Here is a 1,153,433-nt window from a genome sequence, read left to right as displayed (position 1 = left end):
CAACTACTGAGCCTGCACTCCAGAGCCCCCAAGTCACAACTACTGAGCCCGCATGCCACAACTACTGAAGTCCGCATGCCTAGAACCCGTGCTATGCAACAAGAGAAGCCACCACAATGAGAAGCCTGTGCACTGCAATGAAAAGGAGCCCCTGCTCGCTGCAACTAGAGAAAGCCCACACACAGCAACAAAAAACCATCGTAGCCAAAAATAAATAAATTAATTAATTTTTTTAAAAAAAGCCACTCAAAGAATATAGATGATAAAAGTTGGCCATATCAAAGTTAAATACTTTTCTCAGCAAAATACATCATATAATAAATAAAGTTCATTAACAAGCTAAAGACAGAGGAAAGATTTGCAGTATGTAAAAGCTTAGTACCCATCATATAAAATGAACAACTATAACGCAGTATTTTTTTAAAAACAGAACAGAGGGCAGAGGCTACAAAGGGGCAATTCACAGAATAATCCACAATGGCAAGTAAGCATATGAAAAGATGCTTACCAGCACTACTAATCTGTGAGATTATATCCATGTAATATTCCATATTCATCAGATTGGGAAAAACAAAATTTTGACAATATATGTCTTGGCAGGGATGTGCTAACATAAGAACTTCCAGACAGAAAGTAAATTGGGACCACCACTTTGTAGATTAACCAGACAATTATTTAGCAATATCTAACAAAAGCTTAAAATACTCATGCCCTCTAACTCAGTTATTTCCCTTCGAAGGATTTTCCCTAAATACACATAATACAGGTGCATGTGGAGGAAATCAAAAATTATTCACTAATGTATTTTTTTAAGCATAAAAAATCATTATTGGGACTTCCCTGGTGGTCCACTAGCAAAGAATCTGCCTTACCACACAGGGGACGCAGGTTCGATCCCTAGTCAGGGAACTAAGATCCCACGTGCCACAGGGCAACTAAGCCTGTGCACCAAAACTACTGAGTTTGCGCGCCTCAACTAGAGAGCCCGCATGCCACAAATTACAGAGCCCACGTACCCTGGAGCCTGCGCACTACAACTAGACAAGAGAAAACCTGCACGCCACAACTAGAGAGAAGCCTGCACACTGGAACGGAAGATCCACATGCCTCAGTGAAGATCCCACATGCCTCAATGAAGATCCCACATGCCTCAATGAAGTCCTGACACAGCCAAAAAGAAATAAAAATAAATAAATAAAAATAAATGTGACAAAAAACAATTAGTCTGTGAATAGAGATTAAATCAATAAAGTAACTGTGTTTGACTCAAACAATATAATGTTACTTACCAGGAAAATGAAGAAACTAGATCTATATGTATTTTTGGTAATCTTAAATATATAAGTGATTGCCAAAGGAAAGCCGAAATGCTTACATATAATACGACAGCATTTATGTACATTTTAAGACACACAAAACAATAAGAACACAAAGTAGTAAATGTACTTAAATACAGTAGGAAGAGAGCTATGGAATTGGACTGGTATAAAAGGATGTTCACCAGTGTCTATACTTTCTAGGGGAAACAAAATGCTCTGAAGCAAGTGTTACACAATTATAAAATAAAATATGTTCATGTACCGTTTGTTACTTTCCCTGTTTTTATAAAAATTTCATTCCACTTAATAAAAAAAAAACACTCAATAAAGTATTAATTCAGATTCAATATATTAACATTCATAAATGTATAGCCTTTGATTAATGTTTCATATAGAGGAAAATTAAGGTAGTCCTTTCATTTTTTAAGTTCAATTATTCACTCCACATGCCACTTTAGCTCTCAAAAAGACATCTCATGTACTCCATTTAAATTCACTTTCTGAGAACTTACAGCTATATTTCCAATAAATATGTAGTTCTTAAGTATATGCCAGAGAGAAGTATTCAAAAGAATATGTAAGAGTAATGATGGATTTGCTATTTCAAACCAACTTTCCCACAGAGAACAACAATCTGAAGGTGTCAAAGATCTAATAAAAGAGCAAAGAGTTCTAGGCCAGAAATCAGGTGAGAATGGGGGCTCAAGAAGTTAAACACTGGCATATGCATGGAGTGTCTCTTTCCAAGTTGCATCTGTCAATTCCTGACTGAGCAACTGAAAGGCAAAGAGATTTTAAAAAGCTTGGAGAAAATTTATGCGATAAGAATAGAAAGCCAGACTTAGCAATTTGGGGGAAGCTTGAAGAAACCCTCTCACGTTAGTTTGGGTTTCCAAGATCTGCACCCCAGAGGTGAAGATAAACCATAAACAAAGGTCCTCACAGGGATTTAAGCTCAGCTTCAAATCTCAATCTTGAAATCAATTTGAAGTGATCTCTGACAGAAATTCTAAAGTAAGACCATACTGGGTCTTAAACCTTTCTTAGAAATAATTTTCAAATACAATGTCTTGCACATAATTAAAAATCAGTATAGCCAAAAAGACATGAGAAAAGAAAAACAGGCTAAACAGCATATTTTGCAGGAGATGACCCAACGAAGACTCAGTTAACCTAAAGATAGATCAGTAGAGATTATATAATCTGGAGAACAAGGAACAAAAATACATTTAAACTATAAAGAGAACCTAATGGAGAATCTGTGGGAAAATAACAAAAAGTCTAACATCCATGAAATTGGAAACAGAGAAGGAAAAGAGAGGGGAAAGGGAATGGATGTGAAAAAACACTTGAAGAAATAGTGGATGAACATTTCCCAAACTCAGTGAGACACATAAATTTACTGATTCAAGATGCACACCAAACCACATGCAGAAAAATACAAAGAAAACCATACATGGGAATACTAATTCATATGACTGCTGAATTCTCGTAAGAAATAATGGCCACAGAGGACAGTGGAACAACATGTTTAGAGTGCTTTAAAAAAAAAAGTCACTAGAAGAAGGAAAGAAATCATAAAGATCAGATCAGAAATAAATGAAAAAGAAATGAAGGAAACGATAGCAAAGATCAATAAAACTAAAAGCTGGTTCTTTGAGAAGATAAACAAAATAGACAAACCATTAGCCAGACTCATCAAGAAAAAAAGGGAGAAGACTCAAATCAAGAATTAGAAATGAAAAAGGAGAAGTAACAACTGACACTGCAGAAATACAAAAGATCATGAGAGATTACTACAAGCAACTCTATGCCAATAAAATGGACAACCTGGAAGAAATGGATAAATTCTTAGAAATGCACAACCTACCAAGACTGAATCAGGAAGAAATAGAAAATATGAATAGACCAATCACAAGCACTGAAATTGAAACTGTGATTAAAAATTTTCCAACAAACAAAAGCCCAGGACCAGATGGCTTCACAGGCGAATTCTATCAAACATTTAGAGAAGAGCTAACACCCATCCTTCTCAAACTCTTCCAAACAATTTCAGAGGAAGGAACACTCCCAAATTCATTCTATGAGGCCACCATCACCTTGATACCAAAACCAGGCAAGGATGTCACAAAGAAAGAAAACTACAGGCCAATATCACTGATGAACATAGATGCAAAAATCCTCAACAAAATACTAGCAAACAGAATCCAACAGCACATTAAAAGGATCATACACCATGATGAAGTGGGGTTTATTCCAGGAATGCAAGGATTCTTCAATATACGCAAATCAATCAATGTGATACACCATACTAACAAGTTGAAGGAGAAAAACCATATGATCATCTCAATAGATGCAGAGAAAGCTTTTGACAAAATTCAACACCCATTTATGATAAAAACCCTGCAGAAAGTAGGCATAGAGGGAACGTACCTCAACATAATAAAGGCCATATATGACAAACCCACAGCCAACATGGTCCTCAATGGTGAAAAACTGAAACCATTTCCACTAAGATCAGGAACAAGACAAGGCTGCCCACTCTCACCACTCTTATTCAACTTAGTTTTGGAAGTTTTAGCCACAGCAATCAGAGAAGAAAAGGAAATAAAAGGAATCCAAATTGGAAAAGAAGAAGTAAAGCTGTCACTGTTTGCAGATGACATGATACTATACATAGAGGATCCTAAAGATGCTACCAGAAAACTACTAGAGCTAATCAATGAATTTAGTAAAGTAGCAGGATACAAAATTAATGCACAGAAATCTCTGGCATTCCTGTACACTAATGATGAAAAATCTGAAAGTGAAATCAAGAAAACACTCCCATTTACCATTGCAACAAAAAGAATAAAATATCTAGGAATAAACCTATCTAAGGAGACAAAAGACCTGTATGCAGAAAATTATAAGACACTGATGAAAGAAATTAAAGATGATACAAATAGATGGAGAGATATACCATGCTCCTGGATTGGAAGAATCAATATTGTGAAAATGACTCTACTACCCAAAGCAATCTACAGATTCAATGCAATACCTATCAAGCTACCACTGGCATTTTTCACAGAACTAGAACAAAAAATTTCAAAATTTGTTTGGAGAAACAAAAGACCCCGAATAGCCAAAGCAATCTTGAGAACGAAAAATGGAGCTGGAGGAATCAGGCTCCCTGACTTCAGACTATACTACAAAGCTACAGTAATCAAGACAGTGTGGTACTGGCACAAAAACAGAAAGATAGATAAATGGAACAGGATAGAAAGCCCAGAGATAAACCCACGCACATATGGTCACCTTATCTTTGATAAAGGAGGCAGGAATGTACAGTGGAGAAAGGACAGCCTCTTCAATAAGTGGTGCTGGGAAAACTGGACAGGGACATGTAAAAGTATGAGATTAGATCACTCCCTAACACCATACACAAAAATAAGCTCAAAATGGATTAAAGACCTAAATGTAAGGCCAGAAACTATCAAACTCTTAGAGGAAAACATAGGCAGAACACTCTATGACATAAATCACAGCAAGATCCTTTTTGACCCACCTCCTAGAGAAATGGAAATAAAAACAAAGATAAACAAATGGGACCTAATGAAACTTCAAAGCTTTTGCACAGCAAAGGAAACCATAAAGAAGACCAAAAGACAACCCTCAGAATGGGAGAAAATATTTGCAAATGAAGCAACTGACAAAGGATTAATCTCCAAAATTTATAAACAGCTCATGCAGCTCAATAGCAAAAAAACAAACAACCCAATCCAAAAATGGGCAGAAGACTTAAATAGGCATTTCTCCAAAGAAGATATACAGACTGCCAACAAACACATGAAAGAATGCTCAACATCATTAATCATTAGAGAAATGCAAATCAAAACTACAATGAGATATCATCTCACACCAGTCAGAATGGCCATCATCAAGAAATCTAGAAACAATAAATGCTGGAGAGGGTGTGGAGAAAAGGGAACACTCTTGCACTGCTGGTGGGAATGTGAATTGGTACAGCCACTATGGAGAACAGTATGGAGGTTCCTTAAAAAACTACAAATAGAACTACCATATGACCCGCAATCCCACTACTAGGCATATACCCTGAGAAAACCATAATTCAAAAAGAGACATGTACCAAAATGTTCATTGCAGCTCTATTCACAATAGCCCGGAGCTGGAAACAACCTAAGTGTCCATCATCGGATGAATGGATAAAGAAGATGTGGCACATATATACAATGGAATATTACTCAGCCATAAAAAGAAACGAAATTGAGCTATTTGTAATGAGGTGGATAGACCTAGAGTCTGTCATACAGAGTGAAGTAAGTCAGAAAGAGAAAGACAAATACCGTATGCTAACACATATATATGGAATTTTAAAAAAATGTCATGAAGAACCTAGGGGTAAAACGGGAATAAAGACACAGACCTACTTGAGAATGGACTTGAGGATATGGGGAGGGGGAAGGGTAAGCTGGGACAAAGCGAAAGAGAGGCATGGACATATATACACTACCAAACGTAAGTTGGATAGATAGTGGGAAGCAGCCGCAGAGCACAGGGAGATCAGCTCGGTGCTTTGTGACCACCTGGAGGGGTGGGATGGGGAGGGTGGGAGGGAGGGAGATGCATGAGGGAAGGGATGTGGGAACAGATGTATATGTATGACTGATTCACTTTGTTATAAAGCAGAAACTAATAAAAAAAAAAGTCAACTCAGAGTTCCATATCTAGCACAAATATCCTATAAGAATGAAGGCAAAACAGACATTTTTAGATGAAAAAAACTGAGGAGAATTTTTGCCAGTACATCTACATTATAAGAAATTTTAAATTATATTATACAGGCTGAATGAAAATAAAACCAAATTGAAACCCAGATTTTCAGAGAAACATCAGAATATTATAAACATGTGGATAAATATAAATTTATTTCTTCTTAATTCCTTTAAATACATATGACAGTTTAAAGAAAAAATTATAACATTGTGGTGCAGATTTTATAAAATACATAGATGACATATGTATAACAACAACAATGTAAAGATCAGGCAAGGAAGTAAATGATCCTATATGTTTCCAAGGTTTCTACATTTTACCTGAAGTGGTGCAATATTACCTGTAAGTAGATTATGAAAAAAAGTTAAGTGTGTACACTGAATTCTCTAGAGTAACTGCTAAAGAAATTCAAAAAATAAATAAGGGATATATTAAAACAATTTTTTAAATTCCTATTTATATTTTTTTAAAAAGACAATAAAGAGGAAAGGAAACCACCAGAAGGGACAAACAGGACATAAATATTAAAAATTAAAAAATCTATTTAAATCACATCACATCAATAAGTACATTAAATGCTAATGGATATAAAACCATAATAAAAGGAAGAGATGATAGAATGAATTTTTTAAAACAAGGCCCAACTATAAGCTGTTTACAAAATGCTTTAAATATAAAGATACAGTGAAAACCATAATTCAAAAAGAGTCATGTACCACAATGTCATTGCAGCTCTATTTACAATAGCCAGGACATGGAAGCAACCTAAGTGTCCATCGACAGATAAATGGATAAAGAAGATGTGGCACATGTATACAATGGAATATTACTCAGCCATAATAAGAAACGAAATTGAGTTATTTGTAGACAGGTGGATGGACCTAGAGTCTGTCATACAGAGTGAAGTAAGTCAGAAAGAGGAAAACAAATACCATATGCTAACACATATATATGGAATCTGAAAAGAAAAAATAGGTTCTGAAGGACCTAGGGGCAGGACAGGAATAAAGACACAGATGTAGAGAATGGACTTGAGGACATGGGGAGGGGGAAGGGTAAGCTGGGACAAAGTGAGAGAGTGGCATGGACTCATATATACTACCAAATGTAAAGTAGATAGCTAGTGGGAAGCAGCCGCATACAGGGAGATCAGTTCAGTGCTTTGTGACCACCTAGAGGGGTGGGATAGGGAGGGTGGGAGGGAGACGCAAGAGGGAGGAGATATGGGGATATATGTATATGTATAGCTGATTCACTTTGTTATACAGCAGAAACTAACACACCATTGTAAAGCAATTATACTCCAATAAAGATGTTTAAAAAAAGAAATATAAATAGATGAAAAAGATATAAAAATTAGAATAAGAAAGTTGGAACCGAATATATTATACCAAAAAAATTAGAACTTAAGACTAAGAAAGTTACCAAAAATAAAGACAGCATTTCATAAAAATAATAGCTGATTCTTTAGAAAGCCATAACAATAAGAATAATCATCTAATAATGAAACTTTAAAATATATAAAACAACAATTAACAGAAAAAAATAGAGATATTAACATCTCTATATTGGCAAATGGTAAAAATACTAGATAAAAAAATTCACTAAAAACAAAAGATTTAAACAATCTTATCAATTACTTTGACCTAATTGATATTTATGGAGCATTATACACAGCAACTGCAAAATACACATTTTCTTCAAATACATGTGGTATGTTAACAAAGACAGACCATATGCTGCATCACATTTTTAAATTCCAATAAATTAAAGGATTGACTCACGAAGAATATATTCTCTGACCCCAATGAAATTAAATTAGAAGTCAGTAAAATAACAGTACTTACTATGTTCAAAGAGATATGATAAGTTTGAGCATTTTAGCACTAGCAACAATTTGCCTCTAATGAACCAAATGAAATTTTAGATCTGAAAAATTCAATAATGCATATTAAGAATTCAGTGGATAAAACAGAGCTGAAGAGAATGTGTGAAATTAAAGAGGTCAGATGAAAATGTCAAGCATGAATTACAAAAGATGAAAGACATAGAAAATAAAAATGACATGATAAAAGACAAAGAGCATATAATGAAGAGTGCTACATGGATGCACCAGAAAAGACAAAAGAAATAAAGGGGTAGAAACAATATTTGAAGAGATCATAGCTGAGGATTTTCCATTACTGATATTTTTTTAAAAACAAGTCACAGAGTCAAAAGCACTATAAATCACAGTAGGATAAGAAAATAAAAAAATAAACTGATGAATCAAAGACAGAGAAAAATGTTAAAAGCAACCAGAGAACAAAGAACATATTACCTTCAAAAAAGCAAACATTAATAATGGCAGACTTTTCAATAGAAAAAACTAAAAGAAGGGGACAATGAAATTATATTCTGTTTAACAATATTTAATATTAGATTTAATGTTTTTGAAAAGTGTTAATATTTCTTAATTTTTTAACTTAGAATTTTACACCCACAGATGATATTACTCAAACATAAGATAAAATACAGACATTTTTGAGAAAAACAAAAACTGATTGTTCATTAGAAGACTTGCACAAAAGGAAATAACAACTGAAGTTCTTCAGAAAATAATTCCAGATGAAACTGAGAGACGCAGGAAGAAATAAAAAGTATACACTATATATATAGTATATATATATAGTATATATATAATATATATTTTCATCTTATATATATATTCTCATATTATATGTATTCATTTTATACATATAGGTTAATATATACTGTCATAGTCTCTCTATACATATAAATATGAAGGTATAGTAACTGTATAATAACTGTAAAAATAATACATATTTGAATAGAAGTAAAATATGTGACAACATAATTGGGAATTATACAAGCAGATGTAAAGGAAGGATTTTCTAGGAAGGGGGAAAAAATGCCAAATAATATCAGACATTGGTAAGTGAATGGTGCCTGTGCAATTTCTCAGGAAAATACTAAAAGAGTAGCAAAAGAGGGTTTAATTCCCAACCAGCAGAAGGAAATAAATTAAATAATAAAAACGTTTAATCAACCAAAAAGATGTAAGAATAGAGAGAAGAATATTAAACAGCATGGTCACATAAAACAGTTAGTAGATCAATAGATTTCAATAAAATTGTCAGTAATTACATTAAATGTCAATGGGACAACAGTTCCTATTAAAAAACATAGACTAGGAAAATGCGGCGCTAGCATCTCCCCACAACTAGGGCACCTGCTGGCTGCTCATGGAAGACTCTGATGCCCAAGGTGATGGGAGGAACCCCAAAGTGAACCAGCAGCTTGCAGAATTTTGTTTCCCAAGCCCGGGGGCAGGGTGAAGCTCCTGCAGCGGGAGCTCTGAGTCCAAACCACTGGACTAACTGAGAACCTCAGACCCTGGGGAATATTCATTGGAGTAAGATCTCACAGAGGTCCTCATCTCAGCACCAAGACCAAGCTCTACCCAACAGCCTACAAACTCCAGTGTTGGAAGCCTCAGGCCAAACAACCAGCAAGACTGGAACACAATCCCACTCATAAAAAAAAAAGAAAAATGAGACAGCAAAAAAATATGTCACAGATGAGGGAGCAAGGTAAAAACCTCCAAGACCAAATACATGAAGAGGAAATACACAATCTACCTGAAAAAGAATTCAGAGTAATTATGGTAAAGATGATCCAGATTCTCAGAAATAGAATGGAGGCATGAATTAAGAAAATAAAAGAAATGTTCAAAAAAGATCTAGAAGAACTAAAGAACAAACAAACAGAGATGAACAACACAATAACTGAAGTGAAAAATACACTAGAAGGAATCAATAACAGAATAACTGAGGCAGAAGCACGAATAAGTGAGCTGGAAGGCAAAATGGTGGAAAGAACTGCCAAGGAGCAAAATAAAGAAAAAGAATGAAAAGAATAGAAGACAATCCAGAGACATCTGGGACAACACTGAACGCACCAATTCAAATTAGAGGGGTTCCAGAAGAAGAGAAAAAGAAAGGGTCTGAGAAAATACTTGAAGAGATTATAGTTGAAAACTACCCTAACATGCGAAAGGAAATAGTCACCCAAGTCCAGGAAGCACAGAGACTCCCATACAGGATAAACCCTAGGAAAATGACACTAAGACACACATTAATCAAACTAACAAAAATTAAATTCAAAGAAAATATATTAAAAGCAGCAAGGGAAAAACAAAAAAATAACATACAAAGGAATCCCCATAAGGTCATCAGCTAATTTTTGAGTGGAAACTCTACAGGCAAGAAGGGAGTAGCAGGATATACTTAAAGTGATGAAAGAGAAAAACCTACAACCAAGATTACTCTACCCAGCAAGGATCTCATCCACATCTGATGGAGAAGTCAAAACCATTTCAGACAAGCAAAAGCTAAGAGAATTCTGTACCACCAAAGCAGCTTTACAACAAATGCTAAAGAAAATCCTCTAAGCAAGAACCACAAAAGAAGAAAAAGACCCACAAAAACAAACCCAAAACAATTAAGCAAATGGTAATAGGAACATACATATCGATAATAATCTTGAATGTAAATAGGTTAAATGCCCCAACCAAAAGACACAGGCTTGCTGAATGGATACAAAAACAAGACCCATATATATGCTGTCTACAAGAGACCCACTTCAGATGTAGGGACACATACAGAGCGAAAGTGAAAGGATGGGGAAAGATATTTCGTGCAAATGGAAATCAAAAGAAAGCTGGAGTACCAATACTCGTATCAGATAAAATAGACTTTAAAATAAAGACTGTTACAAGAGATAAGGAGGGACACTACATAATGATCAACGGATCAATCCAAGAAGAAGATATAACAATTATAAATGTTTATGCACCCAACAGAGGAACACCTAAATACATAAGGCAAATGCCAAAAACCATGAAAGGAGAAATTGACAGTAACACAATAATAGTAGGATACCCCACTTAACCAATGGACAGATCATCCAAACAGAAAATAAATAAGGAAACACAAGCTTTAATGACACAATAGACCAGATAGATCTAATTGATATTTATAGAACATTCCACCCAAAAGTGGCAGAATACACTTTCTTCTCAAGTGCACATGGAACATTCTCCAGGATAGATCACACCTTGGGTCACAAATCAAGCCTCGGAAAATTTAAGAAAATTGAAATTGTATCAAGCATCTTTTCTGACCACAACGATATGAGATTGGAAATCAGTTACAGGAAAAAAACTATAAAAAACACAAATACATGGAGGCTAAGCAGTGTCCTACTAAATAACCAAGAGATCACTAAAGAAGTCAAAGAAGAAATTTAAAAATACATAGAAACAAATGACAACGAAAACACGAAGGCCCAAAATCTATGGGATGCAGCAAAAGCACATTTCTAAGCAGGAAGTTTATAGCAATTCAATCTCACCTCAAGAAACAAGAAAAATCTCAAATAAACAATCTAACCCTACACTTACAACAACTAGAGAAAGAAGAACAAAGAAAATCCGAAGTCAGTAGAAGGAAAGAAATCATAAAGATCAGAGTAAAATAAATGAAATACAAACAAAGAAAACACTTGCAAAGATCAATAAAACTAAAAGCTGGTTCTTTGAGAAGATAAACAAAATTGATAAACCATTAGCCAGACATCAAGAAACAAAGGGAGAGGATGCAAATCAATAAAATTCGAAATGAAAAAGGAGAAATCACAACTGACACGGCAGAAATACAAAGGTTTATAAGAGACTACTACAAACAACTATATGCCAATAAAATGGACAACCACAAAGAAAAGGAAATATTCTTGGAAAGGTACAAATTTCCAAGACTGAACCAGGAAGAATTAGAAAATATAAACAGACCTATCACAAGTAATGAAATTGAAACTGTAATTTAAAATCTTCCAACAAACAAAAATCCAGGACCAGATGGCTTTACAGGCAAATTCTATCAAACATTAAGAGAAGAGCTAACATCTATCCTTCTCAAACTCTTCCAAAAAACTGCAGAGGGAGAAACACTCCCAAATTCATTCTATGAAGCCACCATCACCCTGTTACCAAAACCAGAAAAAGATATCACAAAAAAAGAAAATTATACACCAATATCACTGATGAACACAGATGCAAAAATCCTGAACAAAATACTAGTAAACAGAATCAAACAGCACACTGAAAGGATCATACACCATGATCAAGTGGGATTTATCCCAGGGATGCAAGGATTCTTCAAAATATGCAAATCAATTAATGTGATACACCACATTAACAAATTAAGGAATAAAAAACCATACGATCATTGCAATAGATGCAGTAAATCTTTGACAAAATTCAACACCCATTTATGATTTAAAAAACTCTCCAGAAAATGGGAATAGAGGGAACCTACCTCAACATAATAAAGGCCATATATGACAATCCCACAGCAAGCATCATACTCAATGGTGAAAAACTGAAAGCATTTCCACTAAGATCAGGAACAAGACAAGGATGTCCACTCTTGCCACTCTTATTCTACATAGTTTTGCAAGTCCTAGCCATAGCAATCAGAGAAGAAAAAGAAAAGGAATACAAATTGGAAAACAAGAAGTAGAACTGTCACTGTTTGCTGATGACATGATACTACACATAGAAAATCCTAAAGATGTCACCAGAAAACTACTAGAGCAAATCAATAAATTTGGTAAGGTAGCAGGATACAAAATTAATGCACAGAAATCTCTGGCATTCCTATACACCAACAATGAAAAATCAGAAAGAGAAATTAAGGAAACACTCCCTTTACCCACTGCAACAAAAAGAATAAAATACCTAGGAATAAACCTGCCTAAGGAGGCAAAAGACTTGTACTCAGAAAACGATAAAACACTGATGAAAGAAATCAAAGATGACATAAACAGGTGGAGAAATATACCATGTTTTTGGATTGGAAGAATCAACATTGTGAAAATGAATATACAACCCAAAGCAATCTACAGATTCAGTGCAATCCCTATCAAACTACCTATCAATGGTATTTTTCATAGAACTAGATCAAAAAATTTCACAATTTGTATGGAAACACAAAAGACCTCGAATAGCCAAAGCAATCTTGAGAAAGAAAAACAGAGCTGGGGGAATCAGACTCCCTGATTTCAGACTATACTACAAAGCTAGAGTAATCAAGAGAGTATGCTACTGGCACAAAAATGGAAATATAGATCAATGGAACAGGATAGAAAGCCCAAGGATAAACCCATGCACACATGGTCACCTTATTTTTGATAAAGGAGGCAAGAATATACAATGGAGAAAAGACAGCCTCTTCAATAAGTGGTGCTGGGAAAACTGGACAGCTACATGTAAAAGAATGAAATTAGAGCACTCCCTAACACCATACACAAAAATAAACTCAAAATGGATTAAAGACCTAAATGTAAGACCAGACACTTTAAACTCTTAAGAGGAAAATATAGGCAGAACACTCTACGACATAAATCACAGAAAGATCCTTTTTGACCCACCTCGTAGGGAAATGGAGATAAAAACAAAAATAAACAAATGGGACCTAATGAAACTTAAAAGCTTTTACACAGCAAAGGAAACCATAAACAAGACCAAAAGACAACCCTCAGAATGGGAGAAAATATTTGCAAATGAAGCAACTGACAAAGGATTAATCTCCAAACTTTACAAGCAGCTCATGCAGCTCAATATCAAAAAATCAAACAACCCAATCCAAAAATGGGCAGAAGACCTAACTAGACATTTCTCCAAAGTAGATATACAGATTGCCAACAAACACATGAAAGGATGCTCAACATCACTAATCATTAGAGAAATGCAAGTCAAAACTACAATGAGGTGTCATGTCATACAGGTCAGAATGGCCATCATCAAAAAATCTACAAACAATAAGTGCTGGAGAGGGTGTTGGGAAAAGGGAACCCTCTTGCACTGCTGGTGGGATTGTAAGTTGATACAGCCACTATAGAGAACAGTATGGAGGTTCCTTAAAAAACTAAAAATAGAACTGCCATATGACCCAGCAATCCCACTACTGGGCATATACCCTGAGAAAACCATAATTCAAAAGGAGTCATGTACCACAATGTTCATTGCAGCTCTATTTACAATAGCCAGGACATGGAAGCCACCTAAGTGTCCATCGACAGATGAATGGATAAAGATGTGGCACATATATACAATGGAATATTACTCAGCCATAAAAAGAAACGAAATTGAGTTATTTGTAGGGAAGTGAATGGACCCAGAGTCTGTCATACAGAGTGAAGGAAGTCAAAAAGAGAAAAACAAATACTGTATGCTAACATACATATACGGAACCAAAAAAAAAAAAGAAAAAATGGTTCTGAAGAACCTAGGGGCAGGACAGGAATAAAGACGCAAACGTAGACAATGGACTTGAGGACATGGGGAGGGGGAAGGGTAAGCTGGGATGAAGTGAGAGAGTGCCATGGATTTATACACACTACCAAATGTAAAACAGATAGCTAGTGGGAAGCAACTGCATAGCACAGGGAGATCAGCTCGGTGCTTTGTGACCACCTAGAGGGGTGGGATAGGGAGGGTGGGCGGGAGACACAAGAGGGAGGAGATATGGGGATATATGTATACGTATAGCTGATTCACTTTGTTATAAAGCAGAAACTAACACACTATTGTAAAGCAATTATACTCCAATAACGATGTTAAAATTATATATGTAAAAAAAAAATAAAAGGAAGAAAATGGACTCGAAGACATGGGCTGGGAGGGCGAATTTGGGGCCAAGTGAGAGTAGCATCGACACATATACACTACTGAATGTAAAATAGTTGGCTGGAGGGAAGCAGCAGCATAGCACAGGGAGATCAGCTCGGGGCTTTGCAATGACCTAGAGGGGTGGAATAGGGAGGATGGGAGGGAGGCTCAAGTGGGAAGGGTTATGTGGACATGTGTATGCATATGGCTGATTCATTTTGTTTTGCAACAGAAACTAAGACAGTATTGTGAAGCAATTACACTCCAATAAAGTTCTATTAAAATTTTTTTAATTAAAAATATAAATAAATAATAAATAAATAAATAAAACAGACTGTCAGAGCGGATTTGATAAAAACAAAATTCAAATTTAAATATTTGTCAGCACAACACTGGTTATTTATTTAGGACTGGATTTTCTTATTTATAGTCTATCATATCTTTCGCTTTTTATATATGATGACAAACTTTTCCAAGAAGTTGTACCAATTTATATTCCCATCAGCAATATATGAGAATGCATATTTTTTATATCCTTGCAATCTTTTAATTTTGCCCATTCTGATGAGTGTATAGGTGCATATCATTGTGCTTTTAACTTGGATCTCCCTGGTGACTAATAAGTTTATGGGTCAATTCTTGTGAAGTGTTTGTTCAAATCTCTTTACCACTTTCATTTGGTTGACTGTCTTGAAAAACTGACTTTTAAGGGTTCTTTATACATATTCTGGATATGGGTCCTCTATTGGATTTACATGCTGCAAATATTTTCTGCTTATGCCTGCTTTTTTACTCTGATAATGGTAGCTTTCGATGGACAGAAGCTTTAAATTTCAATGTAGTCCAATTTATCAGCCTTTTCCTTTATTGCTAATGCTTTTTGTGTGTTTTTAAAGAAGCCCTTCCCTACTTTGAGGTCATGATGATATTCTCTTATGTTACTATCTAGGAGCTATAGTGTTGCTTTTCACATGAGTATACAATTTACTTAAATTTTCTTTTTTTATTTGTTTGCTTTATGTTTAACACAAGGGTCTAGTATCAATTTTTCCATTTGTGTATACAATTGTATAGACATCATTAATTTAAAAGATTGTTCTTTACTCACCTTCACAACAAAGATACAACCTTTGTTGTAACACAGGTATCCACATATGTGTGGGTCTATTTTTGGACTATCTATTCAATTGATCTATTTCATTTATCTATTTGTCTTTCCTTGAGGCAGTGCCACATTGTCTTAATTACTGTTGCTTAATAATGTCTTAAAGTCCAGTAAACAAATCCGCCCATCTTGTCTGATTGCTGCAGACAGGGCTTCCAATATTATGTTAAATAGAAGTAGGAAGAGTGGGTATCCTTGTCTTGTTCCTGACCTCTTAATAAATTTCCAAATTACAAATTTCCTATTTGTCTTTCTTTATGCAATCTGTTATAATACAGATGGATGAACATAAAGCTGTTATATTTTGTATCTGCTTTTCATATCCTTTGTTTTATAAGTTCTCTTGGTTTTAGATATTCTTATTTAAAATTTTTTGAAAATTTTCTGCTAACTCAAAGTTAGATGTTAATGATTATGCAAAAAAAATTGCTTAAATTTTTTACCAACTAGGTTTTCTTGACCTAAAGGAAAAGCACGATTTTACTGAATGGTGTGGGGATTTTCTAGTTGCCTAAGTATGTATGGTCTCCATTTCCTCTCTGTTTTCAACTCTTTCTTCTATTCCCTATCAGTGTCATCTTCCCTGAAGAATTTGGACTGACAGGAGCTGAAGGAGGGAACAGAATTTCTCCCTCAATTGTGTTTCACAAACCGTCTCCTGAACACAGTAAGTAACTGTGATGGTTGATGTTCAAGTGGAAGTTCAGTGCAGTTGTAGTGAACAAGGGCTCAAAGGAATAAAATCGTCATTGCCTCCATCAGTCTTTGATGTTCCTCACTATACTATGTTGATGAATGCCATGTGACTCCCAAAGTTGCCCTAACACCCTCACTGCCCTTTCTGTTTCTAATGGTATTGTGACACTCTTTAGGGGATCTAGACTTCATGCTTCTGTCAGACTGACCCTTTTCATAAATCCATGTTCATGCATATGACAGTACAATAGGCACTGTTAAATAGCTCAGATGACATATCAGAGAGATATTTTAAAAGGATTGTTAAAGGTAAGAAATATTATTATACACATAAGAGAGAATTCCACTGATCCACAGGACAAAAGTCCTAAAGGAAGCCAACCAAACCATGAATGCATTCTAACATTTAAAACTCAAAAGCTAATCCCATGGAAAATTTTAAATATGAGAAAATGTGATGGGAAGATTGAGAGGGCCTACTTTCATAGACAATAGTACATGTATGAACCAGATTACACAATATAAGGGGTGAACACACACACATGCACACACATACCTCGTGCTCCTCACTTTCTAAAAAATAGATTTTGAAAAGAAATTCACCAATATATCCCTTGTTTGTTAGGTCCAAAGTAACAACAGTGTGCAAGAGATTTTTGAAAATATTAGCAAGAAGATTTGATATTTTATTGTGCATAAGAATAGTGAAAAGACCCTAACCATGAGCTTCTATTACACCACCACACACCATAGTAATGAAGGCTAGATGACGATTTTCTACTTGTGCCCTTTAGGTGATTCCTGATCTACCACTTGTCCATCATACCATTCAAATACTGCACATTCCTTCAGGGCTAGGATGGTCCTACCCTTCTGTCAGGCCCCACTGCCAACAGACTAATACCCCTGGCACTTGACAAAGCAAAAAACAAATATTTAAAGGTATTTAGTCTCATGGGGAGTCATGAAATGCAGCCAACACACAACCATATATACAGTCCATTAAAAACAGAACAAATGGGCAACTGCTCAGAGCCTCACCTAAGCAAAGCCATGAGTGATAGGTGAAGTCAAATATAATTTTGGAGAATGGATTTCAGGAGAATATATACTTTTAAAGGAACATTCTGCAAGAATTCTGAACATGAAAGAAAATGGGAAAAGAAACAGAAGAAAAACACTGAATAATATATAGCAGATTCAAAGGGCCCTAAATATTACTGTCATTTGGGTTGTCACATATTCTACAGACTTTGCTAATTAAAAGCATTTTTTCATTAGAAGTACCCAGGAAATTACCACACACAATATTTAACTTTTCCTTGTTGCAAATTTTGAAACTCTTGGAAAAGAATGTTTCTTAACATAAAGTTGTAAAATTTTAAAAATTTACACCAAGGATATTTGCTTTTTTGTTGTTGTTGTTTCTTTTAGTTTAGTTTAAAACTAAAAATAATCTACATATTCACATGATTTTTTAAAAGCAAATTGTTAAATATTATCAGTGGTATAATTCTGATTTGTAAAAATTTTTAAATAATATACAAATAATATGTTCTGCAAGGCTACAAAAGAAACTGCCAATAGTACTGCTCTCACAGTGGCCATTAAGCAGGATTTAATTACTAAAGAAGACACACAAGACCCAGAATAACAATGCTTAAAATTTTGTGGGTTTTTTGCAAGAAAAGGGTAGAATAGAGGCTCCACATCATATGTCATCAGGGAAATGCAACTTAAAACAATGAGATACCAGTACACACCTATTAGAATGGCCAAAATCCAGAACACTGACACCACCAAAGGCTGGTGAGGATGTGGAGCAACAGAAACTCTCATTTATTGCTGGTGGGGATGCAAAATGGTACAGCCTCTTGGGAAAACAGTTTGGTAGTTTCTTACAAGACTTTCTTACAAGACTCTTACCATACTCTTGTGCTCCTCAGTATTTACCTAAAAGAGTTAAAAACTTATGTGCACACAGAAACCTGCACATGTATATTTATAGCAGCTTTGTTCATAATTGCCAAAACTTGGAAGCAACCAAGATGTCTTCCAGTAGCTGAATGGATAAACCACAGTACATTTAGACAATGGGCTATTATCCAGCATTAAAAAGAAATGAACTATCAAGCCATGAAAAGACATGGAGGAAACTTAAATACATATTACCAAGTGAAAGGAGCCAATCTGAAAAGGCTACATACTGTATGATTCCAATTATATGACGTTCTAGAAAAAGCAAAACTATGGAGACAGTAAAAAAGATCAGAGGTTGCCAGGGGTTGAGAGGGAAAGAAGGATGAATAGGCATAGCACAGAGGACTTTTAGGGTAGTGAAAATACTCTGTATGATACTATAATGGTAGATACATGTCATTATACATTTGTCAAACCCATAGAGAGTGTACAACACCAAGAATGAACCCTAAGGTAAACCACATACTTTTGGTGATCATGGTGTGTCAATGTAGGTTCATCAACTGTAACAAATGTACCACTCTGGTGGGCAATGTTGATAATGGTGAGGCTATGCATGTGTGGGGCTGGAGTATATGGGACATAACTGTTCCTCTGATTTTTCTGTGAATCTGAAACTGCTCTTTAAAATGTCTTCATTTTTAAAAAATTGGGAGTCAAAAGTTTAAAAAAATCAAGTAGAACCAGTCTACATGTCTACAAAATTCTGATATTCTTTGAACAAATGTACAATGCCAGGAATTTTTTTAAGTACAATATAGAAACAAAATTAAGTAAGGATATGCAACTCAGCAAAAGCTGCCTTGCAGCAAGGAATCCAGGGAGGCTAGATGTGGGTTCCTTTGCCGTCCCTCTCTAAGGACGCACCTTCTCTCTTGGATCAGGAACCATCAATATCTGCACAGAACACTTTGGAACCAAAAAGCCTAACATGGAGTCTTAGCTGGGTGTTTTGGGTTTGTATGGTTATTTGTTTGTTTGTTTAATTTTGCTGGTCATGTAGGCATAAACCTAGTATGTAATCAGCCTTAACAGTAGAGCCCTCCCTGGGTCTCACTGAAACCAGGTTCAAATCACCAGTCTCACTGTTATTAACAAATAATGCTCACAAGCTGATACAAACCACTCCAAAACTCACTGGTCTATGTTCACAAAGTAACACTCTTCATCAGTGTGCTTCATGCCTTGACGGGGAGTCAATGTAGCGCAGGAACATTTCTTATTTCAGTAGGATACATCATGCTAATTGCATACCTACTGATTTAGCCTTCACAGCACAAGTAGTTTCTTTGCTGAAGAACAAATCAAGTGAGTTGACCAGTGGAGTGATTTTGCTTTTCTTTTTATACTTTGTTGTTGCTTAGAGCTTGAGCACTCTAAGGAAGTATCTCCCTTTACAGAGACTGTTGGCACGTGCATTAGCAGATATCATCCACCCTAATTGAAACTGAAAATTAATTGTGGTGAATAAAATTTAGACACAACTGTTACGAAAAATCTTGCCAGTAGAAGGTCAGACTCCTCTGTAACTTGGTGACCTCGAGAATAATTAAAAACAAGAATGGAGAACCAAATTCCACTTTATCAACATTTAACTCCAGTCTTCTCTTTAAGAAAAATCATTCTCAGCACATCAGTAGAGCTTAGAAGCACCTTATAGCAGAACTTTTAACCCAGAATGCAATGAGGTTTCTCTAAAAAAGCTAATTATTTGCTCTGAATACTAACTACTGAACATAAGAAGGCCCACTCGAAACTCTGACCCTGCCATCTCTCAATTCTTCCTTCATCCATAAACTGAATCTCAAATTTAAAGTTGTAAATCCTAAACATATACACACTACTAAATATGAAATAGATAACCAACAAGGACTTACTGTACAGCACAGGGAACTATACTCAATATTTTGTAATAACCTAAATGGGAAAGGAATTCAAAAAAGAATATACATGTATATGTATACTGAATCACTTTGCTATACACCTGAAACTAACACAACATTGTAAATCAACTACACTTCAATTTTTTAAAAAAGTTGTAAATCTTATTATTAATAATAATGCTGCATTAGTGAGGAGAATTACATGTCCCAGTCTCTACCTCAGGGATAGTGGGGAGTCCAGAAGGAAGAGAGGTTAAAGATGAGAAGAAATAATAAGTAAAAGGGGTACATAAAGGCCACCCTAATGTTTACCTGCTGAATTCCACATACTATTTATAGCTGAGAGGTGGTCATGAATTCAGCCAACTATAACAGACTGGATTTTTTTGAGTCACTTAGGCAATTTTTTTTTTTGCGGTACGCTGCGGGCCTCTCATTGCTGTGGCCTCTCCCGTTGCGGAGCACAGGCTCCGGACGCGCAGGCTCAGCAGCCATGGCTCACGGGCCCAGCTGCTCCGTGGCATGTGGGATCTTCCCGGACCAGGGCACGAACCCGTGTCCCCTGCATCGGCAGGCGGACTCTCAACCACTGCGCCACCAGGGAAGCCCACTTAGGCAATTTTTGAGCATGTAATAAATGCCCAGCACTATCTTATCGTTGACCCTCAAGGAGCTTACAAACAAGCAATGTCATCCAGGATCTTCAACTTGTCCTGTGCTTGTCTTGCACTCCAAACATCATGAGTTTGTGTTACTGTTAAAACACTGGTTTCAACCTGGGTCTCGGATCCTGGTTCAGTGTATAGAATATTTTGATAGTCTACTGTAGTTGTCTTAGAAAACTGAGAGCCAATTTCTGATTTATTTTTGTCTCTTAGTTTGTTTACTTTTTAATTACTATGATTTGTAGCTGAGTAAAAAATAATGGCAGTTTAATGAGTTTAAGTTTCAGCTATTATTTTCCAGTTTTGGGTTAACAGTTTGGCTCTAAGTCTTTCTTAATCACTACATTGTTTTAAATTATCAAGGTACAATATTCACACACACACAAAAAAACTTTTTTGCAATATACACCTCATGACATCACTTGTTTAAAGCAAATTAGTCTTCTTTGAATGTCTATAAATGCCTTAAGAAGAAAATAAAATTCTGAAACTACCTGCTTGGTGAAAAGAAGGAATTTTCTACATCTAATAAGAAGTTGGGGAGAGCATTAAATGGCTTGGCAAAACGATTATGAAAACTTTTCTCCAGTTGTAACAATTATTCCCACGCAGGACATACACTCTACTCTTACTGCGACAGCTTCCAATTCACCTCTTTATTTCACACTAAAGAAAGTATACCAGAATACTAGTGACTGAGTGCCATAACTAGGGACATTAATTATATAAGTAAATCTGTTACAAATTTTAACACACCAACAACTAAGAGTAACAATTATTTGCAACACAACTTGCATCTTGTCAAAACACACTGTTGTCAAGACACCAGGGATGAGAAGTGCAGAAGACACAGTATTATCCAGGGCTGAACAAGCCACAGACTTAAGCGGAATATAAGAATGCCTCTGGGAGGCATTTGGACGGAGTGTTAGTGTTATGTTTAAGGTATAGGGTGGTGATGGGTATGAACCAGTAGAGTAAAAGGAATCGAGGACCAAAGGGAAAGGAGGGAGAACCACAGAGGCAACGTTTACACAACATGAAAAGAAATGGGACCCTCCAGGGCACAAGGGCATGGTGGGCTTGACTTTGGTAGGAGCGTGGACACTCTAGGTAACAGCAAAGCAAAAAACAAGGTGCCAATAACGCAGGGAAGTGGACAGAGTTGGTGATGAGATTACAAAAAAGTTCCAGTCTGATCACTCCGCTTCTCTTGTCGAAGTACCAGAGGCAACTGCATCAGCACAGAACAAGAAAGGAAGAGGTAGGCAGCAAATATACAAGGGGGATGTGGAAGGATTAGGCAGCACTGAGTACCCACTTGAGACTTGAGTCCCCTACTCTCTGTTCAGAGGGACTTGCCCATAGGTTGATATGTCATTGGATGGTCCCCAATTGATGGAGGCCTGGCAATGGGTCCTTTGTAATCATTTCTCTGCCCAATAGAATGGAGACCTTTGTTACCTCCTGTTCCTCCACTTCTTCCTTTCTATCCTAGTTCTCCTCTGTTTCCCCTTCTCCCACCTCGAGCCCCAGCATTTTAAACTCTTTGAAAGAAGAAAACAAAAAAGCACCCCCAGTGTACACATAATAAAAATGTTCTGATTCAGTTTTTCTTCTTCCTCCTATTCTTCCTTTCCTTTCCCTTCCACGCTACTCTCTTCCTTTCCTAAAAATTCAATAAGAAAACAATTAGGTGGCACAGAGCAAGAAGGACATCAAAGCGCTAGACATCAACAGGAGAGGCAATCATGGTGGCCTAGAGAAGATGGCAAAGCCTAAGCAGGGTGAGAAGGGCATTCACGTGTGGGTCATGGGTACACAATTTCTGGGAAATTTATATTTCGAAGAAATTTAACATTTTCAGATACAGTGGGGTGAATGTGAAAGGAAAGAGGAAGATAAAATCATGGCAGAAAACACAAATTCTAATGGAGAGCCTAAAGAACCTAATGATAGAGAGTACCTTTGGGGAAAATGATGCTAAGACTTGCTAACATGTAGCCAGAGATCCACACCTTCTCGAACACTCCAGCAGGTATTGGGAAGCCAGGCTCCTCAGGCACCTTGAAAGATCCTAAAAGAGCCAGAGGTTGTACATTAGTTTTCCACCCACTTGCAGAGATGCGAGGCAATTTCAGTGGTGCTACAGCCTGCACCTTCCTAACTAAATGTACTTGGAGCAAGAGGCAGATCATCCAGGTCAAGATACCCCACTAACACAAAAGCGATGTTCTGAGACTATATGCTGAAAAGTTAAAGCATGCTGGACTTCTTGTGCAAAGGGAAGGGGCAGTGTGGGAGGGCAAGAAAGCATCTATCCTCAGACATGTCAACAGCAAACCTTTTTTGCTAAAAGAAGTCTCCATTCAAGATGAAACATAACTAAAAAACATCAAACCACCCTCTGATTCCAGTATAATAGCTTGCCAGGAGCACAGTTTTCTCAAATTGTATCCATTTTTATGACTAAGTAGGGCACTTGGCAGCAGTTCTAAATGATTCCCAAGACTAAGCATAGTGGCTGTTCCTTCTGTGCAAAAGCATCTTCCTTTAATGAAGCCACCACCGTATTCTTATAACTTTATGGCATCCCTCCATCCAACTTTATCCCCCACCAACAGGCCCTGAAGGCCCCAGGAAAGCTGCTATCTCATTCTGGAAATGTTAGTTCTCTACCTCAATGGTCCAGCAACTGAGTCACATGAGCAGTTACACTGACTGTCTGCTCTCCTCTCAATAAACAATCAGCAACCATTAGCAAGCAGCCTGGCTTCCACTCACTCCAAATGAATTAAATGATGCTGCAGAACTTAGGAAATAAAACAAGACTCAGTGTTTCACAGTCAAAATAACTTAGAGCACCTCATTAGTTCTCATCTATATATAATGCATCCAGATCTCAGATGGTGACTCTCAGCTCCAAACCTACCCCTCTACACTCAGCTTTGTGGTGCTGGGGCTAGGGCTCTGCAAACCATCTTTCACGTCTGCCAGCTGGGTCTCTGGATGCTGCGAGTAATGGGTACTAGAGAGAGACTAGAGGCTGGAGGAGAGAGAGACTTGCTTCCCTATGTTTGCTCACTGTTCTGTTGAGGTCATCCAGCACGAATGCGTCATTTCAACAGCAGCAGTTAGCTTCAGTAAGAGCTGATTCCAGTTCCCATTTTTTCCACACTCCAGGAACCAACCACCTTGTGCCACCTCAGAGGCAACAGGACCAGATCCACAGGGTCCTTCCTCTGAGCTTCTCTGTTCCAATAGCCTCAACCTCTGCTCCTTGCTCCCTGAGCTCCAGTGGCGAGAGCTGCTTCCTTCAGTTACTATCTCTGCATTGCCTCAACGTTCCCTTTTTTCTTTTCAGTCCTCTACTACCTGCTTATATTTTATATCTTTCTATTAAATTACTTCTGTGAAAGTAACTATTTTAGAAAATAGAGTGCCTATTCTCCTCACCAAACCCTGCCTGATACAGTATGCAAGCTAATTTTTCTGCCCTGTAATTTGTCTACACACACACAAAAAAGGAAAGAAAGCAAAATTTGACACCTAGTGGAGCTTCACTAGCAGATGACTGTTTAATTTTTCAACAAACTAGCAAATACCCTCTCTCCCTTGTTGACACTGGCAGAAAACACATGGCAGATATCATGGCTAGATTTTCAATTGTTCTTTTCCTTGCTGTTGCCTGTTTTGGAGTTAAACTATAATGCTGAAAATTTTATTAGTCAAAATTATTTATTTCACATAAAGGAAAAGTAATTCCATCTTGAGCAAGAAAACAGAGCTGTGGAAACTTCAGATGTTCCTGTATTCATCTCCTGTGGCTGCTGTAACAAATTACAACAAACTTGGGGGCTTAAAACAATAAAAATGTGTTCTCTCACGGATCCAGATGCCAGAGGTCTGGAATCAAGGTGTCAGCAGGAATGTGCTACCTCTGAAGGCTCTATGGGAGAACTCGCTCTTTGCCTCTTCCAGTTTCTGCTGGCTATTGTCGTCCTTGGCATTCCTTGCCTTGTGCCTGCATCACTTCGATCTCTCTGCCTCTGGGATCACAGTGGCTCCCCCTCTTTGTGTGTCTTCTCTGTGCATCTGTCTCAGAGCTCCTCTGCCTGTCTCTTATAAGGATATGCATGATTACACTTAGAGCCCACTGAACAATATATTGTACAGATAGCCCCTTCTTTCAAGTTCCTTAATTAATCAGTTATTTTACTATATAAGGTAATATTCACAGAATCTGGGAATTAGAATATGGACATATCTTTTGGGGGGTCACCATATAGCCCACTCTAGTCAACCCTCAGTGACCCCCTTCTTCCTTTCATTGTCTTACTTTTGAAATGGGAATACCTATAGTTATTATACTATGTCTATCCCACCATTGTATTTCGGAAACAGATAACTTGTCTTCTAGTTTTCACAGGTCTACATATGGAAAGAAATGTTGCTCCAAGGTGGATCATACCCAGAGTCTCACCTCTACCTTATGTAGATTATTAGATCTGGAACTTTTTTAGCAATGATGTTTAAGTCAAATTTTTGGACTTGGAGTTGATGCTGAAATGGGTTGAGACTTCTGGGGATTTGGGGATGGGGTGAACACATTTTGCCTATGGGATGAACATGATTTGGTGGCAAACCAGAGGACAGAATACAGTCAGCTAAATTGGTCCCCAAAAAGATATGTCAACGTCCTAGTACCCAGAACCTGTGAATACTGCCTTAAATAGCAGAAGATGTGATTAATGATCTTGACAGAAGGAGTTTATTCCAGATTATCCAAGTGGATCCTAAATGCAATCACATCTATTCTTATAGGAAAAAGGCTGAGGTTTTGACTCAGACACATAGAGAAGCCACACAAAGAGGAGAAGCAACATGATCATGGAGGCTCAGACTGGACTGACACAGCTACAAGGCAAGGAGCATCAGGGAATGTCAACAGCCACCAAAAGCTGGAAGAGGCAAGGAATGGATTCTCCCCTAGAGTGTTCAGAGACAGAACAGCCCTGCCAACAACTTGATTTCAGACTTCTGGTCTCCAAAACTGTGAAAGAATACATTTTTATCATTTTTAGACAACAAGTTTGTGGTAATTAGTTAGAGCAGCTCCCAGAAATAATACAGTTCCCAAAAGATAAAAAAAGTAACAAAATGCAAAAAACTGTTCTGATAACATCCTTAAACTAAATCCAGATTTGGAGAAAAAAATTAACAGCCAAAGGACTTGTAGTTCTGCCTCCGTGGTGGGGAGGGGAGAAAGTAAGTACAGAATCATTTGTCCTAGTTCAGTTTTTTAAGTACAAAAGTTATTGCTGTTTAGTTGGATTTTTTTTAATTGTTGAAGTTAAATGAGAGTTTCAAGAATCAAAAAGTGCTTTAAAAGTTAGTACATCATTAAATTTATGGAGCTAATCAATTCCTCTTAATAATGACTCAGATTTTCCCCCAAAAGACAATGTGTAGCTATAGTGACATTCACTTGGGTGATGTGTTTCTAAATATTATAGAATGCCAGGCTCTAGCAATTCAAATCATCCCAACGGTGTTTTCTGTTCACTACTATAGATTTTCAACCTGAAATCTTTCCAATCAGACAGTGCTTTTGCAAAATAAGTGAAAGAAACTGTAATATGGCTGTCTCCTTAATAAAAGAGAGGGGGAAATTTTTCTAGCATTTATCTTAATGTGTTCAACAATTTAAAATCCTCTGAAACTGTTTTTCTTTCATTCATCAAGCTCATGAGAAAAGTAATTTTCCTAAAGGCAAGAAAAACTGTAAAAGAAATAACAATTCACTTTACAGCCTCTTTCAACTTACGAAACCTGTGTGTTTCAAAACTTTTTAAAGAATCTAGATATTATCATCCTGGGTTAGATCTAGAGATCATCTAACAACCAACCCAGTTTCCTGCCTTTCATAGGTTTCAAGGAAAGTGCTTGCTAACCACAACTTTAAAGCATTCTATCATGTCAGAAATATCTTTGTTTCCCTAACTTATTAGATCTGTCAACTGGAGAAGTAAATAGCCTAATTTTGCTTTCATTTTTTTTAATGCTGAGTGCTTCAAATATGGTATCAGGTAGGAATTAGTTAATTTAACATCAAGAAAAATATTTTCATGAAATGACAAATTATACTCTAAGAGTACCAGAGGTCATTGGCTTCCAAGGTCAATAGTAACTAGAAGCTCTGAAAGACCTTCTTGTTCTGTTACCACCTACCTCAGGCATATGGCACACTGGTCTTACAGGAAGTAGAAAAGCTTTCAAGGTCCCCTACCCCACCAACACATAAACAAACAGACAGACTACCAGACTTTAGCCTTAGACAATGGGAAGGGGACAGTTAGGAGCCTAGAGGTCTAAGCAAAACTGCCGAGGGCCATGGATGGAAATACCTGGGGGCAGCTGGCAGAGGTGCGGAGTTGGTACCTGAGCTGCTGGGTGTGTCAGTAAATAGGCACCAGCATGACCACAGCCAGATTGGACAAGCAGACTAGGAAAGGGCAAAGTCACCCAGAGTAACCACAAGCTCCATGATATAGCTGCACATTAATTCTTGAACAGAGTAAGCTGAACCTGAGACTTATTCCACTATCAAACACTTAATGAGGAGTAGGATATTTGCATGGTCTTAATGTCTCCTCAAAGACTGTTTATTGGTTGCAAGGGCTGGGTGGAGTGTAATTATACTGCAGATAAATCAAGTGATCAAAATTATCATCACGTATGAGGGATAGAAGGATATGTGCAACCTCTGTATGTGAGACCCTGAGAAGGATGTATCACCTATCCAGGATCATAGAAAAGAATTAGAAAATGTTCCTAAGGCAGTATTTAAAATAGCATCAAAAGCTATAAAATACATTACAAATGATGGGTTATAAAACTTTAGTGAAAACACTGAAGTAGACCTAAATAAATGGAAATTTATCTCATGTTTGCAGAGGTATCATATAAATGTCGCTTTCTATATCATAAAAATGTCAAGTTTTTATATCATAAAAATGTCAGTTTTCCCCAAATTGATTTATAAGTTTAATGCATCTCCAATCAAAATTCCAATGGGGCTTTTCACAGAATTAGAAATATTGGTCCTAAAATTTCTCTGGAAGATCAAAGAGCCAAGAATAATACTTCAGAAGAAAAGGAAGGAGATTTGCCCCACCATATATATAGACTCATTATAATGCTATACTAAAAAGGCAATATGGCATTAGCATAAGGAAAGAAAAACTGACCAATGGAAAAGAATAGAAACCAAAAATAAGCCCACACCGTATATTGAATTTTGATGGGCAGTAGAGGTAACATGACCAATCTGTGGAGAAAGAAAAAACTAGGCAACAAAAGAAGGTAAAACAAAATGGTTATTCATATAAAAAATTTAAAAGAGATCGTTACCTCATCCCAAACATAAAAGTCATATAACATTAATGTTGAAAGCAAAACTTTGAAACTAGAAGATAATAAAAGTTAATAACTTTCTGCCCTTGAGGTATGGAAGGACAGGTTCAACAAGACAGAAAATTCCCAAGTTGTAAAAGAAAAAAACCTGATAAACTTGATTATATTAATATTAGATATTCTATTCATAAAAGAAGCCTTAATAAAAGAAAAAGTCAAGCTAAAACCTGGAAAAAATGTTAACAACACATAAAACTGACAAAGGATTAGTATTAAAATATATAAAGGATCTCTAGAAACCAATAAGGAAAAACACAAAACATACAAATAAGCAAAAGAGGGACTTCCCTGGTGGTACAGTGGTTAAGAATCCACCTGCCAATGCAGGGGACACGGGTTCAATCCCTGGTCCAGGAAGATCCCACATGCCACAGAGCAACTAAGCCTGTGAGCCACAACTACTGAGCCCACGTGCCACAACTACTGAAGCCTGCACGTCTAGAGCCTGTGCTCCACAACAAGAGAAACCACCACAATGAGAAGCTCGTGCACCACAACGAAGAGTAGCCCCTGCTCGCCACAACTAGAGAAAGCCTGCACGCAGCAATGAAGACCCAATGCAGCCAAAAAACAATTAAATTAAATAAAATGTTTTTAAATAAGCAAAAGATATAAACAGGTGTTTATAGAAGAAACACCTATTGAGAATAAACCTATGCATAATGAAACCTCTTTTTAAACACATTTGATTGGAGAAAAAATAAAACAAGAAATCGGACAATATGAAATATTGTAAACAATGGAGATTAGTGTGATTTCTTTACATTTCCGGAGGTACAGCAACTTTGAAAAACAATTTGCATTATCTTATAAAGTCACATATAATGATATTCTGTAACCCAGTAATTTTCACAAGAGAGAGGTGGGCTAATAGGCATAGACATAGTGTTCATAATGTTAAAATACTGGAAAAACATGTAAAATACCCATCAATAAACAAATAGGTAAATCAACTGTGGTACGTATCATAATATAATGTTATACAAAAGTAAGAATGAATAAAATACAACTACAGGCAACAACATGAATGAATGACAAAGTAGAGGGTCAAAATGGCATGTCCCAGAAAGCAATGTAGAATGGTAAAGTTATTACAGCTTCTGTTATTACTCTGTTATTAAAGTAAACTGAACAATATATTGCTTAGGCGTATAAATATATGGGGTAAATAATTTCATGAAAAGCAAAAGATAACAAAATTTAGGATAGCATGCATGTCTGTGGAAACACAACTGGAGTAGCACACAGAAATAAATATAAGTTATTGATAAATTTCTAGTTCTTCATTAGCAGTGATTTTCAGGACAGTGGGCGGGAGAGTGTCATACGTAGACTAACAATGATAATGTGTCACCAACCAAGCACTGTTACAATTAATAAAATTTTGTTCACCTGAGATTTTTTTTTAAGTCCTATAAAGTTCTCACAACATTCAGGGTACTCTATTCAACTCTTCAAGATGAATTGCTTTAAAAGAGTCATTTGCTTTTTTCCTATTTCTTTTAGAATTCATATTGTTATTTATTGGTAAGAGGAAGAAGAAAGAGAATAGAGAGTGAATGGGCAAATAAAGAGATATTTCCAAGTCTTCCCTGATGCTTCTGTTGCTGAGAGAATATAGTAGTCACTGGAACCTAGGCATTTTCATATATTACACTCATAACTACATCTATTTGAGAACAAGCTAGAGAAGGTTCACATGTTGTCATAACCCATAATTTTGCTCAGATGTAAATGTGAATAATATGTATAGTACTTCTCATCAAATTGTAGTGTGCATGAGAATCACTCAAAGTGTTTGGAAAAAATGCAGAGACTCTGAATCAGTAGAACTGACGTGGGGTCAGGGAAACTACACTTTTCACCAGCCTTCAGGTGATTCTGTACATTTTGAGAAACACTATGATAAAGAGCTAGTGAGTCCAGAGGTAAATGCCTCTCAACAAAGCTATGTAGTCTTTTCTTCATCAACAAATTTCACAGCTATATTATTAGTTGGGAATTTGAACTTTTCAAATGGTCCTACAACATCCTGGTGACTGTCAAGAGATGACTGTAAATCTAAATCTAAAAGTCTGCATCTCACTCTTACCCAGTTATACCTCATCCAAACATGAGCATCTTAGGAATCATTTTAAGCTGATTACAGAGCATAAAGAAGGAATGCAGAAAAGTGGCAAATCTCACTGAATACAGAGTGAGGAACACTTTCTGTTTCTGCGATTTAATTTCCTTCCCCATTCCTCCAGTGGGGCAGCCTGGCGCCATCTTGGTAACTACTGAGATTTCCCCACCGTTCACAGCAGCGGGCTGCCTGGACCTTGTACACTCTTATCCCCACCACATGCAGACTTGAAGGTCTTGGCCAAACACAATATACACTGTCAGACTCTGGTAAATTCCATCTGGCAGTGATGCCATCCAAGCAGTCCCAGCACTACCCTAGGTCATGGCTCCCAGCTTTGCATTTCAAGGTCATGTTAGGCACCCATCTCTATACCACCAAAACTCCTAAGAAGCAAGCTTTCCTGGCCATTTCTTGCAAAAACACACCAAGGTATTGTTTTCAGGGAATAAACAAGGTCTGGTGCATTGTACTTTTGATAAATGGAAGAGTAAGTACTCCATGCTTTCTACATCTTTAACTGTGTGTTTCTAATATCTTACATTCCTCATTGACTACAATTGGTTCTTTTCTTCCTTTAATCAGGCATATTCTAAAAACTAAACTGCTTTGAAGCATTTGACTCAAAGTATCTATACACTTACTGGCACAATTTTTCATAAATAAAATGTACCAGAATACATGTGGTTGGGGCATCATCGATGACTGTCCTACATTATGGGTTCCAAATTTGTTTATTAGGCCCCCTCAATATGCGTGTAGAGGACTCTCACCCATCACCTTCCCATTGGGTATTTTTTCTTAGGTTTACATGGGCCCTAAGGCTAAGAGGAGATGTACACATGGGATAAATTATATGGAAACTGAGCAAGTCTTAGGCAATGACAGAGGTTGCTCCTGTCAAGGGGGTACCAAAGGAGGTACTGGCTTCCAACAAAGTGAAAGCTTCACCATCTGCTATCTAAAAGAACTGTTGTCATTCATATGTGTAGGCGAAGGTGGGCTGCCTCTGAGGAAATCTGGGAAGTCAGTTGACCCAATTTCCACATAGATCCTGGATGTGCAAACATGTCCCTTCTTGCATGTTATGGACTGAATTCTGTTTCCCAAAATTTGTATGTTGAAGTTCTGAGGTACCCCCAATACCTCAGAATGTGACTGTATTTAGAGATAGGGTCTTTAAAGAGGTGATTAAGGTAAAATGAGGTCATATGGGTGGGCCTTAATACAATCTGACTGGTGTCCTTACCAAAAGAAAAGCTTTGGACACTGACATGTACATGCACAAGGACCATGTGAGGACACAGTAAGAAGGCGGCCATCTGTAAGCCAAGGAAAGACCACAGAAGAAACTAAACCTGTCAACACCTTGATCTTGGACTACCAACCTCCAGAACTGTGAGAATTAACTTCTGTTATTTAAGCCACCCAGACTGTGCTATTTTGTTATGGCAGCCCCAGCAGATTAATACAATGTCCAATAAACCCTTGGGCTCTTCTGGGTAGCAGCTACTTTCTCTTTTGGGGACAACTTCTGCAACACCAGCTTCTTACTCCTACCCCCTACATGCATCTTGTAATCTCCTTTCATCAACTTCTTCACGCTTTCCTCACTACTTGTATTACTTTCTTAGGGTTGCCATTAATAAAATAATACAAACTGGGTGGCTTAAAAGAGGGAAGTTTATTCTCTCACAGTTCTGGAAGCCAGAAGTTCAAAATCAAGGTGTCATCATGGTGATGCTCCCTTTGAGACTCTGGGTAAATACTGCCTTGCCTCTTCTGAGCTTTTGGAGGCAGCTGCTGTTAACCTGACATTTCTCCAGCAAAGATGGGTCTGTTTAAGATCAGCAGAGAATGGCAACCTGCAGCCTCCAACCATGGTGAGCCCTTGGCCCTGCATGGCAAGGGAAGGGGAACGCATTTACAGAGAAGAAAAGGAACTTGGGAGGGCTGTAGTAAACAAAGAGTCCATGGCTTTTCATTGGCTGAGTCCTTCCTGGGAAGAAGAGGAGTCTTCCTGTGGGGCTCTGCTATCATCGCAGAGAGGGCTCCCCCTGCTGGTCTCCCAACTCTATTTAATTGAGGTTTTTGTGATTTTTTTACACTGGCAATCCTTGGCACTTCGTGGCTTACAGCTGCATCACTCCAATCTTTGCTGCTGTCGTCATGTGGAGTTCCCCTGTGTTTCTTTGTCTTCTTGTGGTATTTTCCTCCTCTTGTTAGAACATCAGTCATATTGGATTTAGGACCCACCCTAATAACCTCATTTTAATTTGATTACATTTGCAAAGACCCTGTTTCCAAACAAGGTCATGTTCACACATACCAGAGTTTAGGACTTCAACATACCTTTTTGGAAGACACAATTCAACCCACAACACCACTTAACTCCGGAAAAATTTAGATTTTCAGTCTCAAAAACCCCATCTCCTTTCATGTTTCTGATCAAAATGCTTTGTGCCATGAATTTCCTTCCTTCCGCCTCCTCTGCAATAGCCCCTACATTTTTCTAATGCTTTCAAGACTTCTAAAAAATAGTAACCCCCACCAACTCTACCAGAGCTGGGTTTGTTTGTTTGTTTTCAACTCTTTTGTTCAGTGCTATATCCCCAGCACCCAGATCAGTGCTTGGCACTTAAAAGGGTCCATAAACATCTCTTGAATAAACAAATGGCTACAAAGACTTGTCAAACACTTCACTTTCTGACTTGCCTCATACCTGCTCTTGGGCAAAAAGCCCAGTGCCAGCTAATTCCTTAAATATGAGGATGGGAAAGTAGAAAATATTAGAAGAAGAAAATCTTAATAACTACAAAAATTATCGAGTTACATGCTACGATAGCCAAAGGATAGATTTCCAAAATGAACCAAAATCATATATCAATAGGCAACTCAAATGATTTACTAATGTGTAAAAACAAGTTATAGTCTTTTTTCTTAGATGTGAGATAGGAGTTTTAAATAAGTGCTGTCTCATTTAATATTAAGACTTACCGGCTTTTCAGAAAGTCATTAGAGAAATCATTAACTAGATACCTCTGAATAGCTAAAGTTGGCCTCCTGAAACATGTCAGCCTACAATAAAGATATACTTGACGCTGGAATAATCTGACTCAGTGGTTGAATTCTCTACAACGTGTATTATAGCTTAGAACTGAGAAAAAGAGAATAATCTTATTTTCAAAAATCACTTTATGTGGTGGATGGACCTAGAGTCTGTCATACAGAGTGAAGTAAGTCAGAAAGAGGAAGACAAATACCGTCTGCTAACACATATATATGGAATTTAAGAAAAAAAATGTCATGAAGAAACTAGGAGTAAGACAGGAATAAAGACGCAGACCTACTAGAGAATGGACTTGAGGATATGGGGAGGGGGAAGGGTAAGCTGTGACAAAGTGAGAGAGTGGCATGGACATATATACACTACCAAACGTAAGGTAGATAGCTAGTGGGAAGCAGCCGCATAGCACAGGGAGATCAGCTCAGTGCTTTGTGACCGACGGGAGGGGTGGGATAGGGAGGGTGGGAGGGAGGGAGACGCAAGAGGGAAGAGATATGGGAACATATGTATATGTATAACTGATTCACTTTGTTATAAAGCAAAAACTAACACACCATTGTAAAGCAATTATACTCCAATAAAGATGTAAAAAAAATATATATATATCCCATCCAAAGAAAGAATGAAAATCTGAATTGTTTTCACATAGTGCGCTACAAGCTATCTGATAAATGAAGTGAGATACAGTTCAAAGAGTAATTTGAACACAGTATTATTTGAAAATTGCAATTCTTAGAATAGAAATGGTGGAATGGGGGAAGGGCACTGTGGAGCCTTTAAAGTTTCAAAGGGAGGGACTTCCCTGTTAGTACAGTGGTTAAGACTCCACGCTCCCAATGCAGGGGCCCCAGGTTTGATCCCTGGTCAGGGAACTGGATCCCACGTGCATGCCACAACTAGGAGTTCCCATGCCACAACTAAGGAGCCCACCTGTCACAACTAAGACCTTGTGCAACCAAATAAATATTTTTTTTAAAGTTTCATAGGGAAAGAATCTGGGAGTCCCTTATTTTTCAATTACTGAAAGGTCTATGCTAAAATATTTTTATGTACCCAAGTCATTACATTTATTTTTTTATATAACAACAACAACAAAGACCTGCAGGTTTTATGGAGCATAGTGAAATGCCAATATTTTTGCCATTTTACAGATGAGGAAGCCAAAAGGTTAGAAAATAAATAACTGTTTAAAGTCGCAAAACTAGTAAGTGGAAGAATTGGGCTTTGGACCCATCAGATGCAAGGTAGAAAGATTAATGAAGATCTCAAAGACATTCCATGGTCAATGCTGACTCTGGTGTTCAAGAAAGTCAATATGACTCAAGAGAAAATCATCTCCCCTCTCCCAACATCTGAATTTGGGTTTCGGCTTATTACCAATTACTACAATTCCCATATTATTGCTCATAATTTTTCTAGCTCTGTTATATAGGAGGATCTCAAAGCACTTTTAGTCATTGTAAATGATCAAATTGTTAACATTTATACTTGCTGTCAGATTATAAATCAGTTTACTACAATTACCTATATCTTCACTGAACTGTTGAAAAATTACATTATGCATTATTAAATAATATCTCTCAACTTGATACTTTCTAAATCAAGCAGTGGCCTTTCTTCATGCTGCAACATAATGCACTCTTATCTTTTGAAAGACCAGAAGAAGAAAAGGACATTTTATGCCACTCTAGAAAAATAAAAACCAAAAAATTTTAAATAAATAAATAAGAAAATCTGTGGGAGAAATGAATATATACAAAGTAAGCAGTAGTAGAAGGAGACAATAACTTTTTTTCAGGGGATATGGCAAAGAACATCCAGTAAGAATGGAATATACTTGTATTAGATACATCAAATGCATAGCCTCAGATTGTCTCCATCTCACCTGTCCTCTGGGAATTCAGCCTGTTTCACTAAGTTACCACCTCATAGGCCAACTCAAAGACCCAGAACGCTGGATGGTTCAGCCATCTGCAGCTGAAAAAGCCTGTACAGTCATCTCTCCATCAGTGTGAGAGACTGGTTCCAGAATACCACATGGATGCCAAAATCCACAGATGCTCAAGTGCCTATATAAAATGGCCTCATATTTGCATATAACCTACACACATCCTCCCTTACAGTTTAAAACATCTCTAGATTACTCATAATACCTAATACAATGTAAATGCTGTAAAAAAATAATGTAGATGCTATGTAAATAGTTGCCTGCACATAAATTCAAGTTTTCCTTTTTGAAACTTTCTGGAATTTTTTTTCCAAATATTCCATGGATGCAGAATCTATGGATATGGAGGGCTGACGGTAGTCTGATTCATGAAGTACCAGCTACAGGACAACAAGTCTGGATTCCGAAGCTTCACAACCTAACGACATAACCCAAATATGAAGGGGTGTCAACTCCCCATATAGTTTACTTTGACCAAGAAGAGACTGGAGATGGCAGGGAACCAGCAGACAAATTTGCTTTGCATTTCCCCCTACAGAGGACCATTTGGGGATACAGTGCTTCTAAACATCCTGCCAGGAGACCTCTTGTGTGGCTGGAAGGCCACCTGTGTCCCTTTGTGAAACAAAAGATAAACTCAGTAATGCACCACCTTATGTTTGCTTTCTTCCTTCTTTACCTAACTTCCCCTTTTTCTCACTCTCACTGCCCTGGCATTGGATTACCAATGAAGCTTTAGCACCTAAGCTTTGCCCCAGGCTCTGTTTTCCGAGGACTCTAAAAACAGTCCAATGTACTATTTGAAAATTGTCAATGCACAAGGTATAAAACTGGGTTTATAATGAGCCTTCTAATTAGTAGAAAAGATAAATACTTACATGATAAACAGGGATCATACTGCTTATTCATAAAGCCCAGCACACTTTTTGTGCTCAATACATAAGTCAACTACAAATACCCATCAACATTAGCATTTTAGTAGCATACCATGGGAGGGAATGTATGTTTACATGAGGCTATTTTTCCCATCTTTGAAAAAAAGAACATAATTACAAGTCCAATTTACACCAACAGCATTTTCTCTTATGAAGAAAAGTAATGCAAACAATTATCCAAGGTACCTATCTAAAATTTAATCACCATTTTCAAGTAAAATCTAGAAAAATAGTCTTACACATCCCTTAAAATCCATCGGCTCCCAGCAAACCCTGGACTTCATCCAGCTGCCTCCTGTTGTCTAGTCACCAACCTTTAAGCTGAGGATAACCAGCTGAATTTCAAAACTGAATTATGCAAGTTTGATTTCCTCCGCTTGCCTCTCAGGAAAGGACATAAGAGTGGAAACGGCCTGGTAGAGCTGGAAGGAACAGTCAGGTGAATGCAGCACACTGCCATCAATCTCATTGTTTCAGGAGGCAATGGGCGTGGTGGGCACAATCAGGCTTAACAGAGAAGAAAAATGATTTCAGCTGTGGCCACCAAGGAACGAGGCAGCAATTTTGCACAAGGAAGTGAATGTACTTTGGTAGGGGGCTGCGCTGTTCCCTGACCAGGGATCAAACTTGGGCCCCCAGGCGTTGGAAGCTCAGAGTCCTAACCACTGGACTGCCAGGGAATTCCCTGAATGTACTTTCTTGATAAAAATCTCCAAGGAAGTTGGAAATTATAAGTAAAGAGATTAAGAGAAGAGATGCTAAGAGAAACCTTTGACTTTTCTCTAACCACCATGAATTTCACCAGGACAAACTCTTCAAGCCATGAGGGTTACAATGAGGATGGCCAGGTATAGAGCCATTTCAATAAGAGGTTTACTGATGATCTGGAAGATTTTTAAAGACAAGAAAATGAAAACAATTGCTCCTGTGGTACAAACTGTTTGTTGCGCTTCGAAGTCTTCCTCTTTTTATTTATTTATTTATTTATTTATTTATTTTTGGCTGTGTTGGTCTTAGTTTCTGTGCGAGGGCTTTCTCCAGTTGCAGCGAGCGGGGGCCACTCTTCATCGCGGTGCACGGGCCTCTCACTATCGCGGCCTCTCGTTGCGGAGCACAGGCTCCAGACGCGCAGGCTCAGTAGTTGTGGCTCACGGGCCTAGCTGCTCCGCGGCATGTGGGATCTTCCCAGACCAGGGCTCGAACCTGTGTCCCCTGCATGGGCAGGCAGACTCTCAACCACTGCGCCACCAGGGAAGCCCTGAAGTCTTCCTCTTTGATGCATTTTGGCCAGTAGCAATTAAAACCAAATGTGCGTTAACGGCACAAGAGATAAATAAGTATATGTCTTGAAAAAATAGAAGACATAGTCAATACTTATCCCTGGATTTGTCTCGAAAAGCTAAAAGGCAGAATCCTTCCTATTGAGAGAGTCTTAGCATCACTAATACAAGGTAAGACTAATATAAATCAATTCCCCCCCCAAAAAAAAGGCAGCTCAGTAACTATGCAATTCCATTTACTTTTATTGGTATTTGAAAGCTACAGTCTCTTTAATTCTATGTCAGACATCCCATTCTTGATTTGTAAAAATTTTTTTATTAATTTATTTTATTTATTTTCTTTTTGGCTGTGTTGGGTCTTTGTTGCCGCACGTGGGCTTTTCTCTAGCTGCTGCGAGCAGGGGCTACTCTTTGTTGCAGTGCGAGGGCTTCTCGCTGAGGTAGCTTCTCTTGTTGTGGAGCACGGGCTCTAGACGCGTGGGCTTCTGTAGTTGTGGCACACAGGCTCAGTAGTTGTAGCTCGTGGGCTCTAGAGTGCAGGCTCAGTAGTTGTGGCGCACAGGCTTAGTTGCTCCGCGACATGTGGGATCTTCCTGGACCAGGGCTTGAATCCGTACGCCCTGCACTGGCAGGCAGATTCTTAGCCACTGCATCACCAGGGAAGCCCCAGAAGATTCTTTATCTTTAAGGCTTTTCCTTGAATGTCACGTCTACTGTGCTCTAGCCACACATCCTATCTGTGGTCATCTTCTCTCCTAGGATAAACTTATTCTTAATAAGCTGCACCTATTCCTACCTTCTTCTCATGGTAACATTAGCAATTGGATGTATGCCAAGATCTGTAAGGATTTCCAACCATCAAGGAGAGATGATCATTTAAAGACAGTGCCATTCCCAGTGGTTGAGAGTCCGCCTGCCGATGTAGGGGACAGGGGTTCATGCCCGGGTCCGGGAAGATCCCACATGCTGCGGAGCGGCTAGGCCAGTGAACCATGGCCACTGAGCCTGCGTGTCTGGGGCCTGTGCTCCGCAACTGGAGAGGCCACAACAGTGAGAGGCCCGCGTACCGCAAAAAAAAAAAAAAAAAAAAAAAAAAAATCTATTAAAGATAGTGCCATTCCCAGACCTTTCTCTTGCTTCATCAGAACTGAAATATTTTGTTTCCTTTTTCTTTGAGGTCTTGCCTCATTTCCAGTTACAGTGGGTTATGATAGATGAGATGAATTAATTTTTGTCTAATTCTAGCTAATATATTATCCTTCCTAGAGAAACTAATAGTCTAACCATTTTAAAGACAAATATTTTCATCACTATGGAATGCAGACAGGAGGAAATTTTGGGTCAAGGGCCCTTTCTGTTCATCTCCAAATTATAAAACATGGAAGATTATCCAGCTGACCTACTCACAGTGCCAGTCCTAGGTTAGAGAAACAACTTAATTAATAGCCTCATTAAATAAAACAGCAATTTAAACAGCCATGTAATGGGTTTCTAGGGTCAGACTCTGGAACTCAAGTATCCGCCCAGTTATAAAAGCAAAGGACTGTACAGTTACAGCATAGCTGCTTTTATTGCCAAGGTTGTTATACATAAATAGAATTCAATACATATTTTGTCCCCCTCGAATTGCCATCACATTGCTAAAGAGCAAGAACATTCAGACCAGAAAACTGAGTTATTTTTTACAAGTAAAGTTAAGCAGACAGCAGCTGCAGGATTAATACATTCCCTTGATTTATTTTTTATTTACAGATGCACATTTTCATTAGCTGGGATTTTAACAGAATGGATTTTTATAACAAAAGCAATAGCAGTCCAATTCTGACTTTTATACACAGATGGGTTTCTCGCTGTCTCCTTGGACAGTTTTGAGTGTATCTTCTTCCAGCACAACCCAGATGCATCTATTTGTAACGTTCGGCTTGCAGCCTAGAGGCAGAGCAGCCTAGAGGCAGAGTACCTAATTTCCCTCCCTAACTTGCAGAGCAAATCTCAGATGCAATGTGTTTTCTGTGTAGATGCAAGGAAGTCCTGGAGAGTTGGGCTGGAAATGCAAACGGAAGTTTTTTTTCCCCCTTCCTCCTATGAAAATTAAGGCATTTTATGCCTCTGTGATGTTTTCTTTAGTTATCTATCTATATTTGCTACAATGATTTCCTAAATGGCTTTAGGCTGTATTACTTCCCCTTGCCTTAGAAAACAATCAAATTTGTGTTGCAAGTATCCCAGGCTGACTGTTCTGTTTGATCACAGTTATTAGACTACCCTCTAATGCTCTGAAATGGTTACTGTTTTAGACTTTCAACTGCAATAGTTATAAATAACCACAGATTCTCAAAATTCCTTATGTGTGGTACACATGCTCACTGACCAGTCTTATTTGTGTTGGTGCCCGAGAAATGTTTGCTTACTGAATAAAGGCACTGTAGATGTGGCAGAGAACTTGACCGTCTCTCATCGCACAGCCCTGCCGTAGTTTTAGGAATGGTACTGCTAGGACACCTTCAGGGGCTCTGGTTTAGAATGTTACTCAATTTTCTAACTGTGTTAGAGTAGCAATTCAGTATCCCATACTGTTAAGAAACATCGGATGTGGTGCTACTGAACTAGCCAAGACAGTAAATAGGCATCAAAACAATGGATGGTGGATATCCGGAGTGCTGGTTGGAGACAACAGCACCCAAAGTCTTTGTGACTTCAGGACTACAGATCGCAGAGGGCACCAGAACCCTGACCCCAAGATGCGTGCTCCCCCTTTTTCCTCATGCTTATTCCCTACTAGGCTGTCAGAGAGACCAAAGGAAGTGAAAGAACTGGAATGGCAGGTTAAGACTTGCCCACTCCATACTTTTATCCATATCTCTGTGCCTAAAAAATTAGGGAACTTCATTGAAAAGAAAGACAAGAACTACAATATTAGCCAAGCGACCAGGGGATTACATTTGCAAGCCTCCTAGCCCATTCTCTCAGGCACAGCTTGTCACTTTCCCCTGCCGCATGCCTGTCCACATGTATGGATGGGTGGATTATCACTAGGCAAAGACAAATTAGTTTCAAATCTGAAACTATAAAATGTTGGTTTGCTGGATTACATTCTCCTGTTGTTTTACCAGCAGGTGACTTGGAAAAGTAAAATAGCATTGGCCCTTTCTATGCCAAATGCAGAAAAAGAGTTAAAATGATGCTCGCCAACACAGATGGTGGTCCTTACTCCAACAAACCTGAGTGAGCAATACACTTTTTATACTACAGTGGTGAGAAAGAAAACTCAGTTCCCTATCCAAAGTGTATTTCACAGCTAGAAGTCCCACCACCTCAAGTTTTACACATGCTTCCAGGTAAAGATGGTTGCACCCAATTTCTACCCAGAGTGTACTTATTAACAGTTCATCTGATTTCTTGAAAGCTTAGGTATCATAATATCAATCTCAGTTTCAAGAACCTGAGTGGCTAAGTTACAATGTAAAGGTCCTTCTTATCGAATCCTGTGGCAATCACCCTCTCTGAACTTTACCTTTATTTTAGATGCAGTATTTGTTGTGTGGAATTTATAGTCAGTGTTCGGTGCCCACGTTTTATTTGTCCAATCTTTTAACTTAGCATGAGTTCTCCTGAGATTCACCTCTGCTTGGCTAAGGCAATCATAGAATAAAAACAAATACATAAATAAAAAGGACTTTTTTTCATAGAAATACTGACACAACCTTAACTGGAACGGAGAGAGTCATGCAGCCATAAGAATAAAAGTAGCAAACGTTAGCAATCTGCTTCATAGCAGGAAATAGAATGTATTTTAGTAAAAACATGAGCACTGCTCCAACCGTAATTTTTCACACAGCTGTGATAAAAGAACAATAAAAGTGATAAGGCATAACAATTCCCGAGTAGACACACATATAAAATAAAGTGGAAGCTCAGATCTAAAGTGTTTTGTTTTATTTGGAGACGTTAAACATACCATGGCTGATGCTTTAATTTTTTTTTAACACATATCAATTTTGTTCACTTGTACAATGTAACGGATGCTAGAGGCTTCCAATAAATATGTTGCGTTAAGAAATATTCTCCCTCAGCCTGTGCATTTGACATCTTGTCAGTTTGTAACACTACATACTTTTAAATAGATATCATATCTATTGCCTCTTGATAAGAAAAAAACAGCAAAAGCAGTACCAATGAATATTTTGTATAGAAAAAAATTTTTTTAATTCCCTTAGAAATTATGTAATGCTGTCCCTGCCTCTTAAAAATCTGAGTCTTTCCCAAGGTAATAGAACACTTCTTTAATCATTAGAACAAATGGATGTTTGCCCAACAATGAGAACAGTTATTTTCTAAAATAGAAACATTCCTTCTAGGATGTTCTTGGGGCAAATAAATGATGTGTAAAGCATGTAAACAACAAAATGTACTCAGAACAAGAAAGACGACAATATCTTCCTAAGTATTCATCACGATGTCTATAAAATACTCTATGGGCTTTGGATCAAGGCATGGTTAAAGAACAGAGATAAGTCCCAAACTGATTATTTCTCCCTTTGAATAAATAGCTGCTCTCCCACTGACATTAAGTCTGTGAACTCATACACCCAGTAGCCATAGCCATAAAACACATGTAAACCTGTGGCTCTCACCTAATTTCCTTTACCCTAGACCTGGTACACAATATTTATTCATTCTTTCTTTTTTTTTTTTAACAAACATATATCAAAGCACCTCCAATGGGCAAAGGACTGTAGAGACCTATGACCACCCATATTGTTGTGGCAGAGCTACCTGTTCAACAAAGATCTGGGTTCCTATCCCATAGTGTCTAGGGAAGCATCTTCTAGCCAGACGCTATATTTCCTGGGCTTGCTTTGCATCTGGCCGTGGCCAGGTGATTAGAGAGTATAAACAGAAGAGAAGTATAAACTCTTTGGGACCAACCTGGTTAAGAAGCAAACGTTCTCTCTCTAGTCTCTCTTGGCCTTACTTGGCATCCTTGGAAGCCACATGTTGAAGAGGGCCATGCCTGAGATGGAAAGAGTCTGGTTGCTACGTCAACACACAGAAGACTGCCTGCCGGAGACCACACTGAAATTTTATAAGAGTAAGAATAAACGTCAGCTGTGTCAAACTATTCTGATTTGGGAATTATCTGTTATGATAATTAACACAATCATATATAAGAATCTTTTTCTCAGGAACTTACCTTTAATAAGAGAGATGACTACTTCTAATCTTTTTGGAGAAAAAAATCAGACACATTTATGTAAGATAATAAGGGTGATAAGGCAAGTAACCCCCAATTATACTTTAGAATATCATCTGCATAGTGAGAAAGGGATCTGGGTTTCAAAAAACAGCAGGATCAGTTAAATCTACAGTTATTGGAAAAGGCCTCATGGAGAAAGAGGCCTTTTAACTTGATTTCAAAGGATGGATAGCAGTGTGACAAGTAAGAAACGAAGTTGAAAGGCATGTCAGGCTGAGGGAACTGTGTGATCAAGCAGGGAGGAAATACAGTGCAATGATTTGGGAATAGCGAGTGTCTGCATAAAGGATTATAGCCTACCCAAAAGCAACATGAAATGGTTAAAAAGAACCTCCCAAGTTGCTATAGTTCAGAACTTACTGATAGCCTGAGATGTGAATTATAAAACCATGGCTTTGGCACTGTGGAGGGATCAACATGTACTGGAGGAGGGTCATTTCATCTTAAAAGTTTTTCTCTTCTTTCCAAAACTCCAGGTGCTAGAATGTCTCTATTACCATTGTAGACAATGAGAGAGTGATACAAGGATTTCAAAGATCTGAGAGGTCACAGAACAGAGAGGGACAAAAAGCACATACCCAGTGGGCACCAATGTAAAAATGGAAATAATTGCTCCAGAAATTGACATTTCTCAAGAAGCAAGATGAGACAGAAATCCTCCAATCACCAAAATGCATGCATCTGTAGTGCTGTCAGCAATAAGTGGGCAAATAATGCTATATTGATTAATTACAAAGCTTTCTTCAACTTTATGAATGAGATTAAAAACTCTGATTTTAAAATTCAAAGAACTGATAAATAAGCATTCTTTCCAGATTGATGTAGCTCACAAAAAGTGACTAGAAAACCTAGGTGATGAGAGAAGGGAATAATTATGGCTAAGGAGCTCCCCAACCTTATTTTGAAGGGATTGAAAATTAAGATCAGGAAAAGAATTTGGAAGATGGCAGAGGACTAAGACGTGGAGATCACCTTCCTCCCCACAAATACATCAAAAATACATCTACATGTGGAACAACTCCTACAGAACACCTACTGAATGCTGGCAGAAGACCTCAGACCTCCCAAAAGGCAAGAAACTCCCCACGTACCTGGGTAGGGCAAAAGAAAAAAGGAAAAACAGAAACAAAAGAATAGGGATGGGACCCGCACCTCTGGGACGGAGCTATGAAGGAGGAAAAGTTTCCACATACTAGGAAGCCCCTTCACTGGCAGAGATGGGGTGTGGGCAGGGGGGAAGCTTCAGAGCCACAAAGGAGAGCGCAGCAACAGGGGTGCGGAGGGCAAAGCAGAGAGATTCCCACACAGAGGATCGGTGGTGACCAGCACTCAAAAGCCCGAGAGGCTTGTCTGCTCACCCACTAGGGCGGGTAGGGGCTGGGAGCTGAGGCTCCGGCTTTGGAGGTCAGATCCCAGGGAGAGGACTGGGGTTGGCCACATGAACACAGCCTGAAGGGGGCTAGTGCGCCACAACTAGCCTGGAGGGAGTCCGGGAAAAAGTCTGGACCTTACTAAGAGGCAGGAGACCATTGTTTCAGAGTGCACGAGGAGAGGGGATTCCTTCCCCGTCTGCCAACAGAAGGCAAAGCACTGCCTAAATGAGCTCCAGAGATGGGCGTGAGGCGTGGCTATCACCTCGGACACCAGAGACGGGCATGAAACGCTAACGCTACTGTTATAGCCACCAAGAATCCTGTGTGCAAGCACAGGTCACTATCCACATACACACCCCTGGGAGCCTGTGCAGCCTGCCACTGCCAGGGTCCCGTGATCCAGGGACAACTTCCCCAGGAGAACACACAGAGCGCCTCAGGCTATTGCAACGTCACTCCAGCCTCTGCCACCACAGGATCACCCTGCATTCCAATTATAACTACCATATCCCTCCCTCCACCCAGCATGAGTGAGCCAGAGCCCCCTAATAAGCCGATGCTTCAACCTCACACTGATGGGTGGGAACAAAAGCCTGAGGACAACCTACACACAGAGGTGGGGCCAAAACCAAAGCTGAACACCAGAAGCTGTGTGAACAAAGAAGAGAAAGGGAAATTCCTCCATGCAGCCTCAGGAGCAGCGGAATAAATCTCCACAATCAACTTGAGGTATCCTGCATCTGCGGAATACCTGAATAGACAATAAATCAACACAAAATTGAGGCGGTGGACTCTGGGAGCAACTGTGATTTGGAGTTTGCTGTCTGCGACTGACTTCTTTCTGATTTTCATTTTAGTATAGTTATTAGCACTTGTTATCACTGGTGGATTTGTTTATCGGTTTGGTTATTCTCTTCTTTTTTCATTATTTTTTAATTTTAATAACTTTTTTTAAATTATTTTATTTTCTTTATTATTTTTTTCTTTCTTTTTTCCTCCCTTTTCTTCTGAGCCGTGTGGCTGACACAGTCTTGGAACTCCGGCCTGGTGTCAGGCCTGAGCCTCTGAGGTGGGAGAGCTGAGTTCAGGACATTGGACCACCAGAGACCTCCTGGCCCCATGTAATATCAGTCGGCAATAGCTCTCCCAGAGACCTCTGTCTCAACGCTAACACCCAGCTCCACTTAGTGACCAGAAAGCTCCAGTGCAGAACACCCCATGCCAAACAACTAGCAAGACAGGAACACAGCCCTACCCATTAGCAGAGAGGATGCCTAAAATCATACTAAGTTCACAGAGGTCACAAAACACACCACCGGACGTGGTCCAGCCCACCACAGAGACAAGATCCAGCCTCAGCCATCAGAACACAGGCACCAGTCCCCTGTACCAGGAAGCCTAAACAAGCCACTGTACCAACCTTACCCACTGGGGACAGACACAAAAAACAATGGGGACTACGAACCTGCAGCCAGCAAAAAGGAGACCCCAAACACAGTAAGGTAAGCAAAAGGAGAACACAGAGAAATACACAGCAGATGAAGGAGCAAGATAAAAACCCACCAGACCTAACAAATGAAGAGGAAATAGGCAATCTCCCTGAAAAAGAATTCAGAGTAATGTTAGTAAAGACATCCAAAATCTTGAAAATAGAATGGAGAAAATACAAGAAAAGTTTAACAAGAACCTAAAAGAACTAAAGAGCAAACAAGCAATGATGAACAACACAATAAATGCAATTAAAAATTCTCTAGAAGGAATCAATAGCAGAATAACTGCGGCTGAAGAACGGGTAATTAACCTGGAAGATAAAATAGTGGAAATGGGGGCTTCCCTGGTGGTGCGGTGGTTGAGAATCTGCCTGCTAATGCAGGGGACACGGGTTCGAGCCCTGGTCTGGGAGGATCCCACGTGCTGCGGAGCGGCTGGGCCCGTGAGCCACAACTACTGAGCCTGCGCGTCTGGAGCCTGTGCTCCGCAACGGGAGAGGCCGCGATAGTGAGAGGCCTGCGCACCGCGATGAGGAGTTGCCCCCGCTTGCCGCAACTGGAGAAGGCCCTCGCAGAGAAACGAAGACCCAGCACAGCCAGAAATAAATCAATAAATTAATTTTAAAAAAATAGTGGAAATGACTACCACAGAGCAGAATTAAGAAAAAAGAATGAAAAGAATTGAGGACAGTCTCAAAGACCTCTGGGAAAATATTAAATGCACCAACATTCAAATTATAGGGGTCCCAAAAAAAGAAGAGGAAAAGAAAGGGTCTGAGAAAATATTTGAAGGGATTATAGTTAAAAACTTCTCTAATATGGGAAAGGAAACAGTCAATCAGGACCAGGAAGCACAGAGAGTCACATATAGGATAAATCCAAGGAGAAACACGACAAGACATATACTAATCAAACTATCAAAAATCAAATACAAAGAAAAAATGGTAAAAGCAGCAAGGGAAAAGCAACAAATAATATACAAGGGAATCCCCATAAGGTTAACAGCTGATCTTTCAGCAGAAACTCTGCAAGCCAGAAGGGAGAGGCAGGACATATTTAGAGTGATGAAAGAGAAAAACCTACAACCAAGATTACTCTACCCAGCAAGGATCTCATTCAGATTAAATGGAGAAATAAAAACCTTTACAGACAAGCAAAAGCTAAGAGAATTCAGCACCACAAAACCAGTTTTACAACAAATGCTAAAGGAACTTCCCTAGGCAGGAAACACAAGAGAAGAAAAAGGCCTACAAAAACAAACCCAAAACATTTAAGAAAACGGTAATAGGAACATACATATTGATAATTACCTTAAATGTAAATGGGTTAAATGCTCCAACCAAAATACATACACTGGCTGAACGGATACAAAAACAAGACCCGTATATATATGCTCTCTACAAGAGATCCACTTCAGACCTAGGGACACATACAAACTCAAAGTGAGGGGACAGAAAAAGATATTCCATGCAAACGGAAATCAAAAGAAACCTGGAGTAGCAATTCTCGTATCAGACAAAATAGACTTTAAAACAAAGACTATTACAAGAGACAAGGAAGGACACTATATAATGATCAAGGGATCAATCCAAGAAGAAGATATAACATTGTAAATATTGATGCACCCAACACAGGAGCACCTCAATACATAAGGCAAATGCTAACAGCCATAGAAGGGGAAATTGACAGTAACACAATCATATTAGGGGACTTTAACACCCCACCTGCACCAATGGACAGATCATCCAAAATGAAAATTAATAAGGAAACACAAGCTTTAAATGATACATTAAATAAGATGGGTTTAATTGATATTTATAGGACACCATACAAAAACAACAGAATACACCTTCTTCTCAAGTGCTCATGAAACATTCTCCAGGCTAGATCATACCTTGGGTCACAAATTAAGCCTTGGTTATTTAAGATAATTGAAATTGTATCAAGGATCTTTTCTGGCCACAACGCTCTGAGATTAGAAATCAGTTACAGGAGAAAAAACTGTAAAATACAAACATATGGAGGCTAAACAATATGCTACTAAATAACCAAGAGATCACTGAAGAAATCAAAGAGGAAATCAAAAAATACCTAGAAACAAATGACAATGAAAACACAATGACCCAAAACCTACGGGATACAGTAAAAGCATTTCTAAGAGGAAAGTTTATAGCAAATCAATCCTACCTCAAGAAACAAGAAAAATCTCAAATAAACAACCTAACCTTTCACCTAAAGCAATTAGAGAAAGAACATAAAAACCCCAAAGTTAGTAGAAGGAAAGATGTCAAAAATATCAGATCAGAAATAAGTGAAAAAGAAATGAAGGAAATGATAGCAAATATCAATAAAACTAAAAGCTGGTTCTTTGAGAAGATAAACAAAATTGATAAACCACTAGCCAGACTCATCAAGAAAAAAGGGAGAAGACTCAACAACAGAATTAGAAATGAAAAAGAAGAAATAACAACTGATACTGCAGAAACACAAAGAATCATGAGGGATTACTACAAGCAACTCTATGCCAATAAAATGGACAACCTGAGAGAAATAGACAAATTCTTAGAAAAGCACAACGTTCTGAAACTGAACCAGGAAGAAATAGAAAATATAAACAGACCAATCACTAACAATGAAATTGAAACTGTGATTAAAAATATTGCAACAAAAAAAAGCCCAGGACCAGATGGCTTCACAGGTGAATTCTATCAAACATTTAGAGAAGAGCTATCACCTATCCTTCTCAAACTTTTCCAAGATATAGCAGAGGGAGGAACACTCCCAAACTCATATTACGAGGCCACCAGCACCCTGATACCAAAGCCAGACAAAGATGTCACAAGAAAAAGAAACCTACAGACCAATATCACTGATGAACATAGATGCAAAAATCCTGAACAAAAATACCAGCAAACAGAATCCAACAGCACATTAAAAAGATCACACACCATGATCAAGTGGGATTTATCCCAGGAATGCAAGGATTCCTCACTATATGCAAATCAATCAATGTGATACACCATATTAACGAAACAAGCTTTCAAAAAAATTCAATACCCATTTATGATAAAAACTCTCCAGAAAGTAGGCATAGAGGGAACTTACCTCAACACAATAAAGGCCATATATGAAAAACCCACAGCCTACATTGTTCTCAATGGTGAAAAACTGAAACCATTTCCTATAAAATCAGGAACAAGACAAGGATGCCCACTCTCACCACTATTATTCAACATAGTTTTGGAAGCATTAGCCACAGCAATCAGAGAAGAAAAAGAAATAAAATGAATCCAAATCAGAAAAGAAGAAGTAAAGCTGTCACTGTTTGCGGATGACATGATACTATACATAGAGAATCCTAGCAATCAGAGAAGAAAAAGAAATAAAATGAATCCAAATCAGAAAAGAAGAAGTAAAGCTGTCACTGTTTGCGGATGACATGATACTATACATAGAGAATCCTAAAGATGCCACCTGAAAACTACTAAAGCTAATCAATGAATTTGGTAAAGTGGCCGTATACAAAATTAATGCACAGAAATCTCTTGCATTCCTATATACTATACTGATAAAAAATCTGAAAGAGAAATTAAGGAAACACTCCCATTTACCATTGCGACAAAAAACAATAAAATACCTAGGAATAAACCTACCTAAGGAGACAAAAGACCTGTATGCAGGAATCTATAAGACACTGATGAAAGAAATTAAAGATGATACAAACAGATGGAGAGATATACCATGTTCTTGGATTGGAAGAATCAACATTATGAAAATGACTAAACTACCAAAAGCAATCTACAGATTCAATGAAATCCCTATCGAACTACCAATGGCATTTTTCACAGAAGTAGAAGAAAAAATTTCACAATTTGTATGGAAACACAAAAGACCCCGAATAGTCAAAGCAATATTGAGAAAGAAAAATGGAACTGGAGGAATCAGACTCCCTGACTTTGGACTACACTACAAAGCTACATCAATCTAGATAGTATGGTACTGGCACAAAACCAGAAATATAGATCAATGGAACAGGATAGGAGGCCCAGAAATAAACCCATGCACATATGGTCACCTTATCTTTGATAAAGGAGGCAAGAATATACAATGGAAAAAAGACAACCTCTTCAATAAGTGGTGCTGGGAAAACTGGACAGCTACATGTAAAAGAATGAAATTAAGAACACTCCCTAACACCATACACAAAAATAAACTCAAAATGGATTAAAGACCTAAATGTAAGGCCAGACACTATAAAACTCTTAGAGGAAGAACACTCTTTGACATAAATCACAGCAAGATCCTTTACGACCCACCTCCTAGAGAAAGGGAAATAAAAACAAAAATAAACAAATGGGACCTAATGAAACTTAAAAGCTTTTGCACAGCAAAGGAAACCATACAAGATGAAAAGACAACCCTCAGAATGGGAGAAAATATTTGCAAAAGAAACAACTGACAAAGAATTAATCTCCAAGTTATACAAGCAGCTCATGAAGCTCAATATCAAAAAACAAACAACCCAACCCAAAAATGGGCAGAAGATCTATACAAACTTTTCTCCAAAGAAGTTATACACATTGCCAACAAACACATAAAAGAATGTTCAACATCATTAATCACCAATCATTAGAGAAATGCAAATCAAAACTACAATGAGGTATCACCTCACACCAGTCAGAATGGCCATCATCAAAAAATCTACAAACAATAAATGCTGGAGAGGGTGTGGAGAAAAGGGAACCCTCTTGCACTGTTGGTGGCAATGTAAATTGATACAGCCACTATGGAGAACAGTATGGAGGTTCCTTAAAAAACTAAAAATAGAACTACCATATGACCCAGCAATCCCACTACTGGGCATATACCGTGAAAAAAAACATAATTCAGAAAGAGTCATGTACCACACAATGTTCACTGCAGCTCTATTTATAATAGCCAGGACATGGAAGCAACCTAAGTGTCCGTCGACAGATGAATGGATAAAGAAGATGTGGCACATATATACAATGGAATATTACTCAGCCATAAAAAGAAATGAAACTGAGTTATTTGTAGTGAGTGGATGGACCTAGAGTCTGTCATATAGAGTGAAGTAAGTCAGAAAGAGAAAAACAAATACCGTATACTAACACATATATATGGAATCTAAAAAAAAAAAAAAAAATGGGGTCTTCCCTGGTGGCGCAGTGGTTGAGAGTCCGCCTGCCGATGCAGGAGACACCGGTTCGTGCCCTGGTCTGGGACCATCCCACATGCTGCGGAGTGGCTGGGCCCGTGAGCCATGGCCGCTAAGCCTGCGCGTCCAGAGCCTGTGCTCCACAACGGGAGAGGCCACAACAGTGAGAGGCCCACGTACTGAAAAAATAAAATAAAATAAAATAAGTGGTTCTGAAGAACCTAGGGGCAGGACGGGAATAAAGACGCAGACGTAGAGAATGGACTTGAGGACATGGGGAGGGGGAAGAGTAGGCTGGGACAAAGTGAGAGAGTAACATTGACATATATACACTACCAAATGTAAAATAGATAGCTAGTGGGAAGCAGCCACATAGCACAGGGAGATCAGCTCGGTGTTTTGTGACCACATAGATGGGTGGAATAGCAAGGGTGTGAGGGAGACGCAAGAGGGAGGGGATATGGGGATATATGTATGCATATAGCTGATTCACTCTGTTATACAGCGAAAACTAACACAACATTGTAAAGCAATTATACTCCAATAAAGATTTAAGAAAAAAAAAAGAATGCACATAAAAAGAAAATTAAGATCAGAACCCTACTATACAATAATTATTCTTCAATGTTTCTTTATGCTTGAGTTGATAATTTAGAAAACTATGAATAATTTTCATTCCACAGTATAAACAAACTCATCCTTTACAATGGTTCTTTTAGGAATTTTTAAATTGACAAATGAAGGATTATTCAACAAATGATGTTTATCTAGAAAACACACCTGCACTACATTTTAGTTTACATGTAGAATTGCCCATTTATAGACATATGTCCATTGGCAAATAACTTTAATTCTCTGCAAAAGCCCAGATATGTTTTGCCTACAAAAAGAGAGAATATTCTTTCTTCAAGTTCCATTTTGTCAAGGGTGCAGAAGAGACCCACTTTTATGGACTGAATGTTTGTGTCCCACCAAGGTTCATATATTGAAACTCTACCTCTCATATGATAGTGTTAGGAGGTAAGGCCTCTGGAAGGTACTTAGAAACAGATGAGGTCATGAGGGGAAAGCCCCCATAAATAGGATTAGTGCCCTTATAAGAGTCAGGAGAGAACTGGCTTCCAACCTGTGCTCTCTGCAATGCGAGGACACTCTGAGAAGTCTGCAGCCTGGAAGAGGGTTCTCACTAGCACTCGACCACGCCTACACCCTGATCTCAGACTTCCAGCCTCCAGAACTGTGAGAAATAAATTTCTGCTGTTTATAAGTCACCCAGTCTTTGGTGTTTTGTTAATAGTGGCCGGAACTAAGACACCTATCCAAATTTAAACCAGTTCCTACTGCCTCCTCTTTAGAAGTTTGAACACAGAGTCTGACTCTATAAAAAGAAAAATGTTTCTTTGCTTTTGTTTGCCTGTTTAAAGACACGCATAGTTTTCAAACTTTTTTACAAACATTAGGTGCAAGCTTAACAGTTTCCTTCAACAGCTTGCCAGCAGCTCCGTGTGCCCAGGACTGACCATGCCAGTCCCGAGTGCATTCTTCCTTACTGTCCCCACTTCTTTTCCTATTATCTTGCTTCTTCCCACCCTGTACTACAATAATTTACAAGAAGAGAAGTTTGGATAAATGTATTTATGCTTTAAAAAGAAATTTTCATTTAAATTGATGCAAACGTCAAAGGAAGACAAAAATATCCCCTTTCTACACAGATGAGTCGCTATTTTTCCTCTTAAAATATTTTTTCAGAAAATCTAAAATATGTGAGGCTGGAGATTCTTTTAGATAGCACAGAAAGGAGATGTACTCTGTGCATGAATAAGGAAATTTTTCTGAAACCTCACTTCTTTCTATAATGGAAAGCAGTTGGAAAACAAATTAGCACAATGCATTTTCTTAAGAACATTTTCCTTGAAAAAAAAAAAACTTAATTCAAAAACCTAAACCTGAATCAAATTTTCTCTTTGATAATCTCTAATTTCACATGCTTCCCTGGGCCTTCTCTCCTATCTGAACCACCTTCCCAGGTTCATCCTCCATGGCGTCATGAGAGGGGGCTACATAAAAAAATAGCCTTTATAGCACCATTCCCTGGTTAAATTAACTCAACGGTACCTAACGCCAGCTTTAGGAAAGCATACAACTCACGTCATTATCTCTTTTCTTTTTGACTCACCAACCTCATTTGCTCTCTCTGACCTCCTTATACTCCAGCAGTGATGACTTACTTTGATCCATATTAACATACCATAGCGTTTCATGTGCACCATTAATTTGTTCATTCTCTTTGAGTGGAATGAGGCTCTCTTCCTCTGTTTACTTGGTGAGCTACTATTGATCTTCCAAACCCTTTGTATCAGTCAGAGTTGAATTTGGGAAACAGAATTCACTCCAGGCATGTCAGACAGGAAGGCATTTAATGCAGGGAATGAAATGCCAAGGAAACTGTTGAAAGGATTAGAGGAACACAAGTCAGGGCCACCAATAAGCTTTCAGGTCACAACACTGCAGGTATGATCCAGAAATTGGGAGCTGCTGCTGACAGTCAGAGGTCAGAAAGCTATAAGAACTACTGCCTATGTCACAGCTGCCCCCACAGTCAAGGGTGATGACTTGGCAGTGAAACAAGGAATCTGATCACTATAAAAAACAATGTTTGCTGGATCTTTGTATGTCAGCTGCCATCACTGCCAAAGGAAAAATGACTCCATTCTCTCCTGCTTTGCAAATTTTTCACTAGAGCATTTCACTATACTTTTTAGCCTTCCAGCTGCTATAGGGTATAGGGACATTGAAGAGGAGGAAATAGGTGCTGAGTATCAGTAGATAATAACAGGAATTGTGTCCTCTGTCAAGCTCTTCTTTGGACCCTCCACCCCTAAGAGTCTTGGTTAATCATTCCCTCAACCATATTACCTCTGTTTTTTACTAAGCATGTTCTTCTATTATCTTAGTAGTCCTACCATATTACAAAATTTGGGGAAACATATATAGTTCATATATTATAAATACCTGATAAGTATTTTATTCATCTTTTTTAAATCCCAAGTGCCTAGCATAGTCTCTGGCACATAATATGTATCCATATTTTATTTCAAATATTATTAAGTAGCACTTTAATTTACAAAAAATATTAACTTTGAAAAGTGAGATTTTCAGTTTCAGTCTCCTCTTCAGTAGACTCAAAAAATACAGAGTTGGAAGGTGGTGACACTGAACTCTCTTGAGATTTCAGTAAATTCTCCTTTTCATAGAAGAATAATGTCTTAGGATGTTATTCAATTAAAAGGCAAATTTGAGGATGCGCTGGTTCTATTAGATATTCTACTCATTGTACTGTCCAGTGATCAATTTGCTCTTCCCAACAGAGGATAGAAAATCAGGCATTTTATTGCACTTATTTAAATTATATTTCATTTATGTATTGGGTTAAATAACCTCTGGGCATGCTTATAAGCCTCACAAGTAAAAACACAGCAAGCAATTTGAATTTATGTTCTAATATAGATAAAGTATCAAAAGAATATTCAAATAAGATTTAGAATATATTTTTATATTCCACTCACAATAATTTCTTTATTAGAGTGTGGTGGGAAAGGAAGAATGTCTATGTCTAGCTTCTCACACCTCTGGAGTGGGGCAGATAGACTTTCACAATGCAGCCTATGTACAGTCCTGTGATTCTAAACCGTAAGTCATGGATTAAGCAAAAAACTCCCAAAGACATACAATATTCCTCTGGACTCCATACAAACACCCAGTTGTCCACTGGAGGCTTGATTTAAGGGAAAACTAAGATATAATAAAACCAGCAATGCCTTTTTAAATACTAAGCAAGTAATGTTTTACTTAAAATTATGTCACATACTAAGAGAATATTATATGGCCCAAGATGAATTTACCTTTTAGTTTCACTTAAATTCAGTAATAAGAATCAAAAGTAAAATGAGACTACTCTAGAGAAAAATTAAGCGCAGACACTGCAGTTATCAGTAAAGAAATTAACTGCAGAGGATATAACTTTCTTCATTAGTTCTTAGGTAATTTTAAGTGCTTCCCTTGACCTTTACAAATGAAGGCAATGAGGTACCTAGAGCTTGTGTTGAGAATACCAAAGAAGCAGAATTCATCAGTGTTATGGTCTAGATGCTTGTGTCCACCCAAAATTCATATATTGAAACCCTAACCCCCAGTGTGGCTGTATTTGGAGATAGGGCCTCTAAGGAAGTAATTAAGGTTAAATGAGGTCATGGGGGCAGTGGGGTGGGGTGGGGAGAGGCTGATCTGATTGGATTAGTGTCCTTATAAGAAGAGACACCAGAGAGCTCAATCTCTCTCTTCCTGCATCACAGAGGAACAGCCAGATGAGGACACAGTAAGAAGGCAGCCATCTGCAAGCCAGGAAGAGAGCCCTCTTCAAAACCAACTAAGCAGACACCATGATCTCAAACTTCCAGCTTCCAGAACTGTCATAAAATACATTTCTGTTGTTTAAAACAGCCAGTCTGTGGTATTCGGTTATGGCAGCTTAAGCAGACTAATACAATCAGCAAGCCAACTAAGATCCTTCCCCACTCCTGCTGTCACCTACACACATATCGTACCTTCACTGAACAGCTGAAGGCCTCGGTAACAGCATAGGAAAAGCAGGTGAAAAGTACTAAAGTTCTTAGACACTGCTATTAAGGAAAGTACCAAACACATACTTTCTCCCTCTGACATTTCTCACTTAAGGCTACTCCTGATACGGATATTTATATGGATAAAATTAATGTTACACTGATTTCACATGCATAAGAATGTTGCAATAAGACCACCACAGTGTGATTTAGCCACCCAGGAAAACCCTGGGCCATACACCTTTGTTTAGAGCACTGGATTACAAAAACAGAAATGGGATTCTAGGTTCACGAGAACACAAATCCCACCACATATTTGTAATTACTTTCTGTATATAATGTGTTTTAAATTGTTCTAAATCTTGGCATTGGAATTGATAATAAGAAGTAACACCTTTCAAGTCACTTAATTATAAGCTAAACCTAAGAGGTAGAAACATTCTCACCATTAAGCAAATTAAAACTTGAAGGCATTGGACCCACCATTTCCTGGAAAGAGAATAATTTTGGTGTAACTAGTAAAGGCTATATCCCAATTAAATTGGTTTCCACACCCTGTCTACCTTCTGTCAAATTTTTGGTCACTTATAAGGATGGCTCTCAGACCTAAGCTATGATCTAAAGTTTAAAACTCTAAATTCAGAAATACCTTTAAACGATCATAAATATTGTGCTGGTTATAAAGCTCTTATCTCTCAGCTCCAAATCTATAATTCTATACTCTTGTAATCCTGAGGCTAAGACTGTGAAAACTACTTTTGTCCTTTGTCAGCTTGCTCCCTGTTTGGTGCAGCCAGTAGTGGTATTCTCTGGGGGAGACTGGAAGGCAGGAGAAGGGGAAAGGGAATAATTCCTTCTTGTTCCCCTCTCTGTTATCTAGTACTGGCTCTTCATCCCAACAGCAGCCATTGGCATTCCTGGAACTAGCTTCATTGCACTCTTCTCAGATGACCTGCAGTACGTGGGTCATGACCCCTGTTCAGTAATCTGAGCCCCAATGTACAGAGTCTGTACTCTTCTAGATTCGGAAAATCCTAACCTCTTTTTTTGTATGCTCCAGCCATTTGAATGGTAGCTACTTTCTACAGTTGTTATGGCTGGACTTTCCCATTTTGCTCTTTCAGCTTTACTTAACCAATCCCCTAGATTAGACTTTCTTTGTTGAAATACCTAGTGTGGTTCCTGTTTTCCTGACTGGACTTTCACCAATACATATACAGAAATTGACATTTAAATTTTAGGAAGGTGCACTCAAGTAAAACTTATTTCAAATTCCAACTACATTATCCAATATCCAAAGCTATCTCAAGCACAAATGGATTATGTACATAAAAGACTACTTTCCTTTAGAATCATATTTTTTTTGTATTCAACTCTTTATTTTAGTAAAACCAGAAAAAACACAGAACATGCAGTGCTAGCATCTAAAACTAATACTTTAAGCAATTACTAAACTTACAGTGACTTGAGCTTTGATGTTTACATATAGCAAATTTAATTCCATTCTTATTTACTGAAAATATTGCTGGCTGACAAAACTGAATGTAAAAGTCACTGATTATGGCAATACACAAAGATAACCACATGTTTGAGAACTGCAATTTGCCAGACACTGAAAACCAAACAAAACAAAGTATGTACTAAATAAAACTCTGAGAACCTTTGAAAACGTGGACATTTCTTATCAGTGTTTAGAAGTGTTTCGTTAATATTTTAAGACAAAGGTATCAAAACCTTGTCATGTTGTAATTTCAAGTTGCCAATTTTGCCTTACATTTTGTCAGAAAGTTACAGCTACCTACATTGCCAATGCTGGGTCTGCTTAATTTGACTCAAGTTTAATAGGACTTAACATTAAAAGCTCACACTACCCTGAAATGTTTTATTTCACATACAGTGACATTCAACATTCAAGTGCCAGTGTTTTTGTACTTTTGGTCAATTTTCTTTAAACTTCCAAAGAATCACTTTTATGCTTACAAAAATAAACATTTGTCAAAATGTTCAATAAATATTACACAAACTAGCAGCAAAAAGTATCTAAAACCTGTCGTGTGCAAATAGTTTTCTTCTCAACTATCATTCCATGGTCCCAAATAAAATTTTAGAATCTAGTTCTTACCATGCTGCGTTCAACAATTTCCAAGAGACAAAATAAGATTGGAAATTTAAGGACACGCACACAGACATATATATAAAATTCTCTGAACGTGCAATAAAATAAGTATTTTGTAAAAACGTATGGGCAAAATGTACAAGAGTCTAAATCTATACTAGTTGAAATAGCACCGTAACAAATGACCTCAATACTGTCAAGTGCACCTACAATAAAGTTTTAGAACAAGGCACAATACGCTTGAGAATCTATTGCACTTTAAGAAATTTTTGCCTTCTGAAGCCATTGTAAAGATTAGCCTATAAAGATCACTATATTCCAACCACAAAATCAGCACAGAATTCCAAGCGGCAGAGGCATTTTTAGTTGGTGAACAATCATCTTTGGCCAAATTTAGCAGAAAGTGACTATAAATACAATGGAAACCTATGCAACTAAAATACATTAAAACTGCACTATATAAAAATAACACCTTGTGCAGTTTAGTACATATTTCCAACCTGTGTGATCTCAAGGATTTCAGCATTTGTTGTTACTCTGATTTACAAACTCTACAAGTGTAAGTCATTTTAACATTTCAACACAGCCTAAACAGAATAAAGAGAATCTGCATTAAAATAAAAGCCTGCTGCACAATCCCTCCTGCTCATATCCTCTTGACCAAAAAACATCAACACTAGCATGCATTAAAGACCAAACTCCAAGCAGGCCCTTAAAAGGACTGGTCACTGGCATGGTCAGCCATTTTACCATCTCAATTTTATTTATGGCAGGCATTAAAAACATCTAATTAGATAAAATTTCCCCTAAACACTTTTGTTATCCAAACTTTTAAACTTTTCCTATAATATGCCCACATTTGCCTAGCTTAGAATAACCTAAACATTAATAGAGGAACTGCTGTATTTACTTGCATTAACTTCGAAGAGTGCTTTGAAAAACGTATGGATGTACTCATAGATGCCACCTCATCATGACTGGAACAGCTTATTTAAAGATTAGAAGTGCCTATCCAGGATAGAGTGAGCAAGTCAGAACTTCAACTTAGTACAGGTTGCCACATTAGAAACTAATTCTGCTGTAAGATGTTTCCCTCCCCACTCTGCAAGTTATCAAAAAGTCCTAATGCAGGATACCATCCAAGATTTTTTCTTTATAATATCTACAGATGAATTGATGATTCCTGTTAAGTTGTATCACACCTGTGCGCCAAGGTTTGATTTTAGCTCAAGTTCAGTTGATTTACTTTGTCAAAACAATTGAAAACTCGAGCATTACTGAGCCAACAGGACATCAAAATAATAAGTTGCCTAAAGTTAAAGTCACAGTACATTAACAAACAAATGATCCTCAGTCACAAAATTATAAATGCAGTTTGGGATGGAAATAAGCAGGAGGGGAGTTAGTCCAAACTATAGCAATTAAGTTTTCAAACCAACTTCTTAATAGGGTTGTTGACTGTTCCTTTTTCTTCTTTTGGCTTTGAGCTCCCTTGAATTTTCAGGAGAATCACAGCTGGTAATGTACTGCTAGTTCTTGAAGCTACACGGTATAGTCTGGCTAAGTTACATGTGGTTTCCATATTAGCTTTTTCAAAAGGGTGACTTTGCTGTGAAGCGGATTCAGTGGCCCCACCAGTCAACCCCCTGAGAACTGCAATTTCCTCCGTATCCATCACTACTATAGAAGCCTCCATAGCCACCTCCACCAAATCCTCTGCTGCTGCCATGACCACCTCCACCACTGCAGCTGCTGCTTGCATGACTACTACTAAAGGTAGAACTGCCAGAACCACTACTTTGTTGATAGTCTCGGGCACCAAATCCTCCACTGAATCTCTTAGAATGCCCACGACTGCTACCCTTATAGTGGTGTTCATAAGCCATATTTTCTAACCAAGATGGCACTTCTTGTTTAGCTTCAACAAGAAGATCCAACAAATCCTCTGTGATATTTATATTTCTTTCATTGAAAAATAAGGTGGGGCTTCCCTGGTGGCGCAGTGGTTGAGAATCTACCTGCCAATGCAGGGGACACGGGTTCGAGCCCTGGTCTGGGAGGATCCCACATGCCGCGGAGCAACTAGGCCTGTGAGCCACAACTACTGAGCCTGCGCGTCTGGAACCTGTGCTCCGCAACAAGAGAGGCCACGACAGTGAGAGGCCCACGCACCGCGATGAAGAGTGGCCCTCGCTTGCCACAACTAGAGAAAGCCCTCGCACAGAAACGAAGACCCAACACAGCAAAAATTAATTAATTAATAAATCTTAATAATTAATTATAATTAATAATAAATCCAACATCTTCTTAACAAAAAAAAAAAAAGAAAAAGAATTACCTTTAAAAAAAAAAAAAAAAGAAAAAAAAGAAAAATAAGGTGGCCAGACCAAGGTTTCCTATACATCCTGTACGGCCAATCCGATGTACATACTCCTCAATATCACTTGGCAAATTAAAATTGATAACATGTTTCACATTTGAAATGTCTAGTCCTCTTGCTGCTACAGAAGTAGCCACTAGAATCGGGCTTTTTCCTGAGCAGAACTGGTGAAGGGCTTCCTCTCTATCTCTCTGTGATCGGTCTCCATGGATACTGGTACAAGCATATCCTTCATGGTATACGAAATCCTCCAGAGAATCAGCACCCTTTTTGGTCTCCACAAAAACTAAAGTCAGTGAATTCTTCCCTATTGCATTTAAGAGGTCAAGTAGAAATGACCGTTTATCTGACTCTTCTACCCAAACTACTTTCTGTGTGATGTTCTCAGAGGTAGTGCCAACTCTACCTATGGCCAGAAATATATATTCATCCAAGAAATCACGAGCAAGCATCTGAATTTCCTTAGGCAAAGTAGCACTAAACATCATGGTGTGGCGGACACCCTTTGGTGGCATAGTATCTTCTTCAACTATACGACGTATTTGAGGTTCAAACCCCATATCCAGCATCCTATCAGCTTCATCCAACACTAAGTATTTGCAGAAATCTAGCCCAATCTTTCCTCTTTCCATCATATCCACCAGGCGTCCTGGAGTGGCGACTAACAAGTGACATCCACGTTCTAAGTCTTGAAACTGCTGACCAATATCAGCACCACCATATACCACACAAGGACGAACTCGAGACCGGTATGAAAATTTTCTGGCTTCCTCATAGATCTGTATAGCCAATTCTCTTGTTGGGGCTAAAACCAAGGAGACTGGATATTGTTTACGGCGTCCATACCTTCCATTTTCCTTCACAGCCTTTAAAGCCTCACCTGGACCATCTGTATAAATTTGACTCACGGTGGGCAAAAGAAATGCTGCAGTTTTTCCAGACCCTGTTTGGGCACAAGCCATCAAGTCTCTTTTTCCTTTAATAATAGGAATGGCATGTTTTTGCACTGGAGTAGGACGAGTGTAACGAGTAAGCTCAATGTTACCCATGATAATTTCTCCCATCTCAACATCACTGAAACTTTCAATATGTGGAGGACAGTTATTGCCAGTTGCCTCTACTGGTATATCAGCATATTTCTCAAAGTTAATCCCAGTGTTTCCTCCAGAAAAGAGTTCCTGCTCCAAGCGTTCACTTGGTGGAAGTGGTTTTGACCAATCGTCTTCATCTGACTTGTGACACCAACGACTGTGTCCACTACGTTCAAATTTGCCAAAGCCAGTTCTGTCACCACGACTGCCGATACCATCATAGTCATTCCGTCCACGATCATCAAACCTTCCCCTTGATCCACTTCCTCGATCACTGAAGTAACTGGACTTTCCTCTTGAATCTCTAGACCCGAAACTGCTGTAGGCATCCTTGTCTTTACTACAACTCCACCCTGAACTGTCCTTATCATAAAATCCTTTAGATGCTTCCCTGTTCCTTAAGTGAGGAGGTATATAGCGCCCTTTGCTTGCTGTACTTCCTCCTCCACTCTGATTATCAAGGGAGTTCATGTCTAGACCAGAAAACTGCTGATCTAGCCCGAGCTCATTTCCCGGCACATGACTCATGCCTGAAGAGAAGCGGGAACTCCCGGTCTCCTACTGCAGGTCTAGCGTATCCGGCCAGGCCGAAAGAGACCCAACTCCTAGAATCATATTTTGCCTATACAGTTCAAACAAGCATAGGTCTGGGGATTTTCTAGACAGAGGTGGAATTAAACGATATATTTCATTCAGTACATGAAACAGTTAACTCTGCTGGCAATGCCTAAAAAAAGAGTAAAAGCAAAGGAGAGTTTTACTTTTGACATTGACTAATTTTTTTATTGATCATTTTTCTTCTGCATTTTACCTTTTTAGAACTTCATGCTCTTGAGGCAGTTTTCTGTTTTCTTACACGGTTATTGATAGGATTACCAGAACTGTCATGTTAATTGCCTAACACAGTCTCTGGCACACAGTAGGTAACCAATAGTAGGCAGACATTAACTGACCAATACTGGCCTCAAGTTTCTCCTCTCTGAGATGGTGAAAATAATGAACTAGTATGGTTCAAGCCATGCAGCAGTTTGGTCCAGGTCTTCTTTGTATTGACTGTCCATGCCTTCATGAACATAACACAAGCTTATGCTTTGACCCACATAGTGCAGGAGAACACTGCGGTCATCCTTATAGAATACGGGTCATGCCACCAAAATTGGTTTCAAACTAAAATAACAAATCTTTTATTTATATTTATCAAACACAGTGGAAAAGAAAGAGGATCCTATCAACATCTTTTTTATCACCATTTTCCTTTTCCACTTCTGCTCTCATGTAAGGATTGTGCTCCAACCCACTCCTGCCCCACAACAACAAAAAAACTTCTTCCAGAAGTGTCTGTCTAGTTTCCCTTTTCTTCCTGATTCTCCATCACAAAATCTCAAATACTGACTGTCCAACATAACCCACTTTGGAAAGCCTAGGTGGGGAAAAAATTGAGCAAGTCAAGCCAGAATATATTTGAAGCGAGTGGGGAGAAGAAATTCAAGGAACTTATACCAGATAACTTACATCCTTCTGTTCTTGTTAACCCTGCGTAGGTTGCATGGTGCTAAAGTTCTGTGCTTCTGTAGATTGAGGGTTCCAAATGCATCTGTCCCTTATAACAGTGAAATCCTCTCTCCAGAAGCAACATTTTTCTAGCATTAACAAGACAGAATGGGGATTTAGAACTTATTTTTGTGAAGAAAGTTACATCTGTTTAGAGTGGTAGCTTCCATTTGTGTGGCTCCATGGCACCTCCATGTACCACTGTAACATCTTGTGCCATCTTCCCAGGCAGTAAGTCACGAAAGATATTACTGTTTATTCACTTCACACTCAGCATTCTGTGAGTCACATTAGCTTAAATACACAGACTTAAGAATCAGGAGACAGAGTTATAATTCATTTTTTGTCAACAAATTCATGATAATTTGTAGGAAACGGTATTTGTGCTCAGTTTCACCATGAAGACTAAAAACGGAAAAAATTGCCTCTTCCACCTTTCACTAAATCACATATGTGAAATATCTAAAATATATACAACATGAAAAACAGAGTGCACGTACATTAAGTAGCCATTGGTTTCTTGCTTGAAATATAAAGCAAAAGTATATGGAACGTAAAGTATGGTAGAAAGAGTAAAATTCGTAGTTGTTGAGGCGAAATAAGCAACATCATTCCCAAGAGAAATGAACATGTCAAATAACCAAGAAAGAGGGCAGAGACATTATTACAGCAAGAAAAGGGGAGAGAGCACTGAAACTAAAATGCTGAATGCAAAGACACTTAGGAATAATGAAGAGGAAAAGGTTCTAATGTAGCATTGCCAGAGTAGGAGGTTTAACAGCTTTTTGTCATTTTACTTTTAACCTTTTATTGAATTACCTGTAGAAAGTTCTTATCCCAAAACAGATTAAAAAAATAATTTGTACACAAATCAAACCCATGGCAGTCTATGTCACCATCTCCAAATTCTGAGAGTCAATCTCTCCTTTTAAGAAAGAAAAACAAAATGCATCACAGCTCCTTCTGATAATCTCACACATTGGGTCATTTTTATTTTACTTTATTTTACTCTGTTTTGTTTTCATGTGAAAGTCTCTCACCAAAATTAATCACAGGACATTGTCCAGGTATATTTTAGTTCTCTCTGAAGGGATGAAACAGCCAACCCATAATAAGGCTTGGTCAAGGCCAAGCATAGCTACAAATGCTATGGCATACTTTGGAAAGCCACCTCAATCCTTGTCATTGCTCACAGACAGTGATAAAGTACAAAAACACTGCTATCTGAGTAATAGCTAGTTACTGCATCACTCTTTACTACAGAATGTTGTCCTTCATCAGTGTCAGTCCCAAATCAATTGGTTAGGACACAGCCCCAGATATAAGCTCCCTTTTGCTTTCTGATTCACTGTATTACAACAATTCTGTTTGTTTGTTTGCTCCTCCACCTTGATTTGCAAGATAGAACTGCAAAAATCAGTTGGAAACTTCAACTTACGCACAACTAGCTGGAAATCATTTCTTTGATGCTGATGTAGTGTCAGTGAAAATGATGGTTTAAAAAAAAAAAAAAAACTACTACTCACTTCAGAGAAAAAAGAAATACCCTCAAGAGCTATGTTCAAGTACAATAGAAAGGTTGAATTATTGAAATTCTTTTGTAGATAACCTGAGAGATAGTGGAAGAATATTTATAAATCGGGCCTTAGAAAAGTGCTAATAACCTCAGCACTGTCTCACAGTGCACGATTATGAAACTCTAACTTTTAAAAGGAAAAATAAAAGTACTGAGAGCTTATTAATGACAGTAAGAGGCAATATTGGTACTTAGAATTTAACAAACCAAAGGCAAATCCAAACCTTGAAATCCATCCCAGGCAATAACCATCAATTGGTTAAGAAAGGTATCACCAAAGTTCTAGACCCATGTCAGAGGCACACCACAAAGGGATACCCATTTTCCAACTGCCACTCTCCCTAAATCCCTTCCTCAACTCCTACTGCAGCCTATGCCACAACGTGAGGGTCCTGTTGCTTGGTATCACCATTATCTACCTAGGATTGATTCTGAGTCAACAAAATTTTATACAGGAGATTCCTGCAGACCGATTTCACTGAAGAACATTACTCCAGTTGGGTTCAAAGTAGAAAAGATGCTTTTATTCATTCTGTATGATGCCAAACAAGAAAGAGAGCGATGCTGAGTCCAGGAAACCACAGCTAGGATAGGGAAACATTGCCATTGAGCAAAATACTATGGCAGGCAAATTTTGAACATCTGAATTTTTGTTCCTCCCCCTATCTTTTCCCCTTCCCCTTCCCCAACTCAAAGAGAAAGTGGAGCCTGTACTTCTTTACCTCAGGGAAGATATGTGACATGGATTCTTTGAAAAAAGTAAGACCAACGGAGAAAAGAGAAACTTACAGGAAGTGGTAGAACTGTCTCTTAAACTAACAAAAAAGGTTCTCCAAACTGCGAAAAAGAGAAGTCAGGGGATGCCTCCAGAGATGGAAAGCTGTTCACCGCTCACTAAAAATGTGGCAAGAGCTCAGAGGGAAAGGTTAGTTGGTACAGGTTGTTGGGTTCAGTCTTGGTACAAAAGAACAGAGAAAAGAGCAGAGGCACTCATCTCCTGTGCCAACTGTGGCAACAGAGGTCATCCAACCTTTTTCAAGTTTCCCACTGGAACTCATGGATAGAAGTGAGGGCTTTATGGCGGCAGCACCTCAAGGGGAAACCATGCAGCTCCTGTCAAGATCAGGGCAAAAATGCAGATAACATGTTCTTTCATGACTCCTGTGACCAAGATCTTTCACATGGAATGTAGTGATCCGCTGCTCACTGGGATGCCAAAAGGCGTGTGGCCATGTCAAATATGTCAACCTAGGGGAAAAGAACAAAAATTTCTACAGAAGGTGGCACAGATAAAACGGCACTATACTAATCCATTAGGACATTAAAAAAAAAAAAAAAGGTTAAAGAAACAAAACATGGTGTCAAAAGTTGCCTTCAGCAAAGTTCAAACAGGCCCCGGAAGGGGTCAGACACATAATATCACTCTCTCCAGCCAATCAGCATCGTCGTCAGAAGAAAGATATTTAGACTGAATAGGCATCTTGGACGTCCACCGAGATGCCAGTGTTCCCTTGAAGTTCAACAAGAAAAGGAAAGGCCTCATAGATGGCCTGACCAAATTCTGTGCCCCTTCCCCTGATGGTCAGAAACCTGGAGAGGGAGTGGTAGACTACTCTAAGCAACAGAGAATCAGGAAAAGGGGCCACAGAAAATCAAGAACATCAGATTGGCCCACAGACAATCAGGATGACAGGGATGGCAAACAAGAAAGGGAGGAATGGCATTTGGGGAGCCAGAAAATCATGACTGAGAAAAATATGGTATTGTTTCGTGATATCCAGGAACAAGCACTGCAGGTAAAGTTGGATATTCAGATTGGACAATCAAACAAATTGCTCATGGATGAGAAACAGAGGATTAATTATATTGTGGGTAAAGCAGTAGCAGCAATTTATCTATCAGTGTAGGTTGTGCATATACAAAGTTCTGCTGGTTAAGGTGTCCCTTTCAAACCCATGATAACTGCTTTGGTTTTGCAAATAAATTCATTGCCTTGACTACCAGTATTAAATGAGCTTGGTTTCTTTATTTTCTGTCTTATAAGTTCAGTAAATGTGTTTCTCTGTTAAAAAAAAAAAAAATTATGGCAGAACCTCAGATGGGAAAGCCAACTGGTACAGGTTGTGGGGTAAGGTGCCATACCTGAGAACATCATACACCAAGGTAGGCACTGAAGCAGGAGAGAAGTGGAGGGGAAGGCAGGAAGGACTTGGTAGATGGAGATAATACTTTCTCTGTTAGCACACAGGTGAAAAACCAATATAGTCACAATTATCCTTCACAAAGCCTTTAATTGCCCAATAGGTCCAGTCTGCAAACATAATCTCTCAGTAAATCCAAATCAGACAGCTTGGGACTTCCCTGGTGGCGCAGTGGTTAAGAATCCACCTGCTAATGCAGGGGACATGGGTTCCAGCCCTGGTCCGGGAAGATCTCACATGCTGCAGAGCAACTAAGCCCATGCACCACAACTACTGAGCCTGCACTCTAGAGCCTGTGAGCCACAACTACTGAGCCTATGTGCCACAACTACTGAAGTCTGTATGCCTAGAGCCCATGCTCCACAACAAGAGAAGCCACCGCAATGAGAAGCCTGTGCACTGCAACAAAGAGTAGCCCCTGCTCACCACAACTAGAGAAAAGCCCGTGCACAACAATGAAGACCCAATGCAGTCAAAAATAAATAAACAGATAAATTAAAAACAAACAAACAAATCAGTCAGCTTTCTTCCAACACTGGAACAGATCATGATTTCTTCCACTGAGCCCCTGATTAAGGACCTGGACTGCAGCAAGGGGTGATGTTGTACAAAAAACACCCATCCAATGCACATTCAGCTCATCTAGGTGCTCACACTTGGGAAACTGAAACTGAATGATGAAGCAGCAGAGATACAACCTCCACTTCACTCTCACTCCCAGTGTCACCTTCTTGAGTTCCACAGAATTGAGGAGAATGGTTTATCTCACCTTTTCTCTGACAACAGAGAGTTGAATTTTACTGAACTACATAAAAGACTCCAACTGGATTAAAAGACAAATCCAGTAAGCAAGAACCTCAGTGGGGAGAAAACTTCCCCAATAACCTATGTTATCGTGTGGTTATTATGGGATATGCAGAATCATGGGTCATGTTTTTGTGCAGAAAGTAGAGAAGAAGGTTGAGAATTTGGAAGTGATTACATCTCAGAGACAGAATATGTTAACAAGGGAATGAGCTTTAGAGCTAAACTGACTTAAGGTCAAATGGTAGATCTCAGTTCCCCTGTGTTCCATATGTGATTTAGGTGACTTACTTAATCTCTTTGTTCCTCACTTACCTTATCTGTGACAATGAAATAATGGGGCAGAGGGGCGTGGGAAGGGGGATGCAGACCAGTAACAAATTTGAAAATACACAAACTAAACAAAATTGATAAACCATTATCCAGACTCATCAAGAAAAAAAGGGAGAAGACACAGATCAATAGAATTAGAAATGAAAAAGGAGAGGTAACAACTGACACTGCAGAAACACAAAGGATTATGAGAGTTCTACAAGCAACTATATGCCAATAAAATGGACAACCTGGAAGAAATGGACAAATTCTTAGAAAAGCACAAACTTCCAAGACTGAACCAGGAAGAAATAAAAAATATAAACAGACCAATCAATTTCACTGAAATTGAAACTGAGATCAAAAATCTTCCAACAAACAAAAGCCCAGGACCAGATGGCTTCACAGGCGAATTCTATCAAACATTTAGAGAAGAGTTAACACCTATCCTTCTCAAACTCTTCCAAAATATAGCAGAGGGAGGAACACTCCCAATCTCATTCTATGAGGCCACCATCACCCTGACACCAAAACCAGACACAGATGTCACAAAGAAAGAATACTACAGGCCACTATCACTGATGAACATAGATGCAAAAAACCTCAATAGGGACTCCCTGGTGGCGCAGTGGTTGAGAGTCCGCCTGCCGATGCAGGGGATACGGGTTCGTGCCCCGGTCTGGGAGGATCCCATATGCCGCGGAGCGGCTGGGCCCGTGAGCCATGGCTGCTGAGCCTGCGCATCCGGAGCCTGTGCTCCGCAACGGGAGAGGCCACAACAGTGAGAGGCCCGCATACCACAAAAAAAAAAAAAAAAAAAAAACCTCAATAAAATACTAGCAAACAGAATCCAACAGCACATTAAAAGGATGATACACCATGATCAAGTGGGGTTTATCCCAGGGATGCAAGGATTCTTCAACATATGCAAATCAAACAATGTGATAAACCATATTAACAAATTGAAGGAGAAAAACCATATGATCATCTCAATAGATGCAGAAAAAGATTTCGACAAAATTCAACACCCACTTATGATAAAAACCCTGCAGAAAGTAGGCATAGAGGGAACTTTCATCAACATAGTAAAGGCCATATATGACAAACCCACAGCAAACATCGTCCTCAATGGTGAAAAACTGAAACCATTTCCACTAAGATAAGGAACAAGACAAGGTTGCCCACTCTTACCACTATTGTTCAGCATTGTTTTGGAAGATTTAGCCACAGCAATCAGAGAAAAAAAAGAAATAAAAGGAATCCAAATTGGAAAAGAAGAAGTAAAGATGTCAGTGTTTGCAGATGACATGACCCTATACATAGAGAATCCTAAAGATGCTACCAGAAAACTACTAGAGCTAATCAATGAATTTGGTAAAGCAGCAGGATACAAAATTAATGCACAGAAATCTCTTGTATTCTTATGCATTAATGATGAAAAATCTGAAAGAGAATTTAAGGAAACACCCCATTTACCATTGAAACAAAAAGAATAAAATACCTAGGCATAAACCTACCTTAGGAGACAAAAGATCTGTATGCAGCAATCTATAAGGCACTGATGAAAGAAATTAAAGATGACACAAACAGATGGAGAGATATACCATGTTCTTGGATTGGAAGAATCAACATTGTGAAAATGACTATATTATCCAAAGCAATCTACAGATTCAATGCAATCCCTGTCAAACAACCAATGGCATTTTTCACAGGACTAGAACAAAAAATTTCACAATTTGTATGGAAACACAAAAGACCCCGAATAGCCAAAGCAATCTTGAGAAACAAAAATGGAGCTGGAGGAATCCGACTGCCTGACTTCAGACTATACTACAAAGCTACAGTAATCAAGACAGTATGGTACTAGCACAAAAACAGAAATATAGATAAATGGAACAGGATAGAAAGCCCAGAGATAAACCCATGCACATATGGTCACCTTATTTTTGATAAAGGAGGCAAAAATATAAGATGGAGAAAAGACAGCCTCTTCAATAAGTGGTGCTGGGAAAACTGGACAGGTACATATAAAAGAATGAAATTAGGACACTCCCTAACACCATACGCAAAAATAAACTCAAAATGGATTAAAGACCTAAATGAAGGCCAGACACTATCAAACTCTTAAGAGGAAAATATAGGCAGAACACTCTATGACATAAATCACAGCAAGATCCTTTTTGACCCACCTCCTAGAGAAATGGAAATAAAAACAAAAATAAACAAATGGGACCTAATGAAACTTAAAACTTTGCTTTTGCACATCAAAGGAAAACATAAACAACATGAAAAGACAACCCTCAGAATGGGAGAAAATATTTGAAATTGAAGAAACTGACAAAGGGTTAATCTCCAAAATTTACAAGCAGCTCATGCAGCTCAATATCAGAAAAACAAACAATCCAATACAAAAATGGGCATAAGAACTAAATAGACATTTCTCCAAAGAAGATATACAGATTGCCAACAAACATATGAAAGGATGCTCAACATCATTAATCATTAGAGAAATGCAAATCAAAACTATGAGGTAACACCTCACACTGGTCAGAATGGCCATCATGAAAAAATCTACAAACAGTAAGTGCTGGAGAGGGTGTTGGGAAAAGGGCACCCTCTTGCACTGTTGGTGGGAATGTAAATTCATATAGCCACTATGGAGAAAAGTATGGAGGTTCCTTAAAAAACTAAAAATAGAACTACCATATGACCCAGCTATCCCACTACTGGGCATATACCCTGAGAAAACCATAATTCAAAGAGAGTCATGTACCAGAGTGTTCATTGCAGCACTATTTACAATAGCCAGGACATGGAAGCCTAAGTGTCCATAGACAGATGAATGGCTAAAGAAGATGTGGCACATATATACAATGAAATATTACTCAGCCATAAAAAGAAACGAAATTGAGTTATTTGTAGTGAGGTGGATGGACCTAGAGTCTGCCATACAGAGTGAAGTAAGTCAGAAAGAGAAAACCAAATACCGTATGCTAACACATATATATGGAATCTTAAAAAAAAAAAAAAAAGGTTCCGAAGAACCCAGGGCAGGACAGGAATAAAGACGTAGAGAATGGACTTGAGGACACGGGGAGGGGGAAGGGTAAGCTGGGATGAAGTGAGAGAGTGGCATGGACATATATACACTACCAAATGAAAAAGAGATAGCTAGTGGGAAGCAGCCACATGGCACAGGGAGATCAGCTTGGTGCTTTGTGACCACCTAGAGGGGAGGGATAAGGAGGGTGTGAGGGAGATGCAAGAGGGAGGAGATATGGGGACATATGTATATGTATAGCTGATTCACTTTGTTATAAAGCAGAAACTAACACACCATTGTAAAGCAATTATACTCTAATAAAGGTGTTAACAAAAAAAAGAAAATACACAAACTATATACCATAGCTTAATCCCTGGAATGTATCAACTGTTGATGTTTTTCCACAGTACTCTCCCCTCAGCAACTATTTCACTGCTATTCTTTTTTTATTGAAATTCAGAGAATGTCATTTTAATTTTCTAATGCTTGCTATAATGCTTGCAATGGCTTAGGCTCCAGGAAAAATTTATAAAATCTTGTTATACATTCAAGTCATTTTATATCAAAAATTTTAATTCATTTTCTTCAAAAACTTCTCAGAACCTCTTAGCTGGTAGCTATAAAGCAAATAAAAGAGGCACGGAACAAAGTAATTCAATAAAAATTGGATTTACTTTTAAAAAAGAAAGGTTTTAATCTTCCTTAATTGGCCCTTAGATGTAGATAATTTCCAAGGACATTTTATAGACTAAAAGATCACAGTAAAGTCTTTCCTTAGAGTAATCAAGATTTGATGATCCTTTAGAAGAACAAGAATCATTAAAAACACCAAAGAGAAAGGAGTTATTAGATATGGAAGATTAAGGTCTCCAATATATTAAAGTAAGCAATGAAGGCCTACAGATTCCAGCAAGTGGAAGATAACATTTTCACTGAACATTTCTTTAAAAGAAGATAAAGATCATTGAATCAATATATCATTGAAGAGATTATTATTTTGTACAAGCTGAAGGTTGGTGCAGGTCATTCCCACTAAGCAAACAGAACTTGTTAATTTAATCTGACAGACTTGGCAGTGAAACCAAACAGGAATTTAATCAGCAGGAGAAGGTGGTGAGCTTCTCTGAAAATTGAATGATTGCTGTGCAAACAGTAAATATCATTATGGATGGGTGAGGAAAGAAAAAGAGCACCCCTCTCATGGTTTTCATTGAGTTCATCAAACATAATAAATGATTCCAAATAAACCATTTCTAGGACTGCAACAGACTTAATGTTACTTTTACTAGAAAGTTAAATTTTATAGTTTTTCAGTCTCTCACCTTAAATACTGTTTTTAAGCTGAAAGGTTAGAAAATGAAGGATTATTTTCAGTTTCTCCTCTCAATGTGTCAGCGCTCTGATGCCAACGTGAAGGCTTGTTAGCACAGAGACTAATACAGAGACAAGGTTAAGATGTAACATTAGGTATTTTAGTTCGACATTAATTGCTTTAATCATCCTCAAAAGAGCATTTTTAAAGGATGTATATTGTTGCCAAAGGATAAATAAAACTGACTTACTCCCTCCCCAATTCCTTGCACTTAAATGAAATTACCATCAAAGCTTATTCAGAATCTTTCCCACTTCCTGTTATCACAGTTTTCAACTTCGCCTTGTCCTTTCTTTCTTTCCTTCTCATTTCAGTCTCTACTCTACTTTATTTACAGGTTCTCCTTATTTCTAGTCTAGTCTCCTTGAAACCCTGTTTTGAAGGCATAATCTTTTGGAAGTCTCATGTTGAATAGGGCATGTAAGTATACAGTATATCGAAAACAAACAAAAAGAACTGTCTCAATGGTGTTTTTTCTCTCTAGCTATGAAAACATAGTGTTTTCATTAAACCAGTAAATTCATTATCTCATGGAACCTCAATAAACAAATGTCAATTGGTGTTTCCCAAGAGTGACTAACAAAAATAAATCATGTGATAAGTGGCCAAAAAAGACATGGAAGATAATTTTAATGCTCAATTATTAAAAGTAAGTGATAAACTTATTTAGAAACTCTAAAAGAAGTTTCTCTAGCTTCATGGAAAACTAGACCAAGAGATAATGAGATAATGAAGAACCATATTATGTTAAGCTATTGAGAAGAAAGAGAATGATTGGAAAAAATCAGGAACTACTATTTCAAAGGTGTGTAGTAAGAGGATAGATTGAAAATCTTAGCTTTAGGGGAAAAGGAGTGATACATTTTCATAATTTTCTGTCTAAAAATGGACAGTTAGATACATGCTCATTTGTTTCTAGCACAGTTTTTATACTGTCTTGAATCACTTATCTCCATATTTCATCACCCAAAGGAACAGAATATACTCTTTTTTTATGTGTCTACACTTGCACCGTCATCTCTTCACAGTTATCATTTATACAGTGTATGTCGTTTATACAGTGTTTGTCGTTTATACAGTGCTTGTCATTTATACAGTGGTAGACTGTATAAATCATAATAAATGTATAATATGATAAATCATAATAGTAATAGTAATACCATATCATTGCATGATAAAAAATACAATAACTTTAAAGTTAGAAAATGTGCCTAATGAACTTATTGGTCTGGCTGAAGAGATCACTAGTCAGCATGTTGAAAGTGAGAACATCAAGTGTTTCTAATTTCACATGACAAGTCAGTGCGGGGGGGGGGGGGGAGAAAGAATGTAAGAAGGAACTTATTGTTTGCAAGGAGAATTTAAAGAAAGTTTATAGGTTGGAAAATAAGCCTATTTCTTATCCCCAGGCTATCCAGTTGTCTGGATAGAATCATGGTGTGACTTGGCGGGGTTGGGGGTGGGGGGTAAACCCTGATAAGATTTATAGGAAATGCACAAAGTTTTAAAGACAGTTGTAGTAGCAAAAGCATCTCCTGCTTGTACTAAAAAGGACTAAGTAATTCAAATGAAAAAGGACTAATGGGCTTCCAGCTTTTTATGGGCAAGAAGCAGGCTGAGAAAACAACTCAGCTACAAACACAGACTATTTCTTGTAAAAAAAAGAAAAGATCTCACAGGATTGAACCAAGAGTTGAGAAACAATGGACTTGGGAATCAATTCACTGGGGTTAACCTAGTCTCTAATCAAGGAACATTCTTGGCTCCTGAAATAGAGAAAATGGGCAACATGTACTTAGTTAGATTTCAGAATTTCCATGGGCAGATGACTGCTGTGTGTTTCCATTCTTCACCTTTTTGAATGCAAATGTCTACTGCAGTTATCCTTGTCCAGTCTTACCACTGTACGTTGTATATAGAGTTAAAAAATACTTATCTTCTTATTTCACATATTTCTGTGTCAAGAAGAGTCATAACCAAGGAGTTGCACTGAACAAACCTCACCCACATCTGGACTTGATTTAGATGATGAAATCCTGGACTTCAAGGATGATATAAGACTTTTGTGGGAGGAGCGAGTGTATTTTCATGTGGAAGAGATGTGAATTATTGTTGCTGGAGAGCAGATTATGGTAGGTTGTAGCAAAGATGGCTACCAAAATTCCTCAAACCTCTGTATGCATGTCCCTTTGTAATGTGACTTTGTTGATCCTCCCAACTAGAGATGGAGTTTATTTTCCCAACCCATGAGTCTGGGCAGGCCTAGTGGGAGCTCCAAATCCTAAGCATCAAGAGATCTTCCAGCTTCTTTTCTTGCCCTCTTGGAATGCTGCCCTGAGATTGCCACAAAGAAACCCAGTATAGTCAATTAGAGGATAAGAGACCACACAGAGCAGAAATGAGTCATCTCAACTAAGACCCCTAGCCAACCAGCTGATAGTCAGTAGCAACGGCCAGACATGTCAGTGAAGCCATCTTATACTATGTAGTCCCACTAGAAATATAGAATGTAGCCATATGAGTGAACCCAAGAGAGATCAGCAGAAGAACCACCCAACTGAGTCCAGCCCAAAATATCTAACCACAAAGGGAAAAATGACTATTGCTTCAGGTGGTTTCTTATACAGTAATAAATGATGCAGTGAGTACCATTATTTCCTAATTTTCCAATACACTCCAGACTGTAAATATTCTGTCCTGTTATTACATGATAATATCAAATAGATGCTTTTTTGTTGTTATTGGAAATATGGTCCTATAAGAAAGCAAGTACTAAAATGTGTGTTACAGTGATGGCTGACATGAATGAACACTGCTCACCTTTTAGAAGGGCAAATGCTATTATAATCTAGTATTAAAATAAAGTCCTTTTAATCCTGAACACAGCTAGCTTTGCTTCCAGGGATGCAAATCAAAAGGAGAGGGAGAATATTCAAATTCAAATCCCTTCTATCTACAGAGGTGTTGTAGATACTACTCAGGGACATTTAAGTCCAATAAATTCCTTGAACATTGTCTCGTGGCCACTCTTCCTGCTACATGCACCCATGAAAAGGCACAGACACATAAAAGATAAAGTGAGGAGAGGAGTGAGAAAATTGTAGATTAAGTGACAAAGATGAATAACTGTTATAATGACACACTGAACAATCACATTTCTATAATATATTTTTGTTTGAATTGCTTCCCTGCTAGACTTCTCCTTTGGGAGACGCTGTGTAATTTTTCTGGTTATGTGATAGAAGCAAGATGAAAGATAAGTCACAAGCTCCTGTGGCTTAAAATAATGGTTGAAAATTGGTGGGTTATTTTTAAAGGTTTTTTTTCCTTCTGTTTGAGAAAGAAAGGCAGAACTATACTCACCAGTCCCACCCCCGTCCTTCTCCAAAATAAAAGGTCAAATTGTCTCTTTTCTGTTTTTAAAGACATTGCTTAAAAAAAAATTCTGATGCAAATGCATAATGACTGTTAATATAATGGCCTAAATAGCACCCTCCTCCACTCCTTCTCTACAATGAAAAGCAAAAGATCTAAAATTTCTTAAAATAAAGTATATTCAGATGCTGAAGAAACCAACTTTAAAAATCATCTATAACTGAGTATCTATAATTGCAAAAGCTGTCACTGTAATATCATATACTTCATGGAATAGTCATTTGGATTATGTGATCATTTATTTTAACTCCCACTCTCCTTGGAATAGATAAAATTCAAGAATTTATACATCCAGAATCTCATCTCTTAGGATCACTAATTCTACCAAAGCTAGAACTTATTTAAATATTGATTATAAATTTAAATTAAATTATTCTAAACCTTCTAGATGAATTTAGCCGTGGTAGCACCTCTGTTCAAATATATAAATTATTTGAGGGTTTTTTTTCTTAGTATACATGCTAGACATATGCAAAGATTTTTTTTTTAATGAAACACTAAAATCATAGACTCAGTTCTAAAAAGGGACCATAGTTAAACTTCTTAACTATATATGAGAAAACTAAAGGTCAGAGAGCTAAAATGATATGCCTGAAAATAGCAGGGCTTATTAGTGGTGATGCTTAAGAATCAGGTTTCCTGGACCCTCAGACAGTGATCTCCCCACTTTACCACGTGGACTCACACAGGACTTTGGGTCTGCTGTGGATGGGAGGCCCTGGCTTCTCCCAATACTGAATCCAGGAGCTGCCACACCTAAACACAGGACTTCGATAATTTTTCAGCCTCAGCCCTAACCCCCTGACTTCTTAATTCAGATTCTCTGGGGGTGAGCAGAGCACCAGAAAGCAGTGTTTAAAAGTGCCCCCAGGAGATTCTAGGATGCAGCCAGGGCTGAGAACCACTGAAGTAGTTTCTCACCCTCATTCTTTTAAATGGCTTCGGCTACCAGGCTGGCGGTCCCAGCCTCACTTCCCAGTGTTTCTGGCTCTCTTTGATACCCTAGACATCAAGAACCTAATTCTGAGAGCCCAGACTCTTGGAAAGGGATAAATAAAGAAGAGAAGCTACAGAATATGAAAGTACATGGTCTTAGCGACATGTATTGTCAGCAACACATCTTATAGACACATGAAAACTAACACTAGAAAACCATACAAAGAAAACTCAATTTAGCTATATAAAAGTAATATTTCCTACAGGCATTAGTTTAAACAGCTAACCAAGTTTGCAATAATATGTATCAGACTGTTGATTGGTTCATTTCATTATATTACTCAACCACTCTCATAAAGTCATGGTCATCTGTTGAGCAGCTCATGAAATTAGAGGCAGCATGGTTTAAATAGATTCTTAGATAGTATGGCAATGGAGAGAAACAGAGGTAGAAATTTTTGGTTAAAAAAGGTCTAAATCAGTCAGAATCCAGTTTAACCAGACCACAACAACTATTAGCAATCTAAACGTCAACTTAATCAACTGATTCTCAATTCCATCCCAGTCCTCAAGAAGCAAAGCTAAATCTGGGTTATTCTGAACCTCAGAGGTGAAAAAGATAAAATTTACTTGTTGGAATAAGATTATAAGCAAGGATGGCTTCCTTGTCTCTTGCAACTCTTGCAGCCATGTGGATTAACTGAAAATCCTGTGGACTGAGCTGGCAGGACATTGACACTTCCAGGGGAAGCGTGAACATAGCTCGGCCAGCAGCAGTGCCACATGCTTCAGTCTGCCTCCTTGCACAGGTAGAACTGACTTGGGTCAAATATTAATTAAAATCATATTTAATACTAAATATCAGATATTCTAAATCTGAATGACCTAATCAAGAAAGGCCACATCGGGCTTCCCTGGTGGCACAGTGGTTGAGAGTCCGCCTGCCGATGCAGGGGATGCGGGTTCGTGCCCCGGTCCAGGAAGATCCCACATGCCACGGAGCGGCTGGGCCCGTGAGCCATGGACGCTGAGACTGCGCATCCGGAGCCTGTGCTCCGCAATGGGAGAGGCCACAACAGTGAGAGGCCCGCGTACCGCAAAAACAAAAAAAAAAAGAAAGGCCATATCTATGAAGTTGCTTGACTCGGAAGAGTCCAATACTCCAGAAACAAGCATGTTCTTTAAGCCTTAAACAGGTCTAAAAAAGAAAAAGTTAAAGTTTGTCTGGTTTTATCTTAATGTTCTAGCTGAAGGCATATTTTATGGAACTGATTGTTTAGTTTTTCTGCCTCTGTCACCAATTCTTCTCCACTATATTAAATCCCACACATGGCAAACACGAGTTAATTAAGCATTACATTACAGTTATCAATATAAACGTTTCAGCGGCTCCTCCTAAACCTCTGTGGCATAATTACTATTGCCCTGAAGGAGAAATGAATTTACATTGTCAACAGAAATACTTAGAAACAAACATATCTAAATGGTTAACCATCAGTACTAAAAGAACAAATTAAAGCAAGCAATAGTTAAATCATAACATTAACATTTAGATGGTCCAGCTGAGGTAATGTGAAAAGAGAATACTATATATACTTCTTGCCATTTCAGTCATACTGAAAGAGCTTTTCAAATACCCTCATTTGCTTTCACTCCAAGAACCAAATATGAGTGTTGTCAACATTACCCTTTACCTTCTTCCAGGCTAATCATGAATATCATCAAGAAAGCATTTCTTCCAGCTCACCAAGCTCCCGCCCTTCAAGAGATGAAGACAACTTCACAAGCATCAACAAACAGAGCCAATATAAAATAATATCAGGTTGAAATTACAGGGCTGCAAGTGACTTTCAGCTATTATACGGGGCATTCTCCTCCTCTGATATAATCATTTAAACCAGTGGTTCTCAACTTCAGCTGCACACTGAAATCATCTGAGAAGCTTTTTAAAATTCTGCTGCCCAGCCCTAAACCCCAGAAATTCTAATTTAATTGGTCTGGAGTACAGCCCAAATGTCAAGTGGTTTAAAAGCTCTCCGGGTGATTTTAATGTGCAGCCAAGTGTCAAAGCCCATCAAACAAAGACCACCAAGAAAACACCTGTAGTCAATCAAGAAAAGTCAGGTTTACTTAGCTTGCTGCCATATGGGAGACCCTTATGAGAATCTCGGGAAGTTGGAAGAGCTTCAAACTGGGTGATTTTAAGGAAAGCTGAGGGAAGCAGGAGACCATTCTGGATTGGATGACATCAAGAAATGGGGGAAATTCACTAATTCGGTATCTCAATTATCTTCATCCAACAGGCAGAAAGATTAGAGCAGGGCCATCATTGCTAAAGAATCAAGATCACTCAGAAGGCAAGGTTGTTAGCAATGAGAGCAGGGTGTTAATCATTTTCAGGGTTAAGGTGTTGGCCTAGTCATTGCCCTGTTCTAAACATGGTGTATTTATGTTTTTTGGCAAACACTGTGGTCTGGTTTTTCAGTAAGGCCAATTTTCCCTTTCTCTGTTTATTTAATAGGACCTGTTTTCATATTCTCACAAGGTTGAAAACCACTGATTTAAACAAACTTAAAAGCCCAGCTGAATATGAGTGCTATCTGGTTGTAATATCTGTCATTCTTTTGAGTTCCATGGTTAAAATTAGCTGATCTAGTTTATTAAACATGCATTTGATTGTTCCCCAATTTTTCCAAGTAAAACCTTCCCAAAGCTGGACCTCCCCAGATAATACTCTCTGTTCCCATTCCCTTGATAAAGTATCCAGTTATGATCACAAGTTTAGTGTGCTAATGGTGACCCTCCACACGAAAGGAGGTGAGCGGTCCCCCCTGTCCTCCACCAATCGAGTCACAGAACTTGACAGTCAGTTAAAGGCAGTACAGCTAGGCTTATTAAACCTTTTAGGTCTCCGGATTATAATAATAACTCAAAACACTCATGTATATAGTAATCATTTTTCTCCATACTTATATTATTCCATTTGAAAGGTTGGTGACTGAGGAGTTGGTTTGTTTAGTTGTTTGAGGAATTGGAGTTTGAATGTTTATTCTTGTAGTTGCATGTAAAAGAACAGGTTTATTTACCAAGTCCTAAATAACATTAACATTTTTTTAGATTTTCTGTATTCTTTTCTGTCTTAATGCAAAAGTCACAGAGGAAATTTTAATCACTCAGTGACAAAGTGATATATGCTGCAAGTGGCAATTCCCAGCAGGCAGACTGCTTACCCTCATTCCCCTTTCAGGCACGTACCTCTTGACACTAACAGCATGATGCCACAGAAGGGAGGCTGCCTTGTTAGCTACTTAGGATAGAAAGCAACTAGGAACTCAGATCCAGGAGTCCCAGTAAGACCCAGAGAGCACAGGAAGCAAATGCAACCATGGAGACCCCACTTCTTCAGCAAAATGTTGAGGGTAACTCCAGCCGTGACCACAAGGTGCAAACCACAGATTTTTATGGCAGGAGCATTGATCTGTCAAAGGCATGTCAGTCTATTCTTAGCCAGCCAGCCAGTTTCTTTTATGTAGTTGGCTAGTCCTTTCTCTATGAGAATATGATAATGAAATGTTGCTAAGGAATTTTATTTTTAAAACTACGGTCACCTGTTTCATCAGGTAGATTTGATGTCACAGAGATTTACTCCTGACAAGATTATATGCCAGGCCACTCATTTCTACTCAAGCAACTGAGACAAGACAGTCTTTGAGAACTCATTCTAGACTGATGATCGAAAGACCACCCTAAGACCATTTCCTAAAACCAGCCATCTGGAATAGCTGCCTAAAATAGGTAGAGCCTAGCCAAGTTAAGGAAAACACAGATCTAAGTTGATCTGCCTGAGTTTTCCTGAACCTACACTTTGAACAGTGTTTTACGATGTGTGGTCCTATGACCACCTACTACGCAAACACTCCAAGAAGTTGCTAAGAATGTGGATGCCTAGAGACCCCACACCTAGTGAAGGAGACTATCTATGGGGTGTGACCCAAGAGGCTGCATGTTCAACAAGTTCACCACGTGATTCTAATGCACACTAGGGTTTGAGAAACCCTCTTAGAAATTTAACTCTGGAACAGGGTCAGAGACATAGTCCAGAATTCAAGCTCAAAGGAAAAATTCTACAAAATTCATTTGACCTTTTTTGGGAATAGTATTTTTCACAAGAGAAAACTCTTATTCATTCAGTAAATATCTTATGTTCCTGCCACATCCAGACCCTGTGCTAAATACAGTAGATTCAAAATAAAATGCATAGAATATTATAAGAATGGGTCTAGTAGTGCCACCCATTATAACTCCTTTCACACTGAATTCAGATCTTACAATATGCATATCACTAGGAATTAAAATGAGAATTCAGAAAAGAATTAAACTTCTGCTCAAGTGGAGCTATCCTAAGAAAAGACAAACATTAAAAAGTGTACATAGGGTATGGTTACATGAATCTAGTTCTCTTCAGGGAAAAGAGCGGTGTGGAGGGTGGAGAGACAAGCACATGACTATTTTAAAATAAAAAGATCTCTTAAAATAAGAGATCAGAGCTTAGAGATGATTCCCAACCCAACTGGAGTCAGTTCTTTATACTAGAATCAGAGTCGATGAACTTTTGATCTGTCCTTCTTTCTTTGGAAGCGTAGATCTAAAAGCTGTTATCAAACAAGACTATGAACACAGGATAAAAGGATAATATATGAATTATGATTGATTTTCCATAAAGTATCCATGAACTCAGCTGAAACATTAAAACTTCTCCACACATACCACCTGCTATGGTCTGAGTGTTTGTGTCCCACCCCCCCAGATTCATATGTTGAGATCCTAATGTCCATTGTGATGATATTAGCAGATGAGGCCTTTGGGAGGTGATTAGGTCATGAGGGCAGAGCCCTCATAAATGAAATTAATACCCATATAAAAGAGACCCCAGAGAGCTCCCTTGCCTCCTGCCACCATGTGATGACACAAGAAGGCTCTGAGCCAGGAAGAGGCTCCTCACTCAATCACACTGGCACCTTGATCTCGGACTTTCCAAACTCCAGAACTGTGAGAAATAAATTTCTGTTGTTTATAAGCCTCCCAGCCTATGGTATTTTGCTATATCAGCCCAAAAGGACTAAGACATTATCAGAACAGACTAGAAAATTCCTCCTTGCTTGCTACAATAAGCTAAACTTGCTCAAGATTCAGCACACAAAAGTTTCTATAAAGCTTTACGCAAACATGGTTGTGCTATGAGAAACAACTTAAATATAGCTCCATTTGACCCTCATAGCTTTTTACAAAAAGATTTTACAAAGTATTTGTATTTATAAACTTTGTCCTATGATCAAATAAAATCTAATTAGATGGTTTTATCAACATCTTGCCAAAGTCAAAATAAAGAAAAGCGAGACTTCCGGGGAAGATGGCGGAAGAGTAAGACGCGGAGATCACCTTCCTCCCCACAGATACACCAGAAATACAGCTACACGTGGAACAACTCCTACTGAACACTGGCAGAAGACCCCAGACCTCCCAAAAGGCAAGAAACTCCCCACGTACCTGGGTAGGGCAAAGCGAAGAGATTCCCGCACAGAGGATCGGTGCCGACCGGCACTCACCAGCCCGAGAGGCTTGTCTGCTCGCCCGCCGGGGCGGGCGGCGCTGGAAGCTGAGGCTCGGGCTTCGGTCAGAGCGCAGGGAGAGGACTGGGGCTGGCGGCGAGAACTCAGCCTGAAGGGGGCTAATGCGCCACAGCTAGCCGGGAGGGAGTCTGGGAAAACTCTGGAGCTGCCGAAGAGGCAAGAGACTTTTTCTTCCCTCTTGGTTTCCTGGTGCGCAAGGAGAGGGGATTAAGAGCGCTGCTTAAAGGAGCTCCACAGACCGGCACGAGTCGCGGCTAAAAGCGCGGAGCCCAGAGACGGGCGTGGAACGCTGGGGCTGCTGCTGGCGCCACCAAGAGGCCTGTGTGCGAGCGCAGGTCACTGTCCACGCCGCCCTTCCGGGAGCCTGTGCAGCCCGTCACTGCCGGGGTCCCGGGATCCAGGGACGGCTTCCCTGGGAGAACGCACAGCGCGCCTCGGGCTGGTGCAACGTCACGCCGGCCTCTGCCGCTGCGGGCTCGCCCCGCACCCCGTGCCCCTCCCTCCCCCGCGGCCTGAGAGAGCCAGAGTCCCCGAAGCAGCTGCTCCTTTAACCCTGTCCTGTCTGAGCGAAGAACAGACGCCCTCCGGCGACCTACACGCAGACGCGGGGCCAAATCCAAAGCTGAGCCCCGGGAGCTGTGAGAACAAAGATGAGGAAGGGAAATCTCTCCCAGCAGCCTCAGAAGCAGCGGATTAAAGCTCCACAATCAACTTGATGTACCCTGCATCTGTGGAATACATGAATAGACAACAAATCATCCCAAATTGAGGAGCCAGGAGTCAGTGCTGTGCCTCTGAGGTGGGAGAGCCAACTTCAGGACACTGGTCCACAAGAGACCTCCCAGCTCCACATAATATCAAACGGCGAAAATCTTCCAGAGATCTCCATCTCAACACCAGCACCCAGCTTCGCTCAACAACCAGCAAGCTACAGTGCTGGACACCCTATGCCAAACAACTAGCAAGACAGGAACACAATGCCACCCATTAGCAGAGAGGCTGCCTAAAATCATAAAGAGTCCGCAGACACCCCAAAACACACCACCAGACGTGGACCTGCCCACCAGAAAGACAAGATCCAGCCTCATCCACCAGAACACAGGCACTAGTCCCCTCCACCAGGAAGCCTACACAACCCACTAAACCAACCTTAGCCACTGGGGACAGACACCAAAAACAACGGGAACTACGAACCTGCAGCCTGCAAAAAGGAGACCCCAAACACAGTAACATAAGAAAAATGAGAAGACAGAAAAACACACAGCAGGAGAAGGAGCAAGATAAAAACCCACCAGACCTAACAAATGAAGAGGTAATAGGCAGTCTACCTGAAAAAGAATTCAGAATAATGATAGTAAAGATGATCCAAGATTCTATTTCCAAGATCCAAAATCTTGGAAATAGAATAGACAAAATGCAAGAAACAGTTAACAAGGACCTAGAAGAACTAAAGATGAATCAAGCATCGATTAAAAACACAATAAATGAAATGAAAAATACTCTGGATGGGATCAATAGCAGAATAACTGAGGCAGAAGAACGGATAAGTGAGGTGGAAAATAAAATAGTGGAAATAACTGCTGCAGAGCAAAATAAAGAAAAAAGAATGAAAAGAACTGAGGACAGTCTCAGAGACCTCTGGGACGACATTAAACGCACCAACATTCGAATTATAGGGGTTCCAGAAGAAGAAGAGAAAAAGAAAGGGACTGAGAAAATATTTGAAGAGATTATAGTTGAAAACTTCCCTAATATGGGAAAGGAAATAGTTAATCAAGTCCAGGAGGCACAGAGAGTCCCATACAGAATAAATCCAAGGAGAAATACGCCAAGACACATATTAATCAAACTGTCAAAAATTAAACACAAAGAACTCATATTAAAAGCAGCAAGGCAAAAACAACAAATAACACACAAGGGAATCCCCATCAGGTTAACAGCTGATCTCTCAGCAGAAACTCTACAAGCCAGAAGGGAGTGGCAGGACATAATTAAAGTGATGAAGGAGAAAAACCTGCAACCAAGATTACTCTACCCAGCAAGGATCTCATTCAGATTTGATGGAGAAATTAAAACGTTTACAGACAAGCAAAAGCTGAGAGAGCTCAGCACCACCAAACCAGCTTTACAACAAATGCTAAAGGAACTTCTCTAGGCAAGAAACACAACAGAAGGAAAAGACCTACAATAACGAACCCAAAACAATTAAGAAAATGGGAATAGGAACATACATATTGATAATTACCTTAAACGTAAATGGACTAAATGCTCCCACCAAAAGACACAGATTGGCTGAATGGATACAAAAACAAGACCCATATATATGCTGTCTACAAGACACCCACTTCAGACCTAGAGACACAAACGGACTGAAAGTAAGGGGATGGAAAAAGATATTCCATGCAAATGGAAACCAAAAGAAAGCTGGAGTAGCAAGTCTCATATCAGACAAAATAGACTTTAAAATAAAGACTACTAGAAGAGACAAAGAAGGACACTACATAATGATCAAGGGATGGATCCAAGAAGAAGATATAACAATTGTAAATATTTATGCATCCAACATAGGAGCACCTCAATACATAAGGCAAATACTAACAGCCATAAAAGGAGAAATCAACAGTAACACAATCATAGTAGGGGACTTTAACACCCCACTTTCGCCAATGGACAGATCATCCAAAATGAAAATAAATAAGAAAACACAAGCTTTAAATGATACATTAAACAAGATGGACTTAATTGATATTTATAGGACATTCCATCCAAAAACAACAAAATACACATTTTTCTCAAGTGCTCATGGAACATTCTCCAGGACAGATCATATCTTGGGTCACAAATCAAGCCTTGGTAAATTTAAGAAAATTGAAATTGTATCAAGTATCTTTTCTGACCACAATGATATGAGACTAGATATCAATTACAGGAAAAGAGCTGTAAAAAATACATATACATGGACGCTAAACAATACACTACTGAATAACGAAGTGATCACTGAAGAAATCAAAAAGGAAATTTAAAAATACCTAGAAACAAATGACAATGGAGACACGATGACCCAAAACCTATGGGATGCAGCAAAAGAAGTTCTAAGAGGGAAGTTTATAGCAATACAATCCTACCTTAAGGAAACATCTCGAATAAACAACTTAAACTTGCACCTAAAGCAATTAGAGAAAGAAGAACAAAAATATCCCAAAGATAGCAGAAGGAAGAAATCATAAAAATCAGATCAGAAATAAATGAAAAAGAAATGAAGGAAACGATAGCAAAGATCAATAAAACTAAAAGCTGGTTCTTTGAAAAGATAAACAAAATTGATAAACCATCAGCCAGACTCATCAAGAAAAAAAGGGAGAAGACTCAAATCAATAGAATTAGAAATGAAAAAGGAGAAGCAACAACTGACACTGCAGAAATACAAAGGATCATGAGAGATTACTACAAGCAACTCTATGCCAATAAAATGGACAACCTGGAAGAAATGGACAAATTCTTAGAAATGCACAACCTGCCAAGACTGAATCAGGAAGAAATAGAAAATATGAACAGACCAATCACAAGCACTGAAATTGAAACTGTGATAAAAAATCTTCCAACAAACAAAAGCCCAGGACCAGATGGCTTCACAGGCGAATTCTATCAAGCATTTAGAGAAGAGCTAACACCTATCCTTCTCAAACTCTTCCAAAATATAGCAGAGGGAGGAACACTCCCAAACTCATTCTACGAGGCCACCATCACCTTGATACCAAAACCAGACAAGGATGTCACAAAGAAAGAAAACTACAGGCCAATAACACTGATGAACATAGATGCAAAAATCCTCAACAAAATACTAGCAAACAGAATCCAACAGCACATTAAAAGTATCATACACCATGATCAAGTGGGGTTTATTCCAGGAATGCAAGGATTCTTCAATATATGCAAATCAATCAACGTGATACACCATATTAACAAATTGAAGGAGAAAAACCATATGATAATCTCAATAGATGCAGAGAAAGCTTTCAACAAAATTCAACACCCATTTATGATAAAAAACCCTGCAGAAAGTAGGCATAGAGGGAACTTTCCTCAACATAATAAAGGCCATATATGACAAACCCACAGCCAGTATCATCCTCAATGGTGAAAAGCTGAAACCATTTCCACTAAGATCAGGAACAAGACAAGGTTGCCCACTCTCACCACTCTTATTCAACATAGTTTTGGAAGTTTTAGCCACAGCAATCAGAAAAGAAAAGGAAATAAAAGGAATCCAAATTGGAAAAGAAGAAGTAAAGCTGTCACTGTTTGCAGATGACATGATACTATACATAGAGAATCCTAAAGATGCTACCAGAAAACTACTAGAGCTAATCAATGAATTTGGTAAAGTAGCAGGATACAAAATTAATGCACAGAAATCTCTGGCATTCCTATATACTAATGATGAAAAATCTGAAAGTGAAATCAAGGAAACACTCCCATTTACCATTGCAACAAAAAGAATAAAATATCTAGGAATAAACCTACCTAACGAGACAAAAGACCTGTATGCAGAAAATTATAAGACACTGATGAAAGAAATTAAAGATGATACAAATAGATGGAGAGATGTACCATGTTCTTGGCTTGGAAGAATCAACATTGTGAAAATGACTCTACTACCCAAAGCAATCTACAGATTCAATGCAATCCCTATCAAACTACCACTGGCATTTTTCACAGAACTAGAACAAAAAATTTCACAATTTGTATGGAAACACAAGAGACCCTGAATAGCCAAAGCAATCTTGAGAACGAAAAATGGAGCTGGAGGAATCAGGCTCCCTGACTTCAGACTATACTACAAAGCTACAGTAATCAAGGCAGTATGGTACTGGCACAAAAACAGAAAGATAGATCAATGGAATAGGATAGAAAGCCCAGAGGTAAACCCACGCACATATGGTCACCTTATCTTTGATAAAGGAGGCAGGAATGTACAGTGGAGAAAGGACAGTCTCTTCATTAAGTGGTGCTGGGAAAACTGGACAGGGACATGTAAAAGTATGAGATTAGATCATTCCCTAACACCATACACAAAAATAAGCTCAAAATGGATTAAAGACCTAAATGTAAGGCCAGAAACTATCAAACTCTTAGAGGAAAACATAGGCAGAACACTCTATGACATAAATCACAGCAAGATCCTTTTTGACCCACCTCCTAGAGAAATGGAAATAAAAACAAAGATAAACAAATGGGACCTAATGAAACTTCAAAGCTTTTGCACAGCAAAGGAAACCATAAAGAAGACCAAAAGACAACCCTCAGAATGGGAGAAAATATTTGCAAATGAAGCAACTGACAAAGGATTAATCTCCAAAATTTATAAACAGCTCATGCAGCTCAATAGCAAAAAAACAAACAACCCAATCCAAAAATGGGCAGAAGACTTAAACAGGCATTTCTCCAAAGAAGATATACAGACTGCCAACAAACACATGAAAGAATGCTCAACATCATTAATCATTAGAGAAATGCAAATCAAAACTACAATGAGATATCATCTCACACCAGTCAGAATGGCCATCATCAAGAAATCTAGAAACAATAAATGCTGGAGAGGGTGTGGAGAAAAGGGAACACTCTTGCACTGCTGGTGGGAATGTGAATTGGTACAGCCACTATGGAGAACAGTATGGAGGTTCCTTAAAAAACTAAAAATAGAACTACCATATGATCCAGCAATCCCACTACTAGGCATATACCCTGAGAAAACCATAATTCAAAAAGAGTCATGTACCAAAATGTTCATAGCAGCCCTATTTACAATAGCCTGGAGATGGAAACAACCTAAGTGTCCATCATCGGATGAATGGATAAAGAAGATGTGGCAGATATATACAATGGAATATTACTCAGCCATAAAAAGAAACGAAATTGAGCTATTTGTAATGAGGTGGATGGACCTAGAGTCTGTCATACAGAGTGAAGTAAGTCAGAAAGAGAAAGACAAATACTGTATGCTGACACATATATAGGGAATTTAAGAAAAAAAATGTCATGAAGCACATAGGGGTAAGACAGGAATAAAGACACAGACCTACTAGAGAATGGACTTGAGGATATGGGGAGGGGGAAGGGTAAGCTGTGACAAAGCGAAAGAGCACCATGGACATATATACACTACCAAACGTAAGGTAGATAGCTAGTGGGAAGCAGCCGCATAGCACAGGGAGATCAGCTCGGTGCTTTGTGACCACCTGGAGGGGTGGGATAGGGAGGGTGGGAGGGAGACGCAAAAGGGAGGGGATATGGGAACATATGTATATGTATAACTGATTAAATTTGTTATAAAGCAAAAAAAAAAAAAAAAAAAGCATGCAATGAAGAAAACTGGAAAGAATATATTATGTTAAAAGTAAATGGTGGAACTATGGTTGATTTTCCTGCATTTCCCAGACGTTTAAAAATGAGAATATATTACTTTATAATGAAAAATTTTTTAATTAATTTCTTAGGGAGTTTTTTATGACAATAGAATTTTTTAAGTAAAAATAAGTCTACAAGTTACTGCTGTCAAACCTGAGTTTGTGGGCCTGACACACAGTGAGGCCAAACCAACCAAAATGTCAGATTTTGGAGCAGAGAAAGGTTTATTAGTTGAGGAGGCACCAACCCAGAAGATGGGTGACCTAGACTCATCTGAGATCCATCTTGCTGGCTGGCCGGGGTGCAAGGTTTTTAAAAACAAAAAAGGTAAAGGGGAGAGCGTCTTTGTGGTCTCAGCTTCCTGATAAGACCTCATTTGCAGACAACCCGGCACCATCTTGTGCCTCGATGCATCATTGGGGATTGTGATTGATCTATGTGTTCCCGCAAAGCAAACTAGTAAATCAGGGTCTTGTGATCCCTCCCTTCTTTCTAGGAGAGAGCAAAAGCAATGGTTGAGGCATTTATTATTTACTTAGAGCCTTCGTGATGGTTCAGGAGTTTCAGTTCTTAATTGACCCCCCAGTGCCATCAATTTTAAGTCCACTTGGGGCCAGCTGGTTGAAGCCACAGGACATAATCTCAACAGTTTGGGGTCATAAACCAAGACATTAGTTTAAGCTAACAATCATGAAACAGATTGTGCTGGGTTTGCTTTTCCTTTGTTTCTGTGTTCCCTCACTTTCCTAGTTAGTTACTATTTGAATCTGCTCTTTGGAACTCGGGGAACATCTAGGAGACTAAAGCCTTTTTTACAAACAAGAGGCAGGCAGAGGACATGGTGTGTGGGGTGGGGGGGACCCCCATAGGGTCCTGATCAGTTACATTAAGAGTCTTCAGTGGTCATTGTTTCTTTTTACCTTTAATCCCTTTCTTCTTTTCTAAAAATGTGTTTTAAGCTGCAGGCCAGATCGCCTCTATTCTTTATTTTCTAACATTTATAAGCCTCAACGTTTTTGCTATAAGAAAAAGTTCTGACTTTCCTTTTTCTTTTTTATTGCAAGCCCATAAATTCTAACCACAGCTGTCCAGTCCACCTCCCATTATTCTCAATAATCTTGACTAACTGACTTTGAAAGCATATTGCTTTAGCACATTAACTTTCGCTGGGGCACCTTTTATCCACACCTGACTCTCCTACCCTGCAATTTTACATCCATTCTAACTAACAGTTTTCTAGGTAATAAATTATACATGACATCTGTCTTGTCCTAGCTTTTAAAATCCCTGTAGCCTCCTAAACGTCTTTTTTAATGTCCTTATCCTCAAGTCCAGGCCATCTCTGGTATTTCCTTTATGTGATAATTTTCTGATTATCTTTTCTTTTATCTTTGTCTTTATGCCCTACTCCACTACCTTCATCAGCATTTCTTTCCAGTAGTTTTTTTTTTTTTTTGCGGTACACGGGCCTCTCACTGCTGTGGCTTCTCCCATTACAGAGCACAGGCTCAGGCTCAGCGGCCACGGCTCACGGGTCCAGCAGCTCCGTGGCATGTGGGATCCTCCCGGACCGGGGCACGAACCCGCGTCCCCTGCATCGGCAGGCGGACTCTCAACCACTGCACCACCAGGGAAGCCCTAGCTTGCTTTTTTTTTTTTTTTTGGTCCCTTTTTTGTTTCTTAAATTCTTCTTCTTTGTGGCTCACTCCACCAGCCCTGGGCTAGTAAAATGTGAATGCTTCTAATTCACCATAATTGCAACCCTCTACTTATTTAAAATTTTTAATTTAAATTCCCTAGTGGCACAGTGGATAAGACTCCGAGCTCCCAATGCAGGGGGCCCAGGTTCGATCTCTGGTCAGGGAACTAGATCCCACATGCATGCCACAACTAAGAGTTCTCACACCACAACTAAGGAGCCCACATGCTGCAACTAAGGAGCCAGAATCTGCCATGCATCACACCCAGTTCCTGCCAGGAATAAAGGACCACTCCCACCAAGTCCCTCAGAATGTTGCCTTGATTGGAACATGCCATATTGTCATTTCTTGGTTTCTTTTCATTTATTTTTCTCTCTAAACCTTGAACAAATGGAGGAGAAAGGATTCCTATTCGTGTGTGTAACATCAGTATTTATCACAGCAACTAGCACATGGCAAATGCTGAATAATTATCTATTAGATAGATATAGGATCCACTTTTCACAACACATGAATTCAGAAGCAGGTATGGGAACCCAGATGTCTTCGGCTAAGCCAAACATAAAGAGATTTGATAAAATGTAAAACACAAAAGCATACAAAAAAACAAGCCCAATTTTTTTACTAATTCAACAGACATAAAATTACTCAATCAAAATGCTATAAAAGTTTCTAACCACTTACTTTCAATTTTTGTACTTATCATGGGCTAATGACAGTTTGCCATCCAGAGATCACACTTTGAGTAGTGCTGCACTGAGGCATAGGACAGCCAGGACCTGCTCAGCATCCATCCATGAAATTCAGTAGTTGAACACCTCATGGGGTGACCTTCAACCACTAGAATGTAAGAGCTGACAGATAAGGTCCTGAGACAGGTCGTACATCTTTTCCAATGGTCCCATGGGATGGAGCCACAGCCACCCATAGCCATGGCTCATTTTATAGTGCATCTTCCTTCCTGCTTTGCTGACCCTGTACCTGCCAATTCTGCTCCCTAGGATAATGTTCCCCAATAAAGCACTCACTTTAGCTTTTACCTGAAAATCTGCTTTCTGGGAAGCCCAGAAAACAAAAGTCAAGATACTCTTTGCAACTCACCTAAAGTCAGGGGGAAACACAGGGCACAGAACGTGCAAAACTCACTATCCTCCCTCTAATGCTGCACACAGCTGTGCTTCTATTGGTTTCCTCTTTCCCTACCTTTTGGTCGGCCTGCTGCAGCTGCTACAGATTTAATGACCCAAACTGTGAGAAATCCCTCTATTCAACCTCAAGTCCAGGCACTATGTTTTCTTCATCCTAAAATAAACCATTCAGTCACAGGCAAGGCTCATTTGACCCTTACAATTGACCCTTAAAATTGGCTAGTGTAGTGAATAGGACACGTATCATAATCCTTGTGGATGAGGAAACTGAGAAACAGAAAGGGTAAGTGATTTGTCCATGGACAGTCAATAATTTTGTGACAGAGTGATGAATAAAGCTCAATTACACTGTTTCCTTTTCATGTGTTTTTACATCACTTTATATTCTGACAACAGCAGGCAGATTTTCCTGGCCAAGGTGGCCAAGTGGCTAATATTTCAACAGATAAACAAATATGCTGGTAAAAATATCAGTTACTTTCAGAGAGAGGTCATGAATTCCCCCTTAGAGAATGCATTACTTTGAACACAGTCGATACCCCATAAATGTATGATAAATGAAAGAATAAATAAATGTATAATCAATCTAAACCTGGTATTTTTACAATCTACAAGGCTTTAAAATTATTCTGCTAGAATAAAATCACACACAGATTTCAAGCATACAGACACCTAGAATCCCCTGGATCAAAGGAGATTGTTTTAGTTTAAAGAAAGTGCAAAGTTTAAAACACACACATACATACACACACACACAAATTCCCTCAGTCAACAATCAACATGACAGGTAGATTGGACTCAGTTCAGAATAATGCTACAAACGTACAAAGTAAATTTCACACTAAATCTCCATCAGTACATGTGCATTCATTATAAGTAAATGTATCAAAAAGCCTGAAGGCTTGAGAAATGCCATCTGTAAAAATTATCTAACACTGACCTTTTAAAGTCTTCTGGAAATTCTGAGTATGCAATTGACACCAGAATACATAAGCAAACAGTGCAAGCATGTATGCACCCAAATTGGGAGCATAACTAGTCATCTAGTGAGTAGATGAAAATGTCATTTCCTAGTATAAGTACAGTTTCATGAGCAATTGATAGTGTATGCCAGCTCTATGAATGCATTTTCAGATGGTGACTTGAAGGACCCTGAAACTATAAAGGCAAAGAACATAATGCTGCTTGAACCAGAGTGTGATCATTCTGACTTGAAATTACTTGAAAGGAAAAGTGATATTACATACCAAATAAGTAAAAAGAAAAAATATATATATAGAAGTTAAAATCTTGCTAGGAAAACAAAAGGTGAAGTTGTACAGAATTATAGCAAACCCTCCAAACCTGCACTGTCCAATACTGTAGGTACCAGTCTCATGTGGGTATTGAGATATGGTTGTGCAACTGAGAACTTAATGTTTAATTTTATTTAATTTTAATTAATGTAAAGTTACATTTAATTCTAATTAATTTTAAATTACATTTAATTTAATTAAGTTAATTTGAATTTAAAAAAACAATTCTCGATACAGTTATTAGAAAATTTTTATATGTATTTGGAACAACTTCGGTGTGTGAATTTATTTTTTCAACTAGAAATTCCATGAAACCTAAATAAGTATTCAGTATTTTTCTGGTGAAAATTTAGTGTCCAAATGAAGGTTTGCTGATCCACTCAGTTGTTAGCTACTTGCAGAACACGTCAAAGGCAAGTAAATAATTAAGTTTCTCAAGCACAGCATACCCTACTAAGTACTTCCTTAGATTCAGAAATAACTAAAACCATGACAATTAAATACCAACTGCATAAAAATTTCCCCCTCAAAAATAACAAAACCGTGCAGATAAACAAGAAAATGTCTTGAAAGAAACTAGCTATATCTTTCATTGTCTTGGATTAGATATCAGAATGAGTATCAAAATATCAAGAAATTACCAGGGTTTTCAACATTATTAAGCCACACAATTAAATTGGACATGAGTTCAAAATGCAGCAAGCCAAGTCATAATGATATAGCAGTCAACCACACCATTACCCAAAACCTTAAAACACGTTACCAGGACTGGAGAAGGAGATACTGGTTGAGAATGGGTGAAAAAGTACCCACTTGGTGTTACAGATCAAAAGATATATATTCAAACAAACATTTTTTTTAAGATTCCGCTTTAAGTATTTCTCAAAACTAACTATTTGTAGGATAATACACAAAATTCTAGACTTAATTGCTAACTACATTGCAGTAGATGGCAACTACCACAAAGTTTGAAAGAAAAATTAGGATAAAAGCTTAAAAGTGTTGTCCAGAACATATAACCTAGCTTCATATACACCATCATAAATAAACATGATTTGGAATGTCCTTTGAGTGCAGGTCGTAGGGCATTAAGCATAATTAAATTCACATATTTTGAGCATCATTATGAAAGTTTAGAAGCAAAACCTTTATACAGAAGAGCCGCATACCCAAGCTGAAATAATGCATTCAATTCTGTTTGCTGTTGACACGTCAAGACAGATATAAGAAACCAAAAAGAGAGAGAAGTTCAACCAACATAGCCAAAACTAGAGGGAAAAATCAGAGATTAGGCACCTCCAGGTAAAAAGGTAAGAGATGATTAGAATGTTTCAAAGTCTATTTGTAAAATACTAATAAACAACAGAAACAGTAAACACCATTTTGTTTAAAAAATATATTTTAAGCCAATTAGATAATTCATTCATTCAATAAATATTTACCAAGGACCCACTTCATCTTAGACACTGTAAAAGGCAGGCTCCAGCACAGAGATGAGAAAGGCAAAGCAACTGCCTTCAAAATGGCCACAGTATGGGAAGAACAACATAACAATTACAACAGAATGTAGTAAATATTTTAATATAAAGCATGGCCATCTTGTCTGGAAACAGATATAATTTTATATGTATTTGAATATTTTATTGATAGATGTTTATGTATATTGCCTGTGTTTCCAGACTTTAAGGCCACCCTTGTACTAGGTGCTATGGAACCACTAGGAAGGATGTTCACAGCTCTTGAGGAGGGAAAAAGGGAAAATGTCAGGGAATCTTTTACAAAGGATATAATGCTTGAACACAAGGATGATAGAGGGATTTGGGAAATAGACAATGGAGGGAACATTTCCTGATTGAAAGGACGACATAATGACAGAGATAAAAGAATGCACCAAGCATCTGGGAACTGGCTGGAAGTTATATTCTGTATAGCCTGAGCAAAGACTGGGTACACTGACACTTCCTGCCTGCTGTCTTTAGTAGAATCACTGTTTCTTTTTCTGTGCAATTTTGTTCCAATTAACTTAAAGGTGTAAAAAATTGAGAAAATAATGAAATAAAAACATTAATTACCCATATTTCTACCACCCAGAAATAATCACTTTTGGTTACTTTTCTATGAATATAACTATTTTTATGGATGGATGGAGATATATATATATATGAAGTCCACTAAAATTCATGGCTAACATTTATGTCATCCTTACCTATGCCAGGCCCTATTCCAAGCACTTTACATGTATTTATTCAATCAACCTTAGGAAATAGGTTTCATTACCCATTTTATAAAGGAGAATAACAGTGAATTTAGGTAACTTTCCCAAGATTCCACAACCAGTATTTGGCAGAGACCCTGTTAGAAGTCTGCCAAACTCAGGAGTCTTATTTTATCTCTTGCTTCCCTCAGATCTGTGTGCTTCAGGCACATTTACCTTCTTTTCATTCCTGGATTATCCCCAGTACATTTCCACCCCCAGAATCTTAGAACATGCTGTGTCCTCAGCCTAGAACAGTTTTTTAAACCAATCATAGAAACCAATATCCTGAGCTTTAATATAATACAGACTTAGATTTACATCTCAGTCCAGCTATCCACTAGTTTATATATGATCGTGATGGTCAGTCTTATGTGTCAACTGAGCCAGATTAAATCAAACTAGGGGTTGCTGTGAAAGTATACTGTAGATGTGATTAAAGTCTATAATCAGTTTACTTTAATAAAGAAGAGTATTCTAGATAATCTCAGTAAGCCAGCTTCAATTAATTGAAAAGCCTTAAGAGCAGAACTGAGGTTTCCCCAAGGAACAAGAAATTCTGCTTATGGACTGCAGCTTCAGCCAATGCCCAAAAGTTCTGGCCTCTCCTTCCTGATGGTCTCCCTACAGAGATTTAGGACTTGCCTTGCCAATCCCTGCAATCTATCTATCTATCTAATCTGTGTATGAATACACATGTATATACACACATATAAATCCTATTGGATCTGTTTCTCTGATGAAATTCTGATCTGAGACAAATTATCTCTCTGGGTCTCAATTTCCTCATGTGGGAAATGGGGATAGAGTTAGTACATAGCTCATACAGTGCCTGTAAGAACTGAATGAAATACTATGTTTAATCACTTAGCACAGTGCCTGACATGTGATAAGTTAATTTTTCATCAATGTTGCCATCAAATTTGTACTGATATTTGTAAACAGAGTCCATATCAAATAATAAGCTTTAATTTTCTTTTCATTTGAACTGAGGCAACTCCCTTAAATATTAATAAGACATTTATCATCAAGACTTTGCCATGCAACAGAGTACGATTCAATTCTATTCTCATGGAAAAAAAGAACAAATATCCATCAGAGTGGGATGGAAAAATTATGAAACTACTCCAGTGGTACAGTTGGAAAATGGAATACAATACAGCAATGAGAACAAATGACTACCTACAACAAGTTGGATGAATTGTGCATACTGAGTGAGAGAGTCACAACAAAGTACATACTGTACAATTTTATTCATATATAAAGTATAAAAGCACACAAAGCTAGTCTACTATGAAGGAAGTCAGAATAGTGGTTAATTGGGGAGGTCAGGAGAGAAGTCACTGGGAGGGAACAGACGGGGGCTTCCAAGATGCTGGGAATGTCTTTTTATCTCTTGATCTGGGAGCTTTTCACATAGGTGTCTTGCTTTGAGAACATTAATTAATGAGTACACTTAAGATTTGTGTGCATTACTTTCAGAATGTTATTCTTCAATAAATAATTTATTAAAATTTTTTACTTTCACTTCCAAAGGAGAAACCACTTCTTCATAATTTGAAAGAGAAACTATCCTTAGAAAAAGGAGCTCAGGTAACCTTTTTTTTCTATGTAAATTAGATCATGTCACCTCGGATTAAACTACATCAATGGTTTTCCACTGCATTCAAAGTAAAATCTAATCTCCTTACATTGTCTTCAAGGCCCTGGCAACCTCTCCACTCTCACATCCTGCTCTCTCTCTCCTTGCCCACTGAGTCTGGTCATTTCCCAGGACACGCTGAGTTCTTTCCCCACCTCAGGGCCTTTGCTCTTTCTGTGTCCCCAACAGAACGTTCTTCCTTGGGTCCCCATGTTGCTGGCTCCAGCCCATCTTCTTAAATGTCACTTTCCCAGAGATGCCTTCCTGACCCTTTCATTTAAAAACACCTTGCCTTTCTCTGTTTATTTCCTTAATATTATTGACCACAATCTGTATTCATTTTGTTGTACTGTTGTTTTGTTTATATTCTGACCCACAGTGGTTGCTCAAAAAATATACAGTGAATAAAAGACTGCATCCAATCAACCCATAAACACCACTGAGGCAAAGCAGTGGGCAAGTGCTTTAATAATTTTATGACTTCTTTCGCATCTCAAAGCTTTTCTGGGTATTAATTTTTCCCAGAATTTATCTGAGGAGTGTGGTGAAGAGTACTAGACACAGACAGTATTGCTGTCGTTAATCATAGATATTCCTGGGAGTAGCCAGGATTGAAGGTCAGGTCTTCTGTCCTTACTACACTTTGATCTTTAGAAAGGATGGTGGGGTCTAAATAACACCTTGTACGGGTAACTTGGATGCCTACAAGTATCCAGTGTCTTTCCTTTACTATGCAGATACAGTCTGCATGATAAACATTAACAGGTGATAAACAGATAATTTTGTGGTGTAGTGAGGAGACTGAGAGCCACACTTCCTGGGTTTGAATCCTCCTGCTCTACTCCTTATCAGCAGTTCCCTTGAAAAACATAACAACTTTTTTTGATCCCCGGTTTTGTCAGCGATAAAGTGGAGCTAATATAGCAACATGCATTTCTCAGGACTGTTATGGAAAGCAGATGAGCAAATCTATGTGAAAAGCACTTTGCAAACTTTCTATACACTGTACACTGTAAGTTGTCATAATTATTTCAATGTAAGCTTTTCCCCTTGCCTAAGCATAATTTGTATCCTTCATTTCTGCTTGGAAAGCAATTATGGCAAGCTAGATAAATGGAAAGGTTTAATCATCACATAGTGGGGCACATTAATGTGATAAGAATGGTTATGCTGGCACAATTACTGTACCTTAGGTTGGTTTCGTCCAGGTGTCAGTCAGGCCTTTTATACTCATGATTTTGTGTGTGTATACGTATGTGTTTCATAAATTTATCTTTTATACCATTAAATACTATTTGCCAAAATGAAACAGACTCTGATAAATTTATTTATCTATGGGATATCTAATTATTCATACTTTGCCTGTAAGAGTAAACTACCTGTTTTTCAGTTTCTAAATATTTTCATATATTTAATAAATGATAAAGATCAGGTCATCACCTACACTGTCTACTCATATCTCAGCAGAAAACAGCACCTGAATTAAGTTCTGCACTCCCTCTTCCAGCTATGGCTTTGACTTTAGCAGGAATTTTGTCAGGAGGATTCTCTGCTCATCTTTTTCTTTTGATTATAATATAATAAGCACTAAGATTAGAGACTAATACTTGATTAGTCTGGAACCATGTAAGTTGTAAAGACATCCATATTTATGGAATTTATTATATAATTAAATGTTAGTTATAAGCCATAGTCAAATTCTGCAAGTCTATTATTTTACCTCTATAACATAATTTACATACCTGTAGAATTTAGTCCATTTCTAACTGAAATTTTATTTACTTGAGGGAATTTTGCATCAATATAAGTTTTTGCCTTTACAAGCAGAAAGAAGGAAAGAAGGAAGGAAGGAAGGAAGGAAGGAAAGGAGGGAGGGAGAAGGAGGGAGGGGGAGGGAGAAGGAGGGAGGGGGAGGGAGGGAGGGAGGGAGGAAGGAAGTGTAAAGTGCCAGAAAAGCTAAACATTGTACAAAAAAGCCATGGTTTATGCAGCCACTGAAATCAGTGGCTTCAAGGAAAAGAAAATAATCAATTCTAAAAAGTATAGAGAATAAGAAAGAAGCTAGAAGATGTTAGCAATATGGTAAAGAGACACATTCTTTTTCATCCAAAAGGGGAAAAAAAATGGAATCAGTTTCTCCAGGAATAATAGTAAAAATGACACAAGCAACATAGTTCAGACATGAAACTAATTCAAATGTGACATGATTTCGAGCAGCCAATAGAACATATGACAGGAGAATGTAAAGGTTATCAAGCTTGACTATGGAAAACTAAAAGTACAACTTCCAGAAACTAGGAAATGGAGGCAGAAGGAAGGCTAGACACAGAGACATCTTTACCTTACAACTTGGGAGGCAAGAGGAACTGTTTACAGTGCACGAAAGCAGAAGACTTAAGCAACTTGTTTAAACTTATAAGTGTACCAAACAGAATCGTTTTAAGATACAGCTATTGTGAGGAGGTGGAAAGAAAGATGGAAATTTTTCCACCTTACAGACTAAATGGACTAAAGGCTCGTGTAGCACAGCAATAGATAATTCAGAAGTTGACAAATCAAGAAAGAGCAATACAGCATCATATCTGAAGACACAGACAATGGCAGTTACCACGAAAGGAGTTAAACACAGTTAAAAATGTTCATCTCTAGTGACATGGACTGAGGGTGGCGTAGATGAAGAGAATATCACCTTTTCCTATAGGCCCTTCTACACTATTTAGTGTGAAATTTGTGTGTAACCTCTGTCTAGCAGCTACCCAGAAGATATGGTCACTTGGATGTCCTATAGCTTTGCTCACACTTAAAATCTGCACGTTGAATTCATCATCATCATTCCCCATCAAGCATGTGCCTCCTATTATATTTTTTTAATCATTCAATAACTCATTCATTTATTCATTCATTCAAAAATTGAGTGCCTACTTTGAAGCACTGGAGGTACAACGATGGCAAGATAGACATGGAGGGAAACAGACACACACACACACATACACACTGACTGACTGACAATTAAAATTATTTCAAGTTATCATAAGTGTTTTTAAAAAGCAAGAATCTGGAGATAGAATAACAGGGACGGTCTATCTTTAACTAGGATGTGGAAGGAGGTCTCTCAGAGGTGACATGTAAGCTGAGACCCAAAGAAGGGACAAGCCACGTGTAATGGAAATTTGTCATATTTGGTGCTACTTAATACCTTTTGAATATCCTTCCTATGTTTGAGGAATTTCCTATTTCATGAGTAAGGAAATGAACACTCAGTCCTACTGAAGAACAATAGCATTGTGCAAGAATCTATTGCAATTAAGCCAAAGGAGCCAGTAACAAAAGACCACATACTATATGATTCCATTTATACAAAATGCCCATAATAAGTAAATCTATAAAGACATAAAGTACACTAGTGGTTGCCTAGTACACAAGGAGAAGGGTGAGGCTGGGGAAAGAGAACAGGGGATGACTGCTAATGGGTACAGGAATTCTCTGTGATGATGAAAGTGTTCTAAACTTAAATGGAGGTGATGGCTGCACAACTCTTTGAAGATACTAAATCTGTGACATTGGTAGACACGTGCCCCACAAACCTTCATAGGGTTTTGTGTGTGTGCGTGTGTGTGTGTGTATGTGGTCATCACTGGCTTAACGAATATCGGATAAGATTTGTGGAGAAGTATTTCCCTGGGAAAGGAACAAAGTTAACCAGGTGATTAGACATTTAGCATTAAGGATTATGCTGTGCCTGTGCTGAGCACCAGAGGAACTAATAAAGGAAACTTTGTGCACATTAATCAATTGATTGTGATATGTACAGCCCTCCAAAGGGCAGGAGTGCAGGCAAAGAGCCTCACTTACCTAAACTAAGGTGCTGGCAGTAGACATGAAGAGAAGTGGTAAGACTCTAGAAATATTTTGAACTATTTAGACTTGACAGGACTCAATGACAGGTCAGACAGGAGAAGATGAGGCAAAAGCTATTAATGCCTATCCAGTTATGAATCTCCCCCACAACCTGGAAGAAGAAAAAGAAGAAAAGGAGGAAGATAAGAAGAAAGAGGAGAAGGAGGAAAAAGAGGAGAAGGGACATAGAAGAGAAATTAAATTAGAATTATTTTGATGACTCTTGGAGCAGCCATGAGCTTCCTGGCCCCCTCCCCAACCCCAGTGGCTGAATGATGACTTGCCTAAGTTAATCAGCTTTCAAATTCCCCTAAATGAGAACTGACTTAGATATTGGCATACAATATAAAATTTTCATTGACAAAAATATATATAAGGGACTATCTTCTGGGAGATCTTCCGCTATAATTTTCCTTATTCATAAAGAAAAGAGAAAACAGTACTTTGCTGGGAAAACTACCCTTAACTTATCTAGTTAAGATTGATTACTTCTTCTTTGTGTCCTTAGGTTCTATTTTTTATGTCTACTACAGCTCATTTAGCACTTACCTATTTACATGTTTGGCTCTTTCTTTCAAACCGTAAGCCTCTCAAATGCATAGATGATATATCATTTGTCTTCATTACCCTCAGCTTCTAGAACACATATGTGCTTCTGGCACACGGTAGCTCTTATTAAATATTTGTTAGATAGTGTTTATATAAGGTTTAAAATTAAGATTGAATATTATGTGCTGCCTTGATATCTGGTGAAAGCTGGAGGCGACTCGAAGGCCTAACCACAAATTCCCCTTCCCACTCCGCTCCTGTGCATAAGGTCCTTGAGCTAAACAACCCTCTTTATCAAATGAACCAGGCACAGTTCCTGCTTATCCCTGAGCAGCAAGTTTCAGCTCTCTGCCAGCCTGTGGAATTCTTCAAACAAGCCAAGGACACCTTCCCACTGCCATCAGGAGGCACCTCACCCTCTGGTACTACAAAGCCTGCCACCCACAGTCCCTGGTTTTTCACTCTGTTCCTGAGTACAACCCCTATAAGGCCCTGTGTGACAAGGCCCTGTCCTTTTCTATCAGACTGTGGATATGTGTATATCTTCCTATCTGGCAATTGGTGCTGGGTTTCATATGGGCCTCACCCTCCCTGTGTTCTTCCATCCGTGGGAAGGCTAGTCCAGGCTTCCTCATAACACATCACTAATTCCAAGAGTTGTCAATATCATCTGTCCAGCGTTGGGTTTTGGGTGTTCAGTCATCCCTATAAACCTAGGGCACAAATCCCTCCCTCACCAACAGGGTGAAAAGGAGGTGATTCTGTTTTCTACTTATCTCACATTTTAGTCAGATTATGTGGTGAAAGAACACTGGTAGACAACACATGCATTCTACCAACTGACAATCTTCAGTGAAGTTCACTACAGAAATAAAGCCTTTTTCAAACGGCACTTGGTTAATGAGACTACTAACCCCTGCAATCCTTTTGATCTCAATTCAACTTTGTTTTGGAAGGAATCATTACACCTATCTCTATCAAGTCAGTTTAATTCTAACTTGATTTCTCATCAGAAATGAAAACATGACACAGAAGGTCTTCATCTGTGCTGAAAACTAGGGGTATCCAATAACTCTTTTTGACTGGGAGCAGAGCTTGCCCACAACACCTTAGATATCTTGAATTTGGAGATCAGCAATGGCTCTCACAAAGACCACTTGCCAGAGAACAAGACCAAGTGGTTTGTACTTCTGATTAAAATATACATTACAGAAGGGTTTCCCTTTGTTGTAAAAAATGCAACTTCTTTAAAAATTTGAATATTTTTTCTTCTCTTCACCTCTGGGTTTAACAGTGCCTCCCACAGATTAAGGAGTCTTAAAGACTTAAAAATAAAGGCAGAAAAGTGAAGCTCACTGTATCCTGTCAGCACGGTTCTCTCATCAGAGAGAAAAGGGTTAAGCACCAAGGTTGACCTCACCAAAGTTAAAAGCAGTCATAGGTTTTAATGAAATTATCTTACTTTAGAAAATGGGAAAGTCTTTACAAAGGTACCTATTCAGCTGGAAATTATTCTAATTTTTCACCTTGTGATTCTGATCTTATTGTAACTACATTTTGTAGTTTGCAACATTATTGGCTTCTGCCTTTCTCTATGATTTGATACTCTGAACTTGCTTTCGTGTATTTAGTGTAGATGAACACACATTATTGGCCAATAAGGCAGGTGAATAAGCTACTACAGGTGTTGTGAGGTAAGCTTTTCAGGAAAGGTGATCACAGTATAGTACAAAGTTAGAGTTTAACTTCTATAGCACGTGGGCTATGTCTTCTCTCCTATCCTAATTTATTAACAAACTCAGATAATAATCACAACAACTAGCATCACTGAACATGAACTATGTGCCAGGCACTGTGGTAAGCAATTTTTTATGTCTAGGTTCATTTAATACTCTCAGCAGCTCCATGAGGGGCCCATCATCCAGCCACAGCGTTTTGGGGAAAGGGAAATTTTCCCCTGTTTAAATGCTATTTCTGAATTTTTATACCAGTGTGATTGACAATAAATGCAGTAGCCACATTTGAGTCTTCACCCTCCCACAAGACAGTAACTTAATTATGAAAATATGAGCAAAATGAAAAGCAGATAAATTACAAACTTTTCGCTTCACAAAAAATTTAAGATCAGAATTTTTTTTTTTTTTTTGTGGTACGCGGGCCTTTCACTGTTGTGGCCTCTCCCGCTGCGGATCACAGGCTCCGGACACGCAGGCTCAGCAGCCATGGCTCACGGGCCCAGCCACTCCACGGCATGTGGGATCTTCCCAGACTGGGGCATGAACCCGCGTCCCCTGCATTGGCAGGCGGACTCTCAACCACTGCGCCACCAGGGAAGCCCTAAGATCAGAATTTTTTATAAAATTAAACATATATTCACGAGATGACCCAGGAATTCTATTCCTAAGTACTTATCTCCCCAAAATTAAAACAAGCACGTGTACACAAATGTTCATGGAAGCTTTAGTTATAATAGAGGCAAAAACTGGAAACATCCCAAAATCTATCAACAGGTGAATGAATAGGCAAACTGGTATGTTCAAACAGTGGAATACTAATAGCAATTAAAAGGAACAAACTACTGGTAAATATAAAACCATGGATGAGCCTCAAAAGTATACCGAGCCAAAAAAAAACCAAAAAAATCAGACATAAAAGAGTACATATTATACACATTTTACACAAAATTCTAAGGTAAGTAAATCTAATCTATCATGACAGAAAGCAGATCAGTGGTTTCCTGGGACAGGACGTAAGGAGGAGTGATTACAATGGGACACAAGGAAACTTTTTGGACTACTGGAAATATTCTATATCTTAATTTGGATACAATTGATTACTCATGTGTAGCCAATTATTAAGAATCATACTAAACAATTAAAATAAATGCCTTTCCTATATATTAAACTAAACCTTAATAAATTGATTAAAAGATTGCCAGAAAAGTTCATTTAAATAGTAATTTCCTTTCCCTCAGTCCTTATATATTTTTAACTACTCAGTGAGGGGTAAGGCAAGAAAACGAAGTATTAACAGCCACAGACAAGTAAAATCATTCTGATCTGAAATGAAGATAATTTCTGAATTATGTACAATTCCACATAATTAAAAAATGATTTATTCAACATTATACAAATATATGTATTGTGTATCCCATTTCCATCTCAGTGGAATTAGTTTAAACCTTGTTCACTACTGTAGACTCATTGGAAAGAATGAGTCTTCCTCCTTTCCCAGGAAAATAAGGCCTCTGTTCTTGAGATCTGGACTTTCTGTCTCGGGGGAGGGGCGGGGAAGGGGGATATAGGGAAATGGGAAGAGGCAGGGAGATAGTGTTAACAGAAGTTTTTATGTTTCTCAGAGAGATGTTATCTAGATATTTAGATATTTGTTCATTTGTTCCTAAACTGGCCTTTATTTTTTTTCTAAGCTATAGGCCAAGAGTCACAAATTCAAAATTAGGCAGGAAATGTAAAGGAGTGAAACAGACTTATGCAAGATGATATGGAATGATGGAGATGGTGATGAACTGGACAGCACATGCTACATTTCATTCATTCGTTCAACAAATATTTAATGAGGACCTACTATTTGCCAGGCACTACTCTAGACACTGAAACTTAAGCAGGAACTGAACAGACAATTCTCGATAAAAAATGTAGCTTAAACTCTAATGGAGGAAAAACTGACAATAAATAAATGAAGAACTAAACAAAAACACATCATATGTTAAAGCTCAGGTGAAAGGGATAAGGAATGAAAGCAGAAGTTTAAATAGGGTCATCAGGGAAGTTCTCTCTGATAGAGTGACCTCTGAACAGAGACCTGAGGACGAAAAGAGCAAGCCATGTGGATACGGGGGTGAGAGGGAGATCATTCCAAGAGAGGAAACAAGAGACCCCAGAGCAGAAGCGCAATCAGCTCACTGAAGAAACGGCAAGGCTATCGGAGGAGCTAGAGTGGAGGGAGGAAGGGACCTGGGGCAGGGAGAGGAGGGCCTGTTATTGTAGAATGTTTCAAAGCCTCCTTAGCAACGATGCTCTGGCCTTGAAACCTTTGTTTTTACTGTGAGATGAAGAGCCCCTGGAGGATTAAAGCAGGAAAGTGGCGTGATCTGACCGCTGCAGCTGTGTGAACAATAGACTGTAGAGGAGTCTGCAGCGGGAGGGGGGGTGTTGACCACAAACCAGGAGAGATGATGATGGCCTAGAAAAGAATGGCTTCTGTAGAACTGGTGGGAAGTAGTCAGAATCTGAATGTATTTTTCAAGACTGAGCCAACCGGAACTGTTGATGGCTTGGAGATGAGGTGAGACAGAAGAAGAGGAGTTGAGGAAGCTCACTCACCCTAAAGGCCCCTGCATAAAGATTCAGCATGAGAGATGCCTCACACAAATGACAATCGGTTGAGACAAACTGATGAAAATGGTACCTCCTCATTTAGCAGCAGCTTCTGTGAGCTCAAAGACTATGAGGACACAGTTCATGGGAGATGTTAACTGTAGGCTTCCCATCAAGGAATAATTTATCTCAAGACTCAATCAGGCTGTCATCACTGGAAGTCATCCCTGCTAATGCCTGTTCTTCTCAATTTGGAGGTAAATTCACTCAAGATTGTATTAAGCATCTCATAGGGGGAAGACTTTTATCTCAAAAACAAATGGACCGAGGAAGATGGCGGAAGAGTAAGACGCGGAGATCACCTTCCTCCCCACAGATACATCAGAAATTCATCTACACGTGGAACAACTCCAACAGAACACCTACTGAACGCTGACAGAAGACCTCAGACCCCCCAAAAGGCAAGAAACTCCCCACATACCTGGGTAGGTCAAAAGAAAAAAAGAATAAACAGAGACAATAGGATATGGACGGGACCTGCACCAGTGGGAGGGAGCCGTGAAGGAGGGAAGGTTTCTACACACTACAAGCCCCTTCGCGGGCGGAGACTGCAGGTGGCGGAGGGGGAAAGCTTCGGAGTAGCGGAGGAGAGCACAGCAACAGGGGTGCGGAGGGCAAAGCAGAGAGATTTTGGCACAGAGGATCGGTGCCCTCAGGCACACACCAGCCCGAGAGACTTGTCTGCTCGGCCGCCAGGGCGGGCGGGGCTGGGAGCTGAGGCTCGGGTATCGGCTTTCAGTCGGAGCGCAGGGAGAGGTCTGGGGCTGGCGGCAGGAAGAGACCCTGAAGGGGTTAGTGCTAGCCCGGAGGGAGTCCGGGGAAAGGGTCTGGAGCTACCGGAGAGGCAAGAGACTTTTTTCCCTTTTGTTGCCTGGTGCGCGAGGAGAGGGCATTCCCCTCCCTCCCCTCTGCCTGAGTGAGCCAGAGCCCCCGAATCAGCGGCCCCTTTAAACCCGTCCTGTCTGAGCGAAGAACGGACGCCCTCCGGCGACCTACGCGCAGAGGCGGGGCCAGGTCCAAGGCTGAGACCCGGGAGCTGTGAGAGCAGAGACAGGGAAATCTCTCTGTGCAGCCTCCGAGGCAGCGGATTAAAGCTCCACGGTCCATTTGATGTGCCCTGCGTCTGTGGAGTGCATGAATGGACAGCGAATCATCCCAAATTGAGGAAGTGGACCTTGAGGACAAGATTTAAGACTTTCCCCCCCCTTTTTTTTTTTCCTCTTTTTACAACGAATTATCTCAAATTAAGGAGGTGGACTTAGCAAGATTTCAGACTTTTCGCCCTTTTCCTCTTTTTACAACGAATTATCCCAAATCGAGGAGGTGGACTTGGAGAGCAAGATTTTTGATTTTTCCCCCTGCTCTCTTTTTGTGAATGTGTATGTGTAATCTTCTGTGTAAGATTCTCTCTGTATAGCTTTGCTTCCACCATATGTCCCAGGGTTCTTTCGGTCCGTGTTTTTTTTCAATAATTACTTTTTAATTTTAATAACGCTACTATATTTCATACTTTATTCTATTTTACTTTACCTGCTCTTTCTTTTTTTCCTCCCTTCCCTTCCTCCCTCCCTCCCTCCACTCCTCCTTTCCTTCTTTCTTTTTCTTTCCTCCATCCTCCCTCCCTCCCACCCTTCTTCTTTCCACTTTCTTTTTCTTTCCTTCCTCCCTCCCTCCCTCCCTCCTGTCTTTCTTTCTTTCTTTCCTTCCTACCTCCCTCCCTCTCTTCTTCCATTCACTCTTCCTTTTGCTTTCATTCCTCCCTCCCTCCCTCCTTTCTTTCCTTCTTTCTTTCCATCCTTCCTCCCTCCCTCCTTTCTTTCTTTCTTCCTTCCTTCCTTTCTTCCCTTCTTCCTTTCTTTCAATCTCTCTTTCTTTCTTCTACTAATTATTTCTCTCTACTTTTTCTCACTGTTATTCTGAGCCGGGTGGATGAAAGGCTCTTGGTGCTGCAGCCAGGAGTTAGTGCTGTGCCTCTGAAGTGGGAGAGCCAACTTCAGGACACGGGTCCACAAGAGACCTCCCAGCTCCACATAATATCAAGCAGCGAAAATCTCCCAGGGATCTCCATCTCAACACCAGCACCCAGCTTCAGTCAACGACCAGCAAGCTACAGTGCTGGTCACCCTATGCCAAGCAACTAGCAAGGCAGGAACACAACCCCACCCATTAGCAGAGAGGCTACCTAAAAACATAATAAGGCCACAGACACCCCAAAACACACCACCAGACGTGGACCTGTCCACCAGAAAGACAAGATCGAGCTTCAACCACCGGAACACAGGCATTAGTCCCCCCCACCAGGAAGCCTACACAACTTACTGAAACAACCTTAGCCACGGGGGACAGACACCAAAAACAACGGGAACTACGAATCTGCAGCCTGCAAAAAGGAGACCCCAAACACAGTAACATAAGCAAAATGAGAAAGCAGAAAAACACACAGCAGGTGAAGGAGCAAGATAAAAACCTACCAGACCTAACAAATGAAGAGGTAATAGGCAGTCTATCTGAAAAAGAATTCAGAATAATGATAGTAAAGATGATCCAAAATCTTGGAAATAGGATAGACAAAATGCAAGAAACAGTTAACAAGGACCTAGAAGAACTAAAGATGAATCAAGCATCGATTAAAAACACAATAAATGAAATGAAAAATACTCTAGATGGGATCAATAGCAGAATAACTGAGGCAGAAGAACGGATAAGTGAGGTGGAAGATAAAATAGTGGAAATAACTGATGCAGAGAAAAATAAAGAAAAAAGAATGAAAAGAATAGAGGACAGTCTCAGAGACCTCTGGGACAACATTAAACGCACCAACATTCGAATTATAGGGGTTCCAGAAGAAGAAGAGAAAAAGAAAGGGACTGAGAAAATATTTGAAGAGATTATAGTTGAAAACTTCCCTAATATGGGAAAGGAAATAGTTAATCAAGTCCAGGAGGCACAGAGAGTCCCATACAGAATAAATCCAAGGAGAAATACGCCAAGACACATATTAATCAAACTGTCAAAAATTAAACACAAAGAAATCATATTAAAAGCAGCAAGGGAAAAACAACAAATAACACACAAGGGAATCCCCATCAGGTTAACAGCTGATCTCTCAGCAGAAACTCTACAAGCCAGAAGGGAGTGGCAGGACATAATGAAAGTGATGAAGGAGAGAAACCTGCAACCAAGATTACTCTACCCAGCAAGGATCTCATTCAGATTTGATGGAGAAATTAAAACGTTTACAGACAAGCAAAAGCTGAGAGAGTTCAGCACCACCAAACCAGCTTTACAACAAATGCTAAAGGAACTTCTCTAGGCAAGAAACACAACAGAAGGACTATACCTACAATAACGAACCCAAAGCCATTAAGGAAATGGGAATAGGAACATACATATCAATAATTACCTTAAATGTAAATGGACTAAATGCTCCCACCAAAAGACACAGAGTGGCTGAATGGATACAAAAACAAGACCCATATATATGCTGTCTACAAGAGACCCACTTCAGACCTAGAGACACATACAGATTGAAAGTAAGGGGATGGAAAAAGATATTCCATGCAAATGGAAATCAAAAGAAAGCTGGAGTAGCAATTCTTATATCAGACAAAATAGACTTTAAAATAAAGACTATTAGAAGAGACAAAGAAGGACACTACATAACGATAAAGGGATTGATCCAAGAAGAAGATATAACAATTGTAAATATTTATGCACCCAACATAGGAGCACCTCAATACATAAGGCAAATACTAACAGCCATAAAAGGGGAAATCGACAGTAACACAATCATAGTAGGGGACTTTAACACCCCACTTTCACCAATGGACAGATCATCCAAAATGAAAATAAATAAGGAAACACAAGCTTTAAATGATACATTAAACAAGATGGACTTAATTGATATTTATAGGACATTCCACCCAAAAACAACAGAATACACATTTTTCTCAAGTGCTCATGGAACATTCTCCAGGATAGATCATATCTTGGGTCACAAATCAAGCCTTGGTAAATTTAAGAAAATTGAAATTGTATCAAGTATCTTTTCCGACCACAATGCTATGAGACTAGACATCAATTACAGGAAAAGATCTGTAAAAAATACAAACACATGGAGGCTAAACAATACACTACTCAATAACGAAGTGATCACTGAAGAAATCAAAGAGGAAATTAAGAAATACCTAGAAACAAATGACAATGGAGACACGACGACCCAAAACCTATGGGACGCAGCAAAAGCAGTTCTAAGGGGGAAGTTTATAGCAATACAATCCCACCTTAAGAAACAGGAAACATTTCGAGTAAACAACCTGACCCTGCACCTAAAGCAATTAGAGAAAGAAGAACAAAAAACCCCCAAAGTTAGCAGAAGGAAAGAAATCATAAAGATCAGATCAGAAATAAATGAAAAAGAAATGAAGGAAACGATAGCAAAGATCAACCAAACTAAAAGCTGGTTCTTTGAGAAGATAAACAAAATTGACAAACCATTAGCCAGACTCATCAAGAAAAGAAGGGAGAAGACTCAAATCAGTAGAAGTAGAAATGAAAAAGGAGAAGTAACAACTGACACTGCAGAAATACAAAAGATCATGAGAGATTACTATAAGCAACTCTATGCCAATAAAATGGACAACCTGGAAGAAATGGACAAATTCTTAGAAATGCACAACCTACCAAGACTGACTCAGGAAGAAATAGAAAATATGAATAGACCAATCACAAGCACTGAAATTGAAACTGTGATTAAAAATCTTCCATCAAACAAAAGCCCAGGACCAGATGGCTTCACAGGCGAATTCTATCAAACATTTAGAGAAGAGCTAACACCCATCCTTCTCAAACTCTTCCAAACAATATCAGAGGAAGGAACACTCCCAAACTCATTCTACGAGGCCACCATCACCTTGATACCAAAACCAGGCAAGGATGTCACAAAGAAAGAAAACTACAGGCCAATATCACTGATGAACATAGATGCAAAAATCCTCAACAAAATACTAGCAAACAGAATCCAACAGCACATTAAAAGGATCATACACCATGATCAAGTGGGGTTTATTCCAGGAATGCAAGGATTCTTCAATATACGCAAATCAATCAATGTGATACACCATATTAACAAGTTGAAGGAGAAAAACCATATGATCATCTCAATAGATGCAGAGAAAGCTTTCGACAAAATTCAACACCCATTTATGATAAAAACCCTGCAGAAAGTAGGCATAGAGGGAACTTTCCTCAACATAATAAAGGCCATATATGACAAACCCACAGCCAACATTGTCCTCAATGGTGAAAAACTGAAACCATTTCCACTAAGATCAGGAACAAGACAAGGCTGCCCACTCTCACCACTCTTATTCAACCTAGTTTTGGAAGTTTTAGCCACAGCAATCAGAGAAGAAAAGGAAATAAAAGGAATCCAAATTGGAAAAGAAGAAGTAAAGCTGTCACTGTTTGCAGATGACATGATACTATACATAGAGAATCCTAAAGATGCTACCGAAAAACTACTAGAGCTAATCAATGAATTTGGTAAAGTAGCAGGATACAAAATTAATGCACAGAAATCTCTGGCATTCCTGTACACTAATGATGAAAAATCTGAAAATGAAATCAAGAAAACACTCCCATTTACCATTGCAACAAAAAGAATAAAATATCTAGGAATAAACCTACCTAAGGAGACAAAAGACCTGTATGCAGAAAATTATAAGACACTGATGAAAGAAATTAAAGATGATATAAATAGATGGAGAGATATACCATGCTCCTGGATTGGAAGAATCAATATTGTGAAAATGACTCTACTACCCAAAGCAATCTACAGATTCAATGCAATCCCTATCAAACTACCACTGGCATTTTTCACAGAAGTAGAACAAAAAATTTCAAAATTTGTTTGGAAAAACAAAAGACCCCGAATAGCCAAAGCAATCTTGAGAACGAAAAACGGAGCTGGAGGAATCAGGCTGCCTGACTTCAGACTATACTACAAAGCTACAGTAATTAAGGCAGTGTGGTACTGGCATAAAAACAGAAAGATAGATCAGTGGATCAGGATAGAAAGCCCAGAGATAAACCCACGCACATATGGCCAACTTATCTTTGATAAAGGAGGCAGGAATGTACAGTGGAGAAAGGACAGCCTCTTCAATAAGTGGTGCTGGGAAAACTGGACAGGGACATGTAAAAGTATGAGATTAGATCATTCCCTAACACCATACACAAAAATAAGCTCAAAATGGATTAAAGACCTAAATGTAAGGCCAGAAACTATCAAACTCCTAGAGGAAAACATAGGTAGAACACTCTATGACATAAATCACAGCAAGATCCTTTTGGACCCACCTCCTAGAGAAATGGAAATAAAAACAAAGATAAACAAATGGGACCTAATGAAACTTCAAAGCTTTTGCACAGCAAAGGAAACCATAAACAAGACCAAAAGACAACCCTCAGAATGGGAGAAAATATTTGCAAATGAAGCAACTGACAAAGGATTAATCTCCAAAATTTATAAACAGCTCATGCAGCTCAATAGCAAAAAAACAAACAACCCAATCCAAAAATGGGCAGAAGACTTAAATAGGCATTTCTCCAAAGAAGATATACAGACTGCCAACAAACACATGAAAGAATGCTCAACATCATTAATCATTAGAGAAATGCAAATCAAAACTACAATGAGATATCATCTCACACCAGTCAGAATGGCCATCATCAAGAAATCTAGAAACAATAAATGCTGGAGAGGGTGTGGAGAAAAGGGAACACTCTTGCACTGCTGGTGGGAATGTGAATTGGTACAGCCACTATGGAGAACAGTATGGAGGTTCCTTAAAAAACTACAAATAGAACTACCATATGACCCAGCAATCCCACTACTAGGCATATACCCTGAGAAAACCATAATTCAAAAAGAGACATGTACCAAAATGTTCATTGCAGCTCTATTCACAATAGCCCGGAGCTGGAAACAACCTAAGTGTCCATCATCGGATGAATGGATAAAGAAGATGTGGCACATATATACAATGGAATATTACTCAGCCATAAAAAGAAACGAAACTGAGCTATTTGTAATGAGGTGGATAGACCTAGAGTCTGTCATACAGAGTGAAGTAAGTCAGAAAGAGAAAGACAAATACCGTATGCTAACACATATATATGGAATTTAAAAAAAAAAAAAAAATGTCATGAAGAACCTAGGGGTAAAACGGGAATAAAGACACAGACCTACTTGAGAATGGACTTGAGGATATGGGGAAGGGGAAGGGTAAGCTGTGACAAAGGGAAAGAGAGGCATGGACATATATACACTACCAAACGTAAGGTAGATAGCTAGTGGGAAGCAGCCGCAGAGCACAGGGAGATCAGCTCGGTGCTTTGTGACCGCCTGGAGGGGTGGGATGGGGAGGGTGGGAGGGAGGGAGATGCATGAGGGAAGGGATGTGGGAACAGATGTATATGTATGACTGATTCACTTTGTTATAAAGCAGAAACTAATAAAAAAAAAAAAAAAATCAAAAAAAAAAAAAAAAAAAAAAAAAACAACAACAAATGGACCATGGTGAAGTATCCAGTGTCTCTGTTAACACTGCTCATAACATAACTGCTCAAAAACGTGCCTCTTCAGCCAACTAATAACCAGAATCAGGGCAACATCCTTTCCTACTTTCCTAAGCAAGTATAGGCAAGGATCAGAGGTGAAGTCAAGGGGGACCACCCAAGACAGCATTTACCAGGGCTTTGGGGTGCACAATCTACAAAAGTCTAGCCCCAACGAGAACCCTGACAGTATACTAGACATGGTGCCCCAAGATAGAACACCCATCTAGTACCAATTCTCTTGGATATATGGGCACCTTGTATGCTGAGAATTAGCTCTAGTTACAAAGTTCCTTCTGTGGTGCCTGGTAATGTGCTGTAAGAGCATATGGGAAAACTCAAATTTTACAATTGGGTAATGTGGCATACATTTACATGATTGAAGGCTTACCTGACTAAAAAAGTTATGATGGTAGGGTTCCCATAATTAGTGTTAGAATATAGGAGGGGCTTCCCTGGTGGTGCAGTGGTTAAGAATCCACCTGCCAATGCAGGGGACACGGGTTAGAGCCCTGGTCCAGGGAGATCCCACATGCCACAGAGCAACTAAGCCCGTGTGCCACAACTACTGAGCCTGCGCTCTAGAGCCCGTGAGCCACAGCTACTGAGCCTGCGTGCCACAACTACTGAAGCCTGCACACCTAGAGCCCATGCTCAGCAACAAGAGAAGCCACCACAATGAGAAGCCCACGCACCACAATGACAAGTAGCCCCCGCTCGCCACAACTAGAGAAAGCCCGCACACAGCAACGAAGACCCAATGCAGCCAAAAATAAATAATTAAAAAAAAAAAAGAATATAGGAGTGCCCCTGGATTCTGAGCCAAATGTGGAAGTATTTTCAGGTTGAGGAATAAAGCAAGCATTCATGATGCCCAAATACAGGAAGAGAAGCATGAGTTCTACAAGAAGGAAAATGTGACAATCCTGGCAGACTCTACCTTTCCACCTGACCTAGGAAACAAGCTTATTTTCCCATCTTTCTCTTGACCTCAAATTGTCAATAAGTGTCTTCTTCCCATTTTTCCATCCATTCTGTGCTGCCAGCAGCTCTAGCTATAATCTTTTTCTTTCTCAGGCCCCTATCAGGGAGACAATAGCATCTTGGCACCAGTAGGACCCAGGTTCCCCCTCACTCCTAACCCACAGTATAGGATTTCCCATCCCTTGCATAACCCACAGGCTGGGGAAAAGTATTGGCTGGACAAGGCAATTATCTGCTTCCAATCTAAAGGTGTTCATCCCTGGTTATGAGGTATCTTCCTCACTGTAATCAAGGCTAATAACAACTCACATAGTCATCCAAAGCCTCTCATAAACTGTCTAAGCAATTCTGGAGAAAAATAAATTTTAAACTTTGAAGGTAACTAAATTGTATCTGAATTAGCATTTGAATGAACTGGGCCCACATCTAGGGCAGCTACATCTAGCCCCTCAGGTCCCCACTGTGTCAGTCACTGTTAGGAAATCAGTCTCTTGCTGTTCTATGCTGCTATGTGCACTGTATTCCCCTGCCTATGCCCTCTCCCTAGAGGCAATCTCTGGGCTTGTTTGACTCCCATGATTGCTTCAGCTAGGAACAGAATCCTGCTTTTGTAAGGATGGCATGTGAATTCCTAGTTGATCTTTTAACGTTGCATTTACATGACACCTATTTTCAGAATGTAATAAGGTAGATGGAAAACCCAGGCAACATTATGTATTGTTTCCCAGTCCTGGATGTGTCTGGCCATGACATGAGTCCCCGCAGTCACTGATTATGATGCTGGAACACACATTTGTGATTGGTTAGAGACATAATAGTGGTGTCTGCTGCCACTCCAAATCATAAGTTGGTGTCCATTGTGATCAAGACATATTATTTACTCAGGCTTATAGATAAGGATCCAATATAGTCCACTTGTCAATTGTAGGCTGCATATCTTCCCCACATTGGTATCATAAAAGATGGTGGCCTTGTAGGCATATAGGTCTGTGGCTACCATGATTTCACTTTTTATCAATCTTATTTTAAAATTAATATTTTAACTTCACCAGCTAAATTGAGAAAGTAAAATAGTAAAATTTGTATTCTTTATTTTACAACCTAATTTAAGGATGGCAAAACAAACTTTGCCACTGGACTTTTTTTTCCAGAAAAGATTCACCTTTTCTGAATATGGCAGTAATAGTAAACTAAATGACAATAATAGTTTTACTCGGAAGTCTGATCCCTCATACATTGAATTCAGTTTTGCACTGGTGTCTTTATGTTTTGTATTTAAATGCAGCTTCAGTTTTGATGGCTTCATTGCTTCCTTAACCTCTGTATCACAGCAAAATAACACACCACAATTTCAGCACTTCTCCCCCCTTGTCAGTGGTTTCAAGCTCACATCAACATAAACTTCCAGCATCACTTCAGATTGTGACATAATACCCCCTGGATGTAACATCTATGTTAAATTTTTTTCTCTTCTTATGTTTTAATTCTGTCAGGTAACCACTATAAGCATGCCAATATAGCACTGATGGATATTGCTGAGTTCTTTCAAAAAACACAACTGTGTTTTTTTAATTCAAAATAGAGTAATTGAAAGAGCACTCTAGTATGGCAGACTTCATAAACCTGAAGTCTTTAGTATTCATAAATTCCAAAAAGACTACTCCCTGATTTCTGGGCAATGATTTTAAGGGAATCTCACTCATATTTAGATATGTAATATATGTGATGCTACCCAACCATTCAGCAGAGTCTAAAACAAACAGAAGTACAGTCCCTATTGCCTTGCATAGCGGGTACATGAGCAAGAGCCACTGCACACCTGCCCAGGGGGTCACTCCGTGGCTTTTTGGCCCCAGCTTCACTCTGACTGATTTCCAGCCCCAGAACAGCTGACATGCAGGCGTCCTGCCAGTGACAGGAATTAGAAGAAATTCCATCCTTTACTCTAGCCAGAACATCTTTCCTTTTCCCATCATCAGTTGGCTGTCAAAAGTTTTGGTTTGTAGCTGGCGTCTGACAGTATTTTCAAGTTCTGAAGATATGTAGAGCATAGCATCACCTCATGAAAAGTGATTTAAAGAACAGAAACAGGTACTGAATAATTCAATCTGTCTCTTTGTCCTTCAGAGAACTCTTCCCAACATCCTCCACCATGACCCTTCCAATCTTTTTCCCAAGAGAAAAGAATGTGTCATTGCAACACTTATTTCACCTTTCTTTAACTGCTTACATAAACTTAGCTTTCCAATGAACTGTTGACACAGTACTCAAAACGCAATCAATGTGATTTTTAGTAGACAGTACTGGTGTCTTCATGACTAAGATAAAAAAGCTAAAGAAAAGGAAGCATATTTTCAAGACTAAAATAATGTGATGCAGTGTCACAAAGAGTGGAACGGTAAGACGTTTACAAAACTTTTAATAAATTTATTCTTTATACAAAAAAGGCAGTTTAAGTAGGTCATGTGGAATTAACAACTCCTCAAAGCTTCCAGAGTTCACATCTTGGAAATATTTACAGGTAACTTCTGAAACTAACCATTGGTTAAACGGAATCAAAATAAGTAAAAAATAGTACAATGCAATTGTTTTGTAATTGAAAATTGTCTCTGCAAATGTTCACTGAGGACCCCAGAAGATATCCATCCAGCTTATACAGTTTACAATTTAGACTGTGATTATCCAAGAATGCCACAAATAAGTAGCTTTGCTGAGGCATTTCTGCATACTACTGCATTAGGAAATGCTATTTATTTTGACAATCATTTCCTCAGAGTTCTGTCTGAAATCTTTATTTGAACTCCCTTTTTTTTATATGTACCTTACTGCCACCTCGTGGTTAAAATGTTTTTCTTTCTTTTTTCTTTACACGTGTGTGTCTACGTGTGTATGTATGTGGATGTCATTTCAAAGAAAATGTAAATTTCTGCTCCAGAGTAACTTTTAGTGATACTACCCATATGGCTACCAATGGTAGCCACTTTAGACCAAACAACTCTCTTCCTTTTTTATCTCTAAATTAAACTACAAGTCTTTAAGTGAACCATATTTCCAAACACACTTGCTTACCTATGTTTTTAAAATGTTTTCCTCTAAATTCTGATTATCATTCCACAACATAATCATAGAATGAGACAGAACATGACTCTGAATCTATATATACAAAGACCAAAAAAAGACTGAGGCCATCATTCACATAGCTTAGAGGAGAAAATGGTAACTTTAAGACCAGTAAGAGTCTTCAGCCTTATTTAAATGCTGCAGGGTATGGGGTCCCACTATTAGCATATAAGATCTTTGACAAAATACCAAGAAGGCCAGAGGCAAATCAGAGAATCAAACAAAAGAGTCAGATAGTCAAATTCTCTAGGAGTTAGCTTCTTTCTACTCAATGTGAACCCCAAACCTGGAGCTTCAGCAGCATCTGAGAGCTTGTTAGAAACTCAGAGTTTCAGGGCCAGCTGCAGACCTATGAATCATAACATCTGCATTTTAACAGGATTCCCAGTACAGTACAGTTTAGAAGTACTGCTCTATCCCTTGTGCTCAAGACAAGATGTTGCTTAGACTGACTGAATCTGTTACCCCTAAAGGTCTAGCAGATATGGTCGATAAACTCCATGTGCCTAAAGGCTTCAGAATGTGGTCAGTTTTTTCAAATTTCCTACCCACTTGTGCCGAGAACTGCCCATATATAAGTACAAAGAGTTCCTATAAAAGATTCATCAGAGGCTACAATCTCTGTTTTGATGAGTAAATTAACACCGAACACAAGAGAAAGGCATATGATGATGCTGGCTTTCAGTTTTTCTTTAGTTTTTCTTTTTTTAATGGGAGGAGAGAGCTTTTTAATTTACAAAGAGCAATGGAACAATGAAGGTTTGCAACTACTATTAGGCCCTGTCTATTCGGTGCAAGTAAAGTCAGAACGTTTTCTTAAACTATTAGGTATTCATTCATCATTTCAAAAACATTTATTGCCCACCTCCTTTCCATTAGTTGCCATGCCAGGCATTTTCAAAGGCGTGATGTGATGAATAGCAGTAGACTCACAATTAGTCGTATCTCTGCCCTGACTAGCTGTATTAGTCAGTGTTCTACAGAGAAACAGAACCAATAGGATATACATAAATATATAAAGATATCTGTTATAAGGAATCAGCTTACACAATTATAGAGGCTTCGAAGTCCCATGATCTGCCAGTTGCAAGATGGAGACCCAGGAAAGCCTTTGGTATACTCCCAGTCCAAGTTCAAAGGCCTGAGAACCAGGAACGCTGATGATGTAAGCCCCAGTCCAAGGGCAGAAGACCAATGTCTGAGCTCAAGAGTCAGGAAGAAAGAGCAAATTCTTCCCCTCCTCTGCCTTTTTGTTCCATTCAGCCATCGACAGATTGGATAATGCCCACTTACATTGGGGAAGGCCATCTCCTTTACTCCTCATCTGGGAACACCCTCACAGACACACCCAAAATGATGTTTAGCCAAATATCTGTGCACCCCACGATCTAGTCAAGTGGACACATAAAATCAACAATCACACTAGCTTGTTCTGAACAACTTACTTTATGTCTCTCTGGAACTACTAATCTTTGTACAATTAGAGTGTGGGGCATAAATGCTATTGGATAGACATAATAAACAATTTAAAGCTCTGTGTTTCTCTGGCCATTAGCTCTGTTCCTGCCCAACATTAAACCAAGCCAACAGGGGTTCCCTGGTGGCGCAGTGGTTGGGAGTCTGCCTGCCGATGCAGGGGACGTGGGTTCGTGCCCCGGTCCGGGGGGGTCCCACATGCCGCAGAGCGGCTGGGCCTGTGAGCCATGGCCGCTGGGCCTGCGCGTCCGGAGCCTGTGCTCCACAACGGGAGAGGCCACAACAGTGAGAGGTCCGCGTACCGCAAAAAAAAAAAAAACCAAGCCAAGAGAGCATATACCTATCCTTGAGAATCAAACTCAGAAAATAAGCAATATAGGCAACATAAAAAGCAAATATAGAGAACAGAAATATCATGAAGAATCAGCCACCAGAACATGTGTCTGCTTAGCAGTCTCCACACTTTAAACAGAGAGCAGGACCTAAACATGGAGAAAGTGAAGAAAGTTCTCCATCTACTTACTGGCACTTCATAAGTATAGATCAAAGACAACTCACTTGCATTATATAATATCACACATTACAAATTTTGATCCACAACGGTTCTGTACATCCAAAGTGCAACTAAAAAGGAAGACTTTTTTTCTGTCAATGTCAATATAAAAGCTTTTCCATTTCAAGAGCAGCACTTTAGACTCCCATAGTCCCCAAACCCAGACAATGTCCTATCCTTCTCTAAAAGTCAGGAGTTCTGAGGACTAAATGGCATTGCACTGGATTTAAAATTATCTAATTCCTGGTCAAGCTACTTACTCTGAGGAAGGAAGAATTGCATTATTGGTCTAGCTAGCAGAGGAAGCATGAAACTATTCTAACTAGAAAGTTGTATCAGAATACCTCAACTAAACCAATAAAAGTGGGATATTTTTATATTAAAAATGGAATCATTCTGCTACTATTTTGATCCATTTAGGCTATACTTATACGTACAAGCAAGTTTACTTGAATTCATATTCTTTAAGCTGAGCTCAGCAAAAGCAAGAATTCTTCATGTCTCCATAATATCAATAATTTGTTCAAGTGAATTTTCACCCTTTTTAACCAGTCATTTTGTCTCTATATAGACACAGCCAAGCAGAACTTCAATTTTCACTTGACGTTTTGCTTGTTGTATTTGATTACAGCGTCACATAAATGTTGGACTTGCCATCAAATGACATTCCTGCTCCCTTGTTGTTAGGTCATTTTTGGTCTATCATAAGACACCAGAAGTGGCCTCTATCAAAGGTCTTCAAAGACACTTTACAAAGAAAATTTCCTTTCCAATTCCATGGTTTAATATTTTATAAACTGAAGTATGATCGTATGACCTAAAGCATAAAGCTCTTAAATCACTTGCTTTAGTATATAAATGTATTGGTTACAGAAATTCTCCCAACCTCATTTTGAATCCAGCTGTTATAACTGACTTGATGACCTCCTGTGGTAGTAAACTCCACAGACTGAATAAAGGCAATCTGAGAAGCACTTTTGTCTACTGTATTACTTTTACTTACTGAGGCTGGTGTGAACAAGGGAGAGAAGAACAAGGGTTCAAGATTTTTAGAAGAGAAAATTGAACTAATTACTTTCCAGTGACTATAGCTAATAACTGTAGAACACCATACTAAGTATCATTCTTCTGTGTTTTTATTAATTGAGAAAATTCATTATATAAGAAAGGACAGTTATCAGCTCCTACTGTATGTTAATTACTTCCTTTCAAAAACACACACTAAAATATATCAAGTGCATTTTTAGTATGCATTTTTAATTTGGACTATAATTTAGGTTGGGCGTTGATTTAAGATATACACATCTTTCAACTTGTCCATCTACTTTGGCTTTTACCTTGGCAATACAAGCATCAGATGTGTAGCTCACAAAATTTTCTATTTTGTTCTTTATTATTAAAAGTACTTTTTCCCATATTGTTTGTCCAAAATATAATTTTTAAGATATTCAATCTTATACCTAAAAAGGGATCAAGGATTTGCTCTTGATTCTTCCACAAAAAAAAGTAAAACTGGGGGGAAAGAAAGCAAGTATAAGAATAATTTAGATCCAAAATCCTTTTACTGAAAAAATGAAATAATACAACAGAACAGCCTGAGTTAATTTAATTTCTTGTCTACATTGATCAAATTCATAGCAAAAAGTGTTGATTTCTGTTCTATTGGCCCATGTAGACACAATTAAAAGTAGCCTTCTTGTAAATCTCCATCTCCTTACTCTACTCTTTGATCTCCAGTGGGAAAAATTAAAATACCCTATAATTCTGCTGAATTTCTCTTCCATGTAACTTCAGACATCCCACAATATCACCTCATTAATCTTGACCATATTACTTCAGGAAAATAATGGGAAAATATCACTATGTGCATTCATAAACATGTGTTAAAATACAGAAAAAGGTAATTAACTTGCCAGAGTCATACAACCAGTCAGCCTGAACCACATCCATTGCCTCCTGTCTCCTAAGGTCTCATGTTCCACATTCTCTGCTTGGCCTCACTGCTCCCTGACTCCACATGGGGCAAGTGAGCCTCTCCTACACTTAGGAAACCTAAGCAATTTTATGATTCAGCTTTGGTTTTCATTTTATCATTGTGCTTTTTCTTTTAAGATTTGTATAGCTAAGTGTTTGGGTTGGAGGGTTGTTGTTTTTTTTAACTTTGAGGTGTGAGTTTTTTCACCTCTAAAAAAGGTTTTGCAACAGTGCTCTCTCAATTCATCAATGAGTCAAAAAAAGTGTTTTGTTTTCTTCTAATTTTATTTTATATCAGTGCAAAGCATTGAAATCCAGCCATCAGTTTGGAATGCTACTCATAAGTCTGAGATTCTGTGGCTATTTCTTAAATAGATTCTACTTGCCTAGAATTATAGTAGGCACTGAATTGTGGAATATAATGAAGGAAGAAAATATTTGTGACTCTTACTATATTAGGTGAGGGAGTCAGAAAAGGCTATCTGGGGAGTACCAGCAAAGAGGTTTGAATAAATGGGGGGATCAGGATAGAGTATGAATGATCTTAGTAATGAGTCTGAGGGGTTCCAACTTGATTGGTAACTTTGGACAAAAAGTTAACAAAATCCTTTCCCTTCTGCATGAGATGCTAACCCTCAGTTAACATGCTATCACTATTCCTCTGATAACCTAATAAAGGTAGAATGTTCACTATATTATTGCATAACAGTGCTACAGCAAAAATGAGCCTGGACTAGGAGGAAATATAAATGAACTAAAAAGAACTGGTGTAGATGCCACATTTTGGATTTCCCTGAATGTGGTGACTATTTTAACTGATATGTCCTTGCAAGGACCCTGGAAGCTATGATTGTGGGGTTATTGCAAGAGCAATTTGCACCTGTAGGGCATATGACTTCTCAACCAGACAGCTCCTTTGCCCCTGAGCTTTTGGATTGCTACAACTGCCTTTGAAGAGGAAAACCACCTGCTGCCCTATGGCAATCTGTGTCTTGCTGCTTTTGAGTAGGCTGGTGTTAACGTAGCCTCTGATGGTCAAAGTGAATCTGAATGTTTAGCTGCACCTAAGAAGACCATGTAGGGTATGTTGTAATAACCAATGCAGATTGACCATAGTTTCTTGTGTGGGAGGATGACATAAAATCACTGGATGAGTTGGGTGTTAGAGGCAAAAGTGGTGGTAAGATCCATTGTAAATTAGGGAGAAGACGGTTGGGGTGCATGATTGATTAAAGCAAAGAAATACTAGAGGCATGGAATAGAATTAGGTGGCCCTTAAGGTGTTGAGGGCCTAGATCAGGGTGGTGGTCAGAGAGAAAAAAATACAACAAAAAGGACAAATCTAAGAGATACCTTGAAGAAAAAATAACTTGATAACAGATAAAATAAAAATATAAAAACAAAAATTATGAAAAAGGATTCCAACATTTCTAACCTGAAAAATGAGCATAATGGAGAGGTCACTGACACAGAAAGACAAGTAAAGAGGGAGCATTACTGTACTTATAAAGAATTGACTGACGTCAGTTCCTGTCTTTATGATAATGGCAGAGGCTCAACTGTAGCTACTGTATGGACAGGACTATGGTAGATCTTGGCTACAGACATACCCATCTTTGTAAATAGTGTTGAAACCATGAAAGTGGATGAGGATAGACAGAAGAACCAGGGCTTAAGCTTTTAATGTTGGAGGAATTCCCAGAATTAAGGTGTAGAAAAAAGAACTAGCAAAAAAATAAAACACAGAAGTAGGAAATGAGCAGTAATGCACATGGAAAATAAAGGAGGGGAAGATTTGTCATAGTTATCAGAGAGGTCAAAAAAGATACATAGAAAGAGATCAATAGGGACCTTTGAAAAAGAAAAGCCAATACTATAGAATAGAAGTAACATGTGAAGGAGTTAAGAGGTCATGAGATGAAGAAAATTAAAACCACCTATGGAGATCACTCACTCCCCAAGTTATTTGGCAGGAAAAGAGAGAGAGAAATAGGATGGTAGCTAAGAGAAACAACAGGATAGTGCAAAGTTCAGCTGAGTATATGATAGAATCATATTTGAAAGCTAATTCACAGAAATAAGTAAACTATTAGTGAGAGATTGGGCAATCATCAATCATTTGAGCAATCAGAAAAAAACACTTATTGAGGACTACTGCAAATCAAGCAATGTACTAGATGCTGGAGGTTCACAAATATGACATCACTACATCCCCAAGTAGCTCACAGCTGGATAGGAAGATAGGCAATATAATATATATATAAATAATGTGGCAAGTACTGCCTATGAAAAGAGGCAACCTAGCCTGGAGGGCTGGGGCAAGGCTTTGCATGGGAGATGACATTAAAAGTGAGTTCAGAGAGATAGGTAGGAGTTGAACAGAGGAGTGAAAGTGGACCATGTTGGCAGGGAACACAGTGTGTGCAAAAGAACAAGGGCATGGAAAAGCTGGCAACTTTGGAAAACAGCAATACTTTTGTATGCGTGGCACATACGATGGAAATTAGGGAATCAAAATAGATGAGACCCTTAATTAATGGTTAAAGACAAATGACAAAAGGCCTCATAGTCAGACTAGAGAGCCTGATGTTCTTCTGAAAGCAGTGGAGGTTAATTGAAGGATGTAGAGCAGAGGATTAATAGGGCCTTTAAAAGAGGCTTTCAATGAACGCTGTAGTAGCTTCCTATTGCTGCTATAACAAATGACCTCAAACTTAGTAGTTTAAAACAACACTAATCCATTATCTTACAGTTATGGAGGTCAGAAATACAGAACACCAGACACGGGGGCTATAGGTGCCGCTGCAGCGGGCTGGCTGGGGCTCGCCTTACCTCCGCTGCCTCCGCCGAGGCCGGGATGCTGCTGGTGGCGGCGGCGCTGGTGGGTGGCTGCACTGCCGCCCAGGCTGGGGCTGAAAGTGACGGCCTCGGGTCGAAGGCGCAAGCCCACGGTACCCAGGGTCCGGGCGCAAGGCCCGAGGCCTTTTCTCTTCCCCCGCCTGCACCGGAGGCGGGTGGCCGGTTCCCGCGTGCGGCCTGCCGCTGGGCGCCGGGTCCGTGGTGTAAATTAAGCAGAGCCGGTCGCAGGCGGACTGTGGCCGGTCCCACCCGGAAGGCAGGCGCCGCTAGCGGGCTCGGAGGGCCGGGGCGCTGCCAAACCCTACTCTGCACCTGGGAGGAAAATCAAATGTCCGCCTGGAAAGGCATTGTTTGCCTTCGTTGTCCGCCTTCGCTGTCGACCTTCGTTGTCTTTAAGGCCGCAGCCCTCCAGAGACTCTGGTATTGGAAAGAATCTAAATCAAGTTGGGATGTAGATCAGTGGTCTCAAACTTTAAAGTGCATACCATCATCTGCGGTTCCGGTTAAAATGCACATTCTGATGCCCCCGGGGGGGGGGGGAGGGGCACTTAAGATTCTGCATTTCTAACCAGTTCCCAAGGGCTAGCGATGCTGCTCGCCTACAGACCATACTTCAAAGTAGCGTACTCAAGTAGCAAGGCTTTAGACAACTAGTTACTGACTACGAGAATTCTAATTTGTACCCTAGACCCCGATTCATCACACTAACCCCCCTTAAACCACCACCCACACACGCAGCCCGGACACACACACACCCTGGGTGCACGGTCCATTCTTAAGTTATTTGGGAAGTGTAGCAGATATTATGAACAACTGTCTGACCACATGCTTCAAGCAGCCTTCTAAAATTGCATATTAGGGGTGGGGGTACTGCATGCATGGAATAAAATCATATAAATTCTCAAATGTTTAATAACAATTCCAATTATGACTAGTAAAACTTTCATGTTATGAATACTGTTTTAAATAGAATACTGTGGTTTAGTATTGTGTGTTTTAGGTTTAATAGTAAAATGAAATAATACTTACCCTGCTTTGTTGCATTTAAACTTCCAAAGTGAGATTGTACGGTGGAATCCTTAGAACAAGGGCTGCGTTCTGCACTTCCTAGTCATTGTAACCCTGGGCAAATTACTCTCTGTACCTCCATTTCTTCATCTTTAAAAAGGGGTGGGTTTCCCTTGTGGCGCAGTGGTTAAGAATCTGCCTGCCAATGCAGGGGACACGGGTTCGAGCCCTGGTCCGGGAAGATCCCACATGCCGCAGAGCAACTAAGCCCGTGCGCCACAACTGCTGAGTCTGTGCTCTAGAGCCCATGTGCCACAACTACTGAGCCCGCGTGCCACAGCTACTGAAGCCCACGTGCCTAGAGCCCATGCTCCGCAACGAGAGAAGACACCGCAATGAGAAGCCTGCACACCATAACAAACAGTAGCCCCCGCTGGCCACAACTAGAGAAAGCCCGCGTGCAGCAAAGAAGACCCAACACAGACAAAAATAAACAAATAAAATAAAATTTAAAAATAAATAAATAAAATAAAATAGGGGTAATAATCGTAAAGATCTCCTGAGATTATAGAGAGGATTACTTTAATTCATCTACAGAGAACCTTGCTACTCAACCTGAGATTCCAGGACCAGCAGCACTTGCATCACCTGGGAGCTTGTCAGAAATGTAGAATCTCAGGCCTCATTCCTGACCCACAGAATCCAAATCTGCCTCCTCGTAAGATGCCCAGGTGCCTCCTCTGCACATACTTGGCACAGTGCTTAGCATGTCATGAGCAGTACAGGCCACTGCTTGTTTCAATAGTGCTTTGGTTGTTTGGAAAATGTCTCGTTGAGTCCTTCTCACATTTCATCACTCTGACACTTAACACTTCTACCTGCCACTTCCATATTTAAGGACCCTGTGACTACATTGGGTCCACCCCAGATAACCCAAAATAATCTCCCCATCTCAGAATCCTCAATTTAATCACATCTGCAAAGTCCCTTTTGCCTCATAAAGTAACATATTCACAGGTCCCAAGGATTAGGATATGGACATCTTTGAGTCACCATTTTTCTGGTCCATCACAAGTGGCATTATTTTATATTTTTTTTATTCCCTTTAATATCTGACTTAACCAAAGGCAACTAGATTGTCTGCATTCAATCTACTGAAACATCATACATCAAGTAGCCTCTGGAAAACTCTATGTACACTTGTGAGAGAATGGAAGTGAAGAAGGGAAATAATATTTAAGTATTATAATAAAAATAATTTTGATCTCATTAACTGCCTGAAAGGGTCTCAGAAACTCAGGGATCCCAAGCCACACTTTGAAATCAAGCTGAATTAGCACTTTACAGGCCACAAGAATCTGAGCATTACATAACTTAGCTGAGTAATTTACAGAATTGTTGCAGCAGTATGGAAGACATTATTATTATCTCTTCTGAGAATGAGTTTTTTTCACCTTGAATATAAAGCTAAAATTATAAATATTTAACTGCCCACCATTGCTGGCTATTTATACTGAAAAATATATACTGTATACATATTCTCACCAAATCTATTACATTTGTACCAATCAGGAAATATCTCCCTCCTAAATCCTATATGTATTTTCTCAATTCTTTTCAAAGCACTCTGTGTAGAAAGGCTTTTGAGAAATCTACAGTTTGAAAACTAGGTAAAATGAGTGCACCACTGTATAAGAAAACAACTGAAATCACAGGTATTTTTAATGGTTTCCTTGAAATACTCAACCCTAAAATTATGAGTGAAACTCAGAAGGCAAAGCTCTGGATGAGAGAGAGAATGTACAAGAAGGCAGGGCATCTTGGTGGAATATGCATTTGCCAGTGATAATGGGAAAAACAAAGGCCATTATCATTTTTCCCAAATCTAATTCAAAGGACTAGCAAAAGAGAAAACATCCATTCAGAATCTCTCACAATCCCAAAGACCTCTCTGCCTTAATGTATGAAATGATATAAGCGTAAGATTCCCAGAATATTATATATTAGTCAAAAGATCACATTTAGAAAATAAAGCATTATTTGCAAAAATAACTACTGGAGATACTAATTAAAAATGTCACTTGGGGCTTCCCTGGTGGCGCAGTGGTTGAGAGTCCGCCTGCCGATGCAGGGGACACGGGTTTGTGCCCCGGTCCGGGAAGATCCCACATGCCGCAGAGCGGCTGGGCCCGTGAGCCATGGCCGCTGAGCCTGTGGGTCCGGAGCCTGTGCTCCGCAAGGGGAGAGGCCACAACAGTGAGAGGCCTGCGTAACGCAAAAAAAAAAAAAAAAAAAAAGTCACTTGACTTTCATTCCCTGATGTAATCTGTTACCCTTTCTATCTATTAGAAAAACCAAAAAAAAAAAAAGATGAAAAACAACAGAATTAAGACTGATAGTCAACCTATTGCCAGAAACCAGAACTTTTCCATAACTATACCTTACCAATATCACTGATCAAACTTATTGAGAAACACAATTTATGACACATGAATTGTGGACATTGTATTTTGAAGCAGCCAGAGTTGTGGATCTTAACTCTGCCTTCAGTTTATCTTGCTGCAGACACAGACCAGATCTCAATTCCAACGGCAATAAACAGCAGCTCAAAAACAGAGAAGGAAGCCCTATGTTGTCATATGCCTCTGCGGTAATGTAAACCCACTAGTAAAGGTAGAAATAAATAAAAAGCCCAGGCAGCTATACAGGTCCTGCATTGCTTCCTAGTGTTAATTTTTTTAAGCAGAAATGGTAACAGAATAACCCAAACTTCATTCAACCAGCAAAGATAGATGACTGCTGAACACTGGGAAGTAGAACTACACAGCCACCCTGTTTCTGGGGGGATTTTATGTGGACTTCAACTAACATCACATTAGCAGACTGTAATCCAAACACTCTGACTGTTTATAAACATCCTATATAGAAAGAACTCTCTTCATTTCAGAGATGGTAGAGAAAGCACAGTCTCTCAATCCACATGGAATGCGTTTTAATCCTAGCTTCTGCACTCTAAACCTCAGCTTCCTCATCCATTAAATGGAAATAATGATCAATGACATATAAAAATATCCAGCACAGTGTCTAAGCTGGAGTGGGCACTCAATAAAAGACAGCTATTATGATAAGAAACAATAAAGGGAGGACAATTAGAAAATAGCTTAAGCAAAAATAATGACGATCAAGCAAAGTATCAACATAACATACAAAAAGGTAAAGCATACCTCTAAATATTATTAACTACAGGAATTGGAGGAAAATGTTTAAATACGATTCCACTTTCTCAAACAAATTAAAAGGCACAATAGCTAAGAAAAAGAAACAGAAATCCAAGGGGACAACAAAATGGAGTTAAAAATAAAGATAGCCAAAAGGGATCTGAAGGATAAAATTTAAATGTTAGTATTAAAGGATTATTAAGACAAAAGTAGAAATAAAACAGTATTTTAGTTATGATAAAAATTGAAGAATTGAAACTGAGGAAAATAGAATAAGTGATAAGTACAAATTTGAAATGATCTCACAAAAAGCAGAGGGAGAAAGTTAAGAAATAAAAGGATGAGAGTGAAAGGAAGGAAAATGGAGATTAAAACTAAAATTGATTTTTCTGAAAAAGAAATAAGAATTATTAGATCAGATGCAATTTATCAAAGGTGAGATTGAAGAAAACTTCCCTAAGCTAAGCCAAACCAACATATAAAGAACACATAGCACCTGGATACCCTTTTTGAGGAAATTACTCAAGAAAGTATTCCAACCATATGGAAATAAGATCAGAATGAGGATTTCAAGAGAGAAAAGATGAAAATTAGTGTTGAATGAAGACCTTACTGGAGGCTTAAGCTACTATAAATTATACATAATACAAAAAAATGTACCTGCGGACCAGAGAGTAAACAAAAGTAGACAGATCCTGGTAGGGAGCACGTTAAAGGAGAGAGAAAAGGGGAGCTGTAGGAAGTAAATTCCCTGATTTTGTGACGTTTACACTCAAACTAAGTGCAGTTGACATACACATTGGAATCAGCAGGTAAGGGCACAAGAGGAAAAATGCAGTCCTTCTTATATAAACATACACGTTTAGAAAGTGAAAACATTTTCTGGCTAGGTCTCACTGACCAGGATGAAGTTATCTCTTATCCAGAACACATTCCAAACTAAAATATATTAGTGTAACATTCAATACATAGGCAATATGATTTTAACTCTCTCTAAGGGAATGTAATTACAATAATAATTTGTGGGATATTCCTACCCAAAAAAGACACTGCTTTTTCTTTCTTTATCTTGAGATAAAATAAGCAGAAATTTAAGAAATCACCTATACAGTTATAATTTTACATTTTTAGTTATTATTTTTAACCAGAAAGAGCATAATTATTCTTCAATTTAGCTTATAGTCAACAATATTACAACTAAAAGTTCAGTGACCATCCATGCTCAGGGATTCAGAGATTATGGTTACAAAAAAATCACCAAGAAAATGTCAAGCAACCTCCCTGTCTCCAGAGAAGTTTCTTCCGAGATTATATTTACCATAATGTTCCAGCATTACAGGCATTTTTTAAGTTACATTTCCTTACAGCTCAAGCAAATAAAGGAAATGTTTAACATATGAGGCTAGATTTCCTAAGATGTTCTTAGCAGAGGTAAGGTAAGTAGGTAAAAATCAAATTGCTTTTTTTAAAGCATTATAGTAAAATCACAATATATATGTTTTATAAGCAACATTTAAAGAAGTAAACCACTTTATAATATGACAGATGTAATAAAAAAATCCTTAAGACTATATAAAACCATTTATTTTCCACTTACAAGGTCCCATTTCCTTGCATCATCAGATATAAGCATTTATCACTAAAAACAGTTTTAAGTCATTTTATGAACAATTTATCTGAAGTATAAAGTGATATAATTATCTTTTCGGTACATTTTGCAATAAAGTGAACCGTTTTTATGGTTTCCTGGAGATAAAAATAAAACATTCACGTTAGAACATTTTACCTGATTTATTATAATGGAAGATTATATAAACCAAAAAGCTAATCTAATAAATCAAGTCCAATTATGAAATTCTATAGAAATATGATGTTAAAGAGGAAAATCATTCATGCTATTTCATGTGTTTTGAAGAACTACATTTCATTACTTTGGGGAAAAACTACTTTTGAGTTGTTAAATATTTTCCCCCAAATTGCAGTTGTTTGTTTGTCTGTTCTTACCTATAACCTGGGTTTCTCTCTTTCGCAGCTGAAATGATGTCACAGCAAAGAGGACAGCTGTAGCCGAAAATTATAAGGAAAATTTCAGTAGCACTGTGGTCCACCAGTGGCACAGACCTTCCAACACACTTATACACAAAGATTTATATGCAGATCTAAAGAATCATTCCGTGCCAAGAATGCATCCTCATAGTATTCTCCACTGTTAATACTGATACAGTAGTGGAGAATTGCTCTAAAGGAGCAATTAAAAGGGAGAAAAGCATTCTAAAGTCTGTTAATAATATACAACATTGCTTAATATACATTATAGCACGGTAGAACTATCTGAGATGCTCTTTAAAAAATACAGATTCCTAAACCCCACCCCAGACTTACCAAATGAAAATTTCTGATGTGGTTCCCATATATTTGCTTTTTTTTTTTTTTTTCAGTTTTTTCACTTGTTCTGATTTGCATCCACTGGGAACCCTCCAATATACAAGATTACCCCAATACAAATCCAACTCTCAAGAAACCCATCAAAGTGTCAAGTGACATTTACTTACAGTTTTTATTTTTTGTCATTTCATGGTTACTATATATTTTAACTTGTGTAAGAACATTTATCTCCTTGACAGAGGCTGAAAAGTTAAAACCAAAATGTTTAGCTTCATTCTAATTCCTTGAGTAAGCATTACTTCACAGACAAAAATCCAAAACAACAAAACTGAATTCAAAATGGAATATTTTATATCTTCTTTGTATATTTTTAATCTGAAATACGGCTTTTTTTTTTTTTTTTTTAGCTGCATTGGGTCTCATCATCCACTTTGAATATGGTGGCATAGTGTCAAATTTTTCCTTTCCCCCTCTTGGAAATCCCAAAAAGTAACAAGGAAAACAAGAGTAGAAATGGAAATTCTTTGTTTAGCTACATCAAAAAGACAGCTAAAAAGAACCCAAATAAATGTAAATAAATTCCCTTTAAAGCAGACCAAACAAATGAAACATTGTTATTGTTAAAAGATACAATGCAAGAAAAAAATACAACAGTTCTGAATCCATACATCAAAGGGCAGACCACTCTCCAGGAAAAAAAAAAACAGACCCAAACAATCAACATCAGTTCGTAGATCTGTAAAGCTGTAAAAATTCAAATATAAAGAAGGAATATATTGGAAATACAAGGGGAAAAAAGATCAAGTCATCCACTGGGAAAAAACAAAATCACTCTCAATTTTTTTTGAGATGGGCTCAAACATCTCCGTAGTAACATTCAACATTTAACAAGGCTAGAGACTTCCCTGGTGGTGCAATGATTAAGAATCCACCTGCCAATGCAGGGGACACAGGTTTGATCCCTGGTCCGGGAAGATCCCACAGGCCACGGAGCAACTAAGCCCATGCGCCACAACTGAGCCTGCGCTCTAGGGCCCGCGAGCCACAACTACTGAGCCTGAGTGCTGTAACTACTGAAGCCCGCAGGCCTAGAGCCCGTGCTCCACAAGAAGAGATGCCACCGCAAAGAGAACCCCATGCACTGCAACAAAGAGCAGCCCCTGCTCGCCGCAACTAGAGAAAGCCCGCATGCAGCAATGAAGGCCCAACGCAGCCAAAAATAAAAAGAAAAATAAAAAGTATTTAACAAGGCTAGTGGAGCAATTATAAAAATTGTAACCCAAGGTATAAACATGGCCAAATGTTTGTTTGAAAATAAAGGCAACATTCAACTGATTTTAACATGGAGAAAAATCTCATTTCCCATTCCCAAATTCTTTCTATGTGGAGGGAGCACTACTAGTATAACATTCTTCCTCAATGTCCCAACCTCCTTGTTCTCTCCTGAGAACTGCCTTAGCTTCTTATTAATGCAGTGGAATTAAGATCTTGACAACCTGTCCCAGCCCCTTCCTCTCTACCATTGCTCTGGATAGTTGCCTGAGTACAGAGAATATAAGATCTCAGCCACGCTCAACCATGTATCATACTATAACACAGCATGAGATAGTTCCTGCCTACTTGCCACACTCATTTTACTCCACACTTTACCCTTTTCCTCTGATCCTTCTCCTCTCTAAAAATTTTTTTAAAAATAAATTTAAAAAAACATACATTAGGTCTAGTACAGCATTCCTTAAGGTGAGCATTTTTGAGATTTTGGGAAGGATAATTTTTCATGCATTACAGGACTTTATATCCTGTTCCCCACCCACCAAACACCAGAAGTACTTCCTAGAAATACAAAGAACTCTTGTGTATAAGAAAAGGTGCTGACATACCCTAAGCCTCAGATGGCCCTGCTATGTTATTCTTTATCCCATAAATACCGCAGCCTCTTGTCTTCTGGGAGCCAGATTTGAGATTTCTTCTCCTGTCTTCTCCTTGGCTGCCTTGTGAATAAGCCCTGTCTTTGATGCAAACCTCAGATGTCTCAGCGTTTTGGCTTCCTGTGTTTCTGACAAAGGGAACCTGGCTTGGATAGATCACCCAGCAAAGAAAATCCAAAATACCAGTCAGATTTTTACCACAGTTGTCTACGCTGTGTGGCTGACAGGGTCTTGGTGCTCTGGCGGATTCTCAGGCCAGAGCCTCTGAGGTAGGAGAGTGAATTCAGGACGCTGGACCACCAGAGACCTCCTGGCCCCAAGTAATATCAATCAGCAAGAGCTCTCCCAGAGATCTCTGTCTCAACACTAAGACCAGTTCCACTCAATGACCAGCAAGCTCCAGTGCTAGACACCCCATGCCAAACAACTAGCAAGACAGGAATACAACCCTACCCATTAGCAGAGAGGCTGCCTAAAATCATAGTAAGTTCACAGACACCACAAAACACACCACCGGATGTGATCCTGCCCACAAGAAACACAAGATCCTGCTTCATCCACCAGAACACAGGCACCAGTCCCCTCCACCAGGAAGCCAACACAACCCACTGAACCAACCATACCCACTGGGGGCAGACACCAAAAGCAACGGGAACTACAGACCTGCAGCCAGCGAAAAGGAGACCCCAAACACAGTAAGTTAAACAAGAGGAGAACACAGAGAAATACGCAGCACATGAAGGAGCTAGGTAAAAACCCACCAGACGAAACAAATGAAGAGGAAATATGCAGTCTACCTGAAAAAGAATTCAGAGTAATGATAGTAAAGATGATCCAAAATCTTGGAAATAGAATGGAGAAAATTCAAGAAATGCTTAACAAGCACCTAGAAGAACTAAAGAGCAAATAAACAATGATGAACAACACAATAAATGTAATTAAAAATTCTCTAGAAGGAATCAATAGCAGAATAACTGAGGCAGAAGAACGGATAAGTGACCTGGAATATAAAATAGTGGAAATAACCACCACACAGCAGAATAAAGAAAAAAGAATGAAAAGAATTGAGGACAGTCTCAGACCTCTGGGACAACATTAAACGCACCAACATTCGAATTATAGGGGTTCCAGAAGAAGAAGAGAAAAAGAAAGGGACTGAGAAAATATTTGAAGAGATTATAGCTGAAAACTTCCCTAATATGGGAAAGGAAATAGTTAATCAAGTCCAGGGAGCACAGAGAGTCCCATACAGGATAAATCAAAGGAGAAACACACCAAGACGTATTAATCAAACTATCAAAAATTAAAAACAAAAAAAAATATTAAAAGGAGCAAGGGAAAAGCAACAAATAACGTACCAGGGAATCTCCATAAGGCTAACAGCTGATCTTTCGGCAGAAACTCTGCAAGCCAGAAGGGAGTGGCAGGACATATTTAAAGTGCTGAAAGGGAAAAACCTACAACCAAGATTACTCTACCCAGCAAGGATCTCATTCAGATTTGATGGAAAAAGTAAAACCTATGCAGACAAGCAAAAGTTAAGAGAATTCAACACCACCAAACCAGCTTTACAACAAATGCTAAAGGAACTTCTCTAGGCAGGAAACACAAGAGAAGGAAAAGATGTACAATAACAAACCCAAAACAATTAAGAAAATGGTAGTAGGAACATACATATTGATAACTACCTTAAATGTAAATCGATTAATGTTCCAACCAAAAGATATAGACTGGCTGAATGGATACAAAAACAAGACCCATATATACGCTCTCTACAAGAGACCCACTTCAGACCTAGGGACACATACAGACTGAAAGTGAGGGGATGGAAAAAGATATTCCATGCAAATGGAAATCAAAAGAAAGCTGGAGTTGCAATTCTCATATCAAACAAAATAGACTTTAAAATAAAGATTATTACAAGAGACAAAGAAGGACACTATATAATGATCATAGGATCAATCCAAGAAGAAGATATAACAATTGTAAATATTTATGCACCCAACATAGTAGCACCTCAATCAATACATAAGGCAAATGCTAACAGCCATAAAAGAGGAAATCAACATTAACACAACAATAGTAGGGGACTTTAACACCCCACTTTCACCAATGGACAGATCATCCAAAATGAAAATAAATAAGGAAACACAAGCTTTAAATGATACATTAAACAAGATGGGCTTAACTGATATTTATAGGACACCCCATCCAAAAACAACAGACTACACTTTCTTCTCAAGTGCTCATGGAACATTCTCCAGGATAGATCATATCTTGGGTCACAAATCAAGCCTTGGTAAATTTAAGAAAAGTGAAATCATATCAAGTATCTTTTCTGACCACAACACTATGAGACTAGATATCAATTACAGGAAAAAAACTATAAAAAATACAAACATACGGAGGCTAAACAATATGCTGCTAAATAACCAAGAGATCACTGAAGAAATCAAAGAGGAAATCAAAAAATACCTAGAAACAAACAACAAAGAAAACACAACGGCCCAAAATCTATGTGATGCAGCAAAAGCAGTTCTAAGAGGGAAGTTATTGTTTGTTTGTTTCTTTGTTTTTTTAACTAATTAATTTATTTATTTATATTTGGCTGTGTTGGGTCTTCATTTCTGTGCAAGGGCTTTCTCTATTTGCAGTGAGCGGGGGCCACTCTTCATCACGGTGCGCGGGCCTCTCACTGTCACGGCCTCTCTTGTTGCAGAGCACAGGCTCCAGATGCGCAGGCTCAGTAGTTGTGGCTCACGGGCCTAGTTGCTCCGCGGCATGTGGGATTTTCCCAGACCAGGGCTCAAACCCATGTCCCCTGCATTGGCAGGCAGTTTCTCAACCACTGTGCCACCAGGGAAGCCTTAAGAGGGAAGTTTTTAGCAGTACAATCCTACATCAAATAACAAGAAAGATCCCAAATAAACAAACTAAACTTACACCTAAAGCAATTAGAGAAAAAACAAAAAAAACCCCAAAGTTAGCAGAAGGAAAGAAATCATAAAGATCAGATCAGAAATAAATGAAAAAGAAATAAAAGAAACGATAGCAAAGAACAATAAAATGAAAGCTGGTTCTTTGTAAACAAACTGATAAACCATTAGCCAAACTTATCAAGCAAAAAAGGGAGAAGACTCAAATCAATAGATTAGAAGTGAAAAAGGAGAAGTAACAACTGACACTGCAGAAATACAAAGGATCATGAGAGATTACTACAAGCAACCATATGCCAATAAAATGGAAACCCTGGAAGAAATGGACAAATTCTTAGAAAAGCACAACCTTCCGAGACTAAACCAGGAAGAAATAGGAAATATAAACAGACCAATCACAAGTACTGAAATTGAAACTGTCATTAAAAATCTTCCAACAAACAAAAGCCCAGGACCAGATGGCTTCACAGGTGAGTTCTATCAAACACTTAAAAAGCTAACACCTATCCTTCTCAAACTCTTCCAAAATATAGCAGAGGAAGGAAGACTCCCAAGCTCATTCTATGAGGCCACCATCACTCTGATAACAAAACCAGACAAAGATATTCCAAAAAAAGAAAACTACAGGCCAATATCACTGATGAACATAGATGCAAAAATCTTCAACAAAATACTAGCAAACAGAATCCAGCAGCACATTACAAGGATCATACATCATGATCAAGTGGAGTTTACCCCAGGAATGCAAGGATTCTTCAATATACACAAATCAATCAATGTGATATACCATAGTAACAAATTGAAGGAGAAAAACCATATGATCATCTCAGTAGATGCAGAAAAAGCTTTCGACGTAATTCCACACCCACTTATAATAAAAACTCTCCAGAAGGCTGGCAGAGAGGGGAACCTACCTCAACATAATAAAGGCCATATATGACAAACCCACAGCCAACATCATTCTCAATGGTGAAAAACTGAAACGTCCACTAAGATCAGGAACAAGACAAGGTTGCCCACTCTCACCACTATTCTTTTGGAAGATTTGGAAGCTTTAGCCTCAGCAATCAGAGAAGAAAAAGAAATAAAAGGAATCCAAATCCGAAGAGAAGAAGTAAAACTGTCACTGTTTGCAGATGACATGACACTATACATAGAAAATCCTAAAGATGCTACCAGAAAACTACTAGAGCTAATCAATAAATTTGGTAAAGTGGCAGGATACAAAATTAATGCACAGAAATCTCTTGCATTCCTATACACTAATGATGAAAAATCTGAAAGAGAAATTAAGGAAACGCTCTCATTTACCATTGCAACAAAAAGAATAAAATACCTAGGAATAAACCTACCTAAGGAGACAAAAGACCTGTATGCAGAAAACTATAAGACACTGATGAAAGAAATTAAAAATGATACAAACAGATGGAGAGATATACCATGTTCTTGGATTGGAAGAATCAACGTTGTGAAAATAACCCAAAGCAATCTACACACTCAATGCAATCCCTATCAAACTACCACTGGCATTTTTCACAGAACTAGAACAAAAAATTTCACAATTTGTATGGAAACAAAAAAGACCCTGAATAGCCAAAGCAATCTTGAGAAAGAAAAATGGAGCTGGAGGAGTCAGGCGGACGTCAGACTATACTACACTAACCAAAGCAGTATGGTACTGGCACAGAAACAGAAATGTAGATCAATGGAATAGGATAGAAAGCCCAGAGATAAACCCACACACATATGGTCACCTTATCTTTGATAAAGGAGGCAAGAATATACAATGGAGAAAAGACATCCTCTTCAACAAGTGGTACTGGGAACTGGACAGCTACATGTAAAAGAATGAAATTAGAACACTCCCTAACACCATACACAAAAATTAACTCAAAATGGATTAAAGACCTAAACGTAAGACCAGACACTCTAAAACTCTTAGAGGAAAACATAGGCAGAACACTCTATGACAAAAATCACAGCAAGATCCTTTTTGACCCATCTCCTAGAGAAAGGGAAATAAAAATAAACAAATGGGACCTGATGAAACTTAAAAGCTTTTGTACAGCAAAGGAAACCATAAACAAGACAAAAAGACAGCCCTCAGAATGGGAGAAAATATTTGCAAATGAAGCAACTGACAAAGGATTAATCTCCAAAATATACAAACAGCTCATGCAGCTCAATATCAAAAAAACAAACAACCCAATCCAAAAATGGGCAGAAGACCTAAATAGACATTTCTCCAAAGAAGATATACAGATTGCCAACAAACACATGAAAGGATGCTCAACATCACTGATCATTAGAGAAATGCAAATCAAAACTACAATGAGGTATCACCTCACACTGGTCAGAATGGTCATCATCAAAAAATCTACAAACAATAAATGCTGGAGAGGGTATGGAGAAAAGGGGCCCCTCTTACACTGTTGGTGGGAAAGTAAATTGATACAGCCACTATGGAGAAAAGTATGGAGGTTCCTTAAAAAACTAAAAATAGAACTACCATACATCCCAGCAATACCACTACTGAGCATATACCCTGAGAAAACCATAATTCAAAAAGTCATGTGGAAAAAAAAAAAAAAAAAAAAAAAAAAAAAAAAGTCATGTGGGGCTTCCCTGGTGGCGCAGTGGTTGAGAGTCCGCCTGCCGATGCAGGGGACATGGGTTCGTGCCCCGCTCGGTGAAGATCCCACATGCCGTGGAGAGGCTGGGCCCGTGAGCCATGGCCGCTGGGCCTGTGCATCCGGAGCCTGTGCTCTGCAACGGGAGAGGCCACAGCAGTGAGAGGGCCATGTACCACAAAAAAAAAAAAAAAAGAGTCATGTACCACACTGTTCATTGCAGCTCTATTTACAATAGCCAGGACATGGAAGCAACCTAAGTGTCCATTGACAGATGAATGGATAAAGAAGATGTAGCACATATATACAATGGAATATTACTGAGCCATAAAAAGAAATGAGATTGAGTTATTTGCAGTGAGGTGGATGGACCTAGAGTCTGTCATACAGAGTGAAGTAAGTCAGAAAGAGAAAAACAAATACCGTATGCTAACACATATATATGGAATCTAAAAAAAAAAAAAATGGTTCTGAAGAACTTAGGTGCAGGATAGGAATAAAGACACAGATGTAGAGAATGGACTTGAGGACACAGGGAGAGGGAACGGTAAGCTGAGACGAAGTTAGAGAGTGGCATTGACCTATATACACTACCAAATGTAAAAGAGATAGCTAGTGGGAAGCAGCCACATAGCACAGGGAGATCAGCTTGGTGTTTTGTGATCACCTAGACAGGTGGGATCAGGAAGGTGGGAGGGAGACACAAGAGGGAGGAGATTTGCAGATATATGTATACATATAGCTGATTCACTTTGTTTTACAGCAGCAACTAACACAACAATGTAAAGCAATTATACCTCAATAAAGATGTTAAAAAAAAAAAAAAAGTGCTGACTTTCTCACCAAGGAGAAATGCTACTTAAAACTACAATGAGATGCCATTTTTACCTTATCAGGGTGGCAAGAATTATAAAGTGTGATCATATATTGTTGATGGAAAAAAGCTCTTTCATATATTATTGATGGAATAATTAATTTTTATAATCTTTATGATGAGAAATTTGTCAATATCTATCAAAATTACAAAAGCACATAGCCTTGACCCAGTAAATTTGCTTCTAGAAATTATTCTATAGCTATAGCTGCATAGGAACAAAATGGTGTATGTACATGGTTATTCATTGTAGCATTGTTTATAAAGACAAAAGAATGGAAGGGACCTGCATTTACATCAAAAGCGGCCTATTTAAATAATTTATGGTGTATCTATACAGTGAACTATTATGTAGCAGTGTAAAAGAATTAAGTTTAATTTTATGTACAAATACGGAAGCTTTTCTGTTTATATTATACTGGTGGGAAAAAAAGGAAATTGCAGAAGAAAATCTACAGTATGATACCACTTATGCAAAAAATGTATGTGTGTATTTATGCAAATAGAGAGGAAAAGTTCTGGTTAAAAAAAAAGAAGAAGAAGTACTTCCTAGTTATTGGGACAACCAAAACTGCCTATTCAACCTAGAGGGAAGAGCTCCCCCCACCCCACTCTGTGGCTGGCTTGAAGAAAAGGCTCTTTCACAGAAGAGTCACCCTCTGGCCTGCTCATGACCTGGACTGATATATCTGTCTAAATCTTGTGTTTGGTATTAGTAAGCCCATCTTAGCCCTTTTTGCCTATAGATAATAATAAATAATGGCTAACATTTACTGAGTGCATACTATCCCAAGCACAATTCGAAGCATTTAAAATGTACAGAATGTAAATTAAATACTACCATTTTCCCCATTGCTTAGTAGATGCACAAAGAGATCATGATCCTATCACTGAGTAAATGGGCAAGGAACACTGAAAAAAAGAGTCAGATATAGGAGAGTTAAATATTACATGCAGATTACATTTTATGATGCAGCCAGGAAATGGCTTTAAACTCAGGTAATATTTTACTAAGTACAGACGAAGAAAGCCCTTGACCTCTATAAAACGAGTACTATGGACTAAATGTTTGTTTCCTGCAAAATTCATCTGTTAAAGTCCTAATCCCCAGTGTGACAGTATTAGGAGGTGGGGCCTTTGGAAGGTAATTAGGTTCAGGTGAAGTCATGAGGGTGGAGCCCCTATGATGGGATTAGTGCCCCTATAAGAAGAGGAAGAGACCAGAGAGCACTTCTCACTTCTCTCTCCCTTCCTCTCTCTCCCTTCTTTTCTCTCTCCCTTCTCCAACCATGCCCTCCCAACCCCGCCCACCCTGCCATGTAAAGATACATAGCAAGAAAGCAGCTGTCTACAAACCAGGAAGAGGGCTTTTACCAGACACTGAATCCATAGGCACCTTGATCTTGGACTGCCCAGCCTCCAGGACTGTGAGAAATAAATGTGTGTTGTTTAAGTCATTCAGTCTATGGTGTTTTGCTATAGCAGCAAGAACTGACTATGACAGCTAGTGAAGGAGCATGAGAAAGAGAAAACGTAAAAGTCTCAGAGTGTATGGTGTCCAGGAAACCACGCAAAGAAAGTTTTTCAAGGATTAAAGATAAACCATGTTAAAACCTGCCAATAAGTCAAGTAACACGAGGACTGAGAATTAATGACTGGTGATGTGGAGGTTACAATGACCTTGAGAAGACAGTTTCAATAGAATGCTCTGTGTGTGTGAAGGGGGCAAAAGTATGATTAGTGGGCCCATAAGACAACTGGGCAGAATATAAACAACTCTTTTGGGGGAATTTTGCTATAACAGAGAGCAGAAAAATGGGGCAGTAGTTGACAGCAGAAGTGGGGGTCAAGAGAGGTATTTTTTTTTAAGATAGAAGAAATAATAGCATGTTTTTTTAATAGCTTTTTCCCATTGCAGAGCACAGGCTCAGTGGCCATGGCTCATGGGCCCAGCCGCTCCACGGCATGTGGGATCATCCCAGACCGGGGCACGAACCCGTGTCCCCTGCATCAGCAGGTGGACTCTCAACCACTGCGCCACCTGGGAAGCCCTAATAGCATATTTTTATGCTGATAGGGATGATCTGGTTGAGGTGGAAAAAATGATGATGGAGGAGAGAAAGGGAGAAGAGGTATGCTGATAGGGATGATCTGGTTGAGGTGGAAAAAATGATGATGGAGGAGAGAAAGGGAGAACAGGCGGAGTGAAGTCCTTAAACAGGCAAGAGGTAGGTACATAAAGGAAGAAGTTGGGGACTTCCCTGGTGGTCCGGTGGTTAAGACGTTGCCTTCCAATGCAGGGGGTGTGGGTTCGATCCCTGGTTGGGGAGCTTAGATCCCACATGCCTCGCAGCCAAAAAGCCAAAACATAAAGAAACAGAAATTCAGTAAATACTTAAAAACTGTCCACATCGGGCTTCCCTGGTGGCGCAGTGGTTAAGAATCCACCTGCCAATGCAGGGGACACAGGTTCGAGCGCTGGTCCGGGAAGATCCCACATGCCATGGAGCAACTAAGCCCATGTGCCACAAGTACTGAGCCTGCGCTCTAGAGCCCGTGAGCCACAACTACTGAGCCGAGCCCACGTGCCACAACTGCTGAAGCCCAGGTGCCTAAAGCCCGTGCTCCACAACAAGAGAAGCCACCACAGTGAGAAGCCCATGCACCGCAACAAAGAGTAGCCCCCGCTCGCTGCAACTAGAAGAAAGCCCACGCGCAGCAACAAAGACCCAACGCAGCCAAAAATAAATAAATAAAACATTTTTTAAAAATCTTTTTTTTTTAAAAAGGAAGAGGTTGGACTTAGATTGGAACACAGATAGTTCACTAACGGTACCTTAACAGGAGACAAAGTATATAAAACTGATGCTTGTAGGTAGGTAAATCAGATGGGGGGGCTTGTGAAAATTCTCCTCCACTTGTTTTCTTTTCTCAGTGAAATATGAAGTAATTTATAACTAGAAGTGAGTCTAGGGTAAGAGGTAATACAAGTTCAAAGTGTCCAAAATTGAACTCCTCACTTCCCACCACTGTATTAGAGTTTGTTATGTAACAAACTACCGCAAAACATGCTGGCTTAAGAAATGTGTCCCCCAAAAAGAGACTGTTGATGTCCTAACCTCCAGGACCTATGAATATGACCTTATTTGGAAACACATTTTTGCAAATGTTTTAGTTAAAACATTTACTCCAGTAACTACTGCTATTGAGTATAAGAAGTTCATATGAAGACACAGAGAAACTTACAAGAAGGCCATGTGGTGATGGAGGCACAGTTGAGGGTGATTTCTTGCTATATGCCAAGGAATGCCAAGAATTGCCAGCAGCCACCAGAAACTCTTACTAGAGTCAAAAAAGGATTCTTCCCTAAAGCACTAAGAGGGAGCATAGGCCTGTATATACCCCGATTTTAGACCTCTAGCCTCCTGTGTAGGAATAAATTTCTGTTTTAAGTCACCCAGTGACTTAAATTCATGATTTTGTGTGTCAGCTGTGTAGTTCTTCTAGTCTAGGCCAGCTTGCCTGGTATCTGATGAGCTTTCTTATGACCTGTCTGGACATCTGGCAGCTGGATGATCTCATGCATCTGTGGTCCGTTGGCCTCTCCCACACATCTGGAGGATGGCAGGCTGTCGGCCAGGATGCCTCAAATTTCAAGGGGTGAAGAAAGAGTGTTGGTGCAATGTCACATTGTAAAGGAGTTCATGCAAGGGGGAAAAGAATTTGTGGCCATTTTTATAATCTATCACAACACCTAAATCTGATCTACCTGAAGCCTTCTCCATCTCAATGGACAGCATCTCCATCCTTCCATGTATTCAGCCCAAAACCTTGTAGCCATCTTTGACTACTTTGTATCTCTCACATGCAAATGCAAACTACCAGCTAAGCCTATAGGCTCTAACTTTAAAATATATCCAGAATCTACCATTTCTCATTACCTTTACTACTAGCACCCTACGCTAAACCAGTATCATCTTTCACCCGGATTACTAGAATAACTTCCCAACAGGACTCTCTGCTTCTACTTTCACCTTCCTACCATCTATTATTCTCAACACAACTGCCATAGTGATACTTTTAAAAAGTAGGTCAGATCACATCAGTCTTCTGCTTAAAACCCTGAAAGATCCCCATTTTACTCAGAATAAAAGCTTACATTCTTGAAATATTTCATGAGGCCTGACACAATCTGGCTTCCCTTTTCCTCTCTAAACTTATCAGCTCCTGTTTTAGTCACTTAGGCTACCATAACAAAAATACCATAGGCTGAATGGCTTATAAACAACAGAAATGTATTTCTCACAGTTCTGGAGGCTGGAAAGTCCAAGGTCAAGTTTCCAGCAGATTAAGTATCTAGGCAGGGCTCAATTCCTGGTTCATAGATGGCCATCTTCTTGCACTAACCTCACATGGTGAAAGGGGAGGTATCTCTCTGAGGTCTCTAATCACCTCCCAAAGACCTCACCTCATAATACCATCACATTGGTTGTTAAGATTTAATATATGAATTGTGGGGGCAAAATAAATATTCAGTCTACAGCATTCTACCCCCGGCCCCCCAAAATTCAGTCCCTTCTCACATGCAAAATATATTCATTTCATCCCAACAGCCCCCAAAAGTCTTAACTCATTCCAGGATCAACCCAAAAGTCTAATCTACGTATCATCTAAATCAGATATTATAAGCAGATAGGGTAGGGAGTCCCCGGAGAAAAAGAACCAGGCATGGCTTTCTTGACATAAGAGAAGCCATTTTTGGCCCAAGCCATTTTTTGTGATCTAAGCCTGGTTACAGTGCTTGCCCTTGAACAGGTCTCAGTGATTAATCATCTTAAGGGAATGCAAGAACAAAGGAAAAGTGGTCAAGAAACAATAGTTAGGTAATAAAACAGAGTCCTAATTCCTCCTCAAGGGATATACATAACAATCTGATACATATCTTTGAGTTCTGCAGGAACTAAGGCCTTCATCCAGGTGGAGGATGGTAACTACATGCTGAGATCTCAGACTGCTTGGAAACTAAGAGTGAAGATGCTGACATTTTCTGACCCTCATGACTTCAATCAACTAAAGCCTGGATTCTGGCCACCTTTGCCCCAATTCTATGCTGGATTTTCTTCTGCTCAAGCCCCTTCATGAATATGCATATACCACCCAAACCTCTTCATGAATATGCATGCACCCCTAGCTTAAAACTTCCCAATTTTGCTGTTTGGGAAGACACTGCTTTGGGAAAGATCCTCAGTGTTCTCCTCACTTGCAGCAAGTAATAAATCCTTCTTTCTCCCACTCTTTGGCTTGGTTGTGACTTTTGGCTTCACACCCACCAAGAGGCGAACCGAGTTTTCCAGTAACAATATGGGTGAGACTAAAATTATGACTCATCCTGAGGCAAATTGCTCTCCAGTAATCACACAAGTTATGTACTTCTAAAATACAGTGGTTGGACAGGCATAGGATAGACATTCCCATTCCAAAAGGGAGGAATCAGAAAGAAGAAAGGAGTGACAGGTCCCAAGCAAGTCCAAAATGCAACAGGGCAAATTCCATTAGAACTTAAGGCTCAAGAATAATCCTCTTTGGCTCAATGATCTGCCTCCCAGGTAAACTGGGGTGGAGGTCTTGCCTTCTGAACACATTGGAGCAGAGAATCCCACATTCTAGATTGACTGGGGCCTGATCCTACACCTTTGGGTGACCCTGCCCCCTACGGTGTTTCTCTCCCTGGGCCCTTCCCTCCAGATTTCTGAGGCTAGGGTCCCAAACTGGTAACTCTGCTGGTAACTCCTGTCCTTTGAAATCTAGGTAGAGGCAGCCATGCCCCCCATGGCTTTGCTGGGCACAGCCCAGGCCACTCCAGGGTCCACCAGAGTGGCACCTGAGGCAACTGAGGAACCACAGCACCGAAGTGTAGAAATGAAGTCCCAAGATGTGAGGTGGTGCCAGGCCACATGAACCAAAATCCCAAAGGTGCCAACAGCCACTCCTTTGAAACCACTCTGCCTCCCAGGCCTTTGAAGGTCCTTCCCCCACAGACACCCCCTCAACTGTGATGAGCACAAGAGCTCTGATGATCTCTGAATTGCCTTCAGAATCATTCTTCCATTTTCTTGGACAGCAGCTCCTAGCTTCTGTTGAGATGGTTGATCCATACCAATCTTATCAAATGGTCATTTGGCCACACCCTTAGTATTCTCTTCCAACCATGCTTTCTCATTTTTTGCAATATGAATAGGCCGAGAATTTCCAAATCTTTAAGTCCTGCTTGTCTTTTGATTAACAACTCTGTCTTTAAATCATTTCTCTCTTCTCACATTTTATTGTAAGCTGTCAAGAGGAGCCATGCTGCTCCTTCAACACTATCAATACCGAAACTGTTAGAAATAACTCCAGCTAAATATCCAGTTTTGTCATTTCCAAGTTCTACCCTCCAGAAAGCACTAGAACATGAACACAATTCAGCCAAGTTCTTTGTCACTTTAGAACAGGGATGGCCTCTTCTCTCTTGTCCAATAACATGTTCCTCATTTCCATCAGAGACCACATCACAATGGCCTTTACATGCATATTTCTATCAACATTTTGTTCAGGATGACTTAGGTATTCTCTAAGAAGATTTAGGCTTTCACTACATCTCTTTTTTCTTTCTGAGTTCTCATCAGAATCGGCCTTCACGATCCATTCACAGTAATGTAGGCTTTTTCTAGCATGCACTTTAAAACTTCTCCAGCCTCTACCCAAAACCATTTTCACATTTTTAGGTATCTAGTACAGCAGCACCTACCACTCACTATGAATTTTCTGTCCTTGTCTGTTCAGGCTGCCATAACAAAAATACTATAGACTGGGTGGCTTATAAACAACAGAAGTGTACTTCTTACATTTCTGGAGACTGGAAGTCCAAGATCAAGGTGCTTGCAGATACAGTGTCTGATGAGGGCCATTTTCCTGGTTCTTAGATGGCTGTCTTCTCACTGTGTCCTCACATGACAGAAGCGGTCTCTCCTTTCCCCAACACCCCACCTCATAGTAACATCACATTGGGCATTAGGATTTAACATATGAATTTGGGGAAGACACAACGTTAATTCTATAGCACCTCTTCTCCCCCTTATGCACTCCATTCCAACCACACTAGCCTCCTCATTGTCCTTTGTACAAGCCACATATTAGGGACACTGTTTTAATTACTCTCTCCACCTAGAACACTCTTGCCCCATATCTGTTTACTAACTCCCTCATCTCCCTCAAGTCTTTGTTCAAACCAAGGACCTTACCTGGACCACTCTATTTAATACTCTAACCTGTTCTCCCCTACCCAGAATTCCAATCCTGCTTACCCTGCTCTCCTTTTTCTCTTTCCATAGCACTTAAAGCCTCCTAAACATTTATTAATTTGTTAGTTTCATTGGGTATTGTCTATTTCACCAACTAAAGTACAAGTTCCATGAAGGCATAAATCTCTGTCAGTTTTGATCACTAATGTTTCCCAATGTCAGGATAAATTGTCAAAGTATTGGAAAAGAGAAAAGATTTAACTTTCACTGGAATGCTGGACATGGTCTAGTAAATACTCTGGGGATTTTCAGATTCCATAGAGATGTGAACCTTTGGTTGTCTTTGATTGATTCTGTAGGGATAGAAGTTAACTTATTAAAAAACTAATAGTGGGGGCTTCCCTGGTGGCGCAGTGGTTGAGAGTCCGCCTGCCGATGCAGGGGAAACGGGTTCGTGCCCCGGTCTGGGAAGATCCCACATGCCGCGGAGCGGTTGGGCCCGTGAGCCATGGCCACTGAGTCTGCGCGTCCGGAGCCTGTGCTCCGCAACGGGAGAGGCCACAACAGTGAGAGGCCCACATACCGCAAAAAAAAAAAAAAAAAAAAACTAATAGTGGGACTTCCCTGGTGGTCCAGTGGTAAAGAATCCACCTTACAATGCAGGAGACACAGGTTAGATCCCTGGTCAGGGAACTAAGATCCCACATGCCGTGGGGCAACTAAGCCCACACACCACAACTACTGAGCTCACACACCTCAACTAGAGAGCCTGCATGCCACAAACTACAGAGCCCACACGCTCTGGAACCCACGAACCACAACTACAGACCCCACACGTCCTGGAGCCTGCGTGCCACAATTAGAGAAAACTTGCACACCACAACTAGGGAGAGAAGACCTTCACACCACAACTAGAGAGAGAAAACCTGCACACCACAACTAGAGAGAAGACTGCGTGCCACAACAAAGAGCCATGCCCCGCAACGAAAGATTGCACATGCCTCAACGAAGATCCCGCATATCGAAACTAAGACCTGACACAGCCAAAAATAAATAAATTAAATAAATAAATAAATAAAATAAATCTTAAAAAAAAAAAAACTAATAGTAACTCAAGTGTCTTCTTCTACAAAAATGCAAATGATTGCTTTTCACAGCAATGCAAATGTATTTTGTACTTCTTATTGGTTTCAACGTTAATGAGTTAAATAAAATATTTGAACATGTTTATATTTTATTTCTATTAAATATCATATTTTCACCTTTTTGGAAATTATCCTTTAGTACTTTTGCACATCACCCACTGAGATGCCCAGCTGGACTAACCTGATGGAGCCAGGGAAACTGTGCTGCCAGAGAAGTGAACTTCATGGCCTGTTTAAACCCAGGCACATCTTTTCTTGGCTTCTATAATGAACCCTCAGGGACAATAGAAACTTAACTTCGCTGATGGTTTCTCTAAGATTTTTGTTTCCTCTCTACTGAATTGTCTTTTGTTTTTGTTTCTGGTTTGTACACAGTCAAGTTATTTCTCATTGACAGCAGTCATGACTGGGAATTTGGTTTATAGTCTAACTACTTGGTGAATTCTCTCCGTGGATGATGGTGGTATGTTTTCTGTTAAGTGAGAGGTAAGAGAAAATCTGATTTGGTAGTCTTTTTTGTTTACTTGTCTCTGTCTATTTGTGAATACAAACCAATTCAGAATTCATACCCACTGAGAAGAAGAAAGCTCTTTGAGATCTGGACCAGAGAGTTTTTGTTTTTCTCTGTTTATTTGTGAACATTGGCTGAAGTTGTACAAGTTAGGTTATGAGCTACCCATATCTGGGTATATCTATATGTCTATAATTGAGAAAAGTCTTGACCTCTTATTATTTGGGTACAAGATGTTTTCCTACCTCCATATATATTAATAATTTAGATCCTAGGATTTCCCTCCTGGTGCAATGATTAATAATCCGCCTGTCATTGCAGGGGACATGGGTTCGAGCCCTGGTCCAGGAAGATCCCACATGCCGCGGAGCAACTAAGCCCGTGAGCCGCTACTACCGAGCCCGCGTGCCACAACTACTGAAGCCCATGCGCCTAGAGCCCATGCTCTGCAACAAGAGAAGCCACTGCAATGAGGAGCCCTGAGAAGCCCATGCACCGCAACGAAGAGTAGCCCCCACTCACCGCAACTAGAGAAAGCCTGCGCGTAGCAATGAAGACCCAAACCAGACAAATAAATAAATAAATAAACTTATGAAAAAGATAATAATTTAGATCCTAATGTCTCTTAATTTAAAGGATTTTCATTCTAATTAGTTTATACAGATAGCTGTCAAGATCATCTAAACAACCATCATTTCTAATAGTCCCATTATTCACAAAAGGATATTGAACGTCTAGCAATTTTAATGTGCTGGACATTTAAGGACAAAAATTCCTGTTATGGACACTGCTAGCTCAGAAATAGTTTAAAAATCCAAGATCACATAACTAAGGTTTAATTATATGGGTTTAATAATATGTTTGCTTGTTTGTTTTTTTAACGACGCTATGTCTGCTCTCTAATTTATTGGAGTTAAGTATAAAACAAGTGCACATTTTATATTTCTTCTATGTTTATTTTACATCAACTGCCTATTTTTTCTTTTTACCTTTTGACCCCCTTCACGCATTTCCCTCACCCCTGACTCCCCAACCTCTGGCAACCACCAATCTGTTCTCCATATTTAGGAGCTTCTTTTGTTTGTCTGTTTTTAAGGTTCCACATGTAAGAGAAATCATACAGTACTTGTCTTTGACTTATTTCACTTAGCATAACACCTTGAGGTCCGTTAATTTGTCACAAATGGCAAATTTCATTCTTTTTTATGGCTGAATAATATTTCATTGTGTACATATACCACAATTTCTTTATCCATTCATCCATTCAGCAACACGTTATTATTTATAAGACTTAGATTTTTCCTCATGAAAAAACTATTGAATATGAACTTCCTAACATCACTCCTACATTATGTTTAAAATTATGAAAAATATATTAAACTAATTTGAAACATTCTGACAAACTTTTTATATCAAGAGGAATTATGATTTGTAATGGGTCCACTTAAAGATAATTTCTAAGATCTTTAGTTAACTTAAAACCTTGAGACAATACTTTTTTTTTTTTTTTTTTTTTTTTTTGCTGTATGCAGGCCTCTCACTGCTGTGGCCCCTCCCGCTGCGGAGCACAGGCTCCGGACGCGAACGCTCCAGACGCGCAGGCTCAGTGGCCACGGCTCACGGGCCCAGCCGCTCCACGGCATGTGGGATCTTCCCGGACCGGGGCACGAACCCGTGTCCCCTGCATCGGCAGGCGGACTCTCAACCACTGCGCCACCAGGGGAGCCCCCTTGAGACAATATTAAATTAATTTAATTAAGAGATAATTCTCAGATACCTACCTAATTTCTAAGTAAGATAGTATACTGAAACCTTGGTTACTAACCATAATTTGAAGTTTCTATACTATTAATTTTTATTTTATAAACTATAGAGTGATTGTATCTTTATGTCATACTAATGGACATGTTCATTCTGGGTACTTTAACGTGTAAAGGTATTGTGTGTGGCTAAGAAAGTTGTGTGATGTATATTGCTAGTCATAGTCTGCTGAAATGCTTGTATTAACAGTTTTCGGTTACCTACCTCTCAGCTTTCTCTGCAATGGGAATTACTTATTTTGATTAAAGCTTATAATGTCACAGGTGGTTGAGACTATACTATACAAGAGTGATAGAGAACTACAGCTGAGCAAGTGTTTCTATTGTTCAAGAGAAGAAAAAGAGCTGTTTTGTCCTAAAATAGAATGTCAGTTTGTCCCAGACTATGAAAAAACATAGTAAAAGACAAAAGTTGAAGCAAGTGAATTTTATTTGCTTGGTTTATATCACCTGAGTTTGGATGGAAAAAAATATAAAATGTACTAAACTTTTAGCAAATTTTGCTCCGTTTTGATGGGCTTGTTTCCTGGCACTTTCATCTACAATATGAAAGATGATTCTTTAGCTTTCATAAATCTGTCTAAATGGCAGAAATTCTGTTTCTTACCAGAATAATTTTCTGTTTTTTATGTTGGCATGTACACTTGGTTAATTTTTTTTTTTTTTTTTTGCGGTACGCGGGCTTCTCACTGCTGTGGCCTCTCCCGTTGCGGAGCACAGGCTCCGGATGCGCAGGCTCAGCGGCCATGGCACACGGACCCAGCCGCTCCGCGGCATGTGGGATCTTCCCAGACCGGAGAACGAACCCGTGTCCCCTGCATCAGCAGGCGGACTCTCAACCACTGCGCCACCAGGGAAGCCCCCTACACTTGGTTAATTTTAAAAACAAAAACAAAACACTGGGAACAAAAGTTTTCTCACTTGTGAAAGAGCTAAGTTTCCTTAAACTCCAGTTATTTTCTTTTATGTTTATTTTAATATACTTTATTTTCACTTTGATTAAATGGAAAATCAAGTGTTGTTTCTCAGGAACCCGTAATCCTATGTTTAAATATTGACAAAATCTCCTCTGACAACTCTTCATTGTGTCTTCCCATGATCATATGATCACAAATACCATATGATTATTTTACATTTAGAAAAAATAAATTAAATAAAACTTTCAGGATATCTTTTTTTTTTTATCCCAGACTTTATTACAAGGTTATGGACTCGGGCTTACATATTAAAATCTGACTGAGCTGTGAGGCCCTCTTGTTAGTATTATAAGGCAGGTACTATGTGTTTGTTTATTTCTGGTCAGGAAGGGAATTAACTGGGCTCTCATCCCGGCTCTGTCTCCAACCAGTACTTTTCTTGCTTATTAACTGAGAAGGGGAGGGTGCTGAACAAGATGTTTGCTGTGGTTCTTTTCAGCACTAACCATCTATAATGCAGTGATTTTTTTTACGTATTCAACAAGTTTTTGTTACTCAACTTTCATCAGCATTTCACCCAACAACTGATTTGTCTGCTTACCATCTAATCCAACAAGTCGCTGTGTCTACAACAGACCCCCTTCCTCACAGCCACTACAGGGCAAAGGAAAAGCTCCCATCTGGACGGCCTTAACTTGGGGTCAGTTAAGTCCTATTTCAGTCACCTGGGGCCACAGCGGCAGGAGGAAACATGTGGCTGAAGCTGAGGAAGGGGCTCTCTCTGTACAGCTCTGGAGAATTGCTCTCGCTCCCCAGAGACAGCTTGCCAGTCGATGCCAAATGGCCCTAGTGCTTTTGGGAAGCTTTAGAGGTAAATACAGTTCAAGTAGGGAAATAATTTACCATAACTAATAACAATAAGCTGACAATAGTACTTGAGCATTAACCTGAGCCTATTATCTATTAGGCATTACGCAAAGTGCTTTACATGTACTATCATATGTAATTCTCCCAATAACCCTTGGAAATAGAAAAGACTACCACTCCTGCTTTACTGAGTAAGGAACTGAGACTTAGAGGGAGGTAAAGTCCATAACGGCAGTGTGATGCCCAACAAGTCACTTCAGAACTTCTGGCTGAAGTGTCTTCTTCATGCCTAAAAGCAGGAAGTTGGCCTGGGGCAGTATTTTACAAGGTGTGGTGTACAGATTACTCTCTCCAATTACCTGGGTGCTTATTAAAAGGCAGACTCCTGGCTCCACCCCAGATCTACAAAATCAGGATCCATAGGGGTAAGGCCCAGGAATCTATGTGCTTAACAAAACCCCAGGTGCTTCTTAAACACCAAGTATATGACTGCTAAATCTCATAGAGCTCTAATATGATGACCTGTGGTTTCCTTTTGGGAGATATGCTTTAAGAAAGCAGGCTTTTCTCTTTAATTGTACCCCAAGATAACCCCAAATGTTTGACTTCATATATGATCTAACGTCTATAAAGTCCTCCCAGGAAAACTGGCCTCAGAGGGGGAAAGGAAGGTCACTTCCTGGCAAGCTAGGAACCTTAGCAAATTTTGGAGACCTAAAGAAGAAATTCACTCAAATTTATAGGTACTGAAAGGGAGCAGAATCTGTCACCCCAAAATATGCCTCTTTGGCATAAGGATTATTGATTATTTTAGGTTATTTTTAAGAAACAGCAGACACAGGAGAAGCTCTGAAAACCAAGTAGAAGTTAACCTTTTGTGAGAGAAATTTACATTTATAATGGAAATCTCCATTTGTAAGGGTGTCTCCTATCAATGGAAAAGGCAGCAATTTAAATCTGCATAACAACCCCATACGCTTGTTTACTTTGCCTGACAACCTCCTATACCTGGCTCCCCTTTCCTTCTGCCCTCAACATCTTCTTTTGTCTTTAGCTGAAATGGTATTTAAGGTGATAGCTTGGGCCATTTTGGGGAGTTATTCAGTTTTCCTGGGACTGTCCCACCTACACAGGATGTACATGTTATTAAACTTCTGTTTTTCTCCAATTAATCTGCCTTTTATTGCAGGAAGTTCTCACCAAGAACCTCAGAAGGGTTTTTGTTTGTTTCCCTCCCTTACAGTCCTGTAGGTGAAATCTGATAGAGAGTTTCTTGGACTTTGTTTCCTCACTCTGGGTTAGAATAAAAAATAACAGATCCTTTCAAAAGTCCAATCTAAGATCCATTACAAAAAACTTCAAAATCAAAGTGACTTCTGTGGCCTCTGTAGTTCCATAATATTTTCAGGATCTAAATGTACAAAGCAAACTCAACAAGGCCCATATGGATAAGTAATAGTCTTCTAGCACCCTATGTCAATAATCAGGCAAAACCTAATGAGAACACATTTTATGTGGTCAAAATAATTTATGATCACAAGTGGGGAAGGGTGAGACTATCAGACAAATTGCCCAGACTTGGAAAAACAGTAAAAGAGATTACTGGGTGTCCTTCCAGTGGAATGTTGGTCATTTGTCTAGTAGATTCTCCAGGGGGAGAATCTGTCTGATCCCATGGGGATGTGAACCTTTGATTGTCTTTGATTGACTAGACTATTTTTAAAACTTTTCAGAGATAGAAGTTAGCTTGTAGAAAACTGAAAAGTAATATAAATGTTTCCAGCCTGTAGTAATTCAAATTATTCTTTTTCCTAGACATGCAAATAAATTTTGACTAATAGAATATAAATTTCTGCAAATCAAATTCTCTTTGAATCAGTTTTAACATGTCACTGATTCCCTCTGTGAAAGGAAAACCAAAATGGAGTCAGTATTGCTAGGAGAGCCCTCTAAAACAGAGCAGGAGGCCATTGAGGAAATGGGACTATGTACATCTCAGCAGAATTTGAACTTTTGACCACTTATTGTCTTAACAGAGGCATCCAGAACCTCTGCACAATGTTCCAGAAACTCAAGATACTCATCAGACCCTTGCCCTAAATCACTCATGACAGCCTATCTCTCAAGGACAAATATTTCTTTTTTGCAGCAGAGCCAGTCAAAATTCTTACTAGACAACATTAACAACCTTGTAGCTTTTGCCTTTATAAGCCCCTGACTCTTTCTCTTCCCCAGAACACTCTTTTAATTTTACCTGAATCTGTCTCCCAAACTGCAATTCCTAAGACCCCAAATAAAACTCTTTGTTCTTTGCAGCCTCTATACTGATTATTATTTGTTGCCTCATTAAAGAGTTAATTTAAATCTTTGGCAGGTGTTCATTTTATATTTCTATGAGCATCATAATTTTAGGTTTTTGAAAATTATACTTTATCACCATGAATCTAGAAGTTATGTAAATTAAAGGACAGTAAGAGAGAAATACATCTTCACAGAATTGAATCATGGCTAGCAATCATAATAATAGCTACTATTTATTAAAAGCCTAATGCGTACCAAACACTATATTGATGCCAATGCTTTAATTATCATTCCAACGACCCTGCATTATTACTCTCCCCACATTTTAGATGAGGAAACATGTTCAAAACCATCAAGTGAGTTGCCTGAGATCACAGAACTGGTCATTAAAATCCAGGTTTCAAACCCAGGTCTGGATGATTTCTGTTTCCAATAGCAGTGCTACCAGCCAATCTGTTAATCTCTCTGGATGTGAGCCTTTCACCTTTTATCAAATGGCAGCCCTTTAAGGTCCTGCATGTTTTTAATCAGTAAATTTCCCAGCTACAAGCCTTAATTCCTCTCAAGTGATTTCCTTCTCTGCATACATATTCAATATATCAAAAGGTGAACTTTTAATTTGAGGAGTCCAGATAAAAATAATACAGCACAGCACTAATTAAAGTAATTGAAGAAAATCAGCAAAAGTAATTAATAAAGCATCCAGTTAAAACACTTAGGCACCCCAGTGTGAATGGGGCACATTTCAAACAGGAAATAAATGAGAGGGGAGCCACAATAAAAGAAATTGATGAGCCTTTTGAACATTCTAAGTGATAAGCTGAAGCTCAAGTAAAATGCGAATGCAAATTAAATGTAAAGAGTGTTATGAGCTAGAAATTATGTGGTCCAAAAACAAGGTAGGCAAGAATGAAAGGTTGGACGAGTCTAAATCCAGAGAAGACTAGCCTCAGTGGCGACGAGAGATGGCTTCCAGACAAGGGTCCCTAGACTGAGTCTCCACAAAGTGATGCAGAGGACAGAGGCAATCTACCCAAAAAAACTTGGATCCTCAAACCTACTATAGTATAACTGAAACCATGCACCTAAGATTGGGACTTGAACCCACGTGGCTGGGACTCGAACCCAGCCAAAACCCACAGTCTTCCAACTGAGGTCACACACCTGGTTTCAGGACTTAATGAAGCTCAGGTTCTTGATCTCTCATCGCAGAGAGAAGTCAGTGAGAGACAAAGTGATAGGTAAGAAGTGGATTTTTAAAAAATAAATTTATTTATTTATTTTTGGCTGTGTTGGATCTTCGTTGCTGCATGCAGGCTTTCTCTAGTTGTGGCGAGTGGGGGCTACTCTTCGTTGCAGTGTGCTGGCATTTCATTGCAGTGGCTTCTCTTGTTGCGGAGCACAGGCTCTACGCACATGGGCTTCAGTAGTTGTGGCTCGCGGGCTCATTAGCTGTGGCATATGGGCTTAGTTGCTCAGCGGCATGTGGGATCTTCCCGGCCCAGGGCTCGAACCCGTGTCCCCTGAATTGGCAGGCAGATTCTTAACCACTGTGCCACCAGGGAAGCCCAAAAAGTGGATTTATTTAGAGTGAAACACGCTCCACAGAGTGTGGGCCATCTCAGAAGGTGAGAAAGGCACCACGGTATGGGGTTGTCAGTTTTTATAGGGTTGGGTAATTTCATAGGCTAATGAGTGGGAGGAGTATTCCATCTATTTCAGGAAGGAGCAGGGATTTCCAGGAATCGGGCCACCACCCTCTTTTTTTGTTGTTGTTGTTTTTGGTACGCGGGCCTCTCACTGTTGTGGCCTCTCCCGTTGCGGAGCACAGGCTCCGGACGCGCAGGCTCAGCGGCCATGGCTCATGGGCCCAGCCGCTCCGCTGCATGTGGGATCCTCCCGGACCAGGGCACGAATCCGTGTCCCCTGCATCGGCAGGCGGACTCTCGACCACTGCGCCACCAGGGAAGCCCCACCACCCTCTTTTTGATCCTTATGGTCGGTCTTGGAACTGTCATGGTGCCTGTGGATGTGTCATTTAGCTTGCTGATGTGTTACAGTGAGCATATACTGAGGCTCAAGGTCTAGTGGAAGTCGACCTGTCCGCCATCTTGAACCCATTTGGTTCTAATCATTTTATGTCATGTCCTCGGGCTATGTCATTCTTTCAAAGGTTGTGCCCTGCCTCCTTCCCTCCTGTTTCATAACTGCCCAACTCATCACTTCACTGTGCCTGCATAAGACAGCCAGAAGGTATGACACTACAGGCGTCAGCGGCAGCTGAACATCAGAAAGGAAACACATACACAACACACACAAAGAGTCCTGGTAATCACATGTTTAAAACTTCTACCTAGATAATCCCCTGCAAACCTAAAGTATCTAAATTGGGGAAGCCAATAAAGCAATACTTTCCTTTGTTGTCTTTTCATTGGGAACTTAGATATAACCTCAATCTGGCTTAACTTTTTCTGAAGCTGATCCAATTTCAGATGATGTAAAGAAAGGGCTTCTCCATTTGCCTCATCCCTGAGACCATGTGATATAGCTTGGAACTTCAAGTGAGAGATACTGGCTTTCCCTCTGGTTTCACTTAACCAGCTCTGTGACCTTGGGCAAACTACTTATGTATTCTAAGTCTTGGTTAGGTGAAGTAAAAGAGTGAAATAATACCTATCCCATTAGGTTGTGGTGAGAACTAAATGTAATAACATGTTAAGTACCTGGCACGTGCCTGCCACAAAGTACTTGGTCAACAAATATTCTGATTTCTTTCTCTCCTTCCTTGTAAAGTGTTTGGGAAATGATTCCAGGATTCCTTACCTCATTTTAAATATTCTATTCTAAAGACAAGTTATGCCTACTGAGGTTTTTTCCCAACAGAATTAAGTTACTGGAAACAAAGTTCTGTAGAATTGAGTACACCCCCAACTTTTTCATGTCATGGCACATTTAGAAAGTAATAATATTTCTACTGCACAGTGGGATACACAGACAAAACTGATCTCAGCCAAAGGCAACACGCCTATAGCTCTGTCCCTTCTACAAGCCACTTGCTACCACGAAGATGAGGTAGTCTGTATTTCAGCTCACTTGAAACCCACTTAAAGCACTTAAGTGAGTCACAGTGTAGGCAGACAGGGTAGGGAGTCCCTGGAGGAAGAGAACCAGACATGGCTTTCTTGACTTAAGAGAAGCCATTATAGGCCTAAGCCTGGCCACAATGCTTGCCCTGAAGAAGAACAGGCCCCTTCATGAATACGCATACACACTTGCCCCTTTAACCTAAGGGTGGATGTGAGTATTCATCCACCCTCAGGTTAAAACTTCCCCGATTTTGTTATTCAAAGAGACACTGCTTTAGGAAATATCCCTGGGCTTCTCCTTACTTGCTGCAAGTAATAAATCCTTCCTTCTCCTGCTCTTTGGCTTGGTTGTGTCTTGTGGCTCAACACCCACCAAGAGGCAAACCCAGTTTTTGGGTAACGACAGCTCACTTATTAGGACTCTCGAAGTGTGGTACCCAGACCAGCAGCAGGAACCACCTGGGAATCCGTTAGAAATGCAGTCTCTTCCCCAGCCCACCCTCAACGAATCAGAAATTCTGGGATTGGAGTTCAGAGACCTGTTTTAACAAACCCTACCTGTGATTCTGATGCACACTTTGAAAGTTTGAGAACTACTGCTTTATATGGATCTCTGAAGTTCTTAAATAACAAAGAACCTTTTCCATTTTATTGCACATACTTGTTTTTTTAATGTTACCATTTTAGTGATACATGTGACCCTGAGGAAGGATCTACTCTCTGATGACCTTGAAGGAGAGCAGAATTTGTCACCACAAAATGTGCATAAGGGGCTTCCCTGATGGCACAGTGGTTGAACGTCCGCCTGCCGATGCAGGGGACACAGGTTCGTGCCCGGTCCGGGAAGATCCCACATGCCGCGGAGCGGCTGGGCCTGTGAGTCATGGCCGCTGAGCCTGCGCGTCCGGAGCCTGTGCTCCTCGATGGGAGAGGCCCCAACAGTGAGAGGCCCGCATACCGCAAAAAAAAAAAAAAGAAAAAATGTGCATAAGGATTATTTTAGGCTGATTATTTAAAAAAAAAAAAAAACAGCAGTAAAGAGATAAGCTCTGAAAACCAAGTAAAAGTTACCCTTTGGTAAGAGAAATTTACATTTATAAGGGGAATCTCCGTTTGTAAGGGTGTTTCCTTCTCAGTACCAGGAAGAGGAGGATAACTAAATCTACAGATACTCTTATCACTGAAGAAGGCAACTTAAATCTGCATAGTAAGCATACCCTTGTTTACTGTGCTTTTTCTGAAAACCTGGCTCTCCCTCACCCAACATCTTTTGCTTTCAGCTGCAAATGGCATTTAAGGTGATGGCTTGGGCCATTTTGGGGGGGTTCCTCAGTTTTCCTGGGTATCTCCTTTGTATACAAGAGGAATACATGTTATTAAATTTATGTGCTTTTCTCCTTTTATTACACAGGGCAGAGGAAGGTCTCAGCCAAGGATCTAGAAGGGTAGCGGGAAAATTCTTTTTTCTCCCCCACCACGTCTCCCCACATATGCATGGTACATTTCAAGACTACATGGTAGGATTCTGTCACCCCTACAGCCAAGCAGCAAAGTGTCACCTCAGGGTCTGGAGGGCCAGTATTTTCCAGGGAGAGGGATAAACGAAATAAAAGAGAGTCAGAGTGGAAAATATTTAATTCTTGGAAAACCTTTCCAGAGGGCCTTAGGTCCTATGCTGCCCCCTAGAACCTATTTCCTTGAGCAACTATGTAACCTGATGTTTTGTTAAAGACATTCTTGCCTAAAAGATGAATGAAATTTTTTACTTGGGTTTTAGGAGGGGAGGCCTTGACCTTTCCTACTCCATTTCATTATGAAAATTAAAGTTAAATAGCCTAATAGAGAAGAGGGAGATTTATTTCATATTTAATAATTAAAGTCATCAAGGTGATCAGTTGAAATTGTGTAGTGCATTAGGTAGCAAATGTGAAAAAGAATTGTTCTTCAGATGAAAGTGTCATTTTTATTATAAAGTAAACATTTTGAAAAAGGACTTTTACAATTCAAATAGCTTCTCTCTTATCCCCTTATGGCCACAAAAATGAGAGACTTGTCCTTTTGTTGTGAATAATTTCCAAATGAAAGAGTCACAGTAGGGGTGAGAATAGCAGAGCTCCAAAAGAGAAGATTGCTTCATCTTTTGACATTTTGGTTTCTTGTGTATTTGTTAAAAATTATACCGTTGTAGTGGAATAGGTTTTAACAAATGTCAACCTCAAGCATTTCCACATTTTTAAAAAACCAATTTCACACGTCAGCTGATTCTCTACACCTCCGGTCCTGGTACAGCCTGGGTGCACTCAGGAACCTCCACTGAACTTTCATCAAAGAGGATTTTATGCCTCCCATTGCTCCAGTTAAAGATTTTTCTTCTATGTTACACTACTTTATATCTCGTGCATTCTTTTCCTCTCACAAATGAATGTTACTCGTTTCTAATTTTGCTATTTTATACTTAATTAGAACTTTACAGTATTCATTTCTGGAAAAAATCTTCTAAATTTCATAATGTTCTCTACCAATAGTCTTTAAATTAGCCACAGCCAATAAATAATTTACTCCCCTAAATTTTTTGCAGGGTGTAGTAATCTGAGAAGGGTTTTTATTTGTTTGTTTTTAATTTAAATGTGAAATTGAAAGTGTTGGGGAGGAAGAAATTTTCCTCTACCCTTTCTAGGTTCTTCTGGCTGGTCTAAATTAAATTGACATGAGACAGATTAACAGGAGAAAATCAAACGAGAGTTTAATAACATGTATACATGGGAGAGACCTAGGAAAAACTCAGCTCACCAAAACAGCTGAAACCTCCTTAAATACCATCTTTAGCCAAAGACAAAAGAGGATGTTGGAGGTAGTGGTTTGGGACTTGGAAGGGGAGGAAGGCCACTGACATGGAGAGGGAGAAGCAGATGTTCAGTAAACGGATGTTTGCTGGGCCATACAGACACAATGGGACACAGAGAGGAGGTGTTTTTGTTTTTAATTTATTTTATTAATTTATTTATTTTTGGCTGCATTGGGTCTTTGTTGCCGCGCGCATGGGTTTTCTCTAGTTGCAGCAAGCGGGGGCTACTCTTTTTTTTTTTCCTTTGGTTGCATTGGGTCTTCGTTGCTGTGTGCGGGCTTTCTCTAGTTGCAGCGAGCGGGGGCTACTCTTCATTGCAGTGTGCAGGCTTCTCTTGTTGCAGAGCACAGGCTCTAGGTGCGCAGGCTTCAGTGGTTGTGGCATGTGGGCTTCAGTAGTTGTGGCTCACAGGTTCTAGAGCACAGGCTCAGTAGTTGTGACACGGGCTTAGTTGCTCCGCAGCATGTGGGATCTTCCCGGACCAGGGGATCGAGCACGTATCCCCTGCATTGGCAGGTAGATTCTTAACCACTGTGCCACCAGGGAAACCCCAGAGAGGAGTTTTAATAAACAGATTTAGCTAATTTCCTCCCTGTCTACACACCTAGTTCATACTACAGTTATCTGTGGTGATGGCTCCCTTCCCGGGACAGGGCCTCTATCTTCATTCTTTACGCAGTTAGGGGGAAGGCTGAAGTTTCTTCCTGAGTCTTTTGGGCCTTGATAGTTTTCAGCTTGAAACAATTCACATGCCAAAGAGACATTCTGAGGTGGCAAATTCTGGCCCCCACAAAAGTTTATGGTGTTATATCTCTGTCCTTCATACACAAAATGATGTCATTATTGCTGGATCTCAAAATATATGATTTATTTATTTATAATATTTTTCATTACTTTGTTTTGTTTCTATGCTTTCTGTTTGCTTGTGTGTTTGTTGTCTGTATGTTAATTGCCATCACTACCAAAGAAATGACTTTAAAATGCTGGATGGGAGTCTGTCACATAGTTCTTGGACTGTGCAGTTTATCAGAATACACATAAAGGATAGTAGCCTTCCTTTGGTGATTTTACTGAGAAGTCCTAATTTGCATAGCAGCAGGCAACAAAACGTAGTGGTTTTGAAATCTAAAATTCCTGGGTTCTAATTCTAGCTCTACCTCTTATGTGAGTTGAGTGACAATGAAGAAAAATACTTAATTTCCAGTGCATGGCATATAGCAAGGCTGATAGCAGCTAAAAAAATTATTTTTAGTGTGTTTGGCTGAGACATATCACCCATTGACCTGCAGAGTGATGCAGCTGATCTGCCTGGCACACAATTATCCCATTTTTTCCCTCATCACTCAGAAACTGCATTCTAGGTTAAAACTGAAAAAAAAAAATTATAAAGCTATCCTTCCCCAATTAGAAAGAATTATTGTTAAATCAAGAATATAAGGGAAGCCATGTTCCACTGCCAGAAGGATGGTAGAGTTAAAACAGGGGAGAATACTTACTTTCATCTGTATTTTTAGAATCAATTTCTTAAAGAGGTGCACAAAAGATTTTGTTTTTAAATTAACACAGCACTGTGGTCACAGATGTTTTTCAAATTATAATTTAATACAGATTTCTTGAAAGAGAAAAAATTAAAAAGAAGAAAAATTAAATAAAGAGAAAGGGAATAGGAAGGGGGAAGAGAAAGAGAAAAAAGAAAGAAGAAAGGAAGAAACAAAGCGTTTGATGTCACTGGTTAAAAGGAACTTAGATTATAGTCAGAATTTAAAGCGAACTAAATCCATGTTTCCAAAACACCTAAAATGCCAAGCCAAGAACTCACATTGGTAGTTTAACTCTGTATACTAGCATAGTAAAGGCTCTGAAAAGTTCTGCAATCAAGAATATTGTCCAGATTGTTTTGGCCTAGGATTTCCAAAACTTCTTTAATCATGGAACCCTTTTTTCCTTGGAATATCTCTAAACACTTTGCTGAACTAGCTTTATAAATAAGATAATTTGGAGACTGCTGATCTAAGCTAATCTTTGGGTATATCTGAAAACCTAGGGCCAAGCCTTTAAATATGTGAGTTCCCAGAGATCCATCATACTTGGAGCCGCATTATCCATCTTCATATGTTGTAGCCCAAACAGACTCTATGCCATTGACTAATTATGTTACATACTTGCACAGTTTTGTTTACATGGTCCTTGTTCTATTAATCAAAACCCTGGCTATCCTTAAGACTCAACTAAAATATCTTTCCTAATCCTCCTGAATAAAATTAATTTCATTCTCTAGGATCAATCCCACAATACTGTGGAGTTTGATTCTATTACAGACTTTGACTCCTGAAATTTCCTTTACAGAATTAGATCATAAACATACATACTAAATAAAATAATATAGTTCTTATACTGCCTTGTATAATTACGTACAATTTGCCTCCAAAACTAGGCTTAAAATCCTCTTGAATCCTTAAATCTTCCATTAAATTCTACAAAATGCTTTACATAGAATAGACACTCAAATGTATTTCCCATTTGAATTAAATGATGACCCAGAATCACCACAGATTATTTGAAGCTAGTTTAGGAAAGAGGAAATTGAATTTGTTTCCAATATTCCTGTCATCCTCCATCTAGACCCATACTTACTAAGATTAAACTTCTTAAGACAAGAAGACAAAACAACATAGTTTACCTTCTGACATTAAATTTTCATGGAGAAAAATCCATCTGTAGTTTAAGGATTCCTGTGAACTAGGTCATATGCACTGTATTAGCACATAATTTAGGCATTTCAATACAGCCAGCAAAGATTGTAGTGCAGCTAACAAATGCATTCAAATAAATGTAAAAAGTCAGTGTGCATAATTCAAATCCAAAATACATTAAGAGTGGGTTTTATTGGCCTGTATCATCAGGAGAATTTCCTTTCCACTTAGTCTACTTGCACTGACACATCTTTAGGGAAATAAATCTATAGATAATGCTTTACTTTACATGGAGCCATGGAGGGAATTCTAAATTTCTCATAAATTTCCTTCACTGTTTTAAATTCTATTTCATAAAAAATATTTCCCTATAAACTAGAGTTAGAAGTTTGGTGACATGGGATCTAACCAAAGAGTTCTTAAACTCTATAGCCTTCCAACAGACATAAATCACGGGAACTGGAGAGCTCTCCTAACTTCTTGAAGAACTTTTTTTTTTTAATGACATTTATCATTTTCTTTCTAATTTTACAAGCATTCTTGTACAAGAATGAAAAGTGTACAGGCACACCTCACTTTATTGCATTTCACTTTATTGATCTTTGCAAATATTAATTTTACAAATTAAAGGTTTGTGGCAACCCTGAATCGAACAAGTCCATCAGTGCCATTTTTTCCAAAAGCATTTGCTTACTTCATGTCTCTGTGTCACATTTCGGTAATTCTCACAATATTTCAAACTTTTTCATTTCTATCATTACTGATCTGTGATGAATGATCTTTGATGTTACTATTACAAAAAGATAATGACTTGTTGAAGGCTCAGATGGTAGTTAGCATTTTTCAACAATAAAGTTTTGGTTTTTCTTTTTTTGGTATGCGGGCCTCTCACTGTTGTGGCCTCCCCCGCTGCGGAGCACAGGCTCCGGGTGCGCAGGCTCAACAGCCATGGCTTACAGGCCTAGCCGCTCCGTGGCACGTGGGATCTTCCCAGACCGGGGCACGAACCCGTGTCCCCTGCATTGGCAGGCGGACTCTCAACAACTGCGCCACCAGGGAAGCCCAAGCATCATACTCAATGGTGAAAAACTGAAAGCATTTCCACTAAGGTCAGGAACAAGACAAGGATATCCACTCTCGCCACTCCTATTCAACATAGTTTTGGAAGTCCTAGCCATGACAATCAGAGAAGAAAAAGAAGAAAAAAAAAGGAATATAAATTGGAAAAGAAGAAGTAAAACTGTTGTTGTTTGCAGATGACAAGATACTATACTTGAAAATTCTAAAGATGTCACCAGAAAATTACTGGAACTAATCAATGAATTTGGTAAGGTTGCAGGATAAAAAATTAATGCACAGAAATCCCTGGCATTCCTATACACCAACAACAAAAGATCAGAAAGAGAAATTAAGGAAACGCTCCCACTTCCATCACAACAAAGATAATAAAATACCTAGGAATAAACCTGCCTAAAGAGGCAAAAGACTTGTACTCAGAAAACTATAAAACAGTGATGAAAGAAATCAAAGATGACATAAACAGATGGAGAAATCTACCATGTTCTTGGATTGGTAAAATCAATATTGTGAAAATGACTATACTACCCAAAGCAATCTACAGATTCAATGCAGTCCCTATCAAACTACCAATGGCATTCTTCACAGAATTAGAACAAAAAAATTTACAATTTGTATGGAAACACAAAAGACCCCAAATAGCCAAAGCAATCTTGAGAAAGAAAAACGGAGTTGCAGGAATCGGGCTCCCTGACTTCAAACTATACCACAAAGCTACAGTAATCAAGACAGTATGGCACTGGCACAATAACAGAAATAAAGATCAATGGTACAGGATAGAATGCCCAGAGATAAACCCACACACATATGGTCACCTAAACCCACACACATATAGTCACCTAATTTACAACAAAGGAGGCAAAGATATACAGTGGAGAAAAGTCAACCTCTTCAATAAGTGGTGCTGGGAAAACTGGACGGCTACATGTAAAAGAATGAAATTAGAACACTACCTAACACCATACACAAAAATAAACTCCAAATGGAATAAAGACCTAAATGTAAGACCAGACGCTGTAAAATTCTTAGAGGAAAACATAGGAAAAACACTTTTTGACATAAACCATAGCAAGATCTTTTTTGACCCACCTCCTACAGTAATGGAAATAAAAACAAAAATAAACAAATGGGACTTAATTAAACTTCAAAGCTTTTGCACAGCGAAGGAGACCATAAACAAGACAAAAAGACAACCCTCAGAATGGGAGAAAATATTTGCAAATGAAATAACAGACAAGTGATTAATCTCCAAAATATACAAATAGCTCATGGAGCTCAATATCAAAAAAACAAACAATCCAGTTAAAAAATGGGTGGAAGACCTAAATAGACATTTCACCAAGGAAGACATACAGATGGCCAAGAGACGCATGAAAAGATGCTCAACATCACTAATTATTAGAGAAATGCAAATCAAAACCACAATAAGGTATCACCTCACACCAGTCAGAATGGCCATTATCAAAAAATCTGGAAACAATAAATGCTGGAAAGGGTGTGGTGAAAAGAGAACCCTTCTGCACTGTTGGTGGGAATGTAAGTTGATACAGCCACTATGGAGAACAGTATGGAGGTTCCTTAAAAAACTAAAAATAGAACTCCCATATGACCCAGCAATCCCCCTACTGGGCATATACCCTGAGAAAACCATAATTCAAAAAGAGCCATGTACCACAGTGTTCATTGCAGCACTATTTACAATAGGCAGGACATGGAAGCAACCTAAGTGTCCAACAACAGATGAATGGATAAAGAAGATGTGGCACATATATACAATGGAATATTACTCAGCCATAAAGAAAACGAAATTGAGTTATTTGTAGTGAGGTGGATGGACCTAGAGTCTGTCATACAGAGTGAAGTAAGTCAGAAAGAGAAAAACAAATACCGTATGGTAACACACATATATGGAATCTAGTTCCAGGGCAGGAATAAAGATGTAGACATACGGAATGGACTTGAACACATGGGGAGGGGGAAGGGTAAGCTGGGACGAAGTGAGAGAGTAGCATTGACGTATATACACTACCAAATGTAAAACAGTTAGCTAGTGAGAAACAGCTGCATAGCAGAGAGAGATCAGCTCAGTGCTTCAGGATGACCTAGAGGGGTTGGATAGGGAGGGTGGTAGGGAGGCTCAAGAGGGAGGTGATATGAGGACATATGTATGCATATGGCTGGTTCACTTTGATGTACAACAGAAACTAACACAATATTGTGAAGCAATTATACTCCAATAAAGATCTATTAGAAAAAATAGAAAGCAAGCCAAAAACAAACTAATTATCACTGTAATATCCCCAAAAGAATCAAAATTGGTGATAACACATACCTCTGGAAGAGGAGTTGAATGGGAGCCTAGAGTAAAGAGTATTGATTGAAAATCTTTTTTTTTTTTTTTTTTTTGTGGTACGCAGGCCTCTCACTGCTGTGGCCTCTCCCGTTGCAGAGCACAGGCTCCGGACGCACAGGCTCAGCGGCCATGGCTCATGGGCCTAGCCACTCCGTGGCATGTGGGATCTTCCCAGACCGGGGCATGAACCCGTGTCCCCTGCATCAGCAGGCAGACTCTCAACCACTGCGCCACCAGGGAAGCCCGAAAATCTATTTAAGAAACAGGGGAGGTGACATCAAGATGGCAACATAGGTCATTTCCAACTTCAGTCCCCCTCACAAGAAGACTAACTACTGACTATGCATGGACTAGACACCCTCAGGAGAATCCCAGAACCTGGGGGTGAGGCTGAAGAACCTCCCTGAGTGACAGAGGTCAACAAGGACCACATCAGCAGGGTAAAAGGTGCAGTTTAACCTCGACCGCATTGCCCCTCCCCCAGGCCGGCACAGCATCACACCAAGAGGCCCCCCTGGGCCTATGGTTTCTCCAGTGGCAAAAGAGAGTGCAAGGTGGATATCTTACTGCCCCAGCATTTTGGAACACTTCTCAGGAGGCCCACTTGGGTCTCGCCTCACAAGGATCACTGCAACCATCTGCGGGGTTAGACCAGTGGGGATCCGATGGAGACGGAGAAGGGCAGTGGGGCTCACAGCAACCAGCACTCAGACCCTGGAGGATCACATTCCTCTGGCAGCTGCCCCTGAGCAGAGACCCTAGCCAGCAACTCCATCCATCAGCAGAGCCAAACTAGGGGCCCTGTCTGGCCAGGGAAGTTGATTGGCAATTCTGTTTGACCTGGATCCCCAGCCAGTGGGCTGCACCTGTCCTGAAGCCTATTCTTTTTTTTTTTTTTTTTTTTTGCGGTACTCAGGCCTCTCACTGCTGTGGCCTCTCCCGTTGCGGAGCACAGGCTCCACACGCACAGGCTCAGCGGCCATGGCTCACGGGCCCAGCCACTCCGTGGCATGTGGGACCTTCCCAGGCAGGGGCACGAACCCGTATCCCCTGCATTGGCAGGCGGACTCTCAACCACTGCGCCACCAGGGGAGCCCCCCTGAAGACTATTCTATGGCCCTGCTCAGGTAGGGAAGCAAATTCCCAGCCCCTCCCCAATTGCTGAGTATAGCCCCCAGTCCCACCTGAGCATGAAGCCTAGCCAGAGACACTGGGCAGCCGTGAAGCCCATCCCTCAGCCCCATTCAGGCAGGGGACCAAGCCAGCAGCCTTGTCCAATTGTTGAGCATAGCCTCTGGCCCCACATAACCAGGGACCCTGAACAGTGCTCAGAGCCCAGCCTACAACCTCATCCATCAGCTGAGCCTAGCCTACAGCTCTACCTGATTGCTGACACAGCCAGCAGCTTCACCAGGAAGACAGCACAGCCAGTGACCCCACCCAGTTACAGAGCATAGTCTGTGGCCCCATCTGACCAGAGAGCCTCGACAGCAGCACAGCCCAACTGACCAAAAAGCACAGTCTCCAGCCTCACCCAATTACAGGATACAGCTGGGAAGTCCTGCCTGACCAGAGAGCCTGGCCAGTGAACTCATCCAACAGCAGAGCACAACCAGCAACCTACCTGCTTACAAAGCCCAGCCTATCTGATCCAGCAATTCCACTTCTGGATAAATATCTGAAGGAAATAAAGTCACTATCTTGAAGAGATATCTGCACTCCCATGTTCATTGCAGCATTATTTACAATAACCAAGACATGTAAACAGCCCAAGTGTCCATTGATGGATGAGTAAAGAAAATGTGGTACATATATATATGCGTATAATATATATATACAAGGGACTATTATTCAGCCATAAAAAGGAAGGAAATCCTGCCATTTATAACAATATGGGTGGTCCTTGAGAGCATTAGGCTAAGCAAAATAAGTCAAACAGAGAAAAACAGACACAGTATGATCTCACTTATATGTGGAATCTAAAAAAGCTGAACTCACAGAAACAGAGTAGGTTAGTGGTTCCCAGGGACGAGGAGGTGAGGGGGCGTCTAATGTACAGCATGTCGACTACACTCAACAACACGCTATTGTTTATTTGAAAGTAGTTAAGGAAGTAGACCTTAAAGTTCTCATCGTAAAGGAAAAAAAAGGTAACTATGTGAGGTGAAGGATATATTAAACAGCTCTCACCTCCAATCAGACAGGCAGGAAACTGCCCTTCTCCCACCTTAGCAGAAAACTGGAGGTTTAGCCTCTAAATGAGGTAAAACAAAAGATGAGGCGATTGTTGCTACGCGTTCACCAAAGCCAGTTTCCTTTTCCTTCTGGGAACACAGGTAGGCTACATTCGCTCACAAAGAGGCGCACCCATGTGACTGAATCCCAGCCATTAGAACAGGGGGCGGGATGATGTGTTTCTCTCACTAAGACCTCCCACACATTTTTCCCCTTTGGGCCAACCAGATGAAACAGATCCAGCATAAATGTCGAGGCCATAAAATTGAATTAACCTGGCTTCCTAAAGGGACTGAAGACCAGAGAAAGATAAATATTGGATAATAACACTTACAGGTGGAATCTAAAAAAGCCAAACTCCTAGATCCAGTAACTAGAGTGGTGGTTAGCAGGCTGGGGGATGCGGGAAATGGGGAGAAGTTGGTCAAAGGGTAGAAACTTACAACTAAAAGGTGAATAAGTTCTGGGGACTTGTGCAGTGTGGTAGCCTGGTTTTCTCTTGAACTGTCTCTTTCTTTCTTTCTTTCTTTTTTTGTGGTACTCGGGCCTCTCACTGCTGTGGCCTCTCCCGTTGCGGAGCACAGGCTCCAGACGCGCAGGCTCAGTGGCCATGGATCACGGACCTAGCCGCTCCACGGCATGTGGGATCTTCCCAGACCAGGGCACGAACCCGTGTCCCCTGCATCGGCAGGCGGACTCTCAACCGCTGCACCACCAGGGAAGCCTGAACTGTCTTTCTTGAATGGCAATAATTTGCTTTAGAATTGTCTGCGTTTGAAGCAAATGCAAGAATTCTGAGAAGGCAGTGCCATTCAGGCAGTTAGTGCTCACACTTCTGCTCTCCAGGACTTCGTTCCCATCACTTTTATTGTCCTCCCCACATGGTATTGCAATTTCTCTGATTATAGGCCAGGTTTCCCCATTCAACTCCTCAAGGGTAGGGAAGAGAAGATGGCGATGTTGGAGAATGTCCCTTTGTTTCTCAACATGAGGACACAGGCTGAATGGAAGAGTTGGGAGAGAAAGCTCAGGTTTTTCTCAAGTGGCTATTGTCTGAAAACACAAAGCTGTATCCATGTGGCTGTGTTGGATGGATAAATTTTGACCTAAATAAATAAATAACCTGGCTCCCTAAATAACCATATAGAAAGCTATAGGCTGAACATCACATTAGACTTTAGGTGAGCAAAGTGTCAAGTTTTACAGTATTAAATCATTATGATCTGGGAATTTGTTATAACAGCTAATGTTCTTTATGAAGATAAAGAATAACTTACACAGAACCTATTACTCTGAAGTGGGGAGCTTTTACAACAAAAACAAAACCAAAAAACCTAAAATATGTGGGGTTGACATGGGGTTCAAGTAAACAATCATGAGAGTCTAGAAGGCTAGAGACCCCTGTAATGCCAGACAAAACATTTGATAAAACCACTGTCTCACAACTTGAAAGACAGGCCACTGCATACGAGTCTGTAGCTCTAGGGAAGCTGGTTGGAAAGTGTTATATACTGGCTACTATTGCCTGCCTTCCGCGAAGTATTACACGGAAGAGATTAGCTCAGGCAAAAATTTGTCTGGTTTTCAAGCAATAACAGAAGGGAATGAACAGAGTCAAAATGCTTTACAGGGTTAGAAAATCTGTTTCTTCTTTCCCCAAATATGAAGAGAGGAGATTTTAAAACACCTTAAGCAGCAAAGTCCAATACGACATTGCAGCTAGGCAAAGTGACTCAGCCTTGCAGGAGACATCAAAATAAGGGTGCCGGGGGCTTCCCTGGTGGTGCAGTGGTTGAGAGTGTGCCTGCCTGCCTGATGCAGGGGACACGGGTTCGTACCCTGGTCCGGGAAGATCCCGCATGCCGCAGAGCGGCTGGGCCCATGAGCCATGGCCGCTGAGCCTGCGCGTCCGGAGCCTGTGCTCCGCAACGGGAGAGGCCACAGCAGTGAGAGGCCCACGTACCGCAAAAAATAAAATAAAATAAAATAAAAATAAGGGTGCCACCTTCCCCACTGAGCCCTAACTCAAAGCATCCACCCCTAAGTTGAGAGATATGAGAGTGAACAGGCATACAGGGAAAGCTTAAGTATTATGTGTAGGGGAAATCTATGTGCATGGTAACCAAGACATGGAGCTTACTGAAAGTATATAAATAGATTGAAAACTATGAAAATTTTGGCGGAATTGACAAAGAAATCATGAGGCTGGTTTAAAGAAGCCTGGTTTGGAAAAGTCTTAACACAGCCCTCAGGAAGGAAGGGACAATGGAAGCTACACACACTCCCAGAAAAGGCATACTCACCAAAGTCTGTGTCTGATGTGAGCATAACGGGTAATGGATGAGAAAGAACCTCCCAGAAGGAGAGCCCAGGGCCGTGAGGAACACTGATCAAGGAAATTCCTCTCTGAAAGCAGAATCAGGGCCAAGCAAGGAATTTCTTCCACCTCCAGGTTAGAAAGCCTTTAGAATGCTTGCTTAACAGAATTTCAAAATCTGTGGACCAGAGATTGCTGTAAGTCTTCCATCCTTTTCTTTTCCCAGTAGAGTTTTCTTTGTGTTTATCCTGTCCCTGCTCCACCATCACTAAGTGGGTAGGGAGAGCAGATAACTTTTCCTCCTTGTTCACATGTCAATAGTTCACAAGTCCTCATAAAAAGACTGGAAATATCAAACTTGGAACTGGATACAGTGACCAGATGGGTTGTCTGCCTTGGGTGATATATTCTATATGTAGCAGGAATATGAGACAGATCCTAAGTGCCAGCAGAGCAAACAATCACAAAAGTCTCTTGAATGTTCACAAAACCTTCCTGGGCACAAGCTAGACTACTTTTTTCTCAACTTGCCTTCCATATATGTGTGACAGTCTGTAACTGAGTTTGGCCAATAGGCTATGAATGTAATGATGCATCCCCATTCTAGGCCTGGCCCATTAAAACCTCCCAAGGTGACCCTCCCGTCTTTTGGCCAGGTTCAGAGATGCCAAAGGAGGATTCCAAGCCCCTCGGGAATGGCAGAGCCACAAGAACAAACAAACAACAAAAAGTCTGGGTCCTCATAGGACCATGAAAGCAGAACAAAGAAAACAGCAAGGAGGGGACCATCAGCAAAGAGTGGAGAAAATTTTCCAGAACCAAACTCATTCTTAGTTTCTTCCTTCTGTTCTACAACTTCTACATTTCATTCAATAAATATGCACTTTTGTCATTGGAAGCCACAGTAAATATAATGTTTCGAAATAGCATTATCATAGTTCCAGTTTTTATCTTCACCCATATTGATGTGTGTATATGAGAGTGGGAAGGAAGGGATAATATTTTTTAAGATATTTATTTGAATAGTGAAATGAACAAGCTCATTAGCAGCATTAAAAATGAACCAAGAAAATGGTAGAGCTACTCTATGTGTGGTACTACAAATGAACTTTTTCAATGTAATTTTAAAGGAAAGGATCCTTCCATCTTGGCAGCCTCTAAAATTTCAGAAACCATCCAATGAACTACTTTCTACTTGCTTATGTCCAGTAACCATGTATATAAAAGATAGATGCTAATATACCTACAAAAGTAAGATTTTCTCTAGGGAAAGCTCAGAAAGCATAACTCTATTGAAAATATATTAGCCCATAAAATCAATTACTACTATTCATATTTGGGAGCTTACTGAGAAATAAGTCTCTATAAGGTTATATCATAAGTAAAGATAATAGAAAGAGGGGAATAATCTTAAAGAGGTCACACATAAAAGGAGCCATAGTTCTCTCATAATGGGGAAAATATCACATTACATGTAGCCTTTCTAGGAAGAGATGTATTGAATGCACCATGAACTTGAGGATACTATGCCAAGGAGAACTAAGACTCCATGTAAGTTGTCCTTTTGATTTAAAGTTATAATACCTTGCCCTCTCTCAATTCCATATGACATTGTATTCCAGCAACTCAAGGCTCTAAAGCAAGCCCCTATATACAGACAAGGACTGTCTCAGTCTCGTGCTTGCGAACACCCTGATTAACCTAAAGCAATGTGAACAGTGGTAAAACAACACCAGAACCAAAGTCAGGAGTCCTGGATTCTCGTCCTGGAGCTATCTCTAGTTGACCTTGAATAAGTCCCACAACTCATTTTTCTTTCATAACATGGTTACATTAGATGCTCTCTAAGTCTCCTGCCAGAAATTCTATGGCTTTCTGGCTGGTGGTAATCAGGACTGAGGAACTAACAGATTTTTCAGTCTCTGGATGCAACTAAGGGCCTCCCCTCCTTTGCCACTCAGTCCCTCAGTAAATTTTGTCTTCCTTCCTTTTCGTTGCCCTTTCTCTTCTCCTTCTGCCAATTCCCCACCTTCACTCAACACTACCATCCATTATTCTCCAGCAATAAGAGTAATGTTCACTGTGCCATACACTTGACATTCATTATCTCATTTAATCCTGACAACTGCCTTATGAAAGAGGTAAAATTATTTTCTCATTTTACAGATCATGAGCCGGAGACTTAGAAAGATAGTTTTTCCTTCCCTCTACCTATGACCATTATATTCTAGTGCGTGTAATAGAACACTCATTAAACACCTTGAATGAAGTCCTTGGCCACGGTGACAAGAGTAAAAGGATGAAATAATCGATCTTCTCAGAATGTCTCAGCTCACGACTGCTGTTCACGATTCTCAAGCAAATCCTTTACGTAACGCTTGAGGTTGAAGTGGGGCTGCTAAAGTTGCTTTGGGAAGGGAGTGATCGCTCAAGCTGCTCTATTACAGTAACTTTCATAGATCTCAGCTGTGCTTCATCAGGAGTTTGGGTGTGATACATCCACCTTGATCAAGGACAAGATCTCCACACTCACGAAAACTAATAATCAACAGGTCAGGAACCAAAGACAAACATTTTGGGCACAGGGGCTTTCTTCCCTTTCTAATCAATTTACTTGAACTGCTCTTATTTCTCTATGCATATACTTTAAACTCACAAAGGTGCTGTGAAAGTTAACCTATGAGAAGCATTATACATAAAGGGTAAAAAGGCTTTGTGTCCTTGAGCAGGTTATTTATATTTATCATTTCTAAGCCCCAGTTACCTCATTTGCAAATGATAAAAGTACCTATTTTCAAAGGTTTTGTAAGGATTAAATAAGATAATTTATACCACCTCACACCTGTTAGAATGGCTATTACCAAAAAAATGAGAAATAAGTGTTGGTGAGGATGTAGAGAAAAGGGAATGCTCGTGCATCGTTGGTGGAAATATAAATTGGTGCAACTACTATGGAAAAAATGTATGGAGGTTCCTCAAAAAGATTAAAAATATCACTACCATATAATCCAGCAATTCCACTTCTGGGTATTTATCTGAAGAAAAAGAAAGCACTAATTCAAAAAGATATATGCACCCCCATGTTCACTGCAGCATTATCTACAATAGCCAAGATACAGAAACAACCTGTGTCCATTGACAGAAGAATGGATGAAGAAAATCTAATACACACACACACACTCACACACACATACATATGGAATATTACTCAGCCATTAAAAAGAATGAAATCTTGCCATTTGTGACATGGATGATCTTGAGGGCATTATGCTAAGTGAAATAAGTCGGACAGACAAAGACAAACACCAAATGATCTCACTTACATGTGGAATCTAAAAAAGCCAAAAAACGAAAAACATAAAAAAATGAGCTCACAGATAGGAGAAATCAAATTGTTGGTTGCCAGAGGTGGGGAATAGGAAGTACCCAAAATCTGTGAAGGGCGTTTAAAAATACAAACTTCCAGTCATGAAATAAATAATCCATGGTAAAATAAAGTACAGCATGGTGACTAGAGTTAATAACACTGTATTATGTACTGTGGGAGAGATCTTAAAAGTTCTCATAAGAAGAAAAAAAATTTTGTTAACTATACTTGACAGTTGTTAACTAGACTTATGTGGTGATCATTTTGCAATATATACAAATATCAAATCATTATGTTGTACACCTGAAGTTGATATAATGTTATATGACAACTATACCTCAGTAAAGGGAAGATAATTTGTGTGAAATGCTTGATATTGTAAACACTCAATAAACATTAGGTACAGATGTAAATATAGATAAAAAGGATATTGTACAAAGATGCAAGGACATATATACACAAAAACAAATGCATGAATGATAGACAGATAGACAGAAAGATGAACACACACAGAAGTGAGTCTGAACGTACAGAATCTTTCCAGTGAGTCTGAGAAAGTCCTTAAAACAATGTAAACAGAAAGCAGCAGCGCCAGAGGCCCTTGAACGGTGCATTTTTACTGAACAGGGCTCTGGCGCCACCTTGTGGCCACATAGCACAGCAGCCCACCACTGAATCCAGTTTCACAGAAGCTATGAAATCTGACCTTTCCAAAGCTCCCCCTTAAATACTGAAAAGATGAATAGTTTCCTTGATTGTAAAAACTCTACCCTGTTTCAGACAGAAACAGTGCATAAAGCTTGCTCTGTCGTCCACAAACCTATCTCTGTGTTTTTTATTTTTATTTTTTTTATTTTTTTTTTGTGGTACGCGGGCCTCTCACTGTTGTGGCCTCTCCCGTTGCGGAGCACAGGCTCCGGATGCGCAGGCTCAGCAGCCATGGCTCACGGGCCCAGCCGCTCCGCGGCATATGGGATCCTCCCAGACCGGGGCACGAACCCGTATCCCCTGCATCGGCAAGCGGACTCTCAACCACTGCGCCACCAGGGAGGCCCCTGTGTTTTTTATTGATTTACCCCAACTAAGCACTCTCCCCTGTGAAGGTATGTCCTTAAGGATTCTGCAGCTGCCAATCAATCGAGAGGCGTGTCACACGACTGACCAAAACATGATCAGAAAAGAGCAGGATGGAAGTGTGTAGACAGAAATGAGGGCTTTCAGGGGAAACTAACGCAAATACAGAAGAGGATTAAGGACAGACCTATACCAAGAGCTGAGTGGGAGAATTCAATTCAATAAATTTTCTTTGAGCTCCAGCTACTCTGAGACATGCTCTCTCCTAAGGGCTAGAGGTCTGAAGAAGGCTAACTAACACCTTTAGGAGCTCGCCTAGGAGAAATCCTTCGGAAGTACTAAGGAATCACATCCAATACGCTGTGTTAGAAATCTTCTGCTTAACTCAAACAAGCAGTAGGTCAAGGGGAGGAAAACTACTAGATTTATAAAGGTAATTCCGGGACATAAATATGTTGCTAGACCAAAGGAAAATTTAATCCATATATGCTACTTCTGGTTTGGGAAAGAAAACAAAGTCTTTCCCTTTCTTTTCCCCAAAGAAAAATCTTTCACTCTTCTAAGGCCAAGTTCAAAACATTCATTCTTCCATTACATCTCCTCTCACCAGCTGAGCCCAAATCATTGCTCCAATGCTTCTGTGAACTTTAGGCACCCCAGCCTTTATTTTATTATTCAGTACTTGGTTCTGAGTGACTTTGCACTTTTTTCTCAGTGAACTGACTTATTCATATATCTTGCCTCCCTATTTCTCCCAAATAAATATTGAACTCTTTGAAGGCAGGGAACAAGTCCTCGATTTTTGCAGTTTCGAAGTCCCTACCCTCCATCCCTTCAGCTGGTCTTGACTCCATGAATTATTTTATAGATGATAGACAGATAGATAGATAGATAGATAGATTAGATAGATAGATGATGGATAGAGAGATCTTTCCCGTAAGATCATACAGAAAGTCCTGAACGAACTTTTTGGCCAACCCAAAATATATACAACTTCTATATCCATTTATCTGTTGACTGACACTTAGGTTGCTTCCATATCTTGGCTACTGTAAATAATTCTGTGAACATCAGGGTGTATGTATCTTTTCATATTAGTGTTTTTGTTTTCTTCAAATATATATCCTGGAGTGGAATTGCTGGATCATATGGTAGTTTTAATTTTTGAGGAAACTCCATACTGATTTCCATAGTGGCTACAGAAATTTACATTCCGACAGTGTACTAGGGTTCCCTTTTCTCTACATCCTTATCAACATTTATTATTTGTTGTCTTTTTGACGACAGGCATTCTGACAGGTGTGAGGTGATATCTCACTATGGTTTTGATTTGTATTTCTCTGATGATTAGTGATGTTGAGCATTTTTTTCTTGTGCCCAACAGACTCTTTTTCATTTCCTATCTTATTTGACTTTTAATAGTACTTAACATTGTTGACCACTTGCCCCAACTTAAATTCTCCCCAAGGTACTCTTCATTCAATAGGTATTTATCAGCTTTTCACTATATATTATGTTCTTACTAAGTCTGAGGAGTCAAATGGAAAGAAATGATCCCTGCCCTCCAGCAGTTTCCACTCTAGCAAAGAAGGCTGAATACACTATACGGAGAGTGCAGAGGAAGAAGTATCTGAGGCTCCTGGTTCTCCTACTGAATTTTTCCATGTTCCCCTTTGCCAACAAAGGTTTCTCCCACTATTGATCACACACCCATGTATACATCCCCAACATAGCATGTACACAGTATCCTCAGCTAATATCTCAAGATAATAAGGTGAGATTTGTCATTAGCTTTGCTGAGTGTAAATTCACATTTCAAATAGTCTTCTGGATAGTTTCCCCAAAATTACTTCATAATCAAACTGATAAAAGATTAAACTTGGAGTAAGAAAAAAATGCCAGCTGGCAAGGATATGGAGAAGAGGGAACCCTTATATATTGTTGGTGGTAATGTAAATTAATACAGCCACTGTGGAAACAGGATAAAAAAAAATTAAAAATAGAACCACCATATGATCCAGCAATTCCATTTCTGGGTATATACCTGAAGGAAATGAAATCACTATGCTGAAAAGATATCTGCACCTCCATGTTCACTGCATCATTATTTATAATAGCAAACATAGATGAATGGCGATGTGTCCATCAGTGGTTGAATGGATAAAGGAAAAAAAATTTTTTTTCCATCATATTATTTCCAGGGGTAAAATCACATTCCACAAACATATACAAGTCTGTTCCACCAATCTCTAAATTACAAGAGATACAAAGGTAAAAACGGCAAGGTCTCTGCTCTCTTAAAGCTCACAGTTTAATGAGGGTAAAAGAAACACATATAAAAATATCCAATACAGACTAATTCTGAAAAGTGCTGTAATATAATATCAAACAAGCTTGGGTATGGGCTAAGCTACTATAACAAAGGAGACCAAGATAGAGTGGTTTAAAGAAGATACTTTTTTTCACCAATATGTATCGTTTGATATGGAGATGTGGGGAAAGGAGAAATTGCCTAGTTAAATAATACTATGAAGGTGGTGAAATCTGTCCTCTTGGCTCCAATGCTTCTGTTTTTCCCTAAGGTATAACCCCTTCACAGCCTTCCAGTATCCATCTTCAACACCCTTATATTTCACTCTCTCTGTCAGAACATACTTTCAAAAAAGTACTGAAATATTCAATGATAGTAGGATGTAAATAACTGGTAAGGCTTAATGTGATGCCATTTGCAGGTACCTTTTCATAGATTACAACAGATTTAAAGACAATAGGATATATTTTGTCACAGAATTTTGAGCATCATAATTAAGCAATATTTGGGCAGAAATGGACTTGTGAGCCTTGAAATAAACCACTAATTCTTAAAATCTGCCTAGAACAGATGTTGACTGTTAACTGTGTTGGTGAATAAGCAATAAAGGGCTTGAGCTGGGGGGAAATACATGGAAGAATTTTTTAAAAACCTCCAGTCCTGGGGGTGGATTCTTTCTGCCCCCAACCACTTTCACCCACAGACATTGGGGGCTAGCTCACCACATACTCTGAGCATTAGTCTACCAGAAGATCTTGAACTAGTGAAGAGAATTTATCATATGAGACTAGTAGAATCAGAAAATTAGGCCAGTAGAGCTTTACCATGTCTGTGTTAAAACAATCATTTGGACAAAATATTTCCCCATGAACTTTAGGTAATTTTTGCCTCCTCTTAAAATAAGTCTGACCATTGTTATACAGTAAGAGGTAGACTTGGAAATACTATTGAACATTGTTTGAATTACTGTGCCCTTAGGAGTCAGTTTGATTTCCGAAGGAGAAAAACTAAATACAGTTCCTGTCATTCGTGCACAATTTACTGTCTATTGATCATTTTGATTAACTTTAACAGTATGATCATTTTTTATCTCTCTCACCACTATACTCCATTTACCTCTTAAATGGCAGTCCCATCAAATTCTAAGATTAGGTTGCTTTTTGGTCAAGTAAAAGTACTCATGGATTCTAAATTATATTTTCCCCATGATATGTTACTGTGAAATCACTAGTTTAGTATTTGACCCTAAATAAGATTGAAGAACTGTTTTGTTAATATGCTTTCTTGCTAGAGTTTAAGTTTATTACAAAATATTCTGAATGATCCAAATTGGTTAGTAACTCACAGTTGAATTCCTATTTTAAAATCCTCAAGTTCTCACAAGTCATACCGAAACTAGCAATCTGCTTTTCAACATTTGCAATAGCATAGCATTGTTTTCCACAAGCCATACTGGTTTTATAAAGTATGTGCTATAGAGGCTGACTCAGAGCATTTTCAGATGCTTTGGCTTTGTATTTCTCAAAAAAAATAAAAATCTTTTCCTTCATCTCATACCTAAATCACAGATCACATATATGCAAAAATTGCAGAAATTTGGTCTGTAATACTAACTCCTGATAACTCAATCAAAGTTCTTTAATACTATGGTTTTTTAATCCAATGTTCTGTTGCCTTTATAAACTCTACAAACTAATTAGTAAATAACCTCACATTTTCAATCATTTTCCTTTGAAACATACTATATTTATTCACCTCACTAAAAAACTGAACAAAAAAACTTCCGGAAGAAGTGCGGAAATAAAATTATTGGTCTAATTATAAAGCAGAGGTATTTGGGGTTTGATTCCAAATGTTTTAATTAAACAGGAAAAGCAGTTTTAAGTGGAGCTTGCTACAATTAGGCAACTTATATTAATATAATATTAACTTCCTTGCCCTCATCACATGCAAAATAAATTATAAAAAAGTGAATGACCTTTTTCTATCAAATCTTAAAAAATAAAATCATATTGTTTTGTTTGATGATTTAAGATCTATCATCATTTTTATTTTATTTATTTATTTATTTTTTGCAGTATGCGGGCCTCTCACTGTTGTGGCCTCTCCTGTTGCGGAGCACAGGCTCCGGACGCGCAGGCTCAGCGGCCATGGCTCACGGGCCCAGCCGCTCCGCGGCACGTGGGATCTTCCCAGACAGGGGCACGAACCTGTGTCCCCTGCATCGGTAGGCGGACTCTCAACCACTGCGCCATCAGGGAAGCCCTCATCATTTTTAAAATTCAACAGTGCATAGACACATTTAGCAATTTGTCTTAATTTTCGTAATCTGTTCTATAAACACAGAGATATTTTTTTCTAAAACTTTTTAAAATGATTTTTTGCTAGAAATAAAAAGTGTAAGATTCTATTTCTACCGCAAGGCATCAGTCCATGGTAAATTAATCTTCAAGGGGTTTTAACATTACCCTGTGGACAGTCAATGACTACAGAAAATTACATATTAAAATATGAACAGTCCTAGGGGCCCTAGCTATGAATAAAAGATAATCAAGGAAAATGCAGTTGAGAGTTTATTTTCCTTTACTTTTCCTAATCAGGTTAGTTCTGGGGATGTTATACACCAAATCCTCAGACGTTGCAATTCAGGTCTCAGACGCTCTACCCTGAGGCTGGTTCCAACTCAGAGGAGTAAACCCCCCGCTCACATTCGCTCTTTCTCCATACCCCTCATATTTTAAAAACAACCTTAAACTTTTAAATAGTGACAGTAACTCAACTTTAGGTTTGTAGTGCTTGATGGGTTAGGGTATGGGACGGTGGCTTTAATATCAGAGGTGGGGAAGGGAAGGAGTGGACGTCGGGTTTAAGGACTTATTCAGCTAGGGGACAGGGTTTGTGCGGTTTAAGATACAAGATTTCGACAATTTAGGGGGCAAAAGAGATTCAGAGATTCAGATTCGGATTTGGAAATTGTAAATTACAGCCACTTCAAAGAGCTGCTGTGAAGTTTAAAATGAGTCAGCTAAGCTCTAAAGCTCTAAAATGAGTTCGCTAAGCGCTAAAGCTCTAAAATGAGTTAGCTAAGCTCTCACAGTGTGATCTGAGAGTGCTTCAGCATCACCTGGGAACTGTTAGAAAATGCAGAACCTCAGGCCCCATCCCGGATCTACTAAACAGGAAACGTGGGCGAGGTGGAGGAGAGGAGCTTTGGAGGGAGGGGGGTGGACACGACAGATCGGTGTTTTAATAAGCCCTACAGGAAATACATGTTAGAGTTTGAGAACCACTGCTCTAAAGAATTGCACGAATGTTCATTAGTTGGGAGATTAAAGTAGGCGAGAAGAAGGACGGAAGGGAGGGAGGCAGGGAGGGAAAAGGAGGAGAGGAGAGGAGAACATCGAGATGATCGAGAGGGTGCAGAGCAGATCTCAGGCAGAGGACAGGGCTCTTTGAAAGAAAACCGGGAGCGGCCGGATGGCCACGTAGGGGAATCCTAGGTTCGGCTCTGGGACCTTCCCAGGACTGTCCAGCCAAGCAGGAGCCCTGCGGACGCCCGGCACCGGCAGGTGGCGCTGGACGGACAATTGACAAGGAGGCGGAGTCTGCCCAGGCAGAGCAGGCTAGTGCTCTGGAGGTTCGGGCGCTGAGCGGGGCTGGGCACCTCCGGGCCGGTGCTGCGGCCGCGACTTACTGTCAGATCACGCCGAGAGACGGGTGAGTTCCTTGAATCGTTCTGGCTTGCCGCTTGTTACCTGCCGCTCGGTGTCCCTGCGAGGCCGGGCACCGGCTCCCAGCATCGGGAGGAGTGTAGGGGGTTGCGAGCCCTCCCAGGACTGAAGCAGCGGCGCTTCGGGGCGAGCGCAACTCAGTTTGCCCCTTGCGCGCCGCTCTGGGACACGCTGCCTTCCAGCGAGCTCTCCGCGGAGCACACCGCTCCATTGTGGCTGGTCCAGGGGCTGGGAGCCGGGGACTCACAGGAAAGCCTTTTCTCTGGGGACTCAAGGGATATGATGAGTTATTAAGTGTGTCCTTAGGTTGGGTTCTGATGGCAAGCTTTCCAACTTGGCAAGATCGCCACGAGTTTGCATAGTATTGATGAATGATTGGTACACGTACTACTTCAAACCGTGCAACTCGTCTTCAAGTTTCCTAGTAACAGAGAGTTTTCATTTTAAGTCCTTGGAACATTAATCCGACTCTTTCAGGATCTCAGTTAGGATTCAGGTTCCCTCCAAATAGTCAATCAAGGCTTTATATGTGTCAGGTGTGAAATCCACTGGAAGGAGTTTGTAGACATAAAATTTACGAACACTTCCAAATTCCTGACTTTGTTCTTTTTGTAAAAAAAAAAAAAAAAAAAAAAAATCCTTATTGAATAAAAGGTCATTCGTTTAGCACACGGAGGAAGCAAGGCCTAACAACACAGCCCAGTGAAGAAAAACATCTCCCTTTCACATAGTTAAATGTGGTAAAGTAAGTTTGCAGTTAAAAGTATAGAAGATTTGGAAATGCAATGCAACTGACCATGTATCCCAGTCACTGAGTGTCTTCATATTCCAAATTCTTCAACATAAACATAAGTCAGTTGGACTGTGTCAATATTTAGCAGGAACTTCAGGTCCTGGTACAGCACAATGGAACAGTCACATCAGAAACAGGCTTTGCTTTTTAATGGAGATGAAAGAGAACTTTGGCTCAAATTCTGGAGTTCCTAACATCTGAATACTGTGCCGTTTCCTGTTGTTTTTGTTGATGAAATGATTTTGTTGTAGAGTTTAAATTATATATTTGGTTAATGTCTGAGGGAAACCAACATATTTTATTTGATATTTTATTTTCTTGGCTTCAGGGTACAAGGTGGACTGTGGGCGACACAGTCAACAAGCTCCCTAACTGCCTGGGGTTTTTCCTTGGCTTTGCTCTTCAGTATGGTCTCCCTACCATGTGGACGAATGGTTGGATACATCTCCAGGGCCACTCTGGCTTTTCACCCAGATTCTGTGCAAAGTGGCCCTCAATCAGCAAATACTACCAACTTGCTAGATGCTCCAGGACCAGGTCCTGAAGAGAGCCCTCACCCTTCCCATGCCACCATCTGTCCATAAAACTTTGTCTTCCTTTCCAATGCATTGCACTACCATGCGGTCAGTTCTTGAAATGTCTGCCTTCTCTCCTAGACTTTAAGCTTTTTGAAAGCAGAGTCTCCATCTCATTTAACTTTATATTCCCACTGCCTACCTGGCTGTTCACAGTATAGTTAATGACTTAATATTGAAAAAGTGTAGATTTGTATGTTAACATCTTTGCCATCCTGAAACTCACAGTTAACACATCTCCCAAGCATGGTGAATTATTTCTTGTATTTGATTACAGTAAGTAAAACTTGTATTCCTAGGCATATACACACCCCCAAATTACTATATTAATAATGTTGGTTAAATCACCAAATGATTTGCAATAATACTTCTTAAGCAAATAGAGTGTACAACCCCTCCAGAGCAGACACGAAATCTCATTTCTCTTTTTCCTCCTCAATGTCTGTCATAGATTTGAGTTCATAGATACTTGAAGATTGGCATATACTTTACTCAGAACTCTTTCAAATGCCAGTGATATACACCTTACTCAAACTAACTTAAGCAAAACAGGGATTGTATTGGCTTGTGTAACTGAAACATTCAGGATCTGGTCTCAGAAACTCTAAATATTTCAATATGCCAGGACTCTTCTGTGGCACTCCTAAAACACAGCCTTTCAGTCCTTTGTGCTGCTATCAGCGTTCACCTTACCAAGAGTGTCTATTCTGTTCATTTTCTGAAACTCAGAGTACATTTTCCCATAAAATCATTTCACCATTATTTCAGATTCCAGTGTCAACCCCAAAAGTCTATTAAACACAACTTCCTGGAGTGTAATCTTATACCAGCAAACTCCAACCTCCACTGACAACATGGTTACTCTCAGAAAACTACATTCCTAATTCTATTTACCTTTGAAGGGAGTTGACTTTCCTCCAACTGAGCACCTGGAGTTAAAGTCTCCTGAAATAAAAGGCAACATCTGACCCTTTGAATTCCATATAGACACCTGGGTCATTCACTGCACTGATAGTTGGACAAAGAAAAACACTATTGACACAAGGGCACTTGTTTGAATTCTTACAGATTATAATGTGAGGTTGAGTCAATCAGTCTATATTTTAAATTGCACTTTATCTGCCACTCTAGCCCTTATATGAGTAAATTTTTCATATTGCCCTATCACACATTAATATCATAAACAGCATACATGCGAAGAAGATAATTATTTTTATTTGCACAGGTGGCTGAGGCCATACTATTTTATAGAATTAATGGAGAGCAGACAAGACATCACAAACCAAGAAGAACTTTGGAAAATAAAGCCCAGGAGAAATCGAGAAGAAGATGGTTATTTGGTAAAATAATAATAAATAAATTAATTAAAATCTATAAATAATTCAAATGCTGTTCCATATCTCCTAGTGTTATAAAAGTGATTTTTACCTTAGTCTGCTGATATCTTTATTCTGATTCCTGGCACTGATACTGTGATGGCTAAAGGGCAGTGTGGGCTATGAGAGGAGTTGTACCTTGACTGTCATGGACTTAGCTGAATAACCTTGAATAAGTCACTGAAAATCCTGGGTCTTGGTTTATCTATAAAGTAAGAGAGTTGGACCAGATCATCTCCAAAGCCCTTCCAATTCTTTCTAACACTCTGTGGGTCTAAGTTTTTTGAAAAAGTCATCGATGCCCATATAACAGTAGTTTTGTAAACTGTTTTTTTCATAGGCTCCATGGCAGCTTACCAAGAGATCACCAAGTTAATTGACGATTCACTGTTTAACCAAATAAATTCAACTTTGGAATAAGAATCATTTGTCACACTTTTGTCCCACATCAAGATTAAATGTTTCTTACTAAATTATTTGACTGAACAAGTGGTGGAAAATTCTGCTTCCAAACTCTTTTTACCTTTCTAACTGATCTCAACTACAGTTTTAACAGAAAGTATTTATTTTATCTTAATTATCTTAATAGGGAAAATAAGGTAGTACAAGTACATACTGTCTAAAATAAGTGTGCATAAAATAAAATCATTTTCATTTTTCAAGTGAACTGTCTTACTTGCTGTTCCATGATTCTTCACCCATAACCAGAAAATTGATATCCATTGATTGTTTTAACATGCAGAGATGGCAGAAGCTGTATAATGCTCAACTCCCTTCTAAATGGAGTAATTGGAAAAAGCATTGGATATAATAGTGATTTGTTACTGAAAGTAAAAGTCAAATGGCAAGAGGTCATTTTTAAACACTAAAAATTACAGAGAACTATGCGAATTAAAGTTACTCTGCATAAAATGAGGAAATGAACAAGATAATCACTAACATCATTCTGAGCATTAAAATGTTATGGGTCTACATATAGAGCTATAAGAAATTAGGAATAACATATTAGGTGAGAAAGTAAATTTATTCATAAAGTAACACAGTATGAAACACTCTGCTGTAAGTTCTTATTTTGAGGGTTTTTTTTTTAATTTGCTGCTATATCAGTCAGTTGGGGAAGTGACGTAATATTCAGTGCAAACTTCTTTTGAATTGTTGACTACCTAGAAATGCAACTGGGTAAAGAAATATAACTTTCTCAGGAAATAAATCATCCCTGTGGGATTTAACTAATATAGCCTTTGTACCGTTTTAATAGACTATTCGTCTATTAGTACTTATACAAATGAGATATTTTATGAATATGAGACTACATGATGGGGGAGGGATAAGTTGGGAGATTGGGATTGTCATATACACACTACTATATATAAGATAGATAACTAATAAGAAACTACTGTATAGCACAGGGAACTCTACTCAATACTCTGTAATGTAATGACCTATATGGGAAAAGAATCTAAAAAAGAGTGGATATACATATATGTATAACTGATTCACTTTGCTGTACAGCAGAAACTAACACAACATTGTAAATCAACTATACTCCAATAAACATTAACTTAAAAAACGGCTACAAGATGGAATTTACATATTTTTATCTAATAGTAATGACTACATTATTCCTGTTCCTTTGTACTTGAATGAATGGAGTTTGCAGAGAGTTGTCCAGTAACCAAAAGAAATTATAAAACAAATACAACTATGACTACTTACAAGTGTTATTATTTTTACCAAAGATGGCTGGATTTTTTTTTAAGTTTTTCAGTTTTTGTTTCCCAGTTGCATTATTTCATTCTTTTACACTTTCAAGATAGAAACACAATGGTCTGAGCTCTAGTGGAGGTATCTGAAGCATGTATTTCTTTTGACTTAAAGAAAAATGAGTAACAGAAATTATGGAGAACCCCCAGTAAGGTAGGATAACTAAGTATACCTTTGATCATTGCCACGTAGTTTATGCCACCTTCCACTAACCAGTATCCAAAAGCAAGGTTCAGAATGTCCCTTTTTACTGATAAGTACAATGAGCAGTAAGTAATTAGTTTGAGAGACATCCCATTGTTTTGTTCAATTTTAAGATGTTCATTTTCTTTCCTTTGTAGAATAAGGATTCAAGAGAGACCAGCGCACCGAAAAGACCTGTGCTTTTGCACTCGCTCCAAACAACCCACTGTGATGAATTTGATTGCCCCCCAGAGCTACAGCACAAACAGGAGCTCTTTCCAAAGTGGCGTTTACCAATTAAAATTGCTGCTATCGTATCATCTCTGACTTTTCTTTACACTCTTCTGAGGGAAATAATTCACCCTTTTGTAACTTCCCATAAACAGTATTTTTATAAAATTCCAATCCTGGTCATCAACAAAGTCTTGCCAATGGTTTCCATCACCCTCTTGGCACTGGTTTATTTGCCAGGCGTGATAGCAGCAGTTGTGCAGCTTCATAATGGAACCAAGTATAAGAAATTTCCACATTGGTTGGATAGGTGGATGGTAACAAGAAAGCAATTTGGTCTTCTCAGTTTCTTTTTTGCTGTACTGCATGCAGTTTACAGCTTATCCTATCCAATGAGACGATCCTACAGATACAAGTTGCTAAACTGGGCATATCAACAGGTAGGATGACATTACTGACAATATCACTAAACTAAAAAGTCTAAGTCTCCAGGCTCCCCTGGTGGCGCAGTGGTTGAGAGTCCACCTGCCGATGCAGGGGACATGGGTTCATGCCCCCGTCTGGGAAGAACCCAAGTGCCGCGGAGCGGCTGGGCCCGTGAGCCATGGCCGCTGAGCCTGTGCGTCCGGAGCCTGTGCTCTGCAACGGGAGAGGCCACAGCAGTGGGAGGCCCGCATACCGAAAAAAAAAAAAAAAAAAAAGTCTAAGTCTCCTAACAAATTAACTGTTTCTTATTTTAATATCAGTACCCCAAACCTCTGTTGAAACCCTGTGTTGAGAAAGTAATCTGCTTTTTAAAAATTTTTATTATAACTCTTCATTGGGGCTTGGTTGTATAATTCTACTTTGAGGAATGTTTTCTGAGCTGAAAACAGTAAACTACAACTTTAACAACATAAACAACTATTTTGTTCATGGACCGAGCCACATTTCAATCTTCTACCACCCTCACAAGATTTCTTTTTAATGCTAATTGTTCCTATTTTCTGCTTATTTACCATATATGCACACATATGACAATTCTAACCAACAAATAACTATTATATAAATTAATAAAACATTATATAAATTTTGTGTTCAAGGAAAAAGATCAATAGCTCCTATGTCATTTCTCTTAGAGAAATGCAAAAATAAAGTCATAAATTTGTGGAGGCCCCTAGTTAGCAGGTCCTCCATAGTAGAGGGAGCGTAGAAGGAGGTTCTTATACTGGAAACAAGTGTTGTTTGCATTTTTTCCTCCCTCTTTTCACCCTCTCTTAGGTCCAACAAAATAAAGAAGATGCCTGGGTTGAGCATGATGTTTGGAGAATGGAAATTTATGTGTCTCTAGGAATTGTGGCACTTGCAATACTGGCTCTGTTGGCTGTGACATCTATTCCATCTGTGAGCGATTCTTTGACATGGAGAGAATTTCACTATATTCAGGTAAATTATATATAAAAAAAACTCTGGTCCCTCAGAGAGGTAAATCTTCTTTTTAAGCTTATAATATCCTCAAGCATATTGACTTTACCCCATAAAAAAAATAACAGATGGTTTTCCAATAGCAAAGATCTCACACTTGTTCCAATTAAAAATGTGCTCTCCTATCATTTTTCCCTCTTGCTGATAAATAGGAGAGGTGTTTTCTAGACATATATAAGAGGCATTACTCAAAGAAAAATATTATTTCTAACATTTGAAGCTTGTTGGACAAGCTTTGGACAAAGCTGTCTATCTAATAACAACAAATGTAATATTTTAGAAATTCAATATTGTTTTCTTAGTTCTCCAAAAGTAAAAAAAAAAATTTTGCCTATCCTCTGATTTTATTCATGCCTTTTAAGTTACACAGCTTTGTACTCTCCTCCTTGAAATATGGAGTTTTATCTACCAAAGGTATTGTAATATCTAATTTTAAAAGTTTCTTTTTCCAAGTTACATTTTATGTAGTTTATTCACTTGAAGTTTCTCAATATTCCTGGAATTCAAAACTGTCTCAGATTTACTGAGGTTAACTTCCTAGTGGTAGATTACACCCTAGAAAGAACAATGGGATCCATGTCTGACAAGATTCAAAGGACTAAACTTAATTCAGTCCTAAGCGCTGCCAAGATTTTTTAAATTATATACATAGCTTTAACTTTTATGGGTAGACATCTTTGGAAATTCCCGCAAAGTCAGTTAATCCTCACTATCCTTTGTACACACCCATGCATATACTCCAACAGACACCTTATCAGGACATCTTATTAAGCTGGAAAGAATGTCTCCATCTGAATTATTTGAATGTGGTTTAGAGATGGTGCCACATTTTCCAGGCACAATATTTGCTGATTTTGTAGGTTTAGCTTGATAGCCATTGGAGTTGTCTGTTCCTCATTAAATAACTCTCTTCTTACATTGCTCTGCCTGTCACACATATGCTGTGCATCACTTTACAGATTTAATTACAAATTCAAGTGCTGTATCTTGACAACCCAACCCATTCCATTCTGTGTACACTACCTAGCCCATAATATGTATACAATACACATTTGGTAAATTGATCTTCAACAGATTACATATATTTTTCAATTAATAATCTAGCAACTTTTCATTTACAATCCAAGAACTGGCTACTCTATGATTTACCTTGGAGATTTATATCTGAAAATATAAACTTAGCTATTTGGTTGTATTCATTGGGGCTTACTGCTGAATAATTGTGAGTTGGATTCATTCTGACAGTCTAGTGAACATTTCCTGTAAAGTGAATAGAAGTCAGAAGATATCTAGAAGAGATATTGCCAGAATTCTATAAAACTACATAGGTGAACAATTCTTTTTAAGTAACTTTATCTGGATGGTGCCAAGTATCCCAATGCAAGCTGATATTTTTCTTCACATCTCCATATCTCTATGTTTTGTTCAAACATTGAAATAATTGTTGGTATTTTTCCACTTTATCAAAATGTTTGTTTTTTTAACAAAGACCAAGCTCATTCACTTTAGTATTAATATACCAAAATCACAGTCAATCACTTTAGTTGCCTTTGTAATTGATAAAGATCACTAATATCAAGTTGATTTTTGCACTGATCTTCAGTCAACCCACCAATATTTATTGAGCACCTAAAATGTGCACAGTATTGTGTTGATTCTGCAGGGATCCTGTGATGAGTAAGACAGAGTCTCTGACTTTAGGTGTCTCTTGATAAGCAGAATTAAGGCAAATGCACAAGAGACAAAGCATCATAAAATAAATGTCATAAGAGAGAAGAACAAGGTATGGAGAAAGGGAAGGCAATGTTATCGATTTTCTGAGACCAAAAGGAGAATGGTTGTGAATTTTCTCAACTTAGATAGCCTGGAGACAAAGGCATTACCCACATGTAAAAAGAGTGGAAATATATGAGTGGACATTGTCGAGAAACATAATAGGAAAACAAATGGAGATGAATGGAAGAATTTCCAAGCAACAAAACAGATCTAGATGATATAGGATGGAATAAACTCTAAATGAACCAATCTCACCAAGATAATTCTTTTTTCTTTTTCAGAGCAAACTAGGAATTGTTTCCCTTCTGCTGGGCACAATACATGCATTGATTTTTGCCTGGAATAAATGGGTAGATATAAAACAATTTGTATGGTATACACCTCCAAATTTTATGATAGCTGTTTTCCTTCCGATTGTTGTCCTGATATGCAAAGCCATACTACTCCTGCCATGCTTGAGAAAGAAGATACTGAAGATTAGACACGGTTGGGAAGATGTCACCAACATTAACAAAACTAAGATGTCTTCCCAGTTGTAGAATTGCTGTTTGCACACATTTTTGTCCAATATTGATATATTTTATCATAAACACTTCAAATTTGTATTTGTTTAATAAAATGACCACTTGAGGATCTTAACCTATCTCTTTGTTTATGGGTGATGTTTGAAATATGTGTATTTCCTTGCAGATTTGATTCAAAGTGAGAAGTTAAATAACCTTTATCACATTCTCTAAATAACCTTTATCACATTCTCTATGTTTAGTAAAGCTGAGCATAAAAAATAATCATATCTGCTTTGTCAGACTACATAGCATTATAAATAATAAAAGGCCTTGAAATACCAGTCCTTGCCACTCCTTAAAAGTTATCATGAACCATGAAAAAAAGATATTATCTGATGGCCAATAGGCACATGAAAAATTGCTCAACATTGCTAATTATTAGAGAAATGCAAATCAAAACTACAATGAGGTACCACCTCACACCAGTCAGAATGGGCATCATTAAAAAGTCTACAAATAACAAATGCTGGAGAGGGTGTGGAGAAAAGGGAACCCTCCTACACTGTTGGTAGGAATATAAGTTGGTGCAGCCACTGTGGAAAACAGTATGGAGGTTCCTCAGAAAACTAAAAATAGAATTACCATATGATCCAGCAATCCTATTCCTGGGCATATATTTGGACAAAACTATAATTCAAAAAGATACATGCACCCCAATGTTCATTGCAGCACTATTTACAATAGCCAAGACATGGAAACAACCTAAATGTCCATCGAGAGATGAATGGATAAAGAAGATGTGGTACACATATACAATGGGATACTACTCAGCCATAAAAAAGAACAAAATAATGCCATTTACAGCAACATGGATGCAACTAGAGATTATCATACTAAGTGAAGTAAGTCAAAAAGAGAAAGACAAACACCATTTGATATCACTTATATGTGGAATCTAAAATATGACACAAATGAACTTATCTAGGAAACAGAAACAATCACAGACATAGAGAACAGACTACTAATTGCCAAGGGGGATGGGGTTGGGGGAGGGATGAAGTGGGAGGTTGGGGTTAGCAGATATAAGCTTTTTTATATAGAATGGACAAATTAAAAGGTCCTACTGTATAGAACAGAGAACAATATTCAATACCCTATGATTTTAAGGAAAAGTTTGATAAATTGGACTAAATAAACAGTTGTCAAAAGATACCATTAAGAGAGTGAAAATGCAAGCTACAGGGTGGGAGAGAATATTGCTACAAAGGGGTCATATCCAAGATATGTTTAAAAACAAAAAAACTCCCATTAAAAAAAATACCCTATGATAAACCGTAATGGAAAAGAATATATATATATATATATAAATTATATATATATATAACTATGAATTATTTTGCTGTACAGCAGTAATTAATACAACATTGTAATTAATACAACATTGTAAATCAACTATACTTCAATTTTTTTTAAGTTTTTATCTGAATCTACCACACTAGTATATCCAATGTTTATGATCGTTGTTAAAGAACTTTCATTTTCCCATAATGGAACACCCATCTCAAAAAACACATGGATTATGACTACACAAGTAAAGCAATAGAATAAGATCAGATACACATCCAGGCAAAATAAAACTCAGGTTTTCCAGGAGAAAAGGTAAATTCAGTTTTCTACATCTGAGTTATGTACAACTCGGTTGAACTTACCTTAATACATTGGCCAAAGCATACCATGAACCAGGTCATCAGAGAGCAAACTATACATCAACTATCAGGGCTTGCTAACCCAACCAACTATACTTCAGAGGTTTTCCATAATTAGCAAAACTAACTACAAACCTTGTCTTTTATACAGATAAATTATTTATTATGAGTAAAGACAATAGAGCTAATACTAATGGTACAAATTAGGAAAAACAATTAGTACATTCACTGAGTGGAGTTCAGTTTTTTACTTTTTGTTCTATTACAAAGGATGATTATTCATTATTACATGGGGGTTAAGGAGCCTTCTGGAGTATAAATTTGAATTTTATACACTATTGGGATTCAGACGTATAGATACATGTCTGCAGATAGTGTTTAGGGTACACAACTGGAAATAGAGTAGACCAGCGGTCCCCAGCCTTTTTGGCACCAGGGACCATTTTCATGGAAGACAATTCTTCCATGGACCAGTTGGGGGTGGGGATGGTTCAGGCAGTAACGCGAGTGATGGGGAGCGATGGGGAGTGATGGGGAGTGGCAGATGAAGCTTCACTCACTCACCTCCTGCTGTGTGGCTGGGTTCCTGCTGGTCTGCAGCCCAGGGGTTCTAGAATTGCAAATCAGATTCAGCAAGGAGGTGTAACTATGGGACCACTTAACTAAGCTTGACACATGTCATACCAGAGTCAACCAGTTCTGCTATGCAGCAGTCAAGTACCTGCATTCCCAACTGCATTGCAAGATGGCAAAATGTTAGCATCTCCAGTTCTGAGGGAGAAATTGAGTTTCAACCTTCCTGGCACTAAGATAGCATTGAGGCTGCAGCTCGGGAACAGGGTTCCAACCTGAAGTGGCACTTCAATGTAGAGACAACATCTGAGTTCTGGCTTGGTTACTGAAGTCCTTGTCTCTGTTAGCCATGGTAATAAGTGGCAACAGACCTATTCTGAAACACAGAATTCCCAGTGATAGGAGAAAGGGAGTCTACAAGGGCCTTAGAAGTAAAGCATAAAAACATCTAGATTCAATTTGTACTCAGGGGCTGTTGCAAACTAGACCATTCACTCTTTCTATCTTTTCTGAATTTTTAAAAATTGTTGGGTAATATTGTTATGAGCAGAAGAAAACAATAAAAGTTGTCTTAAAAAGAATAACTATTATATTCTAGTACAAGCTTAGATTTCCTGTTACTCAATGAAAATGTATAAAGCACCTCCCATATACCAGGCCCAGTGCTAGACAGAGGATATATCAAGATAGAAATGACCTAGTTCCTACTCACAGTCTCATAGGGAAGACAAATTTTAGGACAGCAATGAATTCTAGCTTACTGGTATCACTGAAGAGGGAATGACCAGCTCTGTTTAGAAGGGCAAAGTCAGGAAGCTGTGAGGTTGATCCAAAAAAAGAACTATTTGAGCTGGGGATTAAAGTATAAGTAGGTGTACTTCAGCTAGAATGGGAAAATAGGTAGCATAGTGAGAAGCATGGAGGTGAAAAATAATGGGGTAGAATGTATTGGAAAGACTAACATTCAGGAATAGAGCAGGTGAAGGAAATACCAGGTTGGGTAGGGACACAGGCCAGACAGATCAACAAGTTCATTGTATGACATGAAACTAAATTTGGACTTTGTTCTCTAGGGAATAGGGAAGTCACTGAAAAACTTTAAATGTGGCTTAACATGATAATATTTGCAATTTAGAAAGATTTATCTATAGACTATCCAGGAGATAGATTTGATAGGAGTCAGGGGCAGTGGGAGCAGTCGTACAAAGGGCGAAGGCAAGTTGGAAGGCTGGAAGAATATCTAAGGAGACAACAGCAGTATCCCAGGACAGAGGCATTAAGTTCCCAAACAGAGGTCATTGCAGAGGGGATGGATAAAAGAGGAGAGCTAATAAAACATGGTAGGAAGATTGAATTTCCAGGAACTCATGACCAATAGGCCATGAGAAGTGAGAAGAAGAAAGGCATTTAGGATGGGACTTTCGGGATTCTATTAGCCTGAATGACTTAGAGAATGATGCCATTAAACAGGATAGGGAATTCTACAGGAGAAGCAGATTTTTAACCATAACAAAAACAGAATGAGTATTCTGTGCATTGCATGCTGTTTACAAAACACAGTTGTTAAGGAAGGAATGCCGTGTGGTTTTTTTTGTTTCAGCATAGACAAATATAATTAGGAAACACATATAGTTTGTGGCAGTGAAAAGAAAAAGGAAGGTATTTCTCTGCTCCTTTGATAAGGTGTTTTTTTAACACAGTCACGGAGAACAGTCACACAGGGTCTCCCTGGAGCACAAAGATCACCTAGAAAACTGCTGGCCAGGAGACCAGTGCCTTCCTTCCTCAAACAGAGCTTCCTTTCTGCTCAAAATGAAGGCTGCTGGGGTTTATTTTCTTTAAGCATTGCTCTATAGGGATCTTATAATCTTCAGTTAAAAAAAAAAACTATGAAAATGATGTCTTTTTATTATTTTAATAATGAGTTACATTTAATGTTGTTTTAAGACAATAAAAAAGAAATTTATGATTCTGATCTGATTTTCAGACCATAGAGTTCTAAGGAAGCCTGTAAGAAATTATGGCCTAATGAGCATGGGATCTCTAAACTTAAACATTTGAATTAATAACAAAAATATGTAATTTTAATTGGTAACGTTAATTCTAGAATTTTTTTCCAAGAAAATGAACAAGATATAATAGCTGCTTTTTCTAAAACTGGTCTTCAAGGTAAAAGTGTTAGAAATTTTCCAGTTTGGATTTAATGTTAGGTTTTACTCAGTTATTAGAAGTTGTCCTTTTTTATGCCAGTTTTTCCAGATGTCTTCAAGAGGCCCTTTGAAGAGGTAATAAATTATTTGATCTCTTATTTGTTGAAAATAATCCTATGCTTGAATAAATTAATAAATCACTGACTTGTGACCATTACACATGACCTGAGGCTAAAGTCCACTACCTTCTTCTTCTCAGCTAATTCCATTACTTCAGCTGGTCAAGGAGGCCTCACATTTATTGCCAGTGAGAATGTGACATTCCCAGAATTATTAATGGATGCCCCTTTGAACTGTGCCAAGAACAAGTTGTCAGTTCATGCAGCTACAAAATTATTGAACTGGAAGAGACTGATGGGATCACCTGAGCTCACTAAGCCCTCACCCAGAGGCATGACCCCACTGAAATGAGGCTTCCTCAGCAAAATGTTTGTATTTAGAACAACACTGAAGAAAGAGAAAAAGGGAAAAGAGCATAGGTGCCAAAATGGTAATGATGAGAAAGCTGTTGATCTTCTTAGAAACAATGCCCCCTCCTGCACCTCCACTGAACCAGGAAGTGACTCACTAGACAAGATTTTCTGAGAGTCAGAGAACCAGGAATTGAAGCTCGAGGCTTGTGATGATCCAGCTATAACAACTGGCATGTACCCCAGCACATGACCTGGGAAATGATTTCAGACCTCCCTCGTAAGTTGAAGTTGTACTATCACAAAAGATAAATAATAATGGATTTACACAGTGAGTTAGTTATACAGTGTAAGAGCTGGAAGAGTAGGATTCATTTTCATTTTTTTAAATAGAACTTATGTGAGTGAAATTCCTAACAAAAGCCCACCATGTAATAGGGGCCAGAGTGGAAGTGGGCTCACAGGACCAGGAGATGTTCTTTTTTGTTATGTCTTCATCCTGCTCACAAGCCCCTGTGACAACCTGAGCTCCATGGTACATGATTTGAAAACCCTTCCTCATTTATACAGAAATGGATCTTTTTGTCAGGGATTGCTTATTTGCAAGTCACAAAAACCTACTCAAAGTCTCTTAAGTAAAGGGGAAGATATTGATAGCAGAAGGGGGATGCTGATATAACCCGCACATCAAGTGAATGGTCTGTCCTCCCAGACCCTAGAGCTGGGATTCCACAAGAGTCTAAGTGTATCTGCTTGTTCTGTCTCTGCAGACAGATGTAGCAATGCTATGAAATTCAAAGTGGGCTCTTTCCTATTTTCTCAAATTTGACAATTAGACCCACAGCTGGCAACAAAAGTGCTAAACAGTCCTCATTCTAATTTCAGAGAACAACCAGCAGTGGGGTCAGACAGAGTTTGCTGAGAGGTGCTTTTAAGCAGAACCAGTGCTACAAAAACTCACCACCTCACTCCTAATACATATAAAAGAGGACAAAGGGAGCTGTGAAGGTCTCCTTTAGTCTGGGAAGATTAGCATTTATGAAGAGAAACTGTGTCCACGTCTTACCTCACTTCACCTCATCACAGGTTAAACCCTTCACCTACTCTACATGCTCACTGAAGAAGATGGACTTGCCTACCACACCAACTAGCCTCACATTAAATTTATGATAGAAAATTTAAGCGAACTCTCTACACTGTGTAATCTTTGTATATTTCCATAGTGAATTTGGTTTTCCTCTTGTTAAAACTGCTGTATTACACCTTCCCTCTGCTCAAACCAATAATAACCTTGTCTCCTGCACTCAACTGGTAAATTTTTGTTAGGAAATAGACATAATCAGAAAAGAACTGTCTCATCTTCTCACCAGCAAATGTATCCACTAATGTACAGGCATATGGTATCCTTAACCTCCACTTATTACAACACTGTCCCTGTCCCCAAGGCCAACTCTTCCATTTCAGAACTAAATCTAATCCCCTTTTCTACTTAAAAAACTTATACACATCTTTCCTGTGTCATCAATTTACCCATCTCTACTGTATTATTCCCATTAATACACAGTATTGAAAAATAAGTAAATAAAATACTTTGAATCAATGTCTCCCTTTAGTTCTTGACCCATTTCTCTGTAAAACTTTAAAACAAAATTTTAATATTTGCTTACTTTGATATTAATTTATCTATTCAACTTTCTTTGGATTAGTATTTGGACAGCATATATTTTCCCATCCTATTACTTTCAACCTTTCTGTTTTCCCATAGTTTTAGGTATGTCTTCTGAGAGCAGCATATAGTTGTCATTTTTAAATTCAGTCTGGTAATATTTGTTTTTAATGATAGCATTTAGGCCATATATATTTAATGTAATTATTGACATGTTTGGACTTCATTCTACCATTTTACTGTGTGCTACCTATTTCCCCACCAAGTTCTATGTTTTTAATGTCTTTATTATATAGCATTTTTCTGATTCAGAATATTTATTATTCCAGTTTTCCCCTCTATAACAGTTATACATTTTTTTTTACTATTTTTAGAAGTTACTCTAGAGATTACACAATTTAGCAAAACCCAACATTAACTGTCACTTTTACCTTTCCTAATACAATGTGAGAAACTTGTTTCTCTCTGTTTTTGTGTATTTTAATTCTATATATATTTAGACCCAAAAGAAATTATAACTACTGTATTATACAGTCATTTAGGTTTATACACATTTACCCTTTGGTTGCTCTTTATTCTTTTCTGCATCTCCTAGTTCCCGTCTGGTTTCATTTTTTCCACTACCTGAAAAAAAAATCTTTAGTGTTCCTTTCAGTGCATAATTCAAGTCTGCTGGAAAAAATTCTTTTCTTCACAAGTTTTTGGTCTGAAAATGTCTTTATTTCATTACTGATGGATTTTTTTTTAGATGTTCAGAAATCTAGTTTGGCAGTTATTTTCTTTCTAAACTTTGTAGAAAGTTCCATTGTTTCTGATGAAAAAAGAGAAATCTCATTCTAACTGTTGCTTCATGAGGTTCCTGTGGCTAGTTTGTGATTTTTTTTTTTCTTTTTGGCTTAGTTTTCAGTCCTTTTGCTATTGTTAGGCTAAGTGTGGTTTATCCTTTCAGTTATCTTAGTTGGATTTTGTAGTGTTTCTTGAATCTGTGATTTGATATTCATGAACAAGCTTGGAAAATTCTCAGCCATTGTCTTTTCAAATATTGCTTGTGTACCATTTTCTCTTTCCCTTGCTTCTTCCAAGACTCCAATTATTCATGCTAGATGTTCACACTCTACTTCCTGTCAACCTTAAAAATGAAATAACAAGGTCTTAACTAGCTAAAATGAGCCAAATGCTATAACAGCAGAGAAATTGCAATTTGGGACAAGCAAACTATAACAAGCCATAAGCAAATCTAAGGAGACAAAGGGAAGGTCAGCTTTTATTATGTTTTAGGAGGAAACTGGGGAGGGCTGTGGCGGGTTTTGCTTTGTTTTGTTTTTTAACTGGCTGCAAGAAGTGGGAAGCTTGTTGCTGGATCAGAAGGAAATCTTCTTTCTTCCTTCTGGGGTCTGTAAGCTGGGGTGAGTGATACGTGCATGAGAGCCCTCCCTTCATGGCTTCCTGACTCCATTTTGATTTATGCTTCATTTGTTCATTTTCACGCTCTTATTTCATAACCTTCTCTTTGTATTTTCCATTCCTTTTTTTCTTTATATATCATTCTTATAATCATTTTTACCTATCTCCTAGTTCACTAATTCTATCTTCAACTATGTCTAATGTTATTAAATCCATCCACTGAGTTTTTAATTTCAGGTAAATTCAGCTTTAGAAATTTCAGGGTTTTTTTTCTAGCTTCCAATTTTCTGGCAGATTTCCTAATATAACTTTAATCTCCTTGAGCAAAGTAAGAATCTTAAAGATAAGTCCATTATCTGATGCTCCTTTGAGTCTGTTTCTACTGTTAGGGTTTTGGTTTTTTTTCCTTTGTTTTCACTCATGTCATTTAACCTCCTAATATGACTGGTTATTTTATTGAGTGTCAAACACTGTATATTAAGACACTGTAAAATAATTTGAGGCCTAGAATGATGTTATCTTTCTTACTCAAGAATTTATGTTTTCTTCTGGCAGGTAGTTAAGGGGCACTAGCAACGTGAGGTTTCCTTAATTCAGTTTTAAGGACTGAGTTTATTTGAAGCTGGGCATCACTCCCTGCCAAACTTGAACTACTTCTGATTCACACTTATTCCAAGAGTTAGGTTCTTGGGATTCCAACTCAAAGCCTGGTGGAAGATGACTACCTGGTTCTCCCCGTTGGCACACTCTGGATTACATATTTTGTCCTGTTAGTCTCTTGAATCTGTTAAAGGTGCTGTTCACTTTCTCAGCCTCTCAACTACATCTTCATAATCTCCTAATGGAAAAGTAGACCTCAGTGTTGGTTTTACCTCTCTGGGTTTCTGTCCTCTTCCAAAACTTAATGTTTTTCACCATTTTGTTAGATATCCAATACCTTCAGGTAAAGAGATTTTGTAATTGCTTTTCTAGTTGTTCTCAGAATTCATACATAAAACTTAGGCAAGCACCACCAGAAGCAGAAATCCGTAGAGAGAGCTGACTGTAGTCAGTGTCTCTGTGTCCTCTTCTTCCATTTTCTCTTCTATTCTTAACAGCTTTATCCCTCACTGTTCCACTGCAGGCTCTCTTGTCAAGATCACAAAGTGATCAAGTCTCAGTCCTCATCTTACTTGCTCACCCAGTAACATTTAACTGAGATGACTTTCTTTCTTGAAACATTTTCTTTACTTGGCTTCTGGGAAACCATACTCTCTGACATGCCTTCTCTCTTTCCTTTTCTGGCTCCTCTTCCTTTCCCCATCATCTTGATGTTAGTAGCGTTAACTTGTGGACCCCCGCTCTTCTTTATCTACACCCACAATGCAGGTGATCTCCTTCAGTCTATGGTCTTAAATATAAAACATCAAAAGTATGTTGATCAGTTCCAAACTAATATCCCTAGCCTTGACCTTTCATCTGAGCTCCAGACTATTACATCTCTTTTCCTGACAACTTCACTTGAATGTCTAAAAAGCATCTCAAACATTAAGTTCTAAAAATGAAATCTTAATTTCCTACCCATCTCCACCCAGCTGTTCAAAACAGACACTTAGAAGCTACCTTCAATACTGCTCTTTATCTCACTTTCCACATCAAGTATATCAGCAAATCCTACTGGTTCCACCATCAGAATATATTCTGCATCCAACTGTGTCTCATCATTAAAATCATCTTGGTTTAAAAAACTATAGTCCTTCTCCTAGAATTCTTGAAACCTCCCAACTGGTCTTTCTGCTCCCACCCTCATCTTCATCCCCTGCCACCACCACCACTCCCACAAAGTATTTCCCACCCAATGTGATGCTTCAAAACTCTAAATGTTATCATGTCATTCCTCTGCACAGAAATCTCCAATGTCTTCCCATAACACAGGATAAAATGCAAACTCTTTATTATGGGATACAAATCCCTAAAACATCTGCACCGTGCCCACTTTTCTGAACTTAACTCCTGCCACTCTTTACCTTACGCAAATCACTCCAATTACACTGGTCCCCTTGCTTTTTCTCAAACACAAACTCAGTTCTACCCTAAGGCCTTCATACTTGCTATTTTTTCTGCTGGGAATGCTCTACCTTTCTCAAGATTCATTCTTTTACATCATTACATCTATATTCAGATGGCATCTCTTCCAAGTGGTCTCCCCTGACTATCCTATCTAAAATAGTTCTGTTCTTGTACCACTCTCCCCTTTCCCGTGGCTTTATTTAAGAAGTTCTTATTACTATCCAATGTTATATCTTTTATAGGTGTACTTGTGTTTGTCTGGTTGTCTAGTTTCCCCACACATGAGAACAGAGCCATTGTCTAATTTATGACAATATTCTCACAACCTAGAACAGAGCCTGGCACTAGGAGAAACTCAATAAAATATTTGTTGAATTAATGAACAAATGAACAAGGAACACAGTTGTATTATCAATAAATGGTTGAGATGGTGGTGTTTAGGAAACAGAAGTTATTTAGATCTGTGTTTCTCAAAGTGTGGTTCACAGACCAGTAGTATCAGCATCACCTGGGAGCTTATTAAAAATGCAAATTCTGGGACACCCCCGCCCCCACTCCAGACCTACTGAGTCAGAAACTGGAGGTGAGGAGAGCAATCTATGTTTTATCAAGTCCTTCTAGAGATTCTGATGCATGATAAGTTTGAGAACCACTGGTTTCAGGGATAGGTCAAACCTGGCCCACTGCCTATTTTTGTAAGTCAAGTTTTATTGAAACACAGCCACTTCCAGTCATTTACATATTGTCTAGGCTGCTTTTGCACTAAAACAGCAGTGTTGAGTAGTTGCAACAGAGATTTTATAGCCTACAAAGCCTATAATATTTACTCTCTGGTCCTTTGCAGAAAAAGTTTAGTTATCCCTAGTTTAGACTAATACCTTACACCATATATTTATGGCAGAGTAAACACATACATGTATCTCTTTCCCATCTAAATACCACTGACATTTAAAGGAAAGATATGGTTAAAGAAGGATCCATAACAAACAGAAAAAAACAGAAAAGCATGGCATCAGTGGACCAGAAAATGTGAGGAATTTCCAGTACACAAATAGTGTTTGGGGAGGGGAGAAAGCAGATTTACAGAGAAATGAGTAGGAGAAACTGCAACACAAGTTCCCAGTAGAAGCTATTGCAAAAGGAAGCAAAAGTTCCTAAGAAAATCCTGAATGAGTTTTATGCTCTGAGCTCATCAAACCAAATCAGTCCTGGAGAAATCATTGGATGAGTCATTAAAGGACCAGTCAGAAGATCTAGCCAGTAACGCTTTGAGCAAAGATCTGTGCAGTTGGCTGCACCTCATTTACAAACCAAGCTAAAAGGCTTTGGGAAAGGCTCCTGGCTTAAGTTCTGGGGCCTGGGAAGCAGAGTCCAGCAAGACTTCCACAGTGACAGCAGAGGGCAGGAAAAAAAAAGGGCATCCTAGCATTTGCCACTAGGGTAAACTGTCATGTACAGGTCTCTAAACTGGGTGTTCTGGAAGCAGAGACTCCCAGAGTAGCTTCTGGGAATGGAGAGGGACAATGTGCAAGGTAAGGATGGGAAGCCCACTTTTACTCAGTGAACAAGCTACTTACCCACTGTTACAGGTTAAATTGTATCCCTCAAAAAGATATGTTGAAGTCCTAATCCCTAGTACATCAAAACACGAACTTATTTGGAAACAGGTCATTGAAGGTATAATTAGTTAAGATAAGGTTCTAATGAAGTATGGTGGGCCCTTAATCCAATATGATTTATATGTCCTTATAAGAAGAGGAGAGAGACAGAGAGAGGAAAACACCATGTGAATACAAAGAGACACATAGACACAGAGGGCGGATGACCATGTGAAGACAAAGGCAGAGCATGGATTTATGCTATCACAGCCAAGCAGTGCCTTGGGCTACCAGAAGCTGGAAGAAGCAAAGAAGGATCTTCTCCTAGGGCTTGGAGATTGTATGGACTTGCCAACACCTTGATTTTGGACTTTTAGCCTCCAGAACTGTGAGAGAATAAATTTCTATTGTTTAAAGCCACCTAATTTGGGGTACTTTGTTAAGGCAGCCCTAGGAAACTAATACAGCAGCACTCTGGGCCCACATTCCACTGTGCTCTTCCTTTAGCAGCAAAAGTGGAACATGCATTAAAAGACAAGTAAACAGGGATTCTCATCTGGTCAAGGAAACAGACCTTACCAACAATAAGAACAGATAATCCTCACCAAGTATTTAAGGAAAATTAACACTATTGTGAAGGATCATCTGATTCAAATAACAGAACTAAAACCTACAGAAAATTAATAGGGGCAACAGAATAAGACCTTAAAATAAGTATAACATATATTTGGAGAGATTTGAGACGATACTACATTCATGAGCAAAAATATGACTGCTATAAAAAAGAGAACAATTGGAGTTCTCAGGAATTAAAACTATTACTGCCAAAAATTTTTTAAACTGCATAGCACAATATTGTATAATATAGGAGAAAATCACACACAGAAGACAACAAAATACCTTTGGGCATGTAAGAATACATGCATATTTAAGAACACATATCAAATATACTAAATAGAAACAGTGGTGGGGAAAATGAAAATGCAAATCAGGGATGAAGTTTAGAAAAATAAATGAGTGAAACAAGATTCTTACCTGGACAAATGATAACACTGCACTATGAACTAAGGTGTTATAATTAAGTCAACTCTTTACACTCAGACAAGATCGGGCGCATTCAGGGTGGTATGGCCCTAGACAACTCTTTACATTCAGGATTCAAAAAGGAAAAAGAAATTTATTAGTAGAGGAACTGAATTCCAGAACAGATATAGTTAAGGACTAACTTCCAGAACTAAAAGACTAAACTGAGGACTCCTCCCAGAATGCAGTACAAAAAAAAAAAAAAAAGGAAAATGTTAAAGAAAAGTTAAGGGACATGGAAAAGAGATCTAGATAATTTGAAATACCTCTCATGTAAGTCCTCAGAAGCATGGAATGGAAATGTGAAAATAAATATAAAAGAAAATTTCCTGGAGCTAGAGAAAAACACTAGACTTCAGATCAAAGGGCTTTCTAAGATGAATTAGGGAGTGGGGGAGCTCAGGAATCTATACCTATTCAAACTTGGTGAATTTTCAGGCTACCAAGGATAAGGAAAAAAATCCCAAAACCTTCCATAGAGAAAAAACAGACTAATTACTTTAGGGAAAAGTATTTAGGTTCCAAGCAATTGAAGAGAGAGTGGGTGGTTACACATATTCCTAAAATTTGGCTCTAGAAAAAAGCTAGGCAGTAGATAGTGTTGCCAGAAGGGATGTCATTAATAATGAACTAAGGCTACTAAAATTATCACTTTCCTCATAAAGCCTCACATTCTGGCAGGAACGAGGCACTTATTCTGATCCTGGCTGTCAATGAACTGGTGCCAAAATGTTAATACCCCATCACCCAACTTTTCATACAAAATCCATCTCTCATAAGAAGCAGAGTTTATAAGATCACATTCTAATGTCTACGTATTCCTAATCCAAAATAATGTCTGTTATTCTAAATATGTAGTGTAAGTTCATATCATAAATCCCCCATGAATCTCATTTTGTAGACACCACTGAGGCCAGAGAGGGGAGGCTGTTCCAGAATCACACACTTATAGGTGGCAGAACAGGTCTGAGATCCAAGGCTTCTTGACTTTGTAGCCACTGTGTCATGCTGAGAGCTTGGCACTGATCTTTCTACACTCTTGTGTTTGGTCTCCTTTGTGATGAAGGGTGTGCATTTGTGCCACTGGAAGGGTTGGTGAAGAGTCCAGAGACTCACAACAGAGCAAATCTCTCTATTCTCTGCAGAAATCCTCATTCTTGGCTTAACAAGCTCACCAGCCAAAGGCAGTAAATCTGATCTTGCTTCAGGTTACCAAAGGGGTGAGGTGTGTAATAGTGTTGGGAAAACATCCACTTGAAAACTCACCTCTGGACCTTGTTCCATGACTACTAATACTAAATACTTCATTCTATCGGGACAGACACAAACAGTCTGACACACCCATCAGTCACCACCATGACTTCCTTGGTTTTCAGATCCTTGGACATTATGGATAAAAGTTAAGCAATATCTCTAGCAAAAGCAACCCCAGAATAATCATTAAAATCCCATGGATTAGTCAAGATAGTGAGACATGCTTTCAAATTAAGAGACACCATTTCTTCCTTTTAAAAAATTATTTTTTAATCTACCAAAAAGTAAATCTAGTGTAAAATTCATTGAATATTGTTTTAAAAACTTGAAATTCAAATATAGAATAGCCAGTTAGTGCCTAAGTTTTAGGCATACTTAAATGCCATACCTACTACAGTTTCCTAAATCTGTATCACATAGGCTATAAAATGAAATATGTCTTTATCTGTACAAGGCAAATCAAGTCTTTCTGAATTTTCTTTAAGGCCAATTGTTTTCATATAGCTAGTATCTTACCTTATTCTCATATCTCTATTAGTCAATCCCAAACCACATTTCCTTCTTCATAGTAATCTTTTGACAAAATCCATCCTTTTGTTCTTTTCAAGGAATAAAACAGAAACTGTGACTAATTCATAAGAAAAGGGCAGTGAAAACCAAAATTATTTTAGGTTTTCATTACGTTTGTGCAATATCTCTAGTAGAGGGGGAATGGTTTTCCCGACAACTTTCTGGATGGAAAATATGAGTGGTAAAGACACCAAGCTTGTGTAGTTAAACAATTTTAAGATAGAATTTTCTTTTTCCCTTGGCAACTAAATGCTTAATTTTCATCATTCAACATATACTTTTAAATTAGGGCAGCCAGATTTGCAACATGAAAACTAAAATTTTATTACTCAGTTACACTTGTATACTGCACAAGTCATACCAAAAGAAAGAGAAAAATATTTTTAAAACAGTCTTGTACAATGAAGGCTCAGGAATCTTCCCCTGAAGTGACTATAGAAAAAAAAGTACACATTGTTTGTTGAGAGCTGAGCTAAATTTGTTCCATTAAGGCTAGTGAGATTTATTTCTCACTTCTAAGGGGATAAAGGAAGAAGAATGAACATTGTCTTTCAGAAAATTCAGAATACTGCCAAAATTCTGCCTCCCACGTTGGCATTCTGCCTTTATCTGGAAAGATAATACCTTCTATATCATAAGAGCTTATGGTAAGAAGAACTGTCAATAAGAGGAGGGAGGCTGCAGGGAGGGACACAGGAAAAGAACATCAAGAAGGGAAAATTTTGAGGCCAACTGACCCACAATTTGGGTCTTGGTTTGCATTTGTTTGCAACAGAATTTAAAAGTCAAATAGCCCCTTTAGCCTTGCAGGGTACTTAAAAATGGCTGACCGGGAATTCCCTTGTTTTCATCAAATAATTGATGAGTGAAAATTGTATCAGCTTGGTCTTTCTGTTGTTCCTAGATGGCATAAGAAAACCTTAATATGTTAAGTCTTTCCAGTGATGAAAAACTCTGCTGTGTGGTTTTATAAAATCACTCAAATTATCAATGCTTTTGCTAATCCTTTCCCACTTGTCAAAACAAATATTTTCTAAGGAAGGCTCTATTTTTCATTAAAATATTCAACTGGATGCAAGCAAAGTAAATAATAAATCTCCAGAGTAGTCATCTACCAGATCACGCAAGCAGGAGAGATTTTTCCAGACTTGAAAGAAAAAGTACTCAGTGAATCCAAGGTAAGGAGTAAAGGGAGGCTGAGAATGAGGCAAGAATCTGATGAACCTGTTTTCTTCTCATTGTCCCACTTCCTTGTTTGCTGTTTTTCACAAATCCTATTGAATATCAAGATTTGGCTTCTTATGAATAAGATGCTTAATAGAGAAGCACGTTAGCTTTTTCAAGCCCATAAATGCCTTTTAAATGTTCACAGAATTTTACAACAATCTAATGAAAAAGTATTGAAAAACATAGTTTGTATAATTGTGTCATTTAAAATTTTTTAAACTATTACTAAAGGAGTTCAGTGCTGTTGAATACAAAATATCAATACTAAGATTGCTATTTACATTTATGAGCTAAAAGGAATCTTCAGAATTGTCTAGTCTAATTTCCTCGTTCCACATTTTTGTTTTATTTTCTCCAAGCAATGTATTTTGTTTGCTTTGGGGTTATGTTAAAGAAAATGGAAAATTTTTCAGAAACAAGGAATAGATGATATCTTTTTTAAAAAGAAAAGAAAATTAAGGAAAAGGGGGATTTGAGTGTATTGAGCAATATAGGAAAGCTATTTACAGGACATAAAATCATTTCTAATAGAAAGAAGACATATAGGTTTGTCAATTTGCTGGAGTATCTTTTGGTTTTCTCTGTTTTTCTGAGTATTTTCTGAGATGGCCAGTTTTATACAGCACAGAATCAAGTGAGAATGGAACCAAAGTAATTTGCAAAGTTGAGAGATGGCTGTGACGAGTCCCCCGATCCTGGTTCCAGTCTGTCTACTGAACTCGGTATGATCCAACAGAGATTATAATTCACCTGATGCAACAAGTGAGAAACAAGGGAAAAAACTGTAAAGAGCTCTATGGTAGGAGCGATTATGGCTATCGCCTCCACTTATTTTTAGTATCCCTTCTTTTGAGTGTGTGTCTAACAACTAGTAGAAATCAAATCATCTGCTTGGATGTGACTTTAGATGCTATATTATTATAATAAGTCCAGTCTCTAACATTCTCAATAAGGAATCATACAGTGACAGAGAACTCACTATTTTGTGAGACAATCTATTTCTATAAATACCAGCCATGGTTCCTAATGCTGCTATCCAGAGTCTCAACCTGAAAATAATTTCTTTACCTCCTCCTGTCCATCTCCCACAACAACAACAAATCCCCTTTCCAGACATTGCTACATCTGTTAATGATACAACTGTTTGTCAAACTAAAAATCTCTGTGTTCCCTTCCATCTAAAAAGTGTCTTGATTTACCAAGACTTGATTCCACTTTGGAATCTATAGCTTCTGTCCCTACCCAGTTTCACTGATAATACACCATCACTTCTGCTGTATACTCATTCATCGTATAGACCAGGGGTCCCCAACCCCTGGGCCATGGACTGGTACCGGTCCATGGTCTGTTAGGCTACACAGCAGGAGGTGCATAGCAGGTGAGCGAGCGAAGCTTCATCTCCCATCGCTCCCATTACCTCCTGAACTCCACCTCCTGTCAGATCAGCAGTAGCATTGGATTCTCACAGGAGCATGAATCCTGCTGTGAACTGCGCATGCGAGGGATCTAAGGTTGCGCCCTCCTTATGAGAATCTAATGCCTGATGGTCTGAGGTGGAGCTGAGGCAGTGATGCTAGCGCTGGGGAGCGGCTGCAAATATAGATTATCATCAGCAGAGAGGTTTGACTGCAGAGACCATAATAAATGAATTGCTTGCAGACTCATATCAAAACCCTATCAGTGAGTGGCAAGTGAAAACAAGCTTAGGGCTCCCACTGATTCTGCATTATGGTGAGTTGTATAATTATTTCATTACATATTACAACGTAATAATAATAGAAATAAAGTGCACAATAAACGTAATGTGCTTGAATCATTCCGGAACCATCCACCCCGGTCCGTGGAAAAACTGTCTTCCATGAAACTGGTCCCTGGGGCCAAAAAGGTTGGGGACTGCTGATATAGACCAGCTCTAATACAATATGGAAGGAGATTATACAGGACATGACCATCAGGAGGGAATACTGAGGACCATCTTGGAGGCCGGCAATCACACAATGTGACAGGAAAGATGACCACTGACAATGTTAGGATCCTTGAAGAAGAGGGTATCTTTCCTGATAGGCCTAGCAAAAAAAGCTCTAGAGATAATGCTAATTGGCTCCGTTTAGAGTGTGTGCCCATTCATGAACCAATAATTATGACCAGAGGAATGGACTCCTTTAACTGAGCACATCAGGGTCATCTGCCTACCTATAGCTCTTGAGGGAGAATGGTGTCATCTCCACCTAAACCACTGAATCAGAAAAGAGGGGATGCTGAACAGAAAAATTACATATGTCCTCTGTTCTATTTCACACTTGAACTGCTTTATTAGTCTTCTAAACCTCTTCACATTACCCTGACTCTTTGCCTTCTTCTTCAAATGGCACATAGCTGACAAATTAATCTTCCTAAAACTCAACTTGGATTAAGCTGTTTCTTTTATCAAAATCTTCCCTAAATGGCTCCTCACTGCTTATAAGGTTAAGTCCGTCGTCCTTAATCTGGCATTCACACTCTTCTACAATCTGACTCCAAACTCCGTTCCTAGTGTAATCTATAATTTTTCACCTCTCTGAATAACCAATTTACTCCCTCTCCTCCTAAAATGGCTTTGACTCCATGGCCTTGTTCACATTGTTCTCATTCCTCATCTCCAAGAATGTCTTTTTCTCTCTTCTTCCCTTATTCAAAGTCCACCCATTCTTCAAGTACAACTTTTGAGTTTACTTTCATACAGCTTTCTATACTCATCCCAGCCTGAAGGAACTTTCTCTCCCTTTCTCTCTGGTGATAATATTTTTGTTGTATCATTCTTTGGCAAGTATGATGTACTGCTTTATTCTGTCATGAATTCATTCAATAAATAACACATTATCTACCTATAGCTACTTATTTAGATTGAAAACTTTAAGAAACAAAGATTATGGCTTAGATTTCTTTTCACCCCATGTAAGGCTTGGCTTGCAATTAATAAATGCTTGTTTATTTGATTTTGATTGTACACCTATGGGTATTTATAGATATGAATGTCTTTAACCCAGTTTAGGAATTCAACTTTCTGATCAATGTACACATTAAGGAAAAATGCTGTTTCCATTGACTCTTTAATCACTATACAATGACACTCACATATTTTTTTAATTACTTCTGCACCCTAGGTTCAACAAATTCCACACTTGAGGAAAGGCTGTTCAGAAATTAGAAGGTACTCCAGTTCTAAAAAGATGTGTACTTTCAACCACATATCTGAAGAAAATGAATTGTGACTTTCCAAACTGCACTGAATTACTGAAGCAATAATCTAGATGATTTTAGCCAACAGTTAAACACTACTACTCCAAGCTATCTGTCTGCAATGATTAGATTCACCACAGTTTTAAAGATTTACACTTTTAAAGGAGGCTGTTTGGAGCAAAGCACAGTCAATGCAAATGGCTTCTAGGAAACTATTTATGAAGGAATTTGGCTATTTATGTCTTTGGCCAGAATTACTTGAGTTTTGGCTCGCAGTCTGTATTTTGCTTTCCTGGTAAAAACGTGTACTCACAGTATTCTGCCTGCAAGGATTCCTCGCCAAAAGGGAACCCACACCACTTCAGCATGAAAGGACAAGAACTCTCCCAGGTAGACTATTGGTGTGTACTTTAAATGAAAAGAACCCACCCATTTTTATATCCTTACCAAGTAGCTACTAAGACACTGTTCTAGGTATTATGGATAAACACTGTACTAAGTGTTATAGATATATAAAATCATCCAAAGGTTACTCTAGAAAGAGTGCCAACCCAAAACAGCATGCAAGATCTACATCAGCAGTAAGGATAATGTGTCATACATAATTACAGAAGAGAGAGTTTTGTGTGGGCTGGGAGAACTCAAGAAAGGTCTCATAAAGAAAAGGGATCTAACCAGTGAATCACTTAGTACAGGCAGGTAATTTAGTAGAAGCTCACCAGGAAATAGGACTGAAAATGACATATTCTTGACCAATAGGATGTGAAAAGAGAGCTTAGACAGGGATATGCTTGGTAAAAGAAGGTAGGTAATTTGGGAATACACTAGAGAAGAGTTTTGGTAGTCTGTGTTTTGTCCTACAGACAATGGAGATTTTTGAAAGTTTCAGAGCACCAACAAAACAGTTTTAATATAAAATGAGAAATAAAAAATCACTAAAATAATTTTTGAAGAAAAAGAGATAGACAATTAAAAACAGAATCTTTTTTGGGTTTTTTTTTTTTTTTTTTGCGGTACGCGGGCCTCTCACTGCTGTGGCCTCTCCTGCTGCAGAGCACAGGCTCCGGATGCGCAGGCCCAGCGGCCATGGCTCACGGGCCCAGCCACTCCGCGGCATGCGGGATCCTCCCGGACCGGGGCACGAACCCGCGTCCCCGGCATCGGCAGGCGGACTCTCAACCACTGCGCCAACAGGGAAACCCCAGAATCTTTTTAAACAGAAATCACAGATAGTTTAGAAAAGAATAAAGCTTAAAGTCAGCTTATGAGTAGGAACTATAGAATTTAAACATTACAGTTAAATCATATATAACTGAAATAATTCAGCATTTTCATTCATATTTAGTACTCTTTCCTGATTATAAAACAATCCACATTCATAGGATTATTTAGAAATTTTAACTATGTAAAAGATAACTAGAAACTCGGTAAGAAGGAAAATTATAAGTAAAAATTTTAAAACTGTTGTGATATAAAAGGGGTATCGGGGGCTTCCCTGGTGGCGCAGTGGTTGAGAGTCCACCTGCCAATGCAGGGGACACGGGTTCGTGCCCCAGTTCGGGAAGATCCCACATGCCACAGAGTGGCTGGGCCCGCCACTGAGCCTGCGCATCCGGAGCCTGTGCTCCGCAATGGGAGAGGCCACAGCACTGAGAGGCCCGAGTACCACAAAATAAAATAAAATAAAATAAAATAAAATAAAAGGGGTATCAAAAATTTTGCTCTGGGACTTCCCTGATGGCACAGCAGTTAAGACTCTGCACTCTCAATGCAGGGGGCCCAGGTTTGATCCCTGGTCAGGAAACTAGATCACACATGCATGCCTCAACTAAGAGTTTGCATGCCACAACTAAGGAGCCCGCATGCTGCAAGTAAGGAGCCTGCGAGCCACAACTAAGCAGCCCACCTGCTGCAACTAAGACCTGGCGCAACGAAATAAATAAATAAAATTAAAAAAAAATTTTGCTCTAAAATTCAAGTACTTCATTATTTTGAGAATTTTACTCAAAGCCTATTCACAGATACTTTTGATATGGTTATCTCACTCTTTTAACTAGTTTATCAGTTTGTAGCACTTTAGTTGTAACAACTTAGAAAAGTTTTGCTGCTAGGTGCTGGCATATTAACAGCTTCAGAAAATTAAAGCTCATGTTGAGAGTAAAGACCAAAACAAACAACCTAGTCAAAAAGTGGGCAGAAGACCTAAATAGACATTTCTCCAAAGAAGACATACAGATGGCAAAAAAACCACATGAAAACATGCTAAACAACACTAATTATTAGAGAAATGCAAATCAAAACTACAATGAGGTATCACCTCACACCAGTTAGAATGGGCATCATCAGAAAATCTACAAGCAATAAATGCTGGAGAGGGTGTGGAGAAAAGGTAAACCTCTTGTATTGTTGGTGGGAATGTAAATTGATACAGCCACTATGGAGAACAGTATGGAGGTTCCTTAAAAAACTAAAAATAGAATTATCATATGACCCATCAATCCTACTACTGGGCATATACCCTGAGAAAATCATAATTCAAAAAGATATATGCACCCCAATGTTCATTGCAGCACTATTTACAATAGTCAGGTCATGGAAGCAACCTAAATGCCCATCGACAGATGAATGGATAAAGAAGACGTGGTCCATATATACAATGGAATATTACTCAGCCATAAAAAGGAATGAAATTGGGTCATTTGTAGAGACGTGGATGGACCTAGAGACTGTCATACAGAGTAAAGTAAGTCAGAAAGAGAAAAACAAATATCCTATATTAACGCATATATGTGGAATCTAGAAAAATGGTGCAGATGAACTGGTTTGCAAGGCAGAAACAGTGACACAGATGTAGAGAACAAATGTATGGACCCCAAGAGGGGAAGGGGCGGGGTGGGATGAATTGGGAGATTGGGATTGACATATATACACTAATATGTATAAAATAGATAACTAATAAGAACCTGCTGTATAGAACAGGGAACTCCACTTCACTGTACAGTAGAAACTAACAAAACATTGTAAAACAACTATACCCCAATAAAACAATAAAATTTTTTAAAAACATAAAAAATTTACACTCACCAGTTAGAATAATCTCAAGTATAGAAACAAACAGCTACTTGCATTTAAAATTGTTGTAATTATTACAAAGTAATTTACATTCCTAATGACCCTGAGTCATGAACAAAACTTTAAATTACATAGCATTTAATCTGTTTAAGGTCTTGAGAGATTACTATCAAAAATAATTTTCTTTACATAGAGATCAGACTTGTGATTGCCAAGGCGGAAGGGTGGCGGGGAGAGGAATTGACTGGGAATTTGGGGTTGGTAGATGCAAACTATTACATTTAGAATAGACAAACAACAAGATCCTACTGTATAGCACAAGGAACTACATCCAATATCCTGGAATAAACTATAATGGAAAAGAATATACATATGTGTATAACTGAGTCACTGCTATACAGCAGACATTGGCACAACATTGAAAATTAACTATACTTCAATTAAAAAATTTAAAAAAAGAATAATTTTCTTTAAAACTTTTGGACCTAAAAGGGAAATTTTAAATTATTTAAATCCACAATTATTCAAAAGAAATGATAAACTGTAATAATAATAATTAGCTTGGGGGCTTCCCTGGTGGCACAATGGTTAAGAATCTGCCTGCCAATGCATGGGACACGGGTTTGAGCCCTGGTCTGGGAAGATCCCACATGCCGTGGAGCAACAAAGCCCATGCACCACAACTACTGAGCCTGTGCTCTAGAGCTCACGAGCCACAACTACTGAAGTCCATGGGCCTAGAGTCCCTGCTCTGCAACAAGAGAAGCCACCGCAGTGAGAAGCCCACACACCGCAACAAAGAGTAGCCCCCACTCGCCTCAACTAGAGAAAGCCCACACCCAGCAACGAAGACCCAACACAGCCAAAAATAAATAAATAAATAAAATTAATTTGTTTAAAAAATAATAATAATAATTAGCTTGGGAAAGTTGTCTATTATAACAGTTTTAAAACTAGAAAAACATGAAAAATTAAATAAGATAACAAAATAAATTAAAGTTGCAATTATATTCAAAGTCAATATGATCCTAATTATGACTTGTAAAAATATCTGGAATACAAGGACACAAGGCACAGCAGTCACTATTTTAACTATTTCTCAGTCAGAATGTCACCACACTTAAAAGGAGTGCTTATTATTGAATCAAAATATCTTTTGAGCAAAAAGTTAAAGCATAAGTTGGAATGTTACAGGTACAAAATAATTGAGGGATATTATAAAATAATTATACCTCTTAATAAGTTTCATTCCAGCTAGAAATCCAGGTTAGCAGAAATCAAACAGGAAAAACAAGGATTTTAAAAGTTGAGTGCAAGATGAGAAATGCTAACTGAAGTATTTATGGCACTTGTTTTATGTTTTGTGGCTCTGGACATTTACTAATTTTCCCTGCCTAGACTCTTCCTCTTTCAGTGGTTCTTCATTCTGGTATTCAGCCTTTCCCAATGTAGTCTATGTGCTCTGAAGGAAGATGATCTCTTCCCCAGCTGTAGGTATGGACTCTGGATCAAACCATACCTGAAGCTCTCGCTTTCCATTTCAAAGCCAATGTGTTTCTAGTATTGCTTTGTCATTTTGAATTGATTTGTATTACCTTATAAATATATGTTTTAAATTATATCATATTTAAATAAAATTTGTATAAAATATGTCTGCATAGTTAAATCGTATTAATGAAATGAACACTCATGCAGCAGACATCAGCTTAAGAATAAAATCCTAGTGTCTCAGAGGTCTCCTAAATGCCCTTCTTTGTTATAGTTGACTCCCCACCCCCATCCTCAGAGGTAGACACCATGCTCTATTAAGCCAGGCATTAAAGAAATTTGTGAAAAAATGTAAACAATGCCACTTTTCTCACTTTTGTTTTGGAAAATATAGTTATTTTTCATAAAAATGTTATTTACGTTAACATGTAATTATCTATTATTGTTATATGAAACGAAATAAGTATTTATAAATAAATGTTGACAGATATAACCCACAGAAACAAAAACCCTTCGGGGTTCTTCAAATAATTTTTAAGAGTGTAAATAGGTTCAGAGACAAAAGTATTGGAGGCATATAACAGGAATGGTATTGCTAGGCTGAATACTGTGCACATATTTTTTATCATTTTTCTTTTGGATGGATGCTGCTCTTATTAATTCATACAGTTTTTATTTTTGGATACTAATCATTTGCTTACACACTGCAAATACCATTTTGCAATGCAACTAATATTTTTCAGTCCCTCCATGGTTTCTTTTGATTATGAGGAGTTTTAATATTAGTGTAAAATGGATAAATTTTTTACTCTTTTGGTTCACATTCTTATATGTGTCTTATTTAATAAATCTACCCTCATTCAAAGGTTACAAAGATATTTTCCTATGTTTTCTTCTTTAAAGATATTTTCCTATAATTTCAAGTTTTCCTTTCAGAGTAAGTCTTTCATTTTTCCTAGACTTGATTTTTGTGGAGGAAAGTACAGTTTCCTTTTTTCAAAAAATGATGTTTTATAAATTAATGTAAACAACAGCCCACTGACATACAAGTGCTGGTACAAATCAAATTTTTCCTCTATGCCTGGGTCAGTTTCAGTGTTCTCTATTCCATTCCCTTGGTCTGTTTGCCTAACCCTGTGTTAAACAATTTTCACAGCTTTATGTTAGCCTTGATATATGAAAGGGCAAATCATCTTATATTGTTCTTCTTCTCTGGGAATTTCATGACTATTCTTGACCTCTTGCTCTTCCATGATAATTTAGAATTAATGTGTCTAGTTCCATGAAAAATCCTGATGGGACAACCATTAGAATCACATTGAAAAAACAGATATATTGGGGGAGAATTGCAATTTTAATATACTGAGTTTTTCTAGCCAAGATTATGGAAGATCTTTATGTTCATTTGGATATTCTTTAATTCCTTTTCCAATACAGTTAACGCTTTTCTCCATAAGGAGCTTGCTTATCTTTCATTAACTCTATTAGTAGGTATTTGGTGCTTGGGTTTACTATAAGAAATGGTATCTTTCCTAATTGCATTATTTAACTATTCATTGCTGCTGCATAGAAATACAATTGACTTTTGTATGTTGATGTTTTTATCTAGCTATCTTGCTAAACTCTGATTAAATCTTATACTTTATCTGTGGACTCTCGGGTTTTCTATGTAAAATTACAGTTGATCTTTGAACAACAGGGATTTGAAGTGTGCAGGTCCACTTACACATGGATTTTTTTTTCAATAAATACATACTATAATACAGCGTGATCCACAGTTGGTTAAACCTACAGATGAGGAACCATGGATACAGAGAGCTTATGTCCCACTGCGTTGAAGTGGAACCTCCACATTTAACCCCCTTGACCACCCCCTGTTGTTCAAGAGTCAACTGTATTTCATCTATGAATAATGACAATTTTGTTTCCTCCTTTTTAATCATTATACTTTTTATTTCTTCTTCTTTCCTTACTGCACAAGCTAGGACTACAGGTACAATGTTGAACAGTGATGGGAATAGAGGACATCTTTGTCCTGTTCATTATTTAAGGACATGCTTTCAACACTACATTAGGAAGTGCTGGGGGCAGGCCCAAAGGTAGGTTAAAAACGTTTCCTTTTAACCCTCCTACACTGTTGGTGGGAATATAAATTGGTGCAACCACTATGGAAAACAGTATGGAAGATCCTTAAAAAACTAAAAATAGAGCTACCATACGATCTAGCAATCCCATTCCTGAGTATATAACCAGAAGAGATGAAAATGATAATTTGAAAGGATACATCACCCCAATGTTTACAGCAGCACTATTTACAGCACACTATTTGAAGTGTCCATCAACAGATTAATGGATAAACAAGATGTGATATATATATTTTTTTCCATTGCATATATATATATATACTTATAATATATACATATAATATTGCATAAAAAAGAATAGAATATTGCCATTTGCAGAAACATGGATGGACCTACAGAATATCACACTAAGGGAAGTAACTCAGACAGAGAAAGACAAATATTATATGATCTCACTTATCTGTGGAATCTAAAAAATAATACAGGGACTTCCCTGGTGGTCCAGTGGCTAAGATTCTGCACTCCCACTGCAGAGGGCCCAGATTTGATCCCTGCTCAGGGAAGTAGATCCCACATGCTGAAACTAAGAGTTCTCATGCCGCAACTAAAGATCCCACGTGCCGCAACTAAAGATCCAGCATGTAGCAACGAAGATCCTGCATGCTGCAACTAAGACCCGGTGCAGCCAAATAAATAAATAAATATTTTTTTTAAAAAAAAGAAAAAAGAAATGGAGTTAACATTTATACAAAATAAAAAGATATAAATAATACAAATGAATCTATTCACAAAACAGAAACAGATTCACAGACATAGAAAAGAAACTTATGGTTACCAAAGGGGAAAGGGAGGGAGGGATAAATTAGGAGTATGAAATTAATAGGTACACACTACTATATACAAAATACATGAGCAACAAGGATTTACTGTATCAAGGAACAATATTCAATATCTTATAATAACCTATAATGGAAAATAATCAGAAAAAAATTCTATATATAACTGAATCACTTTGCTGTATACCTGAAACTAACACAATATTGTAAATCAACTATATTTCAGGGGTTTTTTGTTTTTAAATTTATTTATTTTATTTATTTATTTTTGGCTGTGCTGGATCTTCGCTGCTGCACGCGGGCTTTCTCTAGTTGCGGTGAGAAGGGATTCCTCTTCATTGCAGTGCACAGGCTTCCCACTGCGGTGGCGTCTCTTGTTGAGGAGCACAGGTTCTAGGCATGAGGGCTTCAATAGTTGTCGCTCGTGGGCTCTAGAGCGCAGGCTCAGTAGCTGTGGTGCTAGGGCTTGGTTGTTCCACAGCATGTGGGATCTTCCCGGACCCGGGCTCAAGCCCGTGCCCCCTGCATTGGCAGGCGGATTCTTAACCACGTGCCACCAGGGAAGCCCCTATACTTCAGTTTTTAAAGTTCCCTTTTATTCTGTTTGCTAAATTTTTTTTATGAACAGAGTTATGCAGAATGCTTTTTCTGCAACTATTGAGATGATCATATCATTTTCTCCTTTGAACTGTTAGTAGAGTGAATTATATTACAGTAATATATTTTCTAATGTTAAATCATCTAACATCCTTGTAATAAACTTAATCATAATGTATTATCTTTTTTAAAATTTGCTATCAAGCAAATCAGTTTGTTCATTTAAAAAAATTTTTCACATTGAATTAAAAAATAAAATTGTACTGTTTTTTACTAACTTTGGTTTCAAGGTTGTGCTAACCTCATAAAACAAGTTGGGGAACATTCTTTCTCATCTGTTTTCTGGAAAAGTTTGTGTTATATTGGATTGGTCTGTTCCTTGAATGTTTGGATAACTGACCAGGAAAGCCTCCTGTGCCTGATTTTATTTGTTTTTTGTTTATGTTTTACTTTATAAAAAGATTTTAATTAAAGATTCAATTGCTCAAAAATTGTGCTAAAATCTCTTACTGTGGTGGTAAATTTTTTAAAAATCTCTTTGTGGTTCTGTCATATTATGTTTTGAGGCTACATTATTAGAGACATAAAATTTAGAATTACTTTATCTTCTTGGTGGACTGAATATTTTATCATTATGTAATAACTCTCTTTAAAGTCATTTTATCTGGTAATATAGTTAGATCACGTTTCTTTTACTTGATATTTCACAGGTACGCCTTTTGAATCCTTAATTTTTAGTTTTTCTCTGTTCTTGCAATTTACATCTGACTTATGTAAATAGCATAAATGTTTGTTTCAATCCAGTCTGAAAATTTTGCCTTTTGATTGGAAAGTTTATTCCATTCATAGTTGTGGTGATTACTGATACATTTAAACCTGTTTCGACCTTCTTATTATGTGTTATTTGTCCCATTTTTCATGCCTTTCCCTCCTTTCCCAAAGTTTCATTTTCCCTCATCCTCACCCTCAGCAGACAATTGCTTCCTATAGCACTGAGAAAAAAGAAGCAGTCAGAGGAGAACTTCCCCAAGCTCATCCACAACATCTAGCCACTTCACTGCATCTGGACTCATCTATAGCACATTTTCTTCTGTTGAGGATAAACTATTCATCCTCCTAGCAAAGGCCAAGTTTACCGTTTGTGCACTAAATCCATCCCCTCTTGCCTTCTCAGTGACCTGGCTCCAGCAACTCTCCACTCTATATTCTGCATCATCCATCTTCTACTCTCTATGGGATCATCCCCATAAGCCTATGTATACAATTTTTTTCCATCATAAAATGTTCCTGGCTCTGGACCCTGTTTTCTCCTCCAGTCACCACTCCAATTCTCTTCTTTATTTTACAGCAAAAGTCTTAAGAAGAGTTGTCTATACTTGGATTGGTCTGTTCTTTGACTTGTCTCCAGTTTCTGTTCTCCCCTTCTCTGAACCAACTCCCATGAGGTAAGTTATCAGTGACCTTCACATTTTAAATCTTGTTCTCATTTCTCATCCTACTTGATCACACAAAAGCACTTGACACAGCTGATTACACCCCTTTCCTTGAAATATTCTTTTCACTTGGCTTTCAGGGCACTCAATGGTCCCACTTTTTCTCTTACCTCATTAGTGGCATCTTAATTTCCTTTGTCCTTTACTCCTCATCTCTCTCACCACCACACGTTGGAATGTTCCATAGCTCAATCCTTGGAATTCTTTTCTTTTCTAACTACTCATGCTCCATTGGTGAATTCGTGGTTTAAATATTTGAGATGCCAATGCGTGCTTCACGAAGGCGGGGATCTGCTTTGCCTGTTGTGTCCCCAGCCCCTTAGAGAGACACAAAAAGAACATTCAATAAATATTTGTTGAATAAATCAATAGTTTGAAAAAACACAAAAAATTAAAGTTATTAGTTACTGTTTAAAAATAAACATGAACCCTCTTAATGACATACTTCTGGAAAAGATGACTCCAAACATATAGATGCTCATAAAATGGGTAAATTTACTGGAGTAGAATAATCTAGGAAACAATAGGCCCAGTATATAAATATATTGAATATTGGAAGTCTGGTAACTCCTTTATTAAATAATTGCATAATAAAAATAAGAGAAATGCCGTCTTTGGCATTTTTAAGCCAATGGCCTACCCCTTGCTTTTTGCCTTAACAAAGTGTATTGCAAACTTTAAAAAAGTCCTTTAAATGGTAAAAGCTTTGGTGACTTGCTTAGAGAGGTGAATACTTAATTGCTCAAAATTAATAAACAGGAAAAGAATAAAGAGATTATAGAAAGCCCGTAGATAGTATCTTTCCCAGTGTCTCTGTTTATTAAACAATTTTATTTCTTCTTTATTAAAAGGTTCATTTGATTCTTTTGTCCATTTATTGGAGCCTAAACTTTTGCTTCTATTCTGAATTTGTATGAGCTATTTTAAATCTTTGACATCAATCTTTTAAATTTACAGCAAATATTTCCCCTCAACTTATGTTTTATTAAAAATAAAACTTTAAATTTTAACACTTTGACCTAAATAGAATTTATTTTGGGGGTACTGTATGAAATTAAGTATTATAAAACACTTTGTTATTTATAAGCACTTTGTCAGTTCTTAAAACATTTGTATAAAAATAAATGGCAATCTCTTTTTTAGAGATAGTTGGATTCAGAGTTATAAAATTCCAACATTTTAAATGACATTTCAATTTTACTTAAGTTTGCTTTAAAATAAATGACCTAGGTTAAAAACAATGTCAAAAATAATGAAAACAGATTAAAATAGACTCCTGTTTAATATCTCTCCCACTCCTAATCTTCTCTGATCCTTTTACAGTCATAAGGGTCAAACATTTATGTTTATAAAAAGAGCAGTTGGGTTTTGTTTCTTAAAGCAAGTTTCTTTCATGGGTGTTAACAACAGGATTCGTAATGTTGATGATGACTCAATTATTCCTGGAAAATGCATCTTAAACCAGGCATCAAAAAGATGATGAAATGACATGAAACTGTGAAATAATGTCTTTGTGATTTTTTTTTTTTAATAATAAAACAAAGAAGGAAATTGTTGTGGAGGAACTAAGCCCATGTACCACAACTACGGAGCCTGCACCCTAGAGCCCACAGGCTACAACTACTGAGCCTGTGTGCCACAACTACTGAAGCCTGCGCACTTGTGCTGCAACTACTGAATGCTGACCGCCTAGAGCCTGTGCTTTGCAACAAGAGAAGCTACTGCAGTGAGAAGCCCGCGCACCGCAACGAAGAGTAACCCCCACTTGCTGCAACTAGAGAAAACCCCCACACAGCAGCAAAGACCCAACTCAGCCAAAAATAAATAAAAATTTTAAAAAATGAAACAAAGAAGGAACTTGTCTACTGAAAAAAAGGTATGGCTGTATTTTATTTAAAAGAGTTCGTATGAGAGGGGTATAAAGCAGATTTTTTTTTTTTTAGGCCAAGCTGTGCTGCATGTGGGAACTTAGGTCCCCAACCAGGGATCGAACCCATGCCCCCTGTATTGGGAGCGCAAAGTCTTAACCACTGGACTTCGAGGGAAGTCCCTAAAGTGGACATTCTTGATCAAAAGAGAAAATGAGCATTTTTTTGGTCCTTAAACAAGCTTATCTATCACTGCATAACAAATTTCTGCCAAATCGACAGCTTAAAACAACTTATTTTCTGTCACAGTTTTGTAAATTGACTGACTTCAGCTTGGTGATTCTCATTTTGGAGACTTTCATGCTTTTGCTCAGGTAGTTGATGGGGCTGAAGTCATCTGACGGCTTGCCTTGGACATCCAAGATGGCTTCTTCACTCACGTGATTTACGCTTTAACTGGGTAGGCTGGTCAGGCATCTGTCCCTTCCTATGGCCTCTCTATGAGCCTGGGTTGAGTTTTCTCACAGCATGGTGGTCTAAGGTAAATTTTAAGTGGCTACTTGTTTCCCCTATAACAAGAGCTCTAAGAGACTGAGGCAGAAGCTACAAGGCTTTTTTGTGATCCAGCCTTAGATATTACAAATCATCACCACTACTGTACTCTATTTGTTAAATGGGGCCAGCCCAGGAATCTTGAATAACAGTATGAATACTAGAAGGTATAATTCAAGGGAGACCATCTTTGGAGACCAGCTACCACAAGTGCTTTCTACAACATTTGACATAGAGCTAGTAAAGGTGCCCAAAAGAGCATCAAAAGAAGATGATGGGTTAAAAAAAGTGGAAAAAAATCAGGAATGATTCTTTAATCCTATGCAGCCAAGTGTGAATTTTCCAGTTAATTTTACGATCTTTAAGTAATCACTATAATTTGTCCTTCTGACTATATTCTCTTCTGCTACTTTGGGGAATTTAACTGTGTATTCAAACTGATACCAGACAATGAGAAAAGGACAGAACAAACACCTAGAAACTCCCAACTGAATGATACCAAAGGAAAGTCTGGCTCCTTGAAAGGCACATTTCTTTTTTAAGTACTAGGTGTACATAACAACTTATCATAATATAATAGTAGGTATACTGAAAATGTCATAAAATTTTAGACCTTGAAAGCCAATCATTTTTTTTGGCCACACCATGTGGATTGCAGGATCATAGTTCCCTGACCAGGGATTGAACCCAGGCCATGGCAGTGAAAGCCCCAAGTCCTAACCACTGGACCACCAGGGAATTCCTGAGAGCCAATCTTTATTTCAAAGACACTCTAACTAAGGCCAAGAGTGGTTAAGCAACTTGCTAAAGGTTTACATAAGTCATTGAAGACATTCTAACTCCTAGTCCACAAATTTGCATGCAACATGCTGCCTTTTTCACTTACCCAGTAGTATTTGAACTAAAACCTTACTAACAAGACAACTGGACTTGAGTATGGTTGATCCTTATTAATTTTTAAGACTGCAAAGTGATACCTATGATGTATTAGAGAGTACAAAGTGGTGTACAGAGAGAGAAAAAAAGCCCAAGTTTATTCTAGACCAGCGATTCTCAAATTTGAGTAAAGTATGAACTCCTTTTAAAGAAAAAAGAAGGGGGAAAAACTCTCAATGTCCACATTGTTGACTTAAATTTCTCTTTTAAAAATTACATGATTACTTTCAAATATAAAACTTTGTGTAAATTTCTTATGATTAGAACATGTATGTAACTATGAAACCAAAACAAATGTGCAAGTTTGTTAAATAATATCTAACATATATACTAGTTAATTGGTAGTAGGCACTTTACATATAGCAACTCATTTAAAACTCACGACAACTCTATTAGGTGGGCACTATTATACGCATTTAGTAGATGGGGAAATCAAGACACAACTGGTCAGTGGGGACCTGGGTTTCACAAAATGTTCACAGACAACTGAGTATGAAGAATGATATTGTTGGACAGAAATTAAATTGCTGCTTGTAATGTGAGTGTGGTACTGACTGAAACTTTGTAGATCTTCTGGTTTAACATTCTTAAAATGAGCTCTCAAAAAGATACATGGACTTCCGGGGAAGATGGCGGAAGAGGAAGACGCGGAGATCACCTTCCTCCCCACAGATACACCAGAAATACAGCTACACATGGAACAACTCCTACAGAACACCTACTGAACGGTGGCAGAAGACCTCAGACCTCCCAAAAGGCAAGAAACTCCCCACGTACCTGGGTAGGGCAAAAGAAAAAAGAATAAGCAGAGACAAAAGGATAGGGACGGGACCTGCACCTCTGGGAGGGAGCCGTGAAGGAGGAAAAGTTTCCACACAGTAGGAAGCCCCTTCGCGGGCGGAGACTGCGGGTGGCGGAGGGGGAAAGCTTCCGAGTCTCGGAGGAGAGCGCAGCAACAGGGGTACGGAAGGCAAGGCGGAGAGATTTCCGCACAGAGGATCGGTGCCGACCGGCACTTACCAGCCCGAGAGGCTTGTCTGCTCACCTGCTGGGGCGTGCGGGGCTGCGAGCTGAGGCTCGGGCTTCGGTCGGAGCGCAGGGAGAGGACGGGGGTTGGCGGCGTGAACACAGCCTGCAGGGGGTTAGTGTGCCACGGCGGGCCGGGAGGGAGTCCAGGGAAAAGTCTGGACCTGCCGAACAGGCAAGAGACTTTTTCTTCCCTCTTTGTTTCCTGGTGCGAGAGGAGAAGGGATTAAGAGCGCTGCTTAAAGGAGCTCCAGAGACGGGCGCGAGGCGCGGCTGAAAGCGCGGACCCCAGAGATTGGCGTGGAACGCTGGGGCTGATGCTGCCGCCGCCAAGAGGCCTGTGTGCGAGCGCAGGTCACTGTCCAGGCCCCCGTGCGGAACGTCACTGCCGGGGTCCCCGGAACCAGGGACGGCTTCCCTGAGAGAGCGCACGGCACGCCTCGGGCTGGTGCAACGTCACGCCGGCCTCTGCCACGGCAGGCTCGCCCCGCACTCCGTGCCCCCCGCACTCCGTGCCCCCCGCCCCCCGGCCTGAGTGAGCCAGAGTCCCCAAAGCGGCTGCTCCTTTAACCCTGTCCTGTCTGAGCGAAGAACAGACACCCTCCGGCGACCTACATGGAGAGGCGGGGCCAAATCCAAAGCTGAGCCCCGGCAGCTGTGAGAACAAAGAAAAGAAAGGGAAATCTCTCCCAGCAGCCTCAGAAGCAGCGGATTAAAGCTCCACAATCAACTAGATGTACCCTGCATCTGTGGAATACATGAATAGACAACAAATCATCCCAAATTGAGGAGCCAGGAGTCAGTGCTGTGACTCTGAGGTGGGAGAGCCAACTTCAGGACACTGGTCCACAAGAGACCTCCCAGCTCCACATAATATCAAACGGCGAAAATCTTCCAGAGATCTCCATCTCAACACCAGCACCCAGCTTCACTCAACGACCAGCAAGCTACAGTGCTGGACACCCTATGCCAAACAACTAGCAAGACAGGAACACAACGCCACCCATTAGCAGAGAGGCTGCCTAAAATTATAAAAAGTCCTCAGACACCCCAAAACACACCACCAGACGTGGACCTGCCCACCAGAAAGACAAGATCCAGCCTCATCCACCAGAACACAGGCACTAGTCCCCTCCACCAGGAAGCCTACACAACCCACTAAACCAACCTTAGCCACTGGGGACAGATACCAAAAACAACGGGAACTACGAATCTGCAGCCTGCAAAAAGGAGACCCCAAACACAGTAACATAAGCAAAATGAGAAGACAGAAAAACACACAGCAGGAGAAGGAGCAAGATAAAAACCCACCAGACCTAACAAATGAAGAGGTAATAGGCAGTCTACCTGAAAAAGAATTCAGAATAATGATAGTAAAGATGATCCAAGATTCTATTTCCAAGATCCAAAATCTTGGAAATAGAATAGACAAAATGCAAGAAACAGTTAACAAGGACCTAGAAGAACTAAAGATGAATCAAGCATCAATTAAAAACACAATAAATGAAATGACAAATACTCTAGATGGGATCAATAGCAGAATAACTGAGGCAGAAGAACGGATAAGTGAGGTGGAAGACAAAATAGTGGAAATAACTGCTGCAGAGCAAAATAAAGAAAAAAGAATGAAAAGAACAGAGGACAGTCTCAGAGACCTCTGGGACAACATTAAACGCACCAACATTCGAATTATAGGGGTTCCAGAAGAAGAAGAGAAAAAGAAAGGGACTGAGAAAATATTTGAAGAGATTATAGTTGAAAACTTCCCTAATATGGGAAAGGAAATAGTTGTCAAGTCCAGGAAACACAGAGAGTCCCATACAGAATAAATCCAAGGAGAAATACGCCAAGACACATATTAATCAAACTGTCAAAAATTAAACACAAAGAAATCATATTGAAAGCAGCAAGGCAAAAACAACAAATAACACACAAGGGAATCCCCATCAGGATAACAGCTGATCTCTCAGCAGAAACTCTACAAGCCAGAAGGGAGTGGAAGGACATAATTAAAGTGATGAAGGAGAAAAACCTTCAACCAAGATTACTCTACCCAGCAAGGATCTCATTCAGATTTGATGGAGAAATTAAAACGTTTACAGACAAGCAAAAGCTGAGAGTTCAGCACCACCAAACCAGCTTTACAACAAATGCTAAGGGAACTTCTCTAGGCAAGAAACACAACAGAAGGAAAAGACCTACAATAACGAACCCAAAACAATTAAGAAAATGGGAATAGGAACATACATATCGATAATTACCTTAAATGTAAATGGACTAAATGCTCCCACCAAAAGACACAGATTGGCTGAATGGATACAAAAACAAGACCCATATATATGCTGTCTACAAGACACCCACTTCAGACCTAGAGACACAAACGGACTGAAAGTAAGGGGATGGAAAAAGATATTCCATGCAAATGGAAACCAAAAGAAAGCTGGAGTAGCAAGTCTCATATCAGACAAAATAGACTTTAAAATAAAGACTACTAGAAGAGACAAAGAAGGACACTACATAATGATCAAGGGATCGATCCAAGAAGAAGATATAACAATTATAAATATTTATGCACCCAACATAGGAGCACCTCAATACATAAGGCAAATACTAACAGCCATAAAAGGAGAAATCGACAGTAACACAATCATAGTAGGGGACTTTAACACCCCACTTTCACCAATGGACAGATCATCCAAAATGAAAATAAATAAGGAAACACAAGCTTTAAATGATACATTAAACAAGATGGACTTCTTTGGTATTTATAGGACATTCCATCCAAAAAGAACAAAATACACATTTTTCTCAAGTGCTCATGGAACATTCTCCAGGATAGATCATATCTTGGGTCACAAATCAAGCCTTGGTAAATTTAAGAAAATTGAAATTGTATCAAGTATCTTTTCCGACAACAATGCTATGAGACTAGATATCAATTACAGGAAAAGAGCTGTAAAAAATACAAACACATGGAGGCTAAACAATACACTACTTAATAACGAAGTGATCACTGAAGAAATCAAAGAGGAAATCAAAAAATACCTAGAAACAAATGACAATGGAGACACGACGACCCAAAACCTGTGGGATGCAGCAAAAGCAGTTCTAAGAGGGAAGTTTATAGCAATACAATCCTACCTTAAGAAACAGGAAACATCTTGAATAAACAACCTAACCTTGCACCTAAAGCAATTAGAGAAAGAAGAACAAAAACATCCCAAAGTTAGCAGAAGGAAAGAAATCACAAAAATCAGATCAGAAATAAATGAAAAAGAAATGAAGGAAACGATAGCAAAGATCAATGAAACTAAAAGCTGGTTCTTTGAGAAGATAAACAAAATTGATAAACCATTAGCCAGGCTCATCAAGAAAAAAAGGGAGAAGACTCAAATCAATAGAATTAGAAATGAAAAAGGAGAAGCAACAACTGACACTGCAGAAATACAAAAGATCATGAGAGATTACTACAAGCAACTCTATGCCAATAAAATGGACAACCTGGAAGAAATGGACAAATTCTTAGAAATGCACAACCTGCCAAGACTGAATCAGGAAGAAATAGAAAATATGAACAGACCAATCACAAGCACTGAAATTGAAACTGTGATAAACAACCTTCCAACAAACAAAAGCCCAGGACCAGATGGCTTCACAGGTGAATTCTATCAAGCATTTAGAGAAGAGCTAACACCTATCCTTCTCAAACTCTTCCAAAATATAGCAGAGGGAGGAACACTCCCAAACTCATTCTACGAGGCCACCATCACCTTGATACCAAAACCAGACAAGGATGTCACAAAGAAAGAAAACTACAGGCCAATATCACTGATGAACATAGATGCAAAAATCCTCAACGAAATACTAGCAAACAGAATCCAACAGCACATTAAAAGCATCATACACCATGATCAAGCGGGGTTTATTCCAGGAATACAAGGATTCTTCAATATATGCAAATCAATCAACGTGATACACCATATTAACAAATTGAAGGAGAAAAACCATATGATAATCTCAATAGATGCAGAGAAAGCTTTCGACAAAATTCAACACCCATTTATGATAAAAACCCTGCAGAAAGTAGGCATAGAGGGAACTTTCCTCAACATAATAAAGGCCATATATGACAAACCCACAGCCAGCATTGTCCTCAATGGTGAAAAACTGAAACCATTTCCACTAAGATCAGGAACAAGACAAGGTTGCCCACTCTCGCCACTCTTATTCAACATAGTTTTGGAAGTTTTAGCCACAGCAATCAGAAAAGAAAAGGAAATAAAAGGAATCCAAATCAGAAAAGAAGAAGTAAAGCTGTCACTGTTTGCAGATGACATGATACTATACATAGAGAATCCTAAAGATGCTACCAGAAAACTACTAGAGCTAATCAATGAATTTGGTAAAGTAGCAGGATACAAAATTAATGCACAGAAATCTCTGGCATTCCTATATACTAATGATGAAAAATCTGTAAGTGAAATCAAGGAAACACTCCCATTTACCACTGCAACAAAAAGAATAAAGTATCTAGGAATAAACCTACCTAAGGAGACAAAAGACCTGTATGCAGAAAATTATAAGACACTGATGAAAGAAATTAAAGATGATACAAATAGATGGAGAGATGTACCATGTTCTTGGATTGGAAGAATCAACATTGTGAAAATGACTCTACTACCCAAAGCAATCTACAGATTCAATGCAATCCCTATCAAACTACCACTGGCATTTTTCACAGAACTAGAACAAAAAATTTCACAATTTGTATGGAAACACAAAAGACCCCGAATAGCCAAAGCAATCTTGAGAATGAAAAATGGAGCTGGAGGAATCAGGCTCCCTGACTTCAGACTATACTACAAAGCTACAGTAATCAAGACAGTATGGTACTGGCACAAAAACAGAAAGATAGATCAATGGAACAGGATAGAAAACCCAGAGATAAACCCATGCACATATGGTCACCTTATCTTTGATAAAGGAGGCAGGAATGTACAGTGGAGAAAGGACAGTCTCTTCAATAAGTGGTGCTGGGAAAACTGGACAGGGACATGTAAAAGTATGAGATTAGATGACTCCCTAACAGCATACACAAAAATAAGCTCAAAATGGATTAAAGACCTAAATGTAAGGCCAGACACTATCAAACTCTTAGAGGAAAACATAGGCAGAACACTCTATGACATAAATCACAGCAAGATCCTTCTTGACCCACCTGCTAGAGAAATGGAAATAAAGACAAAAATAAACACATAGGACCTAATGAAACTTAAAAGCCTTTGCACAGCAAAGGAAACCATAAACAAGGCCAAAAGACAACCCTCAGAATGGGAGAAAATAGTTGCAAATGAAGCAACTGACAAAGGATTAATCTCCAAAATTTATAAGCAGCTCATGCAGCTCAATAACAAAAAAACAAACAACCCAATCCAAAAATGGGCAGAAGACCTAAATAGACATTTCTCCACAGAAGATATACAGACCGCCAACAAACACATGAAAGGACGCTCAACATCTTTACTCATTAGAGAAATGCAAATCAAAACTACAATGAGATATCATCTCACACCAGTCAGAATGGCCATCATCAAAAAATCTAGAAACAATAAATGCTGGAGAGGGTGTGGAAAAAAGGGAACACTCTTGCACTGCTGCTGGGGATGTGAATTGGTACAGCCACTATGGAGAACAGTATGGAGTTTCCTTAAAAAACTACAAATAGAACTACCATATGACCCAGCAATCCCACTACTGGGCATATACCCTGAGAAAACCATAATTCAAAAAGAGCCATGTACCAAAATGTTCATTGCAGCCCTATTTAAAATAGCCCGGAGATGGAAACAACCTAAGTGTCCATCATCGGATGAGTGGATAAAGAAGATGTGGCACATATATACAATGGAATATTACTCAGACATAAAAAGAAACGAAATTGAGCTATTTGTAATGAGGTGGATAGACCTAGAGTCTGTCATACAGAGTGAAGTAAGTCAGAAAGAGCAAGACAAATACCGTATGCTAACACATATATATGGAATTTAAGAAGAAAAAAAATGTCATGAAGAACCTGGGGGTAAGACAGGAATAAAGACACAGACCTACTAGAGAATGGACTTGAGGATATGGGGAGGGGGTAGGGTAAGCTGGGACAAAGCGAAAGAGAGGCATGGACATATATACACTACCAAACGTAAGGTAGATAGCTAGTGGGAAGCAGCCGCATAGCACAGGGAGATCAGCTCGGTGCTTTGTGACTGCCTGAAGGGGTGGGATAGGGAGGGTGGGAGGGAGACGCAAGAGGGAGGGGATATGGGAACATATGTATATGTATAACTGATTCACTTTGTTATAAAGCAGAAACTAACACACCATTGTTAAGCAATTATACTCCAATAAAGATGTAAAAAAAAAAAAAAGATACATGCACCCCAATGTGCATAGCAGCATTATTTACAATTGCCAAGATATAGAAGTAACCAAAGTGTCCATTAACAGATGAATGGATAAAGAAGAAGTGGTATACACACACACACACACACACACACACACACACACACACACTGGAATACTACTCAGTTATAAAAAGAATGAAGTTTTGCCATTCACAACAACATGGATGGACTTGGAGGGCATTATGCTAAGCAAAATAAGCCAGACAGAGAAAGACAAATACTGTATGATATCACCTATATGTAGATTCTAAAAAATACACAGACTGTTGAATGTAACAAAAAAGAAGCAAACTCACACATATAGAGAGCAAACTAGTGGTCATCAGTGGGGAGAAGGAAGGAAAGAGGGGCAATATAGGGGTAGGGGCTTAAGAGGTACAAAATATTAGGTATAAAATAAGCTACATAATATACTGTACAGCACAGGGAATATAGCTGATATTTTATAATAATCACAAATGGAGTATAACCTTTAAAAATAGTGAACCACTATATTGTATACCTGTAATTTATGTAATAAAAAAATTTTTAATTAAAATGAGCTGGATAGTGACTCATTTCTCCCATCCGTTTTTTTCTCTTCTGTCAACTGCTAAATATACCTTGGAAGAGCACAAATTAATGTTATTTGGTCTTCACTAGAAGCAAATGCCTTGTTAGAAACTAAGTCTATATTTGCTCACTCATTAAATTTTTTTAGACAATTCCTGATACTATTTTTTATTATTGAAATATAATTCACATACTATAAAGTTCACTCTTTTAAAGTGTACAATTCAGTAGTTTTTAGTATATTCACAACGTTGTGCAACCATCACCATTATCTAATTCCAGGATATTTTCATCATATCAAAAAGAAATCCCCTACCCATTAAGGAGTCATTCCCCATTCCCTTTTCCATCAGCCAGTAAATTAACAACTACTAATTTATTTTCTGTCTGTATGGATTTGCCTATTCTGGACATTTTATATAATGGAATCACAAAATATATGGGCTTTTGTGTCTGGCAGCTTTCACCTGAACTAATTTTTCAAGATTCATCTATGTTGTAGTCTGTATCAGTACTTCATTCATTTTTATAATAATATCTGAATAATATCCTATTATATGAATATACTAAATTTCATTTGTACATTTATCAATTGATAAGACGTTTAGGTTGTTTCCACTTTTGAGCTATTATAAATAATACTGCAGTGAACATTTGAGTGCAAGATTTCCTAAGGACATGTTTTCAATTCTCTTGGGTATCTACCTAGGAGTGGAATTGTTAAACTATTTCAAAATAGGTGCACCATTTTACATTCCCATTGGCAATGTATGAGGATTCTAATTTCTCTACTTTCTCATCAACTCTTAATATTATAATACTGACTTTGATTATAGCCATACTAGTGGGTGTGAAGTGATACCTCTTGTGATTTTGATTTGCATTTCTCTAAGAACTAATGATGTTGAGCATCTTTCCATGTTCTTGTTGGTCATTTGCATATCTTCTTTGGAGAAATATGTATTCACATCATGTGTCCATTTTATAATTGGGTTATTTGTCTTTTTATTGTTCAGCTGTGAGTTCTCTCATTAGGCTTTGACAGGGTGATAGTGCTAGGCACCAATGCAATGATAAATGCAAAAAACATGGGTTCTGAAATTGCATACTTATACTCAGTTATAAAGTTGTCATCTATGAGATCCAGAATCAAATCTGCTTTTACTGAAATTTTGAAGCTTATCATTAAAAAATATACATTTTAAATGTTTAATAAAATACTGATATCAGAAACATTCCCTCCACTTAATATCACAGAGAGTAAATTTTTCAAAGAAGTTAAGGCAGTGTTAGTTACAATAGCAAAAGAATCAGAAAATGTATTATCCTAAAGCTGAGGGTTAAGAAAACAATTCTATACCAATATTACAGACTACATAGCAACTAATAATTATAAGCATCTGGACTATGTTGATATATGGACATTCATTCATGAAACAACATTAGCTATGAAATATCTGTCTTATACAGATATACACTCATATACTCTAATAGATTTATAAATGTGTCTACATCATTTTATCTTCAGACAAAATCTATAAATATATTCTTATAAATCTATTAAAATTTATTAATATATGTATACATGTTTGTATATAATTTTATGTTCAATCTATTTCAAACAGATTATATACATATACATTTATTAAAATCTGTGAATGTGCTTTGGCAACAAATGTAAGGTAATGTTAACAGAATTTTATGTTTATTGGATTCTTTGGTTTCAAAAAGCAGTGTTCCACAAAAATGGTTCTATTTTATTAATAGCATTGCTCACAGAGATTCAGTGCTAAAGAAAATTTGGGAATTTGTTGGGAAGATGTTAAGTAAATGTATTTAGGTAGAAGTTCTCAGAGCCTTTAATCCACTAATATGCATTGTGAATCTCTAAAAGAAAGAGGTTCTTCATATTATTTACCTCAAAGTCTGTTATTTTCATCATGATTTACATTTATTTTACTTGTATAAACAAATTTGTGTAAATCTCATTTGCACTTGTTTACTAATTTATCTTCTCCACCGAACTATAAATTCTAACAGGACAGTTAAGTATATCTCTCTTCTTCACCGTTGTTCCTAGTGCCTCAGCCAGGGCATACAGCAGGAGCTCAATAAATACTTTTCTAGTGAATGTAGTACTTGGAGGAGCATCTTGAGGGACAAGGGCTTGAAGTTACACACTTTGGAAACTACTTTAAAGTTATTCAATTGTATAATAACTTCAAAGAAAAATTTGTGTTAAAACCTCTAGGCCAGCAGCAGAGTCAAGATGGCGGTGTGGGAAGACACAGAGTTGACATTTCCCCACAATTAGAGTGCCTGCCGGCCAATGGTGGGAGACTCTGATGCCCAAGGACATGGGAGGAACATCCAGGTGAACCGGTAGGACATGGGGGGACTGAGGGGTGAGGAGTAGTGTAGGTCAGACAGGATCAGTGCCCCTGAGGCAGGGGAGATCAGGAGAGGCAGGCAGAAGGCACTCTCCAGGAAGAGCTGGAGAGGAGTGGAGGGTGATCGCCTGGCCCACTCGGGCCAGGGAGACTGCTGAGCTCCCAGGCCGGTCCCCTGCCCTCCAAAGCCCCCTCCAGGCCGAGTGGGTCCTGGGGGCATAGGAGGGAGGCCGGGGAGATCAGGAAAGGCAGGAGGGAGGAGGCATCTGAGAGGAGCGGGATAGGAGCAGAAGGCGTTTGCCCCGCCCACTCGAGCCCAGGAAGCCTGCTGGGCTCGCAGAGGAGGTCCCCCACCCTCTGAGACCAGGGGTGGTGGTCACGCCTGGGGCCCCTTCTGTTCCTTGAGCCTAAGCCCCGCCCCCCACAGCCCAGAGGGCTGTTAAAGTCCTAAGCATAGGACTCGCCCACCGCCCAAACTTCACCCTTGCTTAGGCCCCACCCTCCTCAGCCAAGGCCATCCCCTCCTTTTTTTTCTTCTTTCTATTTTTTTTTTTCTTTTCCCTCCTCCTCTTTTTTACTATTGTGATACTGATGTACTTTCTGGTTGATGATTCATCTATATTTTTATTTTTATATTATTTCTAACATATCTGCCAATTTCCTAGTCTAATTTTATTTTTTACTTTGTTACTGTTCTTTTCTTTTTTTCTTTGCTGCCCCACATGGCTTGTGGGATCTTGGTTCATCATCTGGGGGTCTGGTCGAAGCTCCTGTGGTGGGAGCTCCAAGTCTGAACCACTGGACTAACAGAGAACCTCAGACCCCAGGGAATATTCATCGGAGTGAGGTCTCATGGAGTTCCTCATCTCAGCACCAAGACCCAGCTCTACCCAACAGCCTACAAACTCCAGTGTTGAAAGCCTCAGGCCAAACAACCAGTAAGACAGGAACACAATCCCACTCATTAAAAAAAAATTAGATGGCAAAAAAATGTCACAAATGAAGGAGCAAGGTAAAAACCTACAAAACCAAATAAATGAAGAGGAAATAGGCAATCTACCTGAAAAAGAATTCAGAGTAATGACAGTAATGATTCAGAATATTGGAAATAGAATGAAGGCACGGATTGAGAAAACACAAGAAATGTTTAACAAATATCTAGAAGAACTAAAGAACAGAGATGAACAACACAATAACTGAAATGAAAAATACACTACAAGGAATCAATACGAGAATAACTGAGGCAGAAGAATGAATAAGTGAGCTGGAAGACAAAATGGTGGAAACAACTGCTGAGGAGCAGAAAAAAGAACAAAAAGGATTGAAGACAATCTCAGATACCTCTGGGACAACAATAAACGCACCAACATTCAAATTATAGGGGTTCCAGAAGAAGAAGGGAAAAAGAAAGGGACTGAGAAAGTATTTGAAGGGATTATAGTTGAAAACTTCCCTAACATGGAAAAGGAAATAGTCATCCAAGTCCAGGACGCACAGAGAGTCCCATACAGGATAAACCCTAGGAAAAACACACTAAGACACATATTAATCAAACTAACAAAAATTAAATTGAAAGAAAAAATATTAAAAGCAGCAAAGGAACAAAAAATAACATACAAAGGAATACCCATAAGGTTATCAGCTGATTTTTCAGTGGAAACTCTGTAGGCCAGAAGGGAGTGGCAGGATATACTTAAAGTGATGAAAGGGAAAAACCTACAACCAAGATTAGTCTACCCAGAAGGATCTCATTCAGCTTCAATGGAGAAGTCAAAAGCTTTTCAGACAAGCAAAAGCTAAGAGAATTCAGCACCACCAAACCAGTGTTACAACAAATGCTAAAGAAATTGTCTAAGCGGGAAACACAAGAGAAGAAAAAGGCCCACAAAAACAAACCCAAAACAATTAAGAAAATGGTAATAGGAACATACATATTGATAATAACCTTGAATGTAAATGGATTAAATGCACCAACCAAAAGACACAGACTGGCTGAATGGATACATATGCCCTGAGAAAACCATAATTCAAAAAGAAACATGTACCACAATGTTCATTGCAGCACTATGTACAATAGTCAGGACATGGAAGCAACCTAAGTGTCCATCAACAGATGAATGGATAAAGAAGATGTGGCACACATATACAATGGAATATTACTCAGCCATAAAAAGAAATGAAATTGAGTTATTTGTAGTGAGGTGGATGGACCTAGAGTCTGTCATACAGAGTGAAGTAAGTCAGAAAGAGAAAAACAAATACCGTATACTAACACATATATATGGAATCTAAAAAAAAAAAAAATGGTACTGGTGAACATAGTTGCAGGGCAGGAATAAAGAGGTAGACATAGAGAATGGACTTGAGGACATGGGGTGGGAGGGGGGAGCTGGGGCAAAGTGAGAGTAGCATCGACATATATACACTACGGAACGTCAAATATTTGGCTGGTGGGAAGCAGCAGCATAGCACAAGGAGATAGGTAGGTGATTTGCGATGACCTAGAGGGGTGGGATAGGGAGGGTGGGAGGGAGGCTGAAGAGGGAGCGGATATGGGGACATGTGTATGCATATGGCTGATTCGCTTTGTTGTGCAACAGAAACTAACACAGTATTGTGAAGCAGTTATACTCCAATAAAGATCTATTTAAAAAAATTAAAACCTCTAGGCCACTAGAGATCCATTTAATAAATTTATTGCTGCACTTCAGTGGAATCCATTACTACTTCAGGGAACTAAAGAGATTTCTCAGAGAGCACGTCATGACCTGGAAAAATCTTGCAAAATCATTTTTATACTCTGAAACTCCAACTGAAAACTGTAGTAAAAATGATAGTAACCATGGAAGAAGTTGAAAGGAATCATGCTTTCCATGAATACTAACAATTTTGTGGAACACATTTGGTGACATGAGATTTTCCATCAAGGATGTCTTATTTTAATAGTTCAAGTAGGAAGAGCAGACATTCCTTCTGGAAATTGCAAATTATTGACTCATTGATTCTCTTTTAGGATAAGTGATTTCACATACAACTTTGATTTTTTTTTGAATAGTCCATGTTTTGACAGTTATTAAAAATATTTAAAATATATAGCTTTCCTACCTGTATTATGCAATAATTTATAGTTTAGGTTAGTTTAAAAATGCTTTATTTTTTTAATAACCTCTTGTGAAATTGATATAATGCTATTGTATTTTTTAAGAACATGGGAAAGCTACTTTTCATCAACTACTAAGATTCATGAATTTCTTCCACTTGTCCTACAGAAGTGCTATAAAGATGCTAATTTCATTATTTCAGAGTAGTGTTGAAACAAAATAATAAAAATTGACATAAAGTTTAATTATTTTTTTCCACTTAGCAATGTGGAAAGAATTTTACCAGATGCCAATGCTGCCACATCATGACACGCCATTGAAAGGTAGCTTATGTCTAGACTTCAAACCTCGATAATATTTGTAGCGGGGGGAGGGGGCACATGTCAAGTCAAACAAAGAATGTATTTGCAAAGGTTAATCTCTCTATAGACTACAGAGGGGAAAGTGCAGTGTCCAACGATCAATCCAAGACCGACTTCAAGAGTTTTTTTCCTGGTTAATAAACCACCGGGAGAGATTTTTTTTAAACTTAAATTTGCTGAAATGGGGATTCACTAATGCATGCAAACAAATTCCCCAAATTTGAGAATCTTCAGTGAACTGATTTTATATTTGAGAATAAAGATCTCTTGCTTCTGCTTACATCTTCAGCGCAAAAATAAAGGATACCTGACCATTTGGCAATCTGCAGGGAGAAAATCTACATACTCCCCAAACCAAAGGTGGCCTTACAGCTCAGGAATCCTCTGAACACTCAAGGCCATTGCGGCCCTGGCAGTTAAACTTCTTTCTCAGGAACCCAGGTATCCTGACCGCCAGGCCTAGCCGTCTTTTCTCCAACACCAAAGCTCGAGCGCCACCAGCTAGAGTAAAGGTCAAAGCTAAAAAACTACTATGAAGCCCGCCGGCTTCTCCTATCCCAGGGAGTTTTTAAATGTGGTTCACGAAAGGGCATTTCTGAACATTTTACTCCAAGGACACAGTCCAGCCAAAAGATGATTTGGGTGGGTAGAGGTGAGGGAAAGAACACGTACAGGATAAAAAGCGCAGTTTTTTGTAGACTTGTCAGGAACTGAGTGGGGAAGGGGGTGGGAGTGTAATAAAAAGCAAAGTCTAGAGTGGAAAGGCGACCACACAGCACTCACGCAGTGTTGGAGAAAAGTGGGCTCAACTGTTCTAGAGAGGCTTCAAAAGGAACCCTGGGTGAGCCCTGCAGGGAGGCGTAGGCCAAGGGCGGATACGCGGCAGCTCCCAGAAGGTTTGGTGGTGGCGGGAGGAGGGAGCGCGAAGCTGGAGCCGTGCCGCCCGGACTCCCCGCCCCTCTGCTGGCCCCTCTCGGCGCTCCGCGTCCTGCCGCGCTCTCCCCACGCCTGCCCCTCCCCCGCCCCGAGCTCTCCGACTCCTCCCCGGCTCCTCGGCACTCCCACCTCGCCCGCTAGGCCCTCCACACGGCGTCCCGAGGCCCGCTCCGCGCTCCGCGCTCTGCGCCCTCACTGAGCGCAGCACCTAGCGGCGCGTCCTGCGAGGCCGGCCTCCGCGCGCCGCCCTTCCTCCCGCCCTCTCTCCTCCCCGGTCCTGCGCGATCCAGCTTGGGGAGGCGGGGAAGCTGCCCGAGCGCGACCGCCGCGGCAGCCAGTGTGCAGCCGCGGGGCCGGAGGCGCGGTTCCTAGGCCTTAGAGCCCGGCGAGGCCCCTGGAGAGTCGGCGCTGCTCGCGGAGAGCTGCGAGGCCCGCCCCTACGCGGCGCGGAGGGCGCGGAGGTGAGCGGGCTGGGGAGAGCTCTAGACGCGGTGGCGGGGGCGGAGTTGGGGGGCCAGATGCGGTCGGCGCCAAGCGCTGCATCCCTCCTCCTCTGGATTCCGCGCCGTCTGCGGCGTCCGCCTGAGCTGCTGGGGTCCTGGATCGCGGGGTACCTAGAGGAGGGGAGTGGGAAGGGTGTCTGTTCCACGGATCCCGCCCCCTACTTCCCCGAGCTCCCAGAAAGTCCTGAGGTTGGTTGGGCCCAGGAGAAAGGAGGCCAGGAGAGACATTGTCCCAGGTAGGATGTGCCCCAAAGGGAGAGGACGGGCAGGTTACCTTAGCCTCCCTGATAGTCTCCTTACCACTCTGGGTTCATGCGGGGCATTTCATTGAAGATCGGGCAGCGCTGCTTTTCGAAACCTAAGTATTTCTAGTAGTCATTTTGTTTATTACCCAGTGATGTGACCGTGGTGTGTTTAGGCCATTATGTGTTAGAAAGTAATTGGCCTCTTCTTTGAGTGTCCTAAATTATCTGAGCCCCGTATTCAGCCACAGCCAAAACTTGTTGAAAATTATGCCCCCAAAATCTTGCTCTTAAAATAGAGCAGGGAGATAAAGAGAATTTTTGTCGAGAGATTTCCATTTATTTTCTTCCCCACCCCTTGGAGAAGGATTGATGTCAGTTTTTACTCCTCAGGCCGTACATTTTTTAGATGGAAAAACTTATTCCAGGCCATGGTTAATTATCACTCATTGCTGTGGGTGAAAATGCAAGTAGAATTCGAACTCCTGCCCCCCCCCTTGACTTTGATTGGATTCTAGTCCTATTAACAGCCCTGATACTGGGAACCTTTTTAGTTCTCTCCAAACCAGTACCCCATCACGCCCCATACACTTTTTTCACCTTTATTATTTCCTCGTCGTGTTGATCTCCATTTATTTTTTTCTTTCTTTAAGGCTGTATTTTTTTTTTTTTTTTTTTACTCTACAGCTCTCTCTTGTTTCAAAGCTTAAAAGCTATCTACAGAAGAAAAACACCCGTCCTAGGGATTTTGCAGCATATTTAGAGACAATTGGAATGGCTGCAGTTTCTTCCTCTTAGCTTGTCAGTCACTGGGTGGGGGGGTGGAGGGGTGAGGGAATGAGACAGTATTAATAATGATGAATTGAGCTAACTGTGCAGAAAGGAAATGAAAAACTGTATCCAGGTCACTTTTTATTGTACTAGTGACATGGAAAATAGACTTGAAGTGAATGAGCGTGATTATATTTTAATAGTGCAGTTTCAATAAAGGGCATTCAGGGCATCAGGAGATGCATTTATTCTGTCTGTGCTCAGCCAGTAACCATGACATTGACTTAACCATGACATTGACATATCACCTGCTTTCAGCCCACAAGCCTTCATCAACAAAATGAGGGATCTTATCTAGAGACCTATTACATCTCTTCTGGTCCTGACATTTTTGGATGCATTTGACAACAAAGAATATTTATTGCATTCTTATGTATATACTATGTGCCAGGCACTGTGGAGGCAATGATGGACAAGACAAACATGGTTCTGCCCTCAAGGAGCTTATTTTCTGGTGGGGGAAATAGTAATGAGTAAAGAACAGTTACATAAGAAAGGAAACCTAACAGGGGCTCAAAACAGAACAAAACTGGCGTGAATCATTGTATTGAAGAGACATGATAGGATGTGCAGTGTTCACAGGATGAGAAAGTGATTGGTCTTTTCTACTTCAAGAAAAGGATGCTGTGGCTGGACCATAGGGAATAACAGTCATACAGGATGACATTGAAGATTTGTGCTGGGGGACTTTGCTGGTGGTCCAGTGGTTAAGACTCCGTGCTCCCAATGCACGGGGCCCAGATTAGATCCCTGGTCAGGGAACTAGATCCCGCATGCACGCCACAACTAAAGAGTCCGCAAGCCGCAACTAAAAAGGTCCCATATGCTGCAACGAAGATCTCCTGTGCCCCAAATAAGACCTGGCGCAGCCTAAATAAATAAATAATAAATAAAATATTTTTTAAAAAGAGTTGTGCTAGAACTAGCTAGTTCATTCAGAGCCTTCAGGTCAGGTTCATTTAGGTCAAGAAGGTGACTGCAGTTCAAAGTGCAACAGGGAGCCACTGATTTTTAAGGAGGTGAAAGACATCATCTGATTTACAATTTAGGATGATCTTAGCTGCTTCCTAGAGAATGGTTTGGAAAGAGGCAAAGGAGTAAGTAGAGAGACCATTAGAAAATGTTTGCAGAGTTCAGGTGCGAGATGAGAGAGACCTGGATTAAGCTGGTGTCATTGGAGAGGGATTTAAGAAATATTTTGGAAAACAGAAGTTGGTGTTGGATTTTTTTTTTTTTTTTTTTTTTTGCGGTACGCGGGCCTCTCACTGTTGTGGCCTCTCCCGTTGCGGAGCACAGGCTCTGGACGTGCAGGCTCAGCGGCCGTGGCTCACGGGCCCAGCCGCTCTGCAGCATGTGGGATCTTCCCGGACCAGGGCACGAACCCGTGTCCTCTGCATCAGCAGGCGGACTCTCAACCACTGTGCCACCAGGGAAGCCCTACATTTTCTTGATAACACATCCAAATCAGCAGGTTGTGAATGCCATCAGATCTCTGAGGACAGCCCTTTCAGAGTTACTGTTATCCAACAATTAATGCTCTAGATGTTTATATGTGAAACAAATTCTGTTCTGTTTTATAAAGTTAATATAGCAAAACAGCTGCCATTCAGCCAGAGGAATGTCAAGGAAACTCCTCTAAATTGAAAATCTTAGGATTTCATGTATCTGAGTGTAATGGAATTCTCTTAACTTGATAATATACTTTAAGATTTAAATGCATACATCAAGTCAAATGTCCACTCAAGAAAACTGTGACCTTGAAATTTCAAGGAACCCATATGCTACTTAAATCACACTGTTAGATGGAGCTCATAAAGTAGAAGTGTCACAGTGTTAAATAAAAGCTAGCAATTACCATTATTATATAGCTATAATTCTTGGAAACAAAAGAATTTTAGTGTTGGGAAGGAATGCAGACTCAAGTACAACTTTCTTGTTTTCCATTTAACAAAGGAAACTAAGATTCAGAAAACAAGGTGATTTCAGAAGCCTGGGCCTATTCTTTCTCCTCGACACCACATAAACAAAACTTTCTATAAATGTCATAGTCTTTTCAATTATCTAGTCTGTATTACCTGTGAATAAGATCAAAACAAAAGGTAGAGGAACTCTAGCGCCTTGCTAGTCCAAATGTGGCCCATGAACTAGGGCCATGGGTATCACCTGGGGGCTTGGGAGAACTGCACACTCTCAAGCGCCCCCCCAGACCTGGAGAATTAGAAAGTGCATTGTAGCAAGATCCCTAGATGATCATACCCACATTAAAGCTTGATAGTCTGTCCACCTGGAAATTCTCGTCTGCTCAGGTCAGCAGAACCTCTGATGCCTGGAGAACTGAGGAGAGGAGCCCCTCGTCAAGTGGAAAGAAGAGACACCCTCACTGGAACATTCTGAATTTTGAATGTTATGAACTAACAGGAACAAAGTATGCTGTGTGGTAGGATGACACATTTTAAGGAATGGCACTGCCCTTTCCAAAAAATGAAGAGAGGAAATTGCAAAATAGTGAGTGGACCTTCTGAGATAGCTCGGAGCCTGCGTGAGAAAGGGGAAAGGGCTGCATGCATATTCTACAGCTTCCAGCATTCAAGGGCAGCTGTTAGTCTCTTGCTAGGGTTATTTTTCATTATTACAAACAACAGTGTAAAAAGGAGTGTAACTGAGGATCAAAAAGCCACATCTGTTATCTCCAAATACCAAAATAAGTATGAGGTTGAATCCTAACTCTTTTAGTAGAGTTGTTTTTGATCTTGGCTACATATTAAAACACCTGAGGATCTCTTAAAAAATCCTGATACCCAGGCTGAACTCCAGACCAATTAAATAAAAATCTGGGTGGAGGGGTGGTGGTGACTAGGTATCACTATGTGGTAAAGCTCCTCAGGTCACTCCAGGGTGCAGCTGGAGCTGAGAACTGCTGCTTTAGAAGGTCATTCTGTGCTGTGGGAAGAGGCAGCTCTGAGACTGAGACTCTGCGTCTCCACTTAACCCAAGCAGTGAGTGGGACCTTCTGGTACTCCCATAGCATCCAGCACAGTCAGCAAAACAGAAGTCACAATCTGCTGTGTGTATAAAAGCCAGTGGGGCTTTCAGGACATTGTGGGAAGCAGGATTTTTTTTAAAGAGGCGTATACTCTTGGCAGGTTTTATTAAAATTTGAGTAATAACAGTTACTGCTAGTGGGAATATTCTAAAATTGGACTGTGGAGATGGTTACATAACTGTAAATACTGAAAATCATTAATTTATACATTTAAAATGGGTAAATTTCATGATATGTATATTTCACCTCAATAAAACTTATTTTTTAGTTGTTATATATGCTTCAATATTCATAATTTAATCATGTTGCTTGGATGGCCAGGAAGCCACTGCCTGTTTTGTATCATTGGAGTGTTAACATCTAGCTGCATGCCTGGTGGATAGGGCTCAGTAAGACATTGGATGGGGGAATGGTTGGGGATGGATGGGTGAGTATCATTATGACCTTTGGTTGTGGACTGATTTCTAAATTGATGTCAATCATCAGAGACCCCTAAAGTTCATAGCACCCAGTGGGCATTGGTGCCATTTGTAAACTGTTTATGGTATGGTATTGAAATTAGGGAAAGGGGTTTGTGTAGAGGCTAGAATAGCAGGCCCATCATAGAAGATTATTTGTTTATGAATAAGTTACTGCAATGTAGAAAAACTTGTATTTGCTAGCCAATAAATATAGGTGTCCTTATCTCAGAGTACCATCTGCAACAAGGTTATAAGATGGGGAAATTATTTCAGCCATTATAAGACCTGCTACTCCCAGCTTCATTTTAGACATATCCCCTGGTCATGTTAAATTGCAGTGCTATGAAAGCCCAGGCATGCACAGGAGACATGGCTGTGCTTGACTTAGCAGGCTATATATACTATGAGGTGGATGGAAGGACGTGTATAGCTTCTTCTCTGGCCTAAACACAGAAGAAAAGTGGGTTGGTGGGGAGGTCTTGGGATGGTGTTGCTTTAATTTATTGAAGAAGATCCTAAAATTTTTTATTAACTGAAGTCCTTGAGTAATACATTTTAAAAATTGAATTTCTAGACTAACCTAAATTTAACCAGAACGCTTTTTTGTTGAAAATCTTCCTACCATGAATTAGACTGCTTTCTTACCCTAGCAATTGCAACATAATAAACATATAAAGTTTTGTTTTGATGATTTAGGACCTAGAAACATCATGAAATCGTACCCATATAAACGTATATATTGAATACTTACTAAGCCTAGGAAATATCTTGGAAGTTACTTGTAATTTTGAATATCTCATTAAAATTCTGGTTATTTGAAAAGTCTGGAAGGCTTGGAGTTAGACTTTTGCTTTAATGCTATTATATTTCTTTTCTGAAAATCTTTTGGTTCTATAAAACATTAACACAAAAAGACACTCAGATCCAAGTATGAAATATTAATGAATCATTTGTAATTACCATAGTTTATAAACAGAATTTCAAAGAATAGGTCTGCATAGTTTTAATAAAATTACTATTTTGTAATTTTTGGAAAATGATTTTTAAATGAGGATGCATACAGATTACCCAAAAGTTTCAGCTGAGGGAAAGAATTTAATAGTCTGACTTAAGTGGATTTTAATATTCAAATAGCGAATAGTGATTGGACTGCATTATATTAGGACAGTTATTCTCAAACTTTAATGTGCATCAGAATCACCTGGGGGCTTTTTATAATACAGATTGCTGGGCTCCACTCCCAGGGTTTCTGATTTAGGAGGTCTCGGGTAGGGCCTAAGAATTTACATTTCTAACAAGTTCCCAGGTGATTCTGATGCTGCTGTTTCAGGGACCATGTGTTAAGAAATCACATTCTAATTTTTCAAGCAGAATTGCAGCTTTGCTTCTGGCATTGTCTAAAGGACTTAAGAATTTCTTCCAAAAAATAAAAACCTAAAAAAAAAACCCACCTCTTCCCTCAAAGAAATACTTTATTGTTATAAACAGTTGGGTTTTATATGTTTATTTAAATGCTGAGAATGTAGGGAATATCTTTTTGCAACCCAAAGATCATGATGGTAAGAATCAGAATTTAGTCACAGAAAATTAGATTGGAATATTTGATATTTCATCTGAGGATTAAGGAGACATCTCTAGCAGCAGGGAGTTTGTTCCAAGGTGCTTTTCTCCCCTCCCCAGAAATGTTTTCTCTCCAACAGGCTTAAGGAGCATTTTATGTAGAGAGTTTCCTAATGTCAGACCAGTAAAATAAAAAGGAGAGGGAGAGGATCTATATAGGACTGCCAACTCAAACAGCTGTTATCACTATCCTTTTATGAAAAAAGGACATTTTGACCAGTAGTTAAGAGACACTCTCAAAGGACAATTTGTTAAATTGAATAATTTTATGAAAAACTCCCTATTGTATCCATATACTTTTTAATTGCTGTCGACCAGTGATAGCTTCATATTTGGGAACCAGTGCCCTAGCACTTTTAAAGTAAGGTCACAGAAAGCCAAATTTAATTTTGGATCCTTGTGGTTTTAAGCTAGAATGAGCCTGTAGTGTACTGTCATGAACCTGGCTTGAAGACATTCTGTGTAATTTAGAGATTATTTCCCAAGTACAATTCATAAATATATAGAATGACTTGAGGTAAGGGAACACCATGTGATATTTTTCTCTCCCTGATTTTCTAGAATAACTATCATACAGTCTAGTTCTTAATTATATGCTGGTATGAGGGGTTTTTTTCTGCTTTTTATTCCAAGTACATACTGTCTTTTCCTAACTGGAATGTAAACTCCTTAAGTGTACGCACCATGCTTCTCTTCTTTATCTCTTATGTGCAAAGCACACAGTGGCCTGGATAAATTCACGCTGGATCACAGCAGAGTAGATCTGCCTTTAGATTATAGTTGCATCACTCCTTGTCAGTGGAAATGTACAATGTAAGGTGCTTATTACTCTTATTTTGTAAATAGGTAAACCTTTTTCAGCTATTGACATAATTCACTTCTTATAACCCCATTTTTTATGGATATCATGATTGTAAACTTCAGCTCAGCTGTTAATCAAGTGATCCAAAATGATGGCTTAGCAAATTGTAAAGTGATTGATGACGTTTTGCTCCAGTGTCTCAGCCCCCATAGTTTGTGGAGATGCATTTCTTTTAAGTCTGTGTACGGATGGGTTCCACAGGATATGGACATACTTCTCGGCTCTTTTTCCCTTCCCTCTTGAAGCAGTACACACCTTCACAGTGTTTGCAGAGCCCCCAAAAGAAAATGAGTTGCTATCTGGGGGTTCTCCAAGAGATACCCATCAACCAATCATGTTTTGTTTTGTAGTATTAATAAATTTAGGTCTTTGGTTGGTTTTGATCTAAAAATTGGATTTATTGTTGATTGATTGATTTGATTGATTGATTGGTAGCTAGAATTCCTAACCTTATAGCTTTGGATTTACCTAAAACTATCCTAAGCTTGAACTATTTAGAGTTAGTATTTCTTTTGGAGAATAAAGTTAATGGGTGACATTTGGTGATCTAGACAGTTTTAAGGTTCCCCATACAATGTTTGCACTGCAATATTAGAATGAGCAGAGGTCAAAAGACTCGTATTTGAAGGCTTGTTGTGTTAACTACCAACTGTACTGTCTTTGATAAATTGCTAAGGTTCTCTAAGCTTCTGTTTCCTCATCTTTAAGATGGGCATAATATGTACTTCACAGCCATCTGAGAATTAAATAAGGTAATATATGTGAAAATGTTGTGAACTATGAAATAGCACACAAGCATATGGTATTATTATATGCTTTCAGCAATACACAAATAATCCATCTCTCAGATCCATTAAAGGTTGTTTTTTTTTTCCTCTCATGAATGCTTTTACATTCCTTAACACTTGATGAAAAGAGTCTCATTTTTTAGGCCAACTTCTATTTGTAGGCACAGTCATACTATTAAAGGGTTCAGTTAGAACTTGCCATTAGAAATACAATGTGAATAAGGCCCAGACATGTTAGGACAGAGTCACTTATTAATATGTATAAAATACAGGGTATAATGAGGTACCCAGAGATGACATTATTAGGCCCTAATGTATTTTAACCTATCCACATTCTGATGTGCAGAAGGGGTGTGAACTTGCTTTGTAAAATAAGCAGATAAGTGATACTGTTTTGTTTTTGTTTTTCATTTGAAAAGGTCTTGATCATCATGATTCTTATATTTAAAGATTTTGAAATTCTTACGTTTGGGGAGATGCTACAGTCTCTAATCAGAAGAACTTGGGACTGGGATATAGGAAACTTGGTTTCTGGTGTGTGAGTCTAGTTAACTCTTTTTACCCTTAGATAATGTATATGACTAGGGGTAGGTTGGTCAGTTCACCTTGAATTGTTTAATGAAATGAGCATTGATTTAATTACTTCTGATTCCTTTAACTGCTCCTGATTCTCCAAGTAGCCAACAATATCTCCAAGAAGATGTTGACAGTTTTGTACTACCCTGGTGCCTCTGACCCCCGCCTGCCTTTCAGGGTGTATGGGGTCACTCCAAGGGAAAAGAAATAATTATCACCCCTTATATCTTGTAAAGTATGAAATGAAACATGTAATAGTTTAAAAAATAGTGAGTTTTCTCCTTTCCCAAGATCCAAGTTAGACATTAAGATGACTAGGTAATGCTAAGGAGCAATGACATCACCAAAGAAGGAGAATACACTAATATGAACACAACCATCACTCTTCCGCCTTGCCCCCGCTCCCATCTTTCTTAAATTCCTTACATGCACCCAGATGACACATACCTTAGCTAGACTGCCTGGGTTCTAATCCTGGTTCCTCTAGTTTCTCTCTTGTGACCTTGTACAAATTATCTTCTGCATGTATCAGTTTTCTCATCTGCAAAATGGGCATGACAGTATTAGTACCTATCTCATAGGGTAGTTGTGGGAATTCACTCAGTTAATTTGTAAAGCACAGAGCTGGCACATAGTGTATGCTATATGAGTATTAGGTAATATTATTATTACCTTTTTAAAGATTAATTTACTGATGTATTTGGAGTCATTGAACATCCTCCAGTTCTAGGGTAAAAAGTTGGATTTTCCTTGCTCCAGTAATTTCAAATTTCATTTAGTAAAAACCAAAAAAAATGTTTTTTAAAACATTCCACCTGTTCCTGTAAAATCCATTAAGTTCTCTAAAGTGATCCACATCTGCTGTTAGCATAAAAGAAATTGTGCATTGCAGGTAAAATGGAAGAGTATTTTTTATCCAGACCCAACAGTGACGCTGATTCATGGTGATCTGCTTGGTATGCTTGAGCAGGTTACAACAAATATGACCCTGTAAGGTGTTAGTCACTCAGAAAAGAATTTGACAGATTTTTCCAGAAAAAATAACTGCATCATGCTGTATGTAACCAATGGAGAAAAAAAAACGGGAAGAAAAAGATTTCATAAGTACTGTGTACTTTAAGACCATCAACACATTATTAACCCCCTTTACACAGGGAAGCTATCTTTCTCTATGATAAGTTAATAGGACATAGGGTGAATGATAGAAGTCTATTGTATTTAATTAATTCTTTGTTATATTTTGATGCCTACTTTTCTGAATATATTATTTAAGTACAAGATTTCATTCTTTAGTAGCTGGTTTAGCTTACTCTCATTTAGTAATAAAGTCCCTCACTAGCTACTGAGGTAGACCCCATCACAGATGACTGTAGACAGTTTGGGGTTATAAATAAGTTCTTGGTTTTTATTGTTTTTCTGTTTTCTGTTGTCTCGTGAGCTATGATGAACTGTCATAGTCCTTCTCTATCTTTAGTGGCATTTCTGACTTGCTGCCTCTGGTCTGCTGAGAAACTGGATAATCACACTTGTTAGAACTGTGTTTTTTAAAAAGTTCTCCCTTGCTGAAAACTTCAGTCTCTTTCCTTTTGCGCTCTAGAGGCTTGCTGTTCAAAGAGGGGCCCGTAGACCAGCAACATTGGCATCACCTTACTAGAAATGCAGAATCTTGGGCCTCACTCCAGACCTACTGAATCAGAAGCTGCATTATAACAAGATTCTCAGGTAATTTAAGTACGCATTAAAATTTGAGAAGCTCCACTTTAGCACATCAACTTTGTGACAGGTCATTTTTCTATTTCGAGATCCATTTTTAGCTTACAAATTGTGTCTTGCAATGTTCGAGGTTATATAGCTTGCCAAACTATTTTACCCTCTAGAAACAAAGGGATGTTGTTATAACATCTAGAAGTGTATTCATGTTTGGTAATAGGTAATTGATGAGCATTTTATTTTCTCTCCTCTAGGATATCCCTGGTGATCTTAGAAGAGTCCGTATCATGGAATCGATCTCTATGATGGGAAGCCCCAAGCGCCTTAGCGAAACGTTTTTGCCTAATGGCATAAATGGTATCAAAGATGCAAGGAAGGTCACTGTAGGTGTAATTGGAAGTGGGGATTTTGCTAAATCCCTGACCATTCGACTTATTAGATGTGGCTATCATGTGGTCATAGGAAGTAGAAATCCTAAGTTTGCTTCTGAATTTTTTCCTCATGTAGTAGATGTTACTCACCATGAAGATGCTCTAATAAAAACAAATATAATATTTGTTGCTATACATAGAGAACATTACACCTCGCTGTGGGACCTGAGACATCTGCTTGTGGGTAAAATCCTGATTGATGTGAGCAATAACATGAGGATAAACCAATACCCAGAATCCAATGCAGAATATTTGGCTTCATTATTCCCGGACTCCTTGATTGTGAAAGGATTTAATGTTATCTCAGCTTGGGCACTTCAGTTAGGACCAAAGGATGCCAGCCGACAAGTATGTATTTTTAAATTTTATTCTTAGTTAGATGGTATTTTGTACTTAAATAGTTAAAACAAATATCATATATTTAAAAACTGAATTTTGACACTCTCCAATGATTATCATTTTGAAAACTATGTATGAGCTCCTGAAGATTTGCGTCCTGACCTTGTAAGGGCACATTTCTATTTCCAAAGTGATGTGAAAAGCTGAGAAAATAACTGGAACTTTCCTATCATAATCAGCTAATTCAAGAAAAAGGCAAGGTTGGCAGTTGAATAATGGGCCATCTCCTTGCTTCCTCAAATATTAAAACAATCTCAATCATGTCTTTTTTCTTTCCCTCTCTCCCTCCCACCCATCCTTCCATCCTCCCTTCTTCCTTCCTTGAAGCTATTTGGTAAACAGTATCCCATCTTTGCGCGAAATGCTATGTAGTATGATCCTCAAGAAGAATGCTTTAGAAGTACCTTTTATTTTATGTAGATTATTCATAGTATTTTAAATAGTACAGTTTATTTTAAGGGTAGATTTTAATTTGTGTGGGGAAGGTAGAAGCAGATTGGATTTCTCAGGTTCTCCTTTAATCTATGAGTTCTGTTTAGTTCAGTTTGAGAATAAAGCAGATGGGGAGCTCCATCAATGCTTTTGTGGAATGGGAGCTTTTATAAGTAAACACATAAAATAGTGCACCTTAAAAATCTTTCAAAAGTGTGGTTATGCATTATAATGAAGCATGATGATAAAATACTTTTATTTTTGTCCATAAAGACAGTTGATTAGATGTCTTAGAAAATAAATTCAAGTATTACATCGCTGTATGCTGCATATCAGAGTCATGATAACCATTCATTTTCTTTTTTTTTTTTTTTTTGTTACTGTATTATTGTCCACATTTCCCCTTCTCTTTCTCAGTCTTTTTTTTTTTTTTTTTTTTTTATTAGTTTCTGCTTTATAACAAAGTGAATCAGTCATACACCATTCATTTTCAAATGTTTAATTTGGAAGAATGTATACTTTCTTACTTTCCTAGAGAGTATTTCTGAACCCTTTTTTTCTTTTGCATATCAACCAAGGTTTGGCAATGGATACAAATCTAACAAATTAGAGATAAACCTGAATTTAATCCTTTGCCCACATTTGTGATAATTTTAATTATTCAACAAAAGAAATTGTAGAACAAGAGAGTAAATTCAATGTGAGCTACAGAAAGAGTTTCATTTGTATTTTGTAGTCCTTGTGGCTTTATGAATGTTTGATTTATTCTTTTAGGTTCATTATAAAATTCTATAATTCGTAGTTTTTTTCCCAGTGAAGTAAAAATAGTTTAATCCACCATTGTCACACCTGTAATAAATTTGAGAATGCTTTTCCTTACTTCTTTGGTATATATTTCTCCACCTTCCCTGCTCCATTTTAGAAGTTCATGAACATTTGTATAATAGTATAGGCTTTGTCATTTATATGGTAAACGTTAGATAAAATTAATAATCCTAAGAGCTCTACATTCTCACCATTATGTAACTAGGTTTAGTAGGCAAGCATTTCAGTGTGGTCTGTTTCAGAGCCTTTATATAAACATCCTCAGGGATACATTTAGGAATTTGTTTTCCCTGAACATAGCTCAGAGATTTTATAGCAAAATTCTTCTAACTCTAATCCTGGCTCACTCCAGCCAGGAACTTGTGAACTTGGTGTTCAACAAATATTTGTGAATTCTCAACTACATTACAACATCTAAGAGGTTTTGGTAGTTTGAAAGCCCACCCTCACCCGCACTGATCACAATCCCATCTTAGAGTTCCTATAGAGCTAACAGCTCTTAGAAAATGGCAGTTACTTTACTGTTTAAGTTAACTAAGCCTATTAATGCTATTTTTTCCCCACCAAATATATTATCCTCATTTAAAGATGAAAGAATTTCATAATTCTGACCAATGAAATAATATACCTGAGATTATCCATGGTTTTGGTGAATTGGTTTCTAAGCCAAAAGTTAAATTTTATAAATAGTATAGCATCATGATATCATTTAGAGGTTTTAATTACAAATTCAACCATTCAGAATCCATGCTTATCTTTTCCCTTGCTGAATAGCCATAAAGGGCAATGCTTCAGTCCTAGAACTAAGTACTGTCCACCAAAGCCTGGAGAGCCAGCCCCACCCGGTTCCCTGCAGGAGTGAGAGAGCCGGACAGGGGAGGGGCATGGCCTGCAGCTCAAACTCCACCTAGACTGTTGGAGGGAAGACCTTACCTTGTCTGCTCAGAACCTGGTGATCCAGAAACCTTTCTCTCCTCCTGCCTCTCTTCCCCTGAGGACTTCTATTCCTAGGTTCAAGCTAGATTTTTCTGCATTTTCTTTTCATGTCATTGATGGTAGCAAGGACTTTGTTGTTTTTATGATACTATTTTAACCTATAAATAAATAGATTAATAAATTAATAAATGCTTTATCTCCTTAATTTTTTTGCATCACGCAGGGTCATCATAAGTGATGCTCTGTGGATTAAATGGAGCGTGTGATTGTTACCATTTTTATAAGCAATAATAGTAATGATGAGTCTTCTGTTTTTTCCATAGGTTTATATATGCAGCAACAATATTCAAGCTCGACAACAGGTTATTGAACTTGCCCGTCAGTTGAATTTCATCCCCGTTGACTTGGGATCATTATCATCAGCCAGGGAGATTGAAAATTTACCCCTGCGACTATTTACTCTCTGGAGAGGGCCAGTGGTGGTAGCCATAAGCCTGGCCACATTTTTCTTCCTTTATTCTTTTGTCAGAGATGTGATTTATCCATATATTAGAAACCAGCAGAGTGACTTTTACAAGATTCCTATTGAAATTGTGAATAAAACCTTGCCCATAGTTGCCATTACTTTGCTGTCCCTGGTGTACCTGGCAGGTCTCCTGGCAGCTGCTTATCAGCTTTATTATGGCACCAAGTATAGGAGATTTCCACCTTGGTTGGAGACCTGGTTACAGTGTAGAAAACAGCTAGGATTACTAAGCTTTTTCTTCGCTTCCGTCCATGTTGCCTACAGCCTCTGCTTACCAATGAGAAGGTCAGAAAGATACTTGTTTCTCAACATGGCTTATCAGCAGGTATGGGACGTGCTTGATATTTATCTGATGCTAGTAAAATATGTGATTATTAGAATTTGTAAAACGTGAGATTTAAAACAGTGTAAAACTTTACATACCTTGTAATAGAAATTTTGGTATATTTAGGGAAGAGAAAGAATTGCTCTTTAAACAATGTTTCTGCACAAGAATTATGCGGCTAATTCAGAATCATTCAGAATAAGAGCTGCTACCATCCCTTTCTTTGCAGAATAAAAACAGAGAAGTGAAGAGTTGGGTTTTGTTTTCTTTTTTTAATGTTACAATTGCAGTGATTACTTTCAGCATCAGTTAATTATTTTATAATTGTCCATGTTCCATGAAATAATAAGGAAGCTCTCAGTAAACATACACAATAAAATTAGAACTAGTGAAAATATAAAACAGAATAGGAAGTCAAGATCAGGAGACACACACAAGGTTTTTGTTATCATAAAGCAGGGAAGATACTGCTTCCTCAGGTGAACCTTTTCTAGCACTTAGCTCTTCAAGAAAATCTCTGGGAGAGCTTCACAGAAGGGGCTTGATGATGGAATAGACTATGATTTTCCTCAGTAATTTCCATTCAGCAAATGTAAGGGCTTTCACTGAAGCTCTTTGATGTAGCATTTCTCAATGAAAGCCGAGGATCGTGTGTGTACTAAACAAATGTGTAAGAGCTTTTGCATTTTATAAGAAACCAAGGCATCATGGTCCAAGTATGTAGCATCCAGTACTTACACTTGTTTCAACAATAAAACCTAAAATAATTTGAAAAAAATTACTAGATTGATGTTCTTTAAGCCATTCTCTCTACAAATAACCACTTAAATGAATACTAAGGCTTTGATATCTACTCCACCAGCTTCCTCACCTCCTTCAAGTCTTCAATTTGTTGACACAAATAATCAATAAACAATCAATAATAAGAATAGAAGAGAGTTTTATTTGCGCCAAGCTGAAGACAACCTCTCAGTAGCTCTGAGGGGACTATTCTGAAGAGGCGGGGAAGGAGCCAGTGTGTATATGAATTTTTTGGCTAGGAAATAAGTGTAGTCAAACATACATCTTTGATAAAGAATTACTGCTAATCACAAAGAACAGATATCTCAAGTTAATGATTTTAGTGCTCTTCTATATATGGGAAGATGCAAGAATCTGGGGTCCTTGAAATTCTTCCTAAGATATGCATCTTAACTACCTAGGAGCCAATATTTCAAAGCACAGAAAGCCTCATCCTGTTTTTTTTCCACCTGAATTCCCCTCAGGGCCCGCTGTCAACTGACAGTGGGTTGTGACTGAACCCTTTGTATAACTTGATGACGGGCAACATTCTTCTCTTTAATGGTAAAGCTGATATACAATGTATGTTTGACAGGCCGTAAAACAGGCTGTTCTAATTAGCATAAAGTTCAAGCCAAATCATGTATAAGCCAGAATGACTTCTCTGTACCTCAATATGTGAAGATTCCTTCCATCAAGTTCTTACCTCCTCAGCGAGGCCTTCATTTGGACACCAATTTACATTCTGCCACCTGCTTCTGACTCAACCCTGGTACTCTCAGCCCCTCTTACTTTACCTGCTCTTCTTTCTCTTTGTTCAATAGTATTTACCACCTTCTAAGACACTTTGTGTTCTTTGTTTATTTACTGTTCTCTGCCTTCTCTCATCATAATGTAAGTTCACAAGAGGAGGGATCTTTGTTTCGTTCACTGATATATGCCTAATGCCTGGAACTGTGCCTGACACGTTGTAGACACTCAAAAAACATACTCATGGAACAAAGGCATGAATTGGGAGGGCTTGTAGATAGATACAGGTTGTAATCTCCGGGTATACTGGGGTATGCTGTTATTCTGTATTGTTGTATAGACACCAAATGAGATAATAAGAGCCTTTATCCACGGAGAAGCTCTGTGGCTCTTTTCAGGATGTTGGTATGATTGCTTCAGGGAACTAATGGCTAAGAAATAGCTTTTCTCTCTCTTTTTTTTTTTTCATTTCAAGTATGTTTGGTTACCTGGAATTGGACAAAAAGTTAAGGTGGTGTTAAGTTAGAATGTTTTCCATGAATAGATTACTTAAACCAAAGCTTTAACCCAAGGAATCCAAGCCTTGATTTATACTCTAATTATATTGTTTGCATGTAAATAGACAATTCTAAAAGTAGTCCCTATGCAGAATATGACATATTCAGAGTTAAACTCTGGCTTGATTATATGTGCGTTATCAATGTAAGGGAAAGTACTGAATGAGGCGACTGGACAGTTGGAAAGTATATTAATGAGGCCATTCAAGTGGATAAGTATTTGCAATCCTTAGGGCTTTATCCTCAGGGAAATCTCAGCTTCCTGGGGAAAAGAAGGTAAGAAGAGGTAAATCAACACCTAAATAATCTTCATGTGAGAAAGGAAGGCACAGACATAGTTTAGAAATTCCCTGCCTGGATTCTAAATTGAACTAAGGCCAGAATCTACCCAAAATATTCAACCAAGTTTAAACTGACTTGTAAAAGCACCAGAAAACTAAGTCTAACTGTCAGTACTTCTTTTGTGTCCCTCTGGAACCAACCACTCAGTATTTCACGGTCTTGGGACTCCAGAGTCCCTGTCACCATGATGCAAATGTGATGACAGATTTACCCACCCTTCTCACATGTGGGTGAGGAAGGAGAGAATCTTAGTTCTCTTTTTGTTTAACTCTCCCTCTCTTTCCCTCACACCTGGAACAATACCATCCAGTAATAGGTTCTCCATAACAGTTTGTTAAATTGAATTAGTGCAACTCAAATGTTCTATGTCCATATATGACATATTGTTAGGCCAAGAGTGAACTCTGTGCTGAATCAGTTAATATTCTACCAAACAAAGGAAATTCATGTTTGCTTTCTTGTTAGGTTCATGCAAATATTGAAAACTCTTGGAATGAGGAAGAAGTTTGGAGAAATGAAATGTATATTTCCTTTGGTATAATGAGCCTTGGCTTACTTTCCCTCCTGGCGGTCACCTCCATCCCTTCAGTGAGCAATGCTTTAAACTGGAGGGAATTCAGTTTCATTCAGGTATGTGGGGTTTGTTTGGTGAGGGACTGGGTGGCATAGATTTTTAATTCCAGTTAAGTACAGTTGGATTTTAAATATGCTGCTAATAAAAGAGTGCCCCTGGGACTGCTGTTCATGCATCTAGCTCATGGAATGTATGTCGCTAGAGGCCAGCTTAGCACCGTTCTGGTTTAGTAGGTGAAAGACCAGTACAGGACTTTACTGGAAAGCTTTGATAGTACTGCCTACTGTGTTACAGGTAAAGGTTATTTGAAAAAGAAAAAAAAAAAATAGTGGGGGATGAACGAGCTTAGATCAAGTTTAATACCAAAGTCAATTTATTATTGGGCAAATGAATGAAGACTTACTTTATATTTTGAGTCATCTTGATCTGTCTAGAAAAGTCTCATTCATTGTAATTCAAGTGGAGAGAAGCTCAGTATGAATATTTTAAAGGAAATGTGTATACACACACAAACACAAGCGGTAGTTAATGGATTATGGCAAGCAACCAGCCTTATCATTCTTGTTAGTATATGTATTTGGTACATCAGTTGTATACATATGTATACGAGTGTCTACAAAGGGGTTTCAAGATAACGTTGTGTTCTTTGACAAGTTAAACATTCACTTACTCCAGTAATAGCTATTTAATACATTTACATACTTTAAAAATATATAACTCAAACTAAGACCCTACCTAAATTACCATAAAATCAGTATTGGTTGTATCCAAATGGTTTATAGCACAATATGCAGATGAGTGTCATTTGGTGGTACACTAAATTTTGTTTGTTTTTAGTTTTGTTTTTTGCCTATTCGCTTGAGTTTTTTTTTAAGTGATCTAAAAATCTCATTTAAATTAAGGGCATATCCCTTGTCTAAATTCATGTTTCCTTTTTTTTTTTTTTTTTTTTTTTTTGTGGTACGCGGGCCTCTCACTGTTGTGGCCTCTCCCGTTGCGGAGCACAGGCTCCGGATGCGCAGGCTCAGCAGCCATGGCTCACGGGCCCAGCCGCTCCGCGGCATATGGGATCCTCCCAGACCGGGGCACGAACCCGTATCCCCTGCATCGGCAGGCGGACTCTCAACCACTGCGCCACCAGGGAGGCCCCATGTTTCCTTTTTGAGGGAAATAAAATGTGAATACTTTCCCAACTGCTAGTTTAATCACACCTGAAAAGAAATAGAAGGCCCACTGATAAAAGGTGCTAGATGGGTGCAAAGTATCATTATAAATTTAGATGAGTAATTGCAAGCAGAACAATTTTTTGCGAGAGTTGATCCTTCCCCAGTGAAGTTAGAAGTTACATTGTTATGCCGATGTAGTACTACATTTTGTGTAACATAGACCATTTCTTAAATAAGCAATTAAATATAACGTAGGGAACCCAAAATGCTGAACTTTTTGATTTTAACCTGTGAACTGTTTAACAAAGTGCTCTTAATAATCTTATTTAATATGGTTGATAAAGCCATTTGAAATGCTTTTTATGTTACATATTAATACTGTAAGATTTTTCATATTTATCTTCAACTAGTATGTATGTGTGTGTATACTTATGAGAATGCTCTTCAGCATTTAATTTTATTATATATGTGTGTATATATGTATGTATACATGTATTATATACACACATACACACATTTTTTAAAAATAATATACACAACTGGTAGAAATCTGGATAACTTTTATTAAGGAGTTTTCCAGTTTTTATCAGTATCCTTAAGGGAAACCCAGATGTTTTGACCAGTAATCCCACTATTAGAAATCAATTCTAAGGAAATAAACCAAAATAAAGAAAAGGGCTTAAAGTGACATTATAGTTGAGGAAAGTAGGAAACAGAGTAAATGATCAACAAAAAGGAATGCTTAGGTAAATTATAGCACATCCATTCAATAGAATATCATATAGCATTAAAGTCATGTTTTCATATTTAGTGACATGAGGCAAAGGTTCTGGATGTGATAAATAATCAGAATATTAGGCTATATGTAATACAGCCTTATTTGTGTAAAAAAGTGCATATAAATATATAAGAAATATATGAAAATACTAAAATTGTTTAATGCAGTAGAGAACAAAGAGTAACTCAGTAATTTAAGATAAAATAGTATTATCAAAATATAAACTTGGTATATCTGGATGGGTTAATTTATGAGTTTGAATAATTTGCTTCTTATTTTGTTTCTTTTTCTTCCTCCCCTATCTCAAGTCTACACTTGGCTATGTTGCTCTGCTCATAAGTACTTTCCATGTTTTAATTTATGGATGGAAACGAGCTTTTGAAGAAGAGTACTACAGATTTTATACACCACCAAACTTTGTTCTTGCTCTTGTTTTGCCCTTAATTGTAATTCTGGGTAAGATCATTTTACTCCTTCCATGTGTAAGCCGAAAGCTAAAGAGAATTAAAAAAGGCTGGGAAAAGAGCCAATTTCTAGAAGAAGGTATTGGAGGAGCAGTTCCTCATCTCTCACCAGAGAGGGTTACAGTAATGTGATGATAAATGGTGCTCCCTGATGCCATATAAAGTTCTCCTCATGCCATTATTTTTATGACTTCCTTTATCTTCAGTTGCAAGTGCACTGTCAAACTGCTATGGGCTGATACCTCTTCAGTGAGATCTCAACTGAATTAGTGGTAGAATTTTCTTCAAATTTATTTTCATTAAGTCACATTTTGCCAATATGAGTTTTTATAGTCAACTTATTGTTGAAATGTAGGTATGTTTTGTTTTGTACAATCGTAAGGCTATTGTTATTTTAACAAACTTTATTCCATAATCAGGCAGAAATATTTGTCGTTAATAATATAGATACAACATAATGTTAAAAAACTTTGCACACCAGCAGAACTTTAAGTTTTTTTGTTTTTGTTTTTGTTTTTTTTTGCGGTACGCGGGCCTCTCACTGTTGTGGCCTCTCCTGTTGTGGAGCACAGGCTCCGGACGCGCAGGCTCAGCGGCCATGGCTCACGGGCCCAGCCGCTCCGCGGCATGTGGGATCTTCCCGGACCAGGGCACGAACCTGTGTCCGCTACGTCGGCAGGCGGACTCTCAACCACTGCGCCACCAGGGAAGCCCAGAACTTTAAGTTTTAATATAATTCAATAGATATATTTCTTTTCTGAAGCTTCAGTAAGGTTTTAATTATTATCTAGCTTAAGAAATAGAAATGCATAACCATGCATTATTTTTAAGAAAGGACACATTACATTAGTATCTAGGAAAGGGTGCATGGTTAAAATCCCTATATTTCTTTCATAAGATCGGGTTTGAAGAATGTAATCAGTTGTATGAACCAATGTGATTTATAAACAAACACAAGTTAAAGAGACAAACTGAACTTGAAATTATGTTTAAAATGCACTGGAGACATGAACTATATACTGATAATGTGTACCTCATGAAAGATTTTATTCTTTATCTTGTTACAGAGCAGTTTTATTTGCATATTAATATACTGATCAGGGAGAAGACAGTAACATCTGGCCTCCAAAACTGATATTTCTCACCTAGTACCAATCTTGGGAATCTTATAATTGTTTCTAGTTAGAGGGAGAGTGTTACGTTTACACACGAGGAGTTTTCAGCTGATCTATGCTGTTGCACCTTAACCAGTCATACTCCAAATGGTACAGGATTTTACTGACATTCATGGATGGATTATAACCTGCCAGGCACTGTTCTAAGCACTTTACTTGTATTTTCCCATTCAGTACTTACAACAACCCCATGACAGAGGTAGTTATTTTCCTCATTTTACATATAAGGATACTGGAGCATAGAAAAGTTAAGTAATTTGCCCAAGGTCATGCAGTTAGTGAGTGGCAGAGCCAGCATTCAAGTCCAGGCAGTCATATTTCAGAGGCTACAGTTTTAGCCGCTAGGCTATGGCCCCTGCCCCATCCCCATGCATACCAATCTAGATGCTTCCTCTTTGATATAAAGACACTGACATTCTTTACAGTGTGTTGTGGTGTCAAAAGATATATGAAAGGGCTTCCCTGGTGGCGCAGTGGTTGAGAGTCTGCCTGCCAATGCAGGGGACTCGGGTTCGTGCCCCGGTCCAGGAAGATCCCACATGCCGCAGATCGGCTAGGCCCGTGAGCCATGGCCGCTGGGCCTGCGCATCCGGATCCTGTGCTCCACAACGGGAAAGGCCACAGCAGTGAGAGACCTGCGTACTGCAAAAAAAAAAAAAAAAAAAAAGATATATGAAAATATTAAAATCATAAATTTATCATTGCCTGTGGGATAATCCACACTTACCCTAGGAGAGGATCTTGCCTGGGACAGGACCCGGGAGATCCATGGCAGTCCATAGGCCTCCCTGTGCAGTGAGGGACTCCAGCAGATAGGACCACAGCAGTTTTAATGAATGGCTGAGGTCTTACGGAATCTTAAAAAGTCCCTGTAGAGTTGGTCATCTCTTTTTCTCTTCTTGAGAAGTCCTCCTGCCTGCTCAACCACTAATTAGGGAGCAGTTGGCAAGCATGAAGGATATTTAGATGAGCAGTTAATTATAAATGTACTCTGGAGACATAGAATCATACAGATTATTCATGAAAGTTTTCAGTGCTGACATTCCACATTAAAATTGCATTTTGTTCATACTTTGGTTAGAAAGCCCTATGTTTTTTTTCCGTTTGCTCTTTCCTTATTAAAATAGAAAGTTGCAGACAGATACAATTATGTGTATTCCTCTTCCTGAAATTATAACATTTTTAAACTTACCCAGTAAGGTTCTACTGAATCCAGCTGCCAAAGATAAATGGACTTTTACTTAGTGGAGGCTACCTTTCCCACCAATGGCTCCTTCCCTAGTACCACATCATGTCAGTTTGGTAAACTACTCATGATTCTCTGATATCCTCTTCTTGCTGAATTTTAGTAGCTTGTACTTTTTACTTGAGCTTTTCTTTTTTCTTTATTTTAATTATATTCTTTCCCTCTTGATAATCATTTACTTGTTAGTTCTCAGTAGGGATTCAGTTGGGTGATAACTTAAAGGTAAACACCTATAAACTATATAGTGGACTAGTGAAATTAAAAGCATATTTTTAATATTTTCTCGTTCCTATAGTTCTACACCCTTAAGCCCATACTTGCATCAGTTAACGTGAAAATACAATGAAATATTTTTAAAAGTTAGATGACTACTGAAGTATATTGTTGCATGTATATATTAATTAGCCAATAAGATAAATAAAATTATCACTATTACAGATAAGTGGGGCCTTTGAAAATATGAAAAAACAAAGTCTATGAAAATGTATATAAGATGTAACAGTTGTTTGAAATGGTGATATCTCCTTTTCAGTACTACAAAGAGGAAATAATTTTGAAGTTTTAGAATAAATATAATATATTCATTATAATTCTAAGTGTTTAAAAGCTTTTCTAAAAATGCAAAAAAATATTGACTTTTAACTGCTTTACTTAAATGACTTTTAATTGCTTTATTTTACTATTTCCTACCTGATTATTTTTCTTAATCATTATTTCTCATAATCATTCTTTAAAAATCATTACTCTGGCCTCAGAAGTAGGACTGAATTCTGCTCTTGCTAGATGTGAGAAAGTAGTGGGAACTTTAAAGTAGTGGGATTTTTTTGTTTCCTTAACTGTATTTTGAGAAGCGCCCCTGAGAAAATTATAAGAATGTAGAAAATATACCTAGTTTTAATCCTATGCAAAATAATTAAGTAATTTTTTTCCTAAGAGGAAATTAATCATTGACTGAATCATGCTACCTAGCTTTTGTGTGCAGATTCCATGTCTCCTCTATTAAGAATATTTAAAATCATGTTTAAATAAGAATATATTCATGCTAGCATATATTTTTCAAAACATATATGGAAATTAGCCTAGACTGTCTACATGTAGAGGTTTTTATTTAAATTTTAAAATATTTTAAAGTATGAATAAATTATATTTATAGGTATTTATCAGAGAGAAATATTTTGTGCTACATATGGGATTGGTTAATGAGCTCCAGTGTTAAACTACCTGATTAATTTCTTAAAATTAGCATAATCTTGGGTTGATTAAGGAATTTTACTTTTAAAATTAATTTGATAATAGTAACTCAATGTATATTAATCCTTACAGTCAAATTATGAAAATTATTTGTGTAAAAGGGCTTTTAAGAATATATCATATCCAATTTTTTTGTTTATCTCTTATGTAATATGTAAAAATCTTAATTCTTTTTAATTGCCTTTTGCCATTAAACTATTTCATAATAAATTCTGTACAGAGAGGTTTCCCCTCCAAAAAAGTTTTATTTGTGAAAGTTAAAGATTCTTTTGTGATGTTTTAAATAAAGTACCATCAATGTAACTTATAAATATTTCTTTAGGAGTATTATGAACACTGAAACTGTGTCAGTCTATAAAATCTCTGTTTTGAAATAAGTATTTAAACAGCCTAAAATGTCGTGTTGAAATTATTTTGTAAATTCATGACTTAAAGCACACATAGTATAATAACCTGAGTCTAGTGTTAAGATTTATATTTGCGATGTGTTGTCATGAAAATGAGCTGCTCCACCCTCAGTTGTTCATAAGTCAGTAAAGCAAATTCTGATACATCTTCAATATATGTAATTGCTCTAAATGAGTATATGTAATTGCTCTAAATGACACTGTAATAATTTTAGTGGAAACACAATTTGTTCATACCTTTGAACAGTGAATGTTATAGGGATGAATAGGTTCTTCAATTTTTTTTAAGTGCAAGAAAACTATTAAGTGCTAATATTCAGAGATTCTGTCGATATGATACCAAAAAACATTTAGTTCAGCTTAACACATGTACACACAGTAGTCCCCCCCTTACCATAGTTTCATTTTCTGTGATTTCAGTTACTCACAATCCACCATGGTATGAAAATATTAAATGGAAAATTCCAAAAATAAACAATGAATAAATTTTAAATTGTGTGCCATTCTGAGTAGCTTGGTAAAATCTCGGGCATTCCTGCTCCATCCCGCCCACCCAGGAGGTGAATTATCCCTCTGTTGAGTGTATCCTTTCCCTTAGTCACTTAGTAGCTGTCTTGGTTATCAGATCGACTGTTGTATCACAGTGCTTGTAACCCTTATTTTACTTAATAATGGTCGCAGAGTACAAGAGTAGTGACGCTAGCAATTCAGATATGCCAAAGAGAAGCTGTAAAGTGCTTCCTCTAAATGAAAAGGTGAAAGTTTTTGACTTAATAAGAAAAAAAAATTGTATGCTGAGGTTGCTAAGATTTATGGTAAGAAAGATTCTTCTATCCATGAAATTATGAAGAAGGAAAAAGAAATTCAAGCTAGTTTTGCATTGGACCTCATGCTGCAAAAGTTACAGCCAGAGTGTGTGACAAGTGCTTAATTAAGATGGAAAAGGCATTAAATCTGTACAATAAGATATTTTGAGAGAGAGCGAGACCACATTCACATAACTTTTACTACAGTATATCGTTATAATTTTTCTATTTTATTGTTAGTTATTGTTGTTAGTCTCTTACTGTGCCTAATTTATAAATTAAACTTTGTCACAGATATGTATGTATAGGAAAAAACATATGTATGTATATATAGCGTTTGGTACTATCTCTGGTTTCAGGCATCCACTAGGGGGTCTTGAAACATATACCCTGTGGATAAGGGGGGTGCAGACTACTGTACTCAGATTTTGTTAACTTTCCAAATCATTGGATTAACAACGTACAGTCATCCAAAATTAGGGCAGGCTATTTAGATTCTCCTAATGGCTAGATGGGCTAAATTAAATTACAAATGCAGATTCTTTCTTTATGATTTCCAAATTGCCACCTCCAAGGAAGATTCTCTTAGGATTTTCTTTAAAGGTCTTTCATAGCTTTACAGATATCCAGCCTGAATGGGGACTGGAAGTTGTCTCTCAATGTCTAGTTACCCTACTTTAAATGCTGTTGCCCATCGCATTCCTCAACTGCCCTTGCCATTAGGTGTTCCTGTGTGACTGAGTGTTGGCCAGCGAGATGTAGGGGTACAAATGAGTGACTTCTTGGAAGTCTCTTCAAAGGAAAGCAGCATGTGTTCCTTTATCTTATTCCTCCATCTTCCTGCCGAACTGTGATATAACAGGATCCCTTGCAAATATTCAAGTAGACCAAGGCCTAAGGACGACATGTTAGAAACTAAAAAGATCTCGACTACTTCACTACTTCAACTGCCTTTTCCTGTATTTAAGCCATTGTAAATTTGGGTTTCTTTTTATGAAATCAAAACTAATCCATTCTGGCCTTCAGTTCTTTATCACGATGCCGTTTAACACTGTTTGAATAAACTGGATTGCAATAATTCTTACCTTTAAAAGTTTTTAAAGGTAATGTGCAATTCACATTAGAATTGATTTTCCATTGTTAATTAATTATTCTCATTTTCCTGCCTTGACCTTTCATTGGGTATTTTGTATCTGCTTGGAAAATACTGTCTTCTTTATAACTGTGTAATAGATATTTAAAGCTCTGTAATCTCTAAAATATCGTTATCAAATTTTATGCCATGTTTTTATATCATTCTCATAGATCTGCCTTATAAACATCTAAATAAAAAAGTACTGTTTAATGTGATTTAACTTCTTTTTTGAAATGTTATATACAAATGGATTTTTCTTTCTTACTGAATAATAATTCCAGTATTTGGGGGAAGCCATCTAATACTTTTCTGTTTCTTTTCAGAAGCATCCAGAAAGCAATTGCATGTAACAGTTTTGGGTTTGGGGGGAATTTTGTCTGTTTTCGCCAAAGTAGACATTTAGAAAAACATCCATCTAATGAGATGGTATTCTTAAAAGTATTTCATTTCACTAGCATTTATTAAGTATCTTTTGTTTTTATTTATTTATTTTATTTTAATTTTGGCTGTGTTGGGTCTTCATTGCTGTGTGCGGGCTTTCTCTGGTTGCGGCGAGCAGGGGCTACTCTTTGTTGCGGTGCGCAGGCTTCTCATTGTGGTGGCTTCTCTTGTTGTGGAGCACGGGCTCTAGGCGTGCAGGCTTCAGTAGTTGTGGCACATGGGCTCAGTAGTTGTGGCTCGCAGGCTCTAAAGCACAGGCTCAGTAGTTGCGGCGCCGGGCTTCGTTGCTCCGCAGCATGTGGGATGTTCCCGGACCAGGGCTTGAACCCGTGTCCCCTGCATTGGCAGGTGGATTCTTAACCACTGTGCCACCAGGGAAGCCGTATTAAGTATCTTTAAACCAGGACTGAACACAATATTCAAGCTATATTCTGTAAGTTCCTGATAGCAGGAACTCTATCTGTCTTACAACTATATTCCTAGTGTCTTGTGCAACATGGTCCTACAGACACTAATGAGATAGTTTAATGAATGTTGCCTCAATTTTACAGAAAATTATGTTATTTATCACCCCACATCTGTGCAGCCATGCCTGCCATGCCTGCATCTTCCTGCACATGCCTGTCCCCATCACTGTCTCAACTTCTTGCTTTTCCTCCTGGCCAGTGGCCTGGAGCTGCCCTGTGGTCCCAGAGTGGAGCCACTGCTGTTGCTGCCACTGCCGGCGCCACTGCCACCATCACCCCTGCCACACTGCTGTACTGAGGAAAAGAAACTGACCTTTGTGCCTGAGCACAGGATCTGTGGAGGCTATGGCTCCCCCTGCAGCTGCCTGGAAGTGCGTGGGTGTTAATGTCCTGAGAGTAGGGTTCAGGTAAAATACAGGATACTCAATCAAATTTGAATTGCAGAGAAACAGCAAATAACTTTTTTAGTATAATTCTGTTACAAATATTGCATGGGACTTTTTTTTTCCCCTCTAAATCTGGCAACCCTACTTGGAGGGTGAATTTTGACCAAAGAGATGTGGCACGAGAGGAAGCTGGTAGATAAAGTATTCTCCCTTCATCTCCCCAAGATAGACTTCCAAAGTGCAGTGATCCATGAAAATATCCTAAAAGACTGAGCAATTAACCACTCTTGTTGAAAAGCTATGGCAGCTCAGTAACACCTATATTTGTACACCCTCCTCCACTGCCTGCCTCACTTCCATCTTTTCCTCCCTTCTGCTTCCCAGAGATAGTGCCCCCCAATGAACTGGCAGCAGGTGAATGTTTCTTGTTGTTTGTGGCAGGCTCTAGGAAACCTAGGCTAGCATAGTAATTTTGGTAGTGGATTCTTCAACTGGAAAATAAAACATGAAATAAATGATGGTTTTCACAAAGTCAGGCACAGGGCCCTGCAGACTCAAAATCCAGACTGGCTGAGAGGGTTGGGAAAGGGCCTTTAAAGAGGTAATTAAGGTAAAATGGGGTCATAGAGGTGGGCCCTAATCCAACATGACTGGTATCCTTATAAGAAGAGGAGATTAAGACACAGAGGGAAGACCATGTGATGACAAAGGGAGAAGCCAAGGAGAGAGGTCTCAGAATGAAACCAATCTTGGACACCTTGATCTTGGACTTCTAGCTTCCAGACTGTGAGGAAATAAAATTTCTGTTACATAAGCCACCCAGTTTGTGGTATTTGTTCCCACAGCCTTCAAAAACTAAAACACGGTTCATGGAATCAGAACAAGTCAAGTTAATTACATAACTTGAATAATTAATGTCACTGGAATAAGCTTGTCTGATTAGTCCTGCTCCACAATAAAGAGTTCTCTCCTGGGGGTACTTCACTATAACATCCCACCATGTAAAAAAATAAATAGTTTTTAGTTCTAAAAGCTCAAGAATATTTTCAGTTCATGGAACTATGAACTGGAACTATGTTGTGAAACTGAAGCTTTGATCAGATAAAAGTCACTCTTTTTAAATTAATCTTATTTATTACCATTTATTTAGTTGCTTCACTAAACATGAATAGCTCCTGCAGCTTCCTATTTCAAAATCACTTGCAGAAAGTGACAGAGAGGCATGGACATATATACACTACCAAACGCAAAATAAATAGCTAGTGTGAAGCAGCCGCATAGCACAGGCAGATCAGCTCGGTGCTTTGTGACCACCTAGGGGTGGGGGGATAGGGAGGGTGGGAGGGAGGGAGACACAAGAGGGAAGAGATATGGGGACATATGTATATGTATAACTGATTCACTTTGTTATAAAGCAGAAACTAACACACCATTGTAAAGCAATTATACCCCAATAAAGATGTTAAAAAAATAATAACTTGCGGGCTTCCCTGGTGGCGCAGTGGTTGAGAGTCCGCCTGCGGATGCAGGGGACACGGGTTCATGCCCCAGTCTGGGAGGATCCCGCATGCCGGGGAGCGGCTGGGCCCGTGGGCCATGGCCGCTGAGCCTGCGTGTCCGGAGCCTGTGCTCCGCAACGGGAGAAGCCGCAACAGTGAGAGCCCCGCGTATCGCAAAAACAAAACAAAACAAAACCTTGCAACTTGGATTATTAGTACACTTTTTTATTAGAATGGTTGACTTCAGGGGTGGCTGTTCTTTTGTTTTCTGTTCCAGGTACTTATTATCAAATTTACATTAATAATTCTGTTAGTAAGAGGTAATTACTTTTGTTTCTTTTTTATGCATTGTTTCTGCAACAATCAACCTCAAAGTTGTTTTTTTGTTTGTTTGTTTGTTTGCTGTAAGCGGGCCTCTCACTGCTGTGGCCTCTCCCGTTGCGGAGCACAGGCTCCGGACGCGCAGGCTCAGCGGCCATGGCCCACGGGCCCAGCCGCTCCCCAGCATGCGGGATCCTCCCAGACTGGGGCATGAACCCGTGTCCCCTGCATCGGCAGGCGGACTCTCAACCACTGCGCCACCAGGGAGGCCCTCAAAGATTTTTTAAAACACTAAAGTAGATTAAATTCCAGCTTTTATGTATTTCTTCTGTTACATAATTCCCCTACATCCAACCTAGTAAGACTATACTCTAATTACATTTCACATGTACTATAAAATTTTTCTGTTTAAAACAAATTACTCTGACTCAGAAAGGAATAACATTTGCTTGAACATTTAGGACACCTGGCATTAGGTTAGCAACTACCAAATTCATATATGATCTAAAATAGTAATTAGAAACACTTTTTTTTTTTTGCGGTACTTGGGCCTCACTGTTGTGGCCTCTCCCGTTGCAGAGCACAGGCTCCGGACGCGCAGGCTCAGCGGCCATGGCTCACGGGCCCAGCCGCTCCGTGGCATGTGGGATCCTCCCGGACCGGGGCACAAACCCGTGTTCCCTGCATCGGCAGGCGGACTCTCAACCACTGCACCACCAGGGAAGCCCCTAGAAACACTCTTAATTCATGCTAATGAATAATTATAATTTTACTAAATATTGCTAATTAGGCAGGGTGCAAACAAGTATCAGGAAAAAATCAGAAGAAGAATATTACTTTTTAACATTATATTTATGTCAAAAATATATTTAGGGGCTTCCCTGGTGGCGCAGTGGTTGAGAGTCCGCCTGCCGATGCAGGGGACACGGGTTCGTGCCCCGGTCTGGGAGGATCCCACATGCCGCGGAGCGGTTGGGCCCGTGAGCCATGGCCGTTGAGCCTGCGCGTCCGGAGCCTGTGCTCCGCAATGGGAGAGGCCACAACAGTGAGAGGCCCACGTACAGCAAAAAAAAAAAAAAAATATATATATATATATATATTTAGTTTTCTTTGTTACTTTTGAAAGTAACAAAGTGGTGCACAGGTCAATAAATTACTAAAACTTGTAGTTGATCTTTAAGTCTACAGCAGCTTTTAAGAAATTGTAATTTGTAATTTAACAGAAATGTTAAATTCTGCTGAACTGTTACCAGTTTGAAGCATTTCTATTCTCTGTGTATAATTCATCTCTCATACATTTCTCTACTATTAATTTATATTTTTGCTGAAATAATTTACCAATTCAATAGTTAGCCATTTTACCCCTACCTCCTTCTGTGTTGTGGTGTCATAATGTCTCTTGTGCTCTTAACTTATAGCCTTCAAAAATCGATAGCAAAGAAGGATCAATGAATAATGATTAAACCTAAATCCATTAGCTAATTTAAACAGGTAAAGCTTTTAAAAAGCTTAAGCTTGGTGCATTTAACAAGAAGAAAAACAAATAAATACACTCAACATTATCATCAGTAAGAAAACAAAGGACATGGAAAATTCACAAATGGAATATTTAGTAAAAGCCAATTTTACAGCGACTGCCAAAACAATACTAATGAAAATATACAACACACACCAGAACAGTGCTTCTCAACTTTTAATGTGTATACTAATTACCTGGGAATCTTGTTAAAATGGAGATTCTGATTTAGTAGGTCCAGCACAGGGCCAGAACTTCCGTGTTCCTAACAAGTCCCTATGTAATAGCTGTGTAGGTAGTTCAAGGACCTCACTCTGAGTAGCAAGGACTTAGTGTGTACCTTACTCTGGGTAAACTTATGAAATGCTTTAATTTGGTTTCAAGTCAAATAAAAAAGTAATCCTTGAAATCTTAAATGAACGTTTATTGAGTACCTAGTATGATCTAGACCAGGAGGTCCCAGGTTGCCAGACCAGAAGCACCAGCATCACTCAGGAACTCGTTATACAGCTGACCCATGAACAACGTGGGGTTGGGGTGTCGACCCTGACTCCATCAAAAATCCAGGTGTAACATTACAGTTGGCCCTCTGTATCCAAGGTTCCATATCCATGGATTAAACCCACCAGATTGTGTGGGACTGTAGTCTGTATTTATTGAAAAAAAACTGCGTATAAGTGGACCCCTGCAGTTCAAACCTGTACTCTTCCAGGGTCAACTGTAAATGCAAACCCATGAACCCCACCCGGACTTACTGAAGCAGACTCTGAAGGTGGGGCTCAGGAGTCTTTTAATTAGCTTTCCAGATGATTCTGGTGCATACTAAGTTTTGAGAAACACTACTCTAGACACTATGCTGAGGGCTTGGGATGTAAGCCTGGGTATGTGACTCTTCTTGCTTTAAAAAAATCTCAGTCTGGTAGGAAGTCTGCTGAGCCAATAAATACCGGTCAAATATGCGGTCAGTACAAAACCAGAATGACAGACAGAGTGGCACCTAACATAGCAGAGCATGTAAAGAAGGTTTCCTAGAAAAGGTCACAGGAGCTGAGTCTTATAAGGAGTTAGACATCAGAAGACAGTCACATGTACAACATATGCAAAGGTAATGCAAGAGGAAGTTTGGCACCTGTGAAAAACTGCAAGTAATTCAGTCCAGACGGCTTGAGTGTGGGGTGTTTGAGGACTTCCATTCTGGCTGCTTTTCACCTGTCAAAAGATAAAACAAAAACCATTAGAGCTGATAAAAATTACAAAGTTAGATCTATTAACTTCCTGGTAAGGGAGCCCATTCTATGAAGAATTTCACTGATGGGGAAAAGTCAAAAGTTTTTAAGTGCTAGAAAGGGGGAGTTCATGGGAGTAGTGCTAATTAAGGATGGGAAACTCGTGCTCTGGATATGGGACAGAATGAATCTATAGGTCGGTACACAGTTGGTTAAAATAAAACAAAAATCCTGTTGTTCATTCATTGGGGAAATGTCTTTAGTCAAGTCCAGTGAGGAGAGTCTGACTTCTCAGGGCCATTGAGATTTATGGACCCTTATCAGCTTCAGTCTACTGCGCTGAATCACAAAAGTCAGTTGATATCTCCTAGGCAAGCTCCACTTTAAGTGGGAAATTTTCCTTGGCAATCCCTCCTCTTTGTCCTTCCTCATCTTGAGATGCCAGATGAGCACACAAAGGATAGCAAATCATCAGATTATCAGCTTTCCCACCACCATCTTAGGCTTGGGTGCCGTTCTCACAGGATTCCACTGTGTTTATCCAAGTGGTTTCAGTCTCCTCTTGATGTAGTATACTTGGAATGTACAACAGCAATTAAGGTTATGTTAATAATACACTTGACACACCCTTTGCACTTTCTCAGGTTAATAGCAACCTTAGACCTACTGAACTACTTCTAGGTGTAAGGCCTGAGAGGAGCTCTAAAAGCACCAATGAGTAGCTGTAAAGATAAAAAAACAAAAACAAAAAGAATGCTGAAGTCCGAGCTAGGGAGTTTCAAGAAAGGGTGAGTGGTCAATAGCGTAAAATACTACAGACAAGTACACCAAAATGAGGACAAGAAAGTGTCCACAAAATTTTACCACAAGTGTTGGTGACCTCAGTTAGGGCAGTTGAGGAAAGCCGAAGAATGAATAGAATTGAATAAATAGGGATTGGAAGTGCTCAGTACTCTTTCAAAGAAACTTGGTTTCTTTGGCTGTGATTCACATCAAGTGCTGCCAAGCCCAGTCTAGGTTTTCCATTTCTTTTTATTTGTAGGGCTAGAAATGCCATTCAGATCATCTTGCTTATTATGTGCCAAGTACCACTTCACAAAACTATCATTTCATTGTGTCCTCTCACGGCAATCCTATTGATGAAAAAAGTGAAAAAATTATGAGAAAAATGGGGCTTCCAGGGGTTTACTTGCTCTAGATTCAATAATTTGACTCGAAAGCCTTCTAACATTGTGTACAATGCCTTGGTGGTTATTTAATTGTCTGGGAGAGCCACTAAAGTACATAAGAGGTAAAAGGCTGGGGAATGTAGGTGACACTAGTCACTTCTCCGGGGTGAGATAAACTGCTTCAGCTTCCAACATTATCAGTTCATCATCCATCATTCCTGCATCCCACATCCAGCCCTCATCCCTCCACCCGCCCATGCTTGTTTCAAGAAGGCCCAGCGCAAACTACAAAGACTGAGACGCACATGTCGCCAAGGTAACACTCCACTGTTACATACCGAGGTCTTCCCCCGCTTTCCTTTGGTACGCAAGCAAACCCAGCCCCTCCAAGTTTAGAGGTTCAGATAAGAGTTTGGGGTAGTTTGGATCCTCGGGCTTCCGTAGGTGCTGGTACTTCAGCAGCCTCTGGCCCCGCCCCTAGCAACGCATTGGTTTGTTAACAACCTGCCGGCAAGCAGGCTGCCGGGTGCGCTGGTGGGCTGGTGGGCTGCCTCCGTGGGATGCAGGTGGCGTCGCGGTGGCCGAGTCCACGGCTGGACCCCCGGGACCTTTCGCGACTCTAGTGGCTCTCAGGTGACGGGGCCTCTTGCAGTCTCGCGGCTGCGGGCACAGTGTAGGACAGGAGGACACCCCCCATCCCTCACTCCGCCTCCACAGCCATGTCTACAGCGGAGGCTACGGCGACGGCCCAGGCCCGGGCACCCGGTAGCAGGATCAAGTCCAGCAGCCCTCGCCAAATCCCTGTAGTCGGGGTGGTGATGGAGGACGAGGAAGCGCAGGTATGGCCAGGTGTCTGTGCTTTGGAGGGTGTGAAGGCGGGGGCGGGGGTTGAGATCTGGGGGCGGAGATGATGCCTGGGGGCAGCAAGGGAGGAAACGGGGGCCCGAGGGGAAACCAGGGGAGCCCGGGGGACTGTGGTTCAAAGCTCAAAGCTGATCCCTTTGACAACTGCGCCGCCTGCGAGGGGAGTTGGCTGTCGTCGACCAACCTGTCTGGGGACTCGTGTCTCGAGGTCCTCCCGGAGCGTCCCAGTAAACTGAGTAGGCAAGGTTTGGCGGCTTTTCTTCGAAAAGTGTGATCCCACGAAGGGCCTGAGAGGGAGGGAAACATTCTTAGCGAAAACTTGGATTTGATAACCCCTTTGTTTGCGCTGGGCTTTTATATGTAGATCGCTGTTATCGTGTGATGTTCTTGATATAGGGGTGAATCCTCCCGTGTTTAAATTTGCTGCTACCAAAACCTGCACCTGGAGGGGAGGAAAATACTATTAAAATTAGAAATTTAGCAACATTTTTATATGAAATTGGAAGCTGGTTAGGAGTGCGTCGGAGAGAATTGGGATCGAATAGAATTGATTTATTGTGCTTGTATTTGGTTTTTAGTTTACTCTTTGTCATACAAAACTAGTTCTTTCGAATTTCTGTTGAGAAATTTCACTTCAGAACCCTGGCTTGGATCTCCATTCGTAGCGAGGGTGTTTAGAAACTCCAAGGCGTTTGTTTCATACTGGGGTTCCATTGCTCTTCCCCAGAGATCCATGATCAAGCCCTAAATTAACGTGAATTCTATGGAGGAAATTTGCCCTACCTCCTCACGCTGATGGCGTGGGGCTACTATGGGAATTCCTGCTGAGGCTTCACAAGTCTCAGGCTGCGTCAGGAACCTCGTCTCCTGCGTCCACATCCTGGAGGCTTGGAGAGTTCCTTAGGAGAGGCTAGTTGACTGGGGACCTCTTCTATGGTGGGAGTAGGGTTGTGCTCTCTGAAGACGGCCAGACATTCAACCCACAGAGAAACAACACTTCTGCATGAGGAGGAGCAGGTGTTAGGGGAATTTACCTAATCGGGTTTGTGGAAGTATTCCAATCCAGGTGCAGATAATTTTGAGGAACAACAGCTGTCCCTTCACTCCCAAGGCTGCAAGGGGGCTCAACACTACTGCTGTTCTCCCAGGCATGGGGCAAAACTGACAAGTAGGTGAATTTGGTATCTGATGGCTGTCATTCTTCCTTTACTTGGTATTTAAAAAAAAGAAGGGATGGAGGTCTCAAGGTTATAGGAGGCAGGCAAGAGTGGGTTAAAAAGAAGAAGAAAAAAGGGGAAATACTTTTAACAGGCCATTGCCAAAGTAGTCTACAATGTATCAAATAATGCAGAACAAGTATACCTGTGTATATGTGTGTTTATTTTCTCCCTTCCCTTTCTTTTCCTCTTTCATTACTGCCTCTTCTTACAGGGCCTAGGTTTCTCCTCCAGGAAGAAATCAGTTTGTATTAATCAAAGTTCCTACCCTGTTAATAACTGCTTCTAGGGATATTAACATTTTTTATAGTACTGAAGAAAAAGGCAGTTTCTAGCAAAAGAAATGAAATCGAAAAAAGACATCTTAGAGCTGGGAGAAATGGTCTCTTAGCTTTCCTGGGTTTTGTTTGTGGTTGTTTTTGCAAATGAGGACCCTAAGGCCATGAGAAGTTAACTGAGAGTTACTCAGTTTCCTTACTGGGAGTGGAGTCTAGTGCTCTTTGCCACTTAAAATGATAACCTTTATAGATCTCTGCCTTGGAACTCTAAATGTTTCCAATCTTTTCAAACCTTTCTATATTTGCAGCCTCCTCCTCTTCCTACAGTGACAGTACAGTATATCCTAGTAGCTAAAAGTGAGACTGTGGAGTCTACCTCAATCCATTAAGCCAGCTTCATCATATGCTTGAGAAATCACAAATTGTTCACCCTTTATCTATTTCCTATTTATTTTAATGTTGTTCCTCTTATTATAAAGAATCAGAAGCCCTTTGGAGCAGTGATTATTCAAAATTTAATGTGCATTTGGAGCACCTGGGGAACTTATTAAACTATATAGATTCTAATTCTGTAGGTCTGGGTGGAGCCCTGGATTCTGCTTTTCTAACAGGTTTTCAGCTGATGCCATTGCTACTGGTTGAAGGACTCCATTTTCCACTCAGAGTAGCAACACTTAGTGTATCATAGCTGCAGTATGGTATGTACAGTGTGACGGTTTCACAGCAGCTAACTCCTGGAAAGCCATAGGAGATGGTTTTACATGGACTCAGATTATAAAACAAAGTAAACAATAACAACAACAATAAAAATTCCAACCCTCCCCCTGCCAGGTCAGATGATATGGTACCAAATGGGGCTTTAAAAGAACTACTTGCTCTCCTTTGCTGTCACCACAGTGCCTCAGTCAGTCCTGGATTACTGTCACATCCTTTGGGTCTCACCTCTTCCTCTCTTCCCACTCCATTCTCCATGAACACCACTTTACCATCCTCCTTGCTACCTCTGAGTCCCACCTGTTCTTTCTTTCAGGCTTCTGCAGTAGCTCCTTATTTTTTTATTATTATTATTTTTTTTTTTGCGGTATGCAGGCCTCTCACTGTTGTGGCCTCTCCCGTTGCGGAGCACAGGCTCTGGACGCACAGGCTCAGCGGCCATGGCTCACAGGCCCAGCCGCTCCGCGGCATGTGGGATCTTCCCAGACCGGGGCACGAACCTGTGTCCCCTGCATCGGCAGGCGGACTCTCAACCACTGCACCACCAGGGAAGCCCAGTAACTCCTTATTGCTTCCCTCACTTAATATCATTACATTGACCAGATCACTCAACTCTCTAAACCTGGTCCCTTTTCTGTAAAACAAGCCTGTACTAGATGAGTGTTCCCCAAACTTGGGTGACCATCACAGTCATCTGAGGAACTTTTTTAAAAAAACCCTGTACATAGCTGGGTCCTTCCCTAGATTTACTTAATCATAATCCTTTAAGTGATTTTTAGCCTCAGAACCACTGAACTAGATGGTATCTAAGGTGTCTGCCATCCTCAAAGTGCCTCAGGTCCACTTCTTGTCCTGTTTGCAAGATTTCCCAATGTAGAGTCTGTACTTTATCTGTACCATGTACTCTGCTTAGTGCCACCTCCATGAGGGCAGAAACCTTCTCTGTTGTTTTTCTCTGTAGTGGCCCCTATTATCCCCCAGTAGCACCCAGCACAACACCTGGTACACAGGAGGGGATATTAAATATGTATTGAATGAATGCCCTCCCCTCTTTTCTGAATTTAAATCTTACCCTACCTTCAGATCCTACCTCTCCACCATAAAGTAACCCCCCAATAGGACACACTTCCCATTCATTTTCACTCTCACAGACCTTCTTCTCATAAATGGGTGTAGTCCTTGGTCTGAGTCTCATAGTTTCTCACCTAATTATCAGTTGTTTTATGTTTGTTACTATTTCATTTGTCTTGTTTTGTCTCTTCCTCTCCTTAAGTGTAGAACATATATCTTAATACTTGCGTGTCCCTCCCCTCTCAACTCTGAGTTCAGAGTAGAAATTTAAGTCCTCATTAGTAGCTGATAAAGCCTTCTGTGTTCCAGCCACACTGGCCTCCTAGCATCTCCTCAACCATGCCAGGTGTACCCTGCCTAAGGGCCTCTGCACTTGCTATGCCCACTGCCTGGACGTTTTCCCCTTCTTATCCATGGCTTGTTCCCTTACCTCCTTCAAGACTTTGCTGAAATTTTACCCACTCTGTGAGTCTTTTGCTGACCACTGCTTAAGCATCCTAGCACTTTCTACTCCCGTTTCTCCAGAGCATTATCTTGCAATACACTATATAACTTATTGTCTCCCCCAAAGCATATCAATTCTTTATAAAAGCAGGAGATTTTGTGTGTTTATTCAATGCCATATCTTCAGCACTTAGAACAGTGACACAACGGAGGCACACAGTAATCTTTGTAGAATAAATATGATTGCGATTAGTTTTTTTTTTTTTCATTTGCGTAGTATCATGGCTGAGCTTCCTTGCCCAAATTTGCTTTCCCTCTGAGAACCTGCACAATCTGCTAGTTGATGACATATTCTGCCACTATCTGTAATACTGCCATGGACTATGTCCTTAAATTGCCTACCCCTGCTTTGGAGTAATTGCTGGAAGTAGCCTCTGTGGTCAGCTGAGAAGTCAGGCAGAGAATGAAGGTGCAAAGAACCAGTGTTTCTGCATCAGACAGCCCTGCTAGCCCATATACTAGCTATGTGACCTTAACAAGTTAGATATCAGGGCCTCAGTTTCAACAACAGGGATAATCTATCTTCATATGGTATATTTGAGGATTAATTAAGATATAAAGTACCAGACACATAAATGGACCACAATTAATGTTAGATCCTTTCCCTATAACTAAGTATCAAAGGAGCAGGACTTTCCGCCTTTGAAATGTTCCTTGGTAAAGTGGGAAAATAAGTTCATTCTATAACTTGACGTAAGTGGAGGTCTAGTTTTCTTCAAAGCAGTTTATTAAGCTTTTGATCTTAAAAGGTTTTGCTAAATGTTTTTACAATTTCTCCATAAACATCTTATGATGATAATAACAGCAATTATTTTTACATCCATATGTTCTCTCTTCTACACCCTGCCTGTGTGATCTCATTTGCCCAGACTGTTCCAGTTATTACTTTACGCCTGTGACTTAGAAATCTCTGCCCCAAATTTAACTCATCTCCAGCCTCAACACAAGCTTCTTCCTCCAGCATCCCTGTCTCAGCAAATGGTGCCAACCACTTATGTAATTCCTCAAGCCTGTCCATCCTCCTTACCTTTTCCTTCTCTTTCCCACCAAATCAAATCACTCATTAGGTCCTGCTGATTCTGCCTCCTTGATGCTTTTCATTCCATTCATTGTTGTGTATCCCGATTGCCACCTCCTTAGTCAAGGCCTGAAGTCACAGACTGGTCTCCCACCTCCAGTCTAGATCTTTCCAGTTCAGTCGCTACTCAGCAGACAGAATTATCTTTTTTATTGTTACATTCCTCTGGTTAAAACCTGTGGAAATCAATGAAGACCACCCTAGTGAGAACGAACAGGGGCTTGCTGTTCAGAGCTTGCTATAGAAAGAGAATCTGACAGCATTGCTTACATTTAGCAGAGACTCCCAAGGCAGGCAGGGGAGCTTTACAGTGAATAAAAGGGAGGCTTCTGATTTGCTCTGGTTGGAGGTTGTTGCCTTGGGGAAGCTGGAAGTGAGCTAGCTAGAAGCAAGGCAACCTGTGTGATTGATTTGGGAAGCATACTTGTCTTTTTCTGGTTGGCTCTGAGTGACAAATTGGGGTAAAAAATAGGGAATCTGACAATCATTGACCAGATACTGACTTTTCTGAGCCAATTGCTGCAGAAGTTGTGGTTTGACTCCCCAGGTTGGCTGCTACAGAGATTGTAGGACAGAATTCTGCTGCTAGATATAGTCTGGCCTTTGTCTGTTTTTATATCCAGTCTCTCAGATCATTCAATAGCTTCTGATGATCATTAGCATAGTATACAAGGCCCTCTGTAAAATGGGGTTAATAATAGTATCTACCTCATAGAATTCAGTTAGTAAATTCATTTAGTGCTTACAGCTGTACCTAGAAATAGACTTTGCCTAATAACTTTTAGCTATCACCATTATTGTTATTATCATCATTATTATTATTCATGATTTGACCTCTACTTACCTTATCAGCATCATCTGTAGCTACTATCCTCTGAACTATCTTCTCCAACCTACTGAATGTCTCACCAGTCCTTAAATGCCATGTTTTCTCTCGTCTCCAGGCCTTCACACGTGCTACTTCTTTTGCTCCATCTCTCAACCCTTCAGTTCATCTCGCAAATCCTACTCAGTCTCACCTCTGCTTGAAGATCACTTCTTTCAGAAGCTGTCCCAGATTCCCATCCCTCCTCCCCATACCATTCTGTCCCCCTCTATATAGTTCCAGAGCACACCTCCCAGCATTCATGAAGCATTTTGTAGCATGTTATCTGTATCACCCACATCTCATGCCAGATTGATAGGTACTTGAAGTCAGGGCAATGCGTTCCCCACACCTAGCACAGTTTCTGAAATGTCGAAGCTGCTTATAACTATTTATAGAAGGAGGAAAAGGCTAAGGGAGGGAGGGAGAGAGGGAGAAATCTTAAAAATATAATATGTGCCATGCAAGTAAAACACAGGGTAACATGAAGTAGTAATATAAGATAAATTTAGAGATAATACAAGATAAATCTATGCTTTAATCTTTGTTGTGGCCTCTCCCGCTGTGGAGCACAGGCTCCAGATGTGCAGGCTCAGCAGCCATGGCTCACGGGCCCAGCCACTCCGCGGCATGTGGGATCTTCCTGGACCAGGGCATGAACCCGTGTCCCCTGCATCGGCAGGTGGACTCTCAACCACTGCGCCACCAGGGAAGCCCTATACTTTAATCTTTATACACTCTTTCTTGGAAAAGTTATACCTGGTCATTTGGGGGAAAAAATTCTGAAAATACATACAGGTATTAAAAAAAATTTTTTTTTTGCTCTGACATTTCATTTCAATATCTTTTCCAACCCTCAAAGCCAATATTGCAGGAAATCGGAAAATAAAAACTCACTATATATATTTATTTCTCTGAGAACACAGGAAGAAAAAGGACAACTGAGGTAGTGGCAGATGGCACTGTTAAATCCCAAAACCTTAAAAGGCAAAATTCTAGTTATCAAAAAATTTTGTAACAGTAAATTTAATAATTTAAACAATTTAATAGTAAGATGTAACAATTTTAATGTTAATCATAATACCAAGGGTAAATAAGTATATAGTAAATCCTTTTTTTTCTTTTTTTTTATATGGCAGGTTCTTATTAGTCATCAATTTTATACAAATCAGTGTATACATGTCAATCCCAGTCTCCCAATTCAGCACACCACCATCCCTACATCCCCGCGGTTTTCCCCCCTTGGTGTCCATATGTTTGTTCTCTACATCTGTGTCTAAACTTCTGCCCTGCAAAACGGTTTATCTGTACCATTTTTCTAGGTTCCACATACATGTGTTAATATACGATATTTGTTTTTCTCTTTCTGACTTACTTCACTCTGTATGACAGTCTCTAGATCCATCCACGTCTCAACAAATGACTCAACTTTGCTCCTTTTTATGGCTGAGTAATATTCCATTGTATATATGTACCAACTCTTCTTTATCCATTCGTCTGTTGATGGGCATTTAGGTTGTTTCCATGACCTGGCTATTGTAAATAGTGCTGCAATGAACATTGGGGTGCATGTGTCTTTTGAATTGTGGTTTTCTCTGGGTATATGCCCAGTAGTGGGATTGGTGGATCATATGGTAATTCTATTTTTAGTTTTTTAAGGAACCTCCATACTGTTCTCCATAGTGGCTGTATCGATTTACATTCCCACCAACAGTGCAAGAGGGTTCCCTTTTCTCCACACCCTCTCCAGCATTTGTTGTTTGTAGATTTACTGATGATGCCCATACTAACTGGTGTGAGGTGATACCTCATTGTAGTTTTTTTTTTTTTTTTTTTCCCGGTACGCGGGCCTCTCACTGCTGTGGCCTCTCCCGTTGTGGAGCACAGGCTCCGGATGCGCAGGCTCAGCGGCCATGGCTCACGGGCCCAGCCGCTCCGCGGCATATGGGATCCTCCCGGACCGGGGCACGAACCCGTATCCCCTGCATTGGCAGGCGGACTCTCAACCACTGCGCCACCAGGGAGGCCCCCTCATTGTAGTTTTGATTTGCATTTCTCTAATAATTAGTGATGTTGAGCAGCTTTTCATGTGCTTCTTGGCCATCTGTATGTATTCTTTGGAGAAATGTCTATTTAGGTCTTCTGCCCACTTTTGGATTGGGTTGTTGTTTTTTTAATATCGAGCTGCATGAGCTGTTTATATATTTTAGAGATTAATCCTTTGTCCATTGATTCGTTTGCAAATATTTTCTCCCATTCTGAGGGTTGTCTTTTCGTCTTGTTTATGGTTTCCTTTGCTGTGCAAAAGCTTTGAAGTTTCATTAGGTCCCATTTGTTTATTTTTGTTTTTATTTCCATTATTCTAGGAGGTGGACCAAAGAAGATCTTGCCATGGTTTATGTCAAAGAGTGTTCTTCCTATGTTTTCCTCCAAGAGTTTTATAGTGTCCAGTCTTACATTTAGGTCTCAAATCTATTTTGAGTTTATTTTTGTGTATGGTGTTAAGGAGTGTTCTAATTTCATTCTTTTACATGTAGCTGTCCAGTTTTCCCAGCACCACTTATTGAAGAGACTGTCTTTTCTGCATTGTATATCTTTGCCTCCTTTGTCATAGATTAGTTGACTATAGGTGTGTGGGTTTATCTCTGGGATTTCTATCTTGTCCCATTGATCTGTGTTTCTATTTTTGTGCCACTACCATTTTGTCTTGATTATTGTAGCTTTCTAGTATAGTCTGAAGTCAGGGATTCTGATTCCTCCAGCTCCGTTTTTTTCCCTCAAGACTGCTTTGGCTATTCGGGGTCTTTTGTGTCTGTATACAAATTTTAAGATTTTTTGTTCTAGTTCCATAAAAAATGCCATTGGTAATTTGATAGGGATTGCATTGAATCTGTAGATGGCTTTGGGGAGTATAGTCATTTTCACAGTATTGATTCTTCCAATCCAAGAACATGGTGTATCTCTTCATCTGTTGGTATCCTCTTTAATTTCTTTCATCAGTGTCTTATAGCTTTCTGCATACAGGTCTTTTGTCTCCCTAGGTAGGTTTATTCCTAGGTATTTTATTCTTTTTGTTGTAATGGTAAATGGGAGTGTTTCCTTAATTTCTCTTTACCAAATACATTGATTAGCGCTAGTAGTTTTCTGGTGGCATCTTTAGTATTCTCTATGTATAGTATCATGTCATCTGCAAACAGTGACAGTTTTACTTCTTCTTTTCCAATTTGGATTCCTTTTATTTCTTTTTCTTCTCTGATTGCCATGGCTAGGACTTCCAAAACTATGTTGAATAAGAGTGGTGAGAGTGGACATCCTTGTCTCGTTCCTGATCTTTGAGGAAATGCTTTCAGTTTTTCACCATTGAGAATGATGTTTGCTGTGGGTTTGTCATATATGACCTTTATTATTTTGAGGTAGGTTCCCTCTATGCCCACTTTCTGGAGAGTTTTTATCATAAATCGATGTTGAATTTTGTCAAAAGCTTTTTCTGCATCTATTGAGATGATCATATGGTTTTTATTCTTCAATTTGTTAATATGGTGTATCACATTGATTGATTTGCATATATTGAAGAATTCTTGCATCCCTGGGATAAATCCCACTTGATCATGGTGTTTGATCCTTTTAATGTGTTGTTGGATTCTGTTTGCTAGTATTTTGTTGAGGATATTTGCATCTATATTCATCAGTGATATTGGTCTGTAATTTTCTGTTTTTGTAGTATCTTTGTCTGGTTTTGGTATCAGGATGATGGTGGCCTCATAGAATGAGTTTGGGAGTGTTCCTTCCTCTGCACTTTTTTGGAAGAGTTTGAGAAGGATGGGTGTTAGCTCTTCTCCAAATGTTTGATAGAATTCACCTGTGAAGCCGTCTGGTCCTGGACTTTTGTTTGTTGGAAGATTTTTAATCACAGTTTCAATTTCATTACTTGTGATTGGTCTGTTCATATTTTCTATTTCTTCCTGGTTCAGTCTTGGAAGGTTATACCTTTCTAAGAATTTGTCTATTTCTTCCAGGTTGTCCATTTTATTGGCATAGAGTTGCTTGTAGTAGTCTCTTAGGATGCTTTGTATTTCTGCGGTGTCTGTTGTAACTTCTCCTTTTTCATTTCTAATTTTATTGATTTGAGTCCTCTGTTTTTCTTGATGAGTCTGGCTAATGGTTTATCAATTTTGTTTATCTTCTCAAAGAAACAGCTTTTAGTTTTATTGATCTTTGCTATTGTTTTCTTTGCTTCTATTTCATTTATTCCTGCTCTGATCTTTATGATTTCTTTCCTTTTGCTAACTTTGGGTTTTGTTTGTTCTTCTTTTTCTAGTTCCTTTACATGTAAGGTTAGATAGTTTGAGATTTTTCTGTTTCTTGAGTTAGGCTTGTATAGCTATAAACTTCCCTCTTAGAACTGCTTTTGCTGCATCCCATAGGTTTTGGATCGTCGTGTTTTCATTGTCATTTGTCTCTAGGTATTTTTTAATTTCCTCTTTGATTTCTTCAGTGATCTCTTGGTTATTTAGTAACGTGTTGTTTAGCCTCCATGTGTTTGTGTTTTTTATGTTTTTTTCCCTGTAATTCATTTCTCGTCTCATAGCGTTGTGGTCAGAAAAGATGCTTGATATGATTTCAATTTTATTAAATTTACTGAGGCTTGATTTGTGACCCAAGATGTGATCTATCCTCTAGAATGTTCCGTGCGCACTTGAGAAGAAACTGTAATCTGCTGCTTTTGGATGGAGTGTCGTATAAATATCAATTAAATCTATCTGGTCTATTGTGTCATTTAAAGCTTGTGTTTCCTTATTTATTTTCATTTTGGTGATCTGTCCATTGGTGTAAGTGAGATGTTAAAGTCCCCCACTATTATTGTGTTACTGTCAATTTCCTCTTTTATAGCTGTTAGCAGTTGTCTTATGTATTGAGCTGCTCCTATGTTGGGTGCATATATATTTATAATTGTTATATCTTCTTCTTGGATTGATCCCTTGATCATTAGGTAGTGTTCTTCCTTGTCTCTTGTAATAATCTTTATTTTAAAGTCTATTTTATCTGATATGAGTATAGCTACTCCAGCTTTTTTTAAATTTCCATTTGTATGGAATATCTTGTTCCATCCCCTCGCTTTCAGTCTGTATGTGTCCCTAGGTCTGAAGTGGGTCTCTTTTAGACAGCATATATATGGGTCTTGTTTTTTTGGTAGGGTTAATTAATTAATTAATTAATTAATTTCACACACACACACACACACACACACACACACTGTATTTTATTTTTACAAGAGATAAATAGACTGACACCAAGCATTGTAAATGGATGACCACAACAAAAGCAACAATGATTGCAATTACCAAACATGAAACACACTCATACTATGTCATAATATTGTCATTCAGTCCAGTAATACTCCACTATAACAGCTCCTTTACTGTGAGTGAAAATTGATTTGTATATTTTTTGCCTCTGAGTCCTTGTGGGATTTTTTTTTTATTCAAACAGAAAGTCACAAAAATTATAATCATCCTCATCAGTTCACTCAGTCCCATGTAATTAATTTTTTTTCATCTTGTTCTTTTGTTAGCACTTTTATGAGTTCATCAGTTTTCCATTAGAGTTCTGAAAATGCTTATTCATTCAGTTCAGCAGTACAGTCAGTTACCAGAAACCTGTACTTGTCAGTCTTTTCCATGAATTCCTTGAAGATGAAACCCTTCTATAGGAACATATTTGCAAAAGCATCAGAGTATACCCAGAACTGTCTGTAAATGACAAATGACTTTAAAATGACCACAGTTAAAGATTTGATGAAAGTTCATAATAATTCAATTGACAAGGAAATTTAGTTATTTCTGAGATATACATTTTAAAGTAATAACTAGAATTATGACGTATAACATTATACCAGAACATATAAGATATTTAGAAATTTCATGTAATGTCTGTAATGTAATATAACATTTATATTAACATATTTCCATGCAAATAACCCAATGAAAGTTTAGTATTAGTTGTTTTGTTTGTTTGGTTGTTTGTTTATACTTCAGGTTCTTATTAGTCATCAGTTTTATACACATCAGTGTATACATGTCAATCCCAATTGCCCAATTCAACACACCACCATCTGCACCCCACTGCAGTTTTCCCCCCTTGGTGTCCATACGTCTGTTCTCTACATCTGTGTCTCAACTTCTGCCCTGCAATGGGTCTTGTTTTTGTATCTATTCAGCAAGCCTGTGTCTTTTGGTTGGAGCATTTAATCCATTCACGTTTAAGGTAATTATTGATATGTATGTTCCTATGACCATTTTCTTAATTGTTTTGGGTTTGTTTTTTTAGGTCATTTTCTTCTCTTGTGTTTCCCACTTAGAGAAGTTCTGTTAGCATTTGTTGTAGAGCTGGTTTGATGCTGCTGAATTCTCTTAGCTTTTGCTTTTCTGTAAAGCTTTTAATTTCTCCAACGAATCTGAATGAGATCCTTGACGGGTAGAGTATTGTTGGTGGTAGGTTCTTCCCTTTCATCACTTTAAGTATATCATGCCACTCCCTTGTGGCTTGTAGAGTTTCTGCTGAGAAATCAGCTGTTAACCTTATGGGAGTTCCCTTGTATGTTATTTGTCATTTTTCCCTTGCTGCTTTCAATAATTTTTGTCTTTAATTTTTGCCAGTTTGATTACTATGTGTCTCGGCATATTTCTCCTTGGGTTTATCCTGTATGGGACTCGCTGTGCTTCCTGGACTTGGGTGGTTATTTCCTTTCCCATATTAGGGAAGTTTTCAACTATAATCTCTTCAAATGTTTTCTCGGGTCCTTTCTCTCTCTCTTCTCCTTCTGGGACCCCTATAATGCAGATGTTGTTGCCATTAATGTTGTCCCAGAGGTCTTCATTTATTTTCATTCTTTTTTCTTTAGTTGTTCTGCAGCAGTAAATTCCACCACTCTGTCTTCCAGGTCACTAATTCATTCTTCTGCCTCAGTTATTCTGCTATTGATTCCTTCTAGTGTAGTTTTCATTTCAGTTATTGTATTGTTCATCTCTGTTTGTTTGTTCTTTCATTCTTCTAGGTCTTTGTTAAACATTTCTTGCATCTTCTCGATCTTTGCCTCCATTCTTTTTCCGAAGTCCTGGATCATCTTCACTATCATTATTCTGAATTCTTTTTCTGGAATGTTGCCTATCTCTACTTCATTTAGTTGTTTTTCTGGGGTTTTATCTTGTTCCTTCATCTGGTACATAGCTCTCAGCCTTTTCATATTGTCTTTCTGTGAATGTGGTTTTTGTTCCACAGGCTGCAGGATTGTAGTTCTTCTTGCTTCTGCTGTCTGCCCTCTGGTGGATGAGGCTATCTAAGAGGCTTGTGCAAGTTTTCTGATGGGAGGGCCTGGTGGTGGGTAGAGCTGACTGTTGCTCTGGTGGGCAGAGCTCAGTAAAACTTTAATTCACTTGACTGTTGATGGGTGGGGCTGGGTTCCCTCCCTGTTGGTGTTTGGCCTGAGGCAACCCAACACTGGAGCCTACCTGGGCTCTTTTGTGGGGCTAATGACAGACTCTGGGAGGGCTCATGCCAAGGAGTACTTCCCAGAACTTCTGCTGCCTGTGTCCTTGTCCCCACGGTGAGCCACAGCTACCCCCCGCCTCTGTAGGAGACCGTCCAACACTAGCAGGTAGGTCTGGGTCAGTCTCCCCTGGGGTCACTGCTCCTTCCCCTGGGTTCCGATGCGCACAATACTTTGTGCCCTCCAAGAGTGGAGTCTCTGTTTCCCCCAGTCCTGTCGAAGTCCTGCAGTCATTTCCCACTAGGCTTCAAAGTCTGATTCTTTAGGAATTCCTCCTCCCATTGCCGGACCCCCAGGTTGGGAAGCCTGACGTGGGGCTCTGAACCTTCACTCCAGTGGGTGGACTTCTGTGGTATAAGTGTTCTCCAGTCTGCGAGTCACCCACCCAGCAGTTATGGGAGTAAATCCTTTTTGATTGTTAATTTTTGAAGTAAAAATCATAGGGCTTCCCTGGTGGCACAGTGGTTGGGAGTCCACCTGCTGGTGCAGGGGACACAGGTTCCTGCCCCGGTCCGGGAGGATCCCATGTGCCGTGGGGCAGCTGGGCCCATGGGCCATGGCCACTGAGCCTGCGCATCCGGAGCCTGTGCTCCACGATGGGAGAGGCCACAGTGGTGAGAGGCCCGTGTACCGCAAAAAAAAAAAAATCATATTGAGTAAATAAACTCACTCAGATACTTATTCTCCAGACTTAATGTTAGAACGCTTAACTGAAAATTGTTTTTGGAAGACATTTCTTGAGATCAGAACATGTGAGTTTGTAATTGTGAACGGAAAGAAAATTCTAGCCCTAAGAGGCAATGGAATAATGACTGTGTAGAAAGGTGACTATGTAGAAATATGGAATGGTATGTATTATAGATTTAAAAATCAGAATATACAGTAGTGTTAACACTAAGTGAAATTATGTAAGGTATTTATACATGTAAATAAAAACAGAAAATAAAATATTAAAATACATATATAAAGCAGAAAATAATAAAAATAAAAATGTATTTTGATAAGAATAAGATTTTTTTCTTTTTGAATATTTTTATATCATCATTACATCATCTTTTCAAACAGTTATTTTAAAGTAGAAATAAGTGTGAAAGCAGGAGAGATGGGAAGAAGGAAACAGAAGAGACTAGGATAGCTTAACCCATCTAATAGGAGTGAGCAGTATTGATATAACATTTGAATTAAAGAAAACGCCATGCAGCAAAGCATTAATCCCCAAGATAAATATAGCCAAAACTGCATTTAGAATTTGGACATTTCTGTACTATCATAAGTACTTAAACTTTGGATAACACCTTCTATTTCCTTCCCCATTTACCTACAAATAACTTATATATGTTACACCCAGTGTTTGGTGCTGGGGATGCCAGAAAACAAAAGTCTTCCCTCAAAGTAAACTTTGGGATAGGGGATAAGGATGTAAACCATTTTAGAATAAGGTGACGGGAACTGTGATGGATATACATTCAAGGTTCTATGGGAGTACTCAGGAGGGACATTTGTTGTATCCTTTTTCCTCCCTTGGGGAGATGACACCTGAACTGTGTCTTGAAGGATCTGGGGAGGTTAACCAAGGAGGCGGATAGGATTGTAACAACATAATCAAAACAGAGGAGGGGGTGAAAGGCATTAGTGGAGAGTCATTGAATGATTTAGATGTGTTGTGTTCAGATTTGAGTTTTACTGTTCTGACCAGAGGGTAGAACCATAAGGGTGCAAGACTAGAGGTGGGGAGAACAAACAGCAGGAAACCTTCAAAACTGAGTGAGAAATGAGAACTGAATAAATCATTAAGATGGAGTGGGCCAGATACTATAAAACTCTTAGAGGAAAACATAGGCAGAACATTCTTTGACATAAATCACAGCAAGATCTTTCTCAATCCACTGCGTAGATTAATGAAAATAAAAAGAATAATAAACAAATAGGACCTAATTAAACTTAAAAGCTTTTGCACAGCAAAGGAAACAATAAACAAAATGAAAAAACAACCCTTAGAATGGGAGAAAATATTTGCAAACAAAGCAACTGACAAGGGATTAATCTCCAAAATATACAAACAACACATGCAGCTCAATATCAAAAAAACAAACAACCCAATCATAAAGTGGGCAGAAGACCTAAATAGATATTTCTCCAAAGAATACATACAGATGGCCAAAAAAAATATGAAAAGATGCTCAACATCACTAATTATTAGAGAAATACAAATCAAAACTGCAATGAGGTATCGCCTCACACCAGTCAGAATGGCCATCATCAAAAAATCTACAAACAATAAATGCTGGAGAGGGTGTGGAGAAAAGGGAACCCTCCTATACTGTTGGTGGGAATGTAAATTGATACAGCCACTGTGGAGGTTCTTTAAAAAACTAAAAGTAGAGCTACCATATGACCCAGCAATCCCACTCCTGGGCATATATCCGGAGAAAATCATAATTTGAAAGGATGCATGCACCCCGATGTTCATTGCAGCACTATTTACAATAGCCAGGACATGGAAGCAACAACCTAAATGTCCATTGACAGAGGAATGGATAAAGAAGATGTGGTACATATATATACAATGGAATATTACTCAGCCATGAAAGGAATGAAATAATTCCATTTGCAGAGACATGGATGGACCTAGAGATTGTCATACAGGGTGAAGTAAGTCAGAAAGAGAAAGACGAATATCGTATGATATTGCTTATACTGTATGTGGAATATAGAAACATGGTGCAGATGAACTTATTTGCAAAGTAGAAATAGAGTTGCAGATGTAGAAAACAAACTTATGGTTACCAAGGGGGGAAGGGGGAGGGTGGGAGGAATTGGGAGATTGGGATTGACATATATACATGACTATATATAAAATAACTAATGAGAACCTACTGTATAGCACAGGGAACTCTACTCAGTGCTCTGTGGTGACCTAAATGAGAAGGAAATCTAAAAAAGAGTGGATATATGTATATGTATAACTGATTCACTTTGTTGTAGAGCAGCAACTAACACAACATTGTAAAGCAACTATACTCCAATAAAAAAAATTTTTAAAAAAAGATGGAGTGGGCTGAAGAAATATTTAAGATGTAAACTCTGTAGAACTTGGTAGTTCCTGTTTACTACTATGGGTGATGTAAGACAGCTGGGAGAGGGGATACCTGGTTCAGGAAGGCGATCACCTACCTGTAGTTTAGAAGCTAGTCTTATGTATATATGCGTAGGCAAACTCAGTGTAATGTGTATGCATGAGATATGTAATATGTATGAATGAAATCATTTTATTTTCCAAAGCATGGAAGTGCTATTATTCCAGATGCTCTCTTGGGCCTTTCGAGACTAAGAAATTTAAAGACATTAAGATTGTAAGATATGAGGGTGGGAGGTAGATGCAAGAGGGAGGAGATATGGGGATATATGTACAGCTGATTCACTTTGTTATAAAGCAGCAACTAACACACCATTGTAAAGCAATTATGCTCCAATAAAGCTGTTAAAAAAATAATAATAATAAAGAAAAATAAAATGCAAAAAAAAAAAGATTATAAGGTAATACTAGAATTCAAGAGGTTTGGGGAGGGGTTTACTCCAAAATTTATTTACTCCTGTAAGTCTCATCTGCTTTTCATTATCCCTTACTATCTTTTTGTCATAAGATATATATATATTTTTTTGTTTGTTTGTTTGTTTGTTTGTTTTTGTTTTTAGATGTTGGGGGTAGGAGTTTATTAATTAATTAATTTATTTTTTTGCTGTGTTGGGTCTTCATTTCTGTGCGAGGGCTTTCTCTAGTTGTGGCAAGCGGGGGCCACTCTTCATTGTGGTGCGCGGGCCTCTCACTATCGCGGCCTCTCTTGTTGCGGAGCACAGGCTCCAGACGCGCAGGCTCAGTAGTTGTGGCTCACAGGCCTAGTTGCTCCGCGGCATGTGGGATCGTCCCAGACCAGGGCTTGAACCCTTGTCCCCTGCATTAGCAGGCAGATTCTCAACCACTGCGCCACCAGGGAAGCCCTGTCATAAGATATTTTTAAGTTGCTAAGAGATAATGCCATATAAAAATAGTGTGTTTGATGTGATTTCTTGTTTCTCATGACATAGAATACTATGAGTTGTATTTTTTTTAGGGTGTTTTCAAGCCTATGGACCTAAATCATGTCATCAAACTCCTCAAAGAGACTGGTAAAGTAAGCTTTGAGAGAAAATTTCTCTATTTCACTTAGAAACTGTGATTTCCCTGAAAGGTAACATGTATTCCCCTAAATATGTCTCATTTCTCTCCTTTTGTTGAAAACATTTCAAATAGTATATGTCTCATCTTGAAGAATTATTTAAATTTAGTATGAATATATTTAACCTGGTAGGGAGGCTGGAAGAGAATAGATTTGATTACATGGGATGGACAAATCCATGGTGGATATAAACAGAAGAAATCATAAGAGTAAAGAAAGACTGATGTAGCCTCTGTTCATAGCTTATTACCAAGTAGGATATGGGCACAAGGGTAGAAGAAGTGTATCATGATGTAGTACTTAAAAATTTCCTGATAAGAAATCAGGATATGTACATACTCATATCCAGTCATAAGTAATTTATTTTGAGAGAACTCTTATACAGAATGTAATGGAAATAAAGATACAAGACTCAAAATTGAGAGTTTAGGCATTGGGAGAAAGGATAATAAATGCATATGCATACATGTTTATATGACACTCTCCTGATGTTACCCAAGAATTGACTGAATGCCTAAAAAGCCAGTATACACTATAAAATTACTACAGGATGAAGATTGCATACTTTCAGTAAGTGGGAAATGGGCTGACCATGGTATAGCAGATCAAAACAATGTCCTGTGATTAGCAGGTGCAAAAATTTAGTCATTGTTTTAACATTTTTTAGTCTCTACATTTTTACATAGAAAGAAGAAAACACATTAAGAATAATGGCTTTATAAGAATAATTTATCTTTTGTTGGCTATGATTATTGTGAAAGTTATTTTTAATTGTGAATATATCTGCAGTTTTTAAAAAAGGAAACCCAACTACGTAGAGCTCCTACTAGCTGTTAAATAAGGGTAGGCAAAATATGTATGTATGTGTGTGTGTGTGTATGTATATATATGTGTTCATACATATGTATATATACACAGATATACATATATATATAATATATATATATATGTGCCACAGTTTCTCACAAACAATTTAAGACGGTTAAAAGAACAGAAGTGATTCAGTCATGAAAATACATCAGTATACAGAGTTTTGCTTTGCTTTGTTTTGTTTTAATTGGCTGAAGTTGTTTAGTTTGAGCCACTACATTGGGTATATTTTAGAGGTTAAAAATACAATTTCTGGAGTCAGATTGTCAAATTTGACTTCTTACATCACCATTTATTAGCTGTGTGATTTGGGTAATTACATAGTGTTTCAGCTTGAGTTTCCTATTCCAAAAAAGAAGGATAATAAAAGTACCTCCTGGGCCTCCCTGGTGGCGCAGTGGTTGAGAGTCCGCCTGCCGATGCAGGGGATACGGGTTCGTGCCCCGGTCTGGGAGGATCCCATATGCCGCGGAGCGGCTGGGCCCGTGAGCCATGGCTGCTGAGCCTGCGCGTCCGGAGCCTGTGCTCCGCAACGGGAGAGGCCACAACAGTGAGAGGCCCGCGTACCACAAAAAAAAAAAAAAAAAAAGTACCTCCTAATAGGGTTATTTTGAAGATTAATGAAATGATATGTATATACCTTGCCTAAATGGTACCTGGCCTAGAAAAATGCTCAACGTACTTCAGTATTGTTAATATTATTTCTGGAAACAATTACTGCTTTTATATTAACCTAGTTTTGATTCACAATTCCTTATTCAAATATAAATGGTAGTTTATTTTTACCTTCACTGTTTTATGAAACATTTTAATGCTTACAGTATAATATAGTAATTTAAGAATTACTTGATAACATGTCTACTTTCTTTTTACACTAAGGAAAAATTTTTAAATCTCAACAGAATTAATAATACAAAAGAACTAAAATAGATAATTTGTTTTAGGATGATTTAGAAGAAAAACAACTTAAATCTGTCAAGAAAATGGTGCAGTGTTATCAGAATGGACTTGTATCCTTTACTTATATGTGTATGTTTGTTTTGTTTATCCTGAAATAGGAGAATTTTTTTTTTTCGTGGTACACGCGCGGGCCTCTCACTGTCGTGGCCTCTCCCGTTGCGGAGCACAGGCTCCGGACGCGCAGACTCAGCGGCCATGGCTCACGGGCCCAGCCGCTCCGCGGCATGTGAGATCTTCCCGGACCGGGGCACGAACCGGTGTCCCCTGCATCGGCAGGCGGACTCTCAACCACTGCGCCACCAGGGAAGCCCGAGAATTTTTCTTAGAAAACGCATTAGCTTCCTATTGTTGCTGTAACAAATTACCACAAACTTAGTGCCTCAAAACCACATAAATTTTTTGTTTAACAGTTCTGGAGGTCTCACTGGGCTAAAGGCAAGGTGTTGTTGGCAGGGCTGGTTCTTTCTGAAGGCTCTAGGGGAGAATCCATTTCCTTGCCTTTGCCAGCTTCTAGAGGCAGCCTGCATTCCTAGGCTTCCTGGGCCCTTCCTTGAAGTAGCATCACTCTCACCTCTACTTCTGTCATCATAGCTCCTTCTCTGACCCTCTCCTGCCTCTCCTTTCCTTATAAAGATCCTGTGATTACATTGGGCCTACTTGTATAACCTCGGATAACTTTCCCATGTCAAGGCTTTTAACGAAAGTCCCTTTGCCATGTAAGGAAGGTAACAGTCACAAGTTCTAGGGATTAGGACAGGCCATTGTTCTGTTTAACACAGAAAATATCTAACATTTTGTGCTTTTCATAAAATTATATTTTTATCAGAGAATATAAATTTGAAGAAACAGTATAATGCAAAATTAACTGTGCAGATAGTGTCAGTTTTATAGACTCAGAGAGACAGTTTATGTAGTTAGCAGGGCCAAGTCAAAGTCTTGTTTCTACCAATTTACTTGAGTATTTGCACTGTTGATAAGCTTCTTAACTTTTCCACCCTTATAAAATAGGGATAACAGCCCCTCATGAGGTCGCTAGGAAGACTAGATGAGATAATGTATGAGCAAGTTCTTGACAATCTGTAAAACATTCTATAAATATGTTATCCCCAATGAAGATACCACCCTGATCAGAATATGTAGAAACCAGTGTGTCTCAAAACTATCTGTGATTAAGAACCAGTTTGCTGTTGGGGGCTGTTTCTTTTTTTTATCCTTTGCATATATATGCTATTGTAAAATGCAATGAAATTGTCACAGAAAACTCACTTTCTGCAGTTATTTTTCCACAGACTGGTAACACACAATTCCAGAACTGGAATGGTCCACAGACCACACTTAACAGTAGTATTGATCTAACTAATCTCTAACAGTTGTCCAGTCTGGCCCCAAGAAGACAGCAGTCTCTAATATTAGCTTGTTCCAAGATTTCAAAACGTCTTAAGCCTCCAATTCAGGGAAGTGGTGCCTTATAATTTTATCTCTTTTCTCACCTTATTTTAGCCTTGTTTTATATGGATTTGTTCAGTCAGTTACCTGAGGGCTTGTCGATATCAAGCATTGTTTACTGGTAGCCAAGAAAGTCTACTGGCAAGTGATTTCTTATCTTAACCCAATAACTCAACACCTCCATTATTTTTTCTTCTTCAGGCTACACAGTTGGTGGCAAATGACTGTTTCTGAATGCCTTTAGTAGGCTGGGTTTAGAGGTTATAACCACATAAAGCAAAGATAAGTTACAGAGGTATCTTGATCATTTCTCTAGGAAGTTAACAGGGGTTTGTATTTCTAATACATCCAGTTCTCCTATCTTTTTCTAAGAAGCTCCTAGAGACTAGAAGTGATCAGATTCAATCAAGAAGTGCAAGTCACAGTTATCATGTCCCCTTAACTGTATTAAAAAAACAAAACAAAACAAAAAATGTGAAATTTGTTTATGTACCAACTGGGTTTTTTAAATAGGTAAAATAAAAGGTGCTTTTACCTGAAGATCTAGAGAGGGTATATTTTGCTTTCATAAACTAGTCTTAAATAAAATTTTCAACCAATTTAAACCTTAAAAACAAGACCACACACCTGAGTAATATTAATAAAATGACGCAGAAAAGTAAGGTAGGTTTGGGTTGCTTATTCCCGAGCAATATATGTTTTGTATGTGGGTAGAGATGAAGGATATAATTGAGCCATTAAGTTAGTTTTTTTTCAAAGTGTTATTACTCATTGCCAATAATAAGTTATTATTCAACTGAATATGTGGTGTAGTAGTTGGTAATCAAATTCTAAAGATGTGGTGAGAAGAGAAAAAAATATTTTGAGTAAGAGGTTACTGAGACAAAAATTAAATAATATTCCTTAAAAAAACATGGTTCTGTTTTCCTCTTTAGATTTCAAAATTGGTATAATTAAACCACATTTAACAAAATAGATGGAATTCTATAGACTTTTCTTGACAGAAGTGCTGTAAAGAATATTTTAATAAAAATCTTAATTTTATTTCTTAACTAAAAATATTAAAGCCCCTAAGGGATTTAGCACAGATATTTAAAATTCTGAATCTGTGTGCAGGAAAAATTAAAAAACAGCCCCATTTTATAGAACCTGCCTATAATATCCTAAAATTATGTGGGTAAGTTTTTTTTTAACTTTGTTTTATATTAGCATGCAGTATTTTCTGTTTTATTTTGTCTTACAAAGATATTATGCATTATGATATAGCAAAGTGATACAGAACTCAGGACACTTCACTTGATCACTTGATTCCAGCAGCTGGTATCTCAAAGGTAGTACATTTTATTGTAATCTGAGATTGCTGACCACAAGAGATTAAACTGTAAGTATATTCAAATGTTTTCTCATAATAAATTGCTCTCAAGTGAATGATAAATGTGAGATAAAAGAAAGAAATTATATTTTCAGAGCATCCTTGAGAAAATTTATGGACAATACTTAATAGTTTCTGCCTAGTATTTTTTCTATCTCTCTAAGAAATTTGACTCTCAAAGACATGAGAGTCAAAATGTTTTATTTGATCTTCCAAACTTGAATAAAGAATGATTTATCACCAAATTATTTTTAGCATATTTTTTTCAAAATATAAATTAGAGACCAGAATTATAAAATTTATATATTCCATCCTCTGCACTATTTTTTCTTCAACCATTTGGGGGAACTAGCCACATAGTGGCTAATCAAGATGTATATTAAAATATATGTTTTTGGTTTTCAATATAATATGGTAGAGGAAATTTCTTAAATAAGGAATAAACTTTTCTGACAATTTAACCTTCTAAACATTTCTACCAATTTACTTTTTAAATAGTGAGTTTCTTCTAATATATAAATAATAGTATTAGTAGGACTATGTATATGTGGTAGGTTTATCTCTCACTTTTAGATTTAGTAGCAATAATATTTGCAATTTTGTAACCAACTACATTTAAGATTTTGTTATCTGAACAAATGTTCAAAAAAATTTATTGAATGCCCTTACCACACCTTACTTTTTAAGAGACCATGAAAAATAAAGACATAAATTATTGCTCTGATGCTCTCAAGGAACTGTAATGTACTAACTGGAAATTATTGTTATATTGATGTGAGATAATATTATGTAAAACACTTTCAGATTTTGAGGCTATGCAAGTCTTAGAACACCAGATTTGCAAGCATTACTTCAACATCAGTACTCCTACAGAGCTCCACCAAGAATTGGTTCTCTATGAAAGCTGTGACTGAATGTTTCATTGCATACTATGAGAAATCTTTTGAAATGCACTCTTCACTTTCCTTCATATTTCATAATTACTCATCATTTTTTTTTTTTACTTTCCTAATTTCTATTTTCATCGTGCATTTTTCCACACCACACCCTCACTTGATTCTCTTTTCAGGACATTTTTGGGAGATAAAAACATTGAAAATTAAAAAATAAAATCAAACCCTTCTGTTTTGGCCTCTAAGTAATACGTTTCTCTCAGTGCATCAGAAGTATAATGCTTATTTTTTTTCATAACCTTTTTGGTGGAAAACTCTTCTGATGCTTTATCTTTTAGGTTGTTTCCTTTGGTAAAAAAGGAAAAAATTTGAGGACAAGAACAATTCGTTTTATAGTTCTTCACTTTAGAGATTCAACAATGAGCTGGATATCAAGTAATTAAGTTATTTATTTCAAATGAAAAATTCTAACAAACACCAGAAATGAACCTCTATGGCATTTATAAAATATTCCTTTTCATAACTTGCCCTTGAAATATCTTTTAATTCTTGTTGACCTATATACATCCACATGTGACAGTTCCAAGTGCTGTTTTTCAACTATTTGGTTAATTTTTCTTGAAAACCATGAATTTAAAGTTCTATATATAAGATATATTAGATATCTTTAGATAGGATACAAAGTTCAAATTTTGAACTCCTGAAATGCTGAAATAGTTTATAGTTTTTGTTTAGGAAATGACTTTTCTCTCTCCTCTGACACTTAGACTAATGACCTAGGTTCGAGTGCCCTATCTTTTATGATTTGTGAATAAATTATTTTCAGATAACTTTGGTTATATTAGCTGTGAAATGTAATTCTAATATAATTAATATTTGTTAAATTCTTTAGTGTCTCAAAAAGTATATTTGTTATTTCATGGATGGTAACTGATCCAATTAATAAGGAAAAAGTCGCTGACCTTTAATAACAAATAGACCATTGATCTATTAACTGGAGTTTCAAAAACTTCAGAAAAAGCCCTTGAACAGCCTTTAAGTTATAGGTGAGACTAGATCTGTGATTTGTATCAGATTTTCCAATGTCTTCCTAATTTTAATAGTACAGGTATAATCTAGTATTATTTTGCCCTCAGAAAGAAGATTCTTAAGTTTTTTATTTATGTAGTGTTGCAAGATGGCTTTCTTAAACCTTGCCTTGTATGTCCATCTCTCTTCATTTTTATAAACCTATTTTATTTTGTTTTATTTTATTTTGGTCAACTGGTTAGAAACACAGAAATATTTTTGGTAGTTGTTAATTCTCCAGGGCTAAAGAAATAGGATATTTATCCTCATTTTAATCTTTAGAAATTTTCCTCTACTTTGCAAATGATGCTTCAATTAAGGACTTCATTAAACGTAACTCATATATTCTTCATTCTTATTGAAGCTTGCCATTTTTGAAAAAGAAAGTATCGGATGAAATAACATATGCTGAAGATACTGCTAATTCAATTGCACTTCTGGGTGAGTTGAGATGATAGGCCCTACTGACAAGAAGGAAATATCTCTTGCACAAAGTTTCACTAAGGATACTTCTTCTCCAAATCTAGGCTCCTTTCTTGTTGGGAATTAATCACAGTGTGCTTGATGACGTTTTTTGTATTACCTTCTACTCAGGTGTTTCATGATACCAACAGGATTTTTTGTTCCTTAATTTTAAGGACTGGCAGATACTTCTTTGCACTTATTTGTCTTGATGTTATATATTTAGTTTGATGAAATGTTTGGTAACATTTTTTTTTGTAAATCAGAAGTATGTGTTCCTCTCTTTCAGTAATCACAAAAATATTTTCATCTTTGAACTCTAATCATTGCTTGAACCTAACTGATTGCTGGAATTGTTAGCAATTCTAACAATTTAGCAAGGGCCAAATTGTTCATTAAATAATTTAAAGTCTTAAATAAACTCATAAAATGGTGGGATATTAGGAGCTTTAGTATAATATACATAACAATGCCTGTGTTTTTGTATACAAAAATATGAAAAATATTATAAGCAGGTTTCATATTTGGGTTATTGCTCAGTTTTCTAGAGAAAGAAAATAATAAATTTTTAGAAATGAGATCAAACACTATAGCTCCTTGAATCAGCCCCTGAGACATAACAGCATGCTCCCAAAACAAATCCCACATTAAATTTATGCTTATTAATTTAGGTCTTTGTACAGGAGAAATAAAAGATACACAAATGGCCTAACAAATTAAAAATAAATATTTACTGAATAGTTATGTTCCCAGCGTTATACTCCATACTGAAAGATGAAAGAAATTAATATAAGTAAAAGGCATTTAAAATTTTTAACATAGATACTAACACTTTTATGTCTAAATAAATTTCATAATCTTCAACTGTAGATACTTTGGGAGGAATTATTATGGCCTAAAGTGGGTGAAGGTGTCAAGGAAATTAGAATAAACATGGAGAGTTAAGTAAGATGACCTTAAGGAGCAGGAAGGCTAGAAACTAATGGGAAACTTTAATTCTGTGAATCTCTCATCAATGGAAATTTACAGTGAGAAGCCAACCTAGAAGAGGATATGATAGTATTAACAGATAAAAAGTGTAGGTTTGGTTGATAACATTTAAAAAATCTCCATTGCCCTTATTATTTTTAAATATGCATTTGTACAATAAATACATGGAGTTTTTTTACTGTGTCAGTCTACTCTTTGCTGAATGCCTGCCTACAGAACATATTACTGCCTCATTTGAGGGCAGTATGAACTCTTAGCTTAAAATGAACTCCTTTCACTGATTACTTACCATAAGTACTGCTGCTCTGTCCCTCGTTTTTTTAATTGCTGGAACCATGAGTTTAAACTAAAATAATTGTTTGTAGTACAAAGTTTTGAACAAAGGCTATTCATTTTTAGTAACTTCCAGTTTCTACTATGTACTAGTAAATTATATTACTTTTTCTTCTAAATGATAGATATTTCCGACTTAAGAGCAGGATTCTGGAAACATATGAAGGAAAAAGTTGGTACTCTGCCCTGAGATTATAAAACAGGAAACTATGAGAGATGATCTAAACCTACAGGAACTAAAAGGGTGGTGAAGCAGATGAGAAACCTTAGAATTTCCCATAAACTTGAGCGTTTGGATACTTTTGTTGGAAATGTTTAGTTGTTCCTGTTGCCTAATGTTTTTCAAAACATAGTGAGTTTTCAACTTCAAAGGATGGGTCCAAAAAAATTAAGAGAATAATCTTGAACCTATCTTTTTTTTTTAAGTGCTAGCTTTTGCTGATAGATTCTTCTCAAGCTAGGGTGAGCCTTTCCTACGTGCTCCCTCCTTCTGTCTGCTTGTTTCCCCACCCACTGGCTACCCCCAGAGATTAACATTATGCAAAGCCTAATGCAAAACACAAGTCTTCAAGGAACACCTAATTATCTCTTTCCCTCAGAGAATCCAAGCAGATCTGCTTCAGTCCTGAAGCTGATATTCCTGACTCCAGTTGTCCTCAGGGCCCCAGAGGACATTCTGGATCATTTCCAGAATCCTACTGATCATTTTCAGATTCTCTTAGGGATCATACTTGTAGGACTTCACCAGAGCAGATACAATCCAGTTTGAAATGTAGGCTGACGCCAATTCAGAAGTAGTTTAGATATGACTGAAAAGGAATATTCCCTATCCTCCATCCGCACCACAATAACCTGAACATAAAACTATTACCTGCAGGGCAAAGACTGCCTAGAAACTCACTGTCTTCCAGTCTGTCAGTAAACTGAGGGAGCAAAGCTCACTTGGAACTTCTCTAAGCAAAGGATGCATTATTAGAGGCAACAGATTACTGACTCTCTAGTTAGGGAGGAAAACTCTCAGCCCTTTTCTCATACTAACGCATTTAATTCTCACAGCAATCTTTAAAGTAGTAACTATTGTTATACCATTTTATAGATGAGAAAACTAAAAGACAGAAGTTTATACAGGTAGTAAGTGGCAGAGCCAGGATTTAATCTTAGACAATCTAGTTCTAGCATTTATGCTGCTAATTACCATTCTTTTCTTCCTGGGAAGGAGAGGTTGAGTTGACTGAGGGGCCAAGTGTTACAAGGATAGATATTCAGGGTGTTTTGTGCATGCATGTGCACACACGTGTGTGTGTGTATAAAATTACATGATCCAGTTTGAATCTCTGATGATATTTTTAATCATGTTACTAACACTCTATGCTTAAAACTGCAAATAAACTTATGGTACTGTTATTGAATAGCATTTGTTTATCTTTCTGGCAGGTGACTTAATGATAATACCAAGTTCTGAATTGAGGATACAAATTTGTAAGTGTATTATTGACTTTTATCATGCAGAACCACCAAAGAAGCATATTACAGGTAAAGTTTTCAATAGTCTTTCAGTAATAACTTATGTCTTTATAAAACAGAATAGTCTTTCTCATTTCTCTTTGAACTTGGAAAGACAGAGTGGGATCATAAATGCAACACATCGGGCTTCCCTGTTGACACAGTGGTTAAGAATCCACCTGCCTAGACAGGGGACGTGGGTTCGAGCCCTGATCTGGGAAGATCCCAGATCTAGGCCACAGCTACTGAGCCTGAGCTCTAGAGCCCGTGAGCCACAACTACTGAAGCCCACGCGCCTAGAGCCCATGCTCTGCAACAAGAGAAGCCACCACAGTGAGAAGCCCACGCACTGCAACGAAGAGTAGCCCCCGCTCGCCACAACTAGAGAAAGCCGGCATGCAGCAGTGAAGACCCAACGCGGCCAAAAATAAAAAATTAATTAATTAATTAATTAAATTTAAAAAAATAAATAAATGCAACACATCAAAACAGTTCTTTTGGTAGTCTCAAACTCTTCAGTCATTTTTTTTTTTTTTTTTTGCGGTATGTGGGCCTCCCACTGTTGTGGCCTCTCCCGTTGCGGAGCACAGGCTCCGGACGCACAGGCCCAGCGGCCATGACTCACGGGCCCAGCCGCTCCGTGGCATGTGGGATCTTCCCAGACCGGGGCACGAACCCGTTTCCCCTGCATCGGCAGGCGGACTCTCAACCACTGCGCCACCAGGGAAGCCCCTCTTCAGTCATTTTAAACAAAAAAATTTATGTATTTTTCTCAACTTTAGATTTTTAAACTGATGCTAAATATAACAGAATTTTTAAAGTCATACCCAAGTTAGTTTAATTATAATTATTACTATTAATGTTATTTAATACTGTTGATAATATTATTATTTTCTAATATTTATAATTATTCATATTATCTGTCCCACCCAACTAGATGTTAAATTCCTAATGCTAATAACATTCTCTACCATGTTTGGAAAAAGAGTTCTGCATGTTACAGCTAAGGGATCATAATATATAATGATAAAATGAGTCACACTGAAATGGGTGGTATCAAGATAGAGGGCGCTTGCAATGTAGAGGATATAATATTACTTAGGACATACTTCCTACCTTCATAGTTTCTGTAATTCATAATCAATCTAGAAAGGAGAGAAGATATAAAATACATTTTTAAGTTATATGTTCCTTTAGATGGGTGGCAATAAGACTGGTAGAAAAGAAAGCTAACTTATGAATAGGGAAAAATGGGAGGACATCTGAAGTAGAGAAATGAGTAAAGAAATTATTAACTGTCAGATTTGAGCTATTGATGAGATAAACAGGAGGAAGTGTTTGGTAGATAGTAGACATTGGATACTAAAAGCAGAGACCAGAAATACAGGTTTGGAATTCACCCAAACAGAGATGAAAATTGAAACCATCTGGGTGCTTGAGTTTTCCAGGAGATAAAGCATGTAAGCAGCAAGGGACCAAGAACAGCAACATGGAGAGTGCCCATATTGAGATCTGGGGAAAAACAAAACAAAACAAAAAACAATCCAAAGAAACTGGCAATGAAGGAAGGTTCAGAGAGGAGGAGGAAAAGCTAAAGACTGCCATGTCTTGTGTGCCAGTGAATGAAATGTTTGATGAAGGAAGTAGTGGTCTCCGTGTCAAATACTGTATTGGCTTCTGTAACTGAGGAATGAAAACGCCAAATGATGTGATATCTGAAAAGTTGTAGTTCATTTCTGGCAGATCTATTGCCATAAAGTCGTCAGGGCAGATACAGGACTAAAGAATGAGAGGATTGTGAGAATAGAGGCAGTGAATGCAGACTTATATATTAAAATCAGATGAGGAAGAAAAAGAAGGAAAATGGAGAACAATTCAACTGGTAGCAAAATCAAAGAAGATATTTGGTTTTGTTATTATTTATAATTTTTAGGATAGGGAAAAATGAAGTTTTCCCCTATAGGCAGAGGAATAAGAAGCTAGTACATGGAAAATTGGAGTGTGAAATTCCCAAAGAAGGCATGAGAGGATGGAATTAAGAGCACAAGCTTAGTGTTAACCTAGGCAATATTTACACAGTCTTTTTAAAATAGAAAGGGAGACAAATGATGTATAAGATATGACAGAGGAGTTAAGGTGCAGAGAAGTGAGGTTGATCTTAATTTGATCAGGCTCTGAAAATTGGGAATCTTAGGCAATGCTCTCACTAGCTGTCACACAGTTGATTTCAGGTGATGGGCATGGCTGGATAGCTGGGACTACAGCTGAAAAGTCCTCAGTAGAGGGCTTCCCTGGTGGTGCAGTGGTTGAGAGTCCGCCTGCCGACATAGGGGACACAGGTTCGTGCCCCGGTCTGGGAGGATCCCACATGCTGCGGAGCGGCTGGGCCCATGAGCCATGGTCGCTGAGCCTGCGCGTCCGGAGCCTGTGCTCTGCAATGGGAGAGGCCACAGCAGTGAGAGGCCCACGTACCACAAAAAAAAAAAAAAAAAAGTCCTCAGTAGAGCAATTGTAAGAGACATAGCCCTGGAGACAGGAATCAGGTCCATGAGCCTTAATCTTACTATATATCCTTCTGTAGAAATGTAAACTCAATAAATAAAGATACAGTAAGTATAAAGTACATTTTGGTTGGTCCATGCATATGACAGGCTATTATGCAAATAAAATCATGATTTGGGAAAATATAGAATGAGAAGAGGCTTACAATAAAATGTTTAGTGGCTGCAGTTGAATGTAAAATTCTGCATACATTATATTGTTAAAGTTATATGCATACATTAAAAATATCAGTAAGAAATATACCAGATTTACAATAATATGTAACATAGTAGCCGCTTAATAGATATCTATTGATCAAAAAAAACAAAAGAAATATACCAGAATGTTAAGGTTGTTCTCTCTGGATGGTGAAATTATGCAACTTGTGGTTTTCTCTTTATATTTTTTAAATGCCTAAAGTGAGTAGCTAGGGCCTTACCATAGAGAACCCATCACAGGAATGGACAGGGCCTTGTCCAGTGCTAAAGATCAAATTCAGAAAGACATGACAAACTGACAGACATCTCAGAACTATGGCAAAGTTAAAGAATCTAGTTGGTCTCAAAAGTCAAGAAGTCAGGGAGGTAGATAAGTATGTCACTAAGAGAGAAAATAGCTGCATCTCACGTGAGCAGGTACCCTCTGCTATGTATTTAATCTCTCTAGTTGAGTATAGTTGGTCAGGTACCTGTGCAGCTGTATCAAAGGAGAGGTGGTGTTTCTCACAGGCGATACAGCAGAAGGAAATTATTATAAGACATGTCGCCAAGAATCAAACTTCCCTAAAATACCATTATATTCACTAGCATTTATCAGAACAGCATTATATTTTCACCTCTTATTTCATCACCAACTTATGTAATTATGGTCCCTTGAAAGCACTAAAGTAATGTATTGACTTGAATAGTGAAAACATTTAATATTTGTAATCATGCCATTTTCCTTTATGGAAAGGTATACCTAGAGAAAAGAAATATTGTTCTTTTTTAGAATTTAATATATGCCTCCAACTCTGCAGTTCTGTTTCAAATGCTACACCAGGGATCAGCAAACTATGGACCCCAGGCCAAAATTGGCCCTCTGTAAATAAACTTTTATTGGAACACAGCCGTGCCCACTTATTTTTGTATGGTTTATGCCTGCTTTCATGCTATGGTAGCAGAGTTGAGTATTTGAGAGAGAAATCTTATAACCTGCAAAGCCTAAATTACTGATACCTGGCCTTTTATAGAAGTTTGCCAATCCCTGTGCTATACCATTTTAACATGCCATACACTTTTTTAAAGTTTTTGTTGTTGCTGTTGTTTAATGTTTACTCATTCTTTTGTTTAATGTAGATGATTACTATGTGAAATAATTGTACATATTTATTCACTAATTGTTGTTAGGTTACCAGCAGGCTAGTTCATCATATAAGATTAAAATGGCTGAAGTTGGAGGATTGGCAAAAACAATGGTCCAGTCATTGGTGTTGCTTGAAAATCAACTTGTTGAGAAACTTTGGGTACTTAAAACTCTACAACATCTCTCAGCTTCTGGTTTGTATATTATTGTACATATTTGAACACTTCATTCTCAACTATTTTTGTTTTTATCTAGTTATGTCAAGACTGTACAGCATAAATAATTTTAAAATTTATTTTCAGAAGTTAATTGTACTTTAATGGTGAAAGCACAAGCAGCCAGTGGAATCTGTGCTCATCTCAATGACCCAGATCCCTCTGGACAGCTTCTATTTCGTTCATCTGAAATACTTTGGAACTTATTGGAAAAATCTTCAAAAGAAGAAATCATACAACAGCTTAGTAACTTGGAATGTTTGCTGTAAGTATATGTGGTTAGATAGGAATTTTTAATCTTAAAACGATAGCCAGTGACATAACTAAATTTTTTTTTTTTAATTTATGTTCAATTAGGCTTTTGATTCATGTAATGGCTATGTTTCAGGACATTTTTTTGTACCATGGTATAAATGCATCTGCACAATAACAAGTCTTTTTTTTTTTTTCTATGTGGAAGGCTTTTAAAGTAGCTTGTTAACAAAACTAAATTATGTCCTTGAGTATGTATAAAGTAAAATTCGATATTTAAAAGAACTATTTCATTTGTTCATTCAGTAAACCTATTTTTGAGTACTTACTGTCTTCCAGATACTACAGTAAGCATTAGCAATAAAATATGAGTGAGCCTTTAAGTTACTTATTCATATATTCATCAAATAATTATTGTCTGCTCTGTGCCAAGTTCAGTACTAGGCTGTGGAAATACAACTGAAAACAATACAGAAATGGTCTCTGCTTTCATGGCACTTGCATTATGTTAAGAGAGAGAGACAAGTAAATAGGCAACTAAAAGAGAGCATACTAAATGTTATGAAAGAGATTACTGCAAGGTCCTTCATGTTCTCCCGAAGATGGTGGATCAGCACAGTTTTGTTTGCAAGCGACTGAACCCCCAACCCAACTGATTTAAACCGAATAGGAAATTTTATGGGCTCGTGTAACTACAAAGTCAAGGATAAAACTGGTTTCATGTGCAGCTGAATTCAAGGCTCAGCAAATATCAGGACTTGGGCCCTCTTCATCCCTCTGCACTATTTTCCACTGTGTTGGCTTTAGTCTCAAGATCCATATGGTAAGACCTACGAAGTCTAGCTTCACATAATCACAACCCCAAACCAAGCAGAAGATAAGACTTGCTATTCCAAAAGCTCAAAGAAAATTCTTCTAATTGAGTCCCTGTTGACTGACCCTTAGTGGTCTGGTGTTGGCCATATGCCCATTTCAGAGTGAGTTACAGTAACAAAAAGAAGGAATGCTCTAACTCGCTTCCTTTTAGTTGAAGGCAGCTTTACAAGACCAAAAAGTGTGTAAAGAGTGAATGCCTAAATAAAAATAAGGGTACTATTATCACAAGAAGGGCAAGTGGCTCCTAGAAGATAAAGCAACAAATGCCCATTGTACAGGGAACCTGACCCAGACTTGGAGAGTTAATCAGCACTTCCTAATAAACCCTAATCTGGTATCTGAATGATAAATGTGACTTAGCAACACAAGAGTTCTGCATACAGAGAGGATCCTAGACAGGGGAACAGAAGTGAAAGAAGAATTTAGCAAAATCAAAAAATTGAAAGAAATTCAATATAGTGAGAGCAAAAAGTACAGGGTAGAATAGTGAGAGATGAAGCTAACAATGTTAGCAGGGACTGTAACATGAAAGGCCTGATAATCCTTGGTAGGGAGGTGGGACTTTATCCTAAGAACAAAGAAAAGCCTTTAAGTATCAGTAATTTTAAAAAGGAAAATGATGTGATTGAATCTTTATTTTAGAGCAGTCACTTTGACCACCATGTATAGATTGGACTGAGGGATTCTTATCTAGTCCCTCAGTGAACTAGAGGCAGATTTGTAAAGATAGAAAAGATTAGAAATATTTTGAAATGAGTAGTAAAATGTAAAAAGGGAGATTTTGTAGGTAGACACTTAGGTGGTATTTCCATAGAAATATGGCTTTAAAGATATGACTTCACTTTTTAGGGCTTTGAAGAAAGCATTTAAAAATCTGTTTACAAGAGGTCTTAGTCATTATGATCGTCAGCTTAGAAATGACATATTAGTGATCACAACAATTATATCTCAAAATCCTGAAGCACCAATGATTGTAAGTATGAATCAAATTGCATTTTAATTCTAATTGTGGAAGTGGTGGGTGTGGGGGGAGGAGGGAGTCCTGAACTATGTTGTAACATTTATGTACTTTGTTGTAATGCCAAGTTATATTGTAATATCATTATGGTCACCAGTATACTTGCACTCTGCCAGTTCTTCTTTGCATCCCTTTGGAAGGTTGAGATCCTCCTCATGTATTATAATTTACTCACAAATATAATTTACTCAGCTGGGCATAAGACCTAAATAGACATTTCTCCAAAGAAGACAAACAAACGGCCAATAGGCACATGAAAACATCCTCCTCATTGCTAATTATTAGAGAAATGCAAATCAAAACTACAGTGAGGTACCACCTCACACTGGTCAGAATGGCCATCATTAAAAAGTCTACAGAAAAACAGGGACTTCCCTGGTGATCCAGTGGGTAAGGCTCCGTGCTTCCAATACAGGGGGCCCATGTTCAATTCCTGGTCGGGGGTCGGGGAACTAGATCCTGCATGCATGCCATGATGAAGAGTTTGCATGCCGCAACTAAGAGGTCTGCATGTCACAACTAAAAACATCCCGCATGCCGCAACTAAAGATCCAGCATGCCCCAGTGAAGATCCCATGTGCTGCAACTAAGACCCGGCACAGCCAAAATAAATAAATATTAAAAAAAAAAAGTCTACAAAAAACAAATGCTGGAGGGGGTGTGGAGAAAAGGGAACCCTCCTACACTGTTGGTGGGAATGTAAATTGGTGCAGCCACTATGGAAAACATTATGGAGGTTCCTCAAAAAACTAAAAATAGAGTTGCCATATGCTCCAGCAATCCCATTTCTGGGCACATATCAGACAAAGCTATAATTTGAAAAGATACATGCACCCCTGTGTTCATAGCAGCACTATTTACAATAGCCAAGACATCGACAGATGAATGGATAAAGAAGATGTACATATATACAATGGAATACTACTCAGCCATAAAAAAGAATGAAATAGTGCCATTTGCAGCAACATGGATGGACCTAGAGACTATCATACTAAGTCACACAGAGAAAGACAAATACCATATGATATCACTTAAATGTGGAATCTAAAAACAACACAAATGAACATATCTATGAAACAGAAACACACTCACAGATATAGAGAACAGACTTGTGGTTGCCAAGGGGGAGGGGGTGGGGGAGGGGGTGGGGGAGGGAAGGATTGGGAATTTGGGATTAGCAGATGCAAACTATTGTATATAGGATGGATAAACAGCAAGGTCCTACTGTATAGCACAGGGAACTATATTCAGTATCTTATGATAAACCATAATGGAAAAAAATATGAAAAAGAATATATGTATGTATAACTGAATCACTTTGCTGTACAGCAGAAATTAACACAACATTGTAAATCAACTAGACTTCAATAAAATTTTAAAAAAAACAGTCACAGAATTTATACTGTGCAAATGGGGAAAACGTCCTACATAGCTTCCTAGTCAAGGTTGCAATGTGTAGGTGGGCCTATGTTTCTGTGGAAGCCCCTGGTCAGTCAATAAATTCTCATTAGCATCCTTGCAAACATTCATGTGAATTCCGTGAATGTGAGTCAATAGGAATAACATCTTCACATTTTAAAGAAACCATATGGATCTTAAAGTAGTAGGAATATATAGTTGCAAACTCAAAAGCCCAAGGTTTGTCCCTATAAATTCTCCCTAATGTCCGAAGTCCAACTAGGATATCTCTGTCAGGAATGAGTTCCCTCATGCTGAAATGTTTTCTGGTCATTCTTCAGGGCTTTTCATGTTAAGTAGGAATTGTTTGTTGTCTCTTGACCAAACCTTTGACATATTTGAGAGTAGTTGGGGTCAGGGTGGGGAGCCAGGGGGTGTTTAAGAAGAAAAGCTGTTGAAAATAACTGTTTTCTTCCCTTCTTTCGTCCCTTGAAGGTATAGGTAATGAATTATGTAAGTTACTTCTAGCAGTACATTTTGGGTTCTTACCAAATTTTAAACAGTATCTTGTAAAATATTCATAGAATAATGTAATATATTTCTTAGAACCTACAGAAGTAAGTTTAATATTAAATAAATTACAAGTTTATCTGGCTATATGCTTTTATTTTCTTTCTTTCATCCCTTATTATTAGTGCTTTATGAACTCAGATGAATGACAAGGAGAGTCTGATTAAAAAAACCCTACATATTAAGTAAATATGGGCATCTGTAACTTAATTTCCATATAATTAATTCATCCTTCTGTTTATTTTGTGTATTTATATTAGGAGTGTGGCTTTACCAGGGATTTGATATTATTTGCAACCTTTAATGAAGGTAAAAACCATAAAATTTTCAACTTATAATTAATGAGTCATACATCATTTCAGCTTTTATTTTACTCTGCCTTTTTTTTCCCCTCTCACAGTTAAAAGCCAAAATCCTTTGGTAAAAGGTCTTAAGTTTTCTAATTCCTACGAAGATTTTGAGTTGAAGAAATTGCTATTCAATATAATTGTGACCTTTTGTAAAGATTTATCTACTATACAGGTAAAAAGTAATCAAAATAAAAATTAAAATTGTCTCACTTTGTAGTATGACTTTTTAAAAGCCATGGCTGCAAATCTTTCATCAGCCCATATATTTACCATAGAAGGTAACAAACTCGTATTCACTGGAATTTCACTTTTTCAAAATTTCTCTTATCTATTAATGAACAGTGAATTTACCTAAATTTAAACCACATAAACCAAGGAAAAGCAGGAGAACTGTGGAGATTTATTTATATATTTAGAGCTCCTGAATAAGAGAACATAAACTGAAAGAAAATCCATATAGGCCCACCCAGCCTAATAGTCTATCTTTGACCATAGTAATGAGGGGTGATTTAATGCTGGAGGAAATTGCTCATCTCTATGCTGCCCATCTCAAACTGTATGAACCTGCTTTTTCTCCACACAAATCTAACCTCCTTATGTACATATTTTTATTACCCATGAATTATCTTAATACTTTATATCCTACATAAAGCATGGTGTAATTTGAAGAGCACTGGAAATGAATTTCACTTCTGTCTTATCGCCTACTAGCTGTATGGCCTTGGCAAAGTCACCTGAACTTTCTGAGGCTCAGTTCCTCCTTCTGTTGTGAGACTGAGATAAAGGCTTTGTAAACTATAAAGCAACAGAAAAAAATATACTACTTACTAACAATTCCATTAGTTTAGTTATTACTGCATTAATTGAAATTTCATTTTAGTCTTAAAACTCTTTCAAGTTCCAAGGGAGGATTCATTCTATCAATTTCATTAGTGATAATATAAACGTGGTATAATATGGTGGTTAAGGCTTTAGTCAGGTGGAATCCAGTGCTGTCGCTTTCTAGCAATGTGATCTTGAATACATAGTTTAGCGTCTCTAAATTCCAGTTATCTCAACTTCAAAGTGGAGAAAACACCTATCTCATGGAATTATTATGAGGATTAAAAGAGCTAAAAACAATTTTTTTTGGTAATGCCACTTTGAAGAATATACTAAAAAATGCTCAGAAAAAAACTGTCTTTACAGTTATAACTTTATTATTCATATCAAAAACATACACTCCATAGAAGCTAAATGTATTTTCTGAAATGCAATATAGAAAATCATTCAATAGAATATGGTTTATTATTATAGTGGAGTATTATATAACTATTAAAATGACAGATACAAAGATAATAAAATTTACACTATAGTTTATAAACCAATTTTATTCGACAACAAAGTCAAATGGCACAAAGACTGATAAGCTTCTTGAAGCACTATGTGAGCAGTGGAATCAACTAATTTTTTTTCTGTCATATGTTTGTGTTTGTGGCTCAGTAATGGTGGTGATAATAAATACGTGTACTGTTATTTGCAGTTCACAGAGTATTTCAAAAAAATTATCCACTTACTACTTAGAGCAGTGCTAGAACTAATTGTTGTTCTTGTTTTCTCAGTTCTAAATCTTGTGCACTTTCCATGTGGAATAGTAGAAAATTTAGAAAAATTCATAGATTTATTGTGAAAAAATCTTTGTAGAATAATGCCAGATGAAAAGAAAATTGAATAGAATATAGCACATGGTGTGTTACTATCTTGTGAACCATAAATATCCATCAATCAGAATCAGCTATAATATTAACTTGATTGTCATATTATAATAGCTTTGCATTTTTGTTTTATTTTTATTGACATCATGGATTCAGTACAGTTTTAAAATTCTTGGCGTGTAATTAACTATGGCTTGTGACCTGACTGGTATTCACTGAATAGAGTATTTGTATAAGTTCTGTTGCCTATGCTTAAAAATAGCCATAGTCTATTATCATAACTTCAGACAAAATTGATTTCTTAAAGTATATATACAATTGAGTCTCTGAAATGTTTCCTTTAAGAAACAAAAGTAAGGAAGACAGAAATAACCACCAGTTTATTTGCTCTAAATTTTTGACTCTTGTGGTTTTATCATAAGCGGGAGGTAAACTGCATATATAAGCAGCATAGATTTAAAAAACTAATACTTATTTTATATTATTGTCAGCCATAGAGTGTATATCCCAGAAAGGGGGATCATAGTGAAATGTTGTTATTAGTGAGTTTGGTTTTGGGTTTTTAAATTTTTAGTACTTAACATAGCTTGGAATCTTTAGGAAGAAAGTATTTTGAAATGATCATCAATAACACATCAAATTGGAAATCTTTTATTAAATTTTCTTATATTAAATAAAATTGTTTTAATTATGTTTCTAACATAGTACTTTTTGCCCTTTCTCATAGCTATTAATTGATGGCAAAGTTATTTTGGCTTTGTTTACCTATGTTAAAAAGCCTGAGAAACACAAAATAGTTGAATGGTCTGCAGCACAGTATAAAGAATTACAACTGCATGCAATTGCCACTTTGTCATCAGTGGCTCCTTTTTTAATAGACGAGTACATGTTGTATCAGGGAAATGCTCACGTCCTTGCATTTTTAGAATGGTGTGACAGTGAAGGTAAGTGGCCTTTCAGATTCCTGTCAAAATTCTAATCTACATATTTCAACTGAATGGCAGTGTAGAAAAAGAAATACAATTAAAAGGAGAACTAACAATGTAGATCTGGCCTTCTGTGACCTTAATGTGTTTAAATGGTGTTTTAAGGAAAAAAGCCTGAGATTTCATTTATAGTCAGACATTAGTAAATATTAGCTATAGTTGATGCATACCTTTCAGTAAAATAAATCATTCATATAAACTGATTTAAATTTTTATATTATTAGGCCTATCCAATAATTATACTGTCCTGTAATATTTTAATTAGTCATTCAACAAATATTTATTGAATGCCTACTAGTAACCATATATTGTTTTAGCTACTAACGAAACATTTATGTTCAAAATAAATGAAGTCCATACCTTCATGGAGCTTCAGATCTAGATCTCTAGCCACATGTAGTCTGCCAAGTTAGCAGAGCCCTAATTTGTATGAATATTTCATTTCAATTCTCATAATTCTTAGAAGGGAAATAAGAAATATATTCTTTTTAAAAAAGAATTATAAGTAAGATACTGTATTTTTCTCTGGTAGTAACTTTGCTCTGGAAATAATTTTGTATGGTACATTTTCATTAGATCAAGAATAGCACTCATCCATGAGGAAGAAAAAATTATAGCTTATTTTTATTCTCTAGTTTTTAATATGCTGAGTTACTAAATTTAGTCATGTTAAATTACTGTGCATTAAATAAAACAATTCTCCTGTCTCTCCTTTATATTATTTATGTTTACAGAAGTCTATAAGGCAAAAAAAAGGAAATGCTGCCTAAGAAGAAGAAGCCTGATAGCTAACAGTTATTGAGTACCTACTATGTGATAGGCCTTAACCCCCTCAGCAGTATTAAACCATTTAGGCCTCACAACAAATCTAGGAGTTATAGGTTCTATTATTAGCCCTGTTGGTCAGTGGGTAGAACTCAGTCAGAGAAGTAAAATAACTTGTTCCTTGCCACATAGTAAGTGATTTAATGCAGGCAGTCTAGCTCCAGAATCCACATTTCTAAACCTATACACACTACTGAGAACAGTATTTTGAACTTTTTTTTTTTAGCATTAAACAAAAAGCTACTTCTAAAAGAACCTTTCAAAGAAAGCATATTATAACGAAGAAAGAGAACTTGCCTTGTTATTTATCAAGACTGACCATAAAGCTATAGTAATTAAAATTTTATGGTACTTGACCAGGCATAGACCAGTGGAATGGAATATATGGGAGGTTGGCATCATCAAAGATGATACTGCCAATCTATGAGAGAAGGATGGTGCTCGGGCAGTTGGCCCTCTCTGTGAAAAAGTAAAAATTAGATCCTTTCAACTTGTTTAAAAAAGTCAATTGCAAAATGAATTAAAGCCCTAAATGCAAAAAGTTAAACTGTAAAAATCTTAGAAGAAAACATGGGAAATTATCTTTATGAATAACAGGGTAGAAACAGACTTTTTAAATACAGAAGAGCTTAAACTATAAAAAAGATTATTAAAGATTATTAAATGTATTAACTACTGTAAAACAGAAATATCTGTATGACAAAATCTGAATAAGATAACAATCTATAAATTGAGGGAAGACATTTACTCACCACTCTGACTGATAAATGATTAGAATTCAGCTTCATAAAGAACTCCTACATATCAAAAAGAAAATAACTCAGTAGAGAAGTAGGCAAACAATAGAGATTGCCAAGAAAATTCTTCAAAATTTTTGGAGAAAATCTCAAATTTTCAAAAAAAATTAAAAGACACTCAACCCCACTGGTAATCAGAGAAATGTAATTGCTCTGCAAATTAAGATAACAATGAACTACCATTTCACATTTAATAGATTGGGAAAAATCTATTTCTTATACAATGTACCCATATAACCACTTTGGGGAACAATTTGGCAACTTTAATAAAATTCCATGTGGGTATATGATTCTGGTGTCACAGGCGAAACACTTCTCAGTGGGAACAAGAGGACATGAACTAGAATGTCCATTGTAGCAATTTGTACTAGTGAATGGATAAACTGTTACTTATAAACTGGATGTGGAAAGCAGTTAAAACTGAGTGATCTAGATCTACTTGTAACAATGTGAATAATTTTAAAAATACAACACATAACAGAAACAAGTTACCAAAGATACATACAATAATGATACATTTGAGTAAAATTTAAAAACACATATTTCTGTACTGGAAATAGAAAGAGGAGGGGGATGGAATCATATTTACTTCTCTAAAAAAAAAAAACCTAAAGTATGACAAAATTTTAACATCTCTTTAAACTTATATAGATATAAAAGATGTCTAATCTAAATTTCTTGATGTAAAATAACTATTAATATTTCTCTACAGATTCCTTCTTTAGTCATGGGAACAGTTTTCATGGTATAGGTGGCCGTGGAAACAAGTTTGCCCAGATGCGTTACAGTTTAAGACTCTTGAGAGCCATGGTCTACCTTGAGCATGAGACCATAAACAAGGATCTTTGTGAAAAGAGAGCAATTCAGCAACTGATAGGTAAAAACATAACATGTTTGTGTCCTGATGAAAGTAGAATGTTTATAAATTAGAACGTTTGTTTGAAATGTTTTTCTACACATTTATTTTGTCCTATAGCTGACAAACTCCTGAATGTTTTCTTGATTTTTGTTTCATACTGTTGCTATAAATTAGTTTGTCTTTACTGAAACATCATGATCACTTATCCTTTAAACATTTGTTTACTTAATTCAGATACCATTTCATTTAGGATTATCTTTATCTTTTTTTTTTTTTTTTTTTAATGGGCTAGTGTTATATTTCACTCTTCTAGGAGTAAGATCACCACTTTTTGGCCAGGCCTTTTGGAGTCATTTTAAAAGAGGTTAACATTACATTTTCCAGTGCATTTGACATTACCAGAACACTGGTACGCTGCTGCATACAGAAATGTACATAGGTTTTCTGATGTGAAATATCAGGATATCCTTAATTTTCAGCTTAAAGTGTTGACTGTGCTAAGTCACTTTATCTCCAACATACATACATGCGAGCTCAGTGTAAAATTCAGAACCCCTAAGCAAAAGCTTTCTACCTTTTGTTATTTAAAAAATAAATAGTTCTCTGGCCCTAACCTTTCCTGACTTTGAGAAGTAAGAGCTATATTTGTCATATCCATGTTCAGTGACTGCCTCATGAGTAGGTGATATAATTTGCTGGATGTCAAGTAATTACAAATGCTTACTCAAAAACTCTTCAACCTGTTCAGTGCCTGCTCTTCCATCATTAGTGGATTGGGGTGGTGCCCTCTAACAATAATACTAGTAAGCAAAATGAGGATATTGAAAAGGGGGCTAGGCAAAAACATTCACTCTCTTGAGCTTACTGGGGGATGACCAAACCTGAAAGTAGATTTTATCACTTCTGTGCACATTTCATGATACAGAACTCAGTGTGAAGGCCCCAGGCTAACTGGATGAATACAATTTTCCATATATCCAAGAAGAGGTCTTAATCTTACCTGGGTAGCAAGTGGGGAAGGGAAAGCAAATAGCAAGGGTTCTTTTCTTCTCAGGACCTTTCCCTTTAACTTGAAAGAAGCTGATCTTTATTATGTGAGTTCCTAGGGGCAGGAACCTTCTCTTACAGAGTCTAACAGAGGCTCTATAGTAGTAATAAGCTCAACAAATAGTAATTGCACTGTAAATGTAAATGTTTATACACCTGTTGTGTAGGCATTGGTGTCATAAACATGTATAGAACAGAACTGTCAGGACCTTGCCTTAATGAAAACAAAAGGAAAGATGTATGTCATAGAAAGATAGCATGAATTATCCTGCACTGTTAGTAAGGCACCTAGTGAGTTACACAGAGAGTAAATGCCACAGGGTAGTTTTCAATGCTGGGCAATCTTAACAAGAATCTTTGTGAGTTAGGGTGTGAGGGTAAGGCTGGTTTCAAGAGGAAAAAAAGAGAGAGAGAGAGAGATGGTCTTTCAAGCAAGGGGACAGCATAAACAGAGACATGAAGCCAAAATATACATGATGATGTGTTCAGAGCTAGCTTAAGTGGAGTCAAAGTTTTATGAAGACAAATAATATGAGATAAAGTTAATTGTCTAGTCAGAGGCCAAGCTAGAAAGAGTTTTGAATGGCATACCATAATAGAGTTTGAACTTCATTCTCTTTAAGCATGGGGAGCTATTAGTGGTTTGGATTAGGGAAGTTATATGTGCAATGCTATTTTAGAAAGAGGAAATCTGAAAAATATATCCAATGGTTAGAATAGAGCAAGGAGAGGGTAAATGTAGGGAGTTAAAGGATACCGAAATATTAAGAAAATAATTCAGTACTAACATAACATTTATTACAGACAACAGGGAAAGTGACATCCCTGTACACAGGTAGGAAGAAGAGGAGATAATCTAGAAAGGAGAAGCAGATGCAAGGCCAGCCAGGTTGGATTCCTAGAAGGTGTCCTAATAAGGGAGCATAGGCCCTCTGTCCATGGCATGCCTCTGCCCTGGCCTCCAGCATGCTCACCTAGCCTTCCTAGCCTCTGATCCTTCACCTACTGTAATTCATCCTAACAGGACCAAGAATTGTCCCTTCAGAGCCAACAGTGGAAATAGGCTGTGATTTCCATGGTCCTTTTACTTTGAAACATAGATCCACACCTTCCTGCTAATGCCAGTGATCCCTTAGTAACTGAGGAAAAATGACTTTTGTTCCTTATACAAAGCTTAAAGGGAAAGTCCTTTTTTTTGAGGCAAAATTTTATTGTGAATGACATTCCATCAGTGTAAGTGGCTATTTTCAAGTCTTTTAAAATTTTGATTGGAAGGAGAGCTTTTAAAGAACATGGGAATATTGCTACCTAAGTTGTTGAAGATGCCTTCAAGTGGACATAAGGAGATGATGCAGAAAGAAGTAACAGGAATAGAAAACGTACTTAGGGATGTCTTCCACCTTTGCTTAAGATTGACCCTGTTAACCACAAGGACAAGAAGAGATGAGGCAAGCTATGATCAGGCATTTTGGTCATATATTTGCAAAGGCATGCATCTTTGCCTCATGAAACTGCATATTTTCAAACAGTTTTGTTTGCTTGGTGAAGTATCAGGTTGTTAAGGGCTTCTTTTAATGACACGCCATTAATTATGTACTAGAAATTCTATATATATGGGGCTACTGATTGTATTGAGAACCCGATGAATCCATTTATCATCTTCTGTCTACAGCTTCTAGGAAACCATACAATGAAAATAGCCCTTTTAAAAGTAGTTTTTCTAGTTGAAATTTTATAAGAAAGAATTTCAGAACAGTAATTGATCAAAATTAAAATACAATGTTCAATAACTTTACATTCTTTAACTTTTTTCAAATCAGGAATCTTTAAAAATACAATAAGCAAGTATAATGATAAGGAAGAGGCCATTCTTTTGGAAATTCAATCTGATATTTTACTTATTTTATCTGGTCTTTGTGAACATCATATTCCTAGGAAGGTATGTATGCCTGTGAATCAAAGTTTTGTTCAGATCTCTCAATCACATAACACTATGAACTTTTTCTTAGTAAATGTCCATAAATGTTGGTGTTTTTTTAACCTTACTAAGAGTTAATATTCTTTTTTAAGAGTATAATTACATACATTAAAGTATATAGATCTTAAGTATATAGTTTGATAGGTTTTGACAAATGTATACATCCACTTAACCAATATCGCAATTAAAATATAGAATTTTTTTTTGCGTGGTACGTGGGCCTCTCACTGTTGTGGCCTCTCCCACTGCGGAGCACAGGCTCCAGACGCGCAGGCTCAGCAGCCATGGCTTACAGGCCCAGCCACTCCGCAGCATGCGGGATCTTCCCGGACAGGGGCACAAACCCGTGTCCCCTGCATCGGCAGGCGGACTCTCAACCACTGCGCCACCAGGGAAGCCCCAAATATAGAATATTTTTATCTTCCTGTAAAATTCTTTCATGCCGCTTAGCAGCCATGCCCCCACTTGCCTACAGGCAACCACTTTTCTGATTTCTATTCCCATAAATTAGTTTTGCCTATTTTATAACTTTATATGAATGGAATCACATAACTATTTACTCTGTTAGTTCTGGTTTCTATCAGCCAGCACCATATTTCTGAAATATATCCATGTTGTTGCATGTATCAATAATTCATTCCTTTTTATTGCTGAATAGTATTGTATGAATACAACAAAATTTGTTTCTCTATTCCCTTATTGATAAACACTTAGGTTGATTCCATTTGGGACTACTATGTTTAAAGCTTTAATTAACATTCTTGTACTAGTCTTTTCGTGGACATAATGCTTTAATTTCTCTTGGATAAATACCTAGGAGTGCAACTAATGGATCATAAGATAGGTGTATGTTTTGAAGAAACTGGCAAATAGTTTTCCAGAGTGGCTGTACCATTATAAATGTTTTGGGTTTGAATTGGGTTCATACCTAAAATTAAAAGTTAGAAAAAGAGATTAATTCCCTTTGATCTTTTTAATGCCATAGCAAACTCTGAGTCTCAGAGATTAATAACTTAAATAGCAAGACATAGATTTGGAAAGATAAAAATTAAAAATTATGAAGGTTTCAATAGAGTGATTTGAGGGAGAGGCAAAAAGAACAGTAAACACATACTTAGCTCCAAGCTTTGGTGGAACTTCTTATATTCTATCACCCTGCGCCTGTGTTCTTCTGGAAAATACTCATAGTCTTGCTTACTGGGAACCAGAACTGAACGACAAGACAATAGGAAAGGTACTTGGTAACAAACAAATATTAATTGGTGAAAACATCACATAAATTATTAAAGGTTTTAACTGCTATTTATAAATTTATTTCTCTCGGGAACGTTGGAAAATCTTCCATGATAGAATTTTAACCCCTTAAATTAGTTGTTGCTATCTAGTACTCCTCTGACATGATGTTAGATTACATTCATTACAATGTGGAAGAAAACCATGGGATAAGTCTTATGTTTTTTTTTTTTTTTTTAAAGAAAGAGAAAGGGAAAAAATATAAAGGGGCATTAAGCTGGCATGTTGATTGATATCCTCTCTAAAATGACTAGCTTTACAATAATTTGTCTTAAATTCCTGAGAACAAGTGAGTACAAATTTGAAAAAAAAAATTGTATTACAGTACTATTTTCCTAAAAATGTTGTTGTATTTTTCTGGTAGAAAAAGTTTTAGGGGACAGGATGAAACGGGAAAGGAAAGGATTATTTATTTATTTCAAGAAATACTTTTAAATAAATCTCTTAGGAAATTTTTGGAACTGAAGGAGTGGATATAATTCTTCATGTAATGAAAACAGACCCCAAGAAGTTACAGAGTGGATTAGGCTATAATGTACTTCTTTTTAGTACATTGGACAGCATTTGGTGAGTATTACTGTACCCATGTTAGATAGAATCACAGTAAAAGAAACTTACCTCTTTTGGTAGCTATGTATGCCAATTTTCTTCCCTCAAAACTACAGCAGAAAGATAAGCCTCTTTCTTTTCAGTAGTCCAGAAATGACACTATCCTTTGGAAAGTAGTCTTGTCCATCACTCAAATATAAAACCATTCTTGTATCTAAACTTAAATCCTTGTTTTTGTGATTTGAATGCATTCCATTTTGCCGTGGCCTGGGAAAACACAAGCATCTACTATTACTCATACAGTATTCTTATTCTTGAAGACTGCTGAATTCCTCATTCATCTTATCTTAAAAAGTTGAAAACCAGTTGATTAGGTATTTCCTAATCAATATTGTTTCCCAAACATTTTAGCATTCCAAAGGGCAAATATATATAACTACACACACACACACACACACACACACATATACTACTTAACATTAATTTATGAAATTTTGTCTTGGGGAAAATTAGTTGAGTTTCCTATATCATTAACACAACACATTTCTTCTATTTGGGTGGAATTCATGAGAGCCACACTACAACACATTCATTTAAAAACAAACAAACAAAAAATTCATAACTATAGACCAAATGGGCCTAACAGGTGTATGTAGAACATTCTACCAATAGCAGCAGAAAACATATTTTTTTCAATCACTGTGATATTGTGATTTATAATTTAAAAATATGTATTTGGTCCATTTCTAGTACAGAGCTCCTAAAACTCTTATAATTTCTTAATTAATAAGAGCAATGGGAACATCTTTTGTTACAATATTTGGTCTTTTATCCTCAGTTCCTCTAATAGTTTCAGAGTAATAAAGATGAAAGTAGTATGTTTTGTTATTCATAACAAGCCCCTTTCAACTACATCTGAGTTTATGTTAATGACGTGATTTTTGGAAAGCCCCTAGATAACCACAGGATGGGAGCCTGGTTGCCAGGGGAACTAACTATATGGTTAATTAAAGGGTTGTAACTTTCAGCTACACCCTCAACCTCCAGGGAGCGGAGAGAGGCTGAAAATTGAGTTTAACCATCAATGGCCACTGATTTCATCAATTACACCTACATAATGAAGCCTCCATAAAAATCCTAAACTATGAGATTGAGAGAGCCTCCAGGTTGATGAACACTTGGAGGTGCTGAGAGAGGGCATGGAAGCTCAACGCCCCTTCCCCATATACCTTGCCCTGATCATCTCTTCCATCAGGCTGTTCCCAAGTTGGATTATTTTACAATAAACTAGTAATCTAGTAAGTAAACTATTTTCCTGAGATCTGTGAGCTACTCTATAGCTGGTTTATCAGAAGCACATGTGACAACCTGGACCAGAATTTAAGGCTGGGGAAGGAAAGCAGCACAGTCTTGTGGGACTGAACCCTTAACCTGTGAGATCTGATGCTAACCTAGGTAGATAGTTTCTGAATTGAACTGAATTGTAGGACACCCAGTTAATGTCCACTGAGAATTGAAGAATTGGTTTGTGTAGGAAAAACCTACACATTTGGTGGTCCTAAGTGAAGTATTTAGAGTAGTTTTGAGAGGAGATACAGATTTTTTTTTCTTTTTTTTTTTTACAAATAAAAATGGAGCATTCTCTAGGGTAAATCACATGTAAGGTCATAAAACAAGTCTTGAGAAATTTAAGAAGACTGAAATCATTCCTTTCTGACCACAACTGAATACAACTAGAAATCAATAACAAAAGGAAACCAGAAAAACTCACAAATGCATGGAAATCAAACAACACACTCTTGAACAACCATTGGGTCAAAGACAAAAATAAAAGGGAAATTAGAAAATTTCTCAAGAAAAACTAAAATGGAAACACAACATACCTAAACTTACGTGATACAGCAAAAGCACACTAAGAGGGAAGTTTATAGTGAAAAATCCCTATGTTTAAAAAGAAGAGTCAAACATCCTAACTTTACACCTCAAGGAACTATAAAACAGAACAAACCAAGCCCAAAGTTATCAGAACAAAAGAAATGATAACAATTACAGCAGAAATAAATGAAACAGAGAATAGAAAAACTCAACAAAACCAAGAGTTGCTTCTCTGAAGAGAAAACAAACCTTTTTTGAAAATTGACAAAACTTTAGCTAGACTAAGAGAAAAAGAGAGAAGACTGAAATAAAATTATAAATGAAAGAGAAGACATCACAACAGATAACACAGAAATAAAAAAGATCATAAGGGACCATTATAAACCATCTGCCAACAAATTGGAAAACATAGAAGAAATGAATAAATTCCTAGAAATATACAATGTACTGAGACTGAATCAAGAGGAAATAAAAAGCCTGAACAGACAATAAAAAGAGGAGATTGAATCAGTAATCAAGAACCTCCCAGGCAAAAAAGCCCACGTCCAGAGAGTTTCACATGTGATTTTTACCAAAAATGTAAAGAAGAATTATTCTGAAAGGTAGGAGAATAGGTAACACTTCCAAACTCATTTTATGAGGCCAGCATCACCATAATACCAAAGCCAGACAAAGACATCATAAAAAAGAATTGGAAGTTCCTTGGTAGTCCAGGGGTTAGGACTCGGCACTTTCACTGCTGTGGGCCTGGGTTCGATCCCTGGTCAGGGAACTAAGATCCTGCAAGCCACGCAGTGTGGCCAAAAAAAAGAGAGAGAACTAGAGACCAATATCCCTGATGAACATGGAAGCAAAAATCCTCTAGAAAATATTAGTAAACTGAATTCAACAGCACATTAAAAGGATTTTACACCATGACCAAGTGGAATGTATCCCTGGAAAGTAAGAATAGTTCAATATATGCATATTAGTCAATGTGACATACCACATTAATGTGGTATATCACAAAAGGACAAAAATCACATAATCATCTCAATGTATACAGAAAAAGCATTTGACAGAATTCAACACCCTTTCATGATAAAAACTCTCAATAAATTAGGTGGAGAAGGAATTTACCTCAACACAATAAAGGCTGTATATGAAAAGGCCACAGCTAATATCACACTGAATGGTGAAAAGCTGAAAGCTTTTTCTCTAAGATCTGTATAAGGCAAGGATGCCCACTCTCACCACTTCTACTCAATATAGTACTATAAGTCCTACCCAGAGCAGTTAGGCAAGAAAAAAAATAATAAAAGGCATCCAAATCAGAAAGAAAAAGGTAAAATTATCTCTGCAGATGACATGATCTTATACGTAAAAAACACTAAAGACTCCACCAAAAAAATGTTAGAACTAATAAATGAATTCAGTAAATTTGCAGGATACAAAATTAACATATAAAAATCAGTTGCATTTCTATACACCAATAATGAACTGCTCCAAAAAAAGGAAATTAGGAAAACAATCACATTTGCAACTTCTAAGAATAAAATACTTAAAAATAAACATAACCAAGGGGTGAAAGACATAGTGGTACAGCCACTGTGGAAAACAGTATGGAGGTTCCTCAGAAAATGAAAGATAGAACTATCATATGATCCAGTAATCTCATTTCTGGGTATATATCCAGAAGAATTGAAATCAGGATCTTGAAGAGATAGCTGCACTCTTATGTTCACTGCAGTATTATTCACAATACCAAAGATACAGAAACCACCCAAATGTCCATCAACAGATGAATGAATAAAGAAAATGTGGTATATACATACAATGGAATATTACTCAGCTTTAAAAGAGAAGGAAATCCTACCATTTGCAAGAACATGGATGGACCTAGAAGACATTATGCTAAGTGAAATAAGTCATTCACAGAAGGATATCTCTTATACATAATTTCTCTTATAAAAAGTATCTAAGGGCTTCCCTGGTGGCACAGTGGTTGAGAGTCCGCCTGCCGATGCAGGGGACACGGGTTCGTGCCCCGGTCCGGGAAGATCCCACATGCCACAGAGCAGCTGGGCCCATGAGCCACGGCAGCTGAACCTGTGCGTCCGGAGCCTGTGCTCCACAACGGGAGAGACCACAATGGTGAGAGGCCCGCATACGACAAAAAAAAAGCATCTAAAATAGTCAAAAGTTTAGAAGTAGATAACAGTATGTAGACAGTGGAATGATGGAGTGAGGGAGGCATGAGGTGTTACCGTTCACTGGGTATAATGTTATAGTCATACAAGATTAGTAAGTTCCAGAGATCTGCAGTACAACATTGCCCATAGATCTGCTCTATAATATAGCAGCTATAGTTAAGGTAAGGTATTGTGTACTTAAACATTTGTTAAGTGCATGGATCTAGTATGTTCAGTGGTCTTACTACTAAAAAAATATATATATATATCACAAAGAGATACAAGGAAACTTTTAGAGGTGATGAATATTTTTATTACCTGGATTGTGGTGATAGTAACACAAGTATATACATATGTGCAAACTCACCAAATTATATATAATATATGCAGATTTTAAAATTCCAGTTATACTTCAGTAAACATGGGGTGGGGGGGAAACTCTGATGAATATTACTTTCCATAAGATGAAGTAACTAGATTTATCCCCTGCAAATTCTCTGTTTATATAGAGAGCTGGAATACTCAGCTCTCTTTCAGATACACATAAACAATGGGGCTAATCAACTATCTAGTTTCTTTTTTACTGCAGAGAAGAGAGGGATATAGTGATAAAATGATAATCTGATCTTAGGTTTCAACAGCAAAGTCTTATTGACCAAAGTGCTGTATTAAGCATAGTAAAAAATTTAGAGATGAATATTAATGAGTACCATCCTTACTATCTACCAATACATTGGGATTCACTGGTTACTGCAGAAAATGACTTGATGTTTTATCCCTTTTTTATTTAATACCTCACAGTTATACTAAGATAAAGATAAATAGTTTTATTTATCTGTGTCTTTTATTACAACACAACTCAAATCCCTTTGGCTAAGATATAAGTAATAAGTCCAATGTTTAATTAATAACACTGGGCATTGGATCTTTTTCCTTTTCTTAGGAACTTAACTGAGAGGAGTTCTAGTCTATTCATTTGAATCATGAAAGGACTTTACATTTTGTCAAACACTTTTACTTCTATTGAGATATCATATAGTATTTCTCCTTTATTCTGTTAATGTGGTCCATCACATTGTATTCCTTGAATAAGTCTGACCTGGTTATGGTGTATTATTTCTTTTTCTATGTTGTTGGATTCAATTAGCTAATATTTTTAGATTTTTTTTTTGGTACCATGTAATGTGAGTTTAATTTTCCTTTTTATTAATGTTCCATGGATGGTTTTGGTATTTAGTTTATTTTGACCTCAGAAAACAGGAAATATTTTTTCTAGAAAGAGATTGTGTAAGATTGTTTTCATATCTTTCTTAAATAATTTGTGGAATTCACTGATTAAATCATCTGTGCCTGGAGTTCTCTTAGTAGAAAGATTCTGAAGTATAGATTTCATTTCTTTAATATGTGTGTGTCTATTAAGGTTTTCTATTCTTGCATAGGTTCTCATGTCTTTTTCTAGGCACTCATTTATTTTGTCTAAATTTTCATATTTACTCTCATAAGGCTGTTTGTAATATCCTCTTAGGACTTTTAATGTCTGTAGGATACAAAGCGATGCTTTCTTTTCCTTTCTTTGTATTAATCATTTCTGTCTTCTCCCTCTAGCTTTTTTCTTGATGGGTTTCACCAGGAGTTGATCAATATTATTAGTCTTCTTAAAGAATCAATTTGTGTGCATTATTATTTCTATCTTATTTTGTTTTATATTTAATTAATTTCTGTGGGTTTTCTTTCTTTCATTCAATTTCACCTTTTCTATTTCTTTTGTTTTTCTGGAATTTAATTTTATTTTTATACACCAGTTCTTATTAGTCATCCATTTTATACACATCAGTGTATACATGTCAATCCCAATCTCCCGATTCATCACACCACCACCCCCAAGCCCCCGCCACTGTCCCCCCTTAGTATCCATACGTTTGTTCTCTACATCTGTGTCTCAATTTCTGTCCTGCAAACTGGTTCATCTGTACCATTTTTCTAGGTTCAACATATACGTGTTAATAAATGATATTTGTTTTTCTCTTTCTGACTTACTTCACTCTGTATGACAGACTCTAGGTCCATCCACCTCACTACAAATTATTCAACTTTGTTCCTTTTTATGGCTGAGTAATATTCCATTGTCTATATGTACCACATCTTCTTTATCCATTCGTCAGTCAATGGGCATTTAGGTTGCTTCCATGACCTGGCTATTGTAAATAGTGCTGCAATGAACATTGGGGTGCATGTGCCTTTTTGAATTATGGTTTTCTCTGGGTATATGCCCAGTAGTGGGATTGCTGGATCATATGGTAATTCTATTTTTAGCTTTTGAAGGAACCTCCATACTGTTCTCCATAGTGGCTGTATCAACTTACATTCCCACCAACAGTGCAAGAGGGTTCCCTTTTCTCCACACCCTCTCCAGCATTTGTTGCTTGTAGATTTTCTGATGATGCCCATTCTAACTGGGGTGAGGTGATACCTCATTGTAGTTTTGATTTGCATTTCTCTAATAATTAGTGATGTTGAGCAGCTTTTCATGTGCTTCTTGGCCATCTGTATGTCTTCTTTGGAGAAATGTCTGTTTAGGTCTTCTGCCCAGTTTTTGATTGGGTTGTTTGTTTCTTTAATATTGAGCTGCATGAGCTGTTTATATACTTTGCAGATAAATCCTTTGTCCGTTGATTCATTTGGAAATATTTTCTCCCATTCTGAGGGTTGTCTTTTCGTCTTGTTTATGGTTTCCTTTGCTGTGCAAAAGCTTTGAAGTTTCATTAGGTCCCATTTGTTTATTTTTGTTTTTATTTCCATTACTCTAGGAGGTGGATCAAAAAAGATCTTGCTGTGATTTATGTCAAAGAGTGTTCTTCCTATGTTTTCCTCCAAGAGTTTTATACTGTCCAGTCTTACATTTAGGTCTGTAATCCATTTTGAGTTTATTTTTGTGTATGGTGTTAGGGAGTGTTCCAATTTCATTCTTTTACATGTAGCTGTCCAGTTTTCCCAGCACCACTTATTGAAGAGACTGTCTTTTCTGCATTGTATATCCTTGCCTCCTTTGTCATAGATTAGTTGACCATAGGTGCGTGGGTTTACCTCTGGGCTTTCTATCTTGTTCCATTGATCTATGTTTCTGTTTTTGTGCCAGTACCATATTGTCTTGATTACTGTAGCTTTGTAGTACAGTCTGAAGTCAGGGAGTCTGATTCCTCCAGCTCCGTTTTTTTCCCTCAAGACTGCTTTGGCTATTCGGGGTCTTTTGTGTTTCCATACAAATTTTAAGATTTTTTGTTCTAGTTCTGTAAAAAATACCATGGGTAATTTGATAGGGGTTGCATTGAATCTGTAGATTGCTTTGGGGAGTATAGTGCTTTTCACAATATTGATTCTTCCAATCCAAGAACATGGTATATCTCTCCATCTGTTTGTATCCTCTTTAATTTCCTTCATCAGTGTCTTATAGTTTTCTGCATACAGGTCTTTTGTCTCCCTAGGTAGGTTTATTCGTAGGTGTTTTATTCTTTTTGTTATAATGGTAAATGGGAGTGTTTCCTTAATTTCTCTTTCAGATTTTTCATCATTAGTATATAGGAATGCAAGAGATTTCTGTGCATTAATTTTGTATCCTGCAACTTTACCAAATACATTGATTAGCGCTAGTAGTTTTCTGGTGGCATCTTTAGTATTCTCTATGTATAGAATCATGTCATCTGCAAACAGCAACAGTTTTACTTCTTTTCCAATTTGGATTCCTTTTATTTCTTTTTCTTCTCTGATTGCCATGGCTAGGACTTCCAAAACTATGTTGAATAATAGTGGTGAGAGTGGACATCCTTGTCTCGTTCCTGATCTTTGAGGAGAGGCTTTCAGTTTTTCACCATTGAGAATGATGTTTGCTGTGGGTTTGTCATATATGGCCTTTATTATGTTGAGGTATGTTCCCTCTATGCCCACTTTCTGGAGAGTTTTTATCATAAATCGATGTTGAATTTTGTCAAAAGATTTTTCTGCATCTATTGAGATGATCATATGGTTTTTATACTTCAATTTGTTAATATGGTGTATCACATTGATTGATTTGCATATATTGAAGAATTCTTGCATCCCTGGGATAAATCCCACTTGATCATGGTGTATGATCCTTTTAATGTATTGTTGGATTCTGTTTGCTAGTATTTTGTTGAGGATTTTTGCATCTATATTCATCAGTGATATTAGTCTGTAATTTTCTTTTTTTGTAGTATCTTTGTCTGGTTTTGGTATCAGGGTGATGACCTCATAGAATGAGTTTGGGAGTGTTCCTTCCTGTGCAATTTTTTGGAAGAGTTTGAGAAGGATGGGTGTTAGCTCTTCTCTAAATGTTTGATAGAATTCACCTGTGAAGCCATCTGGTCTTGGACTTTTGTTTGTTGGAAGATTTTTAATCACAGTTTCAATTTCATTACTTGTGATTAGTCCGTTCATATTTTCTACTTCTTCCTGGTTCAGTCTTGGAAGGTTATACCTTTCTAAGAATTTGTCCATTTCTTCCAGTTGTCCATTTTATTGGCATAGAGTTGCTTGTAGCAGTCTCTTAGGATGCTTTGTATTTCTGTGGTGTCTGTCGTAGCTTCTCCTTTTTCATTTCTAATTTTATTGATTTGAGTCCTCTACCTGTTTTTCTTGATGAGTCTGGCTAATGGTTTATCAATTTTGTTTATCTTCTCAAAGAAACAGCTTTTAGTTTTATTGATCTTTGCTATTGTTTTCTTTGCTTCTATTTCATTTATTTCTGCTCTGATCTTTATGATTTCTTTCCTTCTGCTAACTTTGGGTTTTGTTTGTTCTTCTTTCTCTAGTTCCTTTACGTGTAAGGTTAGATTGTTTATTTTAGATTTTTCTTGTTTCTCGAGGTAGGCTTGTATAGCTATAAACTTCCCTCTTAGAACTGCTTTTGCTGAATCCCATAGGTTTTGGATCGTCCTGTTTTCATTGTCATTTGTCTCTACGTATTTTTTGATGTCCTCTTTGATTTCTTCAGTGATCTCTTGGTTATTTAGTAACGTGTTGTTTAGCCTCCATGTGTTTGTGTATTTTACGTTTTTTTCCCTGTAATTGATTTCTAATCGTATAGTGTTGTGGTCAGAAAAGATGCTTGATATGATTTCAACTTCCTTAAATTTACTGAGGCTTGATTTGTGACCCAGGATGTGATCTATCCTGGAGAATGTTCCGTGCGCACTTGAGAAGAAGGTGTAATCTGCTGTTTTTGGATGGAATGTCCTAAATCAATTAAATCTATCTGGTCTAATGTGTCATTTAAAGCTTCTGTTTCCTTATTTATTTTCATTTTGGATGATCTGTCCACTGGTGTAAGTGAGGTGTTAAAATCCCCCACTATTATTGTGTAACTGTCAATTATCTCTTTTATAGCTGTTAGCAGTTGCCTTATGTATTGTGATGCTCCTGTGTTGGATGCATATATATTTATAATTGTTATATCTTCTTTTTGGATTGATCCCTTCACCATTATGTAGTGTCCTTCCTTGTCTCTTGTAACGTTCTTTATTTTACAGTGTATTTTTTCTGATATGAGTATTGCTACTCCAGCTTTCTTTTGATTTCTGTTTGCATGGAATATCTTTTTCCATCCCCTCACTTTCAGTCTGTACGTGTCCCTAGGTCTAAAGTGGGTCTCTTTTAGACAGCGTATATATGGGTCTTGTTTTTGTATCCATTCAGCAAGCCTATGTATTTTTGTTGGAGCATTTAATCCATTCACGTTTAAGGTTATTATCGATATGTATGTTCCTATTACCATTTTCTTAATCGTTTTGGGTGTGTTTTTGTAGGTCCTTTTCTTCTCTTGTGTTTCCCACTTAGAGAAGTTCTTTTAGCATTTGTTTTAGAGCTGGTCTGGTGGTGCTGAATTCTCTTGACTTTTGCTTGTCTGTAAAGCTTTTGATTTCTCGGTCCAATCTGAATGAGATCCTTGCTGGGTAGAGTAATCTTGGTTGTAGGTTTTCCCTTTCATCACTTTAAGTATGTCATGCCACTCCCTTCTGGCTTGTAGAGTTTCTGCTGAGAAATCAGCTGTTAACCTTATGGGAGTTCCCATGTATGTTATTTTCATTTTTCCCTTGCTGCTTTCAATATTTTTTCTTTGTCTTTAATTTTTGCCAATTTGATTACTATGTGTCTCAGTGTGTTTCTCTTTGGGTTTATCCTGTATGGGACTCTCTGCACTTCCTGGACTTGGGTAGCTATTTCCTTTCCCATGTTAGGGAAGTTTTCAACTATAATCTCTTCACATATTTTCTTAGGTTCTTTCTCTCTCTCTTCTCCTTTTGGAACCCCTATAATGCGAATGTAGTTTCACTTAATGTTGTCCCAGAGATCTCTTTCTTATGCTTTCTTCATTTCTTTTCATTCTTTTTTCTTTATTCTGTTCCACAGCAGTGAATTCCACCATTCTGTCTTCCAGGTCAGTTATCTGTTCTTCTGCCTCAGTTATTCTGCTATTGATTCCTTCTAGTGTAGTCTTCGTTTATTGTATTGTTCATCTCTGTTTGTTTGTTCTTTAATTCTTCTAGGTCTTTGTTATACATTTCTTGCATCTTCTCGATCTTTGTCTGTATTCTTTTTCCAAGGTCCTGGATCATCTTCACTATCATTATTCTGAATTCTTTTTCTGAAAGGTTGCCTATCTCCACTTCATTTAGTTGTTTTTCTGGGGTTTCATCTTGTACCTTCATCTGATACATAGCCCTCTGCCTTTTCATCTTGTCTGTCTTTCTATGAATGTGGTTTTTGTTTCACAGGCTGCAGGATTGTAGTTCTTGCTTCTTCTGTCTGCCCTCTGGTGGATGAGGCTATCTAAGAGGCTTGTGCAAGTTTTCTGATGGGAGGGACTGGTGGTGGGTAGAGCTGGCTTTTGCTCTGGTGGGCAGAGCTCAGTAAAACTTTAATCCGCTTGTCTGCTGAAAGGGTGGGGCTGGGTCCCCTCCCTGTTGGTTGTTTGGCCTGAGGCAACCCAACACTGGAGCCTACCCAGGCTCTTTGGTGGGGCTAGTGGTGGACTATGGGAGGGCTCACACCAAGGAGTACTTCCCAGAACTTCTGCTGCCAGTGTCCTTGTCCTCACGGTGAGACAGACCCACCCCCATCTCTGCAGGAGACCCCACAGCAGTAGCAGGTAGGTCTGGTTCAGTTTCTATGGAGTCACTGCTCCTTCCCCTGGGTCCCGATGTGCAAACTACTTTGTGTGTGTCCTCCAAGAATGGAGTCTCTGTTTCCCCCAGTCCTGTCAAAGTCCTGCAGTCAAATCCTGCTAGCCTTCAAAGTCTGATTCTCTAGGAATTCGTCCTCCCTTTTCTCAGCCCCCAGTTTCGGAAGCCTGACGTGGGGCTCAAAACCTTCACTCCAGTGTGTGGACTTCTGTGGAATAAGTGTTCTCCACTTTGTGGGTCACCCACCCAGCAGTTATGGGATTTGGTTTTATTGTGATTGCACCCCTCCTACCATCTCATTGTGGCTTCTCCTTTGTCTTTGGATGTGGGGTATCTTTTTTGGTGAGTTCCAGTGTCTTCCTGTCAATGACTGTTCAGCAGTTAGTTGTTATTCCAGTGTTCTCGCAAGAGGGAGTGAGAGCACGTCCTTCTACTCTGCCACCTTGAACCAATCTCACCCGTTTCTATTTCTTGAGATAGATGCCAGGATCATTGATTTTCAACCTTTCTTCTGTTCTAATATATCCATCTAAGGCTGTAAATTCTCCTGTAATAATGGTTTTAGCTCCAGCCGAGTTTCCGTATGTTCTATTTGTATTATCATTATGTTTAAACTATTTTCTAATTTTCAGTGTGATTTTCTTTTCAATCTTTGTGAATTTTAGAAGTATATTATTTAATTTCTGAACAGAGAAGGATGTTCTATTTTTTTCTCTTATTGTAATTGTTATGAATTAAAGAGGCAAAAGGCAGCCCATGATAGGCATCAGAGAGTACTACTTCAAAAGTGGGAATAAAAAAAGTGTGATTCATACCCAGAGATGGTAAAACCTGGAAGCACCTGAGTGAGAGGGGCCAAGCTGATGGCCTTTATGCACCGACCCTCACACAACCACCATCACAAAACAGCCAGCAGAAACAGGGTCTCTTTTTTTTTTTGAAGAGGGATCAACGTTAAATAATTATCACATTATTATTGAATGATAGATAGATAGATACCAAGTTAAATAGGAAGGGTATACAGTTTGACCCCAGCAGGCTTGCAAGGCCTGGGAGGGCTAGAGGGAGATTAGGCTCTGTTTACCAACACCAACACCAACACCAGACTGTTCAACCCATATCCATACCCCACCCAGGAAAACAGTGAAAGTAGCCCTGACAGCAACTTCAGTCCCTCACTCCATATGAGCTGCACAGGCCTAAGCAGCAGGCACTTCAGCAAATAATATCATAGGCAAAGAAAGGATGTAATTAAAAACAACAAATGTTTCCGGCATGCCAGCACTGTGAAAGATAGACAGTAAGTGAATAAAGCTTGAAGAAAAAGTTAATAGAGCAACAGAGGAGACCTTTAAGAATAATTAATATCAGGAAAGCAGAGGAGAATATTGCATCTACAGAAAAGAAATAGGCAGTTATGAAAAATAATTAAATGATATTAGTGTTTAAATAGTTGAAATTAAACTACACTGACAAAGTCTCTTCAAAGTTCAATTTTTTGTTTGTTTGTTTTTTTTTTTTGCGGTACGCAGGCCTCTCACTGCTGTGGCCCCTCCCGTTGCGGAGCACAGGCTCCGGACGCGCAGGCTCAGCAGCCATGGCTCACGGGCCCAGCTGCTCCACAGCATGTGGGATCCTCCCGGACCGGGACACGAACCCATGTCCCCTGCATCGGCAGGCGGACTCTCAACCACTGCACCACCAGGGAAGCCCCAAAGTTCAATTTTTTAAGCAAAGAAATTAACTACTTGATTTAAGGAAATAAAGAAAAAATATTCTTTGAAAAGATTTTTTAATAGAAATAAACTCACAAATTGAATTGAAGAATAAAGGCTTGTTAAATAAATTAACTTTCTTTTTACTTAAGGTGCTGCATTTTGGGATGTTACCCCTCAGAGGATTACTTTCTTGAAAAGGAAGGCATTTTTCTCCTTTTGGATTTAATGGCAGTAAGTATGATTATAACAATTGTGAAACAAAAAATAAATGTCTTTATTAACTCTTTCCAAACTGAGTATCACAGAACACTACTCTGTGATTAAATGTGCCCTCAAATAGTGTTCAAATGTTTGTTTTAAACAAAAATCCCTCCTGGAGTTTCATAGTATGCATTGGCATAGTAGAGTCTGAAAATTCCTCCAGTGAAGAAACCAGTTTACTTAGGTCAGTGTTCCCAAACACATGACAGCAGAGAATTTGTTCTGTCTTGTTTTGTTTTTCCCCATGAAACTTTAAAGAAACAGCTAGATTATTTAAAAATCAATACTCATTTATTAATAACTTCTAGCTTCTTCTCTTAGTATTAAAAGGGTCACCTTAGACAAAGGAGTAGAGACCAGCATTTTTTAAAAACTGTGTATAGTTTGTAGGTAATGTGAAGAAACTAGTGTGTCAATGCACTGTTTTACAGAATGAGCAGAAGTGAGCATATTAAGCCTTCCAGGAAGGCAGCTGAGAAAAATGGCAAAGTTCCTTACAGTAATCCCCCACTAGCCTCAATTCTAAGTGGGTCCATAGTTAAAATGATATGAAAGAAACAGTATACTTTTGTTTCAGTAAAACTTTGGGAGATATTCTCATGCAGAGTTCTAGCTATGTCACTGCCTATGATTGCCACCATTCTTGATTTTATTAACAGAATGACAAACCTAATTTGACTTAGCAAAGATACTAAAGTTATCTGTGTCCTTTTAACTCTGAAAGAAAATTAGTTTACACTAGAGATGAGAGTGAACTCATTAGATATAAAACACTACAAACAAAAAACAAGTAAATAATAATGATAATAATAAAAATAACCCACCTTCAATGAGTCATAACCAGAAACCCTTTGAAAGTTCAGAAAATTGAACATAATACAGAAGGACGTATGTAGTCCTAAATGACATACAGCTCACCGTGTTTCTCTGACTAACCTACAAGTATGCCCAGAGGCACATGGTCATTGTCAGGGATTCTCAAAGCTACAACATTAATTTGGCATATCGTCCTGGTATCTTGCTTCTACTTAAGATTTGGAAGCGAGGAATGATATTATGCATGTACATATTAAATAATTATATTTTATTTTAATATTATATAGAAGACATAAAAGACATTTCTTACTTGTGTCCACTCTCCTTCACCATCAGGGTTTCTTGGATGGAAAGGCATGAAGGCTGGTAGGAGAGGCCATATAACACAGTGGTTGTGAGCACAGGTTGGAATCAGTCTGACTGAGGCCTCTAATAGTTGTTAGCTGTGTAACTCTGAAAAATTATTTAACATCTCTGCTACCAATTTCTTCATCTATAAAACAGAGATAACATTATCTACCTCATGCATTGGTGGAAGGATTATGTGAGTGATTATGTGTGTGTGTGTACACATATACATGCATTAGTTAGAATAGTTCCTGACAGATATTTTTGTTGTGTTTTCTATTGTTATGAATGTAATTATTAGATTGCACTTAATATGGATTAAACCAACCAAGTTAACTACAAATTACAAATCTTCTTTAATGAAGTTCCTGTATAAACTTCAACCCTTGACATTTGCCTCTTTCTCCTGAAAGTGAAGTATCGGAGTAAAAAACTCATTTGATTGAGGATTCTGCTTAATACAATCTGCTAAAATACTTAATCAGTGTGAAATGGTAATTGCTAGTAAAGGTTAAATATCATTGAGAGTTTACTATGTGACAGGCAGTCTCATATAACTAATCATAATAACTCTCTAAAACAGGTAATATTATCACCCTTAATTTAATGAAAGAGGAAACTGATAATGTTTGCAATTCAGACAACAGGTTACATGTTTCCTTTGCTATATTCTATTAGCACTATACTGTAGGAGTTAATCAACCAAAAATATTTCACACAGAAACCATTACTGTGTGGAGGCCATTGCTCTGGTTGGACTTCTCTATACCTAAATTTTGGTTTGCTGAAAACTGTTTGTAGGAAAACAGGAAATATGCTTAATAAGATTATTTTTCTTAAGTGCTTTTCTTAATACTCTTTTATGGATGCTGAGTTTCAAAATACAAAATTATACCTCATTTTGATTTATTTTCACATGTGACTGCCACTTGGAGTTACCATCTGTTGGTCTCTTAGTAACAATGAGGTTATAGCTAGGATGAGACAACTTTACAAACTTTAATTAAGCAGGTAAACTGGAAAGATCCTATAATTACAGAGTCCTATGCATAGTACCACTTACCTTGCTCCACTTAAAAATGAACATTTTCACTTATTTTGACAGTCTCTCTTTTTCCTACTCAGCTAAATCAATTACATTTTTGTTCATGACATATGTTTATGACTACATCAGAATTATATTGAATCTTTTTCTTTCTATTTTTTAAGAATCCCTAATGTTTGAAAATTGACTCATTACAATGGTATTTATTTTAATAGGAGATGGTCACAAATCATACTTAGAGTCTTAATTTTATAAGGCAGTCATTTAGAAGAAACCTACTGATTAATACAAATGTTTCTCCTTTCTTTTTTAAGACAATAATTCTAAATGTTAATTGCAACATTTTTCTTTTTCTGTTTCCTTGCAAAAGTTGAACCAAAAAAAATTCTGTAATCTAATACTTGGAATAATGGTTGAATTTTGTGATAATCCCAAAACTGTGGCTCATGTCAATGCTTGGCGAGGGAAGAAGGATCAGACAGCTGCTAGTCTTTTAATTAAATTGTGGAGAAAGGAAGAAAAAGAACTAGGAGTAAAACGTGATAGACATGGGAAGATCATTGGTAAGTGTATTTATAATTGTTTGTAGAAGCAATTAGATCCATATTTTTAAAAAGCAATCTTAGGAAAGTATGGGGACTTACACCATACTAAATAAATTAGTAGCAAGTTCATATTTTTGTAGAATATTTTCAGGAAATGGTATTTGATTATATTCTTTAAATTGAAAATAAAAAACTTAATAGTACTTCTTAAAGAACTTTCTTTGAGTTACCTGCTTTTGTAAGTATATTCAGTAATATTTCATTTATCAATAAAAAGTTGAGTGCTTGAGAACAATTTTTATTGTATTTTGTACATTTCTGTTGATTCATATTTATACAGTTTACTTTTTATATGAAAGAAGACACTTTTAAATAAAAATAAATCAAATGTTCATAAATTTTAATTACTAGACTCTAAATTAATGAAGTTAATAGTACCAGAATTTATATTTCATTTATGTATTTTATAATGCTACATTATATTTTCTAAACCTCTTATAATTCTTATTATAGTTTCATCTGTTAGTATTGTTTATTTTTAAGTGAAAATACTTCCCCTTTAACTTCAGATGATTTCTATCTTCAATCCATTTTTATTGTTTCTAACTTTTGATCTATAACATCATAAAATAGTTTTTATATTTATAGCATAATATATAGAAACCAAAAGCAAATAGAAGATTACATCATTGTTAAACTGACAGTGTTCAATTTCTGGATCTCAAAATTAAAAAAGTTTTTTATGTGAAAGTTTCACTTTTAAAAAAGTTATTTTGTGAAATTTTTATATTTTACATAAATAGTTAAAAATGAAAGCTTTAAGTTTTGCAACAGAATGGGGAAGAAATTATTGATTATTTATGCTTTTAAAGGAGTAACCATGTATCAGGCAGTATTGTACTCTTACAGTATTTTTATATATTTTATGATGTCTAGACTAAAATCTTAAAATTAAGTATTAATTTACAGTTTTTATCTGTCCTTTCTATATTTTCATGATATCCAATGATTAGATACAAAGAAACCTCTATTTACTAGTTTTCAAGAAGAGCAAAAAATCACACCACTGCCTGCTAACTGCCCAACCATTGCAGTTATGGATGTTGCTGAGAATATCAGAGCAAAAATTTATGCTGTGTTGGGCAAACTAGGTAAGAAGTTACTCATCAAATTCACAAGAGCCTCTCTTTTTTGCTGAGTGTTGTAAATTGATTTCGCTTTGGAGTCCATTTTTCATATATGATGAACAAAAGTCCCTTTATACAGATAAATGCATATTCCATTGTTATCCCAATACGCAGGCTACACCCTTAAGCCCTGGGTTTGGGGCCAGGCATCAGTATTTTTTAAGCTCCCCAGGTAATTCCAGAGTGCAGCCAGGATTAAAGGCAGTTAGTTTTAGATGGTTAGGCTTAAACACTAGAATTCTGAATCACCTGAGGACTTGACCTTGCTTCTTATTAAAGAAAAAGTCCTCACTCTTCAGATTGTGAAAGTACAATATCATGGTCTGACCACAGCACAGAAAGTACTCCTCTTCTAATGACTAGATAAGGATGACCTGGCAGCTGTTTGTTGTAGGAGGAAGCCAGAAGCTCACAGAAGTTAGGGCTTCCCTGGTGGCGCAGTGGTTGAGAGTCCGCCTGCCGATGCAGGGGACACGGGTTCGTGCCCCGGTCCGGGAAGATCACACATGCCGCGGAGCGGCTAGGCCCGTGAGCCATGGCCGCTGAGCCTGCGCGTCCGGAGCCTGTGCTCCACAACTGGAGAGGCCCGCGTACCAAAAAAAAAAAAAAACAACCTTATTAAGGGCTTCCCTGGTGGCGCAGTGGTTGAGAGTCTGCCTGCCGATGCAGGGGACGCCAGTTCGTGCCCCGGTCCGGGAAGATCCCACATGCCATGGAGCGGCTGGGGCCGTGAGCCATGGCCGCTGGGCCTGCACGTCGGGAGCATGTGCTCCGCAGCGGGAGAGGCCACAGCAGTGAGACGCCCGCGTACAGAAAAAAAAAAAAAAAAAAAGAAGCTCACAGAAGTAACTTTTTCATAAATCAGGATGAAATCAAAAGCAATCATTTGCATTTGTTTTTATGATAAATATATGCCTTTTGGAATCACTTGCTCTGTTAAAGTAAATCTCTCTTTATAAACTTCATTTAGATTTTGAAAATTTACCTGGCTTATCTGCTGAAGATTTTGTTACCCTCTGTATCATACATAGATACCTTGATTTTAAAGTGAGTACCTTCTTAACCTTGTTATTAAAATCTAGTATGGCAAAACATCAGTTGGGAAAGATCTATTTTTATTTGTGAGCAATCATCCATGTACTGTGTAGTTTTTATTTTTCATTTTACATCTGATACTATTCAAAGAACATACAATTAACTGATTGGGTATTTTCCATGGGATAAGATTTCATCCAACTATTAGTTTATAAAAGAAGATGGAAGTTACTGACATAGAAGCCTAACAGAATCTTTAAAATAAAATTTCTTCTCTTTAGAGGGTATTAAGAGCTAGGGTATTAAGAGCTAGAATTGAATGAATTATTACTTATTAAAATAAATGATTTATACTTATTAAAGTATTATTTTATCATTACATTGTATGATGATCAAATATCAATTAAAGAGCTGCTTACTTTGCTGGTTATATACTTTTTGGTAAATAAATGCCTTTGAAATTTTAGGAAAGTCTTTCCAAGTAAACATTCTCTTCTACTAGTATTAGTACTATGTATTTGAATGCTGTAAATGAATAAACCTCTATAAAAAGGGAAAACAAGGCTGAATTTTATCCGTATTCTGGATGTATGTTTTTTCTCTAAATTTAAACATAATCAAGCACAGTAATTTCCAGATAACCCAGAATATGAGATGGAGCTACAGCATGATGAAACCAACATGTTAAGAGTTTTAGATTCAAGTATTACCTTAGCTGGAAAGTGAGGGACAAGGCCCTATTTCTCAGGGTGGCTGGGTACTAGAGTCCTGGGAATCCCCATGTTCATTGTTCTACAAATTCAGCTTGACCTAGCCTTCAAACAGGGCTTTAAGAAGGAAAGCATCTGTACTTCAGGAGGATGAGACTAAAGCAACAACTTGTGCAGCTGTGAAAACAGTGTCTATAAAGGAGAGGGCAGTGATGATAGCAATAAACTACACTTAGGTAGTGGAACCTTACCCGTGAGTACCTATCATTGAAAAACATTAGGTAAATTACTTCTGAATACTCAAATGTAACTGTTGCCCCAAATCATTCTCAATGCACTTAACTTATTCCCAAGGAGTAAGTTAGGAAAAGCTGGTTCAGTTAAGTGTTAATTTTGGAACGATCACCCAAATAAATTTTAGGTTACGTAAAATTATATTATTTATTTTTGGTTACTTTAACTTTTTAAAACTCTTTTAAACTTTGCTATAACAGATTGGAGAAATATGGAATGAAATATATGAAGAAATAAAATTAGAAAAGTTAAGACCAGTCACTACAGACAAAAAAATTTTGGAATCTATTATAACAGCATCAGAAAATATTGGAGAGATGGTTGCTTCTCTGCAAAGCGAGATGATTGAAAGCCAAGCACGCCAAGATGTGCAAAACGAACAAAAAGTATATACAAAAGTAAGCCACACATGCCATTGAGGCACAAGAAAATAATTTCAATGTATAAACTAGTTGAAGTTATCCATAAGTTATATTTGCCTTACTTGTGAATGCTTCAGCACTTAGAGTTACCTTGTAATTTTCTTTTATAGTTACTTTCAGTGTCTTTGTATAGTTTTTAAAGAAAACATGGAGTTAATAGCTTGAAATTCAATTGCTATACTCAGTGCTGCTTTATGGCATTATAATTTGATTTCTACAGGCTTACATTTTAAAAGGTAGACACCTGAGACATTTCCATTTTTTGAAAGGTCAAACAGAGTTCCAAAAATTGTGGTCTATTTAAATGTATACACTTAGCAAATTCTGACAAATGGTGTATCTCTGTGACTATATGTGTAACCTCATTGAGAAAGTTGGCCCTCGTCCCTCACTCTGTGATAGGCCCTTACTAGCATGCCAATCATAGGCACACCGACAAGCCTCTCCTCACCTCAGTGCCAAAACATATACTGTGAGCACTCTACAAATCTGGTCTCTGACTTTAGCTAATCAGAAAAAGCCTGTCAGGAAAACATAAGCCATTTTCCCAAAGCTTTACACAGGTAAGAAACAACACATCAGAAGTTTTTGAGCAAATAGGTTAAGTGACTATTTAAGTGAACTTGTCCACAGATACAAAGATGATATAGATTCTCCACTTCTGCTTGGTGATCTTTTATGAATAAAATTAAGTATTTAAAACACTTTAAGGTGATTTCCAAAGTGTTTTCTATTGCCTGATCTTTTTACATCTACTATTAAATGTCTACATCTTCAGTCTAGTGGAACTTAGCATCCACCTATAAATTCTTAGATAACTCCCTGCTTAAAAGTTTTGTTTAGGAAGAATTTTTATTGCAAGGATGCTGACCTTTAACCCATTCATTTGCTTTTAAGTGGTGTACCCCGTTAGAAGTTCTGCTCCTCATTAGTTCTATTGAATTGGCAGGATTCTGCTGTGTGGGCTAGCTATTGCTGATTTGTTGGTTATCGTTGATTTGTTATCATGGCCCTGACCCAGTTTATTTTTTAGCAGTTGTTTAATTAAATACTCTTAGCTTCATAATTTAAACTTAATAGTCTATTATATACCAACCAAGGGCATGTGTCCTTGGATTATATATATATTTAGTGGAGAGCCTGTTGGGAACCATAGTCTTTGTCCTTTGTCAGTAGTTACCTCCCTAGACTGCATCACCACAACAAACTCAGCACTCTCACAAAATTGCTGTCTTGCTGAAGGTGTAAATTAGAAGCAGTTTTACCAATATAATCTTGCCTAAACTATTATCAGTGGCAGCAGAAAACTCTTTATTTTCTCCTGTGAATTTGCTCTTGGGTCATTTATGTAGCTTGTTTTGGGTTATACTCTGTCTTCACAAGTGATAATCATGTGAAACAATCAGTCTTGCTGAGAAGGATTATTGTTATTTTCATATTTTGTATTTTTATAGCAACAGTTTTGCATTACGTTTCATGGGAAGCAGTTCAAACCTTGGCCACATAGTGAGGGAAGGAGTTTTTTTCCATTTTAAGACTTTGGTTTTTTAAGTTGTTAAACTCTAACCCTTTTGCTAGTTGACCTTAAAATTTACATTGGCAAAAACTAGGTCTTCCTTCAAAATACAAGCATTCAAGCCCTTTGGTATCCTTTCATAGAAACTGGAACTCTTATCTTTCTCATTTCAGGTACAAGCCACACACAAGCAAAGAGAATTGGCTAATAAATCATGGGAAAATTTCTTGGCTAGAACATCAAATGTTAAAACTTTAAAGGTAGGATTTTAAAAATATTACAATATCTACAACAAACAGTCAACTCTGACAGACTTTTTCAGGGATAACTATTCATTCACCTTTTTCTGTTGATCTTTCTGTGGAATACCAACACTATTGATCCTCATTTGCAGTTTAGGGCGTTAACTGAAACTTTGCATTTTTCACAGTTACAGAAGATACCACTTTGAGTTTCATTTGGCTTAGCAGTGGGAGGGAGTGAAGCAAGGATGGTGTTCCTGGTTTGCATAAAAGAGATGAGAGTTAGCCAGGAATAAGCAGGAGAAATGTGCTCCTACTTTCCATTCTGAGCCTTCTTATTTACTGATCCATTCTGTAAGAAGCAGAGTGAAGGACACAAAAAACAACTGTCCATATTACTCTCTCCTTCAAGGATGCTTCCCCTCTGTGACCACCAAAAGAAACATTATATTAAAGTTTAAGTGGGAATTTGGGATAAACACCCCTTTGGGAAAACGTGATAACCTGCTTCAGCAATAAACTAGAAACTAATCTAAACAGTTTATAATGCTAATTCTTCACTTGAAGTATGTAAGAAGCAGCATAGATTTCCAAAATCTCATTACTTTTTTTCCAACTTTTCCATTAATACTTGGGATACACTTTTATATAATGTTACAATTCTTCCTCTAGATATGAAATTGTTAAATGTTATATTAGCCCACGAAAATAGTGGAATCATATAAAAATAGCGAAACCAAAATTAAGAACAAGCTTATTCAAGGTACCATGTCTCCCCTTTGTCACTAAAAGTTCTTCCCAACTTTAAAATCAGCCCCCTCCATGCAGATAATTTGTTACCTCGAATTTAGCCTGTTCTAGTGCCTCAACTATTGAGCTTGACTATAACTGCAGCAAATTATATAGTTTGCACTATTCTGAATGCTTGAAACATTTAAGTGTACTGAATTAGCATTTAATTTATGCAAAATAATTTGAAAACATGTATCATCTATTGTAAATTTAGGAGCTTATTCAATTATGCACAAAAAATTGAACCTGATTTCCTTAGGACCTGCTTTATCCCTTGGTCATATATTACCAGTACCTATGGAAATCTCAGTAACATTTTCAGGTGTTTTCTGCAATGTACAAAGTATATAACTTGTTAATAACTATTTTCTTAGCCTAACTGAGTAAATGAGTAAATGCTAGTGCTAACTAATAAAGCATAAAACAGACACAATTAAATATATTTTGTATACTTCACTGTAAGTACCATAGTAATGCTTTAATAGCAATTAATTTATTTTCTTTCTAATTTAAAAATCTTCAGAAAGCAAAAAGACTTCAAGAGAAAGGTATAGAATCCTCTAGATACAGTGAGCATCCACCAAATGCAATATTTCACCGGACAGATATTAAAGGCCTTAACACAACAGTAAGATTTTTTTTTTCTCCATAACTTTTCTTAGTAGATATTAAATTTAATCCCCAAAGAATGTTATTTCTTTGGGGTTTTGTCTCATATTTTTTCTTTTTGCTGTTCAAATATCAAATAGTTAAGGCATATTTATCTCTACCCTTGCCTAGTTCTGGTTTAGACCAGACCCAGCCCTCCAGGATTCCCAAGAAACTGCTATAAACACTAGTCAAAATATATCTCTACATCTCTTTGACAGAAAGTGTGCAGTTCCTCCTTTCCCTGGCAAATAGATCCATGCCATATTCCAGTGTTCCTGGTGTCCTATTCTGGACATAATTTGGCCCTGATTGCAAAGGCTCCAAAGCCCTTATTTTTCCATTAGTCCATGCTGTCTCCTAGTTACTATGTACATTTTGTGTCTCTTCCAAAGTTAGCTGAAGGATGAATGGGTTTTCCTCTTAGTGAAAAATTTTGTAAATGGACTCATAAATATTTACTTTTGCTTTTTTTAGGTGCCCTCTGGTGGGGTAGTAACAGTGGAAAGCACTCCTGCCCGATTAGTGGGAGGACCTCTGGCTGATACCGATATTGCTCTTAAAAAACTTCCTATTCGAGGAGGAGCCTTACAGAGAGTAAAAGCAGTAAAAACTGTGAATGAGCCAGAGAAGAGCGTTCCCACATAAAATACTCTGGAGACTTTTTGAAATAAATTCTGCTTATAATTTTCTAGTTAAATATCTGTATATATAAATGTAAAGCAAATATTTTAGAATAAATATTTTAGTAAAATACTATTAAAATAAAAGCACATATAATGTATTTTTATTGAAAATATCAACACATACTGTGAGAAGAGTTGTCATCAATTTCTTTCTAAAGATTACAATTCTCTTAACTGAAAATTGTAAAACATGTTGTATCAGTTGACTCTTTCAATTGATGTGAACTACTCCAACTGGCTTAAGCCAAAAAACAAAACAAAACTAAAACAAAAAAACCCAACTTTTACAGGCTCTGGGGCTATCAAATCTAGGACTAATTAAAACTACAGGCATTGTTGGATCTAGGAACTGAAACTCTGTGAGTAGGATCTTCTCCTTCCCTAGCAGCTCCTGAATTATATTCTCCCAGGTTGATATCCAGTAGAAAAGAGTGCATGCCTATCTCTCAACAGTCTCTGCAACTGTCTCTGCATCTTGGGACCCCTGATTGGCCATATGCCCACTCCTGAACCATTCATCATGACTTTGGCCAGATCTGAGAACTGCCTACACTCAGAGACAGAAGGAAGCCAATCCCATCCAAAGCATATGGATGGAGTAGGGAATCAGGATATTATTAATATATGTTATTATAAGTATATATAAATACTGGGCAGGAAAAACATTTGCAACAAATATGTTGGTCAAAGTAAAATAAGTTCTCTCTCCTATAAAAAGCAAATGTTATTCATAAGCTAAACAATAAAACTAAAATAAACATGTTTTAACTCTTAATATATAAATAAATTCTAATGCTACTTCTCTTCCTTAATGGGGAAGGAAAAGGGGGAGTAGGGAGAAACTCTTTTGGTGGTGGAGGTATCTTGCCAAATAGGAGGTAGATGCCTTAATGCTAGAGGTAGAGCAAAGTGTCTGTGTCCCTGTACGGCATTATGTGGTTTCCACAGCCTGTCTCCATTTCTGTCAACCCCCTTCTCCACTCAGGAAGCTGCAAAATTGAGTTCATGTCCAGGGCTGGGAGAGACAAGAATCTGTTTTCTCAGAAAGGAAAATATACTGGAATTTGAGTCTAGATTCTAGGCCCATAGGGTGCACACAGCAGTGTACTGGTTAAATGTATAACAACCAACTCTACAAGGGGAAAAAAACCCTTATTTGTAGTGTTTGCCAATCCCACTATGACCAATTTCAAGCTACCAACATGGTGCTACTGAATGCAGAGTTGGGAAGACACGCATAGAATCCACTTTCATTATCAGATAAAAGATGGCTCCAGCACCCCACTGGGCCCACCTTCTCTTACTTTCTCCTCCTTCTTCCCCTCACTCCTCCTCCCCCAATTCACATTCCTCCAGGAATTTTTCATTATTCTGTCTGTGAGGATAGTAGCATCTGCCATGAGAGGAGAAATTGCAATTGTTGTTATTGTTCTAATTAGAATGAGTTACCAGTGGCCTCTCACCCTGACCCAGCTGCCCATTCTCCTTGTGGCTCACAGGAGTACATAATATGCATCAGCTTATCAGTGAGCTTTGTGCTCTCTTGAATCCCTTTCTCTATTACCACCACCCCCAAGAAGACAGTAGACAGCATAATTTGTTACTCTTCTTCACAGGCAGCCCTAAGCACAAAGGTTCCATGTAAAGGGGAGTTACTGAGACACAAGAATGGATGTGGGTAGGAACATGCAACAATGAGATGCCCATACAAAAAGCAGATACACGTTCAGGTACATCTGAGATACACATAGAATCGAGATGAAGTGTCCATGGCTAAAAGCAATGCATGTTTACTCCATTTTGTAGACTATAAGTTCCTTCCTCAGACTCTAAGCTCCCTAAAGAAAAGATAGAAACCACATCTCATTCATTATTGTAACCAACACCTCAGTAAATAAATTATTGAATAAGTGTGATGGAGGCCTCAGCTCCTGGCAACCTTCCCCTCAACTTCTGCAAAGGCAGCAAAGTCCTGAGCTCAAAGGGAAGGTTCAGCCAACAAAATACTATACCAGGAATTCTAAACATGGACATGTTAAAGTAGTTCAAATGTATGTGCTTCATAACAGTGATAGACTTTCTCTAAAATGAGGCATAAATACTATTACATTAATATAACCAGTGGTAGAAATACAATTGATATTTCTTGGCTGAACATTATTTTTTGTATGTAGTACAACTTGGTATCTCCAGATTGATTAGGACTGACTGCACTCAAAAGAATCTGTGAGTTCTGTAGAACTTCTCCCTGCTGTTGTAGATCTTACCCGTCAGGAAGAGGAAAGGTAAAATAGGGCAGGTTATTACCTAGCAGCCATTTAACAGAGGAAGAAATGTACACAGGTGGAGGGTAGTAAGGTTGCTTAATCCAGACACTTGCACTTGGTAGACAGACAATACCCAAGTTCGCATATTACAATTCCAGCCACCGGGCAGCGAGCCAGTGAAATCAGTCCCTCTGTCTGACAGGGTCACTAATTCTAACACGTCTCCATCTCTCCTCACATCCTGTGCTCCCACCATACCACTTCTAAGCCCTAGGGGATTGGTGCCTCTCTCATCCAGCCTGGCTGAAAGGTGGACAGTGTATTTCCTTCCATGAGTCAACTGACACAAAATTTCAGCTCCCAGACTTCTGCTAATAAACTAAATGAAAAGAAAGTCAAGAAAATAAAAACGGAGTTGAGTGAGCACAGATGAAAGTGGCTTCAACACTCTTTGGTAATGAGATTTTTAACACATGAGGGAGGAAGGAGTTCATTCCATGATTAGACCCTGTGAGCCAGTGCTTGCTCATATTGGATGAAAACCAGTGAATAATTAGGTGAACAACTTTTGTTCATCTGGTCCTCAGTCTGCCTTCTGGAACACAGGGTACATTTCATATCACAGGAAAAAACTATAATGTTCACCCTCAGTCTTTCTGGGTCAAATATCCAGTTTATTTAATCATTCCAAACTATGAACCTGGCCAGCCCTTTCTGAAGTGCTACAGTTTGTGATTATTCCTCTATACTGAGACCAACAGAACCGAGCAACAATTTACAGGTATAACAGGACACATGGAGGGTATAATGAAACTAGTCCCTCTCATTTTTACACACCTTCTGCCAACATAGCCTGAGCTTACATTAATTTTATTGGCAACCATGTTTCATAATCGCTTGTATTTATTTTAATTTATGTAGATATTTCCTTTTCAAGGAGATGGAACATAACTCCCCATTCCCTAAAGTGTGGGTAATGCTTAGTGCCTCGCTTCCAAAGAATACAACATAGAAAGAGAAGGGAAAGTAACTTTACAGCCAAGAAACCTGGCAGATACTACCTCAGCCAGGGTTAAACGTTATCTGTGTTATGTCATGTTGACAGCATGTACCCTTGATAGGAAGTGCTGAGAACAGTGCTTTACTCCTGTAGTTTTCACCCCAAAAAACCTATAACCCCAGTCTAACCATGAGAAAAACATTAGGCAAACCCAAATTGAGGGACATTCTGCAATACAACTGACCAGCATCGGGAAGTGTCAAGGTCATCAAAAACATCTTCTTAGAGCCTAAGAAGACATGACAACTCATTGTAAGTGGTGTCCTGGATAGGATCCTGGAACAGAAAAAGGACATTAGGGGGAAAACTAGTGAAATTCAAATAAAATATGAAGTTTAATTTAAAATGTATCAGTATTGGTTCATTAGTTATGACAAACATATGACTAACGTAAGATGTTAACAATAAGAAAAAATGGGTGAGGCATATACAAGAAGTCTTTGCACTAGCCTTGCAACTTTTCTGCAAACTTAAAACTATTCTAAAGTAAAAAGTTTATTTAAAGAAAAAAAATTCTATAGGAAGAGCAGAGGAACTTTAAGCATAGATGCTCAATTTTTATCCATTGTATCACCTCATGAAGAAATATTTTGGGAGCAATATTAGATGTTTTGCTGTCTTTTTTCAGCTTTCAGTGCTCTGGAAAATAACTGGTTATAAGTTAAGCTATATGAGTTCAGCATAAATCCAAAGCTGCGAAACTGACTGAGTCTTTACCATAATACCACTGCAAGAATTGGTGGGTTTGGGGTTTTTGTTTTTTTTTTTGGATGATCTATCTGATCTAGTCTGATGATTTTGAGTAGGGCAAATATTGTTCCCCACTCAATGCTATGTTGGCTACAATTTCTCTTTCTTGGAAAAAAAACATATTTTGACATCATAAAAGTGCTTTTGAATTATATTATTTCCTGCTGCATCTTTGTCCCACAGCAATGACAACTCTGGGAGTCAAGGATTGTGTCTGGATTGCTCAGCAGTGTACCTCCAAGCTCAATGAATTTTTTTGAATGAATAAATGATGAAAAAAGAATAAAATTTTCTATATACAAATGACATGATTTGTGCCCCAAACTGGGGGGATTTAACAGAACATTATATCTAAGTACCATCAAAAGGTTTAAGGAAAGAAGAGAAAGGGAAACCTCTCCCAGCAGCCTCAGAAGCAGCGGATTAAAGCTCCACAATCAACTTGATGTACCCTGCATCTGTGGAATACATGAATAGACAACAAATCATCCCAAATTGAGGAGCCAGGAGTCAGTACTGTGCCTCTGAGGTGGGAGAGCCAACTTCAGGACACTGGTCCACAAGAGACCTCCCAGCTCCACATAATATCAAACGGCGAAAATCTTCCAGAGATCTCCATCTCAACACCAGCACCCAGCTTCACTCAACGACCAGCAAGCTACAGTGCTGGACACCCTATGCCAAACAACTAGCAAGACAGGAACACAACGCCACCCATTAGCAGAGAGGTGGCCTAAAATCATAAAAAGTCTGCAGACACCCCAAAACACACCACCAGACGTGGACCTGCCCACCAGAAAGACAAGATCCAGCCTCATCCACCAGAACACAGGCACTAGTCCCCTCGACCAGGAAACCTACACAACCCACTAAACCAACCTTAGCCACTGGGGACAGACACCAAAAACAACAGGAACTACGAACCTGCAGCCGGCAAAAAGGAGACCCCAAACACAGTAACATAAGCAAAATGAGAAGACAGAAAAACACACAGCAGGAGAAGGAGCAAGATAAAAACCCACCAGACCTAACAAATGAAGAGGTAATAGGCAGTCTATCTGAAAAAGAATTCAGAATAATGATAGTAAAGATGATCCAAAATCTTGGAAATAGAATAGACAAAATGCAAGAAACAGTTAACAAGGACCTAGTAGAACTAAAGATGAATCAAGCATCGATTAAAAACACAATAAATGAAATGAAAAATACTCTAGATGGGATCAATAGCAGAATAACTGAGGCAGAAGAACGGATAAGTGAGGTGGAAGATAAAATAGTGGAAATAACTAATGCAGAGCAAAATAAAGAGAAAAGAATGAAAAGAACAGAGGACAATATCAGAGACCTCTGGGACAACATTAAACGCACCAACATTCGAATTATAGGGGTTCCAGAAGAAGAAGAGAAAAAGAAAGGGACTGAGAAAATATTTGAAGAGATTATAGTTGAAAACTTCCCTAATATGGGAAAGGAAATAGTTAATCAAGTCCAAGAAGCACAGAGAGTCCCATACAGAATAAATCCAAGGAGAAATACGCCAAGACACATATTAATCAAACTGTCAAAAATTAAACACAAAGAAATCATATTAAAAGCAGCAAGGCAAAAACAACAAATAACACACAAGGGAATCCCCATCAGGATAACAGCTGATCTCTCAGCAGAAACTCTACAAGCCAGAAGGGAGTGGCAGGACATAATTAAAGTGATGAAGGAGAGAAACCTGCAACCAAGATTACTCTACCCAGCAAGGATCTCATTCAGATTTGATGGAGAAATTAAAACCTTTACAGACAAGCAAAAGCTGAGAGAGTTCAGCACCACCAAACCAGCTTTACAACAAATGCTAAAGGAACTTCTCTAGGCAAGAAACACAACAGAAGGAAAAGACCTACAATAACGAACCCAAAACAATTAAGAAAATGGGAATAGGAACATACATATCGATAATTACCTTAAATGTAAATGGACTAAACGCTCCCACCAAAAGACACAGATTGGCTGAATGGATACAAAAACAAGACCCATATATATGCTGTCTACAAGAGACCCACTTCAGACCTAGAGACACATACAGACTGAAAGTAAGGGGATGGAAAAAGATATTCCATGCAAATGGAAACCAAAAGAAAGCTGGAGTAGCAATTCTCATATCAGACAAAATAGACTTTAAAATAAAGACTACTAGAAGAGACAAAGAAGGACACTACATAATGATCAAGGGATCGATCCAAGAAGAAGATATAACAATTGTAAATATTTATGCACCCAACATAGGAGCACCTCAATACATAAGGCAAACACTAACAGCCATAAAAGGAGAAATCGACAGTAACACAATCATAGTAGGGGACTTTAACACCCCACTTTCACCAATGGACAGATCATCCAAAATGAAAATAAATAAGGAAACACAAGCTTTAAATGATACATTAAACAAGATGGACTTAATTGATATTTATAGGACATTCCATCCAAAAACAACAGAATACACATTTTTCTCAAGTGCTCATGGAACATTCTCCAGGATAGATCATATCTTGGGTCACAAATCAAGCCTTGGTAAATTTAAGAAAATTGAAATTGTATCAAGTATCTTTTCCGACCACAATGCTATGAGACTAGATATCAATTACAGGAAAAGAGCTATAAAAAATACAAACACATGGAGGCTAAACAATACATTACTTAATAACGAAGTGATCACTGAAGAAATCAAAGAGGAAATAAAAAAATACCTAGAAACAAATGACAATGGAGACACGACGACCCAAAACCTATGGGATGCAGCAAAAGCAGTTCTAAGAGGGAAGTTTATAGCAATACAATCCCACCTTAAGAAACAGGAAATATCTCGACTAAACAACCTAACCTTGCACCTAAAGCAATTAGAGAAAGAAGAACAAAAACATCCCAAAGTTAGCAGAAGGAAAGAAATCATAAAAATCAGATCAGAAATAAATGAAAAAGAAATGAAGGAAACAATAGAAAAGATCAATAAAACTAAAAGCTGGTTCTTTGAGAAGATAAACAAAATTGATAAACCATTAGCCAGACTCATCAAGAAAAAAAGGGAGAAGACTCAAATCAATAGAATTAGAAATGAAAAAGGAGAAGTAACAACTGACACTGCAGAAATACAAAAGATCGTGAGAGATTACTATAAGCAACTCTATGCCAATAAAATGGACAACCTGGAAGAAATGGACAAATTCTTAGAAATGCACAACCTGCCAAGACTGAATCAGGAAGAAATAGAACATATGAACAGACCAATCACAAGCACTGAAATTGAAACTGTGATAAAAAATCTTCCAACAAACAAAAGCCCAGGACCAGATGGCTTCACAGGCGAATTCTATCAAGCATTTAGAGAAGAGCTAACGCCTATCCTTCTCAAACTCTTCCAAAATATAGCAGAGGGAGGAACACTCCCAAACTCATTCTACGAGGCCACCATCACCTTGATACCAAAACCAGACAAGGATGTCACAAAGAAAGAAAACTACAGGCCAATATCACTGATGAACATAGATGCAAAAATCCTCAACAAAATACTAGCAAACAGAATCCAACAGCACATTAAAAGGATCATACACCATGATCAAGTGGGGTTTATCCCAGGAATGCAAGGATTCTTCAATATACGCAAATCAATCAACGTGATACACCATATTAACAAATTGAAGGAGAAAAACCATATGATCATCTCAATAGATGCAGAGAAAGCTTTTGACAAAATTCAACACCCATTCATGATAAAAACCCTGCAGAAAGTAGGCATAGAGGGAACTTTCCTCAACATAATAAAGGCCATATATGACAAACCCACAGCCAGCATCGTCCTCAATGGTGAAAAACTGAAACCATTTCCACTAAGATCAGGAACAAGACAAGGTTGCCCACTCTCACCACTCTTATTCAACATAGTTTTGGAAGTTTTAGCCACAGCAATCAGAGAAGAAAAGCAAATAAAAGGAATCCAAATTGGAAAAGAAGAAGTAAAGCTGTCACTGTTTGCAGATGACATGATACTATACATAGAGAATCCTAAAGATGCTACCAGAAAACTACTAGAGCTAATCAATGAATTTGGTAAAGTTGCAGGATACAAAATTAATGCACAGAAATCTCTGGCATTCCTATATACTAATGATGAAAAATCTGAAAGTGAAATCAAGGAAACACTCCCATTTACCATTGCAACAAAAAGAATAAAATATCTAGGAATAAACCTACCTAAGGAGACAAAAGACCTGTATGCAGAAAATTATAAGACACTGATGAAAGAAATTAAAGATGATACAAATAGATGGAGAGATGTACCATGTTCTTGGATTGGAAGAATCAACATTGTGAAAATGACTCTACTACCCAAAGCAATCTACAGATTCAATGCAATCCCTATCAAAATACCACTGGCATTTTTCACAGAACTAGAACAAAAAATTTCACAATTTGTATGGAAACACAAAAGACCCCGAATAGCCAAAGCAATCTTGAGAACGAAAAATGGAGCTGGAGGAATCAGGCTCCCTGACTTCAGACTATACTACAAAGCTGCAGTAATCAAGACAGTATGGTACTGGCACAGAAACAGAAAGATAGATCAATGGAACAGGATAGAAAGCCCAGAGATAAACCCACGGACATATGGTCACCTTATCTTTGATAAAGGAGGCAGGAATGTACAGTGGAGAAAGGACAGTCTCTTCAATAAGTGGTGTTGGGAAAACTGGACAGGGACATGTAAAAGTATGAGATTCGATCACTCCCTAACACCATACACAAAAATAAGCTCAAAATGGATTAAAGACCTAAATGTAAGGCCAGACACTATCAAACTCTTAGAGGACAACATAGGCAGAACACTCTATGACATAAATCACAGCAAGATCCTTTTTGACCCACCTCCTAGAGAAATGGAAATAAAGACAAAAATAAACACATGGGACCTAATGAAACTTAAAAGCTTTTGCACAGCAAAGGAAACCATAAACAAGACCAAAAGACAACCCTCAGAATGGGAGAAAATATTTGCAAATGAAGCAACTGACAAAGGATTAATCTCCAAAATTTATAAGCAGCTCATGCAGCTCAATAACAAAAAAACAAACAACCCAATCCAAAAATGGGCAGAAGACCTAAATAGACATTTCTCCACAGAAGATATACAGACTGCCAACAAACACATGAAAGGATGCTCAACATCTTTACTAATTAGAGAAATGCAAATCAAAACTACAATGAGATATCATCTCACACCAGTCAGAATGGCCATCATCAAAAAATCTAGAAACAATAAATGCTGGAGAGGGTGTGGAAAAAAGGGAACACTCTTGCACTGCTGGTGGGAATGTGAATTGGTACAGCCACTATGGAGAACGGTATGGAGGTTCCTTAAAAAACTACAAATAGAACTACCATATGACCCTGCAATCCCACTACTGGGCATATACCCTGAGAAAACCATAATTCAAAAAGAGACATGTACCAAAATGTTCATAGCAGCCCTATTTACAATAGCCCGGAGATGGAAACAACCTAAGTGTCCATCATTGGATGAATGGGTAAAGAAGATGTGGCACATACATACAATGGAATATTACTCAGCCATAAAAAGAAATGAAATTGAACTATTTGTAATGAGGTGGATGGACCTAGAGTCTGTCATACAGAGTGAAGTAAGTCAGAAAGAGAAAGACAAATACTGTATGCTGACACATATATATGGAATTTAAGAAAAAAAAAGGTCATGAAGAACATAGGGGTAAGACAGGAATAAAGACACAGACCTACTAGAGAATGGACTTGAGGATATGGGGAGGGGGAAGGGTAAGCTGTGACAAAGTGAAAGAGCGGCATGGACATATATACACTACCAAACGTAAGGTAGATAGCTAGTGGGAAGCAGCCGCATAGCACAGGGAGATCAGCTCGGTGCTTTGTGACCGCCTGGAGGGGTGGGATAGGGAGGGTGGGAGGGAGACGCAAAAGGGAGGGGATATGGGAACATATGTATACATATAACTGATTAAATTTGTGATAAAAAAAAAAAAAAAAAAAAAAAAAAAAAAAAAAAAAAGGTTTAAGATGGGGACTTCCCTGGTGGCTCAGTGGTTAAGAATCCACCTGCCATCGCAGGGGACGTGGGTTCGAGCCCGGTCCGCGAAGATCCCACATGCCACGGAGCAACTGAGCCCGTGCGCCACAACTACTGAGCCTGCACTCTAGAGCCCTCATGCCACCACTACTGAAGCCCACGCGCCTAGAGCCTGTGCTCTGCAACAAAAGAAGCCACCGCAATGAGAAGCCCTCGCACGGCAATGAAGAGTAGCCCCCGCTCGCTGCAACTAGAGAAAGCACGCATGTGGCAAGGAAGACCCAACACAGCCAAAAATAAATAAATAAATAAATTTATAAATAAATAAAATTAACTGCCTTTCTGCTTGTTATTCCTTTTTTTCAAATGAGGACTATAAAAATGAGAACATAAAACAAAATTTTAGGCCTTAATGCATAGAAAAATAATATATAGCTTGGTGATGAGATACATATATCAGAAGCCACACAGTACACTACATCAAGATTAAATATTACTTTTTAGGATAATACTGGCATTAGTTTTGGCACAGTTTTAAAGTCAAAATTATGTATAAGATACCTGATAAAACTGGTTATAATTTTACTGCACTGATTGTTGTATTAAAAAATATGTTGTATTTGCATTTTAAGTGGTTTTTTCTTAAAAAAAAAAGAGGCTTTACAAAGATGCCTTCTAAATAAAAAATTATTGACAAAATACCCCAAAATATGGAAATGATAATTCAATAGCCCTAAAAAATTACATATCAACAAAAATACAATCTTCATCAATATTAAAGAATTAGAAATAATTTTGATAAATGCTACAGGAAATATTCGAGCTCATAAATACTGACACAGGGTTAAATTTTCAGGTTGGTGTCATCTTGCTTGAGGTATTTTCTGTGTTCTCTTAAATGTATAACTCATGTTTTGTAAAATCCAGTCCTGTAAGGTTAGAGAGGAAAAATTGTTAACATTTGTTCTAATATGAACTCTTAAGATTCCCTCCCTTTAAACAACCCTACTGAAAAACTTAATTTCAAAAGCCTAAATTACATGTTGATGTTTAAAATTTTTTTCAACAAATGTAATATGAATAATTACAGGGCTAAATGGCTTTCTTATGAACTACTCATGGGGAAAAAATAAGATGATAATTTAATGATCTACAAAAATATATCATTCCAAGATCATTTAGTATCTAGTATTTGCACATCAGAGCTCCTGTGGTTTCTAAATAATATAAAATCAGTAAAAATGAAAATCAAAGCTGATCATATTAGGAAAAAATATGGCAAATTTTGCTAGTTTATTAGATAAACTTTAAAAATCAGAAAGATTAAATATTGAATTTTTAAGAAAACTAAACTGCTATTCTCTAAAGTACACATTTAAATTACCTTCTGTTATCTTCTGTGGAAAATAATACTTGGGAGGCATCACCTATCTTCTGCCCATTCCATGGGATCTTGAAAGCAAGCAGTCTACATACACATCCCAGAAATCCTGAGCTATGCTTAAGAAGACATTATAACGTCTAGGCCGCTGGGATTTTTGCAGGAACAACATAAAATTCCAGAAGGAATCCACAGTGTGCTCTATCTTGATTTCCTTGAGATCTATCAGTGTCAAAGAGCAAGCATTCCAGCACTGGAGATCAATGTCTTCCATGATCCCTGGGCTGTTGCTGGCAAGCACCCCCTTTTGTAATTCAAAATCCGCGTTAATCAGATTTATCAGCATCATGCAGCCCAGCAGCAGGTAGAACCATCTTCTTGTGGCAAAATCCATATTCTATACAGAAAAAGAAGACATATTTTTAACTTAAAATTACTCAATTACTTGATGATCTGTTTAAACCTAAAAAATTATAACTACTTATGTATTTGGTTTTGATCAAACCTAAAAAAGTATAAATACTTATGTATTTGGTTTTGATCAAGCCAAATCTGCCTACTATGTATTTATTGGTTTTCCTCTAAGTTGCTGACTCTCAGACTTTCCTTCGAAAGGATATAACAACAGCTTTACCAACATTCTGATAAACAGTCTTCAGGAGCCACTGAAATCCAACACATGTTTATGAAGTTGTGATAGATTCATTTCATCAAAGACCTTTGGAGCTGAAAGAAACTCTAAAAAGCATGTGTTCCAAACTTCTACTTTTACAGATTAGAAAAATTCTCAGTGATATGATTCTGCAAGTTCTCAGGTCTCCTGTCTCTCTATCCAAGACTCCTACCACAATACATTTCAACCAAGAGGATCAAAATGCAGCCCTTTCTACAGGTAACCATAAAAAAAGGTGTGTGTGGTTTTCTTTAAATTGACGCTTTCCAATCTATTAAGTGTTGGATGCTCAAGCACCATTTTAGGTTGCAAAGTTACTGATGAAATTTATTCATTGAAAAAATATTTGTTATGCACTGATATCTGGTGGATCCCTGGCTTTTCTCAGGTTGTTCAGGAGCTGCTTAGAGAAGATTAACATACATACACAAAGGAGCACGAAGACAATAAAAGTGATATAAGCCCATATGACATGGTGCAGCACCAATAACATTCAGCAAAATCTAGGTATTTCCTCACGATTCTTTGCACAAGTTTCCCTGAAAACTGATTGCTCAGTAAATCGGCCTGAAGCATATAGGTGAAGTCAAGGTCTAAAGTCGCTTTGAATGGCCCTACAGGCTGGCATTGGAAATGTCCCTGACACAACCTTGACAGCCAGGTCGGGGGAGTGGAGCGGCGAGGATAGATCCGGAAGACGGTACTCACCTTCTTCCCCGTAAACCGCCGTCTTCCACTCCCCCCTAACCGCCCCCCGCAAAAAAGAAGTTAGGTTAAAGAGACAAACCCAACGAAACAAATTTAAACTTAGGTTATTCGGGTCGATTCACGTTGTGGAAAATTGTGCAGGTTTCCCAAACAGAGCTGACAGTGGCCAATTTATAATACAAAGGACTGAGTGGGACCAGAGAATTTTATTCCCCAAGAATTTCAGCTTACCCTCCGGACCAGTGCTCTCCTCCCGGGTCGGGTCACCTGGACGTAGATAGGGAGCCCGCGGGGAATGGTACCTCTCTCAGGCGGCGGAGGCGAGCGTCCGGGTGCGATGTCCTGCGCGCCCTGCACTCCCTCGAGGGATGAGGGCGGCTCCTGACTGGAAGGGACAAGAGGTCTCTGAGCGGACTCCCACTCCCTGCCCAGCCGAACCCACCCCTGCAGGCTGGTGACAGGCGGAAGCGGTGCTCTGCGACCTGCCGCCAGCGCACCCCGGGCGCCCTGAACTCGCCCTAGGGAACCGTCTCGGCAGCACCGCGCTCCGGAGCCGAGAGGCTCAGGTTCCCCGGGAGCGGCGCTGCGGAATCTGCTGCCGCCGCTGCGGAATCTGCTGCCGCCGCTGGGGGCTCGAAGTCAGCCCTGCAGCCCAAACCACGCTCCCCTTCTAGAGACTGAGTGAAGGGGCAGAGTGTGTGGCCGCTCTCAAGGCCCCGCCCTCACCTTGCCCACCTCCCCAGTCCAGAGACCCAGGAACAAGGACAGTGTAAAAAAGAGTAAAGTCACAAGAGTATCTCACTAATGAGGATAGATGAAAGATCCTAAACAAAATATTATCAAACCAAATTCAGCAGGATTTAGGAAAATACACATCAGTATCAAGCTGGGATTATCCCAGGGATGCAAAGATCAGCATATGAAAATCAATTAGTGGATTCACCACAAAAACAAATTGAAGAGAGAAACCACTCGATTAAATGCAACACCCATTCAAGATAAAAAACAATAAAAAACCTCTTAGTAAACTAAGAATAGAAGGGAATTTTTTTAACCTCTTAAATGTTATCCACCAAAACCCTACAGCAAGCATCTTTCTATGGTAAATCATTAAAAGTATTCTCTTTTAGAGTCATGTACCAAAATGTTCATTGCAGCTCTATTTAGAATAGCCAGGACATGGAAGCAACCTAAGTGTTCCATCAACAGATGAAAGATAAAGAAGATGTGGCACATATATACAATGGAATATTACTCAGCCATAAAAAGAAACGAAATTGAGTTATTTGTAGTGAGGTGGATGGACCTAGAGTCTGTCATACAGAGTGAAGTCAGTCAGAAAGAGAAAAACAAATACCGTATGTTAACACATATATATGGAATCTAAAAAAAAAAAAAAGGTCCTGAAGAACCTAGGGGCAAGATGGGAATAAAGACACAGACCTACTAGAGAATGGACTTGGGACACGGGGAGGGGGAAGGGTAAGCTGTGACAAAGTGAGAGAGTGGCATGGACATATATACACTACCAAACGTAAAATAGATAGCTAGTGGGAAGCAGCCGCATAGCACAGGGAGATCAGCTTGGTGCTTTGTGACCACCCTAGAGGGGTGGGATAGGGAGGGTGGGAAGGAGGGAGACGCAAGAGGGAAGAGATATGGGGACATATGTATATGTATAACTGATTCATTTTGCTGTAAAGCAGAAACTAACACACCACTGTAAAAGCAATTATACTCCAATAAAGGTGTTAAAAATAAATAAATAAATAAAGTATTCTCTTTTAAATTAATAACAAGGATTATCTTTGTTAACATTCAAAACAATACCCTCAAAGAAAGGTTAAAAAAAAAAGGAGGGAAGATAAGGATTAGAAAGGAAGAAGCAGAACTTTTCAGTCTAGTAGGGAGGCAGCAAAGCTATTGGTTTGGCATGGAGCTTAGAGATCAACTGCCTGGATTTAAATCCTGCCTTCTAGGTTCAAATGAAAATTTGTGACTTTGGGCAGTTATTTAATCTCTTTGTGACTTAGTTTCCTTATCTGTAAAATGGGAATTAAAAAATAAACCTGAGGCTTCCCTGATGGCGCAGTGGTTGAGAGTCCGCCTGCCGATGCAGGGGACACGGGTTCGTGCCCCGATCTGGGAAGATCCCACATGCCACGGAGCGGCTGGGCCCGTGAGCCATGGCCGCTGGGCCTGCGCGTCGGGAGCCTGCGCTCCGCAATGGGAGAGGCCACAACAGTGAGAGGCCCGCGTACCAAAAAAAAAAAAAAAAAGAATGCTATATATGTGTTTGTTTTTTTAAATAATAAATTATATCCACAGGCAAACTATTTAACAAGAGTTTTGTAAGGTTTTGTAAGGTGTCTGGATATAAGCTCAATCTAAAATATCCACTGCATCACTATACCTGAGAAACAAACAATATAAATTAGAAAAGAGATGTTATTTATAATAACAAAAAATATAAGATATCTAGAAATAAATTCAGTGAGGACATTAAATCCTTTATGGAGAATTTTTTTCTTGAAAGGCATTAAAGAAAATTTCAACAAAAAGAATGCTAATATGTGGTCTAAAGATATCTATCTTCCCAAAATAATACACAAATTTTCAACCAAAATCATACCAGGGTTAATGAAAAGTTATTCTAAAAGGTATATGGTAGAGCAAAGATCCAAAATAGCTAAGCTTTTCCTAAAGAACAACAACAAGGAAAGGAGACTCACTGGTAATTAAACAGGATGTCATTGGCTCAGGAAAAGAGAAATAACCAACTGAGTAGATTAGAGAGCCTAAAAACAGACCTACACATTTATAGAGACTTATATGTGACAGAACCAGCACTGCAGATCTGCAAGGCAACAGTGTCTTTTTCACTCATTGAGGCTAAGACGATTGGTTATCCATACAGAGAAAAAAAAAAAAAAAAAAAAGTGGATTCCTGGGAATCCCCTGGAGGTCCAGTGGTTAGGACTCTGTGCTTTCACTGCCAAGGGCTCAGATTCGATCCCTGGTTGGGGAACGAAGATCCTGGAAGTCCTGCAGTGTGGCCAAAAATAAAGTGGATTCCTACCTCATACAATCACAAAAATCAATCCCAAGTAGATTAAGAATTTAAATGTGAAAAGCAAAGCATTACAACTTTAAGAAGAAATTCAGAATATCTTTCTGATCTTGAGGTTGGCAAGCATTTCTTACACAAAATACAAGTAATGCTAAGCATAAAAGAAAAATTAATACATTTGACTACATTAAAATTAAATCTGTTAATCACAAGACACCATAAATAAAGAAAAAAGATAAGTATAATCTGGGAGAAGATATTTACAGCACATATAACCACAAATGGATTAGAATTAGGATCCAAGATATAAGAATCTTCCAAGGAATCAACAAGAAAAAGACAAATACCACAACAGAAAACTAGGCAAAAGGCTTAGAGGGCCATTTCATAAATAAGGAAACATAAATAATGAATGATTGAATAAGTATATTCATAACCTCATTGCAAGCAAGGAAGTTCAAATAGTGAAAGACCATAATAAGATATGAACTCACACCCATCAGGTCGTCAAAAATTAAGAAGTCTAGCAAAATCAAGTGTTGGTGAGCATGTGAAGGGTATTAGTCAGGGTTATCTAGAGAAACATGGGCTAAATAAATAGAGAGATAAAGAGAGAGAGAGAGAGAGACTGATTTAGTATAAGGAATTAGCTCACATGATTATGGAGGCTGGGAAGTCCCATGATCTGCTGTCTGCAAGCTTGTGACCCAGGAAATCTGGTGGTGTAGTTCCAGTCTAAGTCCAAAGGCCTGAGAACCAGGAGAGCCAATGATGTAAATCCCAGTCCAAGTTAAAGAGAAGACCAACATCCCAGATCAACAGTCAGGCAGAGAGAGCAATGGGAGGGCCATCTTCATTCAGTCTGCTAATTCAAATGCTAATCTCATCCAAAAGTACCATCACAGACATACCCAGAAATACTATTTAACCAAATATCTGGGCACTCCATGGCCCAGTCAAGTTGACATATATACTTAACCATCACATGAAACAACAGGGACTCTTACACAGTGCTAGGAGGAATGTAAATTGGTTCAATTAGTCTAGAGCACAAATTGGCACTATCTTGTGAGTCTGAACAAGCACACAATCTACAATAAATCTTTTTACTCCCAGGAAAGATCTTGAAGAAACTCTTGTACATGGGCACCAAGAGACATACACTATAATGGAATGTTCATAGTAGCACTCTTCATAAAAGCCAGAAACATGGAAACAATCATAATGACCTAATGGTTAACAGGAGAATAGATAAATTAACCATGGTACATTCACAAAATGGGATGTAATTCGGCAGTGAAAATGAATAGACTGCAGCTATATGCATTATAGATGAAAAAAGCAAATTGCAGAAGATATCATTTTTATAAATTTCAAAGACAAGCAAAATGAAACCACGTGTTCTCTATAAATACATATATATGATAATGTAATTTTAATGGTACGGAAGTGATTAACACAAAATTCAGGAGAGTGGTTAGGTTTGAGGGAATGAGATGTAGAAGAACGCACAGAGAGCTTCTATGGATGGTAAATTTAGTAGTCTTTATGATTACAGTTGCCAACAAATATGTGTTAGGTATATTCTTTTCTACTGTCAAATAATGCATGTTAAAACTTCTAGGATAGTGACAAGACATATTTCAAATACATAAAGACAAAGCTTGGTGACTGGTCAGATTGATATGAGATGGAAAGAAAAGAGAACTAACATTTTTGGCATGCATCCTTATGGGGGTGACAGTGACAATATGAAAAATGGAAAGGAAGATTAGTGGGGAGGATAAATTTGATTCAGGATGTGTTGCATGAGATTTGATTCTGGATCTTCTGGAGTATCTAAAATTTAGCTAGAAATTTAAGTTGAAAGGTCTCTGTTTTGATAGAAAATTACTGCTGCTATGAGAGTATACATTGATAAAAGAAAGTTGAGATGAAGATGGAAGACTATGTCCAAATTTAGGGGTCCATGAACTGCAGATAGAATCAGTGAAGGAAGAAGAGATAGAACAATCAGCCTATACAAGCTCCAGGGCGGTATGATGTCACAGAACCAAAGGGAGGATGCTATGGACTGAATGTTTGTGTCCTCCAAAAAATTTATATGTTGAAATTCTAATCCCCAAAGGTGAAGGTATTAGGAGGTAGAGCCTGTGGGAAGTGTTGAAGTCATGCAGGTGGAACCCTCCTGAATGCGATCAGTGCTTTATAAAAGAGGTTCCAGAGGGATCCCCAGCCCCTTTTACCATAATCTTAAATGATTATTAGACTGCTTATTAGTTATTTTTATTAGAATAACTCGTTTACAACATTTAAAAAAATCAAATTGTACGTATGCCACTGGCTCATTTGAGACTATCGTGCTTATTATGCAAAATTCTCTAGTGCCTGAGTTTAATGGTTTGCTTATACTTTAATCTTAGCAGCCATGGGGAAGGCATTCTATCCACTCAGTGGCAGAACTAATAATAGTTTCTGTCAGTAATGACTTATGCATCGGGTCATTTCACCTCAAGTTCATTTTAGCCGAACATTTAAAGGGGACGATTTACATTTCATGTTTCTTTTAATATCTGGTAACCAGAGCTGTAATAAATATTTCAGGCACTGATGGTGTTTTGTTCAAGAAAAATATTATGTTTTCTTATTTGTTTATAGTACCTAATGTTCCTCAGTATTTTGAGATGTTTTTATATCAACTTCCCATTTATTTTTATCTGCTGTTATCGTGTTCCCATGTAAATATTATGACAAGGAAAACAATTTGGGCTTGTGTTCACTAATAAAAAAAAAATAAACCTTAGAAAATAAATAAACAGATTGGGCTCAGCATAATTCTGAGGTTGTAAAGATAATAATCCAAATGGCAGCAAATGTTATTAAGATTAAACTAAACACCCACTTAGTAACAACCTAATTTCTTCCTTCCTTCCTTCTTTCCTTCCTCCCTCTCCCTCCCCCTCCCGCTCCCTCTCTCCCTTTCTTTCTCTTTCTTTCTTTCTTTCCCCTGCCACGTGGCTTGTGGGATCTTAGCTCCCCGACCAGGGGTTGAACCCGGGCCCTTGGCAGAGAAAGCGCCGAGTCCTCACCACTGGACCGCCGGGGAATTCCCATCCTAATTTCCTGATTAATTAATCATTACAGGTTAAATGACAATTATAGTTTTATTGATGGGGGTGGGGTAGAGGGAGGTTCAGTAGCAGGAAGGGAAACAAGACTGAAAGGGACAGTTCTTACACCGTGTATTTCCTAACAATCACTGTCATAAGTGAGGGGTAGAAATAGGAGAAGGATTCTCAGTTTTGAGTTCAGAAAGATTATTAGGCTGGCAGCGTAGGGCACGGCCGCCTAGCAGGGCTGTGTACCTCTGTCCACTGCGCGAGGGCAGCGGGAGACGGGGTGGGTGGGGCGGACGGAGACCCAGTCACTCTGCTGGTCCTGCCCAGCTCGAGAAAAGGGAATCTAATTCTCACAAAGGCGCGCTGCAAATGAGAGTTGAATAATGACCCATAGTATCTACCGGACCCCTAGAAGCTACTATCTGACAAACAGTTGCAAGATTCCTTCCCCACAGAATACAGTGAAATTCTTACAGATCTCAGATCCTGACCTTTGGGTCCCAAATTTTAAATTCATTGTCTCTTGGAAGATTTTGCTGGATATTACTCAGCTGGTCAATGAATTAACAGCTTTTTTCCCAGTTGAGTTTCTGAGTCTTTTATGAGTTTGCTTTTATTGTCCGTGGGAGGTGTTTTGTTTTGTTTTTCCACTCTGCTTCGCCGAGAGTATAGATTGAGGTATCTTGTGGTTTCCTTAATTAGCATAAAAACTCCTCCAAGGCAGCAAAGTCTCCAGTGCCATCCTATTCAAAATATTCCTGAGGCACCTACTCCGCACCCGACTGTCCCCTGTCACATTGCCGCTCGACATTTCCTCAGCGTTTCACTCCGCTTGCTTCTCAACAGACACCACCTTCTCCCTCCCCGTGGGGGCACAGCAAAACGCATGCGCACGTTTCCGTAAGCGCGCGCGCCTTACGGCCGCTGAGGCTCTCCTGCGGCACCGTGCGGATACAAAATAGCAGCGGCGGGTGGTGGTGACGTTAGAAGAGCGCGCCGCACTTCGGTGCGAGCAGCTTCCGCGGGATTGAGTGCTTGCCCATCGTCGCGGGCATGGTGAACTGCAGTCGGGTGTTGCTCAGAAAGGTCTGTGATTGGTGCCCCTCAGCCTGATGTCCGTCGCCTGGTGCCTCTAGCCCCACCTGAGGGCTCTGGTTCTCCTTCGCCTCCATCCCTCCCCACTGTTTTCTTCCTGGGGGCCTCTTTCCTGCTTCTTTTCTACCATAGTCCTCTCCTTTTCGCCCCTCAGGGAGTCGGGCTTGACCTGTAAGGGGTGAGAAGGGCGTGTCTAGTCTACCGGGCATGGTTAGGACGGTTGTTTGGAACAGAGTTTGAGATTTTTCAAGGGAATTGTGCGTACGTGGGATGAAGAGCTGGGGTAAATGCCTGCTGTTTATACATGCAATCCGGTGTATGTGAAGTGTAGGTTTGACTTTTTCTTTTGGCTCAAATAGTGTATTTTCCTCCTTTTAAGTAATAATATCCCTAACTTGTTTTTACATATTTTTTCATTGAGTGCATTGTTATTAAGAGCTTTCTAAAGACAACTTTTCATCAGTAAACGAAAATAGGTAACTGACTTGCCTTCTTGCAAGAAACTAGGTCAGCTTTTGTGCAGTGCGGGTTTTAGAATCGTTTCTGTAAAAAATTTACAGTTGCTTTTCAAATTTAAAAAGCTCTTTAAGATCCTTACTAGCAATGTTTTTTGAAACCTGCCGTCATCAAGTTTGGTCATTACCTTATTACTAAGGACGAGATTGAGATATTACTTTTAAGTTTGAGTTCTAAATCTATGAACCTGATAAATCTAGAGCAGTAAAAAATGTGTCACATATTAAAAGGAACGTCAAAAACAGGAGGTTTCTTTTTGTCGGAGGAAAGGCATGGTTAGTAATACCATGGTTAGTAAAGTTTTACTTTATTCAACTCTCTATTTTCCAGAAAATAGGTGGTCAGAAGAAGAGAGACTTGTGAAGGATAGTACTTGGGCATATAGGATAACTAATCTGTAAGCTAAAAGAATGAACTACTGCATTTTTTGCTGGATATGTTATTAAATGCTAGTTGTGTAACTTTACTGCCATAACAGTCACTTCCAGTCAATGTTGTTTGCAAGGGGAATCGACCTCTTCACTTACCTGTGATGCATTTCTGATCTAGCTCTATTCAGCCAAAGCATAAGTTCGTCAGCCTCCAGAGAAAAATACTCTGGCTAGCCCTTAAGTTCATGTTTTGTTTATCCCTTCCACCCTTAACAATACTCTGTTTCGTGACTATATTTGCATACTCAAATGAAAAGCTGTGCTTTGAATCTTTGCTGTGTAACTATCCACTGCAATCTCAAGTCTAGACAGAATCAGCAAAGGAGCTTTTGATAAATGTGCTGGCTTACCCTATTCACATCCCCTCCTCCAGAGTATCAGAATGGTCAGTGGAGTGTATGCATTTTTGAAAAAAGTTCCCAGATGTTTTCGATGCTTAAAACTATCCTAAATGATTAAAGATGTGAAGATTATGAATTTAAGAAGTAACTTTGTGAGGAATTTTGATAGTCCAGGGGGTTAAGACATAGGATCTTACCTGCAAGAAGTTCTTGATTTAGTGAGGGAAACAGAAATAAACCCTAAATACAGTGTATGATTTCTAGAGATCTAATAATAGAGATATAATCCAATTACTGAGAGCCCAGGAAAATCAATGGTAAGTGTTGGTTAAAGGAATTAAGAAAGACATCGGAAAATATGACATTCAGGTGGGTTTATGATAGAAAAGAACAAATGACATTGTAAGTAGATGAAAAAGCATGAGCAGAATGCCATGGAGAAGTGACAGTATATTGTGTAGCATAGAGCAAAGAGAGGAAGAGGATATAGGAGGGGTTGAAGGAATGGAAATGAAATGGGAAGGGTAGATTAAGAGCTTTGAATATAGCACTGAGAATTTTAGACTTTATTTCATAAACAGCAAAAAACCATGAATGTTTTTTGAGTAAGGGAGAAACATGTTGAGAGATAGATCCTTGGTCAGAAAAATCGCTCAGGCAGTGAGACAGAGGATGTGTTGAGGAAGGAATGACTAGACATTGAAAGACCAGTTAGGAGCTAATGTAATGATCAAGATACTAAGGTAGTTAGTTGTGCCAGAAAAGGAAAGATAGTAGGGCTTTGGGAAGAGAAGGAGGTATAGTCTAAGATTCCCATATGTGGTCTCAGTGAGTAGACAAACTATCGTTTCATTATTTGTGAGAACATTGGAGGAACAGAATTTACCTAGGGAAAAGTTTGGTTTTGTTATATAACATGTATTTAGGTGACTATTATCCTTTCAATACCTAAGAACAAGTTATATATTTGAGGGGTTTCAAATATAAGTTAAATACTGATCTCGTTCTCAGTTGCTTTAGACTATTAAGCTCACATCTGGTGGAGATGTCCAACTAACTGGGATAGAGAATATCTCACCTAGGTGACAGTTACTGGTACAAACTGAGATCACCCAGGGGAGAAAGTCTAGATTGAAAAGTGGGCCAGTGTCAGAGACCTTCAGGATTGGAAGGACAACAATTGATAGTGAAAAACAGGGTTTTAAGAGCGTTAATCTAATGGGAAACTGAGGTCAGACAGGAGGTAAAGACAATAAATGTGGCATATGGAAAGCCATTTTTTTTTAGGAGTTTTAGTGGCAACAAAGAACTAGAAAGGAGTTCAAAATTGGTAAGCACATGTGCTATACAAATGTCCTCTTTTCTTTTTAAGTATGGAGGCTTCATTGATAACCTGAGACTCTTCACCAGGGGAGGAAGTGGTGGAATGGGCTACCCTCGCTTAGGTGGAGAAGGTGGAAAAGGTGGTGACGTCTGGGTTGTAGCCCATAACAAAATGACTTTAAAACAACTTAAAGATAAATATCCTCAGAAACGGTTTGTGGCTGGAGAAGGAGCAAACAGTCGGTAAGTATTTAACTGAATGGCTTTGTATGAAATTAATTCCCTCCGGAAGAAGAAAAAAAAGTTGAGATAAAAATTTAATTGGTAATTTGAAGTAAATAATATCCTGGATTTGTAACTGAGCAAAAATCTACTATTTTTGTCTCTAGTAAATATAAAAGATAGGAACTATGGAATGTTTTGACGTTTTTAAACTTTTTATCCTTTTCTTCTCCCAGTGTCTGTTTATTCTTTTATACTTCCTTTGTAGAACCAGAAAATGATCTGAATCCCCACTGTTTTCTTCTAAAATTATCTTTGACAGTCTTTAGGAAACTTTCTAGAATCTTAACTGGCTACTCCACCCCACTACCACCCATAGTTCTGCCAGCATCTTGTAGGCAGTACTTAAAATTTAGAGCCTGTTTGCTGTTACATCTCTTGAATGTTTTCCTTTTGCCTCTGTTTTGATTTTCTCTCTGTGACAGCAAAATCTTCCCTTTATTTTTTGTTAATGTTTGCTATTTTCTGTGGAACGTATTATGTTGGCCTCAAAATATGAGAAGAATTTTTTCTTTCATTGTAAAGAAAGCAAAAAAAAAATTCTTAAAGCTTCCATCAAAATGCAGTCTATGGTTCCTCAAGCCTCTGTCATTCTGTTGTTCCTTAGGAGGTGTTGGTATAAAAGTTAGGCTTTCTGTTCCTTTTTTCTTTGCCCTTCCCAAGGAAGTGTTTGGGTATATTTATTTGTCACAATCGTAGAGGGTGGAATGTGGCACTTGCTTGGGGGATGAGTGTAAGCAAAAGATAGAGCCTGGATATAGGCTAAACACCCTGTAACGCAGGGTGAGGAATGCCCCCAACAACAACAACAAATTATTCTGCCCCAAATATCCAGCAGCATCCTCTGCTGGTACAGGAATCCTTGGAGAAACCCCTTAAATTTCTTTTGAGCATTTTTGTTTATGAATAGTCTTTACAGGGCAAATTTTGAGAGCCCTATATTAGAATTCAGTAATTAAAGTTTTAAGATCAGAATGTTGTTTTATTATTTTGATGTTACAGGTAGAAAATAACTGCAGTTTATATCCTAAAGTAAAATTTTTCATCATTTTATAATTTCTTTTGAAAATTAAGGTTGCCGTAATTCCAACCTTATTCTGTGTTTAGATAAGTGGTATGCTTAAGATGGTGTATAACGTTTAAATGTTAAAAAAGATTTAAATAGAACAGTTACTGCAATTGTGTGTTGGAATTTTTAGAATGTAGAGGCTTAAATCTAAAGGATTAATGGGAGCCAGCTGGATGAAGGGGAGGAAAAAGCATTACAGGAAAGATAACAACATGAACAAAGGCCCAGTGATAGAAGACAAATACCAGTATAAAACAGTAAACGAAGGTCAGTGTGGCTGGAATGCAGAAAACACAGAATGTAGAGGAAGATGAGACTAGAAAGATAGGTACAAGCCAGACCTTCGTCATTTCTGAAATACTGCAGTATTCTCCAAATTTGTCTCCTTCTCCCATCTCAGTCATCACCTCCAATCCATTCTTTTTCCAATTATGTCTACAGTGCTTTTTCTGTAACACCAATTTATTAATGTCACTTGCATATTTAAAATCCTTCAATGTTCCCCATCAATCTAAGATAAGATTCAAACTCTCTAACATAGCATATCAGGCTCTTCGTGATCTGGACTACAGTGTCTTCCACCCCCCTTCTGCTATGCTTACGCTAGAAATAACTATTATTTCACCAAATACCTTGTTCCCTCCTAATCCAGGATGTGTGTGAGTGTTTTTTTGGTTTGTTTTTCTTTCTCTTTGCCAACACTTTCCTGCCTTGATTATCTGGCAAAATCTCATTCCCCTTCCGAGACTTGTTCTACCCGGAAATAACCACTATTAACCTTTTCATGACTTTTCTAAGACTTTTGTGTGTCTCTACCCAAATGTAATTAAATGTGTCTGTAAAATTGGGGGATACAAAAACAAGAGCACAAAATTTTGCAACCTTCTCTTTTAACTTTTTTTTCCATTCCAGAAAATTGTTAAGCATGGCTGCATAGTCTTATAGTATTGGAAATAACATAAATTATTTTGTCATTCATCTATTTAGGTAATTATTGATTTTTTTTTACTGTTATTGTCACAATGCAGTACACATCTTTGTGTGTATAATAGTTTACATGGTTGTTCAATTTTTTTTTTTAGGATAAATTCCCAGAAGTGGAATTACTAGTTAGAAGCTTGTACCACTTTATTCTCTCTTGAACAGTTTAAGAATCGCCATATGAGCCTCCTATAATTAAAGTACTCTCATTTCAGGTCATTTTTTAAAAAGCCTTGTTATTCACTGGATTTTCCATTTTTTTGTAGTTTATTCATGTTGCAACGATCTCTTCCTTTCAAACATACAATATTTTAGTTCATTATGAGTTAAAATGACTTTTGGTAGTTAGCTTGGTAACAAATCATTACTTAATATTATTTTTATTGAGATACAGTAGTCTAAAATGCAAATAAATAAATAGGGATAATTTTATTTTTTCTCCATTATTTGGCCATTTAACATCTACATTATAAGAATTGGTTACTAGTCTTCTTTGTATACCATTGTATTTGCTTGAAACATCAACCATTTAATCTAGCAGATTTTCTTTATGTTAATTTAGCTTTATTTTTTTATAGAGTTAGTGCACTGAAAGGCTCCAAAGGAAAAGACTGTGAAATTCCTGTACCTTTGGGTATTTCAATAACTGATGAAAATGGTAAAATTATAGGTAAGTGTATTGTAGATTCTAAGGTTGTGAAAAATGTGCACATTTTCTAAAATTGAGATCTGTGGGGAATAGCACCTCTTAAGTTTCAGGATTTTTTTAAAACATTAAGTATTTTAGCTGCTAGTTTATAAAACAGCTTTTAAAAACATTATATAACAGTTCAGAATTAGCTGCTAGATTTAAAATTATTTTAAAGATGTAAGAGTATTTACTCGGTTTTAAAACAAATAACTAGCATTTTTTCAACCACTTGCAAAAGTGTTTTCTCAGGGTCAGATTTTTAATAGAAACTTGATGCTATCGTTTAGCCCTTTAGATTTGTAAACTGGAATTTCCTGGCATCTGTTTCTGAAAGAAAAATGTCATTAGTGGTTAGCTCCACTTACTAATCTTTGCTTTAAGTATCTTTATCTCTCTTTTTAAGGAGCACTCAATAAAGAGAAAGACAGAATTTTGGTAGCTGAAGGAGGTCTTGGTGGTAAATTACTTACAAATTTCTTACCATTGAAAGGCCAGAAACGAGTAATTCACCTTGATCTAAAACTTATAGCTGATATAGGCTTGGTGGGGTAAGTATCATTCATATTTTTATTTTTATACTTTCAGAGAGATAGTTCATGAATAGGAAGTAAATATAAATGGTAATTTGGGGCCAGCATTATTTCTAGTTTATGGAATTTGTGTATTGTTTGTGTACTTTAAGAATATGCTGCTTAAGAGCACAGGGAGATCAGCTCGGTGCTTTGTGACCACCTGGAGGGGTGGGATGGGGAGGGTGGGAGGGAGGGAGATGCATGAGGGAAGGGATGTGGGAACAGATATATATGTATGACTGATTCACTTTGTTATAAAGCAGAAACTAATAAAAAAAAAAATATGCTGCTTAAAAAAAAAAAGAATATGCTGCTAATATTGCCAACATAGAGTTTCATAGTCACTATTCATTTGTCAAAGATCATAGCAATTGAATAGGGCGGTGGAAATGTTAGAAAATAAATAAACACAGAAAAATCAATCAAATACAAAAGAATGTTACCAAGTATTAAAGAATAAAATTAGAAATCGAAACAAGCCACATTTTAAAAAGTGTATAGAAGAAAATAAAAAGTAGGGGAAAAATGACCAAGATATTCTTACAAGTCTTTTTTTTTTGTTTTTTTTTTTAAATTTTTTAAACATTTGTTTCTCACAGTTTTTTTTTTAATAAATTTATTTATTGTATTTATTTATTTTTGGCTGCATTGGGTCTTCATTGCTGCGCTCGGGCTTTCTCTAGTTGCGTTGAGCAGGGGCTACTCTTCGTTGCGGTGCGCGGGCTTCTCATTGAGGTGGCTTCTCTAGTTGCGGAGCACAGGCTCTAGGCGTGCGGGCTTCAGTAGTAAGATATTCTTACAAGTCTTGATAGAGGTATTGAAGTATCATTAATCAGATGACTAAAGGCCGGTACAGATGGTCTCAACCATCAACTTTACACACTATTGAGCACTAAGCTGGATCTTGCTATGACCGTTTCCCTATCCTTCACTCTCTGTTTAGGAGCTCTCCATTCTCAGTGCTGCAGACCTTCCAATGTTGGCCTCTTCCACCAGCCTTCATTCTTTCATCAAACAATGCTACTTAGCTGTAGGGTTTGCAGTGCTGGCACATAAATGGAGGGAGATAGATAGCAAGATAGAAAGTAGATAAAGGAAGGGAAAACTTCAGCTTTGCATGTCTCCTCTCCCTCTCTGTCTTCCTCTCCCAAGTCCCACTATAGCATTACACAATAGTCAGATGGAAGGCCTCAGGAAAAGGGAGGGGAAACTGCCACTCTACTCCAGCTGCCAGTTCCATGCCTTGCTTTCCCATAACTTCTTTCTAAGCTCTTTTCATCTTCCTCTTCCTGCATCTCACTGCTTCCTTACCACACTCTTCACTCTGAATCCCTCACCTCTTTCCATGCCTGTTTAGGTCTTACCAGCAGTGGCTTAGAGTTCACAGAGGCCTCATTCCTGCTGAAATTGTAACAGAGAAAGGTGTGATCCTGGCATTTCAGCTTGCCATTCTCATTTAATATTTTCAATGAAACATAGTTATGAGGGTTATGAGTCATAGGTTCTGTAATACTATATATTTTTAGGAACATCATGGACTTAATAGGGTTTTGTGGATAAGACTGAGAATCCAGCCATTCCTTTTCTCATTTTGTAGGAAAATATGTTTCAGGTTCCATAGAGACACCTTTACAGCCTAAGAAGAGCATAGCAAGGCTGAGTAGCGAATAAAAGTGGGATGGCGATGGGAGACTCAAGTGAGACTGTTTGGGTTAGAATCTCAAATCCTCTGGAGGCTGGCTGGATGGTCTTGGATACAGTCTCTCTAAGCCTTTTTTTTTTTTCTCATCTTTAATAGTGGATGGCAGTAGTTCTCACCTTAAAATGTTATTGCTGAGTAAGATATTGCATTTGCAGCATAATACATGCCTTGGATTTATGAATGCTCAATGAATGAATGGTAGCTGCTATTATCATCATTGCCAAGTTATTGGAGACCACATATAGTGATACACTAAGCTTTTCAGAAGTGGACTTGATATTAGTCAATAGCAAGCATCGTGATTCTAGAGCACAATGTTTAACATGTATGCTAGTGCTTTTAAATTAGGTAACTATTCTTAAAAAGTTGCTAATGTGAATACCAGCATAAGCAGATGTCCTTTTAGCCGGTTTCAGGAATGAACTGAACATTAGAAGAAAGGTATCATAAAACTAATACACTTGTACTGCTGTTTTCAAATCTGGTCTTTGCGTAGGTTGGATTTCAGCCTCTAAAATTTTCATTAGGTACTTGTCAATAAAAGTCTCAGGTGTCTGTTCTTCACCTGGTAGCTTCCTTTTTCTTCTTGTATTTTGATCTCTTTGGAAATAGTTGCTTGCATTTTTCTGTGTTTAGTCATTGTTATGAAAATATGAGGATATTAGAAAGAAATAAGCAAGTCCAACTAATGATAATCATGGCAAAAATGATTGCAGTTTGCTTTTCAAAAAGTTACAAGAGCCTGAGTGTAACAGGATATAAGAAAATACTGTATTTCCAGGGGAAACGAGTTATTAAGAAATCTCACATAGTTTTATTCTAAATTTATTACAGAAATATTTTAATGAGAAAAATTGTTTAAAGATCTCCATTAAGAGCATATACATTTTTATAGAATTCCAAATTAATATTTGTAAAATATTACACCATTATTCCAAATGAAAATTTGGCAGAGTTTTGAAAGATCTTGAATGAAAACTGTGAAGACAAGGATCACGTCTGTCTTATTGATTGCTATATTTCTCCTGCCTAGTATATTGCCTGACCCAAGTCAGTGCTCAATAAATATTTGTTGGATAATTTTTTTTAATTGAGATATAATTGACATATAACATTATATTAGTTTCAGGTGTACAGTGTAATGATTTGACATTTGTATATGTTGCAGAATGATCACCACCATAAATCTAGTTAACATCTGTCACCATGTATAGTTACAAATTTTTTTTCTTGTGATGAGAACTTTTAAGATTTATTCTCTTAGCAACTCTCAAATATACAATATTGTATTATTAACTATAATCACCATGCTGTACATTATATCCCTATGACATTTTTTTTACAACTAGATTTTTTTTTTTGGGGGGGCCACACAATGTGGCTTGCGGGATCTTAGTTCCCCAAACAGGGATCGAACCCAAGCCCTCAGCAGTGGAAGTGCAAAGTCCTAACCACTGGCCTGCCAGGGAATTCCCCACAACTGGATTTTTTTTTTACCTTTTCACTGCCTTTGCCCATTTTGTAACCCCCCCGCCCCCCACTGACACACACACACACACACACACACACACACACACACACACACATTTTCTGTATGCATTCATCCATTGATGGACACTTAGATTGCTTTCACATCTTGGTTATTGTAAATAATGCTGCAGTGAACATGAGGTGCATATATCTTTTTGAGTTAGTGTTTTTGGTTGGATAAACATCCAGAAGTGTAGTTGCTGGATCATATGGTGGTTCTATTTTTAATTTTTTGTGGAACCTCCATACTGTTTTCCATAGTGGCTGCACCAATTTACATTCCCATTGGTTGAATAAATTTAATGAAAATATCTGAATGAAATTTAGGAAATCATCTCTTAAGTGGCCCCCATTCCTAGTACTTTCTTTCATCCATTGTGGGCCTTTCTTGAGGGATATTTAGCAATAAAATCAAGGCCTTTAAAACAGCGATATAGTTTAATCTAGTATTTCCTTATCTAGAAATTTACCTCAAGAAAGAAATTAAAGGTATCTGTAAAGGTTCACTTCAGCGTTTAAAGTTTTTTTTAAAAAGCTTGACAAATTAGTGCTCATTTGCAGAAAGAAAAAAAGAGTTGAATGTTAATCGCACCATTTGATGTTAAGGTGACTTAACATTGGTGTATGTCTTTCTAGCTGTATGTGTATTTTTTGCAGAGTTATTTATAACAGTAAAAAATTTGAGACCAACTAAATGCCTAACAATAAGAAATTAGTTAAGTAAATTACACTACACCCTTGAAATGCATTCACCTTATATAATTCAGTTTAAAAGGAGGCTGACCAACTGTGAATAGTCTTTCAGCAAAAAAAGGAATCAAAGCTGAATCTGATCAAGGCTTCACATCTACCAATTTATAGGAGCATGTTAAATGACGTCATGGGCATCAGCAGAAAAATCCAGACTATGGCAAAGAAACTACAGGACAAATGGCCCAGTTTCTTTAAAAATAAAATTGCAAAGGGGAAACAACCTGGAGAGGGAGCCTGTAGCAAAAGAAATTTAAAAGGCACATCAACCAAATGTAATATGCAGACCTTTTTTGGGTCTCTGTATAAAGAAACCAACTTTAGAAAAATTATTAAGAATGTATTAATATTTGTTTAAGCTAGGTGATGGCTAAATAGGATTCATTACTTTGCTAGTGAAATGTCCATATAAAATGTTTTTTTAAAAAAATCCACAAAATAAGAAATATTTTGTCAGTATTTGTCTAGAGATAGTGAATTGCAGGTATTTTTATTAGTTTCTTTATATTTTTCTATGATTTACAAGCTGTTTTTTTTTAACATTATTTGATATACTGTCAATACTAAAGCATCTTTAGTGTTCACCATAAATTTATCTTTACCTTTTCTATAAGTATATTTTGTTCCTCAAGTTTTTCAAGATTATTTTAAATTTATAGTCTACTCTTAATCCCAGCAATATTCAAGAAGTCTGCTTCTTGAAATGTTAGGAATTCAGAGATAAGCAAGTATTTATAATGCTGATATTTGTTGTAATGTATAAATTTATTTTCTTGTTTCAGATTCCCAAATGCTGGAAAATCCTCTTTGCTAAGTAAGATTTCTCATGCAAAACCTGCAATTGCAGATTATGCATGTAAGTATAATTTGTTTTGTTTTTTTAATGTGTAGAGGTAAATTTTTAAAGACTAATCTTTCTTCGAATATGAAAAAAATGATAACTGGGTTTTAGCCTTAGTTTGAAAACTCTTGGCAGACAGAGTACATGTATTTCCCATTAATCTTTGAAACCTTTATAGCTCTCAGCAAAGTTCCTAGTACTGCTTATTAGACACTTTGTTGCATTTATTTGTCTATTGTATAATCATTATTCAGTTTAGTTAATGATTTTATGAACACCTACCCTTTATCAAACACTGTGATAAATGCCACAAAGGCAGAGATCAATTCTTTCATTCATTTAGCAAGTATTTATTTCTAGGAACTATCAATACAATAAGTTCTGGAGTTACAAAGACTGGTAAGCAGAAGTGAATACTTCTTTTGTTTTGATTTTTATTGAACTTACAGACAAGTGGGGGAAGGCACATATCTCACTAATGAATATAAGAGAATATAATATGGTTCTATGAAAGAGTGTAGGTGACTGCTTTAGATTTCTTTGGGGAAGTGTGATGGTGGGGCTGAGATATGAACAATAAATATGAGTTAATTGGTGACAGACAATGGAGGTGAGAGTCTTTCAGTCAAAGGAAATAGCATGTACACAAAGACTCTGTGGTGGCAGGGAGTAGATTTGTTTGTCTAGACAACATGTAGTAAGGGGAAGAGGGAATCAAGATGAGGCTAGAGATACAGGTGGAGACCGGTGATATAGGCCATATAGGCTGTATTTGATCTCTGTGGCTTAAGAGCAGTTGATAGCTTTTTAACAAGGGAAAACAGTGGTTAGATTTGCTTTTCAAAAAAAGATTTGTTGGCGTGTAATGTAGAAAATGGATTGGTGTGGGATGTAAATGGATCTGGAAAGAACAGTTAGTAGAACTGGCTATTGCAGTAGCTGGATGAGATATAATGGAAGCTTAAGAGTAGTGAATGAATATGATAGAATCTTTGCCATCATTAAACAAAATGGCACAGAATGACATTAACATGGAAAATAAAATTAAACCATTCTAAAATTGATAAAGTAGAGTTAATTTTGTACTAATTGCTATAAATCACATGGCCAATATTTATTGTTACAATACAGGGGATTCTTGAGAAGGAAAGAAGAAGAAAAGCAAAAAGTCCTAGGAAGGAGGCTAGGGCAGGATTGATGAAGCGTGAGGATAACTAAATGAGAAAGGACCATAGAGAGATTTCACCCACAGCCCAAGGGATAGAAACCTAAATTCTGCCCCCACCCTCAGCACCTTGACCATGCTCCTTAAAGTTTGAGACAGGGACTTTGAGGCCCACTAATTAGATTACACCTGTGCTTTCGAAGATTATAAAAATCTATATTTTGTCCTTTTCCAAGTATATCATAAATAGCAAAGATAATTATACCTTTAATTTCAACAGATGAGAACATAATCTGAATTAGGTTGTTCATAGAAACGAAATATTATTTATTTTATACATGGCGCTAAGACAATTTTGAGAGTATAAGCCTTTATTCTAGCCTCAATTTATTATTGTTTTTCTTTTAGTTACAACATTAAAGCCTGAACTCGGAAAAATTATGTATAATGATTTCAAACAGGTGGGTATTTTTAAAATAAGACACTTGGTTAGTAATGAAAGTACTTGCCTTAGTGCTTAGATTTTATAATATTTGGCAGTTTCTGTGGTATTAGGGGGAAAAAGTAGCAGGATTTTGTTTTTTATAAGTGAATCATGATCAAATCAATTCTGCTGACCACTATCAGAGTAAAAATATTGTATAAGAATATAATTCCTTGTTCTTCTAAAGTTTGGGTCCAGTTTGTTGTTACAACATTGATTGTATCTTAATTGCCTTAATCAGTTTGTCCTCATTGCAAGTCCATATTTTACTGCCATATTTGATTATTGATTTTCATTTCCTAAAAACATTTTCTAAAGTTCATGGATGTACTTTTACTCCAACTTACTGTTTAAAAAAAATTTTTTTTTAATTGAATGGGATCCTTGTCTTAACTAGCTATTAAAATTTATTTTTCCTTGCTACAGAAGAACTTTTGAGTAATTAGAATAAAAACAAATTAAAAAGGAAAGTAACAAAATTTTACAAATATGTAATGTATGGTCAGCAGGTGCATCCCTTGGTATTTACCCAAATAAACTGAAAACTTACGTCCACTCAAGGGCCCGCACACGGATGTTTGCAGCAGCTTTGTTCATAATTGCCAAAACTTGGAAACAACCAGGATGTCCTTCAGTAGGTGAATGGATAAATAAACTGTGTACATCTCAATAATGGAATGTCATTCAACACTAAAAAGAAATGAGCCATCAAGCCATGAAAGGACACAAAGGAACCTCCAATGCGTATTACTAAGTGAAAGAAGCCAATCTGTAAAGGCTACATACTGTATGATTTCAACTATATGTCATTCTGGAAAAAGGCAATACTATGGAAATAGCAGAAAGGTCAACGGTTGCCAAGGATTAGGAGGAAAGAAAGGTTTAATAGGCAGCACACAGGATTTTCAGGGCAGCGAAACTATTCTGTATGATACTAGGTACATGTCATACATTTGTCAAAACCCATGGAATGTGTAAAACCAAGGGTGAACCCTAATGTAAAGTATGGGCTTAAAGTGACGATGTATCAGTATACTTTCATATAATCCATTGACATAATTCAAAAGACATAGAAGATGTATATTTATAATAGTGGAATAACAGTAAAAATTTTTTTAAATTTCGACAATTATATAGAATGTTACATAATTAAAATTATAAGTGCAGGATAATATGAATTTAGAGAACAATACTTAGAGGAAAAGACAACATTATTGGTAATTTTTAAGGGAAATCAGTAGAAAACCTCTGAAGAGAATTTCAAGACATGAGACCTACATGTACATTGCTTTGTCACATAGCTCCAACTTTCTTTAAAACTGAAATTTTTAACCACACAGGCAGTATGTGTAGAGCAGTGTTTCTCATCCCTTACTGTACATCAGAATCATCTGGGTAGCTTAAGAACAACAATGATAAATGAAGCCTGGGCCCCAGTGATTTGAAACCAAACCCCTTGGGGATAGGGCTTGAGCATCTGTAGTTTAGAAAAGTTTCTTAGATAATTATGATGTGCAGTGAGCTTTGAAAACCACAAGTGTAGAATAATGGTTAGTAACTCTTATAACCTCTAAAAGGAGTATAGTAACACTATTTCCCTTACTTTTTAAGAGTAGTTAATAGTTCTGGTAGAATATGAACAATAAAGAAACAATGGTACCAAATAACCATTTACATATAGAATAAAAAACTTAAAACTACAGAGCTATACTAAGTCAATGTCTGCTGAATTAATATCCTTGTATACTTTTAAGAATTTAGAAAATTGAAATTCTTTGAAAAGTTCATAGTGAACAATATAATTTATGGAATTCTAAAGAGAATTTATGTGATTAGTAAATGTTAACCTAAGCCATAAAATTCTTAGATTGTTAAAGTAAAAAATGGGACTAATTTCTGATAACAAAGGACTTTGATTCTTAATACATTTATTTTGTTATAAAGGTATCTTGGCTTTATAGAGATGCAGTGGTAATCACAAATTAAGAACTGTTTATAATTGAAATAACATGAAAATTGTTGGATGTAATTGTATTTGTGGTTTTCATATTTTTTTTTATTATCATACCATTTAATTTTGTGTTAGATATCAGTAGCTGATCTTCCTGGTTTAATAGAAGGAGCACACATGAACAAAGGAATGGGCCACAAATTCCTCAAGCATATAGAAAGAACTAAACAACTACTTTTTGTTGTAAGTCATATGCATATCAATGTAATGTTTAAATGAATGTGAGAACCAGTGAATTTAGTTTTCCTAGAAATTTTTTATAATAATATTTAAAGATAAAGTAGCAGCATATATTATTCCACTAAATCTATTTAGATAGGGGTCAGATACAGTTAGTAATCTTTATTTATAATATGGGGATGGAAGTGGCATTGTTTACTATGTCAGATGAAAGTTTGGCCATACTTGTCAGGTTTAATTCATTAAGATTTTCTATATACTACTAAATTATATAGGATCAATTTCCTACTTCATTTCTGTTGTTGAGTTATATATGAGATTGTCTGTATTGGTATAAATTGTTTAATCTGTACTAGTTTCTCATTAATGATTGTGGTTTTATCAGAATAATTATAATTATCTTAAAACATCAATTTCTCTCATTTCAAATTACTAAATTGCCAGTAGAGTATAGGTTGAGAAATTATTTTTAGCTTGAGCGAGTAAAACATTTCAAAACAGAATTGTATAGCTGTTGTTCTTATGTTAAAAGCAATCTTTTTCTCTTTTTTTTTTTCTTAGGTTGATGTTTCTGGATTTCAGCTTTCTTCCCAAACTCAGTACAGAACTGCCTTTGAAACCATACTACTGCTTTCAAAAGTAGGTTTTCTGTTTTATATCTGGTCTAATACGTAGGCACATAGGACTGTATGGAATAACGTATTATAATTCGAATAAATATATAGTCTGCCTCTACTTTTTATTTTTATTTTATTTTATTTTTTTTTTGCGGTATGCAGGCCTCTCACTGTTGTGGCCTCTCCCGTTGCGGAGCACAGGCTCCGGACGTGCAGGCTCAGCGGCCATGGCTCATGGGCCCAGCCGCTCCGCGGCATGTGGGATCTTCCTGGACCGGGGCATGAACCCGTGTCCCCTGTATCGGCAGGCGGACTCTCAACCACTGTGCCACCAGGGAAGCCCTGCCTCTACTTTTTAAAGCTTTGATGTTAATTAAAGAATTATCTAAACTTGCTGTCTCCAGTTTTGCGATATTCACCTGCTCCTCAAACTGTTGTAATCATTAAAACCTTCCTTGATTCCAAATCCCTGTTACATACTTCCCAGACTGTATCTTGCTTAACTTTTATTCCTACTTCTTAGACTATTTCTCGGTCTACTTTTTAGGTTCTCTGATACTCAGATATTTTGGTTATGTTTTAAATCAGCTGCCTATTGGACATCTTTGATTGGATGTCCCATTAACTTCTCAAATTTAATATGTATAGAACTGAACTTTTTTTTTTTTTTTTTTTTTTAATTCTCCAGCCTCCCCCAGAACTTTACTGAATATGTAAGCCAGAAACCTCGGTGGTAGTGATTCTATCTTTCTTACCACCTGTATCAAGCCCTGACAGTTTTTATATCCTAAATTTCTCTGAAATGTAGCTACTTGTCTTCACCCACACTGTTATAATCATCAACCCCTCTTACTAGAATGTTCTAAGTCCCTCCAGCTTGTCTCCCTGCTTCCAGTCTTAGTTCTCTCCAGGCCATGTTTTATATGACAGCTACAGTGATCTTTGTTAAAGAACCAAGCAGATGTTTGTTCCCTGCTTAAAACACTTCAATGGGCTCCCATTGCTGTTAGGTTAAAGTCTAACATGAACATGGTTTACGAGGTCTGGCAAGGTTGGGTTCTTACCAAGCACTGTATTTCTATTGTCCTCCGCCCTCCCCCCACCCCTGGCCACGCCCCATACATTCTATATCCAGCCAGTGATTTCTCTCTAACACAACATGATGTTGTTTATCTTCAGGACTTTTATATCCTATTTCATTTGCTACTTTTTTCCCGTTATTGATAACACTGCTGTGAACATTTGTGTACAGGTTTTTGTGTGGATATGTTTTCATTTCTCTTGGGTATATACCTAGGAGTAGAATTGCTGGATAATATGGTTATTCTATGTTTAACATTTTGGGGAACTGCCAAACTGTTTTCCAGAGTGACTGCAGCATTACACCATTTTACAATCTTACCAGCAATGTATGAAGGTTCCAATTTTTCCACATTAATGTCAACACTCATTATTGTCTTTTTATTTTAGCCTTCCTAGTAGGGATGAAGTGGTATTTCATTGTGGTTGTGATTTGCATTTCTTTAATGAGAAATGATGTTGAGAAATGTGACTAATGATGTTGAGCATCTTTTTATGTGCTCATTAGCCATTTGTACGTCTTTGGAGAAATATCTATTCACATTCTTTGCCCATTTTTAAAATGGGTTGTCTTTTAATTGTTAAGTTGTAGGAGATCTTTATAATTTAAATACAAATCCCTTATCAGATATATGATTTGCAAATATTTTCTCCTGTTCTTTCAGTTGTCTTTTCACTTTCTTTAGGTTGTCTCTTGAAGTACAGAATTTTAAATTTTAGTGAAGTCCCCTTTGTCTATTTTTTCTTTTGCTCATGCTTTTAGTGTCAAATATACAAAACCACTGCATAATCCATAGTCACAAACATTTACTTCTAAGCATATTTAACTTTTTCCAAGAATAATACAGGTATAGCATTAAGCTGTCACTATCTAGTTCTGAATTTTATTTATGTGCTTACTAGACATCCAGATATCTGTATTTGGCTCTAGGCACAAAATCACAACTGTCTCTAGGATGTCATGTGAGCTAAAATGTATTAACACATGACTTAACTAGTAAGCATTTTCTGCATTTCCTTTGTTAATTAGTTTTGTGGTTATTGGGACTTACTGCATTTCAGAGGTGAGAATGGGCCCTAGATTACCCAGGCCTATAAAGTAAAGAAAGACATTACCAAATAGGTCATTTATATAGATATTTTAATAAAATTATTTGGTTTTTCTCTTTGACTTAAAGGAGTTGGAGTTGTACAGAGAGGAACTTCAGACAAAACCTGCACTCCTGGCAGTTAATAAAATGGACTTGCCAGATGCCCAAGATAAATTCCATGTACTGATGAACCAACTCCAGAATCCTAAAGGTAAACCCATTCATTCATTTAGTGCCAATTTAATGAATACTTGCTATTTGCAGAGAGTGCTAGGTACTATAATCAGTGGAAAAGAAAACTGAAAGTTGCTACTCTTAAAAAAAAAGTATCTTTGAAGAAAGAACACATACCATATGAAACTTCTAAATAACACTGTAAAAAATAATACCCCATTTCAGAATGTGGATATGGACGATAAGTTAGAGGAGTCAGAAGGAAAGAAAGATTAATTTGAGCTGAAAATGTCAGGCCTCATGAAGAAGTAAAACTTAAAGTGGGCTCTTAAAGAGTTAATGGGATTTGGATCAGAAGAGAATAAACTCAGCATCTACCTGTGAAGTCTGTTAACATATTTCACCAGTTCTAGAACTTCATTCCCCTAGTACATCATGAGTTTTAAAACAGAGCTAATAGTTCTAAAAAGAGGTGTGTATCTTTGCAGTGCCAGGTCTGTAGATCTCTGAAGAGTACTAATCTTCTGAAAAGAACTTGAGTCACTATGTATGTGTGGTACAGAATAATAGATGCTGTTACTCCAAAAGGATTTGTTTGAAACTTGTTCCTAAATGGACCATTATGTGTAAAGAAATTTAAAGGGATTCTTCATAGTTTTGAGTATTGACCTTTGCAGAACACTCTCTATCCTACAGTGATGATGCTTTCATTTTTCTGAGTCTAGTAGAGGACCTTTTGCACAAATGAGGAAAGTAGGGTGGAAGGTAAGTAGTCAACATGTTTCTAAATAGACCTAATCTCTCTTTTTATCCTTGTGATAAAAACTGGGGAAACTAAATTATAATGTACTAGGACTATCAGGCAGCACCAGAAGATCCCCTCTCCCCTCTCAAAATCTACCCCACACCCCGTATAATTTACATATTGGGCTGTCCTTGAGTTAATAAGTTACTTTGGGATATAAATATTCTCTGGAATATTTATAAATAAACCTTTATTCCTTAATGTCATTTGCTTTATGAGGTCATTAGATCTATTTGCTGGCTGGTCTTGCAGAAAAGCGAATTTTCAGAGGAGGTACCAGAAGGGAGGGTAATTCAGGAGCTTGTGGCTATTTTGGACCATCATAAAACAATGTAGTCCCCTCAGTGATAATTCCCTAGTTAGCCTCTCGGACTTCCTTGGGGGTAAATGAATCTCAGAATCCAAGCTCTGTGTTGGTTTGGCTAACCTCTTTTAGGCAGCCTTTCCAGTTCATGTCAGTGTTGATCCATCCCATCAGTATAGCATCCCTACTTCTGTTGCCTTGGTGGCAGGGAAAAAGGAAAAGTTATATAATGGCTGTCAACCCCTGTGGGGTGATAGATTGGATTCATCTAAAATGATGAATTGAACTCCTTGAATTCTTTTCAATTTTAGTATGGCTCATAGCACCAGTGATGATAAGCCATTAGGACAATTAAAGGCCACCTGTGTGCTGAAGCAAGCTAGAATAGTCCAAATCACAAATGATGTTATGTTATAGGAAAGTTCTTTCAGAAAATCTATGGTGTCTTACTTTATTGAGCTGCCCCAAAACAAAATTTATTGCTTCTGTAAGTAAATCATCTTCTGTGATTCATCTTTTACTTACACTTAATTTTGTTTAAAATATATTCATGCAACAGATATTTATTAAGTACCTGTCGTGTGCCAAGAACCTTACCATTGTCACTAGTAAAAACCAAAGCTTCTGAGACATTATTAGAAAGAGAAGGAAAAAAGAAATTTAAAATGCTTAGTTTTTGGTTCACTGGTTCACAAGTCAAACCTCTAGCATAGTTTTGACTTACTTTCAAAGACAGTGAAAATCAGCCTAGTTTTATGTTCTTTGTTTCAGATTTTTTGCATTTATTTGAAAAAAATATGATTCCAGAGAGGACCGTGGAGTTCCAACACATCATCCCCATCTCTGCAGTTACTGGAGAAGGAATTGATGAACTAAAGAACTGTATAAGGAAATCTCTGGATGAACACACCAACCAGGAAAATGATGCGTATCATAAGAAGCAGTTGCTTAATTTACGTATTTCCAATACAGTATCTTATAGTGAGCTACCATCAAAGAATGCTGTTACTAGTGGCAGAATAGATATAACTTAAATCTGTTAAAAGTGATATTGAAATTGCATTCATTTGGAAGCTTTTCCACAGACATATTTTTTAGAAGGTTAGTTGTTACTAACCTGGTGTATATGCCATCATTCAAGAACCATACTTTTTAAAGATGTTTTGTACTTAAATCTATCAACAGTAAAAAAAAAAAAAAGTAACTGAGGGTTAAAAATGACAGTTTATAATTTTATGGCCAATTCACCTATAATAAAATCCTATAATCCTGTACATATGTCTCTAGTGAGATCATTTTTTAAATTATATAAAGGATTCCTTATGAGCAACTAGGTTTTGTTTGTTTGTCTTTAAGTCTGTCATGTACCTGGTTCTACTAAATATATAATAGTTCTCTTTTTTGGAAAACCTCAAACCCTAAATTTGAACATATTCAGTGATAATGAAGACCATTGATAATCAGTAGATAGATCTTTGCAATTTCAGCTTTTGGAAATTTTTCTTAAGTATAAGAGTATTTTTTTCTTGCTTTGGACACGCTGATGTATGTCTCATTTTATTGTGTCCTAGTCTGTTTCACTGTCTACTTTCATATTTTAGTAAGGAGAATAAATAGGAAGTACAATATTAGACAGTATTATCCATCGTCAGTATATTCTCAGATTATAATTTCTAAATTTCTGCCTGACTTTCAAAAATACTTACATATTATATATTTTCTCTTAATGCATTTTATTATAAAATATACATGTTAATTGTAAAATAAAATAAAATTTAAACAGTGCAAAAGCATATAAAGTAAAGAAAAGTTCCCATCTTTCTGCATCAGGCTCTCCAGTTCTCACAGAAAACCACATGTTCTTGCAGAATTTTTTAATGCATATATCTTTTTGCCTAAATGAGTTCATTATATAAGACTTTCCAAGGTTTTTTTGTTTTTACAAAATAGTAGCAAGTTAATGAGCTGCTAAAAATTATTCTTCAGTGCTACTTTTAAGCTATTAGGAATTGTTCTGGAATTTAAGGCTAAGTGAAGCCTTAACATGTGGCTATAAGTATTAAATAAAAATGGCACTATCATTCTACTTAAATTTCTTCTGATATGACAATGTGAGTGACTTCTTTTATTTGTTCTGTTTTCTGTTCCCCACTCCCACCTCCCATCCCAGTCCCCAGATCACTGGCTTTTCTTGTGTTTCTTTTCATTGCACGGCTATTTATTGAGTGTCTCCCCTGTGCCAGGCACTGTGCGGGGCGCTGCATGTCCAGTATTAAGGGGAATAGACAGGACCTGCTGCCCTCATGGATCTCACGTTCAACATCAGAAGCTGCAGGGGAATAGAGCACTTTACAGCAAAGGAGTAAGAGTGAGGAAAGCGTTTGGAATTTGAACATCTTTACTGATCATAGTGACCATGTTTCGTATTGGGTATGTTTTACATTTATAACTTGAGTGTCATTTTTCTCTTTTTCACTTCTGTTATTTCCTAAGTATGAACAAGTAGCAGTGTGATGACAGTTTGATCAGGCGAATTTCTGAAGTTCTGACATCATAATCTTATTTTTTGCTGTGGCAAAGGATAGTAGATGTGTGTTGAGGGATAAGAGGAATTGTAGCTTATTTGTTGTGTCTGTATTACCCAGGTGACTACTCCACGACTAACTGAAACATTTTATGTAACTCACTAAAATGTTCCATTATTTGTATTTTCTTCTTACCAAAAGTGTACTCTATGTACCTTTTTCTGATGGTTGATTTTTATTCTAAATGAAAGAAGAAAATCTGAATTCCTTTTTTATTTTATAAAAAATAAATTTTAAATCAAGATTTATTTTGAAATAAATATTTTAACTGCCATTTATTTTGTCCTTAATACTTATTTTTTTTGATTTTTTTTTTTTTTTTTTTTTTTGCGGTACGCGAGCCTCTCACTGTTGTGGCCTCTCCCGTTGCAGAGCACAGGCTCCGGACGTGCAGGCTCAGCAGCCATGGCTCACGGGCCCAGCTGCTCCGCGGCATGTGGGATCTTCCCGGACTGGGGCACAAACCCGTGTCCCCTGCATCGGCAGGTGCACTCTTAACCACTGCGCCACCAGGGAAGCCCCTTAATACTTCTTCGTTAAATAGTATTGTTATAGTACTGAATCCTTAATTTGATCCTTAATTGTTATAGTACTGAATGGCCAGGGTATCAATACACTGTGTTTAACACATTTTTACCAAGTCCCAGTCATTCTTGCAGAGCTTGCTATTTCAGAGTCATTTACCATCATAAATTACAAATTTATGCTACCAGACACTGTCAAGTATTAAGTATACCATACTGTGAGGTTGGATCTGTGCTCTGAAGATTTCACCTATGAAAAAAAAATTTCAGAAACCTATTGTTCTTTTTGTAATATATATCCATATTATTTATCATAGCAAAATGACCTTTTTGTAAAATAAATGTTTTCTTTTAAGTGGTAAACATGTATTATATAATCAAGGGGGAAAATCTGCTTTCATAATGGGCAAAATTAGGTCAAGGGTATTTTATTTCAGGATTTATCCTGTTAGTTTTCCTGTAAAGTTATGTTTTCTTTTAGCTCAGTGTTCATTTGCTTTGTGAGGATAGAGGTCAGAGAAAGTTAATGAAAGCTACAGATTTGTTTTTCTTGCTAAAAATGTACACAAAGACGTGGAGTATTTTCCAAGTAGTTTCACAGGGTTTTTGCAAAGTTCAGATAAAATATTCAGTTAACAAAGTTAAGTTCCATCAAGAAATTTGTAATACCATTAAGGTACATTAAAAATAATGTTTCAAAGCAACAGCATAGAAATATACTTACAAGTTATAGCTTAAAAAACAAAATGAAAATGAGGAATAATATAAATTGGTAAACTTTATACAAAAGACAATTTCAAAAATATGGCAACATTTTTTTTGAAGTCCAAATTGTTAAGTTGGATGGTAGGTACGTGAGTGTTTTGGGTTTTTTTTTTAACCTTTTCGTTATCTAAAATATTTTATAATTACAAAAAAGTATTTGCCTTACAAAAGTTTATATACCTTGGGAATTAAGAGGTAAACATAGTTGACAAATATTGGCAGACAACATGTTACAATCTGTACTGCAGAGTTTAATAATGAAAAATATCTGTTTTTTTTTCTTAAAGAGATATTTCAGGGAAGCGTTCTATTTATTTTCTGTTTTGTGATCGGAGGTAGCAAGTACAGGGAAAGTATCAGAGGACTCTTTTTAGCTTTGATTGAGTGTCACAAGCCAGCTGAAGGAAAAGCAAAATCAAATAGATAATAGAAATGAGGAAAGGAGAAAGAAAAGTATGTATGTTGGAAAGTTGGAGTATTTCCTTGTGGATAACTTAGGAGTAAAATGTGGGCTCATTGCCTCAGTTGGATGAGAAGCCAGCGGCAATTTCAACTACCTTTTCTGACTATAACTAACCACTAATTTTAGGGTGTCCTAATTTAAAAAAATTTTTTTCTGTTTCTCATTGTAAGACAGTTGCTTAATTAATAGTTGTTGGGTATTTGGAAGACTTCAAAGGAAGTAATCTCCTTTGTGTATATTATTAATGTGTTCATAATAGAAATGAAATCTTTTGGGGTACCCAGATACTAAGCTATGTGAAGCATAGGTGTTATCTGAATCATGTCCTTTCCTTTGAAATACTTGGAATTTGAAGAACAGGATATGCAATTTATATTACAACTAATTCTGGAGCAAATATAGCAAGGCAATTTTTTTCCTATTTATTTTGTAAACTCTGAGTGCATTGAAAGTTGAAAGCAAAGGACAAGAGCTTCCTTTGTTCATGGCACATATTTCAATATATTTTTCTGAAATTGTCAGTATCTTCTGACCAGTGCCTTCATTTTCTTATTTGTTGTTAAACATTGTTATTGGTATTATTTCTATATAAAAGGCTTTAGAAAGGCCATGGTGTAATATTCTTATATTAAGAAAAAGGATATGATTATAAAGCTAAAACATACCTTAAGTTTTATTTGTTTATGGTTTGCTACAAATTGAGGGAGATTGAAAATAGCTTAAATCCAGAGCAGACATTGAGTAAAAGCTTATGGCTTTGGATGGATTTGAAGCATGGTTAAATGATAGAGTAAATAAAAGCCCCTGGTCAACCAAATCCTAATGGGGGGAAATAAGAGTACTGCATAATAATTGAGCATCAGCTTCAAAAACAAATCTTTCTGTGAACTGGTACTACTCCCAGGGTCAAGAGAAATAGTAAGAACAATACTGAGCACACATGGCCTTTCCTATAAAAATATGAACCAGAAAACTCACAAACTTAAAAGAGCCATTAATGTCATGATCCCAGATTTGTAACACATTCATCAAATGTTTAACATACAGGTTTCTCTTTAAAAATGGGGTATATGGGCTTCCCATAAAGCAGAAACTAACACACCATTGTAAAGCAATTATACTCCAATAAAGATGTTAACAAAAAAATCCATACAAAAAATAGTCGTGGTGGGAGGAGGGGTAATAGGCATCGTAAAAGACAAAAGATTTAAAACACCTGCAAGCAATTCCAGGAAAAAGCCTTCAATTATTGTACTTTAAGCCAGTTCTGTTGTACAGTCCCATCCCCTCCCAGCTCCCTCCCCTCTTCACTAGTAACTTTATTAAAGATCAGGAACAAGTGCTGTTGTCCTACCTATGTTACAGTAGACGACACATTCCTAACAGTTTTTATTTTCAAGCAAGGGGGAGCTCGTTCTGTGTGCTGCAGCACGAGGAACCGAAAACAAGAAACAGGTGCCCTTGCTCGCTCGCCTAACAGTTTTTTTGTTTGTTTGTTTGTTTGTTTGTTTTGCGGTATGCGGGCCTCTCACTGTTGTGGCCTCTCCCGCTGCGGAGCACAGGCTCTGGACGCGCAGGCCCAGCGGCCATGGCTCACGAGCCCAGCCACTCCGCGGCATGTGGGATCTTCCCGGACCGGTGCACGAACCTGTGTCCCCTGCATCGGCAGGCGGACTCTCAACCACTGCGCCACCAGGGAAGCCCAGCAGATGAAGTTTTGAGGGACATATTCAACCCACAATGCTTCCCTTCTTTCTTTCCACACTTCCCAACTAATAGTAAAAATTTACTTCCCAACTATACTTGCCAACTTCCCGATTATAATGTTATCTATTATTTTTATTTGACAGTCTCCTCTAAAAACAAGTTTATGGGTTTTTTCATTAATCTAAATTTGCTGAATTTCAGTCATGGAGTTGGAGAAATACTATGGTGAAATATGACTAACACATGGAAAAGGAACAGTGTGTGCAAGTTAATTTACAATTTGAGGTTGAACTGTGTAGTTTACTATGTAGTTTAGAGAAGATACAAATATTCAGAGCAGCGGGGAGGTAGGTAAGATTTGAGTGAGCAAAGAGGATAGTATGAGGTCATTTCAAGTTCAGGAATAGCTTCAATGAGCAGTTAGATTTAAGTAAGATCTTAGAGGCAGAAATCCAAAAATAGGAAACTGTCCTGAGTCTGGAGAATTCTGAATAGTGACAGCCACCTTTTAGGAAGATCTACCACTTAACCACTTCTTGACTTTGCGCAAATTATTTAACCTTTCTGCATCTCAATTTCTTTGTCATTAATATGAGGTGATGGTGATTAAATTAGAGAGTCCATGAAAAAGTGCTTGGTATACAATGTTATCTATTATTTTTTTAATTGATAATATATGTAAGGAAACTGTTAAAATATCTTTATGTGAAGAAGTGAAAGCAGCTGGTGGACAGTGAATTAATCAGATAAACTAGAAGAAAGGTAGAAATATTGATGTTTCCATATCCAAGGAAGAAAAGTTTAGGGAAAAAGGTGGTCTGAATTGTGTAATGTGGACCTGAAGCTGGTGGAAGAGAATTAGGACCAAAAAGAAGCCTTTGGATTCAAGCAGAAAGAGGTTATTAGTGACTGTAGTAGGCAGAATAATAGTCCCCTAAAGATATCCTCCTTCTCCTCTCTGGAATCTGAATATGCTCTGTTACAGAATTAAGGTTGCAAGTCAGATGACCATAAAATAGAAAAATTATCCTGGGTAGTCCAGATGGGTCAATTTTAATCACAAGGGTTCTTAAAAGCTAGAAGAGGGAGGCAGAAGAATGTAGGGTGAAGTGATTTAGATGTTGAAAGACTCAACCGGTCATTGCTGGGTTTGAAGATGGAAGGGGGCCACAAGCTAAGGAATGAAGGTGTCCTCAGGAACTGGAGAAGTAGAAGGAAAAGGAGATTTCCCTGGAGCTTCCAGAAAAAAACACAGCTCTTGCTTCCAGAAAAAAACACAGCTGATACCTTGATTCTAGCCCAGGGAGACCCTGTCAGATTTCTGACCTCCAGAACTGTAAGATAATAAATTTGTGGTGTTTTAAGCCACTGAGTTTGTGGTAATTTGTTGAAGCAGCAATAGGAAACTAATAGATAACTAAATGAGAATCTTCGTAGAATTTTGGAGATGAACGGTATATTGCAGTGAACTTGGAAGCCAGGATTGTTAATTGCTCAAAGTCTTACCTAAAGTACTTCTGAGAATGGTATTCCAACATTCTAGTCCCACTAGGGCATGTAAGTATTTCATTTCATCTTTTCCATACCAAAGGCAGGCTAACCATAGAGCTGAACTTGATCAATCAGTCTAAAAATAGGATTGTCTTCCCTTCCTTTTATAGCTTTAAAAAAACATATTATCAACTACATATACATCTCAGCTAAAGTCTGCTAAAAAGGTAGTCATCAATGACGGGGAAATAAATTATAAAATGATTTTGTACACAGTTATTTGATTCAATTCAGTTTTATAGATTAGAGAACTGAAGTTCAGAGCAAAGAATCCTGTGTCATATCGTCATCATCCATCTGCTATTGCCAGAGCTGGCCTGGAGCCCAGAGCCTTATTGTACCCAGAAATCCTTTTAACACCCAATGCTGTCCCTCTTTCACATTGTTACATCTCTAGGTCTGGCTTTGGGATCGGATTGCTTCTGGCCTTAAATCACCTTACATCCTCTGAAGCAGTATGGAAGATGAGAAAGTGGTAGCAGTGCACAGATAGTAGCCTTTTTCATTACTAACACATAGTCCCATTACTAGAGCAACACAAAAATGTCAAATGGAAATAGCAAATACGTAAAGTCCTTATTGTGTGTTAGACACGTTTACTGTCTATGTATAGTAACTCATTTAATCCTCACCATAGTTTCTGATATAAATACATTATTATTACAGATGAGATCCTGAGCTACAAAGAGGTTATTTAACTTGCCCAAGGTCATACAGTGGCAGAGTGGGATAGGTGCCGGAGTCCAGCTCCAGCGAGTCCAGGGATACCCGAGGGATGGATAGCGTCGGCGAAGGAAATAATTCTATTACACTTCTTAAAGTATCAGCATTGCATGTTTCTCTTTCTCTTGTCTTTATTCTTCATTCTTCTTCTTCATTCTTCTTTATTGTTTACAATCACAGGTTTATATATTGTAGTTGATTACATTACCAGGTACGTGGCCAAACAATCTTAGCACAATCAAACCTCAAAATGTTCTATAAAGATTTTTTAAAACAAATATCCCCTAGTTTCTAGATATCCTATTAAAATATTTCCCCAAGTTCCCATTAATCACAGGTTGTTTCTTAGTAACCAAGTCAAGCAGTTATATGATTATTTCAATTGTAAAAGTTGGAGCTACTTGTTCCTATTTTTCTTCTTGCATGAGCAACCTTTTACAATGGTTCCATGAAAATATTTACAATGTACCTGCATGCTCTTTCTCGTTGTTTCCTTTAACTGAGACAGTGTTTTCTCCCTATCCTGGCAACGAATTCTGCTCTAGTCATTTGTTTTTCTATAATTAATCTTCCTTTATAATAGAACCATAAATCTCCTATGTCGTCATCAGGAACTCCGGCCCATGGCCATAACTCCATACTAGAGGGTGTTTTTCATAAAAACATCCCCTTAGTTCCAGGCTCTTAATTCTTTACCTATTTCCCCGGGGGTTTACTGGGTACTTCCCATTCTGTGGTAGTTTCAGGAGGGGGAGTCCTAGAGGAATTTTTCTTTCACGTGGAGCAACATCCCCCCAAAATTGCCCCTGTATGTAAATTTATTATCATAAAACAACAACGGAGCTGTAGTCCACCTTCCTGGCACGGCGCTGCCTTGCAGTTTCGCCTTCCGTTACTCATGACTTTGTCATGGTGCAATGGCTCCAGGATGGCTTCCGACATCTCCCCCTTTTTTATTTTTTAAAAGTGCGGTATGCCTTCCGTTGCTCATGACTTTGTCATGGTGCAATGGCTCCAGGATGGCTTCCGACAGATAGGGATGGATGCCATCCTTTACTTTCATTTAAAACTATGATACTTTTTCTCAAACTTTTTATTTTGAAAATGTTCAAAGATACAGAGAATTTGAATAGTATAATGAACACCCGTATACTTACTCTCTCCAGATTTAACGATTATCAATATTTGCCACATTTACTTTATCTCCATTTATGTGTATGTATGATCATGACACTTCAGCATCTGCCCAGGGCAGGCCACTTCCAAATATGCCTCAATGGCATATTGATTGTTTTGAATTAAAGTTACTTGAGAAACAGCAGGTGGAAAAAAAATGATATAAAAACAAAAAACACTCTGACCCTCCCTCCCCCTTTCCCACTGAAAGTGGTAAATAAATCATTTAGTGGGAAATATTTACTTGGGTACCCAACTCAAAACTATTTTTAGTTTTGTTTTGCTTCCTTTAACTGTTTTTTAGACCTATAACTCAAATCTGGACGGAACTGAAGGTGCTAGAGGAATGGTGGAGGTGGGAAGCGGAGCAGAGGGCGGGAGGTGGTCCCAGGATATTGCCTGGGACTGCCGGCCCAGTGGATTTTGGGAATTGTAGTCTTCCAGTCATCCAGGACGTTCTGATTTAGGGAACCTGACTACGAGTCCCAGAAGCCTCCGGTGTGGCTCACTGGGAACGCACTTCCTGGGACGCGGAGAGGGAGACGCTCTAAGAGGTTCCTCAGTGTGGGCGAGTAAAATGCTCTGGATGTGAGAAACAGGTAGGTCTGGTCAAGAATGTTACAATTTGTGGGTCTTTTGCATAAATAGTTGAGGATTTTGTGTAAGGTTGCTTAAACGACGGGAGTCATTTAGCCTTGAAAAATGCTGACCACATTTGCGGACGTGACCACTGAGTGAGGAGGTATTTGGTAGAGCTCTAAAAAAATTATTTTGGACTCAGGAGTATGAAAATGTCTAGGTGTCTGGTCGGGGCAGCCAGGGGCTTGGGGCTTGCCTGGCCGGGTGTTCGGCGTGGAGCTGCAGGTTGCTATTTTTGAATCAGCAGCTCATGCTGGTTGTGTAATGATGACCTGCTCACTGTTCAACCCACTAGTGTTTCAGAGATGGGTTTTTCTGAGAGCGTTCATAGTCACTGTTGTGGTCTCTTTCCATTGATTCTAACCTGGAAAGCTCTTTTTTTTTTTTTTTTTTCCTCCTTTTTTTCTGCTCCCTCTGGTGCTCCTGAGGACACAGCTCAAAGGGAGTGAGAGGAGGGTGGGGGGGGGGGGAGGGGAGGCTTCTCTGGAAGCTTGATTTGCTTTCCTCTGAAGCCCAAGTTCTGTGTTACAGGCTTTGCAAGAGGCTAGTCACGACATTAGAAAGCCAGACTTGGTGACCCCACTTAAAAATGATTGCTCAGGGCTTCCCTGGTGGCGTAGTGGTTGAGAGTCCGCCTGCCGATGCAGGGGACACGGGTTCGTGCCCCGGTCTGGGAAGATCCCACATGCCGTGGAGAGGCTGGGCCCGTGAGTCATGGCCGCTGAGCCTGCGCGTCCAGAGCCTGTGCTCCGCGACGGGAGAGGCCACAGCAGTGAGAGGCCCGCGTACCGCAAAAAAAAAAAAAAAAAAAAAAGATTGCTCAGGGGGCTTCCCTGGTGGCGCAGTGGTTGAGAGTCCGCCTGCCGATGCAGAGGACACGGGTTCGTGCCCCGGTCCGGGAAGATCCCACGTGCCGCGGAGCGGCTGGGCCCGCGAGCCATGGCCGCTGAGCCTGCGCGTCCGGAGCCTGTGCTCCGCAACGGGAGAGGCCACAACAGTGAGAGGCCCACGTACCGCAAAAAAAAAAAAAAAAAAAAAAAAAAGACTGCTCAGAGGGCTTCCCTGGTGGCGCAGTGGTTGAGGATCTGTCTGCCAATGCAGGGGACACGGGTTCGAGCCCTGGTCTGGGAGGATCCCACATGCCGCGGAGCAACTAGGCCCGTGAGCCACAACTACTGAGCCTGCGCGTCTGGAGCCTGTGCTCCGCAACAAGAGAGGCCACGACAGTGAGAGGCCCGCGCACCGCGATGAAGAGGGCCCCCCGCTCACCGCAACTAGAGAAAGCCCTCGCACAGAAACGAAGACCCACCACAGCCAAAAATAAATGAATAAATAAATTAATTAATTTTAAAAAAATGATTGCTCAGAGATCCTGTTGTGTATTTTCTATTGTAAAAATGATTTCACTTAACTTTGGAGTGAGCAGTTGTGCTTGAAACCAACCCAGACATACATCTGGAAAAGAGAAAAACAAAAACAAAAGCAAAAAACCACCTGATTGAAATCACTTCTGTGCAGACTGTTGGGAACATCATTCTACTTAATGATCGTAGTAGGGCTAGTGATACAGCCTTAACCCAGGAAGTTTTCAGGTGTTTACAAGTTTTCCTTCTCATCTCCTATTTGAGGTAAATAGTATTTGAAGAGGAAGTTGTTGATGCTTAAGAAAGATATATGGAAACGTTTAAATGGCAGGTTGAGCTATTGGTGGAGCTATAAACTCAAAAAAACATTCTAGATGCAAATTTTAGGAGGCATAGTGCAAATCAGCTTGGACTAGTTTTGTTGTCAGTATCCTTTTAAAGGGTATAAAAGAAACATCATGAATGTCTTTTATGCCAAGACAACTAATCACACAGTGTTTCATCGGCCCTCCATTCTTTCACTATAGTCATGAAAGGATCTAAAAAATTCATTAAATATTGATCATCTATTTCCAGGACAGTAAAGTGACTTTTATCCTTATTTTTCCTATCTTCTCGAATCACAAAATGAGGGTTAATTTTTTCTTCTGTATCTCACATATAGATATTGTGTGAATTTAAGAGTAAACTGCCTTTTTTTTTTTTTTTTAAACCCATTGACCACCTTTTTTTTTTTTTTTTTGCGGTATGCGGGCCTTTGACTGTTGTGGCCTCTCGTGTTGTGGAGCACAGGCTCCGGACGCGCAGGCTCAGCGGCCATGGCTCACGGGCCCAGCCGCTCCGCAGCACGTGGGATCTTCCTGGACTGGGGCACGAACCCGTGTCCCCTGTGTCGGCAGGCAGACTCTCAACCACTGCGCCACCAGGGAAGCCCTGACCACCTCTTTTGGTTTAAGATTTCATTGATTGCAGATGATTGCTAATTATTTCTCCTAAAGCCCTGTGAATTCAAATTGAGTTTTTAAACTAGTACCATATTAATCTGAAGTACTTTTCCTATTTCTTTAGGTCCAGATCATCTGTGCTGTGTGTTCAGATGTGCATATATTTCTTCTAAGTTGATTAAAGTTGTTTTAGAACTATCAAGTACCTCAAAGAGTAAGTACATTCCTTGATTATATCTCTTCCTTTTGCTACCATATATCAGATGACACTTTTTTCTCTTGTTTAACAAAATAAAGTTATAGGACAGACCTCCATTGCAAGTGTTATGTTGATGATCTACAGTTTCTAAGAAAACCCAAATTACCGTAGAAGGGACTGCTAGTGTTACTACCAAGGATTAATGTAGCTGCTATTACAGATGTGTTCTTATGTAGCTATTCCTTAGAATTGTTCCTGAAAAAATACAACAATGGATCTGGTAATTCTTTAAGCTCTTAGCCACTATTCCTGCTCCAAACTTCTTTGAACTCTATTCCAAACCACAGGAAAGATATTCTTTTGAAAATATTTTTATTTGAAATATCTTTGATAACCTTTAATTGTGTACAAAAATTTATCCATCTACTTCTCTGCAAGTCATTGTGGAACAGTTAGATGACAAATGTGAAGTGGGTGTTTTGAACAGAGTTCTTGTCTGATTTGGTCAGTAACTACTCTCAAAGAGAATGCTCTCAGATAAACCTACAATAATCATTACAGACTTAAATTCCTGACCCTATTCTGCTTTACAAAGGGCTTTACTATTTATGATCTCACAGCTACCTTGGGGGACATTTGAGAAATTTAAGATGCAGAGGACATAGGTGACTTTCCCAGTTTGAAAATGGTAGTTTATGACTGGCATATGAGTCTTGAGTTGCCTGGGTTACAATACCAAGCTGCCTCCCAGATGGAAACAGCAAGCCGACACATCTGTATATACAACCCAGCTCAAGACTGTCAGCCAGCTAGTGTTCATGGGTGCTCCTCAGATTGTTAAACTGTGTTCTTAGCCTTGCACATTTGCTGCAGTCGCTAATAAGGGGTTTTCATATGGCAAAAAGATGTTTTTTTCCTCATTGGGAGAAATATTTTAAAGAGGAAATATAAATAAAAATATAATAAATTGTTTAACTTTGATAAGCAAGCATTAATTTGATATATGAACCAGTCTTAATGGCAAGGGGCGAATCCCGTATGTAACATACCTGTTAATTTGAAAACACGAGAATCAACAGAGCCATAATTGATCGAATCTCTAACCACTGTGGAAGTTAACCAGTGTCGCCAAACTTAGATATGTGTTTCTACAAGCATAGGCTGTATATAAATACCTGGGAATGGCCTCATCTTTCTTGGGAAGTTTCTGGGGGAAGAAAATGAACTTAACTTTTAAAAATGAGAGGCTTTGGCCAATAAAGAATGAAAAGCAGGGGCACATTCTAGAAGCAGTTTGAAGGCTTCAAAACAGAGTATGAATGAATGAAATGAGTGGAACTGATCCTAGAGCAAATTATTAACTTTCTGTGTCCTGACCATACTCACATGGACCTTCCATTTGTTTGTTCATTCATTCAACAAATAATTGAGTGCCTTCTGTGTGCCAGTGTTGGACACAGTGAATAAAACAGAAGGCTCTCTGTCCTCCTGAAATTTACAGTCTGGTGAGAAAGATAAACACTGAACAGGGAATATAAGCATAATCACTGCTACCAAAGAAAAAGTGCGAAGGTGCAGCCAGAGCGTGTAACTAGGGGCAGGGGGAAGGTGAAGGGTGGGGGAAGAGAGGGGGGGTTTAGGGTCAGACTCTCTGGAAACCAGAAAGGTGAATACAAGTTAGCTAAGCAAAGAATAGGATGGGATTAAGAAAGTTCTAGGAGGAAAAACAGCATGAGAAAAAGCCCTTAGCCAAATTGAAAAACAAAATTTGAGAAGTTAAAGGAAAAGCAGTATGGCTTCATAGACTGTAATATGTAAGGTGGGAGAATGACACAATAAGGAGATTGAGAATCTGGCAGGAACCAAATGGTGGGATTTAAAACTTTTGAAACTATGGGAAAGATTTAAAACTTTATTCTGAGGAAGCTATTCAATAGGAAGCTATTGAATGGTAAGAAATGTAGTGAAATGATCAGATTTGCATTTGAAAAAATTATACCAGATTCAAAATTAATTGGTATAGCTCTAAGAGTCAACATTATCTTTCAGTTTTAAATCACTATAAACATATTCCTTTTCCCAACTATCCCTATAAAATTGTTACGTCATCCCTCTAGTGAGATATACTACTTACCATCAAATCATACATATGTGGAGTTAAGAACAGGGTATAAAAAGTAAAGCAGCTGGGCTTCCCTGGTGGCGCAGTGGTTGAGAGTCCATCTGCCGATGCAGAGGACATGGGTTCGTGCCCAGGTCCGGGAAGATCCCACATGCCACGGAGCGGCTAGGCCCGTGAGCCATGGCCGCTGAGCCTGCGCGTCCGGAGCCTGTGCTCCGCAACGGGAGAGGCCACAACAGTGAGATGCCCGCATACCGCAAAAAAAAAAAAAAAAAAAAGTAAAGCAGCCAAAGAACGTTACAAAGAGCAAGGACATTAATTCCAGCACTGAGACTGAAATTTAGTTAAATAGAGGTTAATAGTATTTCCCTTCTGAAAAATGCCATGGTATACTTGTTGGCTCTCTAAAATAGGACTGTTAGTCAGTCTCTGGGATCTGAGCTAAGAATACTTCAGCAGACACAAATTCAGGGGACTGATATAACACTTGTATTGATTTGATGCAGGATAAATTTGAACATACTTGATAGTGAAATAGATATTGACTATTGACCCACCTCTGTTTATTAGTGTCATTTGATAGTCTGTAGGCTAAGAATACAGAAATTTATTTATCAATAACAAAGTAATTCATACTGATCTTTTTTCTCATTCCATTTGTATTGTAGGAATCAGGGGTACAGGGCAGCTTGATTGAAGAAATCTCAATTACATTGATACTCCAAGTATTTGTCCTCTACCTCTGAAAGCAGGAAGGAATTGTGATTGGGTTAGGACTTTGCATGGGTTATCTGAAGGAGTTTTGAAGCTTTGAAAGAAACTGGGGGAACCTTTTTCTTACGTCTTCACAACATTGATTAAATCTTCATTCTCTTTCATTGCTCAGTTTTTCTCTAACACTGAATGATACATTTTTATGAACAGGTATCTTATTGGGTCACTTTGCTTAATACCTAACAATAATCACTTGATATGTAATAATCAGACATCTCTTTCATTATCAGCATTTTGAGTTCTTATAAAACAGCATATTCTTTCCCTCAGTCTGACTGTTAACACACTGGGGCAAGGTCCAGATCTTAATGGCCTCAGTGTCCCTCTAAGGCCTAACAGAGTGTTTTGCATGTGCTAGACACTCAGTAAATACCTGTTGAATGAATGATTGCTTAGTAATGGCTACTTCCTTGTCCAGTTCTATGTCATTAATAGCCTACCTTTGTGAGTTGCTGCGGCCTTGGGTTGGGGCCCAGTATTTATTTATTCAAATATTCCTAAAATGACTCTTGTGCCAGGCACTGTGCAAGTTACTTACAGTATACTAGGGGGACAGGCGAATGAGCAGAAACTAACAGGAAGCTGGATTCTAGAGACTGACAACAGTAGTGGCATTTTCCAGGGTAAACATCCTCAAACTTGCACCAGAGTTTCCATTGTTGGACTAAAGTGATTGGTTGGTTGTTAAAATTAAGCATTTAAAATTTGCAGGAAAAAAATAAATTAGGACCATAATTCCTTTGTTTGAAGTATTTTCATCCATAACATTTTCTTAAACAATTACTACTTTTGGTAATATTGATAGAAGACAACATGATAAACAAGTAGTAAACTAAGAACAGAGAAACTTAGAACTAGTTATGCTTAACTTGAGGACTTTAAAAAATGGTCACTTGTGCTTAAACTCTGATTTTTATATTGTACGCTTATATATGTGTGTGTGTGTATAGGTATGTACACATACGTATATGTTTTCTGCTAGTAAAATTATTCCTAGTTCATGTGATTGCATTAAATATATAGTAAAGTAAAATAGTCTGTTCTGTTGTCTCATAGGAGGCATGATGGAAGGCAGAGAAAATACATTTGAGTGGTGTTTGGAGGGTGAGTTTCAAACTCTTGAAGAAATAAAGCTGAATAATATACTGGTTCTTATAATTTGTCATATACAGAAAAAGAACATAGCCTTTTAATTTGAGATGAAAGGCCTGGCTACTTTTTTTCTTTTTTCTTATAATAGCATTAATAGAGATAGGTTGTCATTACTTCAGAAATCTTTGTGTTCATCTTATATGAGCAGTAATAGTAGACTAACCAATCATAGTATATTAGTATAATAACCAATAACCAATAGTTTAATAACCTGAAATGCATGCCCGTCATCTTGAACCAGTCAGGAAGTAGATGAGTAGAATAATTTCAGGGACCGTTGTTCTCTCTTTTTCGTTTGAGTCTCATTGGAGAGGAGTCTATTTACGTTTTGTGATTTTCTGGTATGCCTGGTATATAGGAATGAGATGTTTGCTTTTTTTTTAATTTAACGTTTATTCAACAGATGTTCTTTGAACTGCTCCAGAATGCCAAGCACTGAGCTGATCACTGAGTGCTAAGAAGTAGTTAACGCTTGTATCACACTTAGAAGGTGCCAGATGTAACTTTAAGCATTTGACATTATATTAACTCACTGAATACTTAGAAAACCCTGTGAGGTAGGCGCAGTTAATTTTCCCATTTTACAGATGAGGAAAATGAGGCACACTGAAGTATTGTTGTTGACCCAAGGTGACTTTGGTCACTTGGCTAGTAAGTGAGTAATTGGGGATTGGAACCCAAGCAGTCTGGCTCAGAGTCTGCCCTCAACCACTCTGCTGCCCTGTAGTGCTTCTTTCCCTACGCCTTTGTCTTTTATGCTGGTCTCATTTTACATTTGCGTGAGCATTTGAAGCCGAAGTTGTGTTGTTTGTAGTTGACGGTTGATGAGTGTTTGACCCTGTATATTTGAGTGTCTGACACATCAAAGTGCTTGATATTGAATGAGTGATTTTGGACAACCGAGAGAATTCCTGATGTGATGTTAAGAGAATCTGAAATTATTTTGGTTGTTCCTCTGATTCACTGTGTAGAAAAACACTCGTGTGAAGACTTTAGTTGCTGTATGACCCAGGCAGTAGTAAGCAATCGTGTGTGTGTGCAGCTGTGCTCTGAGGTCACATGCATGTGTGCTTATATACATTCATATGGTACATGGAGAGGAGACAAGGGACAGAATTTCCCTGTTTGCATTGATGTCATTGGTTTGTGTTTCCAGTCAGCACCATGCTCTCCTATTGTCCCCTCATGATTTGTCCTCTTGTGTGTCACCCCCTAGTCTGACTGGCAGTACTGCACAAGCCTGCCTGCCATGGGCTGTCGGGATGTCCATGCAGCCACGGTCCTCTCCTTCCTGTGTGGAATCGCCTCGGTAGCAGGCCTCTTTGCGGGGACTCTGCTTCCCAACTGGAGAAAATTACGACTGATCACATTCAACAGAAATGAGAAGAACCTGACTGTTTACACAGGCCTGTGGGTGAAGTGTGCCCGGTACGACGGGGGCAATGACTGCCTGATGTATGACACTACTTGGTACTCATCAGTTGACCAGCTGGACCTGCGGGTCCTCCAGTTTGCCCTGCCCCTCAGCATCCTGATTGCAACGGGGGCCCTGCTGCTCTGCCTGATTGGAATGTGTAACACCGCCTTCAGGTCCTCGGTGCCCAACATCAAACTGGCCAAGTGTCTGGTCAATAGTGCCGGCTGCCATCTGGTGGCCGGGCTGCTGTTTTTCCTGGCAGGTACTGTGAGCCTCTCCCCATCCATCTGGGTCATCTTTTATAACATCCATCTGAACAGGAAGTTCGAGCCAGTCTTTATGTTTGACTATGCAGTGTATGTCACTATTGCTAGTGCTGGGGGCTTGTTTACGACTTCCCTTCTACTGTTTATTTGGTACTGTGCATGCAAATCTTTGCCTTCTCCTTTCTGGCAACCGCTGTACTCCCATCCTCCCAGTATGCATACATATTCACAGCCCTATTCAGCACGCTCCCGCCTCTCTGCCATAGAAATCGACATTCCAGTAGTTTCACACACCACCTAGTGGGGAAATAGTTGCTAAAGAAAACTTGTAGCCTCACATTTCCCTTGTGCAAGGAGCTATTTTGGACCTATATACATTTTCCTTTGATCAGTCAGTGAAGCCAAATTAGTATGTCTTAGTAAGATGAAGTGCTGCTAGTTTTTATGAAAAGTACAATATTTAAATATGAATCATTCCTTTTATCTTCTTATGCTAGAAGGATTTTTAACCTCCAGGTTGATATCTGACCAGTTATTTCGGAGGAAAGGACCTGTGTCTCGAGGTGATTTAGAGCAACATAGTAAAAAATGATTGCTAAGAGAAGCTCTTATAAGCAATCCTTATGAGTATTTCAGATTGTGTATTGTCCTTTTGCTATTAATACTTTAAATCGGGAAAAAAGGGCAATTTCAAATTAAAAAATTTTTTTCAGGTAAGGGTAATATTTTAACAGTAGCCAGTCTACCAGCTTAAGCTGTAACTTTTCTTACTTCTTTCTCGGGGTGAAATATATTGAATAGAGTTCGGTATTTTGAAGATGACTTTCTTTTGTGAGTTCTTATCTTCTACCTCATGCCTGTGTTTAAAAATAAAATGTATTTTAAGTAATGTCAGAGAGAATAAGCCTAACATTTAAAATATCTATTAGTATGGATAACATTTAACATAATTTTAAAAGTTAATAGTTCTATAAGTTGTATTATTAAAGTCAAAGTGTGCCATGTGATGGATTGGTGCTTCCTCTGAGGCAGAAAAACTTTCCTCCAGATATCATCCACCAAGTGGTACTCATGCCCACATATAATCTCTTAGTGACTAAGAGAAAGAAATAAAGAGGCCCGAGTGGTTACTTCTCCTTTAGACAGTGGTAGGGGACAAGCATCTGTTCTTCAGTGACAACATCAGAGATTCATTCTGGTGACTGCCTTTTGGGTGATGGGTGAAGTGAGGCATGACTTCACCATGACCACATTCACCCTTGATTCAGTTCCTGCCCCCCTCACTAATTATTTCCTTGAGGATATATCTTTGCCCAATACTTTACTAGGTGCTATAGAGGATACATGCAAAGTATGAGGTCTGGTCCCATCTACTAAGAAATTTTAATTTAATAGAGAAGATCAAACTGTTATCTGACAATTAGGGAACAGTCTGACTTCAGTGACAGCTGGTCTTCACTTCTCAGTCATTGATCTAGGAATATATTTCATCCAGAGACATGGCTTTCTGGCAGACAGGCTTATTGTACAATACCAGCAATATTTAGAACCCAGAAATTCAGTTTGTTGGATCCTTTAGAGCACCTACATTAGCCTAGACACTGTAATAACATGATATCAGATTCATAAGAATGGATGGGCAAAAGTGGTAAAGATTAAATTGTTCCCTTTTCACCTCTGAAAGTATGATGATGTATTAAAGAGGGAGGAATATTTAAAATCTCTCTTCTAATGGGGTAACATTTAGAGGAAACCATGTTAACACCGAGATGAATGCTTAGAAATTCAGGGATATTGGGTGTTTACCCTTATGAATTTGAGCTGTTTATTTGATGTAATTTGCTACACATTAGTACTATGTTCATGGGGATTTTGTTCTATTACCCATTACAAAATTCACAGACAGCTAGTTGCATGGTTAACAGATTATTGTGCCTCTTTTGCAAATCTGAGTATGCTTCTGGTACTTCTGTGGATGTAAATGGTACTTTTGTTTCTAATTACAAACACTAGTTTATGTATATAGCAAGTAAATACAGTTGTATAATTTTTAAATGCCATCCGTTGAAAGCATGCAAAACTATGGTTTCTTAGCTATAGCTTCTGATTTCCTTCAGTTCTTTTAATTCTTCTCAGATATAGCTGAGTCTTGATCATTCCAAGACAGCGGCAGGTAGAATTTTGAGATTAATATTAATTTCCCTCTTTGCTAATTAATTTCTGTCCCCTCTCTCACTGAAATTGTCCAAAAGTGTCAAGAATTCCACCATTCTTTGTATAAACAGTGTTAAAAGCAGACTCAGCCATTAATATTCTAGACAGTTTTTAGTCCATGGGATCATGTATATAAAATGTTAAACTTTTCCTGTAAGAATCTTTTGGATTCTTTTCATAATCTGTAGCCTCTAATTAGTGTTTATTATAGATTCACTTGGCAAAAGAAACAGTTGTTTCCCTTATTGTTGTTAATATTTCAGATTTGCTATCAGGAGCTATTCTTCAAAGCCATCAAAGGAAATCAAGTATTTATAATTCTTTTTAATAACTTTTGAGCATTCATCAGTCTATCATTGTGATGGGGGATATCTTTTTTTGTTGTTACAAGTCTCTTAATGTTAAAGGCCTTTTACAGAAGCTTGGAAAAGCTTAAATGTAGTATGATCCACCAGATCTGGTTTATCCAACCATGGGAGAAAAAAAAACCCTGAGCTTACTTTACTTGTAAATAAATATACACTATAATAGATAATATGTTTGCTGTAAACTGCAATGCAAAACCTCAATAAAACTGCACTGTACTTGATGTTTATTAAAAGATGTATTTTTACAAGTTTCTGTTTCCTCATTTCGTCAGTGCTTTAAGTTGAAATATTTCGAGAAATGTTTCTCAAATATGTGCAAATTGAAAAAGACACAGCACCACTTAAAGCCCTGTAGAATAGCAATTGGAACAGAATTGGAAAACTTGGCATTACACTCTCAGAAGCATCAGGACCCTTCATTTCTAAGAGTGGTCTTAGGAGTTCACTGGACTATTTCAACATTCCACAAAAAAAACCACCAAATAAAGTCAAATGTGCCAGACTTGCCTCATCAATGGAGTGTTTCAGCGGTCTGTGATCTTGGAGATTGGGATTTCTCAGATGGTTAAGTGGCAGGATCTTTCCTTATTCTTCAGAACTCAAGGTTAACAGGAAAAGTAGTCCTACCAGGTAAGTCACCTCAGAATTTCTGGAGCCTGGAATGAGCTCTTAGTTTTCTGCCTCCTGGTGGGAGCATTCACAAGCACTCCTCACTGAACCCAAGGCTCTCTGGTGAGACATTAGATGCCAGAGCCATACGTTGCACTGGAAATCCAAAGCTGCTTCAAGCTGGCCATCCCCATAGCTGATTATACTAATGCACCACAGTCCGGAGTCTGCCCCTTGGTTGCACAGTCTCACTGAGGGTGGCTGAAATGCTAGAGAAACTCTTCATGCTAACCAAATTCACAAGAGACTGATTTACCAACCAGAGTGAGAAATATAGATGCCTTGCAACCACTATCCAAGACCAGTGTTTTAAAAATACACCCTACACAGAGCTCCTTGGAGAAAAGACTGATTTCACTCCTGGGGTAGGGAAAGTACAAGATGAGCCCAGCACATCGTCTTCCATAAAGGAAATGGTCAAAGAACGATGGGGATTTATCCAATTACACAGAAGCTGGCTTAAAGAGGTTCCCACTGGCCAAATCTGGGACAATCTGAGCATCAAAATAAATAATAGTAATGGGTTATAATCCATTGAATAAAGCAAAAATCCATGCATCCCTACTGATACAAATGGGAAGAAAGAAAAGTTGTTTCTTACAGTAAAATACCAAATAATAAATATGGAAAAATAGATGGAGTTGGGAAAACATCAGTAGAATTGAAACTAGTTGATGAAAGTTTGATGAGAAAGGATATTTACGTTGTCTCAAAATACTGCTCCACAAATTACTAATTTTGGAAGGAAAAGTAGTAACTATTAGTGGATAAACTTGACAGACACAGCCTTAACCAAGTGATTAAATTTATCACCAATACAACAAACCAACACCATGCACCTTCTAATATGATACAACAAGAAGGTCAGATCATTGCTTTTGTGGTGTTTCCATTAAAAATACATAGCTTGAGACTAATCTTGAGGAAACGTGCAGTATGTCAGTTCCACTTTTACTTTTTGCCTCCTTCTCTACCTCTCCTGATCTCACACCTCTTCATTTTAATAGAAAAGCATAAAGCCTTACAGTCTAAGTTGTCTCTAAAATATTTCCTATAGTAACTCTTTTAGGAGAGAATTTGAAGAGCTTGTGTCAGGTTTCTCTGGGAAAAATAAAAAGGAAAGGTCCTTGCAGAAGAGATGTAAATCAAAGTGACAGAACCACAGGACTCATGGGATCTTAATTAGCTGTCCCATTTCATTGCTTAGCAGTATCTTCAATCCTGAAGTATACTGATAGGTTAGCCTAAGGGCTCTCTCCCCTTCTTTCCCCTCCCCCACACTGGAGTAACCTTTCTAGGAGAAGGTCATTCTCCCTGTCCCTGGTGGATGTCTCACCACGCTCCAGCCCAGGAAGGTTCTCTGTCAGTGACATAGCATGCCAGAGCCCTTTAAAACCTCACTGCAGGACTGTGGAACTCAGAGAGAAAAAGCACAACTATAGCCTGCCTAACAGTCATATCCAAATCTGCTATTAACAGGAAATTTGGGTTTGTTTGTTTTAATTTGTTTGGAAATATGCCAGCTTTCCAGACTGCTATGTGAAACAAATCCTTCAGCAAATTTTGACGAAGAAAATGAGATGGTGAATGAGGACAGAAATTTTTTCTTATTTTGTATGAAAAACCCAGTATGACTGGGTCCTGTTAGCAGGAATGTAGTAATCATGATTTTGCGTGGTCCTTGTTCATTAAAATCCTCTATAGAAAAAAATACAGATTCATGTCTCCAGGGTTTTGCTTTATAGAAAAAAGTTAACAGCTTCTCATTAAGAGAAAAGGCATTATTGATACTTCAACTGCTTTATATATAATGGCCTCGCTCCAAGATTCACTCTTTAACAGTTTGAAAGGGTACTTCTAGTAAATAAATCCAGATAATTCATTTAAATTTTAAAATAATTTTTGCCTCTATCCCCATGTCCCTTTTCTTGTCCTCACTCTCAGGCTAATCTTGTGTTCTGGACAGTCCACGTGGGGAGTTTAGCACCAGGAGGTTTCTGCAGATAGTGGGGACCCCAGGTCCTGGCAGTCCCCCTCTGGGGTGAGCAGGTGCCTAGGAAGCCTGTCTTTCCCCTTGCTGGCCACGTGAATGAGGGCTTTGGCTCATGTTCTGACCTGCTAACTTGCTCCTGGCTGCTTCTGCTTTAACAGCTCGAAGGTAGCAGTGGATGCTGGAGCCCGGTGGTACTGGCCGGTTGTGCACATCTCTTCCCAACTCCTTGCCCAGTGACATCATGTTGGTAGTTTGAAATTGGCCATGGTGGAAGTACTGATGCCACAGAAATTGGCAAATGCTACAAGTTAGAGTTTGGGGTTTTTTTCCTTTTTTTTCTTTCCTCCCTCCCTCCCTCCCTCCTCCCCTGGGAAACTGGGAATTATAGCAAGTGCTGAGAGCTGTAAAACCTTATCTGTGATAAAGGGACTCTGAAATAGACTTTTAATGGGCCTCTGTACCTCCAGTATTGCTCTATGTCCCTCCCCACCACCAACCCATCCTGTACACAGACAACAGAAGGAACCTAATGAATGCAAGTATGACCTAGTCTCTCCTCTACTTAAAATAATTCAACAATTTCCTCTCAGAACAGAGTCTAAGCTCTTGTTTTAAGTCTGAGTGGTAGGTCTTGTGCAGTAGAACAGGTAAGACTACATCAAAGAATATAGAGCCAGGAAAAACAAACTGCCTGGCATAGCACAGCCACACAAGTTATCTAGAAAGAGATTTTTTTCACTGTGTCCACAGCTGATCAGACTTTTAGCAATTATTGACACAATATCTCACAAGTCTAATGTGTACCAATGCAAATTCAAGAATAAATAATAGGGAATATACCTTCTCAGGGACCTCTAGATTGGTTACATACCTTACTCAAGGAATTTCTGTTTCCTGTATGGCATGATGAATGTGATAGCTAGCCTTTAAGATGGCCCCCAATGATCCCTGCTTCCTGGTATTCATATCCTTATGCAGTCCTATCCCACACTGAACAGGGCTGACATGTGTTACCAATAAAATTTTGCAGAAATGATAGCCTGTGACTTCTGAGGTTATAGGTCGTAAAAGATGTTGTAGCTTCTGCCTCTCTATCTTGGATCACTTGCTCTGAGGGGAAGCCAGCTGCCATGTTGTGTGGACATACACAGCCGTATGGTTAATTTAGGAAGAACCAAGCCCTCCTACCAACAGCCAGTACCAATTTTCCAGCCATGTAAGAAAGCCATGTTGGAAGCAGATTTCAGATCACTGCAGCCCTGGCCAACATCTTGATAGCAACCTGATTGAAAGATCCCAAGCCAGAATCACCTAGCCAAGCTGCCCCCAACATCCTGACCCACACACCCTGTGTGAAATAATGCTTATTGTTGTTTTAAGATGCTGTGTTTGGGGGGCAATTTGTTATACAGCAATAGATGACTAATACAAAGAGCATAAAGCAAATGCAGGGGGGCAATCTTGAGGAATATTTGTTTTTATGCTATGAAGAGGTATTGTGAGATTTCCTTGCTCCATATCAGAAAAAAAATCTCTCTCATGATCCCAGATTCCCTTGGAAAGTGCTGAATATTTTTTGCCAAAATGTGGTAAAAGAGCCTAATCTGAAGTGTGTATGTTGGGGGTGGGAGGTGAGAAAAATCTGAGCTTAGGTTGGGAGCAGAGTTCTCTCTAATTCTGGTTAGGTTATAAGTGACTGCCTTTGTTGTCAGGGAAATAAACTGAAGAATAAACATTCATGGAGTTTGGAATAGATGTTAAATGCATTTACAGTCAATCTGATATACATAGTGGTTATGTTGTTCTCTGGTTACCAGGAACAACTAAATTATACTTGTAAAAAAATCATTTGTTTTTATCTAACTGTCCAATTATTTTTGGGGTCAGCCCTTCAGGAAGAAAATACAACTGATAGTTTCCTAGGTAGATGAGGAAATAGCTGATTCTGAGACTCATTAGGCTGTTGAGTTGACAAGTAATACCTCCCTTTGGTAGAACAAATAACAAGATAAAAGCCTGTGGCAGCAATTGTGAGATAAGCGTTGGGAGAGGGAAGCTGAATTGTATTGATATTTCAGTGCAGTAAAGTTAATCTGTTTGCTTTCCTAACACTTGGCCTGTAAAGGGGGCAAGCTAGGTGGCTTAGGATGCCCAGAGGGCAGCAGCCTAAGGGCACTGAGCTCCTTGGTTGGGGAATAAAAGAGATTCATAGGAGAAAATGAGACCTGGGATGGGGGTGGCGGGCGGCAGTGGATGGCTCAGCAACGGAAAGCATCAGAAGCCAACTTTCCCTACTCTTTTTAGGTTGCTTCTCTCCCCACCCAGCCTGTACAACTTGTCAGGCACTAAGGTGGAGAAAGCCATTAATGGTAAAGTGGAGTAGGGAGAGACTAGTAATTTCCACCACCACCCCCACCCCCGCCCCCTGGGTGGAACCGCAATGCCAGTGGGATTAAACTAGCTTTGACAGGGAACAGAGCAAGAATTGAGGAAGACCTAACACCTTGTGGTAAATGAGAATTATCTAGTTCAGCTCAAGTGAAATTCTTGCTTTTAGAAGTGATACCATGAAAGAATGATGAACAGAAATTCAGTTTATTCAGAGAACAAAAGTATGTGATTGTTAAGGAAGTAAAGGAATCGAAGTTTAAGATGTTCCAAAGAGAAAAATGGCAAAGAAAAAAGAAAAATCATCTTTACTTAGAAAGCCTGCTATCATCAGTCACTTATCAAGAGACTGGCAGCCTTTTTTTTCTGTGTTTATATATTTGTTTTTGTTTCTACAGATGCCTCTGAATATTTTGTTAGAAGCAAAGTCACTCTCACTGCCAAGAGAAATTAGCAATGCTTTTACTGTGGTATAGAGACAAATTATACCAAGAACATATAAGAAGCACCCCCCTGCACTCCCCCAGCTCCCGCTGGATCTGTGCTTTTGGAAGGCACTGTGTCATGAGGGCAGGACTGGCTTCATGGGACCTGTGTAGTCACGTGAGGCCCTGTGCTCAGCAGGGCTCTACCCTTGGTTTAATAGTCTGGTTGCTGTCTTGAAATTCTTAATTTGTTCCAGTGGGATGTAGCAGAGAGAGCACTGGATGTGGAGTCAGGAGCACGGAGATCTCTGTAGTTCCAGGTCTTGTCTGACTAAGTGGGCAACATTGCGCAGGCATGTGAAAATCCCTGCTCCTGTTTCTCAGTTTCTACATCTGTACATTGAGACCAGTAACATCAACCTTACTTCTTTTTTTAAATAAATTAATTTATTTATTTATTTATTTATTTTTGGCTGTGTTGGGTCTTCGTTTCTGTGCGAGGGCTTTCTCTAGTTGCGGTGAGCCGGGGCCACTCTTCGTCGTGGTGCGCAGGCCTCTCACTGTCGCGGCCTCTCTTGTTGTGGAGCACAGGCTCCAGATGCGCAGGCTCAGTAGTTGTGGCTCGCGGACTCTAGAGCAGAGGCTCAGTAGTTGTGGCGCATGGGCCTAGTTGCTCTGCGGCATGTGGGATCTTCCCAGACCAGGGCTCGAACCTGTGTCCCCTGCATTGGCAGGCAGATTCTCAACCACTGCACCAACAGGGAAGCCCTAGATAGTAAATTTTATGTTATGTGTATTTTACCTCAGTAAAACATTTCGAGAAAAGAAAAGTGGTAGGCTGGACTTGGCTGGGTTGGAATTTGTGGACCACTGCCCTAGTGGATCATCATGGGTGCATCCCACTTAGAAGACCCCTGGTCTATAAGAGAGAAGGGTGTGTATTTGCACAGTTCTCCAATAATATGACATAAAATAAATTAGGGAAAAAAAGAGACCTAGCCCTTAAACAGTATAGAGCTACCACACTGTTCTTCCATCATGTTAGGATAAAGATGCAGCCCTTACCCTTCAGTTCTAGGACAGGAAAAATGGAACATGGCATGGTCCAGGAGAAGGTATTACTATTTCATCAGTTATAAACCATGTCCATCTGAAAGAGACACGTGCCAGAGCTGTGAGTGGGTTCTACTCTGAGCTGGGGGGTAGGTGGCTAGGGGCCTGGGTGCTGATGTCATCTCTAGCTTTAAAAAATTTGCCCACAAACTCAGTAGGCAGACTTATTTTCCTTTTTTGAAGTGCCTAAGGTTAAAGATATTTAATTTAGTTTGACCTGTAGATTGGATAGAGAAAATTGATAATAGGCTGTTGGTATTTTTTATACCAACCCAAAAAAAGTAATTCTATAGGAGAAAATCACATAAAGTATGTAAACCTGCTTTGAAAATTGTAGAAAGCACCATGGACTGAAGGTATTAGGAACTGACTGGTATCTATAGCTAAATATCCTTACACATATCACTTCGTTAATGTAATTCCTTGCAAATGAAAGATTTTTAAAAAGCAGCTGCATCTTCAGGTTTGATATTCCATATTTTGTTTTGCCAAGGTGAGACCTTCTTAGCCCTTTTCATTACTATGATTGTATTTTATATTTGATATAAAACTAAATTAATGAGCAACTATTTGTAAAAGTTATCACCTAACACTGTTGATTCACTTTCCTGTTTAATTTGCATCTCCTGCTTCTTTCTTTGATAAATTCTTATTTTAAAGCCAAACATTTATTTAGCCTTATGTCTACATGCAGTTGCTTATATTTGGAACTTCTTAAATGGAACTAAGTGTGGATTAGGTTTCAATATCTGCTTTAGCTATTAGTTTATGAGTACAGAAACAAATGATATCTGTTTCCTAATATATTTGTGCTTATTTACTTTAGATCAACATAAAATATGCAGCTCGATATAAGAGCATTAGGAAGTATCTGTGACAGTACAGATTTTGATAAGCCAAATGTTATCTAGGGTCATAGGTTCCGCAAAGTATTCACATTTCTCAGAAGTAAGATCACACTGAATTGTGTCGTATTTAGCTTAAAGGACAATAGAGTGGACATGCAGAGCCCAGGCTAAGAGCCACTGCTTTCTAGTGTGCTGTCATCCCACCCCATCTCTTTTTCTAGGCACCCTTTTGATGGTTCTTTCACAGTGGGCCTTGTTCGTGTTTAAACTCAATGAATCTTTAAACTATTCAGCAGTAGTACTTGAAGGGTCACCTCTTCCAGAGGTATTTTACAGTTAACACTTTTAAAGATTGGAAAATCTTAAACTCCTCAAAATTAATCTTCAGTGGTGGAATTTAAGTTATTATGCATGTTTATGGTGAGAGTCTTTGAAGCCTGAGTTCCTCCTGGAAGCTCCCAAATCACATCATATAAGCCTACCCCATTTTAGTGCATTTTAGGCTAAAGTTTTGTAAAAACATATAAAAATTCATTGAGACTTCTTTATGAGAAAAACATTTTTTAAAAAGATAATTTGAAGATCACTTTGTGAAATGTTCTGTTTTGCAAAGTACTTTGTGATATATTAAATTGTCCTTGTTGTAGAGTTGCACTGGGTGGCATGTGTACATACCAATTATCTTAAAGTGAAGGACTATATATAGAAAGTTCTTTCTAGCCTTCAAATTTGATTGATCTACCTTGGCTATAGCTTTATTTTTGTGGAAAAATTGTGACATCTAGTGGTTATTCTAAGTAATTCTAAGAAATGGTTTCACATGTTTTCCTTAAATTCATTTAAATGTGAGAACTTGCTATATAAACCACACTATAACAAATATTCTTTTACATACTTAATTATATGGGATAAAGACCAAGGAGTGGAATTCCTGAGTGAAAGGATGTGTGTATTTAGAATGTTGATATTATCAATTCACCCTCCAAAGAAGGTTGCACCAATTTATACTCCTACTGTAACTGTGAATACATAGTTCTTCACATCATACCAACAATGACAATTACCAAAAGTTCATTTTTGTTTTAATGTTCATTTCTTTATGAATGGGCAGTTCATCTTTTTATGGCTTTTTTTCCTTTTTCTTTCGTTTGTTTTTTATTTTGTTTGGCCTTGTTTTTCTTTATCAGTGAAGTGCCAGCACACATTGAGGAAATTAGCCATTTATCTGTAATTTACATTGAAAATATTTTCCCAGTTTGTCATGTATTTATACTTTGTGATTTTTTGTTTGTTTGTTTTGCTTTGGAAAGGTTTAATATTTATGTAGTCAGGTATATCAGTTTTTTCCTTTATAATTTTTGTTTTATGTCATATTTTAAAAGGCTGTCTCCTCTCCCAGAGGATAAAAATTTTAAATTGTGTATGTTTAGTTATGGAACATACTCATGTATGTTATTTATAGTTTTTTGTTTTGTTTTTTACATTTAGTCTTTTATCTATGTGGTATTTTAGTAAAGTAGGTAACTTTGTTTTCTCCTAACAATGTAAAGGAGATTGGTAAATGTAAATATAGCTCTTAAGATTGAGGTAGGTATCCATACTGATGAGAAAAGGTGTCAAAAATATGCAAAGGGTAGAATAATATTGATAATATGATTCCTTTTATGTAGAAAAATTATTTCCCTGCAAAGGCACAGAAAATATCTGAAAGGATGTATAGTACACACATTTACACATGTGCACACATACAACTATTAGCAGTGGACACTTCTAGGGAGTGCACATGAGATATTGGTGAGATAAGTAGAATTTTACTTTTGTCTCTATGGCACAGTTTTCTACAACTTGAACATATTACCATGAACATGTATTATGTATGTTATAAAAATTATTTTAAAGTAATAGTTAATAACATGGGGAGATATTTTAGGATCTGTAGTTAACTGAAAAAGCAAGTTATAAATGATAAGTAAAACATGATCCCACTTTAGAAAATAGAAGAATGTCTGTGTAAAGAAAAAAGACTGGGTGGATATACACCAAAATGTTAACAGTGATCTCAAAGTTGAAGGATTTGGGTAATTTTTATTGTTTTCTTTTGTACTAATTTCTACTTCCCAAATACTTTACAGTGGACACATTATATTTGTGATTATAAAAAGTAAAAAATATATATGTATACTAGAGTTGATTAATTCCTGTGTACAGATCTCTGTAAGATACATTAATTGTAATTTCATGTAGCTTACGATTTACTTACCCAAAAGCCTAGCGCTGCCCCCTCTCTCTTCCCCACTCCAACAACCTATTTTATCATTAAGAAGTTTGATTTGTCAGGTATTTCTTATAAAATAAGATGATATACTCCTTAATAGTTTTAAAAGGAGAAATTTCTGGTTCATGGAGTCAGAAGATAATTGGATACAAAAATATCTGACATGAAGGTTATTTCCTCCACCAAATTTCAGTCATGCAAGACCTCTTAATCCTAGGATTTCTCCTCCGTACGGACTGATTTCATCTATATTTTATGTGGAATAAGTAGCAAATACTTTTGACATTCTTTGAATTTTTTTAAAATTATGTATATAATTATGCTCAGCCTTGTCCCAGAAAGGATTTAAAGTCATTACTAAAAACACACAAAGTTTAAAAATAAGTAAAATGTAACCAGATAAAGTAAAATATAAAATAAGTGGATGAAGAAATCAGGACAAAGAAAATATGAGAGAAGGAGAAAAAAAAATGAAACCACAAGATGAAATCTATCCCTTAAGAGCCATCACTGTTTTGAGGGTGATCTAACTGCTCTAAATAGCTCCCTCACCCTCCAAGAAAGAGACCAGAGTTGGGAAGGTTCAAGCTATCCTGAGAGTGAGGCCAAAGGGAAACTACTCGGTGCATGAGGTTTATATATGACAATAACAGTGGCCCCAGCTTCTACTGAGGCTTCCTATGGGTCAGGAACAAGGCTAAGCTCTTTAAGTCATGGTTTTATTTCGTCTTCACAATAACCGTATTCTCAGTGGGGGATATTTTTTCCTGTTTGCCATGTTTCTTCTCCACTCTCCGGGTTCTTCCTTTGGGAGTGCCTCTTTGGGCTTCTCAAATGTGCCCCTCATGTAACTCCTTCCTCCTCAGGACGAGTTTGGGAGAGTTGGTAAGTTTGAGAGAAGGAAAAGCAGCAGCAGCTCATTCCCCAGGGAGACCTGTTCCCTAGTCCAGGGGGTTCTCTGCCCCTCTGTACACACTGGAGAGCCCTGCCCCTGTACTCCTGGGGTTCCGATGTGTTCCTCAATTCAGCTTTATCTGTAATATGCCTGACACTGTACACAATTCCTTATCTGAAACTCCTGGAACCAGGTGGGTCTCAAATTTGAGAAATTTTCAGATTTTAGAAAGGTTATATGGTACATTTACAGGTTCTGGGACAACTCCTCATTGTCAAACACATTGTTATTTCTGCAATAAAAGGTATGAATATTCACACAGAGTTGGATAAATTAAGACTATATCATATTAAGTCAGATTAGATTTTATTGTCAAATGAGTTCAGATGATGTTGGATTTTGCTGCCAAATGAGTTGCAAAAACACTTTTGGTTTTTAGAACTTTACGAATTTTGAATTGTAGATAAAGGATTGTTTGGCTGTATTTTGATCTCCAACTGTGTCTACTTTCTCAGTTGGTTCCTGGCTTGGAGGGTAGAGAAAGGTAGAGGTAGATATACCACAAAGGTAATAAAGCTTAAGTTTCAGGACTCCTTCTGTGGCCCTATAACTTTGTATTTATAATTTTATATTCTTTCTCTTAAAGAGATCCCTCAAAAATATAAACTTCAGACCCCACAAAACCTAGGTCCATCCCTGGGGAGAGGTACGATTGCCTTCTCTAAAACCGCAATAGCCTAAAGTTAGGTACCATCATCATCTCCATTTTACTTAGGAAGAGACTGAGGGAAAGAGGTTAATAAATTGGCATCAGTTACAAGTGGCAGAGTCTGGATTCAAACCCAGACAGTGGAACTACTGAGTTCTTGCTTTTAACCACTGCCCTTCTACGTCTGTAGATAAAAATTTAAAAATAGTTGACATTCTCTTTCCAGTTAAAGTAACTCCCAGAGGATAGCCTTTATCCCAACAAAAATAACCTAAATCATCTTAATTTCTACCAAACATCTCACTCTGATAAGAGAAGAATGAAATTCTTCAAATAGTACCCTCTAGTAACTTAGGAAAAAAAGCACTAAAATAACATCTCTGTTCACTTTCTTCTAAAGAGAATCCTTGGGATTAAATCCTCTTTGTACATTATCATTCTCCTGATATCAAGCCTTTGATATTAGGCAGAGTTTACTCTTTTTCCCCCAAAAGTGATTGTCTTTGCACTCCCCCAACATCTTAACTACATGGCTTTTCATAATATTCAGTCTGAGAGTCAGTGAAAACTGTGTACACACGATGCTCTAACATTTTTACAACAGTAAACAGTCTCACATTTGCATTACCTCATTTATTCTGCACAACAAGCCTGTGAGAAGGGTAACCAGGGAGTACCTACATTTTATTGTACAAAAGAAGAAACTGAGGACAAGAGACAGTAACTTCTCCAAGGTCACCAAATAGTGGTAAAATTGGCGCCAGGACTCAGGACATATTTCTCCCTAGTCTAGGGCCATGAAAACCACTACTGTTTTAAAAAAGCTGGAGAGATAATTTTCTCCATAAGGGGAATTGTAGAAGGTTGTTTGTCTAAAGAGTATCAACTCTGGTCACGTAGGTTCCAACTTGTTGCATGCTTCATCTCTGACTAAATTGCTGGTGAAGTGCCTAAGAAAAACAAAACCATTCACACCTTCATACTTGGATTCTCCACTTGGCAAAAGAGAACAATAAAAAAAATTTGTACTATTCCTTATAATTACAGTGGCATTTAAAAACATTTTTTATGAAATATAAATAAAGTTATAGTAAATAATGATGATCCCCTGAAGAAAATAATAATGATATTCACCATCCAGCTACAACACACCTTATCATTTTACCATATGTTTGCTTCAGATTTTTTCTTAAGTAATAAAGTCCCAGTGAATGTTTCCCCCACCCCATTCTTTTCTTGCACTGCTCAGAGGTAACCAGCAACCTAAAATTTTTACATTAATCCATACATGTTTATATAGTACTGTAGCATTTAAATTTTTTAATATGTTTTGTATCTATATAAAAAGATAAATTATCATTTATATAAATATCTTGTATCTACCATTCTGCAATTTATTTTTTACATTCAAGGTTGTTTTGGGAATTTTGTTGATATTTGAAGCTGATAGATTTATACCTTTAGCTTTTATGATATTGTAGATGGGACCTTCGTTTCAATTACATTTTCCAATTGGTTATGACTAGCATATGAGAACACTATTGATTTGGAATCAAGAAAACTTTTTGAACTCATTTATTCTCATAGCTTGTAGATTCTCTTGGATTTTCCAGGTGGGCAATCATCTGAAAATAAGAACAGGCAGGCATTTTTAGAATGATCATATTTCTCAGTGTGACCTGCTGTTTTGCAGAGTAAAGAGTTCCTAAGGATATCTGATTTCTAAAATAAAATCAGTCTCCAGTATCTACAAGCATATGTTCCAATGCAGATATTCAGGAAGTGCCTCCTAGTCCCCATCCCAAATGTCTTTCTAGAAGTATAGTTATAACCATGTTCTTTTCTTGCTATGTTGCCCAAAGACTTTATTCCTTGGTGTGACTACAAATGGAGCACCACAAGGCCAAAGAATTGGAAGCAAATGGGTGACTTTTATTTCAAGAAGAGCATAGTATCCCACTTAATATCTGTGATTTTTATAGAACAGTGGGCTTTGTGGAGAAATCGTCTTTAGATTTATGAAGCTCCTAATCATATTTCTCTGTAAACAGAATGAAACAAAGCTGTTCTCTTTTTGTTTGTCAGTAAAAACAAGTTGGAGAAGAGCTGTGAAGTCAACATCATCTGTTCCCATTGAGAAGAAAAATAGTAACATAATGAAAATCAAGGTCAAAGACCCATTATCTTTGTGGCCGTTTATTCTGACCACCTATCAGTGCTGGGCAAAATAATCAGTAGTCTTAATAAAGCAAGAGTCTCCTGGGAGAACATAGTATGGTTTCCATGTGAACTGGAAGCCAGAGATTTAACTGTATGTCCTTTCATATTATTTTGAACTGACATTGTTTTTTGTTTGTTTGTTTTTGTTTTTTTTAATTTATTTTATTCTTGGCTGTTTTGGATCTTCGTTGCTGTGCGCGGGCTTCTTCTAGTTGTGGCGAGCGGGGGCTACTCTTAGTTGCGGTGCGCATTTTCATTGTAGTGGCTTCTCTTGTTGTGGAGCACAGGCTCTAGGTGCGCGGGCTTCAGTAGTTGTGGTGCGCGGGCTCAGTAGTTGTGGTGCGTGGGCTCTAGAGCGCAGACTCAGTAGTTGTAGCACGTGGACTTAGTTGCTCCGTGGCATGTGGGATCTTCCCGGACCAGGGCTTGAACCCGTGTCCCCTGCATTGGCAGGCAGATTCTTAACCACTGCACCACCAGGGAAGCCCTGAACTGACTTTGTTAAAGGACATTTCCCCCAAACTTTACTCAATAGAAAATATTGTCTAATAAACTCTGTGTGTCAATTAGAATTCTTTGGATGCAAACAATAGGAACTGACTAACTTAAGGAAAAAAGTTATTGGAAATATCCTAGGTAGCTCAGAGAGTCAAAGAAAATGTTGAACAGCTAAGCTTCAGGAAGGAAAGGGATGAAGGCAGCTCTGGGGATCTGGATAACAGGAACGAATGGACAGTCTCTGCAGGTAACTGCCACGTGTCAGCTTTACACATATTCCTGTCTGTGTTGCTCCACTCAAGATCCAGACCCCTGGAAAAGAGAGACTGATTTGCCTGGCTTGTGCCAGGTGGTATGTGTGTTGGTGGCCGAAGGAGAGTAGCAGGGAGGTCACCTTCATTTCCAAGTCCTTCCAGGACTACACGTGCTGGGGAAGTTCCCAAGGGAAATCAGGGTTTTCTTACCCAAGAAAGGAGAAAAATTGCTGTACAGTAGCACACAACAGATGTCCATTTCATTCCTCCTTAGTCTGCTTTTTATGAAAGCTTAATATAGCAGTCTCCCGGCAGAACCTCCTGGCAATTGCAGAAAAGGCATATAGGACCCCAGAAGGAGATGATTCCTGTGGAAAATAAGCTTGAGGATGCTGGGAAGGGATCCTCCATCAAGTCCACTGGGGACATCAGGACATCAGCATGGACCTTAGTCCTTTTGGAGAAAGTAGCCTTATGACACACATGAATAATAGGGCTGAGCTTTCAAAACTGAGAAGAGCCCATTCGGTGAGTACTTATGGTTAGGCTGAACTGTAAGGCTTCCAGGAAAGCAAAAAGGTACCCTAAAGGGACTTAAAAAAAAACAAAACACTCAGACTATTGTTAGAGCAGTTAGCTACCATAGGAGACTTCTGTGCTGCTCGTCTCCCACTTTTTTTTTTTTTTTTTTTTTTTTTTTTTTGCTGTACGTGGGCCTCTCACTGCTGTGGCCTCTCCCATTGCGAGCACAGGCTCCGGACGCGCAGGCTCAACGGCCATGGCTCACGGGCCCAGCCGCTCCGCAGCACGTGGGATCCTCCCGGACTGGGGCACGAACCCGTGTACCCTGCATCGGCAGGCAGACTCTCAACCACTGCGCCACCAGGGAAGCCCTCGTCTCCCACTTTGACACTTGGCTTGACTATATAGCCAAGGTTCTTCCTAAAACTTCTCTCCCATCACCCCTGTTTTGCTTCTGCTGCTGCTCCTGTTGCCTTTGGCTGTAGAGCAGGTAATTGTGGAGACTCCAGAGTGGACTGCCTGGGTTCAAATCCAGACTCCTCTACCTATTTTCTGGGTGACCTTCTGTGCCCCTATCTTGGCTAATATGAGTGACTGCTGCTGCTGCTTTACCACTTACAGCTCTCTAATCTCCTCCTTTCTACATAAGATTTATTAAGATACCCAATCATAGAATCATCCCCATTTCCTGATAGCATCCAATCCAGAGAAAAATCCTGCTTCCTTAAGCTCTTCCCAAGACCAGGTCCTTTAATAAGTCCTTTTAAACACGCACTCACTGAGATACCCCATGTTTCCCCATACTGTGCATCCTCCCTCTCTGTAATAAGAAATAAACCCAACTTGTTCAACTACAGATGTGTTCCTGGTGGTCTTTAACTGGAGAGTATTGACACACTCATGGGTTTTGAAATTTCAGTGGCCTGGTTTGGCATCCTGGCTCTACCACTTACCAGCCATATGACCTTATAGACATCAACCTATCTGTGCCTGTTTCCTCATTTGTAAAATAGAGATAATTATAACACCTTTCCATCAAACTGTTATGGTTTTAACATGTAAAGAGCTTAGGACAGTGCCTGACACATAATAAATAATCAATAAATATTTGCTATTATTATTGGTTCAGTAATAGTATCATTTTCTTTATCTAATGGACATGCTAATTCTAAGATTTGCATTTCATTTTGCCTTTATAGATTGGTGGAATTATCCTTGATTTTATTCCATGGTTCTTGCCAAGTCACATAACCTTAAATTCCAATGTATGAATGCAAACCTGTGCGTGCACACATTTGATGAGAGGATGAGAGGAGGGCCTAACATTTACGGAACATTGCATACCAGATATGCAACGATATGAACAAAAGCTAAGGAGATTTTTTCTGAAAATTTTTTCGAGGCTAGATGCAAAAACTTCCAGCAGAACTGCAAACAATCTGCTGAAAGAAGGGGCCATTCAGCCATCCTCCTGAGGAATCTGAGCCTGATTTAAGTCTGAAGCAAGGATTTAGATTTAATTTTCCTGCTAGGGGTAGGTAAATTCTCTGCCAAAGACATGACCTTCAGGTTTGTTTTTTGTTTTTTCTGAGAAATGTCTTTTAGATCCTGCAAAACAAATTCAACTCACATGAGAACGTAAATCAAGTTAGGATATGAAATCACATATGCTTCTTACTGGTTCCATAGAAGTATGACAGCAGAGTTTAGGTTGCAACAAGCTTCGAGGTATCCGAGAAGACCTTTCATTTCAGGGTTTGAAATGATTAAATGATTAAAATTGCTCTTTAATAATTAAATGTGCCATCTGTATAAGGCAGAGTGTGACCTTTCACCCAGGGTCTCTCAGGCTGTTCTAGAATTTCTGCAGTTGGCACATATGGTATCAGAAATCCATTGCTATTCTTCCTTTGAAATATTAGAGGAGCAGACTTAGAGCAGCTGTTTTTGTGCTGCCAGATTTCATTGAAATGTGGGTTTTAAAAGCCCTTGGCTTGTCATTTTGAGTTAGCTTACCTTAATCACAAATTTCACCATAATACAATTCAACTGATGCCTGAAACTCAATATCGCGGAACATTTGCTGAACAATGCACTTAACAACAATGACCAACCAGAATGTACATTTTCCATTGAAATGCCCTTTTCATGTTATACGTGCCCTCAGTAATGTCTAATAGATTATAAACATTCCTTTTTTCTATAACAACAAAGTACCAAGAAATCAATCCCCACCATGCTTTCTTTCCCCTGGTTGGGCACATAAAAAAGAATGTGACATTTGGAGAACTATCTGCTCTATTACTGCAGTACTACTGAAATATTGATGGCAACCCTGTCATTAAGCCAACTGTAGTAATTAGACAGCAAGTGATGAGTACAGTTGCGTGTTTGTCTTAAACGTCATATCGGACAACGTTTACAGCTCAGTGGTCCGCAGGTAAAATGGCCTGAACAAAAGAACATCAGTCACCAAAAGATAATTTCTCTATGTGTTTGGGGGAAAGGGGCATAGACACCAGGTTTAACAGTACTCACTAATTAATCTGTAGTATCCTGGGGACTTTTCATCTGCTTGCCTTCAACAGGATGTTTAGTTATTAAAGTTCAGCTGTTAGACAACATTCAAATGCTATAAATTTTGACTTTAGTGTTTCTATTGGAGATAAATTCAATTCACTTCCATTAATAACCTATATGGGAAAAGTATATGAAAAAAGACTGGATATATATATAACTGAATCACTTTGCTGTACACCTGAAACTAACACAGCATTGTAAATCAACTATACTCCAATATAAAATAAAAAATTAAATTAAACAAATAAAAAATAAAAGTGTGGACTTTCAAAGCCAAAAGCAAAGATAAGTGAGCTAGTCTTATTTTTTTTAATATTGCAAATTTAATTTTTAAAAGCTAAATTGTGGTGGAAAATCTCTTAGATTCTGCTATTTGAATTTGTTTCTCATGTACACTTATAGCCAGCAGCCAGGAAAACTCCTGTTTGTGTTAGTTTTTTTTTAATTCCTAGCATATAGCCATGACTGATTCTTTTTTTAATAAATTTATAAACTTACAAATTTTTATAAATTTAAATGGGACCTAGTGAAACTTCAAAGCTTTTGCACAGCAAAGGAAACCATAAACAAATTGAAAAGACAACCCTCAGAATGGGAGAAAATATTTGCAAACGAATCAATGGACAAAGGATTAATCTCCAAAATATATAAACAGCTCATGCAGCTCAATATTAAAAAAACAAACAATGCAATCCAAAAATGGGCAGAAGACCTAAATAGACATTTCTCCAAAGAAGACATACAGATGGCCAAGAAGCACATGAAAAGCTGCTCAACATCACTAATTATTAGAGAAATGCAAACCAAAACTACAATGAGGTATCACCTCACCCCAGTTAAAATGGGCATCCTCAGAAAATCTACAAGCAACAAATGTTGGAGAGCGTGTGGAGAAAAGGGAACCCTCTTGCACTGTTGGTGGGAATGTAAATCGATACAGCCACTATGGAGAACAGTATGGAGGTTCCTTAAAAAACTAAAAATAGAATTACCATATGATCCACCAATCCCACTACTGGGCATATACCCAGAGAAAACCACAATTCAAAAAGGCACATGCACCCCAATGTTCATTGCAGCACTATTTACAATAGCCAGGTCATGGAAGCAACCTAAATGCCCATCAACAGACGAATGGATAAAGAAGAGTTGGTACATATATACAATGGAATATTACTCAGCCATAAAAAGGAATGAAATTGGGTCATTTGTTGAGACATGGATGGATCTACAGACTGTCATACAGAGTGAAGTAAGTCAGAAAGAGAAAAACAAACATAGTATATTAACACATGTATGTGGAACCTAGAAAAATGGTACAGATAAACCAGTTTGCAGGGCAGAAATGGAGACACAGATGTAGAGAACAAACGTATGGACACCAGGTGGGGGAAAGCCACGGAGGGCGTGGGGATGGTGGTGTGATGAATTGGGCGAGTGGGATTGACATGTATACACTGATGTGTATAAAATGGATGACTAATAAGAACCTGCTGTATAAAAAAATAAAATAAAATTCAAAAATTAAAAATAATAAATAAATAAATTTATTTATTTATTTATATTTGGCTGCACTGGGTCTTTGTTGCTGCATGCGGGCTTTCTCTAGTTGCGGCGAGCAGGGGCTACTCTTTGTTGCAGTGCATGGGCTTCTCATTGCAGTGGCTTCTCTTGTTGTGGAGCACAGGCTCTAGGTGCACGGGCTTCAGTAGTTGTGGCACACAGGCTCAGTAGTTGTGGCTCGCAGGCTCTAGAGCGCAGGCTCAGTAGTTGTGGTGCACAGGCTTAGTTGCTCCGCGGCATGTGGGATCTTCCCGGACCAGGGCTCGAACCTGTGTCCCCTGCATTGGCAGGCGGATTCTTAACCAATGTGCCACCAGGGAAGCCCTTGTTTGTGTTATTGATGTCTTTATTATACTTAGGAGTCAGATGGAATTCACTGGGCATTGACATAACATAAAATAGGGTATGTTTGCCCTGTACTCCCCCAGAAAAATTTTAAGCCATGGGGACAGACAATAAGTATTCAGTCATTTATTTATGAGTTCCTTCTATAATGGAGTACTTAACACCATGAATGAGACACGTAAGAATTCAACCTGGTTTAGTATAGGGAGCCAAACACATAAAATGAGTATCCATAATACAAGGTGATTTTATATACAAATACATATTTGTGTATAAATATACATCAGAGGAGAGGGCTATTTATTTTGTGAAGGAAAGGTATGGATTATTCACCAGCCAACCTTCCAAATCCGTTCTCCACCCTTCTCTGCCCTGCCCTGCCCTCTATAGTTTGCATTACCTTAGTTTCTTTACCTCTTTGACTTTGGGAGCCTAGATAGTAGGAGAAAAGAGGGGGTCAGGGTATTTATTCTCACTACTCAGCCAAACTGTATTTTCTCTACCTTATGGCCACAGCTCCTGTCAGGTAGCCTCTCTTCCGTTCTCTCTGGATATCAGCCTCTCTGGTAATAGCTTCCCTTTGATGTCCCAGGGTGCTCCACCATCCTTTATTTGTTTTTGTTACTCCTTCATTGAATTCCCTTCAATTAGCCTTCCTGGACCCTTGATTAAGGGGAACGAAATACAGAAGGTCAAGAAAGATAACGTTCCTTTACCTTCAAACGTTCAGTGTATACACTTCGATAGATCTGAGCAAAGCTATTATCCAGACTATAAACATGTCATTTCTGTTGCCACCAACAGATGGCATTAGCAGTCATGTCAGTCCTTTAGGGCTGTGCATTGTTCTCGAGTCTGTTGGCTCTTGTGATACTGTGATTTATAATAAGAAATATATATTTGGTCTTCATCCCATTTCTGGCACAGATCTCCTAAAACCCTTGGAATTTCCTACAGCCATTATTTTGTGATAAGTTTTAATGGAGTGTAATCTATAAAAATACTCAAGTTTTAATGGAGTATAATCTATAAAAATACTCACTATGCTGTATCCCTGAAACTAACATACTGTTGGAAATCAACTGTACTTCAGTCAATCCCTTGAAATTTCCTAAGTGAGGACAGTCTTTTGTTATGTTGATGAAGTGACTTTTGGAGCCCCCATCTAAGGATGGGGACTGATTGCCAGTCATCCCCTCCCCCTCCCCCCCCCCAGAAGAGAGAGGCTGGAGGTTGAATGAGTTGCCCGTGGCCGGTGATTGAATCAAGCACACCTATGTAACGAAGCCTCCATAAAAATGAAAAAGGACTAGGTTTGAAGATCTTCCCAGCTGGTGAACACAAGGAAATGCAGGGAGGGTGGTGCTCCTGGAGAGCACATGGAAGCTCCTCACCCTTTCCCCATATCTTGCCCTATGGACCTCTCCCATCTGGCTGCTCCTGAGTTGTGTCCCTTTATAATAAGCTGGTGATTTTGAAAGTAAAATGTTCCTCTGCATTCTGTGAGCCACTCTAGCAAATTAATTGGACCTGAGGAGAAGGTTGTCAGAACCTCGAGTTTATAGCGGGTTGGTCAGTAACTCAGGTGATAATGTGGACTTTCAGCTGGTGTCTGAAGTGTGTCAGGGGTAGGGGTGCAGTCTTGTGGGACCAAACCCTTACCCTGTAGAATCTAATGCTACCTCTGGGTAGACAGCCTCAGAATTTAGTTGAATTGAGGGACACCCAGCAGTCGTCCAGAGCGTTGTTGTGAGGGGAATCCCCCACCAACACATGTTTTAGGTTGAAAACCCAGAAGAGTTGGGTTTTTTCTTTTACTATTTTTTAAATGTTTTACTCTCCACCCAATAAACACAAAAGCAGTGAAATTACTGAAAAAACTATTTTAATAGACACACATTTGCTTTTGATAAAGGCAAGAATGATGATGATTTGGAAAAAATGCAAAGTAGAGAGAAAACAACAAAGTTTTCATGTGCACAAGGATGAATTTTTTTTAAAGGTTTTGCTTATTTTATTTTTATTTATTTATTTTTATTTATTTATTTATTTATTTATTTTTGGCGGTACGCGGGCCTCTCACTGCTGTGGCCTCTCCCGTTGCGGAGCACAGGCTCCGGACGCACAGGCTCAGCGGCCATGGCTCACGGGCCCAGCCGCTCCACGGCATGTGGGATCTTCCCGGACTGGGGCACGAACCCGTGTCCCCTGCATTGGCAGGAGGACTCTCAACCACTGCGCCACCAGGGAAACCCAGGAATGAATTTTTTTTGACAGGAATAATTCTGAAGGACAAAGAGTGAATCTCGTGATGAGGGAAAAGTGCTATGCCTGACTGTTAGGGACTGAATGTGCCCCCCAGAATTCATATGTTGAAGCCCTAATCCTAATGTGACTGTATTTGGAGATAGGGCCTTTGAGGGGGTAAGTTAGGTTAAATGAGGTCGTAAGGGCGGGGCACTAATCCAGTAGGATTACGGGAAGAGGAGTAGACACCAGATGTGTGCACACATAGAGGCAAGGCCATATGAGGACACAGTATTTAGGTGGCCGTGTACAAGCCAAGGAGAGAGGCCTCAGGAGAGACAAACCCTGCCGGCACCTTGACCTTGGACTTCCAGCTTCCAGAAATGTGAGAAATTAACTGTTGTTTAGGCCACTAGTCTAGTATTTTGTTATGGTAGACCGAGCTTTATACACGGGATTTGTAGACTTACATATTCCCTTTCCTCACTGCAGATATTTACATCAGCGCCAGGAAGGAGAACAGGGACTTCGTTTAAGAACGATTATCACAAATATGTTATCACCATTTTTCCTTCCTATGAGGGGTCTTTTTTTTTTTTTTTAATAAATGTTGCTGTGCACGGGCTCTTCTCTGGTTGTAGCGAGCGGGGGCTACTCTTCGTTGTGGTGCGCGGGCTTCTATTGTGGTGGCTTCTCTTGTTGCAGAGTACCGGCTCTAGAGCGCAGGCTCAGTAGTTGTGGCGCACGGGCTTAGTTGCTCCGTGGCATATGTGGGATCTTCCCGGACCAGGGCTCGAACCTGTGTCCCCTGCGTTGGCAGGCAGATTCTTAACCACCAGGGAAGTCCCCCTATGAGGAGTCTCGATATGTTGCTGTTGAGGAAGGCTCAAAGAGACAGAAAACGTAACTCAAACTAGCTTAAGCAAAAGGGGAATTATTGACTTAGATGATAGAAGAATTTGATTCCAGGGACAGTCTGATGCAGTGTCCAAAAGGATCAGCAGGAACATGTTTCTTCTTCTGAAATGACTATTGTTTTTCTTTTTGTCCTTTTGTCAGTTTATAAGAGCACTTTTCATATTATAGCTCTGTCTGTCCTCTGCAAAGAGGCAAGGAAAAGACAGCCTGGGACTCTGTACATTTTCCCCTTCACCATCTTTATTGTCAGTACTGGATCCATAGTCCTCAGGGTCGAGTCTAGATCAATATGTCAAGGGTGCCATGGGACAACTCCAGCATTCAGCCTTAAAAAACAAACCAAGACAGATCCCGGACAAGGACAAACCTCAATGCCCTGTTCCTCCCTACCATACCCCCTCCACGATGAGGCAGTATTGCTCAAATTTCAGTCATTCTGGAACCACCTTCACAATTTTGCCTTACCCTTTAAATTATGCTACTATTTATATTTCTGAAACCTGACATTTTTACATAGATTTACTTTAAAAGAAAAGCATATATTGTTGCCATTATATCAACTACTAGTTATATTTTTCCCCATACACATTAAAAATAAATTCATAACTATGAAAATAAAAGATACTCATCTGCATACCACTTAAAATACACCATACTTTGGGAAACTACATTAGAGCATGCCACAGGGCCACATACTAGTCAAAGACAAGATCAAGGATTGAGAGAGTTGTGAGTTTCAGGACCTCATCACTTATCAGTTGCACTCCCACGGGGCGTGGTGGATGGTAGTTCCCTTACATCTGAGGAAAGCGGCACAGAAAGCTGCTACTGCTTTCCAGCTATTGAGTGGTGGAAATTAGAATCCAGGCCTTCTTCAAAAGCAACGGCCAAGCAGGGAAAAGCTGTGGGCTTTGGAGGGAAATAGACCTCCATCCAGACCAGTGGACAAACTGTAGGCGGTGGTCAGGGCCCTCGCGAGCCCGAGGCCAGCACGGACCAGGGTTGCATTACAAACATTCCGCGTTCTGGCTGGAACATGAGGGGTACTAAAATTCTTCGAATTATGCTGGGGTCCAGGGCTCAGAAGGGGCTGCCTCAGAAGGGGCTGGGATTGGGACAGGTCACAGTCCATGAGTGGGTCTGCGGGTCCAGTTTGGTACCTGGTGCCCACCGCGGTCCCACTGGCCAGCAACTGGCAGAACCCAGGGCCGAGGAGCCATGTGCCGGCCGCAGTGGTGGAGTCAAATCCTCCTGCCAGTATTCTTCTCCCTCTTTCTCGTCCAACTGTTTATCACCTTCTCAGAGAATAGTTTTTCCCAGGTCTCCAGACACAAGAACAAGCACAGACCAAAATCTATGGATGATGGTAAGCCATCCTGAGCCCAGAAGCTGCTGCCCCAGGTGTGCCACCACCGTTGTATTTCCTACTGGTTGTGCCACGCTGGCAGGCTGAGATTTTCATCTCTAAAGTTGCCTTTTGGTGTTGGCAGGAAGACATTTTTAAAGGATCTTAACGTTTTTGGTGAAATCCAATTAAATTGGACTCAAATTCATTTGCTTTATCTGAAGTGTGAAAAGTGGATTAAAACAGTTTTAAATGTGGAAAGCATGTTCCCCACCCCCGCGTTTTGCATGACCTATAGCACAAAGCTTTGTGCTGTGAATAAGGTGTTGGGTTTTGTTCTAATCAGACCCCACTCAGTGGCCATAGCTAGTCTTTCTTAGTGTTGTACGGTCTTAGTTAATAAAGTACTTAATTTGGGTCTTATCTTAAGAAATAATTACTTGGTTTGGAGACTTTCTTTGGTTCCCCTCCCCAACTGAAGAAATTCTGAAACATTAAAAGTTGTACTGAGTTAAATTCATGAACCTGGAGATAAGGTTTTCAGTATCCTAAACTGGAATTGTATAGATAGAATAAGGACAGGATTTGAACTACTTGGAAAATGCCCTGTAAAGCCAAGACTGCCATTTTTATGAAGACTATAAGACAGAATAATTACCGCTTTCTGGTTTTCAGAGTCAAAAAGATAGTATCTGTGAGTGTCTTCCTTCCTAAAACCAAACCCAAAGCTCTAAGCTTTGCACTGAAATGAGACTCTCCTTTGAGAGGGTGGAGGATAGGGAGAGGCTGAATCAAAAGATCTGGCTTGTTTCCTTTGGTTTTATCTTTCCCATACATTTTTCTCTCATTTAACCTCTCAATCATTCCCATACATACTTCAAGAGGAACAGTGTTCTCATACCATCCCTGCCATGTTCTTCCCAGGAAAAGTGCCTAAAAACATAGGCCAAACATAGAAACAAATCCCTCCCTTTGTTCCCTAACAAATTGGAGTCATACTAGAGTTTTTCAAAAAACCCTGTTAAAATGTTGAGGAAGAAGAAAAAGGGAGTAAACAAAAATAAATCAAGAATCATGGATAACATAGTCTGGTCTTCTAGCTAGCTTGGTTCTAGGGCTGACAAACCCAGTCAGTGTTTCTGAGGAAACAGCTTCCCTTTGGGAGGGAAAGCCTGGTCAGCCTATCCTGGGCCTCCCCTGAGTGTTTGCTTCCTAGCCTGGGGTAATTTCCCCTTTGAACTTGCACTCAACCTTCCTATTTTATAAGGATATGGTTTCTTAGACATTATGACTCTTTCACTTCCAAAACTGGGAAAGGGATTCTAACCTTTCACTGAGATCTCCACCTACATCCCTGTTGGTGGTCTGAGTGATAGACCTTTCCCACAGGCAACCCACAGGACTTTGTTAATGATCCCACATCAAGTGAGATCCCCTCCTAAGTGGGTTGCTTTGATTCCCAGGGCTTTTAACCCTGATGTTTCATTTACATTTGAGAGCTTAGTAAGCAATATCCCAAGAAATTGTAGTTTGCTCTTGGAACTTTGGGTTAAGAATCTTCTTTTCCAGTACCTAATGAATGCATTAAAAAATACTAAAATGTAGAGAAATTCTCTTACTGGGAGCAACCAGAAAACAAAGGGGTATGGCCTAAAAAGCAAGTGGCAAGCTAGGAGAGAAATAGAAGATTCTAGATCAAAATAGAATAACAAGCATGGTAACACTCCAAATGCCACCATCAGCCCTTAGAAATGACTGAGTCACTAAATTCCAAGAATTTTCATTAGTACTCCCAGATCTAGAGAGATGCATATTGAGTGGGTGTCCTATTCTTCACCTGTTCTGAAGATCTACAGAGAAATGGTTTTGGAGGAGAAATAAGAAAAACGGAGACACTGAACAGTGGATCTCACTCTGATGGAAACACAAGTTCCTGGGCTACAAACTGGATTTAGGGGCAGATCTACAATCCAGAAATATTCCCTGTACAGAAATGGGATATATCTCCAATTAGCTAGAGTGAACCTTGGCAGTGGAAAATGATAAAACCTCAGAAGAGAGTGTAGAGCCCAGATATTATAACAAAGTCTGACACAGACTCACTTGAGTTCTCTCCCTTTGTCAAATACTGAGAACAACCAAGTGAATAGAGCATAAAATACAGTAAAACTGTAGTTTGTCAGAAAAAAAATTTCAAGGACAGTGGTAAGGTGGTCAAAATGTCACTTCTACTGTGTCAACACAAATAGAAGGTCTGAACAGAGCTATCTAATCATTAGTAAGATGAAAATAGACAATATAGAACCTATGCAAACACTGCATAGCTAACAGAATAAATAATGGAGTATATGCTCCCATGCAGAAAAACAGCTAATCTGTCCTAGAAGAAAACATAACTCAAGGAACAGATGAAAATTTCCCCACAAGTGCTGAGCTAGAGAACCACCAAATGAGAAATAGATTCAGTGAAACATATCTCAAAGTCAAGATATCAGAATGAGATGAAAAGGCAGATTTCTCCAAGGAAATGAAGGCTAAGTAATTTGAACATGAGGCAAGGTTTCCAGGTTTTCTCTTTATTTCTGTAGTACCCATTTGTTTATTTCTGTAATGGTGAACACACCAAGAATATTTGTCATGCAGACTCTACATATACTTATTATATTGGACTCTGCTAGCTGCCTCCTTCCTCTGACCTCTAGCCTAGCATGTGCTGATATCTGGGGGGAAGTGGGTCTTCATTGTCTTCCCCCTGGTAGATTTCTCAATCTCTTTTATCACCTGCATACCTGATTCCCAGTACTAAGTTCCCTATGTTATATATAATCAGAGTGATTTCTGTCACTCACAGACCCTTTCTGAGAAAGGTGTACTCATGGATATTATTCAGCAAAACGAATATAAACTAAGGGGAAATGTGGGATTCAAGAAAGAGTAGTAAGCAAAGAAACCAGTAAAACTTTTTTTTTTTTTTTTTTTTGCGGTACGCGGGCCTCTCACTGTTGTGGCCTCTCCCGTTGTGGAGCACAGGCTCCGGACGCGCAGGCTCAGCGGCCATGGCTCACGGGCCCAGCCGCTCCGCGGCATGTGGGATCTTCCCGGACCGGGGCACGAACCCGTGTCCCCTGCATCGGCAGGCGGACTCTCAACCACTGCGCCACCAGGGAAGCCCTAGTAAAACTTTTATAAATGATTGATTACAAGTCAATAGCAATTTAAATACATTAATAGTCTAATAATAATTGATAAGCATTTAATAATAATTAAAATTCCAGATGATTTCTACCTGGGGAATGGTGTGGGAAGGGAAAGGAAGAAAGTTAAAGCATATTAGGATCCTTATATAGGTAGAGAATGTAGATCCTGATTAAGCAATGATAGAAAGAAGAATATAAAATATATCTCTCAAAAATTTTTAAGGAACCGCTCATATAGAAACAGAAACAGGTGTGACTTCAGGGTGTGACTAGAGGAAATAAAGCAAGAAAGAATAAATTGATGGAATAATATATACCTTGCAAATGCTAATGAAAAATAAAGCAAGTGTAGCAATATTAATGTTAGATAACATCGAATTTAAATAAAAAATCTTTAAGTAGACGAATAAGCGATATTCCATACTAATGTACAACACAATACATGAAGATGACATATTATGAAACTTTGTTCACCTAACAACATAGTTTTGAAATAGATGCAGTCAAAGGTGATAGAAATAAAAAGAACATTTAACAAATTAAAAGCCATATAGACTTATTTTACATGCCTATATCAGAAATCAACAAAGTAAATGTAAGGATGTAATATAGAGAATAGTAACATATGAAATCTTGTTATCTTCCCCCCAAATTTTTCTCTTAGCTGTTCATCAAAAATTTGTAATTCCAGATAAACTTTAGAATCAGCTTGTCTGATTCAGTTGTTCTATTTTTTAAAATTATTAATTAATTCTTTGCAATTCTTTGCAAAAAAGAAAGTTTTTGTTTTGATATCTGGTATAATATATGTTGATGCCTGGCATCTCTAGGTATTTGAAATTGTGATCCCTCATGGAAGAAGAGAAGAGGAACAAGGATGGAATTTTATGTAATAACAACGTTTTAGACATTGATAGAGGGAATGGAACCAGTCAGGAAACTCAAAAAGGAATGGCCAGAGATGTTCCAAGAGAACTAGGAGAGAATGATGCTGCAGAAATTACGAAAATGTAATCAAGAGGAAGGAAGTGACTAGAGAGAAAAATACACAAAAAAGTTGGGGGGCTTCCCTGGTGGCGCAGTGGTTGAGAGTCCGCCTGCCGATGCAGGGGACACGGGTTCGTGCCCCGGTCCGGGAAGATCCCACATGCCGCAGAGCGGCTGGGCCCGTGAGCCATGACAGCTGAGCTTGCGCGTCCGGAGCCCGTGCTCCGCAATGGGAGAGGCCACAACAGTGAGAGGCCCGTGTACCGCAAAAAAAAAAAAAAAAAAAAAAAGTTGGGTCTTTAAGAGGGTATAGGAAGAATCTGGTCCTGAGAATGCTGTGGAAATAGCTAGTACCTCTTTCTTCAGGAACAGAGTGAAAGAAGAAAAGAACCTATTCCTTCATGTAGCACATTGTCATGTAAGTTAGCTGTCCCCCATTGGTTCTTCAGTAACAGCAAGAAAGACTATAAGAAAGATTGCTGGTTAGTTACACAAATACTCAGTCTAAATCTCTGAGATGGACCCAGATCGGGTCATTCAATGACATGAAGTTCAGGCTAAAGAGAAGGGAATGAGGCCATGAGGGGCAAACAGATTTGGAAAACAATGGAAAGGTCAAGAAAAGTGAAGGTCTGAGTCGTGTCAAAAGGCAAACAAGAGAGGAAGGGTAAGAAGATTCTAGTCAGAGACTAGAATATTGGTATTTAAGATTTCATGGTTGCAGTCATTTGGAATGATGGCAAAATCCAAGTTTAGATCATGGAAATAATTTGTTTAAAGTAAGATGAAGCATCAGAGTTTCTCTGGATGGTGGAATTTCAGCTGATTTTTATTTTTTTATGTATACTTATTTCTTATATTGAACATGTGTCACTTTTATAACTACATAAAGACAATCCAGTTTAAATTTTTGAAAAGTTGGAGACAGAGGCTCCGCACTACCCCTAACCCTCAAGTTCCAATCTGTAAATCGTGGAAGGAGGATTCTGATTGGGCTGACTTGCTCAGATTCCTTCTCCCTGGATCAATGAGTGTGGTGTGGGATTACCCCAATTTGATTCAGGTGCGTAGCTTTAGATGCCTGGTTGGGACCAGGGAGCTAGTTTAGGAGAGGAAAGTTATTTTTTAGAACTTACTTGGCTAATCAAAGTTGGATGATGCTATTTCATATTTTTCTGAGTAAGAGGAGAAAGTAAGGAGTTAGGATTTAACTGGTATCAATGAGAAAGTGTCTAGACATATGAAAATAATAAAGGAAAACGCTCAGGGTATGGATACATTTGCCATGAAACAGGAATGACTTAATAAAATGCATTTTATATAAAGTTGAGCAATAAATAGGCTTTGCATTTATATTTTTGTACTTAATTTTTTTGCAGCATGTACTGTATGGAAAAATTGTCAATTGTGCACAGAAAATAGTAAAGTAAGTTAACTTTTATGTGAGGAAATTGTCTTGGGAATGTTATAAAGTCACACAGTTTACACAGTTTACACAGTCACACAGTTGTAGTCTAAAAGATATGCCAAACTTTGTTTTACACAATTTTTTAATAGTAGGAATGACTAAGAGTGGTTATTAAGAAGTATTTCTGCATTTTAAACCGTTCCTTGAGAATCTAGAAATAAACAAAGGAAAAATTTAGTGCAAACATGTACTTGCTTCTAGAAAATTATACTTCAAAAACAAAACAATTTTTTATTTGAAAAAATTATACTTCAATTTAAAAAAAAGAAAAGAAAAAACACTCTTTAGTCTGGTTCCAAACCCATCACAATCTGAGAAAAGTTTACCTTTCCAAATAATTCCACAAAATTTCATGACGACGGATTTCACTCCTGCCACAGTGGAAAACTGTTCTTTATTCTACCATAGCTTCTGTGTCTAAAGCCCTTCCTTCCTGCACAGATTTTACCTTTTCTTCAAAGCTCAGACAAATTCTTCCTATTCTCTGAAAGAAATCTTATCCAATCAACTAGAAGTGAGAACTTTCGCTATGAACTCCTATTACATTTATTATCTGTTCCACTCCTTTTGAAATTCTAATATTCTTCCATTTAGAAACATTTGTTTTTTATAGAGTGGAAATACTGTACCTGCCAGTTAAATTTTCAACCTCTAGAAAACAATGCTTTATATATCAATGTAACCTAACTTCCATTATATCTAGCATTTGCCCATAAATAATTAGTAAATGCTCTTTTTATCCTCTCTATGTCCACTACTTTAAAATCCCTCTTTGCACAATAACATTTATTTAATATTTTTGGCCAGTATAAGTATTAAACCATTTAGTTTATACAATGTTAACAAACCATTAAACATTACTATATACCTTCCCCCTTTCTGCATTTTTTCATTTTAATGATATTAACCATCATTCTAAAGTCTGTTAGCTGACTTCTCACTTCTCACTCTCTTAAGGGTCTGAGGTTGGCATGGCTTTGTATTTATATGGGTCATCTTCCTTAGCTACAAGAAAAAAATTCATGTAATTTGTCTTAAATTACGCATTACTAATTTAGAGATGTTGAATATATTGTACTGTTCCTCTGGTTAATTTGAAGTTCTTCTCTTTGAAGACTTTTTAGCCTTAGTTAAGGAATTAGTCAAGGACTTTCTTGGCGGTCCAGTGGTTAAGTCTTCACCTTCCAGTGCAGGGGGTGCAGGTTCGAACCTTGGATGGGGAGCTAAGATCCCACATGCCTCCAGGCAAAAAAACCCATAAAACAGAAGCAATATTGTAAGAAATTCAATAAGGACTTTAAAAATGGTCCACATAAAAAAAATCTTAAGAAAAAAAAAGGAATTGGTCAAATCTTTTTGAGGTAACTGACAGACACCCAACTCAAACTACTTTATTAAAAAAGAGAATTTATTAACTCACAAAACTGGTAAGTCCAGGGTGGCCTTGACATCATGCACAGCTGAGTCTTAAAGGATGTTCTTCCCATTTCCTCTCTCTCTTTTCATCTCCCAGCTCTGCCTCACTCTGGGTATTGACCTCATTTTCTTCTATGGCAAATGAACATTTTCCATATAGCTGGGGAAGAGGCAGGCTCCCAGCAGACCTCTCCCAATGCCTGTACACAATTCCACAGAAGATTCTGATTGACCCTATTTGGATCTTATGTCCAGTCCAGCACTAGTTACTGAGCCAGAGGGATGGGCTACTCTGAGTGCCATTGCCTGGGTCAGGTGATTCCAGGAGGAGGAAAGTGGTGGAGCATAGCTGACTGATAGCTGCAGACCCACATAAAGGTGGGCAAGAGGTCCGAAAAGGTAAGAGTGTGTGGGTTACCAGAGGAAGAAGGATGGTGACACAATCTGGGCAGAGAGGAAAAAAGTAAACTACCTTAGGCTACCGTGTTTCATGCTTTGACCTTTCAGGAAGCACATATTCTATTTTCTCCATCCCTAAATTTAAAAAAATGCTCCTGTTAATTAATGCAACCAACCCTCAAGTAAAATTGTACTTACCCAGAGTCATTGTCAGTTATTGCCCCCCAGCTATAACTTTGGAATGTCAGAGAGATGTACGTGGTGTGCAGACGCTCTGTTGAGTTTCCCTGGCCAAGCAATGAGTTATTGGTCACCCATCTGGCTGCCCCAGGCTTACCCTGCGCAGGAGCTCCCTTTTCCATTGTTCTCTGAGCTCCTATCAGAGAGAGGCACAGGGAAGAATGTCTGTTCTGAGGACTGCACTGCTTTAGGAGCTCATGTGCTGTGAATCTGGTTATCGGGGCCAGGGAATCAGCTTAGCACTAAGTGACCACAAGCTCCTCTCTGACAGGTTCAGTTTTTTTCTGGCAGTTCATCTCTCTTAAAACCCTGCTAGATGGCATGAACTTGATTCCTAAAAACTCTGAGATCTGGGGCTTCCCTGGTGGCGCAGTGGTTGAGAGCCCGCCTGCTGATGCAGGGGATACGGGTTCGTGCCCCGGTCCGGGAAGATCCCACATGCCGCGGAGGGGCTAGGCCGGTGAGCCATGGACGCTGAGCCTGCGCGTCTGGAGCCTGTTGCTCCGCAACGGGAGAGGCCACAACAGTAAGAGGCCCGCATACCGCAAAATACAACAACAACAACAAAAAAACTCTGAGATCTAATAACCAAGGCCTGAAGTCTCTGGGCTGTAATCCTTGAATGTAGGCTTTGACTTTGAAGTTCCAGTCTTTAAGCAACAGTCTAAGAGGACAGGACCCATTTAGCCAAAATGGCTTCAATCTTAAATTTGCCTTCATTTGACCTTTGATCTTGGTTAACATGAAACAAAAGTTGGCCTGTGATATATCTCTTGCTCTCAGGCAGTGTCTAAGGGGTGACTTTTTACAATGGAATGTATATCCTGCTGGTCTCAGGATATAGAGCAAGAAGTGATTGGGAGGGGTCTGGGATCAGTCTTATAGGATTGGTTACCAGCATAGAACCAAATTGATTACATTAGAACCTAAGCTTCCCTGTGTACTAGGTATGTGACCTTATGTGAGTCATTTGACTGCTCTGTGCCTTATTCTCCTCCTCTATAAAGTGGCTATAACAGTACCTAGCTTACAGGGTTGTCATGAGGATGAAATGAGTTAATATATATAAAGGGCTCAGAATGGTGCCTGTCACATGGTAGGCCCTGTGTAAGTGACAGCCATTTTTACCACTCTGTCTGCATTTTTTTTAATCTTCCAGGTTCTAGTCTTATCTTCCACGGTGGTTGCCACCATTGTACCTTGCTTTTGCTTACTTCAGCAAGAGACTTAGAATTCAATTTTCCTATTTCCACATGATCATCTGGCCACCAGTGAGCAAAAAGGGGAGGGGGGTAAAGCAAGGCTGGTTGACAGCACCACCAGGCCCACATGTAACAGAAGAGGAATCCCCAGAGGAAAGTGTGAGTGCTGCAGACGAGGGGAATGGGATAGAGTGTTAGAAAGAGAGAGGGAAAAAACAAACAGACACCACCAACGAAAACCACCCTGTCTTCTGAAGTCATTATTACTACTTTGTGAAATAATGTCTTAGATTTAGTTCTCTAACTACAGAGCCTGAAAAAGGGATTCAGGTACATGTGATTTCTTGAGTGACTGCTGTCCAGCAAAATTCTATGAAGGAGTAAGGGACCCAGAGAACCTAAGGGACAAGAGCCAAGCAAAGATGTGATCTCAGCTAAAGCCTACACTTGGCCTGAACCATGGGCAGCCCTGGGGCAAAAAGTTACATAGCAGAGTTGTGCCTGCCTTGAGGCAAGGATGTCCATTGTTTGGAACCCCATATACCGGCCCATATACCGGTCAATTCCTGACAGAGGTGGAAGTAACCTCACAGGCAAGATGGTCCCTATCCACGAGGACAATGCAAGAAGAAGGGCAGCTTGAGCCGTTGGCAGTCAGCACTCATTGCAGCTAGGTTTGTGTGCATGGGCCTGGTAAAGTGGATCTGGTAAAGTGGCAGACCCCCAACAGCATCAACTACAAATAATAATAATAAAATGATGATGATGATGATGGCTGTTATATACTGAATACGTATTGAACTAGTACTAGAAACTTACTGGGATTGTGGTTATTATACTTGGACATTGCTTTTATTATTTTTCTTTCCAAATACAGTGTTTTTGGTGCAGTGAAGAAAGGGCTTGCAGAAAAATTTGTTTTCCATATTTCGGGTGTCATTTCAGTTCTATATTTTGGTTGAACTGTCACAGTGAGTTGTCCTTATTTGAATTTTATGTACTTTTTACAATTGATTTGCAAACTAGTGATTTGCTACAATTGAAGAATTATAAATTATTATATTTGCTTTATTTAAAATATAGCAAGTCTGTTCATTGGTGTTTCCTCGGATACAGACTGATACTGATTGTTTCCAGTCAGTGTTGGTTCAAACTAGGTCAACATTCATTCTGATTTGTGGGTGCCTTACCATACCAATTGTTAAATACTTTAAATTTCATCTCTAAAGTACTCTGATGTACATAACCCAGTAAAGGGAGGTTTGTGTTCTTAAGTTGTTTTAGGAACTCCAGGAGTTTCTTGTAAGCTAGTCCTGAGGACATATTGAGCCCAATAGCATTATTAATAACTTATATTTCCTCAGCTAATGTGTTCAATACTGAGAATTGACATTCAGAACAATGACTCCCTGGGACTGAACTCATCTCAATCATCAAAGAATCTTTAATTTTATATCTGTAATGTTGTATTTTTGGTTTTTTTAAAAAATTGAAGTGAAAAAATATAAATTTTGCTCACAAATCCATGTTTTCTTCAGGTACCCTCAGGTAAATTTAAATCATAGTTGTAGCAAAGAACTTATATATAGCAAGTGACACTTCATGTATTTAGTATGAATGGGGAACCCTAGTCTCCTACTTCATCTTCTGCCATTCTAGTTTCATTTTACAGGTACACCAGGCTGATAAGTTAAATAGTATTGAGAGGGGATACAGTTTACAGGTGTGCTGGAAATCTGCTTTCCCAGCAGGCATTGGCTGCCTTTTTGATAAGGAACTGCTGAAACTCAAACAACAAACCATCCCCTGCTACCTACTATTTTATCTTCATAGAAACAGCAACCTGAGAGATTTATTCTTTCTGTTGAGATATTGCCTGGAATGAGTCCAGAGACAAAATAAAGGAAAAAATAAGCCTGTGGCCTAATAGTTTACCAATCTGGAGATAAAGGACATTAAATGTTTCCTCTTTTTAGCAACCCAGGTTATTTTCAGATGTTAGTGATTATTGCGTTAAGAGTAGTTTTATTGGAGCATATGATGTATGTTACTGTATCATTTTTATTAATGACCAGTGAATTTGTATTTAAGAATCAGACTGCATGATATTAGGAACGATGAAACTATGAGAAATTATTAACCTTCTGTTAGCTTAAAATATATTTATTTTCTTTTCATACATTTCAGTTGACATGTTTGGATTCCTGATGCTTCTACTCATTGCAATATTGATTATAGTGTTCATTTGTCAATGCTTCATCTATCAATATTACCTGCAGACGTATGTTCCTTTTATCCTTAGTAAGAATGCACTTTAGGATAGTATCATTGAAGAGAATGCTAAGCTAGTAATCATGAAATGTTTTACCTTTTTATGTAATAAAAATAGTATATGCATCCATATGATAAGGAAAAATTTTTCAAAAGATACAGAAAATTGTAAAATAAAAAGGTTATTCCGGGACTTCCCTGGTGGTCCAGTGGTTAAGAATCCACCTTCCAAGGCAGGGGACGTGGGTTCAATCCCTAGTTGGGGAACTAGGATCGCACATGCTGCGGGGCAACTAAGCCTGCGTGCCACAACTAGAGAGCCTGCACCTGTGTGCTCCGGAGCCCGCGTGCCACAACTCCTGAGCCTGTGTGCCACAACTAGAGAGAAGCCTGCATGCCGCAACAAAAGGTCCCGCGTGCTGCATATCCCACGTGCCTCAACTAAGACCTGACGCAGCCATAAATAAATAAATAAATATTAAAAAAATAAACTTCTTACCTTATTAAAAAAAAAGTTTATTTTTCCCACTCCCCACTCCACCTCTGACACCTCCTCTCCAAAATTAATCCTTTTAATATGATTCTATTTGTAGTTCTTTTTTTGGCTACCTCCATGTGTTTGAACAATATGGTTTTATCTCCTTTTCATGATTTCTTAACTTTACATGTTATCTATCAACTCCCCATCATGAAAGCTGAAAAATGTGTCTTGCACTATCCATATTTTTTTGTTATTTTGCTGTTAGGGGATATTATTATTTTGCTTTTTTTTTTTTTGCGGTATGCTGGCCTCTCACTGTTGTGGCCTCTCCTGTTGCAGAGCACAGGCTCCGGACACGCAGGCTCAGCGGCCATGGCTCACGGGCCTAGCCGCTCCGCGGCATGTGGGATCTTCCCAGACCGGGGCACAAACCCGTGTCCCCTGCATCGGCAGGTGGACTCTCAACCACTGCGCCACCAGGGAGGCCCTATTTTGCTATTTTTGAATTGTAACTATTGTCGTTCATTACTAGCTCTTAAGATGCCTAATCTTTCTTCTGCTGGTTATCTTTTGGACTTTGAGTAATCCATTTAGTCCTCTGTTTCTCTATCCATCAATACTTCTCCCATTATTTAAGATAAGAAAATTTGGAACCCTGTGTTTCCTTCTACCTGTCCTCTTCTCTCTCTAGCTCCTAAATTCTGTAAGCTTTCACACTCATTTGACCTTGTCAAGTGTATAATATTTACATTCTGTTCTGTAACTATATTTATATCTTGAAATGCTTACTCTATAGTTTGAATCTAAAATGTCTTAAACTAGTAAAATAATAAAACATATTATGATTGTGTAAATATTGTTTAGGAAACAACTGAAGTGGAAATAGGAAAGGTAATTCTACATTACTAACCTGCATTGCTTGAAAGGGAATTACCTAGTGTTAAGATCAAATAGAGTCTTTCCTTATTCTCCATTTCTCAAAGTCATGATACATTTCAGCTTGTTTCATGTTTACATTGTGACTTTCCTATACAGCTTTTGCATTTCCTAGAGTTTTAGTTACCTTCATTATTTCTTGTCAAGAAGGACACAGGACACCTGTATCTTTATTCCTATCATTGTGATTACTCATCTAGTATTTGGTAAAATATATTCATTGTCTTCTTATAGATATTCTTTTAAAAGTCCTGTGACTTCCTGTTATAATTTACAAAAGTTAGTTTCTTTTCACTACTCTACTGAGAAGAAATTTTTGGATCCCATATCTTCCTTTTTTTTAGGATTCATTTTTTTCCCCTTTTGCTGGAGTATATTCTCAAGTAACTTTTTCAAAAGGAGTTCACAGAGGTATGGAAAATATTTTCATAGTCCATACACGTTGAGAAGTTTGTTTTTCTTCATTCTCCTTCAGGCCAACACAGTATTATTTTCTTTCTTTAAATTGTACACCTTTTTCAAGAAGGACCCAGAGACAAGACAGAAAGATCCATAGATAAGGCAGAGGCACTTTAATAGGCCTGTCTGTAAGTAAAATGTGCCTGTATGAAAAGATAAGTGTTGGCCAAATGTTTGCTTACTTAAGACCACTTCTTTGTCTAAGACTTTGTATTTTTCTGGCTATGAGACCTTATATCCTTTTTTTTTTTTCCTGTACGCGGGCCTCTCACTGTTGTGGCCTCTCCCATTGCGGAGCACAGGCTCCAGACGCGCAGGCCCAAAGGCCATGGCTCACGGGCCCAGCCGCTCCGCGGCACGTGGGATCTTCCCGGACCGGGGCACGAACCCGTGTCCCCTGCATCGGCAGACGGACTCTGAACCACTGCGCCACCAGGGAAGCCCTATCCTTTTCTTATTAACATATAAAGATAAAAGAAAGAGTAAGATGGAAGATAATTCCTTATTCTTTGCATCTTAGAAAAAAAATATACCCAGAAGGAAGAACCTGTAAGGGTACATTACATATGTGGCAAGAGTCTGTGACAAACATGTTGCTTTATATATATATATATATATATATATATATTCCCCCCCACCCCAGGATCCTAGTCTCTTATAAGTGTCATCACTTTTTTGCACAGTGCTTATCAGTAAAGTGGCTAATTATTCCCAGAAGAGAATAGGGGCCTGAGCAAATATCCATCACTGAAGTTTCTGCAGTTTAGAAGGAAAACTCTGAAGCTTCTCTGCAAATATGGGCCAACAACTGCCCTCAGTTCTGGTTTAGCTCTGCTATTCATTTGCTATCTCTTCTTTTTTTATTTCTTCTAGAGATCTCCTAGACCTTGTTAATTCCATGAGCACTGCATTCTGTTAGAGGAATTTGTCTTATTAAGGACTTCTTGTACTTCATAATCCAAAGATGCTGCTTGGGTTCCAGAAACATCCATCTTTCATTAAAAAAATGAATGACTAATGGGGCATCAAAAGATTGATTACTACATCTGATCTAATAGTCTTGTTATTTAGCAGATATGATTTTAAGTTAAAGCACTTTCTAAAGTTCCAAGTGTTAGAGAACATAAATATTTAACCGCTCATGTACTCACTGCCTCCTTTGACTGTCATCTATTTTAGTAAATATTTACTGAGTATTTATTATGCCTTAAGTAGTGTGGTTGTCACTAGGGACATAATTATAACAAGAAAGATAAATTCTTGCCTTCCTGGAGCTTACATCCTACTAAGAGAAGACACAGAAAAGTAAACAAGCAATTGTTAATTCTATTGCTAACTTATTGATATTTCAAATGATATTTCATTTATTTTAATTGTATTACTGTGTTCTTAATCAAACACTTTAATTCTCCTGGTGGATAAATAAAAGGAGAACTTAATGTAATAAAGCAATGGTAATAAAAATTTACATAAATGTAGTCTATCTAATAAGATAATTCCAATAATAACTTTATTCTGAAAGTAAGCCTCACTAACTCCAAGTTTACCATCCTTTTGAACAGAACTCAAGTCTATATTGCTGGAAGACCACACACAATTTACGTTCCTCATGGGACTGCTCCTGGCAAGTATTATAACTTGCTTGATGAGGTGCCCCAGAGTCTTTCAGTAACTCACAGCTGGAAGTCTTCCTCTTACTTATCCCAGGCATCAAAATTAAAGTATGAGTAGGAAACACTGTTCTCATTTCTAAAACACATTCTTATAACCTCAATAGCTAGTGTAGGATGGGTAAAAACCATAATATTGATAGAGAAGAGTTTAAAATTTCCAGCCTAAATTGGATATTAATACCTTTCCCAGTTACCCCAACTCCCACTCCACAAAAGCAACTGAAGAAAAGTTTCACTTTGCTTTAAGGAATCCTTGAAGACTTTTCCCAAATCAATTCATCCTACCTAGTTGACTGACCCTCTCTCCACTCTTTTCAGCTTGATTCTTTAAACCTTCCCATACTTACAAGGCTCCTGCTTACCCAGAACTCAGATCTTAGCTCCCTTCAGCTCAACATGCACAGCTCTGGGCAGGTCCTCACAGTCCTCCGCCCAGGCCTAGATCCTGGGAACCCAACTGAAGTCAGAACCATAGCCCCCTTGTTCACCTGGGTAATTGAACCATAAAGTATTGACTGATGAAAGGGTACTGCAGGTCCTTTATAATTTCCATTAAAAATAACATCAAGGGACATCCATATTATTGTGCTGCTCTGGACCTCTGGGACATGATACTAAATCTGAATGAGAAGCAGGGTAAACCTTGTAGGGGCAAGAATGAACTGTCAAGCATGTACATACTCCATTGCTAACTTCTAGATCTTGTTACGTAGAAATTGTTTTGATGGTAACAGGATCACGAACTGTTTCAAAAAGCTATTTGAGGAGAGGAGCTGAAGTACAGGGTGATTGCTGCTTCCTAGGACTGAAATCACACCAGAGGGCTGCAGAGGACGATGCAGCATTTCAACTTGTCTCCCTCCATATTCAATTCCACAGCAAAGTGAACCAGGAGAAATGCTTTGAAAAGAGCACAGGGTTGGATATTTATTCATTTCCGATAGAAACCGTTATCTGTTCACAGATTGAGAACAGTTAGTTACACTAGATTCATTGTAGGGAATAAAATGTAATCAAATTCAGAAAGCAGGATTATTTTCCACCCAGGAGAAAAATCTCAAGCCCAAGGGATAGCCTATATTAAAAGGTTGAATAAAGGAAACAAGATTCTTCAAAAGGAATTGAGAAGAAGATGGGAAGTGGAAGCATGGTGTCATAGAGATCAAGAAAGGAGGGTCTGAATGTATGAGTGTCCTTTAGACTTACAAATTGGGAGGTTACTGATACCCTAACTGCATGTGGTAGTCTTACAAGTGTTTATTCGAGACACAGTATAAACAGACTTCTGACTTGTGGAAGAAGAAAATATGGAACCTGAAAAACGTCATACACTATGCACATTTGACCACGATACCTCTCACCCACAGAGTTATTTTCCTGGAGTGATAGTAATATCGCCCCTCTTGGTCCTTGGTCCAAACTTCTCTAGAAAATGAATTCAGAAGATGATTTGAAGGGATTAGGGATTCATTGAGCATCCACAGGTTTTCTGTCAGCAGAGACAACTAGTCTTGTGGTCACCACCAAATGTTTGGCCTTTTCCTCTTTGTTAAACTCATACCCAAGTTGATAATACCTGAAGTCATTTGAGCCCTAAATATTAAAATAGCAGTAATATTGCAGTGTCAGAATAGAAATCATATGATTATTTCTAAATATTTTATGTTAAGCATTTTTTTTAAATTAGGTAAGTCATCACTGACTTTTCTTAGAAAGACTTTGAAAAGGTAAATTGATTCTCTCTTCTCATAGTATGTAATGAATAGATAACTGAAAAGCTGGATCATCCAGAGAGAGAAGGAAGTTTCTTCAATGGTAAGCTTTCAAATTATATTGCATGCATTTTCTGCATGACTTCCCTCCCTCCTATTATGTAACTTTTCAGAAATGTAATCAGAATCATTAAGAAAGTAAGTGGAAATAAATCTGTAAAATGTAAACTGATATCCGATGCCTGACACATGTAATAGAAGGCAGCAGAAAATGGAGCTATAACAGCTTCTCAGTCAGGCTGCCTTAGTTGAAATCTGGGCTTCATTTACTAAGTATGTCACATTGGACAACTACCTTAACCTGTCTGTGGTCTTAGTTTACTCATTTGTTAACATTCTCCAGTAATAGTGAATAAATCAGTGGGTAGCTCTGAGGGACAAAATGAGATTTTATGGGCAAAATTTTTAGAATTTCCCTGACACTCAGTAAGTTCTTAATAAATGTTCATCGTTACTGCTGGAGTACAGAATCTCAGCCCTTGGAGGCATATGAAGGTCACCCTGCCCAACCCCTCCTCCAGTGCTAGGACCCTCTTGCCCATATCTCTGGCATGTTTGATGGTGAACAGCTGGAGACTGACACTTGTATGAAAACAATGACTAATTTCGCTTTGTGTATGTGTGTGAGTGTGTGTATATGAATGTTGTGTGCACGCACAGGTGCTTGACTTTCAACAGGGTAACCACACACGCATACTTTTATTGCCACTTCCTACACCCACCTACACAGAAAGGAAGACCCTAGCTAGAGGCATCCTCTGTAATTGTATGGCTCCTGAAGTCGTCAGTGCAGGTGAAGAAGGAAGAAGAGGAAGGAGAATGCAGGTAACTCCCAGAAGCCTGCAGGCCCCCTAGAGGCCAGAATGATCTCCAGGAGAGAAATTAGAGTTTAAAAGATGAGTGACACTAGGATGACCATCTATCATCCAAACTGGGACCATTTTGAGAGTAAAAGGGGGTACTATTAATAATTATTCTGGGAGAAAAGTTATAAACCAGGAGTATCTTGCGCAAATGAGAACATGTAGTCACGCTGGTTAACACCCACTGTTGTGAGGGAAATGTGTGCATTTCTTTGCAGTTGGAGGGATTGGGCATCTATACAAACTTTAAAAAAGGCAATCTGACAGTGTCGATTAAGACATTTTTTGGGTACTCTTTGACCTGGTATTCTGTTATTAGAGATTTTTTTCCCCTTATGAGTCACCAAATGTGTATTAGTTAAATCAGATGAATTTCTAGATTTGTCCATTTGTGACATAAAATTTCATACAGTTCAAACTAATAAAATTGTCAGGAGTTGATTTATGTGTTGTGGGACCTGAAGCTTATGAAATTTTGAGACCCTCGTAAAAATTGTTTTTAAATCTTCTTTTTGTTAATTTTACAAAAATGTTTGACTCTGATAACACATATTCCCAGAACCTTAAAAGGCCTAGGGCAAAAGAGGGCTCCTAAAGTTTAAGCTATACCACACACACACATATTTTATTAAATATTTTAAAAATAGGACACACACATCACACACATTCTTCTCTAGACTTGAATAAGAATGGAACTGTCATACATTTGGGGGTATAAATTAGTACAAGAATTCTAAAAATTAGTTTGCTAATATGAATCAAGAGCATGAACCTTTTTTTGCTCTTTAAATCCCAATAATATCACTTTTAGGAATTTATCCTATGAAAATAATCTGAAATAGTTTCATTTTTAACATGTAGCTCTATGATCCATTAGGAATTAAGCATGATATATGGTGTGAGATTCAGTTCCAATTTTATCTTTTTCCAAATGGCTATCAAACACAGTTTATTTTAAAAGCCCATTTTTACGCCAGTGATGAGATGGAATTTTTTTCATAAATTAAATTTCCATACACATTTGAGTATACTTTTATTCTATCCACTGCCATTGGTTTGTCTGGCTAATCATTCCCTAACACCATAATTAATTATGGAGGTTATATAAATTATTTTAATATCTGGAAAAGATATTAAACTTCTCCCCATCTCACATTATTCTTTTTGTTTCCATTTTTTCTTAATTTTAAGTCCAAGCATAATAAAGATGAGTTCTTTATTCTAACTTGTGCCAATGCTGGAAATTTCAGAAAGTTAAACATTTGTTCTCTGGAAAAGATAATCATTCTAGAACTTCAGAGGTTCTCCATGTAAAGTAATTCATGAATTTACAGTGATTTTCTCTTGATTTGTTTCAAGTTGGTTGTCCTCCCCTCCCCGTCCTGTCTTTCTTCCTCTTCCTCTTTCTCTTTTTCTTCTTTCTGTCTTTTCTTTTCCCTTACTTCTTTCATCTCTTCCTTCCAGAGCAGACTTACCAAAGAAGGACTTGATGATATTAGGTTTTTTTTTTTTTTAATTTATGTCTTCTCATGCTGCCTTGCTGTCCAACTTTTGTACCAGAGCATTTTATTTTGAATAAAATGCTACTGCAGGGGGAAAATGTTGCAGAAGAGCTTTTACTATACAGTTGACCATATAATAATCATAGAAAGACTTTCAAATGCATAATGTAAAAGTTATAATTTTTAATGCTTTTTGGTTACATATTCTGTTAAAAATAAAACAGTGAAAGATTTTTTAAAACTAGACCTGATATTCCAGCCCAAAAACTGTCTTCTATAAAGCAATATTTTGAAATCTTAGAATAAGACATAAGAATATACTAGGGCAAATTATAGAACCTAGTTTTCTATTCTTGTTCATATCTAATCAGTAAATTTAAAGAAAAGGTAGTGAACTCTGTTGAGAGTTTGCACCCAGGATTGTGAGGAAACAAGGCTGTGAGGAGAGAGGAATAAAGAGCTGGAAAGACTGGGATTCAGGGAAGGCTTTGTTTGAGTGATGAGAATGGAATGAGGGAAAGAGTATTTGAAGGGAGAACTATCTTAAATTGGGAAGTGGGCTTCAAGGCAGAGCTTTGCCTGCAAGAATTTATTGGAGAATGCTCTTAGGAATAACACATATAAGGGAGAGAGAGAGAAGCAGACTTGGGCAGGGGGAATAATTGAATTGTCATATAGTCACAACAGAGCCCTCAGTAAATTTAATGGAGAGTTCTGGAACCTAGATGGCCTCCCTAATTGAGGCAAAGGGGCCCAAACCTTCATATCATCTATCATTAGATGTGGGATGCTCTCCAAAAGGAGACTTAACTTTGAGTGCAGCAGCTCCCTTTGAGGGCAATTATCAAAGAGAGCCTGGCAGCTGGAGGAATGAGTGCCTTCTTCTGGAAATGGAAGTCCAGGCATCTACCACAGCAGCTGTCATTTATTTGGGGGAATATTGAGAATAGTGATGCTAGGAAGATAGGATTTGAAATGTTCTACTACTCGTTAAGAGCACACTCTTCCCTCTCCACTTTAGCATTTTTTTACAACCGAAGTGAATATTAACATTTCTTTCAATTGTATCTTTCCATTGTTGTTGAAATCATTATTATTATTATTATTATTATTATTATTATTATTATTATTATTTGATTGACCCTATGCAGAGATTGGGCCATATGTGACCGGCTTTATTTCTGGGTTAAATAAATTTTGGAATAGAATTAATTGTGATGGTGACCAAGAAGGGAAAAATATGCAAACAGAAGATGGTAGATTTATTAAGAAAAGAAGGTAATTGAAAAATGGTTGTCTTGGAGAAGTAGAAAAAAGCAGATCTAATGGGACAGAGAGTGGTGAAGTAGAAGGTTGTCGCCAGAGAATAAAACTTCTCCTAGAACACTAGGAGATGGAACAGCTTTGGTCAGAAATTGGCAGACTTTCTTATAAAGGGCCAGATAGTAAATGTTTTAGGCTTTTGGGGTCTTCTGGTCTACGCAACTTTACTGTCGTGTAAAATCAGCCATAGACAATACATAATCGAATATATGTGACTGTGTTCCAATAAAATTTTATTTACAAAAACATGAGAGGGCCAGATATGGTTTGTGAGCCATAGTTTGTGGAACCCTGGTTTAGATGATGAAAAAGACCATTGAATGGCTAACTGGTGTTTGCTTATCTTGTTACACTGACTTGTAACAAATGTGTTTAAAGATTCCAAATAAAATAGCCAAAAGAAGATACGAAGGGAAAGCTAGAATAAAGTAACCATTATGTAACTAATAATCCCATCACTTTTGTCACATGGTTGATCACAGTATGCACAGCCTTTCACTAATTTTTTCATCCTTCACATTTATATTCTTACTTCTAAATACTGAGTTTTTTGAGATGGAAGCAACAATTAATCCAGCCAACATAAGCCATCCTGATAAATCCAAAGGGGTTTTGACAAACACAGCATAAAAAGTAACTAATCTCATAAGAAATGTAGCAGTAATCCAAAAGGAATAGATTAGACTTCTGAAATATACATGTGACAGGGGTCTTTCCACTTAATTTGTGTGGAAATTGGTGTGGATTCTTGACAAATCTTTTACCCTCTATCATTTATTATGCAGCTGTCCAATAAAAACTCCTTTGATACTTTTCCAGAGTTTTGAAATCTACATGACAAATTTTAAACTTTCATTGCCTTTTTGGAGTAAGGCAGTATTTTCCACATCCAAGTTGCTGCCTGGCCAAATCCATAAACAGGGATGTTATTAAGGAAAGTCTTCATTGGACTGTAGGTGAGATGAGATGACCCTAATCATCACGACTGTACAACCAATAGAAATTTACTCCAAAATTTCATTTACTCTTACAAATTGGGTGCCCAAATAATAAAAAGGGAGAATTAAAGAGACGCTTTTATGTTGCTTGTGTTTTTTGGTAAACATATACTGTTGAATTATCTATTGAGCATACCAGAGGCTAATGAGAAAATTTGTGACTGAAAATCATGGAGCCAGACTTAACCTTCTGTTTCCTCCTGGTAGAGGAGAGCAAACAGTTAAAAGGCTGAGGGTGAGTGGCAGAATGACAATAGCTTTGTTAACCTGACTCTACTGTAGATTAGATGATCATTGCCTGAAATGCCAGCTTCTGGTTGGCTGTAAGAAAATGCCTTTTTCTCATTTCACTCACCAGTTTCTCCCTCCATTTAAATGGTAATTACACATTTATAATGCATTGCAAGTATGTCCAGTTTTACTCAGAATCCTCTGGGAGCTCTAGAAACTAGTGCTTTCATAATGAGGGATACTCTTTTGGAGTTATTTCTTTGCTTGGGAAGATCTTGGTTCTATTAATTTTTTTCTACTTTCACTTGTCCTTTTTTTTTGTTTCCCTCAAAACCAATAGGATTTTTCCAATCCAATAGTGAGCCCTGGCAAAATTGAATAATGATATTCAAGTCATGTAACTTTAAATAATATCTTTATTTTAAGTATCTTTTAATCACCTTGGTAGTTGCTGCAAATTAATTTGGTATTATTGTTTTCCCAAAAGTAAATCAGACTAATTTCCAGTAAAATCACCCCCCCCATTTTTCCCTTTTCAAAATTATATTCTTATATTTTTGAAAAATCTAATGGTTAGGGCCTTCCCTGGTGGCACAGTGGTTAAGAATCCACCTGCCAATGCAGGGGACACGGGTTTGAGCCCTGGTCCAGGAAGATCCCACATGCTGTGGAGCAGCTAAACCCGTGCACCACACCTACTGAGCCTGTGTTCTAGGGCCCGCAAGCCACAACTGCTGAGCCTGCGTGCCACAACTACTGAAGCCTGTGAGCCTAGAGCCCCTGCTCTGCAGCAAGAGAACCCACCGCAATGAGAAGCCCTCACACCACAACAAAGAGTAGCCCCCACTCGCCGCAACTAGAGAAAGCCCGCGCACAGCAATGAAGACCCAACACAGCCAAAAATAAAATATAAATTTTTAAAAAATCTATGGTTAACTCTGATCCTGCATCTTTCCTTTTTCCCCTCTTCTCTCTGTGCTTGGTATTTAGTTCAAGATTCATTTTGGTATTCAAATCAGTGCCTACTTATTTCATTAGGTTTAATATTTTATCTTGACCTTCCAAATAACTTGAATGCAATAGAAATACCAGGCAAAACCTAATGATCTGGTGAAATTAATAACGACAAGTACTAAATATGAATCTCTCAACATATTCCTGACCTAGTACTTATTTAAGCAATCATTTTATATCAATAACTTTTATCTTTCTGATATCAAGATTATTTTTATTTAAACCTCCATCAAATTCTTTGAGGAACAAGCATTTTTTGCCAAGTTATTTATAATAGGTAGGATTAATAGTTATACAAAGATAAATGTTGATAAAATATAATGCAGGAATAACTTTTTTTTATAAGTGTATATAGTGATGGTTTCTGTCAAAATGGTGTCTAAATGAAATAGAACCATATAAATGAGACCCTGTGAGTAATTCTTAAAAATTAGTGAAGGCAATAACATTTTTCTCAAGGGACTCCTCCTAAAATGTGACAAGTGCTTTTTGGGAGATGGGGGAGTTCTGTGGTCAGCTTTATAAGGTGCCTCTGGAATTTACTCACTGTAAGATCTCAGGTAAATTGCTTAATATCTCTGAGCCTTGATTTCCTCATGCATATAGGAATAATAATAACCACTTTGTAAGGAAGTTGAGGAAAAATGTAGGAAAAGCTCTTGGAATATAATATACAGTCAATATGTGGTAGCTCCTGGGCAAGGGAAGGAGCCAGGCAAGATACTACAATGAAGTAGGAGTCTAGTCCCTGAATCAGCAAGATCCTAGGTTCTAATCTCTGCCTACCACTTTTGAACTGTTTAATGCTAAGCAAATTATTTATATACTAAGTCGCCCTATATGAAAGGGAAATAACAATACTATAAAAGTTGTGTGAGAAGTAATTTTTTATAGTGCTTGGCATATAGTAGGTACTCAATAAATGGTTCTATTATTGCCTGTTATGTCACTGTAGGTCTGTAGGCACTATGGGAACATAATAGAGGAACCTTACAGTTACCTTTAGGCACTTAAAATCTTTCAAGGAAGAGAAGACCTTGAGATAAGTATGTTTAGGTAGTACAAAATATAGTATAGTAAGTTCCACAACAGGGGTCCATAGGTGCCTAAGTGTTGAGTTAAAGTCTATATAACTCATATTCATAGGGCTCAAGTAAGACTTCACGGAAGCAATCATGTCAGCTCAGCTGAGTTTGAAGAGTGGTCAGAATTATCAACAGACAGAGATTAAAGCTGTTAGGGGAGGGAGTTTGGGAGAAAGGAAACAGAAGGAGCAATAAAGTCATGAAGGTGAAAAAGCGCAGTTATACATGAGTAAAATAGTAAATAAATTCTGCTATTTCTTTAAAGTATAAGGGACAGGGAAGGTGCAGGATTAATGGCTGATACTTACTGGGCACTCATGTGCCTGGCACTGTTCTAAGGGCTTTAATTCATTGAATCCTCAAAACAGTCCCATGAGAAATGTCTTAGTACTTTATAGATAAGGGAATAGAGCCCTTATAGTGCTTATATGTGAAATAGAAGATGATGTCCTTTCTTCTTAGCCTGTAGCAGCCCTGTGCTGAGACACAGCTTGGTGAGTGGTGCATGGGCTACACTTCTACCCCCGCTCACCCCTCACTCTCAGCCAGATGCTTCACTCAGGACCCCTCAGCCTACACTAGTGCGTGCAGCAGTCCTGCTTAGTGTCTTAAAGCTGGGCAATCTGGGTCCAGGGTCTGAGCTTTTAATCATGATGCTATGTGATGAGAAAGGTACCTGGTCCTTATTTGCGGGTAATCTTGAAATCCCCACTTAGGAATTTGAGCTTTGTTTTAAAAGTAAAAGGAGACATTGACTTTAATTTGAAGAAATGTAGAGGCACTTTTTAGCAAAGGTGAGGAATAACAATCATTTATCTGTAAGGAAATATATCTCGATGGTATTATTGGGGTGGGGACAGGGAAATGGGATGGGTGGGTGATTTAGAGAGGGGAGATTCAGGCAGGAAGACAAGTTAGGAGAGTGCCAGTCATTCAAGTGGGCACAGGTGAAAGCCCAAATGGGAATGGTGGCATGAAGTTGGGAGGAGACTTGAATGACATTTTAGATTAGAATTCACAGACCCTCTTGATCATTTAGAAGTAGAGTGTCAAAAGGAGGAGCTGAAGGAGATGTCAAGGCTTCCAACTTGGGTAACTGGAAGACAATGATTCTGTTAAGATAAAGAAGGAAAACAGGAGGAAGGGCAAGGACATTTTGGTGAGAAGGATAAAGTTTTCATGTTGAATGGCAAGACATGCATGTAGAAACTCCAACCAAGAGTTAGGACTGTGGGTGTGCAGCTGGGGAAATTTGAGCTGAAGAGCTAAATGAAGAAAGAGTCTACATGAAGCCATGGGTGTGGGTGAGAGCAATTGTGGAGTATGTCAAGAGAACAGAAGGACAAGAAAGGATCCTTCAGGAGAGCCTTAATCTAGAGTGTGGAAAGAAGTTATGGTGTCACCCAAGAAGATGGAGCAGCGGCCCAGAGTAATCAAGTCAGAATAGAACAGAGCTAAGGTATAGGACAAGGGTGGGCAGGAACACCAAATGTGTGGCACAGGCAAAGTTGCTCATACACATAATCTATTTTGTAAACTGCAGCAATGCCTTTAAGCAATTAGGATGTTTCAGGATACTAAGGAGCACTTTGGTGCATATTAGGTACTATGGTAGCTGAAAATAGATTGCAGCTTTCTACAGTGCATTTTCTATCCTATGAGAAGGGTCATGTGCAATAAGTGATTTATCTTACAGGACAGAGGTTGCCTGGAGCATCATGTAGAGAAGAAATCTGAGTAATGCCCAGGCTCAGTGGGAAAGAACATTAGAATCCATTAGCAATATTGACCCTCTGTGGTGGGAGTGGGGAATACTGTGTCAAAGTTGGTCTTTTCTGGATTAGATGCTTCCTAAGGTATTGTTAAAGCTCTAAGTTTCTGTGATCATCAGAGCCTAGTTTATCATACACATCAACCTTTTTAAAAAAGGCAAATGACTCCTCATGATTTTGTAGCACAATTTTCCAATGAGGCTTGCAAAATAAGACTGAATGTCAGGTACTCTAGAGTGAATGAATGAAGAAAAATTATGTGCATTCAATAGGGTAAATAAGGGAGAGTCACCACACACCTTCAACTCAGCTGGTTCCTAATAAAAGGGTGTGTGTGTGTGTGTGTGTGTGTCTGTGTGTATTCAGTTGTTTGGGACTTCAGATAAATGTTCTAATGGGAGTATGGTGGTAATATGTGAAGGAATTGAAAGTAATTGCTTTTTACAGAAAGAGGAAAAAAGTTATTTAAATTTCTCCAGTCAAGAATTTGATTATAGAAAGACACAGGCGGGGAACATAAAAAGCCAATGCTGGGCTTCCCTGGTGGCGCAGTGGTTGAGAGTCCGCCTGCCGATGCAGGGGACACAGGTTGGTGCCCCGGTCTGGCAAGATCCCACATGCCACGAAGTGGCTGGGCCCGTGAGCCATGGCCGCTGAGCCTGCGCGTCTGGAGCCTGTGCTCCACAACGGGAGAGGCCACAACGGTGAGAGGCCCGCGTACTGCAAAAAAAAAAAGAAAAGGCAATGCTGAGCTGGATTATTCACTGAGGAGAATTCATAGTAACCACATTAATAAAGTTTTAGATGAGACTCTTCACTGTTGTATGTAAATAACTATTGCAGAGAAGCTTTTATTTTATAAGTATTCATTATCATAGAAATTTACTGTTCTTAGTCTTGAAAAAGTTGTCCATAAACACTTTTGGAAAATGCCATTGTAATTTAAATACCTGTTGGAATTAATTTTAAAAACAATTTTGCTTTGCAGAATCTAGAGCTGTAGCCCTTTGTGTTTCTTCTAACATATCTACTGTATTATATGAATTTACACAAATCATTTCATCTCTGTGTCAGAATATAACTCCTTGAGGGCAAGGGCAGTATTTCATCACTATACCATTGACATCGCTATGTGTAGTGCCTCTCCCTAGTCTCCTCTGACTTTTCTTCCTGTCCGCTGACATTTTCAAGAGTCAGCTTTCATAACCCCTCAGATGAAGGTGTGGGACATGGTATCTGCCATCAAAAAACTTAAAATCCGGTTGCTGAGAGAATAGTCACCAGAAATAGATAATGAACAAGGGAGGTAATTAATAACTTAGAGAATAGGTCCACAGTAATTGCTATTTCAAAACCTTGATTTCATTTTCATTCCTTCTTCAGCCACAGATAAATTCTCAATGATGTAGGCAAGGACTTTCAAGAGATATGACAACATATAGTAATTCTACTATTACTATTTCCTTTGCACACTTACTGTCTCTTTCCCTGTATTTTTGTTCTCACTGTTATTTATTTATTTATTTTTCTGATGAGGAGCTCTTGTACCAATTCCTGATATTCATTTGTCAAAATGCTAACTTTTTTTTTTTTTCGAATCTCATCTTCAATGCCACCTTCAAACACATTTTCCTGATCTCCCTTAAGCAACTGTTATGTCTTGCTTTTTTCAGATCACTTTCCTTTCCGCTCTCTCTTGGTACTTATCTTAAGGTGGAAATTGTGTTTTATTGGATAGAGTACAGAATCTCGGCTATAACATCGTTTGTGATATCTGGAGCACATATTAAACTCTCTCTGTCTCAGCTTCCTCATCTTTAAAATAGGGATAAAAATAATTGCTTGTGGGTTTCCCTGGTGGCACAGTGGTTGGGGGTCCGCCTGCCGATGCAGGGGGCATGGGTTCGTGCCTCGGTCCGGGAGGATCCCACGTGCCGTGGAGCGGCTGGGCCCGTGAGCCATGGCCGCTGGGCCTGCGCGTCCGGAGCCTGTGCTACGCGGCGGGAGGGGCCGTGGTGGTGAGGGGCCCACATACCGCAAAAAATAATAATAATAATAATAATTGTTTACATAGCTGTGGTGATACAATGAGATAACATATGTAAAGTACTTATAACAGTGCCTAACACATGATGAATACTCAGTAAATAATGACTGTTCTGGCAACAGCTTACAGTTCCTGGCATATAGTAGGGTGTATGTTTTGATTTGAATAATAATGATAAAATTGAGTAAATAATGAGTTCATTTTGCTCTGATTCCAATAAGAGCAAAGGGAGTTAGAAAAAGATCAGGGTAGGGTGGATTTGATTGAATAAGCATTTATTGCATTTTGCTTTGTGCCAGGCACTGGGGATACAATGTGAACAAGACAGACAACATCAGGGAAAAGGGGGGATGTTGGTCAAAGGGTACAAACTTCCAGTTAAAAGAGAATAAGTTCTGAGGATCTCATGTGCAGCATGGTGATTATAGCTAGTAAGACCTTATTATATACTGGAAAGTTACTAAGAGAGTAGATCTGCAATGTTCTTACCCCCCCGCCAAAAAAAAAAAATGGTAATTATGTGAGGTGATGGACGTATTAGCTAATGCTATGGTAATCATCATTTTGCAATATATAAGTGTATCAAATCAACACATTGTATACCTTAAACTTACACTATGTTATATGTCAATTATATCTCAATAATGGGAAAAAAAGACAATGATCCCAGTATAAATACAAAAGAATTGAGGAGCAAAGGAAAATAATTTAAAAATTGTGACACTGCTGGAAAGAAACAGAAGGACTGAAATTGGGGAAAGGAAGGTGGGAAACGTACTTGAGGTAAATAACAAAGGCATCGAGGGAGTGGAGTTTAAGCAAAGACCCAAATATGATGAGGAGTCAGCCAGCAGCAGAGTGAGGCGAAGGAAATACCAGGTGGAGGCTCCAAGGCGAGCTAGAGCTTGGGGTGTTGGAGAAACTGAAGTTCAGTGTGGCTGGAGTGAGCAAGGGTTGAGCTGGATACATAGGCAGGGGTCAGACTATGGAGGGATTTATAGGCCACTAAAAGCAGTGTGGGTTGCATTAGACTTGACTGAGAGGGTTGGATGTTCAGCTGGGTTTAGGACTGTAAAATGTAGAGAAATATTTGGGAGTAGGCATCTGAGGTGGAAGAGCAAAGCCATGGGGTTGTGAGGAAGAATGGTGTCGGAGGAGACAAGAAGTGGTCTGTGAAGTGGAGGAGTTGCACGGGGGCATATGAGAAACTATTCTCTTTTGGAGGCTATCATTCTACTGAACAGCTGCTGCCTTACAGTAATGGACTTTGACAGATTTTTCTCACAGCAGACGAAAAGTTAAGCTGATGTGGTGACCTTTTGGAATAGATGGTTTCTTTTCTGCCAGGTTGAACCTTTTCTGGGAATATTTGTGCTGAGTGAGCTCTTTGACCTTAGTGCAGGGTGGGTAAATGCTATCCTTCACGAGCATTCGACTCTTTTCCTTTCATGTCAGCAGAAGGAAGTAAATCATTTATGTTGGCTCAAGTAATTGTAGCAGCTTTTCATTTCCAATTTACCCCAGTGTGTGTGACTAATTTGAGTTGATAATCACTGTTACCCACGCACAGCTTTTCAAGGGAAGGACCATGAGTTGGAGAACATTACATTTCTATAAGGATTGGTGTAATGGCCTTGAACTTAAGCTTTCTAGTCTAAACATGAAACCTGAGAGTTAACGCTGTATTACATTTCCAGTAATGACTGTGTCCTTTTTCTTTCAGATTTCCTTCAGGATTTTAACATCCTTACAGCCTCTTTGAGAATGATTGAACTTCCAAATTCCCTTAAGTTAAAATTTTAAATGCTATTGAACATTTTTGTAGAGTATTTCATTACTTTTACATTGTGACTGTGCAGTAATTTGTGATTATAAGGTTAAAAAGCTCTTGAAACAAGATTTTATGGTTAGTTTAAAAGATTTTTTTAAAACTTTTGAATAATCTCCTTCCTAGCTAGCTTTACAATCTTAATATTCTTCCCTTTGAACATAAAGCGGTATAAAAATAGAATGTGCAAGCACCTGACATATAAATTTATATATGGCAGAAGGATTAGAGGCTACACCCCATGATTATGTCTGACGTTGCTGTTTTCTCATCAGTATGACCAGACGATAAACAAATACTCTAATCTTGTTTACATTTATTATTACAAAAATGCTCCACTATTCAGAATCTTCTGTACAATAGTAAATTTTAGGTAATGATCGATATTATTAGAATCTGTGTTGATGAATATATATCAATGATAATATATTTTTAATGCTATAGATAGTTTCAAATAAAAGAGGTAATGACTATTAACAATGTAAGAAAAATACTAGAGGGTTTTTTAATACAGTGAAATTATGCCAGGCTTGTTTCAATACCAAATAATTTCTTCATTAAAATTCAGTAATGTTCTGATATATTCATTAATAGGTATGTTTCATCAGTTTTTTTTTTTTTAACCTCTCCCTGTTGGGCAAAATTCGGAAAAAGAAGGCATAAACTTATATTTGATATTTTTGTTACTTTTAGTACTTTGATATAAAACTAATATGGCTTCAGTTAAACTGGGGGTGGGAGATGTGATACCAAAAATTGTGAAGAAAGTAATCGATTATCACAATGGGGGGAATAAAACTTGATTCTATATATATTTAGAAGTGTTCTCCCATGCTTGACCTAGAGGGGTGGGATAGGGAGGGTGGGAGGGAGACGCAAGAGGTAGGGGATATGGGGATATACGTGTACATATAGCTGATTCACTTTGTTGTACAGCAGAAACTAACACAACATTGGAAAGTGATTATACTCCAATAAAGATGTAAAAAGAAAAAAAATTGCCAGGAAAGACACATGAAAAAAAAAAGCAAAAAAGAAGTGTTCTCCCATGCTATCAAGGCTGGAATAACTTGAGCTAGGAAAAACCAAATTTGTTTAAGTTGAGGTGGCTGTAACTCTAGCAAGACAGACCTTACACTTGATCAAAGATTGATTTCTATGCCAGGCAGAAAATTTGACTTTGATTAGAGAACTGAAACAGCAATGCAGAAATAAGTAATCTCTTTTGTTCCACCAAAATCTGAGAACTTCCTGTCTTTTTTCCCATGAAGTAATAAGCCTAAGCTTGCTCCTGTCTGTCTCTTTCTTTGCACTTTAGCTTGTTTCCTGGTGTTTGTCCTCACTTTATTCCCTTCAACCCAGCTTTACTCAGGTATAATTGATAAATAAAATTACATATATAGGGAATTCCCTGGCGGTCCAGTGGTTAGGACTCTGTGCTTTCACTGCCGAGGGCCCAGGTTCAATCCCTTTTTGGGGAACTAAGATCCCACAAGCTGGGTGGGGTGGCCAAAAAAAAAATTATATAAAAGAGTACAGCATGATGATTGATATGCATGTATATTGTGAAATGATTACCATAATCAAGTTAATTCATACATCCATTACCTCACATAGTGACGTGTGTATGTGCGTGTGTGTGTGTGTGTGTGTGATGGGAATGCTTAAGACTACTCTTTTTGCAAATTTCAAGTTAAAATACAGTATTATTAAATAGTCACCATACTGTACATTATATCCACAGAATTTATTCATCTTATGACTGAAGGGTTGTATCCTTTGATGAGGATCTCCCCCCATCCCTAGCCTCTGGTAACCACCATTCTACTCTCTGTTTCTATGAGTTTGACTTTTTTTTTTTTTTAAGATTCCACCTATAAGTGAGATAATACAAGACAGTATTTGTCTTTGTCTGCCTTATTTTATGTAGCATAATATCTTCCAGGTTCATCCATGTTATCACAATGGCAGGATTTCCTTCTTTCTCATGACTGAATAATATTCCATTGTTATATGTACATATGTAATATATACATATCACCTAACATATACACATATAACATATATTGAGTATTTATAAAATTACACTTGCCAGATTTAAATATATCTTTTTCATTAGAGGGATTCATATCTCAATAGCATGCTAAGTTTCAGAATGTTAAAAATATATTCATTTTTTGTTAATACATATGGGCATTTTCACAAATCTTTCAAAATCTCATTAATTCATATTTTGGGGAGAGTTTCTTTTTTTTCTCCTTTCACAAAGGTAAGTTCTAATTTGCTTCTTTGTTCAAAACAATTCAGTATAGACTGTGTTATCTTCTATATGTCATGTCACCGCTACTAAATTGTGAAAAACAAATCATGTTTTAATTATGTAACCTGAGTATGGCTTTTGATTTTCAATCATCCAAAAGAGGGCTTTTATAAATAAATACCAAAAGAAATAATAGGGGCTTCCCTGGTAGCGCAGTGGTTGAGAGTCCGCCTGGCGATTCAGGGGACATGGGTTCGTGCCCCGGTCTGGGAAGATCCCACATGCCGCGGAGTGGCTGGGCCTGTGAGCCATGACCGCTGAGCCTGCGCATCCGGAGCCTGTGCTCCGCAATGGGAGAGGCCACAACAGTGAGAGGCCCGCGTACCGCAAAAAAAAAAAGAAAAGAAATAATAAAATATTAAGCCATATTTAATTTATTTTATTTTAATTTTAATAGAATATTTCAATTAATTTCTTCATTACTGGTCCTAATTAATTCATTTTAGAATTTGCCATAATTCTGTATTTACAAAAATTATTTACTGGGCTTCCCTGGTGGCGCAGTGGTTGAGGGTCCGCCTGCTGATGCAGGGGACACGGGTCCATGCCCCGGTCCGGGAAGATCCCACATGCCACGGAGCGGCTAGGCCCGTGAGCCATGGCCGCTGAGCCTGCGCGTCCGGAGCCTGTGCTCTGCAACGGGAGAGGCCACAACAGTGAGAGGCCCACGTACCGAAAAAAAAAAAAAAATTTACTGACTATTTTTTTTTATTAGTTTCTGCTTTATAACAAAGTGAATCAGTCATACATATATATATATATATACATATACATCTATATATACATATACATCTGTTTACTGACTATTTTTTAAAACTTTTTTCTCAATCACTTATTTATATAGTCAGATTGAATAATTATCAATATATCATAATTCCAAAATGAACAATACTATATTTATAGGATTAATGATTTTGGAGTTGTTTGGTGTTAAGTGAAATTATGAATAACCTTGTTCTCTGTGCTCTGTTTGACATTTTCCTTTCATCACCTAACAGGGAATCTAAAAAAGTAAAGTGCAACTCAGCTGGCTTTCTTTGAAGAATAATTATTTGAAATGAGAGTAAGTTGATAGTGTAGTAATGGTCTGGTGATAGCTTTCCCAGGAGACATCTTATGCAAAAATGATGGAGGTCTGCCCATCACTGCACACAGAATGCTGACATTCTTGACTTTAATAGGAAAGCATTTATCTTTTGCACCTGCTCCAGTATATGAATAGCTGTCATGTACTCCAACAAAAGAGAGGAGAACTGTCACTGTGATTTAAGAAATATACATTGGTGTAAGAAAAAGCAAAATGTTTTGAGCACTTAGAATTTATTTTTCTTGCTCTATTATGCCTGGTTTCTACAGTGAATTATTTAAGTTATACTTAATAGTATTAGAATTTTCCTACTGAGTCCATCAGTATGACTTCATCAATATAGAAAGCACTTTGAATTATTAAAGAGACCCTGCGTGTGTACTTCAGGAATAAAAGGTTGTGCATTTATGATTACTGGATTTTCAGTGGTGTGTAACAAAATGAAACACCTAGATAAAGTGTAAATGCAGTTTTTACAAGCATATCAGTAAGACAAAATTTGAGGTTTATAAAGTTAAAACTTATTCTTAAAAATTCACTGATTCAAAGAAAACAAGTAAAATAATGGAGTAAAATGCATATTGAAATTGATTATTGGAAAAACAGAAGGTTTTCTTAAAGGTTTTTAGATTCCTGACAAGTTGACAATGGAACCAGAGCCTTTAAATGTGTTAAAGTATTGAAATGTTACTGCTTTTCCACACATTTTTATTTCTAAATATTACTGCTTTACTGGGTGAAATTATGAAAGAAGCCTGTTAGATCTTTTTTACATTTATGTTTTCCCAGCAGGTGTTTCCTCCCATGGCATTTTACATGCTGATTTTTCTTCTCTTGCGGTCTTTCAATTTTAACTTTCCTTCTAAAACTACACAAGAGATTTCAAGATTATGTACACACACACACGTAGTTTGTGTGTATACATATATAAAGTATAGCTATAATTTAATCTGACTCATCTTTTAACAAACACTAAACCAAAATTAATTTTCTCCCTTGAGAATATTCATCATTTGAAGTTATTCACTTATTTCACTCCTGCTGATATTACTTAAAATGTCTTTGGACCTATTCCTTTGAAATGTCTTTAAAAACCTGCAGAACATATAAAATACATCTTCATTTTTTATGAATGGTTGAGAGATGGCAGACAGGCATTCAGAGCCATATGTGATGAGAACAGGTAACTGATTGTTTCAGATAATCCGTTTTTGGTCCAAGTCAGGGATATGCTATAAAGAACTTGTTGTGTGTTTGGGAGAGGAAAAAATGAAAAGGCAGGGAGGGAAAGGAGGGGCCCAAATTGATTATGATAGGATAGCAATTTGAAAAGAAAAATTCAAAAAGATTTTAGCAGTTGTTGAAAAAAGCTTTGAATTTTCCATGGTGACTGTTTTGAAAGAATGCAAACATTTGGAAGTACTGGCAGCCCCTGAAACACTGAAGTTTTATATGATTTTCATTTGTACTTCTGAGCTCATATCCATATTGGGATTTAAAGTAAACAGCATATATTTATTTTTTTTTAATTTTTTTTGCTTTATAACAAATTTAATCAGTTATACATATACATATGTTCCCATATCCCCTCCCTTTTGCGTCTCCCTCCCACCCTCCCTATCCCACCCCTCCAGGCGGTCACAAAGCACCGAGCTGATCTCCCTTAAAGTAAACAGCATATAAATCAAAACTGAATCTGATTAATTCTTCCTAAGACTCTTTCACTCATCTGACATCAGTCTGGACAAAAGCCTTACTCTCCACCTTGTACCATCCTGTTTGGTTCTTACTGGGAAGGCAGCTTTGTGGGTTTTTAAAAAAAATATTTATTTATTTTTTTAGGCTGCGCTGCTTGGCTTGTGGGATCTTAGTTCCCCGACCAGGGATCAAACCCCGGGCCCATGGCAGTGAAAGCCCGAGTCCTAACCACTGGACCACTAGGGAATTCCCACATCTTAGCTTTGTTGAGTTTCTGAAAACTCTTGAGTTGTATAGATAATGCTGAATCAAGATGGCTCCAGGAAATGTCAGCTTTGAACAGAGGAAGCAAAGTAAATTTAGCAAAGAGGAAAGGAGCCTAGATTCAGAGAGAGTCTCCATTCTAACCAGAACTTTGGGTGGTTTTCACCTTAGGAAGATACGATCTGGAGAGGGATCAAAAATGAGCAATTTAATACAAGCTGCTAACTGAAATTTCATACTAATTATCGAGTTTCTCTACGTCTTACCTCATGAGATTGAGTGGTATGCTTGGAAGAGGAGATCAAGTTTTAGATTTAGGAAACCTAGTCCTAATTTCAGTTCTGACCCTAAAGTATTTGTGATCGTGACAAATTAAAGAAAATGGTGTTTTTCTGATTTTCTAAATTGATCTTTTGAGTTAGATAAGGAATTTAAACAAGCCAGCCACAGCAAAATGAATTGTCCAAGATCATAATGGGTTTAAGACATGGAGGTAGGTTTGGAAAGATACAGCTTTTGTCTCATAAGAAAGCTGCTTCTCTGTGAGATAATAGCTCAGAAATTTTCTTTCAATTTGTCTAAAATCATACAAGAAAGCGGTTACTGTGCTAGAAAAGACATCCCTGTCAGTGAAACTGAACAATTCTGGAGGAAAATGCTTTTTCAGCTGTACCACAATAAACCAGAAAAACTTGGTTTTAAAGTTAAGGATAAAGTATGCTTTTTATTATCCTTTTAATTGGTTCAAACACTTCCACTGATTTCCAGCTCAAATGTTTACTTTGTTCATCACGGTGAAAATCCCAAATCACATAAGATTATACTAAAGGCAGTCTTCTAGTCATCTGGAAATCAAATACTAAAACCTTAGGGAAACAGGTTCCATTTTTAAGAATAATTTTGTGTCCAATGTTTAATCCTAACAACATTTGAGACCCTACTCTCTACAGAGCATTATAGGTTATTCAGAATAATCGCAATAACAGTTCATATAAAAATATGACACAATACCCCTGGACATCATTTACTGTAGATACAGATTCTAGCTAATAGGATGTTTCATGTTCTCTTGGATAAACTTCATGCTCTATCCCACAGACAGAGGTTGTTTCATTTGAAAAGATAATTACAATAGAAAAAAATCAGTGGAGTATATATAAACATTAGCAATTGCCAATATTTTTTTCTAATTTTATGTATTTTTAGCCAATAATAAAGATATTTTGTTGCATATAACTCCCTTTTTTTAATTCTGAAATCTTACTGACTTGATTTTTCTTACTTGAAAATTCTTCCAAGATTTTCATAAAAAAACAAACACAACGAATAAGGACTGTGGCTAGTCTCAGTCTTTTCACAACTGGAATGGTTTCTTTTCCTAATCTTGTATCAACTTTTATGTTGAGAAATGAGAGTTAAATCAAAATTTTTAAAACAGATACACACTACTATATATTATAAAATAGATAAACAGCAAGGATATACTGTATAGCACTGGAAGCTATATTCAGGATCTTAGGATAACCTATAATGGAAAAGAATCTGAAAAAGAATAGATATGTATAAGTATGTATAACTGAATCACTTTGCTGTACAACTGAAACTAACACAACATTGTAAAACAACTATACCTCAATTAAAAAAAAAACTAGAAGGGGAAAAATGATTTTTTTAAAAAGCCAATATTTGTTTTGTTTTTTACAAGAAGAGGGCAGAAAAACAAAGCATCCATAGTTCAAAATGCATAATCAGGAGCTTCCCTGGTGGCACAGTGGTTGAGAGTCCGCCTGCCGATGCAGGGGACACGGGTTTGTGCCCCGGTCTGGGAAGATCCCACATGCCGCGGAGCGGCTAAGCCCCTGAGCCATGGCCGCTGAGACTGCGTGTCCAGAGCCTGTGCTCCGCAACGAGAGAGGCCACAACAGTGAGAGGCCCGCGTACCGCAAAAAAAAAAAAAAGAAAAATGCATAATCAAGTGTCTTTCATTCTCTCCCAATTGTCTCAAAGATGACTGGCAAACTTTCTCCAAAAGAGCCCTCAGCATTCTATAATATTACACTTTCTGATTTGTTGCACTAAGGGAAAAAGAAAGGCTAGAATTGTTTTAGGAGGAGGGACCATTTACAATGTTCTATGAAAGTAAGTCATTTTAAGTACAGTGTTATGAGATAGTTACTGTATTGTACTATTTCATATATACTATGTATACTACTTGATACATACCGTATGTGTGTGTATGTGTAAATTTTAAACATAGCATTTTGCTAACTTTTATAAAAAGTTTGAACCTCAGATCCCTTAATCAAGAATGTAACTTTTACCATATTTTTTCTTTGGGAAAAATATCAACTTGAATTATTATTATTAGCTTACATAGTAACAAGAATAAAATTTTATGTAACTTTATGTTAACAAAGCATCATCATGACCTATAACCCAATGAAGGGCTATTTTTCTTCTTTCCCCATATCACTCTCCCTTTATCTCCTTCATTCTTCTCCCCCACCAGTTTTATTGAGATTTAATTGACATATAACATTGTTTTAGATATACAACATAATTATTTGCTATATATATATATATATATATATGTATATAGCAAAATGACGACCACATAGCATTAGCTAACACCTCCATCACTTCACGTAGTTACAATTTTTTTTTTTTTTCGGTACGCGGGCCTCTCACTGTTGTGGCCTCTCCCGTTGCGGAGCACAGGCTCGGGATGCAAAGGCTCAGCGGCCATGGCTCATGGGCCTAGCTGCTCCACGGCATGTGGGATCTTCCCAGACCAGGGCACGAACCCGTGTCCCCTGCATCAGCAGGCGGGCTCTCAACCACTATGCCACCAGGGAAGCCCATAGCTATAATTTTTGTTTGTTTTTTTGCTATTGAGTTGTATGAGTTCTTTATATTTTTTGAGTACTAACCCCTTATTAGATCTATGATTTGCAAATATTTTCTCCCATCCCATAGGTTACCTTTTCATTCTGTTGATGGTTTCTTTTCCTGTGCAGAAGCTTTTAATTCTGATGTAGTTTCACTTGTTTATTTTTGCTTTTTTTGTCTTCGTTTTGGTGTTAAATCCAAAAAGTCATTGCCAAGACTGATGTCAAAGAGATTCCTGCCTATATTTTCTTCTAGAAGTTTATGGTTCAAGTCTTACATTTAAGTCTTTAATCCATTTTGAGTTGAGTTTTACATATGGTGTAAGATAGTGGTCCAGTTTCATTCTTTTGCCTGCAGCTGTCCAGTTTTCCCAATACCACTTATTAAAGGGACTGTCCTTTCTCCATTGTATATTCTGGCTTCTTTGTCATAAATTAATTCACCTTATGTGCATGGGTTAATTTCTGGGCTCTGTATTCTGTTTCATTGGTTTATGTGTCTGTTTTTTATGCCAATACCATATGGTTTTGATTACTATAGCTTTGTAATATAATTTGAAATCCGGGAGCATGGTGCCTCCAGCTTTGTTTTCTTTCTCAAGATTGCTTTGACTATTCAGGGTCTTTTGTGGTTCCATACAAATTTTAGGGATGTTTGTTCTACTTCTGTGAAAAATGTCATTGGAATTTTGACAGGGGTTGCACTGAATCTGTAGATTGTTGTGAGTAGTATGGACATTTTAATAATATTAATTCTTCCAGTCAATGAGCACAGAATATCTTTCCACCTATTTGTTTCTTCTTAAGTTTCTTTCATCTATGTCTTATAGTTTTCAGTGCATAGGTCTTTCACCTCCATTGTTAAATTTATTCCTAGGTATTTTATTCTTTTTGATGCAATTACAAATGGAATTATTTTCTTAATTTCTCTTTCTGATAGTCTATTATTATTGCATAAAGATGTAACTGATTTTTAAATATTGATTTTGTATCCTGCAACGTTACTGAATGCATTTATTAGTTCTAACAGTTTTTGGTAGAGTCTTTAGGGTTTTCTTTATATAACATCATGTCATCTGCAAATAGAGACAGTTTTACCTCTGTTTTATTTGGATGTATTTTTATTTCTTTTTCTTGACTAATTGTATGGCTAGGACTTCTAGTACTATGTTGAATAAAAGTGGCAAGAGTGGACATCCTTTCCTTGTTTCTGATCTTAGTAGAAAAGCTTTCAGTTTTTTAACATTGAGCATTTTAGCTATGGGCTTGTCATATATGGCCTTCATTATGTTTAGGTACGTTTCCTCTATACACAGTTTGCTGAGAGTTTTTATCATGAATGGATGTTGAATTTTGTCAAATGCTTTTTCTGCATCTATTGAGATGATCATATGATTTTTAAATTCATTTTATTAATGTGGTGTATCACATACACCATGTTCAAGTGGGATTTATTCCAGGGGTGCATGGATGTTTCAACATCCACAACTCAAACCTTCATTTGCCTTTGTTTAGGCTACCATATGTCTCAGTTTGCCCAGGACAGTCCTACTTTATGCTGGTTGTCTTAGTGTAATTAAAATAGAGCCCCCTCAGATAAGCACATGAAAACATGTTCACCATCATTAGTTATTAGGAAAATGTAAATTAAAACCAAAATGAGATACCACTACACACTCACTAGAATGGCTAAAATTATAAACAAGCATTGACCATACCAAATGTTGGTGTGCATGTGGACCAAATATAATTTCAAAACACTGCTATAAAGAATGTTAAATAGTTCAATCACTTTGGAAAATATTTAATAGTTTCTTAAAAACTTAAATGCATCTACCATACCACCCAGCCATTCCACATCTAGATGTTTACATAAGAAAAATGAATGCATATGTCCATACCAAGACTTTTACATGAATGTTCATAGCAGCCTTATTTGGAATAACTCCAAAATGGAAACCCAAATGTCCAATAACAGGAGAATGGATAAACAATTACAGTATAGCTATACAATGGAATATTACTCAGAAATCCATAGCAAGAAGTTTTTGATACATACAATCTGTAAGAATCTCTATGTGAAAGAAGTCAAACAACAAAAAAAAACCAAAGTGGATAATTCTATTTATATAAAATTCTATAAAATGCAAATGTGACAGAAAGCAGATCTGTGGTTGCCTGAAGATAGGGAAGATGGGGGTGAAAGGAAAGGTTACAAAGAGGAAACTTTCTGAGATGGTGACTATTTTTATAATCTTGATTGTGGCAATAGTTTCACAGGTGTATGCCAAAACTCATCAAACTATAACTTTTTTATCATCATTATTTTTTAAATATAGAACACTTCACGAATTTATGTGTCATCCTTGCACAGGGGCCATGCTAATCTCCTCTGTATCGTTCCAATTTGAGTTTATGTGCTGCTGAAGCGAGCACAAACTATAAATTTAAATATGCACAGTTTATCGTATATCAGTATACTTCAATTGGCTGTTAAAAGAAATAATGCCACCTTTCACTCTCAAAAATATTTCAGTTTGAATGTTGGTAATATTCTATTTCTTAGTCTGGATTTTATAGATTTTTTTTAAGATCTTAATTGGAGTATAATTGCTTTACAATGTTGTGTTAGTTTCTGCTATATAACAAAGTGAATCAACTATATGTATACATATATCCCCATATCCCCTCCCTCTTGCACCTCCCTCCCACTCTCCCTATCCCACCTGTCTAGGTGGTCATAGAAAACTGAGCTAATCTCCCTATGCGATGTAGCTGCTTCCCACTAGCTATCTATTTTACATTTCATAGTGTATATATGTCACTGATACTCTCCCACTTCATCCCAGCTTACCCTTCCCCATCCCCATGTCCTCAAGTCCATTCTCTACGTCTGCATCTTTATTCCTGTCCTGCCCCTAGGTTTGTCAGGACTTTTTTTTTTTTTTTTTTTTTAGATTCCATATATATGTGTTAACATATGGTATTTGTTTTTCTCTTTCTGACTTACTTCACTCCATATGACAGACTCTATGTTCATCCACCTCACTACAAATAGTTCAATTTCATTTCTTTTTATGGCTGAGTAACAATCCATTGTATATATGTGCCACATCTTCTTTATCCATTCATCTGTCAATGGACACTTATGTTGCTTCCATGTCCTGGCTATTTTAAATAGAGCTGCAATGAACATTGTGGTACATGACTTTTTTGAATTATGGTTTTCTCAGGCTATATGCCCAGTACTGGGATTGCTGGGTCATATGGTAGTTCTATTTTTAGTTTTTAAAGGAATCTCCATACTGTTCTCCATGGTGGCTGTATCAATTTACACTCCCACCAACGGTGCAAGAGGGTTCCTTTTTCTCCACACCTTCTTCAACATTTATTGTTTGTAGATTTTTTGATGATGGCCATTCTGACTGGAGTGAGGTGATACCTCTTTGTAATTTTGATTTGTATTTCTCTAATGATTAGTGATGTTGAGCATCCTTTCATGTGTTTGTTGGCAATGTGTATATCTTCTTTGGAGAAATGTTTATTTAGGTCTTCTGCCCATTTTTGGATTGGGTTGTTTGTTTTTTTGATATTGAGCTCCATGGGCTGTTTGTATATTTTGGAGATTAATCCTTTGTCAGTTGCTTCATTTGCAAATGTTTTCTCCCATTCTGAGGGTTGTCTTTTCATCTTGTTTATGGTTTCCTTTGCTGTGCAAAAGCTTTGAAGTTTCATTAGGTCCCATTTGTTTATTTTTGTTTTTATTTCCATTTCTCTAGGAGGTGGGTCAAAAAGGATCTTGCTTGATTTATGTCACACAGTGTTCTGCCTATGTTTTCCTCTAAAAGTTTGATAGTTTCTGGCCTTACATTTAGGTCTTTAATCCATTTTGAGCTTATTTTTGTCTACAGTGTTAGAGAGTATTCTAATTTTATTCCTTCACATGTAGCTGTCCAGTTTTCCCACCACCACTTATTGAAGGGGCTGTCTTTTCTCCATTGTATATTCTTGCTTCCTTTGTCAAAGATAAGGTGACAATATGTGCATGGGTTTATCTCTAGGCTTTCTATCCTGTTCCATTGATCTATATTTCTCTTTTTGTGGCAGTACCATACTATCTTGATTACTGTAGCTTTGTAGTATAATCTGAAGTCAGGGAGTCTGATTCCTCCAGCTCCGTATTTTTCCCTGAAGACTGCTTTGGCTATTCGGGGTCTTTTGTGTCTCCATACAAATTTTAAGACTTTTTGTTCTAGTTCTGTAAAAAATGCCATTGGTAATTTGATAGGGATTGCATTGAATGTGTAGATTGCTTTGGGTAGTATAGTCATTTTCACAATGTTGATTCTTCCAATCCAAGAACATGGTATATCTCTCCATTTGTTTTTATCCTCTTTAATTTCTTTCATCAGTGTCCTATAGTTTTCTGCATACAGGTCTTTTGTCTCCTTAGGTAGGTTTATTCCTAAGTATTTTTTTCTTTTAGTTGCAATGGTAAATAGGAGTGTTTCCTTAATTTCTCTTTCAGATTTTTCATCAGTAGTGTATAGGAATGGAAGACATTTCTGTACATTAATTTTGTATCCTGCTACTTTACCAAATTCATTGATTAGCTCTAGTAGTTTTCTGGTAGCATCTTTAGGATTCTCCACTTGTAGCATCATGTCATCTGCAAACAGTGACAGTTTTACTTCTTTTCCTATTTGGATTCCTTTTATTTCTTTTTCTTCTCTGATTGCTGTGGCTAAGACTTCCAAAACTATGTTGAATAATAATGGTGAGAGTGGGCAACCTTGTCTTGTTCCTGATCTTAGAGGAAATGGTTTCAGTTTTTCTCCATTGAGAATAATATTGGCGTTGGGTTTGTCATATATGACCTTTATTATGTTGGGGTAGGTTCCCTCTATTCCTACTTCAGGAGAGTTTTTATCATAAATAGGTGTTGAATTTTGTTGAAAGCTTTTTCTGCATCTATTGAGATTATCATATTGTTTTTATCCTTCAATTTGTTAATATGGTGTACCACATTGACTGATTTGCGTATATTGAAGAATCCTTGCATCCCTGGGATTAATCCCACTTGATCAGGGTGTATGATCCTTTTAATGTGTTGTTGGATTCTGTTTGCTAGTATTTTTTTTTTTTTTTTTTTTTTGCAGTACGTGGGCCTCTCACTGCTGTGGCTTCTCCCGTTGCAGAGCACAGGCTCCGAACGCACAGCCTCAGCGACCATGGCTCACGGGCCTAGCTGCTCTGCGGCATGTGGGATCTTCCCGGACTGGGGCACAAACCCATGTCCCCTGTGTTGGCAGGCAGACTCTCAACCACTGTACCACCAGGGAAGCCCTTGATTATGCATTTTGAACTATGGATGCTTTGTTTTTCTGCCCTCTTCTTGTAAAAAACAAAACAAATATTGGCTTTTTAAAAAAGTCTATGCACCACCAGGGAAGCCCTGTTTGCTAGTATTTTGTTGAGGATTTTTGCATCTATGATCATCAGTGATATTGGCCTATAGTTTTCTTTTTTTGTGTGACATCTTTGTCTGCTTTTGGTATCAGGGTGATGGTGGCCTCATAGAATGAGTTTGGGAGTGTTCCTCCCTCTGCTATATTTTGGAAGAGTTTGAGAAGGATAAGTGTTAGCTCTTCTCTAAATGTTTGATAAAATTTGCCTGTGAAGCCATCTGGTCCTGGACTTTTGTTTGTTGGAAGATTTTTAATCACAGTTTCAATTTCAGTGCTTGTGATTGGTCTGTTTATATTTTCTATTTCTTCCTGGTTCAGTCTTGGAAGATTGTGCTTTTCTAAGAATTTGTCCATTTCTTCCAGGTTGTCCATTTTATGGGCATATAGTCACTTGTAGTAATCTCTCATGAACCTTTGTATTTCTGCAGTGTCACTTGTTACTTCTCCTTTTTCATTTCTAATTCCGTTGATTTCAGTCTTCTCCCTTTTTTTCTTGATGTGTCTGGCTAATGGTTTATCAATTTTGTTTACCTTCTCAAACAACCAGCTTTTGGTTTTATTGATCTTTGCTATTGTTTCCTTCATTTCTTTTTCATTTCTTTCTTTTTTTCCAACATCTTTACTGGAGTATAATTGCTTCTTAATGTTGTGTTAGTTTCTGCTGTAGAGCAAAGTGAATCAGCTGTACATATACATATATCCCCATATCCCCTCCCTCTTGCGTCTCCTTCCCACCCTCCCTATTCAACCCCTATAAGTCATCACGAAGCACCGAGCTTATCTCCCTGTGTTATGCAGCTGCTTCCCACTAGCTATCTATTTTACACTGGTAGTGTATATATGTCAGTGCTACTCTCTCACTTTGTCCCAGCTTACCCTCCCCCCTCCCCATGTCCTCAAGTTTCATTTATTTCTGATCTGATCTTTATGAGTTCTTTCCTTCTGCTAACTTAGGGGTCTTTTTGTTCTTCTTTCACTAATTGCTTTAGGTATAAGGTTAGGTTGTTTATTTGAGATTTTTCTTGTTTCTTGAGGTAGGATTGTATTGCTATAAACTTCCCTCTTAGAACTTCTTTTGCTGCATCCCATAGGTTTTGGGTCATCATGTTTTCATTGTCATTTGTTTCTAGGTATTTTTTGATTTCCTCTTTGATTTCTTCAGTTATCTCTTGGTTATTTAGTAGCATATTGTTTAGCCTCAATGTGTTTTTATTTCTTACAGTTTTTTTCCCTGTAATTGATATCTAGTCTCATAGCATTATGGTTGGAAAAGATACTTGATACGATTTCAGTTTTCTTAAATTTACCAACGCTTGATTTGTGACCCAAGATATGATCTATCCTGGAGAATGTTCCATGAGCACTTGAGAAGAATGTGTATTCTGTTGTTTTTGGATGGAATGTCCTATAAATATCAATTATGTCCATCTTGTTTAATATGTCATTTAAAGCTTGTGTTTCTTTATTTATTTTCAGTTTGGATGATCTGTCCATTGGTGAAAGTGGGGTGTTAAAGTCCCCTACTATTATTGTGTTACTGTCAAGTTCCCCTTTTATGGCTGTTAGCATTAGCCTTACATATTGAGGTGCTCATATGTTGGGTGCATAAATATTTACAATTGTTATATCTTCTTGGATTGATCCCTTGATCATTATGTAGTGTCCTTCTTTGTCTCTTGTAATAGTCTTTATTTTAAGTCTATTTTGTCTGATATGAGAATTGCTACTCAAGCTCTCTTTTGATTTCCATTTGTATGGAATATCTTTTTCGATCCCCTCACTTTCAGTCTGTATGTGTCCCTAGGTCTGAAGTGGGTCTCTTGTAGACAGCGTATATACGGGTCTTTTTTTTTGTATCCATTCAGCCAGTCTACGTCTTTTGGTTGGAGCATTTAATCTATTTACATTTAAGGTAATTATCGATATGTATGTTCCTATTACCATTTTCTTAATTGTTTTGGGTTTGTTTTTGGAGGTCTTTTTCTTCTCTTGTGTTTCCTGCCTAGAGAAGTTCCTTTAGCATTTGCTCTAAAGCTGGTTTGGTGATGTTGAATTCTCTTAACTTTTGCTTGTCTGTAAAGGTTTTAATTTCTCTGTCAAATCTGAATGAGATCCTTGCTGGATAGAGTAATCTTTGTTGTAGGTTTTTACCTTTCATCACTTTAAATATGTCCTGCCACTCCCTTCTGGCTTGCAGAGTTTCTGCCAAAAGATCAGCTGTTAGCTTTATGAGGATTCCCTTGTATGGTATTTGTTGCTTTTCCCTTGCTGCTTTTAATATTTTTTCTTTATGTTTAATTTTTTTTTTTTCGGTAAGCGGGCCTCTCACTGTTGTGGCCTCTCCCGTTGTGGAGCACAGGCTCCAGATGCGCAGGCTCAGCAGCCATGGCTCACGGGCCCAGCCACTCCGCGGCACGTGGGATCTTCCCGGACCGGGGCACAAACCCGTGTCCCCTGCATCGTCAGGCAGACTCTCAACCACTGCGCCACCAGGGAAGCCCCTTTGTGTTTAATTTTTGATAGTTTGATTAATATGTGTCTTGGTGTGTTTCTCCTTGGATTTATCTTGTATGGTACTCTCTGCACTTTCTGGACTTGATTGACTATTTCCTTTCCCATGTTAGGGAAGTTTTCGACTATAATCTCTTCAAATATTTTCTCAGCCCCTTTCTTTTCTTTTCTTTTTTTTTTTTTTAGATAGTACATGTTTATTCACACATTAAGCTAAGAAAAATTCTTACATGAAATAACTTACAACACCTCTCACCTTCTCCTTAGATTCTTTTTTTTCCACATATTTATTGTAGTATAATTGCTTCACAATGGTGTGTTAGTTTCTGCTGTATAACAAAGTGAATCAGCTATACATATACATATATCCCCATATCTCCTCCCTCTTGCATCTCCCTCCCTCTCACCCTCCCTATCCCACCCCTCTAGGTGGTCACAAAGCACCAAGCTGATCTCCCTGTGCTATGCGGCTGCTTTCCACTAGCTAGCTATTTTACATTTGGTATTATATATAAGTCCATGCCACTCTCTCACTTTGTCCCAGCTTACCCTTCCCCCTCCCCATGTCCTCAAGTCCATTCTCTACGTCAGACCCTTTCTTTTTCTCTTCTTCTTCTGAGACCCCTATAATTCGAATATTGGCACATTTAATGTTGTCCCAGAGGTCTCTGAGACTGCCCTCAAGTTTTTCATTCTTTTTTATTTATTCTGCTCTGTGGTAGTTATTTCCACTCTTTTGTCTTCCAGGTCACTTATCCATTCTTCTGCCTCAGTTACTCTACTATTGGTTCCTTCTAGAGAATTTTTAATTTCATTTATTGTGTAGTTCATCCTTGTTTGTTTGCATTTAGTTCTTCAAGTTCCTTGTTAAACATTTCTTGTATTTTCTCCATTCTATTTCCAAGATTTTGAATCATCTTTACTATCATTACTCTAAGTTCTTTTTCAGGTAGACTGCCTATTTCTTCTTCATTTGTTTCCTCTAGTGAGTTTTTACCTTGCTCCTTCATCTGTTGCATATTTCTCTGTGTTCTCATTTTCTTTAACTTACTGTATTTGGGGTCTCCTTTTCACAGGTTCGTAGTTTCTTTTTTTTTTGGTGTCTGCCCCCAGTGGGTGAGGTTGGTTTAGTGGCTTGTGTAGGCTTCCTGGTGGAGGGGACTGGTGCCTGTGTTCTGGTGGGTGGGGCTGGATCTTGTCTTTCTGGTGGGCAGGGCCACATCCGGTGGTGTGTTTTGTGGTGTCTTTGAACTTAGTATGATTTTAGGCAGCCTCTCTGCTAGTGGGTTGGGTTGTGTTCCTGTCTTCCTAGTTATTTGGCACAGGGTGTCCAGCACTGGGGCTTGCTGGCTGTTGGGTGGAGCTGGGTCTTAGTGTTGAGATGGAGATCTTTGGGAGAGCTCTCGCTGATTGATATTATGTGGGGCCAGGAGGTCTCTGGTGGTCCAGTGTCCTGAACTCATGTCTCCCACCTCAGAGGCTCAGACCTGACACCAGGCCGGAGCACCAAGACCCTGTCAGCCACATGGCTTTAAACTTCCTTCCTTGTGAGCCCCCGGAGGTGAAGTTGATTTGCCAACCAAGTTCCCTCTTCTCCATTCTCTGGCCATTGACTCAGGCATGTGCTGTTAGTATCTCAGCCTAGGTTTCCTTGATGGCAGTGGGAATCCAACAGGGAAAGAACCTTCCCCGCTGAGGCAGGGGGCTTCGGCTGGGCTAGGACCCAAGGGGAGGCGTCCATACAACCAATTCAGGAATGCCACCTCTCACCATGGCTCTCGGCCCTTCTCTCCTCCTTCCCCTCCAATTTTATAGATTTTAAATCTGGTTATTGTTTTCATAGGTTTATTCAGTTTTTGAAAATCCATTTATGATATGTACACTTTTCTGTGTATATGTTAAACTTCAACCAAAACTTCCTCGCAAAGGACCTGAAAGAATTTCTGAGGGCAACATGCAGAAAGTGTCCCAGTTGGACAATAAATTATAGGCTATTCTTTGTGGTTTTATTTTTTCTACTTTAGAGAAAAGAAAACTAAGATTTAGAAACACCTTGTAAAAAGCCACAAAAATAGTAAATATTTCAGTGGAGACTTCGGACAGGTTTTTCTTTCCTGAAAAATCTAGGTGCTTTCCTGTGCTTTTCCGCCCAGTGAATGAACTGGCTTATCTTTAACAAAGGTTTGTTATGTTAAAAAATAACAAGCCTTATTCCTTTATACATTTATATCATAATTCATGATTACATTAGATTCCTTCAGAGCTAAAGAATAATATTCATTTCAATATTTATAGCAAATTTTGGAACACAGAGCAACTGACCCCTTCTCAGTTAGTACAACGGTATGGTAGCAATATGGTCTTTGGGAAAACCAACTGTAATAAAAAAGGATTTTAAGGAAACAAAAGACCTCCCACTAGTGGAGAATGTGATTCTGATCATAGGATGAAATGACCAGTAGAGAAAATAATATATTCATCAGCCTTTTGAGATACAATGAACACTTAAGAAAAAACTCCATGCATTTATGTGGATTTTTATGTTTTTTGGTGGCAGCAACTCAGTGTATAAATCTTTTCTCTTGGAAGATCTTTGATTACCCCGGTTTAAAAAAAAAAAAAAAGGAAAAAGAACCAAGTCTTCGACGTTAAGTAGCAATTTAGTTTAGAAATTGATTAATATGATGAAATAATTAAACTGACTTAAGGAATATGGCTTATAGCATTTTAATATACACTCCCCAAAGATTGTTATATTAGTATGATGCTTTGCATACAGTAGGCCCTCAAAGTGGAGTAGACTAAGTAGTTCATAGCCAGTTTAGGGAAAGGATAGGGAAGGAGGAGGTGGTAAGGCAGACAGGGAAGAGGAGGGAAAATTTAGGTGCAGTAGAGCAAGAGGCAGCAGAAGAAATGCTCTGTAGGTTCTAAGATAAATCATTTCCAGTGATCTCTAGCTGTTACTTGAGGCTTTGGGCTCCTAATTATAGAAGATTTTATTGGTTGCCTACTCAATATCTATTTCTCTGCACACGTGTGCTAAAACCATGACTCTGATTTTGTTCAAATAGCCACTCTCCTCCATATGGCCACATACTAGTGAGAGGCTGGCCGTATTCCAGCCCCAGAAGGTAAATCCTAATTGCTCTATGGCATTCTTATTTTACTTGCCATTGTTTTAGAAAGGACACATGACCCAGTCAGAAATGAGAAATCTGCTAGAAGCCTCTAGGAAAGGCTTTCTTACTCTTAAACAAGACACAAGAAAGACAGCTTCTTCATCTTTAGTTGGGCAATATTATATCTAGGTGTGATTCCCAGAGCTGCTTCAGCTACTTTCCTGTCATGAGATAAGCATGTAGAAAAAGTTGATACCTTGAAGGAGGCAGAACTGAAAACTGGAAATTACCTAGGTCCTTAAGTGGTGTCATTAAGCCACTAATTTACCCATCCTTGGGGTTGCTACTAACTAGCCAAGTGATCTAGGCCTGAGTCTCCTCAACTATAAAATGAGAAAGATGATTTTTTGATTTGATCCATCTGGGACCCTTCAGCTCCATCATCATTCCATGCTTCTTGCAATCCATAAACCATGGCAGTGAAGTTACTAAGCACTTCTTACTGGTGAAAATATATAACCTGGAAAATGAAAACATCAGTGAGTTCTAATATAATTTTCAGTGTAATTTTTAGGAACACGAGTTTTAAAAGTTGCCTAGGGCCAAGCTATTAAAAGATGTCCAGGCATTTCAAATATCAAAAGCTGATATGTGCCCAGTGTTGATATAATGTGAGAAATAATTGGTAAGAAATTTGAGTAAGTGCTGAGTAGCAGAATCTAGACTGGGACTCCCAACATTCCAGGACCAGTCTATCTCTTTTGCTTTCTGTGGTGTTGCTGCTACTACCTGACTGTTAACTTACATCCATACATTGCTCTTTGTTAATGATGTTGCAGAATTGCCTGACCTTGCAATAATTTATTTATTGTCAAGGCAATAAAAAAGGAAAAAGGATTTTTGCATCAAATGGGGTTTTAAGCTAACTGATCTCCAAGGCCTTGAGTTCCTGAGAAGTAAATATTTTCCCTCAATAGAATTTTTTCTATTTTCACAAACGACTATTAATGTTTCCCAGTTATTGATAGAAAAGGAGGTCTTTTAGTCTTAACCCATCTAAAGCCACTCTTATGTGTAGACAAAGAAGTGGCTGATTTTCAGGTATCTTGGGATGTTCCCATTATCCAGTACCTGCGTTTGAAATGCCTGTGTTAAGGCAAATATTTTTCTAGGTTCAAATTTCTATGAGTCAATATGATATGAATTAAGACATTAGTAAAGGCTCTCTTACTTTCTTCCATATAAATCATATATGTGATGAGTCCCTATAATATATGAGGTACTATGTTTTATTTCATGCAACATTTAAAATGTTATAACCAGAAAATTAAGCCAATAGAAATGGAAACATCATTAGAAACCCTGCAAAGAAAGCGAGTGATAGGGAAGGAGTTGGGAGTAAATCCTGCAATTTGTGGCTTAAATTAAGTTGTGCTTTAGTTCCCCATCTATGTAATGATAGTAAATTGAATATATTTGATTATTAGTAAAAACCACCTGTTTATAAAGGGCTTAGAACTTTATGAATTATGGCAGAGCAAACATAAACATGATTTGGGGATCTTAAAACTAATAATATTCTCATCTAATGCTTTTTTAAAAAGTGTATAAACTGTGTTTTGGTCTTAATGGTTCTAACATTGCAAATATCACACTCAAGAGACCAGCTTTTCTTTGAACAGTTTTCTCTCTGGAAGTAATGTTAGGGAAAGCCAGACTGGTTTCACTTCCCTGCCTCATCTCCTTTCCTTTGTCTTTTCCACAGATGCCCTCTACTCATAGGCACAGTTTCACCCATTTCTGTCCAATCATAGGTTCCTCAGACTATCTGCAAACTTTTCAAAATTAACTCATCATACCAGATCTGGATCCCTGGGCTGCTCTGACAAACCTAGAGTCTCTAGTGTGCCTTGGATGCCTAGGCACTCCTTATCTAGAGCTTTCTTTCTCCCCTTCCTGCTTCTCCATGTGTACAGGGTCTGCCTCAGTTCTCACCTTCCTTACCTAATAGTGATGGCCCTCCTCCGAGGATCAAACAGTTCCTGCCAGGCCATCCTGTAAAACAAGTCATCAATATCTTACAACTGAGAACCAGATAAAATTTCCCAGTATCACGGCTGGCCTTCTAGCTTAAACACCCATTCCTCCTTCTAGCGACAGTTCCAACTTTTGCTTGCGATTCAGCCTTCCCCCATTTTAGTTCAAGTAGACTGGGTGGGCCTTTGTTCTAAGCCCTAGGGATGGAGTTTGGGGTCCAAGATATCCTATTTCCACAGTGATTGGTTCAAAGGTGGGAATGTGACCTCAAATGACCCAAGCAGAGAAAATGTCAGGACTTCCTCTGGAAGTTGTAGGATAGTTGTTCCCTTTTCTTTGGTTAAACTTAAACCTGTAAGGTTGTAACCTAATCAGATTTGACTCTAATATTTGTAGCTCACAGAGCAAGGAAACAAACGGAGGCCTATGTTCTAAACTTAGAACCATATGCTTAAAAATGTAAAAATTATAAAATCCAACACAATGTCATATACAAATTGTTCTTTTCTCCTACCTGGACAAATATACTTTCATAATGACCCAGAAGGCAATGTTCAAATTCTCAGACTCTTCAGATTTCTGCTCTGGAACATGGCTGGATGAAGAGATCACACACATTTTGGCCCAACCCCTTCTCTTCTCACTCCAGCCTCAATTCTCTGCCAGAAGGGGACTCATAAGATATGTATGAACACCCCAGCCTGCTCATCTAAATTCCATACACATCATCTGCAAACAGCTCACTCTTGGGCCCAAAGGTATGCAGATTGTCAGTTGAGTTCACCTTCAGGGGGATGGGCTCAAAGGAGAGGTCCACTGAGGGCTGAGAACTAGCTTGGAGATTTTTGGCAGGGAATCCTTTGGTCTGTGGTATCCAGAGTGTGATCTAGAGGGATGTAAGAGGGTTCTGGGGGAGTATGTGCCTTTGGCTCCTGAGGCTCTTTGCCCCATGGGGAGGGGCATGGCTGAAGGAGAGCCAGAGAAGAACTCCCTATAGTACAGGGTCCACAGGAGGATCCCTTTTATCTGGATTGAAGGATGGCACTGCTTCAGACAACTATCTCACAACCATGAGGGTAGGACCTGTCTTAGAATAAATCCAATACATCAGAGAAGAACCAAGCCAAGCCAAGAGATAGAGAGACCTGGGTTATGGTTATATCATGTAAGTTTCCACATAAGCCACACCTACAGCCAACACTCTCCTGGGACTGTCCAGTTTTATGAGCTAATTCATTTGGGTTTTGCTCAAGCCAATTTGGGCTGAGGTTTCTGTCACTTGCTGACTGAAAGATTCATGTCTGATAGGCTTCTTGATGGTATTCTGTGAATGACTCATGTCTGGGCTGCTCTGCTTCCTAAGGATGTGGATTAGCTCTCCCATCTCCCTCCCCTGCACCCTGGTGGGGGGTGGGTCCTATGTCAGTGTAAATTCTCTTCTTTGTCAGCCCCATTTTACCTAGGTACCAACCTCCCTCATATCTGCATCCTCCTAGTTTCCAAGGAGAAGGAGCTATAAACTGCCAAACAATAATCCACTCATGAAATTATTGCTAAATTTATAACACCCAACAGTTGGGCCAATTGAAAATATGCTACAATGTGATATATGTCAGAGAAAGACTCAAATAATTTAATGAACTCTGTATTCTTTTTTTTTTTTTTTTTTTTTTTTGCGGTACGCGGGCCTCTCACTGCTGTGGCCGCTCCCGTTGCGGAGCACAGGCTCCGGACGCGCAGGCTCAGCGGCCATGGCTTACGGGCCCAGCCGCTCAGCAGCATATGGGATCTTTGTGAGATCTTCCCAGACCGGGACACAAACCCATGTCCTCTGCATCGGCAGGCGGACTCTCAACCACTGCGCCACCAAGGACGCCCCAAACTCTGTATTCTTGAAAGCATCAATTCTTCATCATCAGCTTCTTCAGTAAGGACAGTCTAAACATGTGGGAAGGAAATACTCCTACTTTGAAAACTGGTTCTTCTGTTTGTGTCAAAATTTAAGATGTATATATGTGTACAAAGAGCTTTGTTTCTCATTCCCCTTCTCCAACGGCCTGATTTTAGTACCAATTAAGAAGGTTCAACTCAGAATTCTAGTCCCCTAGCAGAGACTCTAAATCCCAGAAACTAACTTCTTAAGGTCATATGGAACACTACATGAGAATAGAGCTTTATCAACTTCAATGACTAATCACTATGTTCCCTATAAAATCATGCCCTAATGAAGTGTGTGGCTTTTTTTAAAGGTAAAATGCCTTTATTGTTTGAAGCATATTAAAAGTGTAAACAAATTGGTATGATATTTCATTAGTCTTCTCGGTGATGTTATAAAAGTACAGTGCCACTTAGTCTTTTAAATTCTTGAAACTGTCCAAAAGTTCATATTTAGCAATACATAAAAGACACTTAAAACACACACTGAGATGATAAAAAACAAACAAACAAAAAAAACCACCTCATAAATACAATTGAAATTGCCTTGGGAAAAAGTTCTAAATATAGACTCCTCAGTGAAGTCTTAATAGAACTTCACTTTTTCTTTTCCAAAACATAGTATTTTCCTCATGTTTTGCCTACAGGCATCATAAATGTAGACTGCCTTCTCCTACCTTCTGTTCTTGATATCAGGTAACAGAAATGCAAGCTAAATTCATTTTTCTTCTATTTAATCTCTTATTTGGCTTAAGATAAAATTCCTAATTTGTAAGCAAGATCTTTTAGAATGCCTGGCTCATTTTCATCTTGTTTCAAATCACAATTCATTAAGAAAATAGGAAGACAATGATGTGAATTTTTTTAAGTATTTATATTCAGCTACCAAAAGTGTGTGATTTTTCTAATCAAGGAAAATGTCGGGCTTCCCTGGTGGCGCAGTGGTTGAGAGTCCGCCTGCCGATGCAGCGGACACGGGTTCGTGCCCCGGTCCGGGAAGACCCCACATGCCGCGGAGCGGCTGGGCCCGTGAGCCATGGCCGCTGAGCCTGCGCGTCCGGAGCCTGTGCTCCGCAACGGGAGAGGCCACAACAGTGAGAGGCCCGCGTAGCGCAAAAAAAAAAAAAAAAAAAAAAAAGAAAAAAGAAAAATGTCAAGGATGAGAAGTCAAGTGGATTTTTTTAAGTGAATATGATAACATATATTAGCCTGGAAACAACTCATCCCCAGTTCTCCAAGAAACAACTTCCCCTGCTCCTGTAGATGGAAGGTATGTCTGCTCTATTTATATAACATGCCTCACCACTACCACTTTCACCTTTGGCCACAGAGAGCAAGAGAGAAGGAAGAGGATAGGAGTGGGAGTAAAGCTGAATAAAGGAACAGAGATGAGAGACCAAGAGGGCCCAGAGAAAGAGACACACACACAAAGTAAGAGTGGTGGCCAAAGATCTTGACTGCTTTCCAGTTCCTGGTTCCACTCTCACCTGAGGCCACCTTCAGTTTCTGCCTACTGGTTCTGAGAGACTCCCCGTAACTTTCGAGTAAAATATATTTTTTGTTTACTCTTTAGGTTTTTACTACTTTAAGTGAAAGTTCTTAACAAACACATACTTTATAAAAGTTTGTCTTCTAACTTGAGTGCAGTCATAGATTTTTAGCTCATTAAACTCTAAAGAAAATCTTAAGAATACCTTTTTTTGGTCTGAGCACATCTTGAAATTCTGCTATTACTGTCACTTGAATAAGAATTTGCTCTTCAGCTACATAAGAAATTTCTATTTAAAGCAGTCGTTTTTACTGTGGATAATGTGAGTGGTGCAATTTGCAATGTTCTTGGGGATTTTAAAATACAGAACGATCTTTCCTCTGAATTTCTTAGCAGTAATTAGATTTCTAGTCAATTGCTAAGTCCATAGTGACTCAAATCATCAGCAAACTTGAAAATATTGAACTTTGCCTTTTAGCTTTAATGGTCTCTTTTTACTTTAAGTGATTCTAGCACACATTGAAGTTATCCTTGAGTAAAAGAAGAAAAACATTTTCTATCTACCTATTTTTTTCTAACCTTGATTAATCCTCCAGGTCTTCCTTTATTAAAAAAACAAAACAAAACAAAACTTTTATAAAAAACTTCCCTAGCATTTAAACATTTGTATTAGTTGTCTGGGGCTACCATAACAAAGAACCACAGACGGGATGGCTTAAACAACAGAAATTTATTTTCTCACAATTCTGGAGGCTAGAAGTCTGAAATCAAGGTGTCAGTGGGGTTGGTTTCTTCTGAGGCTTCTCTCCTTGACTTGTAGATGGTGTAGATGGCTGTTTTCTTGTGTCTTTATATGGTCTTTCCCACGTGCCTGTGTCCAAATGTACTCTTCTAAGGACCATCAGTCATTTTGGATCAGGGCTCACCCTAATGACATCATTTAACCTTAATTATCTCTTTAAACACCTTGTCTCCAAACACAGTCACATTCTGCAGTACTTGAGGGTTAGGGCTTCAACATACTAATTTTGGGAGGACACAATTCAGCTCCTAACAACATTTAACCAACATTTTTTGAGTGCCAAATATGAGCTGTTCTAAAGATTGGGGACAACTACGGAAAAGAAAAATCCTGCCACCCACCCTTGCAGAGGTTCAAATCTTGAAGGGTGTATTCTATCTAGAATGCTGTGTAAGCCTCTGTGACAGAGAGACCTCAGAGTAGAAGTGGAAATTTCTCTCCCATGTTGGAGCCCTGAGATAGACAGCCAGGCCGACAGGATGTCTGTGCCATCTTGACCCGGCTTCCTCTCTGGGCACAGGTCAGCTTCTCTGGCTCTCAACATCTCTACCTCACAACCAACGGGAAGGTGGAAAGGGAAATGTACATTCCTTTTAAGAGTTTGACCTAGAATTTTTACTTATTATTTCTGGTCAAAAGAGAGTCATAAATCCATAAAGTGGCTGCAAGGAAGGTTGAAAAATGTAGTGTATATCTAAGTAGTCATGGGCCTAGCTAAAACATGATTTACTGTAGATAAATCATGCTGTGTCTACATTCCCCGCCCCACCCAGCAGTCATTCTTCCTCTCATTGCCCTGATCATTTTTTCCTTAACTAAAATATTATGCTTTTTACTTAGCAGTCTCCCTCACTAGGAAGCAGGGCCCATGAAAGCAGGGACCTTATCTGCCATATTTGTTGTTGTATCCCTGTGACACCAACAAAGCCACCAAGGCTCTCTGTGTTTTCACTGAATGAATGGGTAAATGGATGGATCAGTTTCCTAAGTTTTCTACAGCGAGCATTTCCCCTTCAATAGTAAGGAAAAGATATTTAGAAGGAATATGTTGCTTGAAGGGCAATCTTGTACCAGGAAGGATTTTTACCTGTTACATAACTTAATCTCTCTCAGTTGTCATATCTAGTGATTACCCAGGCCTGTTTTGGCTGCTCTATTCCTCCCACAAGATCTAGGTAGGAGTCTCCACTCTACAGAAGAGAGGTGACTAAATCTCTGTAAAAACACTGGAATCTGGAAAGCATTCTCCCGTATAAATCATGTCATGCATAGCAGTTAGTGGGCAAAAGCCATTATACCATGATAACACTGTAAACCTCCCAGAGGGAGTGAATTCAAAGCCCAGTGTAGGGCTACAACTGCTTCTCCTTCTAGTTCAGTGGTTCAGTCACCCTTGGCACCTCTGGTCTGCTTTATCAACACCACCCACTCATTGACAATACTGCCCTCTTCACATCTCTCAGGCCCTCCGGTCTCCATGTCCTACTCTATCATGGTCAATGTGTCAACCATGCTTATTGGCTAACCCTAAACTTCCTTGTTTCTCTGCTGTTCAGTCTCTCCTGTCTGAGAAAATCTCAACTATGGAGAAATCCAACGCCTATCATCTCAACATGTTTGTGTTCTGGCTTTGAACTGTCTCTGGAGTAGCAAAAGTTTATCTCCTGCCTTACGTTGCTTTTTTTAATATAAACTTATTTATTTTACTTATTTATTTTTGGCTGTGTTGGGTCTTCATTGCTGCGTGTGGGCTTTCTCTAGTTGCGCGAGCGGGGGCTACTCTTTGATGAGGCACGCGGGCTTTTCATCATGGTGGCTTCTCCTGTTGCGGAGCACAGGCTCTAGGCGCATGGGCTTCAGTAGTTGTGGCACGTGGGCTCAGTAGTTGTGGCTCACAGGCTCTAGAGTGCAGGCTCAGTAGTGTGGTGCACATGCTTAGTTGCTCCGTGGCATGTGGGATCTTCCCGGACCAGAGATCAAACCTGTGTCCCCTGCATTGGCAGGCAGATTCTTAGCCACTGCGCCGACAGGGAAGTCCCATGTTGCTTTTTTATATTCTATTCTTTGGACGTCCTTTGCTCCCTAGGTACTAGAATATAAAGAAAGAGGTGAGGCAAGGCTGAGTGGAGTCAGGCTAGGGAGCCTGAATATCTTCACTTTCATGGTCCAACAACACATGCACACAAGGGTGGGAGACGGTGCTGTATATGCCTGTTTTTGTCAGGGCCTTCCCTCCACTGTAGTGGCCAAGCATCAGCAAGGCAGCTGACACGTGATTAGCTCACTTGGCAGAGGGCCAACTGTGACAGGTTGATAGCCCCTCCCAGTAACTAGGCAGGCCTCCAGTCTAGGGAAAGGTTCTCATTCTTCTTAGAATAGGACAAGTTTTATATATAAGAAATAGAAGCATCAGAGTAGAGCTTTAATTAGGTTTTGTTCAGAAGGCAGAGTAAACCGGTGAACCTGTTTCTCAAAAATTCATTTTGGGGATTTTTCATTAAAAAAAAAAATCTTTTCCAAAATAAGCAATGAAAGACTTGTAACACTCTCCTGTGGTCGATGGGTTTAACTATCTTTAGCAAGCATGAATTCCAGTGAAGGCAGATAATCAACTTTATGGCATATATTGGGTTGGCCAAAAAGTTCGATTGGGGTTTTCCATAAGATGTTATGGAAAAACCCGACGAACTTTTTGGCTAACCCAGTAACTTAGCAACCTGACCTATTTTGTGCTAACCTGACTCTCCATGAATTTTGTGGCAAATGAAACTCTGTGTGACAAGTTCCTTTTTTAGACTCTGACACTGGCAGCTATTTTGTTCAGTTTTATGGTTATATAAATTTTGGTGTCAGCCTCAGCAATTTTCACCCTAAGGGAAAGTGGGCAATCATCAGAAAGTAGCCATGGAGAACTTCCTCTTGCCTATTACTAAGTGCTGCTGGAGAAAAATCACCCTTCTGGGTAGATTGATTTTACTATAATTTTGTGGATCCCCACTTCAGCTGGGCCCATAATATTCCCAGTCAATCCTCTGTTTCCCAGCTCACTTCTTGCTCTTATACCCAACAGTGATTGTTTCAAAGCTTTTCTACTATCAAAACAACAATTTCCTCTTAACTCTCAAAAAAAGATGGTGTGGGGCTTCCCTGGTGGCGCAGTGGTTAAGAATCCGCCTGCCAGTGCAGGGGACACGGGTTCAAGCCCTGGTCTGGGAAGTTCCCACATGCTGTGGAGCAATGAAGCCCGTGCACCACAACTACTGATCCTGCACTCTAGAGCCCGCGAGCCACAACTATGGAAGCCTGCGTGCCTAGAGCCCATGCTCCGCAACAAGAAAAGCCAACGCAGTAAGAAGCCCATGCACTGCAACGAAGAGTAGCCCCCATTCACCGCAACTAGGGAAAGCACGCACGCAGCAAGGAAGACCAAATGCTGCCAAAACTAAATAAATAAAATAAATAAATAAAAAATTTAAAAAATGGTGTGTCTTACTTGGCATAGAAAATAGAAGCCATCTGAAAAGTACTCTCTCCATTCTCACTGCAATTATCCAAAACTGCCCTGATCTACATCCAACTCTTTCCCCTTCCTTTCTATTACCGGAGAAGAGGTCTCCCTCTTCTGTTGATAGTTTATTACTCTGTGGCAGGCAGTCTGTAAAATGGCTCCCAATGACTCTCACTTAACGATATTCATACCCTGTGAAATTCCCTCCCCCTGAATGAAGGTTGGACGTAGGTGACTTCTCCGCCAAAATAAAATACAGTGAAAGTAATAGAACGTAACTTCTGAGGTTAGGTTAACAAACATATTATGACTTCTGTCTTGGGTACTTTCTAGCTCCCTCTTCCTCTCTCACTTACTGACCCTGAAGGAAGCCAGCTGCTATGTTGTGAGGTGCCCTATGGAGAGGTTCATGGGCTAAGGGAGGCCACTGGCTGACAGCCAACAAGGAACTGAGGCTCTTAGCCCAACAGCCTGTGAGAAGCTGAATGGTGACAATAATACATGAGGAAATATAGAAGCAGATCCTCTTCCCTCCTCTTCACCCATAGTTGCCATCAGATGAGACCACAGACCCAGCAAATAGCCTGACAGCAACTTCATGAGAGATTTTGAGCCAGAAGTGCCAGTTAAGCTGTGCCCTGGTTTCTGACACACAGGAACTGTGAGATAATAAATATTTACTGTTTTATGCTGCTATTTGGGGATAAGTTCTTATGTAGCAATAGATAACTAATAAACCTTCGTTTATGCTCTGGATCCTTCTCTCTTGCTTCTCTTTTCCACATCTTCAAATCTTCTCTATCTGATCCTTCTAATTAGCAATTACACATGGAAAAACTATTTAAAAGAAAGGAAACCTCCAATTTCAATTTCCCACAGCTACATTTCTCCCCTCCTCTTTATTTTTTTAAAATTATTTTTTAAAAATAAATAAATTTATTTATTTATTTATTGGCTGTGCTGGGTCTTCGTTGCTGTGCGCAGGCTTTCTCTAGCGGTGAGCGGGGCCTACTCTTCGTTGCGGTGTGCGGGCTTCTCATTGCGGCGGCTTCTCTTGTTGTGGAGCACGGGCTCTAGGCATGCGGTCTTCAGGAGTTGTGGCTTGCGAGCTCTAGAACACAGGCTCAGTAGTTGTGGCGCATGGGATTAGTTGCTCCGCGGACCAGGGCTCGAACCCATGTCCCCTGCATTGGCAGGCGGATTCTTAAACACTGCACCACCAGGGAAGGCCCTCCCCTGCTCTTTAAAGCCAAGCTTCTTGAGTTACCTCCACTCGATTTCTTCCCTTCATTTCCCTTCCATTCCATTCACCTCCTATTCATCCCATTGCAATGTAGTCATTAGCCCCATAAAATCCAGAAAAACTTCTCTCACCAATGTGGCCAGTGAATTTTCTGACCTCATTTTACTTGACATTTTTAATCATTCAGCACACCTCATTTCTCTCAAAAACGTTTTCCTTCCTTCTTCCTCTTCTATCATAGCAAATGATATTACTCCCTGCCCAAGCTAGAAAAGCGGTCAACTTGACTCCCACCTGTCCATACACTCAATTGGTATCTTCCTCTTTTCTTAGTAGTTCACAGTTCTGTCCACTCTTCTCCATGCACAATGCCACAACTCCAGGACACTATCGTCTCTTGCCTGTATAATTGTAACAGCCTTCTAACTGGTCTTCAATTCATTGTTCTCTCTGCAGCCAAAGGAATTGTTTCAAAACACTGTAACAATGTCAATTCTCTGCCTAAAATTCGTCAATATGTTCCCATTAGGATAAAGTTGAAGTTTTACCTGTAGGAAATATGACCATTTAATTTATCGTCCAAACGGGGCACTTTGGAGAGTGAAAGGGAGTGCTGTTAATAATTATGAAGGAACAGGTGTGTAAGCTGAGACTGTCTGAGAAAATGGGACAACAGTTCACCTTATGTATAAAGCCCTGTGACATCTGGTCCCCAACAACCTCTGCAGCCCATCTCCTGTGTTACCACACACTCCAGTTATTCTGAACTTCATTCAGTTCCTTGAACTCACCATAGAGTCTCTCTTGCTTTCAAGATTTTGGACATATTATTGTTTTTGCCTGGGAAACTTTCTACCCTTCCTATTCTTCTGAAAGATTCCTATTTATCCGTACGGACTCAACTTAAATGTCCTTTGCCTGGGAAGATCCTTCCTGACCCCTAGATTCCTCTGCTGTGCGTTCCTAAAGCACATAGTATACCTCATTTCATAACTCTTGTTTCTCTGTATTATTTATAGTTTACTTGAGGACTGACTGCCCAGCTGAATTATAAACTCTTTGAAGGAAGATACTGTCTCTGTTTTGTTCATAGGAAGGAAGTTTATGGAGGTAAAACATTCAAAGTCCCAGTGTGGGATTTTAGAAAAACCCATCTCTCATTCCTTGATACTGCAGTAGATGGGATTATCTACCCAACCTCCTATTCCCACTTCTGCTGCTGGTGATCTTCATAGCTTAGGGCAAGTGCAGAAGGAGTTTTTGAGGATTAAGATCTCACTCCCAGAGATTCTGACTCAGTTGGTCTGGTGTGGGCCCAAGAAATGGTACTTTAAAAAAATCCCACTGTGTGATTCTCATGTGAAGCCAGCATTGCAAATACATAGTACTCTAGAGCAGCACTGTCTCATAGAACTTCTTACAATGATGGAGATGTTCTATGTCTTCTTTGTCCAATAGGGTAGCCATTACCCCATGTGGCTATTGAGTATCTGAAATGTGGCTAATGATGCTGAAGAAGTGAATTTTTACTTTTATTTAATTTTATACATTTTGAATTTATACATATGACTGACAGTGCAGCTCTAGAGCATTGGCTTTCAACTTGAGTGTGCATCAGAATCACCTGGAGGGCTTGTTCAGTCAGATTGCTGGGTCCCACCTCAAGAGTTGTCAGGACAGCAGTTCTGAAGTGTGGTCTGAGAATTTTCATTCTGACCAGTTCCCAGGTGGTACTGATGCTGCTGGTCTAGGCACAGAACTTGAAGAACCTCTGCTTTAGACTTGTTAAAGATATAGACTCCTAGGTCCCATCCTTGTTCTGAATCAGAATCCACAGATTATTTGTATGAACATTAAAGTTTTTTTTAATGTATTGAGGTATAATTGACATATATTAGTTTCAGAATGAACATTAAAATTTGAGAAGCACTCATTTAGATGATTTTGTGTAAGTCAGACAATTCCAAGGTGATCCCATGAATATAACTTTTGTGCTGTAGAATTACACTCAAACCTTCATTTAGCTTTCATCTTTCAAACTGCTTTTTTAAAAAAGAGTCAAGTCGTGTGTGACCCTACTCTTTGCTTCATTAATTAATCCTTCTCTAAATCTAAATTTTCTACTTGAAAACATAGGAATCCTCACAATAAATACACGGTGCCTCATATAAGTTGGAATATGTTACATCTAAAACAAACACTTGGTATTCTCTCTGTGGTTTATATTCTGGTTGCAAAGCTTTTCTGTTTATTCTTTCAGCTTTTCACAGGTCACTTTTTTGGTTTTTGTTTGTTTGTTTGTTTTGCAGTACGCGGGCCTCTCACTGTTGTGGCCTCTCCCGTTGTGGAGCACAGGCTCTGGACGCGCAGGCTCAGCAGCCATGGCTCACGGGCCCAGCCGCTCCACGGTATGTGGGGTCTTCCCGGACCGGGGCACGAACTCGTGTCCCCTGCATTGGCAGGTGGACTGTCAACCACTGCGCCACCAGGGAAGCCCCACAGGTCACTTTTTTGAGGTTGCTGCCCCCTACCCTTTCAATTTCACTCCAAGCTGAAGCACAGCACCTCTCCTAACTTCCCTAAGTAAGATCTAGCTAAAACTTTACCAAGAACTTGGGAGTCTATAGAATGGAAAAACATGCAGGAAACCAGCCACTGGAAATGAGTAATTCAGGGGTTCACATCTAAACCTTTCCCAAGGGGGATTCTGACCTTTGATTTTATTCCTTGACTTGTTGCTAAAATGCTGCTCACCTACCCCACCCTCGACCCCTTCCTTCTACCCCATGTTTATGCCTCCTCCAAATTACCACCTACCCAGAACACAAACCCCCATCTCATCTGAGGACCAAAGAGAGAGAAAAATCCAGTTTTTTTCTCTTGTCCTGGTCTAAAGCCTGCCCCAGCCCCTTGTGTGTCATCGTGTGCAGTCTAGCTTCTAGGAGTCCTTAACATTTCTATTTAGAGAGATTTGGGTTTTATTTTTGCACGGTCAAAAGGTCCACTCAAGGTTCCTCCCCACCTCCAAAATATTTAACTGGCTTCAGAGGCACTTAGTGAAATAGAAAGATGCTGCAAGTTTTCAAACAAGTCAGGATTCTCCTACAGATCGAGCACCCTTTCCATATAAAATAGTTTTGTTAGTTCATTCAGGGAATAGAGCTGTCAGAAATTCATATGTGTGGTGGCTGTATTTTTTAAAATATTAACAGCCATTTGTGCATGTTTGCTGTATGAGTTCAAAGAATGACTCAAGTATGAGTCAAGTGCCCTTTTTACTCCTAATTTCCCTTTTTTCAGTAATCTTTTAAAAGTTTCCTGTGTCTTGACATAATTTCAGAGAAATTAAACTTAGTAAAGTCATTTCATCAGTGCTGAAACTAGATATTCATGTGGGGAAAAATGGAACTCAACTCATACCTCACACCATACACAAAAATTAATTCAAGATGGATTATAGACCTAAACATAAAATCTAAAATGATAAAGCTTCTAGAAGAAATCATAGGACAATATCTTTGCAATCTTGGGGTAGGCAAAGATTTCCTGAGGAAAACAGGAAACACTGACCACAAAAGGGAAAAAAAAAATTGGTAAATTGGACTTCATCAAAATTAAACTCTTGCAGGGAATTCCCCAGTGGTCCAGTGGTTAAAACTCAGCGCTTTCACTACTGTGGGCCCAGGTTCGATCCCTGGTGAGGGAACTAAGATCCCACAAGCCATGCAGCATGGCCAATAAATAAATAAATAAACACTTTCAAAAAGACAGTGTTGGGGCTTCCCTGGTGGCGCAGTGGTTGAGAGTCCGCCTGCCGATGCAGGGGATGCGGGTTCGTGCCCCGGTCCAGGAGGATCCCACATGCCACGAAGCAGCTGGGCCCGTGAGCCATGGCTGCTGAGCCTGCGCGTCCGGAGCCCGTGCTCCACAATGGGAGAGGCCACAACAGTGAGAGGCCCGTGTACCGCAAAAAAAAAAAAAAAAAAAGACAATGTTAAGAGACCAAATAGATAAGACACAGGCTGGGAGAATACATTTACAACACATGTGTCTGACCAAACACCTGCACCCTAAATATATGAAGAATACCTGCAACTTGATAAGAATATTAAAAAATCCAATCTTAAAAATAGTCACAGGACTTCCCTGGTGGTCCAGTGGTTAAGAATGCTCCTTCCAATGCAGGGGATGCGGGTTTGATCCCTGGTCAGGGAACTAAGATCCCACATGCCACGGGGCAACTAAGCCCGCGCACTGTAACTAATGAGCGCACGGGCCACAACTAGAGAACCTATGTGCCTCAACTACAGAGCCCACGTGCTCTGGAGCCTGCACGCCGCAACTAGAGAGAAGCCCGCACAGCGTAGCAAGGAGCCTGTGCGCCGCAACAGAAGATCCCACATGCCACAACTAAGACCCTACGCAGCAAAAAATAAAATAAAAAATATTAAAGAAGAAAACAGTTAAAAACGTTTGAACAGTCATTTCACAAAAAAGACACAGAAATGTCCAATAGGCACTTGAAAAATGCTCAACATCATTAAGTCCTTATAAAAATACAATTTTAAACCACAATGAGATACTGTACACCCTCTAGAATGACAAACTAAAGAGAATAAAAACTCTATAGACTCATGTTTTTCTAGGGGAAGTATAAAATGATATAACCACTCTGGGAAATTGTTTGGCAGTTTCTTATAAAGTTAAACATATACTTACCATACAATTCAGCAATCCCACTCCTAAATATGTACCCTAGTGAAATGAAAAGATGACTACACAAAGATCTATACGTAAGAGTTCGTAGCAGCTTTATTCCTGGTAGCCTTAACTTGGAACCAGCTCAGGTATTCATAAAGAGGACAGTAGATGAACTGTGATATATTCATACAGTGGAATGCAACTCAGCAATAAACAGGGACTAACTACTAATACAACCACAAGGATGACTCTCACAAACACTGTGCTTGAGTAAAAGAACCCAGACTGAAAAGAGTACATACTGTATGATTTCACTTACATAAAGTTCAAGAACAGGCAAAAGTAATCGATGGTTACAGAAATCAGAACAGCAGTTGCTTGCGGGTGGTGGTGGTGGGGATAACTGGGAATGAGCTGAGAGAACTTCCTGCTGTGATAGAACATTCTTTATCTTGATAGGAGTGTGGATGAGCACAGGTGTCAGAACTGAAATCTGTGTGTCAGTTTTGTGAAAACTGACCAAACTGTACACGTAAGATCTGTGCGTTTCCCTGTTTAAATGGTATCTCAGTTCTTAAAAACTTGAGCAGCTTAAAATAACATAATAATTGCATTTAGTCTCTGTTATAACCATTGATCCATAGATCCTACTAATTCTACTAATAATGGTCAATTGCTCAATGGTGCTGATGAATAGCAGTTCATATGTGTTACCTAATTAGGTAAAACTATTGTTGCTTTGAATCTTCTGAATTTTGCTAAACATAGCTGCAGATTTATTTCTGTATTCAACTATAACACTGTGTAGATTTGTTTTAAAAGATGACTGATGTTCAGCTCAGTTCCCTCAACGTTTTTCACCAACATATGATCCCCTTACATCTTTTTCTTCATCTTTATTTTCTGATCTGAAATGTGCTCAACATTTGATTCTTTACCACCAAAATCCCATCAATCTATCACAGCCCAGTTCAAGTGCCATTTCCTCTAGAGGCTTTTATTCCCCCCTGCAGCTAATATAGCTCTCAATTCTTTCCTGAACCATTGGAGCACTTTTCCTCTCAAGTGCTAATTCCCATGATTTTGCAACAGCTTAAAATGTATTTGGAGCTTCTATTCTGGAATGGACATCTTTTCTAGAGTGCAGGGTTAGGCACACAGAAGGTACTCAAATACCTAAATAAACATTTGAACTTAAAAAATGTTTAATCTCATGTAATGTGGATCTCCTTTCCCTGAACTAAAGAGTATACATGTAAGATAAATAATTTAATGCGTCCAAATAGATCTTGCCTTATCTAAAAAGAATAATAACAGGAAAATTTGAATGATACTCTAATTTTCAAACACTTATGGTTAAAATATATTGTTCTTGTAATCAAGGTCATTTTGTACATTACAATCATTATACTAGAGAAAGTTCAACAAAATAAAACAAAAGTGATTGACAGTTTCCATTTTATTATCAAAAGACAAGAGACTGGTTTGACCAAAAGTATCTTTTCAACAGGTATATCACGTTTATCTTTGGCAGGAAGTTAAAAGACAGCTCTATAAAATTATTTGGGGCAGTGACAAACATTTAGCCAATTCATTAATGAGAATATTCTATACGTTCATTGCCAAGGTTAACTGTATTGTGTGATACGAGAGCCTTTAGTATGTATGAGGGACCATTACTTAATAAACGTATTTTAGTTTTCAGGCATTTTTGATTGTTATATTCTGTGCTTTATGATTGAGGCTCATATCAGTCACTCCTGTACTATAATGATAATAAGAGAAACAATGCTAATAAGTGATGATTCGTTGCACTGGATGTAGAAACTCTGCTTCATGAATTTTCTAATTGTTTTTCCCTGTTCTGGACATTAGCCAGTGTCTACTTTTATTAAATGAAAATTTCAAAGCCTCTGCCAAATAAGTACATTTAGAAAGTAGGAATTAATATGGTATTAAACAAACTACAGTACCTTAAATATACTTCACGTCAGATACTAATGTAGTTAAAGATATATACTAAATTAAAAGCCACCAGAGGGCAGCTTAATACAATAGTGATGGAATACTTTTAAGTATGGTAGCAGTATTTTAAAAATAATTCCAAGAGTTAGATATTATAGATATACAAAGTGAAAAGAGATATATTTAATAAAAATATTTTAAATTTCAGTTATAATAAATGTTTCTGAGTTGGTGTATATGCAATATATTTTATATGCAGTGTACTTTTTTAGTTGATCTTCAAATACAAATGTGAATTAAATTTATCCCTCTCACTTTTTTTTTTTTTTTTTTGGCAGCAGCAAAGTTGGCTCAGAGGTCAAGCAACTTGGCCAATATTCACATTTTTAAAATGTGATCTTAGGTCCCCCTCTCTCTGTGGTGGCCAATGTTCCTCCTGTAAGAAGGAATTGGCACCTCTAACTTGTTTCTAATTTAATGGAATTAAAAATTAGGATGATAATGATAATTCTCTTGAAAGTACTTTTCATAATTTTTAATAATTGATATATTAAGTTGCATGCTCTTTGTCTCTGCCTCTAGTTTGAATGCTTCATGAGGTGAAGGACATGTACTTCAGGGACCTTGCCAAATGCAGTGTCCAGCAGTTGGCTTTCAATAATTATTTGTTGATTTAATTATGTAATTAACTGTAAATTCTTAAGGGATTAACATTTCTAGAGACTATTCCATGTTTTCATGTAGTCAACAGCTATGCTTTCTATTCACCCATCCACCCACCTATCCACCCATCCATTCATCATCCATCTGTCCCTGTGTCCGTCCATCTGTCCATCTGTCTATCCCTCCATCCATCCAACTGTCCATCTGTCCACTTGTCCATCTGCCCATCCATCCACCTATCAATTCATCCACCCATCCATCCATCCATCCATCCATCCATCCATCCATCCCCACAGACGTCTAATCCTCCAAGACAATATTCAGAAAGGGTTCCTTTCTATTTGGTAATTGAAAAAGGAACTTTCTCAGGGAAGGATCCCTAGTTCAAAGACTTCCTTCTAGAACACATAAAATCGCTTGAATAGTTTTTACCGTGGGGGCTGCGTCGTTTTAAAAAGACTGACAGCCTTCCTCAGTTCTTCCTGTTGGCCAGTGCCATGGCAAAAGGGTACATAAGGACTTGTTTTGCTTTTTTTCCCTTCTGAAACCTCTGGTTGCTTTTTAGCAACTACTTTTTGACAAAGTGAAAGATGAAGCCTTTCCTCTTTCACAAGATTTATGTCATTTATCTTGTAATATTTCAGAGTTTAAAAAAAAATTCATTGCCACTTTTGTGGTCTTTTTTAACTATAAAAGTATTTATTGCTAAGTTGCATAATATTTTAAAAATTAAAATACAATATTACATAGAGAACAAATATAAATAGTTAACTTATATGGTTAATTTCTTTAACTTAGTAATATACATTTAAGGTTCCTCCATGTCTTTTCATGGCTTGATAGCTCATTTCTTTTTATTTCAGAATACTATTCCATTGTCTGGATGTACCACAGTTTATTTATCCATTCACATGCTGAAGGACATCTTGGTAGCTTCCAAGTTTGGGCAATTATGAGTAAAGCTGCTATAAACATCCATGTGCAGGTTTTTGTATGGACATTTACTTTCAACTCCTTTGGATAAACACCAAGGAGCATGATTGATGGATGATATAGTAGGAGTAGGTTTACTTTTGTAAGAAACCACCAAACTGTCTTCCAAGTGGCTGTACCATTTTGCATTCCCACCAGCAATGAATGAGTGTTCCTGTTGCTTCATATTCTTGCCAGCATTTGGTGTTGTAAGTGTTCCACATTCTGGCCACTCTAAATAGATGCGTAGTGCTATCTCGTTGTTGTTTTAATTTGCATTTCCCTAATGACATATGATGTGAAGCACCTTTTCATAGCTTATTTGCCATCTGTATATCTTCTCTGGCAAGGTGTCTGTTAAATTCTTCGGCCCATTTTTTAACTGGGTTGTTTGTTTTCTTATTGTTGTATTTTAAGAATTCTTTGTATATTTTGTATAACAGTTCTTTACCAGATGTGTCTTTCGTAAATATTTTCTCTCGTCTGTGGCTTGTTTCTCATTATCTTGACATCATTTTTCACAGAGAAAATGTTTTTAATTTTAATGAAATCCAGTATTAATTATTTCTTTAATGAATTGTGCCTTTTGTGTATCAAAAAAGTCACCTAGGTTTTCTGCTATGTTATCTTATAGGAGTTTATAATTTTGCATTTTATATTTAGGTCTATGATCCATTTTGAATTAATTTTTGTAAAGGGCCTAAAGTCTGTGTCTTGATTCATTTTTTGTGTGTGGATGTCTAGTTGTTCCAGCACCATTTGTCGAAGTGACTGTCTTTGCTCCATTGTATTGCCTTTGCTTCTTTGTCAAAGATCAGTTGACTATATTTATGTGGGTCTATTTCTGGACTGTCTATTCTGTTCTGATGATCTATTTGTCTATTCTTTTGCCAATTTCACACACTCTTAATTACTGTAGCTTTACTGTAGTAAGTTTTGAAATCTATAGTATTAGTCCTCCAACTTTGTTCTTCAATACTGTGTTGTCTATTCTGTATCTTTTCCCTCTGCATATAAACTTTAGAATCTGTTTGCCAATATCCACAAATGAACTTGTTGGGATTTTGATTGGGATTGCAATGAATCTATAAATCAAGTTGGGAAGAACAGACATATTGGTGATACTGACTCTTCCTATTCAGGAACACAGACTATCTCTTCATTTATTTGATTTCATTCATTAGAGTTTGGGAGTTTTTCTCATATAGCTCTTGTACATACTTTGTTAGATTTATACCTAAGTATTTCATTTTGCGGGGTGCTACTCTAAATGATGATGTGGTTTTTATTTAAAATCCACTGTTCATCACTGGTCCTCAATATAATTTTTTTTTTTTTTTTTGCGGTACGCGGAGCTCTCACTGATGTGGCCTCTCCCATTGCGGAGCACAGGCTCCGGACACGCAGGCTCAGCAGCCATGGCTCACGGGCCCAGCTGCTCCGCAGCATGTGGGATCTTCCTGGACAGGGCACAAACCCGTGTCCCCTGCATCGGCAGGCGGACTCTCAACCACTGCGCCACCAGGGGAAGCCCCTCAATATAATTTTTAACAGCAGCTTGGTAATTGATCATATGGCTCTTTGGTAAGCTAAGTAACTAACCTCTTTCTCTTAAAGAATATTTAGAATTTTTTCCTGTTTTCTGATATTTTAAATATCAATAAGATAATGAACAACCCTACACACACACACACACACACACACACACACCTTTAAGGGTTCCTAAGATAATTTCCTAATAATAAATTCCTTAAAGTGGAATTTCTGGGTCAAAAAGACACATATGTTAAAGGTTTTTGACACATGTGGCCAAATTGGGCTTGAGAAGTGTTATAAAACTTTAAATTCCAATTGACAGTGTATGAGAGTGCCTCTTTGCTTACATCCTCAGCAATTCTGGGTATTATAGTGTTTAGATTCTCTTTTGGAAGAGGTATTTTTGATTTAAAAATTATCTTGTTTTGGACTTCCCTGGTGGTGCAGTGGTTAAGAATCCGTCTGCCAATGCAGGAGACATGGGTTTGAGCCCTGCTCCCGGAAGATCCCACATGCTGCATAGCAGCTAAGCCCGTGCACCACAGCTACTGAGCCTGTACTCTAGAGCCCACGAGCCACAACTACTGAGCCCACATGCCACAACTACTGAAGCCCCTGCGCCTAGAGCCCATGCTCCTCAACAAGAGAAGCCACCACAATGAGGAGCCTGCGCACCGCAACAAAGTAGCCTCCGCTTACTGCAACTAGAGAAAGCCCGCACACAGCAACGAAAGCCCAACACAGCCAAAAATAAATAAATAAATATATTAAAAAAGAAAAATTATCTTGTTTTAGTTTGTAATTATATGATCACTGGAGAGATGAGTAAATCTCTCTATTGAGGATACCAATAATTTGCCATCTGCTGCTTGTATTTTCCCAACTTTGGTATTTTAACAGGTGCTGAGCTCACCTGTGAGTACAACAAAGTGGCATGGAGGTGTGAAAATGTCAGTAGTGACAAAAACAATAGGTGTGTGTGCGTGTGTATGTGTGAATGCACGTGTGTGTAGCCAAATGATTTATGCTTCAAAGAAGTGGTTAATGGACAATGGTATAAGAATTCTTTTTTACACTTCAGAAAGTTGAACATAGTCCAGAATAGGAAAATCTACAGAGACAGAGAGTAAATTAGTGGTTGCCAGAGGCTAGGGGAAGGGGAGAATGGGGAATGACTGGTAGTGGGTAAAGGGTTTCTTTTTGGCACGATGAAAATGTTCTGCAATTAGTGGTAATGATTGAACAACTTTGTGAATGTACTATAAACCACTAAATTGTACACTTTAAACGTGTGAATTTTATGGTATGTGAATTACATCTCAATAAACCCATTATTTTAGAAAGTCAATGTGCTTATTTTTCAATACCAACTTGAAATTCTGATTTTAATAAAAATGACAATGTGTTTTAAATCATTTTCCCAAGGCAAAAGAAAGAGCAGAGGCATCTAGGCTTACTGATCCAAGGTTAATTCAAGGGTAATGGGTACAGGGTTTCTATTTGTGGTGGTGAAATTTTTCTAGAATTAGATGTTGATGATGGTTGCATAGCCTTGTGTATATACTAAAATCCAGTAAAGTGTACACTTTAAAATGGTGGATTTTGTGGTATGTGAATTGTATCTCAAATTTTTAAAAGTTTATTTAAAAAGTTGGCACAGTGCTGCTATGTGACCCAGCCACTCCACTCTTAGATGTATACTCACAAAAACTTGCACATGAAGGTTCACAGCAGTATTATTCAAAACAGCCTTAAAATGAAAACAACCCAAATGTCTATCGCTTGATGAAAGAATTAATAAAATGTGGTATTTTCACACAATGGAATATTACTCAACAACAAAGAGAAATGAAACACAGATACATCCTGCAACAGAATGAACCTTGAAAACATTATCTAAGTGAAAGAAGCCAATCACAAAAGACCACATATTGTATGATTCCATCTGTGTGAAATGTCCAGAATAGGCAAATTTATAGAGGTAAGAGAGTAAATTAATGGTTGTCCTGGGGGAAGGGGTGGAAATGGGGAGTGACTGCTAATAGGTAGGGGCTTCTTTAGGGGTGATGAAAATGTTCTGGAATTAAATGGTGGTAGTGGTTGTACAATCTTGTGAATATACTAAAAACCATTGGACTGTACACTCTAAATGGGTGAATTATGTGGTATGTGAGAATGGTATCTCAATAAAACTGTTTAAAGAGAGAAAAATGCTAACAAATAGCAAAATGTTGAGACAAATATTGAAGAAAGACAGATGGTAGAAAGTCTCTGCTAATATGATGTTAAAAAACCAAAGAAACAAAACACAAAGAATCCCTTTTTACTTTCTCAGCCTTCTTTATGAATTATAGACAGCATTTACCAATATCTTGAATCTATAATGACTCCTTTAACCCTTTCTCCCTTCTTCTTCCACTGTTCACATTACAAATGTCCTGCTTATTCACAGAGTTTATGAAATCCATGTGCATTTTTTTTGCCAACGTTGTGCTGTAATATGTTTCAATTAAGAGTTTGATACCATTTCAAATTTTTACTTTTACCGTTCACTTTTTTTAAACAGAAATACTAAATAAATGTGCTGCTATTACACATTCATGCTGGACAGTCACCACAGTGATCAAGTCGGCCAGAAGAAGAGCATTTACTGCAAGGCTCTGGTTCTTGTTATTATTCAACTCTCTCTACATGAAAATTAGGTCTCCCTAGTAACTAAGTTGTTTTAGCCATTGTTTTTCTTTTTTTTTTTTTTCGGTACTCGGGCCTCTCATGGCTCTGGATGCGCAGGCTCAGCGGCCAAGGCTCATGGGCCTAGCCGCTCCACGGCACGTGGAATCTTCCCGGCCCAGGGCACGAACCCGTGTCCCCTACATCGGCAGGTGGACTCTCAACCACTGCACCACAAGGGAAGCCCTAGCCATTGTTTTGACTTTTAACAGCCTTGGGAGTGAAATCATGTCAAATGTTTTAAATTATAGAACTTCTGAATTCATTCAACAAATTTTTATTGAGAACCTGTTATTGACCAGACACCATTTATTTATAATGAACATTAAAGAACACTATTTGGTTAATCGAGTATGATTTTTTTCTTACAGATACTGGTAAGAACACTTCAAAGATGTGAATGGGATTAATTCAGGGCTGTTGCTCCTGACAGATAAGCCAGTCTACCTGCTGTTGAATGATGTGCAAAAAAGAAATTGGGTAAGAAGAAAGTTATTTGAATAAATTTTTTTTGCATTTGTAGAGTGCTTTTGTTTCTCAGGTTATTTTTAATGAACAAAAAATCTTTTTAAATCCTCACAAGAACCTTAGGAATGGGGCTGGGCAGCACTTTCCACATGATTCTTCTGTGGATGAGGACATGGAAATTAGTGAGGTTGTGTGATGGGCTTGCCTGGATATGCACAGGAATCCAGAAAGTCTGACTCTTACTATTTTATTTCAACTTGACCTCTAGAAGTAAGAAAGACTGATGACCAAACCTCTCTAACATTTTCTAAACTGTTTATTTTATTCAAACTTGATTCTAATCTAAAGTTGCCTTTAAAGAGAAAAGAGCCCCACCTAGCTATTTGCTCAATGGGATCTGGTATTCCATCTAATCTCCTTATGTTAGTGTATAAATTGACCAAGGTTAAAGAGAAAAAAAATCTTTCCTCAGTGTTTGGAGATGGTGGACTAGGACAATTTATCTGCAAGGTATAAAAAGGTAAGGTGTACCTCTGCTTTTTGGTGAGAAAAGTTCAGAAGTGACTGTGTTTTGTTAATGAAAACTTCACAATACTTATCTTTGGCTAGAGATTAAACATGGAAAAATCCACCCATTCATAATCATAGTTTTTGTAAAATTATACATAGTAAAAACAAATGGATCATAGTCTTCATCTGTTGCAGAAATGTTACAACTTTAGTATTGCCCAAATGTGTATAAGTGCTATATTTCGAGCCATTGCATAATAATAATTTCTCACTTTTACCAAGCGCTAATTGTGTACTGTGTAGGAAAAACCTACACTTCTCCTGCATATCTGTTTTGCTCTCACACTACTGCCACACTCACAATGCTTCTGACACCAGACGTGTGGGGTTTTTTCTCACACCAAGCAATTCTGAGACACCAGCTAGGTGTCCTACAGTGTAACTCAATTCTGACACTATCTACCTGGAGATGGCATCAGATGCCACAGGATAAAGACTCAGTCCTACAAGCTTGCCCCCCTCCCCACCACTTTAGATGCCAATCACAAGTAGTAGGTCCCCAGGTTACCCGCAACTTGTGTTCAACTTGGCTACAAATCAGAGATTCCCGTGACCTCCTTAGATTCGATTATTTGCTTGAATAGCTCACAGAACTCAGGGAAACACTTATGTTTACCAGTTTATTAAAGGGTATGATAAAGGATGCAGATGAACATCCAGATGGAAGAGATATGAAAGGCAAAGCATGTGGGAAGGGGAACGGAGCTTCCATGCCCTCTCCCAATGCTCCACTCTCCCAGCATCTCCACGTATTCAACAACTTAAAATAGAAGCTCTCTAGAACCTCATATTTTGGGATTTTTATGCCTACATGATGGACCATTAATTCCATTTCCAGCCCTTCTCCCCTCTCGAGAGAATGGGAGGTGAGCTGAAAATTCCAAGCTTCTAATCATGGCTTGGTCTTTCTGGTGACCAGGCCCCATCCAAGAGCCCACCAAGAGTCACCTTATTAGGGGCTTCCCTGGTGGTGCAGTGGTTAAGAATCCTCCCGCCAACGCTGGAGACACAGGTTCGAGCCGTGGTCCGGGAAGATCCCACATACCGCAGAGCAACTAAGCCTGTGCACCACAACTACTGAGCCTCCTGCACTCTAGAGCCCGCAAGCCACAACTACTGAGCCTGATGCCACAACTACTGAAGCCCGTGCACCTAGAGCCCGTGCTCCACAACAAGAGAAGCCACCACAATGAGAAGCCCACGCATCGCAACGAAGAGTAGCCCCCGCTCACCACAACTTGAGAAGGGCCCGTGCACAGCAACGAAGACCCAATGCAGCCAAAAATAAATAAATAAATTTATTTTAAAAAAATTCAGAGTTGTTTAAAAAAAAAAAAGAGTCACCTTCTTAGTACAAAGGACATTGCTATCATCCAGGAAATTCCAAAGGATTTAGGAACTGGGGTCAAAGACCAAACTTTAGAACAAAGGATGCTCCTAAGCTTAGGAAATTAAAGTGTTTTAGGAGCTCTGTACCATGAACTAGGGGGTAGAGACCAATATATGTATATTTTCTGTTATATCTCACATGTACGAAGACCTATTGTAAGTGGTGCATGAGGTGGGAGGACTGAAGGAAAGAACATTAATTCTCCTGGCTTCTTCCTTGCCTGACCATGGGTTGGCACCAGGGCAGCTTTCATGGGTGTGTGACCTCTGCAGTCAATAGGGCCCCATACTCAAAGGGGTCCTGCATTTGATTTAATGCTTTGCTGATACCATTCTTTTTTTTTTTTTTTTTTTTTTGCGGTACGCGGGCCTCTCTCTCTTGTGGCTTCTCCCGTTGCGGAGCAACAGGCTCTGGACGCGCAGGCTCAGCGGCCATGGCTCACGGGCCCAGCCGCTCCGCGGCATGTGGGATCTTCCCGGACCGGGGCACGAGCCCGTGTCCCCTGCATCGGCAGGCAGACTCTCAACCACTGTGCCACCAGGGAAGCCCTGCTGACACCATTTTGAAATTCTTAGTTTTATCTTTGAATGTGTGTTTCGTTAGTAAAGTCTGATTACTAAAGAGGAGATACATGTGATACACGTATGCCATTTCTGATTGCCCCATTAGCATACAGCATTTCCAGTGTTCCATGGGCATAGCATTTCTGTGCATCCATGACACTTGGGAGTTCATTGAGACTCAGAGCAAGGTCAAGGTAAACCTCTGCGACTGATTAAGCCCGAAATGCCTCTCCTTCCACTTGAACCAGAACAAACAAACAAACAAAGGGCTGTGGCATGCTAAGAAACCCAACTAACCAAGGAGCTCTATCATATCCTTTCTTACTCATGTTACTTCCCTATATTAGCCAACCACTTACACTAAAAATGATGCCATAGAAGGGAAGGGAAGACAGGACAATCCATAGTTCCTTTTCCTTTCAGTCGCTCTTTACTCATTAGTCAGCCAAAGGCAGACAGTGTTGGTACAATGTGTGTGTATAAAGAAGTTAAATGGAATAGTTGAGTTAGTTTTGAGGGGTGTTTCCACTGTTCCAGCAAGAAAAAAATGCATGTTATGTATGAACTTTGAAATATGAATTGGATAATTTTGGTGATTCTGCATACAAGTTAAATGCTCTTGTATTGCATTTAAAACTGGCATTGCGGGCTTCCCTGGTGGCGCAGTGGTTGAGAGTCCGCCTGCCGATGCAGGGGACACGGGTTCGTGCCCCGGTCCAGGAAGATCCCACATGCCGCGGAGCGGCTGGGCCCGTGAGCCATGGCTGCTAAGCCTCCATGTCCGGAGCCTGTGCTCCGCAACGGGAGAGGCCACAACAGTGAGAGGCCCACGTACCGCAAAAAAAAAAAAAAAAAAAAAAAACCCAAAACTGACATTGCACAATGTAAGTGGTAAAGTTTGTGCTGATAACTTTTAATTATTTTCTTTATTTTAAATGGTGTTAAATGGAAAAAATTTAAAACATGACCAGTCAAGTGAGAGAGAAGGAAAGACTGTGGAAGAAAAGCTGAAGTTTTATATTTCAGGACCTTTCATTACATATTTTTCTTGATTTTTCAGTTTGCACTGGGCTTCACAAATTTATGTACTTGGTTAACGGTGTCTGAGTTCCTCCACCCAAGGCCACAATTCCTGATGGTGGCCCTTTTCTACAGCTACAGGTCTCCCTGGGTGCCCAGAGCTGGTCCCTCTCCCTCGCTCCTTCAAGCCTGAGGCTGGTAGCACCTGCCACTCTTGCCAGTCCTGTGCGGGTGAGGGGAAGGGGTACGGAGGGGAAGGAGGGAGGTATTGCCTTCCCTTGTTTTCCTTTAACCTCTGCCCACACCTTTGTCAATCACTTTCATCAGTCCCTCTTTTTTTTTTTTTTTTTTTTTTTGCAGTACGCGGGCCTCTCACTGTTGTGGCCTCTCCCGTTGTGGAGCACAGGCTCTGGACGAGTGGGCTCAGCGGCCATGGCTCACGGGCCCAGCCGCTCCACAGCATGTGGGATCCTCCCGGACTGGGGCACGAACCCGCGTCCCCTGCATCAGCAGGCGGACTCTCAACCACTGCACCACCAGGGAAGCCCATCATCAGTCCCTCTTTTACACGCCTCCGTTTTCATATATTTTACTATAGACAATTTCAAACATAGACATATATAGAGAAACTAGTATAATAGATGCCCACATAGCCGTTATCCGGGTTCAATGATACTTCTTTCACTCCTTTGGAGTGTGCCATCTGTTTCTTGCTGGGATCCTGGCTGATATAGGGCCTTCCTATGCATTTGGACTACTATTCAGAGGCATTACACCCCTCTCTTCAACAGGGACAGCAACTATTCGGATTATTTCTGAAAAGAACCAAATTGACATTACCCCACAGATTAAAATGGAGGAAGTGGCTTTAGACATATTTCCTGCCTGTTCAGTGAAACTTGGTTCCCTAACTCCCTCCCGGGCATCCTAGCTCATCTTAAACCAGGCTTTGTTTTGTACACAAAGCTGCAAAGAGAGGGCATACTTCGTACCATTCAAAATATGTGAATCACATTAATCAACAGTATTTATTCCCATAGATTAATAAATGCTTTGTTCTTTCACTCATGAGAGAAAAGGAAACACTTGGAAAGAATTTTTTCTTTGTGAGGCGGTCCTCTTTGTGAGAGGATTGATTACATGGTCATAGATCAGCAGTATATTTATCTTCCACAACTTCAGGAAAATAATTTTGTCATTAATGAGATTTGCTAGTAAATCAGAAAGGTCATATCCACAAGAATAGAGTCATTTGTAATATGAGACCCTGGTCTCTTAACAAGAAAGAGAATCATTTCAGTTTTAGTCTTTTTATTAGTAGACACAATAAAAGTAATGTACTATTCTAGAAACAGGTATTTGGTATTAGACTCTTTTTCATGACATCCCATCAGGTGTACCATAGGATTGTCTAAATCAATAGGAAGCTAGAAGGAAGGGGTGCGAAAAGAACTAATATTTATTGAATGCCTTCTTTGTGTTATAAGTGCTCTCAGGTTTATTATCAATTTAATCCTCATAGTAACCCTAGGAGGCTGATGTTATTATTCCTGTGTTACGGAGGAGGAAAGTGAGACTTAAGTAGGATAAGTTGCTCCAAGGCCCACAGCTACATAATAATTAAAATAGCCACTATTTATGTATGGCTATGCTTGACTCTATGCAAAGCACTTTACATTGAAATTTATGAAATTTAACCCTATGTGGTAAATCGCTTTATGACCATTATACAGATGAGGTGGGTTAAGCTTCATGCCATGGTCACATCACTAATACTGGCAGAGTCAGAATTCTGAGTCAGTCCTGGTGGACTCAAATCCTTGCTAGTCTCACCACCTTCTGTTGGCTGTCAAAGAGATGGGTACACTGTTACAATTTCTTTTTCCATCTTGAACTTCTCTTCCTCTTTAACAATGTCCATTCAGTCATTCTCGTTAGATCTTTCTCTTTGATAAAGGACACAAAAGCAAATGTGAGTAGACAGGTCCTTTGTCATCATATTTCATTGTGCAGTCAGTCTCAAGAGCTGGCCTGTTCTTTCCTTCATCATTTTCTTGTCTAACACAATTTTCTCCTTTCATTGTCTCCAGACATGTTCATTCAAGTACTCCTAAAATATTTTAAGAAGTAATACATCCCTCACCACATTTTTAAGTTGATGCCTAAAATTTTTATCATGTTAGGTTACATATATATATATATACATATATGTATATATTCCAGTATATTATGAATAATGACATTTAAAAATAAACTGTCACATCTCTATTTGAATCTATCCAGTAGAATCTAAATATTATAGCAATTTGATGCCCCATAATACTTTTAAAATACACATAAATAAGTTCTTCTTTGTTCACTTTTCTTCTTGAAATTGTATTTTCATTCCATTTCCTAATATATATTTTATACTTTAAAGTATTTCATGAATAACATACTTCTCTGCAACAGAAATATGGAAGTAATTTAAAATTTCCTGTGATCATAAGGTTCTAAGTGTTAGAAAATTCTGCACAATTTCTCAAAACATCATAAATATATTGCAAATACTGATGAATAATTATTAAACATAAAATGTAAAATTGTATTGGAATTGCAGATCTTAATGAGATGAGTAAAGCCTTTCTCCCCCATGTATCCAGGGATAAATATACAGGATTTAGTGTCAATGTTGAATGTATGATTTGGCAAATAGAGGTGCTGAGAAGCTCTTCACCTAAATAAGTAAATAGGAATGATGGAGGTTTTTAAAAAAATATATTTATTTATTTATTTGGTTGTGCAGGGTCTTAGTTGTGGCATGCAGGATGTTTTTTTTTTTTTAGTTGTGGGATGTGGGATCTTTAGTTGCAGCATGTGGGGTCCTTAGTTGCGGCATGTGTGTGGGATCTAGTTCCCTGACCAGGGATTGAATCTGGGCCCCCTGCATTGGGAGTGTGGAGTCTTAACTGCTGGACCACCAGGGAAGCCCCTGATGGAGTTTTGTGATAGCAGTGGGACTCAGTTCTTTGAATTCTTCTCAGTTATATACCAAAAATTACATGGTAATATATCATCATTATTATTTTTAGTAATCTCTCATCTTGATGACTTAATTAGGTGTCCTTCCCCTTTATAAAATAATTAATTAATTAATTACTTTTTGGCTGTGTTGGTTCTTCATTGCTGTGCATGGGCTTGCTCTAGTTGCGGCGAGCAAGGGCTACTCTTCATTGTGGTGGCTTCTCTTGCTATGGAGCACGGGCTCTAGGTGTGCGGGCTTCAGTAGTTGTGGCAGGCGGGCTCAGTACTTGTGGCTTGTGGGCTCTAGAATGCAGGCTCAGTAGTTGTGGTGCACGGGCTTAGTTGCACCACAGTGGGATCTTCCCGGACCAGGGCTTGAACCCGTGTTCCCTGCATTGGCAGGAGGATTCTTAACCACTGTGCCACCAGGGAAATCCTAAATAGTGCATTCTAATTGACCATATTTAGAATTAAATATAAAAGAGCCAAAGTATTCTATAACTATGATTACAGATATAATCACTGACATTTGGGATCTGCTTGCTTGCGTAGACCAGATAATTAGAATATCATGTTAAATAAGCTGAGGTTCAAACCTATACAAGACTGAATGCTTCGTGCAGGGAAAAATTTCCATGGCTGAGAACTGCATTCTTAACCTGGGCCAGGTATTCCCAAAACATGCTGTTTCGGTCATAAGAGAGCACAAGGAGGGGGTGGAATGGGTGGGGAGAGAAACATTACAGAAGACTTTGTGTAAACTTATCAGCACTGTTGGAAAAACAACACAAAACCATGATCAAGTCAGTAACATTATCTTTGGCCTATAAAGAACAGTACATTTTTTGGCCAACTATCATCCTTGTTAATTTGTCTTGTTGTTACATAATATGTTTCCTTAAGAAAACTCAAAGAGCCCTACACAAGTTATGTCATTCGTCTTTATAACATGCTGAAGCCGAAAGCAGAAGGGAAGTTGTCTAGACCAGTGCTATCCAAAAGAAATATAACATGAGCCACATAAATAGTAATTAAAAATTTTCTAGTAGCCACATCTTTTTAAAAAAAGTAAAAAGAAATAGATGAAATTAATTTGAATATTATATTTTACCCAATATATCTAAAATGTTATCGTGTCAACATATAATGAATGTAAAAAATTGGCCATGAGATCTATACCATTCTTTTGTTGGTACTAAGTCTTTGAAATCTGGTGTGCATTTAACATTTAGAGCACATCTCAGTTTGGAGTGGTCACATTTCAAGGGCTCAGTAGCCACATAGCATATCAAGTCTAGAGAATATGGAAAGGGTGATGGTCACAGAATCCAAAGTCCAGGCTTTATTGCAAGCTAATATCAATATAATGTGAGTCAGAGTTTGTCGTTATCCTGCTCAAAATCCCCCTGACTTCTTATCACTCCCAAAACAACAGCTAAACTCTTATCTCTGAGGCTGAGCATGATGCAGCCCCACCTTCCCTATCAACTATCTGACCTACCAATTTCCCCCTCACTCATTCTGTGCGCCGCCCCCCCCCGTCCCCGCTCCCGTCTCAGGATTGTGGCACTTCAGCCTCTTTCAGCTTGGAATGTATCTTCTCCTGCCTCAGTCCCTGAATTCATTTAGGTTTTTGCCAAAATGTCATCTCAGGAAGGCCTGTGACCTAAAATAGCTCTCCTCTCTAGCCACTCTCCAGAGTGATCTCTTGGTATTCATTACACTAAACACTGAAAGTACACATGCATTTTAAAATTTGTTTACTATCTGTCTCCTCCACTAGAAAGTAAGATCTATGAGGGCAGGAGCGTTGTCTTGTACACTGTTGGATCACCAACATCTGGAATAGTGCCTGGCACATAGCAGATTGGTTGAATAGATGAGTGATAATGTTATCTTTGGCAGATCATTTAGAGGGTATAGTGCAGTGTTTAAGAGTGTACAATCTGGGGCTTCCCTGGTGGCGCATTGGTTGAGAGTCAGCCTGCCAATGCAGGGGACACGGGTTCGTGCCCCGGTCTGGGAAGATCCCACATGCCAGCGGAGCGGCTGGGCCCGTGAGCCATGGCCACTGAGCCTCCGCGTCCAGAGCCTGTGCTCCGCAACGGGAGAGGCCACAGCAGTGAGAGGCCCGCGTACCGCAAAAAAAAAAAAAAAAAAAAAAAGAAAAGAGTGTACGATCTGGAGTCAGACTCTTTGAGATCAAATTCCAGCCTGTCTGCTTACTGTCTCTATCCTTTTGAGTAACTGCTTAACTTCTTTAAACTTTAGGTGCTTCATCTGAAAAATGTGGTTGTCAACAATAGCATCTATTTTGTAGAGATGATGTTGTTTTGAGAATTAAATGAGATAAAGTAGGTAAAGTACCTAAGTCAGTATCCCACCCATAAAAGCACTCAAGAAAATTTCCTGTTATTATCTTTTTTTTTTTTTTTTTTTTGCGGTACGCGGGCCTCTCACTGCTGAGGCCTCTCCCGTTGCAGAGCACGGGCTCTGGACGCGCAGGCTCAGCGGCCATGGCTCACGGGCCCAGCTGCTCCGCGGCATGTGGGGTCTTCCCGGACCGGGGCACGAACCCATGTCCCCTGCACCGGCAGGCGGACTCTCAACCACTGCGCCACCAGGGAAGCCCTGTTATTATCTTTTAAACAGTGATTAAAATGAGTGCCTTGGCTGCCATGTATTCTTCAACCTGCCCCACTGCTTCACAGACACTGCTCTTGTCACGGTTACTAACAGTCCCTCCTCTTTGCCTCTCCAGTGTATGTGTTCCCTTTCGGCTCCTTGGATACTGTTGAACATTCTCCTGCCTGACTTCTGTAGTACACAGAACTTTCTACTGCCTCTCTCCCTTTTACTCCCCTTTGCTGACTGCTCTTCCCCTTCCCTTGTTTATATTAGTTCAGTCTCTGTCTTTGATGCTGGTTACTCTACGCCCACTCCCTGAACAATCTCACCCACTCCCAGGACTTCAATTGTCATTTCTATGCTGCTGATTCCAAATCTCCATCATCAGCCTGGCTTTCTCTCCTGAGCTCCAGGCTGTATCTGCAATGGCCTTATAGCCATTCAGCTATTGAATATCCAATACTAAAATCATTCTACTTCATCCAAACCTGCTCCTCTGCTGAATTTCCTATTTTAATAAACGGCTCCCCACTCACCCATTGTTCAAACCAGAAAATGCAGTATGTATCAGTCTCGAGTCCTCCCTCTTCCATCCCACAATCCAATCAATCGCAATCTGCATACTTCTACCTACCCCTGTTGCCATACCTGAGTCCAGGCCAACTTCCTGTCTAGACGCCAGGCTAGACTAGCTAAGCTTCCTTATAGGCACCACTGTGTCCATTCTTTCCTTCCTCTACTTCTTCTCCACAAAGTAACAAGAGTAATCTTTTTTTAATTTTCTATTTTTGGCTGTGTTGCTGCGTGTGGGCTTTTCTGTGGTTGCGGTGAGCAGGGGCTACTCTTCGTTGTGGTGCGCAGGCTTCTCCTTGAGGTGGCTTCTCTTGTTGTGGAGCACGGGCTCTAGGCGCACGGGCTTCAGTAGTTGTGGCACATGGGCTCCAGTAGTTGTGGCACATGGGCTCAGTAGTTGTGGCTCGTGGGCTCAGTGCAGGCTCAGTAGTTGTGGTGCATGGGCATGTGGGATCTTCCCAGACCAGGGCTCGAACCCATGTCCCCTGCATTGGCAGGCGGATTCTTAACCACTGCACCACCAGGGAAGCCCCAAGAGTAATCTTAATAAAATGCAAATCTGATCTCACTATCCTGCTCAGAGCCTCATTGCTTAGAGCTCCAAGGTGACGGGTAGCTCCCTATTGCCTTTAAGATAAAGTCAAATCTGGGGGGCAATTTAATTATATATGTTTGAGAAGTTATACTGGCAGGCTTGTTACAAACAAACAAAACAGGATTCCTCCAACATACCCTCTCCTACAACACTGTTCACTATTTCTTGTGCTTCAGCCTCCCCAGGGGCAACCGCTATCAACTATTTTACCTGATTCTTTTGAGATTATCTCCATATCTCTAAAGAACATGTTTACATTGCTATTTTAAAACAATTTCAGTGACTTCCACTCTAGAAGATGAAGATTTAGCTTATTTTTACTAAACCCTATGATACCCACCACATACATGAACACTTTTTATTCCTCATCTTCTCAACATGGCCATGACTTAACTATGTTGCCTTCAGTAGTTACACTGATATGACTTTGTAAATGTTATTCACATCTGAGCCAAAGAATACTATGCTACAAATACTTTTCCTTTATAACTTTTTTTTTTTGAGTTAATAACTTTTCCCCCCTGTAACTTGGTTTTTGTAATAAAGAGGCCTAACTCCATTTTTGATGTTTGACTATTGGAGGCTTTCAACCTCCATCCCTCATCCCTATCTTCCCACATCTGGGCAGCCAAGATGAGAAGACTTGTGTAGGCCTTTACCTCTAAGAGCTGATGGGAATTTCAAACAGGGCAGACTTTAGCCCATGTTAGGGTAATTCCCCACCATGCTGGCTCCACCTTTTAACCACAGTGAAAGCCCCAAACCACCCCTCATCCTTTGTCATTTTCTCAGCAAACTCCTGCATGAGCCCTTTCCCTGCTGGGAACCCCTAGCTTAGAATTAGTACTAAGTATACTTTATTTATAGTCATGGGTGGGTGCATTGTTTCATGTGTCTGGGCATACAAATAAATTCCTAAGTGGGAGATCATGCTCACCTCTGGGCAGACTGATCTATGTATTGATGTATACTTATCATCAATACATTCCCAAATTGCCCCACCCCCAGTTTTAAGAAATCTTCCTTCAACATTCTTTAAATGCCAGTCATTCTATCCATGTCATTTTCTTGGTGATCTTTCTCCAGGGCCTCTGCCCTGCTCCAGTCCAGCAGATTGGTTGATCTTTAGGCTTCCTTCGGAGCTGTGGTCTTAGATTTTCCCTTCACCATCACTCTGACTTTCTCATGTATCAGAATCCCATTCCCTGGATTCCATTTTCTCTTTTCTTATTTTAGTTGAATAAATTCTGTCATAGCTCCCTGAGAAATGGACCTGTCAGATAGCGTTTTTGACCTTTCACGTCTGAAAAAAATCTATATTCTGCCCTCCCACTTAATCAATATTTTGACTGGGGAACTCTACATTAGAAATCATTTCCTTCTACTATTTTCTAGCATCCAGTGCAGCTGTTGAGAAGTCTGAAGCCATTCTGATACCTGATTCTTTTTAGAATCCTGTTTTTCTTTCTTGAAAGTTTCTAGAATATTCTCTTTGTCCACAGGGTTTGCAATTTCATAATGATGTGTCTCAATGTAGGTTTATTTTCATCCATTGTCTTGGGAGCTCAATAGGCTCTTTTAATTTGGACAGTCATGTCCTTTCATTGTAGGAAATTTTCTTGAATTGGTTCTTTAATAGATTCCCCCCTCCATTTTCTCTCTTCTTTCTTTCCAGAACTCCCTTTATTCAGATATTGCACTTCCTGGACTAGTCTGTACCTTTTTCATCTTTTATCTTTTCTTCTCTTTCTATCTTTTTGTTTTACTTCCTGGGAGGTTTCCTCAACTTTATATTTTAAACCTTCACTGGAACTTTTCTTTTATACTGTGATATTTTTAATATCCAAGAGTTCATTTTTGCCCTCTGGCTGCTGCTTTTAAAAACACTAATGCCATCTGGTTCTTGTTTGATGACTGCACTATCTTATAATATTTCACTATTTTTGAATCTTTGAAGATATTATTGGTAGGTTATTGTTTTCCTCCTGCATAGTCTTTATTTCTTCTTTGTTGCTTTTCTATGTTAGTTTGTTTTGGCCTCTGTCTTTCTTATTAGAATGTTCCATCAACTGTCTATAGAGATTCTTGACTGTCTGCCCATATCTAGAAGAGAGGCACTAGAAAGCTTTGGGCAAGCTCAATTTACATGGTTGGCTTGTCAACTGTGGGTTTCACTGTAGGGCAATCTGTTGGTCAGAAGTATGGGAAGAAAGTGAAGAAAGAAGGTTAGGTGTCTTGACAGTCAGTTATAAACTTTCAGTAGGTTGCCTCCCAGCCTTGCCAACTGCTGGCTTAGGATTCAGCTTTCTTGGGACGGACAGGTGAGTTGCTACTCAACCATAATTTTTCCAGCTTCCAAAATTGTGTTGATGCTGTTTCCTCTTTTATTATCTATGTGCCTGGGGACTTATACTTAAAAAAAATCCATTCATTATTGTTTTAGTGGGTTTTCAGGAGGAACAGAAACTCCCATGAGTGTTGTCTGACATTTCTAATAGGAATTAAAGCATACAGAGTCTTTACTGTATGATTATTAAAGTGTCTACCTTTTGGCCCTTGTCGAATTCACCAACCTTATCTCATGTCCATTCTATACTCAGACTACCTTTTGAGTTTCTTGAGTGCACCACATTCTGCGTTTGCCATCTGGCCCCCACAAGTGCTGATGCCTCTGCCAGGAGCTCCTGTTTGCCCCCCGACTGCCTCTATGGATCTTTCAGGTCTCAGTTTAGGTGTGATTGCTCAGAGAGGATGTCTATGACCCTCAGATTAGGGTGAAATCTCCCTGCTGTGGGGTATCCATACCACTCAGTCCTTCCCCTATTTTAAAATGGGTCACCTTTTATTTTTCCTCACTAGTCTGTAAGCTCTGTGGAGGTAGGGGTTGTGACCATGCTTCACTTCTTTCACTGCAGTATATCCAGCCATTAGCAGAGTGCCGAGGACATAGTAGGTGCTCAATGTGCATTTGATGAATAAACAAATGAAGACAAGTGAAAGGACTTGCTTACGAAAAGAAAACAGAGATAGTACTGGAAACTGATTCAATCAATCCTTTCTGTTCAACTGTATCGGCCTATCCTGTTTTCTTGGTTTGCAATTAGAAGAAATCAGAATAGTCTTGATTAGGAAAAGGAGGTAATGATCTCTTAAATTTGTAGGTGGGTCGTACCAGGATAATTGTCTATCTCTGGTTTATAAGTTAGGAAGCAGAGGATTAGTGATATTATACAACACATGAGAGAAAGTTCTAGAACTGAGAATTAGTATCTTCTGGCTCCTAATACTGTTTTCTTTTTTACTGTTTGAAACACATCTAGGATGTTACATCTCCAACCTTATTGTCTTTTATGCTTCACGAGTATTTCTGTGTTGTTCTCTATATCTGACTTTCATCAAGTAACTATCATCATGTTGCTATTTAAGGACTAAATCAGTGATTCTCACTTGGTGGGGGGTGTACAAGAATCACCTTGGAGGCTTTTCCAATCCATGTGTACCCCTTCCTCCTCCTGTCCCTCCAGTCCCTGCCTAAGGTGTTCTATAGTGGTTCTTTGAAAATGCTACCCAAGTGCTATAGACTGAATATTTGTGTCTCCTCCCTTCTTCCGCCATCCAAAATTCGTACACTGAAAACTAATTCCCAATGTGACAGTATTTGGAGGGTCTTTGAGAGATGATTTGGTTATGAGAGTGAAGCTGTCATGAATGGGATTAGTGTCCTTATAAAAGAGGCCCTGAAGAGCTCCCTCACCCCTTTTGCCATGCCATGTGAGAACACAGTGAGAAGTCGGCAATCTCTAACCCAGAAGAGGGTTCTCACCAGAACTCAGCCATGCTGGCACCCTGATCTTGGCCTTCCAGCCTTCAGAACTGTGGGAAATTAATTTTTGTTGTTTATAAGCCACCCAGTCTATGGTATTTTGTTATAGCAGCCCAAACAGACTAAGACACCAACTAATTTTGATATGACTCATCTTCATAGGTGAGGAATATTGGATTAAATATTAGTTATGAGTAAAAATGTATTAATCCATTTATGACACATGCTACAGTGGTTCAAGTGATAGTTTTAGAATGTTTAGTTCATTTACAAACACCAATTAGAGTAGAAAGGAGCCTCTTTTTCAAAGTCAATTGTACATCTTTAAAAAATTTTTTATTTATTTTATTTTTGGCTGCATTGGGTCTCTGTTGCTATGCTCGGGCTTTTCTCTGGTTGCGATGAGCGGGGGCTACTCTTCGTTGTGGTGCGCGGGCTTCTCATTGTGGTGGCTTCTCTTGTTGCGGAGCACGGGCTCTAGGGCATGCCGGCTTCAGTAGTTGTGGCACGCGGGCTCAGTAGTTGTGGTGCACGGGCTTAGTTGCTCTGCGGCATGTGGGATCTTCCCAGACCAGGGCTCAAACCCATGTCTCCTGCATTGGCAGGTGGATTCTTAACCACTGCACCACGTGGGAAGCCCCAATTGTATGTCTTTTAATTACACACTTCTAATTTCTTCCCATAAGGTTAAAAAAAGGCAAATTACAGTGCTAGAGTTTAGGAGTTTTGACCCATCCATAAACCTGTTTGAGTTTGGCCAGTTCCTTGCACTCTCTCTTCTTCAAAACTGTTCCTTTCTATACAATAAGGACAATCATAATTATACCCAAAATATATCAAAAGAAAAAGAAAATGCCATACATCGTGCTACAAAAATGCTTTATTAAAGAAAAGATTTTGGTAACCAAAGTGTGTCTCAGTCTAAAACTGGAACCTCTTGGGGATAGTCACTTGGCATGTCTATGCCCATTTCCTTTGTGTAACATAGTGATAATGATAATGTCTCTTGGAGTAGTATGGGTTAAAATAAGATGAGATCATCAATTTGTAGCCCATTATAAAGCCACAAGTTATTCTAGTTACATTTTAAAATTATGAATAGTAAGCCATTTTAGCTAGGGAACATGATATATCCAACGACATCATCAATATAGTTATCCTATGGATACTTTTTCTGGCTTGTAAGCACTTTATTAGAATAGGCATGTGGGCGCGGAGCAGCTAAGCCCGTGCGCCACAACTACTGAAGCCCACGTGTCTAGAGCCTGCGCTCTGCAACAAGAGAAGCCACTGCAATGAGAAGCCCATGCACCACAATGAAGAGTAGCCCCCACTCGCCACAACTAGAGAAAGCCCGCGTGCAGCAATGAAGACCCAATGCAGCCAAAAAAAAAAAATTAATTAATTAATTAAAAAAAATAGGCATGTGGGGCTTCCCTGGTGGTGCGGTGGTTGAGAATCCACCTGCCAATGCAGGGGACATGGGTTCCATCCGGGAAGATCCCACATGCCACGGAGCAACAAAGCTGTGAGCCACAACTACTGAGCCTGTGCTCTAGACCCCGTGAACCACAACTACTGAGCCCGTGTGCTGCAACTACTGAAGCCCACGTGCCTAGAGCCCGTGCTCTGCAACAAGAGAAGCCACCACAATGAGAAGTCTGAGCACTTCTCAGTGAAAAGACAATCCTCAGAATGGGAGAAAATATTTGCAAATGAATCAGCGGACAAAGGATTAATCTCCAAAATATATAAACAGCTAATGCAGCTCAATATTAAAGAAACAAACAACCCAATCCAAAAATGGGCAGAAGACCTAAATAGACATTTCTCCAATGAAGACACATAGATGGCCAAGCAGCACATGAAAAGCTGCTCAACATCACTAATTATTAGAGAAATGCAAATCAAAACTACAATGAGGTATCACCTCACACCAGTTAGAATGGGCATCATCAGAAAATCTACAAACAAGAAATGCTAGAGAGGGTGTGGAGAAAAGGGGACCCTCTTGCACTGTTGGTGGGAATGTAAATTGATACAGCCACTATGGAGAACAGTATGGAGGTTCCTTAAAAAGCTAAAAATAGAATTATGATTACCGTAGATGACCAGCAATCCCACTACTGGGCACATACCCAGAGAAAACCATAATTCAAAAAAATATATGCACCCCAATGTTCATTGCAGCACTATTTACAATAGCCAGGTCATGGAAGCAACCTAAATGCCCACTGACAGATGAATGGATAAAGAAGATGTGGTACATATATATAATGGAATATTACTCAGCCATAAAAAGGAACGAAATTGGGTCATTTGTTGAGACGTGCATCTAGAGACTGTCATACAGAGTGAAGAAAGTCAGAAAGAGAAAAACAAATATCGTATATTAACACATATATGTGGAACCTAGAAATTGCTACAGATGAACTAGTTTGCAGGGCAGAAATTGAGACACAGATGTAGAGAACAAACGTATGGACACCAAGGGTGGAAAGCCGCAGGGTGGTGGTGGTGGTGGTGGTGTGATGAATTGGGCAAGTGGGATTGACATGTATTCACTGATGTGTATTAAATTGATGACTAATAAGAAAAAAAAAAAAGAATAGCACAAAGAACGTACATATACCCTTTACCTAGATTTGCCTATTAACATTTTGTACTGTTTGCTTTATCATTTTTGTATGCTTTCTCTATTGATCTTTTCCACTCTACGTATGTCTATTTTTTTCCGAGCTGTTTGAAAGTAAGTTGCACACATCATGCATCTGTTAATGTTTTAAATTAATGTAATTTTATAACTTTCTTCAAAGTAAAAATAATTTTTCTCAGATAGTTCTATCATTTACCAAAATGTAGAGGCCACTTGGAGCATTATATTTTACCTTGCTTTTATCCTGTTTTAACCACCATTCATGAGGTCCTTTTCATGTCTTATATCTGGACTCTACTATTTAGATTGTCCTTTAATAAAATCTGAAGTCTTGACATAAGTACCTGTTGCTACAACATAAAAAGTTATAGCTATGTCATGTGACATGTTACAGAATTTTGTCAAGTGCTAAATTCTTGTTACATAATTTTGATTGAAGAGAACTCATTTTCTAATGTAAATGCTTGCATTTAAGTAATTGGACTAATTAGATTTCTATTTAGTAAAAGAAAATAAAAAAATAAAGTGTTAAAAAATAATTAACTAGGGTAACTGTTTAGAGTTCTAAGAGGATATTTAATTACGTTAGTTTCTACCACTTTAGTAATTACAGTCAACAATATGTCTTAATCTTTAGCTATCTACACTGCCTAAATTCTAAAAATTTACATTAATTAACATATGTTTTCACTTTAACTTCACTTCCCAACTCTAATCCCCACATCCTTGGCATCCTTTTTTTATAGATTTCTTTTCTCTGATAATATCTTTTGATACTATTTCAGGTCAGTAAATCTGCTTCTGCTTTTGTTGGTACTTTAGATTCTAATCAAATCCTCTGTATTTCATCTAATTTAGATTAGGATTCATTCCCTTAAAATTTACTGCCAGTATATGAGCCTGCTATTTTTCTTATATGGACAAGATCCATTCATAAGAAAAGCATAATTTATGTGTAACATGACTAGAAATAATGTATCTTAAATTTCTCATAATTTTTATCAGTGGATCCTTGTCTCTCCTATTTGTGTATTAATTACTCTTCATTAATATATCACAGTGTTTAAGCTGGGAGAGCAGAAATTTCACCATTCAACTTAGAATTTGGCCGCTATGCATGACCCTAGAGGTCAGCTAGTTCAAGACTCTCATTTTACGGGTAAGAAAGTGTGTAAATCACTTATTTGTCTAAGGCCACACAACACTTTGTGATAGAGTAGGGACGAAAACCCATGAGTCCTGGGTCTCCAGCCACTGCTGCTGTTACTCTAGGTCTAATTAATACACACACATACTTTAATTGATGAATTCAATTCAGTTCGACCCATGCTGGGTTCAGCCCCTCGGTAAGTTTATCTGTTTATAGGCAGACACTGCACCTTTAATTCAGGCCAGCCAAAACTATAACCTTGTGAATGAGAAGTTCAGATGGAGAACTGGCACAGATCCATCCTCCCACTGAAAATACATATGCCACACAGATGCTGAATAGTCATCTTTGTTTCTGAGGACAACACATTACTTCTCAGTGGCAGCAATATATTCTCTAATCATTTGACAAACATTTAATTTACGTCCACTATGAAATAGGCATTATACCTTTTGTATCTAGGGCCCTTGCCCTCAGGGAGCTTACAATCTAAGATGAAGGCAAATGTGAAACAAATAACCATATAAAGAGTTGAAACTGGGAATTCCCTGGTGGTCCAGTGGTTAGGACTCTGGGCTTCCAATGAAGGGGGCACAGGTTCTATCCCTGGTTGGGGAACTAAGATCCCACAAGCTGGGCGGCATGGCCAAAAAAAAAAAAGTTGAATCCTATAACATAAGTGTACATATATTAAAAGCATCCAGTTAAAAATTTCCTTCTTTGTATCAGTTTCATGCAAAATTAGCCATTTTAATTTATAAACAACAAAGGAAGCAGATAAGCATGTGCTGGGAGTTGCTTATTCATAATTGCCAAGGTTTACTTGGTCCATTACTAACAACTGTTTCTCCTGCAAGGTATACCATTGTAATTAGGTGAAATTTTTTTGGAGTGGGATAGGTAAAAATGAAGTAAATATTATGTTTGTTTTAAATTACTATTTCTATTATTATAAACAATGCATTTTGGGGGGATAAAACATTCAAATTATACTTAAAGGTACAAAGTACAAAGAAAATGTTCTCTCTACAGTAAGTCCCCTACATACGAACCTTCAAGTTCTGAACTTTCAAAGATGCGAACATGTATTCGCATGCCTCATCACGTAAGTTAGTTCATGTGTCTGGCATACATTGTCACGTGTGTGCATCCTCTACAAGTGGTTGTGCTTTTGTGTACTTTACTGTACAGTACTGTATAGAGTACAGTAGTACAGTGTCTTTATTTCAAGCTAGATCTGTAAGAGGACGATTTCATTGAACTCTTTGCTGTGCAACATGAGGAGCTTACTGATGGAACTGGAGGCCCAGAGAAAGGACAAAGAGAGACAAGAGGAAGAAGAAGTAACTGAAGAACCAAAGAGATTCATGATGCAGGAAATGGCAAGGGGATTTTCTTCATTTGAGGAGGCACTGTTAGTTCTTGAGGCACATGACCTGAACATAGGAGGATACATGAAGGTTGCAGCAGCTCTTCAGAATGCAATCCAGTGCTACCACGTCATCTATGACGAGAAAAGGAGCTTCTACCCAGACATCACTGGATCATTTTTTCAAGAGGGTAGATAGAATTGAATCCAGCAAGGAACCAAAACCAGTGCCGTCAACATCAGGCATGAGTGAAATTGCATCTTGCCCTCCATCTCCTATTGCAAACGATCCTTCAGCTCTACCATCTCTCACCTCCTCTTCCTCCAAGTCCAAGTTCATTGGACTTACGAACAAGTTGGACTTACAAATGTGGTCTCGGAACGGAACTTGTTCATATGTAGGGGACTTACTGTATTCTGGGTATACACACTTACAGTTTGTTGTTCTCTTCTTTTTCAGAAATTTTCTAAGCACATAGAAACATATACATGTCTAATTTTTTCTTATAAATATGAAAACGGGTTAATGGTAAACTTTTTTTCACTTACTCTAGACATATTTACACAATACATATTGGTCTATCTCATTTTTGAAAACGTTTACCTGTTGTACCATAGTATGCATATACCATAATTTATTCAAACAGAAGTTTATCTTTTAAAAGGTCAATAATACTAAACACTGGGAAGGTAAAACAGAATATGAATATATTATATATATTCTCACATACACACGTATATATGAAACAGCCATGATCAGAGTGAATAATATGATTAATAGGACAGCCACAGATGTATAGTTGTCAAAGTTCATTCAGTTAATGACTACTTCTTCATCTTTGTTGACAGGTAGAACCCATCTGTATTTTGATTGGTTGCTTTTGTCTTTTCATTCAAAGCTGCTGATACCTTTCTCCCTAACTAACCTGAGTAGGTGGTGAAAGTCAAACTTTTTCCTTTCTGAGGCCATGCTTGGTGCTGTCAGTGATATCTAGTTATAGTCCCCAGGACTCAACATCCATTTTAAGTCATACGGACTTTCTTGAGGAATTCCCCACCCTCCCCTGCCCCCACTTGGCTTGACTTCCTGGCTTTAATCAGCTGCAATTTATCAAGTCCCTATAATGTGCTCAGTGCAGAGCAGAACAAATCAAAGTGTTCTACCTCACAATTTAAGGAAGGCAGGGGGCTAGTTTTTGTTTTCAGATAAAAATCTATTAATAAAACATAAACTCCCCAAAACTTCCTTTAAACCAAACAACATTGTCACACGCTCACAAGCTCTTTTTACTTACACAGCCAGATGACTCAAGATTACTACATTTCTATTCATAAGGAGTTTGCTGGCCCCAAATCAACACATTCAGGCTTTCCCCCATCTTCCTTCTCTCTCCCCTGGGAGACTGACCTTTGGAGGCTTGCTGCATCGTGTTTTAGCAGAATGAAGACGATGTGTGTTTGCTGCCCGAACTGTAGATTCTGGGATTTTATAAAGCCTCCCCCCCGCCCCGCTTTTTAAAGTTGCTTTTTTGAGGTAGGGGACGAGGAGGTCAGAATGTTTAGAGTCTGAGTCTTCCAGTTTAGAAATATATTCTAAAAATGGTAAATAGACTAAGGCCCTCTGTTTGCTATTTACTACAGAACTGGGTATTCATTTCAGAAATCAGCTACATTACCGTCCGTCACTCAGTGTGACAGAGAGATGAAGGAAACAGAGCACTAGCCCTGCCTTGGGGAGTTACAGTTGACGCTTCTGCTTTTGCACTTGACTCTCCTAAGAAACGGGCCCATCTTTCCCTTTAGTTCTTTCCCTTCAGTTTCCTTGGCAAAACTGAAGAAAAAAAGTCACCGTCAAACCTGAGCGCATCCCCGAGGCCTTTCCACTCCCCTGACCCAGAGGCATTCATTGGTCTCGGCCAACCCCCCACCCCCAATTCCAAGCTCTTTTCACAAGAGATTGCGGCAGGGAGAAAACCACTACGATGAACGATCTAGGCTCAGCCCCTTTCTTTTCGGGGCCTCCCCACAGCGCGAGAACCGTGTCCCCAGTGGCGGCCCGCTCCCAGCCTTGCCCGTTCGCGGCCCTCCGCGGGCCCGGGTCCTCGAGCGCGCGGGCTGGGCTGGCAGCCGAGGGAGCAGCGCGGGGTCGCGAGCAGGCCAGGGAGGGTGGCAGAGGACTCGGGCTCCGAGCGGGGGACCGAGCTCGCTCCGGGGTCCCGCGCCCGGGGGCCTTGGCCGAGGGGGAGGCGGGGAGGCGGGGCGGCGGCTGCTGCGGCGGCGGCGGGGGCGGCGGGAGGGGGTTGAGGGCGGGGCGGCTGGCGGTTCCGCGCCGCGGCTTTTTCTCCCGAGCGCCCGAAACTCTCCCCGCCCGCGCCCCGCGCCCTCGGCGACCCCAGGCTTTCGCACCTAGTCCCCGGCCCGCCCCCACCCCGCCTCCGCCCGCGCCACCCCCACAGCCGGCTGCCGGCCGCGCTTCTCTCGGTTACAAAGGAGGGAAAATGAGTCGGGCGGCGGCGGCGGCGGCGGCGCGGCGCGGGGCCACCGCGGCGGCGGCTATCGCGGCCGCCCCCGGCACCACGTAGAACGCCCCCGCTCGTCCAGCCGCGGCCCAGGCCAGAGTGCAGCCTGCCTCTCGCCGCTCGCCTCCCCAGCCCTGCGCGTCGCCTCGCGGCCGGAGGAGGAGGAGGTGGAGGAGGAGGCGCCGCCTTCGCCGCGCCGCGCGTCCTCGCCGTTGTCTGCGCTCGCTCTGGACCAGTTTGGGGAAGTTGGTCGAGCCCCGTGTCGCCCAGATGTGCGACCTCATTGAGCCGCAGCCGCCCGAGAAGATCGGCAAGATGAAGAAGTTGCGGAGAACTTTGTCGGATAGTTTCAGCCGCATTGGTGAGTGGCGTGCTGTCCCGGGCACCCGGCCCGGCGCCCCCATGCCCGCGCCCTCGGCCCCGCGCTTCTGGCACTGGCGGTGCAGCGGCCACCCGGGACTGGCGTGGGGGGCGCTGCGCGCGGAGGGTGGAGGGAACAGTGCCCAGGACCTGCGGGAGGGCGACGACAAAAAGGAGAGACACCTCTTTCCCTCAGGACCTGAGGGTTTATTTGTGCATGATCTTAAGCCTACAATTTGGGTTCCCCCTCCTCGCCACTAGCGCTCCTGCTTTCGCGCCCGCCGGGGACAGGCGGCGCGGCCGCCTGGGTCACCAATTTTTTTGCACGCAGGCTTTGGTATTGGGTGTTTGGTCAATAATTTAGCTTTGTAAATTGGTGAAATGTTGAGTTTGTACCTTGGTATTGTTTAACACATCCAACCTAAAGAGAAGTGGGACAGATACCTTGGGACCTTTTGTTCGGTACTTCGGGTCCTCGAAAGCGAGATTTGGGCGTTCAATCTCGAGTCCTCTGAATCTTTCCGTTGCTGCAGAGAAATTCGCGCCGTGAACTTGTCTGAACATTTAGGAATAAGTCCCCCAAACTTCTTCCATTTACTAGACCAAGGCTATTGTCTTTAACGCAGCCAACCAATTGACCGACAGATAACCGACCGAGAAATGTTTAGGACATTTAAGAATAAATCCATGTCACGGACTGTAACAGGGTGACAACAGTGTCACGTGGAATGGGTGGTTAGATTTCTAGGGTTGGCCATGAAAACCCCTTTTAACCTTAAGACGGTAGCTATCTTCTCTAACGTCTTAACTTTCATTTACCCAGGTAACTGCTTTCAGCAAGAAAATTGTACAAAATAACCCCTCAGAGTCCCTAAGGAGCCTCTAGCCTTTGTTTCACTTGTTTAGCATGTCATCCATGTTAATGAAGGTGTTAATGGAAATTAAGCATAAGGTGCTTAATTCCTTAAAATAAAACCCTGGAGTGCATATGAGTATTGTCCTTGTCCTTCCATCCATTCGTTTAAAAATCATTGTATAAGTGCATCGTGAAATGTGCAAACTTTCCTCAAGTCAAAAAAATGTTTAGCCTACTTTTCTTTGTTGTCTTTTAACTGAAAATTCCATATTGGTATACATAATCTTAACCAAGATGACTGTAAAGTTATGGTGTGAAACCAATATTTAGCCCTGTTTTTACTTATTTTGTGTATGGGATATTTGCAATTTTACTCTTAGGAGTTAGGGATGTGTATGAAGAGCCCCTGCATTCAAATGAAGTTTGAAGCCAAGAAGAGTGTGAGAAAGCAAGGTGTTGAGTCGCTGTGCTTTATTAAGGAGGATGTTTCAGCCCCTGACCCAAACTATCACAGAGGCGGGTTCTGGAGTCCATTAAGCCCTGTTGTATAAGGCATTAACTGTATATTTACTAATGCTAATGACTCTGTTGGAATTCTTCCAGTTTTGTGTTAAATAATTCATTGCAATTGAATCTCAGTAAGAAACCAAGGACATTAATATAAAAATTCCTTATGTTTAGGTAATTTCAAGGTTTTGATCGACAATCAGTAAAATTTAGATTAACTACAATGCTGGCAAATGGGGTATTATAGTTAATTGGATTTTCTAGCTTACAGAGATTTAGTGATGTGAAACTCCTTTTGATTACAGCTCTTGTTAAAATGTCTTCTAAGTTCTAGTAGATTTTACTTCCTCCCTTTCAGAAACAGTACAGTGAAGTGATCATAACTGATTATTTCTTGTATTGATGGAGGGTCATGATTCGAATAGCAGATCTCATTCTGGAATACTGTAAAAGGAGATAAAGAGGTTTTAAGTGATTATGATTGTATCACAAGCTCAAGACATTCATTAGAGTAGCATTACAGAAAGTAAGTCTTTGTTATCTTTGTAGTTTTTGAAGTTTTATTTGTAAAATCAAAAAGCATGCAATCAATCTGATTATTTAAGGATTTTTAAGGTGCTGGAGGCTGTTGAATTGAGGCTTTAATGTGGGATTACGTAGTGCATAGATTTAAAGGTGTGGGCTGTGTGTCAGATGGACTAGGATTTCTGGTGTTGCCGCTTCTAGTGGAGTGACCTTGGACAGGTCCCTCACCTTCTGAGCTTCAGTTTTTCAAGTCAGTTTTGTTATTGGCATTTAGTGAAATAATGCATATGATGTCCTGTGCTGTATGGAATAAAGACTCAATAGATGTTCATAATGTGTTATTATCATTACTGGTGATTACAACATGCTGACGTATGGATCTTCTAGGTGGAAAGCAAGAGAAGTAAGAGAAGTGACCACTGACTTTACAGTGTGGCTAACCTGAAAACAGGATGGGTTTTGGAGTTAGGCTGATCTGGGTTCGAATCCCATTTTCCTTGCCTGCTGTGTGCCTTGGGCAACAACTAGCAGAATTTCCTTAGATCCTACAGTCCTTATCTGTCAGTTTTCTTAAGGTTGTTGTGAAGATTAGATCAGATAAAATACATAAAATATCTAGTGCAATATCTGTCACATAGTGAAGATCAATATTGGAGGCTGTTATTATTCCTTCTGATTTCTCTGTTTATCTCCTATCTTCCTCATTTCTTCGTTGGTACTTCATGAGGCGATCAAAGAGTGAGTGGTTTATTCCTGCTGAGTAATCCAACATCTCAGTATATTCATTCCCTTTAACCAATCTACTCCGGCTTTTGAGATAAACATACTGACTTTATTTTGCTTTTTTAGTATGATTCAGAAGTGTAGTTTGTATTATGGTAAAATATACAGTATCATCGTTTAGCCATGAAAAATTAGTGATCATCTATAGAAAATGAGGACAATTTTTGAAAGTCTATGATATTCATTAATTATGGATTAATAATCCATTATTATAAAAGATTAATAAAAATTCTAACTATACAAAAGCGACAATGCTAATGTTTAATTTACTCACACATGAAAGATCAGGCCAACTTTGTCACTGCCCACCTCAAATACAGCTGATCTGAGATTACTATATTATAAAAGGTCTAATAAAACACATTGGCTTTCAAGCCATAGCACTCTAATTTACTACATCTGCCAGGGAGTGACTATAACACAGCTATGGTTCTTTTATAAGATGGGTGTAATTGAATTTCAAAGTCATCCATTGATTTCAGGAATGAGTATTTATGGTTTTCTGCTAAATAGTGTCAGTGTGTTCACTTATTAGGAATTACTATAGTTGTCTCACGCTTTTTTTTTTTAAATTTAGGTTAGCATAAACAAAGACAAATGGGAACTTAATTGTTTAAAAAATTTATATTAAAATTCATTTCCTCTTTTCTTTCATTGTTTCTTTTTTATTTTTGAATGATTGCCTAGAAGGAGAAAGGCTTTCTGTAATATCTCGTGTAAGATTAAGGTCGAACTGACATTTCTTCATATTCATTTGAATGCATTTCTTCACACTTAGTTGGATGATCTTCTAGAGAAAGGAAGTTTATACTCTGCGATATACGAGATGAACCTTACGTATACCATTTCTTTGAAAGATGCAGTTTGTGAGATAACTGAATAAAAGGAAGAGGCTATGGTTACACTGAATTTGGGGGTTTGTTACCTTGTTCTGTAAGAGTGTAATTTTAGAGTCCAGCTGTCACCTGATAAATCCATTCTGTCAAAAAGAAAAATGTAAGGTTAAAGGTTCAGAGGCAAAATTTAACTATTGTACCGTATCCTCTCCCAATGTAGTTTCAAAAGATTTTAATTTGAAAACTGTGAAATGGAATTTATGATTCTTTCATAAGAGAGAATAGTACATGGTTTTCATATGCCAAAACTTTAGTGTATCTCAAAGGGTAAGATGCTATTCTTTTGCCTTTGAAGTGCAACTCATTAATTCTGCCAATAATTATCGAGTACCTCCTATGTGCTAGATATTGTGCTGGCATTCATATTCAATGACCATTGTTACTGGTCCCTGTCCTCAAGGACTTTAAGAGAAGACAGGCCAGTGAATGAGCATGGACAAATTCTACCATGAAGATTAGCATAATTTGCTGTTGAAGTACATAGGAGGGGATACCATTTTAGTCTTGGTGAGATCATGGAAAAACTTCTGGAGGGAGCAATGTCTGAGCAGAGGACTGAATAGAATATCTGATTATCTTAGATGGCTTAATATATGCCCCTTTGTTAACCCAGAAAAATGTAATATGCTTGTTATTCCATGATATCCTTGAAGACAATTGTGGGTTTGTATTTACATGAATAATTAATGACAATCAGAGAATGTAATCAATAAGATGTTGTGTGCTTGTCTAGGTCAGAGTTTATTCATCAATGACCTGTTAAATATTTGGCAAAGACATCTTTAATTGGTCTTTTTTGTTACCACTGACTGCTGTTCAGGGAAAGGATACAATATTTAAAAGAAACTATGCAAGGTGTCAATCTAGCAATGAAGAGTTCAATGAAAGGGTAGACTTCTTGGTCTTAAAATATTCTCCCCTCTGGTGTCCTGGACTTGAGAATAGTGTACGGGGGAGATAATCTGGCTTCCTGCTCTTTATATCTTAGGAAATACACCTGCAACGACCCTTCTATTTCCTCCTTTTCTCTCTACCTACAGATCCCACCCCTTTATCCAGAATGTTGGAGGAATTGGCAGGACTTAGGTGGCAAGAGAGAAATAGTCCAGTCTGGGTGTTAAAGACATTCTGGTTTCTACTCTCCTAATCTCTCAACTTGAGGGTCTTCGTTCCTTGTTTGCAATTCCCTGAGAGAAGTTATCAACTGTAGTTCTTACTGGTTGCTTTGCTTAGGAAAACCCATGGCTAAATCTCTAGAACTTTTATCATGTCCCAAGTAAAGAAGATATATTTAAATGTCTGTGCTGTGAATGATAAGCTTGCTGCTGTAGCTTTGCACTTTGCATGGCAGCAACATAATGTGTTTCACCTTAATCTTTGTTAAATGAGTGAGGTATGAGGCTGTACAATAATTCACTTTGTATTTGAAATCAATGAGCTAATCATTTCCTATTCCAAAAAATTGGGTTTTTTTAAGATGGAACAACTTGTCTATATTTACGTAGGTCACTAATATTTTATAAAGGAATCACTAGTCAAGTATATTAATTAAAGGACACGTCTTGGGTTGAGAGAGTGAGGCGTATAGTTTAGTAACATTGTTGACTGATATTTAAAGAAAGCCTTCTGGATTAGAAGTTTTATATTGTAAATTTAAAATGTCACCATTAAGAATCACCTAGGATCTTCTACCTTTCTATCCAAGTAGGTTATTTAATTTAATTTATTTATTTGGCCACACCAAGCAGTTTGTGGGATCTTAGTTCCTCCACCAGGGATTGAACCTGTGCCCTTGGCAGTGAAAACGTGGAGTCTTAAACACTGGACCACCAGGGAATTCCCCAAAGTAGGTTATTTTAGATTTAATATAAATTAAGTCAAATACATTATGTAATATGGGTGAGTAATTGAATGCAAGATAAACCATTTGAAACTGGGACAAAGATCTGTCTCCTTATTTTCCATTCGGAAGAAATGGTTCTCTAATAAAGGAAGTAGAGAAAACTATTACAAGATCAGTTTCTTAGGCAAAAGGGGAAGACTAAGAATTAAACTTTGAGAAACATTTTATCTCCCTTGACCTACCCTTTTCTGCCTTAACTCATCACCACAACCACAGACTTCTTGATGTTTTAAAAAGACAAATTTATAGAATGACAGAGAAAACAACCTTTGCAAGATTGCTAGACAGTATAATATAAGCTTTGATGCGATGGCTTCAGTTTAGGCACAGGACTTCTCTCAGAGCCTAACTGCCAAAACAATTTGTTTTCCATTGCTTTGGTCAGAACATAGCTTTCCAAGAAAGAGCTACACAAGCACTTCTACCCTGAATAGAACTACCCAGTATAGACCAGTAAGCACTTTTGCACAATTCTGTACCTCTGAAACATTTCTCCAACTTGTGTTTTCAGCTAAATTCACTCCTTTGTGCATTCTCCTTAATCTGAAACATTGTAAATAATTGTAGGGTTTAAGGAACTAGGTGTTTGCCAACTATATATATGAAATACTTCTCTTTCTCTTTAGAGTAATAAAATTTCAATTCTGAAGTCATGAATATTTAAAATAAATTTTAAGTATTTGCTAGTACCTATAAAATATTCCACATGTATTGTTTCCTTTGGTGTGATACTTTGTTAGAATAGTTATCATGTTGAAACTGTTTGAATTACGTTTCTGCAGTGCTTATTTTACACACTTGATCTTTCATCATCAAACTTAAACTTCTCGCAGTATGAAAATCTCATTCTGGGCACTGTGCAGAGTGGATGTCTTCCTGACAACTGGTTTGGGAGGTCCAGCCACCATGCATAATGATAGAGCAGCAAACACCAGAAGTTTAAGGGGAAATTTTTTTAAGATTACTTTTTGATTCTTTAATACTTTCATTAAAACATTTTCCTACTAAAGAAGAAATAGAGGAAAGATATGCATACTTCTTTTCCACAGCTGGGAGGATAGTTCCATTTACATATTTATGAAAGTGTCTCACAAAGATGCGTGCTGTGCAATTCTCTCTCATTTGCAGTTTTCACATTTGTATCATAACATTGTTATTCAGGTTGGGATATGATTTTACTTTTTGAAATGAAAACACCAAACTGCTTTGGGGTTTTTTTCTGTTTTTTAGAACTTAGATACTTAGTCTCTGAGATGTTTCACAATAACTGTTTCCTTTCCCCTTTTTTTTTTATAGCTTTGAAGAAAGACGACACCACCTTTGATGAGGTAGGTTAAATTTCTTCATCTAATGTTAGAAGTATTTAATTACGGCCAGGTAAAGTCAGTAGGTGCCAACTTTGCACTTAGAAACAAACAAACAAAAAAATGCCTTAAAACAAAAAACAAGCCATGGCATCTCTTTATTTAGTTACATTATGTTATTTTCCAGTTTTAAACAACCGTTCAAATTGAATTTTGGTATCAATCAACAGAAATGTGTCTTATGAAATTAATAAACAAAAGGCACCCGCAGGCCTTTGTTTTGTTGCTTTCCTGATGTTGGTAGTGCTGGTGAAGCCCAGTGTGATGTGTGTACTCAGGGCATGTCTGGAGCTGTTGGCAAGTTGGGCTCCACGGCTCCCTTGCAGCCCTCCTCTGAACTAGGGTATGATGCGATGTTGACGCCACATATTGTCTGTCAGACTCCCAAAGGAGGAGCTGACTTTTCCTGTTCCAGTTTTCCTATTCTTTGTATATCAGATCTGTCTTTATCTACTTGCCACAAAGTAGCAAAAAAGCCTGTTCAAGAAAGGCAGAGGGTTCCTGTGTAATTAATAACATTCTGAATGTGATTTTTCAATTGTACTCTTTCCTGAGTTTTTGGTAGTATCAGTGGGAATCACCAGAGGAATAATGTGTTTACAGAATGTTCTCAAGAGTGCTGTAGAGTGAAGTGTTTGATTGTCACCATCCAAAGCCACAGTGACTGATCTGTGTTGTAAACTGGGCCATATATATACATATATATATATATATATATATACACACACACATATATATATACACATATATATATATGTATATATATATTGAGTGTTTATGTATGAACACAGATGTATCTACAACACAATGTGCTTATCCTGCAGCCTGATGAAAGCATAGATTAGTTTGGTTGTGGTTTGATTTGTTTTAACAGTTGCAGATTCCATGAAATATGCTACCTGTCCTCCCTCTGCTGCAGTGCTTCAGAGAGGAAAGGACATTTGTGCTCATGGAAAGTCCCCTTGGCCATGTGGCTGGCTGTGGTGCAGGACAAGAGCACTGAGGGGGAACCTGCTCCAGACTGGGATTTCTGGACGGGACCCATGACATTTGGCTCTCATGGTCTGCTGCTTTGTCTGCTGCACCTGTTCTTTTTTTCCCCTGGGTCCAGCTCTACAAAGCTGTGTGTCCCTGGACTCCAAAGCAACTTCCCCTGCCAGCATTCCTGAAACATCCTGTGAAACTTAGTGATTCTAGACCTGAAGCAATAAAGGAGTCTTTTCTTTCCCATCTGTAGTGGGTAATAATGATGTTCCCCTCTAAACCTGTATTTCTGGAATTTCTGCAGTGTTACTGAGATGTTTTTAGGAGAGTATTTTCTTTCTTCTCAGAAGAACTCAATGTGAGAATATTGGGCACCTTTTCTCTCTTCATAAGGAAAAGACTCCCCTTTAATTATGTAGGTAATTTAAGTTTACATTAAAAAAAAAATAAGGAAAAGAAAAAAACTCCCAAATCCTATTATCCAATTACAACCACTGTTGAATGTCCTTCTTGCCTCTTTCCTCCTGTAAAGAACAAACAAAAACACCCCCCCCCCCAAACTATAGCCCATGTATTACATCCTACTTTTTTCTTTTAACCTATAATATATTTTTGCATGTTTTTACAGATGACTCCTAATCATTTATTAGGAATTTAAAAAACCTTTTGTCTTGTTTAAACACCACCATTAACGATTGTATGTTATTCTGCCACGTGGCTGTGACATCAGCTTTCAAAAACACCTGAGGCTGGAACCTACTAGATGGAAGTTAAGAATGTATGAGTCAGGGCTTCCCTGGTGGCGCAGTGGTTGAGAGTCTGCCTGCCGATGCAGGACACACGGGTTCGTGCCCCGGTCCGGGAAGATCCCACATGCCGCGGAGCGGCTGGGCCCGTGAAGCCATGACCGCTGAGCCTGCGCATCCGGAGCCTGTGCTCCGCAACGGGAGAGGCCGGAACAGTGAGAGGCCCGTGTACCATTAAAAAAAAAAAAAAAAAAAAAAGAATGTATGAGTCAAACCCGTAACTACGTGCCCTCCCTTACCCCCAAACTTCTGCAAAGCTGAAGGCCTGGGTTTTGTAATTTGGGGCAAAATTATCCTTCGCTTTTGTGTGTGTGTGTGTGTGGGGGGGGGGTACGCGGGCCTCTCACTGTTGTGGCCTCTCCCGTTGCGGAGCACAGGCTCCGGACGCGCAGGCTCAGCGGCCATGGCTTCACGGGCCCAGCCGCTCCGCGGCATGTGGGATCTTCCCGGACCGGGGCACGAACCCGTGTCCCCTGCATCGGCACGCGGACTCTCAACCACTGCGCCACCAGGGAAGCCCTATCCTTAGCTTTTATAAAGTGTTTTCCTTCCTCGGCTAAAGGAAAGAGATTGGTTAGATACCTTAAGTCAGTAAATCACAGAATGTTCCATCTGGAAGGGACACTGGAAATCATGTGGCCGATTTCAGCATTTCAAAGGTGAAGGCACTGAGGTCCGGGGGCGGGGGGACAGGTAATTTTCAGTTAATCAGGGAAGACCCAGGGCCAGGAGCCTGGGAGACAGTCTTAGTAAAGACATGCTTGAGTGTAAACCCCAACTCAACCACCCTCTCAAGGGCAATCGACTTCCTTTCCCCAGGCCTTTTATAAAATAGAGGTGTAATAGTACCTCCCTTCTGAGGTTACTGAGAGGATTAGATAAGCTAAGTGTATAAAGGTACCAGAATAGTCACTGGCACATAGTAAATGTCTTATATTTGTTCTTGTCATTGTCCTTGTGTTTGTCATTGCCATCATTATTGATGCTCTTACAGTGACATCTGCCTTCTGTAGTTGAAGGGCTGCAAGGAGGATGGAAAGATTAAGTTCAAAATTAAGTATTAGGTCTGTGAGGAGAATTCCTTTCAGATATTCCCCTAAAATTCCATGTAAGACTTTATGTGATGATTTGCATATTAAAACTGTAAAAATATTGTCTAAAACACACCATTTTTTAGATTCCTTGAGAGAATGACTGCCTGCGTTCTGCTTTGTAGTCCCTCCATGTCTTGCACACGGTTAATATTCAATAAATATCTATTGAATATGAGTGAATATCTGTTGCAAATGAAGAGAGAGTGTTCATCCCAGGGTCAGCCCATGTGGATTCTCATTTGCCACTTCCTAGCTATTTGTGCAGGTCATTTACTTTACCCAAGACTCAGTTTTCTCATTTGTAAAACCAATCAGTAAAACTATGATCTTCAAGTTGCTTTCTGTCTTTAAATGCAGCATACAAAACGATCAACATAAAATTACGATTTTACCAAGATCAGAAATGAGTACTAGATCTGTGATTATATCAACAGGAAGTCACTGAGTTCTTCTGTGATCATCTTCAGATTATAATGGTAGATGTTTTCTTGAATTCGTTTCTTGATCTTCCACTTTTCCTGTCAGAGTTGGAGGACCTTACAGTTCATTGGAATGCAGTTAAGATTTGAGTCTTGGAATCTGGAGGCTGGGTCAGCTTCTTAGATATGCATGGAGGTGTGGCAACTCCTTACTCAGTATTTATGAGCTGGAGGGCTCCTTATCTCAAGGAGTGGCTTTCTCCAGAGTGCCTGGAGAGGGAGTGTAGTTGCTATTTCCTGACTCATGTAGAGGATTTCTCTAGGTATATGTAAATGTTTGACTTTGAACAGAGGAGAAAAAGAATTATGGACCCGTTTGAAAAAACTATTTATTTATTTTTCCTTTTCCTTCCCTCCTTCCCTCTCTCTCACGCTTCTTACCTTCCTTCTTTCTTTATTAAAGTATAATACATTATATTAGTTTCAGTAATGATTCGATATTTGTATATACTGCAAAATGATCACCACAATACGTCTAGTTCATGTCTGTCACTATACATAGTTACAGAATTTTTTTCTTGTGATGAGCACTTTTAAGATCTACTCTCTTAGCAGCTTTCAAATATGCAGAACAGTATTATTAACTATAGTCACAATGCTCTACATTATATCTGTTGGTCATCTTTAGAAAAGTGTTTATTCAGATTCTCTGCACATTTTTTAATAGGACTGATTTTTGCCATTAAGTTGTATAAGATCTTCATATATTTTGGATATTGATCCCTTTTGTATACACGATTTGCGAATATTTTCTCTCATTCAGTGGATTGCCTTTTCATTCCTTTCAACAATCCAGTTGCCTTGATGGTTTCCTTTGCTGGCAAATTCAACAATCCAATTGCCTTGTTGATGTTTTCCTTTGCTGTGCAGAAGCTATTTAGTTTGATGTAGTCCCACTTGTTTATATTTGCTTTTATTCCTTTTGGTGTCAAATCCAAAAATTACTGTAAAGACTAATGTCAAGGAGCTTACTGCCTATGTTTTCATCTAGAAGTTTTATGGTTTCAGGTCTTATATTAAGTCTTTAATCAGTTTGAGTTAGTTTTTGTGTATGGTATAAGATCGAGGTCCAGTTTCATTCTTTTGCATGTAGTTGCCCAGTTTTCCCAACACTATTTATTGAAGAGACTGTCCTTTCCTCACTGTATATTCTTGGCTCCTTTGATGTATATTAATTGACCATATATGTGTGGGTTGATTTCTGGGCTCTCTGTTCTGTTCCATTGATCTATGTGTCTCTTTTTATGCCATACTGTTTTGATTGCTATAGGTTTGTAATATAGTTTGAAATCAGGGGGCATGATACCTCCAGTTTTGTTCTTCTTTCTCAAGATTACTTTGGCTATTCAGGGCCTTTTGTGGTTCCATAAAAATTTTAGAATTGTTCATACTATTTCTATGAGAAATGCCAATGGAATTTGAGTCCATTGATTGCTTTGGGTGATATGGACATTTTAGCAATATTAATTCTTCCAATCATGAGCATAGAATATCTTTCCATTTATTTCTTTCATCACTGTCTTTTTTTTTTTTTTTTTTTTTTGCGGTACGCGGGCCCCTCACTGTTGTGGCCTCTTCCGTTGCGGAGCACAGGCTCCAGACCTGCAGGCTCAGCAGCCATGGCTCACGGGCTCAGCCGCTCCACGGCATGTGGGATCTTCCCAGACCAGGGCATGAACCCATGTCCCCTGCATCGGCAGGCGGACTCTCAACCACTGCACCACCAGGGAAGCCCTTTCATCAGTGTCTTATAGTTATCAGTGTACAGGTCTTTTCACCTCCTTGGTTAAATTTATTCCTCAGTATTTTTAATTTTTGATGCAATTGTAAATGGGATTGTTTTCTTAATTTCTCTTTATGATAGTTCATTATTTGTATACAGAAACAACAGATTTCTGGACATTGATTTTGTATCCTGCAACATTACTGAATTCATTTATTACTTCTAACAGTTTTTTGGTGGAGTCTTTAGAGTTTTCCATATCTAGCATTATGTCATCTGCAAGTAGTGACAGCTTTACTTCCTTTCCAATTAATGCTTTTTATTTCTTTTTCTTGCCTAATTGCTCTGGTTAGGACTTTCAGTACTGTGTTGAATAAGAGTGATGAAAAGGGCCATCCTTGCCTTTTTTTTTTTTAACACCTTTATTGGAGTATAATTGCTTTACAATGGTGTGTTAGTTTCTGCTTTATAACAAAGTGAATCAGCTATACATATACATATATCCCCATATCTCTTCCCTCTTTCATCTCCCTCCCTCCCACCCTCCCTATCCCACCCCTCTAGGTGGTCACAAAGCACCGAGTTGATCTCCCTGTGCTATGCAGCTGCTTCCCACTAGCTATCTATTTTACATTTAGTAGTATATATAAGTCCATGCCACTCTCTCACTTCATCCCAGCTTACCCTTCCCCCTCCCCACCTTCCCTTTTATAACTGCCTTTTCTGCATCACATAAGTTTTGGTATGTTGTATTTTCTTTTCTGTTAGTCTCAAGGTGTTTTTTTATTTCACTTTTGCTTTTCTCATTGATCCATTGGTTGTTCAGTAATATGTTGTTTAGTCTCTGCATAAAGTTGACCCTTAAACAATGTGAAGGTGAGGGGCACTGACCCCACACACAGTCAAAAATCCACACAGAACTTTACAGTCGTCCCTCTATATCTGCGGTTCCACATCCACGGATTCAGCCAACCCAGATTGGGAGATAGACGGGGGCAATGTACATTGAGCTCTGTTTCTAGTCCATGTCCCTCTTTGTTATTTTGTATAAAGAGATATACCCAAGATAATAATGCCCAAGATGGTAAATACATCAGTGATTTTTATGAGAACCAGAGTCTAGGGGTTAGGTACAAATATGATTTGGGGATATTCCTGGTCATTCTTTTCCATCTTTTGAGGGTGGTGGAAGCTGTTGCAGTCTTTTCTCACCCTAACTGTCTTCATCACTGGAGGCCTCAGTGTCTTGTGAATGATGTATTTCTTGTGTACAGTGTTCCAGCTTCAGACTTCCCTGACTTCCTCATCTAAAATATTAAATCTCAGTAACAGTCATTCCTTAGCCCTCTTGCTCCTGTTACACTCCCTCTATCTCTTCTTTGCTGGCTTCCAGTTTCCAGAGGACTCCTCCTCTGCCTGCCCTGTCCCATTCTTCCGTCCCACAACTCATCCTCCCTCCTTTGTTTCCTTTTCTGTTCACTCATGGTATATCACTTCCTTGACAGTATCCTCAGTGGCCTTATCCCTTTGTGCTTTGCTTGTAATCTACTCTGCCAGCTCTCGATTTTGACCTGGCATCTTTTCCTTTTTTACCCAGTGGCTGCCAAAAGCTGCTTGAGGAAATCACTCTGCAAATAAATTTATCATTTCCAGCCTTCGCTGGAACCCGAGGCAACTGTGCACAGTCTTGCACTGTGTGGCTGGGCTGTTTCCTGCTGAAACATTTCCACTTCCCTCAAACATTCTAGCCACCCTCCTCCACCCCTCCTTCCTTTACTAGATGACTTTTCCTCTCTGTTAATTTGCTAGAGTTGCCATAGAAAAATACCACAGACTAGGTGGCTTAAACAACAGACATTTATTGTCTCACAATTCTGTAGACCAGAAGTCTGAAATCAAAGTGTTGGCAGGTTTGGTTCCTTCTGAGGGCTATGAAGGAAGGATCTATTTCAGGCCTCTTCCCTTAGCTTGTAGATGGCTATCTTCTCCATGTGTTTTCACATCATCTTCACTCAGTAAGTGTCTGTGTATCCAAATTTCCCCTTTTTATAAGGACATCAATCATACTGAATTAGGGGCTTACCCTACTCCAGTATGACCTCATCTTAATTTAACTAATTGTATCTGCAGTGATCCTGTTTCCAAATAAGATCACATTCAGAGGTACTGGGGTAACTTAAGACTTAAACATAGGAATTTTTGGTAGATACAATTCAACTGATAACAGCCTTCACCTTCTTAGAACACAATAGTATTACACATCAGCCCCTTGCCTACATATATACCTTATTTGCTCTAATCATACTTCTTTTTTTTCCCTGAGAGGAGGGTGTGTCTTTTTTCCTCTGCTGGGCTGGTTCCTCCTCCTATCCTCTTGATTCCTTTCCCTCCTTTCCACTCTAGAAGCTTGTGTAATTGATTCTTTCCTTTCTTATCTACGTTTCCTGTCTCTTCCCGTTTACAGGTATTTCAGCCGAGGCTCTGAGCATGGTTAAGTCTTCCCCGTCTCTTCCATTGTAATGGAAACCCCTGTGCTCTGTGATAATTTTTTCATGCTCTCCTTGAGTAGTTTGTCTGTCCCTTGGTTTTGGCTGCTCTGGTATTATACTCACGGCAGTGTGGATGGCTCAGCTTTCTGTTCTGAACTCCACACCCAGATATCTAGCTGCCCATTAGATGTTTCTGCCTCTGTATCTTATAATCACCTTGATTTCAGTGCATACAAAAAACAGTTGACCCTTGGGACTTCCCTGGTGGCACAGTGGTTAACAATCTGCCTGCCAGTGCAGGGGACACAGGTTCGAGCACTGGTCCAGGAAGATCCCACATGCCGTGGGAGCAACTAAGCCCGTGGGGCACAACTACTGAGCCTGCACTCCAGAGCCCACGAGCCAGAACTACTGAGCCCATGTGCCACAACTGCTGAAGCCTGCGTGCCTAGAGCCCATGCTCTGCAACAAGAGAAGCCACTGCAATGAGAAGCCTGCGCACTGCAATGAAGAGTAGCCCCTTCTCACCACAACTAGAGAATGCCCGTGTGCAGCAACAAAGACCCTGTGCAACCAAAAATAAATAAATAAATAAATAAATAAATAAATAAATAAATAAATAAATAAATAAATAAATAAAAAATACAGTTGACCCTTGAACAACGTGGGTTTGAACTGTGCAGGTTGGTTCATACGTGGATTTTTTTTCAACAAATGCAGTTGGTTGAATCTGTGGATGCATAACTGTGTATACAGAGGGCCGACTGTAAAGTTATACTCAAATTTTTGATTGCACGGAGGGTTGGCATCCCTAACCACTGAGTTGTTCAAGGGTCATCTGTATTACTAATTCCTATATTCTCTAAACATGCACCTTTTCTCTTTCCTATCTCAGTGATTGGCTTTCACAAGGCAAAAACCTGACACCATCCTAAATGTTTCTCCAAGCCCCACATCCAAGCTTTGGCTTAGTTCTTGTTCCCTCTGTCATGCCCATTCCCACTGCTGAAGTGCACATTCAGCCTCTCTTGTCTGGACTGTGGTAGTGTTCTAACTGGTGTCCCTGCCTACAGCTTGCCTCCTGTTCCAACAGAACGACGGATCTGAAATACAAATCGTGCTATTCTCCTGCGTAATACTTTAAAAGCTCCCTGTCAGGGAACTCTACTCAATGCTCTACTGTGTGGTGACCTAAATGGGAAGGAAATCCAAAAAAGAGGGGATATATGTATACGTATAGCTGATTCACTTTGCTGTACAGCAGAAACTAACACAACATTGTAAAGCAATTATACTCCAATAAAAATTAAAAAAAAAAAACAAAAAAAACAACTCCCTGTCAACTGCAGGTTCAAGTCTAAATTCCTAGCTTGGCTTTCAAGGCCTTTCATCATCATCCATCTCTCGCCTACCTTTCCACCCTTATCAAACAGTAATCTCTTACTTTAACACCTTTATCATCATTCCAGCTGCCACCACTTCAGTTCAGGACTTTTACCTGTTTTATCCCAATAGCCTCTTAATTGGTCTTACTGTTCCATCTCTCAGTCCTCCACTCCAGCCTTCCCAAAACATCTTACTTGTCATTATCCTTTCCTAATCAGAGATTTGTACATCAGGTATTTTCAGTCAGCCCTCCCTATCCGTGGCTTTTGTGTCCATGGATTCAACCAACCTTAGATTGAAAATATTTGGAAAAAAAAATTCCAGAAAGTTCCAAAAAGCAAAACTTGTATTTGTTGCATGGTGGCAACTATTTATATAGCATTTCCATTGTATTTACAACTATTTACATAATATTTACATTGTATGTACAACTATTTACATAATATTTACATTGTATTTACAACTATTTACATATCATTTACATTGTATTCGGTATTATAAGTAATCTAGAGATGATTTAAAAGGGAAGGAAGGGGAAGCTGGGGGGGTTAGTGAGAGTAGCATTGACATATATACACTGCCAAATGTAAAATAGATAGCTAGTGGGAAGCAGCAGTGTAGCACAGGGAGATCAGCTCGGTGCTTTGTGACGACTCAGAGGGGTGGGATAGGGAGGGTGGGTGGGAGGCTTAAGAGGGAGAGGATATGGGGATATATGTATGCATATGGCTGATTCACTTTGTTGTAAAACAGAAACTAGCACAGCATTGTGAAGCAATTATACTCCAATAAAGATGTATAAAAAATATAAAGTATACGGAAAAATGTGTGTAGGTTATGTGCAAGTACTATGCCATTTTATATAAGGGTCTTGAGCATCCATGCTGATACTGAGGGACAACTGTATTGATGTCTATTTTATGTTAGTCTCTGGATATGCTCAGAACCTGAATCTCAGTCTAGTCAGTCTCACAAGATTTCATCGCGCTGGCATTCGCAGGTTGACCAGCTCCTATCATCTTGCAGTGTTGGGCCTGGGCACAGATTCAATCTCACTTTCTCTTTATAGTAAGATTTTACATTACTTTGTATTCTATTTTACTCTTACGATGGTCATGTTTGCTAACCCTGGATGATATGAACCTATCGCATGAGAGAGGTCTAGAAATTAACAGACTGTTCTCTGATCATGCCAGTAATCTGGTAAGTCATTATATTTAAAATTCAACATTTTGGATGGCTGAGAAAGAACCTCACTTCCTCCTTAATTCTCTCTTTGGAAATTTAGTTGAAATTTTCTGATTCTTAAAACTTTCTGTGCTTCAGTTTTTCCTTTCTATAAATGTTTGATCACATTTACCCTCTCCCTAATTATGGTAGACATAATTACCATAATTATATCTAGTCCCAGACAGTGGCTAGAATGTCTGGGTAGTGCTGTAAAGATTCAGAGAGGAGGTGCATGTCACAAAATGCAAAATGTATGACATTTGGGAGAATTAGTCACATTTATATTCTTCATTCCCCAAAGACAGAATGTTACAGAAGTTGAAAGCATTGAGTAGCGTCCTGTCTCTCTTGTGGGCAGTGCATATCCTGACAAGTAGGCCCATTAGAGTGTAGGAAGTTTCTCCTGTAAGGTGGCTGGTGTTCCCTTCCAGGCAGTGCTTTCATTTGCATGGTTGAATTCATTTGCAGAAAGCCGACCTTTGGATTAGGAAGTCTCTCTATATAACCGAAGTACTTAGGATTTTCTTCAACAGGTACAAGATGAATCCAGCTATAGGCAGCACATTATACCCATTTTCCTTCTGACTGAAATTGAGCCACTGATTCATAATCCTCAAATCCTTAAATTGCTTGGTTGTGTTTGAGATGGCCCATTTTTCATGGAGCCATAATGACAATTGAAATCAGCTAAGTCGAGGGGTGAGAGTTCTCTGAGGACTGGAATCGTGGTCTCCACTCGATCTGGAGTGTGATGACCTTTAGGGCATTGTGACAGACATTCCTTTCTAAATGATTCTTCTCTGAGGGATACATTTATTAATTTTTTTTTTTTTTTTTTTTTTTTTTTTTTTGCGGTACGCGGGCCTCTCATTGTTGTGGCCTCTCCCGTCGCGGAGCACAGGCTCCGGACACGCAGGCTCAGCGGCCATGGCTCACGGGCCCAGCCGCTCCGCGGCATGTGGGATCTTCCCGGACCGGGGCACGAACCCGTGTCCCCTGCATCGGCAGGCGGACTCTCAACCACTGTGCCACCAGGGAAGCCCTATTAAATATTTTTTTATAGTCCAAAACACACTTAACTCTTCCTATTCTCTGTGTCATAAAATTTACAAAAGGCACAGTTACCAAAAATTGGAACCAGCAAAATGCTCTTAATTTTGCAAGCTTGATTTCTCCAGAATGCATCAATGTCAGGCTTCCTGAAGGAGCTCTTCCCATGGAAAGACAGTAATTGAAGGAATACTCACTTTTTCCTTCTGAGTCTATCTTATTTTCAATATATAAAGTTGGTTCTGCTTATTCTTCAATTCTTTATTTAGTTTCTAAATTTTATTTTCTCTTTTACTTTTTTCTGCCTTCCTCCCTTCTTTCTTTTCCTCCCTCCTTCCTTCCTCTCTCCCTTTCATTCCCTCTCTCCTCCTCTTCTCCTCTCTCTGCCCCTCTCTATCTCCTCTTCCCTCCCTCCCTTTCTCTCCTCTTCCCTTCCCCCCTCCTTCCTCCCTCCCTCCCTCCCTCTGTCCCTCCCTCCCTCCCTCCCTTCCTTTCTTCCTTCCTTCCTTCCCAGCATGTGAGCCTGGGAATTTTCTTAAAAATATGTATTTTTTATGATCTCAAAGTATGACAGTACTCTTTACTGCAGTGTTTCACTGTCTTGCACTGCAACATTATATGCTTAATTTTTAATAATGAGGTTAATAGTTTTTTCTTGTGTCTTTTAAATAGCTACTCTAAATTCTAAATTCCATGATATTAAATCTTATATGCATGCTAATGAATGTGTGGGGAAAAACTTTAAGGCTTTCATGGCCATATAGTTAAAGTAGAAAAAACTGCTTCAACATGTAATTGTATACTCAGCCTAAATTGTATCAGGTAGAGTACTTATTTGACTTTCCACTGATAGTTTTTTCCAGCCTGGAAAATCAGACTTTTAAGTATTGAAAGGGACTTGGAATTGGACCGAGAACGTGGGAGGCTCTTGGAGTCATCAATTCCATGTGTTTTTCAATCTGTTGATTGTGTTTTCTCAATCTATGGATACCCTCATGTGAGATGTCTATAAAGTGTGATGTCTAGAACGTATCTTCATATTCAGTGTAGCCTAGCCTGCGTCAAACACATTGTTACAACTCTGTGTTCCATCAGCTGAAATATTGAAGTATGCAAATCATTTCCTTTAAAAAAATATAGAGCAGATTGATGTCCGTCTCTCAATTGTGTTTTGATATATTTTCTTGAGTGGGAAAGAAGGGGGCTGAGTTGCAGTTAGAGTACCAGGAATTTGGCATATTCCAGAGTTTGCCCATGGTGATGTACCAAGTATGAAATGATCACCCATGACATATGTCTTGGTGGAAACAAAATGAAGTATGTTCCTCTAGTCTGTTCCTTGCCTTAAGGCTGGGCTATGACCATAACTTAGTTACCTCAGAGCATTATTTGTTGTATTTTAAACTATTTTCAAAACAGGGAATTGCACCCGCTCTATAAAACAGTGATAGCGTGGAGGGTGGAAGTTTTCTAAATGCTCCCTGAATGAAGACTTTGGTGCAGGTTTCTTTCCTCTACCCCAAATCACACACCTTAAGAATATTGCTGCTGCAGTTAGCTTAGCACAGGTTATTTTTTGACAGTGTGGCATATCCTGCAAGTGGGTTTGATGATAAAAATGATTGAGAACCACTCTTCTAACATATCTATTACTAACTATTAGAAGTGAGTTGAAGATGGATATTGGTACAATCACATGCAGTCTGAATTTTTTTGAACAGCTCTTGATTTCAGATCACACATCCTGATTTTTGGTTCCGAAAATATAGTCCTAGTTCTACAATTGTATATTTCTTTTTTTTTTTTTTTTTAAGAAGATATTGGGGGTAGGAGTTTATTAATTAATTAATTTATTTTTGCTGTGTTGGGTCTTCGTTTCCGTGCGAGGACTTTCTCTAGTTGTGGCAAGCAGGGGCCACTCTTCATCGCGGTGCGCGGGCCTCGCACTATCGCGGCCCTCTCACTATCGCGGCCTCTCTTGTTGCAGAGCACAGGCTCCAGACGCGCAGGCTCAGTAGTTGTGGCTCACGGGCCTAGTTGCTCCGCGGCATGTGGGATCCTCCCAGACCAGGGCTCGAACCCGTGTCCCCTGCATTAGCAGGCAGATTCTCAAACACTGCGCCACCAGGGAAGCCCTACAATTGTATATTTCTTAATATTACATTTAATTTTTAGGTATTTTAGCTAAAAGAAAAAGACAGTGATAAAGAAATGTTTAACAAAGAAGGGGCTAGGTAGATAATATTCTACAACAGATAAAAATGAATAAGAGTAACATGATTATTTTTCAATTTTAATGGAAATTGCATTAATTAAAAACATTATAGTTAAAGAAGAGGTAAGATTGATGAGATAAAATTGTATGTTAGTAATAGTCATTCAGGGCATGAATTACAGCATCTTTTGTGTTATAGTTGCTCATTTATTTTAAATCTTCTTCAGCTCTATAGCTCTTCTTATATTGTCTTCAAATGAATATGGTGGAGAATGTTCTGCAGTGCTTGATTCTCTTCTCCTAAAAGGCAGACTATTTAATTTTATAAATGAGCATCCTTGGGTCATTAGATATTGGGGTTCAGGTGTGCAGAAGGCTTGGTAACATATGGCCTGTCCCCAGGTGCCCTAATTTAGCTCAGAACTTTCCCCCAGAGGTTTGCATTACTTTATCTAAATGGTGTGTTACATGTACAACAAAAAGGTGCTTTGGTCATAAAAGGAAAAAATAAATAAATATGTACTTTGCAAGATACACAAGTCTGCCTTTACATTACTTTCTCTACAGTTATTAGAAAATAAAAATCTTAAAACCCATGTGAATGACATTAATTGGATGACCACAATTTTGGGTGATTCACTTTTAGTATCTACAGCGTTCCTTTTCTTTCACTTATGTTATTATATACACACACACATGTGCACACACACACACACATTTCTCTCCATTTGAATTTTTTTTTTCAGGCAACACAGCATATTGACATCACCCTGGACTTTTTTTCTGGTTCAGAATTTTCCCTTCCTATCACAATTACATATTTTTCACTGAATAATTTAAATATTTGCTATTAAGAAAAGTAAGTATGCACATTACAGAAAATTTATAAAATATTAAAAAGCAAAAAATAAAAATTACAATGTTAAGTGAAAGCAACCGTTAAGTATGATCTCAGCTTTGTAAAGAATATGTTTCCTCTGCATGGGGGAAACATCTGAAAAAAGGAAAAACAACAGAAGGATAATATGGAAATTGAGGTTCATTGAAGTTGTGACTTGCTCAAAGCCCCTCAGCTAGAAAGACGATTAATCCTCGATTCCAGCCTAGTCACTCTGACTCCAGTGTGTGCTTGGCATTTTACAAGGCTGCTTCCCAGGAGAAGGGAGAAACAATACACGGGTGGTACGGTGTGGTGTATGGCGGGTAGATGGAGAAAGGACCCAGAGTTCTTACAAAGATGCAACTGATGTTTGGTAATAATTCTAACAGATGAACGGTTTTCCTAATAAGGCACAAGAGTGAGTGAACCTAAAAGATTCCTTCAGTGGAGCTATGTCATTTTTGAGCCAAGTTATACTCATTTTACAGAGAGGAAACTGAGGTCCATACAGGCAGATTAAATAAGTTCCCAAAGAGAACGTGGTTGGTTAGTGTGAGATCAAGGAGGTCTCTTCTCTCAATTACTCTTTACATTTTAGATTTCAGTTTCATGCTTATGTTAAAACTGTGCTTGTATTGCCATTTTTATCTGTATATGGATGGGGATTGGATGGAATTGTTTTGAGATACAAGCTTGATCCTTGGTCGTTTAATACAAATTTCCAGTTAGACATTAGGGCACTGCCCATAGTGAAGGTTATGGAAGGTTAACTGTTGGATGAGGTACCCTGGATCACCAACCAGCCTGCCTGCAGGTTGGTTGGAGCTGGGAGGCGTTATGAGAGTGATGCTGGTATGTGTTTTAAGTGGCATGTTCAGAACATAATGTCAGGACCTCTTTCAATGGGTGTACATTGCCTTCCTTAAAGTAAAAAGTTAATATTGAACAGAAAGTGTCAGATGAGAAATTCATTTCTTTACTTCAAGGCCTGGCTATGTATACGCTTGGATTATTAGCTCGTACCTGTGAAGCGACTCTAGCTTCATTTTTATTTCATATTGTGACAAGTGAAATGCTTGTGAAGGCTAAAAATACAGAGGAAACAGGCAGATCTTTTCAATAGTTACATCTTAGTAAGAAAAAAAAAATAAGCTTGTAGGTGGGCATGGAGAGAGACATTGAATGCTTCTTATTCCTTTTTATTGGTAGGGTGGGTGCTGAGAAAAGAAACAGACCATTTCTTTCTTTCTCCTCTTCCTTATGCTTCCAATATCATTGTGTTTTCTTTTTTTTTTTTTCTTCCTTTTTCTCCTGAAACTGCTTGATCTTGGTGGGGACAGTCATCTCCATCTTCTCTGAAGCAAATGGTCTAGCTGCCAGCCACTGGGCTTTTTTTGCCCTGAGCTTTTTTCACAATCCATGCACTGGGTCCAGTCAATGTAGTGACCTTTGTGGCTGCCTGTGCCATCCTTCCACTGTGACAGACCTGATTCTTTTCTGGTGCGTGACTGGTGCAGGTAAGGGTAGAAGAAGGGCAAAGAGGCAGGCAGGCAAGCAAGGCAGATGCTTTATAATGACTGGCCCTGGTTCTGCAATGGGACAGCAGAATTATGGCCCCTAAAAAAAGACCCGAACTTCCTTATGCTCCCTACTGCGTTTCATGGACTAGTTGTGGCATGTATATTGTTTGATTTACTTTGTCTTTCTGCTTTTACAGCCAGTCGAGTTGGGAAGTTTTGCGGACACAGACATAAAGAGTGATTTTTAGATTCTTCCCTGGACTTGTCAGTGGGCTCAGAAATAGGAGAATGTGTGCCTTCTTAGTATTTTTTTCTTTTTTGATGAGAAGGAGCAGGGAAGTGAAAATCTCAAGAGAGCAGTATCAGTTTTCCGGTCAGCAAGCTCATTAAGTTAATATTTACTTTTAAAATGAATGTATTTGCCAGCCCTTCCTGCTGTTTGCTTGGGGACCATTTAACTCACATGTGAGAGCCTCTAACTGGTTTCCACTTCCATTGGGCATTTCACCTCTGAGGCCAGTGACTAGTATGATGTGCTGCTCCTTGTTTTAACACCTGTCTTTTTTTTTTTAAACTTCAAATTACATTTATCTTGAGACTAGAGGAAGGGAAAGAAATGAAACTTAGTTCTTCCCTGTTTCTTTGTGCCTGCTGCTCAGTCTTGTTAAACTGATTTCTAATAACTCAATTGACACATATTTAGGGGTTTAAGAAAACTGGAAATTCGATTAAAATACAGCCTCAAAACTCAAAGATTGCATTTGAAAACTTTTGGTATTTTTATTGTTATTAATTCTAACACTGTTATATATTTTTACATTGTAAAATAACACCTGGTCATTAATGAAAAAGTTAAAAAAATACCGATGATATAAAAAATGGAAGTTTAAAAACTTAAGTTGTACATTTAGTAAAAAGTTTTCTTTCAATGCTATTAAAAAATATCCTTGGGCTTCCCTGGTGGCGCAGTGGTTGAGAGTCCGCCTGCTGATGCAGGGGAAGCGGGTTCGTGCCCCGGTCTGGGAGGATCCCACATGCCGCGGAGCGGCTGGGCCCGTGAGCCATGGCCGCTGAGCCTGCACGTCCGGGGCCTGTGCTCCGCAACGGGAGAGGCCACGGCAGTGAGAGGCCCGCGTACCACACACACAAAAAAATATATATATCCTTTTCATAAGTTTACAGTTTTTTTTTTTCATTCCGGAATATAGGATATTCTTACTATCGTTTAAGCCTTTTTTAAAAGCTAAAGATTTCTTCGTAAAGTATTGTAGTTTAAAAAATTTTTATGACCTGCTTTCTTTATTCAATAATGCTATTTTGAGACATCTTTTAGAAAATAATTGCTAACTAAGGATGAGAATGAATTTCTCTTGTTTCTGCTTTGCTCCTGTAGATTTTGACATGTTTATTTTGCATTTTGTTATTTTACTCAACTGTATTAGCTCCACTATTTTTCAGAGGTTTCCTTTGGGTTTTCTTGGTATATAATCATGTCATCTGCAAATGATTTTTTTTAGCTCTTCCTTTCCAGTATTACACGGAATGATTTTATCATTTTTTTTCCTCTTGATGCTTGTAACTTTCTAAATGAAGGCTATCATTTTTATTAGGTCTCAGATGAGTGTTTTTTCAAATTAAAAAATTTAATGAGCATAAGATAGTGATTATTTCTACTTCTCTAGATATTTAATAATCAAAGCGTCCTCAGAGACATGTCATAGTTTTGTTGGTGAGGTTTTTAAGCCTTCTGTGTTAGAGAACTGCCAGTTATATTTAATGACTTGAAGGTTGTATTGAGGAATTCTTACATTTATTTTTGAAAGATAGAGAGATGCCTTTCTATTCGTTATCTTCTTGACATTCCTTTGGTCTTAAAAGTCTGTATGTTAAATGTTTCTGTGATGAAAGCCACAAGTGTGTCCTGCAAGACGTTGCCGTTAGCACAGGGTATTTTTAGAAACCTGAAAAATGTTTATGAACTTTTAGTGGGACCTCTACCACCATTTTGGGGATCAGTGAACATCACCAGTTTGGGGATGAGTGTCAGGAACTTTTGATTCAATGGTTGATGCGTTGGGTATTTTTTTTTTTTTTCCCCGAGATTCCTTTTATTTTCAAGTGGTTGGTGCTGGCTGTCCTGGTTGTTACTCTGTGTGCCCTCCAGGGCTGTGTAGCTGCACATCTCCACCCTGAGCTCTCTCTGAAGCTGGGTGGAGAGTGGGAAAACACAAGAACAGGAGCTTTGGGATCTCACTTCTCCTGTAGTCCAGCTGGGGTTCCCCACTCCCACCCTCCAGACAATCTTTGTGCACCTCCTTTTCCTTATCTGTACATCAAGGATCATGTACCTGGCAATGGTATTATGATTAATCAGATAACGCTTGTAAATCCTATAACAGACTTGGCACATAGCGGGCCAGCGTCCCTCATGCTCAGTGACATTTGTGTCATGCTTCTCTCCATGTGAGCCTTCACACGTCTGTAGGTCACATGATGGCTGACTTTATCGTGGAACACCAGTGATCAAATTTTAGGAACCTCCTCATTTTAAAGATGGGGAAACTATGAAGTCCAAGCTCAGTCTTCCTCCTGCCACTGCTCCCCTTCTCCCCCATCTCAGTGGCCTTGCCATGACCCTGTGTTGACTGGATCTGGCAGAAAGGGAATGTCCACTGATGGGGTTTGTCAGCTCCATGGGTGGATGGGATTTTAGGAGACAGTCAGGGGCTCTGCATTTGTGAGCATTATTATTTTTTAATTAATTAATTTATTTTTGGCTGAGTTGGGTCTTTGTTGCTGCGTGAGGGCTTTCTCTAGTTGCAGTGAGCGGGGGCTGCTCTTCCTTGCGGTACACGGGCTTCTCGTTGTGGTGGCTTCTCTTGTTGCATGGGCTCTAGGCATGCGGGCTCAGTAGTTGTGGCACACGGGCTCCAGTAGTTGTGGCTTGTGGGCTCTAGAGCGCAGGCTCAGTAGTTGTGGTGCCCGGGCTTAGTTGCTCTGTGGCATGTGGGATCTTCCCGGACCAGGGCTCGAACCTGTGTCCCCTGCATTGGCAGGCGGATTCTTAACCACTGCACCACCAGGGAAGTCCATTTGTGAGCATTCTTAACTAATGTTTTAGTAGGAAACAGCGCTCACATACATCACATCTACAGTGTGCACCTGTCGACAGAAGTTGCCAGAAAGATCTACGATGATTACCTCTTATACAGAGGGAGGAAAATCATCCCGTGCTTTCTCACTTCTGGGTCGATGCCTCCCCTGTAAGTTCTCCTGATGATGTCTATTTGGTTCTCTTTCTTGGTTACCAACATTTTTCCTGGAACCTTTTCATTGTCTTGGCAGGCGTAGGCCCCTTGTCCCTATCTGTGTGTCCTGTGCCCATGTGTTGAGGAATTGTTTTTTGTTTTTGTTTTTTTCCCCATCAGTATGTTATCCCCTCAAAGGCGCTTCATATCAAGATCTTGGGACCTGTTGTCTGAGCAGATATTCGCGTCCTTAAAATCATCTTTTATTTCCTTAACGGGGGCGTTCGGTTCCTGGGGGCAGAGATCATTTCTTCCTCTCTCTATACTCGTTTGTTCAGCTTAGTGCTTTGCACCTAGTACGTGCTGAATAAATGTTGCTTGAAGGGGTGAAAGAATAAACAGAGAACATATTTTTGGTCTTTTTGGTGAATTTATTTCCATAATTAAGACATAACATTTCTTTTTTCTTTCTCCCTCTCTTTTTTGGAATTCACCAATCATTTTTTTTTTTTTTTTTTTTTGCGGTACGCGGGCCTCTCACTGTTGTGGCCTCTCCCGTTGCGGAGCACAGGCTCCGGACACGCAGGCTCAGCGGCCGTGGCTGACGGGCCCAGCCGTTCCACGGCATGTGGGATCTTCCTGGACCGGGGCACGAACCCGCGTCCCCTGCATCGGCAAGCGGACTCTCAACCACTGCGCCACCAGGGAAGCCCACCAATCATTTTTGAAAAAATTTTTTTCAAACTTTTTTTTTTTTTTTTTAATCCTTTGGCCTTGCTGCGTGGCATGCGGGATCCTAGTTCCCCGACAAGGGATCAAACCCAGGCCCCCTGCATTGGAAGCATGGAGTTTTAACCACTGGACTGCCAGGGAAGTCTCACCAGTCATTTATTGATGATGAGACTTGAAAAAATAAATGACAAACCCTTAAATGAGTTTTCTTTGTGCACATTATTTAGTCTTCCCCATAATTGGCATTAGTATTTCTACTTTTACAGACGGGGAAACTAAGGTTTAGAGAAGTTAAGCAACCAGCCCAGGGTTCCAGGGCTGGTGAAGTGGCAGAACTGTGGGTGACCTAGACAGCCCCCTTCCCCACGGCTAAAGTAGCCGCTGGAAGGGACCTGCTGGATTGTTGGCCTTCTGAAAGGAACACTGAAAGTTCCTTGCATTTAAATGACGATTGAATTACATTTACTTGAATTGTGTGACTTTTAAGTAGCAAATGAATGCTAAGAGTGTATTAGGGTAGCCCTTGGCTGTGGGACTAATTGAGAAACAAAATGAAAGTGCTGCAAACAAATGGATTTTCCTACTTAGAGTAGGTGCTTCCTCCAGTCCCATCCATCCTGTGGCATTTGCCTGAAGGATTCTTTCTCATCCAGTTAAACAGTACAGGCCAGATGTTATGTGTTGTCAATAATTTAGTACCCATGTCTTTTCGCCCCTGTGGTTAGTTTGGAGAAAGCAATTTAGAATAACCTGTGCACATATTTTAAAAACAGGTAACGACTTTCCATTTGTGTGGTAGTGTTTTTGCTCATCTAGAGCTTATGGGGTTTCTGTCCATATCTTGAAACTGTCCTTTAGAACTACTGTCTGTCCAGTGTGGTAACTTTTCCCAGAAGTCTCTAGCTTGTAATGGGAGAAACACAATCTGTGATTCATGAGCACATGTTTTGGGGTTAATTCTATTTGCATCTTTGGTTTTTCCTCCTTATTCCCAAGATACATACAAATTAAACATTCAAGATTGCACATCAGTGCATTGGATTTTTATCTGGGGTTGTTCCTTCTCTAAGTGGGGAGTTGGAGATGTCAAGGGGTGTGGCAGTACTTACTAACCTTAGTAGTGATTATCCCAAACATCCTAAGCAAAGACTACCCTGAGTGTGTTTTTACTGAAAGCTCTTCCTGTCATTCTGGGTATTTTATACTGTTTATTTATTTACCTTTTTGAAAGGAAATTCCTTCTTTACTGTCCTATCTTATCTTAGATCAAAGTTTCCACCCAGGGACCCTTACTTAAATAGCATTGTCTAAGGCTGTATGTGTTTTCTTTCCTTCTTTCTTCTTCTTCTTTTTTTTTTCTTTTGAAAGCTTTCTGAGTTTTTGCCCCATCTGCACTCTCTGGTATCCCTTCATTCTATTTATGAGTATTGTGCAATGAATATTCATAGTTTCCATCATTAATGTAGTAATGTGCCATTCGTCAGTGCACTGGCTTCCTTGTACTATAATTTTTAAAAATTCTGTTTCTTTTCTGTATTTATTTTCAAAATTTTGGCCTCTTTGTCTTAAACATTTTTTTTTTCTAGGGTTTGTAATCATGTGAATTTTCTGCCCTTAACTGAGACATATGTGCACGTCTAAAACTGTACTGTGCAAGATGTCAAATGGCTTAAAAGGATTTCTGTTGTGGTCTGAAAGGGTGGCTCTGTGTCTTCTGAGGGTATAGTCTGACCACATGAATACCAATAATTAGGCATCTTTTATTTTAAGAGAGGGGCAGCTGTTACTGTAGTTGAATTTGAAGATCTTTAGCTATTTTGCGCCTTTTTAAAAAAAGGGCTATTCTTCATATATGCATCTCTTTGGCAGGTTTGGTAATAGACTTGGATAGGGGCATGTCGATAATGTGACACAAGGAGGGAAAATAAAAACATCTGAAAAGGAATATCTGAAGTGTTCTGAACATTAGATTTTAAGGTATTAGGTTTGTTTTTCTTACGTTTTTTTCCAGTGGATTAAAAAAAAAAAGACACCTAAGCATTATGCATGTCAATTCATTTTAAAGTAATTTTAAGGTTAAAATCATCACCCATCTTGCCCTTGATCAAAGGGTCTAGCAATGAAAGCTCCCCTAGAGCATCCTCAGACATCCCTTGGAGACTTGTTTGGATGAGAGTTGCAGTGGTGGTTGTGCCTTCCAGGAGTTCTCAAGCCTTTTATTTAAATCAGTGCTTATTATCTCTCACTGTTGTTTAAGAACACAGCTCCTGACTCTGAAAATCCAGTGATGATTTCACCTGGAGGGTGAATTATTGGGCATGTGGGATTAGAGGGACAGACTGCTGTCTCCCTCTTTGCCATCATCAGAGGTCGTGAAGCCCCTTCTCCTGCTGGCTAACATCAGGCAAGAATGTCACTGCATATTCATAACAGATATTGCAGGGCTTCAGAGTTCACAGAACAATTTCACATGTTATCTCAGTCAGTTCTTGCAACAGCCCTGTGAGGTGGTGGATAAATATTTTCATCCCTGTTTTGTAGAGGGGGAAATTGCCTTCCAAGAAGGTGAGTGCCGTGCCCCAAGCCACAATTTTCTATTCTTACAGTGGAGCTGGGTCTGGAACCAAAGTTTCCTGTCCTCCTACCTTGACCCCATTATTCTGCTTCACCCAAGAAAGTCAGGATTTAAGGACATTGCATTTAGGATCAAATCAGGCAAGACATGTGACCTAAAAGCTCTAATAAGGTGGATTTCAAAATGGTACTTAATTTCCTGAATATTATAATATTAATGAGAAATAGTATGAATCACCCACTAATTTCTCCATTCAGACAAATGCATTTGATTTTCCGTATTCCATGACAGATTTATAGACCTGAATACTTAATTTTACATAGCTGTGAAGAGCATAAATCCTATTTTGTATTTTTCAGATGCCTCAAGGGCCAAAAGCTCATCCTATAGTAGGAATATTGGCAGTTTGGCTAAGAGAAGAGAAGGGAGATGACCTGGCTAGCAACCCTCCCTTGGAGAATAGGGATAAATGCCTTCTGACGATATTGCAAGCTGGGGCAAAGGTTTGGTGAAAACAGGAAGCTGCCTATGAGAAGAATTCAGCATTAGACGTGGATTCGAGTCCGTGCTCCACCATGCAGTCCCTTTGTTACGATGAACAGATGTCTCCTAATCTCTCTGAGACTCAGTCTCCTCATCTGAGAGTGAAGGCTGTGAGGCAGTTTCACGTGTTAGGTGAGAATTCAGGGTGCTGGTGCCCAGCTGCCTGGCGTCATAAACCTGCAGTCCTGTCCAGACTCCAACACCTCTTGGTTGTGTGATACTTAACCTCTCCATGTATCTTGAAACGGGGGGATACTAATAATACCTACCTCATAGGGTTGTTAGGGTCACATGAGTTTCAATACATGAATGGCTGACAGTAGATTTCCTATCAGAAGTTAGTCATTCTTAAGTGGGATAAGGTAAGGAAGTACTTGGTGCCTCTATTAAGCTCTCAATATGTTAGTTTCTTTTTCTCCCATATAGGTGTGTTGAGGTTAAGCCTAATGAAAGGAATTTAAAAACCGCTGGAATACAGTGTTTTAATATTTGCATCAGACTCTGTTTATGTAGTTATTGGCCTCTTACACCTTGGACACATATTTTTTTGAATGTGATATTTTTGTACTACTAAACCCTTAAAATATTGTGTTATATCATGTCTAGGAAATTCATTGTAAGCCTTTCAAAGAGAGAAGGCTTTGTGATAAAAGCCAGCTGCCCAGACATTTCCACCCTCCTCCCCCATCCCCCAGCCGACTGCACAAGCAGCATGTTGGCAGAGATCCAGATTTCCTAAGTGATGGGATTGTTCCCGAGACAGGAATGAGAGGAATCTGCCCAGATTGGAGATGGTTTCAGCTCCTTTGCTTGTTTCATATTCGTAGCCTTGTCCCTGAACTAACCGACCAGCACCGTTTTCCAGTTGTTGGGGATGCTGTTTTAACGCAGGTATGTAAGGTCTTCGTGTTAAAAAAAGTAAGTTTTGGATCTACTTTTTAAGCTCATGGAAGTTTTTCTGTTTTTCTTTGTACAACGGAAGAACAAGTGTGAGTTCACTTCCATTTATAGTGTCATCTCTGCAAACCAACATGGTCAGCCCCTGGCTGTGCTCCACATGTAGCACCTTTCTTGATCTGACTCAAGTACTGAGATTGTGGTTTTACCTTCCCCATGTAGGGGTGGGAAAGTTTAGTGATTTGCGTGGCTCAGGCCAGGAAATTATTGGCTCTTGTCAATGGAATTTGTTTATCTTTTCCACTCCTCTGCATTCCTAGACTCTGAGAGAACTCATCATCACTGGGATTGCGCTTCAGTTTGTATGAACTCCTCCCCTTTCTCTATTTTTATTAAATATTATTTTTATTTCTCTCTTCTTTGGATGTAAATCCAGGGACCCCCCCCACCCGCCATTTCAGAAAGGGCTCTCTTGCTCAGCAGTTGTTAAAATAAAAAGATCTGCTGAACACTTTCTGTCCCTTTGAAATTTGGCTACCTCCTAAATACATGTTTTCTGCAGTTATCTCCATACTTTTTTTTAAACTTAAGGTCAATGCATGTGTAAATCTTATGTGCTTCTAGACCTGTACTACCCAGTGGAACTATAATACAAGCCACATTAAAATTTACTAGAAAATGAAAAATTTTTAGTAGTCACATTAAAAATGTAAAAGGAATAGGTAACTTTAATTTTATGTTATTTAACCCAATATATTAAAGTATTATAATTTGGACATGTAATCAGTATAAAAATTATTATTGTGTTATTTAACTTTTTTGGGGAGTAAGTTTTAAAAATCCACTTATGTATTTTATACTTGCAGCATGTTTCAGTTTGGACTAGCCACATTTCAGGTGGTTAGTAGCCATATGTGACTAGCAGCTAACTTATTGGTTAGCAGAGATCTATACTTAAACTTTTCTTTTGTCTTGAAAAAGCACTGCACTGTACTGGCAATTATTTTCCCAACCAATTGGCTTAGAAAAGAGGCATGAGTCTGTGCCTCATGTCTTTGCCAGTAATTAACATGTATCTAGAGAGATTTTCTTTGTTAGAAAAACCAGTTGTGGGGTAAAATATCCTAAAACATGAATTAAAATGTAGCATGTGTCAACCTACCTAAACAGTTGGTTGACTTGTTGACGGCTAGTGATAAAAATTGCTTTGTCTTATGGCAAGACTTAGCAGTCCTAACAAGACTCAGCATTTAGCACACTCCCTGGATGCGCTCTCTTGCACGGAAGCTGGGGAACTCTGTTTCATGCTACTGAAGTCTAGTGCAAAGCTGTGAATGTTGTTTGTGATTGACCATGCCCCCCACTACTTTTCAAGGTCATCAAGTTTAAAAGGTGAAAGATGTTTGATCCTTAGGATGCCAGCTCATCTGCTTTATATTTCATCCTGTGCCCTCGTTTTTCCAGGATCCTTCAGTTACCTTCTTTGAGAAAAATGGTTCTCGAGTGTTAAAGATCATTTTTGAATCTTCAGTGTAGATGGGTATGGCTAATTTTCAGCCATTGGAGGGTCAATATCTATTCTAGGACAGTGTTTCTCAAACTTTAATGTGGATGTGAATCACCTGAGGGTCTTGTTAACAGATTTTGATGCAGTAGGTCTGAGGTGGGGCCTGAGATTTTGCATTTCTCAAAAATTTTCTGGCGATGCTGATTTTGCTGGTCCACAGACCACACTTGGAGCAGCAAGGATTTTGTGCTATGGTCACAAAAATGCCAATCTTTGATAAGTTTTTACTAGCCTGCAACAAAAAGAGAAAAATAATAATATGTAGTGAGTGAGGCTTTCCACTACACTAAAAGTGTTCTTGTTTTATCCACTTTTTAAAATTCAGAAATAATTTTCCTGCCTTCTTGTTACCACGGTGATTGTAAATGGTAGTTCTTATTTTTTAAAAAATGATCTTTCATGGCAAAATCAAAAAGCTGGCAACCCTATTTATGTCTCCAAGTTAATAGAATACTTCCACTGATCCACAAACTTCTGAAGTCAGATGCCACCCCACCATCTAAATTATTAGTTTATTAATTTTCTTTCATAGTACTTAGACTGTTTTGTATTGACATAATTACTTGGGTTTTTTTGAAAAATAAATTTATTTATTTAATTAATTATTTTATTTTTGGCTGCGTTGGGTCTTCGTTGCTGCGTGCGGGCTTTCTCTAGCTGTGGCGAGCTGGGGCTACTCTTCATCGCGGTGCGCGGGCTTCTCATTGTGCTGGCTTCTCTTGTTGTGGAGCATGGACTCTAGGCATGTGGGCTTCAGTAGTTGTGGCACACGGACTCAGTAGTTGTGGCTCATGGGCTCTAGAACACAGGCTTAGTAGTTGTGGCGCATGGGCTTAGTTGCTCCGCGGCATGTGGGATCTTCCTGGACCAGGGCTTGAACCCGTGTCCCCTGCATTGGCAGGTGGATTCTTAACCACTGTGCCACCAGGGAAGCCCTTGGGTGTTGTTTAATGTCACTTTCTCCACTATGCTCTAAGCTCTGTTTTTTTCACCACTTTGTCCCTAGTGCCTCGCACTGGGTCTGGTGCCTGTTAGTCCCCAGCCAGTACTTTTCGAATAGCTTTATTCAGTGGGTCTCAGTGGGAGGGGTACTGCTTCCTCAAGTAGTGTTTTGGAAATTGGTGGGAACTGACTTCAGTTGTCCAAAAGAATGGAGTGCGCTATTGGTGTTTGGTGGGTGGAGGACCAGAGGTGCTAGACATTCTGTAGTATACAGAACAATACCAAACAAGTGAAAGCTTATCCTGTGCATCCTGCAAAATCTTAGAATATCCCTATTGGAGGTTCGGTTGGTGAAATATCTGTCTATAATTATCTGAGCCAAAAACCTAACCCCATTTAACATACAAAAAATTTTTTTGACCTAGTTTTAATATATTCTGAAATTTTCAGAAATGTAACTGCTGAATACTTCAAAAGTTGTACTTTGATTTATTGGTAACTTTTCAAAGACATGTCCACCATTTTGGCAAATCCCTTCGCCTGTAGCAGTGCTGCTTGTGGTATTTGAATTGTACCAGTACACATTGTGGGCAATATATGATTATGAATACATCCCCCCAAACACACTTTGACTTTATTTTAAAATATCCAGTAAAAAGTGTTGAACAGTCCGGTGAATGAATTTTACTTTTTTTAAATTCAAATTTACTCATTAAATATAGTTGCAAGTATCTTACATCATTAAATAATTTAGTGTAGTCATGCCTATTTGCATCTTAAAATATGTATACACATAATTTACACATATGAAAGATGGTAAAAACTACTCCTCTTTATTTGCCTTTATACTACAGTTTTCTCTCTTTCTCTGTGTGTACTGTGTCTATGGATTCCAAAGGTTGCTATCAAAATGTGGCTCTGGTCTGGTAGGGTCAAAAATCCCTGTTCTTATGGGAACATCATGGAATCAAGGATTCTTACATTCTGGCTTTGGCTTATTTCTCCAAGCTGCTCACTTAACATCTCTGAATTCACTAGATGCTGTGCATCATACAAGTTGTGGTAAATGATTTGTGAATTACTGAACATGTGGTAAAATGCCCTAGCTTACTTGGTGACTTCTTGCCTGGAGCTCCTCAGAAAGGCAGAGTGCCTACCTGAGACCCACTGTTTTGTTTCCCTTGCTGTTTTAGTTTGGGAAGACAGACCACCTTGGAGAAAGGGATTAGCAAAATGCTGAGGTGTGAAGGGGTGGAGAGTGCTGGTAGTGGGGCAGTTTTATGAATTAAAGTTCAAGTATGTCAAGTGAATAAAAGTAGGATATGTTTTATCTTTCCAGGAAGAATTTAAGATTCTTAGACCAGGGTCTGCTGTTGTAAGAATTTTTGACAATCATACATTTGTCTACTCCAGAGTGATTAACAACGGAATCCATGAAGACTCATGGTCTGGGGAGGCTTGTGTGTCTTGTTCAGTGGTTGGGTTGCATGGGCCACCGGGCACAAAGGCCAAAGTGGGGGAGGGGAGGAGTACACAGCATACACTTGGTGCCAGGAAGGGCTCCTGGGACTGAATTGGAGAAAGATGGCAGCAGGTTCCACAGCAGAAAACCCCTTTAAGCACAGATAATTGGAGTAGGCTTAGATCTGGCTAGAATGTTGCTCATTAATTGGAACTAGAAAGATATAGGAGGCTCAAGGATGATTGGCACTGGAAAAAGTTTACTGAAGGTGAATCCACTTACAATGAAGAACAACATTTCATGATTACTATGCATATAAGGCTTGATTGGGATTTGGGCTTTTAGGAAATTAACTGATAATCATAAGTTCATTCTAGTTTTTATTTGCAACTAATTAGAAAAAATGTGCTAATAATTAGAAAAAAAAGAAACGAATTAAGGTTTTTGGGAATAATCATTTCTGAAATTGTATAACACATATGCTACCTTTTGTTTACGTATAATCATAAAGAGGGTCCTATTTATTTATTTATATTTTTCCAGGGGATTAAAAAATTTGATATTGGGAATTCCCTGGCGGTCCACTGGTTAGGACTCCAAGCTTCCACTGGCAGGGGCCCGGGTTCGATCCCTGGTCGGGGAACTAAAATCCTGCAAGCCGTGTGGTGTGGCCAAAAAAAAAAAAGTTGATAGTCATTTCATTCCTTTTTAAAGCATCTGTAAACTTGTAGATTTAAAAATCTTTGTTAATTATAAAGAGGATCTCGAGATCCTCATTTTCTGTGGTCTTGTGTGTGACAAGCAGTTTTCCAAAGTTACTTTAATTAATCTCATGAAAGATTGTCTATTTGGCAAGATTTGTAGTTGATTTGTTTGAATTTTTGTGTCGCTGCAGGATAGGTGGATGGGGAGGAATATGACCGTGGAACTGATTTTATGAGTCATCCGTTCCCCAGAGGATAGTTCTGCATTATGATGACCTAAGTTTGGGGATGGATATTTGGATCACACATCCCCTTATAATCCTCACATTCTTTGTGTATTTCATGTTGCCAGTTAGGTGATAGAATCAAGGGCTGAAGTGTGTTTATCTTGCGTATGTTTATCATAGAGTATTATGCAAGGAGAGTTATTATTAAATACTTGTTGAATGGAATTGTTTTGAATATCATGAATTTATATTCTTCTTTGACTTCATATTTGCAGTTTCTCTCAGTTGCCCAAGGTTGCCATGATAAAATTCAGCCTGACACCTTTTTTGTGTTACACTTTATAAGGTAACATTTTCATCTAAAATTTGGATCATGACTGTTAAATGTTTGCCTCAAAGAGAACAGTTTGTTCTTTGAAATTAATAATAATAATAAAAAAACCCCACACACTGGATAGCATCTGTGTAGGGATCTTTCCCCTTAATATTATAAGCAATTATGAATCATGACCAACGAGAGGCCTTGTAAATTATGAATATTCTGAAAACAATTAGGCATATTCTCCTGCTGCAAAGATAACACCAGAGTTAATGGAAGCGCCATATGCCTGGGGGAGATGTCATCAAGACAAACATGTAGTTTGTCAAAGTGACGTTTAGACGAGTGTAAGCAATATTAATCTACTCATAAGCTCTTGTCAATTTAAGCCTGATTTTAAAAGTAGCTATTTTAGGCTTATTATATGTCGCTGTCTAGTGTAGCAACTGATTTGAAGCCATCAAACTTTAGAGTAAAAGAAAATTACATAAAATTAATCAGCATTTGGATCTTTTCTTACCAACTGCTTAACATAAACCTTCTTGATTATTTGAATTATCTTGACTGCTTTGACCCATCGTATTTTATTAAGAAATACTGGAGAAAGTAAGCTGCGTTCTCCACCTAAGGTACCACTTCTGTCCTGTATAGAAAGAGGTGTTAGCAAAGAGAGACTTTGTGTATATAATAAGTATTTATTATGCATAATCATCCGAAGAGCACAAGACTCTCTAATGCAGCTGTCTCCCAACTGGGTTACGTGTACACTTACGAAAAGACTTTCCAAGAGGTATGTAGGCCTGGATAAAACTATCCAGGTAATCTCCTTCCAGATCCTTAACTTCTGATGTATTCTTTTGGGAAACTCCTCTCCCTGAAAACACACCCATGGTCTGGGCATGATGCAGAATCTTCCTTCTCACCTTTTCTTCTACTATAGCCTTCTATTTTACAAAAAACACTCTCCTCCATCTCTAATCTTACTATTGGCATATTGATCTAAGATTTTCAAAGCCCTGATCATCAAACAAAGGACCAGTTCACAGTTTTGATGTCAGGTGAATCTTAATGCCTTTTAATTTTCCCCAATCCCATTCACCTTATTAAGCAATGCATTACCAATGAAATTTATTCCTTATACTTAATAAGTATTTATCATGGTAAATATTATGCTTACTGTGTCCTATTAATAATTATACAATAATTATAAGTAATTATAATAAAACCACAAAAAATATAAAAATAATTATAATAACTGAATCCAGAAGAAAAACATTAAAGCTTAGAGTTTTGTGGTCACAAGGGATCAAAGGCATTTAAAAATTTTTAAAGTATATATGAAACTCTTTGTTGCAGAGAAGTACAATAGAGAATTAATAAATCAGAAGACTTTCAAGCATAAATATGTTAGTATGAAATTCTGAGGGAAAAGAGGAATGAAATATCGTTTCAGAGAGAAAAGAGTATGATGTAAAATTTCCTAGTCCTTATTCATGTATGTTTTGTATGGATTATGGTGGGAATGAAATCTCAATGATTTTTAGGCAGCCCACAGAATGGGAGAAAGTTTTCGCACATGATATGTCTGATAAGGGGTGAGTATCCAGAAAATATAAAGAACTATTACAACTCAATGATAAAAAGACAAATAATTGTATTAAAAATTGTCAAAGGATCTGAGTAGACATTTCTCCAAAGGAGATATACAAATGGTCAATAAACATATAAAAAGATACTCAACATCTTTAGCTATCAGAGAATTGCAAGTAAAAATCACAGTGAGAGTCCACCTTACACCTACTGTGATGACTAGAATAAAAACTACAGTTAATTACAAGTGTTGGCGAAGACGTGTGATTCAGCTGCTTTTGAAAACAGTCTGTAGTTCCTCAAATTGTTAAACATAAAGTTATGGTATGATCCAGTAATTCCACTCCTCAGTATATACTCAAAAGAAATGGAAACACGTCCACACACAAACATCTATACAAATGTTCACAGCAGCATTGTTCATAATAACTAAGAAATGAGAACAATCCAAATGTCCGTCAACTGATTGGATAAATAAAAAGTGATATATCTGTACAATGGAATGTTATTTGTTAATAAAAAGAAGTGAAGTACTGATAGATGCTAAAACATGAATGAACTTTGATAACATTATGCTAAAAGAAAGAAGCCAGTCACAAAGGACTACATATTGTATGTTTCCACTTATACAAAATTTCCAAAATAGGTAAACCTGTAGATACAGGAAGTAGATTAATGGTTGCCTAGGCCTGGATAAGAGAGTGATTGGAGGATTGGGGGCTGACAGCTAGGGAGTGTGGGCTTTCTTTTTGAGGCAATGAAAATGTTCTAAAATTTATTATGTTGATGTTTGCACAACTTTGTGAATGTATTTGGAGTTGTATATTTTAAATTAGTAATTTGTATGGCATATGAATTATAACTCAATAGAGCTGCTTAAACAATAATGTAATAGTTCTATTTTTAAAATGTCAATGGTTGCAGTATGCCAGAAATGACATACTTTGTATCCTTTACATAAATTTATGGTGAACTGTTCCAGATGTAACCTTAGACACTGAAAAGAAAAAGCCCCATATTTCTACAGTCTTACATTATCAGTTTTTTTGTTGCATAATATTTCATTGAGTTGATGAAGGATACTTTGCTCATTCTCCTCTTATGTAAGGATTTTCTCATATTTTGATATTTTAAATAATGAAAATTTCTGTACGAGTTTTTTTTTTTTTTTTTCCCCTGTTGGCTGTTTCCCTTGGATAAAATTCTAGCTGACTCTCAGGAATGAATAGATTGCTGAGACTTTAAATAAGTAGTGCCATGTTATTTTTCTGAAGAGTTGAACAATTTTTAACATTTAAAATAAAATTTTACTGTTTTGTTAAGTACAGTGTCCCCTACCATAGTCAAAGTTGCTTTAAATGGTATTTATTTGACTAAATAGTTTTTAAACTTTGGTTTGTTTCCTGCGGTTACCTCATGAATGATAGGCATTTTTATTTTTAAAATTAATTATTTAAAAAAATAAATTTATTCTCTAGTTGCGGTGAGCAGGGGCTACTCTTCATTGCAGTGCGTGGGCTCTCATTGTGGTGGCTTCTCCTGCTGTGGAGCATGGGCTCTATGCATGCAGGCTTCAGTAGTTGTGGCCCACGGGCTTAGTTGCTCTGCAGCATGTGGTATCTTCCTGGACCAGGGATCGAACCTATGTCCCCTGCATTGACAGGCAGATTCTTAACCACTGCGCCACCAGGGAGGTCCCTAAAATGAATTCTATTTATTTATTTATTTGGCCACACGGCACAGCATGTGGGATCTTAGTTCCCCACCAGGGATTGAACCCACGCCCCTGCATTGGAAGCACAGAGTCTTTACCACTGGATTGCCTGGGAAGTCCCAGATGTACATTTTTATTTATTCAATGAACATTTACTGAATACCCACTCTCTGTTAGGCCTTGTGCCAGATACTAGAGGTACAAAGATGAGAAAGACTTATTTAGCCCGTGCACTCAAAAAATTCCACATCTCATGAGGAGATAATTAATTACGGTAGGTAAAATGAGTGCTTCAATTAAAATATAAAAAGGTGTTTGAGGAGGAACCTGGGGGATGTGGCCAGTATAGGAGCGAGGTTATATATATGTGCAGCTTGAAAGATGAACCAGTCTTTGCCTGGAGGAATGATGAGGGGCAAAGGGAGGGCATCCTAAGGAGAGTGTGAATTATAGACACGGCCATCAAATACTGTGGTGCCGACAAGGAGTTCCCAGAGGTTCCCTCTGGCTGAAGAGTTGTTGGCTCCTTGGTGTTTCCTCTTTGTTCATTAGTACATGCAGTTGTTTTTGTTTTTAATATGCTTCCATTCTTTGTATTCCTTTCAAATGTTAATATTAGTGTTATTGTCATGCTTAAGACAAACATTTTATTTTAGGCTGTTCTTTGACTTTTAATTTTAGTTACTTTTCATTTTTACATTCTTATCACATAGGATTATGATTACTTGTTTTGATGTACACCATATGGAAATTTCTTAATTCATAAAATTATGGATTTGGCTGACCCAGCAGCTACAACAGCAGCAAAATCTTGTTTCTGAAATTGTTTTCCCCAGTAGGTGATGAGAAGAGTTGTAAAATGTATGTGGAGCTCATGTTTCCCACACCCAACTCTTTCCATGTCTGATCCCTTTATGATAAACAGCCTGACATTCTTCTTTTTTAAAAAAAGTTTTAATTTTATTGGTGTATAGTTGATTTAATGTACAACTGAATCACTTTGCTGTACAGCCTGATATTCTTCTGATGGCTGAGTCAGGAAGCCAGAGGATACTTTCTCTCTCTCTCTTTTTTCTTCTGTCTTCTCAAGGTCGAGTGGCTTCATTTATTTGACCCAGAGAGTCAAACCAACAACCTTACTCTGTATGGGTCTGTGGCAACAGTAAAGGGACAAACTTGTTCACGCCTCAGCAGCCTGAGATTTTTATTTTTTCAGCAATGTAGTAGATGCTAAGGAGTGAAAGAATAGAAATCAAATGGAAGGGGGATTGCTATGGATTGAATTGTGTCCTCCCTAAATTCCTAAATTGAAGCCTCACCTCCAATGCGACTGTATTTGTAGATGGAGCCTTCATGAAAGTAATTAAGGTTAAATGAGGGCATAAGGGTAGGCCTTGATCTTGTAGGATTGGTGTCCTTATAGAGACACCAGAGAGCTTGTTCTCTCTACCATGTGAGGACACAGTGAGAAGGTACAAGCCAGGAAGGGAGCCCACACCAGAAACTGAACCCTGCCTGATCTTGGTCTTGGACTTTCCAGCCTCCAGAACTCTGAGACAATAAATTTCTGTTGTTTAGGCCACCCAGTCTTTGGTATTTTCTTATGGCAGTCCAAGCAGTCTAAAACAGGAATGATGATAATAGTCAAAACAATTATTGATTGATTAATATATTTTAGTTTTTGATTTCCTTACAGCAAAGTATGAGTTAAGTCATATCTTTATTTCCATTTTACAGGTGGGGAATCTGATGACTAAATGACTTGTCTCAGGTCTCAATGCTGGGAAGGGAATCTGTGGATCCCTGTTGAGCTTAAGTCCAATTTGAGGAAACAGCTCTATAATTCATTTACATATGTTAAGGGGAAAAAAGACCCAACAATAACCACACATAGATTACAAAGTGTTTCCTGTTCAAATCTTGGGAAACTTACCTCCTCTGCTTGATGGATGCACATTTAATGTTCAAATTTCTAAGAAATTCTTCAGTGAGGAAACTGGTTTTAACCTTACCCTCATGTCTCTTAGATCACTTCCTAGGGGCACCCCCAGTGATTCAATGTGGAGGAACATTCTATGGGCACCCATTTGGGCAGTGCAGCCCAGAGTGGTCATCAGATTCCTGCAGTGGTCACCAAAGGCCTGTTTAATTTCTAATGTACCTAAATGATGATCATAGACACATTACAACTTACTGAATTTAAACATATAATGAGACTAAAAGTTCATGTTACTTTGAAAAATTCAGGACTTCCCTGGTGGCGCAGTGGTTGAGAGTCTTCCTGCTGATGCAGGGGACACGGGTTCGAGCCCTGGTCTGGGAGGATCCCGCATGCCGCGGAACGACTGGGCCCGTGAGCCACAACTACTGAGCCTGTGCGTCTGGAGCCTGTGCTCCACAACGAGAGAGGCCATGATAGTGAGAGGCCTGCGCATCGCGATGAAGAGTGGCCCCCGCTTGCCACAGTTAGAGAAAGCCCTCGCACAGAAACGAAGACCCAACACAGGAATAATTAATTAATTAATTAATTTAAAAAATAAAAAATAAAATAAAAAGAGTGCAATGATAAAATGTATAATTAAAAAAAAGAAAAATTCAGTTGAATTTAGCTTTTATTTTTGCATAAAGATTAGGCAAAACCCACAAGGAACATAGTTATGAACTTTAGAGATCCTAATTCTAAGAAAAGAAAGTAGATACCTTTATAAAAATGAGCTCCTTTGATTTAGTGAGCACCTGCATGGGCTAGGCATTTTGTAGGAAAGGATGAGGGTCCCGATCTTATGGAATTTACATTGTACAGAGATGTGGTGATTAGGGGTTACATGTGTCCTTTTTAACATGTTTATATACATATCGACAAATTATTATAGTTGGAAAGTTCTCTACTTATTACGACTTTGGGCACTTGGCCTTTTCTGGATAAATAAGTCTTCAGTTCAGGTATTAGTGTTTTGATTATAGAAACTAACTTTGGGCCTATGCTTGGTTGACAGTTTATCATCTACAACCAAAACTTATTTCTAATTATTAAAAGAATGATTTTTCTTTAAACCTTAAAATGATTAAAAATCTCCAGAGAGACTGGTTAAAACTGGTTCTACACCTTTCCCCCCTCTTTTTCTGTAACTCAAAAGTTTTTAAAATTCTGGACATTTGTCAGGTTTGAATTGAAAAAGAATCTGAACATCTGGGTGAAAGCCTTGGTAAAGTTGTTTTTGGGAGGGTTCAGTCTAGTCTCACGATAGCATTGCTTAAATAAGTTTTTAGGAAACTCTGGGTATTTTCCTCCTTTTTAAATAGGTCATAACATAGGTCATATTTGATAACATTTAAATGAATGTTTTTAGACAGTTACAATTTATTTGTCACGAGTTGAACAAAAGTGCCTCACCTGTTAGCAAATACAAGCCCATTCTAAGACACGAAGGTCTCATCTTTAACATATTGGCCCAAAGAGAAAAAGAATATTCTTTTTGAATGCAGTTTCCCTTCTGTGTCACACACTCTGAGAATAATTAACCGCCACTTACTAGACTTCTTTTAAGCAGATCACTGATCTGGGAAGTGCTCACTTCGTCTCAGGAAGGGTTTGGTCAATGGAGAAGAAAATCACGGCTGACATTTATGGGTAGAGGCAGTCGGCGGGGGCAGCCAGCTTTTTAACAGCAGTTGTGTGCTCTGGATGACGTCCACCAGTTGGTAAAATGAATGCTGACTCCTTTTTATTTCTTTAACCTTGCCACTCTTTGCCTAAACATTCAAAGAAAGGCAATTTTATCACATTTCATGATTTACAAAGCTTAGGGCAGGAAGATGTTCATCTCATGGGTCCCTCCAGTCATTGAGTTAGTGGTTTGCATTATGATGGCTAGAGAGCTCTCATTCCCCAATTAGTGAGAGGCACACTGACAGTGCGAAGGACCTTTCTTCTCTGAGATGATTTTTTTTTTTTTTTTGCGGTACGCGGGCCTCTTACTGCTGCGGCCCCCCCCTGCAGGCTCCGGACATGCAGGCTCAGCGGCCATGGCTCACAGGCCCAGCCGCTCCACGGCATGTGGGATCCTCCAGGACCGGGGCACGAACCCACGTCCCCTGCATCGGCAGGCGGACTCTCAACCACTGCGCCACCAGGGAAGCCCTCTGAGATGATTTTTAATGGTTGAATGTGCATGTGAGTGTCTTAAGCCCAAAGCCAGAGCCTGGCTACTTTGATGGACTGCATTTTAAATTACTTGGAAAGTAGCTATAACGTAACCCTGTATCTTTTTCTTTTGTTCTTTTTTTCTGCATTAAGCTTCCCCCCCAACACTTTAAAAAAGTTAAAAATAGAGTGTACTCATGCATTACAAATGAGCATACAGCAAAGAGGTTTCCTTCTCCCAAGTCCCTAGTACCCCTTTCTAGTGGCAAATATGAACGGTATTTTAAAAACTCCTTGCAGAAGTTTTATACTAAGACGTATCTTATTTTTCTTTCTAACGATATATCTTGAGAATGTTTCATATCAGCCCATATATAGATAGAACTCATTCTGTTCATAGGTTGCATGCTATTCATTGCATAGTTGCACTAAAATTTATTTACCCATTTTTAAAATTGGTGACCATTTACGTCATTTATACGATTTTGTCCTTACACACAGGAGAATAGATAATTTCAACTGAAAAGTGCTGAGTCACACAGGCTAAGGGGAATTAAAATTTTAATATTGCCCAAATTGCCTTTCAAAGAGCTTGCATTGATTCACCCCCCACCCCCCATGTCTGTTTCTCTACCCTTTACCCTGATGTCTTTTCTGAAACTTGCAGATTTTTCCAATCTGGCACATGTAAATTAATGCTTTACTAGTTCTTTCACATTTGCATTACTTTAATTATTAGTTAGTCTGAGCATCTTTTCTTTTTAAGTTTATAAGCCATTTTAATTCTTTTGTTTTTTTTCCTGTGAACTCCAGGCTACTTTCAATACTTAGTTATACCTGATGAGAATTACTGCACAGTTTTGAGGGGCACACCCAGAGACTTGTGTCTTAGAACCTTCTTAGTGTGATTAGAAACCTTGCTGGTCATCTAGTCCCACCTTCCAGTTGGTATAGGAAGTACTTTATAACCTTTGATCATCTGCTTGAATGCTTCCAGTATTAAAGGGGCTTAAAACCTTATGGTCATCTAATTCCTCTGTTGGCTTAGTTGACAGAAAATTCAAGATATGTTAAAAGACTAGTGTAAAGGGTGGGAGCAGCTGGACTCTTTAAATAAACCACATTAATGAAACTAGAAGATGCTTTCAGGCCCAATCAGGGGACTAGGAGCAATGCATGTGAAGCAAATCTTGTCCACTTGACTAAGGAATGAGAGAATATGACTAAGGAGAGCTCTTCTTTTAAAAACTTTTATTTATTTATTATTATTATTATTTTTTGACTGCGTTGGGTCTTTGTTGCTGCCCGCGGGCTTTCTCTAGTTTCTGCAAGCGAGGGCTACTCTTCATCGCGGTGCCCGGCCTTCTCACTGCGGTGGCTTCTCTTGTTGCGGAGCATGGGCTATAGGCATGTGGACTTCAGTAGTTGCAACATGTGGGCTCAGTAGTTGTGGCTCGCGGGCTCTATAGTGCAGGCTCACTAGTTGTGGCACACAGGCTTAGTTGCCCTGTGGCATGTGGGATCTTCCTGGACCAGGGGTCGAACCCATGTCCCTTGCATTGGCAGGCGGATCCTTTTTTTCTTTTAAATTTTATTTATTTTTTGGCCATGTTGGGTCTTCATTGCTGTATGTGGGCTTTCTCTAGTTGTGGCGAGTGGGGGCTACTCTTCGTTGCGGTGCACGGGCTTCTTATTGTGGTGGCTTCTCTTGTTGTGGAGCACGGGCTCTAGGCACATGGGCTTCAGTAGTTGCAGCATGTGGGCTCAGTAGTTGAGGCTTGTGAGCTCAGTAGTTATGGCTCGTGAGCTCCGTAGTTGTGGCGCATGGGCTTAGTTGCTCTGTAGCATGTGGGATCTTCCCAGACCAAGGCTTGAACCCGTGTCCCCTGCATTGGCAGGTGGATTCTTAACCACTGCACCACCAGGGAAGTCCCAAGGAGGGCTCTTTGAGAGTATGTTAGTCATCTATTGCTCTGTAATAGGTTGCCTCTGGTCTTAATGCCTTCAAACAACAACAAACATCTGTTATCTCACAGAGTTTCTGGGGGTCAGGAATTTGCAATCAACCTAGCTGGCTGGTGCTGGCTCTGGGTGTTTCAGAGATTGTAGTCAAGCTATTGGAACTGTAGTCATCTGAAGGCTTGATTGGGCCTGGAGGGTGTGCTTGTACCATGGCTGTTGGCAGAAAGCCTCAGTTCCTTGCCACTTAAATGTCTCTGTAGAGCTACAGAGAAGGTTCTCACATTCTGGTGGCTGGCTTCTTCCAGAGTGAGTAATCAGAGAGAAAGCAAGATGGAAGCTACAGCGTCTTCTGACTTGGTGGAAATCACACGTGGTTGTTTCTGTAATATCCTTGTGGTTACACAGGTCAGCCCTATTTAGTATGGCAGGGGCCTCCACAGGTCTGAGCTCTAGGAGACTGGGGTCACTGGAAGCTTTCTCGGAGAGTGACTACTCCTGCTGGGCCCCAAAGATTCACATCTCTCTAACCTGCAAAGCAAATACACTCGTTCCTGTCAGTGCCCCCAAATCTCATCCCAGTACAGAGGCCAACTCTTTGTGTAGGAGAATTAGGAGACATGCATTTAAACAGATTTTGGAAATGCTAGGAGTCTATTAAGAATGTTTCTGTGTTGGAAGAAATTGTTGTATTTGGCCAGTGTTCTCAATTATAAATCTTTCTTTATGCTCTATCCTATGAAATTTCTGTCCCAAATAGATAGGAAATATTTACAGTCCTGACAGAGGAAAGGAGTTTTAGTGAAATATTTCAACTTATTTTTAATCAGAAAAGCTTCATGACATTCACTGGTTCTCAAGGTTAGGTTCCTGGAAAACCAATATTGGAGAATTTTCAGTCGAGGAACTTGAAACCTAATAGGGAAAATGTGGATATCAAACTGTGCCGGCTGTTTATTTGTGGTTTCAGCTTCAAGCCCACCATTTTCTTCTTTGTTCTGTGAGGCTGGGGCTGGAGCTCTGCGAAATCCATCTCCCAGAAGATTCCCTTGCCAGCTAGATTCCTGTTGGTTTCTGGCCGTAGAAGGCACTGGCAGAAGACTGAAATGTAGGAGCAAGGGGGAGAAAGGGCTGTGCTGTTTTCAGCTCCTGTCAGCGTTTCTCCTGTGGTCGCTACAACACTAGTCTGTAGTTTATTTAAGAATTTTTGGCATCAGGTCTGCCATGGCGCCAACCAAGGTCCAAGTATCAGTTATACTGTGTGTGTCCTGTTCTCCCCACCCTGCTTTGAGTCCCGTTATCAGTCCCTCCTTTGAGCGCCCAGGTCCTGGTAACCCCACATCTTCCCTTTTGTTTCTTCAGCCCTAAGGTTGTGGCTGCTTCTTGCAGTGACTAATGTCATGGTCATCTCTGTGTCCCCTTTTTACCTTTTTAGTCTTTCAGTACCCATGTAATTTCTTCTATGAACTCTCTGACCTCTAAGATACCTAATGTTCTGGCGTTCTCACTGACGGCAACAGTCCCTCGGGTTGCTTGATACGTCCTCCCTCACAGTTGTTGTGATCTGTTCGTAGTTATTTTCTTTCTTGCAAGGTCAGAGCTGGAGGCCGCTGTTTTTCTTCATCTGGTTCTTTGTCCAGATGTTTAGTGTTTTTCTGGTTTTTAGTGTTTATAGCTGTTGACTTCATTTTATGGATCTGCACGCAGGGGCAGGCCTCTGGGATCCTACTTTCCTTGTTTCCATAGTGGTCTTAGAGATGGGGATTATCAGGGATGCCTGAGTAGTTTTGTTTAATCTATTTAACCCCAGTACTTTTCTCTTACCCTCCCAATACAAAGGAGTGTCCACTGAATAGCCTTGGCTCTAACAGGTCTTGCCTGAGCACCAGCAGTTTGAGCCTTTTCTGCACACTTCTTAGTGGCCTCCATCCTCGCAGACGCTGCCCACCAGTGGGCACCTGCGGGACCTGCACTTATCTTCCCTCATCTGCCTTAATTTTTCCCAAGACTGTTACTCCTGCTCTGCCGTCTGCTTTGCTTTCTGTTTCTATTCCCAATTCCAGGTCCCTCTTTTTCTTATTATCCCCAATTGGAATGATGCCAAGTTTGTATATATTAAAATTTGAAGCACCTGCTGAAAAGGTATATCCACTTATGGATCAAGTGAGCACTTTATAGACCAGAGGAGACAGAAAGTGATTTCATTAGTGATACTTCTGTTCTGCAGGTTAATAAATTAATTAAGCCTTTCTACTTTTATTGGAGGGGTTATGTGTTTCTTTAGTAAATATTTATTTTGTTGCCCTGTTTACACAGCACTATATCAGGTAGGTGCATTGGGGGGTAGCAAAGGAGTAAAATGACCCAGCTCTTGCCTGTCTTTTTTTTAATAATTAATTTATTATTATTATTTATTTATTTTATTTTTGGCTGTGTTGGGTCTTCCTTGCTGTGCGCGGGCCTTTCTCTAGTTGTGCTGGGTGGGGGCTACTGTTCGTTGCAGTGCACGGGCTTCTCATTGCGGTGGCTTCTCTCTTGTTGTGGAGCACGGGCTGTGGGCTTCAGTAGTTGTGGCACGTGGGCTCAGTAGTTGTGGCTCGCGGGCTCGAGAGCACAGGCTCAGTAGTTGTGTCGCACGGGCCCACCTGCTCCATGGCACATGGATCTTCCCAGACCAGAGCCCGAACCCACGTCCCGTGCATTCTTAACCACTGGGCCACCAGGGAAGTCCCTTTTGCCTGTCTTGAAAGACTATGCTGTGTACCCGGGGAGATGGAATACATACATTAAACAGCTAAGGGACCGAAATAAGTGTAAGATGATATGCTGGAAACTGTACTTAAGTGTGTGTTGTGGGACACGTAGTAACGGTGCTTCCTGTACACAGCCACTAAGCACTCTTTGTTGTCTCATTTAATCCTTATAACCCTCAAGCAGTTCCTCTAGTGAGTCCTGTTTTGCAAGTAGTGAATCTGAGTCTTCGAGGTTAAATCACTTGCCCACAGTTACTCATCTACAAAGTGACAGAAGTTAGGATTTGAACCATAGATTGGTCCGAGTCTAAAGACTATAATAGGTAGAAGCGGAGGTTGGGAGCACTTGGGTCATGCTCCTGTGCATGTGTGTTTTGAGATGTGCTGGGTATCTTCTGTTTACTCCCCTAGATTCTGTGTCAATCCTTTCCATCCTGCTCTGTGCCCTGGGTGGCTGACCTGGATTACACTAGTGAACACCCTTGCCTTTCTGCTTCCAGACAGATTCGAACAGTGGGAAGAAATCAGGAGATCTGAGGGCAGGTCGAGAGTGATATTGGGTGTTTATTCCTTCAGCTCTTCTCTACTGGGTCCCAGCCTGTTGGCGCCATACTTCTCTTTCCCTCCGCTGCCTCCTGCCTCCTTCCCCTCTTTGTCTTTCTCTCTCTCTTTCTCTGCATTCCAGGAATCACTCTCACTCCTTGACCCTTCCCTACCCACAGGGTAGGTAACGTAGCGCTAACCCTGCCCTGACTTTAAAAGTTGTCTCTTGATCAAACTCAATTTGAATGTATTATACCCAGTTTGAGTGTGTGTGTGATATGTTTCCTGTTGAGACTGGTATGGGCAAATATTTGCAAAGCATCCCTTCCTTTCTTCCTGCCTTCCTGCTTCTGTCTTTTCTCAGTATGTTCAGCATTGAGGATAAGAAATAGCTTTGCAAGTAAGTTCATCTGTACCATTTTTCTAGATTCCACATATAAGTGATATTATACAATATTTGTTTTTCTCTTTCTGACTACCTCACTCTGTATGACAGTCTCCAGGTCCATCCACATCTCTGCAAATGGCACAATTTTGTTCCTTTTAATGGCTAATATTCCACTGTATATATGTACCACATCTTCTCTATCCATTCCTCTGTTGATGGACATTTAGGTTGCTTCCATGTCCTGGCTATTGTAAATAGTGCTGCAATGAACATTGGGGTACAAAAGCAGAAATAGAGACACAGATGTAGAGAACAGACATGTGGATAACAAGGGGGAAGGTGGGTGGGATGAACTGGGAGACTGGGATTGATATATATACACTACTATGTATAAAACAGATAACTAATGAGAACCTACTGTATAGCACAGGGGACTCTTCTCAGTTCTCTATGGTGACCTAAATTGGAAGGAAATCCAAAAAAAGAGGGGATATATGTACACGTATAGCTGATTCACTTTGCTGTACGGGAGAAACTAACACAATATTGTAAAGCAACTATACACCAATAAAAAAAAAAAAAGAAAGAAATAGCTAAGACATGGCCCCTGCCCTCGGGGAACTTATAGTGTAGGTTAAAATTTAATGAATAATAATGGAAAAGAAACTTGTAATGGATTTGAGAAGCTGAGTGACTGAAGAGACAGTCTAGCACACAAAATGAGTTGTTTTACTGAAGGTGAAATGTTGCCAGCAATTCACAAACTGGTCGCTTATTCTTTCTACCTGTATGTTAGCTTTGTCCCTTGCCCAGAATTTTGAAAAACTCATCTTTATTAAGTTTACTAGAAGAACATCAAGGAGGGGACAAAATCTTTTTCAAAAAGTAACTGGAAGTGTGGTTTTTAGAACTCATCATATTCACTAAAAAGCTAAGTTCCCCATAAGAGTTGTCAATCAAATAAAATTCTCTCCTTGTGTCCCTGGATTTAAGATGCATATGAAGTTTGGGAAGGTCTATCAGGCTTTTTTTTTTTTTTTTTTTTAAGTAATAGACTATTTTTTTGAGCAATGTTAAGTTTATAGAAAACAGTTTTTATATCCCCTCTCTCTCCAATTTCCCCTTTTGCTAATAACATCTTGCATTCGTGTGGTACATTTATTACAATTGATGAGCCAATATTAACTCATTAACTAAAGTCCATAGTTTACATTAGGGTTCACTGTGTTGTACAGTTTTATGGGTTTTGACAAATGTATAATGACATGTATCCACTGTTACAGCATCATACAGAATAGTTTCACTGCCCTAAATATCCTCTGTGCTCCACCTATTCATTCCTTCTCTTCCCCTGAACCCCTGGCAACCACTGATCTTTTTACTGTCTCCGTACTTTTGCTTTTTCCAGAATGTCATGCAGTTGGAATCATACAGCATGTAGCTTTTCTAGATGGGTTTCTTTCACTAAGCCATATGCACTTAAGGTTCCTCCATGTCTTTGTGTGGCTTGACAGCTCATTTATTTTTATCGCTGAATGATATTCCATTGTCTGGATGTACCACAGTTTGTTTAACCATTTACCTATTGAAAGACATCTTGGTTGCTTCCAAATTTTGGCAACTATGAATAAAGCTGTTGTAAACATTTGTGTGTAGGTTTTTGTGTGGATCTAAGTTTTGAACTGGTGTCCCAGGATTTAAGATGTACGTGGAGTTTGGGAAGGTCTATCAGGTGTTTTTTTTATTAACAGCCAGGAGAAATGCCATTTTTCCTCTGCTAACGTTCAGTTCTTACCCTGTTATAATGCTTTGGCTGATTAAACAAGCACTAAGGCAAAGACATAGCATCAAAAGATAATGCAGGAAAAGGAAGTATACTACCTGTTCTCAGATGTAAAGTCCAGGCAGTAATCCTGAAAATGGGTTTCTTTGAACTAGTCAGAGCCAAGGGCAGATACTGGCTTCTTTGCCAGACACACTGAGTCTTAATTAATCACTTAATCACATGCTTACGCATGACCTGAGAATTAGAGGGGAAATACAAACTGAATATCTGACATAGTAAATCAAGTACAAAATACTTACCTGTTTTATAATTTTATAAGAGCAATTTACCCGATGACTCTTATTTCTAATTGAGGAAAGTAAACACATTACAAATGCGTATCTGATGTATGAACACATCTTTGGGATGTTAATGTGGCTCTCCCTTGCTTTTGAGTAAGCAAAGAGCCATTCTTTCCAGACTTCCTGTGGCCACCAATAATTCTGCCAAAGGGTCTGACATCCTGGGAATTTGCCAGCCTTTCTTCAGAGACTTTGACTCATTCTGAAACACCCTTCAGAGTTTCTAGTGGTCTGTTTAAATCTTCTGGTTTAGGGTATTCGGGTGCTGAGGCAGCACATACAAATTCCCATCTCGAATCACCTAACTCTGAGTGGTGTAACTTCATAAAAATCACTTGAGCTTTTTTGTGTTTTTGAGAGTACCAAGCCTCTTTCTGCTGCTGCCGGGTATATTATAAAGGTGGATTGGCCCATGTTTTTAAAGCACTTAAAGCTCCCCAGGGGAAAGTGCCTTGCAACTTCCAGGCATAATTACTGGGTGTATTCCAGCTGGAATAAGGCAACCAAAGTGCAGTCACTTTAAAGCCAACTGCTCAACACTTTTCTTTTGAGGACTCCATTTAGTTCCTTCATAGGGGTAATATATTTTGAATGTGAGAGCATTTGAGTTGCAGTGGGAGAGATTTTAATTATTATTGAATATTTCATCAAAAATTTGGACTCATTATCATTTTGGTATCTGAACGTAAAGGCATCATACACAGTGCCCAGAATCTTCCTTAATCTAAAGTGGACAGGTGTTTTTCCTTCCTGTTTCTGAAGAGCACTAGTAGACTAAGCTTCTTGATCTGGTTTTGCCTGTTTAGGGGAACCATTCCAGTCTGCAGATTCTCCATGTAGTTCAAAGCATCTGGTGTGATAATAAAAGTGAGAAACATTGAGGAATGACTTTGTAATTTCTTTCAATTATTAATAAAAATCATAAACGAGATTTTTATGTCTGTAAATAGTATCTATTTTTTGTTTCATAGAAAATGACTGGGACTTTACTAGTCTTTCTTCAGAGATTTTGACTCATGCCCTTAGAGTTTCTAGTGGTCTGTTTAAAGCTTCTGGTTCAGGGTATGTGGGTGCTGAGCCAGAGCATATAAATTCCCATCTTGAATCACCAAAGTCTGAATGGTATAATGTCAGGGAAATCACTTCAACTTTTTTGTGTTGTCAAGAGTACCAAGCCTCTCTGCTGCCTGAGGATATTATAAAGTGGATGAGCCCATGTTTTTAAAGCATTTTAAAATACTGTTGTATTTAAAAATATGACACAGCATCTCTTGGAGATTTAAGCCTCCTTATGTTGACATCAACTGATAGAATGAATTGGAAATAGTTGCAGAGAAATAGGTATTTAAAATATTTTCTAAAAAATATAATTTATGTATGAGAAATTGGTGTCACAAACATTTAGTTGATTTCAGAGATCGCTGTTGCTCATTTACTTTATTCCTTCTCCTTTTCATTTTGTAATAATAGTAGACTGTCGTACTTTCACACTTGGAAAGTGCTTATTTAACAGCCCAGACCATTCAACTGTGATAAGGACTTTGGTTGCAGTTTGATTTATCATTATTTCTCCTAGTTTGAAATATATTTTGCAAATATTTTCTGTGGGGCCTCCCTGGTGGCGCAGTGGTTGAGAGTCCGCCTGCCGATGCAGGGGATACGGGTTCGTGCCCCGGTCTGGGAGGATCCCATATGCCGTGGAGCGGCTGGGCCCGTGAGCCATGGCCGCTGAGCCTGCGCAACCGGAGCCTGTGCTCCGCAACGGGAGAGGCCACAACAGTGAGAGGCCCGCGTACCGCAAAAAAAAAAAAAAAAAAAAAAAAAAATTTTCTGTGAACATCCCTTAACTTAATTTTCCCTCCATCTTATAATTGTCTTGAGAGAACTTTTTGTAGTTGATGCTTACAGTGTTTTAGGCTAAATGTGAAAGTTTAAAGCTGGATGTAAAGTTTGTTTGTTTGTTTATTTATTTATTTTTAAGTTTAACATGTGTGTTTGTTGGAGTGTCTTCAGGTCTCTAGTGCAGTGATGATAATCACGTTCTAGATCTACAGAAATTCATCTTCTGATATTTTTATGGATCTGTGCTGTTACTGTACTTACTAGACTTTTGTGACTATTAAGCACGTGAAAAGTGGCTCCTGGAACTGAGGAATTGAATTTTTTATTTTAATTAATTCAGATTTAAATAACCACATGTGGCTAGTGGCTACTGTATTGGACAGCACAGCTCAAGTGAGTCATTTGGTTGCTAAAGGCTCGTCTTTAATTTATCTTAACGTCCTGGCATACTTAACAACAACAACAAAAATAAAAATTTATTGAGCATCTGTTTACTTTGTGCTGGAGATGTCACTGGGTATTTACTTTTCACAACTTATAACAACCCTGTGAGCTCCTGTTTTACTGTCAGGAAAGCAAGGCCCAGGGAGCATAAGTATTGTGGCAGAAGTCATACAGCTAGTGCACGAAGCATGCTCTCTTTTGTCACAGGATCTAATTTTGGTTCAAACTGTAGCATCAGTTATTCTGTAGAAGTCTCTCGATTTGGGTTTGTATGCTGTTTTCTTATGATTGGATTGAAGTTTTGTAATATTTTCATCACCCTAAAATGGAACCCTGTACCTATTAGCAGAAACTGCCCATCTTCCCCTCCCTCCAGCCCCTCGCAACCAGGGATCTACTTTCTGTCTCTATAGATATCCCTATTCTAGAGAGTTCTCATAAATGGAATCATACACTATATGGTCTTTGTGACTGGCTTCTTTCATTTAACATGTTTTCAAGGTTCATCCTGTTGAAGTATGTCAGTACCAGTACTTAGTTCCTTTTTATGGTCGAATAATATTCCATTATATGGATATGATGTCTTTTGTTTATTCATTCATCAGTTGGTAGAGATTTCGGTTGTTACCACTTTTTAGTTATGAATAATGCTGCTCTAAGTGTTCATGTACAAGTTTTTGTGGGGACATATGGTTTCATTTTGCTTGGGTGTATACCTAAGAGTGGAATTGCTGGGTCATGTGGTAACTGTGTTTAGCATTTCTGAGGTAGGGGTGGTTCCTTTTTGATAAATGTGTTTGATTCTTTATTGTTTCTTGTGGTTTCTATCCACTAGTGAATTAGGGTTACAGTGGACTTAGATTCAAGACAACAATAATAGTGTATCTCGTATTCTCCTTTAGTGCCAGGTAAAATATTTATAAAAATAATTAATACTTATTTTCAGATTTCTGCACATACATTTGAGATTTTTAAAAATGCATGACAGTCTTCCTTCTTATGTCTTTTTTAACATTTGAAAATATATATGTGTGCATATATATATATATGTTGGTATTTGTATAAGTGTGGTCCTAATGTAATATGGACAACTGGAGTCTACAGATTGTTGGTAGAACACCAGTTGAAATAAGATTCTGCACTTCTGAGTATTAACGATAGCTGGGGATAATCTCTGTTAGTTTATGGCATTTTCTAGGCATTATTATGTTCAGACCCTAAAGGGTTGGACTGCATGCCTCCCTGCTGATCTGTCTGCAAGAAACAGCAGAATTGTAACGCAACATAGCTTTTTTTTGGTTCAGTAAATAGACATTTCTTGCTGAGATGACAGAAGTCTGAAACTACTCTTTAAAAATACATGTAGTTTAACTCTGTGAATGTTGCCAGAAATAATCTTATTAAAATAAGGTTATGAAGTACTCTGGCCTGCAAGAATATTGCCCTGCATTACAGTACAGTTGGTTAAAAAAAAAGTCCTGTGATAAGAATCTTCACGCTTGTGATATTGCTTCGATTTCCCCTGTTTCATCCAAATATTTTCTACTATATATTTTGGTATGCTAGGTGTTAAGGAGACCATAAAAGTGTATATGTTGTTGTCGTTCTTTTTTTTTTGGCTGCACCTTGTGGCATGTGGGATTTTAGTTCCCCGACCAGGGATCGGACCTGCGCCACCTGCAGTGGAAGCTCGGAGTCTTTAACCACTGGACCACCAGGGAAGTCCCTGTATATGTTGTTCTTGTCTTCAAGGAGCTTATGCAAATAATGATATAAAGCAGAAATGAAGAAAAGGCTCCACGAATGTTACAGAGGGCTGTGGGAAAGTTTCAGTAGTTCAGAAAGAGCTCAGCAGTCTGGGGTCCTTGGAGGGGATGGAATCCTGGAGCTGGGGACAGTGTGTGTTTGTAAATCTTTTGGATTGACTCTTTTTCCCCAAAACATTTTTTTTTTTAGAGTAGTTTTAGATTTACAATAAAATTGAGAGGAAGCTACAGAGATTTCCCACAAACCACTCCCCCTCCCCCCATCCACACATAGCCTCCCTCATTATCAACATCACTCACCAGAATGGTACATTTTTTTTTTTTTTTTTTTTTTTACCAGAAGGAACACTGAATTGACTCTTTACAGTAAAAGCACAACCTCATTAGTTTGCACTCCACTAATTAGGAAGTTTTTGTGAAATATTGGGTAAGGATTGAACTTTAGATAGGATTTTCCAAGAAATTAATAGCATCAATGACATAAAGTGAATGTTTAACCTATTTAGGAGAAGATAATGGTTTAAAGTACTTCTGTAATGAAGGACCCGTACATAAGCATTCCAGCAACATTTATTGAGTATGTAGAATGTTGAGAAAGAATAGTGTGATGACTAAGAGCATAGATTCTAGCATCAGACTCCCTGGATTCAAATATGGCTCTACTATTGACTAGCTCTGTGGCTTGGGCAAATTACTTAACCTCTCTGAGGCTCAGTTTCTTGTTCTGTAAGGTGGGAACAACAGTTTTGCCTACCTCGTAGCATTTCTGTGAGGATTGAATGTAAAATGCTTAGATCTGTGTTTCATGCCTGATAAACACTCATTAAGTATTGACTATTATTAATGTGTTCCTAGCACTGTGCTAAATGCAGTGGGGAGATATAAGAGAATGTCTGGCGTCAGAGATCTTTCAGACTAGCAGGTAACGTAACACATATTGATATATAATATATATATATCTTCAATACAATACAGACAGGTGCATATTTTCTTTCTAGTTTGCAGTTTAACAATTATAATTAATTCAGTGGACTTTCAAAAACCTAGTTTGAATCCTTCAGACAATGTAAAAGTAATAACTTTTCTTATAACATGTTCTGTGGTTTAGACTTTTCCATAAGTTCTGATGACCTTCTCCTAGCTGGATTGATTTACTGAAATTGGACTATTTGGCCCACTGGGGAAATGCACACTAACTTTTACCCTTATGTCTCTGGTGAATGTACCAATTAGGAGGCAATGCTCATGTTTCTTGAATGTTATTTTACAGCCCAGCTGCAAAACAGTGGCTCCTGAGTCTAAGGAAGTGGAAACTGGCGAAACCATGGAGTGAAGCCACTGCCTGAGGTGCCCTCAGCCATACCACTTGGCACCTAGAGACGGAACATACATTGGTCACTGAGTCATTTTCCAAGGCTTCTGAAACCTTACATGATAGAATGTTGAGACACAGGTAAATTGAATTCTGTGTCTGCTACAGGAATCCTGTGAAAACTCGAGAGGCCAAAATTTGCCTGTTGAGGTCTTCTTAAGGTGAAATTAAGAACTGATGTATTTTGCAAAATTTCTGTTGGCCAAAGGTGCTCGTGGCTGCTGCTGCTCTTTTTCTGGCTTTGTTGCTATTTTAGAAGTGTGCTGAACGGGGCCACTGCAGTACACAGCTCCAGGGGACAATATTTATTAGATAGTTTATGTAAAGTGCACCCTCTGACATTGTGCAGAACATAGGCTGCACAGCTGCTAAAGGCGGACCTAGTGCTGAATTTGACTCTTAGTTTTGTTCTTAGAACCTGTTGTTACAAGTTCTTTGGAATGTGTCCTGGTCTTATGGATGAAATTGGACCTTTAACTGGACAAGGTCTTGAACTCCAAATACTCAGATAACCCACGTGCCTTCCACGTCTGGTTTGGCATTAACCCAAACTCACTGTTATCACCCAGGTTATTATGACATGTCTTATCACTGTAAGTCATCTGGTGACTGGTTTAAAGGAATTCTAACCCTTATGTGCTAGGACTTCACTAAGCATTCTTCACTTGTAAGCCTGATTTGTGTTCCTACAGCTGTTGTTGCTGGGATCGATCCTTCTCGAAGGTCTGTGAGGTTATAAATGTATTGATGGTTGTATAAGAGGCTGCTATTTCTCATACAACAAGGCCAGCCCTGCCTCCAGCTGCTCCAGGCGGGGTCTTGAGCAGCTGCAACAGCTGCCCTAGGAGTCTGCAAAGCACTCTCCTGCATTGCACAAGGATTAAATATGCTATCTGCTAGAGCTGTGTCTGTTAAGAGTCTTAGAACACTTCCAGGAAAGAAAAACAAAATTGTATTTCCACAAAGGAGTAAGAAATGTTGGCACTTATCTCCATGAGGTCACTTCACTCGGGACAAAAAGTTTGTGTTCTCTTTATTTTAACCAGTTTTCTAGGTACTTTGAGGAATACTTTAAGTTTGTGATTCTAACTTAGAGAGGTTAGAAAAATAACTCTATTAACTTTGGGGTGATTGGAACCAGGATGATACATTTTGTTCGTATAGGTTATTGTGAGTTTGTCTTTACTCATCCACTAATTAGATCACCGTTTATGCCCTGATTCCTCCCTCCCTCCCTCCCTTCCTTCCTTCCTTCCTTCCTTCCTTCTTTTTTCTTTTTCACATGTTTGGTAGTTAGGAGTGTTGGTATAAAGCAAAGTCTGGTTGATTTAAACCACAGACAAGTTTAGAACTGGAAGAAATTCTGGTATCATTTATCACAAGCTCCTCATTTTACAGGTGTCAAAGCTGAGACCTTGAGAAGCTAAATAACTGTGCAAAAGTGACAGAACTGATGGGTGGTAGAATCTCAACCAGCACTCAGGCCATGCTGTGCCAGGGAAACGCAAGTCCTGCTCATTTCTCTCCTGGGTTAGGTGCCCTTGAAGAAGCCAGAGACCTGCCAGGGGTTATTTATGGAACCCCTCTGTGCAATTGAGGTGATTCTCATTTGAACACTTTATGGGAATGGTGTGGAGTATGCTTATAAAAGGCCCTGTCACTTAATAGAAGAGTGACCTCGGGTGGTTAGTTAAGCTCTTTGTGCTTCAGTTTTCTAATCTGAAAAATCATATTTCCGTCCTCATACAGATGCAAGGATGCTGTGCGTGAATACTTGTCAAGTACTTACTACAACGTTTGGCATAGAGTAGGTGCTATGCAATCATGAGCTGATAGGATTATGTGTTGAAAGTTTCCTTTTACTTTTTTTTTTTTGCGGTACGCGGGCCTCTCACTCCTGTGGCCTCTCCCGTTGCGGAGCACAGGCTCCGGACGCGCAAGCTCAGCAGCCATGGCTCACGGGCCTCGCCGTTCCGCGGCATGTGGGATCTTCCCGGACCGGGGCACGAATCCGTGTCCCCTGCATCGGCAGGCGGACTCTCAACCACTGCGCCACCAGGGAAGCCCTCTTTTTAATTTTTTAAAACCCATGTGTAAGAGAGGAAGTATCTGTAGAGAAGCTTAAACAGTCATCTTGAGACTTTGTTTGTATTAGGAGGTTGAGGAGGGGAGAGACGTTGGCACCAGGTAACTGTAGATTTCAGTCTGGGCTCCTTGACTTTCTAGCCATGCAAACTGATTCATCTCACGCCACCTGTTCAGTTTGTTCATCTGCTAAGGGGATATATGCTTACGAGGTTGTGAAGGTTAGAGGAAATGGATGTGAAACCAGCCTTAGCACACAGGTGGCAGGTGCTTTTTGTTCCCTTTGCATTGAGTGGAATGTCTATACACACACACCCATACACTCAGGTGGAGTTCTGTTTCTTCTATGATGTCCCCCTTCCCCCATTACTCTCCAACTTTCATAAATCTCTCTTCATATAAGCTATAACACACCTGCCTCGCTTCCTTTCACTTCATGTATATTGTCTTGAATTATTTAAAAAGTTTGTCATGTATCCACTTTCTCTCTCTGAGAAAGAGCATTAAGATTTGTACTTATTTTGGGGACTTCCCTGGTGTCGCAGTGGTTGAGGATCTGTTTGCCAGTGCAGGGGACATGGGTTCGATCCCTGGTCCGGGAAGATCCCACATGCTGCAGAGCAACTAAGCCCGTGTGCCACAACTACTGAGCCTGCATGCTACAACTACTGAAGCCCGCAAGCCTAGAGCCTGAGCTCCGCAACAAGAGAAGCCACCATAATGAGAAGCCCACGCACTGCAATGAAGACCCAGCACAGCCAAAAAAAAAAAAAAGATTTGTGCTTATTTTGCATCACACTCACCTCGATACTGAGTGTGTAATAGTTTCTCAGGAAGGCACTGTTGATGTTGATGGAAAAGTTCATCAAAGTAAGCAGGGAGTGGGTCTTCTTCTGCCAGCATATTGAGAACCTGCCCTCTTCAGCTTTCTTTTTCTCAGTCACTATTTTTAATCTTAGTACCTCTATGTTAGTGCTTTCTGCTTCTGATCTCTGAGAAGACGTTGTTTCTTTGTCTCTGTTGTTCTAGTGTAAGAAACTAGAGATATTCTCAGTCACTGACTTGTTAATAGCAAAATTTCTGTGTAAGATTTTTGGCCATAGTCTTCTATTAAGAAAGTCCCTCTAAAAATTCATTGCAACCTTTAGTCACCTTTAATAAAACAAAACCAAATTTCTGTCATTTTCATGGTTCAGGAGCTCCTTGGTAATGCTTGCACTTTATAGAAGCTTTTCTCTGCAGAATAGAAATTGCTTTCTAAAGACTATTGGGTTTTTACAGTTACAGAGTCTGGAGCCAGTGGAGAAAGTATTTACATTCTCAATCTGGAGTGCTTTTAAATATAGTATTTTCTAAATTTTTTTTGTAATAAATTTTTACATTTTATTTCTCATATTTTGCTTAAAAACTTTCTAAATACATCTTTTTCTCTGAATGTTGCTTAAAATTATATTGTTAATAGTATTTAAGGAACATTCATTCATTCAGTATTTATTATGCATTTTATGGCAGGTGCTATGCTGGATTCTGGGAATATAATAATGAATGACACAAACTTGGTTTTAGCCCTTGAGGAGTTTACAGTCTAGCGGAAAGTAGGAAAAAAAATAGCTTTCAAATGAAGTAATGGGTAAGGAAGGGTTAAAGTCAGCAGAAGTTGCTAAATTGTACTACTACTGAAACTAATGAATACTTTTAAAAAGCGTTCAAGATGTGATGAACTGTGAAAATAGGTCAAGACGAATACATTTTCCCTCCGTGATTGTCTACTTTTGCAAGGACTGTAATAAATTATCTCTAAACTTTATGTGGCACAGAACCCGAAGGGTTTTAGACATTATCCTGTGGCCATCTGACATCTACAACAAATTTAACCCCTTGGAGCAGTGTTTGAGCTTCACTGTGAAGCAAATCAAGGGAAAGGAAAAAGCATCTTTCTATAAAACACAAGACCACAGGGAGAGACCAGGTGACTCTTCTGTTTCCATCAGAAAATGGACAACCCCACATTTAATAAATTTATTTATTTATTTATTTATTTTTGGCTTCATTGGGTCTTCATTGTTGGGTCTTCGTTGCTGCGTATGGGCTTTCTCTAGTTGTGGCGAACGGGGGTTACTCTTCGTTGTGGTGCACAGGCTTCTCATTGCAGTGGCTTCTCTTGTTGCAGAGCTTGGGCTGTAGGCGTGCGGGCTGCAGTAGTTGTGGCTTGTGGGCTCTAGAGTACAGGCTCAATAGTTGTGGTGCACGGGCTTAGTTGCTCCATGGCGTATGGGATCTTCCCACACCAGGGCTCGAATCCGTGTCCCCTGCATTGGCGGCAGATTGTCAACCACTGCACCACCAGGGAAGTCCCCAACTCCACATTTAGATGAAATTTTGGATGCCTTTACTCTGTGCTAGATTTATCTGATAATTATAATGCTGAATTATCACGGTCACCCTCCTGAAGGCAAAAAAGCATGAGCAAATAATTTCTCCAAGTTCCCCTGTTGCTTCACAGCTTGATGATATTATGAAAGCTATATACACATCCAGTGTAAAATGTTTTCTTTCACTTTTTTGAAAGCAGTTAGGAGGATTGACTATTAAGACTGAGTTAGCTAAAGGAAGAGCCAACAGAACTTAACACATGTGATAAAGTTTACCAATCATAAATGATTTATGGCCTTTATCTTTTATTAGACATTACCTACATGGTTCAGATTGGTAACCCATGGCAAGATGAAAGAAATATGGAGTCTGCTCTGTGCTTGAGAGAAGTTGTAAGGATCTGAAGATTAAAGCTAGTTGAAGGAACTCTAGTCTTGGGGGGAAATTATGGTAAATCTCAGTTGATGATCAGCTCAGCCCTATCTTGGAATCCTAAAATCTTTTACTTGAGGAAAAAGAATCTGAAATCATATTTTACTTAGGCACTAAGATCAGGAACAAGACAAGGTTGTCCACTCTCACCACGATTATTCAACACAATTTTGGAAGTTTTAGCCACAGCACTCAGAGAAGAAAAAGAAATAAAAGGAATCCAAATCAGAAAAGAAGTAAAGCTGTCACTGTTTGCAGATGACATGATACTATACATAGAGAATCCTAAAGATGCTATCAGAAAACTACTGGAGCTAATCAATGAATTTAGTGAAGTAGCAGGATACAAAATTAACGCACAGAAATCTCTTGCATTCGTATACACTAATGATGAAAAATCTGAAAGTGAAATTAAGGAAACACTCCCATTTACCATTGCGACAAAAAGAATAAAATACCTAGGAGTAAACCTACCTAAGGAGACAAAAGACCTGTATGCAGAAAACTGTAAGATACTGATGAAAGAAATTAAAGATGATCCAAACAGCTGGAGAGATATACCGTATTCTTGGATTGGAAGAATCAACATTGTGAAAATGACTATACTACCCAAAGCAATCTACACATTCAATGCAATCCCTGTCAAACTACCAATGGCATTTTTCAGAGAACTAGAACAAAAAATTTCACAATTTATATGGAAATGCAAAAGACCTTGAATAGCCAAAGCAATCTTGAGAAAGAAAAATGGAGCTGGAGGAATCAGGCTCCCTGTCTTCAGACTATACTACAAAGCTACAGTAATCAAGACAGTATGGTACTGGCATAAAAACAGAAATATAGATCAATGGAATAGTATAGAAAGCCCAGAGATAAACCCACTCACATATGGTCACCTTATCTTTGATAAAGGAGTCAAGAATATACAGTGGAGAAAAGACAGCCTCTTCAATAAGTGGTGCTGGGAAAACTGGACAGCTACATGTGAAACAATGAAATTAGAACACTCCCTAACATCATACACAAAAATAAACTCAAAATGGATTAAAGACCTAAATGTAAGGCCAGACACTCTAAAACTCTTAGAGGAAAACATAGGCAGAACACTCTATGATATAAATCACAGCAAGATCCTTTTTGACCCACTTCCTAGAGAAATGGAAATAAAAACAAAAATAAACAAATGGGACCATATGAAATTTAAAAGCTTTTGCACAGCAAAGGAAACCATAAACAAGACCAAAAGACAACCCTCAGAATGGGAGAAAATATTTGCAAATGAAGCCACTGACAAAGGATTAATCTCCAAAATTTACAAGCAGCTCAATATCAAAACAACAAACAACCCCATCCAAAAATGGGCAGAAGAGCTAAATAGACATTTCTCCAAAGAAGATATCCAGATTGCCAACAAACACATGAAAGAATGCTCAACATCACTAATCATTAGAGAAATGAAAATCAAAACTACAGTGAGGTATCACCTCACACCAGTCAGAATGGCCATCATCCAAACTTCTACAAACAGTAAATGCTAGAGAGGGTGTGGAGAAAAGGAAATCCTCTGGCACTGCTGGTGGGAATGTAAATTGATACAGCCACTATGGAGAACAGTATGGAGGTTCCTTAAAAAACTAAAAATATAACTACCATATGACCCAGCAATCCCACTACTGGGAATATACCCTGAGAAAACTATAATTCAAAAACAGAAATGTACCACAATGTTCATTGCAGCACTATTTACAATAGCCAGGACATGGAAGCAACCTAAGTGTCCGTCAACAGATGAATGGATAAAGAAGACGTGGCACATATATACAATGAAATATTACTCAGCCATAAAAAGAAATGAAATCGAGTTATTTGTAGTGAGGTGGATGGACCTAGAGACTGTCATACAGAGTGAAGGAAGTCAGAAAGAGAAAAACAAATACTGTATGCTAACACATATTTATGGAATCTAAAAAAAAAAGGTTCTGAAGAACCTAGGGACAGGACAGGAATAAAGACGCAGATGTAGAGAATGGACTTGAGGGCATGGGGAGGGGGAAGGGTAAGCTAGGACAAAGGGAGAGAGTGGCATGGACATATATACACTATCAAACGTAAGGTAGATAGCTAGTGGGAAGCAGCCACATAGCACAGGGAGATCAGCTCGGTGCTTTGTGACCACCTAGAGGGGTGGGATAGGGAGGGTGAGAGGGAGGGAGATGCAAGAGGGAGGAGATATGGGGATATATGTATATGTATAGCTGATTCACTTTGTTATAAAGCAGAAACTAACACACCATTGTAAAGCAATTATACTCCAATAAAGATGTTAAAAAAATATTTTACTCAGGCAAAGTCAGGATTCAACTGCAGTAATTACTTACTGCATTTTACCTAATTACATTCACCAGATGCCTGGAAAATCTATTTGCTTGTTCCATTTAATTGGTGGGTATTGTTTTTATTGTTAATGATCCTATGTTATGTATTTAATTTGATAAACTGCTTAAATTTTTTGCATGAAATGTAGGTCAGTATAAACCTATGTAATAAAAATGAAACTAGGCAGCACAATCCATACTGCATGAATGTGAATGTGCCAAGTGCAGGGTGGGTGGGTGCTTGGTGTATTTGGAAGGCTTATTTAAAGGGTTGCTGTTATGTTCATCTCTAGCTGATTGCATCCTGCAAAAATCCAAGCTCAGTGTTGTCAGGTCTATAAAAATATCAGGGAACTCTCGAAATCCAGACTTTATGTTAAATCACTAGATCTTTAAATACTTTTAATTGATGATGATGGTGATGATGATGATGATTATTTTTAAGAGCACAAAGGATGGCAAACAAACCAGTTAAAAAACAATTCCCAGTCACGCAGTAAGGGGACAGTTTTTAACCTCAGCTGCAGTCTGGGTCGATAATTGAAAGTGCAACTCGGGAAATGACTGCAGAGTAGCTTTTAAGTAATGAGGGGAAATTCTTTCAAGTTGCAGCATATCCTTGAAGCTTTCTCTTCTTTCTAGAAATACAAGCATCAGAGGAAAAAAAAGAGAGATTTTTGGAGACCTATTTTCCATGTGTGCAATACAGGAGAATCACACATTAAAAATTTTTTGCATTTGCAGCCAATAGTAGGATGAGTTGGAACAGTAGTAGTATTGTGTAAGTGAATCGTGCCTAGGCTGAAGTTTGAATAATTGTCAATGTGGACTGGGGAATTACTTCATTTGGCAAATCAGTTTTAATATAGATACGTGACTTATCCAGAGCAAATCATCATGCTTCGGGGGGGGGGGTGCATCTGCATTTGGGGACACTGAAAGGAATTGCATGTTTTACCATATCACTCCTCTGTTTAGTCATCCAGTGGCTTTCCACTGCTCACACGTTAAACTCAGTAGCCTAGCAAAGTCCCTCCCAGCCTGGCCCCTGCCTGCCCCTTCAACCTCATCTTCTGCCAGCCCTCCTGCCCTTGTATATTCCTGTTTCCCAGTAACAAGGGGCTACTCTCAGTTCCCAAATGCTTCTTGCTTTTGCATCCCTATACTTGTTATTCCCTTTGTCTTGAATATAACGTTGCCTGATTAGCTTCTCTGATTTCCAGACTCAGCTCAAATACCTTTTCTTAAGCAAAAACTTTCTTATCTGTAAACCAGCATTTCATAAACTCTGGTTCAAGTGGATCTTAAAAAAACAGAGAAAATTGTATGTATATCAGGCACTAGAAGTGATTCTGTCTCTCTGCCAGGGTTGCAACATAAGTATTTCATAAGCTTAATAGATGTGCTGTATAAATAAATGGATTTACAGGAGTTTCACAAATGAGGCGTATTATAGCTCCTTTTGGATAACTCACGGTGCATGTGAGCATATTAACAACTCAGAATGTAGCAAATGCGTTAGCTTTGTTTGATTCAATGTTTCTCAAACTTATTTGACAATGGAACACTTTTGTTTGAGAACATCTGTTAAAGTCTTGAGGAAAGTCTGATCTGGGAAGGTAGTTTGGGGAAAATCTTGCCTTACAACGTGGTTTTGCTTAATAAGAGGAAATATCTTAGGAAAGAATGTCTTCAAAGTAATGGAAGTATTGTCCATTTCTTTGAATGGAATTCCCAACTTGGTTTCAGTGTTTCAATATTTACACCATTGTTAGTGCAGGTCCTTTAAAGTCATGGCTTGCCTAATTGTCACATAGTCCAACCTCAAGAAATGCAAATTTGTATCACAATCTCATCTAATAATTTTTTATTTGAAAAATTTCACACACACACAAAAGTAGAGAGGAGGGTATGTTAAACTCTCGTATACTTATTACCCAGATTCAACAGTTATTAAAATTTTGCTTCATTTTTTTCTTTATTGTCTACCCTCCTTTTTTGCTGAACTGTTCTAAAGCATATCCAAGACATCATATCATTTCACTCTTACACTGTTTCAGTGTGCGTCTTCACAAAAGGGGACATTACCTTACATTACTGCAGTAATATTGTTGCACTTATCAAAATTATAATAATTTCTTGGTAATGTCTATTACCCAGTCCATATTCAAACTTTGAAAAATATTGAGATATAATGCACATAACATAAAATTCAGTCTTTTAATGGCCAATTCAGTGGTTTGTAGGATATTCAAAAACCTATGCAACCATCACCCCTAATTCCAGCACCTTTTTATCACCCCCAAAGAAACCCATACTCATTAGCAGTCACTCCCCATTTTCTCCTCCCCCCACTAATCTAATTCCTGTCTCTAGATTTTGCCTATTCTGGGCATTATGTAGTCTTTTATGACAGGCTTCTTTCATTTAGCGTAATGTTTTCAAAGTTTCTTCACATTGTAGCATGTATTGGTACTTTATTCTTTTCTATGGCTGAGCAATGTCCCATGGTATGGATATGTCACAGTTTGTTTATCTGTTCACCAATTGGTGGACACTTAGGATGTTTCTGTGTTTTGATTATTACGAGACATGCCGTTATGAACATTCATGTACAAGTTTTTGTTTGACATATGTTTACATTTCTTCTGTGTATATCCCTAAGGGTGGAATTGCTGGGTCATATGGTAACTCTATATATAACTTTTTGAGGAACTGCCAAACTGTTTTCAAAGTGATGGCAACATTTTACATTACCATCAGCAACTTATGAGGGTTCTAATTTCTCCACATCCTCACCAATACCTGTTATTTATTGTCTGTCTGTTAGATTTTAGCCACCTTAGTGGGTGCAAAGTGGTATCTCATTGTGGTTTTGATTTTATATATTTCCCTAATGACAAATATTAAGCAGCTTTTCATTTGGGTATTGGCCATTTGTATTTCTTCTTTGGAAAAATATCTATTCAAATCCTTCCCTAGCTTTTAAGTGGGTTGTTTGTCTTTTTATTATTGAATTGCAAGGGTTCTTTATATATTCTGAATACTAGTCCCTTATCAGATGTATTAGTTGCAAGTATTTAATCCCATTCTTTGAGTTGTCTTTTCACTTTCTTGATGGTGTCCTTTGAATAGCAAAAATTTCAAATTTTAGTCAAGTCCAATTTACCTATTTTTTTTGTTGCTTGTGGTTTTGGTGTTATACCTAAGAAACCACTGTCTAATTCAAGGTCATATAAATTTATGCCTGTTTTTCTCTGAGAGTTTTATAGTTTTAGCTCTTATTTAGTTAGGCCTTTGATACATTTCAAGCTCACTTATGATGTAAGGAAGGGGTCACACTTTTAAAAGTAAAATTTTAGTTTCAACTTTCAGGGTGACCTAGAAAGACAATTGTTTTCCCTCTGCCTGAATGTACTTGTGGACCCCATCCCCCATTCCAACTCCTCCATCCTTAGCTAATCATGACATAATTTATTAGAATCTGTTTGTGTACTAGGGAGTAGAATAATCAGAGTATATGAGAGGACAAAGTCTTTATTACAAATGTGATTACATTTAATTAAGCAAACAACCAAGTTGTAATAGACATCTGGTGTTTTTGCCTTACTTGCCTACTCTTTCTCTTTTTTTGGAAATGGCACTTGGTTTGTGGAGTCCACTTCCCACAGTCTCTGTCTATAGGCTGAACTTACAACACATACTCCTGCTCCAGGAGTGGGCAAATTGTACTGACTTGACAAATGAGAATTTTATCTCTAGAGCCATCATGATTGGTTCAGAGATGGATACAGACCCAAAAAGGGTCAGAGACATACGTGGAATTAGTGGGAGAGTTAACTGGTATAGCCTGGAAATTCTGATATCTTATCACCAGAAAGGGGTGTCTGTCTGTTTATAAAACCAACATGAGGAAAGGTGAGCTGAGAGATTGGATCTTAACTATCCATTGAACAGCAGAATCCAGCTTTGCCTGAAGTTTAGACTATTTCTGGACCTTTCAAATACATGAGATACATGTATATTCCTTTTTAGATTCGCAGCTGAAAGAGTTGTGGTTCTGACACAGATAGAATGATAGAAGCTGAAGACACAATATATATGAGATGCTTTGTGCCTTCGTGGACTTGACAACCTAGAAGGGAAACAGAGAGACAAATAAATAAATATATGGCAAATGCAAGATTAGACATCTGAATAAAACAGGCAAACAGCACAACTATTGGGGAGGGGTTAGGGAACTGGAAAAAGTCTTCAAAAAATAATTACTGATTTGGGGTTGAAAAATGAATTGACATTCACTAAGTCTTTCTGTAGATAACAAAACCGATTTTTCCACTGCGGCTTAAAGAAGTCATTTCCATTTTGCTGTCGAAGAAGGACATGTTGTTACACTCTATCAGTGGTATGGAACTGACCGTCAGATGGGCCATACCATGGCATTTTTCTAACAGCCACGAAGAGAAAGTGGGAACTAACCTAGCAGGTTTTTAGAAAATTCATAATTTGGGAAGTGGCATTGAGGTTTTCAGAACCTAATTATGTTTTATTTAGTGTATTTTTGAGATAAAGGCCCAGTGTAGGATGTGCTTTATGTTGTTCTAACTCTGTAGACTTAAGATCATTCAGTCCAACTCATTCATTTCACAGAGAAAAAAGTTATAGCCCATATAGACTATAGAATGTATCCAAAGTCACACAGCAGGGAAGGAACTGTAATCTTGGTTTCTTTATTCTTAGTGCAGTCTTTCTTCTATTTCATATCTTCTCCTATTGAGGCTTCTTCTGAAGAAAGAATCACTTCCTTAAGAACAAAAGCTGGTGGGGCTTGCAGTAAAATTCTTGAGGAAAAAGTAAAGAATAGGGGAGGTTTTTATGTGGATGAGCCTTTTGTTTCGCAGATTGCCAGCTGGATGTTTTCATCATTCTGAGTTTGGTACCCAGACTCCGCTGGAATGGCTGGATGGCTGCCACCTTTCATCCAGATGGTGTTCCCTGTGTCTGTTAAATCAGGCGGGAAGCTGTGGTCCTTGTGCAGATTCTCAGCACACCTATTTCCAGCATTCAGGATTTCCAGCATACTGAATTTGAGATCAAGCAATTATTAGAAGTTACATATTCTTTTTTTCTAACTCTCGGGAGATTATTTTTTTGATCTTCTTTACTGAGCCACTGTCTCCTCCCCTCTGCAACTTCTGTAATAAGAAGGTTGTACAGACTCACTGTAGCTTCGAATAAGATTATCAGAGGTAAGTATGAACCTATTAAGATGTAAGCAGAGAAAATAAAGTTAGAGTTTTTTTTTCTTAAGAAAAGTTGATGCTAATGTTTGCTCCTTTCTAGTAGGCACTCAAAATCTTTATATAGAATAGGCTCAGAAGGGGAAATCTATGAGAGAGTGGCATGGACTTATATATACTACCAAATGTAAAATACATAACTAGTGGGAAGCAGCCGTATAGCACAGGGAGATCAGCTCGGTGCTTTGTGACCACCTAGAGGGGTGGGATAGGGAGGGTGGGAGGGAGACGCAAGAGGGAGGAGATATGGGGATATATGTATATGTAAAGCTGATTCATTTTGTTATAAAGCAGAAACTAACACACCATTGTAAAGCAATTATACTCCAATAAAGATGTTAAAAAAACAAAGAAAAGAAGGGGAAATCTGTTTGTGTAGCAGTCAAGATAACAAGGCTTGAAGTTTCATTGGGATAACAAGCCCATAATTTCTTATTTTGTATGTTATTTGGGGTGGCTAAATAGGGGGCAACTGATGGAGTCTTGGGAGGAAGGGTGATAATGCTCTTCCCTCCCTCTCCTCCAGCAGACTTTGGTATTTAACACCACTGGTTATTTTTTCATATCTTTCCTGATGCTCAATGGAATTGTTTCTAGTGAATTTGCCGCTATTGTGGTTATGAAACTTGCTCTAAGCCTAACAAACAGGAAGTTCCTTTGGCACATTTACTAGTAGTATGTCAAAAGAAAAATGAAATAACGTGACGTACATTCACTAAAAGTTTGCTGTCTAAAACTGAGGATGACACAAAAAGACAACTGTGTTTAAGCTAGCTGCAAATTATTCTGTTCCCTTTGGTGTCCAGGAACCATTTGCCAGAGCTTGGGAAATAGAATACCCTGTCAGTTATACTCACCGTCGAATGTAGTTTATTTTGGGGAATAAGTGAAGTGGGAGGAAAGTACATCTTTTGGAATTACTTGGGCCTAGTATAGAAAGGTGACTGGGAGAGGTGAAATCTGAGTGAAGCTGGGGGAGAAGAATATAGGCATATAGAATATAGAGCAAAAGAATATAGAAAATCCTATATTTTTCTTTAAAATAATAGCTTTATTGAGATATAATTCACATACCATACAATTCACTCATTTAAAGTGTACAGTTCAGTGGTTTTTAGTATATTCACAGAGTTGTGCAACCACTACCCTAGCCAATTTTAGAATGTTGCATCACCTCAAAAAGAAGCCTTGTATGCTTTACCTATCACCCCTCTATGGCTCTCCCTGCCCTACCCCGCAACCCTAAGCAGTCACTAGTATACTTTCTTTGTGTATGGATTTCCCTATTCTGGACACATTTATATATTTCTGGCCTCTTTTTCTTAACGTTTACAAGATTCTCCCATGTTGAAGCAGGCATCAGTATTTTATTCCTTTTTATGGCTGAATAATATTTCATTGTTTAGATATATCATATTTTGTTTACCCATTCATCAGTTGATGCACATTTGTATTGTTTTCACCTTTTGGCTATTAGGAATAATGTTGCTCTAAGCATTTATTTATACATTTTATTTTTACACAGATCTAGTACACAGGTCAGTGGGAAATTATTGTAACAAAGATGTCAGAAACATTTTAGCTTACCATGGTTTAAATTCTGGTTGACCTTTTATAACACAAAAATTGTGTATTTACTTCTAAGGAGTTATAAAAAATTCAGAAGTCTGGTTTTAGTTCAAGTTATGGAGCTGGAACTTTTCAACTGGTTCCCTTTTAAGGAATTATTAAATTTGTTCCTTCAGACACATCACTTTCAAGACAGTGGTTCTCACACTCTTATCATATCACTCTGCCTAAGGGATAGGACCTTCTCCCATCAGACACTGGGGCTGGCTCTATGCTAGTGATGCTCCAGGAGCACAGAGGAGCAGTAAGTAGAGGAAGTGAACACATGGATAGACTTCCGTGTGTTAGATAGCATTGTGGGAAGCCATTATTGGAGAAGGAAGAGGGTTGATGGCTTCATCCTGGAAGGATCAGTGAAGACTGCACTTCACAGATGTGGTCACATTCAAATTTGAATTTTTCAAAAATGAATGAGAATCTGTTTTTGTTTTTTTTATATGTTGTTGGGTTTTTTGCCACAATATAAAATAGCTTAGTTTTTGCTCTCTACTTTTTGTTACCATCATAATAATCACTATTGTTTAGCACTCAATGTGTTTTCTTTTTTCTAATACCACCCTTCCCCTTTTTATTAGGGAAACAAAATAAATCATGTTCACATAAACTACCAAACCTTGTCAGGTGCACAAAATTAAATTTTTTTTCTATGAACTTCTATTATTGCTCCTTTCTTCTGAGCTATTTTATATTTATATTTTGATAAGCTTTTTTGTTTTTTTAATCCATCTATTGAACAGAAAACTTGGATATTAATGGAGTAGAATAGGTGGAGCTTTATGTGGAAAGGTGACTTTTTAGTGTTGAAATCATATATTTTACTAGAGTTTAAAATGTTAGTTCTAGGGTTATAATTAATACAGATTTTTGCATAAGTTTTCTCAGTATAGTTTTACTACACAAATGATATTTTGAAGTCTGGGTTAGTTTTTTTTTTTTTTTTTTTCGGTACGCGGGCCTCTCACTGCTGTGGCCTCTCCCGCTGCGGAGCACAGGCTCCGGACGCGCAGGGCCAGCGGCCATGGCTCACGGGCCCAGCCACTCCGCGGCACATGGGATCCTCCCGGACCGGGGCATGAACCCGCGTCACCTGCAATGGCAGGCGGACTCTCAACCACTGCGCCACCAGGGAAGCCCTCTGGGCTAGTTTTTAAAGAACAATTAATTATTGTCTTATTTATAGATGCTATGAAAATTGCTTATTTCATTATATTAAAAGCTATGGAATTTGGAAGAAACTCTTAAAATTGATTAATTCATTGCCCAGAGACACAGTAGATGTTGCTTATTAACAAGATTTTCTCTAGAAGTCTTCTGACTTCAGTATGATAATTATTCCAACACGCATCATTGCACTGAGAATAATTTGTATGTGAATAACCACAAATCCATCTTTTATAAATCACAAAACTATAAATACCAGGCCTTATTTGTTATGTAACACATCCTTGCTTTGCTTTCATGGTCACTACTGATTGCACCAGTAAAATGATGGAATACCGTAACTGATGTATTTTTAAGTATTCTGGCATCCACTAAATTTATATCAAAGTTAAGAGTTATTTTTATGTAGATACCAAGAATCTAATAAACTGAATTAACAGCTTGTTTGTCACTCCAAATACATGCCACTTATTGCCTTTATAGAATGTTCAATCACTCTGATTGCATTGGGATAAATGTTTAGTTATGGAAACACTCTTTGACATTTGGGCATTTAACGAAGTTGGCTGTATTGGGCCCTAGTTCCATAGTGAGATGGCCTATCGTTCATAATTAAGGGGGATATAAAACTGTGAGGAAAATTTGAATGAGTCTTATGAAAGGGCTGCTTCCAAAGATGGAACAGTATTTTTAAGAATATGGTTATCTGTAGCAAGAAGAAATATACAGCCTTTGAATCACAGTCATGTGTTAATGGGTGATGGGTCCACCAGGGTAGGATCACGAGGGAGACCTCTGGCTAATGGAAGTGGCTGGGGATCACTTGGTGGGATTGTCGGAGTTTGGGTTAGTAGTTTCAGCCTGAACAAATCATATCAGTATAGAGAGAGCCTAGTCATAGCTAGAGAAGACCAATCAGTTAGGAAAGGTGGGACCACAAATTCCTCTAGAAGAATATGAAAGATGAATTTCTGCAGATGAAGACATGTTCAAGGTGAGAAGAGAAACGAACTATTGACTAACCTCAGCAGCTTAATTTACTTCCATATTTATACTTGGAAATGGGAAGGTAAAACACGTTTAAACCCTTAGATTTAGCTGTTTAAGGGATGGTTCTCTTCTCAGAGGGCTAAGAAAATATCATAAATGCATAATTATGGTTTGTGCAAGGATCTTTTTCCAAATCATTTTGTCTAAGCAGTTTTACAAATGGTGGGTAGAAACCACAGTGACACACTTGCCTCCCCTGAGGAAGCACCGCCCACTCCTACCCTGTACACTGGCAGCTCCAGACCTCCTGGGGCAGGAGGACCCCTCCCTGCACTCCCAGTCTGGCTGTGCAACCAACCCAGACATTTCTCTTCTCTTACCAATCCTTCCCCACCTGGATGGGGCATGCCACCCCAGTTTGAAGGTAGAGCCCAGCCCTGTCCATCTGGGATTTATTTTGATATATGGTGTAGAAGATTTAAATAGGCTTGTCTCCCCCATCCCTCCACCCCCCCGGCAATAGTCAATTTTAGGGCGCCCCATTTATTGAGTATAGTTCATTCTCATTATGTGGTGTTTTTGGCTGTGGTGGGGAAACCATACTGACTTATCAACAATGTAGATCTTATTAATACTGAGATGGTTTGGGGTTGGGGATGGCTTTGAGGTTCAGAAAGCCTGGAATCCTGTCCATTTAACCTTCTTTTTCCATATATTAACCTTTTATATATATAGTAGGGTTTTTTTCCCCTTGAGATATTATTTTCAATTTATCTGCTTGTATGTTCTTGTCCCAATACTGTGCTGTTTATTGTAGGCATATAAGACATTCTGATATCTGGTATGGCCAGGCTGGCCTTAATTCATTCTGTTTTCAAACTTCTTTTAACTATTTTCATCCGTTTGAATGCTTTGCTTTTAAGGTCTGAATATAGGCTCCCCCCACCATGCCAAGTGAATGTTGATCTAGACTATTTAGAGCTTTTTTCTTGAAATATAAATTTGGCTATTGCTAACAAAGTAACACTAGCCAATTTGGGGGTATCATGCAGTTGATAGGAAGGGACGTGCTCTATAAAATAACCAGCCAAACTCCCTAACTATCCCAACTGTAACTCTGTTAAAGGGTTTTTACGCTTCACTTTTTTTTTTTTTTTTTATGCGGGCCTCTCACTGTTGTGGCCTCTCCCGTTGCGGAGCACAGGCTCCGGACGCGCAGGCTCAGCGGCCATGGCCCACGGGCCCAGCCGCTCCACGGCATATGGGATCCTCCCGGACCGGGGCACGAACCCGCATCCCCTGCATCAGCAGGCGGACTCTCAACCACTGCGCCACCAGGGAGGCCCTACGCTTCACTTTTAATCAGCACCTTCTTGAATTACACTCAGAAATAGAACTCATTCAATGCACCAACGCAATTTATTCTCTTTTCTATATGTGTAAGCATATATACAAATCAGCTGTTTTCTACATCAGTTACGTATCAGCCACCTCTTGGTGAGCTTTTATAAAATGATTCAAAAATTGCAAAAAGGCACAGAGAGAAAACCTTCCATGCCAACCATGATCTTTCTTCTATTTATTGATTTCTTTATATCCCGCTTTCTTTCACCAGCAATTTCAGGTTGCTTACAATGAAAGTTCATTTTCAATAAGACCTAAAACAATGACTGCACGAAAGAAGAAGAAAACTGGAAGAGGAAGGAGTGAGTGGTGAGGCTATCAAGAACTTTTGGCTAGGCAAAGGTCTTGTGAAGTGGAGTTAGCAAACTTTACAGCTTGTCTAGAAGGCAAACTGGTAGACCAATCTAAGGACAATCTTTATGCAGATTTGTTCATTTATTCAAGAAATATCTATTGAGCACCTGCTATATGCCTGTCACTCATTAGGCATTGGAAGTAGAATAGTGAGCAAATCAGGCACAAATCCCTGCCCTCATAGAGCTTACATTTTAGTGGAGGAGCCATAGTAATCAAAATATATAATCTATGTGGAATGTTAGATATTAGTAATTGCTGAGAAGAAAAAATAAAACATGGAAGGGAGGTAGGAGGTTGGGGAGGGTGCTTATCTTTTTGATGGAGTGGTCAGGGAGGGTGTCCCTGAGACACTGACTTTGAAAAAAATGGCCAGAAGGCCATGAAGGAGCGGTAGGGATGTCAGGGAAAGGTGCTGGCAGAGGGAGCAGCTAGTGCAAAGGCCCTGGTGTCTTTGAAGGAGCGTGGAGGGAGAAGAGCCTGGGTAGAGGGAGGGAGGGGTCATGGTTAGCACCTGCAACTCCAGGACCAGGCCTGGATGCCTTCAAGGTTCTTTGGGTAGGAAAGGGCAGGGCCACAAATAAAAGCAAGAAATTAGCCTTGCCATACTTTCTAATTTTTATTCAGTTATATATCAAGTTTTTTATGTGCTCAGAATTTCTAACTGAAGAATGAAAAGATGTAATGATGTGTACAGGTACAAGTTTACAATTTCTTTTCTATTTACTTCGACATAGACCATTTTGAAATTTTAGCAGACATTTTAGGATGTACTACTAAATTTGGTACATCACTGTTTCTTTTGGAAGCAAATAAGAAAAGACCTTTCTGGATCTAATTGACATTATGAATACCCACTAAGAGAGTATTGTGCTCTAAGTTGGTGAACTCTGTGGTTTGCAATCTTGTTTAAACAGTCAGAATTGCAAATAATGATCCCTGAAATATAATTTCCTGTCATTCACCTACCTGCCAATTTCCCTCTAAATTTATGGGTTCCTATAAAACTTACTGTGAAACTCAAGATGCTTGTAACAGTCCATTTCAGACTAATTTTATACTTTTTTCCAGACAAATTATGTTGTTCAAGTCCTGTAGTCATTTTCACACTGTCTTATTGTGTTGTTGGCTGTTTGTTATCTGCTTATTTAAAGAAAATTGAGCAAGGTTTATAAAATCATGGTTTTGGTTCCAGAATGTAACCCGGTAGTCATTTTACTGAGGTCTCCTCCATGTATTCACTAAGGAGGAAAACATTAAATCACTTGGCATTTTCGAGGTGATGGGGGAAGAATACATAAGGTAAGAACTGCTTGGAAGCTGTTCTTTCTTCATATGAATAGGAGGAGTTTATCACTTTGTTTATGGAAAGGGGAGATGGGAGCGAGTGTTGGAAATGTCAGGTCTCTGTGGTTGATGCATTAGTGCCCCACTCCAGGTCGTGTTGTTGTTTTAGGCTGTCAGGGGAATGGGTTAGGAAGATGCCCAGTGGTGCCAGCTGTGTGGCTGGCAAGCAGCTGGACCACGGAGGCGCCTCTTTGGCGGAGTCAACAGTTGGGCTAGAAAGGCTGTGAATCAGCAATGAGTGTAAACATTCGTTAGTTTGAATGATTAGGAGCAAAGCTTCTGGTCTTCTGTTATTAGCTGATTATAAGAGTGAAGTGGAGGAAAGCTGCAGCCCTTGGAGAACAGTGCTGTTAGAAGCCAGTAACGCAGGGGTTTTAAGGGAAGCCACTTACGTTCAGAATATCAAGCGAAGCCACAGTGTTGGAGGACAGGCTCTTGGTGGGTTCAACAAGGCTGAGTAGAAGGATAGCAGACAGGAGAGAGTGGAAGTGGTTTGCCTGGCAATTTTGGCCAATGCTTGGGCTGAAAGCAGGGTGTCGGTTGCCGAGACCCTTCGCAGTCACACCAGTTGCGCTACATGAATGGATTAACCTGACCCAAAGCTTTAGGGGAGAGGAAGAGTAGCAGGAACTGAGGGTACAGTGACCACATGCATGTATCAGTATTATTATTTGTTTATGTTTATGTCTCCTCCACTGGACTATGGATACCTTCAGAGTGGTGATCGTGCATATTCATCTTATATCAGCATTGTTTACTGAAATGAACTGAAGGATGGGATGAATTTCTCTTTTTAATGTCGTTTTTTTAACCTCTTCCATTTGAGGATAACTTGTTATTCAGATATGTTCTGAGGAGCCCACAGTGTGTAAATTTACTTTTGTCCCTTTTAAAAGGTATGAGATTTAATGATGAAGGGTTGCACAAGAGCAGAGGATTGCATTTATATAAAGAGCATCTTTGTATAAATGAAGAAATTATCATTGGTTCATTATACATCAATCCATTCATTCATTCATTCATTCATCAGACATATACTGGATATTACCTATTAAGTGCCAGGTGCTGGGGATACAAAACACAGCCTTATCAGTGGCTTACGAAGGAGCTCACAGATTTCTTTATTTGAAATAAAAAGAGCAAGAGAATAATTACCCACCTAAATTATCTCCAAAGGAATTGTATTATGTAGAGTTGAAGGAGAGTTGGGAACAGTTCTTAAGAAATGTAGCTCAGAGATACTTTGTGTGATCAGCTTAAAATGTATTAACTGATAGCAACTTGAATTAAAATAATTTCAGTTACATGTTTAGACATAACATTTTAAAGCTTCTTACTTTAGATAAATTTTTCTGATAATTTTCTCAAAGTACTTCTTTTTGTATAATAAAACTAATGACTTATTAGGGTAGGTAATATATTGTCTCTTTAAAAACCTGTAATGGAAGTTATTCAAAACTGAATAAATGTGTATTTTGTCAAAAAAAATTTTTTTTAATAAATTTATTTTATTTATTTATTTTGGCGACGTTGGGCCTTTGTTGCTGCACACAGGCTTTCTCTAGTTGCGGTGAGCGGGGACTACTCTTTGTTGCGGTGCACGGGCTTCTCACTGTGGTAGCTTCTCTTGTTGCTGAGCATGGGCTCTAGGCACGCGGGCTTCAGTAGTTGTGGCACGCAGGCTCAGTAGTTGTGGCTCGTGGGCTCTAGAGCTCAGGCTCTGTTGTGGCGCACGAGCTTAGTTGCTCCGCGGCATGTGGGGTCTTCCCGGATCAGGGCTCGAACCCGTGTCCCCTGCATTAGCAGGCGGATTCCTAACCACTGTGCCACCAGGGAAACCCTGTCAAATTGTTAATCATTTACTTCTTACAAGGACCTCTAGAAACACCAGTCCCCAGAGCAGTTTCTGTCTTTTTTTTCTCTTCCAGTTTTATTGATATAATTGAGATATAGCACAGTATAAGTTTAAGGTGTACAGCGTAATGATTTGACTTACATACATTATGAAATGATTATCACAGTAAGTTTAGTGAATGTCCATCATCTCACATAGATACAGAATTAAAGAAATAGAAAAAAGTTTTTTCCTTGTGATGAGAACTCTTAAGATTTACTTAAAAAAATAAATTTATTTATTTATTTATTTTTGACTGTGTTGGGTCTTCGTTGCTGCACATGGGCTTTCTCTAGTTGCGGCGAGTGGGGTTTACTCTTCGTTGCAGTGTGCGGGTTTCTCATTGCAGTGGCTTCTCTTGTTGTGGAGCGGGCTCTAGGTGCATGGGCTTCTGTAGTTGGGGCTTGCTAGCTTCAGTAGTTGTGGCATGCGGGCTCAGTAGTTGTGGCTCGCGGGATCTAGAGCACAGGCTCAGTAGTTGTGGTGCACGGGCTTAGTTGCTCTGCAGCATGTGGGATCTTTGTGGACCAGGGCTCGAACCCATGTCCCCTGCATTACATCCCTAGTACTTTTTTTTTTAATCTTATAACTGGAAGTTTGTACCTTTTGACTACCTTTATCCAAAGCAGTTTCTTTTAAAAGAGAATTATAGGTAATGTTGCAAAGAATGGTGAGAAATCCAACTGATTAATTTTTTTAACCTCTTAAAATACTCTGTATATTGTGGATATGTAAGAAATACTCTTAAGTGACCCCAGTAGTTTTACTGGATGAGAGAAGGTAGGTTGTTTTTAAAAAATATTTTATTTTATTATTATTCTTTTAACAAGTCAACCCATTTTTGTTGGCATAGTGCAGCTGTTATATGATTTGCTTTATAAATCATTGAAGCTCTCTTTTTTTTAACATCTTTATTGGAGTATAATTGCTTTACAATGGTGTGTTAGTTTCTGCTTTATAACAAAGTGAATCAGCTATACGTATACATATATCCCCATATCCTCTTCCTCTTGCGTCTCCCTCCCATCCTCCCTATCCCACCCCTCTAGGTGGTCACAAAGCGCCGAGCTGATTTCCCTGTGCTATTATGCAGCTGTGAAGTTCTCATTTTTAAGAATGACTCCTTAAAATGATCTTTTGTCATATAGATTCATAGTCACCGCAGACTATTAAAGAGGCTGCCTCAGAGTGAGGATGGATGTCTACAACTCAGAAATGTGTGGTGGCTCTCAGAGGCCATTATCTTCATTATTTTTCTCCTAGTGCTTTAGATGTGATTAAAAGTGATTCTGTGTAATTGAGTATGAGGGGTTTAGAACATTAGTATTCCCCTTTTATATATATATATAAATATATATAAAATATAATTTTTATTTATATGTTTAGTTTATATATATTTGTATACATATTTGTTTATGTATATTATATATATATTTGTGTGTATGTACACAAATACACTACATATACATACATATAGAGAGAGAAATTTGAGGACTAAATAGAGTGTCTGTATTAAGATAGGAATCTCTTAGCATCTGACTTTATATTGTGAAATATTAGCTCAACTAATGACATTAGAAGGACACCAGTTTATATCAGCTGTGGATTTTATGACAACGTCTTAGGGGTGAAATGGAATTTTGTTGTATTGTTAGATATACTTTCTTTTTAAAATTTATTTATTTATTTTATATTTGGCTGCGTTGGGTCTTTGTTGCTGTGCGCAGGCTTTCTCTAGTTGCGGCAAGTGGGGGCTACTCTTCGTTGTGGTGCGTGGGCTTCTCATTGCGCTGGCTTCTCTTGTTGTGGAGCACAGGCTCTAGGCGCGCGGGCTTCAGTAGTTGTGGCACGTGGGCTCAGTAGTTGTGGCTCGCGGACTCTAGAGTACAGGCTCAGTAGTTGTGGCGTACCGGCTTAGTTGCTCTGCGGCACGTGGAATCTTCCTGGACCAGGGCTCGAACCCATGTCCCCTGAACTGGCAGGCAGATTCTTAACCACTGCACCTCCAGGGAAGTCCTAGATATATTTTCTGATGTCTGATTTAAAAATAGTTTGTTTCGATGTTATCTTAGGTATTATTTAATATTAATGTTATATTAATGTTATAATGTTATTTAAGTATTATTTAATATAATTAAAATTCTCCATCCATGAAATAATGTGGACAGAAGAGCACCAATTTTTCATTGGTTGGAGAAATAAAATATAGAAAGAATAATACATTTAAAATCACAGTATAGAAGCAGCCAGATGAGACTTGGGGTCAGACAAAATGAGTTTCTATTTGTTTTGCTCGTGGAGACCCTGTTATATGTTATATGGAAATCTGTTGGGTAAATTAATCAAATTCTCTCTGTTGGCTCTTCATAACAAGGCAGTGCATTAACTTGTATGTCTTGTTGTCATCACGTATCAGATATGCATAATATGTAGTGTTTCAGATCAGCTGCTGGAGCGTTTGGACACTTTTGTTCCTTTGGGTCCTTGAAGATGGAGAAGAGGTGGGTGTGATAGAAGTTAGCTCCAGTTACTCTGACAGTGATCATTATTTTATTGACACATTTCTAATGGAGTCACAATTGTGATCCCAAATTAGAAGACTAAATAACTTATGTTTAAAGGTTTGAAACTTTGTAGGGCTGACCAGATTTCAGCCATGCCTGGGTATGCTTTAGAATATGACCATGTATGCAAGTAACACGTTTTCTGAAAACCTGTTGGAAAATTAAAGCCTCTTTTATGGATTCTGCAAAGAGATAAATTGCTGCATTTGGAAGTAGTATACATGTCAAAAGTATGGATACTTGGATTTGTTTTGTAAGAGAGTATCAAGGTCAGAGTTTTAACTCTCCTCTTGTCCTATGTTCTTGTTATTCATTTTTGATTTGTGTATTTATTTTTAACGAACTGCTTTAAGACTTGGCTAGTTGGGGTGTGAATTTCAAACTGTTGTATATTATCTAGCACCAGACATTTCTGCTCTCTCATATTGCTGGTCTATAAAGAAAACAGGGAGGGTCTTAAATTGAACCTACTTGTGTATAAACTTGATCGAATGTCACTTTGATCCCTGTACACTTCTGACAAACTAAGAGCTATTTATGAAGTGCTTAGTTCACTTGTTTGAGACGAGTATTTTAATTACCTGGTAGAGGTGAGTCCAGTTGGATATTCACCAGACACTCTCATAACCGAACTCTACCTAGTAGTATCGTGGGATTGATAGATACTGTCTGTTGCTTCTGAGAACATTCTGACTGGCAGTGCTCAGCTACCCTCTAGGATGCCCATGCCCTCTGCTTTTATTGGTTGAGCTGCATATTTTTGCTAATCATACTTGTGTTTTGTAATAATACAGTATAAAGGAGTAACAATAAACTGGTAAAATATAAGTGCATAAAGATAGAGTGTGGTTGTTTTATGAAAAGTAAGTTAAACACATTGGAAAGATATGACACAGGCATGTTTTTTCCCCCTGTCGACTCTGGTGTGGGAGAGACTCTAAAGAGAGCTCTAAAGAATGTACCAATTTAGAAGACTTTTGCCCAAGTGTCTTTAAATCTTCCCCTTATGAAACTCAATACTGGAATTTGTAGATGATGCTATATGGTTATGGTTAATGTGGGGGAAAAAAGACTGAATTCTGGATCGTCTTCAAAGAAAATTACTTCACTCTATTTGGAAAAATACTTGGGTGAATGTGTATTTGTAAGAATTAAGTTAGGTAAAATGTTTAAGCATATATTATACTTTTTTTTCTGGGTGAACTGCTACTTTAAATAACATTTTTGCTTTGTCCCTTTAGTAGCGTCATCCACTAGTGGTAGATTATTGCTTCACATTAATATGCCTCTATCTTTTTAAGTCCTGAGTTTGTATTTGAGTCTCATTCATTTGTTGTTTTTAATAATTCATATAGAGCCCCCAAATACTGAAGTTTACGTTTTCACTATCTAGTGAGAAAATATCTAGAAAACAGCAATAACCTAAAAAAATATGTAAAACCTGTAGGGACAATATATAAATATCTAAAAGAAGGCTTTTCTTGTATGTGTAGAGGCAGGACAAATACATTTTAAAACTTTTTATTTGGAAATAATTTAAATTTATAGAAAAGTTGTAAGAATAGTACAAAGAATATTTAAATAGCCTTTACCATTTGCTTTGTTATTTCTCCTGCCTGTCTATCTATAAATACATGGATAGATAAATATAGATGCACACAACAATCACTCTCTCTCTCTCTCACACACACACACACTCTGTCTCTTTTTCTGAACTATTTGAGAGTAAGATACATATAAGATAGTGTATATTTCCTAAGAATAAAGATATTCTCTTACATCACCCCAGTGCAGTTATCAGCTTCAGCATATTTAACATTGATATAATAGTTTTTATCTAATCTACGGTCTGTTTTCTGATTTTGTCAGTTGATCCAGTAACATCTTCTTATGGTATTTTCCCCCTCCAGTGCAAAACCAAGCCTAGAATCACACATTGCATTTAGTTGCCATATCTTTTTAGTCTCCTTTAATCTGGAACAGTTCTTCAGCTTCTATATTTTATGACAATGACATTTTTAGTAATAGGCATTTTCCCCCCTCCAATGGAATATCCCTCACATTATGTCTGTGTGATGTTTCCTCTTGTTTAAATTCAGGTTATGTGTTCTGTTCCCTGCTGGAATATTTCATAACTGGTGTGTCCTCAGGGTCTCACACCTGGAGTCATGTGATATCCATCTGCACCTTACTTTGGATGTTAATTTTGATCATCCAGTCCAGGTGTTAGCTGATTTCTGTATACTGTCTTTTCCCCTTCCTACTAATAGGCAATATGTAGGAAGACATTTTAGTTCTATATAAATATCTTTCTCCTTATCAAAATATTCCCCCCTAGATTTAGCATTCATGGATCATCCTTTACTGTGGAGGTTGCAGAATGATGATTTTTCCCCCATACTGACCCATCAGTACTTCACCTTCTCATGTAAGCAAGAACCCTTCTTTTATTTTTCTCTTTTATTTCTTTATCCATTTGTTATTGGTGTGAACTCATAGATTTCCATTTTTCGTCAATGGTTCATAATTCATTCCTATTTTAAAAATTATTTTGGTGCTCCAATTGTCTGAATCAGCAATGGGAGCCTCTTCAAGCATACATATAGAAATCCTGAGTCCATACCAAATCCCAATTCTAATCCATCCCCATGGAGTTTTTCTTTGTCTTCTCCCATTTCCTATTTGTATTTCTCTTCTTTCATGGTGAGAACCCTAGTTCCTAATGACTTCAGTGTACTTACAAATTTGCTAAAATCTGTAATGTATCTGAAATAGTTTCAGAATTGTTTTGCCATAACTCTACAAATCACTCCTAATAAAAGAGTTTAGGGTTGTTTACAGTTCTCTGCCGCTTCCCTCCCTCCAACCAAGAATTCCGTGATCATAAATTATATAGATATTCCTCCTTCTCTTCCTCTTCTTCCTTCTTTTTTGATGTTTGTAGTGTGCTTATATTATTCATTTCAAATACACTTAGGGTTGATTTGTTCTGGTTTGCTTTCAGTTTTACTCCTCCCTCCTCATCCTTGTTAATTTTATCTTTCAAATGTCAGTAACATTAACGTGCTTCCCAAAGTCAAAACTACACAAAAAGGTACACTCAGAGAAGTTCCACCCCCTCTAGCATCCTTTCCATTCTGTTCCTACCCCTCAACCCCCATATAAGCAACCAGCTTCTTGTTTTCTGGTGTGGTCCACACTGAAGGGGAGTGGAATTAGGATCCACTGTTTGAAGGGAAGCATGTCAAAGAATTAGGGGACATATTTTAAAACCACCATACTGTATTTATGATTCTTTAAGACCTGTCTATCTAGTACACAGTCTGCTTAATTTCAGATTCCAATCGTACACACATATACCCAAGGAGGTCCTCTATGTCCTGTAACACAAATGAGATTATCTATGTCCTATACCTGCTTTTTAAAATTTATAATGTACTGTGTACATGAGCATATTAAAGTTTCTGAGAAACTTTTTAGAATTAAATCTCAAGTTTTTAAAATGACCTTGACCATAAAATTTCTCCCTACTCCACCCTCAACTTCTAAAAATTTTCCTAAGGAACTAGTGTTCCTACAACTAAACTTTGTTCTGCTATCATCTTTAAGTAGGATGTTTGCTATTGTTTTCTTATAAGTCTTTTCATCATGTTAAATAAGTTTCTTTTTATTACTAGTTGACTGATTATTTTTTGAAGTAGCAGGACTGTCTTGAAAGTTTCCAAATGCCTTTTTTACACTTCTGGATGCCCTATGATTTTTCTGATTTGGCCTATTAGTGTAATATATTATTTTGATGTATTACCTAATGTTGGACAGCCGTAAAGTACATCCTATTTCACCTTAATTTGATTTGCCAGTGTTTTTAGGAATTTTGTATTCATATTCATAAATGAGATTGGTTTAGAGTTTTAAAAATTTGCATTACTTTTGTCATGCTTGGATATGAGGGCTCTGGTAGTGACTAAGGGATTATCTGTTCCATGAAGATTCAATAGCACTTGCCCCCAAAGTATCCTTTAGGAAGATAGATATTTGATGACTTTACAATTTCTTATATACTTTTTTACATCTCTTGGATTAATTCTGGCAATTTATATTCTTGCAGTCTCCTCCATTTAATCTATTATTTCTACTTTTCCTCCCCAACGTTTAGTACTTAGTGTTTCTTGTATTTTTTTTTCTTTTTCCTTTCAAATCCATTAGATTCTGCTTCTGTTTTTTTCTTTTTTACTCCATTATCCTCCCACCTACTTGTTTGGGCGTAACTTTCATTGTATATAATAGCTAGAGATCTGCTTTTTCATCAGAAATGCCAAGCATATTTTTTAAAGCCAATAAATACTTCATTTTAAAATCACAATTGTGATGCATCATGATTTATTTAGCTAATTCCCTGATCGTGGACAATTAGATTCTTTTTGCTTTTCTTACTATTAAAATCAAGGCTGTAAATATGCATCCATATATGTTTATATATGTTTAATCTCTCAGAATAAAATTTTTAAGTCAACATGAAATTATATTTTAATGGAAATACCCAAATTGTTCTCCAGAAAGATTGTACCAAGTTAATTGTATGGGAGCCTCATACCATTGCAATTTCTGGATCTTCTTTTTCTTTGCCTAAATTGATGTGATGAAAATATTTAGTTTTTATTTGTATTACCTTGATTTCTACTGAGGTTGAACTTATTTTCAACTGCTTATTGGTCATTTGCTTTTATGTGTGTGTATGTGTGTGTGACTAGTCTGTTCCTAACCTTTGCCAATTTTTCCACTGGGGTAGTACTTTTTCTTATTATTTTAAGAGCTAATTGTTTTTCTAGGGACAGCAATCTTTGCTTTCTGTATTTGTATAGCGAATAATTTTTTACAATTTGTCATCTTGCCTATATATAATGTTTTTTTTAATGTAGTTTAGTTTTGTTTTGAAATTTATTTTTTATTTATTTATTTTTGGCTGTGTTGGGTCTCTGTTGCTGCACGCGGGCTTTCTCTAGTTGCAGTGAGCAGGGCTACTCTTTGTTGCGTGCACAGGCTTCTCATTGCAGTGTTTTCTCTTGTTGTGGAGAACGGGCCCTAGGTGTGCGGGCTTCAGTAGTTGTGGCACGTGGGCTCAGTAGTTGTGACTCACGGGCTCTAGAGCACAGGCTCAGTAGTTGTGGCGCACGGGCTTAGTTGCTCCACGGCATGTGGGATCTTCCCGGACCAGGGCTCGAACCCGTGTCCCCTGCATTGGCAGGAGGATTCTTAACCATTGTGCCACCAGGGAAGTCCTAAATAACGTTTTTTATGTACAAATTTTTTTTCATTTTCAGGGAATCATATCTATCATTCCTATTATGGTTTCTGGTATTGGGATCATGTTTATACTATATGAGAAAAATATTCACTCTTATTTTCTTCTGATAATTTCTTTTTTTACATTTATATTTTTTAATTATCTGAAATTTATTTTAGTATAAGGTTTGAGTAGGGAACTCATCTTTTCCTTTCTTTCAAACTGCTTTTCAGTTGCCTCAGTAGCATTTATTGAGTAATCCATTTTCCCCCCCTGCTTTGAAGTGCCACCATTATCATAAATTAATTTTCAATATATACTTGGGCCTATATCTTGGTGATGATATTACATTGATTTGTCTTTCTCTACCTGTGTGAGTACCACTCTTTTAATTACCGAAGCATGATAATACATTTATCATACATTTAGTCTTCAAGTGAACATTAGAATATTTTTTTCAAAATAGAAAACATTTCCTACTGAGATTTTGATTAGTGTGGCATTGAATTTGGAAACTAACTTAGGAAGAATTAAAAGTATTGAAATCTTTCTGTTCAAAACTAAGTTATCCTTCCAATTATTTGTTTTCTTCTCTGTTTCTTATTTGTATTTTCTAGTTTTCCTCAAGTAGGTACTATGGATTTCTTATTAATATTTACTCCCTGATAGTCCATGCCTCCTTTTCTTGATATTTTGATTGTACTTTTTACTCAATTACCTTTTTTGTCTCTTTTAATATTGAAAGCTGTTTTAGTCTACATATGAATTTTAATAAACAGTAGAGCATAGTGTGTGTCTTTGGGTTACTTGCTCCAACTTTCTCATCTTTAATAGTTGTAACTGCTTAATAAGAATTGTTTAAAGTTTAAATGAGATGATATTTAAAAGGAATTTGCACATGGTCGTTCTCAACGAATGTTAACTGCTGTTATTAGGATTTTTAGTTTTTGACAGGTTTCTCTCTGCATTTTCTTATTGTTTCCAGTAGTTTCTTTCAGTTGATTTTTGGTAATTTCCAAATATTTAGTCACTTACTCCTATATAAATCTTTTGCCTTCTCTTTCCAGTTCGGTAAGATTTCAAAGAACCTTTCTGCAAAGCAGTTTAATTCAGGGAAAAGGTGTCCTGGATCATTACCATTTTCAGTTGTCTTTGACTTACTGATCAAAATGTCAGTCATCTCTTAATGTGAATGAATTTGGGGAATTAACCTGTGAAAAATGAATTATATAATTTGGCTTTGTTTATTTCTTCGAGAAGCTTTTGGAAGAGATGGTCTGTAAGCAAGTGTGCTCTCCAGAATGCCCTAGTTAAAAGCTGAAGGCAACATTATCTTATTAAAAGAGAAGGACTCTGTTTTGTTCCTTTGTATCTCATCTCCCTTCATGAGTACTGGTAAATCTTATCAACTAAATGGATTAACCAAAAATTATTATATGGACTGCAAAAGATGATATAAAATTATTTGTTATTATTTTCTAAAAGTAAGATGTGGAAAAGATGATAAATTCAGACTGCTCCTAAAGCCATCAATCCTGAGACAGAGATTTGTTGAGAAAGTCAGCGGAATATTATTTTGTCTCCAATTAAAATCTTCCATGTGTTAAACATTCTGTCATGCTTAAAGTGAATTTTAAGTGAGTAATGCAGTTCCACTATATTGTATGAAGAAGAGAAAATGAAAAACTCTAACCAGATACCAAACTGTTCGTGAACTAAAGACAAGGAAGGAAGACTAACTTAAAAATCCATTCCTCACGATTGCCTCTCACGAGTGAATGCATGATCTAATTGTGAATGAATTTTTTTTTTTTTAAAGAAGCAGCTGTGACTTATGCAATTTAGAAACGTTAACTTGCAACTGAATCAGACCATCCACATCAGGGCAGAAGGGATCGTTTATTCAAAAATGGATTTCAGTATTTCTCAATCCATGATCTGGGTGGGCTGCAAACCCCATGTAAACATGAGAAATAGGAAGATTTAAGGGATGGCTAGAGCAGTGAAATGTGTTCCTTTTTTTTTTTTTTTTCCTTTAGACCGAAGAAATCATCTTCAACATGGGTCTGTTATGTTACCCTTTTTTTTTTAACTATTTATTTTTGGTTGCTTTGGGTCTTTGTTGCGGTGCGTGGGCTTCTCATTGTGGTGGCTTCTCGTTGCAGAGCACAGGCTGTAGGCACCCGGGCTTCAGTAGTTGTGGCTTGCGGGCTCTAGAGCACAGGCTCAGTAGTTGTGGCTCACGGGCTTAGTTGCTCCGCAGCATGTGGGATCTTCCCGGACCAGGGCTCCAACCCAGGTCTCCTGCATTGGCAGGCAGATTCTTAACCATTGCTCCACCAGGGAAGTCCCTCATCCATTGTTAAGGGTTTCAAAGACAGGCTAGGTAAGAAGAAGCTGTGGGATAATAAATTTGGGGGTTGAGGGAGGCTAATTAAACCAAGAACTGTGAGGGGAAAAAAAAAAGGCTTTACTTAGGAGATGGGATTTAAATTGGGTTCTGAAGGTTGAGCAGGATTTGGGTAGAAGGTGGAAAAGGGGGGCTTTTTGGACAAGGGGAAAAGTTGGGGGTGATGATACTGAAAGTAGAAGGAATAATGGTATATTCCTTGAGCAAGAGTGGATCTATTTAGATGCATATTAACAACTAAATGTGTAATTGGATGGGGAGATGGGGAAGCCATGTACTACTAGATTTTTGGAGTGTCTTGATTGCCAGGCAGGTTTTTTACCCATGGTACTTTGTGTAACAGCTCCCCACTCCCAACCCCCAAAGAAGGATTTAGGCAGTTATTTAAGCATAACATTTTACCTTTAAAATTTAATTAACTTATTCCAAAGGAATTTTAAAGAGAAAGACATTATTAGTCACAAACAAACTTAACTTGCTTTAAAAAAGCAATTTCTGAGATACTCTGATAAATAAAATTGTGAAATGGTGGGGTCTTTTTCTGATGATCTAAAACTAGTAGGAACAGTTGCTGCAGCTTAAAGCAATAACTGCTGAAGGACAGAAAAGACAGCCAATTAATACTTGATTTAAGTCACCAGATTTAACAACCGAGAAATATGACTTAGAATTATGATTTCTTTTTTCTCAGTGTCACCTGAATCAATACCAACAATATTAGAATAACAAAGTATAAAGTTAAAGAGCTTAGGCCGCAAGGGAGGTATTAGGAAGGAAGTTCACGAAATCCAGGTTGGATTGTGGTAATCACAGAACAGTCAGAATACACATGTATAACACATTCCTATGGCCCTTTCCTGAATCTAAAATGAACTGAATACAATTACTGCTTCACACATTTCCTGTGGACATCCAATATCTGGTTTTGACACCTGGGATCAGTAATAGACCAGTGAATACAGATTTCTAATGGAAATCAGTAATGATACCTAAGAAAATAAATAAGAAATAGACATATAAGTGGAAATAGCATGTCTCTTGTGATCATATTAAAAAAAACCTAACAACCTAAAGACTTAATCTTTTTCACTTATGTCATAATTAGCCTTCCTTACATGTCACTACTATTAAATTACTTAATTAAAATCTGTTTAATAATTTGTTTTATAAAAAAATTGTTTTTCATTGTTTATATAGCACATGGAAATGGCGTAACAATCGCGTGTGTTAAAGCATCAAGTGAATAACTCATGGCAATGATAATAACAGCATTAATAAAAACCCCACTGCTAGAATGGCCATGATCAAAACATCTAGAAACAATAAATGCTGGAGAGGGTGTGGAGAAAAGGGAACCCTCTTGCACTATTGGTGGGAATGTGAATTGATACAGTCACTATGGAGAACAGTATGGAGGTTCCTTAAAAAACTAAAAATAGAACTACCATACGACCCAGCAATCCCACTACTGGCCATATTCCCTGAGAAAACCATAATTCAAAAAGAGTCATGTACCACAATGTTCACTGCAGCTCTATTTATAATAGCCAGGACATGGAAGCAACCTAAGTGTCCATCATCAGATGAATGCATAAAGAAGATGTGGCACATATATACAATGGAATATTACTCAGCCATAAAAAGAAATGAAATTGAGATATTTGTAGTGAGGTGGATGGACCTAGAGTCTGTCATACAGAGTGAAGGAAGTCAGGAAGAGAAAAACAAATACCGAATGCTAACACATATATATGGAATCTAAGAAAAAAAAAGAAAAAGGAAAGGTCATGAAGAACCTAGGGGCAAGATGGGAATAAAAACACAGACCTACTAGAGAATGGACTTGAGGATATGGGGAGGGGGAAGGGTAATTAATCTGTGACAAAGTGAGAGAGAGGCATGGACATATATTCACTACCAAACGTAAAATAGATAGCTAGTGGGAAGCAGCCACATAGCACAGGGAGATCAGCTCGGTGGTTTGTGACCACCTAGAGGGATGGGTTAGGGAGGGTGGGAGGGAGGGAGATGCAAGAGGGAAGAGATATGGGAACATATGTATATGTATAACTGATTCACTTTGTTATAAAGCAGAAACTAACACACCAGTGTAAAGCAATTATACTCCAATAAAGATGTTAAAAATAAAACCCCACTGCTAACAGATTATTGCAGAAGTAAACTGGAGAATACAATATATTGCAAGTAAACATGATATATTGAAAATGTATTATTATCATGTAGTAAAAAATGTCCTACATAGTGACCTAGTGGAAGAGTGTCCTAACACAGGATTTCTGAGACTGCAGGCATAAATACCTACATTGGTGGAGTCAGTGGTGACTTCAGAGACAGTTTAGAATGGCATTCATGTGTAGGAACAATATGTACATTGTGATTATATTATTATATCAACCTGTATGCCATAGTGAATTGGCAGAGTCCTTCCCTTCCCCCCCCCCCCCCCCCCCCCCGTTCCCTCTTTCCTTTCCTCTGTCCCACCCACCAAAATGACTGGGCATACATCTTAGTAAAAAAAAATTACTGCTAATCATAAAGAACAGATATCTCAAGTTAACGATGTTAGTGCTTTTCTATGTATGGGCAGATGCAAGAATCTGGGGGTCATTGAAATTCTTCCTGAGATCTACATCTAACTATTTATGGGGCCTGTTTATCCAAAGCACAGGATGCCTCATTCTCTCATCCTGAATTCCTCTCAGGGTGCACTGCCAGTGGGCAGCTGCAGTGGGTTACAACTTAACCCTTCTAGAACTGTGTGGTGAGCAACGCTCTTTGTTTTTCTTTGTTCACACTAACATGAATATTGAAGTCTTTTATATAATCATGTTGAATTCTGGCACTCTAGGAGAGGCAAATATGCCTAAATGTGCTTGAAAAGCTAGCAAGAGACTTGTGGAGTTCTTAAAAGGGACGTGTGGATACTTTGGGGGAACCATAGAAGATGATGGTACTGGTTTTAATGACTAATATAATCTCAACTTTATGATTTTTTAAAATGTTGGTATTGGTACAGATTAAACACTACCTTTATTTTTATCTGTTGTCATCAGGGTCATTTATTGTTTTATATATGGCCTGAAGGGGTGTTTAGGGAGGCTGGGCGTGGGTAGAGAAGCTGTTTAGGTTGTTAAGCAAGAAATGACAGAGAATGGAGGAAAGGGATTACAGTAAGAGGGTTCGCAGGAATTAAAATAAAAATGTTTAATTAAGTGGCCTTTGGTCTCTGAGTCCCTGGTCTCCTTTGAGGAGATAGACTGAAGGCATTTTTACCATTCAGATCTTCGCATTCTGGCCCTGAGGGAGAACTGTTAACCCAGAGTCATTTAGTTGCCTTGGGAAAGCATAGCAAGTTCATGGTTGTTGGGGACAGACTGCTTTTGTGTATTCAGTGTTCAGAAACTTGGTTTCCATAACTTAGGGAATTTTTGAAAATCTACGGAATTTGCTTCAATTACTTTGAAGACATGAAATGCGTCTTATCTCAAAATATTTGAAAATCTATGGTATTTGCTTCAGTTACTTTGAAGACATAAAGTACGTCTTACCTAGTTTCGGATTCCTCCCTAGATAGATTCTAGGCACTTACTCATTGTTTGCTGAACGGATGGAAGAATTTGAAAGTTGCTAATAAATTGCAGATCACTTGGAAGTCAGTTTTTGATGATCCAATAAGAAGAGAAACTTTTGGTCTTCTTTAAGAAAATTTTTATAGAATTTTAGAATTCATGATTGATATAGGAGATTATGTAGTATATCTGCTCTCTTGATGCTTGAACCTACAGTTTTGGTTTTTATTTAAAATTTCTGAAGTTAATGTACTTTTTTATGGATACATATGAAACTGCATTAGAAGAATCTGATCATTTGTTCTGAGCATCTTACTTTTTGATAAAGTGATGTGTCACCAAAATTGAAGGCCCACATCTTTAGACTACAAACCCTCTAAGGTTAGATCTCAGCCTATTTTTAATGCTGTGAAGGGCATGCAAGGTGGGTTTGCTTGGTATTTGCTGTCTTAGAAGAGGCAGATGCTGTAACAGTTAAGTCTGTGGGCTCTGGAGCCAAACTCCCTGTCTCCAGATATAGTGTGCTCTAATTTGAATTCTAGCTCTACAAGGATTCCAATTAAGTAGCTTATTTTTTCAGTGCTCTAGTTTCCTCATCTATAAAATGGGAATAATAGTAGTACCTACCTACCTCAGAGGATTGCTGTACAGATTAAGAATGGCAATTCATGTAAAATGCTTATAACTACCTAATATTATTATTAATATTATTATTAACTTCTTCTGCTATATATCTATGTAATTGTTATTTAGAAAGTGTTTATTAAATGAATTAAATAAAATACCACAATGTAATTTATTTCATCTTAGAAGGAAACTCTTTTAGAAACACTAAATACTATACTTATAGCAATCTTTAGTATAATAGTGTGATTTCTCTCACATTGAGCCAGATGGCGTTCTCTAGCTACAGAATAAAGAATCCTTTAGCTGTGTCATTTTAGGAGCAATCACATACATTATTTTCAAATGAAATTAATATGGAATTAAAAAATCGATAATGGCAACTGTATAGAATTTTCCACTCAGTTGTAAATAATTATTTTGCATTTTCATATCTTAAGAGCATCAAAAGATGCATTAAAATAATTACACTTGTAAGGGCTTATTTTGACAAAGATTACTTTAGAAAGTAAGCAAATAAAAGCAAAAACAGAAAAAACCTGTAAGTTTGATTATACAGGCGCCCATGATACTCTTGATGCTCAACTCAGATTTAAGTCCTTAGTGTACTCTGTATTGTGATTTTTCTATTTTATTTTTATTCATGGTAATAATTACTTGAAATATTAAAATAACCCTCTAAAATGTACTCACATGCAGTTTGGTGATTTGCAGATAGAAATTACTTCATTCACAGATATTTATTGAACATCTAGTATATGTTTATCTCAGTGCTGAACAAGGAGGGTACAGCAGTGCACAAAGCAGACAAAAATCCCTGCCGTCATGGAACTGAATTGTGAAGGGAGGCAGATAATAAATCCATAGGTAAACTTTGTCTGTCTGATGGCGTAAGTACTATGGGGAGAAATAAAGCAAGGGAGTACATAGGAAAGGTGGTAATTTTAATTAGGATGGTCGAAGAAGGGCTTAACAGAAAATGTGACTTTTTTTTTTTTGCGGTACACGGGCCTCTCACTGCTGTGGCCTCTCCCGTTGTGGAGCACAGGCTCCGGACGCGCAGGCTCAGCGGCCATGGCTCGTGGGCCCAGCCGCTCCGCAGCATGCGGGATCCTCCCAGACCGGGGCACGAACCCGCATCCCCTGCCTCGGCAGGCAGACTCTCAACCACTGCGCCACCAGGGAAGCCCGAAAATGTGACTTGAGCATAGACTTGGAGCCATGAGAGACACAGCCATGTGGATACATGGGGAAAGAGTATTTCAGGTAGAGAGAACATCAGGGAGGTCGTTGTGGGTGGAACAGCATGAACGAAGGGGAGAGTAGTAGGAATGAGATCAGAAAAATAAGCAACATTGTATAGAGCCTTGTAGGCCGCTGTAAAACTGACTTTTACCCTTAATGAAATGGAAAACGATTGGAAGTTTTTGAGCAGGGTAAAGTGATTTGGCTTCCATTTTAAAAGAATCACTTCATGAGCTATTCTGAGAAAAGACGGTAGGGAGCAACAGGAGCCTGGTTGAGAGGCCCCTGTAGTAATCTGTTAAAATGATGGTGGATCACATCACCATCCAACTAGGGTGGCTGCTCTGAAGATATTGAGAAGCGGTTGGAGTCTTGATTTTAGATGTAGAGTCAACAGCATTTGCTAACAGATTGTATATCAAATTAGAATTATCAAAGCTTTAGGTCTGAACAGCTTGAACAATGGAATAACTATTAACGGACCTTTTGGAAAACTGTTGGAGGAGAGTCTGTTTTAGGATTGTTGTGGGGCAGGGGCTCAGCATTTTAGTGTCAGATGTGTTGAGTTTGATGGGAGAGGTGCAGGTTTCTGTGTATAATCCCATAGCACATGTGTTGTTACACTTACAGGTATTAAAAAATAAAGGAAAGTGTGATACAGTGTGCTCCAATTTGAGAAATATATGCATCTTACATTTGGAATTATCTTAAAGATTTAAAGCTTCACTTGATTGCAGATATTTAGGAAGTCATATTTCTTCTGGTTTGCTTCCTTATATCATTGTTCCAACACTTCCTTTTTTGTAAGCCAAGAGTGTATGTTTTTGTTTGTGTGGTTTTAGACAAATATACCCAAACATTCCACTGCATATTTATCTTTCACGGACTTATCTTTCAAGTATAATCTACATTGGATAGCTGTGTGTTTATCCCCAAACGATGCCACAATTGTTCAAATATTTTTGGAATTCTGTTCTTATATTAATTCACAACTAGCTTATAAACCACTCAGGAAAATTAGTCTTTTAAAGAGAGTTTCAATTTTTGGACATTGACTTTCATTCAACCTCTGCTTTGGCACATTGTACATTGATACTCCTTACGAGCCGACAACTTTTCATGTGCCAAGTTTAGTCTTAAACTCATCAGTAGCCTAATGATGTGCACAGATGAGCCTGCATGAGACTCTGCCTTCTGGAGCCTGTGCTGGGGAAGGTGCTGGGCCCTTCCTGCCCTCTGCCTCATGCCCCAGGACTGCTGGGCACCAGGACTATTCTCATCTCTGGGGCCAAGGATAGAGGGGGTCTGCAGGAACTGTTACTCGGCATTTAGTACCTTCTTATTTCTCTGAAGTGGATATTATATATTAAAAATCTATTTACTCCCAATAGATTCTTTTAAAGTAAATGAGGCATATTGCTACGTTTGTATGATTCTTTAATTATATAGTATCATCTTGGTGGAATCCTTGCCACAAATTTTTTTTGTTTCCTATATCAGGATTTAGTTAACAATTCTCGTGAAAATAATGGCTTTATTTAAAAAATCTTTATAGACACTAAATCATATCACTTATCATGGCTGCTAAAAAGCCTAGTCAAATTTGTCATCTAGAAAATGTGAAATACTTTTCCTCTGACTTAATTTTCTCATGCACTTATTTTTCAATTTAATTTTATTTTTTAATTGTGGTATAAAAAAACACATAACATAAAACTTAACCATCGTAACTTTTTTTAAGTGTAGTCCAGTTGTGTTATCTCTATTCACATTGCTGTGCAAAGGATCTCTAGAACTTTTTCAAATTGCAAAACAGAAACTCTCATCTGTTGAACAATTTCCATTTCCCCCTCCCTCTCATCCACTTAGTTTTAAGGATTACTTAAAAAAAAATCTAACACATGTACACAGAGCATTAACATGTGTGAAATCATACATACTAAATATTAGATGACTGTGAAAAAAGACAGTAATTTCCTATTTTCCATGTATAGGTATATTCCATATATCTATAGCTTCCTGTCTTCCTCTACTAGTTCTTAATCTATGTAGACAATTAAATTCAACACTTTTTATGTTGTTTCTCAAGTATTTTTAGCTTATATCACCATTCTTATTTAAATAATTAGTGTATATTTTCATTATGAAGACTACATTAGTATTTACTATCCAGTGCAATGGTAGACTGTGATATGTTGCCATTCTTGTACAACTCTTTGTTTCAATTTGAGTTAATAATTAAGACTCTGTTGCCCATTTGGTTACTTTTCTAAATCCCTACCCTTCTTTTTTCCCATCAAATGTGATGGCAGTCTTTTAAATGATTAAATGCTTTTGGGGACCTCTGTCTCATAGCTCCCACTTTTCTTGCACCAGGCTAGATGCCTTATTCCTTAGATCAGAAGAATATTCATTATTCTAGGACTTCCTTCAGTGCTCTGTCAGGTTGGATTGCCTGAATCAAGATTCCATGCCTTGTGCTTTCTTGTTTGATAGAACACTAAATCAGTAGTTTCCTAAGGAAAGGAATATCGGATGCTAATTTTTTGTTCCTTAAATGACTAAAGCTACCCTTATTTATGTTCTCACACTTAAATGATAGTTTGGCTGGAAATAGAATTGTACGTTGAAAGTATTTTTTTCCTATGGAATTTAAAAATCATTGTTCTATATTGTCTTCCAGATTCCATTTTTACTTTCAAAACTCTTTGCCATTATGATTACTAATTAGATATGTATATATGTATTTTACATTTTCTTTTCTTTGGATGCTCTTGGAGTCTTTTGTATATTATTATTTCTGGTATGGTACAATTTCATAGTAATTTTCCTTATCATAGGTCTCTTTTTGTTTCATTTGTTCTGCTGAACACTTGGTGAGCTCTTTGAATCTGGAGACTTATAATAACATTTGGCTCTGGGATGAATCTGGAGACTTCTGGGAATTTTTTGGTTTTATTACTTTGCTAATCACCTCTCTTCAATATTCCCTATAATTTTTTTCCTTTTTTTAAGAAATAAAATTATTTATTTATCTGTTTATTTATTTATGGCTGTGTTGGGTCTTCGCTGCTGCGTGAGGGCTTTCTCTAGTTTTGGTGAGTGGGGTCTACTCTTTGTTGCGGGGCGCTGGCTTCTCATTGAGGTAGCTTCTCTTGTTGCAGAGCACGGGCTCTAGGCGCACGGGCTTCAGTAGTTGTGGCTTGTGGGCTCCAGAGCACAGGCTCAGTAGTTGTGGTGCACGGGCTTAGTTGCTCCGCGGCATGTGGGATCTCCCTGGACCAGGGCTCGAACCCATGTCCCCTGCATTGGCAGGTGGATTCTTAACTCCTGCACCACCAGGGAAGTCGCATTTCCGATAATTTCTGAACTCCTGTTAGTTAGAATTTTGGGTCTACTGGATTATAGGATTGGTATTCTAATATCCTTATTTGTTCACTTGCATTTCCCATTCTTTGGTCTTTTGTTTCTATTTTCTAGGAGATTTTCTTGACTTAGTTTTCCAACACCTTGTTTTAAATTTTTTTGTTTTTTTAACATCTTCATTATAATGGTGTGTTAGTTTCTGCTTTATAACAAAGTGAATCAGCTATACATAGACATTTATCCTCATATCTCCTCCCTCTTGCGTCTCCCTCCCACCCTCCCTATCCAACCCCTCTAGGTGGTCACAAAGCACAGAGCTGATTTCCCTGTGCTATGTGACTGCTTCCCACTAGCTATCTGTTTAACCTTTGGTAGTATATATAAGACCATGCCACTCTGTCACTTCGTCTCAGCTTACCCTTCCCCCTCCCCGTGTCCTCAAGTCCATTCTCTACGTCTGAGTCTTTATTCCTGTCCTGCGCCTAGGTTCTTCAGAACCATTTTTTTTTTTAGACTCTCTCTCTCTCTCTCTGTCTATATATATATATATATATATATAGGTTAGCATACGGTATTTGTTTTTCTCTTTTTGACTTACTTCACTCTGTATGACAGACTCTAGGTCCATCCACATCACTACACATAACTCAATTTTGTTTCTTTTTATGGCTGGGTTATATTCCATTGTATATATGTGCCACATCTTCTTTATCCATTCATCTGATGATGGACACTTAGGTTGCTTCCATATCCTGGCTATTGTAAATAGAGCTGCAGTGAACATTGTGCTACATGACTCTCTTTTTTTTTTTTTTTTTTTTGGCGCTACGTGGGCCTCTCACTGCTGTGGCCTCTCCCGTTGTGGAGCACAGGCTCTGGACGTGCAGGCTCAGCGGCCATGGCCCACGGGCCCAGCCTCTCCGCGGCATGTGGGATCTTCCCGGACTGGGGCATGAACCCGTGTCCCCTGCATCGGCAGGCGGACTCTCAACCACTGCGCCACCAGGGAAGCCCAACATGGCTCTTTCTGAATTATAGTTTTCTCAGGGTATATGTCCAGTAGTGGGATTGCTGGGTCGTATGGTAGTTGTATTTTTAGTGTTTTAAGGAACCTCCATACTCCTCTCCGTAGTGGCTGTATCAATTTACATTCCCACCAGCAGTGCAAGAGGATTCCCTTTTCTCCACACCCTCTCCAGCATTATTGCTTGTAGATTTTTTTTTTTTTTTTTTTTTTTTTTGCGGTACGCGGGTCTCTCACTGCTGTGGCCTCTCCCATTGTGGAGCACAGGCTCCGGACGCGCAGGCTCAGCGGCCATGGCTCACGGGCCTAGCCACTCCGCGGCATGTGGGATCTTCCCAGACCGGGGCACGAACCCGTGTCCCCTGCATTGGCAGGCAGATTCTCAACCACTGCGCTACCAGGGAAGCCCGCTTGTAGATTTTTTGATGATGGCCATTCTGACTGGTGTGAGGTGATACCTTATTGTAGTTTTGATTTGCATTTCTCTAATGATTAGTGACGTTGAGCATCCTTTCATGCATTTGTTGGCAGTCTGTGTATCTTGTTTGGAGAAATGTCTATTTAGGTCTTCTGCCCATTTTTGGATTGGGTTGTTGTTTTGATATTGAGCTGCATGGGCTGCTTGTAAATTTTGGAGATTAATCCTTTGTCAGTTGCTTCATTTGCAAATATTTTCTCCCATTCTGAGGGTTGTCTTTTTGTCTTGTTTATGGTTTCCTTTGCTGTGAACAACCTTTTAAGTTTCATTAGGTCCCATTTGTTTATTTTTATTTCCATTTCTCTAGGAGGTGGATCAAAAAGGATCTTGTTTGATTTATGTCATAGAGTGTTCTGCCTATGTTTTCCTCTAGGAGTTTTAGAGTGTCTGGCCTTACATTTAGTTCTTTAATCCATTTTGAGTTTATTTTTGTGTTTGGTGTTGGGGAGTGTTCTAACTTCATTCTTTTACATGTAGCTGTCTAGTTTTCCCAGCACCACTTATTGAAGAGGCTGTCTTTTCTCCATTGTATTCTTGCCTCCTTTATGAAAATAAGGTGACCGTATATGCGTGGGCTTATCTCTGGGCTTGGTATCCTGTTCCATTGATATATATTTCTGTTTTTGTGCTAGTAGCATACTGTCTTGATTACTGTAGCTTTGTAGTGTAGTCTGAAGTCCAGGAGCCTGATTCCTCCAGCTCCATTTTTCTTTCGCAAGATTGCTTTGGCTATTCAGGGTCTTTTGTGTTTCCATTCTAACTGTGAAATTTTTTGTTCTAGTTCTGTGAAAAATGCCAGTGGTAGTCTGATAGGGATTGCATTGAGTCTGTAGATTGCTTTGGGTAGTAGAGTCATTTTCACAATGTGGCTTCTTCCAATCCAAGAACATGGTATATCTCTCCATCTGTTTGTATCATCTTTAATTTCTTTCTTCCGTGTCTTATAGTTTTCTGCATACAGGTCTTTTGTCCCCTTAGGTAGGTTTATTCCTAGGTATTTTATTCTTTTTGTTGCAGTGGTAAATGGGAGTGTTTCCTTAATTTCTCTTACAGATTTTTCATCATTAGTGTATAGGAATCAAGAGATTTCTGTGCATTAATTTTGTATCCTGCTACTTCACTAAATTCGTTGATTAGGTTCAGTAGTTTTCTGGTAGCATCTTTAGGATTCTCTATGTATAGGATCATGTCATCTGCAAACAGTGACAGTTTTGCTTCTTGTTTTCCAATTTGGATTCCTTTTATTTCTTTTTCTTCTCTGATTGCTGTGGCTAAAACTTCCAAAACTATGTTGAATAATAGTGGTGAATGTGGACAACCTAGTCTTGTTCCTGATCTTAGAGGAAATGGTTTCAGTTTTTCAACATTGAGAAAGATGTTGGCTGTGGGGTAAGTTCCCTCTATGCCTATTCTCTGGAGGGTTTTTATCGTAAATGAGTCTTGAATTTTGTTGAAAGCCTTTTCTGCATGTTTGATATGATCATATGGTTTTTATCCTTCAATTAGTTAATATGGTATATCACACTGATTGATTTGCATATATTGAAGAATCCTTGCATTCCTGGAATAAACCCCACTTGAACATGGTGTATGATCCTTTTAATATGCTGCTGGATTGTGTTTGCTAGGCTTTTGTTGAGCATTTTACACCTATGTTCAGCAGTGATAATTGACCTGTAGTTTTCTTTCTTTGTGACAACTTGTCTGGTTTTGGTATCAGGGTGATGTGGCCTTGTAGAATGAGTTTGCGAGTGTTCCTCCCTCTCCTATATTTTGGAAGAGTTTGAGAAGCATGGGTGTCATCTCTTCTCTAAAGTTTGATTGAATTCGCTGTGAAGCCATCTGGTCCTGGGCCTTTGTTTGCTGGAAGATTTTTAATCACAGTTTCAATTTCAGTTCTTGTGATTGGTCTGTTTATACTTTTGATTTTTTCCTGGTTCAGTATCAGAAGGTTGTGCTTTTCTAAGAATTTGCCCATTTCTTCCAGGTTGTCCATTTTATTGGCATAGAGTTGCTTGTAGTAATCTCTCATGATCCTTTGTATTTCTGCAGTGTCAGTTGTTACTTCTCCTTTTTCATTTCTAATTCTGTTGATTTGCGAATTCTCCCTTTTTTTCTTGATGAGTCTGGCTAATGGTTTATGAATTTTGTTTATCTTCTCAAAGAACCAGCTTTTAGTTTTATTGATCTTTGCTATTGTTTCTTTGATTTCTTTTTCATTTATTTCTGATCTGATCTTTATGATTTCTTTCCTTCTGCTAACTTTGGGGGTTTTTTTGTTCTTCCTTCTCTAATTGCTTTAGGTGTAAGTTTAGATTGTTCATTTGAGATGTTTCTTGTTTCTTGAGGTATGATTGTATTGCTATAAACTTCCCTCTTAGAACTGCTTTTGCTGCATTCCATAGGTTTTGGGTCATTGTGTTTTAATTGTCATTTGTTTCTAGGTATTTTTTGATTTCCTCTTTGATTTCTTCAGTGATCTCTTGGTTTTTAAATAGTGTAGTGTTTAGACTCCATGTGTTTGTATTTTTTACAGATTTTTTCCTGTAATTGATATGTAGTGTCATAGTGTTGTGGTTGTAAAAGATACGTGATGTGATTTCAGTTTTCTTAAATTTACCAGGGCTTGATTTGTGACCCAAGATATGGTCTATCCTGGACAATTTTCCATGAACACTTGAGAAGAAAGTGCATTCTGTCATTTTTGGATGGAATGTCCTATAAATATCAATTAAGTCCATCTTGTTTAACATATCATTTAAAGCTTGTGTTTCCTTATTTATTTTCATTTTGGATGATCTGTCCATTGGTGAAAGTGGGGTGTTAAAGTCCCCTCCTATGACTGTGTTACTATTGATTTCCCCTTTTATGGCTGTTAGCATTTGCGTTATGTATTGAGGCGCTCCTATGTTGGGTGCATAAATATTTACAATTGTTATACCTTCTTGGATTGATCCCGTGATCATCATGTAGTGTCCTTCTTTGTCTCTTGTAATAGTCTTTATTTTAACGTCTATTTTGTCTGACATGGGAATTGCTACTGCCGCTTTCTTTTGACTTACATTTGCACGGAAAATCTTTTTCCATCCCTCACTTTCAGTCTGTATGTGTCCCTAGATCTGAAGTGGGTCTCTTGTAGACAGCATATATATGGGTGTTGTTTTTGTATCCATTCAGGCAGTCTGTATCTTTTGGCTGGAGCATTTAATCCATTTACATTTACGGTAATTATCAATATGTATGTTCCTATTACCATTTTCTTAATTGTTTTGAGCTTGTTATTGTAGGGCTTTTCCTTTTCCTGTGTTTCCTGCCTAGAGAAGTTCCATTAGCATTTGTTGTAAAGCTGGTTTGGTGGTGCTGAATTCTTTTAGCTTTTGCTTGTCTATAAAGGTTTTAATTTCTCCGTCAAATCTGAACGAGATCCTTGGTGGGTAGAGTAATCTTGGTTTTAGGTTTTTCCCTTTCATCACTTTAAATATGTGCTGCCACTCCCTTCTGGCCTGTAGAGTTTCTGCTGAAAGATCAGCTCTTAACCTTATGGGGATTCCCTTGTATGTTATTTGTTGTTTTTCCCTTGCTGCTTTTAATATTTTTTTCTTTGTGTTTAATTTTTGATAGCTTGATTAATATGTACTTTGGCGTGTTTCTCCTTGGATTTATCCTGTATGGGACTCTCTGCACTTCCTGGACTTCATTGACTATTTCCTTACCCATATTAAGGAAGTTTTCAAGTATAATCTCTTCAAATATTTTCTCAGTCCCTTTCGTTTTCTCTTCTTCTTCTGGGACCCCTATAATTTGAATGTTGGTGTGTTTAATGTTGTCACAGAGGTCTCTAAGACTGTCCTCAATTCATTTCATTCTTTTTCCTTTATTCTGCTCTGCAGTAGTTATTTCCACTCTTTTATCTTCCAGGTCACTTATCCGTTCTTCTGCCTCAGTTATTCTGCTATTGATTCCTTCTAGAGAATTTTTCATTTCTTTTATTGTGGTGTTCATCACTGTTTGTTTGCTCTTTAGTTCTTCTAGGTCCTTGTTAAATATTTCTTGTATTTTCTCCATTCTATTTCCAAGATTTTGGATCATTTTTACTATCATTACTCTGAATTCTTTTTCTGGTAGACTGTCTATTTCCTCTTCATTTGTTTAGTGTGGTGGTTTACCTTGCTCTTTCATCTGCTGTGTGTTTCTCTGTCTTCTCATTTTGCTTAACTTACTGTGTTTGGGATTTCCTTTTTGCAGGCTGCAGTTTCATAGTTCCCGTTGTTTTTGGTGTCTTCCCCCTGTGGGTGAGGTTTGTTCAGTGGCTTGCATAGGCTTCCTGGTGGAGTGTACTAGTGCCTGCGTTCTGGTGGATCAGGCTGGATCTTGTCTTTCTGGTGGGCAGGACCACGTCCAGTGGTGTGTTTTGGGGTGCCTATGACCTTATTATGATTTTAGGCAGCCTCTCTGGTAATGGATGGAGTTGTGTTCCTGTCTTGCTAGTTGTTTGGTATAGGGTGTCCAGCAGTGCAGCTTGCTGGTCATTGAGTGGAGCTGGGTCTTAGGTTCAGATGGAGATCTCTGGGAGAGCTTTTGCCGTTTGATATTATGTGGAGCCAGGAGGTCTCTGGTGGACCAATGTCCTGAACTCGGCTCTCCCACCTCAGGGGCACAGCCCTGACACCCAGCCGGAGCACCGAGACCCTCTCAGCCACACGGCTTGGCGGAGGGAGCCAGCACCAAGCGAGTGTGAGGCAAACTTCACCGCCACTTCCCCCCCCTTCAGCTTGGAGCCCAGCTCCCAGTTCCCAGGCTGGACCACCCCCCACCGACATCCCCGCCTAGCACCGCTCCTGCCCCCGGGCCGGCTGGACATACTCTTGCTTTAAATTTTTAATTATTTATTATATTTTTAATGTCAGAGATATCTTTCTTTGTCACTGATGAGTTCTTCTGCATAGCATTGTTCTTATTATGTGATTTCTTCTTTCTCTGAAGATACTAATTTTACGTTCTTTTTTTGGGAGTCTGTGTTTGGATTATTCTCTAGGGGATATTAAATATAATTGTTTATTTTTAAATTTTTATTATTTTTTTAATTTTTTTTATTAGTTTCTGCTTTATAACAAAGTGAGTCAGTCATACTAAATATAATTATTTAAATAAAAAGTTTCTCTTTGCTTTTTTTTTTTTTTGTGGTACGCGGGCCTCTCGCTGTTGTGGCCTCTCCCGTTGTGGAGCACAGGCTCCAGACGTGCAGGCTCAGCGGCCATGGCTCACGGGCCCAGCCGCTCCACGGCATGTGGGATCCTCCCGGACCGGGGCACGAACCCGCGTCTCCTGAATCGGCAGGCGGACTCTCAACTGCTGCGCCACCAGGGAAGCCCCTGTCTTTGCTTTTAAAGTATTCTTCTGTCTTTGCAATGTGTTTGTTATATCCACACCCCTTATTTTCTGTTTATTTTTGTACGTTGCCTTTATACATTGGAGGCTGTTCTTAAATGTATAGTTATCATTCTATATCTAGTGTATTTTATTTTATTTTATTTATCTATTTTTGGCTGCATTGAGTCTTCATTGCTGTGCATGGGTTTCCTCTAGTTGTGGCTAGATAGTAATGGGGGATACTCTTCGTTGCAGTACATGGGCTTCTCATTGTGGTGACTTCCTTTGTTGTAGAGCACAGGCTCTAGGCGCTCAGGCTTCTGTAGTTGTGGCACGTGGGTTCAGTAGTTGTGGCTCGTGGGCTCTGGAGTGCAGGCTCAGTAGTTGTGGCACATGGGCTTAGTTGTTTTGCGGCATGTGGGATATTCCAGGACCAGGGCTTGAACCTGTGTCTCCTGCTTTGGCAGGTGGATTCTTAACCCCTGCACCACCAGCGAAGTCCTCAGGTGTTTTTCGTTTTTTTGGTTTTTTTTGCGGTACGCGGGCCTCTCACTGTTGTGGCCTCTCCCATTGCGGAGCACAGGCTCTGGACGCGCAGGCTCAGCGGCCATGGCTCACGGGCCTAGCCGCTCTGCGGCATGTGGGATCTTCCCGGACCGGGGCACGAACCCGTGTCCCCTGCATCGGCAGGCGGACTCTCAACCACTGCGCCACCAGGGAAGCCCCTCAGGTGTTTTTTAAGAGTGAGTCCTGACATGACTAGCGCCCCTCTTTTTGCGTACAGCTTATTGGCAGGTCGTTTTGGCTGGTGATGAAGTGGCAAGCAAGGTGCTTCATCAGAGGACTCATAAATGTCAGTATGTAAAGCCTCTTTTTTCTTAGAAAGGTTTAATTTTTCTAGAGGAGACTCTTAACTTCTTAGATGGGGAAATTGGGCCTTATGTGTTGAAGCAGATCAAAGGAGTTGATCTGAGAGTTCTAGTGTTTTTCCATTTGCAAATTTTCACTCAGTCCCTCTTTGTTCAGTGCTGATTCTCAATCCTCTTTCCCTTGATGATATCTCTGATCTTCAAGCCTGTAAAGGTTATTTTCTCCAGAGAATAAGCTGGCTGCACTGACTAAGGGTGAGGCCTGGGGTTTCATGTGCTCCATAGGGGGACTTTACCCAGCCCTCCTGCTTACACTTCTGCTCCCCACTCTGTCTTTGGTTAACCTGGCCTGTCAGAGTTTTTTGTGTGAATTGGCTCACATCTCACTGGTATCCCCCTGACAGGCACTTGACCAGCAGCTTTCTAAGCTCTGTCAAACCCGTAATTGTTTCTCTGGCATTTTTTAATGTTTTTGACTTTCTCTTTGTCCTAGTGGGTGTACATACTTTCTCTTCCTTTACTGGCATGTATTTTGAGAGGGAGAGAAGACAGAAGGTCTGGGTGGCTAATCTGCCATGTTTTATCAGATGTCCTACTCAGCTATTAAAATTTTTATTTTATCTTGCTATATTCTAAGTATTTTACTATCTACCTTAAAAACCATTTCTGGAATACAGCTGGGTACAAAATGCTTCAAAAGCTCCTTTTAAAGGATAGTGCTGTGAGTGGGTATGAAACTTCAAGATGCAATAGAACAGAGAATTGAGAGTTCCATGAAACCTTAATATAGTGATATATAGTGAATAGAATTTAGTATAATTAAAGACAACCTTTGTAGTTTTAGTTGTCTGAAGTATGTTATCACCATTCCTTCTACCCAGGCTATCTTCAGGAAAAAAAAAAAAAAAGGAAAAAAATGCCAAAGAATAATAGAGTATGCCTCTCAGGCACATTTTGTTTCCATTGCTCCCTCTCTTTCCCTGCTTTGTGAGTACTTTAGAGATGTGGGGCTTTTGACAAATAGCTGTGTGATTTTTTTGCTGACCACTATAATTTTTTCTATTACTAAAAATAGATTGTAAAATAGAAAGAATTCAGGTTTTATAGTTTCTAGGTCTGATCTGTATGTATTTTTCTTTCTGACAGAACTATTCCGTGAAAGTTCACAGTGATGAATTATGACCCTCTTAATTTTCAGAGATAAATTTAATCTTTGGTGTCATGTGACTTAAATTTAGGTAGGCAAGTGAAATTGTACAAGAACTATTTTATATTTGTGTTTTCTCAAATAGGGTAACTGAGGTTATCTACTTATATGGAGTCTAATAATAAATAGACCAAATCCTCCTTATATTTGTTTTCTATACATTATGTAGATTTAGTACATTTTTGTCTACATCTCCTAAACAGGGAGTAATGCATTTATTTAAGAGCAGTTTCCTTGCTGGAGTGTATTTCTTATAATGATATCTAGATGTAAAACATTTTATTTGAAGGTTAATTAGCTTTTGAGCACATTGTAATTGGATTTTCCATCTCACTGCATAGTGTATTGGTGAAAGTTCAGTATTTGGCCAGAGGTATTTTTATTTTTATTTTATGTAATAAATACATATATAGTGTTACCAAAGTTCAAGGCATTATTCTAAGTTCTTTACAAAGATCAACTAATTTAATTCTTACAACAGTTGTCTGAAGTTGGTACTGTTATTATCTCCATTTTCTGCTTAGGAAATCTCAGAGAGGTGAAGGAACTTGTTGGAAGTCACACAGCTGGTAAACGAGAGTCATGATGTGAACCCAGGCAGTCTAGTTCCTGAGTCCACGGTCTTGACCACTATGAAATAAAATAGTAACTTATGCCAGAATGATCACTCTGTGTCAACATAAAGCTGTTACGGCTCCCTTTCAAGTCTTTATTTGAACCATGATATTCATTAAGGAACTTGTGGAGTAACCGTAAGATTCCAAGTAAATAAAAGTCTACCAAAACAAAACAAAACAAAACAAAAAAACTCCAAACCTATTGACTGTCTTGGTGCTAGTACAACAAAAATTACAAAGAACCATGTCAGACTTTACATTTAATGATCCTGAAAGAGGAAAGCATGAACCTGTCTAAACTATTTATATCTATAAAACCTCTCTGGAGGTAGGAGGGGTATAGAGCAGGTACTACTCAGCAGTTCTACTGTGATTTCAACTAGTACTCATGGAGACAGGACTCCTTCTCAGTAATCATTGAGACCCTTTGGATATCTTAAAAGCAGACAGAACCAAATCTGGTTTGGTCGTAACCTGGCAGATTTTATTATCCCTCCATAGGCAGTGAACCACACAGAAGGCAGGAGGTGTGACACCTTAAATATCTCAAAGGTATTTATTGTTGACCAAAACCTAATGGGTTCCTTCAGCACAGGGTTACACCCTACTCTCTCTGTAACCATCCGCATTGTCTGACTAGGAGAGAATGGATTGAACAGCACATTTTTCAGAAGTGATAAAAGAAACTTTCATGCCTTCAACTTGGAATAATATTCTTATTTTCTCTTTGTGAGGTCCTAATATGTGCACATAGGCATTAGACTTTGATAGCATGATGGTGGATCCTTCCCGCGTTTGTAGGGCTGCAGTAGATATCAGGATTACTCAGATCTTGTATCAACCTGGAGAAAACCAAAAAGCATTCTAGGCAATGAGGGAATGCAGATTATCTGGTCCCTGCGTTAGAAGATAAGAGTATGTTGGATTGAAGACTCTCCACAATTTAATCCCAGAGCAGCTATAGCTACAAGTTCACAGGGCTCAGACAGAAGTACAGAATACCCCTGTTTGTGTCTAAAGCCAGCATGGCGCCCACTATGTGCTGTGTTAAGGAGAGCCTAACATGATCATGAAAGATCGCACCATCAAGATACTCATAGGAAAGAACAGAATATGAAAAATAGTATGAGATTAAGTGTTTTATAATAAAAACTAGGTATGTTTAGGTAAATACTACTTTCCAGTTACCCACAAATTCAGAATCCTGGGAGGTTTGGAGTATAAGGAATGATTTGGCCTGCAGGCTTTGGCATCAGCCGACTCAGGCTTGAATCCTGGCTCCACCACTTAATGTGACCTTGGACATGCTGCTCGACCTCTCTAAGCTTCATTTTTCTCGTCTGTAAAATGGGGAGAATAATAGTATCGACCTCCTAGGATGTCAATATAATTAAATGAGATAATATGAATAAGCATTTAGTACAATGACTGACACATTGAAGCACAGTACATTTTAGTGATAATAGTGTTAGCTGCAATCATCATAATCAGCAGCAGCAACATCTCCCTCTCCTTCACATACTCACCCTGTTGATTTCATTTGCAAGTGTTTCTCAAATTTCTTTTCTCCCCTGTCACCTCAGTCTTAGTTTTCATCTCTCACCCATACTGCTGCAGTAATGTCTTGTCTGGCTTCAGTGACTCATTCCGTACCTCTGAAATCCATCCGCAAAATTCTAGCTAGTAATCACTTTAAAACTCAAATGTGACATTGCCCCTCACTGCTAAATCCCTTTCAGTGTTTTTTATAGCCTTCAAGATAAAGGTGATCTTTCTCATAGTTGCAGGAGGAGAGTCTCTCCTTAGGTTTAAGCCCCAGGTGGTTATTTTCAGCTATTACAGACTGCCATTCACAGTCTTGGAGAAAGGGACAAAGGGTTCTGCTTCCTTGATACATTTTAGATCATAAAGTCAACCACTGAGCACTCCTCATTGCTACATTTTCCAGTCTTATGAAGGAGAGATAATGATCTTGATACCTCCTCCCTGCTCATGGTCATACAGCTCTTTAGCCAAGTCAATAAGCATTTATGGACTATTGGCCGTGAATTTCACAAATTAGACTAGGCTTGTTCTCTCTGAATCTCAGTCTGATGCCCTTTTCATTTAAATAATTTTGGAATTTACTGTGGGTTGGAAATTTTATTGGAATGTTATAGCACGTACAGTGTATGTACTAGTTATTTTTATCTTATTTTGACTCCACCAGCATTTCTATATATCTCTTTTGACAATATAGGAAATTTGGGATGAAGGCTGGTAATCAGAATTGGCTTCCCAGCAGTACGGGGGTCTCCCTTGAGATCAGGAGGGGCTCCTACATTCATAGGATTATTTTATATTTTCTTTGTTTCACTCGTGTGAACTCTAAAGTTATAGATCTGATATCTTTGTAGACACAAACCCAAGTTTCATTTTCTACCTTATATAATAGCACAGACTTGCATTTTTCATTATATTTTGCATAGAGGTCACTGCACTGTTATGATGTGAAAGAAAAACTGCTTTAAATTCAAGGCCTTTTTTCTATCAAGTTAAAAAAAAATTCTCCCCAGAGAGAAGCATTTTGCCAGCAGGGTTCTACAGCTTGTGGGGTGTACTAGGAAAGGGTTCATGAAAATGTGAAGCACGTGAAGGAAAGAATAGTTCATTTAGCCTGTGTGTGAAAAGCCAGATTTCTTTTTCTTGCTATTATAGGAAGTATTTCAGATTTTGTACATATTTGCTTTTTTCCATTTTGAAATGGTTGCTCTGTGTCTTCTTGCCAAAGGTATTTAAAATGTGATGGCTTCTGAGGAATGTAAATATTAAGGTTGATGTCTAAAGGTCATTTTTAAAATTTAAAACGTCCACGCCGCTCCTTCATACTTAAATATTTATGGAACAGAAGTCGTATAAGTTATATAAACTGGTGGTGAGTCCTGGAATAGACCCTCGTCTGTGATGCCCACATAGAGTTGGAGGAAATGGGCCAAGATTAACACCTACACTGTGAGTGTTCCCAGCTGGGGACAGACATGTTTAGGGGTTTCCCCATTCTCCTGTAATTTGAATCTTTGTAGTGAATAGCTATGCAGAGCCGTACACTCATGGTTGTATTGTTGGGAACTTCCAGAAAAGGCTTATTAAGAAAGTGGATGGGGAGGACAGACATTGAGCTAGTTTGCGCTACAGCGTAACTGTGGTGTGTTACTTCTTTGTCCCTAGACTCAATTCAGTGAATGTCCTAGGCACACATGAAGAAGTCCCAGTGAGAGAATATCCACTTGCTCACTGACATTGGGTCCTGTCTTTGTTTATTCTTCCTAATGATTCCCTTTGTAGATTCTCTCTGACTTGGTATTAATCATAAACCTGCTTACTAAGCAGAGAAAAGATATTTAAGCTGGCTCTGATACCATACATTGTTCATTAACTAAGTTATTTTGCTTCCTTGAATATTCTTCTTGAACATTTAAATCAAGGTGCTGTTTTAATCTAAAAAAAAACAGGACTTTTTTTTTTTTTTTTTTGTGGTATGCAGCCTCTCACTGCTGCGGCCTCTCCCGCTGTGGAGCACAGGCTCCGGACGCGCAGGCCCAGCCGCTCCGTGGCATTTGGGATCCTCCCGGACTGGGGCACGAACCCACGTCCCCTGCATAGGCAGGCGGACTCCCAACCACTGCGCCACCAGGGAAGCCCAAAACAGGACTTTTTATATGCCTTTGTCTAGACCAGCGGAGCTCTCTTTTACTTTATTATTTTATTTATTTATTTATTTATTTATGCGGTACGCGGGCCTCTCACTGTTGTGGCCTCTCCCATTGCGGAGCACAGGCTCTGGACGCGCAGGCTCAGCGGCCATGGCTCACGGGCCCAGCCGCTCCGCGGCATGTGTGATCTTCCCAGACCGGGGCACGAACCCGTGTCCCCTGAATCGGCAGGAGGACTTTCAACCACTGCGCCACCAGGGAAGCCCTCTTTTACTTTAATCTGAAGTTTTGTATTGGATAAACTTTAGACTGTTTTGTTATCTGAATGATCAGATGCCAGTTTTTCACGAATTAAAAAAAAGCCACGACTGAATTTTCTTGTTGAATACCCAATCAATATAGTATTAACATTTAGTGTTGTAAGTTAACTGATTCACTGTGTATACATGAGGCTCTGTGTGCATTAAAGACTGTCGTGTAAGTGTTCTTGAATTGGAGAGCTAATTGATTTAAAGTTGAAAATATTCAAATAGGAACGTGCTGAGAAAATGTTTCATTAGGAAAATTAGTTAAAGTTTTGTGATCAAGAAACTATGAATAGGGCTTCCCTGGTGGCGCAGTGGTTGAGAGTCCGCCTGCCGGTGCAGAGGACGTGGGTTCGTGCCCCGGTCTGGGAGGATCCCACATGCCGCGGAGCGGCTGGACCTGTGGGCCATGGCCGCTGAGCCTGCGCGTCCGGAGCCTGTGCCCCGCAACGGGAGAGGCCACAGCAGTGAGAGGCCCGCGTACGGAAAAAAAAAAAAAAAAAGAAACTATGAATACCTTTTAGGTATGAAAAGAAGTTAAGTAATTATTTAAGACTTATGTGGCATGTCTTATTTCTGTGTAGACCTCGAGCAGCAAAATTGCTACCTCAACTAAGAACAGACATGATTATGTGGGTTATATAAACTATGTGACCAGAGTAATTTTTTTCAGATGAAATTCTGATTGCTGTTTCCCTGCTTAATGACTCTCTATTGCCTACAAGATAACACTCGAAACTCAGGCCAGCACATAAGACCCTTCATGATTGCCCTTTGTCTGCTTTCAGCCTTATTCCAAGCCTCATCTTTTACCTACCTTGCTTTCTTCTCCCCCAGCTTTCCCCAGATTTCCTGTAGGGGACTACTTATCTTCCCATAAATATGTTATAATATTTCCTACCTTATTTGTTGCACCCATGCTCTTCTTTCTGTCTAAAAATCCCCTTGCTATCATTATGAGGCTCTAAAAATATAACTTGAAAATATTTAATGGCTCCTTTTGGCATTATACTATATGTATTAAAGTAATAAATAATTGAAATATATATTCTCTACCCCAGTAAGAAATGAGTAAGAGTAAAGAAATGATTCATTCATGTATTCATTCAACAAATATTTTTTGAGCACCTACTATTTGCCAGGCATTGTTCTTGGCCGTGGACATTTAAGAGTGAGCAAATAGAGAAATCCTTGTCACCATGGAACTTTTACTTCAGTGGGGATGAGAAGCAGACAATAAACACCTATAATATAATGGTCAGGCAGAAGTGCAAGGAATATAAACCAAAGAAAACAAGGCAAGGGGAAAGAGCAACATGGAGGGGAGTGTTGGTAAAATGGTCAGGGAAGGTACTTCTGCAGTGATGTTTGAGTGCAGATATGTAAGAAGGGAGGGAGCAAACTGTGGGAGTATCTGGAGGAAAAGAGTGCAGGTCTAGAGGGGCTTAATGTTCTTAAGAAACAAGAAGGAGCATAGATACAGAAAACAAGGGGACTGGTGAGAAAGATAGCACCTTGCTGGTCGTGGTTAGAGTGTAGCATTTTATTCTAAGTCAGAAACTGAGGTTTTCAGCAAGGCAGTGGTATTTTCAGAAACTGATTGCTGTGTGTAGATTGGGGCAGGGAAAAGAGTAGGAGAGTAGCAGCAGAACGACAAGATAGGAAGCTGTTGTGATCATCCAGAGATACATTGTGGCTTGGACTAGGAGGAAAGCAGTGGAGGTGCTGTGAACTGGTTGGATTTGGAATATGTTCTGAAAGTAGACCCAAGAGAACTGGCCATTGGATTGGATGTAGGATATAGGACAGAGCAATCAAGGATTCTCAAGGTTTGGACTAGAGACATCTAGTGTGTTAATGGTAGAGCCTAATGGAGAATGGTGGGGGGAGGAGGAGGGTTGGGAAGGTATGGAATCAGGAATTTGGTTTTGGACTTGTCAAGTTTGAGCTTCTTATCAGATACCTGTAAGGAATTGTCACATAAGTAGTTGGATATATGAGTCTAAGGATGAAGGAAAGGTAGGGCCTGGAGATACAGCTTTGGGAACCCTCAGTGCATTGATGGCATTCAAACCATTTGAGCCATGGCTTTTGAATCACCTAAGGAAGGAGTGTAGACAGAGATGAAAAGAGGTCCAAGGTCCCATTCCTGGGACAACTCCATCTTTAGAGGTTGGGAAGAGAAGCCTCTAGCAAAGGAGACTGAGAAGGCAGAGCCAGTGAGGTAGGAAGAAAACTAGCCTTGGAGCCTAAGTGAAGAGTCCAAGGATGGAGGGGGTGGTCAGGTGTGTCAGTTGCTGCTGAGAGATCCAGGGAAGCACTCATGGAATTGGCAGAGTGAGGCCGTTGCTGACCATTGGTGGAGTGAGAGGACAGAGGCCTGATTCAAGTAAGTTTAAGAATGAAATGATCGTGGCATTTACTTTTGGTGTCAAAAATCATTGCCAGTACTGACGTGTGGTAACTGTTTGCCTTACACACACACACACACACACACACACACACACACACACACATTCTGTTATAAACCTAAAATTAATAAAATGTCATATGTCAATTATATCTCAATTTAAAAAACAAACAAACAAAAAAAGAATGACAGTGAGAAAAGGCCGTGGAGCCAATTAGGATTAACTACTCTTTTTGAGGAATTTTGGTATAAAGGGAACAGAGAAGTGAAAGAGGGAGGGGTTCAGAGATCAAGGGAGATTTAAGGTAGAAGATAACTTTGGGAATAATTACAATTTCATTCCCTCACCTCTTTTGTTAAACAACAAGAAGACATGCGTAGCTGAAGCACTCCTTAGCTTTAATATTTACAGTCCCTATAAACATGACAAAAATTGTCATGGAAAGAGAGAGAGCTTTTTACGTTCTCTATGGTGTTAAAATCTATAATAAAGTATCAGATTTCAGGGCTTTCTTCTGTAACTTTTCAGATGTCAGATGTTATCTTTGAACTGGTATAAAGCTGAACTGCCCTGTGTGAGATTTTCCTGTGAGCCAGAAGTAATTTCAGGATAAAAATTTTAGGACTTCTATGTCTGAAACGAAATTGGTGGCAGTTATAGTAATATTCTAATTCTTTTAGAATACCTACATGGATTAAAAGAATCAAACATTTTCCCAATAAAAAGAAGTGTTGGATGGATGTGCCAATTGTTTAAAAAAAAATTGAGAAGTACTAAATACTTGAAGAAGATTAGCTGATACATGCTACTTGATATTTGTTCTGATAGGAAGGGTTAGTTTTAGTTAAGATATAATTGTGTGGGCAATTAATTTTATCTCACATTTTCACTGTTGGGGGGTGGATCTCTTGGAGAAGAGGTCTTCTTCGGAATCGCTGTGGTGCTGGTATTTTCACCTGTACTTGCATATACTATTCGACCACTAATTGCTTTTTACTAGTGTTTATATTTTCATTTTAATTTCATGCTAATTGCAATGATAGCACAGTATTGAATTCTACCTATAAATTTCTTACCTACTATTAAAATACAGTTTCTTAGTTGTACTATCTTATGCTACTTCAGTGCGCATAGAAGGAAAATACTTTCACAAATGTGAGAAAGAGCAGAATGGTGGTGGGTTCCTCTGACTGAGATTTAGCGCATGTGGGTAGACTCTGCTTCTACATAGATATTATCATGGATGATTTCCCAGATTTTTATAAGAAAGCCAATTATTTGTGTATATTTTGAAAGCTGGTGCCTCAGAATTTTATTCCTTCTTTGATCAGATGGAACATTTTGTTTAGTACAGTCTCAGAAGACAGAGTCCTGCTTCCTGATTGGCATCAGTTACCTTAAAACACCAATTTTTTTTGGAATGTGCACCTTCCAAGTTAGTACTGTTTATTTGAAAAGTTACCTGGTTGCTACTGGCAAAATTGATTCTTGATGCGGTTTTTTGTTTGTTTGTTTTTTAAAAATCTTCTCTTGTCCAGTTTTTTTTTTTTTTTTTTTTTTTGCGGTACGCGGGCCTCTCACTGTTGCGGCCTCTCCCGTTGCGGAGCACAGGCTCTGGACGCGCAGGCCCAGCGGCCATGGCTCACGGGCCCAGCCGCTCCACGGCATGTGGGATCTTCCCGGACCGGGACACGAACCCATGTCCCCTGCATCAGCAGGCAGACTCTCAACCACTGTGCCACCAGGGAAGCCCTCTTGTCCAGTTTTGAATAGCAGCCAGGTATGGATACATCATGTGGCTGATTATCCTGTTAGTAAATGTAAATTTCTCTTCTAGCATTCACTGCTTCATAATTTCTCTTGTGTGTCCCTAAGGTAAAATCTTGTTATCATTCTAACCTGTTCAATAACGTCTTTTAACGTCTTTATTGGAATACAATTGCTTTACAGTGTTGTGTTAGTTTCTGCTGTATAACAAAGTGAATCAGCTATACGTAGACATATATCCCCCCACACTCTCCACGTTGCGTCTCCCTCCCACCCTCCCTATCCCACCCCTCTAGGTAATCACAAAGCACAGAGCTGATCTCCCTGTGCCATGCAGCTGCTTCCCACTAGCTATCTATTTTACATTTGGTAGTGTATATATGTCCATGCCACTCTCTCACTTCGTCTCAGCTCACCCTTCCCCCTCCCTGTGTCCTCAAGTCCATTCTCTATGTCTACGTCTTTATTCCTGTCCTGCCCCTAGGTTCTCCATAACCATTTTTTTTAGATTCCATATATATGTGTTAGCATACAGTATTTATTTTTCTCTTTCTGACTTACTTCACTCTGTATGACAGACTCTAGGTCCATCCACCTCACTACAAATAACTCGATTTCGTTTCTTTTTATGGCTGAGTTATATTCCATTGTATATATGTGCCACGTCTTCTTTATCCATTCATCTGTCGATGGACACTTAGGTTGCTTCCATGTTCTGGCTATTGTAAATAGCGCTGCAATGAACATTGTGGTACATTTCTGTTTTTGAATTATAGTTTTCTCAGTAATGGGATTGCTGGGTCATATGGTAGTTCTATTTTTAGTTTTTTAAGGAACCTCCATACTGTTCTCCACAGTGGCTGTATCAATTCACATTCCCACCAACAGTGCCAGAGGATTTCCTTTTCTCCACACCCTTTCCAGCATTTATTGTTTGTAGATTTTTTGATGATGGCCATTCTGACTGGTGTGAGGTGATACCTCATTGTAGTTTTGATTTGCATTTCTCTAATGATGTTGAGCATCCTTTCATGTGTTAGTTGGCAATCTGTATATCTTCTTTGGAGAAATGTCTGTTTAGGTTTTCTGCCCATTTTTGGATTGGGTTGTTTGTTTTTTTATGTTGAGCTGCATGAGCTGCTTGTACATTTTGGCGATTACTCCTTTGTCAGTTGCTTCGTTTGCAAATATTTTCTCCCATTCCAAGGGTTGTCTTTTCATCTCGTTTATGGTTTCCTTTGCTGTGCAAAAGCTTTTTAAGTTTCATTAGGTCCCATTTGTTTATTTTTGTTTTTATTTCCATTTCTCTAGGAGGTGGGTCCAAAAGGATCTTGCTGGGATTTATGTCATAGAGTGTTCTGCCTATGTTTTTCTCTAAGAGTTTGACAGTGTCTGGCCTTACATTTAGGTCTTTAATCCATTTTGAGTTTATTTTTGTATACGGAGTTAGAGAGTGTTCTAATTTCATTCTTTTACATGTAGCTGCCCAGTTTTCCCAGCACCACTTATTGAAGAGGCCGTCTTTTCTCCATTGTATATTCTGGCCTCCTTTATCAAAGATAAGGTGACCATATGTGCATGGGTTTATCTCTGGGCTTTCTATCCTATTCCATTGATCTATATTTCTGCTTCTGTGCCAGTACCATACTGTGTTGATTACTGTAGCTTTGTAGTATAGTCTGAAGTCCGGGAGCCTGATTCCTCCAGCTCTGTTTTTTGTTCTCAGGATTGCTTTGGCTATTCAGGGTCTTTTGTGTTTCCACACAAATTGTGAAATTTTTTTTTCTAGTTCTGTGAAAAATGCCATTGGTAGTTTGATAGAGATTGCACTGAGTCTGTAGATTGCTTTTGGTAGTATAGTCATTTTCACAGTGTTGATTCTTCCAGTCCAATAACATGGTATATCTCTCCATGTGTTTGTATCCTCTTTCATCTCTTTATCAATGTCTTATAGTTTTCTGCATACAGGTCTTTTGTCTCCTCAGGTAGGATTATTCCTAGGTATTTTATTCTTTTTGTTGCAATGGTAAATGGGAGTGTTTCCTTAATTTCTCTTTCAGATTTTTCATCATTAGTGTATAGGAATGCAAGAGATTTCTGTACATTAATATTGTATCCTGCTACTTTACCACATTCATTGATTAGCTCTAGTAGTTTTCTGGTAGCATCTTTAGGATTCTCTATGTATAGTATCATGTCATCTGCAAACAGTGACAGTTTTATTTCTTCTTTTCCAATTTGGATTCCTTTTATTTCCTTTTCTTCTCTGATGGCTGTGGCTAAAACTTCCAAAGCTATGTTGAATAATAGTGGTGAGAGTGGGCACCTTGTTTTGTTCCTGATCTTAGTGGAAATGGTTTCAGTTTTTCACCATTGAGAATGATGTTGGCTGTGAGTTTGTCATATATGGCCTTTATTATGTTGAGGTAAGTTACCTCTGTGCCTACTTTCTGGATGGTTTTTTTATCATAAATGGGTGTTGAATTTTTTTTTTAAATTTTTTTCTTATTTTTATTTTTTTATTAGTTTCTGCTTTATAACAAAGTGAATCAGTCATACATATACATCTGTTCCCACATCCCTTCCCTCATGCATCTCCCTCCCTCCCACCCTCCCCATCCCACCCCTCCAGGCGGTCACAAAGCACCGAGCTGATCTCCCTGTGCTCTGCGGTTGCTTCCCACTATCTATCTACCTTACGTTTGGTAGTGTATATATGTCCATGCCTCTCTCTCGCTTTGTCACAGCTTACCCTTCCCCCTCCCCATATCCTCAAGTCCATTCTCAAGTAGGTCTGTGTCTTTATTCCCGTTTTACCCCTAGGTTCTTCATGACATTTTTTTTTTTAATTCCATATATATGTGTTAGCATACGGTATTTGTCTTTCTCTTTCTGACTTACTTCACTCTGTATGACAGACTCTAGGTCTATCCACCTCATTACAAATAGCTCAGTTTCGTTTCTTTTTATGGCTGAGTAATATTCCTTTGTATATATGTGCCACATCTTCTTTATCCATTCATCCGATGATGGACACTTAGGTTGTTTCCAGCTCCGGGCTATTGTGAATAGAGCTGCAATGAACATTTTGGTACATGTCTCTTTTTGAATTATGGTTTTCTCAGGGTATATGCCTAGCAGTGGGATTGCTGGGTCATATGGTAGTTCTATTTTTAGTTTTTTAAGGAACCTCCATACTGTTCTCCATAGTGGCTGTACCAATTCACATTCCCACCAGCAGTGCAAGAGAGTTCCCTTTTCTCCACACCCTCTCCAGCATTTATTGTTTCTAGATTTCTTGATGATGGCCATTCTGACTGGTGTGAGATGATATCTCATTGTAGTTTTGATTTGCATTTCTCTAATGATTAATGATGTTGAGCATTCTTTCATGTGTTTGTTGGCAGTCTGTATATCTTCTTTGGAGAAATGCCTAGTTAAGTCTTCTGCCCATTTTTGGATTGGGTTGTTTGTTTTTTTGCTATTGAGCTACATGAGCTGTTTATAAATTTTGGAGATTAATCCTTTGTCAGTTGCTTCATTTGCAAATATTTTCTCCCATTCTGAGGGTGTCTTTTGGTCTTGTTTATGGTTTCCTTTGCTGTGCAAAAGCTTTGAAGTTTCATTAGGTCCCATTTGTTTATCTTTGTTTTTATTTCCATTTCTCTAGGAGGTGGGTCCAAAAGGATCTTGCTGTGATTTATGTCATAGAGTGTTCTACCTATGTTTTCCTCTAAGAGTTTGATAGTTTCTGGCCTTACATTTAGGTCTTTAATCCATTTTGAGCTTATTTTTGTGTATGGTGTTAGGGAATGATCTAATCTCAAACTTTTACATGTGCCTGTCCAGTTTTCCCAGCACCACTTATTGAAGAGGCTGTCCTTTCTCCACTGTACATTCCTGCCTCCTTTATCAAAGATAAGTTGGCCATATGTGCGTGGGTTTATCTCTGGGCTTTCTATCCTGATCCACTGATCTATCTTTCTGTTTTTATGCCAGTACCACACTGTCTTAATTACAGTAGCTTTGTAGTATAGTCTGAAGTCAGGGAGCCTGATTCCTCCAGCTCCATTTTTCGTTCTCAAGATTGCTTTGGCTATTCGGGGTCTTTTGTTTTTCCAAACAAATTTTGAAATTTTTTGTTCTAGTTCTGTGAAAAATGCCAGTGGTCGTTTGATAGGGATTGCATTGAATCTGTAGATTGCTTTGGGTAGTAGAGTCATTTTCACAATATTGATTCTTCCAATCCAGGAGCATGGTATGTCTCTCCATCTATTTGTATCATCTTTAATTTCTTTCATCAGTGTCTTATAATTTTCTGCATACAGGTCTTTTGTCTCCTTAGGTAGGTTTATTCCTAGATATTTTATTCTTTTTGTTGCAATGGTAAATGGGAGTGTTTTCTTGATTTCATTTTCAGATTTTTCATCATTAGTGTACAGGAATGCCAGAGATTTCTGTACATTAATTTTGTATCCTGCTACTTTACCAAATTCATTGATTAGCTCTAGTAGTTTTTCGGTAGCATCTTTCGGATTCTCTATGTATAGTATCATGTCATCTGCAAACAGTGACAGCTTTACTTCTTCTTTTCCAATTTGGATTCCTTTTATTTCCTTTTCTTCTCTGATTGCTGTGGCTAAAACTTCCAAAACTATGTTGAATAAGAGCGGTGAGAGTGGGCAGCCTTGTCTTGTTCCTGATCTTAGTGGAAATGGTTTCAGTTTTTCACCATTGAGGACGATGTTGTCTGTGGGTTTGTCATATATGGCCTTTATTATGTTGAGGAAAGTTCCCTCGATGCCTACTTTCTGCAGGGTTTTTATCATAAATGGGTGTTGAATTTTTTTCAAAGCTTTCTCTGCATCTACTGAGATGATCATATGGTTTTTCTCCTTGAATTTGTTAATATGGTGTATCACGTTGATTGACTTGAGTATATTGAAGAATCCTTGCATTCCTAGGATAAACCCCACTTGATCATGGTGTATGATGCTTTTAATGTGCTGTTGCATTCTGTTTGCTAGTATTTTGTTGAGGATTTTTGCATCTATGTTCATCAGTGATATTGGCCTGTAGTTTTCTTTCTTTGTGACATTCTTGCCTGGTTTTGGTATCAAGGTGATGGTGGCCTCGTAGAATGAGTTTGGGAGTGTTCCTTCCTCTGATATTGTTTGGAAGAGTTTGAGAAGGATGGGTGTTAGCTCTTCTCTAAATGTTTGATAGAATTCGCCTGTGAAGCCATCTGGTCCTGGGCTTTTGTTTGATGGAAGATTTTTAATCACAGTTTCAATTTCAGTGCTTGTGATTGGTCTATTCATATTTTCTATTTCTTCCTGAGTCAGTCTTGGCAGGTTGTGCATTTCTAAGAATTTGTCCATTTCTTCCAGGTTGTCCGTTTTATTGGCATAGAGTTGCTTATAGTAATCTCTCATGATCTTTTGTATTTCTGCAGTGTCAGTTGTTACTTCTCCTTTTTCATTTCTAATTCTATTGATTTGAGTCTTCTCCCTTCTTTTCTTGATGAGTCTGGCTAATGGTTTATCAATTTTGTTTATCTTCTCAAAGAACCGGCTTTTAGTTTGGTTGATCTTTGATATCGTTTCCTTCATTTCTTTTTCATTTATTTCTGATCTGATCTTTATGATTTCTTTCCTTCTGCTAACTTTGGGGGTTTTTTGTTCTTCTTTCTCTAATTGCTTTAGGTGCAGGGTCAGGTTGTTTACTCGAAATGTTTCCTGTTTCTTAAGGTGGGATTGTATTGCTATAAACTTCCCCCTTAGAACTGCTTTTGCTGCGTCCCATAGGTTTTGGGTCGTCGTGTCTCCATTGTCATTTGTTTCTAGGTATTTTTTAATTTCCTCTTTGATTTCTTCAGTGATCACTTCGTTATTAAGTAGTGTATTGTTTAGCCTCCATGTGTTTGTATTTTTTACAGATCTTTTCCTGTAATTGATGTCTAGTCTCATAGCATTGTGGTCGGAAAAGATACTTGATACAATTTCAATTTTCTTAAATTTACCAAGGCTTGATTTGTGACCCAAGATATGATTTATCCTGGAGAATGTTCCATGAGCACTTGAGAAAAATGTGTATTCTGTTGTTTTTGGATGGAATGTCCTATAAATATCAACTAAGTCCATCTTGTTTAATGTATCATTTAAAGCTTGTGTTTCCTTATTTATTTTCATTTTGGATGATCTGTCCATTGGTGAAAGTGGGGTGTTAAAGTCCCCTACTATGATTGTGTTACTGTCGATTTCCCCTTTTATGGCTGTTAGTATTTGCCTTATGTATTGAGGTGCTCCTATGTTGGGTGCATAAATATTTACAATTGTTATGTCTTCTTCTTGGATCGATCCCTTAATCGTTATGTAGTGTCCTTCTTTGTCTCTTCTAATAGTCTTTATTTTAAAGTCTATTTTGTCTGATATAAGAATTGCTACTCCAGCTTTCTTTTGATTTCCATTTGCATGGAATATCTTTTTCCATCCCCTTACTTTCAATCTGTATGTGTCTCTAGGTCTGAAGTGGGTCTCTTGTAGACAGCATATATATGGGTCTTATTTTTGTATCCATTCAGCCACTCTGTGTCTTTTGGTGAGAGCATTTAGTCCATTTACATTTAAGGTAATTATTGATATGTATGTTCCTATTCCCATTTCCTTAATTGCTTTGGGTTCGTTATTGTAGGTCTTTTCCTTCTGTTGTGTTTCTTGCCTAGAGAAGTTCCTTTAGCATTTGTTGTAAAGCTGGTTTGGTGGTGCTGAACTCTCTCAGCTTTTGCTTGTCTGTAAACGTTTTAATTTCTCCATCAAATCTGAATGAGATCCTTGCTGGGTAGAGTAATCTTGGTTGCAGGTTTCTCTCCTTCATCACTTTCATTATGTCCTGCCACTCCCTTCTGGCTTGTAGAGTTTCTGCTGAGAGATCAGCTGTTAACCTGATGGGGATTCCCTTGTGTGTTATTTGTTGTTTTTCCCTTGCTGCTTTTAATATGATTTCTTTGTGTTTAATTTTTGACAGTTTGATTAATATGTGTCTTGGCGTATTTCTCCTTGGATTTATTCTGCATGGGACTCTCTGTGCCTCCTGGACTTGATTAACTGTTTCCTTTCCCATATTAGGGAAGTTTTCAACTATAATCTCTTCAAGTATTTTCTCAGCCCCTTTCTTTTTCTCTTCTTCTTCTGGAACCCCTATAATTCGAATGTTGGTGTGTTTAATGTTGTCCCAGAGGTCTCTGAGACTGTCCTCTGTTCTTTTCATTCTTTTTTCTTTATTTTGCTCTGCATCAGTTATTTCCACTATTTTATTTTCCACCTCACTTATCCGTTCTTCTGCGTCAGTTATTCTGCTATTGATCCCATCTAGAGTATTTTTCATTTCATTTATTGTGTTTTTAATCGATGCTTGATTCATCTTTAGTTCTTCTAGGTCCTTGTTAACTGTTTCTTGCATTTTGTCTATTCTATTTCCAAGATTATGGATCTTGGAAATAGAATCTTGGATCAGCTTTACTATCATTATTCTGAATTCTTTTTCAGGTAGACTGCCTATTACCTCTTCATTTGTTAGGTCTGGTAGGTTTTTATCTTGCTCCTTCACCTGCTGTGTGTTTTTCTGTCTTCTCATTTTGCTTATGTTACTGTGTTTGGGGTCTCCTTTTCACAGGCTGCAGATTCGTAGTTCCCGTTGTTTTTGGTGGCTGTCCCCAGTGGCTAAGGTTTTTTCAGTAGGTTGTGTAGGCTTCCTGGTGGGGGGGGACTAATGCCTGTGTTCTGGTGGTTGAGGCTCGATCTTGTCTTTCTGGTGGACAGGTCCACGTCTGGTGGTGTGTTTTGGGGTGCCTATGGCCTTATTATGTTTTTAGGTAGCCTCTCTGCTAATGGGTGGGGTTGTGTTCCTGCCTTGCTAGTTGCTTGGCATAGGGTGACCAGCACTGTAGCTTGCTGGTCGTTGACTGAAGCTGGGTGCTGGTGTCGAGATGGAGATTTCTGGGAGATTTTCGCTGCTTGATATTATGTGGAGCTGGGAGGTCTCTTGTGGACCCGTGTCTTGAAGTTGGCTCTCCCACTTCAGAGGCACAGCACTGACTCCTGGCTGCAGCACCAAGAGCCTTTCATCCACCCGGCTCAGAATAACAGGGAGAAAAAGTAGAAAGAAAGAATTAGTAGAAGAAAGAAAGAGAGAGGGAAAGAAAGGAAGAAGGGAAGAAAGGAAGGAAGGAAGAAAGAAAGGAGGGAGGGAGGGAGGAAGGATGGAAAGAAAGAAGGAAAGAAAGGAGGGAGGGAGGGAGGAATGAAAGCAAAAGGATGAGTGAATGGAAGAAGGGAGGGAGGGAGGGAGGGAGGAAGGAAAGAAAGAAAGAAAGACAGGAGGGAGGGAGGGAGGAAGGAAAGAAAAAGAAAGTGGAAAGAAGAAGGGCGGGAGGGAGGGAGGGAGGAAGGAAAAAGAAAGAAGGAAAGGAGGAGCGGAGGGAGGGAGGGAGGAAGGGAAGGGAGGAAAAAAAGAAAGAGCAGGTCAAGTAAAAATAGAATAAAGCATGAAATATAGTAACGTTATTAAAATTTAAAAGTAATTATTGGAAAAAAACACGGACCGATAGAACCCTGGGACATATGGTGGAAGCAAAGCTATACAGAGAGAATCTTACACAGAAGATTACACATATACATTCACAAAAAGAGAGCAGGGGGAAAAATCAAAAATCTTGCTCTCCAAGTCCACCTCCTCAATTTGGGATAATTTGTTGTAAAAAGAGGAAAAGGGCGAGAAGTCTGAAATCTTGCTAAGTCCACCTCCTTAATTTGGGATAATTCGTTGTAAAAAGAGGAAAAAGGGGGGAAAGTCTTAAATCTTGTCCTCAAAGTCCACTTCCTCAATTTGGGATGATTCGCTGTCCATTCATGCACTCCACAGATGCAGGGCACATCAAATGGACCGTGGAGCTTTAATCCGCTGCCTCCGAGGCTGCACAGAGATTTCCCTGTCTCTGCTCTCACAACTCCCGGGTCTCAGCCTTGGACCTGGCCCCGCCTCTGCGCGTAGGTCGCCGGAGGGCGTCCGTTCTTCGCTCAGACAGGACGGGTTTAAAGGAGCTGCTGATTCGGGGGCTCTGGCTCACTCAGGCAGAGGGGAGGGAGGGGCGCGCAGTGTGGGGCGGGCCTGCGGCGGCAGAGGCCGGAGTGACGTTGCAGCAGCCTGTGGCGGTCCGTGCGCTTTCCCGGGAAAGCCGTCCCCGGGTCCCGGGACCCCGGCAGTGGCGGGGTGCACAGGCCCCCCGGAAGGCGGGGCGGACAGTGACCCGCGCTCGCACACAGGCCCCGCGGCGGCGGCGGCGGCTCGCCGCCGCCGCCACAGCATCCCACGCCCATCTCCGAGGTCCGCGCCTTACCCGCGGCTCGCGCCTGTCTCCGGCGCTTCCCCAAGCAGCCCTCTTAATGCCCTCTCCTCGCGCACCAGGAAACAAAAGGGAAAAAAGTCTCTTGCCTCTTCGGTAGCTCCAGACCCTTTCCCCGGACTCCCTCCGGGCTAGCCGTGGTGCACTAACCCCTTCAGGCTCTCTTCCTGCCGCCAGCCCCAGTCCTCTCCCTGCGCTCCGACTGAAAGCCGATACCCGAGCCTCAGCTCCCAGCCCCGCCCGCCCCGGCGGCCGAGCAGACAAGCCTCTCGGGCTGGTGTGTGCCTGAGGGCACCGATCCTCTGTGCCAGAATCTCTCCGCTTTGCCCTCCGCACCCCTGTTGCTGTGCTCTCCTCCGCTACTCCGAAGCTTTCCCCCTCCGCCACCTGCAGTCTCCGCCCGCGAAGGGGCTTGTAGTGTGTAGAAACCTTCCCTCCTTCACGGCTCCCTCCCACTGGTGCAGGTCCCGTCCCTATCCTATTGTCTCTGTTTATTCTTTTTTTCTTTTGCCCTACCCAGGTATGTGGGGGAGTTTCTTGCCTTTTGGGGGGTCTGAGGTCTTCTGTCAGCGTTCAGTAGGTGTTCTGTAGGAGTTGTTCCACGTGTAGATGAATTTCTGATGTATCTGTGGGGAGGACGGTGATCTCCCCGTCTTACTCTTCCGCCATCTTCCTCCGGGTCCGGGTGTTGAATTTTGTTGAAAGTTTTTTCTGCATCTATTGAGATGATCATATGGTTTTTCTCCTTCAATTTGTTAATATGGTTTATCACATTGATTGATTTGTGTATATTGAAGAATCCTTGCATTCCTGGAATAAACCCCACTTGATCATGGTGTATCATCCTTTTAATGTGCTGTTGGATTCTGTTTGCTAGGGTTTTGTTGAGAATTTTTGCATCTATGTTCATCAGTGATATTGGCCTGTAGTTTTCTTTTTTTGTGACATCTTTGTCTGCTTTTGGTATCAGGATGATGGTGGCCTCATAGAATGAGTTTGACAGTGTTCCTCCCTCTGCTATATTTTGGAAGAGTTTGAGAAGGTGTTTGATAGAATTTGCCTGTGAAGCCATCTGGAGATTTTTAATCACAGTTTCAATTTCAGTGCTTGTGATTGGTCTGTTTATATTTTCGATTTCTTCCTGGTTCAGTTTTGGAAGGTTGTGCTTTTCTAAGAATTTGTCCGTTTCTTCCAGGTTGTCCATTTTATTGGGATATGGTTGCTTGTATTAATCTCTCATGATCCTTTGTATTTCTACAGTGTAAGTTGTTAACTTCTCCTTTTTCATTTCTAATTCTATTGATTTGAGTCTTCTTTTTTTTTCTTGATGAGTCTGGCTAATGGTTTATCAATTTTGTTTATCTTCTCAAAGAACCAGCTTTTAGTCTTATTGATCTTTGCTATTGTTTTCATCATTTCTTTTTCATTTATTTTGGATCTGATCTTTATGATTTCTCTCCTTCTCCTAATTTTGGAGATTTTTTGTTCTTCTTACTCTGATTGCTTTAGGTATAAGGTTAGGTTGTTTATTTGAGATTTTTCTTGTGTCTTGAGGTAGGATTGTATTGCTATAAACTTCCCTTAGAACTGCTTTTGCTCCATCCCATAGGTTTTGGGTCATTGTGTTTTCATTGTCATTTGTTTCTAGGTATGTTTTGATTTCCTCTTTGATTTCTTCAGTGATCTGTAGCTTATTTAGTAGTGTAGTGTTTAGCGTCCTTGTGTTTGTAATTTTTTCAGATTTTTATCCTGTAATTGATATCTAGTCTCATAGTGTTGTAGTCAGAAAAGGTACTTGATACGATTTCAATTTTCTTAAATTTGCCAAGGCTTGATTTGTGACCCAAGATATGATCTATCCTGGAGAATGTTCCATGAACACTTGAGAAGAAATTGTATTCTGTTTTTTTTGGATGGAATGTCCTATAAATATCAATTAAGTCCATCTTGTTTAATGTATCATGAAAGCTTGTGTTTCCTTATTTATTTTCATTTTGGATGATCTGTCCATTGGTGAAAATGGGGTGTTAATGTCCCATACTATGATTGTGTTACTGTCGATTTCCCCTTTTATGGCTGTTAGTATTTGCCTTATGTATTGAGGTGCTCCTATGTTGGGTGCATAAATATTTACAATTGTTATATCTTCTTCTTAGATTGATCCCTTGATCATTATGTAGTGTCCTTCTTTGTCTCTTGTAGTAGTCTTTATTTTAAAGTCTGTTTTGTCTGATATGAGAATTGCTACTCCAGCTTTCTTTTGATTTCCATTTGCATGGAATATCTTTTTCCATCCCCTCACTTTCAGTCTATATCTGTCCCTAGGTGTGAAGTGAGTCTTTTGTAGACAGCATATATACGGGTCTTGTTTTTGTATCCATTCAGCCAGTCTGTGTCTTTTGGCTAGAGCATTTAATCCATTTACATTTAAGGTAGTTATTGATATGTATGTTCCTATTACCATTTTCTTAATTGTTTTGGGTTTGTTATTGTAGGTCTTTTCCTTCTCTTGTGTTTCCTGCCTAGAGAAGTTCCTTTAGCATTTTTGGTAAAGGTGCTTTGGTGGTTTTGAATTGTCTTACCTTTTGCTTGTCTGTAAAGTTTTTACTTTCTCCTTCGAATCTGAATGAGATCCTTGCTGGGTTGTAGATTTTTCCCTTTCATCACTTTAAATATGTGCTGCCACTCCCTCTGGCTTGCAGAGTTTCTGCTGAGAGATCAGCTCTTAACCTTATGGGGATTCTCTTGTATATTATTTGTTGCTTTTCCCTTGCTGCTTTTAATATTTTTTCCTTGTATTTAATTTTTGTTTTTGTTTTTTTTTGTGGTATGCGGCCCTCTCACTGTTGTGGTCTATCCCGTTGCAGAGCACAGGCTCCGGACGCACAGGCTCAGCGGCCATGGCCCACGGGCCCAGCCACTCCTCAGCATGTGGGATCCTCCCAGATCGGGGGCACGAACCCGTGTCCCCTGCATCAGCAGGCGGACCCCCAACCACTGCGCCACCAGGGAAGCCCCTTGTATTTAATTTTTGATAGTTGATTAATATGTGTCTTGGCATGTTTTTCCCTGGATTTATCCTGTATGGGGCTCTCTGTTCTTCCTGGATTTGATTGAGTATTTCCTTTCCCATGTTCGGGAAGTTTTCAAATATAATCTCTTCAAATATTTTCTCAGTCACTTTTTTTTTTTTTTTTTTGCGGTACGTGGGCCTCTCACTGTTGTGGCCTCTCCCATTGCGGAGCACAGGCTCTGGACGCGCAGGCTCAGCGGCCATGGCTCACGGGCCCAGCTGCTCCGTGGCATGTGGGATCTTCCCGGACCGGGGCACGGACCCATGTCCCCTGCATCGGCAGGCGGACTCTCAGCCACTGCGCCACCAGGGAAGCCCCATTCTTTTTTCTTTATTCTGCTCTGCGGTAGTTATTTCCATTCTTTTGTCTTCCAGGTCACTTATCCGTTTTTCTGCCTCAGTTATTCTGTTCTTGATTCTTTCTAGAGAATTTGTAATTTCACTTATTGTGTTGTTCATTAGTGTTTGTTTGCTCTTTAGTTCTTCTAGGTCCTTGTTAAACATTTCTTGTATTTTCTCCATTCTATTTCCAAGGTTTGGAACTTTACTATCGTTACTCTGAATTATTTTGGAGGTAGACTGCCTATTTCTGCTTCATTTGTTTGGTCTGGTGGGTTTTTACATTGCTCCTTCATCTGCTGCATATTTCTCTGTCTTCTCATTTTGTTTAACGTACTGTGTTTGCGGTCTCTTCTTTGCAGGCTGCATGTTCGTAGTTCCTGTTGTTTTTGATGTCTGCACCCAGTGGGTGAGGTTGGTTCACTGGCTTGTGTAGGCTTCTTTGTGGAGGAGACTGGTGCCTGTGTTCTGGTGGGTGGGGTGGATCTTGTCTTTCTGGTGGGCATGGCCTCAGCTGGTTGTGTGTTTTGGGGTGTCTGTGAAGTTACTATGACTTTAGATAGCCTCTCTGCTAATGGTTGGGTTTGTGTTTCTGTCTTGCTAGTTGTTTGGCATAGGGTGTCCAGCACTGGAGCTTGCTGGCCATTGTGTGTAGCTGGGTCTTAGCGTTGAGATGGAGATCTCTGGGAGATCTCTTGCCAATTGATATTATGTGGGCCTGGGAGGTCTCTGGTGGATCAGTGTTCTGAACTTGTCTCTCCTACCTCAGAGACTCAGGCCTGACACCAGACTGGAGCACTAAGACCCTGCTAGCCACACAGCTGCTAGTGTTGGATGGGCTGCTGCAGAGGTGGGGGGTGTCTATGGCTCACCATGGGGACAAGGACACTTGTTCAATAAACTTTATGTTGAAAGTGTCAGTATGTAACCATGGGCTCTCCGTTCTGATTTGATTCTTTAGAGGCAGCTTTGTAGTTACAATGGAGATATATGATAGATAGTGAGAAAGAGAAGAAAATTGATATAGATAGATACATAGGTAGATAGAGAATGAGCTAAACATTCTCAGTAACACTCATAAAGAACTGTAAATACATAGCTCCTTTTACTTTAGCCAAAAGAAGTATCAAGAAAGGCTGTAGGGTAGTACCTATAGCTGTTAAAAAAAAAGTGTTTGAATAAGTGGTTGAATTTCATAGAATGGTGCAAAAGCACAGTATAATCCACAACAGAAATAGAAGTACTGGAGAAGAATCAATAGGAACTGATGGACCTAAGAAGTGAATGAGCAAATGAACCTAACAGCCCACAGCTGATACAGAATGAAATGCCCAGGTTGATCTGAACCAAGAGAACCAAGACCAGTACCAGACCTCAGGCAGAGTCGGAACCCCAGGATAAAGGATTGTCTGTGTTGCCTAAAGGCTTAGTACCTGGTCCCTCTAAATATACATTATCCTTATCACTGGGTTGTAAAAGCCTTTGTTTTACTGGACACTATTCTAAGCAGTTTATACACGAGTTAGCCTCACAGCCACCCTCTAAAGTATACAAACTATTATCATCCCCGTAAGTTTCTTGCCCAAGACCTGGTTTGTCTGCTTCTTGAGCTCATGTTCTCCATCTAGCTGTTCTGCAGCTTATGTTGAAATTATGCTTCAGTGTGTCTGTTTATATGGTTTCATCTCTGATGCTGTCTCTTTTGACTTTATCAAACCTGTTTTATCTCTCAGAGGTCTGAATTAAAGGGCCTGTGGTTGATGTGAGAGGAAGTATTTGAACCGGGGTAGATAGCCACCTGGTTGTCGTTCCTTAAAGTCAGGTGGTCCTGCCGATGCCATAGTTACTCTGTGCCCATAGAAGGAACTAATTGTGATGGGGTCAGTCAAGAAGTATGAACTGAATTATTATTTTTAAAAAACTTTTATATGGATTGAGTCTTCCTTGAATGATTAGGAGAAACAGTGACTGTTGAGGGAATCAGGTGCTTCAGGGGAGGATTGATAAAGCTAAGTGGATCGATTTGGCCTTTGTGTTTCAATAAGTAAAACCCCACTTTCCCTAAACTAGAATCAGTATTGGAGAGAGGAATGATAAGTAAAGATGATCTCTCAGTTCCCTGTGACTTGCTGTTGCAACAATTCTCAAAGCTCAGTTTTCCTTAAGCAATATGAAGAAAGAGTTTGGTTGTCTGTGTCCAGGGTAACTAGGAAAAAACGCATCTTTCAACCATATGGGCAGGCAGTGTACATGGAGTCCCTGGAGTCCATCCAAATAATCTTCCATCAGAGGGTAGAAAAGAACCATTGTTCATGAGGGTTCAAATCATGGAAATTGTTCAACTCTTATAGGCTGTGCTCCTACAATATTACAAAGGTTCTTTGTTAAATTATCAAATTACATCCAAATATCAATAACAGTTATTATGCTACGAGTGGTCTTTGCTGGTCTTTGGATATACATTTCCCCCCAACATCTTACCTATTGAATTTTTTGTGACTCTAGTATTCAGAATTTGATTATCTAAAATGAAAGTCTTCCAGTTTTGCTTGATCCATCATTCAGAGGCCTCCCTCTTTCTGAGGTCTCCCTCATTCTGAACTCCCATAGTATTTTACTTCTTCTTTGGCAATTACTTCTTGTATTATATTTATTTGTGTAAGTATCTGTGAGAGTATCAGTTGTGTCTCATTCATCTTGATATCCCCCATAATGCTTAATATCAAGTTCAATAAATGGTTGGTAAATGAACTGAACATGAAAAAAAATCCTTTGGTAATGAAATACAGAAAATGTAGTTTACTTTATGTCTTCTTAGCAGTTTCTTTACATACTCCATCAGTCCCTAGTGTATTTTTGTGGCTTTTTCCAAAATCCCCTTGCTGTTAGTTCTTTAATTTTTAATAACCCTCTTTCCCTCATGGCCAGAAATCTTTAAAGCCAGTGTTGGTGTAACAAACTGATTTTCCTTTCATAATTCCTATGACATTTCTTAGCTACTTATGGGTGCCATCAATTTATAAGTGGTATCTACAAGGCCAAGTCAGTTTATTTCCCTCTAGGTGCTATGCCTAAAATTTGAATACATGCTATCATAGCAACTTGGATGCCAGATTAAAGTAATTGGTCCAAGCATTCAGGCATCCTACAGGTGCAGATAACTGATTAATAGGTCATGCTCTATGACTTATGGCAGTTATATAAATTCCCCTGTAAATTATAAGAATAAATAAATAATTTTAATATATGATAATTTAGTAAAAATTTATAGAATATTATATATAGTAGGTTTGTGAGGTAGCTCTGTGAAACCTTTAACTACTATTAAACCCTCCTTTCCTGCCATCATATAAGTCAAAATCAACCTTAAATCCTCTTTTCTTAGATTTTAAAACAACACATCTATTGTTACTTAGCTCTAGCTCTGACATTAGTGCTTCACAGTAGCTCTGCATCCTTTTGTACATGTTTTCATGTGTACCAACACTAGCACTCTGGGTTACAAATAACTGAAAGTCAACTTGAAGTCACTAAGGAAAAAATGGGATTTATTGGGAGGATAATGTGACAGAATAGAAACAAGAACTTGACAGCCACGCTTTAGAAAGTCAGGCAACCAGGCAGTTGGTCCTCAAGGGCAGGGACCAAGGGACCCCATGTTATCTGTGCTGTCTTTCTTACCCTCATCTTTACTCTTAGTACTTGGTAGTTCAGGATCCCTGTCCAGTTTCTCTACAGAGCTAGAGACACTTGCTTCTAAGCTGGTGTTTTCTCTGTTTTGCCACTATCAGGGGTGCAGAGGTGGGGTGCAATTCTGGTTGGAAAAGTCCCAGGGAATGACTGGTCTACGTTGGATCCCTTGTCTGCTCCTAGACAGGGCTCAGCCCTCCTAGACTGTGGTGGATGGCATCAGGGGAGGAGTCATTCCAGGCAAAGAGAAAAGATGTGCTGACCATTCAGAACAATTGGTGCTGCTTCTTTTTAGAAACAGGAACCTACCTTATTTTAATAACCACTCAAGAAAAACATTTCACTAGGAGTAGTAGAAAGGATTCAACCAATATTTGCGTGCTGCTGTTGTCACTGTTTTACTGGATACAAAATGAGTGCAGGGGGAAGTTAAAGCATTTCAGAGTTGTTAATATCCCTGTTACTTATGCATTTTTGCAGCAAACCTCATCCTCTGTTGCACCAGTGAGATTGGACTAGTTATATGGTCACATGATGATTCTTCCTTAGACAAATGATCACTTTGGTTTGCTTTCTCTTCTTTGAGGGTGGTGTCCATGCGGTTTCAGAATTATCTAAACTATAGCTGTATTGGCTTGAAATGGCAAATACTAAGACATTTTCTACCGGAAAGTTAATTAGATTACATAGGAGCACATATTTTCATTTTAATTGTGAGTTTCTTCAGTTGGTTATCTTTTCATTGTCATGAGTGTTTATTGTTGAGTGTACAGCATTGTTATCCATTCTTTCCCATGGTCCAGCATCCTATTTCATTTTATTTCTTAAGTGTGTAGATGAGACAAAGGGAGCAAATTACTTAATGAATACTTTTTGTTTTAATATTTTAAAGTACTTACTAGATCAGTGGTAGGGTATTTCTAGATTTAAAAATGCCAAACATAACTTTAAAAAAGTATTCATTAAAGTTATTACTGTATGTCTATTTGGCAAGCTCTTTTAAGAAAGTTTTCTTCCTTTTGGGATTTTTCTGATTTTTTAACCAAGTGAAATTTTAGAAAGCTGGGATAAAGTCCCTAAAAGCAATAAAGCTGACTTATAACCCTGAACTAGAAAACTTGTTCTCTTCTTTTTATGGTTAACTAAAAAACTTGGAGAAGTTAAAAAAAAAAGAGAGAGACTTAGCTCCTTAAGAAGCTTCAGATAATCATGGATTTGTAGTCTCTGTCCTTAGTGGAATCTTGACATCATGAAGAGAGAAAACCCTCACATCTTTTCTCAGTGCCTTTGCCTTTCTTCTTACTGCTACCTGAGGATTTTGTGTCGGCCTCTGAAATCTTGTAATTTAATTCACATTTGTCAGAACATATACGTTGCACATGTTTGGAACTCTCCGCTACTGTCCTTTTGTGAATGCGGTCATGATAAAATCTCGTTTACGTCTGGGTTCCTCTGTTCCATTTCACACCACATCAAAATCCTGTTACGTTTCTGCTTGTATGTTAATAGAAAAAACCATAGTGGGCCATGTAAATGCCCATGCTTTTTATATATCACCTTAATAATTATTGAGTACATAAATGTGTATGTATATGTATGTAGAAGCCATGTAATATATGTTTTAGTGCAAATACACGTCTTATGTGACAGGGATTGGAAAAGGAGAAGCAAAGACTGAGATGCAACAGGTTGTTACCCAGGGTAATTCAAGACACACAACCAGGAAACACAACGTACAGGAAGGAGGAAAATTGTTCCCTGAAACGAATTAGGCTGAAACCTTGAACAGAAGCAGAACTGTGATCAGATATCCGATTTTTGGAATATAGGCAAAAATAAGGCCTGTCTTTTAATCATTGTAACCTGCATCTATCTGTTTCTGTTCTTGGATTCATGATTCTCAACCTTCCATGCCACTTTTTAACAAACACAATCTAAAGCTCCCCTGCTCTATTTTTGGACTTTTAATTTCCAACCTAGAATGAAGTTCATAACTGAACTTTTTTCACCTGGACATGTTTTCTGCAATTCACAGGGATCAGCACAGGATTAATCTCTAGCCAAGAAACATTTATAGTGTATCTGTTGTATGCAGGACCTAATATCAGCACTGTAGGGAATGCAGAGATGAAGAGGATATGGCCTGTGTGGGTGTGTTTGTAAGGATTTTTTTTTTTTTATTAGTGCTCTGGATGCATGGGTTTTGAATGGTCTGCCCTCAGTCTTATTTTCCCAGTAAATAACCTTGCTTTCAGGGTGCAATTTAATAGAATGCAACGTTTTTCAGGAACAAATATATTGGTTGATAGAATTATTCATATTTACTGATAAAATTAATTCATTTTTTTCCCTCCAGAATCTAGAAAACACTGAAAATTGTGTAATGTTAAGAAGAAAATCCCAAAGTTTCCATGAAATACCATGAATGACATGTAGATGTTTTTGGTATGTGGTTAAGAAATGGCTTTTAAACATTCAATTCAAACTCCTCCAGAATTTCACAGTGTTTTGAGAAATTTGTTTTTTAATTGAAGTATAGTTGGTATACAATGTTGTGTTAGTTTCAGGTGTACAGCAAAGTGATTCAGTTATACATACATATATATCGATTTTTTTCAGATTCTTTTCCTTTATAGGTTATTACAAAATATTGAATATAGTTCCCCATGACATGCAGTAGGTCCTTGTTGGTTATCTATTTTATATATAATAGTGTATATATGTTAATCCCAAACTCCTAATTTATCCCTCCCCCATCTTCCCCTTTGGTAACCATAAGTTTGTTTTCTATGTCTGTGGGTCTATTTCTGTTTTGTATATAAGTTCATTTGTATCATTTGTTTTTCAGATTCCACACATAAGCAGTATCATATGATATTTGTCTTTGTCTGGCTTACTTCACTTAGTATGATCATCTTGAGGTCCATCAGTGTTACTGGAAATGCATTATTTCATTCTTTTTTATGGCTGAGTAGTATTCCATTATATATATATATATATATGTATATCACATCTTCTTTATCCATTCATCTGTTGATGGACATTTAGGTTGCTCCCATGTCTTGGCTATTGTAAATAGTGCTGCAGTAAACATTGGGGTGCATGTGTCTTTTTGAATTATGTTTTTCTCTGGATATATGCCCAGGAGTGGGATTGCAGGATCATATGGTAGCTTTGTTTTTAGTTTTTTTAAGGAACCTCCAAACTGTTTTCTATAGTGGCTGTACCAATTTATATTCCCACCAACAATGTAGTAGGGTTCCTTTTTCTCTGCGCCCCCTCCAACATTTATTATTTGTAGACTCTTTGATGTTGGCCATTTTGACTGGTGTGAGGTGATACCTCATTGTAGTTTTGATTTGCATTTCTCTAATAATTAGTGATGTTGAACATCTTTTCATGTGCCTTTTGGCTATCCATCCATATGTCTTCTTTGGAGAAATGTCTGTTTAGATCTTCTGCCCATTTTTTGATTGGGTTGTTTGGTTTTTTTTGATACTGAGTTGTATGAGCTGTTGTAAATTTTGGATATTAATCCCTTGTCAGTCACATCATTTGAGAAAGCATTTTAAGTGAATAACATTTCTCTGAATATATGGGAATGTAAGTAATGACTGACACCAGCGGAGAAAAATTAAGTCAAAATTTTTAGGGCTTATTAAAAAATTAGGGTTTAGGTTTACTAAAACATTATGAATATTTAAAAATCAATCATAATGTAAACATATCACTGTAAAAGTTTACAATCAGAAGAAATTGCTAGGGTTACATGGAACTGTTATAATTTGAAATTGAACCTCGGGGAAATTTCAATCTTTATCACTTTCCAAAATAAAATAAAATATATTCCCTCCTTTAGACTTAAAGATTTAATGAAATTAATTCATAACATAGGTGACTTACTGTATTAAATGTATACGTATAAAGTAGCCTTTTCTCTTACCCCTTTCCTAATCTTTGAAAAGTTTTCTTATTTAATGTTTTCTTGTCTTTTTTCAGTTAAAAAAAAAAAAAGAGCCCTTCTCTATCCCTTTTTCCAAGTACTTTTTTTCTCCAGGTTTAGTTTTCTTTGGCCCCATCTGTCTGTGAAGGTCAGACATCTGGCAGCCTCGTATGTCTGAGATAGCTCCATGTAGGTTGATAGGAAACAAAGGGTTTCTGCACAGATGAGAAGTACCACAAAGCCTGTATGGTAAAGCCGTGGTCATTGGTTGCCTAGGCTAGTATTTCTCCACTCAGGAGAAAGTTCCTAGTTCTGCTTTGAACCCACCATTTGACTCAGACCTTTATTCACACAGTCTTCTAATCAGCCTATTTATCTAGGTCGCCCAGGACAGGGATGGTTGAAGAAGCTGTGGCAAGACTGAGAAGGGTGTGGTGGTGTTAGAAAGAAGTGGCACATTTACAGCCATAAGAAGGAAAGACTGAAGGCAAAGAGAGGCTGGACCATCACAATGAAGCGGAGGAACTCACATATGTTGGTTATTGAGATTAGGAGACAGTGGTCCTGTACACCCGCCTTTAGACCCTCATCGTTGTCACTGATATTCGTAATTGACTCCATCATCAATTGAAGATTAGATGTTGTTTATTATAAGCCATTTAAAATGTCAGAGAAGTGCATAATACTTCTTAGAATTAAAAAAATTTATAAAAGCAGGCATTTCAAGGGATCAAGTTTTGTTTACTTGCAAAAATGACCGAAGTAGATGTTAGTATCTAGTATTTTTGTCAGTTTCTTTCCCATCTTCTCTATATCCACTGAGATCGTGTTTTTACAAAAGACTTTTTGTCTCTTCTCTTTGAAGATGGACCCCTTATTTTAATCTCTACTATTGTTCTTCTGTGGTGTGGTTTTATATACATCTCAATGTCCCCTAATAAAGATATTCTTTTTTAAAAAATTTTATTTATTTAATTTTTTTATTTTTGTTTGCGTTGGGTCTTTGTTGCTGTGCACGGGCTTCCTCTAGTTGCAGCGAGTGGCGGCTACTCTTTATTGTGGTGTGTGGGCTTCTCATTGTGGTGGCTTCTCTTGTTGCAGAGCATGGGCTCTAGGTGCACGGGCTTCAGTAGTTGTGGCACGCAGGCTCAGTAGTTGTGGCTTGTGGGCTGTAAAGCGCAGGCTCAGTAGTTGTGGCGCACATGCCTAGTTGCTCCGTGGCATATGGGATCTTCCCGGACCAGGGCTTGAACCCATATGCCCTGCATTGGCAGGTGGATTCTCAACCACTGTACCACCAGGGAACCCCAAGATATTCTTAATAGCAGTAGATGGCAAAGCTTCTAAGACATGAACATAGTGATTATTTCCCACAGCTTCACCCTCAGCCTCTATCTTTACTTCTGTCCTATGGTCAAACTTCTTGTATAATTCTATACATTTGTCAACACTGTTTTTTACCCACACATTCTTCTCACACATCTCTCAAGCTCCCCATCCACTTCCACTCTAAAGGAGCCCACAGAATTTGTTTGAGCTACTATCATCAGCAGATCCTCCTAATATTTATGTATATAACAAGTACTGGGCTTTTGTGTTGCAGAAAAAAATAAAGTTCAGTATCTTCCCAGTGGCATTCAAAAGGATGAAAGTGAAGATGGTTTGGAAATAGGGGATGTGGGAGATGATTCCCTTAAACCAATTACCATGTGAAAGGAAAACGCTTTTCCTTGAGATTTCTGATTATAAGTGTGCACCTAGTCCTGGGAGCTAAAGGAATATTTGACACCGTAGTTACCTCTTCTTGTACTTAATTTCTTAATTAAATGAATATCTATGAGGTCATATTTCATGCCTGACTTTTTTGATTTATTGCCTAATGTATTTTTCAGTTGTATCCTTATGTCTTAATCTAATTTGTGTCCTTTTGTGATTCTGTTCTCTAAGGATAGGAAATAACTTTAAGCAAGGATGAATTGTAGATCAACCACTCTCCTGTAGGGGTCGCTATGAGAGTAGCAATTTGGCATCCTTCCTTGCCACCCAGCACCGTGTGGTATGACTTGACACAATTAGCCTAAGGATTGTGAGTTCTGGTTTGTGTTGATATTTTACTTTTGAGGGTGACATAAGCTCTAACTCGCCCATCAAGAATTCTGCAGGCTCATAACTATGTATGTTATCACTTTGGTTCCGTAAATGCTACACCTGTGCTTTTTTTTTTTAACCTCACGTGTTTGGTGCATGGTTATTTTAGAGTTCTCATCATGCCCCATTTGCATATGAGAAATCTATGCACATAGACATATTAAACCATTTTAGTGGCTTTGCAGCACGGATGATGGTATCCTAAACTTCGCCTTCTATAGGACCTCAGATTACTGTTTAATGGGGTTGTCACTCAAGACACTTACTGGCTTTCACCAGTGCTTTTAAAAAATTGAATTGAGCATGATGAGGTGCATCCCCTTGATTAAATGTTTTTCCTCCTATGCAATCACCATTAGCTGTTTGGCTCCCATTCTGTATTCTTTGAAGCAGCCCTGCATTACAAATCAATATCTTTCTGAAGGGACAGTGTGTCTTGAATTGCCTGGACAGCATATGCATGGTTACTTTGGCTGCAATGTTGCTGCAGAGCCCAGTTACACTGCCTTCCTGGGAACTCCAGAGGCAAGTCCATCGTGTTTGGAGGAAAAAAAAAAGATTCTTTTGGGAAAAAATTGAACTGTTAAAGCTATTGATACTGAATGTTAGCATGTCCTTTGTGTTCTTCTGAACCATATTTGGTCTTATTCCATGGAGATTAGCTTCTGTAGGTGGTTTCTGGGTGAATTTTTTTTTTTTTTTTTTTTTGCTTTTGCTTCCCCCTTTCTTGGTTGTAGTACGGCCGTACCATTTCAGCTTGCTAGTGCAGAAAGATGTGAATTCAGTTGCTGTATGGGCCTGGTCTGGTGCAAACACATTGCTAGAGACATGTTAAAGAGTTCCAGGTGATTCAAGCCTGAGAGAGACAACAGCAAAACGGTAAGACCGAGCATGCTTAAAATCAGAGCAGGGGTTTTAATTTGGAGCATCTCAGCAAGACTGAATCCTGACTCACTCATTTACAACTTGAAAAGGATTCATTTTGTGCATGTCATTTTACTCACCCCCTTCTATTTAACTGCCCAAAACGTCACAGATTGATCAAGGGGCTATTTAAACTAAAGATATGACAGGAGGTTACCCACGGAAGAGTCTCTTGAGGTTCCCGAGGCTGCTGCTTGTAGTTTGTAAACACCAGTAGCAGCGATAAGATGAAGAAAAGGTTTGCGACTGTGCTTCTTTGCCATAGCTGAATCTTATTTCTTCTGAGATTCGTCTTATTTATTATAGCTTAAAGAGATCTGACAGATTGTTTTGCCTGGCTATGCTTGGCCGAATGCCCTCTGAGTCAAGCCAGTGAAGGACGGGATACGACTTTTCTCATTTGGGTAAACTGATGTCCATGAATTCGCTGGACTGGCTCTGAGTGCAATAAACATCTCTAATATATTAGGGATCTGGGGCTTCCTCCCTGCTTCTCCCGCCCCCTCCCTTCTGGCACAGAAATGCACCTGCTTTAAGTGTGTGCTGCCTGGCAGAGGTCAGTGTGCTGGGATTTTGCATCATTACACCTGTAGTGGTTATGCTTTCATGTACGGAAGTGATAATCCTTGGTGCAGTTCTGCTTGAAGTGCTGACTTTAAGAGTGGACTGTTAGCGTTTTGTATGCTAATGGAGAACTCCTGCATGCATGGAGGACCGGGGCAGCAGACAGGCTCCTCCAAAATGATGCTTACCTGCTCGTGGAGAAGATAACAACTGGAGACAGAAATGTAAACCTTCATATCTGCAGAGGGTGAATTCCTTATTTCCTTTGTTAATGGGCACACTGTGTTGGGGTTGGAGGTGGCTGAAGTTGAAGGACATGTTTTAATACTGTTCAAAGTGAGACTACTACGTTACGTGGTCCTGGTGAGTTTATAAGGATCCATCTATTATATAGATACTGAATGTTAAGGATGTCAGCATTTGATTTCTATTTTTGCTTTAAAAATATTCTTCTTATGTATACTAGAACTGAGTACTTCGTGTAAAATGTAAATGATGTAGCTAGTGAATATTAGTTGAGAAAAACATCAGTAACTTGATGTGGCATATTGGCCACAAGCCAGTTGTTTATAATTTTGTGAAATAAGTGTTTTTAAGAAAGAACACCTGATTACTTGATAGGCTAATTGAGAGAAATATTGATAATGTTTGGGTTCACTAGAATTTTTTTGGAGGAGTGAAGGAGGCTTAAATATTTTTCTGTATTCACTCAACTATTTATTGTAAAGGTTGGACACTGATTTTAGGGAACGAATATTTGGATTTTCTTCCAAAGAGAGTTCAAATTTTCTTTTATTTTGACCATTTATTATTTCCTAAAAAATCAAGATGAACTATAAACTATTCTTTTCTATACTTCAATTGTTCCTTAAAAAAAACAAACTTTTTTTCTACTCAGAAGATGATGTGCCGTGTGTTTGCTGTTTCTTTTCCTGAGAGTGATGTTTCTGGCTATTTATATTTTTACCTTCACTTTGTGTAAGCTGTGAGGTTTATTTTTTTCACCCTGTGACAAAAGGAGTTATACATTTGCAAAAAGTAAGTAATTTTTAAAAAGGGGTAGTAGAGCGGTAATATGACATTGATTTTACAGTCAGGTTTTTATTCCTCATTCTGCAAACATTTATCACTCATCTACTCTAAGACATCATAAGATGTGCTGTGAAGGAAGTATAGATGAAATAGATACACTCCCTTCCCTGAAGGAGCTTAGATGTAGTAGCTTTGGTATTTTTCTCAGGAATATGCCCCATTATACTTTCGCATGAATAAGTAAATTTGATGCTTTTTATATTTTCCTCCTTAGGAGGCTCCTTCCTCTATTTTCTTTTAATCATTTATTTATTAAACAAACATTTATGGAGAGGCTACTGTGTAACAGTGTAACTACTGTGTAACAGTAAGTAAAACAGAGCTGGTCCCTGTCCTCATAAAACTTACAATCTACTTATTTTTAAAATATTTCAAGAAGAATTTGGAGGCAAGTTTTTTTCATTTTGGGCAATTGTGAAACAGACACTATATGCTTTCCATTTTAAAAATTGTGGTATAAAATATACATAACACAGAATTTTCCATTTTAACCATTTTTAAGTATATAATTTATTGGCATAAGTACATTCACAGTGTTTGGCTACCATCATCGCTGCCCACTTGCAGAACTTTTCATCATCCCTAATAGAAATTCTGTGTCCATTAAATGATAACTCCCCATTCTCCGTCTCCCCAGCCCCTGGTAATCTCTCCAGTCTACTTTCTGGGTCTAAGAATTTGCCTCTTCTTGGTATCTCATATCTTATCAAGTGGAATCATACAGTATTTGTCCTTTTCTGTTTGGTTTATTTCATTCAGCATGTTTTCAAGGTTCATCCATGTTGTGTTGTACCATGTATCAGAATTTCATTCCTTTTTAATGTATGCCTTGATTTTTTTATATGGAAAAGACAGCAGTTCCCCACCCCCCCTTATGATTTCACTGAATCAAATTCCCATATGGACCTCTATGGACATCTAATAAATACGGATAATTTAGAGATACTAAAAATAAAAGCCTGGGGGGAAGGGCAAGGAATGAAGAATAGAAATGCACTGAGGGAATGATCTAAGGATGTATTCATTTGGATTCTTTACATGGTCTAGTCACTGAGCATGGTAATTGGGCTAGTTAGATTTTCATGTCAATTCTTTGCTTATAGAAAGCAGCTATCAGCTGAAATATTCAATGGAAGGCTGGACTGTAGCTTTTGTCATTAACATTCAAATTTTACCCACTCTACTTCTAGTCTTTTACTTTATCTAACTTTATAAGCAAAGACTGATCATGTTGAAGTCCTCTTGCAGAATCAGAGACTCTTAGGACTGGGAGGTTTTTCAGCAATTGTGTTATCTAATTGGCTCATCTTCATTTCATTTGGCCAATTGGAGAGCGAGATTCCACTCAGTCTCCTGACGCCCACTGCAAGCCTTCTCTCACTCCCCACTGCTGTTTTCAGTGGACACTCAATCCCCAAATCCCAGGTATCCTCTGACTTAGAGGGGAGTGAGAGAGGGTATTAGCTTGATGCCGTCTTAAGCAGATTTCCATTGGATGAGGTAAGCCTGGCTTCATCAATATAGCATTCTCTTTCTCATATTTCTTCCTGATGCTGCTTTTAAATCCAGATGGTTTTCTGATAGAGATCCTTTTTAGAAAGCCAAGTTAAGGCCCTAGAGCTGTCTATCTATCATTGACTGATTTGATGATTCTTAGATGGGATCAATCAGCAGCTTATATCCGCGCCTTTAACATAATATTCAGGAAACACAAACATATATGAGAAGAGGAAGATTCAACACGGCAGTGTCTAATGCCTGAGACTTCCCATCTTCCCCGTCAGCCTGTCCTTCTAAAGAAATCTTTTTGCTTTCTGCCCTTGCTCCACCCCCTAATACTTTGATGTTCAGGCTTGACTTTTGATATGAGGCTGATTGAGAGTCAGATTAGTCAAAAGCATGTTAAATTTACATGCTGGAAGTGGTGAGCAGGCAGGGAGGATGGGTCAGAAAACCTTAAAACACAGAGCAGTGATTTTGCTCAGTTTTAAAAATGCTTTTCTTTTGCATCAGGAGAAGAAAGAATGAGAGAAGTGTTGCAGATCAGGTCTCTGCTTTCCTTATTTCTCGCAGGATGTAAGTCCCAGGGGACATGTAAGGAAGACAGCCTGGTGGTCAAGAGCTTGGGCTTTGTAGTCAGAGTCTTGGAATAAATCCCGTTTCCTGTGCGAATTCTCTGTGTGGTCTTGGACATGTTACTTAACTCTTGTGTGCCTCAATTTAATCATCCGTAAGATTGGGATAATAATAATACCTCATGGGGTTGTTGTAGAGATTAATTGAGAAACTACTTATAAAATATTTTTAATAGTAACTCATATAATAAGAGCTCGATAATAGCTATCATCATCGTTGTCATGGTCATCTAGAAATCCTTAATTTCCATCTCTCTTTTCTATCAACTTATATCTTGCCCAAGATTCTTCTCCAGTTTGCTTGTTTATTGAGCATACATGACAATTTCTTAACGTTATTGGGTTTGAGTGGATAAAAGGAGGGTGTGAAAGAATGCTCCAGTATTCTAGTTATCATCTGGCAAGTTTGGGAAGGATTATATGTTCTATAGACTTCCTCTTCGGCCCAACTGATACAAGTTTGCCCCAGTGGCTTATTCCACAGCTAAATGAGATCTTGCTAAAGATACAAAGATGACTGTGAAATGCTCCTGGAAGCACTGGGGTTTGTTTTCAGGTGGCAGACAAACAGCAGGGTATGTGTATCCCACTGTTCTGCTCTGTTCACCTTGGATATCTCAGTTAGGATTCACTATTGAATTTTCTCAGTCATAGGAAAGGTTCACAGAACCAGTCCTCATGGAAGCAGTTAGGACTTTATTATTAATGGATTTCTGTCAAATTTATTATCACTGAAATTTTAGCTCTTTACAATAGGTGGACCAGTTGTTAAAGCTACATTGAAAGATACTTCCATTTTCTCCCCACGTGTTCTTTGTTCCCTGTGTTTCTCTTCATAAGCTCTGTGTGGTTAGTGACCCATATATGATTCTCTGAAAATTTTAAGAGCTTCAAAAGTCAATCCTATATTGAGTGGTGCCCTATATTTTTCTGAATTCTTTGGTGGGGTTTGCATCTAGATTTATTTTATTAGAATAAAACTATTAAACTTTTAAACTTTCTAACATCACTCTTGACATTAATCACTAAGTTATTTTCCAAGCATTAGTAATGCAGTTAAATGTTATTAAAAAGATGGTTATTATAGGTGAGGAGATATAAGTTGTATTTATTTATATAACCATCTGTTTCAGAGTACGAAGAGAGTACACAATTTTATTTCTCCTTCGGGGAAGGAATTTAAAAATATTTACAATCTTTATTTTTAAATGCTGTTCATGTGGTTACCAGGGGAAAGAAATTCAGGTCTTAACAGATCAGTCAGAACCTCCAGTAGTGTCTTCTTTACAAGTTTCCAGTTTTTAATGTTATTTTACCTTCTGGATGCTTTATCTTACATGAGGGACAGAACAGTGAGCTACAGATATTTGAAAGGCATAAACATGAAGGAAGAACTAGGCTACTTTAGTACAAAGAAGCTGTGGGTGGTGCAGTGAAACTAGGAACAGAAAACAGAATTCAGAAGGCACCCGAGACTCTTGTTTGCACAGCCTCTGAGACATATGACAGTTTCTCTTGTCCTCATGATGTTAAAAAAAAAAAAAAAAAGCCCTCAAACGCTAAGCATATGTGTACAGAAAGCATTCTGGACCATGTTATTGATTTTAAACATCTGTGAATCTGAGTTCAGCCTGATCTGTTTATTGGTTATTAGTGCTCTGACACAGTCGACGTTTTAAAATTGCCCCAGTTAATATTAGTCAGCTCCCCTCCCAGGTTATTTTGTACCTCTGCATGGTGTGGGGTCCTTTGAAAACACCCTGGTTTCTCCTTCTCAGGTAGGACCGATAACAAAACCTAATAAAAAGAAAAGCTATATTTAAACCTGTAAATTCTATGAGAGAGGGGGAAAAGTCCCTATTTGCAGGAACAGACTTGTTCTTTTCTAGAGCAAGAGCTATAAGGGAATGTTGTCTTGATGAAGAAACTAATTAGCCATGCAGTGTGAGCCACTTTCTGTAGCTCGAGTCTTCTGTTGTGTTGAGAATGGGGATTCCAGTTCCCCACTGCAGCTATGGGGATTTCGTAGGTTGGAATAGGCTTTTACTTTGTGGAATCTCAACAAAGCTACTCCTGTACTGTGTGTGGGGATTCTCATGTCATGAGCCCCATTTCTGAGCCCTCTGGCTCTAAATGAGAGGGGAGGAAGTAATATAGATGTCGAATCTAATATTTCACCTCCCAGTATGTTCATTGGGCTATATGATATGACTGCTATACTGACTCTCATTTTTCCATGATGAAATTTTAACCAGCATATGATTATGGATGTCAAGTGAGAATGAGAAAATTCACACATCGTCTTCTTTTTCCCCTTGACTTCTTGGGGATATTTAGTAAGTTTTTAGTGGAAGCAGTGACTGAAAGAGGCCCAGAATTCCACAGAATTGCCCTGTCCTTCTGTTTGGGAGTAGTGGTTCGGGTCCTTGTCCAGACCAGGGTGGGAAATGTTCAGTTATGCCTCACAGGCAAAGGGCTTTTTCTTTTTTTTTTCCGCCCAAGGGAGGACCTGTTTTACAGTACATGGCACTCTTCATGCATGTAAGTTCCTTTTAAAATTTCATTTCTGGATCCTGAAGTGACTTCCTTTGAATTTTGTTTTTTTCAAAGCTACTACATAAACTCTGGTAAATAAAGAGTAAAGCAAAATTCTGGGTTCACTTCGCCTTAGAATAATTTTGTGGTCATTTTTTTAATAGATATGGTGGCCCATGGTAAAACAATGCTTCTGTATTAGAAACAAATAAAAGTTTCTATGCAGGAAGTAATGTTACATATGTTATTATAACCTATGTATAGTCTTCTTTCTCTACTCCTCACACACTCCAATCCCATTGCTTTTTAAAAAGTCCTGAATATATTGGGGGTAGCTTATTGGAAAATTTTATTTCAGAGTTCAAAATTATATTTAAAAATTATCTGAAATTACCGTGATCTTTTGTGGGAAGTTTGAGCAAAAATGCTACCCAAGGAATGTTGAAATGATTATCACTCATGTTGTACCCAGAGACAAACAAATTTTGCCTCTTTCACAATCTCAATTCTTTATTTGACCGTAGTAGCAGAATCTATTATTATTATAAGGTTTAGAGCACTGCACCTCAAACTTCAGTGTGCATACAAATCCCCTGGGATCTTGTTTAAATGCAGGTTCTGACTCAGTAGGACTGAGGTGAGGTGAGGGCTGTGATCCTGGGTGACGACTGTGCTGCCGCTCCAAAGGCAGTCAGGGGTTAAAGAATAATTTCTGATGAAATCCTGATCGCCCAAAATAACTACATTCCAAAAAACCTAAATAGGCCACAATTAACAACAGAGAGAGGGCATTTCAACCCTTACTGTGAGTGTTCATTAAACTTCATGTTAAATTTATCATTATGAAATCATGGAATTTTAATCAGCATATAATTATGGATGTCAAGTGGGAGTGAGAAAATTTCACATATCTTCTTCTTTCTTCCCTTACCTTTTTGGGCTAGTTACTTTTTCTTTTTCTTTTTTCTTTTTTGCGGTACGCGGGCCTCTCACTGTTGTGGCCTCTCCCGTTGCAGAGCACAGGCTCCGGACGCGCAGGCCCAGTGGCCACGGCTCACGGGCTCCAGCCGCTCTGCGGCCTGTGGGATCTTCCCAGACCGGGGCACGAACCTGTGTGTCCCCTGCATCGGCAGGCGGACTCTCAACCACTGCGCCACCAGGGAAGCCCTGGGCTAGTTACTTTTTAGTGGAAGTAGTGTGAAATAAAGAACCTAGAGGTCAGTAAATATATGCATCTATCTATGCCAGCCTTTAAGCAAACTGTATCTCTTATATCTAAATCAAGTGTCTCATTATAACAGAAGGGAAAGCAACTAAATAAAATTATTTTAGTAATGCATATTAAAGTTTAAGCTCCTGGGAAGACCACCTAAATATTTCATAATAGAATCAGCAAAACAACCATCAAGTCTCTTGGTGATAAGCACTGAAGCCCAGTAAGGTTGTAACAAAACTACAGTCACTGAAGCGGCATAAAGGAATGTGATGTCCTCAAGAGTTCTCCATTCAGCTGTGTCCATTAGCTGATGGATTCAGGATTGAATGAAATTAGGTCAGACCCCAAAGAAACCAGTCAGTAGAAAAATAAGCATTTTAAAATTAAATCCCAGTAGTGGACATTGAATTCTGGTAAGTGGGAACAGCTGGTGAAGCCTTTTTGTTGACTGGAAAAGATCTCGGCTCAGAAGGTGCCTCATCGTTACGTAGTTTCTTAGGAGTCATTTTTGTAATGGCCCATGTTTAGTTAAAGGGGAAGGCTTATAATAAGGAAAACAATCCATCTTTGAGTAAATATTACCAGAGCACCCATTTTTGTGCTGCCACTTGAGCTTTGGGAACGTGAAAGAAATGGAAGACGTGGTTTCTGTGCTCTGTTGTTTACAGTCTGGTTGTGAAAATACAAATACGTGAGAAACAGAGCAAGACAAAGACCTCCTCCCACCCCAGCATATAAACCAAACGTATCAAAACAAACTCCACAGTAGCTTATACGAAAGCACATAAGACAGTGTATATTTAAGTGACGGGTTATGAGGTACAGTCTAAAAACGATGTAGTTCTTAGTGAGGGCTTTTTTGGTTGCGACAGTGACAGTGACATAGGGGCATGGCTGGCGTTTAGTAGACAGAACTAGTGTTGCCAGCGTCCCACAGTGTGACTGCTACCCCGTGCTGCTCACGAATAATCCCTCAGTCAAAAGGCCCAGGATGCCATCACTGAGAGACAATGCCAGGATTTTAGAGTTAAGGAACACCCGCAGAGGCTGGAGCTCTCAGGAGAGGTGTTTATGGTGTGAACCTGACTGCCTCCTCTCTAAACCCTAAAATCCTAAAGCAAAGGGGAAGTAAAAGGAAGCACAAAGAAGTGAATTTATGTGTCTGGTCTTAGCTCTCTAGATGCTCTATTTAAAATCATTTACCAGCTGTAAGCCGCTGCCTGGAGTTTGTAATAGAACAGTTGAGCTTTGAAAGGCCTGAAGAGCTGTTTACTCCAGCTCTGTCATTTTGCAGATGAAAAGACTGAGACCCAGAGAGTGGAAGTGACTTGTTCTGAGTCACTTAGCTCTGGCTTAATATGGGCCGCAGGCTTGCCTGTATATTCGCTGATGTTCTGAAGGTGATTTTAGGCAAGATGTTCGTTCTGATAAAACATAGCTGTAAGTAAAAGTACATTCAGGCATATGTCCCTTTATATACATAGACAACACGTTCTATTTTTTTGTTCCATGTAGCTCTTCACACTGCCACCTCTGTACACACACAGACACACACACACACGGGTAAGAAAAGAGAAGACTACAACCAAAGAGAGGACACCATACTTTTCGATCTTGCAGGTTTAGGTTAGAGATGAAGGCAGCTGTCATGGGTTATGATTCTAGTGGATTAGAAATTTCTCCTACCCTTGCCTCCTTCATTCACCTCTCCTACCAAAACACCTTGTCCACCTACCCCTGAAAGCTGAATTTCTTTTATAAGGGGTGGAGCTTTTTAATGCTATAATGCTTAAAGTTCAGATAACCCAGGGAGAGGTAATGCTCTGATTTAAGTGTTCACAAACTTGTAAATGACTGATGGTGGCTTTTTAATTGGGAGCAGATTTTGAGAGAAGATATTGAGTAAGAGAAAGCTGTCAGGCCCTCATCAGGTAACAGATGAGGGGAAAACAATTGTAAGAGGTTGTTTCAGTGTCAAGCATTTTGCTGATTTCAGTTTTTGCATTGGCCTGTCATGGATATTCCTTTCACGAATGGCAAGAGATCATGACTTAAACCGATTCCTGTTATGGTGTTTGCCTTCATGAAGAGGGTGCAGTGAAGACGTACAGAAGATCACACTCTGAACCCAGTGAAATGCCAATCACCAGAAAATGGTTGATTCAAAGGGACAATTTTCAGCCCCAATGAATTCGCTGGAAATGAGTGCCAACCCTAACTGAATTAAGTTGTGCTCTTTCAAATCCACTGCTGTGAGTTTGGGGGACAGTTGTCTGGATTTTACATAGCTCCAAGCTAAAATTGTAGGTCAAACTGTGACTTTTGGAGCCTCCAACACTGTTTGAACTGCTAACAATTTTTACTGAGTTTTGAGTCTGCCAGCTAATGTACAGACCCCTGTTAATGATGAGTGAACCAAAATAATTGATTCAGATGAACACCTAAATGTGTGGGTGCATCTCTAACCATGTTTGAAATTTTAGGTTCTGTTGAATTTACTGGAAAAAATAAAGGAACAGAAGTTTATGTTGGTATTTGTGATGATTTCCTATTTTTATCTGTTTTCAAGTACCATCAGACATCCCTGCTTTTGTAAATTTTGTCACTTCAGTTTCTAAATGGATCAAGGAAGTGTGAAAAAATGCCATCATAGAGAAAACATATCCTGTTTCCCGTTGATACTGGAATGTCTGTGCTTTTCAGGCAGTACTGCTACTATAGCTATTTATTGTGACTGGCTTGGTCCATGGCTTGGTGTAGGAGGAAGTCTATGGCTTGTTGTGCCCTGTGCAGAGGGCACTAACAAACTATGTGTAAAGGACAGTGAAAGCTGATGGTGAATGTCATGTCCAAGAGTATTCTGTGCCTGGAACATCCACAGCTAGTGCCCACATCCTTAAAAATATATGTAGCTAATAAATGTAATTTTGGAAAACAATTTGTCTCAGTCTACTTAAGCACTGATGACTGACTTAACTAAATTCCCTTAATTTCAAATACTAATTTAGTGTGACTGATTATTTTAACATATTTCAGATACTTTAAACAAAGAAAACATGTACAAATATGATTATTGCACATAATATTACTACACTTACACTCATCCTATTTTAAAACACCAACACTGTGGGTTTAATTAATTTCATATTATTTCTATATTTCTTTTTATGCCTTCCTAGGGTTATAAATCTAATTAGTAGATTCCTTCCAGGGGTTTCACTAGTAATATTTTTGAATCTTCTTGGAGTTGTGTAATCTTTACAAATCCACAAGTAAAACAATGCCTTCTCCGAATAGCTGGGATTACAGGATCTGAGTTGTAGACTGTTGGGACCTTGGTTGATTTTTCCAAAGTGATTCAGATCTGAGTCATTGGTTAGCAGTCAAGTTGAATTTTCTATTTAAGGGTTAAATTTCACTTAGTTACTAAAATTTAACTTATTTCCAAAAAATACATTCCACATTGACTTCACAATAAATTTTCTTTACAATCTGGTGTCTCTCCACTAAATGTATTCTTTGTAAGATGTTGCTTAGGCAACATCACATACCCTTTGTTTATTACTGTGTTATATTGACCTGGTCTGTTAGTGGAACATCCGTGTTGCTGTTCTTTCTACACTTGTGCTGTGTAGACCCCCTCTCCACAAGCTTTGAGCAATCATTCCTATTCTTGGTGCAATTCCTACTTTTTCTGGCACTACTTGGCTTACTCACAGTTCTATGTGTGAAAACCAACTATATATCCTCTTATATTCATCCTTCCATATAACTGCCATTTGTCGTTTATATTGACTTTTCTTTCTCAAAATCATAATGAACTCAGGGTCTTTCAATAACTCTCTTGTTCCATTTAACCATAATTTTATTTTCCTTTTGATGCTCAAATATGTAATCACAGTTTGGCCAGTAGGAATCCCTATAGCCAGATTCCTTTGTCCTTCTAGCATTGTCACTGACATTTTTGAAAGGATCCTAGTTTTCTGGTAACAGCTGGATATTTCACAGCTGTTTTGCGCTTCCTGCCCTGTGAACTGGAATCAGGTTACTTCCAATGATTCCTCTTTTTTCATAGTGGAGAACTGGAACATAGACCAGAATCTAAGCACTGGGGGTACACATGAAAGTTAGCAGTGATCAAAGGGCTACTATTGGGTGGTTGAAAAAATCTGCCTCTTTGAGGTTATGGGTTCCTACTGATTTTTTTTCCAATTTGACATACATGCTTTTGTCCTCTAGTTTTCTTATATTATGAGATTGTATCTGCACCGACCACAAGCATCTTGTTGTAGGAAGAAATATTCTATTTGGGGAGGGGAAATGTTTATTTAGATTGCTGACAGGTTGATGGAAAGATTCAAATGAAGACCTGGGCACTGGGGAGTAGCACCAGTGTATAATCTGTCTTCTAGAACCCTCTTTCATTGCTAGGACTCTAGTCAGCTCACTCTTCTCTTCACGTACCCTGTGCACTTCAATAATTTTATTCTATAGTGTGCCAGAGATTGCAGCTAAGGGGAATGAGTGCCATTCGTACTTCACCTTGTCTGGATCCTTCCCCACACCCAACCCCTCCCTCTTCTCTTCAGGGTCTGACAAGCCCATGAGGTCAGTGAGGCTGCTTCCCCATAGCCTTATGAAGGGCCTGGAGTCTGCTTTCTGTTGTGCTTGTGGTTAACAGAGATGGCCAGATCATGTTTAAGTTGTTTGTCCCAAATATTGGAAACTTGAAACTTTTCCAGAACAGCCACTTTGCCCTATGTGGAAAACTCAAGTATAGATGACTTTCCTGGATGAAGATGCCTACATAAAGCAGGCCTGATACTGGTTTTATTCACACAAACCCAGGCGAAGTGGTGACCATAAATTGCGTATAAATTTAATTATGTGGAGAATTTGTTCGTAGGCTTTATAGTGCTGATGGAGTTATGTCGTGCAGAAAGCTCTCAATATATGGTCATTTACTGATAGCAGTCCTAAGAATCATTGCTTATCTATCCTGGATCTGATACAGTGTATCAAATACAGAAAGTGGTATCTGTAACATGTTCCTAAGAACATTCTGCTCAAATATCAGAGTGCTTTTAGCCAGTTTCAGTAAAGTGAGTGTATTAGTTTTCAATTGGTGTGTAACACATCACCATGTACTTACTAGCTTATTATCTCACAGTTTCTGTAGTTTAAAAGACTAGGCACGGCATAGCTGGTTTCTCTGCCCTAGGTCTCACTGGACTGAAATCAAGGTGTTGGTCTCACCTGGGGCCCAGGATCCTCTTACAAGCTCACTAGCTGTTGGCAGAACTCATTTTCTTGTGGCTGTAGGACAGTGGTCCTGTTTTCCTGCGGGTTGTCAGCCAGTGACTACTCTCAGCCTTTAGAGGCTGCCCCTCATTTCTGTGCCATGTGGCCCCCATAGGAAGGTCACAGCATGAAATGTTGGCTTTCTTCCAGGCTAGCCAGATCACACCTCTGACTTTCTGTTCTGCGGTCAACTAGAGAAAATGCTCTGCTTTTAAAGAACTCACCTGATTAGGTCAGGCCCACCCAGGGTAAATCATCCGTTTGCCATATCATGTAATAGAATCATGGTGTGATATCTCAACATATTTACTCTCAAAGGGGAGGGGATATTCAAAAGCTGGACATTGGGTGTCATTGTAGAATTCTGCCTATCACAATGAGCTTGTAGTTTAAAAATACTTTTATGATAGCATTTTATGAATAGATATGTTTATTATTTTTGTGTCAAGAGTGCTGGGTTTTTTAAAATAAATTTATTTTTATTTTATTTATTTTTGGCTGTGTTCAGTCTTCATTGCTGTGCACAAGCTTTCTCTAGTTACAGCAAGGGGGGCTACTCTTCATTGCAGTGTGTGCGCTTCGCATTGCGGTGGCTTCTCTAAGTAGTTGTGGCTCTTGGGCTCTAGAGCACAGGCTCAGTAGTTGTGGCACACTGGCTTAGTTGCTCCGCGACATGTGGAATCTTCCCGGACCAGGGCTCAAACCTGTGTCCCCTGCGTTGGCAGGCAGAATCTTAATCACTGAGCCACCAGGGAAGTCTCTGATTGGTTCCTTTGTTTTTTTTCCTTTTCTCAGCCATACTTTATAGCTTCTGTGTACAAATATTGCACATATTTTGTCAGATTTATCACTAAATATTTTATATTGTTTGAAGCTGTTGTAAATCGTGTTTTTAAAATTTAAATTTCTGATTGTTGTTAGTATCTGGAAATACAAATGCTTTTTGTATATTGATCTTATATCTTGTACCCTTGATAAACTTATTAATTCTAGTATTTTTTGGGGGGTAGATTTCATTGGATTTTCAACATAGATGATAATGTCTTCTGTGAATAAAGTTGGTTTTATTTCTTCCTTTCCAATGTAGATTTTTTTTTCTTTTTTCTTGCCTTGTGGCATTGTCTAGAACTTGTAATACAATGTTGAGTCTACATAATGAGAGTCGACATCCTTGATTTGTTCTTGTACTTAGGAGAAAGGCATTCAGTTTAACAGTTACTGTGGGTTTAGAATCCAGGGCGCCTTAGCTGGGTGCCTGTGGCTCAGAGTGTTGTACGAGGTTCCAGTCAAGCAGGAGGCTGGGGCTGTGGTTGCATTGAAGGCTCAACTCTTGTGGTTGTTTGCAGTCCTCAGTCCTTCCATAAATGTGCCTCTCCACAGAGCTGCCTCCTAACATGGTAGTTGGCTTTGCCTTGGGATAGTGATCTAAGAGAAAGGGAATAGGACTGAGAGTGTACCAGCACAGAAAACACAGTTTTTTTACAATCTTTTCTCAGAAGTGATAACCCATGATTTCTGCCATATTCTGTTTATTGGATATAAGTCAACAAATAGAGCCCAAACTCAAGATCTGTGTACTAAGTAAGAATGTGACTATCTGGAAGTGGCTATCACTGGGAGCCATTTTAGAGATTGCCTGACATTGTATACTAAAATGGTGAATTACACATTTTAGAGTGTTAAGCCAACCTTGCATTCCTGGGATTAATACTACTTTTTCATTATTTATTATCCTTTTTATATATTATTGGATTCAATGTTTTAAAAATTGTCAATAATTTTTGCATCTTTATTCATGAGAGAAATTGATCTGTAGTTTTCTTCTAATGCTTTTGTCTGGTTTTGGTGTTGGAATGATGCTGGCTTCATATAGTGAGTGGGGAAGTATCCCCTTCTCTTCAATATTTTGGAAGCATTTCTGTGGAATTGATGTTATTTTTTCCCTTAAATGTTTGGTTTACTTCACCAGTAATGTTGTCTGGCCCTGACATTTTCTTTGTGATAACATTTTTGGTTACACTTTAAATTTCTTTAATAGACATAGGCCTATTCAACTTATCTATTTCTTCTCAAGTGAGCTTGGGTTGTTTTCATCTTTCAAGGAATTTGCTTCATCTAAGTTGCTGAACTTATTGGCATAAAGTTGTTGATGATATCTGTAGAATCTGTAGTGATGTCATCTCTCTCATATCTGTTATTGGCAATATAAGTTCTTTACCTTTCTGCTCTTATCTGTCTGGCTAAAGCTGTATCCAGTTTTTTTTAATCTTCTCTGAAAACTAGCTTTCAGTTTTATTGATTTTCTTTATTGTTTTTCATTTTCTATTTCATTTATTTCCATAATGATATTTTTTCATCATTTTAATTCTCTGCTTATTTTAGGTTTTAATTTCTCTTCTTTTTCTACTAATATTTTAAGGTGTAATCTTATTGATTTGAATTTTTTTCCACTGTATGCATTTACCATTATAAGTTTTTCTACAGCTAAAGTACTATTTAAGCTGTATCTGCCATTTTGATATTCTGTTTAACTATTTTCATTTAGTTCAAGATACTTTCTAATTCCCCTTTTGTATGGCTTAGTTTCCAAATATTTGCTGTCTTACTTATCTTTTAAAGTACTTTTTCCCCTCTGGCTCCCTTTTAAGATATTCTCTTTATCACTGGTTTTAAGCAACTTGATTTTGATGTACCTACACGTTATTTTCTTTGTATTTCTTGTGTTTAGGGTTCATTGACTCCTCAGGTTCATGTGTTTATATTTTATAGTTATAATTCAGTTGCCTCAGTGGTGTGGGTGGTTCTGTATCCATATCACATCTATTGCCTCTTGCTTTCACATCTGTGAGAGAAACACGTGAACTCTTGAGTGAAAATTGAGTGAAACACATCAGTGCATCTAATCTTGTGATAAATTGTTAGTTTTTGATCATGACTAGAGGACTCTGCCTTAAGTCTTTTAAAGATATCTTCAGCAATTTTGTGGTATGCTAAAAGGTGTGATGATATCCTTCTTATTTGATTTAATTAAAATTCAACCTATGCTTAGTAGTTGAGACACACTAATAGGACAGAGTTGATGCTTAATATTTAATTAAAATTTTTTTGTTTGTTTCAAAAACTTGAAAGAGCTTAATTTATTATACATACTTTCCCACTTCAGTATTTTCAAAAATTACATTGTCAGACATGTTTATTATACAATTCAAACAATATAAGGATATGTAAAAAATAAGTGATCTTACCCTTTATCCGTTCAGTTCTACATATCTGGTGGTATCTTATGTTAACACTTTGGTGTGTTTCCTTCTATACCTTTCTATGTGCTCATATATACACATACAAGTATCTATATCTATGTCTGTATGTATATTTGTATCTATATCTATTCATACACATACATTTCTTTCCGATATGGAATCATCTTATACATATTACTCAGATACTTCATATGTTTCCTTTAACATAACAAAGTGAATCATGGTGTTTTCTTAGATACTTTCTGTTTTCCTGCCTTCTTAAATAAGGATGTGGAAACTTTTCACAAGAAAAAAAAACTTTAAAAGCAATTTCAGAGTTGTGTTTTCTCTAAACAGCATAATAAAGTTATCTTGCTTTACAGGCAAGCTAGAGGCCATAAAATTACTTAAAAAGAAAAACAAAGTCTCCAGAATACAGGGAGAATGAAAGAGTTAGAACGTAAAGTGGAAAACAAGGAGCAAAAGTCAGAGAGACTAAAATAAAATGAGAGAGGGGGGCAGACTGTGCAGTAAGAGAATGAATGAAGTTGAGAAGGGAATCGGGGTTTAGTGGAGTAATATAAACAAAATAAAGTGAGAGAGTGGCATGGACATACATACACTACCAAATGTAAAACCGATAGCTAGTGGGAAGCAGCCGCATGGCACAGGGAGATCAGCTCGGTGCTTTGTGACCACCTAGAGGGGTGGGATTGGGGGGTGGGAGGGAGATGCAAGAGGGAGGAGATATGGGGATATATGTCTACGTATAGCTGATTCACTTTGTTATAAAGCAGAAACCAACACACCATTGTAAAGCAATGATACTCCAATAAAGGTGTTAAAAAAGAAAGAAAAAAGAAAAAAACATTGTTTTCAACTTTTACTATCTCTACCTTTTAGCCTTTTCATATGCTCCATTCTAGTTTGGAGATGAAATCAAGATTGGGATAGATTTTAAACATGTATTCAAGCATTAAAGTGTTGAAGAACATGATGACTTTCTCTAGCCGTGTTAGCTGCTTCCGTGGTGGCCCATCAGTTAAAATGCCCATCTGATTTAGTTCAGCTGGGTTTTTTTTTTTTAATTAAGGCAAGTTATCCAACTTTTAATGATTCAGAAATAATCCCAGTTGCAGTCAGATGGTAAAGTATGTGACAGAGTTCAAGAACCACCTTAGGGCACTAGCAGTATAGACCTTAAGCTTTCTGTTTTAGGGATAGCAATTTTAGTGTCAGCCCTAAGTGAGTATAAGCAGAATGATTATGAGGAATTTTTCATATTGAGGTTTAAGCTAGTGTAGCTTTTAAACTGCGGCATTTCGGGGTATTTCCCGGAATCAAAATTGGCATGCTTTCTAGGATAACAAATCAGCATGTTTAGTGATATTAAAGTTTCAGTGGAGAGGTTGAGTTTAATTTCTTTTTTTTTCCCCAGATATGTGTCACAAAGATGTCTACACGGAACTGCCCGGGAATGGACTCAGTGATCAAACCCCTGGACACAATTCCTGAGGATAAAAAAGTCAGGGTTCAGAGGACACAGAGCACTTTTGACCCATTTGAGAAACCAACTAATCAAGTTAAGAGGGTGCATTCTGAGAACAATGCTTGCATTAACTTTAAGGCCTCCTCCACTGGCAAAGAGTCTCCTAAAGTTCGGCGGCACTCCAGCCCCAGCTCGGTAAGTGCAGTCTTCTCACTTAGCAGTGGGTGAACAGAACAAGTATCCCTCTTATAATAGTGGCATGCTGTGCAGGAAGACAGCACGTGGCTTTATCAGTACATTATTATGCATTGTCTCCTTAGGTGGTTTAATGTTTTTGGAAGAAAGAGCGCAGGCATGCGCAAGTGCCAACTATATACAGACTCTTTATTCATAAGCACCCAGCAAGCAAATGAGAAATGATTCAACTTATTTTGGGAAAGATTATTTTCTTTCTAGTTGTTTCTAGTTAGAGGAATTTATAATTAAAAATCCTTCGGTATTTTGAACACCTGGAGAGGATGTTTGAACTTCACTGTGTTTGTGGGCAGTAAGGGTAGTTTTGAATTTGGCAGATTCACAAAGAATTTCATTTCAGGGTACATGTTAGAATGTGTTCACTTGTCTTACTCCAGTTTGTTCTCATTGTCAATATTCTACAAATTACGAGCTAGACATTGAAACTGACCTTCTTAAAGAGAAATCCTATTCATCACAGTGAAATTTTCTAAACCCAAACTATATCAAAGCAAGTCTTGCCTTTGGACCCAAGGAGGTATAAAGTTCTGAGGTGATTGCTGCTTTTTGACTGTAAAAGTTTTACTGAAACTCATATTTCCAAGACTGGCCTACATTTAACATTGTAAAAAAAAAAACTTATGATCTTTTGAAATTAAGTAATTTTCAAATTTAACCCACACTTAAAAACTTCTTGACATAGATGGTCTAAGAGTTTAAAGGGTAAGTGAAGAATGCTAAGAGAATTTTGATTCTGTCATCTTGCTAAGAAACATATTCCATTTCACAAATTTTAAATATTAAATTCCATGAGGGCCAAAACAGAGCAAGAGATGTCAGCTGCTAGGAGAATATTGACACTTCAGTTTAATTGAAGTGTATGATACCTCACAAATCTTGTGTCACATTTTTTTGTTAATGAATCGACAATAAATTTGTTAATGCAACATTTGTGAGGAGAATTGATTATCTGGCTTTCCCCAAATTGGCCCCTGTAATCTTGTCTATGATTGCAGGGTAGTATCCATTTAGGTCACAGATACAACACTAACTCCTGGGAGAACTTTTAGATTTAGTATCATTTAGGAGAAATGAAAAGAATCATTGAAGAATAATTAAGCTTCTGTAATGGAAAGAGAATTACATATATTTTACTATATAGTTATCTTAATATTATATGTCAATCTACATGATATATAGAAATTGGCACTTGAGATATTGCAATGAAGCATACTTATACTAAAAAATTATTCACTGTTTATGTGAAAATCAAATTTAGCTAGTTATCCTGTATTGTATCTGCAATCCTAGTTATTATCCAGTGGTACATTATTTCTTTTGTTACTCAAATTGTTCCTGCTTTGGTCACTGGGAGCTCTTTTAGCTTGGCCCTTGTGTCCTTTTGAGATGTCTTCATCCCTTTGTTTTTTGAACACTTTCTTACTTTCTTGTCCTACAAGTTGCTCTTGGCTTACACTGTGTTTTTCCAGCCCCAGACCTAGAATCAGCCATTTCTCCAAAGATCCCTGTTTCCTTTTATTGAAGAATGTTATTTAGAAACTAAGATTGGGTGCTGGGTGTGCTTGCTGCTACTGGGGGTCATCAAGTCAGTGTGTACATCATAGTATAAATAATAACAGTGAGATTTTGATACTTATTTTTAATACTTATTTTTAATGTTTAATAAGGAGTTAATTAAAATACTTGTCAAAGAAAGCTGAGACTTGTCTGATGCATTCTGTATTTCTCTCTGTATTTATTCATTTATTTTTACTTTTTATTTTATACTGGAGTATAGGTGATTAACAATGTTGTGTTAGTGTCAGGTGTACAGCAAAGTGATTCAGTTATACATATACATGTATCTATTCTTTTTCAAATTCTTTTCCCATTTAGATTGTCAGATAATATTGAGCAGAGCTCCCTGTGCTATACAGGAGGTCCTTGTTGGTTATCCATTTTAAATATAGCAGTGTGTACACTTCAGATAGGAGAGGACTCAGGGAGGGTGGCAGTGGCATAGGTTTAGAAACCCCTCATATAATTAGAGAGAGCAACTAGTGCAGTAAAACCAAAACCAATGGATAACATCAACAACAAATATAGGTGACGAGGTTTCTCCATGAACCTCAAACTAGGAGCGAGGGGAACAAACCATGAACAATTTTAAGAACCATGTGGTATCAGAAAGTGAGAGGGAGGAAGCTCAGGGAAGGCCAGGCGACTAGGGCCTACTCTCAGATCCAGGAAACCCCAAAATTGCCATCAGGTACATACTGGTGGCTCATTGGGCCATTCTTAGGACAGCAACAGCACCTGGGTGGGGACTTTGATGGCACCTGTGAGTTGATGAGTGCACGGAGACCATGGGGTGTCTGCTGGTCTTTCTCCTGTGACTTCTCTAGAACATCAAGTTGAAGCACCTTTTCAGGACAAAGCCCTGCACTGAGTAGAAAGTGCTGGAGTAGACTTCTGTGCAGGGCAGGGTCAGTAGGGCAAAGGGAAAGAGAAAGTCCAGAAAGAAGTGTTGAAGTGAAACAAATGGGGAAAGCTCAATGTGTGTGAGATTGTCTTTTTTTTTTTTTTTTTCACTTCATGAAACAGAGAAAAGAATTTCATTCCATAAAGCTAGAAAAGCTATCTTGGCCATATGCCTCTCAAATTACTGAAAAATTCATTTTACTTAAAAATAACCAATAGAAAAATTATTGGTTGAATCCCATACAAAACTATGAAAAAAAGAGAGAGAGAGTAAGGAGTAGCATAACATCTCTACAGATAATGAAAGCAAGCTAGAGGGGGGCAAAATTATCGTTATTGAAGATTTATGATGATACATCTAGAAAAACCAAAAGAATCAGTGGAAGTACTACAGTGAGAGAAGTTAGCCAAGTTGCAGGTTATAACATTAATATACAAAACCCAATAGATACCATTATAAAAACAAATAAGAGTTAGTGTTGAAAACTGGCAAATAAATCAAATAGCTAAGCATTTATTTTCAGTGATTTCTATATGAAATTCACCTCATGGTAATCTAGTCATTGATGAAGGGAAATTTCTCTTTTAGGAGTAATCCCACTAATAAATCAAGAAAGAATAATAGATTTAGGAATCACCATTTGGCAATCCCTGAAGAATTAATGCATCTAGGCAAAGATTATCAATACCTGCTAACATCATCAAAAGAGGGACATCCAGAGGTTATGATGTCCTCATGGGAGTATGCAATAACCACCAACAGAATTAAGCCTGAATCTGAGCAAGCCTCTAGATGTAACTACCTGAGTTACAGGGTACAAAGGAACACATCAAGACGGGATTTTCTCTGCTCTATTCCTATCCCCAAGTATGTTTATCCTACTTTTTGGCTTTAATTTGTATACAGTATTTACAATCTTAAGATGATGTAAATACTGTTCTTAGTGAGACCACATAGTGTACTATGATTAACTTCCTTTCCTTGCAAAACTTTTTGATTTTCCTAGTTATAATTGCCTCTTCTTTTCATTTGTTCATAATTAATACAATTAATTAATAGAATTTTAATCACAAATTGAGGCCTCAAACTATTTGATAAAACTAGAAAACTCCTCTGAAATAAATCAGAATCAGATAATCTGTCAGTTTTTCTTCCCCCTGAAATTTTCCTTGTGGTTCTCCATTGTCCTAATCCAATCTGGACTGGTTGATCTCCAAATTGCTGTCAGGAGACGTCCCTTCATTCCTCCAAAGCTGATTGACCAATCTAGTTTTTAGGATAGGTAAGCCTAGCTGCAGGTTGTTTCCTGAGATGATCAAGATGGGGCTCAGTGCCTTTTTTGTGCTTCATTTTTGTTCAGTCTCACTGTTCATCCTGGTTTTCATTATGCTTGGTGTCCTAATTCTGAGCCTCTCAAATTCAACCTCTTCAGAGAATAAACCTCTGCTGGGATCAGGGACAGGCAGACACCTGACTGGGAGAGTCTAGGGGAAAGGACCAGTTCCTTAAATCCACTCCAACTAATCATGTTGGTTTTAGCCCCTCCTTAAAGTTCAACTTCCAATTCTTGAGTGTTTCTGGGATTCTGAAGTATGAATTGACTTAGTTCTTACTGGTTTCTACCTTTAGTCATCGTCCTTGTCAGTGACCTCCTGTCCATTTGTTTCCCATCTCAAAATTTTTGTTTGTATCTTGTCTTCAGTCTTCTCCTTATTCATTTTATTTGCCCTTCTGAGTTATAACTTAGTACTGTCATTTTAGTACAGATTGGTAAGGGGGAGAGATAAATACTTGTATTCAAGCCACCATGTTGAACTGGAAATGTCCACTGTTTCTCTCCTATTATATTAACTTCCTTTAGATCCTCTTTCCTGAGAGTTTCTTATTGGGTTTACCCTTTTCTGATCCAATCTGGGATGTCTGTCTTATATATCAGGGCGCGTATATTATTTTGTGTGGAAAGTGCTTTGCTTTCTTTTCATTTTGGGAACTTTTGCTTCTATTCAGTATGCCCTGGAAAAAGGTCTTTGCTCTTTCCTGATCAAGCTGGAAATAGTTTCTTTTCTCTTTTAGCACGATGCTACAGTATTCTGTTTTATCTGAGTCCTTTCTGTCTACTGCCTTTTTGTTCTCTCCCCTATTGCAGTGACGGGGGAGGGGGGGATTTTATTATACTCTTTTTCATGGAAAGACTATTTTCCTTTCGATTCCTCATTGGGCCGAAAATGGACGTGGTTACACTTCTTGTGCAACACCATTTTACATCCTGTCCAACAGTGTATGGGTTTGATCATTTCATACTCAGTGGCATGAGAGTTTTATGACATAGGTTTTGTTATTTTTAAAGATTTTTTAAAGGCTGATAAGCATCAAAGGAAACCCTTTACCTAAGGACAACCAGGATTAATGTTATATCTTTATTTTATTGTCATTTCTTTGAAAGTATTAGTTATCTTGAATAGGCTCCAAGAGTACAGTTGAGAAGGAAGGAGAAAATGAGTAGCAGTGTGGCAATCCAGCCCCCTATTTTGGTGAGGAACTCAGGATAGTCACTCTTGTTTCTTGGAATACTGTGGTAGAAACTATTGTACAATATCACGTCTTCCCAACTGTGTATACATCTCTCTGCTGTTCACATACTGGTCATGTCTATGTGAGGAGTCATGCCTGAAATCAAGGAATCAAGAGTGCCTTGGCCTCAGTGACCAACACAATCATCTGGACTTCCTGATTTTGTCCAGACGGTGGCACTTTAAAATTCAGGCAGAATGTAAAGAATGTGATTTTATTTAAATTGGTGTATTTCAAGAGGTGTTTGACAGATCCTATTTGTTTTAGATGATTTTTGAGTGCCTACTCTTCCTGGGTCTAGCCCCTGGGTCATAATTAGCACTGTCACTGACAGGACAGACTTTTGCTCCCCTTTTCCTACCATCTCCTCCAACTCAGCTGTGCCCTTCAACAGCGAGAACTATTGGCGGTGCTGTGGGAGACTGCCTGTCTTGCTGGCCCAATTTAGAAGGGATTTCATTGAGCTGTGCTTCAAGAGACCATATTTTCAGAAATTCAGGTTTAGATTAAGGTCCTCTATACATTCTGTAAATTTCTCCAAATTTACCTCTCTTCCTTACCAAAAAAAAAGTCTGCATCCCATGACAGTCAGGCTCAATTTGGAGAGAGAGGAGGACGGTGCAGACTTGAAAATGAGAGGCCTGCTTCAGTCCTCAGATGCTCATCCTTGGGGATCTCATTTTGGCATTGCCTCCTTCTTGTGGGGACTAGCCCCTTGTCAGGTTGTTAGCATGTGTGGTGGTTGGGTCTCTCCCTCTGTCTAGATCTAGATCTATTTTGTAACCAAGTTACCCATCAACTATGAGTTATCTCAGTGTGGCTGTGTCTAAAAGGGTTAGAAATCCAGGATGATAGAGCCTGTTGTGAAGATCAAAGGCAGAAGAAAAATTAGCCAAGGAAGGTTTGACTTCAAAAATCCTTGTTGTTTGATGAGGTTAGATAGTTCTGATTGAATCCTTCCCACCTTACCCTCACACCCACTCTCACAATTATTAGTATAATGTGATAGAGCAGTGGTTCTTACTTGTGGTTTTCCTACAATTCAGGGGGTCATCAACAATCTTAAGTAAGGGGTTATGTATGAAGGGTAAAGTAAATTTTCAATGAATTCAGTGTAACACTGTTGACATTCTTATAACCATATCATGGTATCATAATAGTGAACACTGAGGTATACTCATGCAGTTTATAAAAATTGACTAAAAAACCCCATCCTTGTTTCTAGGAATGGGGTTTCAGTGGATGATAGACTTAAGCATGACTTAATATCTCCTCCATTTGGGTGGGAGTTAGGTCTCCATGGAAAGAGTCTGCCAGTGTAGTAGTGGTAAAGAAAATATGTTCTCAATTCCAATCAACTTGGTTTGAATTGTGGCTCTGACATTAGCTGTAGGATCTTAGATGAGTAACTTTATTTCTCCAGTCTTAAATTCTTCATGTTCAAATAGGAACACTAGTAGAACCAACCTTAGGGTGGTGTGATAGGGATTAAACTTAGGTGATGTATTTAAAGTGATAAACTCAAAGCATGGAACACAGTAAACACTTGATATTAGCTGGTTGTTTTTGTTGATTGCACAAACAATGAACTGGAGCACGCCAGGAGCATCTCCTTCAGGACAGGGTGACAAACACCATTCAGCTGGAATATTATCTTGACTTTTTCATTATCCATGCCGATGTTCCCCTCCACTGGTGCAGACAATTGACAGTTCTCTGTACCTTTATTCTGTTAAAAAAATGTATTAACATTATCTCATTAAATTCTACATCTCCATGCAGTTAGTGTCTGTTAATAATTGCTGATTAGCCCTCTGTATTTCCATTTCTGTAAGGTGCTGTGTCAAACCTGCAGTCTAAGTAGGGAAGTGGTAAGCAGAGAATAGTGGCTCCATAAAGCTGTTTCCCATCCATGCATGCACCTGACATCAAAGAACCAAAGATAATGTTAGGGTTGACTACCTATTGGCTTGATCTAGCATCTTTAGTTAAATGTGATGATTTAATAAAGTTGCAAGAAAAAAGAAAGGCAAACCAAAGGCCTGAACTTTAATTATCAAACAAAATAGGACCTCTCCTTCTGAATTATTCTTAGTCATTTGATTGGAAGGATTTTATTAATGGCCTCTTTAAACACTTGGCATTTAGCTTCCTTATTTATATGCATAATAATTACAGATCAGAACATTTCTGTGTATTTAAAATAGGAGATGAACTTTACAAGAATCTAGCTCTTAAAGCGCAGACTATCTCATAGACATGTCCTGTTCCATAGACCCATTCTTTCATTGACTAGAATAACTTTTAGAGAGGCATTACATGTGTGTGATTCTTCTTATTTTACAGATCTGTAACTTACAGTATATTTCCACAATGTGTACATATCAGTTTCACAAGGCAAATCACATTGACTCTTTTTCCACTAAATGAGGCAAAATATTAATTTTCTGCCATCACATTGTTAATAGGATGTACTTTAACGATGGCAGTTAATGCCTCCAAATCCGTTCAGTTAGATGCCATTAGCATCTCTTACTTTATTTTTCTAGTGGATAAATGGGATATATTCTAAAAAAGAGTATTATCCTTGTTTTTCTAATTTCCTCAATTCAGTTTCTTCAAGTAGTAATTTTAGTATGGTCTGTGTCTTAAAATGATTACATAACTTATATAAGGCAGTTTACGAAGGGTAAAATATATCATTTTTAGAAAATTATTTTTGCCTTTCCAGGAAGAGAAAACAATAACTTCCTAATCTATTACCAATTTTGTGTGACTGTGTCTTGTCCTTGCTCTAAATACGCATTAGCAGTTTATCTTCTAATGAGACTAAACAGGTGACTTTCTGCTGCTGCTTTTTTCTTTAACTTAGATTGGATTTATTCTTAAAGGAGCACAAAAGCAAACATACAGACTTCTCATTATGATTTTAAATAATTTAGAATGGAACTGTGAACACAATATTTTCCCCATTGAAGATCATTTTATACTGAAGTTTAATATAGGTTTAAAAATTTCTATTTAAAACTTGGGCTCAGGAGGGTGATGGTAAAGTGCGACATTCACAAGCTGTTTCTCGGTGATGAAAAATGCATGAGAACATAACCCACACAGGACTAGTCAGGCTCTTTTGAATGTAGTTTTCCATTGAGTTTTACTTGATTCAACTCAACACATGGTTGGTACTTCACAAGTTTCTTGAAGAAAAGAATAGGTAGTCCAGGGCTTCCCTGGTGGTGCAGTGGTTGAGAGTCCACCTGCGGATGCAGGGGACACGGGTTCGTGCCCCGGTCTGGGAAGGTCCCACATGCCGCAGAGCGGCTGGGCCCGTGAGCCATGGCCGCTGAGCCTGCGCGTCCGGAGCCTGTGCTCCGCAATGGGAGAGGCTGCAACAGTGAGAGGCCCGCGTACTGCAAAAAAAAAAAAAAAAAAAAAAAAAGAATAGGTAGTCCATTGTTTATTAATTCCTTCCTACAGTGTCCCTTGTTGTTCCTTTTCTAGCTGCAGTTAAATGTCTACAATCATAATACCTTCAACCTTTCTTCTTTTCTAGTGTGTGCACATTTATTTCAATTTTCTTTTATGTATTGATTTAGCTGCACCCCACGGGTCTTAACATGTCATGTCCTCAGTGCCACTTATTTATTTATGAATTTTCAATTTTGATTTTCTTTTTAACCCATATGGCTAGACTATTTAGTTTTCCTTTTATTCTTAATTTTTAATTTATTGCATTGTGTTCAGAAAAAGTAACTTGAAATGTTTCTTCAGTTTTGACTATTGAGTTTTTTTTGGTGGCCTAATCTATGGCCATTTTTTGTGAATGTTTAATGTGTACTTGAAAAGAATATATATTAATATACGTATTAGGTTAAAATATTAAATCTACTATTCGAGCCCATATATCTCACTAATTGGTCATTTGCTTGCTCTGTTGATGTCTGAGTGATGTATGTCTGTCTCCCATTATCACTGTGGATTTGACAATTTCTCATTTTATTGCTACCAACAGTTGTTTCATACACCACAAAACTATGTTGTTCGGCTCATACTACTTTGTGATTATTAAATTTCTTGGTGGATTTTAATGGGCTATACTAATTTAATCTATTTGCTGTTTTGTAAATTCTGTCTTCTCTGCCATCAGTATTGCTGTAATGCATGATTTTGCAAAAATACTTTTTTTTGCTATATTTTCCCTTTTATTTTCAGAGTTAACTCTTTTGTCTTAATTTTTTTGTCTCTTCTCAATAGCACATTGCTAGATTTTCTTTGTCTTTCCAATCTGAGAACTTTATATTAATAGAGAAATTTTAAAATTTATATTTATTGTAAGCATTGATATATTTGGACTTAACTTCCTTATTTTATGATTTTCTACTTTATATGCTTGCTTACTGAGTATGCCCCTTCTCTAAGTCTCCCATTCCTTACCCTCTTCCCCCTTCTTCCTTGCACTTTTCTCTTCCATTCTTTCCCTCCTTAATTGTTTGGGATTTGTACATCATATTTATTCTAGTAATTACCTTTTAAGTGTTAAGAAATACACTAAAATTTATGCATGTGGAGTTAATCAGTATCTGCAGTCTGTCCTTAACAATCCAATAAATCCCAACATGCTTTTATTCTCTTTTTCTACTGTTATTTGCCTTCCTGCACTTCACCCATCACTCCAACTACATCTTATATTGAGATAAAATGGAATTTTATATCTATTTTTTTTCCTGTAGGTGGTACAATTGCAACGTTTCCATCCCAAATGAGGAACTATCTTGAGTATTAGTGATCCAAAACCATTTTCCCTTTTCATTTTAAAAGTATTGCTTAGTTGTCTTTTTTTCAGCCATTGTTGTGTATAAAAATATTATGCTTGTTGAATAATTTTTCTGTTTAGATGTAACCTCTCCCTAGAGCTTTCTGGGAAAATTCTATTCAAACATTGAACTTTTTCAGCTATGTACATTCTTTTAGTCACTGCCCATACATGTTTTATTTCGCTGATGAAATATTTAATCTCTAAATCTCTGTTTCTTTTCAAAGGATGTAATATCTTCTTAAATCTCTCTTAAGATACTGGTTATTTTTATTCAAAGTTATTATTACTTTTGCAGTGTCAACTTTCTTACCAGGGTTTAACTTATTTGCCCATTGAAATTTTTAAAAAATTAATTAATTTATTTGTTTATTTTGGCTGCTTTGGGTCTTCATTGCTGCACGCTGGCTTTTTCTAGTTGCAGCGAGCGGGAGCTGCTCTTAGTTGCTGTGTGCAGTCTTCTCATTGTGGTGGCTTCTCTTGTTGCGGAGCATGGGCTGTAGTCACACAGGCTTCAGTAGTTGTGGCACACGGGCTCTAGAGCACATGCTCAGTTGTTGTGGCTCACGAGCTTAGTTGCTCTGCAGCATGTGGGGTCTTCCCAGACCAGGGCTCAAACTTGTGTCCCCTGCATTGATAGGCAGATTCTTAACGACTGCGCCACCAGGGAAGTCCCTGAATTTTTTTTTTAATGGAGTATGGTTGCTTTACAATGTTGTGTTAGCCTCCACTGCACAACAAAATGAATCAGCCATACACATAAAGATATCCCTTCCCTTTTGGACTTCCCTCCCATTTAGGTTACCACAGTGTGCTATGTGAGTTCCCTGTGCTATGCAGCATGTTTCCGTCAGTTGTCCATTTTATACATAGTGTCAATAATGTATATGTGTCAATCCCAGTCTCCCAATGCCTCCCACCCCACCCTTTTCCCCCTTGGTATCCATATATTTGTTCTCTACATCTCTTCTCAGTCTCTTTGCTTTGCAACTTAGATCATCTATACCATTTTTCTACATTCCGCATATATGCGTTATTATATAATATTTGCTTTTCTCTTTCTGACTTACTTCACTCTGTATGACACTCTCTAGGTCCATCCACGTCTCACAAATGACCCAATTTCATGGCCTTTGTTTTTTAGAGTTAGGATATACTTGATATCTTTATTTATTTATTTTTTACAGATCTTTATTGGAGTATAATTACTTTATAATGGTGTGTTAGTTTCTGCTGTATAACAAAGTGAATCACCTATACATGTGTGTGTGTATATATATATATATATATATATATATATATATATCCCCATATCTCCTCCCTCTTGTGTCTCCCTCCCACCCTCCCTATCCCACCCCTCTAGGTGGACACAAAGCACAGAGCTGATCTCCCTGTGCTATGCGGCTGCTTCCCACTAGCTATCAAGTTTACATTTGTTAGGGTATATATGTCCATGCCACTCTCTCACTTCGTCCCAGCTTACACTTCCACCTCCCCGTGTCCTCAAGTCCATTCTCTAAGTCTGCATCTTTATTTCTGTCCTGCCCCTAGGTTCTTCAGAACCATTTTCTTTTTTTTTTTTAGATTCCATATATATGTGTTAGCATACGGTAGTTGTTTTTCTCTTTCTGACTTACTTCACTGTGTATGACAGTCTCCAGGTCCATCTACCTCACTACAAATAACTCAATTTTGTTTCTTTTTATGGCTGAGTAATATTCCATTGTATATATGTGGTACATCTTCTTTATCCATTCATCTGTCAGTGGGCACTTAGGTTGCTTCCATGTCTTGGCTATTGTAAACAGAGCAGCAAAGAACATTATGGCACATGACTCTTTTTGAATTACGGTTTTCTTAGAGTATATTCCCAGTGGTGGGCTTGGTCAAAAAAGGAGGTTGGTCAAAAAAGATGTTGCTGTGGTTTATGTCAAAAAGTGTTTTGCCTACGTTTTCCTCTAAGAGTTTTGTAGTGTCTGGTCTTACATTTAGGTCTGTAATCAATTTTGAGTTTATTTTTGTGTATGGTGTTAGGGAGTGTTCTAATTTCATTCTTTTACATGTAGCTGTCCAGTTTTCCCAGAACCACTCATTGAAGATGCTGTCTTTTCTCCATTGTATATTTTTGCCTCTTTTGCCATAGATAGGTGCGAGGGTTTATCTCTTTGCCATTGAATTTTATACTTTTCTTTCAAGCTGTTGGTGTTCCTGAAATGATTTGTGATTTTTGGTTGTGTACTCATTTTTGTATTTTAAAATTGCTGTCATCTTATTCTGTTTTCTGTAAATTGTCTCTAGTGATTGTGTGAGAGAGGCAGGGATTGTAGTTTGGGGATGGGAGATGTCATCCTTTCTCTGGGTATTGGCTACTTCAGTCCTTGCTCTGCCCTTCTAGCCTGAATACCCACATTCTCTGCTGTCTCCTCTTCACATGTTCCTGCAGTTTGCTTGGGAGGACATCATGTCTTCTCCTGTGTTGATAAGTCTCATATTTACCTAGAGACTCCTGCTTCTTTTATCTGTATTAGTCTTCCTCTACATGTTAGGGTTTTAAATTCCCCCATTCTTTTCTCTGAAGTTTTCATTCTGATTACTTTTTATCTTTTAGAATTCCTCTAAATATCTGGTTAGATATTGACACTCTTTTTTGTTTCACATTCCTATTCCTAATTTATTATTATTATTATTATTTTATTTTATTTTTTGCGGTACGCGGGCCTCTCACTGTTGTGGCCCCTCCCACCGCGGAGCACAGGCTCCGGACGCGCAGGCCCAGCAGCCACGGCCCACGGGCCCAGCCGCTCCATGGCATGTGGGATCCTCCCAGACCGGGGCACGAACCCGCGTCCCCTGCATCGGCAGGCGGACTCCCAACCACTGCGCCACCAGGGAAGCCCCTAATTTATTATTTTTGAAAAATATCTTTTCATTCACTATGTGGCATGTTGGGGGGAAGGAGGTAAGCAGCATCGCTCAGTTTGCCAAATAGAATCCTTATAAACCATGGGAGTCAGATTCATTGTGAGTATGTTGTGTTTTTTCATAAGTGGTATAAGAGCTCAGGGTCAAGAATAGTGTACTATAAACTTTCTGCAAGAAGTTCTTTCCTTAAGTTTCTAAAATTGGTTTCTCACGGAGTACCACAAGCATTAGTAACTTTTTATAAATATAGTTATAACTGTGATTACATAATCCTTTAAAAATGTTAATTCCTTATATAATTATCATTTTTAATATGTTTTGATATTATCTTTTTATAGTGACATTAAAATAATAGGCAATTTGTCCTCAGTGGAGGACAACACTCCCTTTTTCTTGCTGGTGAACGTTGGGGTGGGAGTTGAGCACAGCAAGAGTGATGAGACCACTCACTCTTAGCACTTCTGTGGTCATGATGGAATGTGCAGTTCCTTAAGGAAGAGTGATTTTGTTGCAGCTAAACCTTAAGGATTGGTGTATGTAGACATAATAGAGTTTCTTTTGTATCAATTAGTGTTATCTGAATATTTTGATTATTTATTTGCATTACTGCTAAAAGGTAACAGAGGAGTAACTTTGTATGACTGAATTTTATACAGTCATGATTTACGACAGGGGTCAGGTAAATATTTTCAGCTTTGTTGGCTGTATGATCTCTGTTGCAGTATAATTTTGTTGTAGCTTGAAAGTCATAAGACAATATGTAAATGAATGAGTGTGACTATGTTCCAATAAACTTCAGGACACTAAAACTTGTTTTTCATATAATTTTCACATGCTGTGAAATTTTATTCTTTTTTAGATAACCCCCCATTAAAAAAAAATATAAAAACCTTTCTAAGTTTATGGGATATATGGAAATTGGTAGTGGGCTGGTTTCCAGCCCCTAATTTAGACTGTATAATAACATGGAAAATATTTATAATATATTGAGTTAAGAAAAAGCAGGTTACAAAACACTATCTATAGTGTAGTCCCATTTATGTTAAAAAGCAATCATCAGTATACAGATAGCACTAGAAGAAGAGCTATCAAAATATTAACTGTGGGGCTTCCCTGGTGGCACAGTGGTTGAGAGTCCGCCTGCCGATGCAGGGGACACGGGTTTGTGCCCCGGTCCGGGAGGATCCCACATGCTGCGGAGGGGCTGGACCCGTGAGCCATGGCCACTGAGCCTGCGCGTCCAGAGCCTGTGCTCCGCAACGGGACAGGCCACAACAGTGAGAGGCCCACGTACCGCAAAAGAAAAAAAAAAAAATTATTTGTGGCTCTCTGTTGGTGATTAGATTATGGGTAAATTTAAACTTCTACACTGTGTTCATTTGCATTTTCTGAGTTTTGTACCCTGAATATTTATTATGTTGTTTTTAAAAATAAACATTCTTGTATCAGAAAAAAGTTATTTAAAAACTGACAGAATCTACATTTTCAGCAAAATTGGGTTATTCATTGTTAATTAGTCTGATACAATCTGTTTTGTTTACCCTCTGCTTCATTTTTAGCCAACAAGTCCCAAATTTGGAAAAGCTGACTCATATGAAAAACTGGAAAAACTAGGAGAAGGATCTTATGCTACAGTATACAAAGGGAAAAGCAAGTAAGTTCATTAATTTTTGAATATTTCACATATAAAATATACCTGTTCTCTTAGTATTAAGTAACAGTATATTTAAATAATTTTTATTTAATACACAATAGATTTTCCTCCCTCAGGTTTTTTGTTGTTATTGTCATTGTTTTAACAATTGTAAAAGTCAGTAGAATTGCTTTTCTCCGTGAGCAAACAGTTTTGCAGACCTGTCCAGTTTATCTTTTCCGTCCTTCCTCTCTTCCAACTTTGTTTTCTCTTTCTCTCATTGGAACCCTCAAATGAGAATTCATTTCCAGGTGAATGATGTGATTAATTTCTCATGGAGGTTTAGCATTTGCTTATTCTTAAGAGTACTGATTTGACAAAGCCAAATATATTGATTATTCTTGACATCTTTTTAACTTGAGCTTTTACTCCATCTTTCAGAAGTCACTTAATTAAACAAACTGCAAACTCTTTCTTTCTTCCTGTCTCCTTTGGCATCATGCTGCATATATTTCCACACAGAGAAACAACTCTTCCCCCCTTTGTCCTCTTCCCCCACATTCTCTCTCAGGGTCAGGGCACAGATTTGGGTTCTTAAAAAGCTTGACGAGGCTTCCCTGGTGGTGCAGTGGTTGAGAGTCCGCCTGCCGATGCAGGGGACACGGGTTCGTGCCCCGGTCTGGGAGGATCCCACATGCCATGGAGCGGCTGGGCCCGTGAGCCATGGCTGCTGAGCCTGCGCGTCCGGAGCCTGTGCTCCGCAACGGGAGAGGCCACAACAGTGAGAGGCCCGCGTACCGCAAAAAAAAAAAAAAAAAAGCTTGCCGCTATGTGTTTCTGATAGGCCTTCTCCCTCTCCCATATTGGTTAAGAGTACAGATTTGGTGGCATGTAGCTTGTAGAAACTTTTAATACTCTTCCTGAAATAACTACAGGAGACAAAAGCCTCATTTTACCTTAATAACAATACCAAATAGTGTTGAAAAATGTTTTTCTAACCTATCCTTGTTATTGTCTCCCTTTTAAGTCATTGTATAAGATAGGAAATTCTAACTAATTACTCAGCAGTAATTGAATTACTAAGCTAAGTAATTAAAGAGATAGAGAAGACAGTTCTCTGAAGGATCATTCTAAACACATAATTGGAAATTTTGACTATGTGCTTATTTAGGTACTCTTTGGCTTTTCTGGAATGTAGGCTTACACCTTTGTTCATAGTTTTCAAGTTAAGAAGTTGAAGCAATATTCCTGATAAAGGAAGATATGTAAGTAAGGAAATTCAGAAATGCTGTAGATCAAAATTGAGTATTAATTTTGATTCTTAGACATTTGCCCCAAAAAAGCCTTTAAAAAATCTGAATAGAAAAAAATATGATGGGGAAGGAAAAAAAAATCTAGAGGGCTGTTAATGACTTCACTGTGTCTCTTAAGCATTATAGAATGTCATGGTAATGGCATAAATGGTTGAGTTAATTTCAATAGTGGTTGTGTCCCAAGTTTTTGTATTTTTTCCTAAGGAAAAATAGTACTCTACTGTGTAAAAATTACTTGCACCTTTCATGTTAATAAGGTGAAGATAACTACACTGGATTAAGCAATTATTTTGTATAAAATATGGTATATTCATTGTCTCATTTATTCTTCACAACACTCTATAAGAAAGATCCCATTTTTATATTATTATTATCTCTGCTGGACCAGACAGCTTGGTGCTTAGAGAAATTTAGTCACTTGTCCAAGTCAGTACAGGTTATTAGTGACAGAACTTGTCTTGGCTCATGTCTTTCTGGTTTGAGGTCATCTTTTCCTAACCATTTTACATACTGCTTCCACAGGATAAGGCCTTCTTGGAAAGACTTGGTCCTTGTTGAGTATTCCAGATGGTTCTCCCAGATGCTCTGATTTGTTTTAATGGTGGATCAAACAGAAGCAAACATACTATTTTATTATAAGGAAATAAACCAATCATTTTGAAGTGCCTTCCCACCAAAGATATGCTCAGCTAATTTCCAAATGCAAGATAATAACTCTATTAAATATTTAACTTTAAGATTTATGACAAAATCTTGAAAGATAGTTGAAACATTCTCCATTTATTATGCCCAAATAAAAGAAAGACTGCCTTTTAAGTACCTGCAATCTTTGAGAAGGATAGTTCTGGACAGTTAATACTTTTCACTCCAGCAGGTCTCAATGTATCTTGTCAGCATTTCTCAAGCAGTTTAAAGCTTGCTGGTCACATGTCCTATTTAATTTCCTCCAGCTGGAGATGAAAGCCATTGACCACTCACCTGCTTTAGGAGATGACAGGCTGCTTGTGCTTATTTGCTTTATGGTGGCAAGGTCAGGCCAAAGAACAACAGTTACGTGCCATCTAGCAACATTAAGAGAGCTGAGTTTGGTGTGTCTCCTGAAGCACTACGTAATTGAAAGAGTCAACTGAATGTTAGGATCCCTGTTCCAGTACTCCTCACCACTTTCCCATAGCTGTCTGCATCCCTGCCTCCATCTTTAAACATTATCTTTAGCATCTACCCCAAGAGCAGCTATCGTTATCTTGCAACAAAGCTGCATGGCATTTGTAGAGATACCCCTGATGCTCAGTTGGTGAGCATTTTATATATATGTGTATTGAATTACAGGTGTCAAGTTTGGATTTTGCCATAAACCTCATTGTATTCGTTTGCTAGGACTGCTAAAACAAATACCATAGAGTGGGTGGCTAAAACAACAGAAATTAATCATCTCTTAGTTCTGGAGGCTAGATCTAAGATCAAGGTATTGGCAGAGTTGGTTTCTTTCTGAGGGTTGGTCCTGTAAGGGAGAATCTGTTCCATGCCTCTCTCCTAGCTTCTGCGGTGTGCTGGCAATCTTTGGCATTCCTGGCTCATAGATGCATCACCCTGATGTCTGCCTTCATGGTCATATGGTGTTCTCTCTCTCTCTCGGTGTGTTTGTCTCCACATCCAAATTTCCCCTTTTTATAAGACCACTAGTCATTTTGGATTAGGGCCCACTGTAATGACCTCATTTTAGCTTGATTACTTCTGTAAAGACCCTATTTCCAAATAAGGTCACATTCTGAGGTTTTAGGGGTAAGAACTTCAACATATCTTTTTTGGAGGATACAGTTCAATCTATAACACTCATTAATTTCAAACCTCACTAATTTGGCATTGTGTTCATGATAATATTCTTCTTCATCTCCATTTATGATATATGTAAGTCATCTTTTATTTCATGGTTCAAATATATGAGCAAAGGATATCCCCCCCATCAAAAGATTTGTGTAATTGTTGACTTTGATACAGTTGCTGTCAGCCATTGTTTAGAAACCTGAGAAGTACAAAGACCTTTTATTACTCTTGAATTATCTTGAGTTTCTTATTCCTGTAGGGACACATAAGTTGGGGAGAAGTTGACTGAGATTCCTGTACAGTGTAGCCCCCTTGGTGATGAGCTTGCCTGTAAAGAATGTGGCTGGTTAACTGCAACCATATCAACATACATCACTCACAAATAAGTTTTCCTATTACAAAAAAAAAAAAAGCTTTGAACTTCCCACAGTTTTATATTTGAGTAGAGATTTGTTTTGTTTTGTTTTGAAACCAGTGTTCTCCAGCTTCTTAATACTTTCTTTTTGCATGTGTGTGTTTCTGTCTGGGGAAGGGAGGCAGTTTATTATCACTCTTGCTACTAATCTTTATCCTGGTTTGATTTCCTGGTTATGTTCTCTCTTCTAAATCCCTGTAGCATTTAATATAGGATTTTTAAAAATCATGCAGTGTATAATGTGCTGCATTTTAAAACATGTGGCATTTAAAAATGTCTTTAGTTCAGCCCCTTGAAACCATCTGTTTCCCAAGCACATTTGTATCAATACATTAAGAGACTCGTTAACAGTTTTTTAGCTTATTTAATTAATGATGAGTGTTTGTTATGTTGTTTTTATGCCCCTTCTATGCTGTAGGTGAAAAAGAGGGAATTTAGATACAGATTCTGCCCTCAGGAAACTTAACAGTCTTGACGGGAGATGGTCCATATACATAAAGAACTCTGTATAAGTTAGAACGTAGTGTATTCTATATAAGATAGAATGCAGTAAGAAAGGCCCAGGTAAAATGCTGTGGGGTTTCAAAAGGAAGGAAGAGAGGATGAGGTTGCCCAAAGTATTTTAAATGCGTGCTCTCCAGTAGTGATTGAATTCACAGCCTCATGTGCTTTTAAATCAAGCCTCCCTCATCACTGTGTATATTTGTAGGACTCCTTGGGAGAGTTCCCTTTTGGGACTTGGTCCTCTAACCACATGTAATGAAATTTTCACCAGACTCTTCACAAAATCTGTTAAAGCCTGAGGGCCTTAAAGTAAAATTAATTATTTATTTGAATGATTGTGCAATTTTTTTTTTTTTTTTTTTTTTGCGGTACATGGGCCTCTCACCATTGTGGCCTCTCCCGTTGCGGAGCAAGGCTCTGGACGCGCAGGCTCAGTGGCCATGGCTCACGGGCCCAGCTGCTCCGTGGCATGTGGGATCTTCCCGGACCGGGGCACGAACCCGTGTCTCCTGCATCGGCAGGCGGACTCTCAACCACTGCGCCACCAGGGAAGCCCCTATTGTGCAAATTTTGATAAAAGCAAAAGTGTTATGTTTGAGTGTTCAAGTGGGATTGGCATTAGACAATATAATTTGGACGGGTTGGTGGGTTGTTTATATGTGAGCACCCATGAATGCCTGGCTGTTGTAGGTAACAGGTATGAGCACCAGCCACCTCAAGTCCCAAACTTGGAGTATGGTGGGACCTGTGTGTTCCTCAGCGCACTGGGATCTGCGGGTGGAGTGCACCTGAGTTCCCCCCGACCCCATGCCTGAACTCCCAGTTCTCCCGAGTTCCACACCCTGCCCTGAGTGGTGAGAAGCTATAAACCTTTACTCTTGCCTGGGACAGACTCCTCTCTTTTCCTTCCTACTTTAAAGGAGTGCGAGGCTGTAGCTGCTTGCTTTTGACTTTCTCATGCTTCTAGTGTCATTTACAGAAAGAAAAAGTTTGCTCTTTGTTCCATCTCTGGAATTAGAGTATTGGACTTACTCAGACTAAGTCCTCCCACAGATGACCCTGATTTCTGGTCATTTTTTTCCTGCTTATCTTCAGTTTCTGTTGAGGTGAAGATGTCAAAGCCTTACTCCTGCGGGAGCCCGCTAAACAGAGGAGCCGGCCCAAACTGGTCTGTACCAGCTGTAAATTGTTATCTCAGAGGTCCATAAGAACAATGGAGGAATTTGGTCACTTTATGTAACAGGAGATTTATGTGATTGAAAATGCCAGTCTTCTTTTAGCATTTCATTCTGCCAATGTGTGCTGAATCATTGAACTTGAATTCAACGACCTCATAAATTGAGAGACTAGGCCAAACCAAGACTGAAATACACTAAATACATTTCAAAGAGCTCTTCAAAGCCGCAGGAGAAATAGGAGGAAGAAACACTGTTAATTAAAACAAGCAGCAGCAAGAAGAAAGGCAGCAGCAGTCAGCCACCTTTTCAGAATATGTAAGATTAAAGAGGTGGCTCTTACTGCTGGCCCTGAAGGTCAGCTCCACTGAAACACCATCAGGAGGAGTTTGAAGAATTCTGAAAGTCAGAAATCCCCAGATGGAAAACACTGGACTCCTGGTTCACTGAAGTTTCAATCTTAAGTGTTGACACCTGGACTGTCATGCTGACTTCCAGCATCCTGAGAGGTTATCTGCCCACAAACGGGAACTCTGTACAAAAGAGAGGCAAATCTGATTACATTTTACGGGCTCTGCTGCACTCTCTGTTTCTCATTAGGTCTGCTCTGATTTCTTTTAGACTTTGGGTCCATAGGCTTATTATCACAGCTCACTTCAAAGATCAAGCCTGTAACCACACAATTAGTCACAGGATATGAAAATGGCATCATACTATGATAATACAATCAGTGTTAGCTTTGTAATTTAATGCACAAAATACGGCATTACAGTGTGCAAGAGAAACTGGATCTTAAAAAAAAACTAATGAAATGAATGGACTTTGTGTCATGTGATTTTCAGATCTGGTGCTCCTTGTGTACAGATGAAAGTAGAGTTCTTATCCTTACCTACTCCAAGGAGGATAATAGCCCACCCACCAACATCTGCTAATTTTATTTTCAAAAACCTTAAAGCCTATTCAAATTGCAGATTCAGCCCTGACTTCCTTTTCAGGAAGAATGTAAGACATTAGGAGCTGGTTCATGGGTACAGCTGGTTCCATTTAGCTTGCAGCAGATAAACAAACAATACCTAATCTTTTTGACAAAAGTGACAATGAGTATATTGTTTAAGCAAGAACCATGATTTCAATTATTAGACCAAACTGTACAGGGCTAACTTTTCTATTAGACAGTGTTTTAATGTTGCCTTCTGTTAGCCATTTTTATTATCAGGGTCTTTGATCATTTGATTGGGAGACCCTCAAAACAATCATTGATGTTTTCTGTCTTCAGAGTTGTAGTCCAGCTGGTGAAAATGGAGGCATTCCTTGGATAGTGGAGGAATATTTTGAAAGAGTTAGTGTAGAAATTTCCAATTATCATAATGTCAGGGCTCCTAGAATCTCTCTCCCACTTAAACCACTTAGTTCAGTTTAAGTGGTTTTTGAGGAGGACTAGAGGAAGGACATGATGATAAGATTGGTTTCAGTTTAAAGCAAACCCACATTCCTGAGTTGCTTCATTGTTATTGTCATCCTTTTATTTTAAACCAGGATACATTTGCTGATATCTGGAGACATTTTTGGTTTCATAACTCAGGGAGCGGTAATGGTGTTACTGGCATCTAGAGGCCAGGGATGTTGTGAAACATGGTACAAATGAACAGGACAGTCTCCCTCAACAAAGAATTGTTTGGTCCAAAGTGTCAATAGTGCCAAAGTTGAGAAGCCCTTATCTAAACAAGGATTGCAGAGAGGCATTGCCCATTTAAAAGAGCTCTTTCCGTTGGAGACATTTACTGAGCCCATACTGTGTTCGGTGTACTGGGCCAGGCAATGGATATGTAATGGTGGGCAAAACTGAGTTTCTCTTTCCATGGAACCTGTCATCTAGTGGGGAAGGCAAAGATTACTCGAGTCAGCAGATACATCTGTAATTTTAAATTGAAAAGAGGAAAAGAGAGCTATGAGAAATAACTAAGATAGCGGTGGGTTATATATGTTTATGTGAGGGAGAGAGGTGGGCAATGAGTATACCTTAGATGGATGGACAGTGGAAGCCTTGCTGATGAGGGGACATTTACACTTAGATCTGAAGGAGGAGATGTGACCAACCAGGTAAAGATCAGGGATAAGAGTGTTTCAGGCCAGACCCTCAAGAAGAGCTTGGTATTTTCTACAGACTTGGAGAGCCCCATGTGACTGGGAGTTCAGGGGAGATTGGTATGAACTGAGTTTTGAAAAGTTGGCAAGGCCTTGAGGACCGTCTTAGGAATGTTCTGCTTACATACTACTGCAAGATGAACCACCCCAAAGCTTAGAGAGTTAAAACAACAACTATCATTTATTTTGTTCATGAACCTACTCTTGGGAAAGGTCCAGACAGGAAAAGCTTGTTTTTGCTCCATGTGGTATCATTTTGCACAGCTGGACTGGGATATGAGGGATGCATATATGATTCACTAAAAAGATATAAAATGGAATCATATAAAATGCTCAATTAAAATCAGAGGGGGCAGAAAAAGAAGATGGAAAAGGACATACAATGAATAGAAAGTTTACAAACAGGATAGCTATTAATACACTTATATGAAAATCACTTAGAATGTAATTGGTCTAAATACACCAATTAAAAGACAGATATTGTCAAAGTGGTTAAAAAACAAGACCAACTATATGTTGTTTACCAAAAACCCACCTTAAGTATAAAGACTCAGGTTAAAAGTAAAGTGATAGAGAAAAATATACCATGCTAACTCTAATTAAAAGAAAACTGGAGGGCTTCCCTGGTGGCGCAGTGGTTGAGAGTCCGCCTGCCGATGCAGGGGACACGGGTTCGTGCCCCGGTCCGAGAAGATCCCACATACCACGGAGCGGCTGGGCCCGTGAGCCATGGCCACTGAGCCTGCGTGTCCGGAGCCTGTGCTCCGCAGCAGGAGAGGCCACAACAGTGAGAGGCCCACGTACCGCAAAAAACAAACAAACAAAAAACTGGAGTTAGCTATATTAATTTCAGACTAAGCAGACACTTCTGATGATCCAGAAGACCATCAGGGATAAAGAGGAGCATTCCATATGATAGAAAGGGGAGTTTCCTAAGAAGACACAATTCTCAATGTGGATGTACCAAACCATAAAGTGTCAAAGTACATGGGGCAAAAACTGATACAACTGAAAGGATGAATAGGTAAATCCACTATAGTAGATGGAGACTTTCACACCCCTCTGTCTGTCAGTAACTGATAGATCATGCAGGCAGGAAGATCAAGGAGTAGATGACCCGAACAACACCAAGATACAGAAAGTGGAAGCTGCCTATATTTTAAAGCCTGTGCCCAGAACTGGCGCAGTGTCACTTTCACCTACTTTATTTATCAAGTATTTGAAGAGACCAGATTCAAGGGGAGGGGAACACAGACTGTACCTCTCAGTGAAGAATGTCAAAGAATCTTTGGGCCATGTTTTAATACCTCACAATACAGTTTGGATTTCATTTTAGTCTGGAATTAAATCTTTGCTCTTACCTTTGCACAGAGCTCTTTCACTTATCTTTTCTGACCACATATTCATTGACTACTTCTTGGATTAACCTCACTCTTTTACATAATATTCCCAAGAAGGATAAAGATCCAGTTTGGTATAAGGTGCTTTGTGTAGAGGGGGACCTTATGTACTGGTTTGCTTGGGACAATCCTGGTTTATGCTTGTTGTCTTTGTGTAATTATTAATAGCGCTCCTTTTTGCTAATTCAGTGTTTTTACTATTCGGTGTCTCCATTTGGATGATAAAATATATGATCACCTTCCTTATGTAGTGCTTTATTTCTCTAGAACTTGCTAAAACGTTTTGCCAAAAAACAAAATTTCTTTTTTTTTTACATCTTTATTGGAGTATAATTGCTTTACAATGGTGTGTTAGTTTCTGCTTTATAACAAAGTGAATCAGTTATACATATACATATGTTCCCATATCTCTTCCCTCTGCATCTCCCTCCCTCCCACCCTCCCTATCCCACCCCTCCAGGCGGTCACAAAGCACGAGCTGATCTCTCTGTGCTATGCGGCTGCTTCCCACTAGCTATCTACCTTACGTTTGGTAGTGTATATATGTCCATGCCACTCTCTCGCTTTCTGACTTAACTTCTTAACACCCTCTGTGCCACTCTCCCATACCCACCCTTGACACGGAGTGAGCATGCCCTACACTTTACTTCTCTGTCCATTGTATTTCCTTTTCCTGGAATGCTTTCCTCATTGTTTTCACCTGTTGACAGGTACTTCTTTCAAGGCCCAGATTGAATGCCACTTCTCAAAGGCATTTTGATCTCATCCTAGACTGACTAGCCACACCTAGACTGACTAGGCACAATCTGTACATCTCTAAAGGCACTTATATTATGCTGTGGTATTGTTCTTATTTTTTCAGTTGTCTCAACTCTCTGATTAAATTGCAACCTTGAGAGTAACTATTTTTTTTTTTTGAGCAGCAGGGAATTAGCAGTTTAATGACAAATACAGTTATCAAATGGTATGCTTCCAAAACAAGAGTCTAATGAACTTATACAAGACCTATGTCTAATTACTCAATAGTATACCTCCCAGACAAAATGTCTAATGGCCATATACAAAGGCCTAGGTATAATTATTTACCAGAATGTACATCTGTAAACTAAATTTTTTTTTACAACTTTATTGGAGTATAATTGCTTCACAATGGTGTATTAGTTTCTGCTTTATAACAAAGTGAATCAGTTATACATATACATCTGTTCCCATATCCCTTCCCTCTTGTGTCTCGCTCCCTCCCTCCCTCCCTATCCCACCCGTCCAGGCGGTCACAAAGCACCAAAGCACCAATCTGATCTCCCTGTGCTATGCGGCTGCTTCCCACTAGCTATCTACCTTACGTTTGGTAGTGTATATATGTCCATGCCTCTCTCTCGCTTTGTCACAGCTTACCCTTTCCCCCTCCCCATATCCTCAAGTCCATTCTCAAGTAGGTCTGTGTCTTTATTCCCGTTTTACCCCTAGGTTCTTCATGACATTTTTTTTCATAAATTCCATATATATGTGTTAGCATACGGTATTTGTCTTTCTCTTTCTGACTTACTTCACTCTGTATGACAGACTCTAGGTCTATCCACCTCATTACAAATAGCTCAATTTCGTTTCTTTTTATGGCTGAGTAATATTCCATTGTATATATGTGCCACATCTTCTTTATCCATTCATCTATCGATGGACACTTAGGTTCTTTCCATCTCCGGGCTATTGTAAATAGAGCTGCAATGAAAATTTGGTACATGACTCTTTTTGAATTATGGTTTTCTCAGGGTATATACCCAGTAGTGGGATTGCTGGGTCATATGGTAGTTCTATTTGTAGTTTTTTAAGGAACCTTCATACTGTTCTCCATAGTGGCTGTACCAATTCACATTCCCACCAACAGTGCAAGAGTGTTCCCTTTTCTCCACACCCTCTCCAGCATTTATTGTTTCTAGATTTTTTGATGATGGCCATTCTGACTGGTGTGAGATGATATCTCACTGTAGTTTTGATTTGCATTTCTCTAATGATTAATGATGTTGAGCATTCTTTCATGTGTTTGTTGGCAGTCTGTATATCTTCTGTGGAGAAATGCCTATTTAAGTCTTCTGCCCATTTTTGGATTGGGTTGTTTTTTTTTTGATATTGAGCTGCATGAGCTGCTTATAAATTTTGGAAATTAATCCTTTGTCAGTTGCTTCATTTGCAAATATTTTCTGCCATTCTGAGGGTTGTCTTTTGGTCTTGTTTATGGTTTCCTTTGCTGTGCAAAAGCTTTGAAGTTTCATTAGGTCCCATTTGTTTATTTTTGTTTTTATTTCCATTTCTGTAGTAGGTGGGTCAAAAAGGCTCTTGCTGTGATTTATGTCATAGAATGTTCTGCCTATGTTTTCCTCTAAGAGTTTGATAGTGTCTGGCCTTACATTTAGGTCCTGAATCCATTTTGAGCTTATTTTTGTGGATGGTGTTAGGGAGTGATCTAATCTCGTACTTTTACACGTACCTGTCCAGTTTTCCCATCACCACTTATTGAAGAGACTGTCCTTTCTCCACTGTACATTCCTGCCTCCTTTATCAAAGATAAGGTGACCATATGTGTGTGGGTTTATCTCTGGGCTTTCTATCCTATTCCATTGATCTATCTTCCTGTTTCTGTGCCAGTACCATACTGCCTTGATTACTGTAGCTTTGTAGTATAGTCTGAAGTCAGGGAGCCTGATTCCTCCAGCTCCGTTTTTCGTTCTCAAGATTGCTTTGGCTCTTCGGGGTCTTTTGTGTTTCCATACAAATTGTAAAACTTTTTGTTCTAGTTCTGTGAAAAATGCCAGTGGTAGTTTGATAGGGATTGCATTGAATCTGTAGATTGCTTTGGGTCGTAGAGTCATTTTCACAATGTTGATTCTTCCAATCCAAGAACATGGTATATCTCTCCATCTATTTGTATCATCTTTAATTTCTTTCTTCAGTGTCTTATAATTTTCTGCATACAGGTCTTTTGTCTCCTTAGGTGGGTTTATTCCTAGATATTTTATTCTTTTTGTTGCAGTGGTAAATGGGAGTGTTTTCTTGATTTCACTTTCAGATTTTTCATCATTAGTGTATAGGAATGCAAGAGACTTCTCTGCATTAATTTTGTATCCTGCTACTTTACCAAATTCATTGATTAGCTCTACTAGTTTTCTGGTAGCTTCTTTAGGATTCTCTATGTATAGTATCATGTCATCTGCAAACAGTGACAGCTTTACTTCTTTTCCAATTTGGATTCCTTTTATTTCCTTTTCTTCTCTGATTGCTGTGGCTAAAACTTCCAAAACTATGTTGAATAAGAGTGGTGAGAGTGGGCAACCTTGTTTTGTTCCTGATCTTAGTGGAAATGGTTTCAGTTTTTCACGATTGAGGTCGATGTTGGCTGTGGGTTTGTCATATATGGCCTTTATTATGTTGAGGAAAGTTCCCTCGATGCCTACTTTCTGCAGGGTTTTTATCATAAATGGGTGTTGAATTTTGTCGAAAGCTCTCTCTGCATCTATTGAGATGATCATATGGTTTTTCTCCTTCAATTTGTTAATATGGTGTATCACCTTGATTGATTTGCATATATTGAAGAATCCTTGCATTCCTGGAATAAACCCCACTTGATCATGGTGTATGATGCTTTTAATGTGCTGTTGGATTCTGTTTGCTAGTATTTTGTTGAGGATTTTTGCATCTATGTTCATCAGTGATATTGGTCTGTAGTTTTCTTTCTTTGTGACATCCTTGTCTGGCTTTGGTATCAAGGTGATGGTGGCCTCGTAGAGTGAGTTTGGTAGTGTTCCTCCCTCTGCTATATTTTGGAAGAGTTTGAGAAGGATAAGTGTTAGCTCTTCTCTAAATGTTTGATAGAATTCGCCTGTGAAGCCACCTGGTCCTGGCCTTTTTTTTGTTGGAAGATTTTTCATCACAGTTTCAATTTCAGTGCTTGTGATTGGTCTGTTTGTATTTTCTCTTTCTTCCTGATTCAGTCTTGGCAGGTTGTGCATTTCTAAGAATTTGTCCATTTCTTCCAGGTTGTCCATTTTATTGGCATAGAGTTGCTTGTAGTAATGTCTCATGATCTTTTGTATTTCTGCAGTGTCAGTTGTTACTTCTCCTTTTTCATTTCTAATTCTATTGATTTGAGTCTTCTCCCTTTTTTTCTTGATGAGTCTGGCTAATGGTTTATCAATTTTGTTTATCTTCTCAAAGAACCAGCTTTTAGTTTTATTGATCTTTGCTGTCGTTTCCTTCATTTCTTTTTCATTTATTTCTGATCTGATTTTTATGATTTCTTTCCTTGTGCTAACTTTGGGGTTTTTTTGTTCTTCTTTCTCTAATTGCTTTAGGTGCAAGGTCAGGTTGTTTATTTGAGATGTTTCCTGTTTCTTAAGGTGGGATTGTATTGCTATAAACTTCCCTCTTAGAACTGCTTTTGCTGCATCCCATAGGTTTTGGGTCGTTGTGTCTCCATTGTCATTTGTTTCTAGGTATTTTTTGATTTCCTCTTTGATTTCTTCAGTGATCACTTTGTTATTAAGTAGTGTATTGTTTAGCCTCCATGTGTTTGTATTTTTTACAGATCTTTTCCTGTAATTGATATCTAGTCTCATAGCGTTGTGGTCGGAACAGATACTTGATACAATTTCAATTTTCTTAAATTTACCAAGGCTTGATTTGTGACCCAAGATATGATCTATCCTGGAGAATGTTCCATGAGCACTTGAGAAAAATGTGTATTCTGTTGTTTTTGGATGGAATGTCCTATAAATATCAATTAAGTCCATCTTGTTTAATGTATCATTTAAAGCTTGTGTTCCCTTATTTATTTTCATTTTGGATGATCTATCCATTGGTGAAAGTGGGGTGTTAAAGTCCCCTACTATGAATGTGTTACTGTCGATTTCCCCTTTCATGGCTGTTAGTATTTGCCTTATGTATTGAGGTGCTCCTATGTTGGGTGCATAAATATTTACAATTGTTATATCTTCTTCTTGGATCGATCCCTTGATCATTATGTAGTGTCCTTTTTTGTCTCTTCTAATAGTCTTTATTTTAAAGTCCATGTTGTCTGATATGAGAATTGCTACTCCAGCTTTCTTTTGGTTTCCATTTGCATGGAATATCTTTTTCCATCCCCTTACTTTCAGTCTGTATGTGTCTCTAGGTCTGAAGTGGGTCTCTTGTAGACAGCATATATATGGGTCTTGTTTTTGTATCCATTCAGCCAATCTGTGTCTTTTGGTGAGAGCATTTAGTCCATTTACTTTTAAGGTAATTATCGATATGTATGTTCCTATTCCCATTTTCTTAATTGTTTTGGGTTCGTTATTGTAGGTCTTTTCCTTCTGTTGTGTTTCTTGCCTAGAGAAGTTCCTTTAGCATTTGTTGTAAAGCTGGTTTGGTGGTGCTGAACTCTCTCAGCTTTTGCTTGTCTGTAAACATTTTAATTTCTCCATCAAATCTGAATGAGATCCTTGCTGGGTAGAGTAATCTTGGTTGCAGGTTTTTCTCCTTCATCACTTTAAAAATGTACTGCCAGTCCCTTCAGGCTTGCAGAGTTTCTGCTGAAAGATCAGCTGTTAACCTTATGGGGATTCCCTTGTGTGTTATTTGTTGTTTTTCCCTTGCTGCTTTTAATATGTTTTCTTTGTGTTTAATTTTTGACAGTTTGATTAATATGTGTCTTGGCGTATTTCTCCTTGGATTTATTCTGTATGGGACTCTCTGTGCCTCCTGGACTTGATTAACTGTTTCCTTTCCCATATTAGGGATGTTTTCAACTATAATCTCTTCAAATATTTTCTCAGTCCCTTTCTTTTTTCTTTTTCTTCTGGAACCCCTGTAATTCGAATGTTGGTGTGTTTAATGTTGTCCCAGAGGTCTCTGAGACTGTCCTCAGTTCTTTTCATTCTTTTTTCTTTATTCTGCTCTGCAGCAGTTATTTCCAGTATTTTATCTTCCCCGTCACTTATCCGTTCTTCTGCCTCAGTTATTCTGCTATTCATCCCATGTAGAGTATTTTTAATTTCACTTATTGTGTTTCTAATCATTGCTTGATTCATCTTTAGTTCTTCTAGGTCCTTGTTAAATGTTTCTTGCATTTTGTCTATTTTATTTCCAAGATTTTGGATCATGTTTACCATCATTATTCTGAATTCCTTTTCACGTAGACTGCCTATTTCTTCTTCATTTGTTAGGTCTGGTGGGTTTTTATCTTTCTCCTTCACCTGCTGTGTGTTTTTCTGTCTTCTCATTTTGCTTATCTTACTGTGTTTGGGGTCTCCTTTTTGCAGGCTGCAGGTTCGTAGTTCCTGTTGTTTTTGGTGTCTGTCCCCAGTGGCTAAGGTTGGTTCAGTGGGTTGTGTAGGCTTCCTGGTGGATGGGACTAGTGCCTGCGTTCTGGTGGATGAGGCTGGATCTTGTCTTTCTGGTGGGCAGGTCCACGTCTGGTGGTGTGTTTTGGGGTGTCTGTGGACTTTTTATGATTTTAGGCAGCCTCTGTGCTAATGGGTGGGGTTGTGTTCCTGTCTTGCTAGTTGTTTGGCATAGGGTGTCCAGCACTGTAGCTTGCTGGTCGTTGAGTGAAGCTGGGTGCTGGTGCTGAGATGGAGATCTTTGGGAGATTTTCGCCATTTGATATTATGTGGAGATGGGGGGTCTCTTGTGGACCAGTGTCCTGAAGTTGGCTCTCCCACCTCAGAGGCACAACACTGACTGCTGGCTGCAGCACCAAGAGCCTTTCATCCACCCGGCTCAGAATAAAAGGGAGAAAAAGTAGAAAGAAAGAATTAGTAGAAGAAAGAAAGAAAGCAAGGAAGAAAGAGAGGGGGGAAGGAAGGAGGGAAGGAAAGACAGAAAGAAAGAAAGAAGATAAAGTAAAATAAAATAAAGTAAGATAAAATAAAGTTATTAAAATAAAAAATAATTATGAAGAAAAAAAAAACGGACGGATAGAACCCTAGGACAAATGGTGGAAGCAAAGCTGTACAGACAAAATCTCACACAGAAGCATACACATACACACTCACAAAATAGAGGAAAAGGGGGAAAAATAATAAATCTTGCTCTCCAAGTCCACCTCCTCAATTTGGGATGATTCGTTGTCTATTCATGTATTCCACAGATGCAGGGTATATCAAGTTGATTGTGGAGCTTTAGTCCGCTGCTTCTGAGGCTGCTGGGAGAGATTTCCCTTTCTCTTCTTTGTTCTCACAGCTCCCAGGTCTCAGCTTTGGAAATGGCCCCGCCTCTGCGTGTAGGTCGCCGGAGGGCATCTGTTCTTCGCTCAGACAGGACGGAGTTAAAAGAGCAGCCGCTTAGAGAACTCTGGCTCACTCAGGCGGGGTGGCGGGGGGGGGGAGGGGCACGGAGGGCGGGGCGAGCCGGCGGCGTGACGTTGCAGCAGCCCGAGGCGCGCCGTGCGTTCTCCCGGGGAAGCCGTCCCTCTATCCGCGGACCCCGGCAGTGGCGGGCTGCGCAGGCTCCCGGGAAGGGGGGCGTGGACAGTGACCTGCGCTCGCACACAGGCCTCTTGACGGCCGCAGCAGCAGCCCCAGCGTCCCACGCCCGTCTCTGGGGTCCGCGCTTTTAGCCGCGGCTTGCTCCTGTCTCGGGAGCTCCTTTAAGCAGCGCTCTTAATCCCCTCTCCTCGCGCACCAGGAAACAAAGAGGCAAGAAAAAGTCTCTTGCCTGTTCAGCAGGTCCAGACTTTTCCCCGGACTCCCTCCCGGCCTGCCGTGGCACACTAACCCCGTGCAAGCTGTGTTCACGCCGCCAACCCCAGTCCTCTCCCTGCGCTCCGACCGAAGCCCGAGCCTCAGCTCCCATCCCCCGCCCGCCCCGGCGGGCGAGCAGACAAGCCTCTCGGGCTGGTGAGTGCTGGTCGGCACCGACCCTCTGTGCGGGAATCTCTCCGCTTTGCCTTACCCAGGTACGTGGGGAGTTTCTTGCCTTTTGGGAGGTCTGAGGTCTTCTGCCAGCGTTCAGTAGGTGTTCTGTAGGAGTTGTTCCACGTGTAGATGTATTTCTGGTGTATCTCCAAAAAACAAAATTTGACTAAAGTATTGTACTATGGAGACCAATCGAGTATTTAGAAGCACTAATTGTAGTGAACCTTTGGGAGATTTTTTGAATTGTTTGTGATTATCACTGAACCTCTAGTGAAGATTTGTCAATTAATTTAAAAAGTTTCATAACCAATTAATGAGTTTTACGTATAGCAAGGTATGGAGCTCTTGGGCAGCAAGGTATGGAGACTAGACTTCAGGATGTTTTTGAAATAGCAACTGATCAGTCTGAAATGCAGATGACTTACCCAGATCCCTTACTACTCATGACATAAATGATAGGCTGAGAGTAATTCAAGGTAGCAGAAATATTGGAAATTTGAAACATGAATTAATGAGTAAGCTGGGGCTTGGGTGAAACCAGGAGCTTTTAGAGCCCAAAGCTAATGGGTTGTAGTGTCAATGAATTTTAGTCAAATGCTTGCAGTCTATTTAGCACTGATGCATACAAAAGGGTATACTATACCATTAGGAGCAAATATAATAATGGAGAGATGGCATGTACTTGAAAATTTAGGACTCCAAATTGCATAGGGTAATCAAGTGCAAAATTGGATTGTAGATACAGTCGATTTGGTGTGCTTTTTAAGGAATATGAGATCTGGTAGGCCAGGATCAAAAAGGAAGTCTTTGGAAAAAAGGAGTGGGGTTTGATTTGATTCTTTCCCTAAGTATGCTTGGGTTGTCCCCAAAGTTTAACTTCAGGCTCTTGTTTGTTGCCCCATCATAATGAACTGGAGAGTGATATCTTCCTTTGTCACTAAAATCTGACAATGGGAAAGATAATACACGCTCAGTGGTTTTTATTCAGAAAAATATCTGAGCTCAACAAATAGGAAATTATTTTAAAGATCTCAGGCATGAGACATTTTTCATGCTTAATGTTTGATTCCAAGCAAATATGTGCTCCTTTCCTTCTGTGGTTCAAGGAAACATATATTTCCCTGTATAAACAAATTCTTTGAAAATTTAAAAGATAGTTCTGTCTCTAGTTCAAAATGATCTCCTTGGGATTGCTGTGTTTTTAACTATCTCTGTTTTCAGGGATTTAAATCAATGATCCTACAGATCCACCAGCAGTGACTGAGCCAAGGGAAAATTGTAAACACTAGGAACTTTGGTTAACAGTCGAAAGCCCTGTTGTAACTCAACTGAGAATAAGATAGACGTCATTCCTAGTTGGCCTGATGGGTGAGACAAGAGAGGGAATTCTGACGCAGCTTAGCTCGCAGCACAGGTACTGACAGACAAAAAAGCCCCTGAGGAAGCAGAAAAGGAACCAATGGCTTTTGTTGTGTGTCTGATTAAACCTCTTAGGAGAAAGAAGAGATACTGGGAAACTAAATAAATGTTACAGATGAGGCCTGTTGGGGATCCCAGAGGAAGCTGAATTCCTAATGAGAAGGCAATGGACTGGGTTAAACAGTGACACTTTTTTTTTTTTTCCCACTTTATGTCCTGGGAAACTTTCATTGTTAAGCTCTGGAGAGTTGAGTGCACCTGGGACACTGCCCAAAGTAAAGCACGGAGGATGATTAAATTAAAATAGAATATATCTCATCTCTGAGTGAAATAGAAGAGATGAAATAATAGAACACCAACAGTTAGAGTTGGACAAAGGAAGAACCAAAGAGTATGAGAGGGATTGCCTAGAGAGAGCGCAAGAAAACCAGCCAAGCACCAAGGAAGGAAGAGAGTTACTGAAAATGCGGATGATGGTGTCAGATATTCAGCAAAGGCAAATCAGATGAGTCCTGAAAAGGACCCATTAAATTTGCAATTAGGAAGGTTTTTCTTAAGTATGTGCAGGGAACTGGTGGGGCTGGAGACCTTATTGCTTTGGGTCAAGAGAGAAAGGGGAAAAAAATGGAGGCTGAAATGCAAGCTATTCTTTTGAGGAGTGAGGCAGGGGAGGAAAGGAGAAGAAGAAGAAAGGGCAAAAGTGTTTTTGTTGTTTTGGCTTTAAACTAAATGGGCGGGAATTGAGTACGTATATGGATTATAACAAGGGAGTCGGTTTTTACTCTCTTTTTAGGGAGATAGAAATTGATTAAGAAAACACTTGAAATATATTCTGGATGAAGAAATTTGAGGAGCTCTTCTTTCTCTGTCACTTGATCTCTCTCTATTCATGTGTCCCTGATAATAGGTCTCCCCTTTTCTTGTTCTGTTAATATATAAATCTGAAATCGTTTTTCTTGCCAGCTTCATCTCATTTAGGACTTACTCCTACGAGAACATTATCCTTCTTAAATATCTCTTCTCTTTTTATTGGTGTTCTTTAAAACTTCAAATACACCATTAAACTTTCTGTGTAGCACATTGGTTCCTCCTCTTGGCCGATTTTTCTTCATTGATACTAGTTGTAATTTTAAAATAACGTCTATTTATGTGAATCTTCTGTCTCTCTTGGTGCTTTCTCTTGGTAATTAGGGTCATGAAATAAAGCTGGTATTTATTGAACGCTGGGTTAAGCTCAATTTTCTCACCTGTTAAAATAGGGCTGATAATGGAATTGGTTTCACACAGCTGTGAAGAATATTTATGAACGAATACCTTTGGAGTGCTTAGAACCGTGTCTCACATGTTAAATGAATGTCACCTATTACTTTTTCCTTTGTTTCTTTTAACAGTTCTGGAAAAGCTTTGGGATGAGATTATTTCCCTCATTTTACAGATGTAGAAACTGAGGCCCATAAAGTTTGAGTAACTTGCCCACAATCACACAGCTAAAGGGCAGAGCCAGGATTTAGATACAGTCAGTCCAACTCCAGAGCTGAGTTCTTAATTTTTATCTCCTTTTATTTTTGGGGGGGAAAAATGTTAAAATCTGCTTTCTTAAAAATCTATGCTTACTCTACCCCTTTGTTAATGATAAACTCTAGGGGTACATAGCCATTTTTTCCCTGTGATTCTCATATCTTTCCTCTGTGCCAGTATTGTAATTTCTCTTTAGTTATTTATCATTTGTACTCTCCACTATTCTAAGCAACTTCACAGTGACATCATAGTTATTTTTCCCCTTATTTCACCAAAGTGATTTGTGGCTTTCCATATAGGAGGTGCCTGCATGAAATAGAACACTCACTGCTCCCCTTCCCTTTTCTATTGGATAAATTTATTTTGGACAAGGTTTCCATTCCATTGCTACTTTTTTTTTAATTAAAAAATTTTTTTATTGGAGTATAGTTGACTTACAGTGTTGTGTTACTTTCAGCAAAGTGAATCAGTTATACATACACATATATCCACTCTTTTTTAGATTCTTTCCAGGGTCCTAGGTAGCTAATGAAACAACACTGTTGCCATTGCTACCTTTTCATTGCGGACCTCAGCTCAAGATTTGATAGCACCCATTTCTCTTGCTACTTTTTTTATTCTATTCATATGGCAAACGTAACTCCTGATCTGCCAGTACATTTACAACCCTTTTATCCTTCTCATAAATAATGGAGGAACTAATATTATAGTAAGAATTGTACCTTACCAAAATAAAATGCTTTCAGATAGGTTTTGGAGTAAATCAGAAACTCAGTACCCTTGAGCCCCCATCCAAAGTATATTCCCAGCACCAGTTGTAAATGTAGTTAAGCATTCAACGTTGAATTAAGAGAAAATGATTCTCTCTGCCTGTTATGTCCTTTGAAAGTCTTGTCAAATTTTCATGGTCCTTGTTCTTATATTTAGTCACTTGCTTATGGATTTGTATCTAAGGAGGTACCTTTATATTGTTTGTATGTATTTACTCACACAAACTTTCAGATGACTTCGTTAATTTTAAATGATTTTTGTGATGGTTGACATGACCTGAGCTAATTTACTGTTGACCCATCTGTTAAAAAAGGCTTGTTTAATTAATAAGACCTGGAGAGAACAACTGTAGTTAAGGTTATTTTGTCTAATAAGTATGGTTATGTGGATGATGGTTCATCACAAATGCAATTATTGGAGCTGACATGGCCAGATTTCTATGTAGAGACAATGTTGGTAGCTACTTAATAATCAGCCTATATAGTTTTATTTCCCTTTCTACTTTTCAAAACCTTTCCCTTGTATTATATATATTCACATAGCATATGAATATACAGATATTCATATATGTGTGTATATGTGAAAAAGAAAATACAAACAGGTAGCAGGGATTGTCTTTGAAAGTTGGAGAAAGTCGAGCTGACAGGTTGAAAGATGGGTGTAAGTTTATACCCCTGAGTAGTAACATGCTGCACTGAAAACTTGGATGTCTCAATTTCTCATCTGTCACTTTCTTACTGTACTTCAGAATTGGAGTCATTCCATATATCCAAAATGAGTAAATCTCCCTGTTTTTTCAAGTCTCATATAATTTGGTCATATTTTCTCCTTAGTCACTCAAAATGAGTAAGCTATGAGTATAATGATTGAATGCTTACCTGATACATGATTAATCATGTTCTCTCACTTTCTGAAGTTCATAAACTGAGTCCAGCTGACTAATTAGCGGTCTGGATTTTTTTTTTTTTTTTTGCGGTACGCGGGCCTCTCACTGTTGTGGCCTCTCCCGTTGCGGAGCACAGGCTCCAGACGTTCAGGCTCAGCGGCCATGGCTCACGGGCCCAGCCGCTCCGCAGCATGTGGGATCTTCCCGGACCAGGGCAAGAACCCGTGTCCCCTGCATCAGCAGGCGGACTCTCAACCACTGCACCACCAGGGAAGCCCTAGCAGTCTGGATTTTTAAGATCATGGTTAAAAAGAAGAAAAATTTTTCTTTAAATATTTGAGTATTTAAAAACAAAGAAAAAAGGAAAGGCAATCCTATATGTTATAACCAGACCAAGTTGTTTATCTACCATGGACACAGGACATTAGTTTTCTAGGGTCCATTTTACTTGCATTTTTTTATATAGCTACATTCTATCTTTTTAAACAAGAAAAGAATATAAATCTTAGAAAAGAGGAAAATGATAGACAGTTACAAGTGAACAAATATCTGCAGATCTTTGACAGAAAGATTTAGGTGTATGTATTAAATTTACCCAGTTTACAGACATACTATTTTTTAAACTCTTTAAGGTAACATGTTACACTAGCTAAAGTCTCTTTTATGTTCTGGGCTAGGATTTGTAAATAAGGTGCTGTTATGGAAGAGTTCCTCAATTGGATGACTACTGATGATTTCCCATCTGCTTCAGTTGGAAAAGTCATGGCAGTTGAATTCATCCCTCATTTTAGGTGAAAACCCAGCAAATATTTAATTGCTTTTGAGTGTATGTCTCCCCTGAAGTCAGGGACTTTACCCTCTAACACTCACCTTGATCTTAAATGAAAATCATTTCAGAAAGCTTTCTATAAGGACTGAGAAGATTGATAACACAAAGGAGAGACATTTAGGAAAACTGAGTTTGGGGATTTCTTAGTTCCAGAAATTGTTCTATCAGGGAGAGCTGATGTAATCTGTCCTATCTCTAGTTGTTACTTGTTTAGTCCTTGTTTGAGATAGTTGACTTCATTCATTCATGCATGCAGTATTATTGAAGACAGACTCCATGAAAGCCATGAAACATGGTTTCTCCCCAAAATGGCTAAATTATGTCATCTCACTGAGTAGAAATTAGATTTCTTGGAACTAGATTTGGTGGCCGAGCCTTAGCATTACTGAATAGCCTTTTAAGACCTTGTCAGTTTTCCTTACTTTGTACCCCTAAACCTAGCAAAACAAATTGCTCTGTAGAAAAAAGGATGCTAATGTCCTGTTTGATGTGATAAACACACATGTTATTGCTTGGAAAGCCCTGGAAGTAGCATAGTTGGATTCAACAAATTGTGTATTCAGCTTTCTTTGTCATTACAGTAAAGATTTGCCACCAAATATTTTATAGTTATATACGTATATGTAACTATAATATGTAAATCCTGGAAATTTATTAATTTTTAGTGTGTTTTAATTTATATTTATAAATATATTCATTTTATAGTCTGCTTTAATCTGCTTATATCATGGAGGTATAGTTAGTAGACTTATAAGCTCAGTTAATTTACCTTTGTTGGTTAGGAATAAAAATGTATATTTAGCTTCAAAAGAACATTGTTGACATATTAGCTTTTGCTTCATTCAAAGCTCTACCCTAAAAAAAAATGTAGGCAGGTAATGAAAATATTGGTGTCTAACAAGATCAAATATCTAATTACTTTATTGGATCAATTTTGTAGTGGACCTGGCACCAAGATCCCTCTCAAGTCTACTTTTCTTTCCTTATGTCCTACTGCTTCCCTAGTTTCTACTCTCTGTACTTTAAATGTGCCTCACCCCACCTCTTCTGCATCTCTGTTTATGATAGATCCCTCTATGTAAGTAGCTTGCCTCCCCTTTCTACATGTCCACATCCTATCCCATCTTCAAGTCCCACTCATATTATGAAACTTTCCTGGCTTCTGACAAGATACTCGCTTTGAATAAACTTCAGTTATACTCCTCTAAGCCCTCTTCTTGACTAGGCCCTGACTTTGCCTCACCCCAGCCCCCACCCCTGTCCTTGCCAGGCTTGCGTAACCCAGTTTTAGCAAGAATCCTGCTAAGTCAATTTAGAGAAAATCCCCCCATCCTTGATTGATGGCTCTGGCCCATATGCATCAGGAATCTTGTTAGGTGAGTTTAGCAAGAATTCCCTACCTGTGATGTCTCTTCTTAGTAATTTTCCATCCACCAATGATCCCCTAACCTGCTCCTTGGCTGTAAATCCCCACTTGTTCTTGTGGTATTCAGAGTTGAGCCCTATATCTGTCTCCACTGTTGCAATAGTCTTGAATAAAATCTTACTGTTTTAACAAATGTCAGAATATTTTTTTCTTCTTTTTCCTAATTCAGCTACTGCCTTGCTTGATATCTCCTTTACCTCATATGTATGTAACATATTATCTTATGTATATAACTTATTCTTCAGCACCTGTTACAGTGCTGTTAATAGATGCTTAATAAACGTTAACTATGTAATGATTGGGGAAAATGTTTAGGAATGCTCTCATCAGGCCCTTTAAGTATAAGAAGAGACTTTGACATATGGCGCTTGGGAGTAGAGATTTGTAGTCAGGACATATGAAGTTCTTTCTTCAACTACACGTTTGATTATCATGGGTTTCAGTTTTTCTGAGTGTAAGGTTATATATCTGGGTTCATAGAGTAAAATCTGCTAGAATGTCTATCCTGGAGATGATTTGAGTGGTGGGTTCCTGTCACTGGGTTGCAGTACTCCCAGAAGACTGAATTCCAGCCAGGCCAACTCAGAGGACCTGTGCCCCATAGGTCCTGCTGGCCACACACCCCCCTGCCCCAGCGTGGCTGTCAGCCCCATATATTGTCTCCTCATTCAGGCCTCTATTGCTTGGCTAGCAGGGTTGCTTTCACCAATGAATCAAAATACAAGAGTCATGAGATTTTATGAAATAAAGAAGTCCTGGGGCCATTTTCCTTAAAAGGAAAGTGTGAGCTTGTTTGAACTTGAGGCTTCCTTGGTTCTTTTTTCAGCCCATCCAGTAAAAAGATATTTTATTAAACCATAACAAAAAAGTAGATGACCAAATATGGTAGGATACCATTTATAAAAATCTACACATAGGAAAAAAAGGTCTAGACGATACATACATATGTTGAAGAATTTATCACTGAATAGTGGGATTATTGTTGATGTAAAATTTTTTCTGGGACTTCCCTGGTGGCACAGTGGTTAAGAATCTGCCTACCACTGCAGGGGACATTGGTTTGATTCCTGGTCTGGGAAGATCCCACATGCCGCAGAGCAACTAAGCCCATGAGCCACAATTACTGAGCCTGCACTCTAGAGCCTGCAAGCCACAGCTACTGAGCCTGTGTGCTACAACTACTGAAGCCTGCACGCCTAGAGCCAGTGCACCACAGCAAGAGAAGCCAGTGCAATGAGAAACCCGTGCACCACAACAAAGAGTAGCCCCTGCTCGCTGCAACTAGGGAGAGCCCGTACACAGCAGCAAAAACCCAATGCAGCCAGAAATAACTAACTAACTAACTAACTAGCTAAATAAATAAATTAATTAAATTTAAAAAAAAAAACTTTCTTTAAAAAAATTTTTTTTTCCTGTATTCTCCAACTATTCTGCCATAAGCATGCATTACTTTTATAATTAGGGTAAGACTTATTAATGTCATTCTAAAATATATTGATTTATTTTAAGTTTTATAAAACATTATTAGAAAACACAAAGAAGACTGACATTGCTTTGAGAGTAAGTAATTTGATCACAAATGTCTGGTATAAGCAGAGTGCCTCTTTTGAATGAAGGGGAAATAGGAGGGTGTGAACCACACACCTTTCTTCTGTGGTTCACACTTTAATCATTGCTACTCCACAGAGAATTTATGAGTATGGCTGTGAAGCCCAATCTCCTAGGACCAAACTGTGGACCTACTGCTTCTAGCTATGTGATTTAGAACTGTGCCTCAGATTCTTTATAAAGTGGAGATAGCCATAGTATCTACCACACAGAGGTGCTGTAGTGATCAAATTAGTGTAAAGTCCTTGTCCAAGGCCTGCCACACTATAGGTGCTTTAACAATAGGGCTATTTAACATGAGTGCTAGTTTTGAATTAAAGACAACTCTCTTGATCTTAAACTTATTGGCTGTGTATAAAGTCATCTTACTCCAAATCAGACTGACTAATTTGTACTCTGGCTCTATTGCTAGGGTTTGGAAGTAATACCAGCATAGATCTTATCATACCGATTATATATAATTTTTATAAAGGTCTTTATGTAATCAGCTCTTTACTTATATATGAGTTAATATAAACCCTGCTCTTCAACATGTGTAGGTTGATTGTTTTCACCTTTATAGTTAATCGAATCATTTTTTAGTTTGACACTCTGCTTGCCTTTAAAGCAGTCCACCTTAGTGTGTCACTTTTATTTTTGGGGTACAGTCTTTTAGGTAATTCATGATGCTATAGCATTTTTCTCCAATCCTTTGTCATAAAAGACAAATCAAACTAGATACATTTGGCTTTGCTTGATATTATCTTAAAGTTTCATTTAAAAGGTATTTAACAATGACATATTTTCTATAATTATGAAAGTAATATATTTTAATTGGAGCAAATTAAAGTCGCTTATAATCCTTTTGACTTGATATAAGTCCCCTAGTCCTTTAACCAAGCTGCTGTGTATTTATAATAATTTTCTTTGTTGATTCTTCATGGGCCATTGCAGCCAAATGAAAAAAGAAAACACTAGCTTGCTGTCCTGTTTGTAACATAAACTGGAGGTGTGTGTGGGGTGTGTGTGTTTGCGTGTGTGTATGTTTGTGTGTGTGCGTACATCTTTATTAGAATGGGAGAATGGGTTGAGAATGGTTTGAACTCTGAATACCCCTGCCTTAATGGCTCTCCTGGGCTGCTTTGTTTTATCATGCTGTTCCAAACTTCACTTGATTTTGTGAGACTGTGTTTGAATGGAAAATGCAAGGTCTCTGTGGTTAACATTACTTGGCAGTGAGTATTTGGGGACTCTCCAGAGTCTCTTGATGAATCAGTGACATGCTTTTTGGTGCATCGCAATTAACTTATTTGGAGATGCTTTTTTCCTGAGAGTGGAAGCTTGACCTCTCTCTTATGATGCTGAATATGTATGTCTCTACTAGAGGAAGGGGAACATTTACAACTCTGCTAGAGAAATGGGAACATCATGCTTTAAATATACCTTTGAACCAGGAAGCTTGAAATGCTGTAAGGTTGAGCATCAGACTTCATCCTCTTTTCTTTAATCCCAGCTCATGTAATGACTCACTGTGATTGTGGTGCTGTAGTTAGACTTTTAAAAAAGAAAATTGTGAATTATTTTTATTTTTGGATGTAGTATAAGATAGAGCATGTAAGAATTACCCAGAAAATAATAGGTAATCCAAGATAGGGAAAAATGATAATATCATCAAGAAGTATATCCATTTCTTTCCTGCTTTTTTGAAGCATTTTCTATGGGAAAAAGAAGCTACTGAAGATAAAAATCTATTTGAAGTGGCAACTTGACCTCAGAAGTAGAAAATTTGATTTCTCTAGAAATATAAAATGCAGCCTTTCCAAAGACCTCAGTAATATGTTTCCCCACACAAGTGTGCTTGAAAACGGGACTAGAGAAAAACAACACAAAAAAACTCTCCTACTTCTTCTTTTTCTTTACGAGATGTATGTTTAGGGATATGAATTGTTGTATGTTACAGATGGAAACTTATAGAACTAATTAATGCAGGAAGCTTCAAATCTCACTATGTGTGAAAAATCAATCTCTAAAAACCTCTCATAATAAACTACATTTTACTTACTTTTTTTTTTTTTTTTTTTTTTTGCGGTACGTGGGCCTCTCACTGTTGTGGTCTCTCCCGTTGCGGAGCACAGGTTCCGGACGCGCAGGCTCAGCGGCCATGGCTCACGGGACCAGCCGCTCCGCGGCATGTGGGATCTTCCCGGACCGGGGCACGAACCCGTGTCCCCTGCATCAACAGGCGGACTCTCAACCACTGCGCCACCAGGGAAGCCCCCTACTTACTTTTTATGAAACCCTCCCATCTCATCAAATAAATGCGGCTCTTCTTTAGTAATTTTAGGGGTAGTATAACCAACCACCTTTACATCTGTGGGTGTCCTGGGCATCTTTTCCATGCTTCCTGCCTTTTCTTGATAAGTTAACAATTCTTCCATTCTTTGTCTTTGACAACTTTGCTTATCTTTTTTTTTTTTTTAAAGAAACGTAACCTTTGTTTATCATGCATTTTAGTTGTTTGATACTATCTTATTTCTTCTTTGGCTGGTAATCTCCTCAAGGGCTATATGCATGTGACTTTTTGCTCTCCCCAGAATGGTTCCTTGTAACTGGAGGTATTCCAGAAGAATACCGAGACGTGTACAACCCCTTGCCCTAAAACTCTGGAAGGTTAATGTACGAACATGGATGATAAAAGTCTCTCAAATGCAAACAAATATCGGACCAGATAACCACAGTACAATCCAGCTGAGTGAGGGAAGGAGAGGAAGCATCAGTAACTCAGGAAAAGCTTAGGATGAAGTTTACACACAAAAGATGCTATTGGGGTAGAAATAAGTGCAAATTACCTTCTGTTTTGCTTACATCATTGCTACCAAGGAGAGTTTGCTTTAAGCACTGAAGTGCAAAGCAAACATAGGAGTGAATTAAAATATCAAATGTCGGGGCTTCCCTGGTGGCGCAGTGGTTGGGGGTCCGCCTGCCGATGCAGGGGATACGGGTTCGTGCCCCGGTCTGGGAGGATCCCGTGTGCTGCGGAGCGGCTGGGCCCGTGGGCCATGGCTGCTGGGCCTGCACGTTCGGAGCCTGTGCTCCGCAGCGGGAGAGGCCGCAGCAGTGAGAGGCCCGCGTACCGCAAAAAAAAAAAAAATTATCAAATGTCTTAGGAAGTCTGACAGTACTATGGTTTTCTAAGGAGTTCTGATTTAAGACCCGAGACGACTGTTTCACAGATTTTAAAGAAATTGGGAGTTGTGATTGTCCCATCATTGTTAGTCATCTGTGAGGAACTATGAAAAATTGGAGAGACTTTAGCAGCCTTGAGATGTCCAAATGTTCACAGAAGAAGATGGAAATGGTGTGGCTTCCTCCCTGCATGCCTTTCTCATTTCCCCTCCTCCAGTGGAAAATTTTAGGACGGATTATCACTCAGATTATTTCTGAGTAAATCAAAATAGGAAGAAAAATAATGATTTAGGAGTTCATAAAAAAGTTATGTCATACCTAAATAAGCTTAATTCCTCTTTCTAATGAGATTGTTAAGCTAGTGGACTGGAACACTGTAGATGCTGGGTATCTGCTTGTTTTTCAAACATGGGTAAATGTTCTGATTATGTTCTGGTAGGTAAGAGAGCCATAGACAGTTGAGTGATACGCTGTTTCTGGTGGTGGTTTTAAAACAGGTTGGTAAGAGTGGTAGGGTTTCTAGTACCTCTGTTACATGGTAAAGTGTTGACTCATTTGTTCACCATGGAGCCCTGACTGTGTGCCAGATGCAGATTTTCCAGCACAGTCCAATGGTAGAGGCAGAAGGTCAGTGCAGTGGTTTGGGACAGAGGGTCCTGGAGAGGAAGGGCTGGATTAGAGAGTTTGAAAGTAAGAAGGGAAGGAGGGAGGGGGGAAAAGAGAGAGAGAGAGAAGACAATCAATGAAGCCATGTCCCCCAAAGGTGGATGGGGTATGTGTCAAGAGTGTGGTGTCCAAGAGCACTGCCGTGGACCTCATCCTGTTCAGTGTTTCTATTCTACCTCAGATAAGGACACACAGAAGGATGGGCAGCCAGTGCTTGTCAAAAACAAGATTAGAATTTAGACAGGAGAGGTTTGAGCAGTTGGTTGCTGCTGACAAGTTGGAATCTTATTAGGAATAAATCAAACTCCTGAAATTATGTTCAAAAAGTGAATTATTAGGCCTAGGGCAAGTTAGAGATGGTGTGATTGCGGGGCCCATGAAGAAAACTCAGGGGTTTTAATTGTTGGCAAGATCCATGAGTTAATAGTGTTTTGTTCTGATCACAGGCGAATACATGTTGAGGCCAAATGAGTACCAGCCGAGTTTCTGGAATGGGGCAGGGTAGTCTCCCAATCCACTCAGCACTTATCAGACCACGTCTGGTAGTGTGTACACCTTGGCAAGCACATTTCCTAAGGGGTTAATCAGCCCTGACTTACCAAAGGCTTGCAACTAGGATTGTGAGGGCACTCAAAGTAGTTGAAAATTTTTGAACGTTTACCGAGAAAAAGGAGATGTCAGTGTTGGAGAGACCAGACAAAGGAAGAAAGACAACGAGCACATGATGTTGGAACCTGAAGGCTTATTTAACACACTGGTTCTCAACCCTGGTTACACTTTACAGTCACCCAGGATGTTTTAAAAAAATATGGATGCTAGGACCCCACACCGCACCAACTAAATCAGGGGTGGAGCCAGGCATTGGTATGTTTTAAAGCTTTCCAGTTGATTTAAAAATGTAGTCAGGGCTGAGAACCTGTACCTTGGTTTCCTGTGCAGCCACAGAGGCTGGTCCCAGCTCCAGGCCTTGCCTGATGCACGCAGAGGGCAGCCAAAACAGCAGTCCCTACTCCACCTGCTTCCAAGAGGCTGTCAGGATGGAATCTCCTCTGCCTCACACCACTGTTTACCACAGGCATGGTATAAACCGCCCTGATGGTTTATTATTTTTCAGACCTCACCCCCGTATTTCTCACTATATCTCCTACTCTGTCCCTTCCCCATGTCCTTCAGGCTCTTTTTATGTTGTCTAGATCTAGATCTAGAATACTGTTTTCTGATTTACAAATGCTTCCGTATATTCGACTTTCTTCTGAGTGTTTTCTTTACTTCTGCTTTAACAGCAAATTGGCTCTCTCTTGAAGTTATTGCTTCCCTTGAAGTCCTCCAAATGACTCACAAGTTTTTATGTCTGGCCTAGACTTTCATGTCTAGACTAAGATCCTCCCAAATAGGGCTCCTGATTCTCTTGTCTAAATCTCTTCTTCTTTAGTTTCCCTTGACTCAGTACACGTGCCTCCATCCACACAGAAACTAAAGTCAGGACATTTGGAGTCATCCTTTACCACTTGCCCTATGCCCAATTCAGTTTATCCTAACAGTCTCTTGATTCTGTCTTCAGAATATTGTTTTCCTTTTCCCCGTTGCTCTTACCAATACCCTGGTTCTTTGTGACCACCATCTTTCCCCTGGACCACTGTAGTAGCTGCCTGACCGCCCTCCCTGCTCCCACTATTGTGCTCCTTCAGGCTGTTCTCTATACGATAGTGAGGGAGCTGCAGACACACAATTTAATCATATTATCCCCTTTCTTAAGATTCCCCGGTGATTTTTTTTACATCAGTCCTTTCTGTGGCCCTTAAGGACCTGCATGATCTGGCTCTCCTGTCCCTCTCTGCACGTCTCCCTCTCCTACCCCCTGCCGGCCAACAAGCTCCAGCTACTCTTTCTTTCTTATAGCTTTGTTTAACACATTGTGTTCTCTGCCCCTGGGCTTTTATACAGGTTGTTCCATCTGCCTGGAATGTTCTTTGCTTACTCTTCTATATTTCTTGTTTCACCTTAAGTGTCACATTTTCAGAGACTCCTTCCCTGTCTAATCTAAAATAGGTTCTTTTTTTTTTTTTAATTGAAGTATAGTTGACTTACAATGTTTCGGGTGTACAGCAAAGATATTCAGTTGTACACACTTACATATATTCTTTTTCAGATTCTTTTCCATTATAGGTTATTATAAGATATTGAATATAGTTCCCTGTGTTATACAGTAGGTCCTTGTTGGTTATCTACTTTATACGTAGTAGTGTGTATATGTTAATCCCAAACTCCTAATTTATCCCTGTCCACCCCCGCTTCCCCTTTGGTAACCATAAGTTTGTTTTCTGTGTCTGTGAGTCTACTTCTGTTTTGTAAATAAGTTCATTAGTATCATTAAAATAGGTTCTTTATCTTTTTTATGGCATGCTGTGATTTTCCTTCATCACATTTATCCCAATTTGTATTGGGTATGTATTTTAATTTTTAAAGAACTTCTTATGGAGTTTTGATAAACCCCCATCAGTTTCCAACACTGACAACCTGTGTCTAATCTTGTTTCATCTGTATTCATTCCTTCCAATTATTTTGAAACAAACCCCAAACATCATATTATTTCATTTTATATTTTTTTCTTTAACAGATAAGGACTCTTTTAAAACACCTAACCATAATGCCATTATCACATGTAAAAAATTTAATGATTTCTTTATCATCGAATATATAGTCAGTGTTACAATAAACTTTGTTGGAATCAAGATAAAATTGGGTCCATACATTGCAATTAATTGCCGTTAGTTCATCTCTCTCTTTTAATCTATGGGTTCTCCCCTCCTCCTTTTCTTGAAATTCATTTGTTGAAGAAACAGGTTCATTTCCCTATGGTTTCCTGTAGTCCGGAATTTTCTGCTTATATCCCAATGGTGTTATTTAACTTGTTCCCTTATCTCCTTGAAATAAGTAGTTAGATTTGGACGTGGTCAGATTCCAGTTGGATTGATTCCATTGAGGGGGATGAATGCTTCCATCAGGGGGCACATAATATCTGGTAGCTTCTTTTTGTGACTTTAGCAACCACTAATGGTGATATTCAAATTGTGTCATTCCCTCTTCATTTGTTACATGCAGTGCATCTATGCAGAGAAACTTCACATATGAACTATCTGTTTACACTGAGGTACAGTGTATGCGAAAGTATATGAAAAGGGAAGGTAAATGCTTGACATATTCTCTTTAACAGTTTTTAAACTAATGAGATGGTTCCGTAGTACTCTCCAAATGTGACTCATGAGTTTCTTTTAAAGTCTCATTATAAACTTATTGATTTAAACATATTTAATTCCTTTCAATCACAGGTATTAGTTTAGTGATGCTTAAATTGTCCCGTTTGAAGAGCGAGCACCTCCTGTCTCCCTTTGGTGTATGTCAGCCGTCTTTGTAGTTACATGTTTTACGTCTGTCTCCTTGGTGAGACTTAAGTGCAGGGACCATGTCTGGATTGTTTATTCTTTATCCCAAGCACAAAATCACAGTCTCTCAATTAGTATTTGTTGACTAGGAGGCAGGATATTAAAACTTAATTAAGGGCAGGGCTGTCTTGTGGAAGAGCATTTAGTTTAGTCTTGGTGGACTCAGAACTGGAATCAGAGAGTAGAAGTTACAGGAAATAAATTTTGGCTCAGCATAAAAAAGGACTAAGTAATTTGGGTATTTTAGAGGGGTTGAGTTCCACCAAAGTCTTTTGAGGAGTTACTTTGTTCCAGGGAGTGGGAGGACAAAGACAGACAATCAAGCCAGTCAGGATTTTTTTGTCTGTTCAGGAGCTTGAATGATCACTGAGGTTACTTCTACTTTTAAGGTAATACGACTCTCAAATCCTTTATTGACAGATTTTATTTTTGGAAAGATGCAAGTTTTAAATTATTGAAATGTAATTATTTTATTTTCTCCCATGAACAATATATGTTCCTCTAATTTTATGTTTTAAAGTATTATGAGTTTTTACATTTACTAAAACATCATTATCAATATTTTGTCAAATGTACAAACTCATAATAATTGTTGGCTGAGCACACCCTTTTCCTCACTGCATTAAATCATTAGACTTTTTGCATTATTAATTACATCCTAATAAGTAGCCATTATACTATTCTCTTATAAATCTTTGGATTTTTTTAAAAGAAATTAATTTAACAGAAATGGCATTAGTCTTTTTCCTCTTCTCTCTGCATTATTTTGATAAAGACTAGGGTGAGGTGTGATTACTGACAACTTACCTTGAAATTCTAAATTTACTTTTCCAGAATAAAGTATTGTAGATAACACTTTTAGAATATTTCAGAATATCAACGGTTAAATAGTATTGAGATGATTTCTCATTTACACCTGAATATAAATTGAATTTAGGTGGAAATAGCAAGGCCATGAATATTTAGTTGTTTTTAATTTTTGAAGTGTGTATGTGAGACAGTATAGTCAGCGTTCCAACAGTGTCTCAAGAGGGAATTAATAAAAGAAGCACTAATGGTAAAACCTTTAAAATGTTTTTAATGACTTTGCCAAAAATTTATAAGTTCAGCTCAAAATATTGTCCTTGACGTCCTCTGCCTTGCCATTGTCACTCCCTCAGTAGTGACTACATTTCCTTCTATTGCTTCTAAACCAATACAGTAAGGAAACAAAAGCATTTTATCTCCGTGCACTCAGTATTATTTTCCATAGCAGTTTCTCTTGAGACAAAATCATAATGGAAGAGAGAGGCAGAATATATGAAATTTACCAGAGTATATTACATTTCTTTTAGGTGTATTGCCTTGATTTCCTTTATGTCCTCTACACATAATTTCTTCTAGGTGTAAGCACGTGAACACTATTTTCAAAGATGACCTAGATAATATTTGTTATTTTGTTTTATTTTACTAAGTTATCTTATGAATTTGAGGTAACTAATGTGATAGAAAACCTTTAGGCTTTCCTTTGAGGACTGTCTGTAAGGAAATTCTCTTTGTGCATCGTCTTTTGAGCAGGGCAAGTTTACTCTAAGTGGGGAGTTTTCCTTTATAGGGTTCACAAAATGTTAAAGTAACAAATGCATGAAAAAATGAATAAGCTGTGCTCCTTATTCAAAACTTCTCGATCGTGCGTAACCCACACAAGATCATTTTATTATTTACAAACTTAGGGCACATAGATTTGTGGACAGAATTTCTGAAGTTGGCAGAGATTTGGATCTGTGGTTAGGACCGGTTTGAAAGCTGGATCCACTCTAGCGTGGCTTTGCCAGGACAGCCAGCCTCTCCATGTCTGTGCGTGAATAGCTCTGTGTTCGGACGTTCCCCTGGCTTTTCCTCCTGATGCAGTTGACAGCTGTTCCTGTGTGACAGGCGGACTAAAGCATTGTCACTTGTCCTTGGGCCTGAAGTGAGCTTCACAGTGAGGACACGCTGGGAAAGGCAGTGGTTGGAAGAATTAGAAAATAGCAAAGAATCTCTGAAATTAAAACAGCTCCCTAGATAGCTTAGAATAACTAGACACAAACCTGGCAATATCTCCAATAGAAAGTTCTGTGGTGATATTAACACAACTGAAAGCATTTTTTTTGCTTATTATTTACCTGAATTAATGTTTCCATTGCCAATCAAGTCTTGATTACCTTCTATTCATTAGCCTTTGATTTAATTAATAAAACTTGTTAAAGAGAAATTGTCTGTTTTCCTGTAAACAGCTCTAATTTATTGATTCAATTAGAATTTTGTAATTATTCTAAAGAACTTCAATGTGTTGAAGTATGTGTTTTGAATACTTAATAAAATAGTTTAAACCACACAAGATAATTATTAGATACCATGTTTATTTTGTTTTTCATAGAATAATAGGTATCTTCTTTTGATATCTCTAAAAAAATGACATTTTGTTAGAGTTCGTTACTTAGAATTTCAAGTGTTTCAGTCGGTACTAAAGTTAAAAAAATATGCCCCAAAAGTAGAACATTAGAAAATGTGCAATGTTATTTTTTCAAAAGGTACCTTTTCCAAAAGTGGAGCCAGTGACTTATGTTTTTACTAGACTTTAGAACTGAGGTATTCAGTAGTTGGTGAGTGTCTAGACATGTAGAGAAAAACTAATTAAGAAAAGAGAGAGTCACAATGACTCTTAGGTTAGAGGCTATTTGATAATCAATATGGTTCTTAATGGGAAACCAATGAAGCAGTTGGAGAAGAGGGAAATACTGGTTACTAGTCTGGGCTCAGATTATTAAAGATAGTGAGGGTTTTGAAACATGTCTGTTGGGTGAAAAAGGTTAATAAAGCATTCTATAAATTCTAAAATCTTAAGGAAATGAAAACTTTCTATATCTTCATGCATCATAAAAAACAAAGAGACTGAACCTTTAATTTGAAAAAAGAAAACAAATAAACATGAAAGAAGAAATTAAAATCTTTTTATAAATTTTATATTTTTGAAATTGTTGAAAATAATAATTTTATACTTTATTCTTGAGATACTTATAGGTATGAGGAAAGAAATATCAGTATATTAACATTATTAATATTCATTCAATAAAGTATTTTGAGAGTCTACTCTGTGCCAGACAGTTTTAGGCATTGGGCATGTAACAGTCAACAAAACAGAAAAAGAGTTTCTTTGCTCCTGGAGCTAATAATCTAGTAGAAATTTTAAGGAATTTTTTAGTTTCATATGATGTAATACATAAAATCTCAATGTCTTTAACTGCTGTGATTATCATAACTATAAGAAGTTGATAGTTGGAGGTTTTAACTCATGGAGAGTTGTGCTTCAGAATCAGGATCCCATTAACCTGGATCTTATTCTTTTATGCAGTTTATCATAGTAAATATGTTCAAAATTTTTTTTCGCCACAATAATAATGCACACTAGGGGCTTCCCTGGTGGTGCAGTGGTTGAGAATCTGCCTGCTAATGCAGGAGACATGGGTTCGAGCCCTGATCTGGGAAGATCCCACATGCCATGGAGCAACTGGGCCCGTGAGTCACAACTACTGAGCCTGCGCATCTGGAGCCTGTGCTCCGCAACAAGAGAGGTTGTGATAGTGAGAGGCCTGCGCACCACAATGAGGAGTGGTCCCCGCTTTCCACAACTAGAGAAAGCCCTTGCACAGAAAAGAAGACCCAACACAGCCCAAAATAAATAAATAAATTTTAAAATAAATAAATAAATAAATAAATACTCCTGTTCTCTGTTTAAAAAAAAATAATAATAATGCACACTAGCCTATGAGATTGCTTAAAGGTGTTCCTCCTCTAGTTGCATTTAAAGCATGAGTGCTGGTTCAATTAAAGGCTCTTCTCCTTTCAGTGTATTGCAGGGGGCTCATAGTTTCATGGTCTCAGAGTGTGTTTTAAGCAGATAGCCTTCCAAAATCACAAATTCCCTGTATTCCAGAATTCAGTTCATGGTATATGCAAGCCAGCGATCTCAAGGGAAAGGGAAAAGCTTTGTGGGAAGAAGTTTGTATGTACTTTTTACGGGTGAGGAGAGAATATCGATAAATGAAGGCAAAATTCCAAGCAGTTCCTGGAATCAGTTCCTGCCTCCTCAGGGAGCCAGTGACGAGCTCAGCTGCGTTGAGAAAATCTGTGCAGATGTGAGTATTGACTGCATCCCAGCCCCAAGCCCTGCCAGAGGCCTCCCTTAGTCATAAAGGGCAAAACGGCCAGCACAAGTCACACTCACCAGTTGAACCCCATGTGAATATTAATTTTTTGCTTGCACCTGGGTACCTAGAGCATAATCAGGATTAGAAGAAAATCAAGGTGATGTACTCAGGAGAGGAGAGTTGCAGAGCAGAAAAGCGGCAGGCCTGTCCTCCCAGCTGAGAGACACAAGGGAAAGTAAACATGACTCCTAGCCTTGAGGAGACGGCACAGGCACATTGTGGAGCCTTATAACTGGTGTCCTTTGACTACTGAAACCAATAATATATTTCAACAATCCGTTTGATGAGGGATGCCACTAGGATGGTGGGGCTGTGATGATTGCCTTGACCTTTGTGCCTGTGGCAGTTTTTTTTTTTTGATTGAAAACAGACCAATTGGTTGCAGTTCTTTAAAAAGAGACATTCAAATTCTTTATTTCAGACTCAGGCACTGGATTCTCTGGGCCACACGAGCTCTCCTTTGCTGATTCCATAGCCTCTAAAGATTTTTGGTTGCAATTTAAATTGCAGTAAGAAACCATTTTTCACCTATCAGATTGGCAAAATCAATGGTTGATAACATAGTATATACTGGTAAAGGGGAAACAGGAGCTCCTATTTTCTATAGGTTGTATAAATTGGTACAACCTGTACGTAGGATAATTTCTCAGTGTCATCGGAGTTAGAATTTAGAAATACATATTACTTTTTTTTTTTTTTTTTTGGCTGTCCACACCCTACTTTGGTTTTTTTTTTTTTTCCAACATCTTTATTGGAATATAATTGCTTAACAATGTTATATAAATATAGCAAAGTGAATCGGCTATACATATACATATATCCCCATATCTCTTCCCTCTTGCGTCTCCCTCCCTCCCACCATCCCTATCCCACCCCTCTAGGTGGTCACAAAGCAGCGAGCTGATCTCCCTGTGCTATGCGGCTGCTTCCCACTAGCTATCTATTTTACATTTGGTAGTGTACATATGTCCATGCCACTCTCTCACTTCGTCCCAGCTTACCCTTCCCCCTCCTCGTGTCCTCAAGTCCATTCTCTAGTAGGTCTGCGTCTTTATTCCTGTCCTGCCCCTAGGTTCCTCATGACCATTTTTTTTTTTTTAAGATTCCATATATATGTGTTAGCATACGGTATTTGTTTTTCTCTTTCTGACTTACTTCACTCTGTATGACAGACTCTAGGTCCATCCACATTATACTTTTAGGAATTTGTCTTACAGATGTATTTTTACATGGGTGAAATTATGTCCAAGAATATTTATTATATCATTGTTTTATGGCCAAAAATTGGGAACCTGCTAAATGCCTATCAATAGGGGACTGGCGTTAAATTAGGCATACTACACTCATACAGAGAAACACCCTGTGGTCTTTCAAAAGCAAGAGACAATTTTCTATGAATTTATGAGGAAGTCACCAAAATATATTGAGTGATAAAAATAATATACACTGTATCCTGTATGCCATACTACCATTTGTGTGTGTGTGTGTGTGTTAAGTATATATGTTAAGCTAAGTTACCTCTCTGAGGTAAGTGGTGACCTCAGAGGGTGGGAACTGGGTGTGGCAGGGAGATTTACTTTTCATTAAATGCTTTGTGTTTCTTTTACTTATTTTAATTAAGGAAGTATGTTGGTAAGCCTAGTCAAGGTAGAAAGTAGAGCAGTCAACTAGAAGACCAATATAGATAATCATGTCTTTATTTTATTAACAGAATAGATTGGATAAAAAGTTATCTGCCTAGCGTAATCTTACTTTTAATTAGAGCTGATACACATTTAGAATGTGTCTAGAAGAAACATCTGCTTTGGATAGGTCTTGTGTAATTTTGTAATAGTAAAAATATTCTTAACTTTTATTTTGATGATATACTGCATTATAAAACACAATCAGACTAATGTAATTTTAGGAGGCTCTAGTAAAAAAAAAAATAGTGGAAAAGGGAGGAATGGGTGATGTTGAGAGAGAGACAGAGACAGACAGAGAGACAGAGAAAGAAGAGGGAAGCGAGAAGGAAGAAGAGTGAGTGTCAGGTTTCCGTCCTTGGGGATTGAATGACTTCAACTTAAGACTGAAGATGAAGACATTTCAGCAAAAGAAACAGAGGCGCTATTGGAGAAACAAAGGGAGAGTGTTTTTTGACGACTTGAGTTTTAATTAATCTGTGAATAATTGATCGAACATGGTGTTTTTGTTAAGCACTAGTTTCATTTTGGAAAGAACATAGAGTGAATCACAGAAAACTTCAGTTAAATCTTGGACTATGCAAGTGCGAATATTTAAAATGTGAATATTTAAAGTGTGAATTTTTTTTTTTTTTTTTTTTCCGGTACGCAGGCCTGTCACTGCTGTGGCCTCTCCCGTTGCGGAGCACAGGCTCCGGACGCGCAGGCTCAGCGGCCATGGCTCATGGGCCCAGCCGCTCCGTGGCATGTGGGATCTTCCCCGGACCAGGGCACGAACCCGTGTCCCCTGCATCAGCAGGCGGATTCTCAACCACTGCGCCACCAGGGAAGCCCCATAAAATGTGAATATTTATGATGATGATACAGGATTCCCAGCCTTACTGAAATTAATCTTGTTGTGGTGGCATAATTGAGTCCTGACATTTTCAATGCAAAAATGCATAAAATATAAATTGTAAGGAAGACAATTAGAACCATAACGGAAACATATTTTCACGGATTTGCTTTTCATCTTTTGTTTTGTTTCTCCAGGGTAAATGGGAAGTTGGTAGCCCTGAAGGTGATCAGGCTGCAAGAAGAAGAAGGTACACCTTTCACAGCTATCAGGGAAGGTAGGCATTTTCTCTTGTTATCTTTGCTTTTGTGTTTGCATGATGCCCATAGCTGTTTAACTATTATGCACCTCTGAATACGCTGCGTTTCTAAATTACATGGTTATATTTCTAATTGGAATGTGTAAACTGAAATTTAAAAATCAGTACCTCTTAAGATCATAGCAATTCATGTTAAATAAAATAAAACTATCCTGCTATATACTCAGGTGTGGAGAAAAAAACTGCTGTGCATTGATGGTGAGACTGTCACTAACTGAGGAATCTTACATGTCTGATTTTGTTTGCAGAGCTCCACGCACATATTAATCTAGAGTTCCTCTATATTCATGACTTTTAAGGAAAGTTCTTAAAAATGAGGGGATTATGCTACCTTATTAGTCTTTAGTATTTCTTCTTTCTTGATTTTTGTTCCTGTTCTTTAATATATTTTCTATTGGTTTTTCATTGATTTATAGATGCTCTTTATATATCAGCATCATGTATGTTGTAATATTTTCTTCCATTCTGTCATTTTTCTAAAAAGTCTTTTTAACAGTTATTTGATACATATAAATTTTAAATTTTTATGAAATGAAATTGCTGTATCTTTTGCTTTATTACTTCCTGCATAGTTTCTCTACTTCAAGAGAAACTATTATTAGTGGGATCTTTTCAGTTCACTTTCAGAAATTTTAGTATTAATAGCTTCACCTCTACTACATTTTTAAAAGTACAAATCTTGAAATAAGACTTCAGTTTATTTTTGCATTGAAGGAACCACAGTTACTTTTCTGCTGATCCACAACAAGATAAATAACAGAGATTTACTTCAATAGCATTGTTAAGATATTGATAAACTAAATGTAGTCTGTCACTGGTGTGATTTGTTTCCCTGACCAGGGATTGAACCTGGGCCACAGCAGTGAAAGCCTGGTATTCCAACCAGTAGGCCACCAGGGAACTCCCAAGAAGTCTACTTTCTGTTTCACTTTCTCACCTTTCATTCTCCTTTTCATACCACTTCAGTTTGGTTTCTATCATTCCTGTTTAGCTAACACCAGATTTTCCAAGTAGGTAGCTTCTCTCTCTCTCTTGTGTTGTCTCCTTCTCTAAATATTATGGAGTTTTAGGACAGGAAAGGGGCCTTCTTTTCTCTAACCAGCACTCTTTCCCATGTGATTTTATTCATGAGTTAAATAGCAACTATAACATGATGACCTACACATGCCTCTCTTTAGCTAAGACCCTGTCTTTGTTTCCATTCTCACATATCCTTCTGCCTACCTGGCATTTCCTCTTGAGTCCAGTAATATATAAAAATGATAATACATCACTCTCAAGTGAGGTTTATTCCAGGAGTAAAATACTTGTATTTGGTCTGATGGGATTGGAAACCACTGGCTGAGATGGAGCAATGGGTTCCTATTGAGCTGTGAATTTGATTATGGTAGAGCCTCAATGTTAAAGAGTAGGAGAGGGGCAGAGAGTTGCTGGGCCAAGAGAGAAGCAGAAGGAAAATGATCCTGGGCAGCAGCCATGCTCCTTAGCATGTGTGGTGTGCACTAGAATTAACCAGCCTAACCTTGCTAATGGTGCCTTCCCAGATTCAAGGTTAAGAGGAAGTTCCTAAGGATATTAGAGGATCCAGCTTTGACAGTTGGGTCCATCAGTGGGAAGCTCAAGGGAAGAAGCAAGTAGGGTTATATTAAAGTTTTTGATGATCTGTCTTTTCATACCGGCTGGGTATGAGGCAAGGCCCTCGGGCACATGGTAAACCTTGAGATAAGCTTAGGAGATGGCCCCGAGCTGCGGTTTTGTCATAGAATGCAGGGCTCTGTAGGTGGGACCTGGTTCTGTGGGTTAGAGAGCCTCTGAAGACTTTTGAGCTGAGTGTATTAGGAGGATAAATCTGATATTAGGATGTGATATAGATTAGATAAGGAGGAAGCCAGAAGCTGATAAATCAGTCATTCAGAGCAGTGCAGATTTGAAATCATGAGGATTTATTAGAAAGCAGTGACAAAAAATGATGTTGCAGAGAAAGAAATGCCAAACCTAGGTGAATTATTAGTTATAGGCAATTTGAGAGGGAAATATCAATGGTTTTGAGTTTGAATGAGTAAAAACAATGGTGCCAGAGAGAGAAATAGTTTTTGATTGCATGGAGAATTGCTTTTAACACTTTGCAGTTTGAAAGGGCTGTTATCCAATTTAACCTTCACATTAGCCTTTTGAAGGTTCTTTTTTGGGGGGTGTAGAATTTATATTGTTTGTGAATTCGTATTATGAATATGGAATTGAGGCTCAGAGAGGTTAGATGACTTGTCCAAGGACTTGAATCTTGGACCTAGGCTTTCTTAGATTATAAAACAGTGTCCATACTAACTTTGTGGAGTAGTTGATTGGGGTTTTACACATTGGGGCTTGAGTTCATGAGACATCTATACAAAAATGTCTTTTTGTGATGTGGAAGTGTAGCTCACAAGAGGCCAGCATAAACAGTATATATTAACATGGTCTTTAACAAGTTGAGCAAGTTGTAAGATTTTTATGGGAGAGAACTTGGAGTGAAAACAGAGAGCTAAATTGCAAGACATTGTAGTGAGTTGGAAAAGCCTCATATTAGAGTCTGGAAAGCTGGGTTTTGATCCTGACTTTGTTTTTCATCACCATGCTAGTTTGCTAGGGCTGCCATAACACAGTACCACAGACTGAGTGGCTCAAACAGCATCTCATGGTTCTGGAGGCTAGAAGTCTGAGGTCAAGGTGTCAGGGCCCACCTTCATTCATTCATTTATTTATATTAGTTTCTGCTTTATAACAAAGTGAATCAGTCATACATATACATCTGTTCCCACATCCCTTCCCTCCTGCGTCTCCCTCCCTCCCACCCTCCCCATCCCACCCCTCCAGGCGGTCACAAAGCACCAAGCCAATCTCCCTGTGCTATGCGGCTGCTTCCCACTATCTTTCTACCTTCCGTTTGGTACTGTATATATGTCCATGCCTCTCTTTCACTTTGTCACAGCTTACCCTTCCCCCTCCCCATATCCTCAAGTCCATTCTCAAGTAGGTCTGTGTCTTTATTCCTGTTTTACCCCTAGATTCTTCATGACATTTTTTTTTCTTAAATTCCATATATATGTGTTAGCATACGGTATTTGTCTTTCTCTTTCTGACTTACTTCACTCTGTATGACAGACTCTAGGTCTATCCACCTCATTACAAATAGCTCAGTTTCGTTTCTTTTTATGGCTGAGTAATATTCCATTGTATATATGAGGGCCCACCTTCTGATGGCTATGAAGGAAGGATTTGTTTCAAGCCTTTCTTGGCTAATAGATGGCTGTCTTTTCCCTGTGTCTTCACATCATCTTCTCTCTGTGCCTTTATCCAAATTTCCTTTTCTTATAAGGACACCAGTCATATTGGATTAGGGTCCACTCTAATGACCTCACTTAATTACCTCTGAAAAAAATTCTATTTCAAATACCATCATATCCTGAGGTGCTGGAGTTAGGACTTCAACATATGCATTTTGGGGGAGACAATTCAATCTGTAACATCACCTAATGGTGTTGGGCCTCAGTAACCCTACTTGCAGAACACAGGAGTTGGTTTGTGCCATCAGGAACCATCTACCTCTGCATTATGGTTTTGATTTCCCAAGGAGTCTTTAAACTCAGAGTTCTGAATGCTCTGGAGATGAATGGTACAAGAATTGTTGAGGCCTGAAGGAACTGATCACAACAAGACATTGTATTTTCCTTTGAATAAAATATTTTACGTTTTTCCTAATAAAATCTGACTTCTGAGTGATTTTTAATGGAGATAAATGACCATATAGTAAGAAAAAGAAACTCTGGGCAGTTTTGGTTATTTGTTTCTCTCTTGCCTTTCATAAGTCTTATTTTTCTGCTATTTATGTGTGGAAGCAAAAGCTAGCACCATTGCTCACTCTCTTTTGCTATTACTAATACTAGAAATCCATGCACAATAACTCCTCTTGTGTATCTAGTGGTAGAACTTGAAATATTTAGGATGAGGGTGGTAGATGCTTGGGATATATTCATTTTTACAGTTTTTACATTGATGAGGCAGTGGCATGGCTTGTTCAATTGAGAGGAAGCACTTTAATTTGAGTTTGCCTTTTTTCTGCTGCTTGGTCAATTTCCTCATTCACAAACCGTCAATAGCAGGACGATTTCAAAGTAGGAAAGCACTGTGCATAGTAAAGTAGTTTTCAAGTGGCTAACCTTACCTGGGAATTTAGATGTTAACACATAATTTCCACCTAAAGTGGAAACACTTGTAAGCAACCCTAATCTTACCTAGATTTATGTCCAAAGATGGACTTTGAATTTTATCTTATAGAGCTAGAGTGCTTAATGGCTTAATTCAGGTTCAGGTGCTTTGAAACTCGTTCTTTTTTTGGGGGGGGCACGAACCCGTGTCCCCTGCATCAGCAGGCAGACTCTCGACCACTGCGCCACCAGGGAAGCCCCTCATTCTGTCTTTGATGGGAGCTTAGAGAAATTAAGTAGCCATGCAGAGGCCAGCTTTTCTATTTTAACTTAAAATCTTTATATGATATCGTCATGGTTTTTTTTTTTTTGCGGTATGTGGGCTTCTCACTGTTGTGGCCTCTCCCGTTGCGGAGCACAGGCTCCGGACACACAGGCCCAGCGGCCATGGCTCACGGGCCCAGCCGCTCCGCGGCATGTGGGATCTTCCCAGACCGGGGCACGAACCCATCTCCCCTGCATCGGCAGGCGGACTCTCAACCACTGCGCCACCAGGGAAGCCCTCGTCATGGTTTTTGATGGTACTGATAAAGAGTCAGGAGATACAAGAAAGGCTTGAAAGGAGCTAGATGAAATGTCTTAGCATACAAGAAAGGTAGCAGTTACAGGAGGGAAAGATAGTAAGTTCAATCTCAACATGTTAAGTTTGAGGTTGGACATTCATGTGACAATTGTTCATATGGTGTGCAATACAGATAATAGGCCAGTTGTACGTAAATTGGGGACCTTACTTGGCACTTCCAAGTACATGATCTCATTTAATCTTTCAACATTGTGAGAAAGGTTGATGTTACTATCTTCGTGTTAATAATTATGAAGCTGGGATCTAAAGAAATTTTTGTCCAAAGTCATGCAAATAATTATGTGGTAGGTATGGAGTTCAGCTTGAGTCTTCTACCTAGTACCCTGACACATGCTAGCCATTCAGTATGTGTTGAATGAATAAGTGAATGAATGAGTGAATAAATTCTAAATCCTTACTTTTTATTCTACTATACTGGCGTTACTGTTGACACAGAAACCTGTACGATCAAAATTGTATATAGAGACTTCCCGGTTGTTAAGAAGCAGACAGGTGAAGTTGGGAAAGCACCATACAGCAAAGTTCTGAGTCTTGATGAAGACTGTGCAACTAGCTATGTGATGGTGAGCAAGTCAGTTAAGATATTTTGTCTTTAGTTTCTTTCTCTTTGAAATGGAGGGGTTGGAATATATGATCTTATATCTTCATGATTAAAATAATAGTACCAGCGTGGATCTTTTCCTGGATAAAGGATCTATAATTGTATCATCAGTATTCCTCATCCACACCTGCTGTAGTGTGATGCACATTATTGTGCTTAGAATATTTCTTTTAAACCTTCTAATAATAACCCTTTATGTCTGTCACTGAAAAAATTAACATGAATTGTTTCAGAGCATTTAACAATTGACAAAAATTTTTTAAGTGGAAGATAAAAATCTATGAGTCTAGACTTTGATTCTAAGTAAGCTTATGTAAATTGCCAAAATTGTTATTCTTTGTAAGTCTGAGTAATTTGATGGGTGTCTGCCAGTTGATATCAACAAAAAATTTCCAAGCTCTCAGATCATTTGACTTTAAAAACTATAAAAATCATGTATTTTCTTTTTATGTCTTTAATTTTAAAGGATAAAGTTTTTTTTTAATGAAATAACTAATTTCTTGTCTGCTTTGAATTTGTAAAAAATTTTATATTATGTATTATTTTATTTGGAAATACAGTTTCCAGCTTATATTTGAAAACATAAGTATTTTATTGGAAATATAAATTAAGCTCTGATACATTTATATTTAAAACACATTTGGAAGAACTATGTAACTAGTTCTAATTTGAAGGCATTTATAACTGGCTAAAAATCTTTATAGACTTTTTTGGTACCTGTCATGCTAATAACATTTTAAAGATGCTGCCTCATTTAATTCCCACAATAATCCCGTGTTAAATATATATATTAGTATCTCCATATTACCTATGAGGTAATTGAGGCCTAGAGATAAGTAAATTATCCTGTGTTCCACAGTTTACTAGGAAACAGCTAAGTTAGGGTTTTAACTGGGGTCTTTTAAGTGAAGAGTTTGTTTCAAAGATGATACCTTCCTCCCTTCAAAATTTCTTGGCTAATTTTTAAAAAGTGATGGGAATCCATAATCTACATATCAACTGCTTGTCATGATAGTAATTATCATAGCTACTATCAGTTGCTTTATAAAAATACAATCCATTGGTATACCTTTGTTACTTCTCAGTATTTGAGAAACTGTTATACTGTTTTGCTGCTTAAGCTATGTTCTATCTAGTGACTTAGAAATAGTCAAAAGATGGCAAACTTTAAACAGTAATTAATTCATGACCACTGTCATGACCACTGACAGGATTTAGTATTACTTACCTTTGAGCTCTAGTTTAAGATAAATTTCCTGAATGTTGAAGGAACTTTCAAGGATGATAGTAAACAAGGAGACTTTTTTTCTTTTTTTTAAAATTTATTTATCTATTATTTTTTTATTTTATTTTTGGCTGCGTCGAGTCTTCGTTGCTGCACGCGGGCTTTCTCTAGTTGCGACGAGCAGGGGCTACTCTTCCTTGTGCGTGGGCTTCTCATTGCAGTGGCTTGTTGCAGAACGTGGGCTCTAGGCACGTGGGCTTCAGTAGTTGTGGCACACAGGCTCAGTAGTTGTGGCTCGCGGGCTCTAGAGCGCAGGCTCAGTAGCTGTGGCACACAGGCTTAGTTGCTCCGCGGCATGTGGGATCTTCCCGGACCGGGGATCTAACCCGTGTCCCCTGCATTGGCAGGCGGATTCCCAACCACTGCACCACCAGGGAAGCCCAAGGAGACTTTTTAATATTCATTAAAAAAAATTTTTAGGTCATGTATATTAGAAGGGAATTTGACAGTACCAGAAAGAGAGGATAGAGAAAGGAGCAAAAACATATTTGAAGAAATAATTGCCCAAACTTACTAAAGTTATTGAAAAATATGATTAGTCTGTTATCCAAGAAGATAAATGAACCAAAATTAGGAGAAACATAAAGAGACCCATACCTAGACCCATCATTGTCCAACTGTTGGAAGACAAAGACAAAAAGAAAATCTTGAAAACAGCAGGAGTAAAGCAACTCATTACATGCAGGAGAAAAAAATATGTTTAAGATCTAATCTCCCATCCAGACCAGTGGAGGCAAGAAAGCAATGTAATGACATATTTAAAATGTTCAAAAACAAGACAAAAAACCTGTCAACCAAAAATTCTGTATCCAACAAAACTGTCCTTCAAAAATGAAGGCTAGGGCTTCCCTGGTGGCGCAGTGGTTGAGAGTCCGCCTGCCGACGCGGGGGACGCGGGTTCGTGCCCCGGTCCGGGAGGATCCCACGTGCCGTGGAGCGGCTGGGCCCGTGAGCCATGGCCGCTGAGCCTGCGCGTCCGGAGCCTGTGCTCCGCAACGGGAGAGGCCACAACAGTGAGAGGCCCGTGTACCGCAAAAAAAAAAAAAAAAAAAAAAAAAAATGAAGGCTAAAGACATTTTCACATCAGCCACAAATTGGGAGAAAATATTTCAAAATAATATATCTGATAAAAGATTTATCTCCAAAATATATAAAATATATAGAGGTCCAAAACTCAGTAATTATAAAACTCCCCCCAATTTTTTAGGGCTTCCCTGGTGGCGCAGTGGTTGAGAATCCACCTGCCGATGCAGGGGATACGGGTTCGTGCCCCGGTCCGGGAAGATCCCACATGCCGCGGAGAGGCTGGGCCAGTGAACCATGGCCGCTGAGCCTGCACGTCCGAAGCCTGTGCTCCGCAATGGGAGAGGCCACAACAGTGAGAGGCCCGTGTATGGCAAAAAAAAAAAAAAAAAAAAAAAAAAAATTACCATATGACCCAGCATTTTCACTCCCGGAAATCTATCCAGGAGAAAGGAAAACACTTCCACACAAAGACACATACATGAATGTTTCTAATGTTACTATGCAGAATAGGCGAAATCAGGAAACAACCTAAATGTCCATCAAGTGTTGAACTGATACACACAATGTCAAACATTCATATAGCAATAAAAAGGAGCTACCTACTGGTAATATGCTTCAACACGTTTGAACCTTGAGGGACTTCCTTGGTGGTCCAGTGGTTAAAACTTCGCCTTCCAATGCAGGGGACACAGGTTCCATCCCTGGTCAGGAAACTAAGATCCCACATACTGCGAGGCAACTAAGCCCGTGCACCGCAACTACTGAGCCTGCATACTCTGGAGCCCACGCCACAACTAGAGAGAAGTCCGCGCACCACAACGAAGAGCCTGCATGCTGCAACTAAGACCCGATGCAGCCAAAAATAAAAATAAATAAATAAATATTTTTAAAAAAAACCAAACACGTTTGAACCTTGAAAACATTTATGCTCAGTTATATAAGCCTGGTTGTATATACGTAAAATTCCCAGAAAATTCCCAAATCTATAAAGACAGCAGATCAGTGGTTGCCTGGGGCTGGGTTTGGAAGAGGGGACTGACTGCAAACTGCCACCACTGTCTGGTGAAACAAAATTGTTCCAGTACTGGATTTTGTTTATGGCTGGACAAATCTGAGATATGGTAATGGCTGCAGAGCTCTACAGATTTACTAAAAGTCATTTTATTTTATATTTACAGTGGGTATCTTTTATGGTTTATATTATACCTCAAATAAATGTTTTCCTAATTCTATTGAAATATATATTTATACACTTAGCTAAAAAATAGAAGAAAATTAATGTAACACTAGTGATGATTAAATCTTTAATTATTAATTAATAAGTTAATTATTAAATTGTTAAATCTAGAAAATCTTTATTCCTCTTTATCCCAACATCTCTAAACTCTGTTTTGTTTTTTTTTTGCGGTACGCGGGCCTCTCACTGTTGTGGCCTCTCCCGCTGCGGAGCACAGGCTCCGGACGTGCAGGCTCAGCGGCCATGGCTCACGGGCCCAGCTGCTCCGCGGCATGTGGGATCTTCCCAGACCGGGGCACGAACCCGTGTCCCCTGTATCGGCAGGCGGACTCTCAACCACTGCGCCACCAGGGAAGCCCCTTCCCTGAAACTTTTTTGACTTTCACAGAAATAATCTTTTTCCTTTTGTGCTCTTTTTGCTTGCTCTGATTTTGTTGTTGTTGTTTTCTCCTTTATAAACTTATCTCTTAGCACTTTCTGCATTATATACTTTATGATGTGCTCAGTTGTGTTCAGCTGTAAACTATTGATAACCTCTGGGGCCTTTGTATTCTGAGGGTTGTGGTATGAAGCTAGCATTGACTAGTCATGTCCCAGCTCTTTCTCTGCTGCCACCAAAATGGAACTAACCAAGAGTCCAGTTAATGTTTTAATGGAATTTAAACAGTAATGAAAAGGACCATAATGGTTTCTGGATTAAAAAGAAAGAGAGCTCTGGTGTGGACATGGAAGAGATTTGGGCTGAGCTTAAATTATAGTGTCTTAGTTGGTTTGGGCCGCTATAACAAAATACAGAGACTGCATAGCTCATAAGCAGCAGAAATTTATTGCTTACATTTCTGGAGGCTCGAAGTCCCAGATCAGGGTGGCAGGATGTTTGGGTGAAGGCCCTTTTCCAGGTCGAGACTTCTCACTATATCCACATGTGGTGGAATTGGCTAGAGAGCTCTGTGGGAGCTCTTTTTAAAGAACATTAATCCCAATTCCCTGGTGGTCCAGTGGTTAGGATTCTGGGCTTCCACTGCAGGGGGCATGGGTTTGATCTTTGGTGAACTAAGATCCCGTGTGCCTTGTGGCACAGCCAAAAAATAAAAACAAAAATTAAAAAAAAAATTAAAGAACATTAATCCCATTCATGAGGGCAACACCCTCATGACCTAACCACCTCCCAAAGGCCCCACCTACTAGTACTATCAGCTTTGGGGATTAGGACTACAAAATATGAATTTGTCAGGGGTGGAGGAGGTACAAACATTTAGACCATAGCAGATAGGTAGGATTCATGTAAGGAGCAATGAACAGAGAAAGGCATGCCTGCTAGGGTAGCTGACTAAGGTAAATATCACTTCTTCCCCTCCACCTCAATCCCATCACCAGTTTGACAGCCATTGAGGAAGTAAATCTCTTGACAGTGGGGTGTGTGGGTTGTTCCTAAATGTTTTCTTAGAAAAGTCTAGCTGTTCCTGTGTTCTTTGATAGTCTACTAAAAAGATAATTTGGGTATTGTTCTGGAAACTTCTGGGGTTTTTTTTTTCCTTAACTTTTTGTTGTTGTTGTTGTTACTCTGATATTTGTTACTATGTGTTTCATTGTTGACCCTGAATCATTAATGTGGCTGGGGCATCAGGGATAATTGGTGAGGAAAAAACCAAGAGACCCAGGGACGTGCAAGAGAATGCCATGAAGCCTGAGAAAGGGGAGCTAGAACAAGACACTGAAAAGGAAGAATGTGTCCAGTTGAGGGGGATTAATAAGGAGCTAAGAACAATTTGAGTGTCTTAGAATGAGTTGGAGGTTGACAGAACCATTTATAGAAATAGGAAGCCAGAGGTGGCAACAGTTTTATGGTCAGAGGGGTTGAATAGATGTTACATATGCTGAACTTGAGGTGATAGCCATTTATACCAGTTAGAAATCACCAAACCATAGGACTTTAGAGCTGAGAAGAATTTTAGTGACCATGTCTTCTGGTTCCTTCATTTTACAAAAGAACAAACTGAGTCCTAGAGAGTTCAGTAGGTAGTTTGAACTACCAAGATCAGGAGAGCTAGGCCTGGAGTGAAAGTCATTGTTGAATCATCATTGTAGAGAAGATGGTCAGAGATCTGGTGGTGAATCACATCTTGAAAATGCAGCCCTCACCACAGATTATAACTGATCTCAGTGGGAAGTGCCAAAAAGATACATCATTTCGGTTTTTCTCTATTTCTCATTTTCTTCTGACATTTTGGAATGTAGTAGAACTCTTCAGAAGACCCATCAAATAATTCCTATTTTAATTTTTTAAAAAGCCAATTAATACCATATGTGGAGAAAATGTACCATACAGTTTATTGTGGGAAAAGTTTAGAAGTAGAAAGTTAAAGGAAATTTTAGTGTAGGACATTTGTATTTTTGGATACATGCCATCTCAGTCAAGTCCCTGAGTATACTCACAAGAATTGAATTGATAATACCACTTTTTAAAAGTGGTAACAATTTGAACAGGGCCCAAGAAAAAGAATTAAAGGAAATAATAAGCAAGAAATTGGCAGTGGTTCTGTTGTCTGTGAGCTGATACTTCTTCCTTCTGTCCTGAAGTTTAGGGCTAGTATGGGCAGGAACCAGCAGCAGGGGTCAGTTTTAATGATGACAACTTGGTTTCACAGAAGTACTTATAAAATTTTCTTGTTGAAGGCCAGGATTAATTTTTCTGGAGGGGCATTTTTTTCCCCCCCCGGAGATTTGAGGCAGTTTCCATGATGAGCAGCAGATTGTTGGGTTTGTTTATTTAAGATGACCTGGGTAGTATTTTAAAAATTCTAAATGTGTAATAGGCATTTAATAAACAGTTGTCTATTACATGACTTTCTAAGTGTTTTTAAACTTTTTTTTAAATTTATTTTTTTGTTGTTGTTGCATTGGGTCTTCGCTGCTGTGCACCGGCTTTCTCTAGTTTCGGCGAGTGGGGGCCACTCTTCATTGCGGTGTGTGGGCCTCTCACTGTGGTGGCTTCTCCTGTTGTGGACCACGGGCTCCAGGCGCACAGGCTCAGTAGTTGTGGCACATGGGCTTAGTTGCTTCGCGGCATATGGGATCTTCCCAGACCAGGGCTCGAACCCACGTCCCCTGCATTGGCAGGCGGATTCTTAAGCACTGCGCCACCAGGGAAGCCCCTCCAAGTGCCTTTAAATGTATTAAAATAATTGTAAGCCTGTGGGAAACAGTTAAACATTTCTACTTTCCTTGGGACTTCCAGGGTTGATGTGCATCTGGAGTAGTTCTTTCCCTCTGCCCCTGTTATATTAATACATTTGGAATATTACAGATGGTTGATGGTGTTATAGGGAACCAGTAACTTCCACCACTGACCCATTCTAAACAGCAGATTGTAAACCCACAGAGTTGATAACCAGATGGATTCGAATGCATGTGCATCTGACCCTACAGCACAGCTCTTAACACGAGGATGTACCACTTCCTAGAGGCAGGATCGGAGAGATTAAGACTTAACCCTTAAGTGATTTGTACTTGACTGGCCCAGAGCCATAGATCAGTACCCCAATTCATGCTCCAAATTTCCTTTCTTAGCCTAACACATGCAGCCCTGTCTAGCAGAATCATGAATGTGTTAGAAAACAATCGAAACTTGCCTGGCAGGATTCACCCATAACCAATTAGCTGTTGGAACACAGATTAACCAAATACTAGACATCCTGCTAATTTTAAGGTGATTAATATTGCAGAATTTATTGATACTGCCCATCGTGGAATAATTAGTGCAAAAGAAAATATTTTTAAAATGTTGCTGTATCAGGGGAGCTAAATCAAACTGAAAATGGAAAAACATGAAAACACAGCTGCTTATGATACAATTTTGTTTTCAAATGCAGGCTTGAAAGTTTTCAGAATTAGAGAGCGCTGGTAGCTTAGCTACAGCTTGAAAAACTATACTTTCAGATACTTCTTATGTTTCCAGAAGATTTTTACCTCAGTAGTAGATTATTGAAAATACTTGGCTGATAAGTTCCTGCCTTCTTTAAGTAAAACCTTCTTCAATCTATAATGTTATGAGTAAAGAAAAATCTTAAAACCCACAAAGAACAAATGGACAATTTTTGTGTGTGTGTGTATATATACATAAAATTTGTTACCCAACTTCTTTATTTGTTGTTGTGTTATTATACATATTGCTGTACTTGGAGCAAAATTATGACCAGAGAAATATATGGGTATATTATTTCAATGATTTGATAAACCCGTGTATTGCTTTTGGGCTTCATAAAGCATCTAGGCAAATCCTTAAGTATGGTGATATATTGCCTTGGTCTCTGCATGGAGTTGTTAGTGGAAGCTTTATGCGTCATTGGAGGGCAGTACATGGCCTTTTGTATTTCAGAGATGGAGTATAATGCAAAAGCAAATTTGAGATGACAGTCAAGAGCTGAGATTTTCAAACCTATAGACTTTTCTTATGAAGAATGTTTATTTTTCTTTGCTTGCAAGTAAGTAACTGAAATGATTTGTTATGCATATGTGGCCCAGAGGATATCTAGGAAGCTTTCTTCAATGCTAATATTTCCAGACTACAACCCTTTCTGTATACGTGCACATGAAAATACACATCAAAACATCCCTCCAAATTAAAGCTTATTTTAGGTAACTCATGTTGTTTAATAAGTGCAATTCATGTTTTTCATTTCCCTGGTGAGTGTGATTTTTTAAAAGAAGACATAGACATAAACATGTAGGGAACTGTCTTCCTTTTAATTGCTGTGGGCCCCCTGAGTTCGTGGAATCACTCTAAACAACTTGTAGTCTTTAGAGAAGAGAGAGAAGACATTTTTTAAAGGTTTTAAATGGTCATTTAAAATGCATATATTAATGTAGAAAACCAGCCTTTTGAGAGCTGCCAGATTTTTGAGGAATGTTAACCTTCTCTCTCAGTTGGAAGAGGAGGATTTCTAATGCTGAACATTTGTCCTTTCTCTTGAGAAGCAGTGAAATTCCCCCCCCTTGGAAGCAATTTTGGTAAAAGAATAATTTAACCAGAAATCAAAATGTTAAGAAAGCACACACGGTTGTTCAAACACAGGAATCAAATCTTTTATAGGATTTTTCAAATAAAAACTAGAATGTTTTCCCTTAAAGGTTACGAGTGAATTCCACTTAGCAAAAACTCATGACCTTTTCAAATTCTTGGTTATCTTTAACACTATTTTGTTATTTGACACTGTTTGCTGCTATCACTGAAGAATTGTATGTCCCTTGCAGCATTTCACTGGGCATTCTGTTGTATTTTTATCTGCTAAATCTGGCATCTTGAAGACCCCTTTCTTCTGCAGAGGCCTTATCTTTCTGCTTCCTGAGGGCATCCTGAAATCCATGGTTTGACCCTTATGGTACCAGCTGTCACTTCTCTGTGCCGATTTCCCAAACCACATCTCTAGCCTTGACTATTCATACCCCCAAATTCAGGCAACCTAGTATAACTCATTGAATGTGCTGTTATTCTCTTCCAGCTCAACTCAACTCAACCAAAGTGTTTTGGATGCCCCAGGACCAATTATCTCATTGTGTTCAGGGATAATATTATTTTCACTGACTGAGAGAAATTCGTTTATCTGTGCTGGGGTCGTGTTACGTTACACTCCTCTCTCTCCTCATATGTAATCGGTCTCCATGTTTGCAGAGTTTCATCAAAGTGACTTCCACTTTCATCCTCTTCTTTTCCATCTTCCTTACTGTTTTCCTATCCAGATATAAAGTAGTGAAGGTCTTGAAATAACTTTCATTCTGGGCTCCTCTGATTCATGGGTCCAGCCTTTCAATTTCTTCTACATTCTGCTGCTGGATTCAACCTCTTTAAGCATAGTCTTAGGTCAGGTTCGCTGGAAACAGGCTCAGTGGCAGGGTTGCATGCAGGTTAATGGGAAGTGCAGGTACTTTCACCTGCAAGGACGTAAGGAAGGCAGGTTGAACAGAGAGAAGTTCACTTGCAATGAATTTGTAACTGATCCTGTAGAGTGCTTCAGAGCTGGGATGGGCCTTCAGAGCTCTCACAAATGGAGGCAAAGGACCAGACCCTTCAACACCCTCAGCTCTACCAGGAGGTGCCTGATGTGACTCATTTCACAGTCTCTGATTTCCTCTCCTGTATGGCTCTCCTTTTCCCTGTAACCATGTGTTATTCTCTCCCTTTCTGCCTCCCCAAGTGCCTGGCTCTGAGCAAGTCACCCCCTGAGAGGAGGCATGAACTGGGGGAGGCTGTTCCTGCAGCCGAGGGCTCTTCCCACTAAAGTACACAGCGGTGGAGCAGTAGCTGAGAGATGGGTGTGTTGGCAATGAGGAGGGCTGTGAGCCGAGCCCCATGGGGTTCGCTCCAACCACATTCAACATCGCCCTTCCCTGTGTAGGAACCTGAAGTGCTTCCCTCCTGTCTGCTTCATCAGGGTCAATGTCTCGGCCTGACTGTGAAGGACTCTCCATTATCTGGCCCTACCATACCTGTTACTGAACTCGGTTTCTCACCATCCCCTGCCTGCCCTCCAGTGCAGTAAGGATTATCCTCGGTGTAGAGTCAGCTCTGTAGCCTCCTGGAGATCCCTGCCCACAACCTCCACTGCCCACTGTCACCCTCAGGCCTTGGCTTCTGTTGTCCCCCCTCCCCCTGCAATGTCCCTCCCTCCAAGTCTTCTGTTCTTTCATACCCAATGTATTAGTTCTGCTTATAGTTAGTACTGTACAATTCTGTACTTCATTGTATATTTTATCACATTTCTTCAGCAGCTTTGTGTGAGCTGTTCTTGTCTTCAATGCTATATTATTTTGGAAGGTGGCACGTAGTATTTCATTTCTTTAGTATTCTTGGCAGAATCCAGCAGAATGCTAGCCTCATAGTAGAGGATCAGAGAGTGGCTGTTTTATTCCTTGATTATTTTTGTAGGTGGCACAGCCAAAAAAATTAATACCGAGAGTGATGAGATGGAAGGAGTTTCCTAGAAAGATTGTATTTGAGCTCAAGGGGTGAAATTTTCTGAATGAAAGTTTCAGAGCTTCAGAGTCACAGGGTTTGTGTGGCTCCTTAGTGGATGAGCTTTAGTACAATATGAATTAATAGCAGTTTCCTTATCCTCTTGTCCCAGTTCAGTTTCTCGCACTGTACTGGGGCCAGCGCAGCCTGGAGTTCCTTCCCTGTGATTCTCTTCCCCTTTTAGGAATTCTGCACGGACTCTGAGCTGGGCACTTGACTACCTACTTTATATGTTATCGAATCCACACAACTACCCTGTGAAGTATAGCTGCTGCCATAACCTCCATTTTACAGGTGAAAAAAACAAAGCTTCAGGAAAAGGGATGCAGCTTGCCCAGAGCCACACAGTTAGTGAGGGAGTGGGGCAGGTGTCCAAAACCCTTGTAGCTGTCTGCATCATCCTAAGAGTGAACACGTATTTGTAGAGGATAGTACCACGATTGTTTTGGAAACAACTGCTCTCAGGGAAGCTACCTTCTCAGTAATTCTACCTCTGCTCTTTTAAATCCCAGTGGAACAGTAGCTAATAAAAGGTAGCATGGTTTCGTGGAAAGGATGTGGATGTGGAGTGAGAACTGGTTTCAAGCCCTTGCCACTGGTTAGCTTTTCTGTAGTCCTGGACAAGTTACTCAGCAAAGCAGGGCATCAGTTTCTTTAAAGTATCTTTAAAAAGGGTTAAGAAATACTGTACTTTTCTGTTTTGCCCTATGGCAAAAGGACACTCTGTTTTGCCCTGTAACCTTCTCCTGGGTTTATGAATTGTCAAGTGCTACAAAAGAAGTTATTTTTGTTAACAGTGTAAAGAAATACACATGGTGGTGATAATAATAATAATATGGTGATGATGATATAATACCAATAATAATAATAATAATTTAAAATAGTAATAAAAATAGACAGTAATAGCTTTGCATCAAATGGCCACAAGGATTGAACTGTCCTTTGCTGGCAATATTTCAAATATTTGCTGATTAAGTTGTTTTGGTGGATTTGCAGTTTATGCCCTTCTTGGCTCAAACAAGCAATTATATTCTCCTCAGGAAATCATGAAAGGTTACCTTTGGTTGTATAGCCTGTGCTGTTGAAATTTTGGCTTCAGTTCACAATTCATGGCCAAATTAATATCTGAATCACTTAAGGCCTATTCATAAAGAATAGGATTATGTACACAACTAAAGTTTATGTACTTAGCTATTAAGTGTGAGTTTCACAGTGTAACCAGGAGGTAGAGACTACTTCTGTACTTTGTACTACAAGTCACAGGCTGAAATGTAGCCATCTATGAGTCTGCAGTTGTGTTTATATGTAAGTGAGCATCTGATTTGGGCCGGAGCTTGCTAATTTAATGGGGGATGCCTCCAGTTTAGCAATTGAGATTTGTAATGGGTCCCTAGGGCCCTCCAGGAAAAGTTTTGTATAAATGAGAGATAATGGTAACATTTTAGTCATTTGAAAATCACCTCTTTTAAGTAAAATGCCTTATGAAAACCACCAAAACCATATAATTATTTCTAAAAATTAAATTCAAGTACTCTTAGAGGGAATTTTTCGGAGCTAGAAAACATTTATTTCATACTTATTGTTTTGGTTGCCCTTGCCTTTCTTGCTGTGGTATAAGTAGTGGAGACGTGTATAAAGCTGATAACTTAGAAGTGATTATTTTTAGATCAAAAATTTTTGGATGACTTTTTTTTTTAAAAAAAAGATAGCTTGATACACAAAATATAGCAAATATAGTTCTTACTAACAGAATTTTTCACATAGGATGAACTTTAATATTAGGGACTTGGGAAATAAGTGTGAATTATTTTTAATGAATTTTTTTGCTAATAGGCCTACTTCTGTTTGACTAAATTTCTATATCATAAATTTATTTATCATTGTTTAAAAATTTTATTACTCATGTTTTGGAAAGGACCCCTTAAGGGTAAATTAACATCAGAATGATCACACAGAGTGTGGTAGTTATGTTTCTGTTAGTCAAAACTCTTAACAGTTTTATTTTTTAAATTAAAGACCTGATTAGTCATCTGGATAGAAATTTCAAGAAACTGCTTTTGCAATTATAGCTATCTTAGGAGAATTCCTTTCAGAGAAATTGAGCAAGGTTGCCAATTAATTCCAGCTGTTGGAGTGAACTGTATGTAAATGTCTGAGTTCAAGTTCTAGTAACTTAGGGGGAAGCTCTTAAACGCTATAATTTAGCAACCAAAAAACTTTGTATGCCGTTGTCCACTTATTTGATTAAATTCTTAAATGAAGCACTGATTTCTTCATTTCTTTTTTTATGAGCTCAGTATCCCTGGCACTGCTGGCCATCTCTGTGGAGAAGTTGGAAGGCAAAATTGGGGAAGGTCAAAGAAAGAAAGAAAGAAGGAAGGGAGGGAGGGAGGGGGAGAGAGAGGGAGGGAGAGAGGGAGGGAGGGAGAGAGAGAGAAAGAAAGAAAAGAAAGAAAGGCTTAATTTTTAAATTTTTTTATTGTTTTAAAATTTTCTTTTTCTCTAAACTTGAATACTCAGTTACTTATGCGTGTGTTTTTTTAATTAATATACTTTGCTTTTTTAGAATAGTTTTAAGCCTACAGAAAAATTGAGCATAAAATACAGAGAGTTCCCATACACCCTTCTCCCGTGGCACAAAATTTGTTAAATTGATAAATGAGCATTATTAACTAAAGTCCATAGCTTACATTAGACTTTACTCTGTGTTGTACAGGTTTATGGGTTTTGACAAATGCATAATAACATGTATCCACGATTACAGTCTTCTACGGAATGGTTTCACTGCCTTAAAAATCCCCTGTGCTCTATTAATCACCTCACTACCTTCACTCCCATCCAACCCTTGGCAGTAACTGATCTTTTACTGTCCCTATAGTTTTGCCTTTTCCAGAATGTCATATAGTTGGAACCATAGTGTATGTAGCCTTTTCAGATTGGCTTCCTTCATTTACTAATATGCATTTAAATTTCCTCTATGCCTTTTCAGGACTTGATTGCTCATTTCTTTTTAGCACTAAATAATATTCCATTGTATGGATATAACATATAGTTAACCATTCACCTACTGAAGGACATCTTAGTTGCTTCCAACTTTTGGCAACTATGAATAAAGTTGCTGTAAGCATTCTTGTGCAGGATTTTGTGCAGACATAAGTTTTCAGCTCCTTTGGGTACTTAAATTCTTTTTACCTAGAGAACAAGTAGACACTGAGTATGTAGATGAAAGTCAAGATAAACACACCATTCTTATGCGAGTGGGAGGCTGAGAAGGGGGAAGATTGTTCACTTTAAAGTATGAGTCCAGCAAAGTTTGCAAACTCCAGCCTTTCTCCTGCCAGTGGGTAAGCGGACTTCAGGGAGAAGCTGGAAGGATGTTTTCCTGCTTGGTTACAGTTCAGAACAATCGAGAGGCGTACTAATAAACAGCCTTGATCAGTCCCAATTACAGACCTAGTTAATTAAATTCTCATAAACACTTTTAAACTGCATTTATAAATTTAATGTATTTTGTTCTTTTTAAGCATTCGAGTGCCTTGATCTAATAACCAGAACTTCTCGAAGTACCTAAACTATTCTTGTAAACCCAATAATACAAAATTTATAAAGTTCATCTTAAGAATTCCAATACTAAGGAGAACCTAGTAAAATTCTCTTACACCTTTCAGTTTAAAATCACAAATTTAAAATAAATTAATTTGAAATTACGAGTATAGTCTGTTAATATATCAAACTGTCTTAAACATAATAAACATTTTATCAACTAAATATTGAACTTTGTCCAGATGATTACACAATGATTCCTAAACTTAACATCAGAGATTTTAATACTACGGGTTCGATTTGATCATTGTGTCTCTATTTATTTATTTTTTAATTAATTAATTAATTGATTGATTTTTGGCTGCATTGGGTCTTCCTTGCTGCGTGAGGGCTTTCTCTAGTTGCGGCGGGCGGGGTCTACTCTTCATTGCAGTGTGCAGGCTTCTCACTGCAGTGGCTTCTCTTGTTGCGGAGCACGGGCTCTAGGAGCACGGACTTCAGTAGTTGTGGCTTGTGGCTCCAGAGTGCAGGCTCAGTAGTTGTGGTGCACGGACTTAGTTGCTCCATGGCATGTGGGATCTTCCCGGACCAGGGATCGAACCCGTGTCCCCTGCATTGGCAGGTGGATTCTTAACCACTGCGCCACCAGGGAAGTCCTGTGTCTCTATTTAAAACTAAACATTCTTGGAGTTCTTCTCACCCAGAGTGATTTAGAGTTGTCATCTCAGGAAGAGCAGGTTCATTATATAAAGCGACTTAGGTTTACCAGCCAGAGGTCTGAGACCTGGTGGAGGGCATGGATGTCACGGGTATTCTTCCCCAGCCACTGGAGGACATGCTACACAATTTTGTATAGTCAGTATCACACCTGGAGGATTCCAGGTCTCTATTCTTAAATAATTCTTTTACCTCATTTGAATCTGCAGTCCTACAAATCAGAGGCACTTAACTTCTTTCAGCTAATCTCTTCTACTTCTTGTGGAATTTTATATTCTTTTCGTACTTTTCTTGTCTGGTTAGGTCAGAACTCTTAAAGCTGTTTTGATCTACTACTACTGAATTCTCTGTATCTCTCATACCTGTATGTCTCAAGCCACAACACTAGAATCTGGCTCATGACAGCTATGCTGAGTTTCCAGCTATGTCTGACTGAGATACTTATCTGCTTATTGAATGACTCACTGACAAAACAGTGACCATGAATCATAGTAAGGAAAGGTAAAGAAGTAGTATCCTTTCAGAGTTCAGGTATTTGAGGTCTTGTGTGACATTTATATTATATGTAAATGTATTGTTCTGAAAGTGGCAGGGGGCTTCCCTGGTGGCGCAGTGGTTAAGAAACCACCTGCCAATGCAGGGGACACGGGTTCGAGCCCTGGTCAGGGAAGATCCCAGATGCCGCGGAGCAGCTAAGCCCGTGCACCACAACTACTGAGCCTGTACTCTAGAGCCCGCGAGCCACAACTACTGAACCCGCGTGCCACAGCTACTGAAGCCCGCGTGCCCTAGAGCCTGTGCTCAGCAACAAGAGAAGCCACCACAGCGAGAAGCCCGCACACTGCAACGAAGAATAGACCCCACTCGTCGCAACTAGGGAAAAGCCCGTGTCCAGCAACAAAGACCCAACTCAGCCAAAAATAAATAAATAAACAAACAAATAAATTTATAAAAAATAAAAAAATAAAAGTGGCAGGGTGAGTTTCAAATACAACTAAAGGCTTTTCACAAAAGATTCATCGTGAAGGACAATTTTGAGATGAGGTTATTAGGATTGACTTGCCTCTTTCTCTCACCTCCTACATCTAGTCCATTGATAAATTTCATTGGCTCCACTTGCAGATCAGATCTGGAATCTAACAGCTTCTCACCACCGCCTCAGCTGTCGTTATATCTAGCTTGAGCTCTATTGTTAAATAGCCTCTTAGTGTTTTTTTTCTTGTTTATTTGTTTGTTTTTGCTTCCACAGTTACCCCCACTCCTGTCCATAGTCTGTCTTCCACACAGCAGTTGGCTTGATCTTAAAACATAAATCAGATAGGTACCACTGTCAGCCCTCGTATGGCTTTAATCGTAATAGACTGAAATCCAGATTCTTTACCTATATGTCCTAGATCCTGTCTTCTCTCCAGCCTCGTGTCCGATAAGTGTCCTTAGCCAGACTGGCCTCCTTGTTATTCCTTGACCTGAGGTTCTCCCACAGGACCTTTGAACTTAACTGCGCCTCTTCCTGTGACTCTCTACTCTGTAATATTAACATGTCCCTCACATCAAAAATTACCTCCTCAGAGATGTATTCAGGGAGTACATCTGACCATCTGATCACCCTTTCTGATTTAAACTCCCTCCCTATCCCTCCTCTCTCCCCCCCAACACTGGCACTGTACCCTAGTTCCCATCACTATGGTCTCTTACTGATTAATTTTTATTCATAGTCCTCACCAGCAGTTGGCATTGTCCTGTCTATTTATTCATTTATTGTTACAAGTTCATTACTATAACCCCAGCACCTAGAATAGTTCCTGGCCCCAGTAAGTGCTCAGTAACACTTGTAATACAGCATACTGAATGAATGAATGAATGAATGACTTTCTCATTAGAATGAAAGCCCAATAAAAGTAAGGGCTATGCCTGTCTTGAGTAATAACTGCATCCCCAGGGCTTGACGCATAGCAAACACTAGATAAATATTTATTGAGTGAATGATGGACTGATTTGGGTTCAAGTCTCTGTGAGGCATTTCAATTCCTGGTCTTAGATTCTCTTGACCATGTCTTACTTATTGACAGTGACCTTCCTCCCCACCTCCCTCACTGCTTGCACCCCTCCCGAATGATGAAGTGGCTGAAGGGAGTCTTTTGTAAGCTACACATAAGAGAGTCTAATTGCAACACTTGTCAATGGGCCCTTAGCTGATTGATTTCATTTTCCTCTTGTGCTGTTTTATGTTATATAAAACCAGAAGTAGGGCTTCCCTGGTGGCGCAGTGGTCGAGAGTCTGCCTGCCGATGCAGGGGACACAGGTTCGTGCCCTGGTCCGGGAAGATCCCACATGCCGCGGAGTGGCTGGGCCCATGAGCCATGGCCGCTGAGCCTGCTCATCCGGAGCCTGTGCTCCACAACGGGAGAGGCCACAACAGTGAGAGGCCTGCTTACCGCAAAAACCAAAACCAAAAACAAAAAAGAAGTAAAATTAGTGGCATAAGCACAAAGCTGAGAATAAAATAGAATACTTGAAGTTATTTGAGGACTTAGAATTGCTAAAGTAACTTGTCATCCTCAGCATGGAATGTACATTAGACATTGCCATTTATAGTTTTTTTTAAAAGCCACTTTACATACAGAGTAGTTTATAGTAAAATACCTAGTATTTAAAAAAAGGTAACAGTGCTTAAAATATATACCTGAAAATCCCTTAAATAAATTTGAATTTTTAAAATAGCACCTCAGATGAAAAAAAAAGAATGTGTTGCTAAGTATCGAAGTATCATTGAGGATAAAATAAGCTCCTGTGTTTTAATAGTGCTGTACAGTGCATGAAGCACTCTCCTCTACTTTATCTTAGGCAGATATGGGCCTGAGGTCAGGTATGATAAAAATGCTTTCACTTCAGAATGTAGGTCATGAAGAGGAGCTTATATGAAAAACTTTGAAGAAGTTCTTTTAGAGGAAGGTACTCAGAGTAGTGGGCTAGGATCTGGCTAGTATCCCTAGGGTGGTCAGTGGAGATGAGAAAGGTCGCATGGGTTAGGACTCGGTGAACTTTCTAGAGCTGTCAGTGGTGCCTGTACAGTCTCTTCTCATGCTCTTAGCCATCTGCTTCCCACACCTCCCACCCTCACCTTGTCATCCACCATGTCAGTGCTTAGCTCTCAGTGCTGCCCTTGTCTTTTCTCTGGAGAAGTAGCTGAGCGGTGAGATTGTGGGACTCACAATCACCAGGCCTGGGTATGGCTTCAGCTCTACCACTTACCATTTCACAGGCTTATTTCCGTTTCAGATCTCCTTCATGTTCTATAAAGATGGGATTACCTCCCAACTATTAGTTGACTGATACTGGAAACCACCTCATTTCTAAAATTTGTGAAACTGGCCATGATATGAGCGCGATGTAAGGGCTCTGTGGCTTTGATTCGCCAACATCCCACACATCAGAATCCCTTGGGGAAATGGGAATATGGCTCTGCACAGATTCCATGGCTCACCCCAGCTATGCTGAACCAGAATCTTTGAGGCTTATGAACAGGGATCTCATTTGTAAAGTTTTGAAGTTTGAAACCACTGTTCTGGGGACAGAACAAGAATTTTAAGGAATAATCTCGGCATTCAAGATGCTTGTATCTAGTTAGAAAATGAAAACGAACGTGAATGGCATAATTAAACAATGTAATGGAGTTGATTTTTTTGTTTATTTGATTGATGTGAATGGAGGGGAGTCTAGATAAGACAGCATGGGTTTGGATGTCCTTGATTTATCCGTGGAGTAGAGAGTTTGGGTAAAAATGTACCAGATGGTCTGACTGGTATAGCAAGATTTAGTTTAGTATGTCAATCATTAGTTTGGCTTCCAAGCATGTATATTGTTTAGTAGATTTTTAAGTATTAATATCCCCGCCCCTCCCAAAGCCGGTAAGATTTTTCAAGAAGGACTTAAAAATAGACCCAGTCATTTCGTTAAATTTGTTTTTGTTATGAAAATAAATACCCCTCCCCACATGTTTTATAAATTTAAGTTGCATCTCCTTTCAAATTCCTTAAGAATGTGAACTTTGGATATTGCATAATAGTTCCCATGATCTTAACAGCAATTTAAAACTGTGGAGACTATTTTACCCAATTGCTTTATTATGAACTGTTCAGGCAGTGACTAAAAGACCCCTTGGTGGTAATGAAATCAATTATTAGTTGTTGGTGTTTATCCTGTGATAGTCTTATGGTTAAAAAGATCAGTGATTTTATGAAACTTTAATGTAAGGGCTTTTATAAGCAAATGATCTGAAAATGAGATGGAATCAATTAGAGGTCATATTTCTACTTTGTATCTCTTACTTAGCATATATAATTAATGTATCTTCCTAGAAATTACTTTGAAAAATATATTAATCAAAGATGCTAATAGGTGTTCTCTGAGAACAAAACCTTGTTTATCACATAGATTTAGTTTGTTAAAATAATAGGAATATGTCTGAATATGGATTGATTTGTTGGAAGATTAGTAAAAAGCAAGTAGGCTGGAGGTAAAGTGTAGAGAATGAGGCAGAGGGACAGGTTAGGTAAAGTAGGACCTTGTGTGTAAAAAGTTATGACTTTATTATCAGTGCAATGGGAAGCCACTGGAGTAATTGGGAAGAAATTGAAGGATTTGTTTGTTTGTTTACAGGGGAATGGTATAACCAGATTTAAGTTTTAAGAGACTACTTTGCATTTGTATTTTTAGTAGACCAGGAGGTTTAAATATTGGTAAATTTAAATGTTGATAGTTTAAATTAGGGTGGTAGTGTGGAGAAGGGGAAAAGTGAATGGGGTCTGGATGTATTTTGGTGGTACTACTAATAGGATTTACCGCGTAGTGTGCCTGTTTCCATAATATAAATTACAGAACATACACTGATCAGAATTCCCTTGGCTGTGACAGATGTGCTGGCAGTCAAGTGAGAAAGTTTGGCAGAAAGTTTGGATGAAAAAAACGTTGAGCTCTGGTCCCACCCATTCATATTAAGAAGTGAGGAAATGAATCAAGCCTCAGAGGTGCACTGACTTACCCGAGATTCCATAGCCAATAGTATAGAATGGATACTATAGCTTAGTCTCCAGAGTTCTAGCCCTGTGCTTTTTTCCCACTATGCTTATGCCCTTGCCTCCTCCCTACAGCGAAGTTCATTAGTCATAATGAACTTGCTGTTCCAATGTGGTGGAATCCACAGCAGGATAGCTTTCTAGTAACAAAGGTTGTAAGCAGGGAAGCCCATTTGCTTATTTCCTCCCACCCCAACTGTTCATTTCCTTAGAGCGCAGTACCTTAATGGTCTCTACTTGCTGCAATGTATGTCTCAGGATTCAGAAGTGAATGGCAGATTTGTGTTTCAGGAATCTTAGAGAGGTCTTGTACTGATAGAAACCTTATGTATTACATGTAAGAAACAAACACTTGTATTTTCTGATCATCTTTTAGACTTCTTCCAAATAACATCACTGGATGCTATGCTTACTTTTATGTATCTAATATAAACCATTGGTTTTACTGAAATGTAATTTATGAGATACAATAGAGTGTTATGCACCGTTTTCATTCAGAATCAAAGTGAAATGTGTTCCTGAATGCTTGTGGATAGTGAATTTTTTCCCCTTTTGAAATTGTTTCCTAGCGTTATGGTGATTCTTCATCCCTCCTTTCTGTACCAACACACAGGTTTGCTTGCTGGGACATTCAGTTCAATGCAGCCAATACTTATTGTGTACCTACTGTAGACATCTGGAAAGATACAAAAAGAATGAAGGGTGAGAGTTAAGCTGTCATTTAAACTTTGGGATAGATGGATGAGAGGCTAGAAATAACTTGTTTCAGAGGACAGGCTACATCTATTTTCCTGCTAAGAAGGACTGACTGTCTTATTACCTTGTTACTGTCACCGGAAGCTGTCAGCCTTTCAAGCTAAGATGTTCTTTTCTCCTGTCTTTTCTAGACTAGCGCCTCCCTGTCTTCCTTTCAAAGCCCTGTTTTATTTTAAATGAGTAAAAAAGATAGCGAGTGCAGTTATCCCCACTGGGTAGATTGGCAGAATGATTTTCAAGAACGAAGGGATGATCGGAACTCAGGTCTTACCTGTCACTTGAACTGTAAAGTTTGGAAAGTTTATGATCCTTAAAAATAAAAATATAAGAAGGCTTTTAGTTTTCTTTAAAGCCTTATAGTGATTTGCCAAAAGTATCCAGCAGAACTAGAACAGGGCACTCTCCTAAAATTAATTATAAACACCTTTTGATATATTAAGACTTAGGAAGGCAGGAAAGACAGGACTTGAAATAATTCCTTGTCTTTTAACTGAGGTCTGTCTTATCCCTTGCTTTGTTGGGGCAGGGCTGGTGGGTTAGGGAATTGGAAACAACATGGAAATTTGTGGCCTGAGATCAAGGTAGGACGATGAAGAAGCTCTGAAGAGTTGTGACTGAGTCAGGCCACTTAACAAATGGATTCTCATATACTGAAGGACTACAGCTGGTCTCCTTTGAGAGATTTAACCAAGACTGTAGAAATTCTGAGGAATTTTCCTTTCCTTTTTTATAGACATTATGTCTGTTTAAATTACAGTGAATAAAGAGAATATATAAGAGAGTACACACACACACACACACCCCTACATATATATATGGTGGCATATAGGAAAAAAAGGCAGAAAGACACTTAATTATGGTTATATACCAGCTGGTATTATGATGGATCTTTTTGCTTTTTTACCTTCTGAAATTGTTGAAAAAAATTTTTTTGCAGTGACTATATTTTACTTTCATAAGCAGAGTAAAACATATTCTTATTTTAAAAATTAAAGGCACAGGGGATTTTTAGGGTAGTGAAACTATTCTGTGTGATACTGTAATGGTGGACACATTTGTCAAAACCCACAGAATGTGCAACACAAAAGTGAATGTGATCTATGGACCTTAATTAATAATGATACTCAATAGTAGTTCATCAGTTGTAACAAATGTAGCTCACTAATGCAAGATGTTAATAATAGGAGAAATTGTAGGAAGTGGAGGTAGAAGAAGGGGTCTACAGGAAGCCTCTGAACATTCTGCTCAATTTTTCTATAAACTGAAAACTACTCTAAAATATAAAGTCCATTATTTAAAAATGAAAGTATTATAGAATATTGTTACATTTTTGTTGGTAACCGAACATGTTGCTTAGTTGCCTCTGTTATGGAACTTCACCCACAGTAGCACTTATATGTGAAATTTCTGGTGGGGTAATGGTATTTTCATTGTACATAATGAAAATTATGCTATCAGCTTTCCTCAGTGGAACAAAGGGAGCTGGAAGGATTAGAAGCTGGATTGTGGTTAGTTGAGGGTACTTCTTATACCTGTGGTAATTCCAGACACCTGCTTATAGAAAGGAGGAAACTAATTTTTACAGAGTGCCCACTCCATACTGGGTACTGTGCTAGGTGTTTCCCATGTCTTCAGATAGCCTGTGTAGCAGTCTTGTGATATAGATATTATTATACTCTGTTAGAGATGAGGAAGAACTTTAGCAAGGTCATAAGCTAGCAGAGACCAGAGCCTAAAATTCAGATATATCCCACCCTAGTTCTTTTGACTTATTATAGTTTTAATTCTTAGTTGTGTACTAGCCAAATTTAGCACCTTTTATTATGTATTTTCTTATGAGATGCCATTTTGATCCTACAAAACTATCATTTGATGTTTTGGCAATAATGTTAGGGCTTTGTGAAGAGTTTGCTGGTTCCTTTTTTTTTGGCTGCGGGACTTGTGGGATCTCAGTTCCCTGGCCAGGGATTAAACCCAGCCCTCAGCAGTGAAAGCCCAGAATCCTAACCACTAGGCCACCAGCAGACTCTGTGAAGAGTTTGAAAGAAGCCAGCTTAAGGAGAGAAATGCTCACTTAATAGTGAGCTGTGCAAAAGAAGGCATTGAGAGTGGAGGGCCAGCTAATACTTGGTAACACAGCTAAGGAAAATGAAGGCAGAAAGGAAGGGAGTTAGAAACAAGTGACACAAATTAGAGAAAGCAGTAGCTGCTAGAAAAGGCTTTTGGAACAAAAAGAAGTTTTTCACTCGGAAGAATCAGACTGTGTTAGACACAATCTGACAGTTAAACACACATATCTGTGTGTGTCTTTACATGTACTCGCACACACACACACACACACACACACACAATTGGCACTCTCTAATAAAAGCTGGTATCACAGTTAACAAGTGGCTAACCAGAAGATAACAGTTAGGACCTGAAACCCTACCTTGTAAACTTGTTAATCCTTCTGTTAGTGTCTGTGTTGGATGAGGATCTGAGGGAAGAAGTGTCATGATATTGCTGGGTCGTAGCACAGAACTTTCACAGGAAAACCAAACAGCCTTATCGCTAATGTTGCTTTTATTGGAGAGATTTTTCACAGCGATGGTAATTTTCCCACTTGGTTTTATTGGACCAAGGCATTATTATTGTATTATAAGGCGTGTTCTGCTGTTCATTACTTAGTTTGCTTGTTTTAAGTAGGTGAGAGAAATTGTAATAGCTCCTTAAACATATATTTTCTTCATCAAGAATGGGAGCTGCTGATATTCGGTTAGAGGTCATAGGCATTTGATATAAACCAAAAAATTGACACCAAATAATGCTATTTCTCTTTCAGCCCTAATATTTCAGCTCAGTGGTCATTAGTCTCAGTCCTTTTTCCCTTCAAAAAGTACATACTTAGTTTAATGTAAGTCATATGTACTTGTCACACAGAGAGATGCAAGTTTCAATTTTAAAAGCAGTGATTTATCTTGATATTTTAAGATTAATTTTGCAGCTTTCTCAGAAAATTGATGAATGATATGATTATTTTATTCTCTAAAGTTAATTGATGGTGACATTCTTAAGCCCCTAGGAATTAACTATCTCCACCTGATTAGATTGACTATATATATATATATATATACACACATATATATACATATACATATATATATATACACACACACACATATATATGAGCTATATATAGAGATATTTGTATGGCTCTGAATTTTAAGCATGATGTTTGTTAGGAAAAGCAGCATATCTAAACATATTCTTGAATGAAAAGCATCTGGATGTAAAAGTGACTGAAACTCTGGCCTCCTTAGTGCTGGGATGGTGACAGGGGATCTGTGTGGACTCAGATGATAGGGGAGGCTGCCTGAAGCAGAATCCCAGTTCCGTGGAGACGAAGAGGTCCCCTGTGCCTGAGAGAGCCAGGAGAGTCTGTTGGGAACTTTCTGGTCTGGAAGTCAAAGCCCACCTGCTGATCAGAGGGAGAAAAATCCTTGTGAAGGCATGGGATAGGAAGGACCCAATAGCCTGGAATAAATCTGTTTGGCTCCTATATTATTTCTGCCTCAGGTAATGAAGTTTTTGACTATGACATGTATAGGATAGTGTAATTTTTACAGAACTATATCCCATCATCAATCTTCTATTGTTATGGCATCTTGAAAACTTTTAGTCAAGAAAAGGTAAGAGTTTCCATTCTCTTTTCAAAGAGCTACCAAGTTATGATTGTGGTTTTGTAGTTTAAAATGCAATGGGTTTTTCCCTCTTGCACTGTTGGTGGGAATGTAAATTGATAAAGCCACTATGGAGAACAGTATGGAGGTTCCTTAAAAAACTAAAAATAGAACTACCATACAACCCAGAAATCCCACTACTGGGCATATACCCTGAGAAAACCATAATTCAGAAAGAGGCATGTACCAGAATGTTCATTGCAGCTCTATTTACAATAGCCAGGACATGTAAGCAACCTAAGTGTCCATCGACAGATGAATGGATAAAGAAGATGTGGCACATATATACAATGGAATACTACTCAGCCATAGAAAGAAATGAAATTGAGTTATTTGTATTGAGGTGGATGGACCTAGAGTCTGTCATACAGTGAAGTAAGTCAGAAAGAGAAAAACAAATACTGTATGTTAACATATATATATGGAATCTAAAAAAAAGAAAAAGGTCATGAAGAACCTAGGGGCAGGACAGGAATAAAGGCACAGACCTTCTAGAGAATGGACTTGAGGACACAGGGAGGGGGAAGGGTAAGCTGGGACGAAGTGAGAGAGTGGCATGGACATATATACACTACCAAATGTAAAATAGATAGCTAGTGGGAAGCAGCCGCATAGCACAGGGAGATCAGCTCAGTGCTTTGTGACCACCTAGAGGGGTAGGATAGGGAGGGTGGGAGGGAGATGTAAGAGGGAGGAGATATGGGGATATATGTATGTGTATAGCTGATTCACTTTGTTATACAGCAGAAACTAACACACCATTGTAAAGTAATTATACCCCAGTAAAGATGTTAAAAAAAATTAAGAATAAAAATAAAAACAAAGTGAAAGGAAAAAAAAATTTAATGGGTTTTTCAAAAAAATTCCCATTGAGCCTTGGAGTACCCTCAGCAACTGGCATATAACAGAGCAACAGAGCAATGCCAGGCTCTGCAAGCTCATTCAGAAAGATTTTGAAACATTAGAAAAGCACTTTAATTGCTAATCGCACAGGCAGTTAATCCTGGAGCCTGGAGGGAGTGGGCCTATGGAAGCATAGTCAGGAGGTGATGCTAGGAGAAGTGAGTTCAAAATGTGTTTTCAGTAAACCCTGACTTTGGCCAAGGGATTTAACTTCCCAGGATCCAAGTTTTAATCTACAAAATGAAGAGCTTGGTCTAAACCATCCGAAAGCTCCCTTTCAGCTCACGTTGTGTTCATCTAGAACAGATAGTGAAAAGAGTACAGGTCTTAAAGTTAGGAGGCAAGGATTCTAAATTCCTGTGCTGGGTTTTGGTCTCTCCTTGAAAATGAAGGATGAAGTCAAATTGTCTTCTCAGAACTTCTAGATAGGAAATGCTCTATTTTCTGGCCTACGTTTATATTCTGTTTGCACAAATTTGCAAAGAGATGTTAGGAATGATGACCAGTTTTCATTTCTGAGCTCTAGATTGTGGTTCATGTGACCTTAGCCCTCTCTGAAGTCAACAAATGATGGCTGAGAAAGTCTCAGAGCCATTTAGGTCCTTTCGTTTTCTCCTTAGTGCTTATCACACTCTAACAAACTACATATTTTACACCTTTCCCCCTTTTCTTGTTCTTTATTCTCTTCGTTTTCTCTCCTCAACAGAATACAAGCATCATGAAGGCAAAAGTTTTGCTCATTTTGTCTTTTGCTCACTGCTGTGTCTCCAGTGCCTCTCATGTAGTAGTCACTCAATAAACATTCATTGAGTGAATGAGTGAATTCGCGTGACATTTTATAAGCAAGTATTGCATTATATCTCTGTGCCTTAAAGCCATGTATTCTATATTTTAAGGTATTTAAATGATAGAAATTACTTTAAGTAAATCTGGTTAAACATTTTTTGACATCAGTGTTTTTATCCCACTTATTCTTAAGGCTTCGTTATATTCTTCATCTTTTAAAATCATTAAATGGAAACATTATTTTCTAGGGGAAATTTCCATCCAAAAATTGAGTGAGCTCCTTTTTGAATTCCTTTTGTAATCCATTTTTCTTCAAGAATGAAGTGGTAATTTAAAACTAGCAGGAAATAATACATCCAATTTCAAATGTGCGATGTGTAGGCAAGTGGAGATTGTTTTTGCTAGCTTTCTTTTCTGGTGCCACTCATTTGAATACATTCCCAACAAACCTCGTAAGACTTGTTGTAGTAAATTATGTTATTTATGTGACAAGTAACAGGCACCACTCAGTGCTAACCTTTTATTAGACATGTACATTTTCATTTCAGTTAATATAATACCTATGTGAATTTTTCTGAAAAAATAAAATGAGAATTATTCTTTTCCCCCTTGGTGACACTATTATGTCACTGAGCTAGAATGGCAGTTAGTAATCTAGTTTCTATCCATTAACAGCGGTTCTGTCAAATTGTCACTAGAATAGTACATTCAAGAAGTTAGTTTTATGTGAAAGGATTCCTTCTTTTCAGATGGCAGTTCATTCTATTTCTGAATCTTTTAGAAGTGCAGGTCCTGTTTCACCCTCCCCCCTTTTTTGTATACACTAATATACAAAAGCTGTGAGGACCCAAACCTTTGTCTCTAACCTTGTCTCCATTACTTTTCTTCAGACATCTTCTTTTTCAGCAAAAATAAACTACATAATATTTCCCTATTTATGAGTCTTGTTCTTTCCCTACACTCAAGTTCCTTGAGCTTAGAATGTTCCATCTCCTCATAGCACATCCATAGGCTCTTCTAGAGTGACTCGTATGATACCTATCTTATGAGATTCCATGCTTTGCTCCAGTTGGGAGTTATCTCTCCTTCCTCTTCATTGCCTCAGTATTTCAGTTGTTCAGTTATTACTCTTTCATGACACTTATGCAGATCTGTGGTAGTAAAGGTAACTTGTGTGTTTCTTCTCATCCCCTTGCGTGTAGAAGTTTTACTTAAAGTGAGGATCTAGGTAAGATTCTTCTTGGAGGTGCCACTGTCTGTGCTGTTGCTGAACATTCTCTAGAATGTTCCAGGACTGTTGGCAGGAGGCCATCTCAGTGTGCTGAAGGTAGCTTACCGCACATTTCCATCAAACTGAGCAGTACTTCAGGTACTAAAAAGGGAAAAAGAAATCTGTTCATTTATTGAGGTAGCAGGAAAGGCGAAAAAGATACAAACACATCAGTTGTCCAGTCTCCCACACCAGGGTAGGTTAGGACTGTGATCTGGGCAGAGGATAGGTGTGGGTAGATGTGGGTTTGATCAGTCATCACCTGGGTGTAGGCCCATCACTTACCTTGGTTTTTATGAGGTGATTCATTGGGAAAGAAATGAGCATCATGTGAATAACCAAAATGGCACCCAGCAGTCTCACATTGGGACCCCACTTATATATAGACTGATTTCCACCTCTTCCTTCCCCTTCCCGTTTGTCAGGAGCAGTTTGCTTTCTGGTTAGTCCATTTCCCCAGAGCTGTTGTATATGAATGGAGGAAGGGCAAACAGAACCTAATTTCTCATTACCTTCTTTCCTTCCAAGACTCCATCAAAGAATTTTTCGGAAAGGCTGGGGAAGGGCCTGGCAAGGATACTTAATTATTTTTGGTTTAGTTGCTTTATCTTACTTTGAGAAGCAGAGCTAGTAATTGTACTTATCAAAACTTTTCTCTAGGCATGTCATACCAAGCAATATGGAGTTGGTTTTGGATGCTTGTCTTACTGCATAGCTAACCTACACATAGTATGACTTCCAAGGTTGGATAGTCACAAACAGATCACAGGCATTTACTAAATGTTAGTTGAATGAATGAATAAGTAGTTTGTTAAAGAGATGCCCACCTAAGAAGAGGGTAGAGAACAAAAGGATTTTGAAAAAAATTTTAATGATTTCTTATTAGCTACAATTATAATATAAAATGCTAGATATCTAGATAAAAAACATTAAATGATAATAAATATATGAGAAAAGTAAACTCCCATCCTGCCCACACTTCATCTGCTGAGCCCAGTGTCTTTTGGCACAGGTAACATAGCTTGTGGAGTATATCCACCCCTCCAATCCCCATTTAAATACAGACTACTTTCAACTTGATGTTTTTTTTTTCCCACTAAGTATATCTTAGGCATTTCGATATTACTACTTATAGTAGAATTATTACATTCTTTTTAATGGCTATGCAATTCATTTGTTATATGAATGTGCCATATTTTATTTAACCAGAACACAAGGAACGGGCTCTTTGGCTGGTATCAAGTTTTTCACTGTTTATTAAGAACATTGAAGAGAACATTTTTGGTAATGTATCTTGGCTTATTTCTGCATCTGTGTCTGTGGATTCCTAGGAGAGATGTTGGTTCAGGGGCTATGAGAAATATATATATATATATATTTTTTAACATCTTTACTAGAGTATAATTGCTTTACAATGGTGTGTCAGTTTCTGCTTTATAACGAAGTGAATCAGTCATACATATACATATGTCCCCATATCTCTTCCCTCTTGCGTTTCCCTCCCTCCCACCCTCCCTATCCCACCACTCTAGGTGGTCACAAAGCACCGAGCTAATCTCCCTGTGCTATGCGGCTGCTTCCCACTAGGTATCTATTTTATGTTTGGTAGTGTATATATGTCCATGCCACTCTCTCACTTTGTCCCAGCTTACCCTTCCCCCTCCCCGTATCCTCAAGTCCGTTCTCTAGTAGGTCTACATCTTTATTCCCGTCTTAACCCCTAGGTTCCACTGACCTTTTTTTTTTTTTTGATTCCATATATATGTGTTAGCATATGGTATTTGTTTTTCTCTTTCTGACTGACTTCACTGTGTGATAGACTCTAGGTCCATCTACCTCACTACAAATAACTCAATTTCATTTCTTTTTATGGCTGAGTAGTATTCCATTGTATATATGTGCCACATCTTCTTTATCCATTCATCTGTCGATGGACACTTAGGTTGCTTCCATGTCCTGGCTATGTAAATAGACCTGCAATGAATATTCTGGTACATGCCTCTTTTTGAATTATGGTTTACTCAAGGTATATGCCCAGTAGTGGGATTGCTGGGTCGTATGGTAGTTCTATTTTTAATTTTCTAAGGAACCTCCATATTGTTCTCCATAGTGGCTGTATCAATTTACATTCCCACCAACAGTGCAAGAGGGTTCCCTTTTCTCCACACCCTCTCCAGCATTTATTGTTTGTAGATTTTTGATGATGGCCATTCTGACCAGTGTGAGATGGTATCTCATTGTAGTTTTGTTTTGCGTTTCTCTAATGATTAATGATGTTGAGCATTCTTTCATGTGTTTGTTGGCAATCTGTATATCTTCTTTGGAGAAATGTGTACTTAGGTCTTCTGCCCATTTTCGGATTGGGTTGTTTGTTTTTTTGATATTGAGCTGCATGAGTTGCTTGTATGTTTTGGAAATTAATCCTTTGTCAGTTGCTTCATTTGCAAATATTTTCTCCTATTCTGAGGGTTGTCTTTTCATCTTTTTTATGGTTTCCTTTGCTGTGCAAAAGCTTTTAACTTTCATTAGGTCCCATTTGTTTATTTTTATTTCCATTTCTCTAGGAGGTGAGTCAAAAAGTATCTTGTTGTGACTTATGTCATAGAGTGTTCTGCCTATGTTTTCCTCTAAGAGTTTGATGGTATCTGGCCTTACATTTAGGTCTTTAATCCATTTTGAGTTTATTTTTGTATATGGTGTTAGGGAGTGTTTTAATTTCATTCTTTTACATGTAGCTGTCCAGTTTTCCCAGCACCACTTATTGAAGAGGCTGTCTTTTCTCCACTGTATATTCTTGCCTCCTTTATCAAAGATAAGGTGACCATATGTGTGTGGGTTTATCTCTGGGCTTTGTATCCTGTTCCATTGATCTATATTTCTGGGTTTTTTTGCCAGTACCATACTGTCTTGATTACTGCAGCTTTGTAGTATAGTCTGAAGTCAGGGAACCTGATTCCTCCAGCTCTGTTTTTGTTTCTCAAGATTGCTTTGGCTCTTCGGGGCCTCTTGTGTTTCCATACAAATTGTGAAATTTTTTGTTCTAGTTCTGTGAAAAATGCCAGTGGTAGTTTGATAGGGATTGCATTGAATCTGTAGATTGCTTTGAGTAGTAGAGTCATTTTCACAATGTGGCTTCTTCCAATCAAAGAACATGGTATATCTCTCCATCTGTTTGTATCATCTTTAATTTCTTTCATCTGTGTCTTATAGTTTTCTGCATACAGGTCTTTTGTCCCCTGAAGTAGGTTTATTCCTAGATATTTTATTCTTTTTGTTGCAGTGGTAAATGGGAGTGTTTTCTTGATTTCACTTTCAGATTTTTCATCATTAGTGTATAGGAATGCCAGAGATTTCTGTGCATTAATTTTGTATCCTGCTACTTTACCAAATTCATTGATTAGCTCTAGTAGTTTTCTGGTAGCATTTTTAGGATTCTCTGTGTATAGTATCATGTCATCTGCAAACAGTGACAGCTTTACTTCTTCTTTTCCGATTTGGATTCCTTTTATTTCCTTTTCTTCTCTGATTGCTGTGGCTAAAACTTCCAAAACTATGTTGAATAAGAGTGGTGAGAGTGGGCAGCCTTGTCTTGTTCCTGATCTTAGTGGAAATGGTTTCAGTTTTTCACCATTGAGGACGATGTTGTCTGTGGGTTTGTCATATATGGCCTTTATTATGTTGAGGAAAGTTCCCTCTATGCCTACTTTCTGCAGGGTTTTTATCATAAATGGGTGTTGAATTTTTTTGAAAGCTTTGTCTGCATCTATTGAGATGATCATATGGTTTTTCTCCTTGAATTTGTTAATATGGTGTATCACGTTGATTGACTTGCGTATATTGAAGAATCCTTGCATTCCTAGGATAAACCCCACTTGATCATAGTGTATGATGCTTTTAATGTGCTGTTGGATTATGTTTGCTAGTATTTTGTTGAGGATTTTTGCATCTATGTTCATCAGTGATATTGGCCTGTAGTTTTCTTTCTTTGTGACATCTTTGTCTGGTTTTGGTATCAGAGTGATGGTGGCCTCGTTTAATGAATTTGGGAGTGTTCCTCCCTCTGCTGTATTTTGGAAGAGTTTGAGAAGGATAGGTGTTAGCTCTTCTCTAAATGTTTGATAGAATTCGCCTGTGAAGCCACCTGGTCCTGGGCTTTTGTTTGTTGGAAGATTTTTAATCACAGTTTCAATTTCAGTGCTTGTGATTGGTCTGTTTATATTTTCTATTTCTTCCTGGTTCAGTCTCAGAAGGTTGTACATTTCTAAGAATTTGTCCATTTCTTCCAGGTTGTCCATTTTATTGGCATATAGTTGCTTGTAGTAATCTCTCATGATCCTTTGTATTTCTGCAGTGTCAGTTGTTAATTCTCCTTTTTCATTTCTAATTCTATTGAGTCTTCTCCCTTTTTCTCTTGATAAGTCTGGCTAATGGTTTATCAATTTTGTTTACCTTCTCAAAGAACCAACTTTTAGTTTTATTGATCTTTGCTATCATTTCCTTCATTTATTTCTGATCTGATCTTTATGATTTCTTTCCTTCTGCTAACTTTGGGTTTTTTTGTTCGTCTTTCTCTAATTGCTTTAGGTGTAAGGTTAGGTTGTTTATTTGAGATGTTTCTTGTTTCTTAAGGTAGGCTTGTATAGCTATAAACGTCCCTCTTAGAACTGCTTTTGCTGCATCCCATAGGTTTTGGGTCGTTGTGTTTTCATTGCCATTTGTTTCTAGGTATTTTTTGATTTCTTCTTTGATTTCTTCAGTGATCTCTTGGTTATTAAGTAATGTGTTGTTTAGCTTCCATGTGTTTGTATTTCTTACAGATTTTTTCCTGTAATTGATATCTAGTCTCATAGTGTTGTGGTCGGAAAAGATACTTGATGTGATTTCAGTTTTCTTAAATTTACCAAGGTTTTATTTATGACCCTGCAGAATGTTCCATGGGCACTTGAGAAGAATGTGTATTCTGTTGTTTTGGATGGAATGTCCTATAAATATCAATTAAGTTCATCTTGTTTAATGCATCATTTAAAGCTTGTGTTTCCTTATTTATTTTCATTTTGGATGATCTGTCCATTGGTGAAAAATGGGGTGTTAAAGTCCCCTACTATGATTGTGTTACTGTCGATTTCCCCTTTTATGGCTGTTAGCATTTGCCTTATGTATTGAGGTGCTCCTATGTTGGGCGCATAAATATTTACGATTGTTATATCTTCTTCTTGAATTGATCCCTTGATCATTATGTAGTGTCCTTCTTTGTCTCTTGTAATAGTCTTTGTTTTAAAGTCTATTTTGTCTGATATGAGAATTGCTACTCCAGCTTTCTTTTGACTTCCATTTGCATGGAATATCTTTTTCCATCCCCTCACTTTCAGTCTGTATGTGTCCCTAGGTCTGAAGTGGGTCTCTTGTAGACAGAATATATACAGGTCTTGTTTTTGTATATATTCAGCCAGTCTATGTCTTTTGGTTGGAGCATTTCATCCATGTACATTTAAGGTAACTATCGATATGTATGTTCCTATTACCATTTTCTTATTGTTTGGGGTTTATTATTGTAGGTCTTTTCCTTCTCTTGTGTTTCTTGCCTAGAGAAGTTCCTTTAGCATTTGTTGTAAAGCTGGTTTGGTGGTGCTGAATTCTGTTAGCTTTTGCTTGTCTGTAAAGCTTCTAACTTCTCTGTCAAATGTGAATGAGATCCTTGCTGGGTAGAGTAATCTTGGTTGTAGGTTTTTCTCTTTCATCACTTTAAATATGTCCTGCCACTCCTTTCTAGCTTGCCGAGTTTCTGCTGAAAGATCAGCTGTTAACCTTATGGGGATTCCCTTTGTGTTTCTTGTTGTTTTTCCCTTGCTGCTTTTAATATTTGTTCTTTGTATATAATTTTTGATTGTTTGATTAATATGTATCTTGGCATGTTACTCCTTGGATTTATCCTGTATGGGACTCTCTGTGCTTCCTGGACTTGATTAACTATCTCCTTTCCCATATTAGGGAAGTTTTCAACTATAATCTCTTCCAATATTTTCTCAGTCCCTTTCTTTTTCTCTTCTTCTTCTGGGACCCCTATAATTCAAATGTTGGTGCGTTTAATATTGTCCCAGAGGTCTCTGAAACTGTCCTCAATTCTTTTCATTCTTTTTTCTTTATTCTGCTCTGCAGTAGTTATTTCCACTATTTTATCTTCCAGGTCACTTATCCATTCTTCTGCCTCAGTTATTCTGCTATTGAACCCTTCTAGAGAATTTATAATTTCACTTATTGTGTTGTTCATCTCTGTTTGCTCTTTAGTTCTTCTAGGTCCTTGTTAAAAGTTTCTTGTATTTTCTCCATTCTATTTCCAGGATTTTGGATCATCTTTACTATCATTATTTTGAATTATTTTTCAGGTAGACTGCCTATTTCCTCTTCATTTGTTAGGTCTGGTGGGTTTTTATGTTGCTCCTTTATCTGCTGTGTGTTTCCTTGTCTTCTCATTTTGCTTAACTTACTGTGTTTGTCATCTTCTTTTCTCAGGCTGCAGGTTCGTAGTTTCCGTTGTTTTTGGTGTCTGTCCCCAGTGGCTAAGGTTGGTTCAGTGGGTTGTGTAGGCTTCCTGGTGGAGGGGACTAGTGCCTGTGTTCTGGTGGATGAGGCTGGATCTTGTCTTTCTGGTGGGCAGGTCCATGTCTGGTGGTGTGTTTTGGGGTGTCTGTGGCCTTATTATGATTTTAGGCAGCCTTTGTGCTAATGGATGGGGTTGTGTTACTGTCTTGCTAATTGTTTGGCATAGGGTGTCCTGCACTGTAGCTTAGTGGTCGTTGAGTGAATCTGGGTCTCGGCATTGAGGTGGAGATCTCTGGGAGATTGTCGCCGTTTGATATTACGTGGGGCTGGGAAGTCTCTTGTGGACCAGTGTCCTCAACTTGGCTCTCCCACCTCAGTGGCACAGCCCTTACGCCTGTCTGGAGCACCAAGAGCCTGCCATCCACACGGCTCAGAATAAAAGGGAGATAAAAAAGAAAGAAAGAAGAAAATAAAAATAAAGTAAAATAAAATAAAATAAAGTTATTAAAATAAAAAATAATTAAGAAAAAAAAATTTTTTAAGTAATAAAACAAAACAAAACAAAAACGGACATACAGAATCCTAGGACAAATGGTAAAAGCAAAGCTATACAGACAGAATCACACACAGAAACGTACACATACACACTCACAGAAAGAGAAAAAGTGGAAAAAAAATATATATCGTTGCTTCCAAAGTCCACCTCCTCAATTTGGGATGATTCCTGGTCTATTCGGGTATTCCAGAGATGCAGGGTACATCACGTTGATTGTGGAGATTTAATCCGCTGCTCCTGAGGCTGCTGGGAGAGATTTCCCTTTCTCTTCATTGTTCGCAGGGCTCCTGGGGTTCAGGTTTGGATCTGGACCCGCCTCTGCCTGTAGATCGCCTGAGGGCGTCTGTTCTTTGCTCAGACAGGCCGGAGTTAAAGGAGCTGCTGATTCGGGGGCTCTGGCTCACTCAGGCCGGGGGGAGGGAAGGGTACGCAGGGCGGGGCGAGCCTGCGGCGGCAGAGTCTGGCGTGCGTTCTCCCGGGGAAGTTGTCCCTGGATCACGGGACCCTGGCAGTGGCGGGCTGCACAGGCTCCCGGAAAGGGAGGTGTGGATAGTGACCTGTGCTCGCACACAGGCTTCTTGGTGGCGGCAGCGGCAGCGTTAGCGTCTCATGCTTGTCTCCGTGGTCCGCGCTGATAGCCGCGGCTCGTGCCCGTCTCTGGAGCTCCTTTAGGTGGCGCTGTTAATCTCCCCTCCTTGGGCACCAGGAAACAAAGAGGCAAGAAAAAGTCTTACCTCTTACCTCTTCCCTCTTCGGGAGGTCCAGACTTTTCCCGGACTCCCTCCCGGCTAGCCGTGGCGCACTAGTCCCTTCAGGCTGTGTTCACGCCGCCAACCCCAGTCCTCTCCCTGCGCTCTGACCGAAGCCCGAGCCTCAGCTCCCAGCCTCTCCCGCCCCAGCGGGTGAGCAGACAAGCCTCTCAGCCTGGTGAGTGCCGGTCGGCACCGATCTTCTGTGCGGGAATCTCTCCGCTTTGCCCTCTGCACCCCTGTGGCTGCGCTCTCCTCCGCGGCTCCGAAGCTTCCCCGCTCCGCCACCCGCAGTCTCCGCCCACGAAGGGGCTTCCTAGTGTGTGGAAACCTTTCCTCCTTCACGGCTCCATCCCAGAGGTGCAGGTCCGTCCCTATTCTTTTGTCTCTGTTTTTTCTTTTGCCCTACCCAGGTGCGTGGGGAGTTTCTTGCCTTTTGGGAGGTCTGAGGTCTTCTGCCAGCGTTCAGTAGGTGTTCTGTAGGAGTTGTTCCACGTGTAGATGAATTTCTGATATATTTGTGGGGAGGAAGGTGATCTCCGCGTCTTACTCTTCCGCCATCTTGAAGCTCCCTGTCATGAGAAATATTTTAACTTTTGATAGATTTTGACCAATCTCTTTTTCCACCCCAATAACATCTGACCTCAAAGAGTATGAGTCTATTTCCTTACAACCTTGTCAATATGAAATATTATTTGGATTAATTTGCTCTGAGATTCATGCTTTAGGTTTTCTCCCTGATAATTGCCCCCCTCCCCATTCAGTCCTTTTGTTTGTGCGTTGCGGGTAGGGGCTATCAGGCCATCACGAGCATTGCCTGTAGTTCTGGCGGACGTTAAGCTCTGCAGTTTTATGGGTAGAAGGCTGGCATAATGGTTTAGGAATCAGAGATCTGGCTCTTGGCCCAGCTTGCTACCTTGAATAAGTCCATTTTGTTTCTTTATTTCTCATTTTCCTAGGATATAAATATCAGACGTTTAATGCCTACCTGACATTTTTTTATCAGTCTCTGAGAATGAATGGGAGAAATAGGGGCTAGAGAGGGGAAGTGACCTACCAAATTGTATGGCTTTTGACAGTCTCTCTGGGCCATGAAATTTTACCTGAAAAAAGTGCATCAGTTGGACTAAATGTCCTCCAGAGCCTGTTTAGATCTTTCAGTCAATGAATCTATGTTTGAAACGATATGAAGAAAAAGTCCTGTGCTGGTAACCTTAAGGGGTCCCTATTCCACCTAGTGGGTCTCGTTGGAGCTTTGAGATGAACAATTTGAAATGGATATAATTTCATTTCAGTCTATTCTTTGGTAGTAATTGTGATTTTCCTGTAGTAACAACTTCTTCCTTGTTCTCCTTCTAGTCCCCTTTCTTACTCTGTTGGTTTGTGGGACTCATAAAACCCTCTTTGAATTGACTGCTTCCAGTTTCCTCATAATTGTACTTTAGCTCATGCAATCAAAGTGATGTTGGATTTTTACTCACAAAATATTAATTCAGAGATCACAAATGTAGAGGCTCATCAAATAACAGGCTGAAAGAGCCTCTATCACTTTGGGGGAAAAAGGAGGATGGGGAACTATAATAGTGATGTCTTGTGTAAGGGGCCAGTTGTGTAGCTCCAGACACACAACTTTTACCCACATCTGTTATTTCTGAAGAGCCAAAGTTGTGCATTTTATATGAAATCCTCCGATTTTTAAATACTTCATAAATATCTAAGACGTTGCACAGACCAAACAAACCAAGTCCGTGGGTTGGATTTGACTCTGCTGTAAACCCATGTATGGTTGAGAACATCTTCCTTTTCTCATTGCTACCACCTTATTGTTTATGAACTTATTTCATGCTGGGTAAAAGTGTTAGGATGTAATTTTAGTTTCTAATATGAGTTTTTAGAAATAAATTACAGTTTCAAACACATCTTTTACCATCTTTCCATAATCTGAAATATGCGTGGAAATAAATAAAATAATGCCTTTTTACTTATAGCATTGTATATAGCATTTCGCCTACTTATGAAGGGAAAACTCTTAATAACACCCTGTAAGATGTTTCTTTGCTTCTTTTTAAAGTCAGTGAAATATATAGCCTCAGTGTGTTTGTCAGTTATTACAAAACTGAGAGTGGATTTATTTTGATCAACATATCCAGGCTGAACTAAACACATTATAATAAGATAACCAATACACAGCAGAGTGCAATCCTAAGAACTTGCGTTGCTGACGGCGATTTATGGAAGATCATTTAAGGATTTTATTTTTCTCGTTCATGCATACATTATTCAAGCTGCACTTAAAAGGCATCTTCTATAAACTCAGCACTGTGTTGAGTGCTAGTGCTATGAGCACAGCAGGAGTGAGAGCAAATCATATTGTGAGTGGGGGATACAGACAGGTGGAGATTGGTCATCAGGGAATTATAACACTGGGACAGGACAACTCACGGTGCTCAGGGACTGATAGAAAACACGTCTAACTTGAGCTTGGGGTCAGCAGAGACTTCCAAAGGAAATGATAGCTAAGTTAAAATCTGAAGGGATGGTAGGGATGTCTGAGGCTCAGAGGCTATGGGGGAGGGGGCAGAAGAGCCAACATCCCAGAGGTCTGAGAGGAAGTGGTGAATTGGAGATCTCTAAGAAGCGCTGTATAGCTGGAGTTCACAGTGTGGAGGGAGTTGGAGCAGCTGGGGGCGTGGGGAGCTCCATCAAGAGCCCTATTGCGCAGGTCCTTGGCAGTCCTGTTAAGCAGCCATTGAAAGATTTCAAGAAGAGAAGTGACTTGATCAGATAAAGGCGATTTTAAAAAGCCAATTTGAACAGCAGTTCTCCCCCAGCTTTCATCTTTACTTATTACTCTCTTTTGAAACCTCTTTAGTCCAGGTGGTATTGCTACAAGTGAAGAGTTGTGCAGATATGTCTGTCATATCTGATGTTCTTCTAGTCTTCTTAGCTTCAGGTTTTTCTGCCCCCAACACCTGGAAAGATACGAAGATAAAGGGAAACCACAATCACAGCAAAACACCAGGAATGAAGAGGAGAAAACCAAGACAATGAGAGTGGATAATGCTTACTTTGACAGAAACAGAATCCTCTTGTATCAGGAGTCAGGGGGCCAGGGTTTGAATCCTATGACCACACTTCTGTGTATTATTATAGTTTCCTCAATTGTCAAATGAAGGGTTGGATTTAGATGCTTTTGAAGATGACACTCACTTTGAAATTCTATGAGGACTGTTTGAATTGTGCGTGATGATTCAGTCACCCTGTGTTAAGTCAAACAGAGATGTCTTTAATGCATTAAGATTTTATATATATGTGTATGTATGTGCTTATGTATGATGTATATGAAACAAGATGAAGTTTTATTAAAAAGGGAAATATGGGTCAAAGGAGGTAGAATACATTTGAGAAAATGGCAGTCACGCGAATCATGGGCGGATGTTCTCCATAGTCCTCAGGAGTTGCCTTCATGTATGGAAAGGCAGGTTGTATGAGCGGGAGCTATCGTTGGTACCAGTCACAAGTGTACACCTTGAAGAGACACTAAAAAAAACCCTCCACAGTCACAACATTTGAGGCTCAAATGTTGAGCCTACCTTGATAAATGCAGGGCCAAATTATCCCTTCCCCGAGTTCCTCTGGCTGGTGGTGGTGGAGACAGAGATACAAATTTCCTAGAAAATTTGACACCATAGTACTATTTTTCTTTCCCTTTGTCATTTTCTTGCATGGCTTTTTTTTTTTTTTTTAACTATAGTGACAGTCTGAAGTTACCTTGCTAATTTAGAAACATAAAATATATCATGTACAACTTACTTGTCTTTTACTTGACTCGTATAGTTATCACAGTGTTTAGTGTTTTATCTTAAGCAACTGTGATACATTGCATGAAATCTAGTACTTCTAAGATGTTGCCAGTTTCTGACAAGTAGATAGTGACTTTAAAAAGATGAGACTCTAATAAAAATTTTAAAAGTTACTGTTTTTGTACTGAAGTGACTTCCCTAGTGTAGAAGAGACTTAGAAAGTTCTTATTTTCAGAAAAGTTTGGGAACTGCTCCCCAAACTCATTAAATACCATTTTGCATAAACAGTTTTATTATCATCATCATAGGATTCTGAATACTGAACACTTAAGATGTCACTCTACCTTTTATAGGTATGTTTGTTTTCCTGTCTTGTTTTCATGTATTTCCAAATATAGAGAAGTCTCCTTCAAATGCTGCCATAGCCGAGGTTATGTGAAACAAGAGAGCAGTGAGAGCTCTCAGAGATGGCATTTGCCAGTCCTGCCTCCATGCAGTTGGAAGGCAATTCCTGAATGAATCCTTAATTGCTTTTCTTAAGTACCTTGTAAAACTCCTGAATGTGTAAGTGGTGCTAGAGCCGGCCAAGTGTTGTGTCATTGGCAGCTGAGCATCATCGGACATTGAGCAGGAGGGAGCACTGGTGGGAGGGAAGCAATCTGGGACTCGTTGTGTTAGCGACCTTCCCAGAAGTGGCAGAGCTCGCTTTGCTGAGTTGAACATGGGTTCCCACCTGGGCCACCACTGATCACAGGCCGCATGAAGGAATTCAAGGCTTCGTCCAGGCCTAGGGACAGCTGGCTCAGTTCTGTCCTGGGGAGGTAGAAGTGAAGGTGACGTGACTGCCTGAAGGTAAACTAATTCTGTGAGATCATGGTGCTCTGGGACTGTGCACTTTCCACTGAGTTATGCTCTCATTTGTCATTTTTATAGCTTTGACTTTGTTATTCAGTCAAATGAAGTTGGTATTATGTTTGAAATTTCAAGTCAGGGGATATTCAAGGGTAGGAATTAACCCCAAACAAGATTCATATTCATTTTTTAGTCTTTCACTTCTCTTCCTTCTTTGCTCATAATCTGTTTACAGTATCTCCAGACCTGCTGATTGTATCTGTTTATCAAAGCACTGGTTCTGAGGCAGTACGTATTGCAAACATTTTACATAAAACTTTACTCTTTCACAGATATTAGAAATTTTTGTGGGATTGAAAAGATCTTATTACCATGACCTTAACATTTTATTCATGTTGCAAATATGAGCTCACAGTTTTGGGGTTTTTGAAATGCAGGAGAAAATCCGTACACATCAAAATACCATCAAATTTTCAGAATAAAGAATTCTGTCTTCTAGCCCAAGACTTTATATTTTTCAGTGGTATCTATCTCACTGGCTGTGTGCGTGTGTGTGTGTGTGTGTGTGTGTGTGTGAAAGAGAGAGACACACGCAGAGAGACAGAGACAGAAGTAGATACTAGGTAAATGAAATGATTGATTGAATGGTTGTTTCTATTGATTTGCTTGTGGAACAGTGAGTAAATTGCAATGTAACTAAGTGCGTAAACAGACACACACACTCACTCCATAAGGATGTTACCCATTCCTATATATCAAAACCATAACATAACAGTGATTTTTAAACTTTAGGATACGTAACGATTGAATAGAAAGCTTGGTGGAAATACAGCATGTAAGTTTCATGGGAACAAAAGTTTTGTCTGTGTTTCTCCTGTGCTTAGTGATTGGCACATAGTAGATATTAAGTATTTGTTGGATGATTCTTGGGCCCCACCCCCATCGATTTGGCTTTGGTAGGTTTGGGCTAGGACCTGATGCATTGGCATTGATATTAGGCGCCTCAGTTGACTTTGATGTGGGTGGTTGAAGGACCACACTTTGAGAAACACCTCATGGCGGGCCTGTGGCTGTGGCTGTGAGGTGGAGGGGGTGGAACCTCCTGTGTCTGCAAAATCACCCTGCTCTGTGGAGGAGCCTGATGGTGACTGACTGGTGTCTTTCAAGGTCAGGCCCTTAGGCATTGGGACTTGCAGCCATGGCAAGGAGTGTATTTTCTGATTTTCAACTTATCTTAATTTTTGTAAAAGAATACGGGCTTCCCTGGTGGTGCAGTGTTTGAGAATCTGCCTGCTAATGCAGGGGACATGGGTTCGAACCCTGGTCCGGGAAGATCCCACATGCCGTGGAGCAACTAGGCCCGTGAGCCACAACTACTGAGCCTGCGCGTCTGGAGCCTGTGCTCCACAACAAGTGAGGCCACAACAGTGAGAGGCCCGCGCACCGCGATGAAGAGTGGCCCCTGCTCGCCAGAACTAGAGAAAGCCCTCGCACAGAAACGAAGACCCAACACAGCCAAAAATAAATAAATAAATAAATAAATATTTTTAAAAAAAGTAACAAATGTTCAAGTACAATTGGTGTCTTATAAAAAAAGAATACAATAATAGCTATTCACATACTTTCATGTAAGGAGAGGTTGTTTAAGTCTAGTCAAACAGAGATAGCTATTATGATATAAATGTTTATTCTTCTTCACCAGAAGACATAAGGGGCTTGGTGCCAAACCACATTATCTTTTTTTTTAATTATTGCATACTTTGTAGTATTCTTACTGACTGTACATGTAACCCACTGTAACAAAGTGTAAAATAGTTCAAATAAAGTAAATTGCCTAACAGCTTTTCAACCTAGTTTTTACAGCCAGACAAAAAACAACTCTTGTGTTGTCAAGTCTTCCAGTAACCCTCGGCTCCTAAATGGTCTCTTTCCTGCCTAAAGACAGTCCATGGAGCATAACTACCACTATCTCCAACCCTGTTGCTGGGCAAGATGTGTTTCTGCTGAAGTTATTAGTGAGATGTTTACATTTGAGAAGAACCACATCTCGCATTCATGTACTACCTACATATGTGTGGATCTTTCCACTGGCAAATCGGAGCAGGATTAGCTAGTACATGGAAAGGCAGCTGGTGGCTCATTTAGAGGTTCAACTGGGAGTAATTGGAGACAAAACTAGGAATCTTTTGCAATGAGTAAATTAATCTTAATGTGGGGAAGTAACCATTTAGACAAGAAATGGTTTCAACATTTTTGATTAACGTGTGACATGAGTGCAAATTAGAGGCTGACACAGGGCATGTCATGTTCCAGGACAGGAAAATAGACCCTTATAATGCAAGGATTTGCACCAATACCTTCATGAAGAGGGATTAGTGGTGAAGGATCACACTGTAGTTATAATGATTCATTATTGTAGCTGTACATTAATTGTGTAGTTAAACATCAGTGTACTGTTTATAGTGTTATTTCAGTTCTCTTTAGCCAATCCACTCTAATAAAGAACTTTTCCAGGTATCTCTTTTATCATAAAAGGAATATATCTTTATCATAAACAATTCAAATGATATAGAAAGGTACTCATACAAAATTAAATTGTTTCTATATCCCTCCCCTCATCTATAACCATAGTTTGATGAACAGATTCTTTCTTTTCTTTTTTTCTTTCTATTCAGAGTCAATTCTTGGCTGATTAATTGGCTTGAATATTAACAGTGGGAAGAGTAACCATGCATTTGTGAAGAAGTTAAAATTGCTTTGAACCAGGTAAACTCTATTAGGTTGAACCACTTGAAACTGCTGTGTTAGTTAGGTCAAAGACGTCAAATATTGGCAGTTTTACGTGGTTAAGCTATACTGTTAGAGGAACCTGTTCTTTGAGTGATCTAGCAAGCTGTCAGTGTGGTCCTGTGAGGCTGCAACATGGAAAAAGCCCCCAGCTGACTGCTCTTTGCCAGTAGTCAAGTGGTGGATGCTCAGGGAATGATGGCAGAGGGGCTGGCTGGGGCTGTAATGCCAATACCACATTTCAGGTCTGTGGTGGGGAAATGAGGAGGGGAGCAGAGCAGGGGGGATATGCAGTGGGACTGAAGTTCTGTCCGTCCTCAAGTAGAAAACCTCAGCTACAGAGCAAGTAAAAACAGTAGACTTTGTGGTGGATAGAAAACAAGTTATGTGATATGTATAAAGTATTCCTAACCTTCTGTATTATCTTTCCACATTTGGATAGCATGTGGTGAACAAAAAACACGTCTCTAAATCCTTAATGTGATGTTAGCTAAGTTAAGTTTATTCGACATCACACGTGTTTTAACCTTGGGTTGTGGATTAGCTGTGACCTCTTTCCCCATAACAAAGAGTTGACTCTTTTGTATGTATGTGTGTAAATGTATAAAAAGTAAATACGGAGTCAAAGATACAATTCCATTTTTTAACCTGATTCTCTTACCTTTTCATTTATTAGTTTATGGTTGTGTGTGTGTGTGTGTGTGTGTGTGTGTGTGTGTGTGTGTTTATCAGATCAGATCTCATTTAGGGGAAGGTCCAGAACTGTGTAGAACTACAGCATTTCTCCTAGTATGTAGCCACAGTGGGCAACATACCTTCTGGAACCATGCATAAGTTAACCTGGAGCTTCATATTGGTTTTCAGGGCAGGCACGAGTGCCTTTCTCTGTCTAGATCACCTCCTCATCACAGACACAGTTAAACAAGCACTTTTGTCTTTCTCTGTGTATTTTGTTGTTGTTGTTCACCCTTGTTTTTCCCATTCAGAATATTTTCACTATGAAAATATTCAGAATCCACTGGCAAGTAAGTGAGAAGTAGAACTTATTGAAATAAGTAAAAAGATAAATTTGGAGTTTGGTATTAACATATACACACTACTATATATTATATTGATAGATAAACAACAAGGACCTACTGTATAGCACAGGGAACTATACTCAATATCTTGTAATAACTTATAATGGAAAAGAATATGAAAAAGAATGTATAACACACACATATATGTATAACTAAATCACTTCACTGTATACTTGAAACTAACACAACATCGTAAATTAACTATACTTCAATTAAAAAGAGAAAGTATACTATTATTTCTAGTGTAAAGTGAATTTCAGCAGCCTTAGAGCTATCTAGCTGTGGGCTTCAAGGAAAGGTTTATGTCTGTTGTGGTTGTAGCTTGAAATATGGTTGGCTTCTTGGGTTTAATAGGTAGTAATCTTTGTCTTCTAGAAAAATCAAGTAGCAGCCCCTCCAGTCCACCCCACTGAAAAAGAACACATAAAAATGATGAGAGGAAAATGTGAATGCACTAGTTCTTTCCAGAGGCTAAAGGGAGAGTGAGCAACGATGGGTTGTGATTATTTGTGATCTCTCCTTTCCTAGTAGCAGGATGTCAGATAATGACCTAGAAGACTATTTGAAATAGTAAAAAAGGGTTTTGTTTGTTTGTCTTTGTTAACATTGCTTTTTAAAATAACCGCTGCAGTGAAAACCTTATAAAATGAACACACTCTGAATTTCTCTATAACTCAAAATTTATTTTAATCATGATGAGATTAGCATTTAGAAGAAATTTAACTCTTCCACCTCAGAGTGGAAACCTAGGATGTTTATTCTGCAAGTGGGAGATCAAGGTTTCTGTATGCCTTCAGACAGTGGGTGTCTGAATCCTGCTACTAAACTAAAGGAGGACTCCCTTTGTCCTCCTGTCCTAGTGGGACTTTGTCAAAGGCAGTTATCTTTATGAGCAACAGTGTTTTTCTGTTTCTGTATTGTTTCAACATCACAGCCCCAGAATTATTGTTAGCACTTTTACCCTCACCCTTAATTACAAGTCTTTTATGTCATGTACGTTTGTACCTTTTCAAGCCTCACTGGTGAAATGAATTTAAAATGTTTGCCATATGTTTGCTTAAAACTCGTGGGGAAACGAAGCGTGCTAGAATTACTAACGCCAGTGTTACAGGATTTGTTTTGTATGTAAACGATGAGAAAATAACGTGGTATATTTGAGATATTATTAGGATTACATGGAGTAGTATTTTGACAGTGCTTGTCTTGAAAAGGGAGACATACTGGCTCTAGGACTTGTAGGTGTTAATCACTGGACCGACTTGGCAGCCCAGGAGACTCACTTGCCTTGGTAACAGCAGGAGTGACAGTATCTCGCACCTGGCTTGGAGCAGCGGCTGTTGCCTTGGCAGCCTCCAAGTTAGTCAGGTCTGTCACCTACCCTCATGTTGGTAGATATTGTTGTTGGTTTTCTGCCCTTCAGTGTCATTTTTCTGCCATCAGCTTTGAAATTAGTGGCTTTAGCCTTTTCCAAATACAAATTTGTTATGTTAATCTCAAAAGAAAAAGCGCTTATTTTCAAATACAGTTCTTGGTAGTTATTTAACTGATAGTGTAGTTTTAAAAGTGTATGTAAATATAGTTAGAAGTCTAAAATCTGTAATAATTGAGAGTTAATAGAACAAAATATGGAGGCTTTGAGTCTTCATGTAGAAATGGTCAAAAATGTAATGTAAAAAATGACATGGCTTTTTTGCTATAATATTGGTCACCATCAGGAAGATGTATTTTTTTCCCAGGATAAATGATGGCAGAGATTTGATTTTACTGAAATTGTAGGAAAAACACAATGGGAAATGATGGACATGAAGATGTTACTTTGAGAAATGAGAAACAGTTTAGGTCTAAATGGTAAGAGAGGAAAGGCGGCAATGGGAGAAAAGCAAAAAAAAAAAAATAGCAACAACAAACGATTTTCTGGGGATGGGATATTCAATGAATTGTAAGCTTCATTACCTTTTTGGAGTTGCTGCTGATAAGTATCATCACTGAATTTGACAAACTGAAGGGATAACTTGAAAAATGAAATCAGACAGGATTACAAAAGGTATTATATCTTTCCAAAACTTGCCTCACAAAGCTAGGTTCCTTTCATAAACGTAATAATCATTAGATCCTTGATTCATTTTACCTATGCATATTCGTGCACAGGCTAGGTGTGAAGTACTGTACCTGACCATCACTTCCAAATACCCTGTTGTGGTTTGAAATCTTGATCTCTGAGGATGAGTCTGCCTCAGAAGACTAGCGTAGGTCCAAGTGTCCTCTTTAAAATTTGAGCACATGTGCAGTTGGTTCCCCAACGGATTAATGATTAATGCCTGGGGATTAGCTATGTAATAAAGCTTTACTTGTTTGAGGCTGACGGTTGAATAATGAAAATATAATTAAATATTTGAATAATTAAAAGAAGGAAGGTTGTAAATTATTGGAATTAACAGTACCAAACTCTATCGTATGTCTATGTAGTGGTTGTTTCTTCAAAGTTTGTGTGCTGTGATTTTATTGTTATTGTTATTTTTAGTAATTATTTTCTCATGAGTGCTAATTTACAAAGCTCAGATAAAATAAATTTGTAGATATTTTTACTATAAGGTTTTTAGTGTGTAAAACTAACTTGCCCACGGCAGATATATGTGAGGCGGAAGAGAGGGCCTCCCCGTTGTAGTTAGCTTAGACCTCTCTGGCTTTGGACAACACACTGATGCTGCTGATTCAGTTTCAGAGGAAACACACTTCTTGTTGTCTTCTGGTGTTGGAGCCAGCCACACAAAGTATTCTCAGTCTGAATGGCCTTCGCTGGACCAATTAAGTGTTTGTTGAAGTTCATCTTTGGATTAAAGATATATTATATTGTCCTGAAATAGGTTTGCATGGTGAAGACAGTGGAAATTCATAGCAATAATAACTCTAAAAACAGGAGCTCACATTAATTGGGGTCATATGAGAATATAACAGTCTGCAGGCTTTATCTCTGCCTTCTCTGGGGACTGCCCAGTATAGCCTCTTTGCATGATGATTCCATATTTAAAATACCATTTTATTTCAGTAAAATATTAAACAATCTAGACTTGCTTTTTCTTTTAGTATGTTAAAACATAGATATATCTTTTTATTTTTATTTTTTAAAATAGACTTTATTTTTTTAGAGCAGTTTTAAGGTTCACAGCAAAATGGAGTGGAAAGTACAGAGAGTTTTCATCTACTCCCTTCCCTACCCTCCACCCCAATCCTCCCCTACTATCAACATGTCTCATCAGAGCGGTACATCTGTTACAAGCGATGAACGTACCTTGACACGTGATTATCACCCAAAGTCCAGAGTTTACAGCAGGGTTCATGCTTTGTGTTATAAATCTCTTTTTAAAGAGGTGGTCTTGCAGTATTATTATCAAGAGTTCGAGGTTTGTCCAGGGCCACCCGTGCTATTAACTAGGTTGTCAATAAATATTTGATGAATAAATGAGCAGTTACAAGTTCCTGACAGAACACACACACAAAAATGTGTTTTGTGTTTCTTTTTTCTCTTCAGGTTGTATACCAAAAACCAAAATCGAAGACACGGTGCTACTAAAATAATTAACAATGATAGAGGAAGCTTCTGTTCTTTGAGTATTCTACCTGAATGGCCATTGGTGTAGGCCAAAAGAAAAAAAATATATAAAAAGATACATCATATGGATACTAATCAAAATCAAGCTGGAGTGGCTATATTAATATCAGACAGGGCTTCCCCGATGGCGCAGTGGTTGAGAGTCCGCCTGCTGATGCAGGGGACACGGGTTCGTGCCCCAGTCTGGGAAGATCCCACATGCCGTGGAGCGGCCAGGCCTGTGAGCCATGGCTGCTGAGCCTGTGCGTCCGGAACCTGTGCTCCACTACGGGAGAGGCCACAACAGTGAGAGGCCCGCGTACCGCAAAATAAAATAAAATAAAATAAAATATCAGACAAAACACTTCAGGGTAAAGAAAATTACCAGGGACAAAGAGATGCATTATATATTGGTAAAAGGGGCCAATTCACAAAGAAAACATAACAATCTTAAATGTATATATAGTAAACTACAGAGCTTCAAAGCACACAAAGCAAAAACTGGCAGAACTCAAATAAGAAATTGACAAATTGCCAGTTACAGTTGGGGATGTCAGCGTCCCTCTCTCAGTCATTGATAGAACCACTATTCAGAAAATCAGCAAATATATACTGTAGAAGAATTCAATGACACCATCAACCAACAGGCTCTAATTGACATTTATAGAACTCTCCATCCAATATCAGCAGAATATATATTTCATACATATGGAGATAAACCATATCCTAGGTAACAAAACAAACCCAAATTTAAAACAATTGAAATCAAACCAAGTATGTTCTCTGACCATAATGGAATCTAACTAAAGATTAATAACAAATAACAGGTGAATTAATTGGAGGTAACTTAATCTAAATGAAAACCTTGTTCCTCTGCCCTTGATTCTGAATTGTTATTGGCTTGGAAAATGGGAAAATAGGTATATTTCATCTGATGATGTACCAAAATGATAATGAAACAAATCAGTTGCTTGTTACCCATGATAAATTGTCTCTTTGTCCACTTTATTTTATAGCTTCTCTGTTAAAAGGACTGAAACATGCTAACATAGTGCTGCTTCATGACATCATCCACACCAAGGAGACGCTGACACTTGTGTTTGAATATGTGGTGAGTAAAATGAGAATTCAGATTTTATAAATATGAATAAAATTCTTATAGTATTATCATAGAGTTTTGTCTTTAGTTAGCTATACTGAAGTGAGTATTTTATCTGAGTACACGAGACTTGTAATTTTGCATAATTTTGAATGATATGTATCTTAAAGAAAAATCCAGAAAAAATGTTCAGTTGAATTTTCATCAGATATATTGTCTATAACCTATTTGTTACTAGTATACACTGTAATTTTTAGGTTTATCAGATAGGATTAAACAACATGACGGTGATCACTCCATCAAGGAAGTTCACAGACAACAAAATTTTTTTTCTTTGGATTTATAACTTGGTTTCTCAAAAGCATCCTTATTTGGATGATTTTTGTGGAGAAAAGCCTGATACTTACAATTTAGACTGCATAGTTTTTCCCCTCAGTTAGTATTTCAGCTATTAATTAAAACTTCCAATTTGCGTAGCACACAATGTAATGATCTTATTGTGTTGAGACTTGGACTTGAACTCATAATTAATCTTTCTCCGTTTCTCTTAGAAAAACATATGGTATTTGTGTAGCACCACTTCTGCATTTAACTGTGGAACCATGAAATGTAACCATGATAATTAACATCCCAATTTTCACAGATGGATCTGAGAACATGTAATTTACAAGATACAAATGACATTGGTAGAGACCTTTATTGAGAAGAATAGCTGTTGGTATTGTGAATGTATTAAGATCCCATTTTGTAATTACCACCCTACTTTTTAAAACATTTGAAATAGTGTCCATTTTTCCTTAAAAATATATAATAGAATGAATATTTACAACATTTTTATCTTGCTAATGTCTGCCTATGTCTGTTTGTCATTTGAAAATTGTTGTCTTATGAAGAAGCCATTCATCTTGTCTATTTACATATAAATGATAGATACGTTTGAATAATATGGTAATGTGGCTACAAGGACAGCTAGAGCCAAGCAGTTGCATATATTACATGCTACCAAGAATGGATGCAAATTCACACATCAATGCAAATATAATTTCTTTTGTTTAACTGATGATATGGGGGTCAATAATGTATTCAGCTGATTTAGAATTGGAATTTTTGTTTCGCATTTCGTAGTATGTCTAGTTGCAATATTTCAGTTAAATCCAGATTTTTCTTAGTATACTTGACTAACTTTTCCACAAAACATTACAAAAGAGATTTCAAAAATATACTTGTTCCCTCCCCCAAAATTGGTTAATTAAATTGAGAGGAAGAAAAATTAGTTTGGCCCCTAAAATCAGTAACATTGATAGAGAAATGAACAAAAATAATGTGAAAACGTGTCTTTCAAATCTTAAAAGAAAATTAAATATATTTGTGAAGCTAAAAATGTGCATATCAGAGCAGATGTCATTTGATCATTTTATATTCTGTGGAAGTTGCCACATAAAAGGAAAGAAATTCACTGTCCTGCAGTATTTGTCAACTGATTAAGACTGATTTTTAAAATTATTCTTCTTTGTGTGAGTGAAATTTCCCTTGGTCCCAGTTCTTGTGGAGACATCCCAGGTCCTCTTCAATAAACCACAATATAGGGTGCATATATGCAGTACTCTGCGGGCATTTCATGCCTAACTTCTCTGGGGGGAGCTAAGGCCTAGATTAACCTGTTCTCTTTTAGAGAATGAGGCACACTGGTGTCATTCATGACTTATGATTGCCCTGCCTTGCCTCTTCTTCCTTTCTCCACTCCACCTTTATTTCTTTACTTTTCCAGTATTTCTTTGCCTTTCACATCTCCACCTTTCTTTGTCTTTTTCTATTTACTTCATCTCCTATCCTTTTGCTCTCTTTAGTGAAGTGCTTTTTGTTGCTACCACTGAAGTTCGTTTGGCTTATTTTAAGTGAAATGTTCCAGTGAGTCTCTGAAATCAGAGTTGGGGAGGCAGGAGCAGGGGAGCTCTATGCTGTACAAATTCCTTACAGAGTCTTCCCAGTTAGAGTGGGAAAGGTGTAGACTCCCTGACAGTATTCACCTGCCTCTGTGGCTATTGCCCAGTACAAAACTAACTTCCCTGAATATTTCCTAAAGTTTCTCTTTTCTTACACTGCTTTTTCATTGCTTGCCTTCCCCCCCCCCCACATATGCCAATATCTCAAGGAAAATTAAGATTCCTACATACTTGAATGGATTAATTTAATCAGATTGTTTTCCTCACAGTATCTAGCAGAAATAAATTCTTATCTTTTCTTGCATGTTTCACAGCAGTGGGAAGGTGATAGAAGTTTCCAAGTATGACATGCCACTGGAATTAGAGCAGATCTAGTGGAGGGACACAGGGTAGGAAACAGGAGGGCACTTGTGGATTTGAGATGATGAGTGAGGGATCAGAAAGGGAGCTGAAATAATGTTTAAGACAAGTATGACCACAATACTAAAAACCAACAACTAAAACGTATTGAGTTTTATGCTGGACACTGTGCTGGGGGTTTTACATTCATTTTTACTTTTGATGTTCTCAACAATCTTATGGATCTATGACTGTCACCACCCTACAAAGGAGAAACCTAAGGATTTGGGAGATGAAATGCTTTTTAGTGTCTTATGGCATGAAAGATAGATTCATCTTACTTTGAATCCTAATTGCAATGTTGTGTCTCCTGTTTATGTTCAGCTTTACTTAGGTTGAGCTTTTGGTCAGAAGGGGGAAAGGAAACTTTCTTTTTTCTATCCACAACCTTCCCTATTCTGCACTTAAGATGTAACTGTATTTAAATCCTAAATACAGTTAAACTGCTCTATAGGTTGAATAAGTTTTGTAGACTGGTTGAAAACCCAGCCACTTAAAACTTTATTTTAATTATGAAATGTTTTAAGTTTCCATAAAGGAAACTTGTAAGTTAGAGTGTTGCCCCATTTATTTCACTGGGATCTACTTAAATACACACACACACACACACACACACAATCTTGTTATTTAGCAAGCCTTAAAATCAGTATCAAACATTTTAATCTAGAGTTTCCCAAACTGTTTTTTTTACAACTTTATTGGAGTATAATTGCTTCACAATGGTGTATTAGTTTCTGCTTTATAACAAAGTGAATCAGTTATACATATACATCTGTTCCCATATCCTTTTCCTCTTGTGTCTCCCTCCCTCCCACCCTCCCTATCCCACCCCTCCAGGTGGTCACAAAGCACCTGTCTGATCTCCCTGTGCTATGTGGCTGCTTCCCACTAGCTATCTACCTTACGTTTGGTAGTGTATATATGTCCATGCCTCTCTCTCGCTTTGTCACAGCTTACCCTTTCCCCCTCCCCATATCCTCAAGTCCATTCTCAAGTAGGTCTGTGTCTTTATTCCTGTTTTACCCCTAGGTTCTTCATGACATTTTTTTTTCTTAAATTCCATATATATGTGTTAACATACGGTATTTGTCTTTCTTTTTCTGACTTACTTCACTCTGTATGACAGACTCTAGGTCTATCCACCTCATTACAAATAGCTCAATTTCATTTCTTTTTATGGCTGAGTAATATTCCATTGTATATATGTGCCACATCTTCTTTATCCATTCATCTATCGATGGACACTTAGGTTGTTTCCATCTCCGGGCTATTGTAAATAGGGCTGCAATGAAAATTTGGTACATGACTCTTTTTGAATTATGGTTCTCTCAGGGTATATGCCCAGTAGAGGGATTGCTGGGTCATATGGTAGTTCTATTTGTAGTTTTTTAAGGAACCTCCATACTGTTCTCCATAGTGGCTGTACCAATTCATATTCCAACCAACAGTGCAAGAGTGTTCCCTTTTCTCCACACCCTCTCCAGCATTTATTGTTTCTAGATTTTTTAATGATGGCCATTCTGCCTGGTGTGAGATGATATCTCATTGTAGTTTTGATTTGCATTTCTCTAATGATTAATGATGTTGAGCATTCTTTCATGTGTTTGTTGGCAGTCTGTATATCTTCTTTGGAGAAATGTCTGTTTAGGTCTTGTGCCCATTTTTGGATTGGGTTGTTTGTTTTTTTGTTATTGAGCTGCATGAGCTGCTTATAAATTTTGGAGATTAATCCTTTGTCTGTTGCTTCATTTGCAAATATTTTCTGCCATTCTAGAGGGTTGTCTTTTCGTCTTGTTTATGGTTTCCTTTGCTGTGCAAAAGCTTTGAAGTTTCATTAGGTCCCATTTGTTTACTTTTGTTTTTATTTCCATTTCTCTAGGACATGGGTCAAAAAGGATCTTGCTGTGATTTATGTCATAGAGTGTTCTGCCTATGTTTTCCTCTAAGACTTTGATAGTTTCTGGCCTTACATTTAGGTCTTTAATCCATTTTGAGCTTATTTTTGTGTATGGTGTTAGGGAGTGATCTAATCTCATACTTTTACATGTCCCTGTCCAGTTTTCCCAGCACCACTTATTGAAGAGGCTGTCCTTTCTCCACTGTACATTCCTGCCTCCTTTATCAAAAATAAGGTGACCATATGTGCGTGGGTTTATCTCTGGGCTTTGTATCCTGTTCCATTGATCTATCTTCCTGTTTCTGTGCCAGTACCATTCTGCCTTGATTACTGTAGCTTTGTAGTATAGTCTGAAGTCAGGGAGCCTGATTCCTCCAGCTCTGTTTTTCGTTCTCAAGATTGCTTTGGCTATTCAGGGTCTTTTGTTTTTCCATACAAATTGTAAAATTTTCTGTTCTAGTTCTGTGAAAAATGCCAGTGGTAGTTTGATAGGGATTGCATTGAATCTGTAGATTGCTTTGGGTAGTAGAGTCATGTTCACAATGTTGATTCTTCCAATCCAAGAACATGGTATATCTCTCCATCTATTTGTATCATCTTTAATTTCTTTCTTCAGTGTCTTATAATTTTCTGCATACAGGTCTTTTGTCTCCTTAGGTAGGTTTATTTCTAGATATTTTATTCTTTTTCTTGCTATGGTAAATGGGAGTGTTTTCTTGATTTCGCTTTCAGATTTTTTATCATTAGTGTATAGGAATGCCACAGATTTCTGTGCATTAACTTTGTATCCTGCTACTTTACCAAATTCATTGATTAGCTCTAGTAGTTTTCTGGTAGCATCTTTAGGATTCTCTATGTACAGTATCATGTCATCTGCAAACAGTGACAGCTTTACTTCTTTTCCAATTTGGATTCCTTTTATTTCCTTTTCTTCTCTGATTGCTGTGGCTAAAACTTCAAAAACTATGTTGAATAAGAGTGGTGAGAGTGGGCAACCTTGTCTTGTTCCTGATCTTAGTGGAAATGGTTTCAGTTTTTCACGATTGAGGTCGATGTTGGCTGTGGTTTTGTCATATATGGCCTTTATTGTGTTGAGGAAAGTTCCCTCGATGCCTACTTTCTGCAGGGTTTTTATCATAAATGGGTGTTGAATTTTGTCGAAAGCTCTCTCTGCATCTATTGAGATGATCATATGGTTTTTCTCCTTCAATTTGTTAATATGGTGTATCACCTTGATTGATTTGCATATATTGAAGAATCCTTGCATTCCTGGAATAAACCCCACTTGATCATGGTGTATGATGCTTTTAATGTGCTGTTGGATTCTGTTTGCTAGTATTTTGTCGAGGATTTTTGCATCTGTGTTCATCAATGATATTGGTCTGTAGTTTTCTTTCTTTGTGACATCCTTGTCTGGCTTTGGTATCAAGGTGATGGTGGCCTCGTAGAGTGAGTTTGGTAGTGTTCCTCCCTCTGCTATATTTTGGAAGAGTTTGAGAAGGATAAGTGTTAGCTCTTCTCTAAATGTTTGATAGAATTCGCCTGTGAAGCCACCTGGTCCTGGCCTTTTTTTTGTTGGAAGATTTTTCATCACAGTTTCAATTTCAGTGCTTGTGATTGGTCTGTTTGTATTTTCTCTTTCTTCCTGATTCAGTCTTGGCAGGTTGTGCATTTCTAAGAATTTGTCCATTTCTTCCAGGTTGTCCATTTTATTGGCATAGAGTTGCTTGTAGTAATGTCTCATGATCTTTTGTATTTCTGCAGTGTCAGTTGTTACTTCTCCTTTTTCATTTCTAATTCTATTGATTTGAGTCTTCTCCCTTTTTTTCTTGATGAGTCTGGCTAATGGTTTATCAATTTTGTTTATCTTCTCAAAGAACCAGCTTTTAGTTTTATTGATCTTTGCTGTCGTTTCCTTCATTTCTTTTTCATTTATTTCTGATCTGATTTTTATGATTTCTTTCCTTGTGCTAACTTTGGGGTTTTTTTGTTCTTCTTTCTCTAATTGCTTTAGGTGCAAGGTCAGGTTGTTTATTCAAGATGTTTCCTATTTCTTAATGTGGGATTGTATTGCTATAAACTTCCCTCTTAGAACTGCTTTTGCTGCATCCCATAGGTTTTGGGTCATCGTGTCTCCAATGTCATTTGTTTCTAGGTATTTTTTTATTTCCTCTTTGATTTCTTCAGTGATCACTTCGTTATTAACTAGTGTATTGTTTAGCCTCCATGTGTTTGTATTTTTTACAGCTATTTTCCTGTAATTGATATCTAGTGTCATAGCGTTGTGGTCGGAAAAGATACTTGATACAATTTTAATTTTCTTAAATTTACCAAGGCTTGATTTGTGACCCAAGATATGATCTATCCTGGAGAATGTTCCATGAGCACTTGAGAAAAATGTGTATTCTGTTGTTTTTGGATGGAATGTCCTATAAATATCAACTAAGTCCATCTTGTTTAATGTATCATTTAAAGCTTGTGTTCCCTTATTTATTTTCATTTTGGATGATCTGTCCATTGGTGAAAGTGGGGTGTTAAAAGTCCCCCACTATGAATGTGTTACTGTCGATTTCCCCTTTTATGGCTGTTAGTATTTGCCTTATGTATTGAGGTGCTCCTATGTTGGGTGCATAAATATTTACAATTGTTATATCTTCTTCTTGGATCGATCCCTTGATCATTATGTATTGCCCTTCTTTGTCTCTTCTAATAGTCTTTATTTTAAAGTCCATGTTGTCTGATATGAGAATTGCTACTCCAGCTTTCTTTTGGTTTCCATTTGCATGGAATATCTTTTTCCATCCCCTTACTTTCAGTCTGTATGTGTCTCTAGGTCTGAAGTGGGTCTCTTGTAGACAGCATATATATGGGTCTTGTTTTTGTATCCATTCAGCCACTCTGTGTCTTTTGGTGGGAGCATTTAGTCCATTTACTTTTAAGGTAATTATCGATATGTATGTTCCTATTCCCATTTTCTTAATTGTTTTGGGTTTGTTATTGTAGGTCTTTTCCTTCTGTTGTGTTTCTTGCCTAGAGAAGTTCCTTTAGCATTTGTTGTAAAGCTGGTTTGGTGGTGCTGAACTCTCTCAGCTTTTGCTTGTCTGTAAACGTTTTAATTTCTCCATCAAATCTGAATGAGATCCTTGCTGGGTAGAGTAATCTTGGTTGCAGGTTTTTCTCCTTCATCACTTTAAAAATGTACTGCCAGTCCCATCAGGCTTGCAGAGTTTCTGCTGAAAGATCAGCTGTTAACCTTATGGGGATTCCCTTGTGTGTTATTTGTTGTTTTTTCCTTGCTGCTTTTAATATGTTTTCTTTGTGTTTAATTTTTGACAGTTTGATTAATATGTGTCTTGGCGTATTTCTCCTTGGATTTATTCTGTATGGGACTCTCTGTGCCTCCTGGACTTGATTAACTATTTCCTTTCCCATATTAGGGAAGTTTTCAACTATAATCTCTTCAAATATTTTCTCAGTCCCTTTCTTTTTTCTTCTTCTTCTGGAACCCCTATAATTCGAATGTTGGTGTGTTTAATGTTGTCCCAGAGGTCTCTGAGACTTTCCTCAGTTCTTTTCATTCTTTTTTCTTTATTCTGCTCTGCAGCAGTTATTTCCAGTATTTTATCTTCCCCGTCACTTATCCGTTCTTCTGCCTCAGTTATTCTGCAATTGTCCCATCTAGAGTATTTTTAATTTCATTTATTGTGTTGCACATCGTTGCTTGATTCATCTTTAGTTCTTCTAGGTCCTTGTTAAATGTTTCTTGTATTTTGTCTATTTCCAAGATTTTGGATCATATTTACTATCATTATTCTGAATTATTTTTCAGGTAGACTGCCTATTTCCTCTTCATTTTTTAGGTCTGGTGGGTTTTCATCTTGCTCCTTCACCTGCTGTGTGTTTTTCTGTCTTCTCATTTTCTTATCTTACTGTGTTTGGGGTCTCCTTTTTGCAGCCTGCAGGTTCGTAGTTCCCGTTGTTTTTGGTGTCTGTCCCCAGTGGCTTAGGTTGGTTCAGTGGGTTGTGTAGGCTTTCTGGTGGAGGGGACTAGTGCCTGTGTTCTGGTGGATGAGGCTGGATCTTGTCTTTCTGGTGGGCAGGTCCACGTCTGGTGGTGTGTTTTGGGGTGTCTGTGGACTTATTATGATTTTAGGAAGCCTCTCTGCTAGTGGGTGGGGTTGTGTTCCTGTCTTGCTAGTTGTTTGGCATAGGGTGTCCAGTACTGTAGCTTGCTGGTCATTGAGTGAAGCTGGGTGCTGGTGTTGAGATGGAGATCTCTGGGAGATTTTCGCCATTTGATATTCTGTGGAGCTCGGAGGTCTCTTGTGGACCAGTGTCCTGAAGTTGGCTCTCCCACCTCAGAGGCACAGCACTGACTCCTGGGTGCAGCACCAAGAGCCTTTCATCCACATGGCTCAGAATAAAAGGGAGAAAAAGTAGAAAGAATGAATTAGTAGAAGTAGAAAGAAAGAAACAAAGAAAGAAAGAAAAGAGGGAGGGATGGAGGAAGGAGGGAAGGAAGGACAAAAAGAAAGAAGATAAAGTAAAATAAAATAAAGTATGATAAAATATAATAAAGTTATTAAAATAAAAAATAGTTATGAAGAAAAAATTTTTTTAAAAAAATGGACAGATAGAGCCCTAGGACAAATGGTGGAAGCAAAGCTGTACAGACAAAATCTCTCACAGAAGCATACACATACACACTCACAAAAAGAGGAAAAGGGGAAAAATATCATAAATCTTGCTCTCCAAGTCCACCTCCTCAATTTGGGATGATTCGTTGTCTATTCATGTATTCCACAGATGCAGGGTATATCAAGTTGATTGTGGAGCTTTAGTCCGCTGCTTCTGAGGCTGCTGGGAGAGATTTCCCTTTCTCTTCTTTATTCTCACAGCTCCCGGGTCTCAGCTTTGGATTTGGCCCCGCCTCTGCGTGTAGGTCGGTGGAGGGCGTCTGTTCTTATCTCAGACAGGACAGAGTTAAAAGAGCAGCCGCTTAGGGAACTGTGGCTCACTCACGCTGGGGGGGGAGGGAGGGTATGGAGGGCGGGGCGAGCCTGTGGCGGCAGAGGCTGGCGTGACGTTGCACCAGCCCGAGGCGCGCCGTTCGTTCTCCCGGGGAAGCCGTCTCTGTATCCTCGGACCCCGGCAGTGGCGGGCTGCACAGGCTCCCCGGAAGGGCGTGGACAGTGACCTGCGCTCGCACACAGGCCTCTTGGCCGCGGCAGCAGCAGCCCCAGTGTCCCACACCCGTCTCTGGGTTCTGCGCTTTTAGCCGCGGCTTGCGCCTGTCTCGGGAGCTCCTTTAAGCAGCGCTCTTAATCCCCTCTCCTCGCGCACCAGGAAACAAAGAGGGAAGAAAAAGTCTCTTGCCTGTTCGGCAGGTCCAGACTTTTCCCCGGACTCCCTCCCGGCCAGCCCAGCCGTGGCACACTAAGCCCCTGCAGGCTGTGTTCACGCCGCCAACCCTAGTCCTCTCCCTGTGCTCTGGAGCCTCAGCTCCCAGCCCCGCCCGCCCCGGCGGGCCAGCAGACAAGCCTCTCGGGCTGGTGAGTGCTGGTCGGCACCCATCCTCTGTGCCGCAATCTCTCTGCTTTGCCCTACCCAGGTACGTGGGGAGTTTCTTTCCTTTTGGGAGGTCTGAGATCTTCTGCCAGCGTTCAGTAGGTGTTCTGTAGGAGTTGTTCCACGTGTAGACATATTTCTGGTGTGTCTGTGGGGAGGAACGTGATCTCCGCGTCTTACTCTTCCGCCATCTTCCCCGGAAGTCCCAGTTTCCCAAACTTGATGATATTGCCATATTTAAAAATTGTTAACATCAAAGTTATTTTCTAGAAAATGTTGATTTTGTAGTTCCATGTAATTAACAGCATATTTTTTGAGGGAGGGGACCAAGTGTGTTAAACAGTATAGGAAAATTCATACCTCATACCCATGAAAACCCTAGATATGCAGGAAAAGTAACATAATTTTTCATTAGGTACTATTGAATTTTTCCTTTGGACTTTAGAATTAATTAAGTATTCAAGCATTTTTTGAGGTACCTATGTTATTTGGGTTCTACAATGTAAGAGATTCTTATTTATGATAGTGTACACACTGTATAAATATATTTCTGTTTTTTTTTTTTTTTGCTTTAAAAGAGAACTCTAAGCTTGGCTGCTTTATATTATTGCCATGAATGACATTTTAGGTTACATAAAAGCCTTCTGAGGGCCATAATAATGAAATAAGTGATGAGAAGTTATTGATGTGAAAGAATATTCGAGGAAATGACTTTGGAGGTCACTATTAAAGTGATTCAGTGTATAATAGGATATTGTTAGTGTAGGCTATCTCTTAAGTACTGGGTAAAACTCCTGAAACATCTGAAATTTAGTTTCTTACACACTTTCAAAATGTGTAGATATAGTGGTCTGCAAGCTGCAAGGCTGACACACACTGGGAAACGTGCCCCCAAGCTGCTCATGGCTCATTGGTGTAACCTGCGGGCCCTCGTGATGGGTGCTCTTTTGGGTACTTCGTTTCTTCAGTTGTTGTCAAATGTGAAGGAGTATCTTTATCCAAGCAGTGGCTCTATTTAGCTTGAAAAGGTATGTGGTTTCATAATGGTCTAAAATATTATTATAGCCATCTTTTTTTCCTGCCTGGGTTTGAGACATGGAAGAGAAATATAAAAAATGTGAAAATGCTAGCAAAATTTTTTTTCTACTTAATCAAAAAGTTAAGCAATTTAGTTTTTATTTTTTGCCAAAGACAAATAAGTGCCACATTACCCTGCTTAACACCATGCTGAAAAATCTAAAACAAATTCTGTAAGTGGAAATAAGACTATTAATAGTAAACATGATTATGTAAATATATATTACCATTAGTTAAAGTGCATAACCATTCTGTTCTGTTTTAAATTGCATGAGAGCAAAGTGTGTGTAGCAGCATTTTTCATTACATATTTAATAATTTGTATCAATATAAGAAGACAAGCAAAAAACTTATAACTGATCATAATTATTTGGAGCAATCATTTTATTTCTTCTACTGTGAAATATTCCAAGCTAATGTGCACTGTTATGTAATACAAAAATCTATATTCCACATGAAAAAAAACTGTGTCACCAGAAGTCATATGAAGGGATTTATGAATCACCAAAAATCACATAAGGTATTTTTTTTCTTTTTTTCACATAATATGTTTTTATAGTGTTTTACATTCTACAAAGCACTCTCTCATAAATGCTATTCCATTAGATTCCATCTTTAGCCCTACGAAGTACATAAGGCAAGTGTTTTTGTTACCCAGTTTTTTTATACTCGAGGAAAAAGAATGCTTAGAGAAATTAAGATTTACTAAATCACTTGGTTAAGTTAAAAGGGTAAAGATAAGACTTTAGCCCAAGTCTGCTGTGCCTAAAATTCCTCATTACTCCATTTCACCCTGCAGCCTGCTGGTGTTAACCATTTTCGTAGTTTTATTTGATGGCCTGAGGTATGTGTGATGCTGGATATGGGACTGGCAGCTGAAAGTTATGTTCTGTCTTTTCACCATGCCACACAATTTACCTAATTATTTGGTTTCTGTGCCTCATACATTTTGATTTCTAAATCTATGAAGAATGCTTTAATTTGCATGATTTTATACCACATCTGTTCTCAAAAACTGTAGTTCTCCATCAGTATTCTGGTTTCCAGATTAAAGTATCCTGAGGCAATTGAAACGTTTTCTGCTTTCCTATGAGATACGATATATGTGCACACGTGCATGCACGTACAACTTTAAATGACAGTGATCAGGGAAGGCCTCACTGAGAAGGTGAGAGGTATTTAGGTAACAATCTGAGGGAAGTGTAGGAGGAAGACATATATTCAAGGCAAGAACGTTCCAGATAGAAGACTTATGTGAGGAGCAGCGGGGCTCCTGTGCTGGAATGGAGCAGGCAAGGAGGACAGGAGGAGGAGACAAAATCCAAGACACAGTGGGGTCCAGATTGTGTCCGGCCTTGTAAAGTTTTATTTTGATGAACTTTTCTTTTGCTCAGAATGAGATGGGAAACCACTAAAGGATGCTGAGCAGAGAAATGATCTGATCTGGCTTATATTTTAATTGAATCTCTCTGGCTGCTTTCTCAAGAATAGATTGAAGATGGGCAAGTTCTGAAACAGAGAGACCACTTAGGAGGCTGTCACAGTTGTCTAAGCGTGGGATGATGTCAGCAGTGGAGGTTGTGAGAAGTGGTTGGATTCTAGATGTATTTCTAAAGTTGAGCTGATAGCATTTGATGTGACATTTGAGAAATGAAGAAGAGTCGGGGATGATCCCAAGTTGTTTTGGCTGAAACAACTATAACAGTGGAGCTGCTGTGAGGAGAGATGAGGCAGACTGCAGGAAGATGCAACTCAGCCTTGAAGGGGTTAACTTTGAGATGCCTATTATATATGCAAGTGAAGATGTCACAAGGCAGTTAGACATATGGGTCTGGGATTTAGGAGAGAGGGCCAACATAGAGATTTGGAAGTTGTCTGGGTCATAGATAATATTTAACAAGGGGATTAGATGAGATCACCAGGTATGGTCATTGTTACCTTGGTGGCTCTAAATGAACCATGCCTTTGGATATTCACACCCTTGTGTAGTCCCTGACCCTTAATTAAGGCTGGGCTTGTGACTTGCTCTAACCAATAAAAGAGCATGGTGGAAGGAACACTCTGCCAGTTGTGGTCCTGACAGCTTTTGTTTTGCACGCTTGATCATCCTGATCAGCCATGTTAGAATTCCAGTTGTCCTGCTGGAGAGACCATGGGGAGAGGCCCTGGATTACATGGAGGAGAACTGAGAACCCAGAAGACAGTGTGAAGTTAGTTAGGCCTGAGATATCGGACCCCAGCCAGGCCATTTGCCCCACCAGGCTAGTGCCAGACATGTGACTGAAGAAGGCTTCTTGGGTGGGTGTAAGGGGCAGATTCCAGTCTCACAGATGTCACATGGAACCAAGATGGATTGTCCCCTGCTATGCCTTTTCTGAATTTTCGACCCAAGAATTGTCAGAGATCATATAACGGTTGTTGGTTTTTTGTTTCGTTTTTTGCGGTACGCGGGCCTCTCACTGTTGTGGCCTCTCCCGTTGCGGAGCACAGGCTCCGGACTTGCAGGCTCAGCGGCCATGGCTCACGGGCCCAGCCGCTCCACGGCACGTGGATCTTCCCAGACCGGGGCATGAACCCGTGTCCCCTGCATCGGCAGGTGGACTCCCAACCACTGTGCCACCAGGGAAGCCCCCCACGGTGGTTATTTTAAGCCACGAAGTTTTGGGTTAGTTTCTTGTCCAGCAATCAATAATTAAAACACTGTATGAGCAAATGAACATAGAAATGGAAGAGAGTTTCATGGACTGAACACTGGGGCACTTCAACATTCAGCGTAACATTAAGGCACTGCAAAGTGATGAGGAACACCAACAGAGGATACTGAGAAGGAAACACCTGTAAGAAAGGAGATTATTTATGAAACCAGATAAAACTATTTCACCTGAGACTCTGAGCTAGATAGACTGGGGTTTCACAAGAGCAGAGGCTGCCTCTCCAGTGCCTAGCAGAGTGTCTGGCACATAGTAGGTGCTTAGCCAGTAATTTTTACATGAGTGACATTTGAAGAGGGAAGGGCAAGAGACCCTAATAGTTTTACTACTTAATGCGAACAACCTAGGGAAAGCAGAACTACTTAATTCATGTTTAAACTTTTTTTCTTTATTTTTCTTTTTATCTATATTCCATCTTTAGCTTCGATTTATAGTCTTTATTTTTTCTCTCAAAACAATTCTCTTCCAAGCAGAAGATTTAGAGCAAATCTTACTCCATAACGGGTAGAGCAGACCACAGACAGTGGGATAGTCAGAAACCACCTAATTGTGTCAAAGGAATTAAAGTGGCTGGCTGCTCTGAAAAATGTACCAGTCAGAGTTCTCTCTTTCAAGCAGCAGACATCCTCCTTCAGCTGAATTAACCTGAAAAGTTTATCAAGAGGTTAACGTGTGGCTGACAGACCTGCTGAGAAGACTTTAGAAATGGGCAGGGGGCTTCCCTGGTGGCGCAGTGGTTGAGAGTCCGCCTGCCGATGCAGGGGACACGGGTTCGTGCCCCGGTCTGGGAAGATCCCACATGCCGCGGGGCATCTGGACCCGTGATCCGTGGCCGCTGAGCCTGCGCCTCGGAGCCTGTGCTCCGCAACGGAAGAGGCCACAACAGTGAGAGGCCCGCGTACTGCCAAAAAAAAAAAAAAAAAAGGACAGGAACAGTGTGAAGCTGGAGAGCCAGACCCAGAACCAATTTCATGTGTGGACCTGCCCACTGCACATCCTGCTGCCCCCAGGACTGCTGGCTGCAGACATTGTCTCTTACTTGACTGGCGTGGCTGCCCTGGGTGACTGGATGTTATTACCTCCACTGATGATGTCAAAATGGTGTCGACATTCTCCCTGCTTCTTTGGGTTGTTAGCTCCTAATGCTAAGTGAGGGTTGGTTGTGTTTGGTTAGCTGACATTAGGTCCCATGCCCATGTTTTGACTGCACAGGCCCCTGAGAAGGTGAGTGTCTGGCCTTTTGACTTTTGTAATGACGGTTTGGTCTTGCCTCCCACCAAAATTCATAAAGCAGGGGATTTTCCCAATATAGGGAATAATTTCAGATATAGGACATGCTTTCCTTAGTTTCCTGCTCTTCCCAACCCCCCCCCCAAAAAAAACCCACACTCATAAACATCTACTACAATGAGTTCATTATGTAGTTCCAGGTAAATTACATCTAGAATGTGAAAAGAAAACCATTGCATATAATCTTTGAGAAATCATCAAGAATGAAGGTTATATAAGTAATGCTGGGTTTTTTTTGTGGTACACGGGCCTCTCACTGTTGTGGCCTCTCCTGTTGCAGAGCACAGACTCCGGACCCGTAGGCTCAGCAGCCATGCCTCATGGGCCCAGCCACTCCGCAGCATGTGGGATCTTCCCAGCTGGGGCACGAACCCGTGTCCCCTGCATTGGCAGGCGGACTCTCAACCACTGCACCACCAGGGAAGCCCGTAATGCTGGTTTTTAAAAGGTGGTAGGGAACACACCTCTTAATCTGTAGACATGTAAGCTTACTGTAGAACATTAGTGAAATGCAAAAAAAGATTTTTAGACATTCAAGTCTAATCATTCCCTTTTAATAAGAAACAGTGTTATTTCTTATTTCAGCAAACGTGCGACAGGAACTCTCATTAGATCCATATCAACATAAAATTGAAATTCAGTTGTTAGAAGATTATTCTTTCAGTTTATTGCTGGTTGAACAACTTCACCCAAAGCCTATTGATTAATGAATCGACATTGGGATGGAGAAAAGTCTATTGGTGTATGCTGGAGGGCATTGTCCTTGACCTTGTCCTATTTGATATTTTTATTAATGACTCAGATGAAGACATTGAGATGATGTGCTTGACCTATTTGTGTATGTGTTGTCGCTGGGAGCCATAATTAACACTTGGGGTGATGGAATCGGGTCAAAAAAGATCTGGTGAAATGATGAGCAGAACCTACAAGGTGAATTGCTGTGGGGATAAGTAAAACAGTGTATTTGGTTTAAAAAAAAAAAAAAAGGCAGCCCAACCTAATACAGAGAAACAGGGTGCAGGAACTTCCTTGGCGGTCCAGTGGTTAAAGACTTCGCCTTCCAATGCAGGGGGTGTGGGTTCGATCCCTGGTCAGGGAGCTAAGATCCCACACGCCTCGTGGCCAAAAAACCGAAACATAAAAAAAAAAAAAGAAGCAATATTGTAACAAATTCAATAAAGACTTTAAAAATGGTCCACATCAAAAAAAAAAGGGGGGGAAAAACAGGAAAAACAGGGTGGAGGAAAGTTAACTTAAAAACAGTTTATGTGAAAAAGACTAGTAATTTTTTTGGCTCAAAGAGCTGAAGCAAACAGGAGAGTGCACCTGGAAGGGCACGTGAACGGATACAACATGGAACCAGTAAAGGTGCCAGGAAGACTTACTCAGGAGAATTGAAGCCATATTGAAGAGCGTAGAGAAAAGGTAACATAAATATTCCAGAGAGGATAAGGAAGCCAAGTGTGAGAGTTCTGGAGAGGCTAGTTTTGGTTTAATCCTGGGAAGAATGTTCAAATGTTTTGTGTTACTCATAAATTAAATTCAGTGCCTTGTGTAATGAACACCTTATCACTAAGAGCATTCAGTAGAGGATAAGTGGATTTCCATCAGAAATATTGTAGAGAGGGTTCCTAACTTGTACTTTATGCAAGGGATTGAAATATGTAATTTAGATGTTATGTCATATAGTGCCAACTGAAACCGTGAAGTGGGTATAAGGTCCCTCCATTTTGCAGATGAGGAAATTCAGGCTTAGATGTTCAGTACTCCATGCATGCCCTTTCCAGTAGCTGCATCATCTCATCTCCTGTGTCGAGTGTGAATCTGGGTAGCTCCAAGTTTACATAGCAAAGGACTGCCCAAATTTTTGCACTATTATTTAAACTCATCCCATTTGGCATAATTTTTGGGAGCAGAATTACGACTTGTTATAGTCATTCGCTTAATAATTCATTCATCTTTTTTTCCCTCCAACATATGTGGACTGTCTTCCCTGTGCCAGGGACTATCCTTAAGCTCTAGGGATACAAATATATAGTCTTTACTTTTAACGAGGTTGAAATCTGGTGGAGGACTGTGATCTTAGACTAGATAATCTTCATGTGAGTTATAAGTCGCTGTCATAGATCTTCACGTGTCATGGACTAGAACATATTTGTGTTTTAGTGACAACAGTAGGAAAACTGGATTTGACTCATGGACTTTTCTTTTTTTTTTTTGGACTTTTCTTTATGGAAGACTTTCAAGGATGTTTTAGTTTGATATATGGAGAACTAGTTATGCAGTGTGATACTATGATCTTATATTCTGAAGGGGTGGGTTGCCACGCAGAACCAAGTACTGCAAGTGAACAGATGTAAACGTTGTGGATGACAGAACGTTCAGGCAGCTAAAGATAAAAGAATTTTGAACCATAAGGAGAAATTAAAGAAATGAAAAAAAAAACAATTCAGCTTTCAATCAGTGCTCTGTTATGAGTGTCTTATTTCTCTAATTGGTAGGGCAAAGTCAATTATCTTCTTTTCTATGCTTTTCCCTAATGGCTTTTTCTCATCTAATAGGGAGTCATGGTCTCCTTTAGTCACTTTATGAGTGACTGTGTTTGTTCACTATCATGTTGGGTGCTGAGATTTTAGTGTATTTTTTTCTGTTTACATCATACCTATCTTCTCTTGTGTTCTAGTTTTATTTCATATGGTTGCCATTCCTTATTTGGAGGTCCTGATTACAGTTCAGTATTTTAGTCCACATGATTTGAGATGGGAGCGTGTCTGATCTTTAACTGTTGTGATAGTAAATGCCTGCTTATTTACAAAGACACACAGTTTATGAGTACATTCCACTACAGATTAGACTGTTTTTATGACAATACAGTATGCCACTATGGTTTCTTTAAAAATTATTTTTCTTACTTTAATTTCGAATTTAATCATTTAAACTATAGACATTTAATGGTGAAGCTGGTATAATCTGTGATATTTGAAAAGAATGGACTGAAAAAAAGACTTCATTTGTAGAAGGAAGTCATAGGGAAGGTAACAGTAGTAAAAAAAAAGAATTCCTTTAGAAAGGAAAAAACATATTTCACGTATTAATTGTTTGTTTTTTCTCACAGAAATCATTTCCAAGTTTCCTTAGTTAAGGAAATAATAATCTTTAAAAAACTGTGCATACTTCAGGGGACAGGTGGAAGCAGGAGAGCGATGCATTAATAAGACTGACAATAATGATCAGCTTGGAGAAATTGGACAAACGTTCCAGCTAAAGTACTAAAGTTGCTGTCTGATGAAAGTGCCCAAGTTCAGGATGAAGATGATCAATAATTCCAATTACCTTCACATTATGTTTGAATAGACCATGAAGTAATTGGAGAAAAAATCATTAGCAGATTTATCTCTAAGCGAAGTATACATTATTATATATCATACAAAATGGAGTGTCTGTAACTTCTCACCAATTTTCAAAATCAGTAATTTGATAAAGGCATATCATTATAATGACCATTATAATGAATGGTCTTCTTTCATATGATTATTATTATTTCTTACATTTATTTATTTCAAATTCATTCAGTTAACATCACATAATATTTTAGTTTAATATGCACTTTATGCATTGGTAAAGGGCAGTTAAACCCACACCAGGGTTAAATCATTTATTTTGTTGCTGTGATTGTTGTTTTTATGCAAGTTGTACATCACACGCATATAAAGAGTCAGTTAATTCTGTGATTTGTTATGAAAAATAGTTGTTTTTACTTTCAACTCTTTTAACTGATTCTTTCGGATTTTCCTCTGAATATTTAATAAGACTTTCTTTTATTGCCACTTCTTGATTATTCGCCTTTTGGCATCATCCATTGATTCCTACAGTGAAAAATGGAAATTTAGTGGTCTTTTAAAAAATTTTTCCGCTTTGAAACAAGTGAACATCCTATCCTGCCACCCTCCCAACCTTCCATCCTCTAAATATAGGTATATTATAATTTTGATTAGATCAGAAATTCAAAATTTACATTATTATGTCAGTATAAACCTTGTTCATAGCTGAGGCATGTAGTATACTGTGATTGCTTTTTTGGTTTCCCTGAAATTCATAATTTCCCATTTTTCACTTCTACCATTAATTCAAGACCTCCCCAAGCCTCTACCTGGTGCATCTCCTGTCACTGGTTTCCTGTGGTGCCCCTCCCCTCGCTACTGGGCTGGAGCTCTGTTTTCCTCCGTCTCATGTTGTTTTGTTTTGGGGTGAACACAATTTCTAATAGCTTTCTAGGAAAGGGTGTGTGGGACATTTTTTTATTTGAGACATTGCATTGCTGAAAATATCTTTATTCTGCACTTATGTTTGATTGACATTTTGGCTAGATATAGGTTTCTTGGTTGGAAATAATTTCATTAGAATTTCAATGAAATTGCTCCACTGTTGTCTAGTTTCCACTGTTTCTGTTAAAATACTTCTCTTTATTTCCAGTGTTTTGAAATTTCATGATGAAGCAAAGAGTTGACCAAGATGTAGCTTTATTTTCATTCACTGCACCTTTTCAATCTGGAAACTCATGTCTTTCCATTCTTTTTTTTTTTTTAATATAACAATTCACATAACAAAATTCACTCTTTTAAAGTGTATAATTTGGTGGTTTTTAGTATATTCTCAGAGTTTGGGAACCGTCACTGCTACCTGATTTTAGAAAATTTCATCACCCTAAACAGAAGTCCCATACTCATTAGCAGTCACCATGAATTCTCTATCCTTCTAACTGCTAGCAATCCCTAATATACTTTTTATCTCTATAGATTTGCCTGGACATTTTATCTAAATGGAATCATTAATATGTGACTTTTTGTGCAGGTTTCTTTCACTTAGTATAATGTTTTTAAAGTTCATGTTGTAGCCTGTATTAGTACTTCATTCTTTTTTGTGGCTGAATAATTGTCCATGGTATGGGTTGATGACAAATTGAAATTATAATGGCATAATCATAGATCAGGCATACAAAAATGGTGTCAGGCAGTCATTGAGGCTCTGGTTTCAGACACATCTCTGCCCCACTGAGGATTTGAATTTGCTTGAACGATATCAAACCCTATGATACCACCAGCCGTGCTTAGAACAACATCTCAAGGTGCCCCCCTCTTGTAACTATGCAACCAATCCAGACCCCAACCAGTCCTTGCTTAACAAGCACCCTTACTTCTTGCCTGTTCCAATTATAATTCTTGACAAACAATTTAGGTAACTAACTCTGGCCTTGCAATTTCTGCCTTCATAAGCTTCCTCCATTTTGTAGTGCTACAGAACACAATTCAAGTGCTTCTTGAATTTGTGTCTCCTACGTGTAGTCTGACAAACCCCAAATAAAGCCTCTCTATTTCAATTAGATTTCGATTTCTGAAATTTTGGTTAACAAGGCAATATCACATTTGTTTATCCATTCATCAGCTGATGTACATTCGAGTTGTTTTTACCTTTTGGCTCCTGTGAATAGTGCTGCTATGAACATTTGTGTATAGTCATTTGTTTTGAGTCCCTGTTTTCAATTCTTTTGAGTATATATGTAGGAATGGGAGTGCTGAGTCATCTGATAACTATCTTTAAATTTTTGAGGGATTGTCGTAAACTCTGTTCCAAATTGCATGCACCGTTTTACAATCTTCCGAGCAGTGTGTGGGGTTTCCAATTTTTCCACACCCTCTCCAATACTTGTTATTGTATGCCTTTTTGGTTATGGGGGTATATAATAGTTTCTCCTTGTCATTTTGTTTTGTATTTCCCTCGTGTCTGGTGACTAATGAGGTCAAGCTCTTTTAATGTGCATATGTCCTTCTGTTCCAGGAAAGTATCTTAAATTATTTTGTTATGAGTTCCTCCCTTCACTTTTTCTTTTCTTTTTGGATCTTTTATTATGTAAATGTTGGACCTCCTGGATTGCTCTTCTAATTTTCTTATCTTTTCTCTCTTATATTCTAATTATTTTTTCCTTTAACTCATCATTAAGGGACATTTTTTCAACTTTGTGTTTCACCTATTCTATTGAAATTAAAAATTTTTAATATTATTTCTAAGAGACCTTTTTGTTCCCAGAAGATTCCATTTTATAATATCCTTTTCTTGTTTCAAGATTGCAATACCTTTTCTTAACTCACTGAAAATATTAATGATCTTTTTTTGAAGCTTTTTTAATAGTATTTTCTCTGTTTCTACTGAGTTTTTTTTCTTCTAGTTTGTTTTGGTTTCTGTCTTTAATATTAGAGACTGTGGAGTGATAACTGGTGATTCTTAGTTGTCTGGCCATAACTTAAAAGTGGTGCAGTAACAACCTGATTCTCCAAGTGTGCTGGGTAGCTGGTTCACCATGAATTTCACTGTAGGAACTCACTAAGCCATTTTGTTGAGAAACCCTTGATATATCACTATCCATCTTTCCTGCAGTGCTGTAAGATTCCTGGTAAAAATTCTCCTAAACTCCTGCCTAGAAGATAGAGTCCTAGTTGACAATCTTCTGGAAGCAGAGTGGGAGATAGAAATCCACTTAATCCTCCTGTTTCAGGATGGTATCCCAGTTCCTAACTGGTTGGGTTTCCCAGTTCTCTGTTTTACCGTCTCTGGGTTTGGTAGAGGCAGTTACCTATGTAAGCAGAGGGGGATAAGGGATATAAGGATTAAATATCTACTGAAAAGACTTCCAACCACTCTTTCAAATTTTAGACCTCTATATGTAGACCTTCTGTTCATTCCCACTTCCTGGTGTCAGCCCTGGGCCTTTTGGTTGTTCTGTCATATAAATAAGGCTGCTTCTAGGCTTTCCCTGCTGCCAGTTTAATAATCATTTGTTGTTTGTTTGCATTTTGTATGCTAAACTTGCTACCATCTGTTTTGGAGCTTCTAAAATTTTGCTGAGTGGGGATTCAAGAGAGTACAGGATGGCTACATATGTCCAAGTTGCCATCTTTACCTTGGAATTGCATCCATTCTTAATAAGTTTAAACATGAACAAATGCTTGAGCTTGTCATTGTGTAAACCACTGTGTAACTAGATAATTTTTTCACTTTAATGGTTGTGAAGTATATAAATCTTTGCTATTTATCAATTATCAGAGTTTATCAGATGTGACAAGGCTAGTGAGAGTGAAGATATTTGAATGAACTGTTATTAGATTATCATCCCATCAGTAAAATTTTAGGCACACAAGCAGTGTCTAAAGTGTGAGCATGCCTTTATTAGGATGTCCTGTCTTGATGGAAAATATTTATGATTGTTAATTGGTCAGTTAGTCATTTTGTTTGTTTTTTCTTATAGTTGTGATGATTGTGGGATGTTGATAGGCTGTATAAACACACACTCATACATTTGAGAGCATTTTAAAGCCAATAAGAAGCTTTTTACAATGCAAGTATATGTATACGGAATAAAAAATGGTGAAGCATTCTGATTTTAAAACATAATTATTAAGAATGTATAGGTTGCTTATTTTTCAGGGTCATTAGGCTTTTGATTGCTGTGTATGATTAGAAACTTCCTTTTGAAAATATGAACTTTATAGTTCTAAGTTAACCTCCAATTTCAAGTGAGTAATTTACTCCTTTTTCCCTGGCAGATATGGGTCCAGTTATAAATCCCCACCAGATGCTCATGCCTCATATTTATTTCATAATTGAGAAGCTGAAAAACTAATTTGTCATGGCAGCTATTTGCTAAGTAAGAATTTTCCTTCTTCTGGGTTTTTCCTTTTTTCTTGAATATGTGATCTTTGTTTTAAAGCTTTGAATCTCATTTCAGCCATCATCAGGGACATTTGGAAGATGGAATTGGTTCCCTTTCCTCCTCTTTCTATTTCTCTGCCCTTTCTACTTGGATAGGGAAGTTAGAAGCAGCAGGGAAAGCCAAAATGTTGAGTATTTTAGCTAGGATTTTAGGATATGTATTGAGGAACAGTATCTAATTCTAGCAACAAGATAGAAAGTCAGCAATGCTGGGGAGAAAAGGTGTGGGGAGGGATGATTAGTAACGGAATATTTATTAGAAGAAAAGAAAGGATTAAAGTTTTTTTTTTTTTAAATCAGATTTTACCTGAGTAAACATACAGTGAACTGAGTGGTATCTTGCAAAAGGGTGAGCAGGGCAACTTGATTATTTTTCTGTCATTGTGACATCTGTGTAAGATGCATGGGCAGCTAGTTTCCTGAGGGCAGGGGCTGATTTCTCATTTGGTGTGTCTCTTAGTACAATTACAGTAGGAACTCTGTAAATCTCTGCCAAATTGGTATTTTTTTTCCCATAAAGTGGGTGCACCAGATATGATTGTGTGTGTGTGTATACTATAAATGTAGAGTCATTTTTCAAGGTTTTCATTAAAACACCCTTACAGAGCATAACAGACACAAAAATATGGGTCCATATCCTCTTTAAAGGAGAACTTTCTGCCTAGCTACAGCAAGCATAGCTATATGGTCACCAGAATGCATCTCTGTCAGCAAATAGGGATCTGGCTCAGCTGCAGGGACCCATCTTGAATGAGGTCATGACTTTCCACAGGCATCCTGTATCTGGTGACTATGTGAGGCGGAGGTATAAAGGCTTGGCCATTTCTGCCCAACGCAGGGCAAATCTGGTGCTAGGTTGGCCGAGGCTTTATTGGCCTGCATCACATTTTCACGTCCTTTGTCCAATCCTGCTTTCTTTTCATTCCTTTCACCTAATAAACATCTTTCATTCCTTTTACATAATAAGCATACTGTAGCCCCAAACTCCACCTGGAGAACCCAACCTATAGCATAGTGTCATAAAGATTAATTTTATTTTATTAAAGTTAATTAATTAATTTATTTATTTATTTATTTTTGGCTGCATTGGGTCTTTGTTGCTGCGCACGGGCTTTCTCTAGTTGCAGTGAGCAGGGGCTACTCTTTGTTGCAGTGCGCGGGCTTCTCATTGTGGTGGCTTCTCTTGTTGTGGAGCACGGGCTCTAGGCGCACAGGCTTCAGCAGTTGTGGCTCTTGGGCTCTAGAGCGCAGGCTCAGTAGCTGTGGCACACGGGCTTAGTTGCTCTGAGGCATGTGGGATCTTCCAGGACCAGGGCCCGAACCTGTGCCCCTGCATTGGCAGGTGGATTCTTAACCACTGTGCCACCAGGGAAGCCCAAGATTAATTTTAAAATGCAATTTAATCCTTTAATTTAATAGGGATTTGTTATCTTTTAGGGAAGTTACTGTTAAAATGTGGGGTTCTGATTTACATATCCAAATATATCAGACATATACCAGAAAATCAAAAGATTTTCAGAGTTCAGAGGGGAGAAAGATAACCTGGTATAGCAAGAATTTCTAGAAAAGTTAACTTTGGATGAGAAATAATTGAGTTCATAAAACTGTAGCATCCTTTTGAAGTTATTAAATCCTTGACAAAAGTTTCTTTTACAGTTCAATGCAAGGGACTTCCCTGGCAGTCCGGTGGTTAAGACTTCACCTTCCAATGCAGGGGGTGTGGGTTCAATCCCTGGTCAGGGAGCTAAGATCCCACATGCCTCAGGGCCAAAAAAACAAACAAAAAAAAGCATAAAACACAAGCAATATTGTAACAAATTCAATAACGACTTAAAAAATGGTCCACATCAAAAAAAAAGTCTTAAAAATAAAATTCAATGCAAATATATATGTATATGTATTTATTATTCTTACTATAGTAGAGTAAAAAGAAAATTGAGTATAATTTGCTTAATGTAGATGACTGTATTACTGTTATCTGGTATTTGGATCCCAACCCCTGCAGGAAAGTTATACCTCCCTTCCCTATTAAACTAGGGCATGGCCTTGTGGATTGCTTTGGCCAATAAATTGTGAACAAGAGTTATTTGTTATCACAGCAGCATAACTTGGCCTGTCTTGACGGACATATCCCAGATTACTTAGTATCCACCTACTCTAGAGAAAGCCAGTGCTACCACGTGTTTTTCTTTTGAAGATTCCTTTCATGATTCATACTCACATGCATGTTGTATGCATGTATATATATATGTTTGTTTATGTGTACACTATACTTATGTAGTACATATGCTGTTTTTAAAACCTTTTTAAAAACTTACAGAAGTTAATGCTACCATTGTTCCAAATCAATAAATATAGTTATGTACCAAAGTTTATCGACATTTTAAAATTCATGCACCCTTTGCATTAGTATAAAAATCCCGTGCTTTTCTTTGATATCATTTTAAATTTTGGATAAATTTAAAATTCTTAATAAAACAACTTTAAATAATGATTATTTTAAAATATTTTATTAAACACTTGATTCTGATTTTTTTAACATTTAAAAACTACATGTTTTATCAATAAGGGCACTAAATCAGCTTGCTTACGACAAGCTTTTGTATCATACATAGCATCAAGGGTCAAGTACAAATGTGGTCACCTTCTATGTCAAGAATGGTGTTTGCTATGTTTTTCTTGATACAAATTATTACAACCAACTTTATATGTTGATTATAATAATTACGTGCTAGGCCTACTAATTTATTTTGAAGTAAATATTGAAATGTTTTGCCCAAAATTCTCCACTATGATTTTCTAACCATTTTTTGGTGATTGATTTAAAATTTAAGCTCCAATAACTTTATTAAATTTTTCTAAGACTGACTTTCAAATAGTATTTTCAACCACAGCATCAGGAAAGCACTTCCTGAATTCATCCCAGACAAACTCGGTGAGACTTTATTCTTTCTCTTGAAATATTTTTCAGTAACCTTTTTATGGCAAATTGTATTGTCAAGAAAATGAAAAGATATTTTTAGCTCTGATTAACTGAATATATAACTAGATTTTGGTATAAAAGTTTAAAACATATCATGAGGAGCAATAATGTTGGTCTTCACTTCTTGAAGTTTCAGAATTCATATTCAAAATATCAACTATATCTGGCAAATATGTCAAGCTCCTGGGAAAGTTATTATCTTGGCAAGTTTGCAAGTGTCTAGTGATGGAGAAAGAAAAATAAAGCAGTTATTTTTCCAGGGTATCTTTAATTTCATACTCATGCATGGCAAGGAATTAAGCACATTTCCTTTGTACATGGATTGAGCAAAAGCAAGTAGTGAAAGAAAAGAAAAAGAGTGATGATTTACTCTTTGGTAGATTTTTTTTAGGTCAGGTAAGTCAGCAATTGGACTTTTGACTGTAGATCCTAAAAAAAAAGACACTTTGGAATTTCTACTTCATTTTAACTTTTGGCGGTACTCAGAATACAAGAATTCATGTTTTTTTTTTTAACCCCCTCTGTGATCTGAGGTCTTTTTATTCTTTGCTATTAAAAGAGCTACTTCAAACAAAACTTTTACAGTTTTTTGTGGATCCTTAACAATATGTTTCGCTACTCTTCAATTCTCATGCTTCAGAGCATTAGACCCTGTAGGTAAAGACTTGCATTAAAAAAAATAATGTTGGTGTGACCCTTTTACTCATAGAGTTCGAGGAAACCTAAACTACCTTTGCCCCTTTATGTACTATATTGAAATAATTTAACTTAATGAGAAAAATAGATCTTACCTAAATGTAAGTACATTACCTTATAATATACTTATGCTTCAGGTGTGCCACAGGAATAGCAATATAAGTTGTCTCTTTCATCATATATAACAAACATACATTTCGTATACTTCACTGTTTGTCAGGACTTTCCCTAAAAGCTTTATCATTCTAAATTATTTGTATTCCCACCAGCCAGGGATTTAATTGAAGCTATAAATGAGCTTTACATTTGTAGTATAAATATACCTTTCAAACTATTTCGCCCGCTCAAGAGATTTTGATTTGTCCCATTTTGGAGTCTATAGCACACAGCTCTTGTTCCATAAATAATCAGACATTCATAACCATGTTTAATAACTCTAAGGTATTTTGCATTGTAAAATCTTAATACCATTCCTTCTAATACATCCCTCTGTATTTCCTTGGGGGAAAAAAACATCTAAAGTTGTCACTACTTGGTTAAATGATATGAACAAAGCTATAAATGTTTCATTGAAGGTAAGAGAGAGACTGTTACTGAGTTATCATTCTTACTTCCCCCATGGTCATCAGTAAGCTCTTGAATAGTGAATACTGTTTATCCATCTTTATACATTTGCAATACTTTACCCATTATGAGTTTGAAAATATATTTTGAATATCAGTTGGTATGCCAAAAAAAAGACAGGGTGACAATGTTAACAAGTTATAATTGTTTAATGTTTTCATTGTGATTTTGTGTTCCAGAATTACTATTTTTATTCTTTTTTTTTTTTTTTTTTGCGTTACGCGGGCCTCTCACTGCTGTGGCCTCTCCCGCCGCGGAGCACAGGCTCCGGACGCGCAGGCTCAGCGGCCATGGCTCACGGGCCCAGCCGCTCCGCGGCACGTGGGATCCTCCCAGACCGGGGCACGAACCCGTGTCCCCTGCCCCGGCAGGCGGACCCTCAACCACTACGCCACCAGGGAAGCCCCAGAATTACTATTTTTAAAATGAAGAATAACATGTAACATTGTAAATCAACTATACTGCAATAAAAATTTTTTAAAAAAACATGTACCTAAAGCTCATTATACAGTATATTTCATAAAGTTTTCTGAAACACACATCTGGTATGATCAGTCCGTATGTGGGTTGTTCTTACCCCTTAGAACCCAGATTATAAAAAAGGCTCCTCTTTTCTACTTTGTAGCCAGAAAAAGTTATTCCAGGATAGCCACCTTTGATTCCTCTGTCTTCTCTCCCTCTTTTTCTCCTCCCTCTCTCCTCTTTTCCACTTTAATTCTCTGTTTCTAATCTTTTCACTCATGTTACTTTTAGCTTATAATTTCAGGATCTCTCATATTTCCAGCAGGGCAGCTCCAGAAGGTGTTTTCAGAGTTAATATATTCCTGAGAGCTATTCCAGTTCCTTTTTTTTTTTTTCCATCTCATACTTTGACTCCAAAAATTTTTTTGTGGCCCACTTTGTTAACCCTTTTTTTTTTTTCCCAAATTCTTGAGGATGTTGGATTATCAGAGCTTTCCACTTTTTATACCCATTGGCCTTTTATTTTTCCTTTTAAACGTGGCTTCAGAATAGCATGAAAATCTTTTTAAAGTGTCTACTTGACTCTGTTAAAATTTATTATATGTTTTAGGCTTGTGAATGGTATGCCAGAGGGCATATAAACCATGCTGAGTCGTCTTTCCTTCACTGTTTCAAGAGAGCACGTTTATACAGTCTTCAAATGCAGTAATAGCATTTGGTTCTGTAGAACCAGAGTGTTCTTCTTTTAGAAGATTTCCACCATTTTTGAAACTTCGCAAATCTATACTTTCAATTTATTTAATTTTTAAAAGGACTATCATTTATACCCCCCTATAAGTGTTATGAAGTGATATGGACATAGATAGATATATGGATATAGATACGTATTTGGTTTATGAATTAGCCCCTACAATATTGAAACTACTGCAGACACTTGAACTACTGGAAAATAAATGTCTGCATTCTCTTTTTCTGAGACAAATAACTCACGACAGTCTTACCGCCTGGGTAGACCTATACAATCTCTCTACCCATAGTGTCATTGCCAGAAGCCAAATAGTAAGTTTTTTGTTTTAATGGAAAAGATCTTTCAGGTTGCTGGTTTTACACAATGGGAATGTGGTTGGAAATGCTTCCTGTTCCAGTCACCAGCCCCAGGCTGCCCATGCATTCAGAAATGACAGCTGAAACCAATTAGGCAGAATTATGGGATCACTAAATCACATTTAGGTTTGTTATGACCCAAAAGGAGAAAAATACATTATATGATAAAAAAGAAATGACTAATTTAATTAGGAATAAGCCAAGGCAGTGTGATTACTATGAGAGGATTTTTATATAGTATTAACTATTGTGTATGTTAACTACCCTTGCCCTCCCCAGGAAATATGTGTGTGGTTTACTGGCAGAATTTCAAACATTTCCTAAGTGGCGTAAAAACAGGTGAAAATAAAATAACCTAGAAACAGGCTTTGGAATATGTAAAGTAAGTCTTTACAAGAACAGTGGAGTATTTGAGAATATTCCATTTAAGAACACAGTTTTGGGGATATGGAACAGATTGGAAGACCATATTTTCTCTATTGTCATACCATGTCCTATGATGCAACTTAAGGCACAGTAATCGTAATTAGAATTTTTACTTCTGAGGGAAGAGATAGTACTTTTGTACTTGTTCATGAATGTCTTGTTTTTGTCGTTAAAGATAAGGGATTTCAATGCATTTGCAAAAAACCTAAATAACGTTTAATAGAATACTTACAAACTTTAAAATAAATTATTTTTTAACCACTGTTTTAAAAGTGGGTCCCTGTGGTATATAGCAGGTACAAACCTTCTCTATAAAGCATCTTGAATGGCTATGATTTTGTTTTATTTTTATTTTTATTTTATTTATTTATTTATTTTTTGCGGTTTGTGGCCTCTCCTGTTGCGGAGCACAGGCTCCGGACGTGCAGGCTCAACGGCCATGGCTCACGGGCCCAGCCGCTCCGCGGCATGTGGGATCTTCCCAGACCGGGGCACGAACCCATGTCCCCTGCATCGGCAGGCGGACTCTCAACCACTGCGCCACCAGAGAAGCCCTATGATTTTGTTTTAAAGAGGAAGTTGATTAATGTTTCTTTTCATTTTTTGTCACTAATGAACAGTGCTTATGTATTGGAACTCACAACATTAAAATTTTATTAATTATGATTTGGGAATAAATAAATGAGTACTATAAAGCTTAACGGAAAAAAATGCAAAGTCGGTTTAAGCCTGTGGACTTTGTATAAGAGCAGTTTGAAACTAACTGCTCAGTGATTTGATGTATCAGTTCTTACAGCAATGCAGTCTGATTAAAACAGAGATTATATCCAGAGGAAATGGCATTGACTGCTGTAGAAGAAAGGAGGGCTCAACTTCTATAAGTTTTCTTCAGTTGCCTCTAGCAGCAGCTATTCCCCAGTGAATCACACAATTTTAATGAGCTACAGGTGAAACAGATTAAAAACTAAAACGATAGTGAGTTCTACCAAAATGTGCAACTATTCTTAAAGTGTGGTTTTAGTTAGTGCATGTGGTGTGTCCCAGACATGGGACAATGGTAATAAAGGTGACATTAGCCTGTAGTAGATTAAGCATCACAAGTAAGCATCTGCCACACTTGCTGCCTTGGAGACACGAAAGTTTACCATCACTGCCATTAATTTTGGGACCCCGTGTGGTACCACTGAAGAGTGGAAATAATTGCTCTTGTCCTTTAGATATTTGTAGATTTCTTGATTTGCTCTCTTACCAGTCAGAGTACTATTTAAAGGTTTTTTATAATGGGTCACTTACTCATTATAAGGAGGAGATTGGAGTGTAATCAAACTGAGATGAGGACCAGGGAGCTCCTTAAACAATCAAAATGAGTCGGGAAAAGGAGGGCTCTATATTTTTATGCTTTCAAGTTGTACATGTTATCAACTAGTTCTTAACATATCCCATCTTTTTTTTTTAAGTCACGTGTTTTCACTTAATGTTTTTGTTTTATAAGTCTTTTCATTAATTTCAAATAAAAGTATAGCTGAGCCTTGGTATTTAAACATAAAATAAGCCTATTCCTTCAGAAGAAAGAAATTTAGAATTAGTTTTATTATCTTCTGGAATCTTTCCATATTCTTATTCTTGTGAAGCAGTTTTGTTTTTAATGTTTTAAAAATTACACTAAGCCTGAATATACTGACTCTTCTCTTGCTGTCAAAATGGAAAACTAAATGAAAAGAAGTAAAGAATGTGGAGGCTGTGTGTAACATAACTTCAAAATGAGGATTTCTGTTGGTTATCCCCATGGAAAGACATCCTTATTTTTAGCCTAGATGCTGGGAAATAGGGCTGTACTATTTTCAATGTCATATTTTGTCAGTGCTTTTGAAAAACATCAGAATTAGCTGACACATATTGTAGACACCATGCTTAACATAAGAGAGTGGGAAAAATGCATGTTTTAGGGAAGGGGCTCTATTTAGATTCCTGCTTAATGAGAAAAGTCCAGTCTGAAGACCAGTGCTAATACAAAAGCATAATTTCTCTGAGCAACTTGATATCTCTTGAGTAAGAGGTCTGATCATTTGAAGGGCCAAAAATTGGAACACCTCTCTTCATGGATGATACATTGATTAAAAAGAAACATACGCACATACTAAATTATGAAGCCTACTTAATAATTGACTTATACTTGTTTCTGCCCTGGCATTTGGGTAAACTTTAATGTCCAAGAGCTTTTCTGACTCTGTGGTCTTCAGAGAGCCTTTTTACCAGTGGCTTTCAGTGTCAGTATATTGCTTCTTTTCCCTCACCCAGAGTCAGTTTCAAAAAGAGTAAGGAATGGAGAGTGGAAAATATGAAAAGGTGAATGTCATGGTCCAGCTATTTTCTTATCTTTTTCTTTGGCTGGACTTTCTTTCCTAGTACTCTTCTGAAGGGCTGTTCTCCACTCAGGCCTGTTTTGAAATTGTCATCATATCTATAATTTATCTTTGTAATTTCCTTTTATGTCTTTCTCTTTAAGACTCATGGCTGTGTACTGTTAGTCATGCAGTTCTCAGGTCTACATATGATTGAAATTAACTGAGATTCTACTGTGTGAAAGTGCTTATGAGTAAAAAGTCTTCTCGATGTTTTGTGGTCTTTCTGTATCCTGCCTTTTTACGAAGAGAGATCTCTCTCCTGCCTTCTAAATTGATCCAGCCACAGAGTAATGAAATCAACATGGAGAAACCTAAACTGTAAATGTGGCTCCTTTACAGAGAATGTTTATGTTTAGGGTGTTATGGTTTCAGATACGTTCTTCAGATTCCTTCCCCTTGAAACACTCCTGCACCTATGTAAATTCTCAAATAAATGCTACTTGATGGGTAATCAACAGTGAGGAAGGAGGAACTTGATTTTGAAAGAAATGTATGCAAGTGTGGGGACTGAACCTTAACAGCTCCTTTCTACTGTCACTCCTCTTCTTGGTCTGCAAATCTAGCCACACTTGATAGCTTCGTTTAAAACCACACGCTCCACGGAAGACTGATGAAGTATTCTTAGGGATTCAGGTATAAACCTGTTAGACACAAGTGCTTCTGAAGGCCTTCCCCTGAAGAACAGGAGCAGTGATAGAGTGAATAAGAGGGAGGTGTAGGAAGATGAAGTGAGGCATAATGTAGTGAGGGCAAGAAGCGATGTTAGCCAAGAGCCAAGATAGATACTGGAGGGGGAAGAGTTACTGGGTTTGATCTGTAGTCACCAGACACCTAGTCTAAAGATACTCCTTTTAGTGTTAGAACAAGAAATAGTCAGAGATCAAGCCAGATGGACCTGAGGTTATCTGTGTCTTATCAGTGGATAGTGATCTGTTGGTCATGTGCCATAGGGGCCTTCTGTTCAGAACTTGTATGTGTAGGATGACTTTAAAAAATGGAATGACAGAGAAGTACCTCCCAGCATTATTGTTAAGTTTAGTTCTGTATTTTGGGACCAGTGCAAATCATAAGGGTCACATAAGCCAATGAGTTGAACTAAGGAGAGAAGTTAAAAAGAAAGAAGAGATGTGATGAAATTTGTAATTTAGGCACATCTAATGCAGTTCCAGGCATAGTACTGTGTATTAAAAAAGAGAGAGGGAAAAGAAACAGTTTTTAATGCAGGTAGAACAGAAGTTTGCTAGGGTATAAAAATAAGACTTTGTACTACCTCTTGTCTCTTCCTCCATTTGAGATTCTCCAGATTCTTGCCCCTAATCCCCCAGAGCAATCTGAGGTTAATGGTGTATTTGCTAGAAGTAGTCTCAGAGGTTGTGTACAGAGAGCTGTGGAGTTTGAATGAGAATGTCTGGGCATGTAGACAGGAAGAACACACATATAAGGATGAAATGTTACTTCTAAGAGTTCCAGTTTTCTGACGGTATTTATCATTCCATTTTTAATTGCAGTCCTCCCAAATATCCCTTCCTACTCTAAACACACTACAGAACATCATCATCATCATCATCGTCATCACCATCACCTGTAGCATCTACCACGTGCTGGGCAATGTAGTAAAACCGTAATGGATATTTACTTATTAATTTTCACAATATCCATATGAGATAGGTATACTAGGATTATCTTCATTACATAGATGAAGATACTGATACACAGAGGTTATGTAACCTGTCTAAGGCTACACAGCTAGTGATAGCCATGCGTGTATGCATACACACATTTTCATGCTATACAGCTAAGGAAATATGAATCTTAAAATTTTAAAGGTTTGGAAAAATCTTTATTAAATTTCCCAAGATCTCATTTCTGGAGAGGCCTCCTTCCTTTATTTCATGTTACACTGTCATTGGGCACGCATATATACATGGAAGGATGTAATGTGTACCATGAGGATCAGGAGCTTTTTTCCCCATTACTGATATGTTTCCTTCCTCATAGTTTAGTGGGTTTTTTTATTTGTTTGTTTGTTTACTTTTAAACAAAAAGCTTGAATACTTTAATCTTGGAAAAAAATTACAATAATGCACAAGTATGTAAAAATCCACAAAATGTAAGCTCTATGCGAGCAGAGACTTTTCTTATTTATTTATGCACAATCGGCATTTAATACATATATGTCAAGTATAAAATACGGTGAAAGTTTTGTCCCCAACACCATTCCACTTCTTTAAGCATGTGTAGCGTAAGTTTATTGGGCACAAAATTAAACATGCTTTTTAACTGTGTTACTCATATCCTTTATAGAATTCTTATTTTTTTGTCAATTCCATTTGTTGGTTTTTGAAAGAGGTAAGCTAAACCCTTCAAGATTTTGTGAAATTTTCAGTTTCTTCTTTTATTTTGATCAATATTTGCTTTATAGTGATATGCCATGTTGATAGGTGCATAAATGTTTAGTACTTTTTCCTTGAATTCTAATATGTCTAATATTTACATTGATATGCTGATTTTTTGCTTTTTTATTGATATTTACCAGTATAAACATCTTAAAATGTAAATAACGTAAATGTGTAATATATAATATGATGTATTATTTCTTTATTTTCAGGTTTTCTGTTATTTTTTGTTGTGTATATTTAGCTTGTGTGAGTTTGATTTTGTTTTGTAAACTGAAAATTTATATTTTTAATAGGAATTTTAACATGTGGCTATATGATTATTGTTATGATTGGGCGTACTTTCTATTTACCACTTTATTTGTTGTGTGTGAAGCAATGAGCAAATTACAGTTCTTCCCCTCATGGGTCTTATTGTATAAGGGGCAGTATCTTAAATACTACCTTATTTTTGTGTAGCATGCTATAGATTAAAAACTGCTTTCTCATGTACTATTTTATTTATTTATTTAATATCTATGGAGTATAATTGCTTTACAATGTTGTGTTAGTTTCTGCTGTACAACAAACAAAGTGAATCAGCTATATGTATACGTATATCCCCATACCCTCCCTCTTGAGCCTCCCTCCCACCCTCCCTGTCCCACCCCTCTAGGTCATCACAAAGCATCATCATTTTTAATGAGCTATACTGTATGTAAAACTGTTTCCACCTGTATTTATTTAGTTCTTCTTCTCTGTCATTGACTGGACCAGAGAGACAATAATTTCCAAATCAAATATAGTTTCTGTCCTCATGGAACTTGACTTCCATTTGGAAGCTAAACACCTTGGGTGTGGTGCAAGATAAGGGCAATATATTCTCAAAATATATCTAAGAGCATTTCTTCTGTCCCATCTTCTTTCCCTTTGTTCTTCCATTGGCTGACCTTTTTCATTCTCTATTCAGGTCTTACTTAGAAGTAATGCTTTCTGGAGGCCTTTCTGAAATCTTTAGACCACAATAAGTTCCCCCCTGCTATGTCCTCAAACATTACCCAGTACTGTTCTTAATATACAACATACTCTACTGTAATTACTGACATGCCTGGTTTTTTCCACCAGTATCTGTTTCATTGAATTCTATTCCCTTAGTGATTAGTGTAGTGCCTGGAAGATAATAAGTGCTCAAGAAATACCTGATGAATAATGAATGAATGCTAAATTCTGCTCTGTATCCTTGGGAGTTACCACCTGGCATGCAATAAAAACTCAGTAAAGGAATCTGAACTGTTATCATCATGGCTATAGCCATGGTACAGGTTCTTGAAGGTATCAAAAACTTATGATTCCTGAATAATTGAAGCCTGATAATGGGGCACGAATAATCATGATCACTGGCTTTTACAGAATGATTAAATGTTTCACTGTCACAAATCTTACAGTATCCTCCAATAAGATTAGAAAAATTTATATAGCAACTCTACATGTTTTTTTCCAAGTTTTATGTAACTCATAACATAAACAGAAAAAGCATTAAAAAGAAAATATATAATTGTGTGCAAATTGAGCTTGGGATATTTGAAGGAATAACAGCATAAGTTGCTATCGAGGGATATTCCTTTTAAGTTATATCTGGATGTATTTGTCTTAATTTATAATTTTGAAAGTATTTGTATTGATTTATAAAGTAAATCTTTATAAAGTTGTATAAAGTAAATATTTTCTCAAATATATTCAAGAGTTCTGAGAATATGAAAATTATTTTTTAATGAATATAGTTATGAAAAACTCAAATAAATCCAATGATTAATTTTACTGGAATGATATGTTTGTAGTATTTTCATCTCATATAACATAAATAATCATAACCTGCATTTCCACTTGGAAAATACAAGATAATTGAAATTGTAATTGGATTGGTTAATTGTGTGTGTGTATGTGCTTTAGTTTTTTTAAGTTAAGGCATGTATTTTTAGGTAGGGTTTTTTTTTTCCAGTTAAGAGATGTATGTTCAATGAGGAGAAAATTAGGCATTTAACAAAGTAAAAAATTGTGGATATGAATTCCTTCTAATACACAGATATGTTTAATGTAAGACAGAGCCTAGAGGTAAAGATAATGATTCGATTGTGGTTAAAACAGGGGGAGAGGGCCTCCCTGGTGGCGCAGTGGTTGAGAGTCCGCCTGCCGATGCAGGGGATACGGGTTCGTGCCCCGGTCTGGGAGGATCCCATATGCCGCGGAGCGGCTGGGCCCGTGAGCCATGGCTGCTGAGCCTGCGCATCCGGAGCCTGTGCTCCGCAACGGGAGAGGCCACAACAGTGAGAGGCCCGCATACCACAAAAAAAAAAAAAAAAAAAAAAAACAGGGGGAGGAGGAGCATGCAACTGCATACACTAAAAAATCCACCCACTTGTCTTATATTTGCTTTGTTCAGAAAGTAATGATGACTTTGAAGTAAAAAAATATTGATTCACTGTGTTATAGCCAGAGGGATGTTAATACATTTTCCCCTTTTTCTTCTAGCATACTGATTTATGTCAGTACATGGACAAGCACCCTGGGGGGCTGCATCCAGATAATGTGAAGGTAGGAAAAGATCTTTTTAAGTAAAGGGTTAGCATTCTTCATGTGCATGTTTTGAGCGAAAATGTAATCTCTCTACTATAACTTTAAAAAATTGTGTAAAGAGAAGTAATATTGAAGTGAACCATAGTCATTTCTATGCTTTGACATTGGAAGCCATGCTTTGACATAAATATTTTCACTGGGGTATTATTATTTAGACCTTATCCTGTTTTTTCTTCATGGAGAAACATTTGCCAGTAATGAGTAAAATCCACTGGAATCCTGTCATAACACTGTTTTCAGTAGAAGGGAATCTCCAGTAGCTCTAGCTTGGAGCTCCATACTGCAGTACCATTGGTTTCAAGATAAAGTATTATTATGATCCAAAACAGTGTTACGGTGACTTCATGGTGCATATTTTTCACTTGCTTGTACAAACAGATAAAAATGTTTATTCCTACTGCTTTTTTTCATTTCTTTTACCAGAAATTGGATTACTGTGTATAAAAAGAACTAAGTTTTTCTAAGATTTGACCTAGCAACCATCTTGGGAAATTGTCCAAAAATTTCAAGCTTAAAACAGGAGATTCTTTCTTGGCATATGTTAGGGAGTTAGAAGATACCAAAGTTTATCTGAAGGCTAAACTTATAAATGTATTTGAAGTAAAATTATTTGTCTCCATTTCGTCCCATTCATTATCTGCACCTTTCTTGCAATGTGGCATATTTTTTCTTCTGTACTTTTCCCTTTGCTAGGAGAGATATATTTGCACATATGATGTTACATGTGTTTATTTCTTTTTGCTTTATAAAAATAATATATATTTTTTATATAAGTTTTTTTTCCTCTTAGACTATGTCATAGATATCCTTTAAAATCAATACATGACTATGTAGTTCAGTCTTTCTAATAACTGCATATTATTCCATAGTATGAATAAACCATAATTTGCAACTGTTCTTTATTCATTGATCTTGAGGTTGTTCCCAAAATATTCCTATTAAAAATGATTCTAGAGTAGATATTAGTATAAAACCTTTATACTCATTTCTTTTGAATATCTAGTTAATGGGTTTTCTTTATTAATTAGAGACGTGATGTCAGTTTTAATGAATTTAACTGGAACCTTTGCCCACAAGGTTGTAAATTACAGAAGGACTGTTTTTCTCTACACTCCCTAGGATTGACTAACCAGTCATTTAGATTTTTGCCATTCTGATGAGTAAAAATGAAATATTTTTTATGTTGGCATTTTCTTGACTGCTAGTGACATTGAGCATCTTTTCCTGTCTCCTCACCATTTGTAATTCTGCTATTACAAGTTACCTGTTCTTATATATTGTTCATTTTTCTATTGGATTGGTTTTTATCCTTAATGAATTATAGGTACTTTTTAATATGAAATTAATAATGAGGGTTTTTATGGTGGTCATCTATGTTGTACAATTTTAAAATGTAGGAACTTGTAGGAAATCTGACAAAACATTGTTTTTAAAATAAGTAATAGAGTCAGTATGATACTTACAGTATTTGTTGATTTTTTCATATATCTCTTTTTTGTTGTGATTTTTTTTTCATTTAGATTTCTTTTAAATTGTTTGACTATTCATTTTTCTTAAAAATCTGTATCCATTGACATAGGTAGTTTTTTAGTGGTTAGATTGGGCAAGAAATTTTAACAGATGAAGAGATTTTTTTAATCTTGTTCATGTTCAAATTTAACTTTAAACATTAGTATTATAATTAACACATAATTCTTTTTTTAACATTAAAACATCTCAAATTGTCTCATTTATACATTTAATGTTCTCTTCTTAGGGTTGATTGGGTTCACAATCAACAGTACAGTACATCCTTACTCCTGTTTCTCACTTTATTTTTATTTATCTATTTTTTAAAATAATTTTTATTGGAGTATAGTTGCTTTACAATGTTGTGTTAGTTTCTGTTGTACAGCAAAATAAATCAGCTATACATATATTTATATCCCCTTTTTTTGGATTTCCTTCCCATTTAGGTCACCACAGTGCATTAAGTAGAATTCCCTGTGCTATACAGTATGTTCTCATTAGTTGTCCATTTTATACATAGTATCAATAGTGTATATGTGTCAACCCCAATCTCCGAATTCCTTCCCCCCTCCCCGCCCCCTTTTCCCACGTTAGCCTGGGGAATCTGTAGAGAGTCCAGCTAGTGGAAGCCCAGGGCCTACCAGCCTCAATGGAAATCAGAGGCTACTCTGAGCTAAATTTGATTTCCAGACTTTAAATTCAGTGACAGGATTAAGATTAAAGAGCTGGCCTGAGCCTTTTCAAAGAAGCATGGCATCACTGGATTTCCATTATCCTTGTTTGGTCTTTTCACCAACACTGTGTGTCATTAGTTATGGGCAAGTTTGTTGGTGAAATAAAGAAAGAGAGCTCATTCCACAAAGCATTGCCAGTATCACTGGTGATTTTTGTAGCCTTTGTAAATTCTGCTTCATCCATTACATTTTATTTTTCCTTAATCTCTTAATGGTCATGGAAAGATTGAGCTTCTAGGTTACTGGTTTTCAGTTACTAGGCTGAACTCCTTGAAATTGTGTTTCAACAGCTGTTACCCAAGTTTTGCAAGCTTTTCTTTCACCCTATGATCATTCCTCATACTTAAAATACTTAGTGTTTGCTACCTACTTCAAGTTCAGGTTGTACTGGGGCATTAAACAAGGTTTATTACTGCAGGAGCTCGTACCTCCTAAGGTGTGGTGGAAACTCACTGGTGAATGAGATTGCAGTTAGCATAAATAATGTCCCAGAAATTAGATATGATGCCAACACTGAGTCTAGATATTAGTCATATGGAGCAGGAACTACTCTCACTCAGAAATTGTTTAACATGGTTACAGATTGATACTCTACTACATTTTTGCCTCCAAAAGTGCATGATGTGATTTACCTCTTTTTATACCTTTCTGAATAACTGAAAGGCAGTGATAGGTGTTGGTATATAAGTTTCCATTTCCCCATAGGTATTGACATCCTGGCTTTTTGAGGTTTTGCCAAAATGTACTGGATTGTCTCAGTGCTTGGAATATTTAAGGGTGCAAGAAACTTTGGTCATCATCAAAGAGGTCTTCAAACTAGGCTCCACAGCAGAGTTATCTGTAAAACTTTAATATATATATATATATATATATATATATATATATATGAGAGACAGGGCCTGGACTGTGGTGCTTCAGAAAACAGGTATCAGACCCACACCTCAAGGTAGAAGGTTTTAAGCGTCTTTGTGGAGAATCTGATCAGTCCAAGAGAACAGACCTAAAGAATCTAGGTGATTCTGCAATGAAGACCCCAATTGACAAATAAGTAACTCAGAGGAAGCAAAGTTGCTTGCATTGATTAGACAGAGAAAGAAAGAAAGAAAACTTCAAAAATTATCAATAATATTCTCCAAGAGGTAAAAGAAAATAGTACATCTGTAAAACACAATGCTATGTTATTTTTTAAAAGGAGAAATTAGTGGACATGAAGTAGCTTTGGAAATTCAAAATATGATGACAGAAATTAAAAACAACAGTAAAAATGGATGGAAGAAAAAGTTGGAGAACTTTGCCAGAAAATAGAGCATAAAATACAAATCTGAAACACGAGAAAGAAGGTATCAGGAAATTTGGAGTCCAGTCCAGGGGATCAACCATCTGAATGACTGGAGAAAATAGAGAGGAGGGAGTCATTAAAGCAATAAACATTAAACTATACTTTTTCTAGATGTGAAGGATGTGAACTTCAAGATTAAGAGGGTCCATTAAATGCCCAGAACATTTAATGAAAATAGATGAACAATAACATTTATTATTGCAAAATTTCAGAACACTGATTTCAAAGAAAGATCCTACCGAAAGGAAACAGGTTTACTACTAAAGATCAAGAATTACAGTGGTATTAAACTTCAACAGCAGCACTGGAATGGAGATGGAAGTGGGACAACTTGAAAATTCCAATGTAAAATTGTTTCCAATCTACAATTCTATAGAAACTATCAATGAAGTGTAAGAGTAGGATGATTATTTTCAGGTGTTCAAGGAGTTGAAAAGTTTGCATACCTTGCATCCTTTCTCAGGAAGCTACTTGAAGATGTACTGCACTATAACTAAGGGAATAAACCAAAGCAGAAAAGAAAAGGAAACCAGGTAGTAGAGGCTACCACAAAAGAGAGATGGATATCCTCAAGACAATGATGAAAAGAATCCCAGGATAACAACTGTGCATCGAGCTGAAAGGGTAACCAGTCAGTCTGATTGGCACAGGTCAGAAGTCTCCAGGAGAGATTTCTAAGAAGATGAAAGGGTTAGATAGAATACCAAATGTGTTTGAGCAGATTTACAAGATGGAAGAAGAATTTGGTGTTGAATTAGTGATAACCACAAAGAAAATTCAACAAAGGCAAGCAAACCAACCAACAAAAGAACTAGATAGTTACTAAAACCGGGAAAAACAATTATTGTGCAGGGGAAGAAAGTAGTCATATAAAACTTAATGGCGGGCTTCCCTGGTGGCGCAGTGGTTGAGAGTCCACCTGCCAATGCAGGGGACACGGGTTCGTGCCCCGGTCCGGGAAGATCCCACATGCCGCGGAGCGGCTAGGCCCGTGAGCCATGGCCGCTGAGCCTGTGTGTCCGGAGCCTGTGCTCCACAACGGGAGAGGCCACAACAGTGAGAGGCCCGCGTACCGCAAAAAAAAAAAAACAAAAAAACAAAAAAAACTTAATGGCTTAGCTGTAAATAACATTTACATGATTATAATACAGTACAATATTACGATCAATATGTAATATTATAAAATGTAATATGTAATCAATATTACATGTTGATGTAGTTAGAAAAACACTTCTTTAAGTGATTCTGCTATAGCCAGGCTCATTCCAGGATTAGCATCCTAAAGCAGTCATCCATTTGAGCTGCCACATTTTATATAAAGATGAGAATCATTGAGATTAAGAACTTGTCAAAGAGCATTTTGATTCTTTGTCCAATGTTCTTTTCCTTACATTGCATGATTCATATATTAAATTACAGTAATTAGCTTGTTTATCTGACTTTATATGTACTCATTCACATAGGTTTTTCATCATTTTCATGTTGAAGATAATAGTTATACCTTCTCTGAGGGTATGGGAAGTTAAAAAATAGAATGCATCTTGTTAATGCCTCTGTTTTGGCATCTGAATTGTAGTGCATGAAAGCAAACAGCCCTCATTACCGTGTTGGTTTCCATGGGAGGCCACTCAGCTAATCATGCACTGGCTTTTCTTCACAGTTTTGTCTGCTTAGAGACAGTGCACTCCTCCAGGGTTACATTTAGGATCTGCACTGCAGGTGAAATTATTCTCAAAGAAGTCTGACTATGACATAGTGACAGATGTCCCATGGGTATTTCTGTGTGATGGATTAACATATTTTTTTCATGTGGTGATACTTATTGTCACTTAAATCGATGAATGCAAAATGAAGAACATAAGAATAATGTTTACTAAATTAACAACTGTTCATAATGCTGTGCTAGATGCTGATTAAAAAAAAAAACAGTTGAGCTAAAGTAAGACCTTGTAATGGTTCTCTATAAATGTGTGTGAAAGGTGTGAAAGCCAGGTGAGATAAGCAATTATCTCTAAAAGAGCATGTTCTTGTAATAACTCTGAAGCTCTGCATTTGGTTAAATAGTTCACAGATCATTAAAGGATAGGAATGTAATAAATACTGAATATTTATTATGGTGAACAGAAGGAAAACATAGCAATCAAGTCCTTTTGCTTCTAAATTTGACAGTTTTGACTTTTGGTTTCATCACTATGCAGCATGACAGTATATGGAAATATTTTAAACATTTATCTTGGATTATAAAAATGTACATATCTTTGTTTAGATTTCATATATACTTGTTTATTGTGAAAAGGTGGGATGCCACGCATCTGAGAATTGAGGCGATTGTTCTTTACTGTGAATCAGGTAGACTTGCAAGTATTACAAAGGTGATGTATCACTGAAGAATGAGGGGGAAGAAAAGAACAATTGAAAGAGTACATAACTCATGATTTCATAGTAAAGCATAAGCTAGTCTATGGTAATTTTGTATTAAATCCCAGCAAAACATCTGTTAAAGTTTTATCTTTCTTGCTGTATATTCCTTGTAAGCACTGGAGTAAACTCATAAGAAAAATTGTCAATGTTAACTAAATTGCTATAATCACTTTGCTACTTTAATTGCCTACAAAATGTGTCTGTTCTCAGTATGGCCTTCTGAAATAAATATTCACTATTAACTAATGGTCTGTATTATATCAATTTTAGACAAATGGGTAATTTTAGCAGTTAATTACTTAGAGGACAATTTAAAACCTGAATCGAAAGCCTGAGGACATTGGCCTTGTTGTAAATATTTATGATGATTAAAGGTATAACAAGCAATTGCTAGAACATGATAATTGGTATGTAGGAAACTGGTTAGAATTTTGGGCAGAAGGTAGTTCATTTTACCCCCCTTTACAAACCATTCACTATGAATTTTATTGGGTTTTGACTGTCATAGCTGAGTTGAAGGCAGACTTGTATTGAAGTTCTTCATTTTATAATTCTCAGTGACTTACAGATTGGTCAGTTTTTTAAAAAATGACCATAACAGTCTAAATTTCCTCTTTCATTCAGCTTTTCATGTGTTCTTTAAAAAGTGATAAGCGTGAGAGACTGAAAATTAAGGTTCATTAAAGAAAAGAAAGATTAACTGATGCTGTCTCCAGCTCATATCCAGAAATATAGGTGCTTGAATCTTATTACCATGATGACATTGGGTCTTCCTGTGTTTTTATGTAATTACCTTCATTGCCATGTCATTTTAATGACTTTTCTAGAAGATTTTTTTGTAAAAACATTTGCCTTTTTTTTTTTTAAAGAACTGTAATCCAAAATAACCAAAGTAATTCTGAATTATCTGCCTTGTTCTCTGAAGTATCTGAAATTCTTTGGACATAAAGCTGAGTTTTATTTTTTTCTCAATATCTATATTAATTAAAAAGATATGAGGATTATTATGGTTGAAAAATTGCTATTTTTCCAGGAACAAGCAGGTGTATAGCAGTCAGAATAATGTTAGGCCAAATTAAGACTGTCTCATACAGATGGCACTGAGAATTGATTCCTGAATGAGACTTTCTAATGTTGAGATAGAAAATCAGATAACACCTGATTTTCTCCATATTTTGCGTTAGAACTCTCATTTAGCTGGTAATGATTTCCTACTATGCATTACAGTGAATATTTTAGAGCCTTTCATTATTCTGTATTTTGGGAAATACGGTTATTTCATGGAGCCATTCAAGAGTGTTAAAAATTTGATACCTAGTCTCAGCACCTGTCCAGTTTTCTTTTGAGCCTTTTCATCCTATTTTTGTTATAACAAAATGATTTTCCATATCTAGACAGTGAAGGATTAACAGTAAAAGAAAGTGAAATTCATGTGTCAAATCATATTGTGTTGGATGTTCAGAGGGGGTCTGAGTAGTGAATTTCTGGTTAAGATGTGGGGCGTGCGTTCCGTTGTTTAGAACATGTCTTTTGTATGCTTGGCATCATCTGCTGATGTGCTTGTTAATGATTTGAATCAGACAAAGGAATCAAGGCAGCTAACTGAACAGCCCACTCTTTCCTAGAGGTGCTTTAAAACCCAGATTGAAAAGAAATCACCCCAAAGATTGATGAAATACAGATAGTCTTTAGAAGTATGCCCTGTGATATTTTATTTGTTAGATGGAATTACCCAGCTTGTTGGGGCAGGGGCGGTGGTATCCAGTGGAAATAGGACAGATACCCTCCTGGGTTTCAAGCTTCAAGCCATTCACCTTGCCTCTCTCCCGTTTAAGATGGATCTTGCACTCGACCCCTTTGTTTGCATGTTTTCCAAGACAAACATGAGGACCCAGGGGGGAAATTAGCTGAGTAACAGAGTATGTACACACTTCAGGGATTTTTCTGAAAGTCCTAGACAAGTTCAGCCTTCATGTGAGTAGCCAGTACATTTCATAGATATTTTCTCTTTAATATATAAATCCCTGTTACTTGAGACCTCTCTAAGAAGATGTAGAGAGAGAGAGAGGTTTATTGATCATACCTATCAAACTCAGTCTTTACTGCATTCCATTTGAAACATATTTTTCTCTATTGTATAGCTTGCAGAAGTGATCTTTCTCTAAGACTCTTACACTGAAGATTCATCACCTTTGTCAGTTTTTCAGTCTGCATCTGTCTCTCTCAATTTAAAAAAAAGTTACATTGGCCTTATCAACTGATATTAAGACAGTTCATGTTGATAGTGTTTAAGGTGTTACTTTAGGCAGTAAAACCATTTTAAATTCTATTTATTCCTTTTCATTGTGTGTAAAAAGAATGGCCTGTAGTTGAGGGAGTGTTACATACATTCACAAATGAAGTTGAGCAAAAATTTGTATTTCATGCTATTTCTTTTTGGTTCCAAAAAGTGCCTATCAGTAAGGTCAGTTGTATACTTAATATTATTATATTATTAGAATTCCTTGGAATAAGTGTTTCAGTTTTTCTCTTGGAAAATTATGTTGGGCAACTATTAAAACCAATAGCTTAAATTTTATCATCTTGTCTCTACTCAGCTAAGGAATATTTCTAATACTAATTTTAGGCTGCTGACCAAGTTTATTAAATGGAAGTTTCTTATCCTCAGCCCTCCCCATTTTCTTCATCACACATACAAACCCTAGTAACTTGGAAATATACTTGGTATACTAATATTAAGTATTATAATATATTATATATTATTATATAATATTATATGTTATAATATATTAACATACTAAAGAAGCTAATGTGCTTCTTTCAAGGAACATGGCAAAACACAGATCTGTCTTACAATCCCCATTTGACTCCTTGTAAGTATCCCAGTTCTGGTTCCCATGGCTCCAGTCAACTTGCTCACTGTGGGCATCTCCGTGCCTAGAGCAACACCTTGTTGATATCCACCATTGTATTGAGGCAGGAGGAGAGGGCGGAATGGGAGGCCAACTTAAGGATCACAGAAAGTGTGCAAGAGCTTTTTCCCAAGAGTTTGCCCAAGTATTTGAAACTCTTATTCTTTGAGTTATTCCCTTCCAGAAAGTTATCATCTTTAAGAATAGAATATTAATGTATAAATAACAGAGAGATTGAAAATTAAATTTTTGTTACATTATTTAGAAATGATGGAACATGTTCCATATCTAAGACTTATGAGGGAGTAGAATGAAGAAGCAGAAAGTTAAATGAAAGAACTCAAAAAGGGCAAAACGTGGCAAGACAAACTGTCCTTACTACTCAGATTTTCTAAGACCCAGATCTATCTGTAGTACAGGGCAAAAAAGGACACATCTATGACCTGATGCCCTGGCATGAATGTTTGTGTCTTACACTATCCTAGTAGCACACTTAATACTGTCAAGTATGTCCAAAGTGACAAATAAATTACACCATAATGTTTTACTATCTGGGCTTTTATTTCTGTCTCCCTTATATCTCCATATAACCTTCTTAGTATTCTTTTTAAAAAATTCAACACATAAAATTGCAATGATGTTTTGTAAAATATGAACTATTTGGGAATGTATTATGTACATTGTATTACAAATTATGATTTGATATTTGCATTAGGTATTTGCAAATTTGAAACTCAACTAAGTGGAATGAAGCATTCTTTTGAAAGTTGAAGAAAACCTAGTATTGCAGTAAAATCATTATCTGATGCATATTTTAATGTATTTTCACATTCACTAGATATTTTGAGGACTCAAATTTTCTAATTATTTTTCATTTCTAGAAAGTTTGATGCATGAGTAATGTTTGTGCATCCTGTGGATTTTTAAATGATATGGTGCTAAGTAAACATGGAGCATATTATTTGAAGCATGTATTAGCCATGTACAACTTTGCCAATGTCACATTTTCTAGCCTTGGATTCACACAATGTGTAACTACTTTAATCAAATAGTATACACAGTTTTTGGGTAGCAGTATTTTAAATTGTGGGTGTCAGAGCAAGACAAAAATGGGAACTATCTCTACTACCTCTACTACACTTGCTGTGGGTCCCTTTTCCCAATTCATGTAGCTTCTCTGAGCCTTTATTTCTCTAACTGTGAAATAAAGATAATAGTATCTGCCTAGCAGAAGTGTTGGAAGGATTAATTTACTAGTAAGTATTTAGTAAATGGCAGTTATTACAGCTGCTCAATTTGTAAAGTCCCTTCTATTTCTGTTATTCATAAAATGAAAGGATACAATTTTACAGCATGAATGGATATTAAGGGCATCTGAGACAATTAGTCATTTTTAAGATGAAAAACCTAAGATACAAAGATTTAACCTTGGTCCCCAGGTGACAGAAAAGTAGCTTAACTAACTCTCTTTGTAAGAATTGCTGCTGTGCCATAAGGCATAGGGTGCATTGCAAATCACTAATAAGCCCTAAGAGACCCTGGACATCCCTTGAAGATAGTTGACCTAAGCCTGGAAAATCTGCAAGATGTTCACTGTGCTTAGTCTCATATTAAATGGAACCTTATTTATGTATGTATGTATGTATGTATTTATTTATTTATTTAAAAATTTATTTATTTTTAATTTTGGCTGCGTTGGGTCTTGGTTGCTGTGTGCGGACTTTTTCTAGTTGCAGCGAGTGGGGGGCTATTCTTCACTGCAGAGCACGGGCTTCTCATTGCGGTAGCTTCCCTTGTTGTGGAGCATGGGCTCTAGGCATGTGGGCTTCAGTAGTTGTGGCACGCGGGCTCAGTAGTTGTGGCCTACGGGCTCTAGAGCGCAGGCTCAGCAATTGTGGCACCCGGGCTTAGTTGCTCCGTGACATGTGGGATCTTCCCGGACCAGGGCTCGAACCCATGTCCCCTGCATTGGCAGGCGGATTCTTAACCACTGCGCCACCAAGGAAGCCCTGGAACCACATTTATTAAATAATGCCTGGATTTCAGACCATTCATGGAATCTAATGACTGTAAGCATTGAGACAAAGAGCATCTGATCACACAACTTTAGACTTTGACGGGGGTGGAGGGGTATAAAATTTGTTGCTCACTGCAAGTGGCAATAATTCTTTTGAGTAACAAATATATTAAGTCCAATGATGTGTATGTGTGCTTTTTACCAACTTGCTGTAAATGTTTTGATAAAAAGCCTCATCTCGTTATTCTTTACCTACTTAAAGTCTAAAGAGTTTCAGAAGGGAATAGAAGGAGTATTAAAGGATATTCCCGAGAAGTATATGCCATGGCCCTGAGAATATGAGCTGCTTTCTGCAGGGGATGGCAAGACAACGGGGCTATAGATAGATCTGCTGCTGGTAAAAGTGTCCCCGTTCATCGTATCATTTCTATTTAAGGCATTTTCCCACGGGGATTCTTACTGCAAAAAGTGAACATATTCGAACTAGAGTATAACTCTTCAGTGATCATACCGTAGGATTTGAAGATATCTCCTTTTATAAAGTTGAATAGAATATCCTGAGGGGACAAGGTATTCTTAGGAAGACCTTATGGCCACTACAGTAGAAAAATAAGAAGATAGAAATGAAAATATGTTAGTTTATCAGCTTCAGGACATAAAGCTGTCTTCTGCCATGTTATCTATTTCTAAGAGGATTTTAAGTAGCAAAAATAGACATTCAAGAATCATATGCTGATTACATAATATGCTAATTGAGGCTTACAAACTTGGGTTCACTTAATCAGAGCACTTTGATTATATTGGGTGTATAACTGTATTCATCCATGCGTTTAGTAAGCATCAACCTTATTTAGGATAATGAAGTATAGTGGAAAGTTCACAAGTGCTGTGTGTTGGTTGGATGACTTTAAGTTTCTCGTGCTTTTAGAACTTTAGTTTTCTCATTTGTTTAAAAGAAAAGGAAAAATACAGGATTATAAAATATATGTAAAATTACTTAAAACAGCCTTTGAATGAGTGTAAGCCTTCAATTAGTATTACTCTCCCTTCCTCTTTTTTCAGTACCTGAGATTGCATTGAATGTTCACCAAGTTTTATTAGCGAGTAGCAAAGCTGATTTTTACTCTTTCTCTGCATGTGGCCCCCTCTTTGGTGGTCCTTCTTGTTTTCACAGTACCCTCTGGTTTTCACAGAGATCAAATATAGCTTGTTATGTGGTGAGTTATACAACAACCAAGTGAAGTGGCTTTCTTAAAAATTTACATGGGCAAGTTAGATACTTGCCTGTTTGCCTAAAGGAAGAAATGCCCAAGACTTGCCTTTCTCAAAACACTCCCAAAGAATATTCCATGGGACATTCTATTAAACTCAGTGCTAATTCCTTGTGGCCTTCCCACCCCTAGCTAGCAGTATATTTTCTGTTAAACACATTAAAATGTTATTTCTAAAACACCAAGTTTACTAATGGTTTCAGTGAAGTATACTGTTGTCCCCTTGCCACCATTACTATTATGATGGTGCATTGATAATTTTACTGTTTCATATATTGTCTTCTTTTCATTTATTTAAATTTTTCTTCTTAATTTGTCTTCTTAGTGATTTGCTTGCTTGGTCTCCTCAATTTTTTCCCTCAACAGCAAGAGGTTTGTCATATAATACATCACTTCATCTTGTGCATCTAGTGAATGCTTGTTTTCCTATTAAAATTTTATGTGTAATGAATTCTGTTTTCAGAGTGACAAGTTTCCTCCCTCCTCTGTGCCTTCAGTACACTCAGTTCACGTTGCTGTCACAGTGCAGACCTCTTTACGTGGTAGTTATCTGTTTATGTGTCTGTCGTACCCAGTGGGCTGTGAGTTCCTCGAGTCCAGGGACTACATCTTATATCCTGTTCATCTTTACATCCCTCTTACATGACAGCACCTGGCACATGGTTGGCATTTAGTAAATCCTGAATGAATTTATTCTATGGGGATTTGTTCTGACTTTGTGCATTGATCAAAAATTTAAAAATTTGTTTGGGGCTCCAATTTAATGTTTGGGGTTCTACTTGTCTTGTTTGGGGCTTAGTTTGTCATGTATACAACTGTAGTTGGAGTGTGTGGTTGCATCCTTTCTTATCACTGATTTTCTTAATCCTCTTTAATACGCTTCCCTTTTTGAATAGCTTCTGGATTAGCATGAGGATTATATATTTTCACTAATTGGTAAAGGTATTAAAAGCAGAGCCCTTTGGGACTGCTTGATCTACCCACTTCTACCCTAGCTTCTAGAGACTCCCATTCCAGGCGTCTTATTTCTGTATCTGCTTCATCCAGCTGTGTCTAAATTCTGTTCAGTCATCACATTACTGGTATATGAGTGTCAGTTGTGGACCCAGGTTAGGAAGGTAGTTAAGGCACACAGTCTGAGGGAGATAGGGTAATACCATAACTGCAATAGACAGATACAACGGCTGTCCCAGGAGCACAGAGGAGGAACCCCTCACACAGACCTGTAGGGAGAGAGAAGGCCTGGGGTCAGGAAAGCCCCCAGGGAGGAGTGGTTTTTGAGGAGAGACCTAAGAAATACATGGAGGTTAGCAGGCAAAGGTGAGACAGCGCTTTTCTGTCAGAGAAGAGGTAAGAACAAAGGTAAAGGGCTGAAGAGCAGTATGCTCTGCGTATGGGGGTGCGTGAGACTGCTTGGAGTTAGGGAATGTAGAGTGATGATGCCTGGGCACCCAGCTGGAATCAGGGCTCAGCTCAGCATCCTCGAAGGCCATGCTGTTAGATGCCCAGACTTTATCCTGTTAGTTGGAGGAAGCAGCTTCTATATCAACACTCCCTACTTGTGTTCTGGCCAAGATTCCTATAATAGAGTGGTTAAGGGCATGGAGTTTGGAGTCAAACTTGTTGGGTTTGAGTCCTGGCTCTGCCACTTAAACTGATCCCAGTTTCCTCATCACTAATACAGATTTAATAGTGGTACCTTCACCACTAAAATTATTACAGAGATCAAATGAGTTCGTATTCTATGATGCATAGAACGGCAGCCGGCACTTCGTGTCATTGCTTGTTCAACTAAAATGTGTTGCTGTGGTTAAGTAGATAATCGCAGTCTGGTAAGTCTCTGCTAGCACCTTGCAGAATGCAAACTTTCTCTTCAAAATCAGTTTATTTTTGAAATTAAGTTTGTTATGTGGCCTGCCTTTGTGATTGATTGATTGATTGATTGATTGATGAAAAGCTTTTGAAAACACAAAGCGGCTTTATTTGCTCATCCTTTCTCCCTTCTAAACTGAAGGGATATGGATTTTCTTAGAAATTGTAAGCTTTCGGCTTCAGGATGCAGGGGGTATTAGAAGTGAGGAACGAGGCTGGAAGCTGCTGGTGATGGTGTTAAGTCTTTCCATCTGCTACACAGGAAGGATTGAAAAGAGGAGTCCAGGAGACGTTTGCTTCCCGAGGTTCTTGAGCCAGTAATTTAATCCAGGCTAACACAGAACAGGTTTTTAGTTGCTGGTACTTAGATTCTGGAAATCATGATCCTAGGCCTTCACTGCTCCACAGCATGTTATCACATACAGAGATTTTGAAATGAATTCATCTACTGTTATTTCAAGGTATCCACTCTCTAAAAAATTTACTTGGCTTTCAGAGCCCCTAGTTAGTTGGAAAATATTCCAGAAATGCTAGCTTCCAGGGCCCTCAAGGAGTTGCCAGTCTTTTCCATTTGAAGATCCTGGAATCCTTATACTGCCCACACTTGGCATCTAGTCATTTAAAATTTCGCTGAAACTGCATTTTGTTACCAGCTGATTACATAGACTCCGGTATTGATGGCACTTAAAACCTTTTGTTTTTATTTTTGTTTTAGGAGATTGATTTTTAAAAACTATGTCAATTAGGATTGTTTTGGCAAGTAAGTTGTTTAAAGATAGTCTCTTTTTTATACATTTTTATAAATATTGGAAAGCTGAGTGAATCACATTTTTTGTTATCAAAATTGGAAACACTTGATAGGATCCAATATGAAACTAAACAGGGAAGGCCATCAGTCACTTCTTAAAATTATTTCTTATAAAACCATTGCTCTTGAATTCTTGATTTCTCTGTTTTCTATGTTTCCTTTCCCTTTAGGATGGGTCTGTTCTGTAATTAGTGAAGGTACATGTCTGTCTTTAGGCAACAGCCTAATCTCTATGGCCATATGTGCAAAAGCAATATAATTACAATCCAGTAATAATTGGACCATGTGACTGTTTTTGTTTTAATTACTTGAAATCATCTTATCTTTCCATTCCTTAAAGCCTGTTAATGGGTGAATCCTTGGGTACCATGTTTATGTCATTTCTATGGAATTAAATACATGCACATTTACATAAACTTAGTAAAAAATTCTGCTTCTCTTTATAATATTCTGGATAGATTTTTTTCTCTGTCTCAAGCATCAATTTAGACCTGAAGAAATAAAATATTATTTAAAAAATGATTCTTTACATTGTGCTTAATTTATAGAACACAGATTGGATTATAGATCTTTCTGGCTGAGGAGGTATCACTCTGGGTTGACATAATAGGTTGTTAGAAATTTTCAGATTTACTTCTTAATGAATTAGGAATTTCCATACCCTTATGCAAATTCTGGTTAAATAGTTTGGTAGGAAATTTAGTGATGGGTACCCATTTTCACTAAACAGAAGTACTTGGCAGACTGTATGTAGAAACTGGCATTTGTCTGTGTTCAGATTTTAACTTTTGTCTCCCTATTTTTTCAGTTGTTTTTATTTCAGTTGCTGCGAGGGCTGTCTTACATCCACCAGCGTTATATTTTGCACAGAGACCTGAAACCACAGAACCTTCTGATCAGTGACACGGGGGAGTTAAAGCTGGCAGATTTCGGTAGGAAAGCAGTTAATTACCAGTCTATTTTGTCACACTGTGAGAATGCCAGGCAGATGGTGGCACTGCATTTGTTTAGGTGCACTTCTTCTATCATTCCAGATCCTGGTAACATTTTTTCAGGAGTGAAAAAAAAATTTTTTTTATGATCAACATCATGCTTGGTAGATTTTTTAAAAATCCACATTGCTTGTTAAAGCCTTAAATAATCATAAGCACAAATCAGATCTCATATATTTCCAAAGGAAAAGTCAGTAAAATTTTGAATATAAAATACATAGAAAGAAATCTATTTTTTCCATTTTCTATTATGAAAATGTCAAGCACATTCAAAAGTAGAAGGATACGATAAGGAGCCCCATTACCCACCACCCGGCTTCAACAACTACCAATATATTGTCAAACTTGAAGAAACCTGGATTTAAACCTTGGGACGGTTTCAGAGCATCACAAAATATATTCAGTAGTGTATGTTGTCCTGAGATTTTAATAATTTAAAAATCTAGGGCAGTGTTAACCTTTCTGAAAGTGACTGTTGTTTCAGAAATTCTCAATAACTTTATAAAAGTAGACACTGATGCTGATTTAAAAGTTGTGGTCCTGGCCTGGATCCATTACAAGTCATCCCTTCCTTAAAGGTTTTAAGGTTGGCCTCTTCCAGCTTAGAAGCTTTCATCCCACACTGACTTAAGCACCCAAAGAGGAGCAGAACTGTTGTGTTGTCCTTGCTGGCTCCCCTCACTTCATCATGTCTGATGTGTCTGCACTGCCCTGACTCTCTGTCACACCAGAGTGTGCCAAGTCAATTCCCAGCACCAGAAATGCTGATGGCAGCATGATGTGTTGACATTGCATTGCCTCAATTATTTTTGAATACATATTCTGATTAGAAATTTGTTCCATTAAGAATGGAATGGAAATATTACCCTTGGGACACAAAGACGCCTGAGGTTGAGATACGGGCTTTTACTGAAATATGATTATCTTTTCCCACCCCACCCCCCCGAAAAATAAAAGAGAGCAGGAAATGTTTATTTCTTATTTCAAGGTTAGTAGACTGTTCAGTACCTTTGGAATGACTCTACTCTTGGGTTTTGTATATTCTTTTCTTCTAAAATTGAAATGAAACAAAAGTTAGCATGATTGGTGACATATTGCAAAATTCTAGTTGTTCTCATCTTATTTGTGTGTGTGTATATGTTGTTTGCTGTCAGCTTTTAGCATCAGAATAATACTAGGTGGCTAGATGTAAAGTCTTTCTATTACAGTGTAGAAAATAATGGGAGAGTAGGTGGGTGGAGGAGAGAAGATTTGCAGTTCCTCAAATTCAAGGCTGTTGGGTTTGCTGTGAACATATTTTGTAGTTTGTCGGTATTACTATTAAATTAGTAAGAATTTATAATGATTTTTTCTAGTATGTTAATATACTATAAGGTATATGTTGGAATAAATTATTGTACTGAACATTTAATTTTGCTGAACATGGTTTTCTTGTATATTTATAGAATACATTTTTACAAAGTTTATTTTGTCTGTATAACCAAGGAAATAATAGAATTGTATCTAAGTGCTTACTGGGGGATTATTTTTTAGTTTTACGACGACGTTTTTATTATAATAGGTAAGTTCACCATAAAAGATTCTTATGGATCTTTAAAACTGACATTTTGCAATAGCTTCAGAGATAAATTCAAGTGTAATTTTAAACAACTTAGAAAGATTTTTTTAGAAAATTAGAAAATTTAGAAAGTTTGACCAACTCAGAGATAACAAATGTTAACATTTTTGTTGTATATTTTCCCAGTGTCTTTCTCCTCCTTTTCTCTCTCTTTTCTTGCTTCTTCCATCCATTATATAATCCTGGAAAAAACAAACAAACATTGTTTTGTAAGCAGTTTTCACATAAGAATATTTCATGGACATTTTCTCATGTTATTCAATATGAAAAAATCATTTGTAACAGCATAGATTTTTCCTTTAATGGCCAAGACCTAGTCTTTTTATTCAGTCCCTCAACAGTGAACATTTTGGTTCTTTCTAATTATTCATAATTATGCACAGTCCTGTATTGAGTGTTCCATATATGCTGCAATTACAGCGTTGCGTGTTTTAAAGCATTTGATTCTTTGGACCAGACTGCTTTGCACAAAGGTTGTACCTCAGTGTCATAGACTGAATCTTCTTGCCTGGAACACAGACTTGGCATGCATCCTGTGCACGAAGTGTAATGAGGGAGACTCATTCACCAACTGACAATTTCTCCCAATTGTGCATCATTTTTGTCTTTTAATTTAAGACATGCGATTAACTGTGATTTACTGCGGTCGGGCACGTGTTTGTGTCTGAGACGACGGAAACACAGTCTGAGATGGAGGAGCTAGACAGTCAAAATGGGATGGTTCCAGGCAGCAGAACAATTAGAAACACTAGGTCTTCAGAGTTTGATGTGTAAAGAGCTTTAGCAGCAGTTCCTTTGTCCTACCTATATCTCTTATGTGAAAAATATCATAAAATTTTGATTAAAAGATACAAATGAAATCTGTATGAGCATAATTCCTGTATCATAAATGCTACTGTTTTTATTAGAGGAAATATATGGGGAGAGGGAGAAGCACTAAAACTTATTGAGTTTATTCTGTGTGCCAGACGCTTAGAAATTCTTGTTTCATTGTCTCTTAAACCTAGTAATGTATAGTAACCTATACTTCTGAGAGAGACATGAGATTCAGAGAGGGTTAGAAATTCTCACAGGCTTGATTATATGACGGTAGCTGCTCACAAAACTGGAATTCAGATGCTTGATCCACATCCTTCAATTTCAGGTGGCCCAGGATCTTTATATTTATATACATAGATATTTTACCTTACAGACCTGCCTAATCTTCCAGTAAATTATTGTTCATTATATATATTTATATATTAATAGTAACAGGAAATTATTAACCTTTCTATGTATTTTATACATACGACAAATATGACCCTCGTGCTACGAAAATAGATTGCACTAATACCAAAAAAATGCATCACATAATTTAAAGAACATTTTGTCATTTGACTAATTCAGTAGTAATGAGTGATTTTAGCCTTAGTCCTTTGGAGATTTTACCTGCTGGACAAGGTAAACCAGATGATAATGTATCCGTAGACCCATTCGTGTTTAAACGGAACGTAGTTCTGAATTCCAGGTGGTCAAAATGCTGTACTATTTTTTTTCCTTGTAAACAAAATCATATTTAAGCACTTACCTGAGACTTGTTTTCTATATGCATTTAAAAATAAGTAAATTACACATGATTTAGAATCACTATGGCTTTCCTAATGCAGAAGTTTGTCCCACCTGTGTATAATAAGATAATAAAATTGTGTAGCGTTCAGACTCATTTCTAAAAAAGGGTTCGTATTTACATTATTTTTGGGAGAAACTATTTCAAATGCCTTAGCCAGCCTATGTCTTCACTCCCTGCTCCTCCTTGCCTACTGTAGTACAACCAAACGCCAAACGCATTCCCACATCAGAGCCTCTTACTTAGCCTTTCCCTTTGCCTGGAATACTGTTCCTCCTGCTTCTCACGTGGCTGCCTCTTTCTCATCACATAGATCATAAATCATATGTTACCTGTTCAAAAAGGCCACCTTTCCAAAAATAGAATTTTACCACTATGATCACCCAGTTCAACTTCTTCAATAGCACTTATGGTGTGCTGAAATTATTTTGTCATTTGTTTATCAGTTAATTTTTTGCTTCTGCTACTTGATTGTAAATTCCATGAGGGCAGGGACATGGCCTGTCTTGCTCACTCTTATATTTATTTATTTATTTATTTGGCTGTGCTGGGTCTTAGTTGTGGCATGCGGGATCTTCATTGCAGCGTGCGGGATCTTTAGTTGCGGTATGCATGGGGGATCTATTTCCCTGACCAGGGATGGAACCCAGGCCCTCTGCATTGGGAGCGCAGAGTCTCAGCCACTGGGCCACCAGGGAAGTCCTGTCTTGCTCACTGTTGTCTGTGCTATGTTTAGATCATAGGAGATGCTCAGTAAATATTGGTTGAATGAAGAAACAATATGCATAACAAAATTGAGTATTAGTGTAAATACTAAGACCCACTAATTTACTAATTACTAGTGAATTTACTAATTTCTGCTTGATTCACTTCAGCAAACCAGCAGTTTACAAATTAATTTTCTCTTCATCAGTGCTGTCCTGGCTGGGCACAGTCAAGAGTGCAGATGGAATTAGATGACTTCAGATGGTGTTGGAGATTGCTTTGAGGCTCTTATACATTGGCTCTACATATCTGCTTGGTATTATATTTATAGCCTCAAGCTTCAGAAATAAATATCACTGAGTAAATGTAAACACGTAGAAAAGATGTATAAGATTTGAAGTTCCTACTCTGCAGACCTTAAATGATTGTCTGGTTGTACTATTGTTGAAATCAAAGTGTGTTGAGCCTTGAATTAGGAGACCCTATTAGAGCCTTGATTAGGCTCTGTCTATAACTAGCTTATGACTTTCAGGAAGTCATTTATCCCCTCTGAGCTTACACTCCTCAACTAAAAAATAAGTGCATTGAACAGATACTTTCTAATATTCTTCTCAGAGTTGTTTTTTTATGTTGTACATTTCCGAAATTATTAACTTATTTTCTAATGATCAGATATTCACTGTTGGATAAAAATCAGCCAATTGAATCCATAATCAAGGCTATACCATCCCTTCCTATGGTCTAATTTTTTTATTCTGGCTTCTAGAAATTCAAGAAGATGAGAGCCACACTTTTATGATATGTGTTGAGATCACATTAAAAGAAAATTATCGTAGTGTGACAAGTAAATGCATAAATAAGCTCATCAGGAAGTTAATGTTCATTTGCAGCATGATAGTATGAAAACTTAAAGGTATTTTTCCATGTAAATGAGATGAAAACAAAATAGATGAGTCTGTAGAATTGCAGCTTTCTGCAGTTCTTGCAAGATGTTGATGATAGTGTCACCCACATTTTCCAGCCATTCTTCTGCTAGTTTTAGGGGTCGGGGCCTTGCTACATGGAAAGACAGCTGGGTTAAATTTGTCCCTGAAAAAAAAGAGGCAGTGCAAACTCTGTAATATAAGCATTTAAGGTCTTGGCTTATTTTACTGGCTTTCCTAATGTAGGAACCAAGTTAAACAGCTCTGTGGTTTTAATCAAGTAAAATTCCACAGGTCTCTTTCCCACCAGAGGTCTAAAATGTTACCTTCCTAATGTTGGTAGTTTCCTCCTCCAGGCTGTTCCTTGTCTTAATTTGAAAAAGGAAATTATTGTAAATCACATTTTAGATTAATTTGCAGAACACACCAGAGATGTAGTAACTCTGCAGAGGCCATAGTGAGAGCAGGGTTTGTTTGTAATGTGTCTCTCAGAATTCATGTAGGGAATAGTAGAAAACAGAAAGAAATCAACTGCTTTCAGATGCAGAGTAGAGTCTGTCTGTGTGATAAATATAAAGTCTCTGAATAAAAGCCTGTTAGTCCCCAAATTACAAACCTTTAACTATTTTTTATCGTTAGCCTATAAAATTCACCATTGAAGCCATAGTTACAAATTCAAGGATAGATATAACTAACCATGCTTTGACTGGTAGGATTCAATTTTACTGTATCTTTGGTTTAGAATATAATTTCTATTAGCAAAAATATCTTTATTGTCTAATGTGAGGTATCAATCTACTTTTAGAAAGGTCCTTTGAATTTTAACATAAGCAGTTTTAATGCAAAGTTTAGGCAGTTGCTTTCGTGAAGGTCTGAAAACTAAAGAATATTTTTATAATAATTTGTGCTACAATATGAACCAAAGAAAGGACTGTTTTTCTACCTAATTTTTCTGGGCTTCATTAAAACTCCAAATCAAAATGTACATGTCTTAAAATGTATCAAATACATTATCAACATTCCATGTTAGAAATAATTTGATTAACATGTGAATTAAAGTTAATCCCTATGACTCATTATTTTAAAGATGTGGTAACCCTTTTGAAAAGGAGTGTTGATATTTCAAATTGTCTTCTCTAGGATCATGAAATATCACTTAGCGTCATTATTTAAATCTTGTTTAATATCCCCACTCATCCATTCAGAAGTTTTCTTGGATTCAAAAGGGATGTTGATGACATTTCATTATATTGTTTTTTCTGTTTTGTGTTATCATAATGTAACTTTTCCCAGGTATATTAACATACCTGTTTTTTTTCTCCTTTTAAATGGACTTTATTTTTTTTAAATTTATTTTATTGAAGTATAGTTGATTTACAATGTTGTGTTAATTTCTACTGTACACAAAGTGATTCAGTTATACATATATATACATTCTTTTTCATATGCTTTTCCATTATGGTTTAAAAGAGGATATTGAATATAGTTCCCTGTGCTTTACAGTAGGACCTTGTTTATCCATTCTATATATAATAGTTTGGATCTGCTAATCCCAAACTCCCAAACCATCTATCCCCCAACCCCTCCTCCTTGGCAACCAGAAGTCTGTTCTCTATGTCTGTGAGTCTGTTTTCATTTTGTAGATACGTTCATTTGTGTCATATTTTAGATTTCACATGTAAGTGATATCATATGATATTTGTCTTTCTCTTTCTAATTTACTTCAATTAGTATAATAATCTCTAGTTGCATCCATGTTGCTGCAAATGGCATTGTTTTATTCTTTTTATGGCTGAGTCGTATTCCATTGTATATATGTGCCATATCTTTATCCATTCCTCTGTCAGTGGACATTTAGGTTGTGTCCACGTCTTAGCTACAGTAAATAGTGCTACAATGAACATTGTGGTGCATGTATACTTTCTTTTTTTTTTAAGATGTTTATTGGAGTATAATTGCTTTACAACGGTGTGTTAGTTTCTGCTTTATAACAGTGTGAATCAGCTATACATATCCATATATCCCCATATCTCCTCAGTCTTGCATCTCCCTCCCACCCTCCCGATCCCACCCCTCTAGATGGTCACAAAGCACCGAGCTGATCTCCGTGTGCTATGCGGCTGCTTCCCACTAGCTATCTATTTTACATTTGTAGTATGTATAAGTCCATGCCACTCTCTCACTTCATCCCAGCTTACCCTTCCCCCTCCCCGTGTCCTCAAGACCATTCTCTAGATCTGCGTCTTTATTCCTGTCCTGCCCCTAGGTTCTTTAGAACCATTCTTTTTCTTTTTTTTTTTTAGACTCCCTATATATGTTAGCATACGGTATTTGTTTTTCTCTTTCTGACTTCCTTCACTCTGTATGACAGACTTTAGGTCAATCCACCTCACTACAAATAACTCAATTTCGTTTCTTTTAATTCCTGAGTAATATTCCATTGTATATATATGCCACATCTTCTTTATCCATTCATCTGTCAGCGAACACTTAGGTTGCTTCCATGCCCTTGCTATTGTACATAGAGCTGCAATGAACACTGTGGTACATGACTCTTTTCGAATTATGGTTTTCTCAGGGTATATGCCCAGTAGTGGGATTGCTGGGTCATATGGTAGTTCTATTTTTAGTTTTTTAAGGAACCTCCATACTGTTCTGCATAGTGGCTATAGCAATTTACGTTCCCACCAAGAGAGCAAGAGTTTTCCCTTTTCTCCACATTCTCTCCAGAATTTATTCTTTGTAGATTTTTTGATGATGGACATTCTGACTGGTGTTAGGTGATACCTCATTGTAGGTTTTTTTTTTTTTTACATCTTTATTGGAGTATAATTGCTTAACAATGGTGTGTTACTTTCTGCTTTATAACAAAGTGAATCAGTTATACATATACATATGTTCCCATATCCCCTCCCTCTTGCGTCTCCTTCCCACCCTCCCTGTCCCACCCCTCCAGGCGGTCACAAACCACTGAGCTGATCTCCCGGTGGTATGCGGCTGCTTCCCACTAGCTATCTACCTTACGTTTGGTAGTGTATATATGTCCATGCCTCTCTTTTGCTTTGTCCCAGCTTACTCTTCCCCCTCCCCATATCCTCAAGTCCATTCTCTAGTAGGTCTGTGTCTTTATTCCTGTCTTACCCCTAGGTTCTTCATGACATTTTTTTTCTCCTTAAATTCCATATGTATGTGTTAGCATACAGTATTTGTCTTTCTCTTTCTGACTTACTTCACTCTGTATGACAGACTCTAGGTCTATCCACCTCATTACAAATAGCTCAATTTCATTTCTTTTTATGGCTGATTAATATTCCATTGTATATATGTGCCACATCTTCTTTATCCATTCATCCGATAATGGACACTTAGGTTGTTTCCATCTCCGGGCTATTGTAAATAGGGCAACAATGAACATTTTGGTACATGACTCTTTTTGAATTATGGTTTTCTCAGGGTATATGCCCAGTAGTGGGATTGCTGGGTCATATGGAAGTTCTATTTGTAGTTTTTTAAGGAACCTCCATACTGTTCTCCATAGTGGCTGTACCTATTCACATTCCCACCAGCAGTGCAAGAGTGTTCCCTTTTTTCCACACCCTCTCCAGCACTTATTGTTTCTAGATTTTTTGATGATGGCCATTCTGACTGGTGTGAGATGATATCTCATTGTAGTTTTGATTTGCATTTCTCTAATGATTAAAGATGTTGAGCATTCTTTCACATGTTTGTTGGCAGTCTGTATATCTTCTGTGGAGAAATGTCTATTTAGGTCTTCTGCCCATTTTTGGATTGGGTTGTTTGTTTTTTTGTTATTGAGCTGCATGAGCTGCTTGTAAATTTTGGAGATTAACCCTTTGTCAGTTGCTTCATTTGCAAATATTTTCTCCCATTCTGAGGGTTGTCTTTTGGTCTTGTTTATGGTTTCCTTTGCTGTGCAAAAGCTTTGAAGTTTCATTAGGTCCCATTTGTTTATTTTTGTTTTTATTTCCATTTCTCTGGGAGGTGGGTCAAAAAGGATCTTGCTGTGATTTATGTCATAGAGTGTTCTGCCTATGTTTTCCTCTAAGAGTTTTAGAGTGTCTGGCCTTACACTTAGTTCTCTAATCCATTTTGAGTTTATTTTTGTGTATGGTGTTAGGAAGTGTTCTAATATCATTCTTTTACATGTAGCTGTCCAGTTTTCTCAGCACCACTTATTGAAGAGGCTGTCTTTTCTCCATTGTATATTCTTGCCTCCTTTATCCAAAATAAGGTGACCACAGGTGCGTGGGTTTATCTATGGGCTTTCTATCCTGTTCCATTGATCTATATTTCTGTTTTTGTGCCAGTACCATACTGTCTTGATTACTGTAGCTTTGTAGTATAGTCTGAAATCTGGGAGCCTGATTCTTCCAGCTCTGTTTCTCTTTCTCAAGATTGCTTTGCTATTTGGGGTCTTTTGTGTTTCCATACAAATTGTGCAGGTTTTTTCTCCTATTTCTGTGAAAAATACTATTGGTAGTTTGATAGGGATTCCATTTAATCTGTAGATCGCTTTGAGTAGTATAGTCATTTTCACAATGTTGATTCTTCCAATCCAAGAACATGGTGTATCTCTCCATCTGTTTGTATCATCTTTACTTTCTTTATCAGTGTCTTACAATTTTCTGCATACAGGTCTTTTGTCTCCTTAGGTAGGTTTATTCCCAGGTATTTTATTCTTTATGTTGCAATGGTAAATGGGAGTGTTTCCTTAATTTCTCTTTCATATTTTTCATCATTAGTGTATAGGAATGCAAGAGATTTCTATGCATTAATTTTGAATCCTGCTACTTTACCAGATTCATTGATTAGCTCTAGTAGTTTTCTGGTAGTAGCCTCTTTAGGATTCTCTTTGTATAGTATCATGTCATCTGCAAACAGTGACAGCTTTACTTCTTTTCCGATTTGGATTCCTTTTCTTTCTTTTTCTTCTCTGATTTCTGTGGCTAAAACTTCCAAAACTATGTTGAATAATAGTGGTGAGAGTGGGCATCCTTGTCTTATTCCTGATCTTAGAGGAAACGGTTTCAGTTTTTCACCATTGAGAACAATGTTGGCTGTGGGTTTGCCATATGTGGCCTTTATTATGTTGAGGTAAGTTCCCTCTGTGCCTACTTTCTGGAGGGTATTTATCATTAATGGGTGTTGAATTTTGTTGAAAGCTTTTTCTGCGTCTATTGAGACGATTATATGGTTTTTCTCCTTCAGTTTGTTAATATGGTTTATCACATTGATTGATTTGCGTATATTGAAGAATCGTTGCATTCCTGGTGTTTGCTAGTATTTTGTTGAGGATTTTTGCATCTATGTTCATCAGTGATATTGGCCTGTAGTTTTCTTTCTTTGTGACATCTTTGTCTCGTTTTGGTGTCAGGGTGATGGTGGCCTCATAGAATGAGTTTGGGAGTGTTCCTCCCTCTGCTATATTTTGGAAGAGTTTGAGAAGGATAGGTGTTAGCTCTTCTCTAAATGTTTGATAGAATTCACCTCTGAAGCCATCTAGTCCTGGGCTTTTGTTTGTTGGAAGACTTTTATCACAGTCTCAATTTCAGTGCTTGTGATTGGTCTGCTTATATTTTCTATTTCTTCCTGGTTCAGTGTCAGAAGGTTGTGCTTTTCTAAGAATTTGTCCATTTTTCCAGGTTGTCCATTATATTGGCATATAGTTGCTTGTAGTAATCTCTTACGATCCTTTCTATTTCTGCAGTGTCGGTTGTTACTTCTCCTTTTTCATTTGTAATTCTGTTGATTTGAGTCTTCTCCCCTTTTTTCTTGATGAGCCTGGCTAATGGTTTATCAATTTTTTTTATCTTCTCAAACAACCAGCTTTTAGTTTTACTGATCATTGCTATTGTTTCCTTCATTTCTTTTTCATTTATTTCTGATGTGATCTTTATGATTTCTTTCCTTTTGCTAACTTTGGGGTTTTTTTGTTCTTCTTTCTCTAATTGCTTTAGGTGTAAGTTTAGGATGTTTATTTTAGATTTTTCTTGTTTATTGAGGTAGGCTTGTGTTGCTATAAACTTCCCTCTTAGATGGCTTTTGCTGCATCCCATAGGTTTTGGGTCATCGTGTTTTCATTGTCGTTTGTCTCTAGGAATTTTTTATTTCCTCTTTGATTTCTTCAGTGATCTCTTGGTTATTTAGTAGTGTATTGTTTAGCCTCCATGTAGTTGTATTTTTTACAGATTTTTTCCTGTAAATGATATGTAGTCTCACACCACTGTGGTCGGAAAAGACACTTGATGCAATTTCAATTTTCTTAAATTTACTGAAGCTTGATTTGTGACCCAAGATATGGTGTATCCTGGAGAAGGTTCCATGAACACTTGAGAAGAAAGTGTATTATGTTGTTTTTGCATGGAATGTCCTTTAAATATCATTTAAGTCCATCTTGTTTATTGTATCATTTAAAGCTTGTGTTTCCTTATTTATTTTCATTTTTGGATGATCTGTCCATTGGTGAAGGTGGGGTGTTAAAGTCCCCTACTATGCTTGTGTTACTGTTGATTTCCCCTTTTGTGGCTGTTAGCATCTGCCTTATGTATTGAGGTGCTCCTATGTTGGGTGCATAAATATTTACAATTGTTATATCTTCTTGAATTGATCCCTTGATCATTATGTAGTGTCCTTCTTTATCTCTTATAATATTCTTTGTTTTAAAGTCTATTTTGTCTGACATGAGAATTGCTACTCCAGCTTTCTTTTGATTTCCATTTGCATGGAATATCTTTTTCCATCGTCTCACTTTCAGTCTGTTTGTGTCCCTAGATCTGAAGTGGGTCTCTTGTAGACAGCATATATACGTGCCTTGTTTTTGTATCCATTCAGCCAGTCTATATCTTTGGAGCATTTAATCCCTTTACATTTAAGGTAATTATCAATATTTATGTTCCTATTACCATTTTCTTAATTGTTTCGGGCTTGTTATTGGTGGTCTTTTCCTTCTCTTGTGTTTCCTACCTGGAGAATTTCCTTTAGCATTTGTTGTAAAGCTGGTTAGGTGGTGCTGAATTTTGTTAGCTTTTGCTTGTCTGTAAAGCTTTTAATTTCTCCATCAAATGTGAATGAGATCCTTGCTGGGTAGAGTAATGTTGGTTGTAGGTTTTTCCCTTTCATCACTTTAAATATGTGCTGCCACTTCCTTCTGCTTGCAGAGTTTCTGCCGAAAGATCAGCTGTTAACTTTATAGGGATTCCCTTGTATGTTATTTGTTGTTTTTCCCTTGCTGCTTATGATATCTTTTCTTTGTATTTAATTTTTGATAGTTTGATTAACATGTGTCTTGGCTTGTTTCTCCTTGGATTTATCCTGTATGGGACTCTCTGTGCTTCCTGGACTTGACTATTTCCTTTCCCATATTAGGGAAGTTTTCAACTATAATCTCTTCAAATATTTTCTCAGTCCCTTTCTTCTTCTCTTCTTCTTCTGGGACCCCTATAATTCGAACGTTGGTGTGTTTAATGTTCTCCCAGAGGTCTCTGAGACTGTCCTCAATTCTTTTCATTCTTTTTCCTTTATTCTGCTCTGCAGTAGTTATTTCCACTATTTTATCTTCCAGGTCACTTATCCGTTCTTCTGCCTCAGTTATTCTGCTATTGATTCCTTCTAGAGAATTTTTTTTTTTTTTTTTTTACGTGGGCTTCTCACTGTTGTGGCTTCTCCCCCTGCGGAGCACAGGCTCTGGACGCACAGGCTCAGCGGCCATGGCTCATTGGCCCAGCCGCTCCACGATATGTGGGATCTTCCTGGACCGGGGCACGAACTCGTGTCCCCTGCATCGGCAGTCGGACTCTCAACCACCGCGCCACCAGGGAAGCCCTCTAGAGAATTTTTAATTTAATTTATTGTGTTGGTCATCATTGTCTGTTTGCTCTTTAGTTCTTCTAGGTCCTTGTTAAACGTGTCTTGTATCTTCTCCGTTCTATTTCCAAGATTATGGATCATCTTTACTATGATTACTCTGAATTCTTTTTCAGGTAGACTGCCTATTTCTTATTCATTTGTTTGGTCAGGTGGGTTTTTACCTTGCTACTTCATCTGCTCTGTGTTCTCATTTTGCTTAACTTTGCTGGGGTTTCCTTTTCACAGGCTGCAGGTTCGTAGTTCCCGTTGTTTTTGGTGTCTTCCCCCAATGGCTAAGGTTGGTTCAGTGGGTTGTGTAGGCTTCCTGGTGGAGGGGACTGGTGCCTGTGTTCTGGTGGATGAGGCTGTATCTTTTCTTTCTGGTGAGCAGGACTCTGTCCGGTGGTGTGTTTTGGGGTGCCTGTGACCTTATTATGATTTTAGGAAGCCTCTCTGCTGTTGGGTGTGTTTGTGTTCCTCTCTTCCTAGTTGTTTGGCATAGGGTTTCCAGCTCTGTAGCTAGCTGGTCATTGAGCAGAGCTGGGTCTTAGTGTTGAGATGGAGATCTCTGGGAGAGCTTTTGCTATTTGATATTACATGGATCTTGGAGGTCTCTGGTGGATCAGTGTCCTGAACTCGGATCTCTGACGTCAGAGGCACAGGCTTGACACCTAGCTGGAGTACCAAGACCCTGTCAGCTACACGGCTCAGAAGAAAATGGAGAAAAAAAGAAATAGAGAGAGAGAGAGAGAGAGAGAGAGAGAGGGAGGGAGAGAGAGAGAGAGGGAGGGAGGGAAGGAGGGAGGGAGAGAAAGGAGAAAGAAAGAATGAGAGAGAGAGAGAGAGAGAAAGAAAATAAAGGTATTTAAATAAAAATAAAAAATTAGTAATGATAAAGAAATTAAAAAGTAATAAAAAAAAGAGAAAAAAAGACGGTTGGAAATAACCCTAGGACAAACGGTAAAAGTAAAGCTATACAGACAGAATCACACAAAGAATCATACACATACACACTCACAAAAAGAGAAAAAGGAAAAAAATATATCTATATAAAAAAAAAGGAAGAGAGTAACTAAATCAATAAAGAAATCTACCAATGATAATAAACTCTAAATACTAAACGAAGATAAACCTAAAACCAGAAACAAATTAGATGCAGAAAGCAAATCCCAAGTCTACAGTTGCTCCCAAGCTCCACCGCCTCAATTTTGGGATGATTTGTTATGTATTCAGGTATTCCACAGATGCAGGTTACATCAAGTTGATTGTGGAGATTTAATCCGCTGCTCCTGAGGCTGCTGGGAGAAATATCCCTTTCTATTCTTTTGTTCGCACAGCTCCTAGGGTTCAGCTTTGGATCTGGCCCCGCCTCTGCATGTAGGTCGCCTGAGGGCGTCTGTTCCCCTCCCAGACAGGACAGGGTTAAAGTAGCAGCTGATTAGGGGACTCTGGCTCACTCAGGCCAGGGGGAGGGAGGGGTACGGAATGCAGGGTGATCCTGCAGTGGCAGAAGCCAGCGTGTTTTTGCAGAAGCCAGCGTGTTTTTTCAGCAGCCTGAAGCACGTGTTGTGTTCTCCTGGGGAAGTTGTCCCTGGATCACAGGACCCTGGCAGTGGCAGGCTGCACATGCTCCCGGGAGGGAAGGTGTGGATAGTGACTTGTGCTTTCACACAGGCTTCTTGCTGGCTGCAGCAGCAGCCTTAGCATTTCATGCTTGTCTCTGGTGTCTGCACTGATAGCCACGGCTTGCACCCATCTCTGGAGCTCGATTAGGCAGTGCTCTGAATTCCACTCTCTTTGCGCATCCCGAAACAATGGTCTCTTGCCTCTTCGGCAGCTCCAGACTTTTTCCCAGACTCCCTCCCAGCTAGCTGTGGTGCACTAGCCCCCTTCACGCAGTGTTCACGCAGCCAACCCCAGTCCCCTCCCTAGGATCTGACCTCCGAAACCTGAGCCTCAGGTCCCAGCCCCATCCACCCCACCAGGTGGGCAGACATGCCTCTCAGGCTGGTGTGCTGGTCGGCAGTGATCCTCTGTGTGGGATCTCTCTGCTTTGCCCTCTGCACCCCTGTTGCTGTGCTCTCTTCCATGGCTCTGAAGCTTCCCCCCCCGCCCACCCCCCATCTCCGCCAATGAGGGGGCTTCCTAGTGTGTGGAAACTTTTCCTCTTTCACAGCTCACTCCCACTGGTACAGGTCCCATCCCTATTCTTTTGTCTCAGTTTTTTCTTTTTCCTTTTACCCTACTCAGGTACGTGGGGAGTTTCTTGCCTTTTGGGAGGTCTGAGGTCTTCTGCCAGCATTCAGTAGGTGTTCTATAGGAGTTGTTCCACATGTAGATATATTTCTGATGTATATGTGGAGAGGAAGGTGATCTCCATGTGTTGCTCCTCCGCCATCTTGAAGGTCTCCCCCTATCTTTTCCAGTTACAGTTTTCTCTGGATATATGCCCAGGTGTGGGATTGATGGATTTTATGGCAACTCTATTTTTAGTTTTTTGAGGAACCTGCATACTGTTTTCCACAGTGGCTGCAGCAACTTACATTCCCACCAACAGCATAGGAGGGCTCCCTTTTCTGCACACCCTCTCCAGCATTTGTTATTTGTAGAATTTTTAATGATAGCCATTCTGACTGGTGTGAGGTGGTACGTCATTGTAGTTTTGATTTGCATTTCTCTAATAATTAGCAATGTTGAGCAACTTTTCATGTGCCTGTTGACCATCTGTATGTCTTCTTTGGAGAAATGTCTGTTTAGTTCTTCTGCCCATTTTTCCATTAGGTTGTTTGTTTTTTTGTTGTTGAGTTGTATGAGCTGTTTGTATATTTTGGAAATTAACCCCTTGTCAGTCACATCATTTACAAATATTTTCTCCCAGTCTGTAGGTTGTCTTTTTGTTTTGTTTATGGTTTCCTTTGCTGTACAAAAGCTTGTAAGTTTGAATAGGTCCCATTTCTTTATTTTTGCTTTTGTTTCTATTGCCTTGGGTGACTGATGTAAGAAAACATTGGTGGATTTATGTCAGAGAATGTTTTGCCTATGATCTCCTCTAAGAGTTTTATGGTGTCATGTCTTATATTTAAGTATTTAAGCCTAAATGAACTTTATTTTTAAGAGCAGTTTTAGATTCACAGTAAAATTGAACAGAAAGTACAGAGGATTTCTATACATGCCCTGTACACACACATGCATAGCCTCCTCCATTATCAACATCCCCCACCAGAGTGGTACATTCATTACAATTGCTGAACCTGAATTAACACATCAGTATCACCCAAAGTTCATAGTTTACATTAGGGTTTACTCTTTTTAAAAAGTTTTTACGGGCTTCCCTGGTGGCGCAGTGGTTGAGAGTCCGCCTGCCGATGCAGGGGACGCGGGTTCGTGCCCCGGTCGGGGAGGATCCCACGTGCCGCGGAGCGGCTGGGCCTGTGACCCATGGCTGCTGAGCCTGTGCGTCCGGATCCTGTGCTCCGCAACGGGAGAGGCCAAAACAGTGAGAGGCCCGTGTACAGAAGAAAAAAAAAAAAAAAAAAAAAGTTTTTACTTTATTTTTTGGCTGCATTGGGTCTTTGTTGCTGCACGTGGGCTTTCTCTAGTTGCGGTGAGTGGGGGCTACTCTTCGTTGCGGTGCGCGGGCTTCTCATTGCGGTGGCTTCTCTTGTTGCAGAGCATGGGCCCTAGGTGCACAGGCTTCCGTAGTTGTGGCTCACGGGCTCTAGAGCGCAGGCTCAGTAGTTGTGGCACACCGGCTTAGTTGCTCCGCGACATGTGTGATCCTTCCCAGACCAGGGCTCGAACCTGTGTCCCCTGCATTGGCAGGCGGATTCTTAACCACTGCACCACCAGGGAAGCCCAGGGTTCACTCTTGATGTTGTACATTCTATGGGTTTTGAAAGATTATAATGCCATGTAATGTATTTGCTGTTATTGTATCCTACAGAAGAGTTTCACTGCTCTAAAAATCTTCTAAAAAACTTAGCTGTATGTTTTTTTCTTTTTTTTTTAACATCTTTGTTGGAGTATAATTGCTTTACTGTGGTGTGTTAGTTTCTGCTTTATAACAAACTGAATCAGCTATACATATACAAATATCCCCATTTTTTTAAGTTGTAAATGGGGACAAGAAAGAAATATATGAACTGCAATTAATAAGCATATTCTACTCTATGTGTGAGAAATCTCTGTTCAGTCACCATAAAGCAGATTGAAGCAATGTGGTTAGGGGTTGATTGCTAAGAATGGCGCTTCAAACTCCATGTAAATGAGAAAATGCAAAAGTGTTAGTTCATTTTTAGCCAAATCATGCATGTGAGGTAACGAGACATCTTAAAATGAAGAACAGACTGCTTCAAATAGGGCTGATCATCTCATTCTCTACTCTTGATGGAAACTTTCTGGACAAAAAGATTTCAATATGCAAAATATTTTTTGTTCTATACAATATGAGGGCAAACTTCTAGGCAGCAAATCAGATAAGTAATGCAGATATGAGTTGAAATACACCAATATATCCTTTAAAAATCTGCATATGGGATGACTGGAACCCTAAGTGCTGGCAGTGATGACCAGAGTGGAAGAATAAGTGATGTTGTCAAGAATAGCACTGGAATGAAACTTAGAATTATGTAACACTCACATGCTATTTAAGACAACTATGATTACACTTGAACATGAGTTTTCATAACTTTTAGGTAAGCGTAGAAGTGCTTAGAGTTCAGCAATTCACTAATGTCCCTTATTTATGGATCTTCCTTCATCTTCTGCTCTTTACCTTCCAAGAAGCATTTTAAAATGCAGCCAAAACCAGACTCGACTGATACATACATCAATACTCCTGATTTACTCTAATATCATGGATGACAGTGAGTCATTGTAGTCTAAAGCACATGTTTTCTAAAAATTTTACTGGAAGCAAGAAAAACTTACTGGCTACTGTGGAAAATCCGAGATATACTGTAAATTCTGAAGGTTAGACATACTTGAAATATTTGTGATTTTGATTTTTTCCTTACTTTAATACTGTCAGTTCAATATTAGTTTGCTTTTCTCTTTTGTTCTCTAAGGTTTTTTTTTAATGCCGTATGTGCTGGCTTACTGCTTTTGAAATAGTGCATATTCATAGTAATATTTTAAAATATCAATATACAATTTACAACTACACACAGTGATACAAAGGAAAAAAGCCAGATATAAAAGAGTGTATGTTGTATGATTCTACTTAAATAAAGAACAAAAAGGGACAAAACTAATCAATACTGTTTGATATCAAGACAGGGATTCCCCTTGTGGGTGAGTTAGTGACTGGAAGTCGGGGAGGGCTGGACAAAAGGTGAGTTTCCTGGGGAGGTCACAAATATGTTCTTTAATAATAATTTTTAAAAGAACATTCAGTAAAAGGCATATATATTTGGAAAAAAAAATTTCCTTCTCACCTTGAATGGTTTCTTCTGTTGCAATAGATAAACATAGGAAGCTAAGACTTTTTTCATTTTAATGAAAAAAGAAAGTACTAGAAAATTTAAAAATAAGATACAATTGATAACTAATGATCTGTACTGCTTAGGAAATTTAGATACATGTCTAAAAAACATCTATGTTTATTTTATCACATACTATAAAATAACCTTGATGTGCATAATCAAGCTTACAGATCTAAAATATAACTTTTTGCAGAAATTCAAACTTTAAAAATGGAGCATCGGGGCTTCCCTGGTGGCGCAGTGGTTGAGAGTCCGCCTGCCGATGCAGGGGATACGGGTTCGTGCCCCGGTCTGGGAAGATCCCACATGCCGTGGAGCGGCTGGGCCCGTGAGCCATGGCCGCTGAGCCTGCGCGTCCGGAGCCTGTGCTCTGCAACGGGAGTGGCCACAACAGTGAGAGGCCCGCGTACCGCAAAAAAAAAAAAAAAAAAAAAAAAAAAAAAAAATGGAGCATCACTCTAAATATCTGTCAAGTTATTTGACATTCTGATTTTTAATCTGGAAAGATACTGATATCAAAGGCAGATTGAAGTGTTTTTTCCAGTTTTGGAGTAGAGTTGTCAGCTAAAGAAATCTATTGTGTGAAACAACGACCAGCCCATCCTATATGTGGAAAGTGTGCTTAGAACCAGCCTGGAAGTCACAGATTGGAGAGCAGAGGGTGAAAGGGGTCAATGAATTGGCTCAATTAAGTGCCCCCATCAAGAGAATGGGACGATTCTTTTGTACTATAAAGAGAGGTACATGAAAAGTTGGAAGATTTCAGGATAATATATTTATGATGGTTTCTGAAAAGTTAGCAGTAAGCTCTCAACCTACTTAAAATAAATTGGGAGCATCTAATGAGAATCACTAATATTAAGATTACAAGAACAACACAAAATAAATATGATATGCAAGGATTTTGCTCCAAGAATTGGAAGCAGAGTATGATATTATTGTTGAAGTCATCATCTAGCTGTTGATAGAGTCATATCATTGGGAAAGTTTTGTTCTTATTGTTTTTCAGAATAAAGGTAACAACTCTGAGGGGAAAGTTGAAATAAATGTGTTATAGTTGTATAAAAGAAAAGGAAAACCTGTCATTCACAGTTTTAGAATGTTTTATTTTAGATTTTCTCTGGATTTTGAAGGAACCTCACATTATCTAGTCCAAACCCCTCATTTAAAAAATGTATATACTTTGGCCCAGAGATGGAAAATTTAGTGAACATTGTGCCTGTTACTTAGTGTTGTGTTTAATTATTATTAATATTATCACTGGTGTCTCTACAGCCCTAGTGTAGTTCCAACAGACTATTGATAACTTAACACATGCATGGGTGGTCTTAGTTGCCCAAACATGTGAGAAGGTAGAAGTGCTAAACAAATGTCCAGGTCAAAGTAGCCTCTGCTGGCCTGGTGACCTGTGTCAGCTGAACAGTGAGATCACTCAGTCCTAAACACTGGAACTAGAACACGTGTCTTGAGGAAACTGCAAGAAACAACACAAAGAATGTTTCTCACAGTAGACCTGTAGGAAGCCTTGTTGGAAACACAAATTGGAATAAAGCCTTGGTAATTTATGAATTAGAAGGAACCACCCTCTTTCATTACATTCCTGGGATAAGTTAAAGCATTGAGAAGCCCTGGGGGCAAATGAAGGCTGAATTGGTTTTAACAATGTTCCCCTTAACAATGCAGCAGTGCTGGGTAGTGGCTGAAAAATACACTTGATGCCTCCCAGTGGGAGGAATCTTCTGTTCAAATCTTACCTTTTCCAAAGGTTGGAAAGAAACAGTACACAACTGCAGGGCAGGTGGGGCTGTAACAGAAGTAGTAAGTAAAACACTAAGTCTGAAAGAGAAAACTTTTTATATGGAAACAGATACAACCACATGAAAAAACAAAATAAAGTAAAATATCCCAGAATGGTTAGAGTGCAGATTCTGGAGTCAGGTGCCTGAGTTTGAATCCTGTCTCTGCTGTTTACAAATTGTGAGTTACTGAAATTCTCTGTCTTAATTTATCTGTTTGAAAATGAGGATGATGATGGTAATACTGGGCACCTCACAAAATTATAAGAAGAATTAATTAAATAAGTTAATACTTACAAATTATTTAAGGACAGTGTCTGGCTTATAGACAGTCCATATAAATGTTATGTTTATTTTTAACCTTTAGAGTTTAGGGTTTTTTTTTTTTTTTTTTTTTTTTTTTTTTTGCGGTACGTGGGCCTCTCACTGCCGCGGCCTCTCCCACCGCCGAGCACAGGCTCCGGACGCACAGGCCCAGCGGCCACGGCTCACGGGCCCAGCCGCTCCGCGGCACGCGGGATTCTCCCGGACCAGGACACGAACCCGCGCCCCCTGCGTCAGCAGGCGGACCCTCAACCACTGCGCCACCAGGGAAGCCCTAGGGGGTTTTTTTAATTAAAAATTTTTTTAAGCTTTTAATTTGTTTTTCCTCTGTATATATTTTTTAAAATACAATGTTTAAAGGTTACACTCCATGTACAGTTATTACAAAATATTTGCTATATTCCCCATGTGATACAATACATCTTTGTAGCCTGTCTTACATCCAATAGTTTGTATCTCCAACTCTCCTTCCCACCACCCGCTGGTAACCACTAGTTGGTTCTCTATACCTATGAGTCTGTTTTTTTGTTTTATTCACTAGTTTGCTGTAGTTTTTAGATTTCACATATCACGCATAAGTGATATCATATAGCATTTGTCTTTCTCTGTCTGACTTAATTCACTTAGCATAATACCCTCCGAGTCCATACATGTTGCTGCACAGGGAAAAATTTCGTTCTTTTTTTATGGCTGAGTAATGTTCCATTGTATACATATACCACAGCTTCTTTATCCATTCATCTGCTGATGGACACTTAGGTTGGGTTTAGGGTTTAAGTGTTCGAAATTTATTTATTTTTAATGTGATTTTTTTCCCTAAAATGTATAAGATGCTTTCTTGAACAAGGTTATAATATGGGCTGTTATTCAATAGTCCATTCAACAAGTTTTTACTGAGTGCCTACTGTATACCCAGAGCTGTGCTCATGGCTGAGTATACAGTGGTAAATCAAGGCAACATGGTTCTTACAATCCCACTCTAAGCTTTCCTTACCGTTTTGCAGTCAGCATTTTGAATGTCAATTATTGCATTGTACAGAGATGCCCTGGGGGCTAGTAATCTTTTTTAAAAGATCTGATTTTTAAATCAGTCTCATATATTTTATGGATATTATCATTTGTGTATTTTATTTATTTATTTATTTTAAGGTTTTTTTGGAGGGGGGCTGCGTTGGGTCTTTGTTGCTATACACGGGCTTTCTCTAGTTGTGGCGAGCGGGGGCTACCCTTCGTTGCAGTGTGCAGGCTTCTCATTGCAGTGGCTTCTCTTGTTGTGGAACACAGGCTCTAGGCATGCGGGCTTCAGTAGTTGTGGCACACAGGCTCAGTAGTTGTGACACACGGGTTTAGTTGCTCCAAGGCATATGGAATCTTCCCAGACCAGGGCTCTAATCCGTGTCCCCTGCATTGGCAGGTGGATTCTTAACCACTGTGCCACTAGGGAAGCCCCTCATTTGTCTATTTTAAAGTGTAATTACTGGGCAAGGTAAGTTTCTTTTTTTTTAACATCTTTACTGGAGTATAATTGCTTTACAATAGTATGTTAGTTTCTGCTGTATAATAAAGTGAATCAGCTATACACATACATATAGCCCCATATCTCCTCTCTTTTGCGTCTCCCTCCCACCCTCCCTATCCCACCCCTCTAGGTGGTCACAAAACACTGAGGTGATCTCCCTGTGCTATGTGGCTGCTTCCCACTAGCTATCTCTTTTACACTAGGTAGTGTATATATGTCCATGCCACTCTCTGACTTCATTCCAGCTTACCCTTCTCCCTCCCCGTGTCCTCAAGTCCATTCTCTACGTCTTTGTCTTTATTCCTGTCCTGCAGCTACGTTCTTCAGAACCATTTTTTTTTTCAGATTCCATATATATGTGTTAGCATATGGTATTTGTTTTTCTCTTTCTGACTTACTTCACTCTGTATGACAGTCTCTAGGTCCATCCACCTCACTACAAATAACTCAATTTCATTTCTTCTTATGGCTGAGTAGTATTCCATTGTTTATATGTGCTACATCTTCTTTATCCATTCATCTGTCGATGGACACTACGTTGCTTCCAAGTCTTGGCTATTGTAAATAGTGCTGCAGTGAACATTGTGGTACGTGACTCTTTTTGAATTATGGTTTTCTCAGGGTATATGCCCAGTAGTGGGATTGCTGGATCATATGGTAGTTCTATTTTTAGTTTTTTAAGGAACCTCCATACTGTTCTCCATAGTGGCTGTATCAATTTACATTCCCACCAACAGTGCAAGAGGGTTCCCTTTTCTTCACACTCTCTCCAGCATTTATTGTTTGTAGATTTTTTGATGATGCCCATTCTAACCGGTGTGAGGTGATACCTCACTGTAGTTTTGATTTGCATTTCTCTAATGATTAATGATGTTGAGCACTCTTTCATGTGTTTGTTGGCAATCTGTATATCTGCTTTGGAGGAACGTCTATTTAGGTCTTCTGCCCATTTTTGGATTGGGTTGTTTGTTTTTTTGATATTGAGCTGCATGATCAGCTAAGGTAAGATTTTAAAAATAATTATTTACAAACTAATGTTAAAAACTTCCTGTTGTTTGTAGTTCAGATTTAAAAATATCTCTATCACAGTGCCATTATGTTTAGCTTCCATGGTAAAGGGACTAAGAATAATTTAATAAAAGGGAATCATTCTTGTGATAAAAAATTTTATGATAGATTTGTAGCACTAGTGTCATTCTTTGAGAATAAAATTATACTTCACGTTAATTCCTTTAAGAGGTAGAACAGTTGGTTAACCAACCAAAAATTCACTGGTGTTATACATTTTCTCTTCATAAACAACATCTTAATGCTTCTGTCAAATATATCATTAGGAGAGACCTGTGAGATGAGAAAATTTTATGAACCACAAGAAAAATCAGTCCTAATGAAAAATACAATTACACCTTAGCATACAGTTTAGTAAAGAAATGAGTAAACCCTTGAAATTGCTAGAATGAAGACTACTTCTGTCCAGTGTCAATGTTGGTAGTCTCTTAGGAGATGATCTTTCTGCAGGAATTCCTTTTACATTGTTAGGTAATGCAGAAATCTAAAAGAAAAATGGCATTTTGATCTATTAAGGGTCTTCAGAGGTTTTCTGCTCTGTAAAACAGTGAAATTAGTTGATAAGAAAACTGTGTGGGACCATTATAATTTGTCTTCTAAGACTTTTGTGACAGTTTTTTTGAAAATTAGCCTTGATGTCAAAGTTCATTTGATCAGTCTTTTAAATCTCAAGAGGAAATACAGACAACTAGAAATATGCATAAATTAAGGAATATACTTGTAATCGTCAAAAAGGAGTATGTGTAGATTGTCAAAATGAATGATTTATGATAATGGTAGATTGCAGATTCCTTAGCAAATTCATAAATCAGTTGCATTGTAGCATGTATCCTTCATTCCAATAAAAATGTCAATACCTTACATTTTGTCAGCCTTGGCCATGACAGCAAACTCAGTCACTTCTTAAATTTTAAGAATTGGTTGTTGTAACTTCTTTGTGAGTGACATGTCTGTGGTCTGCTTTGGATATGGGCATTTGTGCTGTGCAGTGTTGAAGCAGAGGATGATTATTTTGCCTTTTATAAAATGTAGAAGTCATTGCAGACTCCAGTGTCTGAAAGCATTCTTATTTTTGAATAGTAAATTCAACAATTTGAAGCATTCTAGTGGTTGAATCATTGAAACATTTTATCTGAAGCACTTGACATTAGATTGCTCTTAGGAAATGAAATCGATTCAAACATCTGTTATTTCTAATAATAATAATAGCAGCGCTTTATAGTTCATGAAGTGATTTCATAACTCTTATTTTATTCTTATAACCCTGTGAAGTAGACGGTACAAGTCTCTTTACCCCCTTTTCAATATGAGAATATTGATTTGTGCTTGTAATATTAACTCAGCTTGGGTATCAGAATGACTGACATTGTAACAGTGGCATTTCTGTTGAGTCTGTAGGCTTGAAAATAATTTGTCATGAAATCATCTTGTAAGATCATATGACTTTTTATATCTTTTAAATGACAAAGTGAAGAGTGTTCAAGTTGTTCTGACTGTTATTATGATCAGTAATGTTCTAAATTTGAAAATTATAGATAAATACATTTTGCTATCCAGCACTTATCAATGGGAATAGGTATAAATAAACTCTTTGATATCCCTCCGAGAAGTAGAGAAATTTTAATGCAAATTTGAAATTGTCTTTGAATCACTAAGTGAATGCCAAAATAATTGTAGCACTTTTGCCCACTGGCTCTAAAGGGTTATCTATAAATTGAAAACACAAACATTAAAGGCAGTAAAACATTCTATTATCTGCCTACTTGCCCTTTCATTGCCAAAGATAAAATTTCTGGAAATCAGAAAGGCATTAAAAAACAAAAACAAAACTCAAAACCTTTTTTTTAACATATGCGACACCAAGCAAGGTGCTCATTAGACTTTCATCTACCACCTCCCTTCCTCTTTCCAAGCTACCCTGTCCCATTCAATCTGTCAGTTCACCGACAGACACCATGGATGCTGGTAACAGGTGATGTACGTCACTGATGTGATGGGGAAACATGAGGAAAGAAAGAATGAGAACTACTGTTTGGTCTTCTTTATAGCTGTGAATTGTTTTATTGAGAAACACAGGTGTATAATTTGTTTTGCTCATAAAAATATCATGCTTGGTATATTTAGAGTGATAAAAGACCAGAAAAGACTATAGAAATATTAGAAGTGAAACTTTTTCATCCTTGTATTATTTCTTGAAGGAGCCAGACAATTATTTCCCCAATTAGTTGATGGCTCTTGTCCCCTTTGTACACTTACCTTCTTTTTACTGAGGCACCAGAGAGAGCTTTTGATTGCTATTTCTTTAACTGCCTCTGTAAACCTGAAAAGACATTTTAAAAAATTGAGGTCCATTGAACATTCATTAATGAAAAATAATTTTTTAAGTTACAAAAATTTTTCTTGGTCAAATCAGTTTCAGGTGAGCTGCATGTGTGTGTTTTCCCCACTTCCCCCTACCCAGTAGAATCACAGCATATATTAACTAGTGATTAAAGATCCTTGACCTTGCTGCAGTTAAACTAAAGTCTGACATTATATCTCCAAGATTTATTTCATTAAGGACAGATTTTTGACTTATGGAACATACATTGGGGAAATGTTGGTGTCCTAGGTAACTTATTGCCGTGTAACAGGTTATCACAAACTAAGCTTCTTAAGGCTGCGCAAGTTTATTATCTCATTGTTTCTGTGGATTTGGAATCTGGGTGTGGCTTAGCTAGGTGCCTCTGCTCCAAGGCCTCTCATGAGGCTGCAGTCATAGTGTCTTCTGAAGGTTCTGCTGGAGAAGGATCTACCCAGTTCACATAGTTGTGGGCAGAATTCAGTTGCTAGCCATCTATAGGACTGAGGGCCTTAGTTCCAAGCTAGCTGTAGGCCAGAGACCACCCTCAGTTTCTTGCTGTGTGGACCTCTCCAGTGTGGCTACTTGCTTCACCAAAGCATGCAAACCAAGAAGGCAATGAAGAGAGACTACAGCAAGACAGAAATTATAGTCTTATGTAAACCTAATATTAGAAATGATATGCCATTATCTATGCCATGTTCCTTTTTTTTTTTTGGAACAAGTAACAGGTTTCACCGATGCTCAAGGGGAGGAGATTCTACAAGAGCATTAAACCAGGAGTTAGGGGGTCCGGGGAACTACCTTAGGGCCTGCAAACCACTGCTGATGTAAAAAGTACTATCCAGTTATTTCATGGTGGCTATACTGTTTGATATGATTTTCCATAAAGAGTAGTAACGAACTGAGCATGTAAAGCCTTATGCTAGGGTGTAAAGATGTTTAAAGGATATTGGTGATGATGATGATGATGATGATGATGATAAGTAAGCCTTATTGATTGGTGCTTGTGTCAGATACTGGGTGAGCCCTCTGCTTGTAGTATCTTACTTGATCCTCACATAAGCCTCCTGTTTCCAGAAACCAAAATAGAAGATTAGGAAGTTAAGTAAGCAATAGGTCTGTAGGTTGTTCTCAAGCAGCTCACTGAGAAAATAGACAATTTATGCCACTAATTATAATATTTTCCAACAGGTGACTTCTCTATACAGAATGGGAGGCCAGAAAAGGGTGCCACACTTTTTGCTTGGGAGACTTAGAGGGGACAACGTAAAGAAGTCTTTTCAAAGGATGAGTAGGATTTTATGAGGTTTCTGAGACAAGGACAGGGACAGGGCTCAATATAAGTAAAGGTAAGTAGGTTTATATAATGGTAATATTTACAGTCCCTCTACAAGTACCATGACAAAGGACAGAGCTTTGACTGTTTAGCCACGGGCAGAGATGATGGTGGACATGGGCAACAAAGCCAGAGAGTAGATTAAATGTCAATTAGGTGGTGGCAACAGCAGCAGATGGCAACTCTTTGGTTATATTTTTTTATTATTTATTTATCCCAGGCTGCTTTCCAAAATGGTGCCTAAACAGCGGCTGATCTGATGGTCCACTTGCTTTATTCTTCTTTAGCCTGCAGGTGGTTCTAGGCAGACTTGTTTCCATCCACTTCCCCCTCTCCAGTTTTGGTCTCCAAGTTTCACCTTCAGTCACATGTATCTGGAAAGGCACTTGGTGCCAGGGCCCGGAGGCCTCCCGGGCTGCAGCATACTCGTTTCTCTGGCGCCTGTCAGCTAGAACCTGCTGCCAGTCAGCCAGGACCTGGGCCAGGCCCCATCCCTGTACAGATAGGCCCCTGGGAGTGTGGCAGGGCAATGAGCCAGTTGCCTGCAACCTTCAGTTTGCCACGCAGAGCCACTTGAAAGATCTGGGGGGGGGGCAAGCTGCGAGAGTAAGTCCTGGTCTGGTTTCCCAGTCCTCTGGGCTAGAAGAGTAGCAGCCAAGCCCACAGCAAAAACTGAGGGTGAAAAACTATGAAACCTGTGTCTTCTCTGGAAGCCCTCCCTTGGGCAGAGATGGCAGCTCTGCTCATTTAGCAGTGAAATTTAATAAAAAGAACATGGTAGCAGGAGTGAGAAGTCCAAGCACTTGTTCCAACATTTTTACTAACTAGACGTTTGACCTTGGACTAGTCATTTAAACAGGCAGTTTTGTTTTCTGAAAATTAAAAAAAAAAGTAAGACTGGATTTAATGATCTTTAAGCTTTAAATTCCCGGTTTTAATATTTTTAAATGCCCCTTAAAAACTATTCTTCTAAGTAGGTTTACTCTGTTCTCTATCATCTGTGTACAGTTTGTGGTCATTTTCTTATAAATACCTTTGTCAACTTCAAAGTAAACTGCTTTGCCCATGAAAATGTAAACCCAACATATATAGAATTATTTGACTGCCAGTCTTACCTAGAGTGGAGATTTTATTGCTTTTCTTAGTGTAATCATTCTAATGACTGTAACTAGGAAATAAGGAAAAAGAACAAAACTTCTAATGCTTGTAGAAAGTCTCATTTTTAAAAGTAAAATTCAAGGCAAATCTTTACGCTGCACCAAAAGAGAATGCGCAATCCTTTCCCTCTTTCTCTCTCTATATTTGTTGTTCTGAACATTGAGAATAAGGTAACAATGCCAAAGGAAACAAATCTAAAATCATTAACTTGTAAACCTAGTCACAGTAGCTATTTTAAAATTTTCTAAATACCTTCAATTCTTTGATGACATGCATGCATATCTTCACATAGTAGCAATTATATCACTGATAACATGGATTCTGTTTTTAATCACTAACATAGCAAGATTTTTTTATATTTTGATTTTTTAAAATAAATTTATTTATTTATTATATTTATTTTTGGCTGTGTTGGGTGTTCGTTGCTGCGCGTGGGCTTTCTCTAGTTGCGGTGAGCGGGGGCTGCTCTTCTTTGCAGTGCACAGGCGTCTCACTGCAGTGGCTTCTCTTGTTGCGGAGCGTGGGCTCTAGGTGCGCACGCTCAGTAGTTGTGGTGCACGGGCTTAGTTGCTCCACAGCATGTGGGATCTTCCCAGACCAGGGCTCGAACCCATGTCCCCTGCATTGGCAGGCAGATGCTTAACCACTGTGCTACCAGGGAAGCCCATGTATTTTGATTTTGTGTATTAACTTTTTTAAAAAATAAATTTATTTATTTAACTTATTTATTTTTGGCTGCATTGGGTCTTTGTTGCTGCGTGCAGGCTTTCTCTAGTTAGGGAGAGCAGGGCTACTCTTCGTTGTGGTGAGTGGGCTTCTCATTGCGGTGGCCTCTCTCATTGTGGAGCATGGTCTCTAGGCGTGCGGGCTTCAGTAGTTGCGGCACACGGACTCACTAGTTGTGGCTCATGGGCTCAGTAGTTGTAGCTTGCGGGCTCTAGAGCACAGGCTCAGTAGTTGTGGCGCACCGGCTTAGCTGCTCTGCGGCATGTGGGATCTTCCCGGACCAGGGATTGAACCCGTGTCCCCTGCATTGGCAGGCGGATTCTCAACCACTGCGCCACCAGGAAAGCCCCTGTATATTAACTTTTATAGCTATAAGTCATATATGTTCTTTGTTTTAAAATAGACATTATGGACTGCTTTAAAGAAGAAAAGAAACATTATCTAACATCCTTTTTCGATAATATAGCCCCTGTTAACATAACTCAATGCTTTTTTTGTACACTTAACATAATGACAGTTTTCTTAAAAATACATTGCTTTTTAAGGGCATATGATTTTATTAATTTGTTGAATTTTCTCAACAATCACCAGTTTATTAGTTGTCCAAAATGATGTTTTTGGTAACGTGAAGATTTATGTGACATATCAGAAATGTAGTAGACAAATGGACAAATGTTTTTCCATAAAATGGTCACAAACTTTATATTGAAATTCAGTAATATTGTATTCCAACACAAATAGGTCCTTTGCTACCTTATGCATCCATATACATAAAGCATACTACTCAGATTTTTAATGAAAGCTTTTGTGCAGATAACCTGGATGGTCTCCTATTATTAATGCTATTTCTCTCTTTTTTTCCTTTGAGCTCATCGTAGTCATTAGATTCTCTTAATAGATAATAGATTTGTTCAATCTTGTTAAATGGTCATTATTTTATTTTGAATGTGTATCTCAAGCCAAATAATTCTTTAAACCCTTCATTTCTGAAACTTTAGCTTGGGTGTCCTCAGGAAGAGAATAGTCTTCATCACAAAATAATTACCACTCCCTGATCTACTTTCTGGTACATGGATGAATACTCATGTTGAGTCTGGCATCTAAATTAAAGTTTTTTGTTTTTGTTTTTGTTTTTTGTGGTACGTGGGCCTCTCACTGTTGTGGCCTCTCCCGTTGCGGAGCACAGGCTCCGGACACGCAGGCCCAGTGGCCATGGCTCACGGGCCCAGCCGCTCCACGGCATGTGGGATCTTCCCAGACCGGGGCACGAACCCATGTCCCTTGCATTGGCAGACGGACTCCCAACCACTGCACCACCAGGGAAGCTCTAAGTTAAAGTATTTTTAATAATTCAAAGTGTAGGGCATTATAACTAATAATTAAGAATAAGTTTTCATAATTCTACATTGTTTTGTGTTTAGTAATTCATATCATAAACTGTAGAAACATTCCTATCAGAAATCACAAAAGCAAATCGTTAGCTGATTTCCTTTTTATGATCTTCTAATACCTTTCAGTTTTAATATTTTATCCAACTATGACAATGAGGTGAATTTACTTCAAATGTTATCTTTTAGTGTTTTTGTTTGTTGCACGGTATTTTATGTAAAATGAAATCTACCAATTACAATTTGATGAGTTTGATAAAGGTATATAATGGTAAAACCACCCCCCCAATCAAGTTTTAGAGCACTTTCATCACCTCAGAAAGTCCCCTTGCTATAGCAGTCAAGTAAATATTATTTTTCTTACTATTATTTTTAAATTTTTTCAGACCTTAGTCAGCCTGGAAGAGTGGGACCCCAAATAATAGAACACCGCTTGGAAAACAAAATTTGTGTCTTATGAGATATTCTAGACCAGGGCTCGCAAACTTTCTTTAAAAGGACAGATAATAAATAATTTTGGCCATGAAGTCTCTGTCACAACTACACAAATCTATTGTTTTAGTGAAAAAGCAACTACAGACACTATTTCAACAAATGCGTGTGGCCAGATTTGGTCCACGAGATGTAATTTGCCAACCCATGCTCTAGACCTTTTGAAATTCAGTTTTTCTTATTAATATAACCAATGAGCTGGTAAAACAACATTTTCAAAGGAATATATTAGTTAATAAAATAATTTGTAGCATTTTAATTTAGCACACTTGTCTTTTAGAAGTTATTATTTCTGAAAATGTCCAAGATATGTGTTATTCCAAAAACCTGCCAAGTGTAATTAGAATAAATTAATGTTGTCGAACTTTTTGTGTAGTTAACAAAGAGTTAATGAAAAAAAGAGTAGTTAAAATTAGTATTAGTACCAAAAACTGAAAAGTAAATTGTAGATCCTAAATCATGGCACTAACCTACAAAAGTTCTACAAATGTTGACATATGTCATATTGTATTTTCTTGTAATATTGCTGCTGTAAACAGCATAGTTATTTGTTTGTTTTTTAATGAATAATCTACCTGTGTTTTGTGAGTGTTTCATAACCATTTGAAGAGTCTTACTAAATCCTGAGGGTTTGAGAGCTTATCATGGAAGAAGAACACTTTGGGCTAATTGAGCATACCTACAGACTAGGCTGTGATTAGAGCACTTTTACATGTTGGAGTTTTAACCTCTGAACATATGGCCTTTGTCATATGTATCTTTTCTTTGCTACGAAATCCAACTTTATAATGTTATATTGTCTTTACCAAACCATTTTTAAGTTACAACCTAGTAATACTGTAAAAAAAAATCAACCTGAAGTTACTAATTCACACATTGAGGAAGAATGGGTTTATCATAGGAACTAGGTAAAGTCAGTAATTTGTAATAGAAAATAGTCATTTGTGACTTCATGATAGAAACATTGCAAAAACTGGATGTTAACAAGAAAAAGTGTTTTGGGAAAAAAGTGTTACATAAGATGGCTTACCTTTTTACTTAAAAGTGAGAAATGTGTAAAGTTGCCATTTTTTAAGACAAAAAACAAGTTTATAGAAAATGATATAGTGTAAAGGATATGTCTTTTAAAAGGTCTATGGGGCTTTTTTTTTGTTTTGAAGACTAATTCCCTTGAAATTTATTTTTAGAAATATATACTGCATTTGTTCATAACATTTGATGTAGTGTCATCTTTAATGACATGTTAATACATTTAGAGTCATTTAGTGCCCATGAGGTATTGTCTCATACTTCTGGATTTCAGTATACAATCATGATTTCAAAGATGAATCAATCCATACATGTACTAAATTTTACTTAACCACCAGACATATATTTCAAGTATAGTTACCCCTTTGTGCTCCTTTAATGAACTGTTTAATGAAGGAATGAGAAGGATCAATAAAAGAATGGATAGCAAAATAGAGAGGAATTCATGATTCCGGAACTCACATTTGGTCTGAAGAAAGTTTCTAAATTTAAAATGCCTTCAGTTACATTGTAAGATTTCAAATAAAGCTTCACTGGTGAAGATAAATGCCTTGAAGAACAAGTTATTTGGACTGACAAGATGGGGATATTTAAAGTATATTTAACAGATTCTAAAAAGGACATGTGCTTCAGATGTTAGGTTTCTGTCTTTAATTCTTAAAGGATAAGACAGTTGTCTAGTGGAGCACAAGATGAGTTTACATTTTATTGCTGACAGCTCTTTTAAAACCATGGCAGTCTTCTGGGAACACTCTTGGTCCTCTCAAATTCAGCATGTGTGATGTTTGCTGACAAGTGAGGATAAATAGATTGTCAGGCTGCTGATTCTGAGTTCGAACTTCTCAAAATCTACCTGATAGTCTTACCTCCGTTAGTTCTTAGTTATTTAGAGCAGCATGCCTTCATGTGGTTACACTGGATATAGAAATGAAACCTTTATTGTATGAATTGTAAAAATTTAAAATAAAATCCTAACTGCTTGGGCAGTCTTGACACTTTCATCTGAGGGAACTCTATTCTAAGTATTATACTTGCAAAAGCATGTTTCCCTTCAAGGAAGATTTTTTGTTTTTAACTTCAGAACTGCCTGATGATTCACATTACTCATGCAAGCTTATCCTCTGTCTTAGTAGCTAAACTGGTTATTATGCAGACAAGCGAGGGCTTTAGAAGGCAACTTGGTTGTAGTGGTGAGAATATTTAAATAATAGTTTATTTCAGCCTGCTCTACCCAGTCATTAACTCACTGCTGCCAGCCATCAGTTTCCCCGCACCAGGAAAGCCTGTCGTTTACAAACCATGACTATTTTAGCACCCACGCTATAAAGTATAAAGAATACATACGCTGAAATCTTCCAGCGGAGGCGGAAAAGGGGGAGGGGGTGCTAAGACTGCACAGGGCTGGATTAGGGCTTATTTGACCCCTTTTCTTTCTCTCTTTTAAAAACAAGTATTTTTGTTGAGTAGGTAACATGCGCACAACAGTAATAGATATTTCCAAGACTACAAAATGGGAGTATAGTGAAAATTGTATCCTTCGCCTTCCTGTTTCCTTGTTTCTTTCCCCACTGTCAGGTCGCCTTTGCCTGTTTCTTACATCTCTTTTCAGATACATAATATGCATGTATCAGCATGTTTCTTTTTATGCAAATAGTATATATCATGCCCACTGTTCTTTATTTTGCCTTTTCCCTTAGCAGTATATTATAGTTGGTTCCATATTAGTACATACAGATTTAGTGGCCTCATCGGCTGCATTTTGAAGCTGTACCATAATTTATTTAGCTATTTTCCTCCTGGAATTTGTGGTTATTTTTGGTCTTTTGCTATAAACAATGTCACAATAGGTATCCATACACATAAATCTTTCTGTGTATAAATATAGGATAAAGGTGCCATTGATCACTTTCTGAAACTTCTGAAACACACCCAGTGACTTCCAAGTTCAGTCCAACCAGCCAGCTTGGTGAACATATTACTCATCCTGTCTAGGCTGGTCCTGGGGACTTTCAAGAATCAGACATGGTCCCTGCCTTAAATAAGGTAATATCACTCTCCAGTGACTGTGATGCTTCAAGGTAAAGTGCTGGGTGACAGATCAGAGGTGCAGCAGAATCTTGTGGAAATCCACAGCAGGGCGGAATGACTTCTGATCTTGGGGATCAAAGAAGAATTTGAGGATGGGTTGGAATTAGAATTCCATGTGGGAAGTGGCAGAGGAGGCATGGGGAGAGGGTTCAGGAAGCGTGGGTGCACCAAAGCACATGCTGGGTGTACTGCCCTCCACACAGGGCCTCCTCATCATATTTGCCATGTGCCAGGCCCCCACCTGCCTCAGAATGCGGGCGCTTGCTGTGCCTTCTGCCTGTAATACTTCACCAAGATTTTTTGATGGCTTGCTCCCTTTGCAGGGATGCCCACAGGTCATCAGGGCTCCTCACTGTGGGCTCTGGTTATTTGCCCGTGCCCTCCAGGTCTTGTCCTGTCGTGTCAGAACCTGGCGCCTCATGTTCCTGCCCTCTGCTCTTCCTCTCAGTGCCACCATGTAAAAGTGTCTCTCATGATGGCCTTTGGCACAGCTGGCTCCTCCCTGGTGACTGGCACTGCCACAGCCATTCTGGCCTCCTTTGCCATCTGCTCAGGGGCAAAACAGGCCCTTCCCTTAGACTGCTACAATGCAGGCACCATCAGGGTATCATTTCCAACAACACTTATGAAAGTGGAGAATTTGGGGAAGGGCAAGGTAGTGTGGTACTACTCACTTCTGTTCAAAGTGGTTGGCTCAGAAGAGGATTGCTTAGCATTGGAGAGAGGGTTCTCTCTGTTCATCTCTTGCTCATCCCTCTCTCTGCCTAGGACTGGCTTTTCTCTCCCCCAAGTGAGTGTACCCCAGTGATGCTACCTGGAATTCAGGCCCTAAGGCTTCAGAAAGGAATTTCCCTCCTTGTGAGAATCTAAGTCTCCTGAGAGGTCTAATTTCAGATCTTGGGGTCCCCCTTGCATCCCCTAGCCACAGGACTGGGTGCTCTGACCTGCAGCCTCAATAAACGATCATAGCACTTAATATTTACACCAAAACACAACCAACAGTCCAATATCAGTAATCTCGGTAGGATTTAGACTTAAATGTTATTAAGTTGGGCTTAATTGGTCCTGTGCTTTGTAGGGTGAAGAATAGCTCTCACCACCTACCCTTTCTTCAGTCCTTTGGGTTCCTGAAAACCTCTGATCAAGAACTGGGAGAGGCATTGGTGCATTGTCTTTGTGTTCCTTGAGGCAGCAAACGTCTCCCTCAAATAAACTGCAGAGCCTCAGAAACCTATTAGCTCTGCCAAAACAGGCACCCAGTTTACATTAAACCCTTTGGTCTGTTTGAAGCATCCAGATGCAAGTTAATTTCACAGCCTTCCCCAGAACAGTGGGTAGGGACTTGCTTTACATTTATATAACAGAAATTGCCATTAAGTTGCTTTTCTTAGAATAAAGAAACAGTCAGCAGCTAAGGTAAATTCAGGTCTCTTCCTATCAGTAAAACTAAACAGCTGGAAGCTTTGAAATGAGTGTGTTTGTACTTCTGCTCATCAAGGTATTTTTAAAGAAACTCTCAGGTCTGGGCACACCTCTTTCTATGCTTAAGTTAACTCTTTGAGAGGCAGCTAAGGTGCCATGCAGAATAAGAGACACCTGCTATTGTTGTAGTTGGGATCTAAGCTGGTTTCACACATATAAGCACTTCAGTTCAAAGGCAGGGATTCCAGTAAGTAGAGGCAAATTGATCTCTTGTCTGAATGTGCTTTAGACAGTCTTGTCTAAGTCCTACATTTTACAAAAGACTCTGTTATATTGGGATGCAGAAGGGGTGGGACGTGATGGTAAGAAATGGGGCAATCATAAGAAATGATCATTGCTCATAGGGAGCTTATAATATAGATGGAGAGATAAACAGAGATAAACAGATGAATAAAACAGTTTTATATACTTACTGCCAAATGAGTTGAATAGAGAATGAGATGTGATATAAAAATTTGGATGAGAGATTGATTAATTCTTGAGGTTTCATTCATCTAAAAATTTTTTTTAAGATTTATTTATTATTTTATTTATTTTTGGCTGCGTTGGGTCTTCGTGGCGGCACGCGGCATCTTTTTGTTGTGGTGCGCGGGCTCTTCCTTGTGGTGCGTGGGCTTCTCTCTAGTTGTGGTATGCAGGTTTTCTCTTCTCTGGTTGTGGTGCGCAGGCTCCAGGGGGCATGGGCTCTGTAGTTTGCAGCACACGGGCTCTAATTGAGACGCACAAGCTCAGTAGTTGTGGCACATGGGCTTAGTTGCCCTGCGGCATGTGGGATCTTAATCCCCTGACCAGGGATTGAACCAGCGTTCCCTGCATTGTAAGGTGGATTCTTTACCACTGGACCACCAGGGAAATCCCCATCTAAATTTTAAATATCACATTAGATAAAGTTTGAGACATCATGGAGTTTGTTAGGAAAATAAGTTCATCACTTATATTAAGAACCAGTAGCTTGTATATTAATAGCCTTATGGTGTGGTATTATATTTTTATTTAACATATTTATGAACATCATAAAGAGATTAAAGCACTATATATATATATATATATATATATATATATATATATAGTGTTTGCTTCTTACCAAAAAAAAAAAAAAAAAAAGAATCAGGGGACTTCCCTTGGTGGTACAGTGGTTAAGACTCCACACTTCCACTGCAGGGGGCATGGGTTTGATCCCTGGTTGGAGAACTATGATCCCGCATGCTGTGGCAAAAAAAAAAAAAAAATCATGAGCTTTTAGGTAGTTTAATCTTACTTGCATTAGGTTTTAAAATTTTTTAAACCCAGAAACAGATTTTTCTATTGAAATCTGACACAAAGTCCCAAGCTGTAACACAGGTAAAAGTAGAGGTGCTCTGGATGAGGTGGATTTGGTTATTCATCCTGTTGGCCAGGATGACAAACCCGTGCCACCTGCTATGGGAACACTGTCTCAGGGGTTCATGATAGGTGCTGTTCTCTCTCTCTATGTCAGTCCAACAATAGACTCACTGTGGGCTGACGCCCTGCCAGGAGCTGGAGCTACCAAGGTGAATGACGCATGGTCCTCTTTCAGGGAGACTGCAGTCTTGTGTGGGGTGGGGGGTCGGCAGGGGGCTGATATGTAAATGAATGACTTGGGATGTCCATGCACTCTCAGGGCTGCTGTCATTCAGAGAACAGAGGAAGGTTCACTGCCTGGACCAGGGAGGGAGGGCAAATCAGGGAAGTTTCTGGAAGACTTGGCCAGAGTATAGGTGTGAAGGACATACAGGAATCCATCAGCTGAGTAAGGCATTCCAAGGAGTGAGACCATGTTGTGCAAAGAAACTGACATGAAATCAGATAATTACAGGTGATTTGATAGGCAGGTAAGAGTTGCCTGTGTTCTGTTCGATAACAGAACATAGAAAGGAAGGGGAAGAAAAAAGGCTGGAGTAATAATAGCAGGGAAGGTTATTTCTCAGAATTTGCACTTTCAGAATAAAGCCCAGAGGATCCATTAAGCTCTTTAGCAGAGGAGTGACCTGATCAGATGGTGTTTTAGTTTATGATAATAGCCAATATGTACTGTGTTATTATAGGCCAAGTGTAGTATTCATCCCTTTCCATGCATTTCTCATTTAATTACACAAATGCCCTAGGAGTCAGGTATGGTCATTGTATCAGGGATCCTAGAAGAAAACAAAGGGCAACTCAAACAGGGTGATTGAGGAGAGTTGGATGAAGGGACTATTTATGAAACTGTGGGCAGGTTTAAAGATGTAAAACCCCTCCAGGCTAGCAGTAGTGGGGAGCCTTTACCATTCTGCTCTGCAGGATTACGAGAGAAATAGATTCTGGAACCCACTGAGCAAGAGTGGTAGCCTTCCGGGACTTCCCTGGCAGTCCAGTGGCTAAGACTCGGCGCTCCCACTGCAGGGGGCGTGGGTTCCATCCCTGGTCGGGGAACTAAGTTCCCACCCACTTGCTGCACAGCGTGGCCAAAAAAAAAAAAAAAAAAGAAAGCGTGGTAGCCTTCCAAGGGAGTACTTAGCCACAGCCATTTTCCTGTCCAGCTGGGAAGGAGCAAAGGGTAAAAAAATACACCAACCTCACTTTTGTCCTTCCCTCTGATTTTTGGTCCTTGTGCCTCCCACCGGCCAAACTGCACTTGAGGCCAGGGGACCAACAACTCTGTAATTACAAGCTCATTAAGGTCAACAGAGAACAGGAAGGAGGAAGAGTCAAGAATGCATCAGGAGGGCTTCCCTGGTGGCGCAGTGGTTGAGAGTCCGCCTGCCGATGCAGGAGACACGGGTTCATGCCCCGGTCTGGGAAGATCCCACATGCCGCAGAGCGGCTGGGCCCGTGAGCCATGGCCACAGAGCCTGCGCGTCCGGAGCCTGTGTTCCGCAGCGGGAGAGGCCACAACAGTGAGAGGCCCACGTACCGCAAAAAAAAAAAAAGAATGCATCAGGAGAGGCAAATAGAGAATATCCAGCAAAGTTACCACATGCATTTCACATATGAAGCAACTAAAAGTCAGCTAGGTTAATCACTTGCCCCAAATCACACAGCTTGTAAGTGGTGGTCCCACATGAGCGCACAGAGGAAGCTCTTACAGGAAACTACGGGAAACTGTCTCTTCCTCAGACTATGGAAAAGGAATAGGAAGGGCAAACGTGGCAGCTGGGAAACCAGTGAGGAGCTCTTTCTAAGATTCAAGACCCAGAAGAGTAAGTATGAATGCCTAAAATGACAGTGCAGTGAGCACAAAAAGAAAGGAATGGATTTGAAACAGTAGAGGCAGAATGGATACAACTGTGGACCTCAACTTCCTTATAAAAATGATAATATAGAAGACAGACTGGCTTAGATTCTTTCCAACACAAAAGCTATATGACTCATCTCTGCAGTGATTTGATATATGTTTATTTCATGGAATTAATGTATCTTTGAAAATATTCCCCAGATGCTCAATATACCTCCTTTTGGAGATTTAAAGTTTATTTATATACTAGTAATGCCCAACTCCAGTATCAGGACAACCAAGATTGTCACCAGATGTCATAAAACATGTTTTTAAATCATCCAAATAAAGTTTAAAAATCATCAAAATAATGTTCATGTCTTTTAGTAGACATTTTCTTCTCATTATGATGTCTGAAATCCTGTACTGAGTACAGTGTTGAGACCCCAAACTATAACTTGACCTCTGTTCAAATAGTATGAAAAGAGAAAAGAAAAAAAGTAAAAGCATGGGAGAAAATAATTCACAAAAATTGGGCAACAACCATAAAATTTAAAAAATATCATAATGACTTAGCATGACCTAAACCTTTTTTTTCCCTTGAATTGGCTCAATGATTCCCTCATTAATTTGAACTGATTTAGTTGGACATTTACCCTTATAAAAACATAAAAACCTCTTAGTTCAAGTTTGAGCATAGTTGCCTATTTTCATCTCATGGAATATTTTAAAAATTCACTTCAGTAAGGACACCTCAGAAGAGCTTTTTCTTTAGGTGTTACTATTGTACATATCCTTCAGATTAGCTTTAACCACACCCAAGTTTGAGGTTTCTGGAAAAAAACAATGAGCCTTTGGGGTCCTGTAAGATAAAGAGCATCCCCCCAAAAAAACAACCGAATTCCTAGCAGTTACTCTCCAAGTTACCGCAGGCTTCTGGCTAACTACTCCGTTTCTGGGGCTACTGCTTTCTGCCAGCTTCCACTTTAAAACAGACAGACAAAGCAGCTGATAAGAACTGTTCTTATTTAAGCAACCAAACCCTAATTTGAAGGTTCCTGAGCATTTCTCTTTTCAAACTTCTCTTTTCCTCGAGGGCTTTTTGTCTGATTGTTCTATGAGGCCCTCTAGACAACATCAGTCATTTTCTCTTGAGTTTACTTATTCTTTTGGAACCTCCTTTCAGTAAAACCAGCTGTGTTTTCTCCTCACTTCTCTTTCCTATGTCCCCTGCCTCCCTGTCCTCACCCCATCCCTCTCCCTCTCTCATAAGACTGACCTGTCACTGTTCTGGGCTTTGGACCCACTCAGTCTATGCCACTGCCCATCTGGAGCCCAGGAGCATGTTTGTTCCCAGATGCCCAGTCTTTCTGGGGAAGCGGTGACACTGCCTGCATTCACATCTGGGCATAGCCACTTATTACTGTAGACCAAGGGGTAAATTAGTTTCCTGTCTGTATAATTGGGATACTAATAATTATATTACCTTCTAGGTTATTGCAATGATTAAATGACATCACACCTTTAAAACCCTTAGAATACCCAACAGATTGTAACTGCTCAAGAATTTCTCATCAAGTTTGCCTCTGTATTATAATCACTAGCATATTATCCAAAGATTCTCATATTTTTATATTACCTATGGTAAGACTAGGTAAGGGTATTGCCCCCGCCTCCTTTTTACAAAATTTTAGGTGGTTTAGGAAGGAAATGGGAATGATTGTCTCATAAAGTCTCCAAGAGGAACACTCACTCTGATTTATTATTTTTCTTCAAAGCTAAAAAAATTAATGAGCATAGGTTGTTATTTCGAATGTTATGTATGTATGATAATTTCATCTTTATACATTGGCTTCTTTCATATTAAGCACAAAGCATACCTCTGGCATAAAATCGTAATTATTCTTATTTTATTTGACCTAATTATAGTTACAGTTGTTCAGTAAATAATCTCTCTTTAACATATACAAATGCATGCTCATAATATCTTTGGTATATAAATACATATTTATAAGCAAATGGCCTAAAAGTTCTGAGTATTATGTCTTGATTTAAAACTTAGATTCTTATGATGAATTTAGTATGTTTTACCTTTAATTTTTAAAAACTGGAAACAAATCATCATGGATATGGAAATTCATAAAAATTTCCAATTTAGTCAGGTTATGAAATTCATTTTCTATATTGTGTTGTCATCTAGCATTGGAATAATAACTATGAGTTTCATTAACTGAGAAGCAGAAACTAGAAAATTAAATGTAAACCAGTGAACTGTGAAAATGCTGGTGTATTCATGTATACGCTCTTGAAAATGATTTTGCATTTTTCTGCTAATGCAGATGTGATGTGATGGGATCAGTGAGGTGGAATTATTTACTTAAAAGGGCTTTTTAAGAACTTGAGCATATATGATCTTCATACATTTAATGAACAAGGTTCTTAGTAATATTTTCTTAGGATCACTGAGTTTTAGTACCTAGATGGACTTTAAAGTTTCCTGAGTCTGACCCATGGGTCAACAAACTTAAAGGCCAGATACTAAATTTTGTAGCTTTACATGTTGTACTACTCAACTCTGCTGCTGAGCACAAGAGCAGCCATAGACAATACGTGAAAGAACAGACGTAGCTGTGTTCCAGCAAAATTTATTTACAAAGACAGGTAGCCAGCTCATAGGCCGTAGTTTGATGACTCTGATCTCAACCCCCTTATTTTACACATAACATAAGCAAGAGAGCTTAAGTGACTTAATCAAGGAGACACAACTAACTCGTTAGTGTCAGAACGACTGTCAGGCATTTCCTTTTTTTCTTATCACAAGTCTTCTAATATGCAGACTACTGCTCTGGTAGCAAAAGCATGTTCCTTATGTGGTAGTCAGCCAAAGAATTCTAATTGGTCTTACCACCACTCCTATTAATTTCATGTAAAGCAGTATTTCCCAGAGGAATATATTGTTTTTATCTTCTATGCAAAATAGAAAATAAAGTCTTTCTATATAAAAAAATTTAATTCTTTGAAAATTTCCTTTCTTGTTTAGAATGTCTTTATTAAAATATTTTGATCATTTCTGTTATTTCAAATGAAAGATATTAAAAAAGTACCCTTGAGGATAGACAGAAGTTAGGCATAATTTATTAACTTAAAAAATTCAAAGGTCAGGGCCTCCCTGGTGGCGCAGTGGTTGAGAGTCCGCCTGCCGATGCAGGGGATACGGGTTCGTGCCCCGGTCTGGGAGGATCCCATATGCCGCGGAGCGGCTGGGCCCGTGAGCCATGGCTGCTGAGCCTGCGCATCCGGAGCCTGTGCTCCGCAACGGGAGAGGCCACAACAGTGAGAGGCCCGCGTACCACAAAAAAAAAAAAAAAAAAAAAAAAAAAAAAAAAAAAAAAAAAAAAAATTCAAAGGTCAGAGCATATATATGCTTATATAAAAATATAAGATCAGAACAAAATAAAATATTGCCTTAACATGTTTTAATGTCTTCTGGACTTAATTTCATTTTAATTAGAGTTTGTTTTCAGAGATTACTCTTATTCAGTTGAAAGATTCTGACAAATGCCAGTCATAACATATTAAAGGGATTTTTATATCCTGTAAAGAGTAGCTTCTGTTAAAGTAGAAGTCTGGACAGAAAAAAAAAAAAAAAAGATGTTTCATTTAAAGGAAAGAAAAGGAGGTTATAATTGTTATCTCAAAACTTTTTTTCCACTTTAAGAAACACCATGTGATATTAAGTGTATAAAAAACATAGGCCTGTCCCTAAAATGCTCACATTTCCTGCTTTCTATTATGGCAAATATGGGGCAAGAGGTTTGGAGGATGCTAACAGGGGAGGATTGGGCATTCAAGTCTTTTATTATTCACATTGAAGAGTGTTCCAATTAAACTTTAATTTTCAGTAAAATTAATCTCAATAAATGTAGTTCATTTATTGTCTAGGATGTATTTCAAAATTGATAACTTTTTGCCGTGGACAGACCTGAGGCTAGTGTAATACTCTAGCAAGAGATGATGAGGAGGAAGAAAAGAGAGCAATTATAAAGTAAAATCCATTGAATTTTTTAATTTTTTAAGTGAAAGTGAAACTGTGCAACTCAGATTGGGACTTGAACCCACGCTCTTTCAACTGAGATCACACACCTGGTCTCAGGACTTAATGAAGTTCAGGTTCTTGATCTCTCATCGCAGAGAGAAGTCAGTGAGAGACAAAGTTGATAGGTAGGAAGTAGATTTATTTCGAGAGAAACACACCCCACAGACAGAGTATGGTCCATCTCAGAAGGGGAGAGCGGCCCAGGGTATGGGGTTGTCAGTTTTTATTGGGGTGGGTAATTTCATAGGCTAATGAGTGGGGGGAGTATTCCAGCTATTTTGGGGAAGGGGTGGGAATTTCCAGGAACTGGGCCACTACCCACTCTGACTTTTAGAGTCAGCCTTGGAACTGTCATGGCACCTGTAGGTGTATCATTTAGCTTGCTGATGTGTTACAATCAGTGTATACTGAGGCTCAAGGTCTAGTGGAAGTCAACTCGTCTGCCATCTTGGACCTACTTGGTTCTAATCAGTTTATGTCGTGTCCTTGGGCTATGTCATTCTTTTAAAGGGTGTGCCCTGCCCCCTTCCCTCCTGTTTCAAAAGGAGCCTATAATGAAACAAGACTTCCGGCTTTGGTGAAGGGATGGATGGTGATGTTTAGTGGTGAGTTATAGAACACTGGAGGGCATAGTAACGGTTGGAGAATTGGGGACAATAAAAATCTTAAAGATATATATGGAGGATCTAAGTTGACATTTTTTGTTTAGAAATCTAAAGTTTTAGGGGAAGATTGATAGTAGAGATACATATTTGGGATCTTCAGCAGACAGATAGTAACTGAACACATGGTAGTAAATCAGATCCTCCAGGAAAACTTGTCAAGTGCAGAGGCAAAAGGTTAAAGCCAAAACTCTGGACAACATCAGAAGAAAATGCTTTTTTGTTTTGTTTTGATTGATACACTGTAAGAGCAGCAATAATGAATTTTTAAAAATAGCTTTAGCACATCATCAGATACTTAATGTAAACCCTCTAGGAGGGAGAGGACACCATTAAAAATGTCTATTTAAAATAAATTCCAGACCGGTTCTCAGGACTGCGGAATGGGAAAGAAATATAAAAGCCTTCCTCTGCCCTTACTCCGTGGACTAGCTCACGGAATAGAGAAGTCTTCCCCTTTTCAGCCTGACAGCCTAATGGTAAACTGTTACCCAAGTATGTCATGTCTGTGTGGAATCAAGTTGTGAAGAAAGGAGCCCCTTTCCTAGAAATATTGATTTTGCGATTAAGAGCAAGATACTCTTTTTCTGATCATTCAGTTTGGGGAATGAGGTAAGATGAGAGAGACATGTGGGAGTTGCTCTAATATAAAATACAAAACCACTGACAAGCACAGAACAGTGGCACATCCTCTGGAAAGACTGAAGTGGTGAGAGATATTCCTTTATATTGTATTTTAGTTGGCTTTCGCAAGTCCATCTACCTTTTGCCATTATTCCACTTAATTCAAAAGAAACAAGTCAGTGTTGCCAGTTCTTCCTCAATTCCTTAGTCAAAGCAAAGATATGGGAATTAGTATTCTTGGACCCCAATGCTAGTTTTAGCAATTTTCTCCATAGTGTCAGAGGGATAACTCAAGTCTCCAACCAATGTTACTACCTGCAAAAAGGATGCATTAGAATTTGAAAGAATAATTAGATGTGCATAGAATAGGAATCTAATGAACATGAGTGTACAGCTAAAAGAACTTTTACTGTTTGGGGAACCTAAAACAGTTTATTAGTAAATTGCATTTGACCCTGGACTCACAGCATATTCCCTGTATTAACGATGCAATTGGCCATAGAGACTTGTGGTTGGGATCCGGTGGTTAGTGGTTGTAACTTGTGGTTAGTGCGTGTAGGACATCCTCATCCCTATGTCTAGAGAGGAATTGGGTAGACCCAGATCTGAAGCCCACAGACAAGTATGAGCTGGAGATAAAATCTTAAGAGAAGTCACCTAGGGATGACAGTTAAAACATAGCATTAGCCACAGTTACCCACAGAGTGTATACATTTAGAAAGCACTGGTTTAAATGTATAACTCTAGACAAGTCCAGCAGTTATGGGGCAGATAGAGGAAGATTCCAGAAGCAGACCAAGTCACTCCTATTATCTCTTCCATAACTAAGAAGTCAGGGGAGTAAATTTAAAAGAATGGGAGTGGTCAAATGTATCCATTGCAGCTGAGAGAACTTTTAAGATAAGGTCTGAAGAATCTCCATTGGTTGGCGCTGAAGGGCTGGTCTTCTGAAGGCAAATGTTGGAAGAACTGTCACATGATTTACTTTGTGTCCCTGCCAGAGGTTAGAACCAGGCTCAGGGTGGCAGCAAAAGTTAGACCATCTTATAGAGATATGAAAAGGAATTCTTTCCTTGGGTAAGAGGTTACCTGTAAAGCTTCTTAACTCTTCTGGAAATCTAAGATTCTACTATGCTAGCTAGAATCAAGGTTGTCCAACTTTGAGTAATTGGCAAGAGGGCTTGAATGATAGGATTTTTTACTCCGCTCTTAGGGTCTTTCCTTAGTTAGAAGTGGTAACATCTTCAAGTTGGATACTCTGAATCGTTAGGCAAGCCATTTTAGGTGCCCTAAGGAACATGCACCCTTTCATATGTACACACTCAGCCAAAGCAACAGTGTATAAATAACCTATACTCATCTAGTTAGCATTTCACTTTGCTTTTTGACTCTTAATTCAAACTGAACATTAATATAAGAAGTTTTGATAATAACCCATGAACTTCATCCTTTTTAGAAGGTATTGTAGCTCTCTTCCTGTAGTGTAACCATGGCAACTGACAAGGAACAGAGAAAGAAAGCTTTCACACATGCTGTGCTAATTAATCCTGTCCTACAGTTTTCCTTCAGCCAGAGGATGCAGTTTAATAAACTTTGCATAGTGAGCATGTTTTGATGCATGAACTGTATAAATACATAGCAATATCTTTACTAAATATATTTATTTTAAAATGCAGTTGTATATTTCTACTTCAAGGTATACTTTTTTTTCTTTTGAGTCATTGTTTTAATAATGTGCTCCCTCCCGAAAGGTTTTGGGATTTATTTATCTTTTTAACTGAACAGAAATATTTTTAGGGTAAAAACCTTTTGTTTAACAATATACAGGACACTCTACAAGATTATGTTTTAATTGACTCTATTAAAGTGAGATGTGAAAGTTTTTCTCAAGTGATACAGAAGAATGTATCTTAAAAATATAATAACATGCTTCAATATGACACATTTACATGCAAACTACTTTAAGAAACTGTCTTAACACATTGAAGAGTTAGATATTGAAAACTCGTTTTCATTGTTGATTTGGGAAGTTGTGTGACCCAAGTGAATGGAGTTTGGGCAGTCCTTGACTGAAACATGAGATGGAGAAAAATAATGTAGATGAAGAGCTTTTCCTATTTATATTTTTCAGAAATATTTAATCAGTTTTACAAACTTATATTCAGAGTGGGCATAACTGACCTGAAGTCACATATCATTATTTAGATTTATACTATTTCTAGGTAATTTTGAGGTCTGGTTCTCCCTTTAAAACTGGGGGTATCACAATTTTCTATAACCAGTCTGGTCCTCTGAGCTGTCAAAGAAAATCTCAGATTCTTAACTTCTCCTATCCCTCTGGCCTAGCTTTCTGTCAACAGGGACTTGGCAAAACCAAGGGAATCCAGCCTGAATGTTTTTGGCATCCCATTTGCCTTGACAACAGCATATGGAACAAGTCCAAACCTACTTCAGGACTTGTTAGCTTATTAGCTCTTTAGTCTATCAAGAAACATGCTCATTTGAGGAACTAAACCTTTTGATGGGATTACTAAACTCTGGAAACACTTTACTGTTTTATCTGTTGTTCAGTTTTGCATGCTTTGAGGTAGGATAAGACCTTGCAGAGAAAAGGAGTAGAGGTTATTATGGAAATCTGTTATCAGAAATAGTTATTCTATTCATATGCAGAAAAGTTAGGGACAGTACATGTGTAGGTATGTTTGTGTGTGTATAATCTGTACATTTTAATATGGAATACTTATAAACATTAGTCAATTTATAATATGCCATTGTGTTGTTATAAAAACTGCATGGTAGGAAAAATCGAGTTATTGTAACCATAGTTGAACTAATTAGAAATTCATCTTCTCACCAGATGCTCTATTAATTTTAACATTTACATATAATACAGTAAAGGGAATACCAAGTGTTTAATAAACTGAGAAAAGTTATGTTCCTTAGTACTACATAAAAATTTAAATAATCAAAACATTAAAATAAATATGGTAGGTTCACTGTAAAAATGTTTATTCGCTTTGAGCATCACAGTGATAAATAATACTTTACACTTGTCATTAATGAACATACCCAGATAGAAAGCTATCACAGATTTTTTCTCTTAATAAAATAACATCTATAGATTTTGTGTTTTTTAAAGGAATTATGTATTAATTGTAGAAAACTTGGAAAAAGCTCAGAAAAACTTATTGACTTAAAAAACCAGATAATCTTGTATTCCAGAACTAACCACTAAGGTTATTCAAATATATTTTCCACCGGTCTTTTTTCAGTGCATAAATATTTATGGTTGTGAGGTCAAACTGCATGTAATTTATCACTTAACATTTTATTGTGACCACTTTCCCAATTTTTAAACATTCTTAGAAAACAATTTAATTTATTATATGGTATCTCATCATTTCCACATACCAGATTTATTTAACTGTTCCTTTATAATTATTTATTTATGTGGTTTTCAAATGAACCTCCTGAATAAGCATTTCTTAGTGAGTGTTTGACAGAACCCTGAAACCAAAAGAAGTTTTGGAAAAACCCTTTGAGAAAAGAGTCATATTCTCATCTTTCAAATTCACCGTACACATTAGAAAACTTAAGGGCACTGAGAAGTCTCACAGTATGGAAACCTGTTTTACTTTTTAAACCATCTTTTCTCAAAGGTATTTGACCTTGGGACTTTTCCTTATCACACTTATTTGTAACTCTCCGAACTAAAGTACCATGAGACATTCTTTGGAAAGTCCAGGAGATTTCTAAGCTTCTGCATAGTATCAAATGGTTTATGAATCGTTTGTTTACTCTCCTGGGATACTTTTTTTTAGATTCTTGGTGCTATATTAGCAAATATAAATGATTTATTGGTTATTAGCATGTATTTGAAACAGGTAGACCACAATATGCTTTCCCCAACCTTTCTAGTAACCTTGACATTGCATTCGTGATTCTGTATTATAATATAACATTTGACCTTTTAAAACTGTGAACATTCAAATTTAAATTCCCTTGTTTTATTAATGCCTATTAAACTTCTTTATGTTTCCTGTAACCCACAGGTCTTGCAAGAGCAAAATCCGTCCCTAGCCACACATACTCCAATGAAGTGGTTACCTTGTGGTACAGACCTCCAGATGTCCTCCTGGGCTCGACAGAATATTCCACCTGCCTTGACATGTGGTGAGAAATGGAGGCTTTACTCTAGCTAATTTATCTATAGTGCTTGGTCTGGGTCAAGCCTAGACAAACATCCTAACAGTCTGAATGAAGATTAATGGTGCTGGAGTGTTGGCCTGTGTGTGGCAATACCACTGGAGTTTTTGAAAACATAATTGGGAATGTTCCCTAATCAGGGACTCCCTTACAGATGGTGTCTGCTAATGGTTCTTGATGGACAGGGGCAGAGACATTTTTCTAGCTGTCAGTTTGGTGATTTTTCTCCCTAAGGGTCTTAATTGGTAGATTTATTTTATAACAAGGAAGTATATCTCTCCAAACAGCAGTATGGGTTGGAAGTTGTAGGAGCATGTTTAAATTCACAACAGAAATCAGATAAGTGGTCTGAAAATTTTGCTGTGACTATAAGGTACTAAATTTGATACAGTATACCCCTGAAGACTGTTGGTACCAATTATGCAAAATGAAATAAAATGATTACTTTTTAAAAATATCAGAGTAAGTTTAATTTCAATAGAGTCACAGTTTTACACAGTGGTTTAGCAAAACTTAAAAATCTATTATAGGAGGCCCAAAGACTGGCAAGGTTTAATGTGTAATTATTACTAATGATAAAGTATGATGAGTTTCCAGTCTAGTGTGATCTAAATCAAATAAGGGAATAACCTTCTTTTTAGCAATCAGAAAGGCTTAATAGTGAATGTTGAAAAGGTCATTTATTAATAGAAAAATCCCTTTTCTAGACACACAATTATGTTCAGAGTAAAACAGTTCACCTAGCACATGGCTATTTGATAGCATGAATCATCTTCCATGAATGATGATGCCCTACATACAGAATTCAGCTACATGTTCCCATAATGTTTATGACCTCAGTAAAGCTTCAGCATGTGTCATTTATCTTCTTGCCCTGTACTTACTTCACTGCTCTTCCCTAAATAATCTTGACTTTTAGTAAATTAGGCTGTGATGAGGCTTGGCTTCTTCCCTGATATTTTTTATCCAAACTTTCTTTCTTCCTTCCTTCCTCCCTCCCTCCCTCCCTCCCTTCCTCCCTCCCTTCCTCCCTCCCTCCCTTTCTTCCTTCGTTCTTTTCTTTCTTTTTGTCTGCGTTGGGTCTTCGTTGCTGTGTGCGGGCTTTCTCTAGTTGCAGCGAGCGGGGGCTACTCTTCATTGTGGTGCGCAGGCTTCTCATTGCGGTGGCTTCTCTTGTTGCAGAGCACAGGCTCTAGGCGTGCAGGCTTCAGTAGCTGTGGCATGTGGGCTCAGTAGTTGTGACTCATGGGCTCTAGAGCGCAGGCTCAGTAGTTGTGGTGCACGGACTTAGTTGCTCCGTGGCATGTGGGATCTTCTCAGACCAGGGCTTGAACCCATGTCACCTGCATTGGCAGGTGGATTCTTAACCACTGTGCCACCAGGGAAGCCCTGATCCAAACATTTTATGGAGAGAAAATAATCAAGTTCCTTGTGATGTAAGGTACAGTGTAGATTTACTTAATTTAGATTCCAACAACCCCTTAGGAATGGGATTTGGGCATCTGTAAAGCCACTGAAAATATATGCAACATTTTGTGTACACGTGGATATGTTTATTTTTATGTGGTGTAGATCTGTATGAGTTATAGAGTGTTTTTCTCTACGTTTTGAGAATGGAAATTCTAGATTGTTTTTCAGTGAGGTCAGTTAAGGACTCTGCTAATAGAACAGAGTTTGGAAATATTTGTGGCTTGGAGCCAGTTTTGTCTTAGTTGCTTGGCAGTGCAGTTAAGACTCTACCCTCAGAATGAGGAGAAGCTGTTTTTTATACACTAGTGGCTAATTTTTCCCAAACCTTTGAAAGTGCTCTTTAAAGTACAGAGAACCACATGGATTGGGACTTGCTAATATGTCTGTTTGTGATATATAGTGTTTGACTTCCAGTCTGTGCCTCTCCACTCGCCCTGCCCCGCAACCTTTCTGTGACATGTATGTGCTTGTTGGTGTCCATTCTCTTAAGGAAGAAGGCTTGGTTGCTTTCTGCCAATTTGCTATAAGCAGACACATAATGAAGCATAAGAAGAAGATGGTTATTTAAGTGGAAGGGAGGAAAACTGATATAAAATAATAGACCCCAAATGCCCTTTTGTCTGCATGCCAAGATTATTCATTGCCAAAAGCAAATAGTAAATGTGTTATGTTGGAGCAGTTTCCCATGCTTATTGGCTCTACATTTCTAAGCCCTAAAATCTGAGTTATGTCTATGCTATGCCTGTCACTCTGAATCTGCTTTCATTCCAAGCCATTTTCTAAAAGCCATTTTGTTATTTTCCTATAAGTCAGGTAAAACGTATGTATTCTTCCAGTTAGAGAAAAGTTCACAGGGCAATGATTTTTGCATAATTAGTGACCTTGATGCTGGGTATTCAAAGATCTAGAAATGGGACTATAATTGAGTCATGGCTCAGCTGCACCAAAGAGAAGTGCAAATATTAACCCATAGACAATAGCAGGGAGGCAGGTGGCAGTGGTTTCAGGCTATTTTTACAGTTCATTTACCATCCTGGGGCAGTAGGGTAGTAACTAAAAACTAACGATCCCTACACAGTGTTACAATTTCCACTTTTCTGTTTAAATAGCTTCGGGCAATAAAAATATTAATGAAGACACTTACTCATTAACATTGGCACCAAGTGATGGAATTCAGAGCTCTCCCTGTTATGATTTACTGCTCTAGGTCTCCAGCACGGTGGTGATGTATGAATATAGTGTGCAATTTGAGAACTCATCAAGAAAGATAGCTTTTGACACCTTTGTCTGCCTCCGTGAAGGAGGGTTTAAGCAGAGGAATCAAATTGGACTTTGTCTCGTGTATAGCTTCCCTTAATTCTTGGATTTTATAACTCTTTGAAAGTCAAGGCATAGGAAATCATCTTTAAGCTTCTAAACCAAAAAGGCTTATCAAGTACTGAAAACCACATTAAGAGAAGTGCAAATGTGAAAAGGAGCTTATCTGTGTAGTTCCTCCCTTGTCAAGGAGTTCTGCTCTAGCTGTCGAGGTCATTACTCTTAATAAGCCTTATATTCCTTTATAGAAGCTCATAAATATGTTTAGAACGGCATTTGTTTTCTAAAGCAGGAGGTCACTTGGGATTATTTTAAGGGATTAATTTTTAGCATCGTGACTAAGTTAATCTGTAGCTAATAAACATCTCATCATCACGGTGCCTTTGGGGGGGCACAATATATAGTGATACCACCTTGTGTCAATTCCAGTGCTCCCCAACATGGTGTGTAAAGAAGGATAGCATGTCAGTCTCTCCCTTTCATCATCTTTTTCAAAGCTAATTAACATATTAACTGTGCTTGTCAAAATGTGGGGCAAATCATTTATAAATAAACCTGTCAAATGTAATGAGATTGCATATTAAATCACCCCTTTCTCTATAGCATCTCTGATTTAAGATTAAAATTAATTTATTTAACATTGTAGCAGCTGGGTGGTTAGAAAAAAATTTCCATACCGATCTTGATATATAGAAAAACGTCTGCATCAAAATTGATTTTGCATATATCAGAGAAGAAATTGCCTGTTTATTGAGTATTATAAGGCCATTTAGCATTGCATTTTATTAAATCAGCCTAATCACCATACATTCTGGCAATGTAGAGTTCTGCCATCATCCGTAATGATCTCTCCTGAGCCAAGGAAATTTATGTAATAAAATAGTTTCCTAAGGACTCAGGCTTGTTTACCAGTGTTTTAAGAGAAAGAATCATAAATGGTCTTAAGCAATAGTAATAACAATGGTACCAATAATAGATACTTTTACTGAACACAAACTGTATTCTAAGTCCTCTTATGCATTTTAATTACTTACCTACTGTTCTATGATACAGTGAAAGAAAACAAAACCCGGGGAGACTAAATAAGAGAGTAAAGGTCATAGTTAGTAAATAGAGCTGACATCCAAACTCAGAGCTAACCCACTCCAAAGCCCTTGCTCCTTATAACATATTACATAATCTCTTAAGATGATTTATAAGCAGTTGTTTTTTAATTTTACTAGTAAAGTGATTCCAAAACACAAATAAGTAAAATACCTCTTTGAGAATTTAGGTTATGATCTGAGTCATGTTGGATCCTTTGCATATTTCAAACAAAGTGGGTAGCTTTCCCTCTCACACAACAGCCTTGCAGACTGCTTTCTCTCCTCACATCAATAGTCTACATTATATAATTTTATTCAGGGTGGAGTTTTTTTGAAATAAACTTAAGACATGAATCATTGGATTGAATACATTTTCATGAGACCAATATCTATACTGGCAAGTATTTTCACAGCTTCTAACCATTACTCATTTACCGCTTCTGCTAAAACAAATGTGTCCATTTAAAAGGGAATGCTAATAAAAAATGAGAATTTGAGTTCATGGGCTACATAAAATCATCTATCAACATTATTTAACATATTCTAATTAATCAGGTCATGAGACCAAGGAGGATTCAAATTAGTCACTCTCAAAAGTAACAACTCTTTAAGAGCTCTTGAAAGCTGCTCAAATAATACATGATCCGAATGACTTGCCAGTGTAGCCACTGACAATGCAATGGAACATGACAAAAGAAGAGGGATAGTCAGAAGGGTGTCTGGGGGACAAAAGCTGAGCTCCTGGTGGCAGCCGTACTTTCTGAGCCACTCCCACTACTGAAGTCCCTTAAAATTGTGATGACCATAGAGTATATTGTCCATACCAGGATACTTTTTAGAGTTAATAGTAATTCTGCTACGACAATAGGTGTAAAACAGGGATGTAACTGTGACATGTGGTCATCTTACTCATAAAGCACTGGAGCAATAATTTGCTAAATACTAGTAGTCAGAAGAGACAATGCATTTGAGTGCTTAATTCACACCGAAGGAGTGCTGGCTACAAACTATTCCTGTGGAAAACTTCTGTTACATTGCTTTATAACAAATCATCTCCAAAAGTACAGTTCTCTAATATTAGATTATTATGACATTATGGAGTGGCTGCCACAGTGCTACATTTAGTGATGGCTTTGGAATGCTGAAGGGAACCTGTTCTCTTATCCTATCAGAAGCTTAGAGTGGTTATGGTTATTACATCCCATGTTGTTTATCAGTGTGTGTTTGTGAGAGAGAGTGTATGTGTGTTTTCAATGGATGTGTTTGGTCACTTGTTAATGATGGGCTGGCTGAATCATAACATATAAAATGAGACATTGTATATGTAGTTTTCACTACTAAATATTTTTAAAACAAATAAAAATTCCCCCATTTGTATCAAAGTTGGCGAAGTAATTGGTTACCCACAACTGGTTTTTGGATAATTTTTAAATAGCCAATCACAATGACTAAGTTTCATGATACTAAGATAGCTCTTGGTATACTTAGCTGCCTCACTGCTTCATAGCTGCAAGAGATGGATAAATGCGGAAATTCTTTAAGAAATATATGACTCCATAAATGTTGAAAATAGTGTTCTTATTCGGCTTTTGGAACATCAACCAGCCAAGCTAAATATTTTGTATTTCTATTAAAGTATACAATCCAAGGGTGCTATAGAATATATCAAAGAAATAGAAGCTGTTGTATTTGGTTTTAGGGAGATTCACATACTGTCTATGTCTAGAGAATTAGAGAGAAATTTTGGCCCAGGATGTTCTCATCTTACGTGTGTGTGTGCACATGCACGTGCATTTAATTCGGAAATATATGTTAGTACTCAAGGTTTGGAGAGCATTGGATATTCACTAGTGCCTTTTATGTTTTACAAGTTGTGTATTTTTTCATGTAGCTATTGATTCTCTGATCATGGTAACTAACAGTGGTTTGCTGTATAAAGGAGGCCATGTTATGGTACAAAATATGTTGAAAGCCTAAATTAGGCTCTGCCACTCCTTACCTGTGTGAATTTAGTTGACCAAATCGCTTAACTATCCTTATCTTCAGTTTCCAAATCAGAAAATTTTGATAATTAAACCTATTTCAGATATAACTAGTTACTAATAGCTGCCACAATAATAACAATAACAAAAGTAGTAATCTCCTGCCTCACTCATTCTCATCCTCTAATCCTATTTCTCAGAAGTAACTACTACTTTCAACTCTTTTAGGATCTATCTCCACATGTCTTAAATAATTGTTTATATTGCTATCTCTAAGTTACTATTTTAGACATTGCTACTAAGTAGGTGTGTAGTAGACAAAGACTTAACTTTCTTCCATCAACCTTCCCCCAACTCCACCTTCATCTCATTCTCCCAATATAGAATCTGTATCACATTTTGAAATATTAATATGTAAATATTAATATTATTCATGGTGAAGTCAAGTAGTATTCATGATTATGTATTCTTTCTTGTATAACCTTTGGTTTTTCCTGGACTTTATGATTGTCTCTGCTTTTTATTAGTTTAGTTGTCTTTGTCCCTACTGTTATTTATAGTCATAAAAGATCTGTCAGTTATATATGGAAAATATTTTCCAAATGCTCAAGCACATCAGCAAACCTGTCAATTCCATTTAATTTTGTTGACATCTCCCTCCCTCGACCTTTTCCTTGAAACTTTCCTCTCTCGGCTCTCTGATTTCTTGCCTTAGCACAGCTGAACATCTGTCATCTTAGGACTTCCGTTTCCCCCCTCTCCTGTTGTTGTAGGTCCTAAGCTAGTTGTTCTCTGTTGCCCTCCAAATCTGTTCTCTACCCTCTTCTTCCCTGCCCCATGTCCTGGATGGCTGACCCCTAGGGAATACATCCTCCAAGCTGCCTTGGCTACTGGTTCCCAGTCAAGTTCAGGCAATGGAAAAGTATGAGGATTGAATATTCATCCCTACTTCTTCCCTGCTTTAACCCATACTTCTTGGAATGGCTAACTACAGCTTCTGTGCGGAAGCACATTTTCATGGCTCTAGCTGTCAATAGATTTCCATAACATTTGGCCTTTATGATCCTAGGGGCAATAATGGCTTTTAGTTTTTTTGTTTTGGGGGCGCTTTTTTGGCTGTGCCACATGGCTTGTGGGATCTTAGTTTCCTGACCAGGGATTGAACCTGGGCCCTCGGCAGTGAGAGTATGGAGTCCTATCCACTGGACCTCCAGGGAATTCCCAGCTTTTAGTTCTAAGGCAAGTAATGACTTCCTGCTGTTGCTATGCTAGCCTCTTAGTGTTTCAATATGTCTTATTAGTTCTGTTACTCCTCTGTAAGTAGTAAATTCATCAGAGTCTGTTCTGGTTGGATTCATTTTCCTTCTGACCTTTACTGATTATAGATTCCTTGTTTCCTGGATTCCTTGTCTTCCTCCTTTAGTTTCCTAAGAAAGAATGTATTAGAAATATAAGGTTCAAATTCTTAGTTTTCTCAAAATATCTTTATTCTGCTCCCACACATGATTGATAAACTTTGGTTGAGTATATAATGAGGGGTTTTTTTCCCCTCAGAATTTTGAATGTATTGCTTACTTCTTTAGAGCTTCTAGTATTGCTACTGAAAAATGATTTGCAGTCATTTGTGTGCCTCATCATACTTTCTCCCTGGAAAGTATTAGGTTCTTATATCTATCCCTGGTATTCTGAAATTGCTTGATAATGAGCTTTGATTGTATCTTTTTCAGTTGGTGCCAATTAGATACACAGACCCATTAAACACATTTTTTACTTAATTTCCCCTTTTTCAGCTCTGTGCCACACTCTGCTCTCACCTTTTATCCTCAATTTGGGGGCTTTTGGATTTAATTTCTCCAGAGGATAAACACTCAGTGTCCTGCTGGTGGGTTGGGGTGAGAGATGGTCAGAGAGGGCCTATGGGTCAATTGCTTTGTACAGACTTTCAATCCTCCGCCCTATTTCCAGTTGTCAGACTCACCTTTACACTTTCTAGAACTTATGTATCCAAGTCGTGCGCCTTTTCTAAGTTGTTGTAGGTAAATACTCTGTCTATAACTTGAGAAGTTGCAGCTGCCTATGGTCTGCCTAGATTGCTACACCTTCATCCACAACTTACGAAAAAAATTCTCTCTCATCTTCTTGTGTGTCCTCATCTATCTGTTTTATCCTTGTTTAAAATGTTATTCCTTGGGCCTCCCTGGTGGCGCAGTGGTTGAGAGTCTGCCTGCCGATGCAGGGGACACGGGTTCGTGCCCCGGTCTGGGAAGATCCCACATGCCGCGGAGCGGCTGGGCCCGTGAGCCATGGCCGCTGAGCCTGCGCGTCCAGAGCCTGTGCTCCGCAACGGGAGAGGCCACAACAGTGAGAGGCCCGCGTACCACAAAAAAAAAAGTTATTCCTTAACTGACACTTCAGTCACTTTTGGGAGGGAGGGGGAGTTTGTGTACATTTTACTGAATGTCCTACTCTTGTTGATAATTTAATATTCGTGGCTTTACTTATGGCCAATTGACTGCTAAGGTTCTTGTCCTAGAGAAAATTGTGACTTTGCTTGGCCACAGATTTGAGTTGCAAGTCCTGATGGGTGGGAGGCAATCAAACAGCATGGTGCAGGCAGGAGCATCTTGACTGCCAGCTTCTTAGTGTGGTTGCGGAAATTTATAATCCTTACCATTTAACTGTTAATGTAGTAATGACAACTTTATTTATGAAAACAAATGTGAAAAGAAAGCCAAGCACTTTCTGATAAGCTAGTGATGGAAAGGAATAGAATGTGAAATGATAGTTTTTTAAAAGATAAAAATTTTACATGAATTGAAAGAAGTGATTGCAGAAGGTAGTTCTCTGATCAATGGCAATGTGTGAATCCAACATGAGCTTACTATTAAAACAAGCAAAAGCAATCAGTGAAACTCTTTCAACAAATGTTCCACCAGTCAATATGAAGTTTCTCATCCAATGAAGGTGAAAAAGTAGATTGTTATCTTACATGCACAGGGAAGATATGATTGAATGACAATGTGATTGGAGAGAAGCTAGGGGCTTATATAAACATCATTGTTGGTAAAGGGATTTGGGCGTCTACTTCATACTGTTCATTGAAGGACGAAAGTGGGGACCTCTGTGCTATTGTGACGTTTGTGATTTAATTCCTCAGGACACTGCATTATCTAGCATGTACTTTAATTAGGAATCACATTTTCATTTACTGGTAATTTGCTCTGTGAATTAATGTAACTTAAATATACTAGTAGCTTTCTTGATTTTAGACACTATATTATGTAATCAATAAACTTAGATATTTGGGGTTTTTTTTTCCAATTTTGCTCTTCAAATGGAATGTCCTTAGATTCCTATTGGTAAAGATGTCATTGGGCAAAAAAAAGAAATAGTACAATAATTGAAAAAGAAAGTCAAACTTAACTAAACTAGCCTATCAGTGGCCAAGAAACAGCCTGCTTTAAATTCCATTAAAATATAAAACAAAACTTAATTATAGTCTGTGACAGGCACTTAGTAATTACTAAGGACAGAATCTGAGTAGCTTCCTGTTTTCCTGTACACATGTGGATTGTTCATCTTTGGTATGGCATTTTATATTTCTCTGTATTTGCATGTGAGACAGTAGATTCTAAGAATGAGATGTTCACATAATTGCATTTTCTGTAGAGCTTGGCAAGGCATTTCTGTTCTTTCTCATTGATAATTCAGTGGTTCTTCCTTGACAGCTAGCTTTCACCATGTTTGCTTCTGAAGACAGAATATATTCATAGCCTAAGGTAGACTCAACAAATTGAAAAACTTTATTATATCAACTATAAAAATTTTCATCTGTTTGTCATTTTTAATCCTAACATGTTTAATTTAGAAACTGTTTCAGAATCTTAGCAACCCAGTGAAATCAATTCATATTTTTGTTTTATTAGGTTTTATGGCCATTTTATACCCCTGCCTCCCAAATCTGAAGATTCTTGGTTACGCTGTTCACACTAGCTGGTTGGTGGTGGCACAGAGGGAAAAAGAACCTCTAGAGTCTCAGGGCCAGCCCCCTTCCCACTAAGATCTCCCTTACACAACATGATTATATTTGGTCATTCATTCATTCATTTAACAAAACCTTACAGAATGTCCAGAGGTTCAAGAGTGAAAAAGACCTGGTCCCTGTCCTTCAGCAGCACCCACTAGTGTTACAGTATCACACAACTCCAGGGGGCGTCATTCATATTGTAGTCTGTATGCAATGTCTAATCTATACAGCCACATTCCAGGGCAAGTCCTTGAGTATATTCCAAGAAGCCCACAGACTGCACCAAAAAACGGACAATGAGGATTTACGGTGGGAAGGTTTTTGCCTTCAGGTCTTCCATGTGTTATCTAAGAGGGTTGTCATAGCAGATGGATGTCAAACATTTCCCTGTCAAATATCATCCATCTAGTTGTACACCTTAGTAGTGCTCATTCCAGCATTCTTAACCACAGACCATCTAAATACAGCTATGCCATTTGATGACTGGAACTAAATATATCAACTTACCACTCTGTAAACTGAAGTTCAGAATTCTCCTGTCAGGAGAGTAATTTACATGATTTCAGCAGTGATTTGCCTTGTGATATGCTAGATGTGTTTCTCTAAAAAGATTGTTTGAATGTGTCATTTGCTTTGATCTTTAAGATAATTACCCATGAACAATTTTTTCCTAATTCCGCACATTATTGCAGGACGATTAATACATTTGCAGGGAGAAATCTTATGACTTCCTTGTTTTGCATCAGCTGTCATATAAACAGACATATAAACAGAAATTAAAGATGTGCAAAGCTTATTAATTTGTTTTTTCTTGTCCTGCCTGGTCTACAGTTATTCCTTGGAGAAGTGCTTTCTGTGGTAGCATTTTAAATGACTAATCGAATGGAACCTCTCTCTTCCTTTGTTGTTCCATAGTACAAGAAATAATATTTCTTGGCTATTCAATGCAATATGTTGAGTTTTATATTTTTTTCCTTATTGTAGTCCTCAGTAAGGTCCTTTCCTATTTAAATTTTTGTATCAATTGTTAATGGTTTCTGGATATTCCTGTCTGAATATTCCCAGGTATCTATATAATATGTGGCTGTTACTTTTATTTATTTATTTATTTATTTATTTATTTATTTATTTATTTATTTTTGCTGCACTGGGTCTTCGTTGCTGCGCATGAGCTTTCTCTAGTCACGGCAAGCAGCGGCTACTCTTCGTTGTGGTGTGTAGGCTTCTCATTGTGGTGGCTTCTCTTGTTGAGGAGCACGGGCTCTAGAGCGTACGGGCTTCAGTAGTTGCAGCGCATGGGCTCAGTAGTTGTGGTTTGCAGGGTCAGTAGTTGTGGTGCACAGGCTTAGTTGCTCCGCGGCATGTGGGATCTTCCTGGACCAGGGATCGAACCCGTGTCCCCTGTATTGGCAGGCGGATTCTTAACCACTGCGCCACCAGAGAAGTCCTGTGTGGCTGTTATTTTAAGACTTTATCTCTGGGGTTTTCATTATCTGTGGAAGTCTGTTTTCAATTTTAAAACATCTTTAACCACCCATCCTTCTTTCAGTACACTATCAATGGTGATAGACTTCAGTCTTTAGGGATAGTTTTATTGGTTTTTTTCTGCCCAAACCTTAATTTTATAGACTTTCTTTTGATATTATCTTTATCCTTGTTAGCATTTGTGTCAACAGGAATGAGAACAAATTCGCCATCTCCATTTCTTCTTTTTTAATCTGACCAGACTGACCAAATAAAGACCCGTCGTTCTAACTGGGGAAGCGGCATGGCATAACAAAGGCTCACTGGCCCAGGATTCTGAGTCACAGCTTCAGGTTCTGGGGCTGACATTTAAACATGTAATATGGTTTCTTTACACGTGAAAATCAAGGCATTGTCTTAGGCACTCTCTAAAGTCCCTCTATCTCTAAATTTTAACAATCGAGTAAATTGTACTGCTGAACCAGAGGTTTCCATGGAGACCATTGGAATTCCTTCAGAGTGACATAAATGAAGTTAGGGTTTAGATATTTTGGTGTAATGACTGAACTGATTTTTCTAGTGTTTAGTTTTATATGATGATATTAGTTCTAAATCAGATTCCTTTCTCTACTTCAGTTTCTTGTGTACACTCCTCAGAATCGTTTGTATAATTCATTCATTCATTCATTCATTCGTTTATTTGAAAGATATTTATCGAACACCTATTTTGTACCAGGTACCAGGTTACGTCCTGGGGCTTATAAAGATGAGAAAGATCCTTCCATGCCTTGAAGTTCAGAAGGAAAAACAGTGTAATAAGCTGTAACACAGATATAGTCAGTACAGTGTTGGCTCAGAGGGGGAGGTGATAAATTTATCCTTGGTGGATAGTTGAGGATAGGTTGGGGGGGCTGGTCCCAGAAGGTGTCACCAAGTGGTAATTAGTTGGCCCGACTCGTCAGAGCCATCCTTCAAACTTAACAAAGCTAGAGTTGAGGACACATTGGTCAGGCCATGGACAAAAGTACCCCACCAAGGGGTGAAACAGCTGATATTTGTGGGTAGGAAAGAGGGACAGAATTTAAGAACAGGTAGAGAAAAAGGAAAAAATGGAGAGGGGGGGAAAGTAGTTGGAAGCCAGAATAGAGAAATATTTAGGAATAGTTAGGATGTGACAACTCGATTGAATGAGAGTGATAGGGGAAGGGCAAGGGTTTCAGATGATTCCTGGACTTCTGGCTCAGGTAACTGCAGCAGAAAGCAAAAATACAGCTTTGCAATGTGATTTAAAAAAAATATATATATATATATACACACACACACACACACACACACACATATATACATATTTTAAGCATACATTTTTATATATAATATATATTATATATTTATGCATAAATATATATAAAGTATATATGTACACACATGCATATACACTAAAATATGTATGTACCAAAATATATGTATACTGAAATATACACACTAAAATATATCAACATAGATGTCTGCATATTAAAATGTATGAGCAAGAGTTATCATTGTAACTTAATGAGCATTGTTGCCAGTTGGTACTTTAAGGTGGTTAGGCTTCTAGATCTTTCTGGTCAGTCTTATTTCAGATGTGGACGCTGGTAAGGGGCTCCCTCTCACTGCCTGGTCCCTCCTCTGCAGTCAGCAGCGGGCCACCCTGGGCCTTGGCTTTATTGAACTACGTTAGCTTCTTGTACTTCATTCTTTGCTTTTGTTTAGTTTTTTTCTGACATGCCTCATTTGTAAGTACAATTCTTAGAGATACAATTCTGTTTCATAGTTTGAAAACTAAATGTTAACGTATCCCCATATATGAAAAGTTTATTGTTTTGAGCTGCATGTTCTCTGAGATGGGCTTTCACCCACAGTCTAGCGTTTGGGTTGGCTTTGTTTTCATTCCTTGAGAGCTGAGTGCTCTGTAGAAGTATCTGACTAAGATACATTGTGCCTATCTGTGCCTGATGAAGCACTAAGCACAGTAAATGGTGAGTGACAGTTGAATCAGTTCAGTCCCTTCAGTAGCTACCAAGGACATATGGAATGTAATTTTTTAATCTTTCACTTTTCAAATACTGCAGATGCCAAGATGAAAAGATCACGTTTGTTATGTGCAATACAGTTTCATACAAGTTGAGCAAAAAAACCCACGTTTTAAAAAACTTTGATCTTTTAGAAGCTAAACTCCTAGGGGAAAAAAAACTTCTTTGTTCTATTTTACAAATATATATATTCCAACAGAGAAAAGATAAATAAATGGCCACCTTGTGCATCAAATTGCACTACCTTTAATTACATAATGATCTATTTCAGTGAAGCATGCCTAAAAAAAAATTACCTATTAGGTTAACTAACGTGAAACGTTTCTGAGTTAGTATTGCATCCCTATGTGTTAAATTCAGATTGTGTTTAGCATTTAATCTAACTTATTTTATTAGTCTACTGTTTCTTTGTGGTTCCCTTGGATGGAGCCTGAATACATATTTAGAGAATTAATCTGAGTTATAAAACTCCTTTCAACACTGAATTAGCCTAGATTCCTTTAGATTCTTGCTCTTCAGTTTCTGGTCTTGTGAACAGCAATATCGGCATTGCTGAGAAGCTTGTTAGAAATGCAAGATCTCAGGCTTCAACCCAGACCTAGGTGACTAGAACCTGCATTCTGACAAGATCCCCATGTGATTGGTGTATACATTAAAAGATGAGAAGCACTACTTCAGATGCTTTTTTTTCAATGAACACAAAGGCTTTGAGGAGATTTCTGGTGCCATCATAGTGCTGAAGAAGAGAAAGGCAAAAGTACTGACTTGTGGTGAGTTACGGTTCTGTTCATCTGCTGTCCTCCTGTCAGAAGCAGCCTGACACTGGCTTTATCTGCAGCCCTCTTTCCAAATGTTTTGACAGTGCAGATGGTTCTGAATGGCTCTAAATGATAACTTGATTGAAGCCTCATAATTTTCAATTAATGGCTCTAAATGATAACTTGATTGAAGCCTCATAACTTTCAATTAGGGAAGTCTGTAGGAGAAGGGGCTGGTCTCCCTCATGGTCATACTGTGAGCTGGGTGGGTCGCTGTCCCCTCTGCACCCCCTCCGATGCATGGGCTGTGCTGTGTCATGATCCCTCCCGGTGTCTGTGGCTAAATGCTGCCACTTGAGGCTGAAACTGTCACTCTCTGCCTAAATCTCTCTATCCTAAGGAATCTCAAGCCTTCACTCATAAATGGATGAAATTGGAAGCTAAAATTTAGGAGGGTTTTTTTTCTTTTTGAGATTTTAATTGCACCATATTTTAAACTATTAAAGTCTTTCTACATCTATTGAGGTTCAACCAGACTGTTGCCCTGAGACTTAGGGAAGAAGGAGAGCAATGTTTTATTTTTTGATGACCAAAATAAGGTTCATGTCAAGTAGATAAATAATAACCTCTAGGTTCTGTTTTATACTTCTTCATGTGGGTTAATTGCTTATTGGGTTATTTAGCATCTTGTAACAATGTTTTTTGGGAAAATTGAGTATACTCCACTTGCAATGTCATGTGTCAAATGCAGGTATTATTTGAATATGGGAGGTAATGGATCTAATTAATACCTATTTTAGTTGAAAGATGTAAAGTTATCCTGCACCATAATCATCCCAACAGGACTTTAATAATCAGATGCATTACACTGCATCTTAGCTGGGGACTGTAGTGACCAACCCTGTTTGATTCAGGTCTGGGAGGGCTGCTATATTGTGAAAACCTCTCTGATTCATTTAAACTATCTTTAAAAGTGAGAGACTAAATTCTTGTTCTGAGAAAGATGATAGTGACTATTACATTTACAAGTAAATAAATTACAGTTGGAGGAAGTCATATGAGAAGTATGGAGTTAGGGGACCTAACCTAGTGGTTGATCAGGAAGCCTTCCCAAGGAAGTGACATTGAACTTGATGTTTCTTACTCTGATGGAGAGAAGTTCTTGCCCCTTCCTTGGGAATTGTTTGTTGTTGTTGTTTTTTCCTCTGCATTCCACTCTCCTCACCATTGCCCCAAATTTAGTAGTTTAGATCAATGTTTTCATTTTGAATTCTTTTGCCATAGAGTATGTACATCAGTTTTCAAATACCTTCATATCTAGCTTACTTAATCTTTAATTAGTTTGCTGCCCAAGTTATTTAAGATCGAACTTTGACATTTCGCATTCTAGCCTGCAGTTCTAGACAGCTCATATTGATTCCAAGAAAACGTTTATAAAAATGTACACAGGTTCTTTTTTTCTCATATAGGGAAAACTCAAAATGCCATGGCTCTTCCACTTAAAATGACTGATTCTATATATGGTCCCAAGGAGATGCTGCCTTCCTTCATTTCGCCTTTTTTAAAATAAACTTTTAATTTTAGAGGAGTTTTATATTTATAGAAAACTTGCAAAGACAAGAGTTCCTACATACTCCTCACCTGTTTTCCCTATTGATAATATCTTACATTACTATGGTACATTTGTCACAACTAAGAAACCCACAATGGTACATTACTATTAATCAAACTTTATTTTTATTTCACTAGTTTTTCCCAATTTCCTTTTCCTGCTTTAGGATCCCATTTAGGATACCACATTACATGTAGTTGCCATGTGTCCTTAGCCTCCTCTAGGTTATGATAGTTTCTCAGACTTTCCCTGTTTTTCTTAACCTTGACAGTTCTGAGGTGTATTCGTCAGGTATTTTGTAGAATGTTCCTCAGTTTGGGTTTGTCTCATGTTTTGGGAAGGAAGACCATAGAGGTGAAGTGACATGAGTCTCATCACATCATGTCAAGACTCTATGCTATCAACATGACTTATCATTGATGATGTTAACCTTGATCACATGGTTAAGGTACTGTTTTTCAGTTTCCTCCATTATAATGTTACTCTCCATCCCCCACCTGACTCTGGAAACAGGTCACTAAGCTCAGCTGTCACTCTGGTGGCTTTACAACTAGTGGTTGTAATTGCTTCTGCCCTCAAAGCTAGTAAAACAACTGGGTTCTCCACGGTTATGTCCAACTTTATTCACCACGATATTGGGATGTAGACAAAAATCGAGAACTTCTAGCCTAGGAATAAGACACAAACCTCTTAGAGTAGAATATGGTCTATGGCTCTCTTTTAAACTTTTTCTTCCATTTTCTACGCAGAGCCATAACATTAGCACTTGGCTCTCTCAATATTCCTCAGTTATTGGCTCCTGTTTTCTCCACCTGGAATGCACGGGTCCCATTCCTGGCTCCATCACCTCATTATCCAATATCGTGGGAATTGTGTAGAATGTTTTAGAATTATTGTGTTTATAGCATACATACTTGAGAAACACGTGATAGACGTTTTGCCCAAATTGACAACAGTCCTAAACGTTTACGTGACTGTACCAATAATAAGTGAAGATGGGAGGAAAAAAACACCCACACGCTTTTTCCATACTATCAGGAAAAAAAGTTATCATTATGCTAGAGGAATGACTAAATGATCTCTGTGTTCTCTTTATAGAAAAAGATATTATAGAACTATCATAGAATAGGTAATTGAACATTATACAGCCAAAACTGTAAAAAGAAAAGTATTAGGGAGGTGTGTCAGATAGTTCATAAGTATGTTATATTATTTTTCCAAGTTATGTATTATTGCCATATTTGTTAGCTTTAAAAAATTTATGGTTTCTTTTTATTATTTTTTCTCACCCTAAATTCACTTTTGTACCTAATTTTTTATTCATAATGAGAACTCCCAAATTGTATGACCTTCGGGACTAAAAAAATTATTTGTCTCTGCTCATAATGACAAAGCATTATCAGTTCTGCTTAAAATCTTGATTTGAATTGTAATGAAAAAAATATTTACACAGCTGTGGCATAAATTAGGAAATTTTGAGCTCAAAAGAATTAAAGATGTGTGAGCATGGGTGGGTGTTTTATATATTACCTTGCCTGGTAAGTAATCCTAAAATGAGAGTTTGAACACACTGCATCCTGTGACACCTTTAATTGTAAGCTTTTGTGACCAGTTCTTTTTCTTGAAAAATTTAGACTAAGCACTTGATAATTACACAGTGATTCAAATTCCCAATAGAAGCAAATTAAAGAAGACATTTATTTTATTTATACATAAATTTTATTTCCTGAAATAAAATTATATATCATAAGTATAGAGCTTAAATGGATGAATTCTTTCTCAGTAAACCACTCAGGGCAGTCAACTTAATCCATCGAGAGAGGTAGCACAGGGTTAATGGAGGGTAGCAAAAGAAAAAGGGGGGAAAAAAGAAAGGAAAGCAGGCAATACTCCCTCCATATTTAATTGAACGGCTTTTTATTGCTGTTTAGCAGTAAAGAAGCTCCAGTAATAAAGTATTCTGCTATGTTAAGATGTTGATATGTTTTATACTTTTACTTTTTTATTTTTTGTGCTTTCTATCTCTTTTTGTAAATCCTTTAAATATAATTCTCTCAGCTTCATTAGTATACCCTCAAGCATCTTTGAAAAATGACAGCATAGGAAACATCCATTAGAAATGAAAGTCCAAATCCCTTAGCCAACTAAGCAGATAAGTGCCTATAGAAATGCTATATCATCTCATTCCAACTGAGTAGAATCTCAGCATAGATTTATCTTTTCTTTTAAGTATCATATTATGGAGATGTTATGGACCAAGCACAAGTAGTGGTAAAAGAATTTCCATAAGTGGTTCTGACAGTGTAAAGGTTACCTCACCAGCCAGCTTAGCAGATACACCATGGGGGTGGATGTAGGTTCTGCTGAGGGTCTTCACACTCAGAGTTGCAGCTTGTGGTGGGAAAGATTAAGGCCGATAGGTGGAGAATAGAGGGTATATTCTGAATAGAGAAAAAGGAAGGTGCCAGTAGCTATTAAAGATTCAAGATATTTTATGTAAACTGAAATAATAAAACAACAGAAATATAGCTCAGTAGTCTTAGAAAAGAATTCTTGGTATAAAAAACGTAAAAACCCATCAATTTGAAATTTTTGATCAATAACTGGATGTCTGAAGCCCCAATATCTATAAGAATATCATTGCATTTTAATACACAAATAAAATAGTTCTTGTCTCTCAAATCTTTTTAAAGTTTTATTATTATTATTACTATCATTATTTTATTAAAGTGTACTTGATTTACAATATTGTTTTACAGATGTACAACATAGTGACTTAGTATTTTTATATATTATACTCCATTTAAAGTTATTACAAAATAATGGCTATTATGTCCCTTTGTTGTACAATATATATCTTTGTTTCTAGTTTATTTTATACATAGTAGTTTGTATCTCTTAATCCCATACCATTATCCTGCCTCTCCCCTCTTCCCTCTCCACACTGGAAAACACTAGTTTGTTCTCTGTGTCTGTGAGTCTGTTTCTGTTTTGTTATATACATTTATTTGTTTTATTTTTTAGATTCCACACATAAGTGATAACATAGAGTATTTGTTTTTCTCTGACATTTCACTAAGCATAATACCTGTTATGCTTAGTGATCCATCCATGTTGTTGCAAATGGCAGAATTTCATTCTTTATATGGTTATTTCATAGTTTGTTTACATACATACTGTGATATATATATATATATATATATATATATATATATATATATCCCTTTTATCCATTCATCTGTTGACGGACACTTAGGTTGCTTCCATATCTTGGCTATTGTAAATAATGCTGCTATAAACATTGGGTGCATGTATCTTTTCCAATAAGAGTTTTCATTTTCTTCAGATATATACCTGGGAATGGAATTGTTGGATCATAAGGTAGTTCTATTTTTAGTGCTTTGAGGAACCTCCATAATGTTTTCCATAGTGAATGCACCAATTTACATTTTCACCAACAGAGCGCTAGGTTCTCTTTTATCCACATCCTCACCAACATTTGTTGTTTGTAGACTTTTCAATGATAGGTAGTCTGACAGGTGTGAGGTGATATCTCATTGTGGTTTTGATTTTCATTTCTCTGATGATTAGTGATGTTGAACATCTTTTCATGTGCCTGTTGGCCATCTGTATATCTTCGGAAAAATGTCTATTCAGCTCTCTGCCAATTTTTAACCAGGTTGTTTGGGGTTTTTTTTGATATTGAGTTGTATGAACTGTTTATGTATTTTGGATATTAACCCCATATCACTCATATCATTTGCAAATATTTTCTCCCATTCCATAGTTGCCTTTTTTGTTTTGTTGATTTTCTTTGCTGTGCAAAAGCTTTTAACTTTAATTAGGTCCCATTTGTTTATTTTTATTTCTGCTTCCTTTCCCTGAGAAGTCTGATCCAAAAAAATTTGCTATGATTTATGTTAAAGAGTGTTGTGCTTATGTTCCCTTCTAGGAGTTTCATGGTTTCAGGTTTTACATTTAGGTCTTTAAACCATTTTGAGGTGTTTTGTTTTGTTTTGGTATATGGTTCTAATTTCCTTCTTTTACATGAAGCTGTCCACTTATTGAAGAGACTGTCTTTTTCTCTATTGTATATTCTTGCCTCCTTTGTCATAGATTATTTCAAACTGAGGCTTCAGTTCTTTAATAACCTTGGTTTCATTCAATTTGGTCAAAAACACTGAAATTAAAGCATGTGATAGATATTCTGGTGAAGATGCAAATGTATTAATATTAGCAAAGATATCTTTAAATATATTTTTAAAGAAAACTGCATTTTTCCTCATTAACCACTCATTTATAAAGGTGCAAAATACCAAAAAAAAAAAAAAAAAAAGACCCCACCGTAAGTGCATAGGTTTATTTCTGGACCCTCTATTCGGTTCCATTGATCTAGTGTCTGTTCTTGTGCCAGTACCATGCTGCTTTGATTACTGTAGCTTTGTAGTATAGTCTGATATCAGGGAGCTTTGTTATTTTTTTCTCCTCTTCAATTTTTTGGAATAGTTTGAGAAGAATATATATTAGCTCTTCTTTATATGTTTGGTAGAATTCTCCTGTGAAGCTATCCAGTCCTGGAGTTTTGTTTGCTGGGAGTTTGTTTTGTTTTGTTTTTTAATTACAAATTCATTTTCACTACTAGTGATCTGTTCAGATTCTCTCTTTCTTCGGTTCAGTCTTGGAAGGTTGTATGTCCCTAGAAATTTGTTCATTTCTTCTATGTTGTCCAATTTGTTGGCATATGACTGTAGTATTCTCTTATTATTTTTTTGTATCTCTGTGATATCAGTTGTTATTTCTCCTCTTTTATTTTGCTTATTTGGATCCTCTCTTTTTTTCTTGATGAGCCTTTCTAAAGGTTTATCAGTTTTATTTATCTTTTCAAAAAACCAGCTCTTGGCTTCATTGATCTTCTCTATTGTGTGTTGTGTTTCTATTTTATTTCCTCTCTGATCTTTATTATTTCCTTCCTTCTGCTGACTTTAGGCTTTGTTTGTTCTTTTCTAATTCTTTAGATGGTAGGTTAGGTGGTTTATTTGAGATTTTTCTTATTTCTTGAGTTAGACCAATATCGCTATAAACTTCCCTCTTAGAACTGCTTTTGCTGAATCCCATAGATTTTGGAAAGTTGTGTTTTTATTTTCATTTGTCTTGAGGTATTTTCTGATTTCCTCTTTGATTTCTTCATTGACCCATTGGTTTTTAGTACCATGTTATTTAATCTCCACGTGTTTGTGCTTTTTTCACTTTTCTCCCTGTTATTGATTTCTAGTTTCATACTGCTGTGGTCAGAAAAAATGTTTTATATAATTCCCTTAAATTTGTTGAGACGTGTTTTATGGCCTAGCATGTGATCTATCCTGGAGAATAGTCATGTGCACTTGAAAATAATGTGTATTCTGCTGGTTTTGGTTGTAATGTCCTGTAGATATCTATTAAGTTCAACTTGTCTAATGTGTCGCTTAGGACCACTGTTTCCTTATTGATTTTCTGTCTAGATGATGATCTGTCCATTGATGTAAGTGGGGTCTAAAAGTCCCCTACTAATATTGTATTATTGTCAATTTCTCCATTTATGTCTGTTAATATTTGCTTTATATATTTAGGTGCTCCTGTATTAGGTGCATATATGTTAACAAGTGTTACAAACTCCTCTTGTATTGATCCCTTTATCATTATATAATGCCCTTCATTGTATTTCATTTTACCCTTTGTTAAAGGCTAAAGTTTATTTTGTCTCATATGAGTATTACTACTCCTGCTTTCTTGTCATTTCTATTTGTATGAAATATCTTTTTCCATCCCCTTACTTTCAGTCTGTGTGTGTCTTTAGCTCTGAAGTGAGTCTCTTGGAAGCAGCACATAGATGGGTCTTGTTTTTTAATCCAGTCAGCCACTCTATGTCTTTTGATCAAAGCACTTAATCCATTGACGTTTAAAGTGATTATTGATAGATATTTACTTATTGCCATTTTATTACTTGTTTTTTTGGTTGTTTATGTAGTTCTTCTCTGTTCTTTTTTTCTTCTTTTAGTTTCTTCCTGGTAGTTTGATGATTTTCTTTAGTGGAATGCCTATGTTCCTTTCTCTCTATTTTTCATGTATCTATTGTAGGTTTTGGTTTGTGGTTACCATGGGGTTCATATATGTTGATCTATAACTATATCTGCTTGTTTTTTTAAAGGATCTTGCCATGGAAATGCAAATGTTATATTTAAAATTAATTTATTTTTATAATTTATTAAAAAAAAATTTTTGGCTGCGTTGGGTCTTTGTTGCTGTGCGCGGGCTTTATCTAGTTGCACCAAGTGGGAGCTACTCTTCGTTGCAGTGCATGGGCTTCTCATTGTGGTGACTTCTCTTGTTGCGTAGTATGGGCTTTAGGCACGCAGGCTTCAGTAGTTGTGGCGCATGGGCTTAGTTGCTCCATGGCATGTGGATCTTCCCGAACCAGGGCTCGAACCCATGTCCCCTGCATTGGCAGGTGGATTCTTAACCACTGGACCACCAGGGAAGTCCCTATCTGCTTGTTTTAAACTGGTAGTCATTTAAGTTCAAACACATTTCAAAAGATCTACATCTTTTTACCCCACTCCCTCACATTTTGTGTTTTTGATGTCATAATTTGCATCTTCATGTTTATCCCTTTACTGTTTATTGTAGTTATACTTGATTTTACAATTATTTTTGTCTTTTAGTCTTCCTACTAGCTTATTTAAGTGGTTGATCCCCAGTCTTCACTGTATGCTTTTACTAGTGGGATTTTTCCTTTCCTGGATACTTACTTGTTGACGTAGCCTTTTATTTTCCACTTAGAGAAGACCCTTTAACTTTTTTTTAGGATAGTTTTAGTATTGATGAACTCTTTTAGTTTTTGCTTGTCTGAGAATTTTTTTTTAATCTCCCTTTTGATTCTAAATGGTAATCTTGCTGGGTAGAGTTGCAGGTTTTTCTCTTTCATCACTTTAAATATATCATGCCACTCCCTTTTGGCCTGCAAAGCTTCTGCAGAAAAATCACCTGATCACCTTATGAGGGTTCTCTTGTATAGGACTCTTTATTTTTCTCTTGCTGCCTTTAGAATTCTCTCTTTGTCTTTTGCCATTTTAATTATGATATGTCTTGGTGTGGGTCTGTTTGGGTTCATCTTGTTTGTGATTCTCTGTGCTTCCTGTACCTGGATAGCTGTTTTCCTTCTTCAGGTTTGGGAATTTTTCAGCCATAATTTTATCAAATACATTTTCAACCTTTTTTTTCTCTCTCTACTCCTTCTAGTCCTCCTATAATGTGAATGGTGGTATGCTTGACATTGTCTCAGAGGTCCCTTAAACTATTCTCATTTAAGAAAAAAAAATTTTTTTTTGCTGTTCTGATTAGTTTATTTCCATTATTCTATATTCCAGATCACTTATGCGTTCTTCTTTATCACCTAGTCTGCTGTTACTTCCTTCTAGTGTTTTTCATTTCAGTTATTATATTCTTCATTTCTGACTGGTTATTTTTATATTTTCTACTTCCTTGTTTAAATGCTCACTGTGTTCATCTATTCTTTTCCCTAATTCTATTATCAGTCTTATTACTAATCTTTGAACTATTTATCTGATAAATCATTTATTTCTATTTCATTATTGTTTTCTTCAGGGGTTTTCTCTTGTTCTTTTAATTAAGACAAATCCCACTGTCTTCTCATTTTGCTTATCTTTCTCCATCTCTTTGAAATTAGGTGAAACCATTACCTATTGTGATCTTGAAGGGGTGTCCTTATCTGGAAGCATCCTTATATAGTCTGTCTGTGCCCATTGGCTTTGGTGGGAGAACTGGATCTGATGTAAGCATGAGTCTTGTCTTTCCCCAGAGCGTGCTGGCAGCTATCACTTTGGTAGGAAGTGGGACTAGAGATGGAGTGGCTAGAGCAAGACCTAGGTGTGAGCTGGGGCTTCCCCTATTCTTAGTGGCAAACTCCAGTCTACTGGGGGCAAGGTCAGGTCCCAAGCTGCTGGAGCAGAAGCCGTGAGGGTCAGGTCTGAGCTGGGTCAACTCCATCTGACTGTGTTCTCCCCTCTTCCAGCACTAGCACCCTTGCCCCAGAAGGGCATAGTGCTGGATCAAGAGGGGCTGGCTAGAGTAGATTCTCGGTATGGATCTGGATGTGGGTTGTGGCAGAGTACTGAACTGCTTCTGGTGCATTGCCCCCTTAGGTGCCAGAAGCGGCCACTGTTACCCCATTCAGATGCCATTTGGGATCTGAGCTGACTGGCTCTGAGCTGGCTCCATCCTTCAAAACAATGCAGTCTGCTTGTCCGTAGCAGCCCTCACCTAGTGTGGAGCTGCATTGCAAAGCAAGTGGGGCCAGAATGAACACTTGGCTCAGCTGGGTTGCACGCCAGAGTGGTCATGGGAAACTGGCCAGAGTCCGGTGTAGTTTCAATTTGCTTTTTCCACCTTGTTTTGAGAGTAAGCAAGTGTGTGTTCACACTTCACAAGTGGAGTCCAGGTTTCTTACAGCCACTGTGTGAGTCATACTGGTTTTCTAACCAGCTGAGGGGAGTCTTTCTTCCCACTGTTGGACCTCAGGGCTTGGCGGCCCAATATGTGGCTCTAACAGCTTACTCCCCAGGGAAGATCTCCCTCCTCTTCTTGAGTCCCCTCCCAAGGGCACAGGTCCCGACCTGACTGCTTCTCTTCCCTTCCTATCTGATTACATATCTGTCTCTCTTATGGGTTGTATAAGTGTATAAGTCTTTCTGCGAGTTTTCAGTGAGAATTGCTCCATGTGTATATATATTTTTGATGTGTTTGTTGGGTTCCACGTCTTCCTGTTACCCTTCTTGATCTTAATCTCCCTCAAATCTTATGAAAACAATGTGTTAAAACTCATCTGCCAAGGGGGACCTTCAAGATGGCAGAGGAGTAAGACGTGGAGATCACCTTCCTCCCCACAAATACATCAAATATACATCTACATGTGGAACAACTTCTACAGAACACCTACTGAACACTGGCAGAAGACCTCAGACTTCCCAAAAGGCAAGAAAATCCCCTTGTACCTGGGTAGGGCAAAAGAAAAAATAAAAAACAGAGACAAAAGAATAGGGATAGGACCTGCACCTCTGGGAGGGAGCTGTGAAGGAGGAAAGGTTTCCACACACTAGAAAGCCCCTTCACGGTTGGAGACTGCAGGTGGCGGAGGGGGGAAGCTTTGGAGCCACGGAGGAGAGCACAGCAACAGGGGTGCAGAGGGCAAAGCAGAGAGATTCCTGCACAGAGGATCAGTGCTGACTAGCACTCACCAGTGTGAGAGGATTGTCTGCTCACCCAGTGGGGCGGGTGGGGGCTGGGAGCTGCGGCTTGGGCTTCGGAGGTCAGATCCCAGGGAGAGGACTGGTGTTGGCTGCATGAACACAGCCTGAAGGGGGCTAGTGCACCACAGCTAGCTGAGAGGGAGTCCAGGAAAAACTCTGGAACTGCCTAAGAGGCAAGAGACCATTGCTTCAGGGTGTGCAAGGAGAGGGGATTCCTTCCCTGTCTGCCCACAGAAGGCACAACACTGCCTTATTGAGCTCCAGAGATGGGCGCGAGCCACGGCTATCAGCTTGGACACCACTGACAGGCATGAAACGCTAATGCTGCTGCCGCAGCCACCAAGAATCCTGTGTGCATGCACAGATCACTATCCACAGCCCCCAAGGAGCCTGTGCAGCACGCCACTGCCGGGGTCCCCTGATCCAGAGACAACTTCCCTGGGACAACTCATGGCGCACCTCAGGCTTTGCAATGTCACATCGGCCTCTGCTGTGGCAGGCTTGCCCTGCATAACAATTATAACTACTGTACCCCTCCCCACCCCCGCATGAGTGAGCCAGAGCCCCCTAATCAGCCGCTGCTTTAACCCCATCCTGTCTGGATGGGAACATAAGCCTGAGGGCAACCTACATGCAGAGACGGGGCCAAAACCAAAGCTGAACCCTGGGAGCTGTGCAAACAAAGAAGAGAAAGGGAAATTTCTCCACGCAGCCTCAAGAGCAGTGGATTAAATCTCTACAATCAACTTGATGTATCCTGCATCTGTGGAATACCTGAATAGAAAATGAATCAACCCAAAACTGAGGTGGTAGACTTTAGGAGCAACTGTAGACTTGGAGTTTGCTGTCTGTGACTGACTTCTTTCTGATTTTTATGTTTATCTTAGTATAGTTTTTAGCGCTTGTTATCATTGGAGGATTTGCTTATTGCTTTGGTTGCTCTCTTCTTTTTTTTTAATTACTTTCAAATTTTTTAATTTTAATAATTTAAAAATTTTATTTAGTTTTATTTTTTTATTTTTTTCTCCCTTTTCTTCTGAGCGGTATAGCTGACAGGGTCTTGGTGCTCCAGCCTGGCGTCAGGCCTGAGCCTCTGAGATGGGAGAGTAGAGTTAAGGACATCAATCGGTGAAAGCTCTCCCAGAGATCGCCCTCTCAACTCTAAGACCCAGCTACACCCAACGGTCGGCAAGCTCCAGTGCTGGACACCCCATGCCAAACAACTAGCAAGACAGGAACACAGACCCACCCATTAGCAGAGAGGCTGCTAAAATCATACTAAGTTCACAGACACCCCAAAACACACCACCAGATTTAGCCCTGCCTACCAGAAAGACAAGATCCAGCCACACCCACCAGAACACAGGCACCAATCCCCTCCACCAGGAAGCCTACACAACCCACTGAACCAACCTGACCCACTGGGGACAGACACCAAAAACAATGGGGACTACAAACCTGTAGCCTGTGAAAAGGAGACCCCCCAAACACAGTAAGTTAAGCAAAATGGGAAGACAGAGAAATAGGTGGCAGATGAAGAAGCAAGGTAAAAACCCACCAGACCAAACAAATGAAGAGCAAATAGGCAGTCTACCTGAAAAAGAATTCAGAGTAATAATAGTAAAGAAGATCCAAAATCTTGGAAATAGAATGGAGAAAATAAAAGAAACGTTTAACAAGGACCTAGAAAAACTAACGAGCAAACAGACAATGATGAACAACACAATAAATGAAATTTAAAATTCTCTAGAAGGAATCAATAGCAGAATAACTGAGGCAGAAGAACGGATAAGTGACCTGAAATATAAAATAGTGGAAAAACTACTGCAGGACAGAATAAAGAAAAAAGAATGAAAAGAATTGAGGACAGTCTCAGAGTCCACTGGGACAACATTAAACACACCAACATTTGAATTACAGGGGTTCCAGAAGAAGAAGAGAAAAACAAAGGGTCTGAGATAATATTTGAAGAGATTATAGTCGAAAACTTCCCCAATATAGGAAAGGAAATAGTCAAGTCCAGGAAGCGCAGAGAGTCCCATACAGGATTAATCCAAGGAGAAACACGCCAAGACACATATTAATCAAACTATCAAAAATTAAATACAAAGAAAAAATATTAAAAGCAGCAGGGAAAAGGAACAAATAAATGCAAGGGAATCCCCATAAGGTTAACAGCTGATCTTTCAAGAGAAACTCTTCAAGCCAGAAGGGAGGGGCAGGACATATTTAAAGTGATGAAAGGGAAAAACCTACACCCAAGATTACTCTACCCAGCAAGCATCTCATTTAGATTTGACGGAGAAATTAAAACCTTTATAGACAAGCAAAAGTTAGGAGAATTCAGCACCACCAAACAAACTTTACAACAAATGCTAAAGTAACTTCTCTAGGTAGGAAACACAAGAGAAGGAAAAGACCTCCAAAAACAAACCCAAAACAATTAAGAAAATGGTAATAGGAACATGCATATTGATAATTACCTTAAATGTACATGGATTAAATGCCCCAATCAAAAGTCATAGACTGGGTGAATGGATACAAAAACAAGACCCATATATATGCTGTCTACAAGAGACCCACTTCAGATCTTGGGACACATACAGACTGAAAGTGAGGGGATGGAAAAAGATATTCCATGCAAATGGAAATCAAAAGAAAGCTGGAGTAGCAATTCTCATGTCAGACAAAATAGACTTCAAAACAAAGACTATTACAAGAGACAAGAACACTTCATAATAATCAAGGGATCAATCCAAGAAGAAGATATAACAATTGTAAATATTTATACGCCAACATAGGAGCACCTCAATACATAAGGCAGATGCTAACAGCCACAAAAGGGGAAAACGACAGTAACACAATCATAGTAGGGGACTTTAACACCCCACTTTCACCAATGGACAGATCATCCAAAATGAAAATAAATAAGGAAACACAAGCTCTAAATGACGCATTAAACAAGATAGACTTAATTGATATTTATAGGGCATTCCATCCAAAAACAACAGAATACACTTTCTTGTCAAGTTCTGATGGACCATTCTACAGGCTAGATCATATCTTGGGTCACAAATTGAGCCTGGGAAAATTAGAGAAAATTGAAATCATATTAAGTGTCTTTTCCCACCACAACACTGTGAGACTAGATATCAATTACAGGAAAAAAGCTGTAAAAAATGCAAACACATGGAGGCTAAACAATATGCTACTAAATAACCAAGAGATCACTGAAGAAATCAAAGAGGAAATCCAAAAATACCTAGAAACAAATGACAATGAAAACACGACAACCCTAAACCTATGGGATGCAGCAAAAGCAGTTCTAAGAGGGAAGTTTATAGCAATACAATCGTACCTCAAGAAACAAGAAACATCTCAAATAAACAATCTAAACTTACACCTAAAGCAATTAGAGAAAGAAGAGCAAATAAAACCCCCAAAGTTAGCAGAAGGAAAGAAATCATAAAAGATCAGATCAGAAATAAATGAAAAAGAAATGAAGGAAACAATAGCAAAGATGGACAAAACTAAAAGCTGGTTCTTTCACAAGATAAACAAAATTCATAAACAATTAGCCAGACTCATCATGAAAAAAAAAAGGAGAAGACTCAAATTAACAGAATTAGAAATGAAAAAAAAGTAAGAACTGACCCTGCAGAAATACAGAGAATCATGGGGGATTACTACAAGCAACTATATGCCAATAAGATGCACAACCTGGAAGAAATGGACAAATTCTTAGAAAAGCACAACCTTCTGAGACTGAACCAGGAAGAAATAGAAAATATAAACAGACCAATCACAAGAACTGAAATTGAGACTGTGATTAAAAATCTTCCAAAAAACAAAAGCCCAGGACTAGATGGCTTCATAGCGAATTCTATCAAACATTTAGAGAAGAGCTAACAGCTATCCTTCTCAAACTCTTCCAAGATATAGCAGACGGAAGAACACTCCCAAACTCATTCTACGAGGCCACCATCACCCTGATACCAAAAGCAGAGATGTCACAAAAAAAGAAAACTACAGACCAATATAACTGATGAACATAGATGCAAAAATCCTCAACAAAATACTAGCAAACAGAATCCAACAGCACATTAAAAGGATCATGCACCACGATCAACTGGGTTTATCGCAGGAATGCAAGGATTCTTCATTATACGCAAATCAATCAATGTGATACATCATATTAACAAACTGAAGAATAAAAGCCATATGATAATATCAATAGATGCAGAAAAAGCTTTTGACAAAATTCAATACCCATTTATAATAAAAACTCTCCAGAAAGTAGGCATAGAGGGAACTTACCTCAACATAATAAAGGCCATCTATGACAAACCCACAGCCAACGTCGTTCTCAAAGGTGAAAACCTAAAGCCATTTCCTCTAAGTTCAGGAGCAAGACAAGGATGCCCACTCTCACCACTATTGTTCATCATAGTTTTGGAAGTTTTAGCCACAGTAATGGGAGAAGAAAAAGAAATAAATGGAATCCAAATCAGAAAAGAATTAAAACTGTCACTCTTTGCAGATGACATGATACTATACATAGAGAATCCTAAAGATGCTACCAGAAAACTACTAGAGCTAATCAATGAATTTGGTAAAGTAGCAGGATACAAAATTAATGCACAGAAATCTCTTACACACTAATTATGAAGAATCTGAAAAGAGTAATTAAGGAAACACTCCCATTTACCATTGCAACAACAACAAAAACATACCTAGGAATAAACCCACCTAAGGAGACAAAAGACCTATATGCAGAAAAGTGTAAGATACTGATGAAAGAAATTAAATATGATACAAACAGATTGAGAGATATACCATGTTCTTGGATTTGAAGAATCAACTTTGTGAAAATGATTCTACTTCCCAAAGCAATCTACAGATTCAGTGCAATCCCTATCTAACTACCAATAGCATTTTTCACAGAGCTAGAACAAAAATTGCACAATTTGTATGGAAATACAAAAGACACCAAATAACCAAAGCAATCTTGAGAAAGAAAAACAGAGCTGGAGGAATCAGGTTCCCTGACTTCAGCGTATACTACAGAGCTACAGTAATCAGGACAGTATGGTACTGGCACAAAAACAGGAAGATAGATCAATGGAGCAGGATAGAAAGCCCAGAGATAAACCCACGCACATATGGTCACCTTATCTTTGATAAAGGAGGCAAGAATATACAGTGGAGAAAAGACAGCCTCTTCAATAAGTGGTGCTGGGAAAACTGGACAACTACATGTAAAAGAATGAAATTAGAATGCTCCCTAACATCATACACAAAAATAAGCTCAAAATGGATTAAAGACCTAAATGTAAGGCCAGACACTCTAAAACTCTTAGAGGAAAACATAGGCAGAACACTCTATGACATAAATCACAGCAAGATCCTTTTCGACCCACCTCCTACAGAAATGGAATTAAAATAAAAAATAAACAAATGGGACCATATGAAACTTAAAAGCTTTTGCACAGCAAAGGAAACCATAAACAAGATGAAAAGACAACCCTCTTTGTATTTTGAATGGGAGAAAATATTTGCAAGCGAAGCAACTGACAAAGGATTAATCTCCAAAATTTACAAGCAGCTCATACAGCTCAATATCAAAAAATCAAACAACCCACTCCAAAAATGGGCAGAAGACCTAAATAGGCATTTCTCCAAAGAAGATATACAGATTGCCAACAAACACATGAAAAGATGCTCAACATCACTAATCATTAGAGAAATGCAAATCAAAACTACAATGAGGTATCACCTCACACTGGTCAGAATGGCCAACTTCAAAAAATCTACAAACAATGCTGGAGAGGGTGTGGAGAAGAAGGAACCCTCTTGCACTGTTTGTGGGAATGTAAATTGATACAGCCACTTTGGAGAACAGTATGGAGGTTCCTTCAAAAACTAAAAATAGAACTACCATATGACCCAGCAATCCCACTACTGGGCATATACCCTGAGAAAATTGTATTTCAAAGTGAGTCATGTACCACAGTGTTTACTGCCGCTCTATTTACAATAGCCAGGACATGGAAGCAACCTAATAGGCCATCGGCAGATGAATGGATAAAGAAAATGTGGCCCGTATATACAATGGAATATTACTCAGCCATAAAAAGAAACGAAATTGAGTTATTTGTAGTGAGGTAGATGGACCTTGAGACTGTCATACAGAATTAAGTAAGTCAGAAAGAGAAAAGCAAATACCATATGCTAACACATATATATGGAATCTAAAAAAAAAAATGGTTCTCAAGAACCTAGGGGCAGGACAGGAATAACGACGCAGACATAGAGAATCGACTTGAGGACACGGGGAAGGGGAAGGGTAAGCTGGGACGAAGTGAGAGAGTGGCATGGACATATATACACTGCCAAGTGTAAAATAGATAGCTAGTGGGAAGTGGCCACATAGCACAAGGAGATCAGCTCAGTGCTTTGTGACCACCTGGATGGGTGGGGTAGGGAGGGTGGGAGGGAGACCAAAGAGGGAGGGTATATCGGGATATATGTATATGTATAGCTGATTCACTTTGTTATACAGCAGAAACTAACACAACTTTGTAAAGCAATTATACTCCAATAAAGATGTTAAAATAAATAAAAATAAAAACTCATCTGCCTAGAATACTGATTTCGAAATTAATTCTTTATTATTAAATGGATTTTTTATGATATAAAGTACCATTTGTTTTCAGTCATTTTCACTGTATATACTATTGGTGTTTAATTTGGATAAAAATTATGGGGTGTAATAGAGAAGAGATTTCTGCTAATGGATTACTTCTTTAATTCAAAGTATTGTTTACATACAACTGGGGCATGTATAGAGAAGTAAGGCATTGTCTTTAACCTCTAGAGGATCTGAAATAAATACACAAGGGACTGCTCACTCTATATTGAATACGAGTGCAGCAATTGAAAAAGTGTCCCAATATGTTTATGATTTTATTAGTATACTTTCAGGAAACATAAACCCATTAAAGGTAGAGCCATTAAAAAAAAAAACTAGAGAATTGCTAGAAGTTAGAGAGATCTAGCAAAAACACTGGTTTATCAGAATATCCAGGCCTTAAGAAGGTGGGAACCACGTCAATTCAGGGAACTTCATCTGCAGGAAGGTGGCCATTCTTGCAAGTTCTCTGCCTTTAATGTGACTTATTTCATCAACATATGCTAGTTTCTTTCCATCCTGTTCCCAGGTGACTTTATCTCCAAACTTTCAGTAGAAGTATCTGATTGACTGTCTGCCTGTACTGTGGATTCAGTGTTCCTGTTGAGTTCTGTGGTCTGGGAGGCAAGGTCTCCTGATATGCTCGACTGCCTTACCAGATAGGAACTGTGAGCCTGGCAGAAAAATTTGACCATAGTAGATGACTGATAATGAATAAGCGCTTAACAAATAAACTCATAAAGGGAGCTGTCCTGTCTGGCAGAATGTTCATGGAAGGCTTTGTAGAAGAGATTACATTTAAATTAGATTATATAGGTTGGGTTGGATTTACATGTCAAGAGCAAACAAATGAAGAAAAAGTGAGTTCTAGGTACTAGAGTAACTTGAGCCAAGTTGTATAGGTTTATGCTTGGCCTGTGGACAGATCAGTCTGGCTCAGAGAATCTCAGTGTAGCTGACCTAAATCACCGGAGCAGCCCGAGTCAATGCGTTGCCTCTAACTGACTGAAACAGAGTCTCTGGGGTTTGTGTTCAGATCATTTGCATTTTTTAAAAGTTCCCCAAATGATTTTGATGCAGAGAGAGCTTTGAGCCCTGGACAGCTATAGCGGATAATACATTGTGAATTTGTGAAATAGAGTTGGAAAAGGATGTTAGAACAGGACTGTGGAGGCTTTCTGTATCAAGCTAAGGAGTTTCTTGGCCATATCCTGTGAGTAAGGTAGTCAGTGAGGCTTATATTTTATTGGTTTGCACCATTTTCTGAGCCTATGTAGTTGCATCTACTTGGAGTCCTTTCTGGGCAGTAGACAGAGAAGGGAAAAGAAAGTTAAGGGATCTAGGTACATGTGGCACAGCCCTTTATACTTATTTAGAATATTATTTATTCATTGTTTCTCCTTTGTAGGAGTAGATGTTCTAATTCCAGATTTAGTATTCTTAGCAGAGTATATTGATGTTTTAGTAACAATTCTTTCTTCTCTCTTTAGGGGAGTCGGCTGCATCTTTGTTGAAATGATCCAAGGAGTTGCTGCTTTTCCAGGAATGAAAGACATTCAGGATCAACTTGAACGAATATTTCTGGTAAGTTCTTTACAGAATACTTCTGAAAAAAATTGGTCTTGAATGCATCCCTCAGTGACAGATCCTACAGTGGTAGTGGAAAATAATTTCAAACAAATTTATTGGTTGTCACATTTAATTCTAACATATTTTTGGATCTTTGCAAAAGCAGGAAATTAGTGAAGAATTGTGTTTTTAAACTACTGCACATGAATAATATGCCAAAATGGTAAGAAAGGATAGGATGTCAGAGGCAATATAGAACAGTGGGTTAAAAACAAAGGCTCTGACAAAAATTCCAAATAATTTATATAGATATCCCCCCTTCAAGTAGGTGTATCTTGTTCCCTCCCACTCCTACCCACTTAAATGTGGGCTTTGATTGGTAACTTTTTTTCTAAAAAGTAGAGCATGGAAAGAAGGGAAGGGAGGATAGTAACTTCAAAATGGAGAAACCAGGCAAATGGTACCTCAGCCCGGTCTTCAAGGTTAAGATCATCAAAGATAAGTCACATTGGTAGTATGTACCCTTTGTATAATGTATTGAGAATGGCACTTCCCCTCTGTAGTCTTCCTCCGAAAACCATAACCCCAGCCTAATCTGGAAAGCCACATCACACAAACCCAAGCTGAGGGACATTTACAAAATACCTGACTAGTACTTTTCAAAACTGTCAAGGTCATGAAAAACAGGGAAAGTCTGAAAAACTGTCACAGCCCAGAGGAGGCTAGGGAGACATGACAGTGTAATGTAATGTGGTATCCTCCGTGGAATCCTGAGACAGAAGAAGAACATTAGGGAAAAATTAGTTAAATACAAGTGAAGTGTGCAGTTTAGTTAATATCAGCATAGCAGTGTGTGCTCCTTAGGTGTGATGGAGGTTCCCTGTAATGTAAGATTTCATCAATAAGGGAAACTGGTGGAGGAGTATATAGGAACTGTCGGTACTACTCTTCACAACTTTTCTATAAATCTAAAACTATTCTAAAATTTTAAATTAAAATTTTTTTGTAAATCTGTGAAAAATAAAATTTGTTCTGTAGCCAGATGAGCTGGTTTTGTCACCTGCTCTGTCACTTTGAGCAAGGGACTTAGTTCTCTAAACTTTAGTTTTCCTGTGGGTAAAATAAGGGATAATGATAACACCTACCTCATAGATTGTTCTGAGGAATAATTAACTTAATTACATAAAGTGCTTTTAGAACTATGCCTGACACATAATAAATACCCAATAGATGTGTTGTTATTATTTTAATCAAATCATTTTTATACCAGATATTTTCATTCAGTGGAACTTCCACATTAGCTAATATTCATATAAACTTATCATGAGCTAGACAAATTAATTTTTTTTTTGTTAAAAGGAGTCAGACTATATACATTGTAGCAGTTAACCACATTATCATACTTTTTAAAAATAAATCTCCCATGTGAAATCACTGGGGCACATTTTAGAATGGACCTTGTGAAGACGTGCACTTATTGGATTATGCAAGTATACCCTTAAAATGTAGCTTTCATATTAAGTATAAGGACCACAGGAGGGTATAGTGATATGAATTGAGACTCCATCACTGCTGTGTTCACCTTGATGTCAGCATTAAATGATAAGAAAAGGAAAATGAAAACTAGAAAATCAAAGCACATGTGATTCCTCCATGCAGTATCCTATACCCCAGGCATCCCTGTGTATTCACAGTGGGTGGACAAACAGCGGAGTCCCTAATATTATAGAAACTTTCTTCAAAGTCTTATCTTATTAGTTTCTTCTCCCAGAGGCTGTCTGTATCCACTTCCTTTCAGTTTTACTTAATTATTATTATCATCCATAAATTTCCACACGGAGTGTTAAAATAATGTCTTATGATTATAATAATGCAGGCTTATAATGGAAAATTCCCACAATGTCAAAAAGTATAAAAGTTGAAAAACCCCTTTGTCCTACTACCCAGAGAAAATTACATTTAGTATTTTGGTATATATCTTCCATTTCAACACATGTTAAAAAAATTAAATTGTATCTTGTATACTATTTTGTAACTTTCTTTTTTCACTTAACAATAGGTAGTTAACACCTTTCATTGGAAAATAAATCCAGAAACTTATCATCATTCTTAGTGATGAGTATTTCATCATATGGATGAGAATTATTTGCTTAATCAGCCCGATATTGATGGCTTGTTTATAGTCTTTAACTACTATAAAGCGCTGTCAGAAATATTCTTTGCACAGTTATCCTATTAGTTAAGAAAAATTATTAGAATTGAAAGTCCTGAATTGAATACAGTTTAATTTTCATAAGTCTGTTGACCATTCTTACACTTCGTTCCCTCCATCTAAACTCATGAAACACTTCCTTCTCTCTGTTGTCAAGAAAGTCGCTTACTGATTTCATTGAGATTGTATTGAGCCTATAGATTATATTACTAAGAAATGATATAAAATGAGCTTTCCTAGCCAAGAAAAAATAATATCTCTTTATTCATATTTCATGGCCCTTAGCATAAATTTAACATAAACATATTTCTCTTTTCCTTTTTTCTAATCAAGCCTTTATTTTCATTCAGCTATTTTAAGTAACTTTCCACAGTTATTTTCCCCAAAATACAATAAACTTGTTCACATATTGTGAAAAACATGAGAGGGAATTTTAATGGGCTATACTTTGCATCATATAGATCTTTATGCCAAAACATATCTTTAAATATTTAGCCTTTTAATTTATTTAAACCTCAAATATAATAATAATAATACCACTTAATTATATTCTGATAATAATTTCCTAAACTTTAGATTCCACTTAACTATTCACTCTCTGATAGCTATTGAACAATACTTATTAACCTTGTGAAATTACCTATTTTTTATGCTAAAATCATTAATTTACTATATTTGAAATCAGAAAACTTCAAAGGGAAATTATATAGAAAGAAATATCCCTACATACACATTATATCAGGGTAAATTTAAAAGAAAAAGAAATGGTTATATAAATGAGGTATATTCTACAGCAGTTGTACCAAAAATTTTGTTTCATGAAAACATAGTTTATTGATATGGCTTAGTCAAAGTTTTAATTTTCAATATTATTTTTATAATGTAAGTCATTTCCAATAGGTACTATCTTGTTGAATTGCTTCTTGTATGGAGATTTTGTTATTATTTCTTAATTTTATGACAATTATTTCCTAATTTTATGGGTATTCAGAGACCTTTGAGCCATGACTAGGCTTTTAATAAATCAAAGAAATACATCATTGTAAATTTTCTATGGGAATACTGATACACCAAGCTACTGTTTGCTCTTATTAGACCACAGAGACTCTTAAATGCGGATAAGCATCATGATTTATGGTAATAACTCCTTCATTTACTGTAGTTTTTTTACACGTGTAATGATTTTTACAAGTAAAATGTCCTTTGGTAATTAGGAGATAAAGATCCTCATCTATATAAAATTGCTGCTTTAGAATTAAATAATGTTATGTTTTACCCTGAAGAATTAGACATGACCAAAAAAAAAAGAGAGAGAGAGAAATCTGCAAACTTCTTTTGACAGTAAATGTTATCATCTTAAATATTTTATTTCCTCCCCTGGATTGTTTAAATTTGCAAATGTTAGCCATATGACACATTAAACAAGCAGATTCTCTCAGGAGTTGTGCGATCATTGGAAGAAGAAATTTTACTAACCCAATGTGGTTGAATCACTGGGAAATAATGCTTTTTCTTGGTGACCTTTTATGCCTGGTCTGAAGAGGAATGACTTTTAAATGTGATTAAATCCACTTTCACGGGCTTCTCATGTAAACTGCCAGAGACTCTTTTCTAAAGCAGCAGTTGTGTATCTGGCCTCTCGTAAAGCATTGCCAAGGAGATAATCAACTTTGAAAAGTCATGAAACATGGAATTGTTCATTTTGTTTTGTGTTTTAGTACATGGATTAAGTCCATTCATTTGCCTGTGAACTGTATATAGAAAGGTGGTTGGTTAATAACTTTGAAGCACAGAATTCAAGCTTGTTACCCAAGATAACATATAATTAACTCCCACACACTGAGTCTTTATGTGGAAAGCAACAAAGATCGGTCACTAGAGCCTTTATATTTTTCTTTTGAAGGTTTTCTTTTTCTTATTTTTTATTTTTCCTTCCTTTGGTGGGAAGGAGCAGTTCACATTCTTAACAAGTCCAGTGCATTCACTTCCACAACATAGTAACTGTGTTGCTCTATGTAAGGTGAGCTGGCTATACTGCAGTCTGAGATCTCACCATTAAATCATTTTCCTTGAAATTGTGATGCTCATATACAAGAAAGGAAGGAAAGTGATAGAATTTTGACAAATTATATTCAAGACATTTTGAATTGCCAGGTGAACAGGCACCTACTTCTCTAAGCAGTAACTCTGCTATTACAGTAAAAGAGTGATTTATATCATTTCTTCAGCGTTACTTATTTTTTAATGTGTCATGGTGTTTTCTATTCACCTTTGTTAGCTGCGAAAATAAGCAGTAGATGTATTCACCCAGGTAAATATATATATTCAGAGTGACAAAATCAGAACTAATAAGAAAATTCGTATTCTAATCATATTCTGAATTGAAAAAGAACTCTACTTTCTACTTGATGGAACCCTGGGAACATTCTTCTGCCACTTCAGAACAGCTGGACAAATGGCAGAGAGTGCTTGCACAGCTGTCTGAAACCTTTGGCAGATGCTTCTGGGTTTGTATGGCTCATGGCCCCAGAGTACAGCAGCCACGACAGAAGGGCTGGCGTGATTGTGTTCTGGGGGCCTGTTCTAGTTCTCCCTGCCTTTGAATGTTGATTAACCCCAAGAGGCTCACTTTTCCTTGTCTCCTGGTCTTCTGGTTTGCAATGGAATTTCATCAACCAGTTATTTGTTAACATATTGTACATTATTTGATTGGTACAGTTGTTAGAATGTTTCTCTTCCATGTATATATCATTCAGAATTTAAAAGAGAGTGTGTGTGTGTATTTGTGTGTGTGTGAAAAGAGCCTCTGGCAACTTTGAAATCTACTACTTAACCTGGCTTTTGAGTCAGATCCTTCCTTAAGCCTCTGTGTTTTACAATTGAACTGACTGCCGAGACGTAACCTGTAGACCCAGTTCCAGTCCTTGTTTCCCCATCCCGGCTCTCTTTCCAGGATCTTAATGGGAACCATAACCCTGAGGTTTCATGATTGGCTAGAACGGCCATATAGAATGTAAAAGAAAGTTGACACCACCTCCTTTGGTGGTCATTACCATCCAATGGATGTAGCAGCCACATTGTTAAGATGGAATATTGCTGTCACAGATTTGTATCTTCACTTCCATCATTGGGTTGCTTGAGGTGATGTCCGCCATACTTCTTCAGCACTCCCTCTGCAACACTAGGCACAACGGAGTTGGAAAGGAATTCTGTGCCAGGGTACCTGCCCTGGAGCAAATGAGGGCAATCAAGATAGGCAGGCAAGACATACCATTAGGAATGGAGTCATGAAAAACTGCTGAGCAATTGATCAGCAGATGGGAGATCCAGTAATGTAGTAGATCCTGTATTAGTTAAAATACTAAACTCTTAAGAGTTCAATATTGAATTCTAATCCTAGATTGGTTTTTTTTTTCCCTGAACAAGCCACTTTTTCTAATTGGATTGTAGTTTCTGCATCTGTAAAGGGAGGAATTGAACTAAATGATTTCAGTAGTGTCTTGCAGCTCTAACCTTTTTTAATTCTAAAAATGCATATTACAGGATTATGCATAAGGGCTGTGGGTGTTCAAAGGAAATTTCTAAGAACATTTTTGTTAAGCATGGAAGGAAGTATAAGATTTGAAGTGGAGTAAGGGATATGGGGAACATCAGGCAAGGGTCCAGGAGTGGAGTAGGCACAGTAGGAGTCTGTCCTGTATGCGTGGAAGGTGAGGTTGGATGTTGAAGTTTGGACTTTGATAGATTGAGGACTTTTAATTTTATTTCGTCTATAAGTAATAAGGAGACAGTACAATTTTTAACAAAAGAATAATAAGGTTAAAGTGGCATTTCAGCAAAATTAATGTAATATGATATAATGATAAACTCAACTATATAAAGGCTGACAGAAGGAGAGAACTAAGCAATACATGTTGGAGTGAAGGATACTGAAAATATTAAGCAATGTTTTTTAAAGCTGATTTTAGAAAAAGTCGGGGAGGTGGACTATAATACCACCCACTCTGAAATAAATGCCTCTTTTAATTTGTACACGTTTCTTTCAAGTCTCATCAATAGTCCTGGTTATTTCCATGGTGGCAAATCTTTTTCAGAGTCTTAAGCTTATAAAAAATAAGGCAGCTAGAAAAATTTTAAAGCTGTATGAAAAGAAATTAAAACCACCATTTAGAGATAATCAGTGTTAAATATTTTTGTATTTTCTTTTCTAGATTTTCACCATTGGGTTAATAATAGATTTATGGGTTTTGTATTCAGCTTCTCTTTATTTTCACATTTAATAGGGAGCAATTTCCAAGCCATTAATGTATGCTTGAAAATATTATTTTAATTATGCTATAATATCTTATTAATGTTCCCAAGTGTACTAACACATTACCCTATTACAGTACTAGGTAATTTGCTTACGGTTTTTATGCTACAGCAAATTTTATCCCATTCAGTTATACTTTCAACAAGAATTTTTAGGCATCTATTCCATGCCAGGCTCTGTGCCTACAGGCAGTGGAAAACCAACAGACACGGTCCCTGCTCACCTCAAATGTACTGTTAGCTGTGCTACATTAGAACAGCTTCCAGACAGTCAGGTCAGGAGGATGTTGTTGCAAAACTGTTTTAATACATCTTGTACATAAATGATTTGGAAGAGAAAGGAGTCAAAGATAACTTCAGAGTTTCAAGCTTGGGGAACTAAGTGCTCCATGAAGTCATGGAAAATAATGGGGACATTGAAAAGGAGTGCCACTGGGACTTCCCTGGTGGTGCAGTGGTTGAGAATCTGCCTGCCAGTGCAGGGGACATGGGTTTGATCCCTGGTCCGGGAAGATCCCACATGCTGCGGAGCAACTAAGCCCGTGTGCCACAACTACTGAGCCTGCACTCTAGAGCCCCTGAGCCACAACTACTGAGCCCGTGTGCCACAACTACTGAGCCTGTGCTCTAGAGCCCATGAGACACAGCTACTGAGCCTGTGCTCTAGAGCCCATGAGCCACAACTACTGAGCCCGTGCGCCACAACTACTGAGCCTGCGCTCTAGAGCCCACGAGACACAACTACTGAGCCTGCGCTCTAGAGCCCATGAACCACAACTTACTGAGCCTGCGCTCTAGAGCCCACGAGACACAACTACTGAGCCTGTGCTCTAGAGCCCACGAGACACAACTACTGAGCCCCTGTGCCTAGAGCCCGTGCTCTGCAACAAGAGAAGCCACTGCAATGAGAAGCCCGTGCTCTGCAACGAAGAGTAGCCCCGCTCACGGCAACTAGAGAAAGCCTGCGCGCAGCAATGAAGACCCAACATAGCCATAAAATTAATTAAAAAATAAAATAAAATAAAAAGATTAATGGAAGTGATGGCATAATTATCAAAAAAAAAAAAAAAAGAAAAGGAGTGCCAGTGGAGGGAGAGGAAGAAGAGAGCTCATGGACTGGACTTTATATGACAGCAGGTGACCCCAGGTGGAGACGTCCAGTACACAACTCTTACTGAACAGAATTAGGAGGAAAATGAGGATCAAGGGATTGTTGACCCAAACCAGACAACGTTGGGACCTAAACTGTACTGGTTCTTAAATAATGAGACAGTGGGGGAGGAGCAGAGGAGCACTGCCTAGGCTTTAGGGATGCTCATGGTGTGTGGGGGTGGGGTGGGGGTAGGGAGGTAAACCAGGAGAGAATCAGGACAGTTACACAAAGGTCAGGGTAAGGGCAGGCAGCAGAGAAGTGAGGATTAAAAAGGAGAAAAATAATCACTCCCTCGAGGGAGGTTATGGATCAGCTCAGGTCTGGTTAGCTGGTGGGTGAGGAATCTTGAGGCCAGTGCCCTTCCTTTCTGCGCTCCCTCAGCGTGTGCCTCCACTGCCTGTATAGTATGTGGCACACATCCTGTACTTTTGCAGCTAATGCTTTTAGCCCAGAGGATGAGAAGGGTTTCCTTCTGGAGAAATGGAAGGGTCGACACAGAACATGCATCTCGGTTTAATTAGGGAAATTTAGACTATCCATGCTTTTCAAAGGATCCTCCTCAGTGTCTTAGGGATGCTGGAGTCAAGGTGAGTGTAGCCTCAAGGGAGGCCAGCTCTGACCCCTCCACTCCTGGCTCTGCTTTCATTAAGTTTTTTGTTTTTTTTTTTTGCGGTACGCGGGCCTCTCACCTCTGTGGCCTCTCCTGTTGTGGAGCACAGGCTCCGGACACAGGCTCAGCAGCCATGGCTCCCGGGCCCAGCCGCTCCGCGGCACGTGGGATCCTCCCAGACCGGGGCACGAACCCGCGTCCCCTGCATCGGCAGGCGGACTCCCAACCACTGCGCCACCAGGGAAGCCCTTTCATTAAGATTTTGTGTGTGAGATAGATCTCGCTGCTGAAAGAAAGGTTCGAAACCCCTGGACTAATGCTATCTTAGGGTCTTCCCAGGTCAAGTGTTCTATGAAAAACAGACATCCATGAGGAAGAAAAATGATGCAGAGCCAGTGAAAATGAAGATGTTAGAGAAATAAAAATTGAGTGATTCATATATGGAGACATTAGAAATAATAAATAAATAATAATAATAATAAATAATAAAGAAAGTTCTGTGCCAATAAGCTATCGAAATTTTTGTAGCAAACTTCAGTAAGGTCATTTGTCTTGAGAAGAAAACAAAGACAGAGGGATATTTCACTACAGAATAGGTAATTACATTACTTTCTACAAAGAAACATTTATTTGAAGATTAGCTGGCTGTTGCCTACAGATTTGAATAGGCTCACATGGTGAAAAAAATATTTTTTTACCTTGAGGATTCTTACATTCACTTTATAGTGTTACAAACTTTCTGTAAATGGAAAATGAGAAGATTTTCATTAAATCATTCACTTTCTCATTGTTACTCATTTTTCAGCAAATATTTATTATGTGGTTACTGTGGGTTCAATACTCTTCCATGTTCTGGGGAGACAGCATTGCACAAAACAAAGTCCCTGCTCTTGTGGAACCTATATTCCTGTGAGGGAAGATAGACAATGAGCAAATAAATATATAATGTATCTCATGAGTGTTGCATAAGGAATGCCACTTTACATATGGCGTACTGGGGGAGTTTCTCTCAAGGATCCTGATACTTGTGCGTTGAGTGAAGTTAGTCAAGGCACAAGACATGCAGATATAGGGCTCAGAGCATTTAGGTGGAGAGAATAGCAACCTGTTTGTGCTTAATGATAAGAGTATTAAAATCAGAGTTCTCAGGCCTGAATTTGTCAAATTAAGGATCACTCTTCCCACTGCATCAAGGAGATTTCTAATACTCATTACTTTGACCTCCTTTATAGAAAGCATTTTCTTATATGAGAAGTCCTTGCTTTGTGTAAAGCATTAAATTCCTGTATAGGTTAATATTCAAACATCAGATTGAGCAAATCAGTAAGAGAGTTTGAAGTACACCTGTGTGCATGTTGCAATTATGCTGGAGCAAGAGATTTGGGCTTCCTGGTTTAGTTAATCAGAAATGTTGGTGTAAATACAAGAAAGGGGGAAATGTTTCTTATTTGGACAGTAGACAGTGCTTTGGAGGAGAGAACAGAGAAAGAATATCTAGAATTCAAGGGGAGGCAGAGAACACTTTTTTTTAAAGTCAAAAGCAGAAGAATTTCAAAAAGGAAAGCTTTATCAACTGCACCAAAGAGTACAGTGAAGTCGGTGGAGGATGGTGCTGAAAAAAGGCCACAGGTGGTAACTTCTGAGAGAATAGTTCCAGTAGGGTTGGATATTTAAAGTCAGGTTACAATGGGTTTAAAGAGTAAGTGCGCGGTGAAAAAATGAAAACATTGAGTATAGACAATCTGTTTGAGAATTGGCTGAGTACACAGGATTAGATGTCACCTTAAGGGTATTTTTTAAGTCAAGATTTATAAATTTTATAATGTGTCATAAATATTGTTTTAAATAGTGAAGGCCAGGATGTTTGGAAGGTAAAGGACACCAAAGATATAAGAAAGCATATTTGACAGATCAAGGTATTGGGAGGCAAGAGTGGATGGGTGGAAGAGACAGTGCCTTGAAAATGTGGATGAAAAGATTTTCTCGAAGATAAGAAAGAAGAAAGGAAAGGAAGGAGAGGAAGATTTAAATAAATGTTGTAGAGGAGAAAAAAGGGAATTTGAAGATATGATCTGCATGATTCTTAAATGAAAGGGAGGGGATGTGGCTGACAGTAATGTGCATCTGCGGGGGTAGATGTTGAAGGAAATGGATAATATTTGCAAAGCTGCTGTAATACCAAATGGTATTATGATATGTGATATCAAGAGAAGGAGGTCATTGCTGACCACATTTGTTAATCAGCTGTTGATCTGAGACATTATTATAGGAATAGAAATGCTTTGTTTCCAATTTCTATGATGTGTAATAGTTTACTTTCCTATTAACATAAGATTACTTTTAGGCATATCCATCCTAGCTATAAATGTTTCCCAATTGTAATAGTTTTTACGAAGACTTTTCTGGAGGCAGTGGTTCATATCTGTAGTCTAATAGTCTTAATTAAATGTTTTGAGAACGTTTTAACCTATTGTCAGTATGGGATTACTTACTGGCTTTTGCAGTTATCTCTCATTACGTAACCACCTTAAAACTCTGGGTTAAATCAACAACAGTCATATTTTAAAATTATTTGTCATAGTTTTAGGGCCAAGAATTCAGTAAGGGATGGGCCAGGCAGTTATGGACTTGGGGGTCTCTCACATGGTTGCAGATACATGGTTGAAGACAGATGGTGGCTGGAGCAGAAGCAATCAGAAGCTGGAGCAGTTGGGGACTAGCCAAATATCTCTCTCTTTGTAGTCTTGAGGCCTTACGTGAGTTTCCTCCGTGTGGGCTAGTTTGAGTTTCCTCATGGGATGGTGTTGTGTTTGAAGAGTGGGTGTCCTAAGAGGACCAGACAGAAGCTGCATGGTTTCTCTTAACTTAGCTTCAGAATTCATACAGTGACTCTGTCAGCCAAAGCAGTCACAAACCCTCACCCAGAGTCAAGAGGAAGGGACATAGACCCCAGTTCTAGATGGAAGGAGTGTCAAGAATGCTGGGGCCATGTTTTAAAACTGCCACATTGATTATGTATTGATACAGTTCCATTAGGGCATATCACCATTTTGAGCTGATAAACAGCTTTGTAGGAAAAAACAGTCTGGGAAACAATTTTATCAAGCTTCTAGAATTTTTGTTGTTTTTCCCATACTCTTTATAGCCATTACCATATTGCTTCCCATGATAAATATGAAAGTGTGAATTGTCACAGAGTGTTAATTGGTGGGTCATGAGGCCCCTTATTTGCTCACCCTCCTTTTCTTCCTTTTTTGACTAACAAGTTCACAGGTGTGTCAGACTGAAAAAAAAAATGGAGAAATACTGCCATAGTGTGACACATCTGAGGTGAGTGAGGTGATGACACTTCTTAGCAAATTCTCAGAATGTTATCCATAAAGTAGACTTCTATAACTCAAATTCTAGCTTAATTTTTTTTCATTTGGAATGTGTTTCCACATATAAGCCTTTCATTCCTCAGAACATCACATGTCAGCTCTTGTGGTAGACAGCATCTAAGATGGCTCCCAGTGACCCTCACCTCCTGGTATTTATGCCCTTGTGTAATCCCCTCCTCTTGAGTGTGGGCTGGACCTAAAGACTTGCTTCTAATGAACAGACTGTGACAAAAGAGATTGGGATATTACTTCCGCAACTAAGTTACAGAAAGGTTGCTACTTCCTTCTTGCTCACCCTCTCTTACAGTCTCACTGGCTCGCTCTGAGAGAAGCCAGCTGCCATGTTGTAAGTTGTTCTGTGGAGGGACCTTTGTGTCAAGGAGCTAGTGTTTCTAGCCGGCAGCCGCTGAAGACCTGAGACTTGGCAACAGCAGTGTGAGTGAGCATGGAAGTGGGTCCCTCTCCTAGTTGAACTTTTTATATGTGAGACCACAGCCATAGTTAACACTTTAATTGCTGCCTTATGAGAGACTCTGAGCCAGAGGCACACAGTTAAGGTGTTACCGCCAAAATGGCAATTTCCTTGGTCCTTGTCCCCCAAAGGAAAGAATTCAATCAAGAGACAGAGCAGTTTTAAGTAGCAAGAGTTTTATTAAGCAAAGCAAAAGTATGCTTCTGAGAGAGAGAGAGAAGGGGAGCAAGCTGTCTGGAAACCAGAAGCAGCCCCACAGTGAGGGTCGGGTTGGTGTTTCAGAGTGGTGGAAAGTCCCTCCCTGTGTCCTGCATCATTTGACTGACAAGTTGATTGACAGCTTTAGGTTATATAACTGTTCTCCTAGTGGGCAGGCACTTACCCACAAGCACCAAAATGAAATCCACTGGGGGTGGGGGGCAAAAACCACAATGCTAATTTATTACAAGTACAGCGTAGTGAACCCTGGGTTACTTTGAGTCACCTTTTAGGTCTTGGTGCGTCTGCGCCAACCTGTGCTGGTGGGTTTTATTTTGTTTGGTCCTGATAAGGCTGGAAACTTTGCGGTCCTTGACTACGAAAAGGGAGGATCTCTGGGCGTGTTCTGATCACCAGTGTCCAGGGGTGGGGCCGGGGAAGAGAAAGAGGACCTGGTCCAGGATGGGGTGGGGATCAGCTTATGTCTGACTAACAACCCAACAATGGTACACCTGGATTCCTACCAACAGAAAGTATGGAGATAGTAAGTGTTTGTTACTTAAAGGCACTAAGTTCTGGAGTAACTTGTTCCACAGCGATCGATAACTAATACATCTCCTTTGATCCCAGGACCAAGAAAGAGTAGGTGCTATACCTGTTGTTTTATAGCTGAGAAAACTATCTTCAGAGATTATATGAACTTGCCTAAGAAGACATGTTCAATAAGTGCCAGAACTGAGACAATATCCTAAGTCTGCTGACTCTTCCACCAAAATACTCTTGTTTTGTAGTTGTTTGTTTGGTTATTTTTGCTCTGATTCATAACCATGAGTGTGCAGGAGGTTGACTTGGGAATCATTTCTTTTTTTAATTTTTATTTTTGTTTTTAATTTATTTTTTAAACAATATAAAAATTTATTTTTTCTCATGTCATGAGAAATCTGGGGTAGGCAAACGCTGGCATTGGTTTAGTGTCTCAATAATATCACAGCAAAGTCTCCATGTTGGGAATCATTTCTTGAATACACATTCTTAGGCCCCACTCAGGGCCTTTAGAATCAGGTTTCCAGGGATGGGACTTTGTGCGTTCAGACAAACGAGCAGACCCTGGTTGATGAGTCCTTCTGGTGAAGAAACTCTTACTTTAAAAGATGCATGTCATACTTTGAAATGTTATGCATGTTTTAAATTTTCTGGCCTCAATGGGGCAACCTAAAAACCTAGGTAGTATGGCCTTACTATCCAGAATATAGAAATCATTATTCAATCCAACCAAGTCTAGTGTTTCTTACAGGTATACTTTTGATATGATTCTCAAGGGGCATGCCTTATAATGAGTATATTTGGGGGCTTCTTTCACATGGCTTTATATTAATAATGTTATGTAACTATTATTAGAATTGTGTACACAAGCAAAGATCTGTAATCATCACATGTAATCATCATATTCCAGCTGACTTCTTATCTGGCCTGATTACTTGATTAACATTCGGGTTTCCTCCCTCATTTTGCAGCCTACCTTTTCTTATGCCTCAGAAGACTTTACCCAAAAGGATAAATCTGTCCAGGCTGTTAATCTTTTTGTGAGGTGTGAATTCATTTAAGACCTGACCTTGTATCATCTCCTGCAAAACCCCCTGCAAGGAAAAGGAGCATCCTCAAAACATTCTGTTTTAAATTGATCTCATGTCTCATTATTTTATATCTTGATAGAAAGCTATGGCTGGTTGATTAAAATTTATCACATAAAATTATACACCTCAGTCATTGGAGCATGTCCCCTAGAGAATGGTTTTCTCCTAAGTCAGGTTAACAGATTATCTGACCTTGGAGCTGAATTTGTTCTTTATCTCACTCACCTCTTTTGAAAATGACAGGCATACATTTTCCAGGTAGTGTGTAGACTATGGCTTTTTTTTTTTAATTCTTCCTAAAATCTCTTTATCTGTGACTTTCGTTGTGCTGGAGAAGGGTTGAGAACTGTCTTATTTTGTTTCGTATCCATTTCTTTATTTTACGTCCCTAGTTTATTATGTAACTAGAAGTTTGTACGGTTTGACCCCCTTCACCCATTTTTCCCACCCCTCCCCCACTACACCCCCCCACCGTTTCTGGTAACCACTAATCTGTTCTCTGTGTCTGTGAGCTTGGTTTGTTGTTTTGTTTTGTTTTTTAGATTCCACATATAAGTGAGATCATACAATATTTGTCTTTCTCTGTCTGATTTACTTCACTTAGTATAATGCCCTCAAGGTCCAAGGTTGTCACAAATGGCCAGATTTCATTCTTTTTTATGGCTGAATAATATTTCATTGTATATATTACCACATTATCTTGAGAATTGTCTATTTTAAATGTACCATTCAATGAATTTTATTCTTGTGTTGTGTCTAATATAAACTCAGGCTTCTGTTAGTTTTGAATAACTTTACATATTAAAATTATCAGTGAACTTGAGTTTCTGCTTGGGAGGATATTATTCTCTGTGACCAGAGCAAATGGCAGTCTTGTCATACTTTGCCTTTCATCTCGTCCAATCTTTTGTAAAGATGCAAGAATTGGTAGAAGGATACATCCTATGCTCTCAAACTTCTGTGCCTTTACACCCGCCGGGAATTCCTCCAATCTCCAATGTCTAAATCTAACCCATTCTAAATATTAGAAATGTTTTCCCGTCTAATGAATTTTTCTCTGTTTTCCCAATTACAAATTCTCTCTCCTTCTTTTGGACCTCTTGGTTTCTTTACCAGATCCTCTCTGCTGTCTCCCTTCAACTTCAACCTTGCCTTGCAGTTGTTTTTGCTCTTATTCCCCTGATAGAGTTTAGGATTTGGGAGTAGGGATGCGGAAGAAAGGAGTACTTTGTGTGAATCAAGAATTAGTGTGTTCCCTGACGCTGCAGGAGTAAACTCATGATGAGAGAACTATTGCATTTTTAAAACTTCACTGAGTTCTTTTTAAAATGCATCTTTTGAGGAAACTCTGTGGAGATGACATTAAGAACCACTTTAAAAATTAAAGACAATTTCCCTTCCTTCATTTGTTTGTTTGTTTTAAAATAAATCTGAGTTCATAATTTCCTTTAATTTCTTCTTTTGCAGTTCATTGTTCTAATAATATGTAAATCACTCACAGCAGATAACATTTAACATTCAAATGCAGAGTTCATTTTATTGAAGCTCAGTAGAACAAATTACTATCAATTTGCTCTAAGTAAAATTCAATATTAAAAATGTTTCGGGCTTCCCTGGTGGCGCAGTGGTTGAGAGTCCGCCTGCCAATGCAGGGGACACGGGTTCGTGCCCCGGTCCAGGAAGACCCCACATGCCGCGGAGCGGCTGGGCCCATGAGCCATGGCCGCTGAGCCTGTGAGTCCGGAGCCTGTGCTCCGCAACGGGAGAGGCCACAACAGTGAGAGGCCTGCATATCGCAAAAAAAAAAAAAAAAAAAGTTTCATGTTTGCCAAGTGAAAAGTAAATAGCTGAAAGTTGTTAATAAAACCTTTTTTGGAGAGTAATATTAGGCTCATTTTTGGATCCCATCCTATTCCCAATAAAAGGAAGTATTGTTTGTCTCTCACACAGAATGGTGATGTCTGCACATTTTAATCTGATTATTGACTCTTGGAATGTGATTCAGTTCATTCAGCAGTTGTGAGTGCCTACTATATGCCCGGAAGTGGGCTTCAGTAAATTTCTATTTTGAAGAAGTTTGACAAAATTTTCATTGAGTCTTCTCTTTAGTACTTTGCACTGGGAGTGCTGCTCTGAGGAAATCAGGAAGCTAAAATCATAAGAGAACTAAATTTGATTGCCAATTCCTTATTAATTTTCTTCCTTATAGTGAAAATTGTTTTTAGACAAATAATCAAGTAGTATGTACAGTGACTCTTCTCGTAACTGTGATCTTCCTGATATACCATGATGTCAAATTGGATGTGAAATGGAAAAGGCATTAACTTTAGTGAAATTATAACCTTCTATCTGGCCCCCCCCAAAAAAAATTAACAAATGTAATACAGTGTTTGTTCATCTTTCCAAATATTAAGCTCAATTTTTGCAAATCATAAAAGATGCTATTATAAGGGAAATCTCTGTACCTTCTGCTCAGTTTTGCTGGGAACCTGAAACTGCTCCATAAAATAAAATCTATCAGGAAAAAAAAAAGATGTTGTAGATGAATCAAAGCAGAATGCTGGGGACTTCCCTGGTGGCGCAGTGGTGAAGCATCTGCCTGCCAATGCAGGGGACACAGGTTTGAGCCCTGGTCCAGGAAGATCCCACATGCCACAGAGCAACTAAGCCCGTGCGCCACAACTACTGAGTCTGTGCTCTAGAGCCCACGAGTCACAACTACTGAAGCCGGCGTGCCACAACTACTGAAGCCAGCGCACCTAGAGCCCGTGCTCTGCAACAAGAGAAGCCACTGCAGTGAGAAGCCCGCATACCGCAATGAAGAGTAGCCCTGGCTCACCGCAGTTAGAGAAAGCCCGCATGCAGCAACAAAAACCCAACGCAGCCCAAAATAAATAAATAAATTTATTTTTTTTAAAAAGGCAGGGCTTCCCTGGTGGCACAGTGGTTGAGAGTCCGCCTGCCGATGCAGGGGACACGGGTTCGTGCCCCAGTCCGGGAAGATCCCACGTGCCGCGGAGCGGCTGGGCCCGTGAGCCATGGCCGCTGAGCCTGCGCGTCCAGAGCCTGTGCTCCGCAACGGGAGAGGCCACAACAGTGAGAGGCCCACGTACTGCCAAAAAAAAAAAAAAAAAAAAGGCAGAATACTGTTCTCAAAATCTGTTCTCCTCTTTTGAGTCAATAGTAAGATTCCCCTTCTAGGAATTATACCTTTTTTTCTGTCAATGAACCACTATGTGGAAGGGAGTAGACAGTTAGGCAATAAAAATATTTATTTCCTGGCAATTTAATACAAGCTGTGGTAGGTGGAACAGGGAGATGCAAAGATAAGTAAGTATCAGGTCCTGAAGTAGAGTGGCTAGCAGGATAGTAACAAGGTCAAGGTGAGGCATTAAAAACCTATAATCAGTTTGTTACTAGTTTACACCGGCTAGCTATATGTGTTTAGGCTAAAAAGGAAATAAAAGTTCTTAGTAACATAAAAAAAAAAAACCTATAATCAGTACTTTGGGAGTAGAGAGTATGGTTGGGGAACATCGCTGGTGATCACTCCTCATCCTCTGTATGTATGAGTTAGTTACAATGGGAACATTCATTCATTTGAATAAACCTGTGTCAACATTACTTTTTAAAAAAAAGATAAGAGGTGCTACAGAATATCGTCTAGCACACAAAATGCAGTGACGTTAATAGCAATTAATGAAACATTTATCTTTGAGCTTTAAGGTAGAGAGTGGCCTCTTGGTTAAAACGTACATATTTCTGACTTACAAATATTGAATTGTTACTTACTAGCAAACTATTGTCTCAGCCACCACTTTAGCATTTCTTTAATACCAGTTTGAGAGAAAATAATGACTCAGGCATACGATGCAATGGTTTCATTTTCTGTACTGATATATGTGTTTCTTTGTCTTGGAGTTTCCAAAGTGATGATTTTATTCATGAAAATGCTTCAAGAAGCAAGCTGTGATTTTTAAATAAGCCAACTGCTTGCTATTCCTTTGCTCAGAAAGTTAGGGAACTGAATGAACCACAACAGAACGCTCATTTCCTCCTGCCTTTTGACTTACCATCCACTGGTAGGCCTACAGCCCATGAGTTTGACAGATGTCAAGAATCTAGCCTATAATTTGAATTTAGTGTCCAAAAGCCTATATTAAAGTAAAAAGAACTACAAATGTGTCCACTATAGGCTACTTCCATTTCACTGCTCGATATTTTACTGTCCTTTCTCATGCCTGCCTCCAAAGCATCTGTGCTTTCCTTCTTGCTGATGTGCACACTTATTCCAGATTGTTTCCACTGATGTCAGCCAGGCCTGACAAGCCAAGCCTTATGTTTATCGCACTGGGATAGGATCCAAGGAAGTCTTAAAAGGACGTGGCTACCCCTGCAGGTACAGAAAAAGATGCTGAGGTTCCCATTGGTGTAAGTAGTTCATTAAGGTGTTGCTCCAGTGACAAAGAAGGATACCCTGACTTTTTTCCTCCCACATACCCCAGGCCTGCTCTTTGATAATTTTTCATGCTTCAGGGCTGCCTATGACAATATTTAGGACAAGTTTTAGAAAGCAGAAAAAGACAAAGATAAGAACTCATTTTAAGAGGCTTTTTCCCAAACCCCTAAAAAAAGGAGATATTCTAAGTGGGAATCTGCACATTTAGTGACAACTTCAAAAGAGCAGCTTGTAAAGAGAAGGATTCAGAATGCTTCTGTGAGCTTCAGGAAACTCTGCAAGACATCAGCATAGTAACTAAGAGGATTATGCATTTTAAAAAGCAAGGCATTTCTAAATCTTTTTATTCATATTTGTTTGGTCTTCCCTGGAATAAAGTTTATGGCAGCAGTAAGGTGGTCATATGGCAGATTAGTTTTCAGAAATATGTAACTAAATGTAGAAATAGCAAGTAAAAATTAGCAGGCAAAAATATTGCTTTTGTTTGTTATTGTTGTTACTGGTTTTGGTTTTTAGTCTTAGAATTCCTAAAAGTTCAGTACTTACCTTTATGCTCTTCAGCAGCTTTTGGTTAGAAATGCTTCCTTTTCTTTTGTTCTGGTTCATCTGTTTATGATAACATTTTATCCCTAAGAAATAAGCTTTTAAATATTATGAAGGAACAGTGCACTGTCTAAGATGACAGATTAATTACCTTCTTTCCCCGTTAAGGGAGCCTAGTAAGAATTTGAAGACATATCGGCACTGATAGCTTACCCCTAAGGTCTGTGTGTTCTGCCAAAAATAATGAAAAAAGGAAATGCAGTCCTGCTACTGACTCTCAGGATACACAGCTTTGATAATACCAGCCTGTCGTTTCAGATAAGATAAAAATAAATCACTCAGAAAAGAAAGAAGAAAGCAAATGAAGAGATTTTATCCACAGTGTGTTGCAGCATAACCTGCTGGAGAAATAATATAGTGATAATGAAAACAAAACATGAAGGTACCTTCAGTAGTACCCTTGCTTTCTGTTTTTTCCTTTCTTGGAAAAGGTAATACCTTTTTCAAATGTAAATATAAAAAGAGATTTTCTTTTTGTCCTGTTGCTTTGTCCTTTACTTCTGATTAGTATTTAATTAATTCCATTGAAACCTCAGGGGGAAAGTTAGGATATGTTGCAGTAATTTGCGTATTCACCTCCTAGTAATGTTTGAGCAACAAAGTTAGTTGACCTGAATGCTCGTACTGCGTCCATTAAAATAACTCGCACATAAATCTTTCCTGTAACTGTAGCCAGCAGAGCTTAAACCCAGCTGTTGTCCTCAAAGCTCTTTCTCTTTGCATTATACTGTGTTTAAGCCCAGTGTAAGTGATCTAACCATCAGTAGTAATAGATTTATGAAACTTATGACTGTACCAGGCGATAGATAGTAAATATAAAAGTATGTCAAGTATATTCTTAGATGAATTCTGGAATGAAAGCTCACGGTCTCTGGATTGGTTCTTGGAATACACAACTTCTAGTCCTGTCTCTATTTGAATTTTGACATGCTTAAAAGTAGGATTCAGTTTCTTCACCTATGGAATGAGGCTAGAGTACTCATACTTTCCAAAAAAATTTTTAGTAAAATAATTTCTTTTTTGAAGTGAAATATCACCTATAATCCTGAAATCCCAAATCCCACCTGCTTGACCTCCTCGCCCTGTCCCCAAGATAGCTGTGGTGTGCCTCCAAGAAATTGTACAACTCCAGGGAACATAGTATGAGAACTACTAGACTAGATGATCTTTATGGTATCGCCACAAATTTTCAGTTTTCTCCACTGTAGTTATTTTTGTTGTATAATATCTCATACATTTTAACATTGATGTCATAAAGGGTCCCTTTATGCCTCAATAGTTTTAAGTGTATTGCCTTCATTAAAATATTTATTCTTGTCTTCTGATTTCCTTTAGTTATTTAGTTAATTGTTTTGATCAGTGTGAAGTATAGATAAGTATTATAATCCCATAGCAATTTATTGTATAGCTCATAGTATGAATTGCCTTTCACTAAAGCAAAGGATCCATGGACTAATTTAACCAGTATTTATTGAATATGAACCTTATGAAAGGTACTGTGTTAGAACCCAGGATGTAAAAATAAGTAAGACATTGTCCCCACCTTCAAGGAACTCACAGTCTGGCCAGGGAGAAAAACAAGGAAACAGATCGTTACGATACTGTGTGGTAAGTGCTGAGTGCCAGCCTGTATCCAGTTTCCTGATCAATCCATGCACTTGGATGACTAATAAGAAAATCAGATACAATCCATCTAAATCATGGCTCTTGATATATCACAAACAAAATCATTCAAATCTTTTCCTCCCGAAGTTTTCCGATGTCAGTAAATGGTAGTATCCCTGATCCAGTGGTTCAAGCCAGCAGTTTAGAAGTCATTCTTAATTTCTACCCTTTCCTCATCCCATGCATCAAATTTATCAGCTAATTTTATTACTTCTGTTCTAAAATAGATCTTCACTTGATCCATGATTCTCTACCATGCTAGTCCAAGTCACCATTATGTTTCACCTGGTCAATGCAGTAGTCTCCATCTGGCCTCTATCTTGCCCCCAACCCTTGACAATACTCCTACAACTTTCAAATGGCAATGAAAGTGTTTTAATTAGCATATTAGTTTGGCTGCTTCAAAAGAGGCAAAAATAGCATGTCTTAGAGAAAAATATATGGTTTTCTTTTTCATGTATATATAGTGTAAGCTGGTGGGTCCATGAGGTCATCATACTAGACAGAGAAAAACAATTAGTCAAAATTCCATACCCATTCATGGTCAAAGCTCTCAGAAAACTAGAAATACAAGAAAACCTCCTTAACCTGATTATAGATATCTACAAAAAACTATTGTACTTAACGGTAACGTTCTCAATGTTTTAACTGTAAGGTTCAGAACAAAGCAAGTATGTCATCCACTCCTTCAAGTCCTATTCAGCATGTGACTGGAGGCAAGTTCCATAAGACAAAAAGGAAAGGAGAAGGGAGGAGAGGCGAGAAGGGAAGAGGAGGGGAGGGGAGAGGAATAAATGCCATAAAGGTTAGAAATAAGTAAAACTCTCCTTATTCACAGACATGATCACCTATGTAGAAAACCCTAAGGAAACTACAAAAAGCTACTAGAAAAAACCAATATACAAAATTAACTGTATTTTTATGTACTAGTAACAAACAATTTGAAATTTTTAAATACCATTTATAATAGCATCCAAATAATGAAATACCTAGATGCGTATATCCAATAAAATGTGTTCAACATTTGTATTCTGCAAATTATAAAATACTACTGAATGAAATTTTAAAAGATTTGCATAGAGAGATATACCATGTTCATCAACTAGTAGACTCAATATTGTTGTGAAGTCTTCCAAAATTGATCTCCAGGTTTCATCTGTTGAGAGAAAGAAAAGATAGGGCAATTAACTGTAAGGAAGGTCCTGACTGATAAAATCTGGAATACAAAACAAACATGTTATATATCAAGTTGGAGGGTATGATATTGGTGAGGGCCAATTTCAACTTTTCCTTTTAAGTGGAAAAGAATGTGAGCAAAATCAATAGGAGGACAATACAGGGATTATAAAGTTTGGATTCTGAAGGAAGCTCCCACTTTTTCTTAAAGAATATTAATTGATGTCATCTTCTACTAGTAATTTATTGGTAAGTTGAATGAATTGGAATCTAAAGAACACAAGAGAAGGTCTGAAATAACCTCGTGAGTGATGTGCCAGACCACCAGTGAGAAATGAATGCTGAAATTAACAAACAGCATTGAGGCAACTTGAGGTTTAAAGTCGCTATCTTCTTCAATTGATAGTTATCAATTAGGATCAAGTCTGGAGTCACAAACCACACTGTAATTTGAACAGGAGTGGTTTACTATAGAGAGTTATTAACTATTTACAAGGGATTTGCTTTTAAAAGCGTATAAAAGAGAATTCTAAAGAATGTTCTAAGACTGAGGGAGAGAACTCAAGAAAGAAACAAACTTGAAAAGGGTCTCCTTCCCCAAGTTTGGGGCTCAGACCTCATTGGAAAAGGTGTGTCTGCAACCCATTGGATTGCGGAGAAGCCCACTGGGTTGCCCCGGGCCAGAGCTGGTCCATGGCCATAGGACAGAGGTTGGTTATATGGAACTGCCAGCCAAGACTAGCTAGTTGGGAGGCCCCCCTCCAGGGTGCCAGTGGGCCTAGGCTGGTGGGCAGGTCATTGTGAGGAGGAGATCCCTCCTGGGTTCTGAGGGGCAAGCAGGGAACTTCTGGCTAGGTGGAAAGCTGGAAGGTGAGCACCACTAGGTGGCAGAGAGGGTATATGGCTGGGGGTCAGGTGCCACTGAATCACGCTAAGATCCTTCCTCCTCCAGCACTGTCTACTGACAAAATTTACATTGTGCCAGCTGGCAAGGGAGAAATATTCCAGTATCACAGGTGGGCAATGGAAAGTGCATTTGGAGCTGAGTGGCATTACATTGATAAAGGAAGCAGTTCTTGACTTCTGTACTGAGTACGTATTAACAATTTCAGGGATTTTATATCCTTCTAAGTCACATATGCTAATACATATGCCAATTTTATTATTAAATGGTAGTTTTATTATTAAATACAGGAGAAAAACCTCTTGCACATTGTGAGTCAAAGGAAGAACAAGATTATGACTCCAGTCCAGTTATAACTCGTGGTCAACGAGCCTTAGAACATATAAAACTGCGTTTGCTACATTTGGCGAAGATGGCACATTTTGGCAGAATTTTACAGTTTACATTTTCACATTCCAGGGTGTGGCCACTGTACCATTCTGACACAGAATTAGCATCCCTAGTTAATGTTATGTAAAACAGAGACCCGTGAGACATGAGCCCTAGGAGGTGGTTCCTGGTGAAGCAAATAGTATTTTTAGGACCAGACCGGATTTTTCTTTTAGGGTCCGCATGGCACTAAGCAGATGGTGCTGTGGGCGGCTGTGGTTTAAGATCTGAGGCAGTTCATGAAGACACTCAGTCTTGTCCTTGTCCCGCCCTAGAAGCAGTGATGGCTACAGGCTGGTCCAGGCAAAAAGGTTGTGTCTGCTGTCCCTGTAGGCAGACACTGCTGGACCCTGCAGACTGGCAGCACCCTAGACTAGACTGCAGGGCAGCTGGGAACTCAGCCTGCTGGTAATGTTCAGAATTAGCATAACCTTGCCTGTTTTAATCTGGAAAGGAACTTGGAACTTTTTTCTCCCCATAGCGCTCTTTAGTTCTTAAAAATATAACTTAATGTTGAAACTCCCCTTCCCCAGAGGTCCTCTCTTTTAATTGTTCTTTAATATTCCATGGTCTGCGATTAGACTGCATTTATCCAGAAACTTGGATGCTGGCTAGTTGATGGGGTTAGGGAGGAGAGAGAAAGTCATTTTAACATGTGCTCACTTTTTCCAGAAAAAAGCATTATATATTCTCCTTGATAGAAATGTCTTACTCCCAACATCTGTATTACCAAAATCATTTTCTTAATTTGATCCCATCCCCTTTTTTTTCGATTTATTCTCTATGTCAGTCTCCTGTCCCATTTATTTTAAATTTATTTGATCTTGTCATCTTTTTGGATTTATTAAATTATGAGGCACTCCAGATGTACATGTACATGTAAAAGTTAAAATTCTCTCCAGCATCACCATAATCCCCTCCTTGGTAAGTTTTTTTTTTTTTTTTAATTTTTTTATTTTTTATTAGTTTCTGCTTTATAACAAAGTGAATCAGTCATACATACACATCTGTTCCCACATCCCTTCCCTATTGCGTCTCCCTCCCTCCCACCCTCCCTATCCCACCCCTCCAGGCGGTCACAAAGCACCGAGCTGATCTCCCTGTGCTCTGCGGCTGCTTCCCACTATCTATCTACCTTACGTTTGGTAGTGTATATATGTCCATGCCTCTCTTTCGCTTTGTCACAGCTTACCCTTCACCCTCCCCATATCCTCAAGTCCGTTCTCAAGTAGGTCTGTGTCTTTATTCCAGTTTTACCCCTAGGTTCTTCATGACATTTTTTTTTTTTTAATTCCATATATATGTGTTAGCATACGGTATTTGTCTTTCTCTTTCTGACTTACTTCACTCTGTATGACAGACTCTAGGTCTATCCACCTCATTACAAATAGCTCAGTTTCGTTCCTTTTTATGGCTGAGTAATATTCCATTGTATATATGTGCCACATCTTCTTTATCCATTCATCCGATGATGGACACTTAGGTTGTTTCCAGCTCCGGGCTATTGTGAATAGAGCTGCAATGAACATTTTGGTACATGCCTCTTTTTGAATTATGGTTTTCTCAGGGTATATGCCTAGTAGTGGTATTGCTGGGTCATATGGTAGTTCGATTTTTAGTTTTTTAAGGAACCTCCATACTGTTCTCCATAGTGGCTGTAGCAATTCACATTCCCACCAGCAGTGCAAGAGTGTTCCCTTTTCTCCACACCCTCTCCAGCATTTATTGTTTGTAGATTTCTTGATGATGGCCATTCTGACTGGTGTGAGATGATATCTCATTGTAGTTTTGATTTGCATTTCTCTAATGATTAATGATGTTGAGCATTCTTTCATGTGTTTGTTGGCAGTCTGTATATCTTCTTTGGAGAAATGCCTATTTAAGTCTTCTGCCCATTTTTGGATTGGGTTGTTTGTTTTTTTGCTATTGAGCTGCATGAGCTGTTTATAAATTTGGGAGATTAATCCTTTGTCAGTTGCTTCATTTGCAAATATTTTCTCCCATTCTGAGGGTTGTCTTTTGGTCTTGTTTATGGTTTCCTTTGCTGTGCAAAAGCTTTGAAGTTTCATTAGGTCCCATTTGTTTATCTTTGTTTTTAGTTCCATTTCTCTAGGAGGTGGGTCCAAAAGGATCTTGCTGTGATTTATGTCATAGAGTGTTCTACCTATGTTTTCCTCTAAGAGTTTGATAGTTTCTGGCCTTACATTTAGGTCTTTAATCCATTTTGAGCTTATTTTTGTGTATGGTGTTAGGGAATGATCTAATCTCATACTTTTACATGTCCCTGTCCAGTTTTCCCAGCACCACTTATTGAAGAGGCTGTCCTTTCTCCACTGTACATTCCTGCCTCCTTTATCAAAGATAAGTTGGCCATATGTGCGTGGGTTTATCTCTGGGCTTTCTATCCTGATCCACTGATCTATCTTTCTGTTTTTATGCCAGTACCACACTGTCTTAATTACTGTAGCTTTGTAGTATAGTCTGAAGTCAGGGAGCCTGATTCCTCCAGCTCCGTTTTTCGTTCTCAAGATTGCTTTGGCTATTCGGGGTCTTTTGTTTTTCCAAACAAATTTTGAAATTTTTTGTTCTAGTTCTGTGAAAAATGCCAGTGGTAGTTTGATAGGGATTGCATTGAATCTGTAGATTGCTTTGGGTAGTAGAGTCATTTTCACAATATTGATTCTTCCAATCCAGGAGCATGGTATATCTCTCCATCTATTTGTATCCTCTTTAATTTCTTTCATCAGTGTCTTATAATTTTCTGCATACAGGTCTTTTGTCTCCTTAGGTAGGTTTATTCCTAGATATTTTATTCTTTTTGTTGCAATGGTAAATGGGAGTGTTTTCTTGATTTCATTTTCAGATTTTTCATCATTAGTGTACAGGAATGCCAGAGATTTCTGTGCATTAATTTTGTATCCTGCTACTTTACCAAATTCATTGATTAGCTCTAGTAGTTTTTCGGTAGCATCTTTAGGATTCTCTATGTATAGTATCATGTCATCTGCAAACAGTGACAGCTTTACTTCTTCTTTTCCAATTTGGATTCCTTTTATTTCCTTTTCTTCTCTGATTGCTGTGGCTAAAACTTCCAAAACTAGGTTGAATAAGAGTGGTGAGAGTGGGCAGCCTTGTCTTGTTCCTGATCTTAGTGGAAATGGTTTCAGTTTTTCACCATTGAGAACAATGTTGGCTGTGGGTTTGTCATATATGGCCTTTATTATGTTGAGGAAAGTTCCCTCTATGCCTACTTTCTGCAGGGTTTTTATCATAAATGGGTGTTGAATTTTGTCGAAAGCTTTCTCTGCATCTATTGAGATGATCATATGGTTTTTCTCCTTCAACTTGTTAATATGGTGTATCACATTGATTGATTTGCGTATATTGAAGAATCCTTGCATTCCTGGAATAAACCCCACTTGATCATGGTGTATGATCCTTTTAATGTGCTGTTGGATTCTGTTTGCTAGTATTTTGTTGAGGATTTTTGCATCTATGTTCATCAGTGATATTGGCCTGTAGTTTTCTTTCTTTGTGACATCCTTGCCTGGTTTTGGTATCAAGGTGATGGTGGCCTCGTAGAATGAGTTTGGGAGTGTTCCTTCCTCTGATATTGTTTGGAAGAGTTTGAGAAGGATGGGTGTTAGCTCTTCTCTAAATGTTTGATAGAATTCGCCTGTGAAGCCATCTGGTCCTGGGCTTTTGTTTGATGGAAGATTTTTAATCACAGTTTCAATTTCAGTGCTTGTGATTGGTCTGTTCATATTTTCTATTTCTTCCTGAGTCAGTCTTGGTAGGTTGTGCATTTCTAAGAATTTGTCCATTTCTTCCAGGTTGTCCATTTTATTGGCATAGAGTTGCTTATAGTAATCTCTCATGATCTTTTGTATTTCTGCAGTGTCAGTTGTTACTTCTCCTTTTTCATTTCTAATTCTATTGATTTGAGTCTTCTCCCTTCTTTTCTTGATGAGTCTGGCTAATGGTTTGTCAATTTTGTTTATCTTCTCAAAGAACCAGCTTTTAGTTTTATTGATCTTTGCTATTGTTTCCTTCATTTCTTTTTCATTTATTTCTGATCTGATCTTTATGATTTCTTTCCTTCTGCTAACTTTGGGGGTTTTTTGTTCTTCTTTCTCTAATTGCTTTAGGTGCAGCGTCAGGTTGTTTACTCGAAATGTTTCCTGTTTCTTAAGGTGGGATTGTATTGCTATAAACTTCCCCCTTAGAACTGCTTTTGCTGCGTCCCATAGGTTTTGGGTCGTCGTGTCTCCATTGTCATTTGTTTCTAGGTATTTTTTAATTTCCTCTTTGATTTCTTCAGTGATCACTTCGTTATTGAGTAGTGTATTGTTTAGCCTCCATGTGTTTGTATTTTTTACAGATCTTTTCCTGTAATTGATGTCTAGTCTCATAGCATTGTGGTCGGAAAAGATACTTGATACAATTTCAATTTTCTTAAATTTACCAAGGCTTGATTTGTGACCCAAGATATGATCTATCCTGGAGAATGTTCCATGAGCACTTGAGAAAAATGTGTATTCTGTTGTTTTTGGATGGAATGTCCTATAAATATCAACTAAGTCCATCTTGTTTAATGTATCATTTAAAGCTTGTGTTTCCTTATTTATTTTCATTTTGGATGATCTGTCCATAGGTGAAAGTGGGGTGTTAAAGTCCCCTACTATGATTGTGTTACTGTCGATTTCCCCTTTTATGGCTGTTAGTATTTGCCTTATGTATTGAGGTGCTCCTATGTTGGGTGCATAAATATTTACAATTGTTATATCTTCTTCTTGGATCGATCCCTTTATCGTTATGTAGTGTCCTTCTTTGTCTCTTCTAATAGTCTTTATTTTAAAGTCTATTTTGTCTGATATAAGAATTGCTACTCCAGCTTTCTTTTGATTTCCATTTGCATGGAATATCTTTTTCCATCCCCTTACTTTCAATCTGTATGTGTCTCTAGGTCTGAAGTGGGTCTCTTGTAGACAGCATATATATGGGTCTTGTTTTTGTATCCATTCAGCCACTCTGTGTCTTTTGGTGGGAGCATTTAGTCCATTTACATTTAAGGTAATTATTGATATGTATGTTTCTATTCCCATTTCCTTAATTGCTTTGTGTTCGTTATTGTAGGTATATTCCTTCTGTTGTGTTTCTTGCCTAGAGAAGTTCCTTTAGCATTTGTTGTAAAGCTGGTTTGGTGGTGCTGAACTCTCTCAGCTTTTGCTTGTCTGTAAAGGTTTTAATTTCTCCATCAAATCTGAATGAGATCCTTGCTGGGTAGAGTAATCTTGGTTGCAGGTTTCTCTCCTTCATCACTTTAATTATGTCCTGCCACTCCCTTCTGGCTTGTAGAGTTTCTGCTGAGAGATCAGCTGTTAACCTGATGGGGATTCCCTTGTGTGTTATTTGTTGTTTTTCCCTTGCTGCTTTTAATATGATTTCTTTGTGTTTAATTTTTGACAGTTTGATTAATATGTGTCTTGGCGTATTTCTCCTTGGATTTATTCTGTATGGGACTCTCTGTGCCTCCTGGACTTGATTAACTATTTCCTTTCCCATATTAGGGAAGTTTTCAACTATAATCTCTTCAAATATTTTCTCAGTCCCTTTCTTTTTCTCTTCTTCTTCTGGAACCCCTATAATTCGAATGTTGGTGCGTTTAATGTTGTCCCAGAGGTCTCTGAGACTGTCCTCTATTCTTTTCATTCTTTTTTCTTTATTTTGCTCTGCATCAGTTATTTCCACTATTTTATCTTCCACCTCACTTATCCATTCCTCTGCCTCAGTTATTCTGCTATTGATCCCATCTAGAGTATTTTTCATTTCATTTATTGTGTTTTTAATCGATGCTTGATTCATCTTTAGTTCTTCTAGGTCCTTGTTAACTGTTTCTTGCATTTTGTCTGTCCTATTTCCAAGATTTTGGATCATCTTTACTATAATTATTCTGAATTCGTTTTCAGGTAGACTGCCTATTACCTCTTCATTTGTTAGGTCTGGTAGGTTTTTATCTTGCTCCTTCACCTGCTGTGTGTTTTTCTGCTTTCTCATTTTGCTTATGTTACTGTGTTTGGGGTCTCCTTTTTGCAGGCTGCAGATTCGTAGTTCCCGTTGTTTTTGGTGTCTGTCCCCCGTGGCTAAGGTTGTTTCAGTAGGTTGTGTAGGCTTCCTGGTGGGGGGGACTAATGCCTGTGCTCTGGTGGTTGAGGCTCGATCTTGTCTTTCTGGTGGACAGGTCCACGTCTGGTGGTGTGTTTTGGGGTGCCTGTGGCCTTATTATGTTTTTAGGTAGCCTCTCTGCTAATGGGTGGGGTTGTGTTCCTGCCTTGCTAGTTGCTTGGCATAGGGTGACCAGCACTGTAGCTTGCTGGTCGTTGAGTGAAGCTGGGTGCTGGTGTTGAGATGGAGATCCCTAGGAGATTTTCGCTGCTTGATATTATGTGGAGCTGGGAGGTCTCTTGTGGACCCGTGTCCTGAGGTTGGCTCTCCCACTTCAGAGGCACAGCACTGACTCCTGGCTGCAGCACCACGAGCCTTTCATCCACCCGGCTCAGAATAACAGTGAGAAAAATTAGAAAGAAAGAATTAGTAGAAGAAAGAAAGAGAGAGGGAAAGAAAGGAAGAAGGGAAGAAAGGAAGGAAGGAAGGAAAAAAGAAAGAAAGGAGGGAGGGAGGGAGGATGGAAAGAAAGAAGGAAAGAAAGGAGGGAGGGAGGGAGGAATGAAAGCAAAAGGAAGAGTGAATGGAAGAAGGGAGGGAGGGAGGGAGGGAGGAAGGAAAGAAAGAAAGAAAGACAGGAGGGAGGGAGGGAGGAAGGAAATAAAAAGAAAGTGGAAAGAAGAAGGCTGGGAGGGAGGGAGGGAGGAAAGAAAAAGAAAGAAGGAAAGGAGGAGCGGAGGGAGGGAGGGAGGAAGGGAAGGTAGGAAAAAAAGAAAGAGCAGGTAAAGTAAAATAGAATAAAGTATGAAATATAGTAGCGTTATTAAAATTAAAAAGTAATTATTGAAAAAAAAAACACGGACCGATAGAACCCTGGGACATATGGTGGAAGCAAAGCTATACAGAGAGAATCTTACACAGAAGATTACAAACACACATTCACAAAAAGAGAGCAGGGGGAAAAATCAAAAATCTTGCTCTCCAAGTCCACCTCCTCGATTTGGGATAATTCGTTGTAAAAAGAGGAAAAGGGCGAGAAGTCTGAAATCTTGCTAAGTCCACCTCCTTAATTTGGGATAATTCGTTGTAAAAAGGGGGGAAAGTCTTAAATCTTGTCCTCAAAGTCCACTTCCTCAATTTGGGATGATTCGCTGTCCATTCATACACTCCACAGACGCAGGGCACATCAAATGGACCGTGGAGCTTTAATCCACTGCCTCCGAGGCTGCACAGAGAGATTTCCCTGTCTCTGCTCTCACAACTCCCGGGTCTCAGCCTTGGACCTGGCCCCGCCTCTGCGCGTAGGTCGCCGGAGGGCGTCCGTTCTTCGCTCAGACAGGACGGGTTTAAAGGAGCCGCTGATTCGGGGGCTCTGGCTCACTCAGGCAGAGGGGAGGGAGGGGAATGCCCTCTCCTCGCGCACCAGGCAACAAAAGGGAAAAAAGTCTCTTGCCTCTCCAGTAGCTCCAGACCCTTTCCCCGGACTCCCTCCGGGCTAGCACTAACCCCTTCAGGCTCTCTTCCTGCCGCCAGCCCCAGTCCTCTCCCTGCGCTCCGACTGAAAGCCGATACCCGAGCCTCAGCTCCCAGCCCCGCCCGCCCCGGTGGCCGAGCAGACAAGCCTCTCGGGCTGGTGTGTGCCTGAGGGCACCGATCCTCTGTGCCAAAATCTCTCCGCTTTGCCCTCCGCACCCCTGTTGCTGTGCTCTCCTCCGCTACTCCGAAGCTTTCCCCCTCCGCCACCTGCAGTCTCCGCCCACGAAGGGGCTTGTAGTGTGTAGAAACCTTCCCTCCTTCACGGCTCCCTCCCACTGGTGTAGGTCCCGTCCATATCCTATTGTCTCTGTTTATTCTTTTTTTCTTTTGACCTACCCAGGTATGTGGGGAGTTTCTTGCCTTTTGGGGGGTCTGAGGTCTTCTGTCAGCGTTCAGTAGGTGTTCTGTTGGAGTTGTTCCACGTGTAGATGAATTTCTGATGTATCTGTGGGGAGGAAGGTGATCTCCGCGTCTTACTCTTCCGCCATCTTCCTCCGGCTCCCCCTCCTTGGTAAGTTTTATTAAAACTTTCATGTACATTCTTTTTTTCTGTTCCTATGCAGTCATTCACATAAATAGTATGCATTTGTGAGTGATGCGTTTCACCAAAACATGTTACAAACATTGTTTTCAACTTGCTCCATTCTGTTTTAACCACTGCATGATGATCCTCTGTGGCTGATACACATTTATCTCACCAGTCCTGAAACTTCCCAGTTTTTTACTATCACGGGGGGAAGAACCTGCTGAGGTAGCAACCTGGTTTATTCCCAGAGCTTTATGCACTCAGACATTATCTCTGCAGAAACGATTCCTAGAAGAAGACTCCTGAGTGCCCTTTGAACATTTTTATAGATTTTGACCAACCGTCCTCCAAAAATGTTGAACTAGTTTGCACTCCGTTAGTGACGGTGCATGTGCTCTCCTGTCCCACCTTTAGTGCTGATATCACTGATTCCCCCTCTAGAAGCTGCCCTCCCCTCCACTGGGACTGGTTGGCACTTGAGTCAGTGTCATTGTTCAGCCCATGATTTGCTTTTCTGAGATAGGATTGTACAGGAGGAAAAATAATTTTCTCTCTACCCTTCTGAGTTCTAAGCTGAGACCCCTGCAGTAAAAGACAGATTAACAAGAGAAAAAGAAAAGTTTATTAACATACGTACCTCATGTATACAGGGAGATAACCAGGGGAAAGTGACTAACTCCCTGATATGGCTTTGAATTCAGACCTAAGTACCTTCTTAGTAGGAAAAGGGGAGAGGAGATGTAAGGCTCCTAGGGGAGAGTGGATGATTTTTAGGAAAGATGAATGGGCCCTTAGAAGAGTAGGTGGGAGGTACGATAGTTTGTGACAAAGTTTGTCAGTGTTTGGTGTCCACTTCTAATCTCCTCTCCTGTGATAAGAGTCACTCTCCCCTGGTTGATGAAACTTCTTTCTGGGGAAGGGATTTATGGCAATTGAGTTCCTTTTAGAAGATCTGTCTTTAGGCCATGAGTTCAGACAAAGCCTCCCCCTGCATTTGCTGTTTTTCAAGTGCCTACAGCTCAAATATAATCCATGTGCCAAAGTGGCATGTTTTGGAGCAGCATGTTCTGCACCTTTCTGAATAAACCCAACAAAAGCTTATTTCCTATCTCAGATAATTGCCACAGTAGCATCCTTCCTTGGAGACAATATTCAGACCAGACCTTCCTGGGAGTTATTATAACATACACTGTGCTTGTAGTGAGGCCTCGGCCATCTCACTTAAATTAAGCAGGGTCAGTTTTCTTCATCCTGTGGAATGGGAGATAAAGTTATAATAGTTTTTTTCCTAAACTGTATACATTTCCAGACAGAACACTGCTAGACACATTTATAAAATGTATAACAATCTGATAACTGTTACCAGTAATTGGCAGTCAAGCAAATCCAAGCTATAACCACCCACCACAGGAGCAAAATAAATGTGTTATTTTTCCTTTTTTTCCCAGATGAATAGAAGCCTCAGATTCATTTCAGCTGGATAGAATGAAAAAAGCCTTCAAGCCAGCAGCTGTCAATAAACCATTTTTTTCCTCTATAAGGACAGTATAACATCAGTAAAGATAGTGAAAACAAGAGGGAGGGGACAAAACCCTAACAACTACTTTATTTTCATTTTTACACATGTCCTTCTAATTTTTACCATCTGTTAAGATTTTTCATGGTTGAAATTCTTTTATATATACAACTTTACATTCTGATTTTGTTTTCACTTTAAACCTGACTTTTTGTTAGATATTCCAATAGCTGCAGCCTTTGTGGTCATTGTGTGTTAGTTCAGGTAAGGGTGATGGTGGCCTCCCCAGAAAAGACCTAGGCTTCTCCACATGTCCTACTACTGAACTAGAATTGCTCATTCTGGGCACAGCAGAGCCTTACAGAGAGTCTGGGAATGTGGGCCAGGGGAGGGAGAAGGCCAGAAAACAGGGCTGGTGGCAGCAGCATTAGTTGCAACAGTTCCACTCAGGAATTTGTTGTCTGACACTTCACAAAGCTCTGCACCTCAAGGTGAAGCCAGCTAGCAACTGAAATTGTAAATTTAGTGTGGCTGGAGGGATAATCAGAGTAATATAGGGTGAGAGAAGGACAGGCGGGTGAGGAAAAATGAACAAACAGCTACCTAAACAAGCATTGCAGCTTTTGATTCAAGTTTAGAATAAAGGCCAAAATGAAATTTTCTTAAATGGAAACTACATTTGAGGTCATCCTTTGAGGTTTCTTGTGTGTTTGGTGTTAGTTGTTGATTTTCTCCTTCCCTCCCACCCTCCCTCCCTCCCTTCCTTGTATCTGCATTATATCTTCCAGTGCCTATTTGGCAGTAATTCTTTTCTCAAAAACTTAAAAATTATAATCTCAAAGGGACTGGATCATATCAAAGTGAGTGAAGGAGAACTTGCAGTTTGAAAAAGCATGTTCAGTTACCTATTCTTTGTTCCTGTTAGAATACTTGATTACTTCTGAAATGTTAAATAACATTTATGGAAGGCATGAGGATTTTGTCTTTATAGGAGGATATTGAGTTAACTAAAGTTTTAGAAACACTACCCTAAAACAAAAGTGCAGTTTCATTTTATGCTAAATTTTCGCCTTTGAGGCTCTTTTAAAAGAATTTTAATTGCTTTTGAGGGATAATTGACATACTACGTTTAAAGTATACAATATGATAAGCTTTGCCATATGTATACACACATGAAACCATCACCACAATCTAGATAGTGAACAGGGCTTCCCTGGTGGCGCAGTGGTTGAGAGTCCGCCTGCCGATGCAGGGGACACGGGTTTGTGCCCCGGTCCAGGAAGATCCCAGATGCCGCGGAGCGGCTGGGTCTGTGAGCCATAGCCACTAAGCCTGCGCGTCCAGAGCCTGTGCTCCGCAACAGGAAAGGCCACAGCAGTGAGAGACCCACGTACAGCAAAAAAAAAAAAAAAAAAAAGATAGTGAACATATGCATCATCCCTGCAAGTTTCTTTGTACCTCCTTGTAATTCCTCCATCCCTTTTCTCTTTAACCCCTCCATCTCCAAGCAACCACTGATCTGCTTTTGTCATTACAGATTAGTTTACATGTTATTACATTTCATAGTGGAAATATATGTGAGGGGGGGTCTGGTTTTTTTCAGTGAGCATAACTATTTTTAGAGTCCTCTGTGTTGTTACTGTCAGTAGTTCATTCTTTTATATTGCTGAATGGTATTCCATTGTGTGACTATACCACATTTTGTTATCCATTCACCTGTTGATTGACATTTTGGTTGTTTCCAGTTTTGTTGTTTCTGGTTATTACACGTTAAGCTGCTGTGAATAAATCTTTGTATTGGCAAAGGTTATCTATTCCCTTGTGTTAGAACCTGGGAGTGGAAAGCCTGGATCATATGGTGGGTGCCTGTTTATCTTTTTTTTAAAAAGTTGATATGTCATTTTACATTGTTATCAGCAGTTTATGAGAGTTCCAGCTTCACATCTTTAATTTTAGACATTTTAGTTGGAGTGTAATGATATCTCACAGTGGTTTTTGTTTTTTTTTGGCGGTACGCAGGCCTCCCACTGTTGTGGCCTCTCCCGTTGCGGAGCACAGGCTCCGGATGCGCAGGCTCAGTGGCCATGGCTCACGGGCCCAGCTGCTCCACGGCATGTGGGATCTTCCCGGACCGGGGCACGAACCAGTGTCCCCTGCATCGGCAGGCGGACTCTCAACCACTGCGCCACCAGGGAAGCCCCTCACAGTGGTTTTAATTTATGTTTTTCTAATGACTGATTATATTGGACATTTTTTCATGCCATCCGTATGTCTTCTTTGAGAAAGTGTCTGTTCAAATCTTTTGTTCATTTTTTATTGGGTTACTTTTTTTCCCAATCATTGAGATTTGAGAGTTCTTTATATGTTCTAGATATGGACTTTATCAAATGTGTGATTTGAAAATATTTCTTAACAGTTTCTTTTGAGGAACAGAAGTACATAATTTTGATGAAGTCCAAAGAAATCTTGATCTATCCTGTGGTCACAAAGATATTTTTCGGTGTTTTCTTCTAGACGTTATAGCTTTAGGTAGGTCTCTGATTCGTTTTTTGTTGTATGTGGTGCCAGGAATAGATCAAATTTCCTTATATAGCTATCCAGTTGTCCCAGCACAATTTGTAGAAAAGTTTATCCGTTCTCCACTGAATTGCCTTTGAAACTTTACTGAAAGTCAACAATCCTTCTTAGTACTCTAAACTTAGTGCCTTATGAATTATGAGGTTTTCCACTCTGGCTATTGGGAATATGCACTATTCTCCCAGTGTGAACTCTGGGCACTGTTCCCTCTAATCATCTGGGTGTTTCTTTCCCTAGCATTGGGTAGTTTTCCTTAACTTTATGCACTGATCACTAATTAACTGAGTCGTCAGTTAGGATCTTTAGAGTTTTCTTTTAGTACGAATTTCTCCTATCTGAGAGTCTGCTCTGCAAACTCTAGCAGCCTGTGCTTCCCCGGACTCCCAGCTGCATATTTTAAACTGTGAGAGGTTACTAAGCTCTCCCTGGTTTTCCTTTCTCTACATTATGACCTAGAAATTTTCTCCAGGCAGTAAATTAGAGCAGTCATAGATTTCATCTTGTTTGTTTCCTGTTTCTCAGCCATCACTGTCCTTCATTGCCTGATATTTAAATACCTGAGAGCCATTATTTCATATATTTTCTTTATTCAGCCTTTATTACTTGATCTTGGCTAGAAGTTGTGACTGTTTCTTCATGCCCCTGAGCATTCAGCATGCTGCTAGGTACATAGTAAATATTCCTCAAAGACTGACTATAGTCACTTACATAGATCCACATACAAATAACTGGCTGGTGTGTAAGTGAAAAAAAAAATGTAACTTGTTGAAAGGGTATGACAGTAAGTAAAAAATGTCAGATGCCAGAGCATTTCTGATCAGGGCTTTCCTGGGATTTCCTGGACTGAACCATGCCCTGGCCAGTCACTCAGGACACCATTGCCTCTGAACTTTACCTGCTTCCAGCACTGCCAAACAGCAGAAATAACATGGGTATGTAACTACTTAATTTATTGCCTAACCTAATTGATCAAAGCCAACAGGAGAGGCATCAAGTCATCCCACCCCCAGAAAAGTCCCAAACACAGGCTCAGATTTCCATAGTAAACAAAATTCAAATTCACTGCTACCTTCTTTGTTCCCTTCCTGTCCTCTTCCCAGCTTCCTGTCCAGTGCCTCCCTCAGGGAGGTCTTATGACCTTCTGATTTGTTCTTCTATGAGAGACATCAGCTACTGTTGAATTAATCTATTTTCATTGTCCTCCTACTTTTGAGTTTTGCTTTCAGGCAGTGGATTGTTCTTTGCTTATGTCCACTTGCTTCTACCAATTATTAGAACTTCTTTGTATTTTATTACCTATGCCTCTCAAAATTTTATAAGCCCAGAAACTGAGTCAAGATTTAAGGAAAGACATTCTAGAAATCATCAAAAGAAACTACCAGGTTATTTCCCACATGAGACCTTTCTTCCTCTTTCTTTTAAAATGTCACTCTGGCATTGAGACTATTTGAACTTTTCTTCATAAATAACTCCAGTCTGGTGAAAGCCTAGGTTCCTATCCTATCAATTTACCAATGTTTTTTTTTTTTTTTTTTTTTTTTTGCGGTTCGCGGGCCTCTCACTGTTGTGGCCTCTCCCGTAGCAGAGCACAGGCTCCGGATGCGCAGGCTCAGCGGCTATGGCTCACGGGCCCAGCCGCTCCGCGGCATGCGGGACCCTCCCAGACCGGGGCACGAACCCGTGTCCCCTGCATCGGCAGGCGGACTCCCAACCACTGCGCCACCAGGGAAGCCCTACCAATGTTTTTAAGGAAAGATCTTTCTGTAGACCACACGGTCTCATTATCTTTGTGGTTTTTACGCTTCTTCTCCTTAACTTACCTTGAGGTAAGAAAAGGCACTTCTTAGATAGGAGAATCTTTGTGTTTGACTATAATAATCACAAACTTTATGTAACAAGATTAATTTGAGGTAACATGTAATTAAGACAATCTGAAGAGGGTCAGCTCTGCACAGCTGAAAATGCTAGAGAGTGTTTCCAGCCCTGCATGAATCTGTGTGACTAGTGAACTGGTTCTTCAAAGTTGGAAAATTGGACTGGAAAATAGGTGACCTAACTTTATTTTCTTTTATAGGTACAGAAACTATAACTGAGATTATCTCACAGAAACTCTTTTAGTGTTTAAGCTGATGACATTTTTGTTAGTTGTCAAGATATTAGAACTTTAAAACATTGCATTAAACAACATGTCTTTCTGCTGGTTCCATTACCACACTTCATCTTCGGTTTAATTATAATCCAATGCTGACTTTTATGATAGACATGGGAAAACTGAAACACAAAGGTCATCCAGAACAGAAGTGGAAGTTACTTTGTGAATTCCTCCTTCTTTTCTTGGAGTGAAAACATGAGATCATGTTTAGAATGATGGGCTAGCCCATGTTTTTTCTTTTTCCCCAAGATTTAAAATAACTGTTACCAACTCTATGGCATTAAATATGCCATCGCATACAATAATGGTGATTTTTTCCTCATCATTATTAGAATATTGTCACCAGGTTACATGTGATGTAGAGATGGCAGTAGACTACCCAAGCATAGGGATTTTATGAGCACTAAACAAACTAATATTTTAAAGAAACTTGCCAGTGGTTAACTGTCATTAAACTGGATTAGCTGCCAGTAAAGGTTAGTGGTCATTATTGTTACTAATAGAGGCTTGTTTGATATGAGATATAGGTATCCAATTCCATTATGGTGTGTGCCCCCAAATGTGTGAGGGGACAGCCTAGCTCAGGTTCCACTGCCCGAGTGCCCACTCGCCTGGCTATGCGGACCAGCCCTTTATGAAGATTCACTGTTGACTGGGACAACTGTGAAAGCCCCTTTCAGTTCTCAAAGTGTTTGAGTTTCTTATTCATATTAAAACATCCTTGAAACTAAGTTTTAAAAAGTTCTTTCCACTGTCACTGAGATTTATTCATATGCTTAGTAATTTTCCTTCTAGCGTGTTATCTCCATCTGACAGAGAATGTTCTCTTCATGTGTTCTTTGACTTTGCCTTAGTCTGTTTGTGCTTTTGCTTGTTGTCTCGCTGCATTAGGTGAAGTCCAGATACCTTGATCTCTTCTTATCTGACTCAAGCTCACTTGCCCATTGTTCCTTTACGTCAAATCTGGTCGGTCTCTGTATTGAACCTCCTTATTTACCAAGCTCATTCTTATCTCCTGTTTTCTCCAGCCATCACCCCTTCCTCCAGCCGTTCCCTGATTTTACTCCCTTATCCATGTTCTGTACATTCTTTGCAGCTATGCTACCTGCAGCCTCAGGAAGCTCTTCCATTTCTAATTCCTCATTACTCACCATTCAGATCACACAGGTTGTATCTATACCATATGCCATCTGCAGCCAGCATTGCTCACAATAATTACAGATACATCAGCAGCATTTCTGTTCCCAATGAACAGTGTTGCTTTTTTATTTTGTTTTGTTTTATTTTCTTTTATCCCAGTAGAACATGTATTGGTTTTTCATACTCTACTTCCTGGAATATAGGTAAGACTATGTATATGAGCATCTGTAAAACATTTGTTTGCTTTTACAGGAAGTATCCTAAAATAATAGTTGGTGACATATATTAGTAGACTCCAGTGTTGTAATTACATTTGGGGAAATTGGGGGGTTGGGGTTTTGACATGTAACATGTCAAAATTCCTCTCAGTCTCACTTATATTAATGGGAAATAGGCTCTCAATAGCATTTTCATGCAGAAATGGATGCAGAATTTCATGCACAACTTTTCAGAAATGGATTGCCAACCTAGCATGAGCAATTCTTATACTAACCACTACTAAATAGATTCCTACTACTGTTGCCCTGCATGATGCTGTGTGTAACTAGAGAGCTGCCTATGGGAAAAGCAACCCTCCAGCCAGTCTCCACCTGCAGACCTGTGCCTGCAGGTTAGAGCCTCTGCCCTGGTGAATTTTGATTTGGGGATATTTGAAATCTGACATGTTTTCTCTGCTGGCAAAAACATTATACTCGAGAGCTTCCCTGGTGGCGCAGTGGTTGAGAGTCCGCCTGCCAATGGAGGGGACGCGGGTTCGTGCCCCGGTCCGGGAAGGTCCCACATGCCACGGAGCGGCTGGGCCTGTGAGACATGGCCGCTGAGCCTGCGCGTCCGGAGCCTGTGCTCCGCAACGGGAGAGGCCACAACAGTGAGAGGCCCGCGTACCGCAAAAAAAAAAAACATTATACTTGGCATGTTTCTACCAGCCACCCTCTACACATTACTCTCATTTTACCATGATTTCTGCTGGCCCTTTAGGCCTCGAGGACTGAATTTGGTATGTCCCTCAATTTTAAGGAAGACTATTCCAAACATGCTCTCAAGCGATAATGAAAATCCATCAAGCCATTATCATACCTGGTGCAATCAACTGGGTGGATAGTTTATACGTGTTAATTTGTACTCTTTATAGGTTATGCTCTAATTGTTCAGTGTGTGCTCTGTGGCTCCATCTGGACTAACAAGTCCTGCTGAAATGTGAGTTGTGCATTTTTACTGCTCCTCCTCAGCCCACCCAACCCAGTCTCCACTCATATATATTTAGTAAGGACTTCTGGAGAGATTTTCAGTCTAGGTCAGAAGCAGAATTGCAGGGTGCGTTGAAATCTAAGTAGCATATTGTTTATCTCAGGCCTTGCTGTGATAAATCCAGTGGTACTATATGTAAGATGCCTTTTACATTCATCATTTATGGCAGGTTTTAAGGTTTTGGAGACCGGATTCTATAGGAGGAGTGGAGGGTGGGGAGGGCATGCGTGTGAATGAATTTTTATTCGTCTGTCAAACTTTCAGACAAAACTAACAAAGCCTTGTCTACAGTATCTCCATATGCACCAGTACTGTAGAGGCACAGACCGTGACCTAGAAGGGACCTTTGTTTAAGCCTCCCACAAAGGTCAATATGACTATTGTTCCTGTTGAGAAAAAGGGGAAAAGGAAATAAGAAGCAAAATCCCAATATCGAGAAGGAAGGCAGTCTGAATCCCTACAGGGCTCTTGTTTGTCTACTCGTGGGTCCCGTGATGTTTCCTTTCTTCACTTTATCTGCTGGAATCCATTTGTAATGAGCAAAAATTGTTTAAGGAGACAGGTCTGTTTTCTCTGAAGTTAATGCTTCTTAGTGAGAAACATTTCACTTTCAAAAGAGATTGACCTAAGATTTTATTCCCCACTGTTTTCTCTCATATGGAAAGATTTTCAAGATATGTAAAAGAAAAGTATGAAATAGTTCTAAGTGCCCGTTAGTGGAAGGAAAAGAGAACGTTCTGCTGAAAAGATGGACATGATATGATGTCCAGGGCGTGCAGGGAGCATTTCCAGATGGTAGTTTCCTACAAGGTTTAGGACTGGGCCTCTGCTAGCACACTCACTTTTTGTCAAATATGGTCCGATACTGTTAATTATTATTATTATTTGGCTATTTGCATATGATTGTTCATAATAATTTTTTTTACAGTTGAAAGTTAAAAACAAAGATTTTAGAGAGGCAGGTCCTTTAAAACAAGATATCTCCTGGTGAGCTTTCATGGAAACGTTCAGCTCAGCAGTACTGGCTGCATGGTGATGTTCCCTCAAATGCTGGACTTTGGGTGTGTGTTGCTGTTATTGATGACTTCATCTGCCTGAATGGATGTTCGCGTTTGACGTAAGTGGGGCAAATAGGCAATGCTCTGTGATGGATGAGTGTCAGTGCTTTTGGAAGGGCTCTGCATTCAAAGAGCTCTGGGAGGAAGGGCCAACACTGGTGTATTCTGTTATTCCTTGTGTTCGGTGAGTAGGTGAATCTGTGCACAAAGATAACAGAGCATTTTGAATTACGGGGCCACCAGAGTGCAGCAGCTAGCCAACCTTCCAGATTATTTCCATAAGTAAAGAAGGGTGCTGCTAACCAGCTTCATCCAATTTCAGGGCTTGGATGAAATCAAATTAGATTGGCTTTGCATCAGCCAGGGGTTGTGCTGGCAAACAATAGACAAATAAATGTGGCACTGTTTCCTGAACAGAGGCATGGGGACAGTGGTATTGCTGAGTAAATTTATTCTATAAGTCATGATATTAATGATGAGTAGAAACAAACTGGATAAACTCAAAAGAAGCAAGAAAAAACAGAAAGGAAAGGAAGCCACCTTATTTAGAAACCTGAGGAGCAGGTGATGGTGCAGAAAGGATCTAGGCCTTGAGGTCAGAGTTCTGTTTTCTTTTTCCTCACCTCCACTTACTACCAGTTTGCCCTCTTACAGCAAACTTCTCTTCTGGGCCTTGTCTGTATCATGAACACAAGAGCACCTAACTTGTTGGGATCACTGTGATGATTGAAGATTGTATATATATGATATATATATATATCTCATATATATGATATATATATATATATCTCATATATATGATATATATATTCTAGCAGAGGGAGCCTGGCATAGAGTAGGTCCCAATAAGTAAGAATAACTCGGCTGTTCTTATTGGCAGAGATGTAGCAGCCTGGTGCTAAGCCTGCTTCCACTCCTGTCATCTGCATCACCGCCCGTGGGCTAGCTCAGCCCTGTGAAAGGACAACTCCATCCAGCTAACAGCTTCCTTGGACTTCTTCTTTCATGTCTTTTTTTTTTTTTTTTTTGCGGTACGCGGACCTCTCACTGCTGTGGCCTCTCCCGTTGCGGAGCACAGGCTCCGGATGCGCAGGCTCAGCGGCCATGGCACACGGGCCCAGCCGCTCCACGGCATGTGGGATCCTCCCGGACCCGGGCACGAACCCGTGTCCCCTGCATCGGCAGGCGGACTCTCAACCACTGCGCCACCAGGGAAGCCCTCATGTCTTTAATATTAAGCTTTGACACTCCTTCTACACCCTTACGCAGGGAAAATTACACCAAATAGACTTATCTTTGATCTATTTTCCATTTTGACTAAATTGTGGACAAAAATACTATATTTTAAAGTATAGACAGAGACTGCAGGCTACAAACATTCAAACCCTTTTTAGTCTTTTCAGATCTTGAAACTAGATGATTAACCATTGTCAGCTCTACGTTGATGTGGGCTTTCTTAGCTATTGAACTCTTGGCTCCAATTCACACCTTCACTCTCCCTTTAATCTAAAATAACTTTTTTTGTAATGCCTTAATTACAGAAGTGCATTTATGTATTGGTTTTGTTATTTTAGCAGAATTATGATCTTTGGTGTGTTCTAGCCTAAAACTCTGCTTTTAACATAATGGTTACAGAGTATCCTATAGCCAACAAAAGGACTATTAAAGCATCAATTTTGTCTTCCTTTACTGCTAGGGCTTTCTTCCCCAGAATGCCAATGCTGTAAAATTCCACATTAATAAGACCTCAGGTAGGCTAAAAGTGCAAAAGAACTCTTTCTGTTCCATGATAATGCTGCATAACAAACTGCCTCAAAATTCAGCAGCTTAAAACAATTGTTCTTGTTCAAATGCTCATGGGTTAGTTAGGTTGGCAGATCCAAGATCCGCTCATCAAAGTCCAGGTTTGCTCCATGTATTTTTTATCCTCCTTGGACCAGTGGGCTAATCAAGGTGTGCTTTTCTCTGGCAGTGGCAGAAGGGCATGGAGGGTGAATGGAAACAGGTGCTACCATCTAAGTTGGCAACTGCCCCTTTCACTTCCAGCCACATCCCATTAACCAGACAAGTTAGAGTGCCATGGAGGAACTGCAGAGTCACATGACAGAGGGTGCACTTATAGGAAGGGGTGAGGAATCAAGATCAGTAACACAACTGATCACATCTGGCTTTGCTGCTAACCATTGAGGGACTTTGAGCAAGTCTCTAAGCCTCAACTTCTCAATGATTTCATTCATTCGTGGAATTCAACAAATGATTCTGCCATATACTTAGTGCTGGGCATTGTTCTAGGTGATGGGAATACAACAGTGAACAAAAAAATCAGAAATCTTGCCCACATGGGTCTCATATTCTAGTCAGAGAAACAGACAGTAAATAAATGTGTATATTTGTGCATGTGTTCATGAGTGTGTTATAGGTCAGAGAGTAAAAAGTGCAATGAAGAAAAATTAAATAGGGTAAGTAAAATAATTCACCTCTCCCTGCCCCCTGCCCCAGAGATGGCCACTGTTAACAGTTCGGTGTTTGTGGTTAAGGGGATGGATAGTGGAGCCTTACCACTGGGGTTTGAATCCTTGCTCTTCCTTTGACTTGCTTTGTGATCTTGGACATGGCTGTTATTTTTCCATTGCTTCCTAATAAATTCCAATAAACTTAGTGTCTGAAAGCAATATGTATTTTTGCCTCATAGCTTGTGTGAGTCAAGAGTCCAGACACAGCATAACTGGATCCTCTGATCGAGGTGTCACAAGGCTGCAGTCTAGGTGTTGACTGCATTTCTTTCTGGAGCTTGGGATCTTTTTTCAATTTCACGTGGTGATTGGCAGAATTCAGTTCATTATGGTTGTAGGGATGATGTCCTTGTTTTATTGCTGTCAGTCAGGGGCTTCTCTTGGCTCCTAGAGGCCCCCAGTTCCTTGCCATGTGGCTGTCTTGTAGTACCTCTCACAACATGGCAGCTTGCTTCTTCAAGGCCAGCAGGAGAATCTCTCTCCAGTCTACTGAGTCTACTAAGACAGAATCTTATAATCATAGGAGTGACCCTCCTATCACCATTGCCATATACTATTGGCTAGAAGCAAGCCATAGCTTCTTCAGCATTCAGTGGGAGGGGGTTATACAAGGGCATGACTAACTGAAGGTCATTTTAGAATTCTGCCAACATGTTACTTAACCTCTCTGTGTCTCATTTTCCCATCAGTAAAATGGGAATGATAATAATAATATCTAACTCACCAAGTGGTTTTGAGGACTAAAGGAATTAATAGAAGTAAATCACTGAAAAAAATGCTGGGTACATAAAAATCCCTATATGTGTCAGCTATTTTTGTTATCTGTAAAACGTGAGGATTTTGTTAGGTGATTTTTAAGGTCCCTTTCAGCTCAAACATGTGGTTTTGTTACAATATACTGTAATGCAAAACTGAGCAAGGATAGGACATCTCCTGAGAGAGAGAGGGAGGCGAAGGCACAATATTAAGATAAGTTGAAATGAACCTAAATAGACGGTATGTTTCAAGGAGGCAAGAGTCATCCATTCCTCTTTTATTTTGCCATCAGTGAAACCTCCGTAACTGTTGCCGATTTGAAGTTTTTTGGTTATCTTGTCAAGGGATCTTTTTGGGAATCAGTGTCCCTCTAAGCAAATAGTGCTTTGTAAGAAACTTTCCTCCTTTAGTTACCATACTGTCCCTAAATTAATTGAAGCCTGTGAGTCTCAAATAGACCATTGGTTGATGCCACTGGATTATCCTTGAATATAGGTGCTAGTGATATATTTAAGACGTAAAAGTGTGAATGGCTTTTATCCAAACTTGCTTAAACAAGAATAATTGGAGTAGGACACCCCCTAATTGCCTCTCCACCCACACAGGCCCTTGAGGAGAGGACGTTATGGTCATCTCTCCAAGATGTCTTGAGGCAGCAGGAAAGGTCCCGATCTCGCTGTTAATGCTTCCTCTGCTAAGAGCCACTGACGAAAGCTGTTCCTCCTCAGTCAGGCAGGAAACTGCTTGGGCATGGGGGAAGTGTGCCACCTGTAGGATCAACCCCATCCCATCCCCTGTCTCTCTGGTTGATATCCTCTGTCTGGAGTAGTGATGAGCCAAGAGGCAGCTTCAGTAGTTGTTCGTAGAATTCATACTCTGTGTGTTTATGTTCTCTATGTAAAGATCCATCATTTAGAGAGAGGCTTTCTCAACAGCAGCACTATTAACGTTTTGAGCTGGATATTCTTCATCTTAGCAGACTGTCCTATGCATTGTAGGATGTTTAACAGTGGGCCTGGTCTCTAAAGGCCAGTGGCAATCCCTACCCCTACTTGTGACAACCAAAAATGTCTACAGGTGTTGCCAAATGTCCCGGTACATTTTATATATTTATTTATTTACATAGTTGTTCATGAGTTTCTTTAAAATAATTAAAACATGCATAATTTTAAAAAATACAAACAGTACAAAATAGTAAACAGTAAAAAACATGTCTCTTACCCCAGGACCACAGTACCAGGTTTCTACTCCAGAGGCAAACATGTCGCCATAATTTAGGTCACAAGAGATCTCCACTGAAATTTATATAAATGCAGATTGGGTGTCTAGTTATTGTAAGATACACAGGCGAGTGTATTATATTTTTATTAGCAACTTCTTTTTTCATTTGTGTTCAAGATGAAAAGAAAATGACCAGAATGAATCTCTTTTAGTTTGTTTCTGATGTATCTTTTAAAAAGCTTCTCAGCTCTTTCTGGACTGATATATGGCCTCTTAAGAAGAATTATTTCCTGCACAGTGAGAAGCTGCATCCTCTTAACTTATTCCCGTGGCCTCAGGAGCCTCTCACCGTGATCTCGTCTAAGACTGATGCCGTGTGGCAGTAAGGAAGAACTCTTTGGGGCATCGATATTTTAAGCCCTCGAAGTAGACATTTTTCATCTAATGAAACAACTGAATACTTCAAAAGTACTAACCCTGGTTTTTTGTTGCGAGTATGTGAACTGTGCTCTTTATTGATTTCCTCGTCCTGTTGAGGACACAATGTACTTTGTGAGGCTGTATTTTTCATATCACAGCACCACCTTCTCACACAGGGGAAGATGATGTTCTCATCAGGCTTGTTCATTTATCAGCATGTGTGATTTACAATCTTCATAACAAATGCCTTGTAGCTCCTGCTTCTCCATCATCGATTTTCTGTATTATAGTGACACAAAATTTCAGTTTGATTTTTGTTGGTCCTAGTCATGGTTGTAGAGATCACCACATAAAGTTGACTTCCACAGCTTCAGCAAGATATATAATCCTTCAGGGAAGATTTTTCAAAATAATCCTACTCTTGGCAAGATGTACTCTCGTAGTCTCGATGGAATTATAAATTGACGCATGATTCCACAGAATAAGTTAGAAAAAATGTTAAATATTCATATTATTTGGCTTAGAAACGAGACTTCCTGGAGTTGCTAAATAGTCACAAGGACACAAAGATTTCCGAATAGAAAAGTCCGACAGTGAGGAAATAGATAAATATTTTCATTACTATTAATACTACCACTATTACTGTTAGCTAAACAAAGTGACATGGTAAGCATTTTTATGCATTATCTCACTAACTCTCACAGTGTTGTGAAATAGTGTTATTATTATCCCATAACCATAAAAGGAGAGTGTGTCTTAAAGAAGCTAATCAACCCATATAAATGATAATGGTGATGATAGTGATGGCAGCTAACATTCACTGAGTGCCAGTGTGTGTCACATGGGACTCTAAGTACTTTACATGGATTACCTTATTTATTCTTCTTACCAAGAACCCAATGAGGTAGGTACTCTTTGTTATCACCATTTTACCAAACAAGAAACTGAGGCACAGGGAAGTTAACTAACTAGAATAAAAGAAGTTAAGTTACAGCATTCAAAATATTTAAGTAGAGATTTGAGTACAGATAGATTGATTCTGGAGGTCCTAGTACCTACCAAGACCATGTGGTTGGTAAGTAAATGGTACACCAAGACCTAAACTCAGATCTGGTAGACAGTCTCTTAATCACTGAGCAATATAGCTGATTAGTTAAGGTAATTCCATTTGATGGATTGTCTGGTAGAATGTGACATGGTTATATACTTTTTTCAGAGCTAAATGGGGGAAAATAGAAAACACGCAGAGGTTATCAAGGATAAGGAAGAAATGAGTTCACTCATCCTGTTAGGATTGCCCCCCGACAATTCCCCCAGCCACCTCCAGGATGTGATGGTGGCTTCCCAACCAGAAGAATGACTGAGTGGGGGTGGACAGTTTCATCCCAGAAGGAAGGATACAGCCTGAGCCTAGAACCTCAAAACAGGGTCATATTAAGTAAGGAGTGTAGACTTTGGATCCGGATACCCCCTTTTAAATCCTGCCTCTTCTGTCTGCATGGTGAGGCCTTAGTCAAGTCCCTCGGTATCTCTAAGCCTCAGTTTCCTCATCTGTAACATGGAGGAATCTGACCCACGTGGAGGCTTTGTTGAGAGGATTAAATAAGGTGATTTCCAACATGTCCTGCACAAGAGGAGCACTTGACAATGGGACAGAGACCCTCCTTTCCCTCAGCCTTCAGCGGGCGCTCTCCAAACACCTCTTCCTAGTAGCAGCCCCTGAATACTTCACGCTCTCATCTTGCATTCATACCCTCTGAAGTCTACAACCATGAACATTCCTTGTACTCAGCCAACTAAGAGTTTTCTACCCTACCCTCACTTTAAAAACAGTCCAGCCTGGCCTAAAATGCAAATACTGTTGGATAATTTTAAAGTAACTTAAGAATTGGGAATATGTGTTTTGAGGTATTTTGTTTGTCCACCTGTATCACCACTGGCATCATCTAAAATAAGCGAGGTCTTGGTTGAGTCTGAGTATTTTCAAAGTGTTTGTTTCTAATCTAGTAATAGAACTTTTCATAGTACATGTGAATAAGAGAATCAAAGTCTGTTTTATGTTATGAATACACCATAACAAAACTGAATTGCTTGGCACTGTTTGGATCTTTTAATTATGAAATCAATGACAGAAGAGCCAATTAAGGAAGAGATGGGTTTCTTCCAGGGGATTGTCTAAAGATGGAAAAGTATATTTTCAAAGGCATCTTGGGGAAACCTAGCTTGTTAGTTCAAGCAGGAGGTAGTTTAAGCCTTAGGCAGTGAATAAGCTAGTAGAGGACAGTGAGTTTTATGACTTAAGTCTCATTAAATTGCACTCATGTAAGCATGGTACATGGAATGAGAAAGTGCTGAAAATGATGGTGATTGTACTTGGATTCAAGTCCGGTGCTTTAAGGGACTGTAGATGACCTTGATCATACGGCTGCTGCCTTCTTTTGACAAGGCTAGCAGGAGAAAGAAAGGCACAAATGGCTGTGCTTGTAAAGTACAGTGTAGTCTGAAAATGCATGTGCTGAGGACAATCTTGTGCAACTAAGACTGAGCCAACTGCGTGTGCACTGTCTCTAAAGCAACGTAGGAAAATAAGAGCAGCAGTGAGTGTTTCCTTCCGCTTTTAATTTAATTTCACTTATACTAAAACAATGAGTCCCTAGGACTCTTAGGCAGCAGCGCCATTGGCCAACATCCTCATTTTTTATCTTTCAAAAATGCCTATCCACCCTCAATCTCTGTTCCTCAGCTTGTTGCGCTGTGAGCCTATTTTAATCATAAGACACAGACAGAGGTGGCTGAATATTAGAAAATCTAGGTGAGCTCTTTGAAAGAACTAAGTTCCCTGCCTTTTTAGTGACCGTGATCATTAGAAGGCTTTGTTTTTTATTTGGACTGGCCCTTTGCTCCTTTTGTTGACAGGCAGTCTTGCAAGGCTGTCCTTTGTCCCCTGTAACCTGTCAGCAGGAGAATGGGGCACAGCAGAGAGGGAATGATGAGAAGCTGCCTTCTTGAGAGAGGAGAGCTAAAGCAGCTGCTGACAGCTTCCCCTGTGTGAGGAGGCCACACATGTCAACATCGAGATCCCAAACTTTGGGGAAACTTTATCCTTTACTGAAAATAATAAACCATGATGGCAATATTTTATGATGTGTTGATCATCCAGAGTGAAAACAACTTCTCAAGAAATAACAAAACGGGATGGTCTTAGAGAAGCGTGGTGGAGGTGAGGAAGAGATACCATTGTTAGCCCAACCCCTGATTTATCTGGGTATCTTTAATCTCCGCTTTGTCCTTCACATGAGGATAAAATTTGTGGTCAGAGGTCATCATGAGTGTTTAAATTATTTTTACAGCATAATTTAATGGGAGGGAGCCCATTAGGTCTCTAGAGTTCAGAGACCATCCCGTCTACCCTCCCCACACCTGTCACGATTGGCTGTTTGGCTGTTGCAAGTCACTCAACCTGTTTCAGACACCATTTGTATGTCTTTGTCTAAATCAGGATCCCCATTTAGGGCTTTTATTCATTATACCACATTTCATATTCATAGATGCGAAGCCCCTCCCCCCACCCCTCTGAACCCTGTACACTCTTGGCCTACCAACCCCATCCTTTCCTGTTTAACTATGGAGAAAACAGTAAATGTCAGTGTCTTCGTCACTACCGACTGCTGTGACAGAATACCATAGACTGGGGGACCTACATAACAAAGGTTTACTTCTCAGTTCTGGAGGCTGGAGGTCCAAGATCAAGATGCCAGCATGGTCAGGTCTTAGTGAGGGCCCTTTTCCTGTTTATGTCTTTACATGGCCTTCCTTGGAGTGTGCACATGGAGAGATCCTTTGTCTCCTCCTCTTTTTATAAGGACCTTAATCCCATCATGAAGCCCTCATCCTCCTGACCTAATATAATTCTAATTATCTCCCAAAGACTCAATCTCCAAATACCATCACACTGGGGGTTAGAGTTTCAACCTCTGAGTTTTGGGGGACACAAAGATTCAGTCCATAGCAATGAGTATTTTAAAAACACAGATTAAGGGGTGAGGAAGAATTAGGTATATCTGCTTTAGCCTTAGTCTCTTGGCTGATTCATATATAACCCATAATGCACAACTGTCATAATTTCTAGTTATTGGAAAATAATAGGCTATGTACTTCCTTGATGCAGAAATGAGTTAAATGTAATGTGAAGTTAATAAGATAGCTCACAATAATTGGTACTAATGAAGCTAAATTAATACCAGTTTAGAATTTAAAATCAAGAATAACAGCAACTGAAAATTTACAACTAAATCATTGTAACACTGATGAACCTTTAGCTCAGCGTTGTCCAGAGAATTGCAGAATCCCAGCTCTCTTGATGTGCCAGTGGTTGTCGGGGGCATCCAGAGTTGTCAGGACTTCATTGGCAGCCATACTTCCTGATAGAATACCTCATTTTCAACTTTAAGTAATTTACTAATTTTAGGTTATGAATACTAAAGTTTAGCATCGGTATTCTAAATACCAGTTCTTGACCCACTGAATCTGTTAGGAATAAGTAACCCCTTTTGTAGGGGAAAGTCTGTGGTATTTCATGTCAATTGCCAAGAGAATGTTGCTTTGGGATTGGGAATCTATTTTTTTTTTTTTTTGAGGAACAATTTCTCTATTTTATTTTACTATTTTTTTCAGCATCATTGTTTTGTGTGTGTGTGTGTGTGTGTGTGTTAGTTTCTACTGTATAATGAAGTGAATCTATCCTTGATCAGGAAGGAGCAGGCCCGTGGGGCCCTGGAGGACCTAGAGCTTATCATGAAGATTACCTTTATCAAGCACTATCTTTTCCATAGTCGCATCCTAACTTCTAGCACAGTCCTTGGCAATAACAAGTTCACAATAACTTTTTATGAATAATATGTAATAACATACATATCTGTTGAAACTGTAACTGTATATATCTGAATAGTATATACACAGCTGCCAAAACTATAATAAAATACTGCATGTGTAGGACATTCTATAGAACTATCTTGACCTAAATTTTTTAACAGCCTTTTTTTTTTTGCCAGTAAACTTACCGGAGGTTTAGCTGTAACTCATACATTCCTACATAGCCCATTCAAAGCTCTAAAAATAATAGCCTCTTTTTTTAGAACAGGTAAATGTATGGATTTCCTTTTGATAGGCAGGCCCTGACCCACATATTCTCGATACAGACACAGCCCTTGCTCCTGCTACAGCTCTGGAGGCTCTTCTGCTCTCCTTCCCCCACCGCCCCAGCACTGCAGACATAACACAGCGGAGGTGGCACCTCCTTTCAGTTTTCTCCACCTCCTCCAGGAGCTCCGCCCAGTTCTGCCTCTCCGAAGCCCCATCCTCAGTGCAAGTAGGTGCCTCTGTGAAAGAAGAGATACAGAGGTTGTGAAGAGGAGAAAGAAAAGCCAAGCCTTTCACCCACTGGAGACACCCTGAGGGCAACCTCTGGACCCCACCTTACTGTTGTGTTGCCCAGCCCCCCCATTAACCAGTGCTAAAGACACAGAGAAAACAATTCCCTTTTTGACGACACCCTCACCCCTTCTGCTAGAGTGCTTGTCACTCCTCCCGAGTCAGAGCTCCCTTCCTCTTCTTGGGTTCAGTCCCCATCCCAGCCTCTCCGTGGGCCTGGAAGCCTCGGGCCAGCCTGGTCTTCCTTCTCTGGGCTGGCCTTGCTGCCCCACGCTAGAGCTTGGTGAGTCCTGGGGACAGGAGCCCTGTCCTGCTCCCTGGCCACCTCCATAGGAAGTGTTGTGATTTCCACGGTGGCTGCATTTTTATCGGAAGCCCTGTTGTGCAGAGTGGTTTGGCTCCATAGCGCTTTTTGGTTTGTTATGAATTCAACAGGCTTTTGTGCAGCAGCCAGGGGACTAACCACCATGTAGAGAATTGTTTCTTTGGGGAAATATATTGTGAGTCCCAAACTGTTCTCAAACTGTTGGAACACAACTCCATTGTAGGTGCCAGTGTTTTATTTTTGTATTATGGAATTTTATGGTGGTGAAAGGATAATGAGATCACTGCTGAGCTTTCAACTTGCCATTTGTACGTAATGCAGTTTTCCTTCCTGAATCCTGGGCAGAAACTTATAACAACACAAATGCCTATCAATAAGAGAGTGGATGAATAATATTCTATTCACATAATAGTCACACAAGAGTTTGGATGAATCTTAGCAATATAACGTTAAGTGGAAAAAAAATCTCAAAAGATTAGCTACAGCCCTATATCTTGTATAGAAATTTTTAAATAATTAAAATTAAAAATGTTTTATAATCTTTATAAGGACAATAAAATTATATTTAAAAGGAAGGTAGAGTGATGAACATGGTTCAGAATGGAGCTTACGGCAGGTGGGGGGCAGGGGATGCTGGGTGATCGCATGGGGCCTGAGATTCGACATGGTTGTTTTTAAATAATCTAGCTCTTGTCTGGCGCGGTGAGCTCGTGGGTGCTTATTATGTTAATATAAACAAAATTCTGTGCACTACATCCAAAGAAAGAAAACAATAATACATTCTTTTTTCTTTTTGGTTTGAGGGATAAGCACTTCCATTACTATTGTCGGATAGAATCGAATAAGAATAAATGACAATATCCCTTTTCTTAGTAAATAGCTCTATGAGAGAATCATTCCTTGACTTTGCAACCAATCTCAGTACGTCCAGTAGGTTAGCAGAAGCATGGCAGCACCTGCTGTGGGGAGAGGGGTCACGTAGCTAGTGAGATGGCCTGGCTGACTCTGGGCTTCGGTCTTTGCTAGTCCTGCGTACGGAAGTTGCTTTAGGAGTCACCTGAGAGGAATTAACAGTCCTGTTAATTGCTCTGGCATCCAAGTGACGAGGTGGGAAGGGCACCAGACACAAATCCGGGTTGTGTCCTGGCTCTGTTCCTCTCTTCAAGGGCACCTAAGCAAGTGTCTTGCTTTGCAGTATGGTTTTCTCACCTGCAGAGTAGCCAATATTGCCTTATTTTATTGTGTTGATCACAACTCGTATGAAATAATAGGTGTAACATTACAAACTGTCAGGCAGCGTATGTGAAGTTATTGCTGCAAGTAGACATACTTTCACAGTTTTTTTCTGTTTCCTTCATGTTTTATATGTATAAAATATTCACTTTGAGTGTCATTTAGAAATAATATTTTGTAAATGGTCATTTTACTCTGTAGTAAGCTGAATAACAAACATGAAAGATATTAGACCTTAATCCCTGAACCTGTAATTATACCTTATTTAGAAAATGGGTATTTTTTGCAGATGGGATTAAGTTAAGGATCTTGAAATGGGGAGATTATCCTGGATTATCCAGGAGGACCCTAAATGCAGTCATCAGTGTCCTTATAAGAGTGAGCCAGAAGGATATTTGATACAGAAGAGGAGAAGACAGCATGAAGACAGAGGCAGAAATGAGAGTGAAAAAAGCCTTTAGCCACCAGAAGCTGGAAGAGGCAAGAAAGGGATTCTCCCCTAGAGCCTCCAGAGGGAGGGTAACCCTGCTGACATCTTAACTTCAACCCAATGAATCTGATTTCTGACTTAAGACTCTCAAAAGGATTAAACTTCTGTTGTTTTAAGCCACCTAGTTTGGGGTTATTTGTTACAGCATCCACAAGAATCTAATACATTCACATTAACATGTTTTTGAAAATTATATAATTTTCTAAAACACTCAAGGATGTCAAAGTTTCATGGTGTTATGAATCAGTTCAATAGCTTTGTCCTTTTTAATTTTAATGTAATAAAAATGAATATTTAAAATACTACATTTTTGAGGGCAGAAGTTATTGTTACACATTTTTCTGTCTCCCAATAATCAGTGCACTGCCTTGCACAGAGTCAATGCTCAGTAAATAGGAAAACTACTTTCATGCAAGAAAAAGAAGATGGCGATCAATCTGGGCATGTGTTATATGTCATATATGACACATATATCTGTCATCGAGTTTTAATTGGCCTCAAGTTTGCAGTCCAAGTAAAGAACATCAGTGGATGAATGGAGTATTTCTTTTATTATTATTATTATTCACATCCTGCCAGTTTTGAGAAATGATTTGAAGCCTCTTGCTGTAAGAGACACCTGGGATATAAGACTGTAAAAGTAAGGACAGGAAAGCAGGTGCTCATGGGCGAACTCTGACTTACAGAATGCTGAGCCAGTCCTCCACGCAAATCATTGCCGTCTGTACTAGCTCCTGATATGAGATGCCCACCTCTCTTCCAAATGCTATCTGAGCAAATAATCTTCCACAGGTACTCTAAATGAAGGTGTACCTGTTGTGATTACTTCCCACATACTGCTTGCACTTTTTTGGTTGAAAAATCCAGTTCTAATGACTTCTTTAAAAGCAGTGCTTCTGAAACTTAAGTTTGTGTATGAATCACCCAGGGTTTGTGTTGAATTATAAATTCTGATCCATCAGGTTGGGAGTGGGCCCTGAGCTTCTTTCTGTAGGTGATGCTGATGCTGCTAGTTTATGGACCACACTTTGAACAGCAAGGCTCCATCCAGCATCTAGTGTTCCTACCTCCAAGTGCCTCTCCCTGGGTGTCCTTCTTTTTTTGCTTTTTGTACCACTGCTTCAGGCAGCCAGCCTAGTTCTGCTGCATTTGCTTGGCAACATCGCCCCCTCCAGCCTCAGCAGCCTCCACCCTCAGGCTCCTGAGCAATGTGCAGGGACATTTCCATCCCTGTGGCTCCCACAGCGGGGAGCTGGCAGTCTGAAGCCCTGTCAGAATAACATCACTCAGTGAAAAGAAGAGAGAAACCGTTGAGATGCGAGTGAAATCGATGAGGGAGTCAGCGTTTAGAGAGACAGGGAATAGAAACGGTAGGAGGAAAGGGAGAGGGAAAAGAAGAAAAATTTTGTTGGAGGGAAACATTTTAAATGAGCTGCTTTCACTGCAGAATTTTCCAGTTAAGAGCGTTTCCTGGAGTAGTTTCCAATTTAGTTTCTAGGTATCCTCTAATTTCTGTAACAGCCAACTGCTTGTTTTGTTCATTCATCTACTGAAAATCTTTTGTAGCCCTCTGGACCCAGGCTGAAGACTTTAAAAAAAAAATTCTATATACCGTCTAACTAAACTGAGGGCCTCTGAGAGATGGCCTAGTTAGATGGGGCCAGTCAGCGAGCCCAACCCTTGCTGTGACATTAGAATCACTGGGAGGTTTGGAAAATTCCGCATACCTAGCCTGCACCTAGAACCAATTAAATCATAACTTTGAGGTGGGTCCCAGTCTTTAGTATTCTTTTTTATCTGTATTTTTGTCATGCTTCCCACGTGCAGCCAAGCACCACTCAGCCAGACCTTTATCTTCTAGCCGGTGAACTGAACTCACTTTAAATAAAACTCTTAAGAGCTGTCCTTTATGTATTTAGGTTCCTTCTCATCTAAACCTTTGTCATGTTGAAAACTCTGCAGGATATTTTGGAAACACTATCTTTTTCAATCCAGCAACTTCAGTTGAGCAGCTGATTAAATAGTCAAGCAGCTTTCTGAAGCCCCAGCAGCTTTTCATTTTCTTGGTCCAGTGGCTCCCCCTGCTGACCTGTCCTAGGTAAAGCTCGCTGCTCTGCAGAATCTCACTGCAGGTTTTGCTGCTCTAACCCAGAATCACACAGCACGTTAAAGCAGCTTTTCTAATCGCACATTCAACTTGTATGTCGTTGGCCGTTGCCAAAAATGAAGTCCTAACACGCTAACCCCTTATCCGGTGGCACTTTAGGTAAGGCCTAAGGCGTGATGGAGGAAAGGAACTGTATATGTGTGTGTGTGTATACACAGACATACACACATAATACACACACACCATGTACATGCATATATTTTGCTTATCTTGCTACTAGAGAATATTCTGATATCAGCCATTGATTGTGCTGGTTCCCTGCAAAATAACTGCCATTGATATATACTTTGGATAGAAAATGGGGAAGGAAAGCTTTCATCCATACCTTCTCTACCCCCTTTCACATATATACCCTTTTCCGTATCAACTCACTTCTCCCTATCTGCCCCATAAGTTATAATTACGGCCAAATACAAATGAAGGTAGATGTAAATGCATGACCTCATCTTATGGCCCAAACTCTTGGTCATAGTGTTACATCAGACTTTTCACTGCACACGACCCTCGTGTTTAGGGAGGCAGAAGTTGATTCTTATTATATCTGAATGCAAAATGTGGTGCAGCCCAACCCTTCGTCTGATGAAGCCTCATGAGGCTGTCTACTCCATTTTATACAGCTCTTGTCATTAGTATGCCCTTCTTTGTCTTTTACTAGTATCTTACCCCATTGGCCCTCAGCACAGCGTAAACCAGTGCCCCTCAGCATTGCAGTTACTTGATCTATGCCGTCCCAAACTGTTTCTTTCTCAAGGGTAAACATTTCCAGTCCACCTCATGGGGCATGGGTCCACCACCCCCCAACCTTTCTGGGTTCATCATTATTTATTTTTGTTCCTCTTCACAGGTAGCACCTGGTGCTGGTGCAACAATCCAGATGGGCTCTGACTAGTGTATAGTATGATTCAAGGGTGAAATTGGTATTCGCTGTGTACTGCTGCTTAACGATATTACCGCACACTTAGTGACTGAGTGCACACTTACCATCTCACAATCGCTGTGGGTCAGGAGTCCAGGCCTGGCTTAGCTGGCTGCTCTGCTTCAGGGTCTTCCAGGGCTGCACTCAAGGTGTCAGCTGGGCCTGCAGTCTTATGTGAGCGTCTCCTGGGGAAGGCTTTGCTCCCACGCTCATGTGGTTGTGGACGACATTCAGCTTCTGGCAGGCTGCTGGACAGAGGGCCTCAGGTCCCTGCTGGCTGTTGGCTGAGGCCGCCTTGAGTTCCATGTCCTGCAGCCCTCCTCATGTGACTGCTTGCTTCCTCAAAGCCAGCGAGGGAGAGAGTCTCCTAGCAAAATGGGAGTCAGCATCTCACACAATGTAATCAGAGAAGTGGCATCTCATCGCTTTGTCTGTATTCTGTTGGTGAGAAGCAAGTCACTGGTCCCATCCACACTCAAGGGGAAGGGCATGAACACCAGGAGTCAGGGATTCAGGGGCCACCTTCAAGTCAGCCCACCCCCATCTCCTTTCATTTCCACTGGGTGGTCTCATGGAATTTGTACTCAGCTAAAAGCCTTGGATCTTTTTTTATACAAATTGTTGCCTTCCAGGTCTTCCCATCTTGAACAATTCATTGGTAGAACCTAAATACTGGACTTTATGTTTATTGCTATTGGGTTTCCCTGTTAGGTTCAGCCAGTTGTTCCTACCTGATTAAATATTTTTAATAGAAGAGATATTACATATCACTTCTATTTTCTGTCACCTGAGAATGTAAGATATTTTTCTATGTCTTCCTTTAAGTCCCTGATGAAAATGTCAGAGAGGTTGGAATTGGTACCGTGTGTGTGTGTGTGTGTGTGTGTGTGTGTGTGTGTGAGAGAGAGAGAGAGTGAGTGAGTGAATGTTGGACTAGAGAGAGAGAATTTTAAAAAACAAAAAGCCTTGCTCCTAATGCTTAGAATCTCCTTCTAGAGACTGGTTAGTTGGCTGTGAATCATTTAATGCCATCTGAGCCACATTCTCTGATCCTCCTGGGAGCATAATAGCACAGCTCTTAAGAACATAGTCTCTCTAATCAAACCAATTCCAGCTCCACCCACTTGATAAATTATTTTTCTAGAGAGCGCACAAGCAGGGTAAGAGTTAGGAAGTTCTGCTTTCTCCCTGGCTCATCTTTGAAGTTTACACCAGAGCAGAGTGTGTAACATCCAAGCTGAGTTCCGCTGAGCTTCTTCACAAGTTTCATTTAGGACTTCTCACCGAGGAACCAGAAAAAAATCTTCAGGAACCTAAAGGAGTACAGCTGTGAAGCAATCATGATTTGAGAGACATTGTATGTGTGGACTTTCAGAGTGTCAGTTTCAAAATCATGGAAGTTACTTGGTTGTTCTCCATTTCCTTAGAGCCATTGCTAAGTCAGTTTGAAATCGTCAACACTATAGTAGAACTCCCATCTCAGAAAACAGAAAACTCCAAGCTGGGAACCCAGCACTTTCCATGCCCATCACTTCATCAGTATAGACTTGTGTGAGCTGAGTTTATCCACACTCGATAGGCCAGAATCCCCCTGCGCTAGAGTTTCTGTTAGAGACCTCCCTGACTTCTGGACCCAGGAAAGCTATTAGGATTCCTTGTTCTACTTCAACCACAGGCGTTGTTCAAGGAAACCCCAGGGATTCATTTTTAGCAGCCCTGGGGCCTGTGCAAAAGCAAAGACTAGCGAATGTGAGAATTAGTGGAACTATTAATAATTTGGAAGGGCAAGTCAGTGTTTCTGACAGACACTAATTCTTGAACTCTGAGCTCTGGAAGTTTAGAATTCACTTTTCTTCTGTTATTTGGTGTTTCAGCAGAGAGGCCCTCTTTATCTCAGCATCTTCCTCTGCCCATCATAGGGGCTGACATGATGGGTGGGATTTATGCTGTACCTGTGAGCACATAGGTAAGACCAGAAGAGTAAGTTTGAGGTCATTAAATTATAGTTCCTCAGAGTCAGATAGTATAAACCTCTACTGAGAAGGTGAGATAGTCCCTTGTTTTTCTTTTTCTTTTTTTTTTTTTTGGTCACACTGTACACTTTATTTTTTATTGTTTTTTAGAGAAACAAAGTGAACAGTTTTATTTACGACACTATTTACAGTCACCTTTCAGCACCTCAATATTCTAAGATAGTATATAATGATTTACATAATTTCTCTCTATAGCATCATAATTTGCTTCAAAAATCTTGATTCCAGAAGAAAATTCTTATAACTTAACATGAATCCCTATAATATTTATTATAAAAATGCCAATTCTACTATTAATAATAGAGTAATAAAGTCAGTAATATGTCTGTGTAATAATATGCAGTGAATAACAGTTTATCTTGTCATCAACTTAATAAAGTCCAGACATTCCCAAAGCAATCAGAATTTTGAGAATTACAGAGTCTGGATACCAATGCTTGCAATTGCCCAGGTGTCTGCTAGAAAGCTGGTACAAACTGGCACTAACATTTTTAAGTGACTTTGGAAATCACTTTTACATATAAAAAAATTCAATTAAAAAAATAAAAGAAAAATATATGGTATTCCAAGCATTGTTTCTTATAATATTTCAACTTGTTGCATTGATTAAAATATAACCTGAGACAGAGTAAAACTGTGTTCAGCAATTTCCAGAAATACATATAGTATCCATACATATGAAAAGGCCCACCTCAATAAAACAAAATAATATTTAATATTTCAAACATTCAGAAGCATATGAATGCATTAGAAAAGGTCTTTAAAAGCTACATAATAAACCAGTAGTTAACTCAGGAGAGGGATCTAGTTTTGATTAAGGTCAAAGGTGAATTTTTAATTTCTGTTGATTTTTTTTTCAAAGATCAAATATATATATATATTTTTTAAACAGTAAATATGGTCTATTTTTGCTTCTTTCCAATAGAATACATTTTTTTTTTTTTTTTTTTTTTTGCATTACGCGGGCCTCTCACTGTTGTGGCCTCTCCCGCTGCAGAGCAACAGGCTCAAGACGTGCAGGCTCAGCGGCCGTGGCCCACGGGCCCAGCCGCTCTGCGGCATGTGGGATCCTCCCGGACCGGGGCACAAACCCACGTCCCCCGCATCGGCAGGCAGACCCTCAACCACTGCGCCACCAGGGAAGCCCCTCCAATAGAATACATTTGATCACTTTTTTTTTATACAGCAAGTTCTTATTAGTTATCCATTTTATACACATCAGTGTATACATCGCAATCGCCCAATTCATCACACCACGCCCCCCATCCCCCGCCGCTTCCCCCCTTGGTGTCCATACGTTTGTTCTCTACATCTGTGTCTCAACTTCTGCCCTGAAAACTGGTTCATCTGTACCATTTTTCTAGGTTCCATATTATGCATTAATATATGATATTTGCTTTTCTCTTTCTGATTTACTTCACTCTGTATGACAGTCTGTAGATCCATCCACGTCTCAACAAATGACCCAATTTCGTTCCTTTTTATGGCTGAGTAATATTCCATTTTATATATGTACCACAACTTTTTTATCCATTCGTCTGTCGATGGGCATTTAGGTTGCTTCCATGATCTGCCTATTGTAAATAGTGCTGCAATGAACATTGGGGTGCATGTCTTTTGGAATTGTGGTTTTCTCTGGGTATATGCCCAGTAGTGGGATTGCTGGGTCATATGGTAATTCCATTTTTAGTATTTTAAGGAACCTCCATGCTGTTCTCCATAGTGGCTGTATCAGTTTACATTCCCACCAACAGTACAAGAGGGTTCCCTTTTCTCCACACCCTCTCCAGCATTTGTTGTTTGTAGATTTTCTGATGAAGCCCATTCTAACTGGTGTGAGGTGATACCTCATTGTAGTCTTGATTTGCATTTCTCTAATAATTAGTGATGTTGAGCAGCTTTTCATGTGCTTCCTGGCCATCTGTATGTCCTCTATGGAGAAATGTCTAGTTAGGTCTTCTGCCCATTTTTGGATTGGGTAATTTGTTTTTTTTAATATCGAGCTGCATGAGCTGTTTATATATTTTGGAGACTAATCCTTTGTTCATTGATTCGTTTGGAAATATTTTCTCCCATTCTGAGGGTTGTCTTTTCATCTTCTTTATGGTTTCCTTTGCTGTGAAAAAGCTTTTAAGTTTCATTAAGTCCCATTTGTTTATTTTTGTTTTTATTTCCATTACTCTAGGAGGTGGATCAAAAAAGATCTTGCTGTGATTTATGTCAAAGAGTGTTCTTCCTATGTTTTCCTTTAAGAGTTTTATAGTGCCTGGTCTTACATTTAGGTCTTTAATCCATTTTGAGTTTATTTTTGTGTATGGTGTTAAGGAGTGTTCTAATTTCATTTTTTTACATGTAGCTGTCCAGTTTTCCCAGCACCACTTATTGAAGAGACTGTCTTTTCTCCATTGCATATCCTTGCCTCCTTTGTCATAGATTAGTTGACCATAGGTGCATGGGTTTACTTCTGGGCTTTCTATCTTGTTCAATTGATCTATGTTTCTGTTTTTGTACCAGTACCATATTGTATTGATTACTGTAGCTTTGTAGTATAGTCTGAAGTCAGGGAGTCTGATTCCTCCAGCTCCGTTTTTTTCCCTCAAGACTGCTTTGGCTATTTGGGGTCTTTTGTGTCTCCATACAAATTTTAAGATTTTTTGTTCTAGTTCCGTAAAAAATGCCATTGGTAATTTGATAGGGATTGCATTGAATCTGTAGATGGCTTTGAGTAGTATAGTCATTTTCACAATATTGATTCTTCCAATCCAAGAACATGGTATATCTCTCCATCTGTTGGTATCATCTTTAATTTCTTTCATCAGTGTCTTATAGTTTTCTACATACAGGTCTTTTGTCTCCCTAGGTAGGTGTATTCCTAGGTATTTTATTCTTTTTGTTGCAATGGTAAATGGGAGTGTTTCCTTAATTTCTCTTTCAGATATTTCCTCATTAGTGTATAGGAATGCAAGAGATTTCTGTGCATTAATTTTGTATCCTGAAACTTTACCAAATTCATTGATTAGCTCTAGTAGTTTTCTGGTGGCATCTTTAGGATTCTCTATGTATAGTATCATGTCATCTGCAAACAGTGACAGTTTTACTTCTTTTCCAATTTGTATTCCTTTTATTTCTTTTTCTTCTCTGATTGCTGTGGCTAGGACTTCCAAAACTATGTTGGATAATAGTAGTGAGAGTGGACATCCTTGTCTTGTTCCTGATATTAGAGGAAATGGTTTCAGCTTTTCACCATTGAGAATGATGTTTGCTGTGGGTTTGTCATATATGGCCTTTATTATGTTGAGGTACGTTCCCTCTATGCCTACTTTCTGGAGAGTTTTTATCATAAATGGGTGTTGAATTTTGTCAAAAGCTCTTTCTGCATCTATTGAGATGATAATATGGATTTTATTCTTCAATTTGTTAATATGGTGTATCACATTGATTGATTTGCATATATTGAAGAATCCTTGAATCCCTGGGATAAATCCCACATGATCATGGTGTATGACTCTTTTAATGTGTTGTTGGATTCTGTTTGCTAGTATTTTGTTGAGGATTTTTGCATCTATATTCATCAGTGATATTGGTCTGTAATTTTCTTTTTTTGTAGTATCTTTGGTTTTGGTGTCAGGGTGATGGTGGCCTCATAGAATGACTTTAGGAGTGTTCCTTCTTCCGCAATCTTTTGGATGAGTTTGAGAAGGATGGGTGTTAGCTCTTCTCTAAATGTTTGATATAATTCACCTGTGAAGCCATCTGATCCTTGACTTTTGTTGTTGGAAGATTTTTAATCACAGCTTCAATTTCATTACTTGTGATGGGTCTGTTCATATTTTCTGTTTCTTCCTGGCTCAGTCTTGAAAGATTATACCTTTCAATAATTTGTCCATTTCTTCCAGGTTGTCCATTTTATTGGCATAGAGTTACTTGTAGCAGTCTCTTAGGATGCTTTGTATTTCTGCAGTGTCTGTTGTAACTTCTCCTTTTTCATTTCTAATTTTATTGATTTGAGTCCTCTCCCTCTTTTTCTTGATGAGTCTGGCTAATGCTTTATCAATTTTGCTTATCTTCTCAAAGAACCAGCTTTTAGTTTTATTCATCTTTGCTATTGTTTTCTTTGTTTCTATTTCATTTATTTCTGCTCTGATCTTTATGATTTCTTTCCTTCTATTAACTTTGGGTTTTGTTTGTTCTTCTTTCTCTAGTTCCTTTAGGTGTAAGGTTAGATTATTTATTTGAGAGTTTTCTTGTTTCTTGAGGTAGGCTTATATAGCTATAAACTTCCCTCTTAGAACTGCTTTTGCTGCATCCCATAGGTTTTATTTTTTTTATTATTTTTTATTTTTTTTGCAGTACGCGGGCTTCTCACTGTTGTGGCCTCTCCCATTGCGGAGCACAGTCTCCGGACGCACAGGCTCAGTGGCCATGGCTCACAGGCCCAGCCGCTCCGTGGCATGTGGGATCTTCCCGGACCGGGGCACGAACCCGTGTCCCCTGCATCGGCAGGCGGACTCTCAACCACTGCGCCACCAAGGAAGCCCATCCCATAGGTTTTAGATCGTCGTGTTTTCATTGTTATTTGTCTCTAGGTATTTTTTGGTTTCCTCTTTGATTTCTTCAGTGATCTCTTGGTTATTCAGTAATGTAGTGTTTAGGCTCCATGTGTTTGTGTTTTTTACATTTTTTCCCCTGTAATTCATTTCTAATCTCATAGTGTTGTGGTCAGAAAAGATGCTTGATCTGATTTCAGTTTTCTTAAATTTGCTGAGGCTTGATTTGTGACCCAAGATGTGATCTATCCTGGAGAATGTTCTGTGCGCACTTGAGAAGAAAGTATAATCTGCTGTTTTTGGATGGAATGTCCTATAAATATCAATTAAATCTATCTGATCTATTGTGTCATTTAAAGCTTCTGTTTCCTTATTTATTTTTATTTTGGATGATCTGTCCATTGGTGTACGTGAGGTGTTAAAGTCCCCCACTATTATTGTGTTTTGTCGATTTCGTCTTTTAGAGCTGTTAGCAGTTGCCTTATGTATTGAGGTGCTCCTATGTTGGGTGCATATATATTTATAATTGTTATATCTTCTTGTTGGATTGATCCCTTGATCATTATGTAGTGTCCTTCCTTGTCTCTTGTAACATTCTTTATTTTAAAGTCTGTTTTATCTGATATGAGTATTGCTACTCCAGCTTTCTTTTGATTTCCATTTGCATGGAATATCTTTTTCCATCCCCTCAGTTTCAGTCTGTATGTGTCCCTAGGTCTGAAATGGGTCTCTTGTAGGCAGCATATATATGGGTCTTGTTTTTATATCCATTCAGCAAGCCTGTGTCTTTTGGTTGGAGCATTTAATCCATTCATGTTTCAGGTAATTATCTATATGTATGTTCCTATGACCATTTTCTTAATTGTTTTGGGTTTGTTTTTGTAGGTCCTTTTCTTCTCTTGTGTTTCAACTTAGAGAAGTTCCTTTAGCATTTGTTGTAGAGCTGGTTTGGTGGTGCTGAATTCTCTTAGCTTTTGCTTGTCTGTAAAACTTTGGATTTCTCCATCAAATCTGAATCAGATCCTTGCCTGGTAGAGTAATCTTGGTTGTATGTTCTTCCCTTTCATCACTTTAAGTATATCATGCCACTCCCTTCTGACTTGTAGAGTTTCTGCTGAGAAATCAGCTGTTAACCTTATGGGAGTTCCCTTGTATGTTATTTTTTGTTTTTCCCTTGTTGCTTTCAATAATTTTTCTTTGTCTTTAATTTTTGCCAATTTGATTACTGTGTGTCTCAGCATATTTCTCCTTGGGTTTATCCTGTATGGGAATCTCTGTGCTTCCTGGACTTGGGTGGCTATTTCCTTTCCCATGTTAGGGAAGTTTTCGACTGTAATCTCTTCAAATATTTTCTCGGGTCCTTTCTCTCTCTCTTTGCCTTCTGGGACCCCTATAATGCGAATGTTGTTGCGTTTAATGTTGTCCCCAAGGTCTCTTAGGCTGTCTTCATTTCTTTTCATTCTTTTTTCTTTATTCTGTTCTGCAGCAGTGAATTCCACCATTCTGTCTTCCAGGTCACTTATCCGTTCTTCTGCGTCAGTTATTCTGCTATTGATTCCTTCTAATGTAGTTTTCATTTCAGTTATTATATTGTCCATCTCTGTTTGTTTGTTCCTTAATTCTTCTAGGTCTTTGTTAAAAATTTCTTGAACCTTCTCGGTCTTTGCCTCCATTCTTTTTCCGAGGTGCTGGATCATCTTCACTATCATTGTTCTGAATTCTTTTTCTGGAAGGTTGCCTATTTCCACTTCATTTAGTTGTTTTTCTGGGGTTTTATCTTGTTCCTTCATCTGGTACATAGCCCTCTGCCTTTTCATTTTGTCTATCTTTCTGTGAATGTGGGTTTTGTTCCACAGGCTGCAGGATTGTAATTCTTCTTGCTTCTGCTCTCTGTCCTCTGGTGGATGAGGCTATCTAAGAGGCTTGTGCAGGTTTCCTGATGGGAGGGACTGGTGGTGGGTAAAGCTGGGTGTTGCTTTGGTGGGCAGAGCTCAGTAAAACTTCAGTCTGCTTGACTGCTGATGAGTGGGGCTGGGTTCTCTCCCTGTTGGTTGTTGGCCTGAGGCAACCCAACACTGGAGCCTATGTGGGCTCTTTTGTGGGTTTACTAATGGTGGACTCTGGGAGGGCTCATGCCAAGGAGTACTTCCCAGAACTTCTGCTGCCAGTGTCCTTGTCTCCATGGTGAGCCACAGCCACCCCCCGCCTCTGCAGGAGACCCTCCAACACTAGCAGTTAGGTCTGCTTCAGTCTCCCCTGGGTTCACTGCTCCTTCCTCTGGGTCCCATGCGCACACTACTTTGTGTGTGCCTTCAAGAGTGGAGTCTTTGTTTCCCCCAGTGCTGTCAAAGTCCTGCAATCAAATCCTTCTAGCCTTCAAAGTCTTGAAATTCCTCCTCCCATTTCTGGACCCCCCAGGTTGGGAAGCTTGATTTGGGGCTCTGAACCTTCACTCCAGTGGGTGGACTTCTGTGGTATAAGTGTTCTCCAGTCTTTTAGTCACCCACCCAGCAGTTATGGGATTTGATTTTGCTGTGATTGCACCCCTCCTACCATCTTATTGAGGCTTCTCCTTTGTCTTTGGATGTGGGGTATCTTTTCTGGTGAGTTCCAGTGTCTTCCTGTCGATGATTGTCCAGCAGCTAGTTGTGATTCTGGTGTTCTCACAAGAGGGAGTGAGAGCACGTCCTTCTACTCCACCATCTTGGTTCAGGCTCCCCTTGTTTTTCTTAACAGATGCTAAAAGTCCAGGAAATCACAGAGACACCCTTTGGGAACTGTATACATGTGAATATAGGGAAGTGAGACCATTTTGTAGCTGCTGTATTGGTATTTGCTTTCTACAAATGTATATACACTAAATGTTTTTCTTGATCTTAAATCCCTCTTCCAGGATCCATATCTGTATTCCCAATTGTCCTTTAAAGGCCCTTTGTCTTGACCTGCAGGCATTTCTAACATTTAATAGGCCCAGAACTAAACTCATTGCCCTCAGCCCCCAAGCTTGCATTCTTTTTTTTTTTTTTTTTCCTTTTATTTATTTATTTATTTATTTATTTATTTATTTATTTATTTATGGCTGTGTTGGGTCTTCGTTTCTGTGCGAGGGCTTTCTCTAGTTGTGGCAAGTGGGGGCCACTCCTCATTGCGGTGCGCGGGCCTCTCACTATCGCGGCCTCTCTTGCTGCAGAGCACAGGCTCCAGACGCGCAGGCTCAGTAATTGTGGCTCACGGGGCCAGCCACTCCGTGGCATGTGGGATCTTCCCAGACCAGGGCTCGAACCCGTGTCCCCCGCATTGGCAGGCAGATTCTTAACCATTGCGCCACCAGGGAAGCCCCCAAGCTTGCATTCTTGATTTCAGCTTTTTTGTTCCCTCTCGACTGGCTCTTAAACAGTAAGAAATGCATTTTACAGCATGACTCACAATGCACACATACATATGTACATGCACAGATATAACATGAATAAAAGTTGAATAAAATGTTGCTTCATAAAAACAACATGCATCTTTACTGTGTCTGTTACCCTCCGACATCTTCTCTTGGATTTTTGAAAAATGCTGATATCAACACTCTAGATGAAATTTACAGTCCTCCAGTGGGTCATGTGACCTGCAGTTTGTGACAACTTGAAAGAGAGATAAAATGCAGTCTTCATGCATTCAGTATCTGGCCCTAGCCTCCCATCCCATAACCCAGCCAACAATAAAGCCCACGAAACTTCACGCTGTTACCCAGACACACCATTCATTCGTTCCTTCATTCATTCAACATTTACTGTGTGCATGTTTGGTACGAGGCACATGGTAGGCACTAGGGATCCAGAGATAAATGTCATGGTCTCTACTCGGAGGTCCATGGTCTGGTGGAGAGACAGATGAGTGATCTAACGCTTATGAGGCAGTGAGTGGTCCTATAATGGAAGTCTGCACAAAGCCCTCAGAGAACACAGAGATCACAGCAGGTAACTGGGACCAGAGAGTCCAGGAAGTCTTTCAGGAAAAGGTGACCCATGAAGCTAGAAACAGAGGTAGGAGTTAACCTGGCTAGTGGAGACAGGGCATTCCAGAAGAGGAAACCGCCTTGGGAAGGCATGGGGGCAGGAGCATCATGAGGACTTAAAAACAATGGAGATTATTTTGATACAGCCTTTCCTTATAACCAGAATACTCAGCTGTCCCTCCCCTCGGCCCCCTCCCCCGCCCACTTTCTTTACTTGGCCAACCATCACTCTGTGTTCCGTCTCCCACTGAAAGATCCTCTCCCTGGCAGCTTTTCCCCGCCCCCCAGGTAGCCTTAAGCACACCCTGCTTTGGGCTCTTGCCTCCTTCTCCTCACACTTCTGAGAGAGCTCTTCTTATGTCGAAGGCAGCTCATCACCGTCCCACTCCTCTGTCTCACCAGAGTAGGAGTGAGCGCCTCAAGGCAGAGCCCAGTCTCATCCTTCTGTCTTCTGTCTTCTGTGATGAACACAGTAAATGTTAACTGAGTGCAGAGATGAACCAACAAAGGGACAGGGAGACATACAAGCCACGGGCACAGGCTTAAGGTGAAGCAGCTTAAATGAACACATAGAGGACTTGTTCGCATATCACAGCATGTCGTTTCAAGACTGAGGGTGACCTCAGATATTAGAAGCCTGCTTATTTACAGATATGGGGACCACACTTTAAATGTTGAGGCACACATTTTACATGTTGAGATGTAATTATCTTCTGCAGTGTTTTTTGGGGGGGTTTTTTTGCAAAAGATTATTTTTGACTTTTAGAGAGTACCTCTTTTTCCTTCTAACTTCAAAGTATCTTGGTAGTGGAATTTCTTACTTATTAATACAAAGGAAAATCTGACATCAGAGGCAATACACACCCACTTTCCCTAGTGCACACGTAGCCTATTATCTCTAACCACACATTTAACCCAAATTGCCTTTCCCAAAAAGGCTTTTACAGGAAGCAACGTTGACTTCTAATTCTTCTTTTCCTTTGCCTACTTTCTATTTCCTGTGCAAATGGCCTAGGAGTTGTTGACAGGAGAATAATTTGAGGTGTGGAATCTCATCAGTCAATGCTATAATAACAAAAAATGTCATGTATTTTTTCTTTGCATGTAATTTTTATGGGATGGCCATAATATTTGATAATCACTTTGAAACAGAACACTGGATCTGGATGAGGATAGTGCCTGTGAAAAAGCTTTGTTAACATAAACATTGTAGAAACAGGTACAGTCAGGGCATCAATCATACCTTTACTAGGAGTGAGAGAAAGAGTTTCATGTTCTGGCTGGACTTTCATTGTTTATAAAACCTTAGAGGGTCTATTTCATATGTGATGGATTGGTCATGATCAAGATGTGATTTTGAGCTGAGTTTCTCCCTTTAGTTGCTAAAGTTTAATACTGTCAAACCCCTTTGTCCTTCATGCAGAATTCAGCGGGAGCTCAAAAGAGGAGCATCCCCCAGATGAGCTGTGTGCTGCCCGCACACCTGACTGTCTCCCTCTCTTGAAATAATGATCAGAATTAGTGGAAAGAAAGGAGGACATGCCTTTTGCAGAGACACTGTTGTCACAGTTGTTTATGTCAGGCTTGTCTTTGTCTCTTTTCCTATCTTACAACTCTTGGAGCCCTCTCTCACCTATGGCCTTCCATCCCCACCCAGCCCATCAGTAGAGTGATCTTGTTTATGTAGATCTGCCTGTTAATGTTAGTGTTAATTAGTGCTTGCAAGAACTGTATTGTCTGATCCCCTGAACACTCTGTTCACACCCAGTGTTTCAGTGAGGAACGTAATACATGTGTTTATTAACCCTGATTCGCCAGAGCAGGAAGCAGTGAGTGAATCTCTTGCTGTATGTGTGCCCCGCCTTGCCTTCACAGCCCTGTACCCGCTAGGAAGTCTATACATAAAGAGCCAGAGCTCTGTATTTCCTTATTGCCTAGTAGTATCTGCTAATCCTCAGAGATGAGTGAATAGGCATCATTTCTCCCCATGATGTCTGCCATTCCTTCAGTTTTGCCAGCTTCTGGCTTTATCTCTTCCCCTTTCTAACTCATTTGACTGTCATATTGGTCCATCATAGTTTGAGTTACAGCATTTGTCACTGACCCCCAGATCAGGGAATCCCTATGGAAAAAGTGGCTGGGCTGGATTCTCCTCCATTGCCGGCACCTCCTTGACCCCATTTTCTGAGGGTGCTTTGAATAGTATCTGATCCTTACATAGTGCTTACTGCATACCAGGTAGTATTCTCCCACAGATGAAAAAGGTGCTGTTATCATCACCCCTAGTTTACAGAGGAGGAAATTGAAGCTCGATGAAGTCCCATGGCTAGTAAGTAGGGGATCAGAGGAGTCTGTCTCCATGATCTGGGCTCTCAAACCTTTCATCTCCACTGTTCTCCATCAGTGATTTACCATGATCATTGAGTATAATGGCAATAGATGGTGGAACTGAAAATTCGAATAAAGTGTGCTCGTTATACGTGAAACGGAATTGCCTTTTAATGCCTTTGACCAGATCATACATTGTGGGGATAGAAAAGTAGATGCGGAAAGAAGCTGGAAGTGTGGATAGAGAAAGACAGTGTAGGGAGAACAGTATTTGGGGATGAGGAAACTATATATCATGTGACTAAAGATGTTAACTCTAACCAATAGTATGGCCAGTGAAGAATGTGAGCATCCCAAGCTGTCTGTTCTGCTTCTTTGAAACATTCTGATGCCCAGACAGAGGATGTGGGGGAAGAAATGACAGAATTCTTAGAACTGTTAAATGATGACACGTCTGATACTAGAGTGAAGGATAAAAGCTCATGAAAGAATCATGAGGGACACATACATACTTTATTCAGTTCCATGAAGATGACAGCTCATTCTTTGAGTCGTAAGCCTACTTACTAAGTTTGGAGTTGATAAAATGCAGCAGATTTAACTTGTCTTAGCGCATTCAGCTGCATTTGTTAAAACACAGACATTCGACTTGGGTGGCTCTTTAGCTGGGTTTGTTTTACTGAAATAAAATCCCTGGCACACGATAATGGGAAAAAAAAAATCCAGAGTTTCATCATATGCAGTGTACTGTTTTCTGCACTGGAGAATCTTGAGTGCTTTGGAAATAATAAGTCTGTTTCCACAATTTCCTGCTCTCCACTAGGTCCTTGGAACGCCAAATGAGGACACGTGGCCTGGAGTTCATTCTTTACCACATTTTAAGCCAGGTATGTTTCACTAATTACAAATGACTAAGTGCTTCCGATATGAAAAGGGTGAATATATAAATACTCCCCCTCAAGCTAATACATTACCTGGGAAAATTCTGGTTACCTTTACCGTTGTGTATTCGACCTCTTATTGGAGTTGTCCTTTGGTTTTCACAGTTTATTTGTTGGCAAAGATAGACTGAATGACATCCCTCGTGAGAGTTTTTCACCCTGTGTTCTTCGTTTGATTTGACTGGCTAATCTCGAAGTAACCTTTCATTTCATCATCAGTTAGACTAACATCCATGTCTATAAAGACAAACTTTAAATCAAGCTACTATAATCCATCTGTGTGACTTCTAGTAATAATACTAGGGAAAGTATTACATTGTAAAAAGGAAAAATCATATTTTTATTTTTTAAAAATCTAGTAATACGTGGTCAGTTAATTTGAGTTTAAACATATAAAATGTTCTATATGTTCAACATCCCATCTTTTTTAATGTTAAATATTTAAACCCGTAAACCAGAAAATCTGAGGGAAAATGCAGAACTTTTATATAAAATAAGTTGTCACTTTTTTCTTACCAGTAGGTGGCAGTCAAGAAACTTTCAGTTTTAATAATTACGTTTAACGGAAGAAAAATCTCAAAATGGGCTATTTAATTTTTGTAGGAGGGAAGAAAGGTTTGGAATTGGAAATTTAATAAAAATTAGTGGAATGAATTATTGTAAAATAATCTTTTTTGTTTTTTCTTCTTTTCTTGTTTACAAAACATGGATTATAAAATGCAGACCTACCATTAAATTACTGAAACGGATTTTATGGAAGATCTAATAGTCCATTATTTTATGAGGGAAAAGAGCTATGAATAATTACTGTTACAGGATCCAAGTATATTCTTTTTCTCCCCTTCCTCTCTTTTGGGGGACCATCAGGAATAAGTTATCAATCCCAAAGAATGACTGAGTTTATTTTTACTCTTAATATTTTTCTTCTGAAAGTACACTGTGTGCTGAGAATTCTTTTATTTTCTTTGGCTGCCCCAAGGACCCTTTGCACTTTCACTGAAAATTCTAAATAACTTCTATGTTATGAAAGACTATAGATACTTAATTTAAGATGGATTTTTTTTCTAACTAAACAAGAAGTATCCTCTAAGTGCTCTCACTAATGGATTTTAAGTGAGAACACAGCTCTTTATAAACGTTCCAGGTGTGGATTCATAAAGAAGCCTTGCTTCCTCATGTTAATATCTAAAATCTTAAGTCCTAGGGAAATAAAGCAGAGGAGAATATGAAAAGGGTGTAAATGAATAAAGTTGATGCAGAAAGGAACAACTAAGATAGTCATTTGGCCCACCAAGTTTCTAGAGGAGAAAACATGGAGTAATTGGTTTATTTTGGTGTGAATAGAATTTATCTTCATCAACAACACAAAAAAGCATTTTTTAAATGTGTCTGGAAAGTACTATGATGTAATGCAAATTGAACTAACAGATTGGGAACTTCATGAGATCAGAGACTGTGACTAGTACGTATTTTGGCTCAATGAATGTCTGCTGCCCTGAATTTTATTGAATGTTTAAAACAGACATTATTTATGTGACTCTTCTGGTAGGCATATATAAATTAGGGTATATATATATATTTAAGTTATTAATATTATGTACAAGTACAACCACAGACACATAATATATAAAAGGTAATGGGGGTCCAAAAGAATAACGTGTTTAGATGAATGTAAGGCATGGGTGCTGACTAGCAAAAAAGATACTCCAGGCAACGCTTGGTGCTTGTGGATGAGAGTAGATGTGATAAATGCTTCCTGAGTTGCCCTGAGAGGAGTCAAGGAGAGACAAGATAATAGACTGGGGCAAAGGGAGCAAATCTACGAGCCTTTTCATGCAGCACTTAAGCAGACCCATCAGGGGAGTCCTGGGGAAGAAGAAACACATTCCCAGAGGAGAAAATATCAGTGCCAGGGTCCACCTGTCCCACCCCACTTTCCACCTCCTTATTCTACCCCCAAAGTGCCTTAGAAAGTCTGAGAGAAAAGAAGAAAGTCTGAGCCATGAGGACATAACTTTGTTTTGCTTTGCTCGATAGACTTCATTTTTTAAGAGCAGTTTTAGGTTCATAGCAAAACTGAGCAGAAGGTGCAGAGATTTCCCATACATCCCCTGCCCTGACACATGTGCAGCCTCCCCCCTTATCAACATCCGCCACCAGAGTGGTACATTCGTTACAGTTTGATGAACTTACGCTGACACATCATTATCACCCAAAGTCCATAGTTTACGTTAGGATTCGTTCTTGGTGTTGCACATTCTGTGGTCTGTACAAAGTATAATGACATTTATCCACCATTACAGTATCACACAGAGTAGCATCACTGCCCTAAAAATCCTCTGTGTTCTGCCTGTTTATCCCTCCCTCTTCCCTAAGCCCTGGCAACCACTAATCTTTTTACTGTCTCCATAGTTTTGCCTTTTCCAGAATGTCATATAATTGGAATCATCTGAAAAGGATGTTGCCTTTTCAGATTGGCTTCCTTCCTTTACTAATATGCATTTAAGGTTCCTCCAGGTCTCTTCATGGCTTGATAGCTCATTTCTTTTTACCACTGAATAATATTCCATTGTCTGGATTCACCCCTGTTTATGTATCCATCCATGTACTGAAGAACATGTTGATTGTTCCAAGTTTGGGCATTTATGGATAAATATGCTCTAAACATCACTGGCACTGGGTTTCAACTCCTTTGGGTAAATACCAAGGAGTGCGATTGATAGATCGGAAAAATTATACTTTGTCCAATTTTTGAATAGATAATAAATTTAAGCAATTCAAAATATCAAACCATATAAAAAAGGAGCACAGTACAAAGCCTCCCCACCCTGTCTGCCACCTGCCTACTTCCCCAGAATGATTGCCCCAACCACAGGCCCCCACTTATTAGTTTCTGTTATGTTTCTTTCCTTTATGTAAATGTAAAAAGTTATGAATATATTTTTTCATATTTCCCATATTAAACACAATTTTGGGTCTTGCTTTTCTCATTAATGCATCCTGTAGGTCCTCTCATGTCACTGTATAGAGAAGGCCAGTGTGGCTTCCCTCTTTTCCTGCAGCCACATTGTTTTACATTGTGTGGATTTAACCTGTCCCTACTTATGGACATTTGGGTTGTTTCCAGTGTTTTTGCCATTATAAATATTATAACCGGTATATACACATGCGCATCACATCTGTAGAAGTATATCTGAAGGATAAATTACCAGAAGTAGGGTTGAAGAATTAATAAGTATACAGTGACCCTTGACCAGCACGGGTTGAGCTGTATGGATCCATTATACGTGGATTGTTTTCATTAATACCCACTACTGTACTACATGGCGGTTGATTGAATCAGGGATGTGGAACCACAGATACCAAGGGCAGACTATAAATTATAGGCAGATTTTTGACTTCAGGAGAGTCAATGCCCCTATCTCCTGTGTTGTTCAGGGGTCAACTGTATACAATTATAATTTTGAACACTTCTGTCAAATTGTTGTCCAAAAGGATGGTACCAGTTGGCTCTGTTACCAGAAATACATGAGAATGCTTCTTCTCCACTCCAAACTTTTCAGTTTTGCCTGTTAGGTGACAAAAAAAATCTTAATATAATTTTAATTTGCATGCTTCTTTTATGACGAGGCTGGGCATCTTTTCATATGTTTCAGGATCACTTGTATTTCCTTTTCTGTGAGCAACTAATATCTTTTGCCAATTTACAGTAGAGTTGCATGTCATTTGCCATATTCTTACTAATTTCTAGGGGTTCTTTATATATTAGAGAAAGTATCATTTTTCTATAAACAGGCTTTGCTTCTCTGGAATTTTAAAAAATGACTCTTTCTAATTTTTGGGTTGTTTTTTTTTTTTTTTTTTGCGGTACGCGGGCCTCTCACTGTTGTGGCCTCTCCCGTTGCGGAGCACAGGCTCCGGACACACAGGCTCAGCAGCCATGGCTCACGGGCCCAGCCGCTCCGCGGCATGTAGGATCTTCCCAGACCGGGGCACGAACCCGTGTCCCCTGCATCGGCAGGCGGACTCTCAACCACTGCGCCACCAGGGAAGCCCAACTCTTTCTAATTTTTAAGCAATTTTGAAAATAATCCTCACTCTCATATCTTACTAGTCTTGTTTAACTTGTTTTGCCTCAAGAGAAAAAAATTCTGTGTTGGCTTAGAACAATTGTTAAGATTTTAAAAGAACAACTAGATAACAACTGGGATTGATTCTTTAGAATTTAGCCTGTATGTGTCCTCTTCTGCACTTATATTTATGCTAACACAAAATTCCTTAACTTCAGCTTATTCCCATAGCAGCCAGGCAGCTGGCCACAGCTGCATAAAATAAATAAATATATGTGTAACACACACATGCGCACGTACACACACACGTGTGTGTTACATATAATAAGAAATCTAACCTTGGGAGCTGCCACTTTCCCATCAGTTACTTCTATTTAAATTTCTCTCAAAAGAAGTAGGAAGTGGGTCTGTGTCTTCTTTGAACCTGATTGCCTTCTCACTTCTTTTTCCTCACCCTCAGGTTCTGTGGTTTATGGTCTCAAAATTAGGGGTCTCTCCCTCTCTCCCTCTCCAGTCCCTCTCTGTCCTTCCTTCTCCCCTCTCCCCCTTCTCCCCACCTCTCATACTAGAGTGTCTCCTTCTATCACTATCCTCAGGATGCTTGCTGTGGGCCAGCCTCGGAGGTGAAAGGTGACTCCATGGTATTCTTAGCACTTCAGTAATTTTGTCACCTTCGATGAGATTCATCACAGGCCAAACCCCATTCTCTCTATCAAAAAGTAAGAGTCTACTGCAAAATTACTATATTTTCCCTTTCACTTGTTTCATAGTGACTCACTACTGGGATGCTTTTGCGTAATGCCCTCTGCTCCGTTTCCTTCTGGGATGGGAAGAGCCTTCCCTGTGTGACTCCCAGGACCACTTTGCCCCGCCTGCTTTGCCCTCAGCTACTTTATGTCAACAGAGGCCACAGGGCTCATACACCCCTGGTGAAGTGATGCTTGAAATTCTTTGTTATAAGACAGACTTAGCATTAATATTTTTTTGTTTGTTTGTTTTTTTTGGGGGGTTTTTTTTGCGGTACGCGGGCCTCTCACTGTTGTGGCCTCTCCCGTTGCGGAGCACAGGATCCGGACGCGCAGGCTCAGCGGCCATGGCTCATGGGCCCAGCCGCTCCGCGGAATGTGGGATCCTCCCAGACCGGGGAACGAACCCGTGTTCCCTGCATCGGCAGGCGGACTCTCAACCACTGCGCCACCAGGGAAGCCCTAGCATTAATATTTTTTAGAAACACATCTTGGGTATGTATTGGAGGGGTTGTTTGGGATTTGTAGAATTGTGGTAGCCGCAGATCAGGGCAGAATATAGGTAGACATTTGAGGTTCTCCAGACTAGTAGAATCAGGGTGAGAGACTGAGAATTCTGAGAAGATTTTGCAGTTTCCTACTGTCAGGGAAAACCATTGGCTGCTTCAGCTGGGAGTAAGAACGGTGTTTTGGTTGTGCGGTAACTATTTAAGCAAATTGAACATTAGAGCTGGAAGAAGTTCCAGGGGGCATCTAGCCCTGCTCAGTCCTTTGTAAGGCTAGGAACCTGAGGTCAGAGATGTTAAAGGACTTCCCCAAAGTCAGTGTCAGAGATGAAAGTAGATCCCAGGAGGTCTCCCTGAGTTTCAGTTCAGTGCCCTTTTTTTGCAACATGAATCATGGGTGATCATGCTACTGCATCTGTATTACAATTTCTCGTTGACCTTCTTCTAATGAACAGTTTATTGACAATTAGTCTATCAAGAAAGTAGCAAAAAAGTAGGAAGGATCTGATCTCTGTACTTAGTAAAACATGGACCCACAAACATCACTTTGTATGAAATACTTTGGCCCCGAAATAACATGTGGAGTCCATGTATGAAACTTTTTTCATCTCTTAAATGCTTCCAACAAAAGGGGCATTCAACAGCTATTTAATGACCAATTGTTATTCAGGAGTTTAGAAAAGGAAGGCACTGTAAAATGCAGGGAGAGAAAAATGTTGCTAGACAGGAAGCAATTAAAAGTAATGAAATTTAGACTGAAATAATTCTATTTTTCCCAAATCAAGCAAGGGAACAGAGTATTTCTAAAGTGATTATATTATTCTGAAGAGAAAGTTATCTAATCCAAAAAGCAGTTTGATTAAGGAAAGTTTGTTAAAGTCAGAATTTCTTGCAACGAATTTGCCGTTGGAGGCAAATTGCAAAAAGGGAGTATTTTAAACATTCTATGCCCCAAACTAAGCCCACAGACACACTGACCTTGAAGGCAACATATAAATATGGACTTCGTTGTACTCAGACTCTGTAATGAGGTGAAAAACTTCTCCTCAATTCCACCTATTCACAGGCCTAACTGAGGCCCCCAAACTAAATAGATTCAGACTTCTTAATTCCAGAGGGAAGATGTAAATTTTTTCAGAATACCATGATGGGACTTCCCTGGTGGCACAGTGGTTAAGAATCCACCTGCCAATGCAGGGGACACGGGTTCGAGGCCTGGTCCAGGAAGATCTCACATGCCGCAGAGCAACTAAGCCCATGCGCCACAACTACTGAGCCTGCGCTCTAGGGCCCGTGAGCGACAACTACTGAACCCGCGTCCCACAGCTACTGAAGCCCGCGTGCCCTAGAGCCCGTGCTCCACAACAAGAGAAGCCACCGCAATGAGAAGCCCACACACCACAACTAAGAGTAGCCCCCGCTCACCGCAGCTAGAGAAAGTCCACTCACAGCAACAAAGACCCAACGTGGCCAAAAAAGTTTTTTTTTATTTTTTTAAATTAAAAAGAAATAGAATACCGTGATGATAACACCTTACGTTTTATGTTGTATTTTATTATTTACAAAGCATTTCAACATATTATCTCAGTTGGTATTTAGAACAACTCCTGAGTTATTATAATGTTATTGTCCTAATACTGTTATCCCAATTTACAGACAAGGAAACTGGGAGACTGAGGCTTGGAGAGTTTGTGTGGCTTGTCCAAGGCCACATCTGCAGTATATAGCGGAGCCCAAACGCAAACCCAGGCCTGCAGTCCCTGGCCTGCTATTCTTACGGATGCCTGCCAGTCTCTTTAAGAGAGCTTCCCTGTCTGCAAACATAGGAGTATGATGAGGGAGAATTGTCAGCTTCTTCTCAGCCCTGCCTGGTGGCATCTTGGAAAAGATCTCTATATATCTTCTTGTACGTACCAGAACCCACCCTCCACCTGCTAAATATGGGTATCTTCTTTGAAACTTGTGCTTCCAATAAATTGTCAACTCCAAACACCCTCTGTGGGTGTTTAGTTTTAATGTACAGTCCTTGGTACATATTATGGGAATTGCCCAGTTCCATGATTTGCACACCAGAGGAGATCTGAACCTGTAGCCTTTGTTCACACTCTGGACTTCCCCTAGTCTGTAAGAAGATGATGGAAAAACTGCGGAAGCAGTAGAAATTGTTTGGTGGGATATTCAGTGCAGGGCGGTTGAGAGGAGGGTGGTTTCGTGCCATGATGTTGCCCTGCACAGACCACACCTGCTGTCAGGAGACACCTGTGGACATGCAGGGCCACCTTCCTTACTCTTCCAGAAGCATCCCGTCTGCTCCCTCCAGCTCATGGAATTCCTGTGGACGTTAAATGAGATAATCCATTTTTACATCCTCTTCATTACTTTTTACATACTTATACTTTACCTATTTTTAAGAAGATTTGAGCTGGCTGTGTAATTGGTATAAAAGTGCTTTTAAACTGTTAGGGGCATGTAACTACAAAGTAATATTTTGTACCATTTATACTGTGTCCTCTGCCTGGTGTTTTCTTTCCCACTTTATGCTTTACCTCAAGAATCTTTTTTTATGTCCTTTTTTTTTTTTTTTTTGAGCGATTGATAGCAAATGTAACAGTCATGGGTAACATCTGAATATACAAGGGTGTAACTATGTGATGGTTATAAAAATCGACTTGAAAAATTAATCTGCAAATATATGGCCCTTATCTCAGATTTTATTGCTAAAAACCTTGTGGGTCTGCCTGCCTCAAGGCTCAGGACATTTAGAGCTCTCTGCCCCAAGCATCAACCACCACCTTCTTCAACTCTGCCGTTCTTCATCCTACCAGTAAATGCCACACCAGTCACACAGTGAAAAAGCCAGTTAATTAGTAAATTTATAAAATAAGTGAACTTTATAGAGCAGAGGAAGTTAAAACAACATTAAGCGTGACAAGAAGGGCAGGCTGTCTTGACTTTCATACCTTCTGATTGTGGCAGTCATGCTTTAGTCACTGCTGGCTGAGAGCAGGGGAGAAAATGCTGGAGTTGAGTGGCCACGTTTCAAGCAGCAGGAACCATGCTCCAGATACTCTCATGAGCTCAGATTCTTAATAAGTACTCGCTAGGTGCCAGGCAGCATTGTAGATGCTGAAGACACAGTGGTGAACAAAGCAGATAAACCCGTTGCTTATGGGGCTTCCGTGCTAGAGGGGAGACAAATAGTAGACAAATTACAAATCAGTGTGGCTGGAGAAGCTGACCATGGACAGAGCAGCAGGGGTGGGTCGCTGAAGGCCAAGGTGAAGAGCTAGGATTTTACTTGAAGTGCAAAAGGAATCAATGGAGGGTTTTTGAGCGGGGGAGGAAATTGATGTTTTGTTTGCAAAGGGACCTACTGTCTACAAAAAGTCACAGACCTATTTCAGAGATGGTAAGGGGCTTCACCTCAAGTGTGAACTCCTCTTGATTGGTAGTTTCTGCCCACAGTTCTGGGCTGAGAAGGGTCTGTAATAGCAAGTCCCGGCTCAGGGGAAATTATTCTCACACCAGTTAACAGTGATGCCATAGACATGGGGCATAGGTTTTTCCCAATAGGTCCATAACCGACCAAGGATTTGATATGCAAAAAGTCATACATATAGCCAACGCTATAAAATAAAAATTTTAAATGGCCAAAAATCATGATAATTACTGAAAAATGTAAAATAATAATTCAGCTCTTCATAGGTAGGCAGACCTATGGGGGGAGATATCTTTATAAATTGTAGAAATTCATTTCAGTGCAAAGCAGGGACTATCTGTACTGACTTTCTCTGTATCTGCTTGAAGAATTTCCCATTTATTTTCACTAGAGGGCATCACAAATGATGGAGATGAACAGAGTGTCCAGAAAATGCCAGAGAAAATGTAGTGAGATTAAATTTTCAAAGAGAAATGAAGTTCTTCTGATTGCAGCTTTATTGAAAACAAAAGCAAAAACAAAAAAATCCTTAGGTATACTGGTTTCATTACTTCTACTCTTGGAATTTTGAAAAATTCCGTTTGGGAGTTATCCACACCTCATCTCGCCAAAGTTGATATAGAATGCCAGTCACCAAACAAAGACTTCTTCAGTAATTATGCTCCCTCCCACCCCAAGAGGATTAAAATCCTTGTATAGTGTCCAATTTGTGTGATTTGGTTACAATCATATCTAAGAAAAGAATTAGAATTTCAGCCTATGAGTGGAAATCAGAATAAATGAAGACACATCATTTTCAAGGTACTGAAAGAACTGTTACCAATGAGCTTGGGTAACCCAGCTTCTTGGTAACAAGTGATAAACCGGGAATAGAGTCCTGATTCAGCCTCTGCCACCAGCCTGTATCATGGGCTCGTCAACTCAACCTTTCTAACCTTAGTTTAGTCATTTGTAGAGTGAAGCTGTCAGACTCCCTGATTGTTCACATTTCCCCTAGAAGGTTCTGAGTGCTGTCTTCCTGATCTCTTTGTCCCTGTGGAGAGTTTGGATGGAGGGTTGGGTCAGGATGCATGGAGAGTGAGACACAAAATCTTTCTTCTCCTTTTCTGGGAGCTGTAAAGATTCAGTCTCATTTGTGAATAGTACACTTTAGACTGTGATAAATGCCTAACTGATTAAACTTTACTTCTCTAAAGAAAAACATCTTACCGAAAGAGAAGTGTTCCATGACTTTTAGGTTGAGAAAGGTGTGGTTGGTTTGAAGACCTCAGCTGGGAATATGCGCTCACAAACCCATGTCTGTTGGAAAAACCAAGTGCCACAGGAAGTAAGAACGTTTAACGTACAGAGTAGACGTTTGTTTCTAGAAGTTGCTCAGAGATTGCTCATTTTAAAACACACACCGTTGGTAATCGAAGGATGATTTGCTGCAGCCAGGGCAGGGCAGGATGCTGCAGTCTCCTATTTTCAGGACTGAAGATGGCTACTCAGCATTTTAAGGAAACCCCTCTGGGTGACAGCAACAGGGCAGTGAGATTCTGTTCCACGTTAGCATGTCACTTCAGAGCCTCTCACTGGTAACGCTGGAGCTATGTGAAATCACAGCCATTACATATATGAGGGACAGCAAGAGTTTTAAAGCTGTGAATTACAGTTGTGCAGACATACAGCTTATTTCTAAAATGCCTGTTTGGATCACTGTGCTTTTTTGGAATTGACATATCTAAAATCCCCATATTTTGGAACAAGTCTAGCCCTCTCTGTTTGGGATAAACTGTCGTCTACTGTGCGTGAATTCTGCTTTACTTCTGGTCTGAGGACCATAGATGGTTTAAATCCAGCTTTTCTATGTCTTGGTCAGAATATCAGCTGAAATGTTGACTGCTGGCTTGGTTTTCCTTATAACCATAAGAAAGTCACATTTGCATAAAAATTCTTGTGAATATTTGTAAATAGATTTTCTTCCATTGCTGGTCCCTTAGTATTGGATCCCTTGATTCATTGTAGGCTACAGATGACCTTGTACGTTTTGTGCACTGCTGGGTCCACAGTGCCTGGCAAACAGTAGGCACACAAGAAATATTTGTAGAATGAGTGAGAGAATGAATGAATACTCATGTCTTCTAACCTTAAAAGATTCAAGGCTGTTATCTATTACATAAACAAGTAGTTAAAGTGATTGTTGGAAGCATCACCAGAGTGATTCGTGACTGTGTTTATTGTTCATCCTCATAAAGGACTGGACTCTTTTCCCTCCACTGAAGCAATCCTGAGAAAGGCTTCAGGCTCAACACCTCTGCCAGATGATAGTCTGGTCACAGCTCTTGACTTAAGTCATTACTACTTTCTTACAAACTCAGGAGAAAAGAGTAAATGCATTTGTTAAAATGCAAAATAATCCTAAAGAATTTAAATAGTGAGTAGTTGAATATATAGTTTAGAGGTGTTCATTATAAAATAATCTAACATTTACTGTGGCATTTTGGACATTACTCTTTTTTTTAATTTATTTTTTGGCTGCGTTGGGTCTTCGTTGCTGTGCACGGGCTTTCTCTAGTTGTGGCAAGCTGGGGCTACTCTTCACTGCGGTACACACGCTTCTCACTGTGGTGGCTTTTCTTGTTGCAAAGCACAAGATAAGCTCTAGACGCATGGGCTTCAGTAGCTGCGGCACTCAAGCTCAGTAGTTGTGGCTCACAGGCTTAGTTGCTCCACGGCATGTGGGATCTTCCCAGACCAAGTTTGGAACCCATGTCCCCTGCATTGGCAGGCGGATTCTTAACCACTGCACCACCAGGGAAGTCCCTGGACATTACTCATTTTTGTATTGACTTATAGTTATTCCATGATATTATTTAAAAATCAGATGCTGTTAAATCCATTTGTAAAAGGTGTACTAAAGTTTGAGACTTAAAAAAATTTTTTTATTAGAGTATAGTTGCTTTACAAGTTTCAGACTTTTAATGATCTTGTCTCTATTGCCACCCCTCCTTTCCATGCACCCCTCCCCCCTAAAAAAAGAAAGAAAAGTGTTTTTACAAATCCTGCTTTAGCCTTTCAAGTCCTTTGAACATATTGGGTTAGGCAAAAAGTTCGTTTGTTTTTTTCCGTAAGATGTTATAGAAAAACCCGAACGAACTTTTTGGCCAATCCAGTACTTTTTAATTGGTTGATTTGACTACTTACTCATATGTTTTCCTGTTATTGATGTTAAAAACACAGCAGTATCTTATAAGATCCAAAAAACATTGGTGAGAAGGGGATAAGGGTATTAAAAATTAAAGTTACTTTCCTAGAGTATACAGTACATATGTATAAGCAAATGAGTAGATTCCAATTTAGGTTTTATCTGTTTTCACACTGCCTCAAGCCGTTTCAGGTTTAGCTCTTTTAAGCTAGGGAACTTTAGAATATATAGCATTGTTCTCCTGTATTTTCCTGTGGAATCTCAACGAATCGCTGTGCATAAGCATGGCAGTTTGAGCGAAACCCTTCCAGCTTCTGTCCCCTACCCCACCGTGTTACAGAGTTAGTGATTTCTTCTTCTCTACCAGCTCTCCTCCCTGGCCGCCCACTGTGTGCGACCATCCTCTGCAGTGTCCCTGCAATAAGAGGAGAAGGTGAAAATCAGCCTGCAGGTTTAAATTAATTGCACTTCTCAGTTACGCTGTGAGTTAGTCTATGCTTTAAATCACGGCATTCTAAACTTCTAGTTTAAACATAATTAGAAAGAGAAAGCTGAAATTAAAATAGTGACAGAATAAACCTAACTGGAGGAGAACAGTATAAAACACTCCTAATCAAATACTCGAATAATCTGTTAAAATTATTCATAAGCAGTTGACTATTTTACTAAATACACCTCTTACTGATTTGGGGCATTAATTTAAGCACCTTTTTGTTTCCAAAACTTACCTAGTGAAATTAGGTTACTTACATTCTAATGGAACATTGCTTTTACTCATGATGGAAATCGTTTTAAAAATAGAATTTAAAAAATCTAATTATAAACGTTACACACGCTCATCGCAGAAAATGTTAGAAATGGCTCCATTTGAAATTGTGTACTTTGACAGTTAAGATCTGAAAGATGTTGTATACAAGAGGTCAGGTCCTGTGTGTTACTGGAGCTAGCTTCAGATATTTGAGTTTATCCTGTCTTCATTTGGAAAAGAAAACAGATGGCGTTAGTGGCTCTGCCTCTGTGCTTCCAGGGGACTGCATCCATATCCACATTGTAGCATTTTCACCCCGTGTTGGTAATTCTGTATTTACATTTCTGGGCCACTGAACTGTAACCAGGACGTCCTCATTTTTGTGTGCCCATTGCCCAGTGCAGTGCCTGGCATACAAGCAGGTGCCCGGGTGACATCTGCTAAAAGAATTAAGAGTTTATGTGAGTAGTGACAGAAGGTAAAGGTAGGAAGACTTTGTTCTTCCTTATTTTTTTCTACTTTCATATGGCATGTTTCTCTATCAATTTTGGCTCTTTTATGCGTAGCTAAAACTGACATACTGTATTTCTGAAAAAAAAAATTTTCTATTAGCATATCCTGTCAAGCTCTAAATAGAGGCAATTCTTAGAACTAATATTTATGTGCAGTCATTAATTGCTAAGAATAATAATTTACTTGTAAATCCAAGATTGTATTAATTTTATCTGTAATGGAATCCTTGTTCTTTCCTGAAATCATAGCAAATTATTAAAATTGCTTTGTGGGGAGTACAAAGTTAAGGAGATCAAATTTGTTCTACAAGGACATTTGATGTAATTATTTGTAAAATATATCTTGCTTTTTATACCAGGCTTTTTGATAAAAATAATTTCTTAAACCTCTATAAAAAAACTATTCTTCCCATTTCTCCTTTCTTTGTCAGTTAATTCTCAAACCTAGAATATGCCTTTACATTTCTGTTCTACACCAACTGGCTGAATTATGTTGGGTCTTATATAATGCAGTCTAGTAGAGAATAAATTCAGATGTTAGACATTCTTTTGAAACAAAAAAATACATAATTGTTGGTGAGCACTTTTGCCTGTAGCTTTAGAACAATGGATATTTGTAATCAGGCCTGCTCTTCAACTAATGTACACTATTTCCCCTGGTAGTATACTCTCCAAACAGAAGCCAGAGTGATCCTTAAAAAAAAAATTCTAAATCATATCTTAAAGGCCACAAAGTCCGTGTGAGCCGGTCTTCTGCCCATCTCTCCTGGGCTGTCTGTCTGCTCCAGACACCCCATCCTCCAGGCTCACTCCAGCCCTGCACATGCCCTACTGGAATGAGAGCTCCCTACAGGCAGGAAGGTCTTCTGTTTGGTTCTTTCTCTGTATCTTCAGCTGTAAGAAGTGTACCTGGCACACAGTAGTTGCTCAGTAAATAGTTGAATGAATGAATCATTGCACAGATTTCTTTTGAATAAACTTTGTACTTAGAGATAGGAAGCTGAGTGTGTTCTTAAATTTCTTTTTGTTCTTTTTATCTAATAGTATTCTTATACGTGAAACGTACCATAACAAAAGCAATATAAATCACTTTCTTTTCTTTAAAACCTTATAATTCAAAGCAGACAGCACTAACAAAAGGCACCAACTAATACTAAGAAGAATTAAGCCTTTTAAGTATTAAATGATTAAGAAGAAATGAGATCAATATGAAAAGGAGATCATTTAATTTTACTGGAGGATGTACACACAAATCCTTTCTAAATGGAAAGACACACATATTGTTATGTACAAAGATTTTATATCAGCCTTTTCAGATAAATATACATTTTAATGAAACTCCAACCAGATTTCCAGTAGGAACTTTGTTTGTTGTGTTGGTTGACTTTTATTTGCAACTCATTTTCCTTCTTCACCCAACCTGAAGTGTCCCTCTCACACTGGTCACTCTACATCACACCTCCATGTTTTATTTTGCTAGAACACTGTCTTGTCCCTCAGCTTTATTGAGGTATAATTGACATAAAGCACTGTGTAAGTCTAAGATGTACAGCACAGTGATTTTATATGTGTATATATTACAAAATGATTGCCATGATAAGTTTAGTTAACACATCCATTACTTCACATAGTTTCAATTTTTTTTTTTTGAGTGAGAAATTTTAAAATCTACTCTCTTGGCAACTTGCAAATATTCAGTGCAGTATTGTTAACTATAGTCACCATGCTTTACATTACATCCCCAGAACTTATTCATCTTATAACTGGGAGTTTGTACCCTTTGACTATTTTCACCTATTTCCCCACCTCCAACCCTATGCCCCACCTCTGGCAACCACTTCTGTTGCCTGTTCTCTGCTTCTATGAGTTTGAGTATTCTTTAGATTCCACCTAGAAGAGAGACTATACAGTATCTGTCTTTCTCTGTCTGATTTATTTCTCTTAGCATAATGCCCTCAGGGTCCATCCATGTTGTGGCAAAATTTCCTTCCTTTCTATGGCTGAGTAACATTCCGGTGTGTACATGCGCCACATCTTCTTTATCCATTCATCCATCAGGGGACACTTAGGTTGCTTCCATGTCTTGATTATTGTAAATAATGCTGCAATGAACATAGGGGTGCAGAAATCTCTTTAGTTCCCTTCAAATATGTACCCAATTGCTGGATCATGTGGTAATTCTATTTTTAATTTTTTGAGAAAACTCCATACTCTTTTCCATAATGGCTGTACCAGTTTAAATTCCCACCAGCAGTGCCCAAGGGTTCCCTTTTCTCCTCATTCTCACAAGCACTTGTTATCTCATCCCTTCAATAACAGCCATTCTAACAGGTGTGAGATGATATCTTATTGTGGTTTTGATTTGAATTTCCCTGATGATTAGTGAGATCAAGCACCCTTTCATGTACTTGGCCATGTGAATATCTTCCTTGGAAAAATGTCTCTTCAGGTCCTTTGCCCATTTTTTAATTGGATTATTTGCTCTTTTGCTAATGAGTTATATGAGTCCCTTCTGTATTTTAGATAAGCCATTTTTCAGATATGTAGTTTGCAAATATTTTCTCCCATTCTGTACCTTGCCTGTTCATTTTGTTTATTGTTTCTTTTGCTGTGTAGAAGCTTTTTAGATTGATGTAGTTCCACCTGTTTATTTTTGCTTTTGCTGCCTGTGTTTTGGGTGTTGTATCCATAAAATCATTATGAAGACTAAAGTCAAAGAGATTTTTCCTAGTTTTCTTCTGTGGTTTCAGGTCTTACGTAAGTCTTTAATCCTTTTCCAGGTTTTGTGAGTGATAGAGGTCCAGTTTCATTCTTTTGCATGTGAGTATCATTATTTTCCCAGCACCATTTATTAAAGAGTCTATCTTTTCTCCCCTGAGTATTTTGGTTCCCTTGTCAAACATTGACCATATATATGCATGAGTTTATTTCTGGGCTCTCAATTCTGTTCCATTAGTCTATGTGTCTGTTTTTATGCCAGTATCATACTGGCATATATATGTACCATAGTACGTATATTACTATAGCATTTTGATATAGTTTGAAATCAGGAAGTGTAATACCTCCAACTTTGGTCTTCTTTCTCAATATTGCCTTGGCTATTCAGGGTCTTTTGTGGTTCCATATGAATTTTATGATTGCTTTTTTCTATTTCTGTAAAAAAAAATAAATGCCATTGGAATCTTGATAGGGATTGAGTTAAATCTATAGATGCCTTTGGGTAGTCTGAACATTTTACCAATGTATTAATTCTTCCAATGATGAGTATGGACTATCTTTCCACTTATTTGTGTCTTCTTCAATTTCTTTCATCAGTGTCTTATAGTTTTCAGTGTACAGATCTTTTACCTACTTTGCTGAATTTATTCCTAGGTATTTTATATTTTTTGATGCTATTGTAAATAGGATTGTTTATTTCCTTTTCAGATTAATCATTATTAGTATATAGAAATGCAACTGATTTTTGTATATTGAATTTATGTCCTGCAACTGCCCTGAATTTGTTGATTAGTTCTAACAAGTTTTTGGTGGAGTCTTTATTAAGATCTTCTATATATTAAAAAATCATGTCGTCTGCAAACAGCAACAATTTTACTTCTTCATTTCCAATTAAGATGTGGTTTTTTTGTTTGTTTGGTTGGGTTTTGGGTTTTTTTTTTTGTTTATTTCTTGTTTGATTGTTCTGACTAGGACTTCCAATAGTGTGTTGAACAGGAATGGTGAGAGTAGCCACCTTGTCTTTTCCTCTAAGAGTTCTGCCTTTCACCATCCAGTATGTTGTTAGCTGTGGGCTTGTCATGTATGGACTTTATTGTGTTGAGTTATGTTCCATCTATACCCAATATATTGAGAGTTTATATCATGAATGGATGTTGAATTTTGTCAAATGTTTTTTCTGCATCTATTGAGAAGATCATGTGATTTTTATCTTTCATTCTGTTAACATAATGTATCACATTTATTGATTTGCATATATTGAACCATCCTTGCATCCCAGGAATGCATAATATAAAAGAGACATTATTTTTTTATTGCTGGTGGGAAAATGAAAAGTAATCTGTCAGCAGCTATTAAAATGTGAATTATGCATACCATTTGCCAGGCAGTTCTATATTGGGGAATCTATTTGACAGAAAAGAAAGCATCAGTATATAGACATAGATGTGCAAGGATTATTTATTGAAACATTGTTTTTAAGAAAAAAGAGGCTGGAAACTACCTAAATTTTCATCAGTAGGAGAATGGTGCAATAATTTATGTACTTCTACCCTGTGGAATATTACACAGATCTAAAACAATTGTTACATATTATTTTATTCAAAGGACTATTCACTATATATTATTAGATGCCTAAAAAATTTCAGAGAATGTTTATTGTACAATGCATTTAAAAATTAAAATAGTATATATATATATATATTTGTGTATATGGATAGATTTGTATTTATAAACATAAATATGTGGAAAGAGACATACATACCAAGCCATTAACAATTGCTATATCGTCAGGAGTGAAAAATGGGGAGCAGGAGAAGAGATTATTAATATATATTCTGTGCCACTTTATTGTCTAACTTGGTAAAACAAACATGTTGTGTTTTCATTTTAAAAATATAAAGATTGTTCAATGGTAAATGTAAGTATACACTATAGGACATTGGTGGTTTGGCTTTGAGTATGTGTAAAGCAAGGAGAGCCAGCACTACCGTGTTTGGTCAGAGATGTCTTCATAGAAAAAACAGCAGGTTTCACTGGACCAATGTGGCAATATTCTTCTATAAATCTACCTACAGTTTGCATATTTGGAATTTGCATTTCTTTTTTCAACCCAATTAAAACTTAGTTATTCTAAGAAATAATTACTAGGAAACCAGATTATGAAACAAATCACCCTAGACAAAAGAAAATAATGCTTCATTGTTTAAAATGTTTAGCTCTTCCTGTTTTACTCTTTTGTTTAATCTAAGGTGAAGACCTAGCATGTCTAGCATAACTATGGCTAAATAGTAGCTTTTTTAAAGTTTTTTTTTTTAACATACTGGCAATATAGACTTTTGAAACAAAGATTGTTTATCATTTTTCTTTTTTATTTCAGAACGCTTTACCCTGTACAGCTCTAAAAACCTTAGACAAGCATGGAATAAGTAAGTTTTTTTATACAGATTATACTCGTTCTCTTTTTCTCCCTCTTAATTTTTAAAACTCTCCTGATAAATTTGACTTTCTTTCATTTGTTCACCCAATTGTCTATTCATCTATTCATCCATTCGTTGAAGCATTAAACAGTTATTAAGCCCTAACTGTGTACCAGCCCCCATGTTCCACCTGAGCCAACACTCTGTGAATTTGGGTTCCCAGAGCGATATAGTATTGATTCAGAGTTGTTAATCCTGAAATTCACTGTGGTCACTCTTCTTCTAACTAGATTCCAAGAAATGTTTTAGCATCAGCAAAATAGCATTTCTTAAGTACAATATACCAACTGACTTTCTAATCTAAATAATGTTGGTGACAACCTTTGAGCTAGATAAAACTGATCTTTCAAATGTTTTTAGTTTACCTATTTTTCCCCTGAGCTTTATTGGGAAGCTAAGCACACGTATCACTTGAAATACATGGACTCTGTTTATTTAATCTCTCATCTGACCTTGTTGAAATAGCTTTATTTATTGGTTTCGAAATTTGATGACATCTGAAGATCTGGGTGTCTCAAGTTATTCAGGGGTCTTTTATAGCAAGACAAACTGCTAGTAAATCATTGAAAGTTGGGAAGCAGAGTAATTGAGTCACTCTGTTTGACTGTATCACATTTCAAGCATTATATTAGGGAAAAGGTAACTAGATCTGCTTTGATTAAGTAAACTATAATTTGTCATAACAAAATTTTGTCTATGGGGAATTTAGTGTTATTGTCTCCCTTTTTACCGTTATGACATGTTTAATTTTAGATGCCATCAATTATGGAAAAAATAAGAAAAACTTTTTATAATAAAAATGCCTTTAATCAATCCTGTCAGTAGATAACAGCAGATAGCTTACTATGAGGAACTCATGGAATGAATACATTAAAATCTTCAGTGGATTATTTGAAAGATTTGGTAGTTTATTTTGATTAAATTCATACTAAGAAGAACATACCAGTATAATTATTTTTGTCTAACACAAGACTTCGTATTTTCCATCTGAAGGGTCAGTTCTTAATGTCTAGAATCTCCCACAGGAAGCACGCCCTTGGCTGGGAGGGAACGTTCTCTGTGTGTTCCTCACCCTTTTATCCTCCTGCACCCTAACTTCACTGATCAGTGGTAACACATTTTAATTAAGTGCTTTCATATACCAGGTAATATACACATATAACAGTTCCTGTCTTTGTTAAATGATCAAACACATTTCTCGCAATTGCTCAAAAAGTCTTGTCCCACCAGGTAACCACTTTATGAAACAATTCTTGACAAAGCCATTGAATCTCTAACACTTTCTCTGAAGTAACAGGAAAATCTGGCAAATCCACGTATAGTGGCGTTTGTGGAGAATAGCCTTCAATTTAGCTAACCCTGTTTCCTTCCTTCAGAGGGACAGAACTAGAATGACATCCAAATCACCCAGAAAAATAAATGGCAATTTTTATCCACTTAGAGTAGTCTACAAAAGACAGGACGGGGGAGGGGGAGGTCTGTAGACCATGCTGAGTGATAGTTCATCCACTGTCCCCTTGTGGATGTGACCTCAACAGCATTTACACCTGGCCCACTCCAGCTGTTCATTTTTGCAATTTGTATTCAGCACCTGTCATCTATATGCCCAGACGAATGGCCTTTCTTGTTCAACCATTGGAAGTGAGTAGTGGGATGCCTCTCAGAGAAGATGCTTTTGTCCATTTACATTACTCTATTTCAGGAGAAACTAGGTTATCTCATGTCTTTCAAAAAGAAAAAGACAACTGAAGTAGTATTCAAGCTTTGCGTTGCTTTGCTTCATTCTGACCACCTAAGACCTGATGCTTTCCTTTCTGTGAGAGGTACTGTTCGTGTCACAACAGAAGTAGTTAACTTCATTGACAAAAATCAGGCTGTGTGATCCTCTGGTATTGCTGCTTTAGAAATTTTAAAAGCTGTGTGCATTGTGCTCAATCTTTGAATTTTCTTAAAAGATGCTAGGTTCAGTAAATACGCTTTTACTTTTGAGGGCAGATAATTCTTCAGAATATGATTTTTCACAAAATAAGAACACGGTTTCTCTTTAAGATATCACTTCAGAGATATTTATTATTTGCATTTTCCATGAACATAGGATTTATATTTTTTCTACCAAAAACAAGGTCTAAAATACTGAAGGAAATATTACATTTTAATGTAAAGTCTTCTAAATCCGTTGACAGAATTGTAGTTAATATCTTTCTTTTAATTTCTGTCATCACATATGCTTTTTAAAAACCCGAGAATTAATTCAGAGTCATTTAAGAGAGTCCCACCCTTCGATTTCTTTAAAAATATTTTAGAGAAAATATTAAATGCTGAGCTTGAAGTAAAGTTTTAAAATTATAAACGTGACTTGTTTAGAACCATGCTATTTTCAAGTCCCCATAAGTCTTATTCTTTTGTTGCCTTGAGGATTTATTTTAGAAAAAAACTAAGTAATAAAATCACCACTAAAAATATTATAAAAATATGACTTTCTAGTATCTGTTTTGTACTGAACCCTTAAAGCGAAGCTATAGCCTCCAGCCAGTTCAAACCCAATGCAATTTAGGGAGAAGTGAGAATTCAGACATTAATTATATTATTGATTCTTCCTACAGACCGACTTGTGACCTTGTAACCATCATTGACATTTCAACACCTCTCACTTCAGAGTGGGGTCTAGATTCGGAAGAATTGCATTTAAAGACTATTAAGCAAGTGCTAGCTTTCTTCCTACTGCTAACTAATTTGTTTGTCAACAACACAATTACGAAACCAAAGTGATTGGTAAATCCTCTTGTACAGCAGTAATAGGTTCAAAATAAAGGGAGCTAATTTGCAAGGACTAATTTGAATTCAATTTAGATAGGTTAATATAAGATGGGCAGGTTAATATACACATGTAACTTGCTGTTCAAAATTAAGTAACAATGTTAAAAATATGTATTAACACAGCTGTTGAAGCTAGTGGATATATTAACCTGCCTAAGAGAGTAAAAATTCTTTTTTTTTTTTTTTAATAACTTTATTTATTTATTTTTGGCTGCTTTGGGTCTTCGTTGCTGCGTGCGGGCTTTCTCTAGTTGCGGCAATCAGGGGCTACTCTTCGTTGTGGTGCACGGCTTCTCATTGCGGTGGCTTCTCTTGTTGTGGAGCACGGGCTCTAGGCGCTCGGGCTTCAGTAGTTGTGGCTTGCGGGCTCTAGAGCGCAGGCTCAGTAGTCATGGTGCATGGGCTTAGTTGCTCTGCCGCATGTGGCATCTTCCCGGACCAGGGCTCGAACCCATGTCCCCTGCATTGGTAGGCGGATTCTTAACCACTGTGCCACCAGGGAAGCCCAAGAGTAAAATTTCTTGAGAAATGAATCCTCAAGTCTCTTTGAACAGCTGTAACAAGTGACCCAGTTTATTTTGGGACCAAGTCTGCCCTAAGTAACACCCATGCAATTCCCTGCTGACTTCATTTATACCAGTAACCATGGGCATAATTTTATCCTTTGAAGGATGTTTTAGTATTCTGGGGAAGCAAAGCAGTGATAGGAGAAGAATATCAGAAGATCCAGCAGATATCTAAACTCGAAAGGATAATATAAAGAAGTCTTAATTATAGGATTGAGAATAATAAATACATATTCAAAAAGAAAAGAAGGTCCTTTTATTTCCTCCTACTGGAAGTGCATGATCCATGTGGGTTCTCTCCTGCTTGAAGAGGAATTTGGACTAAAGGGAGACAAATCTTAATTTTATAAATACGTGTTCTTTCTGATGGCCTTCAAAACATTCCATTTTATTTCCTTGGAGTTATAAAGACTCTCCCTATTTTTCTTCCTGATCTCTCTATTTATAGTTGTCTGACATTGGCATGCATGTGCAATCAACCAAGTATTTCAGCCAGTTAAAAGATCTTTAATTATTTTGGCTGGAGAAGAAGCCTTAGTGTATGCTCTGCAGCAAAGTTAAGGGTAGGATTCCAGGAATGCATTTGCTTGTTTTGGAACTTTTTAGCAGCTGAACAATTTTGGAGGTTTGAAAGTAGCAAAAAGAGAACTAAGGATAAACCACCAAGTCACAGAAGACAGATTTGGAAAACACAGGTCATAGCTGATAAAGCAAAGCACATCCATAGACTTTGAACAGGTGTAGGCCAGCTTGTCCTGCCCCCTCCACCCAGTGCTGTAGTTCTGCTTATGAGCCTTCTGGTTAGCAAGTCCAACTGGATTGCTCCTAAGAATTAAAAACAGATGATACTTTAAGATGTGCAATAAATTCAGAGACATTATAATGAGGCTACTCTTATGGAAATGCAAAAAGAGAGAAGAAGACATTTGCCTGCACGTATTGGAAGGTACCAGCAGAGTCACAAACCCTAATTTAGGAGCTTTAGAAGTGTTTTCCAGCTTGGTGTACTTGACTTTCCTTGAGTGTTTTTATCTAATTCGATGATTAACTCCCAAAACATATTTTAAAGATGACTTGGGCTTCCCTGGTGGCACAGTGGTTGAGAATCTGCCTGCCAATGCAGGGAACATGGGTTCAAGCCCTGGTCTGGGAAGATCCCACATGCCGCGCAGCGACTAAGACCACGAGCCACAACTACTGAGCCCACATGCCACAACTACTGAAGCTGTGCACCTAGAGCCCGTGCTCCGCAACAAGAGAAACCACCGCAATGAGAAGCCCGTGCACCGCAATGAAGAGTAGCCCCTGCTTGCCGCAAGTAGAGAAAACCTGTGCGCAGCAACGAAGACTCAACACAGCCAAAAATAAAAACAAATAAATAAATTAATTTTTTAAAAAGATGACTTGCTGGAAAGTCATGCTACATGTACATAAAGCATAATGTATTTAAAATAATATTTAGAGAAATAACATAAATTTCACTCTGTATACTAATATTGGTGGTTCTCTATTGTATTTTTCTTGTCATGTCTGATTGCATTCCATTAAGATTTAAATAGGTGCCTTCTCAAGAAAGAAAAGCCCTGTTTCCTACTCTGCCTTATTGTTCTAAGTTGATCTAAAATTTTGTAAAGTAATAATATATTGCAAAGTAAGTTCAAGCTTTCAGTTTCTGTACAGTTGCTTAGAAATGTTAGAGGACGGTAAGTACAGTTACTGACGCTAGGAGGAGCCGTTGAGTTGAGCCAGATCTTTAAATCCTCTTTTTCCAGTTTCACGTTTTTTTCATTGTTGATCATTTTTGTTATAATTCTGTTTACTTCAAAGTAACAGTTTCAATTTATTTAGTGCCTGAAGATTTCTTCTCACCATATTTTCAAAGAAATTATTCTTTACATCATCCATGCACTTTTTTAGGGGTGGGTTTATGAGGGTGACAAGCTCTAAAGCAGACAGTAAAGCAGACATTTTGGAATTCCTTTCTCTTCACTCAGAGGATGAGCTGGAGCTGCAATTGTCGACTGCCCAGCTCTGGGGACTTGAGTTCAGCATTGGGAGGCTACGTGGGGTGTAGCTCCTTACCACACCCTTGAAAATATAGTTTTCAACACTTGGACAATCAGATCCAAGCAAGTCTCGTGTCGTGACCTTGGACACCCACACACGGTATTGTTTGGAAGCCCCTAAGTCTCACCTGCCTGCTTAAAAGTCGCAGTTCAGAGCAATTTCTTGGGTCATTCAATTTCACAAGAATGAATCATTAGTTCAGTCACTGAAAGCATTAGGTAGGTGTGATGTTTATCTGATCTATTAAACCCCTTGCCACTGAACAGAGAGCAATTCTAGAAAATTGAAGAGTGGATTCTTGAAGGGGAAAAAGAGGAGGTCCTCAAACAGGAGATGCTTTCCAGGCTTTGGTGGGAGTCAAAGAAGACAGCATAAAGGTCTGTCCAGAGACACAGGTTGGAGGCAGATGCCAGGAGGACAAAGAGAAAGCTGTCCAAGAGAGAGCTGGACAATCTGCCAAAGCTCTAACCCTGATCAGTAACAGTAGCAACAGCATAAATGTGATAACACGCAAGACGTACCTAGTCAAAGGCCTGACGTATACTTGTTAATCCATAGTCCTGGCTTGACAGGGGTGGTAGTAAACCATCGGACTGCCTTCTGCTCTGTAGGATTCACATATGTTGTCACATCTTCATATCTTTATACCAGTCTTGGGAGGTAGTCTGGGCAGATATTATCGTCTCCATTTTAGAGCTTGAAATAAGAAACCTGCTGACGTCGAATGATTAGTGCTATTGAGAATTACAACTTGGAGGTATGCCCCAGAGTGAATCTTGTGAAAGAAATATTATCATTTAAAAAACCCTGATCTTCAAGTGGGCTTATCATTACCTGACTTTATTTTGTTCTCACTGTGACTTTGGGTCAGGAGATCTCTTCTGGGACCTAATGTCATTCATTGCTGGTCTAGCTTTTTGGCAGTGGGAGAGCTGGGCTAGAGTACAAACCTGATTTCCTCTCTCCTGGGGAACAGTGTTTGCAGCAGGCTGGCCACCCACACCATCAACTAGGGCCTGTCCTAGGTAATTGCTGGGTAATGTGCCATTGGGATAGAGGCAGGTTTGTGACAAGCTAAGTACTGGAGATGACAGGCCTGCCAGCCACCCACGCAGACCCTGCTAGTGGGATCTGTCGCCCATTCCACACAGTTCCCACTGCCCCAGGAAATTAGGCTCTATCGTTTTGTGTCATTGCCAGATTTCTTGTCCATGTTTTTCTTTTCGTAGCAAAGAATTCGCTGACATTAATAACCCCTGGTGATGGCCCAGGGCAGGCCCCATGCTGTTTGCTATCTTTCAGGCATGAGTTTTTTGTTCCCCTTCTGATAGGCAGAAACTATCCATCTTCTCGCTTACTAATTGGCAGTACATGCCAGGCTTGGGAGTTGGCAACAGCCATTGTTTTTCATCCTTTCAGATTATGTGTTGGACTCCTCATCCAAAAGTACACACTTCTGGTGCAGCTAAAACCTTCCTTCTGCCATCCAGCTCATTAAGGGATAAAACCCAACCATGTTTCTGAAGCGGCACAGAGTTTCCAGGAGCAGCTGGGCTGCTCGTTTCCCTGAAAGAAGGACGATAGAATTAGGTTTTCTCAAACTGTTCCCCAGAACAGATGCTAGACATGTGAACTGAGGAAGTTCTCTGCTTCTCCACAACATAAAATGGTATGTTTGTATTCTGTGGCTGTCATAACAAATTGCCACAATTTATCATCTCCTGTTGGGCAGGAGCCTAGATGGGCTCAGCTGGTTTCTTTGATCTGGGTCTGACAAGGCCAGAATCAAGGTATTGGTAGCCTGGGCCCTGTCTGGAGGCTCTTGGGGAGAATCTGCTTCCAGGCTTATTCAGGTAGTTTGCAGAATTCAGTTCCTTATGGTTGTCGGGCTGAGGTCCTGTTTCCTCTCTGGTTGTCGGCTGAGAGCCTCCCCTAGCTCCTGAAGGCCACGTGTATTCCACATCACCCTGCCACCTCCTCCGTTAAAGCAGCATCAGTTCAGCAAGTGTTTCTCATGCTTCGAGTCTCTCTCTTCCCCTTCTTCCCCATCTCTTCTGCCTCCAGTAGGAGAAAGTTCTCTGCTTCTAAATTCTGTAATCCAAGTTCACCTTTCTATTTTAAGATCTGGGGGCCTCCCTGGTGGCGCAGTGGTTGAGAGTCCGCCTGCCGATGCAGGGGATACGGGTTCGTGCCCCGGTCTGGGAGGATCCCATATGCCGCGGAGCGGCTGGGCCCGTGAGCCATGGCCGCTGAGCCTGCGCGTCTGGAGCCTGTGCTCCGCAACGGGAGAGGCCACAACAGTGGGAGGCCCGCATACCGCAAAAAAAAAAAAAAAAAAAAAAAAAAAGATCTGTAACCTTAGTTACATCTTCCAAGTCCCTTTTGCCTTGGAAAGTAACATATTCACAGGCTTCAGGGATGGGTGAGAGGACATCTTTGGGGCCATTCTGCTTTTCACGAGTTGTACCGGGGTTTCCTACTCAGTGAGGAGTCATGGGGTGAGGCAGAGTGTGGGGGGGGGGTGAACCCAGCCCTCATCAGATCAGACACAGCCCGTTTTGCCTGATCTCTGGCCCATCAGGTGACAAGCATAGGCCCCTGATTCTGATGGTTCCACGTTGCCTGGTTCACATTAGCTATGCTCAAAATTATGTATAAGGAAGAAATCATTTTCCACCCCCGCAGAGAGAAAAAAAGAGATTATTCTCAGGAAAGCTCATAGTCTCTGAGATGGTAAAAGTTTGGCCTGATATTTTTGTCCCCTCTAGATCAGTGCTGTCCAGCAGAACCTTCTCTGTTGATGAAAATCTGTATCTTCACCACCCAGAGCAGCAGCCACTAGCCCCCTGTGGCTATTGAGCACTAGAAATGTGGCTTAGGAACTGAATCTTAAATTTCATTTAAATTTAATTAATTTAAATGTAAATAGCCGCCGTGGGTGGCTACCAAATTGGGCAGCACAACTGTAGATCAACAGGTAAACTATCCATTTATTTTAGGTGCCCACCAATGTAATACAAGTGTGGGTGTCTGATGCTTTGGAAATTCTATGCTCAAGAGTCCTTGCATTTTGCACTCAAGTGTCTGGGGATCTTGCTTGATGTGTTTGCTTCTCACCTCTGTCTTTTATTTGTAAACACTCTGAGAAGATAATAGCTCTGGAGGACCCAGTAAGAGATAAATCTGAGGAGGGAATAGTGGAGGTATCAGAGAACACCTAGCAGACATGCCTTCCCCTCCCCCTCACTTCCAAGAGCCATGGTGTTCCTTCTTGAGGGGCACTGCCTATTTCAGGCGACTCCATTCCTTTCTCCTTCTCCTGTTCTCTCTCTCTCTCTTTTCTGCTGGGAACTGCTAGGGGTTAGACACACAGCTGTCTACCCTTTTTGAACTCCCTGAAGAATTCACCTCTTTGCTGTTGTTCCCGGCCCCCTTGATCTCCCCTAACTCTGCTCAGAAAATACCAAAAGTCTCAGCTTCCCCTTCACCGCATACAAGATGCTACCAAGAGGAGGTCCATTTTATAAATAAGTCTCTCATGGGCCCCTGTGGGTATATATATTAACTCTTCAGCTTCCGAACATTGAAATTTTCCACATTTAAAAAAACTGAAGCATGAACAGAAATGCAGAAATTTTTACTGCTCTTTATTTATTAAAAAACACTGATGTGAGATCCCTTTCCTCAACATTTATTTATATCATTTCCTTTTGATTAAGAAAATGTTTATGAATCTGGTGAATTGTCAGCCTCAGAATTAAGACAAGCATAAGTCGTCACTGGAGAGAGATGATTTGAACAACAATGTCATCTTTTGTATCCACTGTCACCCATTCCACGCTTTACCTTGGTTGATTTTCATGAAAATTAGGATTGGATAAAGGTCCCAATCATTTTTGGGGACAAGGGGTCCCCCTCATACTTTGGGGAGACTTTCTGTAAAACTGGGGCTCAACTTCCACTCATTGTGAAGATACAGTTAATAAACTATTCATGTTGACAAGTGCATCTGACTTCTGCTGCGTAGACACTGGTCCTACTGACCCTGTAAAAATACACGGTCAATAAATATTGTTGATAGAAACCAAGAAGGAATAGAAAAGAGGAAAGATGCCTGAGAAAGCTCATTCTTAGTGCAAATGGCAAGAAAACAACTGAAAGTAACATAAGCTTTGGTATGATAGGGGCCAAGTTCCAATCACAGATCCAGTACTGAACCATATAATATTCAGGAAGCTCACTAACCAATCTGAGCCCAGATTTTCAGTCTTTTAAGACCCTTGGCACGATTGTTGTGAGGAATGTCAGCTTATCCCCCTTCTGGTTTTCGGCATGCCCTGCCCTCTCCTGCCAGTCCAACTATTTCATTTCGAGAAAAGTAATTGTCCTTGAACATGAGTACCACTACGACACAGGGCCCCCAAACATCTGGAATATTCCTTCTACCTTTCTAGGAGCATGTGCTGAATTTCTCGGTCACCAGATGATTTTTAAAAAATATTTCATGTGTAGAAACAAGATTCCTCTTCCCCAGCAGTTCCTTCCTAAGAGGGATGTGTTAGCAAATAGCATTGTACATAATTCATGTAAAAGTGTGGTTTACCCTAAGTCTTGAAACTTATCTATTAGACAGTTTTCCTAATTAAATTGAAAGAAGCCCTTAGACAAACACTGTTACCAAGTTCAAAGCATCTTTTAGACCTTTTCCATACAGGTACATGAACTCTGTACCTGAACTGATGGGTAAGTCTAAACCAGGTGCATAGAGCTTGGGTGTCCACTTGACCCCGAGGGTTTCATTCGTGATACTAAAAATAATTATCCTTGTTGGTTATGGCTCCTAAATGGGGAAGGTAGACGACTTATCTCTAGAATCACAGAGAATAAAGGCTGGGAGCATAGCCTTACTCTGGTTCACCTATCATCACTGACAAGCAAATGGGTAGGGGACACCAAAGGAAACTGCTTTTTTCTTTCAGACACTGAGCCAAGTCCATACTGTAAGGCACAAGTCCCATGTTACTTTGTATTGTTAAAGTCACTCCCATGTTATATTCGTCATGGGAGTGACTTTAACAATAGATTTTATTTTGTCTTTGACAAAAACAACAAAATACATTAAAATGCCTTAAACACACACATATACAATCCTGCAAATCAGTTATTTTTTGTCTTACCTAAAAGAGCATTTTTAGATGATTTCAACATTTGGGGGATATTAGAAAAATCCGGTGGTGGTTTATAGTTGAAGTCTCATAGTGAGTGTATATGTGTGTGGATGTTATTACCCAGACTAAAAATGAGATATAAATGAATAGAAATATTAACACAGAGATCAATATTCTGGCCCTCACTGCATTATTATACAGCGCATCTTTGTATATCTGTATGTGAATTCTCTGCTAGTCCTCAGCTGAATTTAATCCCTCAAGACTTGATATACAAACATAATGCCAAATAGAGAACTTCCCTTAAATTATTCAAATTCCCCATAAATGATTTCCCACTCTTCCTGCAATGGAAAGCATTTGATCATAAATTCAATTAAATCAGCCATCATCTTTGTGATGTTTGTCCAGCTAAATCCTTTAGTGACTAAACCAATAAACATACCAGCTGTGTGTGTGTGTTTATGGCATGACTGTTGGGAAAGAATCAATTTGAAGTAAAGACGAAGGGTAGTTCTCATTTCTTAGGCCAGATTTTGACCACTTTACTGCAGCCAAGGTTTAAAAGATTAAACTCTTAGCAGGGACAAAATCATGTATATTCCTTAAATTCATTGGCTTTTATTCCCCAACTCAGGGCCAAGTTTTAATATATTGTTTCAGATCAAAACTGATAAACTTTGGAGATGTTAGTAAAAGCAGTCAAACCACATCAACCATTTTTCTTCCTCTTTCTTTCACACCCTCTCCTCCCTAGTTGAAACAAAGGAAAAATGACTGTTGACATACTTTTAAGTTTCTCCAGGAAAATTCAATTATAGGACTATAGAACTATTTATGATTTCTCATATTTATGTCAGCTGAAGAGGTAAAGCTTATTAGAGGCTTATAAATGTTGATTGTTTCTCATCTTTATCCTAAAGCCTTTCAGACAATAGATATAATCAACCAGCTCCCCTCTTTTTCACCATGTCTTTATTAATAGGATCATCATATCCTATTAATTTGGATGTAACTGAGCCTTATTTATACATTATCTTTACATATGTGTATATTCATGTGTCCTCTAGAGGGCAGCATGTTCGGTGGGGGGAAGGTTAGAGGCCAGCTACTTATCTCCATAACATGTGTGAGATAACCAACTGATTTTTTTTTTCCCCCCTTTAGCAAAGCAAGTAAGCTATCTCAAGTAGAAAAATCAGTGCTGCCCCCATGGTTTGATCAGCTGCCCCATCTGCCATTTTGGGCATCTACTTGGATGGCCAACAATTTTTATGAATTGGCTCAGCTACCTTGGAGGCTACTTAATTAAGGATTATACCAGGTTCCATGCCTTTGCCTCCAAATAGAACTAAGCACATCATTATATTTATAAAGATGAATACAAATGGGATTTTTCCATTTATCTCTCATTTCTTATCACCCTTGACTGAAGGTTAAATTGTACCCACAGTTCTAATTTTATTTGGCAGTCAAATCAGGCTTTACTCTCCTTTCTTAGAATTCAGCTACCTCATGTCCCTTACGTTTAGGTTGTAATGCTGAAAGAATTCTATCTAATGTCTCTTATTTTTCCCAAGGAAGTGAAACACATTTCCACAGGGACATCTTCCACCCATCGTGATTTTAGGCTCTTTCTCCTACCAGCCAGCAAACCTTTGGAGTAATCCCTGACCTAGCCCCCTTCTCTATAGCTACATTCACTGATTTTCTCAATCCAATCTCTATTCTTCATCTAAAGAATAAAATCCTCCCAGTGTATAAACTACACAATTCTTTTTCTTTAATTTTAGAAATTTCTGGAAGCTGCAGCAGATCTTTGCAAGATATAGAGCAGTACTGTCCAATAGATCTTTATGCATTGATAGGAATGTTTTATATCTGCACTGTCTGATATGGGGCCATTGAGTAACTTAAAATTGTGGTTAGTGCAATTGAGGAACTGAAATTTTATCTTATTTAATTTTAATTAATTTAAATAGTCATCTGTGGCTTGTGGCTGCCAAATTGAACAGTGCAGAATAGAGCATAACTTCTGATCAGTTTATAACAAATGTTTTACCAGAATATATTGTGAGGGGGATCAGATTTTGCAGCTAAAAACCTACTGCCCAGGCTTTTATTCTCTCGCTTATTTCTTTCTCATATAGCTATAGGCTTAAATCCAAATCCTCTGACTCTGACCAAGGATTTTCTCTCTCTGAGAACATCTGAGAGATTTTCAATTTTCAAATTCTTCAATTTTGTTGAATATTGAACATATCTCTCCTGGGTATCCAGAATGGAGTTTCAAAGCATGGCATTTGGACAGCACTGATTCTGGGGGCACTGGCCATTTTACCGTCTAAGCTCTGTTACCTCTAGATCTGGTTTTTCCTAAATATAGAAATAAAACTTGAGAACGTGCTAAAATGTGTCAAACTGCATACAAGCTTGGCACAAGTTAGCATATTTCTTAAATTGGAATGTTCCCCCCATATACATATGTAACAGTTATTTACACTGACTACAAAGAAAGCCTATGTTTGTTCCATCCACTCTAAAGTGATCTCAATATTCTTTTAAAATTTTCTTATAAGTTCCCAAGTAATCATTTTTTAAATGCTTCCATATTTTTACACATGATCTGCAAATGCATGTCTTAGTTTTCCACAGTATGCCGATATTGTTGGTTTTAAGACATGGCAGACTTCTTTTTTAATGGTTTGTGTCATGCCACTAGCTTCTACCTCATGTTAGAGACATGACTGAAAACACCCTCCATATACCTGGCACATATAAATAGTTGGATCCCAGATGATAATAAATATGCAGCTTTTTAATTCTATTCCTTTACCTTAGTTTTATTTCAGCTGAAAAGATAGAATTAGTGCTCAAGAAGATAAACACCTCAGCAATTATGCCCATTTGGGGGACCTCTAAGCCCAAATGGATATGGAATGGCACCCTTCATTTTAAATCATTTTCTATAAAGAGGCAAATGTAGAGTTAAAGGCAAGAGTAAAGGAATGTGCAACCCAAAATCTGTGCTCACTTTCAATAAAGACAGCCTCAGCGTACTGTATGCTCACCATCAAACCACTCTTTATAGCACCCGTGCCCCCAGATCCACAACCTCTTCACATGATGAGAGAGGAAAGCAAGGATGATTGGTAGCCACATTATTCTTTAAGAGACCAGCCTCTGGGAAAAGGCTAGGCAACCCCACACCACAGGGCACAAGAGAGCAAAATAGGAAGGGATCATGAAGTCCTTGTCAACACTCTGTTAGTAATGAGCTTTAAGACTGGACTCCTGTGCTCAAAGCCAGTTCCCTGCCATTTTGAGACTTGGTCAGCTTCCTGTTAATGGACATGTGAGTTATCTGCAGGGAAGTCATTAGTCTAAAGTCTCTCTAATGTAGCAACTGTGCTGAGAACAGCCATTTGCAACCTCCAGAAGCACTTTAGATTATTTGATAATAGTGATGCAATCATGTGCAGGTTCATATAGGTATATAGAGAGAAAATGAAGGGTAAAAGGCAAAAGCTTGGAACTAGGAGAAGAATGTAAGGTACCAGTTCTTAACTCTTCTCTAGTTGGAATTCACTCTGCAGGTTCATTACTAAAAAATCACTCCTTAAATTGCACATTCTAATGTAGGAGGAAATGCTTTCTTTTGATGGAAATATATGAAATATTTTTTCTAAAAATTTAAAAATCTCTCCTCTGATGGCTCTCATATTTGTAGCACACATTACATCACAGAGTAGTATAAATCATTTTCCAGGTCTTGAACCTCAAAATGAAAACAAACACACCAAAAAAATGTTTTCTTCATACTAACCTTAGCATCAGCCCTGGCCCCGTAAATAATTACAGTAATCCCTCTCCAAACACGCGTTGCAGTTACTCAGTATTTTAGTACATGTCAGCTTGATGTTCTACAGCTCTGAGGGCCCTGGTTCAGATGTTGGTGAGTCACTCTACTTGGAGATCATTTGAACAGTAGGGTTGGGAAGAGGAAAGGAGGAATGACGATGGTAGAGAAACAGAAATGTTTTCACTTCGTTGTCTTGATAAATCTGAAATTGAGGTCAGCACCCTAGGGCTGCTAGGCAGAAGGAAATCAAGACATATAAGACAGGCCATATGGTGAGCCATAAAACAAGGAAGACATTGGGCATTTAGAAAGAGGACACATACATAGTCAGAGTAAGGGGGAGACTGGCAAAGAAGGCAGTATGCCTTGGTATGTAACACAGCAAAACACATTTACAAAATCTTAAAATAAGAGGCAGATCCTGCAGCATATCTAACAGGAAAACATTTCCATCTTAAGGTATGTAAAATAATATTGAAAGTATTTTTACTTAAGGTGCTCTTCATTGTTTTATTTTAGTGAGCATTTAAAAATGATGAGATCTTTTTGTATAAATTTACTCATAACTTTGATTCTCCTCTTTTTTCCATTAGTTGTAAGTCTCCCAATGAGGTGTTTCCTACCAAAGGAGTTTTAGGGATATACTCTGATGTGGGAAAGAATATTATAGTCTGAAAAGACTCCTTTTACTGCATTTAATAGGGTCAGTTTAATTTTTTACATGCATAGAAGTGGTAGAGCAGCAGCAGTAATATTTATTATAAATATCAACAGCTGCACTTGTTCATGGTAGACGTAGATGTGCCTATAGCATGCCAAATGCTCTGTCCGCATTATCTCATTTAATCCTGAAAATAGGTCTCAGATAGTTCTCTACATTTTCTGATAGTAACATTTCAGCTTATTTTAGAAAATCTATTTCCCTGTCCTCAGTTATATTGTAGACTCAAGAGCAAATCTGTAAATACATCCCTCATTTGCCATTTTATTCACAGAAGGACTGAGGCTAGGATGAGGCAACTAAGGTACTCAGCTTGGGTTCAGAATTTAAGGTGATGCCCCCCTCCAAAAAAAACATAGTAATCAAGATAAATTACATTTTAATGTAATATTTTAAAAAGCCAAAAGATAGCTTCAGTGTTTTCTATGCTGTCCATCAAACAACCCTTCATTAGCACCCATTCCCCCAGATCCATAACCTCCTCCTTCCTAAACCCCAGTGCTGGTCAGGTTATAGAGAAATGGATGCATTTATTTACTGCTAATGGCACTGTAAACTGATAAACAATGTAGAAAACATCATGGAAACATTAAAAGCTGTAAAGATACTCATTTGTGGCACATTCAAGAAATATGATTTACCGTCATCTAAAAGTTCTGGGTGCTTGGGAATGCACAGATGAGGTTCCCATTCTCACGGGCTTTACCTTCTAGAGTATCTAGGACAATAAACAAGTAATAAAATAAGCAATCTCAAAGAGTGATAAGTACATGAAGACATGGCAGTATGATTTCTTTTTAAAAAGAGGAATAGCATTGGAAAATTGTAAGCCATATGAAGGCTGGGATTTTGACTATGTTGTTTACCTTTATATCCTTTGTATCTATGACAGAGCCCATCACATAGTAGGTGCTCAAGAAATATGTGTTGAAGAATGAAGGTGGTAAGAGTGTAGTGAGTGTAAGGAGAGTGAGAAGAGATGAGATTGGAGACTGGAGGCAAAGGGGGTGAGGAAAGGCCTTGTAGGCTACAGTTGCGATATTACTTCCGATAGGAGGCCTGGGGAATTAAGTTTATGACCTAGTAACCTGACTCTTTAGTGTTTCTCCCAAGAAAACAAATCATTGGAGTAAAAACCTAGTTGCCCAAAGATGCTCATTACTGTGTTGTATATTAAATTATTTTAAAAGACTTGGTACCAACTTAACCAAGATTAAGGGAATGGGGAAATATTAGTATATCATGGTTCCTCAACCCCAGTGGAATATTACACAATGTTAGGACGGTATTATGAAGACTTTGAAAACATAGGGAATGCTTCATATGTTCTGAAAAAAGCAGAATAAAAAATTTTATGCATACTAGCATATTAACTCTAAAACTGTCTGTGAACTGTGATCAAAATGTAATATAAGAGATAAAAATAGTTGTGTTAGGGTAACAGAATTTTGGGTGATTGTTTTTCTACTTTACAAAAATTATCTTTAGTATTATTGTCACATTATTTTAATAAAAATATGTTGCTAAATTAGTATAGAGTTTCTTTTTAGGATTATGAAAGGATTTTGAAATGGATATTGGTGATGGTTGAACAATATTGTAAATGCAATTAATGCCACTGAATTGTACACTTGAAAGTGCTTAAAATGGCAAATTTTAGGTTACATATATTTTGCCACAGTTTAAAAAAAAACCCAGATCTCTTCTATAATCACCATTATGGTTTAGCAGCCTCCAAGATGGCCCCCCAGTGGTCCCTGTCTTCTGGTCTTCACACCCTTGGGTAGTCCCTCCCACATTCTACTAGGACTGGTCTTGGTGACCAGTAGTATATGGCAGAAATGATGGCACATTATTTCCAAGGTTAGGTTCTAAAAGATTGAGGTTCCCATCTTAGCTGTGTCCCTCTTTCTTGGTTCACTGACTCTGGGGAAGCTAGCTGCCACGTCATGTGAATAGTTCCTCCATCTGGGAGAGGCCCCCATGGTGAGGAACTAAGGTCTCCTGCCAACAGCCATGTGAGTGAGCCACGTGGGAGTGGATTCACCAGGCCCAGTCAAGTTTCAAATGACTGTAGCCCTGGATGTCACCTTGACTGCAACCCTGTGAGAGACCTTGAGCCAGAACTATCCAGTTCAGCTGTTTCAGGATTCCTGACCCCCAGAAACTAATATGACCTCAGTATGGGCTTAAGTTTGACTTTTAGGAATTTAAAGAGAGCTTTTTAAACGCAGGTTTTGAAAGGAAATTTTATGTGGAAAAAATGTACACCGTGATAAAAATTACAAAGATAAAATGGTGTGTTTGCTCAGACCTATACACATAGAAGTAAACATCGAGTTGATAAAAAAATCATTTATCTGAATTATAGACTTATGAGAAGTTTTTATTTTTTCTTATATGTTTCAGGATTTCTCTTATATGTTTCTAAATTCTCTAGAATGATCATGTCTTTTATAATGAGAGGAAAAAAAGATATAAACAGAGCTTTAAGAAGGATGATACAGAGAAGAGAGCATCTGCATCTGAAGCACGTAACATGCTCTACCCTCATTTGCTGTGTGACTCTGGCTGTATGGCTTCTCCTCTCTGAGCCTCAGTTCCCTCATCTATAAGGAGGGATAATTATGTTCATCTCATAGCTGGGAATGCAGAATAAGGGAGATGACTTGTGAAAAGTCTCTAGCACACAGTAAATCCTCAATAGATGCTTCATCTCCTTTGTATACCTTCTCATAGTATTTAGAACAAGGATGTCATTTGCTGGCTGATCATGTCCTTTGTGATAATCAAGGGAAATCAGATAGTTCAACAGGTAGTTGGTTCAGTGTGCGGCCTGCAAGAAAGTCTGTGACGGGGAAGATAGGAGGCTCCTTTGTAGGAGCAGTAAGTATTAAAAGCTGTTTGACTTTTCTTCCTAAAGATCATCAGGCCCTTGTAGAGGACACCCAACTCTTCAGTCTTAATCCAAGTCTTGTTTTACACATAAACGCACAGGCCAGTTCTTCTTGTATCATAATGAAATCATATATTTTCAAATTCCAGATGCAATGTCATAAGATAAAGAAGCTGAAATGATAGTCCACAGAAAATATATTTTTCATTTGCCCAGAACCAAACTTTAATAACCCATAAGCTCTGATCTAACTGAATTTTTGTTCATATTTATTTAAATGGGAGAACTGGCCTTGGTGATTTTCTCCAATCCTAACCATCTAATATCTTTAACCTACAAGACAACAATTCTTTTATTTTTTTTTTAGGGGTAAGGAAACATTCTCTCTTCTATATCAGCTCAGGATGCTAAACTGTATGTTGTTTGCCTTAAAAAATAAACTTCCCTTTTTAAATTTTTCTTGTTATCTTGGATCATGTCCAGTCTCTAAGGAAATAAACATGTGAAGAAAGAGTTCTGTGGAATGTTAACTGCACTGATATTTTTCTTCCTTTTATCATGCCTCAAGATTTGCCAAAGTTGATATAAATTCACCATGCCTTCTTTAAAAAGCATAACAGCAAGGCATTCTTCCTGTAGGAGTCAGACTGTAAAAGGTGATTTCCTTTTAGTCCATTTGGTTTAAGCCTGTAAAAAGCATTAAGTGAAAAATCTGATATATTTGTTAGGGCATTTATTGCATTACTAAGTTATATTTTCAGTTCTCAGTGAAAGGTTTATTGAGAGGTTTTGAAGAAGTAAACTTTGAAGAGGTTTTGTTAGGATTAAAGAATATTTTTTCTTCTCTTTTGGTGAAATAATATCACACAAAATGATACCTTTCAGGAGCTATTCTTAGCATTGTTTACAGTCAAAGGACACACCGTTCCATTATGGTGAAGCAGATATCACCTTCCAAAACCAGCCTCTGTTGATGAGATTTGTAACTGCTCTAGGGTTTCAGAGGCATGAAAGGCTGTGAAGTTACCATTTTCCATTAACTCAAGCCACCCTAATATTGATGCACCAGTAAGGTAAACTACTTTGCAGGAGTCTTTTAGAGTGAAAATGTTTTTCATATTGGACTGAATATTTATAACTGATCCATCTTAAATGTAAAAATATAAGCCATCGCTAAACTTTAATGTGGATTGATTTCTTTTTTGATAGATGAAGATTTTAATTTAAATTCTTGACGCAATCTTTTATCGTCAGAAAATGAGAGTTGTCTTTTTCAGATGAAACAGTGCTATAATCAACCACTTTGAATTCAGGAAAATTGGATAATCGCTATTCTCTAAATAACATAAATATCAAAAACATCAGAAGGGTAGAAAACTCATTAACAATTTACTCTGCTTCACTCTTGATTTACTAAAAATGTTTTGAAAACTTGTGAAATTATATGATGCTTTTAATTGATTTAAACAACTTATGGTAAGAAAAGGTCAATCTTTACAGCAGTCCTGTGGAAGAGAGGGCTACTAATTTTATCCTGATCTGTATCCAGAAGTCAGAAAGTTTGAGTTGTTGATGTCCTTCAGTTAACAATGGAATTCCATATGGGGGAAGGTCATGTCATTATGAAGGTCTAGTGTTTATGATTAGATATAACAGTTAACAAAATAACTGGGAAGTTGGAAATCAATTCCGTTGAATGCACATCCTTTGGGTTTTGAAAATGTTATACACTGATTTTGTTTTAAATATTCTGTAAGTTTTATCCTTCTGATTACAAGGATTAATTATTACTGTATTTTATTTATTTATTTTACTGAAATAAGATACATCATTTTTTACCATGTCCTTCAGTCAGAGAATTGAAAAGTAATTATTTGTGCCTCTTCTGCTGTTAACCACATTGTTAAAGTAAAATACTAAACAAAAATATAGAATCATATGATCACTAGTCAACAAAATATAGGAACCTTTTCCAAAATACAGGTATAATGCCTGATAGGTTTGTGCTATTCCTATATATGAAAAATGTCAGTGATTGGCAGCCTGTAACAAATCTTAGAGAAATTTTTAAAAATTACATTATATAGTTGTGTAGAATTATAAGTGATTAGATTTATATAAGCTACTAAAAAACACAATTTTACAACTCAAAAAAATCACTGCTACTAGATACTGGAGAAGAATTGAAAAGGAGATTAAAGTGGAGTCTCTGCAAAAACAATGTAGTGAACCAGTTAACTGTTTCTTTCCTATAAGCAAGTTGCATGCAAGCATGATCTACCTTTGTGGAAAGTAAAAATAAGTTTAAATACACAGGGCTTTTGTTGAAAAGAATATAACAAGAAGTTCACTTATATTAGTTTTTCTTTGTGAATATTTTATGATAATATCTGCATCTATAGATTTATGAGATGTAAATATGAAAATCTATAGCTCCGTATTAGCACATGGAAAAGGCTAGTATAATTACATAAGTTAGCCAATTTTTTAAAAGCCAGACCACTCTTTATTTGATTTCAGACTGAACTTAAACATTCAAAGACATCTCTTTTTTGGGGGGAGGGTAGAAAATTATAATAAATCAAATCAAAGCTAGGAAATTTGGGGTAAATATTATCTAGCTAAGCTCTGAAATCCAAAGCAAGAATTTAGTGTTTTCCTTTTTCTGCTCACCTTTTGGCAGTTTATAATACTCTTAAGAGTGTCAGTGCTAGCGTTTTCAAAAGCTCAATTCATTCACACCCTGCTGAGGGCTCTACAGCACTTTCTGTACTTTTCCACCAGATAGAGTTTTCTGCAAGGGCAACTATGTGTTGAGTAAGGGTTAGATCTGAAGGAAAGACCCAGCAGTGCAGATTAGTATGACTGGCTCTGGGGATTATTCATCTTGTTCACATTAAGGCTGGACGCTCCCTGTTGTCTTTATTTAATATAGGGCACTGGAGGTGTTAAAAAGAATATAGAAAGAATAGTCTCTATAGCAATAGAGTTCAGAATTAAAGGAAGAGAGAGAAGTACAGAAACATGTAAGGTATCTTTAAAAACAACTTTAAAGTAATCCAATAATCCCTTTACAAACTGAGTAACATACAGCTTTGTGTGTGTGTGTGTGTGTAATCTATATGTATATGTATGTACACATATATACATACAGTAAATCTTTGGCATGACATGTAATGGGCACTGAAGAGTCAGAAATTTGCATACGTTCCATTTTGTAAGTATGGCCCTTTGATTATCTGGATCGAATAAAAGAATATGTGTGAAAACACTTTGTAGACTGTAGGGCACTCTACAAGTAGCACCATCACAGCATTTCAACAGTCAAGGAAGCTGACCAGTATGGGAATGAGTGTCTTCCAGGGAGATTGTGTCAGTAAACAGTTTAGCTAGAGTAAATGAATGAGAACTGAACAATTTTCTATGCACAACAAAACACAACCTATTTATGGAAGCTAATATAAAAATGTTACCTGTTTAACTTGAGGGGAGGACTCTCATTGTTTTTTTTTTTAACAGCAGTGTATTGACAAAGAGAGTCTCAGTGTAAAACAACTCTGTCTTCATTATTAACACACCCAAGAGTCTTGCCTCTCATTTCATTGCACAGCCCAGCTCCTGGACTTGAGATTCACTGCACAGACCTAAATCTTTCCTTATATTAGTCTTTATTTTCCCGAGGTGTTTATTCCAGTGTCAGGGATTCCCTTCATCTTCTGCTTGACCAATTACTGGCCCTCTTTGCAAAATGAATAAGTTCAAGCCTGTTTTTTAAAAATAAGTCACTTTTTGAAAAATCAGAGTGGTTTTATGACCGCAGTCTTCCCTCTAAGTTAGAACTTTGACAAGAAGGTGATTAAATGCACATTTAGCTTTTCATATATATATACAAGAGTGCTGTATCTGACAGTTCTAGTCGGTACAGTTGAGGAAACAGACTTGTTTTTATTGGTGGGTGGATTTCTTCACAAATCATTTTCAAGAGATCAATTGTTGTCTAATCCAGTGGCCAGTGCCCATGTTGGCATCTTTGGCACAGAGACAAGATGTGCACTGTCAAATAAAAGGACCCAGTCCATTTGGCTTTGCTCTGTGATGAGTGTGACAGTGAGTAAAGCATGAATATAGAGACCCTCCCCATCATTCACTCCAGGTCACTCTATTTCCAACTCTGTGAGACAAAGCACACTCTTATGCTTCAGACGTAGGCCCACCGTGTATGTCGTTCTTTCTCATCATAAATTGCAAGTGAGGAATATCCTAGAACGTTTTGTTCTTTTTTTAAATTTCCTTTTAAGCCTTTATATGGAAGTTAGTATCTCCATTGAATGCTTTAATAAGTAAATTGAACCTGCTACACCTCTACTCTTTATGTCCAGCTTTCATGAACTAAAATGTTAATAAATCCCAGCGAAGAATTTTATAGACATATTTAGAAGTCAACTCTTAGGAACAAAATGTAACTTGTTTTAGTTGTTCTACAAGCAGATGTATCATCAGTTTTAGAGGGAGTCTTTTGGCACCACAACGTGAAAAAACAAACAAAGAAACCTTGCAGTCCCAGTTTACAAAGTAACTTTAAAAAGACAAGGATGAATTTCCTTCCCACTTCAAAATAAAAAGTCATCCTCTGAGACATGTATACTTTGAAGATGTTCCTTAGGGACCAGAATTTGACCTTAAGATGTTTTTACCCCAAAATGATTGTTTACTTTTAAATTCATGTGTCTCAGATAAAGTAAAACCTCTTGTAAGTATAAAAATTAATATAGTCAATTCTCAATCAAAAACTCAGTCATTCAACAAATGTCGTGTCCCCACTCTGTACCAGGAACCGTGCCTCATAGGAAAGGCCCTTTTCACCTTGCCATTGCCCAGTTCTTCCTCTTTCTCGTGCCATCATTTTCATGCTCTACTTTCAGTTTTCTCTACCCAACGTTGACAGTCTTCCTTAGTGTGGCAAAAGACTTTGGATTTGCTTTGCTCTTTATTTTCAAGATGGCTTAGAAACTTAGGTGAGCTTTTAAAGCATTTAGTTGACGGGTTGAGTGAAGAGAAGTGAGAGGCACTGTTGGATCACTGCCTTGATGGCAGAGGGGGGAGCTGTGGTGGGTGAGAGATGGCAGGCCAGTATGGCTCTGCTCACCCTCCCTGCCTCCACTTCACACTCAGGTTCTTCCTAGGTCAGAGGACATGTAATGTTAGAGCTAGACAACCCTTAATGACCATCTGTTCCATCTTCCTCATTTCTGAGGTACAAAAACCTGACCTGCACAAGGAGTAAAGAAAATATCCTGCTCTATAGTCATGGTCTAAAGCTGTTTTCTGCTATTCGTGTTACATTCTTTCATATTTTTTTTTAAAAACTCAGGTAAAGTGTACGTGTGTGTGTGTGTGTGTGTGTGTGTGTGTGTGTTGCATAGATAAGGACTAGGAAAATGATGAAATTTGTTATGATTAGAATAGCAGAATACTATTATTTTCTACTGTATTAAAAGCATTTGTTTGAAAGTTACTCATAAGATTCTCTCCACAAACATACTCTGAATTCAGTAGAGATTGTTTCTCTTCATTTTCATACAGACTTATAATTTTAAACTTCCTTAAGGTTTTTTCCCAGGGAGTTTCCACAAACAACAAACAACATCTTTTAAAAACAATGAGTATGGAATGAACGTGACAGTTTCTGTCCCACGTACCCTTCCCCGTTTATGTGACCCTCCAGGAATGTAGAGCCGGCTGAGCTCACCCTGTGAGCTGACAGGCACAGTTCTGACCGCCTGAGGCCGACCCCCACTTGGTGACCTGGCATCCAGCACTGAAATCCATAGGAGGGCCTCACCATTAGCAGTTGCATCTCCTCATTTGCTGGGACATCCCTTGAGGCTCCCCTGGGACACAGAAGTCCCAGTGACAGTCACTCACAGAGGGCCAGCCTCCACCCCTGACGTCTGAATGTTCCTTGTGAAAAACCTGCAACACCCCATCTCTCCAAACTGCTCCCTGTGCTGAATTTCCTTGACCAGTCCCCCTGCCCTTTCACATCTCTAGATGGCCTGATCTCCGTTCCTCTTGATCAAGATGTAAAGCCATTTGAAAAAATTCTCTGGACCCCTTTCTTAACCTCTCCCACCCCCAGCCTCAGACAATCACTGATCACTTTTCTGTTTCTATAATTTTGCGTTTTTCAGAATGTCATCTAAATGAAAGTATATAGTGTGTAGCCTTTGGCTTCTTTCACTTAGGATAATGCATTTGAGAGTCATCTATAAAGTTGAGTGGTGAAGTAAGGAACATTAGCCTGAAATAACTTCAGTTATCTAGTTTTTGAGGCTTAATAGAGGTAACCTAAAAGAATTAGTTTAAAAAAAAAAGAGGCAAGACAACACCACCAATTTAGTGCTTATTCCAGGGAGAAAGACCTAAAAACTGTAAGTGTGGATGATTTTATAGTAACTAATTAGATTATAGAGATTATAAATATTTATCTGTAGGGGGAAAAACAGTCTCTTCTGCTACCGCTAAAAATCACCTAAAATGTTGGATAAAATACAAGCACATCCGTTCAAATGCATATGCATAGCTGAACCAAGAAGAAATTAACTGAAATCTCCAGGGGCCAAGAATGAAAAAAAACAGAATGATAAGTAAGTGCTAAAGTTGCAGCTGCCCTTGAGGTATTGCTAAAACAGGAACGTGGAGCCACTTGAGGGTCAGGAAACAAGGCTTTGGGCCTGAGAAAGTTAGGAGGGCATAGGAGTTGAGATTCCCCACAGAGAGTCAAGACCCTCAAAGCACTTCAGCCAGTAATGGGCTGGCTAAAAAAAAAAAAAAAAAATCTTCCAGCAAAGAGAGACTGCAAGGACAATTGTTTGTGTTGCCCTTGGCTCTGAATGGGGATGAAAAAGACTCCCCTGAGAATTCTACAAGTTTAGGTTTAAATTTACATAACTCACTTGGTCTCAGAAGCCAACAGAAAGAACTTGGAGTACCTAGGTGTTGAGAGAGCTCCAGGGCTCCTAGCAGAAGCAAAAGAAAATCCCTATAGAGAAACATACTCTCAACCCAGGTGCTTCAGGTCCCACAGATTATCAAAGCCAAGCATGAGCCCAAAATCCAGAATTATAAAACGTGAAAAAGTCATTGTGAGTGAGGGTCAGTAGCAAAAGCGACAAAACTGGACTCCTCCACCTCACCCAAAACTTCAGCTATTGGGAATTATCAGACATAGAACAAAACTATATTTAAAATATTGTAAAGAAATAAAAGATCACATTAAAAACTTGAACAGGAAACCATTAAAGTTGAAAATGAAAATTTGTCAGAGATTTAAACTTATAAGAACAAAATGAATAAGGAAAACAGTGTATTAGATGCACCTGATTAGAGAGTTAGTTGAGCTGGAAGATGGCTCTGAAGTAATTACTCAGAATGGAGAACAGAGAGACTAACAGATGGAAAATATGAAAGAACAAGTGAAGACATGGAAAATTTAATAAGATGGTATTACATTGGAGTTATAAAACGAGGGAAGAGAGAGAATTGAGCAAAGGCAATATTCGGAAAGTTAATGGCTGAGATCTTTTTCCAGAATTGATGAAAGACATGAAACCTCAAATTCAGGAAATACTATGAATACCAAGCAGGTTAAATCAAAAGAACCCCATACATCGCAAACTGCAGAACTCTGAGGTAGAAGAGAATAGCTAACAGGCAACAAGAAAAGCCTGTGTAATGATATCTTCTGAGTTAAGGGAAAATGCTTTGAACCTAAAATTATTTCTCCAGCTGACTATTATCCTGTATGAAAACAAAACTGAGAGAATTTGCCACCAAGCTCTTTAGTCATAGAAAGAACTTCTGAAGTTTGTATTTCAGATACAAAAAAAGTTATCTGGGAAGGGATGTCTGAAACATGAAAAGAAAGGTGATTAAATAAATGATAAACATGGGTAAATCTAAATAATAATAACCAAAACAGTGTTTAATGTGTGTCCTTATGTAGAAAGTAGAAACAAAATATTAGACAGTATAATATGATAGGACTAGTGCCATCAGAATTCAAGTGTTCCTATGTTTTTTTATTGTTTGGCAGGAGGGTAAAGAGAAAGTGTAACTTTGAACTTTAAATAGTTAAAAAGTTAAGGGGCCATACACTTGGAGAACTAAGGGTGAAGGTATATTCAAAGTGTGGAAGTTTCTTCAGATATCCTTGATGGTATTAAAATCACTAAACCAACTTACCCCCAAAGACGACTCCACTGGCTGCAGCTTGGGCAGTCGTGTGGTGTTCTTGGTCTTATATCTATTAAGTTTCTGCAGGGCAGTGGAAGTTATTGCCAGGAACACAGCATGACCTCTAAACAGACAAGTGAACTATACAAATTCATTACTGTTTCACCAAGAAGGTCCATCAGAGGGCTTAGCTAGGACACAGGAGGATTGAATTAAAACCAGGAAAGCACATTACAAGAGTTCTGACCTAGGTGGGCTAAACCTGGGGGAACTTCTCTTCTGTTGCCTCATTATTGGATTTCAGATTTGCTGAGGCTTGCCAGGAGGATCATTTCACTTCCCATTAATCCCAACCTCATACGGAAAGCACTGAGAATTTCAAATGTAGTGTATTTTAGTAGACTTCAATTTCCTTACATCATCCTTTACATCATTTCTGTATTCTATATACAGAAAATTTTATTTTTTTATAATCCTATTGAGTGTTTTTTTTTAACCTAAATTAGTATGGCACAAATGAATTGACCAACTTTTGTGAAGTCATGCACAGGACAGTCCAACCAGTGTGACTTTAACAAATTTATAGAGGAACTTTAAAAGTGGGGCGTCACCACAAGGGTAAAAATATGTGAAGCAACTTACAACACTGCTTTTGTGGAGAAAAGGCATTAGGTTCTGGGTTGGCCAAGGGATGGTGATGCACTGCCATCCAACCAGACTGTGAATGACTGGTTACGTCTTGTAAAAAATGAAGTTTCCTGAAAAACTGTCAGCATGTTGCAGGTCTTGGGAGAGTTCTAATGCTTGTTGTCTTAGCATTAATTGAAAATGGAATGAAATATGAATATGCAGTGAAGTTCATGGGGCAAAAGTGTAGTGGAGATTTTGAAAGCCAGCAACTTTTGTATATGGAGAAATATTGTCCTAAAATCCTGCTGCACTTCATAGATACCAGGAGCCATAGAAATACTGTTGAAGTCAATAAAGCTGGGCTACCTGATGTCTTAAGTTCCTTGGAAATAGAACTTTAGACAGGACCCAATTTATTGTGTATATTAGCCAACATGTAGACTTGGTGAATGATAAGTCTAATGAAGCTTTCACAGGAGCATTGATAAGCAGTTTTATCAGGCCTCAAGCTTAGCAGAATTGCAGCCTCTGTGTTTGTATTATGATCAGCCTGTTTGGAAACTTAGCAAAAGATTCTTGCTGTTCAGCATTTAAAACATGCTTATCATTTTGATCAATTGACCTTTCCTGAAACCATGCAGTATTGGGTTATAGGTCTTCTTCAAATCTATTCCCATTCCAGAATCTTATCATTATATAAGAAATTTAAAGAGATTGGGTGCCAAAATAGCCAGCACAGTGCTTGTATGTTTTTAATATCATGCAGAATTAAAATCCCAGGACCTATCCTCTGTGGTTTGTCCCCTCAGTCATTTCAGACATTGATAGTAGGGCCTATGTGGCTACTTGCCTGCTACTTTACGTCTGTATCTCCCATATTTAAAACAGTATACATCAGATTTGTGTAACCACAGATTTTGTTGGCTTTTGACCAAGTCTTATGATGATTTTTTCTTAATGTCTTTCTATAAATCTCATTTCATGCTGTTATGAAAACCTCCATTTTGAAAATCACAGATCTCTGGTTGTAAAGTTCATGGGAAGTCCACATTGTACAGAAGCACGTATCTTTAATGTCGCCAGACAAAAGTGTCTTAAAATTAATTTAATGTTTGCACTTTAGGGTGCAACTTAAAAGAGAAGGCCTGAAAAAAGAGTGGGAGTGAACATTAAGTATTTTTGGCAAAACATTGTGTTTGTCTCATGTTGGACATATGGAATATGCCCTTTAGTTTAGTCAGTATTTTTTTAATTGTAGACATGATTTGTTGTTGTAGCTTAAATAATTCTGAATCAAAATTTCTGAAAATCCTTTAATTTTTTCCAGTTTTTATTGGAAGTTGTTTGCTGACTATTGTTGTTAGAAGTGTGAATTTTTTGCTTCTTTCCCAATCTTTCTTACAAAAAAGGAAATTTGTTTCTGCTGACAAATTGAGCAGACATCTGATATTTTATATTCCTGTTGAAGTGTATATATTCCTGTTGAACTTAATATTTGTATACTTGATAATTTGTCTTATTATGTAATTGATAAATGGTGCTGTATGTTGATGTTTGTTCAATCATATATTTATATATATGATATAAATATCATATATTTATACTATCTGGATTGTATGATTATAGTTCTTTGGGAGAAATAATTTATAACTGTACACCAGCTTGTAAAAACCTAGTGCTAGAGTTTAAACATCAAAATAAATATTGAAATACAAAAAGAAAAAGAAAAGAGTAACTAGTAAACACATGGAAATAGAATGTATAATTTCTAAAATAGAAGATGGAAAATGTTGAATTTTAAAAGTCAATCCAAAAGAGGGCAGGGAAAGAGGAAAAAGATAAGGCAGGACAGAATAGGATGCAAGATTAAAATGGTAGCAGTAATTCCAAATATTAATATATCAGTAATCATGACAAATATGGATTAAATTTTCTCCTTAGAAGACAAGGATTGTTTAATTGGATAAACATTAAACCCAGCTATGAAATATTTATGAGAGACACCTTAAAATTATGGATATGAAATATTAAAAGACAGTAACAAAAGGTATGCCAGGCAAATACTAAGCAAAAGAAAGCTGAGGTCATTAAATTAATAAGAAAAAAATGAACTTTAACCCAGAAAGCTTTATTAAAGATAAAGAAGTTCACCACAGAAAGATTAAAGACTGAATTTACCAGGAAAAGATAACAGCGCTAGACTGTTAAGCATTTAATTACCCAGCTTTACAATATATAAAACAAAACTTGGGGGAATTGTAAGGAAAGATTTTAAAATCTACCATCACAATGGGAGACTGAAAACAACCACAATCATTCTAACATTCTGATAAGGTAAACTTACAGCTTGGGATAAAACTTCCAAATAAGGTATCCCAGAAGTATCATATCTCAGACCACTTAGATGGACTCAAAAAGTGGTTCTGGTAATGATGAAGATTCTGATGTTGAAAATGCATGTGGAGAGTTGGAATAAAAATGGTTCTTCAAATACAAGTGAGGATATAGCAAACTTTCTAAATTAAAATTTTGTGTGATAGTTCAGATGTTTATGTATAAACCAGATAGCACAAATTAGCATTTGATTATTTTATTGACTTTATTAACAACTTTAGTCAGTTTGAGGGAGGGGAAATGTCTTCTTGGTAATTCCTTATATTTAGGTCTATATGCGTTAAATCTAAATGTGATCAGCAATCAATTGCAAAAACAAATACAACTTTAAATATTTATAATTCTTCAAAATAGTGAAACCATGCTTCAAGGATGATTTATGGCTTGTTGGAGATGGAAGGACTGCAGACATAATGTGGTTCATCACTCTTTAACAGAGTCAGGCCTAAAACTCAGATCTAGTCTCAGTCTGGCACTGTCGTTATGTTTTATCAAAGCTGTATGAAATGGATACCAATGTGTTGTTCACCATGGTTACATACAAACTGTATGTTCAATATAAGTGCAGTTTTTGCCATGAAGTCTCCCTATCTCAAACTTTGCATTTGATATTTAGAAACATATTAATGAAAAAATTTTAATAGCAAAAGAGTCTTAGGAAGAAGAAGGAATAATTTGGATGGCCCTGGACCCTATTAAAAGAAAGAAAGAAGAAGAAAAAAAACCCCAGAATTTTAAGAATGCCTCCTTTTCCTGTAGACAAATTTCTCTTTGCCAGGTAGAGACATTTAAAACCAAGATACTGATCAGTTTTTTAAAAAACAGCCATTACAGCAGCCAAACACTGAACCCATGGGTGAGACCTTCACCTATGAAGATTTGAGAGAAGGTCTCTTAGATTGGATCTTTGGAGTAATATTTTTCTTTGCTCTTCTCCCTTTTTCTTCCTCTGCCCAAATTCATGACCTGCTTTCCTCTTCCTCACTCCCAATCCATCCCCCTCCCCCCACACCATAACAATTTTAAATCAGTGCTAAAGAGCTGCTTGAGGGGGGGAAGGGAGAGAATTGTTGGTCACGAGGAAAGATGTTTATTGGCTCATAGCTTGTTTTGTAGCTTCAAGGCTTTTGAAAGAATACCCACTAGCGGATGCAACTTTTCTTCACATTCTTCTGGCTGCTTAAGAGTCACTGTACTTACTTCATCTTATAGAAACTCAGGAATCTGTGGGTAAAAGCCTTTAGGAATGATCAGAGAGCTTGGCACAAGCAAAACCACTTTAAGAGTCAACTAGTTCTGGGTGGGTTTGCATCTGCTCAACCTGCTAATTGAGCAAACCATTACCTTCTCTGACTTCCACTTAGCTCCCCCTGCTGTTAGACGGAAACAGAGTTATCTTGTCCGAATAGTAAATAGGAGAGTGTGTGAAAAGCACCTAGGAGAGCGCTTGACACATGTTCACCTACTCATAAATGGTAATCATTATTAGGAAGACTTTAATTATCATTTTTATGTTAACTATTTGGGTTTGATTGCCCTGAGCAGTGAAATAGAGATTCCGTGGAAAACAAGGCTGGGCTGGACAGTGTGGTCTGCTACCCATTTGAAAGTAGTACCACATGGAAGATTTTACTCCTCTGCTTTTTTGGTAATCTTGAGACACATATTTTCTCTCTACTGTCGTTTTGAAGGTCATCTTGAATTGATTCAGTCCCATATGGTTTAAGCCTATCCCCTTTGTTAACCTGCATGTTAATATTATGATTGTTAATATTTGAAAGGGTACTTATTCCAATAATTTTTTGTTCAATGTAAGAAAATGTAAATTCTTAAAGGGAAAAGTAACTTTAGTAACTAGAGACTTTAATAGTAGATTTATTTTAATTCTCCTGGTTATTTTGTATTAATTTTCCTGTAAATGTATCCAGATGTGTATGCAGTACCTATATTCTGTGAACAAATTCTGGCAACTATTTGATAAATTATCTTCTGAAATTTTCTACCTTGGGACCTAATTCTATCCTGAAAATATCAATCCTTTGCTTATAGTAAAATATGTTACATCAATGAGGAAAGCGAGAGTAAAAGCTGGTTTACAGTAACAGATACTCTAGGAACTAATGTGAATTCTGCTTCTTTTTATTTTCAACAGGCAATTTAACTTGTTTTCTTGGCCAGGAATAAATAAATACTGAAAAATTAGGTGATCCTTATGTCTTACTTAGGGGATTTTCTTGTTTGTTCTGATTTCTCTCTTTTTTGCTTGTGTTTTCAGGCTCAGCTATGTGAATCATGCAGAGGATCTGGCCTCCAAACTCCTACAGTGTTCCCCAAAGAACAGACTGTCAGCACAGGCTGCCTTGAGCCACGAGTATTTTAGTGACCTGCCCCCACGGCTATGGGAACTGACTGATAGTGAGTATGACGAATTCAAAACATCCAATCGAAGCAGGGACATGATTTTAGCATCTATGTGTAACACACATGTAGAGAGGTTCACATGTTTATTTATGCATCTAATATTACGTATGCTTGTATATGCATTGCCTGTATACGTGTGTGTGTGTGTGTGTGTGTGTGTGTGTGTAGAGAGAGAGAGAGAGAGAATGGGGGGAGGGGGGTAGTGTGTGTATATATTTAGTGGAATCCTGCCATTCAATTGCTAGCTTACCAGACACAGGAAGAAAATGGATTCCTTTTTTGCTATCTCTGCTCTGCAGTCAGCAGCTGCATGTCTTTGTATTTGATTATGTGTGTGTCCAAAAAAATGATATGAGCAGTCATAAAGGAAAAGGAAAATATGATTTACATATTTAGTGCCTTATGCATATAGTATTTTTTAGCTGGCTGCAGTACACAGAGTAGAAATGATTCATTTCTGTTTGATTCTCAGAGACAATCTTGGTTGTAACAATAACCTTAAAAAGGGCTGCTATGCAGTGAGCTGACGAACAGAGTTGGCAATTGGCTAATGCGCTGAATTGACATGTAAGAACTGAAGACATGTAATTCATTTCAACTACAGATGCTCTTGGTATTCATACAGAGCTCTTCTCTGGATCTTTTAAAACAAAACACATTCCTGGGTGGGTTTTTGTTTTGTTTTTACAAAAGTGTTCATATTTACACAGCCTTTTTCAATTACATTTTAAATATTTGGGGGAGGATTTATGACTGGGAGGATCTCATCTTTCTTCCAAAGTGTGAAACAAAATTCTTGTGAAATTTTGCAGAACACTATTGCAGTAAGAACACTTTTGTTCAATGGATACATTCTTTCCAAATGCCAGTGAAAGATATTTCTCCTCATACTCTTTTCTTTTTGCCTTAAAAATTAATATACTGCATATATGGATGGATATTATAATATCATTTTTAATCCTTGTGTACACATCACTTACCGTAGACATACATAAAATTTATTTCTTTATTCTCTTAGACTTTTTTCCCCCCATGATAGCATTGGAGTCTCCTCAACAACAATAACCTTTTATTTTGGAACTAAGTCCCAAGTAACAACTCTTGGGTATTCCTACCCTAAATCTTTTCTGATACCTCATATTTAATTCTAATTACTTTTTTTTTACTCTAAAGTAACTATAGATATATTAACCCACTACTCCCCCATGCTTTGAAATCTTCTTCAGTATTTCATATATTCCAAGCCCATATTTATCCCATATTCTGTCCTACTTCCTTTCTGAAAGTCTACTCACTGACCATTACTACAGCTATCCCCATTTAAAAAAAAATTAAAGACGAAATCCCTATAGAAAAATAATGAATTGGTAACACATCTTCCCATACTGAAAAAAAAAAAAATGATGCCAGTGGACTCATTAGTTTATTGCTCGTCAAACTCAAACATATGGTTTGTTTTCCCATTCAGTATAACTTGCAACTTGATATCACTCCTCCTTGGTGACATCTCAATCCCATCTGACTTGATGATTGAGTTTAAGCCAGGATTTTGATGGTCTATGAATTCTGAATTCTGTAGTAGTACTTTTCTGTTAATATGGACTTATTACCCACTTGGCACTTAGTTTATCAGCCAGTGGTTAAATCCAGTTTCTATCAGTAAGTAAATGCCTACACATTATCACTCGGCAGCAGGCTGCCAATGGAGACAGCCTTGTCCCTGTCATTAACAAGCACAATGTATGCAGAACACCAGAGGGGAATTAAAACCACAAAAAATACCTCAGGGTGGTATTTTTAATATGAGAATTTAATTTGTAATTTCACAGATTAAGAATTTTGGCTGCATTAATCCCTTTATCAGCTCACAGCAGGCTATTTGCAGAAGCATAACCATAAGGCGATATTCATTGGCAGAAACACGTCTTTGCATAACGTTAAACATCAGGAGCAGTGAAACCTTTTGAAGGGGGGAGAATAAAGATGAAAAATCATTATATTTTTAAAGCAAGATTCTGCTAAATGCCTCCGGTAACAATTTTGAGTTACAGAAATGCTATTTCTGTGTCTAGTAGATAATCATTATGAAGCATAAATCCAGTCGCAAGAAAGGACAATCCCAGTATTAAATACCACAGTCATTTCCATTTCGAACAACATGGTAGTCCTTGTAAACATGTTTACACAACAAAGAATTCCTAGGCTTTGGAGACTTTGGGAACTAGTTCTTTTAAGTGAAATGACTGGTTTTGGTGACTCTGTTATCTAGGTTCATATTCTGCAGACTCTATGTAAAAGTTCTTGAAATTCTTAAAATTCAATTTTACATTAGTGTGGAGTCTTGGAAAAGTTCACCACCTGGCAAATGGCAGCAGCAGCAGCAGGGCCAGTATCCTCATACGCTTCCTTTCCAAGGAGATTTGGAAAGAGATCCATCTGAAAAGAAGTGTTGCAGAACCAGTAAATGGATTGTCTTATCAACCAAGTCGTTTCTATTAATCAGTTTTAGGAGCCTCACATTAATACATAGTCTATTCAGGATGCAATAACAAAATAACTTAGACCGGAGCTTAAACAACAAACATTTATTTCTCACAGTTCTGAAGGCTGGGAAGTCCAAGATCAAGGTGTCGGCAAAATCAAGTTTCCTGATGAGACAGCCACCTCCCTGTATCTTCATGTGGTAGAGAAAGTGACACCTCTCTCTCCCTCTTTCTCTCTCTCTCTCTCTCTCTCTCTCTCTCTCTCTTTTTCATATAAAGCCACTAATCTCATCCTAAGGGCCTCACCTTCATGACTTCATCTAACCCTAAATGCTACCCAAAGGCCTCATCTCCAAAAACTATCACATGGGGGGTTAAGGCGTCAGCATATGAATTTTGGAGGGACACAATTAAGTCCATAGCAGTCACATTCTTAAAGATGGGTCATGGCATTTTTTTTTTTTAAAGAATGTCTGCAAAGGGAAAACTCTTATGCAAGCAGAAAGCAAACCCAGGTTAAAAGGAGAAGATTGTAACAAAAGTAAGTTCAAAGTGGGCTCCAGTCTTCTTGGCCTACTTCAATATATCAGACCTTTTGAGAAGAGTATCAAGTGTTATTAGAACCTTGGTTACACAGAGCACTGCAGTCATTCCATGAATTCTTATAAAAATGAAGTTGTATGCTGATGCCAGACTGTTATTTGCTTTGGAAGAACACATAGCAATATAATATCTTTCTTAATTGTACTAGTCCTTAAAACCTCACCAGTTTACAGAATGCCAAAATTTAGAAGCAATGTATTAGTGTGCCACTGAAGCAGGAATTATAAATTCATCAAGCAAGAATTATGGTACAGTTACCTGGAGATCTGGCAGTTAAAGCTGGCTAATTCTAGTGGCACCCTGTCATTCTCCCTCTATCCCAAAACCCGAACAGCCTTGCCCCACTTCTTCACAAAGATTTAATTGCGGGGAAGTAAATGGAGGGCTGATTTAGAAGAAATTCATTACTTTCCCCAAATACACCAAAGGGCATTCTCCTGTGTATACTATCAAGTTACATAAATTATTGAAGCTGAACCACCCTTGTCAAAGTAAATGAACAAAATACACTTCATAGCGTAGAGTCCTTGATTTTATTACATTCATTTGCTAATTCACTAAACTCAGGTCTGCAGTGAAAGAAGGCCAACAAATTGGTGTAGTGTGAAGAGCACTAAACTGGGAATCAGACCACCTGGATTCCAGCTTCAGCTCTGCTGTTAACTAGCTGGGCAACTTTGGAGAAGTGCCTTAGTCTCTGTGGGTTCCCGATTTCCCATATAGAGACACAGTGATCCCTAAGGACCTTTCAGCTCTAATGTTGGTAGGGTTTCTTACTTATTCCTATATATGTCCTATATATTATCCTAAAGCAACATTATGCCATTAATGGAGCTCCATGCCATCTTTTTAAAAAGAAAACACACCCTGTTCAAACATATTTGCTGCTCTAGTTCCTAGACTTCCATTCTCTCTTGAATCCTTTTGAGCCGAGCTTTTATACCCAAGATTCCACAACTGCTGGTTTTAGTCTCTATCCATTGGTCTTTCCCCAGCCCTCATCTTGATCCATCAGCATAATTCAACACAGTTGACCACTGTCTCCTCGTAGTAACATTTCCTTCACTTGGATTCCAGGACAGGACATTTTCCTTTTGCCTCCCTAAACATTCCTTTTCATACTCCTTTGCAGATTTCTCATCTGCCAGACCTCTCACTCTTAGAGTGCCCTGGGGCTTAATCCTCAGATCTTCCTATCTGCATATGCTCCCTAGAGCCTAGATGATCTCATTTAATCTCATGATTTAGATATCATCTGTGTACACTGAGAGCTTCCAAATTTCAATCTCCAGTCCCATCTTCCCTGACTCCAGACTTGCATATACCAGCTGACGACTTAACATCTCCATTTGGACGTCTAGTAGGCGTTTCCAACTTCATATTACCAGAACTGAGCTCCTTATCTTTTCCCTCAGACTTGCTCATTTTGTAGTCTTCACCTTGTTAATAAATGGCAATGTCATTCTTCCAGTTGTTGGAAGTTACCCTTGACTCCTCTTCTTTTGTCATACCCAAACCCAGTTCTTCTGTAGACCCTGTTGGTGCTACCTTCCAAATAGATCAATAGACCATCCTCACTTCTCCACTGCCATCACTGCCCCATGTCACTCACCATCTTCCTTCACCTGTGTTTTTACAATAGCCGTCTAACTGTTTTGCCTGCTCCTTCTGTTGCTCCTTAGAGAGGCTTTGCTGTTTCTTCTTTCTTCAGTTCGTCCTTGCTCTTCCTCTAGATATATGCATGACTTGCCCTCTCACCTTTTTGGGTCTCTGCTCAAAGGTACCTTTACCTGGGAAGCCTTCACTGACCTGCTTCCACCCTGGCATTTCCTGTTTCTCTTCCTGCTTTATTATTATTCACAACGTTTACAACTAGTTGATATATTCGTCTGAGTGTTTATCATCTGTCTCCCCTAAGTGGAATCTACAAAAAACAGGGTTTCTTTTCATTCTGATTGATTCACTACAGGTTTCTGAAAACCTAGAACAGTGTGGGGCTCAATAAATATTTCTTCAAAGAATGAATGAAAGAATGCACAAAGAAAGGGCAAAATATGTTGTTTCCAAATTCAAGCTTATTGTTCTAGATCAGAGAAATATGAGAGATCAGCTGAGCTGTGGTTTGGAGGGGAAGACAGACTATCCTGTCATATGTGTGTGTAAATCTGTATGAGTGTGAGTGTGTGTGTGGGGGGGGCTGTGACGACTTGACATTTCAAAGACCAACGCATACCATGATGTTTTATGTGCGGGACATCCAGCATTGCATCTCAGCCTCCAATTTTGAAAGAAACGATTCTAAATATACCTATAAATATGTAAATGAAAACGTTTCATTCTGTCCACAGTGTCTTCTATTTTTACCGTCCCAAATGTAAGATTGCAACCAGAAGCTGGAGAAAGTATGCGGGCCTTTGGGAAAAACAATAGTTATGGCAAAAGTCTATCAAATAGCAAGCACTGATGAGCACAGCATTCTCAAGAGAGCACAGGTAAGATGACCTACTTTACTTGGAAAGTAATTGTGAAAAGACATTGAGTCAATCTTTCAAATGAAATATTTCAGACTTATTTTTTCCTAAGTATCTTATGGATCTCTTATGTTTGTTATGGCATTCATTACGGATTCTAGTGAGGCAGAGTGCTGTCAGTCATTTCTGTATTTTTAGGCACTTGCTGGAGTCTAACCAAAATGGTCCTTTATTTATGTAGTCATAAGCAAACCATTTTAGTCATAAGCAAATCATTTCACTACTCACCCATCCTTCGTAGAGGCTAGAAAATGGTTAACCTCGGAGGATATTTAAGCCACAGACCTGCTTTGTGTGGCCCACACAATTGTTTTCCTTGGTTGCTCCCATTTTAAAATGAGGAGATTTTACACAAAGTCTGGGTTTCCGGCTTTTCTCGAGAAATCAGCAGCTCTGGCAACACTAAACTCACATTCCTGCCAGAAGTTTGTGTATGTAACGGAACTGTGGCTGCCTCCTTTGGAAAGGACATGGGCTCGCTAGTTTAGTTTAGTGGCCATTTGGGCCACTTCACCCATTTCTGATTCCTGGGTGGCCCCTAGTACAGACCTTATTGTGGTGAAGCAGTTATTTAATTTTTTTCCTATTCGATTCTTTGGCCTCTGCTATTCTGCAGATGAAAAGCAGAACCTAAACGAGATAGTCTCTGAGCCTGTCGGCCCGTCCAGGTCATCACACAGGCTTTACAGAAACAAGCATAAGATGGCAACTTCTGAAAAGGCTGTGTCTTTAGTGCCAGTTGGAAATGTCTGGGTGTTTTGGAAGTTTACGCCTATATATATCTCTTCGTTTACTGCAACATAACTCTGAAGCAAACAGGGAACCAACTTTTTTGTGGGGAAGGCTTTTTATTTGCTAGCCCATATTGTTAGTTGCTTGTGTGGCTGTTCAGGAATTAAATGTTCCAGTGAATTGGAAGATACAGACAGCATCGCAAGGGCTCTTCCTTCCTCTCTCTCTTAATGTGAAATATGTTAACAGGCTGAACTGTCAGCAGATTACATGTCCACATTGTCTTGTGGGTGATTAGTCAATACATTTGGACTTAGCTTTTGTGTATGCTCAATGTGGAGGTCAATTTTGGCCTCTCAGGAGTATGGTGGTGATTTATGAATGATTGGAGAAAAGATTCCCAGAATGATAAAAGATAGTGTATAAATGCCAGTTGGGAAATGTTACTAGTAGACTTTCCATTTCATACGTAAGATTCTTCATTCTTCTGGTTATTTCTCCCTATTGGATAAAAAGTTACCCGGAAGCACAACTTTATTCACCCAGTAGCATTTGTACTCTCACTTCAATTGGTCAAAGAGTGGGGCTGAGATTTTGACCAGTTACCTCCTGGTTCTGAGAATGGTTTTAATTCATGAGGGTTGCAGCAGATGCTATTGAGGGTATTTGACCTGCATTACCATAATGAGAGCCCCTGACTTTATAAATCCCTTAGCCAATTCAGTAGAACAAAACAAAAATTGGACTTTATTTGTGCTGCTGCCTCATACACACATACACACAAGCAAGCTTGAATTTCCATCGCAGGGCTATGTCCTTTCTTCTCTGCTCTTTTGAGATCTCTCTGACCTGAGCCTGGCCAGTCAAAACTGCTAGAATGTGTTTCAGGTCAGCTTTTCCGTGTAAATCAAATCAGGCTCACTGGATAGAAGCATTGCCCGTAAGGTCTCAAAATACTGCTAAGTGAAAAGAGATTTTAAAGAGCTGCTCGGAACTACAGTCATCAGTATTCAAAAGCCTTTACAAAGATGTTTTTTCTTTGTAGTATGTTTTTAAAACTAGATTCAAGGGTATTATCTAGAACCTCTTCCTCTAGAATTATCTAATAATACTAGAAATATGTTCTCTATGAATTTTGTCTTTTTCATATCAACTTTTAAAGCTTTAATATTATTATTGCCTTTGTTGTTTTCTTCGGAATCCAGATACCTCAGTTTGATTCAACATTATGTTAAGGAAACATCTAAATTTCTTTTTCTTAGAAAAGCTGCATGGAAGCTGGATTTTAAGAGTTTTTCTGTCAGCAAAAAAGGAAATCATTTTAATTTTTCACCTTTATAGGGTTTTCTTTTAATCAAATGGGTTCATCTTAGAGATTAAATAGCATAGCCTATATATTGGCCTAATACATCCTGCACAGTGGAGCTGATTCTAATCAATAGCTGAATACCAGTGTCTATATTGTAGACATTATAGAGTCAAAAGTCTACATAAATAAGGGTATTCATAAAGAAAATATGTAATTCCCTAGATTTTGATTTTGTTGTTGATGAATTAATTAACAGTTTAGAACAAGCTGAGGCATCTTAAATTTTCCTCAAATGCTCCAGTTCTTTGTAAAGCCCAGAGAGATTGGGAAGGAGAGGAAGGGGGAAGAGGTTAAGAGCTCAGAGAGGCTAAGACTGTAACCTAGCATTTTAGCCACCTCTCTCTGGGGAGTTACACAGAGGTAAATATGGAAAATGCATTGTATCGCTTCTGGTTTTGAAATGATGGAGGACTGAGTAGAGAGGAGCGTTTCAAGTCCTAAGTTTTCTCTTATACCACAATGCCGAATTGTTTCTAAACTTGTATATCCTAAGGTCACTTCAGTTATTTAGTTAATAATCCTGGATTTACATAAACTGGCCTTACTGGAAAAGTTAATGAGAAACATTTTTCTTTGCAGCAGAAAGCAATTTTGGTTTCAGAGTCTTGTAACCAAATGAAACGAAAAGAAAACCACATGGGGGCTTCCCTGGTGGCGCAGTGGTTGAGGGTCCGCCTGCCGATGCAGGGGACGCGGGTTCGTGCCCCGGTCCGAGAGGATCCCACGTGCCGCGGAGTGGCTGGGCCCGTGAGCCATGGCCGCTGAGCCTGCGCGTCTGGAGCCTGTGCTCCGCAACGGGAGGGGCCACAGCAGTGAGAGGCCCGCCTACCGCAAAAAAAAAAAAAAAAAAAAAAAAAGAAAACCACATGCACCTAAGTTTAAAAATGGAGCTAATGGATGATCAAGATACTGTGCTTCCTACAGTTTGTTATCATCTAAAGATATGAATAGACTACAGATTGCATAGATTGTCCCCACCCTTTTTATCAGCATTAAAGGATAGGACTTTCCTAAAGTCTGAGAGAGCCTTAAATACGCATAGAAATTTTCCCTAAGGGAAAGACCGGAAACTATATTGAATATCACATCCATTAGTATCACTTATATTTGTGCACAATGTTACCGAATACACCCCCAGGCTGAGCTTAATTTTCCAGTTATTCTAAATTGAGCGAGGAAGTGCACAGTCACTCTTGTCTGCTCTCCTTTTGCTGAATACAGGGGATAAGAATGGGCTCTAATCTTTTAGACAGATGTTTTATAATTTTCTTGAAATGGTGTATGCTCATTATGGAACATCTCTTTTCAATGAATCAGTTGGTCTTCAAACCCTATTAAATTCATAATAAATACAGAAATATCTGGTGCATGAAAAAGCTGTATTTGGTTCAAGTGCAAGAAGTTAACTGCATGCATATTTTGGTGACCCTCTCCTTGCTTTCCAGTATATTATCTTTGCTAATCAATGTTATTTAAGTATCATATGAAAATGAAAAACAAATGTGGTAGACTCTTTCTGTTTGACTCAGTCATCAAGCAATAATTCCCTAAAAGTAGGCTGCCAGGTAAACAGTAGGATGCATAAATTGCTCAAGAATTTTAATTAAATAAGAGAAAGATTTTTTAAAAAACCGAACTCCAGGCAAAATATAATTCATTGGTGCTTAAGACTCCGTGGCATCGCTAACTGAACGTTCATGAGAGAGGTGTTCACACACCCTGGGGAAGTGGGGGGCAGTGCCAAAACCCCTGGTGAGTTTTTAAAAATCCAGGGTCCTGGGGTCTTCTGCATTTTAAAGAACCCCAAAGGATGTTGATGTAGGTAACCTTTGAACCACATATTATGACCTGTTCGGTAACTATTTAAGAATTGTACATTTATGAAGTAAAATAATCAACTTATTTGGGCCAGGACTGGATAAAGACAAAACAGGAAAAGCCATCCCTTCCTTTCCCTTCCCTTTTTTTTTAAGGAAGATTAATATAAAGTTGTGCTGTCCAACAGGGTAACCACTAGCCACGTGTAGCTATTTTAAGTTCATTTTTAATTAATTAAATTAAAATTAATTTAATTAATTAAAATTAAACTAAATTACAACCTTGTTCCCCCAGTAGGAGTAAATGGAATAAGCTGAAGTTAAGGAATTTTGTGTTAGCATAAATATAAGTGCAGAAGAGGACACATACAGGCTAAATTCTAAAGAATCAATCCCAGTTGTTATCTAGTTGTTCTTTTAAAATCTTAACAATTGTTCTAAGCCAACACAGAATTTTTTTCTCTTGAGGCAAAACAAGTTAAACAAGACTAGTAAGATATGAGAGTGAGGATTATTTATATTATTAATTTATAATGTGTTCCTGGGGCAGTCTATAGCCGAGCTCTTTTCTTCAGATTCAGATCCTCCTCCAGAGCAGCTCTGATTGGTGCAGCCATCATCATGGAGAGATCAAGGCTTTGAGCAAGGCTGTTGGGTGGGTCCAGTCAGCTGAGCTGTGAACTGGGTGGCCAACCTTTCCTTAAGGAACCCCTCAGAAGAGGGCTCTGGGCTTAGCAGTCTCTGAAGCTTCTAGGAAAGCAAGCAGTATAGATGGAAGGCACTTGCCTGGCCTGTACACTACCAAGGGAAAAATCAGACAAGTATAGAGGGAAACTCCAGTTTTCATGGAGTAACAACATCCTCAATGTGTGATATTTTTGACTAACGGTCTTTTTAAGCCATGTTGCGTCTTCTCAACTGTAGACACAAAAGGGGATAACACCCATTAGTACTTATCACAGTATAAGAAATTCAAGTGTTGGATCTAGTTTTCTTTCAGTAGCAGAAAGATTTATGATTTTTCTCCTGCTAGAACTGTTATTTTCTGCATGACTCTGCAAATTTTTTTCCTATCAAACTACAGTTCTATCTCTGTTTATTATCTCTGTTCTCTCATGTAGCTGACAGCAGTAGTTGTGGAAGTAACAACAGGCAGAGGGGGAAACAAACCTTAGTGTTCCTCGCAGGTTTTATTTGAAAGAATCCCTGGTTTTTGTCGTTACCTCTACGTTGCTGCAGATTAAGAAATATATATTATTCAGGAACTTGACAGTGCTTCGAACCATACACATGCAGACTACGTTTGTGAACGCTTGATTGAGAAAAGGCTGGAATGTGGTTTAGTTTCTCCACCCCACCTCCACCCCCATTTCCTTAGCTTCCCCTCTGCCCTAGAGAGTCTATTACCTCCTCTAAATCCACTACTTAGCAAAATAATGGGCTAAGGAAGTTTGACTCTTCTCTTCTCCCTGTCCCTTCTCTGCCCCTCTGGCCTTCCCTTCCTTTGGGTCACCTCTGATCTGTACCCCACACCACGTCCACCAGCCCTGTGAATGGATTCGCCAAAGACTAAGTCCTTTACTATCTAATTTGCTTAATTCTGTCCTGGGTTGTCACAAAGCAGAATGAAAAGAAAGTTTAATATATCATGCTTCATTCCTCCGGAGTGCTTTTTTTTTTTCTTTTTTTTGCGGTACGCGGGCCTCTCACTGCTGTGGCTTCTCCCGTTGCAGAGCACAGCCTCCGGACGCACAGGCTCAGCGGCCGTGGTTCATGGGCCCAGCCGCTCCGTGGCATGTGGGATCCTCCCGCACTGGGGCACGAACCCATGTCCCCTGCATTGGCAGGCGGACTCTCAACCACTGCGCCACCAGGGAAGCCCCAGAGTGCATTTTTTAAAGTATTAATTTTTCTCTATATTGACGTAATTTCAGATTTACAGAAAAGTTGCAGGAGTAGTACAAGGAATGGCTGATACACAACATCCACTTTCCCCAAAGGTTAGCATTTTACTACATTTGCTCTATCATATTCTTTCTCCCTCTCTCTCTCTTTCTCACACAGACACACAAATGTGTGCACATACACAGTTTTTCCTCACACGATGCTCCATTACCTTTAAATATTTCAGTGTGTTTTTCTTAAGAACAAAGAATTCAGAGTGATATTTTTTACATTAAAAAATAGAGGGGTTTTTGTCCTTGCTTTTCCTTTACCCTTCTCTGACTGAGAGTTTTTAAAAGCAAAACGGCTAAAAGAGAAGAAACTTGTTTGATGCTCCACAAATTGGTTCATCAGCCCACAGATACTCGAAAATTGGCTGTGTTTTTGAGATTCAATGTTTCCAGGTCAGATGAGCTTTCAAATTGAGGATGGTGGGCCAGTGTGGGGGGGAGGTGAGAATAGCACTGCAACTTGCATCTTCTGTCTTTTTAAAACCGAAATTAATTTCTTAGGGACTATTTAGCCAGCAGCATAACATGAGTGAAGCTTTCTTGTAAGTAGTGGGCATACATGTGATATGGCTACTAGCAAGATATCTATTAGAATGCTTGGCCAAACTATTATGAAGTTAACAATCACATATAACAAGTAGTTATAATCAGTTCAGGTGCTCTATTTTTCCTTTTCATTTAATGTTGATTCTTATGAATTTGGGATACAGAGGGAATTGTCTATGCCCTAAGTGCACTGTATTGTATTATTAATACCAGGATAGCAGCTGAGTCCCACTAGACAGTCTTTGTGGTCTGCGGATACTCTAAGAAGTGTCTGAGCATAAAAGGAGGCTGTTTGAGTTGAAGTGGGCTGATGGTCTGGGATGACATTTGAATGCATAGAGGACAATGTCTAAATGACAATGTCAAGAAGAGAAGGCAAAAAAAAGCTTGAAACTATTGCCATTGTCCCACAAATGCTCATCACTCCTGAGATGCTCCTCACAGACGAGCTTTGTCTGGGTAGAAATGGGGAGTGGGATCGAGCAGGGATAGACACTGGGGCCCTGGGACAAAAGCCAGGGATTCGATCCTTAGACACATTAAAATTCTAGACAGATAGCAAATGTGATGAAAACCACAACCCGAATGTATTTCAAGTCTACCAAAGTTAAACATTTTAGCTAAATTATTACAAGTATATTTAACAAAATGTTTGCAATGCTCTGAGATGCTTCAATGAATAAAGCCTTTAAGAACATCAAATTGGTTGTGCAAATGAATAATTTAGTGGGTCTCCTTTGGAATTTAGGATAGCTGTTTCCTCTACCCCACACATACACATATACACACACTCTGTACACTCACACAGCCAAATAGAATAATTTTTCAACATGTTAGACATAACATGTATGACATGTTAGAATAATGTCATAGATTAAACAAAGGATAACTTCTCCAGCTGATGAAATAGTGTACAAGATCTAGAACAGAAACAATACACAAGTTTGAGAAATTGATGGAAATTTATCTCATAAAAAATATTAGCGGGCATGCCAAGCATGGAATCTAATACTGTACTCTTAAATTCCATACTTGGCTGAATTTTTTCCCTTTAAATTACCACCATTCTTTTAATGTAGTTTGCATTATGTATAGTGCCCTTGGATTTTTAATTGCTCTGGATTATCATTTTCAATGCAATTAGTAAAATGCCCTCAATTACATATAATAATTACTGTAAATGGGGCTATTGGCCTAATTACTATAAATGGGGAAAGATGTGTGATTATCATGTGCAGTTAAATCATGTACAGTATTTATTTTACATTATTATATAAATGGTGTAATGATCACATGTAATTATATTGTATCATTCCTTGGTCAACAAATCTACTTCATGTTAAGATATCTAGAATTGTGATCCATTGCCAAAGATCCATGTAGTGGATCTTTTTTCCTAAAGTATTGGGTTATTCTGTGGGCTGGGAACCCACTAAATAAACTGATTGTGCAAAGGTGAGAAAAGTCTGGAAGGAACAAAAATGATTTTACCTCCATTAAAATCAAGAATGTCCAGATTATCCTATGTTGTCAGTGTTAAATCCTCCCTGAGCCCAATGCCAATTTGGGCTCACCATACCTATTTGTTTTTATGTAAACATGTGAAAATCAACACCCCCTAAACGGTGGCAACATTTAAAATATGCCTGGGGAAAAAAAAAAAGAGGTCCTTTCTTCACTGTGGCCAACATGATAATCATCCCTAGTTTACAAATGCACACTTAACAAGCTTACAGCACATAATTAATTCTGCAAAGGATGCTGTTTGACAGAGTGGGATTATGAGAATTGCATATTGATAGTGGCAGGAGAAATAAATCTGTTTTCTCTACATAAGGTAGGGTGTTCTTGTGTTCTTTAGAAACTGGCACATCTCAGAGGTGTTGCTCTCAAAATGATCTCAGGATGGAAAGAAGTCAGTAATTACAGAGCCAGGCATTCAGTTGTGTCCTAATTTTCCCACCAGTTTTTCAGTGTTTCCGCTGCCTCAGAGACTTAAAGCATTCTCATTAGGTAGCTGCAGAGGCAGCCGCTTGCCTACTCCCTCATTCTCTCACTCGCATTTCCTTTTTTTTTTTTCCATTCCTGCCTTGGGAGTGACTGTGAAGATCATTTGCTGGAATGATTGGCAGGTTAGAGGATTCGATCAGATGAGTTCCTCTTAGTGCAGGTCAAAAAGGCTAGTTAGCAGGAGCTGTCGAAAAATGCCAGCAGCATTCGAAATGGGAAATGTCATGACTTCGAGGCAGGGGGTGCCACCTGGAACAGAAAGCCCCCAGCTCATTAGCAAGTTACAGGATGCGGGCTTAACTGGAGGGAGCAGAGAAGGAAAGATAATACCCAATAGGGAAAATGATTGTGAAGTGGAATTGATTTCATGTATAATTTGTTTATCACTAGAGGGGACAAATGCTGTCCTTCTGACATGAGCAGAGGAGTGTGGACTATGAATGAAGCAATTTAGCATAATCTCCAGGTTGCGCTTTGGATTTAAAGAATGCAAACTTCTTTATTCTTAACTGTGGAAATGATCAGGTCATGTTACATTAATTAAAGCTGACATACTCTCAAATGTTTTATCTGGGCAATTGTGGCAACTCGACAAACCGATAGAGATGGGCAACTTTAGAAAATAACGGGATTTTTTTTTTTTTTTCTTTTTCCTCTGCTGGTGTGGAAGACTAGCTCAGTTGCATACTGAATTATAACAGGATTGGTGTTTATCTTCAGTGCTTAGCTAGGCTACACAAATCAAACCAGGGTTCCAGATTCTCATGAAATCTCATTTATAGAGGAGAGCGTTTGCCCTTTGGGAGATTTAGATTGAATCCATGTTAAAATATACATGTATATTTTAGAATATGACTATATCATATTTTGGTACAATGTGAAAACTTTAATCTTTTTTTTAAAGGAGCAGCTCTCCAGTAATGAACCTGGAGCCTAGTTGTCAGTTCATCTGGATAGAATTTGGTATTTTATCATAAAGTCAACAACTTAAGTAGCATAGTTACAAGCAAAACTAAAATAAAAAAGTGTCCTTACAGGAAGAATTAATCTGCAATTTGTAAAAAGAGAATGTAGTGGCAAAACAGAAAATAATATTGCCTAGCATGTACTCAAACCAAACTCCAAATTTAAAGGTTTCAGTATTTTTACAACGTATTAAATGGGCTTTAGTGTAAAGCTTTTTCCTACATAAATTCCATCAGAAAATGTATTTTCTTTTGATAAGAAACTTTTACGATATCATTTATCTTTTACATGGAGATGTTCATTCTGTTATTTTAAGTCACAGATGCCACAGCTGCAAGTCTTTCTGGCTGAACACTAAAGGATGTTTACTTAGCATCCAGATTTTGATTATAACATATATTTTCAAAATGTTTTTGTCTTGACTTTTCTTTTCTCTTAAATACTGAGACATTTTATGAGGCAGTTAAGAAATAACCAGTGCTTGTTTTATCAAACGGCCTCAGATTGCTGTCTTAAGTGAATAGCAATCCTAAAATCTCCTAGTGGAAACACTGGTGGAAAATTCATTCTGTTCTGTATTCAGCATGAAAAGCTTAGCATTAAGCTACTGAATATAGCTGTCAAGATATACTGCATTACTTTTGTCAAATCTAAAAATTTAAACATCAGTGTGAATCCACTCATCCCCTTATTTGGGAGCTTTATTGTGTGGTCCAGGAGCTGGCCTTTAAAAAAAAAATTATGAAAGACTTTTGAAATAGCTCATCTAAAGTTAAGATGTTTTATTCTTCCACAGTAACTCAATTTGTTAATAACTGACAGATTTATTAGAAAAATGAATAAGTCAACTATTTTGAAAGAAAACATTGTCAATAAAATTTTTTAGTGAGAGGATTGGGTCTAGTTGTCTTCCCAAGGACTTCACAGTCGCAGAAGCTTGAAATAAGATGCCCTTACCTCTCAAGATGGGCCAGATGAAGGAGTCCAGCCATGCAGAGCCGGAGGTGTTCATACCTGGTCTCATGTCTCACTCCTTCCTCCATGCTCTGCCCTCACCTTGGCTTTCCAAAGTCAGCTCTGCATTCACAGACATCATAGACTCTCCACTATTTCTCAGTTAATCTCCTCTCCATCAACTAAAATAATATCTGATACATACTGACATTATATTTATCATTCCCTTTGTTGAATCTTTCCACAGCTCTATGGATTGAATGACCTTGTTGTTGAAAGTTTCACAGTCAGATTTATCGGTTCCCCTTAGATAAGTTCCCTAGTTCCAAAGAAAAGAAATGGCATCCTTATAATTGTCCTCTTTATCAGTAGTTCTCAACGTGTGGTCCATATACCCTGGGGATCCCCAGAAGTTCCATGGGGGTCAAAACTGTTTCCTTAATAATACTAAACTGGTCTTTGCCTTTTGCACTGTGTTGACATTTGCACTAATGGTGCAAAAGCAATGGAAGTAAAACCGCTGGCTCCTTAGCATGAATCAAGGCAGTGGCACCAAACTGTCTTCCTAGGCACTGTTTTCTCTACTGCCACACAATGGTAATTGTTTTTAAAACACAGCTTCACTTAATAATGTTCTTGTTGAAGCAGTTAAGATTATTAATTTTATTAAAGCTCCCCCTTTGAGTAAATGTCTTTTTAATATTCAGTGTGACTAAATGGGAAGTTTGCATAAACCATCTCCACTGTGTACCTAATTACTCTGGTTTTCTCAAGGGAAAGCTGTGGGCAGGTGTTTGAGTTGCAAGGGGAACTGGCTGTTTTTCCCTGAAACATGGTTTTTAATGGATGACTAACTGACAGTGGTTATTGGTTATGGTTTTTCAGACTTGGGTATTTGGCAGACGTTTCTTAACAATGAACAAAAGGTGAGTCTGTCACCCCAGGAAAACAACCAATAGCATTTGCTGCCTAAGATAAAATTAAAGCTTTCAATAGAAAATTAGAATTTGGGGAAACCATAGAAAACTTTTATTTGCCACTGTGGGCTTGACAACTTTCCAAATATTTTTCAAGTGAGATGGGTAGTGACATAAGCAAATGTGATTTTTTTGAAATTGTATAGTGAAATGTGTCAACATTCAAAAGAGCTGTATAACCCATTGAATCAATACTTTCCAAATGACCAGTGCGTGATTGTAGAAAATCATTGCATGGGTAACATGCTCACTGAAAGTGCAAAATAAACCAATAGATTTTAAAGTAACAGAGTACAAAGAATTCATTGATACAGTTTCAAATTTCCCAGTGCAACTAATCTTTAAGAAACTACCACTTGTTGAGTTTTGTTATAATATAAAAGAATATATATCCACAATTATCTGAAAGGGCTATTAAAATACTTCTTTCTTTTCCAACTACGTATCTTGAGAGGAGTATTTTCTTCAGTTGCATCAACCATAATAACATATTGTAGAACAGACTGAATGCAGAAACAGATAGGAGAACCCAGCTGTCTGCTATTCAGCCAGATATTTAAAAGTTTTGCATAATTGTAAAGCAGTGCCACCCCTCTTGCTAATTCTGTTTGGAAAATATGGTTATTTTATTAAAATAGTGCTTTTATGTTAACATGCAATTGGGTTATTTTTAATGAATTAATGAATATTTTAAATTATCAATTTTAATATCAAATATGGTAAACACCAATAGCTATAATACATATAAATGAATGCTCTGGGGGCATCCTTTATAATTTTCAAGTGTATAAAGAGTCCTTAAGACCCAAAAGTGTGAGAGCTGCTGCTCTATACCCGTAGTGTCATGCATTAACTCTAATATGCTAATTTTGCTGGTAACATTTTCCCCCTTGAATAAATTATTCTTCATTGCAATTTTTTTGTTTTGCTCTACAGAGTTATTCCCATTCTATCCATCTAATTGACTATCTCAGTTTTTCTGGGGTACAGTGAATAAAATCCCAATTCTTGTTCACACATGTCATCTGAAAATTACAGTTGAGTGCCATTTAAATCTGTGTCCTTGATGATTAGAAGGCTAACTCTTAAAAGACTTTTGCTGTATATTACTTTGGGGGGCTGTAACTTTCCCTTTTTTATATGCATTAGGTTTGACCTTACCTAATGGTGAGGCTCTGATCCTACAGTACTAAATCATCAGGCTGTTTTACATAGCTTGTTTATAGGACTCGGGAGGGCTTTCTGTACAGCGTCCTGAGCAGACTCAGCGTACGTTCGACTTCTTTCAGGAGAATGGACTCAGGTCTTTCCCTCCCTGCCTGCTACCGTGAGATAGCTCATGGAAATCTGAGTGTGTTATGGGGCTCAGAATTGAAAGTAACTACTCAGCATGAGTAGAAGTCAGATTAGGGTTGTATTTTTTTAACTCTTTTTTTTAAATGAATAAATTTATTTATCTATCTATCTATTTATTTATTTTTTGGCTGTGTTGGGTCTTCGTTGCTGTGCACAGGCTTTCTCTAGTTGCGGCGAGCAAGGGCTACTCTTCGTTGCAGTGTGCGGGCTTCTCACTGCGGTGGCTTCTGTTGTTGCGGAGCACAGGCTCTAGGCATGCGGGCTTCAGTAGTTGTGGCTTGTGGGCTCTAGAATGCAGGCTCAGTAGTCATGGCAGACAGGCTTAGTTGTTCTGCAGCATGTGGGATCTTCCTGAACCAGGAATCAGACCCATGTTCCCTGCACTGGCAGGCAGATTCTTAACCACTGCGCCACCAGGGAAGTCCCTGTTATGTCTTTTTGATGCTAGTCATTCTAACAGGTATGAGGCAATGTCTCACTGTGGTTTTGGTTTGCATTTCCCTGATAATTAGTAATGTCGAGCACATTTTCACATACCTTTATTCCACAAATAAATGTATGGCTATTTTACACAAGTTGAGAACAAAGCTAGAGTTTCAGCCCCTCTATATTGAAGACCCCTGGTATTTGTCCATCTTATCCATTAGCATCTAAATCTCAGAATATAGGCATTTGTTTACTGATTTATCCTTATTTCCCAATTTTGTCTCCATCACCTAGTATTGCACATAATTTATGTCCCTTAAATATTTTTAAATGGAGTGAATGTCCGCCTTACTCACCATAACATAATCTTCTGTTCTTTCAACAAGTATTTTTTCAGTAGCCATTATCTTGGTGCTGTTCTAAGTAGTAGTAAATAAAACCATTTTTTAGCTTCAAGACAATCACAATTAAGAGACATAGATACAAACATTTAAATTGAAGGGTGATAAAGGCTACAGTATATTTTCATAAAGCTATGTGGGAGGACAAATAAGGTAAAAATTAATTCTAAGAGAGGGGCTTGAGAAAATTTCACAAAATAAGAGATTTGGGGACTTCCCTGGTGGCGCAGTGGTTAAGAATCCGCCTGCCAATGCAGGGGACACGGGTTCGATCCCTGGTCTGGGAAGATCCCACATGCTGCGGAGCAACTAAGCCTGTGCTCCACAACTACTGAGCCTGCGCTCTAGAGCCCGCGAGCCACAACTACTGAGCCCATGTGCAACAACTACTGAAGTCGGCGTGCCTAGAGCCTGTGCTCCGCAACAAGAGAAGCCACCACAATGAGAAGCCTGCACACTGCAACGAAGAATAGCCCCCACTCACTGCAACCAGAGAAAGCCTGTGTGCAGCAACAAAGACCCAACCCAACCAAAAATAAATAAATGTCCCTTTAAAAAAAAAAGGAAAAAAGGAGGGACTAGAGAAAGCCATGTCACAAAGTGCAGCATCCTAAGGAAGGGTCTGATAAAGCTGAAAGATGTGGGGATGGTGGAGTGAGAAGAGATGGGACTGAAAAGTGATTTGAAGCTAGATTGTGACAGGGCTGGAATGACGTGCTAAAGAGTTTGGATTTTGGGCTTCCCTGGTGGCACAGCGGTTGAGAGTCCGCCTGCATGTGCAGGGGACACGGGTTCGTGCCTTGGTCTGGGAAGATCCCACATGCCGCGGAGCGGCTGGGCCCGTGAGCCATGGCCGCTGAGCCTGCGCGTCCGGAGCCTGTGCTCCGCAACGGGAGAGGCCACAACAGTGAGAGGCCCGTGTACCGCAATAAAAAAAAAAAAAAAAAAAAAAGAGTTTGGATTTTAATGTGATTGCCCAGGGGGCGGGCGATATATACGACTTCCTGGTCAGACATAGGAGAGTCAAAACATCTTAAAGCTGGTAGATCCTTTAGGGATCATATAATAACCTTGAAAGAAGACGTGGTATTTTTCCTTTTCTTTGAACTTCTTATTATGGTAGATCATGTCTTGAAAATAAGTAAAGAAATGTGTAAAACTCCATTCACACTTATATTAACATAATATTAGAATACTAGAAATTTTACTAACACTTACCCTTCTCTTTGGCTGAAAACCTGTTCATTCTCCAGCCCTAAAATTCTGTGAATCTATTATGCCTATGGCTCCTTTAGTATACATTTTTCAAAATGTACATAAATGCATTTCCTGAAAAATTATGCATAAATTCATTATTTTATTTGAAAGAATATGCCTTCTTTGTTAGCATATTTTTTGTAAAATGAATAATGACCCCCTTAACTTCTGTGGATATGTAAAATTCCATATATTAAGACACATTGACAACATTTAGGGGAAATGCAAAAACTAAAGAATGAGATAACAGATTTTCCAAGGATAAAAATTTAAGACAATTTTTGAAGTTGAAAGAAATGTTTAAGAATTTAGTATCTTGGGACTAACCTGGTGGTCCAGTGGTTAAGACTCCGCTCTCCCAATGCAGGGGACCTGGGTTCAATAGCTGGTCAGGGAACTAGATCCCGCATGCCGCAACTGGAAAAAAAAAAAAAAAGATCCCACATGTCACAACTAAAAAGGTCCTGCATGCCGCAACTAAGACCCAGTGCAGCCATAGAAATGAATAAATATTTTTAAAAATTTAGTATCATCATGGTCTAACTTGTAATATGCTTAGCACTCTGTAGGTGTGCAAAAGTGTTTTCATGAATAACTTCATACTGATGTTTATGAACTTTAAGCTCCTATAAGAGTTAACTCTAGTTTTCATGTCCATTTTTGCCTAAATCCAAAAAAACTGTTAATTATTTGAAGATCTTAAAGTGAGTCTAACCAAGTTCTTAAAACCACCTAATATTTAGTAATTCAGTAACTTTTTTTGATGATGATGATGATGATGATGATGATGATAATGGCAAAGAAAAAATGTTAAGACAGCTAAAATAAGACAGATTGAACATAAGTTTTTTAGAATAGACCACTTAAATATTTTTAAAAAGGAATTACTAAGTAGATTAAAGTATACCAAACTGGATGGAATATTATACAGTCTGAATTGGGAGATTGGGATTGACATATATACAGTAATATGTATAAAATAAATAACTAATATGAACCTGCTGTGTAAAAATAAATAAATAAAATAAAATTCAAGAAAAAAAATGATAGTCATAAAGGCAAATAACATGGAGAAATGCATGTGATAATGTGAAAAAAGTAGACTAATTCTTCTTGTATGTGTAAAATTTATGTGCAAGGGGAAATGACAAAGGAAATACATTAAACTGATATTCCCCTGGTGTAGCAGAGAAAACATCTCCTGATCATGGTAGCCTTGGTCAGCCTGAAAGAACATAATACAGTCCTCATTGGCCCACTGCCCACTTGCCAGGACTTGAAATGTTTGCAAGAGGTCAGAAATTAAGATTTTTGACCTTCTCTCTCTCTTGTCTGCGACTTAAAGATAAAGAAGAGAGGCTGGTGAGACAAAATCATTACCTTTTATTTGTACCTTTTATTTGCAACACAGGGTGAAAATCAATTTTGAGAAGAAAATGTATGTGTCCAAAAATGAATTTGTAAGATTTTTATATTTTGTGTGTACACAACATATTTGGGACCTGAAACCAGCTTATTATGTGGTCATTTACATAAATAATATTCAAATATATGTATTTGCATATATTTATACATTTGTGTCAACGAAAACAATCTTTCATTTTTAACTCTCTTTCCGTTTCTTTGTGACTTCTCATGTGCTCCTTCACCGTTTAGTCAGCTTTGCTTTTTGAACTGTCTGTTTTCCTGTAGTTTCCAATTTCCACCTTCATTCCATCTCTTTACTTGAAATGTTACCAGGGAGGAGTAGAAAAAAGAAAAGTGTGTGTGTGGCGAGGGGTTTGTGGTGGTGTGAGGTAAAAAGAAGGCAGAGGGAGGGAGACTGCTGAGGGGGGAAAAAGATTTAAATGAGAAGGAGAATGAATGCTTCACTTGTTGGCGTTTAGCACAATTACCATACCTTAGGAAATATGCAGGGAATCGTTAATTATGACTAAATGAGCCCCTTTTAGAGGCAGTGGCAGGCCTAGGGAGCTGGCTGTCAGAGCAGTCAAAGATGTTGAATTGGAAGGCTGGACTCCATGTCAGGGGGTAGATGGTCTGCTGGAGAGCCAGACAGAGAAAAGATAGCCGGTGAGAGTAGCCTTTGACAAGGGAGCCACAGATAGCATTTGCATACTTTTCCTGCCAAGGGGGTTTAATCCAAAGAAAGAGATTTCAGTATTGTCAGGCAGGCTTTGTTCAGGGTGAAGAGCAGAAGGAAATCTGCTGAAGGGGCCCTTCTCAAAGCCTTGGTCTCAGCCTTGAGGTTGTTCTCGTAAAGTTATGTTCTCCAGCGTTGTTTGCACACTATTGTCTGTTTGAAGATCTTCTAAGCCCAAAGGGCTCAAAGTATCCCCCTTCGCCGGCACAAAAGAAGGGAATTTGTGTGGTAAAAATGACTCGTGTTGCAGACTGAACCCAAGCACCCTTTGTTCTTGCACAAAATACTCTGAAGTTCCAAGGGTGTCTTTTCGAGCCACACTGAGTCACACCATAAAAGTGTTTGCACGCTAGCAAAACGAGGTAAAACCAACCCATACTTGTGTCTTTCTTTGCCAACTCAACCAAGGCCTTAATGTAATGTAATTCCCAGAAAAGCTGGCTCAAAGAAAAAAAAGTGGCAGATACAATTTGTGATTGCCATGCATCATTTTTGCCCTGTTTCCTTACAAAATGTTCTGAGGTTGAAGTGTTTAAGACACGTTATTTAGACCACTAAGCAGACCAAGTTTTCTCACCACCCAACCAACGTTATCTTTTATCTGGCCACATGAGTTTATGATTATGGTCTGTGTCCAGTTTTCAAAAGGATGCCTTCTTTCCTAACCCAAGAAGAACTAGATAGTATGCAATGGTCTACTCTTCACCATAAGTTTTTCTAATAGTTTACACATCTGTAGTGAGGAGTGTGTATCTGTAATACCTGCTTATATATTAAATCATCACGGTATTCATGGGTCAGAAATCAGGGCTCATTTCAACTTCACTAGTTGGTTTGTAGTTAAATACCCATAATCCTTATAGTTCAGGAAAGTGTGTACTCAGAACACAGAATGGGAGTTTTAAAAAATAGCAGTGTGGGCCTCCCTGGTGGCGCAGTGGTTGAGAGTCCGCCTGTCGATGCAGGGGATACGGGTTCGTGCCCCGGTCCGGGAGGATCCCATATGCCGCAGAGCTGGGCCCGTGAGCCATGGCCGCTGGGCCTGCGCGTCCGGAGCCTGTGCTCCGTAAGGGGAGAGGCCACAACGGTGAGAGGCCCGCGTACCGCAAAAAAAAAAAAAAAAAAAATAGCAGTGTATTTGTTTATAAGGATAATGTGGCCAGTTGTGAGTGCCTTTTAAATTTATGGTCTTCTATGTGGAGCTTAAAGCTTCAAAAAATGTGGTATCTTACCACATTATATGTATAATTCAAAACATACAAACTAAACATTGCTTGTAGCTGATCAAGCAGGATATACAGTAAGACTTGACCTTAGAAATTAGGAAAAATATGTGTATTTACACATAGCAACGAATTTAGCTTCAGATTTTTTTAAATTAAGGATATTGCTTTATGGATTTTTTTTTTATTGTTGTTGATCCTTTTGCTGGATTTTTGGCTCACTTGGAGACTGCGTAGAAGACCCTGCACAAATTCAAAATAAAAATGAGTAATGAAAAATCTGTTTATCTAAGGGTCTAAAAGACAAGGAAGTGTCCGTCTGAGTTTCAAAATAAAGGCAAAACCTGTGACGTGCTTACTTTGAAACTAGCATGAGCCAGCTTCTAAGAGAAAATTTGTGCTGTCTTCATGGGTAGAGTAATTAAGAAAACCTTTATCAGGATAATCATATTTGGGAGTTTCCATTGATGTGATAATGCCAGTGAGCTTGGATCACAGGTGAGGTTGAAAGCTAAGACATTGACAATGGCCAGATAAGAGCTTTCTGAAGTGAGAAATGAGTGAATAAAATGGTGCTTGCTACTTTCCTAAATACGTTATTTTTTGTTGTGGTGAGTTGCTGGTCTCTGATCTAAGTAAATTCTGCTTTGCTGGAAGTGGTGCATTTCTTTCTCCTGCTTTGCATTTTTCCCTGTGAGAAGTGTGTCTGAACTGGGGGGACCTGAATATTCCTCTTTGTTGCTGAGCTTGTCAAGCACAGCACTATGTTCTCTTTCCCACCAGGAAGGTCAGGCCGCTGGGGTCCAATCTGTTCTCTGAAATGAACCCTACTGTCTGTCCCTGGTGTCTGACAGATTGAAACAGTTGTCTGTGTTATTGCGCTTTCAATGCTTTTTAAATGCCTCGTTTTCCGAGAAAAAGATAATATATGTACACTCCACTGAAAACATAAAAATTTTTGAAAGGACTGGACTTTGGGTGTTAATATTTATCTAAAAGGAAAATTTAATTAACTTTCTAAAAACATATTTACAGATTCAGGAAGTTAACTGTATGCACTGTGTGGGCACGGGCGCGCGTGCAAACACACATACACTCTTGCACCAAGATAAGCCTTCACTTATGAGTTCTACTTTTAAAGACTTATATTGTGTTTTTTTTTAATTGGAGTAATAAAATTATGAAGTATGGAACTGTTTCAATAGTAGAATTATTGAAGTTAGAGTCTTTTGTACACTGAGATTTCAGTTTCATGTATTTTGATCAGAGGTATGTATAAAGCCTGAAGAAATTTGTACTGTGCTGAGCCTCAATTCAGTATTCTCCAGATAATTGAGCTAATTAAATCTTTACCAACATTAACACAACTCCAGCGTTCCTTGGACAGTGGATAATTATTGCATGAACATGGCAAGCTTAAACTAAACAGATGAAAATAGAGTTCTATGGAATGGGTATTGAGTTTATTCTTTATTCATCTTTTGATAAGGTTTAATTAAAACTGCCTCTCTCCATTGTGGTGAGAATGAATGTGCTTGTTTTCCTAGTGAAAAGCAAATTATTCACTTCAGCCATGGTTCAGTAATCAAAGCCTTTGCAAACTTTTGGGTTATAGTGTAGCTGTGGGGATATAATTGCTGCAATTCTGTATGAAGGCTTTATCTTTTTTTATTACTTTCTCTTATTTATTTTTGGAGACAGAAACTTATAAAAGCCCATTTTGTGATTTGGTGTAGAGAAGTACATATGTTTGAAGTCTTGTTATAGGTTTGCCATGGCTCGATTTTTTTGTAAGGTGTATTTCTTACTACCTCTTGCTAAAATGCAACGTAAAAAGGGGCACACATTTAAATAGATGGCATTTGAGATTTATCTTTTAAGTTAGTGAAGAAAGTTCAATAAAACCTTTAAATCCTCTGGCTGCCACTGGATTGACATAGCAAGTTGACAATCCTAAGGGTGGAAAAGTAGTAGACATTGGGAATTCTTTCCGTAAATGCATATATTTGTATTCTCTTTCACTTTCTTGAAAACCAACAAAAATATTTTCTGTACTGTTCTTCTAAAGAGTTTTTTTTTCTTATGTTAGTGATACTTTCGTAGCATGAACAGATTTTATGTATATTGACAACTTATTTTCAAACTTATTACCATGACTGTGCTAGATTTCCTTTTTTTTTTCTTTTTGATAGGTAAGAAGTAGAATTATTTAGAGAGAAATACATATTCCATAGACAGAATGTGCTGTGTCTCAAAAGGCAAGAGGCTGTGCTACGTTTCTTGTCCTTTCTTTCTTCTTTTTAATAAAATGGGAGAGTAAAAGGATACAAGATGCTTATGGAACCAAGAACAAAAATAACACTGGGCCTGGGGCATAAACTAGAAGCCCATAGAGGGGCTGAAGTACAGACACGCTCTCTCTCCTTCTCCATCTTTTATTTGCCTTGATTCTGACTTTCCCTGCTTCTCTGGTCCATGCAGTGGAAAGGAAGTTGACTTGTCCCTTGGTTTGTCATAAGAAAAAAGACCAGACATCACTCTTGGTCAGCATTCCCAATTCCCTGAAAAGGGAATCTGCCCGACTTAGATCAAGTGAATCAGCCCGACATCCAAATTTTAGTGTCTCCACTCGCCACTTCTTACCATACTTTTTCTTCATCAGTTTCTTGGAGAGGGAGGGAATTCAGATGTGAGCAAAAGTTTCTTCATCTTTAGAATTCTTTTGAGAATGAAGTCGTTTAATGCAGTGTTTTTCAACTACCCACATGGGTGGTGACATCAATCTAGTGGACTGAAAAATAGTATTTCTTAAATGGAATAGACTAGATGAGAAAAAAATATGTCAGAAATGATCACATGTAGTAAGAATAAATATTATTTCATGAAAGTTTTGTTTCAGCGACGCGTGTGTGTTGGTGTGTGCGCAAGTGCCCCTATACTGAGTCATTTAATAAAATGTGTTTTGACAGTGAGTTGTGCCCAAAACAAGTCTGCAAGCCAGTGACTGCTCCTCGGATCCCCTTCAAGGTTTCTCTTGGGAGGTGGAGGAAGGGAGGGAGGGAGAGAAACACTGGGCAGGGCTCCAAGCCCATCACTCTCCCCATCAAAGCAACTCCACTTTAATCTGCTTTATACTTTATGTTTCCACCTAAGGTATCTTTTAAACAAAGGATGCAGCGGCAAGAAGTCTGAATAAGTGATTTCCCAGGTCCCTTCTTGGGATTTTTAGAGCTAAGTCCAGTAACCGCCAGGACCAGATCAGGAATTATTTTGGTTTTCTGTATGAAGGACGGCCTGGGAAGCCATCCAGCCCTCAGTTGTTTTGCATGTTCTTTTTTTCCTGTCTTTCTAATGTTGAAATGCAGTTTCCCTACTTAATCCCATAGAAGACTTTGAGACTTAGCATATAACCAGGACAACACTAAATCCGAATGGACTTTAAGCAGCCTTATAATTTTAAAAAGGGAAAATCAGCGAGTCCTTCTGCCTGCACTCTTCCCTGTGCAGTTCTTTAGGGAGGGATGAAAGGCAGAAGTGAGCAGTGGTGACACGAGGGAGAAGGAGGTGGCAGCCCCCTCACATGGTCCTCAGAGAACTGAGCAGCCTGGGGAGAGTCAGTCTCTTTAATAGAAATCAGTAGTAAGAGAACAAGGGCTTCCCTGGTGGTTCAGTGGTTGAGAGTCCGCCTGCCGATGCAGGGGACACGGGTTCGTGCCCCGGTCCAGGAGGATCCCACATGCCGCGGAGCGGCTAGGCCCGTGAGCCATGGCCGCTGAGCCTGTGTGTCCGGAGCCTGTGCTCCGCAACAGGAGAGGCCACAACAGTGAGAGGCCACAACAGTGAGAGGCCCGCGTACCGCAAAAAAAAAAATAGTAAGAGAACAAGACTAAATTAGAAAAAAAGCTGACTTCCTTAAAGGGGTGTTTTATAGAACTTCCTTTGGCAAGTTGAAATAGGTTTAGCAATCACTTTTTTTCTGCCCTTGACATTGTTGAGGGGATCTCCATGGTAACACAGACTGTCCTGAAAATTGGGATCTAATGTTGAGCTCTTTTGTTTAATTATGAGTTCTGTTTTGCCTATTTGCGTACACACCAAAAATGTGACCTTATGTTGGTGAACATTTTATTAGTCACTCATTGCATTAACACCTGTCCTGTTAGCAGTGGTCTTCACTTGTGGTCTACAGGCAGCTCTCTTTAACTCAGGGAAGCTGTGTAGGGTAGGGATGAAGATCTCTGACTTGGACCAGCCACCTGGGCCTTGAGACTGCTCTGCACTACTTACTAGTTCCATGACCTGGGCTAAGTCTTAACCTTTCCAAGCCTCAGTTTTCCCATCTACAAATCAGGACTAGGAATAGTGCCTGTCTTATCAGCCTGTTGTGACGATTAAATGGGATGATAATGTATTTAGCATAATGGCTTGCTTGGTTCATAACAAGTGCTCAGTAACTGTTATGAAACCCAAATTTCATGAAGTCTGTGATAAACAAAAGACATATTTCCTTGAGCTCTTTTATGATAATTATTTTTTGTTTGTCTTTCCATTTCCTCTACCTAAAATGAAGAAAAGCTAGAAATTCTTACAATGCAACACATGTCTTGGTACAAATCATACATAATCATGACGGAGGAAGGACAAATTGGGGCATGGTTTGGCATGAGTTTTAAAGCGAAGGAAGAAAGAGGATTGGTGGACATTGAGAAGAGACATTGAAGAGATTTTTTTTTTTAAGTGTAGTTGATTTGCAAAGAGGTTTGTTTTGTTTTTTGTCTTCAAGTCAGTGAAAAAGGACAAAAGTAGAACTGAATGTGTTGCATGCAGGGGATGCAAGATATAAAGGGCATAGTAAAGTGGGGGCAGTCTTTAAGGAAAATTATTTAAGTTTTGTGGTCCCAGTAGGGGTCGTTGAAAACCATTGCAAAGAATTCAGTACTGTGATGTAGTCATGTGGTTGAAGCAGGAGGAGATAGGCCAGAGAAGAGTTAAAATTGCCTTCCACGTTGCGGAACTAACGAATTGGCTGAAAGGCACCTTCCCTGGTGGCCTGGAAGAGCTCTGAAGGGGTAAGCAGTGGGTGAGGAGGGCTAGGCCAAGTCTGGGGTTGCAAAGAAGTGCCCTGTAGTCTAGGTTGCTGTTTCAGTAGAGAGAGAGTGAGGAATCAAAAGCAGAACTGAAGATTTGGGCTTCTCCAGCCCGATAACACTCTGATGAGATCCACATAAAGGTTCAAAAGCTGGATCACTGTTCCTGAACTGTTGTGGGTAAAGATCAGCACCGACAGCAGAGAGAGAAGGGTCAGAGGAAAGGCAGAAGTAAGCTGGAGGTGCACCCCAGTTACCATCTTCTCCAGGATGCCGAGCCAGCGCTTTCCAGGCTGTGATTGTGTTGCCTTTCTCCGATTTTCCAAAGCACTTGTGGAGGCTGTCACCTGGAAACCTTTAATAGATACTGCCGGTACACGTATTTGCCTGAAACAGTGGCTTTAAATCTTGATAAGAGTCAACATTTAAAACTATGCAGATCTTATATAAAAATCCTTATTTTTCTGCATCTCATTAAAAAAATAAATAAAAGGATGATTGAGCCATTCTGAGCGTTCTCTAATCACAGTGATGGGTCAGGGGTGAGTAGAGGCTGTCTTTTTAGAAAAGGCTGTGCTCTGAAATTTGCTACAGTCCCTGCCACTCACAACTTGCCCTCCTGCCACTGAGGCTCAGCAGCAGTTGCTATGTACCTTCACCTTTTGTCTGTTGTTTATCTTATGGTAGAGGGAAAAGAAAAGTGAAATATTTCTTGTAACTGTATCTCTGTCCTAAATGACAAATGTAAAAATAGCCCAAAGGAGGCTTTTGTTGCAAGAAGAATTGGCAAGAACATATTTCTTTATGTAGATAACGTAGCCCACTTCATTCACTTGTTGCCTTCTTGGCCCTTATTGGGCCTTAGAATCTTTTCTAATTGTTGAGCAATTAATCAGGTTTATTACTATATGTGTTTATGTTTGCATATAGTTTCTGGGGAACCAGAAGCAAAACGAAAAGAATATAACAATTTTCCAGGGAAGAAAGATATTCATGGAAATAAATAGCTGAGATGAACGAGAAGACAACTGGCAAACATTTATTAAATGCCAACACATCCCACAGATGGATTTGTGAGAGATATCAGGACATGGTTGTACTAGTCAGCTCAGGCTCCCATAACAAAATACCATGATTGGGTGGGTTTAAGTGACTGATTTGATTCCTCTCTTCCTGGCTTATAGACAGCCACCTTCTCACTGTGTTCTCACATGGCAGAGAGAGAGCAGGGAGAGCTCTGACTCTTCTTATAAGAAGAATCCCACCATGGGGGCCCCACCCCTGTGAATTCTTCTAAACCTAATTATCTCCCAAAGGTTCCAACTCCAAATACCATCACACTGGGGCTGAGGGCTTCAACATGAATTTTGAGGGGACATATTCAGTCCATTACCGTGGTCAGTCTTGTCAAGCAGTTTACAATGCAATAAATGACATGTGATACAGATGATTAACTCAAGGTAAAATGTGAAAAGTACTATTATACAAGCGTAAATAAAATGCAATCAAAACAGGAGGGACAGACCTCACTGAGTCACGGGATGCTTCATGGAGAAGATAGCATCTGAGCTAAAGCTTGAAGCCAAGGTGGGATATTTACAGTCAGGAATAGGCTTCCAGAGAGGGGGCATCAAAAGGCACAGAAAGGCTGGAGAGTCCAGGGCATGTTTGCAGCCAGACAAGAAATGTGATGACCTTGACAGCAGGGTAGATGAGTAGGTACACGAGTGCCTGGGGAAGAGCAGGAAAGAAAATCGAACCGAAGATCATTCACTATAATGTCTGAACAACCACAAACTTATCTTTTCCTTAACATTTTCTCTCTGTCTTTTAATTTCTAGAAAATTCTGCTGTGCCATAAAGCACATTAGTCAGATATATAATAATAATAGTGACAACATCTCACTTATTGAGTTACTGTGTGCCAGGCATCGTGTTGAGCACTGTACATGAATACTCTCATTTAGTCCTCATAACAACCCTCTACATGTTCTTATCCCCATTTTGCAGACCAGGAGACTGAGGCAGCCCCACCATCCCACAGCTGAGTGGAAGCTGCATTCCTAGCCCAATGCAACAATGTGCTAGAAATGTAAACAAGTCATGGGTCCTCCCGTTGCACTCACCACTGGTCTTATTCTGATTTCTGACAAGCCTGCTTTATTTTGGATGTTTCAATCACAGTCAGTCCAAGCCTAGGCAAGTATTTAGGTGCTAATGTCTAGAGGAACTTTGACTGCCTCTGGAGATAAAATTAGAGCTGCAAGAACTACAGTGCCCCCAAAACCCTGTCTAAATTGAGTTAATTAATCTGTAACTCGGACACCCTAAAGGCCCTATTTAAATACAGTTTCACTGTTAGTAAGAAGCTCCAGGAACCTTGATTAAAACTGAGTGCAGTCAGAAATAAAAAGTATAAATCTGTCTTTTATCTAAAATTCTCGACATGAAAATGTGGCATAAGTTTCATATTGTTTCAGTTGGCTCTTAAAATACATATCACAATTATTAATAAAATGATAATATTCTGTATAAACTTCATGAAGATACAGTTGGTCTGAAAACGTCTGAGATTTCCACATAAGCACTTGTTTTAAAAAACATATACTTAAGATACTATCATTATGGGCCATATTCAGATGGTATTGTTGTTTCAAAAATATTTCTTTCAGAATTAAAAATGCAGTAGGTACCATAGAATTCAGCTGCAGCTTTAGTCTCTGACCGGTTTTCATAGATTCAGGCAGCTTTCCCTTATTTATGTCAATACAAGGGAGAAGTGACACAGATAATCCAGAAATCATTTAGTTTGAGGATGCATTGTTTGAAATGCAGCTGTACTATAACAGTAATTTTTGTCATAGCCTAATAGTAAAATTAGTTTGTACTTCTTAAAATGGTAACCATTTTGAAGCAGGAATTCCAGAACGTCTTGTTACCTGGAACAAGTCCACAAAAGGAATAATCCACTGACAGATATTTGAGGGCTTTTAAAAATGTATAATTGAAAGCAAAGTGCAGTATCAAAGATAAGAAAAGAAGCATAGGAGAGATGACTGAAAGAAAAAACATAAGCTATTTCTAGCTTTTCATTTCTACTCTCAGACTTTCAGGTTATATCCTTATAGTTAGACAGGTGTTGGGTACAGAGGGGCAAGGAAAAGAGAAAGAAAGGGAGGAATTCCCTGGTGGTCCAATAGTTAGGACTCTGTGCTTCCACTGCAGGGGGCCCGGAATTGATCCCTGGTCAGGGAACTAAGATCCCATAAGCCAAGTGGAGCAACCACAGCAGACAGTCCTTCCAACATGGAGATTGAATTTGAGATAGAGTTACTGTCCTTTTGTTTACACCCTTTTTATTCTTAATTAACTAATTGCTGAAGCTTGCCTGAGGAAAGCCATAGGTTTTTGCTGTTGAGATATCAAGTACTCTTAAAAACAAAAAGGAATGGGTCCTAAGAAAAACACTAACTGAATGAGACGGAAGGAGGGGTGCACCTCTTCTCTTTAGTGTTTTAAGATTTCCCACTGATGTTAATAACCAATAAATGTGAAGACCCGTTCTGATTGAGCAATCTCACTGCAATCTATATAGTGCTTTATTTCTTTAGACATATCTTTTTAGAGGGCTGAAATTTAAATTAATAAACCAGCGGGGGCTGCACGCCAACATGACTTGAAAGTTAGGTGGAATTTATTGATCTGCAGCCTACAAGATGTTCTGTGCCGCACTGCACATAAGAAAGTCAGTCTTTAAAGTCAGCCAATTGTTTTTTTAATTACCTCAGAAAAGATCATTTACATCTTTAGATAGTACTGCTGTTTGGCTGGTACCGTCTCTCCTCTACCCCTCTTCCCCCCAGATTGGGTCATTAGTGGTTAATGTTGACAACAGCCATAGGTAATTCAGCATTCATAATTCATGCTCCACTTTCTGGTTAATAGAGGGGAAAGGAAGCAATGGCTCAGCAGGCTGGCTACTTTTCACCCCCTGTCTGTGAGGGGTGTAGGGGAGGGAAAGTCCAAAAGGTGGGGATGCAACAAGAAGCTCCTCATTTCCTTTATTAACGTGTTAAGAATCTAGCCTCCCTGGATGTCCCAAAAGTCTTAAGCCTATTTCAGTTTTTCACTAGATGCTTTCTCTGGAAAAGCCACCTGTTGTGTGAATCTAAGCCCTTCCTATCAGGTGTCCTGAAAGAGCCTTTTAAACTTCAAAGGGGTTTACCTGGCTTTACTGTTCAGCCAGTGAGTATAATAGCTACCCCCACTCGTGTCCTTTGTGATTTTATAAACTTTTCCAGTCGCTCCTCTCAACTTCTGTTTTTCCAAGCTGAACAACCGAACAACCTCCATTTTTCTATTGTCTTCTGTCTGCCTCTGTTTTTCTTTGATTTCTCTCTCTCTCTCTCTCACACACACACACACATATATACAAATATGTATATATATAATATTGAGATTTTTTTCCCTCCATTTTCCAAGATAATACCTAGAATATTTTATTTCCTCAGTTTCATTGGACTTTCTTAATCAAGTATGTTGCAGGGCATAGTAATCAAACCTGTGCATTTTGGGTAGGTGCCGATAAGCCAGTTTGGTATAAAAAGCATCATTTGCTTATCACTTTCCTGGTCCCCCAACAGGCCCACCTCCACCAGCACCTCTCTGTCTCAGCCTCTGTCTCTCTCTCTCTCTCTCTCTCTCTCTCTCTCTCTCTCACACACACACACACACACACACACACACACACACACACACACACACACACACACAGATCTTCCCAGGGTTTTAAGCATTTTATCACCTGAAAGAGGATAAAATGGATTCTGCAGATTAGCCTTTTTTTTTTTTGAGTGCGCTCTCTCTCTCTCCCCAAGATAATTTTTAATATTAAAAAGAAAATGCAGCTGATGCTGGCTGCTAGTTACTTTTAACACTTGTGTGATGGAAAATGTTGGTTCTACTCATTATTTCCCATCTTTAATCAAGTCCTGTCTCCATGAAAAAACACCTTCCCCAATCCCATGTTAACTTCGTTTTTATAAACTGTCTTTGATGTGGAACCTTGTCAAAGGGTTTTGAAAGTTTAGATAAATTATGTGCTCTGCTTATTTACCCTCTCAAATAACTCAAAATGATTGGAGAGACATGCCCCCCTCTATATAAACCATGTTGCCTTTCCCCTAATGGATTATGTTTGCATATATGATAAATATCTTATACTTTATTGTAGATGTTACCAACTTGCCATATATGAAGTGAGGCTATGAGTCTCAGGCTCCAAACTGAACTCTCTTTTTTCCCCTAAAAATCTGGATAATGGATAAATAATCTAGGAAAACAACCAACTCTGAAATTATTTCTCTTTTGGTATGATAATACTTCATAGAATTCTTTATTCTTCTAATCTACGTTTCTAATTATGTCTAACCTTAAAATGAGCATGTTTAACATTAAAATCAGCATCAGGAAATCAGTCAAGTAAAAAGAGACCTAAGGGTTAAATTTTCTGTATCTGTTAAATTTTCTATATCACTCTATCTGTCTACAGATATATATGTGTATACATATGTTCATATATAACTAATAATTGTCTCCAGGTTCTGAATAACTTGTGAATGATAAAATTAAGTTGTATGATACAAAATAATTCATTTTGAAAGAGAATTTGCAAATCAGATAATGATGTGCACCTAATTACATTTTACTCATACAGGAATTCTGCATTTCCAGTCCCTTTACTATGATACGATGGCAGCTTCTTTGGTGAATATGAAGTTTGTGGGGTAATAATTAGCTTTGGTGCCTTAGGGTAGAAAGGAGAGTGCCCCCTGTAAGTACAGTCCTGTTCTGGATATTTAGACTACAATGTCAAGTAAGCCTTGGTGCCCATCCTTTGGGCTACTGCAGTCTTGTGGGGAAGACAGACAACAGTCATTGAGTCTGGCCAGAGTCATGAGGACTGTGGTCAGGGACACCCGGGAGTCCCAGAGGAGCAGTGAAGAGGGGAGTGTAAACATGGCTGCTGGTGGGACTCCTGCTTAGAAGTATTATGTTGTCCATTTCCTTTATAGCAATACAAGTCAACAAATGTTTATTCAATTCTTGCTATTTGCTAGGCATTGTGGGAGACAAGATATAGCTGCTGTCTATAAGGAGTCTGCAGACTAACAGCAAAAGTTGTTGAAATTTTATATAAAGACATAACACACCATACATGAAAATTTACCATTAGGGAGACTGTGTGCTGTATTAATGGCCTAATGATTTTCAAGTGCTCCGGATGGACCCAGTAGTCCTAATGCATTTTTAACAGTAATATTCTTTCAACACTCTGACTTTTGCCATACAACAATTTTGCACTCTTGAAAAAGAATCTTCGAGAATATAAGTGAAAGGGATATTAAAGGATATTGAGTAAGTAGCCCTGCAACTAGAGAAGGTAGTACTAGATAAGAGATGTTATTTGGGTGGGATGAAAAGTTGAAAAGAGCTTTATTTCAAAACATTCCTTCCCTCTTCTGAAACCTTCTTTTGAACATGCCCCTTACATTGGGAGCTTCTTCAAGAAAAAAGCACTGCGTTCAGCACACATTACAGCCTATTTCTTCATGTTCACTCCTTTTTGACTTTCCTCCTCTTGTGCCAAGCTTCCTTGCATCTGCAATCCTTGGGCACATGCACACACAGGATTCCAAGTGGGGAGAAGACCTGCTGATTACTGCACATGACGTTCTGATAGTTCTTAACGGTTCAAGGTCCTGTTCCCTCTGGGTTAGCATGTAGCTAATGCATAAAATGTTAAAACTCCTTCAAAAGAACATATGTTACAATCTCAGTGCCTTGTCAAACACACTCTAATCTGTTAGCAATTTTAGACCTGACAAAAGCTTGTTCTTGGCTGCATATCTGTCTCTCTACTTTTCTCCATTATATATCCTGTGCAAGTTCTAAGCACAATGATGGCATTTAGTATTAATGACATTAAGTAACCATGTTGACATTAAGTAACCATGTTTTGGTTTTGTTAGCTAGATCTTTTCAAAAAATTATTATTTATTTATTTTATTTATTGTTGGCTGCATTGGGTCTTTGTTGAGGTGTGCGGGATCTTTTGTTGCAGCACGCAGGCTCTTCATTGTGGTGCACAGGCTTCTCTCTAGTTGTGGCCTGTGTGTTTTCTCTCTCTAGTTGTGGTGTGCAGGCTCCAGAGCACGTGGGCTCTGTAGTTTGCGGTATGCAGGCTCTCAAGTTGAGGCACACGAGCTCAGTAGCTGTGGCGCCCGGGCTTAGTGACCCCGTGGCATGTGGGATCTTAGTTCCCTGACCAGGGATCAAACCCTCATCCCCTGCATTGTAAGGCATTTTCTTTACCACTGGGCCACCAGAGAAGTCCCTTGTTAGCTAGTTCTTAACTGTTTTATATGAATGCACTAATTTCACTATATGTCATTTGAGTGTGTTCCCATTGCCCTGAAACATTCATTTTATTCAACTCCATTTTTCCCCATCTCTTTATTGACCCAATGCATCCAGATCTATAATGGGCAAAAATTTTTTGATTGACTCAGGGAGTAGGGAATTGCAATGTAGTGATTTCACACTCAGTTACTGGCTAACGAGGCACCATAGTCTTTATTTAGTGAGGCCCTGGTGGCAGGAGATGAAGAACTGTGTAGGGCCCAGCTGCCACGGTTACAGAGCAGGCAGCTTAAAGGGCTTCAGGGTTCCAGGTGTGAGGGGAATTGTCTCTTCCCAGCAGGTAAGGTATAGATCTAGACCTGTTGTGTTCAAGATGCTGACTGGCCTGGCCAATTCATAAATCCAAAAAATTACAACACCCTCTGGTTGGGAGGAAGTGGAAGAGACATTTAGTGGAGTGCTTAACCCTCTAATGCCAGGGATGTAAGACCTCCTGATTGCTGGTTGTTTACAAGGGGACAGTTTGTGTTTAAAGCATTTTAAAAAATGTATTTCCCTTTTCCAAGTCTCCTTTTAGATTAAAATATATTAGGTCAGCTAATTAATTATCTATTTAGGTGAAATTTTGTCAGTCATTCCATTTACTTTTGCTGTTGTAGCAAAATAATCTTTTTATATTATTTTTCAGACAACTGGTGATTTTTTTGCATGTTGGTCTAAGATAACTAGAAAGGCCTAAGGTGCTAGTTTTGTTATGTGGGTGCGTTTGTGTGTGTGTACACACACACACACACACATATGGAACTACTAAATTTATACAACTTTTTAGACATTTAAACTTTAGTATATAATAATTTTTGGTAAGGCAGACGGCCTGGTGAATTTGGCCTTTCCTCCATCTATGGAAAGTAGTTTGCTAAGGCAATAAAGGTTCTGAAGAGGAACACAAAGGACCGTGTTTATCCTATTAAGAAAACTGTTTTCAAGCACGTTAAAGTTATTGTTAATATGCTAAGTCCAGGTGAGCCCATGAAAGACCCCTACTTGACAAATTTAGCCCTCTTCTAGTTTCTGTGTATATTTAAAGGTAATACAATTGTATCTGTTTAAAGAGTGTTGCAGCTTAGATTTTGATTCAGATATGTCTTTCAAGGCCATTCATCCAAATTAGGTTTTATTATAATGAACACAAGAGTCATATTTCTTGATTTTTTTGCCTCATTAATACATAAAGTATTTTTATTTTATGTGGAAAGCTCTCCACTAAAGGACACAGGTATCATTATTAATATTTCCTATTCAGTGCCTGAATGCCCTGAGGATCGTATATCCCATGAAGCATAATTTGTTCTTAAGACTGGAGTTCCCTTGTGGAGACTCCTCCATTTGCTTCTGCTATACTGTTCAGCCCTTATTCTCACCCCCATCTTGCTTGTACCCCAATCTTCAGGCTCATAATTTGGGACAGAACTCAAATTCCCAGTTCCAAAGTGAGTCTGATTTGCTAACATAGTAACAGGTCCAGGGGGAGCATCCTCCTCCCAGAGTCCATTCACTGCGCATCATATCCTCCATACAGAATGGCCGTACTCAGAGTGGCTCGTTGTTATTCAAATCCAGGTAACTATGGATCTCATCGTGTTCTCATTCATGCAAAACATAAGTTCACCTGTGAAAAGCCTGAGGGAATGAGGTTAGTCTATAAGGTGGGGGACTGGACCTGAGTTTCCCTAACTCTAGAGTTATGTTATGATAGGGTTTCATTTTAAACTATACCTTTTTAATTTCCTGGGTTTTATTTCTCTGATTGGTTTCTTAGGAGTTGTATTTTAAATAATGTTTGCTATGCTTTTGCCACAGTCTAAATCAAAACTGGTTTGAATGGCTTCTCTCTTGGAGTTACCCATTTGGTTCCAAAAGGGTACTTTTGTTTATTATTCACAGGTGAAGAGGAAAAATGCTTCCCTTTTCTCTCTGCATATTCTCCCTTTGATTCAGGTTCATGTTTAGCTGGATGATGGAATCCACTGGTAGCTAAATATCTACATTTCATGGTCGTAGCTAAGATGGAAAGAGGAGTCTCAGTTTTGCCCACTTAGGATGTAATGTTAGGACCCATAGAGCTCAAAGAGAGAAGTGAAGTACTCTAAAGAAATGGAAATTAAGGCCAACATGAGATGGAAAAATCCTTGCAGTATGCAGACTCATTGGAGTTATACCCATGCATTATATAAAACCAAGTCTGTGTGTTTGGGGTTACAGTGTTCTTAAATGCAAGCAATGGCTTGACTGGCTATATTAACCAGTCAGACTTTCCTCATGTGGTTACAGCTTCTCCAAAGCCCCACAAGAAAATTATAGCTCCCCATCTAGACCACTTATTCATATAGCGTTGTGTCTTGTGAATCGTGGTATGATCTTTTGGTTTCTACAGATACATAGCAACTTAAGAGTAATTAAGGATATAGTGGTGGGGGGGGGAGTAGCAACTAGAGTTACCATTTGGGAATTTTCACAACCAGTAAAATTCTTCTTTTCTCTTCCTCCTCCCCTCACCTATTTTATCACTAAATCTCTAGGTAGTAACAATCATGTAATATAAGAAATTAATATGATGGGTACATTTTCAGGTTAACTTTTATGCATCTCTTAGATATCTGGCAAAGCTAAGTAGGCATAGGACATATTTTTAGTTTTAACAGTATCACTCATGGAGATTTTAATCATTTCTGGTGTTTGGTGTTGTATTCTGGTCATCAGTTATGTGAAAGTTGCTTCCCGGATTTTCCTCAAGCAACTTACATTATTTAGATACAGATTCACCCATTTCCTCTAATCTGTAATTCAGCCAATAAATATTTATTGAGTAACTACTATGTGCTATGTGCCATGGCTGTAAAGCTTAATTAGATATTATTACTGAACTCAAGGAACTGACGATTGAGCAAGAGAAACATACATGTAAATATATGTTTAATTGAGGTGGGAAGTGTTGTAGCCCAAGTGTGAACAATGTGATGTAGGAGACACTGAAGAGCAACTAAGGCCAACATGTAAATAATAAAACTGCAGCACATAAATGTGGGAAATGTCATTAATAGCACCAGCCTGGCTTGTATATGGTAATGATGACTTTTTATAATAACTGTATGGCCCGCAGGTTGAGTGCCATTTTCCACACATGGTAAAACTAGAAAGAAGTACCAAATGTTTCTAAATAAATCCAAGTTATACTGTAAGAATCCAACGGAGGAACTGATGCATCTGTAGCAGTGAGGTGTGAGTGATAGAGCAGTGCTATGGCTCGGCCTTACCCATCACGGAGCTGGTGGGTGATGGGTAAGAGAAGCGTACTGAAGAGATTAATTTGGCTGTGGTCTCCTAGAAGGACTTAGAGGTTGGGACTGAAGAACCAACAAGAAGCCTTAGACAAAGGGGCTTCAACTGTAGGTAGAGAAACTTTCAACCTAGGGTAACAGACATTAAGTATTTATTTTCACGTCCTCGAGCAGGGAAATGATACTACAGAAATAGTGGGATTTGAATATTATTTTTAAAATAACGTTTATCGTAAGAGGGGGCTCTGGTAACAAGGTATCATATATTCATTATAAAATTTTGGAAAAGCATGAAAATAACTCCCTTAGGGTCCCAATACCTTAGAAACAATTTTGGTTAACATTTTGGTATATTTTGGATTTTTTGGTTTTGCTTTGGTTTGGGGTTTGGGGCTTTTTCCTTTTTTAACAAAATTGGATCCATACTCTGTATGGCTCTATATAACTTATAATCTGCTTCCCCCTGACCCCCCACTTAGTAAATCTTGAACATTTTCCCATGTCATCAAACACTCTTCTGCAGTCGCACTGTTAACGATGTATAGTCCCTCATGTGACTGTGCCACAGTTCTGTGTAATCAACCATTGGACATTAAAGTTGTCTCCAGTTTTGAACTACTATAAATCATGTTGTAATGAAGATCCCTATATATACATCTTTCCAGATGTTACTAATTATTTTCTTAGGATAAAATTCCAGAAATTTTTACTCAAATTTTGAGCCAACACGAATGGGTAATTGAGGTTGCTAGTGCATACTGTCACATTTAAAACACTATTTTAGAAAAATAAAGTGGCTGTAGTGTGCAGCATGGCTTGGACGAGAGACTCTGTGAGGAGCAATTTAATCTAGTGCTGAAGAACTTTGGTTCATATCCTGGTTCTGCTTGCTGTGTGACCTCAGTCAGATAAATTCACTTCTGTGCCTTGATTTCTTCCTGTGTAATGAGATAATTCATATAAAGCAATTAAAGCAGGGCTTGGCACATAATAGCTGACATTACTGAGCTGTAGTTAATATTATTATGGTAATAACTTAGGTATGATGTGATGAGAGCCTGCATTGAATTGAGAGGAAAAATACAGAGAGAGACAAATCAGTAGGACTCAATGACTGATGGCTATATTGGCCAAAGGAGAGAAAAAAGTTTAAAAAATAGAAAAGAGTCAAAGTTTTTAAGCCTGGAGGAATGGATCTCTCAGTGGTAAGGTGGCTCTGACCATACTGAAGTTGACACAGTGGGAGAGGGACATAGGCTGGTGTCTGTCAGTTACAGTGTGGAGACTGAGGGAAGGACATGTTGATTTGGGAATGATTGGAAGCAACCAGTCAACATAAATGAGAGGGCCCCTGGGAGAGAGCAAAGCTTAGGACCTTGGCCTGCTGGAGGTAAGTGGAGAGAGGGAGTGGGCAGGAAGGAAGACAGGCCAGCCCAGCCAAGGAGAGTGAAAAGATGGCATTGCAGGAGTGGACAGAGAATCAGATTTTGGACACCATAGAAGGGTAACTGTCACCAAGGAACGGGTACTCATCAGTATCAAAATGGCAGAGAGTTCAGAGATTGACAGGAAATAAAAACCATTACTAATTCTAGTTAGTAAATTGAAGGTAAGAAAGTTTGAATTTTCTTGGTGTGTTCTATGATGGTCTTTTTGTTGGTTTTCCTCCTAACATCTTAAAACTTTCTTTGTGAATTTTAGTCACTATGTGTCCTTGGTCATTTTCAAACACTACTTAGAATTCTTTTTTACCCTATAAGTTACATTTCAAGAAAACTTGCAAAGCAGTTAGTCTTCCAGCTTGCCCTCTAAGATATCTTTGTTTCTCATTCATAATCATCTTCGGCACAGTTGCCTAAGCATTTGGTTCATGTAACCATTAAAACGGCATGAACAAAAATGCTATAAAATAAACAAGACTGAGTATTTTATGCAGTAATCACTTGCCATGTCTCCCCTTTGAAACTGAAGCCATTTTTATGTCATTGAAGTATAGTAGAATGATCTATAAACAAGATTTCTATTGCGTTTATATATTAAAACAGATGAAATCATTTTAAGTAAAATGCTAAAAGCATTTACTTCCTAATTCAGACCAAGCCTGATCCAAAAAATATTCATCATTCATCCAAAATTTTTAAAAACGTAACAAAACTAAGTTTTGATTCCCAATTCATTTGCTTTGTAAACCTGGAAAGACTTTTCAGATATAAAAACTCAGTCACTAATGTAAATCATTTCTTATTTCTTTCCACTTTGTGCAAGTTGTTTTCTCATGATCATTTCACTCTGCTTCTATTTTAAGGCTTAGCTTATTGGTACTCACTTACCACCTTTTAACTTTAAACGTAACTCTTACTAGATGTGGCTACCAGACCACCCCTTACTAGTTACCTGCCTAGTAACAAGACATTTGATTGGTGTTTCCAATCAGCATTAAAGTACACTTTGTTTTGTTTGGGTTTTGAATTTAATTTGAAGTATAATTTTCCTTTAGTCTTGGTCTACCTGACTTTGCATTAAATCATTTCTGAGTTTGATTTTGCCTGAAAACATGTGTTTGGGTAATTTTTAAATCTCTTTGTTAGAGTCAACTTAAACTGTTTTTCTCCTGTTTTCTATTATTTCGTGGGTGCTCAGCACAGCACTGAGCCCAGATGGATTCTTTATAATGGCTGTTTGACAATGATTTGAAGGAGGGAGTGAGGAGATCCTTTTTATTTTCCTCCTGCCTACAGCTGCTCTCAATATGGCTTATCATGACTGAAAGGAAATGAATAAAGATGAGTTATCTGAACTGAAAATCAGCCACAGAGCAGAAGCAATTCATACTCCCCAACCTGTCCACGAATCCAGTAGAGGAAAGGAAGTTGTTGCCATCGTTTATTTATTCATATATTTTTAATGGTGGCAGGATTATTTTTTAAATCTTGTACCTTTGAGTAGTGGCCATTTGGAGCATTTGTGAAAGGCCATATGGTTTCAAATGAGATTCCTATCACATTCTGTGCATTTGAAACCGTTTATGCCGAGCCTCTTGGCACGACCTGCACTTGGAGCATGAGCAGACGCACGAAAGAGCTGTAGACAAGACGAGAGAACATGCAAATAGCACTTAAGGAAATGTTAGTGGTTTGACTTGCCATTTTTGGATCGCCCTTCATTTGGATGAGACAACCTATATTTTATTTTAAGCAGCTATTATCTCCATATTTTGTGCATTACATGTCTCCAATGATTAATATCTGCCCTCGTGACTTAGGGACCATAAGTGCTCAAAAACATTTCAAACAGGGTAACATGTGGAAAGAGAGTTTCGAATTTGAGTCCACATTAGGATGGAGGATAAGGTTCATCCGGGAACTTGCTGAATCATACATTTCATGTTTTCTCTGTAAGAAGAAAAGATGTAAGTATGAAAGGCAATGTCTAACTAAAAAAAAAATGATCTCATGTCCCGTGGGATTTGGGGATATGAGCACCTAAACTCTGGCCATGATGAGCTTTTTTTTTTTTTTTTTTTTTTTTTTTTTTGGTGGTACGCGGGCCTCTCAGTATTGTGGCCTCTCCCGTTGCGGAGCACAGGCTCCGGACGTGCAGGCTCGGCGGCCATGGCTCACGGGCCCAGCCGCTCCACGGCATGTGGGATCTTCCCGGACCGGGGCACAAACCCGTGTCCCCTGCATCGGAAGGCAGACTCTCAACCACTGCACCACCAGGGAAGCCCCATGATCAGCTTTTATTCGTGACAAGCAAGAGACTCACTGTCAGAAGCCACACAGTGGGTCCGCTTGTACTTCAGATTCACACAGACCAGGTTCAAACCCCAGTAGCGTCATTTCTTGCTTTGTGTCCATGGGCAAGTCCCTAAATCTCTCAGAGGCTTCCAGGTATGCATAGTAACACTGATCCTACAAAACTGTTGGAGAATTAGTTGAGAGAGGACCAATGTCAAGTGCCTCATGTTACCTGAGAAGCATCAGGGCACTGTGCCATGGCCATTAGGAGCTCTGGTTTCAGAGTCAGCCATCTGAGTTCTGACACTTACTAACTCTGTGGCCTTGGAAGCATAGCCTACTAATCACATTCACATATCATAGAGCTGTGATGAGAAGTGACAGAGATGATCCATGTAAGACACTCAGACCAGTACTGGCCCAGTATCTGGAAGGTGCTCAATACTCTCATATGCTGACCTTGCAGAATGGTCAGGTAGATGGGCGTTAATGCCTGTGATTCCTGGCACATCATGAACAAACAGTAAGTAGAGGCTACTGTCCCTGTCATGTAAAAGTAATCCAGCATGAAGTCCCACCTCGCGAGGAGCATGCTTGATTAGACACCTCTGGCTCTCCACTCTGGAGTTCATCGTGGCCACAGAAGCATCTGGTCTGGTACTTAACATCTGTGATGCTACGATCCTTCTCCAAAGCCATTATGAGTTCCACAGCTCCCAGGAAACTTTCTTTTTCTCTTTTGATAGCCATTTGCCAAACACAGAAGTTTTTGACACCCAGTTAGGCTATGGCACTTCCAGACTTGTTACATTGGAGATGTGGAATTGGTCACAATTTACATGTTAATGAAATATGAGATATTCTGTAATCTCTGAGTAGTTTTGTCTGCAAAGTAATGTGTTCTTTCCACGATAGGTTACATTATAATGAACATTGCTTTGGAAAAGGAGGACTGTGAGAAGCCATTCCAGGGCAGATGTATGCATGAGTGATCCTTCTGACCTGACAGAGGGAAAGAACTGATGGCCAAAGGGTTGACTCTTTCTCCAGTTCTGATGTAGTCAGGTCATGGGGCGGAGGGGGGCGGGGGATCGGGGCGGAGGGAGCATTCAATGTCTTGGTTATCTTGAAGCAACTCAGAAAAATTATGCTTTTATACTTCAGGGCTCCAAAAGAGAATGGAAATTACGTTGCATTTTCAATGATGTGCCTTTCCCAAGGAGGAGAAAAGCGTTTAATATCTGTGAACATTTTCTTTAATACCCAACAAATGGGATGTGCTGTTGATAGAAAAAACAAAAAAACCCCACCTATTTCAATTCTGTGCTTCATGATACTAGAACAATATGGACTTGATGTTGTAGTAACTAGATTCTAAAAGTACCCTTCTAATGAAAACCAGCACAGTTTGGGCAGATATTTTCTGGCATCTTTATATTTCCTTTAACTGGAAACAGAGAAAATGCTGTCTTGGTGTCATAACTATAGGATACTGCGTTTTCTAATTAAAAACAAATTGTGGAGACAGTTTTGCCAAGAAAAATGAAGGTGGTTAGAAGGTATGGAATGGGGTACTTCTGGTGCTCATATCCATAGGTTAGTTTATTAACTAAAGGACTTAGCATGATAACACTGTGGTCCGCTTACTTAACCCTCCTTTCTGCCTGTTGCCTCAGTGGTGAAAAAGCATTCTGTAGAGATAAATAACTTAGCATCATGAGGATCATGAACACTTGGACATTCAGAAATGATATCTGAACTATTAAGTAGATCTAATTACCCATTACCAATAGGCCAGCTATCCAAATTCCATATCATCTAAAGCACTGTCCCAAGCCCACTGTCTGGACAGATGTGAGCTGAGGCTGTGCTGAGAGCAAAGAGAATGAAACTGGCCCATGGGTGGAAGATCATGGTGGTCTCAAGAAGGGAAGAAAGGAAATAAAACTGGGCATAAGTCCGTGCATCACAATTCAGAGTATTATGAAAAAAGGGAAGAATCCAGAGACAGGCAATGGGATTGATACTGGGGTTGCCAGCCTGGAACAGAAGTTTCCCAGGGCAGCTTGTTGTGGAGTGTGGAATATGCCCATGGTGGTGTTTATAGGACACTTGCAGCTTCGGTCACGGGTAGTGAGGGAGCTGTAGAGGCAGAGCAGTATGTCAGATGAGCTCCTGGCTCTCCTCTAGTTTCCAGTTTTTTGACCATATACTGTTTTTTTGTTTGTTTTTTGTTTAATGCATGAGTGTAATGGGAAGACATTTTTACAATATTTAACAGCTGGGATCAGAATTAGTCTCAAGAAGGATACTACTTTTGTCTGAAGAAATAATGATTATAGAGATTACATTTAGAAATGAAATCCATCTAGGTTGGGGAAATGAGATGGGGCCAAGATTTCCTCTAGAAAATCTGAATTACTTTATCCAGGACGGAGAGAATGAAAAGGGGAAAAAGCAGAAGATAATAGGGAGAAAGGAGCCATCTGGCTGGTACAAGGCCATGTGCTCTTGACCCTGCCTTCCTCAAATCTTCAACAAACTCCACTAAGGGCATCTGTCTTGAGCCGAGTTTCAGCGTGCATTTCAGTGCGTGTGTCCTAGTAGGTGGGGAGAGTGCCAGAGCCCAGGGCCTTGAAAGCATAAGTATCACCCCCATTCCTGGAATTTGCAGAAATCTTGGAGGCTGTGGACTCCCATGGCCTGAGTAATTGGCAGGATCCCTACCTGTTCTACGCAGACTTAAAGGGCAGAAATGTCCTCAGCCACCATGTGGGTGTTATACAATATAAAGGTTGTGCTATGACAGGGAGTGGGAATAAATCTAAATAATCAACTTGTGCCCTATAAATACTTGTATGGAAATATTTAGTTTAACAGGTGATGGAACCCTATAGCCAGCATTTAGCTTCTCATTATCTATTGATTTTATTTGTCCAGGTTTATAGGTAATCACATCTTCACTATACACAGTATATATTTTTAAAGATTTTCTTTGTCTATTTCAAACTCCTTTTACTATATTCCACTCTTGGTATTTCCTTTTTTCATTTCCGTTATTATATTTATCAACTCCACTTAGGTACAGAGATGCTATGGATTTTACAGAGTAAAAGGTATCACTACACAATAATGCAATTGCTTTTATAGACCATACATAACATACCCACACTTCTTTATTTCATAATCCTATCATAAGCATGATACACTTATGCCACAGTTCACTTGTCATGTGATTGAGGGCAACTTATAAATGTATATATGATACAAAAGATAAAATAAATTATTGACTGTCTCTGGAGTCCCCAGTCTCCAGGAGTTAACAGTCTAGTTGGGGACAGAGATATGGAGACCCACATAAACCACGGAAAGACAAGTCTAAAAGAAGTAACATGAAGACATACGGACAATCAGTGTCTATATTCTCAGCAGGGAAACACTGCTTCTGGCTTGGGAGGCTCATAGTGGAGGTGGAATTTGATCTGGACAAGTCGGCAGGATTATGGATACTGTGGGTTAAAAGTGGGTGGTGGTATATATAAGTCCAGGCCATTGTACTACCAAATGGAAAATAGTTAGCTAGCGGGAAGCAGCTGCATAGCACAGGGAGATCAGCTCGGTGCTTTGTGACCACCTAGAGGGGTGGGATTGGGGGGTGGGAGGGAGGGAGAGGCAAGAGAGAAGAGATATGGGAACATATGTATATGTATAGCTGATTCACTCTGTTATAAAGCAGAAACTAACACACCATTGTAAAGCAATTATACTCCAATAAAGATGTTAAAAAAATTTTTTTAAGTGTCCATCAACAGATGAATGGATAAAGATGTGGCACATATATACAATGAAATATTCCTCAGCCATAAAAAGAAACGAAATTGAGTTATTTGTAGTGAGGTGGATGGACCTAGAGTCTGTCATACAGAGTGAAGTAAGTCAGAAAGAGAAAAATAAATACTGTATGCTAACACATATATATGGAATCTAAAAAAAAAATGGTTATGAAGAACCTAGGGGCAGGACAGGAATAAAGACGTAGACATAGAGAATGGACTTGAGGACACAGGGAGGGGGAAGGGTGATCTGAGACGAAGTGAGAGAGTGGCATGGACATATATACACTACCAAATGTAAAATAGATAGCTAGTGGGAAGCTGCCACATAGTACAGGGAGATCAGCTCGGTGCTTTGTGACCACCTAGAGGGGTGGGATAGGGAGGGTGGGAGAGAGACGCAAGAGGGAGGAGATGTGGGGATATATGTATATGTATAGCTGATTCACTTTATTATACAGTAGAAACTAACACACCATTGTAAAGCAATTATATTCCAGTAAAGATGTTCAAAAAAAAAAAGTGGGTGGGTGGACAGAGAGGATTCAGCCAGGAGCTGCAGACATAGGATGAGTGGTGGGATGGCCAGGGTGTGATTTGAGGGCAGCACAGGCAGGTGGCTGAGGGGTGGGTTTCTTCGAAAGAGTGGAAGGTAAAACTGAAAACTGAATTAACTTCTTTTAGAAATCAAGACATTCACTGTGTAAGTTACCGTATTTCCTGAGAAAAACCTGACTGGTGAGGTTCCTGAAATGCAAGGTTTCTTGCTCAGAGCAGTGCATTTTTCTTTAATACCAGAGCTGAGTGAGGAATGAGTTTATTTTTTGATTCCAGGTAACAGCACAAGCTATTTCTGTGATAGGCTGATCCTGAAACAGCTAGGGAGTGAAGGTACCAAAATCATGCTTTTACAATTGAGTCGCTCAACCTCTTCATTATTTTAATTATACTCTTGTTAATAAATCCTTACCTTTACTGTTTCAAAAGAGTTTGAGCAAGACAACTTCTATTTAATAAATAAAACCAAATGAGCCTTAAATGGCTTTTAAAACCTAAGATGTGATTACAAAATAAACAGTTAAGCTGAATATTAAAACAACAAAGCTGTAGATACTGCTAAATTCTTCTTGGCGTTCAGCACTTGGCTAGAACATAATAAATAAAATATTAGTCTTAGTTTTTCCTTCAATTTGTGAGTCAGTAATTTCTATTAACAGCTCATAAAGTGCCACATCAACATGAAATGTAAGTACATTTTTTTATAGAACGCTGAAGTAATAAAATCTCCACAGAAGTCGACAAAGCAAATTAGCTATTCTCCCTTCTCCAACCTTGATACTTAAGAAAGATTAACTTTTCTCTTGGTATCGCAAATGTTTGTTATTTTTAAAAAAACTCGTGAAAGAGGCACATAAAAGAGAACAGTCACTGCCTTCTTTGGCAGGCGTGTGGCATTAGCATAACAGACTTGTTCGAAAACCCTCAACGGAGGACTTTATAACACGTGGCAACATTAGATTGTACATATTCTGACAAAATGGTCTTTCTTGCAGAAGAGCATCTTCTTAAAGCAATCCAACAGAAACATCCAAGTGTCAGTTTTCAAAAGCCTCTGTTGAAATTCCATAGTCCCAATTTGACTTCATTCATTCAGTCACTCAATATGTATTTATTTATCACCTCTTGTATGTACAAGAAATTGCACTGGCTGCAACAGTCTCCTTAAGCACTGATTTCTCTAAAAATATGTATTTGTATTGATGAGTACTTTTTCATTTTTATATTAACTATTTCTTCTCTGTGTATTTCTAGTAATCATTTAAGCCTTGTGTTGAAGGGAAGTGATTTTTTTTTTTCTTTTGTGGTTGTTTCAGTGATACCTTTGCATTCCTGGGGAAAGCTTCATGGAACAGGTAGAGAGACTTTTGGAAAGGGAGGGAAGAAGTAGGAGGCAGGAGACTGGGGAGTCCAAGCTTGAGGGTGGCCCTGTGAAGGTCCCCACTGAGGAGCAAATGGGAGAAATGGATTGCTGTGAACTGGGCTGGGAGGGCAGAGGGCAAGGGAGCCAAGGACCAAGGACACCTATAGGCATAGGGTAGTGACAAAGAGCAAAGGCCCCAGGATCAGAGGGTCAAATCACAGCCTTACCACTTACTGACTCTGTAACTGGAAGAAGATACTTACCCTCTCTACACCTCTGGTTCCTCTTGTATAAAATGGAGAAAATAATGATAATAATAATAATTGTATCTACCTCATAGGGTTGTTGGGAGGATTAAATGGAGTCAGTATACATAAAGTTCTTAGAATAGTGTCAGGCACGTAGTAAGCGATCAATAAATTTAGCCGTTATTATGGTCATAGGTCCTTAGAGAAGTGGCATGCAGTCAGAGAGGACAGCCTCAGCTGGGATAGTGGTGTTGCCAAAGCCATCTCTAGACCCCTTTCTCTAGGAAATGTACATACAAGGTGTGCATTAGTATACCTACATCATTGTTCCTCAGTTATCATCTCTGTCTTCAAAAAAGCAAATTTATCTGTATCAGCAGATACAGAGTTGAGGGCATACATCTCATAATCATGTGCTAACACAGAAACTGGAAGGAATCGGTGTCATTTATCTGTCTTCCTTCACATTTAAGGTGATAGGGTAAATGAGCACCATGTTAGGAGTCCAAAGACATGGGTTTGGGAGTAAATCTAACCTTGTCACCGACTAGCTGTGACCTTGAGCATGTCACTTCATCTCTATGAGGCCTCTGGTTCCCTTTCTGTAGAATAATGATAGAGTTTTCGGCCCACAGAAGCCTTTCAACTCTAGTGTTCTGTGCTAAGGCATCAGTGGCAAATAACAGTTTCAGACAGGAATGGTGTGCATCAAATTCCACTGAGTAAAATCAGAGAGCAGGAAGACCAAGAAAGTGGACATCCTAAAAGTAGCACCTGTGTGCTTCATTCCCAGCACTCACAGTAGTGAGGACAGGAATTTCACCCCTGACCAACAAGGTGTTTAGTCCCATTTTATGAAATGTGTTGTACAATAAGTCTGTAGCAGGTGAAAGCAGCAAAGAAGATCTTCCTGCTGAAATGTAATTATGTTGTCTCCTTGGGCCCCTGAAATTGCTCTTCATGTACACTCTGTGTCTTGCTGGCCCAGGCAGTCTGGTCTGAATTGGTGCAAGGATGTGTCTGGGTCCTTTAGAAGCCAGTGCGGTGCTTTGTGAAGCTGCTGGGGGGTTGCAGTGTAACCATTTCTAACAGCAGGTTAAGGGTTTTAAATTGAGGAGTTTGGGCCCAAGTGGAAAATAACACTGCAGTTATTCTGAATTGTTGAAGAATTAGATGGTCCACACTGTAAGAAAAATTTTAGATAAATGGAGTTTGCAACTTCAGGTGCACAAACTTGTTGTTATTGTATCCATTGTGTAGGGAATAGATTCAGGCTTTGGGATCCAAATCATGGGCTTGAGTCTTGTATGTAACACTTAACTAGTTGTGTGAGCATATTGTATTTATATTGTCTAAGTCTTTGTTTCCCCACTTGGGAAATGGCAATATTAAACACGTCCACCTCACAGGGAAGCTGTAAGGATACATTTCTAGAAATGGCAGATGACATACAGCATTATCTGCATAGCAGAACGTTGGAAACTCACTAAATGTCGAATAATAGGTGAATGGTTGAACCAATTATGGTATAGCCATATGATGTTTATTAGTTCCACAAGCCATTCCTTCACTGATGTAAAAGTAATTACAGCCAGCTGAGGTCCAAAACTAGGAGGAAGTCTTAACTTTGTGGAATGGAAATAATAATTATAATAACTAATATTTATATAGTGCTCGTATGCCAGATCCTATGTAAGTCTTGCACTTATAACTACTCATTAAATCCTCAGAACAACCCATAAGAAAGAGCTACTATTATTATCTATACCCATTTTTTACATGAGGCTACTGGGGCAAAGTAATATTAAAAAACATATCCGTGGGGCTTCCCTGGTGGCACAGTGGTTGAGAGTCCACCTGCCGATGCAGGGGACACGGGTTCGTGCCCCGGTCCAGGAAGATCCCACATGCCGCGGAGCGGCTGGGCCCGTGAGCCATGGCCGCTGAGCCTGCGCGTCCGGAGCCTGTGCTCCGCAACAGGAGAGGCCACAACAGTGAGAGGCCCGCGTACCGCAAAAACAAAACAAAAAAAACATATCCGGCCAGTAAGTGGCCAGGTCAGAGTTCGTATAAAGGAATTGGGGAATGTGTGTGCAGTCAGAGTGGATTAAAGATGGCTCATCCACACCTCATTTAGCTCTGTGATTTCCTGGATAAATGTAGAAAGACTTGGCCGTGTTGCAGATGAATGAAACACACCATCATTGCAGTGTTGGCATAGTAACATATCAGCTGCCCAAAATATAGATGGAAACTGCCATACTCTTGAGTGGAAAACCCTTCAGGTATCAAGATTGGCGGCTAATGATTCTGCAAGCTTAATATCCAATTGCAGACCATTTTTTTTGCCTGCCTGCTCTACACTGCCTGCCTTTATTGAACACAAACTGTGATGTACTGAAGGAATCCAAGATACATTTGTAAAACATCATGTCAGGCCCTTTCTAGCCCCAGTATCCCCTGGTGATCCAAGGTTGGGGTCTAAAAAAATAGAACAGAACAGAGAAAAGGAAGCAAACACCAACTTGCCACAGATACATGTAGAGTGAAGGAGATATTTTTTGTTTAAGAGACAGACAGCTGAGAAACAGTTATTTGATCCCTGCTGCTTGAGGGACAGTAGGGAAAGAAAGGTATTTTTGTGATCACTCTTCTGCGTTCCCTATGCGGCTTGGTTCATACAGTCACAACAAAAACCCGAACTCTAATAATACATTGCCACCGACCACAGATATGTTGCGAGCATCATGCACAGTAGTAACTAACATTCGGCTTCCTTTTGATTACTTCCAGGCCTGTGACATTTAGATGGCTGCACATTTCTTCTAACCTCAGAAAACTCAGAGTCCACAGCATACATCTCATAATCATGTGCTGACATAGAAACTGTAAGGAATCAGTATCATTTATCTGTCTTTCATCACATTCAGGTGATAGGATGAATGAGCACCGTATTAGGAGTCCAAAGACATGGGTTTGGGAGTGAATCTAACCTTGTCACTGACTAGCTGTGACCTTGAGCGTGTCACTTCATCTCTATGAGGCCCCTGGTTCCCTTTATGTAAAATAATGATAGAGTTTTGGGCCCCCAGAAGCCCTTCAACTCTAATATTCTGTGCTAAGGCATCACTGAGTTCCAGCTAATAACAGTTTCAAACAGGAATGGTGTTCATTCATCACATTCCACTGAGTAAAATCAGAGAACAGGAAGACCAAGAAAGTGGACATCTTAGCCATGAACTGGCGATGGCTCAGATAGTTCTCCAAGTAAGCCATGCATTCCCTTTTCTAAAAGGAGAAGTGAGAATGTTAATGTGCATTTGAACATTTTAAATGTCAAATGCCTCTGCATTGTTTTCATTTTTTAAATTCTCTCTAAGGAATCATTCTCAAAGTTAGTTAATCACAGCATTCTTGGGAAATATAAACATGAATTTTTTTTTTAATCTCACCTAAGTCTTTACTAAATTTTATTCTGTTGCAACATGCTTGAAAATCTGTGGTTTGTAGGTTTGGTCAGCAAGTGCATACTTTTTGAGCAAACTAATGTTTCGTGAAAGAACAGTTTTCAGTGTTTCCCTCTACTTGTATTTGTGGGTACCCTTTACTGGTAACTACACCAAGCCCCACAAGCCATCCCAAATGGACTGTTTACCAAATGCCTTTTTGCCTAATAAGGAAGCCACGTGTTAATGACAGCCTTATGTGTAGAACGTCTCATGCAGAAAGACTCATGAAAGGCAAATCTGGATTTATAGATTTTTTTTTCACAAAAGTCTAACAAATTCATGTAGTCAAATCTTAGGAACAGAAGTGTGTTTGGTAGCTTGAGCCTGCTGCCCGGACAGGCTCTGTGGGTCTGCTCTGAAAGACCAAATATCATCCCAACGGACCTGACCTAGTTGAACATAAATACACCATTGAGGAGTGACTGGCTTCAGAATTAATAAAATTTATAAATAAATAGGATGGCCTTGCAAAGAGGCTAAACTTGAAACGCCTCTTAATTTTTTTTAAAGCAGTGCAGCAGGCTTTAGCTGCCCTACTGATGACAAAATCTATGAAATGAAATTGTCTGGTAGAAGGCAGTCGGATTGTTCACATTTTGCCAGATTAGAAAATGAATTTAACCCATAATAGGATCATAATACAGAGCCTTATATTTTTTGGTAAGATGCTGATCCAGCCTAGAAGGTAATGATTTGGGCTGTTTTCACACTTAAGCAATTTGGCATTTTCCCTTTCAATCTGCAAGTTCTCTGAGTAGGTGTGAATGGGTTTGTAAAAGCATCTCGATTTCAGTTTTTGTTATTCATAAAGTATACTCACTGGTTTCTCTAACCTGTCTTAACGACACAGCTCAATCTGCATCTGAATTGATAAGTTATTAAAATTTAGAGAGGTGGGCAGCCTGTGTGCTCCTGGGCCTGCCAGTGAAGCCCATTAAAGAATCACCAGAGAAGGCATCCATTATAAGGGCTGGAAAGGAAGCACCAAGATCCCTATTTCACTTGAGGATATTTTCAGAAGAGAGAAATATTTTTCACTTCTTGCCACCTAAGCTGAATTTTGAGAAGTAACCATAAAAGATGAAGCTGAGAATTATAATTGGGTCTTTCGTATAGACAAATTGTACTGTGTCTTTTGAGTTTTGATTTTAAATTCCCCCAAAAAGGTCACTGGATACAAAGACAATCTCTGAATTTTTAAAGGAAAGCTACAAAGCTGTTATATGCAGTTCTGTATATGCCTATTTGTATTTCACACTGTCTTTTGTCAGCCAGTAACAAACAGACAAAATGGAATTCAGTCTAAGAATTTCTTTACCGTCTTTTAAAGATTTTCTTCAAGGACTTGCTTCCAAACAGTGAGGAAAAATATTTCTAATTTAAAAAAAGAAAAGACAAGGCCCCCCACATTTATCCTATTACATGGTATCTTCTCAGCATTCAGAGTGGCAGATGTTAGGAGTTCACCTGGATGAATGTGGACAGAAGGCCATTAGGTATCTTTTCAGCTCCCTCACCTGGGAGGTGCACTTTTGACCTGGCAGCCATTGCTGCATTTACACTGAAATGACTAACTGCCCAGCCGATTGCTATAATGTAAGCAGGGCCGTGCCTCGAATATAAACCCAGTCTCAATGCAGTGATGCATTTTGAACTATTTTCTGGGTGACTAATTAGGTCTCAACCTGGTATCTCAGTTTTGGATTCCAAATCGGCCAAGTGGGCATCATGACATTGCCCCCAAGTAACAGGGTCTTTGGGCCCCTCTGATGCAAAGAGGAAGTACAGTGTGGTAGGAGCCAGGCTACTTGGGTGTGAATCCTGGGTCTGATACTTGGTTGCTTTGGAAATCACTTAACTTCTTGGGGCATAGTATTCTCATCTTAAAAAAAAAAAAAAAAAATGTCGAAAGAGTAGTATCTATATCATAGGGTATAAAATGAAGTTGTTTTGCAGAAGGTAGTTGACTTGTTCACATTTTACAAGATTAGAAAATAGATTTATCCCAAAAGGATAATGCAGAGCCTGATATTTTTTGTAAGATGGTGATTGAGCCTAAAAACTAATAATTGGGGCCACTTTATATATGGTCATGTGAATTAAATAAATTAACTTATAAAGTGGTTAGAATGTGCCTGGCACATAGTAAATATTTTGTTAGTGTTAGCTATTGTTATTAGTGTAAATTTAGGAGTATGCTTATTACAGTCAAGGAGTCCCTTGCAGAAGTCATAATTGAGAAGTAAAATATTAAACAAAATGTTTAAGCTTTTTAAAATTTCACTTTACTTGTCAGGCATGGTGCTAATCATATTATATCCATTACCTTGTTAAAGACTGCAAGATTCCTTGGGGAACATATATTTTACTCTGTTAAAGAGAAAATTTTAAATATATATATATTAAAAAAAGAAAAAAATTGAACAATAAGCATTGAAGTAGTATTTTCTATTTTATATGTAGACCAAAAATATCCATTAATAAAACTTACATTTCATTTCTTAAATATTTCTTAAATACCACATATTATACCATCATGCTGCATTCCTTTCAACTTTTTAAAAGTCTTTTCTCAGTTAGGAAATTTTGTTTGTTGACCCGTTTGGGGAGGTAGACAAGGCAGGTCTTATTATTTTAAATTTACAAAAGAGGACACTGAAGTTTTGTATAACCGAGGTGAAGTGACCATCCGAGATCATAAAACAAGTTCATGGTCCAGGGCCACAACCATAACCCAGTTCTGGGTCTTGCTGGGCCTTGTGATTTCAGCCCCTTGACTGTGCTGGGCCAGAGACTCTATCTGCCTCACCTTCCGTCTGCCCAACAGTCATTTCCAAGAACTGAATAAAACCACCAGCTTTGCATGATTTCCAAAGCTATTGATTGTGCCCCTATTCTTCATTCATCTTGTGGATAATAAATCCATCCATTTAAAGACAAGAAGAATTCAGTGTTCAGCTGTGGTCTGCTACACACATGTCCACTTTCCTTATATTTTCTTTGAACAGAACACAGTAAAATCTATTGTACGGCTCACCGGCGTGATATCGCTTTGATAGACACTGAGTGACCTAATATACACACTCCAGTGTACTCTAATCTGTGGTCTCCCAGCTCCTACTCGGCAGGAATTCTGAGATGTTGATGGAACCCCGTGATTTAACAGAGCAGCCGGGCTGCCCTTTCACCCTTCACACTGGTTCTGACAGCTGCCTGCCATGTGTAGAGAAAACCTCACAGGCTGAAACCCTGTCGCAGAGTAAAGGTCCTTGAATAAACATACAAGCATGATCATGCTACTATTCTAAAATTAAACTGCTTTTTTTTAAACTGAATTTGCAGTGGGGAAATTTTACAGCTGAATATCCAAGGCATCCCAAAGTGCACCAAGTACCTTCTCCTTTTAAAAATAAAACAAAATAATAGACACAGTGAGCCTGGTCCCATCCACACATATTTGAGTTACCTATCTTTTTCAAATGGATTAAGCCAGTTCATCAGTGCCCAGGTTTGTCTACTCTGAGACATAAACAAGCATGCCAGAAATGGTGTGCAGCATCTCCTGGGTTTGTTGGGAAGCTTGATTTGTGTTTAAGCTGTCAATTTAATCCACACTGCCTTTTTACTTTTATCAGGGTATTCTTCAGGTAGAAAGAAATGGAAGGAGCTTTTAGGCATGACTACTGTCCTAAATATAAAGTTGGTTTAAAAAAAAAAAAATCCCTACTCGGCCCAAATAGCATTGTGCTTTTATAATTCATTCTCTTCACATACAGTACCCTGTGTTATCATGGCTAATGTTTTCCTGCTGAGCTGCCATCATCTTTTGTCAAGCTGTCAGGGTATTAAACTGATGTACCTTCCACATTTGGATAGAGGTCATTATCCTGTTGCCTGGTTGCATTGCCTCTGCTGAGCAGGTTAACTGCTTGAGGTCTTTCATCTAGATAAATGTTCGCCAGCACTTTTGCTCTGTGATGACATGAGCTGTTCCTTAGAGGTCAAATAGTGATGCTATGATAAGTTGTTCCCTTTGAGTTCACAGATTCAGAAAGGACCAGAGTCCAAATTTCATCATCGGCCTAAAAATAATGATAAATGCTCATTTTGGCATATTTCTCCCCAAAGTGCTGGACTGGGGACTCTTTAAAAAATACATACTTATGTTTTGATTTTATATAGAGAGAAAAATTTTGCTTTTAAGTATTTTATTGTTTCAGTATCATAAGTGATTCCACTGTGTCAGAATTGGCCCCTTAGTTCTGATGACAGCAGAAATAAATTGTGTGTGTGTGTATGCATGCATAATAGATAAAATACATTGTAAGTTTTCAGGTTTGCTAATCTTAAAATAATATTTTAAGCGTAAAGACTCCAATATTAGACACCTTGGTACCATCCAAATAGGAAGATAGTTTTTAAGTGGGGAGGTATAATTAAGTCATTTCACTTTAGTGAAAATTGATTTGTTAACTAAGAAGAATTTTAGTTTGCTTTTATTTCATTTTTTATAATGAAGAGTATACCAAATTAAAAGGAAAAATGATTTTAAGTGATTATATTATAACCAAATATAACTTTTATAAAAAGCTCATTTTTGAATTCTTGTTTTCAATTCAACTTTTTTCCAAATTTTTTTATTGTGGTAAAATACACATAACATAAAATTTACCTTCTTAACCATTTTTAAGTGTACAGTTCAGTGATATATCACAAGGTCGTACAACCATCACCATCCATCTCCAGAAGTCTTTTGTTTTTTAAAGTGGTTTTTCAACTGAAGCAGGCCTTACCTCTCTATTTACCATGACTATTGTTATATGAGCTAAAAAATGCTTTTACGAGTAAATAGAACACATTTTTTAATAAAATCTTTTTTTAAATGCCACTTTAAACTATAGTCTCTTTTAAAATGTAAACACATGGAATCAACTTTCTTGACATTGTATAATTTTAGGCCAAACTGCTTAATTTTAATATTTGACTGCCTCATTTCCAATTGGATGATATATTTAGTCTTCTAAAAATATATTTAGGTTTTTTTTTAATGTGTACTATTATTTTCAACAACTGGACTAGATTTTAGATTATTGTTTTATTATTAAGGGTCAGTTATATGTAGTCCACAAATTTTATCATAAAACAAAATTTAAAACCTGCCTAGAAGTACCATCTTACAGAACTTGGAATTAGTGAGGTCAAATGCACTGATAGTTTTATTCATGTATTCATTAATATCTGTTAGGTGGTGTAGAAACAAACATGAGTGAAACAGTGAGAACTGTCTTCAAAGGAAGATCCTGTATTCCCTTTCCTATCCATTAATTATATCATCATCAGCACAGTTGCCCAAACTATATAGTTGAGCATCCTCCATGATGTGCCGTTTCTTAACCGGATGTTGAGTGAACGACCAAGACCTGTCAGTTCCTCCTAAGTATTATCTTAAAATCCATTTTCTCTTCGACACTCCACACCGTCTTCTAGCCTTAGCTGAGACCCTCTTCATCCCTCATCCTAAGCTGTTCCTCTGCCTCTGGTTACTCCCATGCTGTCCCTCACCGCCACCCGGCTTCCTTACTGCCAAGGGAGTTTTCTTTCCGAAAAACCAATCTGATCAGTCACTCCCTGCTTAGAGAGCATCCTCTCATCCATCCCAACCTTACCGCGTAGAACTGTTGTGAGCTGTACAAATCTCCAGGTAACAAACAAAGCAATGGACCCACTTTAGGTACCCAGACAGCCTCCTCTAATTAAAGCACCCAGACTCATTCTAATAATAAATGCTGTGCTTCTAGGGACGTATCAACTAACTTGGGGAGAAGGGAGGCCACCTTCATCTACCTTATTAAGAGATGCATTTCCAATAAAAAAATTTAGTCTTATGTTTAATACTTATTTTCAATTTTGTAGTATTTTGGCACTTTGATCAATTTGTCTTGGGAAATTTTTTAAATTTAAATTACTGTATATATTTATGCTATGGGGCATTGTACAACAATAAATAAATTCCATGATAACAATGTATTATATTAGGATAAAATTCTATTTAGGGAAGTGGGATGGAAGTACTAAAGGAGAAAAAAGTATGATATAAAATTTCCAACTGTTAAAGAATAATTTAATCATGTACTTTTAAAAATGGATAAGATCAAATATACTTACATTGGACCAAGTTTAAAGAATGATATAAAATATTTCACAATGTCAATATTTTCAATAAGCCAAACATTACATTCTTTGCTACTATTAAATTTATGATCAAAATGTCCTATTTCAGCTTTAAAATGTGCAGAAAAGTACATAGTTTAACAAAAACATTTATGGAGTAGTCAAGCAAAAAACATTGAAGACTATACAATTAGACTGATCGGATTCCAGTCCTAGAAACGCTGAGCAAATGTATGGAGTGTTTATCCCCTATACCTTTAAAAGGGTTGTTTTTTACCATTATTTTATTTTAGTGTTATTAATAGACAAATAAGCGAGATAACTTTCCTCCTAATTATGCTAATCAATAAGTATTATCCAAAGGCTAATCAGTAGCCACCAAGGACCCAGGGCTTCTGCACATCTCTGTAGCTGGGCCTATGCCAGAGGGCCCCGCTAATCTCCAGTGGGTACAGAACTTACTGGATTTCTTCTGTAAGCATATGACTACTCTTCCCAACTTTATTAATTCCTGTCCTTGCTACTGATCTAGCATGAAAGAAGCTGGGGCAAGAGTTCAGTGTTCTTATTGGGATTCAGAATTACACAGTTGAGAAGTTAATGACATCCAACATTGTCATTAAACATACAACTTTCTAGCCTTGAATTTTTTTATTGCGCTCACGTACCAGGAGCTCATGGACAGTGGGTTAAATGTGTAATAGGATCATTTTTAATGGATCCACAGTGTCCAGATTCCCCCTGTCAGCTGAGATACCAAAAGCACAGCCCCATGATTACCTCAGAGTTAACATCAACGTTTATCATGAAAGAATCTTTGCTGGATGCTTGGGATGCAAAATGCATCACAAATTCACATCATTCCTGCTTTCAAGGAGTTTACTTACTAGTTTTGATGAAAAGTTTAAATAATAATGCAGTCCATGCCAGGGCTATAAAATAGTCATTAAAGTGATATTTAATGACATATTGAAATATGGTCTATGCCTATCACTAAGTGAAAACAGCAGGTTGCAAAACAGCTGTGCATAGTACAACCCCATTTCAGTAACTGAAGTATATACATATATGCATGAAAAAAAGATGGAAAATTATAAGCAAAATGTTAACAGTGTTTCTTTCTTGATCAAGTAGAACTGTGCAGTAGTTTAACTGCCTTTTGGCGCAGTTTAACTTCTACAATGAGGAGATCCCTTTGGTAATAAAGCTGTTGTCATTGGGCTTGGGGTGACTCTAGGTTTTAGGTATGAGGCTATAGGCTGTGAACAGGACAAGACTATTAAGACAAACAGGAAAACCTGCATCCCTTAAGATCATTTTTGGAGGTCAGAGCGGAGGTAATCGTACCTGAAGAGACGGCCAGCCACCCATCCACTCACTCTCATCAGATCCACTTCCACTCGGTGTTCTCTGGCAACAGGTTCCGTCCTTGCTGGCAAGCCAGGAAGGATTGGAGACAGAAGTGAACCATCCCATGAAGCTCTTATGCGGCATACACTTTAGGCCTTGACCTCTGTAGCCTCCAGGAATAAGTGCCTGAAGGAGGGCGAGTCAAGTTCTACATACATGGTCTAGTGCCCATTTTCTGGAGCCTCTGTCCCATATATCTCTCAGCTTTTCCAACTATGGAAAAGTATTTTGACATTTTGCCCTCAGGAGTTTAGGGGGAGGGAGCTTGTGGAGAGAACTCTGTCTTGCCATTGAGGCCTGGCTCCAGCCCTCACAAGCTAGGTCATCTGGAAAGTTCCTTAATGTCTCAGTTATATCAGAAAATATCTTTCAAATGGGGATTGTACCACCTGCCATGCCTCCTTTAAATGACAATTTGACAGAAAAAGAAGGAAGCACTTTTTTTTTTAAGAAAAGACCTATCCAAATACAAGAGATTCATATTAGAAAACCTAACTTTACACTGAGAGATTATCAGGAGACTTGTTTTTTTGTTTTTTGGGTTTTTTTTTTAACATCTTTATTGGAGTATAATTGCTTTACAATGGTGTGTTAGTTTCTGCTTTATACAAAGTGAATCAGTTACACATATACATATATCCCCATATCTCTTCCCTCTTGCGTCTCCCTCCCTCCCACCCTCCCTATCCCACCCCTCTAGGTGGTCACAAAGCACCCAGCTGATCTCCCTGTGCTATGCGGCTGCTTCCCACTAGCTCTCTATTTTACATTTGGTAATGTATATATGTCCATGCCACTCTCTTACTTTGTCCCAGTTTACCCTTCCCCCTCCCCGTGTCCTCAAGTCCATTCTCTAGTAGGTCTGTGTCTTTATTCCCGTCTTGCCCCTAGGTTCTTCATGACCTTCTTTTTTTTTTTTACATTCCATATATATGTGTTAGCATACGGTATTTGTTTTTCTCTTTCTGACTGACTTCACTCTGTATGACAGACTCTAGGTCCATCCACCTCACTACAAATAGCTCAATTTCGTTTCTTTTTATGGCTGAGTAATATTCCATTGTATATATGTGCCACATCTTTATCCATTCATCTGTTGATGGGCACTTCCATGTCCTGGCTATTGTAAATAGAGCTGCAGTGGACATTGTGGTACATGACTCTTTTTGAATTATGGTTTTCTCAGAGTATATGCCCAGTAGTGGGATTGCTGGGTCGTATGGTAGTTGCATTTTTAGTTTTTTACGGAACCTCCATACTGTTCTCCATAGTGGTTGTATCAATTTACATTCCCACCAACAGTGCAAGGGGGTTCCCTTTTCTCCACACCCTCACCAGCATTTATTGTTTGTAGATTTTTTGATGATGGCCATTCTGACCGGTGTGAGATGATATCTCATTGTAGTTTTGATTTGCATTTCTCTAATGATTAATGATGTGGAGCATTCTTTCATGTGTTTGTTGGCAATCTGTATATCTTCTTTGGAGAAATGTCTGTTTAGGTCTTCTGTCCATTTTTGGATTGGGTTGTTTGTTTTTTGATATTGAGCTGCATGAGCTGCTTGTAAATTTTGGAGATTAATCCTTTGTCAGTTGCTTCATTTGCAAATATTTTCTCCCATTCTGAGGGTTGTCTTTTCGCCTTGTTTATGGTTTCCTTTGCTGTGCAAAAGCTTTTAAGTTTCATTAACTCCCATTTGTTTATTTTTGTTTTTATTTCCATTTCTCTAGGAGGTGGGTCAAAAAGGATCTTGCTGTGATTTATGTCATAGACTGTTCTGCCTATGTTTTCCTCTAAGAGTTTCATAGTGTCTGGCCTTACATTTAGGTCTTTAATCCATTTTGAGTTTATTTTTGTGTATGGTGTTAGGGAGTGCTCTAGTTTCATTCTTTTACATGTCCCTGTCCAGTTTTCCCAGCACCACTTATTGAAGAGGCTGTCTTTTCTCCACTGTATATTCTTGCCTCCTTTATCAAAGGTAGGTGACCATATGTGTGTGGGTTTATCTCTGGGCTTTCTCTCCTGTCCCATTGATGTATATTTCTGTTTTTGTGCCAGTACCATACTGCAGAGACTTGGTTTTTACTGACATTTTAGCCAGATTATATTTCCTTGAAAATGTTGAGGAATTGGGCCTCCCTGGTGGCGCAGTGGTTAGGAATCCGCCTGTCAATGCAGGGGACATGGGTTTGAGCCCTGGTCCAGGAAGATTCCACATGCTGCAGAGCAACTAAGCCCCTGTGCCACAACTACTGAGCCTGCTCTCTAGAGCCCACGAGCCACAACTACTGAGCCCACATGGCACAACTACTGAAGCCTGAGTGCCTAGAGCCCATGCTCTGCAACAAGAGAAGCCACCACAATGAGAAGCCTGCAAACCACAACGAAGAGTAGCCCCGCTCCCTGCAACTAGAGAAAGCCCACGTGCAGCAATGAAGACCCAGTGCAGCCAAAAATAAATTAATTAAATGAATAAAGAATTTAACTAGATGCTGTCTTTAAAAAAAAAAAAGAAAATGTTGAGGAATAAATTTTGCACTAGAAAGGGAAAGCATGCCCTCACATTACCATAGCTGAAGTTCTGCTTTCCAAGGCAGATCTGTTTCCAGGAATTAAGTAAACACCAGCTCGGAAATTCACGTTGCAAACCTCTAATGCCTAGGTGACGTCTAAGGGATTTAAACAAGCTACAGGATATATGATTCAAAGGACAAAAAATAAAGTGATTAAGAAAAATCTTCTCTATGGCAAGGAAACAGCAGATTGTTTCCATTAATCTTATGAGTAATTTTGTTTTTGTTGGCAGAAAGCTAAACCCGGGGCAAGTGTGGTGCACAGTGGGAGGGAGGACTTACTGGAACAGCACAAGGATTGTGTCACAGCCACTGCAACGCAGTACATTCGAAGCTGGGTTCTTCTCCCCATACAAGTCGGCTTCCCCTCCCAGCTTTTCTCTTCTCATCCTTGGTCCCACTGCTCACTGGGGCTCTAGCTCTCCTTTCGTCTGCATCTCCTATCGGCCTCCAGGGCCTGCCCATCTTTGCCTTGAACCGTATCTTGAATGTCTGTGCTTTTCTCCATTCTCTCACCTCACACCTGTGTCCCTGTAAGAGATCCTCTGGGCTCAGCCAATCACACGGCAAACATTTATAGAGTGCTTGCTGTGACTACAAGCTCCCCCTTGTTCCCCTCCACCCAGAATGGTGACATATAATAAGTCATCCGAAATGTTGTTTTCATCACGTCATTTCCCTTCTCAGAGATCTGAAGGAACTCTTTCTTTCCACCACAAGTCTAGCCTCTTCTGTTTAGATTTCAAGGCTTTTCACAATCTGACTCCATCCTACTAGAATCTACCCCTAAAGTCCCACTTCTCTACTCAGATCGAATGCTGTCTCCATGTTTCATTTATTCATTTTCTCCATACTGATGTGCTGTATACCTGCTATATATATATGCCAGGCACAGCGCTAAGTGCCTAAGAATATGATATGGTTCTTTCTGTGAGAAGCTCCAAAAGTCTAAAGGTGGAAATATGTAAGGAAACAACATAATATGATATGATCAAGGTTCCTTCGGGGGTTGTATAGTGCACTGGTTAAGTTCAAAGAGGAAAGTGCTGATTCCACCTGAGAAATCAGGCTGACGATTTTGTCTAGAGGGACCAGGGAAGTTGTCCAAAGGAAGCCAAGTCAAGACCAAAGGAAGGGAAACCTGAGAGTCAAAAGCTGGTGTCCCTACCTCATACTAAAATCCAGATCTGGGCTTCCCTGGTGGCGCAGTGGTTGAGAGTCCGCCTGCCAATGCAGGGGACACAGGTTCGTGCCCCGGTCCGGGAGGATCCCATGTGCCGCGGAGCGGCTGGGCCCGTGAGCCATGGCCACTGAGCCTGCGCGTCCAGAGCCTGTGCTCCGCAACGGGAGAGGCCACAGCAGTGAGAGGCCCCTGTACCGCAAAAAACAAACAAACTAACAAAAAATATATATATAGTTAAGTACTCTGGTAAGCTCTTTGCCACAATTAGGACATCCCTCTCTTTTTCATATTGCAGTCAAAACACATGAGAATCAATAAACAACCACTTCAGCATTAGGTTTACATCCATACTTTAGTGAGGGCAAGTATCATCACAGGGAGTACGTGGAAATCTCTTAGGACAGATGGTCAGTAACTTCTTCCAAACATATTTCTGAACATGGTAATGTTCCCTTCCCCATTAATCTGGTAATTTTCTTCCTTTTTACTATGAAGTATTACTTTCATTTGTTGAGGATGGTAATAATTTTCAGATCAGGAAGAGTAAGGGAACCAGCGTCTATTGAGTAATCCCTGAGTACTGAGACTTATTTTGTGATTCATTGTAATTTTTTTAAAAAAGAAATTTGATTTCCAGTAGTTAAATAAATATTTTTAGGAATATCACTTAAACATTCCTCATGTATTTTAACTCATACCCTTTATTACTGATGAACAAACAGTGAGACAAAATGCAAGTGTTGATCAACCCTCAATGGAATTGAGAGGAAAGAAGTAGTAGAGAGAATCTAGTGTTTATCCCCTCCCACACTAAGTAAGCAACTGGAACCACTATCCAGGTGAAACAGAGCCCTCAGTGGTAGTGGAATATCTATCTGGGGATAGAGTTGTAATCAGTTGTCAGTTTCTCCCCTTGGATTCTGAGTTCACCAGCTAAGAGCTAGACGCTCAGGACCAAGGTGCAGTATGTGTGCAGATAGATAAATAGGTAGCTTAGATATATATAAGATAAACAGATGATAGACAGATGCTGCTGTTATGTTTAGAGTAAGATTTTCAAAATCTGTAGTTAAAATTTTAGATAAAAATTACCAAGTCCAAATCTTTTGTCTCAGTGCTCAGTATAAAATATGATTGTAAAAAAAAATAGTCATTGGATGAAGAAGGTAATTCCATTGCCTTATTGTCAACATTATATCATACCTTAAAATCAGATGTGACTGTGGAACAACAGTTTATCCATATGTTGTATAACTGTTGATCAATTTGAAATAAGAGATTCAAACCTTGTTTCCTTTCTGTAAATAAGAGGATAAAATTAAAGCATTTTAAATTTGAAGGGTTCATCTTTAATTTAGTAATAACCAAATTTTAGTGCCTAAAAGTGTGTACTTATTTGATTTTCTTTCTTCATACATGTGTCTTATGTGTTTGTAGTTAAAGTGGTTGAGCAACATTTGACATTCGTGATTATTTTCTATTTAGATATCATAGCTCTCTTTTTCCTCTTTATCATTTCACTTCATTATTAATGCATTGAAAAGATATTACAAAAAAAATCACAAAATAATTCAATTTCAATATAGAATGTGAAGCAGGAAATATACTTTACTTCTTCCTTCCTTTTCTGAACAATTTTCTCTTAAACACAAGTATATTTAGCAAGGCTTTAAACAGTACTGAGCAAGTTTTTCATTGCAGTTGCCAAATACTAACCATCTCACGAACTCACAGTTATGCAGCAGTTATGGATCACGTTGTGTGTATGTTCATTATACAAATAATTAATAAGTTATGTATTCCAATAATTAAATTTCAATAATAAAACTTTCTTATTGGAAAGTATTCAAATAACACAAAGGAATATCTAGTAAAACTTTAAAATTCCCAACCTGCAGAAAATCTTGATCTCCTTCCAGAGGTAGCCACTATTAATAGCTGGTATATATCATTCTAGATGCTTTTTGATATACATAACATTTCATGCTTATAATTTCAAAGCATACCATTACTTAAATTTTACTCAGATTCAAATTATATGAAATTCATGTTACCCAACCTGACAGTGATATCCATATGAGAATTCCAATTTTTGCACCAGGTATCTGGCAACTCTCCTATTGCTAGCAGGAAGAAATACAAGCAAAAACAGAATACTGTAAAGCTTGACAGACATATCCAGTACTACTATTCATTTTTTAATATAAAAGCATGGATTTTCTTGTATGGCTTGTGGTATTTTTCTCTTTACCTTATCAAATTCTGTTCTATTGCTTTTCAGAATTGAGTCTTCTCTCCTGCCCACATCATTTAAGAGTTACTACCGTTACAATACAGTAGAAAGAGTATGGGATTTGGAGTAATAAAATCTGGTACAAGTTCCAGCTTTGCCACTTACTAGCTGTGAGTCCTTAAGTAAATTATGTGTATTCTCTACCCCTCATTTTCCTCATTGGAATAAGGAATGGTAAACCCAGCTACCTCACTAGGATTGTTTTGAAGAGTAGAGACTTGTAATCCAAACTAGACATGATAAACATTGTGTCATTCAGGATGGACCAAGTTTTGCTGTGGCTTAATATAACAAACGTTTATTTCTTGTTGACACTGTATGTCCATATATGAGTCATGAGAGGCTCTGCTCAGGGATGCAGGGTAACAGAGGCTGCATCTCTATACAGTCTTCCTCAGCCACCTTGGCAGAGGGAAGAGACCTGGCAAGAGGAATACTGGCCCTTAAGGCAACCACATGGATATGTACATCTCCTTGGTCCGAGCAGGTGGAACGGCCATGCCTAACTTCCAAGGGAGACGTAAAGGGCATTCCACCCAGGATCCAGAAGACAGAGAGCTGGAACTTAGTGAAGAGCACTAATGACCACTAATGTTTGCAAACATTAGAGATAATGTAAAGCGTTTCGAGGGAAGGGTGAAAAGTCATTCCTTGTTATTTTCTTTGATCCCAAAGGTATTCAAGAAAGATTTCCAAGGAAGGAAAACAAGTCTGGGGACAAAAATGGGAGCCTTGTGTGGGAGTCAGGCATGGTGGAAAGGAATACAGGGTGAGGAATTCAACAAGAAAAGAAAGTGAGGGAAGGGACAGCGTCAAAGTGAAGCAAGCTGGGTCTTGTGTGACTAGAGACTGAGCCCCACACTTCTAGATCTGCAGAGGGTTGCAAACTGCAGCCTAGGTGAACTCCTCCTCAGTCCCCTCCATATATCATTAGATGTAGGATGCCTGCCTCACACAGAAGACCTCAAAGCCACTTCACTCCACCTTTGAGCTCAGTTCCTGGTATTGCCTCTCCTATCTGGTCTCACTGTTGGCGTTGTGTTCTTGTTTTGGCCTTTGCACAGCTCCTGGGGCTCTTTATCATGGAAGATCACTACCCAATCCAGGGGTGGCAACACCATGGCCACCAGGCTTCACAAGCCACTAAAACAGTCGCAGCAAGGTTTTCTTTCTATCCCCTCAGAACCTCTAAAGAGCATCCTATCTTCTTGGTGCTTTAAAGTAAAGGAAGAAGTCTCCCTTATTGTGTATAAAGAAGGCATGTCAACATAAGTGAAAATAGTTTAGATTTCATTATTCCAAGTCCAGTTTTCCCTAAAATTCCTCTACTTTGGCTTAATTGTAGAAGGGTTACAAATCTATAAGAGGGTTAGGATCCCGTATCTGTATGTTTAGAATTTCTCTGGTCAGAATATTCCTTCAAAAGTATCACCACCAGGCATCAGACGGTGTGGGTGTGTATTTTCATGTGTGTGAGTGCGCTGAGGGAAGGGTGCATGAGGAAAGAGGAAATGTGAAGCTTCAAAAAAGGAAATGGGGAATGGTCTTGTTGCATTTAATCAGTGGAAAACCGTGGTCAAAAAAATGTGTATTTTTTTTGAAACTCTTAGTCTCTTTATCTTATGCTCAAAGGAATAAATTTTATAAAATTAAGCTGTATAAAAGTAAAATTATGTGGATCAGAGAACTAAAGCAATTCTGTGCAGATTCCCTTGATCACCCAAACCAGCAAGCAGATCCGTGGGAGGAGCAAGGTAGAGGGACGGTTAGGTGTGGTTGCTATGGCAACCATGTGCTGATTGGAATAAGACTGAGGAATCATGATTCATCCCTGGCTCCACATTTTCCTTGTCTCTTCTTAACTGGCCCCTAAAGATTTGCAGTCCTTGGGGTCTCGGTGCTACCAAGGCAGGTCACAGAGAGACACTGTGCAGCCAGAGGTAGCTGGGTCCCCTAGCAATAGCAAGGAAGGCACAAGTTATTCATGTGCCTGGGATAAACAGGGTACAAGTATAAATACGGTTTAACCAGAGAGATGAAAATGAGCAAGAATCATCAGAATGCCAAGCTTCCAGGCCAAGTCCTGGAATGCCACAACTCTGAAATGACAGAACCAAAGTGAGGCCATAGAAGCCAGATCAGCCTGTGAAGTGCAGATATAAAAGACCGTGAGTTCGTTTTCTGATGTTAAGAAAAAACACTGGTATTGACAAGAGAGACAAAGGTTTGTCCAGAGGGTTGGAGTGGGATGTACTTTTCCAACACATGTTTCTGAGCTTCAGCTTTCTCATCCATAAGATGAAATGCTGCCTTGAAGGTTGCTGCGGGGACCAGAGGCATAATAAATCCTCCTCAGCTGCTCAAATGAGTTGTCTGTGACCCTTTCTGAGGGGGAAAATACGGGTGGCCATATTAAGAACAATTGCAAAATCTTGGCTGATATCGTTTTTACCTCAATAGGGAAGATAAGAGTTCGGTGTCATTGGCAAAGCCGTGAGAAGAGACTCTGAAGATCATCTCTTTAGATCCCTACTTGGGGATCTAAAGAATGCCCATTTGTGCTTCTCCTTTTGGCTGCTGCCTTCATCACATAGAATGGGCTAGGTTCTGCCTCTCTTGATGAAACATGATGCATGGACTAGGTGACATTTTTATTTTTTGTTTGGTTGGTTGTATTCTTATCATCTAGGGAGGGTGTAGGAAATCACATAAGCCTCTAACCAATCTTAACAGGAGTGTCCACAGTCTGTGCCCCTTGTTCAAAAGGAATTACCTTCAAGGACTTAACTTTCAGGGACGGTTATTTCCTCTGCAGTATGCTCTAGAATTGTGGCTAGATGATGGAAATGCTGCTTAATGCTTCAGCATTCTCACTCTCCAATCCTGAGGTTCTTGACCTGCGGGGTCCATGGGTCTATGAATGGAAGTCAGAAGATCTGTGAGCCAACTGAAATTGTATGAAAAAAGCTGCCTGTAGTTATATGTGTAGATGGAGTTTTCTGGAGAGGATTCCTTGGTGTTCATCTGGTTCTCAAATTTGGCAGTGACTCAGTTTAAGAATGATCATAATCGGAGTGCTCTGTGTCTGTTCTCTTGTTGGCAGTTGTATTTATCAGTGTTTTGTCCACTGAGGAGTTGGTAAGAGTAGAAAAATAGGCAAGACATTAAAGAAATTTTTTTAGTAAGAAAAATCATAATCTCAGATTCTGACTTAAAACTGATCTCTCCATTACATAGCAATGCAACAGTTCCTATGCAATACCATTAAAAACATTAAATAATGTACGCAAAATGTATACATTTTACTGTAAGTAAAATTTACCTGAACACCATAAATACATATTGCACTCTAATTAACGATATGCATATTTAGGGGTGAAGTATACTGACATCTGCAACTTACTTTGAAAAGCATCAAAATAATAGGATTGATTAATGGATGAATAGAAGCATAGGCAGATGAATAGCTATGTTACAAAGCAAACACATCAAAATGTTAATTGGAGAATCTTCGTAGCGGGTATATGGATGTTCACTGTATAATTCTTTTGTTTTTCTGTATATTTGAAAAGTTTAATAAAATGTTGGAAAAATATATGATCATAATACTTAGAGTGCATACAACTGTATATGACACAGAAGACAGAATAAGGATCGAAAGAAATGAATGGAAGTTGATTTTATAACTTTGATATTTATCGATTCAATTTAGAGGTAATTCTTTAGTACACAGAAGTAAATCTACAAATGTTCAAATTTCAAGTGCAGAGAATTTATGGTCAAGAGGAATTACTGTGATGTATCTGTGTGCTTAGCAAGACAGCCCTCTGAACAGTGACCATGATTGCATATTTTCCCCAGATTTGGTAGGGTTTGCATAGTTTTATTTGGAGCTTGTTCTAACACAAAGCTCTTCTTGCCTTCAAATTATTTTCTAGTCTATTTCTTTGCTTGATTGCACACCATGAATCTTAGTAATTTTCCTCTATCTGCTTCAGATACATCTTATCTGAATCACCCATCTCTAGTATGTAGACAGGCTTAACACACTACACCCTAGCGAGTGAAAGAAAGAGTTGTTGTGTTCTTCTTTACATTTTATCAGGCATATATCAGTCTCTAAAAATCAACCTGTTAGAATTTTTCCTAATAAGAGAGTACTAAATGAGATGAGATTTAACTTTACCATGTTAATCCAGGCATGAGTAGTTTTACGTCCTGCTTGGACCAACGTGCTTAATAATTGATCATGAGAACCATATAAACTCTGGCACTAAAACTTGAGAGGTTACTAATTAAAAAACAAAAGAGTTTTTCCATTTTAGCATCGCAGGCCCAGCTCATTGTAGGTGACAGCTCATTCGACCCACTGAATCCAAGAGTTGCAAAAGGAGCAAAACCAAAACAGCTTATTGGAGCTGAGGAGCTGATTTGTTTTGTTTTCACACTTGTATACTTCATACAGTATACATTATAGTTAACTATTATGTTTCAAGTAAAACTGTGGTGATTTTTTCCCCCCATGACAATGAAGCAACTAAGTCACTAGATCTGTTTTTTGGGTTTTTTTTTTCTTTCTTTCTAATGACCCCAGTGTTCAAAGTCAGATCTTTTGAAAAGGACTTAACAGAGCATCATGAGACGTGATAGGTGCTTAGGGTGCAGTTCTAATGCCAACAGACTGGAAAACAAACAGCATAATCCAGACAAGACATAACTTTGTTCTTTAGCATCTGTGTGAAGAGGAAATCAGATCTTTCTGGGATGTGCTCCCGCTCACAGGTGTGGAAGAGAAGATGTCAATTCCCGACTCACCACATTGTGGGTGGGATTCTGATGTGGGGCAAGGCGACAGGGTATTGCATTGTCTCTCACAATAAGAGCTCGATTCACTTAACTCCATGCTTTTGTTTCAGTCGGCCACAAGCAGACGTTAAAAAAGCGTGAAGCATCCCTTAATCCCATGAGCCTGGTGTGTGCTGGCTCCTGTCACTGCATTTTCCAGCTCTGTTGCCAATGGAAGTGAGAGATGGACCCCAGGCTTGCAACCACTGTTCTTTGCTCTGCCACCAAACCACTGAGCTGTTGGCACTTTAATCGTTTTATACCAGGAGGAAACCAATTGTGTTGATGTGAATGTCTTATTCATCGGACATTACAGGCTTCACATTTTTAAGGAGCTGAAACTCCAAGTCCCCAATGTGCAGCCACAGTGAATCAAGACAGGAGTGCCGTGATGACGTTTTTGAATTTATTGCAGTTGCTCTTTAAAAGATTTGACAGTATTTTAGAATTCTAAACGCCACAATTTGAAAGCCTGTCTGAGGTTGTGTGCTAATCAAAAACAGTAAATCATGTTTGACTTATAAAGGTCAGCAGAGTAGTAAAACTCAAGAGTTAGTGCATACTTTTTTCCTTTTCCTTTTAAATGTGTAGACAAATATAGAGACTCAAGTGAATAGACAATTTATCAAGGACCTAAGGCATCTTTCTGGTGCATGAAAATGTCCAAATTCTCCCCACGGGCTACGTTTTGAAAATTGCAGTCCTGGGGAAGAAGCTTAGTTTCTGTGTCATCCTGAGTCCAGGACACTCTAGATATTTCTCACGGGCAGAATAAGACCTTTCCACATTAAGTGCTACAAAATCTGGTGCTTTGTGAGCAGTCACAAGACATTTGAAGAACCTGCTGCATTATCTGATTTGATGTCATCCTGAAAAAAACAACTATTTACCCACAGATTTCACAGAGGCAGCTGTGACTTCATCTGTGTGGAAAGCACACAACTGCCCTTGGTTGAGGATTGCCCTGGCGACTCCCCTGCTTAAAAGCCTCTAAGACCTCCTCCCTACATACAGAATAAAGCCCCAAACCCTAAGCAGGGCACATAAGGCCCTCCACTCCACCAGCCTCCCCTACCCTGTCAGCTTCCCCTGCACTTTGTTTCCTGACCTCCAAATATGTGCCTGCCCCACTGGCCACTCACTGCTTCCCAGAGCCCTAGGCTATTCGAGAATGCCCTCCTTCCTCCTTTCTACATACTAAACTTTTATTTTTCTTTCAAAGCCCAGCTCTTCCTCACTGCATTGGTACCTCTAGGATAACACTTCCATTCTCCATTTTGACTTATAGGTTGCTGTTGTCCTGTCGTCCCCTTCCAAACTCTTGAGGCTCCTGAGGACGGCAGTGGTGTGCTGGTAAATATTTAGCAGCCATCTCTCCAGAAAGAGCAGGAAACCCTGAGTGGTCAATTGTCTGTATCCCATGGTGTAAATACACCTCCTTCTATTGCCAATTTCAAGGGTGGCTGTGTTTAATAACAGCTTGCAAAATTCCTGAAAATTTTAGCATCGGGCTCTCACAAGCCAGTTCAAGCCAGCTTCAGAACACCACTGGGACCTTGCTTTAACAGTCTTTGGAATAGTCTCCTCTTCCCCCCTAAACGCTGTGCTTTCCTTAAAAAAGAGATGTTCAGTGTTTCCTGGATTGAAATAGGCAAGCCAGCTGATAGTTTGGCTCTGCCACAGCTCATTGAGTGGGGTGTCATTTGCACAGAGATTCGGGGGATATTTGCACCTCTTGTCATTTGAGAGTGGTGGCCTTAGCCATCTCCCTCGTGCCACGGTGAGCAGGCATGTGTGAATTTAAACAGATGGATTTATTGGAAGTGCAACTGAGGACTGTGGTGAGGAGCAAGTTGATGGTCTTGAATCCAGCAACCTCATTAGAACAGAATGTGATCCACCATGGCGTCAGTAAAACACAGAGGAAAGACTAAGACACAGGTTTGGGAAGATAACTGACAAATTCTTTGAGGGAGGAGAGAATGCTATAGGCTCAGATCTCAACATCTTTTCAACAAATCTTTTGTCATTTTACTTACTTACTTACTTACTTATTTATTTATGGCTGCATTGGGTCTTCGTTGCTGCGCACGGGCTTTCTCTAGTTGGGGCAAGCGGGAGCTACTCTTCGTTGTGGTGCACAGGCTTCTCATTGCGGTGGCTTCTCTTGTTGTGGAGCACCGGCTCTAGGCGCATGGGCTTCAGTAGTTGTGGCACACAGGCTCAGTAGCTGTTGCGCATGGGCTTAGTTGCTCCACGGCATATGGGATCTTCCCAGCCCAGGGCTCGAACCCGTGTCCCCTGCACTGGAAGGCAGATTCTTAACCACTGCACCACCAGGGAAGCCCTCTTTTGCTGTTCTTGATGTGAGCCTTTGTCTTACTTTTGTGACTCACAATTTGAGATTGGAACGTCAGCATATTTTAGTTCATGTAGTAAAGTGCCAAGCTGGCTAGCTCTGTTTTTATAATCGACTCGGAAATAACAGCATATCGACCCTGTTGTTCCTGTAAGGGTGACCAACTCCTTCTGGTTTACCCAAGTTTTAAAATTGAAATTCCCACACCCTGGAAACCCCCTCAGTCAAACTGGGACAGTTGGCCACCCCAGTTCCTGTAAAGGTGTGGTTCCTGTAGTGAATGCTATGAGTACTTACACTTGGAATATACCTCGCACAGCTGCTATGCCAGGGGACATTGAACCAGTGACTGAAAGGATCAGAACTTTTTTAAAAGCACAGTTTATAAAATCTGTTTTCCTCTTAAGGTTATGGTCCTATCTTTCAGGCACATTCTTTATTTTTTTATTTTTTTTGGCCACACCTCTCAGCATGCAGGATCTTAGTTCCCCAGCCAGGGATCGAACCCACGCCCTCTGCAGTGGAAGAGCGGATTCTTAACCACTGGACCCCCAGGGAAGTCCCCCAGGCACATTCTTTAAATGAGAGGGTAGGGCTTCCTTGGTGGCACAGTGGTTGAGAGTCCGCCTGCCAATGCAGGGGACACGGGTTCATGCCCTGGTCCGGGAGGGTCCCACGTGCCACAGAGCGGCTGGGCCCGTGAGCCATGGCCGCTGAGCTTGCGTGTCTGGAGCCTGTGCTCCGCAATGGGAGAGGCCACAGCGGTGAGAGGCCCACGTACCGCAAAAAAAAAATGAGAAAAAAATGAGAGGGTAAATGAAAATGTACTTTGGATAGGAGAAAATGCTACATGTGCACAAAAGGTTGCTATTTATTTCTCATAATGATACACGTGTTCCATAACTATCCCATATTTTCATACTCATCTTGGGTATAAGAGAAATACAGCAACTTGCTATGATGGGATAACCAGTATCAAAATACTTTAAAATAGCCTATTAGGATTTTGTGGGGAGTACATTTCAGGTAACTTTACATGCAGATAGAGTCTTAACTTCCATGAATCAGCCCTCAGTGATTTGTTGTTCATTGGCACTGTTCATATTGTGAAGCTGCCACACGGGAAAGAGTTGGTGGGGAGCTTAGCTGGGTGTCCAGTGTCTGAATGCCTCAGCATGACCTTGTTGGACCTTCCTCACTGTCAGCAGACATTTTCTGGTGGAAATGATGTGCTATGGTAGTGTCCACAATGTGTCACTTTGTGACAGTAAATTGTGCCCCATAAGAATCAATGTTTCTGCTATAATATGACATATGTGTTTCTACATGTGTTTGGCAAACTACCACAGTAAAAATTGCAGTTTATGGGAAGAAATAGAGTAAGGGGCAGACCACTCAAATTGCATTCAACATAGTATTTTAGTATGTTTGAGCTGCTCTAACAGAATACCATAGATGGGGTGACTTATAAACAATAGAAATTTATTTCTCACAGTTCTTGAGGCTTGGAAGTCCAAGACCAAGGCACCAGCAGATCTAGTGTCTGGTGAGGACCTTCTTCCTCTTCTTGCTATGTCCTCAACATGAAAGAAGGAGCAAGAGACCTCTCTGGGGTCTCTTACATAAGGGCACTAATCCCATTCACATGGGCTCCACCCTTATGAACTAATCTTCTCCCAAAGGTTCCACCTCAGAATACCATCACATTAGGTTTAGGTTTCAACATACGAATTTGACAGGGGGACATAAACATTCAGTCTATAGCACATGGCATCCACAAGAGCAGTAAAAACACTACTAAAAATACTAGCACAGTTTACAGGTGAAATAAGTTTGGTGGAAGGGTTGAGGCTACTGAATTTTGGCTGAAACAGCAAAATGTGCAGAGATCTAGGAGAAGTTGTACAATAAACAATTCCAAGACAGAGCATCATGTGGCCGAACTAAGCCAAGATGAAATATGTGAGGTAAGTGGGCAGCATGTACAGTACTGCAGACCCCTTCAGCTTGCACACGACTGTGTTTATGTCTCATGCACATGGCTGCTGTGACTTAGTGGCTCAAAACTAACATTAGCACGGATTCTTTCACGTGAACCAACACAACTCTGGTTTATGCTGACACTGTTCTCTGTTTACCTATCATATGTGATCTAGTTTTCACTACAGAAAGTCATCTTAGCTTTGCAAATTTCTGCTGAATCTTATTAGCATTGCAAATTTCTGTCTCATGGTTCATGAGACAGATTAAAGTTGTAGATGATCATATATATTGAATTCAAAACCTTAGCATGAAATTTTCTTGTGCTTCAACACTTTGGACAGTAATAACTAGACAACTTTTAATTTGAAAGAAAAAAATCCACCCAAAATGAAGTCACATCTGTTCTCAGATCTTTTAATTAAAGTCAGACATGAACCCTCGTGTTTCTCTGACTGCTAAATACTTAGAAGTGGTTTTATGAGATTTGTGTGTGTTTTAAGTTGTAAAAAATGCACACACTGCTGAGTTACATGACTTTGGTTTATTTAAATATAGTTTAGTAGGACTGTAATATATAAGGAAGGTGAAAGGGCAGAATTCTATTTAACTTATACCCACTTGGGAACCAGTCAATTACAAAGGTATGCTGAGCAAATAAAGCTTCACATAAGAAATCCTTGAAAAAAATAAGCCACTTTGGTGAAAGCTTTCCTATTCTTAACTTTGTCATTAAAATTATTTCTATGAGCTATTTCAAACCTTAGATTATATGTATGTATGCATATGTGTGTATATGATTATATGTATGATTTTTATATATTATGTATGATTATATATAAATGATTATATGTCTGATTGAATATATATATACATATGATTTTTTTAAAGATTAAAATATGTCTTGGTGGCTCTTAGAAGACCTAGATCAGTACTTTCCCTGCACACTTTTGGCCTTTATTGAGATAGGACATACTCCCAGGATTGCCATCCTTTAATCTACATGTGGATTAAAATACGACCAGTGTTTTATATTTACATAAATCTGATTTAATAAATAGTCACACCATTAAAATAGAGGATTCTTTTCAATCACAGCTAATTACACATCATATAATGCCTGGTCTTTAACGAGGATTTCAATAAATGTTTGTTGATAATGATGATTATTAAAATGATATGTTAAGTTGGTCTCCTTGTATAAGAAATGCTTTGTTTTGAAATGTTAGACTTAAAGCTTTGCCTAAAAATTTTTAATTATAATCACCACTTTGGCAAGAAGCTTAAAATGTGCAGAGTCGCTGCAATTAGTGCATTGTGCACCCATATGGATGTTACCAAACAGCTTTCAATTTAAAGGATTTGGGCTATTTGAGTGATGGACCTTCTGTTAAGATTAAAACAAAGCCTGACTATTTCTGCATTCATTTTAATTAATATTCTCTTGCTGGTCTCAAAGATGTATTCTCTTCTGGGGGGGAGAAGCATGATTATCATAAATCAGAAATAAGTTACAGAAGTAGGTTTAACTAATTTTCTACTTCGTTCTGTTTCATCCCATTTCTCCCCACCCCCTGAGGAGCTTCAATGCAATGTCAGAACAACTGGAAAACACTGATTTCAGATGTTCTCAAAGAAAAACCTATATTTCTCGCTAAATCATAACATAATTAAACTCACAAAAAAATGAAGAAATAAAGCTGTCCCCCGATTTTTGAAAATCATTATGTTTAAAACGTATCATTTTCAGTCCAACATTCATGTCAAACATACAGTGTAAAATTTGATTATATATGTTGTATATATACAAATGAGTATATGTGTCATATATGTATATATTTGTATATATACATGATAGTTTTACTTCAGAGAGGTTTGTAGTTGCCTAGGTGCTTGGGGTTTAGCAATCTTATTTGTGGACTTAATTTTCTACAGTAGCAAATTCTGCTTGAAGATTAATTAGGTACAAAAGATTAGTATTTTAAGCAAAATCAAACTCAAACACACACAGCCTGGTAGTTCTTTTTTCCTGGATACTTTTATGTGAAGTCTTATTAATATGATACTTGGGGAAAAGAAGCTTTCTGGACTTTGTCTTTCACCAAATCAGAATAAATTCTGTAAACAGTTAGTTATGTGTGTATGTTAAGGCCCTGATTTTTTAACTATTTTCAAACATCTCCCCTGCAACCACTCTTTATACACCTTCAGAAAGACAATCACTCCAGTGGCCACTGGAATCCTCTGACTACCTGAATGCCCAATTTAGGACAACTATGAATGCTGATTTCAAAAGTAGACAGCTAAAATGATCCCCCCAAATCTTCACCGAATTCTTAAGAATAAGATAAATATGAAGATTACAAAGCAGAATTGTAATTTACCAGAACACGTGGGTAAAATAATTCATCCAATATGGCAGTGGAAAGGCATAAAATCATTAAGTCTACTCTAAAACACACCGTAGCAGGTCCTATTTTTTTTTTCTTTTCCAGCATTAAGGAAATTCATTCCCCCTAGCCACTAGATTTGGCACAGAGATACTCTAGTTTTTCCATATTGTCTGGATTTTTTCATTTTTATTTCTTTTTTTTAAAGCATGTGGTTAATTATACACCTGTCTTTAAATTCCTCCTTATATACCGGTCTTTTGGATTCTACATTTGAGAAGAAGGAAATGTGGAGTTAATTTTATTCTAGGTTAGAAACAGGTAAAAGCTAAAGGTGGTCAAATAATATACATTGTTTTTCTTGAAGAGAGGTTAACTATTTTATAATTCTATACTGTCTTTGCTACTGGGAGGTAGCTTTATTTCCATCAAATTGCTTCCCTTTCTGTTAGGCATCTTTACATAGAAGTCCCTCAAACAGAAATGAGCGGATTACCCAACACTACCCTGTGTGTAGCTTCACATACATCCTGGTGAATATCCTGTTCACAATTTAGGCGATGAAAGAAAACCTACAGTTGGTTTAATTTGGAAGCAAAATAATCACTTCTCTCCAGTGAGGCTTAGAGAGAGAAAAAAAAGGGGGGACAGAGTCTTCCTGTAGAAAAAAGAATATTTTGTGGAGGGGCAGTGCAGCAGGGTCAAAAAAATAAAAAGTAAAACAAACACAAAACCTGAGAGTGGGTAAGTAGGCCAGCAAAAGAGAGACCGTCTGATGACATGGAAGCACCCTGAGCTGGGGTACTGGCCTGTGTTGGCCCACTGGCGTGTAAACTGCGTGTGTTTGTGTATGTGTAAGGGTGTGTGTGTGTGTATGTGTACACATAGAGATTTAACAGGGAGCACAGAGGGATTAGAAAGAGCCTAGCCCATTTTTAATTTGAGTCTGTTTGCTTGCATTTAGCACTTAAGGGCTTCTACATTCAGTTTGCTCAAAAGAGTGATGAAGCACTCCTTGCTTATGCCTCAAATCAGAAATGCATGAAGTGCAGCTGCAGAGATAATACATTTTCCCCAAAGGCTTTGGCTGAGCAAATTAGGTGTCAATGGGGTGCCTGCGCAGGCAGTACTCTCTCTAATTAGTCTCTTGAGCCTAGTTGGTGGCGGGTATGAGATGATCTAATCAATTGGTCTGTGTCTGATGGTTTGTGTAAAAATCCTACCAGGCAGACTCTCTCCCACAGGTCACCCACCTGCACAGCGGGGCTGCTCATTTTCATTTTTCATCTCCTCCATCACATGATGCTGACAGTTGGTTTTAAGAAAATTGAATCCAAAAAATATCTAGTTCATAGGGCACATGGGTCAGAACAAAGTTGCATTATGGGTACCAGCAATCCAATTAATTAATATTTATAGCTGAGAAGCTCTATGTAGATATTTCTGAATAAGGATTTTATCAATAAAAATCCAATTTCTTTAAAACATTAATTTCTAGAGAAAGAATATTGTAAAAACAGAAAGCAAGATATAAATGGCATCCGTTAATCTTATGGTTTATATACCTAGGAGTTGATGTGCACATAGTTTATAATTTATATTCAGTTTCATTTGTATTGTGTGTGTGGTGCATTTTAATAATCAATTAAATGTAAGGAAGGATTTTGCTATTATACTTTGCTTCCCTATGAATGTTGTGTGCCCTCTCCTTCCACCTATATCCCCACCTGTCAAATGCATGATTACATTTAGACTTTAAAGAATTTTTCTAGGAGTAAACTCACCCACCTCATATGCAGTCCTTGAAAACTGAAACAGATGCTGATGCCACCCAAAGAGGAAGAAAGGACATCACATGCTGCCGGTGAACAATATTAGGCAGGGTAGCGGGCACAACTGCTCACAGAGATGGGAAAGGGTCTAGCTCTCATTGGCACCTCCCTTCTTTTCGTATTATTGGCTCCTTTCATTAAAAGTCTGAGCCTAAACCTAAGTAACAGACATCTCATAATCACTCTGTTCACCTTTTATTATCCAATTACTGTTATTTTGTATTATCCTTTATTATCCAACTCTGCTTATGCCCTGGGTTAGGTACATATGATTCTCCTAGAGGTTACACCCAAAGAATCAGAGCAAAGGCAAGGACAAACACCAGAAATGACTAAAAGAAAGTCTTAAATCAACCCAATAGGAAAGTAACATGCTATGGACGATGGTGCGCACATATGGTTACATAAAATCAGATATATTGAAAATCAAATCATTTTTTTCAAAGAATGTCATGGAGTTAAAAAAAAAAGTTTGACCTACAGGAAGGTGTTAATCCTACCCACCTTTCTCAGCCTATAGTGTATCTGTGGATGGCCACCTCTGTTCCCAGCACTGTGCTCTTTCAGCAAGAGCATAGGCACAGCATTTGCCCTTGGTCACCATGCCAGGAGGGAATAACATCTGAGAACATATTCCACTCCCAAGTTCTCAGATTCTACCTTTCCCCTTCCTGTTAATTCCACAACTGTCTACTGACCACCTGAGCTAGGTCTGCGCTATGCTCTAGGGACACAATGGCGAACAAAACCAAGCTTAATCAAGAATATAATGATGCCACCTGCCACCCTACATGCTCCCTCACAGCAAATGCCCTCAGACCACAGGGACTACATGAAGTCTGCAGTTCAGAAGGTCAGCTTGGGTGCCAGGTCTGCGTCCTGCTGATTAAAGTGGTGGAGTGGAGGAGAGCCAGGCAGTGTCTACTTCATTCGGGTGTGGCTGTAGGAACTCTATGTCTAGGCAAGCAGATGTCAGGACAAACCCTGACTCCTGTTTGGCCAGGATGGGCAGGCTCCCTGGAAAAGCTGGCATCTCTTAGAAGAAAACAATAGGGGAAAATCTTTATAACTTTAGATTTGGCAAAGGATTTTTAGATACGACACAAAAACCACAAGCAACAAAAGAAAATTATGGATAAATTGGACGTCATCAAAATTAAAATGTGCATCAAAGGACACTATCAATACGGTGAAAAGGCAGCCCACAGAATGGGAGTAAATATTTGCAAATCAAGGGATTAATATCCAAAATATATTTTTAAAAAATCTCCTACAACTCAACAACAAACAATCCAATTTAAAAATGGGCAAAGGACTTGGATAGATATTTCTTCAAGTAAAATATACAAATGGGGCTTCCCTGGTGGCGCAGTGGTTGAGAATCTGCCTGCCAATGCAGGAGACGCGGGTTCGAGCCCTGGTCTGGGAAGATCTCACATGCCGCGGAGCAACTAGCCCCGTGAGCCACAATTACTGAGCCTGCGCGTCTGGAGCCTGTGCTCTGCAATAAGAGAGGCCGCAATAGTGAGAGGCCCGCGCACCGCGATGAGGAGTGGCCCCCACTTGCCGCAACTAGAGAAAGCCCTCACACAGAAACGAAGACCCAACACAGCCATAAATAAGTAAATAAATAGATTAATTAATTAATTAAATAAATAAATATAATTTAATATACAAATGGCCAACAAGCTCAAACATCACTAATTATTAGGGGAATGTGAATCAAAATCACAGTGAGATACCAGTTCATACCCACTAGGCTATCTATAATCAAGAAAAAACAAATACAAAAAACCAGAAAATAACAAACGTTTGCAAGGGTGTAGAGAAATTAGAACATTTGTATATTGCTGGGGGGATTATAAAATGGTGCAGCCACTGTGGAAAATGGTTTGGCAGTTCCTCAGAAAGTTAAAACAGAATCACCATATGACCCAGCAATTCCACAACCAAGTGTTACCCAAAAGAATTGAAAACAGGTACTCAGACAAATATTTGTACATTAATGTTCATAGCAGCACTATTCACAATAGCCAAAAGGTGAAAATAACCCAAATATACATCAACTCATGAATGGATAGACAAAATGTGGTATATTCATACAATGGAATATTATTCAGCAATAAAAAAGAAGTACTGGTGCAAGCTACAACATGGGTGAGCTTTAGGAACATTATGTTAAGTGAAAGAAGCCAGACACAGCATATTGTATGATTCCATTTATATGAAATATCCAGAACAGGTAAATACACAGAGACAGAAAGCAGATTCACTGTTGCCAAGGAGCCTGGAGCAAGAGAAGAATGAGAATGAAGGATATAAGATATGTAAATAAAGGATATAAGGTCTCCTTTGGGGATGATAGAAATATTTTGGAATTAGATAGAAGTGATGGTTGCACAACATTGTGAATGCACTAAATGCCAGTTAATTATATGCTTTAAAATGGTTAATTTTTGGGCTTCCCTGGTGGCGCAGAGGTTGAGAGTCCGCCTGCCGATGCAGGGGACGCGGGTTCGTGCCCCGGTCTGGGAGGATCCCACGTGCCGCGGAGCGGCTGGGCCCGTGAGCTATGGCCGCTGAGCCTGCGCGTCCGGAGCCTGTGCTCCGCAACGGGAAAGGCCACAACAGTGAGAGGCCCACATACCACAAAAAAAAAAAAAAAAAAAAAAAAAAAAAAAAAAAAAAAAAAAAAGGTTAATTTTGTGTTATATGAATTTCACCTCAATTTTTTAAGAAAGGGTGGAAGGTTAACCTTCCAAAAATCATCATAGTAAGTGGGGGAAATGAGTAGAGGGTGGAGAGGATGCTGTTTTAATGGTTCTTAACTGTAAGATTGGAACTTGTTGCTCCCTTGGTCAAGGTAGTGCCATTCAGGGGTGATGTGCTTGGTACCCTAGCCTGCAAGGGCAGCAGTAGGGCAACTGCACTGCAAAGTCTCGACAAAAGGCCACTGTTCCCTGTCTGCCGGGGAAGATGCCTGTGTGGCAGTGTGGAAGGGGACAAGCAGGCCTGACCAGGCCTCAGTGACCTCAAGCTTCTAAACTGAGATAATGAGTTGGTTCTGGGATTCAGTGGAGCTGATGGATCGAATCTCTGGGCTGTGCGACTTGACCCTGGCAGTGTTTCTTTTCACCCTTCCTGGCAAGACATTATTTTCCCATCCTAGAAACTCAATGAAAATGCTTAAGGGCCAAAACAGAAACGGAGAGAGAAGCAGAGTGAACATTCCTTCTTTCTTCTTGAACCGTTCACATGGAAGTAGTTACCGAGTTTAAGCAGGCATCATTGGAAATGCACAGTTGTATGCAGGATGTTGGGAAGAGGTTGGCAATTCAGGTCACGTGGGCCAATTTTCATTCTGCTGAAACTAGGTCTGATAATCGGCACTGTGGAATGATATACAGCTGGATTTTTTAAAGAACATGTATGTGATCCGTTTTTCTATTTCATGTTCATAAAAATGAACACGATACATCCTTTTAATGGTCTGTATGATGCTACAGGCACTTAATTAAGACCAGTATTAGTGCTAATGATTTGGGGAAGGAAATTTGCTGAATTTCTTTTTCTCTAAATAATCCAAGAGGAGGTTAGACCATTTAAATTCATGGAGTTAAATTATTTTAACAGTAGAAAATGCAATCACAGCATTTGTTTATCATATTATAAGGACTGTTTTGGTTAGGAGACTGCTCTGCTTCCAACATGTGTGCTCGAGGCTGCTGTGGGAAGAATGGATAGGCTCACTTTGGCCTGACCAATTCTGATGTCTCATGTAATTTAGGAAAAATGAATGATGTAAGATTTTTTTGGTTGTTTTGTTTTTAACATATAACAATTTTCTCTTTTCCTCCTTCCAGGATTAAATTGTCATCATTCTGGGAAGGAAAAACAAAACATTAATGAAGTGGCCAATAATACGAAGGGAATCATGGATCAGTTTCCTTTCACTCCCTGTGGTGGATTTCACTTACAAGAAAATTGAAGCTGGCAAGACCTGTTTTCTCTGCAATTTATTTAAAACCTTGCACGCATTTGGATACCTTGTGATTTCCAAGAACTACGTGAAGATTAAGTTTTGCTTACTGATACATGGCATGTATTCTTTTCAGTCTTTTGTGTTTGATTTTTTTTGATTTCCCTCTGCACCACAGCGTCTCTGTAAAGGTTTTTATGCTTTTACCAGCCATGTCTTAAATATATTAAGACAACACACTCGGTGTTCACACTTCTTCAGTAATGTCTGTACTTGAAAGCCACATAGTGGCATAAAACAATGTGTGTTTTCTTTGAGAGCAATGCACATTTTGCAACCACCAGGAAGGAAAACTATAGCTTAAAAAACCCCCATGTTCTCTGACTGACTTGACACCTTGGTCCCTGGCCATGGGACCCCACTTGTCTCTTTAAGGACATAGGCAAATGTGTTTTGTTTTTTTTCTTGGAAATAACTGCACACTTATATAGGATATCGGAATCTGCTTAGCATTTTCAAGCCACATAGCATGACTGTTCTCCGAGCAGGTTGGAAGTGAAGAAACAAATATGAAGCATTAAGAACAAAGACAGGGATAAATTGCTTCCTTTTGAACCTCTAGAAATTGAGGTAGCTTTTTAAATGCTTTCTGGGTCTTGTCAACATCTTATTTTTTCCATCCACTTTGTTACGCTTTGTGAGTATTTTCTAAATGGTGAAAAGAGTGAGGAACAGAATGTTTAAAGCACGGGTGCAAAAGAATTGTATCTGCTAGATGAGCCCTGAATGCTGTCTTTACTAGTCAACATTTAAAAAGCAAATTACAAAGCTATCCAGAGTTTGAAATTTGCTCATTTACACCAAAACACCTTTGAACTACATTTTTCTAAACATTCCAGGCTAATTGGAAGGCATCATTGGGTACCCTAACTTTAAGCAGTCTCCAGGAATAACTGTTCGGATGCAGGTTTTAGAAACAAGGCAGGAGTCTTGCTTTAAAGATGGAAAAGGGAAAAAGGAAAGGCCCGGCTTCCCTTGTTTAAGAAGTTGAGAGACCTTGGAGGATGAAGGCGAGTATGTGATATGGAGGGGAAGGTGGATTGGGCATGCGCGTGCTTTGATCCAGAGGGAGAGCTGCCTGGCGCAGGTCTGTTCCCGGTGGGGCAGGCCTCACTGCAGACCCCAAATAACATTGGGGCAGCTAGGAAACTTCATCTCGAGCATGAAACCTAGCTCCTGAGGACACCAGTTCTTATGGAAATACCTTCGTGTACATTGTTTTACATTTCCTAGTAGAGAGGAGGAGAGACTGAGAACTTGAAACGTGTCGCACTTTTTAGGATCAAGAGTAGGAATTATGAGCCAGTTTGACAAAAACTTTCCCTGAGAGTCAGGTGAAGGAAAAGCTTTTCTATAGTCACCCCATATACCTAGGAAATTGGACCCAGAATTTCTAAACATTAAAACAGTACTTCCCCTGGAGTGGGGTGTGAGTATAGATGTCAGGTCACAATCCATCTTGTCCAAAGTAGTATTCATTGTAAGCTTCTAAGTGCTAAGCGAGGAATTATTTACTGATTGATTTTAAAGAGAGGAAAAGTTAACCCCAAGGCCAGAATGCTTACTGTTCACTACCTAGAAATACTTCCCATTCTTCTTTCACACATTCCAACTCTTTGGCAGTCTTTAGAGGTATTTTGATTTAACGTGTATTTGCATTAGGATTTCTTAAAGTCAATGTGGAGAGAAAACTTTACGTGCAATCAAAAAACGGCCTTTCCTGTGATTTATTTTGAATTATTCATTTGGGGGAGAGGCATAACTTTTGTACTTAATGAAGTTTAAACCAAGGGCTGATGATGATTCAGTCTTGCTATGTAATAAGCTTTCTGACTTGAAATTTTGAAAATATTTAATGTTTAAAGACTTCAATTAGAAATGTTAGAGTTATTCAGAGATATATGCCCCTGTCATTGGCAGCTTCTCTTGGGAAATGAAACGTAATACTTCTCAGTGGGGGGGGTAAATCTGTTTTATTACAGAGACATATGTCTCAGAAGGGTCTCATTTAGGAGGTTTTCGGTTCCCCATGCTTGCCATTGGTGCAGAACATCAAAGTTTACTTTGTCTCTCTCTTTCCTCTCCCATTTGCGAACACCTTCTCCTTTTTTTTTCCCTCCTCTCGCTGAAGACAGCCATGAAAATTACTACAGACTGTGTTCATGAACAGATTTACTATTCTATTGAGAAAGCACTGGAATGTTTTGTGAGATTATTTTTATATGAAGGAGTAGCTTGAATTCAAACAGCTGGAATAGTTAGAACACGTTAGCATGGTAGCTGTATCCGTGTGACATCACTGCACGCACAGTATTTTGAAAGGCAACTTGGGACTTCATGTCCATTTTCTTAAAGGAAGAGTTTGGTTGACTTAAAAATAAATACAAAATACATAGGACATGAAAAAAAATGTTTGCAGTGCTCAGAAAAAAACCGGGGGCATAAGGCGGGGGTGGCTGTCCGTCCCCTGACACAAGGATGAGAAGCTATTTCTACCTCCCAAGGGTGACGAGAAGAGTTTCCAGAGGAGCCTCCAGGCTTGTGGAGAAAGCAAGGTCTCTTGGTATCCTTTCCTCAGTGTGTACATGATAGCCAGTGTAATCAATACCCTAGGTAATGCGTCTATACAAGATAATCATCTGTGAATATTACTGGTTTTGTAATCTTTGTTATATAAGAGGATGTTTAGGCTGTACATACTGGGGTAGATTATTGCCTGCCCCTATACATAGGAATATGCTGCATAATTGCATATAACTCCCATCTCCCTTACCAGCTTGTAGGCAGAGGAAACCATATAAGTTACTGCCTTGCAATTTTCTCTTACACCAAAAACCAAACCAAACAAAATTCAAATAAAATAAGCAATCTCCTATTCTCATTCCCTTCCTACAGCAGCATATTTTAGAGGCACGTACAAAATCTACATTCTCTCTAGTTGGGAGTGGATTTAAATTTTTTTTCTTTTATCTTTTTTTTGTATGATACACTGAGATGTGTACTGTCTAACAGGGGGTTGGTACCTAAGAAATGAGCTAGCATTATTCAGAAAATTATTATACTTCAAAATGACACATAGTAAGGAGAATGGAATAATACATGTTGCATATTTGTTACCAATTGTAATTTGTCTGTATTATGAAAGACGTAATGGTTTGTCAGCTGTCACTGTTGTTTTCTTGTAACATGATATGGAATAAAGTATAGCAGAATCTCTGTACATTTTCTTGGTACATCTTCTTGGTGGGTACCAAATAACACCATATACTCCATCAAAGAAACATTATCTTAAAAACTCTTAGACACAAGCATTCTTAAAGAATGCAGGACTTCCCTGGTGGCTCAGTGGTTAAGAATCCGCCTGCCAATTCGGGGGACATGGGTTCGAGCCCTGGTCTGGGAAGATCCCACATGCTGTGGAGCAACTAAGCCCGTGTGCCACAACTACGGGGCCCATGTGCCACAGTTACTGAAGCCGATGTGCCTAGAGCCCATGCTCCGCAACAAAGAAAAGCCATCGCAATGAGAAGCCCGTGCACTACACCGCAGAGTAGCCCCCACTCGCCGCAACTAGAGGAAGCCCGCACTCAGCAACGAAGACCCAACCCAGCCAAAAATAAAAAAATAATTTAAAAAAAATGCAAACGAGACCAAACACACAATGCTCTTGGATGTGGGAAGGAGTGAGTTAGCTGGTATGTTCCAGAAATCTGTTAAACCCTCCCTTTGCTTGATTTGCTATGCTGAATGCAGGTAAAGGACTAGAGGTTGTGCAAAACAAATCTTGTGAGCTCCAAGATCTTCACAATTCCCCCAGCTCCTTACTGACATTCACCACATGTTCTGTGCATCTGGAGCCAATCTGGTTTTGTTTAATGACAATCTTACTAGTATCTTTTATTACCTCTTCCTCTCTCTTTTTTTTTTTTTTGTACATATACTAAGATGAGGTGAGTAGGTTACCCTCCATTGAACACAAATCAAAGCCTGAGCATGCTGACATTCTGCCAAAAGCGTTAGTGTTCTCGGAGCTGAGCACATTTCCCTGAACATGGCCTAGTGGGTGCCTGCTCCTGACCCAGCACTGCTGGGAGCCACACTGGGATGGACAGTGCCACTTGGGGAGGCCAGTTTCATTCCTATCATCACCTCTTCTTTCTTGTCGGATCTGTCAGCTTCATAACCCCAAACAAAGCCCCATCAATGGATAATAAAGTTCATACCAGATAACAGTCATCAACGTCTAGATATGCTATTTGGTGATTTTAAAAAGTTTCTCCTTGAAGGTAAAAATCAAAATTCATATCTCGTGTTAAGAAGACCTACGACCCCCAGCCTTCCCCTGCACAGACCCTCACCCCAGCAGCACCTACCTCAGGTTTCCCTTCCCTTGCTCCTTTCCTATAACCTCTGTGATTTCATAGTTTGGAAGCCCTCACAAGCTGACACGCTCACAAGACCGAATGTAAGTGTTCTCAGTTGATGTATATTGCATTCCACAAAAGCTCGTGAGAGCCACCGCATCTCCAGCCTCCACCAGCCCCTGCTGTCTCCCCTAAAGCAGCAAGTCATCTATGCCAAAGGCACGTGCACTTCCACACAGCCCTGCCACCACCAGTGGATTCTGAGACAGGAGATGGCGTAGAGGCAGACGTCGTGGTAGCCAAGGTAGAGATAACAGGCACATTTCTTAGTTAAATAGGAGCCATAAGTGACCCTGGAAACTGATTAGAAAAGTGTCAAAAGAATAACTTGTTCCTTGGAGCTGTTTCAAGGGAGCAAAATGTATGCTATCGTCCCACTTCAGTGACAGTAGCGCAGATGCCCATTGCTGACATCATTCCCAGCAGCCTCGGCAGTGGGCTTGACCGCATCCCCGGGTTGATTTAATCCCACTAGCTCTTGAGAAAAGAGAGGAGGTGGAGGGCTGGTATCTACCAGAGGCCAAAGAAATAGCTTGGAGAAACAGTTCTAACTTTTTTAATGTGGAAGTAGAGATGACAGTCAACTCTCAGCTCCATAATTGCCCAGTGTTGCCTTGCTCTTTTTCAGCAGGGCCGTTGTTCCAGCTCTGCCAGGTTGGAGCATGTGGTGTGTGCTCGCAGAGGCAAGCAGTTAGAGTCAGGAGGGCGGTACTCCCAGCCTTGCCATTGGCCCCCAGAGGAAAGAGAAACCAGAGGGGAAGGTGTCGGAGCAACCCGGTGCCACTAGGTTAACGCGTACCGTCGCTGAAGAATGGCGGGCATTGTAAAGCTCCGCCATGAGGACCCCGCCGTGGCCCAGCAGCCTGCTGCTACCAGTGGGTGGTGGCGTTATGGGCATTAGCTTTGAGAAGCTTATACAGCAGAGGGGGCTAGGATAAAGGACACAAATCAGGAGAAAACTGACAAGATTAAAAAAAAATCCAAGGCTTCGTATTTACTGTTCATCCCCCATGCTCTCGGTGTGCTATATTGTCTGCGTTGAGTCATGCTGAGAGAGAGCCAGGCACAATAATAGCTCGGAGCAGCCTTGCAGCCCCGGAGCCAGCCTCTGCCAATGGTGCTGACTGTGCCGGTGGAGAATGGGATTCTGATAGAGTCGTCTTTTTTCTCCTTCCCTGTGAGACCACCAATAATTACGGAGGGCATGCTGCAAAGATGGGGTAAGGGTTCCCAGTTGGAGTGTATCCTGAGAAGTGACCCAGCAGGGGTCCTGGCGAAGGTGTGCCTGCCTGACAGATGCAGACAATGCTGGGGACATCCAGGGACATATGTTTGAAGCAGCGGTTCAAGGATTTAGGTTCAAATGCAACTTAGCTTATACATCCTACTACAGTGTGAAACAATGACTCTCTTCCCTCTCGCCATCTTCAAACAAATCGAATAACTGGGTACCTTGCGGATCCCTGGGGCAAGCAGGCACAAGTCCCTTATCCTGCCCAACATTGGGGAAATCCAAACCCTCTGGTATCCAATCCCCTTAGCCCAGCAGCTAGCAGCCCCGGCTCTCGTTAGAATCATGGGGAAGTTTTGAAAACACCTCCACCCCAGACCAATTCATTCGAGAAATATTGAGGGTGGGTCCCTGACACCGGTCTGTTTGGGAGCTCAACAGGTGTTTCTCTCGTGCACCTCGCGTGAGAACTGCTAGCCTCTTGCCTTCCTCCTCTCTGTCTGCTCCTCCAGGAGCAGGCAGGCAAACTTGCTGTAATAGCCAGATAGTAAATATATCCTGCTTTCTGAGCCATACAGTCTCTGTCAAAACGACTCACTCTACTGTCAGAGTGTGAAAGCAGCCATGCCCAATATATAAATAAATGAGCATGGCTGTGTTCCAATTAAACAATTTATGGGGCACTGAAGCTTGAATTTCATAATTTTCACATGTCATGAAATATTTTGCTCTTGATTTTTAAAAGCTATTTTAAAAGTAAAACCCATTTGTAGCTTACAGCCTGTATAAAAACAGGCAGTGAGCAGGGATTTGCCCGGGGGCTGTTGTTTGCTTACCTTGGCTTAGGATGCGCCCTGGTAATGGGGTTAGGCCAGGACCACCCCTGACAGTTGCCAGGCCCAGAACAGAGCCAAAATGGAAGCCCATGTACCATATAGCTAAATATTTCAAACTATAAATCCAGCTGACAAAATGTTAAATAAATTCTATTATTTTACCTTGACAATTATGTCTTCAGAATGACCTAGAAAAGCCAGGGTTGCACTTAGAATTCTCAGACTCCTCTAAGTTCACCAAAACTTGGTGACGTGTAGCATACATATGTGTGGGCACCCCGCCCTGCCCCCTGCATCCACACTCTGTTCGTACCCGTGGCAAACAGCCCCTCCTTGGCCAGCCCGCAGGCATCAGCTGCATACACTTAAGGAGGGATTTTTTTGGGGAAGACTCCAATTGCAGAGAGGATTCCAGGCATCTGGAGAATATGAATAGAAGTGGGGGAGATTGGCCCCTGTTGGGCATGGCACCATGGATTCCTCATTCTCTGGAGGAGGGCTATGCCTGCAGAGGATCAGAGCCAGGCCCTTTAAACATGGGAACCAAAACAGAGCTCCCTCTTGCCTGGGTCTAAGGACACTGCTGGTGAGCGATAGGAGGCTGAGAATTAGCTACTGTGAGTTTTCAGGTCCGTGAGCATTTTATCTGCCCACTCTACTCTGATCCTGTGGAAGCAGACATCGTAAGGGGAAGAGCAAAAAATTGTTTCAGCACATCTCTTGGAATTAAAGGATCTGCCTCCTGTTAGTCATGTGCTGGAACTAGCTGATACCAGGCCACCAGAACCAACTGTATACCTAGGAATTTTGTGAGCCAGTTCTTAAATTGTTAATAACTTGAAATCAGATGGGAGTATTTACACCACAGAAATTGGCAAACTCTACATATCAGGATTTTTTTTTTCCTTTGTGGTTTTGATTTTGGTTTTGGTTTGGGGTTTGTTTTGTTTTTTGTTGCTGTTTTTTGTTTTGTTTTTGAAAGAGAGCCTGTTTTCCAGCACAGCATTGCTTCTTGACCTCTTTCTCCCCAGGCTCATCCCGTACCTCTCCACTCACAAGTCCTAAACTTCCCATTGATCCCTGGATATCCCAGACCTCTATGTGCCCCTGTTCTTTTGCACACACTGTTCCATCTGATTGGAATGCCTTTTCCCATTTTTCGAGCAAGCAAGTTCCCATTAATCCTTTTAAAGCCCTGTTCCAAAACTATCTCTGTTGCCAAACATCCCAGAATTCCCCCTCAAAACAGTTTCTCCTTCTTCCATGTTCCCACATCACTTTGGAAATAGTAACAATACAGGCCTTTTTTCAATCTCTATCTCCTCAAGCCTGAAAATGGTGACCGAGGCACAGACGTTTAACGGTGGGTTTTTTTAGATAAATCAATGATTAAAGGATAAATACAGATTAAACAAGTGAGATTGAATACGGTTTACCATCCTAAGAAAGGGTTTAGAAGCCTGCAAACAATGTGAATATACTATATGTATACTAAATGCTATGACATGCAATTATATACAAGGTATGGCCTGGCTCTATGGGAGAAATGGAAACCACGGAGGAAAAGATCTTAAGGAGTTCACTGAAGCAGTTCCTACACTTGGCTGACTACCAAAATCACCTGGGGAGCTTTCTGAACATTTCTCCTGAATCGCAGTCACAGGGGTGGCCGTCCAGGTGCGTGTATTTTTAAAAATCTCCTTAAGTGATTCTGATGGTCATCCATGGTGGTGATGGCTCTAGGGAAGTTTAGATGCATAACCTCTTAACCAGTCTATTTTCCGCCCTCTCAAGTCTCCCCTCCACCCTCTGCTCTGTTTGGTCGGGCAGAGGATTCGTTGGGAAGCCTGGGGTCATGCCCCACCTTCTGAGCCCACACTAGAGAACAGGCAAGAGGCAGCTGTTTGCATGGGGTAGAAACGGAGCCTGGATGTCTGTGTCTCCCATCTCCCCACAATGCAGAGACGCTCTGGGATGGGAAGGGAAGGGGCCTCTGTTTGCTGTCTTGGGCACAAGTGTGATGAAGTGGACATCGGGGTGATATTTGGGGGAAATCCCACGGTGAACTAGACCAGAACGTCCAACCGATATTAGCAAAGCCAGAGCACCACGTTATTAGGGACTCGTCTTGAAGCTTTAGTGTCAAATGAAGTCAAGACCTGGAGTCAAACGAAAGTAGCAAACCAGGGAAGAGGAGAGAAAAGTGAGACAGAGTGGCCCGGACAAAGCCTGCAGATGTCGACCAACACTGACAACTAGGTTTGCACAACATCCTGGGTTACCATCTTACTGAAAAACTCCAGGGATTCCCATTCACACACAATAAAACGTGACTGGTGACCCCTTGTTCTGATTATCTTCACTGCTTAAGAAATCACGGGAAAATTTAGTGTCTCTGGGAAGATCCCACATGCCGCGGAGCGGCTGGGCCCGTGAGCCATGGCCGCTGAGCCTGCGCGTCTGGAGCCTGTGCTCCGCAACGGGAGAGGCCACAACAGTGAGAGGCCTGCGTACCGCAAAAAAAAAAAAAAAAAATCGTCATTTATTATCTCTCATAATTCTATGGGTCAGGAGCTCAGGAGCAGTTCAGCTGGGTGGTTCCAGCTTGAGGTTCTCACGAGACTACAGTCAGATGGTGGCTTAGCTGGGGTCACGTTTAAGGCTCGTCACTCACATACCAGGTGCCAGAGCTGGGAAGACCCGGAGAGCTGGGAGCTAAAAGAGCTAGAGCGGAGCACCTCTAACTGAATGTGGTTTCTCCACAAGGTCTCTGAAGCATGGTGGCTCAGGGCTCCAAAGCACATGCACCAAGAGAACAAGAGAACCAGGTAAAAGGTGTATTGTTTTTTATGGCCTTGCATTCCATTGGTTAGAAGTGAGTCATGAAGGCCAGCCTATATTTAAACGGAGGAGAATTAGACTCCACCTTTCGGTGGAAAGAATGTCAAAAAATTGTGGGTATGTTTTAAAGCCACAACAATCTGCCCCCTTACCATAAGTTATATATATTGATCCCGATCCCACATGCAAAATACACTCACCTGCTCCTTGAACTCCCAAGTATCTCAGCTGGATAGCATCCATCTCACACTCAAGGTCAAGTATCCCATCATCCAAATCAGGTTCAGGTGCTGCAGACGAGGCTCTGTAGGTGAAGATTAACAATTACAGCTTCCTGAGTATAGTTCTTGATCTGAAGATGTGTGAACTAAAGTGACAGGTTATTTGCTCCCCGCATCCAACATACTTTGGTGGGATAGGCATAGGATAGCCACTACAGACATTTCTGAATCTGTAGCAATCAGGCAATCAGTCTGCAGCAATTCTGAAATTGAAATCCAGCCTGGTACCTGTTGCCAGTTCCTTGATTAGAGCTCAGTATGGTTCCCTAGGAATGATTCTCCATGGCTCTTGACTTCATTCTTTGGGCTCTTGTTGCCTCCCTCTGAATTATCCTTCCTGTTCCATAAAATTTTTATAGTTGTGTAGTTTTCTCAGTCTGCTTCTTTCCCATAGAAATTTTGGGATTCCAAAAACCTCTGTTCATTTCATACCACCTCTGTCCCTCTTAGTCTGCGCTGGCAATGTTTTCGTTAGTACAAGTCTCCTTAATATTTTGTTTCTCACCAATCTTGTTAGGATTCACTCCATTAAACAAACATCGCATCCATCCAAAGCTTATCTCAAATCTCGGGCTTCCCTGGTGGCGCAGTGGTTGAGAGTCCGCCTGCCGATGCAGGGGATGCGGGTTTGTGCCCCGGTCCGGGAAGATCCCACATGCCGCGGAGCAGCTGGGCCCATGAGCCATGGCCGCTGAGCCTGCGCGTCCGGAGCCTGTGCTCCGCAACGGGAGAGGCCACAACAGTGAGAGGCCCGCGTACCGCAACAAATAAAAAATAGAAGAGACTTTTTCTTCCCTCTTTGTTTCCTGGTGCGCGAGGAGAGGGGATTAAGAGCGCTGCTTAAAGGAGTTCCAGAGACGGGCGCGAGCTGCGGCTAAAAGCGCGGACGCCAGAGACGGGCGTGGGACGCTGGGGCTGCTGCTGCCGCGGCCAAGAGGCCTGTGTGCGAGCGCAGGCCACTGTCCACGCCCCCTTTCCGGGGAGCGGGCTGCAAGACGGAAACCCCGGGAGAGCGCACGGCGCGCCTCGGGCTGGTGCAACGTCACGCCGACCTCCGGCGCCGCAGGCTCGCCCCGCCTCCGTGCCCCTCCCTCCCCCCCCACCCGGCCTGAGTGAGCCAGAGTCCCGGAAGCGGCTGCTCCTTTAACCCCGTCCTGTCTGAGCGAAGAACAGACGCGCTCCGGCGATCTATGCGCAGAGGCGGGGCCAAATCCAAAACTGACACCCGGGAGCTGTGAGAATAAAGAAGAGAAAGGGAAATCTCTCCCAGCAGCCTCAGAAGCAGCGGATTAAAGCTCCACAATCGGGGGGCCGGAGGAAGATGGCGGAAGAGTAAGACGCGGAGATCACCTTCCTCCCCACAGATACATCAGAAATTCATCTACACGTGGAACAACTCCAACAGAACACCTACTGAACGCTGACAGAAGACCTCAGACCCCCCAAAAGGCAAGAAACTCCCCACATACCTGGGTAGGTCAAAAGAAAAAAAGAATAAACAGAGACAATAGGATATGGACGGGACCTGCACCAGTGGGAGGGAGCCGTGAAGGAGGGAAGGTTTCTACACACTACAAGCCCCTTCGCGGGCGGAGACTGCAGGTGGCGGAGAGGGAAAGCTTCGGAGTAGCGGAGGAGAGCACAGCAACAGGGGTGCGGAGGGCAAAGCGGAGAGATTTTGGCACAGAGGATCGGTGCCCTCAGGCACACACCAGCCCGAGAGGCTTGTCTGCTCGCCGCCGGGGCGGGCGGGGCTGGGAGCTGAGGCTCGGGTATCGGCTTTCAGTCGGAGCGCAGGGAGAGGACTGGGGCTGGCGGCAGGAAGAGAGCCTGAAGGGGTTAGTGCTAGCCCGGAGGGAGTCCGGGGAAAGGGTCTGGAGCTACCGGAGAGGCAAGAGACTTTTTTCCCTTTTGTTGCCTGGTGCGCGAGGAGAGGGCATTCCCCTCCCTCCCCTCTGCCTGAGTGAGCCAGAGCCCCCGAATCAGCGGCTCCTTTAAACCCGTCCTGTCTGAGCGAAGAACGGATGCCCTCCGGCGACCTACGCGCAGAGGCGGGGCCAGGTCCAAGGCTGAGACCCGGGAGTTGTGAGAGCAGAGACAGGGAAATCTCTCTGTGCAGCCTCGGAGGCAGTGGATTAAAGCTCCACGGTCCATTTGATGTGCCCTGCGTCTGTGGAGTGTATGAATGGACAGCGAATCATCCCAAATTGAGGAAGTGGACTTTGAGGACAAGATTTAAGACTTTCCCCCCTTTTTACAACGAATTATCCCAAATTAAGGAGGTGGACTTAGCAAGATTTCAGACTTCTCGCCCTTTTCCTCTTTTTACAACGAATTATCCCAAATCGAGGAGGTGGACTTGGAGAGCAAGATTTTTGATTTTTCCCCCTGCTCTCTTTTTGTGAATGTGTATGTGTAATCTTCTGTGTAAGATTCTCTCTGTATAGCTTTGCTTCCACCATATGTCCCAGGGTTCTATCGGTCCGTGTTTTTTTTTTTCTCAATAATTACTTTTTAATTTTAATAACGCTACTATATTTCATACTTTATTCTATTTTACTTTACCTGCTCTTTCTTTTTTTCCTACCTTCCCTTCCTCTCTCCCTCCCTGCGCTCCTCCTTTCCTTCTTTTTCTTTCCTCCCTCCCTCCCTCCCACCCTTCTTCTTTCCACTTTCTTTTTCTTTCCTTCCTCCCTCCCTCCCTCCTGTCTTTCTTTCTTTCTTTCCTTCCTCCCTCCCTCCCTCCCTTCTTCCATTCACTCTTCCTTTAGCTTTCATTCCTCCCTCCCTCCCTTTCTGTCCTTCTTTCTTTCCATCCTTCCTCCCTCCCTCCCTCCTTTCTTTCTTTCTTCCTTCCTTCCTTCCTTCCCTTCTTCCTTTCTTTCCCTCTCTCTTTCTTTCTTCTACTAATTCTTTCTTTCTACTTTTTCTCACTGTTATTCTGAGCCGGGTGGATGAAAGGCTCTTGGTGCTGCAGCCAGGAGTCAGTGCTGTGCCTCTGAAGTGGGAGAGCCAACCTCAGGACACGGGTCCACAAGAGACCTCCCAGCTCCACATAATATCAAGCAGCGAAAATCTCCCAGGGATCTCCATCTCAACACCAGCACCCAGCTTCACTCAACGACCAGCAAGCTACAGTGCTGGTCACCCTATGCCAAGCAACTAGCAAGGCAGGAACACAACCCCACCCATTAGCAGAGAGGCTACCTAAAAACATAATAAGGCCACAGGCACCCCAAAACACACCACCAGACGTGGACCTGTCCACCAGAAAGACAAGAGCCAGCCTCATCCACCAGAACACAGGCATTAGTCCCCCCCACCAGGAAGCCTACACAACCTACTGAAACAACCTTAGCCACGGGGGACAGATACCAAAAACAACGGGAACTACGAATCTGCAGCCTGCAAAAAGGAGACCCCAAACACAGTAACATAAGCAAAATGAGAAAGCAGAAAAACACACAGCAGGTGAAGGAGCAAGATAAAAACCTACCAGACCTAACAAATGAAGAGGTAATAGGCAGTCTACCTGAAAAAGAATTCAGAATAATGATAGTAAAGATGATCCAAAATCTTGGAAATAGGATAGACAAAATGCAAGAAACAGTTAACAAGGACCTAGAAGAACTAAAGATGAATCAAGCATCGATTAAAAACACAATAAATGAAATGAAAAATACTCTAGATGGGATCAATAGCAGAATAACTGAGGCAGAAGAACGGATAAGTGAGGTGGAAGATAAAATAGTGGAAATAACTGATGCAGAGCAAAATAAAGAAAAAAGAATGAAAAGAATAGAGGACAGTCTCAGAGACCTCTGGGACACCATTAAACGCACCAACATTCGAATTATAGGGGTTCCAGAAGAAGAAGAGAAAAAGAAAGGGACTGAGAAAATATTTGAAGAGATTATAGTTGAAAACTTCCCTAATATGGGAAAGGAAATAGTTAATCAAGTCCAGGAGGCACAGAGAGTCCCATACAGAATAAATCCAAGGAGAAATACGCCAAGACACATATTAATCAAACTGTCAAAAATTAAACACAAAGAAATCATATTAAAAGCAGCAAGGGAAAAACAACAAATAACACACAAGGGAATCCCCATCAGGTTAACAGCTGATCTCTCAGCAGAAACTCTACAAGCCAGAAGGGAGTGGCAGGACATAATTAAAGTGATGAAGGAGAGAAACCTGCAACCAAGATTACTCTACCCAGCGAGGATCTCATTCAGATTTGATGGAGAAATTAAAACGTTTACAGACAAGCAAAAGCTGAGAGAGTTCAGCACCACCAAACCAGCTTTACAACAAATGCTAAAGGAACTTCTCTAGGCAAGAAACACAACAGAAGGAAAAGACCTACAATAACGAACCCAAAGCAATTAAGGAAATGGGAATAGGAACATACATATCAATAATTACCTTAAATGTAAATGGACTAAATGCTCCCACCAAAAGACACAGAGTGGCTGAATGGATACAAAAACAAGACCCATATATATGCTGTCTACAAGAGACCCACTACAGACCTAGAGACACATACAGATTGAAAGTAAGGGGATGGAAAAAGATATTCCATGCAAATGGAAATCAAAAGAAAGCTGGAGTAGCAATTCTTATATCAGACAAAATAGACTTTAAAATAAAGACTATTAGAAGAGACAAAGAAGGACACTACATAACGATAAAGGGATCGATCCAAGAAGAAGATATAACAATTGTAAATATTTATGCACCCAACATAGGAGCACCTCAATACATAAGGCAAATACTAACAGCCATAAAAGGGGAAATCGACAGTAACACAATCATAGTAGGGGACTTTAACACCCCACTTTCACCAATGGACAGATCATCCAAAATGAAAATAAATAAGGAAACACAAGCTTTAAATGATACATTAAACAAGATGGACTTAGTTGATATTTATAGGACATTCCATCCAAAAACAACAGAATACACATTTTTCTCAAGTGCTCATGGAACATTCTCCAGGATAGATCATATCTTGGGTCACAAATCAAGCCTTGGTAAATTTAAGAAAATTGAAATTGTATCAAGTATCTTTTCTGACCACAATGCTATGAGACTAGACATCAATTACAAGAAAAGATCTGTAAAAAATACAAACACATGGAGGCTAAACAATACACTACTCAATAATGAAGTGATCACTGAAGAAATCAAAGAGGAAATTAAAAAATACCTAGAAACAAATGACAATGGAGACACGACGACCCAAAACCTATGGGACGCAGCAAAAGCAGTTCTAAGGGGGAAGTTTATAGCAATACAATCCCACCTTAAGAAACAGGAAACATTTCGAGTAAACAACCTGACCCTGCACCTAAAGCAATTAGAGAAAGAAGAACAAAAAACCCCCAAAGTTAGCAGAAGGAAAGAAATCATAAAGATCAGATCAGAAATAAATGAAAAAGAAATGAAGGAAACAATAGCAAAGATCAACCAAACTAAAAGCTGGTTCTTTGAGAAGATAAACAAAACTGACAAACCATTAGCCAGACTCATCAAGAAAAGAAGGGAGAAGACTCAAATCAATAGAATTAGAAATGAAAAAGGAGAAGTAACAACTGACACTGCAGAAATACAAAAGATCATGAGAGATTACTACAAGCAACTCTATGCCAATAAAATGGACAACCTGGAAGAAATGGACAAATTCTTAGAAATGCACAACCTACCAAGACTGACTCAGGAAGAAATAGAAAATATGAATAGACCAATCACAAGCACTGAAATTGAAACTGTGATTAAAAATCTTCCATCAAACAAAAGCCCAGGACCAGATGGCTTCACAGGCGAATTCTATCAAACATTTAGAGAAGAGCTAACACCCATCCTTCTCAAACTCTTCCAAACAATATCAGAGGAAGGAACACTCCCAAACTCATTCTACGAGGCCACCATCACCTTGATACCAAAACCAGGCAAGGATGTCACAAAGAAAGAAAACTACAGGCCAATATCACTGATGAACATAGATGCAAAAATCCTCAACAAAATGCTAGCAAACAGAATCCAACAGCACATTAAAAGGATCATACACCATGATCAAGTGGGGTTTATTCCAGGAATGCAAGGATTCTTCAATATACGCAAATCAATCAATGTGATACACCATATTAACAAGTTGAAGGAGAAAAACCATATGATCATCTCAATAGATGCAGAGAAAGCTTTCGACAAAATTCAACACCCATTTATGATAAAAACCCTGCAGAAAGTAGGCATAGAGGGAACTTTCCTCAACATAATAAAGGCCATATATGACAAACCCACAGCCAACATTGTCCTCAATGGTGAAAAACTGAAACCATTTCCACTAAGATCAGGAACAAGACAAGGCTGCCCACTCTCACCACTCTTATCAACCTAGTTTTGGAAGTTTTAGCCACAGCAATCAGAGAAGAAAAGGAAATAAAAGGAATCCAAATTGGAAAAGAAGAAGTAAAGCTGTCACTGTTTGCAGATGACATGATACTATACATAGAGAATCCTAAAGATGCTACCGAAAAACTACTAGAGCTAATCAATGAATTTGGTAAAGTAGCAGGATACAAAATTAATGCACAGAAATCTCTGGCATTCCTGTACACTAATGATGAAAAATCTGAAAATGAAATCAAGAAAACACTCCCATTTACCATTGCAACAAAAAGAATAAAATATCTAGGAATAAACCTACCTAAGGAGACAAAAGACCTGTATGCAGAAAATTATAAGACACTGATGAAAGAAATTAAAGAGGATACAAATAGATGGAGAGATATACCATGCTCCTGGATTGGAAGAATCAATATTGTGAAAATGACTCTACTACCCAAAGCAATCTACAGATTCAATGCAATCCCTATCAAACTACCACTGGCATTTTTCACAGAACTAGAACAAAAAATTTCAAAATTTGTTTGGAAAAACAAAAGACCCCGAATAGCCAAAGCAATCTTGAGAACGAAAAATGGAGCTGGAGGAATCAGGCTCCCTGACTTCAGACTATACTACAAAGCTACAGTAATTAAGACAGTGTGGTACTGGCATAAAAACAGAAAGATAGATCAGTGGATCAGGATAGAAAGCCCAGAGATAAACCCACGCACATATGGCCAACTTATCTTTGATAAAGGAGGCAGGAATGTACAGTGGAGAAAGGACAGCCTCTTCAATAAGTGGTGCTGGGAAAACTGGACAGGGACATGTAAAAGTATGAGATTAGATCATTCCCTAACACCATACACAAAAATAAGCTCAAAATGGATTAAAGACCTAAATGTAAGGCCAGAAACTATCAAACTCTTAGAGGAAAACATAGGTAGAACACTCTATGACATAAATCACAGCAAGATCCTTTTGGACCCACCTCCTAGAGAAATGGAACTAAAAACAAAGATAAACAAATGGAACCTAATGAAACTTCAAAGCTTTTGCACAGCAAAGGAAACCATAAACAAGACCAAAAGACAACCCTCAGAATGGGAGAAAATATTTGCAAATGAAGCAACTGACAAAGGATTAATCTCCCAAATTTATAAACAGCTCATGCAGCTCAATAGCAAAAAAACAAACAACCCAATCCAAAAATGGGCAGAAGACTTAAATAGGCATTTCTCCAAAGAAGATATACAGACTGCCAACAAACACATGAAAGAATGCTCAACATCATTAATCATTAGAGAAATGCAAATCAAAACTACAATGAGATATCATCTCACACCAGTCAGAATGGCCATCATCAAAAAATCTAGAAACAATAAATGCTGGAGAGGGTGTGGAGAAAAGGGAACCCTCTTGCACTGCTGGTGGGAATGTGAATTGGTACAGCCACTATGGAGAACAGTATGGAGGTTCCTTAAAAAACTAAAAATAGAACTACCATATGACCCAGCAATACCACTACTAGGCATATACCCTGAGAAAACCATAATTCAAAAAGAGACATGTACCAAAATGTTCATTGCAGCTTTATTCACAATAGCCCGGAGCTGGAAACAACCTAAGTGTCCATCATCGGATGAATGGATAAAGAAGATGTGGCACATATATACAATGGAATATTACTCAGCCATAAAAAGGAACGAAACTGCGCTATTTGTAATGAGGTGGATAGACCTAGAGTCTGTCATACAGAGTGAAGTAAGTCAGAAAGAGAAAGACAAATACCGTATGCTAACACATATATATGGAATTAAAAAAAAAAAAATGTCATGAAGAACCTAGGGGTAAAACGGGAATAAAGACACAGACCTACTTGAGAACGGACTTGAGGATATGGGGAGGGTGAAGGGTAAGCTGTGACAAAGCGAAAGAGAGGCATGGACATATATACACTACCAAACGTAAGGTAGATAGATAGTGGGAAGCAGCCGCAGAGCACAGGGAGATCAGCTCGGTGCTTTGTGACCGCCTGGAGGGGTGGGATGGGGAGGGTGGGAGGGAGGGAGACGCAATAGGGAAGGGATGTGGGAACAGATGTGTATGTATTACTGATTCACTTTGTTATAAAGCAGACACTAATAAAAAATAAATAAATAAATAAATAAATAAATAAATAAAGCTCCACAATCAACTTGATGTACCCTGCATCTGTGGAATACGTGAATAGACAACGAATCATCCCAAATTGAGGAGGTGGACTTTGAGAACAAGATTTATGATTTTTTCCCCTCTTTTTGTCAGTGTGTATGTTTCTGTGTGAGATTTTGTCTGTATAGCTTTGCTTCCACCAATTGTCCTAGGCTTCTATCCGTCCTTTTAAAAAAGTTTTTTTTAATAATTAATTTTTATTTTAATAACTTTATTTTATTTTATCTTTATTTTATTTCACTTTACCTTCTTTCTTTCTTTCTTTCCTTCCTTCTTTCTTTCTTTCTTTCCTCCTTCCCTCCTTTAGACAACGAATCATCCCAAATTGAGGAGGTGGACTTTGAGAGCAAGATTTATGATTTTTTCCCCTTTTCCTCTTTTTGTGAATGTGTACGTGTATGCTTCTGTGTGAGATTTTGTCTGTATAGCTTTGCTTCCACTATTTGTCCAGGAGTTCTATCTGTCCGGTTTTTGTTTTGTTTTCTTTCTTAATAATTATTTTTTATTTTAATAACTTTATTATATTTTATCATACTTTATTCTATTTTACTTTATCTTCTCTTTTTTTGCTACCTTCCCTCCTTCCTCCCTCCTTTCTTTCTTTCCTTCTTTCTTTCTACTTCTACTAATTCTTTCTTTCTACTTTTTCTCCCTTTTATTATGAGCCATGTGGATGAAAGGCTCTTGGTGCTGCAGCCAGGAGTCAGTGCCGTGCCTCTGAGGTGGGAGACCCAACTTCAAGGACACTGGTCCACAAGAGACCTCCCAGCTCCACAAAATATCAAATGGCGAAAATCTCCCAGAGATCTCCATCTCAACACCAGCACCCAGCTTCACTCAACGACCAGCAAGCTACAGTGCTGGACACCCTATGCCAAACAACTAGCAAGACAGGAACACAACCCACCCATTGGCAGAGAGGCTGCCTAAAATCATAATAAGTCCACAGAACCCCAAAACACACCACCAGACGTGGACCTGCCCACCAGAAAGACAAGAGCCAGCCTCATCCACCAGAACGCAGGCACCAGTGCCCTCCACCAGGAAGCCTACAAACCCACTGAACCAACCTTAGCCACTGGGGACAGACACCAAAAACAAAGGGAACTACGAACCGGCAGCCTGCAAAAAGGAGACCCCAAACACAATAAGATAAGCAAAATGAGAAGACAGAAAAACACACAGCAGGTGAAGGAGCAAGATAAAAACCCACCAGACCTAACAAATGAAGAGGAAATAGGCAGTCTACCTGAAAAAGAATTCAGAATAATGATAGTAAAGATGATCCTAAATCCTGGAAATAGAATACACAAAATGCAAGAAACATTTAACAAGGACCTAGAAGAACTAAAGATGAATCAAGCAACGATGAGCAACACAATAAATGAAATTAAAAATACTCTAGATGGGATCAATAGCAGAATAACTGAGGCAGAAGAACGGATAAGTGACGTGGAAGATAAAATAGTGGAAATAACTTCTGCAGAGCAGAATAAAGAAAAAAGAATGAAAAGAACTGAGGACAGTCTCAGAGACTTCTGGGACAACACTGAACACACCAACATTCGAATTATAGGGGTTCCAGAGAAGAAGAGAAAAAGAAAGGGACTGAGAAAATATTTGAAGAGATTATAGTTGAAAACTTCCCTAATATGGGAAAGGAAATAGTTAATCAACTCCAGGAGGCACAGAGAGTCCCATACAGAATAAATCCAAGGAGAAATACGCCAAGACACATATTAATCAAACTGTCAAAAATTAAACACAAAGAAAACATATTAAAAGCAGCAAGGGAAAAACAACAAATAACACACAAGGGAATCCCCATAAGGTTAACAGCTGATCTTTCAGCAGAAACTCTGCAAGCCAGAAGGGACTGGCAGGACATATTTAAAGTGATGAAGGACAAAAACCTGCAACCAAGATTACTCTACCCAGCAAGGATCTCATTCAGACTTGATGGAGAAATTAAAACGTTTACAAACAAGCAAAAGCTGAGAGAGTTCAGCACCACCAAACCAGCTTTACAACAAATGCTAAAGGAACTTCTCTAGGCAAGAAACACAGCAGAAGGAAAATACCTACAATAACGAACCCAAAACAATTAAGAAAATGGGAATAGGAACATACAAATCGATAATTGCCTTAAAAGTAAATGGACTAAATGCTCCCACCAAAAGACACAGATTGGCTTTATGGATACAAAAACGAGACCTATATATATGCTGTCTACAAGAGACCCACTTCAGACCTAGAGACACATACAGATTGAAAGTAAGGGGATGGAAAAAGATATTCCATGCAAATGGAAATCAAAAAAAAGCTGGAGTAGCAATTCTCATATCAGACAAAAGAGACTTTAAAATAAAGACTATTAGAAGAGACAAAGAAGGACACTACATAATGATCAAGGGATCGATCCAAGAAGAAGATATAACAATTGTAAATATTTATGCACCCAACATAGGAGCACCTCAATACATAAGGCAAATACTAACAGCCATAAAAGGGGAAATTGACAGTAACACATTCATAGTAAGGGACTTTAACACCCCACTTTCACCAATGGACAGATCATCCAAGATGAAAATAAATAAGGAAACACAAGCTTTAAATGATACATTAAACAAGATGGACTTAACTGATATTTATAGGACATTCCATCCAAAAACAACAGAATACACATTTTTCTCAAGTGCTCATGGAACATTCTCCAAGACAGACCATATCTTGGGTCACAAATCAAGGCTTGGTAAATTTAAGAAAATTGAAATTGTATCAAGTATCTTTTCCAACCACAATGCTATGAGACTAGATATCAATTACAGGAAAAGAGCTGTAAAAAATACAAACACATGGAGGCTAAACAATACACTACTTAATAACGAAGTGATCACTGAAGAAATCAAAGAGGAAATCAAAAAACACCTAGAAACAAATGACAATGGAGGGCTTCCCTGGTGGCGCAGTGGTTGGGAGTCCGCCTGCCAATGCAGGGGACACGGGTTCGTGCCCCGGTCCGGGAGGATCCCACATGCCACGGAGCGGCTGGACCCGTGAGCCATGGCCGCTGGGCCTGCGCGTCCGGAGCCTGTGCTCCACAGCGGGAGAGGCCACAAGAGTGAGAGGCCCGCGTACCGCAAAAAAAAAAAACAAAAAACAAATGACAATGGAGACACGACAACCCAAAACCTATGGGATGCAGCAAAAGATCATGAGAGATTACTACAAGCAACTCTATGCCAATAAAATGGACAACCTGGAAGAAATGGACAAATTCTTAGAAATGCACAACTGCCAAGACTGAATCAGGAAGAAATAGAAAATATGAACACACCAATCACAAGCACTGAAATTGAAACTGTGATTAAAAATCTTCCAACAAACAAAAGCCCAGGACCAGATGGCTTCACAGGCAAATTCTACCAAACATTTAGAGAAGAGCTAACACCTATCCTTCTCAAACTCTTCCAAAATACAGCAGAGGGAGGAACACTCCCAAACTCATTCTACGAGGCCACCATCACCTTGATACCAAAACCAGACAAGGATGTCACAAAGAAAGAAAACTACAGGCCAATATCACTGATGAACATAGATGCAAAAATCCTCAACAAAATGCTAGCAAACAGAATCCAACAGCACATTAAAAGGGTCATACACCATGATCAAGTGGGGTTTATTCCAGGAATGCAAGGATTCTTCAATATATGCAAATCAATCAACGTGATACACCATATTAACAAATTGAAGGAGAAAAACCATATGATCATCTCAATAGATGCAGAGAGAGCTTTCGACAAAATTCAACACCCATTTATGATAAAAACCCTGCAGAAAGTAGGCATAGAGGGAACTTTCCTCAACATAATAAAGGCCATATATGACAAACCCACAGCCAGCATTGTCCTCAATGGTGAAAAACTGAAACCATTTCCACTAAGATCAGGAACAAGACAAGGTTGCCCACTCTCACCACTCTTATTCAACATAGTTTTGGAAGTTTTAGCCACAGCAATCAGAGAAGAAAAGGAAATAAAAGGAATCCAAATCGGAAAAGAAGAAGTAAAGCTGTCACTGTTTGCAGATGACATGATACTATACATAGAGCATCCTAAAGATGCTACCAGAAAACTACTAGAGCTAATCAATGAATCTGGTAAAGTAGCAGGATACAAAATTAATGCACAGAAATCTCTGGCATTCCTGTACACTAATGATGAAAAATCTGAAAGTGAAATCAAGAAAACACTCCCATTTACCATTGCAACAAAAAGAATAAAATATCTAGGAATAAACCTACCTAAGGAGACAAGAGACCTGTATGCAGAAAACTATAAGACACTGAAGAAAGAAATTAAATAGATGGAGAGATATACCATGTTCCTGGATTGGAATAATCAATATTGTGAAAATGACTCTACTACCCAAAGCAATCTACAGATTCAATGCAGTCCCTATTAAACTACCACTGGCATTTTTCACAGAAATAGAACAAAAAATTTCACAATTTGTATGGAAACACAAAAGACCCCGAATAGCCAAAGCAATCTTGAGAACGAAAAACGGAGCTGGAGGAATCAGGCTCCCTGACTTCAGACTATACTACAAAGCTACAGTAATCAAGACAGTATGGTACTGGTACAAAAACAGAAAGACAGATCAATGGAACAGGATGGAAAGCCCAGAGATAAACGCACGCACATATGGTCACCTTATCTTTGATAAAGGAGGCAGGAATGTACAGTGGAGAAAGGACAGCCTCTTCAATAAGTGGTGCTGGGAAAACTGGACAGGGACATGTAAAATTATGAGATTAGATCACTCCCTAACACCATACACAAAAGTAAGCTCAAAATGGATTAAAGACCTAAATGTAAGGCCAGACACTATCAAACTCTTAGAGGTAAACATAGGCAGAACACTCTATGACATAAATCACAGCAGGATCCTTTTGGACCCACCTCCTAGAGAAATGAAAATTAAAACAAAAATAAACAAATGGGACCTAATGAAACTTCAAAGCTTTTGCACAGCAAAGGAAACCAAGAACAAGACCAAAAGACAACCCTCAGAATGGGAGAAAATATTTGCAAATGAAGCAATGGACAAAGGATTAATCTCCAAAATTTATAAGCAGCTCATGCAGCTCAATAGCAAAAAAACAAACAACCCAATCCAAAAATGGGCAGAAGACCTAAATAGACATTTCTCCAAAGAAGATATACAGACTGCCAACAAACACATGAAAGAATGCTCAACATCATTAATCATTAGAGAAACGCAAATCAAAACTACAATGAGATATCATCTCACACCAGGCAGAATGGCCATCATCAAAATATCTAGAAACAATAAATGCTGGAGAGGGTGTGGAGAAAAGGGCACACTCTTGCACTGCTGGTGGGAATGTGAATTGGTACAGCCACTATGGAGAACAGTATGGAGGTTCCTTAAAAAACTAAAAATAGAACTACCATATGACCCAGCAATCCCACTACTGGGCATATACCCTGAGAAAACCATAATTCAAAAAGGGTCATGTACCATAATGTTCATTGCAGCTCTATATACAATAGCCCGGAGATGGAAACAACCTAAGTGTCCATCATCCGATGAATGGATAAAGAAGATGTGGCACAAATATACAATGGAATATTACTCAGCCATAAAAAGAAATGAAATTGAGCTATTTGTAATGAGGTGGATAGACCTGGAGTCTGTCATACAGAGTGAAGTAAGTCAGAAAAAGAAAGACAAATACCGTATGCTAACACATATATATGGAATTCAAGAAAAAAAACTGTCATGAAGACCCTAGGGGAAAACAGGAATAAAGACACAGACCTACTTGAGAATGGACTTGAGGATATGGGGAGGGGGAAGGGTAAGCTGTGACAAAGCGAGAGAGAGGCATGGACATATATACACTACCAAATGTAAGGTAGATAGCTAGTGGGAAGCAGCCGCATAGCACAGGGAGATCAGCTCGGTGCTTTGTGACCGACTGGAGGGGTGGGATACGGAGGGTGGGAGGGAGGGAGACGCAAGAGGGAAGGGATATGGGAAAAAATAAATAAATAAATAATAAATAAATAAAAAAACAAACACCTCGAATCTCGAGATAAGCTTTTCTCTACCTTAGACTTCCTCTAAGGCTACTGCAGGACTGTTCCCTTAAGATTTTTATAAGCACTTCTGTTTAACGGAGACACGTAAAAGGCATGGCTTTCACATCTTTCGAGGGACTTTTGATGGTTTGAAAGAATCTATGTGGCACTACCTCAAATCTGGCTGAGGTCTTAACAAAGGGTTCTACACCGTTGCCTTCAACTTTAGATAGAAATTACATATTTTAATTTTAGCTGCATTTGCCATTTGGAGAAGATGAAACTGAGGAATAGTTTTATTTTTTGAACACCCAAAGTCTTGGCTCTTTTATAGTTAACAATTCTTTCTTTAGCTCGTCATTCTCCTCTCGTATTCCCTATGGGCAGCTGGAAGAATCAGGTCGCCTTGAACATTCTTCCTGGAAATCCTACTGGATCATGAGTTTATTAGGTACATTTTCTATTTTCCATGTTACCACTGGTGAAAGTATTCCTAGACTTTCCACCATTTCATAACCAGGGAATCCTTTCCTCCAGCTTCCAACACACCTTCCTCGCTTTCCTTTAATTCCTCTCCGACAGCCTCTTCAAAGCTCTTCCAATGTCCAACCTCTACCCAGGCCCTGAACCGCTGCTGCATGGTTTTAAGTTTTGTTATGGCAGTGGCTCACTTCTAGGTACCAAAATATTTCTATTTATCTATTGTGAAACAAATCACCCCCCAAACTGGTAGCCTAAAAACAGTATTCAGTTGTGTTCTCTTTCTTGGTTTCTGTGGATCCAGCATTCAGGGTCAGCCTGTTTGGGTAGTTCTGGCTCAAGATCTCGGTGGTCGCTGGGCTTGGAGCCAAATCAAGGGCTCCTGCGCTCCTGTAACTGGCTCATGGGCTGGGAAGACCTGAATGGCTGGCGGCCGGAACTGCTGGCTCTCCACAGGCATCTCCTGTTTGTCTCTACATGCTCTCTCTCTGGGGTTTCCCTGGCATGGTTGTTTCCATGCTCCAAAGGAATACACCTCAAGAGAGACAGCCAGGCAGAAGCTGTATCACCTTTGATGAATTAGCCTCGAAAGCCACACAGAATCATTTTTGCTACCTACTCTTACTTAGAAGCAAGTCACTAAGACCAGCCCAATATTTAAAGGGAGGGGAATTAGGCCTCTTGATGGGAGGTGTTTCAAATCATACGCAGCCTTGTGTTAAAACCACCGCACCTCTTACAGGTACTGGCCTAGCATGCGTTTGCTTACTGATCTGGATGAGTTTGGTAGAATGGGAGAAAATCCAAGACTGCAGTCTTCTTGAAATTCTGGGAGTTAGGTCTCTGTTTTAAAAATTATCTCCAACTGCATGTTATCTCCCATAAGCACTTGGGAAACCTTTGCTTTTGAATCTGAAGGTGATAACTGCCTGGCGTCCCACTTTCCTCACAGGAAACCATGTGTTACACAGAGGAGTTTTGTTCTTTGTCCCTCATTAGTTTCCTGCGTCCCCAAGCCAGACAGCCACTGTCCCAAAGGAAAAAGAATCCTCCTCAAGTAGCCAACAATCAGCACGCCCTCCATCTCTAGTCTCTAAGACTTGTTAATGCGTGGATTTGACTTAACCTGAGTAAGTAGTTATTTAATACTAATTTTTTAAAAATCCTGCTATGCCAAAGAATTAAATAAGCACTTGTCTAGCTTTAAATGTTTTGCAGGGGACTAAAATAACATCTTCTAGGACAGATGTTCTAGTTTTCAACCCCACTCATTCAAGGCAAGAAAATCTCTTTTCTACAAGGTTTTGATTCTGTGGCCATAGCTATAAGATGGTGTGCCATCAATTTTCCAAGTGTAGAGAAATTCTAGGGGTGCAGAGATTTTTCTTTGCAGGATGACAAATGAAAGTGTATTTCAGTGTAGGGGGTGGTGCAAGGGAGTGATGCTCAGCCCTCAGAGATGACTGGATTCTCTGCTTCTATATTTAGACCATGTCTTGCAACTTGTGAAAATGAATTGCTTGTTCTTTTTCCCCTAAGTCATTCTCTCTCTGCCCCCTACTCTCCCCAGGCTTTATTTATTTATTTTTAGAACTAACTGAGTCACATGTGATTCCTTCCTAAAGCTTAAGACTTATTTTTAACAACTTGCTCAAACACAAATCCTATTGTTCACATCCTTAGGGAGAGTGAGTTACTCCGGAGGAAAAAAAAGTAGAGATTTCATATACATTTTTTATTCAGTGAATAATTTATATGAAAAGAAATTGTATAGAAAATGTGAAAAATCTTTGAATAATCCAAAGATTACTGTACTGGGACCAGAAGAGAAACGACTGAAATCCATAAAGCTTTGGAGGGAGCTAAGAGGGGGAGTTTTCATTCAAAGTTTTTCAGTGGTGTCCTTACGTTGTTTTGAACGCTGAGGTTCTATTGTTCCAGGGGGGGCTCATTCCACACCACCTGGTTCACTTTCTCTTTCCCACAGTTAACAAGTGTTGTTTGGACTCCAGGAAGTTTTGATAGAGACTCAGCTAAGGTAAATCACCGAGATTATTGATTTTGTCTAGATGAGTGGAAAAAAAAGTCAACAGTGGAGCAGAAAGAGAGAGAAAGAAAAGCAGTAAGCTATGATGACAAAATATCATATTGGATCAGATCAACTTCCTGCTCTTAGTCTCTTAATTTTAATCACATCTTCTCTTCTTGGGTATCAATAATATTGCTGCCCAAACCCTATGGCTATGACATAAACATTTAAATCTGCCAGAGACAGATGGTAACATAAATCTCCATTGTTGCTTCCTTAGAGGATTCCCAGCGCTGTTGCCCTCTGCGGTAAATGGGACATCAGAGGTGACTATTTCCCACAAGGGCTTTTTTTTTTTTAAGGGCTCCTTCTGGATTCACCTGCAGGAAGTAAAGATGCTTCATTGTTTTAGGGGGAATTTTGTCGGCTGCGATTGTGGGAATTACAACAGCAACAGAACGCTAAGGCTGGTATGAAATTTACCAATTAGCAACTCTACAGCTTCCTTTCTGCTCAGCCTCCCAGGGCAATAGATGTGGTTGTTACATCTGGCCACCTCTATCCAAAAGGTTTGGCTGTGACCATACAGAGTGGCCAGGCTAACAGACAGCCTTAATTACAGCAAGGGAAAGCCCAATGGTCAGCCCTGTTTTTGATCAGAGAATCTCAAAAATCGTATTTGAATTTATGATCCTGCACTTAACCAGAATATGGCCTTTTGCTGAATTGTCTTAATTTTTTTAATGTCCCATTTTTCTGTTCTGTGACAACCTTTGGTTGCTTGAGCTTCACTAAATACATTATAACATTAACACTTTTTTAGATATAGCTAGGATTTAGTCTGTTCTATGTAAAAACATTTTTTGTGGTTGATTTAAAAAAATCCAAATCTGCATATCTTCTGTAATTATTAATAGCTTTTACTGCATTTGACGTGTCAGGAAGAGTTACAGAGCTATGTCAGTACTCTGAATGGGCTTCATGATATTTCCTGGTGCCCGGGATGTTGACATCTGTTTTGAGTACCAGTGGGGGAGCAAAAGTGACCCATGTCTGTCTCAGGAGATAGAACAGAGGAAACATGAGGCAGTCAATTCAAAAATCATACTGCAAACATTAAGAGCCAGAGCAGAGATTCCTGACACTATTCAAGGAGGTATGTGGGAATGAGTAAAAGATCTAGACTCAGAAGAGATGAAGTTCCATAATCTTTGATTAAAACCTCTTCCTCTGGGACTTCCCTGGTTTCGCAGTAGTTAAGAATCCACCTGCCAATGCAGGGGACACGGGCTCGAGCCCTGATCCGGGTAGATCCCACATGCCGCGGAGCAACTAAGCCCGTGCGCCACAACTACTGAGCCTGCGTTCTAGAGCCTGTGCTCCGCAACAAGAGAAGCCACCTTAGTGAGAAGCCCGTGCACCACAATGAAGAGTGGCCCCCGCTCACCACAACTAGAGAAAGCCCGTGAGCAGCAATGAAGACCCAACGCAGCCAAAAAAAAATAAATTAAATAAATTTAAAAAAAAAAACCCTCTTCCTCCATGAACATAAATGTTAAAACAAGCAACCTCTAACTGCCAAGGACCCCAACTGAATTTAAACATACCCAAAGAGGGATTTTAAGGAGAGAACCTAGCACAAAGAGCCCTCTGGCACGCAGAATCCTTTGTGTAGAAAGATAGTGCAGCCTTTCTAGAGATTTAAACCAATTGAATCAGAACACCTGTGTCTCACAGAATACCTAGAGTAACTGATAATTCTCAGGGTTTACTCAGCTCTAAACTTCACTGGACTTGACCATCCGTATTTCTGCTTCCTCTGTGAGCCTCAGGCTCTCAGTATTTCCACCCAAAGAGCTTTAAGTGCTCTTCCTTCCTCCCATTCATCCCCCTCCAAACACTCCATCATGCTGTAGCCAAGGGAATCTTCTGGAGCCCTCTTCTGGCACACACCCTCCACTGGTTTCTCCTGCGTTCTGTGTCCAGTTCATGCCAGGCATCAGGGCCCTTCCCAATGGCACCCACTTGCCCTCATCTTGCTCCCCAGCCTGGTATGCTTTGCTCCCATGGGTCTCAACCACTACCCTCCTGTTCTTGGTCTCTCTCACATCTGGGCCTTTGTTGTGTATTCTCAGGGCATTTTACTAGAGCATAATAAATACACCCATTTTATTATAACTGTCCTCCCTGCATGACTCCAAGCTCTGCTTCCTCTTTGCATGAGCCCTGGCGCATGGTGAGCCCATAAGGAAGATGGGTTGAGTGAGGGGGTGGGTCAGTACCCACGCTGTGCCCCTCCTTCCACCTAAAACACCAATTCATCCCTGGCCATTCTGCAAGGCTGGCCCCAGGAAGGCACCCCTGACCCCTCCCCTGCTTTGCTTCCCCAGTGCCTTATATATAACCTTTGCTTTATTTTATTTCACTTACTTATATTAGGTTATAAGTACTTATGCTACTTATCTACTTATACATTTGCTATTTCTGTAGGTTAAAAGGACCAAATAGGGCTTCCCTGGTGGCGCAGTGGTTGAGAGTCCGCCTGCCGATGCAGGGGACACGGGTTCGTGCCCCGGTCCGGGAAGATCCCACATGCCGCTGAGCGGCTGGGCCTGTGAGCCATGGCCGCTAGGCCTGCGCGTCCAGAGCCTGTGCTCTGCAACGGGAGAGGCCACAACAGTGAGAGGCCCGCATACCGCAAAAAAAAAAAAAAAAAAAAAGGACCAAATATCAGCAATTTCATATGGTCCAACCTAATAGAAAAGCAGGAACCCATGGTGGGTATATGTCAGACAGACCAAGGTTGAAGACTGGCTCTGTCACTGCGCTTGCTGTGTGTCCTAGTCAAGCTCCTCGGCTTCTCCACGTCTCAGTTTCCTCATGTGTAAAAGGGAAATAATAATAGCAACTACATCCTAGTGGTGTTATGAGGATTAAATGAGGCACTGCATTCTAACATGCAGAACTTAGGGCTTGGCTCCTATGATAAACATTAGCTACGCTTAGTCAATAGTTAAATATTTACTAAGGTCCACTATGTTCCAGGGATAGTGCCAGTTGCTGGAGGTACAAAGATGGATAAGATAAAAGGAGGCTTGCCTTTGTGGAGCTCATAGCCACTAAAAGTGCAAAAACGAGTCTGATCAATGCTACAGAGGAGGAAGTACTGAGTGCTAAAGGCATCTGTTTCTCAACTCTCATGCTAGGGTGGAATCATCTTTTTACAGCTCTAGTTCCTCAAGTAAACCATGAGAGGCTTTAACTATCTTTTTTCCTGGTAAAAGGTAGATACCCATAGTTCAGAAACTAGCATATGGTGGATACTCAAGTAAGGTGTGTTGAGTGAATCAATGAAGGAGTCAACTAATAAATGAATAAATGAACTGTAGCTCCAGGTCTAAGCACATATGAAACAGAAACCTCTCAAGTCAGCATTCACAGCCAAAGCAGCCAGGAGTTCTTCCTTAGAACACTGAAGTTGTCCATAACCCATGATCTGGCTGAGTGACCCCCTTTCTGCCATTTCCATCAAAAGTAGGCTCTGGCCCATAAACCTCTGTTTTACTACAGGAATGGCCAAAAGGGGTCACTCAGCCAGATCCTGGGTTATTTATTTTTTAACTATCTTTCCACATGTTTGTGGCACACACAAAAATGTGTTTTTGAACATTGCTATTTACGTAAAATCTAATCATGGAAGCAAACAAACAAAGAAGAGAAAATGAGAGATGGCTTTTCCCAGCTCACAATTCATTCACTCATTCATTTCATTCATCCCACAAGCATCCTATGTGCAGGGCACTGTGTACATAGCAAATGTTTGGGGGAGAAACAACCAGCCCCCAGCCACACCGTTTAATGGCCCTCTGCCTCAGGATCTTGTTTCTCTTATCTTCAAACTTACTTCATTGTGCACTTTGTTCATAAATTTAAATAATTTATTTATTTAAGAAACATTTGTCAAGAGCCAGCTCTATACCAGCCTCTGTGATGGGCCCACGCTGCCTCAGCCTCTGCTCCCCTTAAACTTGGAGTCTAACACAGAGAAGCACAGACAGTATCAAACAGTCACATAAATACATAATCAAACTGCAATTACTGCAGGAAAGGAACAAAAGAAGGTACACGAGGGGCTTCCCTGGTGGTGCAGTGGTTGAAAGTCCGCCTGCCGATGCAGGGGACACAGGTTTGTGCCCCGGTCCAGGAAGATCCCACGTGCCGCGGAGCGGCTGGGCCCGTGAGCCATGGCCGCTGAGCCTGGGCGTCCGGAGCCTGTGCTCCGCAACGGGAGAGGCCACAACAGTGAGAGGCCCATGTACCCACCCCCCCAAAAAAAAAAGAAGGTACATGAGAAAATATGGCAGGGGGCCTGACCTGGGGAATTAGGAAAACTTCCTTGAAGGAGTGACTTTTGAATTGAGCTCTGAACTTTGAGAGGAGGAGATAGGAGCCGGGGAACTGAGGAAGCCGGTGTGGGAGTACAGGGGATGCGGAGCCCACAGAGATGAAGGGGGGCAGTTGCACAGGGCAGGGGAAACTCATGACACATAACGAAGTTTTAAAATCCTTAAGGAGGATTGTGATCGGCTCAGGTTGATGTTTTTCACTCTGATTACCGTCAACTAGATTGTGGGTTCTTTGAGTTATGAGGCTGCATCATACTCCTTTTTACATCTCTGATTGCATCCAGCAGAGGGCTTTGAATGCAATAATCTGGTGCTCAATTAATGGTGATTGAACATGTGAAAAGGATGCCAGTGACATAACCTTGCACTGGGAGGTTAACGATGATCTAGTTAATGGATACTTGTATCCCCAAACCAAGAGACACTCCTAGAATCCCCAGTGTTTTCCCTCGGCTGTGCAGGTGAAAGAGAAGGGGTGGGACTCTCTGTTTTGAACTTAAATGTTTCCGTTTATACTATTTCTCTATGAAAGAAAGAGTTCTTAGCGATCCCCTTGCTCGGATTCGCATCATGAGAATTACTAGTTGCCACAGTCTCAGCTGCAAAATTCACTGATCATCATTCTGATGATTGGAGCAAGTAGGAATTTGAAGTGGATTGTCTCTCCCTAGTTCTAGCTCTTCTCTTTCACTCTATCTGGTCAGCAATACGGGGTTCCATATTCCCTGACTTGGCTCTTTAATATTCTGAAGGCCTTTGCCACTCACAGGCCCATCCACAGGATTACGAGTGTCCTTTTGGGATTGTGACTTCTGTGGGATTGACTTCTCTTAGATTTGGGAACTGATGCTCAGCTACGGTGAATGCTCTCATCCTCTGCTAGAGAAAACATTGCCTTTGTGGTCATTAACGATACACTTGCCACCTCCAACTTCAGATACTAAGGGAAAGGCGTTTTGAAATAGGGACAAGAGATGGAGATAAATTTCAGATGCCCTTTTCACACAAAGATGATTTTCTCAAAATGGAACCAGATTTCAAGGAACTTTGTCCCCTTCAGAGAGGCTTTTCCAGTACGTGGATACTATGGGAATATGATTATACAAATACAGCAGGAAAATGTACTCCTGATCACTCTATAAATCACTTGATGCTAGCAGTGATCTCATTTTTAAAGCCATTAGTAATCACGAATGATAGCTAAATTAGCAACATTGTCTTAAAGAGCTTCCATATTGATTGGCTGTTTTCAGCCCTTCTCACTCGTGCTATTCTGTGATATCGCCTCAGCCTCAGAGATTCAGAGCAACAATCTGCCGAACACATGAATACTAAAGAATTGGTTTCCTTAGTGACAATAATCATGAAGCAGCTCTCAGAACTTCCTGCTTTTCTGTCTGTTTTCTGTTGGTCACATACAAAAAGACGGCCAAACCGAGTCTGCCCAGAAAAGATGCACACATATATCATGACCCCTAAGTGGAAGGGAGGCTTGTCTCTGCTGAGATCACATTCCTTTTCTCAACCGGCTGCCTTATTCTGTGTGGTTAGGGCTAAACCAGAGCACCTGCAAAGGTCCATGACCACCTCAGAACTCTTTTCCTTTCCAGTCAAAATCTGGAACCACAAAACCATAATGCAGGACACATCACCAAAATGGCTCCTTCTCTGTGGGAAACCAACATGGAACTTCCCTAAAAAGAAGACCTTCTGGGCTTCCCTGATGGCGCAGTGGTTGAGAGTCCGTCTGCCGATGCAGGGGACGCGGGTTTGTGCCCCGGTCCGGGAGGATCCCACATGCCACGGAGCGGCTGGGCCCGTGGGCCATGGCCGCTGGGCCTGCGCGTCCGGAGCCTGTGCTCCGCAACGGGAGAGGCCACAACAGTGAGAGGCCTGCGTACCGCCAAAAAAAAAAAAAAAAAAAAAAAAAAGACCTTCTTTCTTTCCACAATATTTCTA

At 38.8% G+C, this 1,153,433-nt stretch overlaps 8 protein-coding genes across 13 annotated transcripts; 6 read left to right on the top strand and 2 right to left on the bottom strand.

Annotated features, from left to right (window-relative positions):
- Window positions 1-59,702: 59,702 nt before the first annotated feature.
- LOC307058369 (ATP-dependent RNA helicase DDX3Y-like) lies at window positions 59,703-62,079 on the bottom strand (the record flags this gene model as incomplete). Its single annotated transcript, XM_079711831.1, has 2 exons — window positions 59,703-60,025; window positions 60,468-62,079. 2 exons carry the CDS (start codon window positions 62,077-62,079, stop codon window positions 59,703-59,705), a joined length of 1,935 nt encoding a protein of 644 aa, XP_079567957.1.
- A 121,741-nt stretch (window positions 62,080-183,820) lies between these two features.
- STEAP1 (STEAP family member 1) lies at window positions 183,821-189,897 on the top strand (the record flags this gene model as incomplete). Its single annotated transcript, XM_079711749.1, has 4 exons — window positions 183,821-183,904; window positions 186,046-186,558; window positions 187,379-187,543; window positions 189,640-189,897. The coding sequence occupies 4 exons, from the start codon at window positions 183,821-183,823 to the stop codon at window positions 189,895-189,897; spliced, it is 1,020 nt and encodes a 339-aa protein (XP_079567875.1).
- Window positions 189,898-247,507: 57,610 nt separating this feature from the next.
- Window positions 247,508-256,637, top strand: STEAP2 (STEAP2 metalloreductase; the record flags this gene model as incomplete). The annotated part of the gene is made up of 4 exons (XM_079710971.1): window positions 247,508-247,999; window positions 250,567-251,094; window positions 253,989-254,153; window positions 256,350-256,637. The coding sequence occupies 4 exons, from the start codon at window positions 247,508-247,510 to the stop codon at window positions 256,635-256,637; spliced, it is 1,473 nt and encodes a 490-aa protein (XP_079567097.1).
- A 13,632-nt stretch (window positions 256,638-270,269) lies between these two features.
- CFAP69 (cilia and flagella associated protein 69) lies at window positions 270,270-339,862 on the top strand (the record flags this gene model as incomplete). Of its 3 annotated transcripts, none has more annotated exons than XM_079711777.1 (23): window positions 270,270-270,389; window positions 287,800-287,859; window positions 289,719-289,784; window positions 292,248-292,357; window positions 294,878-294,954; window positions 297,733-297,777; window positions 301,731-301,880; window positions 301,989-302,166; window positions 303,879-304,002; window positions 306,276-306,324; window positions 306,416-306,537; window positions 308,787-309,003; window positions 311,380-311,544; window positions 314,394-314,512; window positions 316,293-316,411; window positions 329,503-329,584; window positions 332,194-332,386; window positions 333,382-333,519; window positions 334,526-334,602; window positions 335,795-335,992; window positions 337,706-337,792; window positions 339,090-339,194; window positions 339,692-339,862. In XM_079711777.1, 23 exons carry the CDS (start codon window positions 270,270-270,272, stop codon window positions 339,860-339,862), a joined length of 2,772 nt encoding a protein of 923 aa, XP_079567903.1. The 3 variants fall into 3 exon arrangements, with proteins under 3 accessions (XP_079567903.1, XP_079567902.1, XP_079567904.1); XM_079711776.1 differs by having other exon boundaries at window positions 297,733-297,831; XM_079711778.1 differs by lacking the exon at window positions 335,795-335,992 and having other exon boundaries at window positions 297,733-297,831.
- An 11,645-nt stretch (window positions 339,863-351,507) lies between these two features.
- FAM237B (family with sequence similarity 237 member B) lies at window positions 351,508-351,855 on the bottom strand (the record flags this gene model as incomplete). The annotated part of the gene is made up of 1 exon (XM_079711477.1): window positions 351,508-351,855. One exon carries the CDS (start codon window positions 351,853-351,855, stop codon window positions 351,508-351,510), a length of 348 nt encoding a protein of 115 aa, XP_079567603.1.
- Window positions 351,856-362,765: 10,910 nt separating this feature from the next.
- Window positions 362,766-380,340, top strand: GTPBP10 (GTP binding protein 10; the record flags this gene model as incomplete). The annotated part of the gene is made up of 9 exons (XM_079711830.1): window positions 362,766-362,980; window positions 365,648-365,739; window positions 366,164-366,308; window positions 371,097-371,170; window positions 372,729-372,781; window positions 374,891-374,998; window positions 375,557-375,634; window positions 377,871-377,994; window positions 379,838-380,340. 9 exons carry the CDS (start codon window positions 362,766-362,768, stop codon window positions 380,098-380,100), a joined length of 1,152 nt encoding a protein of 383 aa, XP_079567956.1. The 3' UTR covers window positions 380,101-380,340.
- Window positions 380,341-397,003: 16,663 nt separating this feature from the next.
- On the top strand, window positions 397,004-397,738 carry CLDN12 (claudin 12; the record flags this gene model as incomplete). Its single annotated transcript, XM_079710981.1, has 1 exon — window positions 397,004-397,738. The coding sequence occupies one exon, from the start codon at window positions 397,004-397,006 to the stop codon at window positions 397,736-397,738; it is 735 nt and encodes a 244-aa protein (XP_079567107.1).
- Window positions 397,739-518,523: 120,785 nt separating this feature from the next.
- Window positions 518,524-1,041,859, top strand: CDK14 (cyclin dependent kinase 14; the record flags this gene model as incomplete). 4 transcript variants are annotated; one of them, XM_079710872.1, is made up of 14 exons in its annotated part: window positions 518,524-518,614; window positions 525,380-525,411; window positions 674,369-674,614; window positions 689,001-689,095; window positions 728,414-728,493; window positions 782,268-782,362; window positions 818,604-818,666; window positions 834,400-834,523; window positions 882,183-882,300; window positions 915,604-915,697; window positions 986,012-986,075; window positions 1,004,433-1,004,481; window positions 1,036,164-1,036,303; window positions 1,041,744-1,041,859. In XM_079710872.1, the coding sequence occupies 14 exons, from the start codon at window positions 518,524-518,526 to the stop codon at window positions 1,041,857-1,041,859; spliced, it is 1,407 nt and encodes a 468-aa protein (XP_079566998.1). The 4 variants fall into 4 exon arrangements, with proteins under 4 accessions (XP_079566998.1, XP_079566997.1, XP_079566999.1 ...); XM_079710871.1 differs by having other exon boundaries at window positions 882,183-882,303; XM_079710873.1 differs by lacking the exons at window positions 518,524-518,614; window positions 525,380-525,411 and adding an exon at window positions 656,381-656,449 and having other exon boundaries at window positions 882,183-882,303.
- Window positions 1,041,860-1,153,433: the final 111,574 nt, after the last annotated feature.

Source organism: Hyperoodon ampullatus (genome assembly GCF_949752795.1).
Source record: "Hyperoodon ampullatus genome assembly, chromosome: 9".
NCBI lineage: Eukaryota > Metazoa > Chordata > Mammalia > Artiodactyla > Ziphiidae > Hyperoodon > Hyperoodon ampullatus.
This window is presented reverse-complemented; position numbering and strand designations above follow the sequence as displayed.